General features: G+C 44.8%; 26 protein-coding genes, 2 long non-coding RNA genes, 4 other non-coding genes and 3 pseudogenes across 120 annotated transcripts in view; 14 read left to right on the top strand and 21 right to left on the bottom strand.

Moving 5' to 3' along the window:
* The window catches only part of TRPC4AP (transient receptor potential cation channel subfamily C member 4 associated protein), a 71981-nt gene extending 70187 nt beyond the window's left edge, over positions 1–1794 (bottom strand). For both annotated transcript variants that reach the window (XM_047851926.1, XM_047851927.1), the window contains exon 1: positions 1584–1794. In XM_047851926.1, coding sequence (XP_047707882.1) covers positions 1584–1751 — 168 coding nt within the window. In that variant the 5' untranslated portion in view covers positions 1752–1794. The remainder of the gene's footprint in view (positions 1–1583) is intronic.
* Positions 1795–34271: 32477 nt separating this feature from the next.
* On the bottom strand, positions 34272–65859 carry EDEM2 (ER degradation enhancing alpha-mannosidase like protein 2). 2 transcript variants are annotated; one of them, XM_047851787.1, is made up of 11 exons: positions 65650–65859; positions 65326–65436; positions 63467–63506; positions 59979–60084; positions 54861–54986; positions 51832–52043; positions 49895–50036; positions 48246–48370; positions 40632–40776; positions 36987–37108; positions 34272–34823 (listed from the first exon to the last, which is right to left on the bottom strand). In XM_047851787.1, exons 1-11 carry the CDS (start codon positions 65754–65756, stop codon positions 34326–34328), a joined length of 1734 nt encoding a protein of 577 aa, XP_047707743.1. In that variant the 5' UTR covers positions 65757–65859; the 3' UTR covers positions 34272–34325. The 2 variants fall into 2 exon arrangements, with proteins under 2 accessions (XP_047707743.1, XP_047707745.1); XM_047851789.1 differs by lacking the exon at positions 54861–54986 and having other exon boundaries at positions 65650–65850.
* Positions 65860–69856: 3997 nt separating this feature from the next.
* Positions 69857–156488, bottom strand: LOC125161752 (uncharacterized). Its single transcript, XR_007150738.1, has 3 exons — positions 156368–156488; positions 146143–146255; positions 69857–70332 (listed from the first exon to the last, which is right to left on the bottom strand). It is a non-coding gene; the product is annotated as an uncharacterized LOC125161752 (long non-coding RNA).
* Positions 83609–90011, top strand: PROCR (protein C receptor). The gene is made up of 5 exons (XM_047851790.1): positions 83609–83643; positions 83764–83917; positions 86066–86317; positions 86768–87046; positions 87294–90011. The coding sequence occupies exons 2-5, from the start codon at positions 83839–83841 to the stop codon at positions 87407–87409; spliced, it is 726 nt and encodes a 241-aa protein (XP_047707746.1). The 5' UTR covers positions 83609–83643; positions 83764–83838; the 3' UTR covers positions 87410–90011.
* On the top strand, positions 86931–160530 carry MMP24 (matrix metallopeptidase 24). Of its 5 annotated transcripts, XM_047851784.1 has the most exons (10): positions 128543–128700; positions 129112–129219; positions 134452–134600; positions 138845–138961; positions 140480–140784; positions 149704–149865; positions 151650–151864; positions 154336–154474; positions 155937–156203; positions 158606–160530. In XM_047851784.1, the coding sequence occupies exons 2-10, from the start codon at positions 129193–129195 to the stop codon at positions 158941–158943; spliced, it is 1719 nt and encodes a 572-aa protein (XP_047707740.1). In that variant the 5' UTR covers positions 128543–128700; positions 129112–129192; the 3' UTR covers positions 158944–160530. The 5 variants fall into 5 exon arrangements, with proteins under 5 accessions (XP_047707741.1, XP_047707738.1, XP_047707740.1 ...); XM_047851785.1 differs by lacking the exons at positions 128543–128700; positions 129112–129219 and adding an exon at positions 86931–87046; XM_047851782.1 differs by lacking the exons at positions 128543–128700; positions 129112–129219 and adding an exon at positions 116215–116418.
* An 83-nt stretch (positions 160531–160613) lies between these two features.
* MMP24OS (MMP24 opposite strand) lies at positions 160614–162376 on the bottom strand. The gene is made up of 2 exons (XM_047851791.1): positions 162260–162376; positions 160614–162175 (listed from the first exon to the last, which is right to left on the bottom strand). The coding sequence occupies exon 2, from the start codon at positions 162170–162172 to the stop codon at positions 162005–162007; it is 168 nt and encodes a 55-aa protein (XP_047707747.1). The 5' UTR covers positions 162173–162175; positions 162260–162376; the 3' UTR covers positions 160614–162004.
* A 584-nt stretch (positions 162377–162960) lies between these two features.
* Positions 162961–169399, bottom strand: EIF6 (eukaryotic translation initiation factor 6). Its single transcript, XM_047854048.1, has 7 exons — positions 169248–169399; positions 168900–169018; positions 168697–168782; positions 166965–167140; positions 166254–166430; positions 165874–166055; positions 162961–163232 (listed from the first exon to the last, which is right to left on the bottom strand). Exons 2-7 carry the CDS (start codon positions 169004–169006, stop codon positions 163223–163225), a joined length of 738 nt encoding a protein of 245 aa, XP_047710004.1. The 5' UTR covers positions 169007–169018; positions 169248–169399; the 3' UTR covers positions 162961–163222.
* Positions 169400–170238: 839 nt separating this feature from the next.
* Positions 170239–176883, bottom strand: FAM83C (family with sequence similarity 83 member C). Of its 2 annotated transcripts, XM_047854047.1 has the most exons (5): positions 176738–176883; positions 176215–176387; positions 173866–174033; positions 173530–173654; positions 170239–173020 (listed from the first exon to the last, which is right to left on the bottom strand). In XM_047854047.1, exons 2-5 carry the CDS (start codon positions 176371–176373, stop codon positions 171580–171582), a joined length of 1893 nt encoding a protein of 630 aa, XP_047710003.1. In that variant the 5' UTR covers positions 176374–176387; positions 176738–176883; the 3' UTR covers positions 170239–171579. The 2 variants fall into 2 exon arrangements, with proteins under 2 accessions (XP_047710003.1, XP_047710002.1); XM_047854046.1 differs by having other exon boundaries at positions 176215–176883.
* A 10667-nt stretch (positions 176884–187550) lies between these two features.
* On the bottom strand, positions 187551–290298 carry LOC125162244 (ubiquinol-cytochrome-c reductase complex assembly factor 1). Of its 3 annotated transcripts, XM_047853057.1 has the most exons (10): positions 290133–290289; positions 275256–275354; positions 265399–265494; positions 263603–263710; positions 255518–255590; positions 247595–247652; positions 232765–232873; positions 199340–199417; positions 192743–192856; positions 187551–189789 (listed from the first exon to the last, which is right to left on the bottom strand). In XM_047853057.1, the coding sequence occupies exons 1-10, from the start codon at positions 290154–290156 to the stop codon at positions 189655–189657; spliced, it is 894 nt and encodes a 297-aa protein (XP_047709013.1). In that variant the 5' UTR covers positions 290157–290289; the 3' UTR covers positions 187551–189654. The 3 variants fall into 3 exon arrangements, with proteins under 3 accessions (XP_047709013.1, XP_047709014.1, XP_047709015.1); XM_047853058.1 differs by lacking the exon at positions 265399–265494 and having other exon boundaries at positions 290133–290298; XM_047853059.1 differs by lacking the exons at positions 263603–263710; positions 265399–265494 and having other exon boundaries at positions 290133–290297.
* Positions 226487–226568, top strand: LOC125163200 (uncharacterized; annotated as a pseudogene).
* On the top strand, positions 289835–305601 carry LOC125162245 (uncharacterized). Of its 2 annotated transcripts, none has more exons than XR_007150940.1 (3): positions 289835–289880; positions 301039–301120; positions 305442–305601. It is a non-coding gene; the product is annotated as an uncharacterized LOC125162245 (long non-coding RNA). The 2 variants fall into 2 exon arrangements; XR_007150939.1 differs by lacking the exon at positions 305442–305601 and adding an exon at positions 304462–304513.
* Positions 304579–308660, bottom strand: GDF5 (growth differentiation factor 5). Its single transcript, XM_047853056.1, has 2 exons — positions 308036–308660; positions 304579–305453 (listed from the first exon to the last, which is right to left on the bottom strand). The coding sequence occupies exons 1-2, from the start codon at positions 308658–308660 to the stop codon at positions 304579–304581; spliced, it is 1500 nt and encodes a 499-aa protein (XP_047709012.1).
* Positions 308661–321312: 12652 nt separating this feature from the next.
* CEP250 (centrosomal protein 250) lies at positions 321313–373454 on the top strand. 8 transcript variants are annotated; one of them, XM_047851532.1, is made up of 33 exons: positions 321313–321380; positions 329936–330225; positions 330898–330954; positions 331911–331993; positions 332225–332390; positions 333181–333287; positions 333526–333777; positions 335624–335720; positions 337637–337744; positions 338261–338422; positions 339406–339584; positions 340096–340278; positions 342032–342176; positions 343002–343148; positions 343860–344090; positions 345385–345578; positions 345801–345928; positions 346173–346342; positions 352540–352707; positions 353106–353240; positions 355071–355214; positions 356095–356228; positions 358014–358152; positions 359128–359467; positions 360687–360808; positions 361753–361873; positions 362916–363037; positions 363543–366152; positions 368682–368774; positions 368981–369136; positions 369947–370033; positions 371001–371063; positions 372930–373454. In XM_047851532.1, the coding sequence occupies exons 2-33, from the start codon at positions 330040–330042 to the stop codon at positions 373185–373187; spliced, it is 7287 nt and encodes a 2428-aa protein (XP_047707488.1). In that variant the 5' UTR covers positions 321313–321380; positions 329936–330039; the 3' UTR covers positions 373188–373454. The 8 variants fall into 8 exon arrangements, with proteins under 8 accessions (XP_047707488.1, XP_047707485.1, XP_047707489.1 ...); XM_047851529.1 differs by lacking the exon at positions 321313–321380 and adding an exon at positions 321492–321619; XM_047851533.1 differs by lacking the exon at positions 321313–321380 and adding an exon at positions 321498–321614 and having other exon boundaries at positions 337637–337738.
* Positions 373455–373592: 138 nt separating this feature from the next.
* Positions 373593–404814, bottom strand: LOC125161692 (CMP-N-acetylneuraminate-beta-galactosamide-alpha-2,3-sialyltransferase 1-like). Of its 5 annotated transcripts, XM_047851538.1 has the most exons (6): positions 404669–404814; positions 386336–386561; positions 382014–382208; positions 381816–381864; positions 381596–381715; positions 373593–375726 (listed from the first exon to the last, which is right to left on the bottom strand). In XM_047851538.1, the coding sequence occupies exons 3-6, from the start codon at positions 382205–382207 to the stop codon at positions 375667–375669; spliced, it is 423 nt and encodes a 140-aa protein (XP_047707494.1). In that variant the 5' UTR covers position 382208; positions 386336–386561; positions 404669–404814; the 3' UTR covers positions 373593–375666. The 5 variants fall into 5 exon arrangements, with proteins under 5 accessions (XP_047707494.1, XP_047707495.1, XP_047707497.1 ...); XM_047851539.1 differs by lacking the exon at positions 386336–386561; XM_047851541.1 differs by lacking the exons at positions 386336–386561; positions 404669–404814 and adding an exon at positions 382629–383566.
* On the bottom strand, positions 398249–400495 carry CA3H20orf173 (chromosome A3 C20orf173 homolog). The gene is given in 6 exon segments (XM_047854431.1): positions 398249–398405; positions 398867–398956; positions 399071–399122; positions 399269–399412; positions 399544–399724; positions 400226–400495. Coding segments are annotated over 6 exon segments (894 nt in total).
* A 45-nt stretch (positions 404815–404859) lies between the features above and the next one.
* ERGIC3 (ERGIC and golgi 3) lies at positions 404860–419054 on the top strand. The gene is made up of 13 exons (XM_047852390.1): positions 404860–405017; positions 405156–405226; positions 405337–405424; positions 405635–405754; positions 410951–411044; positions 411869–412034; positions 412156–412213; positions 416706–416737; positions 417547–417643; positions 417721–417785; positions 418369–418505; positions 418586–418641; positions 418843–419054. Exons 1-13 carry the CDS (start codon positions 404930–404932, stop codon positions 418920–418922), a joined length of 1152 nt encoding a protein of 383 aa, XP_047708346.1. The 5' UTR covers positions 404860–404929; the 3' UTR covers positions 418923–419054.
* Positions 419055–420690: 1636 nt separating this feature from the next.
* On the bottom strand, positions 420691–454369 carry LOC125161958 (fer-1-like protein 4). Of its 11 annotated transcripts, XM_047852359.1 has the most exons (45): positions 454210–454369; positions 453892–453947; positions 453429–453517; positions 453229–453328; positions 452001–452092; positions 451764–451805; positions 451316–451480; positions 450752–450812; positions 450494–450625; positions 450169–450231; positions 450004–450088; positions 449625–449784; positions 449321–449504; positions 449057–449243; positions 448092–448450; positions 447676–447784; positions 447310–447484; positions 447078–447198; positions 446552–446652; positions 441938–442025; positions 441748–441864; positions 441230–441382; positions 440197–440350; positions 439947–440071; positions 439397–439531; positions 439097–439270; positions 438524–438640; positions 438228–438389; positions 431903–432101; positions 431702–431760; positions 431494–431625; positions 430622–430664; positions 430422–430528; positions 430208–430345; positions 429996–430112; positions 426058–426185; positions 425688–425858; positions 425113–425267; positions 424373–424533; positions 423729–423814; positions 422466–422564; positions 421982–422223; positions 421262–421539; positions 421065–421165; positions 420691–420968 (listed from the first exon to the last, which is right to left on the bottom strand). In XM_047852359.1, the coding sequence occupies exons 1-45, from the start codon at positions 454286–454288 to the stop codon at positions 420764–420766; spliced, it is 6006 nt and encodes a 2001-aa protein (XP_047708315.1). In that variant the 5' UTR covers positions 454289–454369; the 3' UTR covers positions 420691–420763. The 11 variants fall into 11 exon arrangements, 9 of the variants coding, with proteins under 9 accessions (XP_047708315.1, XP_047708316.1, XP_047708318.1 ...); XM_047852360.1 differs by lacking the exon at positions 438228–438389; XM_047852361.1 differs by lacking the exons at positions 420691–420968; positions 421065–421165 and having other exon boundaries at positions 421493–421707.
* On the top strand, positions 448770–462881 carry SPAG4 (sperm associated antigen 4). Of its 8 annotated transcripts, XM_047852389.1 has the most exons (13): positions 454414–454474; positions 457773–457998; positions 458528–458632; positions 458920–458986; positions 459204–459265; positions 459479–459522; positions 459841–459866; positions 459988–460096; positions 460350–460425; positions 460593–460708; positions 461047–461214; positions 461742–461831; positions 461944–462881. In XM_047852389.1, exons 2-13 carry the CDS (start codon positions 457926–457928, stop codon positions 462091–462093), a joined length of 1086 nt encoding a protein of 361 aa, XP_047708345.1. In that variant the 5' UTR covers positions 454414–454474; positions 457773–457925; the 3' UTR covers positions 462094–462881. The 8 variants fall into 8 exon arrangements, with proteins under 8 accessions (XP_047708342.1, XP_047708341.1, XP_047708343.1 ...); XM_047852386.1 differs by lacking the exon at positions 454414–454474 and adding an exon at positions 448770–448914 and having other exon boundaries at positions 459204–459522; XM_047852385.1 differs by having other exon boundaries at positions 454413–454474; positions 459204–459522.
* A 2778-nt stretch (positions 462882–465659) lies between these two features.
* On the bottom strand, positions 465660–500795 carry CPNE1 (copine 1). Of its 8 annotated transcripts, none has more exons than XM_047852377.1 (17): positions 500592–500748; positions 494825–494909; positions 470690–470818; positions 470415–470594; positions 470184–470258; positions 470031–470102; positions 469815–469895; positions 469556–469645; positions 469362–469448; positions 469130–469216; positions 468977–469036; positions 468764–468897; positions 468611–468665; positions 468313–468364; positions 466582–466715; positions 466193–466429; positions 465660–465993 (listed from the first exon to the last, which is right to left on the bottom strand). In XM_047852377.1, exons 3-17 carry the CDS (start codon positions 470816–470818, stop codon positions 465853–465855), a joined length of 1614 nt encoding a protein of 537 aa, XP_047708333.1. In that variant the 5' UTR covers positions 494825–494909; positions 500592–500748; the 3' UTR covers positions 465660–465852. The 8 variants fall into 8 exon arrangements, with proteins under 8 accessions (XP_047708333.1, XP_047708334.1, XP_047708330.1 ...); XM_047852378.1 differs by having other exon boundaries at positions 494825–494877; positions 500592–500662; XM_047852374.1 differs by lacking the exon at positions 494825–494909 and having other exon boundaries at positions 500710–500795.
* Positions 485627–500730, bottom strand: RBM12 (RNA binding motif protein 12). Of its 3 annotated transcripts, none has more exons than XM_047852371.1 (3): positions 500710–500730; positions 494825–494877; positions 485627–491939 (listed from the first exon to the last, which is right to left on the bottom strand). In XM_047852371.1, exon 3 carries the CDS (start codon positions 491915–491917, stop codon positions 489086–489088), a length of 2832 nt encoding a protein of 943 aa, XP_047708327.1. In that variant the 5' UTR covers positions 491918–491939; positions 494825–494877; positions 500710–500730; the 3' UTR covers positions 485627–489085. The 3 variants fall into 3 exon arrangements, with proteins under 3 accessions (XP_047708327.1, XP_047708325.1, XP_047708326.1); XM_047852369.1 differs by lacking the exon at positions 500710–500730 and adding an exon at positions 500592–500648 and having other exon boundaries at positions 494825–494909; XM_047852370.1 differs by lacking the exon at positions 494825–494877 and having other exon boundaries at positions 500592–500719.
* A 2581-nt stretch (positions 500796–503376) lies between the features above and the next one.
* On the bottom strand, positions 503377–525291 carry NFS1 (NFS1 cysteine desulfurase). Of its 2 annotated transcripts, none has more exons than XM_047853574.1 (13): positions 525159–525291; positions 524406–524515; positions 523564–523680; positions 522667–522750; positions 517162–517314; positions 513457–513550; positions 512650–512784; positions 508730–508887; positions 508200–508305; positions 508039–508120; positions 507335–507418; positions 506687–506776; positions 503377–504044 (listed from the first exon to the last, which is right to left on the bottom strand). In XM_047853574.1, the coding sequence occupies exons 1-13, from the start codon at positions 525253–525255 to the stop codon at positions 503981–503983; spliced, it is 1374 nt and encodes a 457-aa protein (XP_047709530.1). In that variant the 5' UTR covers positions 525256–525291; the 3' UTR covers positions 503377–503980. The 2 variants fall into 2 exon arrangements, with proteins under 2 accessions (XP_047709530.1, XP_047709531.1); XM_047853575.1 differs by having other exon boundaries at positions 508853–508887.
* Positions 525288–526913, top strand: ROMO1 (reactive oxygen species modulator 1). Its single transcript, XM_047853577.1, has 3 exons — positions 525288–525418; positions 525606–525736; positions 526721–526913. Exons 2-3 carry the CDS (start codon positions 525606–525608, stop codon positions 526827–526829), a joined length of 240 nt encoding a protein of 79 aa, XP_047709533.1. The 5' UTR covers positions 525288–525418; the 3' UTR covers positions 526830–526913.
* Positions 526914–528975: 2062 nt separating this feature from the next.
* RBM39 (RNA binding motif protein 39) lies at positions 528976–559832 on the bottom strand. 7 transcript variants are annotated; one of them, XM_047853766.1, is made up of 18 exons: positions 559521–559830; positions 558836–558899; positions 558538–558610; positions 557010–557059; positions 553668–553739; positions 552247–552441; positions 549678–549731; positions 547586–547703; positions 546287–546439; positions 543700–543837; positions 542545–542610; positions 540106–540310; positions 538999–539076; positions 535219–535269; positions 532842–532923; positions 530607–530712; positions 530012–530090; positions 528976–529922 (listed from the first exon to the last, which is right to left on the bottom strand). In XM_047853766.1, exons 8-18 carry the CDS (start codon positions 547646–547648, stop codon positions 529822–529824), a joined length of 1122 nt encoding a protein of 373 aa, XP_047709722.1. In that variant the 5' UTR covers positions 547649–547703; positions 549678–549731; positions 552247–552441; positions 553668–553739; positions 557010–557059; positions 558538–558610; positions 558836–558899; positions 559521–559830; the 3' UTR covers positions 528976–529821. The 7 variants fall into 7 exon arrangements, with proteins under 7 accessions (XP_047709722.1, XP_047709716.1, XP_047709717.1 ...); XM_047853760.1 differs by lacking the exons at positions 553668–553739; positions 558538–558610 and adding an exon at positions 549828–549893 and having other exon boundaries at positions 559521–559832; XM_047853761.1 differs by lacking the exons at positions 553668–553739; positions 558538–558610 and adding an exon at positions 549828–549893 and having other exon boundaries at positions 535219–535251; positions 559521–559832.
* Positions 559833–559983: 151 nt separating this feature from the next.
* PHF20 (PHD finger protein 20) lies at positions 559984–733036 on the top strand. 9 transcript variants are annotated; one of them, XM_047853751.1, is made up of 18 exons: positions 559984–560081; positions 607049–607163; positions 638088–638259; positions 640225–640309; positions 650083–650162; positions 654263–654650; positions 658822–658935; positions 660070–660258; positions 660785–660964; positions 685277–685555; positions 702157–702255; positions 703815–703979; positions 704946–705124; positions 713396–713495; positions 716389–716584; positions 722494–722899; positions 724876–725059; positions 730466–733036. In XM_047853751.1, exons 2-18 carry the CDS (start codon positions 607081–607083, stop codon positions 730606–730608), a joined length of 3042 nt encoding a protein of 1013 aa, XP_047709707.1. In that variant the 5' UTR covers positions 559984–560081; positions 607049–607080; the 3' UTR covers positions 730609–733036. The 9 variants fall into 9 exon arrangements, with proteins under 9 accessions (XP_047709707.1, XP_047709706.1, XP_047709709.1 ...); XM_047853750.1 differs by lacking the exon at positions 559984–560081 and adding an exon at positions 584271–584366; XM_047853753.1 differs by lacking the exon at positions 559984–560081 and adding an exon at positions 588164–588184.
* LOC125163130 (uncharacterized) lies at positions 582748–582860 on the bottom strand (annotated as a pseudogene).
* LOC125163103 (U6 spliceosomal RNA) lies at positions 590845–590948 on the bottom strand. Its single transcript, XR_007151273.1, has one exon. It is a non-coding gene; the product is annotated as a U6 spliceosomal RNA (small nuclear RNA).
* LOC125163173 (small Cajal body-specific RNA 20) lies at positions 614372–614502 on the bottom strand. The gene has a single exon (XR_007151330.1). It is a non-coding gene; the product is annotated as a small Cajal body-specific RNA 20 (non-coding RNA).
* LOC125161616 (transmembrane protein 256-like) lies at positions 651996–653589 on the bottom strand (annotated as a pseudogene).
* LOC125163111 (U6 spliceosomal RNA) lies at positions 713857–713963 on the bottom strand. The gene has a single exon (XR_007151281.1). It is a non-coding gene; the product is annotated as a U6 spliceosomal RNA (small nuclear RNA).
* LOC125163134 (U6 spliceosomal RNA) lies at positions 721351–721455 on the top strand. The gene has a single exon (XR_007151299.1). It is a non-coding gene; the product is annotated as a U6 spliceosomal RNA (small nuclear RNA).
* A 995-nt stretch (positions 733037–734031) lies between the features above and the next one.
* On the bottom strand, positions 734032–734880 carry SCAND1 (SCAN domain containing 1). The gene has a single exon (XM_047853482.1). It carries the CDS (start codon positions 734826–734828, stop codon positions 734286–734288), a length of 543 nt encoding a protein of 180 aa, XP_047709438.1. The 5' UTR covers positions 734829–734880; the 3' UTR covers positions 734032–734285.
* Positions 734881–735006: 126 nt separating this feature from the next.
* On the top strand, positions 735007–803239 carry CNBD2 (cyclic nucleotide binding domain containing 2). 9 transcript variants are annotated; one of them, XM_047853472.1, is made up of 13 exons: positions 735007–735305; positions 737596–737649; positions 753704–753841; positions 756244–756297; positions 760729–760892; positions 766266–766422; positions 766921–767072; positions 769653–769791; positions 778747–778861; positions 785042–785219; positions 787442–787562; positions 793616–793779; positions 800205–803239. In XM_047853472.1, exons 1-13 carry the CDS (start codon positions 735045–735047, stop codon positions 800521–800523), a joined length of 2016 nt encoding a protein of 671 aa, XP_047709428.1. In that variant the 5' UTR covers positions 735007–735044; the 3' UTR covers positions 800524–803239. The 9 variants fall into 9 exon arrangements, with proteins under 9 accessions (XP_047709428.1, XP_047709429.1, XP_047709432.1 ...); XM_047853474.1 differs by lacking the exons at positions 735007–735305; positions 737596–737649 and adding exons at positions 749279–749558; positions 750466–750513; XM_047853473.1 differs by lacking the exon at positions 753704–753841.
* Positions 803240–813323: 10084 nt separating this feature from the next.
* Positions 813324–967506, top strand: EPB41L1 (erythrocyte membrane protein band 4.1 like 1). Of its 16 annotated transcripts, none has more exons than XM_047854317.1 (24): positions 840271–840311; positions 840672–840760; positions 858598–858648; positions 912519–912709; positions 913892–914056; positions 916001–916105; positions 916707–916749; positions 920279–920354; positions 923172–923390; positions 925739–925826; positions 926324–926476; positions 927838–927935; positions 928154–928329; positions 931025–931173; positions 934524–934706; positions 944031–944138; positions 945199–945609; positions 947435–947539; positions 949452–949535; positions 955445–955531; positions 956333–956416; positions 958424–958504; positions 958832–958948; positions 964453–967506. In XM_047854317.1, the coding sequence occupies exons 4-24, from the start codon at positions 912533–912535 to the stop codon at positions 964459–964461; spliced, it is 2718 nt and encodes a 905-aa protein (XP_047710273.1). In that variant the 5' UTR covers positions 840271–840311; positions 840672–840760; positions 858598–858648; positions 912519–912532; the 3' UTR covers positions 964462–967506. The 16 variants fall into 16 exon arrangements, with proteins under 16 accessions (XP_047710278.1, XP_047710277.1, XP_047710273.1 ...); XM_047854318.1 differs by lacking the exon at positions 840271–840311 and adding an exon at positions 852391–852447 and having other exon boundaries at positions 840614–840760; XM_047854322.1 differs by lacking the exons at positions 840271–840311; positions 840672–840760 and adding an exon at positions 813324–813473.
* Positions 930905–944023, top strand: LOC125162853 (uncharacterized). 2 transcript variants are annotated; one of them, XM_047854329.1, is made up of 4 exons: positions 930905–930916; positions 937016–937019; positions 938642–938646; positions 940300–944023. In XM_047854329.1, exon 4 carries the CDS (start codon positions 941419–941421, stop codon positions 943657–943659), a length of 2241 nt encoding a protein of 746 aa, XP_047710285.1. In that variant the 5' UTR covers positions 930905–930916; positions 937016–937019; positions 938642–938646; positions 940300–941418; the 3' UTR covers positions 943660–944023. The 2 variants fall into 2 exon arrangements, with proteins under 2 accessions (XP_047710285.1, XP_047710286.1); XM_047854330.1 differs by having other exon boundaries at positions 930907–930916; positions 941098–944023.
* A 3252-nt stretch (positions 967507–970758) lies between the features above and the next one.
* Positions 970759–988623, top strand: AAR2 (AAR2 splicing factor). 3 transcript variants are annotated; one of them, XM_047854332.1, is made up of 4 exons: positions 970759–970803; positions 973569–974374; positions 977957–978186; positions 987268–988623. In XM_047854332.1, exons 2-4 carry the CDS (start codon positions 973618–973620, stop codon positions 987433–987435), a joined length of 1155 nt encoding a protein of 384 aa, XP_047710288.1. In that variant the 5' UTR covers positions 970759–970803; positions 973569–973617; the 3' UTR covers positions 987436–988623. The 3 variants fall into 3 exon arrangements, with proteins under 3 accessions (XP_047710288.1, XP_047710287.1, XP_047710289.1); XM_047854331.1 differs by lacking the exon at positions 970759–970803 and adding an exon at positions 970836–971126; XM_047854333.1 differs by lacking the exon at positions 970759–970803 and adding an exon at positions 972566–972609.
* The last annotated feature ends 157399 nt before the right edge of the window (positions 988624–1146022 follow it).

Raw genomic sequence — 1146022 nt, 5'->3', positions numbered from 1 at the left:
CCTAAATTTTCTGAGCCTCAGTTTCCTCATCTGTGATAAGAGAGGAGTCCCAACATCTAATTCAAAAGACTGAAAATCAAATGAAGACGTTGTATGCATACCTTGCTCAATGTCTGCTCCAAAGTATGCACTCAGTGAGTTGTTCCTTTTCTGCCTGCCCCCACAACCCAGCTAAGTGAGGCGTTTTGGTTTAAAGAACAAGAGAGCAAGTATTTCCAGGATGTTAAGGCAGATAAAGAAGAATGCAAAGGGGAAAAAGTTGCTCAACTATGCTTATCTGATGTTCAGGAAAATACTGCTCACCCAGAACTGTTTCTTCATCTGTAACCTGCTAGAACAGACCACCTGGTTTTGTTTTTTTTTTTTTTTTTTATCTTTATTCTGTCCTTTTAATCATCTGATATTACTGAAATGGCTCAAATATACTATATGCAGTACACCGTGAAAATCTAACTCCTTTTCTCTCCCCCATCTACCCAACTGCCACCCAATCCCACCAACCACTTTATTAGTTTGTGTATCCTTCAAAACGTTTCTATATGCAAAAGCTGTCTTTAAATTAAGTAATGTTTTACAATTGCCTTTGCAACCTAAGTTTTGGGAATGAGGGGGTGGGGTGGTCAGCGCCATGAGTCTAGGTCTTTTCTCATCCTGCCTCACCTCAAAGCAGTGTCCTCCATTCATTCAAAAAATACGAATCGTATATTGGGCGCCAATTATAAGCTAGATACCAAGTACAGCATTAACTGATTATCCTTCAACCTTTACTAAGCAACAAAAATGCACTTAACGCTTTCCACGATTATCTCCACTGATCCTCACGACAACTTAAGAAGCAGATTACGAATCGTCACCTTCATTTTACATATGTGGAAACTGAGGCACCGAAAGGTAACTTGCTCAAGCAAGGGTTTGAATCCAGGCCTGACTCCAAAGTCCTCGCTCTTAACCATGACGCTCCACAATGGCAAAACAGAGTCCCTGCACCCTTTGGAGCTCAGCCTAATGTTGGATACAGGCAAGAAAAGGGGCAGACAATAAAGAAATATGTAATTACAGACCAAGAAAGTAATGTGAGCGAAACGAATTCAGGGCTGTGACTGAATAACAATGGGGACCTACTTTAGAAGTGGGGGGGGGGGGGAAGTGTCAAGAAAAGGCCTGAGAGAATGACATTTATGATAGGCTTGGGAACCGTTTGAGGGCTGCATTAATGACCCTCCGCCCAATTCACGGTGGAAAACTCGAGGCCCTTAGAAGCTAAAGCAAACTCGCCTAGGGTCCCCCAGACGTGTAGACGTGGCGCAGGGTTGGGAGGATCCAGGAGCTGGGCCCAGGGCTCGTACACGCCACCGATGCCCGATGAAGCCCAGTCCGGCTCGGCCCCTAACCAGGGCCTCTAGCCCGCTGCTGCCCACCGCCCCGCGGCGGCTGACAGCATCCACACACCCTGCAGGGAGGCCCCGCGGCCGGCCAAGAGGGGTCGGGCCCGTACTGCGGCGGCCTGGAAAGGCCTCTTCTCCGGTCCCCCGCCAGCTCCCGCCCGGTCCGCCCCGCCCCGCCCCTCCGGGCCGGCTTCGTACCTGCACGGCCCGGACCAGGCCCCGGCCGGTCAGCTGGCCCTGCCGCAGCTGCAGCAGAATGTTACCGGGCCGCGGCCGGCCGCCCCATCCGCCCCAAGCCGCCACCGTTGCCGCTGCCCGTCGCCCTCGGCCGGCCACAGACCCAGCAGCCGCCGGCGCCGCCGCCATGTCTCCTCGTCCGACAAACAGGAAGCAAGCGGCCCCGGGGCCGCGGAGATTTCTACGGAGCGGCGGAGGGGTCGTCGCAGCGCCCCCAGCGGGACGACGGCGGAGGCGCAAGCCGCGTGGCAGCGGCCGTGCGCGCCGCGGTCCCTACTGGGAAATGTAGTCTTGCTCTCAGGCGGGGCAGGTGCGAAAGAGAGATTTGGCGTTTCCTGCGCTACTTGTTTTTGGGGCCCCTCGGTCTTGCATTTCGGCGAGGACCTCTGAGGTCGAAGACGCAGTACCTGCGTGAGCACTTTCCCATTTGTTGCCTGTTTGGGGAGGTTACAGCCAACTAACTAGGAAAAATCCTGGGTTCCAGTCCAGGAATCAAACCGCCCAGACTGATTCCTGCCTGAATTCCTTCTCTCTACTCCTGACTCGGTGCGGACGGACCTCGGCTCTCTGCCCCTTAATTTCCTTGTTAGTTCTTTCAGCCACTGGTTCCTGGGAGTCTGTTCAGCCAGTAAATAGTTCCTAGGGGCCTGCTCTGTGCCCGTTCCGAACTGGTCACTGGGAATACTGTGGTGAGCAGAACAGACCTACTAGGATCCTGTTTTGGAATGCAGGTTACAGAAGAAGAGAGCAAATCCGTACACAAATAAATGCACAACAATCAGCTGTGTAAGTGGTTAGGTTGTTGTGAAGTTAAATGAAATAATGGAAGGGAAAGGAATGAGTAAATTATGACATTATATCCTTTGTCAGAGGAACCTTGTCCTAATTTCTCCCCACCAGATAGTATTTTCTCTCTGCTCTGAGCCCATGTTAATCATTTTTTCGGGAAGCTTCTGTGTCGGGATTGCATGGTCGCCTCCCCTTTTCCTTTCCTGGAAGGGGTCTTGTAGCATAAATGAAATAGGGGTCCTGGGTGTGATGCAATAAGGAATGGTGGAGATTGTGACTCATAATTCATCACCCAAACCAGAACACTTTTAAGAATAAAAAAAAAAACGCTATTAATAATTATGCTGGGACAGCAGGCATGGTGACCAATATCCCAGTTTGCTTGGGATAGTCCCCATAGACACCTGTTACAAGACTCCTCCCAGGAAAGAAAAAGGAGAGGCGATGATGTCCATTTTAAAATGAGTAGTTTCTACTGGCTTCCAGCAGATTGTTGCTGGATCTTCTAGTTTTTCCAGAAAAGCCAAAAATCTGGGGTTTTATGTGAAGTTTCCAAACTCTGAAAACTCCATGGACCAAATAAAATCCTGTCCCTTTCTGAACACTGGAACAGGGAGACCAGGAACAGGCCATAGGTACATGGAAGTTGAGCATGTGGTGAGGGAGGTATTTCAAATCATTGGGGAAAGAAAAAAAAAGTTTAGGTCTTTAACTTCACACCAAAAGCTAAAATGCATCTCAGACCTATTAAAAGCTATATGTAACAAAATCAAAGTATACTTCTAAAACTGGATAATGATGATGATTATTCAACTCTAAGTTTACTAAAAATCATTGAATAATAGAAGTGAATATATGAAAATACTTTTATGATTTGGGGGTAGAAAAGCTCTTCTTAATCATAAAACCCAGAAGTCATAAATAGGAAAAGATGGACAAGTTTGACCTCAACAATATAAAAACTTCTGCACAAGACACTACAAACAACCATAAAAGGCAAGACATATTCTGGGAAGGAGTCAATATCCAGAATTTATGAACATACTGTGCCCTCTGCCTTAAGTTCTCATTCCCTGGAAGCTCTCTGAATGGCTTGCTTCCTCATGTTCTCCAGGTTTCTGTTCAAGAGGAGACCTTCCCTGACCATCCATATAAAATAGCATTTCTTACACTCTCCATCTTATTACCTGCTTTGTTTGTTTGCTTGCTTTTATAGCACTACCTCCACCTGACATGTAATTGTTTACTTTCCGCACCCCTCCTAGAATATACTTTTGGTCTATTTTGCTCATTGTTATATTCATCTCTAGCACCTAGAATAGTACTTAGCACATAGCAGGTGATCAAATATTTGTTTATCAGATCAATGAATTATCCAGTAGATGCATGAACTCCTACAAAAATATAAGGAAAAGCCAAACAACCCAATAGAAAAATAGAAATGAACAGGGTGGGGCACCTGGGTGGCTCAGTTGGTTAAGCCTCCAATTCTTGATTTCACCTCAGCTCATGATCTCATGGTTTGCGAGTTCGACCTCCCACATCAGGCTCTGCCCTGACAGTGCAGAGCCTGCTTGGATTTTCTGTGTCCCTCTCACTGCTCCTCCCTCGCGTGGATGTGTTCTCTTATTCTCTCTCTCTCTCTCTCTCAAAAATAAATAAACATTAAAAAAAGAGAAATGAACAGGCAATTCACAGAAGAAAAATCAATGGCCAGTAAATGTGTAAAAAGATGCCCAACCTCAATTTCACTAGTAGTAGGATGCTGATAGTGAGTACATAAATTGATATACCTTTCTGGAAAGCAATTTTTAGCAATATGAATTAAGTCATAAGAAATCCAAACTTTTTGGCTCAATAATTACTTCCTTGGGAATCTCTCCTAATGATTTTAGTTGCTATGATGTTGATTTACATACAAAAATGTTTATTATTGTATTATTTGTGATTGCAAAAACAAAAACAATGTCACCATAAAATAGAAGCATGTTTAAATAGATTCTAGTATTTCAATATAATGGAATATTCGAGTCATTGGATACCATTGTTTACAAAATAAAAATAAAATACTAAGATTTCAAATAAAGTTAACCATGTTTATCTTTTGATCTGTTTCTAGGAATTTATGTTTTAATAACAACTAAACAAGTGTACAAAGATGCATCGTTATAATATTTACTGCGGCAGATATATGTCAAAACATTGGAAACAATCTAAATATCCCTTAATAGGGGACTAGATAAACTGTGCTTCATCTATACAGTAGAATACTCCGCAGTCATTAAAAGGAATGGACTACACACACACACACACACACACACACACACACACTGACATGCAAAGATGTTCAAGACACAGTTTTAAGTGAAAAAAGCTCATGGGAAAAGAAAAAGAAAAAAAGCTCATGGAAGACCAATATGTATCATGTGATCCCATTTGTATCAAAAATTATCTATTTACATATTTTATGAATATATTACAAAATCCGGAAGATTATGCATAAAATGGTTAAAAGCAGCCACCACTACAGAATGGAATGAGGAGGTGGGGAAAGAATGTTCATTTTCCTAACTTTTACACTGTTACTTGCATTTTATTATGGGCATATATAACTTTAAAATTTTAACATTAAAAACTTGTAAAATTATGTATCTATAACTGGATAGGAAAATGCTCACCACACATTGTTGAAAGAAAAATAAAGCAAGTTATATAGGAATAGGCATATCATAAGCCCATTAACATATAATTAGACATTCCTATTCTATGTGGTTGTATGCACAGAATTACCCAAAAGAAACATCATCAAAAATGCCAGTGGTGGTTATCACAATGTAGACAGATTTCAGGTGATTTTTACTTCATTAATATTTTTCATAATTTTTTATGTAAGCCATATATCATTTTTTAAAGTTTTGGAAATTCCAGCTGGTTAATATTCAGTGTAATACTAGTTTTAGGTGTACAATTCAGTGAATCAACAGTTCCACACATCACCCTGTGCTCATCACAACAAGTGCACTCCTCAATCCCCATCACTTGTTTCACCCATCCCCCACTCCTCCCCTTTGGTAACCAACAATTTAATATAACTAAGAGTTTGTTTTTTGGGGCGCCTGGGTGGCTCAGTCAGTTAAGTATCCAACTCTTGATTTCGGCTCAGGTCATGATCTCACAGTTTGTGAGTTTGAGCCCCACCCACATCGAGCTTTCTGCTGTCAGCAAGGAGCCCGCTTTCGATCCAAACCAGAGAGAGGGTCTCTCTCTGCCCCTCCCTGCTCATTTTTTCTCTCTCTCTCTTTCAAAATAAATAAAGAAAACTTGAAAAATGTCTCTTACTTCTTCCCTTTGCTTGTTTTGTTTCTTAAATTCCACATATGAGTAAAATCATACGGTATTTGTCTTTGTCTTACTCTAATTTCACTTCACGTGATACTCTCTAGCTCCATCCACGTCATTGCAAATGGCAAGATTCTGTTCCTTTTGATGGCTGAGTAATATTCCACTGTGTGTAGATACCACATCTTCTTTACCAGCCATGTATGATTTTTACACTCAGGAAAAACAAAAGATATTTTAATGTTAGAAATTTTTTTAAAAAGAAAAGAAAAGGCGTTTCCAGGGATACAAGCTGGCATTGATGAGCTCCCCAGGCAGCAGCCAGTCTTCCTTGAGCAATCACAGCCCCAGGATTCCACCCAGTGTTCTTCCTGAGGTAAATGGTGGAATATATTCTCATCCTGTCAGGATGAGCGAGGATACATGATCCTGACAAATTTCACAGTTCAAATGACCCTTCAGGTTTCCCTTGGCACTCATCATGCTGGGGACAAGTCTTTCCATGTAAGCTTTGATTCAAAAGTCATTTTCCATTCCTAAATTTGTACCTTGCTAAGCCCAGCCTCGCTCAGACACTCCCCAAAGCTGGCTATTCATGGAGTCCAAGATGATCACATCAAATTCAGCCTTTAAGGTCACCATGTGTCTAGGAAATAAGGAGATATGTTTTCAGAAATCTCTGGGTAAAGACATTCTTTCTACTTCATCTCTGCTCTGCAGGCCTTTTCCATTGAAACCAGATGTGTGTCTCTCACCACCAGAGAGCGTAGTACCCCTTTCCTAAGAAGCCAGTTGATGTCAATTGGGGTTAACGTTAGAAAAAATGAAGCTCCTAAACTGACTAATTTCCCCCCCCACAATAATCCCAAATGGTTTAACCAAACACGCTGATGTTACTCAGAGAATATTACTTCTTGTAAGTGAGTTACCAAACATATCTCAGTTGGCCAGATAGATTTTCTGGGGAAACTTTTTAAAATCATATTTTTAATCATAGAGAAGTAATTTTAATCAAAGCAACTGGCACAGCTAGAGTCAGACCATAGAAACAGCTGTCCCGTGTAGTCATGCACTGTCCCGTGGTGGTATTTCAAATATATGTTTTTTCGTATTCCATTTCTTTTTTTTCCCTATTACATTTCTAAAGTGCCATCTCTCAGTGATTTGTTTCAAAAATGTTCATAAAGGGGCACCTGGGTGGCTTGGTTAGTTAAGCGTCTGACTTCAGCTCAGATTATGATTTCGTGGTCCGTGAGTTTGAGCCCTGCATTGGGCTTTGTGGTGACAGCTCAGCCTAGAGCCTGCTTCAGATTCTGTGTCTCCCTCTCTCTCTCTCTCAAAAATAAACATTAAAAAAATTGTTTTTATGTTTGTTGAGTACCATCTTAAGTGCCAGGCACTGCTGTAGGTACTAGGGATATAGTGCTAAATAAAAGAAACAAAAGTCTCTCTACTCTCATGGAGCTTATACTACTGTGTAAGACCCACCCTTTTTGTGAGCACTTAACATTGGCCAAGTATTTTATTTGCACTGCCTTATTTTTCTGCAGCTTTTTAGGGGAAAGCTCTCAAATCTACAGAAAATTAAAAGAGTAATACTATGAACATTCACATACCCTTTGCTTAGACTCTGTTTTATTGTATCTATTCTTTCTCTCTTTTCCTCCCTACTGATCTGCACATATATATGTGTATATATATGCTAATAATATATATATCATATATAATAATATATAATATAATATATAATATATAATAATATACATATATATATATATATTAGCATACATCTCCCAAGAACAAGGACATGCTCCTAATAACTATGGTACCATCACACCCAAGAAATTTAATGTTGATATAATGTTACCCTATATTCCATACCCTATATTCCATATTCAAACCCTATATTCCATATTGCCCCCAGAATGTCCCTTATAGTTTTCCCCCCGCCATCCAGGATTCAATCAAGGATCATGCATTTTGTTTTCATTTTTGCTTTTTTTAATTTTAAGAGTTTATTTTTAAGTAATCTCTACACCCACTGTGGGGCTCAAACCCACAACCCTGAGATCAAGAGTTGCATGTTCAACCAACTGAACCAGCCAGGTGCACCAAGGATCATGCGTTTTGAATGTCATGACTCTTTAGTGTCTTTTAATCTAGAAAAGTCCCTCATCTTTTCTGTCTTTCATGGCATTGACAATTTTATTATTTTTAATATAATTTATTGTCAAATTGGTTTCTATACAACACCCAGTGCTCATCCCAACAAGTGCCCTCCTCAATGCCCATCACCCATCTCCCCCACCCCCCATCAACCCTCAATTTGTTCTCTGTATTTAAGAGTCTCTTATGGTTTGCCTCCCTCCTTCTCTGTTTGTAACTTTTCCCCCCTTCCCTTCCCCCATGGTCTTCTGTCAAGTTTCTCAAGATCCACATATGAGTGAAAACATTTGGTATCTGTCTTTCTCTGACTGACTTATTTCACTTAGCATAATACCCTCCAGTTCCCTCCATGTTGCTGCAAATGGCAGGATTTCATTCCTTCTCATTGCCAAGTAGTATTCCATTGTGTATATAAACCACATCTTCTTTACCGATTCATCAGTTGATGGACATTTAGGCTCTTTCCATAATTTGGCTGTTGTTGAAAGTGATGCTATAAACACTGAGGTCCATGTGCCCCTATGCATCAGCACTCCTGTATCCCTTGGGTAAATTCCTAGCAGTGTATATCCCTTGGGTCATATGGTAGATCTATTTTTAATTTTTTGAGGAACCTCTGCACTGTTTTCCAGAGCAGGTATACCAGTTTGCATTCCCACCAACAGCGCAAGAGGGTTCCTGTTTCTCCACATCCTTGCCAGAATCTATAGTTTCCTGATGTGTTCATTTTAGCCACCCTGACCAGTGTGAGGTGGTATCTCAGTGTGGCTTTGATTTGTATTTCCCTGATGATGACATTGAGCATTGTTTCATGTGTGTGTTGGCCATCTGGATGTCTTCTTTGGAAAAGTGTCTATTCATGTCTTCTGCCCATTTCTTCACTGGATTATTTGTTTTTTGGGTATAGAGTTTGGTGAGTTCTTTATAGATTTTGGATACTAGCCCTTTATCCTATATGTCATTTGCAAATATCTTTTCCCATTCTGGCACTGACAATTTTTAGGAGTCCAACTTTGCTCAATGTTCTATCACCTGGATCTTCTTGACTATTTTCTTATGAATGGATTAGGGCTCAACTTTTTAGCAAGAATACTTCATAGATGATGACAGGTCTTTCCTATTTCTTCACCTCAGGAGAAAATAGCATAAATTTATCCCATTATCAATGATTCCAAGTTTAATCTCTTGGCTAATGTGGTGTCTACCAGATAGATGTCTTATTGGAAAGGTACATTTTCCCCTTTATACTTAATAAGTAATCTGTGGCCTTCAAGACTGAGAATACGTTGTTCCCCAACTACCTTTCACTCAGTTTTTAGCATCCTTTGGTAATCCTTGCATGGATTACAATGCTGGTGGTTGCAAAATAGTGATTTTCTAATTTTATCATTTCTTCCCTTTTTATTAGAGTGTATTCTGAAAAAAGGAGCTCTTCCATTTTTTATCTGGGTTATCACTAAGGACTCACAGATTCTTTTTTTATGTAATGTGTTTTTTATTTTATGTAAAACATATGCCCCAATGCCCCAATGGATATAGAACATTTCTATCACTCCATTAAGTTTCCTCATGCTCCTTATTGGCCAACTCCTGCCCTCCAGGCAACCACTGTTCTGATTTTTATCATCATAGGTTAGTTGTGGCTGTTCTAGAACTTTATGCCCATAGAAACATACAGTATGTAGTCTTTGTGTTTAGCTTCTTTTACTCAGCATAATATTTTTGAGATTCATACATATTGTTCTATGCATCAGTGGCCCAATCCTTTTTACTGCTGCAAATATTCCATTGTATGAATACACACAATTTGTTTATCCATTCTCCTGTTGATAGATGTTTGGGTTATTTCTAGTTTGGAGCTATTATAAATAAAGCTAATCTTATACGGGTTTATACAAGCTTGAACATTCTTATACAAGTTCTGGGGATATATGTTTTCATTTCTCTTTCATTATTCTTTTTAATGTTCACCTTGTCTCAAATTTGCCCAATGGTAGTCCTTTCAAGCCACTTCCTGTGTCCTTTTGATATCTTCTGGGACCATCCTAATTTTAAATAGTCCCTGTGAGACTTGAACTTGTCCAGCTATGTAATCTGATCTGAGCTCATTAAATACAGTCACTCTAGACTTCTCTTTCAATCCCCACAGGTATAGATTTTTCCCTCATTTCCATAGCCAGTCACTCCTTAAACTGCAACAGTGGCTCTAGCCTCTTGGGGGCTTAGGACCTTTCCATGGTAGAAGCTTGAACCCTTTCTCCCCAAAAGATGTATATATGTACCACACCCACACACACCAACCCACACACCCCAACCCACACACACACACACACACACACACACACACATTTTGTCACAGGATTCTTGAATTGGCCTTCAAACTAGCTATCTCAAGTCTGTTTACGGAACACTTACTATGGATCAGAAATTATGCTAGAAATGCAAAGGGAAGAAAGAAAAATAACATTAAGAAAGACCTAGTATGTGTGCTCCAGATACTGTGTCAAAAGTTTGTCAACAAAAAAGGCATAAAATACGGGATTCATAAATGAACAAATTTTCATAGCAAATGAAATATATGCAATTATAAATAAATACATGTGGTTACTAAATGTTATTTATTTACCAAATCTTTATTGCAAACTTACTACATGCAGGCACTGTCCTAGGAACTAGGGATCCATCTGTAAATAAGATAAACATGATTTGTACCTTGTAGGGCCCAGAGTTTCATGGAGAAAAACAGATAAATAAGCAACTACAATCCTGGCTCCAATTCACACAAGCATCATAACCTTGAACAAATTACAGTAGGACACCTTAGCTATGGGGGATATTTTCCAAGACCCCCCAGTGGATGCCTAAAGCCAGGATAGATACCTATACATATTATGTTGTTTTTCCTATACATACACACCTATGATAAAGTTTAGTTTATAAATTAGGCACGGTAAGAGATCAACAACAAGTAGTAATAAAATAGAACAATTGCAACAATATACTGTAATAAAAAATATTGTATTATGCTATACTCACCCTTCCTGTGAGAATGTGAGATGATAAAATGCCTATGTGATGAGATGAAATGAAGCACAGTCACATAGCATCAGGCCACTATCAACCTTTCGATGACACTCAGGAGATTGATCATCTACTTCATGATCACAGTTGACCACCAATAACTGAACCAGTGAAGAGTGAAACCAGGATAAAAGGAACTACCATACTTAACTTTCTGTAGCTTCAATTTGCTTGTGTGCAAATGGAGAAAAGACCTCAATGGGTTGTTCTAAGTTGTGTATGAGATAAGAATATAAAGCACTTGGCACTTAGGTGGCTCAGTTGGTTAAGCACCTGACTTCAGCTCAGGTCATGATCTCACGGTTTGTGAGTGTGAGCCCCCCATCCTGCTCACTGCTGTCAGCACAGAGCCCGCTTCAGATTCTCTGTCCCCCTCTCTCTCTGCCCTTCCCTGCTTGTGGACTCTCTCTCAAAAATAAATAAATTTTTAAAAAAAGAAAAAAAAAAGAAATATAAAGCACTTAACACAGGGCCTGGCACAAAATAAGCACTAAAAATTATTATTATTACATTATTTTTATCACATAAGTTTTCTGTCGAAGAATATGTAAATTTAAACAGCTCTGAACTGGCTCTACCCAATCCAGCTCTCCTCCTAAATATTCAACCCTAATCCCTCACAGCTCCTCCACAGGCCCTCCATGTTCCAGGCAGACTGGGATCCTCAGAGGCCCCCTGTCATGCTAAAGATAGGATTCTGCAAATCCCACATTTTCTTTAAGACTAAGTTCCTGCCCTTTTCAGAACTCTGGAAGCATTTCTTGTCAGACTCTCACAGCTTAACCCTTGCTCATGAGCCTTTGTAGTATTGTTCTGTTATTAGTCCTGGCTGTTTCTTTCCTTCCTAGGTAGACTGCATCTGATGGAAGGATAAAGCAATCAGGTTACCACCCCCTCCCCAACATAAATATCATTCAAAACACATTCAAAGCCTAGTTTCCTTGAATTGTACAATTATTCCAATAAAGTTGCAAAGACTCGATCCCTTTTTGAAATATTTCTTTGGAAAATAGCCCAAAAGAATGTCCTTCCAAAAGAGAGAAACACTAGGGCGCCTGAGTGGCTCCGTCAGCTAGGCCTCCAACTTCAGCTCAGGTCATGATTTCATGGTTTGTGAGTTCGAGCCCTACATCGGGCTCTGTGCTGACAGCTCAGAGTCTGGACCCTGCTTTGGATTCCATCTCCCTCTCTCTCTGCCCCTCCCCTGCTCACGTGCTGTCTCTTTCTCTCTCTTTCTCTCAAAAAATGAATAAACATTTAAATAAATAAACATTTAAAAATGATGTACATATTAAAAAAGAAAGAAAGAAACACCTAAGTAAAATCTACTGTCTCAGCCTTTACAACAGTTCTTCAGAACCTCCTCACAGGTGACAAATTCTAACTTTTGGGTGGATTTGAGCCTTATAAACAACCCAAAATCCTTCTGAGTGGAGCTTGATGAATATGTGGATGATTAATACTGTTTTCTGGGGTTTTTTTTAGCTTTTTATTTGGAATACTTTTAGGTTTAAAGAAGAGTTGCAAAGAGAGTACAGACAGTTCTCTTACACACTTCACCTGGCTTCCCCTAATATTAACATCTTATATAACCATCGTTTTTGTTTTGTTCTTTAAGTCGCAGTACATGAAAAGAAATTTCAGATTGACTGTTGCGCCGCAGTCCTAGAAAGCAATCAATCCAATTAGAACAGACCTTATGAAGAAAAAAAAAAAAAAAAAGAATAGATTCCAGGGGCACCTGGGTGGCTCAGTCGGACTTCAGCTCAGGTCATGATCTCACAGTTCGTGGGTTCAGGCCTTGCGTTGGGCTTTGTGCTGACAGCTCAGAGCCTGGAGCCTGCTTCAGATGCTGTGTCTCCCTCTCTCTCTGCCCCTCCCCTGCTCGCACTCTGTCTCTCTCTCTCTCAAAAATAAATAAATATCAAAAAAAACCACAAAACTTAAAATAAAAAAAAGAATAGATTCCAACCAGGAATTAACATCAAAAGTAGTAAAAGGGAACATCATTTCAGATTCTTTACCATTAAGAAGGTGCAGAAGAGGATATAAATAATTTTATGTCTATACATTTGAAAATTTAGATGGAATTGATAAATTTCTAGAAGAAAAAGACACACCTAAAGAAATAATCGAAAATTGGAACAATCGTATATAACTATTAAAGAAATTGAATCTATAATGTTGAAACCATCTCACAAAAGAAAATTCCAGTTGCAAATGGCTGTGAAATCTACCAAACTTTTTTTAAAAATTTAAAGATTTCTTTTTTTTTAATTTTCAAAATGTTTTCACTACTTATTTATTTTGAGAGAGAGAGAGAGTGCACACACACACACACCAGTGGGGGAATGGCAGAGAGAAAGGGAGAGAGAGAATCTCAAGCAGGGTCCATGCCATCAGTGCAGGCCCAATGCGGTGCTCGATCCCATGAATCATGAGATCATGATCTGAGCCAAAATCAAGAGTCAGACACTTAACGGACTGAGCCACTCAGGTGCCCCCAAATCGACCAAATTTTTAAGGAAGACATGATACCAACAATACACAATTTCTTCCAAAGACTGGAAAAAGAGGTAACATTCTCCTACTGACATTGAGAGACAAACAGCACACAAATATTGACACAGGAGGTGAGATGCAACAAAAATCTCTAATTTTATTTCATTTAATTCAAACTGCTTTCATTAATAAAGTCTCATCAATTTGTTGCCATGATGTTGGGAACATCTAGTACCCTAATTCCTATATTTGAGTTTATATCTGAGTTACCTAGAAGGCTCTTTTTTTTTTTTTTTTTTTTTGACCTGGAAGTCTTTTAAAAACACATATTATGCCTCCCACCCCCAGAGTTTCTGATTCAGAAGGTCTGGGGCGGGGCCCAAGAGTTTGCATTTGTAGAAAGTTCTCTGGCAAATGGTGCAGCTGCTTCTGCTCCAGGGACCACATTTGAGAACCATGGGGCCAGTGGCATATGTATTGAAACCTTGCTCGCCACAGTAGTAATGTCATTTGGAAAGCTTGGAAAGCCTTCAAATACTGGAACAACTTTCCCACGAGCACTCTACTGAATTTTCTAAAAACGTTTTAAAAAACTCAGTTAAATAGGCCCACATTGTCACTCAAAAAACAACTTTGGAAAGATTTTCCAAATGAAATCACTTTTCAGCTAGAAAAATAGGGATTTCATTATTGTATTCTTTTAACGTGCTTTCGACTTTCCTTTAAGACAACCAACTAACTAACTTTTACATGATAAACTTAATGGTGTGGTCAGCTCTAACTCTTGAACAAGTTGTTTTTGTTTTTCAAGGAATTGTCTATTTTTTTTCAGCTTCTTTTAGTAAAATTAACAACCTCCACTGTTTTTTTTAATATGTACGTGAATTTCAGCAGAATCTCTTTGTTGCCCAAAGATTTACAACATATTAGAGTGTGCCAAGTAACACTGATTTTAGATGCTTCTAAACAATATTTAATTAATTAATTAATTTATTAATTTATTTATTTATTTTTTAATGTTTATTTATTTTTGAGAGAGAGACAGACAGAGCATGAGTGGGGAAGGGGCAGAGAGAGAGAGGGAGACACAGAATCCAAAGCAGGCACCAAAGCTGTCAGCACAGAGCCGCAAGCCGGGCTTGAACCCACCACCCATGAGATCAAGACCTGAGCCAAAGTCAGAAGTTTAACAGACTGAGCCGCCCAGGCGCCTCAACTTGTAAACAATTTTTTAATAATTTCGTTACAGTTTCATTTTTGCAAGTTGATTTATAGTGACCAAAACTTCACTTTTCAATTTTGCAAATATTTTTCATCCAGTTTGTGTGAGGAGGTTAACTAAACATAACAAGACCCTCCTTAACATAGCCTTACCCAAAGTCATCTCAGGCACAACTAAGTGTTGTGCAAGTTTCAACTTGTCTTTCTCAAGTTTTTTGGCTCACAAAATCCATACCACATCATAACAACATAATAAGCATTATTTCTAAAATTCTGCAACAGCACAGATTCAAGGAGAGATTATTTCTAAGACATATTTTTATCGATTGATTTACCATAAAAACTGTACACACCAAAATGCCTGCCAGAAGGATAATTTTTTTTTTTTTCAGGAGCCCTTTGAGCAATTTTCTCCTTTGGCATGAATTACATAACCCAATACAGTGATAATGAGGCTTTCTCATTGACAGTTACATCATGGCTCAGAAAATGTGCCCATCACATTGTATGTATTTTTTCTTTTTTTGAAGATATTGAAGGCACTGATTCAGTATGTCATGTTTCCCAGTATCTTTTCTTAAAAAATATTTTTAATGTTTATTTTTTGAGAGAGAGATAGAGCAAGAGTGGGAGAGGGGGAGGAACAGAGAGAGAGGGAGACCCAGAATCTGAAGTACCCAAGTGAGTCCTTTTTTTTTTTTTCTTTTTTTAAGTAGGCTTCATACCCAGTGTGGAGCCCATCAAGGGGATTAAACTCATGACCTTGAGATCAAGACTAACTGAGCCCCCTAGGCACCACCAACCCTCTCCCCACCCAAGTATCTTTTTTGATTTTGATGGCATTAAGCTTTCATTTTCAAGAATATTATTACAAGGGGCACTTGGGTGGCTCAGTTGGTTGAGCATCCAACTTTGGCTCAGGTCATGATCTCCCGGTTTGAGGGTTCGAGCCCCCTGTTGGGCTCTGTGCTGACAGCTCAGAGCCTGGAGCCTGCTTCGGATTCTGTGTTTCCCCCTCTCTCTCTGACCTTCCCCTGCTCAGGCTCTGTCTCTCTCTTCCACAGAAATAAATAAACATTAAAAATCATTATGGGAATGCAAGCTGGTGCAGCCACTCTGGAAAACAGTATGGAGGTTCCTCAAAAAACTAAAAATAGAACTACCCTACAACCCAGCAATTGCACTACTAGGCATTTATCCACAGGATACAGTGTGCTGTTTCAAAGGGACACAGGCACCCCCATGTTTATAGCAGCACTATTGTCAATAGCCAAAGTATGGAAAGAGCCCAAATGTCCATCGATGGATGAATGGATAAAGAAGACGTGGTATATATATACAATGGAGTATTACTCAGCAATCAAACAGAATGAAATCTTGCCATTTGTAATTACATGGATGGAAGTGGAGGGTATTATGCTAAGTGAAATTAGTCAGTCAGAGAAAGACAAAAATCATGTGACTTCACTCATATGAGGACTTTAAGAGACAACAGATGAACATAAGGGAAGGGAAACAAAAATAATATAAAAACAGGGAGGGGCCAAGACAAAAGAGACTCATAAATATGGAGAACAAACTGAGGGTTACTGGAGAGATTGTGGGAGGGGGGGATGGGCTAAATGGGTAAGGGGCACTAAAGAATCTACTCCTGAAATCATTGTTGCATTATATGCTAATTTAGATGTAAATTTTTAAAAATAAAAAAATAAAATAAAATAAATAAAGTTGCTAAAATAGTAGATATTAAGTGTTCCCATTACAAGGAAAAATATTTGGAACTATAGGAGGTGATGAACATTAACTAAACTTATTATGGTAATAATTGCACAATATATACATATATCAAATCATTAATTGTAAGCCTTAAACTTATACAACGTTATAAGTCAATTACATATCAATAAAACTGAACAAAAATAAAAAAATCTTAAAAAAAAGAATATGATTACAAATAATACATTCGTATATGTCATTTTGTTGATCTGCACACTTGACAAAACTATTTTTTAAAAGTGGTCTTACATTGACTTTTTTAAAATTTTTTTTTCAACGTTTTTATTTATTTTTGGGACAGGGAGAGACAGAGCATGAACGGGGGAGGGGCAGAGAGAGAGGGAGACACAGAATCGGAAACAGGCTCCAGGCTCCGAGCCATCAGCCCAGAGCATGACGCGGGGCTCGAACTCACGAACCATGAGTTCGTGACCTGGCTGAAGTCGGAGGCTTAACTGCGCCACCCAGGCGCCCCACATTGACTCTTTTTAAGTGATGCACAAATGCTGCTGATTAACATCAATACTTTCCCTAATATCCTTATTCACTCATCCCATATTTTTCACCTTCTCATTCTCGTTTTTTGCAGCATTAAAACAATCCATTAAAGGGCAATTTGGACTAATTCAATTAAAATGCTGCATTTGTGACACATTCAACATTTTCCAGATTATGCACTTTCTGAAGAACCACACTGTAAATTCCTAACCAGAATCAGTTGAAAGTCACGACAATGTTGCCAAAAATGAATAAAATTCTCCCACACTTCAGTTCACAACTAATTTTCAAATTATGATGTAAAATTTAAGAAGGCTTAATTCTCCCATTATTGGGTGATGATCATATTGACAATCATATACCAGAAAATCAAATTAGATGCCAGTGTGTTGAATAAAACAATCTGCTTTGAGCCAGTGTGTATATGTTTCACATCTCCTCTCTGTCTCTCTCACAACATGAAGCAATTAGCCTTAGTATTGTGCCAATGCCCTTGGTTCTTGTCAAGGATCAATGTGATGTACTCTAATACTTTCCAATGCTTCCTATTTCATTATTGAAAAAAAAATTTTAATGTTTATTTATTTTTGAGAGAAAGACAAAGAAAGACAGAGTGGGAGCTGGGGAGGGGCAGAGAGGGAGACAGAATCTCAAGCAGGCTCCAGGCTCTGAGCTGTCAGCACAGAGCCCGATGCAGGGCTCGAACCCATGAACCATGAGATCATGACCTGAGTTGAAGTCAGACGCTTAACCAACTGAGCCACCCAGGCGCCACAATTTCATTATTTTAAAAGTTAGTTGACACATTAACATTTATTTCTTGACCTACTAAAGGGTCATAAGCCAAGTCTCAAAAACACTGCTCTAAGGCTCTAGCCTGTTAATGTAGCAAGAAAATTTGTTTTAAATATATATAAACAATGGCTTGCCTTTCTGCATGCAGAATGGTTTTTTGGTGTTTTTTAAAAACATTTTTTTTCCAAGTATGTATTTAGACCACATTGTGTTTGCAAACTGCTGCCGCTTTGTAAGGGGAAGTGTATATGTTCTTTATTTTTTCCTCTTTTTTGTCTTTTTAAAAATTAAGATATTCATTGCATAAAACTCCCCCATTAAAGTGTACAATTCAATCGCTTCTTGGCCTTTTGGCTAAGATCAAATATAGTAAAGTGTACAATTCAGTGTTTTTTAGTATATTCACAAAGCTCTGTAACAATCATCACTATCTAATTCTATTACCTTTTTATTTCCCACCAAAAAACCCCCACCTATCCCACTAGGAGTAAATCCTCATTCCCCTCCCCCTGGTCCCTGGCAACTACCAATTTACTTTCCATTTCTATGGATTGGTCTTTGCTGGAGGCTTCATATAAGAGGAATAATACAATATGTGGCCTTTTGTGTCTGGCTTCTTCCACTTAACATATATTTTCAAGGTTTATCTATGTTGCCATATTTATCAGCACTTCATTTCTTTTTGCAGCTGAATAATATTTCATTATATGGACATACCACATTTTGTTTCCTCATGGGTCAGTTGATGGCCATTAGGGTTTTTTTCACCTTTGGTGTACAAGTTTTCTTTTTTTTTTTTTTTTTTTTTAATTTTTTTAAAGTTCATTTATTTTGAGAGAGAGAAAGAGAAAGAGAGACAGCACATGTGTGTGCAGCTTGGAGGAGCAGAGAGAGAGAGAAAGAGGGAGGGAGGGAGGGAGGCAGGGAGGGAGGGAGGGAGGGAGGGAGGGAGAGAAAGAGAGAGAGAAAGAGAGAGAGAGAGAGAGAAAATCCCAAGCAGGCTCTGCACTGTCAGCACAGAGCCTGATAGGGGGCTTAAACTCATGAACCGTGAGGTCATGACCCAAGCTGAAGTGTGATGATTAACCAACTAGCCACCCAGGCGCCCTGGTGTACAAGCTTTCATGTGGACATATGTTTTTATTTCTCTTGGGCATAATATCTCAAGAGTGAAATTGGTGGGTCATATGGTTAAGCTATGGGTTTAACTTTTTGAGGAACTGCCAAACTGTTTTCCAAACCAGCTGCCCCATTTTACATTCCCACCAATGCATGAAGGTTCCCAATTCTTCACCCTTGATAACATTTGTTTGTCCATATTGTTTATTATAGCCATCTGTAGTGGACTGATTGTTTATGTCCTCCCAAAATTTGAATGTTGAAATCTTAACCCCCAAGGTGATGGTATTAAGAGGCAGACCCTCTGGGAGATGACTAGGTCATGAGGGCAAAGACCTCATCAATGGGATAAATGCCCTAATAAAAGAGGTGCCAGAGACATCTCTCACCGCTTCTGACATGTGAGGTTGCAGTGAAAAGATGGCCATCTAGGCCGCAGGCTCTTCCCAGACATGAAATCTGTCAACACTTTGATCTTGGACTTTCCAGCCTCCAGAACTGTGAGAAATAAATTTCTGTTGTTTATAAGCCATTCTGTTTATGCTATTTTGTTATAGCAGCCCAAGCAGAATAAGGTGCCATCCTAGTAGGTATGAAGTGGTACCTCATTTGGTCTTGATTTGCATTTCTCTAATGACTAGTTATGTTGAGCATCTTTTCATGTGCTTTTGGGCTGTCTGCATACTTCTTTGGAGAACCGTCTATCACCTTTGCTTATTTTTTGATTGGGTTGTCTTTTTATTGTAATTTGTAAGAGCTCTTTACATATTCTGGATACTAGACCCTCATCAGATATTTTTATTTGCAAATATTTTCTCCCACTCTATAGGTTATCTTTTTCACATTAATGATAATGTCTTTTATTTTCTTTATTATTTTAACATTCTTATTTATTTATTTTTCTTTCCCCTTTCTAACAGCTTTAATTCAGCAAAATAAAACCAGAAGAGAAAATGAAATGCCCTTGTAAAACATTTAACAACGCAAAGCAGAAATTTTAGGTAGGAGTTACCTAATAATTTAGAAATAATGGAGAGTTCAGAAATTCTAGAAAATAATAATCTAGATATTAGATAATCAAAGAAGGCCCTTGTATACCTTTATTTTACAGTATAAATTTATCTAAAAGACACATTTTTTTTTCTACATGTCAGTACAAAGGTACTATATTTAGTCTCAAAAATGCATGATTTTACTTAAAAAAAAAACTTAAACCTCCACTAAAAACTGCCTTTGGATCTAAATACCAAAGGCATAACCAAAGGGATAACTCAGTAATCTGGGGCTAGTAATAAATACCAAGTTATCCAACACAGGAGAAATGTAAATTTTCCTTGGTTCAATGGTTCAAGAAAATAGGTGGATTTAGGGAGTTTATACTGGAAAAGAATAAATGGAGCTATGCATTTTTGAAGGGCAGTCCCATAGAAGAAAAAAATATACTTATTTTTGTCGTTCCAAAAAAGCAGTACTGGCACTAAACTAACAGACACACAGGTTTTGCTTCAACTTAAGGACAGTTGGAACAACTGGAGCAGTAGAAAAATGAGAAGGCCTGACTCTCAGCCAGTGTGAGTGCTTGATGGCTTGAAATACAAACAGATGCTAAATAACTCTCTAGAGGAGGGTCTGTTGGCAGTAAAATGACCTGATAGGCAGAGCCGTCAGAACTGTGAGAAGTACCTTTCTGTTGTTTGTAAGCTATTAGTTGGTGGTAGTTTATTATAGCAGCCCGAATAGACTGAGGCAATATTGTATCCATCTTCCTCAGCTCTGATTAGAGCTCTTAACCCAGCTTGAAGAGCTTGAATTCAGGCATCTATCGCTTGCTGAGCCAGTTCCTCCAGTCTGACCAGGTGGGAGCCTTCATGGATCAGCAGGGCCTTTTAGAGCTCCCAGGAAGAGATGCAAACCACTAATTGGAGTGATGGAGCTTTATTTCTCTCAGAATAAATAAACATTAAAAACAAAACAATACTGTGTCTTCTAATCCATGGACATAGAAATATTTTTCCATTTATTTAGGTTTTTAAAATTTTCTTTTAACAATTCTTCATAGTATTCTATGTATAAATTTTCTCATACTTCTTTTGTTAAATTTATCCCCAAGTAATTTACTCTTTTTTATGCTATTGTAAATGGAACAGTTTTCTTGATTTCATTTCTGGATTGTTAATTGCAATTGTACAGAAATAAACTGATTTTTGTGTACTGATCTTGTGTATCCTGAAACCTTGCTGCTCTAATATTTTCTCTCATTTAGGAGAATGTGAAATTAATGATTAACTTTAGACTTTAAATTAATAACATACACTAGTTATAATGGTCTCCAGGTGTATCAGTCAAGCACCTGAGAGAAAACAGAGAGCTCATTCAAATTAGGAAGTTTAGAGGAGGGTTTAATAAAAAAGACTATATACAAAGGTATGGGCAGAGTGTAGGAGAACCACAAGGGATAACTCAGTAATCTGGGGCTAGTAATAAATAGCACGGCCATTACCATCCCTAAGCTGAGGGAACAAAGGAATTAGAAAGGTGATCATTACAAGAAAAGAAAGAGTTGAGAGAAAAGATCTTCAACTGAGAAACTAGCCAGTCTGAAGTAACCCTGCCAGAAAGGAGCCAGGGGAATAAATGTCTTGACCACACTCTACTCTCTCCCTCCAATCTCCTGTCTGGACACCCCACTGGCTGAAAATGGTTGGAAGCCAGAGAGCAAGTGAGCCCATTGATGTAATTCATACAGGACTGCAGGAATAGAGAACAATTCACCCTCTTGGGGTGAAGAGGGTGGACAGTACATCTAGAGGGGCAAATGGAAGATATCCTACACACTAGGTTATGCCAGAGTAACAGCAACTTCATCAGAATCACTCTAAGAAAGTAGAAGGGAGGAAATAATAAAATAAAAGCCCAATGTAGGACATTAGAAAAAAAACATATAACTGACAGCAATAACCAAGTCAAAATTTCGTTCTTGAAAAAAATAATAATAAGGGTCAGCTGAGAAGATGGTGGAGTAGGAGGTCCCTAAGCTCTCCTTATCCCAGGGATACAACTAGATAACACTCACATCAGCATAAATAACCCAGAAAGTGACCTGATGACTGGCAGAATGAAACCCACAACTAAATGATAAAGAGGAGGCCACAGTGAAGAAGGTGGGAAGGGCAGAGATGCAGTCTGGGAGCAAAATGGACTGGGGCCATCCACAGCGGCATGAAGAAGGGTGGAAAACAGGGAGGACAAATCCCCATAACATTTGCCTTTGAAAGCTTGAGTTCCTACAACCTTTGGACTGAAAGCCTGGAATCTTAAAAATCTACCCATGGCTCTGGGAGAGTCAGGAGGCCTTAGGAAACAGAGTCTTTGCTCTTAAAGAGATAGTAGGACAAACAACCCACGCAGACACAGTGCAGAACTAGCAGTTTGAAAAATGCTAGGATCAGATGGCAGGGAGAGTGATTTGTTCATCTCAGAACGTGCCCCAGAGAGACAGGGGTCACGAGAAGACCTGTCCATGAACAAAGGACCTGGCAGGCACCATTTCCCCTCCCTGCCCCCCAGCACAAACAATAGCCACCTGCGGGAACCAGGCCAACACAGGCACTGGCTACCTAACTTGCTTACACCAAGCCCCACCTACCCACACTATAGTGGATCTGTCCTTCCCAGTCACACTTGCCTTAGTCTCACACTGTGAGCCCCTCACCCAGAAGACCAGGGCAAACTCTACCAACACCACATCTCCCAACATGCACATTTTGTGGGATCACAGTTCCTGCAGCAGTCAGGGAAGGTCTCATTTCTCAAGCTGACCACCACACAACTTGTTAAAACATGCTCCTGAGTGCCTGGGTGGCTCAGCAGGTTAAGCATCTGACTCTTGATCTCAGTTCAAGTCTTGATCTCAGGGACATGAGTTCAGCCCCGTCTTGGGCTCTGCACTAGGCATGGAGTCTACTTAAAAAAATATGCCTTGCTTATGCTGGGGACCAAACGCTGCCCACAATAGGTAAAAAGAACCTCTGCAGACAACTGGACTGAAGGAAAAAGAAGCCAAGGCTCAATAGCTAAGCACATGCAACATACATAGGAGACACTCCCTGAAGTGCCAGGCCCTGGGAAACAGGGGAAACTGTACTGTTCTTCATAAGGCTATTATTGTTAAGACCAAGATAAATAGCTAACTTTTTTAACATAGAGAAACAGACACAGAAAGACAAAATGAGGAGACAAAGAAATATCTCCCAAATGAAAGAATAGCATCATAACACAGCAAGAGATCAAAGCAAAACAAATATAAGTAATATGCCTGATAGAGAATTTATTTATTTTTTTTATAAATTTTTTTTTAACGTTATTTTTTTTTGAGAGAGAGAGAGACAGAGCATGAACGGGGGAGGGTCAGAGAGAGGGAGACACAGAATCCGAAACAGGCTCCAGGCTCTGAGCTGTCAGCACAGAGCCCGATGCGGGGCTCGAACTCACGGACTGAGAGATCATGATCTGAGCCGAAGTCGGCCGCTTAACCAACTGAGCCACCCAGGCGCCCCATAGAGAATTTAATGATCATAATGATACTCACTGGACTTGAGAAAAGAGTGGCAGACATCAGTGAGACCTTTAACACAGAGATAAAAAGGAACCGATTAGAGATGAAGAACACAATAAATGAAATTTATTATACACTTGATGGAATAATAGCAGACTAGAGGAAGCAGAGAAAAAAAATTAACAACCCGGAAGACAGTAATGGAAATTATCCAAGCTGAGCAAAGGAGAGGAAAGAAAATTATGCAAATTGATAATTGTTCTTAAGGAACTCAGTGACTCCATCAAGCATAACATTCACATTATAGGGATCTCAGAAGAAGAGAGAGAAAAGGGGACAGAAAATTTATTTGAAGAATTAATAGCTGAAAATTTCCCTCATCTGGGGAAGGACATAGGTATCCAGATCCAGAAGGCATAGAGAACCCCCTAAAAATTCAACCCAAGGAGGTCTACACCAAGACATAGTAATTAAAATGGCAAAAAGTAGTGATGAAGAAAAAAAAATTATTTAAAAAAAAGTTTTTTAATGTTTATTTTTGAGAGAGAGAGAGAGAGAGAGAGAGGGAGAGAGAGAGAATGAGCAGGGAAGGGGCAGAGAGAGAGGGAGACACAGAATCCAAAGCAGGCTGCAGGCTCTGAGCACAGAGCCTGATGCAGGGCTCAAACCCATGAACCATGAGATTATGACCTGAGCTGAAGTCAGATGCTTAACCGACTGAGCCACCCAGGCACCTTGAAAAAAATTTTTTTAGGCAGCAAGAGAAAAGAAGACAGTTACATACAAAGGAAACCTCATAAAGCTATCAGTGGATTTTTCAGCAGAAACTTTGCAAGTCAAAGGAAGTGGCATGATATAATAAAAGTGTTGAAAGGGAAAAAACCTGCAGCCAAGAATACTCTATCCAGGAAGACTACCATTCAGAATAGAAGAAGAGATAAACAATACAAACGAAAACTAAAGGAGTTTATGACCACTAAAACAGCCCTACAAAAAAAATATTAAAGGGGACCCTTTGAGTGGAAAGGGAAGACCATAATAAGTGAGAATATGAAAAGTAAAAAATACAAAAGCAGTAAAAATAAATATTTCTGTAAAAATCAGTCAAAGGAATCATAAAATAAAAGGGATATGACACTGTATACCTAACCCGTGGCAGGGAGAGGAGTAAGAATGGGCTTAAACTTAAGCAAACAATCAACTTAATATAGACTGCTAATGCAGAAGATGTCATATACAAACCTAATGGTAACCACAAATCAAAAACATATGCACAGAATAAAAAGAAAGGAATCCCAGTATTCCACTAAAGAAAGCCAACAAACCATGAAAGAGAGCAAGAGAAGAAAGGATCAGAGAAAATCTATAGGAATAACCAGAAAATAAGTAAGAAAATGGCAATAAATACATATCTATCAATAATTACTTTGAATGTAAATGGACTAAACACTCCAATAAAAAAAATCATAGGGTGACAGAATGAATAAAAAACCAAAACCCATCTATATACTGATTTGAGACTCAAATCAGACCAAAAGACACTGGCAGATTGAAAATGAGGGGATGGAGGGGTGCTTGGGTGGCTCAGTCGGTTAAGTATCTGACTTTGGCTCAGGTCATGATCTCACAGTTCATGAGTTTGAGCCCCTCCTTGGGCTCTGTGCTGACAGCTCAGACAGAGCATGGAGTCTGTTTCAGATTCTGTGTTTCCCTCTCTCTGCCCCTCCCCTGCTTGCACCCTATCTCTCTCTCGAAAATAAACAAACATTGAAAATGAGGGGATGGAGAAATATTTATTATGCAAATGGATGCCAAAGAAAGCCAGGGTAGCAATATTTATATTAGAAAAAATAGGCTTTAAAACAAAGACTGTAACAAGTGACAAAGAGGGACACTGTATTACAGTAAAAGGGATAATCCAACAAGAATATATAACAATTGTAAATATTTATGCACCCAATGTGAAAGCACCCAAATACATAAAGCAGTTAATAACAAACATAAAGGAAATAATCAATAGTAATACAATAATAGTAGGGGACTTCAATACTCACTTGCATCAATGGACAGATCATTCAAACAGAAAATCAGCAAGGAAGCTGGCTTCGAATGACACACTGGACCAGATATATTTAACAGATATATTCAGAACATTTCATCCTAAAACAGCAGAATACACATTCTTTTCAAGTGCACATGGGACATTCTCCAGAATAGATCACATATTAGGCCACAAAACAAGTCTCAACAAATGTAAAAACATCAAAGTCATACCATGCATCTTTTCTGACCACAATGCTATGAAACTAGAAATCAACCATACGAAAAAATCTGGAAAAAGCACGAACACAAGGAGGTTAAATAACAATCAATGGGTCAACCAAGAAATCAAAGAAAAAACCAAAAAGTACCTGGAAACAAATAAAAATTAAAATACAGTGGTCCAAAATTTTGGGGATGTGGCCAAAGTGGTTCTAAGAGGAAAGTTTATAACAATACAGGCCTGCTTCAAGATGCAAGAAAAATTTCAAATAAATGACCTAACCTTACATCTAAAGGAGCTAGAAAAAGAAGAATAAAACACAAACCCAGCAAAAGGAAGGAAATAATAAATATTAGAGCAAAAATAAATAATATAGAAACTAAAAAACAATAGAACAGATCTATGAAAACAGGAGCTAGTTCTTTGAAAAGATTAACAAAATTGATAAACCTCTGGCAAGACTCATCAAAAGAAGAAAAGAAAATACTCATCAAAAGAGGGAAGAAGGGAGGGATGGAGGGAGGGAGGAAGGGAGGAAGGTAGAGAGAGAAAGAGAAACCCAAATAAACAAAATCATAAATGGAGAGGAAACAACCAATACCACAGAAATGCAAACAATTGTAACAGCATATTATGAAAACCTATATTGTCAAAAAATTAGACAACAGAAGAAATTGATTAACTCCTAGAAACATACAACCTACTAAAACTAAAGCAGAAAGAAATAGAAATTTGAACATACCAATTACCAGCAATGAAATTTATTCAGTAATCAAAAAACTCTCAACAGGGGCGCCTGGGTGGCGCAGTCGGTTAAGCGTCCGACTTCAGCCAGGTCATGATCTCGCGGTCCGTGAGTTCGAGCCCCGCGTCGGGCTCTGGGCTGATGGCTCAGAGTCTGGAGCCTGTTTCCGATTCTGTGTCTCCCTCTCTCTCTGCCCCTCCCCCGTTCATGCTCTGTCTCTCTCTGTCCCAAAAATAAATAAACGTTGAAAAAAAAAATTAAAAAAAAAAAACAAAAAAAAAAAACAAACTCTCAACAAACAAAAGTCCAGGACCAGAGAGCTTCACAAGCAAATTCTACCAAACATATAAAGAAGAGTTCATACCTATTCTTCTTGCGCTCCTGGTTGCCACAGTTGGTAGAGCATAAGAATCTTGATCTTGGGATTGTGAGTTCAAGTCCCATGTTGGATGTAGAGATTACTTAAAAATAAAATCTTTAAAAAAAATAACCCATTCTTCTCGAACTATTCCAAAAAATAGAAAATGAAGGAAAACCTCCAAATTCATTCTATGAGGCCAGAATTACTCTGGTACCAAAACCAGATAGACACCACAAAAAGAAAGAACTACAGGCCAATGTCTCTGACGAACATAAATGCAAAAATCGTCAACAAAATACTAGCAAACCAAATCCAATGATACATAAAAAAAAAAAAAAATCATTTACCATGATCAAGTAGGATTTGTTCTTAGGATGCAAGAGTGCTTCAAATTTGTGTATCAACCAACATGATACATCACATCAATAAAAGAAAGGATGAAAACCTTATGATCATTTCAATAGATGCAGAAAAGGCATTTGACAAAGTACAACATCAGTTCATGATAAAAACTCTCAACAAAGTAAGTTTAAGGGAACACACCTCAACATAATAAAGACCTTATATGAAAAATCCAGCTAACAGCATACTCAATGGTGAAAAACTGAGAGACTTTCCCCTTAGGTCAGGAACAAGACAAGGATGTTCACTCCCAACGCTTTTATTCAATATAGTACTGGAAGTCCTAGCCACAGCAATTAGGTGACACAGAGAAATAAAAGACATTCAAATTGGTAAGACAGAAGTAGAACTTTCACTATTTGCAGATGACATGATACTATATATAGAAAACCATAGACTCCACCAAAAAACTACTAGAACTGATAATAAATTCAGTAAAGTCATAGGATACAAAATCAATGTACAGAAATCTGTTGTGTTTCTGTACACTAATAATGAAACAGCAGGAAGTGAAATTAAGAAAACAATCCCATTTACAACTGCATCAAAAATAATAAAATACCTAGGAATAAACTTAAGAAGTGAAATGCCTATATTGTGAAAACTATAAAATATCTATCAGAATTCCAGATGTTGGTAGATACTGGGATAGAGAAAAAAAGAGAAGAAAAAACAATAAAGTGGGGAGAAAGAAATTAAGAAAGCAATCCCCATTTGCAACTGCATCAAAAAGAATAAAATACCTAGGAATAAACTTAACCAAGGAGATGAAAGAGCTCTACTCTGAAAACTATAAAACACTGATGAAAGAAATTGAAGATGACACAAAGATATGGAAAGACATCACATATTCATGGACTGTTAATATTGTTAAAATGTCTATACTACACAAAGCAATCTACACAGTTAATGCAATCCCTATCAAAACACCAAGATCATTTTTCATGGGCATAGAACAATAATCCTAAAATGTGTATGGAACCACAAAAGACTCCAAATAGCTAAGGCAATCTTGAAAAAGAGAAAAATAAGACTGGAGGCATCACAATTCCTGACTTTTATTACAAAGCTGTAGTAATCAAAACAGTATGGCACTGGCACAAAAACAGACACAAAGGTCAATGGAACAGAATAGAAAACCAAGAAACAAACCCACGATTATATGGTTAATTAATCTTCAACAAAGGAAGAAATAATATGCAATGGGAAAAAGACAGTGTCTTCAACAAATGATGTTGGGGAAACTAGACAGCTACATGCAAAAGAAACTGGATTGATTTCTTATACCATCCACAAAAATGGACTCAAAATGGATTAAGGACCTAAATCTGTGACATGAAACCATAAAAATCCTAGAAGAGAGTACAGTCAGTAATTTCTCTGGCATCAACCATAGCAACATCTTTCTAGATATGTCTACAGAGGCAGGGAAACGGGGCAAAAATAAATTTTTAGGACTACATCAAAATAAAAAGCTTCTGCACAGCAAAGGAAACAATCAACAAAACTTAAAGACAACATACTGAATGGGAGAGAGTATTTGCAAATGACATATCTGATAAAGGGTTAATATCCAAAATACATAAAGAACTTATACAACTCAATGCCAAAACCGCCCAAATAATCCAATTAAAAAATGGCAAAAGACATGAACAGACATCTCTCCAAAGAAAATACACAGATGGCCAACAGACACATGAAAAGATGCTCAACATCATTTGATCCTGATTTGTCATCAGGAAAGTGCAAATCAAAACCACAGTGAGATATCACCTCACACCTGTCAGAATGGCTAAAATCAAAAGTACAAGAAACAACAAATGTTGGCAAAGAGGTGGAGAAAAAGGAACCCTCATGCTCTGTTGGTGGAAACGCAAACTGGTGCAGCCGCTATAGAAAATTGCATGGAGCCTCAGAAACTTAAAAACAAAACTACCCTGCAATCCAATAATTGCACTACTGGGTATTTACCCCCAAAATACAAAAATACTAATTCCCCCCAATGTTTATTGCACCATTATTTACCACAGCCAAATTATGGAAGCAGTCCAAGTTTCCACTGATAGATGAATGTATAAGGAAGGTGTGGTATGTATACACAACAGAATATTATTTGGCTACAAAAAAGTTAGATCTTGCCACGTGTAATGAGATGGACAGAATTAGAGAGTGTAATGCCAAGTGAAGTAAGGCAGAGAAAGACAAATACCATATGATTTCACGCATAAGTGAAATTTAAAAACAAATGAACAAAAAAGACACACACATAAAGACAAACCAGGAGATAGACTATTTATTTATTTATTTATTTATTTATTTATTTATTTAGAGACAGAGAGAGAGAGGGAGAATTTTAAGCACGTTCCATGCTGTCAGCACAGAACCTGATGTGGGGCTCGAACTCATGAACAGTGAGATTATGACCCGAGCAGAAACTAAGAGTTGGAAACTCAACCGAATAAGCCACCCAGGTGCCCCCATACTCTTAACTATAGAAAACAAACTGATGGTGGGGTGCCTGTGTGGCTCAGTCAGTTAAGCGTCCAACTTCAGCTCAGGTCATGATCTTGCAGTTCGTAAGTTTGAGCCCTGTGGGCTGACAGCCTCACAGCCTGGAGCCTGCTTCAGATTCTGTGTCTCCCTCTCTACCCCTTCCCTGCTTGTGCTCTGTCTCTGTCTCTCTTTCTCAAAAATAAATAAACAAACATTAAAAAAAAAAAAAAAAAAAGAAGACGACAAGGGCGCCTAGGTGGCTCAGTCAGTTGAGTGTCCGACTTCGGCTCAGGTCATGATCTCACAACTCGTGAGTTCGAGTCCCCTGTCAGACTCTGTGCTGACAGCTCAGAACCTGGAGCCTGCTTTGGATTCTGTGTCTCCCTCTCTCTCTCTGCCTCTAACCCACTCGCATTCTGTCTCTGTCTCTCTCAAAAATAAATAAACATTTAAAAAAATTAAAACAAAAAAAGAAAACTGACGATTATCAGAGGGGAGGTGGGTAGGGGATGGATAAAATAGATGATGGGGATTAAAGAGTAGTACACTTATCGTGATGAGCACTGAGTAATGTATAGAATGGTTGAATTGCTATATTGTGCACCCAAAACTAATATAACATGTATGCTAATCATACTGTAATTAAGATATAAAATTAATAAAAAAATATGAGTACACTTATCTTGAACACTGAGAAATGTACAGAATTGTTGAATCATTATATTGTACACCTGAAACTAATGTAACACTGTATGGTAATTATGCTTGAATAAAAAAAGTAAAACAAAAACAAAAAACTAGTGGCTGTTATAAAGACAACTAAACATAACATGTCTTCTGACTGAAGTACACACCACCACTTACGAACCATTCTTGGAAAAGAAAAACAAAATTAAAAAATCTGAATCTGATGAAGCCTCTAAATCTTAGTATCAATTTACAAAAAGAAAAAAGCAGATATATATTAAATAATACCACAGGGGTGAAATTAGCAAAACTCATTATATCAGAAATTCTGTAAGACTAACAATGTAGTTTCTTCAACAAACAAATTTCAATGAAAGTAAGAGTTCAAGAGAATGAAAAGACAAGCCACAGACTGGGAGAAAATATATGCAAGACATATGTGATAAAGAACTTTTATCCAGAATATATAAAGAACACATAAAGCTGAACAACAACAGCAAAACTTGATTGTAAAATGCCAAAGACCTTAACAGACACCTCACCAAAGAAGAGGCACAGATGGCAAAAAGCATATCAAAAGACGCTCCACATAATATGTCATCAGGGAAATGTAAACTAAAATAATAATGAAATACCACCACATACCTATCAGAATGGCCAAAATTTAAAACACTAACAATAACAAATGCTGGTGAGAATATGGAGCAACAGGAATGCTGTCATACATTATCAGTGGGAATGAAAAATGGCACAGCCCCTTTGGAAGATAGTCTGGGGGTTTCTTACAAAACTAAACATACTCTTGGGAATGCAAGCTGGTGCAGCCACTCTGGAAAACAGTATGGAGGTTCCTCAAAAAAACTAAAAATAGAATTACCCAACGACCAAGCGATTGCACTACTAGGCATTTATCCACGGGATACAGTGTGCTGTTTCAAAGGGACACAGGCACCCCCATGTTTATAGCAGCACTATTAACAATAGCCAAAGTATGGAAAGAGCCCAAATGTCCATCGATGGATGAATGGATAAAGAAGATGTGGTATATCTATACAATGGAGTATTACTCAGCAATCAAAAAGAATGAAATCTTGCCATTTGCAACTACATGGATGGAAGTGGAGGGTATTATGCTAAGTGAAATTAGTCAGAGAAAGACAAAAATCATGTGACTTCACTCATATGAGGACTTTAAGAGACAAAACAGATGAACATAAGGGAAGAAAAACAAAAATAATATAAACACAGGGAGGGGGACAAAACAGAAGAGACTCATAAATATGGAGAACAAACTGAGGGTTACGGGAGGGATTGTGGGAGGGGGGATGAGCTAAATGGGTAAGGAGCACTAAGGAATCTACTCCTGAAATCATTGTTGCACTATATGCTAACTAATTCGGATGTAAATTTAAAAATATAAAAAATAAAACAAGTTAATAAAAAAAAAAAAACTAAACATACTCTTACCATATGATGCAGCAATTATGCTCCTTGATAACCACCCACAGGAGTTGAAAACTTATATCCACACAAATACTCACACACAGATGTTTATGGCAGGTTTATTCATAATTCACCAAAACTTAGAAATAACCAAGGGGCACCAGGGTGGCTCAGTCGGTTAAGCGTCCAACTTCGGCCCAGGCCATGAACTCACAGTTCGTGAGTTTGAGTCCTGTGTCGGGTTCTGTGCTCACAGCTCGGAGCCTGCTTTGGATTCTGTGTCTCCCTCTGTCTCTGTTCCTCCCCCGCTCGCACTCTGCCTCTCTTTCTCCACCCCCTCCCCCGCTCTCAAATAAAGATTTTAAAAAATTAAAAAAAAAAAAGAAATAACCAAGATGCTTCAGTAGGTGAATGGTTCAATAAACTGGTACATCCAGAGAATCTACTAAAAAGAAAAGAGCTGTCAACAATGAAAAGACATGGAGGAAACCTAAATGCATATTACTAAGTGAAAGAAGCTAATCTGGATACGATATTCTGGAAAAGGCAAAACTATGGAAACAGTAAAAAATCTCTGGTTGCCAGAGTTGTGGGGAGAAAGGGATGAACAGGAGAACACAAAGGAATTTAGGGCAGGGAAACTACTCTGTATGAAACTATAATGGTTAATACATGTCATTACACATTTGTCAAAACCCAGAGAATGTACACCACCAAGAGTGAACCACAATGTAAACTGTGGACTCGATGATAACAATGTGTCAATGTAGTATCTCAATTGTAACAATGTTCCACTTTGGTAGGGGGTGTTGGTAATGGGGGAAGGCTATAGGGGTGTGGGAGCAGGGGGTATATGGGAAATCTCTGTACATTCTGCTCAAGACTGGTGCGAACCTAAATCTCTTCTAAAATATAAAGTCTACTAAAAATTAATAAATTCAGTTCCTTAGTCACAGAGCCATGTTTCGGGGGGTTAACAGCAGCCACATGTAGTTGCTACTCAGTGGGACACTGCAATCATTTAAATAGTTCTATTAGAACATTCCATCATCCCAGAAAGTTCTATCGGAGAGCACTGTTCTGTATCTTGATTGTGGTGGTTACACAGGTGACTAAGTTTGCCAAAACTTATGAAAATGTATGAAGTGGGTACAGTTTATTGTATGTAAGTCATATCTCAACAAAATTGATTAAAAAAAAAAAATAAAGAGCCTGGGTGGCTCAGTTGGTTAAATGTCCAACTCTTGGTTTTGGCTCAGGTCACGATCTGATGGTTTGGTGGTAGGTTCGAGCCCCACATCAGGTTCGGTGCTGACAGTGTCTGGAATCTGCTCAGGATTCTCTCTCTCTCTCTCTCTCTCTCTCTCTCTCTCTCTCCCTCTCCCTCTCCCTCTCCCTCTCCCTCTCCCTCTCTGCCCCTCCCCTACTCACACGAGCATATGCTCTGTCTCTCAAAATAAATAAATTTTAGAAAATTAAAAAAATAGAGAGAGAACATCTATAGACTAGAAGACTTCAGAGACAGATCAACTAATTGCAAACACATGTACCCTATTTGGATCCTGATTCAAACAAACTATATTTATAAAGCAATAAAAATGTTGAACATAATTAAAGACTTGGAGATTATAATCTCCAAGGAAGAATTATTGATTTTCATAGGTGTGTTTGGAGGTATATTCTGAAACACTTATGAAATGATATTTGGGATTTAGAATGACCATGTCATTCTAAATGATCTAGTGCGGATATAAATGAAATAAAGAGGACTATGAGATGACCATCTTTGAAGCTGGGTTTGCTAGAGTTGGGTGATGAGCACATAGGGGGATTATTATCCTGTTCTCCTCACTTCTGTTTATTGTCAATTTTCCATAATTAAATGTTTAAAAACTCACTTCCCTATAGGCCTTTCCTGACCACCCTAAGGTAGATTTCTTGTCCCCTTTATTTTCTAGCATACATCCCATTATCTTTATGGCACTTCTCACAATGCTATCTTATGTATCTAGTAGTTTATTTCTCTCCGCTAGAATTTTGTTTTCCCGAGAATAAAAACTGCCTTGTCCACGCTGAACACTAAGGCTGAGGCTGGCACACAAAGGTGCTTCATCAGTCTGTGTTGCGTGGACAGACAGGTGGGTACCTTCAAGGGCAGAAGCACAGGCAGGGGCAAGACGTGATAAACACATTCCTAACAACACTCTCCCTGGAGATACTGGAAGAAGGGAGCCTTCAAAGGAAGGAAGACTCAACCATCAACCCCTGGGGTCTATGGAGCTGGTTGTTCCTTCAACTGTATGAGAAAAATAAATTAGACTCACATTTTTTTTTTTAAGCCATGAATACTTTCTTTGAATGAAATCTCCTGAGACAACCCAATACGTAAAATAGAAAACCATGACAGTCAAAAGCAGAGTTACTGTCATATTTTATATCAAACACAAAACAAAAAAGTCATCCAGTGGTTACGAGGAGTCCAGGAAAACCTGTCCCAGTAATGCCAGCTTGGAGGTAAAGGGCTGGCTTGGGCAGCTGAGGAGTGGGATTTTCTGCTTGGTAGGCCTCTTTTCCCTTGTCTCGTCTTGGTTTTCAGAGGACGTTGTTCCCGGCCCTGCTGGAGGTTGCCATGGCCCCGAGCTCATCGTTTTTTTCTGAAATCTTGACCTGTTCCGTTTGAGAGAGTAGAATTCCCTCATCAAGTCTTCCACTTCCCACTGCTCTTCCTTCAGCCTCTGGCAACAGTGCAGGGCAGCGGGGTCGATGGGGTGCGCTTCTGTGTTGAAGATGTAACCCCCAGCCCCCAGGATGCACTCCCCATAAGGGGTTATCACCGCGTCAAAGGTGGAGCCATTGTTGTGAATGAAGTTGGTTGGGTCAAACAGAAGGTAGAGGTATTTCACAGTCTCGGCCAGAAAGAAAGACTCCATACGGTTGTCAAGCTTGTGGTCTCGCAGATCTTTGATCTGCCACGAGGAAGAAGGCAGCAAGTCAGAAGTGGTATCACAGGGCAGCAGAGAGGGCCAGGGGACCACGTTAGGAATTCCTGCCCTGCCACCGAGCAGCTAAGGGCCTTTGGGAAAGTCACTTTACGTTTCAGAGTTTCACCTTTTCCCAAGCCTGGACCACTGACTCTCACCCGGATTGGCACAACTTCCAACAGGGCTTCCCGCTTCCATCCTTAACCCTAAAGCTTATTTATAGGGTAAGTCTTAGCTGTCACTCCTCCACTGAAAACCCTCTGTTGACATCCCACTTCATGGCAGACTAAAAACCAAAGTCCTTATCATGGCTTAACAGGTCCTCACAGCCTGGCCCCTGCTCTCTCCCTGACCTCTCTTACATGCTCTCCCTTGTTCTCGTGGGTCCGGCGAATGGCCTTCCTCTTCTGTGAGCAAATGTGTGCATGCCACTGGTTCTCTGCAATGCTTGTTCTTTCTGCATTGCACTCCACTGGTTCTGCATTGCTTCTACCTGGATCACTCACCCTTCCTACCGCTTGCTCCCTCACTGCCTTCGGGTCTCTGCTCAAATACTGCCTGATCACAGGGTCTTCCCTAACCTCCCTAGGGACAAGACAATTCCTATCTCCATTAACCTGCCTTTATTGTGACCATACACATACACATCTAATCATCCCCTTTAATGACATTGTAAAAATGTAGCATCATTTACTTAGCTAATCCAAGTTTTTGCTACTATAATAACTAATTAGAAGTCTTTATGAAGAAAAATTCATACTAAGTTTACAGTCATGGATGAGTAAGTTTACTTCCTACATTTATTTTATCCTCTCAGAATTTGAGATATATTTTCTTAAAACTAATTCTCAGTGGCATCTATTTTTCACACAAAAAAATGACTAAAATATGGACTTGATGTGCCAAGAATTATTACTTTCTTGCCTTCTTTGTCAAAGGCCGAGGAGTCTGGCGCCTATTCCCATCATTTGCCTTGGAAGACCTCCAGAAGGCTTTCATTTTCATGGAAATCAGTCAAATGTTCATAAGAAAGCCCCAATGGACTTAACCACTTTGGCTTTTCACAAAATACAACATATTTAGAAACTAAAACAGATCACTGCTTTATTTTCCCTCTACATATATAGGTCTTTTCTTTAAATAGATGTATATATATTCTCCTTACAGAATATAACCACAACACAAAATTTTTAAAGAGAGGGATTTTTTTTTTTTTGTTCTGTTTTTAATCCCGTACCCTAAAATTCCTCTGTAGACTTTTTGGTGAATTTTCTTCCAGAAAATTTTCTTACACATCTGTTTTTTACGTATCTGTAATGATCATTTATTTACATCTTGCCTGCTTGGGTCCTCTAAGGATGTGACATGGCTCTTCCCCTTGACCCTTTCAATCCCCTTTCCACAGAGCAGCCAGAGTGATCTTTCTAAAATACAGATCAGATCAGGTCACTGCTCTGCTGTCAATCCTACCAAGGCTTCTCGTTCTAAGTAGAACAAAATGCAAATTCTTTCCCACAGCTTATACAAAGCTCTACATGATATAACCTCTGCCTCCTTCTGGGACATTATCTCTTCCCCTTTCCTCCGTGTTCATGTTACTCCAGCCATACTGGTCTTCTTTCTGTCTCCTAGATACACGTTCATTGTTTTTCTTACTAAAATGCCAGCTCAGGGGCTTGGTCTTTCTTCATTGCTAGAACCATTAGCCTAGCATGGTGCCTGATGCATAAAAGACATTCAATAAACATCTGTGAAACTACTAGGACAGTTTCATTAAGGACTCTGTGGTGTGAATATAAGGCCACGCGACTTTATATCTCCCTTCTAAAATCCACCTAACAAGACTTTCCACAAAACTTCTCACAAAATTCACCCTTGTACAGTAGCTTATGAGACAGTTTGAGGACCCCTGATGCAGAGACAATGACAAGAACATAGAGTCAAATCCCTGAGAATGAACCCTTAGTTCTACCTCTACTAGCTTTGTGACCTTTAGCAAGACTCTTGGCTTCTCTGTTCTTCAGTCATGCCATCTATAAAATAAAGGCATATGTACATTTCTAAGGTACCTTCAATGTTAATATTCCAGAGTCTCTTTATCAGCAGGGGGAGACATTTCTCAACTCTTGGGCCAATGGAAACACTTACTGTTGCAAATCCACACTCCACCTTGCTGATTTTTTCGATGGATTCCACGGCATCTCTTCCAAGTTCTAAGAGGGTGGGATCCCCCGTGGCACGGTAGAGGTACATTGCGCTCTCAATGAGTTCTGTAAAGTCCAAGGCAGACCGTTCTCATCCAGGGGCTGAGCAGAGAAGGCTCGGGGCCCACCTCAGGGGGTGAGACTCCTTCCTTCCCTACCTTGTCCACAGGGCCCCAACCAGGAAGAACACAGGACAACTCAATGCTGAGTTTTCAGAGCCAACATACCCAAAGCCTGAAGCTTAGTGGAGATCAGCATTAAAACTGACCATGGACTCCCACCCCAAGGGAAAGACAGCCAGCTAGGCTCTGGGATGGAGAGGTGGCAGAGGCTGCTCCATGTCTCCCCATATTTGTCCCTTCCTTCTTCCTTAGTAACAGAATCCTTAACTACAGCCAAGCACGCAACTGCTTAGACTGACAATTATTCCCAGCAGCCAGGTGTGGGATTAAGGTCCCTGACAACACAGAGAGCCATATGAGGCCAAAAGTGAGAAAGAAATGTCTATCTTATTTTATTTATTTATTCAAAAAAAATGTTCTTTTAACGTTTATTTATTCTTGAGACAGAGAGAGACAGAGCATGAAAGGGGAAGGGTCAGAGAGAGAGGGAGGCAGAATCTGAAGCAGGCTCCAGGCTCTGAGCTGTCAGCACAGAGCCTGACGCAGGGCTCAAACCCACGGACCATGAGATCATGACCTGAGCGGATGCCGGACACTTAACTGACTGAGCCACCCAGGCACTCCGAAACGTCTATCTTAATTAAGCACTACTCATCTTCTGTCACTAACAGCCTCACTTAATCCTAAAGTTTAAGAGTATAAGCCTATCATTATGAGGCCCTTTCTGAGATGGGATGGACAAAAAGATGAAGGTTAAGATATTCAAGAGCCAATCTTCAATCTAACAAAGGAACAGCTACCAGTTCACTGGGCCCAGAACAAGGCAATAGTCTTACCCTATTCTATAACCACAACTGGAATTTGACAGGCATAGGCCCCATTTTCAGATGAATATTAGCCAAAAGGAGTTTGTCCTGAAGAGAAAGTTTATTCTGGAGAAAAGAAAACCCAGGAACCTATGTTTACTGCTTTCAAATATCTGAAGAGCTAGTATGGAAAAGAAAGATTCGACTTCTAGGGTGGTCCCAGTGGGTGGAAGCTACAGCTCAACAGACGTTTCTATTTTTTCACCTGTCTTTTCTCAGAGAGGAGAGAACTCTCCCCTCCATAGACCAATCTCTCCTCCCAATCTCCTTCCCTGTTTCCTCCTGGGCCTTGACCAGCACTTGTCTCCCTTTTGATTTATTATTGCAAGTTCTATTTCTTCCTTTAGGAAAATAGATCTCTGCCTGTCTCCCAGTTCTCTCCCACCTCTCCCTCCCTTTACCCCACAGGTCTATAGACAATTACTGATCTAACTGCTCATATTCTAAGACACAGATTGGGGTACACTTACTTGCAAGTGAACACACTGTGTGTGTTCAAAGAAAGAAAAGAGGGGCGCCTGGGTGGCTCAGTCATTTAAGCATCTGACTTCAGCTCAGGTCATGATCTCGTGGTCTGGGAGTTCAAGCCCTGTGTCGGGCTCTGTGCTCATAGCTCAGAACCTGAAGCCTGCTTCAGATTCTGTGTCTCCCTCTCCCTTTGCCCCTCCCCTGCTCACGCTCTGTCTGTCTGTCTCTCTCTCTCTCAAAAAGAAATAACCCTTAAAAAAAAAATTAAATTCAAAGAAAGAGAAGACAGTGCTCCCGGAAGCCTCTTCTGTTGTTCGCAGCTGGCTGGTTCAGCACACCCAGAGCCAGCCATCTTGTTTTCTCTTCCTCACACATAGGCCTATGTATGCTATCACTGCTTTAATTTCTTGTATATTGGCCAACTCTCTAGAACAAGGTGACAACTCAGGCTTAGATTTGGATTTAGGGGGAGGTAAAAGCCCTCTGAGACCTTTAGACTAGGTTCTGTGCTTCATTACTGCTGATCAGATACATGTACCAGAGCGTAATACACTGGCCAATCTAATGAAAGAGAAGCACCTTATCTCCCATTCGCTATTGTTTTAGGTAGGAAGGGTGACTGGACTAAGGCATTATTGGATTCCTGGCTGTGGTGCCTTACTTTCCATTGATGCCTTCCTGCCACCCTATCCTGCAAATGGAACAGGGTGCCTCTGTAAGTAGTGAGCTCCCTGTCATGGTGCTAACTCAACAAAGACTAGAAAACCACTTGCCAGGGCAATGACAGGGCGATCCCAGTTAGAAGTCCTCTCAGTTTCCTTGTAACTCTGAGAATGCACAAGTCTATGTCCTACATTTAGTCCCAAACTGTCTTCATTTTATCTGTTGGTAACACTGGGTATAATACCTTCTGAGAGTTTTCTCTTAAAAACAAAACAAAACAAAATAGAACAAAACAAAAACAGGGGCACCTGGGTGGCTCAGTGGGTTGGGCAGCCTATTTCAGCTCAGGTCATGATCTCGCTGTTCTTGAGTTTGGGCCCTATGGTCAGGCTCTGTGCTGACAGCTCAGAGCCTGGAGCCTTTTTCGGATTCTGTGTCTCCCTCTCTCTCTGCTCCTCCCCCCTCCTCTGTTCTCTCCATGCTCTGTCTCTGTCTCTCTCTCAAAAATAAACATTAAAAAATTAAAAAAACAAAAACAAAAAAGCTAGGATAGTAAACACACGAGAAATACCAATAACAGCAGCCTCTAGGAATCGAAGTGACTAATTTATTCTTTTCAGTCACTGTTTTACATCTTCTTCTGTTCCCCCTTCCTCAACTCCCACAACAATCTCTTGAGCTAGAGAAGGAAGGAAATGGGGTTGGGGGGGTGGTGGGCAGAATGGGCAGTAGCCACCAGAAGGCCTCCCACAGCTCAAAGGCATTCAGGTGGGAAGATGGGAAGAGTCTAACAATGGAAATGTAACCCACTTTGGGGTGGGGGATGACTGTGTGTGCTGACTAAACTTCCTTCCTCTGGCCCCCTTTCCCTTCTCCTCCTCACAGTGTTTAACTTTCCTCTAGTGAATCAGAGGATCAGGGCTGGAAAGGAACTTTAAGACAGTTATCTAGTGTGTAATACCTTCCTTCTCTGCACCTTGATTTCTGAGCGGCAGATGAGGTGGTGGACGAGATCAGATGATTCATTCCTAAGGTCCATTCCAGAGTTCCAATACTCCATACCATAAAAGCACAATTCACCTGACCCGGTGACTTAGGAAGTTTGTCTACACTTCTGAAATCCTGATGGCAGGAACTCAAAGGGAGTCAAATTGGCTCTCCCTTTTGCACTCACTTGCCCAAGTTTGAAGGAGCCTAAGATTTAGTTAAGAGGCCTGCGTTCCAGTCCTATCTCCTACGCTTAGCCCTGGGCAAGTCAGTTCAGCCCACTAGGTTTCAGTTTCCTTATCTGGGGATAAATATGCGGGTAAATAATTCCTACTAGGAAAACCACCTAGGAGAGCCACTGGAAGCATAAGAGGAAAAATGAACTTGTGAGCACTTGTGAGGCATGGAGGCTCATACAAATGAGGGTTTGTGGTTCAGAGAACAAGAGCCTGCAGGTCGTGATAGGTCAGAGATACTGCTTACCTGGCCGAAGAGGGTAGCCCTCTCGCTTCTCCACTGTGTATCCCTGAGGAATGTTGTAGAATTCCGGGAGCCCCCCAAACTGCTTCCATACAGTGTAATAGTTGAGGAAGGTCCTCATGGCATTGTCAATGTCCCCAATGAGGCTCTACAGGAGACAAGTAGTTGTCAGGCAGATAGCCACCAGGCATAAAAACCCACATACAAAAGAAACTCCACTTACCAAACCTCACATACAACCTCAGGGAAGAGAGAGCAAAAGCTCTGGAGCCAAAAAAGCCTGCAATCAAACCTGAGTTGGCCATTTATTCATTGTGTGGCCTTGGGCCAGACACTTACCTTCTCTGAGCCGCATCCATCTGATGCAAAATACAAAGTGTCTTTCTTGTTAAATTATTGGGAGGGAGAGAGGTTGTATTCCAAGTCCCTGCTCAGTCAATGCTGGCCACTATGGTTTTTAAACAGCCATCTGGTTCAGAATTTTAAGAATAGGAAATTGATTTTACTAAGTCTCACTCTTACCCTATACCCCAAATCAATTTGTATTAGTTTATAAACATAAATATGTGTGAGTATATATTATTTTTCCCACGTAAAAAATAGCTTATTAAATATACTGTTCTGCACTTTCATTCATTTAACAATAGATCTTGATTTTTCCACGTAAGCACATAAAAAGCTCCTTCCTCCTATTACATAGTTGCATAGTATTCCACTGCTTGGACCATAAGTTAACTAGTTCCCTATTAACAGCTGGTTGGATTGGTTCCAATGTTTTGTTATTTGCTGTAACAAGTAATAGTGTAGTAAACAGCATTGTACATATGTCACCTCAAACCTGCAAAGTTTACCTGTCACCTGTAAGACAAATGTCCAGAATTAGGATTGCTGGTTCCAAAAATACATGCATTTGTAATTTTACTAGCTGTTGCGAAGTAGCTATTAACACAAGCTTGCAGGGAAACAGCTGGCCTTTTTGACATATCCTAAGGATGCCTCACAGACAGAACAAATTTAACATTTCCCCAACAGGATTCTTGGTTCCCTCACTTTCCCACAAAGTTGCCTCCCTACCATCATCTCTCCCTTCTTAGTACATGGCACTTAGCAAATGGCAGTCATCCTTGACTCCTCCCTTTCCCTCCCCCCTACCCCCACATCCATTCTGTCAGCAACTCCTGTCAGTTTCATTTTCCAAAACACCAAGATTTATCTCGCTTTATCTCTAGTGACACCACTTGGTCTGGTCACCAGAATCTTATACTGGGATGACTTTCACAGTCTTCTCACTGCTCCAACCACTTGCCCTCACGCCACTCTCCCCATGCATCCAAAGTAACTGCCTTACTGCATATACCAGACCTCAGGGCTTCCCATGGGCTCGGCATAAAGTCAAGACACCTCCTTGTAGCTCTGAAAGGCTTGCATGATCTCGGTAGTGCTGACCTCCATTGATTGATCTCTGCCCCGCCCCCCCACCCCCCCCCCACCCCCCCGGACTGTAGCCATACCGCTTTTCTTTGTTTCTGATAAACACCCTACTCCTTCCTGTCTTGGGACCTTCACACATGATATTTCCTCTGTCTAGAACATCGTCGCCCACATCTGATTCTTGAAGTATCAGCTCTAGTATCACCCCTTTGAGAGGCCTTCTTCTCTCAAGTGAGGTCCCCATCCAACATTCTCTCTCAGCCGCTCATCTGTTTCCTTCATTGTAACTTATGTGTTTGTCTGTTTTATTTTTTTCTGTTGTGTCTTATCCTCTACAAACTACATGAGGACAGGGCCTGGAACACAGCAAGCATTCAAATACTGGTGAATAAATGAATTAACAAATTGAACATATCTAAGCCTCCTTTCTTCATCTATAAAGAAACATTTGCCTCAGTGGGTTATAATCCTGGTAAAATGCCTGGCACATAAATCGTTCTCTCGTAAATATATAATTTATCACCCTCATGTGTCAGACAGATTACCAGGCACTGATTAGATGTTCAGTAAATGTTGGTTATTAGTGTGATTATAATCTCACAGAGAAAGAACCCATGATCCCTGCTCAGGCCAGGAAAACCACCATACAAACAGACATGAAACTCTTTCCTTATCAAACCCTCTCTTTTATTAATTTTTATCTTAGGAAATTTGAAAAATAAAGGTATATTGGGGTGCCTGGGTGGCTCAGTCAGTTAAGCATCAGACTTTGGTTCAGGTCATGATCTTGTGGTTCATGAGTCCGAGTCCCGCATTGGGTAAGCTCAAGCCCCACATCGGGTAAGCCCGAGCCCCACTTTGGATGAGCCCCACTTCTCTCTCGCCCTCCCTGCCCCTCATGGGATTCTCTCTCTTTCTCCCTCCCTCTCTCTGTCCCTTACTCACTTGCCCCCTCTCTCTCAAAATAAAAGAAAAAGAAAAAGAAAGGTATAAAGAGATCACCTTTAACCTCACCACACAGATAGAATAGTTTTGATATCTACCTTTCCATTTTGTATTCATTTTTTTAAAGTTTATTTATTTTGAGCAAGAGAGCATGTGTGAGCAGGGGAAAGGCACAGAGAGAAGGCGAGAGAGAATCCCAAGTAGGCTCTGTGCTGAGAGCACAGATGACACAGGGCTCGATCATGTGAGATCATGACCTGAGCAGAAATCAAGAGTTGGACACTTAACTGATTGAGCCACCCAGGTGCCCCTCCAATAATGTATTCTATTCAGAGTTATATAAATATTTAAAAAAAAAAACAAAACAGAGAGGAATAAAAAGATAATTATCCTCTTAATCTTACAGTACCTGCCGTTTGCATCTTTGTCTTCTCTTTCTTAACACACAAAAACAGAATTCTATAGAGTTGTAATCAGAGTATACTTAATATAATGCCTTCTTGTGTATTTTTTTTGTTATTGTTAAATCTAAAGAATCAAATTTTTTAAAAATTTAATTATCACTCCTAATTTCTCACTATAGCCTAACAGTACATTTCATTCCTTCGTGTTTTCTTAATTCTTGTTCACTACCTCTTCACGTAACATAGGAATTTATATATACATTTTTAAATTAAAGTTGTATAATGACCCATTCCATTAAGATACAATCATTTAGGGGCGCCTGGGTGGCGCAGTCGGTTAGGCGTCCGACTTCAGCCAGGTCACGATCTCGCGGTCCGGGAGTTCGAGCCCCGCGTCAGGCTCTGGGCTGATGGCTCAGAGCCTGGAGCCTGTTTCCGATTCTGTGTCTCCCTCTCTCTCTGCCCCTCCCCCGTTCATGCTCTGTCTCTCTCTGTCCCAAAAATAAATAAACGTTGAAAAAAAAAAAAAAAAAAAAAAAAAGATACAATCATTTATTTGTTCCTCCATTATAGGGTACTGGATCATTTCTAAGTTTTATTTGTCATAAACTTTGCTGTTAGGAATATCTGTATGCATCTTTTCCCTTTTGAATTATTTTCTTGGAAACATCCACAGAAGTGGAAGTCAAAGGGTGTGATCTGTGATATGCCTGGGTTGCACAAGAAGGATTCCCAAGAGGAATGTAGTCACAAATAGTTTTAAGGCAATAGATTTCCAGATCCTCTGCTTTCCTAAAATGGATCTGCCTGAAAAGATACTTCTAACACAAAGGCAGGCTATCTATTATCACTGTTTCCTTCGCAGTTATCCTTCTGCCATTTGACAAAAGCCAAGATGGACCTACCAGCAACCTCTAACCTTCCTGTTGCACACTGTCCTGGGGAATAAAGATTTCCTGAGCACCAAACTAGGTTAAATTTAAAATATCGGTGTATGGCATTCTTCTCAAAGCTAGCATAAACAATCCTAAAATGTGTATGGAACCACAAAAGACCCCGAATAGCCAAAGTAATATTGAAGAAGAAAACCAAAGTGGGAGGCATCACAATCCCAGACTTTAGCCTCTACTACAAAGCTGTAATCATCAAGATAGTATGGTATTGGCACAAAAACAGACACAGACGAATGGAATAAAATAGAGACCCCAGAATTGGACCCACAAATGTATGGCCAACTAATCTTTGACAAAGCAGGAAAGAGTATCCAATGGAAAAAAGACAGTCTCTTTAGCAAATGGTGCTGGGAGAAGTGGACAGCAACATGCAGCAGAATAAAACTAGGCCACTTTCTCATACCATACACAGAAATAAACTCAAAATGGATGAAAGACCTAAATGTGAGACAGGAAACCATCAAAACCCTAGAGGAGAAAGCAGGCAACAACCTCTTTACCTTAGCCGCAGCAATTTCTTACTCAACATATCTCCAAAGGCAAGGGAATTAAAAGCAAAGATGAACTATTGGGACCTCATCAAGATAAAAAGCTTCTGCACTGCAAAGCAAAAAAATGACAATACTAAAAGGCAACTGATGGAATGGGAAAAGATATTTGCACACGACATATCGGATAAAGGGCTAGTATCCAAAATCTATAAAGAATTCACCAAACTCCACACCCAAAAAACCCAAATAATCCAGTGAAGAAATGGGCAGAAGACATGAATAGACACTTTTCCAAAGAAGACATCCAGATGGCCAACAGACACATGAAACAATGCTCAACATCACTCCTTATCAAGGAAATACAAATCAAAGCCACACTGAGATACCACCTCACACCAGTCAGAGGGGCTAAAATTAACAACTCAGGAAACAACAGATGCTGGAAAGGATGTGGAGAAACAGGAACCCTCTTGCACTGTTGGTGGGAATGCAAACTGGTGTAGCTGCACTGGAAAACAGTGTGAAGGTTCCTCAAAAAATTAAAAATAGAACTACTCTATGACACAGCAATAGCACTGCTAGGAATTTACCCAAGGGATATAGGAGTGCTAATGAATAGGGGCACATGCGTCCCAATGTTTATAGCAGCGCTTTCAACCATAGCCAAATTACGGAAAGAGCCTAAATGTTCATCAACTGATGAATGGACAAAGAAGATATGGTTTACATATACAATGGAATACTACTTGGCAATGAGAAAGAATGAAATCATGCCATTTGCAGCAATGTGGATGGAGCTAGAAGGTATGCTGAATGAAATAAGTCAGTCAGAGAAGGACAGATATCATGTTTTCACTCATATGTGGACCTTGGGAAACTTAACAGAAGACCATGGGGGAGGGGAAGGAGAAAAAAATAGTTTCAGAGAGGGAGGGAGGCAAACCACAAGAGACTCTTTAAATACAGAGAACAAACTGAGGGTGGGTGGGGGTCTGGGGGAGAGGGGAAAATGGGTGATGGGCACTGAGGAGGGCACTTGTTGGGATGAGCACTGGGTGTTGTATGGTAAGCCAATTTGACAATAAATTATATTAAAAAATAAATAAAATAAAAGATCGGTGTAGGTGTTGAAAAAAAGGAAGGCCTCTGAACACTGTGTAACAGTCTTTTGCATATCAGAGGGTTTCCAATTCTCTGCCTGCAAAAAACTGAAAGAGGAACTGGTCAAATTGTCAGCAGAGAGATCATTAAAAATTATTTTTGATGACAGATTAGATGATTATTTTTATCATATAAAGAAAGAACCACATAATATTGCCAGTTTTGAATGGTTGAATACTGGTAGTTTTATATGGTTCAATCTATTTACTCAATGACTACAAAGAACTGAATGATAATGCAATAATCAAACTCCTTCCATTTCCATCTAATTATTTATGTGTATAGGCTCCTCAGCACTTACATCTACAAAAATGAAAATAGGAATGAATGAAACTTTTGATACACAACCATGTCCCACTTCAGCAATATGTATTATTCACACACAAATACACAAACTACTTAAAATAAAAAAGCCCCCATGGGGCGCCTGGGTGGCTCAGTCAGTTGGGTGACTGACTCAGGTCATCATCCCAGGGTCAAGGGATGGAGCCCCATGTTGGGCTCCACGCTGAGCATGAAACCTGCTTAAGATTCTCTCTCTCTCTCTCTCTCTCTCTCTCTCTCTCTGACTCTTCTCCTCTCCCTCACTCATGCTGTCTTTCTAAAATAAAAATTTTTTAAATTATAAAAATAAAAAATAAAAAGGCCTAAACTCTCATTAAGAAATGTATTTCTGATTAAATTGTCTTTATGTTTTATAATTATTTATCAAAAACTATAAGCTCTTAATGTGGCTTTAATCATTTATGTACTAATGATAACTAAGTCAAGAAGAAAACAAATTTAATACTCAGAGCCTATGGTCACACAGGAAATTTAAAAGTCTTTTAAATCTCTATGTATACAGAAATTTTATTACAGAGACATATAATAGGGTATAAATAAAATTTATCCAGCATAAAAATGTAACAACTAGGATAAAATTCTGTTGTGGGAGAAGAATGAAAATAGGAGTTCAAAGAGAAAAAGGAATGGTATGTGACTATTCAAACTCGTAAGATTAGGGGCACCTGGGTGGCTCAGTTGGTTAAGCATCCAACTTTGGCTCGGGTCATGATCCCACGGTTTGTGAGTTTGAGGCCCGCATCCCCCTCTATGCTATCAGCTCAGAGCCTGGAGCCTACTTCAGATTCTGTGTCTCCCTCTCTCTCTCTCTGCCCCTACCCCATTCACACACTCTCTCTCTCTCTCTCTCTCTCAAAAAAAAAATAAACATTAAAAAAATAAAAGTAAAAAAAAAGTAAAAAAAAAAAAAAAAATTAAAAAAAAAAAATTAAAAAAAAAAAAAAAAAAAGGGGCGCCTGGGTGGCGCAGTCGGTTGAGCGTCCGACTTCAGCCAGGTCACGATCTCGCGGTCCGTGAGTTCGAGCCCCGCGTCGGGCTCTGGGCTGATGGCTCAGAGCCTGGAGCCTGTTTCCGATTCTGTGTCTCCCTCTCTCTCTGCCCCTCCCCCGTTCATGCTCTGTCTCTCTCTGTCCCAAAAATAAATAAACGTTGAAAAAAAAAAAAAAATTTAAAAAAAAATAAAAGTAAACCTGTAAAATAAGAAGGTTGGCTAAAAGTGCATAATGGGGGACTAGTTAAATGAATTGCACTAGTTAAATGAATTGTATCAATTTAATACAATATATGCATTTGTTAAAAAAGTAAAAGTAATCTAGATGTATCAACAAGGAATGATCTCTAAGGCATATTCAGTGAAAAGGTACATGGCATATTTCTATCTGTGTAAAGAAAAAAGGTGGATGTAAACATGCATATGTTATGCTGGTTAAATGGACTCCAAGATCCCGCCTTTCCCACTGCAACTCCATCAGATCATGTAATGGAAAACAATAACGATGGCATGCACAGCAGCCCCAGCTGCTTTCACACCCTTTCTCAGGCCTGCTGTCAAGAATGAGGAGATGTGACAGAAATGTCCAGTGGAGAAACAGTTGTTGCCAATGGCTATTACCACACAGCCTGGAAAGACACTCTCCACTTTAAGTAGTATAACATTTCACAGCAAATTGGAAGCTCAGTACCCGATACCTTAACACTCCCCTTGGAAAATTCAGCTTGGCAGAATCTGAAGTTTGTCTCATTCACTCTAAGTCTCTCTTGTCTCTCCACCCCACCCTTAGAAAACAAATACTCCAGCAACTGAAGTACCTTATTTGACTTATACCTCAGAATGAGCTTGCTTTGCCAGTTCCAGAGAAAAATGGCCACCTCTCTGATCATTCCTACCTGAAGACCAGGCCAGTAGGCCTCTAGGGACTGGAAGACCGGCATGGACACAGTCCCCTTATACATCTGCACCCACAGGTACCAGTCATCGAAGCGGGTGTAATTCCGAATGGCTTTGTTGTATTCTGCAAAGGAGATGCAAGAAGACACGTCGGTGATGAGGGAGATGAAAGGCAGGTCTTGACAACAGAAGCACGGCCTTACACTTTTTGCAAGACCATATTTTGGTGTAGCTTCAAAGCACCCTAGGATGCAAGAAGGCACAGAGGAAGGAGCATGGGTTCTGGAGCCAAACGTCCAGACTCAAATTCCAGCTCCAGCTGTACCACTTGCTAGCTGTGACCTTGGGCAAAGTCTTCCTTCTAACGTTTCAGTCTCATTATCTCTAAGGTGGGGAGAGTAATGATACACACCTCACAGGATTGCTCAATCCCATTCACTCAACAATACTCACTGCACATCTACTAGGTACAGGCACCTACGGGTGGCAAACAAGACAAAATCCAGCCCTCAGGGCATTTACATTCTAGTGGGAACTTGAACTTTTACCTTCCCTTAGAATGTAAATCCATGAAGGCCAGGACTTCGTTTTGTTTATTGTAGAATCCCCAGCACTAGGATACTGCATAATAAATATGCACAATAAATTATTATCTTAACAAAGTACCAAATACAGATGCAAATAAATGAGACAATCTCAAATAGTGTTGTAAGAATTAAATTAAAAAGTCCATGTTTGGTGCTTGGCACAGCACTTCACATAATGGTATTCAATAAATATCTGCTGAATAAATGAGTGGTTGCTGTAATAATTATTATTAGGTAGGTGCCCAACAATTCCTCAATATCATTATTATTAGTGTCCAACGGCCTAGAGGGTAAAATGCTTTTATTTGATGGGCATGAATCAACTACCTACCTCGTCCAAAGCACTGTGGGAAGCAGAAAGATGAATAAGGCATAGACACTGTGCTCGGTAGGAAGAGCTATAACTGTGGATGACAGCTGACTGCGCAAAAGGTGCTGAAGGTCCTACATTCTGAAGGAGGATCAAGCTACTTTGTGGGCAAGGTGACATTTCAGCTGGGCCTTGAAGGGTGAATAACATTTGGACACATCAAGACAGGAAAAAGGTATTCTTGACAAAGGAAACACATGTGCAATGGCCTGGAAATAAGAAATCCAGGGTCACACATGGAGAATGCAGCATAGTTCACTTGGCTCTTGCAGGAAGGCCTGAAGAGGTATAGTGGGCCTCAAGTAGGCAGTACAAGTCCATGGTGGTAGGGGCGCCCGGGTGGCTCAGTCGGTTAAGCGTCCGACTTCAGCTCAGGTCATGATCTCACAGTTTGTGGGTTCAAGCCCCGCGTCGGGCTCTGTGCTGTTGGTTTGGAGCCTGGAGCCTGCTTCGGATTCTGTGTCTCCCTCTCTCTCCACCCCTCCCTACCTCACGATCTGTCTCTGTCTCTCAAAAAATGAATAAACATTAAAAAAAATTAAAAAAAAAAAAAAAAGAAGTCCATGGTGGCTCTGAACGCAGACTCATATACTCAGAACTGGTTCTGTAGGCAGTTGGGAGCAACTGAAAGTTTATACACGTGACAATGGGAAAAATCATGGCAAAGGCCTCCTTACCCCGCCCTTTTTACCTAGGAACATGGCCATGAGCTTCTTATCCTGAAGTAGGATGGCTCCTTTCACCAGGTACTCAAAGTAGGAATCCACGCCAGCCCCAATGCCCGAGTCCTGGGCCACCCACTTTCCAGTGAGCACATCAATATGGTTGCCAACCTGAGAGAGAGAGAGAGAGAGAGAGAGAGAGAGAGAGAGAGAGAGAGAGAGACAGAGAGAGAAACTTAGTCCCAAAAGAGGGCTCAAGACCAAACAAGGATCTCTCCATACCCCTGACTGGCCAGTCAGATGCAAAGCAGGCACCCCAGCGCTCTCGGGAGACATGCAGGCTATTGGGGTGTGGGGTTGGAAGACCACAAACTCTTATCAGTATCAGTCACTGATTGAGAACTGCTCCAGGTAGCATTACATCTTGGAACTTCCAGCTAAAGGCATGCAGAGCAGGCTCCAGGCCAGAGAAGGCCCATAGGGAAAGAGACACTGTCAGAAGACAGGCTAGTGTGCACAGAGAAATGGTAGGGGTTGAGAGGATATGGGGTCCACTATGGTTCCAGTGCTGAAGAAAAACCTGCTTGTGTTGGACTTACTAAAGGAGTTACCGTAGGTCTCCAGAGTGGCATCTTCTTAAGGGATTTTCAAGAATTCCCCATATAAGTTTCACTTTCAAGCTTAGAACCAGACTTGCACAAACCATGTCTCTACCTGAATACTTTCAGACAACTCAGTCTTTGCAAGTCATAATGACTCACCGGAGGAAGTCTTAATACATCAACATTACTGCTAACATAAACTGACGATCAGAAAGGTTGAGTGACTTGTCCAGGGTCACATAGTTTCGATGTAGCAAGGCCTGGGGTCAAAACCAATTCTGACTAAATCTAGTGCTATTTCCTGGACAGCTTTGGCTCAATTACTGTTAGTTTCACTGGATTATCTGATTTAAGAGCTGAAACCAACTTTAGAGATCATCTGGCCCAAAGCATGTTCAATTTCCATGGGTTAATAGGTATTAGAGAAGAAAGGGAAGCTCTGGGTTCAAATAAGCTTAGAAAACGTTGAGTTAAGCAAAGTTAAATAGATTTTACTTACTGTAGGATTTCACAATAACCTTTCACCTGTTTGTGTTCGTTATGATTCTCCAAAAAAAGGATGCAACAGTTGACCCTTTAACAATGCAAGTGTCGGGAGTGCTGAGCCCCACACAGTTGAAAATCTGCGTATAACTTCGGACAGTCTAAAAATTTAACTACTAATAGCCTGCTCGAGTTTCCACTGATAATATAAAAGTCAACTAACACATATTTTGTATGTTATGTATATTACATACCGTATTCTTACAATAAAGTAAGCTAGAAAAAAGAAAATGTTTTGAAAAAATCATATAGAAGAGAGAATATGTTTATAGAACTGTACTGTAAAAAATCTGTGTGTGAGTGGGCCCATGCAGTTCACAAACGTGTTTCTCAAGGGTCAACTGTATATTTAGTATTCCTCAGACTTAACTGACCAGGAATTACCTTTTCATACAATGGCCCACCATTCAACATGTCTCAGCACTGGTGTTCTAAGAAACACAGTTTAACAAACACAAATAGACCATGAAAATGAGGGTCAGATGGGCTGGCGATCTAAGGTTGCCATGTGAGTCAGGGGCATGAAGCCTACAACCTGCTTCCTAGAAGTCAGAGAAGTTCATGGAACCTAACCTCTACAACACAGCTCCCTTTCCCTGCCAGAGGATGTGCTCTCTCTCATGCTCTCTTCCCCTGTCCGAAACTTGAATTAGAGGCTTGGTTAACTTTCAGTGTCCTGATGCTAAGTCCTAGACCACTGCTGAGGTCACCCTAAGTGTCTCTTGGCTGGGCTGCAACTTGTTGCTCAGGGCCCCAAATCTTACAAGCAGGGGCTCAGGTGGCCGACTTGACTCAGATGGAAAGGGTGGCAGCCGACCTACCAGCCCAATATCTGACCGGCTCTCCCAGAGGCGCATGAGGGCCACTCTGGCCACATCTTCGAACACGGGGTCACCAGTGAGGCTGCTCAGGGTGGCAAATTCTACAATGAAGGTCCCGATCCCTGCTGTACAGGTGACAGGGGTTTCTCCCGGGTTCACGCCATGAAGCAGGTTCACCGTTCCATACGGCATGCCAGTGGGGGTCTGAAATGCTGAACAATCACAAAATTATGATCCCAGACAGGAGCAGGGACACAGGGATGGTTCAACACAGACCCAAGCCTGAGGCCTGAGCCAGCACTTCCCTCTTTATCTCCTGGATGGTCTGCTAGAGACTGAGCCAGAGAAGGATACAGGTCATGACTGGAGGGTCCTTAGTGGCTACCTAACCCAGGTGTTATCAAGCACTGCTCGACGTGACCCTCTTGCCTATGATGAGGAGAAAAGCAGTGGGCTATGCTCTCGGCTGCCACACCCACGCACGCTCACTTTAGCTAGAGTAGCTCTACTTTTATTTAATTCACACCATGCTCTCAGAGGCCAGCCAGGTAACTCAGTGTGAAGCAGGTGGGGTTGAAGCCACAGGAAGTGACGGGGCTGTGGCACACTGAAGAGCATGTTCCATTAGAATCCATTCGTACACTTTTCTGTTTTGGTTTTTTTTTTTTTTTTTTGAGTTTTATTGAGATATAATTGTCATATAGCACAGTGTGAGTTTAAGGGGTATGGCATAAAGACCTGACTTAACCTATATTGCGAGATGATGAACATAGTGAGTTAATATCCATTACCTCGTATAGATACAAAAAGAAAAACTTCGGTTTTTTCCTTGCAATGAGAACTTTTAGGATTTACTCTCCTCGCAACTTTCAAATATATCACATGGCAGTGTTAGCTATAGTCATCATGTTGCATGTTACAGCCCCGGTACTTACTTATTACTGGAAGTGTATCTTTTGACCACTTTCATCCAATTTCCCCTCATATACTTTTCCAAGTGCAATTATAACCAAATGAAACCTATCTGCAGACCCTAAACAGCCCCAGAAGAGCCAGTTTGGGGTCCCTGCTCTAAATAGTTTAGAAGGAGGGGCACCTGGGTGGCTCAGTTGATTGAGCGTCTGACATCAGCTCAGGTCATGACCTCATGGTTCGTGAGTTCGAGCCCTGCATCAGGCTCTATGCTGACAGCTCAGAGCCTGGAGCCTGCTTCTGATTCTGTGTCTCCCTCTCTCTCTGCCCCACCCCTGCTCATGCTGTCTCTCTCTCTCAAAAATAAACATTAAAAAATAAACAAACAAATAGTTTAGGGGGTAAACTATTATTTTTTTTAAGAATATAAATCACTAAACTACTGATGTGGTCCAATCCTCAGTTTACAGGTAGGAAAAGTCATGCCTGTAAGAAGTGACTCAAAGGTCATACAGAAAGAGTCAAACAGAGCTGGAATGGGAATGCCTGCCATGCGCCCACTCCTTTATGCTCTGCCCATCCCACCCTGGTGCCTTCTGATTCAAGGCAAGGAACTGGACAAACAGCCAAAGGCAGAGATTTCCTCTCTAGACCAAAAGGTCAAATAACCCCAGAGCAGCCTGTGCGTCACCAAACTGTGAACAAAGTTATCAAAACTTCCAAGAACTATAAGGTCTGGCTACTCTTGTAAGTGATAAATTTGCTGAGTGGCAGGCACCAATGGCAAGGAAGGAGAATGCAAGTCACAACCAAGAAGGGCTCAAAGAATATTTCAGAAAAGTCAGGCAGTGTTAAAAAGAGGGGGAGTGACAGGGGCACCTGGGTGGCCCAGTCAGTTAAACATCCGACTTCAGCTCAGGTCATAATCTCACGGTTTGTGGGTTTGAGCCCCACATCAGGCTCTGTGCTGACAGCTCAGAGCCTGGAGCCTGCTTCAGATTCTGTGTCTCCCTCTCTCTCTGCCCCTCCCCCACTCATGCTCTGTCTCTGTCTCTCTCAAAAATAAATAAACACGAAAAAAAAAAAAAGTTAAAAAAAAAAAAGGAGGGGGAGTGACAAAATCCTATTTCTTTACCTGAATGGCAGATACCCTGGGGCTTGCTCCAATATGTACTTTCCAGTATGTACATTTCTCAATACAAAATGTTTTTTAATGATTCAAAAAAAAAAAAAAAAGGGGCAACTAAGCAGTGTGCTCTATGGATGACTCACACAGGATATGATGTTTGAAAGGAGACACTCAGGCCATGAGCCGTGAGCCGTGAGTGGATCTGAACCCAGCTCACTCACTGTCCTCCACTCATCTCCAGAAAGGGAGAACAGTGATGGCCCAGAGGCTGGTGAAAGCACAGAGTGATGTGTTTGGGTGTGAACAGCCCCAGAGTCTCCACCACGCCCTGAAGAGAACACAGTGTCCAGCTGATGCTATCAAGCCCAGCTGCTGCCCCACCAGACAAACACACTGAGGCTTGACCTGCTGCCCTGGACACAGCTTAGCTCCAAAACATGTCCCTCCCATTTCAGTGGCGTTTGAGGTTCTCCAGGCACTTTCTCCTTTCTGACCTCATTTCCTGCCTCCCAAAAAGCCAATGTGGCATGCAAGCAGGAATTATGAATCCCTTTTCAGAGATGGGAAAACTGAGCCAAGGAGAGAAGAATGGCTTGGTCAAGACATTGGCTAGTTCAGAACTGGGGGCTCCTAATGTACAGCTCAAGGCTTTTCTCTGGAACCCTTTTATTCCAGCAGTGTGTGGGCCTGAGAGGGGGCAAAAGGGCTCACTCAAATAGGAACAAGAATCTTCCACCCACCAGGCTGGCCTTCAGCTCTCTCCTGCAAACCGTAATGAGGTTAGCTCATCCATCCTGGGCCATGGTCTGACAAGCCCTCAAAATGCCCAGGACTCTCCTGACTTCCATGGTGGGTGGCCAGAGGTAGAAATACTAACTGTTTGGATGAGGAACAGAAGAAAATAGCTCGGCATTGCCACTCTTGTCTCCAGCAAGAGAAGCAGGATCCAGTGGACTGCATTTCTCCTGCATGTCAGTGTGGGTCTTACCTGGGAGGAGTTTTCGGGCTGCCTCCTCAGCCATCCTCAGGAGAGGTCCAGAGCAGGGCCATCCGGCCTCTACTTCCACTCCAGCCTTCTTTGATAGCAGGTGAGCAGACAGAAGCCCTCCTACCACTACAGATGGCACAAAACACAAGTGTCAGAGTCCCAAGGACCAGTTTTTCTCTTGTGTCAATTAAACCTACATACTCTGTTGAGCGGCTTGCTGGGAAGGGGCTAGAGCCACCTAGTGAAAGAATCCCTTAATCCCACATATTGGTGCAGTGTTAAGTTCACAAATTCTCTTCTTCTTGGTGGGTCACAAAAACAATGGCTATCACTTTTTTTTTTTAAAGTCCCTACTGTATACCAAGCACTAGGTACTACTGTCTCTTCAAATGAAGATACTGAGGTTCAGAGGGGTAAAGTGACTTGCCCTGGGTCATCCATCTAGTAAGTGGTAGGGCCAGGTCTGTCTGACTACAAAGCCTGTGCTCATTCCACTCAGTCACTCTGTCTCCCAATCCCCCTAAGACCTGGGGTGAGGGGCAGAGTAGTTATTGCCTTCATTGTATTAATTAACCTATTTGAATTTATTACACAACACTTAGGACTTGTAAAAAGCCATAAATGTTCTGTATCTGGAAATATGGCTAAATAGATATCCTGAATGGCCCTCTCATTGCAAAAAAATCTTGTGACCTTGAGCTTCAGCTTTCCCCTCCTCTTGGCAGAGGGGGAACAAGAGACAAAGGCAGGACCTACCAAAGTGGAGAGTCTGATAAAAGATAACCTCCGTAAAGTTGGGATCTGAAAGAATTATATACTCTGTGTAAGGATAGATCAGAATAAACCCTACCCACCTCCCCTAGCATACAGTTAAGGAAAACTGCAGGCCTCAAATCTTGATGCCAAAGAAAGGGAAGAAAAACGAACAAACAAGCAAACAAACAAATCTCCACTAAGAATTAGTAACTACAGGATGGTACTAAGGTTTACAACCTGAATTCATACCAACTAAGTAGTCCAGGAAAACTCAAACCTTTAGCATAAGTCAGTTTTTGGTAGACAATGCCTCCAGCCACATGGAAGAAGTAAACAAAAACTCTAGCTGAAAGAATTCACCTTCAATCTAGGCCTCAAAGAAGCCCAGGGATAAAGTCTAGGGAATGAGTGCACATTAAAATTTAAATAAATCACAAGACATACGAAGAAACAAAGCATTAGGAGTACGAGCCAGCAAAAATGACAGTAGAACAAGACTTACCAACACATCAAATACTGGAACTATCAGACACAGAATACAAAATAATTATGTAGAAATGTTTAAAGAAATAAAAGAAAGGCTTGGAATAGATGAGTAAGTAGCAAGAAATTATACAAATGACCAAGCCTAGGGCTGCCTGGGTGGCTCAGTCAGTTAAGCGTCTGACTTTGGCTCAGGTCATACTCTGTGTCTCACTCTCTCAAAAAATGAATAAATGTTAAAAAAAAATTGTTTTTAATTACATAGGCATGTTTTTCTTTTTAAGTTTACTCATTTTTAAAAAAAATTTTTAAATTTTCTTTTATTTTTGAGAGAGAGAGACAGAGTGTGAGCAGGAGGGGCAGAGATAGAGGGAGACACAGAATCCGAAGCAGGCTCCAGGCTCTGAGCTGTCAGCACAAAGCCCGACGCAGGGCTCAAACTCACAGACAGTAAGACCATGACCTGAGCCGAAGTTGAACATTTAACTGACTAAGCCACTCAGGCACCCCAAGTTTACTTTTTTTTTTTTAAGTAATGTCTACACCCAACATGGAGCTCAAACTCATGACCCCGAGATCAAGAGTCACACACTCTTCTGAGCCAGTAGAGCATTTCTACACAGATAGGTTTATTAGCAAATAAAATATATCTGAAGAGAGAATTAGTGGACTTGAAAACAGATTTCAAAAAATTACCCAGAATGCAACACAGAGAAACAAATTTATTTTTAAAACACACCAAAGAGATTTGGAGGATATAGTAAGAAGGTATAACAAATATCTGGCTGGAGTTCTAAAAAGAGAAGAGGGAGGAAATGGGGAGAGGCAATACCTGAAGAGAAAATAGTTACGAACTTTTGAAAACTAACGAATGACACAAATTCTTAGATGCAGGAATCCCAAGCAAGATAATAAAAAGAAATCCACATTTATGCACATCACAGTAAAACTGCAGAACACCAAAGAAAAAAAAGATTTCAAAAGCAGAGTCTGTGTAATAATGATTGTTAAGGCTAAGTGGTGGGTAACCCAGTTTATTATATATATATTTCTCTACTTTTATATATTTTTTAAAACTTCCATAATAAAAGTTTTTAAAATGAAGGAACAGCCAGCATAAATAAAACCAATCATCTGCAAAGTAACAATTAGATTGACAGATTACTTCTTAATAATGACAATGAAATGAGAAGACAATGGAAAGATTTCTTCAGTGTGCTAAGAGAAAATACTATCAAGTTAGAACCATATGTCCTGCAACGTTATCCCTCAAAGACCAAACAAAGGCAGTGAGATAAAGACATTTTATATAGGGGCTCCTGGGTGGCTCAGTCAGTTAAGTGTCCAATTCTTGATGTAGGCTCAGGTCATGATCTCATGGTTTGTGAGATGGAACCCCACATCAGCTCAGAGCCTGCTTGAGATTCTCTCTCCCTCCCTCTCTGTACCTCTCTCCCCCACGGCCCCCTCTCAAAATAAGTAAATAAGCTTAAAAAAAAAAAAAGACATTTTATACAAACAAAAGCTGAGAAAATCTTCCAAGAACACACGTGCACTAGAGGACATTCTAAAGGAAGTACTTCAGATAGAAGGAAAGGGATCACAGATGTAAAGTCTGAGACACAGGTAGGAAAGATGGCCAAAGAAATAAATATAGAAATATACAAGTAAATATAGAAGTAAATCTAAAACGTCAAATGTATAGAACAGCAATAATGTATGGAGGGCTTAAGACAAAAAACTAAAATACATAATCTATAGCATGTGGGTCAGGATATTCTCAGAGCCAGGTTTTGTACTATTCAGGAAAATAAAGATTTTCATTAATTCCGTAATGTTTGTTAAATTTGTAATGTTTGTTAAATTTTCCAGGAAACTATTTAAAAAGTCAGATACTGAGCATAGTCATTAATAAGAGGAAAATGGATAAGGGGGAGAAAAGTCAACCTAAAGAAGGCGCGCGCGCACACACACACACAAAAGAGGATGAAAAGAACACAGAGAAGATGGGACAAATAGCACAAAATAAAACCACAGAAATGAATGCAAATACCTAAGTTATTATAGTAAATGTAAATGGATTAAATGCTTGAGTTAAAAGATCGTCAGAATGGGTAAACAAAATATAATATATAATTTATAAAAGATATATCTGATCATAAAAATACAGAAAGATTGAAAGTAAAAGAGTAGAAAAAGATACCAGTCAAATGCCAACCAAAAGAAAGCTGGTATAATTATATAAATATATATAATTATATACATATGATATGAATATACCAGCATATATGTATACATGTACATATGCTGGTATATTCATATCAGCAATAAAGAAATATTCATATCAGCAACAAAGGTATAAGGTATAACAAAGGTATAAGGCAATCTTAGCTTACAGAAGATAAATTGGGCTCTGAAGAAAATTTGAGGCCAGCAGTGAGCATGGCCTCAAACTCCCATCTGATCCCTAAACCAGGATTTTATATCATGCTGTCTTTGTTCTTTAATTTTTTAAAAAACTGTTATCACATGTCTGTAATACAAGTTTCATTGCAAAATACGTACAAAATAAAGATGAGCAAAATGAGGGAGCAAAAAATAACAGCCTCCAGAAGTGACAGTTTGTTAAGCCACTGGTGGTCTAGGAGTTCACTACAAATAAGGGTTGTAGTAGCTTTATGAGAATCACTGGAAACCTGCTAAAAATATTGATTCTAGGACCCAACCCAGAAATCCAAATTCATTAGGTTTAGACAGAAACCTAGACAATTCAACTTTTATTTATTTATTTATTTATTTATTTATTTATTTATTTTAAATTTTATTTATTTTTGAGAGAGACAGAGATAGAATGCAAGTGGGTTAAGGGCAGAGAGAGAGGGAGACACAGAAGCAGAAGCAGGCTCCAGACTCTGAGCTGTCAGCACAGAGCCCGACGTGGGGCTCGAACTCACAAGCTGTGAGATCATGACCTAAGCCAAAGTCAGATGCTCAACCAACTGAGCCACCCAGGTGCCCCACAATTCAACTTTTTAAAAGGTCCCAAATAGTTCTGATGGGCAGCAAGTTTTGGAAACTAATGCCCTAGACTTGCACTACATAATATAATCATGAACCGTGAACCACGTCACTATTTAAATTTATTTATTTTTTTTTAAAATTTTTTTTTCAACGTTTATTTATTTTTGGGACAGAGAGAGACAGAGCATGAACGGGGGAGGGGCAGAGAGAGAGGGAGACACAGAATCGGAAACAGGCTCCAGGCTCTGAGCCATCAGCCCAGAGCCCGATGCGGGGCTCGAACTCCCGGACCGCGAGATCGTGACCTGGCTGAAGCCGGACGCTTAACCGACTGCGCCACCCAGGCGCCCCATCACTATTTAAATTTAAATTTGTTAAAATTAAATGAAATTAAATATTCAGTTCCTCAGTTGCAGTAGACACATTTCAAATGTTCACTAGCCAGGTGCAGCTACTGGCTACAACACTGGACAACACAGACATAAAATATTTCTGTCATCACAGAAAGTTCTATTGGGTAGCGCTTCTTAGGCAATAAGTTCCAAGAAGGCGAGGATTACATCTTTCTTGTTCATGGCTGTATGCCTAGCACCAAATACATGTTAAATATGTGAGTAATTCTGGCACATCTCTTTCTAGTCTCTTCTCTGCCCCCTGCTCATGTCTGAAGCTGATGGGGGATCCTGAGACCTCCACACCCCACCCTCTAGGAGGAAAAAAGATCTCTCTTCAGTCACTGGTTTCGGCCAAGTGCCCTGGCAGGGTTGACCCTTAAGATTCTATTTACCACCTCTTGGTTTACACAGAGGCAAAAACTCCACACTCTTTTCTTCCAAAACCCCAGCAGGCAGCCCTCACCTCGGATGTTGGTTTCAAACACGGAGGCATTCACATCAATATCAAAGTCTACGTTGTCCTGGAGCACTTCAACCACTCTTTGGAATTCTGAGACATTCCCCAAAATCTGGAAGAGAAGAAGGTCTTGATAGTGAGGCTCTCTGAGGCTTGAAGGCACTGAAGATCGAGAGTCTGGGATCCTATGCTGGTGTGGCCATCACTTATTCAACTAAGATCTATAGTTTCTGTTCTAGTACTGGTGACAGGAGAAGGAAACAGTGAGATCTAGAAACCACGGAGACCCAATACCAAGAGACTGGTTAAGTCAATTCTTAGTTACCAATTCAAGAGTCCTTATGTACCCATTTAGTGGAAACAATAGAGACTGTAGACTGCATAGTTTTGATATTTGCAGCAGATATCTGTTGTTTTTAAACTTGTCTGGTCACATTCATCCTTGTGGAAAACACTGCAGGTTGGTTGGCCCAACACAGATTCCCAATCTCCTTTACCCTGGTAGGTTCCCAATGTGGTGGCTGAAAATCCAGATACTTGCTTTCTCAGCCTCCTTTGCTGCTAGAGGTGAATGTGTTACCCAGCCAATGCTAAGCCTTGAGAAGTCTACTGGGGGCACTTCTGGGGAAAGATTCTGTTTTCCTAATAAAAAGGGACAGATACCGCTGGCATGGTGTTTACTCTTCTTCTTTCTGCCTTGAAAGCAGACTTTACTTCTAGAGCTGTGGCAGCCATTTTAGACCATGAGGTACTAAGCATCAGAATGAAAGCCAATACCCTAATGATAGTAGAATGGAAAGATACAAAGAGCTTGGGTCTCTGACGGCATCACTGAACAGCCAACCCAATGCTAGAAATTACCTCCAGACTTTCTTTCACTCGAGAAAATTAAACCCTTTTCATTTAAACCATCAGCCAAATGCAATTCTGCTATCTTTTATTCTGATAGTAGTGCCTCAATTTGAGATATCACTCTTTTTCCACAGTCACTCTTGCAGTTTGGGAGAGGCTGACCCCAGTCCTTCAGTAGCAAGAATGGGTACTTGATCTGGACCACTGGACTGTATCCCTTGGCCAGTGACTGGTTCAGGAATGAGTGTGTGACCCAAGCCAGATCAATGAGACTCAACTTCGGGAATTAATTCAAAAGGGCTGATTCCTCCCCCACACACAGGTTCCTGACTGAGTGGGAAGTGAGTTTGGAACTACTGATGGCTACTCTGCCAGCATAAGGAGCACCTGAGAACACAGCTAACAAAGAAGGCAGAGATAGGAGATGGAAAGATTCATGAAGACTTGTTCATATGCCTGGATCCAACTGATTCTGAGGCCAGCCTTTACCTGGACTTTTTAGTTATCTGACTCAGTAAATTCCCTTCTTTGTCTATATTGGTTTGAACAAGGAACCAAAACAATCCTGTCTCAGCATTCAAGGCCCTCGATGTTTGGACTCAAACTACCTTTCTGACCATGTCTCTCGCTGTTCATCTTCATCTAACCTATCTTCATCTACTTCAGGAAAACTATAACCACTATTTTCCACTTCTTGCCTTCAGACATGCTCTTTCCTTTACCAGAAATCCCTCCATCCTATGTCTGCCCATTTCCAAATCCAATCTATCTTTGACTGTCTAAATGTCATGTCTCTAGGAAGCCTTTGATCCCTCCAGCTAAAAGGAACCCTCTTCGCCTGTTAAAAGACTCCAGTAACTTTATCCACACAACTCTTAGGGCACCTATTTCTTTCCACATGAAGAGAATCTTGCCAGGGAAGGAGCCTCATTCTTTCCTGCATTCCCCCAGGGTGCCAAGCGCAGCCCATGAAGCAATTACTCAATGTTTACTGAATGATTACATGAATCTTTTTCCACACTGCAGTTAGTAATCTTCTCAAAACAGAAATCTGAGCATTTCCTGCCCTCTACTTCAAATATTTCAGTGGCTTTCCATTGCCGTTAAATTAGAAATCAAAATCCTTAACACAGTGAACAAGGGCTTCCATCATCTGGTCCCCAACCAGACCCCCGGCTCCACTTTTCTTCCTGAATTTCCTTCTCCACCTCCCAGACATAATGGCCCTGCTTCAATTCACTGCCTTTGCCACACTCTCTCCTGCCATAAGGCCCTTGTACAGGCTGTACAGGCTGTTCCCTCTGCCTGGAACACTCTGTCCTCCCTCACTTCCCTAGTTGACACTTGCTTCTCTTTCAGATCCCAACTTAAGTGTCATTCTCTCTCCCTTCTTCTCTCTCTGCCCCTCCCCTACTCTCCCTCTCTCTCTCTCTCTCAAAATAAATTAACTTAAGAAAAAATAAAAAAAGAAAAATTATATCTTCAAGGTGATCATAACCATGTAAATACTATTAATTTATATAAAAATGAGAAGGGGTGACAGAACAGAAATAGTAAAATATGGATAAAGTTGTTAAATCCTCTCTTGTGGCCTTTTTAAGGAGGATGATTAAGACTTGGAGTCCTACAGAATTAAACTCAAGTCCTAGCTCTGCCACTTCATAGCTGTGGACCCTGGCCAAGCCATTTTACCTCTTCTCAAAATTTATTTTGAGAGAGGCAGAAACAGCATGTGTGGGGAAAGAGCAGAGAAAGAGGAAGACAGAGAATCGCAAGCAGGCTCTGCAATGTCAGTGCTGAGTCCAATGTGGGGCTCAAACCCACGAAACCGAGATCATGACCTGAGCCGAAACCAAGAGTCAGACTCTTAACCGACAAAGCTACCCAGGCGCCCCTGCCATTTTACCTTTCTAAACAATAGCTTTCCTGACTTGAAGAAGGAGTAAAGGATGTACCTTATGGGGTTGTTAGAAGGGTTAAACAAGATAAAACACACAAAGTGCTTAGCACAAGCCCTACACATAACACACTAACTAGTCACTGCTATTTTTATCACTGAACATGTCCAATTAGAATGTAAGCCTCTGAAGGGGCACCTGGGTGGCTCAGTCAGTTAAGCACCTGGGTCTTGATCTCAGCTCAGGTCATGATCTCAGAGTTCGTGAGATCAAGCCCTGCAGTGGGCTCCGCGCTGACAGTGTGGTGCCTGCTTAGGATTCTCTCTCTCCCTCAGCCCCTCCCCTGAGCATGCATGCACACACTCACTCACTCTCTCTAAAATAAATAAACTTAAAAAAAAAACAAAAAACCCACCACATTTATGTTTAGAATGTAAGCCTCTGAAAACAAGGAGGGTCTCAAAGTCTCTGTATCCCCCAGAGAGTTATACAGGCCTATCACAGTTCTGTGTTCATGACAGGTGTTCTGTAAACATCTGCTAAATAAATGACCCTGAATACATTTGGAATTCATCGTTTCCCTCTATCTAGCTGGGCGACCAGAATCTGAAGCTTCGGAATACAGAGATGAAAATAAAAGGCCCAAGTGAAGAACTTGTTTTTCGCCCACAGTCAAGCTGCCAAAAGAGGAAGGACATTGGTTGCACAACCATGGTGAGGTAAAGGAACAATCAAGACACTTACCAGCAAGGTGTCCAGGGCATCAATTAGCGTCAGAGAAAAACTGTAAAAGGACAGAAATTCCAGCTGCTTAGTAAGAAAATCAAACACAAGCTATGAAGGTTGCCCCAGATCAGATACCCCCAAAACTAGTAAGTGAGGCACAGTGATGACTCTTCCCGTCCCAGTTTCCAGTCCCAACAGAGAAACCCTAGTGAAAATTACCAAGAAGCTCTGACCCATTTAATGCACTAGGGAGGATGGGCTGATGTAGCTCAACTGTGGTTAAACATATCACCTATATTCACTGGCGTTCTTCTCTGCCATGGGGAGGCAGTATAAGATTGGGGCTAAGAGCACAGGCTTTTCCACATCTAGGAATTTATCTCAATGTGCACAGATCTGTATGCTTGAGAATGCTCATGGCTGTACTGTTTAGAAAAGCAAAAAGCTAGAAATAACACAAACATATACCAGTTGAAGAGTGATTAAATTGTAGTACATTTAAACAGAGCAAAACTATGAAGTTGTAACAAAAAATTGTTATCTATTGTTCTATGGGCTAATATTACAATATTCAAATTATATTGTTAAATGAAAAAAGACGAAGGATAGAATAGGCAGTGAGGTATGTTTCTATCTGCATTTTCAAAAAGAAATATATAGACAAAAAGCAGATTAGCAGTTGTTTGGGCCAGTGGTGGTGGAGGAATGAACTATAAAGCAGCACAGAGAACTTTTTAGGATGACAGAAATGTTCTCTATCTTGACTGTGATAGTGGTTACCAGATGCTTCAAATGGGCACATTTTATTACATGTAAGTTACGACTTTAAAGAGTTAATTTAAAAAGATACACATACACATATGATGGTAGAAACCAAAAATATTTTGGGGAGGATACACAAGAAAGTTAATAGTGGTTGGAATTCTAGGGTATGTAAGAGACTTACTTTACTGTATATGATTGTTTACTGTTTGAATTTGCCTTTTGCTTATATATATTTTCCAACTAAAAAGAAAAAAAAAGAAAAAGCAAAGAAAACCAGCACACATTTTGTTGATTACTTAACTTCTCCAATCCTTAGCATACTCATTTGTAAAATGGACAAAACTACACTTAACTCCTAGGGGTGTTGAGAGAATTAAATAAGACACAAGTAAAATGCTTAGCACAGTGTTTAATCAATGTCAGCCTCAGCTAAACGCAATGATCTTTCACTCAGCAAGGAACAAGACAGAGAATTCCACCTCGTAAGTTTTTATTCTAGTGGAAGTAAGAAAAACAAACTAGTAGCAAGTGAAAATGATAGCATCAGAGAGTGAGAAGTGCTAATAAATAAAAAAATAAAATAAAATAAAAGGGGTGATTTGTGAGAGTGACCTGTAGGGGGTGGGTAGTTAAGGGAGCTAATACTTAGGTGACATTTTGAGAAATCTCAAGAAGCAGTCAGTAATGTGAGGGTAATGGGGGAAGTGTGTTTCAGTTACACTAACAAATGCTCTGAAGAGTTACATCCCCTCCTGGGCCAGTTTAACCAATTACAAAATGAAGGGGTTGGGTCTTCTGATTTCTTGGAAACCTTCCTCGACAGCCTAGGACTCCAGAGGTTTGTCCAAGTCCCCAGGCTGGTGCCTGGTACTGTCATGGTTGGAGCTCAAAGGTCCCGTCCACCAGGCTAACCCAGGCTTTTTCCACAGTGGGATCCAACTTTCCAGGAGGCTGGGTGGATCCTGGTGGATTGGAGGGAACGTAGCCTCACCCTCGCTAGCTTTTCTGGAATTGGCGAGGAGACCGTGAAGCCACCGGCCCCAGGTGACCCGCCCGCCTAGGAACCGTACTGCCAGACCCCAGCCGCCCCCTTGCTCCTCCACTCGCACTACCTGCCCCAGGTGTCGTGCCCGTCACAGGTGAGAGGTCGCAGCTCGTCGTAGGGAAAGGCATTCTCGAGGTAGCTGTCGTAGGCGTGGTAGAACATGGCCTTGACTCGCTCCCTGGTGCGGGGTATGAAAAATGAGGCAGGGGAAAGGACAAGAATAGGGCGGAAAATGGGAATCACCACCTGAGCCCAGTGGCGGGGTCTGAGCAGGTCGGGGTGTCGGAGGGGAGGGGCGGGGGGAGTCCTAGAACGTTGGGAAAGGAAAGGGACCGGGTCTGCGCTTCCCCTTCCCCAACTCTGGAAGGGATAGGAGCCTGACCCCTTTCACCTGTAGTGGGCGGGGTCGGGCGCGGAGCCACCGGGACCTGGCGCACCATGGTGCAGGGGCAGCAGCGCGCACAGGAGGCCGAGCGGGACAAGCAGCCGGAAAGGCATAGAGCCCGTGTCCTGTCAGCGCCGCCGCCGCGGTAGCAGCCACCGCCACCCGCTCATCCTGCGAGCCTCTGCGGGTTGTTCCGGGAATCCGCGCCACTGCGCCTGCGCGCCGGGAAAAAAAAAAAAAACAAAACCGTCACCCACTTCCGGACTACAAGTCCCAGAATACAATGGGAGGCGGAACGTCGGCAAAGAGTATCTTGGGACAGTCTCTGAAGTGGAAATCAACGTGGCTGAAAAACAGTGGCTACTACAGATACTATGATTAATTAATGTTTTAGTAACAGCATTTGTTAAGCGCTTATTGTGTACTAAGACTGTATTGAATACTTTAAATACATTATTTTTTTTTTCAACCTCCTTATAAAGACAGGACAACAGGGACTCAATGTTGAGTGGACGTATATAAAGAATGGATGAATAATGTTCAGACATTGCCATTATTAGGCATATTGAGTTTCCCAAGGCAGTTCCCTGATGATTGTGTGAGGTACAACTTACTTCCATTTATTTGTCCAAAGCTGCTACTCAATATTTCCAGAAATCCCTTTAAGTTCTACGAATTGACGAATTCTTGTCATTTCTTTCCTCCCATTTCGGATGAGGTCACATAAGTATGGTCTCTTCAGTCTCCATCCCAACTCAGAAGCTTCCCTCTCCCAAACCCCTGGATCATCTCAGTGGTAGCAGGCATTTAGAGCATCCCAGATGAGAATGAAGACCCTGGGGCGCTATAGCTTTGAGAGGTTTGAGACCAATTTTTCCATTTGCCTTTTGGCAATATCCCAGATTTTGGTCAGTTCCCAGACTATGGTTAGTTTATAGCAACACCCATGAGTTTGGGCAGTGTGATGTGCAGTAGAATCAGTCCTGGATTTGAAGTGAGATCTGGACTTCAATTTCAACTTTACCACTTACAGCCTCTATGTAATCCCGGGCAAGCTTGTCCCCTTATCTGGACCCAGCTTTCTCATCTAAAAAATGAGGAGTTTGGGCAAATGGATATATGAGATCATTTTAACTTGAGCTGTCTGTAATGCTAGGATGGCCATGCTGTTTGCTGAAAAGCCAAATAGAAGTGGCAGCTAAGTTCCTTTGAGTTGGAATGAAGGTGAGTTTGTTCTCCTTTGGTCCATCATCCTTAAAAATATCCCTCAGATAGATGTCCCCAAATGCCATCAGTCGATATGAAAAGTAAAACTCTGGGGGCACCTGGGTGGCTCAGTAACGTAAGGGTCCAACTTCAGCTTAGGTCACGATCTCGTGGTTTGTGAGCTCGAGCCACACACCAGGCTCTATGCTGACAGCTCAGAGCCTGGACCCTGCTTCAGATTCTATGTCTCCCTCTCTCTCTGCTCCTCCCCACTCGTGCTCTGTTTCTCTTTCAAAGGTAAATAAACATTTAAAAAAATAAAATTAAAACTCTGACTTAACAGAGACAGCTTGAGGTAGTACAGTATAGAGGTTTAAACTGTGGGCTTTAGATTGAACAAACCTGACTTGGAGTTACTACTAGCTCCATCACCTATTAGGAGTGTGGTCCCATCATTTTGTCTTTTGAGCCTCATTTTACTCATCTGTAAAATAGGAATAATATTAGTACCTCCACCCCCAACAGGATTATAAGGATTCAGTGAGCTAAAGTGCTTGTCATAGTGCCGGGAAGAGGAAACACTAAGAAAAAAAAAATTAGGATGTTTTTGGAAATTCTTCTTGGAAGGGCCAGATGATAGGGAAAGGAGACAACAGTAAACTGAGACTTGGATAACAGCACAAGGGCAGTCTATTAGTTTCCTGTGACTACTGTAACAAATTACCACAAACTTGGTGACTTAAAGAAACAGAAATTGATTCTCTCTCAATTCTGGAGGCCAGAAGTCTGAAATCAGTTTTACTGAGCCAAAATCAAGATGTTGGCAGGGCCACATTCCCTCTGGAGGCTCAAGGGGAGCCCTACCTCTCCATCTTCTCCTGGAGAAGAGAAAGTTGCTGGCATTCTTTGGCCTGTGACCATATCACCCCAATTTCTGCCTCTGTCTTCACATCACCGTCTCCTTCTCTGTGGGTGTGTCTCACTACTCCCTCCACTTGTCTCCTATAAGGACACTTGTGATTGCATTTAGGTTCCACTTGAGTAATACAAGGTAACTTTTTGAGTAAACTCCATACTCTTTTTCAAAGTGGCTGCACCAGTTTGCATTCCCCCCAACAGTGCAAGAAGATTCCTCTTCCTCTACATCCTTGCCAATACCTTTTGTTTCTTGTGTTGTTGATTCTAGCCGTTCTGACAGGTGTGAGGTGACAGCTCATTGTAGTTTTGATTTGCATTTCCCTGATGATGAGTGATGTTGAACATCTTTTCATGTGTCAGCCATCTGTATATCTTCTTTGGAAAAATGTCTATTCATGTCTTTTGCCCATTTTTAAATTTGATTATTCATTTTTGGGGTGTTGAGTTTTTTTTTTTTAATTTTTTTTAACGTTTTTATTTATTTTTGAGACAGAGAGAGACAGAGCATGAACGGGGGAGGGGCAGAGAGAGAAGGAGACACAGAATCGGAAGCAGGCTCCAGGCTCTGAGCCATCAGCCCAGAGCCTGACGCAGGGCTCGAACTCACAGACCGCAAGATCGTGACCTGAGCTGAAGTCGGACGCTTAACCGACTGCGCCACCCAGGCGCCCCGGGGTGTTGAGTTTTATAAGTTCCTTATATATTTTGGATACTAAGCCTTTACCGCATATGTCATTTGCAAATATCTTCTCTTATTCTATAGGTTGCCTTTTAGTTTTGTTGATTATTTCCTTCACTGTGCAGAAGTTTTTTGTTTTATTTTATTTAGTTTTATTTATTTAAATGATCTCTACACCCAATGGTGGGGCTCAAACTCCCAACACTGAGCCAGCCAGGCACCCCAGAAGCTTTTGATTTTGATGTAGTTTATTTTTCCCAATAGTTTATTTTTGCTTTTGTTTCCCTTGCCTCAGGAGACGTACCTAGAAAGAAGCTGCTATGGCGAGTATCACTGCCTGGAGCACCTGACTGGCTCAGTCGGTAGAGCATGTGACTCTTGTTCTTGGAGCCATGAGTTTAAGCCTCATATTGGGCATAGAGTCTACTTTAAAAAAAAAGAAAGTTACTGCCTGCGTTCTCTTCGAGGATTTTTATAGTTTCAGGTCTCACATTTAGGTCTTTAATCCATTTTGAGTTTATTTTTGTGTATGGTGTAAGAAAGTGGTCCAGTTTCATTCGTTTGCATGTTGCTGTCCAGTTTTTCCAATGCCATTTGTGGAGGAGAAATTCTTTTTTCCATTGGATATTCTATACTGCTTTGTTGCAGATTAATTGACTACACAGTTGTGGGTTCATTTCTGGGTTTTTCATTCTGTTCCATTGACCTATGTGTCTGTTTTTGTGTCAGTACCATACTGTTTTGATTACTACAGCTTTGTAATATAACTTGAAGTCTAGAACTGTGATGCCTCCAGCTTTGGTTTTCTTTTTCAAGGTTGCTTTTGCTACTCGGGGTCTTTTGTGGTTCCATGTACATTTTAGGACTGTTTGTTCTAGCTCTGTAAAAAATGCTGTTAGTATTTTGACAAGGATTGCATTAAATGTGTAGATTGCTTTGGGTAACATAGACATTTTAACAATATTTGTTTTTCTGATCCATGAGCATGGAATGTCTTTCCATTTCTTTGTGTCATCTTCAATTTCTTTCATCCGTGTCTTATAGTTTTCAAAGTACAGGCCTTTCGCCTCTTTGGTTAGGTTTATTCCTAAGTATCTTACTATTTTGGATGCAATTGTAAATGGATTTGATTCCTTAATTTTTCTCTCTGCGACGTCAATATTGGTGTATAAAAATTCAACAGATTTCTGTACAATGATTTTGTATCCTGAGACTTTACTGAATTTGTTTATCAGTTCTAGCAGGGTTTTTTTTTTTTTTTTGGTGGAGTTGTTCAGGTTTATAGTATCAGAGCATCTGCCCCCCCTTTTTTTATGTTTACTCATTTTTTGAGAGAGACAGAGAGAGAGAGAGAGAGAAAGAGAGAGAGCACGAGTGAGAGGGTAAAAGAGAGAGGAAGACACAGAATCCGAAGAAGGCTCCAGGCTCTGAGCTGTCACCACAGAGCCCCACATGGGGCTCAAACTCACGAACCATGAGATCATGACCTGAGCCACCCGGCACCCCTACCCTTATTAATCCAAGGTGTTATAGGCAATAATTTCTGCCCTTAAGAACTTGAAGGACAATGTGTGGCATACAATGAAAAGTCCAAAGTAGTCAAGCCACAATCCTTTCTTTTGAAGTGCTTGCAATTTGGGTAAAAAGGAAAGGTGTCTATTGGAGAATATTTGGAATTATAGAGTGTTCACGTCTTCCTGTGGGTGAGTAGAGTTTGAGGATGCTCAGATTGTATCAGTTCCCAAGGTGAATGTTCTTGGTCTCTGTGCCAAGCAGAATAGGCTTTGGACTAGTGGTCAGAAGCCCTTGGTTCTGTATGGTTTAGCCATCATTTCTGTGTGATCTTGAGCAAGTAGTTCTCCCTTGTGGGGATTCGGTTTTCATATCTGAAAAATTAGAGAATGAGGCTGCGTCTCAGCGTAAGGAAAATATTAACAGATTCATGCAGAGTTACTGTAAAAAAAAAAAGTTGGAAAACAGAATTCCACATGCGTCAACTGCAGAATTTTCTTCCAGAAACAATCATAAAGCAGAGTAAAACTGTAGGACAACACTCCAAATGGCATTTGACTATTTTCCAACTGAATAATAACCAGAATAATGCTAATAAGAAAATGCCCAAAATATATTGATAATAGGGAGGGGAGTTCTATTTTTAATTTTTTGAGGAACCTCCACACTGTTTTCCAGAGCAAGCAATAGCACTGCTAGGAATTTGTCCAAGGGATACAAGAGTGCTGATGCCTAGGAGCACATGTACCCCAATATTTATAGCAGCACTTTCAACAATAGCCAAATTATGAAAAGAGCCTAAATGTCCATCAACTGATGAATTGGTAAAGAAGATGTGGTTTATATATACAATGGAATACTACTTGGCAATGAGAAAGAATGAAATCCTGCCATTTGCAGCAACGTGGATGGAACCGGAGGGTATTATGCTAAGTGAAATAAGTCAATCAGAGAAATACAGATACCATATGTTTTCACTCATATGTGGATCTTGAGAAACTTAACTGAAGACCATGGGGGAGGGGGAGGGGAAAAAAGAGTTACAGAGAGAGAGGGAGGCAAACCATAAGAGACTCTTAAAAGCTGAGAATAAACTGAGGGTTGATGGGGGGGTGGGAGGGAGAGGAAAGTAGGTGATGGGCATTGAGGAGTGCACTTGTTGGGATGAGCACTGGGTGTTGTATGGAAACCAATTTGACAATAAATTATATTTAAAAATATATTGATAATAGAAATCACTTATAGAGCAATTTACTATGTTTCAGGCACTGTTCTTAGTACTTTACATGTATCAACACCACTAATCATCACCACAACCCTCTGAGACAGTATTATTATCACCATTTACAGATTTTAAAAAATAAAAGCACAGATTTTAAAAACTGGAGAGAGATTTAGTAACAACCACCTCACACTGAATAAGTGGTAGAGGCAAGATTTGGACCCAGTCTATCCTACATTGATGAAATTAATCACAAAGGCATAGATAAAAGGCCAATACAGAATAGAAAAGTAGAGATTTGATTGACTTCTACAATGCCCTTCTGCCTTAGCTTCATATGATTCTACATTCAACATTCCTTTCCTTTTTGTTGGAAAGTGAGAGTAAGAGAGTTCAACTCCCTGAAGCTGGAAGTCAAGACACTTTAGTTCTCTTTTGACCCGGTTCTCTTGACTGCTTTTAGCAAGAAAGTCTCTGGAAATTCCTTTTCTATTTTAGTATATGTGCTGCCAAAGCAAGCACTGAGAATTCCTTTTCTAGCATCTGGGGCCATGTGGTTCAAGCAGATTCTCCCAACTCCCAGCAAAAAGCTTGTGCACTACGTACTTTGGGTCTGCCAAGAAATAACTAGTTTTATTCCTGGGAAACTTTCCATCTGTTGCTTTGTAGAAATGTTTGGATTTCCACTGTCTCCAGCATGTCCATGCATTTAGAACACTGATTCCTCAGTCAGAGCCCTAGGAACATGTTTTACAATGCTCGTGTTCCGAGTGAACTCAGACCCATGGCTAAATTTGCCTAGAGAAACCTAACCATCCTGGGTGTATTTAGGCAAAAGTACAGAGTCAAGAAGTGACCACAGGTGGTGTCATAGTTCGGCCAGTCCCAGGCCCTGGGCCAGATTACAATCTTTGAGATCTCAAGCCTTGAAAATGGTGTCCATCCTTGATGTGCAATTCAAAACAATCATAATTCTATACTATAAAATAAATGGAAGCAATAGGCAAAAAGTGGGAGTGGTGCAAGTGTCCACCGATGCACAAATGGATAAACAACATGTGATATAAATACAATGGAATATTATTCACCGTTTAAAAGGAAGGAAGTTCTACGTGCAACAACATGGATGAACCTTGAGGGCATTATGCTAAGTTAAATAAGCCAACCACAAAAGAACAAATATTGCAAGACACCACCTATATGAGGCATCTAGAGTAATCAAATTCATAGAGACAGAAAGTAGAAGGGTAGTTTCCAGGGACTTGGGATGAGGGAAATGGATTATTGTTCAATAGGTATAGAATTTTAGTTCTGCAAGATGAAGAGTTCTGGAGATGGATGGTGGTAATGGTTGCACAACGTGACTATACTTAATGCCACTGAACTGTGCACTTAAAATGGTTAAATAGTAGATTTTATGTTATATGTATTTTACCACAATTTTTTAAATTAAAACAATGGAAAAAATAAATGGATATGGTCTAATACGTTTCTGGCTTTTCCATGGTCTACTTCACTGCTCTTTGGAAATATCCATTTCTTTCAAAGAAAATATGTCCGTATGGGGGTGGGGGTACCTCCTCTGCTGATGTCCAAACCAGATACTTCTCTCTGCCTATTTGGTGATACAGAATTAGCCAGATACCACCCCACCTTGAGGGAGGGAAGAATATAAATATCCTGCAGGGATCACCCTTCGGCCAATCTGCCCTGTAGGCCCCAAACTCTGCTGCTGGAGAAAAAGAAAAAGTCTAATCCAATGAAAATCCTTTCAGCAAACATTTATTGACATGTATTTATTTGTTTGTTTGTTTGTTTGTTTTGAGAGAGACAGAGACAGGCTCCGTATTGCCAGCACAGAGCCCAACTAGGGGCTCAAACTCACGAAACCACGAGATCATGACCTGAGCTGAAACCAAGAGTCGGATGCTTAACCAACTCAGCCACCCAAGTGCTCCCAGCAAACATTTACTGATGTTATAATAATAACAGCAACTGTTAAATTAAACTTACCAGTGTTAAGAAAAACCATCTGAAACGTGTTACTAAAATAAAAAGATGATTATGTGACCTTTTAATGTCATAATAAAGTCTTGAATGTCAAGTCTATTTAAGAGTCATCTTCAATGCTACATTATTTACACAGTCGGTTAGGGCACAGACAGTTTATAGTTCTGTAAAGCAATAAAGCATGATGATTTCCTTTTTGTCTGTAGAAAAGACAATCCCAAAGATTATGGTTTTATTACCCTGTAAGACATTAATCCATTTTGTACATAATTTATCAGTCTCATTTTTTCAACATTTTTTTCTTTTTCATTGACTATAAAGGCTTCAGTTTAAATTCTATTTTAAACTGGCTTTGTCATCCTGCTAGTCCCTTTATTAACGAGCTAAATGAAACTTTGACCCATGCTCCTGGTCTATTTGTACGAGAATGATGTTTTTTGCATGTTGAGAATTATCCTTGACACTAAATATAAGATCTGGAGTTAAGCAATTCACAGACCCATGAAACCCCTTTGAGAGAAATTTCTATTCTATCCCCATTTTCCAGATGAGAAATCTGAGGTACAAAAAAGATTAGATAATTTTTAAGGGCCGATTATTTTGTGAGTCACAGTTTTCTCTCCTTCCCTGGATGTCCTATTTATTTGTTCATTCATCCAATAAATATCTATTGAGCACTTACTGTGTGCCAAGTACTCTGCTAGCCTGGTGATACAAAAATGCTAAAATACATTCCCTGCCACCTTATAGCTTTTGGTGTGTGGGGCAGATGCTCAAGCAGACAATTATCATGGAAAGAATTAAGGGCTATGACAAGGGCAAAGAAAGGGCTATAGTAGAACAGAAAGAATATTCAACTCAAACTGTGGGTATGAAGTCAGGGAAAGCTTCCTGGAGTAGGTGGCACCTACTCTGATAGGTGGTAGGGAGACCAAAGAAAGAGGTGAGAATCACCTCAAGGTAAAGTCTCAATTCCTTAGATTAGAGGACAAACTCTTCATCAGACTCCTGCCTACCTCTTCATGTCACATCTCCCTCCCTACCACTGTTCTGTTTTGGCCATCCTTAAGTACTGCTAATGTGTAGAGCATGTTGTATTACTTCTCCTTTCATATAATATTATTTTGCACTTTCTTCTCCCTCTATATGAAACACCTTTTCCCCACACCTTCTGCCCTATCCCCACTCCCACCGCTCACTTGTTCTGCAGGACCAGCTTGGGTATCACTTCCTCTAAGAAAAGTCTTCTCTGACCCCAGACTAAATCAGACGACTCTACTCTCATAACTTAGATGACCCCCATACTTCTCAGCCCCACTCTCCACCTCCCTGGCCCTCTTAGTACTTATCCTATTGTATTATCATTATTTATTTATATGTCTCTCTCCCCTATCCGATTGTCTTGGAGATCTTGTCTATTTCAGGTCCTAGCACACTGTAAGTGCTCAATAAATGCCCACTGAATAAAAGAATGAAGCAGCATGTGAACCACGTTAGAGGAAATAAAGGAAGAAGAGAAGATGGCTCACAGAAACTTTTAGAAATAACTTGTCAGGGGCTGCTGGGTGGCTCAGTCGGTTAAACATGTGACTCTTGACATCAGCTCAGGTCATGATCTTGCAGTTGTGAGATCGAGCCCTGTGTCAGGCTCTGTGCTGACAGCATGGAGCCTGCTTGGGATTCTGTCTCTCTCCTTCTCTCACTCTCTCTCTCTCTCTCTGCCCCATCCCCTGCTCATATTCTCTCTCTCTCTCTCTTTCTCAAAATAAATATTAAAAAAATAAACATTAAAAAAAGAAGAAGAAATAACTTGTGAGCAGCTCAGAGTACCCGGAGCACAGAGAGAAGTAGCAACAGCTACGGACTGAGCTAACAGAAATAATATGTGCCTAGAGCTGTATTAAGTAATTCACTTATACTAGTTCATTTCCTTCTCACGACAACTATTATTCTTCCTATCTTAATGATGGTCTCAGAGAGGCCAAATGGCGTGTCTTCAATCTAACAGCTAGCAAGTGGCAGAACTGAGATGTGAACTCAGGCAACTTTACCTGAGCCCATGTTCTCATCCTATGTCACACTCTATATGTCTGCTCTGGGTCCTAGAAGGAGGGAGTGGGCTGAGAAAAGAGCACAAAGATGCTCTCCAGGAGTTTAGAGTCCAGGAGAGAAGACAAGGGATAGAATGTGACAATGTAACTACAATGGGAGGTAAAGTTCTTTCGGTTTTGTAAGAAGAGTAAGAAAGAGGTCATTTCTAGCATCTGAGAAGGCTTTCAGAAGGAGGCGGTGTCAGGGCTTTGAAGGAGTGGGGAGGATTTGGAGAAGTCCAGAGACAAATAGCCCAAGAGTAAAATATACGTAGACTGGATAATACTTTATAAGAAGTTGTTTCATCTCAGTAACGCAAGGTTAGTTTAACACTAGAAACTTAATTAATGCACTTGCCACATTAACAAGTTAAAGATGGAAACTTGTGTGATCATTTCATTAGATTATGAAAAACTCAAAACATTTATGCTGAAAACTCAGTAAACTAGGGGCACCTGGGTGGCTCAGTCAGTTAAGTGTCCAACTTCAGCTCAGGTCATGATCCCACTGTTTGTGAGTTCAAGCCCCATGTCGGGCTCTGTGCTGACAACTGGGAGCCTGGAGCCTGCTTCATGTTCTGTGTCTCCCTCTCTTTGCCCTTGCCCTGCTCACACTCTGTTGCTCTCTGTCAAAAATAAATAAAAACATTAAAGAAATTAAAAACTCAGTAAGCTAGGGGCGCCTGGGTGGCGCAGTCGGTTAAGCGTCCGACTTCAGCCAGGTCATGATCTTGCGGTCCGTGAGTTCGAGCCCCGCGTCAGGCTCTGGGCTGATGGCTCAGAGCCTGGAGCCTGTTTCTGATTCTGTGTCTCCCTCTCTCTCTGCCCCTCCCCTGTTCATGCTCTGTCTCTCTCTGTCCCAAAAATAAATAAACGTTGAAAAAAAAAATTTAAAAACTCAGTAAACTAGAAATAAAAGGAATTTTAATCCAATAAAGGGTATCTATTAAAAAATACAGCAAACATCATATTTATTGATACAAAGGTGAAAGCTTTTTTTTATTTTTATTTTTTTAATGTTTATTTAAAATTTGTTTTAAGTTTATTTATTTTGCGAGAGAGAGAGAGAGGCAGAGATAGAATCCCAGAGCCTGACGCAGGTCTTGAACCTATGAATAGTGAGACATGACCTGAACTGAGATCAAGAGTCGGACCAACTGAGCCACCCAGGCACCCCTAAAGAATGTTTATTTATTTATTTATTTATTTATTTTGAGAGAGAGAGAGAGAGAGAGAGAGAGAGAGAAGGAGAGAGAGCATGCCCACAAATGAAGGAGGGACACACACACACACACACACACAGAGTATCCCAAGCAAGCTCCGTGCTGTCAGTGCAGAGCCAGACACGGACCTGAGCTGAAATCAAGGGTTGGATACTTAACTGACTGAGCCACCCAGGTGCCCCAAAGACTTTCCTTTTTAAATCAGGAAAACTACAAGAATACTTTTTAAAAACCATTTCTATTCACACTGTACTAGAGGTTTCAGCCAGTATGTTTTCTTAAGAAAAATAAACTATAAAAATTAGAAAGGAAGAAATAAAAGTCACTATCAACTGAAATGAATATGGATATATAAAATTCAGAAGAATTTAAATTTAATTATTGGAATAAATAAAAGAGTTTTTTAAGGTTTCTAGATATAAAATCAGTGCAACAAAATTATATTTCTATACCAGCAAAAAGCTGTGAGAACACGACATTTCTTTTAAATGCCATTTCTTTTTTTTTTTAATTTTTTTTTAATGTTTATTTCTGAGACAGAGAGAGACAGAGCATGAGGTGGGGAGGGGCAGAGAGAGAGGGAGACAGAATCCGAAGCAGGCTCCAGGCTCTGAGCTGTCAGCACAGAGCCCGACGCTGGGCTCGAACTCAGGGACTGTGAGATCATGACCTGAGCCGAAGTCGGACACTCAACCGACTGAGCCACCCAGGCGCCCCTTAAATGCCATTTCAATAACAGTTTAAAATATGAGAGGCCCAGGGGAAAAACTCTATCAAAGGGTGAGTGGGATGTTAGAGATAAACTTATAAAACTCTGAGGGGGGCACCAAAGGAGATATAAATAAATGAAGAGATACACTCTATCTTGCATTGGATGATTCAGTAGTGGGAAGATGTCTATTCTCCCCCAAATCATTAACACATTGAATGTGATACCAACCAAAATCCTACCAACCTGATAAAGTGATTCTAAAATTTATGTATAGAAGTTCAAATATAGCCAAGGCATTCTTGAGGAACAAAGCGGGAAGACTTGATTTGCAAGATATGAAAAGGTATTATTATAAAACCATACTAATTAAGATAACAAGGCATTGGGACAGGGAGTAAAAAATGGCTATTGAAACAGAATAAACACATTTACTGTAAGTCAGAGATAACACTGCAGATCAGTGAGGAAGGGCAGAGTTCTAATAAGTGGTGCTGGGAAAATTGGACATCCACATAAAAGAAACTAAGTTTGACTTGTACTTCACACCATACACCTAAAGGTAAAAGACAAAACTATAAAGCTTTTGAAGATAAACTGGAGAACGTTTTTATGATCCCAGGGCAGGGATGGATTTCTTAAACAAGGCACAAGAAGCATGAACTAATGGAAAAGATTTATAAAGTTAAGTATCTTAAAATTAGGAACTTCTGTTTATCTAAAAACATGATAAAGAAAGAGCAAAGATAATATTTGTGTGCTCTGTGTTCAGGAAACCAGGAAGAGCAGACTTGGCGGAGACTGGAATACATGGAAAGATAAGGCTGGAAAGATAGGCAGGAGCTGAGCCAGGACTACCAAGCTCCTACCACTTGCTGGGCAGGCAAGGGCTGGAATCAGTCTGACTTTATGGGGCTTCTCTTTATCTTCCCTACGTTGGGGTGTGTTGGTGTCTAAACGGGAAAACTGTGAGTAAGATTCATATCTGTTCCTTGCCTCCCCTTCAGGATTATACTTAATGTCAACCCTCCATTTTTCCTGCTGCAGGGTCACTTCTGTTTGCTGGCCCCCTGAAGCCAAGCCTCTTTCTTACCTCTCCCACCTACTGGATACACGCTGTGTTCTGGCACTTTATACGAGTTATCTCATTTATCCTCATAGGACAGTCTAATCGTTAAGAAAGCATGTTCTGGGCCAGTCTGTTCACTGTGCTCTGCCTCTGTGTCCTCTTCTATAAAATAAGAATAATGGCTGTTTCTTTATACTTTTCATAGGGCACCAGTGAGAATAAAACGCATGCACTCTGCTAACTTAATACAGTGCCCAGCACATGTGACTACTCCACATCCTAAGCAGGAGGTGATCTCTGAAGGGACCACACTCGTTATCTGAGTTGGTTTGGTTGGCTAAACTGTGCCTGCCTTCAATAGCTAACAGGGGAGGGAGAGGCCCGGGTTTCTGAAGTCCAGCTGGGCACACCGCCAGTCCTGGCTCAGCCCAGCCTCTCCTCACCCACTGGGGCTGCGCCAGCACTGGCCCCCACTCAGTTTCCTGTCTCCCTTATCTTCCCCTGGCATGTGCTCTCTGGAGTGGGAAATGCTACCACCAGCTTCCTTCACATCCCTCTGCTCAATAGGACCTTCATTCTTTAAAAATTTCTTTAATGTTGATTTATTTTTGAGAGAGAGAGAGACAGACAGAGTGCAAGCAGGGGAGGGGCAGAGAGAGAGGGAGACACAGAATCTGAAGCAGCTCAGAGCCTGACTTGGGGCTCAAACTCACAGACTACAAGATCATGACCTGAGCTGAAGTCAGACTACGCCACCCAGGTGCCCCAGGACCGTCATTCTTTAGGTCTCTGCTGGCCCGATGCCCACTCTGTGATTTTCTGCCCCTTGCCCACCTAGGCCAGATGCAGTGTAAGCTCTGGTTCCAGCCACCACATGCCTTGTCTTCCCCATCCCAACCCTGAGTTTAGAAGGGGAAAAGGGGATGCCCCTCAAGCTGCCCCCACTCACCAGCTTCCCTATTCCCAATACTCTCTTCATGCTCCCTATACCCAAACCCATACCCCTCATTTTTTAGTTCAAATCCCTGCTCAGCACTTCCATGGTATGTGATCTTGGGCACATTACTTAGCCTTTCTGGGCTTGAGTTATCTCATCTGCAACATGGACACTGTCTTCCCCAGAGAAAATGGTAAAGGCCTAGCACACAGCATGAATTTGGGGCATGTCTTGTATTATATGTAACATAAATACTCAAGAGTGTTAGAACTATGTGTTCAAAAGTGTATTGATGGAGAGTGATCCCCCAAAGCTTTTGAGTTACTATGTGGTGATTAAATTCACAAACTTTGGCGTCAGGGAGGCATGGGTTCAACTTACAGTTTTTGCTGTGGGCCCTTAGGTAAGTCACTTATCTTCTCAGAGCCTCAGTTTATTAGTAAAATGGTGATGTTAATGAAACCCCCCTAGAAGGGCTGGCATATGGATAAAGTGAGATTATTTATGTAAAGAGCTTAACACTGCCCCTGGCTCACTATAAATGTTAGCTATAATAATAATTGTTGTCTCTGCTATTGATTTTCAGCCCACTGGTGTGTGAGGAGGATGCTTGGGAAGCAGCTGTTGCTGTGTCAGCTCTCTCTCTCTCTGACAGATCTTAGCTTGGTGAGAAAGACCTCTCTGTGATTTGCCCTGTGGAAGATGGTGTGGACCACTTTAACCCCTGTGAGGCAGGCCCTATCTGCGGAGATCAAAGACTGACAGCTCTCAATTCCAAATTGGTTCAATCATATACTTTACTACCCTCCAGCCCAAGGCACCCTGCAAGCCCTCAAGGGAGTAAAAAAAGGCAAAGCAAAAATATGCACAAATGTACTAGGAATCAGATAAAGCAAAGTAAAACCAAAATGAAGTGCCATTTTACACCCAACCATCTGACCGTGCCAAGGGTTGGCAAGGATATGGAGCGAGGGAACTCTGAGGCGCTGTTGGGAATGTAAATTGGCCCAAACATTTTGTAAAAACAGTTTGGCAATTTTTAGTAAAATTGAAGATGCCTATACCTATGACTCAGCCATTCCATTCCCATGTTTGCACCTACGAAAACCCTCCCAAGCCTGCACAAGAAAACATGTACAAGAAAGTCATACCAGCACTTTGTAACAGCAGAAAACTGGAAAAGAAAAAAAAAAGCTTGAACAGGAGAATGGATAAATAAATTGTGGTATATTCATAAGATGGCATATTACAAAGCAGGGGAAATTAATGGACCTACACATAACAAGGTGAATGAATCTTATCAGTGTGTTAGGGGAAAAAAGTAAGTTGCAGAGGAATAGATGCACTTCCATACTCTTTATAGAAAGCTTGGAGCACCTGGGTGGCTCAGCAGGTTGAGTTTCCAGCTCTTGATTTCAGCTCAGGTCATGATCTCACAGTTGAGCCTTGAGTGGGATTCCATGCTGGGCGTAGAGCCTGCTTAAGATTCTCTCTCTCCCTCTCCCTCTGCCCCTCCCCGCCTCTCAAAAAAATACTACTTATACAAAGCTCAAAATATGCAAACCGCCAATACATATCCCTTAGGGATAAGTGCATATGTAGTTGTATCTTCAGAAATGAGGAAATGAAAATAGCAAATTCTGATTAGTGGTTACTTTGGTGATGGGGCAGGGGGAGAAAGACACAATCAGGAAGGGGAAAGGCACAAACAGGGTCTTCAATTATATCGGTAATATTTTATTTCTTACATTGGGTAGTGAGGACAAGTATGTTTGTAATGAAATTCTTCAGGCATGAAAAAATTCTTCAAATGTGGAATACTTCATAATAAGTTTTTATAAAGCCAAGACAGTACAACTGGCAGTGATTTAAGACCTTCCACTCTTCCTAAGTCCCAGTCCAGGAAAACAAGGCTCCCATTCTCCTTCTGACTAGACCATCTTGACGAGCTGGAAAACTGCTGGGTTATTTCTAAGCTAATCAACAACAATTGAGAGGTGAGCATATATTCAGTTCAGAGGACGAGAGCCTGGTAGATGTCTGGGGTTTTCCCCGATTCCACTAGGACATCAACTTTCCCTCCAAGGAATAGTATATAAAATAAAGAAGCTAACACTGCCACTTTAGCCCTTTATCTGATCCCATTTCCCAGAGGTAATCTCTATTGACAGCCGCCTTCTGGCATTCTTCCTATGTATATACAAATATACATATACACACATAATTTTTTTAAATATTAAAATGGAATTATATGTATTACTTGGATAGAAATAAAAATTTTAACTAAAATTCAATGGAATTATACTGTATGTATTGTTCCACATTTCCCTTTCTCACTTATTAATATCTCATGTCAGTACATCCACTCATATGATCTGCCACCCTCTTCTACCATAATCTATTACTTAAACTTTAAAAAAAAATTTTTTTTTGTTTTATTTTAGAGAGAGAGAGAGGGCATGAGCAGGGGAGAGGGGCAGAGGGAGAGAGAAAAAGAGAGAGAGAGAATCTCAAGCAGGCTCCATGCTCAACGCAGAGCCCAATGTGGGGCTGGATTCCACAACCCTGAGACCATGACCTGAGCAGAAATCAAGAGTCAGACAACCAACCGAGCCACCCAGGTGCCCTTTAAACTTTTATTTTTAATTCAACAGAAGATATATGATCACATTTTAGGTGCAAAATTTTCAAACATTACAGATTGATAAAACCCATCACAAAATAGACTGAAAAGGCCTTTCACAAGATTGCCACCCATAACACACACACACAAACACACACCACATACACATGCATACACACAATGTATACACACACAGCACATATACACATGCATACACACATACACATTCATACATACACACACACGTGCATACACACACACATACACACACACACCCCTACACAAAAACACACATATGCTTTTAACCTTAGGCTCCTCCCTGATAATTAAACAATGGAGATAAGTCACTGCTATATTTGATATACATCCTTCTGGATTCATTTATTCCCATAAAAAAAAAATAGGCTGCTTAGATGTCATCTGTGTGGCTGACACAGAAATGGTTCTAAACTGTCCCTAATATTCTGCAACTTACTCTTGGAGATTTGTGCATATCGTAACTATCTTATTCAGTTATCTGTTAGCTAACATTTATTATTTATTATATTATTTATTATGTGCACCATTCCAGGCACAGTAGCAAACAAGATGGACAGCCTCTTGGGGGACATTCAGACAATAAACATGTAAATGAATAAGTAATATAATTTCAGGTAGTGCTAAGTAATATGAAAACAGGGGATTAGGCAGGGGAGGTTTTTTTTTTAACTACTACAAAGTATTCCACAGTTTGGATTACCATAGTTTGGGGGAGTGACTTCCAAATTTTTCTACTTGCTTCTTACAGTAAGAAATACATTTTATTTATTTTTTTATTAAAAAATTGTTAATGTTTTTTAAATTTATTTTTGAGAGAGAGAGAGAGAGAGAGTATGACAGGGGAGGGGCAGAGAGAGCTGGAGACACAGAATCTGAAGCAGGCTCCAGGCTCTGAGCTGTCAGCACAGAGCCCAAGTCGGGGCTCGAACTCACAGACTGCGAGATCATGACGTGAGCTAAAATCGGACACTTACCTGGCTGAGCCACACAGGTGCCCCAAGAAATACATTTTAAACTGCTATTCAAAACCCATCACAGAAACATACTACACAAAACTGAAAGATACACATATACAACTAAACAAATATTTCACAAAATAATGTCTACCCTGACCCAGGAGGATGCACTGAAAATTTTAATTTTGTTCTATTTCATAAAAATAACAAAAACAACAAGAAAAAAAAAACTCTGCTAATCATGACTGCTAAATTGTTTTCATTATCCACTAGTAAATTGTGACCTCAGTTTGAAAAATATTGCTTTAAATGACCAATCCTTTAATGAGATTAGATTGTTCATAAATCTCTCTGGTTAGGAACAGCTGCAGTGAGCTGTTTTATACTCATTTTGTAACCATGTGTTTCTGAGAGCAAGATTCCTGATTGTGTAATTACTATTTACTTAAAATTCTGATAAAATGTAGCCAGCGCATTGGAAAATCAAATTCTAACCCCCAATCTGTTACCGTGATATACAAACTTCTGTTGGGCAAGTCCCTGTACCTCTGTGGGCCTCAATTTCCCCACCAGTAACCTGTTGATGTCTACACCCCAGAGTCTGCTCTAAATTGAAAGCAGAGCCCCACCCCCTGACTCAGCGAGGGCAGAACTTCTCTCTGATCCCAACTCCCCCTTTTTCCGCTCCCTGTTTGGAAGAGGCCCAGGGAAAAGGGAAAAGGCAGGTCTGGGCCAGAGGGCCCAATGCAGGGCGGGGCAGGGGAAGGGCAAGAGGGAGGCCAGCCCCCTAGTAGGAAATGAGACAGGGTAGGAATAACACTTAATAAGCCTGACGCTCTCATCCTCCTCCTATCCCCTGGCCATCTTCCAGCCTCCTCTGTGCAGTCTCCTCTCCTTCCAGACAGTCTTTACTTCTTTTCCCCCTAGGCTGCAGCCAGCTTGAGCCCTCTGCCTGCCAGAGCCAGGAAGGAGCCCAGGTGGGGTAAGAACCTCAGCCCCAGGATGTTGACAACATTGCTGCCACTGCTGTGTCTACTGCTCCTGCCCGGCTGGGCCTTTTGTAGCCATGAAGCCTCAGATGGTGAGTCAGGGGCACATCTGCCCCGGGATGGTTCTGGAGACTCTCAGCCTGTCTGGGTACATGGGAGAAACCAGAGGAGACCTTATCCCACAGCGTCTGTGCCTGCAGCGAGCCAGATCTCTCTGTAGGGTAGGCAGGGTGCTGGGGACTGATTTGTGTCCCAAAGCCAAGGTGAGGAAGTACAGTCTGTCCCCAGGGAAGGGGGAGATGGAGGAGGCAGAGGGTGGAGAGTGGGGGATGGGAGGGGGGAGGGGGTGTGAAACAGAACTGGAAAAATGGAAAGGGATGGGTAGAAAGGGTAAGGGAATTAGCCCCCGGGAGAGGGGGTGAATCTGGAGGGGGAGAGCTGAGGGTGATCGTGGTTCGGGGTAAGACCAAGGAAGACAGGAAGACGTGAGAGATGGAAGGAATGGGAAGCCACTGGAGAGACCGGGACTGAGATAAGTGAGGCAGAAGAGGAGACTGGAGAAGGTGTAAGATGGATGGAAGCTTGGGGGAAAGTGGGGGGAAGAAGAAGCTGTGGTCATTGGGAAAACTCAGGGGGTCAGGCTGCCTGAAGTGGCTGTTTAAGCAGAGAAAGGTGTTATTGCCCTGCATGGTGACCACACAGGTGCCTCTCCTCCCGTTTCCCACAGTCTCTGTAGCCTCGGTCTCTCTCTGAGGGAGCAAATCACCAGTATTCAAGGAACGCTCACTATGGTTAATACGTGCACTGACACATCTGACTCCCGTAATATCTCTACAAGGCAGGCAATATGATTATCTCTCTTTTACAGGGGAGGAAACTGGGCACAGGGCAGTTAGGTACCTTATCTAGGGCTATCCACATAGATATACCTATTCACACCTACAGACACAGGGCACAACTTTTCAAATGCAAAGGTGGACAAGACACATCCACGCACAGAAATTTATAACCCCAGACTCATTCCCCCCTCACACATTCTCTGGGCATCAACCCTGTGCCAGGGCCTTAATAGGTGTAAGAGACAGAGATAACCAGACATGATTCTATAGCCTAAGGGAGCCCAGTAGAGTCTGTGTGTTTGGAGACAGTTACGTGGAATCTGGGATCATTGAAACAGACCTGCTGTGTCCGGGAGGGTAAAGAGGAGAGGCATCAGGAAAACTTCTCCAAGAGAGCAACAGAGCTGAGTCTTGAAGCATGAATAGAAGTTTGCCTAGAGGCAGAGACACCCCAACATGCTATTCATGTCAGCCAAAAGGCAGCATGAGAAACTCCAAGTAGTTTACTATATATAAGTACTAGAAGAGGTTAAATAAGGCAGTTGGGGCCTGGTCTCTGGCAGCCTTGAATGCCAAGCTAAAGACTTTGGACTTCATTCTGTGGACAGATATCCTATGGGGAGGCAGTATGGCTGGATGGTTAAAAGTGCTGGAATCACACCGCCTGCACTCAAATCTTAGTTCTGCTACACCATTTTAGGCTGTGTCTCTTATGGACTGAGATTAATCACAGTAGCTACTGCATTTAGCTAATGGGAGGAAGGCGCAAATAAGATAATAATATGTGTAAGGTACAGTGCTTGTGTCAGAGTAACAATAATAGCCATTATTATTGTTATTATTATTATTATTATTAATGATTTTGATAGGGGAGTGTGTCACTGGAGGATTTTAAGCAGGAGAGAATAATCTTCTTTCTGGGTCAGAGAGAGGTCAGATTAGAAGGAGTGAAACTGAAAAATGAGGGGACGGGGAAGAGGAAGGACATTACCACCCGAGTCCAGATGAGAACCGATGAGGCCTAAAGTAGGGCAGTGGCAGGGAACAGGAGATGCAATAGGATTTTACTGGAAGCCAGGATTTGTTGACCAACTGGAAGTGGGGGTAGTTACAGGGTGAGAGGCAGAAAGATGGGAGTGGCTCTTCCACTGACTGGATTACCCTGAGGCAAGTGGCTTCTGCTCTTTCCAGCCTCAGTTTCCTTATCTGTAAAACGAAGTTAATAATCCCTTTCCTGCCCTCCTGACAGGGTTATGGGAGGAAGAGTGGGAGAACACTTTGTAGTTTATGAACGGCCGAGAAGGTGGGCGGCCGGCCTTTAGGTAGGGGGTTATTACCTCCAGCTACACGCCAAGCCCTGCCACGCCGGCCAAGGCCTGACGCGCTGACACTGCCCGGCAGGCCTTCGGAACCTCCACATGCTCCAGATCTCCTACTTTCGCGACCCCTATCAAGTGTGGCACCGGGGCAACGCGTCGCTGGGGGGGCTAACGACGCACGTGCTGGAAGGCCTAGGCAGCAACGTCACGATCCGCCAGTTGCAGCCCTTGCAGGAGCCTGAGAGCTGGATGCACACAGAAGACAGCCTGAAGACCTATCTGCACCAGTTCAACAGCTTGGTACTGCTGGTACACCATGAGCGGCGCTTGACCTGTGCGTGGTGCGCGCGCCCCTAAGCGCGGTGGCGGCGGCGGCGGGGCGGCGGTGGCGCGTCCAGGCGGGAGGCGCGGCCTGTGGGCGGGATTTGATGGGGTGGGCCTGTGGGGGAACGGGGCGGAGCCTCATGGAGGGACTGCGTTCTTGGAGGGGTCTTGTGGATGGCTTGGTCTTGGGTGAGCCGGCTGCTCTGAGCAGCCCAGTGGTACCAGGGTACCTGCCTTTGCTGATTGCTGGTTGGGAGCTTGAGCCCGAAGAGGACTGGGTGTCCTAGTTGCGGGCCCTCCGTCAGGCCCTCTTTTTGCTGGCATGACCTCGGGGCTGACCCTGTTGGGATGCCCTGTCCTTGATCCACCCGAAACCCCGAAAGTTCATGTTCCCCCGGTGGACATTCTCCCACAGCTGGCATCCTCTCCATACAGCCCTCTCACCCTCCCTCATCCACAGTTCCTCTGATCATTCGCTGCTTCCTGGGCTGTGAGCTGCCTCCTGAGGGCTCTACAGCACGTGTCTTCTTCGAAGTGTCTGTGAATGGCAGCTCCTTTGTGCATTTCCAGCCAGAGACAGCTTTATGGGTGGCAGGGCCCCAGGCACCCTCCAGGGTGGTCACCTACACCCTGCAGCAGCTCAACGCCTACAATCGTACTCGGTACGAACTGCGAGAATTCCTGCAGGACACCTGTGTGCAGTATGTGCAAGAACACATCACTGTGAACAACTCGAAAGGTATGATGGGATCGGGGATGGGCCTGTGTGCTGTTGGGTGGGTTCCAGGCAAATGGGTAGACCTGAAGGATGCATACCTTGAGCAACGGAAGGCTCAGGGCTTGGGGGTTGGGACAGAGTATACACAGCTTATGTCACTTGGTGAAGTAGCCCCCTTCCTTCGGGGTAGAAATCCCTTAGTGTTTGATTTAAACCATGGACTTCTTGGAGGTATGTTCTTCAGGCTAATTCTGTGCATGTTCTGCAGGGAGCCAAACAGGCCGCTCCTACACCTCGCTGGTCCTGGGTGTCCTGGTGGGCAGTTTCATCATTGCTGGTGTGGCTGTAGGCATCTTCCTGTACACAGGTGGACGGCGGTGTTGATTGCTCTCCAGACCCCTATGAAAAAGGGCTGGACTGATGGGGGCTGATGAGGGAAGATCTCAGCTCACTGCAAAACCACACAGATTCCCCATCTGGGACATTATATCCCAGAAGGTTTGGAGTGGCAGCTCCTTTCTTCTCCCTGATCTGCCCACCAAGAGTTTGGGGGAGGGAAAGGGAAGGAGGAAGCTAAGTAGACAGAGTTCTTGGTTTGCTAAGCACCTAAGAACTTGCATGCTTTCCTGAATTGGTCTGAGAAGTGAATGCTTATCTATCTTTGTGGGAAACAGATGATGGAGTTGGGTGGGGGTAGAGGGTGTCTATGGCATGTCCTCCAAAGACAGAATCACCCAAGGCATTCAAAACACCTAACAAATACAAGAAGTCCATCAACCAGAATAAACACCACTCGATGCTCCCAGGCACATCAGATTTGGGAAAGGATGCTGATATAGTAGAGGTAGAAAGAAATAATCAGAGAAATGGTGGGAGTATAAACTAAAATATGGGAGCAAAGAGCCATTAGTTAATTAATAATATTCTTAAAAAATTCCTTACTTATGTAGATGGCATTATTTTTTCCTCTACAAAACTTCTGGAAAAGTAGACTATATCTTTTGTCTTTATTTTATGTTGAGAGAGAGAGACAGAGTGTGAGCAGGGGAGGGGACAGAGAGAGAGGGAGACACAGAATCTGAAGCAGGCTCCAGGCTCTGAGCTGTCAGCACAGATCCCGATGTGGGGCTTGAACCCACAGACTGTGAGATCATGACCTGAACTGAAGTCGGACGCTTAACCGACTGAGCCACCCAGGGATCCCGTAGACTATACCTTTTGCTTCTACTCCCTCCTTTCCCACTCCTAAATCACTGCAGTCTGACTTCCCTATAAACTGCTCTAAGATCATCAATGACCTCTAATTGTGAAATCTCCATTCCACATGATATCTGCAACATTTTCCTTTGTGGACTAGAATTCTCTTTTTACCCTAACCCCTGAGATTCCATACTTCTAATTTTTAGAAACTGTTCTGGCCACTCAGTCAATCCCATTGCCTTTGTCATCTTACTCAACTCACCTTGAAATCATGGCTTTTTTAGACTTCCATGTTTTGGTTTTCTGGTCCCATTTAAACTGTACCCTTTGTGGATGTATTCATATGTCATCTGTCTGTGGTCTTTTCCATGGGGAAACAATATAATCTTGTCTTTGGAAGCAAGTGTTTTGCCATCAAACAGATTTGAGTTTTACTTCTTTAAGCCGGGCATTTAACTCCTTGAAGTCTCAGTTTCTTCATAAAGAAAGGTTTAATAAAATGTACAAAAAGGATATAATAAAAATAACACCTACCTCATAGAGGCATTATGAGTATTATATAAAAAAATATATGTACACCCAATAAATATAGCACTTGCTGCTGACCTCCAGACCCCACATTTGCATTGATTTTTGAAAATCATCTCCACCTTAATATTTTGCAGACATTTCTGAGTCAACATGTTCTAAGTCAAATTCCTTATCTTTCTCCCCAAACCTGTTCTCTCTCCTTTGTTGTTTGCTATCAGTTAAACAGAATTACTATCAAACCACATCAGTGTAGAAACCTAAGTGCTGACCTTTATTTACTCCTTCTTCATCCCCCACCTACAAAATATAGTATGTGTAGAATCAAATCCTTTTTTTCCACTCTCTTGCTTTTTTTGTAAGATATGGTAATTCAGCTCTTTCTCTGCGGTAGGTATGAGGTGTGCCGCCCAGTTCTACTGGGTGTTTAGCTACAGGGCGCTTAGGCAGCAGATAGCCACGAGCTGCTTCAGTTCCTTCAGTGTCTGCCTTACCTGTAGAGAACAGTCCTGCATGAGGTCATGTTCCTCTTGGGGCTATCCTCATCTGGTGACTGAGCAAAGCAGGGGTATAAAGGCTCAGCCAGTCCCACCTACTGCAGGGCAATTCTGATAAACAGTATTCACTCCAGAGCTCCTTGCCAGGTTGGCTGGGTATCTGTCATATCTACACTGAAGTTTGACTTCTCCTTCTATTCAATCCCCCTTCCTTTCCCTAGTTAATATCTTCCACCTCAAACTATCTCAGCATCTGCTTCCAGAAAATCCAAACTGTGACTGACAATCTTCCTTTCTTTTCTTCTTCTTTCTTTTTTTTTCTCTCTCCAGATTGAGAAATTTTCTCAATCTTATATCTGGACCATAGCAGTAGCCTCCTCCTAACTATTCTCCTGGTTTCTAATTTCTCTGAGTTCTAATTCATCTACATGGAAATAAAAAATAATAATAATTTAAAAAAGCAAACATATATCTGATCATGTCATCATTGTTCCACTTTGTAAATTCCCAATACTTACTGAGCTAACTTCAGAATCCTCAAAATGGCATCCAAGGCCTTGTATAATCTGGTCTTATCCTAATTTTCAAATTGTATATCCCACCACTTCTCTTCATCCAACTGTGCTTTAGATTATCAATTTTAAAAACATATATATTTTAAATGTTTTTATTTATTTTTGAGGGGGGGGTGGGCGGCAGAGAGACAGACAGAGAGACAGAGATAGAGGATCGAAAGTGGGCTATGTACTGAAAACAGAGAGCCCCACGTGGGGCTCGAACTCAAGAACCATGAGATCAAGACCCAAGCCGAAGTTGGATGCTCAACCAACTGAGCCACCCAGGCACCCCTAAAAGCATATATTTAAAAAAATGTTTATTTATGTATTTTGAGAGAGAAAGAGAGAGAACAAGCAGGGGAGGGGCAGAAAGAAAGGTTGAGAGAGAATCCCAAGCAAGCTCCACATTGTCAGTATAGAGTGCAACATGTGGCTGGATCTCACAACCATAAGATCATGACCTGAGAGGAAACCAAGAGTCAGATGCTTAACCGACTGAGCCACCCAGGCTCCCCTTAAATGACAGAAGTAATACAACAATACTAGCAACACAGAGATTTACAAAGAAAGTTTGACAAAGAGAAAAATGAAAGACCTCTGTTTTCTCCTTCTCCCCAACCCTTACCTAAATGGTATGCCAAGATTCTTAGTTTCAAGCAACAGAAACCAACTCTACCAACTTAAGGAGGAAATAAATATATTGGAAGGTCATCAAGTAATCCTCAGTTTGATAGGAAGGCCAGCTAATTAAGCTCAGAAAATAGAACCAGGAATCTCAACCAAAGTCACAACAGAGGAATGGTCTAGTTAAGTATACCACAGCTGGAACCACTACATCACCATTGCATGCTGCCATCTTAAGTGAATTCTACTCTGTCCCCTGTTTGTTTTTGTTTTGTTTTGTTTTTACACTATTTGTTCAAGACTCAATGTCCTGGTGGGAATGTCCAAATGATCAAGACTTTGCCTTAGCTGCAAGAGGGGAAAAGGGAAACTTTATGAGATGTAGCAACATTAGGGGGAATAGCTGTAAGTGCCTATATTAAAAAGAAGAAATATCTCAAATCAATAACCTATCCTTCCACCTAAAGAAGGTAGAAAAAGAGGAATGATCTAAACCTAAATCAAGAAGGGAAATAATAAGTATTAGAGCAAATAAATAAACTAGAGTCCAGAAAAACAATAACGAAAATCAACAAAACCTCTTTTGTTGAAAGATCAATAAAATTGGCAAAACTTTAGCTAGACTTACCAATAAAAAAGTGAGAAGATCAAATTACAAAAATATTACAGAAATTACATTAGAGAATAAAAATGATTATAAGGAATACTACAAAAAATTATATGGCAACAAATTAGATAACTTAGATGAAATGGACAAGTTCCTAGAAAGACACAGATGCAGAAGAAATAGAAAATCTAAGTAGATGTGCAACAAATAAAGATACTGAATTAGTAATTTTAGAACTTCTGCAAAGAAAAACCCAGGCCCAAATTACCTCACTGGTGAATTCCATCACATTTCAAGAAGAATTAGCATCAATCTTTGATAAAATCTTTCAAAAAATAAAAAAAGGAGGGAACACTTTCCAGGACATTCTATGAGGCCAGTATTACCTTGACACCAAACCCTATAGAGACATCAGAAGACAGCCACAAATATCTCATGAACATAGACACAAAAATCCTTAACAAAATGCTAGCAAGTTGAATCCAGCAATAAATGAAAGGTATTAAACACTGTAATCATGTGAGATTTATCCCAGGGAGGCCAAGTTGGTTCAACATATGAAAGTCAATGAATAGAACACACCATATCAATAAAATAAAGGACAAAACCCATATGATCATCTTAATAGATGCAGAAAAAAACATTTGATAAAATTCAATACCCTATCATGATGATAATACTCAACAAACTAGGGATACAGAGGAACTTGTTCAACCTGATAAAGGTTATCTAAAACCCCACAACTAACATCATATTGAAACATTCCCCCTAGAATCAGAAACAAGACAAGGATTTCTGCTCTTTCTACTTGATTTCGACATGTACTATATTAGAGATTGTAGCCTGAGCACTCAGGCAAGAAAAAGAAATAAAAGCCATCTGAATTGGAAAGAAAAATAGTAAAGGTATACCCATTCAGAAATGACATGATTTTGTATATAGAAAATCCTAAAGAATCTACAAAAACAAAAACAAAAACAAACCCGTTAGATCTAATAAAAAAGTTTAGTAAGGTTGCAGGATACAATATCAATACATAAAAATCAATTGTATTTCTATTCATTAGCACTGAACAATCCAATAATGAAATGTAAAAGAATTCCATTTATAATAACATGGAAATATTATAAACTTGAGAATAAATTTAACAAAAGAAGTGTAAGATGTGTACACTGAATACAAATACTTATTGAAAGAAATTAAAGATAAATAAATGGAAAAATATCCTGTATTTATTGACCATAGGCTTAATATGTTAAGACAGCAATTCTTCCCAAACTAATCTACAGATTCATTGCAATTTCTATTAAAATCCCAGCTGCCTTTTTTTGCAGAAATCAATAAGCTGATCCTGAAGTTCATATGGAAGTGCAAGGGATCCAGAATAGATCCCAAAGAAGTCTTGAAGAAAACAAACAAACAAACAAACAAACAAAAAATCTGAGGCCTCATACTTATTGATTCTAAAATTTACTACATAGTTACAGTGATCAACACAGTGTTCTACTGGCATAAAGACAAACATATAGATCAATGGAATAGGACTAAGACTCCAGAAATAAACCCTTACATCTGTGGTCAACTGATTTTTCTACAAGATGCTAAGACAATTTGATGGAGAAGGAATCATCTAGGTGTTGCTGGAACAACTAGTTATCACCATGCAAAAGATGGAAGTTAGAATCCCAATTCAAAATGGATCAAAGACCTAAATATATGATCTAAAGCCATAAAACTCTTGGGACACCTGGCTAGCTTAGCCAGTGGAGCATGCAACTCTTGATCTCGGGGTTGTGAGTTTGAGCTCCATGCTGAGTGTAGAGATTACTTAAAAATAAAATATTTTGGGGGGCACCTGGGTGGCTCAGTCGGTTAAGCATCCGACTTCAGATCAGGTCATGAACTTGTGCTTGGTGAATTCGAGCCCTGCTTCGGATTCTGTGTCTCCCTCTCTGTTCCTCCCCCACTCTCACTCTGTCTCTGTCTCTGCCTTCCTCTCTCTCTCTCTCTCTCTCTCTGTGCGTGTCTCTCAAAAATAAAAAAAAAATTTTAAACATTTTTTAAAAGAAATTTAAAAAATAAAATCTTTTTGAAGAAGAAGGCATAAACTCTTAAAGAAAAACATAGTTGTAAACATTTGTCTTAGATTAAGCAATGGTTTCTTAGCTCTGATACAAATAGCACAAACAACAAAAGAAAAAAATAGATAAATTGGACTTCACCAAAATAAAAGTACTTTTGTGGTTCACAGAATATACAGAAAAGATATCCCACAGAATAGAAGAAAATATTTGTAAATCATATATCTGATAAAGATCTAATACCCAGAATATATAAAGAACTCTTACAACACAACAATAAAAAGACAAATAACCCAATTTAAAAATAGGCAAAGGATTTGAATTGGCACTTCTCAAGATATACCAGTGACCAATAAGCACATGAAAAGATGCTCAACATCATTACATGCAAATCAAAACTATAATGAGGTACTAATTCACACCATCAAGAATGTCTATAATAAAAAAGATAGACAATAATAAGTGTTGGCAAAAATGTGCAGAAAGTGACCCTCATACATTGCTGGTGGGAATGTAAAATGGTATAGCCATTTTGGAATACATTTGACAGTTCCTAAAAAATTCAACATAGAGCTAGTATAAGACTCAGCAATTCCACTCTTGTTACATACTCAAGAGAATGGAAAACATATGTCTACACAAATACTTGTACGTGAACGTTCATAGCAGCATTATTCATAACAGCCAAAATATGGAAACACTGCAAATGTCTATCAGTTGATGAATAGATAAACAAAATGTGGTACATTCATACAATGGAATATTATGTAGCCCCAATGAATGAAGTACTGATATATGCTACAACATGGACGAGCCTTGAAAACATTGTAAGTGAAAGAAGAAGCCAGTCACAACAAACCACATCTTGTAAGATTCCACTTACATGAAATGTCCAGAATAGGCAATCCATAGATATAGAAAGCAGATTAGTGATGCCTCATGCTGGAGGTATGGAGTGATGACAGACAGTGTCTGCTAAAGGGCACAGGGTTTCCTTTTGGGGTGATGAAAATATTCTAAACATATTATGATGGATACATGGTTCTGAACATAGTTTTTAAAACGCTGAATTGCATATTTTAAATGGATAAATTTTACAGTATGTGAATTATATCTCAAAGATGTTACAAGGTGATAACAGTAAAACCATCTTGAATATGAAGAAAGTAAGCAAAGCTGCTGAAATCAGTAACCATCAAAAAATGTTATTAATTATTAAAAAAAAAAACAGTCTCTGGAGTTAGGTTGGGGTCGGTTAATTCCCTCTTTGTGCTTTCTCAGTCCACAGTCCAATTAATCTTCCACTGTGTCCACAGGGAGAATAAGGAGGTAAACTTATAAGATATTAGACCTGAACACTCTTATACTGATGGTGAAACTGAAGCTGGGAAAGACTAAGCAGCTTGTCCAAGGTTCCACAGTTAGCTGGTATAAGAACTGGAACTAGAGGGGCGCCTGGGTGGCGCAGTCGGTTGAGCGTCCGGCTTCAGCCAGGTCACGATCTCGCGGTCCGGGAGTTCGAGCCCCGCGTCGGGCTCTGGGCTGATGGCTCAGAGCCTGGAGCCTGTTTCCAATTCTGTGTCTCCCTCTCTCTCTGCCCCTCCCCCGTTCATGCTCTGTCTCTCTCTGTCCCAAAAGTAAATAAAGGTTGAAAAAAAAAAAAAAAAAGAACTGGAACTAGAGGGGCACCTGGGTGGCTCAGTCGGTTAAGTGTCCAACTTCGGCTCAGGTCATGATCTCACAGTTCTTGAGTTTGAGCCCCGCATTGAGCTCTGTGCTGACAGCTCAGAGCCTGGAGCCTGCCCCAGATTCTGTGTTTCCCTCTCTCTCTGCCCCTCCCGCACTCGCACTCTGTCTCTCTCTCTCTCTCTCTCTGAAAAATAAATAAACATTAAAAAAAATAATAACTGGAACTAGAGCTCGAGTCTTCTGACTTTTGTTCCTGAGCTATTGCTGCAACACCATGCTCTGGGAGGGGGTGAGAGTCATAGGTTGTAGGGGTAACAGGATTACTTGCCAGGATTCTCTGAAAAGTTCATGTCCACGTCCAAAAGCAGGAGAGGTAAAGAGTCAGGAAAACAGTGGGATGAGTAACTCTTGACCTTTTAGGGCAAGAGGTGTGATCCTCATTTCCAGGACATTGTACAACCAAATAGAGAATGAAAAGTTCATCTGCCCATGCTTATACATATAAATATTGGTTCATAGCTGTGTGACCTTGGATGATAAGTCACTGCCCCTCTCTGAAAGGGAATTTGTAATTTTTTTTAGATTCATTTATTTATTTGGGGGGAGGGGGCAGAGAGAGAGAGGAGAGAGAGAATCCCGAGCAGGCTCCATACTGTCAGCACGGAGCCCAATGTGGGGCTCAATCTCATGGAACTGAGAGATCAGGACCTGAGTCAAAATCAAGACTTGGAAGCTTAACCAACTGAACCGCCCAGGTGCCCCAGGAATTTGTAATTTCTACAATACCTTCCAGCTCTGATAACTAGGATTCTAAGTTCCTAAGTCCAGACAGCTGGCATTTGGGCAACTGTAAGTGTCCTAGAAGTGCCCTTCTTCTTCCTGGAATGACCTCAGAATATTTGGCTTAAGCCTGTCCCCTGACAGACAGACTACTGGAGGTCATGTTGGAGTTTACACAAGAAATAAACAAATCTGGAATAAATCTAAACAAGTGGCTCCCCAGTGTAATCTAAAAATCTCCTTCTGGGTGGCTTGGCTTACTGTACTCCACCACCTTTGAATTTAGTTCAGTGTGTATCTCTTGATTTTGTACTTCTTGCCAGGTGTCCTGAGGTTTAGGTTTTTGTACCCAATTCGGCCAACTGTTGCTGAGGCCTATGTGATGGATGCAAGACATTGTGCTAACTGCTCTCAGGGATGCAGAAAGGGGTAAAACATGATCCCCGCCCAGGAGCTCATAGTCCAGAGGAAGAGGCATACAAACCATGTCATTTTAACACAGAAGGAATGAGAAAAGTACAAAGTAGCTATAAGCTATGTACTGAGGAAAAGGGATCAGGGAAAGCTATACAGAGGCCATATATTTCATCTGAGCCTTGAAGAAAGAAAATTTTACTAGGTGAAAAGGGGAAAGATGTTTCTCCCCTCTTAGGCTAAGATCTTTGAGGGAAGAATAATATATATCAACATGTTCCTGACATTGAGCATAATACCTAACATAAGGAAAGAGCCCAGTACATATTTGTTCAATAAGTGAATAATGAGTGGATTCTGGACTGATATAACAGCACAAAGGCAAAGGGGTGAAAGTGCACCATATGTTTGGGGATGATAAATGGTCTGATATGGCTGCTCTAAGTTAAGTTTATATAAGGAAATGTGGGAGATGAAATGAGACATTTGGGTACCAGATTAAGAATGGCATGCTAAGAAGTTATACTTAATTCTATAGGCTAACTATATAGGTTAACTATTTCCTGTAGGGAAACACTGCCCTCGTTTATCTTCCTATCCTTAATATCTAGAACGGTGACAGGGACTTAGAAGATAGACAATAAATGGCTGGAAGAATGACTGAACTCAAGATTTTTGAGAAAGGATGCTATTTCATCCAATCTCAGTTTACTACTACTATTACTAATCCTTCACTTTATATACAATTTTATAGTTACAGACACACTTTTATTCTATTATCTCATTAAAAAATGTGTTGATCCACCCAACACGTTTATTAGGAAAGAAGGCAGATATTATTCTCATTTCCTGGTCCATCTTGTGAAACTGAATGAAACCTCATTTAAAATGGAGCCAGGAAAGCTGTAATCATCAAGGCAGTATGGTATCGGCACAAAAACAGACACATAGACCAATGGGATAGAATAGAGACTCCAGAATTGGACCCACAAATGTATGGCCAACTAATCTTTGACAAAGCAGGAAAGAATATCCAATGGAAAAAAGACAGTCTCTTTAACAAATGGTGATGGGACAACTGGACAGCAACATGCAGAAGAATGAAACTAGACCACTTTCTTACACCATTGACAAAAATAAACTCAAAATGGATAAAGGACCTGAATGTGAGACAGGAAACCATCAAAACCCTAGAGGAGAAAGCAGAAAAAAAACCTCTCTGATCTCAGCCGCAGAAATTTCTTACTCGACACATCTCCAAAGGCAAGGGAATTAAAAGTGAAAATGAACTATTGGGACCTCATCAAAATAAAAAGCTTCTGCACTGCAAAGGAAACAATCAACAAAACTAAAAGGCAACTGATGGAATGGGAAAAGATATTTGCACATGGCATATCAGATAAAGGGCTAGTATCCAAAATCTATAAAGAACTCACCAAACTCCACACCTGAAAAACAAATAATCCAGTGAAGAAATGGGCAGAAGACATGAATAGACACTTTTCTAAAGAAGACATCCAGATGGCCAACAGACACGTGAAAAGATGCTCAACGTCGCTCCTCATCAGGGAAATACAAATCAAAACCACACTGAGATTCCACCTCACACCAGTCAGAGTGGCTCAAATGAACAAATCAGGAGACTATAGATGCTGGAGAGGATGTGGAGAAACGGGAACCCTCTTGCACTGTTGGTGGGAATGCAAACTGGTACAGCCGCTATGGAAAACAGTGTGGAGGTTCCTCAAAAAATTAAAAATAGATCTACCATATGACCCAAGGGATATACACTGCTAGGAATTTACCCAAGGGATACAGGAGTGCTAATGCATAGGGGCACTTGTACCCCAATGTTTATAGCACCACTTTCAACAATAGCCAAATTATGGAAAGAGCCTAAATGTCCATCAACTGATGAATGGATAAAGAAGATGTGGTTTATATATATATATATATATATATATATATATACACAATGGAATACTACTTGGCAATGAGAAAGAATGAAATCTGGCCATTTGTAGCAACGTGGATGGAACTGGAGAGTATTATGCTAAGTGAAATAAGTCAGGCAGAGAAAGACAGATACCATATGTTTTCACTCATATGTGGATCCTGAGAAACTTAACAGAAGACTATGGGGAGAAGGGGGAAAAAACAGTTACAGAGAAGGAGGGAGGCAAACCATAAGAGACTCTTAAATACTGAGAACAAACTGATGGTTGATGGGGTGTGGGAGAGAAGGGAAAGTGGGTGATGGGCATTGAGGAGGGCAGCTGTTTGGATGAGCACTGGGTGTTGTATGGAAACCAATTTGACAATAAATTATATTTAAAAAAAATAATGAAATAAAATTTAAAAATAAATAAATAAGGAGCCAGGAGACCAGCAGGGGGAGCTCTCACCCCTTACCAACTCATTGTCAATTGCAGACCTCAACCTGAAGAGACATACCCTGCATTCCCAGCAGGAGGAAGCCTGCTTTACTACTCCAGCAAGAGGAAGATTTTCTCCTGGCCCAGCAATAGTTCAGCCAGTGAGAAACTGCCGCAACTCAGCCAATGAGAAACCATCACCACCCTGAACTCTCATTTTTCTCAAATGGACTTTACTTCAAAGCAATCTCTCACAACTTCATCCTTTTTCTGTATAAAGTAACATTCCCTCCTTTGTTCTCCTGACTTGCCTGTGGTTTTACCCTAGTTTGCTGGCCCCAAATCTGCAACATTCAAAAATCAATGAATGTAATTCACCATATTGACAGACGAAAAGAAGAAAAAAAACTTGATAATTTCAATTGATGAAGAAAATGCATTAACAGAATTCAACGTCTATTCATGATAAAATCTCTCCACAATTAGGAACAGAAGGAAACTTCTCTCACCTCAGGGGGGGAAAAGAGCATTTACAAAAAAGGCATCATACCTAATGGTAAAAGCCTGAATGTTTTCTCCCAAAATTGGGAACACAAAAGGATGTTCACTCTTGCCACTCCTATTCAATATTATCAGAAAGTTCTGACTAACGCAACAAGGCCAGGCAGGGAATGAAAAAGACACATGAATTGGAAAGGAAGAAACAAAATTATCTCCGTTAGTAGCCAAAGGAAAAAATAAAATTGTTTCTATTAGTAACCAAAAATGATTGTCTATGTAGAAAATTCTATTTAATCTGCAAAAAAAAACCCAAAAAACAACAACAACAACAAAAAAAACCTCCTAGAGAGGTGCTTGGGTGGCTGTCAGTTGAGTGCCCAGCTCTTGATTTGGTTCAGGTCATGATCTCACGGTTTGTGGGTTTAAGCCCTGAGTTGAGCTCTGCGCTGACAGCTTGAGATTCTTTCTGTCCCTCTCTCTCTCTCAAAATAAATAAATAAACTAAAAAAAAAAAACAAAAACAAAAAAAAAAACAAAAACAAAAAAAACCAAACCCTCCTAGAACTAGTTAATGAGTTTGGCAAAGTCACAGGATACAAAGTCATAATATAAAACTCAATTGTGTTTCTGTATCTCGGCAACAAGCAATGGTAAAACAAAATTAAATAAACAATATAGGGGTGCCTGGGTTCAGTTGGTTAAACATCCCACTCTTGATTTCTGCTGGGGTCACCATCTCATGGTTCTTGAATTCGAGCCCCACATCAGGCTCCATGCTGGCAGTGAGGAGCCTGCTTGGAATTCTTTCTCTCTGCCTCTCCCCTGCTCATGCTCCCACTCTCTATCTTTCTCTCTCAAAAATAAATAAGTAAACATTTGAAAAAAGCACATAAAATAAACAAACAATATAATTTATGATTGCACCAAAGTAATGAAATATGTAGGGATAACTAGAACAAAATATATGACAGATCTTTATGCTGCAAACTATAAAATACCAATGAAGGAAATCAAAGAAGACCTAAATAAATGGAGCAACAGATCATGTTCACTGATTAGAAGGCTCAGTTCTGTTAGAGTGTCAATTTTCCCCAAACTGAAACACAGATTCAATATAATCCCAATCAAAATCCCAGCAGGGATTTTTTTTTTTTTAACGTTTATTTTTGAGAGAGAGAGACCAACAGACAGACGGAGTGCAAGCGAGGCAGGGGGGCAGAGAGAGAGGGAGACACAGAATCTGGAACAGCCTGGCTCCAGGCTCCAAGCTGTCAGCACAGAGCCTGATGCAGGGCTTGAACTCAGGAACCGTGAGATCATGACCTGAGCCGAAGTCCGACGCTTAACTGACTGAGCCACCCAGGTGCCCCAGCCCGGATTTTTATAGATATCAATAAGTTGATTCTAATATTTATATGGAAAGCCAAAAGGACGGAGAGCTAAAACAATTTTGGAAAAGTAGAACAATGTTGGAGAACTCACACTATTTGATTTCAAGACTTACTACCATTATATACTAATAAAAGCAGTGTGGTGTTGGCAAAAGGATAGAGACATGGATGGATGGAACAGAATAGAAAGTCCAGAAAGAGATTGACACAAATATGCCCAACTGAATTTTTTTACCAAAGTGCAATGGGGAAAGATCTTTTCAACTAGAGTAATTGTACAGTTGCAAAAATGTAAACCTCGGCCTATACCTTACACTTTTTATTTTAAAAATTCAGTTGAAATGGATCATAGACCTAAATGGAAACCTATGGAACTTTTAGAAGAAAGCAAAGGAGAAAAATCATTGTCACCTTAGGTTAGAGAGAATTCTTAAATGCAACATTAAAGTGAAATTCATAAAAGGAATACTTGATAAATTTGATTGTAGGGACAGAGAACACATCAGTGTTGCAGGACTTACCTAAGTTGGGGAGAACATTTTGACCAGAAAGAGGTACCACCACATGGACATTTTTAGGGAAGGACAAACTATTCCGTATTTTGATTGTGGTGTTTATATGACTGTGTACTTCCCAAAACTCATCGAACTCTACACCAGAAAGTGAATTTTACTAATGTAAATTGCAATTAAGTTACATAAATATCTATCTATCTATATATGAATTAAAAAAAAAGTTTTTCATTTTTCTCCTCAAATTAGTATCAAGTCACATCTAACGGATTCTGTATTTGTACAATTATTTTTCTTGGAGCCCAAGATTAGGACTGCCATAATCCATGTTAACTTTTCATTTCCTCTTATTCCATAGAACCTGAAATTTCATCATTGTCAATTTATTCTTTTTGACTAGGTTTCTGTCTCAAGAAGGTCCAGCTCCTATTATTGGGAGTGGAAAAATAACACACTACCTGTCATTGGCACGTTAGCAGGGATCCATTCATTGGGCTAACTAGCTGTCATTGTGGCTGGCAGTGAGCAGGCCTCCGAGGGGCCAGGACACAGGACAGATGTGTTCTCATAGGAGGAAAGGGAAAGAAAGGTCTGCAGCATAGCACAGCCACAGGGCACTAAAGGCTGCAGCTGGGGGCGGGAGGGTAGCGATCAGGGAGAAGAGATGAGAGCATGCCAGGGACACACTGTGCTGACTTCACAGTTTTGCCTCCGGCTGGCTCTGGACTTAATCCAGTGTCTTCCCTGAGCTTTCATTTTTTCTCTTCTGATCCTGTCAAGTCTCTGCTCACATCTGTCCCATAGTGTAAACAAGATCCTCTTCCTTTGCCTCTTATTCAACAGACAATTATCATAACTGAGTCTGACAACACTCCCTCCTATTTGGCACTAAAGCCCTTTTATAACCACTTATCTCTTTTGATCCAAGAAAAGGAGAATTAGCTCTGATTTCCGAGAAGGAAATAAAGCCTCAGAAAGGTTAAGTGATTTTTACCCAGTTAGTTTTTTCCTACAGAGGCCTGGACTCTCTCCATTATCTATACTCTGCTGCCCCCTACCGTGCACACAGCATTAGATGCTTAAATTGCAAGGACACACAACACACAGTTGTCACAATCTGAGAGTTTACATTTGTTAACTTAACAGATATTTATTGAGATCTTACCATGTGCCAGAAAAAAAGACAGACATGGTTCCTGTGCATGTGGAGCTTATGATATAGACAGGGAGATGGAATTACACAAATAATTACGTAATTACAATTTGGATGAGTACTATGAAGTACAAGGTGCCGTAGCAGCGTATAGCAGTGTGTAGCCTATTGGGAGGATCAGGGAAATCTTGCATGAAGTGTAATCCGTAGGAGTAGATTATTCATTGGCTATGGAGGAGGTATTGCAGGTGCCTCTCAGGTCTCTGGCACGAGCTGGGCAGATGGCACGAGATGGGCAGTTACTAAGTTGGGGAAGCCTAGAGAAAGGTGGGATTTTGCATGGAAAGAACGTGAACTTGGCTTTGGCCTTTTGCAGTTTGGAAACCCTGTGAGACATTCAGGTATAGATGTGGAATAAGCAAATGGTATTTGAAATTGTGGTAATGGATGAAAACTCTTGGTAAGAAAAGAACAGAAAGATAAAAGGGCTTATGACTACTGTGACAGACTCGTAGATTTAAAAGTCCTGTTGCTAGGGGAACCTGGGTGGCTCAGTCAGTTAAGCATCGGACTCTTGACCTCAGCTCAGATCTTGATCTCAGGGTCTTGAGTTCAAGCACCTATGGGGCTCCATGCTGGGCGTGAGGCCTACTTAAAAAAATAAAAAATAAAAAAAACTACAATAAATATATTGGGGCACCTGGGTGGCTCAGTTGGTTGAGCATCTGACTATTGATTTCGGCTTAGGCTTGTGGGATCGAGCCCTGCATCAGGCTGCACGCTGAGTGTGGAACCTGCTTGGGATTCCCTCTCCCTCTGCCCCATCTCCCCCATTCACATACATTCTCTCTCTCTCTCTCTCTCTCTCTCTCTCTCTCTCTCTCAAATTTAAAAAAAAAAAAGTTTTTAAGTCCAGTTGGAGGAGATGGAACAAGACCAGGAAACTTGGGATAAAGAGCCAGAGAGGCAGGAAGGAAAAGAAAATCAGGAGAGCGTGATAGTGCCAAAGCAAGGGGAGCGTGTGTTTCAAGAGGGAGACTGTCCACTGTGGTAGAGGTTATGAAAAAATCAAGCAGAAGTTATTTACCTGTCTGGCCTGGTGAAATTGAGGCCCGGTTTCAGAGGCCTGGGGTCTGAGAGAACCAGGCCAGGTTCTCCTAGAAAATCCTCCAGAGGCCACCGTAGTGTGTTGCTTTAGAGCGGTGGTCCTCATAATCTTTTTTGCACATACCACCCAAAATAATTTTGATAAATGGTGTCACCCTGTAATTAAAAGATGTTTTCCCTGAAACTGATATTTTTCAACGTTTATTTATTTTGGGGACAGAGAGAGACAGAGCATGAACGGGGGAGGGGCAGAGAGAGAGGGAGACACAGAATCGGAAACAGGCTCCAGGCTCTGAGCCATCAGCCCAGAGCCTGATGCGGGGCTCGAACTCACGGACCGCGAGATCGTGACCTGGCTAAAGTCGGACGCTTAACCGACTGCGCCACCCAGGCGCCCCTGAAACTGATATTTTTAATTGTCCCTTTGTCGCCTCCAAGATTCTTTTTATTACCCCAGGCAACGTACGTTAGTAAGATTCAGGGTGGGCCAGAGATACAGCTTTCTTATGAAAACTAGCAGAACTACAATTAAGGAGGAAAAGCTGGCTCAGAGCCTCATCCTCAGGAACTTTCTCAGGTAGAGTACACAAGGAAGTTGAGGGTATAGAAATTAATTCCCTTAAAACTATCAACCCAACCTCATTTGTAATTAAAGAAAGGCAAATTAGAACAATGAGCTCTTGCTTTCTCACTGACAAGACTGCATGACTATCTCTTGGGAAATCTTTGTGTATCATAGGGGTATTGCATACCTCCATTTGAAAGCCAGATTTGCAAAGGATTAGGGACAATCTAAAACTACTATCAGATACTTGGAATCTGGAACTGACTGTTGGAGCCGGCTGGCCCTGATGAAATCAGAAGACTATTTTATTTTATTTTATTTTATTTCATTTTATTTCATTTCATTTTTTATTTTGCTTATATTTTCATTTACAGACCCCTATTTTATTTTTAATTTTTTTTTAATGTTTATTTATTTTTGAGAGAGACACACACAGAGTACGGGCAGGGGAGTGGCAGAGAGAAAGAGAGAGACACAGAATCTGAAACAGGCTCCAGGCTCTGAGCTGTCAGCACAGAGCTCGAGGTGGGGCTCAAACCCACAAATGGTGAGATCATGACCTGAGCCAAAGTCGGACACAACCTACTGAGCCACCCACGTGCCCCTACAGACCTCCATTTTAAATGCCTAAAGTTTATAAGGCATTTATGCTTCAGAGATACATGTGGGCAGTTTGGGGGGAATCCTTCAAGTGCTTTCAGGCTCAGGCGTATTCCACCACTCCAAGGGATCATCTGAAGCTATATCATGGCTCCCAGAAGCAAGAGCCAGCCATCAGGACCTGCTGGCCTCTATGCATTGAGTCCAGCCAGATTTAGCAACACAAAGATAAGGTCTAACTGTGAAGCAATATGACTAATTAGCACACCCACCCAAACTTGTCCACTCCAACTCATTCATTCTCTCAAATCACATGTGCTAGGCAATGAGTGAGGCACTAGTGTTACCAAAACAAAATCATAAGCCACAGGTCAAGCCCTGGAGAAGCTCAGGGAGAGATGCATTATTATTATTATTATTATTATTATTGTTATTTTAAGATTTTAGTTTTTAGGAGCACCTGGGTGGCTCAGTTGGTTCTTAGTTGGTTAGGTGTGTAACTCTTGGTTTCGGCTCAGGTCATGATCTCACACTCCGTGCTGGGCATGGAGTCTGCTTGGGGTCCTCTCTCTCCCTCTCTCTCTGTCCCTCCTCCCTGAAAATAAATCAACATTTTTTTAACAAGATTTTTTTTTTAGTTTATTTGTTTATTTTGAGAGAGAGAGAGAGAGAGAGAGCACAACCAGGGGAGAGGCAGAGAGAGAGAGAGAGAGAATCCCAAGCTGTCAGTACAGAGCCCGATGTGGGGCTCTAACTCACAAACCACGAGACCATGACCTGAGCTAAAACCAAGAGTCAAATGCTTAACCATCTGAGCCACCTAGCCGCCCCCCAAAAAGAGATTTAATTTTTAAATAATCTCTACACCCTATGTGGTGCTCCAACCCACAACCTCACGATCAAGAGTCACTCACTCCATCTACTGAGCCAGCCAGGCTCCCCTCAGGGAGAGAGACTTGTAAACAAATAGTTGTAATACACTGTAAGGAAGAGTGAATAAGGTTCTGTGCAAGAGCTGGGGGAGCACTGAAGAAAGAATGTCTTGAGTGAGAGCATTCAAGGAAAATTTCCCAATGCAGATCACATTTGAGTTATTTCTTGATAGGCACGTAGTGCATCAAGATAGAAAAAGAGGGGCGCCTGGGTGGCTCCATCGGTTGAGCATTTGACTTCGGCTCAGGTCATGATCTCATGGTTTGTGAGTTCGAGCCCCGCATCAGGCTCTGTGCTGACAGCTCAGAGCCTGGAGCCTGCTTCGGGTTCTGTGTCTCCCTCTCTCTCTGCCCCTCCCCCACTCTCACTATGTCTCACTCTGTCTCTCAAAAATAAATAAATGTAATAAAAAATTTTTTAAAAAGGAAAGAGAAAGAGATGATGGTGGAAAGGTGGTTCATGCGGAAGGAGCAACATGCCATTCTCAGAGCCAGTGTGAAGGAAGCACTCGACCTCAGCAGTCACCCAGGGACTCGCTCTTAGAAAGGCTCCCACCCATGTTCCAATGCTCTGCTGTCACTATCTTGGGATTCTTAATATTTTTTTAACCAAAGGCCCTGCATTTTCATTTTGCACTGGGTCCCACCAATTATGTAGTAGGTCCTGCAAGGGGACAAGACGAAAGCGGGGAGACCTGTCGAGAAGCTATTCCTGTCATCCAAGTAAGAGATAATGAGGGGCTAAATTAAGATCTTGTCACAACAGCAATACAGATCCACGTTGTTCTTTTCAACACCTACCTCGTGTTCCTCTGTTTAGATGTAGCAGTATCTCTGATTAGAAAATATTTAGGTTGATTTTGATCTTTTGTAATTACAAAGACTGCTGGAATGAATAATTTTGTACATTTGTCTTTGTTCATGTATAAAGATTATCTATCTAGGATAAATTCTCAAAATTAGAATTGATGAGCCAAAGGTATGCTCATTTTCAAGCTTGACAGGCATTGCTAATTTGCGCTCCAAAGAAAGGATACCAGTTTATATCCCTTCCAACAGTACTTTTATTATACCTTCATTAACACTCTGTAACATCCAACTTTTTGATATTTGCAGTCTTTTCAGTGAGAAAGCAAGAGCTCATTGTTCTAATTTGCCTTTCTTTAATTACAAATGAGGTTGGGTTGATTATGGGTGCCTGGGTGGCTCAGTCATTAAGCATCTGACTTTGGCTCAGGTCACGATCTCACAGTTCCTGAGCTCCAGTCCACATTGGGTGAGTTTGAGCCACCTTTCGGGGGAGCTCAAGCCCTGTTTCTGGTGAATGGGTGAATGTGAACCCTGCTTCCAGTAAAACATGAGCCCTGGGTGAGCCCCACTTCTCTCACTTTCTCTCTGCCCCTTGCTCACTTGTGCCCTCTCTCTCTCTCTCTCTCTCTCAAAGAAAAAATGAGGTTGGTTATTTTTTATACAGTAGATTATAACTCCATTTACATTTCTGTTAACATGAAGCACATTTTGTCCTTTGCCAATTTTGAACTGGGTTATAGGTCCTTTTCTTATTGGTTTCCTTTTTTTTTTTTTAATGTTTATTTATTTTGAGAGAGAGTGTGTGCACATGAGTGGGGGAAGGGAAGAGAAAGAGAGAGAGCGAGAGCGAGAGAGCGAGAGAGAGAGAGAGAGAGAGAGAGAGAGAATCCCAAGCAGATTCTGTGCTCTCAGCACAGAGCCTAACGTGGGGCTCAAACTCACGAACCAAACCTTGAAATGATGACCTGAGCTGAAATTAAGAGTCAGATGTTCAACCAACTGAGCCACCCAGGCACCCCTTCTTATTGGTTTCTAAAAGATGTCTTATGTTAAGAAAATTAGTAGTAAATATATTACCTAGTTTATTATTTATATACTTTATTACTATGTATAGTAATTATATATATAGTTATATTTTTATATATAGTAATACATTATAGTAATTACCATATAGTAACTTTATATATATGTGTGTGTGTGTGTGTGTGTGTGTGTGTATATATATATATATATATATATATATATATAAATTTTTTGCCATACAGATTAAGGCCTGAAGTTTTGAAACTGCCCACCTAAATGAACTGCTTTTCCTTTCAACTATATTACAATATATGCCCTCTTTTCAGGGAAAGGCCTTTGGAGACTATTACACTTACTTTTTAAAAGTTCAACTTGTATTTGCTTATTTTTTGAATAGATAACACATCCACATAGTTAAAAAGTTAAAGGACACAAAAATGTAGGCAGTGGAAAATTTCCCTGTCATCCTGTTCCCCAGCCACATAGTTCCCTTCCTGGAAGACAATTACTGTTATCAGCGCCCTGGGTATCCTTCCATATTTTATGTGTAAACAAGCAAGTGCACACACACACAAACACACACACACACACACACACACATTTGTTCCCCACTCTCACACAAATAGTAGCATACTCTAGCCTGTATTCTGAACCTTGCTTTTTTTTTTATTTAACATTGCATTTTGGAAATAATTTCCTATTAGTTTATAAAGTAATTCATTTTTGGGGGTGCCTGGTTGGCTCAGTCGGTTAAGTGTCCAACTTTGGCTCAGATCATGATCTCACAGTTCATGGGTTCAAGCCCCATGTCGGGCTCTGTGCTGGAACCCAGCTCAGAGTTCCAGCTCAGAGCCTGGAACCTGCTTCAGATTCTCCCTCTCTCTGCCCATCTCCCGCTAATTCTTTCTTTCTCAAAAATAAATAAAACATTTTTTAAAAACTAAAAAAATAATAATTCACTTTTTAAATAGCCTCATAGGGTTTCATTGGCTGTCATCACTCTGAATACATTCATAAGTGGAAAATACCCCTAAGTCATTTGTTTTGAGGCTGGATGTGAGACAGAGGCAGGGAGTTGAACTGGGCCTCCCCTACATCCTGAACAATCAGAACTTTTCCTTCCTCCATGCTTTCACCTTCCCATCTCTGCCAGTTAAAACTTCACAGTCTTTATTGCTTATGCGTGGTAATGTGCAGCATATATTGCAGATAAAACAATTAGTTTAAAAGACACGATCTGTTTGCATAAGTTCATCTCAAATGCCACTTTTTGAAGCCTTCCTTGAGCTCTGCAATTTTCCCCAGCCAGAGTGACCTCGCCCCCTTCTGAAATCCTATAGGATGTTGTAAAGTGTCATGGTTATTTGTCACCATCTTTGTGGTTATATGTGCTCAAGTCTCAGCTCTTTTACCTGAACATTATCTCATTCACCACAGTACCTTCCAGAATGGCTGCTTAGTAATGTTTATAGAATTCTTGAGGTAATTAATGAATGGGCAAAGGTATAAGGAGTTAAGGACATAAACGTTAGTGTCAGACACTTGGGTTTTTTTTTTTTTTTTTTGGTTTTGCTCTTTTCTAGTGTGTTATTGGGTAAATCACTCTTCGTCTCACTCTTTCCTTAGAATCTACTTCGTAGGATGTTGTGAAGATTAAGTGAGGTAATGTAGATAAATTGTGTTGCACATATAAGCCCTCATTATGTGTCAGATGCCACAGTGGGAATTCAGAGGAAGGAGAGGGGTCAAGGCGATTTCCTGATCTGGATGGTGCTCTCCAGCCTCCTGTCTCTATTTCCTTTCAGATCCCAAATGAGGACATCACTTTTCTCTATTCCTATATTTTCTTTTTGGCTTTATCTTTTGAGTAAATTTGTCTGGCCTCAGGCGTAGGGCACTCCAGCACCAAGGGCTGTCCAGTGCTGCAGACTTGTGACCACTCAACTGTTACCTGCCTCTAGGAGAAGCAAGTGTCTCTACTCTAGAGATAGAGAGTTGAGCTAGCAGGTCAGTTTCCTCCTAACCTACATTAAGGAAGAAAATATTCAATGATACTTGTTCAATCATGGTAGGGAAGACTTTATTTGTGGAAAGGGGGGGTATCACCATAGGTATAGGTTCCACTGCAATGGAATTTTGCAGTGGAGGAGAGAAATTAGACTCTACTCTGAATACAGCATGGGCAAAAGGGGGATATATAGTCAAGGAGCAGGATGAGGGTCAAGTGATGGAAAATTACTAAGAAGAAACATCAGGGGTATGGGAGATTCTGGTTAAACAGACCTAACAGGACTTTTGCTGAAGACAGGCCAGGGTGACCATACATTATCTGGGAGACGGTGGTGGATGAAAGACCTGATCACATATCAAGGTGATCAGATATCAAAGGGGGAGTGGTTCTGGTTAAATTGACTTAGCAGGGTTCTTGCTAAAACTAGATTTTTACAAGGAAGTGCATAGATGGGCCCAGGAGAAGGTTTAGAACCCTGACTAAAGTCTGGTCAAGCAAAGAATCTTTGTCATTGAATGGAAGGCATTCTGATATTGGTAACAAGAAGCCAATGTGATCTAGAAACAGACAAAGTTCCACAGTGTCTTGGAGCTTCAGGAGTTTTGGTTCCGTTCTTGACTTATGTTGCCTTGTTGCAACAGCCTTATCATTCACCTCCCTCGTACATGAGGACTGTTGTGAGGAAAGCATCCTCCACAAGCTGGACAAAAAGTAAATAACCAATAATTGCAAATTCCCCTCTAATCTCTTCTCTGCACTGGTACCAACTTTACACTGTTAAAGGCTCGCTTCTTCCCTCTTACTGTGGATGAATTCTCCTAACACATAGTCAACCTCTCCACTTGTGCGCCTGCGTACTCATGGACATCGCTTCTGCCATGCTTCTCCTCTCCCCTGCAGCATCAATTTCCCCCTCTCAGGGGATCATTCTCGGTCAGTGTTTCAACATGATTTCTCCCATGATGAAAACAAACAAAAACAACCCTCTTTCGACTCTACTTTCTCCTCCAGCTGCCACATATTCTTCCCTTTGTAGCAAAATTCCTTGGAAAGGGTATATGTACTCAACATTTTCAATTCCTCTACTGCACCACCCTCTTGAATTTACTCCCAATCAGATTTTTGACCCCTACAAGCCACCAAAACTGCTCTTCTCAAGATCACCAACAGCTCCACATTGGTCAATCCAATTACCACTTCTTAATCTTCATATGATTTGATCTATAAGCAGCATTTAGCACAGTTGATTACTCCCTTTTCTTTAAAACACTTTCTTCATGGGGCGCCTGGGTGGCTCAGTCGGTTAGGCGTCCGACTTCGGCTCAGGTCACGATCTCGCGGTCTGTGAGTTCGAGCCCCGCGTCGGACTCTGTGCCAACCGCTCAGAGTCTGGAGCCTGTTTTGGATTCTGTGTCTCCCTCTCTCTCTGACCCTCCCTCGTTCATGCTCTGTCTCTCTCTGTCTCAAAAATAAATAAACGTTAAAAAATTAAAAAAAAAAACTTTCTTCATTTGGTCTCCAGGATTTCTCACAATCCTGGTTTTCTTCTTCTGCCTATTCCTTCTCAGTGTCTTTTTGATTCTTCTTCATTTCCCCAACCTTTAAATATTAGATTTCCCCCAGGATTGAGTCATCACAACTCTTCTCTACCTACATTCATTTCCTGAGTAATTGCTTCTGATCCCTCAGCTTTTAAATATTATCTTTATTCTGAGAAACCCCAAATTCATAATTCCAGTCTAGACCTCCTTTCTGAAGTCAGACCCTCATATGAAATCATCTACTTGCCACATCCGCTTAGGTGTTTAATAGACATCTTCCACTTAATATGTCCAAAACCAAGCTCTCAATGGTTCTCTTCAAACCTGTCCTTCCTGCAGGCTTCTTTGTGTCAGATAGTAACAATCCCATTCTTCTAGTTACTCAAATGTTTGGTGTCACCTGATTCTTCTTTTTTTCTCTCATACCTCATATTCATCCATTGTCACATTCTGTCAACTCTACTTTCAAAATCTATCAAGAATCCAACTGTATCTCCCATCCCCACTTGGACTCTGGTCCAAGCCACCATCGTCCTGCATCGGGATTATTGCAATGGCCACCGGGCTAACCTTTCTGCTTTTAGCCTTTCAACCTGCTCTCAGTGCAGCAACCAACGCGGTTCTGTTAAAGTTAAGCCAGAAGATGTCTCTTCTATTCTCAAAATCTTCCATTGGCCTTTTTATCTCAGGTATTGTGCTCCCCTTCCATAACCTTCATCTCCTAATACTCTCACTTTTCTTCCACTCCAACCACACTGGTCTCCATTTTGTTCCTCCAACTTGCCAGGCAGGCTCTTGCTTCAGAACTTTTCCCCTTGCTGTTCCCTCTGCCTGAATTCATTTCTCCCAGAAACCTGCATGGTCCACTCCCTTGTTCCTTCAGGTCTTTACTGAAAACCCACTTTCTTACTGATATCTTCCCTGTCCACCCTATCCAAAATTACACAATTACACACACATGCACATGCACACACATACCTTTCAGCTTTCATATCCTAGTTCCCTGCTTTTCTCAACAGCTATTCCTATCTAAAATACTATATATATTAATTATTTGTGTTTATTGCCTGTCACACCAGTATAATGTAAGTTCTGTGAAAACAGGGAGTTTGATTTGGTTTGTTTACTGCTCTATCCCAGCACCTCGAATCATGCCAGGCACATCGAGATGTTTAATAAATTAATTGTTGAACAATTTGTTGAAATGTTATCATGTCTCTCCTTTATTCAAAACCCTTCAGTGAGGATCTGCTGTCTTTAACAGGGTTCTCAAAGCTTTTAATCTCAGGATCCCCTTTATACTCTTAAAAACTATTGAGGACTCCAAAGAGCTTTTGTTTATGTGGATTATATCTATTGATCATCACCACACTAGAAATCAAAGCTGAGAAATTTTAAAAGATTTACATATTAATTCACTTATAATAACAAACCTGTCAACTTAAGTGATGCTTTTATGAAAAATAGCTATGATTTCCAAAACAAAAAAAAGTTAGTGAGAAGAGTGGGATTGCTTTACATTTTTGAAAACCTGTTTAATGTGTGACTTAATGGAAGATAGTTGTATTCTCACATCTACTTCTGCAATCTGTTATGAAAGCCTCTGAAAGATCACACAGTCCACTCATGAGGAACGAGAGTTAAAAAAGACAAACAATGCTTAGTATTGTTATGAAAATAGTTTTGATATCACAGACCCCCTGAAAGGGTCTCAATCACACTCTGAGAATTGCTGGCCTAGAGCATAAAGTCCAAACTCCTTAGCGTGGCATTCGTATACATCTGTGCCTTTGGATATACAGTTCCTTTCGCACTCTATACAGCAAATTCCTGCTGGTCATTCAAGGCCCCTCTCACCTCCTGCCATCTCTGACAGTTAGCTATTCCTTTCTCTCTACTTTCTTTTTTTTATTTTTTTAAATATATTTTTTTCAACGTTTATTTATTTTTGGGACAGAGAGAGACAGAGCATGAACGGGGGAGGGGCAGAGAGAGAGGGAGACACAGAATCGGAAACAGGCTCCAGGCTCTGAGCCATCAGCCCAGAGCCTGACGCGGGGCTCGAACTCACGGACCGCGAGATCGTGACCTGGCTGAAGTCGGACGCTTAAACGACTGCGTCGCCCAGGCGTCCCTCTCTCTACTTTCATAATATTTTTCTTTTCTCTTATAGCACATATTATGCTAACTTGTTGCTATGTTTATGTCTATCTCCCAGATGACTATCTTTCTAAAGGAGGCAACTGGAAGCTAATCTTCTTTGTATCCTCAGACCAGCTAGCACCCAAAAGATAATTAATAAGTATTTGTCAAATAAAGAAATAAGAGAGGAGGTGAAGGGAGAAAGGAATCTAGTTTCCCTATGGTGAGCTCTGGCACAGATACTTCCTGATAAGATTAGCAATATCTAAGTTTCTCCTAATATCTGCTCAGTTGACTATATAGTTTACAAAGTGAATCCGAACCCTTCATGTGGTCTCTCTTCATGAAGCAGAGAGGGCAGGGTCATTAGTTTTACTTTACAAATAAGGAAATGGAGGCTCAAAGAGATGAAATGACTTGCCCAAAGGTGCACTACAAATTAGGGACAGCCAATATTGAACCGTCGTATTTAACTCTAAGTCCTGTGTCTTTTCCATGAAAAAAGGGAAAAGAGAAGTCGGTGCCCTGGTGATTCCATCTGATGGTATTACTCTGAAACCTCCAAACCTCTTCTTGGGCTGGCTTCAGAATGGTCTCCAGACCTTCTCTACTAGGGACCTACCTTAGGGTTATATTTTATAAGCATCCATTCGTTTATACCAATCTCTTCCCTTTTTATCATAAACTACCTACTGTCACCTATGTCTACCATCCCTGGTGTCTGGCTTGAATGTACTATTTCTTCCTTCTGGAATGCACCTTCTCCCAAAGCTTCCAACGTTGAGTAATTTGTTGCTCTTTCCTCAATGTTTCCATAACACTCTGTTCCCTATCTCTGTCATAATTTAGCATGAAACCACATGACTTGTTATGTCTCTATCTCCCTGCAAGAGTGTGAGCAGGAAATTCAATGGTGTGCATGCAGTCTTCAGTCTCTGTGATCTCCCTGATTCTGCCAACTCCTCCTCCTCTCCTTGAAATGCTCCTCCCTTTTCCCATATACTCCACAACCGTGAGTGCTTAATCTTTTGAGCACTCTTTAGACTGAATATGTATGTCTCAACACAGGGTCCACAGCTTTTTGGTTTTTCTACTCCAATCTTTCAGTTTCTACTATCATATTGACCTTGGGGTTTCTAAAATATCCATTCCCCACTGTCGTCCAAACTCATTCCTATACCCTCTCAGGGATCTGGTGGCTGCCTCAGTCTCTGCATGCCTAAAACCCTTTGGCATCTTTCTCCTTCTGACACCTCTATTTCTGTGAAGACACTACCATTCATCTCCCTGGACTTGTCATTACTCCAAACCCCTTTCCTTCGTTTTTGGCCCAATGTCTCTTAACTCTTCCCCCAACCCTATCCTGGGGGGAAAAAAAAGTGTTCTGAGGTCAGACTGCTTCCCCTCTGCCACTTACGATCATACAAAATTGGCAAACTCAAGAAAATAAAATAAAATTGGCAAACTTATTCAGAGCTTCCACTTCCTCATTCTAAGTTGGGGGTAATAATAATAGTGAATAATAAAAATAATGAATAGTGTCTATTTCATAGAATTTATTTATGAGGATTAAATGAGATATAATCTAGTAAAGGGCTTAGCCCAATGTTTAATACATAGTAGGCATTTAATAAATGTTAATTATTATTTTCATCATTATTTCTTTATGCCTAGACTAGTGCAGTTGTCCCCAACTAATTTCTCTGCTTCCTCTGGTCATTATTCTGTACACTGGAAGGGGAACTAATATGGACCATTTATTAAGTACCAAGCACATCATCTTCAGAGCAATCTTGTGCAGTAATATCAACATTATTTTATAAAAATGGAAGGGCTGATATTTGAACATAGGTCTGATTCTAAAGCTTGTTCCCTTTCCACACCTCCAAATTACCACGTAACCATAAAACGCCATTTTCCACACACCATCCTGTTTAAAAAAAGCCTTCAATCACCGCCCCCCCCATTTCACTTCCCAATTCATTGTCCTGAGAGTCAGTCTTCTACTTCCCTCACCTCCCCAGCACTTTCCTATAGGAACCCTGTGCTCCAGAGAAAGCATCTACCTCTACCACCCCAACCACATCCTAAACACTTTGATCTTCCTACCTGACATGCCCTCCTCTCCATTCCCCTCCCTTTATTTAAATCCAGCCTTTCCTTCAAGGCCTGGAGTCCCACCCTTCCATAACACCTTTCCTGACTTCTGTCCCCCATCAAGTCTCTCCTGACCCTTGGAGCACCTGCCTGTATCCTTTTTAACACTTGGTGTTTGCTGCCTTTTCTTTGCACTTAGGTTTTCTCACCAGACTATAAACCTCTACACTTCAGGGAGTCCACCTCTCCTCTCTCTCTCTCTTTAAGTCCCAAGTAGTCCAAAGCCATATACACACACACACACACACACACACATATATATATACATATATATATATACACACACACATATATATACACACACATATACACACATTTATATGTGTGTGTATATATATACACATATATATACATATACATATATATACATATACATATATACACATACATACGTACACATGTACATATGTACATACGTACATATGTACATACGTACACATATATACACATACATATATATACACATATATACACACACACATATATATGTGTATATATACATATACATATATGTGTGTGTGTGTATATATATATATATATATATATATGGTGTTCAATACATATAGGATATTTTGGATGAAAGATGATCTTCTCAACTGGTTGATCTCCTCCAACTTGGGGCTAGGGCGGGTGGGAGGGGGAAACGTTGGCAGTGAGGAAATGAACTTCACCTTAATTTCATCTAATGTCTCCCAGGGCTGCTCCCCAAAACACTCCTCAAATCTATTCCTCGGTTTCTCACCCTCCCACCCCTCCCTTCTCCCGGGCCACCCTCTCAGACCTTCTCCTCCAGGGCCACCCCCGCCGTCACCCCAGGCCATCTCCTCAGTCCCCTCCCCCATGGCTGTCTCCCAGACTCCCCTTCTCCAGTGCCACCCCCTCAAACTCTGTCCCTCAGGGTTAGTCTTTTGGCTTCGGACCCCCAACCCAGTATATCTTCCCCAGAGCCATCGCTGTCGCGTGGTTGTATCTCTGGGACTGTTTATTTAGCCTCTCCCCGCTCCCTCAGAGCTGCCCCTAGACCCCCGCCTTCAGTTCCATCCCTTTGGACCCTCCCTCCAGAGCTGTTCTTCTGGCCGCTGAGACCCCTCCCTGGCGCCGCTCCCCGGCCAGTGCCCCAGGGGTGGCCCGGAGCCGCCGCCCCCGCGGTCCAGCCCGGGTGCTGCCCTGGTGCCCCTGGCCGCCCCCCGCCGGGGCGGGGCGCGCGGAGGCGGGGGCGCGCTGGCGGCCGAGGCGGCGGCGGCGGCGGCGGCGAAGACAGGCGGGCCGGGCGCGTGTCCGCGGCGCCGTGACTCGGCGGCTCCGCAGCGGCTGCAGCGGGAGGACCCGGCCGGAGCCGCCGCCGCCGCCGCCGCCGCCATCGCAGCCGGGCGGCCGGGCCCCGCCGCGGGGATGCCGAGGAGCCGGGGCGGCCGCGCCGTGCCGGGGCCGCCGCCGCCGCCGGGCCGGGCCCCGCGCTGGAGCCGCTGGCGGGTCCCCGGGCGGCTGCTGCTGCTGCTGCCCGCGCTCTGCTGCCTCCCCGGCGCCGCGCGGGCGGCGGCGGCGGCGGCGGCGGCGGCGCGGGCGGCCGAGGCGGAGGCGCCCTTCGCCGGGCAGGTGGGGCTGGCGCGCCGGGCCGGGGCGCGGGCTCGGGGCCTCCGGGCAGGGCGGGGGGCGGCGCCGGGGCCGGGCCAGGGTCGGGCGACTCTTGTCGCTGGGGGCGCGGAGGTGGCGCGCGGGGGTCCGCGCCCGGGGCTGGGCCGGGAGTGGGGTAGGGGGGACCCAGGGCAGGGGCCGGGAAGGGCCGCGGGGCCGGGAGGAGCTTCAGCACCGCGGACAGGGGCAGCGGGCGGGGGCGGAGCGGGAGGGTCGGGATTGTTGTGGTGGCGGTGGGGTGTGTGGCCTGCATGACTATGTGTGAGGGAAACCGTACAACGCCTCGGAGTAAATAGTAAGCGCAGCCAGTATGTTGTGGGCTGGGAGAAGAAACCAAGGATGTTCAAGCTGGAGAAGAGAGGATGGGGGGGTGGGGGACGGGAGGGCGGGGGAAAGACTCGATCACTGTCTTCGTATCTGAAGGGCTGTCACGTGGAGGAAGGATAGACTTGCTCTGCGTGGCCCCACAGGGCAGAATTAGGGTCAACAGGGGTGGGGGTAGGGGCTGCAAGAAGACAAATTTCAGCTCAATATTAGAAGAAGTTTGTAACAATCAGAGCTGCTCAACCAGCTTAGGAGGCGGCGAGCCGCTCATCACTGACATGTGCAAGCAAAAGCTCCATGAGGAGATTGGATGGATACATGCATAATAATAATAATGCCAACTAGCATTTACTAAGCACTCACTAGGGGCCAGGCCTGGAGCTATGATTTATATCCTCATAACTACTCTATAAGATAGTTGTAATTATTACACCCCCCCACCCCCCCGCCGTTTTACAGATGAGGATACTAACTCAGGGAGCTTCAGTAACTTGCCCAAGGTCACACAGCTATCTAGTGATGGTGTTGGAATTCTAACCTAGGCAGGCTGACTCTAGTCCCTACATATTTAACCATGACACTATTCTATATCACAGAGGAGGTGGGGAGCAGTTGGATTAGGTAAATTCTCTGGTATCTTACAACCTGGAGGTCTGCAGTTCTAATAAGTGATAAGTAATAATTTAAGACAGTAGTTCTTTGCTGAGGAAAATTAGAGTGATTGCCTCATTTAGCCTGAGATATGGAGTGTGTTTCTTGAAGCAAGAAGTCTGTTCAGAAGAATGTGCTGGAACAGGGATTCTTAATTAGGCATAGGACTCAGGGGGCCTGAAATTTTGTGCAATATTGTGTTTCTGCATGCAAATGTATTGTTCTGGGAGAGAATCCCTAGATTTCTTCATACTGTCAAAGGGGTACATGATTCCAAAATTAGGGTGTGTAAAAAGTCTCTTTTGCCACAGTTGGTAGTTGTGTTTCAAAGATCTTGTCATTGCTGGTTGACTTTTAGTGGAAACTTTCCCTAGCCTGTTTGTGTTTTCAGCTTTATTACATCTCAAAGTAATGCATTTCATAAATTTGTTTATGCCCTCTAAAAAAGTAGGATTCCCTTCGTCTTCCTGAATGCAAAGGTTGAGGTGGGAAGACCCTGGCCTGGGATTTAGGAGGCCTGGGCTTTAATCTAACCTTGGCCCCTGGTGGCTTCTTACCTTGGGCTGTTTCCTTGCCCTCTCTAGGCTTGAATTTTGCCATCTCTAATATAAAGAGATAGGGCTAGATGATCTCAACTCTGAAACTCTTTTATTCCTGTGATATTTCAAGCATTAAGAGGAGACTATTTTCTTAAATATGTCAGGATTTGGAGGAAAGGTTATGTGTACTCACACCTTATCCTTATCAGCTTTATAGGCTTTTATTATTCCACCTCTCTTAGCCTTTGTCTTTTCATGCTTAAGCTTCCCCCTTATGACCAGCCATCCATAGAACAGCCACATTCATCCTCTGGGTCATTGTAGTTGCCTTTTTTTAGATATCCTTGGGCCCTAGTTTTCAATAGATGTGAACCTGACCACTGTCCCAAATGTGGGACTCTTTAGTCTTGCACAAAGGAAGGATGATTTCTTCTTTGGTTTTCAGGTCCATTCCTGCTTCTGCCTATCCGTTTGCCAGCCTTCCTGACCTGGACACGTTAGGACAATGCCTTTAGGAAACAATCTGCAGTAGTTCCCTGATCCCTTTCCTGGGTCAGAAGTGATAGCCTGGAACCCAACACCCTGTACGTGGATTATTTTTATCAGAGTGCATTACCTTACATTTCCTCACATTGACGTTTATCTGCCATTTTGCATCCCACTCGGTACCTTCCTTCAGCTCTCTCTCCTTTGGCAGAGCATTTCCCTGCCTGAAAGGGTTTAAGATGATCTGCAGTCTTAAAATTTTCACTTTGCTCTACTTCTGGATCACTTATAAAAAATTTAAAACAGACAAGTCCCAGCATGGTCTCCTGGGGCCCCCTGAACTCTTAATTTCCTTTCATTCCAAGAAGTGACCCTTTATTTCTATCCATTGTTTCCTATCTTTAAGTGACTTCTCAGGCCCTGATTAAAAACAAACAAACACCCACTACCCTTAATTCCATGATGATTCCATTTTCAATGTCTAATATATTGTCCAGAAGTTTCTAAAAGATAGAGGAATTACATCCACTGCTTCTCTCAACAATTTGTACCTAATTATTCCTTCGTTGAACACTAGTAGGTCACATGATTGAAACCTTACAGAAATACAGTTGCTTTTCACCCAGCATATAATGTTTAACTCCTCTTTCTGTTTTTTTAAAGCCTCTGGAGTCTGACCCCACACTACCTCCTCACTAGAAAGCTGCCTTTCCCACTGCTCATCAGTATACATTCTTACTCCAGACAAGCTTGTCTCTATTTTATCCTAAGACAGACTACCTGTGTTTCTCTGCACATCTGCACATGCTGTTTGCATCTGTATCTCCACTCATCCGTGACCTCTCCTTAAAGTTTCAGCACCCCCCCCCCCCGAAAAAAACAAAACAAAACAAAACAAAACGCCTGAGTGGCTCAGTTGGTTAAGTATCCAACTTTGGCTCAGGTCATGATCTCGTGGCTCATGAGTTCAAGCCCCGCATCAGTCTCTGTGCTGACAGCTAAGAGCCTGGAGCCCGCTTCAGATTCTGTCTCCGTCTCTCTGCCCCTCCCCTACTTGCACGCACTCTCTCAAAAATAAATAAATAAATAAATAAATAAATAAATAAATAAATAAAGTTTCAGCAAGCCCTGCTTCTTCAGGAAACTCTCTGACTTCTCTAGTTATTTAGTTCTCTCTTTTCAGGGCAACACCCATTTAAAATTTTTTAAAATATTTAAACGTTACTTGGGAGGAAAAGTTGCAGTTCTTAGGCAGGGCCTAAAAATGCTTTATGTTTTTAGATTGAATACACCGCCCAATGGTCATCATTAATTACTCAATTACTCAGTCAGTGATTCTACTCTATCCCTTGTGCCAAAAGAGCTACATGGATCTGAAATAGATGCTTATGGACAGGTAGGTCTCAAGGTCCCTTCTAAAATGCTTCTTAGGGACAGGACTCCTTGCCCACCTGTCCTTCCTTCATTGGAAATAGAGGTTATTCGTTTTGGCAGGTGGTCCCACAATTTCACCCTTGGGTTCTTTCATAACCTGCTCAGTAGGCTGTCATCTAATGGTAGTGACATACAATAGAGAGGCATGGAAAGGTGGCTGTGACCTTAGACATCACCAAATAAGCACATACTAGTACTTCATGGACACTTATCGAATTGCTCTGAGTTGCCCAAGGACACAGACTCTGATAGTAGATGATTCAGAACTCAGAATTTGACCTGGTCTCCTGACTTCTTAGTTGAAAGCATTTTCACTACCTTTGACTTTTGATTTCATATCTCTGATCTTTCATTACCAAAAGACAAAATGAAAAAAAAAAAACCACCTCATTCAGTCTGTTTCCTCCTTTGCACTCTTGAGTTTTTCTTTTGTATTTTGCACATCAGGGGATCCCTCTGATTCTCTAATTGCCTTCCTGTGTTTGGTTTATTTAAAGCATCTCTTTCTCTTATTATTAGCTGAGTAGAATACCCTACAAATAATGTTTGGGCCCTCCTACTTTCCAGTCTGATTCTGAGGAAGGTCAGTGCAGACAGAAAGAGACAAGCTGATCAGCATGGTCCACACAGGTAACAAAGTGTGATGCCTGGATCTAAGGCATAATGGACTTCTGCCCTCTAGACCAGTTTTGAGGGATCCACTCTAGGTGGATGGAAAGCATTCTTTGGTTTACACATATAGTCAATGAATGTCAGAGCCCTGGATGAGGCTAGTGGTGGGGCAGGCCTATTAAGAAGCACTAACACATTCCCAAACCAAAAATTTCTTCCAATATGATCACAGCCTCCCAGTTTATCTTCATTTTTATCTGTAAAAAAAAAAAATTCTCACTGTTAGGAAGTTCTTCCTTTTACCTAATCTGAATCTAGTCTGCCGAATTTTTTATTCATTTTCTTATTATTACTGTGGCTTTTCCTATTACTTTAACAGTCTCTTATCTGAAAGGTGCTTTGCACTTTCCAGATGCTGTCATGTGTGTGGTCCCACTTGATCCTGGCAACAACACCATGGATGAGTTAGGGAAAATCTTGTCCTCAGTTTACAGATGAGCAGAGGGAAACTAAGAGAAATGGTGTGACCTGTACACATCTTGTCGAGGGACCCACATGTAGCTAATAAACAGTAAGGCTAGGACTAGAAGCCTGATTTTCTGTCCTTGGTCTGAGTTCTTGTTCTAGATTACCACAATAGCCTTTAAGCCAATCTTTTCCACTTTCAGGCTTGTCCCACTCCAATCCTTAAAAGACGTTTTGGAGCAAAGGAAAGTAAGTTGATTGATCTTAGGACATGCCTAGCCTTATAATATGGTATAGTTTGACTCAAAATGAGAGGAACCTGTTCTTAATAGATTGCAGCCAGTGTCTAGAATAATTCTTGGCACATTCTAAGTATTTTTAAATTGATATTATTGTCTGTGCCCCACCCCCCACCAGCTTCTCAATAATGCTTGGCACACAAAAGTCAGTACCTTTTTTTGAAGAATAAATGAATACATGTCAGAGGAATAAATAAGGGCTGGGGACCACAAAGTGGGAAGGAGATGAGGCTCGCAGAGAGAATGTTTTAGAAAGAGGTTGGTATTAAAGATGAACCTTTGAGGGAGGAGAAGGACAGACAACAGTGAGGGGGCAGTCCAGACAGAAGGAAAACCAGGAACTAAGGCTCCACAAAAGCACTTGGCATGTTTGGGAAACAGCAGATAACTAGATGTGCCTGAGGCATCGAGTTACTCACTATTTCCAGTAAGAGTGTATGAGAAGAGGCTGGACAGAGGGAGGCTGAAAGCAGATTGTGAAACTGGCTTTTGTCCAAAGGCTGAGGGGAGTCATTAAAGGTCTGTGAGCAGAGAAGAGACCTGCTCAGAGCCGGGTTGAGAGGTGGAGGGACTGGGGCCTGTTCCTGAGCCAGCTGGGAGCTGGCTCTAGCCCAGATGCCTTTAGCTTTTTCCTAACATAACTCAGATCTGTGTACCTGTTTTAGGGAATCGTGTGTGGATAAAAGTTGCGAATCCCAGCTCCAGCCCTCCCTGGCTAAGGGATTTTGGAACAAAAGCTTTGGTTTCTCTGGACCTTGAGATTGATTCCATTCACATCCTTTGCTAGTTTTCTTTCATCATTATCTCATACATTTGTTTTGAAAGGCAACTTTGAACTAGGCTTTAATGACATATAGGAGAATGGCAAAGCCATATATATAAAAGGCAACATTTTCTCTCAAAGATCATACATGTTGTTATAACCAAGTAGGTAGAGAAAAACAAGGTCGATTAACAACTTTTGTTAGCCATAATAATTTTAAAACTCAATTCTATACCACACACACATGGGCACACTGTTCTCTGTGCCCCAAAAGTGCTGGGCCACAAAGATGGGGGTCATCTGTCAACTCTTTCTTGCCTCATCTGCCTCAACAGAATCAATTCCCAAGCCCCAGTGATTCTTCCTCCCAAGTAGATCCTCCGTGTGTCCACTGCTCCCCACCTCCACTGCCTCCTTCATGTCTGAACTTCTGTTATACCTCGTCTGGACTTCAGAAATTTCCCACCTGCTCAGCCTCTCTTGCCTGCCTCTAATCCTTCTTCAAATGGCAGCCAGAACGACCTTTTAAAAATAAATCTACACAGGGGTCAGTTCTAATCGAAGCAAATATGGCCAAAGCTAAGATTTAACAAAGCTGGGTGGCGATTATCCATGGTTGTTTTTATTATTTTTATCCCTCTCTGAGTGCTGGAAATATTCAATAATAAAAAAAATTTTAAACAAAAAATTTGAGCATGCTCCTCCCACACTCACCTTGCTTCAAATGGCTTTTAGGGTGAAGGGTTTTAAAGTACTATTAGTACTCTACTATCCCTTTTTCCTTTTGATTCTTATTATGGAAAATCTCAAATACATATGAAAGTAGAATGAACAGTATTATGAACCCCCTTGTATCCAGCACCCACCAGGCTGCTTAATAAGGCCTCTGAGGACCTGCACGACTGAGTCCTTCCCACCTCTCTAGCTTCCTTCTATCTAGACCATCTTCTTACCAAACTCTGGCCACCCTGGCCTTCTTTCTCTTTCTCTAATGTGCAGGCTCCTTCCCATCTCAGGAATTCAGTAAAATATTCTTTCTCTGGGGATGCTCATTCTTCCACCTTCACCCAGTCTTCTTCTACCCAAACACAGATCTCCACAGAGATGCCAGATACTCGGGGAAGAGCCATCCCTGACATCACAGTCTGTATCTCCTGTCAAACACATCACAGCGCCTTCTCCCTTTCCTTCATTCCAGTCAGTGAAACATCTAGTCTTCCTTGTCTGACTCCCCCACCAGGGTGTAAGCTGCAGAATTCTGGGGTGAATGGGGGGGGTGGTGGTGACAGGAACATAAAACAGTATTTATAATGTAATGTGAAAGATGCTGTGAGTGAGTGGTACATAGAATGCCATTGGGAGAGCCAGAAGAAGTCCACTCACCCTTGGATAGCCCTCCCCGGTGAAGTGGCATTCAAGTTGCAGTTTGGTGGATATTTAATAGCTCATCATGGACAGGCTGTGTGGGAAAGGCATTCTACAGAGGGCAGAGGGAAGGCACAGAGAGAGGAAACTGCAGGATGTATGCAGTCAACACAAGTAGGTCAGTAATTACAGTAGGTATCCTTAGGGTGGGGAGTAAAAGGGTAGGACATGCTTGACAGAAGAAAAGGGTAGAAAGGTGCATTGGGTCAGATTGTGAAGCATATTGGGTGCCATGCTAAGGAGCTTGGATTTAAAACTGGCAGCAAGGAGCCAGAAGACAGGCTCCCCACTCAATCCAGTCAAGCTAAAATTATTATGTATTTCATACTTTATATAATGACTTAGTGGCAATCTACTTCAGTCATCTACCTGTTACAGCTGAAAAACTGAGGCCTGACCATGCTCTTTATCTTCCCCTTCCATTTTCTTAACTCATCAGTACATCAAGCCCCAGGGGACAGAAAACTGTGGCAGGGTGGCAGGAAGGCTCTGGAAAGGGTGAGGATGATGAAGCCTCCTCCCTTCTCAGAGAGTGAATAAGAGTGTGGTCCCTGTCCTGGCCTGGGGAGGAGGCCTCTCCAGAACTGGAAAACTTGGATATCCCAGTGCTGACCCAAAACCCCAAATGTGTCATCTCCCTGGGTATGGTGATTGTCTGGCTTGTGGTGGCCTCCTGGGAATGGGCCAAGGACATGGAGCGGAGCGCCAGGGAGTTCCCGCTACTGCACTTACCACCCACTCAAGAGCTGGTGGCAGCCAAGAGGCAACGCACGCCATTAAGGTGTTTGTCAAGAAGCTAAGCTGGGCATTGTGGGCGATCCTGATGGCCCTTTTTAGACTGGCTGTAAGTGAAAAAAAAAAAAAAAAAGAGTGCTTGGAGGCAAACCAGAGTTAGCGTGGAGGGTGTAGCATGACAGAGAGAACCCTCCCTAGGAGGCAGGGACTCTAGGCTCCATTTCCTCTATCAACTTGCTCTGTGATTTTGAAGTCATTTCTCCCTTCAGATTTTATTTTTCTCTTCTGCAAAACAAGCATATTAAATCAGATGGTTTCAGAGTATGTTGACCAGTGCATTTTCTAGATACCTGAATGGTTAAACCTTCAATTTTGAAAATTTGAAAAATTAGTTACAACTGAGGTGGGCTCCGCAGCAGGGCTGGGAGCTCAGCAGTGTGGGTGAAGGAGGAAGCAGGGCTCTGGTGAGACAGGAGCTGGGGGGAACTGACGCGATGGTAGGGCTCATCTCTGAGGCATCACCACCCCATGATTTGGGCTGTCAGCAGTGACCAAAGATGGTAGCCAATCTCTTGCAAGAGAGTGTGGGAACAAGAACACAGACAACACCATTGTGAGGATGCTTACTATCTGCCAGAATCTGCTAAATGCTTCGCAGGCATGTATTAGTTTCCTATTGCGGCGGGAACAAATTACCACCAAACTTAGTGGTTGACAACAAAGACTTCTCATCTTAGAGTTCTGGAGGTCACAAGTCTGAAACAGGACTTACCAGGACTAAAAGCAAGGTTTCTGTAGGGCTGGCTTCCTTCTGGAGGCTCTAGGGAGAATTCCTACCTGGCCTTTTCCAGCCTCTAGAGACTGCTCACGTTCCTTGGCTTGCAGCCACTTCCAGCATGGCACCACTCTGACACCTGCTTCTGTTGTCACCTCTCCTTCTCTGACTCTGACCCTCCTGCCTCCCTCTTACAAGGAACCCTGTGATTACATTGAGCCCACTTAAATAACCTAGGATAATCTCCCCACCTGAAGATCCTTAACTTCATTACATCTGTAAAGACTTCTTTGCCATGCCATGTGAGGTCACATAGTCATGAGGTCCAGGGATTAGGATGTAGCCATCTTTGCAGAGCCATTATTTTATCTGCCAGTGTATCATCTCACTGAATCCTCCTCACAACCGTTCTTTCATTATCCTCTGTTTAACAAATGAAGAAAATCAACCTTAAGGAAGTTAGGTCATTTGCCCAAGGACAGAGAGAGAGAGAGAGAATATGTGCGGGAGGGGCAGAGAGAGGGGGAGACAGAGGATCCTAAGCCGGTTCTGTGCTGAGAGAAGAGAGCCCAATGCAGGGCCCAAATCCACAAACCATGAAATTGATCATGACCTGAGCCAAAGTCAGACGCTTAACTGACTGAGCCACCCAGGCACCTGATCTTAGACCACTCTTGATGCCAATCTACAACAACACAATGGAATCTCAATGCTGGGGTGCTGATGAACCCTGAAGTTAAGGTTAGCCAACGAGATGGGCAGGTGAAGGACCCAGAGATGATGGCAGCACTGAGGCACAGAGAGCAGCAGCTGGCTATTGAGCTAATTTTAATAGAAGGCTTTTCTAAATGGGTGACATACTTCCTGCCTTATTACACTAGAGGTGATAGTGCACACAGCATACCCATTCTTTCATGGCACAGGGTCATCACTCCTGACAGTGATAGGTCGTTACTGCAGTGGTTCTAAACTTTAGCAGGCAACCGAACCACCCTAAGTGCTCATTTTTCAAAAATTCAGATTCCCAGCTTCCAGCCACACATAGTCTGATTTAGTAGGGTCTAGGTTCAGGTTTGGGAATATGCACTTTTTAAAAATGTTTTTATTTGTTTTTGAGAGAGAGAGAGAAAGAATGAGTGGGGGAGGGGCATAGAGAGGGAGACACAGAATCTGAAGCAGGCTCCAGGCTCTGAGGGGTCAGCACAGAGCCCGATGCAGGGCTCGAACTCACAAAGCAGTGAGATCATGACTTGAGCTGAAGTTGGCCACTTAACCGACTGAGCCACCCAGGTGCCCCTATGGGAATCTTTATAATAGTGGTTCTCAATCTGGGGCAATTTTGCCCCCCTCAGGGAGACTTTCAGAAATGTCTGGAGACATCTTTTGTTTGTCACAGCCGAGGAGGTGGTGCTACTAGTATTCTATTTGAAGGCACTGGGGGTTCTGCTAATCATCCTACAGAGCACAGGATGCCCCCCCCCAACAAAGAATTGTCTGGCCCAAATTATCAACAGTGCCGAGTTTGTGGAACCCTGTTCTACAGCAAGTTCTGACCAGATGACTTTCCCTCTCCCTGAACACTTCCACTCATTTTCATTCAATAAAGATGTCTCCAAACCAGGCCTTGAGCTAGGTGTCAGGGAACAGCAGTGGAGAAGACCGACTATGGGCCCTGCCCTCAGGCACTACATAATCAAGAAAAGGAGACAAGTCACAACATGTGGTTACAACACTGTGTGATAAGAAATGTGATAAGTTCAGAGGTCATGGAAGGCCTCCCCAGAGAGAGGAGCTTGATCCAGATAGAAGAAACAACATTTCCAGAGAATGATCCTTCCAGAGAAGGATCAGAACACACTGGAACACAGAGTGCTAGGTGGGGAATGGTAAAAGAGGTTGCAGAGGTAGTCAGGCGCCAAGTCATAAAAGCTCTTTGTTTTTTAAAACTGCTTTACTGAGGTATAATCGACACCCCAAAGCCGTACATATTTAATATACGCAGCTTATGAGTTTGGAGATAAATACATACCTGTGAAACCATCACCACAATCTATGCCATAAACAAACCCATCCCCTCCAGAGATTTCCTCCTGCCCTCATTATTTATTATTATTATTTTGTGCTAAGAACACAAGATCTGCCCTCTTAGCAAATGTTTAAAGTATACAGTACAGTATTGTTAACTATAGGCACTATGCTGTACAGATCTCTAGGATTTATTAATCTTGCGTATCTGAAACTTTGTCCCCTTTGACAAAGATCTCTGGTTTCCCTGCCCTTGAAAGCTCTTGATGGAAAGTCCTTGAAGCCTTGCGGGGAATGGCACTTTCCATGCCCTCTTCCTGGAACTCCCTCACCTCCTTCAGGTCTCCCGCTCAAATGTCACTTCTACAGGGCCACCTTCCCTTCATCCTTTATAAAACAGTTGTCCCATCCCTCTTAGCTCCTCCACCTGCTTTATTTTTCATAGCACTTATTGCCAGATGGTTCTTCCACTAGACTGTAACTAGAAAGGAACAAGGGTGTTTTTGTTTGCTGTCACATCCCAGAGCCTAGTACACAGTGCCTGGTACATAGTAAAATAGGTCCTCAAATACTGAGTGAATGAATGAATGAATGAATGAACGAATGAACAAAGAAACAAACAAATACATCTGATGTTTAGGAAGTAGAACCAGTAGTTCTTTGGTAGAAGATGGACGTGGGCTGTGAAGGAGAGGGTGGAGTCATGGGTCATATGAGGCTTCTGTTGGATAACTGGGTACACGGTGGTGTACCCCACGGCATAGGGGTCACGGCAGAAGGGTATGGAGTTCACTATGATGTGAGATAGGGCATCACTTTTTAGGAGTGTGGTGTAGGCCATCCTGGGAGGGGAAAGGAATGCCTCTCTGGTTGTCTGACAATACGGAATGCTCAGTTTCAAACATATCTGCATCTGAATCCCGCCACTTATTAGCTCCGTGATTCTGAATGATTACTTAACTTCTCTGAACCTGTTTCCTCCTCTGCAGATTGGAGGTAGGGGTGGGGAGAGGGGGGCTTCCTATCTCATGGGGCCATTGCATTCTAGAATGCCTAGCGCAATGCCAGGTACATAGTTGGTGTTCTTATAACAGCATTATTGTTGTTGCTATAATCAGAACATCTCTGTTTAAAAGTTCTTTCCTATAATGAGTCAAGTTCTACGTCCTATAATCTCCTGTGCTAGTCTTAGTTTTGCCCTCTGTGTTAGCCAGAATAATTCTCCTTCCATAGCTGTTGGCTTTAGGAAGACTGGCATGTCCCCTGCAGCTCCCCATTCTCCAACCTAAATATCCTCATCTTCCCAAACAGGACATGGTTCACATGAGTGCTTCCTTCATTCTCCCAGCCCTCTCCCTTAGTCGTGTTCCTTTGTCACTGTCCCTCTGCATATACAATGTCCAGAACTGGACTTGGACCTTCTGTAAGTGTGGAGGTCATGCCTTGTTCCTGTTACATCATCACCCTAAATTATGACCTCAGCCGCCCAAACTCTTTGATCAGAGTCTTTTATTCTTTCTTCCTCATTCTAGCCCATGCTTCCAAAGCTGACACCTCTTTCCTGGTCCTTCTTTGTGGACTTCCCCCTCTGGCCTTTCTCATAATACCTTCTAGCCCACTGCAGTCCTGATCTGACATCTGATTCTAATCATTCTCCCATTCCTTCTCCAGACCTGGAGACTGGTCTGGGTTGGCCTCACACCCGAACAGGTGCGATGCTCCTGAATACCCCCAGAAGGCCATGCTGCTTAACAGATCCATCTCTCTCTCCTCCCCCACTGCTATCTGTTTTCCAAGACTGAACAGCAGCACTGCCAGCTGATCTGCTGCTTGCTGCCTCCAATGCCTCTTCTAATGTCACCACCGCCTCTGCTGTCTGCCGCTCTCTTCCCTCTTCGGGCCACATTTTTTCTCCTTGTTATTTTCTGCTCTCTCCTTTGCCTGCCACTACTGAATATCTCAACTTTGGCTTCTCAGGAACCAAAATCCCGCCTTCTGGCCGGCAAACCAATCACACATATTGTCTGCCATCTCTACATCTTTGGTTCAGCCCAGCTATTTTGGTCCCTGCTCGCACTCTGAGATTTTTCTCACTTTCCTCTGGGTTTACACCTCTTTCAGCACTTAAAGGGTGATAGACATCTTAGAGTTGGTTAACTGAGCTATAAAGGTCAGACTTCTGACACAGCTGGTGATTGGCTAATGGATCTAGGTGTCAAAAGAAGGAAGGTAGGTCATTGTATTTAAAACAGAATGGGGCTTTTTTCCTTTTGTGGATTTTATCTTTTTCTTTTTTCAGATAGGACAATGGAGCCCTATTGCCTCATCAAGCAAAGAAGTCAAACCACAATAGACTAAATTTCAGCAAATGTTCTTCTCAGCCTCTAACAGACACCAAGAATTGTGCTTGGTGTTTTCATGTGTATTACTCATTAAGCCTTCCCAGGATGAAATCCCTTCCTTGGTACCCAGGCAATGCCTCCTGGACCCACTGTTTGTTCGTTTGTTGGTTCATTCATTCATCCAGTGATGATCTGTTGTGCCAGGCACTGTTCTAAGTACTGTAGCAAATACAGGAATAAACATGACAGTCTCTGCTCCTCAGGAACTCAATCTAGTGGGGAAAACATATCAACCAACAGGTAGGGTGCACTGTGGTAGCTGCATTTAGAGTGGCAGAGAAGTGAAACAGTGCAGGAGTAAGGATAGTACCCACTAGTTCTGCAAAGAGCTAAGGAAGGTTTACCAATGGAAGTAACATTTCAGCTAGACTTTGAAGGATGGGTTTGCTAACGTGCATAAAGAGAATGGGTTTTGTAGGCAGCAGGAACAGCTTGCGAGTATGCAAGGGCAGGGAATGTTTTGGAACTGGTATGACTGGAGTATAGAAGACTTGCATCAACCTCAGGGGCTTCTGCCCAGAGAAGCCAGAGGACTTCCTGGGTCACAGAGCAAGTGAGTTCATTGCAAAGACTGGGTTCAGTGGCAGAAGTTTGAATTGTCTGGTCCCTGGCCTCTTAGCCTCTTTCCCATGTACATGCAGGTCCAGTCTCAATGCTCTGTTCCCTGGCTTAGAGCTGTCAATGACCAGCCCCTCCCTCTCCCATTTCCCTTCTTAGTGGTCTGCCCCTGAGCTCTGAGGATTGTTCCCAGTGAACCTGGGAGGGAAGCAGAACTTAGAGAAGGCTGATCCATTCTAGTGTTTGGTCCTGACCCGGACATTTGCCTGGGACCAGAGTCCTTAGATCCCATCTCCTGATGCTGCAGAGCTAAACTCTGTGACCTTCATAGTGCATCCTGTTTGGCTCTGAGCCACTCCTTGCTTGTGTATCCCAGAAAAGGAGCTGGGTAAACCAGGTTGCCCTTTACCGAAGAGGAGCTACTTTCAATTCCCCAAAGTGTTCAAAGGCTTAAGAGTAGGTTTATGCCAAAAGTTTCCTGTTCCTTATCTCTGGCCATAAACAGTAATGAGAGCAGGAGGGGAGAAGATTCTTAATTCCTGTGCTAGTTCAGAGGTGGGTGCTCAAAAAAATCCTCAGTTGGCTGCTTGGTTTCTCAGCAGTATCTGTCCAAAAATTCCCACGCATTTCCCAAATGCCATAATTCATTTTAGTTGGATTTCTAGAGAATAGACTCCACAGATAAGAAGGAATTTGATTTATTTTAGATTTGTACCACACCTCTTTCTGAAAGGGTTTGAGACAGCATACAGGTTGAAACAAGGTTTTTAAGTAAGACTTTTAAGGACGAAATAAAACTTGTGGTGAAAAAGATTAAGAAAGTAAGTTACTTCCAAGCATAGCCATGTTCCATATTTAAGCCATACTTTTGGTTGAAAGATTCTTTGGGGAAAAGGCCAAGAGGGGAAACCACTGGGTGACACAGTGTCCACTTTCTGAAACCAGAAAGCATACAGAATCTCCATAGGGAAGGGGCTCCTGGGTGGCTCAGTCGGTTAAGGGTCTGACTTCAGCCTAGGTCATGATCTCGCCATTCCTGAGTTCAAGCCCTGCGATGGGCTCTGTTTGACAGCTGAGAGCCTGGAGCCTGTTTCAGATTCTGTGTCTCCCTCTCTCTCTGCCCCTCCCCTACTCATACTCTGTCTCTCTCAAAAATAAACATTAAAAATAAAAAAAAAAAAAAGCATCTCCATAGGGAAAACATTTTCCTAAAGCTAAAGCTTGACAGGAAGAGCTGTGTTTGCACCTAAGAAAGCCAGGTGAGGGTGAAGAGTACACAGTTCATGTCAGCTGTCAGTCCTCCGCCTGTGGTACTCGTGGTGCTCCTGGTGCTGTGTGAGAGATGGTCATATCCATAGGCCACCTAACAGCAAGCAGACTGGACCATGACAGACACACTGCCCTCCATAGGACCATCAGGACTGGCTCTCGGCCCAGGGAGAATGTGGGAGGGTGTAGTGACTAGATTTCAAAAGGCAAAGGAGTCAAAGACCAAGTTTTCTACTTCAATTTTACAAAAGATAATAGAGACACCATCCCCAGCAATAGCAAACACCTTTGCATGATTATGTGTCAAGTGCATTTATTCATTTTACCTTAATAACAATCCTGTGGAGGAGGAATTATTGTTTACATTTTACAAACAAGGAAATTGATGTTCAATTTACCTGTTCGATCTCAGAACTAGGTGCCTCTTTCCCACTATATGCCCTATTTATTCAACCCAATAATTCATGTCTTTTTAAGTTTATTTATTTTGAGAGAGAGAGAGAGAGAGAGAGAGAGAGAGAGAATCCCAAGCAGGCTCTGTGCAGCCATGGCAGAACCTGACTTGGGGCTCGATCTCAGGAACCAACCACGAGATCATGACCCGAGCCAAGAGAGTTGGATGCTTAGCCCAATAATACTTAATTGAGGTTTTCATAAAGACAAGGAACATAACATGACATTCTGGCCGGGAGGATGTGGTGCAGGAATGTAATGCTTTGATGACATAATTTAATCTGGGAGTAGAAGCTGAGACCTGGATGATCAATGGGTAACTTAGCTGCCCTGTCATGTCCATTTCTAGATGATGTATTTGAGCTTTTTGGCTGATCCTAGGCCACAGTCAACTCACAAGTGATTCTCTGTAATTTGCCCACTTTATAAACAGATCATTGCATACCGCTTCCCTCCATGTCTCTACTTTCCAGCCCTCTCATCACCACGCTCCCCTCCCCCCAATTCCCGTCATTTGAAACACAAATCAGGATGTGCCGTGCTCCTGACACCTCCTGCCATTGCACATGCTTTTTATCCCTCAACACTTCTCAGATCCCTCTCCACCCGGAAGCCTTCCCTGAGTTCCCCTCTCTCCCTATGCCCACCCCATGTGGAGAAGGCACCTCCCCTTTGTTCTCCCATAAAGACCTGTACATACCTGACTTTTAGAGCTACGTTTTCATGGTGGATTTACTGGCTGGTCTGTGAGCAAATAATGCATCTTTATATCCCCAGAGCCTTGCAAGGTGCCTAGGGTGTAGGAAGTGCCCAGCAGTGTTTATTGAACAGACATAATGAGCAGCTACTGTGTGTCACACACTTCTGGGCACTGGATATAGAGAGATGGGTAGAACACAGACCCTTCCCTTGAGGCACTCAGAGTCTGGCACGTGAAGTCATGATTAGAGCCCAACATTGTAAGATCTATACTATCTATAATAGGGGACTTAGGGAGCACAAAAGAGGAAGAAAATAGCTTAGTTTGGAGAGTGATGGAAGTCTTCTAGAAGTGGTCACTTATGAGCTGAACCTTAAAGCAATGAAAAGATTTTTGCCTGAGGAGTATCCCAGGGACAGGGGAAAAACGCACAAAAGCATAAAAGAGATTCAGTGTTTGGAAAAGTGCAAGAAGTACTGATATCCTTTGCCATAATTTGGAGCAAAAAACATGGTCTAGATTTCAATATGAAAGACATTAAGTTGTCGCGCTGTTGTAGATGTTAAGGCTTTAGTGTTGTGTTTTATTTTTAATCAGTCAAATGCATTTTATCACAAGGCAGTAAAGATGTTAGTCACCTTAGATGAAACAAATAATAACTTATTTATAGTTTCTGGTCTACTTGCTTCCCAAAATGGTTTCCTTTGACTTGTAATAACAGACACATCCACAATAAGACTTGTTCATATAGAAACAAGCAAAAATTACAAAGGGAATAATATCGCTTACTAAGTTCTTTCTCCTTCATTAAATCACTTGGTGTTCAGGATAATCCTCTGAGGATGGGCCACAGCTTCTATCTGGCTCAGAGACCAGCATGTAGGAGTGTTTCTGTAAATGCTTGTGGGTTCAGTAGACCCATGGAGGTTTTCTTCATTTTCCAATTGATGCCACATATATTTCCTCATGCTCTGGTTTCTTCAGGCTTCCCTCATGCTTGTCAGTGGGAATAATCATCTCTACTTTGCTGTCCTTCAGAGCCATTGTCTGTGTGAGCTTTTTCATCCAAACTACTTTCAGATGCTCTTGCCCTTTGAAAATTTTCCTCCATTTTTTAAATGACTCCATGCGTAAAACTTAGAAAACAGAAATTCTCCCCCATGATACTATAACAAAGGCTATTCATGGTTAATTATTTTTTTATTAAAAAAATATTTTGACATCACTTCAGACTTTCAGAAAAGTTTTCAAGAATGGGACAAAGAATTCCTGAACACTCCTCACCTGTATTCCCCAGTTCCTAACACTTTACTACATTTGTTTCTTCTCTCTCACCTCTCTCCTCTCCCTCTCCATCTCTCTCTCTTTTCTGAATATGTTTAAGAAAAAGTTGCAGGCATTGTGCACCATTATATAAGCCAAAACACCTCAGTGTATATTTTCTAAAAACAAGAAATTCTTTTACATAACCATACTATTATTTTTTTTATTTCCATGTGTGCCCTTCTATGCTTTTTTCTATGCATACATTTATGTACTTATATTTAAATTAAGTAATGCATTGTTTATATATACTTATAATGGCTTGCTCTTTTGGAGGAGTTAGCAATAGACTGTATATAATCTCATGCCAGTAAATATTCTACAGCATGATTCCTCAGCAGACTCTGACTTTAGACACGATGGTTTCTGGGTGGCCCATTTTACCAGGTCACTCTGCTTCAGAGAAGGAACCATTCTTGTGTTCTTGCATGTCTAGTCACATATCAGTGGAAGCCACTGTATAAATGAGTAAAGAGGCAGGGTCCTGGAAAGCCTTGAATGCAAATTTGATCTTTATTCTGTAGCCAGTAGAGATCCAATGAAAGCTTTACAGCAAGGGAGAAAGCCAACAAGAGCTGGGTTTTCTGGAGATTATTTGCCAGTGTGTGCAGGAAGGAATGAAGGGGGAAGCAATCGGAGCATGAGTCCATAGGTCCCTTCGGTAAAATGATCCCTAGTTTCAAGGGCAAATCTCCACCTAGGTGGAACAGAGCCTTCTCCAGCATAATGCATCCTTCTCTTTCATGTGTCTTTCAGAACTGGTTAAAGTCATATGGCTATCTGCTTCCCTATGACTCACGGGCACCCGCGCTGCACTCAGGGAAGGTCTTACAGTCAGCAGTCTCCACTATGCAGCAGTTTTATGGGATCCCAGTCACCGGTGTGTTGGATCAGACAACAATCGAGTAAGATTCGTGTAGGGCATTATGCCTTCGAACTTTCCAGACATACATTTGAGTTCACATTTGTCATGGCCCCACGTATGTACCATGCCCATCCTACCTTCCTATCTTTCACTCCTGCAGGATCATCCTGGGAGGGAATACCCCAAGGTGCCCCTTCCTATGTGAGCTGGGGAGGTACTCTGCCCGAAATTTGCTGTGTGATCTTGAACAAGTGTCTTATCCCTGCTGGACCTCAGTTTCCTTTTGAGCACAATAAGAGGTTTGGTTGGAGATGGTCTTAAACCTCCTCTGACTCTAAAAACTTTTGGCTTTATGAATCACCCCTCTGGCATTCCCTGAGATGTACACATCTCAGCTGATACAAAGAGCTCTTGAATGATCAGGAGCTGGTAGCTCTTGTTCCACTTTTTCCATTTATCAAATATTTGCTAAATGCCTACGTGTGCCAGGCACTGGACAGGATCCTACGATCTCTCCCCTCCAGAGGCTCACCGCATCGTGAAAAGTACAATCATCTAGCTGCACCAGTCTGGAACTCAGGAGGAAACACTTGTTTTCAGGGAGATACTTAGGAAGTAATAACAAAATGAGCCAGACCATGGGGACGGTCACATTTACTCAGGGGGGAGCACGAAGAAGAGGAAGGGACGGGTGCCGAGAATGGAATCCTCATGATGCAAGCTGAAGAGGAGCGGCCAGAGCAATGGAGGAAGCCAGGGGCTATGTGTCACGGTAGAGAAGCGGGGATGGTGAGCGGGCCGGCTGCTGCAGAGTGATCACTTAGGAGATCCAAAAGTGTCAGCCGAGTTTAGCAGCCAGGAAGCCCTTGCAGGGTCAGACTGCAGGGGGTGGAAGGGGAGATGATGAGTAGAGATGGCAAGTGTAGGCAAGACTTTCTAGAAGCCTATCAGTGAAGGACAAATAGAAGGTAGTTTGTTTGAAGATCAGAGAGAGTTATGTATCCTCACATTTGTTTAGGAAATAGCCATAAAAGTCATTAAAGCAGCTGAAGGAAAGCCATTGCCCATTGCTGCAGTGAGGGCATGGCAGAGAGCCCGGGGGAGCTTCCCAAGGAGGCGGTGAGCGGTGGGGTCCTGAGCAGAGGTGGAAGCAGGGAGCAGGGCCCCATGAGGGGGTGTGGGGAGGTGGTGGGTGGGGAACAGAGAATCCAGCTGATTGTGGATCCAGGATCAATCCTCCCCCCGCCCCCGGAGGGTGAGTCACTCACTCCTTGAGAGATTCATCTCTCTGGGTCCCAGCTTGTTCAGTTACAAAGGGGGGTGTTGGATTACGACTCTCAGATTCTAGATCCCATTATTCTAAGCTGTTAACATTTGGTGAGTCTGGGGTTTTATGATCCTATAATTCTGTAGGAACATTTTCTATTCTTCGGATTCTCTGACTGCAAGATTGTGAACTTCTGAGACAATATGTTTGACCGCTGCTATGGTATCGTGAGGACAGTGGAAGCCTTGGCCCTGTGGCCTCGTGTGGCCTCGTGAGTGAGTTGGTTGAAGACAGCCCGGCCGCCTTTCAAAGTGGAGGTTATTTTGAGGGCTTTGTGCAGGCTTCATGGCAGTGCGTCCTGGGGCAGGAGCACTGATGTCTCTGCTGAGGCACCACCTGGCCTTGGGTTTTACTCTGTTCCAGAAAGCCCCAGGCCTGTTGGACAGGGTTCAGAGAGTGGCAGGTGGACGGAATGATCTGAGGGAGGAGGATGGCATTTCCCACTTGCATTTCTGCCCCCACTTTTTTGTAGGAAGACGGGGGGAACGCTGTTTGGGAGGCACGAGAAGGGAGAATGCGCTCATGCTTAATCCCAGACCTGAGTGGGGAGGCTGTTTGGGGGTAGAGTTTAGAGACCTTAGTTTCCCTTCCAGCTCTGTGACCTTGGGCAGTCACTGCCTTTCTCTGGGCCTCTTTCCTCCCTGGGGGCCCTTCCAGGTCTAGCTCAGCCTTGCTGTAGCAGAGGTAGCTCCCCATTCTTCCCAAGGACTGTCAGTGAAAGAAAGCGAGATTAGCGTTTTAAAGTACTAATTTTTGAGTGCCTACCTTGGGAAATGTTACACATTGTTCACCACTCATTCATTCCTTCATTCAACATATCCTGTAACCCAAACCTGTGCTAAGCACAGGCTTTTGTTTGTTTGCTTTTGTTTGTTAAATTGCATTCATTACTAGTTCACTTATTCATTCAACTAAGTTCCAGTCCTGCCTCAAAGCTATATTTTGCAAGTTACTTGATTTATCTGTGTGTCTTTTCCCTCATCTGCAAAATTGAGGATAAATAGTTTCTGGCTACCTCACAGAGTTGTTTCAAGAATCAAAACATTTCTTTAAAAGAACACAGACACTGTAACAATTAGAAATGTTTATACAAATACATGATATTATTATTATTATGTCTTTTATTATTCATTTCTGAGTACAGGCACTCTAGGCAATATGAAGCATGCAAAGATGAGTAAGACCTGGTTAAGTCCCTCAGGGGGCTTTTAAAAAACTATTTGGTTAAAATAGTCTCTATATTGCCAATGACAACTGCTTTCAACAACCGTACCTGAGGTAGACTGTTTTCCCCTCCAGCAATCTCAAGCTAGAGTTGGTCATTGGGCCAGCACAGGGAAATAAAATGCAAGGATGACCTGGGCTCCAATTTGCCATGATCTTTTAAAATATCCTACCCTGGCCTTTTTTTTTTTTTTAACGATGTCCCAGACTCACTAATCCCGAAATGTAACTTAACCTGACAACAAAGAGTTATCAGGATTTACTTAGTTCCAGGCACTGGACTAGCTTCTGGGGACGCAATGATGAATATAATAACATTCCAGTCCTCAGAGAATTTGCCATTTATTAAAGGTAATGGAGGGGCGCCTGGGTGGCGCAGTCGGTTAAGCATCCGACTTCAGCCAGGTCACGATCTCCCGGTCCGGGAGTTCGAGCCCCGCGTCAGGCTCTGGGCTGATGGCTCAGAGCCTGGAGCCTGTTTCCGATTCTGTGTCTCCCTCTCTCTCTGCCCCTCCCCCGTTCATGCTCTGTCTCTCTCTGTCCCAAAAATAAATAAACGTTGAAAAAAAAAAAAATTTAAAAAAAAAAAAAAAAAAAAAAAGGTAATGGACTAATAGATTTAAAATCACAATACAGCACACTAAATGCTGCAGAGAATTCTAAGTCTTACAGTCCTACAATCCTACACATTTTGAACATCTATAGCAAAAAGGAATTTGCTGTCTTACAAGCTATGCCATTCTACTTTTGGGTAGTTCTGATTCATTCATTCATTCATTCATTCATTCATTCAACAAATCATTATTGAACATCTTCTGTGTCAGCCACTGTACAGGCAAGGTTCCTATCCTCATGGAACTTAGAATCTGCTAAGAGAGACAAAGACTAAACAAAAAAGTGAATATATTATATCATTTCAGGCAATGACTAATGCTATGAAGAAAAATGAAGCAGGATAAGCAGATAGCGGCAGGATGGGAGGAGGAAGCTATTTCAGATAGGGTGGGCAGGGAAGTCCTCTCTAAAGGGGAACGTTTGAGCAGAGACCTTAATGAAAAGCAAACCATGTGAAGAAGAAGAGCATCGCAAAGCAGAGGGAACAAAGGCCCTGAAGTGGGAATAATCTTAGCATGTGCAAGACACAGCAAGAAGGCCATTGTGGCTGGAGCAGAGTCTATGAGGGGGAAGGAGGGGGAAGATGTCGTCTGACGTGTAGACAGGAGCTTGATTGTGTGCGTCCCTGTGGACCAATGTGAGGAGTTTGGATCTTATTCTAGGTGTTTGGGGGAAATCATTGAAGGGTTTTAAACCAGGGAGTGATGTGATCTAATTCCATTTACAGAGTATTTCCACATATACCCCCTCCTTTGAGGCTTTCTATAACCTAAGGACAGTGAGAGCTGTGATTCTCGTGTGGCAGAGGAGGAAACTGAAGTTCACAATGATCGTTTGCTTGGGCTCCTACAATTAGTGGTGGAGCTAGAACCATCAAGCCTGTGTCTCTGACTCCCAGGCTCTAATTCAGCCCTGTGTTGGCATAATCAATTGTAAATGAATGAATTAAGTAATCAGTCTATTGTGTTCCTGTGGGGGAACCCCTCAGAGCCAGGGCCCCAGAGTCTAGCATCAGGATGCACACTGCTATTTAGACTGCAATGCCTTCCTAGAGTGTCCCGTGACCACAACACGTGTGTGTGTGTGTGTGTGTGTGTGTGTGTCCTCTCTCTGCCCAGGTGGATGAAGAAACCCCGCTGTGGTGTCCCTGATCACCCCCACTTAAGCCGTAGGCGGAGGAACAAGCGCTATGCCCTGACTGGACAGAAGTGGAGACAAAAACACATCACCTACAGGTGCTTTCACTACCTCTCCTCTTCCGTGGCTTTGGCTTCACCCACACTCAGTTTTGTCCTGGCCTGAGTTTCAGAGGTTCACGGTGTAGGTGGGTCTGTGATCAGGGTGAGAGCCAAGTATGCGGGCATCAGGACCAGGTGCTGAAAGGCTATCACTTTGTCCCCCTTGTGGCTTCCAGAGGATGCCGTATCTCGAACTTCAGGTTTATTTGGTCCTTTGGGGGCTCATTAGCTGTGTCCTGTTTAGAGTCCTACAGTTTGAGAAAGTGGGATAGGGATTGTTCAGCAACTCTCAGCTGTGATAAAGAGCCATGGCTGAACTCACTCTCCCTATCACTGCTTGCCAAACCCCACCCACTTCCTTTTATCTGGATCCCTTCTCCACTTAGCCTGACAGACTTCACCCAAACTTCCCAGCAGAGCTCCAGTTGTTAGCAGACTCACTCCTGAAGTGTCTGGGGAAACCAAGGGCTGAAGAGGATCAGCCTCCAAGTCAGACCAGTGACCAAGGACAGGGATGGCGGAGCCCATCACAGCAGACTCAGACAGCAGAATTCAGAGTAGGGCTGCAGGAAAGGCCAGGCATAGGGCAGGCTCAGCTGGGCTCTGGCTGGCACCTCTCAAGGCTCTGATTCCATCTCAGTGGATGCCTTGGGTTCAGGGGTAGGATCTAAGACAGAGATCCTAAAAGCTGAAGAATGAAGGGCTCTCCTGCTGATGAGCTATAGAAACCAGAACAGGCTTTTTCTAGAATTCTGACAAAAGAAGGAAACCCAAGAAGAATCTGGGTTAGAAACTGGATAGATCTTAAGATCTCCTGAAGTGGTAAAATGAATCAAGAGAAAGAACTGGCTTCTAACCTTAACTTCTATTACTCAACCTCTCTGGCCTCAGTTTTCTTACCTATAGAATGGGTGAATAATCCTTGCCCAGGTGTTCAGGAGGCAGAGCACCCAGGAGTAATGACGTTCTGCTATGGAGAACCATTCAATATGGCTGCTGTAACCTTCAATAGCTAAATCTATAACTGACGAAATCAGATACCACTCTATACCAATTTCCTAGGTAGACAAGCAGTAGACAAGTAGTTGGTGCCAAACATTTTTAAAAGGGATGTTTCACTTAAACCCTCCACTGCTTCAGTATTTCTATACCTTTTTAAATGTTCTATACATATGCTTTGTGTTTTGGGAGAAAAACTTAAAACTTAGAAAATGCTATCCACGAACTTAATTTTTTTTTTCTGCAAGCTCAAGTGGAATTCTGTTTTCAACACAAACTTTGTGAGAGTGCAGATACAAAACATTGATCACAGCAAAGCTGCTCTGACTGAGGCAGGGGTGGGGACCCAGAGCCTTGCCCACCTAGCCTCTTCTTCAACCCTTGGGATACCTCAGCAGAATTCTAGGGTTCAAAATGTGAAGATTACTGGTCCCTGTGGTCTCTGCTGTCCCTTCTAGCTCTGCAAGCCTCTGACTCTGACTGTTCCTCCCTAATGATCCTTTCTTCTCTTACCAGCATTCACAACTACACCCCAAAGGTGGGGGAGCTAGACACACGGAAAGCAATTCGCCAGGCTTTTGATGTGTGGCAGAAGGTGACCCCGCTGACCTTTGAAGAGGTGCCATATCATGAGATCAAAAGTGACCGGAAGGAGGCAGACATCATGATCTTCTTTGCTTCTGGTTTCCATGGCGACAGCTCCCCATTTGATGGAGAAGGGGGATTCCTGGCCCATGCCTACTTTCCTGGCCCAGGGATTGGAGGAGACACTCACTTTGATTCAGATGAGCCGTGGACACTAGGAAATGCCAACCATGATGGTAAGGCCATGAGGGGGACAGGGGGTCAGTCCTGGATTTTCAGGGAAAGAAGTCCTGAGGAAGAACTTGGGATGCCATAGATAAGCTTCCTGCCCTGTAACTTCATGTCCAAGAACTAAGAACCTAGGAGGGTGGGAACTGAGGTTTCTGGTCCCTCAAGACCAGGGCCCCGGAGTTGAGCCAGATCACTTAGTAAATGGTCTAAGGGGGCTGAGTCAAGAGGGAGGGGTCAGGCCATGAATAAGAAGATAAAGTAATGGATCAGAGGCTTGAGAAAAAGGTAAAAAAAGCCATTAAAGCTGAAAGTGGGGTGTGAAAGTGGTAGGCTCTGGCCTGATAGTGGCTTCAAAGGCCATCTTAAGAGATACCATTACTCTCTTTCCCTTATATCAACCTCATGGGTGAATAATAGGCCCCATAGTTACTCTAAAATCCTTGGTTAACTTGCTCCTCACCACTGTGACTCAATGAGTATTATATGGAACCAGAGTCAGTATTGTACAGTAATAGTAACAATACTCTTCAGGTTGCAAAAGCATTCTCCATCAGTGTTTACTCCTAAAGCACTTGCTTAGTAAGCAGGCAAGTATACATCATTATGCCCATTTTTACATTAAAAAAATTTTTTTTAATGTTTATTTATTTTTGAGAGAGAGAGTACAAGTGGGGGAGGGACAGGAAGAGGGGGACAGAGAATCTGAAGCAGGGTCAGTACTGACAGCAGAGAGCCCAATGCAGGGCTTGAACCCACAAACCGTGAGATCATGACCTGAGCCAAAGTCAGACACTCAACCAACTGAGCCACCCAGATGCCCCTCATTATGTCCATTTTTAAGATGAAAGGCTTCGGGCTGGAATGGCAAAGCTGGAAGTGGGTAGTTAGGGCTCAAACCACTGCTCAACAACCTGGCTGTGTGACTCTGGGCAAATGATTCACCCTCAATCTCCTCATATAAAAAATGAGGGACTGAGGGTGCCTGGGTGGCTCAGTCGGTTAAGCATCCAACTCTTGATTTTGGCTCAGGTCATGATCTCGCGGTTCGTGGGTTCAAGCCCCACACCGGGCTCTGCACTCACTGAGCCGAACCTGCTTGGGATTCTCTGTCTCCCTCTCTCTCTGCCCTTTCCTCCACTGGCTCTCTATTTCTCTCCCCCTAAGAATTAATAAACATTAAAAAAAAATAACATCTCTCTTTAAAAATAGCTAGCTAGCTAGCTAGCTAGCTAGATAAAAATGAGGGACTGGACTAGGTGATCTCTAAGCTCCCTTCCAACCCTAGTGTAACATGATACACAGCCTGGTGGCCTGGGGGGTGGGGGGTGGGGTGGCTCCAAACATTTTAAAAAAGACATGCTCTCTGCCTTCTAGTAGTCCACAGCTAAGTGGGGGGGGGCGGGGGGGGGGACAGTGTGTATATAAGTAACCCTGTCACAAAGCAGACTGTACTGAAGCTTGTAGCAAAAATACCAAGAAAATGCGGAGATGAGTGCGGAGGAGAAAGGGATAGAGGATTCTGGCTTTTAGGGAGAACAGATAATGATTAGCATGTTGATATCCTGAGATCCATGTCAAGTGCTTTCCACATACTATGTAGTATATATTTATTATTATGACCTCCATTTTATAGATAGGTAAACTGAGGTATGTAGAAACATTAAGTAGTCTATCTACAGTCCCATAGTTGGTGAAAGTAAGGCTTTGAACCTGGGTATTATGACTCCGAAACACATACTCTTTTTTTTTTTTTTTTTTTTTGAGTACCTATGCACCCAACGTGGGGCTCAGACTCCCAATCCTGAGATCAAGAGTTGCATGCTCTACTGACTGAACTAGCCAGACACCCCTGAAGCACATACTCTCAGCTACCAAGCTAAACTTTCATGGTTCTCAAATTGCAGGGCACACCAGAATCACCCAGAAATCTTTTTAGGGGCTCCTGGGTGGCTCAGTTGGTTAAGTGTCCGACTTCTGCTCAGGTCATGATCTCACGGTTTGTGAGTTCAAGCTCCACATCAGGCTCTGTGCTGAGAGCTCAGAGCCTGGAGCCTGCTTCAGATTCTGTGTCCCTCTCTCTCTCTGCTCCTCCCCTGCTTGCTCTCTCTCTCTCTCTCAAAAATGAATAAACATTTTTAAAAATTAAAAAAAATATATGTTTAAAAAAGCACATTCCAGGTTAGGGGAGGTTCTAGGCCCTTAACTTGCTATTCTGATTCTCTGATTCTGGGGTCAGGCTTGGGAATCTGCACTTGTTGTAATAAATTCTCCAGGCACTTCTGATATACGTGTTCCATCCCCCTTGAGAAACACTGTCTTTATCCTCAGAGTTTCCTTAACTTGCCTGATCATAAGAATCACCCGGGTTTCTTGTCATATATATAGATTCCCAAGGCCTACCCCTGGACACTCTGATTCTTAAGCGTAGGCAAGTTTGGGAAACACAGGGCATTCTTTTACTTAGGCTATGCTTCAGGCTGAGAGCACACTTGTATAGGCCTGTCTCCTCAGAGGCTGAGTCTGGTGTCTTTGGATGAGGACAGCCTCCTTGAGAACATTTCATATCATTGCATGCATGAATCAAGGATCGGCAACCCTTGGCTCATCTGTGAAAGGATGGTTCAGGAAGTGTTTTGGCCAAGGCTCAGCCTCTGCAAAGATACGAAACTGTCGCATTTCTCTTTGTCCCTTGCCCTCTTCAAATGTTGGTTCTCTTTCCTATCCAGCTCCATTTCCTCTGCCCTGGTATCCCTTTCCTTATGTCCTGAATGTGTTTCCTGGCTTTCTGAACACCTCTTCTTTCTCCCATGCTTATTCTTGAATCAGTGTCAACGAATGGCTGGCTGTGCTAACTGATAAAGTGCGAGGAAAAGAAACTAACATTTTTGAGCCCTGTTACGTGCCAGGCAGGGACTGTTAGCTGGCAAGATTTCAGTTATAGCCCTGATAGAGACAAATGAATTCTTAAAGGAATCTTGGCCAGAGGAGGCACTGGGAAGATACTCTTAACAACCCGGCCCTCCTCTTCCCAGCTCTGAGGTTTGTTCTGCCCGAAAGCACTCCTTGCTGTTGGGGACCTTGGGCCCAGTCTCAAAGTCCCAAGAACTTCTGGGAGTGCACGTGGGAAGGAGCTGGGACCTGTGGATAGGCACAATCCTAGCATCCTCCCAGTCCTATCCCATCCCAATGAACATCTGCCAATTCTGATAGAGAGTCCAAGACGGCCAATGTCTTCTTTGGACAAGAGTTGGGACTTTTCTATGCTCTGGAAAGCTGAGCATGAACTGTTCAGATGTAGTTCCTAACTATGGCAATAGACCCCTGATGCAGCAGGTTGCCCTAGGACGGTTTCTGGAAGGAGATGAAAGGAACCAAGATTTATGGAGCACCTGTATATTATCTCGTTTAATTTTCACATAAATTCACTGAGGGAGTGGATGGAGCCTCCTGGGAACTTTGTGTTTATTGGCTCTCTTCTCTCTTCTAAATTTCCATTATGGAAAACTTCAAACTCACAAAAGAAGAGAAAATGATAATATGAACCCCCAGGCACCCATCCCCTTGCTTCAGCAATTACCAACATGATGTCACTGCTATTTCATCTACTCTCCCCCTGCCACTTGTATTTTTTGGCTGATGTATTTTAAAGAAAATCCTTGGCACAATATCATTTCATCTGTAAATACTTTAGGACATAGCCCTAACAGATTATTTTTTTTCTTCCAAATTTTTATCTAAATTCTAGTTAGTTAACATACAGTGTAATATTGGTTTCAGAAGTAGAATTTAGTGATTCATCACTTACACACAACACCCAGTGCTCATCACAAGTGCCCTCCATAATGCCCATCACCTATCTAGCCCATCTCCCTCCATCAACCCTTAGTCTGTTCTCTATCATTAAGAGTCTCTTATGGTTTGCTTCTCTCTCTCTCTCTCTCTTCCCCTTCCCATATGTTCATCTGTTTTGTTTCCTAAATTATACCTATGAGTGAAAACATGGTTGTCTTTCTCTTACTGACTTATTTCGCTTAGCATAATATACTCTAGCTCCATCCACATTGTTGCAAATGGCAAGCTTTCATTCTCTTTGATGGCTGAGTAATATTCCACTGCGTGTGTGTGTGTGTGTGTGTGTGTGTATATATACACACACACATACACATACACACATATATACATATATACACACATATATACATATACATACACACATATATGTATATACATACATATATATACATACATACATATATGTATACACACACACACACACATATATACACACTACATCTTCTTTATCCATTCTTCAGTGGGTGGATACTTAGGCTCTTTCCATAGTTTGGCTATTATTGATAGTGCTGCTATAAACATCAGGGTGCATGTACTCCTTCAAATCTTCTCATAGATTATTTTCTTTCAAAAAATTCTTTTTATATATTTTAGAGAGACAGAGAGCACAAGCAGGGGAGAGGGGCAGAAAGAGAGAGAGAGAGAGAGAGAGAGAGAGAGAGAGAGAATCTTAAGCAGGCTCCATGTTCAGCGAGGAGCCTGACACAGGGATTGATCCCACAACCCTGGGATCATGACCTAAGCCAAAATCAAGAGTTAGACACTCAGCCAACTGAGTCACCCAGGCACCCCAAATAGATTATTTTTAACACAACCACAAAACCATTATCAAACCCAACAAAATTAACAATAATTTCTTAAAATCCAATTCCTGTTTGTATTCATTTCCCAAAATCGCCTCAAAAATGTCCCTTCCAGCTGTTTGCTTGCATCAAGATCCAGACAATATCCACACATCCTGCATGGGTGACATGTTTCTTACGCTGTTTTCACTTACAATAGTCAGCTCGCTTCCCCACCCCCAACCCCGCCAATATTTGTTGAAAAAACTGTCACTTGTCCACAGTACACTCATTTGGCTTGATGAAATTCAGATTCACTTTTAACACGTCTCCCTTCTTCATATATCCTGAATATTGGTAATTAGTCCTATAGACCTGACTAAATTCACATTTTGGCAAGAGCTTCTGGAGTGGTTGGGTCCTCCCTTCTGCATCACGTTAGAAAGCACATATGATATAGGCTGCCCCACTGTTAGTGATGCTGAGGGTGAGTGCTTGGCTCAGGTGTGTCAGCCTGAGCCAATCACTATAAAATTCACTTGAGGGAACTTAATTTAAAAAACAAAAAATGTTGCCTAAGTCCTAACCCAAAACTCCTGAATCAGAAGCTCCTCCACCTATGTGTTTAAAAGGCTCTCCTAGAGAACCACTGCATTATAAGGGTGTAAGGGTGATCCTGATTCTCCACGTCATTGGAGTCTGTGTGAAGGGCAGTCTGGCCCACCATACCTTCCAGCTGGCTTCAGGGGCTGCTTCCAGGCACCTTCTGTCCTCATCTCTTTTCAAGGAGTCCAACAGTGATGTCTGAGTTCACTAAGCTCTGATGAGAAGGAAGCCCAGCCCTGAGAAAGGTGACAAGACAGGAAGCGTCATTGAGACCAGCCCTTCACAGAGTAGAGTTCTTCTGCAATCACGTCTGTGACTCTCCCCCGACCCTGGGAGCTAGACCAGGCAGGGATCATAATATCCCTTTAACAGATGAGGAATGTAAAGTTCCGTGTGGTTATAAAAACTCACATAGTAAGTGGCAGAGCCAGGTATGTACCCAGGACTCTGAATTTTTAGTAATCGCCCCAGGTGATTATGCTGCAGGTGGTCCAAGAACCACACCTGGAAAAATACTGAATGTTTGGCACTGTTCCATCCTGGCTGCACAAAGCTTGCCCTCGAGGAGCTCACACCCCTGGAGCGGAAGAGAGAGTGTGCTGGTGGCTGTAACGTATGGTGGAAAGTGATCAGTGCCATAAAGATGGTTCAGATAAACTGCTGGGAGGGTAGAGGAGGAATCACTCACTGCCAGTGGGGGAAATCAAGGAAGTCTTTCTGGAAAATGTGGCACTGAGCTGAACTTTGAAGGAGTAAGGCTATTCTGGGTAGAGGGGACAGCACTGGCAAAAGAATGGAGGCAAAAGGAAATGTTATAGCCTTTGGGGGGCTGGAGGGCTTGATGAGATGGGACTGATCAAGTATGGAGGTTCCACGGGAAGGAAACGAAGCAGAGATAGTTGAGTAAGAGTTTTGGGTACCTGCTAGGAGACCCCTGCTGGGACTTGAGCTCCCAGCCCACAGGAACACTCCCTATTGGGGATGTTGGTCCCCTCACATACCTCAATGTGACCCTGCTAATTAATAGTGATCTGTAGTTCTGTGCCAGGAGGCAGATGTGAGCACTTTGCCTACCTTGCCCCATTAATTTCACCCTCATTCTTAGAATGCAGGTACCGTTATTCCCTGCATTTTACAGAAGAAGAGATTTAAAATGTCACACTGCTGCAACATGGCAGAGCTGGGATTCATGTCCTTCTGGCTCCCTCAGACCGCACTTCTGACTACTCTGCTTCCTTGTTTCTCACCCTCTTGGAGAGTGAAGACCCTAACAGCCACCTGCCTATTAAGCACTGGGATATTCTCCATCCTTCTGCCTTCCTAGCATTCTGCCCTCTCTAGCTCCAGGGAGTTCTTCTGCCCTTCCCTGTCCTTCCATCTCCCCAGAGCAGCCCCCACTTAGCAGGTCTCTTGGGCTTCTGTGCAACAGGATGCCAGTTCCCCCAGTTCTTTTCTGCTTTTTGGTCCCTGGAATAAACCCACAGTCCCTTTTCCTTCAAGGGCTTACTCCTATTCTCTGCAGGGATCCAGGCACAGAGGCTACAGAGTAACAGACACAGGCTGAGGACAAAGGTTTAGAGTCTTGCCAAGTACTCAGAGCGCTGCTCCCTGGTTCCCAGTGGAGATCCCTGTGGATGCCCCCTGAGGAAGAGCCTGGTCAGCAGACAAGAGGCCCGAACAGCTTGTGAAGGTGGAAGAATAGGCCAGGAGGCAGAGCTAGGCAGGACCAGCCCCCAGGAAGCAGAGCTGCCTTCCGCTGGCTCTAGCAGCCGCCTTTGTTTGGGATAGAGCTGAGAGATGAGCTCACCCTTCCCCGGTGCCAGAGGAACCAGGACCCGAGGAAGGAACTGGGGGTGGCCTGGCCTCCTCCTGCCAGCTTGCCCTTCCCCAGCAGAAGGCCAGCCCCAGGCTCTTGGCCAACCTTGCACTGATCTTGCCCATCCCCATTTTGCTGAAGACACGGGTGGTGTCAGCAGAGCGGCAGGCATGCTTGCGTCGGGGTCTGCCCCATAAGGCTCTTCTCTCTTCCGAGACCGTAGCCAAAATGGCCAGAGACAATCCTCAGTCCCATCTGATTCTCATGGGTCCCTCAGTTGGGCTGGGCTGGGCAACTTTGCCAGTGACACCAGAGCCAAAGTAGGCACTAGGACTCCTGACCACCTCCTGGGTCCCTGGTAGCCTCCCCTGCACTCGGAACCGACAGGAATGAGCTGTAGCATGCCTTAGGGCAGGGCAATGAGAGGCAGAGCTCAAATGCCAAAGGTCAAGGCAAGCAAGAGTTTTCAAATGGACAGACAGGTCAGGACTATCAGTATGACAGCCTGCCCAACTCCCTGTCTCTTGTGTTTCTTTCCCAAAGCTGGGGTTACTTAATCCCCCCAAAGTCGGGCCTTGCTCTGTCCCAGGCCCAATCCAGAGGCTCAGAGGAGTTGGCTTAAGAAAATCTGGTAGCTGGAACCCCACTGGCCTTATGCTTCCTTTCTGGTCGATGGGCTTGTTCCAGGCACCAAGCTTCCATCTGATGTCTGGTAACAACAGCTCCTGTGCAGTGCCACACCCTTCACACATATTACCTCATCCAATCCTCACATAACCCTATGAAGGGGGTACGATCTCCCCGTTTTACAAATGAAGATATTGAAGATTAGAAGGTAGACCTTCTGGCCAAGTTCACAAAGCTGGAAACGAAGGAGGTCTATCTGGCTCAGGGGCCCACGCTCATGACCACTGTGCCATGTTGCTGCCTCAGCTTCGCGCTCGGGATCCCGTGTCCCACTTTCGGCACCTGGACTTTGTTGTTTTCGCTCGCATTTGAGTCCCTGCCTTGATCTTGGCCGAGGTTCAGTTGTTTCAGAACTAAGGTCTTGCTGGACTGAGAGCCGCCTCACGATCAGGGCCCTGCCTGCCCCTGGACCTCCTGACACTGACTGCCAGCCTGCCACCCCCAGACCTCCCCTCTGCTCATCGTACTCCCTGCCCTGGCTTTGCCCTTTTCATCTCTCACCCAGACCCTTCTACCTTCTTCCCAAAAGCGCACGGAAGCCCTGCTTCTGGTCTCCTTCCCCTCTCAGCCCTCCTCAGCGCGGAGCAGCCAGAGTGACTCATCATGTCACCACCCCCACTCCTGCCCTAAACCCCCCACTGGCCAAGAAGCCAATCCAAATTCCTTTGCGTGGCATCACAGAACCCCACTTGCCAGCCTGGCTGACCTCATCTCTCTCTGCCCTCCCCTCCTGCTTTGTTCTAGAGCCAAGTGGAATGAGCCTGCTTGTCCCTGGATCTTGTTTTTAGCGTTCCCTCTGTCAGGAATGCCACCCCCACCCCTCCCTCTCCTACCCTCTGAATCCATTCTCCTAACTTCTTATCTTTCAAGACTTGAGGTAAACTTCACCATTATGAAGCTTTCCCTGCACATCTTCCTTCAAGTTTAAATCACTCCTCGCTTCTCAGAATCCTCACTCCACCCTTACAGACTTCTATTAAAGCACCTGGAACATTAATCTCACTTATTTTGTTTCTCTCTCCAAATCCCCCACTATACCGAGAGTTCTGAAAGGCAGGACTGTGTATGATTTCTCCAGCACAGGGTCTGGCACAAAGCCTATGCTCAGTGTTGGCTGAAGCAATGGGTTGACTGATACCTAAGTGGGTGCCCTGGGCACCTCCCCACTCCCCTCTCCACAGGGAATGACCTCTTCCTGGTGGCTGTGCACGAGCTGGGCCATGCGCTAGGACTGGAGCACTCCAACGACCCCAGCGCCATCATGGCGCCCTTCTACCAGTACATGGAGACACACAACTTCAAACTGCCTCAGGATGATCTCCAGGGCATCCAGAAGATCTACGGTGTGTGGCAGGGGAGAGGGGGCTGCTGCTCCTTCTTAAGGGCTGGGCTGTGACTAGCTGCCTGAGTGGGTTGTTTTCTTAAGCAAGAAAAAAGGAGAGGCTATGCTGATATTTTGATAAGATATAAAAGGCCTGCTACCATGCCTCCCTCCCAGTTCTCTGTTCACACTGGTAATGCAAAGGTCTTGTTTTGGTCAAGTCAGTTGAGATGGGAAGACCAGTTTGCTTGAGCAAATGTATGTCAGCATAGCCCAGGCCGCCTCAGCCCCTGGGCTATGAAGCACAGGAGGAGGGCCCCTTCTGGAGGCCTTGATGACCTCAGAGAGCAGATGGCCCCAACCAGAACCCTGGAGGATGGGCGGGATCTCCATAAGTGAGGCAGTGGAGGACTGGACAGGGGAGGTAGGGACCAAGGTGTTTTGAAAGTAGAATGGACAGGATTTGCTGATAGATCCAACATGGGGGTGAGGGTCAAGGACAACACCAAGATTTCTGGCTTTTCTAATTGTGGGGCAATAGGATTTACCAGTCTGTTGCTCAGAGAGCTGGGCTGGGATATTGATTTGGAATCTTAGGTGTCCAATCTATAGCCACTGGCCACATGTGACTATTGAAATTTGAATTTATATTAATTAGAATTAAATAAAATTAAATTTTCAGTTCCTCTGTCACACTAACAACTAGTCACGCATTTCAAGTGCTCAGTAGCCACAAATGGCTGGAGGCTACTGTATTGGACAGTGCTAATATAGAACATTTCTGTCATCACAGAACATCCTATTGGACAGCTCCAACATAGAGGGTCTTTAAAGCCATGAACCTGGGCACCTCCCCACTCCCCTCTCTACAGGGAATCAAGATCACTTAAGGTAGTGATCTGTGACTAGGGGGCTCATTGGAATTACCTTGGAATTTCCATTTTAAAAATGCTCTCATTGTCAGAGATTGGCTTCTCTTTGGTCTGGGGTGTCTTCTGAGCATCATGAGTTTTAAAAGCTCTCCCAGTGACCCTAATATGCAACCCAAGGGAGAAAATTGACATAGGGACAAAAGTAGAGAGAACACCCAGGAGCACTCCAACCTTTAGGGTAGGGTGGGTGAGGAAAGGCTGCCAGCAAAGGAAGTGGAGAAGGAACAGCCCATAAAGTAGAAGGAAAACCAAGACAGAACAGGGGCCTGGAAAAGTGCTCCTATGATCTTCCTACTCAAAGTGTGGGCCTCAGACCAGGAACACTGGCATCACCTAATAGCCTGAAGAAATGCAGAATTGCAAGCCGCCCCCCCGACCCCCCGCCCAGACCCTCTGAGTCATAATCCCCATTTTATTAAGATCCCTGGATCTTGATATGCACATCAAAGTTTGAGTCGGTAACCCTGGGGTTTGGCAACATGAAGGTCATTGGAGATCTTGACAGAGCAGCTTCAGTAGGTGACAGGGCAGAGGCTGTCCTGGAGTGGGATAAGGAACGAAGGGGAGAAAGTGAGGCTGGCATGTGTAGAGGGAGCAGAGAATGATGGTATGGGACACTGAGCCCAAGAAAGGACATGTTCTCTCTTATAACAGGAGAGAAGAAGAGAAGATATCAGATTCGGGGGTGGAAAGATGAGAGTTCCCATTTAATGACTATTTTCATCTGTTTTCTCAAAGATTGGGAAGTAAAAAGTGGGAGAGGGAACAGGAGGCTGGAGGGTGACAGACCTCAGCTGCCAGGATGATGATGAAGCAATGACAGCGGGAGGCAGGGAATGGCTGACCCTGTCTAAGATACAGCCCCTCTCTGCAGGACCCCCAGCTGAGCCCCTGGAGCCCACCAGACCCCTCCCCACGCTCCCCGTCCGCAGGATCCACTCACCAAGTGAGAGGAAACATGAGCGCCAGCCCAGGCCACCTCGGCCGCCCCTCGGGGACCGGCCGTCCACACCGGGCGCCAAACCCAACATCTGTGATGGCAACTTCAACACAGTGGCACTCTTCCGAGGCGAGATGTTTGTGTTTAAGGTAGGGCCAGTCAACTGGTGACACCCAGATGGTCCTCTCCCACTTGCTCCCCCTCTGTGGAGCAGGAGAAGGCTACTGCTCTGGGATTAGGCCCGCTTTGGGCCTGGACAGGAGTTGGCCCAGTGGCCAGGACTTGGGGTCCCTTTCTGGTGCTGCCGGGCAAATTGACTTGTTTCTAAGAGGAGGTGGGTAGACTGGTGATCTTATACCTTCCCAGGGGTTAATGCTGGGGGAAAGTTCTGGAGACCTGCTGGTCAGCGACTTTGAGCAAGTCGTCTCCCTTCTCTGGACCTCAGTGTCTCCATCTGAAAGTGGGGTCATTCCCTTAATGAAGGGTGTATGAAGACTAAATGAGTGCATGGCCATGAAGATAGCAGCTTGGAGTAGGGGCTGACATGGCAATGGCAGAGTCTGTCTCCAGATCCTGCCAGGACTGAGAAGCTGGGACTGAGGGATGCCTGATAGAAAGCTGGCCAGGCTACATCTTGTCACTTGTCCTGGTCCTATCACATTGACCACGGGCTGACTGGGTGGCAGCACGTTTGGTTGGTATGCTACAGGTTGGGTTACCAGGGAAGTGGACTCTGAGACAGTGTTGAGAATGCAGGATTTTGATTAAAAAGTACCTTTGGGATCAACATCTGTGGGTAGGAGGGAAGGAAGTAAGACTGGGCAGAAGGAGAATATAAGCAGCAACTAGGACCATTGCAGAGTCGCCTACCCCTACAGGGAGTTCTATAGCTAGCATGGCCCATCAGAGTCATCCCACACAGGGCCCCAAATAGCTGGCACTTTGTACCTCCTGCTTCATTCAGTCATTGGATGAGAAGGGGCATGACCTTGGGGGAGCTTGCTGAAGCCGAGGCCATCCCCAGAGAGGCCAGCAGTTGAAAACAGCCTGCTGACCACATTGCGGGCCGCCAGGGCAACAAGCCCTCCACGGAAAGGGGTCTGGTCAGGGTGTCTCCATCACACTGGGTGGCTGTGCGGGGCTGCTCCATTCCCCTCAGGGAGCTCTCCCAGCAAGTTTGAGGACTGAGCAAGAATCAGGTGACACGGGTCAGCACTGATCCTGCCTCTCACAGAGTGGCTCTAGGAAAGTCACTGGCCTTACTTAAGATTCTGTATATCTTGGGACAACTGGGTGGCTCAGTTGGTTAAGCATCCAACTTTGGCTCAGGTCGTGGTCTTGTGGCTCGTGGGTTCGAGCCCAGCATCAGGCTTATAGCACAGAGCCTGGAGCCTGCTTCGGATTCTGTGTATCCCTCTCTCTCTGTCCCTCCCCTGTTCGTGGTCTGTCTCTGTCTCTCACTTTCAAAAAAAAAAAAAAAAGACTCTGTATATATCAAATCTACTTCATAGACTTGCGCAAGTCAAACTAAAGTTTTAAAAACAACATGAAAGTGCTTTGTAAAACACCTTGAAAAAAACGTTTCTAGTTTTTGTACCATCTTTTACAAATCACATTCATTCTGATCCCCCCACTCAACGGTTCCTAGGCAAGTCTGGGTTTTATCATCTCCATTTATTTTATTTTAGTTTTTTAATTTGAGAGAGAGAGCACATGAGCAGGGGAAAGGGGCAGAGGGAGAGTGAGAATCCCAAGCAGGCTCTGTGCTCAGCATGGAGCCCCATGTGGGACTCGGTTATGACCCTGGGATCATGACCTAAGTCAAATCAAGAGTCGGATGCTCAAATGACTGAGCCATCCAGGTGCCCCTTTTATCATCCCCATTTACACTGAGGGTCCTGGTAGGTTACAGGCCTTGCACAGATTGCCTACCAGCCAAGGGCTGTACTGGCACAAGACACTAGTTTGAAGAAGAGGGCTTTCATCAGATTCTTGACCTACTGAGCTGCCATTTATTTAACATCAACCATGTGCCCTGTGCTGTTCTAGGTACTTTACCTATTACCTCTCCTCTGATCCCCAACATTACCCCCATTTGTAGGTGAGGTGCTTGCAGTACTGTGCCCACGGTCATGCAGTGCTAAGTGAAGTAAATTCACGCCCAGGTCTCGAGGGATTCCCACAGCTTGCTTCCCAGGGTTCTCGCCCTGCTGGATGGAGCCAGAGGGTGAGGAGGGCATTCTGCTCAGGTTCAGTGGCCAGCCTTGTGAGTGGCCCACTGATGTCAGTGACTCTCTGCTGCCCTCATGTGGCCACTACAGGCCCCTGGCACCATCCCTTCCAGCTCCTCCCCACCTCATCCCTGCACCAGGCCAGTCTGCTGTCTGTCTCATAGCCCCTTGGACAGCAAGAACCTTCAGGAGGCTTATATGAAGAGAGTTAATGGGCATCCTGTCTTCCTCAGGGCATTGGAAGCTAGATGTGATAGACAGACATCACGGAGGGTTGCAAGGCTGGGCCCAGGGGAAGCTTTGGGGTTATTTGGGCTTGAGCCCCAAGGCTGAGATCCTAAGTTAAGGCAGGGCCTGCTATGCTTCTTTCTCCTCCCCTTACCCCCCAGGATCGCTGGTTCTGGCGCCTGCGCAATAACCGGGTACAAGAGGGCTACCCCATGCAGATTGAGCAGTTCTGGAAGGGCCTGCCTGCCCGCATAGATGCAGCCTATGAAAGGGCTGATGGAAGATTTGTCTTCTTCAAAGGTAATATAGCCTGTGCTAAGAGAACTGTGACAGTTCCCTGCCCTTTCTGGGACCCCCTTTCCCCATCTGTACACTGGAAGTGGCGGGGTGAGAAGCAGATGCCCTCCAAGAGCCCCTCTAGCCCTAACAGAGACACTGACTTCTGACAGAACTAATCCCTGCAGGCAGGCCAAGCACAGTCCAGGGGAATCAAGTCATGAAGTAATTGTTGAGGGTCTGTATGTTCCCAGGTTTATGGGACGACAAGGCTCACCCACGTCCAGGTACAGTGCTCCATGGAAGGCCATCCCATCAGTTCTGTAAGAGTTGGTTGGGAGGAGGTCACACTGGCTGGAGAGGTCAGGGAAGGAGCCAGGGGAGCTAGCATGTATGGCATGCCCACCCAGGGCTGGGTTGCTTCGCTTCAATTATCTTGAGATGGGCCCAGCCTCAGAAGGATAAGATACAGATAATTAGTGAGAAGTGAGGAAGGCAGTCCAAGAGGAAGGGACAGCATGGGTAATAAAGTAGTGTGGGGATATGCATGTACGTTGGAAAAGCTTAGAAGACCCACTGGACAGCCATGGAGGCCCACCTTGGAGAGCGGTGAACAGTGACCTAGAAGGGAGAGTGAGGGAGAGTCCTAAGGAGCCTTGGTTGCCAGGCCAGAATGCAGTCTTGACCCATTAGAGAAACACTGGTGTCCACTGGGTGTTTGTGAGCAGCAGAGAGCCAGAGGGCAGGCAGCAATCCAATAGAGCAGAGGTAGGGAGGCTATTTCGGAGTCGGTTGCTGGAGGGGAGGGAGCGAGTCAACAAGGCCCACACCAGGGAGGACCAGTGAGGCCAGAGATGGACAGCTAAAAGATGCAAAAGGCTTCCTGAGAGGCTGAACATGGAGGGGAGAAGGAAAGAGAGGGTCAAAAGTGATGCCAGGTTTCTTGCTGGGGAACCGGGGGGCAGAAAGGTGAGGAGGGAGGGAGCACACTGTGGAGGTAGTGACGAATTCCAGAAAGCAGACCTGGAAATGCCCAGAGGCTGGTGTACACTGGGTCAGGGCTCCTAGGTCTGGGGCTCAGGTCCAGTGGGAGTGGCTGTGAGCCCTCAGAGTTGGGTGTCACTGGTGGAAGGTGGGGAGTACTAAGGCATGCAAAGCCACAGGAGTGGCTGAGGAAGCCTGAGAGAGAGTTAAGGAGCAATTCACATGAACGAACAGAGGGTGCGGCACGGAGGCTGGGCAGCATGGGGCTGGTTGCCCAAGATCTGCAGTGACTGGCTTCTGGCTTCTTGCCCCCATGCTCTGCCAGGGCCAAGGAGCCTCAGTCTCCCAGAAAGGCTGTCAATCAGGCCTTGCACTGTTTCCCCCGACACTGTGGCTCTGTGAATGACTTCAGTCCTAGCAAAAGATGGACAAGTGGCACCAGCCACAACCTCTGGCATTGAGTGACTGGGAAAGGCTGATCCTGGGTTTCTCTTGGCTACAGGTGACAAGTACTGGGTATTTAAGGAGGTGACGGTGGAGCCTGGGTACCCCCACAGCCTGGGGGAGCTGGGGAGCTGTCTGCCCCGAGAAGGCATTGACACAGCTCTGCGCTGGGAACCTGTGGGCAAGACCTACTTTTTCAAAGGCGAACGGTACTGGCGCTACAGCGAGGAGCGGCGGGCCACGGACCCTGGCTACCCCAAGCCCATCACTGTGTGGAAGGGCATCCCACAGGCTCCCCAGGGGGCCTTCATCAGCAAGGAAGGATGTACGTAAGGGCCTGGCTGGGTGGGGAGTAGCCCGATTTTATGTAGGTCCCAACAGGGCCCATGGGCATACTCTCAGGGTATCCAAGTTTGAGAAACGGTGTCTAATGGTAAGGACAACTGCCTCACATCTACCCATGTTCACACAGTAAATTAATTCTCTTACCAGCTACCAAGCCAGGCTCTCAACTGCAGAGATGACTCACATTTGAGAGATGTTTTCATAGACTGACTTCACTCTTTCAGACAGCATTTCTCAAATAGTGGACCTCAGATGTACTCTAGGGCTTCCTCGAGTTATCAAATCTGAAAGGCAATGATGGATACAGGTGCTTTCAAAGGTGTTTTTTTTTTGTTGTTGTTGTTGTTTTTTTTTTTTTTTTAAACAAGGCTTGAGGGCAGGAAGATGGAAAGAGAAGCCTTTTTTATTTATGAGACATTTTCTAAGCTCCTCCTAGAGGCCAGGCTGGGAGCTTCCCAGCAGACTAGAAGCTTCTCAAGAAGAGGGGCTGGGTGTTGCCAGGTGCAGGAATCCATGAATGTTTGTTAAATACATTTCCCGTGATCTGGTCAAAAATACAGACTCTGGAGGCTGGCTGACTTCACATCCCGCCTCCACCACTTACTATGAGTTTGAGCAAACCATTTAAGTTTTCTATGTCTTCATCTATCAGATGGGGATAATAATGGTACCTACCTCATTGGGATTTGTAAGAATAAGGTAAATTAAGTAGAGCACTTAGACCAATGCCTAGCACATGATCCATGCCATGTGAGACTTAGCTGCTATCATCATCATCATCATCTTGTTGGTGTGTTTTAGTTTTTGTAGAATGACAGGTGTCATCCATTCCCTCCACAATGATTACTGAGAGCCAAGTTTTGTGGGAGAGCTGGGGAAGGAGCAGAGAATAAGACTTGCATTGCATCCCTGGCTCCCATTCTAGAGGCAGAAAACAACTAAGGTGGCAGCAAATGTTCTAAGGGAAAGAAATGCAGCCGAAGAGCTATGGTGGGGGTGGGGGTGGGGGGTGCTGGGGAGGGCCCGTTAGAGAGGGTTCGTCAGGAAGGGCTCTCTAAGGAGATGTCACTGGTAAGAAAGCCAAAAGTCCCGGGGGAAGAGCTGCTACTGATGGCTCTCCTGTGTACCTGATGCTTTACACACATGGTCTTGCTTTCTGGGAGCCTCAGAGACAAGTGACATCAAGGACTTTGGCCAATGAAAGTCCCAGAGTGGGGAGCCAACCAATAGGAGAGTCTGAGTTGCTTTGCTGTCTGTACACTGTCTGAGCCATGAAGGCTGTTGCTGGGAGCCTGGTGTGGCTGCCCAGCCCCTCCACCTCCTTTCTCCTTCTCCTTCTCCTCCTCCTCCTCCTCCCCCCCCCTCCTCCTTCTTCTTTTCCTTCTTCTTCTCCTCCTTCTTCTCCCTCTCCTTCTCCTTCTCCTCCTCCTCCTCCCCCCTCCTCCTTCTTCTTTTCCTTCTTCTTCTTCTCCTCCTTCTTCTCCCTCTCCTTCTCCTTCTCCTTCTCCTCCCCCTCCTCCTCTTCCTCCTTCTTCTTCTTCAAGTTTATTTATTTTGAGAGATATAGAGACAGTGTGAGTAGGGGAGGGGCAAAGAGAGAGGGAGAGAGAGAGAATCCCAAGCAAGATCCAGGCTATCAGCACAGAGTCCGATGAGGGGCTCAAACTCATGAATTGTGAGATGATGACCTGAGCCGAAACCAAGAGTCAGATGTTTCACTGACTGAGCCACCCAGGTGCCCCAGTCTCCACCTCCTTTCTTTCTAGCCTCTTCCCCAGCAGTGTCCCAGAGATCCTGCATCTGTGTTGTGATGCAAGCCAAAGAAAAGCCACAACTGTGAAAAGGTGGTGTCCGCTGTCAACCAAAGGAGAAACCTGGCTCCCTGCCTCCCTTGCCTCAAGCAGAAGCTAGACTGAGGCTCTAGAGCTATGAAGGCAGTGCTGTCCAAGCCATAGTTGGGAACTTGATCTCACCAACATGGGCGGGGTGGAGGGGAGGGTTATAGGGTAGGGAGGCACAAATTGAACTTATCAATTCTACCTAAAGCCCCTCAGTGGCTTCCTTGCACCTGTGAGATGACAGGCCAGGCTGCTCCAGGTCCCGGGCGCACCTCTTTGCAACCATGCAGGTCACACTCCGAGACCCTGTCACACTGTTGGCAGAGTGTGCTACACACTGCCCTCCCCCCACCTGCAAGCGACCCAACACGCTGCTCCCACCACTTCATATTGCCCACCCCTCCTTCAAAGCTCCTCTGGGACGCCAGGGTGGGAGAGGCGTCCTTCTTCCACACTGCCACAGCACCCTATGCCCTCTCACTCTGGCCCAGAGCAGGTGCAGGGCAGTACCTGGGAGTAGTGATGCTGGACCATGTTTCTGCAGATTACACCTACTTCTACAAGGGCCGGGACTACTGGAAGTTTGACAACCAGAAACTGAGTGTGGAGCCAGGTTATCCACGCAACATCCTACGTGACTGGATGGGCTGCAACCAGAAGGAGGTGGAACGGCGGAAGGAGCGGCGGCTGCCCCAGGACGATGTGGACATCATGGTGACCATCAATGACGTACCAGGCTCTGTGAATGCCGTGGCTGTGGTCATCCCCTGCATCTTGTCCCTCTGCATCCTGGTGCTGGTCTACACCATCTTCCAGTTCAAGAACAAGGCAGGCCCTCAGCCTGTCACCTACTATAAGCGGCCAGTCCAGGAGTGGGTGTGAGCAGCCCAGAGCCCTCTCTGTCCACTCGGTCTGGCCAGCCAGGCCCTTCCTCATCAGGGTCTCAGGGGCAGCTCTGGCCACTGCCCACCGGGGCCAGAAGGGCCCTAGGCCAGGGGTCGTGCAGCTGAAGTGGTAGGTACATTGGCCTAGGCTGAGCATGAGGCAGGGAGTGATGGTGGCTGTGCCCCAGGGTGGGTGTCTGGCAGCCAGTTGCCAGCCTTCTGTCCTGGGTGAACTGCTCCCTACGCAAGGGTATAGGCCAGGCCCCATCAGGAGGCAGGGACCAGGCCAGGAGGAGGCCCTGTGGTCACTGCATCCTGTGGTTATCAATGAGGCACCACAGCTCTGTTCCTGGCTGGACCCAGCACCTTCTGTGGAAGCCAGCACTAGCACTCTCAGCCCCCTCTGGGAGATGCCACCAATCCTGGTCCCCCTTTGCCAACACCTGCTGGTCAGATGTCCCCCCTGCCCCCACCCCACTGTCCTCCAAGGCTACAAGACCCCTGCTGCCAACATGGTGGGCAACAAGCCCGGGTTTCCGCTGCTGGCATACAGCAGATCCCTCAGGAAACCTGCTCCACATCAGGGTCTCCTTTGAGATCTAGGATTTAGGGTCACATGTTGCAGGCAGTGCTGTGGCCCAGCGGGGTCTGACAAGGACCCAGCTGTCACGTCGTGAATATTTAAATGTCCTGTTACTACTGTTTTAAAAGTCCCATTCTGCAAAGGCTGTTTGAGGCGTTAGGTGAATTAGAGGTGACTATCTTGGTGATGAGGCCAGCGTGGCCGGCCCTTCCCCAGGAGACAAGGACCAAGGTGCTGCTAAGGCCACTCTAGCGCCTAGACACCCCAGGAGCTGGACCTGCTCATGAGGCTAAAGGTCTGGGGCAGGAGCTGATCCCATCTCTGGAGGCTGATCTGAGTTCTGACTATCCTCCACTTCTCTGTCCCTCTCCCCATTCTCCCAGTCCCCAGCCCTGTTGCTTATGGCCTGGGGCTCAGCCTGACTAGCTAGGTGAGGCAGAAATGGCTCCAGGCCAACATTCTCATGGCTTTGGGGGTAATGGGCCCAGGGCAGCCTTCTCAAGTGTTCAGAGCCCACACCCCCAGTTACCCTGAGGCCAACTCAATCTCTCAGCTTGGAAGCAGTGTTTATACAAGCTTGGCCCTTGCTAACCCTGCTCACTGGGCCCATCTGCCTGCATTGCAGTCCCAATCCTAGGGGCCCATCCTTCACAGTCTCTGGAATTCCTAGGGCTCAGCTTGCCTCACTCCAACCCAGTGGAGGCAGCCCTGTTTGTCACTGAAGAGCCCTAGGCAAGACTAATGGGTTCAGTGATGCCCACTGGCTCTCTGCCAAAGCCAAAAGGTGGTACATCTTCAGGGTGCTGGCAGAGTCTCCGATGCCACTCTGGCCCTCTGGGCCTGCATGGGCCTCGCCCCTACCCTGTGGCCTCTGGGCTTTGGGTTGGCTTAACCTGTAGCAGACAGGGACTACTATTGCCCTGGGAGCTGTCTTGAGCAAAATCTCTCTTGTCCCAGAGGCACCTATGTGGGTCCACTATGTTCCCGGGCATCATCCTTCTGTCTTTTCTCATTTTGACCAAGGGCGGGCTCCCTGGGGTGGGTGGGGAAAAACTGCAGAGATATTAGTGATTCATAGGTTTGTATAGTGTTTTATACTTTGCAAAGCACTTTATTAGCTCATACCTGTCCACTCACATGAAACTCGTGTAGGCCCTGGGAAGCCTAGGGTAACTCTCACCGTGCCCTCAAATGAAGCACAGAGAGATTGTTTCTTGCCCAGGCCATCGGGTGGGCTGGCTGGGCCTTGGGTCCCCACCTATGGACCCCTCTAGGGTCCAAGATGAGATCAGAAGTGTCTCTTTTATCCATCTTTTCCTGGCCTCCCTTCTCCCCTTCCCGGTCCCTCTCCACTCCTCAGGTTGGTGCTCTCTCTTTTTGAAAGCTCTAGGCTCCCCAGGCTCCCCATTGGCTCCTGGTACTACCAAGGCCAGCTGAGAAAGAGCAGGAGATGGAGGCAGGCAGCTCAGGCTGCAGATGTGAGGGATGCAGGGCCAGGCCCAGAGAGGGCTCAGCCTGGAGGCTTCCAATCTCGGATTCTCCTGTCTTGTGGTCATCTGTTTGCCCATCACCCCAGGACAGGGCAGACAGACAACGGGGCACTGCACTGGGGACCCCAGAGCCCAGCTTCCCCTCGGCCCGGGGAATATCACAGCATTTCAGTGTCGGTCACATTTTAAACTGATCAGCCTTTGTATAATGTTTTTTAAATCATTTCTAAATAAAACAAAAATACAGAGTGTGTTGTTTTCTTGGGATATAGGAACAAGGATCAGGTTCTGGGAGTGGCCTTAAGAAACTTCTGGGAGAGGGGGAACAGGGTGCTTTGGGGTGTCTGGGAACTGTCCCATGCATCTCATCTACCAGCCCAGCAATCAAATGTCCCCTCTCTCAAAAAGGCTGGCCCCAGAGGCCCAGTGTTACTGGGGTTCCTGGCACACAACCTGATAATGCCTCACTGGGATCCAGGATGGCAAAGCAAGCCCCCCCTAGGAGAAGTACAGGGAGGGTCACTGTGGCAAGGTCTTCTCCGAAGCCAAGGCACATGGTGCCATAACCAGGGACAAAAGCAACGGTCCGGTTCTTAGCAATAAGGAACAGACGAGAGGAGGTGAGGTCAGCAGTCTTGGGGGCTTACCAGGAGTCCTGGCCTGGTTCTGGAAGCCAGGGCCAGGAAGGGCTGCCCCAGAACCCAGACGGCTGGAGAAGCTGTAGGGTGGGGGTGAGCACGAAGGTTTAAGCTGGTTTGGGTGCAGGCTAAGAAGCGAACAAATTCGGAAGGAACTAGAGGCGAGCCGGTGCCCCATGGCGAGGCTGCCGAAGAGGCCCTGCCGAGACCTCCTTCCAGTCCTCCGTGATCTATCTCCTCGACTCTCCGAGCCTGTCCTGGGCGCCAGGGTTGGAAAAGGACGACAAGGGAGGAACATAACAGCACAACAACAGTTGGCAGCTGGCAGTAACTGCGGAGGGTGTCGAGTCAGTACCAGGAGGTGCAGGTGATGAGGAAGCGCACATCGTCCAGTGGCCCCCAGGGACTGGGTTCAGGCTGGGGCCGCTCAGGGGCCTCAGGCGCCCCGGGTTGGGGCTGGGGCTGGGCCTGCACGGGCTCTGGGGCGCCCTGGCCGCCGCTCAGCCGAGCACCCATCGTCTGCAAAGAGAAGCCGTTAGATGCGGGTCAGCTGCACGCGACCCGGTCGTCCCGCCACGCCCCGGCCCGACCCTCCTCTCTCACCGCGAGAGCCACGGGTCTCCAAGGTCCCAGAGCTGGCGACTGCACTCCGCTGACCTGCGTACTTGCGCTGGGAGGAGCCGGCGTCGTGACCTCACCGCACGCAGACCCCGCCCCCTAGCCGCTGCTGCGGGGTTGCGGAACCGACCCCACCCACCAGTAACTGGCCAATGCTGCTCCAACATCGCGGGGCCCCGCCCCGCACACAGCAGGAGACTGAAGGAGCCGCCCCAGCAAGCCACAAAGGACTCATCCAGACGCTTCCTGGCTCCACAGGCACTGTAGCTAAGGGAGGGCGCCTGCCAGTTTTCTGAGAATCTCCATGGCACCTGGCAGCCAGGCCAGCAATCTCCATCCACCTTGGTCAAAGAAGACAAGACTGCCCTGAAGCCAGGTGCTCCAGACCCCTTACAGGTCCTCATTCGGGCCTAGAGGAGAGCTGGAACATTCTCATCTCTTAAGCCCCAGAAGTAGGAGGCTGAAGTCGCATGGAAAAGGCTAGAACTACAGTAGAGAGTGCTTCCTCCTCTTGCCCTGGGACAATCATCAACCCCCATCCTGATGATCCTGGGAGGAGGGTGGGAAATTGTGAGACTGGGGGGGGGGGGGGGGGGGGGAGTGTGTGTGTGTGTGTGTCCTACCCACTTTCCCCCAGAACAATGCTAGGGAAGGAGGGTTGCAGGTGGAGGCCCCCAAACAACACATTCAAGAATAGCCAGGCTGCCTTTTAATGGGGGTGGTACAGGAAAGAGAGTGGTCAGTCAGGAGCCGTTAAGGCCTGACAGACAGCACAACATGGCAGATGTTTGAAGTAACTGTAGATTCAGGAGATGGGCACAGGTGAAGAGCTGGGCATTCAGCCACTCACTCCCAGTCAGTTCTCTGCCAACTGGCTGCCTGGCTGGGTGGGGCAGAGGGAGCCAAAGTCCAGAGGCAGGAACCCGCAGAACAGCAATGGAAGGTAACTCAGGTGAGGCTAGAGAGAGAAGGAACACTGTCAGTAGGTGCTTCTCAGAGCATACCCCACCCTTTATTCTTAAGATGCTTGCCTCCACCCTCACCCCTTTGTTCCAGCTCAGCCCTGAAGAGCCACATTCAGAGCCCTTTCCAGATTACACTGCTTCCTTGAGTCACAATCCAGTCAGAACTCTCAATGCTTAAAAACTAACAGTAACTCCTTCCCCACTCAACTCAATTTGTTCACTGTTATCAATCACAAACCAGAGCCTCAGACCTCAAGTCCAGCAAACATCAGAGAAGGGAGTAAGGGGATTCACAAGAGAAGGGATGTGCCCAGACCACAAATCCCTCAGTGGCAGGGATGAGGCCAGAACATTCTTCCTGGAGGTAATAAGTACGTATACAGGGGCGCCTCGGTGGCTCAGTCAGTTAAGTGTCTGACTTCAGCTCAGGTCATGATCTCATGGTTTGTGAGTTCGTGCCCCGCATAGGGCTCTGGGCTGACAGCTCAGAGCCTGGAGACTGCTTCGGAATCTGTGTGTCCCCCTCTCTCTGCCCCTCCCCTGCTCATGTTCTGTCTCTCACTCTCTCTCAAAAATAAACATTTAACAAAAGAAAAATTACAGGAGATATAAAATACATGTACAATTATAAAACTAAAGTGCATACTTTTTAAAAAAAAATTTTTTTTGTAACATTTATTTTTGAGACAGAGCATGAATGGGGGAGGGACAGACAGAGAGGGAGACACAGAATCGGAAGCAGGCTCCAGGCTCTGAGCCATCAGCCCAGAGCCCGACGTGGGGCTCGAACTCACAGACCGCGAGATCGTGACCTGAGTTGAAGTCGGACACTTAACCAACTGAGCCACCCAGGCGCCCCTAAAGTACATACTTCTAATCAACTACCTGACACCTTCATTATCAGCTCTCATGGGCACCTCAAACTCAACAGGTTCAAAACCAAAGAAGGATAATGAGTTTTGGCTCTTCCTTTCCAGTATCCATTTCTGTTCCTTGCCTAACTGCATAAGCAAGAACCACCAAAATACTGACCAGTACTGGTCACTGTGGGCAATTCTGCCTGACTTTAAGAGCAATTTCTGAAGTTTTACCATTAAATACAACATTTGCTATAGTTTTCTTGGTAGGTACCAATTACCAGATTGCAAAAATTTCTTCCTGTTCTTAGGCTAAAAGGTGTTGTTGTTGTTGTTTTGTCCTTTAATTAAATGATTGTGTATGTACTGCCTTCTTTGTAAGATTCTATGTTCCACAAGGGCAGGGTGGGTATATCTTATTCACCAAATCACGATTTTCTGGCACGTTCAAAAAAAGTTACTGAACAAATGACAGAACTACTGTACCACTTTCCTATTCAGACCCTTTCAACTACTCTCTCAATTCTGATTCCCCATCAGAATTACCCAGAGAAACTTATTAAAATAAATCAAACATGGTTGGGTCTCACTCCAGAGTGAATTGGTAACTGGGGCGTGATGCCAGGAATCTATATTAACAAGCATCCCAACATAGACTAAAGGTCAAAATTACAGGCCTACAGTCAAAACTTCTTGACATGGGAATTGAGGGTCTTTGACACTCTGACAATATTACCTTGCCCTTTCACACTCTCCATACTTTCCCACCTCTGGGTCTGTCTGAAGTGCTTTCCTACTCCATCTCTGCATATTCAAATGTCTACTCATTCCCCTGGGCCCAGACTAAATGATTTGCCCCCCACAAAACCTTCCGGGATACCAGAGTGTTTCACTGGAGCTTCCTGAGCCACCTAAGGCACCTTTTATCTCTTCTTTGAAGGCAGTGAAGAGTTATGTGTGGCCTCTACAACTTCTCGGCTACACTGTGAGCTCCTAGAGGCAGGACACAGGGCTAAGTTGCCTGCCTATCCTACATGGAGCCCTATCGACAGGGCTCAGTGAACATCAGATGAACAAATGAATGAAGAAGGGAGAATGAAGGGTAATTTTGCCTGTTGTAAAGTAGGGGGTCTGTCACTGGGTACTTGCTCTACTATGGGCATATGGGGTTTCTATCCTCATAAAGATTGCTGGGATACTTGGGTGTGGCATGCCTTGAGAAGAATCCTCAATGGGAAAAGGTGAATATCAGCACCTGCTGCTCCTCCAAAGGAAAAAGAGATTCCAGAGCCTCATACCCCAGAACCTCCAGGGTTAGGCCCAAGATCCCACTTTTTTCTTAAACCCACAAAAATCCAGACGATTGTGATTTTGATGCAATCCCCACCCCCAACAAGTCCTTTAGGGTCTCCTTAGTTTCTAAGAGCAACTTCCCCTCCTTCCCTCTGCAAACAGCTCTTTTTGGTCTCAGGCTCTGGGCTGCTGGCTGGGGACACCGACACACAAGCACACACAAACTACAAAACAATGTGGTCAGTGAGAAAATAAGACAGACCAGAGGGAAGCTTTGCCCAGAGAGGGGACACTGAGCTGAGTCTTCAAAGATGGGGATGAGCAGATACTCGGGCAATGCTCACTGGCTGTACCTTGTGACTGCTCAGCAATGCACAGGTGTGCCCTCACACACAAGGACCTACCAGTATGAATGCAGTGTGGACCCATCCTAGGTGGCATCTCCCTCCTCTACCCTCCAAAGGCAGAAGAGAGACCCAGATACCTGTCAATGAGGGAATCCCGCATGCTGGTCGCAATGGTGCTAGGCTGGGCTTCATTCAGCTTGAAGACACTCTCCACCACTGACAGCTCTGTGCTGGTTGTGTCCAGGCCACAGAAGGCACACCAGTCATTCACCACCATCCCAGCGGCAATTACCTCGCTGCCTCGGTTCACAGTGCCTGCCTGCCAAGGGAGAGCTCAGTGTGGATCATGGCACCAAAAGCCACAGTCCTGCCACTCCCTGGCGAGGACTATCCCCAAACCCCGCTCCTTGACCTGCATCCCCAATCGCAAACTGTGACAGATAATAACTCAGATCCTTAATGCTAGGCAAAGGATTTGCCTCAGGAGGAGACAGAGATCAGAGAAAGGAATGCTTACCACAAGGGGGACCTGAAGAAGAGAAGACAGCTCATCTTGGTCTTCAATTGAAGTCTTGGGATGTACCAGTCCTCCCTGATTGCTGAAGACACAGTAGCTTCCTACTAGCACCTGGTCAGCCACTGTCTGTCTGAAGACTTCCACCTTGAGCACATCAGCCAAGATTTCTTCTGTTTCCTGTTAGCCAAAGGCACTGTACTCAGGGCCCAGAACTTCCAGGTCAAGGAACCAGGGGCCCTCCCAGAACCACCCAGGGCTTGGCTCCCTAAGCCCCTCATCCCTCTGCTACCTAGCTGCATATGGAAGCTTCATGCAGAAAAAGCAGGAAATACAGGTTGGAGCAGAGTCTAGACCAGCTATGGAGTCCCTAATAGCTGTGCATGCCCTGAAGAGGCAGGGGCTGGTCTCCACATCACCCTCTTCCCTCTAACCCACACTCAAGAGTTCAATTGTCAATCATCTTTCCTGGTCCTGGTTGCAGGATGGGACGGAGCAGTCACCCTGATTTTGGAGGATTAATACCCTCCTCAGCTTCTTTCTGGCACTGGTCACACCTCTAGTATCACTATTATCACTATTCCAATGAGTGCCTGAAATCTGAGAGCCCAAGTATAAAGAGAAACCCCTAAGTCCTGCCTGACAGGCAAGAACAATGACTAACCACTGACTAGGCGGGTCCTGTGACTCTTGGGCGAAATTGGGCTACCTTACCCTGTCCAGGTCTGGGTGGACCAAGGCCACGTAGTCGTTGCAAGTGGTGACATTGCCCAGGGCTGAGAGCCGCTCCTCCACCCGCCGGATCTGCACTGAGTCTGGGAGGCAGTTGCGAATGTGCTGTAGCTCCTGGTCAGTGGTGTTGTTGGGCACCAGGAGACCATGTCTGTTCCCTAGAGATCCAAAATTAGGGGGTGGGGCAAGAATGGACCACAAATACACAAGTAGCCTGCTAAGCTTTGGGGGTTTTAGATACAATCCAGCCCAGTCAGTTTCCCCAGGAAAGCTTTAGGCCCAGACCCCAGCCCGCTCACCCATTGATCCATACAACACCCAGGGGACCAGGAGTCCCATTGGGCAGGCCAGAGATAGCCCAGGAATTTGTTCCAACACACCCTGCCCATTTTGCCATCATCAACCAGGGGGGACCAGGACTAACAAGAGGAGCTCTTGGCGTTAGCTATATATTTTGCTACTTGAAAACTGAGGTTAACACTACACACCTATCAGAATAGCTAAAATGTTTAAAAGAATGCCAATACCAAATGCTGGCAAAGATACATGGAACAACCAATAGGAGTATAAATTGGTCAACCACTTCAGATTATTATCTGGCATCACCTACTATATAGAATATCCGCATACCCTGTGCCCAACCAGTCCTCTCCTAGGTATTACACATCCAACAGAAACATGTACATGTGTTCACTGAAAGACATAGCAACCCTATTCATATTAGAACTGAAAACTACCCTAATGCCCACTGGTCAACAAAATGGATGAATATAATGTGGTATATTTACACAAAACACAATACGAATGAACAAACTACAATTATATTGTGACAACAATAACTAAACCTCTGCCTGCCTCCACAAGAACACAACTCTTGAACTTCTAAACTCTGAGTTACACCCATTATATATTAAAAAAAAAAAAAAAAAACACCAAGCGACAAGTCCAAAGGTCATAGTTAGGGCCAAAGAGTGTTTGGCCTGAATAAGAAAATACTCAGAGGCTAAGGTCATCAGGCTTATGATTTAAAAAACAAACAAACAAACAAACAAACAAAAAACTCCCATATGACCCCAATGAACAGAACTAGAAATAAGGGGTGACAGTAAAGGGAGACAGATCCAGCTCAAATAAAGGACCAATGGCCAGACTCAACAGTGCTGAGAAGTAGGGGAGTGGGATAGGGATGCCAATGGTAAAGCCAATTTAAGACTTAAATGGATAATGAACAAGATGACCCAGAATCTTAGCTTGTCATTTTGTAGAGGCAGAACTGGATCCTCAGAAAGAGGAAGCAACTTGCCCAGAGCCAGTGGCAAGGGAGAGAGGACATTTCCATCTTCCCTCCCAGGTGTGGAGGGAAGGTGTGGTACTTGGTGAGTCACTTGGGTTCCTTGAATCTTGGCTTCATCATTAGTCAGATTAGGCCAATAAGGCCTGCCTGCCAGGGTCTTCGTGAAGAAGGATTGAAATCAAGTTTAAGAGTGAAAGCACTTAAAGTTATTTGTTTTCCTATGATCCAGAAGCTTTTGCCAGTGATAGTCCCTGATCTGAAAGCACTTAAAAACAGGGTCCGGCACAGGCCAGAGAGATTCTCTAGTTTCTGGAGATAATGGATGAAAGCCGGAAAATCCAAGGGTCACTAGAAGTCCCCTCCAAGGCTACAATTAAAGGCTCTGGGAGGATCCACTCCCTCGCTCAGCGTCTGGCTTACCCACACACATGCGCCCGATGATGCGGCAGCCAGCGATGGACGCGTGCACCACGGGGATGGTATCGGCGAGCTCGCCCTCGAACACACTGTAGGGATGTGGATTCAGTGGTTAAGGAGCTGAGGGGTCTGAGTCCCCGACTCCCAGCACCCTCTCAGCCATCCAGCCACCCCACTGCCAGCAGACACCGGAGCTCCCGCCGCACCTGTAGAAGTTCTCCGACCCTCCAATGGCCACCAGGCAGTAGGTGTTGGTGAGTTTGGCAAAGCAGCCGATCTCACAGTTGTTCTCGAAAGACGCTCGGACCGCCATGAGGCCTAAGGGCTGCGGGACCGGGAGTTCAGGGCCAACGAATCCTCTCCCGGCCGTGGGTCCGGGTCTCCCGGCCTCAGCCCTTCAGGGCCCGCCGCGACCGCGCCCCTCTTGGCCCCTCAAATCTCAGGTCCCGCCCACTGGACCCCTCTAGACTGTCTAGCCCGGAATCCTCCGACTACCACTCAAGACGCGGGGAGCCCAGAACTGTCCCTTCCGGCGTCCCTCCACACCCGCTCACCAAACGACAGCAACCACCGCACGCTTCAACAGCTTCCACTCGGCCCTAGGTAGGTTTCCGTTTCCGCCTCAGCCCAGGGAGACTTCCGGGAGAGCTGAGTGCCCCCGCTTACCCAGGCCGCCACCGTAGCTCCACCCTCTGGGAGGAGTCTATGGTTGCAAGTGTTCCGGTCTGGACCCCACGTGGCCCCGCCCCACGCATGCTCTCATCCAATCATTCCTTCATTCATTTATTCAGGAGCTTTTTAGGAGGTACCATTGACCGAGACCTGTGGCTGGTTGGATGCGAGGCATAAGAGAGGAGGAGCCAGCGATGTCTCGAAGGAGACGAGTTGATGATGGAAGTATTTACTGAAGTAAAGCCTAAGGAGAAAGACTAGGTGTGGGGAAAGTGACATGCCGAGTGTTAGATTTGGGACAGACGTCCAGGCCAAATCTGGAGCCCAGGGAAGAGTGAAGGGCTGAGATTTGGGGCTGAAGCCTGGGGTGGATGAGTCACCCACGGAGGCGTCCAGTAGGGAGAAATGAGACCAGGACAAAGGTCGGAGAAGGAGACGTGGCCAAGAAGTAGAAGAAACCAGTCTGAAGAAGGTATTGGAGAGAGGGAAGGATGGATGAAACCGGGTCTTAGGGAGGGTCCAGATGGGCAGTGGTGTGGATGCTGACTGGCTTCCACTATGCATGTCCTTGGTCACTCACTCAGGACCCACTATGTCCTCGAGATAGATGGTAGCACTCAAGGGACCTGCTCTCATGGATGAGATGAACTTGATCTACATTTTGTAGAGTCTACACAAGCCCCAAAGCCTCTCAGAATGGCACAATGAGGGTAGAGGGGGCTTGGAGCCCTGTCCTCCCCTCAGCCCTTCTGCAAACATCCGTCTCCCTCAGGGAGCCCTCCACAATTGGCCTGAATGGTCAATTGGCTCTTCCCCAGCCCTCAACGTGAAGTTCCACAACTCCACCTTTCTCAGGACACACCAGGCTGCTGCTGGGTCATAGCATGTCTGCCTTTATTGATTTGTATTGTGTAAACTGTCCCAGGCAGGTGGTGAGCTCAGGAAAAGACAAAAAACCTATCAGAGCCTATGCTTCTGTGTGTGTGTGTGTGTGTGTGTGTGTGTGTGTGTGTGTGTGTGAGAGAGAGAGAGAGAGAGAGAGAGTCTGAGTATCCACACCCTCTATATCCTCCCCAGTTCATCTCAGACCCACTCATCCTGTCCTGTCCTTGGCCTCTCTTCACCTGCTTCCCTCTACCAGGAATTCCTTTTCTCCTCCATCTGTCCAATCCTCCCCATCCTTCAAGGGCTGACTCAAAGTCTGCCTCCTTTGAAACTTTCCTCACCACTCCACTGTCACCACCCCCTGCCACTGATTCCTTGAGTTAGATACAGCTCTGTCTTGCCTGCCATTGGTTTATGTATTTATCCTTATCTCCCAGGGCCTGAGTCTGATTCACTTGTCAGCCCTGTGGTAGGTACACAGCTTGAGCCAAAGAAGATACTGGTTGCTGTGTGCATACCTATGTGTGTGTGTATGGTGTGTGTATGTGGTTATGTGCATATTTATTGTCTGTGGATCCTGAGGGGTCTACAGTGTGCACTGAATGCATATATTTTGTTTTGCTACTCATTTAGCCATATTACATTTATTGAGTACCTGTAACTAGAATTCTGAGTGTTTGGGTTTATCACATGGACCTTCGTTTACTTACTGAGTGTCTATGGGTATTCAGTTTGTGGGTATGAACCCTGTCAGGGTGTTGTGTGTGTTGTACAGGCATTTGGGGCATCTCTGTGATGTGTGTGTTTTGTGTGCATGGGGACATGTGAACTGTTGATAATGGTGTGTCATGTCTGTGCAAAAACACAATCTTAAGCATTAGGGACACGGGTTTGGGCCCCAGCTCTGCCACTGATTCCACTTGGATCTGATTCCAAGCAAGTCATCAAACTCTCTGGGCCTCAGCTTCCACATTTATAAAATAGGGAAGATAGTACCTATGATCCTAGAAATGTATACCTGCTAGAGGTCTATCTTGTAGAATGTTGTGAGGATGAAGGATGAGAATTAACCTGTGTAAGGCACCCAGCACAGTGGCAAATGGCAGGTACTGTGGTTTCTATTTTCGTGTGTGTGTGTGTGTGTGTGTGTGTGTGTGTGTGTGTGTGTGTGTGTAAACAAGAATTCTGAATTCAGTGAGTGTCTAACTTGAGCTTCTAGACACCCTCTGCTCCCCATGCAGCCCTGCTGGAGAACCCCAGAGTCTGGAACCTGAGTAAATCTAGAATCCAAGTAGATGGAGGAAGGACATGTCCTTGCTGGGAGCAGGACTAGGACTCAAAGCGGCTTCGGAGAAGTTTGAACTTGGACTTGTTGTACTTAGTGATGAGGTCCAGTTTGCTGTGGCCCAAGGTCAACCGCTTCTCATCCCCTGACAGGCCATTGCTACTGCCATTGTGATGGCCACCTGTGGGGCCCCCAGGGAGGCCAGGGTCAGGTCCTTGCCTGGTGCCCTGCAATTGATGATACTTGGTAATGAGGTCCAGCTTGCTGTGGCCCAGGGTCAGCCTATTCTCATCCCCAGAGCCCACTCCAGCCTTTCGAGCAGGGCTTGGTCTGGGGAGACCACTGGGCCCAGGCCCCTCACCCCGGAATGGGCCAAACTTTGTGATGAGGTCCAGCTGGCTGTGGCCCAGGGTCTGTCGTCGCTCATCAAGACTTTGCTTGTCAGCCCTGGCTGAGGAGTTGGCTTCAGGGGGCACTCTGGAGCCCCCAGCCTTGGGATACTGTACCAGGAGGTCCAATTGGCTGTGGCTGTGGTTTGAGGACAGCCTCTTGTCCTCTGGAATTTGATTGCCAGGTCTGGGGGAACCTGACTCAGGGGTACCCCCAGCACCCTGGGTCTGAGGCAGGAGATCCAGCTGGTTATATCTCTGGTTTGGGGACAACCGCCTGTCCTCTGGAGCCTGCTCTCCAGGCCAGAAGGAGCCCAAGCTGGGGTCAACCCCAGAATCAGGGCCTCCAGCTTCTCTGGCTCTGGGGAAGGGGACAAGGAGATCCAACTGGCCATGGCTCTGATTCAGAGACACCTTCTTCTCCTCCACTGTCTCTAGGGCTGTGCTAGGTACCCAGCGACTTCGTTGGGGACTAGACTCCTGGCTTCTCAGGAGCCCATTCTCTGGGAGCCGGGATAGGGCTGAAACACCCTGGGGGAAGGGGAGGAGGGGGCGTTGGCGGGCAAGCATAGGTGACCCCACTGCCAGGGTCAAGGGGCTGGCACCATTGTGGTTGAGGGCAGGGGAGGACTGGGACCATGGGGACACCCCCAACTTGCCTAGATTGGACCTGTAGGGCCCTGGCAGGGAGCCATGGTTAGGGTCAGACAGCTGGCGCTTCAGAGAGGGCTGGCCACTGGCCCCGCGGCAGGCAGGGCCCAGGGATGAGGACCCCATACCCGTGTCACTGCAGCCACCGCCTCCTGGTGGACTGAGGTAAGAGGAATGGTCCATTAGAGGTGAGCGTTTGATGCTGCTAAGGCTGGTGCTGGAGGGTGAGGAGGATGCAGGGCTCAACACACTGGGCCGGAAGCCCAGGGCCACTGTGGGAGGACACAGTGCCCTGGGAGATACGGGACCCTCACCACCGCAAAAGCCCTCCACAGGCCGAGACTCGGCATACAGACAGCGGAACTCCCGGTCAAAGTCTTCCACGATGCGGCCCCTCAGCTGCAGCACCATGCTAGTGTGGGCCTGGCTGCAAAGCCAGGTGAAGCTGGGAACAGAGGGTCAAGGTCAGAAGGCACAGTGCAGGAGCCTGGGGCTGGGGGGGGAGTCATAACCAGGTGAACATACCAAGACAACTCCACCACCATCATTAGGACCCACGTGAGGCGACAGAGCTCTGACTTCAGAGTCTGTGCTAGTCCTAACTCAGCTTAGAGGACTTGGGCACATGGTTTCCCATCTCAGGGTCTCAACTTCCCCATCTGTAAAATGGACTGGGGACGAGAGTCCCTGGAGTCCCTCCAGTTCTGAGGTGCAATATGCCAAAGGCATTAAAGTAATCCTTCCACAGAGTGAGCTCCTCCAGGGCCCAGTGGGGGTTTGTCTTTCCCCCCCACTATGCCCTGAGGCCTGCACAGTGCCTGGCACTTGGTAGCCGTCAAGTCCATGTTGCAAGGTTGGGTGGATGATGGTAAATTCAAGCTGCCAGATCCCAGGTGCCCTCACCAGCCGGTGGCACAGCCCCCCGCCCCTCTCTCCCCTGTTCCCTGTGCTCACCTGTAGCTGCCTGCCACCACCTGCTCACAGTCGATGATAACAAACTTCTCCAGGGCCTGCCCTGTGAAGCGGCGGCCGGCCTTGCTGCAGTATGTGTCCCCACATGTGCTCCGCACACGCATGTTCTGGGCCAAGGAGGGAGGTAGGTTGGGTGGTGACCTTGAGAGAATGGGGCTCAAGCCACGTCTAAATCCCTTGCAGTCTCTAACCTTAAGCAGCTAAGGAAAGTCAGGTCGCCCACTCCCATTGACCCCCCCCCCCACATGCTTACTGACCCTTCTGCCCTCCCTGACTCCCCACCCCACCCCCTGGTTACCGCCCCTGTTCCTCACTGACCGGCAGGTGCCCCCCGTTGAGGTCCATCTTGTAGCACATCTCCAGGAAGTGCCTTAGGTGCTCCTGAGCCAAAAGCAGGTAGACAGGGACACCACGCCGGCTCGAGGCCTCCATGAGGTCACACAGAAGCTCCATGTCCGTGAATATATCCATCACGACAGCTACCACCTGGAGGACATAGGGAGAATTTCAGCCCTGCCTGGGATATTGCCCAGCCCAGGGGTGGGGGCTGAGGTCCCAGGAAAAGAGAACTGGGCTTAAAAGCAGGAGGCCAGAGCCTTTGAGAACATCTGGACTGGAAGGGCTTTTAGCAACAACCTAGCTCAGAGGTTCTTAACTTAGACTCAGCGGGCGTTCCACTGTCTTGAATGCCCAAAATATGTTTGAAAGCTTCGGTGTGCATATTTCTGGGGACAGAGGGTTTATCTGTCATGGGCTTCTCAAAGATGTCTGTGAGGGGACCTAGGCCAAGAGTAGGGAAGGAGTCAGGAGCAGATACTAGACCCCAATTCCCAGTGCAGGCCCTCATGCTCTCGCACTAGCTCCAGCCCTAGTGCTGTCAAAGTTTCCCTCCTCAAGAATTAGAGCTGCAGGCCAGTTATTGGGGGCTTTGAGCCATTGGCCAGACCTGCCTCAGTTTCCCTACAAAGCTACAGAGGTCTAGTGTGGTATCTTATACCCACAGACTCCCTCACTTCCACCCACGCCAAGTGAGACCAAGTTTTCTGCTCAGTTGAGGGACTGGGGCTTGTGGTCTCCTCATCTAATGGACTGCCTCACAGAAGCCCTGAAAACCCCCTCACACCATCAAGCCCCTTCTTCCCTTTGCATATATCTGCTGTGAGAACCACCTTTGTCATCCAGGCTGAGGCAAGAGGTGCAAAGCACTGCAGCTCTGGAGCCGGACAGAACCGGGTTCAAATCTGCGCTCTGCTACTTCCTAGTGATACAGCCTTGGGCAAGTTTCTTCACCTCTGCGAGCCTCAATTTCCTCGTCTGTTAAATGAAGATAATGATAGCTACATCTCATAGTTATGAGGAATTCAATGTGAAAATACTCAACACACAACAGAAGCTCAATAAATGTTCCTTTCCTGCTGCCTGCTTAACAAACAAGGACATTGGCTCACAGGAAAAGGAAGCCCTTCCCAAGGTCACTCTGAGAGTCAGTGCCAGCCCAGAGTGGAAGCCTGGCTCCTGGCCCAGAGGTGGAGAGTCTAGATGAGGATGAGGAGGCAAGTGCTGGAGGGTGCCCTAGTCCACGGCACAGGCCTGGCTGAGGGTGGGGGGAACAAGGTCAGGTAAGAAAGATCAAAGGGGCAGGGGTGACAACAGCAGCCACCTCACTAATAACCCCATTCCCAGTGCTAATCAGGCCCGGCCCTCCCCTGCCTCGGGCACAGGCAGGTTTGCCAAGGAGGCTCTGGAGGCACCTGGGAGATTCCAGCTTGCTGGCTCCTGATCTCTGCAGCAGGCTGCTCCCCCAGACAAAGACACTGAGTCTAACCCACCTCAAATCCTTCGTGGGGTCATCTGATCCATTCCCCTGCCTCCTGAGTCGGAGGTCAGGGCTCAGGAATGAAGCTATGTTAGTCTGTGGCTGGAGCCTTCCCAGATACTGACCATGGGACTTGCTCTCCTCCCCCTCTTCTTTCTCCTGAGCCCCAGCTCCCCATCTCTGAGCCCAGAAGCCCCCACCCCTCTTCCCTTTTGGTGCAGAACTATCATCCTGGCCCTCAAATGCCATGCTGAGGCCCAGGCACCAGTGACTTCTTCCCCGTTTCAGGCCCAGCTGGAGATGCAGTATATGAGGGGTGAGGTGCAGCTGGGGATGTGCACCAGGAGGCAGGGCCAAGCCTGGGTCCAGGGCCTGAGTCAGGGCCCCTTTCTCTCCCCCTGAGCTCTATTTCACCAACTGACTGGACCTTCCTGAGCAAGTGCCAGCCCCTCTCTGGCCTCAGTTTCCTCCTCCATAAGTCAAGGGGGTGATTCAAATGTTCATCAAGGTTGGACTTCTTAGTTTGGGAGCATAAACTCTCCAAGAATCTGATGAAGGCCATGGACTCTCTCCCAAGAAAGATGCAGAGAGGATCCCTCCTAGCAATATGCCCAATTTTGCCTGCATTTTTAGGGTGTCTGGTGAGTAATGCTCTTGAGTGTCAAGGGATTACCAAGGTAAATAAAACACATGCCCACCCTCTAGGAGCTGGTGATCTGATAGAGGCCAGAGGTTCTAGTCCCAGTACTGCCCCTAAGCTGCTTTATATGGCCTTGGGTTGGTCCCTTTCCCTCCCTGGGTCTCAGTTTACACATCTGTGGAATGAATGTCTGAAGATATAAGGCCCTTACCGTGCGGGCCTGGCTGATGAGAAAACGCAGAAGGTCCTTGATGTTCTTGGCCTTGTCCCGCTGGAAGTGGACCACAGCCTGGGTGGGGCTGAAGCCTGTGGCCTGCGGAACCTCAGGCCAGCCCAAGTCCAGGTCCGGGGGGTCTATGTCAGAGGCCATGGGGAAGTAAGTGCCTGAGGTGATTTCAGAGAGCAAGCTGAGGCGGTCAGGCCCTGAGGCCTCCAGTCCCTGGGCCTCGCTGAGCTCAGGGCCCCCATGCACATGGCTGGTCATGTAGTCCACGTCCAGAGCACTCAGGAAAGGCAGCTCCCGCTCCTCGGAGATGACCCGCAGGTAGGCGGCCTCGCCCCGCTCCAGGAGGGCGTCGGCCGCCAGCCGGGCAGCCTCACTGTGCTGGAGCACCAGCGGTGAAGCCTCCCGCCACCACGGCCGCTTCAGCTCCTCCACCCGGCCCCGCAGGGGTCCCGCCATGCCCTGGGCCCCCAAGTCCCCAGGCCCTAGGCCTCCGAACATTCCTGCCCACCTGGCTGCCCTCACCCTCCAGTAGGCTCCATGGCCTGCACTCTGGGCCGGCTGCAGCAGGAAGAAGATACCAATAGAACCACCTCCTGCCTGCCTGCCCCGTATGTGCCAGGGCCCCCAACACGTTGCCACCCTAAATCAGAGCCATGCTCCGCCCCATTGCCCCTGGCCTCTGGAACCTGTCGGGTCAGCCTCACCTGTCTGCCTGCTGTTGAGACTCGCCCGCTCAGGGAAATGGCAGTGCCAGGCCCTTAGCACGCACTCCTGCCCACCCCCACCCTGGCACCACCCCACCTTCACCTGCCCCAGCCCCACCAGGCTCCCAGCAAGTTTCCTCCAAACCCTGACCTTCCAGAGCCCCCATAGAGGTTGGATTATGGTCCAGAGGGGCCCAGTCCTGTTCAGACACACACATGCACAACACACACACATACACTCGTGCGCACACACACACACCAGGGTGGATAAATGACTCAAGATACCAAGATAAAGACGTGAACACACAAGTAGATAGGCTAACATGTCATATGCAGACCATACGTTTCGATCAAACCCATGTGAACTGACCCAAATGTTAATTCAGAGACAAGCCATAACCCTAAACATACCACGGTGGATATCACAAGCCTTGGCACACCTTGCATACAGGCCCTAAATAAGAACTGAAGAGGGCGTCACACAGAGCTGTCAAGGACATCAGCACCTATCTGTCCCCCATCTGGGCCCATCTGCTCCCATGATGGCTCTGCCACTCTCTACCTCCCTAAGTGTGACACTCACAGTCCACTGCCCACCCCCCACCCTGGCTCTGAGTCCATCCTCCAAGGATTTCCAGCAGTGGCTTTTACCCTAGTCCCCAGGAACAGCTGGGGAGTGTTAAAATGCAGATCCCCAGGATTCACCCATCTGAGATCCAAATCCAGAAAATCTGAGTAAACCTCTGAAGCCTGCTTTTTTACAAGTACCCCGGTGCACCTGGGACGGTGGACCCAGGCCCACCCCTGAGAAATGCTGTTCCACATGGCTTGGCCTGGCATGGGCCACACCACATTCTTCCTCCCCACCTCAGGGGCTGCGTATTAAATGGCTCATAAGAAAGGTTGTTTTAGAGGAATGGGGGCACACTGCAAGGTCAGGAGGCAAACAGAGCTGGCAAGTTTCTGTTCTCTGCCCCTAACAAGGGCCACAGTCCCAGAGTCCTCAGTAGCATGAGTAAGAGGCTTTGCTCTGGAGAAGAGGGGACAGTAGATGGCAGTTAGTTAGGGAGGCAGGCCAGGCAGAAGTGGTCACAACAGTGCACAGTGCCAACTCACGGTGCTACCCTTCTAAGGTGGGATGAGGTCCAATGAGGATGGCCTGGACAACAGGAGACCTAACATCATGTCTCACAACCCAGTATAATACTGATTTCACTTGCTTTATCTGGTCTGTGATCATGTTCAGACCAGACACAGGTCCTTCTATGTCCATGAGGCTTCACACAGGGCCTAACACATTCATGGCAAGGAGCAGAGGGATCTAGGGGTTCCCATGTCGAGCTGGGCCCTGGGACCCAAGATGAATGGGACTGGGGCTTGGTCTTTGAGGATCCTAGAAGTGAGGGGCCCAGGGGTCAGGGTAAGGCCAAGAGGTGAGATGCTGGGCCATTCCATCCCATTCCAGAGGCAGGGGCAGACACTGGAACACCAGATGCTCTAAGGAGGTCCTTCACCAGGGGTGGGGGTGGGGGATTACATGAACGGTAAGAGATTGGGTAAACAGAGCCAGACCGTGGGAGGGTAATGAGCTGTAGGGGTATCCGGGAGGCAGGGCCCTCATTAGGGCCTTATCTCCAGATTTGTTTGCGGGTAGAAGTGGGCCCTTATCTGGGCTGGAGAACTGTTCCTGAGAGGGGAGACAGGGTGTTTCTGTGTTGCTGGGTTCCTGTGTTTATCCCTCAATGTTTACACATCTATCTGATGATACATATTGTTGGCTATTTTTATAAAAACTATTTTTAATTGTGGAAAAAGACTTATAAAGTTTACCATCTTAACCATTTTTAAGTATACAGTTCAGTGGCATTAAGTATATTCATGCTGTTGTGCAACAATCACCACCATCCATCTCCAGAACTTTTTCATCTTCCCCAGTTGAAACTCTGTACCCTTAATTAAACACCAACTCCCCATTCCCTCCTCTCCTCCAGCCTCTGGTAACCACCACTATTTCTTTTCTTTTCCTTTTTTAAATGTTATTTTTGAGAGAGAAAGAGAGAGAGTGAGAAGGGGAGGAGCAGAGAGAGGGGAACTAGAGGATCCCAAGCAGACTCTGTGCTGACAGCAGAGAGCCCAATGTGGGATTCAAACCCATGAACTGTGAGATCATGACCTGAGCCGAAGTTGGACACTTAACTGAGTCACCCAGTTGCCCCACCACCACCCTACTTTCTGACTCAATGAATATGACTACTCTAAGCATCTCATCTCAGTGGAATCAAACAGTATTTGTCCTTTTGTGACTGGCATAGTTCACTTAGCATAAAGTCCTCAAAGTTCATCCATGTTGTAGCACATGTCAGAATTTCCTTCCTTTTTAAGGCTAAATAATAGTCCACTGTGTGTATTTACCACGTTGTTTATCCATTCAACCACTGATGGATACTTGGGTTGTTTCCACCTTTTGGCTATTGTGAATAATGCTCTTTAAACACGGGTGTACAAATTTGGCTCTAGAGTTTTGTGTATTTCCCTCCGTGCTGATGTTTGTGTTAGATTCTTTTTTAAACCCAGCCCCATTCATCTTGGGTCCCAGGGCCCAGCTCGACATGGGAACCCCTAAATCCCTCTGCCCCCTGCCACGAATGTGTTAGGCCCTGTGTGAAGCTTTGTGGACATAGAAGGACCTGTGTCTGGCCTGAACATGATCACAGACCAGATAAAATGAGTGAAATCAGTATGCTCAACATGGGGCTTGATCTTGCAACCCTGAGATCAGGAGTAATGTGCTTTATAGACTGAGCCAACAAGGCACGATTCTATTTCTGTAATTAAAAAACAAAACAACAACAAAAAAAACCCAACACTGAATATCAGTAATTTCATATGGTTCAACTCAATATATATACACATGCCCATGCATAGCTGTACCTGTGCATGTAATGTACATGTACATGCTATCTGTTATGTTTGTATGTCTGCTTGGCTGTCTTTAAATATCTAGCCATATGTCAGTGTGCATTTACCTGTGTCTGCATGTGTGTATGTATATATTTGTGTGATGTTTGGGTGAAGATCTGTTTGTGTGCATGAGTGACTGTGCAGCGGGGGAGGTCTTTGACCCTAACTCTGCAGTGTGGTACTGGGTGCGTGCACAGGGAGGTCAAGTGAGCGGGGCAGAGATAGGAAGACAATGAATTGAAGTGAAAAGGGCTCCAAGGTATCACTGACACGCTGATAATGAAAGCGTGTAAGTCAAATCAAATCCCCTAGGTGGCAAGACTAGCCCCTCCCATTGGATTGAATGGGTAGAGGGCAACCAGAGGGTAGACAGGTATATCCTGGCCTCAGGGCTGGGCCTGGTCTGGGGACCCAGAGTGGTAGGAGCCGTACGGATAGCAAAGCCTGGACCCTGGCGGCAGTGTGTTGGCACAGGCCCCTTAATAACCGTTATTAAAGGGAAGAAAAATATTTTCCTGTCCTGGGGATGTGTCAGGCGCCTGCCTGGCATCATTCTGCCATCCTGGGGGCCACTTCACCTTGTCTGTGGTCTTTTATAAGCCAGGTGGCGCCTGGGCAGATGACTGTCGTGTGGGGATGGTTGGAGCCCATCAGATGCAGGCTGCTCTGATGCCAGCACTGCCGCGTACATTTTATGTGGCACTTCTGGGTGGGGGGTGACAGTATTCCTGGGAGGAGCAGAAAGTAGGAGAGCCAGGGTGTGCCCAAATCCCTTGCATCAAGGCAAAGTGACCTAAGAGCTAGAGACACAGGAACAAGCGGTGAAGATATAAAAGGGTGAGAAAGACTCCAAGATGTGCAGAATGACATTCCGGGCTGGAGGGCTAGAGGGGCGCAGGCATGGCTACTGAAGGAAGATGGGGGGGCTGTGGTGCAGGGAAAGGGCTGCTAGAAAGGCCTCTGGAGCCACACTCTGAAGAGGGCCTTGCTGAATTGCTGGCTCTCATTGTCCAGAAGATGGCAAAAGGTTGGCAAGATTTCTAGAGTGGTATTTTAGGATGACTTACGAAACAGCCCCCCAGGGGGAGAGTGGCCCAAAGCACCAGACTCGCAGGAACAACCCACATGGGTGTGGTTCACTGTTCTTGAGCACCACACGGGCCTTCAGGAGGTCCCACTCGCTCTGGCGCTTAATGAGCAAATGGAACAATCACAACTCTGAGCTACAGTGGTTTAATCTGTAAAATGGGACCAACATCACCTCCTTCACCAGGTTTTTGTGAGGAATAAGTGGGCTATTCTTTTATTCTTTTTTTAAGTTTATTTATTTCTTTTAAGAAAGAGACAGTGCAAGTGGGGGAGGGGCAGAGAGAGAGGGAGAGAGAGAATTCCAAGCAGGTTCCGCACTGCCAGCGCAGAGCCAGCCCAATGTGGGGCTCAAACCCATGAAGCTGTGAGATCATGACCTGAGCAAAAACCAAGAGTCAGACGCTTAACCAACTGAGCTACCCAGGCCCCCCATAAATGGGCTATTTTATGGCAAGTGCCTGACCAAAAGGAGGAGTAGTAGTTTAGTACATGCTGGATTCTAGAGCTTTCTCAGGCCATGAAAGGGCAGGGGCTCAAGTAGAGGCCTGAAGACAAAAGAGGCCTGAAGCAGCCACTGGGGAGCTACTTTGGTCCTTCTCAGACCCCTTCTAGACCAAAGGCTGGCTCTGAATGTGAACATGGCCCTCTGGCCACATCAGTGGAGTGTGGCTGTAAGATTTGGCCTCTTATTCCAGCTCACAGAAGACAAGGTCCTCTCTTCACCCTCCATACACAGATAAGCATTCTGGCAGGCAGATCACAAGAACGAGAATTTGGGCATTCTATTTTGTAAAGGTGGCCGAGTCTGGGGTCTAGACTACAGACACTGTGATGATGGTGTCTCCCTTCCCTCAACTTCCCACAACCCACTCATCCACCTTATCCCATCCAGTTGTAGACTTGTTCTCACTGTTTCTGTAAGGGGAGGGAATTCCTACTCTACTTTCCAGGAGGAGAAGTAGGAGAGGACTGCCCCCTCTTTTCTCTTCACTCACTCTTCCTCTCCAAGGAAGGAATGGCTAGTCTGATTGGTGGCTTAGAAGGAGCTGGACTCCAATCTTTTGCCCTTCCTCCCTCCCTCTCTTTTTCTTTGGTTCTGCTGTAGGCAAAGGTAGCATATTCTTCATTCACCTGCATGGCAAACTTCCAGAGGAGGTTCTGCCCTTGTAATGGGGAGGAAGAGGTCTGCTCTTTCTGGGGGTAGAGGTGAGTAAGTTTAGTTTTAGGATATTAACAAGCCCATTTGGCCAGAGAGTGAAAGCTACATTCTCCAATCAGCTTTGTCAGAAATACTGGTATAACCACTGTTTTCATATCTCTTAGGTCTTTTTTTTTTTTTTTTAAATGTTTATTTATTTTTGAGAGAGAGAGATAGGGAGCATGAGCAGGTGAGGGGACAGAGGATCTGATGCGGGCTCTGATTGACAACACCGAGTTCGATATGGGGACTGAATTCACGAACCATGAGATCATGACCTGAGCCAAAGTCAGACGTTTAACCGACTGAGCCACCCAGGTGCCCCTGTCTCTTAGGTCTTATTTCTCAATTCGTTTTGAACTTGGAGAGGAAGAAAGAGATATTATCTAATGACCTCTTAAGCCCCCAGCATTGTTGGTCTCGCCACCTCACCCTTCCTGTCATATCCCATCACCTCCTCTCCTCTGTCCATCCAGTTCACCCAACATGTATTTAATGCATCCTTTAAGCCAGCACTGTGGGCTCAAAGATGAGTAAGACTTGGTCTCTGCCTTGGAGGAATTCATAGTTTAGTGGGGAAGGCAGACTCATAAATAATTATAAGCCACAGGTTAAACCAAGGTATAAATGAAATGCTTTGAGGGTTTACAGCTCATGACCCATTCTGGAACCTTAGAGGAACCATGTCTCCACCCCCCATCCCCAACTAGGGTACAGCCCTGTGGCAGGCTTTTTCTCACATGGTGACTGGGAGGTTAAGGAGCCATTTCTGGACAGGGGGAGATAAAATTAGGGAAGAAACAAGCCAGCAGAGGCCTATGGTTCTGGTTCCCAATGGCAAAAACTTGAGTTTCTCGGGACCTCAGCCTCCCATGTGTGAAGTAAGAAGGTGGGGTTGGAAGTCTCCAACTCTCTTCTAGCACTTACATATTCCATCACTCCCCCCGCCCCCCCATCACTGTTTGACATTACAGGTCAGTACTTGAAGACTCCCTTTCTAGGAATTCTCCATTCAGGATCTCTAGGACCTTTTCTCCCCTCAATAGATGGATGGTAGATTTGTGTGTGTGTGTGTGTGTGTGTGTGTGTGTGTGTGAGAGAGGCCCTTGACCTGGGAAGGGTGTAGGTCCTAGGCTCACCAGCATAGCTCAAGGGAGGTCTCCTGGAAGCCACAGATGATTTGTGATGGCTGGTTAACACTGGGACAGGAGTGCGTGGGTAGACGATCATGGTCAGGGCCCCAGGGTCTGGCTTACCCCTGCCTAAGGCCAAACCAGTGGTGCGGTGGACAAGCCATAGTGGGATTCTGTGGGAAGGCTAGAAATAGGCAGAACCAGGGCAACAACTACAGGAGGGCTGCTCCCAAAGGAAGAGTTCAAACACTTCGGACTCTCCAAAAACCCACTAGCTCCCTTTCCTTTCCCCTTCACCCCAATGACCGGTAAACTCCAGGTTCCCTGGATACCAGCATGAGCTTGCCCTTTCCCTCTCAGCCTCCTCACCTCAGAAATCCCTTGTGCCCCATTTGTACTCCAATCTCTGGTCACAGGAAAAGTTCCCTCCTCCCCTCCAAAGCCAGGCCCTTGTTCTCAAGACCAGGCTTCCACTTTCAGAAGGATCTCATAATTCCTAACACTTATGGGAAGTTTCCTACTCCATCGGGTGCTTTACATTTACTCAGGCTCCTCCTCACCCGCCCATGCACATCTTCATTTTTCTGTGCTTTAAATACCTTAGTTCTTACCGTGCTGTCCTAACTCCTGCCCAATTTTCCTCCATTTCTTTTCAGCTAGGCACTTATCAAGATACCCTGCCTTCTTAATCCTTTACAATGTCTGTATTCTCTCAAAAATCTTGTTCCTGGAATAGTCTAAAACCCTTAAGCCTCATTCACTTACTCCCTGGCCCCTACTCTGCAGCACGCATCATTAAAAACCTCCTCCTTCTGGAAGTTCTCTCCCCTGGCTTCTACCCCAGCCTCTACTTCCTATGCTGGTTCTTGCTCTTCCTACCCAACCCCCGCCTTCCCCCCGATGCTTTCTCCCACACTGACCCCACTTTCTGGTCAACCCTCTACATTTTACCTCTGGGAGCTCATCTATTTTCATGATTTCAAGTGTCCTTCTATACCCAAGACAAGTCCAAAGTCCTTAGTCCCTCTATCCTAATCATCTCCCAAGGTTCAGCCCCTCTCTATGCCCTTGCTCTCCCTGGGGCACCTTCCACCAGACCTGCCCCCATTCAGACATAACCAACACACACCAAAAGCAATGGGGTAGGGCTCAAAAGACAGGAGACTGTTCAGCTTTGCTACAGAGTCACTTTGCACCAATTAGTGGCTTCTTCTCAGTGAACCTGTTCCCCTACTATACGATGTGGGCAATAATCCCTGCTCTATCCCATAGGATAATGTAATTAGCACTTGGAAAAAACACAATACAGAAGATTCTTCTTTTTGAGTTTCCCTCTTCTGCCCAACATGGCCATCTCTTGGCTCCCAGGAGAGCTCCAGGCTGCTTTCTTCAGGCTCCAAGAGCAGGGAGGCATCAAGTCCCGATGATTTCTTCAAAAATGTTTCTGGAGTTTGAATTTCCCTTCAACTTTTCAAGTTTATTAATTTATTTTGAGAGAGAATGAGTGTGAGCAGGAGAGGGCAGAGAGAGAATCCCAAGCAGGCTCTATGCTGTCAGCATGGAGCCGGATATGGGGCTCGATGCCATGAACCGTGAGATCACGACCTGAGCCGAAACCAGGAGTCGGACACTCAACCAACTGAACCACCCAGGAGCCCCTGAACTTCCCTTTGAATTCCTACAATCACTCTCCAGGCCCTCAAACCTAGTTGGCTAGTTCCTGACTGAGCCAATCCACCTTGCACACCACCGAACATCTCTACTCCCATCAGGTCACAGTCCTTACTGAGAATGCCTGCCAGATGCTGTATTACCCAGGCTACCCCCATTTGTGGCCCCACCTGGCTCTCTGCAACCTTTTCTTCCCTTAGCAAACCACTCAGCTGGACCACGTGAGTCTGAAGGGCTTCCTATTCTGGGCCTTCTCCTGGGCAGCTCATTTCCTGTTTCACTTTCCACCTACCTAAACTTTGCCCATCCTTATGTCCCAACTCCCTTCAAGGCTTTTCTGATGTCTAACCCCCTTGTTCTGACATTTCCTGTTAGTGTGTGTATGTGTCTACATAAACCCACATGGCTGGAATATCGCATGTTTCTTTTTACTTTTTTAAGTTGTAGCAGTAACTGCTCCTTTCCCCATCTGGTATTCCTTTTCTAAAACCAAACGCATTGGACTCGGGTCACAGAACCACCTGAGTCTGCATGCAGAGTAAATCTGGGTCCCCCTGAGCTTCATGCAGTTTCCCTCAATGGTAACAGGAGTTTAGCAACACTTACCTCACAGATTTGTCACTGAGGATTAAAAGTGGTAACAAGTGAAAATACTAAGCAGTGTCTGAGACAAAAACAGAAATGGAAAAGATACTGGCTGAATTGTGGCCTTGGCTTTAATCTCAGCTTGTTGTAAGAAACAGCAATTATTTATGGTTCTCAAACTTTTAGGCAAAACTGAAATCTTAAGAGGTACTATTCACAACGTTGTTCAGTGTTTCTCATTTATAACCCATACAGTATGTATGTTCTTCTCTGAAAAGAAACAATTTATTTCTTCTGATGAAGAAGTGTACTTCCTTTTATGTGACAACGGGACCTACATAACCTTGACTCCCATTTCTGCTTTTGGCTGCCAGGAATCTCAGAGCACGGTTTTATATTGTTGCAGATTTCTTTGCTAACCTGTGGGAGGCAGTGTGGGATGGAGAAAGAACAAGGACCCGGGGGTTGGAAGATGTGGACCAGGGCACCCTGGGTCCCTTCTTCCTCTGTCTGGATGAGCCTCCAGGTCTCTGTGACCCTTGGTCCCTTCACCTGTGCAAAGGGGATAAGAACGATGAGGATACCTATTTTACAGGACTGCTGTGAGAAAATGCATTAAAACCACTTCATAAATTACCCCCAAAATCCTATGAAAGTTGGTTATTAGCAGCACAGGTTCTTTCTTTTTTTTTTATTCGATATTTTTGAGGGGGACAGGCAGAGACAGGGAGACACAGAATGTGAAGCAGGTTCCAGGCTCTGCGCTGTCAGCACAGTGCTCCTGACACGGGGCTCAAACTCACAGACCATCAGATCATGACCTGAGCCGAAGTTGAATGTCTAACTGAGTAAGCCACCCAGCCACCCCATTCTTTTTCTTTTTTTTTAACTTTTAAAATTTATTTCTTATTATTTTTATTTTTTAAATGTTTCTTTTGGAGACAGAGCATGAGCGAGGGAGAGGCAGAGAGGGAGACACAGAATCTGAAGCAGGCGCCAGGCCCCAAGCTGTCAGCACAGAGCCCGATGCAGGGCTCGAACTCATGAACCACAAGATCATGACCTAAGTCAAAGTTGAACACTTAACCAACTGAGCCTCCCAGGCGCCCCATTAATTTTTATTTTAGAGAGACAGCCAGCGTTGAGTGAGGGGAGAGAGGCAGAGAGGGAGAGAGAATCTTAAACTGGCTCCACATTCAGGGTGGAGCCGGACTCAGGGGTCAATCCCCAGCCCCAGGATCAAGGCCTGAGCCAAAATCAAGAGACTGATGCTCAACCAACTGAGCCACCCAGGTGCCCTTAGCAGCACAGGTTTTCTAACATGATTATTTCCCTTCCCTGCCTCCCAATATTTGCACCTTATCTTTTAAACTTTGTTCTAATCATTTTGCAGTTTTATTGTAACTGTGTCTCTTAATTTGCTATGATCCTTTCAGGAAGTATACAGAGTACAAATAAATGACAAAATTATTTCTAGAGAGTATTCTCCCTGAGGGCAAGAAACATCCTTCATTTGTTTTGTATAATAACAATTTACAGTAGAAAAACATGTAGCTAGGGGTGCCTGGCTGGCCCAGTCCGTAGAGTGTTGACTCTTGGTCTTGGGGGTCATGAACTCGAGCCCCACATTGTAGAGATTACTTAAAAAAGAAAGAAAGAAAGAAAAACATGTAGCTACAGAAAGAACATTTAGCTCTCATTCCTATGCAAAAGCCAACGGAGGTACTTTGTACTGAATTGTTAAAATAAGCTGAACTGTGGGTCAGAGAATGATCCAGAAAGGGACTTTTTTTTTGTTGGGCTTGTACTAATAATGACTGATGATCTAGTCATTCATTCCTTCTGTCATTTAGCAAAGCTTATTCTGATGCCTACCGTGAGTCAGGCACTCCTGGGACACTAGAAAAACAAAGGTGACTGACTTCACAGTGCCCACTCTGAGGGAGCTAATGGTGCAGGATGATGGGTGTGTATGTAAAAACTAGTTTCCACCTGGGACAGACAAGGTAGGATGGGGGGGTGGGTATTTGAGGACACACAGGATTTCTCTAGTCTGAAGAGGAAACAAGGATTCCAGGTAGAGGAAACATACAGGGTGGTCTCTTCAGGTAACCCCAAATGGTTCAGTTTCCTCGGAGAAGAAATGAGTTAGAGACTCAGAAACAAGCACAGGTCAAATTAAGAAGAGCCTTGCAGCCTCGAGGAGCCTCGATTTTATCTTGAAGGGGAGGGGGTCGTGTACTCGGTGAAAGATGCCGGCAGGCAGGAAGTGAGGGCTTTGGGACATCCCCAACATGACAGATCCAATTTGGCTCTTTAAAACGCAGCTCCGTATTACAAGTTGCAGTGTTTGATGATTACTCATCTTATGGAGACAGGACTTGGCTCTGCAGGCAGGACCATCTGCTGCTGGAGACATTCATAAACGGCCTGTATGAACATAGGCCAACTGGGATGCTGAGAAAGGGAATCAAGTTCTGGACCAGGGTTGAACTAAGAGACCTCTAAAGTTTCTTCTAAATCTGCAATTCCGTGATTCCCATGCAAGCCCAGTAGCTGAACTGGTGCTGTGGGCTGGGATCTGCGGCTGGGGAGCTGCCCTGGGCAGCAAATGGGTTAAGGCTCAAGTAACTTTTATATATGAATTAATGTGTGGAGTTGGGAGCCAAAATCTGTTCCATTAATTTTTCCATCCATTCCAGGAGCAGTTAGGTACACACAGTAAAGTTTATTTTGGTGCATGGTATACTTCACTCCATTAAAAATAAATTAATCAGCAAATTCCTGCCTGGCTCAGCTCTGGTTTATGTAAATAGTGCCCAGCTGTAATGAGTTACAAGGTGTTATTATCTCACACACACAGAGGAGGCTTCACTCTAGAACTCCGCTTGCAACAAAAGCATCTTAAATAAACTCAGAGAAGGCGGTCTGATTTGTAATGTTTTCACAGAAGTGGGATATACCTCACCCATATAGAATTTCTTTATATGACTCATTTTATAGCAAGTTAAATGAAGGAAGTTTGATGGGGGAAGGAGGGGCAATATGGTTCCCCGCCCCCTTCCTTCAATGCAAAGAAAATCTCCCAAGAGATGACCCATACTCAGGGAGGAGGCAACTGACCCTCAAGAGCACAGACCAAGGTGGCTCTGTAGCACACGCTCTAGAAGTTAGGAAGGAGCTAGAAAGCTGGGCATGGGGGTGGGCCCTGGGATGGTACAACTAAGCCAGAAAAAAATATTCTCTTTGCCCCAGTATCTCACATAAAGGAGTCAAGAGAGGAAAAGACAGCATGTCCCTCACCCCATTCAATAGGGAAGTGACAAAGAGGCCTATGTTCTTGGGTCTTCTTTCCAAACAACTCAGGATGTGACAAGCCCCTTGGCCATCAGAAGCCTCCTGGATCCCAGAGGATGGAGCCTGGCAGGCTATGCCTTGGGCACAACAGTGACATCTCCATGAACTGGAGGCAAGAACAGCAGCAGAGATCCTCTTGACCCTCTCCCCATCCTGTCTCTGAGGTGGGTGATGCTCCTCAGCTTATGACAAATGCCATCTCAGATAAGTTTCTAAAAAACCCTAGAATAAAGAGTCATTGCAGAGATATGTCTCTGTGTCTTTTAATGGCCAACTCAACCCCATGGCTCAAAACCAGAGGACAGAGTGTGGTTACCCGTCTTGACTCAGCAGCATTCCAAACTGCTCCTTTGCCATGGTGGGCCCTTGGTGGAAGTGTACCGTTTCTAACTTACCACCATCCCTCTGCAGCCTTTGGGAAAAGCTGTCAATCACATAGTTACTGGAGGGGATTAGGGGAGTGTGTGCTGGGGAGCTCTTGCTCAGGGCTTCTCTTGAGGGAGAGGATATCTCAGAAGAACTAAGGGTTCTCCCAGCACTGTACCCCACCAGATCAGGCTCCTGGGCATATTAAAAGGAAAATCAACACAAATGGGGCCAGGTATTTGACAGATGCTGTTCAAAGGTCAGTTCAGGCCACTTTCTGCAGGGTTCTGGGCCAAACAAGCACCTCTCTCCTGGCAGTTCTTCAAAGCCAGCTGGCCAGCTGTTCAGAGGGACCAGTCCATCAAAGACCCTCGTCGTTATAAGTTGGGGAATGGGGCTTCAGGACACTCTGAGGATTCTTCTCCACTAGAGGGCGCCAGCTCACCTCCCCTGTCAGAAGCAGATCCTCCCCATTCATGGAGTCCAGGTACTGCATCTGCAACAGGGACAGCAAGAAACAGAGGGCAGGGACAAGGGCAGGACAGACATGAGACGGCAGAAGGAATCAGTCTTCCAATGGAGAGGATGGGGAGGGAGTTTGTGGGGGGTTCTGACAATACCAGCTCCCAGTCAGCAGGTCTCTGGTCTTCCAGATTATTTCCTTAGAGAGGGTTGGGAGAAACTAATCACTGGGGAAGCTCACTGGGAAGGCTTTAGAGAATTCCCCATCATACCTCTAATAACCAAAACAGACACACAAGCCCTGACTTTCTGGACTGCAAGAACTTTTCAGGGAGGATGTATTGGGAGAGACATGTCCTTGGGATGTGTGCATGTGTGTGTAAGTTTATCTGTCCATTCAGGGTAGTGATGTTACTAAAGTGAGCCAATTCCCTTCTCTGAGGTTTAAGTCTCCTTGTGTGAAAACAGGGAATAGTAACGTGTACCCCCACAGGACTCACAAAAAGATTAAATGCTTGTAACTGCTAGTCGCTGGAACTTTTTCTGGGGCCTTGACCACACGATTAGTGGGCCGCCATGCTTGCCAGTGGGCCCAGCTTCACCCACCATGACGACTGGCAGTTTCTCTGAGAGAAATGTGGAGAAGGGACAACTGTGATGGACAATGGGTGCAGCTTCAGGGAAGGTGAGGTTGGGCAGTTCCACAAGAAACAGGTGATCTAATGAGAGGCCAAGTCTCAGGAGGTAAAAGTGGTCTCTGGGAGAATTACCTTCGCTGCTGCTAGTAAGGAGAACAGAGGAATGAGAAATGCTTTCAAGGAGACAGGCAAAATTTACAGTGGGAGCTGGATCACATCAGGAGTGAGCATTGTATTCAGAAAGCTGAGGCTCCACTGTGGGGTGAGAAGGCATTTGGGAGAAAAGGAGAAGGGATGGAAGTCCAGAGGCCTCATCTTAGGCTTTGGATCATCCTCCTCTTCCCAGAATTCCTCCATTCCTGTTGTTTCACCTTCAGGCTGCTGACCCTGAAACCTAACCTCAGTCTCTCACATATACCTCAGGTCTAGATTTCTATACATCATGCTGTCTTCCAGTGCAAGGAGAGCAACTGACCCATTATCTCCCCTAAAATACACTCCTCTTTCCAACAACTCCATTTCTATGCCTAATGCAGCCACTCTGCCCATCCATCTTCAGCATGGAAAATCTCAACATAACCTCTGGGTCTTGGGCTACCCACCAGACCAACCAGGATCATGGCACAGGACTAATCTGTTCAGGGCCCCTCCTGGTCTTTCCCGAGCTGCTAAATTATACTGAGTCTTGCCTGTCTTTGGCCTTTCACAGCCTTTGTTTCTACCCTGTATCATATCACAGACTGATTTATTCCAGGATTAGCTTGTGCCTGACTGGCTTCCTCACCAAACCATAAGTTGGCTCACAGGTAGGTCTGGGTCCTGTGAATCTCTGCTTTCTCAGGAGAGTGCCTGGCACAGCAGGTACTCAGAAATTTTGCTGATACCACCGGGTCCCATGAAAGCTCCCTGCTTCCCTAAGTGCCCTATCACTGTTTTTCTATTGCCTGCCTCTCACTAGACAATACAGGATTTTTTCTAGAGGCACTGGTGTTGTAACTCCTTCTTTTTGGGCCCTCAGAGAGGTCCCAGCTGTGCCCTTGTTGTGGCCTCTGCCACAAGCCCACCATGGCAGATGGAAAAGCTGGGCTGGTCTCTCAAAAAAACACAGCATTTGCTTTGCCAGTTGCTACTTCTGTCTGACAGTGAGTCCAGTCAACAGTGAGTCTCAAGAGTTTTGTGTGGGTGGAGCCCTCTGGCCACAGTGCCTTCTTCCAGCTCTAGCAGATTTGAAGAATGGTCAAACAGAAGTCCTGGCTTCTGGGGTTCTCTACCCTCTGGGTCTGAAAAGCCCCACTGTGTGGTTTTTCCAGCCATCAACAAGCTGTTCCTGCTGGCTTCTACCCAAGAGCCAGGGCCTGGCCTTCCCATCCCTGGCTGTTGAAGGCTTAAAGGTTATGGACACAGGTGAATAAGAGAATAACTGTGGGGTGAGGCCCCTTCAGCTCCAGAGGCCAAGCCCATGAAGCAGAGATGTGACTCATGGGACAGCCTGAGCTGATGAGCTGTCTGGAGCAGCTAAGGCTTCTAGTGGCTACATGAATCACCAGCTTGGGGTTCTAGGCCAGCTGTGCAGGCTGACTCACTGGGAGACCCTGGAAAAGCCTCTATGTTCCTCTTCCTTGCCATTCAGCTCACTCGTCTATAAAGTATGGATTTCCCATCAATACAGGATCAAGGAGCAGAGAGATCAAGAGGTGAAGTAGCCATGGTTTCAAGAAAAACTATGTAGTGAAGCAGTCCTCACTCTGGAGTTTTCTCTTAGAAGCTCTCGTGTTAGGGAGCCCTGGGGGACCAGGGGGATGGGGAATGAAGTAGGAGGACGCTGTTTGATTGTGGATAGCATTCAGTGGGCAGAGGCTTGAGGGTTTTTTATGGAATTCTGCCTGGAGCCCAGTCCTGCTAGAAATCAGGAACAGGAAACATGAACCTTGAAGCTTCAATGTGAGCACAGAGAGGGCTACAGTGGGCGACTGCACTGTACCCCATTCCCATATCCTACAGGACTATGCACACCCAGGGTCTCCCACTGCACTGGGCACACAACAATCAAATGTGTAGTGAATGAACGCCTAAAAGTGTTTGAAAGCAGGAGATTACTCAGCACCTCTTCTTCTTCTATCCCATTCCCCACCCCCTGCCTAGCTCATGGCTGGATACAGAGAAGCTGTTCTCTATCAGTGCCTGGTGTGGACACGATGTGGTCAGAATTCCCTCAGACTGGCCTCTGGGAACTCAACCTCTCATGTCTGGGAACTTAACCTCTCATGATCCTCTGAAAGTCCAGCATCTACAGACCTCAGGAAGGACCTGCTTTCCATGAGCCTCTGGAAGAGGTGTAGGGCTGCTCACCTGTTTCCTCACATACTCCACCAATAATTCAAGCTGTCGAGGATCTTCACATTTCTGGTTGAAGAAGGTTCTCCAGAGCGCAGCAGCTAGCCCATGGTCATCTGAAAGGATTCCCTGGAACACAGAAGACAACTGGTCTCCTGGGGACCATGGCAGAGCCACAATACAAAAGCTGGGACTATTGTAAACATAATGGCAAGCACCGCATTGGCTTGGAAGGACCTTACAGATACCACAAAAAGGCCTTGTGGACCTTATATACACCACAAGAAGGAACGGGGCAGCTACACAATAGAACTGGAAGAGGTCTTCAGAGAGCATCTGATCCAACCCTTTCATTTCATACAAAGGAAGGACACGGAATCCAGAGGGGCCAAGTGCCTGGCTAAGATTGATGCAGAGATGGGGTTTATGTCTGGTTGCCTTCCCAGGCTACAGTTCCCTCTACTCTCCTGCACCGTACTCGACCCAGCGATACCTGTAAAGCTAAGAAGAGAAACAGTGGCACATTGCTCCCACCACCGTCCACAAGGAACAGGCACAGAGTATTCTGAGGGGGTATTTCCCCCCAGAAACAGAGGTGGGAATACACTGCACCTTCTCTCCTAGTGCATGGATACATATGCAAGGCAGCCGGCTCTCCGGGGAAGGAAACCAGGCACCATGACCTCACTGTCACCCATCTCTGGGTTGGCCATGGCTTGTCCTGCCTCTCCTCAAGTAGAGGAACAGGCTCACTGTCATGGGCCACAGAGGGCATGCTCAGACACTGTGTGCATGTGTGCCTAACATTGTCCTTCCCAGCAGAGACAGGGGCTCTGTTGAGAAGTCCAAATATCAGAGACTAATCGGCACTTGGGCCATGGACTAGGGCCATTTACTAGTTTGGATCTCTAAGGGAAGGAGAGGGGAGGTTCCTGCTTCCTGGGGTGAGGGTGACTGAAGGGAAAGGCCCCAAGAAGTTGCTCTGTCCAGGTGCCAAGGTAATGTGGAACCAGACAAAGCACTGGCTGGGATTTACAAGTCATAAGGTTGGATCAAGTCCTGGCTCTGCTACTACGAAGCTCAGAGATGGTGGGCAATTCAATACACCTGAGTCTCAACTTGCTCCTCTATTAAACGGAGATGAAAATGCTTTCCCTACATACGGCATCTTTGCATTATGAAAGTGAGATCATGTAAAGGTACTCTTTTAAGTGTAGTACAGTCAGATACAGAGACCAGGAGCTTGCTTTGGCAGGCAGCTGTGGATATGGTTGAAACAACAGTGAGATCTAGGGATCAGACCACCTAGGTTCAAACAGCAGCTCTGTCACTTGATAGTTGTGTGGCCCTTCGAAAGCCAGCCCTTCCTGAGTCTCAGCTTCTCATAGCTGAACAAACACAGTAAGACCAAGCCCACAGCATTGTTGTGAGAATTTGGAGATAATGGCCATGAAAGGCTCTGTAAATGGCAAATCACTGCACAAAGACCCCAGATCGTGTATTCAATGTGATGCTGTGGACTGGTCTCTGGGACAGGGCAGCATATGAGGTCTGACTTCAGGCCTGCTGCCAGGAAGGGCCAAGTCTAGGATGGGGTGCTGACAGTTTGGTGGAAAAACATTCTACCTGTTCCAAATGCTCCCTGCTAAACACCCCTACAATTCCACAGCTTAAGAGACTGTGCTGGCACAATGGCTGAGTCAGGAGAACCAGCTTCTTCTAGCAGATGGGGACAGGGCCCAAGGACAAGCTCAGGCACATCACCATTCTCCAAGTTATTTGCTAACCCAACAACCTGCCTGTGTCCACAGTGCCCTGGGCACATGCCAGAGTGCTGCTGGAAGCGACCTACATGTGCTACATGGGAAAGAACAGGCGTGAGAACAGGTGTCGTGAGGACTTAAGAGTATGAGCACAGAGCACAGGACAGTGAAAGCCCTGGGAGCCATGGCCTGCTGCAAACAGGCACCCTTGGCAGTGGGTGAGATGGTTGGGAAGGGGCAAGTCCATAATCAGTCAGAAAGAAAAGGATGACTCAGGACTCAGATTAACAGTGATAACAACCTGACTATTCCACGCTGTCAGAGTACCTTCACATACCTGGCTCCTAATGCCTATGTATATTGAGAAGAACAGATACTATTATCCCCATTTGAAAGATAAGTACACAGAGGCTTAGAGGTTATCTAGCTAAATGGTGGTAGACTTAGGACCAGAACACACTTGTGAAGTCAAGGGATGGTGCCTGACTAACTCTGGTTAGGACGCAGTACCTGCACAGAGTGGGAGTGCAATGAAATTGGCTGAATAAATCAATAAACCCAACTTTAGCTTTCTTTCCACCAAACCAGCAGTAAGTCAGAGAGAAAGCAGGAAAGGAAAAAGGGTACTTGGCAGCCAAATATTAGTTTGCAGAGTAATCTTTCCACAATCTACTAGGGGCCTACTTATTTTGCCTCGCAACACAAAAAAGCAGGATCCTTCAGAGATTAAGAAACCTAGGCCTAGAGTAATTGAGAGGAAGCCTGTGGCTCGAAGGCCCTGGTTATGATTAAGGGTTTGGAATGGCAGTCTCACTCAGAGAAGACTGACTTGTGACACCACTATGTGCTTAGCATGACGCTGAGAACACAGTATCACAGCAAAATGGTCTCAGCCCGCAGGCAGCTTGCAATCTAGTTGAAGGGACAAAGCTAGTGCACATTAAACAGAAGCACAGGATCAAATCCTGGAGAATGAACAACTGCCAATCTGTATAGGGTGACTCCAATGTATACTCTGTACATGGTTGGCTCCTCATTATTCAGTCTTAGCTTCTAGGACACTCTATTTGAAATTAGATATTTATTTGCTTGTTTACTTGTTTACTACCTGCCTCCCCATTAGAAGGTAAGCTCCAGTAGTAAAGAACCAGACCATGTTTGTTTTATTTACCAATACATTCCCAGTGCATCCCACATGGTAGGCATTTAATATATACTGTTAATGGATGGATGGATAGATGATATTGAAATTCAGAGTAAACAAATACAGATCTAGAGAGGTCAGGGAAAGCTTTGTGGAGAAGGAGGCCTTAGAAAATAGAGAATATTTGGAGAGCTACAGGATATTCTAAGCAAGAGAGAATATATTAATTCACTGAACATTTACAGAAAGAGTATCTACAAGGCCTGATTCAGGCCTTGAATCAGGTCCTTGGGCCCAAAGCTGACAGACTTGGCTACTGCCCTCCATACCTAGTTGTCCAGGGGAGTCTCAGTCAGGCACAGACAGTCACAGCATGTCTGTGGACAGTGGGGCAAATGGCCTCACTTTGGAAAGGTTACACACTAGGAAACAATGGGAGATATCAGTGGATAGGTCACACTGGGGACCACTGACAGAAGGCTTGGAAATTTCATAGAGGAATTTGAACCTAACGGAGTAGCAAACAGGAAAGTTCCAAAAGTGGCCATTGTCAGGGCACAACCCAAGCAACATTCTAGGAAAAGGGTGCTGTAAAACAGCACCGTCCAATGGAACTTTCTGTAACAATGGAAATGTTCTGTCCAGTAGAGCAGCCACCAGCCACATAAAGTTATTGAGCACCTGAAATGTAGCCAGTGGGACTGAATTTTCAATTTTATTTAAGGAATTTAAATCAAAATAGCTGCATGTGACTAGTCTTAGGACAGCTCTCGAACCCATGACTCGCAGTGTGGTCTGCAGATGGCTGCACCATGTCACCTGCGGCTCATCTGCCACGCAGAATCTCAGGCCTCACTCCAGACTTGCTGAGTCAGAATCTGTATTTTACCTAGGTGATTTGTATGCACATTAAAATTACCTGGGCAACTTTCACAACAGATGCCCACCTAGAGCAGTTAAATTAGAACTTTTGGGAGATAGGGCCCAAACAATGGTATTTCTAAAAAGTGCCCTAGGTAATTAGTATATTTCCCAAACTTTCCCACTCTAAACAGTCACCTGGGGTGCTTGCTAAAATACCAGGCCTCACTCCTATTGAACCAGAACCTTCAGGGAGGTGCTCAAGAATTTGATTTGAAGAGCTCCCCAGGAGACTCTTGTGATCAGGCATGTCTATAAGATGGCTCTGCCAGGATGGACTGGGATAGGAGGGACAGAAAAGAGACACAATTCAGAACACCTTTATTAATATTGGTGAAAGGAATCAACTGAGCCATATGCAATAAAGAACTCAAAAAAATGCTAACTAACAGTTATATTTCTTCAATTCTAAGTCTCATTCTTCTATACACTGTAAGCTTTCTGAAGTCAGAATGCAACTAATTTAACAATTAACGTGTAGGGGTGCCTGGATAGCTCAGTCACTTAAGCGTCTTACTTTAGCTCAGGTCACGATCTCATAGTTTGTGGGTTTGAGCCCTGTGTTGGGCTCTGTGCTGACAGCTCGGAGCCTGGAACTTGCTTCGGATTCTGTGTCTCCCTCTCTTTCTCCACCTCTCCCACTCACACGCTTTCTCTCTCAAAAAAGAAATTAACATTAAAAAACAAAACAAAACAATGTGTAGATCTAAGCAGTTTTTCTCAACTCCCATCCCACTCCTGCAAGGCTCATGTTCAATCAATGTTATGTGTGGTAGGCTATGGTTCAATGTGTGGTATGCAATCTAAATTGCTCTCCGATAACTGAAGATATCTGGCAGACTGAGAATCAAGATCCTAACCAAATCCCTTAATTTTTTTGTAAGCTTATTTCCTGGCTTTAATTATTATCTTCAGGCTGATGACACTTCCCCCAGCCTGAACTCCAGTTTCCTATTTTCATCCTTTATGCATTTTCTCCCTTCCTCATTCTTCCCCTACCACACGCCAAGTATCATGCTACTAGGCAGTAGAAATGCAAACACAGTAGAGACTGCCACTACCCAGAAGGAGTCCCCACCCAGCCAGGATGACAGTTAACACTAATGTAGCAAGTGGAGTCCAGGGAAGGTGGAAGGAACTGAGCCTAGGGCGGTTCCAAGCCTCTTTCCCAGAAGGGGTGATGCTTGCATTCAATCTGGAGGTCACCACAAAATGAGCATAAAAGCACATGTTTTGTTAAATAGATGAGGTATGATGAATACTGGCAGTGCACATATAGGTGTTCATTACACCATTCTTTCATCTTTTCGATGTGTTTGAAATTTCTGTAGTAACAGCTAGGGGGAAAAGATGAGACACATGCTCTAACATGGATGAAGCTTGAGGACATTACACTAAGTGAAGTAAGCCAGGAGCAAAAGAATAAAACCTGTATGATTCCACTAACATGAGGTACTCAAGAGTATTCAAATTCATGGAGACAGAAAGTAGGTGGTGGTGGTTCCTAGGGCCTGGGAGGAGGCTGAGGGAAGAGTAAGGGTTTTAAGGGGGACAGAGCTTCAGTTTGGGAAGATGGAAAAGTTCTGGAAACACATGGTGGTGACTGTTGCTCAACAATGTGAATGTACTTAAGGCCACTGACATGTGCACTTAAAAATGGTAAATCTGAAGGGCATCTGGGTGGCTCAGTCAGTTAAGCATCCGACTTCGGCTCAGGTCATGATCTCACAGGTTGTGGGTTCAAGTGCCACATCAGGCTCTGTGCTGACAGTTCAGAGCCTAGAGCCTGCTTCGGATTCTGTGTCTCCTTCTCCCTCTCTCTCAAAAATAAACATTAAAAATTTTTTTAAACGGTAAATTGGATGAGACAGATCTAAATGTTCTGACATGGATGGATGTCAAAGATACATTGTTCACTGAAAAAGGCAAGGTACAGGATAGTGTATGTAGTGTAACTTCCATTTGTGTAAAGAAAATAAATATATAAGTGCTTGTGCATGCAAAGGTAACGTCTGGCAGGACACCCAGTAAACTATTAACAAAGTTTTCCTCTGGGGCAGGGAATTGGGCAGGAGAGAAAGGGGCCTTCTATTTTCTACTTCAACCACTTATGTACAGTTTTATGAGTTTCTGATGAGTATATATTACTTTTATTTCATTTTTAAAATTATTTAAATGTATTATTTACTTTTGAGAGAGAGAAAGAACGTGAGCGGGAGTGAAAGAGGGAGTGAAAGAGAGGTAGACATAGAATCCAAAGCAGGTTCCAGGCTCTAAGCTGTCAGCACAGAGCCCGATGCAGGGCTCGAACTCATTAGCCGTGAGATCATGGCCCGAGCCAAAGTCGGTCGCTTTACCGACTGAGCCACCCAGGCACCCCTACAGATTGCTTTTATAATTAAAGTTAAAAGACTGTGTGATTTGTCTGGCAGACCATGCTGTTTACATGTGTATGTCTTCCTGTCTCTGGTGGCACCTAGGGCCAAGAGAATGACTGATTTGCCTTTGTCGCTACATCCAGCACCTGACAAGGACTCAAGAAATGCTTCTAGTTGAATGATTTGACCATATTCTATAGTGCTTTCTTTCCCAAGCACTAGGCAAACTTCTGGGCAGAGTCATTCCTGTTGCCAAGTCAATGAAGATGAGGAAATAAATACCAAGCCATAATAGTGGGTAGTGAGTGATGATGTCCCCTTGAAGGTTTCCTCAGAGTTTCTCATCAAAAAAGTCTTTTGGTGGGGGAAACCCATGTTCTGCTTAAGGCTTGGCAAATGACCTTACCTCATCATATCCCAAGATGGCTGCATAGAAATTGTTTGTCATAAGGATCATATTCTTCTTCAGGATATAAGAATTAACCTACAGAAACAAAATGACAAAAACAAAAGTATGAAAAAAGGGGAAAGAAACAAAAAATATGATTTTTGCCTCTTAACTATCATAGACTCTTAGTAGAACAAAGAGAGAAGGCCCCTAACAGAGCGAACTGCTAGTCCACCCTCATTTCCCTGATCTGTCTGGATTCTCCCCCTCCCCCATTTGACAGTTTCTTTTAGATTTTGATCCTAAATTACACAAATCAGTAAGTCACTTTAGTGAACTGAGCCACAGGTATGTGTCAGGCTTTTTGCTAGACCCTATGAACACAAAGTGTAAGAAATGTTTCTCAGCTGAAAGAGCAAACCGTCTAGTATGGGAAAACAGGTATGTAAAAAACAATTAAACTGCAGTATGTTACCTCAAATTCTATTCCAGAAGTGGTGAGCAATAGAGGAATTTTAGTACAAATGATCTCTGCTCTGGGAGCAGGGAAAGAGTTCTGGAGGTAAGACTTACGTGGACCATGAAGGAGAGAGGATATTCTAGACAGAGGGAACATGGTGTGCCAAGGTGCAGAGGCAGGGAAGAAAATATTTGGGAAGTGCCAGGGAAGGCAAATGGGAAGAAACTGGAAAGGTATGGTGGAACCAGGTTAGGAAATGTCGAAGGGCTACTGAAAGGAGCCTGTGGTGGTGAAAGACAGAAGGAAGTTGTCAGAGGTGCAAAGAGGAGTGAGAGAGGCAGGACCAGGAGACAGGAGGAGAAAGGAGAACCCCTGAGGCTATGCAGAGAAGAGAACAAGTTGGGCTGAAGCAGTAAGGCTGTTAATCTTGAGAGACTGCTTTCAAATACAACTGCAGTGAGACCATTGACACCATGGAGGAACTCCTCTCAGAGAACGGCCAGGTGGGCCCTCACCAAATGTCTTCAGTAGGGTCAAAACTCTGACCTCCAGACCTCTAGGAATATGCTTGAGCAGGGTCTCTGTGTCATTCCTCGCTGGGGCAGAGCAGAAAGCCTGGTGTAATGTGCAATAAGCACTGAGTATTTAAACTGACAGGTTTTAGAAAGAGCCAAAAGTTATATGGAACTTTACATGGAGAGTAAGATTTGTGGTTAACAATCCTGACCATTTACTGAGCAGCTGGTATGCGCCACGTGCTTTATGGACATCATCTCCTCTAACTGACACTGGAACTCAGGTGGTAGATGGGCTATAGTCACATTTTTATGGACAAAGAAAACTGGGCCTAAAGCAGGTAAAGTGACTAGCCCAAGGTGCCACAGCAAATTAATGATAAAGCTGAGATGAGTATCCAGTCAGTTTGAATCCAAGTCCATGTGCTTATATTTCATCAGGTTTCTGCCTTCAGGAAGATGATCTTATTTTGGATCAAAAACCAAAGACTGATTGATTTAATCCTGTGGTTCATAACTGGTCTCCGAAGAAGAGCAGAAAGAAGTAGTGAAAGGACCTGGATTTAGTCAGAAAACCTGGGTTGAAGTTCTAATTCCGCTATATTCACAGGATGTGATGATCTTGGGCAAATCCAATAACCTTTCTGAGTCTATTTCCTTGCCTTTCCAACGCCCTGCACACATCGCTGGTTTAAATAGCAAGTGAATTAGCACGTATTCATTCATTAATTCAACAATGTATGCCGAAAGCCTCAGTGAGCTGTAAAGTGCTCTGCCAATGCAATGAATTATGAGTAATACCTTCTGGTTTGTTTACAAAAACTAAAACCAGTTCCAATAGTCAGGGATAATTTTCAAAAGGAAGAGAGAATGGTGACACTCAAGACTGGAAACTGCGAGACTGGATGCAGATGGTAGTACAATCCATGGCCTTTCCCTCCTACATTCAACCCAAGCCAAATCAGACCTCCAGCCTTCATGTTCCCAGAGCTCTGTCCACACTCTTCCTCTGGATGCACAATATGGTTTAGAGTTGCTTATGTACCTGTTTCTCCCACTAGTCTGTGAGCTACTCAAGGGTCATAACAAACTCTGTCTGATTAACCTTGGCACCCTTGACACCTAGTCCAGGGCCTGGCCCAGAGCAGGGTTTAAGACTGGCAGATGGATGACTGCATCCTTACAAGGGTCTGAGCGCCAAGCATAGCATGTTTTGTCCAATGACACCCTTTTGTTTCCCCTTTTTTGCTGCTTGAGTACCCTGCATGTTTCTGAAATGTCAAAAATATATACTGCCTAACTTCTTACACCATCTTCCAGAATGGGCTGAGGCGAAAGGAAGAGTCCAGAAACAAGCCAGAGCTAGAGTTCATTCCTTCTGAAATATGAGGATGGGACTACAACCCACACCTGCTGATACCCATTTTGGAGCTCTCCCTACTCCCATACAAGTTATTCTCCTAATCGTGCAAGAAAAATCAGAGCCACTGACAGACGTCAGAGATGTCAAACACAAAGGCAAATCTCTCTGAGGCAAACATTCAATGAACCTGCTCAGCAGAACTGGTTTATGTGTTGCATCTAACTAGTGAGCTGTAGAGCTGGAAGGCCCTTCAGAGATCACCTAGCTCGATTCCTCTCAGGAAATAGTGAACTGGCACCCAAAAAGGGGTAGGCACTTGTCTGAGGTCACACATAAAGTTAATGTCAGAGCCAGGATTAGAACCTGATTTCTAGATGAATGCTTTACCTATTTCACCATCTGTAGGGCATTTCCAGAGATCACCAACACATTAATCTGCAAACCTCAGTTTTCAGCAAGGTCCAGTTACATACATACATACACACTTTCTCCTCTTGGGATGCACCTGCATTCTGGCTGGCTATGACCCAGGAAGAATGGACAGCGGGACAAGAATTCCCTATTAGCAAGGCTCCAGCTACCTCCAGTCCCATATTCTAACTCCAGTGACCTGTATGTATGGGACCTCCAGTCCCATGTTCTAACTCCAGTTGCCTCTCCCTCTCCCCTCTAACTGAGATGGCAAGCAGCCACAACTAGGAATGGCTTTCAGATATCATCACCCAGGCTGGATTAGATCATGAAAAGGGCCCTTCCTGGAAGAGGGTGGAAGCTCGATCAGTGCAGACACATGATCTGCAGGCAACAGGTGAGGGTGAGTGAGAACAGCTTCCTGAACTACTGGACTCATCCCAAAGGGGCCTTTCTAGCCAGTCCAGCAGCTACAGGCAGGGAGCTGGATATTCCCTCCAGTGAACCTCTGTTGGGATTTTATTTCCTCACTGAAGCTTTTGTTTGTTGGTGTGCAGGTTCTGTGTCCCCACTGCCAGATGATTCTGTAGGGAGCGCCCTGCCCATGAATACACAGATGGGACAAACCAAATGAGAAACTCCTCCCAGATAGCATTGGGCTGTTCTCCTAGTAAACTCTTATCCTTTTCATAATGCTTTGCTTTTCATAAAAAACCCATACATACAGTACCACCACAAGGAAAAGGTTCCTTTTATATCAGTTACTCATATTTTCCCATTTATTTAAGCTATTAAAATTCATGCAGATATTTTATAAGCCATCAGGATTTGGTGACTGGTATTACTGAATGTTTAATAATAAACTAAACAGAAGAAATCAGAGGGTTAAATGATGACTGCAATTCCTGTAATGACTTAATTAAATTTTTATTGAGTACATAAACTATGATGTCATTTCTAGCCAACCATGGGTCTGCTTTCCCAGCATGTCACAGGGTGGGAGCACTCAATAGGAGGCGAGGCTAAATGAGCAGCAAGTCTCAGCTGAAATGGGGAGGGGAGCAAGGCTCATGTAACACACTCAATAAATTATCCGTTCATTTTTAAACAAAGTCCATGAGTTATAATATATTTGCCATGCACTTTTTATGACATAATAAAAATGTTACCTTAAGGATTACTTAACACATACTACAAATGTTATAGCAGAGGCAGGCACAAGGGGCAAAGAAAACAAACACGAGCAGGCCAGGGACGGGTCCTGGAGTTTACGTCCCAGGGGGAACAGCATAGTATATTAAAAAGGGAATGCCAAAAAGGGGGTGGGGAGATGCAAGAGTTCAGGGTTACTAATCAGCAGATTAATGAATGAGACAACCAACAGGGAACACAAGCAAAACAATAATGAATCTTGCAAGGCACATGTTTAATTAATATCGTATTCGCAAGGAGGAATATTAGCTTTAAAGACACGCCAGTTCATTTGAGGCCAATTCGCTGCCCTCTTTCCCCTTTTTGCTGTTGCTGGTCTTAAAGACGTTTATGTGACTGCTTAACAGAGGAACCAGATTATGTGGATGGAGGGAATGACGGAGGATCAGGTTTAAACTCCTCCATGAGCTCTACAAGGTTCTTTGTGATCTGGTTCTTGGTCATCTTTCCTGCCTCACCTCCTCCCACCTCCCCACTTTCGGCTGACTCTTCAGTCAGAGCAAACTATGTGCTACTTCCACAAATACGCCTTGCTCTCTTAAGCATATTGTTGCTGGCAATCTTTCTGCCTTCGTTATCTACTGGGATGCTAACTCCTTCTTATCCTCTAAGACATAGTTTATAAATTATACCTTCTGCAAAGCCTCCTCTCTCCTCAGTCTATGGTGCCACAGAAATTCCAGAAACAGGTCCCATTGCTCACTGTTTACCATGTGCCAAGAACCATGCAAAAAGCTCCAAGCATGCGAGCTCACTTAATCCTTCCCAATGACTAACTCTGTGAGACAGGTACTGTTACTATCCCCACTTTAGAGAAGAGGAAACTGACATTTGAGAAGCTAGGAAATAGTGGGTCAAAATCAGAACACAGAGCAGTCTGACTCCAATGCTATCTATGGTGAAACAAACACAATAAATAATGTGGCCACCCTTTATGTACCTAGAACTTAGGTGATCTGTAGAGGCAGGACTAAGAACAGCTAATAGAGTCTTGGGTAAACACAACTCAGAGATTCCCAATTCCAATGGTGGCTAGAGATGGGTCACCCGATGGGTCATCAGTGGCCGATTACTGATATCCATCAGACATCACTAGTAAGCTAAGCCTCACTTCTGGGAAAACTGGGCCGGGGGTGGAGGTGTAGAGGAGGGAGCAATGGTGTGACTGTGATGTGAGAGGACAGAATGGAAGAAGGCTGGTATGGACAACACAACTGATGCACATGAAAGGTAAGAAGAAGCTTTGCAGCCACTGGCTTGAGGCAAAGTTGCTAACAGTAACAAGTTAATAAGAATTGGTTGGAATCCGGGCACCTGGCTGGTGGAGCATGGCGGAGCATGTGACTCCTGATCTTGGGGGTTGTGAGTTCGAGATCCACACTGGGCGTAGAGGTTACTTAAAAAACAAAATCTTTAAAAAACAAAAACAAAAACAGAATTTGTTGAAATGAACGAATGATAAAATGGGGCTAGAGTTGCTGACTAAAGCATAAGGAATATACCAAATTCATCATAAAGCTACAACACAGTACAAAAGATTGCAGGTCAGGTCTTTCTAGCAGTCAGAAATGGCATCAGCAATGCTTTCCAGCGTCAACACCATGGGCCACACTGATTGCATGGCAATAGGCTAATGTGCATTGATCATCAACCAGTCTATTAAATTTAATTTTAGAAATGAGCTCACTCTAGAATATTATGTGAAACACACAGAAATGAGTGAGAGGAGAAAGAAAGAGAGAAAGGGTATATGGAGAGACCAAACACATGGGTGCAGATAACTCACTTACTTGCATTATGACTAAATGATTTACCGAGGCTCTTTTAGCAATGACCGCAAAATACAACGAATAAAATTCTGTGTGTCTGCTGTGTGTATGTGTGTGTTAGGCAGATCCAGAGGAAACTGTATTAATACCAAGAAGAAAAGGAAAAATAATAAAACATGAAAAGATGGACAGTTTCAATGTCTTCCTCCCTCTTTAGAAAATGATGTGAACATCTGAGTAAAGCATATTTCAGCTGTGATGAAAAGCCAACCTAAAACAGGAGATAATCCTTACATCTCATTTTAATAAATGATTTCCAACTTTCAATGGCACAGAGAAGCTTACTACACTGAAATGCCTTTTTTCAATTATTTATTTATTGGGACACCTGGGTGGCTCAGTTGGCTGAGCAGTCGACTATTGATTTCAGCTCAGGTCATGATCCCAAAGTCATGGGATCAAGCCCCTTATTAGGACCAAGCCCCGCGTTGGGCTCCGTGCTGAGTGTGGAGTCTGCTTAAGATTCTCTCTCCCTCTCTGCCCCTTCCCCGTTCTCGCACGCTCTGTCTCCAAATACATATATACATCCATACATTATTTATTTACTTACTTATTTAAAAAATCCCAGCCTAGGGGCGCCTGGGTGGCGCAGTCGGTTAAGCGTCCGACTTCAGCCAGGTCACGATCTCGCGGTCCGTGAGTTCGAGCCCCGCGTCAGGCTCTGGGCTGATGGCTCAGAGCCTGGAGCCTGTTTCCGATTCTGTGTCTCCCTCTCTCTGCCCCTCCCCCATTCATGCTCTGTCTCTCTCTGTCCCAAAAATAAATAAACGTTGAAAAAAAAATTTTTTTTTAAAATCCCAGCCTAGCAGCTTGGAATCTGCATATTCAAAATTTGTATAGCCTGATCATGTCATAAAAAATGAGGTACGTGGTTTGGCAGGCATACCTGCTGAACCACTGGCTTTAATTTCTGATGGTTATAAAGTACAGGAGCCTTTTCCTCAGGCTTGGAAAACAGCAAAGCAAGAGCCAGCCATCCTTGAAAATTACAGTCATTTACCCACTTGACAAGGCATTCAAACACCTCAGTAAGTCTGTAACTATGTTGAAAAGAGCTGATGAGGGACCTTATGGTCCTGGGAAGATCAAACTACCCACACCAATTGAATTTGCTTCTATGTCAGAACATACAGATAAGAGGAGGGTAACAGCTATAATCTACTCTGATTTCTGAAATTTTTGATTGCATCCCACATGACAAGTCTCATGCATACTCCAGTTATAGGGGTTATATTAACATAGACTTCAAAGAGTCACTTTTAACAACAGCACTGACAGCACAGCACCAAATTCTAAAGGAAATAATTCTGGGGTCTCCACTGAAAATGTGTGCTGATAATAATTACGATAGTGGTAGTGGTAACATGAACACATATCACATATCACATTTGATTTGATAATGAGTTCATATATACAATCTTATTTGTGCCTCACAATCATAACCTTGCCCTTCTAGGAGTTCACAGCCTAACTGCTACTGTTGTTCTGATTCTATAAACAAGAAAACAAAAGTTCAAAAATGTTAAATGACTTTCCCCAAAGTCACACCCTGCTTTTGACAGTGCTAGGACTTTTATCTCAGACAGCTGGACCCTAAATCTAGTGTCTTCCCTAAAATGCCATACATTTCTGCTTCTGATGAATCATATCAGAAATGGAGAAATCACACAAGCAAAAAAGTTAAAACTGCTAATTTTGGTACTTTGAAAAACAAGAGTAAAATGCAAAGAACTATGAATTATTGAAAAGTTATCCTAGAAACAAGAAGAGATTCAACAAGGCCAAATACACAGTGGCATGTCTAGGCCAAAATAATAATAAATAACAGGATGAAGAAAGGGTTTGCCTACATATGTAGTTATAATAAAGTCCCAGAGCAGATCTCTGATCATGAACTGACAAATGAGAAAATTTTAAAGTAACGTGGACATATGAAAAGAAATTCCATGTACAAAGGTCAAAAACTTTTCTTTCCTCTATCACTGTAATAGTCAAGAGTCTTTGTTTTAGCTACCATACTTAAGAATAAACAAGGAGAAACCAGAGAAATTTCAACGAAGCGTATCAGACAGGTATGGTCACACTGGGTTACCATTGGTCACAAGCCAGGACATTCATGATTCTACAGATGAAAGAAACACCCAGAGGCTGTACCATGACTTGGCCTGTTTGCTTCCATCATCAGTCTCAATGGATCAGCAGATCTTGGAAGTACTACTCTAATACTGCCTGAGGTGAGTATCACTCACTCTGGGCATCCCTTTCTTAGGGCCCAGATCTACCCCTCCCCAACTTCATTAAGAGTCGGCAGGCTGCTGACCCTGGAAACCTGTCCCTTCATCACAGAGATGGGCAGAGGAGCCCCAGCTAACCTAATCTGACTCTTACTTCTGAGCAGAGATAACCAAAGATAAAAGGCAGCTAAAGTTGGATCATCCCAAAGAGACTGTACTAAGTTCCTGTCAGTTAATACTACAATCCCTGAGCTTCCCGAGGCCTGTTGTTAAACTCTCCTTTCCATTCTGTGAGCACTAGTTAGCCTCCAATAAATGCCTTTGTTTGCTTAAATTAGCTGAAGTCAGTTTCTGTTGCTTGCAATCAATGGATATATTGTCATTCATCAATTCAATATAACCTCTCCATAATAATATAATAACAACATTAGCTAACATTTGTTGAATGCCAACCATGTGCCAGCAACTGTATTAAAAGCTTTCAATCTTAAAAGAGGGTACAATTGTCCTCATTTTACACAAGAGGCATTACCTTATTTTCTGTGAAGCCTTTCAAGTTCCCTAAAGCTTGTTGCTTTTTCATTCACGTGGTTTTTAATATTTCCACCAGGAAGGCATATTGTACTATTTTCCTAATCTGTTTATAGTTTGCCCCCCACACTCCCTCACTGCATTAGACTGTGAGCTCCTTGATGGCAAAGATGGTGCACTGCTCAGCACATGTCTGCAGAATGAATCAATATAGTATTTCCTCTTAATTACCTCTTGTATTTCCTCATAATTCCTCCATAATTACACAATATGGTAATTCCTCATAATTACCTCTTGTATTAGTGACATCCATCCACCTTTACAAATTTCAGGAAAGCTCCCTTGAATACAAAGATTGAGTACAAGGGTTTGGGGAAGGGTTGAGCAGATTTGTGTACTTGCTGCTGCTGTTTTCATGGTTTCCAAACACTACTGTAGCCTGAAGAGGCCCAACTCCCATCCTTTCAGTGTGTCCTCACATGGCCTCTAAAACCCCACACCTCTCTCAGAGCAGTCTCTTCCACTGGAATATTTCAAGACCACCTCTAGTTCCATGACTACCATCTGCCAGCATTCTAGACTTGAAGTCAAAATACTTATATAGAAGTTTGAAGTAAGGAGGAGAGCTTCTGATTGAACAGAGAAAGAACTTCATGATTGTCAGGGTAAGAAAACACAAAGTGGGCAATTGAGTTTTTCCTCTCTCGCTGATCATTCTTTTTTTTTTTTTAATGTGTATTTATTTGTGAGAGAGAGAGAACGCGGGTGAGGGGCAAAGAGAGAGGGGATGAGAGGATCTGAAGCAGGCCCAGTGCTGACAGCAGAGAGCCCAATGCGGGTTCGAATTCACCAACTGTAAGATTATGACCTGAGCTGAAGTCAGATGCTTTACTGACTGAGCTACCCACGTGCCCCTCTCACTGAACATTCTAACGAGATAGGAGTGTCTCTCAGGTGAACAGGCTAAACTTTACCAGACCTTTGATCCCTGCCTGCTCTATAACAAGCGCTATGGAAGACTAACTAGGAAACTTTCTAAGAAGTGCCCTTCTGCTATACTTCCAAGTTTAAGAAACGGCTTATGCTCTGCTAACAAGTGCCAGTACATGAAAGTTTTGATCGGGCTTTGGTTTCCTGTTGTTAAATACAAGATTTGGGAAGTGAAAACAGTTTAATTTATTAATGGTCATTTATGACCCAAATCAAGGTAGAACCAATCTGTAAGACAATTACCTGAAGTATAAGCAAAGGACAATTCCATTCACACCTACTAGTATGGCTATAATTTAAAAAAAAGGAAAATAGCATGTGTTAGGGAGGATGTAGAAAAACTGGAACTCTCATGCATTGCTGGTGAGAATGTCACATAGTACAGTGTTGTGAAAAATAGTTTGATGATTTTTCATAAAGTTAAACACAGAATGACCCTATGACCTAGCAATTCCACTCCTAAGTATATATCCCAAAGAATCGAGGCTGAGACTGAAACAGATATTTGTACACCAATGTTCATAACGGCATAATTTACAATAGCCAAAGGGTGGAAACAACCTACGCATACATCAACAGATGAACGGATACACAAAATGTGGTATCTACATGCAATGGAATACTATTCAGCCCTAAAAAGGAATGAAATGGATATATGCTACAACATAGATGTACCTTGAAAATATTACATTTGAGGGGCGCCTGGGTGGCTCAGTCGGTTAGGCGTCCGACTTCAACTCAGGTCGCAATCTCGCGGCCTGTGAGTTTGAGCCCCGCGTCGGGCTCTGGGCTGATGGCTCAGAGCCTGGAGCCTGCTTCCGATTCTGTGTCTCCCTCTCTCTCTCCCCCTCCCCCGTTCATGCTCTGTCTCTCTGTCTCAAAAATAAATAAACGTTAAAAAAGAATTTTTTAAAAAAAGAAAAAAAAAGAAAATATTACACTTGATGAAATAACTCAGACAGAGAAGTACAAATGTTGTATGATTTCCCCTTATATGAAGTACCTAGGATAGGCATAGAGGCTACAAGGCGTTGGCGGAAGTGGAAATGAGGGAATTTTTGTTGGGGATGATAAAAAAATTGGGATAGACAGGTGATGGCTACATAATATTGTGAATACATTTAATGCCACCAAATTGTACACTTATGAATGGTTAAAATGACAAATACTATGTCATGTATATTTTACTACAATAAGAAAAAAGAAAATTCCAATTACAAATGATTCTTCTCACACAAGAATTTCAATCTGTGACTTAACCATGTACATACATTAAAGCCTCTCTTACAATACCTATCCCATTCTGAGCAGTAGTTTCATGACGTAACTTATATTCCTTGCTAGACTATAAGCTGTCTGGGTGCAGAATTCTACACTGCCTTGTACATGTTCAATAAGGATATACTGAGTGCCTACTATATTCAAGGGATTATGGTATGCAGTAGACATGAAGGATGAATGAAACATAGTACCTATCCTGAAGAAGTCTGTGGTCTCATGTGAAAGAGATTCCACACACAAATGATTATAACACCTAGCACACTGTAAAAAATGGCAATGGTGAGTCTCAGGGCTAAGAGGCTTCAGAGATGAAGCAACATTTATTATATTAGGTATTAAAGGGTGAACAGGGATTATTACTTTTCAGACTGAAAGAATGGTATGTGCAAAGCCACAGAGAGGTGAACAAATACTGCATTTTCAGAGAAAAATCTGTAACAGAGATGCCATGATGGGAAGAAGCAGAAGGCAGAACTGGAGAAAGGCAGTCAGTATATGTTTGACTGGAAATGGCCCTGAATGCCACATGAAGAGGTCTAGCACAGGGAAGTTGCATCGACGGATTTGTTCCTGAAAATTAACCCAGAAGTATAAAGTACAGACCACAAAGTTGGGGGAAAGACCGGAGGCAGGAACACCAGAAGAGATAGGGTGCCTGGGTGATTCAGTTGAGCATATGACTCTTGATTTCGGCTCCAGTCATGATCCCAGGGTTGTGGGATTGAGCCCCACGTCGGGCTCCACACTGAGCATGGAGCCTGCTTGAGATTCTCTCTCCTTCTGCCCCTCTCCCCCTGCTCACGTGCACTCTCGTGCACATGCACGTGCTCTCTCTCTCTCAAAAAAAAGGAATACTAGAAGAGGCTGCAGCAATGGTGTAAGTGAGAGTTGGTAAGGAACTGAATTAGCATAAATGGCAACAGGAATAAAGAGGAAGGAATGCTTTTAAGAGAAATGTCTATAGCAGGATCAGCAGTGGGTGTGGAGGGGAAAAGGTGAGGAGGCCATGACTTGCACATAATCAGACCTCACTGAATGCTAGCTGAAAAAAGAATATAACAGTTATATGTAATCATAAACTGATGACTTTCTGACCCTGGTAGCACTAAGGGCAGACAACCAGTCTTGTAGGGTTTTAGCAATCACAGTGCCCTCAATGTCTCCTGTGTTGTGGTAATGGAAAATCTTACTTGAACAAGATGTAATATGAGCAAGATGTGTACTTAGCTAGAGCCCGGCAGGCGTCTCCAGCGGAGCAGGAGTACAGAACATCAGGGCCTAGAGCTGATCCCCGTTCCCAGTAATCTCTTCACTACCAGTCAAGGGATATCATCCCTCTGGGGCCTCTGCATTCTACCTGCAGTCATGAGGTCTGATTACTGTCAGCAGGGTGCTGACACACCTTAGGTTTCCAGAGACACTTGCGGGCTCCCAAATGCACCATGGACCTCATGACTGCACTTACGAGTGCAGAAAAGCTGCAGGCATGATGTTGCTTTTTAAATGATTTTTTTAAAAAAAGTTTTAATGTTTATTCATTTTTGAGAGAGAAAGAGAAAGAGAAAGAGAGAGAGAGAGAGAGAGAGAGAGAGAGAGAGACAGACAAAGCATGAGTGGGGAGGGGCAAAGTTAGAGGGAGACTCAGAATCTGAAGCAGCTCCAGGCTCTGAGCTGAGCTGCCTGCACAGAGCCCAACGTGGGGCTTGAACCCTGGACCACGAGATCATGATCTGAGCCGAAGTCCAGACTGAGCCGCCCAGGCACCCCTAAATGACTTTTTATTAAATTTAGGCAGACTGGGGACTGTAGAACACTACAGGATGCTTGTTCCCCATCAATAACCAGCCATCTCAAAAGCACAGACTTATAAACGAAACAGATTAAAATGGATAATTAACAAATTAGTAAGTTCTTTGCTAATGGAGCCTGGGCACTGTCACTTGTCCTGTGTACAGAAGATCTAAATATCCCAGAAGACCTGGAGGCAACACTGAGCTCACTGACTCCAGCCACAATCCTTTCCCACTCAACAATTCCAAGACAGACATCATGTTGCCTGGAAAACATTTCCTGAGGATCTATGCCCTTCCCAATCTTGAGATTTCTAGCATTTTTTACAAAACAGTCCTGTCTTCTCCTTCTCTGCAGTAATGGGGAGCAAAAGAGATGGGCCACCCTAATCAAGTGAATCACACATGTTAACTAGTGACTCCAGCTGAGGAGAGGAGGTCAGACCAAAGTCTACAGCCCCAAACAGGTCAGACCAAGTCTACATACAGCTCCAAACAGTAAGGTGGACATTTCCATTGTTCTCTACAGGTCATAAAGAATGCTGGTCTTTCACTGCTGTTTCCTTACTGTTTATTGCTCAGAACCACACAATTTCCAAAACACTGATCTTGTGGTAACCTGAGAAAGAGGCTGTTCCCTGCTGTAGAAATGTAGAAATGCATATGAGCAGGGGGAGAGAGTAGAGGGAGAGAAATGAGGCAGAAAGGTGACTTACCAATTATCACCCAGCTCATAGACGGTCAAGATGTTCAGAGAAACAATGTCATCTGATTCCTAGTCCAACATTCTTTTTGTCTTAAGGCTCAAACAGAACTGCCATCCACCTGATAGAATCCTGCTGAAGTATCCTGGGAATGGCTGAGCCTGAATTCTAGTAGAGGTACTCTTGCACAAGTAATGAGGCAGTCAATGGTGAGACAAACAGTAACGTTCAGATTCCCAGGAAATGGAATGGACACTTGTCTCTATAAGCTAATTCTTTCTGGCCTCTTTTTTCAGTAAAAAGTTACTAAAAGGGTAAACATTTTATCCAAAGAAAAAAGAAAGCCTCGGGGCGCCTGGGTGGCGCAGTCGGTTAAGCGTCCGACTTCAGCCAGGTCACGATCTCGCGGTCCATGAGTTCGAGCCCCGCGTCAGGCTCTGGGCTGATGGCTCGGAGCCTGGAGCCTGTTTCCAATTCTGTGTCTCCCTCTCTCTCTGCCCCTCCCCCATTCATGCTCTGTCTCTTTCTGTCCCAAAAATAAATAAACGTTGAAAAAAAAAATTTTTAAAGAAAAAAAAAAAAAAAAGAAAAAAGAAAGCCTCAGTTGGAATGCTGTATCTATTAAAGAGTTGCTCTCTCTAGTGATTTGTCTTCAACAAGTCCCACTCAGACCTTAGAAATGCTTTGAAATCTAAGTAAATTCTGGGCTCAGTCAGCTCCATTTTGCCACCTTGTGACTCTCAAAGACAAATCTCTGAAACTCAGTTTTTCCATCTAAATTATGTAAAACTGCCTTTATTTTTTCTTTCTACACTACCATGTGACATAAAAATACTTAACAATAAGTAACAAAATGAGTATCTGCAAACATCTGCCTAGCCCCCAGGCACTGTTCAAAAATTCTCACACGTGATAACTCTCTTAAACCTCCATAATGCTCTAAGGTGAGGTAGGTACTATAGCTATCCCTATTTTACAGAGAAAAAAAATGGAGGCACAGAGACTAAGGACCTTACCCAAGGTCACACGGCTGGGATGGCATCTGAGCCCAGTCTGGCTTTGGTGCCCGAGGGCTCTCAACCACTGATTCTGCCTTAGAAAGCAAGTTACAAACCCAACCCACTCCTCCACTGGAGCCAGGGCTGCCAGTCTCCATCCCTCTCTTCAGCCTCTGGGGGCTGCCTAGTTTCCAGTACCATCCTGCCATCACACTCAGCCCTGGGCTGGGCCAGCTTCTCCAGAAGGCTGCAGCAAAAATACAACAAAACAAGCAAAAAAAAAACAGGTGAACTCAAATCTTACTTGTTTATCTATTTAGTTTAGAACCTAACCCAGGAAAAATTCAACTTCATTTCTCTTTTTGGTATAGGCTAGAGACTGTAAGCCCTGTAAGATCTCTCTGGTGCACTCTCTACCAACAGCATTTGCAGATTAGCACACAGTGAGGATGTTCCCTAAATGTTCCCTAAATATGGGGCACCTGGGCGGTTCAGTCAGTTGGGAGTCCGACTTCGGCTCAGGTCGTGATCTCGCGGTTCGTGGGTTCGAGCCTCGCATCAGGCTCTGTGCTGACAGCTCAGAGCCTGGAGCCTGCTTCGGATTCTGCGTCTCCCTCTTTCTTTCTGTCCCTCCCCAACTCGCGCTCTGCCTCTCTCCTCAAAAATAAATAAACATTAAAAAAAATTAAAAAAAAATGTTCCCTAAATAAGTGAATAAAACAATCCTTAATAGAGCCATAAAATTAATAATGATGCTGAACCTGAAGGGAAAAAGAAATTCAATAGTGCCTTCATCATCAACAAATGTATATTCAGTGTTAACCATCCCCCAAACAGTGTTCTAGGAGTTGAAGCTATAGCAATAAATATGAGACAATACAGGGCTGCTCGGCAGGCTCAGTCTGTAGAGTGTGCAACTCTTGATCTCGGGGTTGTGAGTTCAAGCCCCACAATGGGTGTAGAGATTACTTAAAAATAAAATCTTAAGGGGCGCCTAGGTGGCTCTGTCAGCTAAGTGTCCGACTTCGGCTCAGGTCATGATCTCACGGTTTGTGGGTTCAAACCCTGGATCGGGCTCTGTGCTAACAGCTAGCTCAGAGCCTGGAGCCTGGAGCCTGCTTCGGATCTTGTGTCTCCCTTTCTCTCTGCCCCTCCCTTGCTCGCACTCTGTCTCTGTCTCTCTCTCTCAAAAATAAATAAACATTAAAAAGAAATTTTTTTTAATCTTAAAAAAAAGAGAGAGAGAGAGAGAGAGACAATACTTGAACTCCTGGAGCTTACATTCTAGGAAGTAGAATGTACTTGCCTGTTGTGAAATAGGCAATAGGCCAAATAGGCAAAATAAAATACATAGGCAATAGGCAAAATAAAATACATAGAATGTTAGATAATAATTTTAGTGCTATTGCCCTAATCCTGTCATTCAAGGCTCATAATATGAATACTGCCCAGTACTGTGTATGGTGTCCTGATGTGGGGATAGGATGGGAGCCCGCTGATTCTCATTCTGATAATGAGTTAGGAATAGACTCTGTGATTTCACTCACTCAACCACTAACACTTGATAAAGGCCTATTATGTACTAAACACTGTGCTAGACACTAGAACACTGACCTAAAGAGAAAAGGATCAAAAGAGATCTGTATCACAAGAAGGTAAATGGAGGGTATATTCTGGGAGCTCCAGGGAATGGCAAAGGTAATAATATGATGTCATGAAAAGAATAGAGTTGGGGCTGACGCGGTGGCTCAGTCAGTTAAGTGTCTGACTCTAGATTTTGGCTTAGGTCATAATCTCACGGTCTATAGGTTTGAGCACTGCGTCGGGCTCTGCACTGGCAGTGCGGAGCCTACTTGGGAATCTCTCTCCCTCTCTCTCTGCCCCTCCCTCGCAGGCTGTTTCTCTCTCTCAAAATAAATAAATAAACTTAAAATAAGAAAAGAAAAGAAAAGAAAAGAAAAGAAAAGAAAAGAAAAGAAAAGAATCAATCAGCGGTAAATTTTAATCTCTGCGCTACTACTAATATAGGACTCCAAACAAGCCATTTTTTCTTGCCAGGACTAAGTGTCCTCAATTGAAAAGATTAAATGAGGATCATCTTTGTGCCTATCAAACTTCTAGGAGATTGCCGGCCATTGAAGTGACACAAAATATAAACTGACTGCTTTGCAATTCTGACCAGTGAGGGCTAGCCCTGAATGGGGCTTCCTGTCATCAGCCAGAGCAGTCTGGACTTCCTTTACACACTTCCTGGCCGTCACCACCAAGCGGAATTCTTCTGCCATCCATGTCTACCCATGGCTTCAGACCACAAATCCAGCATGTTACAAACCCCAAATTGGTCCCCAAATCCACTCAAGTCTCTTCTGGGCCTCTGAGCTGAGGATAATAGGAAAAGGGCCAGTTCCCTCAGGGCTAGAGAGCAAAAGAAGCTTACAGAATAAGTAGGAAGTCTGGTAAACTGCTGTTCTCCTACTTTGAATACTACCCTGGATTGGAAAACTCTTAACTCAGATTTTTTTCAAGTTGGAAGGGCTCTTAGAAATAATCTGGTCTAGTCTCTTCAACCTGAAGCTGCCGGTTAATGGTGGAACTAAGTTTAATTCCCTACTCTTTTGACTCCAAGACTAGTGAGTGGTTTTTCAACTCTCCCATCCTCTCCTTCCTCCGGAAGGAGGATCCTCTTTGGCAGGCAACTCAGCTTGGGACCCAAAGCACAGCAGATGATAAACACCTTCTGTCTTTGAAAGAGAAGAAGCATAGTCATAAATTATCTGTACTCAAAATACCACAGACACTAGAATTCATTTGAAATCCAAAGAATCTCAGCAAAAGGGCATAGGACAGGGATGAAAGGAGTAGTGTGGGAGACACAGAGAATGCCACGGAGTGCTTAATGGGAACTGTCTCCTACTTCCCCCATAACCAGGCACAAACCACAAGCCTGCTGATTCTTAACCCTAGCAGCTGAACTACCCAAGGCCCACAAAAGGGGCAACACACACAGTTTACACCTTTTATTATTCTGATAGAAATTTCTCTCCTGGGAGCAGAAAGAGGTCAAAAGTCCAAAACCAAAAATATATATCTTTGTAAGTCAGAGCAAAAGAAGCAGTACAGCAGACAGTTATTTAAAAAAAAAAAAAAAAAAAAAAAAAGCAGAGTAGGAGGTGTTAGAAAACTCACTCCAAGTAATTTATTCACTAGGAACCACAAAGGGCTTTCCCAAGAAAAGCAAAAACACCATTAATTTCCCCAGTACCCTCCTTTCAAAGGGCTCCAAACACTTCACACATATCGTTTTAAATTGTCCTCAAAGGCTCCAAAATAAGGAGTTACTATTTCCCCAAGTTCAGATGGAGAAACTAAAATATTCATGCCCACCCTGCTCTGTCCAAGTCATCCTAACAGATTTAGCCAACTTCGACTGAGTGCCTGCAAGGCACATGACCTATGCCAGGCAGAATAAGCGAGACAAAGATGAAAGATATGATCTCTGTCCTCCAGAAAGTCAGAATCCAGTGAGGCATAACAGATGTATACATAAATCTTCAAATAAGGCAGCCTACGCTAGGTGCCATTGAAAGGTTCCAAACAGTGCCTATTTTATCAAGTGACTAAAATGTGCCAAGCACTGTACTAAGTCATTACTAGCATCATATTTTTTAAGTCAAATGCTATGTGTGACTTATAGAGAAAGAAATGTAGACAATGAAAGGTAAAGAGAGTTGCCTAGGGTCTCAAGGTTATGGCACAGCATGGATTAGAACCCAGGTCTGTCTGGCTCCAAAGCCCATGTGATGAGAGGTAAGTGCTTGGGAAGTTACACACATACATATATGATAGCAGAGCATCCTTTTCTCAGAGCCAGATAGAACTCCTATAGGGGAAGGAGCCCCCTGCTAGAGATCCCTGGCTAGAGAAGGGCCTGGCTTGGTGATACCTCTACAGAGCTCACAGAGCTCACCTGGTGGGGGTAACCTCTGCCTCTTTTGCCAAGGCTCCACTTTGGAGGCCAAGGAAGAGAGATCTGGAGGAAGAAGAGCTTATGAGGCCACTGTTCACAGACCAGATAGGTTAGAGAGAGCATAATCAGCCTTGGGGAATCCCTGGATCTGAGCAAGGCTAGGTTAATATAAATAGCTCTATTTTAAGACCTCAGGACATGAAACAGATGGGGGAAAAGAGAAGATCCTCCAAATTCTAGGAGCAAAGTTGAGCCTGGAACTATGGATGCCCAATCACCATGCCAGTATTCTTCCCGTTTAATAATGGGATCCTTCTGTAATTATTTTCAAATCTTAATTTCAACCTAACAAAACAACATCAACAATAACAACAGCCCTTTGATGGAGCCAGGTACTTCTATTACTATCTCAATCAACACAACTGACTTTACTCCTATCAATGGATAGGTTAGTCATTAGTTCATTCACTTGTTCTTATATTCTACCTACTTCCAAAAAAGGTTCAAGTTGGCTTATAACAAAAGGTATGTGGTATGGCCAAAAGAGCAAAAGTTTGAAAGTCAGTCAGATCTGGGCTTGTGACTTCTTGTGGTGGCCACAGCCAAGTTCTTCAACTTTTCTGCCCCTCAGTTCTCCTCAGCTACAAAATGGGTACACTCACCTCTCTAACCAGGCAATTTGTGATTGAGATGGTATCTGTAAAATGTCTGCCAGAATCTGGCCCACAGTATACATCTCAACCAAAAGAAGAAAAGAAAAAAAAGTAAGAGAAAAGAGTTAAGTAATAAAGTGTCTGTGTGAGAGAGAGAGGATAATGAAAAATTATATCAAATACCTAAATAAGGGAAGCTCTGTACTTTCTGGTAGCCCTGGCAACAGGAAAACAGGATTGTTCTACCACTCTCATTGTTAAATAAAGGTATGCATATAAGTTCATCAAGACAGAGAAAGTTCTTGTTTCTAAATGCAAAAAGGTTCATGTATACTTGAGTGAACGTGTATGTGCACACACATACACACACACGCACGCTTACACCGTTTTTCTCTCCAACAGGAACAGGGCAAATGGCTCTCCAGAGCCCTGCTGCCCCTCTGACACCACACTACTGCTGCTTGCAATGAAGTACTTCAACAGTTAAAACATTTTTGTGCCAATATTTTAAGAGTGCAGAAGGTTCCAAATTACATGTAAAATAAACAATGCCAGACTGTGAAAACTCTTGGCTGCAACGTTCTCTGATGTTAACAAGAGTTTCTTTATTACTGTAACCTTTCAGAAGTGAATAAAAATTATTTCTCTGCCCTAGTTTTGCCCTCCAGTAAAAGGGAAGAGAACAGTGACCATGGAAAGAGCTGTACAATGACCTCTCATGAAGGCTAGGAGGCTGGGAAGGGGGCAGTTTAAAACACAAAGCCTTCCATATATGTTTCTAGTCAAAGGTTAGAAATTTAGTTTGTGCTGTGCTGATCATATTGTAAAATTTTATGTTGCTAATATTTTTATGTAACTAAAACCCTCAGGGAGACCAGAGGGCATTTGCAAGAGCCCAAACTAAGCTTAAGTTAAGAAAAAACCCAAATCTTGATCAAGGCTCCTTAGCCACTTAGGGAACTTCATTACTCTGAAATTGAGTCTGAAGTGCCCTTAAAAGGGGGGGGGGGAGAGGAAGAAATTCTATAGGTGGCCAGGACTTAGACAAAATATGTTATTTTGCAGACCTTTGAGTCAAGGAGTCTCTGAATACTGGACACCCAAAATGATCTCAAAATGGAGCTAGTCTGAATAAAGAGAGTCTGATTTCAGCACTGCAGGAAAAGGACAAAAGTCACCATACAAAAGCAAACATGCTTTGTCCTCACACAATCCTGCCTCTACCTATACTATTCCTCTGCCTGGAAGGTTCCTCTCATCTGTCAAACACTTATCTGAAAAGATACAACCCAAATGTCATCTACTCCAAGCTTCTCTCCTCTGGGCCTTCTCAGCAATTTTTAAATATCACAATCTCTTAATACTGTAATCACCTGCTTATATGTTTGTCTTTTCCTACTAGACCGCGGAGCCAGGGACAGTATCTTCATCATCTGTGTATCTCCAGTGCCTAGCAGAGTACATGGAAGCTAGCAGGTCACAATAAAATGGATGGATAGATGGGTAAAACCTTGTTTGTGTCTGGGAACAGAAATCAGACAGAGAATGATGAACTGCTAAAAAAACAGAACACAAGCTCTGGGATTTAACACAAGGCTAGCTTTTCAGACTCTCACAGAGTTGCGGAATGTTAAGTCTGGAAGAGAATTTAGAAATCATCTAGCTCTCCTCCCCAGAGAGGTGAGGTGATTTGACTTACTTGAGCTCACCCAGAGAGTGGTCATGCTGGCCAGAACTCCCTCCGTTATACCATACCATCCATTCTCTCTACTGTAAATAGTTACAGGTATAAAAATTTTTTGGCAGTAAGATGAGAAATATGATTAAGACTACATATTATGAGAATGCTATTTGTTACAAACAAATAACAATAGATGTCACACTGAAATTCAAATAACTTGATACAAAATGCAATACCGGAGTTGCTCAAAAAGTTAAACTAGCAATACTGTATGTCCCAGTAATTCCACCCCTAAGTAATATACCCAAGAGAACTGAAAACCTATGTTCAGACAAAAACCTGTACATGAATTTCACAGCAGCATTATTCATAAAAGCCAAAAAATAGAAAACTACCCAAATGTCCATCAATTGATAAATGGATAATCAAATGTGGCATATCCATACAATAGACTACCCCATAGAAAGGAATGAAGAACTGGGGCGCCCAGGTGGATCAGTCAGTTGAGCGTCTGACTCTTGATTTCGGCTCAGGTCATGATCTCAAGGTTCGTGAGACCGAGTCCCAAGGCAGGTTCTGCACTGTCAGCTTGGGATTCTCTCTCTCCCTCTCTCTCTGCCCCTCCCCGGCTTGCCTTGTACACTCATACACACACTCTCTCTCTCTCTCTCTCAAAATAAATAAACATTTGAAAAAAAAAAAAAAAGGAATGGCGTACTGACACACACCACATGGATACACCTTGAAAACATTATGCTAGGTGAAAGACAGATAGAAAAGGCCACATATTACATGGTTCCATTTATATGAAATGCCTCATTATAGGTAAATCTATGGAGACAGAAAGTAGAGTAGGGGTTGTCAGGGGCTGAGGGAAAAAAGGAATGGGGAGTGTCTGCTAATGGGCACAGAGTTTCTTTTTGAGATGATGAAAATGTTCTGGAATAAGACAGTGATGGTTGCATAACACTGTGAATTTACTTAAAAAATTAAATTAAAAATATATATATATATACTAAAAATGGTGGATTTTATGGTAGATGAATTATAACTCCATTTTTTTAAATGGAAGAAAAAAGATACAATCTCTACCCTCTAGGAGCTAACAATTTAACTGAAGGAGTCCAGACCAACATACAGGCATACTTCAGTGTTATGTGACAAGTAATGTTATACAAGATAGAGGAAGAAGGAAACAACACTTGGGTTAAAAATCTCAATGCTTATGTTAGAGCCATAGTTCCTAGTGATGATGACCTTTTCAGGCAGTACAGGGTAGTGATTAAGAGCATGGTCTCTCGAGTCTGGCAGATTTGGGTTCCAATCCAGGCTCATATTTACTGTGTAAGACTGGTTAAGTTACCTTACTGGTAGGTGGAATAATGGTCTCCCAAGAGATCTACATTCTAATTTCTGGAACCTGGGAATGTACCTTATATGGGGGAAAAGGACTTTGTTGTTATGATTAGATTAAGGGTCTTCAGATACGGAGGTTACCCTGAATTATTCAGGTGGGCCTTGAATATAATTACATGTACCCATATAAGAGGGAGGCAGAAGTCCCCTAGACCCAGATAGCAGAGGAGAAGGCAACATGACCACAGAGGGAGTGATGTGGCCATAAGCCAAAGAATGCCAGCAGCCACCAGAAGCTGGAGAGGGCAAAGAACAGAGTTTCCCCTAAAGCCTCCAGAAGGAGCACAGCCCTGCTAATACCTTGATTTTGGCCCAGTGAAGCTGATTTCTGGCCTCCAGAACTATGGAGAATAAATTTGTGTTGTTTTAAGCCACTAAGTTTGTGGTAAGTTGTTACAGCAGCTACAGGAAACTAATAACTAACCTCTGATTCTAGTGTCTTCATCTATAAAACAAGGATAGATATATGACCTCACAGGAAAGATTGTGGTAAATGTAAAACTCATATGGTATTTATAAAGTGCACAACAAAGAGAAAGTTCTAGGTAAACGTTAGCTACTACGTTTCTGTATTATGCTGAAATCCTCTTTCACAGGGCACCTGCCCATGCCCAGACCCTGCTCCCCTCAGCAGGGAGAACAGTAAGAGCTGGCACTCAGGAGACTTGAGCTCCTCTCTTTAGTTGATTTCTAACTTAAATTTATCCAGCTCTCCTTGAGCCAGTTTCTCCATCAGTTAAATGACAGGATGAGACTAGAGCAGTGGCCCTCTAACTGGGGAGTCTGTTAAAACAGACTGCTGGTGGGACCCCTGGGTGGCTCAGTCATTTAAGTGTCTGACTCTTGATTTCAGCTCAGGTCATGATCTCACAATTTGTGAGATTGAGCCCTGCGTCAGGCTCGGCATGACAGCGCAGAGCCTGCTTGGAATTCTCTCTCTCCCTCTTTCTCTGCCCCTCCCCTGTGTGCGTGCTCTCTCTCTCTCTCAAAATAAACGTTTAAAAAAAACCCCAAAAACAGATTGCTGGGCCCTACCACCGGAGTTTCTGATTCAGCAGATCCAGGGTGGAGCCCTAAACATGCATTTTTAACAAGTTCCTAAATGATGTTGAGACTGCTGGTCTGAGGACCACACTTTGAAACTCTCTGGACTAGTTTATTTCAGGTTCCTTTCCAGTTTCAATAGTCTAAGACATCCAATAGATGTAGCATTCAAACAATAAACACTGCTGTATCAGACTGAAATAGTTTTACAACTAAATTCTTTTCTGATGTTAAGAAAGTGGGGGATGGGAGAGTATGAAGTACATGGTTAAAGACTAGTTTTAGCTTTTGAACTAAACAGAATGAAAAATCTTAAGCAACAGTGGGAACAGGAAGAGGCTGTCCCCTTATCCAGCATGCTGGCCCCATTTTAATTTATTTTAATCCCACCTTTCTGCCTTTTCACCAGACCCCTCCCCCTCACGCCCTCCACGAGAAACACATCTAGGTGTCTCCTGAATTCATTTATTGGGTCGGCAGCGCACAGTATAATACCGCCTTTGTTAGTCTCCTAGCCCAGCTTCTCCTAGCACAGTGTTCAGTCTCCGTGTTCCTCTACTCTTAAAAAAACACAACCAAGGAGTCTCTGAAAAATAATTGTAAAATCAACTAAGGCAAATTCAGACTATGTGGAGACGTTCAGACTCTAAATGCTGGAAAAAGAAACAAATTCAGAACATTGTTAGCATTCTCACCTGTCCTTTTTTCCCCTTAATCTCTATTAGTCCTGTTGAGTAGGAAACCTCTGCCGTATTGGATTAGAAAGTCTGAATAAAAGGGGCCTCAGCCTGGGGACTGTGCTGAAGAAATGGAATGCCTCGAGATTCGAGAAAAGCTGTCCTCTTGGCCTTTGGAAGTCCTTGGTAAGAAGACCAGGGAGAAGGAAACTGCCATGAAACTGATCCCCCGCCCACACCCCAGTGAGGGATCACAGTATAATAAAGTGGATACTGGACTGGGAACCAGCATCCCCTAGTTTGGGTACTCATTCTGCTATTTTCTAGCTGCATGACCTCGGGCAAATCAATTAACTTCTCTGGGACCGCATTTTCTCACCACATAAATTAAAACAGTGGGACCAGATCTATAGTCCTCACCCTGAGATGTACATCAGAAATTTTCTGGGGAGATGTTTCAAAATAACCACATCTGAGCCCCTTCAGATTGAGAACCATTGAATGAGAGATATCTGAGGCACTCCATCTAACATCCTAAGGTTCATTTATCCCATAAAGTGAATTAGAAATATAAATGATGAGAGAGCCAAGGAACCCAGGAGGGAGGTCAGGGAGAGAAAAATGAAACTCTTTTCGGGGAGAGGGTGGTCAGAGAAATTGAATCTAGGTGTGATAAGAGACCATTCATTAAGTCAGTATTTGAAAGATAGTGCTGCCCAGTCACTAATAATAGAAGCAAGGACGTGTGTTCACTCAACAGGTATCTGAGGGGTGACTGTGTCAGGCACTCTGTGTAAGACACCAGGAATCCTAGGATCCTCATCCCATCTAATGGGCATGACCTACACAAACCCACAATAACAGTAGATCATGGTAAGTCCTCTCTCAGAAGTTTGTACAAAGTGCTACAGCAATAGAGAGAAGGGAGTGGCCAAATATACCAATTATTATGGTGGGGGAGGGAATGCTGGGTAAAGCTGCGTGTAAGAGGTACTATCCAGATGCATACTATAGCATCAGTGACAATCTGGCATGTATGTGTGCGTGTAGACGCGCTTGAGCATGAACATTTGTGTATTAGAGGTTTGTTGGCAATCAGACTAAAGAGGTAGGCGGGGTCTAGAATATGAAGATTTCTTCCCCCCCCCGTCCCGTTTTTCACTTTGAAAATCAAACTTAAAAAATGTAAGAGTAGGAAAACAAAAATTTGTATGATTTTTAGATTCACAATTGTTAATATTTTGTAATATTTGCTTCATGTCTCTCTCTGTGCACGCACACACACACACACACACACACACACACACACACACCCTTTTTTCTTTTGCTAAACTATGTGAAAATATCAAAACATTTCAATCCTAAATACTGTATCTTCTAAGAACATTTTCCTATATAACTATGAAGAGTTCTACATACCATTGCTAAGATGTTTGAATTTTGTTCCTCAGATTTCTAGACACAGGAGGGATCCAATCAGATGTAGAAATTGGAAAAACCTCTGGTGGTTTATGTGGTGACAGGGTTCACTAGAGTAGAGAAAGTCCAGGAACTAGTTAGGAGGCCATGTGCAATAAAGGAGAGATGATGAGGGTGGATATAAGCAATGGAACAGAAGGGAGGATAAAATCCAAAGATAGTTTCGGCAGAAAAGTGACATGACAATTTGGGTGCAGAGGATGAGGCAGGGGTTGAGGAAGACTACGAATTCCAGCGGGTGGGGGGGGGGGGTGCTGGATTGATAGAGATGACAGCAGAAGCAAGACAAGAAACCTAGGAAGAATAGGTTCATGGAGCTATTTATCCCGTCTCCTGAGGGAGACGTGTTTATTTTTTTTTAATGTTTTGTTTTTCTTTTTGAGAGACAGAGAGAGAAGACCACGAGCAGGGGAGGGGCAGAGTGAGAGGGAGACACAGAATCTGAAGCAGGCTCCAGGCTCTGAGCAGTCAGCACAGAGCCCAATGCTGGGCTCGAACCCATGAACCGTGAGATCATGACCTGAATTAAAGTCAAATACTTAACCGACTGAGCCACCCAGGAGTTCCCAGAGATTTATTTAGAAGAACCATTAACCCCTGAAAGAGAGATGTGGAAAATGGCGGGGTGCTCAGTACACGCAGGTCTAAGCAGTATTAGAATCTATGGTACAAAAGATGTCAAAGGGAACTGGGCACCTAGAGAGACTGGAGGCAATAAATGAATGAATGAATGAATGAATGAATGAATATATATATACACACATATATATACATATATATATCCATACATATATATATATATCCATACATATATATATATATATATATATCGTGTGTGTGTGTATATATATATATATATATATATATATATATACACGATAGGTTGGAGAGGTAAACAGTTCTGAAATGATGAACTGAATTGGGAGTATGAAGAGTATTTAAGAAGTGTATCCTAGGTGTCCATGCACCAAGGCAGCCAGGGCTTTCAAAATGGAATTAGTTCACTGTCTTTCTCCTACAGAAATTCCATGAGGGAAACTGAAGATAACAAAGGGGATCATATTCACTTACCGATTTACTCAGTCAAGAAACATTTACTTAATGCCTACTGAGTATAAAGCTCCATTTTAGGTACCATAGGAATACAAAGATAAACAAATATGAATCAGACCTCAGTTAATTCACAATCTATAACTGGATGTAAAAACAGCCATGAGAGAGATAAATGATCGTGTGCATAGATAGAATTAGATTCAATTTAAATTCAATTCAGAAAGGTTTATAACTTCTTTTTCAGGGACAATCCCTGAAATAAAGTGAGTCCAATATGCAACCCAGAAGGACAGGCCAACCAAGCCATCAGACTGGCATTCCGAATGTGTGCTCCCAGGCATCTGATCAGCGACAAAACTGTCTAAAGCATGTACTCTAAGCACTCTTGCTACCTCTTAAGACCTGAGGTTAGGAAACTTGTGTAAAGAATGCATCTACTAAAGATACATCTCAGTTGGACCCTGCTAAAGTTCATGAGCCAATCCCAAAATGAAATTGCTCTGCCTTCTAAGAATTTAGGCTTCTCTCACCTAATAAACAAATATCCACTCCAACAGCTTAGGACATTTAATTTTTTTTTTTTTTTTTTGAGAGAGAGAGAGAGCGCATGCACATGAGTGACCATGCACATATGAGTGGGGAAGGGACAGAGGGAGAGAGAGAGAATACCAAGCAGGCTCCACACCCAGCGCAGAGCCTTATGGACTCTGGGATCATGATCTGAGCAGAAATCAAGAATCCAACACCTAAAAGACTAGCCACCCAGGTATCCCCCAGCTTAGGATATTTAAAAACAAAAACAAAAACTTCCCAAAAGAAGGACTGATTTCTGAGAACATGTCTTATTTAAAAAAAAATTTTAAAAGAGAGGTTAGAAGCTTTTGCGCAGTGGCAGTATCGTAGCCAATGAGGTTTATCCGAGGCGCGATTATTGCTAATTAAAAGAGAGGTTAGAGTGGGAGAGAGCCAAAGCATAACAGACTCTTAAAAACTGAGAACAAACTGAGGGCTGATGGAGGGTGGGAGGGAGGGGAGGGTGGGTGATGGGTATTGAAGAGGGCATCTTTTGGGATGAGCACTGGGTGTTGTATGGAAACCAATTTGACAATAAATTTCATATATTTAAATAAATAAATAAATAAATAAATAAATAAATAAATAAATAAATAAAATTTTTTTTTATTTTTTATTAAAAAAAAATTTTTTTAACGTTTATTTATTTTTGAGACAGAGAGAGACAGAGCATGAACGGGGGAGGGTCAGAGAGAGGGAGACACAGAATCCGAAACAGGCTCCAGGCTCTGAGCTGTCAGCACAGAGCCCAACGCGGGGCTCGAACTCACGGACCATGAGATCATGACCCGAGCCGAAGTCGGCCGCCCAACCGACTGAGCCACCCAGGCGTCCCTACATTTTTTTTTTTTTAATGTTCATTTATTTTTGAGAGAGAGAGAGACAGAGCACAAGTGGGGGAGGGGCAGAGACAGAGTGACACAGAATCTGATGCAGGCTCCAGGCTCTGAGCTGTCAGCACACACGCAGGGCTCGAACTCACAAACTGTGAGATCATGTCCTGAGCCAAAGTCGGATGCTTAAACCACTGAGTCACCCAGGTGCCCCAAACATGTCTTATTTTAAAGGCCTCAAGCCCAAAGAATTGCTCTGTATTTACACTCCACTATTCATATCATTGGCAGCAAAACTATACCCTTAAAGTGGTCCTTGCCTTTTAAACAATACCTTTGGCAGCGAGTTTTAATTCTGACCTAGAGATGCAAAGGATAGCAAAATTTTTACCTCCTGGTAATAAAACAGAAGTTTGAAGATTTTTGTGGGGAGGTAGGAAGGAGAAGGGAATGGAATTACAGCAGCCTGGAAGAAAATTTCCAGAAAAACTAAAGTATGTGTAATTCTTATTTTTACCATCCTTTATAGATTTAAAATCTTTGTTAGTTTAAAAACATAAAATGCCTCATGTATAAATTGTTTTTTAAGTCAAATCTATTAGAAGATCAGAAAGCATGGAAAAAGAAAAAGAAAAAAAACTGAGGGTAAAGGAAACAATTTCTCATTTCTTTTTCTTCCAATATTTAAGACTAACAACAAACACATATGTTCAAAATGAAAAAGGATACCTCTCCACCACACTTTTTCCAATACATCCAGTGGGCTTCCAGAATGGTCTTCTGTTATCAGTTATTTACTGGGCAAGCATTCAGCCAAGGGGCAATGACAAGCACTTTGGAGAATACAAAGGATACAACTGATGCAGCCCCCAGGCAATTCACCTGGATGACAGTCAATACACACTAGTAACAATGATACAAAATAGTAAGAGCCAGAAGAAGGGCACATATAAATTACTAAGGTACTTCCAGCTAGGGACAACTGGGATTGTCTTCTAGTATGGGGTGGAGGGATGTAAAGGAATTGGGGCTATGGTGTTTAGGCAACCTAGAGTAGTATCGCACGGGGAAAGACACAAGACAGGAAGACCAAGGCATTCAGCTTGGCTGGGGTGAAGAGTATGTGAAGCAAGGATGGAATGTGATGCTCATTGAGTGCTTCCTATGTGCCAGGCACATGTGCTAGAAGGTTTCACATATTTACAGTTCACAAAGAGCTAGAGGAAATGAGTTTGGAAAGGTAGTCTGGAGTATGATCACAGAGGACCTTGCAAAGCAAAATGCTGGTTCTAAAAAGCAAAGTAGAATTTTACAAAGGAGTCCAGTTCAGCCCACAGCTCCTCCACCTCTTTCTAGGCCCTTTGCACCACCCCATGAAGCAGCTCTGTTACAGAAGAGAACAGAAGACCTTGAAGTGATGAGAGGTTCATCCTTATTCTGGAAAGGTGCTAGCAAGAAATCATCTGAAGTCCAGAGGAGACACCTGGCATGCCAGGGACCACTGATAAGGATAAACTTGGAATTTCTTACCTACTCCTTCCCACCCGTCTCCAAAGCTTGGAAAGCTTAAACCTGCTCATTGTAAGCCACAAGGTGGAGATGTCTGGCAGGGCAGAACTGAGAGGAAGTCGTTTAGCCAGACTAAGGTTACCATTAACACTTTGAGCCACTGCCTTGAGCTAATTTTTATGTTTGTTTTTTAAGTTTGGTTGAAATGTCACAAATGGAAAAATTAACTAAAGCGCCCCGGTTAGCCACAAGACTGGACACACCTGGCTGCAAACCCAGCAAAAGAAACTTACTTCATTAGTAGGAGAGGCAGAAAGTGAAATTTACATCTGAAATGTGCCTGCACCAGGAGAAAGTGCTGAGGCCAAAGGCGCTGTCTGTTTTTACAGCTGCGTCAAGTCTTAGTTCTCTACTCTTACCAACACTCAGGAGTGAGGCAAGGGCCCAAGGAAAAATGGTCTCCAACCTCTTCAGCTGCAACTCAGCTCACAAAGGTTTTTAAGAACCAGTTAATGAAATAAAACAAGACCAGATGAGGTGATATAATGAACTTTATTTCCACAGCTAATTTATATGTTTAAATCCCAAATAATTTTTTTTTTAGTTAGAACGCTCTAAATTATTGATGTGATTTTTGTAACCTCAAATTTAACACATATTTTATACCGACTTCACTAATGATATATGAGTCTGCCTTGTTTTTCACAATAGTTGGGCTCCTAAAAGCCGATAAAAAGCAAAAATGTTTTAAATGAAAATGTCCTCACCAAATGAGACTGCAATTCTAATTTCAAGGGAGTTCTTGATTCAAATTTCTGATTCATCATTAATTGCAAATGGCTCCACTCAAAGTAATAGCCTCTAAGAATTCTTTGGCATGTAAAAAATCACCACTTCGTTGATCAGTCTTATGAATTCTACTTTTTATATGAGTTTTCTTAAAGATGTACACCTGGGATGTCAAATTACACAGAGAAAGATTTACAAATTACCACCTTCAAATCACAGATTTTCAAAGCACCCCAATAATCCACATTTTTTTAAAGGAAATTGAAGCACAGAGGAGGAAAGATTTGGCAGCCAGGGTCAGAACAAAGCCACACTGGCTCCCTACTACTTTCTCCAGCCACATGTCCCTAACTTTCCCATTTCTGTAGGCTGTAAGCACACAGAAGTCTGAGACCCCCTCCATACATACAATCACACTCACAACAGAGAAGTAGTTAACAATTTTCTTGCCTGCATAAAGGGTGTCTGCCTGTTTATACCATGAGTTGGGTGGGGGAGGATCAAGTCAATTATAACAGAAAAGCAATAATAGTAATTTCCCAACTCTTCCAAACCTCTGTTATTTTTAAACCACCATCTTTTATTTATAGTCTTTGTAACTAAACTGGGGCTTGGCATTTCTCTTCATGCAGGTGAACTCACAAGTCTGTAACTTGTGAGAGTGTTATGGATCATCGAAAACTTTACTATTCAAAGTGTGGCTGCCCCATTCTCACCCTGCTCCACCTGTGGCACTGGCATCACTTGAAGCTCTCTAGAAATGTAGACTCTCTGTCTCTGGCTCCACCCCAACCTACAGAATCAGAATCTGTATTTTAACAAGATCCCCAGGTGGACTACAGGCACATAAAAAGTGAGACACTGATCTAACACACTTCTCTGTAGGGCAACACCATATCTAGAACAATTCAGAAAGAAGAATGGTTGGATAAAATGGGAAGGGGGGTGCAGAGGAAAAACTAATTCCTGCAGGACTGCACTGATGTATATGTGGACTAGAAACAAATAAATCAAGTATCATCTATCTGATAAGTTGGCTTTAAAATAGAATTCCAGAGGCTTAAGTTCAATTCATTCATTCAACAAGTATTTATTCATCTGATGTTTACTATGTAAGCAAAAAAGTATTAAGACAGGTCTCCTGCCTTCATTAAGCATGCCGTCAAGTAAAAGTGACATTATAAAGTAACACAGAAGAAGGTTCAAAGTGTTGGAGATTGTGATGGAGATATATATATGGAGGTCCAAAGGAAATTCATGGTGGAAGGGTAATAACTAAGAGGTTTCTGTAGTTCAAGAGTCAGTACCTATGGTTCATGAAGCTATTCACGTTGTAGACAGCTGTGGCCCACATGGCTCCAGCAGTCCAATGTCCAGCAGGGTTTAGTCAATAGTGATAAGAAAAACAAGCTAACTAATAGAAGAGCTACTGTGTCACTGTATGTCAGACAGCCAAGGCTTTGGCTGGCCAGGGGTGTCACTGGTTACCATTAAGTGATCTGAAACTGGCAGCACCACCCATGTCCACTGTGTGCTGCCACAGCGTTGGACAGTAAGTACTTGAGGGCATGCAGAACACCAAGCTGCACGTATAGCTTAAAGGCTGACGATCCATTCTGGGCAGCAAAGACAGCAGAAAGTTTAGTCACATGAACAAGGAACCAAAGAACACAATTACAAAGACAGTCAATCCACACTATCTCCAAAACAAATGATGATGATGACGATAGCAGATAAAACTCTGACATATGCTATCATCTCAGAATGAACATAAATGCCAACGTTCTATTGTCCCAGAGAAAGGCATGTAAATGTTATTGAAGACATCTAAAAACAAGCCCATGTCCTCTGTGCTTCCTATATATGCAGTTCCTCCAAAGACATGAGAATTTGGAAATACACTCTCAACGGGCAACCATCATTTCCATGATTTAGTCTCAAAGACCACAATTTTACAAAGAGTAAGCACATGATACCATCAGACAATAACATAGGAGTGTGTGAAAATAATTACTATAAATAAAACATGGGGGACAACCTCCCACTTAACTCCTATGCAACATGGAAAAACCTCCAAGACATATTGTTGAGTGAAAAAACTAAGTACATATTTATTACACATTAGCACATAGAGGATGATATCATGTATAATAAAATATATAAACACAAAACCAATACTACATATTTTCTGTAAGAAAATTACACAGAAAAAAGCCTTAAAAGATATACACTAAAATGGATCAGTAACTACTTCTTGAAAGGAGATAACTGGCCAGGAATGAGATTGAGGAGTATGGAGATTTCAATCTCAGTTAAAATATTTTGAATTTTAAAAATAATTGTAAAGTAAAAACATATCTAATATATATTAAGTTAAAAAGCCAAGATGCAAAACTGTGTGTAGTAGAAGCCCATCTGTGTTGTGTTAAAAGAATATACATTTATACATTTGCATTTGTATAGAAAACAACCAGAAGGATACACATCAACTATTAACAAAGGTTACTCTGGGGGAGCTCACCTGGGTAAGAGACACTTGTTTCTACATTAAACGCTTGTTACTCTTTGATTTTTATTCTCCGAATATGTATGAGTTTTATAATACATACATAAACTTTGTTTACTCCTCAGTCCATAGGGAGAACTTTGTAATGAAAAAAACAAAAACAAAAACAAAAACAAAAAATAAATTAACCCATTTCATGACCCCTTCTGATGGTTCTGCTTTAGATGGTCCCAACTGGGAGGCAATGAAATGGGAAAAAAACAAGGATTACAATCTATTAAAATATGGTCTAGACACAAAAACACATAATATACAAAGGAAAAGATTACTCTTTGTATAACCAACTGTATTCTAATGTTTTGGTGTCATGTTTCTATTATCATTACCTTCTATGTTATATATATGCTATATATTCTCCTTTCTCAGGTTAATTATTAAATGTACTAATGTACATTTTCAGCAGATACGATGCTGAATTAGTCTAGGTTAAGCGATAAAGGACTTGTTTTTCAGTTCCTGAGGACAATGTAGGCCCAATGCCAGGGTATTTCCATCAAAACTAATTTAGAGGAGAACTGGTTCAAACACTGAATTGGTGTCAAAGGCATAGTGTCCTAAAATTCAATTATTATTTGATTTCCTCCATTCAACAAACCCATCCCTTCCCTCCTACCACCATTATTTGGGCTTAACAATTTCATTTCCATGCACAGGATGTCCTCACATTGACAAACCATAATAATGTGTGCAAACACATAAAGTGTCCACGGCATGTCAGTCTCCACAGAAGCAGAAGCAACTCTAGCTGAATTACCACTTGACGTTAGGCAGCATTACACAGAAATCTAAAAGCAAAGCCCTTCTAGCACAGATAAAACTTCAACTCAAGTCAGGCAATCCCTCATTGGAGTTGTCCGGGACCAGAATCTGATAGCATTTACTTACCCCCATGACTCTGCCACGCTGCTCAACATCCTCCCACATGAAATGAACTATGATACGACACATGTATTTCCCACTCCGGCCTTCCTGTTTCATTCGGACTAGACACATCCTGGATGGGAAAAAGACATAAAGAGTAACTGGTTGTTTGCATTTTTTATATCACACATGTGTAATGGGTAACTTCAGCAAAGAACACAGAATCAAAAAAACTGAAAATGATCTTATTAAAAAAAACGACAACACTTTTATTGAGGTATAACATAGATACTGTAAAGCACACAAATCTTAAGTATATAGCTTGATGGATGTTTACATGTTATATATAGCCATGTAAGCAACACCCAGATCAAGAGAGAGATTATTTACAGTACCTCAGAAGGCACTCTCATACATGAAAAGGACACACATTTAATTGTTAGAAGATAAGCAAGTCAAAATCCGTCATTTTACTGAATGAAAACAGGAGTCCTAAAGATGGAAAGTAATTTGCACAATACCATAGAGTAGTCTGTAAAGATGGGTATAATGCTGTGCTGTCAAACACAGAAGCTACTAGCTACGTGTGGCTATTAGGCACTTTAAATGTGACCGGTTCCAACTAACATGTGGTATAAGTTTAAGATTTGAAGATCTAGTTCAACAAAAAGACTACAAATATCTCAATTTTTTTTATACTGCTTACATGCTTACATATTATTTCAGATATAAGCGGAGTTAAATATAACTGAGTTAAATAAAACCTTCTATTAAAATTAATTTCAGAGGGGCGCCTGGGTGGCGCAGTTGGTTAAGCGTCCGACTTCAGCCAGGTCACGATCTCGGGTCCGTGAGTTCGAGCCCCGCATCAGGCTCTGGGCTGATGGCTCAGAGCCTGGAGCCTGTTTCCGATTCTGTGTCTCCCTCTCTCTCTGCCTCTCCCCCGTTCATGCTCTGTCTCTCTCTGTCCCAAAAATAAATAAACGTTGAAAAAAAAATTTTTTTTTTAAATAAAAAAGAAAAAAAAATTAATTTCAGAATATTTTCTTTTTACTTTTTAAAATGGAGCTACTAGAGGTGTTTAAATTAAATATATGACTTGTGTTGTTTGTCATACACAATACACACAAGGTGCGTGTCTAGGCATGGCACCTACCTAGAACACAGATCACAGAAAGTATGATGATTTTACCTATGTAATTATCAAATCATTTCCCCCATGAGAATATAAGTTCCACTGAAGGCAAAGATGAAGCCTGAATTTTTTTTTATTTTTAACCATTCTATATCCAGGGCTTAAGTATAGTCGGCACTTAGTAATTATTTGCTAAATAAGTAAGTGAATAAAACATCTCAGGGCAAAGTTTAGGGCTTCTCCTATACCACATTGCCTCTAATTAGCCCATAAAGCTCTCTTCTTAAGACTTTCCATAAGAATATAAGAATATAAGAATTATATTTTATTTTATTAAATAGTAAATATAATATTATACTTAATTATATATAAGAATATAAACAGGGTCATCAACTTTCCAAACTAGTTCCTAATCTCAATGAACATCTCTATTTCTATTATCTTATTTAAATTAAAAAAAATTTTTTTTTAATCTTTATTTTTGAGGGAGAGAGAGAGACAGCGCGAGCAAGGGAAGGGCAGAGAGAGAGGGAGACACAGAATCTGAAGCAGGCTCCAGGCTCTGAGCCGTCAGCACAGAGCCCAATGCAGGGCACGAACCCACGAACCGTGAGATCATGACCTGAGCCAAAGTCAGACACTAAACGAACTGAACCACCCGGGCGCCCCATATTATCTCTTATTTAAATTTTTAAGCAGCTACAACTGGGCTACTCACCAAAAGATAATTCCTGCTATAGTTATGGAATAGTCAATCTAAACTGACAATTAATCCTGCCCATTAAAATCTACTAGCAATCGTATGGCACAATGGAATGATTCCAGCCTGGCCTGTGTCAACATCTCTGTTAACAACTAAAGAGGTAGAAAAGAAAACATACTTACCAAATTTGCAGATGACAAGGGGCTGGGCAGGAAGACAAATATGCTGGATGACCCTACCATGAACCAAAAATACTCCAAGAGACCATTTCAATGGGCTGAATCTAACAGAATGAATTTGAACAGGGATAAACCTAAGGTCCTGCCCTTGGGTCTAAAAGAACTGTAGGTACAAGATAGGTGAGTCATGTCCATTTACATGTGAAAAAGCCTTATAGGCTTAAGTTGACAACTGACTTCAAAGGATGTCAAGGTAATGATGAGGTTACCCCCCAAATAAATGTGATTTTAGATACAGTAATGGAAATACAATATCTTCGATGTGCAAAGTGACATTTTTGTTCCATTCAGCACAGGTCAGACTCTGCTTGAAATACTGTCCATAGTTTTGAATATCATTTTATATATACATATCTATTTTTTAATATTTACTTATTTTGGGTGGTAGAGTGCAAGCAGGTAGGGGCAGAGAGAGGGGAACAGAGGATCTGAAGCAGGCTCTGCACTGATAGGCTGACAGCAGTGAGCCTGATGTGGGGCTTGAACCCATGAACTGCGAGATCATGACCTGAGCCAAAGTTGGACGCTCTACTGACTGAGCTACCTACACTTGATCTTAGCCAAAAGGCCGAGAAGCGATACTGACTGAGCTACCTAGGTGCCCCTGAATATTATATTTTAAGAGACAAAAGGAAGAGATGAAAGATCAGAAGATCTATAACCGAAGATCTATAACCTGGAGAAAAACAGGTGAGTTGCCTTAAATATTGTAGGAAAGCAATTAGACTATTTGTCCAAGAGTTAAGAGTCAGAATCAATGGGTAAGCCACAGGGGAAGAAAGAATCACTCAACACTGAGCACTGAAAACAATAACTTTCTAGCAGAAGTTTCTGAAGATTTGAATGATGGAATGAATAAGCCCAAGACACAGAACATGCCTACTTCTGAAGAGTGAATAAATGCTTTGTGAGAACTCAGCTATCTGACAAGTTGACTACATGATCTTTAATATCCCTTCCAACCAGATTGGCTTATGCTGTGATTTTAAATTTGTAACCTCTGAACCCAGTTAGTGCCTAAGAAATAATACTTTATAACAATAAAAACAGGTCATGGAAAAAGACTTGGCTTCTTCACATGATACAGAATGTATTCCAAAGCAGAAACAAACCAGGGAAAGTTCAATAGTCCTTTTCCATAAAATTTTCTTAATCAAATCACTCATGTCAGCCTCTCACCTGAAAAGACACTGTGTGTTTTGATGCTTAAGTGTCGTCAGAGGTTAATTCATCAACAGCAATAGTGAGGTAATGGAATTCTTCATTTATTTGAAAATTCTGTAGTTTGTTAATACACCTGCCTTCTGAGGTTTAAAAGGCACAGATTTTCTCAGACCATAAAGTATACATTATGCTATGTTCACAAGTGTAGCTACCATCTGTCACTATCCAACCCTATTACGATACCATTTTGACTATATTCTCTATGATGTATCCTTTATCTCCATGACATATTCATTCCATAAACTGGAAGCCTGTATCTCCTACTCCTCCCTCAGCCATTTTGCCCATCCCCCAACCTCTCTCCCCTCCGGCAACCATCAGTTTGTTCGGTGTACTTATGAAGCTATTTCTGCTTTTTATTTGTTTATTCATTTGGTTTTTTTAGATTCCATACATAAGTGAAGTCATACGGTATTTATATTTTTCTGACTTATTTCATTTAGCATATACCCTCTAGGTCCATCCTTGTTGTGGAAACTGGCAAGATCTCATGCTTTTTATGGCTGAGTAATATTCCATTGCATCTTCTTTATCCATTCATCTATGAATGGACACTTCAGCTGCTTCCATATATTCGCTATTGTAGATAATACTGCAATAAACACAGAGGTGCATATATATTTTCAAATTTGTGTTTTCATTTTTTGGGTAAATACCCAGTAGTGGAATTCCTGGACCATATGGGATTTCTGTTTTCAATTTTTTGAGGAACCTCCATACTGTTTTCCACAGTGGCTATACCAATTTACATTCCTGCCAACAGTACATGAGGGTTCCTTTTTCTCCACAGCCTCGCCAACACTTGTTATTTCTTGTCTTTTTGATGCTAGCCATTCTCACAGCTGTAAAGTGTTATCTCACTGTAGTTTTGATTTGCACTGCCCTGACGATGAGTGAGGCTGAACATCTCCCCATGTGTCTGTTGGCCATCTACATTTTGGCAAAATGTCTATTTGGGTCCTCTGCCCATTTTTAATTGGATTATTTATTTGTGGTGGAATGCTGAGTCACAGAAGTTCTTCATAGACTTTGGACATTAACCTCTTATCATATAGATCATTTGTCAATATCTTCTCCCTCCCATTCAGTAGGTTGCCTTTTTATTTTGTTTATGGTTTCCTTCACTATGCAAAAGATTTTTCTTTTGGTGTAGTCCAAGGCTGGTCTTCCTACTGTCCGACTTTTTAAATGAGGAAACTGAAGCTTTGAGAAGTAACTTGTCCAGAGTTACAAACCACTAGATTTATAGGTGAGATCTGAACCCTGATAATCTTGTCCCAGAGTTGTACTGTTTTCCTGCTGCCTCTAATGACTAGTACATAACTTAGAATCCATTTACTCTCTTTTTCTTTCATTTAATCTTCACAAGGGCAGTAATAGTTTCAAAACTAGCATCACATTAGAAATAGCCTATCAGAAGAGGAAGACTGGCTAACTTGAGGCAAGAATACCTACAACAACAAAAAGTAACTATTGGCAGCCTAACAGGAAAGAAAGAAACTAAAAATATATTGAAAACAAACACACACACACACAAACAATAGCACAGCAACTGAGGTTCAACAACCCAGCGCAACTCAAAGACAGTCTGGCAAATTACAGTTAAGCATTACCAGGACCCCCCCAAATCATCCAGAAAAGGTTAAAGTACACTGGCAGGTGAAAAGACAATGAATGAAGCAAATCCAAAATGGTAAACAAACACAAAAAAAGACATGATGACCCTGGTGCCCACCACAAAACAAAGCCAGCACCCATCACAGGCTCTGACTGTACAACAGTTAAGTCTGAGTCACTAAGGAAACTACATTCCACAACAAGTGAGAACACCAGGTTTAAGTAACAGAACAGGACAGCTCTATTTCAATTTCCATCATGGATACATTCCTCATAATAAATGTTTAAATTAAATGTTGAGAAGCCAAATTACATTTTACTACTGATTCAACTTCATAGTTTCAGAGCTCTGTTCTAGGGAACGTGGAGAAGAAAGTGGGGCGGGGGGGGGAACACCTCCCTGCTAAATAAAACATAATAAAAATTGCTCTTAAGAATGCAAAATAAACTTTAAAAAGAGATAACCTTCTGCTCAAACCTAAAACTCCTCAAAAAAGAAATTATTTTTAGGGGCAGCTGGGTGGCCCTAAAAGAGAGACTCTAGTAATAAAAACATTCTTGTTATTAAATAAATAATTAAATAATTAAATAAATTAATAATAAATTAATTAAATTAATTAATAAATAAATTAAATAAATAATTTAATCATTTATTTAACAAGTATCTACTAAGCACCTACCCTGAGTGTGGACTTAGTCTGTATATAAACTACTCTCTGTTTAGGCGCAATTCCAGTTACCCGTCCCAAGTTTGATGATGTTCTTAAACCCACAACTTATTATTGAGGTTTTGAGCTTCACAGTACATCCTTGTCTCTCAGTGATCCCAGTGGCTCATAAATAATACTGATATCTTTTACACATAAGGAAAGCAAATAACTCAGCTAGCAAAGTAAAGAAAAAAAGCAGTGGTCAAGCCCTAGTCCTGACTCCCAACTATCACTGAAAGGTAAGCACAGATACAGGGGAAAAGGGAAAAAGACTCACTCACTAGGAGTTTCAAAAGACAAAGGGCTAAGATAAAAATTTTACCTTAAGGCAAATAATAATAATGATTACTGTCACTGATGGCGCCCTCTAATATCAGACTTGTCACTCAAAAATGCATTTGCATTCACTCTTTCAACCTAGTTTAACTGTTCTCATTTCACAAAAAAAACACTCATGCTCTGAGGAAAGCAGAGAAGGAAGTAAAAAGGCTTCTTCCTTGGGGTGCCTGGGTGGTTCAGTCAGTTAAGTGTTCAACTTCAGCTCAGGTCATGATCTCATGGTTTGTGGGTTCAAGCCCCACATCGGGGTCTGTGCTGACAGCTCAGAGCCTGGAGCCTGCTCCGGATTGTGTCCCCCTCTCTCTCTACTCCTCTCCTACTCGTTCTCGTTCTCTCTCTCTCTCTCTCTCTCTCTCTCTCTCTCTCTCTCAAGTGAATAAACACCAAAAAACATTTTTTAAATAAAATTTTTTAAAACAGGCTTCTACCTCTAGACTTATAAAATGTTTCAGTGTTTCCCTATCTTAAAATAAAAAATTTTTAGAAAGTTTCCCTTCCATCCTGTTTCACCCTTTAGTGATCACCTTTCTTAATCACTTGGAAAGTCTTAAAATGTATTTTATAATTACTTAAGTAACTTAAAAGAGCAGAGCTAGAATGAAGCCTGAACTTCTGCTTTCCCCTAAGCCACAGTGTCTCCCAGGTCAGTGTCCCTATCAGCTATTTCCCCCATTCTGTGACAGCACAGTTCCAAGAGCCTCTCCCTGCTAGATCAGACAAGGAAGAAGACAGCGACACTGCCTGCAGAGTTCGAAGGAACAACAGTCCTAGCCATGCTTTCCTCCTCTCTACCTAAATCTGGGAGGGAAGAATTCTTGTTATTCTTGACGCTGACCTCCTGCCATGTATTGGCAGCTCCGAGTATCCCGTCCCACTTGCTCTGTTTGGGCCTTCTGACAATACCAGTTGTGTTTGGCCTTCTTTCTCCCTCATGGTAGTTTATAAGCTGCTCAGAGTGGATCTGATTTGGAATTCAATGAAGACTGGTGGGCATTCAAGACAGGTCTGTCACTCTGGCTGCTAATGAAGGAATCCCAAAGGGGACTTTCACATAGCTTGTTTCCCTTATTCTGCCATCAGCCGAGGCCAAGGAAGCAGAGCCTACATGCCCACACTCAAGCCTCAGCAGTGTGCTAATGAATGAGTTTATTTATTTGTGAGCTGGCATGCTTACCCTTTCCTGGGGCTGTGTACATGGCTATCTCCACCTGGTTTCCTAAACTCCCTCCCGATGAAGCCTAACCTTTATGTGGGGAGCATGGGGGCCACAGGACCGTCTGTGGGCAAACAGACAAGTGGGGTGAGGCACTTCCTGAAGCCATCTCACCTGACAGTGAGCCTCCTCCAAGAACTACACCCGGCCTGTGGCCTGCCTGTCGGACCCAAGAGACCAAGCTCCTGGGTAGCAGGTACCAGTGCTTTTAGTTTATGCGGTGTTGACAAAATGATGCTGCATAGGCCTTTGGTTTGGGCAAAAGCTACTTGTGTGTTTGAACAGAATGACTGGCTGGGGGAGGGAGAGAAAGGATGTGCACATGGCCAGGGCTCACCATATATAGCAGATCTGAAGTTGCTGGAATCCAGCATGAGCTTGAAAGCCCTACAGCTGCATCAAAACTGCTGTGGCGATTTTGAAGAGCCCTCTTGCAAAGGCCGGGAGTGTCTGCCAAGGCAGTTCTCTGGCTGGACTGAGACTGGGACCAGTCTGTTTTCCAACCCCTTCCCACCTGCACAATTTATTTCCTTGTCTTCTTTGTCAGAGGCTTCTTCCCCCAGACTTATAAAAATGTTCCAGTATTTCCCCATCTTAAAATTAAAAAATAAAAACAGGGACACCTACGTGGCTCAGTCAGTTGAGCGTCCAACTCTTGATTTCAGCTCAGGTCATGATCTCACAGTTGAGGGATCGAGCCCCAAGTTGGGCTCCTCGCTGGGCATGGAGTCTGCTTAAAATTCTCTCTCTCTTTCTCTCTCTCTCCCTGCTCCACCATTATCCTTCCCCCACTTATGCTCTCTCTCTCTCTCAAACAAAATAAAAGTAAAAAACAAATAACAAAATGTTTCCCTTCTGTCCTGTTTCTGATTATCAATCAGTGATTATCAATCTTAATCACTTGGAGTATCTTAAAAAGTAGCTTACAATTACTTCTTAATCTCCTAATAACTCCTTAAGATCCCATGTCCTCTGGTTCTAGACCCCAGGAGGCCAATGCTACTGCTTGTCTTGACAATCCCCAGGCAGTCCCCCTTCCCTGTGTTCCCATAAGATCTGTGGGTCTGCTGTACACAGAGCTTATCACCCTGAACTGTTCTCAGGTCTACTTTACTTGTGGCCTCTCCCAGGACAAAGACAGTGAGTACCAAGAAACAATTTCATATCATTGGCGATCAGTGCCATGCTGTTCATATTCATGGGAAGAAACCCCCATCTCCATGACCACCAAAGGGGAACACTCAAGCAGGAAGCCAAGTATTGAATGGAGAAGGAGCAGTTAGCTTCAGATTTGGATCTCAGGTCCTCCATTACAGATGAAGAGGCCTGTGAACAAATTCCTTAAAATTGCCAAAATTATCTCCCCATTGTAATCATGAGAGGGTTGAACTGGATCTGTGGTTTTTAAACTGTGGTCTGAGTTTCCACAGAGCTACATAAGAGTCCCTTACCAGTGCATACATTGTGAAGACCTGAGTGAACAGGGCATTCTCACTTCCTCAACCCAAACAGCAATTCTTTATCTATGCATATATGGTGACTGGGTATAAAATTTCATATTTAAAAAGGGCCCAGCTGGTAAAAGGATTGAACCACTAGACCTCTTTACTTGCAATGCTTTTCATGCACCTTTTGACTTGCTAACTTCTACTCATCAGTTTAGACGTCATTTCTTCAGTGAAGCCCTCCCTGAATGACCCATCCCCCCATCTAAATTATGTACCCCTCTTCTCCCTGCCATTTCCTCTCATCATGCTATTTCAGCTGTATTCTATTAATGATTTAATATTTCTCTCCCACATTCTGGCCCTGTGAGGACAGGTTCAATTGGAGAACAGATGTAATAATTTTATGGATTTAAGATGTTTTTAATGTTTATTTATTTATTTTGAGAGAGAAAGTGCAAGCTTGTGTGATGGAGGAGGGACAGAAAGGGAGAGAGAATCCCAAGCAGGCTCCACATTGTCAGTGCAGAGCCCAACTCAGGACTTGAACTCATGAACCATGGGATCATGACCTGAGATGAAATCTAGAGTTGGACGCTTAACCAACTGAGCCACCCAGGCAGCATCCCCCTCCTCCCTTTTTAAAGTATTCTCTACACCCTATGGAGGACTAGAACCCACAACCCTGAGATCAAGAGTTGCATGCTCCAGAGACTGAGCCAGCCAGGTGCCCCTAAAATTTTATGGATTTATGTTTAATAATGAGCTGGTACTGGGGCGCCAGTCAGTTAAGCATCCAACTCTTGATTTTGGCTCAGGTCATGATCTCAAGATTCATGAATTCAAGACAGTTCGGAGCCTGCTTGGAATTCTCTCTCTCCCTGTCTTTCTGCCCCGTCCCACTTGCTCGCTCTCTCTCTAAATAAACTTAAAAAAAAAGAATAAGCAGGTACTTTAAATAATAAATAGTATTAATAAATATTAAATAGTATTAGTATCAATCAGCAATTATTTAATTACTTTGGTAGTTTTAATTACCAATGAGGAAAGCAACTTAACACTGTTGAGTTAGCCAGATCCATACTTAGAATTTTCTCTCTGCCATGTACTAACTAGTTCTTTGGATAAGTTTTTTGACTTCTCTAAACCTCTGATCCCTCATATATAAAACCTCTGATCCCTCATATAAAACAAGAATAAAGTAGTTGTAACAATGAGTGAGATAATACATGTAAATAAATAAAAGATAACATATGTAAAGGGCTTGGTAATTATATTTATGACACACCCGACTTTAAAATAATTTTTTTAAGATTTTTTAAAAATGTTTATCTATATATGAGAGAGACAGACAGACAGACAGACAGACAGTGTGTGAGCAGAGGGGCAGGTAGAGAGAGACAGAGACAGAATCTGAAGCAGGCTCCAGGCTCTGAGCTGACAGCACAGAGCCCGATGAGGGGCCCAAACTCACAAGCCATGAGATCATGACCTGAGCTGAAGCTGGACGCTTAACTGATGAGCTACCCAGTCACCCCTAAAATAATTTTTAAAAATACAAACTGCAGGACGCGTGGGTGGCTCAGTCGGTTAATTGTCTGACTTCAGCTCAGGTCATGATCTCATGGTTTGTGAGTTTGAGCCCCACATCGGGCTCTGTGCTGACACCTTGGAGCCTGGAGCCTGCTTTGGACTCTCCCTCTCTCTCTCTGCCCCTCGCCCACTCACACTCTCTCTCTTAAAAATAAATAAACATTAAAAAAATTTTTTTTAATTTAAAAAATAAAAAATTAAAATTAAAATACAAACTGCATTTTACTCCCTCCCCATTCCATCTCCATCATAGGCATACTCTAATTTTATTTATCCCATTCCATCTTCTAAAATTAACTTCTGCATTTAGAAGGTACTAGCATTCCATGACAAATTTTGAGAGGAGTCTCTACAAATCTATTAACACTTGTAACGCCAACATAAATTCCAGCTACATACATGTAACAGCCCAGAGAAACTTAAGCAGGAGCAGAGCTTTGCCACTCTCACCCAACCAAAAGACAGTGCCAGGACCCTTCCAAATGCCGTGCGAGTCAAGTTAGATCTGAGAACGTCAAATTACTTGATGAACACTTATTGATACAAACTAAGAATAATACACAGAACTGTGAGAAGTAATATCTCATTTTCATATCTTTCCAAAAAGATAAAAATAATTCTTGCTCTCAATAAAGTTACCATCCACAAAGAAGACTGATATGATAAAACATAAAAATGTTACGTGATGAGTGCTATGATAGAGGTCCCTAAAATACTAAGTAAATACAGAAGAGGAACTAACTCTTGCTTTCAAAGGAAAGGGAAGGTTTCAAACAGAAATGATACCTGAGTTAGATACTGAATGAAAAAACAGGAGTTTTGTCAGGTAAAGAGGAGAGAGAAGGGCTTTCTGGACAGAAGAAAACTTGGTATTTCTATTATATAATATTGTTTTATCTTGCAGAGGAGGGAGTGTTGGGGACAGCAGTACCTAGAATAGTACCATATGAGAGTAGCAGGGGTGGCATATTTGGTGGAATCTGAATGCCATGCTAAGAAATATACTTTGTCCTGAGAATAATGGAGAACATTAGGGAGAGTGTGTGTGTGTGTGCACGTGCATGCATGCTAATTTAATTTGTATTGAGAAGATCAATGGCATGTGAAGATGGAAGTTGGAGGCCAAAGACCAGTTTTCAAGTACTGTTTCTTATAATCCAGTAAAATCAATTTAACAGGTCACATGTTAAATTTTTTCTTTAAAATGAATTCAAATGGAATAGAAAATATCAGAGATTATCTCACATTTTAAGGACAAGTTTTACAAAACTGTAGTATCAGAGACATGTGTGTTCTGGGTTGCAAAGTAAAATTCATTTGTTACTGTGGGTCATGGGCAAAAAAGTTTGAAGGGGTGACTGGTGACTGACCAGATGAGGGGGGTAAGGGAAGAGTCAGGGAGGTCTCCCCAGTTTCTGGTGTGGACACCTGAATGGATTGCAGTGCCATTGCCCAAGACAGTAAACAGAGGAGGAGGCCTGCTTTTATCAAGTACACGTTTGGATGCAGGAAAGCCTAGACAGCAACCTCTCTCAACAATTTTTCAGCAGCCACATTCAATACTAACCTTGTTCAGCAAAGACAAAGGACACACAGTCATTGCAGCTGCTACAAGTTCACGTGAATACACAACTGATAAGGCCCCTCTAGAAACTGGACATACACAGAAAAACTTGGGAACTAGAGAAGGCAGATAGGATAAGGGAATCATCAACACCTCCTCCAGGGGAACTAAAAGGATGTGAGAAATCCTGTCCCTATTCTAAAGGCCAACAGGGAGCCATCACACTTGGGAACCCAAGCAAGCTTTCTGAAAAGTCCACTGCCAGGGTATTCTGTTTAGTAGGGGTTTTTTCCCCCCCTTTGGGGGATGGGGCAGATTCTTTCTACTTTTATGACTGCTTTCTAAGCCTCCCAACCTCTCCCTCATACTACCACCTTCAGGAGGTATTTCAACCCTATACATCTCTAGGAAGTCCACTGGGCCCTCTAATACTGGACTTGACTATCCTTCAGTTACCCTCTTGGAGCTTCAGGCTAAGAGAACAGGGCTGGAAGAACATAGCTTCTCCACAGACTTGGGTGGAATGATTACTCCTCCTAATACCCCTACCCCTTAGAAAAGAAAGTCTCCCCAATTCTTCTTGGAGGATAACAGCACAAGTGGGCCCCAAAACAGCACAAGTTTTACAAAACTGTAGTTCAGGCAGGAAGTACAGTTGCCTATAATGGATGACGGTGAAAGAAGTGCTGTGCCCAAGGCACAAGCAGATACTCTGGAAGTACAAGGAAGTATAACTAAATCCAAATTTGGTGGTGGTTGTGGCGTGGGGGGCAGTATTGGATAAAGAGTGCTCTGTGGCAGAGATGACATTGAGATGTACCATGAAGGGTGAGGAGAATTTCTATCAGAGAAAACATGGGCATTTTAGGTTTAGGGAATATCAGGAACAACACCCAGGACATATGAGCAAGGACATGGGAGTATTTGAGGACAGCCAGTTGTCTGAAGTGTCTGGGGCAGGTTTGTAGAGGAATTCAGTGGGAAAGGTTGCCATAAAGTATACTTCCTGCCTGTTATCCGCTAGACAATGCACATCATGTCATACCCATCTCTCCAAAGCCCCACAGTCCTTAACACACAGTAGGTCCCCAATAAAAGTTTGTTGATCCAAACTGGAAAGCTACTGACTCATTCCACTGAAGACTGCAGATCGTGAGAACTAAAGAGAAAGGGTGGAGGGGAGACCAAATGTAGATTTGAAGCAGACAGCTTCCCTCCCGCTACTTAACTGGTAATAGTAGTACTCCCCATTCCTCTGAGAAATGAAACCAACCTCAGCAAGGAAGACAAGCAAGCATGTCTGGAAACGATGGCTATCTTGAGAGAACTGTAAGTAGTTTCAAGGTTCTCCTAGCTACTATTAGGGATTGACCTTGGGATGTGGTCACAGGGATTATATATTTGATTTTGCCATCCACTCCCTCTAACACTCTGATACCTCTAGTTATATAGGCAATAAAGAGCCTTTCATACAAGCTCTGAATATTATCTTTGAGCTCCTCTGGGAATAGCCTCGCCTCTTCTGAACCCTCCCACCTTTCCAGTGAGTAATTCTACAGTGCCACTTCTGCAGTCCTCTCCTCTTGAAAAAGTAGTTTTCCTCTCAGTATACCCAGCTGCCCTCCCTAAGCCTTTTCCTAACCTTCACCATTCAGACAGAAGGTAGTTTGCCTTCACAGCTATGTGACTAAAAGACATGGTACATTTCAAAGAAGAGGCAGAACTAGTAATGGTTTTGATAGTTGCAGCTTCCTCTGTGATCCCATGGGCACTACTTACTCAGATTTATTACAGAACTTAGCCATTCTCCGATTTGTCACGGACTATTTTAAATATCTTCTCTCCTGAGGCTCCTGGGTGGCTCAGTCAGTTGAACATCTGACTCTTGATTTCAGCTTGGGTCATGATCTCATGGTGCATGGGATTGAGCCCCACGTCAGGCTCTGCGCTCAAAGTGCAAAGCCTGCTTGGAATTCTCTCTCTCCTTCTTTCTCTGCCCCTCCCCGTGCTTGCATGCGCGTGCGCTCTCTCTCTCTCAAAATAAATCAATAAAATTTTGAAAAAGAAAAAAATTAAATGTCTTATCTCCCTCACTAGACTGTGGGCTTCTTGAGAACCACAGCTAGTTCCCAGCAAACTGCCCAGGACATAGTGTGCACTCAATGAAGTACTCGCTTAGAAAAAAAATAACAAAAAATAAATTGCCACCTTATGCCCCTTAGCCAATCTCAGTGACTATGTGAGCTCAGGAGAAATATTTCAGAGGTGATCAAAACCAAAAAGTCTTTATATAGTAGTCAGTTCTGTGATGCAAAGCTCAGCTGAAGGCAGTCTCAAACAAGGGTCCTTTTGACAGGGCAACCATTCCCCACGTTCCTCAGATACTCACTATGGTCAAAGTAGTAAACTTAGTTCTCCAGAATTTACTTTCCTGAGATCTGGCAGTTCAATAAATGCATTCCCCAGCCCCCACTTCAACGTCTCTCCTATATCCTTCTGACCTTTAATACTGTGTAACATTAGATGAAAAATTGATTTTTTTGGCTACTTAATTTGCAGCTGAAGAAAAAATATACTGTTTAAGGTGTTAAATATTTTTACACGCAACAAACCTGGCACGAATCTAACCTGTATGCACATTTTAGAGGTACAGGCGTAAATGTCAGTGCTATAATTTGTTATAAGTTTCTGATGACCAGCAATGAAAATGACCACGGATTCTCACAATTCAAACCACTTTTACGTAAATGTGAACTTTCCTAAAACAGCCAAGAGAGAGAACTTTCCATCCAAGCTCATAGAGTCTCTAAGAGATACTGATAGCATTGTTCACTGGGGTAGGTGTTCTTTGAGAAAAGTCTACAAATATTAGGTTCTTTCTGGGACTATGCTTTGACCTTTAGTAAAAATGTGCTTTAAGACATTAGTTATTAAAATGAAAGGAACAGTTTTTAATGCCTGAACAACTGCCATTTCATATATTCAGCCCTGCTGAAGGCTATATACCTTACAAGTCAGCAGTGTTTAAAAAAAAAAAAAAATTTGGTGACTTCACTTAAATTGCTCACTTACCAGACGTGAAGCAGAGTTATAAGAAACCATGAATTGAATGTATCAGGCATCTGACACCCTAGAAAATAATAATAAAGTATAAATACGTGAGGGTTCAGAGGAGAAATATCGCCTATATTTTAAATATTGGTAGGAATCTGTTCAACTAAATATATGGCAGTTATAGTGCTCTGTGATTATACTACCATAGAGAGGGCCAGGAGAACCATAGAATAAGACTACGAGTTGAAAGAGTATTGAATGCAGTCAGACAACCAGCCCTCTAGTTCCAGCCCTGTTACCACTTTGCTGTGTGGCCTTGGGCAAATCACTTTTCTTCTCAGAGGCTGTTTTCTCACTTTGTATAATGTGGCCTAGATGATCTCTATGGTTCCTTCCAACTTACATGTTATTTTCCCTTCCTGGTCTCAAATTCTTCTGGAAAGCTAGGAAGACACTACTTTGCCTACCCGAATTAAGTACAGGCTTTTTTTACTTGAGCCCTGCTAAGTCTAAGTTCTAGTTTCTTTTTCCTGTCTTCCTTAAGGTGACCCAGTGTACTAGGAACATGGGAATGCTGAATGACTCGTCCAAAATAAATGACCAGGAGAAAGAAATGGGGCTGTAGGGAGCTGTAGTTGAATAAAAAAGCAGATTATATCTAATGAAAGGCCATTCATCAACCTGTAGGAATGATAAAACTGGGCTTTAAGTTACCAAAACTCAGGTCAGTGCTTAGCCATCCAAACCTCTCAATTCTCAGATCTCTAGGAAATGCCCCTGGCTAGATGAGGGGTCCTCCACTGAATGCTGAATGTGCCCACCCTGTTACATGACAGGGAGAAAAGCAAAAGCAAGAGGACAAAGAAAATGAGTAACAGTGGGAAATGCAGGCCCTTCGGGTACAATCAGTCCTTTGGAGAAATGACTCAAGATAAAAGGGATATATACTGCCTTGCAGCAAACAATGAAGTATACAACGTACTAAATGATAACACAAAGGGGCCATTCGGAGAGAAAACACAGGGTAGGACCTCTGTGAGGGACACTAACACCGCCAGTAATAATAAAGAGCAGTAATTCCTTATAGGCTTACTATGTGTGACATTATAATTGGTGCTTACAGGCATAAGCTCAATGAATCCTACCAGGCCTATGAGGTGGGTATTAATATTACCCTCATTTGACAGGTGAGAAAATGGACTCCTAGAGATCATGACAACTGCCTAAGGTCACACAGCCATGAAATGAAACACCTGGGATCAAACTCAGATCTGCTTGATTCCAGGCACCATGTTCTTAATCACTAACTGCTTCTCTAACGCTATAATCAGAACCTAACATTCACTAAGGGCCCATACTTCCTGCCAGGTCCACTGCTAGTCATGTCAATAATTTTCTCACTTAATCCTCACTTTAACCCTGAAGGGAGGTATTATAACACTCATTTAGAGGCTCAAAAAGGCTAAGTAACTTGAGGGCAGCCACAATATTAACAAGCTCGCGGTTGGGCAGGAGTTTAAGTCCAAGTCCGTCACAAAGTGACACCAAAATACTCTGGTGAGTGTACTGGGAGGTGCCCAGCAGTTGTCAAGTGGACTTCCTCTTGGAACCCAGCAGGAGGGAGGTGAAGGCTGGCCTGGCCAACCATACAGCTATTAAGATACATGCCATCTGAGAGTGGGCCAACCACCCTCCACCTAGAACAAGAATAGCCATGAGAAACTCTCAAGCCCAGATCTGAAGTTGGGTCTTTTTTGGATGCTAGAACAAAACATTAAAAAGAAAAGTTTTCTTGGAAGTCTGTCTTTCAATCTGGAAAATGAAATTTGGCTGCTTCTAAAGGACAATCTGTTCAATTGCTACCTCTACATCAAAGTTTCTCAGCAGCCTCCAGGAGCCTTTCCAATTTTCTCAGAGAGGGAATCAGTTCTTGGGCTGGAAAGCAAAGACAGGCCAGCAGCTGGACTTGGGTCACAATTTTCCATTCTGGGGGTCGGCTCAGGGCTGAGGATGGGAAAAGAGCTGCATATTGACTCCCTGTATCCACTGGGGTCAGAACAGAAACCCAGAGTAAAGCCCTAAAAAACAAGACCACTAAATGTCTGAGCATGAGCAACACAAAAGCACAGCAGATCTTTAGCTCAATGAACTATGTTTAAACACTTCAAAGCTAAAATCTGTTACTGTCTTCTGCCATGATCACACTCTTGCAACAATATACACTAGTGCATTATTTTCTGAGGCTTTGTACTTTCTTCCTCACTACCAAGTTGGATAAAATTAAATAATTCATTGCTGTTATGGAGTGGCAGTATTAACACAGTTGTTTGTTTAATGCAGGTTTTAGGGTCAGACCTCCTGATTCAAAACCTTGACTCTACCTCTTACTTGCTATTTGACTCTGGGTAAAGTTATTTAGCCTTCTCTGTGCCTCAGCTGTCTTCTCTGTAAAAATGGGGAGAACAAGAGAACCTACCTTATAGGGATTTGTGAGGACTAAATGAGATAAGGCCTGTAAAACGTTTAGCAAAATGGTTAATAGTTAATACATACTCGATAAATATTCACTATGGTTGTTTCTCAGTGAATTATTTAAACACTAGGGTTTAAAATATCTTAAATAGGTCACTATTTAAGACTGTGTCAATAAAATGATGAACCTCAATCACTGACTCAGAACTTACTCATTAAGGAGCCTCCTCTCCAAGGTAGTAAGTCTTTTAAGAGCTAAAAACAAAGCAGTTTTCAGGCAGTATGGAATTAAACTTTACTGATTGGCCCCCTCTGCTCCAAAGTGCTCTTCATAACAGTACTGATCTCCAGAAGACCAGTTAGCAAACCACTGTATGCTCACAGAGGGTATGCTCATTTATGTCACAAATGATATACACCATCAGAACATCTTGAAAACAACAGGTGGCTGGCTGTTAAGGTTATCTCACCAGTCAGAACCCCCAATGTGTAGGCCTCTGGATCAAGACCTTTGAACACCTTGGCTCTGAGATGACAGAGAGTCTATAACTTGGGGCCTACCCACTAGGCTATTATAGGCCTATTGTTTATTCACAAGCACACTGTTAGTGAACAACTCATTCTTATACAATCTTCATGAATCAACACTGGCTTCGCTTTTGTTGGAAGAGTGAGGATGATAGTGTTGAGCTACCTAAGCCTCTCTATCCTTTTAAAAAATTACTGAATGCTCAGGACTCTAAAAAGTCAAGTCCTTAAATACCAAAAGTCCAAGAGAGCAACAGCCATTTTAAAGGTGTAATCTTGGAGGTGCCTGGGTGGCTCAGTCCGTTGAGCGTCCGACTTCGGCTCAGGTCGGGATTTCACAGTTAGTGAGTTCGAGCCCTGCATCGGGCTCTGTGCTGACAGCTCAGAGCCTGGAGCCTGTTTCAGATTCTGTGTCTCCCTCTCTCTGCCCCTTCCCCATTCATGCTCTGTCTCTCTGTGTCTCTCAAAAATAAATAATGTTAAAAATAAATAAATAAATAAATAAATAAATAAATAAATAAATAATAATAATACAGGTGTAATCTTGGAACCAATATATATATTCTCTTCCTTTACCCCAAACCTATCTGGCCTACTCTTTAGAATCTTTCTTTAGAAGATGCAAGGGTGGGAGCACCTGGGTGGCTCAGTCGGTTAAGCGTCCGACTTCGGCTCAGGTCATGATCTCACTGTTTGTGAGTTCGAGCCCCGCTTCAGGCTCTGTGCTGACAGCTCAGAGCCTGGAGCCTGCTTTGGATTCTGTGTCTCCCTCTCTCTCTCTGCCCCTCCCTGCTCGTGTTCTATCTCTCTCTCTCTCTCTCTCTCTCTCAAAAATAAACATTAAAACAAATTAAAAATAGAAGATGCAAGGGGCACCTGGGTGGCTCAGTCAGTTAAGCGTCCGACTTTGGCTCAGGCCATAATCTCATGGTTTGTGAGTTCGAGTCCCACATCAGGCTCTGTGCTGACAGCTTGGAGCCTGGATCCTGCTTCAGATTCTGTGTCTCTGTCTCTCTCTGCCCCTCCCCTGCTGGTGCTCTATCTCTCTCACTCTCTCTCTCTCTCAAAAATAAATAAACATTAAAAAAAAAATTTTTTTTTAAAAGAAGATGGAAGAAAGTCAGTCTCATTGTTTCATAAATATTTATCTGCCTCCAAATGGTATTTACCAGATTGGATCCCTTTTTTATTCACTTGCCACAGTTTGGAACCACTATGGTTTGATTTTAAAATTTAACCTACCCATAAATTACAAAGATGGACCACAATGGAGCATAATACAAATGAACAAGCTGTAAGTCTAAAAGGCAACTCTCAGGGCACCTGGGTGGCTCAGTCTGTTAAGTGTCTGACTTCAGCTCACATCATGATCTCACAGTTCATAAGTTTGAGCCCCACATCAGGGGTTGTGCTGTGCTGTGCTGTGCTGTGCTGACAGCTGGGAGCCTGGAAACTGCTTCAGATTCTGGGCCTCCCTCTCTCTCCACCCCTCACTTCCCTCCACCCTCAAAAATATATAAAACATTAAAAATAATAATGAATGGGTGCTTGGGTGGCTCAGTCAGTTTAAGTGTCCAACTTTGGCTCAGGTCATGATCTTGCAGTCCATGAGTTTGAGCTCCACATCGGGCTTTGTTGCTGACAGCTCAGAGCCTGGAGCCTGCTTCAAATTCTGCATCTCCTGCTCCTCCCCCATTCACACTCTGTCTCTGTCTCTCACTCTCAAAAGTAAATAAACATTTAAAAAAATTTCTTTAATAATAATAATGAAAAAAAAAAAAGCAATTCTCAAACTGAGTCCAAAAAAACCTTAAGCAAGGGGCACCTGGCTGGCTCAATCAGTAGAACATCTGACTCTAGATCCAGGGTCATGAATTCAAGCCCCACATTGGGCAGCGAGCCTACTTTAAAAAAAAACAAAAATAAAAAATAAAACAAAAAAAACCCAAAAACAAACAAACAAAAAACTTAAGTAAGTGGGGTGTCACTGAAAAAATGTACTGCCTCCCCAGGTAACATTCAAAAGGCAAAGCTAGAACAAAGCTCAATGAAGCGTTTGTCCTCTAATACATATAAACATCAGTTTACAATACTAATAGAATATCTCCTAGAGGAGTTCTCATTTAAAAACAATAAAATACAAAAATATTAAGATGGATTACAGTTTATAATTTACAATTACATTTATTCATAGGCAGTATGTTACAGGCAGTATGTTACAGTGGAAAAATTTCTGGCCTTTAACCTAGACAACACAGCATCAAGCCTTAGCTAGGCAATTTTGGGAAATCATGTAGTCTCTTTAAGTTTCAACTGTTTCTGAAAAGAAAATAAAAATGAAAATAATACAAGCCTTTCCTATCCTACAAGGCTTTGTAACTTCTAAATGAGACAAATGGAAAAGTATATCATGTAAATGCGAATTATTAAAATATAATGGTAATAATTTTTATAAACTTTTATTTTTATAGTTTACAACAGATTATAAATTGAAACATAATATGTTACCTTAAATATCTAATAATAATCTCATTATGCAATCTATAATATTAACTCAAGGATCTTCAATAATGAAGACTGGCTAAGACAGATAGCAAGTAAACATCCTTTCAAAATAATTATAAATAATTCATGAGTTACTTACAAAATCAAATATTAAATAGATATCTGAGGATGAGGTTTTAAAAAGATCTGATGAGGGGTGTTTGGGTGGCTCAGTTGGTTCAGTGTCTGACTCTTGGTTTTGCCTCAGGTCATGTTTCACAGTTCATGGGATCAAGCCCCATGTTGGGCTCTGTGCTAACAGCATAGGGCCTGCTTGGGATTCTCTCCTTCTCTCTCTCTACCCCTCCGTTTGTGCATGCACGTTCTCTCTAAAACTAAACAGTTATAAGTAGAAAGAAAGAAAGAAAGAAAGAAAGAAAGAAAGAAAGAAAGAAAGAAAAAGATCTGATGAGTGGCGCCTGGGTGGCTGTTGGTTAACCATCCGACTTTGGCTCAGGTCATGTTCTCAGTTTGTGGGTTCTAGCTCCACGTCAGGCTCTGTGCCCTGAAGCCTGCTTCAGATTCTGTGCCTCCCTCTCTTTCTGCCCCTTTTCTGTTCAGGCTCTTGTCTCTCTGTCTCTCTGTCTCTGTCTCTGTCTCTCTCTCTCTCAAAAATAAACAAACATTTAAAATAAAAAAGATCTGATGAAAAATAACTGGGGACATGTATTCCAAAAACCACTTAAGAAAAATCCAGGGACACCTGGGTGTCTCAGTTGGTTAAACATCCAACTCAGTTTTGGCTCAGGTCATGATCTCACAGTTTCGTGAGTTCAAGCCCTCTATCGGGCTCTGTGTTGACAGTGCAGAGCCTACTTGGGATTCTTTCTCTCTCCCCAACTCTCTCTGCCCCTCCCCCACTCGTGCTATCTCTTTCAAAATAAATAAACTTTAAAGAAGTATTGAAAAATCCAACTTCTAATATCAATAGTTTCTTCATCAAGCAGAGAAAATATTTTCTCCTTTCAGACTAAACTCTCCCCAAATGAGAAATTTTTAGAGATTAAAAAGAAGCAGGGAAGCTTTGTCACTACAATAAATAAGAAACAGAAGGTAGACACTAAATCAGGATTACAACTCAGTAGGGTATTTTAAGTTTCTAATATTAACATCAATCTGCTGAAATTGTAAAAATCACCAAAACAACTTGCATTTGGTTTTAAAAATCCAAAATAGTTATTAAATAATCAAAACGGCATCTACCTATCTTCCTTGTTATTAACATAATTATATATGAACAATTGCTGTCTGTGAAAAATATCAAGTAGGTGTTTGTGGCTTGCAGGATAATGGTGGTTATGTACACAGCACATACACATTTCTTTCCAAAATCTGTAGGACTGGAAACAGCTTAAACTTTCCCAATTACTTTATAAGTATCTGCTTTAACTAAACTTAATAACTAAACAGTTTACAGCATCAAAATGAATACTGTATTGATATAATCAACTGCTAATGGTGGTCTAAACCAGTAAAACTCTTTGGGAAAGCAAGTTTTTTTTTTTGTTTTTTTGTTTTTTTTTTATTTTAAGAGAGAGAGTGCAAGCAGGGGAGAAGGGCAGAGGGGGGTAGAGAGAGAGAGAGAAAGCAAAAGAGATAGAGAGAGAGAGAGAGAGAGAGAGAGAGAGAGAGAGAGAGAGGAGAGAGAATCTCATGCAGGCTCCACACTCAGCATGGAGCCCAACACGGGGCTTGATCCCACAACCCCGGGATCATGACCTGAGCCAAAATCAAGAGTTAGATGCTTAACTGACTGAGCCACCCAGGTGCCCTGGAAAGCAATTTATCAATGGGATATAAATAATAAAATTATATGTACCTTTTGACCTAATCATCCTTCAACAGAAAGAAAAAAAAAATCATTAGGCATATGCCAGGATTAACCAAAACAATTAAAAACTAGAAATAAAAGAGCAATGATTGGCAGAAAGCTCATTTCATGTCAAAATGCTAAGTAAAACATCCAGAACGTAGAACAGGATTTGTTTTACTATGACTACTCATATGTAAAAAGATACATGTGTAGAAAAATGTCAAAGTAGTGGACAAATTTTTAGGTTTCTTTTTTTTTCAAACTTGTTAAAATGTCTAATCTATAGGGTTCTTTTGGCCTTTGTTTATTCTATTAAAAGAGAAAAATAAACAGCTTTTATTATATACTTTATGCAGAAAAAACTGCTTCACCAGTGACTCAAAACCTATTCCACGAAGATATTAACAGTCATAAAAATGAAAAGTAGAATCTTTTTTTTTTAAAGATTTTATTTTTAAGTCATCTCTACACCCAATTTGGGGCTCACGACCAAAAGTCACATGCTCTACCAACTGAGCCAGCCAGGCACCCCATGAAAAGTAGATTCATTTTCCTTTTCAGAACTATCAAAAACAGTAACTTACTTAGAAAGAATTCCTCGAAGTCAGTTTTCTCCACACAGCTAGTATACATGCGCAGGGCCGCAATCTTAATCTTCTAGACAAAAAAAATAAAACCAAACTCAAGATATGACCAAGTGGATATTCTAATGCTATTAGATGTAGGTCACAAAATCTTATATTTGTCTAACTAGAATGATGAGTCCAAACCTGTCACTAGGCAGATTTAACAGCTTAACCAACATCAATTATTTCTTTTTCTTAAAGCCAACCATTCACAGACTTAAAACAATTTTTATATTTATGATTTAGCATCAAAATGTCAAAAAGATTTTTCCAATATTTAAATGAAATCTTTCCTTTAATTCAACTCATTTCATCACATTTGAGCCTCTATACCACTGTTCAGCATCATTCACATTAACTCTTTATAATCTGAAACCCTTTACTTTAAAAAATTACCCATTCTTCTGACCAAAATCAAACAAGCCAAACAAATAAACAAACAAACAAAAACAAAACAAAAACTCTCAATCCTTCAATCTTTCCTCAGAAGCACTACTATCCATTCTGTAAAAGTTTTTTTTTTTTTATGCCTTGGGGAAGGGGTCATTTTTTTCTATATTTTCCCTAGTTTTATAGTTTGCTGATTAAGAAGACTGTGCTTACAAATAAGGGGTTTTAATGAATGTAAAATAAAATACAGTAAAAGGATCAACTGTTTACTATTCCCCAAAGCACTAAGAACTCTCTTAGTACCTTTAAAAAAACATGTTTTTAATGTTTATTTATTTTTGAGAGACAAAGAGAGCACAAGCAGCACAAGCAGGAGAGGGGCAGAGAGAGAGAGAGAGGACAGAGGATCTGAAGCAAGCTCCGAGCTGACAGCAGACAGCCGGATGAAGAGCTTGACCTCACAAACCACGAGACCATGACTTGAGCTGAAATCAAGAGTCATGCTTAACCAACTGAGCTACACAGATGCCCCAAATTCTCTTAGAATCTTGATCTGAGTGGTGGTTTTAATTTAGTCACTGAGTTATATACTTAAGATTTGTATATTTTACTGTATGTACATTATGCCTTCATAAAAATAAATCTAAAAGTGAAAAATAAATTATTTTATGAGGTGAATTGTAGGCCTGAAGACCAACTCAGTGCTCAAGTAAGGAAGTACTTCTAAGGACTGTGAATTAAATAAATTAGCCCATCCACAAAAGGCTTATAGAAGCTTATTTTTTTTTAAATGACAGAGAATTACAAACGCAAATATGCAAACTAAAATAATCTACACAAACTGAGAATGAAATAGCAAATGAAGACAAAACAATCTAGAATTTTAGTAAAGCTATGTTTTTAGGGTTCAAAGTCACCAAAAATATACTATACCCAATACTATATAATGGTCATATTTATCTATACAATTTAGAGTCAAAACAACAGTGTCTCTGATGGGCAGAAATACCTCGAATAAATTAAAGAAGGATTATGTCTCAAATTATACTAAGATTTTTTTTTCTTTGCTAATTTGATATCTGTCATGTTTTTAAGGCTTTCAGAGTAAAGCTCACATAGGGGAAACAGAATAAACATATAACAACTGGAAAAGACATACCTACATGGGGAATAAATCAGCATTAGAAGCCAATTTAAACAAACCCATGGTAAGAAACTAAAAAAGAATAGCAAATTAAACCTAAAAGCAAGCAAAAAGAAAGATATAATAAAGATCAGAGACCAATAAAATTGGAAACAGAAAAATAGCACAGAAAATCAAAGAAGCCAAAGCTGGTTCCTTGAAAGTATCAATAAAATTGAGAAAACATTAGTAGAACCGATCAAGACAAGAAAAAACAGAAAAAATAAAAATTAGCAGTATCAAGAATCAGAAAGGAGGGGCACCTGGGTGGCTCAGTCGGTTAAGGGTCCACCTTCAGCTCAGGTCATGATTTCGAGGTTCCCAAGAGTTCGAGCCCCACAACAGAGCCCAGAGCCTGCTTCAGATTCTGTGTCTCCCTCTCTCTCTGCCCTCCCCTGCTTGCACTCTGTCTCTCTCTCCAAATAAATAAACATTAAAAAAAAAAAATTTTTTTTTAAAAGAGGGGTGCCTGGGTGGCTCAGTCGGTTGGGCGTCTGACTTCGGCTCAGGTCATGATCTCACAGTTTGTGAGTTCGAGCACCATGTCAGGCTCTGTGCTAACAGCTCACAGCCTGGAGTCTGCTTCAGATTCTGTGTCTCCCTCTCTCTCTGCCCCTCCACTGCTCATACTCTGTCTCTCTCTCTCTCAAAAATAAACATTAAAAAAAAAAAAAAAGATACTAAATCTACATAAACTCTTCCAGAAAACAGGAGGGAAGAATACTTTCTAGCTCTTCTATAATGCCAAGATTACCCTGAAATCAAAACCAAAGTCATCAGTAGAAAATAAAATTATAGAACCATAGCCTTCATGAACATAGATGTAAAAATCCTTGGCAAAATATTAACAAATCAAATCCAGCAATATTTTCTTAAGATTTCTTATTTTTAAGTATCTCTACACCCAACATGGGGTCAAACTCAACCCCAAAATCAAGAGGTGCATGCTCTACCAACTTAGCCAGCCAGGTACCCCAAATCCAGCAATATACTTTTTGAGAGAAAGAGAGAGAGAGACAGAGAGAGAGAGAGAGAGAGAGAGAGACAGAGAGACAGAGAGACAGAGAGACAGAGAGAGAGAGAGAAAGTATGAACAGGGGAGAGGGGCAGAGGAAAAGAGAGAATCTTAAGTAGGCTCCACGTTCAACGCAGAGCCCAATGCAGGGCTCAATCCCACAACCTTGGGATCATGACCTGAGCTGAAATCTAGTATAGGACACTCAACCAACTGAGCCACCCAGGCACCCTAATCCAGCAATATTTCAAAAGGGCAATAAATCACGACCAGCTGGGATATATCCCTGGAACGCAAAGCTGATCCAACATTCACAAAGCAATCAATGTAATTCACCATATCAGCAGGCTAAAAAAGAAGCCTATTCACCTTTGCTAACATCTGCAGCTCTTGGGAGTATTTGACACAGAACACATTTTGGGAAGTACTGGTCTATACCATCATTAAACTAATGATATCCTAATATGATCATCCTAATCCTTTGGCTTTGAAGGGCCTATTTCCATTCTCAAGACAGAGCATTTAAGGTATCTGTTAGCTCTTCACTTCAGTCAACAAATAATTTATTGAGTACCCAACTCAGTGCCTGATATGGATTTGGATATTGGGAATACAGAAGTGAACAAAGAAGTCAAAAACTCCTGCTTTCATGAAACTTATGGCCTACTTCGACTACAGACACATTTATAATTTTTTTTTTTTTTTGCCTATAAACATAAGAGAAGACATACAACTTTACTGGTAACCAAAGGAATGCAAATTAAATTAAAATATACCATTTCACACCATCTAATTTGTAAACATTAAACAGCTTGACTGTATCAAGCGATGGAAATGGTATCGAACACTTAAATCCTACTTACAGATATATAAACTGATATAACAACTGATAAGTATAATTTAACAGCTGATAAATATAAGTTAATGGCGCACCTAGCTGGCTAAATCAGTGCAGCATGCGACTCTTGATCTTGGGGTTGTGAGTTGGGTGTACAGATTACTTAAAAATAAAATCTTAAAAAAAAAAATACTGTTAAAAATGTTCATACACTAGTACCCAATAATTCTATTTCTCTTTCTCAAGAAACTCCTGCACAATTTAAATGGTACTATTATTATGAAAAGCCTAAAACAAGTGTCTTTAGTAGAGGAATAGTTAAGCTGTAGTTTCATTATACAGTGTGAAGCTAATCAGCAGTTGAAATGACAAAAATCAGGTCTCCACTTAAAAACATGTTTACTAATAAAAACAGGTTGAAAAGATACCACTTATATAGTTTATATATGAACACAAAATAATAGTATATATGTTGTTTATGGATAATATATGAGTGGCAAAAGAACAGAATTTTACAAGAGGATGACAAAAACCAACTTTAGAACAGTAGTTCTCTCAGTGGAGAAAGAAGGGAAGAAATGGAAGGGAAGAAAGGAGAAATGGGCTGGAGTTTTTTCTGTAAAATTTTATCTTGGAAAAAACAAAACTAAGGCAAATATGGTAAAAATTAATATCTGTCAAATATGGATACTGGTATATAAATATCAACACATTTACAATTTTAAGTAAAATTCCTAATGGTCTATTTCTTGATTTTTAACTCCCCATTTTCCTTCAGATTCTTATACAGAAAGTCCTCTAAGTTCATAATTAATTATTCTGCCTGAGGAAAGGCAGATTTGCCACCAAGACCCAAGTCATCCCTTGAGAAGGTTTTCTCACATGTTCATGAAGAAAGCCTTCATCACAAATAATGAAGACCTCAGCAGATTGGCCAGTGCATTTACACAGCGCTCATAATATGGCAATCAGGAGCATTTTATAGTTCCTCGCTTTTCCTGCAGTGAAGCCAAACCTTTATACTTGGGTGAGCCATTAGCCTGGACAAATGTCTAAAGCAAGTCCCCTAAGACCATCACAGAGGGACTGGAAATAACTTGGGGAAAGGATTTCTTCAAGATTCACACAGTAATTTAAGTTAAAGAGGTAGGTCAGACTAAATTCCATCCTGTTAATACAGATTGTTCTGGTTCTCAGATGACTTCATGTTTATTTCATTCTAACTTTGGAAGACCTCATCAGTGTACCTGATGAAAACACAAGCACCTAAGACAGCTTTAAGAAATGCAAATCAGCTCTCCCACTGACTGAGGCATCTCATACCATCTTACAAGATGAAAAATGAATGTAGTAAAAAGTTTGCACTAACAGCTGTGTGAGTTGGAGGGGCTTTGAAGTCATTTGAACCTTCTATTTCATACTGGAATTCCTTCTACAACATTCTTGATTCACAGTCAACCATCTGGGCCACTGTTAAAACAAGTCCAATGACCTTGTGAGGTTACCTATCCCCCGAAAGGACAATTCTTGTTAGATTTTTGTTTTGTTGAATGTAAATCTGCTTCATGTAACATTCATGAAACATCCACTGCCCACTGGAATACCTTAGTTAGATTAAGTCTCTCTCTCTCTCTCTCTCTCTCTCTCTCTCTCTCTTTTTACAAAAACCTGAGAAGAACCGTCATCATGTCTTCTCTTTTCCAGGTTAAGCATTCCTATTTCTTTCAACCATTCTTCATTCAACACACTTTCTGAAGCGTTCATAAAATTCACTGCCCACTTCTGAGTACATTCCAGTTTGTCAGTGTCCTTCTGAACAGAAAGAATTTTTTGGTTTTATGTTAATCTGGAAACTGCCTATTCTATGGCATGTGGCTGAACCTGATAAACATTGTCCTTGTTTTATCTGATACTGCCACATAAAGATAATGGGAAAGAATGTTTATTTTAGGACAAATAGGTAAGGAAAGCTACATTTAAATTCCTAAATATGAATCTAGAAGAAAAATGAAACTACACATGAAAATGTTACGGAAGGGGCGCCTGGGTGGCTCAGTCGGTTAAGCGGCCGACTTTGGCTCAGGTCATGATCTCACAGTCCGTGAGTTCGAGCTCGGCGTCGGGCTCTGTGCTGACAGCTCAGAGCCTGGAGCCTGTTTCAGATTGTGTGTCTGCCTCCTTCTGACCCTCCCCCATTCATGCTCTGTCTCTGTCTCAAAAATAAATAAACGTTAAAAAAAAAAAAAATTTAAAAAAAAATGTTACGGAAAAAAAAATGGAGGAAAGACAGTTGATATTGCCGTCAAGCAGGTATTTTTCTCCCTAATGAAAGACATACGAAAACACAAAACTCAAAGAATCTTTCCAGGGCAATCCAATCCAAGGGTCTAGCCATAGATTTCTGAGTCAACATTTGCTGAAAAGGGCTTGCAATCTCTCAAAATGGAAAGTTATACCTATGTTTTCCCACCTATATTTTACTAGAATGTCATACTTTGATGTTTCTATCACAAACTAAAAAAAATAAAAGTTACAGAAAGTAGACACTACCACATCACAAAAGACTTTAAAATGCAAATATTAAGCACTTTGTTGAGATCACAAAGGAACCAACAAAAATCAAAGGCTAACTTAAACTACAACAGTGAAGAAATTTTCCTGATGATTTAGTAATCCTTCAAATGGTAGCCAACTTTCCCTTTGGAATCATAAAAAAACAGACTAGACAAAGCAATGGTAGCAACCAAGTGGAATTCAACCATCAAGAAATAAATAAAACAGTAAATTTTTCCCTTTTTTTTCTTTCTTTCTGCTCTCATTTCCCTTCTCTTTTAATTAATTTCTAACTTTCAAACAAAATACACTAGCTTTTAAATCCAAATGCCATAATCACAAACATTTTTTAATAAGGAAAAAGATTCTTATTAAAAACATTACCAAATATACCAATGATTATCATTTGCCAAAAAATTAAGATGTAAAAAAGATAACTTTAATGAATATAATTAATATTTCACTGATGATTAAGAAGGCACTTCATAGTCTTAGGGTCTCAAGAACATCTCATTACCTAGGATATGTGTTATCTTTTTTTCTAATTTTTTTTTGATGTTTATTTATTTTTGAGAGAGACAGGGAAAGGCAAGAGCACGAGTAGGAGAGGGCAGAGAGAGGGAGACACAGAATCCGAAGCAGGCTCTGGGCTCTGAGCTGTCTGTACAGAGCCCGGGGGGGGGGGGGGGGGGGCTCAAACTCACGAACCACAAGATCATGACCTGAGCCGAGGTTGGACACTTAACCGACTGAGCTACCTAGGTGCCTGATGTGTGTTATCTTCTATACTTTTCAAAGCCCCTTAAAAACAAAATGCTTGGGGCACCGGTTGAGCATCTGACTCTTGGTTTCAGCTCAGGTCATAATCTCGTGGTTTCATGGGTTCGAGCCCCACACTGGGCTCTGCACTGGCAATGCACAGCCTGCCTGGGGTTCCCTCTTTCCCTCTCTATCTGCCCTTCCCCACCTGTGCTGTCACTGCCTCTCTCAAAAATAAATAAATAAACTTAAAAAAATTTTTTTTTAATATGCTTGTGGAATCACGATTTGCTTTTCAGAATTTATGTAAAAAGGAGATACAGAGAGAAGCCTATACTTGCTGCAATGAGAACAATTAGGAAGAGAGCCAGACATTCCAAGAAGAAACTACAAGTAAAGTCTGTAATAAAATTCAAATTCTAATTTGAATTCACCCTGTTAAAATGGTATAACTGTCATTATTTGATCATTTAGGGCAAAGCTATGTTTTCTAGGAAAGCCCTCCTTACTGCTTTGCATTGATTTGCTTTTGATTAATACAGAACTTATGACTGATTAGGCTTATCCAACATTCTAACAACCCTTGAAAAGCATTAAAAGGCATTCTGCTATAAAAATAGAGAGAAATGCCAGCATCAGGAGATAACTGGGCTGAGAAAAACTCAATGATTAATGTTTTATTATTTTAGTTAGTTAGAGGCATGTATAAAAACCCACGGGCAATATGCACCTGATGCAGAGAAGATATTCATTCATATATAGCAATTACTATAAAACAGATAACGTGCTAGGCCAAGGCTTGACTAGGAATGATACAGCTAGCAAATAACCCTCCATAATAAGAATAACGATAAATTGCAGAATTGACTAGTTAATTTAAAACATGCTTATTAATAAAATTTTAACAAAAATCACTACAATGACCTAGTGAAAAAATGATTTATGAATATGGATTCATCAGAGAGTAATATTTTCTTAAGAATGCTGCCCTTCAGAACATTTGGCCCATCTACTTCCTTAGAACTCATTTGTATGGCATATCATGTAACAAGATCCTGGAAAGCCCAGTCTTAGCTTGCACTGAGATACTTCTAAGGAATCAGGCTAAAGGAATGAGGGAGTAGTTCAGCCCCACATGTTACATAGATTTAGAATGGGAAGGTGGAGGGAGACAACACATTTTCAAGTTCTCAAAATAATATATGAATTTCACAAAAGCAAAACAGAAGCTTTAAAAAATCTTCTATGAGGAGCAGAAAGCACAAAGCCCAAAAAGAAAATGAGAAGAACTTAAAAAGACTTTACCCATTTACTGTATTTCAAAGGTCCTGTAAATCCCATGGCTTCTATTATTTTTGTGAAGGTACCAACTTTCTCCTCAACAGGCTGTGGGGAATCCTTGGTAGTAAAAAGCTATTTAATCAAAAAGAAGGGGACAAAATTAGTTGCAAAATAATTTTTTAAAAAGAATGCTTTTGTTTCTCATTAGGCCTAAGCGCATTTTTATTGCTTAGATTTTTTTTTTCCACCTAGAATTTTTAATTCTCATTTTTCTGGGCATCTTATCACTCAATGCAAACACATCTGGAATTCTATCTGATATGTGTCCTCGAAATTTCAGAGCCATCTCACTGACCATATGCCTATGAACCCATGTCTAGAAAATGATAGATTTGGGCTATCAGAATAAAAATTCTATGGAAAAGAATACTTTTAAAAGGATATCTCGACCCTCATCTCCCAAAGAATTCTGAGAAGAATGTTGTATGTTTTTGACATAACAGGAAAAGGAAAGAGAACTACTGTCTGAAAGCAGTCAAAAGTCATTCAAAATCATAGTCACCCAAAGCAAGCACTGAATAAATGTTTCTAAACTCATATTTTTTTAGCATAACAAATTTTATTAATAACTATAGAAGATATGAGTCTTTTTTTTTTTTTAATTTTTTTTTTAACGTTTTATTTATTTTTGAGACAGAGAGAGACAGAGATGAACGGGGGAGGGTCAGAGAGAGGGAGACACAGAATCCGAAACAGGCTCCAGACTCTGAGCTGTCAGCACAGAGCCCGACGCGGGACTCGAACTCACGGACCGCGAGATCGTGACCTGGCTGAAGTCGGACGTTTAACCGACTGCGCCACCCAGGCGCCCCGAAGATATGAGTCTTATAGTTTGCAAATAAACTCCAAGAAAAACTTATTCTAATGCTAAGCCTCTCCAAATGAAGGCAGGCTATATAATCAATAAGAAATTCTCCAGAGGGCACCTGGGTGGCTCGCTCAATTAGTTGAGCATCTGACTCTTGATTTCGGCTCAGGTCATAATCCCAGGGTCACAGGATTGAGCCCCATGTCGGGCTCCACACTGAACATGAAGTCTGCTTGAGATTTTCTTTCTTTCTTTCTTTCTTTCTTTCTTTCTTTCTTTCTTTCTCTCTCTCTTTCTCTCTCTCTCTCCCTCCCTCCCCCTCTACCTTCTTCTCTGCTTGTGAACATCTGCTCTCTCTAAAAATAAACAAATTAAAATTCTAAAAAAAAAATAAGAAAGAAATTCCGCAAAAGTTAAATATTATTTTATTTTTAGCATAAAAAATCCACAACAACTTTCTTCTCTAAAGTGTTTTCCAGGGGCACCTGAGAGGCTCAGTCAGTTAAGCATCTGACTTCAGCTCAGGTCATGATGTCATGGTTTTTTGAGTTTAAGCCCCACCGTGGGCTCTGGGCTGACAGCTCAGAGCCTGGAGCCTGCTTTGTATTCTGTGTCTCCCTCTCTCTTTGCGTCTCTCTCTCTCTCTCTCTCTCTCTCTCAAAAATAAGTAAACATTTTTTAAAAATTAAAAAAATAATAGTGTTTTCCAAGCAAGACACTACAGTGGAAGAAATACAGGACACTGGATCAGAAGTCTTAAGTTCAATCAAATATTCAGTTGGTCTGTCACTTATCCTTGTGACCTTGGGGAAGTCAGTTCACTTCCTTGAGCCTCACTTTCTGCATTCAATAAAGTTCCTTTCCTCATCCAGCTAATAATTTTACTGAGATTCAGACAAGAACACCTGTGTGAAAACAATCTATAAATGTAGAAAGCACTAATAATTCTCACCTTATTTGTGGTATGATACTTCCTATTCCACTGTACATCTATCCCAGGAATCTGTTCTGATACACCACATGCTAGGGACTGGCTTATCTGAGGCCACTAGGGATTAAAAAAAAAACAGATGTAAGCAACAGAGAGCATTCACTTAGTTAATCTGAGTAGAGCTACTTCAAAGCAAAGACCATAGTATCTTTCCAACCTTGTTTAACCTAGCTCCTGGTCATGTGATCACCAAACGAATCCAAGATGGGCACTAAAATGGTATCTGATACATGGTAGATACTCAATAAACATCTCCTAGATACATGAATAAATGAAAGGATTCTGTCCTGGAAACCTGGAACTAAATAAATCTGAGTCAATTCTAGGAACCAGAATTGCAATAAATACCTATCTAAACATTAGTAGCAGTGTGGAATATGGGGGGAAAAGACTCTTAACAGTCTATTTTAAGTTTAAAACCTGCTTCTGCCACTTACAAGCTGGGTGGCCATAAGCAACTTAGTGAACCTCAGTTGTAGGGAGGATTAAAGAAGATAACACATGTAAAGTACCTTTCACAAAATAATAAATAGTGGAAACTTCCATCATCACCATCATCACCAAAATTACTGTTGTTCAGATCAGAATTGCCTCCCTTTTATGTTCACATTGCATTTGAATGCACTTTGGCAATAAAATAACCATTATTTTCAACTATCATGTGCCAGGTACTATGCTAAGCGCCTTACATGTATTACCTTATTTAATTATCACCATAACACTATTAGGTTGGTATTAAAATCAAGACTAATAGGGGCGTCTGGGTGGCTCAGTCGGTTGAGCGGCTGACTTCGGCTCAGGTCACGATCTCATGGCTTGTGAGTTCAAGCCCTGAGTCAGGCTCTGTGCTGACAGCTCAGAGCCTGGAGCCTGCTTCATATTCTGGGTCTCCCTCTCTCTCTCTCTGCCCTCTCCTGCTCATGCTGTCTCTCTCTGTCTCTCAAAAATAAATAAAATAAACATTAAAAAAAATTTTTAAAAATCAAGACTAATAAACGTAGCTTTGAAAATAAATTCCTAAGGGAAAAAATTTTCAAGTAAGAGAGCCTCACTGTAGCATTTTTCACAAGAGTGAAAACTCGGGGGGGAAAAAGTCCAATAAGATTTCCAATAAGATGGTTAATTAAATTACAGTAAAATTATTCAATGGAAAAATCAGGTAGTCACTGAGATTTTTTAATAGACTTTATTTTTTCAAACAGCTTTAGCTTCACAGAAAAATTGAGGAGGAAATACAGAGAGCTCCCATAAACCCCTTCTCTGTACACTTATCTCCCACTATCACCATCTCCCAGCAGTGGTGCATTTGTTACAACAGATGAACCTACCCTGACACATCATTATCACCCAAAGTCCATAGTTTACATTAAAGCTCATTATTTCTGACAACATGGAAACACTTATATGTATAAAATTATAGGTAAAAACAAGAACGTATATGGGCATCTCTAGAAAGAAACATACAGAAATGAAAGAGTTATGTTGTTAAATTAGAATTATGGATGAATTCAGGAATATAGTTTCCAAAATCTCAATACTATTATATTACCTTTACCAAAAAAGGGGTGAGAGGAAGCAGAAGGAGGGTCACCTCTTTAATTCTGGTTTATTCCAAGAAGAGAGGAGACACATGAAATGAAAATGATTTTTTTCTTTAATGCTAATGAGGGAAAGATGGAATTTCTAATCAAGAATTACCATTTACTTTTCTTTCCAAATAAATATTTTTTTTTATTTTTTTTCAACGTTTTTTATTTATTTTTGAGACAGAGAGAGACAGAGCATGAATGGGGGAGGGGCAGAGAGAGAGGGAGACACAGAATCGGAAACAGGCTCCAGGCTCTGAGCCATCAGCCCAGAGCCTGACGCGGGGCTCGAACTCACGGACCGCGAGATCATGACCTGGCTGAAGTCGGACGCTTAACCGACTGCGCCACCCAGGCGCCCCTCCAAATAAAGATATTAAAAAACTAGTTAGGATTCTTCTGTTCAGTCCCAGGAATACTTATGCTTTAACTCATAGGTACTAAGTAGGCTTTGTAAAACAGACTAAATACAGACTACCTCCCATTACATCACATACATCAACGTAATGGTCCACCTAGAACACAAAGCACTTAAAACAGGTCCAAAGAACACAATTGACAACAATTGCAACTAGCAAGTTCTCTTCTACTAGATTACATGATCCTATATATAGATTATATAGCTCCAGGAGTAACCAATGGATTCCCTATGTGACTGTCTCACCAACTGCTGTATTTCTGTCTGACCATTATTCATGAGCTAACATTTAACACTATTTGAACTACTGAAGTACCCAAGTACCTAACACCAAGGACACCACCTAGTTTCCCCATACCTACACATATATATAAACACACACACATTTACTTACTTGCCCCTCAAAAAAGACTCCCTTGACCTTTAAAGACATCAATTTTTTCCTTTATTTAAATTGAAAATGTACCAATAAATAACTTTTGTAAAAGAAAAAACTACTCTGAAATATTCAAATGTCACTTTTTCAAAGAGGCCTTCTCTGACCATTTCATCTAAAAACAGTTTTGGTAGAAACTAGGTATATTACCAGAATCAAGTATAGCATGTTAGATATGAGAAACACTCAAGCATGTGTTGAATGAACAAACTCAACCACTTACATGGTTATTTCTTATTTCCTTCTTGTCCTTATCTACATACATGCCATGCATACATGCTGCACTCACCCAACCTTTATTAAATGCACACAATATGCCAGTCTTTATGTCCAGTTTTAGAATACAGACAATCCCTATCCTCGAAGAATTCATAGTCTTGTGGAGAAAAGAAAGAAGACTCACTATACAAGAAACAGAACCAAGTATCATATTTTAAAATGGTTAAAGATCATACACACACACACACACACACACACACACACACACACACACACAGAAGTGTTAGCAAAGCTGCAGAGCAACCAGAACCCTCATACACTTCTGGTGGAAGTGTAAAATGGTACAATCACTCTGAAAAATTATTTGGCTGTATCCAAAGAAGCTGAATGTATACACAGTCTATAAAACTCAGCAATTCAACTTCTAAGTATACAGCCCAACAGAAATGTGTTTACAAAAAAAAAACATATACAAGAATGTTCAGAGCAGCACTATTAATAATAGCCCAAACTGGAAATAATCCAAGTACCCATCAATGGATAAATGGATAAATGAATCATGGTATATTTTTATAATAGTATACTACACAATAATGAGAATGAATAAACTATAACTACACAGAACAATATTGATGAATTTCTAAAACAAAGTTGAATGAAAGCAGACAAACACAAGAGAGTATATACTGTATGTTTAAAAGATAAAATTATTTTATGATATTCAAAGTGAAGACTGGTTAAACTTGGTTATGGGTGGTGACTGGGGGGATCAAGGAGCTTCTTGGGTTCTATTTCTTGATCTGGGTGCTGGTTAGCTCACTTTGTAATGATTAATTCAGCTGTACACTTATGATTTATGCCTTTTTCTGTATTTTTATTATACTTCAATAAAATGTACAAAAATGCTTAAAGGTATGTAATGAACAGTGTAAACAACAGAAATTTGGAGGGAGAAAAGAATTACCTAGAGTCATCCAAAAAGACTTCACAAAGAAGCCTTAAGAAGTGGGCAGGATATGAGGGCACCTGGGTGGCTCAGTAGGTTGGGTGTCCGACTTCGACTCAGGTCATGATCTCATGGTTTGTGGGTTTGAGCCCCGCATCGGGCTCTGTGCTGACAGCTCAGAGCCTGGAGCCTGCTTCAGATTTTGTGTCTCCCTCTTCCTCTGCCCCTCCTCCATGCACGCTCACTCACTCACTCTCTCTCTCTCTCTCTCTCTCTAAAATAAATAAACATCAAAAAGTAATTAAGAAAAAAAAAGAAGTGGGCAGGATAGAGAAGGTGAGTGAGAAGACAAAGTTGAGAAAGTACAGTATGGTAGAAGAGAAAACACTGAGTCAGAAGCCCCAGCTCTGCCTATCATAAATTTGTTTTGAGAACCAAATAAAACAATGTGAAAAAGATAAGCAAACTACAATGCATAACATAAATGCAAAGACCTGCTCCAGACAACTCCAATGATACTCTTTTGCAGACAACCCCTCATTAAAATGAATATAAGATTTCACTTTTATTTTTTGTTTTCAAAAAATTCTAAAAGTAGAGACCTCCCTGATCTGAAAGAGGAAGGGAGAGGGGAAGGGGAAGGGGAGGAGGAGAAGGAGGGCAAGGAGAAGGGAAGGGAACGGGGAAAAGAAGGGAAAGAGGAAGAGAAGGGAAGGAGGAAGGGGATACGGTAGAGGAGGGAGGGGAAGGGGAGAGAAGGAGAAAGGAAAGAGAGAAGGGAAAGGGAAAGGGGAGAGAAAGGGAAAGGGAAAGGGGAGAGAAAGGGAGAAGGGAAGGGTAGGAAAGGGGGAAGGGAAGGGTAGGAAAGGGGGAAGGGAAGGGTAGGAAAGGGGGAAGGGAAGGGTAGGAAAGGGGAAAGGGGAAAGTAGGAAGGGAAGGGGAAAGGAGGAAAGGAAGAGGAAGGGAGAAGGGAAGGGAAGAGGAAGGGGAAAAAAAGAAAAAAGGAAAGAAAGGAGGGAAGGACTCAAGCAATTATTGAATATTGTGGGTGTATGTATCTGTTCTTTTAAAAAGCTCTACCAAGGCACAGTCTACCTTACACCTCTTTTATTTTCTGTCCCATTGCTCAATATCATTCTGGGCATAGAGTCGGCACTCAATAAAACTTAGGTAGATTTTTTTCTTTTTTCTTTTTTTTTTAAATAGAAGGACAATCTGGAGAAGTCCAGAAAATAACCACAGGAGTGATCAAAGAGATGAATAAAAGGTCCTAGTGGAAAGGTTAAAAGGAATTAAAATGAAAGGCTAAAATGTTTAGCTTGGAGAAAAAGCAACTGAAGAACTAAGTAGTAACTCAGAATAACAACACTTGAGCTGGAAGAAATCTGAGATCTAAGTCCAAACTTCATTTCACAGATGAGGAAACTAAGAACTAGGGAGAGTTTGCAACTTGCTTAAGGTAGTTTTAGGACAATATTTTTGTTTGTTTGTTTCAGTATATACAGTAAGGATGAAATTTACCTAAGTAGCAATGAACATACAAATAGCAACAAAACAGCAGTTACAATTTACTGAAGCTCTCCTATATGCCCAGGACGTATATGCTTGATGTTTTACTTGCATCATCTCACAACAATTTTGCAAGGTTGGTAGTATTTTTTCCTATTTTGGAAATGAGGACACTTAAGCCCAAAGAAGTAAAGTTCATTAAGGAATTAAACATATATTCAGGGCTATCTTTTTTCCCCTACATCAAGCTGCTTTCAAAAACCTAAATAGGGGTCAATAACATATGCTCATGCACACCTAGCACAAAGATGTGGATTTCTAAACATTCCAAATATCATTCTCCAATTAAAGGAATCAGGGCTCCTTAGGAGAAACTGTTGAATCTAGGACTAAAGCAAAGAAAATACAAGATAAACCTGAAACGTCTTGTGTTGCTAGGAAATAAAGAATGTTCAAAAATAATGAAAGAATGTAGAAAAAGAACTTGAAGGAGTTCCTAACAGCCAAATCTGGGACAATCTGATCAACAAAATAAATAATAGGCATAATAAATTATAACTCATAGAAGGAAATAAATATCTATGAGCTCATACTCATATAAATAGTTGAATAAATAAATGGAGAAGTGACACCTCTTCCTTACAGTACAATTCCAAGCAATAAATATAGTAGTAATGATGGAAATAGAAAATGATCATTATACAAACACCAGAGTAATGATTACTGCAGTCAAGAACCATCAACAGAATCATGCACCACATGATGCAGCAATCTCACTTCTGGGTATATATCCAAAAGAATTCAAAGCAGGCTCTTGAAGAGATACTTGCACACTATATTAATACAGCATTATGCACAATAGCCAAGATGTGGAAGCAACCCAAATATCCATCAAAATGGACAAAGCAAATGTGGTATATACATATAATGAAATATTATGTAGCCTTAAAAAGGAAGGAAATCCTGTCACATACTACAACATGGATGAACCTTAAGGACAATATGCTAAGCAACATAAGTCACAAAAGGACAAATAATATATGATTCCACCCATATGTAATATCTAAAATAGTCAAAATCATAGAAACAGAAAGTAGAATGTGGTTGCCAAGGGTAGGGTGGGGTGGAATTAGTGTGTAACAGGTGTAGAATTTCAGTTCAGCAAGATGAAAAAATTCAAGAGATCTATTGTATGACAATGTGAATATACTTCACACTACTAAACTATATACTTCAAATGGTTAACATAGTAAATTTAATGTTATGTGGGTTTTTTTAAACTACAACTTTCAAAATAATTAATTAATGTTATGTATCTTAACAACAACAAAAAAATAACTATTGATGGATGCTAAAAGTAGTGAGCAAAAGTATGATGAGAAACAAGATATCTGCATAGTCTCTAAGTATCTGCTCACATGGTACTTACTAATTACAAAAGGGAAAATAGTAACTTCATAGTAGGGAAACCTGAAAGGCACCAATTTAATAATCAAGTGATTAAAGTCAATGTCACCAGTAATAGGACACACTGGCATTATATATCCCCGGATATTTTACACTAAGAAGGGAATATCACTTTTGCCAAAAATGCATGACCTAATTATAAGAAACCCAATTGAAGAACCAAAAAAAGGACATTAGTAGAAAAGACTGGTAAAATTGGACTGAGTTGCATAGATTAGTTAATAGCATTATATCAATGTTAATTTCCTGGTTTCAATAACTACACTATAATTATATAAGACACTTAACATTAGAGAAAGCTAGACAAAGGGTATTTGGGAACCCTACTGTTTTTACAACTTTTCTGTAGGTGTAAATTATTTCAAAATAAAAAAAAATTTAAGTACACTCACCAAAATATGACAGAACTTTAAAATGTTTTTGTAAGTTTATTTATTTATTTTGAGAGAGAGAGAGAGAAACAGCGAGGGAGGAACAGAGAGAGAGGCGGGGGGAGAAAGGATCCAAAGTGGGCTCTGTGCTGACAGCAGCAAGCCCAATTTGGGACCCAAACTCGTGAACTCCAAGATCACGACCTAAGCCAAAGTCAGACGCTTAATCAACCGAGCCACTCAGGCACCCCAAAATATGACACAATGTTAAGTTTACGTAGGAAAGACAGACATGATGGGGTGCCTGGTGGCTCAGCTGGTTAAGTGTTGGACTCTTGATTTCAGCTCAGGTCATAATCTCACGGTTTGTGGGGTCAAGACCTGCGTTGGACTCCACACTGACTCCAGCAGGGAGAGCCTGCTTAAGATTCTCTCTCTCTGCCCCTCCCTCTCTAAATAAATAAATAAATAAATAAATACTTAAAAAAAAAACACAGAGATGAGAATACAACGTCCCTCGCTTTTTGAAAATGGTTAACAGGATTATAGCATAGGACATTATCTTAGAGATCATGTGATACTATTACTCAACAAATGAAGGTTTCTTTTATGTCATGCCCTTAGTATACACTCTTCCAACTATTGCCTGAATATTTCCAGTAACAGGAAATTTACTATGTAAAAATTTAGCCCACCCATTCCATGACACCACAATTCTAATTAACATAAAGCTCTTCTTAATTCTGAACTAAATACGCCTCTTAGTCAGACATGTACCTGACGAAAATCAGAGTTTTCCAACCAGGGGTCCTCGAAGTGGGAAGATGTGCCAATAAAGCACATGTCTAGTTTATTTACCCTGGCTAAAATTATATCCTGTCAGCATGAGATAAAGCACTCTAAGTTATTTACATGGATGTTTTGCTATAATGATGTCTCAGAACCTAATATAGTACCTGATACATATTAGGTAGTCAATAAATGTTTATTGATTCAAAGAATGAGGCACAAGTCAGAGATTCACACAATGAGTTCCCCCCTCCACCAACTATATACACACAAAAACAAATGACTTAGAACTCTATGATAATTCTATTAAAATTTTCCATGCACAGGGGCGCCTGGGTGGCGTAGTCGGTTAAGCGTCCGACTTCAGCCAGGTCACGATCTAGCCGTCTGGGAGTTCGAGCCCCGCGTCGGGCTCTGTGCTGACAGCTCAGAGCCTGGAGCCTGTTTCCGATTCTGTGTCTCCCTCTCTCTCTGCCCCTCCCCCGTTCATGCTCTGTCTCTCTCTGTCCCAAAAAAAATAAATAAACGTTGAAAAAAAAAAATTAAAAAAAAAAAAAAAATTTTTCCATGCACAAAAAGTAACAGAATGTCGCCCACTCTGAAAAGAAATACCTGCATGCCTACACAAAGTAGATGCCTCTTCTGTATAGGCATATTCTTCATTCATTTAACATACATTCAGTGCCTACTCCGTGCCAGGGTTAGTGAGCTTAGGAAATACAGGCACAAACAATACATGTCCTCAGAAGGGCAAGGTTTACACACTAATTAGGGGGAATTACACTATATTTTAAATAGTTGTAATATATTTATATGAATAAATTATATATCAAAAATAATTTTAATCACATCACATATGAAAAAGAAGTTAATGGCTACAGAAGGAATTCATATAAATTGGTAAGAGTTTATATGAATAAATTCCCATAGATAAATGGAGAAAAGATATAAGCATATACGATTTTACAAACTGGAATACAACTGGTAAACAGAAAAATGTTTAACCTTGACAGATAAAGAAATACAAAGCAAAACAAGATAACATTTTCTATCCTGTTAAAATTTTTTTTAAAACACCCAATTTAGAGGAAGTTAACGAAAAACTAGTTATATATACATTGCTGATGGCAATATAAACTAAAACCACCTTTTGGAGAGAGAAACTGCCCATACTCATTGACCCAGGGTATACCTTCCTAGGAATTCATCTTTAATAAAGTAAAAATTTATTAAACTATCAAGAAATAGTAACTACACTAAAGCCTGCCACAAAAAAAAATTTTTTTGCAAATAATTTTAGTATCAAAGTCTAAGTAAATAGAATAACGTAGCCATCAAAAAATATAATTATGCAATTATGCAAAATGCATATGCAATTATGCAAAAACAATTATGCATGTTAGATAGCTAACATGAATAATGTCTGCTCCAATAAGTGAAAAGGCACCAGAAAATAAAATTCTGTGGATATTTGTTAAGGTATCTACGGAAAAAATTAGTATGCACACACTGGAGTCCTACATAAGGACTGGAAAAAAACCAGCAGATGTTTTCACGTTTGAGGTCATGGGTGACTTTTATTTCCTTTATTACTAAATTATTTGTATAATTAACAAAAATCAGGAGAAAAAACTCTCAAAGAGGGTCCAAAGTAATGAATCATGTGGTCAATGATAAACAAAGGCCTCAAATAATTGTTCCTTGGATTCTGTGTTCATAAAAAGGAAAAAAAAAGAAAGGAAGAAACATTTCTTACCCCAAATAAAAGTGGCACAATGTGGCTACAAAAAGAAACCTGCAGTTAACTCTGAGATGAATATCTGGAAACATTCCCAACAGTAAAAATCATCAGACTGTAGCATGGTATCCTAGGCTAAGTTCCACTGCTGGGGTATTTAGAAGCAACGCCCTAGACACCATACTGTAGGAATCAGTCCTGAGCTGGCACCACAGAGACCCAGAAGTGGTCTCATGAGGTTTTTCCATCACACAATTTGTTTGGCTAATCTATAAATATATGACATTTGAAAATAAACACTAAGGTTTTCATACCAAGCAAAGGAACAACAAACCTTACCTGGAAAGTACCAGACAGAGCCCTGCCCCACTGTGCCTGTGTAGAGGACACAGGTACCAATAGGCTGCATACTGGAACCCACTGGGAAATCCGGTTTCTCTAGAGAAAGAAAAAAAGGCTGTCAAGAATCTATATCCAACTCCATGAGTAGAAGTTTAGAAATTCTGCCAGGACAGGGTACATGAAAAGAGAACTTCCAAAACAGGGCCAGGAACAAGCTTCCTCCGGCTCATCTCTCCAAGGATAAAATGTACCCCTACCTATTCCTGATTCATGGACTAAAACAACTCTAGTAAAGGCTGACTCAAGCAGGGGGACATGGGCTCCCTCTCAGGAGAGTAACAAAATAAGTAGACTTCAGGCATTTTACAATTAGATTATCATTTAAATTGAGAGTTCTGCAATGCCTTTTCATAAACACTGATTTATCTGATCTTCATAGAATCCCTTTATAGTAAGCAGTGTCATCCCCAAAAGGATGAAGAAACTAGGGCTGACATTTTTAGGATAGGAAAACACTAAGCCAAATTGATTTCCAAAACAAAAGAGAGAGATTAAATGGCTCAAAAGAGAGAGTTAATGACTGAAGTTCAGTTATCCTCTAGGGTATTAACCAACCTCAAAAAGGTCTCTGGGCCAAAGTGAAAGGCTGGGCTGGGGAAAGGAAGAGCTATCTTGCTACCTGAGAAGCCTACTCTATTTTATGAACCTGAAATACATCACACTGTATAAATGGCATTCGTGTACACAGGACTGGAGATGTCTATTCTAGGAACCAACTCTGAGGGATCCAAGGGTCTCTTTCATTTGACCTATATAAAACTTATAGGGCCACAATGAGGGCTGAATATAAAATTATTTAAAAACACTTTGCCAAACATAAACTACAATACTAGGAGTAAAAGATCTGGATTCCAGTTTTAATTCAGCTATTCTAATATGATCTTTACAAGTAATTTAACTTCTACAATGCACAGGTTCCTTATAGCAATTATTAGTAATACTTATGAGCATTTGTTCTGTGACAGGTACTTTCCTAGGTACTTTACATATATAAACTCACTTAAAACTCACAATCATCACCGAATGACCTAGGAATATTGCCATTATCCCACTTATATGGATAAAGAAACTAAGGTATACATAGGATAAGGAATTTCCCAAGGCCACATAGTTAATACAATGGCAGGGTTAAGATCTGAACCCAGACAGCCCAACTTCAGGATCCATGCTCATTTATGGGGTGAAAGGGTAAAAGGAATATCTCCAAAGTATCTTCTAACACTCTATGAACTAGTCTTGAAACAACTAAAACACAGTATAGTATTGTGGCAAGAGCCACATACTTGGAATCAGAAAACACTGATTTGACTCTTGGCTCCACTGAAAGCTGCAAGCCTTTGTTGTCTCTTCTATAAAATAAAGGAAAAAAAATCCCTACTTCTCAGGACTTAAGAAAAATCAACAAACGTACCTTGTAACATGTCCAACTCAATAAATATTAAGTTGAATCTGAATCTCCATTTCCTCATGAGTAGGCAACAAGTGATAGGGATAATGTACATGGAGAAAGGTGCAGGAATTTTAAACGTAGAGAGGCCTTCTAAAGTGTCTCACAGTTTTAAAATTGTGTAACTGTTTTTAATAGGCTACTCACAACACCTTATGTTTCAAATGAAAAGTAAAGTTTCAAAATATTTTATTTCAGCTGAGGTTCGATCTGTTGGGATAATGTTCAAATAAGAGACCATTACTGGCTTTTTGTTTACTAATGCTGAATCATTTGTCAGAATCACTCACTGTTAGATGTTCCTTTCCTAAAAATGTAAATATGGGATAAGATGAAACTTCTGCAGATTCAAGCCAAGGGAGGCAGGGGGAAGTAAGAGGAAATTACAAGTAGGAACAATGCAAACTTTTGGAAGATCTTCTAAAGAATTTCATCATATTTTTCCCCACGTCAACAAAATTTTTCTCTGTAATTTTGGCTCTACTTGGTTTTATGCCAATACATTAAATCAGTTCTTATTAGAAGAAAGAAGCAATCAGCTCTGTTCTTTCCTTCTCCAATCCTACAACAACAACTCTTGTTCAAACCCTTAATTGAAACTGAGCAGAAAGGGTATGTAGCAGAAAGGGTATTTGAATCCCAAGATTCTTATTGAATAGCTGTGTGACCCTGAACTAGCTACTCAACATTCTGGACCTCCATTTTCCCTTATGTAAAGTGGGAATAATAAAAGCTACCTCACAGGAGTGTTCCAAGGATCATACGTAAAAGCACCTTGAGAATACTAAAATACACACAAAAGCATCATTACTGTTATTAACAACTGTTACTGAATTATGTAAATAAGCTTCTCTTTCACCAGCAAACTGGCATAGAAAAAAGAACTATTTTCTTAAAATATTGTTTTTAACCTGGAATTCCCTTTCTCAAAAGCTTGCAGTGCCTCCAAGTGCCTCTTTAATCAAACGTCAACACCTGATCTTTACCAACTAGACCCCTCTAGACTCATCTTTATATTTACATACCCTGCCTTGTATTCTCCATTCAGCAGTTCCAAAACCTGACTCAGATTCTCTGGTTTGGGAATTACTACTCCTCTCCACACAAGCTAATTCCCTTCTAGTCAGTTCCTCTGGGACTCTCTTCTTCCCTCCTCCCCAACCCATGAATTCATTAGCTTCAAAAAGTCTCCTCAGGGGCACCTGGGTGGCTCAGAACGTTAAGCGACCAACTCTTGGTTTCAGCTCAGGTCATGATCTCAGTTTGTGAGTTCAAGCCCGGCATTGGGCTCTGTTCTGACAGTGCAGAGTCTGCTTGGGATTCTCTTTCTCCCTCTCTCTCTGCCCCTTCCCACCTTGCACTCTTTCTCTCTCTCAAAATAAATCAATAATCTTTAAAAAAAAAAAAAAGGTCTCCCCAGACTCCAGGTACTGGTTCTACTGACTCTACTTGGTCCATATTCCTTCCCACTTCTCCCAGTACTTAATTTATAAATATAAATCTGTGGGGGGGCCTGGGTGGCTCAGTCAGTTAAGTGTCTGACTTAGGCTCACTCAGGTCATGATCTCGTAGTTTGTGGGTTCGGCCCTGTGTCGGGCTCTGTGCTGACAGCTTAAAGCCCCGAGCCTGCTTCGGATTCTGTCCCCCTCTCTCTCTGCCCCTCCCCTGCTTGCTCTCTCTCTCTCTTTCAACCTCTCTCTCAAAAATAAATTTTAAAAATTTCTAAATAAGAAAGAAAGAAAGAAAGAAAGAAAGAAAAAAAGAAAGAAAGAGAGAGAGAGAAAGAAAGAAAGAAAGAAAGATATTTTTAAAAATCTGTGGAAGTACTTAGCTCCCTCTTAAAGGTACTAACATATCAGGCCTATAACAATTAGCAAACCTCAACTTCCAAGTTCAGGAAAACATTTACAGCCATTTCCAATGGTTAGAATTACTGCCTTAACTTAGGCTAATATATACACCATTATTAAGTGGGAAGAGGTTTTATTGTCTTTGTACCTCACCAACACTTCAAAACCAAAATCTTAAAGACAGGTTTCATGTTTTTACTTTCTGTACATATTGTTAACTGCAGGTGATTTTACATTTGTATTTCAAAATATTCTGACAGACCAGTTTTTCAACTACAGCTTTAATCAGTCCATTGACCAGCCTGTTGCTGCATGTGTTTTTTAAGATACTGTACATAGTATTTTCCTTGGCTTACTCATGAATTGGAAAAGGCTTTACAGGTAGTCCATTCTCCTATTCTCCGTAGTTTTGCTTTATAAAGTGACTATAAACACTGAGTTAGCAAATACTGAACCATTGCTCCTAGAGAAAATACAGGGTTGGGTTCCTGCAAGCCTCTGGTCACAACATTTTCATAAACCAATCAATACATAACCTTGTGTGTTTCTCTTTAAAGACATCTTATTATTTATAAATATACAATTAATTCATTAACATTGAACTCATGGACAATAGCACTGTAACTCACTCCTGAACAAAACTTATCTAACACGTAAGTTTTCTCTATAAGGAATATCACAGCCTTCTTGCACTTAGTAACACTAGATAACTACATTTAGGGGCCATATTAAACAGGGAAATCACCAACAAGGCACAAAAATACAAAAACTTTAGCATTAAATAGACTGTGAAAACAATACTTATTTACAGTATAAGAGCTGAAATAAGTCAGCATATCGATCTCAGCAAGGACTTGCATGTTGCAGCTCCAATTTTTCACTCCTCTGCACATATCCATAAATGACCATTCAAAGTGCCATGAATATTGATTTGGGAATTACAAATAAATCTTAGCAAGTATAATGAATTCAAAAATACAGAATCTTGAATAATGAAGATCAACCATAGTCACCAAATCTACTCTGTAAATGTTCACTGGTTCCTGTAGTCTGAATGCCATGGATACTAATTTAATTCCATAATCCAGAGGATAAACACTATTGTAGCAAACTATCCTGCAAATTATGAAGTGGCATGCTATACAAAAGGATACTTAGACATACCAGAGGAGCAGAGAATGTTCAACAATTCCTTCCATCATTACTGAATCCTCTGCCTCCTCCCACTTTGTTGGGGGTTCCAATCTGAGCTTTAAAAGATTGATTACGGGGTGCCTGGGTGGCTCAGTCAGTTGAGCGTCCAACTTCGGCTCAGGTCATGATCTCACGTGAGTTCCAGCCCCGCGCCGGGCTCTGTGCTGACAGCTCGGAACCTGGAGCCTGCTTTGGATTCTGTGCCTCGCTCTCTCTCTGCCCCAACCCACTCGCATTCCGTCTCTGTCTCTCTCAAAAATAAACATTAAAAAAATGTATATAGGGGCGCCTGGGTGGCGCAGCCGGTTAAGCGTCCGACTTCAGCCAGGTCACGATCTCGCGGTCCCAGAGTTCGAGCCCCGCATCAGGCTCTGGGCTGATGGCTCAGAGCCTGGAGCCTGTTTCCAATTCTGTGTCTCCCTCTCTCTCTGCCCCTCCCCCGTTCATGCTCTGTCTCTCTCTGTCCCAAAAATAAATTTAAAAAAAAAAAAAAAAAGTTGAAAAAAAAATGTATATAAAAAAAAAAGATTGATTACATCCGGGAAAGATTTGAGCAAATCATTTAATATATTAAGATTGGGCATATCAGTAAATATATGTATTAATTATTATGTACATTAAAATTTCTATTATAGAAAGGCAGAAAGGTACAATAAACCCCAAGATACTAGTATGAATTTAGAGTTATTGGTATGGGTTAATAATATGTATAGACAAATACAGAAATAGATGTGTTTATGTAAATGTATACACATACATGTGCTTCCTATTCCTATCCTGATAGGTCCTGGAAGCAATGACCACATCCAGCATCCAGACTTGGTTTCTAAATAGTACTAGTCACTAAAAAGAACTAGTGGTCTCTGGAAAAAAGTTGACTTCGGAACGGGGTTGATGGTCCTTAAAGCCTTACTTGCAAAGAAATGGCATTATTTGATTTGTTTAGTAGCTCTTTAGAAGACTCCATCCAGTGTAAAACTCATTCAACATGAAAAAACTGAAAAAAAACATTTCTGCAGGAGCACTCATTGAAAACAACTGTTTAACTTCATAACTGCCTGAGGCAATGGATAATACATGGAGAAAACAATAGGCTAACAAAAGAAGCTTAAAAGGAAAAGCAAGAGAATGAGCTTTGAAAAGGTATGACATATTCCTGGGAATCTGAAGGCCACGCATATGCACAGGGCTGTGCACAAGAACAGGAAAGACCTGAGACCTCTGGTTAACCTTGAGGCTCTGCACAAGCAGGAAGTGAAATTTAAGGCAGAGATGTTAAATGATTGTAAGACTGTTGATGGTGTACCACAACATGTGCACAGAGCCCTTCAGCAAAAAACAGAAGACTTACTGGTTCCAGGTATTTAAGAAGTCTCCAATCATTACCTGACCACTAAGCTAACTGAGCTGAGACCATACAACAAAGAATATAGACTTTACAGGGTTAATTCAGAAATATCACTAAACAGAAAAACAATAACAAACTCTGGGAAAGGACAGACCTGACTTCCAGAGTTGCCACATATTATTTAAAATGTCCAGTTTTCAAACAAAAAACAAAAACAAAAAAAAAGTATGAAACATGTAAAGAAACATAAAAGCATGGTCCATACACAGAAGGGGGAAAAAAAATCTACAAAAACTGTCCCTGAAGAAGCTCACATGTTAGATAAACTAGACAAAGACTGTGAAACTATTTAAAGTTTATTTATTTTGAGTGGAAGCACAAGCAGGAGAGGGACAGAGAATCCCAAGCAGGCTCCACGCTGTCAATGCACAGCTCAACGCAGGGCACAATCCCATGAACCATGAGATCATGACCAGAGTCAAAATCAGGAGTCAGACACTTAACCTACTGAGCCACCCAGGCACCCCTAAATATGTTTATAATCTAAAGGAAACCATTCTAAAGAACTACAGCAAAGTATAAGAATGCTATCTCACAAAATAGAGAATATCAACAGAGAAATTATTTAAAAAAAAAATAAATTCTTGTGTTGAAAAGAACAATAAATAAAATGAACATTTCCCTAAAGGGGTTAAACCGCAGATCTGAGCAGAAGAGAAAATCAGTGACCGTGAAAATAGATCAACCAAGAATATCCAAACTAAGGAACAGAAAGAAAAAAGAATGAAAAATTTTTAACAGAGCTTCAGAGACCTACGAGATACCATCAAATGTACCAACATATGTATAAGGGGAGTCTCAGAAGGACAAGAGGAAATAAAGGGAAACAAAACATATTTGAAGAAATACTGGCAGAAAATATCCCAAATTTGATGAAAAACATCAATCTATAAATCCAAGAAACTCAACTAACTCCAATAGCATAAATGCAGAGAAATCTATAAATAGATATATGTTGGGTGCCTCAGTGGCTCAGTCGGTTAAGCATCCAACTTCAGCTCAGGTCATGATCTCACAGTTCGGTTTGTGAGTTGAAGCCCCACATCAGGCCCTCTGCTATCAGCACAGAGACTGCTTCAGATCCTCTGTCTCCCTCTCTCTGCCCCTCCCCAGCTCATGTGGTACACACACAAGTGCTCACTCGCTCTCTCTCTCTCTTCCAAAAATAAGATGAAACGGGCACGTCAGTGGCTCAGTTGGTTAAACGTCCAACTCTTGGTTTCAGCTCAGGTCATAATTTCACAGTTCATGAATTCAAGCCCTGCATCTGCTGTCAGCACAGAGCCTGCTTGAGATTCTGTCTCTCCCACTCTCTCTCTGCCCCTCCCTGCCTCTCCCTCTCTTGCTCTCAAAATAAATAAACTTAAAAAAAATTTTTAAATAAATAATATATAATAATAAAATAAATAAAGTGTTAAAAAAAAGACATCATAATCAAGCTGTTGAAAAACAAAAACACAGAATCTTGAAAGCAGCAAGAGAAGCTATTCAACATGTACAAGAGATCTTTGATAACATTAATAGCTGATTTCTCCTCAGAAACCATGGAAGACAGAAGGCAATGGGATGAAAAATTAGGACTTTCTAGATAAACAAAAACTGAGAAAACCAACAGCAGACCTGCTCTACAGCAAACACTAAAAGGAGAACTTCAGGCTGAAATGAGACCTCTGACAGTACAGTAACTCAAGTCCACATGAAGAAATAAAGTGCAGAGATAAAAGCAACTACTTGGATAAATTAAAAAAACACAGCATAAGTATATTTTTTGTTTTTAATTATTTTTATTTTTTTAATTTGTTTTAATGTTTTATTTATGAGAGAGAGGCAGAGTATGAGAGGAGGAGGGGCAGAGAGGGAGGGAGACACAGAATCCGAAGCAGGCTCCAGGCTCTGAGCTGTCAGCACAGAGCCCGCCGTGGGGCCCGAACCCACAAGCCATGAGATCACGACCTGAGATGAAGTCAGAGCTCAACCAGTTGAGCCACCCAGGCATTCCTCTATTTTTATTTTTAACTTAAAAGGCAACAGCATAAAGCAAAAATTGTAAATCTATGCTGATGGGCACACAATGTTTAAATATATAATTTGAATGACATTAATGGCACAAGGGAGCCAGGAAGGAATGGAGCTAAATGGAATCACAGGGTTGTTTTTTTTTAATGTTTATTTATTTATTTTTGAAAGAGTGTGTGCGTGCACATGTGTGTGTGTGCGTGTGTGCGCGAGCGCAAGCATGGAGGCAAGAGGAAGGAGGGAGGGGCAGAGATAATCCCAATCAGGCTCCATCTGTGCTGTCAGTGCAGACCCAACGTGGGGCTTGAACCACAAGATCATGACCTGAGCTGAAGTTAGACACTTAACCAACTGAGCCACCCAGGAACCCCAAAGTTTTTATATATTACTGAAATTAAGTTGATATTAATTCAAACTGGATTGTTATAAATCAAGATGTTAATTGTTATCACCACAGCAAACACAAGGAAAATAATAAAAAATACAATAAAACCTTATACCATATACAAAAATTAATTCAAAATTGATCAAAGATCTAAACATAAGACCTAAAACTATGACACTCCTAGAAGGAAACATAAGGGAAAAGCTTCATGACATCAGATTTGGCGATGATTTCTTGGCTATGACACCAAAGCCCAGACAACAAAAGAAAAAATAGTTAAGTTGGACTTCATCAAAATTAAAAACTTTTGTGCATCAAAGACTACTATCAACAAAGTAAAAAGATAACCCATGGAATGGGACAGAGTATTTGCAAATCATAGATGTGATAAGGCACTGATTCCAGAATATAAAAAAAAAATTCCTCAACAACAAACAACTCAATTAAAAAATGGGCAAAGAGGGGCGCCTGGGTGGCGCAGTCGGTTAAGCGTCCGACTTCAGCCAGGTCACGATCTCGCGGTCCGTGGGTTCGAGCCCCGCGTCAGGCTCTGGGCTGACGGCTCAGAGCCTGGAGCCTGTTTCCGATTCTGTGTCTCCCTCTCTCTCTGCCCCTCCCCCGTTCATGCTCTGTCTCTCTCTGTCCCAAAAAAATAAATAAACGTTGAAAAAAAAAAAATTAAAAAAAAAAAATGGGCAAAGGACTCAAATAGACATTTGTCCAAAGATATACAAATGGCCAACTTGCATATAAAATATGCTCAACATCATTAATCATTAGAGAAATGCAAATCAAAACTACAATGAGATATCACCTCACACGTATTAAGATGGCCACTATGAAGGAAAAAAAAAGAAAGAAAGAAAATAATAAGCACTAACAAAGATGTACAGAAACTGGAGCCCTTATGCTTTCCTGGTGGGAATGTAAACTGGTGCAACCACTGTGGAAAATAAAATGGCAAATGCTCAAAAAATTAAATATGGAATTACCATATGATCCATATGATCTACTTCTGAATATATACCCAAATGAAGTAAAAACAGGGACTTGAAAAGATATAAATAGTGGCAGCACTATTTCATAATAGCCAAAAGATGGAAGCAACCCAAGTGTCTATCCTCAAAAGAATGGGTAAACAAAATGTGGTTTATACATACAATGGAATATTATTCAGCCTTAAAAAGGAAGGAAACTCTGACACATGCTACAACATGGAAGAACCTTGAAGACATTATGCTGAGTGAAATACACCAGTCACAAAAGGACAAATACCCTATGATTCCACTTATATGAGTACCTACAGTAGTCAAAATCATAAAGACAGAAAGAATGATAGCTGCTTGGGACTAAGTAGAGGGGGGCATAATGATTTATCATTTAATAGGCAGAATTTCAGTTTTGCAAGATAAAAAGAGTTCTGTGAATGACGGTGTGATGGCAGCATAACAATGTGAATACATTTAATACCATTCTGAACTGTATAGTTAAAAACTATTAAAATGGTACATTTTATATTATCTATATTTTACTACAATTTTTTTTAAAAAGCACAAGAGTGGGGGCACTTGGGTGGCTCAGTCAGTTGACCGACTGCTTCGGCTCAGGTCATGATCTCACGGTTTGTGAGTTCAAGCCCCGCATCAGGCCCTGTGCTGACAGCTCAGAGCCTGGAGCCTGCTTCAGATTGTGTCTCCCTCTCTCTCTGCCTCTCCCCCACTCACACTTCGTCTCTGTCTGTCTCTCAAAAATGAATAAACATTTAAAAAAAATTTTTTTAATAATAAATAAATAAATAGCTAGCACAAGAGTGGCTTTCTGCGGTTTCTAATACTGTCAAAATAAAGCAAAAATGACCACCAATGCCCAGGACAGCTCATAAACCATAAACAAGTCCCACTGTATTACTCAAATATCCAGTTCCTCTGCTGGAGCTACTTAGCAATAGCAATGTTTTAGCTTCCTCTTCCTTCTTAAACCCATTATTGGAGAAGGGAAAAAAGAGTAAAAAAATAAGGGGAAACTAATGAGAATGTTTCAGGAATATTACTTCTCTGTGGTTCAAATTTCTTACCTTAAAATGGGGGAAATAATAGTGCCTACCTTGTCAAAGGGCTAGTGTAAGGATTAAGTTCACATATATATACAGTATACAAGAGTGCTTACCACATGGTAAGTGCCCTATAAATGTTAGCTATCCATATTACTCCCCAGGAAAACTCAACATCTTATTTCAACTACAACCTATATCTCTGCTTGCTTAGTCTCTCCTGAACACCAACTCACCAGCTGCTTAAAAAAACAAAACAAACAAACAAAAAAAACACTTAGGGCACCTGGATGGCTCAGTCAGTTAAGCCTCCAACTCTTGATCTGAGTTCAGGTCTTGATCTCAGGGTGGTTACTTCAAGCACCACGCTGGGTGTGAAGCCTACTTAAAAACAAACAATAAAACACCACCATCTCCAACTGGATATTCTCAGTGAAGGACACTGCTATATTAATTCAGTCATCCAAGGCAGACCTAGGACTCACTGTTAGACACCCCTCTCCCTCACCCTCAATATCTAACCTTCCACCAAACCCTGTAGACTCTGTTTCCTCAATACTTGTTGAAATCATCCCTTCCTCTATAACCACACTTTCCCTGCCTCCTCTTAGTACAGGCCTTCTACTTCTTCCAGGATTATGTGAGTAGTTCTGGCTGGACTTTGGGACCCGAAACTCAGCCCACTCTGACTGATCCTTCCACAACTGCTACAGGGATATATTAAAGCAAAAATCTCCTAGTGGATATAAGTGTTTATATGGTTTTTTTTTTTTTTTACTTTTTTTACACTTTCAAAATGAAATTTGTAAATTTCAATTTAAAAATGATAAAAGAAACTAGGGACAACTGGGTGGCTCAGTTGGTTAAGTGTCCAACTTTGCCTCAGGTCATGATCTCATGGTTCATGAGTTTGAGCCCTGTGTTGGGCTCTGTGCTGAAAGCTCAGAGCCTAGAGCCCGTTTCAGATTCTGTGTCTCCCTGTCTCTCTGCACTTCCCCCCTCACACTCTTCCTCTCTCTCGAAAATAAATAAATATTTTTAAAATTTTTTTAATAAAAAAAAGAAAGAAAGAAACTAAAGTGTTCCCCTCATCAGTGGTGGTTGCAGGAGAGAAGAGGAGAAAAGGACTGCAAAAGAGTACAAAGAAATTTTGGAGACTGACAGATATGTTCATTATTTTTATTGTGGTAATAGCTTTTCAAGCGTATACCTATGTTAACAGTTATCAGGGGTTAAGCGTCCGACTTCGGTTCAGGTCATGATCTGAGTTTGAGCCCTGCATTTGGCTCCGTGCTGACAGTTCAGAGCCTGGAGCCTGCTTCGGATTCTGTGTCTCCCTCTCTCTCTGCCCCTCCCCTGCTTGCACTCTGTCTCTCTCTCTCTCTCTCAAAAATAAAATAAAACATTAAAAAAAAATTTTTTTAAACAGTTATCAAATTATATAATTAAATAAGTGCAACACTGTACATCAATTATTCTTTAACTTTAAAAATTTAAATGAAAAAAGAGTAAATATCAAAAAAACCCTTTAAAAACAAACTCTTTTGCATTAAAAACAGAAGCTTTGACATAGATGCCATCTACAGCATGATAGATGACACCAAGTAATATGTATACATCGCCATCAAGGACTACCTGTCTGTATCCAGCACAAGTACCAAAAGGTCAGGGAGTGCATAACCTTGTCCTAGAACCCAGTCTCCAGGGCCAGGCGCAAACTGGCAACCACAGGAAACCAGCCTAGACACTGAGCTGCTATCAGCTCACGTTAGGTTGCACACTATTCAAAGCTCCTCAGTGTGCATTTGTAGTTTACCCATGATGCAACTCCTCAACCCATTTGAAGGACTCAGGGTCTCAGCCTATAGAAGTACCCCAACGGTTTATACTATAGGCAGGAGAGAAACTTTAAAATGAAGATTGGGTTGGTTTCAACTTGAAAATTATTTGAAAAATAAAATCCAAAAATGAAAATTATTTGAAAAAAAAAAAACTTTAAAAATAAATCTTCCCTTGCTTAAAACATTTCAAAGGGTCTGGGGCGCCTGGGTGGCACAGTCGGTTAAGCGTCCGACTTCAGTCAGGTCACGATCTCGCGGTCCGTGAGTTCGAGCCCCGCGTCAGGCTCTGGGCTGATGGCTCAGAGCCTGGAGCCTGTTTCCGATTCTGTGTCTCCCTCTCTCTCTGCCCCTCCCCCGTTCAAGCTCTGTCTCTCTCTGTCCCAAAAATAAATAAACGTTGAAAAAAAAAATTTTTTTAATAAAAAAAAAAACATTTCAAAGGGTCCCCTGTGCCTCAGGATAAACCTCTAATCCTAACCATGAGACACAAGGCCTGAATCCTGCCATTTCACCATAAGTGCCCAAGTCAAGCCAGAGTCACATACAGTTCTTGGTTATCTGGCATTAGTAGCATATGCTCTCTTTCCCCTTCTCTAATGCTCTCGTTTAGTTCAGGCATCACTCCCTGATGGATGCTTATCCTCAAGCTGGTTTAGTATGTCTCTACTCTGCTCCTATAGCACCTGGTACAGACTTCTATCACAGCATTTCAAGTATTGTATTAGGAGTTCTCTTTTCTGTCTCTCCTGTTAGACTATAAACTTCAGGCAGAGGTCTATGATTTTCATCCTCAGTTCCTTGGATAGTTCCCAGAATGCAGTACTCTCAAAACAGGTGCTGAACTAAAAGGAAGAGAAGAAAAGCACTTAAATGTCACCTGTATCAACTGATTTTCAGATCAATCCTATCAAACTTACTGTTAAGGAAATCTGAGGCTCAGAGAAGTTAGGGGACTGGCTCCAGGTAACACATAATAAGTAACAGAGCCACACTTTCAACCAAGGCTCTTCAGACTCCTAGAAGGTAGATTCCCTATATTTGTGAATTCCTCAGCACCTAACCCAAATGCCTCTTCAGAATAGGTAATCAATAAATATCTGCTGCTTTCATGTTTACTGTCACTTTCAACTAGTATTAGGGGAGATTCCATTGCTTTGTCACACAGCACATTATATAATAAGAAACTTCTAAAGATTCATAGCATAAAGTAAAAGTGACTTTTCCTTATCTAAACTTGCTTTTTATCTAAAAGGATGAGCAGAAAGGAATAAATAGCAAAAAAATATGACAAATAGAGGGCAGTTAGGTGGTGTCTATGGATGCTACCACCTAAGAAGAAATAAACCTGCAACAGTCCACACACTCAGGGGCAAGAATATTTAATATATCAGGCAGGCCCTAACTTCCAAGATAAATCAAGGTGTTCCTTTCAGGTATATAGCCCAATAAACTTTTCATCCTTTTCCTGACATATCCATCTTAAAAGTGTAATAATTTAGGACATCCTACTTGCCATTTCTCCCGCAGTTCTCAGATCTGAATCAATTTCTGCCCTAGCATCAACAATTACTTCACTAAGTGAATCTTTCTGTAGGTTATATGAGCTATTCTTCAAACAATTACTGAGCAGGAACAGAGAGTACCGCACTTTGCTAGGCTGACAAGAAATACAAGACATAAAATTGCAGTTCTTATAAACCATATATAAAAAGATTGCAAACATAAGTGTAAATAACTCACACGATAGCCAGAGGCAGGAATGGGCAGTGTCTGCTACGAAAAACAATGTCCTTGACCCAATTTCTGAAAGACTAGCTAAAATGATAAACCCTCCCATCACTCAATGATTAGTAACTAGGTTCTGTATCATCCTAACCTTTTCCTGCTGCCCCTTTCTTTCTCCTTGAATTCCCAGATGTCAGAGTATGCGAGAAGGATAGGGGCTGAATCACAAGGGCCGTAGTTTCTCACAAGAGTGCTAAGAAGTCAAGTAATTCCTTCCTCACTTCGTTAATTCCTTCAACATTTATTGAACACCTACGGTGTGCCATACACTGTGCTCGGCAGAGTATGAGCTCGGTTTGCGTGCAGCTTTCAATCTCATGACCTGAAACAGTATTCCACTTAACTGTACAGTTACGAATCGTCTTACTGATTGGTCTCGGAAACAAACCCAGAGAATCTCGGAAACCGAAAGAACTGCAGATTAACGTCCTCATTTTTCCCGTCGGGACACTGAGACCCGAAAGTGATTTGCCCAAGGTCACACTGGGAATCAGTGACAGAACAGAAACAGGAATCCAGGCCTCCCGAAAACTCCAATCAGTGCCCCCACGTGCTGCCTCTTCCTGAGGGAGAGCGGTCGCAAGAGGTAAGTGAGGAAAAGCAAACTTCGCCAGATTTGGGTCCGATGTCACTCTCTCCCTCCTCCAAAAGCGGGGAAGCCACCACCAAACCGAGGGTAGGGGAAAGTGGGCAGCTGCCTCAGTTTCCCCGCAGAAAGGCGACCGCGCAGCCTCGCTGCCACCCAAGCTCCCCTCCTGCACTCTCCTCCAGCTTCTCCCGCCCTGCCCTTTCCGACTCCAACCCTGGGGGCGACCGCAGAAAATTACTCCTCACTCACAAGGACTCGCACCAGCAACGCCATGTTCCTCTGCAACCACTTCCGGGTAAAGAGTGGCCTTCCGGAGTCCCCGCTGCCCCCTCCCCTTGTCTAAGTTGTCCTTTCGCCGGCGGTACCTGGCAACGGCAGCGCAGGCGCATAGAGGCGCCTGCGCTCAAGAGCGCGCACTTTCCCCGACCTGGCGCGCGCCTCCCGTTCTTCCCTGTCTTACCCCTGTGACACGTCACAGAGACTCACGTCTTCCCCGCTGCACCTGTCCTCCTTGACCAATAGCCTTGCGCTTTTCATAGCTCTCTCCTTAACCACTTACTTCTCCCTCACCCAGCCTCACTCCTCAGCGCCCCGTTGTCAGAATTCTTCTTTCTCAGACTCTTCCCCCACGGGAATAGCTCCCCTTTTCACTGGGGGGTGAAAAAAAAACAGGACTTTGAGGGATCCCAATATTGAAGAGCTCCCAAAAAACGAGTATGAGAAGTTGTTGTAGAGGAACACAGGAGAGTGTTCAGCTGAGTCCTGAAAGTCAAGAGGGCAGTCACGTGCTGACCCGAGGCCTGAAGAGGAAGGAACTTTTGGGGTTTCTGGCCGGTTGGTTGTTTAATGTGAACATCTTTGAGTTTTGATAGGAAATAATTGTGAAGGTGAAGGCACAGAAGAAGGAATCAAGGATACAAGGAGTTTCTGGAGGAGGTGGGAGAGAATCACCTTGGCTGGTGGACCTCTTCCACTGTATCCCAAGAGCAGTAGATGCTCCTGGGGTTGACTGGGAGCAGAGGGGCAGGATGTTAAAAGACTTCCTCTCCATTCAGTCAACAAAGACCCAGTGAATGTTCACTATGTGCTGGTCACAAGACAGATGTGTATAATGGCTTTGTGGAGCTCTAGACTGGTGAAGGGGGCACACAAAATCTAGTAAACCAAGGAAAAAATAAAATAATTAAATATCGTGGGAAGTGCTTTGAAGGAAACAAAGAGCTAAACTTGAGAATAATATGGGAAACTACACTTTAGATAACATGGCCAGGTAAGGCCTCTCTGAGGAGGTGACATGTAAGTTGAGACCCAAAGGATGAGAAGGAGCTAGCCATGGGAAGTGACTTTGAACATGCTATTTTATCAGCAAATGTTGGGGGATGAGAGAGGGAAGAAAGATTCCAGGACAAGAGTCCCGAGATAGGAAAGAATAAGGGTTTATTTCAAGAAGCGAAAGAATTGGGTATTTACCAGAAAGAAAAACACTAATGCAAAAAGATATATGCACCCCTATGTTTATTGCAACATTATTTACAATAGTCAAGATATGGAAGCAACTTAAGTGTCTATCCACAGATGAATAAAGAAGATGTAGGGTATATGCAATGAAATGTTACTCAGCCATAAAAAAGATGGAGATCTTACCATCTTCAACAACATGAATAAAGCTAGGGGGTATTATGTTAAGTGAAATAGTATGACAGACAAAAACAAATACCATAGGATTTCACTTGTATGTGGAATCTAAAAACAAAACAAGTACAAAAGCAGAAACAGAGTCATAAATACTGGTAGCTGCCAGTGGGGGCGGGGGGGATGGGTAAAATAGGTGAAGGGAATTAAGAGGTTAAAAAAATCCCAGTTATGGGCCCAGTTGAGTGTCTGACTTGGGCTCAGAAAACGTACAAGCCCAGCACCGGGCTCACTGCTGTCAGGCTTGCTGCTATCAGCATAGAGCCCACTTTGAATCCTCTGTCCTCCTTTCTCTCTGCTCCTCCCTTGCTCATTCTCTCTGTCTCTGTCTCTCTCTCTCTCTCTCTCTTCCAAAAATAAACATTTAAACAAATTCCAGGTATGAAATAAGTCACAGAGATGAAAAGTACAACATATTAATCATAATATTGTGGGGCGCCTGGTGGCTCAGTCAGTTAAAGCACCCAACTCTTGAATTTGGCTCAGGTCATGATCTCACAGTTAGTGAGTTCAAGCCCCACATCAGGCTCTGTACTGACAGCATGGAACCTGCTTGGGATTCTCTCTCTGCTTCGCGTGCTCTCTCTCGCTCTCTCTCTCTCTCTCTCTCTCTCTCTCTCTCTCTCAAAATAGATAAACTTTAAAAAAATATTGTAACTTTGTATGGTGACAGATGGTGACTGCACTTACCATGGTAAGCATCGAGTAACGTGTAGAGTTGTGAAATCACTATGTTGTACACTTGAAACTAATATAACAGCATATGTCAACTATACTTCAATTTTTAAAAACAGGGGTGTCTTGGTGGCTCAGTCCTGAGTGTCTGACTGTTGATTTTGGCTCAGGTCATGATCTCACGGTGAGTTTGAGCTCCACGTCAGGCTCTGCACTGACAGTCAGATCCTGCTTGGGATTCTCTATCCCTCTCCCTTTGCCCCTCTCCCCTGCTCATGCATGTGCTCTCTCTCTCTCTCTCTCTCTCTCTCTCTCTCTCACTCTCTCTCTAATAAAAAATATTAAATTTTTTTTAAAAGAATCCAAAGAAGGGGCGCCTGGGTGGTTCTGGCTCAGTCAGTTGGGCGTTCCACTCTTGATTTAAGCTCAGGTCATGATCCCAGGGTCATGGGATTGAGCCCCATGTTGGGCTCCAAACCAGGTATGGAACCTGCTTAAGATTCTCTCCCTCCATCTCTCTGCCCCTCCCCTGCTCTCCCTCTCTCTCTCTCTCTCTCTCTCAAAATAAATAAACATTTAAAAAAAGAATCCAAAGAAAACCAGTGTGGCATTAAAATTAATCTGAATTAATTTAAAGAGATAAGATAGGCAGAGACTAAATTGTGCAAGGACTTCTAGATGAAGTCTGTATTTTATTCTAAGTATAGTTGGAACCATTGGAGGATAATAAGCAGGGGAGGGCTAACTGGCTCACATTTAAGAAGCTGACATTGACTACTATATAGAGATGGATCAGAGAGGGGTAAATGTGAAAAGAGAAGATCTATTAGCAGACTAATAGTCTCCAAATACTAATAATTTTTATTTTGTAAATAAAGTTAGTTTTGTTTTTATATAAAATGGAAGATTTCCCTCATCAATCTTCCATATGAAAGATTTTATAAGCCAAAATAAAGATGCTTCCTGCATTCAAATCAGTAGCTTATGTGTAGCATTACAATGGTGTAATGCTTCTACACATACATTAGGACAAGTGGCATCATATATTAAAAGGAGATAAGAGAGAGGCACCTGAGTGGCTCAGTGGGTTGAGTGTCTGACTCTTGATTTTGGCTCAGGTCATGATCTCACCATTTGTGAGATCTCTCTCTCTCTCTCTCTCTCTCTCTCTCTCTCTCACTCTTGCTCAAAATAAATAAATAAATATTTAAAAAGGAAGAAGAACAAAAGGAAAAGGGGCCAGTGGAACATGGAGGATCTAGTGAAGTTGGTAATTCTTCATTTTTTAAATTTTATTAATTAATTTTAAATTAAAAGGTGATATATGATTACATTCTTTTCTATAAAAATTAGCCTGCTGGGGCGCCTGGGTGGCTCAGTCGGTTGAGCGTCCGACTTCGGCTCAGGTCATGATCTCGCTGTCCGTGAGTTCGAGCCCTGCGTCGGGCTCTGTGCTGACAGCTCGGAGCCTGGAGCCTGCTTCGGATTCTGTGTCTCCCTCTCTCTCTGACCCTCCCCCATTCATGCTCTGTCTCTCTCTGTCTCAAAAATAAGTAAACATTAAAAAAAAATTTTTTTAAATTAGCCTGCTAAAGTTCCTTATATGACCACCTTGCATCCCAATCCTTTCCACCCTCTCTAAAATTTAATTTCCTTCCAGATATTTTTAAAATTTTTTTAACATTTATTTATTTTTGAGAGACAGAGTGGGGAGGGGGGCGCGCGCACAGAGAGGGAGACACAGAATCTGAAGCAGGCTCCAGGCTCCGAGCTGTCAGCACAGAGCCCAACACTGGGCTCAAACCCACAGACCATGAGATCATGACCTGAGCCGAAGTCAGACGCCTAGCCAACTGAGCCACCCAGGTGCTCCTCCAGATATTTTTTTAAGTTTATTTTTATTTATTCTGAGCAAGCAGGGGAAGGGCAGAGAAAGAGCAGACAGAATCCCAAGCAGGTTCTGTGCTGCCAGAGCAGAGCCCGAGGCGGGGCTCTAAATCACAAACCATTAGATCATGATCTGAGCCAAAGTCAAGAGCCGGATACTCAACCGACTGAGCTACCTAGGCACCTCACCTTCCAGATATTTTTTAATGCTTTCACATACATATATGTATTTCCTTGGAAAATATGTCATTCTGGCTGGTGTGGATTTTCTTTTTTTTTTTTTAAACTTAACTGACAGCATTCTTATGTTTTATTTTGCTGTTTCCTTTTTTTCACTCAACAGTTGTCTTTTTATTCTATATATGTTGCTCTATATATATCCAGTTCATTTCCTTTTATTAGCTGTTCTATCATATGATACAGTTGACAGGTATTTGTTTCCTTTTTGTTGTTGTTGTTCTTATGAATGTTCTGTGAATATTCTTGTACATTTAAGAGCAAAAATTTTAATAGCACCAACGTACCTCTGTGTGATTTTTCTTCAAAATCATCTGCCAGCCTGGGAATAGCAGAGGAGAGAGCTGATAGTTGGATTCAATAAAGGATTAAGGTTTTTCCAGGTCATGGAATGCATATCATCAGCACAAAGAAAATAATGATATTGTCAAGAAAAAGGTTCAGGTGATAGGCCAGGAAATCTGTATAGTGAAGGATTTATAGAGACAAAGAAGCTGTTAGGAAAGAAGAGGAGACAAATGAGTAAAAGAAAAATGTAATGAGAAAACTCAGTGAGAGGTTAAAGGATAAGAAGTTGCAGCAGTGAGATTATTTATTTATTTATTTATTTATTTTTAGAGAAACAGAGCACACGCGAGCAGGGTAGGGGACACAAAGAGGGAGAGAGAGTCTCAAGCTGGCTCCATGCTTAGCAGGCAACCCATTGTGGAACTCAGTCCCACAACTCTGGGGTCATGACCTGACCCAAAATCAAGAACCAGACACTCACTGACTGAGCCACCCAGGCACCTGGAAATTTTTTTAATTTAAAGTTTTAGGGTAAGAATTGTTCTGAGTGATGACCAAATGCAGGGGGTGACTGTGGAAGAAAGTGGCTAAAGTAAAGGAGAGATTAAAATCCCTGGGGTGGAGGCCTGCAAAGAATTGAGAGCCTACATTTTAGGCGTCATCTATACAGACCTGGAGGTTACCTAGGATGATGCTTGGATTTGGAATGAAGAGGCATATTCTATGTCTGAAGCCAAAGTCTACGATAAACAGAGAGTGTCCATGAGTGTGGAAGTAGTGTGAACATATAGCACGAGCCATGAAGGAGCAGCAGGTAGAGGGGTAATGGATTGAAGGTAGTCTTGGAAAGCAAGTGGTTGAAAACTCAACTGTCAGTCTTAACACACACAGAGTGACAAGCACCCTCCCAGAGAAGGAAAGCTACAGGGGAAATAATATTCAAAGAGGAAGGCCAAGTTTCAGTTAGGACAGAAAGTAGAAGGAACTTTCTGGGAACAGGCTGAGGGTATGGACAAGTTTATCTAACTTGGAACCCATGGAGATTGCAGGGTTCCATAAGGCCCTTCACAGCACTCCACCCCTGCTCCTTGGTCTCAACTCCCCAGGGCTGCTTAGCTGCTTTCCACTGCCAGCGCTTGCCAGCAACTTGCACCCTAAACCCTCGGGCTGAAGCCTCAGCAATCTCCATTGTTCTACCAAAGCTCCCTCTCCCTCTCTATGTTTCATCTTCCTCTGTACTGCTTCCACCCCTCAGGATCCCCATGCTTGCCCTTAGAGGCTCCACATTGAAGTTCAGACATTTGAGGCACCTCAGTGGCTCAATTGGTTAAGCATCCGACTGTTGATTTCGGCTCAGGTCATAATCTCACAGTTCTGCCGTGACAGCACTGGGCCTGCTTGAGATTCTGTCTCTCCCTCTCTCTCTGTCTCTGCTCCTCCCCCACTGGTGTGTATGCGCTCTCTCACTCACTCTCTCTCAAAATAAACATTTAAAAAAGAAAAGAAAAGAAAAGAAAAGAAAAGAAATAAAAACATTCATGCCACTCTCACAATTGTATTCCACAAAAAAAATTTACTCATTGGTTTTATGGACAATGCAAAGAACTATGGGGCACCCGGGTGACTCAGTCAGTTAAGCAACCAACTCCTGATTTCAGCTCAGGTCATGATCTCGTGGTTCATGAGTTCAAGCCCGCAAGCCCCGAGTTGTGCTCCATGCTGACAGTGTGGAACCTGCTTGGGATTCTCTCTCTCCCTCTCACTCTGCCCCTCCCCCACTGACATATATGCACTCTCACACACACACTCTCTCTCTCTTTCTCTTTCTCTCTCAAAATAAATAGTTTAATTTTAAAAAAAAGAAAATACAAGGAACTAGAACTTAGCCCTTGCCCTCAAGGATATTATAGTTGGGGGAGGGGTGTAATACATATTTGCAATTTAATTTTTTTTTTAACGTTTTATTTATTTTTGAGACAGCATGAACAGGGGAGGGTGAGAGAGAGAGGGACACACAAAATCTGAAACAGGCTCCAGGCTCTGAGCTGTCAGCACAGAGCCCGACGCGGGGCTCGAACTCACGAACAGCGAGATCATGACCTAAGCCAAAGTCGGATGCTTAACCGGCTGAGCCACCCAGGCACCCCTACATATTTGCAATTAAAAAAAAAACCGCAAAAGAATGAAGTTGGACTCCTATCCCACACCATATGGAAAATTAACTCAAAATGGATCATAGACCTAAATGTAAAAGCTAAACTATAAAACTCTTAGAAAATACAACGTTAAGGTAAATTTTCATGATCTTGTGTTCAATAAAACCTTCTCAAATACAGTATCAAAAACATGGATAACAAAAGAAAAATAAATTGGACTGCATAAAAATATAAAATTTTGTGTTACAAAATACCATCAAGAGGGGCGCCTGGGTGGCTCAGTCGGTTAAGCGTCCGACATCGGCTCAGGTCATGATCTCACAGTCTGTGAGTTTGAGCCCCGCGTCGGGCTCTGTGCTGACAACTCAGAGCCTGGAGCCTGTTTCGGATTCTGTGTCTCCCTCTCTCTCTGACCCTCCCCTGTTCATGCTCTGTCTCTGTCTCAAAAATAAATAAACGTTAAAAAAATTATTAAAAAAAAAAAAAAAAAAAAAAAATATATATATATATATATATATATATATATATATAAAATACCATCAAGAAAGTAAAGGGGCACCTGGGTGGCTCAATCAGTTAAGCCTCTGACTCTTGATTTCAGCTTCGGTCATGATCTCATGATTTGAATTAGACCCCTGCTTAGGCTTCACACTATCAGCATGGAGCCTGCTTGGGATTCTCTCTCTCCCTCTCTGTCTCTCTGCCCCTCCCCAACAGCCACACTCACACACACACACTCTGTCTCTGAAAATAAAAAATAAACTTTAAAAAAAAACGAAGAGGGGCACCTGGGTGGTTCTGTTGGTTAAGCGTTCGGCTCAGGTCATGATCTCCCAGTTTGTGAGTTTGAGCCCCACATTGAGCTTCTCTCAAGCTTGCTTGGGATACTCTCTCTCTCCCTCTCTCTCTCTATCTCTCTCTGTCTCTCTCTGTCTCTCTCTTTCTCTGTCTCTGCCTCTCCCCCATTTGTGCTCTCTATCAAAATAACTTTTTTTTAAGTTTATTTATTTGAGGGAGAGAGAGAGAAAGAGAGGGAGAAAAGCAGAAAGAGAGGGAGAGAGAGACTCCCAAGCAGACTCCAAACCATCAGTGCAGAGTCTGATGCGGGGCTTGAACTCATGAACCACCATGAGATCATGACCTGAGACAAAACCAAGAGTCAGACGCTTAACCAACTGAGGTGCCCCAATAAATAAACTTCAAAAAAAAAAAAAAAGAAAAAAGAAAGTAAAAAGATACAGAATGGGAGAAATTATTTGCAAATCAAATATCAGATAAGGGATTTGTACCTAGAATATATAAAGAACTCTACAACTCCATAAAAAATAAATAAACACTCAATTAAAAACGGGCAAAGGATTTGAATGGACATTTCTCCAAAGAAGGTATACAAATGGTCAATAGGCTAATGAAAAGATGATCATCAACAGTCATTAGGGAAATATAAGCAATATACATACATGTACACACACACACACACACACACACACACACATGCAATGAGATATCACTTCTCATATCCACTAGATGCCTTATAACCAAGCAGACATATAATACAAATTGCTAGCAAGGATGTGGAAAAACTTGATCCCTCGTACATTACTGATGGAAACGTAAAATGGTACAGCTGTTCTGGAAAAGTCTGGTTGGCTGTTCTTTGGAATGAAAACACAGAATTACCATATAACCCACTAGTTCAATTACTAGGTCAAAATTAAAACATATGTCCACACAAAAAGTTGTACATGAATGTTCATCACTGCATTATTCATAATAGCCAAAAACTGGAAACAACCTAAATATTCATTAACTGATGAATAGATAAATAAAATGTGGCATATTCAGAAAATGGATTGTTATTCAGCAATAAAAAGGAATGAAATACTGATAAGTGCTACAATATGGATGACCCTGGAAAGCATGCTAAATGAAAAAGTCAATCACAAGAGGCTACATATTATATGATTATAGTTCCATTTTTATGAAGTGTCCAGCCACCCACTCCCATGGACGATTCCTGGACTTTATCACTGGAATCATTTTAATTCTGAAATTTTTAATTTATGCCATTCTGTGTTCTCACCATCCTATTCTTTCAGTTTTCAGTTATCACTTCTAATAAACTGTCATTTTACCCCAATGAGACCTCCAGGCTTTATCTTCTTTCTTTATAGTCTGTCAACCCTCTCCTCTCTATACTTCTATCTAGCTCAGACCGTATGGTCTATCACTTTAATTGTTCTCTTACCAATATCGACTCCCTTGCTCAAACGTCCTTCTATCCTGTTCATCTAGAAAGACTCCAACCCTGTAATTGTTCATTTATTCCATGCCTGCATCCAAATTATTGACTACTATTGAAGAAAATCATGCAAAGGGCTTATTAGTACCACCAGATATGGTATCCAACCTCTGTTATGCTCAACTAGGCTTGCTATCTCCAGAACTGCTATTTATAACTATATTAATTTCCTGGGGCTACCATGGCAACAATAACAACAACAACAACAACAACAACAACATAAACACAAACCAGGTGGTTTAAAACAATGGAAACGTATTGTTTCACAGTTCTGGAGGCTAGAAGTCCAAAATCAAGGTGTTGGCAGGACCATGCTCTATCTGAAGGCTCTAGGGGAGGACCTCTCCTTGGTTTTTCCTAGCTTCTGGCAATTGCCTGCAATCCTTGATGTTTCTTAGTTTACTGTTGCATAACTCCAATCTCTTCATCTGTCATCACACGATCTTCTCCCTATCTGTCAGTCTCTGTGTCTCTTCTCTTCTAAGAACTCCAGTCATATTGGGCCCAGCCTAACGACCTCACCTTCTGCAAAGACCCTTTTGCCAAATAAGGTCATAGTCACAAGTATGAGGGTTAGGGCTTTAACATACCTTTTTGAACGATACAATTAAACCCATAATAAGAACCTTTTCTACATTCTACATTCTTCAAACCTTGACTCTGACCTCTCTGAACAGATGGCCTGATCTCTTATTTCACAGAGAAAATAGAAATTAGAAGCCATCAGGGGCACCTGGGTGGCTCAGTCAGTTGAGCGTCTGACTTTGGCTCAGGTCATGATCTCGTAGTCTGTGAGTTTGAGCCCCACATCAGACTCTGTGCTGACAGCCCAGAGCCTAGAGCCTGCTTCGGATTCTGTCTCTCTCTCTGCCCCTCCCCCGCTTGTGCTCTGTCTCTCTCTCTTTCTCTCTCAAAAATAAACATTTAAAAATTAAAAAAAAAAGAAATTAGAAGCCATCAGAATGAAACTTGACTTCCCACCACACAACCAACAAACCTGCTTTTATCCTGTGCATGTATCCTTTCTTCCTTGTATCATTTCATGAAAGAATTCTGCTTTTCCTATTTAAAGTTAATGTCTTAAGAGTTCTTAAAACCTGACATGTCCAAAACTGACCTCATCATCTTCCTCTCAAAATCTGTTCCTCCTTCTGTGTTCTTTTTTGTTGTTATATGGCACACCTTCTACCCAGTTGCCCAAGCAAAAAAACCCATAGGATTCATCCTTGACTTTGCTTCTCCCTTACTCTCTCCATCCCAACACTTCCCAAGTCCTGCCTCACAGAGCAGAACCAAAGCTTCCTTGGGTTTGTATATTACATGTTTATTAATGAAGCCCACACTTATATTTTCACTGAAGCATCCACATTATATTCAGTTGATTCAACTCAGTTCAGAGCTACCTGTAACACTATCTCTTTCCCATCTGAAGTTGTGAAATCACATTTTTTTTTTACATCCTGTACTTGTATGCTGGGTTTCATGCATTCTGATGGGTAATTTTATATGTTTACATTATATATATTAATAAATACACAAATATTAAATAATTTTCTCATTTTATTTCATCTCCTTTGATTCAGCCTATTATGTTATCATCCTAGCATCCTTCAGGATCTTTATTTTCTCTTTCATTCTTTCATGGAACTTGAGGACATGGTCATGGAAAGATAAGAGAATCCAGATAAAGTGCTAAGCACAGTACCTGGCACATAATAAGCCCTTGATAAACATTTACAGTTGTGGTTGTTATTATTATCCCAACGCTCAGCACAGCATCTGGGTCATAGTAGACCCTCAATAAATATTTACTCATTAAGGAATGAATGAATGGATCAAAGGTTGATGGAATGAATAAATAACCCCTCTCCCAAATCCCAAGCCCATTAAATTTGATATTATTATCCCTCTTTTACAGACAGAGAGATCAAGGCTTAGAGAGGGTCAGCCGGCAAGTGTTAGAACTGGAACTGAAACCCAGATCCACTCGACTCCCAAGCGTATGTGACTAAGCCTTTCTTACTCTGTTTCCTTATGTGTGTATACAGATCCAAAGAACTAGTTGTGGAATCAAAATGAAGTCTGAGAGCCTTCCCAAAGTTGTGTGTTCCAAGTCCTAGAAAAGCAGATTCTCCTGTTTATGGGCCTGGGACATAGAGAGGTGGAAAGGACTAAGAGGCAGCATCAGGGCACTAGGAGCCTCACCTCTTTCCACCCGTATGGGCCTCTCATCTTTCCTGCCCTAACCTATATGCTTAGCTATTTCTCCCCAGAAACTAACATGCCGTGTGCCTCCAAGGAGAAGCTTTTAGGAACAGGAAGGTAAGCTCTAGGCAGGTAATTTGACTACTTGCCAGGACTGGAGTCAGTGGAATTGGGGGGTCAGAGAAGTAGCAAGAATGGTACAAAGAATACTGAGACATGCAGGAGGCCTGCAGTCACCTCTCTGGGTTTCAGCTTCCTCATCTATAAAAATGGAGAGTAGGGGCGCCTGGGTGGCGCAGTCGGTTAAGCGTCCGACTTCAGCCAGGTCACGATCTCGCGGTCCGTGAGTTCGAGCCCCGCGTCAGGCTCTGGGCTGATGGCTTGGAGCCTGGAGCCTGCTTCGGATTCTGTGTCTCCCTCTCTCTCTGCCCCTCCCCCGTTCATGCTCTGTCTCTCTCTGTCCCAAAAATAAATAAATGTTGAAAAAATGGAGAGTAATAGTCCTTGCCCTGCTTGCTTCACAGGACTGTTGGAGGCACAATAATGATAGCAGTTAATATTTATCGAGTGCTACCTCTGTGGGGCCATTGTGTTGAGTGTCCTTCATATCCTCCCCAGTTAGCCTTATGAAATAGGCATATTGTCTACCCCTTCCCCCTCTCCCACCCTCCCCCCCCCCAACAAATGAGGAAACCAAGGTTCATGGAATTAAGTTACTTGCCCAAGGCCTCTAACTCTAAGTGACAGATCTGAAATTTGAAACTGGGCTGCCTTTTGAGCCCTTCAGAGCCGTGAGCATGTTTGTGAACCTCAGCTGAGAGCCTGTTTGTGAACCCTGAAGAATGATACAAACCTTGTGCCCTTCTGCACAGAAGTGTCCTATACAAGTATGCAACTTGTTCTGACTGGCACTGGAGGTGGATGCCTGGTGAAGATAATTGTCCAAGGAGGCAGCTGATGGGATGGCTAGCATGGAAGGGCTTGTACCCCACACTGATCTGATTGGATCCCCATAGTCTGGGGAGGAAAGGGGGAGGGTACACAGTCTGAGTGGCTCTTTTGTGAAAGCAAGTTCTAGAGCAGGTTGAGGTGGGAAAGGAAGCTCCTAGGTACCAAGCCAGACCACAACAGTCGATTCAGTGCCCGGGGCCTTCAGCAGGAAGAACACAGAGGCTGAGATGACAGGAAGCTCTCTGACAGGGCTCAGGCAGTGTGCCACTCCAGTCTGTCAGACTTTCCAAGAAAGTAGGGACACACAGCCCAGAAAATCAGTGCGTGTAGGAGCCAGCCCCACCTGTGACCCCTCCGTCCTCTGCCTCTCTGCCCTTGGGTTTCCAGCCACCCTGCTTCTACACTGCTCTCCCTGTGTCCACAACCTACGGGTTGGCCTCTCCAGCACTGCCTCCAGGCTCACTCTCCTCTTTCACACCAGAACTCTGTCTGCTGTGGCAGCTCCTTTGTTTACTGCCAGAGCTCGAAGGCCTGCCACCAGCCAAACACAACGAAGCCTGGCCAGGGAGGGCTAGGTTCCAGGTTCAGACTGGCCCCTCAGGGACAGGTAATGGCCTCCAAGCCAGGGAGGCAGCTCAAAGGTAGGCTGCCCCCTGCACCGGGCTCTTGTTTCAGGTCCTGACAACACAGGTTTTGGGCCTAGAGGGAAGGGACACAAGATCTGCCCATAGCTGGGCAGGAATCCTTACTGTTGAAACAGCTTTGGCTAGGAGCCCTGGGAATCAAAGACCCAGCTGGAGAGAGATGGGGAAAATGTTGGGGCCCCCTGGATGGGAAGGGGAGGCCTAGACTCCCTTCTCTTAGTCTTCCCTCTCTTTGGCCAGGCAGAGCCTGGTCCTAAGCCCTTAGAAAGAGGACTTAGGTGCCCAAATTCCCCTACCAGAGGGCTGTGTTCCCCTCCCAAGCATTCATGCCTCATGCCCCCAACTAAGAATTCTAGTGGATACAGAGAAGTGGGCATTTACTCTGGGCCAAGCCCCAAGCAGGAAACGTCAGGATGTGTCTGGCATTGGTCTGCCTAAGGTTAGTGGGGAGGTTGCTTATCAAATGTATAATTATGTACTTGTATAATATAAAATGTAAAGGGGAAGGACTCCAGCTCTGTTTCTGGAGCTGGGGTGATGGGTAGTAAGTGATGGATGAGCGGGGAGGAGTGATAAAGGTGCTAAGCTGAAGGGTAGTGGAGCTACAGAAGATCATTCAAGAAAACAGTGGTCAGTGGCAAAAAGAAGATGCCTCAACAGGGGAGGAGATCTCTGGCAGCCCAGGTTCCCCACAGAAAGGTAGAGGGCCCTCTAAATGGTGGCCAGTGGATTCTGTGAGTATATGGGGAGGGGGGCAGGTAGTGAATGAGGTGGGGATGATTTTAGAGGAAATGAAACCCCCAATTTCCCCCCCCCCATGTAGGATTCCATTTAGGAGACAATAAGCTTGATTGAGGAATGTCAAAAAGAAAACCTAAGTCTGTTGCCAGACCCCAGAGAAGCAGATAGAGATCCAGACCAAAAGGCCTTTGGAAGGAACGGGAGTGGGGTTAGAGGTAGCATTGGCCCTACTCAGCTTGTACTGTCTGTCCTGATTTGCTTCAGGCAACCCACCTCCCCTCCGTGGGTCAGTCATGCTTTGAGGAGGTCACTGGGTCCCCTGGAGTAAACAAGAAATTTGCCACCGTTTTAGTAACAGTTTTGCTTTTTATCTCATCAATGTACATTTTAATCTAACAGTCTAACAGCCTCACACTCCTCACCCCTGCCCGAGCCCTCTCCCGTCTTGCCCACCCCTGCCCAATCAGCATCTCATCTGCCCCAGGGGCAGAAAGTCACCAGGCACAATGGTGATTCAAGGTGGGGATGGCAGGTGTGGCTTTCCCAAGAGGATCCCTCCCTGGAGAGTCCAGAAGCCAACAAGGCCCAAGTAAGGAGAAGTTGTGGGCTGGGTCTCAGGGGAAAACAACATCTCCTGGGTCTCAGTCCCATTCAGTCTGTCTCCCTGGGTCTGTCCCGGCAGTCAGAGCAGCAGAAGGGCAGAAATCCTCAGACAAGGGGACTTGTGGCTAGAAAGGAATCTCTAATCCAGTCCCACTCAGAGAGTAAGAGCAAGGCTGTTGGAATCCCCTTTCGTGCAGGCTGTGTAGACGTCCTGGCTGTATTTTCCCGACTTCTCTGATTCTGGGAGTGCAGGGAGGGGCTCTTGTGACCAGCATCCTGGATGTGCCAGCCAGGAAGACAGAAGGCTAGTGCTGCTACCTGCAGCCACAAGACTCCACAACCATGTCCTCATACTGCTTATAGACCACGTTGTTGGCAGAGTCAATGAAGAGGATGCTGATGGGACTCAGTCGTGTGGGCACACAGCAGGTCGGTGGCGTGGACTCGGGGTCCATGGAGTTCATCAGGGTCTGGATGACTGCATGGTTCGTGGGCTCCAGATGGGAGCGCAAGGGGAACTCACATAGCCCTTCACAGTGGAAGGCCTCATACTCAAGGGGCGCGATGATCCAGTCATCCCAGCCCATGTCCTTGAAGTTGACATGCAGTGCCTTCCGACTGCAGCGGGCCTTGGGGTTCTTGCTGGGCCGTTTGCCCTGGCCCGTGGCCAGTGGGGCCCGCCTTTTTCGCCGCTGGCTGAACAGGTACTCATACACAGTCTTATCATCCTGGCCGGAGCGGGCCTTAATCTCATTAAAGAACAGGTCCCGTTTCTTGGTGCGGCCAAATACCAGGAACAGGGCCTTCTCGTGGACCTGCCTGGCAGCCCGGTCGAAGCCCAGGCCACGGAGGTCCATGGCCCGGCCCCGTTCCCAGGCCTCCAGCTCCAGGCACAGCTGGGCTGAGTTCTTAAAGTTTCGGAAGAGCTTCCAGATGTCGAACACCTCCCAGCCAGATCCGTCCAGGCCTGGCACGGAGCGCACATCCAGCAAGGCTGCCGGCTGCCGGCCGCTGGGGCAGCTGGACAGCTTCAGCTGGGCAGCCCGCCTGATGCCGGGGGCCACTGGCTTGGCCGCGTCTGAGGGCTTCTTCCGCAAGATCCGCAGCTCGGCCCCTAGCAGCCCATCCTTCTCCAGGGCACTAATGTCAAACACGTACCTCTGCTTTCTGACCACAGGACCTCGGTCATCTAGAGAGAACACCCAGAAGTCATTCCCTGCAACCTCACCAAGGGAGCCAGTCACCTCGAGGCCTCAGGGAAGGGCCACAGCTCTCTCCCCTCTGGAGATAGCTTTCTTTAACCTCTCCCCGACTCTGACAGAGGCCAAGACCCAAACCACGAGAGGCTTTTTCAAAATAAGGGAGCTTCTGAAACAGCCTACCAAAATAAACAAGGGTTGTTCATCTGTAACTGTGGCTGTGGTGATTTGAAAGATTCTGGGTGTTTGTGTCAAAGACAATGCGTATCAGAGATGCCTCTAGCTGTCCTTCTCCCATCTATTATTTTATATGATATCTCATTGGAGAGATAGGTGGGGTGGGTGTTATAATTAGCCCTATTTTCCAGAGGAGGAACCTGAGGCTCAGAGAAATTAGGTGACTTGCCCAAGATCACCCAGCTAGGAAAAAGCAGAGCTGGAACTCTAGAACTTTTTTTTTTTTAATGCTTATTTTTATTTTTGAGAGACAGAGACAGAGCATGAGCAGGGGAGGGCAGAGAAAGAGGGAAACACAGAATCTAAAGCAGGCTCCAGGCTCCAGGCTCCGAGCTGTCAGCACAGAGCCTGATGCGGGCTTGAACTCATGAACTGTGAGATCATGACCTGAGCTGAAGTCGGACGCTTAACCGACTGAGCCACCTGGGTGCCCCTAGTCTAGAACTTTTAATACTGAATCCTGAACTGCTTCCACTATACCTTAAAGAAGATCTTGGTGTTCTCATTTTACAGATGAGGCACAGAGAGGGAAAAGTGACTTGTGTAAATTTGCAGGTAGTTAATGATAAAGTTACAATCCAATTTCCCTTGCTTCCTAGTCTAATGATTTTGGTGTGTACATGTCTTACCATGCTGGGTATATGAGCATGTGTGTAAGTGACAGTTTGTGCATGTGTGTGTGTGTGTGTGTGTGTGTGTGTATGATTGGGTTTATACGTGAATATGAAAGGTAAAGTATACGTGAGTGACATGTGCACGTGTGATTGTGCTTGCGTATATATGTGTATCTGTAAGAAGTTTCCGTGTGTACATGTAAGAAGGTGTGTGTTCACATGCATACGTGTGTGTGTGATTCAGCGTATATGTATAAACATATGGCTGTGTGTGTACGAGAAACTGCCGTGTGTCTGAATCAGCATACTCTCTTTCCTAAATACCAATTTGCCATTGGGAAGCATTCATACATTGCTCTAGAAGGTGACTAATTAGGCCTTTAAACTCCCCATCTCCCCCTCTGCAAGTTCCCTTAGAGCTGGGGGGCACAAGGACTTATTTTATGAGCCCCCAAGGGGTCACAGCTTTCCCCGGCTGGGCAGGCGGCCAGGCCACCTCCCCCACCCCAGCCAGACCTGCTGCCTCCTGCTTCCTCCCACCCTGTCATTCCCCCACCGGCCTGGCCGGCTGGCTCTAATGAGGAGCCTCTCCCAATATCTGACCCCTCCCCCACCCTGCCAGCAAAGTCTTAAGACTCACAGAACCAGAGCATATGAACTGCAAGCAACCATGGCAATAAGTAATCCATCTCTCTTTTCACACTTACGGAGAAACTGAGGCCCTGAGAGGGGAAGGGACTTGCTGAGATCACACAGCAAGTGGAGAGGGAAACGCCAAAACAGTAATGCTAACCGAACATAAGGAGAAGTGAAGGGAACAGATACCCTCCTGGGCTGATGATAAAAATGATGTGTTTAGGACAGGACACAAAGTGTTCATATTTGAATGGCTCTCAGAAATCACCCAGTCTTGGGGTGCCTGAGTGGCTCAGACGGTTAAGCATCCAACTCTCGGTTTCAGCTCAGAGGGTCATGATCTCACGGTTTGTGAGTTCGAGCCCCGCGTCAGGCTCTGCACTAGCAGTGCAGAGCCTGCTTGGGATTCTCTCTCTCACCTTTTCTCTCTGCCCCCCACCCCCTATAAATAAACTTAAAAAAAAAAAAAAAGAAAGGAAGAAATCACCCAGTCCAATACCCATATAGTTGTACAGATGGGGAAACTGAGACACCAAAGAGAAAAGGGACTCCCTCAAGGTCACATTGTGAGTTAAGACCCTAAGTCTGTTGCACCCCCCACATCATACATTTAAATGTCGTTCCATGACTCCCAGATGCCTCATTTGCTGTCTCCACCTATCCTGCCTCCTCTGCCCCCTAGCTTGAAGGCAGATTTGCCGAACCACGGGTTTCTAGAGATTAATCTCTCTCTCTGCCATCTGAGAAAACCTACAAACCTCTGGAGCCTGGAAAGTCTGGCTAGCCCACATAGGAACAGAGCATGGCCTGGTAAGAGTCTTAGAGTGTGGTCCCCGACTCTGCCACCAACTGGCAGTTCTTGTCCCCTCTCTGGGCTTCAGTAACCCCCTCTGCACCTTGCAGGGATTGGCTCTGACTTGCCAGCAGCCTCAGACCCGGTACGTGGGGGGTCAGTCCCAGATACTACCCCAGGCCGATTCATGTGCTATCTCCCACCGGTGCAGTGTCAGGGCTCTGAAAGGCCCCTCCACGCATGCAGATGCCCCTCCCTCTCAGCCGTGCCCCTGCCCCCCCCACCCCCTCACCTTGCCCTTTGTCAATAAAGCTGGTGATGGTGTTGGCCAGGCCAGCCTCCAACTTCACGCTGCTGTTGCCTCCCTTTCTGTCAGCATCGGACAGCGTCCTGTACAGCGAGAGCATGTACTCGTGGGGTGTGATGGGGGGCGGGCGGAACGGCTCCTTGGGCTCTTGAGGGGGCCCAGTCTCCCTGGCCTTCTTCAGCAGGAAGGGGCTGGGGACAGATCCTGCCTTTGGGGGTGACTTACCCCCAGGAAGCTGTCCTTTTGGGGTCACAGTCCGCGTTGCAGCCTGCCTTGTCTGGGAAGGGTGTCCTGGCTTGGGTTCAGGGCCACCCGATCTGGGGGGCAGCTTTTTGGGTTCATCCTTCTTGGGCTGTGTCAGGCCTGCTGTCTGCCCGGTGCCCCCCTTTGCCCTGGCATTGGTGGCCCCCCCACCATAGCTGTGACCCCCTGGCCTAAAGATGCTCCGGGCCAGAGGGGGCCTCTCCTTGGCTTCTGCTTTGGCCAATCCTGGCCTGGCCCCCTGGGGTCTCTGGCCCAAGTCAGGGGCACCCAACACAGTGCAGATGAATTCCAGGTCCAGCCAAGCCAGGTGCCAAAGCAAGAAAGTGAGGAGTTTGGGGAGTCTCATCCTCTGGCCAGCCGCTGAATGACACCAAAGAGAACGGCGGCAGGAGCGAAGGTGCCTCTGGTTTGGCAGGAAAAACCATGAAAGGAGTGGACCCTCAAAAGCAGCGGCAGCAGCAGTAGCAGCAGAAGGAAAGGCTTTCTCCTCAGTCTGAGACTCTTTAAGTCTGCCGGGTGTGTGTTTGTATCCAATCCCATAGTGGAAATGCTCTCGTATCCAGACGTGCACCGTCTCCAGTCAGCAGCTGAAAATAACTCGTTCTTGAAAGGAGAAAGCCGACCGCCCCCTTTCTCCTGCACAACTGACTGAGGGCTTGAAGGAGGCTTGTATAAGGCTGAGGGATTTTTCCAAGAAGGAAGAATGGCGTAATGCTGCCTGTGTGCTCCAGTTTTTTTTTTTTTTTTAAGTTTTGAATCCTTTCCAGTGAAAATACTTTACACACACACACACACAACACACACACACACACACACACACACACACATACGCCTGCAGGTGCTCAGAAAAATCTTTTACAAACCTGAACTCAGGAATTGGAAACGGAATTCCAACCCAAACCAATTTAATTACTCTCTGATGTCATGCTGTCTAAACTCATTTAAGTGCGATATATTTATGTGAAAAAAATCACCGCTGCCCTTTCGAGGCCATGGCTCACGGGGGCTCTTGGCACAGAGCCCCGCAGCAGGGCTCTAGGCTTAGGGGGCCTCTCAGTCTGTGGAGCAGACTCAGGGGTCTTCACCTCCACCTCACGGGGCAGCCCACCCCACCTTCCTGAGGAGAGATACTGAGGAATGAGCTCAAGATCTTAAGCCCCAGAAGCATGGGGAGTGTGGGTTTTCAGTTAAGTCCTTGGGGTGTTTTAAAGCAGCTTCAACCCCTGCGTCTAGTCTGGGGCCTGATTTGTTGCGGGGGGGGGGGGCAGCACAGATGGCAGCATTTACCCACAGTTGCTTTTATTTTAATAAACTTGTGGTGACCCAGAGACAGAAAAATATCTGTACCTACTACACCCCTCCCCCCAAGTGCCATTGACAGAGCTCAGATGATTTCTTCAGGCTTCAGGGGGGACTGCTACCCCTGAGCCCACTCCTTCGATGGAAGCAGGTCCAGAGTGTACCTCACTACTACCCCAGCAAAGACAGACTGAGTTCTGTTGGAAAGAACTGGGGCAGTCGAGAGGTGGCAGCCTCAGCCTGGGGCAGCAGCGACCCCTGCAGGAGACTGGAAAAATTATTTCCCGCATGATGTTTTTTTGGTAGCTCTGGGAGAAGTCTGAATTCCAGCAGGACTCATGGGGGAGAGCTGTTCCCTTCACCTGAAATATCAACTCCCACAACTGAAGGAGGTCCTCCTCAATCTGAAAGCTTCAGCTGAAAATTCACCTCCTCGGGGAAGCCTTCCCTGATCCCCAGGCAGAGCCAACTACCCCTTCCTGTATGTTTCTCTATAACACTTTGTCACACTGTAAGAAGCAGTGTAGAAGTAGTAATCAGGAAAGCTTCTTTTTTTTTAAATCATTTTGAGAGAGACAGAGAGAGAGAGAGAGAGAGAGAATCCCAAGCAGGCTCCGTGCTGCCAGTGTGGAACCTGACTCCTGGCTCAATCTCACAAACTGTGAGACCACTACCTGAGCTGAAATCAAGAGTCAGATGCTTAACAGACTGACCCATCCAGAGGCCCCAGGAAATCCTCCTTCTTAATATGAGATTTTTTGAGCCTGCCTAATGGAGATCTGTTTGCACCGTAAGGTCACCCAGATTGGTTTCCCAGCACCACCTGGCACAGAGTAGAAGCACATGGAGTGTTTGATGAAGGAAAGATGAAACTGGGCTGGGGTGTGCAGGTGCCCGACCAGCCTTTTCACGGTGATGCTCCCAGGTCCTCTATGATCTTCAGAGCACAGCAGCATGACTTGGCCATTTCGAGCTTCATGAGGTGGTCCTGGGTCAGAACACCCAGTAGAGCTCTACCTCCCCATCTCAGAAGGCCAAGGCACCATCACCCTTTTGGGGGAGCTTTCAGGAAGAGCTGGATTCATTACTATCCCTCTAATTACCCAGATTCACAACACTTCGCTCCCCCTTTGACTTGTCCCCATTTAAGCAGTTATCCTTAACACTCCTCCCTCCTCTCCATCCCCCAATTACCTCACTATCTCTGTTCTCCTCGCCGCCTGTCCTACTATAATTACCTGATAACTGGCTTCTAGGTCTCCAGGACATCTCTGTTCCAACTCTTCCCCTCTAAAACTTACCTGTTGAAAAGTGCCAGCTCATGTGCCCTCTCCTCCATGAAGCCTTCCCTCATCCACCAGAAAATACATGCTCCTGAATTGTCATCACACATTTTCTGTGCTCCTTTCTGCTTTGGTGGCTCAGAGGTTACCCAGTTCTGCCTCTGTCCCCTGTCTCGAACACAACTCATTTCTTCTACTCTATTTATGTACTTTTTGCACATTTCTTAAAGTTTACTTATTTATTTTGAGAGAGATAGAGAGAGCATGAGTGGGGTGAAGGGCAGAGAGAGAGGGAGAATCCCAAGCAGGCTCCCATGGCCAGCACAGAGCCCAACATGGGGTTTGAACTCATAAAACTGTGAGATCATGACTTGAGCCAAAATCAAGAGTCAGACACTTAACTGACTGAGCTACCCAGGTGCCCATTTACTTTTTTCCTACTTTTAAAATCACAACTTAATTCCTTACAACTGTAATAACGTATTTAAATTTCTGTCTACCCCATTAGATTATGATTAGATTGTGCCATATTTATCTTTCACTTATTCCCAGTGCTGGGCATAGTGTTCAGTACGTAGCAGATTCTTAGTGTGTGTTATATAGATGAATAAATCTCCACTGGCCCTTATATACAAAAGCCATAATTTTCTACTTCCAGGTGTGGTTACTTGTGGACATATCACACCTTCCCTGCTGGACTCTGAGTTCCTTAAAGGGAGGGATTCTATCTTGCTACTTATTAGGCACTTTGTAAACTTGATTGAGTGAATAAATGAACGGATGAATGAATCAAACCACTAAGATGTCCCTGTACACAGCTTGATAAAGAGTAAGGGCCCTGGAGGCAAACACACCTGGTTTAGAATTCTGGTTCTGCACAATGGCTTAGTGCGCTGTGCGATTTTTGGAAGCTTCCAAACCTCTCTGAAACTCTAAATGAGGATCATTACAGTACTTACCTCATAGGGTTTTTGTGGGGATACGATTAAATTAATCGTAAAAAGTGATTAGCTTAGCACCTGACAAATAATAATAGCTACTATTAATTGAGCAGGTACTCAAGTAAACTAGACTCTAGGCTTTTTTTTTTTTTTTTTTTTAAGTAGACTTCATGCCCAGTGCGGAGCCCAACACGGGGCTTGAACTCATGACCCTGAGATCAAGACCTGACCTGAGATCAAGAGTTGGTCTCTTAAACAACTGAGCCACCCAGGCACCCCTAGACTCTAGCCTTTGTAGTCCACAGTATTTTTACCTTGTTTATCTTCACAATAATCCTGTGATGAAGGTGCTCCTGGTAGCCACATTTTGCAGGTGAAGAAATTGAAGTTCAGGAGGGTTAAATTACTTTTTAAGCCTAATTCCTGCTTTGATACATTTTGTACCCAAGAATCCTAACCTGGCCTCTAGAAACACAAGAAATAAAAAGTGTTGGGGGCAATTCTGGTATTCTTGGCTTTCAGTCAAGGTCTCATCCAATGCACTGGGACTTTGGGGACATGGGGGAGTCTCAGAGCAGGGCTGGGACTTTGGGGACATGAACGAGTCTCAGAGCAGGGGCTATTGTTTGAGGATCAGGGAACTCCAGAAATGGGGTGGGAGCAGGAAAAGGGGACTCTGAGCTTGCTGAGAAGGCTCTCTCCAGGGAGAAACCCAGGGGACCGACCTGGCTCTCACTATAAAGGTGACTAATCACTTCAGTCCCCTCTGGTAATTACAACCAGATGCTGCCGCTGGCAGTGCTTCAGTCCCAACATGTTTAATTATTGGGACGCAGAGTCCCTTGGTCCCTCATGTCCCCCTACCTCCCCCACTCCTGTCAGCAATATTAATGTCAAACTCGAGGTAGAGGATGGGAGCCTTGGGAAGCCACTGGCATGGAAATAATCTGTACAGTCCCTTCTACCATGTAGAGCCTTTAACTTTTATGTTTCCCCATCCATTATCTCATTGGCACTCCACAAAACATCCTCTTAAAGTTGGCAGGCCAGAGTATTATTATCCCCATTTCACAGATGAGTAAGCAGTGAACTGAGTAATAATAATAATAATAATAATCCTCAGCTTTTTTTTTCAGGCACTTAGCAATTTTCAATGTGGTTTCACATTCATTATGCTATCTGAACCTCCCAGCATCTCTCAGAGCCAATCTAGCACAGCACAATGGCTAACAGCATAGCCTCCAGGACCAGACAACTCAGTTTGTTGTCCTGCCTTTGCCTCTAACCAATTGTGTGACCTTGGGGGAACCTGGGTGGCTCAGTCAGTTAAGCATCTGACTTCAGCTCAGGTCATGATCTCACAGTTCATGAGTTCGAGCCCCGCATCAGGCTCTGTGCTGACAGCTTGGAGCCTGGAGCCTGCTTCGGATTCTATGTCTCCCTCTCTCTCTGCCTCTTTCCTGTTCGTGCTTTGTCTCTCCCTCTCTCAAAAATAAATAAACATTTTTTAAAAATTTAAAATTGTGTCACCTTGGATATTCGTTCATTTATGTACCTAATTATTCAGCAACTATATATTGGGTGCCTATCGTGTGGTGGGTCCCACACCTGAGCACTGAATATCTAGCAGTGGACAAGACAACCAAGTCTGTGCTTGCATTCTGGTGGAAGAGACAAATAAACAAACAAACACATAATTTCAGAGAATGCTAAGTGCTGTGAAGAAAGATTAAGCAGGATTAAAGGAATGTTTATTTTAGATAGGAATATCTCTTTGAGGGGGGTGAAGTTTGAGTAGAGATCTGGCTGTAGTGAGAGAATGAGCTATGCAAAGGTCTGGGGGATGATCATTCCAGGCGGAAGGAACAGTGAATGCCAAGGCCCTGAGGCAGGAATGTGCTCCACAAATCTAGGAACCAAGAGAAGTTGGTGCTGCTGAAGCAGAGTGAACAAGGGGGAGAATGATAGGACATGAGGTCAGATCATGCCTGGACCACTTTGAGTATGCCCTTGCAAGCCAGAGAAAAGGAAGTTGGATTTTATTTTTAGTGAGGTGGGAAACCCAGTGGAGAGTTTTATGAAGGAAAGATTGACATGTAACATGATTAAGAGCCAGGCTACCTACCTTCAATTCCTGGCTCCTCAATTCACCAGCTGTGGAACCTTAGGCTAGTTTAATCTCTCCATCCCTCAGTTTCCTCCCATATAAAATGAGAATAATGTTAATATACCTACCTTATAGAGTTGTTATCAATTGTTGTAACTTCTCAGAACAGTGTCTCATGCTGGGGCGCCTGGGTGGCTCAGTTGGCTGGGCATCTGACTTTGGCTCCCGTCATGATCTCGCAGCTTGTGGGTTTGAGCCCCGTGATGGGCTGTGTGCTGACAGCTCAGAGCCTGGAGCATGCTTCGGATTCTGTGTCTCCCTCTCTCTCTGTTCCTCCCCCATTCATGCTCTGTCTCTGTCTTTCTCAGATATAAAGCTTAAAAAGTTAAAAAAAAAAAAAAGAATAGTGTTTCATGCATAGTAAGTAGTACATAAATGTTACCTATCATCTATAGTTTTTTTTTAATTTTTTAACGTTTATTTATTTTTGAGACAGAGAGAGACAGAGCATGAATGGGGGAGGGTCAGAGAGAGGGAGACCCAGAATCTGAAACAGGCTCCAGGCTCTGAGCTGTCAGCACAGAGCCCGACGCGGGGCTCGAACTCACAGACCGCGAGATCATGACCTGAGCCAAAGTCGGCCGCTTAACCGACTGAACCACCCAGGCGCCCCTATCATCTATAGTTTTTTAAAAAATCACTTCTCGGGGCACCTGGCTGGCTGAGTCAGCAGAGCATGTGAGTCTTGATCTTGGGGTTGTGAGTTCAAGCCCCACAATGAGGAGAGCAATTACTTAAAAATAATCACTTCTCTGAATCTGTTTCTTTATGTCTAAAATTAGGATAAAAATACCTTCTTTTAAGAACTAAATTATATTTACATACATATAAAGCACCTTTCTTTCAGTGACCAGCATACAGAAGGAGCTCCAAAAATTATAGTTTAAAAAAAAGGATTCAGTTATTAATATGCTATCTTTGTTCACAAATGAGGACATTGAGTTTCAGAAAAGTTAAGTGACCAACAGTAGGTCACATAGTTAGAAATGATAGAGGCAGGACTCAACCCATACACATGACTGAATCCATAGCGCGTCCCACAACAAGGAAGGATTGATCTTTCCTGGTATCGTCACTCTGCATATTAAGGATAGTTGGGAAGAGGGCCCAGAGTCCCTGACCCTCCCCCTGTGTTTCTTCTGATTTGTGGGGCCTACGCTGTTCCCATCTAGGGCGCCCAGAGAGCCCTCCCACCCCCAAGAACATAGCCACCTAATCCTTCCTCTAAATATCATTCTGGTTTTTTTTTCAACGTTTATTTATTTTTGAGAGACAGAAGGAGACAGCACTAGCAGGGGAGGGGCAGAGAGAGAGGCACACACAGAATCTGAAGCAGGTCCCAGGCTCTGAGCTGTCAGCACAGAGCCCGATGCAGGGTCGAACTTACCAACTGTGAGATCATGACCTGAGCCGAAGTTGGATGCTCAACTGGGTGAGCCACCCAGGTGCCCTCGGTTTGTATTGTTCAGACTTCCCAAGAGCTGCCACTCCTAGGGGCTCTTCTGCAGTGAGCTCTCAATGGTTCCCTCACCTGATCTCACCTGATCTTCTCGGGAACTGCACCTTTCCATAGGGAGGGCCTAGGTCAATCCATACCATTCCCTGCAGATACTACAATCTGGAAACTGTGTGCAGGTGTATGTGTGTTTCTGTCTGTTCCAGGTGTGGGGCATGAGTAAAGTAACCATACATTTTTCACTTTTATTCTTTACATTTTTTAAAATATTTTTATTTTAAAAGTAACTTTGGGGCGCCTGAGTGACTCAGTCAGTTGAGTGCCAGACTTCTACTCAGGTCATGATCTCACAGTTCCAGCCCCTCTGTCAGGCTCTATGCTGACAGCTCAGAGCCTGAACCCTGCTTTGGATTCTGTGTCTCCCTCTGCCCCTCGCCTGCTTGTGCACGTGCTCTCTCTCCCTCAAAAATAAATAAAACTTAAAAAAATAAGTAATTTAAAAACCCTCTTAAAATTATACATATTAGTGAAATAATGGAAATTTATGATGAAAAAAATTCAAAGAGTACAAAAGAATACACAGAAAGGCCTAGTTCTTCCAGTCTTTCCCAGAAGCAAATGCTCTTATCAGTCTCCTGGATGACTTTCTATGCAATATTTCTAAAAACTTTTTATTGAAGTATGATATCCATACTGAATATATTTTAATTACAAAATAAAGTCATGCTCATTGTAAAAAAAAAAATCAAACAATAGCAAAGCTTTTTAATTAAAAGAGCGAGTCCCCTCCACAGTGCTCCCTAGTGTCTCTCCCTAGAGGTCATCACTGTTAATATTTGGGACCTGAAAACCTTATTGTCATTCTTTTTTTTTTTTTTCTTCTTCTTGTCATTCTCGAACTCAGAAAGTTCAGATTCTTGCTAGACTTCTACTCCCCCCCTCCCTTCATCTAATTTTATCTCTCATTTTGCATATAAAATCCTAATGGGTATTATTACCCTTATTTTGCACTTAGGGATTTGAGGCTCAGAGATGGGAGGTTGATTGCTTAAAGACATAAAGCAGGGCCAGTTCAAACCCAGGCGAGTGTGTCTGCCTCCAAGCCTAATGCTCTTTTGACTATGTTCTTCCATCTGATTCCTGTTTGGAATATCTTATTTTATTTTATTTTATTTTATTTTATTTTATTTTATTTTATTTTATATATAGAGAGAGTCAGGGAGAAGTCCAGAGGAAGAGAGAGAATCCCAAGCAAGCTCCACGCTCAGCACAGAACCCGATGTGGGGCTCAATCCCGCAACCCTAGGATCCTGACCTGAGCCGAAATCAAGAGTCAGATGCTCAAGTGACTGAGCCACTCAGGCGCCCCTCCTGCCTGGAATCTTAGAGCTTAGTTGTTGTGTCACATGAGGCAGCAGATAAAGTCTCAGGTTAAAATATAACTAAGGGCTCATTTTTTGAGGAAGGAGAGGACCTGGTCCTGTGGGAGCTGTCAACAAACATCCTTTGCTGCCCAAGTCCTGAATGGTGGTACAAAGACACCACCCACTTCAAGAAATGTCAGGCTTGGATGAATCAGTTACTTAGAGCTTGACTTTGTCAAGCTGAGGCAGGGTGGGGCCAGGGGGGAAAATATCCAGCAGATGAAAGGGACTGTACTATTATCTAATAATCCAGTCCAAGAAAATTCATACAATCCAACCAAGTGGTAGAATCAGCAAGAGGAGTGTCCAGAGAAAATCCCCACATTCCCCCAAATGCTATGCCCTTGCACACCATTCTGCCGTGCACATTGCTTGGAATGCCCTCCCTGCCTTTCTCTGCCCAGCAGATTTACCCTTCACAATCAGATTGTAGTATCACCACCTCTATGAAGCCAGTAACTCCCTCTTTATAAGAGTTAGTGTGTTTGTGTGTGCAATATGCATGTATTTGCCTGCCTCCCGTGTGAGTCTGTGAACTGAAGCAGGGTCCATGTGTTTATTGTTCTTTGGGTCTCTTCCAGGGTCTAGCTCAGGATTTGGCACATAGTAGGTACTCAATCAATATTTGTTTAATGAGGAATGAATAGACTCAGATGGACAGGAGCAAGTTGCTCACAATCTACTTCAAGATACTATATTCTTTTTGTGCCTCTAGCTCTGCTTCAGACTGTTAGCTTGTAGTGAGAAAGAGGTGAATGGTCAGGATTTTTCCTCAGTTTTTTCCCCTCCTTGCTTCCGTCACTCAAGGTGTTGATATGGAGTGGGAAAGGTCTTCTTTGAACTAGTAATGTCATTGGCTTTATGCTTTCTGCGTCTGGCAGATGTTTATAGCTGTTCCTGTCCATCATCAAAGCTTCATGGGGTACTTTTCCAGGCTCTTTAGGGGTTCCCTGCCGGGCCCCTCTCCTGAATTCCCCTTAGCAAAGGCTTCTCTATTGCCAGTGGTCATTTGTCTTCTTACTTCTGGGGTCTCTTTACCCCTCTAGGAGGCCCTACTGAACAGGACCCAGGACAGGCCTAGGCAGGCTTTCTTTTACTGAGCCCACATCTGGCCTACAGAAAACATTTCTTGACAAATTCTGGGAGAGCATGCCAACCCCAACACAGCAGCACTCTCCTTAGCCTGTTACCAAAGCAGTTATCAGGCTTGTCCCTTGTTGCTAGATTTCCCAGGCAGGAGGTAGATCCAGTCACTATGTTCTCTAACTGCAATGGGGACGGATTTGGTACCTCAAACCTTCTGGAAGTCCCCTCTTCCAGTCACCTGGCTTGAGCCATTAAATCTTCTCCAAGAAGGGTGGAGACTCACAGCCAGAAATAGCTCCACACAAATTTTCTATCCTCCACTCTTTTGACCCCATAGATAAGGGATTTAAGAACTTTAAAATAGATTTTAGGTCATTAGAAAAAAATACATATGGTGTTTTAGCACCTCCCTTTGAAATTTCACATATATAATTTTAAAAAGAAAAAAAGTCAGTCACTCCAGGCAGCCTCTTGGCATGGGGGGTGGGAGGGGAGGAAATATCTATAAATAATGAACAAGGCTGGGGTGCAGGATCCATATGATAGCCCTGGGAGAGGGTTAGGATATTAAAGCATGTTCCCAGAGATGGAATTTGGAGCATAGAGGAAGAAGCCTGGAGGGGACTCATGTTGGTTTTCTTCCCACCGATCTATTGTCTTTCCCTCCAATCCAGCCTCCTTTGAGAACTTCTTCCCACTCTGGTTCATCAGACAGATTTGAACATGGCCAGACTCTACTTGTGTCTGGATTAAGTCTTTTCTCAGAGGGCACTTGGGCCTCAAGCAATTCAAGTGATGTGTATGATTACTAGTTTGTTTGTCCCAAAAGTTCCTGGCACTTTGAAGAGCACTTGAAGGCTGATGTACTTTCAAAGTCTAGAGAACCTCTAGGGGATAATGTTACTCACGTTCACACATCAGTTAACTCTATGTTCTGCTCTGGCCCAGACAAAATACCCAGTTGTACTACTATTTTTTTTTTTAATGTTTATTTATTTTTGAGAGAGAGGAAGAGACAAAGCGCAAGCAGGGGAGGGGCAGAGAGAGAGGGAGACACAGAATCTGAAGCAGGCTCCAGGCTCCTAGCTGTTAGCACAGAGCCCGACGCTGGGCTCGAACCCACAGACCACGAGATCATGACCTGAGCTGGAGTTGGATGCTTAACCAACTGATTTACCCAAGTGCCCCCCAGTTGTATTACTTTATGTTTTAACACAATTTCCAATGTATTCTGTTAATACATTGTATTAATATCCAATATGAGTACCTAATAGATGTTCAGTAAATGTTTGCAGGGTGAATGAATAAACAAACGAGGGAAAGAGTGAACAAATCTCTTTTACAAAGATTGAAGATCTGTTTGGTGTTAATGCCCGTCTACTCTTTACCCTTCATAGGTAGTCTGAAAGCTATATTTACTTCTCATGGTCTTAAAACATATTGTGTAGTTTGCTGATGGATTCTATGCTATTAACCTTCATAACACGAACGCTGACTTGATTCATTATTGAATGGATGCTTATTTAGCACCTACAATGTATCAGGCTCTGTGCTAAATGCTGGGAATAAGTCAGATATAGTCTCCTGTCCTCATGAAACTTAAATTTTAGAGGGGGAGAAAGATAATAAGTAAACAAAAAATGTTAGTAAGTGGAAAATACTACGAAAGAGGGTACTATGATAGAAAATGATAGGATATTATTTTAAATTGTTTTATATATTTATTTTTGAGACACAGAGAAAGCACGAGCCAGGGAGGGGCAGAGGGAGGAGACAGGATTTGAAGCAGGCTCCATGCTGACAGCAGAGAGCCCAATGTGGGTGGGGCTCAAACTCACAAACTGCGAGATCATGACCTGAGTTGAAGTCAGATGCTTAGCCAACTGAGCCTCCCAGGAGCCCTGATAGGATATTATTTTAGATAGCACAGTCAGGGAAGACCTACCTGAGGAAGTATCATTTAACTGAGGACTGAAGGAGGGGAAAGTATCAATTAAGCCTAGAGCTAGGGGAAAACAGTCTAAGTAGAAGGCCTAGTATATGCAAAGGCCCTGAGGCAAAGAAATTGTTTCTTTTCTCTTTATTCCAAATATGGTTGTATTGAACATTCTTGCACAGTACTTGTTGCAGGAGTATTTCCCTGGAGATGGATTCCCACACCACTGATTCTTTGGATCTTTTTCTCTGTCCAGTGTCTGCAATGTTTCTTCCTTTCTCCCTAATTTGCCTTTCACTTTGGGGAACTCTTCTCCCCCATTTACTTTCTCTTTTTCTCAAAGTAACTATTAAGAACTTTTTGTTGTTGTTCTTATAGGAGAAAAGAAACAATATAGCTCTTATCAAAGTGTTCCCTTCTCAGGTTCCTTTGGCTGCAGATTGTCTGTTTCACTCCAACTGTCCATTCATCCATCCATCTATTCACCCAGTACTTACTGAGGACCTATTTTTGTAGGCCTTGTGATGGGTGCTAGAAATACGCAGTCGTATGCAATGCTTCTCAATCACCTAAGGTATTTGCCAAAATGCGTATTCCTGGGCTCCACTCTTGGTTTACTCACTCCCTATGGGTGGAACCTAAGACTTTGCATTTTAAGAATTTCCTTTTTTTGAGAGAGAGAGAGAGAGCACACAGAGGGAGAGGGAGAGAATTTCAAGCAGGCTCCACGCCCAGCAAAAAGCTCTCATCTCACCACCTTGAGGTCATGACCTGAGCCGAAATCAAGAGTCTGACGTCCAACAACTGAGCCACTCAGGCGCCCCTGTTTTTGTTTTGCTTTTTAATCCCAACTAAATATTTAGAACCACTGAGTGGGAAAGAGGCAGGTAAATTAAATTTATAACTCTAAGAAAACGTTTTGGTTGATAATGCATTGATAATTTGAGCACAAAATGCTATGGGAATAACACTTGGGCCATAGAGGTAAGAAAGAGTCCTCTAGAGGAAGTCAGGCTTACACAGAAAATTAGACCAACTGCGGTTCTCCGAATGGATATAAGACATTCAGGCAGAGATCACCTTGTGCAAAGACTTGAGTGAACACAGTGCTGCGTGTTCAAACGACACTAAGTTGTGTTGCCTGAGTCGGCTTGGAACTACGAGGTCTGAATACGAGAAACCCCACAACTCTTCACCCTGCAGGTTTTATCCAGATCCAGAGGCTGGTTCCCTCTTTCCTCGTTAATTGCATTCGGATTTGTGGGTGGAGCAGTGAGCAGACGCACGTAGAACTAAGCCCCACACACATGCGCAATGTGTAACCCCGAAGCCAAAAGGGGGATTTTTGAGGGCAAGATTTTTCTGTTACCAAGACTTCCCTTGCTCGAATCTAGCAACCCTGGCTGTCCTCATTTCTGCCCAGGAAATCTTATATCTCTTAATGTAATCCCGCCTTTCCATCTGGGCCACTCCAGTAAGTCGGGTGCCAGTACTCAACATGGCGGCAGGCGCCGAGGTGGCGCAATCCGCTTAGGGGCACGCTACTGGGCGTGGGGGGTGGGGGGAGGGCTCTGCCAGGGCGGGAGTCTGGGGGGCGGGGTCTGGGCCTGGGCCCGGTGCCGGGCCCCCGCCCCCCGCCGGGCCCTAGTGGCTGCATCTCCCGCTCCGGCGCTGAGGATCACGCTGGAAATCGCGGGAGCCGAGCGTGGTGAGGTGGGGCCTCATGGGCAGGCGGGAGGTGCCTGGGTTAACGGTCTGAGGCCCAGAGACCCGCCAGCCTCGGACGCCTTAGGGAATCCCGTTGGAGCAGCGGCCTCCCGTTTCGGGAGGAACCCGAGGCCCAGAGGGGGGCTGGGACCGGTCCCAGGGATTCGGGCCCCTTGCCTCCGCATCCGGCTGCGGCCACCACTCTGGGCTCCAATCCGTGCAGAAAAGGATCTTCCCGATCCTCGTGTCCAATAACTGACGAGCCCGCTAAGCTCTGCTGCGCGTCTTGTACCCAGTTACCAGAATTTTGCTGCTCCCTCTGCCCTTGGGGATTTGCACGTGATTTGTCCCAAAGCCCAGTACCACTCCCGCCCTACTCCGGAACTTTGGTTCTTCGCGACCCAACTCAAGTATCACTTCCTTGGAAACCATTCCCAACCGCTTTCTGCAGGCAATGTTATCTCATTGCTTGGTTTTTGCACTCGTTGCATGGAGTTAGTTTTCCTGCCCCTCTTTCCACACGTGCACTTGGGCGTTTATGCCTTGCCTTTTTCATCTCTATTATCCAGAGTCTAGTGCTTGATGATAGTAATACTAATATTTTGCTAAATAGTCATAAGTGCTACTAAATGCATTACATGTGAAGGCCCATTTAATCCTCAGCAATTTCATGAAGTGGATTCTGTATCTTCACATTTTATGCATGTAGAAACTGAGGCATTCGTAGATCATTTTGCGTAGTTTCACAGCTAATAAGTGAGTGGGGCTGGGAAATGAATTCTAGGCTGTCTGTCCCTAGAGCATGTGATGATTTCACTAGATTGCCTTTGGGTTTGATAAATGTCTGTTGAATTGGTCTTTACATTAACCCCATGAGTTGTGGAGGCCATCGTTATGATGCACATTTGACTGAGAAGGCTTGGAAAGGAGAATTGATATTCCCAAATGTACAGAGTGAGTTCATGACAAAACCAGGGGTAGAACCTACTGCCAGCCCTCTGTTCCTTCACACTCTACCTTTCTTTGCCCCTTTTCCGTCAGAGAGCTGCAGACCTAGGACTCATCATTTCACACCCTTTAGGAGGTGCCCCTCACAGAACTGTGATTTACTATTTCATTATTTGGGAGGCAGCTTAATGTGATCGAGAGGGCCAAGAGTTTGGAAGCAGATTGGGGTTTCATGCTTGTCTGCTACCGATCAGTTATATCCCTTCCATGTTTTGAGCCTTGTTTTCTCGTCTGCAAAATGAAGACAATATCTTATCTCAAAGGGTTTTTTTTTAAGTTTATTTATTTTGAGAGAGTGTGAGACAGAGCACGTGAGTGGGGGAGGGGCAGAGAGGAGAGAGAGAATCCCAAACAGGTCTGTCTGCACTGTCAGCGCAGAGCCCAGTGCGGGGCTCCAACTCACGAACTTCAAGATCACGACCTGAAACCAAGAGTCGAACACTTAACTGACTGAGCCACCCAGGTGCCCCTTATCTCAAAGGTTTTTTTGTGAAGATTGCAAATAATTGTTTTGAGAGAGTAAAGTGCTATATGATCTGTTTTTTACCTTTTAGAAGGTTATAGAGCTGTCAGCGTTTTGTAAGACCATTGGTAATAGGGGTCGTGTTACCTAATGCTCTCATATTCTTTCATTCATTCAGCCAAATAGTTAATGAGTACCTGCTGTATACCAAGCACTGTTTTAGGAGCTGGGTATATAATGGTCAATAAAACTATTCTTGCACTTGGGAAATTTATATTCTGATAAGTATATTACACGTAATAATCAGATAAGGACAGATAACACATGATAAGGTAAATAGAAATACCAGTGTGTGTGGAGGAGTGGTGGCATTTTATATAGGGTTAAGGAACAATTTTAACTGAGACAGTGACACTTGAACAGAGGCCTGAAGGTGGTAAGGGTGAGCAAGCAAATCAAGAAGATACCTGGAGGAAGAGGCCAGGGGTGGGTGGGTGGCTTGATGTGTTCCAATAAGAGAAGCAAGGAGGGCTGTGTGGCTGGAGAGGAGTAGGAAATGGAATTAAAACGATTAGAGGCTGGAATCAAATAATTAGGAGCCTGGAGGCCATGATGATGATTTTGGTTTTTACTCTGAGTAGCCATTGGAGGGTTCTGAGTTGCATAATCTGTCACTGTTTTGAAAGGATCACTCAGATTACTCTGTTGAAAAGAAACAAATTCTAGAAGCAAGGGTGGAAGCATTGCTACCGTCTAGGAAGCTTTTGCAGTAATCCAGATGTATTAAGTCTCTATCTCTGGGCAAGGAATCACTCCCAAATTTAGCAGCTTGAAATAGCAATTGTTATCTCATTCAGTTGTGGATTAGAAATCTAGGAGCAATTTAGCAGGGTGTTTTGGGTTTCCGATCTCCCAGGAGACTGCAGTCAGGCTGATGGCTGCACTGCTCCCAGGATGGTTCCTTACTGCTGCTGGGCCTTCTCACAGGGCTGCCTGAGTGTCCTCAGGACATAGGGGAGAGAGTGAAAGAGAGGTCGTAGTGCCTTTTATGACCTTGTCTTGGCAGCCATTTCTACTTTATTCAGCTTCATTAACTTTATTGCATTTCATACTCAAGGGGAGAGAATTAGGCTCCACCTCTTGAAAGAAGGTGAGTCAAAGAATTGGTGGGCATACCTTATTCCACCCCACTTGGGCTTTGCCCGGGATCGTGGTGGTTAGGGGTTGAAATGTGATAGGATCTAGTAGAGCCAACAGGGTTTGCCGATAGATTGGTTGCAGGGTGTGGGAGAATGGAATAAGTATGACTTTAGGCTTTTGGTTTGAGCATTCAGAATGATGGCATTGCGATGAACTGATATGGGAGAGATTGGAGGAGCAGAAGTTCACTTTTGGACAAGTTAGCTTTGAGGTGCCTTTTAGACACCCATGTGGAGAGGTTATAAGTGTTTGGACTTAGTCGGAGAGTGTGAAATCCCAGAGGGAAGTGTGGGCTGGAGACGTAACATGGCGAGTCATGCGTGTCTAGGTGCTATTTTACGTTATGAAACTGGATGAGGGTGCCTAGGAAATGAATGTAAATGGAGACGAGGCCTGAAGCCTGAGCCCTGGGACCTCCAACCTTCAGATGTTGGGGAGATGAGAAGCCAGCAAAGGAGAAAAAAGGAGAGGCCAGAGAGGTGAGGAGAACAGAAAGGGGCCCCACATAGGAGATTTATGTAAGAGGCCACATGCTAAATTTTTTTGTGTGGAATAAGAAACAGATCATTTCTGCAGACAAATGTATATAGTTTCTTCACTCAGGAAGTAGACTGTTTGTGCTCTTAAGCGGTTTTCCTTTTTTGCTTTAAGTGACAAATTCTATTTAATAAGACCAGTCCCCATCATAGTCCTTGCAGTATGTACACTTCCAAGTCTAGGTGGTAATGCTTCTGTTTGAAACTTTATTTAGGGGCACCTGGTTGGCTCAGTAGGTTAAGCATCCTCCTTTGGCCCAGGTCATGATCTTGCAGTCCATGGGTTCGAACCCCGTTCATGGGTTTAAGCCCCACATGGAGCTGTCTGCTGTTGGCACAGAGCCTGCTTTGGATCCTCTGTCCCCCTCTCTCTCTGCCCCTCCCCTGCTTGCTCTCTCTCTTTCTCTCTCAAAAAAAAAAAAAAAAAAACATTAAAATAAAAAGATTTTTGAAACTTTATTTAAATACTGCTTTTGGAGTATTTCAAATGAGGGGAACTAAATACATAATGTAGATCACTCTTCTGTCACTCTCCACCTTAGGTTCAGAGGTCACTGCCCTTCCATTCTGGTTCCTAGTAAGAGGAGGAAGTCAGCCTTGCTCATGTCTGTATCACTGGGGCAGACTGCTAGGAACTGAGCTGAAATTCATGAGCATTTATGAGATACATTAATGCATGAAAGAAGTGGGTCTTTTTCCTTTTCCTGCAGAAATGACTGTCTGTTCAGTGCTTTACAATTTCCAAAGCACACTGACGTCCATTATCTTATGTGAATGTAATTCAGTCTGCCACCATTTGCCAACTACTGACCTTTTCCTTTTCTGGGGGACACTGAAACCCACCTTTCTTTTGACACTGCTAGTTTCTTCTCTGACCAATCTTTCCTCTGTTCCCTCCCTCTTTTTATTCTAGTTTTAATGAATTTCAGTTTTATGGGGATTTTTTTTTTGTTTTAATCATAAAACACTTCAAATCATTTTTTTTTAAATTTTTTTTTTCAACGTTTATTTATTTTTGGGACAGAGAGAGACAGAGCATGAACAGGGGACGGGCAGAGAGAGAGGGAGACACAGAATCTGAAACAGGCTCCAGGCTCTGAGCCATCAGCCCAGAGCCTGACGCGGGGCTCGAACTCACGGACCGCGAGATCGTGACCTGGCTGAAGTCGGACGCTTAACCGACTGCGCCACCCAGGCGCCCCTCAAATCATTTTTAAAATAAACTTTTTTAGAACAATTTTAGATTTATAGAAAAATTGCACAATACAGAGAGTTCCCATATACTTTGCATTCCATTTCCCCTATTAGTAATGTCTTACATTCGTGTGGTCTATTTGCTACAATTCCAAATCATTTTTTGAGATAAATGGGGCATATAAATAAAACGAACAAAATGAAGTTACTGCCTTTCTGGAGGCCTCAGTTTCCTTATCTGTAAAATGAGAGGAGGGTTGGACTAAATTTTTAAATAGCTCTAAAGATTTTTAATTATCTGCTAAAGTAAAATAATCATATAATTCTGATATAATCTCGCTCCTTTTTAAAATTATTTTTTACAGACAGAGAGCGAGTAGGGGAGAGGGACAAGGGGAGAGACATGGAGAATCCCAAGCAGGCTCCACACTCAGCACAGAGCTTGACATGGGGCTCGATCTCAGGATCCTGGGATCATGACCTGAGCTGAAATCAAGTCAGATGCTCAGCTGACTGAGCTGCCCAGATGCCCCTAGTTCCACTGCTTTACTGAAGTATCACTATCACCTTCCCAAATAATGTGTACGTGTTAACAGCAGCCTTCACCTTAGCCTTATCCTAAGAGATGGTTTAGTAGGAGAATTCTGGGGAGTGTAGCAGAGCTGCTTATAGAGATAGTAGGTTGAACTATACATTACCATTTTTATAGGTTAAAAAATGGGCACCAAACATTGGGGGGTAGGGGTTCCCAGGAGGGAGGGGAGCCCTTGGGGCCTCTGAGACTCCTACTTCATGCAAAAGCCCAGCCCAGCCCTCACACTATTAGGGGAGAAAAGGCTCATCAGGTCCCATGGAGCAATTCAGAGCTACTCTTGCTGGCACTGTTGGTCCCAAGAGTGGTTTCCTGGCAGGTTTTTGCCTCCAACTAGCACAGAGAGACTGAGCCAGCATTTCACAGAGCCACGGTGAGCTGGTTGACACAGCCCTGGTATAAAGGAAAGGCAGAAAGAGAGGATGTTTGGAGTGAGGGAAGACTGTATTCACCCGGGGTTCTAGGTTAGGAGAGGCAGCCTGGGGTATTGGTGCCACTCTATTCTTCCTGCTTTGTGCACTTTCCTTACTGTCTACTACAGGCTTTGCAAACTCTGCTATCTTCTGTTGCCCAGGAGGTGATGTGAATTAGGAAACTGAGTTTTCCGCTGTAACTCTGTTATTAAAAAAACAACAGCACGGGGGCACCTGGGTGGCTCAGTCAGTTAAGCGTCCTACTCTTGGTTTTGGCTCAGGTCATGATCTCACGGTTCGTGAGATCAAGTCCCTGTGCTGACAGGGAGAGATTCTCTCTCTTCCTCTCTCTCTCAAAATAAATAAACATTAAAAAAAAAAAGAAAGAAAGAAAAACAACAGCACAAGTGCAAGGATAAATGGCAACTAGAATCTGCTATCAGTGTGAGGAAGAGGATAGGCTAGGGAGCGGGGTGGAGACTGGTGAGCTGGAAAGCATATGCCTTGTCTAAGGGAGTAGATACTTATTTATTTATTTATTTATTTATTTATTTATTTATTTATTTATTTTTGAGAGACAAGAGCATGAGTGGGGGAGGGCAGAGAAAGAGGGAGACACAGGATCCAAAGCAGGATCCAGGGTCTGAACTGTCAGCACAGAGCCCGATGCAGGGCTCGAACTCTTGAACTGTGAGATCATGACCTGAGCTGAAGTTGGATTTTTAACCAACTGAGCCACTCAGGTGCCCCAGACACTCTTCACTGCAGCTGGTTGTTGCCTTATAGGAATGTGAGTCCTGGGTCACTAGATATTCTTATTTTCCAAAGGAGCCAGAGGTAAGAATTTTTAAAAATAACTTAAATTATTATTATTTTTTATTTGAGAGAGAGCAGGGGAGGCAACAGGCAAAGGGGAGAGAGAGAGAGAGAGAAAGAAAATCCTAAGCAGGTTCCATGTCCAGCGAGGAGCCTGATGCAGGTCTTGATCCCACAACCTTGGGATCATGACCTGAGCCAAAATTAAAAGTCAGACACTCAACCGACTGAGCCACCCAGGCACCCCTAGAAATAAGACTTTTTATATGTGTTCTCCCAATGGTAAATGTTGATAACTAATTTTAACTCTTAAAAGCATGATATAGGCCACATAATGGTTGAAAAGAACCAGCAGGCCACATTTGTAACCTCTGCTAAGGGTTTAGATCTGCCTGGAGTGAGGCCCACATGCATTTCTTCAACCTACTAATGACCAAAATGAATTAGACAGCTTCTGCTTTTAAGGAATTCACAGATTAGTAGAGAAGATAGATAATAATGATAAAATGTAATATAGACATTAGACTCTCTCTCTGTATTATATATAGTTATGTACAAATGTCTTCTGTATAACAGTGTCATATATGTGCAAGTACATATATACATATATTTATGTATATATAGCTATAAAAGTGATTAACTCTTCCTGTGTACATCTGGCCTGACATGATAAGAGGTGGCATTTGAGCCAGGATGTAGATCAACAGTTTGGTGCATGAAAGGGATTTGGGGCCCCTGAAATTCCCACTGTATATGCAAATGTTAGATTTCCATTTGCCGTATATACTACTTTCTTCAGATGTTTACACTGATGGTCTGCTGCCTAGACCAAGAGGGCAGCTCTAATATTCCGTTTTCTTGATAGCTAGTTGGAAAATCAAATATTCCTTAACCCTTCTGGTGGGTGTCTCATGTCTCAGGGTTAATAAAACGAGAACTCTAACCCACCCGACTCCTCCCACGTTATCATGTGCTTTAGAGGCCTCAGAAACTCAGAGGTCACATAGCTGGGAGCCCTAATTTTTGGATGAGGAGACTGGAAGGAAAGTAGTATGTTCAAGGTCACTGAGCCCATTAGAGGCAGAGCTTAATCCCAAACTCTTCCTGACCACTGTGCCTCTCTCTCTCCTGAATATCTCTCAAGGTCACTGGTTAGGCTGGTCCCCCTCCCTCTCAGCCAGTCTCCCCTCCTCCCCCACAGGTGGCCCATTGCCCTGTTTGGCCCAGCTCCTGGAGGGTGAGGAGGGTTTGCTATCCTACTGAAGCTGATTTTCCCTCCCTCTCTTAATGGATCCCCTGTCTGAAATGCCTGCTACTCCATTTCTTTGTCAGAGAGTCAGGCTGCTTGTATTCAAATCCCTAATCAACCAAATGCCAACTGTATGAACTTGGACAAATTGTTTAAGCTTTCTAATTTTTTAACTGAAGCTTAACCTTGTAAGCCTCAATTTTATCATCCATGTACAAAGAGTTATAACATGATCTACCCTGAAGTGTAATAGAAAGGTTTCGAGATTCTCATGGTGACAAAAATGACATAGTATGTGTAAAGCACTTAACAGTGTGACTGACCTGCAGACATACTTAACATGTATTAACTATGATGATGTTGAGTCCCATAGCTCACAGACCCCCAGAATGGGTTAAATGCCCTTCCACTGTTTTCCCATACTATCCTATAATGTCTCCGTTATTATTACACACACCACGTTGTGTCATGATTGTGTCTTTCTCCCCTACTAGACTAGAAACACCTTCAGTGATTCATTCAACAAATGTTTATTAAGCACTGTGCCAAGCACTAGGGGCACAATGGTAAACCAGGAACTCTTGGTCTAGTGCAGCGTTCCAGAAGACATGCCAGGAAACACTGGTCCTGTGAGCTTGTCTCATGGTCCAATGAATTTGGCAAATGATGCTTATCATAGCCTTCCTGCTCCTAATCCTAGAGATTAGGGTCCATGTTAGTATTTTAAAGGTGCTGTTGGGTCCTATAGTAAAGGAACCCACTTATCCAGCTTTGCCGGATAAGTGAGCATTTGATGAGTAAATTTGAATCACCTAGACGTTCCTTTCAACTCTGTGTGTTTTGGTCCCCAGCTCAAGAGGAGGTCCAAGTGGCACAACAATGATCAGAGACCTTACTGGGAGTGAACAGCCTCTGGCTGAATAGGGGCCTGAGGGCTTACCTGTCTGGTGCCCCCATGGAGACAGGAGGCCCTGGCTCGAACAATATGAAGCCCCAGTCACTGCAGCTGGTGCTGGAGAAGCAAGTACTGGCACTACAGCAGCAGATGGCAGAGAACCAAGCCATCTCCTGGCGGAAGCTGAAAAGCTCCCAGGAGGCCCAGCAGAGGCAAGCAGCCCTCGTGAGGAAGCTGCAGGCCAAGGTGAGGCAGCTGCCCTTCCAGGGAGGCGGAGAGAACACCTCTGAGCACTGGGTGCTGAGGTGGAACAAGGGTTACAGGAGACAGGACAGCCTCTCCCATGATGCTCACGACTTCACAAGAGATATATCCTGTCCCTTTAAAAAAACATTTTTTTTAATGTTTATTTATTTTTGAGAGAGACAGAGACAGAATGTGAGCAGGGGAGGGGCAAAGAGAGAAGGAGACACAGAATCTGAAGCAGGCTCCAGGCTCTGAGCTGTCAGCCCAGAACCCGACTCGGGGCTTGAACTAACAGACTGCAAGATCATGACCTGAGCTGAAGTCGAACGCTTAACCAACTGAGCCACGCAGGCGCCCCTATCCTGTCCCTTTTAAAGATGGTGGTCACAAGGGCTAACTTAGTTGTCTATGTTTGCTCTCCTAGGATAGAGCTAGGACCTGAGCCTGTGTTTTCTGGTTCCAAAGTCCATAATCTTACCTCTCCAATATGAGAGGCATAGAGAAAGTATTATTAACGGACCAGATAGAAGCAACAAGATGTTCTGGCCTTACCTCACTGTTATCACTCGGACCCTGTCCACAGCAGGTTTGCCCAAGATCCTCCAGGGCCTTTGTTTTGGGCTGTTTGTACCAGGCTTGCCCATTGCCCACATCCTGCTCTGTTTGCCTCAGGTGTTACAGTACCGGACCTGGTGCCAAGAGCTGGAGAAGCAGCTGGAAGCCTCTGGGGTGAGTGAGGCTGTTTTGGGTTCCCCTGAGCCCTCAGTATGCTTGTAAGGAAGGCCTTGTTTGCTGGCTAAGGGAGGTTGGGGTGTGATAAGGCAGTGTTTGGTGGAAGTCTCTTTCTGTGTTCAGCCCCTGAGAGCTTTATCACACAGATACTTTCATTGGACTAGCTATTCCGGGCCTGTCAGACGCCAACCCTTGGCTCTCTAAGGACAAAATGCAGCTTCGGGAGACTTAATCAGATTGGAAAGGATGTGGAATCAGAAGGAAGAAATGCATTTTTCCTCCAGAAGGTGTCAGTGTTTATCTGTCTTAGCAGTGGGCCTTTGCAGGCCTAAAAAACATGTTTGTGGCAGAGGGATTTATTTGTGCTGTTGGCTGGGTTGACCTGGCTTTGAAAGACCCATTTGCCTTTGTTCCAGCTCTCTCTCGGCACCTTCTCACATTACTCTCAGGAAAGGTCTCTCAGAGGAGGGAAAGAACCAAAACTTACTGAGCACCATTCTATGTAGGCCAGGCACCATTCGGCATTGTCATGTTATGATGTCACTTAACCTGCAAGGCAGCTTTCTGAGAGGAATGGTAACTCCTTCATTTTGTAGTGAAGACTTTGTGGCTCAGAGAAGTTGAATAACTTCCTGAGGTCCAAAATGTAGTGTAGTAGAAGTCAAGGCCATTAGTGAAAGATATATCTTATGCTTCTTAGGTTGAAAACTCTTTTCATTACCAAATGCCACCTTTGAGGAGAGGTCACTGGTTCACTTTTAGAAAAGGGGATGCAATGGATTTACCTTCAGGATGTAGCGATCGAGAAAAGAGACATATTGCTAACAGAGGAGAGAAGGAATCAAAAGAATAAAAAGAAGGAATAAAAAGATTGTGCAGAAGGGGGCATCAGGGAATTGATCTGAGTGGTCTTCTCTTTGGAGGTAAATAAGACTTGTTTCTGTCTGGCTAAGGGACCAATCTCTCCGAGGTGGGAAAGTGTGGAGGAGCCAAGCCTGGAACAGCTGCTGGTCCGATTGGAAGAGGAGCAACAGAGGTGATGAACCCCATGTTCTCTGGCTGGGGGTGATGCTGGTAGCCAGTGGGTTCTGAAGGCTGAGAGGAAACCTCTGCCCTGAGGGCTAACGTGGATAAAACCATGCACCTCAGCCTTATCCCTCCAGTTCCGGGCAATGGAAAATTCCAGTGTTTGTCATCTTACTCCAAGAGGTCCGAGGGTTGGATCAAGCCTTTATTTTGCACTTGTTCCCGCCCCTCCCCAGTGCAGGTGTGAGAGTCTAGCAGAGGTGAACACCCAGCTTCGACTGCACATGGAAAAAGCTGACATGGTGAATAAAGCACTTCGGGAAGATGTGGAAAAACTGACAGTGGACTGGAGCCGAGCCCGGGATGAGCTAATGAGGAAGGAGAGCCAGTGGCAGATGGAGCAGGAGGTAGGAGGAATAAGGGGCTGTAACCACGAGGCTGGGGGGGCTTATGCTTGGGGCACCACCATCCCGGTCAGTGCTGGGAAAGGTTAACTTAGGAACCTGGATGGAAGCTGAACTGTTGCTAAAGTCCCTGAGCCTCCTCCCTACTCAGGCCGGCCGCTTTGCCCTGCTGCGGCTCTCGGCTGACTACCGTCCTTATCTACCTAGTCGAGGTTTTTCTGGCAAGTGAAATGACACTCAGGGCAGCTCTGTCCCTGCATAAGTGGCCAGCTTTGGTTTTAGACAGAGCTGAAATCTCGCTGACTCCCCTCTTCCGGAGGCATGTATATTTAGATGCTCAAAAGGTAGCTAGTAAACCTGAATGGAGAAGAAAGAACGTATACAGACCTTGAGGAATTTTCAGATCCCAGCTAATGAAACTAATGTCTCCTAAGCCTTTGCTGCATGACAGGTATTTTGTTAGGTGATTTGCATGTGGTATGCCCTTGAATCTTTATTCTAAGTCGGTGGTAATAATGGCAATGGTTCCCGTTTGTTGAGGAACTACTGTTTATCTTTTTATGATCAGCTCAAAGGAAGGTCATATACCATCTCAGGCCCTTTGACCTCCTGAATACTACTGATAACTTTATTAAACTCTTAAGCGTGACCTGAATATAGGTACCCAATCGTAAGCTGTCTCCCGTGAGTCCGTCTTTCCCTACCCCGGGGAGCCAGGAGGAGTCCTAGACTCCTGCGCTGGCAAAAGACAGACTTCTGCCCTTTGATATGACCTGGATTTCTGAATATGCAGTTCTTCAAGGGCTACCTGAAAGGGGAGCACGGTCGCCTTCTTGGTCTGTGGCGGGAGGTGGTGACCTTCCGACGCCACTTCCTGGAAATGAAGTCAGCCACTGACAGGTTAGTGTGGGGATAAGAGGGGAGGTTTGCCCCTACTGATTCTAGATTTAATGAGAGTGGGCTGCTGTAGAAGTGGGGGACAGGGGAAGGGGGGGTAGAAGAGTGGGTGGGGAGGAATGATATTGTTGGATTCAGATGACTTTCCCCAGAACCTGCTCCTCAGGCTTCCCTGGGCCTGATCTCCATGCTCCCTTCCTCGGTCCTTACTGGAGTCTGCTCTTTCCTTGCTTGTACTCAGAGATCTGACAGAGCTTAAGGCTGAGCATGTGAGGCTTTCAGGGTCCCTGTTGACCTGTTGTCTCCGCTTGACTGTGGGTGCCCGGTCTGGAGAACCTGATGGATCTGGGAGACTGGATGGGAGTGAGCCAACTCAGCTGCTGCTTCTACTAACCAAGACCCAGAAGCTGGAGAAGGAAGTCCATGAAAGGAGCCAGGAGTTAATACAGCTGAAGAGTCAAGGGGATCTGGAGAAGGCTGGGCTGCAGGATCGGTGAGATGGGCTAGGGTCCTAGGAAGGAGTTGTTGAGGGTGTTGACTCCTTTAGAGAGATAGAGATGGGTGGTGGGGGGTAGAAGGTGTGAAGAGCATTCCTCCCACAAGAAGGAAGTTGCGGAGGGAGTTTAGTTTGGAACCCGGTGCCCCAGTTGAGGCCATGTCACTGTCCTCTGCCCTCAAACCATCCTGCAGCTCAGTGTCTCTCATGTTGATTTATAGAGCTAGCTACGACTGTCTTCAGTCAACACTAAACTACTCACCATTCCCAGAACAGCCAAGCTCTTCCACGCCCCCCTGCCTTTGTACATGCTGACCTTAGCCTGGAAGGCCTCTTTCCCTTCTCCCTCCGCCTCATCCTTTAAGGCAAATGTCACCTCTTCTGTGAAGCTTTCCCTGACCTCAGTAGCCTGTTGAATTACTATGCCTTGGTGTGGTCTTTTGACCTGCTGGTTATAATATTGATCTCACTGTTTCTCACTGATTATTAACCTTTTTTTTGTTGTTAGGTTCTTCTGTTTTTTGGATTTTGATAAAATAGGCTTTTTAAAAATAATGTAAGAAGGGCAGAGACATAAGCAAAGAGCCCCATTTGAATTTCAGTGCAGAGTTGGGTTTATACCCCATGGCTAGGGTTGTGTCACCACCTATTGGTGGTGTATGTAAATAGCAGTCTGTTTTGTTCTGGGTTGTGAAGCGCCGGGAGGCGCCGAGGACAGAGACCACGTCTTAGTACGTTTATGTCTCTAGTGCTTTGCACTTCATCTGCCATACACTAACATTCAGTGGATATTTGTTTAAAGATACAATCATTAAATTAATGGCCATACGGTGAATAGAGGCTCTTAGAGATGATACAGAATATAATTATTAAGACTAAAAAAAAAAAAAAGAAAGGAAAGAAATTTAACTCCCGGATAGCATTCATTCAAGAAATATTTATTTAGGGGCGCCTGGCCAGCTCAGCTAATAGAGCATACGACTCTTGATCTTGGGGTTGTGAGTTTGAGCCCCATGTTGGGTGTAGAGGTTACTTAAAAAAATACAATCTTGGGGCGCCTGGGTGGCGCAGTTGGTTAAGCGTCCGACTTCAGCCAGGTCACGATCTTGCAGTCCGTGAGTTCGAGCCCCATGTCAGGCTCTGGGCTGATGGCTCAGAGCCTGGAGCCTGTTTCCGATTCTGTGTCTCCCTCTCTCTCTGCCCCTCCCCCGTTCATGCTTTGTCTCTCTCTGTCCCAAAAATAAATGTTGAAAAAAAAAAAAAAAATACAATCTTAAAAAAGAAAAAAAGAAATGTTTATTTAGCTACCCATATAATACCAGATACTGAACTCCAGGATATAGCATAAAGTGATAGAGATGTATGATGATTTCCCTGAACCTTAAGGTTAATGTCACAGAGGTTGACCATAATCTTCCTGAATGGCCCCTCCTCTTTCCTTATCAGAGTCAGACCCTTGGGCTGGAGGGACCTTGGGACTGTCCAATGTGGCAATTCTGATGTTCTTATTGGCTTCAGGGTGCTTGACTTCAAGATCAAGCGGGGCCTGGAAGGGCCCGGGCCAGGGCTTTCCTTCAGCTCTCGGGCCCCCAAACACGTGTTCCAGCCTTGAGATGTGGTAAATCCCTGCATGTGTCTGAGTGGCTTTTGACTACCCCCCCAACCCCCCCAGTTCAAGACTGTAGTATCATATGGTCTTCAGGGAGTGCAGGGGCCAGGGGCACCCAAGTGACTCTGGGGAGGCTGTAGTGGGAATGTCTGGGTTGGGGCTGGGGCGTGCTGCATAGTAGCTCTGTCACCTCAGTGCACTGCCCAAATGACAGTGCTGTGCTCTTCTCTTCAGGGTGACCGAGCTCTCTGTTCTACTGACCCAGGCTCAGAAGCAAAATGAAGATTATGAGAAGATGTTAAAGGCTCTGAGAGAGGCAATGGAGATCCTGGTACCTGATCCTTTGTTCGGGAAAGGAGTTGGGAGTAGGCCTATAGGTTCCTTGTCCTTTATGGATAGATAATGCAAGATACCAGTTAAATGTTCCTTGACAAAATGCTAAAAAATAAATCTTGGCTGAATCTGAATATTTATTCATTCATTCATTTTTGCATTCACCAGTAAATACTGTCTACCATCCCTATATATTCCTGGGGAAACTACAACGATGTATGCATGTGGTGTGTCCTCATCAGAGAGAGTGGGACATACATTAAGAGGCACCTGGCAAAGGATGGGGATGTGTGATTCAAAACCTAGTCATATGGGAAACAACTGAAGAATATGGCAATGGTTAGCTTGGAGCAAAAAGGGCTTGAGGAAGATATGATGGCTGCCATCACAAATCTGAAGGACTGACATTGGGGAAAAGAGTTGACTTGTTTGATGTTTTCCAGGCGGGCACAAGCAATGTTGATGACTAGAAGTCACAGGGTGGTAGAGTTTGTCTAACAGCTAGAGCTGCTCAGTAGGTGAACAGTCTGCCCTGTGGAAGAGTGAGGTTTGTGTCTCTGGCTTCACGTTTGCCAGAGATATTATCAAAGGGACTCTCTAAAGTTGGACGTGAGAACCTCTGGCTTGATTCCACATTTCCTTTCGTTTCTAAGAATTTTGATCTCTTTTATTAGGCGGGTCCTGTATGCCTATCCTCATGCAAACCCCTGGTATTATCTGAGCTGGCATCTACAGGGATTCAGAGTTGTTTATGCCTTTTTGGTTCCTTTTGATCAGGAATTTGCAAATTCAAATGTGCATAGTACCCAGATAATGCCAAAGAATGAAGTGGGTTCCCTTGTAAGGATTTGGGTTTTCTAGCGCTATCGTAGTTAGTTTTGAGTACTACAGGGGACACTTGGTTTCAATATTGAGAAAATGACAAGGCATAGTAGAGACTCCAGACCCTAAAGAATACATGTCTCATCTGGAGAAGACACCCACTGTTCAACTTCAGGAAATTATTGCCATGTAGGAATGGGGGCTGGTCTGGCCCATCTGTTAACTTTTTATTTTTTATTTGTATTTGTATTTCTTTCTTTTTTTTTTTTTAAGTAGGCTTCACACCCAGCATGGAGCCCAATTCATTGCCCAAACTCACGACCCTGAGATTAAGACCTGAGCTGAGATCAAGAGTCGGATGCTTAACCAACTGAGCCACCCAGGCGCCCCTAGCATCTGTTAACTTTTTGAGAAAAGCCAGAAAGTCAGAATTTCTCAATTCATAAAATCTCTCAATGTATAAACGATGGTTCAAATTTTGTGTAGGCCAAAGAAAACACAAATGCAGGTCTGTGTCTTGAGGTCTTCGCTAACAATATGATCAGAAGGAACTGAGGAAATCTTGAGTCTTCAAGTTTACTGCTAGCTCTGAGGCTTAGGGGTTTCTCTTGTCTCGCCTTAGATCTCAAGCATCTGTTTGCTGTACAGAGGCAGCTGCCATTCTCCCTCCAATGATAGCTGATATTCATTGAGCATTTCTTTTGTGCCAGGCACTATGTTGAGTAATTTATATGCATCTTTTTCATTCAAGCCTCAACAAAAATGTGTGAAGTGGTTGCTGTTAATTATTCCTATGTTAAAGAGAATGAAGCTCATAGAAGCAGTTGCCTAAGGTTACCAATCTTAGGAAGGTGATAGAGCAAGAGCTCTAATCCAGGCCGTCTAATTTGGACCTCTGACTCACTCAATCTGAACTCTTAATCACCACATCACACTGTCTTCAGAGTCCTGGGACATTAGTACCACTCACGTGTGGTCAGAGAAAAAGTGGGGTTGACAGAAGAGACAGAATGAGATTCTGGTTGATTTGGAGGGTGGAATGATAGATGCTTCTGAGAGGTTGGCTCACAGCTCTATCTTTTCCCTGTTTAGGAGAAAAATCATGCAGAATTAATGGACCACGAGGCATCACTTAGTAGGAATGCCCAAGAGGAGAAGCTGTCTTTACAGCAGGTGATCAGGGATATAACCCAGGTACTGGTAAGCCTTCTGTTTGTGGTAACTTGGCTATGGCTCACTCCTCCCCAGGCCTCCATGTCCTCTTAGTCATGCTTAGATATTCACTCTCTGAGGTACTTGGGCTTAGGGACTTTGGGTAACGAGTTCTCTGAATGTATTTGAAAACTGGCACCCTAAGGGGTAGCTAAGCATTCATGTGCTAGCACTGCCTGCTGGAACAGGCCCTCTTAGTGCTGGCTGCAGTTCTCAGGCCGGTGGCTAGATTCTGGTCTTTGTTATGTCGGTATCCCCTTTCTTCATTTCTTCATTTATTATTACCTCAGAAAGTGCTCTTGTTGCTAGTCCTAGGTTTGGGTGACCAAAGGTAAGGAGTTGGAGAAATCAATCCTTTTTGCTCTTAGATACCCTCCTCCCAACCCCCAGGGAGAGGAGCTGAGAAGGAAAACATCAGGTTGGCCCAGCCTGTAGTATCACGTCTTCTGTGTAGACTCTAGGCCTTGGTCGGCAGGGTGGTGACTGTGCTGTGGTGGGTTTCAGGTCATAGTGGAAGAAGGGGACGGTATGACCCCAGGCTGTGGTCACGAGAGCTCCTTGGAGTTGGACCCTAGTGGCGACTCCTCCCAGTTTGATTCCCAGGACCCAGGCAAGGCTCTTACTCTGGTGCGTTCAGTGGTGACTCGAAGACGCCAGGCTGTGCAGGTGAGAGCCCCACCATTCCTCCTCAGCCACAGGAATGGGTGTCTAAACTGATTTGTGCCCCAGGCACCCTCCTGGCCTGGACTGCCCCTTTCACTATGTTGACTAGTCATGAGGTGTTTGATCAATACCCCCAAAGTGCTCTTTAGAAGCTCTCAGTGTCTGCCCAGTTGTACTTGTGGGTAACGGGCACCATTTTCTGTGCGTTTCACTTTGCACGCAACTTTCGTATAGCATTACACAAAGGTATGCAACTGGAGCCCTGGGACACCGTGGGTAAGTGTTCCCCAGCTCTGATGGTCCCAGCCACACTAAACTATCTCCATGACCGCCCCCACTCCCCCAATTCACATGTGAAGATGATGGACTCTGAGACTCTGGGAACCACAGAAGCCCAGTAATCTTTGATCCTCTGTCTTCTCGACTGGCTAAAACTGGCCACATCTCTTCTTTTTTTTTTTTTTTTTTTTAACGTTTATTTATTTTTGAGACAGAGAGAGACAGAGCATGAACGGGGGAGGAGCAGAGAGAGAGGGAGACACAGAATCGGAAGCAGGCTCCAGGCTCTGGGCCATCAGCCCAGAGCCCGACGCGGGGCTCAAACTCACGGACCGTGAGATCGTGACCTGAGCTGAAGTCGGACACTCAACCGACTGAGCCACCCAGGCGCCCCTCTTTTTTCTTTTTTTAAATGTGTATTTATTTTTGAGAGTGAGAGCAGGAGCAGAGGGGGGCGGAGAGAGGGAGACAGAAAATCTAAAGCTGACTCTGTACTGACAGCAGCGAGCTTGATGCGGGACTCGAACTCATGAACCGTGAGATCATGACCTGAGCCAACCGACTGAGCCACCCAGGCACCCCTTGACCAGCCAGATCTCTATTTTTAGCTCAGCCCCCTCGCCCAGCCCCACTCTCAGGCCCCTGATGCCCCTCCTTTGCTCTTTCCTCTTGCTCACCATCTCACTTCTGTTACTCTCCCTCCCCAGGACCTGAGGCAGCAGCTTTCTGGCTGTCAGGAAGCTGTGAGCTCCTTGCGGAGACAGCATGATCAGTGGGAGGAGGAGGTCAAGGCCTTGAGACAGAGGCTGCAGAAACTCACCGGGGAACGTGACACTCTGGCAGGGCAGACCACAGACCTCCAGGGAGAGGTGGAGTCTCTCAGCAAGTAAGCAGAAGGCTGTTCATCCCGCCCCTCCCCCCGAAGTGACTCTGCGGTCACACAGTTCTGGGCTGTCTTGCTTTGTGTTCTGCTTATTCCTGCTCACTTAGTTTTGGATCTTTGTGATGACAAAAACAAACAAACAACAGTTTCCCGCCTAAAAGGAAAGATGAGGGTTTTTTTTTTTATGTTTATTTATTTATTGTTGAGAGAGAGAGAGAGAGAGAGAGAGAGAGAGAATGTGAGTGAGGGAGGAGCAGAAAGAGAGGGAGACAAAGAATCCGAAGCAGGCTCCACGCCATTAGTGCAAAGCCTGACGTGCAGCTCGAACCCACGAACCGTGATATCATGACCTGAGCCGAAGTCGGACGCTTAACCGACTGAGCCACCCAGGTGCCCTGGAAGATGAGGTTTTTAAAGGAAACAGACACCTCTGTCCTTTGACCCTGTGACATCTGCTTCCGGGAAGGATTTGAGGTTCCAAGGTTTCTGCTCATCTCTGGACTCCATGTTCTAGGGAGCGAGAGCTCCTGCAGAAGACCAGGGAGGAGCTGCAGCAGCAGCTGGAGGTACTGGAACAGGAGGCGTGGCGACTGCGAAGGACCAACATGGAGCTTCAGCTGCAGGGGGACTCTGCTCAGGGCGAGAAGGAGGAACAGCAGGAAGAGCTGCACCTGGCTGTCCGTGAAAGGAAGCGCCTGTGAGTGACCGGTCCCCTCCTTCCTAGGGCTTGATTTTCCCTTCGGTTCCACACCCTCCTCCACCCCACCCCCATCTCTTAGGAAGTGGAGTGAATCACAGCCGGGCGTGCAGTGGGCTCACATTAGCTTCCCGCTCCTTCTTTTGCAGAAAGATGAATACAGAAAGTTCACCCAGGCTTTTCTGAGCACCCATAAGGGCTGCGGGGGAGTCAGAAGCAAATAAGACACAAGCACTGATCTCAAGCAGTTTGTGGTCTACTGGGGGAAAACAGACAAGTAAATAGCAAACTGTGCATGAGGCCAGATGAAGTATGAATGAGATAGAGCTTCAGGCTGGGTCCTCTGGGAGCATGGGAGTGAGAGTTAACAATTGAAAGTTTCATGGAGGAGATGGTGGCCTTTGAGCTGGGCCTTGACATGTTTGATTGTGGAGAGTGGGAGAGGGGCAAAAGGGACAGATCAGCAAAGATGTTCAAGGTGGGCTGGGCTGGGTGAGGGGTAGGACTTCATTCTGGGAAGTCATGGGAAATGAGTTGGTCTAGGAAGGGAATTCCAGAGTCAAGAGACCAGCTAATCTGTAAATTCCCCTATATAACGTCATAGAGAAAGCAAGGACTTTCGAGCTGGCAAAAGTGTGGTTTAAATTGTGGTCCTGCCACTTGGGCAGATTACTTTATTTGTAAGATGGAGATGATAGTATTTACCTTGAAGGAACACAGGGAGATTAGAATGCTGTTTTGCAAAATGCTGGCATAGAGCCTGGCATGTGGTATGTCTTCAATAACTGGTACCAGTTACAGTACAGGTACAGTTACACTTTTGGCATATGTATCCCCCTCCTCTCCTGTGCCCTAGCTCCTTGCAGCCAGTAGGCATGAAAGGACTTCTGTAAGGGTCATGACTCGTGCAAGTAATGGTCTCCCCTGTATCAAGGAGGAGGAAAGACAACCCACAAAGATGATTATTTGTTTTTAAATTTAATTAGTGTGAATCGATAATACATTTATCAATATTTATAACGATCTGGGGGCGACTGGGTGGCTCAGTTGGTTAAGCAGCCAACTTCAGCTCAGGTCATGATCTCACAGTCTGTGGGTTCAAGCTCCGCATCGGGCTCTGTGCTGACAGCTCAGAGCCTGGAACCTGCTTTGGATTCTGTGTCTCCCTCTCTCTCTCTGCCCTTCCCCACTCATTCTTCTCTCTCCCTCTCTCTTTCAAAAATGAATAAACATTAAAAAAATTAAAAAAAATATTTATAACGATCTGAAAGTCAAAGCTACTTAAAAAGACAAACACAGAGATACACCTCTCTGCTTCATCCATCCCATTTCCCTTCCTTCCCATTTAGATTGCTCTCTTGGGGTGCCTGGGTGGCTCAGTTGGTTAAGCATCCTCTTGATTTCACCTTAAGTCATGATCTCACGGTTTGTGGGTTAGAGCCCCACATCAGGCTCTGCGCTGGGCATGGTGTCTGCTTAAGATTCTCTCTCCCTCCCCCTGTGCCCCTTCTCCCCTCAAAAAAAAAATAATTAATTGCTTTCTCTTTATCTTTCCAGCTACTTTATGCAAATATATGTATATATTCTTATTTCTCCCAATTTCTTGCCTTTTTCACTGTATATGTCATGGAGGTCATATCAGTTTTTAGAGAGCTTCATTCTTTTGCTTGGCAAAGGTAATTACACTCCTGTTCCCTTCTGGAGTGTGACCACTCCCTGAGATGGCCCCCAGCCTCCTCTCTTTCCATTGTAGTCAGGAGACGCTGGCAGGCCTGGAAGCCAAACAGTCCGAATCACTCAGTGAGCTGATCACACTTCGGGAAGCCTTGGAGTCCAGTCACCTGGAGAGGGAGCTGCTGAGGCAAGAGCAAACAGAAGTGACCGCGGCACTGGCCAGGGTGCGTGGGCCTCCACCCCTCACTTGCTGGGTGGTGTGGGTGGCTTGGAAAGTTATGTTTCTAGGCAAAGGCCATGCGGCCTGCCTCATTCTTCACCCTTCAAGTCTCGACCCTTCATATTTCCTGCATCACTTACTAGTCTCTGCTTTTGGGTTCTGTCCCTCCCAGTGTACTCTACACTGGAGTTAGAATGCTTTTCAAAAGTATAAATCTGGTTACATCAGTCTCCGTCCTGTAACCATTCAGTGGCTTCCCAGCTGCTTGGTGCCACATTCAAAGCCCTTTGCCTTCTGGCTTCCTCCTCTGTCTATAACCTGTCCTAACTCCCCATATACCTGGACTCCTGCCACAGCTTCAGTTTCGCCATGCATTTTCATGACTCTGCTGCTTCCCACGTACTCTTCACTTCCCACGGACTGCTTCTTTCCTCTCTCTCTCACCACAAACCGCTTCTCACCTCTCAATACCCAACTTAATCGCCAGCTCTCCTACCAAGCACTTTTGGCTCCCCCAACCTCAACGAATGCTTTTTTTTTTTTGAGTTTCCAGAGCACTTTGTGCTGACATTGTGTATGAAGTCATCACAGCGATAGTTGTTTCTACATCCTGATGTCTGTGCCTCTGTACTATGAGCTCCTCTCTCACTTCTCAATGAATGAACAAAGGAGTGAATGAATGAAGGGAAAACTTGTTTCAAATGTAAGGGAAGGATTGGAGCGTTAACTGATCTCTGTACAAGGACGGCAGCAATTGTTGGGGATGTGAGCTGTTCACCGTGGTGGGAAAACGTGAACACGGAAACCCTTTAACTCTCTTTGTTTTTAGGCAGAACGGTGTGTTGCGGAGCTGTCTAGTTCTGAGAACAGCCTGAAGGCAGAGGTCGCCGACCTTCGGGCTGCAGCTGCAAAGCTCAGTGCCTTAAATGAGGCTTTGGCCTTAGATAAAGTTGGACTGAACCAGCAGCTTCTCCAGGTGAGCACAGATTTCTCTGATCCACAGAGTAAGGGCTGGGCCCTGACAGAAGGCAAGCCAGTGACTGGTAAAGCTCATGCCCATGACAGGGAAGAGTCCTTAATGGATCAGTGCAAGATGGATCAGTTCCCAAATGTGGTCCTAAAATGAGCAAAAGAAACATTGACGGAACAGAGGGCAGCAAAGACTATAAGGCCTGGGCTTAGCCGTTAAAAATAGTCTGCTCCCACACCTACAGCAGAACCACCTTTGGGCTGGAGGGTAAAATCTCCAGGGCTGGGAAGGAGGCCTGTGTCCTCTGGAAGGAAGACTCAGTTTTTAATCCCATTGTGTGAGATAATAGCAATCTCGAGAAAAGGATCTGCTAAAGAGCCTACATCTCAAAGAGTGTGTTTCTTATAGGTTGCAAAGTTAACATGTCTCTTCACTGCTCCTATTCCCTTGAGCCCTAGAAATGTTCCAGATTCCCTTTATTCTGAATTCTTTAAGAGTAGGGTTTTGCCTTTTTAATCTCCATCCCCAGCATCAACCCATCTAGTACCTGGAAAACAGGCACCAGACCAATTGAATGCATAGTCCCCCTCTCTTACAAGCCCTCCTGTGTTTCTCCTATGAGTCATAGATTCATGTCTTACTTGGACTTCCGTCTTAGCACTTGGTCTATAAACTGTAACCATTTGTCTTTGATGCCTTTCCCCTTTTGACCAGTAGTTGGAACAGGAGAACCAATCTATGTGCAGCAGAATGGAAGCAGCTGAGCAGGCAAGAAGCACTTTGCAGTTGGGCCTGGCAGAAGCCGAGAGGAGTAGGGACGCCCTGCAGGAGAAGAACACTCACCTGGAGGTTCAGCTGCAGAAAGCAGAGGAGACTGGGGCTGAGCTGCGGGCAGATCTCAGGGGCATCCAGGAAGAGAAGGAAGAAATTCAAGAGAAATTAAGCGAGGTGAGAACACAAAACTGATACATCCCATTAAGATACCACACGTACTCAATGTAGAAGATGAAAACTCAACAGAAATGATTCAGGAAGTGAAAAGGTCTTACTTCCTAAAAGTGACCAGTGTTACTGGTTTCAGGTACATCTTCCCTTTTTTTTTTTTTAACCTTTTATTTTTATTATTTTTGAGACAGAGAGAGACAGAGCATGAACAGGGGAGGGTGAGAGAGAGAGAGGGAGACACAGAATCTGAAACACGCTCCAGGCTCTGAGCTGTCAGTACAGAGCCCGATGCGGGGCTCGAACTCACGGACTGCGAGATCATGACCTGAGCCGAAGTCGGACGCTTAACCGACTGAGCCACCCAGGCGCCCCATATCTTCCCTTTTTTAAAAACAATTCCCAGGGGTGCCTGGGTGGCTCAGTTGGTTAGGCGACTGACTTCGGCTCAGATAGTGATCTCACCGTTCGTGAGTTCAAGCCCCGTGTCAGGCTCTGTGCTGACAGCTCAGAGCTGAAGTAGGCCTGGAACCTACTTCAGATTCTGTGTCTTCCCTCTCTCTACCCCTCTCCTGCTCACACTCTGTGTCTCTTTGTCTCTCAATAATAAATAAACGTTAAAAAAGGTGTTTTTTTAAACAATTCCCATAAGAATCCTTCAGACTCCTTACTACTTCACACTTTCCAGTTTGAATTAGATGCCTTTTCCTGGATGCTCTAACAGTACCTCCTGCATGTTCCAGCTGCCACAGCCTTCTCACTGTATTATAATTATATGTTTACAGTCTCCAGCATTAGACCAAAAGCTCCTTGAAGGCAAGGCTGTGTCTTAGTTGTTTTTATTCCTCCATCTTTTAGCACAATGTCCAGAACATAGCAGCGGCTCAGTAAATTTTTTCTGAACCAATGACACAGCTCAAAGATCATCTTTTGCCTCTACCAAACTTCTCACTGCCCTAAAATGATACAAATTTTCCTTCCCAGAATCCCTTTCTCAGAGACTGATTGTTTTCTTCCTGATGATATACATGTTTTAAATTCTAAAGACTAAAAGCTCCTTAGAGGTAGTTCTCTTGCAGCCCTAACCCCGGGTCTTGCACAAAGGAGAACATGCTTCCTGGGCTGGGAGTTCTACAGGTTGATGAGGGAAGTAGATAAATGCCACTTATATGAGTGGACAATGCTCAGGACTCACAGAGCTGGGTCCAGAGTCTCTGAAGGGCCAATGCCCCAACCTGGTGATAGCAGCCCCAGGGGATCCTGCCTCTGCCCTGTAATCTCCCGGATTTCTCCCTCTCAGGCTCACCATCAGCAGGAGGCAGCCTTCGCTCAGCTGGAGCAGCTGCATCAGGAGATGAAGCGACAGGACGAAGTGCTTGCTCGGGAAGTGCAGGAGAAGGAGGCCCTAGTACGGGAGAGAGCAGGCCTAGAGGTGCGGCTGCAGGCTGTGGAACGAGACCGGCAGGACCTCTCTGAACAACTACTAGGGCTCAGGTAGGGCCCACACGCAGTTCAGCCAAGGACAGAGAGAGTTCTGCAAGGCAAGGAGTAGCCAACCTAAGCTCCCTGCCCAAAGTAAACGGGTCCTAAATGAGTTATGAATTTGTAATTGCCGCCTAATTTCTCTGGGTAGTCAGTACTTAGAATCCAACTCCTCTTAAGGAAGGTTAAGGGGCTGGATGGGTAAGAACTCTTCCTTATTCCTGAACCTGACAGCTCAGCCAAGGAGCAACTGGAGAGCAATCTGTTCGAGGCCCAACAACAAAATTCTCTGATAGAGGTCACCAAGGGACAGCTGGAGGTCCAGATTCAAACTGTCACTCAAGCCAAGGAAGTAATTCAAGGTGAGACCCCTCCTCTCCTCCCCGCCGCGCCCCCCCCCCCCCCCCCCCCCCAGGCCCTGCAACTGGGATGGGGACTATTCATTCCATGGAGATCTTGAAAGCCTGGAGCAAATGGGAAGCTCAGAGGTCCTCCTCCAGCCAGGCTCAGGGCTTCTCGGACGGAAGTTGTTTATGAGATCTGGGGAGAAGGGAGAGGGGAAGAGGGCAGAGGCCCAGCGAGAGATACCTGTCCCTGGCATCTTAGGGGAAGTGAGGTGCCTGAAGCTGGAACTGGACACTGAACGGAGCCGGGCAGAGCAGGAGCGGGAGAATGCAGCCAGACAGCTGGCCCAGGCTGAGCAAGAGGGGCACACTGCCCTGCAGCAGCAGAAGTCAGCCCATGAGGAGGAGGTGAACCGGCTCCAGGAGAAATGGGTAGGTCATGGATGTGGCTGGGAACAGGAGAGGCAGATGTGGCCTCCCTTCAGTGAGTGCTCCACCCATTGACTCTTGGGACAGATATTGCTGCTTATAAGAGTGAAATCTGAGCAGGACTAGCCTGGTCCCATGGTGTAAAATCCAGCTTCTAGCTAGTAATTGAGCAATATGTGAAAAACACTAAGAACAATTCCTGACATGTATGTAGTAAGCTCTATATTTGTGTTAACTATTATTGTTGTTGTTTGAGTATGTACAGAGAATTAAACATGGATCCTGGGATTTAGGATTGTTATACTGGCCCCAGGATGTAAAGGGAGCAGAGGAATGCCTTGGACCCCTTCTTGTCTAATTCAGAACTGTATTTCTTTTATCTTTTAATTATATAACTTAGTCTATTTGCTTTTATTGTGACTATAGGTATATTTGGATTTATTTCTACTATCTGATGCTATTTTTCCTGCCTTTTTATATCTTTTGGGGCAGGGAGGTCACCTTTCTTAACTTCTTTTAGGGAGTTCAATTGGATGATTAAGTTGTATTCTTTTCCGGGTTCTTTTTCTCTCTCTACTACTTTGGGTGGTCTGTTCTCTATTTTTAAAAAAATTTTAGTTGTTTCCTTTAATATTTAAAAATACGTACTTAATAGGGGCGCCTGGGTGGGTCAGTCGGTTAAGCAGCTGACTTCGGCTTAGGTCATAATCTTGCGGTTCACGAATTCGAGCCCCACATCGGGCTCTGTGCTGACAGCTCAGAGCCTGGAGCCTGCTTCAGATTCTGTGTTTCTGTCTCTCTCTCTGCCTCTCCCCTGCTCATGCTCTCTCTCTTTGTCAAAAATAAATTAAAAAACAAAAACATTAAAAAATTTTTAAAAATACATACTTAATAAAATCATAAGTTAATCAGTATGTTTGCCATTTTCCTGAATGACACAAGGACTGCATTCACTCCTCCCGACCTATGAACTGTTTTATTCAATGTGTTTTGTTTTAACTAGTTTGTTAACACCACAAATTATTTTGACTTGTTTTCAACCGTGAATATTTGTTTAGATACACTGAAAAAATTACAAATGATTTTCACTCATCATCCCTTCTTGCATATCAGACATTCTATTTGGATTTATTTTCCTCCTTGGAAAAGAATTTCTTTGGTGAGGGTCTGTTGGTAATTAATTGTCTGAAAATATTTCTATTTTACTTTTATTCTTGAAAGATAGTTTCATTGGGTATAAAATTCTAGGATGATAGTTATTTTCTCTCAGCATATGCATTATGCTATTGTTTGTGTCGAGAAGACCCTGATTAGTTGTTTGTCAGACCTTCTTACTGTATTTTCCATGTATCTTGACTATTACATTTTCTACATTCATTTTTCTTTTTCTATACTGTATTGTAGATGATTTTTCAGATCTGTCTTCTACTCACTAACTCCCTTTCAGCTGTGTCTAATCTGCTATGTAGTCTATTCACCAAGTTTTATATTTCACTTATTAAATTTTTTTATTTCTAGACATTCTATTCAGTTTTTTTTTTTTTTCAAATCTTCTTGGTCATATTTTAGTTTCTTTCCTTAATTTATATTTTCATCCTCTCTTTTATCCTTTAAACACATGAAACATATTTTTATGCTATTTAATAACACCAATAACTAAAGTCATTTCGGGCAGGGGCTCCTGAGTGACTCATTCAGTTAAGCGCCCAACTCCTGATTTCAGCTCAGGTCATGATCTCATGGTTAGTGGGATCAAGCTCCACATCAAGTTCTGCACTGATAGTGCGGAGTCTTCTTGGGATTCTCTCTCTCTCTGCCCCTCTCCTGCTCATTCACTTGCTCTCTCTCAAAATTAAATAAAATAAATTAATTTAAAAAAATTAAAAATAAAATAAAAACAAAATCTTTTCGAGCCTGACTCTGTTACATGTTTTTTCCATTGGTTCTCACTCCTGTGTTTTATGATTCTTGACTCTGAGCTCACATTCTTTAGAAATTTTTCTGTGGGAATCCTTTTGGCCTAAGGTGGAAGAGTTTTTCTTCAGAGAATTTGCTTTTTCTTCTGTTAGGAATTTCCTAGCAGAAGAGGAGGACACTGTTGTTATCCCCATTTTTATAGATGAGGAAACTGAGGCACAGAAATATGATAGAAATTAACTGAGGTCACTTGTACTAATAGTGTTGGATTAAAGGTTCTATCATCCCAGAACCATCTCAAAATAAAATTTTAAAATGAAGTGAAATAAAATTTATGTTGAAAGTATTTGGGGTCACATTCAAGCCCTATGCCCACATGAAGACCAGGTTGTGGTTGACTTCTCAATGGAGATTTTTTTTTTTTAATCCTGTGTAAAAGTTGAAGCAAATAAATGTTCTTGCTGTTTCCTTTTGTGGGATTTTTTGTGTTTTGTTTTCTCTCCCCCTACTTTCTGTCCCTTTCTCTTCCCCATTTCTCTCTTTCCTTCTTCTTTCTCTCAAGTTTATCCTTATCCTTCTACTGAGGGTACTATAGCCCAGGGATAGGCAAGATTTTTTTGTAAAGGGCCACATATTAGGTTTTGTGGACCTTATGGTCTCTGTCATAATTATAGTACAAAAGTAGCCAGAGATAACCATGTAAACAAATGAGCATGTCTGTGTTCAAATAAAACTTTAAGTGTGGACACTGAAATTTTAATTTCACATAATTTTCACATGTCACAAAAATCTCTCTCTCTCTTTCTCTCTCTCTTTTTTTTTTTTTTTCTCCTTCTCAACCATTAAAAGTATTAAAACCACTGTTAGTTCACAGGCCATACAGCAACAGGAGGCTGGCCAGATTTTGCTCACATGCCATAGTTTATTGACCCCTGACTAGCCCTTTGGAGGTCCAGTTTTATGTGGGAGTCTTCTATTGGACTCCCCACCCCTGTCTTCTGTTTTCTTTTTCCCACGTAGCCTTAAAATGAATTTCAGAGTTATTAGGTATAGCAGATACCTCCAGTGGAAAGCCAGTCTGTACTCATTTACCATTTATAAAGCACAAGTCTTGCTTTGATTTTGACTCCTGTGAAATTTTCATTATTTTCCTGCTGGCTCACTTATACATTAAAACATACACTGGGGCATCTGGATGACTCAGTCAGTTAAGTGTCTGACTCTTAGTTTCAACTCGGGTCATGATGTCATGGTTCCTGAGATCAAGCCCTGCATTGAGCTCTGTGCTGATGGCCAAGGCCTGCTTGGGATTCTCTCTCCCTCTCTCTCTGCCCTTTCCCTGTTTGCACTGTCTCTATCTCTCTCAAAATAAATAAATAAACATTGAAAAAAACCCCACAACATATATTTAATATTTTATCAGTATTTTTTGCCATTTTGCAGCTAGAAGGTTCAGAAATCTTGTTTTTCAGGTCTCTGAAAATAGAAGTTGATTTGTGCTTTGTGTGTATTTGTGATTTGACTGTTATTACAAGGCAGACTTGTTGGCAAGATGGTAGCTAGAAGTTTGCTTGTTTTGAAATTATATGCCTAAAGTAAGTAATTTAATTATTTGTTGAACAGTGTCCAGAAGGCACTTTCCCCAGCAAGAATTAGGCATATCACCCCGGGAAAATCCTCCAAGTGAAAGATGCAATAAAGTTCCAAAATAATGAGTAACCACCTGACATAATCTAGGCTTCTCTGGAAGGATTGACCATCTCATGGCCATACCTGAGTCATGGAAGGGCGTGTTCCATTTTTTCCTTTCCTCTCATTCAGACAATCCCCCTGAATTCTGATCATCTGACTTTATGATCTCCCTACTGACTGAAAAGGTTGACTACTCTCATAACTCTTGGGGTCTGTTAGTTTGATTGATTGATTGATTGATTGTAAGCTCTACACCTAATGTGGGGGGTTGAACTCACAACCCCGAGATCAAGAGTCACATGCTCTACCAACTGACCCAGCCAGGCACCCCTGAGAGTCTGTTAGTTTTAACTATGACTGCCTTCTCCTGGAATCCTAACAATTGGAAAAACTCTTAGAGGCTCTAGTCTTCATTCTTTCACCTAGTGCATGTACCCCCTTTAGTTGTAGTGATAGTGGACACTCATCAACCACTTCCCCATGCCACATGCCTTGCTAAATGCTATTTACATTATTTCAGATAGCCTACCTACTACTAGCTAGTGAGGAAATTGAGATGTAGAGAAATCACGCAAGGTCACATGGCTAATAAGCAGTAGAACAGGAATTAACTATCTCTTAACCATTTATGCTGTGGTCATTCCTGCAGGATCCCTTTCATATGGTCACTTAGCTTCTGTTGTATTCCACCAGTGGCTGCCCATTCATTTCTAGGTAGATCTAGTTATTGAAAAATTATTCCTTATGTCAAGCCAAAATCTATTACGTGAAACAAATCACATCTTAGGTTTGCTTGAAATACCTCACCAACATGCTTGCTTTCCTGTAGACATGTTACACGTTACTCATGACCCAATGTGCAGAATATTCTGATCCACAACCTAACTGGCAACCCTAGCCTGTTACTTCCTGGACATCATGGAAATGGCTCTTTTGGTAGCTATAACACACTTCTAATCAAATTGAGTGAATAGGCCAGTTTGGTTTTTTTTAAACACTTATTACTATTAAAATTCATCTTTCTCATATTTTCACAGCTGGCTTTTTAAATCAGAGGGAATGATTTGATGTTCATAGCCGTTTGATAACTGTGGCATTATGGATTGCTATTCTTAGGCATCTTAACAGTCCAGCAGCTGAAATGTGATTCGTTTGTGCAATGTTGAGTGTTTACTGTGTGGGGGGTGTTGAGGAGACAGTGGAGAGCAAAGTAGACGTGGTTCTCCTTATGGAGCTTAAAACCTCAAAGGAGAAGACAAGTATTAAACAAGTTAATACGTAAGCGTGTAAGTTATTATGGAAGATCCATGAAGAATAAGAACTGGGTGTTATAAGAGCAACAGCAAGGGGGCAACAGCAGGAGCAAGAGCAATAGCAACTTATAACAGCAAGTTTTAAGAGCAATAGAACTGTTTCGAGTGTGTGGTCTGGGAAGGCCTCTCCGGGGAAGCATTAGTTAAGCTGTGAGGAACAATGGTGTGGGAGGCAGGCAGGGGTGTTCTAAGGAGCAGGAAAGCATGAGGAAAGAAAGGCCTTAAAGGTATGAGAGTGTGTAGTGTGCTCAAGGTCCTGAAAGGAGGTCAGTGTGGCCAGTGAGGGGGAAGCTGTACAAGATGATGTTGGAAAGGGGTGAAACCCTAGAGGCATTCCCATTAAATGAATGCATAATTCGAGCAAAAATATGTAAATATTTTTATTAATTTATTTTTAGTAGGCTACATGTCCAACGTGGGGCTTGAACTCACGACCCTGAGATTGAGAGTTGCATGCTCTACCAATTGAGCCAGCCAGCACCTTGAGAGCTTGTAAATATTTTAAAGAAAAGGTGCAGGGAACTTCTCTCTTAATGCTAATGATAAAAGGTGTTAAGTAAGGTGATAAAAGGTGATAAAGACTTATCTCAGTCCTTAAGCAACCCAAATTGTTATGCCCATTTTTATAGATGAGGAAACTGAGTAACAGAGATGAGATTGAAATTAACCCAGGTCACTCACTAGTGGTGTTGGATTAAATAAAGACTGTAACCCAGGCAGCCTGGCTCTAGAGCCCTTCACCAACTATCCTGAGAAGCTAAGAGAGGGTGCCGGCTTAGTCTGGGGGATTGGGGAAGGCTTTGGTCACTGGCTGACCTCCGGGAGGACCAGGATGCCCTGTCCTCATGCCCTTGTAAAGCAGGAGACATCCTAGCTAGGCTCAGCCTGACTTTTTGGGAGGCTAACTCTACCACCTTGGACAGGGCAGAGTGGGCAGCAGAGAACCGATCTGCCACCTCAGTTCATTGTTACAACCGTCAACCATAAGTGGTGTGGTTGCTTGAAAATAACATATCTGTAGCCTATGTTAGGGACAATTGCACTTTAGAAAATGCTTTCTTGTGTATTTTATCATTTGATTTTTTACAACTCTTATTTGATTCTCATAAAATTTGGTGAGACAGATAAGCCAAGAGTTAGCAACCTCACTTTGTCGATGGGGAGACAGGCTGAGAGAGGTACCAAGGACACCCAGCTGAGACCTTCTCTGCTCCAGCCCTCCTTTTGCCTCCTGTCCTTACCCACTGGGTTCTAACCGTGAGTCCTTCACACGACCAGGAGAAAGAGCGCTCCCGGCACCAGCAGGAACTGGGAAAGGCTCTGGAGAGCCTAGAGAGGGAGAAAATGGAGCTGGAAATGAGGCTGACGGAACAGCAGGCAGAAACCGAGGCCATCCGGACACAGAGGGAGGAAGAGAGGGCGGAGGCAGAGAGCGCCCTCTGCCAGGTGGGAAGCTGGGGAGATGGGAACTGTGATCCCCCTACCTCTGACCACTTCCTTGTCCACTCCCAGGAGTATTGCTGCAGGGGGGCTTCCAGAAGAGACGTACATGCCCACTTTGCTGCTTAGTGAGAAGGGGTGACCGGCGCTATTAGCTGTGGGGCCGACAGTATGCCACACTTCCTGAGGGAGGGCTGATGTTCACCACATCCTGTCAGCTTGCAAACCAGTGACAATCTTTGTACTTCCTGGTTCTTAACCAGTGGGTCCAGATCTTCTTTGGCCCTCAGCCCCCACCCCACATTCTGGAAGAACCCTTGAGCAGCTGGGCTGTGTCTGTGGCCTAGAGGGTGAGCATGGTCACCCCTGATGCAGCGAGCCCTTGCCCTCCTGCCTATCCACAGATGCAGCTCGAAACTGAGAAGGAGAGGGTGTCCCTCCTGGAGACACTGCTGCAGACGCAGAAGGAGCTGGCAGAAGCCAGCCAACAACTGGAACGGCTGAGGCAGGACATGAAGGTTCAGAAGTTAAAAGAGCAGGTATGGAGGGTGGTCCTGGGCAGAGAAGAAAGGCAGTATTGATGTGCTGCTTCAACATTGGCCAGTTCTCTGTTGCTTCTTTGCACCAGGTCCTGGGCTAGGTGCTGTCACATGACAAACATAAAGGTGAAGCACAGCAGTGAAATGACAGACACGGTCCCTGCCCTCAACGAGCTCTCATTCTAGTGGTAGAGCGGATGAAAACAAGCAGACACAGAATAAAGGAGATAATTACAGATTATGATAAGTGCCGTAAAGAAAATGGATAGGGTGAAATCATTGAGAGTGAGTCAAAGGAGGCCACTTCGCACAAGGTGGTCCGGGGGTTCACTGAGAAAGCAACATTTGAGCTGAGACATGAAGCTTAGAAAGAGCCAACAACACGTAACAGTAGGGATGAATCATGAAAGCATTGTGCTTCATGTAAGAAGCCAGTCACAAGAGGCCATTTGTAGGTGTATGATTCCATTTGTAGGAAGTGTCCAGGATAAGCAAGTGTACAGAGTCAGAGAGCAGATGAGTGGTTGGAAGTAGGGATGGGGTTAGGGAGGGTACAGTCTTGCTTTCTGGGATGATAAAAATGTTCTAAAATGGATTGTGGTGATAGTTGTACAACTCAGTGAATATACTGAAAACCATCGAATTGCATGCTTAAATGGGTGAATTGTATGGTATATGACCTATATCTTAGTAAAGTCCTTTATTTTTTTTAATTTTTTTAACGTTTACTTATTTTTGAGAGAGAGAGAGAGAGAGAGACAGAGCATGAGCAAGCGAGGGTCAGAGAGAGAGGGAGACACAGAATCCGAAGCACACTCCAGGCTCCAAGTTGTCAGCCCAGAGCCCAATGCGGGGCTCGAACTCACAAACTGTGAGATCATGACCTGAGCAAAGTTGGGCGCTTAACTGACTGAGCCACCCAGGTGGCCCTCGGTAAAGCCCTTTAAAAAGAGGGGCGCCTGGGTGGCGCAGTCGGTTAAGCGTCCGACTTCAGCCAGGTCACGATCTCACGGTCCGGGAGTTCGAGCCCCGCGTCGGGCTCTGGGCTGATGGCTCAGAGCCTGGAGCCTGTTTCCGATTCTGTGTCTCCCTCTCTCTCTCTGCCCCTCCCCCATTCATGCTCTGTCTCTCTCTGTCCCAAAAAAAAAAAAAAAAAAAAAAAACGTTGAAAAAAAAAAAGAGAGAGAAGCTAGCTATTTGAAGAACTGTTTAAGCAGAGGAAATAGCCACCATAAGGGCTGTGGCATAGACAGAAAAGGGCTCGGGGAAGGGCCAGGGCAGAAAGGAGGCCCTGTGGCTCCAGCTTGACAGGCTCAGGGGCCAGTGGAAAGGTAAGCGGGAGCCCTTGGTCAGCCATGGTAGGAGCTTAGAATTTGTTCTAAGGGCAGTGGGAAACTGTTGGATGGTATTTAAAAAGAAGAGTAGGACAGGATTTATTATATATATTTTAAGAAATACTTTAGCTGCTGAGTGGAGGGGTGTGTGTGTGTGTATGTGTGTGTGCGCACACACATGCTCACATGTAGGGGGTGGTGGCCTGAAGTGGAAGTAGGGATATGCGACAGGAGGCCACTGCAATGGTTTGGGTGAGGGACTGCTACCAACTGAGGGGCCCCGACCAAGAAAGCCTGGGTGAGCCAGCAGGCTTTGTGGGGAAGGAGAGGGAACGGGAGGTGAGGGTTGAGGTGACATTGTGGAAACAGCATGGATTGCGGCATCCTGCCTCAGCTTTTGCCAACCCAGTTGAAAAACCAGTGTTAATGTGACACGGGTTTCAAGACGCAGGCCCCAGCGTTTCCCTCTGCTCACCACGGTCTTCTCCTTTTGCAGGAGACCACCGAGCTGCTGCAGACCCAGCTCCGGGATGCTCGGCAGGAACTGGAGCAGGCAGCCCAACGGGACAGGGGTGACCTTGCTGGTCTCCGAGAAGAGTGCAGGACCCTGCTGCAGGCCAAGACAGACCTGCAGGAGCAGGTGTCCCCTCCTGTCTCCCAGCCCTGCAGCCCTTCCCCAGCGTAGCCAGCCTCTCCCGTGACTCCAGTAGGAAAGGGGAACCCTGACCCTGCTGCCTGAGCTTGGGAAGGAGGGAAAACAGAAGGGTGCTGAGAGCTGTGCATGTGTCCTCAGAGCCCCAGGATAGTCCTCTCTCCCTGTGTTAACCACAGAACTTAGATTTTCTCCGGTGCCCATCGTTCTTCCCACCCTCCCCAGAGATCCAGTATTTCTTTTCCAAAACTTTTTAATGTTTATTTATTTTTGAGAGAGAGAGAGAGAGAGAGAGAGAGAGCATGAACAGAGGAGGGGCAGAGAGAGAGAGAGGGAGACACAGAATCCAAAGCAGGCTCCAGGCCGAGCTGTCAGCACAGAGCCTGATATTGGACTCAAACTCATGAGAACCCTGAAAGCATGACCTAGGCCAAAGTCAGATGCTTAACTGACTGAGCCACGCAGGTGCCCTGAGATACGGTATTTTTTATACCAGGTTGCTTTTCCTACTCTGATTGCTTTTCCTTTTCAGAATCCTGTATCAGCTGGTGTTCTGACTGTTTATTTTTTAAAAATACAATCACAATACACTTGCCCATCACTTTGCCTTTGGGTAGTTATATTCATGCAAGATTTATTTTGCACCTGCCTTTACACAGCAGATGTGGAGCTAGGGGATGAGGGTGAGGCTGAACGGTACTGGGGGAGGGGCAGTAAGAATAGTGTGTAAGGGTTGGAGAAGCCCCAGAGCATGGGACATGGGCCAGTAACTAAGGTAAACCTTGAAGGACCCCGGAGCCCCAGGTGGAGTGAGAAGCCTCCTCCTGCTGGCCACCCGCCCTTTGTCCTCATGCCTTTATCATCCCAGGTGGAGGACTTGAAGTCTCAGCTGGTTTCCAAGGATGACTCCCAGAGGCTGGTGGAGCAGGAGATTAAGGAGAAGCTGAGAGAGGCCCAGGAGTATAGCCAAATCCAGAAGGAGCTGGAGAGCGAGAAAGCCAGGTAGGCTTGACGGGCTGTGGAGTGGGCTTTAGCCTGTCTCGCTGCTGTGGTCACGTTGAGGTGGACAGTTCTTTACTCAGGTAACCTAGCCTCTTGTGTCTCCAGCCCTGGACTATACAGGTAGCCATGTGGAGAGGATGTGGTCCCTGTCTTCAACCTTACACTTCATTCACTTAGTATATATATGCTTGTGTGAATACCAGATGCTGTGCCAGGGGTGGGGGATGCAGGGATAAACAAGACAGCATGGTCCCTGCCCCAGTAGAATTATAGTTTTGTGGGGGAAGACATCAATAAAATAATCCCCCAGATAAATCATTGCAGATTATGTTACCTGGTATGGAGGGAATAAATAGGATGCTGAACTAGAAATGGGAGTTGAGGATATATATTTTAGATAAGATTTTAGGGAAGGGAAGGTCTTCCTCAAGGAGATTGCCTTTAATTTTTTTTTTTATGTTTATTTATTTATTTTTGAGAGAGACAGAGACGGTGTGAGTGGGGGAGGGGCAGAGAGAGAGAATCCCAAGCAGGCTTTGCGCCGTTAGCACAGAGCCTGATGCGAGGCTCGAACTCATGAATCTGAGATCATGACCCGAGCCAAAACCAAGAGTTGTTTAACTGACTGATACACCCAGGCGCCCCAGAGGTTGCATTAAAACTGATCACCAAGGGGGTGCCTGGGTGGCTCAGTCAGTTGGGCATCTGACACTCGATTTCAGCTTAGGTCATGATCTCACAGGTTATGAGATCAAGCCATGTTGGGCTCTGTGTGTTGGGTGTGGAACCTGCTTAGGATTCTCTCTCTCTCTCTCTCTCTCTCTCTCTCTCTCTGTCTCTCTCGCTCTGACCCTTTCCTGCTTGCACATGTGTGCATGTGCTCTCTCTCTCCCTCAAATAAATAAATAAATAAATAAATAAACAAACAAACTGATCACTGAAGATGAACTGGAGCCAGCCATGCAAAGGAGTAGGAGAGCTCTATGGTGGGAGTAGGAATCTCACAATGGCCCGGAGGTGGATCAGAACTCGGGGTATTTGGTTGGGGACTCTGGAAGCACTGTATGACCAGAGCCCAGTGAATGACGAGAGGGTGTGTGACCTGGAAAGTCTGTGTCACTCAAGACTTATGGGCCATGGCCAGAAGTTTGCATTTTATTTTAGGTTTAGTAGTAAACCACTGAAAGGTTTTAAGCAGAGAAATGGACACGATCCAGTTTACGACATATCAGAAGGGGTAGGGATGGCAGAAAACATCAGGAGTGAGATACGGCCATTCAGGTGAAGTGCAGCGTGTCTCAGTGATGCAGAAGTTTGAAAAAGAGCAGATCCTCTTGTTGATGAAACTATAGGCAGCAAGATAGTTTAAGAGGTGGGTATGGTTGTCTGGGTGAGAGATACTAAGGCTGCACCAGGGTAGAGTAGTGGAGAAGAGGAGGGAAGGGGCTCAAGGGACGTTAAGGGAGTTGGACTCCATTATATGTTATCATAGATTGGACATAGGTGGGAGGTGCAGAGGGGATGGACAGAATTGGACACGTTGAATCTGAGGTATTGCGTAGGTATTTCCGGAATCTACCAGAGAAGAATAAACTGTGCAGCTGAAGGCAAGTATCATATGCATGAAGTATGTAGGAGTACTCAGTCGGTGCTCAATAAATGCTAGCTTTTATTGTTTCACTATAATTATTGTTAGTTTTTCTCTCTAATTATGAATGCTGTGTTTAGCACAGTCAGTTCTTCATTCCCTGAGAGAATGACCTTAGACCTCTGACCTCTCTTTAGCCTGATTCAGTCGCTGGTGGAAAAGGAGCAGAGACTCCTTGTTTTACAAGAAGCAGACTCTGTTCGACAACAAGAGCTAAGCTCCCTGCACCAGGACTTGCAGGAGGCCCAGGGAGGGCAGAAGGAGCTCAGCGCCCAGGTACTTCCCACGCTGGTGATGGGCCCCATTCCTTGGTGGAAGCCCACTCCTGGAGTAAAGAGGGCGACTGTTTAGGATCTTCTCATAAAGAGGGGCGTTCTCTTTTTCCATATTACAGGGTGTGCTGGGACTTCAGCCACCCTGGCAGGAGAGGCAAGTCAAAACTGGGCAGGGTGGGGGCTTGGGAACCTGGCCCAGAGTTGAGAATAGCCCCTGTGAGGAATCTGACAGCCCAAAACGTGGCGCCCAAAGGAGCAGAGCCACACAGGCCCGATTCAAGCATGGCCACGTCTAAGTGCGCTTGGTCAGCCTGGCAAGACACAGCAGTGGAACAGGTTATTATGCAGATCAAGTAGGCAGCGGCAAGAAAACTTTGGGACTTGGTCTGCTCACTGCAGGACCCCAGACCTCGGATGCCAAGGAAAGCCAGAACCGGGATGGGAAGGGTGAGCCAGGAAGAGCTAGATGGTAGACTGGGGCAGAGAAGGACCAGGTCTGGTCATTAGTGCTGGATTTGGCTCCCAGCTCTACTGCTTCCAGGTTGTGTGAGCATCAGTTTCTTCATCCATAAAACAAGGATGATAATTCTTAACTATTATAGGAATGTATAAAGTGTCAGGAACACAGTAAGCCCTCTATAAGTGGTAGCCATTATTATTGTGACTGGTCTTATTTAGGCTCAGCGTCAGGGTTTCAGGAAGAGCTCTGATCATAGCAGGGATCTGGCATCACTGCCAGGTGGACCAGGCCACAACCCATTTGCGTTGCCCAGGCCCATGGGTCAGGAGTCAGTAGGTGGACATGCAGGTCAGATCGAGGGTAACACTCATTCCAGAGCTCTCCTTGCCTGCTGGGGAGCTGAGCCTCCCAGCGCCAATCAAGATGTGCATAGGGATTGAGTGGGGTCAGGCCGGGAGGGTCTGACGAGAGGGTGTCCGCTCCCTGCTCAGAGTGACAACACTTCCTTCCTGGCAGGTGGAATTACTAAAGCAGGAGGTGAAGGAAAAGGAGGCTGACTTTCTGGCCCAGGAAGCACAACTGCTAGAGGAGCTGGAGGCATCTCGAGTAACAGAGCAGCAGCTGCGAGCTTCCTTGCGGGCCCTGGAAACCAAGGCGGCCCAAGTCCAGCTCCGGCTGCGCAGCACAGAGAACCAGCTGGCGGCCTTGGCAGCAGAGCAGCAGCCCGGGCAGCAGGCGCAAGCCCAGCTGGCCAGCCTCTGTTCTGTCCTGCAGCAGGCCCTGGGGTCTGCTTGCGAGAACAGGCCTGAGCTGCATGGCGGAGGGGACTCTGCTTCCCTCGGGGTCCCAGAGCCAGGTAAGACCACCCAAGAACTCAGGCCTGGCTCCCTGGATAAGGAAGGGGCATGTGGTTTCTTAGGCAATGTTGCAGCAAGGCTAAGGTCACAGACTCCGGAATTAATTCAATCAGTTTGAATCACCACTCTGCCATTTGATAGACACGTGTGCCTGGGCAAGTCGCCTATCCTTTGGGCTTGATTTTCTTTAAACTTTAAAATGAGGATGAGGAAAAATAATAAATAAATAAATAAATAAATAAATAAATAAATAAATAAAATGAGGATGAGGTCACAGTGCCTGGGTAGCTCAGTTGGTTAAGTGTCCGACTTCGGCTCAGGTCATGATCTTGCAATTCATGGGTTCAAGCCTCACATCGGGCTCTGTGCTGACAGCTGGGAGCCTGCAGCCTGCTTCGGATTCTGTGTCTCCCTCTCTGCCCCTCCCCCACTCACACTCTGTCTTCCTCTCTCTCAAAAATAAACAAACATTAAAATGAGGATGGGGCATCTGGGTGGCTCAGTTGGTTGAGCACCTGACTGTTGATTTCAGCTCTGGTCATGATCTCATGGTTTGTGAGATTGTGCAGAGGCTGCTTGGGATTCTGTCTCCCTCCCTCTCTCTGCTCCTCCCCCGCTCACACTCTATCTCTCAAAAAAATAAACTTATAAAATAAAATAAAAGGAAATAAAATGAGGATGTTAAAAGTACATACCTCTGGGGATTTTTCTAAGGAGTTAATGAGATTATGTAGTAAAATAGGCATTTACTAAATGCTTACTTAACAAATGATAGCTAGCATTATCTAGTGCCTGCCATAGCTCCTGGCACATAGGAATGCAGAAAGTGGATGCTGGAAGCACCTGCGTGTCTCAGTCAGTTAAGCATCTGACTCTTGGCTTTGGCTCAGGTCATGGTCTCATGGTTAGTGGGATTGAGCACGGCATGGCGCTCTGGGCTGACTGTAGGAGAAACCTCTCTGTCTCTTCCTCTCTCAGCAGGAATTCTCTCTCCCCACCTCTCTGCCCCTCCCCCGCTTGCACTCATGCGTGCGCGTGCTCTCTCTCTCTCTCAAAATAAATAAACTTAAAAAAGTGCGTGATAAATGAACTGCTCAGAAGGGGTTCTTTGGGGGAAAGGAGGGATCGGGGAAGGCCAAGGCCGTACGGACCAGGGGAGGTTTGGCCGTTTCCTTTCATAGTGCTGCCAAGTCAGGAGGTGTTTCTTCATTTTTTCAGACCAGAATGGAGCCAGGATTCTCTTTAAGAGAGGGCCCCTCCTGACAGCTCTGTCAGCTGAGGCCGTGGCATCTGCCCTCCACAAGCTTCACCAAGACCTGTGGAAGACCCAGCAGGCTCGGGTACGATTCTCTGCTCTTCTCCCTTGAACTCTTCCCTCCCCAGAGACTCGGTTTGAACTGTTTTATTCCCCAGATCAAGTTGCGATGAGTTCCACTTCCATCACTTACTGCCTGGCAAGCACGAGCACAGAATGTGGTTTCCTGGGCCTGGGCTTCACTAGTTAACTGGGGCAAATCATGTCTGCCCCCCAGGGGTGTGAGGATCGAGTGAGTGAGGGATTTGAGTGGGCTCTATGAGCTTGAAAAGCCTGCGCAGATGAGGGATATTGTTTGTATCATTTTCCTCTCAGCCATGAATTATTTATTCTTGGTGCCAAGATGTCCAAGAAAAACCCAACAAATGGGGACTGCTGAAATTTGAGGTTGCCATTTATAGGAATATTGTGGGCCTGAGACTGAACCAAAAGTCCCGTAAATCCCACCCCTTGGTGACCCTATCATTCAATTAAAAAGTGAGTATGCCAGCCACTGTGAGCTGATGGTACAGAAAGGAGAACGACCAACTCTCCACCCTCAAGGAGGTCAAGGAAGCAAACTGCGTTCTAAGATAGAACTGATAGAATTGATCAGATCAATAACAGATACAAATGATGATAATGGGAGGAAGGGACAGTTCATTCCAGCTTGGAGAGGGACACAGGGAGGGAAGAAGTGGCACTTGAACTGATCTTTGAAGTAGGAGTTTGGGGAAAGGGGAGGGGACCCCAGGCTAAGACATCAGCAAGTTGCATTTCAAAAGGCACACAGAGGGTCACAGGGTGATTCTAGGCTCCAGCCAGTTGGAGCAGAGTCTGTCATCACTCCCAGGAGCGGTCAGGGACTAGATCCGCAGTGGCAGACCCCACAAGGGCTGAGAGGAAGGAGGGGGCAGCTTGGGTATGGGGCTGGGATAGCTTTGTGGAAGAAGAGGCACTTGGGGGTCAGCTTCGCCCTTCCTTTCCCAGGATGACCTGAGGGAGCAGGCCCAGAAGCTGGAACAGCGTCTCACTGATACAGAGGCAGAGAAAAGTCAGGTCTGCACAGAATTACAGCATCTGCAGAGAAAGCTCTCCCAGAACCAGGAAGGTGAGAAGCTCAAGGCAGGGAGATTTGGAGGGAAGAGAGAGGAAGCACCAGAAGCCCAGAACAGGCAGCCACTCTTCACTGCTCACTAACAAATGTGAGAAAAGATACCTAGAGACATCTCCAAAGGGGTGATGACCCCTGTGAACTAGTTTTCTGCTTTGTTTGGCCTTTGTGGGCCATCCTAGAAGAAAGGATTCAGGGGGACAGATTGGATGAACTGAGAGAGGTTCCTGGCTAGGCTTCCACTTTCTCTGTCTGTGTTTAAAAACTGGCAACCTAGGGCCAGGGCTATTTGAGAACATTATAAAATTATGTATCTTTTGTCATTTATCCATATTATTTATTTTTATCATCTCCAACTGTGTCCTCAAAATTATTAAACTTTGACAACAGAAGGATTATGGGCTTGTTTGAGAGACAGCGAAGTGGGGCGATCTGGGGAGAACGTACCCCTGCCACAGCCAAGGGCTGGAAAGGGTGGGGACTACTCGGAAAGGAAAGGAAACGGAGGGTCTTGAGGGCCAAGCTCCATTGTAGAAGAGAAGAGGACAACTTAGGGAGGGAGTCTGGGTCTTGAAAGTGTCTGCAAAGGGCTTCCTGAGAGACACACACATAGAGCTGGGGTCTGGTATCTTTTGCAGAAATGGTGGACAGCCAGCAGAGCGAGCCTAGTTTCTAGCAACCTCTCCAAACCATAGAACTGGAGACCAGCAACGATTTCCAACGTCATTGAGCTCCACCCTGTTGGGAGCCCAGGGGTGGAGAGCTGTGTGTGATCAGGATGAGGTGTATTGGGAGGGCAGTCAGGCAAGTGCTCGCACTGGGCAACAGATCCAGATGTGAGTCTGGAAGCAGCAGGGAGCCTAGACCACCAGGAGCAGCTGGAAGATGGGTGATGTCTCTATGAAACTGGATGTAATTCTCTCCTTCTTGGCCTTCTCCCCCTTTGATTCTGTGCCTCACCTTCCATCTGCCCCTATATCCCTCTTTTCCTCCACCCTCAATCATGGGCCTCGCTCTACCACCTCCCCTCTTCCCAAAGAGAAATCCAAGTGGGAAGGAAAACAGAACTCCCTTGAATGTGAGCTGACGGAACTGCATGAGACTGTGGCATCATTACAGAGTCGTCTATGGCAAGCAGAGCTGCAGGGAATAGAGGCCCAGGTGAGGCAGCCCTGGTTTGGGGTAGGGGATTTCTTTCGGAATAGTCCTTAGGGGCCAGGTCTGCAGCTCCAGACTCACCTTGGCCAGTGGCCAGACTCACTATGGCCAGTGGCCATACCTCATCCATATGTAGTGCCCAGCTTCCTTAAGCAAGGCTCTGTGTTTCCCTGTCTGTCTCTGTGGCTATGAGGGCCATTATTAAGGCCCCAGTGAATCCTCCTCCAATGAGTTTTTCCGAATTAAGGTAGAAATTTTTGTCCCTTGCCCTGAAGGGTCAGAGTCTGAGATGGCTCATTTGCCTCTAGCTTTCTCCTCTGGGCCTAGCAGAGCCCTGGAATGTGGTAGGGATGATCGTTTACAGTATCAGCTTAAGGGGAATGCACAGGTTCTTTTTGTCACTCCCTGACATTGCTGGTGCTGCAGAGGTAAGGCGAGGAAGGGCCTGTGCAGGGGTGACCACATCGGGGAAGTGTAGTCTAAGGTGGTTTTGCATCTTGTTTTCTAGAATGAGCGAGAGCTACTTCAGGCAGCTAAGGAGAACCTGATGGCCCAGGTGGAAAGGCTGCAGGCATCTGTGGCAGAAGCCAGGGCTCAGGCCAGTGCTGCTGGGGCCCTGGAGGAGGACTTGAGAAATGCTCGTTCGGCCCTGAAACTCAAGAGTAAGGAAGTGGAGACCGAGCGTGAGCGAGCCCAGGCTCTGCAGGAGCAGGGTGAGCTGAAGGTGGCCCATGGCAAGGCTCTGCAGGAGAATTTAGCTATCCTGGCCCAGACCCTATCCAAAAGAGAAGGGGAGGTAGAGACTTTGCGGGGAAATGTCCAGGAACTGGAGAAACAACGGGAAATGCAAAAGGCTGCCTTGGAAGTCCTATCTCTGGACCTGAAGAAGAGGAACCAAGAGGTGGATGTGCAACAAGAACAGATCCAGGAGCTGGAGAAGTGCAGGTCTGTTTTAGAGCATCTGCCCATGGCCGTCCAGGAGCAGGAACAGAAGCTGGCTGTGCAGAGGGAGCAGATCAAAGAGCTCGAGAAGGATCGAGAGACACAGAGGAACATCTTGGAGCATCAGCTTCTCGAACTTGAGAAGAAGGCCCAGGTGATCGAGTCCCAGAAGGGACAGATTCAGGATCTGAAGAAGCAGCTGGTTACACTGGAATGCCTGGCCCTGGAACTAGAAGAAAACCACCACAAAATGGAGTGCCAGCAAAAGGCAATCGAGGAGCTGGAGGACCAGAAGGAGGTGCAGAGGCTGGCTCTGACCCACCTTACACTGGACCTGGAGGAAAGGAGCCAGGAGCTGCAGGCACAGAGCAGCCAGATCCACGAGCTGGAGAGCCGCAGCACCCTTCTGGCCAGAGAGCTCCAGGACAAGGACCAGGAGCTGCAGTCCCAGCGAGAACAGATCGAGGAGTTGCAGAGGCAGAAGGAGCACCTGACTCAGGACCTCGAGAGGAGGGACCAGGACATGGTGCTGCAGAGAGAGAGGATTCAGGTCCTAGAGGATCAGAGGACGCTGCAGACCAAGATCCTAGAGGAGGACCTGGGACAGATCAAACTATCCTTGAGAGAGCGGGGCCGGGAGCTGGCCTCCCAGAGGCCACTGATGCAGGAGCGGGCAGAGGAAGGGAAGGGCCAGAGTAAAGCACAGCGCGGGAGCCTGGAGCACATGAAACTGATCCTGCGTGATAAGGAGAAGGAGGTGGAATGCCAGCAGGAACGTATCCAAGAACTGAAGGAGCACAAGGGCCATCTGGAGCAGCAGCTCCAGGGCCTACACAGGAAGGTGGGTGAGACCAGCCTCCTCCTGACCCAACGGGAGCAAGAGATCGTGGTCCTGCAGCGGCACCTGCAGGAAGCCAGGGAACAGGGGCAGCTGAAAGAGCAGTCACTTCAGGGTCACCTGGAAGAGACCCAGAGAGCCCTGGCTCAGAGGGACCAGGAGCTCGAGGCCCTGCAGCAGCAGCAGCAGCAGGCGCAGGGACAGGAGGAGAGCATGAAGGAAAAGGCAAGCACGCTGCAGAGAGCCCTGGAGCAAGCCCACGCAGTACTGAAAGAGCGCCAGGGGGAGCTTGAGGACCACAAGGAGCATGTGCGAAGGCTCCGGGAAGAGCTGGTGGTGGAGGGACAGAGGGTGCAGGCCCTGGAGGAGGTGCTGGGGGACCTCAGGGCTGAGTCTCGGGAACAGGAGGAGGCTCTGCTGGCCCTCCGGCAGCAGTGTGCGGAGCGTGCGCAGGAGCACGAGGTGGAGATCCGGGGCCTGCAGGACAGCCTGCTGCAGGCAGAGGCCATGCTCAAGGAGCGGGGCCGGGAGCTGGAGGCCGTGCAAGCAGATGGCCGGTCCTCCCAGCATCGGGAAGAGACAGCCCGGGCCCGGGCTGAGGCTCTGCAGGAGGCCCTCAGCGAGGCTCAGGCTACCCTGCAGGAGAAGGAGCAGCGTCTCCTTGGCCAGGCAGAATTGAGCCGCAACCTGGAGGCCAGCACAGCCACCTTGCAGGCTGCCCTGGACTCCTGCCAGGCACAAGCCCGGCAGCTGGAGGAGGCCCTGAGAAGGCGGGAAGGGGAGATCCGGGACCGGGATCTCCGACATCAGGAGGCTGTGCAGCAGCTCCAGCGGGCACTTGCCCAGAGGGATGACGAGCTGAGTCATCAGAAGAGACAGGGGCAGCTGCTAGAGCAGTCTCTGGCCCAGAGGGACCGAGAAGATCAAGGGAAGCAAGGTGCAGGGCGGGAGAGAGAAGAGGAAGAGATGAGGGGCCTCCGGGAAAGCCTAAGGGAATTGCAGCTGACTCTAGCCCAAAAGGAAGAGGAGATTCTGGGGCTGAGGGAGGCCCAGCAAAGGAAGAATCTGGAGGACTCACCGCACAGCCACACAGCCTCCCCAGCGGAGGAGCCCTCTACACAATTTGATGCTTTAGGGCCCCGGCTTCAGCAAGAGCTGGAGCGACTCCAGGCAGCCCTGAGGCAGACAGAGGCCAGGGAGATTGAGTGGAGGGAGAAGGCCCAGGATTTGGCACTGTCCCTGGCCCAGAGCAAGGCTAGCGTCAGCAATCTGCAGGAGGTGGCCATGCTCCTACAAGCCTCTGTTCTGGAGCGGGACTCAGAACGCCAGAGGTTGCAGGTGAGTTCCTCCCCGGCAGTAACGGCCGGTCTGACTGAGCCCAGGGGGGCTGTCTGGCACCCTGGGCTTGTGGCACCTCAGGGTGCAAGAGACCTAAGTGGGATCTAGATTATCATGCTGGTCTGGGGGGATATGGAGAGAATAAGCCACCCACAATTCCTGCCCTGAGTCTAGAAGATAAGCAATTAGAATGCAATGTCTAGTTATATTTAGTGCCTCATTAGAGAAGTTTAGTATGCTCTGAGCACACTAGAGGGACACTCAGCCTTTCCCTAGTGGAAAGCTTTCCTGAAAGGCTTCCCAGTAAAAGTGGGGTTTAAGATTTGATCTGAAGGGACCAGTAAGGAATTAGCCAAGCACAGGTTGGGGGAGGAGCTTTTTGGGGAAGAAGAAAGAGGAAGGAGGGTGTGGAGTATCTGTGCAGGGACTTCAGGCTGACTGGGACACAGAGGGACAGTTGGCAACACAAGACAAGGTGACGGGGCCCCTCGTTCCACACTTATAAGTTATGTTAAGGACCTGGGTGACCAGCGGAACTTGGATGAAGTGTTTGGGGCGGATGAGGGGTGTGTGTGTGTGTGTGTGTGTGTGTGTGTATAGGACACAATCCGATGTACAGTTCAGAGAATTGTTCAGGCTGCCATGTGGAGCAACAAATCTAAGGAGACCAATGAGGAGGCTGTCATCCAAGTCTGGAGACAGATGATGGCCTAAGATAGTAAGGGTGGATGGTGACATGAGGGTGGACCTAGGGGCTCATGGGACTTCTGGCAGTTGACTAAGAGACAGGGGAGTGAAGAATGGACAGAAGGAAACCAAACCCCCAGATCTCTGCTCAGAGGCAGGTTTCAGGAATGCTATGGAATGGCAGTGGAGTGAGGTGCCTGTGGGACATGCATGGGGTGATGTCCAGTGGTAAGGTCTGTAAAGTGATCTGAGGCTGAAGGATGAGACTGGAGACAGAGACTCAAGGTCCTCCACAGTTAGGGATAAGTGCCCTAGTCTAGGTGGAATGTTGAGTGAGAGAAGTGGACCTTAGGGTATAGCATTCAACCTCAAGGTCAGGGGCCATGTCTTTGTCCCCTTCACACCCCCGGCACTGAGCACCAGCCCTGTACAGAGTAGGCAGTCAGGAGAGCAAGGTTGACTTGGCCGTAGAGAAGCATTATCTCTTTTGCCAAGAGCAACCCAGCCCATTTTTCCCGGGAAATTGACTGTACATCCTGGTGCCTTGACCATGGCTGAGCCCCAGAGAACCCCACTCAGACACCCAACACTGCTGGGACTTGCCTTCTGGAAGCAATATGCAGAGAAGGGGATACATTTGTGAATTTTGGAGTCAAGTTCCTGGGTTTGCAATATAGTCCTGCAGTTTATGGGCTGTGTGACCCTAGATAAGTGCCTTCACTTCTCTGACTCATGGTTTTCTCTTTGATAAAATAGGGAATGACAGTAACCAGCCCTGTAGGGCTGTCTTGAGTATGAAGTGAGATAATACATAGAAAGTGCATAGGAAAGAAGCATTCACCATGTAGAATTCCTTTCCTATTTCTAGGCTTATACGTATAGGCACAGAAAAAGTAAGGTGCTTAGCTGGGCAGGACGGTAACTAAGCAGTATTGTAGCTCAGGTCAGGCTCCCCCTGCACCCCACTCCAACCACTCAAGAACATTTCTTGGGGGCGCCTGGGTGGCTCAGTCAGTTAAGAACATTTCTTAGATGCTGCCCTTCATTGCAGTGATACCATTTTTTTATTTTAAGCATTTTCCATGCCGGGCACTGTTACTCTTACTTCCTTCCACAACAACTCTGAGAACTAGGAATTGTTAGCTTCAGTTTATAGTTCAGAGAGGCTAAGCAACTTGTCCAAGGTCATATGGCCAGTCAGTGGCAGAACTAGCTCTAAGGAGTCTGACTCTAGAACGCAGCCTGTTTACTGCTAGGCTCTTCCTGTCTCCCAGACAATCTCCACCTGCACACATACATTCATTTCCTCTTACCTGTCTCTCTTCTTGATCGTTACCATTTGTGTGACATATGGCACCTAGAAAATATCTAGCACTGGGGTCACCATTTATCAAGAGGGATTTAATGCCAAAGGCTCAATCTATGCTTCGTGGAGCATATAGTCACTTTACAAGTGAGGAAACTGGGTTTTGGAGAGTGCTTGTTTCTTGACCCAAGTCACATAGCCAGTAAGTGGTGACATAATGCCCAGCTCTACTGAGTCCATACTCTCGTGTCTACAACACCTCAGTGCTCCACGTTGTTGCTTAGCTTGTGGGAGATCTCAGATGAGCCAGGTTTTAGTTGTAGCCCACCATGTATCCTTGAAGAGACCCCTCTCTGCTTTTTTGCTTTGTCTATCTGTAAAATAAAGATTCTGCACTAGAATAGCTCAGAGTCTCCAGGAACAATAAGACTATAACCTGATGAGAAAATTAACTGGCTTTCATGAGGATGGAAGGTAGGATGGGTCTGGATATGAGGTTGCCATGGTGTAATTTGCTCCACATCTTGATATCCCAGGATGAGTTGGAGCTCACCAGGCAGGCTCTAGAGAAGGAGCGACTCCTCAGCACCAGCTTGACCAGCAGAGCAGAACGGGGGCCCAGAGAAGAGGTAGGTGTACAGCTAGAAGAGGTGAGCTGGAGGCCCAGTGGGAAGAAATGGCCAAGAGGAAGCTCCTTTACAGGGGGCTTGTCCCTCCCTCTTTTGGGAATTGGGTCCTTGAAGCTCAGACCTGTCAGATTGGTCCCTTTATCTGCTATCTATTCCCCATCTGTCTACGGGGCTGCCCAGGTGAGAGTCACAGGTTTCTCCTGCAGGTCCCTGGAGTGGAGGCTGAACCGAGTCCTGGGATGGAGGAGAAGCAGCTGTGGGGACAAAGGCTGGAACAACTCCAGCAAGCAGTGGCACAGCTAGAGATTGACCGGAGCAGGCTGCAGCGCCACAATGTCCAGCTGCGGGCCACCTTGGAGCAGGTAGGTCGTTTCTCCTGTCCTCAGCTCCCTCGTCTAGGGTCCGATGGGCAGGCATCTCCACTTCTTGTGTGGCCCCCAGAGCCGAGTGGTAAACCCTAGCCCAAGGGCCACATTCGGCTTGCTGCCCACTGCTGAGAAGAAAGTTTCATGGGAACACCACAGCAGTGGAGTTGAATAGTTGTGACAGAGATCTATAGGCCTGCAAAGCCAAAACGCTACAGAAAATGCTTGCTAAGCCTACTCTGAAAGCCTGAGAGGCCAGCCCTACCTCCTCTGCCCCATCAGCACATCTCTGCTCTCAGGGCTGCCCTGGCATGTGCTCTCCTCAACCCAGGAGCTTACCTTCTCGTGGTTGCTGTCCCTGTGCTCACACCCACCCCCACACCAGCTTTCTCTCGAAAAAGGCACTTCTGGGGCACCTGGGTGGCTCAGTCGGTTAAGTGTCTCACTCTTGTTTGTTTGTTTGTTTGTTTGTTTTTTGAGAGAGAGCACAAGTAGGGGAGGGACAGAAAGAGAAGACAGCAGTGAGCCCGATATGGGGCTCGAACTCACGAACCATGAAATCATGACCTGAGCCGAAGTTGGACACTCAACCCACTGAGCCACCCAAGGGCCCCAGGCATCTGACTCTTGATCTCAGCTCAGGTCATGATCTCAGGGTCATGAGTTCAAGTCCTGAGTTGGTCTCCACTCTGGCAGGGGGCCTACTTAAAAAAGAGAGAGAGAGAGAGAGAGAGAGAGAGAGAAAGGCAGTTCTACTCCAGCCCCATAGCCAAGCCAAGCCCTGACTTCTCACCTGCATCTCGGCAGGTAGAGCGAGAGCGCAGGAGGCTGAAGAGGGACTCCATGCGTGCATTGCGGACGGGCATCCTGGAGGTCAGCGAAGCCACACAGCAGGTTTGCTTCTTTTTATTGACTGCAGCCTCCAGAGGATCAGAAACAGCCACCTGCAGAGCATATCTCAGGCTACCCTCGCAAGGGGAGACGCCCACGTTAGCTGATCCAGATAGCCCCTCCTGCTTGGTTCTGGCCAGCCTAGCACAGCTCAGTGTGTCCCGGACCCAGGAAGGGGTGGGGATGGAGTCATGGCTGGCAGCCCTGCATTATCAGAAACTCAGTAAGCCTTCACTGATGTATAACCTTCCTGCTCCCAGACCAGGGTCTCAGGCTTACCCAGGAGTGGGGCTCATCGGGCTTCTGGTCGGAATCCCTGGCATATGGGTGATGGGTGATGCTGGCCAGACCCTGAGGTGCCTTGGAAGCTTGATAGCAACTTTGTGGGCCTCTTGGATCTCCTCTCTTGTAGTACTGAATTTACAAGATTATGGTCCATGGTACTCCCTTTTTCGGGTAAGGAATTGGGGGAAGACTCCCCAAACCATCACTCTTTTAGCTGAGTTATGCCCATGAGTCAACAGCGCCGCAGCCTGTCAGGGAGAGACTGCTTCTGGTGGCTGAGCATCCCTCAGGCTCTCTGTCTCTCCCCCTTTATGAAAGCTTCCCAAAGGCAGGTACCCTGTCTTCCTTTCTGCATCCCTAGCTCACAGCCCAGGGCTAGCACAAACCAGATGTGTGGTGTACTTCTATAAATGAAAAGGTGACTCAAGCCAATGCCATTCAAGCCTGCTGGATGTTCAGCATCAGGTCTCCATGGGTGTCCATTAAGCTGGCTTGGGCCCTCCTGGGCTTCCTCGCCCCAGGGTCATGGTGCCACCTGGAGTCCAGTCTGGGTTCCGACACTTCTGAACTGGGACCATAGCCCTTGCCTTGGTCCCCAGGACTGGGATGAGCTGGCTGGGGTTGCCTACAGAACCCACAGGGTGGGAAGGCTTGTTCCAACAGGAATGGCATTTATCTTCCATAGGATGCAAGAGGAGGACAGAAGGGCGCCTCAGATGCCAAGCACATGGCTGAATTGCAGAAAGAGGTATGTTCTGGAAGGATCAGCTTTCTAAGTCCCCTTTCCCTCTGCTGCAGACAGGCAACAAGGCATTAGTGTCTGCCGTGTGCTTGACCCTTTGTGCGCCTCCAGCAGGGAGAGGGGAAATGGTTTCTCCCTCACAGAACTTCAGTCTATGTGGAAGGCAAGAAGGGCCCAGTCCTGACTCAGCCTCCCATCTGCTTAGGGCAAGAGTGGGAAAGGAAGCATGTTCCAGACCCCAGACTTCCAGGTTCCTCCTTAGGAAGGGAAAGGAGAAGGAAGAGGGCTGAGGGGCACACAGAAGATTCTAGGAGGAAAGACAAAAGCAAACAGAAGCATCCTGGCCTCCTGCGCCCTCAAATGCACCTTTGCAGGCAGAACTGTTGCCAGCACAGCAGGCAAAGTAGTCTGGGACCAGTGCCAAGATCCATACCTCAGCTCAAGCTGCCATGCTCAGGGAAACCAGTATTGAGTGACTTCTTGCCTCTTTGGCCTCACCTAGAGGTTCACCCTGTCTTTCAAGACCCAGGAGTAATAAGAACTGTGGAATTTTTATTTCTAAGCCTCTTTCAGGAATTAATAGTCACTACTGGCAGAACCTATCTCTACAGCTAGACTTAGCTATCACTCTGAATTCAGACAAAGCAGTCTTGAGATGGAGCCCGGACTAGGGTGAGGCAAGGGAAGCACGTTGGGTGGAGAATTTAAGGAGGTGCTCACTATCAACCTGGAGTCCCTCATTAAATTTTGTACCCCAGGAGCCTCTCTGCCTCACCCTAGTCCTGGACCTGCCCTGAGCTCCCAGTAACCACTTCCTGGTAGTTTCAGTGTACTCAGAGAAATGGAAGGGTTAATTAAGCAGGGATTCTCATCCCTGGCTGCACATTAGAACCACCTGGGGAGCTTTGAAAAAAATGCTGATGCCCAGGCCTCACTGCAGTCTAATTGAGAGTATTTTTTTTTTATTTTTTTTTTAAGGTTTATTTATTTTGAGAGGTAGAGAGAGAGAGAGAGAGAGAGAGCATGAGCAGGGGAGGGGCAGAGAGAGAGATAGAGTGAGAATCCCAAGCAGGCTCTGCACTGTCAGCTCAGGGCCCCACATGGGGCTTCAACTCACAAACAAACTGTGAGATCATGACCTGAGCTGAAACCAAGAGTCAGATGCTTAACTGACTGAGCCACCCAGGTGCCCCAAGTCAGAGTATTTCTTAAAAGCTTCCAAAAGGGCACAGAAATACTTTCTGCAGTGATTAAAATGTTCTGTATCTTGATCGGGATGGTGGTTATACATGCGTATGTACATTATGAAACTCATCAAAATTTACACTTAAAATCTGGGCATTTTATTACATATAAATGATCCCTCAATAAAGTTGATGAATAGTTTTGTTGTTGCTGTTGTTTTTAAAGTCCCTGTTTGAGCCTCCTGTGCAGCCACGGTTGAGAATCATTGGATTTTTCCATGATTCCCAGGGGCCCTTGCCCTAAACACTAAAGCCTGATCCTGAGATCTGTGTGTGGTAGTTGCTTCAAATGCGCTATCACGGGGGCACCTGGGTGGCTCAGTCGGTTAAGCGTCTGACTTCAGCTCAGGTCACAATCTCGAGGTCCGTGAGTTCGAGCCCCGCGTCGGGCTCTGAGCTGATGGCTCGGGGCCTGGAGCCTGCTTCTGGTTCTGTGTCTCCCTCTCTCTCTGCCCCTCCCCCGTTCATGCTCTGTCTCTCTCTGTCTCAAAAATAAATAAACGTTAATAAAAAAAAATGCGCTGTCACAAAAGACACAGGAGCAGAGTGGGAAGGCGTGGGGCAGCCTCGAGGCACTTAATTACTCTTTCCCTCTCGATTTTCCTGCCCCCCCCCCCCCCCCCCGCAGGTGGCCCTGCTGCGCGCCCAGCTGGCCTTGGAGCGGAAGCAGAGGCAGGACTACATCGCTCGCTCGACGCAGACCAGCCGTGAGCTGGCAGGCCTGCACCACAGCCTCTCCCACTCACTTCTGGCCGTGGCCCAGACCCCTGAGGCCACTGTCCTGGAGGCTGAGACCCGCAAGCTAGATGAGTCCCTGACTCAAAGTCTGACATCCCCAGGGCCGGTCCTGCTATGCCCCAGCCCTACCCAAGCCACCTCCAGGTAGCAGCCACAGCCAGGGCAGGATACGGACCAGCCAGGGAACACACACACAGATGGCTGCTATGGCCCAGGAAGAGGGAAGGAAGTCTGCAAGGCTGGAAACGAGGCAAGTTACACCTGCCTGTAGCCCACGGAGTCACCCTAGAGGAGTGCTTTGCTCTAGCCAAGGGACCTTTACTGCCTCTTGTCTAGAATGTATTATCCCAGCACTTTACCCAATCTTTCTCCTCCCCTCCAACAATAAACCCCAGGTCTCTGTGTTTGTTCTCTGCTGCTGTCTCCACTTGTGTCACTGGGTGGCAACAGCATGTCAGGGTTTCTGTTAAAGAAGAATTTGCTGAATATTCCGGTCAGATGGCATGAATTTGTCATCTGCCTGCATTCTGATAGAGAAGACTTATAGCAGATGCAACAAGTCAAAGCCCCTGTTCACAGGGAGCTGGAGTCCAATGGACAAGAACAGATGAGCACTCGTCAATGAGTCACAGACAGTACTGTGTACTGACTAGAAGTACGTAGGGGACTGGGGACTGAGGCAAGAAGGCATGAGCTGGCCCTTGAAGGATGGAGGAGTTGGCATGCTGGTGAGATTGGTCGGCCTGTGGCAGAGTGTGCTGGGGCTGAGGTTGGGTGCGGAGGGAGGGAGATTATGGAGGGCCGTGGGATCCAGATTCAAACTCATGGATAATAAGGAACCATCATATGTTCTTGACTTAAAACCACTTCTGGGGCTTCAAAAACACTGAGCTGACCTTTGGCTAAAGTCAGTCTGTAGAGTTCAGACATTCCACGGAGCCTCATTCTCCTGCTCTGGGTGAATGCCCTTGGCATCCCTTCCTGGACACACCAGCTGGAACCAACTCTGGTCCTCTGCAGTCCAACCACGTGTCAAGCCAGTAAAGAGGATAGACTATGGCAGAATTCGTCACTAATAGACTCACCCTGGTGGAGGCACCCTGGACTGAACCCAGTTCACAGACTTAAGAGTTAACTGTTGGCAACTTCCTTGAAGCCTAAGAGAACAGCTTCTCTAAAAAAGCAGGGCATGGCCTTTCTCTGGCCCTTCAACTGATTTCCTTCTGGAATTCCTTTTCCTAAGCCTGAGGATGGAGCTAAGGCCAGTTAAGAATGCAGGGGTTTGAGGGCAGCACCACACTCCCCCAACCTGTTTACTCAGGATCTATTTCATCACATCACACAGTAGACAGGGTGCTGTTCACCACTGCTGAAGTTTTGTTCTAAAAATTCATGGCATGGGACTCAGCAACAGATACTTAGTAAAAAGTTACAGCTTAGAGCTCCCCAGAATTGTATCTGGAGCCCCAGAGATGCTGGCCTGGACCCTGCCTCTACTCAGATTCCCTGTGGCTCAGAATCCTCACCTGGCCTTTCCTGTGCTAGGAGTTCTCAAGGACAAACAGGACTTCTCTTGGTTCCTTACTTTTTGGTCCTTCACCTCTGGTTCTCTAGCTTAGAGAAGAGTGTGGATCTTCTAGGCAGGACCCAACCTTGCCTAAAGGCATCAGGCCAGACCTTCTTTTCCTTCACCCCACACCGAATCTGGTGGTTGGGAAATGTCTCTGACCAGCGAGGTCTCGTGGATGCACTTGAGGATGATGAAGTTGGTCACCAGAATCTGGGGGGAAAAGTCAGAGCTGAGGTCAAAGGCCTCCTTTCACAAAACTTTTCTCCTCTGTTCCAGCCTCTCCTTTGCTAGAGGCTGGTACAGAACAGAAAGTCTTGAGAGTCGAAGAGGACAAGAGCTGAGTCAGAGTCTGGGCAATGTTCCTAGGGAGTGCCTGGGTCTGCCATGTGCGGCACCCCATTCTCTCAGTGAGCCTCCATAGTTTGCATGTTACAGCAACGATCACCAGAGCACAATTTAATTACCTTGACTCATATGCTTCCCTACACGGGACTAGTAGAAGCGTGAAGGCAGAAAAGCATGAAGTAGAGAAGGAAATACTGGTTGTAGGTTAGGGAGGTGGGGAGTATACAGTCACACACTGCAGAGTGACAAGATCAATGTTTACACCAAAAAGCCAGGGCTGTCTGCTCCAGGCCTGGGGCCTCCACCCTCACACCACCTGGTTAAAAGATGCCCTTTTCCACCTTGGCTCAAGACCACTACAGTCCACCCTATATCTGGTGGCTGCGACAACACCAGCAGTGTGTGGATATTCTCTCCAGGTCATGGGCATTCTCAGGTGCATTATGTGCAGGTAGATTCTGTTTGTTGCCTTTGTTGTTCTCTGGACCTAAAACTGGGGCCTGGTTCATTCTGCAGAGATAGGAAAGGAAGTCAGGAAGGCTTTGGGGCTCACAGGCTGGCACTGCTCACCACCCTCACCCTCTTGCCCCCACTGAGCACAGGTGGTGCTTCTCAGTGGATACTCCATATTGTGAAGACTTCAGATTCCCCGAGTTCCACGTTGCATAGCACAGGACTGGCATGGGTGGGTCTCAGGGCTTTGCTGTGGGGATCAGCTGAAAAGTTCCTCCTTGGCCAGCTGGAATGGGGTTAGGTCTCCTAGCATCAGTGCCTACAAAGAAGAGCACAGACCAGTTACCACTTCACCCCCATGCTCTAACACAGAGGAGGCTGGGCCCCATCAGAGTAGAGAAAGGAGTCAGGGAGGGGATACAGCCCAGAGCCCAGGAACTCTGGAAATCATGGTCTCCAACTCCACAAAGAGCTTCGGGGCTCATCTGGAAGCGCTGGTCAAACTAGGCAGACACTGCTGGTGGAATCAGGCTATCCAGACGAGCAACCTCAGGGCCTCTGCAGCTCTGGGGCCAGCAGCAGAACTTCCAGAAGTACCTGTGGAGGGGGGGATACCTCACCTACAAAAGCAGCAAGGCAATCTGCAGCCTAAGACTTGGCATGCAGGCCTCATCTCAGCCCATGGAATAGGTCCCTTTTCAGCCAGATGGTTGGTTAGTTGTCTGGTCTTAGGACAGATGACACCTTCAGCTGCCTGCCCCCCACCCCTGCAATACCTCACCTCCTCCCTCTGGCCCACTAAACACCTATTCACTCCCCAGGGCTGAGGATGGAGCAGCTGAGCTCTGTGCAAACACTAGGCCCTGCAGAGCGGGGGCAGTGGTGTGCGGAGGCAGGGAGCAGAAAGAAGCAGGGGCTGTCGGTGTGCTGCAAGCAGTGATCCCTCAGGCGCAGTGGGGAAGACATGCAGACTCGGCTCTGCTCACCACACTTAGAAAGTAGGCAAGGGAGGAGGAAGTCCAAGAACATGGGGTCTCAACTTGGGGCCCTAGAATTTACTCCCTCTACCCTGCTGAGACCAGGGGTTGTCCAGACCCCGATGGAGGTGAGGATGAGAAGAGAGGCTCCTCCAGAGAAGGTAGGGCTGTGCTCCCACTTCATTTACATCAGTCACAGTATGCACATTTTGACCTCTTTTCTCTTGGTCCTTTGTTAACCAATGCTACCAGCTCTTTATAGCCTCCATAGGCCCTGAAACCTGACACAGGTGGGATGGCTTGGAGGTAAAAAAGTGAATGGGTCAGTGATCAGAAGAGAAATGTGCCTCTCTACTAGGGCTGTGCAATGTGCTCCTCAGAGTGGGTGCTCTCTGTTCCCAGCACATGGCCATGTGTGTGGATGCAGGGAGGGAGAGAAGAATAAGCATTCAAATCTGGTTCTTTTTAATGACTGCAAGTCCTTGAGGTGAGGGAATCTGGGAAGGCTTATACCAGTGCCTGATAATCCACACATCTCTCCTGGACTTCCTATCTTAGTTTCCTGTCATGTCTCCTAGATCTGAAGATTCCAGCCCTACCAGTCAGATCCAAGGGTCTAAGGCTTGTTGCTGGCCAAGAATAGCCTCACATTCGAGCTGGCCAATTCTCTTGCCTTCTGCTGTTGCATTGTGGCTCGACATGTCAGGCTGCAGCCTTTAGAAGTAACTGCCTTCCCTGTATAAGGGCCCACCTCTTGTCTGCCCAACTCCAGATACAGAAACCTTATGGATAAAATGGCTGGTTGCTGCCCCTTGCCCTGAATCCAACTGTCCATTCACTTGGAAATACTCATTAAACCTGTGTGTCACAAAGCACCGTAAAGAGGAGCTCTTCTCCAGGGGGGACAGAGTCTGCACCTAGACAAACACTTGCAGAATGACCTGGATGTCCAGAAGAGACTCACTGGCCACTCAAATGAAGCCAGAGGAAGTGTCACAGAATATCCTGGAGGCAGAGAGGCCTGGAGAGCCTTTTCAAAGTGTTTTTAAGCTGATCGGATAGATACACTGCGTTTATGGGGTCCAGAGGTGTGCCTGTGGGTCCCAAGAGCGATGGCAGGCTCTTGGAGCTATACCAGCTAGCCTGTTCAGTTTAGATCTTTCCTACTAGAGCTGAAGCATCAGCCACAGGTGAACTTGATGTTCAGCCCACAAGCCTAAAACCCACCATTAAGGCCTCATTCTTTTCCTGTGGGGCAGTGCATAGGACGAGTGGCTGGCTGACGCAGACACCAAACACTGGGAAAAGTAGGAAGCTATAGTCACAGACTTCAGCACCACATAGCCCTGGCGGCCTCCATCACAGCTCCATAGTCACCTGCTAAGCCCTACAGGGTGCTCCGCTAGAGGCTGAGTGGAGGGAGGGGAGAGGCAACATTTAGTGTATCCTGTGGCCTCCTGGAGGAGAAGGGGTTGATGCTCAATGGGGTTCTTCATGCCAGCCCAGTATCAGGACCCCACCACACAAGTCACATTGTGAATTCCTGCATGGAGGCCTTGTGGGTAACCGCCTTCACCTTGGCATTCACCTCAGGGTCCAGCTGGCAAGGGTGGGCTTGGCAATCAAGCATAACAGGGACAGGAATAAAGAGTGAGAATATGTGCCAAGACTAATGTGGTGCATCTCTCAGAGATGGACGCCATCTATGGCCAGTGTTGGGTTGTTAAGCATAAGGCAGAAAAGGTAAAGGAAAAGACTTTGGCCCCTCTTTTTAAAAAAAAATTTTTTTTCTAATGTTTATTTTTGAGAGAGAGAACAAGCTGGGGAGAGGCAGAGAGAGAGAAGAAGCCAGGATCTGAAGCAGGCTCTGCACTGTCGGCGCAGAGCCCGATGCAGAGCTCAAATCCACAAACTGTGAGATCATGACCTGAACCCAAGTTGAACACTTGACTGACTGCGCCACCCAGGTGTCCCTTTTTGACCCCTCTTGAGGAAAGAATCTACAGGAAAACTTTTTGATGTGGTTAAAAGTAAATTTCTATCTAACCAAACTTTTTTTCTTTTATTTAAAATGAAACCAATGTACATGGTTATAAAATGAAGTAGAAAAGAAGGTAGCAGTTTCCCATCCACTTCTTTTCCAACCTCTCTCCAGGGGCAACCAATTTTTTAAGACTCTATTTATAGGGTGCCTGGGTGGCTCAGCCAGATGAGCATCTGACTCTTGATTTTGGCTCAGGTCATGATCCCAGGGTCACAGGATCAAGCCCACATCGGGCTCCACGGTGAGCTTGGAGCCTGCTTGAGATTCTCTCTCTTTCTCCCTCTGCCCCTCTCCCAAACACTCTCTCACTCTCTCTCTAAAATAAAAAAATTTTAAAGACTCTATTTTTACACTTGATCTCATCCAAAAGGCTGAGAAGCGATAAAGACTATTTTTAGAGTGGGAAACTTTATTCCTCTAAATACCTGTAATATGTTTTATGATGTCATAATAGGTCCAGTATCCAGAATAACATGGTAATAGGTAGTAGCACTGCTCACACCTTTGGGGATTCTTGGGCTCTGGCTCCAAACTAGACATCCCATACACCTCAGTGCCCTTGGGGAGGTGGGTACGTGTGCTCTTGGCTGTATGAGGGATATTTGCATTATTTTAGTGTGTGTATGTGCTTTGAGGGCAGCCAAGGAGGTAGGACATAGTGGATATTTGCTTTGTATACCCAGCAACCAAACACCCTCATTAGCGGAGGCTATTTGGTTACCCTGAACTACTGTTTCTATAAAAACAGCAGGATAAATGCTCCCTCTCCTCCAAGTTGATAGTTTCCTCTAACAAATTGTTTTTATTTCTGAGTATCATTATGGACTCAAGGATTCTTTGTATATTCACTGTGATTCCATCATGACAATGGCTGTTTTTAATGTTGAAATCTTCCCAACTATGATGTCTAGATTTTCCTGGTACTTTTCCTCTACAGATCTGGAATCGTTTCATGGGAAAGAAGTATTTAGAAAACAAAATCTGAGTTCCAGGATTGATCATTTCTTTTTTTTTTTTTTTAATTTTTTTTTTCAACGTTTATTTATTTTTGGGACAGAGAGAGACAGAGCATGAACAGGGGAGGGGCAGAGAGAGAGGGAGACACAGAATCGGAAACAGGCTCCAGGCTCTGAGCCATCAGCCCAGAGCCCGACGCGGGGCTCGAACTCACGGACCGCGAGATCGTGACCTGGCTGAAGTCGGACGCTTAACCAACTGCGCCACCCAGGCACCCCAGGATTGATCATTTCTACGGATATGTTATGGCTTTTAGACCATTCAGATAACAGAGCAGAAAATGTATTTGGAAAATCGTGAGTTTATGGTGATGTGGGTTGCACAGCAATGTGAATGTACTTAACGCCACTGAACTATACACTTTAGAATGGTTAAAATGTAAATCTTACGTATATTTTGCCACAATAAAAAATAATTTGAAAATTGAGTTTATAATATTTCGTTTGAATTTAATGTCACAGAGTTTTTACTATACCTGTTTGACTTTGTATTTGGTTCCTAATAATATTAATATAATTACTTATTTACTTTATTCCATGATACCCATTATATAGTTTCAAAAATAATACTAATATTATAATAAATCTGCTAAGTGAAAATTTTTTTCAATGCTTATTTTTGGGAGAGAGAGAGACAGAGCACGAGTGGGGGAGGAGCAGAGAGAGAGGGAGACACAGAATCTGAAGCGGCTCCAGTCTCTGAGTTGTCAGCACAGAGCCCGACATGGGGCTCGAACTCACCAGCCATGAGATCATGACCTAAGCTGAAGTTGGACACCCAACCGACTGAGCCACCCAGGTGCCCCTCTAAGTGAAGTTTAAATTTTCTTTATAGTTCTTTTTGTCTACAGAATATATCCTGTAAAGGATACATAGTGTATTGAGTTCCAAAGGAACTTGAAATAATTCTTTTCCCTGGTGCTTATATTACCAATCTGATAGGCAGTTAGGTCCATTTGATTTGTTCTCAACTTTAGGGTTTGCTTTTTCCTCTTTTTCATTTGATTATATTTTTTGGTTATACACACACACACACACACACACACACACATATATACATATAATGTGACATATGTATATAAATGTCATATGGGGACATGTTTGCTGTATATATATATATGTGTATATATATATTTGTATATATATATATGTATATATATATATTTGTATATATATATGTATATATATATATTTGTATATATATGTATATATATTTGTATATATATATACACACACACATATATATACACACACACATATAATGTGACATATGCATATAAATGTCATATGGGGACATATTTGCTGTTAGAATGCAGCCTTTAATACCACCAGGAATCCATTGGGAGGAATAAGCTACAGTTTTATTTAGCAGCAGAGTGATTTATATCCAGGGTCACCTGAAACCCTAGTCTCTCTCTGATACTCCATGGTCCCCTTGACTACCTGTCAGCCTCCTGGGGCTTCCAATGGGCTGAACAGGCTGGAAAACATCTCAGTTGTAGACAACAACTTTCCCCTCACACTCCAGCTTAAAGATGATCTTTCGCTCTTCTTTGAAACTGTGCATGTTACTCTTGAGCCGATATTTATCATCCCAGTAATGGGACAACCTCATGAGCTTTGTCTGTCCCAAAAACCAAATAAGGATACCTGGGAAATAGGATAAGACAGGAGAGGGGCACAGGGTCACAGGCTGGAACCTGTCCTGCCTCCATGCCCACCAATCATCCTTTAGCAAATATTCATTTAACATCTAGTGTGATAGTCTTCCTTTTGGACATCGGAGGAGAACAGAGCTCACCTTCTCCAGGGAAGACACACCCTGAACACACAGTATGACCCCGGAGCCCAGTAAAGAGAGTGTCAATGAGTTGTTCCTGATTATATTGGAGGAAAAGAGGATTCCCCAGGGAAACAAGAGAAGGGCATTCCAGGCAGAGGCAGCAGTGTGTGAGAAGGCAGGAGGGATCTAGTGTGTTTGGGGAATGCCAAGAAGCACAGTGTGTGTTTAGGGAGAGAAGGTAGTGGTGGTTAGATCATGAAGGGTCTTAAAAGCCAGGCAAAGAACTTTAGACTCAACCTGAAGTCCCTGGGAAAATGGACATTTTTGGCAGAAGGATGAAGGTCAGTGAGTTGAAGAAGTTGTCTTACCTGGTCACATGTGTGCAGGGCATACAACAAACCCACGAACCCCAAGGATGGAAACCAACTGTGTTTCCCCAGCCAACAATGCTGGACATACTGGAGAAAGTGGAGGCTGATCACCAAGACCTAGAGAATATAAGGGAGAGTGCTGACCTGAAGGGCATCCGGTGGGTGCCCACAGCCACATCATCCTGCTCCTCCCCCTTTACCCTCCTGGATCCCTCACCTTGTCTTTGCTCTTGTTACTTCCACTGGGGACCTGGACTATCTGAAATCTAAAAAGGGATTGGGATGTGGGAATTTTAGTCATTTGACACAGAAGCCCCCAAGCTTAGGTAAGCCTTGAGGGTGCCCCAAAATTCAGCAAGGGTCCCTCTGGAGTCCCCACTGTCACCCTCTGCAATGGCTCCACTCACTGCCATACCCAGGGTTTACTGGGCTTCTGAAGCTCTGTTCCCGCAGCACTTCCATAAACCACTTTAGACCAGATGAATTCAGAGGAAGCAGCAGCAGTTGGGTGCCAGGATCCTGTGTGCTAGCCATCTCAGGGTACATAATGCGCATGGTGGTTTTGTTCCCCACATCCATCTCAAAGCCTTGGACAGGGGCCTGGTTCATCCTAGAAAGGAGAGCAGAGTGGAGATTTGGGGGAAGAAGGGGATTTGGTCTGACCTTCCTGGTCTCCACCTCCTACTCTGCACCCACCTGAGGACCATGCCATGTTGGTTAATCCTAACTCCATGGCCAGAGCCCCGTAGGAACCTTGAGTTTCCAACCACTGCACAGGTCCGGCAGCTGGGCCCTGCATAGCCCTATGCATGTCTGGAAGACTTTTCTACTGGCTGCTGGTCCTGATCCTCAAACTCTTTCTTTGACTTGACACCCTGAAGTTCAGAAAAGCATAGGAGGGAGGAATAGGGGCTCATCTCAGACTCACTATCTTTGGAAGAAGATTAGAGCTTGGGACCGTGAAGGGAAAGATGGGCAGAGCATGGTGTTGGGAGCAGGGACTGGACAGAGACCAAGACTGTGTACTGACCAACCACAGTATCAGAGCATCAGAGGACATGGGCTCTTTTGACTTCTGCACAGGCTCAACGGCCTTTTCGAAGCATTCATCAAACCAGTCAGATCCTCCAGGTGTGTGGAGGCAGGCAGGGCACTCGAAGATCTCAGATGAACACATACACTTTCTGAAAGATCTGAAGCATTGGCAGGATTCTGGCCTTGACTGTATTCTGGCCTTTTCATGGAGGTCATTCTGGCTGAATTCCTGGCTCAGGAAGGAGGCTATCAGACACAATGTAAGCATACAGGCAGCTACCAGACTCCACTTCAAGTATCGAACCCTCATCTCTGGCATCCACGATGGTGCCCCAGCAGACAGTAGTTTAGTTCTGACACCTGGTACTGGGAAGGAGGAGGGGCTGGGGCCAACAGACCAGTGCCCCCTGTCCTGATGGCTTCCGTTCCTCCCCTAACCCTTCACACCACATCTCAGTCCCAACACCTCACCTCTTGCTTCCTCAGCCACCTGCTAAATGCTAAAAGGAAATCTGCTAAGGTCTGGGGTGGAGGTTGAGAAGAAGGGAGAGGTGACACCTGTGTTCTGTGGTCTCCCAGAGGAGATTGATACCCAGTGAGGTCTTTCATGCCAGCCCAGTTATAACAGGGACCTCATCACAGACACCACATTGTGACCTCCACTATGAAGGCTTATTGGCAAGTCCCCCTTCTTCACTTTGGCATTCAGCCCAGAGCCCAGCTGACAAGGGAGGCTTGGAAGTCAAGTGTCAAGGGAACAAGAGGGTGAGGAGGGAATGGGTATGTGCCAAGTCTGATGTAGACGAGCAGGAGACAGAGAAGGGAAAGGAAGGGCCATTTGGAACCATCTGGGTCGGAGAAAATTTATCATATTGACAAATTCATGATAGATGAATACCTGGTCTATTTAACCCTTTTTTTTAATTTTATTTTATTTTTCTGTTTTTTTTTTTAAATTTTTTTTTCAACGTTTATTTATTTTTGGGACAGAGAGAGACAGAGCATGAACGGGGGAGGGAGACACAGAATCGGAAACAGGCTCCAGGCTCTGAGCCATCAGCCCAGAGCCTGACACGGGGCTCGAACTCACGGACCGCGAGATCGTGACCTGGCTGAAGTCGGACGCTTAACCGACTGCGCCACCCAGGCGCCCCAATTTTTTGAAAACAAAACCAAAACAAATCACATTGTCCACAAAGGCTTTTAACATGAAGCAACTGCCCTCATTCCTCTTTACCTGAGGCCTCTCCTCAGAGGCGTCCTCTTTTTTTTTTTTAATTTTTTTTTAATGTTTTATTTATTTTTGAGACAGAGAGAGACAGAGCGTAAGCAGGGGAGGGGCAGAGAGAAAGTGAGACACAGAATCCAAAGCAGGCTCCAGGCTCTGAGCTGTCAGCACAGAGCTGGATGCAGGGCTCGAACTCTAACTCAAAGACAGTGAGATCATGACCTGAGCTGAAGTCAGATGTTTAACCGACTGAGCCACTCAGGTGCCCCAGAGACATCCTCTTCTGTTCTTCAACATTTGCTTCCGTATTTCTAAGTGATTTAAAAAAAAAAAAAAATTGGGGGAGGGCACCTGGGTGGTTCAGTCGGTTGAGTGTCTGACTTCGACTCAGGTCATGATCTCAAGGTTTGTGAGTTCGAGCCCTGTGTCGGTCTCTGTGCTGTCAGCTCAGAGCCTGGAGCCTGCTTCGGATTCTGTGTCTCCTCCTCTCTCTGCCCCTCCCCCACTTGTGATCTGTCTCTCTCTGTCTCTCAAAAATAAATAAATGTAAAAAAAAAACGATATGCTCATACCACTGTATCATGATACTATGTGTACTCTACCCGCTATATACATCATATCATTATGTTTAGTAGTACCCTCTTGGTTACTTTGTAATTTTGTATAATGGACCCTAACATCTATTTCTCATTCTGTAGCTACAAGACAAGATTTCTTGAATCCCTTCTCTCTGAGAATGTTGTGCCATACACTTCTATTTGTCAATTATCTTCCCTTTACACATCCCAACATTGGTATTTTGAACTTCTACATCAAGGATAATATTTACATTCTGTTGTGTCATTAAGCTTCATGTGCTTTGTCTCTAGCGGTGCTATCCCAAAGAAATATGTGAACTAATATTTAATGTCTAAATATTGTCATTTCAACATGTATGCAATATAAAAATATTATTGAGATATTTTGCATTCTCCTTGCTTGAAACTTAAGTCTCCTTTTAAAAAAAATATATTTATTTTTGGGAGAGTGCAAGCGGGGCAAGAGGCAGAGAGAGGGGGATAGAGAATCCCAAGCAGGCTCTGCACTGACAGGCTGACAGCAGCGAGCCCGAAGTGAGGCTTGAATTCGTGAACTGCAAGATCATGACCTGATCTGAAGTCAGACACTCAACCGACTGAGCCACCCAGGCACTCTGAAACAAAGTCTTCTAAATCCAAATTGTATTTTACACTCACGATATATCTAAATTTGAGTACTCACTTTTCATCAAATACATGATCTATACATTTTATAAAATTTGATAATATAAAAAGTAGATTTACATATCCAAGTTATAACAAGTATACTTAAAGGTTTTCCAATAACTGAATTGTGTTCACTTTTAAATTCAGACTAATGAAAATTTTTATTTCTTACTTGCACTAGCTACATTTCACATGCTCATCCACCATATTGGATGGCAGAGAACTATAGTCCATAACTATAGATTCTAAAAGTCCAAATTCTATTATCATGTTCACATTATTGTGACTAGACAAATATTGTTTCCTATAGAGTCTAGTAGTGAACTAGGACTACTTTCCTTTTACTGTTCATTATAATTTCCTAAGAAAGGCTATATAGAAGATAAACGTTTTGAATCCTTGCATGTCTAGAAAAGCCATTATTCTGCTTACAGTGGGTAGAATTGTGTCCCTGAAAAAAATATGTTCAGGTCCTGGCCCCTGGTACCTGTAAATGTGACCTTATTTGGAAATAGGGTATTTGCAAATGTAATTGAGCTAGAAAAAAAATTCATGCTGGATTAGGATTGGCCTTAATCCAATGACTGGTGTCCTTATAAAATGAGGAAAATTTGGGAACCAAAGACACAGGGAAGAGTTCCATAGAACAGATTCCCCCTCAGAACCTCCAGAAGGGACCAACCTGAATTTTGGACTTCTAGCATCCAGAACTATGAGAGAATATATATTTCTGTTGTTTTAAGGTACCTAGGGGTGCCTGGGGTGGCTCAGTCGGTTAAGCATCCGACTTCAGCTCAGGTCACGAACTCACTGTGAGTTCAAGCCCCATATAAGGCTCTGCATTGACAACTTGGAGCCTGCTTGGGATTCTTTCTCTTCCCTCTCTCTACCCCTCCCCTGATTAAGCTCACACATGCTCTCTCTCTCTCTCAAAATTAATTAAAATAAAATAAAATAAAATAAAATAAAATAAAATAAAATAAAGGATAAAAGAGAGGATTCGTGGGGACCTAGGTGGCTCAGTCAATTAGGCATCAAGTCTTGGTTTCGGTTCAGGTCATGATCTTGCTGTTCGTGAGTTCAAGCCCCACACTGGGCTCAGTGCAGAGCCTACTTGGGATTCTCTCTCTCTCTCTCTCTCTCTCTCTCTCTCTCTCTCTCTCTCCATCTTTCTCTCTTTCTTCCCCCCTACCTCTCAAAATAAATAAATGAACTTAAAAACAAAGTTACCTATTTTGTGCTAATTTGTTATGGGAGCCCTGGAGACCACAATGTCCTTAGGCTTGATTGATAGTTTGGCTGGGTGTAAAAGATCCTAGGTTGCAAAAGTAGCTCCAGAACCTGATGGCATATTCCATCATCTTCCAGACTCCAGTGCTGTTGGCAGAAGTGTGATGTTTGATCCTTGTTATCTGTGTTAGTTGGAATTCTTGGTCTCAGAAACAGAAACTAACTGCTAAAAATTTAAGCAGAAAAACAACTCATTGGTTAAACATCTAACAGTTTACAGAATAGTTATGAAATCTAGAGAATCAGTCTGAGGCAAGACATAGCCAAAGACGACCCCAGGAATGACCCAACCTGGAATGTCACAACTATTGCCACCACAACCAGATTCTCGATGCTGTGGGACACTATAGTAGTTTCAACATGGCGACAAATTCTTTTCAGGTCTTTCCATGAGGAAGAGGAGTCCATTTCTCCATTTCTTGAACCTGAGGTCATGTTATGACTTCATCTAACTAATACCATGCTGCAGATGTGACATTGTGTGACTTCATGGCCTCAGCCTTAACAGGCCTTGCATCTCCTAATCTCATTCTCTGGTAATGCCTCCACCAAGAAGTCCAGGATCAAAAATTAGGTTGAGAGGGAAGCCCAGCAACCTAGCAATCCCAGCCATCCCGGCTAGGGCACAGACATGCAAGTGAGGCCATCGGAGACCATGCAGCCTCAACAAAACCACAAGCTATCAGCACCTGCATAAGGGACCACTAGAAAAACTGCCCTATTGATCCATATCATTGCAATAAATAATAATTGTTGTTTTAAGTCACTACATCTTCAGGGAAGTTTCCTATGAAATAATACATAATGGATACAGACATTCTGCCCAGTTCAGACTAGCTATAGAGAATATTCTCTTACTCTGCACTTTCACATCATGACATCAAGTTTCAAAGTTCATGAAAGAACCATATGATTGAACCCACGTAGGTCACATCCCCATGCTCTCACTTCGATGAGGCAGGAAGGGGACCCATTTTGCATTCATTAGTGGGAGGAAGAACCCTGACTCCACTTATCTTGGGTTAGTCTCCAGTAGAAAGAGGCATTGTTTCTCTCTCTCTCTCATCATAGTGTGTGTTGGAATAGCTATCCTTCCGCCTCTAATTTTTTCTCCCCTCTTTTTGTTGATAGTATGACAAGAGTACTTTTCTTTCATGGATAGCAAGTTACAAATGGCTAAACAGAAATTTATTTCATATTCATACAAATTCAAAATAGATAGGAATAGGGTAGTGCCTCTATTTCATGAAGTATCCAGGCACTCAATAAAACAGTAACCAAGTCTCCATCATCTTCAACACAGTGATTCTGAGATTTTCATGGGCATCCACACACAGCTGGGTGTTAGGAGAAGAGGAAGAAAATGGTAAGTGGAAGGGAGACTATTTAGACCAGGCACAGAAGTAGCACACAAGATATATGTATGCATACACTGAACAGAAATCAATTACATTGCCATACTAAGTACAAGACAACAGGGAAAACATAGTCTTGTGTTTTCTCGGGAATAACAGATGAGTTTGCTTAACATCAAGCCTGTCTCTGCTGCATTACTATCTCTGTTTCCACATTCACCTTACTGTATGTCTACTCTCACCATCAGTTCTTGTTCAGAATACCAGATCAAACTTGCTAGCTGGTGACTTCTGAGTGTTTCTCCAAGATTTATTTGTTTTTTAACCTCCAGTTGAATTAGTTTCACCAAATTTAAGGTTTTTATTTATTTTTTTTTAAGGCCCCAGCACAGGGGCCTGACGTGCATCCTGACACAGGTCCCGATGCAGCGCCCAAACTCATGACCCTGAGATCAAGACCTGAGCAGAGATCAAGAGTCAGGTGCCTAACTGAATGAACCACCCAGGAGCCCTCAAATTTAAGCTTTTGACACATGAGGATATTGTTACATTTTTCTGAAAAATTAACCATTCTAAGGGTTGTTTTTTTCAGTCTCTGCCTGATTTTCCTTCAAAAACATTAGGCTGCTTTTTAAAATCTTAATGCTTATCTGTAAGATTAAAACTACTTTGAGGGTGCCCTGCTGGCTCAGTCAGTGGAGCATGTGACTCGATCTTGGGGGTGTGAGTTCAAGTCCTACATTGCGTGTAGAGATTAGTTAAAAAATTTAAAAATCTATAAAAAGACCCTACTCTGTATATGAATATATTCTGCTTTTTATCTCAATGAAATTTTTTCTATTTCATCTTTTTCCAGTTTCATTGATATAATTGTCATATAACGTTGTATTAGCTTAAGGTATTCAACACAATGATTTAATATGTTTATATTGTGAAATAGTTGCCACAATAAGTTTAGTTAACATCCATCACCTCACATAGTTAGAATTTTTTTTTCTTGGGATGAAGACTTTCAAGATCTACTTTCTAAGATTCCAATATACAATATCATACTGTTAACTATAGTTACCATGTTGTACATTACATCCCCAGAATTTATAACTGGAAGTTTGTGCCTTTTGACCACCTTTACCCATTTCCCCCACCCCCATCACTCACTTCTGATAACCACCAATCTGCTCTCTATTTCTATGAGTTTGGTGTTTTTAGTCTCCACGTATAAGTGAGATCATGCGATATTTATCTTTCTCTGTCTGAATTATTTCACTTAGGATAATGCCCTCAAAATCTATCCATGTTGTTGCAAACGGCAGGATTTCCTTCTTTTGTGGCTAAATTTTAGATAGATAGTTAGATATAGTTAGATATAATTAGATAGATATAGTTAGATATAGATATACAGATATGTACAGATATACATATATATGTTATATATATATTATATATATACACACACACACACACATATATATATATATATATATATATATAATATTTTCTTTATTCATCCATTGATGGACTCTTAGGTTGTCTCAATGTCTTGGCAATTGTAAATAATGCTGCAGTAAATGTGGAGGTGCAGATATCTCTTTGAGGTCCTGTTTTTTCTCTGGATATATACCCATAGTGGAATTTCTAGATTATAAGGTAGTTCTATTTTCAACTTTTGAGGAAACCGCATACTGTTTTCCACAGCAGCTGCACCAATTTACATTGCTACCAACAGAGTACAAGAGTTCTCTTTTCTCTGTAGCCTCGCCAACACTTGTTATCTTGTCTTTTTCATGATAACCATTCTATTTAAGTCCTCCTCCCTTTCATTTATTTATTTTTTTTTTATTTGACAGAGCGGAAGCAGGAGAGAGGGGCAGAGGGCAGAGAGCGAGAGAGAACCTCTCCATGCCCAGCATGGAGCCCAACATGAGGCTGGATCCCACGACCCTGGGATCATGACCTGAGCCAAAATCAAGAGTCAGACGCCCAACTGACTGAGCCACCTGGGCGCCCCAAAGAGTTATTCTGACAGGTGTGAGGTGATATCTTGCTGTGTGTGTATTTTTTAAAATTTTATTTATTTAATTTTTAAGTAGGCTCTATGCCCATCGTGGGAATCATACTCACAGCCTGAGATCAAGAGTCCCATGCTCTACTGACTGAGTCAGTCAGGCACCCTGTTCACTATAGTTTTGATTTGCATTTCCCTGATGATGAGTGATGATGAGCATTTTTATGTGCCTGTTGGCACTTTGTAGGTCTTCTTTAGAAAACCGTCTATTTAGTTTCTATGCCCATTTTTCAATTGGATTGTTCATTTTTTTTGCTATTGAGTTGTAGGAGTTCTTTATATATTTTGGATATTAACACCTTATCAAATACATGATTTGCAAATATTTTCTCCTATTCTGTAGTTTCCCTTTTCATTTTGTTGATTTCCTTTGCTGTGCAGAAGCTTTTTAGTTTGATGTGGTCCCACTTGTTTCTATTTGCCTGTATTGCCTTTGACAAAAGGCTAGTATTATAGCTAGAAAGCTATTAGCCTCGCATGCAACTTTCCTTAGTGAGTTCATGCATATCTGAACTTGTCAGCAGTTCTTCCACACATCTAAAATTAAATTCTAATTACTGGGGCACCTGGGTGGCTCAGTTGGTTGAGCACCTGACTTCGGCTCAGGTCTTGATCTCACAGCTCGTGAGATCGAGCCCTGCGTCAGGCTTTGTGCTGACAGCTCAGAGCCTGGGGCCTGCTTCAGATTCTGTGCCTTGCTCTCTCTCTGCCCCAACCCACTCACATTCTGTCTCTGTCTCTCTCAAAAATAAACATTAAAAAAAATTCTAATTACTATAATTTTTTTGTTATGGTAAAAACTATATAACATAAAATTTACCATCTAAACCATTTTTAAGTGTGCAGTTCAGTATATTTACATTTTGAAAGAGATCTCCAGAACTTTTTCATCTTGCAAAATTGAACAATAATTTCCCATTCCCACCTCCCCCACCAGCCCCTGGAAACCACCATTATACTTTCTGTTCCTATGAATTTAACTACTCTAGATACTTCGTGTAAGAGGAATCATACAGTATTTGTCTTTTTGTGTGTGCTTTATTTCACTTAGTATGTCTTCAAATTGTATTAAAATATTAAATACATATAAAAGAATATAACAAGAAAAATACCCATGTACCTATCTTTTTTTAAATTTTTGTATTTTTTAGCGTTTTTAATTTTTGAGAGACGGAGAGAGACAGAGCATCTGGGCAAGGGGCAGAGAGGCAAAGAGGGAGACACAGAAATCTAAGCAAGCTCCAGGCCCTGAGGCCTGAGGCAGAGCTTGAACTCATAGACCCCAAGATCATGACCTGAGCTGAAGTCAGACCCTTAACCGACTAAGCTACGCCCCTCCCACGTACCTATCTTAATGAATATAACATCATAAATATCATTGAAGGCTCTTGGTGTTCCTTCTTCCTTGCCAGATGTTAACACTATGGAGAATTTTGTATTTATCATTCCCTTGGCTTTTTCTTTTTACAATATCTATGTGTATCTAAACATTATTTAATTTTGTATGTTTTCGAACATTGTATATGCAATCACACTATATGCACTTTTGTGCAACTGCTTTTTTTGTTGAGGTGAAAGTCACATAACATACAATGAACATACATAACACAATGAACCATTTAAGAGTACAATTCAGTGGCATTTAGTCATTCACAATGTTAACGTAGCCACCAGCTCTCTCTACTTACAAGACTTTTTCAACACCCCATACAAACACTCTGTACCCATTAAATAATCACTTACTAGTCTCTCCTGTCCCCAGCCCCTGGTTACCATTGATTTTTCTGTTTCTATGGATTTTCCTGTTCTAGATATATCATATAAAAGGGATCATACAAAATGTGATCTTTTGCGTATGGCTTCTTTCACTTAGCTTAATGTTTTTGAGGTTCTTCTAAGATGTAGCACGTATTAATACTTTACCCCTTTTTAAGTTTATTTATTTTGAAAGAGAGTGAGTGTGCGCATACACATCAGAGAGGGGCAGAGACAAAGGGAGAGAGAGAGAATCCCAAACTGACAGCGTGGAGTCCAACGTGGGGCTCAGTCCCATGAACTGTGAGATCATGACCTGAGCTGAAATCAAGAGTCAGACGCTTAACTGACTAAGCCACCCAGGAGCCCCAGTACTTGGCTCCTTTTATGGCTGAATAATATCACATTGTATGCACATACATTCGTTTATCCATTCACCCACCAATAGTCATTTGGGTTGTTTCCACCTTTTTCAACTATTGTAAATAATGCTGCTGATAAACATTTGTGTACACGTGTCTGTGTGAATATATGTTTCTGTTTCTCTTGGGTATCCGTGGAAAAGTAGAACTGCTGGTGAATATGGTAATTCTATGTTCAACTTTCTGGGGAACTGCCAAACTGTTTTCCACAGCAGGAAGGCAATGAGCTGCTGCGCAGGAGCTCGCTGGCCTTATCACATACTCACCACGCTCATGTCACTGCAGGACAGCGATGAAGACTTAGTTTGGGCTCCAGTTCTAGCAAAACATAACCTGAAAGCTCTCCTGCTACAGAAATCCAGAACCGCCGGTCAAAATACAGTATTACATTTTTTTAGTTGTATTCATTTTTTAATGTGTAAGATGGGTCTGTGGTATACAGTCCAAAAGGTACAGAAAGTAAGTGAAAGGAAAGAATCCATCCCCACCTTATTCCCCGCTTATTCTCCAGAGATAACTTCTATCCCCAGACACAACCACCATTCCTAATTAGTCTTGTGTATCCTTCCTGAATTCGTTGAAAATTTTATGAACATACAAATTGTTTTAATAAGAACTTTTTTGTTTTCTAAATTTTTTATGTTTTATTTATTTTATAGAGAGAGACAGAGACAGAATACGAGTTGGAGAGGGGCAGAGAGAGAAGGAGATAGAAACTGAAGCAGGCTCCAAGCTCTGAGCTGTCAGCACAGAGCCAGACGCTGGGCTCAAACTCATGAACCACAAGATCATGACCTGGACCAAAGTTGGGTGCTTAACCGACTAGGCCACCCAGATGCCCCTGGTAAAAACTATTTTAAATGCAGAGCAGAGGTCAAACAAAAAATATTTGGAAGTCTCCAGATGAAAAAAGAACTGAAAAACAGTACAGAGAGTGCTTGCACTGCCTGAGGGGCCCAGGAATTTAGGAGGTAAATGCCTGTGTGGGCAGAGGACCTTGAGCCCAGGGGAGGCAGAGAAGGAATGGGAGCCCCTACAAAACATTGGGAGCCACATGGAGCTGAACCTTCAGCAAAAAGCTAAGCTAGAAACCACCCCCCCCCCCAACTTGGGAATGCAAGCTGGTGCAGCCACTCTGGAAAACAGTATGGAGGTTCCTCAAAAAACTAAAAATAGAGCTACCCTACGACCTAGCAATTGTACTACTAGGCATTTATCCACGGGATACAGGTGTGCTGTTTCGAAGGGACACATGCACCCCCATGTTTATAGCAGCACTATCAACAACGGCCAAAGTATGGAAAGAGCCCAAATGTTCATCGATAGATAAATGGGTAAAGAAGATGTGGTATAGAAAGAGGAGGAGCCAAGACGGCGGAATAGCATGGAAATTTTTTGTGTGTCTCACGTCCATGAAATACAGCCAGACCAACACTAAACCATCCTACACACCTAGAAAACTGATTGGAGAATTAACACAACAATCTGCACAACCTGAGCCACAGAATTCAGCAGGTATGTGGCGCGGAATGGTAAATTTGGGGAGCGAGAAGCAGCGGAGGGTAGGGAACCACTTTTGTGGGTGGAGAGACGACAGAGACTGGGGAGCAGGGTGGAGAATACGGGGAAAGCACCCCTCCCCAAAAGCAGCTGGAGACAAAGTGGAAAATTGGAAATAGCCACAGGGACTAAACCAAAAAGGGATAAAGGAGAAAGGGGAGGGTTTAAATTCCACTAAGACTGTAAACAAGGGGAGCACAAAGGCTGCAACCCCGCAGCTCGATACCTGGCGGTGCTCTGGTGGGAAGGGCGAATCCCCAGGAGCAGAGTGGGGTCCGGGAGGTTCTTGAGCCACATGGGGAAAAGTGGTTCCACTGCTGGAGGGACATTTGATAAAGACTGTTGAAGCCACCTGGTCCCAGCAGACCCCAGAAGGCGGCCACATTTGCTGGTGCTGGGGCAAGGTTGGCAAGGGTGAAGCCAGGTACCAGATGTGTGTTGTGATTTTCCATAATCCCTGAAATGCTGCTGCTACACTGTCTCACGAGCTTTTTCTGGGGTGGGCTGGCACCTGGCTGCAGTCTCCGGGCACCGGCAGCAGCAGGGTCCAGCAAGCATTCCTGGGTGCAGCCGACATTCCGCCATTGCTCATTCGGCCATTGCCAGTGAGACCCTCCCACAGAGGGGCGGAACGGGTCAAAGCCACAGTCCTTCGGAAATAAGGGGCCAGGAAAAACAGCCACATCTGAGACAAAACTCGTTAGAGAAGTACTGCCTGGGGCCTGATCATGGAGAGTGAAAAAGCAGGGAGTGGACGATAGCTGAACACAGAGGACGGGTGTCCAGGGCACATGGACCATTCTCCAGAATAGACCATATACTAGGACACAAAGCCCTAAGTAAGTACAAAAAGATCGAGATCATACCGTGCATATTTTCAGACCACAACGCTATGAAACTCGAAATCAGCCACAAGAATAATTGTGGAAAGGTAACAAATACTTGGAGACTGAAGAACATCCTACTAAAGAATGAATGGGCTAACCAAGCAGTTAAAGAGGAAATTATAAAGTATATGGAAGTCAATGAAAATGATACCACCCCCACCCAAAACCTCTGGGACACAGCAAAGGCAGTTATAAGAGGAAAGTATATAGCAATCCAGGCCTTCCTAAAGAAGGAAGAAAGATCTCAGATATACAACCTAACCTGACACCTTAAGGAGCTAGAAAAAGAACAGCAAATAAAACCCAAAACCAGCAGAAGACAGGAAATAATAAAGATTAGAGCAGAAATTAATGCTATCAAAACAACAACAACAAAAAAACCGGTAGAAGAGATCAATGAAACCAGAAGCTGGTTCTTTGAAAGAATTAACCAAATTGATAAGCCACTAGCCAGTTTGATCAAAAAGAAAAAGGAAAGAACCCAAGTAAATAAAATCAAGAATGAAAGAGGAGAGGTCACAACCAACATAATAGAAATAAAAACAATAATAAGAGAATATTATGAGCAATTATATGCCAATAAAATGGGTAATCTGGAAGAAATGGACACATTTCTAGAAACATATACACTACCAAAACTGAAACAGAAAGAAATAGAAAATTTGAACAGACCCATAACCAGTAAGGAAATTGAATTAGTAATAAAAAATCTGCCAAAAAACAAGATTCCAGGGTCAGATGGCTTTCCAGGGGAATTCTACCAAACATTTAAGGAAGAGTTAACACCTATTCTCTTAAAACTGTTCCAAAAAATAGAAACAGAAGGAAAACTTCCAAACTCTTTCTATGAAGCCAGCACTACCTTGATTCCAAAACCAGACAGAGATCCCACTAAAAAGGAGAACTATAGACCAATTTCCCTGATGAACATGGATGCAAAAATCCTCAACAAGATATTAGCCAACCGGATCCAACAATACATTAAAAAAATTATTCACCACGACAAAGCGGGATTTATACCTGGGATGCAGGGCTAGTTCAATATCCGCAAAACAATTAACGTGATTCATCACATCAATAAAAGAAAGGACAAGAGCTATATGATCCTCTCAATAGATGCAGAGAAAGCATTTGACAAAATACATCATCTTTTCTTGATAAAAAAGAAAACCTCAAGAAAGTAGGGATAGAAGAAGCATACCTCGAGAATATAAAAGCCATATATGAACAACCCAATGCTAATATCACCCTCAATGGGGAAAAACTGAGAGCTTTCCCCCTAAGGTCAGGAACAAGACAGGGATGTCCACTCTCGCCACTGTTACTCAACATAGTATTGGAAGTCTTAGCCTCTGTAATCAGACAACACAAAGAAATAAAAGGCATCCAAATCAGCCAGGAGGAAGTCAAACTTTCACTCTTCGCACGTGACATGATACTCTACATGGAAAACCCAAAAGATTACACCAAAAAACTGCTAGAATTGATTCATGAATTCAGCAAAGTTGTAGGGTATAAAATCAATGCACAGAAATCGGTTGCATTCCTATACACCAACAATGAAGCGAAAGAGAAATCAAGGAATTGATCCCATTTACAGTTGCACAAAAAAACATAAAATACCTAGGAATAAATCTAACCAAAGAGGTGAAAAATCTATACACTGAAAACTATAGAAAGCTTATGAAAGAAATTGAAGAAAAAAATGGAAAAAGATTCCATGCTTCTGGATAGGAAGAACAAATATTGTTAAAATTTTGATACTACAAAGCAATCTACATATTCAATGTGATCCCTATCAAAGTAACATCAGCATTCTTCACAGAGCTAGAATAATCCTAAAATTTGTATGGAACCAGAAAAGACCCCGAATAGCCAAAGCAATCTTGAAAAAGAAAACCAAAGCAGGAGGCATCACAATCCCAGACTTCAAGCCATACTACAAAGCTGTAGTCATCAAGACAGTATGGTACTGGCACAAGAACAGACACTCAGATCAATGGAACAGAATAGAGAACCCAGAAATGGACCCAAAAACGTATGGCCAGCTAATCTTTGACAAAGCAGAAAAGAATATCCAATGAAATAAAGACAGTCTCTTCAGCAAGTGGTGCTGGGAAAACTGGACAGCAACATGCAGAAGAATGAACCTGGACCACTTTCTTATACCATACACAAAAATAAACTCAAAATGGACGAAAGACCTAAATGTAATACAGGAAGCCATCAAAATCCTCGAGGAGAAAGCAGGCAAAAACCTCTTTGATCTTGGCCGCAGCAACTTACTCAACACGTCTCTGGAGGCAAGGGAAACAAAAGCAAAAATGAACTACTGGGACCTCATCAAAATAAAAAGCTTCTGCACGGTGAAGGAAACAATCAGCAAAACTAAAAGGCAACCGACAGAATGGGAGAAGATACTTGCAAATGACATATCAGATAAAGGGTTAGTATCCAAAATCTATAAAGAACTTATCAAACTCAACACCCAAAAAAACAAATAATCCAGTGAAGAAATGGGCAAAAGACATGAATAGACACTTCTCCAAAGAAGACATCCAGATGGCCAACCGACACATGAAAAAATGCTCAACATCACTCATCATCAGGGAAATACAAATCAAAACCACAATGAGATACCACCTGACACCTGTCAGAATAGCTCACATTAACAACTCAGGCAACAACAGATGTTGGTGAGGATGCGGAGAAAAAGGATCTCTTTTGCATTGTTGGTGAGAATGCACGCTGGTGCAGCCACTCTGGAAAACAGTATGGAGGTTCCTCAAAAAACTAAAAATAGAACTACCCTACAACCTAGCAATTGCACTACTAGGCATTTATCCACGGGATACAGGTGTGCTGTTTCAAAGGGACACATGCACCCCCATGTTTATAGCAGCACTATCAACAATAGCCAAAGTATGGAAAGAGCCCAAATGTCCATCAATGGATGAACGCATAAAGAAGATGTGGTATATATATATATATATACATACACACACACACACACACACACACACACACACACCCACACACACACACACACACACACACACACACACACACACAATGGAGTATTACTCGGCAATCAAAAAGAATGAAATCTTGCCATTTGCAACTACGTGGATGGAACTGGAGGGTATTATGCTAAGTGAAATTAGAGAAAGACAAATATCATATGACTTCACTCATATGAGGACTTTAAGAGACAAAACAGATGAACATAAGGGAAGGGAAACAAAACTAATATAAAAACAGGGAGGGGGATAAAACAGAAGAGACTCATAAATATGATGGGTTACTGGAGGGGTTGTGGGAGGGGGGATGGGATAAATGGGTAAGGGTCACTAAGGAATCTACTCCTGAAATCATTGTTGCACTATATGCTAACTAATTTGGATATAAATTTTAAAAAATAAAAAAGAAAATTAAAAAAGAAAAAACCCACCCCCAGCATAGGATGAAACACTAAGCCTTATCTCTTCATCAGGTAGGAAAAGAGCTTCCCCCAAGAACTCGGTCTGGCCTTGCACTTTGTGTGAGCTTGGGTCTAAATGTACACCACCTCGCATGACGTGGGATAGACAAAAATTAAGGAAAATATTGCCCCTGAGATCTGGATATCAAGATATCCTTCCCTGACACTGTCCTCATAGGCAACAGATATGACCAGAATTTTATTCAGCACCAGACTGGTCTCCATATAATTTCTTTTTGCCTGTTACCCCTGCTGCTGCTGCTGTCATCCCAACAACCTGCTTTGTTGAGGTCCAAAGGACTAGGACTTGCATGAACTCTGCAGGGTGTCACATGTGGACAGTGAGCTTGCCCAACACACTGTAGCTGACTTCCATTTCTGCTTCCATGCTCTGTATGGACAAAATCTCCTTGTAATCATTGGTCTGATTAACAGTCATTGCACCCCTTTCTTTGCTTTTCTGATCCAAATCCAAAGTAGGCATCCTGGTGAATGAGAGAGGAATGTATGTGTCAGTAAGCTGAATCCTGTCTTTGTCCCAGCTCCCCTCATTCAACATCAAGTGTGAAAGACTGCCTCCTGGAGCTGGGAGAACAGAGCTCATATTCTCCAGGGAAGACACACTCTGAACACACAGAGGGGTCCCCTGAGCCCAGAAAACAGAGTATCAACTAGCTGCTCCTCATCATATTGGAGGAAGAGAGGATTCCCCAGGGACACAAGAGAAGGGTATCCCAGGAAAAGGCAGCAGTGTGTGAAAAGGCAGAAGGCAGCTGGTATTCGGGGAACACCAAGAAGCCCATTGTGTGAGCCTGGGAGAGAAGAAGGGAGGGGAGGGGTCAGATTATACACAATCTTGAAAGCCAGGTAGAAATTTTTAGACTCTATGCTGAAGGTATGGAGGAGAGAAGTCTTGTGTGAGAAATGGACAAGACGCTTTCCTAACCTGGTCACAGATGCGCAAGGCACAGACAGAGCCATGAGCCCCAGGAAGGCATACTGGCCCTGGTCATCCAGCCAGCTGCCTTTGTTATACCTAAGGAAGGTGGGGCTGATCACCAGGAGGTGGGGAAAAAAGGGAGAGGGGGCTGAACTGGACCCCTTCCCACAGCACCCCACAGCCACATCTTACTCCCTCCCATACCCTTACTGGGTCTTTGCTGTCTTCCATTCCACTAGGGAACTGGACCACCTTCCAAAATCTAAGAGAATTAGGAAGTGGGGGGAGGTTCAGCAGGCTGAGACCTGGGGAGATTCTGCAGATGTCCCTAATTAGCCAGCAGAGGGTGTCCCTGGAGCTCTTCTGTCCTCCCCTGCAATGACCTCCCCTCATCCCCAAGCTAAGAACATTTGGAGTCCCAGACCATCACCTCCTCACTTGGAGCATCTGAAGTCCACACCAGACCAGAAAGCTTTAGCAGCAGCAGCAGCAGAAGCAGCAGCTGTCTCCAAGAGCCCTGGCTGTTGGCATTCCCAGGATAGATGAAGCATCCTATGGTTTGGTTCCCCACCTTTTCAATGCTCTGGACAGGGCCCTGGTTCATTCTGGAAAAGAGAGCAGGAACTGCCAGAACTCTGAGGACACCCTTGACCTTCCCATGTCCTGCCCTCTCCCCAGCACACACCCGAAGGCTAGGGTCCACTGGTTGATATTGTTGCCAAGGCCGGAGGCCCGCAGGATCTTGGAGTTCCCCACCAAAGTACAAGCCCCACAGTAGCAATGGAAATGGCTCACTGAGAGTCTGGGAATCCCCTTGAACACCTTTTTCCACATTTTGCCAAAACCACTTGCTGAGTCCATGTCCTGGAAACAGCAGAAGGGAGGAGATTGGGGGTTGGGACCTGGGTATCAGCTCTAGTGGAAAGAAAGCAGATCCGGAGGGTGAGATCCCAGAACTGGCGGTCAGGGGTTGAGGTTGTGAAGATGAGAAGTGTGGGGCATCTGGGTGGCTCGGTCAGTTAAGCGTCTGGCTCTTGATTTTGGCTCAGGTCATGATCTCATGGTTCGTAGGTTTGAGCCCCACATCAGACTCTGTACTGTCAGTGCAGAGCCTTCTTGGGATTTTTTTCTCTCCTCTCTCTCTACCTCTCACCCACTCAAGCTTGTGCTCTTCTCTCAAAATAAATAAATAAACTTAACAAAAAAAAAAGATTAGAGGTGCACTAAGCCAGGACTGAGGGCAGGGGTTTGGTGGGAATGTGGGATATAGGCTAGGCTTTGGAAGGACAAGGCAAGGGACCAGGCCCAGGGTTGACCACTAGCCAGCCACCAGAGCACAGCATGAGGAGTCCTGGACTCTGTTGCCCTCTTCAGGTACTCCATCATCTTCTCATAGCATTCAGCACACCAGCCCCGTTCTCCAACTCTGTGGTAGCAGAGGGAGGAGTTTAGTGTTTCAGATGGGCAGCCACTCTTCCTGAATTTGAACCAAGGGCAGTTGCAATGCCCCAGTACCAAGACCATCAGTTTTCCCTGGGGTGCCGATTCAGGTTTTGGATCCAGGCAGGGGGCCATCAGCCACAAGATGAGCACCCAGAAGCCCCACAGGACAAAAATCTGCCACAAGTGCTTCATGTTCAGCCCAGATGACGAGTCTCGTGGCAGGCAGCAGACTGACTTCTCTACCCAGGACTGAGAAGAAGGAACTGAGGCTCCAGCATCTCTCTGTTCCATTGGCCCCCGTGGCTCCTCAACCCTCCACACCACACCTCCTCCCAGTCTATCATCTCCTGGCTCCATATCCATTTGCTCACCTCCAAAGAGGACTCTGGCTGGCCCTAGGATGGCAGATGCAGGGACAGAGAGATAACTTATGGCGGGTCCCGTATCCTCCCCACAGGAGGAAGGCTTAGCTCTCAGTGGGGTTCTCCATGCCACCAGTTACTCCATAGATGTCATCACAACGTACACATTGTGACCTCCCTCTTGTCGCCTACCTGGGCAAAGCTGCCACTCTATCCTGTCTGGAATACACCAGCGACCTACACTAAACATAAGATCTATGAGAATGGGGACTTAGAATCATTAAAAAAAATATATTTATGGGATACATGAACGGAGTTGAGAGGGAACTAAAATACTGAGCCACCCAGGTGACCCTGCTTTCTTTAACTCTTTCAATTTTAGCCCCTGGGAATTTCCCTTACTTTTTCATGAGTCAGCTATGTGTTCAAAGAGATCATTGTTATTTAGCATTTCAAGATGTTTTTCACCAGGAAGGTTTCCAGGATTAAGTCTACATATTACTGAAACTAGAACCTTTATTTTTGCATTTTTTGAAAAATGTTTATTGATTTATTTTTAGAGAGACAGAACACGGGAGGGGGAGGGACAGAAAAAGAGGGAGAGGGAGGATCCCAAGCAGGCTTTGCACTGTCAGTGCAGATCTCACGAACCGTGAGATCATGACCTGAGCTGAAATCAAGAGTTGGACACTTAACCAACTGTGCCAACCAGGTGCTCTGAACTAGAACCTTTATAATTAGCTTTCACACTGGTAATTGTTTTGTGACTTATGTAATTATATAAATAATGTTTTACAAATATTGAAAGAAGAGCCTTCCTTATGTGGGTTCCACCAGAATGCAAATAAAAAATATTTGCTTGGGACTCTTAGCCCAGTGCTTCTCAAACAAGAGTATGCATCAGAATCGCCTGGAGAGCTTCATAAAAACACAGAATGCTGAGCCTCATCCCCACAGTCTCTCATTTGGTTTTTCTGGGGTGGCCTGAGAATTTGCATTTCTAACAAATTCTCAGGTAATGACAATGCTGCTGGTCCAGGGACCACACTTTAAGAACCACTGTCTTAGCTTAATAGATCGATCTAGCCAGAAAAGTATTTTACAGGAAAAAAAGAAAAAAAACCCCAATTCCTTTATTAAAATGGAAGATCATTTTCTAATTATATTTTTGTTTTCTAAAGAAAAGCTTGTGTTTTCCTCCTACAACCTGCAATAGCATCCTAACTGGTATATCTGCTTCTGTTCTATCCATCCCTCACCCATTCTTCAGCTAGCAACTGACATGATCTTAAATTAATTTCCTGCATAAATCCTTAAAATGGTATCAGAATAAAATCCATACAGAGTAAAATCCAAAATTCTCACTCATCTCACAGTTTTCAGCCATTCTGGCTTTTTCTTGTTTCTAGAACTTTCCAAGTTCTATCTCACCCCAGGACCTTTGCACTTGCAATTCCTCTTCCTGGAACACATTGCTCCCTCCCACTCAGTACTTCACCTGTCTGGTTTCTTCCCTTTCAAGTCTCATTTTAAATGGCATTCATCTTAGGGTTCATTCCCTGACCTCAGTATTATTAAAGTCTATAAGAACCTCTACTAATTGGACTCTGAGACCCACTGACACAGCTATATTATGATTCTTCCTTCTCAGGGTGAGTAGTGGGATTTCTACACTGTGATTATTATTTTCAATCCAGATACACCAAGGTCCCCGTATTTCTCCCAAGAGAAAATTGGTCCATCTGCACTGGGAAAGAAGAACATGTAACATCTGCAAATATATTTATTTCTTTAACAATTAGGGAAAGTTTATCAGTGTGGATATAAGGTAAAAGAAGACTGTGACAGGGCAGAAGGAACTAACGAAAGGGCCTGAAAACTTCCTCTTCTCTGGTTGGGCTTGTAGGCTGTAGCTGCAGGGGACCAGTGCAGCCCCATGTGCAGTGAATGAGTCCAGTATAGGCCCCACTTGCTCCAAAGGTTGAAGGATCCCACTTGACGGAGAAGGTTGAAGCATCAGTATAAAGCCTGACATTATGAAGAGTGAAGTCTCTGACTAGTCAGTGTCTTGGTCTCCTTGGCCACCTAAAGGAATTCCAAAAAGGGAAGGACCATCTAATTCTGGAATTTTTAAAACAGAAGGTCCCCCACCCCTGTTGTCCCTGTTACAGTGCCCTGTTCATTTGCTTCAGAGTACAAGGCACATTATGCTCTTTAATTATTATTTACTTTTTTCCAATTGTTTATGTGGTAAAATACACATAACAAAATTTACCACCTTAATCATTTCTAAGTGGTGTGTATACACATTTTTTTGTCTGCCTCTTTCTACCCCATACTGAAAGTTTCTTGAGGGAGACATGAGCCCTATCTTATTTACCATGGTATTTCCATAACCCAGGGGAGATCTGGGAAATAGGAAGAGCTCAATAAATATGTGTTGAAGAAGTGAATGAGGGTCATTAAGCCTGGAGCCTCACTGAGGAGAGAGGGTTAGGAAGTTAAACGTGGAAGAGCACCAAATGGGCACAAGCCAGAGAGTAAAGGACAATTTCTGCTAACATCCTTGGTCATTCATCCAAGAATAGATGCCACTCGCGCTTGGTGGTGGTAACTAATGTGCGGAAAGGACCCAGACTCTGGAGCCAGAAAAAACAGGCCTTGAACCCCAGCTGTCCCGTTAACCTTAGGCAAAGTCAACTCACTTCTTGGCTTCCTCATCTATAAATGGGGTTTGAAACAGTGCCTACCTCCCAGGGTTGTTCTGAGGGTAAAATAGATTAGAGCGGTTGGCATACTGTCAGTTTCCAGTTCCCATGAGCTAGTTCATTCTTTCCTCCCTTCCCTAGAAAACTGCAGCCTGAGGGCAGAAGGGGGACTCTGACATTGCTCAGCTTCTCCTGAGTCAGGCTGCCAAAAAGCAACCAGCTCTGGTGTCCCTTCTCCTCTTCCTGGAAGCCTTCCCTAACCCAGTGCGTCAGTCAGTTTCTCCTACAGACTACCACAGTCTCCTGTGCCACCTTTTATCAAAGTTCTGGTCTTACATCACTAAAATGACCTGAGCCAAGCACCTTCATGCGCCATGTTCAGAAGCACGGAGAGGCTGTTTGAGTAAAATCAACCCAATAGGTCCTGGCTCCCAGGGTACTTCGAGGTCCAAAAGAATGAGCTGTGATATAGGGCAAATTACTCACCTTCTCCAGGGCAGTTTCTGTTTCAGAAAATGGATATAAACATCACACCTTTTTTTTTTTTCTTTTCTTTCTCTTTTTCTCTCTCCCTCCCTCCCTTTTTTTCTTCCTTCCTTTCTCGCTTCTTTTTTTTTTTTTTTTTTTTTTTTTTTGAGAGAGAGAGAGAGAGAGAGAGAGAGAGAGAGAGAGAGAACAGGAGAGGAGCAGAGAGAGAGGAGAGAGAGAATCCCACGCGAGGCTGGATCTAAACTGTGAGACCATGACCTGAGCCAAAAATCAAGAGGGTTAACCAACTGAGCCACCCAGGCGCCTCCACACCTACTTTCTGTAGCGGTGATTCTCAAACTTAACTGCAGAAAATCACCTGGGAGCCACTCCTAGAGTTTCTGATTCAGCAAGTCTGTGGTGGGGCCCCATAACACGCATTTTTAACCAGCGCCCAGGTGATGAGGTTGCCGGTTGGAGACGCTTTGAAAGTCACTGTTCTAGGGGCGCCTGGGTGGCGCAGTCGGTTAAGCGTCCGACTTCAGCCAGGTCACGATCTCGCGGTCCGGGAGTTCGAGCCCCGCGTCAGGCTCCGGGCTGATGGCTCAGAGCCTGGAGCCTGTTTCCGATTCTGTGTCTCCCTCTCTCTCTGCCCCTCCCCCGTTCATGCTCTGTCTCTCTCTGTCCCAAAGATGAATAAACGTTGAAAGGGTAAAAAAAAAAAAAAAAAAAAGTCTCTGTTCTAGGAGGTTCCAAGTTGTTCCAAGAATCTCATGTGAGGTTCTTGGCGCAGTTCTTCGGTCAACATAAGCAAATGGGGCTCTTACTGTTTCTGCGGGGCAACCACGCCTCCAGGTACCCGGTCCACGGACGACCTCCCACAGGGTGTTTAAACTCCGCAGCATTCAGCACCCGACCGCTGGAGGGGAGGGTGGGACCTGAGTGAGAACACCGGCGAGGGGTGGGGCCAAGCGTGCGCGTTGCTGCGCCTGCGTGCGAAAAGAGAGGGGGGCGTGGCTCAAGCTCCGGGCCGGAAGCAGGAGGCTGCAGGGGCGGGCCGGCTGGCGTCCCCTTTCCGGCTGGTCCCCATGGAGGCGCTAGGGAAGCTCAAGCAGTTCGATGCCTACCCCAAGACTCTGGAGGACTTCCGGGTCAAGACCTGCGGGGGCGCCACGGGTAGGCCGCAGCGGGGCCGGGGTTGCGGGGACAGGGGTGTCGAAGAGCTTGGCCGGGCGCCTGGACCCTGCCTGGCCTATGGGGGGGCTTGAGAGAGTGGAGCAGAGGCCATTCTGACCCTCGCTCTCTTCCCCGCAGTGACCATTGTCAGTGGCCTTCTCATGCTGCTACTGTTTCTGTCCGAGCTTCAGTATTACCTCACCACTGAGGTAAGGGGGGGGGGGGGGGGCCTACTACGTGGGCGGGGCTCTGTATTCTAGGGATGGGAGTGGGAAGGAGAGGCAGGGGGTCGAATCTTACTGAGGTAGTGCTGCTCCAGGTGCATCCTGAACTCTACGTGGACAAGTCACGGGGAGACAAACTGAAGATCAACATCGACGTATTTTTTCCGCACATGCCTTGTGCCTGTGAGTACTCACCAGGCGTGGGAGTTACAAGTTCTGAGGTGGGCTTCCAGATTCACATCTCCAGCCTTAGATTCTGGACGGGACCCCAGGACAACCTTCTTTCCCTAACCGCTGCAGCCCCAAGATAGTCCCAGCATCCCCTTTCCCTCCAAAACCCAGATTCCTTTGCTCCTAGGATCCAAGTACCTTACCCTGACTTCCTGCTTCCAGATCTGAGCATTGATGCCATGGATGTGGCTGGGGAGCAGCAGCTGGATGTGGAACACAACCTGTTCAAGCAACGGCTGGATAAGGATGGCATCCCCGTGAGCTCAGAGGCAGAGCGTCATGGTAACTGTGAGGAGGAGGCCAGATCTCAGATCCCTGAGCTGGACATGTCCAACCCCTTTCTTCTGACAAGTGGGATGTGGTTGGCCAAGTGACAGATGAAGCAACTAAGACCCAGAGAAGTCAAGTGGCTTGCTTAGGGTCCCCCAGCTATTAAGGATCAGAGTGGACTGAAATCCAGGCTTCTAGCCTCTGTACATTGAGTAGAGTACTCTACCTGGCTATCACTCTCAGAGGTCTCCAATCTCTGCCTATCACTGTTGAGTAACAGAAGTTTGAGGATGGGTCTTATGTGCTCTCGTTGTGGCAGAACTCCTCTAGATGGCTCCAAGCTTCTCTAGGTGTTTGCTTCCCCATCCTGTTAGCTGAATTCAGCCCTTAATGCTCTTCCCCTTTGGAATGCAGGGTGGCTTACGGTTAAGAGTTTACGTTCTTGACTTAGATTGCCTAAATTCAGATGTAACTTTGTCTCTTGCAGTCTGTGACCTCAGCTATAAAGTGGTGATATACAATAGTACCCACCACATGGAATTATAGGATCAAATGAAGTCATGTGTATGATGCCTGGCACAAAGTAGCTGTTCACCCTAGCTTCCTTTCCTGTCTCTAGGCAGCCTCCCAGTGCCTACAATTAACTCAGTTTCCCACCATAACAAAACCCTCCTCAAAGCTGTGATTTCTCACACCTTAGGGGTGGCTGTGTTGTGAGTTTTATCAGTTGTTCATTCAACAGATATATGTTGAACACCAGTAAAACCAGAGAATTTGCTGTAGGATTGGATGTAGGGCATAAGACAGCAGAGTCAAGGTTCATTCCAAGGTTTGTGGCCTGAGCAAATGAATGACTTGAAATAGGGATGACCAGGGAGGAGGAGGAGGATTTTGTGTGGGTGTGTGAGAGAGGTGGGGGAATATTCTATATCTGCTGTTATGTAACAAATTACCCCCAAAATTAGTGGCTTAGAGCAAAAACATTTGTTTTTATCCGTTGCTATGGGTTAGGAATTCAAGAGTGGTGTGATTGACTTACAGTCTCTCAGGAGATTGCAGTCAAGCTGTTGGCTGGGGCTGCAGTCATCTGAAGGCTTGACTGGGGTTGGAGGATCTGCTTCTAAGAGGGCTCACATGTATGGCTGTTGGCAAGATGCCTCAGGGCTTTCACCACATAGGCCTCTCAGTGAATATCCTCATAGCATGGCATCTGGCTTCTCCCTGTGCATGTGATCTTGGAGAACACGAGGTGGAAATCATCACAACTTCTTTTATAACCAAACTCAGAAGTTACACACCATCATTTCTGCAATATGCAAGTGGTTACCCAGATCAGCCTTATTCACTGTGGGAGATGGAGGCTACATAAAGATGTGAATACCAGGAGGTGATGATTGTTGGAGACTTCATGGGGACTGGTCCCCCAGGAAAGGATGAGGATTTGGGGTTAGATTTCAGGTTTGAGTCATGTTAAATTTAGGAAATGCTTTTTTTTTTTTTTTTTTTTTTTTTTTAATTTGAGATAGAGAGCATGAGTGGGGGAGAGCAGAGGGTGAGAGAAAATCTTAAGCAGGCTCCACACTGAGCACAGAGCCCATGACCTGGGATCTCATGACCTGAGCCAAAATCAAGAGTCTGACGCTCAACTGACTGAGTCACCCAGGCACCACCTGGAATGTCCATTTTATACCCTAGTTTTATGCCAAGTTAGATATACCAGTATAGATGTTAAAGAAGGGATGGAGAAACAAATGTAGTTATCAGCATAGAGATGGCATTCAAAGCTATTGGACTAGAGGAGAAAACCTAAGGAGTAAATATAGGTAGAGGAGAGGTCTAGGGACTGTACCCTGAGCCCCGCCAATATTTAGAAGTCAGGAAATGAGGATCTAGGAAGGAAGATTAAGCCATTAAAGTAGAAGAGAACCAAAGATGTTGCAAAAGCCAAGTGGAAGAAGAGTTTTAAGGAGAGTGAACAACTGTCAAAAGCCCCTGAGAGTCCAGTAAAATGTAAGAGCTGACCATTGCAATTGGCAACATGGAGGCCACTGGAGGCTTTAAAAAGAATAGTTTCGATAGTGTTGAGGATGAAAATCTGACCAAAGGACAGAAAAGGAAATAGAGACATTGACTAAAAACAACACTTTCAGGAGTTTTGCCAGAAGAGAAAGCAGAGAAGTAGGGGAGGCTGGCGGAGAATGCAGGTGACATGGTGGATTTGGTGGTGAGATTAAGTGGATTCTGTTGCTTCTCTGTTCTTCGTGGAAATCGAAAGCAAGGTCATTAGCTAAGAGTGAAGAAAGGGAAAGGAATTATGGAAGCCAAAGATGAGAGGCAGAAATAAATTTAGTCATCTTAGGGGCGCCTGGGTGGCGCAGTCGGTTAAGCGTCCGACTTCAGCCAGGTCACGATCTCGCGGTCCGTGAGTTCGAGCCCCGCGTCGGGCTCTGGGCTGATGGCTCAGAGCCTGGAGCCTGTTTCCGATTCTGTGTCTCCCTCTCTCTCTGCCCCTCCCCCGTTCATGCTCTGTCTCTCTCTGTCCCAAAAATAAATAAACGTTGAAAAAAAAAAAAATTTAGTCATCTTAGATAATGGAAATTGAGCTGATTAGTGAAATGGGGCAGGATTGCCAGGCAGCCTATTTTTTTTTTTTAATGTTTATTTATTTTTGAGAGAGAGAGCACAAGCAAGGGAGGGGCAGAGAGAGAGGAAGACACAGAATCCGAAGCAGGCTTCAGGCTCTGAGCTGTCAGAACGAGCCAGACATGGGGTCAAACTCACGAACCGTGAGATCATGACCTGAGCCAAAGTCAGACACTTAACTGACTGAGCCACCCAGGTGCCCCTGTCAGGCAGTCTTAAAGGAGGCACAGGCAAGAAGTAGGCACAGAGAGTTGAATTTAACTAAGGTTTGGGTTTTGCGAGGCTGGTACAACAAAGAGAGAGGAACAGATGGGTTCTGGCTATGTGCAAGACCATAATTACAACAGTGGACCATGGCATTTATTTCCCACCTTTGTCAAGATATAATTGAAATACATTGTGTAAAATTAGGGTGTACAGTGTGATGATTTGATTACATATATGAGACAATTAACACAATATGGTTAGCTAATTATCCATCACTTCACATAGTTACATTGTGTGTGTGTGTGTGTGTGTGTGTGTGTGTGTGTGTGTGGTGAGAACATTTAAGATCTACTCTCTTAGCAGATTTCAAGTATACAATATAGTATTGTTAACTGTAGTCACCATTCTGTACATTAGATCCCAGAATTTATTCATCTTCTAACTGGAAGTTTGTACCCTTTGACCAACGTTTCCCCATTTCTCCCACCCCAGCTGCTGGCAACCACCATTCTACTCTGTTTCTATAGTTAGGCTTTTTTAGATTGCACTTGTGAGATCATGAAGTTGTCTTTCTTTATCTGACTTAGTTTACTTAGTGTAATGTCCTCGAGGTTTATCCATGTTGTTGCAAATAATAGAATTCCCTTTTAATGGCTGAATAATACTCCACTATATGTATTTACCACATTTTCTTTATCCATTCCTCTGTTAACAGACACTTAGATTGTTTTCCATGTCTTGGCTGTTGTAAATAATGCTGCAATGAACATGGGACTGCAGATAACTCTTCAAGTTATTCTTTTTTCTTTTCTTTTCTTTCCTTTTTTTTTTTTTTTTTTTTTTTTTTTTGGATATACCCAGAAGTGGGATTGCTAAAACATATGGTAGTTCTCTTTTTAATTTTTCAAGGAACTTCCATACTGTTTTCCATAATAGTTGTACCAATTTACAAACCCGCCAACAGTGCACAAGTGTTCCCTTTTCTCCACCTCTTCGCCAATACTGGTTTTTCTTGTTTTCATTTATTTTTTATTTTTTGGATTCGAACAGGTGTGAGGTGTATCTTATGGTTTTATTCTGCCTTCCCTGATGATTAATGATGTTGAGCTCTTTTCCATGTATCTATTGGCCATTTGTATGTTTTCTTTTGAAATAATGTCTATTCAGGCTCTTTGCCCATTTTTAATTGTATTGTATGTTTGTTTTGCTGTTGAGTTGTATGAGTTCCTTATATATTTTGGATATTAATACCTTATCAGATATATCTTTTGTGAATATTTTATTTTACTCCATTCTGTTAATTGTTTCTTCTGTGCAGATTTTTATTTTGATGTAATCCCACGTGTTTATTTTTGCTGCTGTTATCTGTACTTTTGGTATCATAACCAAAAAATTTTTGCCAAGACCAGTATCAGGGAGTTCTTTACCTATTTTCTTTGAGGAGTTTTACAGTATGAAGTCTTACATTTAAGTCTTTATTTCAAGTTGATTTTTGTGAGTTGTGTAAGATAGGGGTCTAGTTTCATTTTTGGCATGTGAATATGCAGTTTTCCCAGCAGCGTTTGTTAAAGACACTGTCCATTCCCCATTTGGACCGTGGAATTTAGATAAGGAGGGAAGTGAGGGGATGAAGGGGTCATGGTGTTAGTGGTGTCAAAAAATTGGTGGATTCTGGGTACCAGAGATAGTGAACTGGGAAAGTAAGGATAAGTAGTTGAAGATTGGGATACTTGAAATTGAATTTTGGAAGGTTTGCGGTAATTGGTCATAACAAGGTGTAGGTATGTGTGTGGAAATGAAGTGGGATCAGGCTGAGATGAGATGACAAAATAAAAAGATTGTTGGAAGATAGGAGGTCAAGGTATTAACTATTGAAATCACCAGTTATGATGAGGCAGGGAGTCAGGTGCAGGGAGAGAGGCCTGAGGAGAAGCACCACGGTGAAGTGGTTAAAGGCTTGGGAACTGGGGCTGAAGTCTACCACTTACTGTGTTGCGTTGGGCAAAGTCACTCCTCGTCTCTGAGCCTCAGCGCCTTTGCAGGTACAATGGGGATAATAACCCCCACCTTCATGAAGTCCTTGTGGGGGTGACAAGAGACATTCTGTGTATGGCGACCTGTACTCAGCTAACATTTAGTATTTGCTGTTATTATTTTTATTACTGTTACTTTTATTTAAAGAAATACGTGTGGAAGTGTTTAGTGCCTGGCACATAGTATGTGCCATATAAATATTAGCTATTAGTATAATTTTTATTATTCCTAAGCCACAGGTCAGAGGGCTTGTGCAGGGGTCAGGGGTGGAGATTTCATGATGTCTGCTCCCAGCTGATGCCCCTGCCTCTGCCTTTCCCGTAGAGCTTGGGAAAGTCGAGGTAAAGGTGTTTGACCCTGACTCCCTGGACCCTGATCGCTGTGAGAGCTGCTATGGTGCCGAGACTGAAGACATCAAGTGAGCTGGACCCCGGGGACCCAGGGTTGTGGGAGCTCCCACCAGGTGCTGTGTGCCGGTCATCCTCAGCCTGTGTCAGACTCCCACAGGTGGAGGAAGTCGGACCAAGAATTTAGCGGAGATGGGGTGGGTGCCTCAGTCACTCATCCTGGTGCAAGTGACTGAGGCTCTGTGGCCAGGCCCTGCCTGGGCCACAGCTGCGCACGAGGCTGAAGCGGCCCCTGCTCTGGTTCAGAAGTGGTCTCAGAATCCAACTGCCTGGGTTCCACCCTTGCATCCTTGGGCAAAGCCACGTAACCTCTCTTGTGAAGGGGGGGTGATGATAACCTTTCCCATAATAGTCACATGAAGATTAAATGTATACTGTATGTAAAGCACTGAGGTTGAAGGCCCAACCCAGGTAATTAGGCCCTTGATATGTGGCAACTGCTGCTATATTCCTCAGGCCCTGGCCCCTGAGATGCTGATTCAGAGGGTCTAGGGTAGGGGCTGGGAATATGTATTTAAAATTTTTTTGTATTGTAAAATATATGACTTATAAAACTTACCACATTCACGTGTACAATTCAGTGGTATTAACTACATTCATAGTGTCGTGCAACCAGCACCACTCTGTTGTAAAACTTTTCATCACCCCAAACAGAATGGGAATATACATTTTTAACAGTCCTGATGCCTCTGAGGAAACATACTTTGAGAACATCGGTGGTCAAAGGATGAGGCTGGCAGAGGCTTTGTTAGTGGACAGAACTGCTTTATTTCCCAAGGTATCAGCTCTGTTTTCGTGCTTCTTTGACACTCACCCTGCACCCCCTCTCCTGCAGGTGCTGTAACACCTGTGAAGATGTGCGGGAGGCTTATCGCCGTCGGGGCTGGGCCTTCAAGAACCCAGACACTATCGAGCAGTGCCGGCGAGAAGGCTTCAGCCAGAAGATGCAGGAGCAGAAGAATGAAGGCTGCCAGGTGTATGGCTTCTTAGAGGTCAACAAGGTACAGAAAGGACTCAGGCGGGAAAGGGCCAGCCGAGCTTCGGGTTGGCCCCACTTGGGCCCTCAGGAGACCAAGAGAAGGGGGAAAATGGCTGGAGAATGAGAGGGAATATCCCCTACAGGTGGCTGGAAACTTCCACTTTGCTCCTGGGAAAAGCTTCCAGCAGTCCCATGTGCACGGTGAGTGACACCACCTCCACTGGGGAGTTTTAGACCCTGGATACCCCTGCACTTGCCTGATGTTCTGTGTCTTTGGCCCAGAAGAGACCCTCATCTCAGGCAGCAGTTTGGCACACAGTTAAGAGCACAGGCTGAGGAGCAAGACTGCCTGGGTTCAGACATCAGTCTCACACTAACGGCTGCGTGGAACTTTGAGGAACTTCCTTAACCTTTTTGAGCTTGTTTCCTACTGTATAAAATGGAGACGATAGTACTTATTTCCTAGGGTGTTTGTGCAGGTTAAAGATTGCAGCACATGGGGCTCCTGGGTGGCTCAGTCACTTAAGCATCTGACTTCAGCTCAGGTCATGATCTCTCAGTTCATAGGTTTGGGATTCTCTCTCTCCCCCTCACTCTCTGCCCCTCCCCCGCCCCCCACTCTCTCTCTCTCTCTCTCAAAATAAATAAACTTAAAAAAAAAAAAAGACTGCAGCACAGAGCCCAGCTTGTGGTAGGCACTTGTTCAAAATGTAGACCCCAATATCGGATGACCCATGTGTGAGGCTTTGGGATCAGCAGACCTGGGTTGGAACACTGGTTCTGCCACTCCTGAGTTATATCAGATTTGGGAAATACTGAGCCCTACTCAGTTTTTCCTCCTGTAAAATGGGGCTGAAGATACTGATACCACCCTCACAGGGTTGTTCACAGGGATGAATAAATGGGACTTATTTTCATTCATTTATTCACCCGTACATTCACTAGATACTTAGTAGTCACCTACCGTGTGCCCCATTGTAGTCTGGGTGCTAACAATACAGCAGCAAACAAAGCAAACTCCTTGTCCTCAGAACATTATATAGTAAACACCATGAACAAGTTTTAAAATATATGGACTATCAGATGCTATTAAGTACCATGAAGCAAAGAAAGGCAGGACAAAGATGACAGAGGCGAGGGGCTCTGGTGAGATGGTGTGTGTGCGCTGCTGTGTATTGGGGGCAGAGAGACTCTAACGGGGTGACATTTGAGTAAAGACCTGAAGAAAGTGAAGGAGCTGGCCATAAGGATGTCTGGGCGAAGGATTTGAAGCAGAGAGAAGAGCAAATGCAAATCTCTGAGGAGAGAGTATGCTTGGCAAGTTCAAGGTGCAGTAAGAAAGCTGGGGGCTGGAGCAGGCTGGTGTGGTTAGTGATAAGGTGAACCAGGTAACAGGGCCATGGCAGGCAGGGCGTGGAAGGACACCACAGGGACAAGGGCTCTTACTCTCCATGAGATACAAGGCCATCCAAGGGATCTGAGGAGATGCTTCATGATGTGACTTGACTTTCAGAAGTAGGCGGCACTCTGCTGTGTGGATAATATGGGGAAGAGGGGCAGGACAGAACCAGAGAGGCCAATGGGAGGCCATTGCGATGGTCCATCCCAGCACAGGATGATGGGTGCCAGGCCAGGCTGGTAGTGGAGGGCCAAGCAGTAATTACTTACGTTTGAGGGTAATGCCAAGAGGAGTGGCTGATGGGTGTGAAGGGTGAGGGAAGGGGAGCAGTCAAGGATGACTCTGAAGTTTTGTGCCTGAGTAGTGAGGATGAAGTTGCCATTTAGGGGGAGGGGAAAATTCAGAGGAACAAGTTTAGATGGCTGGGCGAGTAAAGTGAAATTCAGCTTTGTACGGGTTCAGAGCAGTGGGATTTGGGCATCCTTTTAGACCACCCAGATGCAAGTAAGCAGTTGGCTGTTCAATGTGGAGGTCAGGGGAGAGGTCTGGCACAGAGATACAGATGTGGGAGTCCTCAGGCATGTAAAACCATGGAACTGGGTGAGGGCCCCCTGCAGGTGAGGGTAGGTGGAGAGGAGGACTCAAAGGACTGAGCATGGCACCTCCACTATCAGAGTGCGGGCAGGGGGAGAACGGGGGGGGGGGGGGGGGGGGACGTGGAGAGGTGGGGTATACGTTGGGGAGGGGGGGAGCGGGGGAAGACACGGCAAGAAGACCAGTAAGAAACACTTGTGAGAGGAGAATGCCCGCCAGGAGGTGGTGTCCTGAAAGCCTGGGGATGGAGGTGTTTCCAAAACTGTATCAGATGCTTCCGGACATCAAGTACGAGTTGCCCATTGGGTGTATGACATGGTGGTAGTCATTGTGACCTTGACAGTAGTTTTTGTGGAGTGATAGGGAGCACCCATTGCGTGGGCTCTGGAGAGAATGGGAGAGGAGTTGAGCCGGTGAGTAAGGACAGGTCTTTTGTAGAGTTTGCTGTAAAGGGAGGAGAGTGTGCTGATGCTGGAGGGAAATGTGGGCTCAACGGCGTGGTTTTGCCAGAGGTGCGACATGTGACGTAGGTTAACATGCTGTGGGAAATAGTCTGCTGAATAGTTAGCAAAAGTCATGCTCCATGGGTGGGAGGGACAGTTGTCAGAGTGAAGTCCTTGAGAAGGAAAAAGACAGAATCTAGTACCTCAGAAGTGTAGAATAAAGCCCAAATTCGGCAACAGGAGGAAAGGCAGACTACGTCTGGACAGGTAGGATGGCAGCCGGGTGATGGGGACACCATCAGGCAGTGTGACAGGGTTGTGAGGAGTGAGTTGTGGCCAGAGGCTAGAACCACTGAGAAGAGGCATGGAAGGGCTGACCTGCTGTTCTGGGTGGATCTGATAGTGATTAAAATAAGTAGGGATAGTTGGGATAGTTTGGCACGAGCTGCAAAGCTGGGAATTTTAGGGCAGCTCGAGGGTCAGTGATCTGGAAGTGGCATTAAGGAGCAAGGAGGGCCTCACTTCATGCCACAAAGGAGGATAAATGTGGGGAAGAAACTGTCGCCACTAAGAGGGCTACAGGGCACCTTTGAGGGAGAGCCAGGCTGCGGTTGGAGCAAGAAGGTGAGTGGAATGTGTAGAGGTTGAAGATGTAGGGGTTTCGCTGATGAGTGATGGAGCCCCCTGGGAGGGATGGGAGTCGGGGTCATATTGGGGGATGTACAGAGCCACGGTGTGACAGGAGTCCAGGGGATGAGAGATGAGTTGGCGGTCCTGAGATGCCTCATCACTAAAGGAAGCAGGAGTAAAGGGCCTGCTGGAGATAGCCCAGCTGATCTTGAAGGGGGGGGGGGGGGGGGGAGGGGGCGGGGCAGCGGGGCGGCTGAGTGTTGGGGAGGGGCAGGAGGTGGGTCTGGAGCCCCCTCTCTATTCTGGAGGGGGTTGGGAGAAAGGTGGTCTCACTGGAATGGTGGGAAGACCACCAGTGTCGAGCTGTTGGCACAGGGTCTGGAGGCATTCAGTAGGAGGCAGTCTGGCAGGCAGCAGCCTCTCTTCTCCACCTAGGCTGCCTTAGAGTCAGGGAACCCAGGGCAAAGGGTATTCCATATCCTGGGAGGATATTTAAAACACAAAGCTACAATTGCCTGAGGCCAGAGATCTGACCGAATTAAAGGTCCGGAAGCTAGTTTCTGACACCCTTGTTGCTTTGGGTGGGGGAGGGGGGAAGATTATAAAGTTCACTTAGTGCTTTTCCATCTTAGATCCTACCTGGTCCTCACGACAGCCCTTTGTAAAGATCACTGAGGTCCAGAGAGGGCAAGTGACTTGCCCAAGGTCACACAGCTAGGAAAGTGGCTTATTGGCTCTAGGTCTTTTGTTCTTCCTAGGCCACCATACTTCTGCCCCAAGACCCCTCGTATTTTTCCCTGGCTGGGGAGGAGTTACCCTGGAGACTAGTGCAGGAGGAGACTTGTTAGCTAGGTCCAGACCCTACTGCCAAGGCAGGAATATTCCAGTCTTCCTTTCTACCATGTTATTTTGCTCCATGGTTCTCATTGTGAAGCTCTCAATCTTTTTTCTCTTCCTCCCTTCTCTCTCCTTCCCTCCCCCATGCTGCAGTACATGCTGTGGAGAGTAAGTGGCCCTGCCCCCCAGGGAGGCCAAGCCCCCACTTCTGGGGCAGCCTACCCTCCCAGGAAGGGGGGAGGTTTGGATGGGCCTGGAATAGGGGTCTTATTTTTCAGGTAGGGTTTCTTGAAGCAGGAGGGATCAGGGCCAGAGGGCAGGAAGTACTTGTTCTGGAATAGATGGTATAGACTACCCATGGCATTTCCTTTGGGGGCTGTAGGGGGGTAGGGGCAGGGGGGCAGGGAAAGTGCTTGGATGGCATTCTCTGGTCTCGCCTCACCTTGGGGTTCAGCAGTTGTCCATCAGCTCTATTTAGTGGGAGATAGAGTCAGTGGGGTTTGTTTCCTGAGGTGTAAGCAGGGACTTGGTGGGAATGAAAACCTGGTGTGATGCCTGTAAAGGGCTCCCTGTATATGTCAGGGAAGAAATGGGGTCTGTTCTTAGGCCCAGGACGGTGTGTACTTGCACACAGGCTCCAGCAGAGCCAGGCTGAGGGGAATGAAGGGTCAAAGAGGAGCCGGGCAGTCGCACTCCAGAAGGAGGGGTGAGGAGGCCTGAGCAAGGATGCTGAGGGAGCCAGGAGGCCAGTCCTACTCCACCTGGTGACACCTTCTCCCTTCTCTCCTAGTCCATGACTTGCAGAGCTTTGGCCTGGACAATGTAAGTACCAGAGACCATGCAGGGCGGATGAGGGTGGGAGATGGATGCTGCCTTCATTTCTCCACAGGGATGTCCTGGGATGGGGGAGCAGATAAAAATACACCATATTTGGCCAGGGAATCAGTCTGAGGGTCAAGAACTGAGATCTGTGCAGGCTGGAGATAGGGGATGGGGTTGGACAGGAGCATCCTGGGCAGAGGGAGCCTCCAGCCAAGTCAGGAGGGAGCGGGGCACTTCTCAGCAACTGTAGGGGCTGGTGTGGCTGGAGAGGTTGGTGGGGACCAGACCACATAGGACTCAGGCAGAGCTGCAGTCTGGTCTTCCTCCTGAGAGCTTCCTGGAGGCTGTTGGCCCTTTAACCAGTGTCATGATGTAATCAAGTTTACACGTTTTTAAAGATCCCTCTAATAGCTGAGGCTGATAAAGACCGAATCAGGACAGGAGTCGGAGCTAGGAAATCTGGGGCCCCTCCAGCCTAGGCTTCCCTGGCTCAAGACTTGCAGGCACATCTGGCACCTGCCACAACAGGTCCATGCCCGGCCTTTATTTGCCGTATGTTTGGATGCAGCCAGAACCTCAGACTGTGGAGGTCCAGAGGCCATAGACTCTGTTCCCTGGTGGGGCATGGGGGTTCTGCCTGTCTTGATCAGATTCTCCCAGGCAGGACCCTGCCCTCCCTCCTGCCTCACCACACATCCCTTCCCCAAGCCCAGGCATCCCTGTCTGCCACTGTACCGCGGAACCTTTGATGGGGTGAGGCCTGTTGGGGCCATGAGCGCTCGAGGCTCAGGTGCTGGTATTGCTTGCAGATCAACATGACCCACTACATCCGGCACCTGTCATTCGGGGAAGACTACCCAGGCATTGTGAACCCCCTAGACCGCACCAACGTCACCGCACCCCAAGGTACCAGCCTGGGAGGTAGCCCCCAGTTAGGAGAGCCCTACCCAGCACCCATGCCCAGTGCTCTCTTCTCCCTGCAGCCTCCATGATGTTCCAGTACTTTGTGAAGGTGGTACCTACAGTGTACATGAAGGTAGACGGGGAGGTAAGTCGGCAGGAGCTCAGGTATCAGGGTCCCTCTTGGTGACAAGCAGAGGCTCAGAGAGGGTAGGTGATTTACTTTCACAGCGAGAGTGCAGGGCCCACACTGTCGGACTTCAAAGCGCTTGCACTTTCTACTTGTCCAAATTGCCTCCATCCATTCCACGGGTGCTCACTGTCCCCGGGGTCTCCCCTGGGTTGGGGGCTAACTCTTCCTGGGTCCCCTCCTCCCCTTGCTGCTGTCACCAGTGGAGCAACATCTCAGCAGATAGGAAGTCCAGCCCGGCCTTGCCAGGAGCTCATGATGCAGCCTTGGAGAGTTCCTTCCCATCCCTAAACCCCCACTGAGAGAATCCACCAGATGTAGTTGGGAATGAACTATAAAGAGCTAGTGACTGAGGGGCAGCTGGGGTGGTGAGGCCAAGGGAGGGTGCCTAGGTGGTCCCCGGGCCTTGCAGTGTTCATAAGCAAGCTGGGGCCTTGTTTTCTCCTCTGCACAGTCAAGGCACTATGGACAAGGGGTGGGAGCAGGGGTAGGGCTGAGGGGGATTGGGTCGGCCCTGGCCCAGACTCCCTTCCTGTCCCAGGTGCTGAGGACAAATCAGTTCTCTGTGACCAGACACGAGAAGGTTGCCAATGGGCTGATGGGTGACCAGGGACTTCCCGGAGTCTTTGTGCTCTATGAGCTCTCGCCCATGATGGTGAAGCTGACGGAGAAGCACAGGTGAGGGTGGGGAAAGGGAGGGGCCTGGACCTGCAGCGAACAGGGGTACCTGCTGATCCCCTGCCCTGTCCCTCTACCAGGTCCTTCACCCACTTCCTGACTGGTGTGTGCGCTATCATTGGGGGCATGTTCACAGGTTAGAAGCTTGAGGGCGTGTTTGGGGTTGGGACATGGCAGGGAATGTAAAGCCTGGGCTCCCTGCGGATTTTGGGTTGGGGGGAGGAGGAGCACCTCCATGGTGAAGGGGACTTGCTGGCCTAGCCAGTCAGGTGACAAGGCTCTGGGGTTCAGCCAAGGGCCCAACTACGCCCGTGTCAGCCCTTGTCTCTGTTCCCAGTGGCTGGACTCATCGATTCACTCATCTACCACTCGGCTCGAGCCATCCAGAAGAAAATTGATCTCGGGAAAACCACGTAGCTGTCTCCTTCCCCTCCGTTGTTCCCTTTCTCTTTGGCCTTGTGGTCATTTCCCAGCCTTCTCCCCACCCCTCCGACCCCCTCAGAGCATCGGTCTCAGCACAGGTTGATAAATCTATTGATTGTGATAGTACTTGCTGGTCTTCATGTGCTTCTTGTGTGGCCAGGGCCTGGAAACAAGCCCTTTGCACAGCCATGAACTGAAGAAAATCAGAACTGACAGATCGGGCCAGATGCCCTCTGGGAGCCCCCTGTGGACATCCCCTGGCTAATTGGGCTTTATTCAAACAAAACTGATATCCACCCCAATGCCCCATCCTCAGTCCCTCCTCTGCTGTGGTCTTTGGGCCTTTTGGGTTCAGCTCCAGGGTTGAGATGGACCTTTCCAGTATGAGCTTCCTGGGGCCACCATGGCCCACAGGCTCATGAGTGTCTGACCCCCGTGGTGCTAGGGCCATGGGTGCAGGCTGGGGCTTGCCACCTCTTCAGTGATGGCTAAAGCTAGGGCTTCTCCCTGCCACCCTGGGTTCAATCATCTGATCCCTCATCCTCACTGACCATGCTCTATGCCAAGCCCCTGCTGACTCCTAGCACTAAGAGGGGTCCAGGCATGTCCTGTACAGTCTTCTAGGAGGAGGCAGAACTGAAAAATGGAGGGAAGGTAGCAGTGGCCATTCTGGAGCAAGGCTGGCTTCAGACCCCCGGCTCTGGACCTCATCAGGGCTTCCCAGTATAGCCCTTAATAAGTGTGGAGGACCAGGCCCAACACCACACCATGCTGCAGCCCAGGGAAGCAGGGACATTGACAACTGGTCACTTCATCCGATTGTTTCTCAGGGAGTGTCCAGGTAAGACAGTAGTAGGGGTTCAAGTAGAAAGGACAGGAAGCCAACTAGGGTGATGATAGCAAAATCTCCAGAGGCAGACCTGAGACCCAGCTCTGATGTGATCACCCACGAGCTGTGTGACCTTGGACATGTCTCATTTATAAGTTGCAGATGATACTGCCGGCTGTAGTGAGCCTTGTTTTGTTTTTTTAGGTCAGCCAGAAACCATTCCTGCTTGTTAATAGTATCCTGAATCTCCTCTAGGAACCTCCCTACTTTCTCAGCATATGTGTTTGGGAGAAGGTTTGACCTCCCAGGACTAGGAAAGCTTTCTTCTAGGTGTGAATATGGGGAGATACAAGGCTGGTGCTGCCATCCTGCAGCTCCCAGGGGGAACCTTATGTGCAAATGAGCTGGCCCCAGAGGACAGCAGAGCTGAGTCCAGAGGCAGAGAATCGGTCCCAGTGACATCATTTGAGCCCTGTGACAAGCTGCCAACTAAACACTGGGAATTGCAGCTATGCAAGACACACACCACCCCCGCCCCCCCCACCAAGCCCTTTTTGCCTTTTTGTTTAATCCAATAGGGTTGGGATTTCTGTTACTTGCAACCAAAAATGTTCTGGCTGATATGCCTACTCTCAGGGTTGAAGAATAAACAAGCTAATGAAGTCTGTAAAGTGCTTAGCTGTCACTAAGTGACCCTGCCATTATCAGGAGCAGGAGCAACAGGTGGACTACTCGGCATGACAGCTTGGCAGCCAGGGTCCTCGGCCTGAGCCCTGAGCTTCCTGCCAGGTCCCATTCTTCCTAGTGGCAGCCACCCATCCCCAGCACCTGTTACCCAAGGGCAGCTCTGTTTTCTGCCCCTTGTATTATCATGCACAGCCTATGTTCAGGTGTCAGAGTGGAGGCACAGTCAAGTTCATTCGAAGAAAGCAGTGAACTCAAACAGTCATGTTGGTGAGAAGGACCCCCAGAGGTTACACGGTTGGTAGGGGAAGAGTGTGCCGGGTCAATTAGGGTCAGGGGGCTGGTGGAGGGGGCGGAAGATGACCTGGCTGATCTGGCCGGGCATGGTGTAGAAGACCAGGAGAAGGAAGATGGTGACCAATGCCAGCAGCAGCAGCAGCACCAGGATGCGCCAGTACCGGCGCCAGATGAAGAAGACAAAGGTCTTCAGCGGATTCACAAACCAGTTGAAGGAGGTTTTAGGGCGGCTGTGGGGACAGAGGTGGTGTCAGAATGATGAGGAAGCTCCTGGGCCGCCCCCACCTACCTCGGGCTCTGGCCCAGCCTCCTGTGTCGCCCCTCACTTGGGCTTCTCCAAGGGCTCAGGTTCCTTCCGCCCCTTCCCCACTGGCCGCTTCTCTGCCTCCTCCACGGTCAGCAGCTCAAACTCTGCCTCCACCTTCCCCTAGAGAAAGGAGGGAACAGAGGCTGAGCTCTTAGGTGGGCTCAGACCCCACCTCATACCCCCACCCACCCGGGGCCCTGCCCCAGCCACACCCACCGTGAGGATGTGGACGCTGCCTCCAGGGTCTGTGAACGCTAGGTCTTCCGGCCGGCCCTTCCTCCTCTTCTTCTGCCTCTTGCCAGCTCGCACCTCCCGCTGCTCCCGATCCTCATCCTCTGGCTCCCGCAGCTTCACTACGGGCCACCAGCCCCGCAGGCGGCGGCAGCGAAACAGGTTGCACCTCGGCCCTGCCCCATCGCGGGCCAGGCGCACAGAGCAGAGCTCGGGGCCCCGGGCCCCCCGCACCATGTCTGGCAGCTGCAGCTCCAAGGATCCTGCGAGTGCAGAGCTCTCTGGGTTAGGTAGGAGATCAAGGTCTGTCTGGGCCTGGGGTGGTGGGGAGCCACAGCAGGACTGTGCCTCAGGGCATCAGGAACTAAGACGTGGTGCGCCACAGCTGGGGGCCACACAAGCGCAGCCACACGTCAGCAGGTTGTCAGACCCTGGTGAAACGACCAAGGATGGGACCAGACTGCCAAAGTGGGGCCATGGTTTCAGAGTCCAAAGTGACCTGAGTTCAGGTCACGTCAGAAGACTGAGTCAGGGACTTTGGGTGGGAACGGAGGTCAGTAATGAGGCCAAAAAGGTTAGTGACCTAGGGTCTGAAACCCGGGACTCAGGGTTGGGTTACAATAGGGAACCAAGGGCCAGGGGGCACTGGCAATGAGGACAGAAAGTAGGGCCAGGGTTTGAGGTAGGAGGGAGGCAAAGCCCTACCAAGGAAGTCGTTGGCAGAGATGCGGTCATAGTCCCAGACCTGCAGGACCAGCACGGCTGGCTGCCGGAACTCGGCCTCCTCCAGGGCGAAGGGTCCAGGCCGGCGCCGGACGCTCACCTCCCGTTCCGTGGGCAGGTAGTCGAAGCGGAACACGAAGCGCCAGTTAAAATTCCCCTCCCCAGTCAGAGAGTTGAAGTGAACGTCTGTCTCCTGCTTGTCATGCTCCAGTCCCTTCACCCAGCTGGAGCCAGGAGAGAGGTACAGGCGGAAGAGTAGGCTTCAGCACTGGGGCCAAACCCAGAACCCAGCTCGCCAACCACCCCCCCCAACCCCTGACCACTGGAGGAGGGGGGGGCCTCCACCAACTTCAGGTGCCAGAGAGGGCCCAGAAGACAGGGCTGTGGCTCAGCCTGAAGCCCATGCCCCTGACTGCAGTCTCACCTTGGTTCTCAGCCATTTGCCTGGCCTAGCCTACAGGCTTACCTTTTCACATAGATGTCACTTGACATCTCTCCAGTGAGTGGGTTCACATCATCCAGAACCACATCCTCTGTGTTCCAGATGATGACTCTGAGCTCATAGCTGGGGGAGGTATCAGAAGAGAGTTTTCAGACTCTTGGGGTCTTGAGAGGGGCTGCAGGAAGCACCTAGGCCATGGCCATGACATTCATTGAGCACTTCCATGTGCCCAGCTGGGTGATCAGGATGTCTGTGGTACTTACATGGGCAGTCCCAGCTATCACTGACCACCCCCACCACAGCAGATGGCACCAGGAATGGTCTATTGACCAAAGCTGGGCCAAGTTTCCCCCATAAATTTTGAATCAGGATGCTGAAAGGTTGAGTAACGTCAAACGCCACCACATTTGGAGTTGGAGCCACCACGAGCCAGGGTGATGTGCAAGCTGAAGTTTTAGGGCACAAGGGAGAGAAAGCCAGTTTGCAGTGACAAGTGAGAGGGAGAGCTACAGAGTGGGGATGAGAGCATGCAGCCCCTGAGTGGCAGAAGGAGGGGCGGCAGCTTTCCTGATTCTACCCCAGATAGCCATGGATTTTTCTGGGTATCTGTTGTTTTCTCTTACCCAGCATCAATTTCCTCTCGTTTGCTGACGGCACCATGATTTTGTGTTGGTGAGCACCCACTACCCTCACCCCTATGCTGTCAATCTGTGTGATTCTGGTGGGGAAGACTCACCTCTACCTGGCTCCAGAGGTGGGTACATCACCTAGGACATCACCCAGGGTTAGCCAATGAGCGGATTACAGCCCCCTACCCACAAGGGTTGGTTAAGAGACCAGGATTTGACGCATGCTGATCCAATGAGAGTCAGCCCTGAGACATCTGCTTTTACTGGCAAACAGGTGTTTGTTTTTCTGCTCAAGTAGTCCAGTTGATGAGATATAAGCCTTGTACCATTAGCAGCCATCTTGCCCCCAGACTGCAGAAGCCTCCCTGAGAGTGAACCCAAGAGAAGCAGAGCCCAGAGGTGGAAAGTGTAGATTGCAGACAATATCTGAAGTACATAGAGCCTATGCAGAACTCCACTCAGACCAGCTCCAGTTGGAAGGGGGCAGACACCCAACTCACAGCAGCTTAAGAAAAGAAAGGGAACTTAATAGCTCACCTAGTTGAAAAGGCTGGCTCAGCAGCCTCTGGATGCTTCACTGGAGGCCCAGGTTTTCAGAGAGCCCTGGTACTGGCAGTCCAAATGTGCCTGCCCCAGGGGAGGCAGGGCCAGAACTCACCTGATGGGCTGCCGAGGCTTGATGTCAACTGGGGGTGGGGCAGGCACATCGCGGGGGAAGATGTCAATCCACATGTGAAGGGATCCCTGGGAACACAGGACCAGGCTGAAGGGGTTTGCTGAGGTCCCCACCTCCCGTGATAGCCTTGTGGCCAGAGGCTGTGCCTTGCCCCAGGTGGAGAGGAGCTGGAGTCAAGAGGGCACAGTCAGGCAGATCCTGGAGGATGAGGTCGAAGGTGGGGGTCTGAAGTGGGGGTTCCAGGTCTAAGGTTAGGTTAAGGATAAGGCCCTGGGAGTGGAAGGTTGAGATCAAAAGTACGATCTGGTGTTCCCAAAGTCCAGAGCCTAGGGACCTGGGGTTGAGGTCAGATCCAGAGTGCCAGGTCTGACCCCTTGGTGGCCAGGGGTGGGGATCCTGCAGGACCAAAGTCAAGGTGGAGGTATGGAGTCCAGGATGGGGGTCTAAGACTGGAGTGGGGATGCTGGGAATCAGGATCAGGAGCCAGAATCAGAAGTGGGAGTGCAGTGCCCAGTTAAAGGTGTTGGGGAAGGTGCATCCTGAGGGCCCAGGGTCCAGGAGCAGGTGGGAGTCCTGATTCTGGGAACCCCGGGGGTTCTGGGGTTGGGTGCTGAGCCCTCCCTCACCTGCAGCAGCCCTGGGCTGCGGGGATGGTAGAGGGGCCGAGTTTCTACATGCTCGGGCACCAGCTGGATCCCAAGCTCCGGCATCTCTTGCCAGCGCCGCAGCACCAGCAATGCCTGTACCTCCTCGGGGACCTCGCTTGCCACTTTGGGGCCCCCCCTACCTGCGAGGAGAGGTGTATGAGCTTGGGTCCCTCACAGGTCCCGAATCTCCCACTTTCCACTCCCACCCCTCAACAGAAGTGCAAAGCTGAGGCAGCTTCTTTGTTGGACAAAGCCCATGGTCCGGGAGGTCAGGTCCACAAGGCACAGAAAGTGGGGAGATGCTTCTCTAACAACTTTTGCCTGTAAAAATCCAGCAGTGGAAGGACAGTGGGATTGGAGGGGCTATGACTTTGCACAGACTCTGTTTAGAGAAAGACCACCAGCCACTTATGAGGTGTGAGCTCAATTCTGCAGCTACATTTTGTCATGTGGGACCCCTATGTGGGCCACCCTATGTTCTGGAAACTTGATTAGCTATGGCTCTGAGGGGTCCACTTTGACTCTTTGGGGATCATGCTCACCAACAAAGACCATTTTCTCCCCACCATCCAAGAATCTCATCCTTAGCCAAACTCACCACCTCTGCTTGCAGAAGGAGGCAAGTTCTTTTGGGGGACACACTAGAGTGGGCACCACGGGGCCCTTGTACCTTAACAATCTTGCTCCCTATGGAGTGTCCGTCAGAGAGGGGCTGGTACCTGGGGGCAGGGTCTCAGGCGATGTCAGAAAGACTTTGCTGCCCACCTTGACAGCCCCGGCTCGGTATTCAGGGCCAGGGAGGCCACAGCGTTGGCACAGCCCCGCCAGGATCTGGGAAGGCTGGAGCGCATCACGCCAGGCATTGTACCCATCCCTGAGGGCAGAAAGGGAAAATGCTTCAGTTGGAGTCAGCATATGGACACAGGTGGGCACAGGGGCAGGGATGGGGACCCTTGAAGACATAGGATCCAGGTTCATAACTCCAGTACAAGACAGATTAGTCCTTGCTTATGGTAACCAAGAAAATCAAAGATGTATTGCCCATGCTCCAATGGAGGAGATAACTGATATTATCTCCATTTTGCAGATGAGGAAACTGAGGCTCAGAGAGATCAAATGACTTATTATAGGATACCAAATCCCAAGCCCAGGTATTGACCACGATGCTATAAGGTCCTGGTCATAGGGAGGTCCCCTTCTATGAAATCAAAGGATCTGGGGACATCAACAAGAATGTGACCTTAAATGTCTTCGGTCAGACTCAGAATGGCTCCTGAAGGTCTGTGGGACTCACGTGTCATATTGGGAGGCCAGCCCACAGTTCGCCCTGTGATGGCTATAGAATCGGTTTTCCAGATCAATGTGGGTCTCCCCGATGAGGTCGTCAGAACCCACAAGGTCGTGATCAAACACGGCCACAGTCAGCTCTGGCTCCGCAGGAAGAGAGATGCTGAGCTCCAGCACCCTGGCCAGGAGAGAGAATGGCTGAGGACACCTCCATGCCCTAGGAGATGGTCTGGTTGGGGGACAGGGGTTCCAGGGGGCTCAGCAGCCTCTGTCCATTCCCTCACCATCACCATGCCAGCTGCCTGAATGGGATGCCTTGGGCCACAGGGTCAGATGGTAAAGGTGCTCCCATTCCCAAGCCCAGGGCCCAGCCTCACTCTCCAAAGATGGGGTTCAGCTGCTTGGGGATGTAGCGCTCCTTGGTGTCCTGCCGCTCCCGGCCAGCACTCACCACCACGTAAGGGTCTGCCCTGCCATTGGGGTCCGCAGGAGCCAGGTTGGTAGCCTAGGGGGACAATGTGGGTGGGGCTGAGAGAAGTGTCACTGTCATAACCCAAGGTTACCCTTGCTGGACCAAATCTCAGGTTATGTGTAAGCAAGAAGTTACCGAGGAGGTATCTCGCACCACGAGGAATCAACTGAAAGGTTGCACAAGATGACTTTTTTCTTTTAAGTTAATTACAAAATATTTAAGACATGCAAATAGGTATAATGAAAAATATAATGAGGGGAGCCTGGGTGGCTCAGTCGGTTAAGCGTCAGACTTTGGCTCAGGTCATGATCTTGCAGTCTGTGGGTTCAGGCCCTGCATCAGGCTCTGTGCTGACAGCTCGGAGCCTGGAGCCTGTTTGAGATTCTGTGTCTCCCTCTCTCTGCCCTTGTCCCACTCATGCTCTGTCTCACTCTGTCTCTCAAAAATAAATGTTAAAAAAAATTTTTTAATATAAAATGAAACAAAATATGTGGAAAGATGTATAGGACTTTGATGTTCAAATCATAACTTTCTATGTTCACTTTTATTTTTTCAATGATAAAGATATTTTAACTAATATAAAAAGAATAATACAATGAACATGTGTATGTCCAGCTTAATAAATAAAACACTACCAACAAATGGAAACTCCCTGAATCCCCTTACCTGATTTAATTTCCTTTTCATCACTGAAGTTGCCAGAACCCTTTACTTGAGGTTTATGACTCACACAAAAAAAGTAAAAATACTTTGACTACATATGCATGCATCCTGAAGCAATATATAGCACCATTTTGCATGTTTTTTAACTGTATGTATTAAAGTTACTTTTCTGTTTCGGTAACTACATAATGTAGTAAATATATAACCTATGCATAAATTATTGAAGTATAATTTATATACACGAATATATTTTTAGTGTTTTTTTACCCTCCTGTCTACAGTGAATGAGCATTCTGGTTGCTCCACATCTTTATAAACACTTGGTATTGTCAATCTTTTTTATTTTAGCCATTCTAGCATAGGCAAAACTGTAGCTCATCGTGGTTTTAATTTGCATTTCCCTGATAACTAGGCGTGTTGAGCATCTTTGGATGTGCTTATTCACCTTGTGTATTTTCTTTGGTGAGGTGTTTGTTCATATCTTTTGCTCCACCACTGAGTTTTTAATTTTAAATATTAGACTTTTGGGGCGCCTAGGTGGCTCAGTCGGTTGGGCGTCCGACTTCAGCTCAGGTCATGATCTCACGGTTCATGAGTTCGAGCCCTGCATCCAGCTCTGTGCTGACAGTTCAGAGCCTGGAGCCTGCTTCAGATTCTGACTCCTTCTTTCTCTGCCCCTCCCCTGCTCATTCTTTTTTTTTCTCTCTCTCTCTTTCAAAAATAAATAAAAATTAAAATAAAAATGTGTCTGTTTTATTTTAATTAAGAAAAAAATTTTAAGTGTTTATGTTTTGAGGGAGAGAGAGAGACAGAGTACAAGTGGGGGAGGGGCAGAGAGAGGGAGACACGGAATCTGAAACAGGCTCCAGACTCTGAGCTGTCAGCACAGAGCCCGATGCGGGGCTTGAACTCATGAACAGATAGATCATGACCTGAGCTGAAGTTGGATGACCAACTGACTGAACCATCCTGGCGCCCCTCCCCACCCCCAAATTTTTTAAATTATACTTTTAATTTCTAAAAATTCTTGGGGCACCTGGGTGGCTCAGGTGGTTAAGCAACCAACTTGGGCTCAGGTCATGATCTCATGGTTTGTGGGTTCGAGCTCCCACATCAGGCTCTGTGCTGACAGTTCAGAGCCTGGAGCCTGCTTCGGATTCTGTGTCTCCCTCTCTCTCTGCCCCTCCCCTGCTCATGCTCGCTCTCTCTCAAAAATATTAAAAAATCTAATTTCTAAAAGTTCTATCTACTCCTTCAAATTGGCTGTTTATTTTTAATTTAATCTCTTGTTCCTTATGTATTTTAATATATTCTTTGTTTCTTTAAACATTCTCTAATAGTTATTTATATTTTCTATCTGGTCATTCCAATATCACTGACCCCGGGAGTCTGAATCTGTTGTTATTTTTGCTATTCTTATTCATTGTGGCTTGTTTCTTTGTATATTGGCACTTTTTACCATGACTCATGTTTGGTTTAACTCATCCTGAGGGCCCAAATTGCACGTGCTCTCTGCCAGAGACGGCTTGCTTTTACTTTTAACAGTTTCCTGGGCAAACTACCAACCTGCAGCCACTTTATTATTTTTTTTTAATGTTTATTTATTTTGAGAGAGAGAGAGAGCACACGTGCACACACAAGTGGGGGAGGGGCAGAGAGAAAGAGAATAAATCCCAAGCAGGCTCCATGCTCAGTGCAGAGCACATGAAGTGCTCCATCTCACAACTGAAGCATCATGACCTGAGCCAAAATCAAGAGTTGGACGCCCAACCGACTGAGTCACCCAGGTGCCCCTAATTTTATTATTTTCAAAACTTCCAGTCACTCTTGAAAGCCTCTTGTTCTCCATTTGTGAAATATATTAGATGGTTGTTTTACATTTTAATATTTGAAAATTCTAACATCCAAAACCCTTAAAAGTTTCATTCTCCTTTGTGTTGTTTTTTTCTGGCATTTTTTTTCTCATAGTTTTTTTTTTCTTTTTTTCTTTTTTAATTTGGGATTGTGAGCCCAAACTTAGCTGTCTAAATCTATGAAACCAGGGAAAACTTGGGACCATTTTAAGCCAATTTCTCAGCTTTGAGTTTTCTGGAGTGAGCAGATAATATAAATTCAAGTCTTAAATCAATGTGAGAGCAAAACTCTAATTATAAATTCTCAGGGAAGACATTGTTTTCTACTTCCCCCAGTTGGAGAAGAGGCTGAAACAGACCATTTACCTAACAAGCTTCTTTTCCAGTGAGTAGAATTCCTCTTGCCCACCTTTCACTAAGAGCAGAGCCCTCACTGGATGCTGCTTCATGCGAGGGTCTTGGCTGTGGCTCCCATCTTAGACAGGCTATTAGAACCTAAGCCTCTGGGTCCAGGTATAGACAAACCTCTCAAGACAACCTGTGTTTCAGGGCTTCCACGTGGGATTCCTTCTGCCTCTTCATCTTAGATCCACTGGGGATTCCCTTTCTTATGAGCTTAGCATTCATTTAAGATTGTTTATCTAGCATTTCTAGATGAATTACATCAGGAAGTTATTTCCAACCATCTAGTCTGTGATACTGCGAGAAGCAGAAGATCAAGATGACTCCTACTATCGAATTATGCACTAGGATGTGCCACAAAACATTTATTTAAATTATGTCTTAGTCATAATCCTTATATTTAAACCAGATAGAAACACAGAATCTATTCCGGTGCTGAGATCGAAGTAGGCAGAGAAACCCACTCATTCCTCTCATTCCCTGAGATGCCTTTTGGGAAACTTCAGGACCCTGCTGAGTGCTGTGTGAAAACCACAGCAAGGCAAGAACCTGTGTGAAGGTTTGTTTTTTATTTTGTTTTGTTTTGTTTACCCCTCTCCCCTGTGTGAAGGTATTTGATGACAAGCCGTTGTGAAACTTGAGGTTAAGAGCTCTGCTCTTCCTGGAGTTATATTCCACGTTCTATAAACTAAGGGTTTAGAACTATGAATAAGGAGTCAGAAGACCTAAGCTCTAAAGTCTGGTTCTACCATGTGTGAGCTTTGTAACCCTGGGGAGTCTTTTAACTTGTGCCTAAGACTTCCCACCTGAAAAATGAAGAAGGTGGACTCTAATCCCTGAGATTCCTTCCAAACCCTCAGTCTGTAGCTTTCATGTACATTACCTTCACTGGAATTGGAGGCATGCTGGGGCGACGGATGCTCACCTTTACCACATATACTCTGACCAGGAGCTTAATGGGCCGGTTCTGTGGGACCCCTCGGGAGATCTGGGGCTCAGAGAACGACACTGCCTCTGATTCAGGGTAAATAAGGAACGAGCCCTGGTTTGGGGAAGACAGAAAAGTCTCTGGGAAGAGAGTCTTCCTCCTGCCTCCCCACCTGTACTCCTTGGCCACCCTTCCTTCCCCAAACATACTTTGAACTTGCCCACAAGGTGTCCAGACCTTTCTTCCTCTGCATCTCCATCCTGGCCCCCTTGCCCTCGGTACAGGGGAAATACATTCAGCCAGTCTTCAAAGTTGTTAAACTCTTCTTCCAGGGTGCTGTTGTAGATCTGAAAGGCAAGGGCCTCAGTGATAGACCAATGTCAAGAATCCTAGCAGAATCCCCTTTCTCTGACCCCCACTCACCTTCAGGGTGGCTATTGCTTTCTTCTGGGACACAGAGCCTTTAACTTCAGCCTCACCCCGACCCTGGTCTTGGACCTCCCCATCCACAGAAATGAGGTTGACCCCATCTGGGAACAGCAGAAATGCCACAATTTGAAATACTCGTGTCACGGGAGGGAGAGAGACACACAGAGTAGGAACAAGAAAGCCAAATCTCCTACCTGACTCCCCAGGATCATCCATCTCATCCTCATCAAAGTTGGTCTGAAATCAAAGGGCAAGTCAGAGATTCCTCCCTACCTTCACCTCCTTAATCTACCCCTTTTCCAGGATAGGGAGTTGGGAAACCTTAGTCCCAGTTCAGCCATGTGAACCACTTGCATTTGGCTAGCAGTTTGGCTAGTCCTGCCCTGCCCAAGACAGTAACCCCAGCTCCGTGTGTCTAGTGAGCACTTGAAATTGAAAATTGAGATGTGCCGTAAGTGTAAAATACCAAATTTTAAAGACTTAGTATAAAATAAGAATGTCAAATGTTCCATTGTTTTTTTATTTTTTTTTTTTTAACGTTTATTTTTGAGACAGAGAGAGACAGAGCACGAACGGGGGAGGGGCAGAGAGAGAGGGAGACACAGAATCGGAAGCAGGCTCCAGGCTCTGAGCCATCAGCCCAGAGCCTGACTCGGGGCTTGAACTCACGGACTGCGAGATCGTGACCTGGCTGAAGTCGGATGCTTAACCGACTGCGCCACCCAGGCGCCCCTGTTCCATTGTTTTTTATAAAGGTTACTTGTTGGAATATTTTAGATATATTAGGTTAAATAAAATATATTATTAAAGTCCATTTCACCTCTTTCCTTTTACTTTTTTTTTAATTTGTCCACTTTAAAAGTTAAAACTACATATGTAGTTCACATGATATTTCTGACAGCACAGCTGTCAGTAATTCTCAGCTTCCAGAACTATTATGAAGGTAAGAAAAGACATGCAATGAAGAGCTCTGAAAAGTTGTGGAGCTCCACATCTGATGAGATCCTTCTTGCCATTTATACCCCTGGGCCTCCAGCTGCAGTCTGGGACCCGCCTCTGCACCCACCTGCCCCTGGAGCTCCTGCAGAGAGGCATAGTACTTGGACCACCAGTCAAGCTCTTCAGGATCTGGGATGTCTTCCTCCAGCTCGGGGCCTTGGTTCAGGAGGCTTCTCAAAGGGAGCTTCTTCAGAGGAGCCTGAGGAAGAGAGAACTGAGCGCCCCTAACCCAGCATCACCCAGTCCCTTCTCCACCCATTTCCATACCCCATCACCTTGAGAAGCCGTCTGGGCATCCGCACTTCAGCCAAGGAGGGATCCAGAGACCTCTGTCCTGGGAAAGAGGAAATGACACCAGGAGGAGGTCAGGTGAAGTCAGACTCCATGCCCCACGGGAGGGTCCCCTGGAGCCATCTCAACCGGGGAACTGAGGGGCTTCTGTCTGGTGGCCCTTAAGGGGAAGGAAGGCCCCTTACCTTTTGGTCCCTTAGGCACTAGGTCCACTGTCTCTTCCTCTTCTCCTTCCTCCTTGGGGGGATCCTCATGAGCCCGGAGTATGAATCGCAGCATGTGGGAGACAACATGGGAACCCACAAGCACGGTGCGGCCAAAGGCCCGGCGCTCGATCACCAGGATGCTGAGTGGGGGCTGTAGGTAAGGCTGCTCAGGCAGGTCCTGGGGGTGGGGAGAGAGAAACTGGGTCTCTGAAGACCTGGGGAGGAGGGAGAGGCAGCAGCACAGGCAGACAGAACAGTGGAGCTAAAGCTGCTTTCCCAGCTCAGCTCTGCCACAGCCTCATTGTGTCATGTCTGGTAAGTCACCAAGCCTGTTTCCCTGGCCAAAAAGGGATACGATCCTGCACTCAAAAGACTGTTGTAAATATCAAAAGACATAATAGATACAAAACTACTTTGGAGCCAACAAAGTGCTATCAGAAACATGTGGTGGTGGTGGTTGTTATTATATGAAGGATCAATGCTCAGTTTGCTAATGTAGATTTAAAGCCGTAGCAATATATATGCCCTTTAATATGGGAATTCTATATCTATCAATGGATCCTAAGAGGGAGGGAAAAATTAAAATACTGTATTGTTGGGTTTATTTTATACATATGTGACAATTATCACACAAAGGAGGGAAGAAGGAATGGCCCTATAATAGAGAAAAATTTTACTGTAATTGAATTAGTATTAATCTGAAGTAGATTGTGAAAAATCAGCACACATACTGCGATCCCTAGAGCAACTACTAAGCAAAGATCAACAAAGGAATTAAAGTAGTACACTAATAAATATCTATTTAATACAAAAGAAAGCGGTAACAGAGGAACAAAAAAATATATGAGACATATAGAAAACAAATACCAGGGGAGCCTAGGTGGCTCAGTCAGTTGAAAGGCTGACTCTTGGTTTAGGCTCAGGTCATGATCTCACAGTTTGTAGGATCGAGCCCCACTGTCAGGCTCTGCGCTGGCTGGCATGGAGTCTACTTGGGATTCTCTTTCTCCCTCTCTCTCTCTGCCCCTCCCCTGCTTGTGGAGTTATTTTTAGAGAGTGTATCATAAGCCCTGGGAAAGTAAATGGGGTAATTGCTGAAATGTCAGCAATGTTCTGGTCTCAAGGCTGTCGAATGCGATAGCACTACAAGATCCAGAGCCCCACGATCTCCCAGGAGCCAGTTAGGAAACAGACCCACTGCAATTGCCTAGCAGTCCTTGAAACTGCACATCTTCTCTGCATGCTTTCACGTAAACACCAGATGTGTCTTTGGTCTATGTGTGGAGGCTCTTTGTGTTTTCCTCCCATGCTTTGACATTCTTTGATGTTTATATCTGGCGAACATGAAATAAAGACCAAGTGCAGTTTGCTGCTGTTTCACTGGCAGAGGCAGCCCTGCATGTCCGCTCCGTCTAAGAGTCTGAGAACTTTTTCTTCAGTGTGTGGCTACACCTGCAAGTGCTCGGTATCTCTCTCTCTCAATATAAATAAACATTAAAAAAAAGAAAAAAGAAAAAGAAAACAAATAGCAAAATGGCAGATGTAAATCCCAACCATGTCAATAATAACATCAAATGTGACTTTGATTGGTAAAACAAAGACAAAAGAAATGCAGAAAAAAATTAAATTTCCTTTGCCTTGGCAAAGTGCTTAAGACAGGCAGGGTGACCTTTCTTCAGGAACTCAACTGCCTCTATTGCTAGAGGCAAAAGGCAACCTTAGCTTGACATTAGCCTTACCTGTAAAAATCCCTTTGGAAACTTCCTTTATTCTACCCCATCCCCAAAGATATATGTTAGCAGTCATCCTCCAAGCAAATGGCCCACTGATATCATCTGATATCGTGACTAAGGTTTTACCAGACAGTAGTAAATGACCTTATCCTAACAGCAGCTAGCCCCTCAAGGTCCTGGAAACTTGGCTTCCAAATTCCTCAGAGATTTACACTATTCCTAACCCTCTTCCAACCTGAAGGTATATAATCAGTCACTCCTCACAACCCCAGTGCAGCCCTTTCTGCCCACAATTCCTGTCCCTGTGCTTTAATAAAACCACCTGTTTTGCACCAAAGATGTCTCAAGAATTCTTTCTTGACCGTTAGCTCCCGGACCCCAACACTTCACATTGACTTTATTAAACACTTTAAGCAAAAGGCAGAGATTGTCAATGGATTTTTTTTTTAAATATGCAACTACGTGCTAAAAGATACTCTTTAAAAAGACACATATGGGTTGAGAGGAAAAGGATGGGGAAAGATACATCATGCATCCAGTAATCATAGAGAGCTGGAATGGCTTTACTATCAGACAAAATGGACTTTAAGACACAAAATTTTACTAGAGGCAAAGACGGACATTTTATGATGATAAACAGATCAACTCGTAGGAAGCTATAACAATTGTAAACATATATGTACCTAACAACAGAACCTCAAAATACAAGTAGACTGTGACAAAATTGAAGGGAAAAAAAAAACGATTCAACAATAATAGCTGGAGACTTCAATATCATATTCTCAATAACAGATGGAACGACTAGTTAGAAAATCACCAAGAAGGCTTTTTTTTTCATTGTTTATTTATTTATTTTGAGAGAGAGAGAGAGTGAGATTGGGAGAGGGAATGAAGCCCAAGCAGGTCCCATGCTGTCAGCATGGAGTCCGACTCGCTCAGTCTCACTAACCATGAGATCATGACCTTGAGTCAAAATCAAGATCCAATGCCCAACTGACTGAACCACTCAGGCACTTCAAGAAGGCTTTTTTTTTTTTTTACTTTTTTTTAAGTGTTTGTTTATTTTTGAGAGAGAGAGAGTGTGAGCAGGGGAGGGGCAGAGAGAGGGAGCCACAGAATCTGAAGTAGGCTTCAGGCTCTCAGCTGTCAGCACAGAGCCTGATGTGGGGTTCAAACCCACAAACTGTGAGATCATGACCTGAACTGAAGTCAGATGCTCAACTGACTGAGCCACACAGGCGCCCCTAAAGAAGGCTTTTTTTAAGAAGGCTTGCATAACACTATTAACCCAGCCTGACCTAACTGACATCTATAGGTCACTCCACCTAAACAACAGAAGAATACTTAGTCATTCTTTTCAAGTGCACAATGGAGAGAGGTGGAGACAGGGATATGATTTCCTCAATTTGCACTGTGAAATAAGAAATGAAAGGGAACACTCCCTAGAAGTTCAATGAGCAAACTGCTTCCAGCTTCACCATCTTATAGCACAATGAAGTTTCCAAACTGAAAACTCCTGCAGGTGAAACAGAGTCAAGAATGTGTTAGGGTTTTTGTTGTTTTTGTTTTTTGTTTGTTTGTTCTTGTGGGGTTTTACCCCCTTGCAGTCTGGAACCACTACGCTTTGTCCCGGTCTCCCCCTCACATAGGCACAGCACTTTTCAGTTTACAAAGCCCTTTCACCAAGATCCTTTCTCTCACTGGCTCCCTATAGCACTCCTGCAAGAAGCATTTGATGTATTTCCTTCAATCTTCAACATTTCTTCAAATCAGAAATAGGTTTTTCTTTTATACAAACAAATAGGGACGCCTGGGTGGCTCAATCAGTTAAGCGTCTGACTCTGGGTTTCAGCTCAGGTCATGATCTCATGGTTCATGAGTTTGAGCCCTGCATCATCAGGCTCTGCACTGTCAGCACCGAGCCTGCTTGAGATTCTCTCTCTCTTTCTCCTCTGCCTCTCCCCCACTGTGCTAGCACTCTCTCTCTCAAAATAAATAAATAAACTTTAAAAACATCATTAAACAAACAAAACACTAAAGCTCAACTAAGACAAGTGATTTGACAAGCTCCTAAGTGGCACTGCCAGAATTTGAATCCAAAGTCCATACTACAGAAATTACAAATTATACAAAGAATGCATTTCTTTGCCCCTGGTGTCTCAGACACTAGATAGATTCTTTGTGACCTATATTGCATGACACTTACCTAAGCCACTCATTCAACAGAGCCAAGAGAGTACCACCAGTTCATGGATTAATCCAGAGATCAGCAAACTATAACCTGTAAGCCAAATCTGGCCCACTGCCTGTTTTTATAAATAAAGTTCTATTGGAACACAGTCATACTTATTCATTTACTTGCTGTTTATGTCTGTTTTCATGCTACTATTAGAGTTGAGTAATTGCAACTGAAACTGTTTGGCCCACAAAGTCTAAAATATTTACTATCTGTCTTTTTATAGAAAATTTGCTCCAGACTTCAAGCTGTATTACAAAGCTGTAATCATCAAGACAGTATGGTACTGGCACAAAAACAGACACATAGGGGTACCTGGGTGGCTCAGTCAGTTGAGTGTTCGGCTTCAGCTCAGGTCATTATCTCGTGGTTCTTGGGTTTAAGCTCTACATCGGGCTCTGTGCTGACAGCTTAGAGCCTGGAGCCTGCTTTGGATTCTGTGTCTCCCTCCCTCTCTGCCCCTCCTCTGCTTGTGCTCTGACTCACACTCTCTCTCTCAAAAAATAAACATTAAAAAAATTTTTTATTTAAAAAAAAAAGACACATAGATCAATAGAACAGAATAGAGAACCAGAAATGGACCCATAAATGTACGGCCAACTAATCTTTGACAAAGCAGGAAAGAATGCAATGGAAAAAAGACAGTCTCTTCAGCAAATGGTGTTGGGAAACCTGGACAACAACATGCAGAAGAATGAACCTGGACCACTTGCTTATACCATACACAAAAATAAACTCAAAATGGATGAAAGACCTAAATGTAAGACAAGAAGCCATCAAAATCCTAGAGGAGAAAACAGTCAACAACCTCTGTGACCTGGGCTGCAGCAACTTCTTACTTGACATGTCTCCAGAGGCAAGGGAAACAAAAGCAAAAATGAACTATAGGGACCTCATCAAAATAAAAACCTTCTGCACAGCGAAGGAAACAATCAGCAAAACTAAAAGGCGACTGACAGAATGGGAGAAGATATTTGCAAATGACATATCAGATAAAGGGTTATATCTTTATAAAGAACTGATCAAACTCAACACCCAAAAAACAAATAATCCAGTGAAGAAACAGGCAGAAGACATGAATAGATACTTTTCCAAAGAAGACATCCAGATGGCTAACAGACACATGAAAAAATGCTCAACATCACTCATCATCAGGGAAATACAAATCCAAACCACAATGAGATACCACCTCATACCTGTCAAGATGGCAACATTAACAGCTCAGGCAACAACAGATGTTGACAAGGCTGCAGAGAAAGAGGAACCCTTTTGCACTGCTGGTGGGAATGCAAACTGGTACAGCCATTCTGGAAAATAGTATGGAGGTTCCTCAAAAAGTTAAAAATAGAACTACCCTACGACCCAGCAATTGCACTACTAAGTATTTATCCAAAGGATACAGAAGAGCTGATTCAAAGGGGCACATGCACCCCAATGTTTATAGTAGCACTATCAACAATAGTCAAAGTATGGAAAGAGCCCAAATGTCCATCGAATAATGAATGAATAAAGATGAATGGCGCCTGGGTGGCTCAGTTGGTTAAGTGTCCGACTTTGGCTCAGGTCATGATCTCGCAGTTCATGAGTTTGAGCCCTGCATCAGGCTCTGGGCTGACAGCTTGGAGTCCGGAGCCTGCTTCGGATTCTGTGTCTTCCTCTCTCTCTCTGCCCCTCTCCCACTCATGTTCTCTCTCTCTCTCTCTCTCTCTCTCTCTCTCTCTCTCTCTCAAAAATAAGCATTAAAAAAGAAGAAGAAGAAGATGTGGTATACATATACAATGGAGTATTACTTGGAAATCAAAAAGAATGCAATCTTGCCATTTGCAACAACATGGATGGAACTAGAGTATATCACTCTAGCAATAAGTGAAATAAGTCAGTCAGAGAGAGACAAATATGATTCAGTCTTATGCGGAATTTAAGATATAAAATAGATGAACATAAGGGAAGGGAAGCAAAAACAGTATAAAAACAGGAAGGGAGACAAACCATAAGAGACTTAAATACAGAGAGTGAACTGAGGGCTGCTGGAGGGGTTTGGGGTGGGGGGATGGGCTAAATGGGCAAGAGACATTAAGGAGGACATTTGTTGGGATGAGCACTGGGTGTTATATGTAATGATGAATCACTAAATTCTATTCCTGAAGTTATCATTATACTATATGTTAACTAATTTGGATGTAAATTAAAAATAATAATAATATTAATTTAAAAATAAATTTAAAAATATTTGCTGATCCCTTGATTAACCTAAGATGACTGGCTAGGAATTCACCATCCCACTGCCCTTTCACTTGTTAACCCAGCATTTCTTGCTTCCAGCCCATGTCCTCACCACTGTCAGATGCCTGACAAGCTCAGTGAAATTGGGGTTATCACGGTAACTGGCCAGGACCTCCGACTCCACACGTCGCCCAGCCACCTCCAGCACAACCTGGGGCTGCTCCACTTCAAACAGATGCACACGGCCGAGACCCCTCAGACCCCAGAACAGCACCTGGGGTCAGGAAGTGAGAAATTCAGGGGCCTGCACTTGACAGAAGGCACCCAGGTGTGTGTGTGTGTGTGTGTGTGTGTGTGTGTGTGTGTGTGTGTGTGGTGGGGGTGGGAGGGATATGTGACTGACGATACCTCAACACGGAACTCCCTGAGTACTGGACGCACGTTAGGTGGCAGGGACAGGCGCCCGGAGAGGGGCTCGGCCAGTGGTGTCAGATCCTGGGGCTCTACATCACTGGGCACTGAGGGCTGCAGGGGGCAAGAGATCAGAGGTCAAGGAGGAATCAGGCCAAAGGAGGGAAATGTGGGCTTGGGGAAGGGATATTGAGAGCTGCCAGTGAAATATAAATCCAGAGGAACTAAAAAGGCTGGATGGGCAGGAGGGGCATATCTCAGGAAGCAGTCATGCACAGGAAGGTGGGTGTCTGAGGCATGAGGATCAAGCTGCAGCCTAGGGTCTGTCTCTAGGGTGGAAGGCCTGGCAAAAGGAACCCACGATATGTGTACTTCTAATGTTCCCTGAAGTTGGGAAGTCCAATGAGGTGACTGCAAGACAGATCTGCAGCCTGCATTTTCTGGGGGTAAAATACTTGGAGGGGTAATCCCAGGACATGCCCAGGACATGTTCCATATTCTCTGGAGGCAGACAACCTGATAGAATATAAGAGTCCACAGCCTGTGCCGGCTAGGCCAGGGTATTCTGACCTCAAACCGGCCACTGTAGTCCAGTTCAATGAGTTCAAAGGTGGCAATGAGCTCTCCGGCTGCCCGGGGCCCCTTTCTTAGGGGGAAGAACTGTAGCTCAGGGCGTTGGTAAGGGTCCTCTGTCAGCTTCACCCTCGGGGTGGCCAGTGCCCTTCCCAGGAACACAGGGGGGCCCTGCAGAGAGCAGGGCAGTTAAGACAAAACTAGAAGATGCTCCAGAGCCAGGGGAAGGGAGCATCAAGATGAGGAGTGGGGGCCACTTGGGGGTGGGAACACAGATGGGGCCCAGGCCACACTCACAAACTTATTGTGGTCAAAGACATTGACGACCACTAATGGAGGCTCCTCCTGCAGATGCTCCCTCCTCCCATCTACAATCAGCTGATCAAACACCAAGAGCTCATCCCACAGGGGACTCAGCGTCTGCTCCAGGACCTTGGGGGCCATGCAGAGAGGGAGTCAAAGGCAGGCATCAAAGGAATCTCCAACATACATCCCACATGAGCACTCTTGCCCTGAAGTGATACTTTAAGCAGCTGTTTATCACAAAAGGAGGGAGAGTGTGGTGAAGATGAAACAGCCCACCAGAGTGGGGTTGGAGCCTGGTCCCCCTAACTGTAAACTGCCACCCTTGGGGCTAATCCTACAGTCAACCCCTCAAAACAATTCCTCATCCAGAAGGCCCTCTAGTTCTACACCACCCTCTAAACCAGGGCAGCTCAATCCAGTATCCTGTCCTGAAAATCCAGAGCAGGAAAAGAGACTTAGGGCCTGAGGAAAAGCTCAGCCCTCACCCCACTCTGTCTCCCAGAGCCCCCCGCTTCCCACAACATCCCAGTGTAGCCCTCACCCGTGTGGTCTGGCACTGGGTAGAGATGAGGACTCGAGCAAATGGGTCCGAAAGCCCACTGTCATCTGCTGCCAACACCCCTCGGGCCTGGTACAAGTGGGCCCGGAGCTGGAAGTAGCTGAAGTCTGCGGTGGGGGCAAGAAAGAGATGTTTGTTCAGGGGACCACCGGAGTCCCTGACCCCAGACCCCTCCAAGACCCCAGCTGAGCATCTAGCCCCACACGTGAGGCAAGTGTCGAGCTGTACTCACCATCCCGGCACAGGTGGTGGGGCAGCCCCGCAGAGGGCTCGGGCAGCAGGTCCTGGGGGAGCTCTGAGGTGCAGGCCTTGGCTTGTTTGCCCAGCCCTAGCCACAGGAAGAGCTCCAGCTTGGCACAGACTTCGCCTGGAGCTGCCCCAGGTGCCTATTGCAGGGAGGTGGCATGTTAGGGCCCACCTCTTACCACCCCCCTAGATCTGTCCCTGCACCCCCAGGGTGTGCCCATACTCTCTGTATCACTAGACCACTTCCCAGTGCCGAAGCCAAAGAGTACTCCCTGTACCCTATCCGTACACCCCACTCCATGCCGTCTATCCAGTACCCATTACCCTGAACACTCCCATAACCTAGTCCTCTGGCCCCAACACCGTCACTTCCTATACCAAACCCCATTCCCCCAAAATGCACTCTAAGCTCTTCACTGCCACACCCCACGCTTACCCCCTCTGTCCTCTGAGCCCCAACTCATTTAGATGCTCTGTTCCCTACCCCAACAGTCACTGCTTCTTAGTACTAGGGACCTTTGCTGGCATCTATTCCAGGGACACCTTGATTAGAAGCATTTTGCCCCCAAACCAGCTGTACTTATAAGGAACAGACTCATCACTCTCCCATTCTGGTCACCTGACGGTCTATCAGAGCCTGGTCAGCAAAAGGGCCAGTGCAGCCCCAGAGCTGACAAAACTTGGTGTTTTTCTCACATCAAAGTAGACCTAGGTAAAGGTACAATCTCCTTTTGGCTTTTAGGATAATTGAAAAGAGTTCACGTATACTTTTAAAAAGAATAATAATCTTTAAGTAAATATTAAATGTAAAAAATTTAAAAATTAAAATAAGACATTTTATAACTTAAAATTTTTTAATTGAAAAAAAAGTTTTAAATAAGAAACTTTTAAGTTTTTTTTAAATACAACAAAGAGTTTGGGGACACCCTGATGGGAACCACAGCCTTCCACCTCATGCCCCCTGCCCCCACCCTAGGAGCCTCACCCCACTCCAGTCTCCAGCAACCCACACCCCTCACCGAGAGCAGCAGACTCTGGATCTTCCCGCAGTCCCGGCCTCGCTCCTCCTCGACCACAGAGAACAGCACATCCTGGGCAGGGATCCGGGCCCAGGCCACTCGGCGCCGCCCACTGAGCATCCAGACTAGCACATCTGGGAGGGGTGGCTGGGGCTGCGGGCAGAGAACTGGGTCATGGATGGAGCTGAGACCACCTGTGCTGCAGCTTCCACTGGTCCGATGGACAAAGCATCCATCTTAGCCCTGACACATACCCTTAAACCCCAGATCCATAGAGCCACCTGCCTCCTAGACATATCTCTCTTGGATGCCCCACAGGCAACCTCAAAGTCCAACCTGACTTCTTTTTTTTTTCCTGTTTTTTTTTTAATTGTGGTAAAATACACATTGCATAAAACTTACCTCTGCAAACATTTTTAAGTGTACAGTTCAGTAGTACATTGCTGTGCATCAACCAGTGTTGTGCAACCATCACCACCAGGGTGTGCAGGGTAGGGAAATAGGTGGCCAGGTGTTACCTCCTGGGCCAGGAAGCGCAGTTTGGCCAAGAGCTTCTTGGACAAGGCCACCTTCTCTTGCACGTTGCCCTGTCTCAGACCCCGTAGAAGCCGCAGTCCTTGCTTTGCCAACAGGTTCTGGAAGGGCAGGAAGAAACATGAGTGAAGGGCCCCAGCTAGGTACCCCTGATCCCCCTTCCCCAGACCGTACCAGGCTGTGCACGAGCAGTTTCCTTCGGCATCGATCCAGGGCATTGGGCCGGGTCATTGTCCTGCGCTCAGCACCATGGCAAAACTGTCTGCAGTGAGCAGGAGCGGGCATGGCAGGTGGGAGTCAGAGGAGGGAACGCTGACCCCTAGAGGACCACCTCCCTCAGAGCAGGCCTCCCACCACCTCCCAGACTCCCTCACAGCTCCTGTCAGTCATGTTCTCAAAGACGTCCCTTTCCTAAGCCAAGGATGGCGTCTGTACATGGACCACTCCCAACTGCATAGAGGCCAGCCTCACTTTGGAGCCCCAGAAGGCACTACTATGTAACTATCTACTGCCCTGGCTACTCAAAGCTGGCCCAGGACCAACAGCAGTGGTATCACCTAGTTAGAAATGCAGAATCTCCGCCCTGACCCAAACCTGCTGCTAGAATCTGCATGCTGGTTCTGAGGGATTCCAATGAACACTAAAGGCTCAGATGGGCTTTATAGTCCCAACATTAACTAATGGTAGCTCAAACATTACATGCCCAAACCAAGTGCATAATTTCCAATTACCGCCCCCACACACACCTCTCCCCTGCCAAAATCTGTTTTACTTTAAAACTTCAGAGACATCCTTCACTACTCTTTCTTTCCTTCCTATTCCACATCAATCCACCGGCATATTGTTCAGGCTCCATCTTCAAAATATGTTCAGCATCTGACCACTTTTCTCCTTTTCCAGGACCATCCTAGTCCAAGCCTAGAACTATTGCAGCAGCTTCCTAGCTGGTCTTACTATGCTCCTTTCCTACTCTCCCCATGAATATTCTCAATATGGCATCCAGAGAGATATTTTCAATGCTTTTCCAGACCATTTCACTCCTCTCTAGAGGTTTCTCATCTCAAACAACAGCATTTTTAAGAAAGCCCTACATAATCAGGCTCCCTTTATCTCCCCTATCCTCATCAAACATTCCTCTCCCCTCATGCACAATCCAACCATCACATCACACTGGCCTTTCTGCTCCTCCGTGAATACACCCAGCCCATCACCACCTCGAGGCCTTTGTATTAGCTGCTCCCTCTGCTAGAATGTTCGGTCCCTAGATCTTCGCATGGCTCACTTCCCTTCTTCATTCAGGTCTCTACTCAAATGTTACCTCCTCTCAGATCTTCCCTGGTCATCCCTTCTAAACAGCCCCCGCCACTTTCTCCATTCTCATATTCTGCTTTATCTGTGTCTCAAAATAAAAAGTAATAGAAAGTCCCTAAGGCAGGGACTTCATTTTGATTACCACTTGTACCCCCAGGCCCTGGCACCTAATCGATGCTGAAAAAATATTTTCTGGGTAAATTAAAATGATTTTTGAGACATAATATTTTGGGCCCTTTATGACCTATGGTTATTTCTTAAGTTTTTATTATGGAAATTTTCAAAAAGATAGAAAATAAATGACTCCAAGGATTTTTCATCCAATACTGCTTCCAGAGGTTACACTTTTGGCTTAGTAATTGCTCTTTGCTCCAAGGCTTCTATGGGTAGAAATAACCAACATAAAATAAAACTGAATCAAATCTTCTTGATAAGATTTAGGTCCACAAGATGAGATTTAGGGAAATTGGATCTGGTAGAATAATAGCCAAAAAGAAAACCACACTGGCCAAAACTATACATAGCAAAATATGACACAGACAAATCTTCCATTGAAATTTCCCTGCCAAAGGATAATTTCAGTCATAAAATCATTTCAGTAAAGTGAAAAGAAAAACAGTTTAATGGCACTATATAGAAAGTCAAACAAGGAATTAAACTGGATTAAGGGTGGTAGCTCTTGTGGAACAAATGTAGAGAACGTAGACAGAGAAAAGAGCTTTAGAATAAAGCGCTGGAACATAATCACATGAACCTTTAGAATATGTAGAGGTCAAGAAGAGACAAGGAGCAAGTGGAAGAGAAAGAACAGCAAGGGAAGCAGAAGGAAAACCAGAGGCATAGAAGTCAACAGCAGAGTCTTTCAAGAAGGAGTGTGGGGTCAAGTGCATCTGCTCACACTGAGAGGCTGAAATATGGGGACAGAAAAGTGACCACCTACAAGCAGTCCCTTGCCTGAGTCCTCCTCTCATCCGACCTCCACATGCTGGAGCTCTCCAGATCCTCGGTTTCTCTCTCTCTTTTTTTTTAATATATATATTTTTAACGTTTATTTATTTTTGAGAGACAGAGAGGGAAACAGAAAACGAGCAGGGGAGGGGCAGAGAGAGAAGGAGTCACAGAATCCGAAACAGGCTCCAGGCTCTGAGCTGTCAGCACAGAGCCTAACACAGGGCTGGAACCCATGAACCATGAAATCATGACCTGAGCCAAAGTTGGATGCTTAACCGACTGAGCCACTCAGGCTTCCCTCAGTTTCTCTTTTCTCTGCTTCCTAGACAGTCATATCCAGCTCCATCTATGTATTTACAGCTCCCAGTTTTTCATTTCCAGCCTAGAAGTCTCCCCAGACCTCAACTCATACAGCTAACAGCCTAACAGACACATCTGCTTATAAGTCTAATAGAAATCTCAAAGTTAACATACCCCAAAATGAGCTTCTGATATTCCCTTCGCTGCCATCAGACCTCCTCCTTCTCTTGCTTTCCATAGCTCAGTAAATAGCACCATCTACACAGTTGTGCAAGCCAAGATCTTGAGGGTCATTCATGACTCCTTCTTGTACATTTTTCCTCATCCCCTATACCTTCTATTCACAAGTCCTGAGTTGTCACGTTCAAAGTACAAATTGCTCTTGAATCCATTCATGTCATTCTATGTCCACTGCAACCACCCTAAATTAGATTCATCAATATTGGTCACCTGGATTATTACAATGTCCTATTTAGTAATCTCTTTGCTTCCTCTCTTATATCATCCCTTCCCCACTGACCTTTTTAAAGGATAAGTCAGAGCACATCCCTTCCCTTCTCCTTTCAAAACCTTCAGTGGCTCTTCAAGTAAATCAGAGAAGAAGCCACGGACAGTCATTACAATGGCAATTGAGGTTTCCACATGCCTCTCCCCACCATTATCTTCCTTTCCCCACACACACTGCAGCCTCATCTACTCTCCTCACTGTGCTAGAGTCACACTGGTTCCCTTCCTCCTCCTCAAACACACCAGGCATATTTACCACAGTGCCTTTGCACATGCTATCCCTTCTGTCTGGAACACCCTTACAGATACAGCTTGCTCCTTCAACTTCTTCATATCAACTTCATAGTGGCCCCTCTTTGCCACCCTTTCTAAAATTGCAACACCTCTAATATTTCCTAGCTTTATTTTCTCCCTAACACTATCCTTATCATAATTCTTATATTTCTTCCTTATTATGTTTATTACTTATTTCTATCCAACCTCCACACTATCCCCCACCAGAATATAAGTTTCAGGAATTTTTGTGGGCAAGAATGCTTTTTCACTGGGCACCTGGGGGCTCAGTCAATTAAGCGTCTGGCTCTTGGTTTCAGATCAGGTCATGATCTCACAGTTTGTTATTTGAGCCCTGCATTGGGCTCTGTGCTGACAGCGTGGAGCCTGCTTGGGATTCTCTCTCCCCCACTTTCTCTGCCCCTCCTTTGCTTGCTCTGTCTCTGTCAAAATAAATAAATAAACTTAAAAAAAAAAGAATGCTTTTTCACTGTTATTTCTGCACCTAAAACAGTGTCTGGCATAGTAAGTGCCATAAATATTATTGAATAAATGGATTAATAACTCTTTTGAGAAGAGGATCAGAAAAACACTTATGGGGTGCCTGGGTGACTCGGTTAAGCGTCCAACTCTTGGTTTCGGCTCAGGTCATGATCTCACAGTTTGTGGGATCAAGCCCTGCGTGGGGCTCTGTGCTGACAGCATGGAGCCTACTTGGAATTCTCTCTCTCTCCCTTTCTCTCTGCCCCTCCCCAGAGCACTCGCATGATCTCTTGCTCTCTCTCTCTCTCTCAGAATAAATAAATAAACATGAAAGAAAGAAGGAAAGAGAAAGAAGAAAGAAAGAAAGAAAGAAAGAAAGAAAGAAAGAAAGAAAGAAAGAAAGAAAAAAGAAAAAGACCCAAGTACTTGGAGCAGGGAGCAGGTTATGGAATTCAGGGCAGTGAAGGTCAAAGATGGAAGTCATTAGAACAAGTTTACATGGTTACAGTAATGACCTGGTAACTAGGGACCAGTTGATGCTGCAGGAGAGAAAGTGGACAATTGCAGAGCTAGTTCCTCCGTAGATGAGAGATGAAATCAAGATCACAGCCATGACTGTGGAAGCAGGGACCCTTCCTCCACTATAGCAAAAGGGAAGGTGAGCAGATGGGTGCAGAAGCTGGCAAGGTGGTAGACTTGCTGGAGGAAGGTGAAGCTTCTATGTTCTCCATGAAGTAGGAGGGGAGATTAGCTGGAAGGGAGTTTACTGGAGGGGAGTGGCCTAACCCCCAATAGTTTCTATGACGCTCCCTTGATGGGGATCGTCATCTCCTTATTCTCCTGTGAAGAGTGGAGCAAACGCAGCCTCCAGCCACCCTGGCTCCAAACAGCCACCACGAGTTTCCCTCACCCTGGAGTTTGACACGAAGCCCCACAGCAGTGAGGCTGAGGCTCCCAGCTCACCTGCTCCCTGCCACCAACTCTTCCAGCGCCTGCTTGAGCCGTGTGCAGGCAACAGGCCCCGGCCTGCGCTGCAGAGTCTCAACCTCCTGCAGCCCCTGGTCCTGCGCGACAGGGCCAGAGGGTCAGAGTCAAAGGGTTGCAGACTCCCTCTTTTAGACCACATCCCCACTCCAGAGCCTCTCCCACTCACTGCCGCACTTCCATGCCCAGGGCTTCTTCAGCTCCATCCAGGTCATGGTTCCATCTTTTTCTCTACCAGCTCCACGGCAGTGGGGCTGGGCCCCCAGTAGCTCTACCCATGGCCTTCACCTGGCCCCTTTCTGGGTGTATCAATTCTGAAGCCCTGTCTTCCCACAATTTCTGGTCTCCTCTGTTCCACTGGAGCTCTTTGGCTCTTTAGCCCTGCACCTAGGGCATGCTGGCTCCCAGGTGCTCTACCTATTAGCCTCGCTCCAGAGCTCCTTTCAAAGGCCACAGTCTTCCCGACATCCCAGCCTCTCCCTATGGGCACCCGCCTCGCTCTCACCAGCCTCTCGGCCACTTTCCGCACACAGTTAGTGCTCTGCAGGCGCCACGTGTGATCTTCCCAGCGGCTCCACACGTGCACACATGGCTTTCGGTGACGCAGGGGCAAGCAGAAATACGGCCTGTACCAGAGGGGTGGGGGGTGGGGGGTAGAAGAGCAGAGGCTGCGAGGGGCAGTCCTGGGCCACTGAGGATCTCCCAACACCCTCCTTCCAGACACCAGGAGTACTCACCCATTGCCATCCATGGGCTCAGGCCGCTGAGCAGGGGTCCCTAGCTCCTCCTCCAACACTAGCCCGGCTCCCATTTCCGTCTCCAGCAGAGGCTGTGCCTCCTCAGCCTTGCCCTCCGCTCCCTCCCCAGCCCTGGCCCTTGGGCCCAATTGCTCCTCCAGGCGGCCTGCACGACCTGCCCAGAGCAGCAAGGGTCAGGGGGAACCCAGCTTAGGGTCTGACCCCTCCTTCAAACTAACTCTGCCTCAATAAAAGCCAGAGCCCACCCCTTACTGAAGGTCAATTTCCCTTCCAGGGGCCTAAGTCTGGAACAAGAATCCCCACCCTTAAACCCATGACCCTCAGGGGTTCAGCTAGGCCACACACCGATAGAGATCTCAAAGCTGATGGGCTGGGAGGCCAAGGCAGGGTCAATCATCGTGGCCTCAAAAAGCACACCGAAGAGCAGGAAATCTTGCAAGGGCGCCAGGGCATTCTGAGGAAGGAGGGTCAGACGGCAGTCAGCCCCCACCCACCCAGGTTGCAATCCAAACTTTGCTTGGCCACAATGCTGATAGAAAGACTGCAACCAAGACCTAGAAATACCACTACAAGTATCCTACCTCTCAGTGCTCAGCCCCCCCCCCCCCCATATGTATATACACAAGAGCACATGTATACACACACTGCATTCTTTATCCAGGCCCAGAAATTCAGACTCCACCCCTGTGTTTAACGCCAGAGAGCCAGTTACTCCAGAGCTGAGAGTGACCCCCTCCCTTTGCTAAAACCCCAGCTCCCACCTCTGGCAGAGGCAGCAAGTCCTCCACCTCCACCTCCATGGCACCAGGAATCTCAGGACCATCACCACTGGGACTGGCATCCAGGTGCTGTGGGATCCCGGTTGGGGTCTGGCCCCCCCTGGCTTTCTTCTTCTTTCTCATGAGCCTGGACAATCTGGGCCCCTGTGGGGCCTGGGGAGGCTCAGGTTCAGCTCTCCCTTCCGATACTTCCATGGACACAGCAACCAGCAGGCGGCCGCGGAACCAAATGCCTTGGCCAAGTCCTTCATTGAGACTTTGAAGACCATCCCGGAGTCCCCCACTGGGGGGAGAGCCATAGAGAGGCACCCATGCCGGGCCGAAAGTGGGGTTAAACCCCGCTGTGGGGGACAAGAACAGCGTTTTGGAGGGAAGCACGGGGCAGATGGGTACTAGGTCAGTCTATGCAGCATACTCTTATCTCCTGCAAGTCCAAGGGGGCAGGGAGTCGGATTGGGCTTTGGCAGCTCTGAGAGGGAAGTCTGAGAACAGCTGCGGACCGACAGCTACGGACCAAAACCCGAGAGCACATCTAATCTACCCCAGCTGCCAAAGGCCCTTGGGACAAACAACCCGTAGCTCTACTGCCGAAGCCCGAGTTCTGGGGGTGGAGTCACGATTGGGGCGGAGCTATAGGTGATCCCGTGAGGGGCGGGGTGAACGCAAGATGTGAGTGGGTTTATTTTCTCTGCGTGCAAATCTTCAGGGAGAGCACAGCTGGCGCGGCTACTGGATATGCGGCTGTCCGTAGAATTTTGTCAACAGAGGCAAACCGAGAGTGGGGTTTGTAGTCTGGGGACGACAGGTGAGGCCCCGAAGGGCGGGGACGGCTTGGTGCTGGGTGGAGCGGCGGAGCGGGATAGCAGGGCTGGAGTTTGCGGCCAGGGGAGGGACCCAGGACGGGCAGGACCAGGCGGAGGCAGCAAGCGCTGGCCGCAGGCGCTCACCCGCGCGGCCCGGGTGTGAGATCTGCCTCAGGTCTAGCACGTGCGTGGCGACGGCCATATCGACCAAGGGTGCGTCGTCCCGCAGCTGCAGACGGAGGCCGCGCGTCAGCGGCGGGAAGAGCTCCACGAAGCTCAGCTGCTCGTTCCACTCGGGCGCCGCCGCCTCGCCGCGCACAGACGTCTCGCCCTGGGGGCCGCGGCGGAGTGGGGTCAGCACGGCACCGGGGCCCGCGCCTCGGCCGAGTGGGGACGGGAGGGACTTACCTGCTGCCCCAGGAAAGACACGCGCACGTAGGGGTCCATGAGGACGCGCTGGTCCTGCAGGGCGCGGGCCAGACTGCCTAGCAGCCCCGGGCGCAGCGCGGGCAGCCCCTCGGCCCGGTACACGCGCACGCGCAGCCGCGCCCACGGCCTCGCGGCCGGCACCCCGCGTGGCAGGAGCAGGTTCCTAAGGGAGTGGGGCGCTGAGGCCGCGGAACGCCGCGGTGTCGGGCTTCACCACCCCCGCTACGGCGTCCCGGAGGCCACGCCCGGTCTTATTCTTACCCCCACCCTCACCCCAGCTCACTTCTCGATGTCCGAACTGTGACCTGGCCCCGGGGCTGGTAGCGGAGGAGGCAGATCCCCGCGCGCCCGCACGGACAAAGTGACTTTGACGAAGCCTTTGGTCCCAGCGCGGGTGTCCCGAGGGTCGTGCAGCGGAGCCCATTTCTGGTAGAAGTGGCCATCTGGGGGCGGAGGGGCGGAGGGGCAGGCCACGGGTCAGAGGAGACCGGCGGGCTGCACTGACCCGCATTCGTGTCGGACTCGGTAGGGAGGAGAGGCAGTACATGGAAGTCCACCTTCCCAAGAGGCTTCTCTCTCCGAAGTTAGTATCTAGGGATCAGTGCCCGGAGGGTCAGTTCCCCTTGGTGCAGATGAGTCTAAAGCAGGAGAGGGTTCGCTACCTGGCTGGTCGAAGATAATGCCCAGGTCCATCCTGAAGGTGCCTATCTGGGAGGCCATAAAGGGGAGGGCCTGCGAATGGAAAGCCTGGGGGAAAATGGTGTTAGTTTTGGAGCTTCGATATCCTCCGTTCTCTGGCGGAAACCCCTCATCCCTACCCGCCTTACCGTGATCTCCAGCAGCAAGTCTTGGAGGTGAAGCCGGGTCTCATGAAATTCGAACAAGAAGTACTAGGTTGAAGTGAGGAAACAAGAGAGGCGAAAGAAAATTGGTAATATGCGAAGGGTTCACGCCAGCTGGCCCCTGCCTCTTGCAAAAAGAACGCTCTCCTTCCCCTGCTGGCGCCTCTTTGTACCCTCTCCTTCATAAAGCCCCTCTTGACCGCAGGCACTTGCTCAATTCCACCTAGGCCACGTCCCCTCTGCGGACTGGGTACATGCTGGGTCTTTCCCATTCTCTTGTCAAGCCCCATTCTTCCTTGGTCGCACACACCTCGTTGTAGAAGGGGCAATTAGTCCCGCGTTGCGTGGCGGTCACTCGGCGCTGCTCCCCCACACGCACTGCCACATAGGGGTTAATGTTGACTCCAACCAGCTTCTGGGCCTCCAGCACTGTAACCCCTACCTGAAGGGTGCAGAAGGAGGAGAAAAGGAAGCCATCCCTGCCAAGTAAGGAGGAGGGCAGGGGAACCACGTGTGTGGAGAGTGGGTGGTATTCACCAACGGCTAGGGTCTAGAGGAAGAGTGGTACCTGGAAGTCCTGAGCTCTGGACATCTGGAAAGGATCCCCTCGAGCCAGGCCCCGGGTGCGACTGCCAGAAGTACAAGGTCAGCTCTCACTTCACTTCCTCTCCCCTATCACCTACGTACTTTTGCTCAGTGCTAGGGATAAGATCTCCTCTCTTCTGGATTCTGAATCCTTCCAGTCTGTCTTACATCCATCTCAACCCTACACCCAGAATGTGACTCATTCCTGGAGCCCTGAAACCATTCATTCATTCAACAAAGATTTGTTGGGCACCTACTATGTACCAACAAACACTATGCTAGGTCCTGGGACACTACAGTGAACAAAAGAGACAAAATTCCCTACCCTCCTCAAGCTTTCGTCCCCTACATGGGCTCCAGAAGCTCTATGTGTGCCAGTGTAACTGTGTGTGCGAATGTGGCAGTGTCTATGCCTTAACTCCAGGACATCCACTCCTCACCCATACCCTGGGGCTGTTTGTGAGTGTGGATGAGCATGGGCCTACACGAATAAGCGCCTAAGGTTGACACACTGGTGGGTATGGGAGCAGGTGTGGGTACAAGTTACCTCCTGAGGTGGCTGAACACAACTCCAGAAAGCTCCACATCAGGCTCATCCTCCAGATCCAGCTCCAGCTCCAGCTCACCATCTTCATCGTCCTGCTGAGCTAGGCCTCGAACTAGCCTGTGGCCCAATGCCACTGCCTGCCGCTCCAGCCGGGCCTCCCCAGGCCTGATAGGAAAGGCCTTCAAGGGACATGTCTGGAACCTGTCCCTCCTCTCTGGGCACCCTTGATTTCCCTGACCCTAGGACTGACCTCTGACCCTTAGGATGACCCCACTATTTCCAGGACTGACCCCTAATCTGGGATCCCTAATTCCGGAATTGACCCCTGATTCTAGGACTGACTTCTCACCCTGGAATTGATCCAATACATCAACTGACCCCATATCACTGACTCCTAAATCCCAACCAAGACTGACTTGGTAACCCCAGACCATCCCCACATACTTACTCCAGCTCCTGGAAGCCCACGTTGGGGATGATCAGCTCTGAGCTAGAAGGAGGATAAATGAAAGGAGTGAGGGGCCAGGCTTGACTACAGAGCTGCAACCCAGGCAGCACAGGGCCAAGGGTCACCACATCCAGCATATCCAGAGAGGAATTAGGTACCACTTCTGCCTTCCCAAGGCCTACCTGGGCTGGGACAATCAGGCCTTGCTTAGATTGCAGGGGGCAAGAGGTGGGGTACCTGTCCTGGATGGATGCTCCAAAGTCCTCCTCTGCCCAGGCTCCAGCTGCACCCTCTGGGGGCTGATACTTCAGGTCAAGTTCCACCTGGATCTGAAAACAGACACACAATGTGCCCTAGAGCCCCCTGAACTGTCTCGGGCTAAGAGAAGTCCAAGGACAATGCCTTTTACTCCACCTATAAACAGAGACCCTCCTAGCCTGCATCCGTGGTGACTTTGTGGTTCCTCTCTGGTCATTAATAATATTGACTAACTACAACCTATGAAAAACTTAGCATGAGCATGTTACCTCTTGAAGAGGCCAAACATGACTCTAAAATTCTCTCGTTGCTCTTGGAAATTCATTACTGTGGCCCTCATAGCTCTGCATGGTCTGACTCCTGCCAACCTTTCCAGTCCTATCTAATATGGGGTCTGCTCCTGCCCTGCACCCCAGTTATGCTCTCTCAGAGCACTGGGATTTTGCATATGCTAGTTCTTCTGCCTGAAACCTTCTCCCCTCCCACTTAGTTAACTCCTGTCATCCTTCCATTCCAAGTTCAACCAGTACTTCCTCAGGGAATTTTTGCTGACCCCCATATAGGTTACATCCCTTGGTTATACCCTTTCCCAGGGTCCTACCAGCTCTTTTGTAACACACATCTGTGACGATTTTGCATTTATTAGTGTGAATATTTGTTTAATATTTGCCTCTCTCTTTAGATACAGAACTCTAAGAGGGCAAATCCTTATCTGGTTTTGCTCACCACTCAATCCTTATTGCCCAGCACAACACACACGGCACAGCTTATAATCAGAGCTCAACAAACAACAGACTGATTGAAAAGTTCAACATTTCCTATGACTCCATATAAGGTAAATGAGGAAACAGTTTGGTGAAGCTAAATAACTTGTTCAGGTTATCAGTAGGGAAATGGTGGATCTGAGATTTGAACCCAGGTCCATTCCTACCAGGTTAGATGACCCTCCATGAAACACCAGGAAAATTGAGTCAGGTTCATCTCTGCCTCCCACAAGAACTGAGTCTGTACCGGGTAGGGAGCAGCACAGAATGGCTCTTGGCCCATGTGAGACTAAGGCAGGGGCTACAATGAAAGAAGCCCTGTCTGGGAGGCCTTGTTACCACTCCTGTCTGGATCTGGGTTTTCCTCTCTGAAAAATGGAACTCTCTTATCTAGAAGGACACTCAGGCTTGAGGGTGGCAGGCTGAGGACTGGTGAGACTCACCGGGGATACCCGCAGATTCTCATCCACTAGGGCCTCCCGTAGCACCAAATGCCCAGTACGCTGTAGCTGCTGCAGGGAGATCACCAGGGTCCCCAGAGACCTGGGGATGTGGCATGGGGGTAAAAGAATGACCTAGGGGAATATCCCCTCTTACCATGTCCAGCCCCACCTGCATCCTTGGCTTCCCCAGGCCTACTCACCTGGGGCTGAACACACGGCTGCAGTTAACCACCTGCACAGACAGACATTCCGCAGCCAGCGGAGCCCCGTAGTGTGGCCAGTGGAACAGCTGGAGATAAGAGGAATCTTGTGACACACAATGCTGGACTTACCCTGACCCCCAATCCAGAGCCTATCCTAGATTAGGATCCAGGAGATAGGATCCAACCCTCCAAAGTTGGAGCTAACTTGATGACCAATGTCCCAAACCTGGAACAACACCTCCCCCCAACACAGGATTGACTGCAAACTAGGACTGATCTGAGGGTAACTACCAATCAAGAACTAATCCCCCCAGTCTTGTCTTCTCAAGCCTGAGAGACTAACCCCACTTCCTGAGAACACAGCCCCCCAAAACCAGGAATATGCCCCCCAACTCATCTGAGGAGGGACTTACATGAGCACAGATCAATGTCTCCCTATCCAGGACCCAACCCCACTCACCTCACCAATATCTGCTTCTTGACCACAGTGAATTTTCCTTGTTTTCTGGGTGAAGCCTGCTCAGAATCAAAACTAGTCAGTTATCAGCCCCTTCCCACAAATCACACATATACACACCCAGCACAGGGTCCAGTCCCCCTGGGCTGGGCTTACCCATGGAGAAAGGTAGTAGATGGAGGGGAAAGAGGCAGAGAAATGGGCTAGAGGAGAGAAGAGACAGGCTGGAGAGATGCCTAGGCACTGGATTGGGGGGCCTAAGGAGGAGGAATGGGAGCCCCCCAGTTGCAAAAATCCTTAGAGCACCCCTACAAGCCTCACCCCGAAAGCTGAGCCTCACTTGTCGGTCATGGCTGCCTGGCAGCCCCGTCAGTCGCCGCACACGCACGATCAGAGCCATTGTCCCAGGGCCACTGGCTCTCCCTGTGCCCGTCTGCCCTCCTGCCAACCTGCCTGTTCACCTGAATCGCCTCTGACTCACTGGACTCACCCAGCAAGTTCAGCAATCCCTGCCCTTTAGTCAAACACACAGGCAGGCTTGGGGGGGTCATGGGTGAAGAGAGAGCTGAAGGACTGAGAGAAGGAGGTAAGGTCGCTGTGGTCTGCTCTGTCCTCCCTGCCTCTTCCAACTTCAGCCTCCACCCTTGTGAAGTGGGAGCTGGGATAGGGTGGGGATGGAGCCAAGGGGAAAGACAGGACCCTAGTTTGTCCCCCCTAGCCAATGAGGCCTCAAGGGCACGGGTCTCACGGTGCTCCTTTTTCATCTCTCTGTCCTCAATGCCAAGCTCAGGGTCTGGTGCATGGTAGACCCTCAAAAAACTTTTTAAATAAATGGGCGGATTGATAAATGAATCCCCGAGCCCCCAGCATTAGTACTACAGGCATTCAACACATTTGAAATAATGAGTGGTTGAATGTGTGTCCCTAGCTTGCACATAGCAGGTATTCAAAACACTTCCTAACCAGAAAACATAGGTCCTTAACTTGGGGTCTTACATAGATAGGCTGCAGGGAGTCTGCAAACTCTTGAACTTGCCTATAAAATATTGAGTAATTGTGCATGCTGCACATTAAGCTCCTCCCATATCCTTAAACAGATGCGCAGTATTTTTACTGAATGAAGGAATGAATGTATTTGGTAGTTTGAACCCATGTGTGATTGTAACTATGTGTTGAGTGTGTATCCTGGCCATCTATTTAGTTATTCTATTTAATAACACCTCCTATGTGTAGGACTTGTGCTATGCTACCCTGTGGGGGAAGGGGTGCAGCCACAGCAGTGAATTGGACATGTTCTCTGTCTTCCAGTAGCTTCATGGACTCCAACATCAAACAAGGCCTAGAAAGACTGTAATTCCCATCAGAGAAGGAAAGGGTCAGGACTCAGGAGCTCAAGAAGAGGGAAGCCAGAGGTGCTTAAAATGGGCTTTGAGGGGGCACCTGTCTGGGTCAGTCGGTACAGCATACGACTCTTGATCCAGGGTGATGAGTTCAAGCCCCATACTGGGCATGGAGCCTACTTTAAAAAAGAAATAATAAAAGAAATAAAATGGACTTTAAGGACAGGAGTTGAGCAGAGAAGGACATCCAGGCAGTGGGAAGGAATGCAGGGTGTGTTTTGGGACCTGTGATTTGTCATTTTGACCTGTGTACGAGGAATGTATTAAGTGGCAGCAGACATAAAATTTAGACCATCAGAGGAGCTAGGTCTTGCTGTGTGGCCTTAAGCCAGACATGATGCCTCCTTGTGCTTCAGCTTCTTCAACTCAATAGTGGGGTTGGAAAGCCCTGTTCTGTGTCCCAGGTGTTAGCTGCTCAATTGAGTTTTGAGGTCTATAAAACACCAGACAAACAGGCATAGATTGTTCTGTTTCTAAGCAAGGTCCAGGTTAGACCTCAAGATTCCAGATGTTGGAGGAGGGCTTCCCCTCCTCCGCTGATGTATGGGGGCACTGAGATCCAAAGGAGTCCAAAAGGGGGACCAGAATTCTTAGTTCACAGTGCCCTGGCCTTTCCCTCCCTTTACCCCTGAACTCTGTGACATCTAATCAAGCAAGGTATTGAAGCCACACCTTCTGGAAACTAATGCAGGCACCTCCCCTTCTGGGCAGGAACACAACCTGGCAAGTTCTTGCTCCCCCTCCACCCCCCCTAAGAACTGACACTTCACTTCCTAACATTCCAAAGAAGATGGGATATGGCAGAAAGAGTACTAGGCTCTAGGGCAGGATTTTGGAATTCTAATCTCTATCATGCACTGTGTGGTCTCTGGAAAGTCCTTTCCCCTTTCTGGACCTATTTGCCTAGCTATGTAATGTGCATATGCACTGCATTACTTTCCTTCCTTCCTTCCTTCCTTCCTTCCTTCCTTCCCTCCCTCCTTCCTTCCCTCCTTCCTTTCTCTTTCTTTATTTCTGCATTGCTTTTCTTTTTTTTTTTTAATTTTTTTAACGTTTATTTATTTTTGAGACAGAGAGACAGAGGGAGACACAGAATCAGAAGCAGGCTCCAGGCTCTGAGCCATCAGCCCAGAGCCCCGCAGGACCCCGAGATCGCGAGATCATGACCTGTAGGGCTCGAACTCACGGACCGCGAGATCGTGACCTGAGCTGAAGTCGGAGGCTTAACCGACTGAGCCACCCAGGCGCCCCTCTGCATTGCTTTTCAAAGTGTGGTCCTTTAAAAAAAAATTTTTTTTTCAACATTTATTTTTGGGACAGAGAGAGACAGAGCATGAACGGGGGAGGGGCAGAGAGAGAGGGAGACAGAATCGGAAACAGGCTCCAGGCTCTGAGCCATCAGCCCAGAGCCCGACGCGGGGCTCGAACTCACAGACCGCGAGATCGTGACCTGGCTGAAGTCAGACGCTTAACCGACTGCGCCACCCAGGTGCCCCATCAAAGTGTGGTCCTTAATGAGGATCACACATGTGGTTGTTAAAAATGCACGTTCCTGCACCCACTCAAGAAATGCTAAAGTAGATTCTTAAATTGTACCTGGAAACCTGAATTTCTATTCTGTTGCAGGAGTTCTGGGAACTCTGGTCTCCTGTCTGTGACTTTCTGTGATTCCTCATTGCATTTTCAGTATCTCAGATGGTTGGTTTGAGTGTGGGTATGGTGTTTGGTGCATACTGAATGAAGTCTTAGCCCACAGACCTTTGGTGAATATGGGTCTGGGAGAGGGAACCACGGATCCTAAGGTCAGAGTTTCCTAGCCTGATGACAAGAATGAAAAGAGGGGCCTGAAGGGTTTGCAGAGCAAAAGAAACTGAGTATTTTCTTAGATGTGCCCTGGGTGACATTCATTCATTAGGCCTATCTAGGTACTGGGTATATACTAGTGAACAAAACAAAAATACCTGCTTTCATAAATTTTTATGTTCTAGTGGGTGTGATAGGCAATGAAGAAATATATAAGTAAAATATATAGCATGTTGGTGATATGAGCTGAGGAGAAAAAGCAGGAAGGGGGATAGAAATTCTTTCACGCCAAGTGCAGAAGATAGGAAGTTCTGGGAAGTGATGTGACGTCATCACTTGCTTTAACATGGGAAAGAATGAGACTGCCAGGCTCCCAGGGACGTCACGACTAGCTCTGTGACGCATCGTCAGGGAGTTCCGTAGAGATCACGGGCTCCTTTATGACGTCAGCAGCCGGGCCCAGATAACAGAGGAGGTTAGATCCCGCTGGGGGGCCCGCCGGCTGCACGCAGGGTCCGTGAGGTCTCCGCGGCGCACATTGGCTGAAGGAGGGCCGAGAGCCTTGGCAGCTGCGGCGGCGACTTTGGTGTCCGTGACAGGGTGCCCCGGGGTCAGGATGCGGCGGAGCCCCCGCCCGGGCTCGGCGGCGTCCCCGCATAAGCGCACGCCCAACTTCTACAGCGACAACAGCAACAGCTCAGTGAGCGTCACCTCGGGGGACAGCAGCGGGCACCGGTCAGCTGGGCCGGGGCCCGGGGAGCCTGAGGGCAGAAGAGCCCGGGGCTCGAGCTGCGGTGAGCCCGTCTTGAGCGCAGGAGTGCCTGGAGGAACCACATGCGCTGGAAGCCCTCGGCAGAAGCCTGCGCCTCGGAGCCACAAAGGGCCGACCGCCTGTGGCGCGGCAACCGTGAGGGGCGGGGCCTCGGGTGCGGGCGGGGTCGAACCCGGGAGTGCTGAGGGAGGGGGCAGGGCATAAGGGGCGGGGCTTGGAACGGAATGGGGATAAATATCTGGGCACCTCCTAAGGGGCGGGGCCTGTGGGGTGAAGCGGGGAGACACCAAATAAAATTCCCTAAGGGGCGGGATCTAGGTGTGATGGACGGTCCTGGGAAGGGGCGGGGAAAGTTTTGATTGGACAACACTGAGAAAGGGCGGCCTTGGTGTTAACATAAGTGGCTACCAGAGAAATGGGGCAGCACCAACACTTGTCTGGGGGCGGGGCCTCCGTTTGGCCAGGGGACCGATGTCTTGACCGAGCATCCCAGAGGGGCGGGCTCAGAGTGCTGAGCACACCTGGGGTGTGCATGCAGTGGGACCAATGCCGGTTGGGGGGGGGTGCTGCCCCGCTTCTGGGCTGGGGAACCTGCGGCCTGGTCCCGCGGAAAGAGTGGACCTGCCTTGCGCAAGGCCCCAATGGCGCCCTTGGGCTCCCGCAGAACCGGCTGGCTCTCCCGTAGTCTCTGAGGAGCAGTTCGACCTTCTCCCGACCCTGGATCTGAGGCAGGAGATGCCTCCACCGCGCGTGTCCAAGAGCTTCTTGAGTACGGGCCAGATCAGCCCGGAAACCCTCTGACCTTCCAGCTCCCCTCTCTGAACTCCGGTTCTCATTTCTGAGACCCTGTTCGTTTTGAGTCCTTGGCCCATGTCAGTCTCCAGCCCCTTCCCTGAGCCCGATCCACCTTCTCTGAGCCTGAACTCATTCTCCGTGCCCCCATCTAATGCTCCTAGCCCACTCCCCTCTTCCTGAGCCTCTTCTGAACCTCGAACCCCACACTTACCGAGCCCTTCTTCACCTCTTCCCCCTCTGAGGCCCCTCTCCTCTCCCCAGGCCTGCTGCTTCGGGTGCTGAGCGTGTTGTTGTCCCTGGTAGGAGACGTGCTGGTCATTGTGTACAGGTCAGAGGGAGGGAATGGGGAGCTCCAGGGACTGCTTTTTGGAGGGGATAGGGAGCAGAGCCGGGCCAGCAAAAGCTTGACTCTGACTCAGATCTGGCTGTTGAGTCTGACTCAGATCTGGCTGAGTCCTGTTGGCGGGAGCTGGGTCTAGTACCTTGGTGTGGGGGCTGTGGGGCTCACGAGGGTCTGGGTCCTCAGCTTCCCTCCGGTTCTTCAGGGAGGTCTGTTCCATCCGCTTCCTGCTCACGGCCCTGTCACTGCTGAGCCTCTTTCTGGCAGGTGAGAGGGTGGCGAATCCCCTGGGGCCCCCGCCCTGGATCTTTTGGAGCCAAACCCGGCACATTTTCTCCTGTATCCCTCAGCACCCTGAGCACCTTCAACTGCTCACAGTCCCCTTCAGAGCCCCCTCAAGGCTTTTCTCTCCTCACTGTCCCTTTATGCCAAGGAAACCCTCTCCCTTGGCTCCCCCTGAGACTACCCCTCTTTCCCCAGCACTCTGGTGGGGGCTGCTGTATCTGGTCCCTCCTTTGGAGAATGTGAGTCAGGGCGTCTGTATCCTAGGGTGGGTGCATGGCAGGGTGCGTGAATCTGGAGGTTTTGTGGGTCCCCTGGCCTGGTGGGAGGGGGACAAGTGCTGGAGGGTCTAATCCTAAGGAAAGGCTGGATATAGACAGATCCCTGAGGGATTGTGCCCAGAGGCGGCTGGTGGTCTCTGAGAGGTCCTGGCAGGTCGGGGGGTGGGGACAGTCCTCAAAAAGAAGGCACTTTGAGTCCGGCTGCTCCCAGGCTGAAGTGGGAGAAGGGAGTGGGTGGGACTGAGCTGTGCTGTCTTTTGTGCCTCCCTCCCTCCATAGGAACCTAAGGAGATGCTGACTCTAAGGTGAAAGGGGCACCTGGGGTGGGGAATTAGGGGGCTCAAAGGTGCTTCTGTGCGGGGCCTTACGGGAAGCGCCCAGGGGGACCCGGAGCCAACCCCACCCGTGCCGACCTCCCGCCTGCAGCGAGTACCACGAGCGCGTGCGCTCCCAGGGGCAGCAGCTGCAGCAGCTCCAGGCCCAGCTGGATAAACTACACAAGGAGGTGTCCAGCGTTCGCGCAGCCAACAGCGAGGTGAGCCCCGCAGCCCGCGGCTGTCCAGCGCACCGCCCCGTGTCTCGGCCCGCCGCTCAGCCCACCTCGGAAGCCCCCTGCGGAGCGCCGCTCCCTGGGTAGCGAGCCGTAAACCCCGCCCCGGAGTCCCTACTTCGGAGTTTCTCCCAGGACCCACAAAGTCTATAGCAGAGAACCTAGCCCCAGAACTTTGCCTCCCTGTAAACCTGCCCGCTAGCTCCGTCCCTCCAGGCCCTGCCCTCCCTCTTTTCAGAGAGTGGCCAAGCTCGTATTCCAGAGGTTGAATGAAGACTTTGTGAGGAAACCTGACTATGCGCTGAGCTCTGTGGGTAAGACCCAGAGACACTGCGAGACTGAGACTCAGAGACACGGGAAGAGACGGAGAACTTGACACGGACCTACGCACATGACCGGTCCGAAGAGACCGACCTTAGAGACTCTGCCCCAGCTGTCGGTCAGGCCCGGGAGCCTGAATGATTGCTTCTCCCTGCTCCAGGGGCCTCCATCGACCTAGAGAAGACATCACACGACTATGAGGATGCGAACACTGCCTACTTCTGGAATCGCTTCAGCTTCTGGAACTACGCTCGGCCGCCAACAGTTATCCTGGAGGTGGGCCTGGAACTTGGATCCCGGAACGGGGCAAGGGACGGGTTGCTGGGGAAAAGACTCAACAGCTCGCTGGAGGTGGGACGCGGCTGAGCTGAGGGCGTGGTGATGGGCGGGGCCATGCCTGAGGGAGGATGGGCCCGGCTGGAGGCGGGGCCTGGCGGTGCGAGGGACTGGGACACGGGACAGGATCTGGCTGCGTATAGACCCGGGTGGAGGACTGGGCGGGGCCGATGGAGGGGTTGAGCTGAGGGCGGGGCCTATCAGAACCAATGCCCAGGCTGGGAAGGGTCGCAGTCGCTGGGTCCGTGGGTTCTGAAGATCTACCTGCTCGCCTGCAGCCAGATGTGTTCCCTGGGAATTGCTGGGCTTTTGAGGGCGACCAGGGTCAGGTGGTAATCCGGCTACCGGGTCGCGTGCAACTGAGCGACATCACCCTGCAGCACCCACCGCCCAGTGTGGCACACACCGGGGGAGCCAACAGCGCCCCCCGCGACTTCGCAGTCTATGTGAGTGAGGCTAGGGCTACGGGAGGTGGGGCGGATTTTGCCTAGTAAGCACCAGTCATGAAAATTGGTGTCACTGAGTCTTCGCTTGCTCATCTACATAATGGAGATACTACCACTCGCCTCTCAGGCCTACAGGTTATAAATAATTATAACCATATCCAAACTTTAGTTATGGCTTTATTGAGCCTTTATTCTGTACTGAGTACTTTACATGGATCATCTTGCACCCACTCAACAACCTATGAAGTGCCCTCATCTCCCCCATCACTGATGAGAAAAGTAATGATCAGAAAGGCAATCTTATTTGCCAAGATCACACAGCTAACAATTGGCCAGACTAAACTTTGCAACCTGGTTTCTTGGAGCCCACATTCCACACTACACTATCCTAAAACCAAAAAATAAAGGAGAGAGTGCAGCTATTGCACACCATAGTAGGTCCTCAATAAAGTTGCTTTCTCCCTCTTCCACCTGTGCCTCACTGTCCCCCCCCCCCCCCCCCCCCCCGCTCACTCTTCACCTACCAGGGCCTCCAGGTTGATGATGAGACTGAAGTTTTCTTGGGGAAATTCACCTTCGATGTGGAGAAATCAGAGATTCAGACTTTCCACCTACAGGTGTGTGTCTCTGGGGGTGAGGGTGCTAAAGGAATAAGACAGTGAGGGAAGATTGGGGAGGAAGGCAGCCCTTGGGACAGCAGGCCTTGGCATGATCCATTTGTCTCCCCAGAATGACCCCCCAACTGCCTTTCCCAAGGTGAAGATCCAGATTCTAAGCAACTGGGGCCACCCCCGTTTCACATGCTTGTATCGAGTCCGAGCCCATGGCATGCGAACTTCAGAGGGAGCAGGGGACAGTGCCACGGGGGAACTCCATTAAACATGCTGATTGTTGGAGTAGAGTGCAGGTCTGTGCTGAAAGAAGCTGGAATCATAATGAGGTGTTTCTTGGGGGAAATCTGGTTGCCTTTGGCCTATTAGTTGGGGGAGTCTACTTTCCAATGCGCCCTCTTATTGGAGAAGTTCAGATCAATACAGTAGCAGCAGCTCATGTTTATGGAGTGCTTACCACATGCAAGAGATGGTGCTCTGGATATTTTACACATCGTCTAACTAATCCTCACAACCGTGGAAGGGGAAACCACTCAGGTCAGGGAATGCTCAAGAACATACAGTTAGTGAGGAACAGTGGCACAGGATTCAAATCTACCTTCCCCCAGAGGCCACCCTCTTTAACTCAGAGCTGCCAGTCAGCCTGAAGCCATGTTTGTACAGCTCAATTCCTACCCCCAACCTCTGGGAAAGTCCCCTCAACTCCTGCCAAGTGCAGGTGGAGAGGTTAACTACTTTTTTTAGGTTAACACTCAAAAACTAAGGAGACCTGAGAACCTCTAGGAAGCATCTGAGAGTAGATGCAGGCCTGGTACCCCTACTCAGTTTGTCTTTACTGCTAGGCACAGGCAGTCTAGTGTTCAATCTGTCCCTGCCCTCAGGGAGCCCGGTAGGGGAGAGTGCTCCAGGAAACAGGACAATTCATTTATTGATTCAAGAATTCTTTATACTAGGAGTCCAATCAGAATTGGAAGAATAAAAGATGGGAGGAGACAGTCTTCAAAAGATTAATGAGTTATGCCTGGCTAGATTAAAAAAGGGGGACCATGGGGCGCCTGGGTGGCGCAGTCGGTTAAGCGTCCGACTTCAGCCAGGTCACGATCTCGCGGTCCGTGAGTTCGAGCCCCGCGTCGGGCTCTGGGCTGATGGCTCAGAGCCTGGAGCCTGTTTCCGATTCTGTGTCTCCCTTTCTCTCTGCCCCTCCCCCGTTCATGCTCTGTCTCTCTCTGTCCCCAAAATAAATAAACGTTGAAAAAAAAAATTAAAAAAAAGGGGGACCAGCATGAGCAAAGGAACATGCAACACCTTGGTTGTTAGGATCCTTCCCAGTGTGTTCATGTTTTGGAAGAATATACACACAGACTATGAACACTGGTTACACCTCTAGGTGTAATGCATGTGCAATGCATGCAAGTGGAATGCATGAGTATGTGTGAGGGTGAAGCACATATCCATTTATTTAACGTTTATTTTTTGAGACAGAGAGAGACAGAGCATGAACAGGGGAGGGGCAGAGAGAGAGGGAGACATAGAATCTGAAGCAGGCTCCAGGCTCTGAGCTGTCAGCCCAGAGCCCGACGTGGGGCTCGAACTCACGGACCGCGAGATCATGACCTGAGCCGAAGTCGGCTGCTTAACCGACTGAGCCACCCAGGCACCCCATATATCCATTTGTTTAAATTTTCAGGGTATTAAAAATTTTATTTATTTTGAGAGAGAGGGAGACAGCACTTGGGAGGGGCAGAGGGAGAAGGAGAGGGAGAGAGAGAGGGAGAGAGGGAGAGAGAGAGAGAGGCGGGGGAGAGAAAGTGAGAGAGAGAGAATTCCAGGCAGGCTCCACATGGTCAGCCTGAAGCCCCACATGGGGTGAACTCATGAACCCTGAGATCACTACCTGAGCCGAAATCAAGAGTCAGCGCCCCTCAGGGTATTTGTTACTTTTGTAATTTAAATTACTCTGAGTGCTCTCAAAGCCTAAGGTTAGAAATATGGACTAATACAGCTTTTCTGGAGCGCATTTTGACAATAGGAACCAAAAGCCTTAAAATTTAAAAAAAAAATTTTTTTTTTAACGTTTATTTATTTTTGAGACAGAGAGAGACAGAGCATGAACAGGGGAGGGGCAGAGAGAGAGGGAGACACAGAATCTGAAACAGACTCCAGGCTCTGAGCTGTCAGCACAGAGCCCAACATGGGGCTTGAACTCACGGACCGTGAGATCATGACCTGAGCCAAAGTCCGACGCTTAACCGACCAAGCCACCCAGGCGCCCCTTAAAATTTTTTATATGCTTTAATCACCATAATTCCATTTCTAAGAATGGAGCCAAAGGATACATCAATGTAATTGAAGATAATACTTTTAAGGATATTTATCACACTGTTGTTTATAAAGACAAAACCAAACAGTATGTAAGAAGATAAATTATGCTACAAAAATAATATGAAGCCAACAGAAATGTTAGTATTTAAGGGAATGTGTAATGTCATGGAAAGTTATTAATGATAGATATATGGATAATTTCCTAAAAAGCAAGCTAGACTGGTATACATAATTAACTTCCATATCAAAAGAGTTCTACAGATTAACAGATACTATGCATGAAAAGGCAATAACTTGGGGAGGAAGTATTTTCAACATGGATGAGAATAAGGGCTAGAACAACAGCAAAAACCTATAAACAGGCTATTCAGAAGAAATATAACCATAAACACATGAATGACATCTAGCCTTCAAAATTAAATAGATCCAAGCTAAAAATGACAATTTTTTTTTTTGCCTGTCAGATTAACAGAAAAGGGGTAAAAAAATTAAAAAAATTTAAAAAACCTGTTATGGAGAGCATTTTACAATATCTATTAAAATTTTAAATATTCTTATCCTTTGATCTAGCATTTCTACTTCCAGGAACCAATCCTTCAGAAATATTGCTGCACAGATAACTGTACAAGGATATTCATTACAGCACTTTGTAGCAGAACAAAATCGGATGGGACCCAAATCTCAATAATGGACTGGCTAAATAAGCTACAATACGCTCATACACAGAATACATAGGCATTAAAAAGAATATGGTCACCAAAAGTTCTAATGGGCAAGACACCCAATATAACAAAAACAAGGTACAAAGAGTATGTATAATATCCTACTTAGAAAAAAAATGTCAGACTTAGGAAACACATAAACCTTCACCTCTCATTATCTATTTTTATATTTCAAATAATTTTGTAGTAACTAGCATACATTTTAAAGCATGTTAAAATAGTATACACAATATGATCCCATTTTTGTAAAATAAAAAACATGTATACATTATAAATCTGCATTATGGACTAAAAAATCTGTACCAAATACTTTATTGGCACATTGGAGTTTAGATGATAATATTTTGTGTGTATTTTTTCTCTTACAATGAATACACATATTAATTTTCTAGTAAGAAAAAAATAGCTGTTAAAAATTTCAGGCTTGTGGCCTATCTTTAGGATTAGAACCACCACTGCTCTCTCCTGCAGGAAGTCTAGCATGATCCATGCACCATCATAAAACTCCTCCCTCCCCTCGCACTTTCCACCTTGTCTTCGTTCCCCGCTCAGCTCTGTCCTAAGGCAGTGCAGGCTGGGTGTTTGGCTTACACTTGATCCTTGTATTTTTTAAAAACAGAGTCAGTGTCTCTACACATCTAGCCAGGAATATCCAATTTCTTTGATTGGGGCTATGCTGTCAGAGGTATCCTTCATTCAACAACTCCTAAGGTGGACAAACTGAGGCTCAAGAGAAATAAACATGGTTAACAGCAGATTTCCACTTAAAAACACAGAGTGGTGCCAAAGCAGTGATCTTCATTGATTTTTATTGAATAAAGGACTCCAGGGGCAAGCAGGAGAGATCAAAAGCAACAATAGCAGGAACAAATATAAAAATATAAAATGTAAAGTGCAAGCCCTGGGGAATGTGTGCAGGGTTGAATTGTGTCCTTGGGGGACACAAGGCTGAGGACTAGCCACAGCCTACCCCCTAAAGGAATCTAGGTCTGAGCGGCCTGTGCAGGGCCCTTGGCTGGGGGTGGAAGTGGCTTGAATGGGGCCCAACCTTGGGCCTTGAAGTAGGAGACCAGTTGTATAGGTACCTCTGCGAGCACAGTCTGTGCCAGTGCCTCCCGAGGGGCCTGCCAGGAGAAGAAGGGCAAGGTCAGTGGTGGCCCCCTAAAAGCATCCCATAGTTTACATTTCATAGCAAAGAAAGGATACAAACCCCAACACCCAAACTTGCCCAGACTTAGATGAAAGGGTAAGTATCCCCACTCAGACAGAGGTGGAGGGGTAAGCTCCCAGATCTGATCTGCCCCCAAACTTGCCCCCACTCACATTCTGGAAGCGACGGTAGGGCACAAACTGCACAATATCACGGGCAGCTGCCTCCCCGGAGCGCGTATGCAGGGGTCCACCATCAGCATCCAGCTGCTCCATGGCCTCAAAGTCAGCACCACCCACACCCACGATGATCACTGACATGGGAAGGTGTGAGGCACGCACCACAGCCTCACGTGTAGCCTCCACATCTGTCACAGCACCGTCGGTCAGCAGCAGCAGCACAAAGTATTGCTGGGGATAAGCCCATTCATAAACTGAGGCAGACCCTCCAAACACCCCAGCTACACATCCCCACATTGACAAGAAGTCCCTTGTTACGTAGTCCTAAAGGGAGCCCTTGACCAAGACTGCCCACCACTACCTCTACCTCTCATGATCCTCACCGAGGCAGTCCTCTGATGTGCAGCCTGGGTTGCAAACCTGGCCACATGGTTGATAATGGGTGCAAAGTTGGTGGGGCCATAGAGGCGAACTTGGGGCAGGGCTTGGCGATAGGCATCCACAATGCCCTGGATGCCTAGAAAAGGAGGGCAAAAAAAAAACCACACTAAAATACTGAGCCTCTTCAGGGTTGAGTCAGTCCTGACATCACCCCATCCTGGCCAAGGAGATTTGAGAACCTGGGTGCATTTCGTTTGGTCACCCCTATAACCCAAGGTACTTAACCTTATCCTACAGATGGAAAAATTAAGACCAAAGAGAAGAGCACTTGCCCTAAATCACAACTTGAGTTAACACTAATTAAGGAGTCTCATAAACAAATCTAGGACAGTTGAGCATCAGATTACAACCCACTTAATAATGAATTATAATCTAATTACTAAAATAAGAATCTATAGATATTAAATAATTACCGGGAAGGAAGAAGCTCTTAATTTTTTTTTCCAACCTCCCTCCTCCCCCCATAACTCAGTCTAAGAAGCTCTTAATAAATGTAGGAGGAATTACAAAATCATTTGGCAATCTTAGAGATAACTGATTCACGCAAAGATCAATATGAGCTAAAACCAGAGAATCCTAGTTAATGAGTAACTGGATATTTATATAGCCTCAAAGTATCTTCCCAAAAGATATTTATTAATTACAAATAGTGGAGAAACCTGGTAGTAGACTCTACCTTAACCAAGTGATCAAAGTTAACATGACTGGTAGTAGGATAAATCTACATCATGGGCCTCCTGACATGGTGCACTGAGAAGAACGCCCACCACAAGTACATAATTTGGATCTATCATAAGGAAATACCAGGTAAACCCAAACTGTGAGACATTCTACAAATTACCTAGCCTATAATCTTAAAAAATTTCAATTATCATGACAGACATGAAGAATTCTGGAAGACAAAACAAGTGAATGCATTACACGATCCGAGATTTTCTTTATGCTGTAAAAGACAACTGGCAAAACATGAATAAATTCTAGACTGGATAATAGTATTGATGTTAACTTGCTGATTTTGGGAATTGTACTGTAGTTACATAAGAGAATATCTTTGACTTTAGGAAACACACACTTAACTATTTAGGGATAAAGGGAGCAAAGTTGGTGGGGTCTCGGAGGCAAACTTGGGATAGGACTTATTCACTATAATTCTCAAACATTTCAGGAAAAAAAATATGTGTGCGTCTATATATACAGACCACTTTAGTTTGTTGTCCATGTTGGGGGAGCCACGAGGTTTGGAATCTCTCTAGACAAAAGAGTTTGGGTAAAAGTACCCTAAAAAGAGCTGAACGAAGGCTTCCACTGATGCCCAGATAATAAGTACCAGTGAGCTTCCAGGCAAAGATGATAATAGACAGCACTTGGTATTTGCCGAGGCTTACTTTTTCAAACTTTACATATATCTTCTCCTTAAATATTCAATATCTTATAGTATTTATCTTTTTATGAAGCCAAAGCACACTGGCCCCAAGTCACATGGTTTTAGCAAGACACAAGATAAAGATTTGAGACCTAGATTTGAGTCTCTTAGAGACCTAGCTCTAAAATCCACTCCTCTGGACAACAGGATCAGATACCTGCCCCTATTACCCCACACTCCCTTGTCTGCACAGGCTTGGCCCTCTAGGTGTGGACAGATCTGCCTGATGTTGGAGGTTGGAGGAACTTACCTGTGCAGTAGGGGTTATTGGGGTTGAAGTTCAAGGCAAATTCATGGGAGACCTGAAGGCAAGAATGAAAATGAGGTTCTTTCTCCATGGTCATATTTGTGTAAAGAAACAGGACATTATGGTATATGCCAAGCATTGTATAGGAACTATTTAGTCCTGAGTACTTGTTGTGCATATGCCTACAGGGATACATCCCTGCATCTCCACATAAAGCTGGGTGCCAGACAGCAAATCTATGTCATCCCCCCAAATCAGGACCCTGACACTGAAAATAGAGGAGTTGGGGAGGAGTGCTCACCTGCCAATCAGGGGGCACCTGGGCCCCAAATCCAAATGCTGGGAAAAGCTTGTCCCTGTGGGAAGACAGTGAGTTGGAGAAGAGAGGGGACTGTGACCCTAGAGGCTGAAACATCTGCAGGGAGGAGGGCGGGCAAGAGAACAAGTTACTCACGAATCATAGTCCTGAATCACGCTGCCCACACTCCACAGTGCTGTCAGGTACTCGTTGACCCCTGTTGGGCTCAGGTAGTGCAGGGAGTCCGGGGAGGAAGGGTCTCCATTGGAGCCTGTGAAGTCTATACCAACCTGGGAGGAAGGGAGGAGGGGAGCTGAAGGCCACTTTGAGCTCCAGATCTGTTCTCTTGCCCCTGATAAAGCAACTTACAGTGAAGTTGATTTGACAGCCTCCCATCACATAGTCCAGGAACGAATACTGTGTCTCAACCTGTAGATGAAACCAGGATCACAGCTGAGGTGAAGAAATTGGGGCCATGGAGCACAGGGGTCAGAGCCTGGGTCACATGGGTTAGTGTCTCACCTGGCAAATTTTGACACAGACAGTCCCAGAGTTCTTGTAGCTTTTCTTTTTCTGCTGTTTCTCAGGGTGGATGCATTCAAAATTGGCCTGGTGAGGAAAGAAAAACTAGGGTAGGAAACTCCCAGAGCATCAGCCAGAACTAGAGCTGCTCTGCCCTCCCTCCCTCCCTCCCTCCCTGGGGCTGCAGTCCTTTAGGCCCACCTCAACACCCTTGAGCTGGGCTGGCACTCACCGGGACTGCTTGCAGCTGGGCCAAGCTGGTGTAGAAGGTACCAATGAGATCATGTGAACCATCACTGTCATAGTCTGAGCATCGCACCTGAGGCAGGGGGAACAGGGGGAGGTGAGTATGTGTATATAGTGAGAATAAATCCCTCCCCAGGCTCTCTGCCCCTGGTCGGTCCATTCAGGAGGCAAACTCCTCACCTGGATGGGTGTGCTGGGGTCTCCCCCACAGAAATGCTGAAGGGGAACAGAGAAGCGCTTCCATGTAGGGTTCAAGTTGTTCTTGATTACCTGAAGGTGGAGGGCAAGGCCTCTAGTAAGTTCTGGGCTGGCATATGGGGAGCTGTCATCCTTCCCTATCCATGTACAGTCTTGCTCTCCCTATGTTCCAAACCTTGATAATCACAAGCCCCAGGGATTCTCTCACAACCCACTCAACCCAACCCCAGGGATCTCACACCTCAGATCTGTATACCAGGTGCCATTTCCCATCACTCTGACGGAAAAACTCCAAGAATGGATCCGATTTTCCCAGGAAGTCCTGTCAACGCCACAGAGACCCCAGTGTAAGACTAAGGGAGAGACAACTATACCAGTCCTCACCCCTGCCCCCCCAACATACCATCCCTGTCCCCTTAATTCTTAAATCCCCAAGGCCTCCTCCTTCCAGACACACCTTCTTATCTAGGTTTCTGGCCTCCACCTCCATGGTCACTACGCGACTATCCTTCATCTCCTGAGCTGATACCTAGGAAAGGGAGGCAGGAGACTGTATCACCTCATGAATTCCTCTTTGACGTAACCCCCTTCCCCCAGAGTTCTTCCTTACCGTGATGGTCCCCCGTCCAGCAGGTTTTCCAGGCTTCAGCATCAAGGGCAGAGTTATTATCTGGCTGGACACAATCTGGGGCAGAGCAGGGGTAGGTGGGAGAGCAAAATCTCAGACAGGGTTAGGTCTTGCTTGACCCCCACCTCCTCCATGTTCCAGACAGTCTGGGTGGTCTGTTAGGGCTCTTACTGAACATGTGTCTGAAAGATTTTAATCCCTAGCCCTACATACCTGTCCTAGGGAACACTCAGCCCCTCCTAGGAAGTCATCATCCCCCAGCTCAGGTGTCTTGTTGTCTATGTCATAGATGCCAAATCGGAGCTTCTGAACTGTTTCAAAGTGGTACTCAAGCTGCAGAGTCTTGGAGAACTCGGGGCTCGAGCAGTTCCGTACTCGCTCAGTTCGGCCAAGCTGTGGGCAGAGGCCAATTAGCGTAACATACACTCTTCAAACCCCAAAATAGTTCTAGCCTCCCTCCACAACCTTAAACCCACAGTCCTTCTCACCTCAGCCCAGTTGCCCCCTCCCACATCCTGTAAAAGGACGCAGAGTGGGTCAGACTTAGAGCCGATGTCCTTGTCAATGAGATGGTCACAGGAAATGGACAGCTGAACCAAGGTCACACAGTGGGCCATCTGGGAAGAAAGGACCTAAGTCAAGCACTGAGGACCCTTTCCACCCTTCCCTGACTACAGGTCCCAGCTTAGGAAGGCCAGCAGGCTTCACCCAGGCAGGGCTGAGCCTGTATCCAGCTCCATGACACCCAAGGAAGAGAAGATCCTAGAGCCTCCATACTCCTCTAATTCCTTAGGTGAACTCCATGGGACAGGACATGGTGGGTACAACCAACCCTGGTATGATGGGAAGATACAGAAAAAGTATACTGGCCTCCATCAACAACTTTGACCCCAAACTAGTCCTCACCCTAAAATCGCTATAATGCTCCTAAGACCCAGAATCCAACCTTGATCTTCTCAGACACCAATGAATCTCACTCTGACCCTCTTACTGGCCCCAGATCAGATCCTAATCCAAGTTCCAGTCCCAACATTGTCTCAAACATGACCATGATCCAGATATTACTCCCCAAAAAGTTTCTTCCTCCAATGATTTCTCACGAACTGTGGGGCCCTACATCTCGAGATGGTGTTAGGATCACCCCCAATTCAATCTTCTAGCCTAAAATCAGCTGCTCATGTCCAACTCCTCACTACTCTCACTGCCACTACCCAGTCCAAGCCATCATTTGTCACCAGGCTTATCCCATTAGCCTCTTTAACTTGTCTCCCTTATCCTATGCCATCCCCACCTCCACCTCCATCCTCACGCTAACAGACTATTCCCAATACGGCAACCAGGGTGATTCTGTTAAAATGTTAAGTCAGGTCATGTTACACCTCTGCCCAAACCCTCTAATGATTTCGTATTATTTAGAAAACATCCAAACTCTACCATGGTCTACAAGGTCTTGAAAGATCTAGATCTCTCTAACCTAATTTCCTAACATCTCTCTTGCTCATTCCATTCTGTTCACACAGGTCTGCTTGCCTGCTATTCCTCAAATAAGCTTGTTTCTTCCCTCATGTTATCCACATGACTTGTTTCCTCACTCCCTCTAGGTCTTCATTCAAAATCATCATCTCCATTATGAAGAAAAAGGCTCTCCTCTTCCAGGTACTTAAAATTTTAACCCTACTAATACTGACATTGCATACCCTTTTCCTGCTTTTTCTCTTTAGCATTTATCAGTGTCTAATATACTATATATAATGTTTTCCCGACTAGAATGGAAACTGAGGGAATATAAACATGAGGGAAGGGATATTTGTTTGTTCTGTTCACTGCTGTATCCCAAGCACCTAGATAACAAATATTTGCTGAATGAAATCCAAAAGGCTATCTCCAGACTCAGCTCCCAGCCCAGCCACCTCCAAACTGACTGGCAATCAAGGACCAAGTTTCTCCAATCCATCCATTTCCTCAGCTGAAACATTATCTTCTTGCATGGATCACCATGACTCCCAAGAAACCCCTCCTCCTACAGTCCCCATAATAATTACCCTCAGACTTGTTACTACCTCTGTGTCCTTGCTGACCCATACACCTGCAGACCATCTGTACCAGCACTATACCCCAGGATGCCTCCAGCCTTAGCCTCCCGTAAACTGACCCTCAGTCAATTCTTCCCCCAACCTAGTTCACAGATAGTGCTGTTCCCATCTTGGTGCCCTGTGTTCTCCATCTGGAGTGCTATTATCAACCGATGTTGGAACAATTATTACACTTTAGCTTGCGTCACAAACTGCCTGCCTATTCATATCATCTCAGTCCCTACTTGAAAGCATCCAATGATGGAAAACCCACCACTCTCCTAATCTATTTTTAAAAAACATTTTAGAGAAAGAGGCAGGGGCGGGGGGGGGGGGGGGGGAGAAAATCTTAAGTAGGCTCTAAGCTCAGTGCAGAGCCCAGTGTGGGGCTCAATCCCACGACCCTGGTATCATGACCTGAGCTGAACTCAAGAATCATATGCTCAACTGACTGAGCCACCCAGGCGCTCCTCTCTTAATCCATTTAGATAGTCCTGTTCCATAAAGTCCCACCCAAACCAACTCAAGTCTGCTGAATCCTCATTTCTACATATTTGTCCTGTATCTCCCCAGTCTAAATTTCCACAGGAAAGCCTTATTCCATCTCTCTCTGAGAACCCATCTGACCTGGAAGCAGCGAAACCCCCAGCTAATATCTGGAAAAAGAGCCCCAGTTCTTTTGAATGTTGCCCCTAGAATGTGGCTTGTAGACTCTGAGCAACCTGATCTTCCCTTTGAAAGTTCCCCAAGGAGAAGACACAGAGAACACATTCTCCCAAAGGAGTGGGACCACAACTTCCCCAAGTCACAGTCTGACTCCATGCTTCTCACTTTACATGTTCTCTGCAGAGCAGAAACAAATGAAGGATGTTCATTTCACTATTGCTGAGAATAGCAAAACACCTGAGACAGCTTAAAGGTCTATTATGTACTAAGTAAACTATGACACATTAAAACAATGGAATGTTGAGCAGCAGCAGGTAAAATATAAGGCAGAACTATATTATATTGGTATTATATGAAAAAAATGGTAAGAAAAGTAGGACTCCATGTCAAACTTCAATTGTATGTGTATATACAATAGATTTGAATATGTTGACAAAATAAATACACACACACACACACACACACACACACACACACACACACACACACAGAAAAGTGGACAACACACCAAAGAAATGCAACTTTTAGGTGTACCTCAGAGAAGTGGGATGAAGGTAAGGATTTTACATGATCCTTACACTTCTGTAATACACTTCTGTATTGTTTCCATATTTTAGTTTATTTTGTAATTTTTAAAGGGCTTCATTATTTTTTTTCCCCAAACCACAACTCAAGTCCTCTTCACTATTCAAAGCCCAAAGCCTCTACCTCCAGTTCAACAACCTCTACCTAAATCCAGAGTTCTCTTGCCTCCTCTCTGGCTTCTCCTTAAGCACTGTCTCAGCTAGTCTTCCTTGATGTCAGCTTCCAGAGTCTCCACCTTAATTAGAAGCCTTGCATAGCTGCCCACGGCCCTTAGATTCAGAGCCAAAATCCCTAGCAAGGTCACCTTAAGGCACAACTCCAGAGGGCACATCTACACAGAATGCAGTAGTTGTAACAATATGGTGCCCCTGCATCCCTAAAAATTCAACCTTCAAACCCCTTCCCAGTCTGCTCTACCTCCTACCATTCTATCACCCAGCCAAGTAGTAATCCAAAGCTATTTCTGGTTCCTCAAACACACGCACAAGCTGATACCTCTCAGTTTCTGCCTAAAGAAATGTATTGTCATCCAAAGTTCTGCTATGACATCATTGCTTTATGAAGCCTCACCCACAATCCCAAAGTAAAATTTATCACCTCTCCTATGGATGATTACATGGCTTCCTCATCATCTTCCTGCAAGCAAACACGCGCGCGCGCGCGCGCGCGCGCACACACACACACACACACACACACACACACACACACACACACACAGTGTTTTATTAACCAAACAGAAACTAGGTCATACCACTTCTCTGCTCAAAACTCTGGATTGGCATCACAAAACACTCAAAGTCCAAAGTTCTTACAATGGTCTGCAAGACCTGACCCTTATCTAACTAATCATCTAGCCACATAAGTATGTTCCAACCAGGTTTCACTTCTGACACACATACACACATCAATCTCATTCCCTGTATCAAAGCTTTTGCATGGTCTTCATCCATATACAGAAAATAAGAAAGTAAGCTGTATTAGAGTAGGAACCACATCTGGTTTGCCTATCTCCAGTACCTACAACAGGACCTACCCTATGGTGGGTATTCAGTAAATTAAATATTAGTGATTTAATACTGAAACTGCCACCAAAATTTCGAGTTTTGTCTGTCTACCCTCATATCTATGGGCTCCTTGGAACTAGGACTCGGTATTATTTCTGTATCCCTAATATCAGTGGCTTAGTACATGGTACTTATAACCATTTGTTGAATAAATGGTAACATGCTTTTGCTCAACTCAAACTTTCAGGCCTTTTCCATTTGAACTACTGTCCAGCAGTAAATCTTCTCTATTCTTATCTTGTACAACTGAGCTTTAAAATTTAAATGCAGGACCCCTGGAACTCAAAACTAAGTGACAATTTAAAAATGGGCAAAGAATTTGATCAGATATTTCGTAAAAGAAAATATATGGATTGGAAATATACAAAGGAAGAGTGATCGACAGCACTAGTCATCAGGGGAATGCAAATTAAAACCACAATGAGATACTAGCACATATCCACCACAACAGTTAAAAGTAGAAAAACTGACAATACCAAATGTTGTCAAGGATGTGGAGATCTCATACATCGCTAGTGAAAGCATTAAATATACCACTTTGGAAACAGTTTGGCACCTTATTAGAAAACCAAATACGCATCTAGTCAAACAGCAATTCCACTCCCAGATTTTTATCCAAAAGAAAACGTTATGTCCACAAAAAGATTTATACAAGAATGTTCATAGCTGCTTTATTTATAATAGCCAAAATTTTGAAACAGCCCAAGTGTCCATCAATATGAGAATGAATAAACCTTAATATTTATACATGTAAGAGAAAACTACGCAATAACAAAAAGAAACTATTAATATCTGTAATATGGATGAATCTGAAGCATAAAATACATAGACTCCACTTACAAAGTTTTAAGGCAAGCGAAACTAATCTATAATGAAAAAATTCAGAATAGTGGTTATTCTTCCCATGTCCCCCAGGGGAGGGGCAGGTATTAACTGAAGAGAGAACTCTAGAGGGAATGAAAAAGTTCCTCATCTTGATAGGAATGTGAACCACAAATGCATTTTTCATTGCCATCTAATGATACACTTAAGATGTATACATCTCACTGTATGTAAATGTTACCACCCCCCCCCAAAAACCTATAAGAAATGATGAACTCAAGACATGTTGAAATATTTATGAAGTGTGCTGATACTTGCAATTTCTTTTAAATCCACAATAAATAAATAAATAAATAAATAAATAAATAAATAAGTAAGTAAATGGTATGTTGAATGGATATGTGGTAAAACAAATATAGAAACATTTAAATTGTAGAACTTAAATAGTAGATATATGGATATTTACTGTATATCTGTATATTCAATGTTTTCACAATAAAATGTTGAGGAAAAGTTTAAGTGGAGGACTTATATTGGAGAACTATGGGTTTATCCCTGATACTTTGTTGAGAACTACAAAGTATTAGCAGTAATTATCTGTGGTGGTGAAGTTACAGGCAACTGGAGCTGCGGCCTTTTCCCTCCCTCCAGGGCTTCTCTAAGATCCCAGAAACAAAGAGGCTTTGGGGAAGACACTTTGGCAGTGGGGACAGGCGCTTCTTCTTGTGCTAGGCCTCAATTTCTGGCAGATTAGAGCATTCTTTCCTAGTCTATTACCATTTGCACCCCTTCCCCACAGCTAGTCCTGTTTTATCTTTTCTTAATTTCTTCTCTGACCAGACTAAAACCCCAATCAGAATTCTGTGGACCTACATGTGCAAATGGGATGGGATTCCATTTCTGAGAGTCAGAGCTTCCTGTGCTACCACAGTTGTTTTTCACAAATCTGCCCCCTTGGCTTCTTGTTGGAATTAGCAATTCTTTATAAGCAAATCCTTATAATGTGCAGTTTTCTATCCTTTGAATCATATTCCCTTTACATTACCTAATGCCTGGGAGTATTATTCTCTCCCAAATCCTGTTGGTCTCCTTTAAAATCTAGCTCCAAGCCTACCTGTTTGGAAATCTTACATAATTAAAACTCCTAGTTCACGTCACTCTTCTATTCCATATCCTTTGAACAGCTACGTCCTTAAGCCAGACTCCTTTACTTTTCATCTGGTGCCATTATAATTAATCCCATAGGACTTTCAGCATCCTTTATAGGACTGAAATTTTATAAAACCATATTAAATATCACATTTAAGTGAGTCAATAAAAGCCTCTAAAACTTTCTCATTTATTTTTGTAAAAGAGGTCTAATATTTGCCAATATTCTGAGCCAGCATATCTTGCCTGGATGTCTGTAAGAGTCTCTGCATTTCTTAACTGGTCTCATTTCCACTCTCAGTTCAACAAAGTCAGAGACCTTCCCTGACTCCAACCCAACAATACCCAGCTTCTCATAAACCTATCAAAATGTGTAACTTGTTTATTTACTTGCTTATTATCTATTACCTCTAGTAGACTATAAATTCAACATGGGAAGAAACCAAATCTGTCTTGTTCCTATTCTAGTGACTCACACATAGCAGGTACTTTGTAAATATCTGTTGAATTAATACTGGGAAAGGAGTGATAATCCAGGGATCCTCAGAAACGACCCAAATCTAGTCCTAGCCTACTGCTTGAAACCATCAAGAAGAAATGAGCTTTCTAGAACACTCAACACAAGACTAGCTTATTTCTATGTGCCCCCAGCACCCCCAAGCCTTCCATTCTGTGCTAGTCAGGAACTGCAAACAGAAACAACTAAGTATATATAGCACCAATCTTTTCTTCCTTTGTCTTCTACCACTTGAAGCCTCCTTCCCTTGTGCTCTCCCCTGTAGGCTGCTTTCCTCTACTGACGGAAATAAAAAAGAACTGAGTGAGCATCTAATCCAAGTCCCTCAATTCAAGGCGGAGAGGTAAAATGTGATTTAGATAAGGCCACACACGTCAGGTTCAACAAAATGAGGACCAAACTCAAATATTCTGACTTCTACATCGTCTAGAACTTTTTTTTTTTTAACATTTATTTATTTTTGAGACAGAGTGCGAGCAGGGGAGGTGCAGAGAGGGAGACATAGAATCTGAAGCAGGCTCCAGGCTCTGAGCTGTCAGCACAGAGCAGGATGCAGGGCTCAAACCCACAGATCATGAGATCATGACGTGAGCCGAAGTAGGATGCTTAACCAACTGAGCCACCCCGGTGCTCCTCTCCTCTAGAACTTTGGACTATAGTCATATCCTTCTCTTCTGAAGAACTTTCCTTCTTGTATCCAACAGCAACATGATGTAGTGGGCAAGAGTATGGGTTCTGCAGTCAAGAGACCAGGCTCCGAATACTGGCCTTACTCCTCTCCCTGGCCACAATGAGGTACTACTAATGCACCCACCAGAACGATGTCCTACCTATGTAATTTGGGCAAAATACTCTCTAAGGCTCAGGTTCTTTGAGAGTAAAGTGGGGGGGTATAATCTTTTTCTAAAGCTGTATATAATGTATGCAAGGTGCTTATCACATCCTGCAACTATTATTACCAATAACTATTAGCTATTATTTATCCTTCAAGTCTACCTCTTATATGTTCTCTTTTTCACAATATTTCGATCACTCAACAACTTCTCACCCTGGACTACTATACTCAATCTACACCATAACTGTCAATGTTTCCAGCTCCTTGACTGTCCATAAAATAACAAACATCTGTAGAACAAACACTGCTTCAGGATCTCCTATTTCACACAGCACAGACCTAAGCACAGGACAGCAATTCAAAACACCTTGAGGGAGGCTTGTAGCAGTGTGCTGGAGCAGGCCTGTATGGTTTGCAAGAGATGAGTGGTACATATGACATAATTTTGTAAGTGAATTTGGTAAAGATTTAAGCCACAGAGATTGGGGCAAATCCTAAAAATCAGGGCTTCCCTTCCCACAGCTAGCCAGTTTATCATTGTTGATAGGGAATCCCACTTTGCCAATAGGGAGTAACTTGTCCTTTGTTTTCTATGGCATCACCTCCCCTGCCTTGGAGATTCTAACGCTGCCCTTCAAAAATCTAAGAACAGATCTGTTCTCCCGGATCCACCTGGATCCATTCAGTGCCAGTTGAGCACTCCTTCATGTTTAGGAACTACACTGCCCTCTTCCCTTCCCAAAGTCCAAACAAACAAACAAACAAACAAACAAAAAACAGATTTCAATCCCATTTTCGGGCTTCAAAGAGGAGAATAGAGCACCAAAATGTCTGGGTGGCAGGATCACTCCAACAAACCAAAGCCATGCTCACACTCCTGTTGCCTACCTTGGCATGCTGGAGCAGCTCAGATGCTAGATCAAGTCCTGAAAGCCAATCAGGAAATTCTCCACAGGGTCCCAATGGGCAGAACACCACGGATGGAATACTCCTTTCCCTTCAGATTAAAAAGACAAACTATGCCCACCACCACTGTTCCTTTCCTTCTCTGCCTCATCAAGAGACATGGATACAGTAGACAAGTTTTTCTTTAACCCCTGCTTCTCCTTCTGTATAACACAGGTTTCCCAAATTTAAATTAGCAGCCCCAAAGACAGCCTCACAGGTCACAAACTGAACAAAATATGTAAATCCTTACTTAAAAATCCTTACTATAAAACTACACAGTCTTGATTAATACATATGACCATAGGCTACTCAAATTGTGTTTAAAACTAAAATGTTAAGCAATAATTTGGTTTAGATCCATATGATACTTAGAAGTCTGGTTGCCACTGTATTTGGCAATAGTATAAAGCTTAAAATGTGAATGTCACACAAAAAGTGAAAAGGGGGAAAATATGGTAAACAGTCACAGGGTTTCTCCTGTGACTATATTCTGTGGCAGTCAAAAAAGTTTGAAAGTCAAACTACATCAATATCCCCAAAAGACTTATCCAAAGTTGAGCAAATACAACTGGTGTCCAACTCTTCAAAAAGAACTTAGCTTGAGGAGTGAATTTGATAGGGGGAAAAGAAGCAAACTGAGGAAGAACACGTAGCCTTCAAGCAAAATAGGACTGTACTGGTGGGAGTTCTGTGCCCTAGGACTCTGATGTGTTTACACAAAGCCTCCAACTGCCTACCTCAAAATAAACAGAGTATTGGAGCTAGGTCAGAGTCCCTTCCCCAGCAAGCTCAAGACCCCTGACAGAAGGGTGCTGCCAGTGGCCCTTCACATCTCCCAAAAGTAAGGGACAGGCACTAAAGGAGGAGCTCTGCCTCTGGAGTCATGCAGACAGCTTATGATTGAATATTATCTGCTTACCCTTACTATTAATGAAACTGAGCAAGTCACTTTGCTTCTTTTCCCCTGGATTTCCCCCAATTGTAAGGTGGGGATAATAACCATAGTGCCAACTTTACAGGGTTATTTTGAGGATTAAATGAGGCCAACGATGGAAAGTATGCCCCCTGCCTGACACTAATGCAGTAAGTGCCCAATAATGTGTTAACTGATCCTATTCTCAGTACTCATAAATGGATCCTTTTGTGGTATCATCATCAAACTTGTCGGTTCATGGGACAACCAAGAAAAATGTTGCTGGTCCACCTGCCCCAGAGGACCTAACTGGCAGGAATGAAGGCCCTCCCTACTTTTCTCTCCTAATGAAATTCTCAAGCTGCAGTGTGAGACTGCTGTCACACTCAGAAAAAGCAGCAGAGCCATCACCAGACCAAAATTTTGAGTTCCACTGGCCTTTCTTTAGTTTTAAGGTTCAAATTACCCACAAACAAACTTCCAGAAACAGAAAGGCTGGGTATACAGGCTCACAGAAGCTTGAAACTGGGTATAATCAGATTATCTAGCTTAATCTAATTTTCTAAAACACTAAGACCAGAGAAAGGAAATGATTAGCCCTGGGACACACGATAACTAATGAACCACAACCAAACTGCCTAAAAATGTGTTCTTTTCCATCCATTTTAGCAACAGCTCACACCTTGCAATCCAGTCCAATCTGAAATCCACCTGGCCACTCCACATGAGCAGTGAGCCTCATGTGGTCTCTTCCCATGACCTGTACCAACTAGACTTATACACTGATGGAAAATAATTCTGCATCTACCACATGTTCTATTTGTCCGTCAGGGCAGGAATACAGGAACTGCTGGACTCCACGTTTGTAGGACTTATCAAAGAAATAAACTTTAAATAACAAGCACAAATTCTGCAAGGTAGAACTCAGGAAAATGTGATTTATACCAAAATTTACATACAACGCCTACTAGGCCGCCAATTCTGCCCACCAGCCTGCCCTGCTGGAATCTACATTCTTTTAATCTACCTTCTTTTAACGAGACTCCTGCCTATTGCCTGCAGAGTGTAGAAGACAACCGTACTGGACCACCTTCCTGAGCAACTCCAGGAAAAGGGCATTGACAAGAGCGAGTGCATTTCCAGTGTGCAATGTGAGGTATGGTATAAAGAAGCCGAGTGAACAGCAGCAGACCAGAGCCTTAGAAAAAGAAACCTACCTACTGTTCATAATGCAAGCACCCCTTACTGGAATAAATCCACTTGGGATACACAGGAGGTCTTAAAATGGGTTATTCTTCAGAATTTGTATGTTAGAGAAGTTGGGAAATAAAAGAGAGGACTTGAACAATAAGGAAACCACATTACAGACACACACTGATCTGCCCACTTGCCACTGTAGATGGGGTGCAGGATGGGGTGGGGTGGGGAGAAGGGAAAAGACTGTAGTTCTGCTGCTGGATTCTGATGCAGGATTAATAAGTTTATAATGTAAGACCTAGTTAGTCAGTGAAAAAGGTAAATGTAGCTCATAAAAATCTTAACTGAGGCAAATAAACTGCCTCAAAAAAAACATGCCAACATAAGAGGAAGGGGAAAGGTTAGGAGGGACACAACAAAATTCAAATACTCAAAAGTAAACACACAGCTGAAAGAGGCAGCACAGCTAAGAGAAATGACAGGGGATAACTTTTCTTATATTCTAAATCTGTACTGTCCAAAAGGATGGCCTCCTACCCACAAGCGGATATTGAGCACCTGAAATATGCTTAGTTCAAATCACAATGTGCTATAAAATACACATTAAAAATTTGGTAAAAAAACTCAATAATTTTTATAGAGTATATACTGAAATGGTAACATTTCAGGATACACTGAGTTAAATAAAATGTATTATTAACTTGTTTTTGTTTTTTTACCTTTTTCGTGGCTACTAGAAAAATTTAAATAGCATAAGTGACTCTTATTTCTATTGGACAGTGTTGCCTAACATGGGGAATCTCCAAAGATCAGACATGGAAAAGCAAATTTTCTGTTGTTCTGTGAACCTAGAATTGTGCTGTTTGATACAGTAGCCACTAGCCACATGTGGCTTATTAAATTTAATAGTAGCTACTACAGGGGCACCTGGGTGGCTCAGTCAGTTAAGAGGTCCAACTCTTGATTTCAGCTCAGGTCATAATCTCATGGTTGGTGGGATGGAGCCCCATGTCTGGCTCTGCACTGTCAGTGGAGCCTACTTGGAATTCACTCTCCCTCTCTCTCAAAATAAATAAACTTTAAAAAAAATAGTAGCTACTACAGTGGCTAATAATCAGCATATGAATGCAGATGAGAACATTTCCACTGGACAAAACTCTACTGGACAGTGCTGATCTGGAATAACAAGAACAAAGTAGTGGACATCTCATTCAGAAAAGCTAAAACTACCAAATGAATTTCAGATAGTCAACTATATACAACTGGTTAAATTGATGGAGGAATTCACTTAATTCTGGACCATTTATGAATGTCTTATTAGGCCATTTGTTTATAAGAAGTGGTATACGGCAGCTAGTCAAAAGGTCATTAAAAAGATAAAAGATTCTATCCCTCTGCTAGGTCAGGACACTCCTAGAACCAACCCTTACCTGCCTGCCTTACTCACCATTCAGCTCAGTCACACCACTCAGGCTACACTGTTATGGAACAATTTTAAGAGCCTCCAGAACAAATACCATTTTAGGTAGTGCCACTGTGTTCCCGCACACAATTAATCATTTCATTTTACTAAATTAATATTACGTCCCCAAGAACCTTGGTTAGAGATCATGCCTTCCCTCAGCTTACACACAAGGCTTCCATTACACTTGTTCTGTCTGACCATTTAGCAACTGGCCAGGAAACCCTTTATCCATTTCCTGTGGGACATGAGTGTACCCTGTACATGCACAAGTACAATGGAGCACTTACTTGTATAATTTAAGACCTTAGGTCTTTTTCTTTTTTTTTAATTTTTTTTTCAACGTTTATTCATTTCTGCGACAGAGAGAGACAGAGCATGAACGGGGGAGGGGCAGAGAGAGAGGGAGACACAGAATCGGAAACAGGCTCCAGGCTCCGAGCCATCAGCCCAGAGCCTGACGCGGGGCTCGAACTCCCGGACCGCGAGATCGTGACCTGGCTGAAGTCGGACGCCCAACCGACTGCGCCACCCAGGCGCCCCAAGACCTTAGGTCTTTAAGAACAGGCATTTTATTTTGCTTCCTTTTCTACCACAGCATGGAAGTACTGGGCGCATAACAGTGCTCAAAAAATTTAGTTAGCATGGGTTACTGCTAGGGCTAAGCTGATTATCCATGTGAAACGGTCTTAAAAGCTTAGAGGCAAAAGACATTTCCAATTCCAACCTGTCAATTCAATGATCATCAAAGCAAGGTAACTGGAAGCATCTACTTCAGAAAGAGCTGCATTAGTCTTTCCACTTTAGCCAGATTTATAGCAGAGGGACCCTGATGGTCCCATACGCCCACACCACAGCTGTATAAAGGACATGACCATCTCTGTACAGCAACACTCTATGTGGGGGAGTGTAGTGGAGGATGGCATTAACTCACTTCCAAGTGGAACAAAAGGAAAATGAAATCAGCAACAGCACCAGTTAGTATGATTTAAGACCCCTTAATAAAGTAACTGAATTTCTTTACCCTTAAGCCTTCCCCACTCTGCAAGGACTAACAGGTGACTTATGGTAGCACATGTGGTTGTTACATTTGGTATGTAGCACAAATGCTTAAATGACAAATCTTATTTATGAAGAATGGTGAGTGAGGTCACATCTACCCCCCCAACCCCCCCACCATTAAGAGTCTAGACTACAGAGATAGCAGTGAGAAACTCATGGCCCTGGTTACCAGCAGACTTAGTATTGTAAGCAGGTAAAAGGCGGGAAACGGGCAGTATCAGAATGTAGAGAGAATCAAACACTAAGGGCAGCCTGTTTGAATATAGCACAGCTTACTCCTGGGAGTGTTACAATTCTTCAACATCTGACTCTGTCCATATTGAATTATGTTCCACTGCTGGTCATAGCTCTATTTTCCCCAAATAGTCACCTCCTCCTTCTCTCAACATGAAACAGCCTTTGGCTGACTGGGAAAAATGACTTGAAATATTAAGTTACTAAAATCAGAATCCAGATGTCTGGTTCAGCTGGGATGCCAATTCCAATGTCTGTTGTGTCATTTAGCCACTTCTCTACAACTTTTCTTAGTATCTATGATTTAACTATCAACATTTTCACTAGGGAAAGGTTCCTGGGCCTCTTAAAAGAATTCAAAGATAACAGCTAATGAGATTTGCCTCAGCACTATTTCCTGCCACCAGATTTCAGCCCCTGGGGCTAGAATGCTTTCATCAAGTGGCTTTATTTTTTTGCCCCTTCTGTACTCTTCAGTAGTAGAGCAATATGTAGAAAAGCAGTGCCACCTTAGTTGCTCATTGTTAGTTACGTTGATCCAGAAAAGGAGCCATATTCTAAGAAGCTTCTGAGATCATCTGGCATAAAGTAGCTCAAGGCAACAAGAATAAATCCAGGAAGCACAGTAAAGAATTAACATTTACATGAACAGGTACAAACAGAAGGGTTTTTCCAGAAAAGTCACTATAGCATCAAAGAATTGTGCCACCACCAGAGTATACTCTTTCCAGAACATTTTAGATAAGTCAATGCAATCTATCAGATTTTATACTAAAAAGACAAAACTGACACCAAGCAATTTTTTAATTAAAAAGCGTATTCTTAGATTTGGATTCTCATATCCCATAAAAGCTCTACTTTTGGGGGGTAAGGAGAACGGTGGTGATGCACAAACTGCTAAACCACTTCTTGCTGTAAAACACTGGAAAGCAGACAACAATGAGTCAAAGTGAGGGCTCTCTCCTGAACAAGAAAACGAAATGTATTATTAGCATACGGTCTATCCCTTTAAGATGGTAAGGGCCATTCTGGGTATCTGTAGGCAGCTGATTTCACCCTGTGATTTTTCAAATGCTTAGTCAAACCTTCATAATTTTAGAACAGTTCAGCAACCACCCGGAATTAAGTATGTTTAAGTCTAAACCCCTCTAAAACAACTTCAGTATTGAAACTCAAAACAGACTAAAAACTTTCGTGATAAAGGTAAAAGTTCTATTATTCAAGAGCCTTGGTTAAAAGGAATAGCCCACTAGTTTATCTGCAACTCCAATTCAGATTTTTTTAAGGCCTCTGGAGTTTATGGAAACTTTTCATTTGCTAATTTTTTTTAGCAGTTGAACAAATGTGGAAGGGACAAAACCAGAGCATCAATGTCAGAAAGCAGCAGTATTTTTGATTCCTCTCCCACACCTCAAAACACCTCACATACTAATACAAGAATAAGTAAACAAAAAAGAAAAAGCTTTAGAAGTATGTGCAACTGACAATGCATTCTGAAGATTTCTTTTTCCATTTCTTAATCAGTTTTTTAAAAAGACAATTCACAGCTCCCTTTAAGACTCCCTCTGTAAAAAGAAGATCTGGTTTCTCATACTTTCTGAGTCCACATAACGAAGTGGCTTGCTAGCAAAGCACACAAGATAAAAGTCTGAAAAGGTGGATACCACAGATTTGACCTAGAATCAAGTTTCCTCCCTGCCGTTCCAGGTATCTTCTTTCCACACTTCAGCATTAGCAGACAAGGATAAGCAACAATGGTTACCTCCAAGATCACCAAATCCATCTTTCCAAAGGCACAAAGTATTTGTAGGAGTTAAAAACAAAACAAAACAAATAAAAAACCCTGATGGTATAGCTCAATAGAGTACTCTTGTGTAAAGCATTAAAAGCATCAGCCTCTTTTATTTTGTGACAAGTTTATTGAACAGTATTCAAGACTTCATCTTTATAAACAAAAACCTCTGCTGAATGATGCCAAGGCAGTATTTGCTGGCAATGTTGTGGCCATACTGGCAATGAATCGTTTTATTGTGTTTGGTTTCTAAAGCTTGGACTACTGTAGAACTGCCGGTAAAACTACTTAAATGTGGTAATTTTGCAAGAGTGGGAAAGTTTTAAAAGTGATCACTGCCAGGAATTCTTACAGAAGATTTAACTAGCAGCAACTTTACAGTTTCTTTACTCATTTTTAAATGTTCTTGAAATTGATGAGTGGATTTATTTTTAAACACTTGACCCACGCCTGTACACAATGACAGAATCCAATAAAAAGGACTTTGAGTTTGATTAAGGCTTTCATGGATCCTTATTTTATCCAAGGTATGTTTGCTTACGTACATACACGGCCCTAGATTTTCATCCAGTGTGTTAAGACTGACCTAATTACACTGAACATTACTCTCTGAAATTGTGAATAAAAAGTTTCCTAATGCAATTTTCACGGTTGATGCTTTGACAACTTGGAGCACAAAGCTAGGAACTACATTTCACTGAACAGTGTTGCGTTAAAAAAAAAAAAAAAAAAAACCCACTAATAATTATACATCCAAACTACAGTATTAAACACAGAATACACCTCCAAATTTTGCTTGTGAACTAAACGTTTCACCCGAGTTCAGAAAAAGTTTACAAAATTGCTTATTTATAAAATACATTTTGTAGATTTCTCTAATCCTTTAAACTAAAAAAACCAAAACACCCCAGCAAGGGGGTGAGGAGGGAATTAATCCTAAAGGAAAAGATTCTCTTCCGTTCATGTCACCAAAAACAGACAAAATTTACACAGAAAATTGAAAATATCATGATAGTGTTTACAAATGCACACAACTTTAAGCAAAGCTTTACAAATCCTTCATACCATACAAAGCAAATGAGAAAGAAATTCATTTTTACCCCAAACCTAGTTATGAGAAAATTTGCAGGAAGAGAGGTATGAATAATTTCACAGAGCATATTTTCAAGAATTTTTTAAAACTCAAACTCCAATGCCCAGAACAAGATGAACAGTATGCTTAGCAGTTAGCACTATATTAATAAGTCTCAGATACACAAAAATCAAGTTCCAGAGGGCAAAGCATTTAATTACATTTCACAACGAGAAGCACTGTTGTGACTCAACCAAATATGAAACACAGTTCTCTCCAATTTCTACACAAACCACTATTTTCTTAATTTATTTAATTTGATGAACAATGAAATCAAGTTTTCCTTTTCAGCATTTATCTAAGATGTAGAAATAACAAAGTAGTTGCAATAAAGTATATGAAATATTTAATAAGATTGTACGAACATATAACCAAAATAAACTGTGGAAAAAAGATAAAAGGCTTTCATCTTCAAACAACCCATTTTTCTAAAATGAAAATAGTCAGCTCTCCAATGGGGAAAATAAACTGCAGTTGAAATAAGACTCCCAAGCAGCGCTGAAGTTTTCTGCACTTGGTCTTTGGAATGAGAAATGATTACTTAATAGAAAACTTAAATTGAACAGCATATATAAACATCATATTGCTTTTTTAGTTGAGGAGGCAATATCTAGTGATCTGTCAAAGCGAATATGCATTCATGAATTGTCAAAAGACCCACAACACAGCCATGTCTTCTTTGAAAGTCTAAATAATCCTCTCCCTAAACAAAAAATCCTGTACTGTCAATCCTCTAAGATTGTAGTGATGAAAAGTCTCTCCAAATCTTATCACACAAATGAAACTGTTACCACTCTTAACTCTAAATTATACGAGACTCTGTATTTCAGTGTTCCACTGACTTGCAACACCAAAAAGGCACTATTTTTTTTTTAAACAGGAAATACTTCTTTTAAAAGGCTGACCCCTTTGTAAGTACATTGATTTGCAGGAAATGTTGGGAATGTTTCAAACCAAGACAGAGGCCCAAGACAAAATTTGTTTTTCATGATATCTCACCAATCTCCCATTCCATATGTTTATAATATAATGTGACACATCTTTAGAACATTTTAACTAAGAAGGAAAGTAACCATAAGTAGAGCCTTTTGTATCAGTGAGCAGGATGTTGTAAGGCAAATGTTTTCATGACAAGGACACTTACCAACCAGAACCCATGTGGTCCTCCTGCCTTAGTGTCCTGAATGCCAAAGAAAAGAGTATGAAAAGGGCAAAGAGTCTCCATTCTCTCCCCTCTGGCAGCTGCACTTGTACTCCTTATGAAGAATTTTTATAAATAGGCTCCTGATCAAACAACTAGACCAAAAAGCCCCCAAAGTAACAGGATTAAATGCACATCTATGGAACCGCTTATGGATCTTTTATTCTATAACACTATTGCTAACAAAGCTAACAATTTCAACTTCAGTTAAAAAAAAAACAAAACTAGATATAATAATGCTCTTTCTTATAAATGGACCCTCTTTGTTTAGTTACAGGCCAAAATTTCACACAAATTTGGGACAGAACAAAATTGCCAGAATATCAGTCCATCATGGAGAGGACTTCAAATCCAGCATCTTAAGCAATGGATTATTACAAGTGGTTTCGGGTTTTTGATGCCATCCAAACAACATGAACAATTTTTAAACTGACTAAACTAAAACGTGGCGGTCAAACCAAAAAGGCTCTGGTAGGTAGAGGACTCCATATTTTATTTTTGTGGCAAAAGTACTTATTTCACACAGTTTTAAGTGTGACATTAGAAATCAAAGTTCAAGGTTATAGCACAAACCAAGTGTGGAGTTTTATATTAAAACAACAACAACAAGAACAGTTCTGCTCATTTACAAATGAGTCAATTAGGCAAACAAAAAAGCAGCAACTTCAGAAGCAGGACTGTCTATACAGCAAGAACCCTCAAGAAGCAATAAAGGTACATACAGTGAATCTGTATACAGAGATTTTATTCAATTTTAAAAGAAAATGAGGACTTTAGACAAAGCTTTGACCCTATAACAAAGCAAATCTGTCCAGCTTTAAACCAAATTCCAAGAGTAGCCAACTTCTATTTTTCAGCAGCTGGCAAGAGCACCCTTAATGAGCTCTATTGACATTTCTATTTTCTTCATCTCATATGATATAAAACAAAACCAATCTAGAGACTCCTTGATAAGCTTTATATGGTCATTTGTGTTTTACAAATGGTTTCTCTAATGGTATGCCAAAATCATTTTTGTGTTCTCTCCAGATAGCTTTACTGTAACATACAGCAATATTTATACTGGTAGTGAATCTTCTGTAAACAGTCAACCAATGCTCTATGTTATAGAAACCAATCTATATGCAATTGAAACAATCCACAGGTTCTAACCTGGAAATACTAGGAAAACAATCTGGATGCATTAATCACAGCACTATGAAGATCTACCCTATAAAGAATTGATGTGAACAGCTACCCTAAGACAAGTTTTACTTTCCTTGAGCCTATAGGTCTGTCATTTAAGTCAATGACAGCAGCTGTGGCTTCATCCCGAGATTCAAAGGCCACCATGGCTTCGCCTGTGGGCATACCTTTTTCATTGTATTTTAAACACACTGAGCCTGGGATCACTTGATAGCCATAAAAGAAATCTAAAATCTCATCAATAGACACAGTAAAGGGCATATTCTGCACTTTAATTACTGTTGGTCCTGGTTTTCCAGAACTAGATCCAAAGCCAGGGGGTCCACCAATGTGAATTGGGCCAGGCCCAGGCCCAGGGCCAGGCCCAAAGGCTGGCGGCCCACTCAAATGCCCAGGTGCACTTCCAAGACCAGGAGGGCCACTTCCAAAACCTGGGGGGCCACCTAAACTACCAGGGCCATTTCCAAAATTCTGAGGGCCTCCTGCAAATCCTGGCCCACTTAAATTATTTGGTCCACCTCCAAAACCTGGAACATCCAGTCCTAGACCAGGCAAACCACTATTTCCAACTGAAGGCATACCAGGCCTAGCATCACCAAAGGCCCCTCCTAATCCTGGAGGAGGGAGTGGTGGCCCAAAGGCATTCGACCCGCCAAAATTACCAGGAAAGTTAAATGGAGGCCCACTGTTGGCCTCCTTAGATCCTACAGTCAGGAAGGCATGTTCTTCACCTCCTGCACCAGGCATTCCTCCACCGGGCATTCCCGCACCAGGCATTCCGGCACCGGGCATTCCGGCACCAGGCATTCCAGCACCGGGCATTCCTGTACCAGGCATTCCCGCACCGGGCATTCCTGTACCGGGCATTCCTGTACTGGGCATTCCCGCATTGGGCATTCCCGCATTGGGCATTCCCACACTGGGCACTCCTGGAACTGCAGGATTACCTGGCACAGGTATCTTTAACCCTTTTTTTCCTTGGGCAGGGGGATTTTTCTCAATTTCTCTCATATCTTCTAGAGTAACTACATGAACAAAAGCTTCTCTCCCGTTAAGTTTTTTACGGTGTAAGCGTTCAGACTTACGTGCATCATCTTCATTTTTAAACTGAACCAATGCCTGTCCTAGACCTTGCCCATTGTTATCAACAAGAACATGTACAGCATTTTCATCCACTGGGATTCCTTCTAGGAACTGAAGAACATCCATCTTGGTAATGCTGAATGGAATATTTGTTATGTGAGCACAGACTTTGGCAGAGCTGACATCCCCCTCCGGATTTAACATCATTTCCCTCTGGTCATAGCTGAAGTTCTGCAGTCTTTTACGAATCATATCTATCTTTTCTAGCATGCCTTTCTTAGTAATTGGATGAACTTGAATAAAGCGATTGCCCATGTATTGTTTATGACGACACAGAGCAGCCTTATAGTCAGCCTCATTTCTGAATTCTACGAAGCCTTCACCAGTTGCTTTCCCATTGGGTCCATAAGCGATATAAATACTATCTTCCACAATATCCAACTTTTTAAAAAAATCAATGACATGTTTGTTTTCTGCTTCAAATGGTAGCCCTTTCAAGTAAACACAAAAACCAGCCTCATGTGGTGATCTTGACCTCGACCTTTTCTGCCCACTGGGCGATTTTGACCTGGGAAGTGTCTGAGGTGGGGGATGGGTTTGTCCAGAAGGTCCTATACTTTGCTTAAAAGTGATATGGCCTCCAGCAGCTACCCACTGTCTCTCTGTGGCAGGACTAACTTCCACATAGCGTTGAATCATCAGCATTCTGTTTCTTTTCAAAGCTTCAAATGTATCTTGAGGGGAGAGAAATTTAACCAATCCGTTCCCATTATTTCGACCTACATGATCTTTCAACAAATGCACTGCATCAACACGGAGCCCATGGAAAAAATCTCTGACATCATTTTCCATTGCAGAAAAGGGCATACCATGTACACTGACATACAGATCATCGGGGTTGATGGGAAGTGGTTTCACACTGCTTTGAGAGTTCATCTGGATAGGGTTAACAGGATTCAATGGACCCAGAAACACGGGGTTCAGGTTATTGTTCAGATTCATAGGTGCTCCAGAGCCATTCATTCCAGCAGGTAGAGGGGCCACAGGTGGCGGGTTCAAGGGTGGCATGCCTGACATGGGTGGCAGTGGGGTCATGGGTGGCACAGAAGGGACTGGGGGGATTGGGGGCACAGGAGGCACAGGAGGCAATGTAGGTACCGGAGGAGGAACTGGTATTGGGGGAATGGACGGCATTGGTGGCAAAGATGGCATCGCTGGGATTGGAGGAATTGGTGGTGGTGGGACTGTGTTCATTGGAGACGCTGTGCTTGGAATGGTTGAGCTAAACGTTGGGCTCCCAAAAGAAGCCCCCATATTTGGAGGAGCTGTTCCTATGCTGGCTGTGGAAAATGTCTGTATGTTTTTGTTGCTTTCATGAACCGATGTAGCGGCAGTAACTACACTGGGTGAAGGATTATTAAAGTTAGGTACTGTTGTAGGCAAGTTTACCCTGCCACCCATTCCTGAGCTAGGTGGTGGTCCTGATCTACTAGCATTTGCTGGTGGTATATCTAAGTTGGCAGTTTCAAAACGCCTACGACTCAGTTCAATCATATTCTGCATTTCCGTTTTACTACTCAACAAAAGTGTTACTTTTGACCCTTTAATTGTACCACCTGTGCGCATCATACCAAGCCTTGCATCTTCATCAGTGGCAAAAACGATGAAAGCCTCACCCAGTTCACCCCCTACAATATGCACGCCCCCATCAGGGATGGTCAATCCAGAGAAGAAGTGGCGAATGTCCATGGTCCCCGCCACAATTGGGAGACCTTGCAAACGGATGACCACAGCCATGCTGCGCTGAAACCACACACACCTGCAGATGAGAAAAGGCAACGGCCAGGTCAGACTCCTGTTCATCACACCAAGTTTTTAGCTACAAGAATGACCAGCTACCTTATTAGGCCCTCAAACTATCTCAAGCAACGTAGGGTTTGTTTTTTTTTTTTAATTTGAATATTCTAAAAACTGAATATTATGTGCCGTTTACAATGTAAAACCTAGACAATTTCAACTTCCAAAAGGCATTAATTCTGTAAACAGTTAGAAGTTCAGTCCTATGACTCAAAAGTTTCAGGAAAAAAAACCACCATAATGAAAGTAAAATCACCAATTATATCACTCAGACCACTAATTATTCAGTAAGATTTAAAAGAAATGTGTAAGTCAGATCAGGACACAAAGTTTAACAGTCTGCAGGGGGAAAGCATGCAAAGGATGTATCAAAGTTAATATTTAAAAGTGACTTAGCATTTTCCTTTATAAACTTGACAACTTTGTAGAATTATCAGTGTCATTTTATATGACTCAATCTCAAAATGCAAAAGAGAACCAGGAAACTGGAATACTAATGAATTACAAATAATTAACACTAAAGTAGATTCAAGTCTCAAATGAGAACTGATTCCATATTTCATCCTAAAACTCTTCAATCTGCATTACAGCTCTATTTATTAAAGAAAACTACATATGGAATTAGTTACTACAAACAAGATTAATACATACGAAGAATCCAAAGAACTACTGAATTAAATAGCCAAAATCTTAGTTATCCATAGTTGTCACTCCAAAAAATAGAACCTGGTTACAATGCCATTCACCAAAGCTATTTTAATTAAAACTCAGATCCAATGACTCATTCCCAAACCTACCAATACACACACACACACATTCATTTTTCTCACAGAAGGCTGATAATAAAAAAAAAGGTATTTTTTTGTTTTAAAAAGAACTAGGGTATATAAACTTTATTCAGTGATTGTTATAGTCTCCTACCCAATGTAATTCCTGTGGAATTTCTGGGAACTCACTGATCTCCTTAGATGTCTCATGTTTAACTAGTCGAAAAGAAAAGTTTCTCCCAGATTTAAGTAAAATTTCACTATTTCAGTTCTTATGGCTTTCAAGTATAAATACAAGGGCAGCCCTTTGTAAACTGATACAAAACAAATTCTTGGGCCTAGAAAAAATATTAATTTGAAATTTATGTGGTCAATAACTTGGGGTATTTTCCAATCCATCTTAAATATCAACTTTTAAATATAAACCTATTAGAGGCACCTGGGTGGCTCTGTCGATTGGTTAAGGGTCTGACTTTTACTCAGGTCATGATCTCACAGTTTGTAAATTTGAGCTCCATGATCAGGCTTCGCGCTGACAACATGGAGCCTGTTTAGGATTCTCTCTCTCTGGTCCTCCCCGACTCTCTCTCAAAATAAATAAACTTTAAAAAACATATACATATATAACTAGCTCTGGGACCTCAGGAAAATTATAAATGACTTGAGTTTGGTTTTAACACCTTTCAAACAGGAACACTAAAAGACCAAAGTTTCCTGCTGCAAGCTCTAAGAATCCTGTAAACCTCATGAAAATAGTTTTTCATGTCAAATATGTGAATATCAATTTGATGAAATAAAATCTGTAATTATATCTCAACCATTATGACTGCTGTACACAAAACAGAAATATACTGTTTGGCTTTGACAGTTTTCTCACACACATACACAAAAATAAAAGCTACTTTCAAATTTAATCCAGAAAGATGGATTGGCAAACAGAAAATGCTCTTATGAGACCATTATAAAACACTAGAAATCTGGGTGAGGAGGGAAGCCTTTCGTCTTTGGTTTGCAAGAGTCAGCAAGAAAAATTAATACTAAAAAAATTAATCACACCAACAAACTCTTTTCTCTTATTTACTACTTAGCAATCTATATGAAAGCTCATCAAGACAACTCCAAGTCATTAAATTCTCTTTCCTTACTATCTCTAGCATATTAGCTATATGCAAAATTAAGACAGTATTCCCGTTCAACTTTAAAAAATGCCTTATCATTTAATCACTATATGGGGGAAACATCATGGATAAGTAGTCTAGGCACCCAAAAAGACTTGAGAGATAGAGATGTTAGTTTACACTGGGACAGTAAAATGGGAATTTGATATGGTCCCAAGAACAGAAAAATTAAACACAGGGCTAAAGTGACACACACAGCAACTCTTCAAAAACCATCTGCTACTAAGAGAAGGGATGTAGTGAAAGTCTGCGCAAAGTACATACGAAAACACGACACTGAAAATCTGCCCAGATTACCAGCTAGAAAAAGGGCTGAGGATTAAACCAAAGTAGAGCATAAGACTTATTCATAAAGCCATCTAAAGTGAAAAACAGTTTTCAGGTTCCAAAAAAATATGAAGTTAAGATCTGCTATTCTGCTACTAAGCGCCTGTTTGACAGGTAAGTCACTTCAACTACCTTGAGCCTACCTTTGTTATTTAACAAGAGGGTTAGATTCCAATCACTAAAGTTCCATCTAAAGTCAAAATATGTATTCTAAAACATATGACCCATTATCTATACCTATACCTCAAAGGAATATTAAAAAACCATACCAATAACAAGCACCTATATTTGTAATTAGTCTAGAATGCTACAATGAGGAAAAAAAACAGCTACTTACTGCCTAATAATCAGGAATTCAGCAGGAGAAATGCATCTAAATAAGACTGACCCCCAAAGAAAGCAACAACTGTTCAAAGCACCCAGTCCACCCCACCCCCATCCCTCAGATAAGACTGTTAAAAAAAAGCAAAAGAAAATCCCCCACAATTCAGCTGCTACACATATTTTCATGTTACTAAATAAGCTATCTCATTTTAATTTGTATAAAAACAAACCCTCTATTCAAAATCTCTTACCTGATAAAACAAGAGATGTATTTTCTTAACAAGAAGTAGAGGCCAAGTCAATCCTGTGGGCAACCAATTAAAACCAACTTTTAGACTGCAATAGAGAATAAATGGAGGCAAAAATCAATGCAGGAAACACAAAACAACACGCACAGGCCACACTGAACTGTACATTATGAAGGCGAGTCTGAAACCACCAGAGTACTTCATTAGAATGCATATAAAAAAAAAAAGAAGAAGAAAGAAAGAAACACATGTACCAAAATCCCACACATGCTATTTACTTGGTATTGCTTTCAAATTTGAGTATCTCTCAAAACATAATATATTTACATACATTAAGAATGTGCCATAAATTAGTCCAAGAATGAATCAATTAAAAACGAAAACAATCATAAAGCTCAGCTTCACAGTTGATAATTACTTTTATTACTTGATGATTAAACCAGTCCAGAAAATTCCATCAACACAAGTCCAACTATGACCTATTTCCTTAGGTCCCACCAAATGTTTGATGAAGAAGCACAAGTTTGCACAATAACAGTTCCAAGACAAATGACAGTCATCAATTCAAGTGTACTTATAGAAATTCTTGGAATTACTTTCAAAATATTTTCCTTTGCACCAAAATAGCATCAAGAACCAAGAAATATAAATGAAGAGAAAGTTCAGGCTCTAAGGACTAATTCCTATTTAAAACCAGTGGGGTTCAAAATCTTAAGGAAAAGTACTTTTTCCTTCTAACACCAAAACTGTTCCAAGAAACTCATAAAAACAAAAAACAAACAAAAAACTAAACTAAAAATGTCTGGCATATTAAGAATACCTCCCAAAGTAAAAACGAGTCACTCATGTCTTACTGGAATTTCTCCCAAACCATGAAGTTATAAACAATTCACAAGCAACACAGAAAACCAAATGATCAGACAATTACTTTCAAAAGACCATTTTTTAATTTAGAGAAACAGAGAAAAAAAATGTCACTGTTAAGTATTAAGATTACCAATAGAACACTACTTAGAATGATGCACATTTTTAACTATCTTTCAAGATACCACCAGTGCTTAATATTCATCACCAAAAAGTAAAACTTTAAAAACTTTTAGTGTTACTCTAAACTTTTTCTAAAGGATGAGCTAAACATCTTGTAAACAATTACTCAAATTACTTAAGAATGAGATTTTTTTTTTGCCACAAAAGCTATGCAAATGTCATTAACAATGCTTTCAAAAGCCCAGAGCACTGTACCATTCTTTTATATGTTGTACAAATCAGTTCTAATTATGTTTAAAGAGTTTTAAAACTCTTTATTTAAAAGCCACAGCTAAAAGTTTATCTAACAGGTCACAAAGGGAAGCATGAAATAGAAAAAAGCCTGCTTTAGGTAAAGACTGTGCTCAATGAGAAGAGCAAGAATTTCTGCAATATTATTTTCTAAATGTACTAGTTGGTCTCTATGACCAACAGAACCAGAGTAATTTTCTAGTTAAGCATTTGTGATTAACAGATGATCTCCTACTGGAGATTCCAATTCCAAATGTCTGGTATGGGGCCAGGACATGTGCCCTGAAGATAATAAGGGAAACAGGTTCCCCAGCTTCTTCCCTTCCAGACCCAACAAGGTTCCATATGTCCATCTGGAGAGGAACAAGATCAGAGTCAGCCAGTTAAGCCCAAAGGAACACACCAGGCCTACATTCAAAAAATTTCTAAAGGGTTGCCAGAAATTACTATAACAAGGAAATGTCTCATTCCACAAGAAAAAGTTGAAAGGCCCAGGTGAATTTGGCAGATGCCTCGTTCAAATTTTACATTGTTAAATTTAAATTCCAAAATCAGGGGGGCGCCTGGGTGGCTCAGCTGATTAAGCATCCAACTCCAGCTCAGGTCACGATCTCATGGCTTGTGGGTTCAAGGCTTGTGGGTTTGAGCCCCGTTTGGATCCTCTGTACCCCCCTCTCTCTGCCCCTCCCTTGCTTGAGCTCTCTCTCTCAAAATAAATAAACATTTAAAAATAAATAATAAAATAAAATACAAAATCATTCTAGGCATAAATTTGTTAATCTTTTCTATTTGAGCAAAGGGGAAGGCCCATATCCATATCAATCCATACCAAGGAAAAGTATGAAGAAAAGTTCAGGCTAGAAGCTAGAAGCTCACAACTCTTGGTGTTCCACCTCTTCCTTCAAATGGACAAAGTAAATCAAAACTGAGAACTGAGTGCTTTTGTTTTCAACACCACACTTTGTAAAGAGCACAACAATTTAAGAGGCACCACTGTTTTCCAAGAACCTACTCATCCCTGGGTTCTAAATTATCAGCTAGCAATGGAATGAAGGATCCCAACATGAAAAATCCACTCCAACCAGCTTAAGCTTTCGTGAATTTTAGAAGGGTAAGACTGAAAACAATTCTATGAAACAAAACATCTAAAGCACATATTTTTTTAACCTATTCATAAAGCATAAAGATAGGAAGGAGAAAATGGGCCCAAAGTGCCATTAAATTCACTTGTATCAGAAGATCTAAAACAAGAAGATTGCTCTAGCATATTTTTCTGCTTTATGTTAGGAATTAATCCTAACATAGTGGCTTTACTTCAGCTTTACAAATACCAGAAACATGAACAAATTACAAATACTTGCTATGAACATTTAGCATATTATGACACGACATATTTTCTTATTTACTAGCCATTTCAACCATTTGAGATTTCAGAATAAAATGACAACAATCCTCTTTATCAGGAAGTCAAGGTACAAACCAGAACTTAACCATTTCCACTCTTCATCTGGTGATAAACATCAAAAAGTGAATTTTAACTTTGTTCAGTAATCAGATACAGAAGAGCCAAAGTTCTTTAGATTCAAAAAATACAAAAAGCAGCACCCCTCAAATGTCACCTCAGACATGAGCAACAGAGAACCAATCATAATGGGTACAATGCCATAAGCCGAATAATCACAGTATGGTAGGCATTACAGAAAAAAAAAAAAAAAAAAAAAACCAACAGCTTCATCCACTTGATTGTGTTCCCAACCCCAAATGGATCACACTTCAGATTCTGGAATCATTCTTAATGAAACAATTCTTCTGACACTGAGGGACATAAATCCTTTAGATAGCTTGTTACTCAACTTTCCCATTAGCCTGCAGTCAGTTATCAAAAGCAGCAAACCAAAAGACATTTCTAAATAAGAGACATATTCCTCCTGCCAAAACGACTATATTATTTTTCAATCCCCCCCCCCATGCCAATAAATATGTCCATCATCTTACTTGATTTAAACTTAAAAGCAACAATATTACTTCTAACCTAGCCAACCATGTAAACCCTTCCTCTCGGTCTGAAGACTTGAAAGGTGGCTTGAAATTTAATAAAATAAACTCTTTGCAAACCAGAAGGTATATGAGCGGTGGTAGTAAAGTGTGTTAAACTATCATTTAGGTGAAGTTATTTTTCTGTTTAGCTGACCTAAAATATTTAACATTCATTTATATCATGAACATTTATTAAGCACTTGTGGCCGGGGCAGAAGATACAGACATGGACGACAGTCTCTAGATTTTAGGGATAGATATCTAAAAAGCATCTTTTGTGCAACCATTACTGACTCTTAGAAGTTCTTTCTACAACATCTACGGAGGAAAACATTCATTCAAGCTGAAAGATGAAGTGGCTCTCTACAAAATGGAATGAAAACAGTATGAACATGGTCACCGAATTCCAGGAACACACTGGCTGACAAAATCAAGTTTCACATCTAAAAATTGTACCAATAACCCCCAAACTCGCAATATGCAACCACTGAAACATTTGGCATGTCACAGGAAAGTGAAAGAAGCCAGAAGTATACTGATATTAGCACATAACAGTATGTCCCAAGTAATCACCACAATGGTTTCTCAACCTTCACATTTTTCACCTAACAGATATCATAAGAAAAATACAAATGATGCATTACAATCCATAAAATACTTAATTGAGCATATAAAGATAATATAAATGCATTCCCTGTTACGTTAAAAAAAAATTCCAGTAATAATACTGAGCACATCCCTCAACCTTTATACAAACAGGGCAAACATTTCATTTTCTTAAAAAATTACGATAAAATTATTATAACCACCTGTAACAGTTCTTTCAACTTTTTATAATCTTGGAAGATGCCTGAACACAATTACTTCCCACAAAGTCCAGAAATCCTCCTTTCGTTCAAAACCACCAAATTTCAAAAACAAGTACAACCCAGTCTTGTATATTTCTGTAATTAAACAAACAAACACGAAACAATAAGCCTGTATGTGCAGACTTGTAGGACACTTTTCAACTGCAAACGCTCTGAAATACATTAACAATACAAACTAGATTACAAAGTCCAAGGCAATACATGTTACTAACACTGCATTTTACAAAAATCACACCATTTTAAACCATTCAATCAAGAAGCTGTAAGAGAAATACTCCAGTCATAAGTCTCTCCTTCAACAGTCCTTCAGTTGCAATTACTTTTTCTCTCGGGTTATATTGAGCGGAATCACACTATTCTTCAATAATACAGAATGGTTCCGAACAACTACCACAATTTACATTAGGTCACCTCTGGAAATCCAGGGTTTTAGGACGGTTCTAGGGTCCAGAAACCTCTCCTACGGAACCTGCAACACAGTATACAAAACTCCCAGCATGTTTTGTGCTGAATAACCAAAGTAACCTTCACCGTAGCCGCTTAGATTTTTCACTATAAAGCACACATTACAGGCACACATAAAGTCCATGCATTTGCAATCTGGCAGCTAAGCCTCCTGCACTGGTAACCAACCCCAACACTAACCTATAGATCCTCAAAGCCCCTCCCATCTATTTCACGTGGCTGCCAACTAGCACCTCCAGCTTCCGCTAGACAAACTCAACTCACTCATCAAAAGCACCCAACCTCCACATTCTATTGCACCTCCTCCTCTTTCAGAGCGGGAGGCTCTCTCCCAAGGGATATGTAAAGGTGGTCCTCACTGCAGACCCTTCCCTACTTGGGGACCAAAGATCTGGTACCTCACTACAATTCTCAGAGGCCTGGGAGGCGTACTCACCCCCACTTTTCTCGCTACAGAGGCCGGCTTCTCAAATCGCCGACACCCTCGAGGGAAAGCCCCGCCCAGCGCTGAGCCTGGGAAGCATTTCCCTGCAACCCCCTCCACCTTCAGGCCACGAAGGCGACCAGTTTTGACTTCCTTCCTAGACTCAGAGGAGTGTAACGACTACAGCTTCCTCCCATAGATGTGTCCTGACTGTAGTCCCCTTTTCCTGTTAGGCCACCGGGGCCTCCTTTCCACTTCGGAAGAAGGGAGTGTCCTCACTACGTTTATCTCCTCAGTTCGGGACACAGAGATGGAGTTACAATCTCTGTCTCTTTTGGGAGGCGCAGAAAATCTGGCTCATTCGGGATGTAGGTGTGTTTTCACTGCAATCCCCGTTAGTTCTCAGGCCGCTGGGCCACCCAGCTGTGGCCTCCTCCCTCAGACCACGGGGGCGTCCTCACTATGGCCTCGTCCCCACTTCGGTATGTAGGCTTATCCTCTCTTGCGTCCTTCCTGCATCCTCTCAGGCTTCAAAGGCGCACACGGCGCCCCAAGCCCCCGCAGCCATGCCGCGACCCTTTTGTGTGGGGCGCTCGCTGCGGCAGGCTCGGAGGCCTCCGAAGGCCCCGCCCCGGGCCACCAAGGGGCGGCTCGAGCCCCGCACAGCCCCGCCCGTTCCGGGCTGCGGGAGTCTTACCGGGGAGAGCTGCGCGGCACCCGAACCCAGACCCGAGTTACCCCCCGCGCGAGTGCCTCCGCCCCGCGGCCGACAGCCCCAGCCCGAACGGCTTCCCGGAGCCCACAGCAGCCACCACCTCTTTCGCCGCTTCACAAAATGGCCGACAGCCCGCTCGGCAGCTCCGCGTTCCAGCAGGGGCGGGACGGAGTGGTGACATCACGGGGCGGCGCGGCGCAAGCGCCGGGAGGTTCTTGAGCAATCTCCCGGAAGTTGCGGGTATTTGTGGCGAGAGGAGCTTTGAGTCCGTACGTACGACGTTTGCGCGCTAGCCCCGCCTTAGGAGAAAGGCGCTGCTCGGTGAGATGGGGAAGAGTACCTGGGTGGTCCGTTCACCGCGGAACGTTGTGCAAATTGCTTCACTTCTTATTAAGAGAAGAAATAATGCCTTCTTCGCGCAGTGTGTCGAGGATGAAATGGACCACAAAGTAGTGCCCGGTTCTGTTGGCGATGCCCTAACAAAAGAACCAAAACCTAATTTTTTTTTTCCCAGTTAAAAATGTAAATCCAGGGAGCCTTACCCACTAGTGTTCATTAACGGACTGCATCTTAGTATTAAGTATTGTATTTAGTATTTAGTATTACTATATTATAGAAAAAATTATTCTCATGCTGTGCACTCCCCCTGCCTATACTCAATTATCGTGATTGAAACCATTATAGAAATGTTAAGATGGATAGAAATTAAGATGGATACATTCATGCTTCAGCAAGGCTTGACTTTGAACAATATTTTACCTCTCTTCTTCATTCTTAAAGCTTCTGCCTACCCTCTTTTTGTTTTGTTTTGTTTTTTTGTTTTTTGTTTTTTGTTTTTGTTTTGGTAGAATCATTTGTTCCAGGAACTCCGCATCAATGTTGACCTCTCGCTTACCTCAATGTATGTCTAGTAATGAGACTCAGATGGCCATTGCCAGCGCTAGTCATGAGACCACGATGAAGACCTAACCAATACGGCTCAAGTGCTACCAGGTTCCTATCCAAACCACCCAGATCCTGTATTTTCCTATAAAACTCCTTAGCCTTTTATCCAGAGCGGGTCTGCAGTTTTGAAGGCATTAAGTCTGCTGCAGCCTCCTTTGCCTGGAAGTAATAAAACTGCCTTTCCTCTTTATCCCCAAACTCTGTCTTCCTGTTATATTACAGCTCTGGAGTACAGAGGCTAGTTTTCAACATGATGACTATTACCAAAATTGAACTAATCTTCTAAATCAGCAAGTGAGAAGTCAACTGAGTAAAAAAATCAGGGACTATATTTCCACAGCTCCAACAAGCTTTTGGGAAGATTTGCGTGGCAAACTTGCCTGGTGCTAGCTCAGTATGCCAAAAACACAAATTAGAAAACCCTGTCTCACTTTTAAACCAAACCTATTCTTCATTATATATCCTCTTTGTAGCTATAATATAGTGCATTAAAAATGAAACCTACTAAATGCAATATGGTATCCAGGATTGGTTTCTGGAATAGAAATAGGGCATTAGTGGGAAAGTTGGTGAAATCTGAATAAAATCTGAAGTTTAGTTAATACTAATGTACAGATGTTAATAATCCCTTAGTTTTGACAAATATGCCAAGTTTTATACTAGATGTTAAAATTAGAGGATATTGGGTAATGGACATCTAACTGTACTATCTTTGCAAACTTTCTCTAAATCTAAAACTATTCAAAATAGTGTCTCCTGGGTAGCTCAATCATGTAAGCACCAGACTCTTCATTTTGGCCTGGGTCAAGATCTCAGAGTTTGTGAGATTGAGCCATGTGTCAGGCTTTGTGCTGACAGTGTGAAGCCTGCTTGGGATTCTCTCTCTCTCTCTCTCTCTCTCTCTCTCTCTCTGCCTCTCCTTCATTTGAGTGCTCTCTCTCAAAATAAATAAACTTTAAAGAAATTATTCATAGTGAAAAATTTATTTAAAATTTTCCTCCTCCTGTCTACCTGTATTTACCATACTTCTAGCTAGTAGCTTTCAAACTTTTTTGACTATAACTCACATAATACATTTGGAACCAGGTATACACATTCAAAAATATAATATAAATAAAATACTTAAGGGTTACCAGGCTGGCTCAGTCATGAGCATGAGACTATAGATCTCCGGGTTGTATTCCTAGCCCCACATGGGTGTAGAGATTACTTAAAAATAAATAAACTTTTTTTAAAAAGTAAAAAAAAAAATACTTAAAATATGCCAATGTAATCTATTTTTTCTTTTGATTTTTTAGTGCTGGTAACTATCCACCTACAGTGTCAGACCCACAGATGGAAACTGCATTTGCCCTCTACAGGTTTCTCAAACACATCATGCTTTTTCATACCTCAGGCCCTTTGCTCTTCCAGTTGCTTCTAATTTCTCATTCATCTCTAGTTCTTTCATGGCTGGAAATCAGGTTTTTGCTTAAGTAACACTCCTTAAAAAAGGTTTCCTAGCATACCTAGCATAGTAGTTTCTCCCTGTTATTTCCTCTTACCATTATATTTCTTCTATAGCACCCATCACAATCAATAATAGCTTTATTTGTTTATTTTTTGTTTCTCTACTAGAATGAAAGCTCAATGAGGGCAGGGTCTTTTGGTCCAATACTCAGAAGAATGTTAGGCTCCTGACAGCCACTCAAATAACTGATGAATGAAGAGCTATACAAGCAGACAGTCATCTATGGAAATCAAGTGGAGTGGTAGTCTGCTCCATGATTCCCAAGCACAGCATGGAATTTTCCCTGAGACTTTCATAAAGTCACAAATTAAATAGAGGAAGGTTATTTTATTTCTCTAATCTGCAAATTAACAATTTTTAAAAAAGAAACATAAATTATTAGAAGAGTAGATGGAGGCATATAGATATTTTTAGCTTCATTAGGTCAAAAGAAATGAAGGACAAGAACAGGAGACAGGCCTTCTAAGAAACTTGCTGTTCAGGCTACAACATGAAGAGGTGGCCTTTGGGACCAAAAAAGAAATTAAATAGTTGATTATGCTTGCTCCTGAAGGAGTCAGTCTTGCTGAGCAGTAGTAAGCAACATTCAAAAGTCCACATAGATCACTGAGGCCCCTGAACAAAGAAACTTCTTCCAGTTCCTCTGGCTCTCCCCACCAAGAATATCCATTCACTGTAAGACCAGAGAGGGACTCCTGAAGAGAAATGTTGAGTGTTCTCCAACAAAGGAGCTGAGGCTCAGGAAAGATAGTTTTCTTGTTGTTTCTATCTTGGAGGTGGACAAATGCTGAAGTCAACTGGGCTACACCAATTGTGGTTTGAACATGAAGCGCCCACTGGGTGTAACAAGATACCCAGGTGAGCATGGGTTGATGAGGCAGAAGCCAGGTCAGCACAAAGTCAGAGGCCTACTCTTCTAGTGTTGTGTCCACTTGATGCTCTTGAGGTCAATGCCATCCTGTACCATCTCCCAGAGAGGGCTGCCAAAGAAAAGAGAAACTGAGTGAGTTAGGACTTAGATAGGAAATAGCCAACATTGGTCTCTGACCCCTGAGCCCTGACTTGTCTCCATCTCTTCTTGTCTCTCCACTTCCTTGCCCTGACAGACCCAACATAGTGGTTAGCAAGTCTTTCCCAGCTCTCTCTAAATCCTTGTCAGCTCTAACATCTCCACAGCTGCCAGCAAACAATAACTGGGTACCCTAGGCTCAGCTCCAGTGGGGCCAAGCCAATGGCATCAGGTTGTGGCCACATTCAAGAAGCTCTCATCCCATTCATGAGAGACTATGGACACAGTCTCTCTGGTGGAACCAAGACCCTTAGGACCTGTGTAAGCAAGTTTCAGCCTCTCTATTCATCCCCACCACACATGGACCACTTTTCAATACTTCTTTCTGGGTTTTACTCTATTTCTCAGGTGGGGGTAGAGCTTAGCCTTAATTTATCTGGGTATATAACACTCTTATCCAATTCCTACCAGCCTCATCTTCCCAGAGTTTGACTGTGATTCCAATTCAAAAGTAACTCTTGGATCTTAGACCTGAGCATTCCATCTCATACAAGAACTACTGCTGAGAAATAACTACTAAGCTCTGATTCCCTTCAGCTTGAATGCCTTAGACAATATTCCCAGACCAGATATTACTTCAATGTATTTTGACCATGCAATGTGTGGTTTGTATTTCCCCAGTTACTTTTTTTCTATGCAATTTCATTCTGTTCTTGATTTATCCCTCTCCTTTACACCATGCATTCCCAGCATGCCTTTCTATGTATGACATTTTTCATGGCTCCTTAAAGTTAGCCACCTCCTTCCTGTTTTTTTTTTTAATGTTTGTTTATTTTTGAGAGAGAGAGAGAGAGAGAGAGAGAGAGAGAGAGAGAGAGACAGAGCACAAGTGGGGGAAGGGCAGAGAGAGAAGGAGACACAGAATCTGAAGCAGGCTCCAGGCTCTGAGCTGTCAGCACAGAGTCCGACGTGGGGCTTGAACTCATGAACCATGAGATCATGACCTGAGCCAAAGTCCAACACTTAACCAACTGAGCCACCCAAATACCCCTGTCTTTTGTTTTTAGAGGTCTCTTATTGTCATAGACTCACAAAATAAAGCTTTAGGGGTGCTTGGGTGTCTCAGCTGGTTAAGTGTCTGACTTGATTTTGGTTCAGGTCATGATCTCACAGTCATGAGACTGAGCCCTACATAGGCTCCGCACTGAGCACGGAGCTGCTTGAGATTCTCTCCCTCTCTCCCTTTGCCCCTCTCCCCTCCTCGTGCTCTCTATCTCTAAAATAAAATAAATTAAAACAAAATAAAGCTTTAGCTGAGGGCTAATGAAACTACGTTCAATTCAGTTTGTAAAGGTCACAAGGAATAGGGGGAAGATGCTGAAGCCACACAGATAAGAAGAATAAGGCTTTGCGGCATGGTCTAGTAGAAATGCCCTTTGAGTGTGCCAGAGTACCAAAACATCAAGCCAAGAAGGAATCTTGAGCCTAAGAAAATTAAGGAAGCAGTAGATATTTAAGCAATACAACTAGACCCTGGGAAGGAAAATCGAGAGCCCAGAAAGGCCTCAGAAAGTTTGTCAAAGGAAGAAGAGTATATATCTGAACTTTCTCACTCTCAATAACTAGACCAAGAGAATCTTGAAAGTTGAATTTAACCAGGACAGAGCTCTGAAAAAATCCAGAGGCCTCAATGTCTCCAGGAAGAAGTGGAGCTCTATGGCTACTAAGGGAAGCCCTAGTGGCAGCTGGCTGACAAAGCATCTCTTGACCTTACTTATAAAGACTTCTACAAAGAACACTCTGAGTAGTAGTTCTTAATCTTTGAGAATTTGATGAAAACTATAGGCTTTCTTTCAAAGAAAATGCACAACAAAACAACACTTAGCATACAATTTCAGGGCTATCATATACCTCCTGAAGTCTAGTCGCAGAACCCAAAGTAAGAATCTCTATCTTAAAGGGAGATTTTTTTCTAGTTAGTCTACAAATCCCTAATTTTGTATTGATATTGCTACAATGACAACTATTAATACTATAATAATGAAAAACATCTGAGTTTATGTAGTTGTTTAGTTTTTTTTTTAAATGTTTATTTATTTTGATAGAGAAAGGCACACACAGGAGTAGGGGCAGAAAGAGAGGGAAAGAGAGAATCCCAAGGAGGCTCCACACTAATAGTGCAAAGCCTGATGCAGGGCTCGATTCTCATGAACCACAAGATCATGACCTGAGCCTCAATCAAGATTCGGATGCTTAACCAACTGAGCCATGCAGGCACCCCAGTTCTTTAGTTTTTAAAAGTACTTTGTCATATTCTGAAAACAAGCAGCCAAGGAGATTCACCTTCTTGCTTTGTGGAACTTTTTTTTTTTTTTTTTTTTTTTTAAGTAAGGTCTACACCCAACGTGGGGCTTGAACTCACAACCCCAAGATCAAGAGTCACATGTTCTACCAACTGAGCCAGCCAGCAGCCCAATTTTGTGGAACTTCTAAATCCTAAGATCCATGTGTTCTCAAAGGCTGGTTTCTGTCAGTGTGAACACATAGCCCGAGAGCAAGAGAAGGGTCAGCACTTCAATTTCTTCCACAGGGTCTCTGGGGCATAGTGCATACCTCATTTCTCGAAGACGCTTCACATGGTGAATGCACTTTTCCACTGTATAGTCTACTTCCTCCTCTGTAGTGAAACGGCCAATGCCAAACCTGAAAAAAGGCATAAGAGAAGAGCTCCACATCTGAACTCTAGCACCAGGGTAAATTCATTCAGCAAATACTCAATGAAAATCTATTCCACAAAAAACATGGGAAAAGAACATGGTCAGAGTTTCTCAGAACAGGGTTTGTGGATCACCCATATTAGAGTCACCGAGACGTTTCCTATTTCTCTTCCAGTCCTAGTGAGTCAGAAGCTCTGAGTGTGAGACTCAGAAATCTTCAACTTTCCTATATGCTAACTAACTTGGATGTAAATTAAAAAAATAAATAAAAGTCAAAAAATAAATAAATAAAAATAAATTATTACAAACTGAAAAATAAATAAATAAATAAATAAATAAATAAATAAATACACAAATAAATAAATCAATCTTCAACTTTCACAAACTTCCAGAGGATACTCAATGAGCTCTGAGAATTGCTGCTCTAGGAACTTTCAAGAAGAATCAAGAAGGGATAAGAAAAACAAGTATGAGGAGACTATAACAGGAAGTGAAGAATACAAAAGAGGATGGTTTCATAAATGTTGCAGCTCAACCGACTGACCTGATAGAAGAGTGAGCTAAATCCTCATCAGTGCCAATTGCTCGAAGGACATAAGAGGGCTCCAGGGATGCAGACGTGCAGGCACTGAGAAGAAAGGCAAGGAGTCTTGCTCAATTCATCATCAGCATCTGCTTTTAGCCACAAATCTCTCATCTTGCTCCCACCCCAGGTCCCTGAAGTCATTATATGGAGATACAAGAGACATTCTAATCTGGTAGAGCTAAATGCTGCCTGCATTTTCTGGGATGTGACCCTAGCTCCTCTGACCCTTCAGCATGGACACTCCCAAAGCATGACAGAGCATGATACCACATAAACTGGGACTGACAACCACAGGCAGCAGAGAACCAGGTGCTCACTCTCCTATGGTTGAACACACCATCAGTACCAGCCTAGATGGCAGCTAAACCCTTGGTGGCCTTTGGAACATCCTTCAATTCTGGGGTTCTGCAACAGAACTGCTAGTATAACATTAGATCAGATGCATGCATCTCCTGGGACCACAAAAGGCACAAAGTCCTACCCCAGGAAGCCCTCCTAAGATCACAAACTTCAGCGAGTGCCAAGCCAGCTAAAAAACAGGCACTTACAAGATGACCAGGAGCTCTTGTGCCTGACATCTCCACACTAGGAAGCCTAATAATGTCTTATACCACTTAGAGGCCAGGCTGATGAACCCTTCCTGTCTATCCAGTCCAACTCACCTCCCCGAGGATAAGGCAACATCCTTGAGTGCCATCAGCAGACTCTCCCCTTCCACGTATGCAAAGGAGAGGTTGATACAGCCTGGAGAGAGAATCACTGTGAGAGGAGTTGCAAAGTCTCAGGCTCTTCCAGAATGGAGATAGAAAGGGCATGTCCATACCTGGGTAATGGTGCTCAGGGTCCCCATTCATCACCACATCAGGAAGGCTATTCATTATTTTCTTTGTCAGTCGCTCTGCTAACTTTGAGATCCACTTATGGTCATACTGAGGAGCAGGCAAGGGAGGACTAAGCATAGTGACCATTAGCAGCTCAGAAATACACAAGACAAGGAGTCCTATTCCAGTGCCCAGAAGTGACTATGCATCAGACCCACCTATCATCCTTTGTTACTCATGGAGACCACTGTATCCCCAGCACTGAGCACAGCACCTGGCATGCAAGGTGCTCAATAACTGGACACATGGTTCCAATAAGCTATCAATAAGTGAGCCAATAATTTCTGAAAAGGCCTGGATTTTGGAGCCCATAACACCTCCCTCCGAACAAGATGTCAGCAGCACTGGGACAAGGATGGATTTCTTAAACTTCCTCTTCCGGCAGAAGTCTGACTCAGTTGTGCTGAGAACCCTCTAAGTGGAGACCCAGCACAGGGGAAGAAGTTGAGGAAGGGAACTGCTCTCCCCATACCTCCATCTCTTGCTGTGCCACCTCACATGCGGCCCCCAGCCCCACCACCAAGGGTGTGGGCACTGTCCCAGACCGCATACCCCGCTCCTGCCCCCCTCCACTCTGCAGGGCCTCCACACGTACACGGGGTCGGCGGCGAATGTAGATGGCACCAACCCCTGGGAAACAAAGTTTGTTACAAAAGAGAAAAAAAGAAAAAGGCAGATGAAACAAAATCTCACTTTCAAAAGCGGTCAAAATATTCTTTCAACTTTTCCGTAAGCTTGAAATTTTTCAAAATAAAAAAAGTTGGAGGAAAAGGAGAAATAGAAGTAAAAGCATGATATTTATCAAAATTATTTAACATCATGAGATAACTACCAGGAGTCATGACCGAATGGTTTCAAGTAGCTCCCTATGCATGTCTGAAATAACATCATGAAATACAGCATTAGTCATAATAGCAAAATACCAGAAACAACTCACATATTCATCATCAAGGCAATGGGCAAATAAATTATGATACCGTCAACACAATGGATTACAAAGTTGGTATATAAAACAAAAAGGAAGCTCCTTTTATATTGCCACTTTAAAATCTCCAAGATACACTGTTGGAAAACTGGTGAAATCTGAATAAAATTTGTACTTTACTTAAAAAAAGGTGGGGGGGTTGGTGCCTGGGTGGCTCAGTTGGTTAAGCATCTGACTCATGATTTTGGCTCAGGTCATGATCTCAGTGTTCATGAGTTCGTGCCCCATGTTGGGCTCCACACTGACAGCACAGAGCCTGCTTGGAATTCTCTCTCTCCCTCTCTCTGCCCCTCCCTAGCATGCTTGCTCGTTCGCTCTCTCACTCTCTTTCAAAACAAATAAGTAAATAAACATTTAAAAAATAATTAGGTGGAAAAAAAGGAAGAAATAGAACAATGAGTATAATAAGCTATTTTCTGAGTAAAAACAGAGGAGGAGGAGGGGGAAAAATACATATATATATATGTGTATATATATATATATATATATATATATATATATATATATATATCCTTGTAAATGCATAGAATAATCCTAGAAAAATATTCAAAAAATAGCTTCCCCAGAGGAGAACTACATGAGTGGTAGACAGAAGTGAGAGACTTTCTGGCTTTGTACTTTTTTGTAGCTTTTGAATTTAGAACTTTGTAAATATACTACCTTGTCTAAATAGAATAAAATTGTTAAAAAGCAGGTGGGGGCATGGCTGGCTCAGTCAGTGGAGCATGCGAGTCTCGATCTAGGGGATGTTCAAATTTGAGCCCACGCTGAGTATACAGAGTACTTAAAAATAAAATCTTAAAAAAAAAGAAAAAAACTTTGAGGAAAATACAGGGATAGATCAGAATAGAATTAAAAATTAGTACAATCTCCCAGTGTATCAAAGCTTAAAAATTTATGTAACTTAAGGGGCACCTGGGTAGCTCAGTTGGTTACACATCCAACTTCGGCTCAAGTCATGATCTGGTTCGTGGGTTTGAGCCCTGCATCAGGCTCTCTGCTGTCAGCATAGAGCCCACTTTGGATCTCCTGTTCCCCTCTCTCTCTGCCCCTCCCCTGCGCATGCATGCTATCTCAAAAATAAATAGACATTAAAAAATGTGTATAACTTAATAGCCATCAAACCCACTTACAGGAATTTCATGCCAAATATGAACATGAATGTGCAAAGATACCCACAAAGTAGTCAAAGGTTTTAAACAGAATGGCCATTCAGTAAAGTGCATCTTCTTCCACAAAGAACAATTCCTTAGGCAGAGATTGTAGGTACTATCAAAACTAAGGCAGTACTTCCCAAATTTATTACCAAGGACCCTAGTTTTGAAATAACTTATGTAACAAATGATACTTAATCAAGAAATATTTCATTTCCTCATCAAATTCAAATATCCTTACTATGTGAATCTCTGTGGTTCCCAAGTTCAGAGAGCATATGCACAGACCCCTGTCTGCATAGTGAAGGACATAATGTTATCTAAATCAACTGAGTCCCCTTCTTTCTGAAAGCATAAGTTTGGGTAATGAGAGACCTCTACACATTTAATTGCTGATCAGTGCTTCTGCTCAATTGGTTTTGTCAAAATAGATACATCTACAATAAAAGCCAATAAAGGCAACTATTGGCTATCTATCTATTTTAATAAAAGATAGAATGCCTGTTATACTTTTTATTACTTTTTATAATGTTTATTTCTTTTTGAGAGAGAGAAAGAGAGAGAGAGAGAGAGAGAGAGAGAGAGAGAGAGAGAGAGAGTGAGTGTGCACATATGCACAAGCAGGGGAGGGGCAGAGAAAGGGGAAGTGGACACAGGGTCTGAAGCAGGCTCTGTGCTGACAGCAGTGAGCCCCATGCAGGGCTAGAACTCACAAACCGTGAAATCACGGCCTGAGCCAAAGCTGGACGCTCAACGTGCCCCAACCTGTTGTGCTTTTAAAATAATAGCTCATAAGGCGACTGGGTGGCTCAGTCGGTTGAGCGCCCAACTAACTCTTGATTTCCTCACAAGTCATGACCTCATGAGGTCATGATCTCAGGAGCCCACTAAGGCTGGGTGCTGACAGAAGGGAGCCTGCTTGGGATTCTCTATCTGCCCCTCTCCCACTCCTGTGCAAGCTCATTCACAAGCTCTCTCTCTCTCTCTCAAAATAAATAAACTTAAAAAATAAATAAATAATAGCTCACAAGGGACGCCCGGGTGGCTCAGTTGGTTAAGTGTCTGACTTCGGCTTAGGTCATGATTTCAGTTTGTGAGTTTGAGCCCCATGTCGGGCTCTGTGCTGACAACTCAGAGCCTGGAGCCTGCTTCGGATTCTGTGTCTCCCTCTCGCTCTGCCCCTCCCCCGCTCATGCTCTCTCTCAAAAAATAAATAAACGTTAAAAAAAAATTTTTTTTCAATAATATTTCACAAAAACACTCTTTATAACCTCTGGGAACCTTGAAAATAAGGTATCTTACATACTTCCAGGAGCTATCACAGCTTTTTCCTCAGGGTGTGCAGCTCAGGGTGTACACAGAATGTGTACCAGCATTATCAGCCCCCATAGGCCCTCACCCCAGAGACAGAGGAGTTGTTTGTTTTTATAGCTACCTCCATAAAATAGAAAACAAAAGTCTCTTCCCAAAGATTGGAGTGACAAGACAGAATTCTAGCTAGGAAACATTCCTAGGCCAATAGGACCAAAGGAAACACACTCTTGAGAGGCTAACAGGAATACAGACTATTAAATCTAGGAATAAACACCAAGAGGGGCGCCTGGGTGGCTCAGTCAGCTGAGTGTCCGACTTTGGCTCAGGTCATGATCTTGTGGTTTGTGAGTTTGAGCCCAGTGTCAGGCTCTGTGCTGACAGCTCAGAGCCTGGAGCCTACTTCAGATTTTGTGTCTCCCTCTCTCTCTGCCCCTCCCCGGCTCTCTCTCTCCCTCTCTCTCTTAAAAATAAACAAACATTAAAGAAAAATAAAAAATAAAAAAAGTAATAAATACCAAGAGATATAAAAGTGCAATCTTCCTCAGGCTACAGAAACACATAGGGAATAAAGGACTCAAAGAACATTGCTATCACAGTGGGGAAGACAAGACAGCTGGACTTATTTAGCTTAATTTAATATGACAAAACCCTTTGTTCCTCAACCAAATTAAACTACTTGCCTTCTAAGGATTTTCTAAAGAGACCATGCAACAATAGACTGCTATACACAGTTAGCTGCAAGAGTCTACAAATAGGCAAGCATTCTTGGTTATTGTTAAAGGACACTTGCATTAGCAATTCTGCATTCTGCATTCTGCAAAGCACTATGAATGTACAACTTCCTCTGACAGCAATGGTAATTCCAAATGAGTTCAAGGAACATCTATCTAGGGTTTTAATAGGAGGTCTGAGCAAAGGAACTCAAGGAGGGGCTGGTACCTTTGGGACCATAGATTTTATGACCACTGATGCTCATGAGATCAATTTTCATGTCATTGACGTCAAGTGGGATTTTTCCAACAGCCTGGGCTGCATCGGTATGGAAATATACCCTTCTGGAACTGCATATCTGTCCTGAGGAAACAACAAAGGGGAAATCATAGCACAATGCTGGGAAGTCACCTGGCAGTGATCCAACAATGTACCATGAGTTCTAAAGCAAAACTGCATCTGGCATTAGCCTCTAGCCACATAGTAAATAACTTCTCTCTTTCTCTTCCTCTCTCTTTCCCTCTCTCCCTCTCACTCTGTCATTCTCAGCTAGCTTCCTTGATTAAATAAGGGCAAGTACAAATCACCAAATCAAAACATGCCTGATATCCTGATGCATAAAACTTCCTACCTTGTTAACACTGGTCTTTCAATACATCAAATTGACTTTTACATCCTTTTTAATTTCCAGGAAGCAAAGATTAGCAGATCTTTTCTTAATGTGTCCTAGGAGTTACAGTGAGTCTCTGACTCTAAGTGAGCACAATAACAAGATGTTCTAAAGTAACAAAGGTGAAAGAGGAAGAGAAAAAAACGGTAGTGTTTTGTTTCGGCACCAACTGCAGTTAAATGAAAAGAACATAAAGGATACTAGACCTGGATTCAAATACTGGCTATGCCATATACAATAGGTCTTTAAACAAGGAACTGAAACTCCCTTTCCCTTGATCTCCCTCCCACTCCCAGGAGACCACTCCTGCTCCTCAGATGGATCCCAGTGGTGGGCAAGCATCAAGGTCCACCCAAGATACTCACCTATTTCTGCAATGGGCTGCTTCACTCCAATCTCATTGTTCACAGTCATGACTGAGACCAGGCTGGTATCTGGCTGGATGGCAGCCTCTAGTTCCTAAGAGTATCAGGAGCAAGAAGACTATATAGTACCAACAAAATCCTCCCTAACTCAGAACACGGGCAAGCTCAGTCTTAAAACGGGGCCTTTTACTAAACACCTATCAGAGTGGTTAAAAAAAAAATAGTGACAACACAATGCTGGCAAGGATTCAAAGAAACTACATCATTGAAACACTTAGTTATTACTACTAATACAAACGTAAAATGATACAGCCATACCGGAAAACAGTCTGGCAGTTTTTGCCTCTTATAAAACTAAACACGAGATTACCTATGATGTAGTAATTGCACTGTTGCGCATTTATCTCAGGGAAATGACAACAGATTCACACGAAAAACCTATACATAAATGTTCATACCAGCTTTCGGCATAACAGCCAAAACCCAGAAACAACCCAGATGTCCTTCAATGGGTGACTGGCTAAACAAACTGGTGCCTCCATACCACGGAATACGACTAACTGATAGAAAGGAACAAACTACTGAGACACGTAACAAACTAAATGGCTTGCGAGACTTACCCTAAGTGAAAAAAGCCAGTCCCGAAAGGTTACATACTTTATGATTCCATTTATGTAACATTATTGAAATGACAAATTAAAGAAATGGAGATCAAATTAGTGGTTTTAACAGAATGTGAAGCATCACTGCAGTGAGGAAACTATAATTTGACAGTGATGGTAGTTACACAAACCTACACATGACAAATAAGCACAAATGAAACTGGGGAAATGAGAACAAGATTGGCAGACTCTATCCAAGTCATTACTCTGTGTGAGAAATAAGGGAGATGATTCATTTTCAGAAATACCAAATAAAAGTTCTGCTATCTAATTAACAATAGGATTACAACACACTGGAAATATACGAAACCCACCCCTCCACAATGGAGTCCCAAACCTTTAGACACTTCACTTTCTGGTTCTTCTTCCCCTCTCTGCTTCGTGGGCTTATTTTTGCGGGCTTTGCAATGAGTATGCACCAAAGAACAAAGGGAGGAGGGACTGAAAGTCTCTGCGTCACCTCAGGGAATGTACATTTGTTGCAACCAGACTACTTTTTGCCTTATGTGTGCATAGGCAATGTCCAGATAAGGCAGTAACCTCTGTAGTATTCAGCCAATGAGGAACCAGGGGAGGGACTTGCATGCTAGGAGATAAATTGTCTGCTGTAACTGCCCTAAGTATGACTGTCCATCAGATACCCGCTCTTGGAAGAACACTGATAAAAGCCTCACATCACTGTGCTCTGAGTCTCTGCATCCCTCCTTTGATAGAGTCGATGGGCTTATTTTTCACACCTGGTTGGATACTGGATTATACTTTTGCAAGATATTATCATGGGGGAAACTGGGTAAAGGGTACATGAGATCTCATTGTATTATTTCTTAAAACCACATGTGAATCTACAATTATTTAAAAAGTTTAGGGGCAATACCCGTGTCCTCCTCTACCCTGGGAGTGGAGCCTGCTTAAGATTCTCTCTCTCCCTTTCCTTCTGTCATTACCTTCCACCCGTCTCTCTCTCTCTCAAATAAATAAGTAAGTAAGTAAGTAAGTAAGTAAGTAAGTAATAAATAAAAATAGCCTGGGTGGCTCAGCCAGCTGAGCATCTGGCTCTGTATTTCAGCTGAGGTCATGATCCCAGAATTGTGGGATCAAGCCCCACATCAGACTCTGTGCTGAGGGTGGAACCTACTTGAGATTCTCGCTCTCCCTTTGCCCCTCTCCCCCATTTGTGCTCTCTCTAAAATAAATAATAATAAAAACTATCTTTATTAAAAATTACAAGTTTAATTAAAAAAGGGACAGCCTTTCCTATGTAAGGTGGTCAGAGTAAGCTGCCAACAACTAAAGTAAGTAGCAAAAAACAAGGTTACTGGTAACAGCACTGAGGCAGGGACCTCATCTGACTAAAATGTTATCTTAAAGGAATTATTAATCAGCCTACCAACATCCTGCTTTCCCTGACACTGGTCTAATAGAAGTTCTCAATGTCATGTTTCTCTCAGTTTCTTGTTTGCTTCCTTCATAGCAGTTATCCCAATTTGTAATTATTTCATTTATTTCTATGTTAACTGTACTCTTCACTAGAATGTAAGCTCCCTGAAGGCAGGGACTGAGCTTGTCTTGTTAATCCTTGTGTCCCTAGTGCCAGACGCTAAGGCATAATAAATACTATGAGGTGGAAAAAGACACATGTGAAGTATTATGAGAAATAAAAAGGCAGAAAAAAAGTGCTCCTAGCATTCAAGAGACTTAATCTAGTGGAGAGATAGGCATAAACATACAACAGAGCACAGAAGTAAAAAGCCATTAAGGAATTTAAGGAATTTGGAAAAAAAAAAAAAAACATATTTAAAGGGGTTGGAGCATCCAAAAAGACTTCAGCAAAGAAGTGAGCTTGAGCTAACTTTTTTAAAAGAGGGAGAAAATTAAGGTATGTGCAAAGAAAAGGACAACAGATCAAAGGTGAGGGGATATGTGAGAACAGGCCCACAGCAGGACTGACCAGGGCATATCAGGGAGTTGTGCAGGCAGTGTGGCGGAAGTGGAGGGTTGTATGAAGGGTGCAGTGGTCATCAATACCGAAACAGTAGGTTAGAACCAACATGTCTATTCTGAGACCAGTATTACCCTGATATCAAAACCAGACAAAGATATCACACAACTACAGATCAATATCCCTAATGAATATAGATATACAAAAATCTTTAACAAAATACTAGGAAACCAAATCCAGCAACCTATCAATGTATACACCATATTAATAGAGAAAAAAAACATATGACTACCTCAATAAGCACCAAAAAAAACTCATAAAACCAAAATGCTTTCATGATAACAACACCAACAATAACAAAATCAAAAAACTTGGAAGAGAACTTCTTCAGTCTAACAAAGGACATTTATGCAAGAGCAACTATGAAAAATCCAAAGTTAACATCATATTTATGGGCAAAGCTTTCATCCAAGATCAGGAGCAAAACAGGGTGTCTGTTCTCACCACTTCTATTCAACTTTGTACTAGTAGGTTTTGCCAGGGCAACTGGGCACGAAGAAAAAAAGGCATCCAGGTTGGCAACAAAGAAATGAAACTCTCTCTACTTGCATATGACAGGACTCTGTCCACAAACTGTATCTTAGGATTTGACTAGGGATGCTGGTATCCAAAATCTGGTGGACAAGATGTATGAACTCACTACCCAAAATGTACATATAAGGATATGGGCCACAAAGGGAAATATTCTTCACAAAAACTACAGCTCTTCTTTAGAGGGATGAGAAACTAAGTACAGGGAAGGAGGAGGCCAGAGCTTTGCCATGGTGAGTGTTGAGTCCCTGGCATCCTGCACAGACACCCAGTGGTCCTCATATAAACCAGGAAGCACTGACAAAGCTGAGAAACAAATCCTCCAGAGAAAAGGAAGACAATACACACTCAAGGGGAAACATATGCTCAGTTTCTCTCCCAGGCCTATTTCTCTAAGTTCCCCCTCACCATTAGGTCTAGTCCTTCAAGCTCTGACTGAGGCTAAAAACACAAATTTACAGGCTGAAACCAAGCCCCTCCTATGTTGCCCCTTCTGCCAGTAGCCATTCCTACCTTCAGGTCGATGATCCCACTCTTCTTCACCGGGAGGTATGTGACCTGAAAGCCCTCAGCTTCCAGTGAACGGCAGGAGTCCAAGACACATTTGTGCTCTGTCTGAGTGGTGATCAAGTGTTTTTTCCGTGACCTATAGAACCTGGCCACCCCCTAGAGATTGGTGGTGGTGAAACGAAGGAGAATATGCTCAGAGAGACAGCAAGCACTTCAATCCCACTTGAAAGAAAAAGTAGGCAAGGGTTCTGTGCTCCAACATTAACTCTGTGACACCAAGTATATATCCTACAATTCAACTTAATTCTGACACTAACTACCCTAAGTTAGTGCAAACCCCACAGATGAAGGGACTCACGTCCACAAGACTAACCCCACTTCAGATGTCAGCCACAAGGCCCAGGTGTCACAAGCCACTCCCCAGGACTTTTGCCTAGTTGGCTACAAATTCAGGAGTTCCCACAGCCCCCTAAGGTTCAATAATTCACCAGAATGACTCCCAGAACTCAATGAAAGCACTACACTATTAGAGTTTTATTATAAAGGATATAATTCAGGAACAGACAAATGGAAGAGATGCATAGGTGAGGTCTGAGGAGGGGAAGGGCACAAAGTTTCCATGCCCTGTCTTTGTAAATCCAGGCATGCCACCTGCCCAGCACATCCATGAGTTCATCAACCTGGAAGATCCTCCGAGCCTTATTGTCCAGAGTTTTTATGGGGGTTTTGTTACAGAGACATGACTGATTAAATCACTGGCCACAGGACTGAACTCAATCTCTTGCCCTGAGGGAAGTAGAGCTGAAAGTTCCAATCCTCTAATCACATGCTTTGTCCTTCTGGAGTGGCAGCCTGTCCTTTGCAACTAAGGGGCCATCATGAGTCACTTCGTTACTATAACGTTAGATTATGGTCCAAAGGGGTTTGTAATAAATAACAAAAGACATTTCTATTATTCAGGAAACTCCAGGGATTTTTGAGGCTCTGTGCCAGGAACAGAACAAAGACCAAATATATTTATTATACCACAGGTAGAAAATATACCACAGGTTGGGGCACCTGGGTGGCTCAGTCAGTTAAGCGTCCAACTTCAGCTCAGGTCATGATCTCATGGTCCGTGAGTTCGAGCCCTGTGTTGGGCTCTGTGCTGTCAGTTCAGAGCCTGGAGCTTGCTTCGGATTATGTGTCTCCCTCTCTCTCTGCCCCTCCCCCACTCATGCTCTATCAAAAAATGAATAAACGTTAAAAAAAATTAAAAAAAGAAAATATACCCCTGGTAGATTTCCTCGCATCCCAGGAAAAAGCCCCTCTCTTTATTTCTACTTAAATAGCAAAACATGCAAATATGTTGATACTGATACCCAAAGCTGTCAGTGTAAAAGTGAAACTCATGAACTCATTCCTTGCTAATGGCAGTATTTATGCTACAATCTTTTCAGAAAATCATTTAGAAAGATGTCTTAAAAGCGGTATTCACACTCTTTAACTGTGATTCCTCTTTTGGAAATTTACCTTAGGGGAATATTTCAAAAGACAGATCAAGCCATAAAGATGAAATATGTTCTCATATTTACAATCTTTAAAAAAATGGAAAAATTAAACACATCCAACAATAAAGTAGTGAATAGTAAACTATGGTAACACAACTCCATGAAAAAGAATGTAGTTATATCAAAAATTATGGAGTTTGAAATGGAAGAACATAGGGTATGTTATCAATAGTTACAAAAGAACAGGGGTGCTTGGGAGGCTCAGTTGGTTGTCAGACTCTTGACTTTGGTTCAGGTCATGATCTCATGGTTCATTAGATGGAGCCCCACATCGGGCTCTGTGCTGAGATTCTCTCTCCCTCTCTCTCTCTCTCTGCCCCTCACTCACTTGCACATGCTCACTCTCTCTCACAAACTAAATATTTTTTAAAAATGGTTACAGAAGAGGGCACCTGGGTGGCTTAGTCGGTTAAGCATCTGATTTTGGCTCAGGTCATGATCTCACAGTCCATGAGTTCACGCCCCACATCAGGCTCTATGCTGACAGCTTGGGGCCTGGAGCCTGCTTCAAATTCTGTGTCTCCCTCTCTCTCTGTCCCTCCCCCGCTTGCACTCTGTCTTTCAAAAATAAATAAACATTAAAAAATAAATTTTTAAAAGAGCATAAAAGCTCAATTTGTAAAAAAAAAAAAAAAAAAGCTCAATTTGTTTAAAAAAATGGTTACAGAAGAATAAATATGGCATGCGACAGTTTGTGAAAATATTAAAATTACATATGTATGGATAATGATTAAATTATTAAATATTAAAATACAATATATGTATGTATAATTCTTTTTCTTGGAACAATACCAAACAGAATTAGTTTAGAATTAACTTTGCAGAACAGGATTCAGGGCCAGAATAAGAGGGAAAGAAGAGGAAGACTTACACTTTTTTTTAATTATTATTTCTTTGTAAATTATGTTCTAATGTTTATTTATTTTTCAGACACAGAGAGAGAGAATCCTAAGCAGGCTCCATGCTCAGCACAGAACCCAACAGGCGCTCAATCCCAACCTAAGCTGAAATCAAGAGTTGCAGATGCTTAAGTGACTGAGCCGCCCAGGCTCTAGATACTTTATGTTAAACTTTTCTATAGGGTTAAAAAATCTCATCACATATACACTGATTACCTTTATTTTTTTTATTTTTATTTTTTTAAGATGTATTTATTTACTTATTTTACCTCCACATCCAATGTGGGGCTTGAACTCATGACCCCACGATCAAGAGTTGCATGCTCTAAGGACTGAGCCAGCCAGGGGCATCCCTGCACAGATTACCTTTAAAAGTTAAGGAGAGGCCCGTGGGTGGTTCAGTCAGTTGAGTGCCCATCTGACTTTGGCTCAGGTCATGATTTCACAGGTCATGGATTCGAGCTCTGTGTCAGGCTCTATGCTGACAGTTTGGAGCCTGGAGCCTGCTTCACATTCTGGGTCTCCCTCTCCCTCTCTCTGTCCCTCCCCAGCTTGTGCTCTCTCTCAAAAATAAATAAACAAACATTAAAAAAAAGGTGAAAGGAGGGGTGCCTAGTGGCTCAGTCGGTTAAGCGTCCGACTTTGGCTCAGGTCATGATCTCACATTTCATGAGTTCAAATCCCGCATTGGGCTCTGTGCAGACAGCCCAGAGCCGGGAGCCTGCTTTGGATTCTGTGTGTGTGTGTGTCTCTCTCTCTCTCAAAAATAAATTAAAAAACACGTAAAAATTTTTAAAAAGGAGTTAAAGGAAATAAAATGTGCAACCCCATTAACCCCACAAGCTTATAGAATACTACCTTAAAAGCAGAATATAAAACTAATTAGGCCAAAATTATAACTACATGAAAACTATGTTCTTGAGGATAAGGAACATAAAAAGGAAAACATTTAAAAGTTCCCCACCTCCTTCCACTCTCTCCTATTACCTACAGTGTCAAATCCTCTGTCTAAACAGACAGACAGAATAGTCTCCTATTCAGGAGACTAAGGGGAAAACTCACAACTATTCTTAGCAATCCCTCACCTCTAGGTTTGGGAACAGCAGAGACTTTCAAAGCAAACATTTTCAAAGTTTTAAAAAATATTCCCCATTCCAGAAATCATCCCCATTTTTGGAAGGATCTCCACTTTGGGTCTGGTTTCTCTATTCCAAAGGAAGGACACCTTCCTGCTAACAGAATCAGGCAGAGTACTGATGACTCTGGAGCCTGTCCCAGGCCTCCTACACCCAATCTAAGCTCAGAAAAACCAATACTGGCAGCACAGTTGAGAGATAAAGGTGAGAAGTGGGGGAGACAGTTGAACCTACAGTAGCCCACACTTTCTCAGAGCCTTGGTATTTACACAAGTGGTCCTGGCAACCAAGCCCAGTCCAATATGACTAAGTTATATGAAACACCAGCATGACTACTGAGAGTTGATTTTTACTTTTGTTAGCACCACAAACCCAAGGATAGAGTGACTGATCTCAGAATGGGTGATGAATGAAGAGACCTCTTTTATTTTTATTTATTTATTAATTTTTTTTTCAACATTTATTTATTTTTGGGACAGAGAGAGACAGAGCATGAACAGGGGAGGGGCAGAGAGAGAGGGAGACACAGAATTGGAAACAGGCTCCAGGCTCTGAGCCATCAGCCCAGAGCCTGACACGGGGCTCTAACTCACGGACCACGAGATAGTGACCTGGCTGAAGTCGGACGCTTAACCGACTGCGCCACCCAGGCGCCCCTGAAGAGACCTCTTTTAGACAACAGGCTTGAGCAACAGAAACCTGATCCAGGCAAAAGGACCCATCGTGACTACCTGGCTGAATACAGACAGGCCCATTAGGCGACCCACCTTGAAATATCCATAGGCCCTAACTAACAAAAGGGCTACTTCCAACAACGCATAGTTACCAAAAAAGGGAAAATTGCATAAGCGCCCCTAGCTCCTCACCTTCCCCCTTTAAAAACAGCCCCCACCCACTGCCTCCTTCTATCTCCTTTGTTCTGACTTGGGTGAATCCTTTCACTGCCTATGCCACCAGCTTCCATGGATTGGTTCCCCATCACCACATATTGGGGGACCCATCTGATTGGGAGAGACACCACAATGAAGTGAATGTCTGCAGAGGCATAGCAACCAGTACTTCAAGATGGGAGCATCTAAATAAACAGGAGGGACACCTGGCTGGCTCAGTCAGTAAGGCATGCAATTTTTGATCTCAGGGTTGTAAGTTCGAGCCCCACATTGGGTGTAGAGATTATTTAAAAATAAAATCTAAGAAAGGTAGGAAGGGAGGGAGGGAAGAGAACTGTTGCAAACAGATCTCATTAGAAAAAAAAGGGAAGGCTGAGAGGAAGGCAGCCCTCAAATCACATATGTAAGGGTGTAGCTGGTAACCAGAAGCAGAGAAGCACTCCCAACTGCAAGTGGATGCTGGACTTCTCTGTGACTAAATCAGAAGGATGGGGGGGCCCCTGGGTGGCGCAGTCGGTTAAGCGTCCGACTTCAGCCAGGTCACGATCTCGCGGTCCGTGAGTTCGAGCCCCGCGTCGGGCTCTGGGCTGATGGCTCGGAGCCTGGAGCCTGTTTCCAATTCTGTGTCTCCCTCTCTCTCTGCCCCTCCCCCGTTCATGCTCTGTCTCTCTCTGTCCCAAAAATAAATAAACGTTGAAAAAAAAATAAAAATTTTTAAAAAAAAAGAAGGATGGGGAAAAAGTCTGAGTCACCATTATCTACTCCCTGAAGTAGCTGCCATCCAAAACACCAGAGCCACCTCCTTTCATGCCCAACTATCTCAATGAACTCAGTTCAACAGAAGCAAAGACTTACATGGAGTAGATCACAAAGGGTTGAAGGAAGCAACAAATCAGAAAGAGCACATGTTTGTGTCTTTTATTCACAATAAGGTAGGCATGGGTGGCTGGGAAATACATATACGAGTCCAGATGATGGAGGGACACCATCTCCCAAGTCAGGAAAGCCCAGATATGCCCTCTGGTTCTCTTACCTTAACTGCTATGTTGTTAGATTCAGTAGCGCCACTGGTGAAAATGATCTCACGAGGATCAGCCCCAATTAGAGATGCTACTTGCTGCAAACCAAGAAACAGAGATAAATGACACCAGTTTCCCAGGCAAGAATGCAACTGCAGACACAACTGGGACAGAGCTCTGGATCAAAAAGTATGCCACTACATTCTATCAACTGTCCAAGAAGCTCTGCACCCTCTAGGGTCAGAAAAGGGATAGATTCAGTTATATCCCAGATCTGAGGCTCTTTTCACATCTGATAAAAAATGATAATAGGGGTGCCTGGGTGGCTTAGTGGGTTAAGCTTCCAACTCTTGACTTCAGCTCAGATCCTGATCTTGTGGTTGTGGGATCAAGGCCCGAGTCGGGCTCCACACTGAGCAGGGAGCCTGCTTTGGATTCTCTGTCTCTTTCTCTGCCCCTCCTCCACTCATGCACAGGCTCTCTTTCTCTCTCTCAAAGATAGATAAATAAACTTTAAAAAACACAAAATAATAATAATATTGATTTCTTAAAAATAACTTGTTGAGCTCCTAGTATGTATAAGCATTGTGGCATTGTGTTAATAAACACATCACCAGCAAGATCTCATTTAACCACACAATAATCCTAACAAGCAGGAACTATTACAATCTCCACTTCGACGTGAGGAAATTGAGGTTTAGAGAAATTAGATAAAATTCCAAAGATCATTTAGTTAGGAAAAATAAAAACTAATAAAATGCTTTCAGAGGGACTCCAAGGGCCTGCTCGCTAAATCTCCTCCAGAAAGAGCCCCAAACCACTTCCACCTCCACCCAGAGTTACCAAGGAAATGCCTCCCACAGTCCACTGAACCTCTGACATCAGAATCTCTTAGAGTCTTCTATACCAACCTGGCGAGCACGTTCCATGGCTGCCTCACTCTCCCAGCCATAAGCATGTGTCCGGGAGTGTGGGTTTCCATAGTAGTTGACCAGGTAAGGGAGCATGGCATCCAACACCCGAGGGTCCTGAGCACAAAGGAATATAACAGTGTCCTTGAGTCCATAGGTAACTCAAGCCCCACTCCATCCCCTCAGACTTGCCCAACCTACCTCAACACACTCCCAACCCTTCAGACACTGCTTAGACAAAGCCTCATTCTTCTATCCCCTTAGGTACTAAACAAACATCAGCCTAACATACTCCCACTCTCAACCCATCTTAAATCATTCTACCAGATGATTCTTCTACCATCTCCTCAGGTAATCTACAAACATTGCCTTGTCCTGATAGATGTTTCTGCATGTTTCCATTCCTGCCAGGCAATGTGATCTACAAGGGCCAGGACATGACAAGAGTCCACATGTTGATGAAACCTTCCATTAATATCGAAGTGCTTATCATGTGCCAGGCTCTGTTTAAAGGGCTGCTTTATGTCTTTTAACCCACGTAATACTTGCCCAAATTCACACAGTTATTAGTAAGTGGCAATCCAGCTAATTCCAGAGCCTATGCATTTAACTACTACCAAAGTGCCTACATTGAAGTGATCTCACCAAGGTCAATAGCTGGTAAGTAGCAGAGCCATTTTTAGTGGATTACAAATTAAGCCTCCTGACTCCTGGCTCATTGCTTTTCCCAACACACACTTCTCAATGTCTCTCACTTCTGCAGGATCCAGTCATTTATGTGCATTGTCACTTCTGCAACATGTTATAAATAGCCTTGGGGAAAGCTGCCCCTCTATCCTTACCAGAGGAGTTGTAGCTTGGACGTCCATATACAGAGGTCGCAGCACTGACTCCACTTCCGGAGCAGTGGCTGTATCTGAGGGAACAGCGGACTGGGGGGCATTATCTACAACTGACCAGAAAAAAAAAAAAAGAAAGAAAGAAAAAGAAAAAAAGGTATGAAGTGGCCAAGCGTGGAAGAACGCAACTATGGCCACAGGGTATCCAAAACAGCAGGTGAACGTTGGATGTAGGTGAGATAAGCTAAAAGGATGCTGGGGTTGGATCTCAATGGAAAAGGAAACAAAACATCAGCGACCTTAAACAAACTGTAAAAGGAGGTAAGGGAGAGAGACCATGTTTTTGGAAGGGGATGCTGGGTCAATATTCGAATTGCCTGGTTGGGAGGGGGGAGGGTTCGAAAAGGACAAAGCCATTTAGAAGGGGTGTGGAGACGGAGTAGCTACGATCCCCTTCAAAGATGACTGGCTGGACGACTAGCATCTCCAAAAGTCGTGCAGGAGAGATCTGAAGGCCGACCGAGCCTCCAAGCCTCCGAGGGCCTGTGGGGCAGAATCTGAAGGGTGACGCGGAGAAGTCAACCGTACTGAGGGCCGGCCTGAGAAAGTTTGAGGGGTGCAGCGAGGAAGCAGGGTCAGGGGGTCCCGTCAGCGGACGGAAGACGGAGATTCGGTAATATTCCGGTGCGTCGCCACGCCAAGGGGGAAGGTCCGCGCTGGTAGGGAGGGTGGCGGTGAGTGGGGCCCGGAGCGTACCGCGCAGGCGCAGCCCCCGAGCGGGCGCCTCGGACCTGGGTCCCGGAGCGGCCCGCACAGCCGCGGCCGCCCGCCTCCAAGCGGTTCGCAGCAGCATGGTCCCGCTAGCAGAGCCCCCCGCCCGAAGCAGCGGCACTACTCTGCTACACGCTCCCGGAAGTCCTGCCTCGCGCCCCGGAAGCAATTCCTCAGGCCGCGGGCGTGCTCCGCCTCGCGTTTGGTGTGAGACGTAGAACTGAGCGACCGAAGCCGCGAACGAGGTGAGGTGGGGGCACAGCGGCGCGGGGACCCGAACGCTAAGAGGGTGATGGAGTCGGGTTACGCGCTTATTTTCCTCCCTGGACTTCCCCGAACCCTTGGATCCGCTCCCCACCCCGCCTCCTCCAGCCCCCGCTCGACTCGGGCTGGCGGCTAGGCCCACACTCCCTTAACCCTCGAACCCCGCAGATGCCGGTGGCCGTGGGGCCCTACGGACAGTCCCAGCCGAGCTGCTTCGACCGCGTGAAGATGGGCTTTGTGATGGGCTGCGCAGTGGGCATGGCGGCTGGGGCGCTCTTCGGCACCTTTTCCTGTCTCAGGTGAGGGGCGAGGGCGGTGATCTATGGGCGGAACTACCGGACCTTTTCGTTCCACGCCACTTGGCCTGCAGCCTGGATAGAACCTACTTCGTTTCAGTTCCCTCGCTTTTAATGAGTGAGACTGATTTCCTATCCACCTTCAGTCTGGATGGAAAGGTTGGAAGCCTTGGCGCTAGAGAATATGAGCTCTCAAACTGAAAGTCTCTTTACTCCTTCTGTAACCTTAAGCAAATTGGAGTCTGGGTTACTTAAGTGTAGAATGAGGTCAGTAACATCTACTTCATGGAGTTGTAAGGATCAAATCAGAGCACACTTCGCACAGAATGTAGCACATATTAAGTGCTCAATAAATGGTTGTTACTACTGTTGCTGCCATTATTTCTAGTTCTGGATAGTGAGACTTATTGAGAGCAATTTTACTGTACTGGAAACAGGATATATATACGAAGCAGATAAACTCTACACCCTGAATGTCATTTTCACATGTAATAGAGACTATTATTTCCATTTTTCCACATTGTAAATTACCATTTACTGAGCACTGTTCTAAATGTTGAATGTGTTATCAACAATCCTATGAACCTTTTGATCCCCATCTTAGAGTTGACATAGCCTGTAAATTGCAGAGCTGGGACATAAACACGTCTGACCCCACAATCATTGCTTTAATGCCAGGAAACCATCAGAGTCAAATGTCTTTATATATACCAGAAAAAAAACTAGTTTCTCTAGGTACTTTGCCTCAGCTGCCTCCCCAAAACCGAAGTCTGGTCATAATACTATTCACCAGAAAAGCCCCAGAGACCAAGATGGCATGCTTTTTTTGCTAGTCATTACCCATCTCAGGTGGAAAGAGATATAATGTCCTGCCAGACTTCAAGAGGGCTTGATTTACTACTCAAGTAATTTGGGAAAGGGCAGTTAATGCCATTTCTTGTATTTTTTGTTCCTGGTTTGCCACATCTTGGTTTCCTCTTCTCTTAGGATTGGAATGCGGGGCCGGGAGCTGATGGGCGGCATCGGGAAAACCATGATGCAGAGTGGAGGCACCTTTGGCACGTTCATGGCCATTGGGATGGGCATCCGATGTTAATCAGGGCAATGGTTGTCCACTACAGCTACTCCTTCCCATCAGTGCCAGCTCATGTACTATAATAAAGTAAATCTTTGAGTAGTGTTTTTTCTTCTGACTTGCCTATATTCAGCTTAGAGCTTCTAAGGTGGGCCAATGAGTAGGTTGCATGTTTTTCAAATCCTGTTAATCCAAAATTACAAAAATTTTCCATACACGAACTGTCCATAGATTCTAGTAAACTCTTGTTATTCAGCCTCATAAGGTTGATGTTACTGTCACCATTTTAAAGGTTAAAAACTAAGTCCAGATTTCCTCAAGGTCACACTGCAAAAGGTAGTGTTAACCCAAGTCTCATTTCCAAAGCTATGTTCATTCAAAAATTGTCCTTCGGGGCACCTGGGTGGCTCAGTCTGAGTGTCCCGACTTCAGCTCAGGTCATGATCTCACAGCTTGTGAGTTCGAGCCCCGCGTTGGGCTCTGTGCTGACAGCTCAGAGCCTGGAGCTTGCTTCGGATTCTGTGTCTCCCTCTCTGCCCCTAACCCACTTGCATTCTGTCTCTGTCTCTCTCAAAAATAAACCTTAAAAAAAAAATTGTCCTTCAAGGTTTGACTTAATCAGGAAAAGAATAAATCATCCATGGGGAAACAAACTCAAACTATCAGACATTTCTGTAGCTTAACAGCACAAAATTCACAGAATTTCCTAACCAGCCATCTGTGAGGATATCAATTGTATAACACTGACCCCTGCCCCCAACACTGGGAATTGGTTTCATAAGATAGGTTCCTTGTAATAAGGCCAAGTGTCCTTCACCTACTCCTGCCACACAACCCTTGACAAGTGCTTTAAAACCGCACTGCCCCTTGGGGCACCTGAGCGGCTCAGTCGGTTAAATGTCTTGATCTCAAGTTCAAATCTTGCATTAGGCTCAACTCTGAACATGGAATCTACTTTAAAAAAGAATCATTACCCCTCAACGAAAACGGTAATGTTATGACAGACATAAATTATTTTGGGAATATTTGGGTGTCCTAAGGACACTCCTGCAGCTGCAACCAAGACACTACACTAACCAGGGTAACTACAGCAGCTAGATTTCCCAGAGTGGGATGTGGTCTCAATGGATTACCTGAAGGATTTCACTTACATTTATTTGACTACTTTCTGTCCCTCACACTATTCCAATTACTTGTACATTTCCCTTAACATCGTTTACATCTCATTCTGCAGCAGTGGGCAAATTTTTGCCACCTCTACCACCTATGAGGTTAATTAAATGCCTAAGTTGGCCCAGCTCCCAGAAAGGAATGATAGAACAAACCTGATAGGACATGAATCTAGAATAGAAAATTATGGAGATACTAGATTTCAAAAGAACATTGACAGAAGTCTGCCCCAAGTAACAGTGCTGCCTAGAGTTGAAAAATAATTGAATCTTGAAAATTTCCTTTGGGTTAAGTAACTGAAGCAATTAAGGGAAGAAATTCTAAGTATCCATCAAAAGGACTGGTAGAAAATCATTACCTCCAAACTGATTACTTGGATATCCAACTAAACCTATTAAAACTTGGGCCTTAACACTAATGAATCAATACAGTAGAAAGAAATAAGCAGGTGAAGAAATTGGTACTGGAAAGTAATCATTCCATTTGGGGCAACAACTCAAAGGTTCAAGGTAGATAAACTTGAAACAGAGTTCAGAATATAATGGTGATGGCTCATTCCAAGTTCAAATTCCTTTATAAAGTAACATGCAGTTAAACCGGGAGATCACTTAAATCTGTTCGAACTTACACCATTTTGTTCAGTGTTTAAATACAGAAACATTTCTCACAAAGACGCCCAGACAGAAAGAATTAAGACTACCCAGGTTTAAGGTGTGGGCAGATTTGTTTGGTTTTCTTGATGGAAAATCCCTAAAGTTTTGATGCATTACCCTAAGGAAGTACAGTGCTAAGATGGAGATACGGAGCAATGTAGAGACAACTTGAGGACAACAGTTTCCCCAGACTCTGCACACTATTTTCCCAAAGAAGCAAGTCTTCATTAACTACCAAAAGTCAAAGAAACTAGTATGCTATCTTGAAGTTTCTATGACTTTAAAACATTTCAAGAATGAAGATTTCTTGTGGCCTTTTTAAGAGAATTTTATTTGAGTGGTTCTTACAAAGGTTGTTGCAATATGAAAGTCATTTGTTTGATAGAAATATCAAGCTGTCTTGTCAAACACACTGAAGTAACCCAAAAATATATTTCAGAGCTCACAGAGCTTAAAAAGAGCAAAGATTATATGCAACCAGACAAAACCTATTTCTGCATTTCCTATTTCTTGCTCAGACTGCTTTGCTTACCAGACTGCCACTAAACATTTTGAGGAAATGCAGGGATCATTTTGTTTGGAATCTTAAGACACACCAGAACACATAATATTTACAAAGAAACTTTTACAGATACATTAAATTGAAAAGATACCATCTGGAAATGTAATCTTGGAATCTCCTTTTCTTGCCAATTGATCATGATGCAAGATGAGATGTTAATCATACAGCCCTTTAGCTGTCTTGAATTCCCATACACTAAAAGTGTACTCCAGAAACCTCTGCCAAACCATTAGCCAAATATCAACATTAGTGAAACGTGAAATGTAACTGCTGTGTAAAAAGTTAGGCTTCTGAAACATTAAAAACATAATTACATCCCTGTCTGCCTTTTTACATTAAGCACATTTGTTCCCCCCTAGAGCTATTCCTATAGATCCTTAATGTAATTTTCTACATGTACATTTAAAAGGCAGAACAAGAGAACAGCTTTGTATACAGTGGGATTTGCTAGTTAGGGATAATGAGCACACTGCATTCCTGTTAACATTTTTATTTTTTCAAGGTAACAGGAATTGTATACAAATGACAGTAGACCCTTGCCTCTTTATTTTTATCTAAATAAAAGATAACTCAAGATGAATTCTCAAGAAAGAAAAAAAGCTATGTACATAAGGGACTATATCTTCCTTCATCGTCTACTTGGAACCAGTAGTTGCGTTGCTGTCATAGAATCAGGGAAGAGGTTGTGGTAAGTTGGAAGAGGTACATATGCTGCTGTTATCATTTTACCTGTTGAAAGAAACAGACAGGGTTTAAGCATGTTCACTTAAATTACATCCTTCATAATAATCAAGCAGAAAAAAACACATCAAACTCACCAGCAAACCACCTGCCATGCAATGCATTGACAGCAGCAATGGCTGCAGCAATTGATGGGCACTTCACATACACATTGCCCTGAAAGACAACAAAAAAGGTTAAGGGCACGTAGGAAATAACATGAATTTGAATAGGTTTACTCAAGTTGCCTGTAAAAATAACTAACTGCTCTTCAACCAAATAATTGTTTCATTAGCTAGTATGTACACCTAGAGTTGCATTGAAGTCATTTTATCCTCCAAAAGACTTGTTCTACACTTTTTCTCTATCATTTCAAAGCAATTAAACAATGAATCAAGAGGCCAGGATTTCATGGCAAGCTTTCAACACTAACCAGCAACACAGCTATAAAATGGCCTAGTCTACTCTTCAATTATTACAAATACACCCTTCTTTTGAAGGGTATATATTTAGTATGTTAAAGTTTCTTTCAGAATTAAACAAAAACTTAAGACTGGGACTATGCCCCGAGTATATGTGAAGGCTAAGTCACAAAATATTAACAACATCTTATATTTATTAAGATCAAAATACCGGAGGCACTTAAAAGGCAAATTAAACTTCTCTTGCTCTAGGGAATAAAGAAAAAAATACCTGAGCTGAATTTTTGTCAACGTAAATATGAATAACTCCTCCATGTTTATTACATTCTTCAATCACATCATCCTTAATCTCTGTATCCCATCCAACTTCTTCTTCTCTGTAAGAAATTATTAAGCTCTATCAGACACCAACCTTGTAAAATGTTACATATGTAGGCTCACCTGTATAAAAATATTTGAAATATGAATTCTTTTATTTAAAAATCATTCATCTTTAGCAGTGTAGTACACTGGAGGAAATAAAAACCAAGATCTAAAGAACTGTTTGAAACAAAGCTTATGAATTTAACTCTATCTTTTACATTATTTATTGATCTATATCAATTTATACTTATACCAAATATATACCAAAAATAGAATATACTTATACCAAACGTCTATAATCATTTCACAGATAAAGCCAAAATAAAGAATTTGATGTTACCAAAAGAACACAAGAATGAAGGGCTCCTTCTATGGTAAACCATGATTATAAACAATGCAAACAGCATGATACAAATTACTATTGTATAAACCAATGCTTCATAAAATATGGTTATTAAATCAATTGAACAGGATATCTACATTTACCTTGGAGTGTATTATAAATGATTTATAAAACAAACAAAAGTTTGGACTGATAAATGGAATTCTAATCATTACCTAGGCATTAGGAAAGAGAAATTCCCTTTTTCTCTTTCCCCGCCCCAAGATCAAGAGTCACAAGCTCTACCAACTGAGCCACCAAGGCACCTCAGGAAAGAGAAATTCCTAATTTCCAGCCTGCACTTATCTTTTTTTTTTTTTTAATTTTTTTTTTCAACATTTATTCATTTTTGGGACAGAGAGAGACAGAGCATGAACGGGGGAGGGGCAGAGAGAGAGGGAGACACAGAGTTGGAAACAGGCTCCAGGCTCTGAGCCATCAGCCCAGAGCCCGACGCGGGGCTCGAACTCACAGACCGCGAGATCGTGACCTGGCTGAAGTCGGACGCTTAACCGACTGCGCCACCCAGGCGCCCCCTGCACTTATCTTTAGGAAGAAAATTTTTGAAGATCCTCTTCTCCTATGTAAGATTAAAATTTCAAAACCAGTAACTGGTAAGAGTAAACTAGCAATAGTAATAAACACAAATACAAATATGAACAACCAAAAAAAAGTACAAACAGACCGATAAATACAGAGAACAAAACAGTGATTGACAGAGGTGAGCAGGGTCCGGGGATGGGTAAAACAGATGAAGGGGAGTGGGAAATACAGGTTTTCAGTTATGGAATAAGTCAACAGGGACGAAAAGTACAGGATAGGAAATATAGTCAACAGTACTGTAATAGAAGTGTATGTTGACAGATCTACGCCTTTGGTGAACATAAGGTACAGAGCTGAAGAACAACTATCTTATGAGGCTGTAACTAATGTTAACACATTATGTATAAACTACAATTAAAAAATAAACACTGATACAAAATATCATATAAAATTACTTAGATGTAATTGGAAAATAAAACCTACATACCTTTCAATTCAATTCCAATCTTACAAACACACCCAAAGGAATTAGCAACATAAAAGTTAGCATTAAAATACCCCCAAAGGATCAAAATCGTTATATTATTTCAACTATGAAATATACTGAAACATCATAAAAGTTAACTTAGGAAAATGGAATATTGGGGCGCCTTGGAGGCTCAGTTGGTTAAACATCTGACTCTTGGTTTTGGCTTAAGTCATGATCTTGCACTTTATGGTTTTGAGCCCCATGTCGGGCTCTGCGCCTACACCAAGAAGCCTGCTTGGGATTCTCTTTCTCCTCTCTCTGCCCCTCTCCTGTGTACGCACTGTTTGGTCTCTCAAAATAAAAACTTTTTTTAAAAGCTGAATACTAAACATTTCACAGTACAGCTGACCACCGAACAACATAGGTTTGAACTGCATGGGTCCACTTATACATGAATTTTTCTGAGAAAATACAATACAGTACTATAAATGTAGTTTCTCTTTCTTAGGCTTTTCTTTAGCTTATTGTAAGAATGCACTATATAAGACTTATACAAAACATGTGTTATCAACTTTGGGTTACTATAAGGCTTTTAGTCAACATTAGGCTGTTAGTAAACTTTTGGCAGATTCAGAAGTTACACCTGGATTTCGACTGTGCGGGCAGTTATCAGTACCTTCTAATCCTTGCAACTGTTGAGTTGTCAATTGTATATACCATTTTCAACTTGACCAAAGTATATTACTTACGTTTGAGGGTTAAACATGTTAGAGAGTTGAAAACACTGTGTTGCAAGAGGCTGGACAGAGGCAGCTGCAGCTAAAGCTGAAGCTAAAAACAAAAACAAAACAAAAAAAAAAAAAAAAACAAAAAAAAAAAAGAGAGAGAGAGAAATAAATTAGTTTCTTGGAAAATGCATGAGAATATCCCTAATGAATAAAACAAAACCAAGAAACGCCAACTTTGAAACTAGGATAGTCAGTCACTTCACTAATTTACTTAATAATACTATCAAAGTGTGGAACAGTACCCAATTTGAGTTGCCAGAATCGGGGGCAACCTAACATTTGAAATACCCAATCTTGAGTTGGAAAATTTTTTATTTTTAGAACGGAAACCTTAGGTGTAATCAAAATCCGTTCACTTAGATGAATATCCATAGAAACCAATCCAGAAAGGTAAAAGATAAAACAGATTGATTCTGTAGAACTGCTGGAGTTTATTCCCCAAGAAGCAGGGGATGATGAAAATGCAGCCTTTAAAATGCCAAATAAATCTATACCCTTTTGTATTCCTTAGGTTTCTGCCCATAATAGTTATATATTTCCTTTCAAATAAAACATTATAAAAGGATTGTTTAAAAATAAGAGGCACAAAACAATCCAACCATTTATAATCTAATATCCCAGAAATATAGACCCTATTACTAAATCAAATGAGGGTTTTAGTAGGCTCCATGCCCAATGTGGGGCTTAAACTCACAACCCTTAGCTCAAGGCCAGAGATCAAGAGTCGTACAACTTCACCAACTGAGCCACCCAGTCACCCCTCAAATGAGAATTTTTTAATGATTAGGTCTGTTATAGCACAATAAACACTAAAAGTAGCATATTATCTATAATATTCACTATTAAAAAAGAAAAACTACTGGACACTAATATCCAGGAAGAACATTTAAAACTCACATTGGTTTGAAGTTTCAAGTGAGCACTGTCAAGACAGGTGCCCCATTGCTTTTATGATATTCACAAACATTACCAGTAGCTGTTACAGAACTCACCGTAATCATTATATTTGACCAAATTTCATTCCAATATATAACAACAAACAAAGCTAAGGATAAAACAGCGCATTAGAAATTAGGGTAATTAAAATGAACAATCACCTGAGAAGTATGAGAAATTATTTCACTGAATAGAACTTAGGGCCATGCATGAAATGCATCATTAAAGATTATTATTTTTGATAATTACAAGTGCTCTTTGCTCCTTTATTACTTATTTTTCTTTCAAGAAGCTTCATATTAAAATAAATAAGCTAAAACAGCTCACAAATGTCAAACTCTATTCAGAAAAGTTACAGATGTAACCATGCTTATGTGACAATGAAGATAGAAATGAGGCCCACTGTGTACCTGTACCATAAACAAATGGAAGTACTCTTGGAAATAAACACTAGGTCATTTATAAAACTGAAGAGTACTTTGTTTTCCATTTTCTCAAATGAAGTATATTATGAATACTGAAAAATATTTAGAAAATATATGCTAGAAACATTCCAGCTCAATCTAGATGAATGCAAACACAATGAATTCAGCATAGAAATCTAATAGAAAAATTCACTAGTTCTACTTTTTAAAATCTGTACACTCCTGAAACCAATATTGCACTGTATATTAAATAATATTTATAAATAGTAATAAAATCTGTTAAAAAAAAAAGGGTGAGTGCAAATGTCTCACTTGCTGGAAAATAATTAAAATATACATTTAATTCCTATCAAGGAACATGGTAGACCTTTTTCCATAAAGAATCATTCTCCAAAATAACTCGTAAATACAACCTATGAAAGATGGATACCGATTTTGCTCAGAAGTGAAATGCTCTAACAAATAGCAGAGATTTACTTGGTAATCGAAACAAGAAAAAATACCCTACTTTAGAAATAATTTCAGCTCTTTGAAATATGCATGCAATTTAGTTCTGGATAATTGTCTCATTGCTTGGCACTATTAATACAAATCATTAACATTAGAGTCCTTGACCTTATGTTAAGTTCAGACTCCTTAAAGATTTGTGTACTGAAACAATAAATTCTGTTTTCCAACTTTTAATTATACAAAACTAGTAACAGGAACACAAAGATAAGCATATAAGGCTAAAAATAATTCTAAGCAGACTAAAGCAAAAAATACAGACATTTTCATTTTCTTTATCCATGGAATTGTAATGATTCGGATTAGCCCAACTGAAATACACATTAAACAGATGGGAATTTTATGTCATTCTCTAAAAACTGAATCCAAAATACAAAATGTAACAAATGATATATTAAATATAAACAAACAACTATGTCTGGCTACTACATTAACATCTATTTCAAAGACAAATAAAAAGCTCAACTCACCTTCAGTCTGTTGAGAAAGTCTTGTTTGCAAATCTATAACAAAAGAGAATTCTACAGCTCAGTGCAGGAACAATGAAGAGCCTCAACTAACAGGGTAAATGTCAGGAAAGTATTAATAAAAGAGGACTACAGTAGCAGGGTTTATCAAAATAAACTTATAGTAAAACCTGGCAGCCAAACCTCCTTCCCCATTCCTCATTGACAAGGCTTTGGGGCCTTTTTCTTTCCTCCTATGCTGGGAAACTTACTTATGCCTCTTTCTTCCTACTCCTACTACTCTACCAAATCTCCAATGAATTCCACTATACTACTCTTCATATGGGAATAATGGGAAATGGGGAAAGGGAAGCACACCAGTCAGAAAATACATGAAAACCCTGATCTTGAGAATTCAATTCCAAGTACTTGGGATATTTAGCCCAGAAGGTGACAGTTTAATTATGTCTGGTTTTCTGGCTTAGTCTGCAAACTTAATGAAGCAGGAATAAATTCTAACCAAGTTTACTATCATCTATGAAATACAAGACAAATTTAATCATCTAGTCACTATTAAAAATAAACAGAATGGGGATTTTTACCAGTGTATTTTCTCATATAATCATTAAATTCTCCATTGGAAGGCAAGTTATTAGAAAGCTGCTAGACAGTAAATCTAATCTAAATAACAAAATGGCATTGTGTTGTAAAGCTATCTTGAAGCTTAAAAGTTTTAATACACAACATAAGAACTGTTCAGATACAGCAACCTAATTTTCATTAACATGTGATTCACTTGCAACACTTCATCTGGGTTTCTTGCTGAGTACAGAAAAACTTAAAAATGGACAAAAATGGGGGGGGGGGTTGGGAGGCTCAGTCGGTTAAGCATCCGACTTTTGGATTCAGCTCAGATCATGATCCTGTGGTTTCAGGAGTTCAAGCCCCCAATTAGCCTCTGAACTGGCAGCAGGGAACCTGCTTGGGATTCTCTATGCCCCTCCCCACTTGCACTCTCTCTCAAAATAGGGGGAAAAATGGGCAAAAATGGGGGGGTCTAGCTGGCTCCATCAGTGGAGTGGGTGACTCTTGAACTCAGGGTTGAGTTTGTGGCCCACACTGGGTATAATGATTACTTAGAAGTAAAAATTTAAAAAGCTGGGGTGGGGGTGGGGGGATAAGAGAGAATCTGCAGCCCAAGTTATACTGGGATCTTAAAAATACCTGGGTCCTAGGTGCTCAAAATTGGGACCTCAAGGAGTTTAAGTATCTGGTTTATACCAAAGGAACTTGAAGACATGACCATAGGAACAGTGTCAAACAAAACACACAATGTCTTTTATCCCCCCTAAAATGGGAAAAAATATGTAATCACAAATCCATGCTATGGGGTGCCTGGCTGCTCTATCAGAAGACCATGTAACTCTTGATCTCTGAGACGGGAGTTCAAGGCCCACGTTGGGTATAGAGATTACTTAAGTATTTGAAAAAGAGGGGAGCCTGGGTGGCTCAGTTGGTTGAGCATCCGACTTCAGCTCAGGTAATGATCTCCCAGTTCATGAGTCTGACCCTGCACAGGCCTTTGTGCTGACAGCTCAGAGCCTGGAGGCTGCTTAGGATTGTCTCTGCCTCTCTCTCAAAAATAAGCAAAGGTTAAAAGATAAATACACACACACACACACACACACACACACACACACACACACACACACACACACACACACAGAAGCCCATGCTATTTTAAGTGTATGTAAATCCCTATCAAAATGTCAAAAATCACTTTTAAGATCATTTGTGATAAGTTAGTAAACAAGGCATGGGTTTCATAAAGTTAAGGATTCCCATCTTAGAAACAACTAATTGTTAAACTTTCAAATAAGATCCTGGATAGAGTGCTGACTCACCCTTGGTTTCAAAGAGCAGTCTAAAGAGCTTAGGGGAAAGGGCTTTAGACACATTAACACTCAGCAATCTATTTCATTTCAACAAGAAATGTGTAAGATTTTAATGATGACTATCTGGAGAAAAATACCAAGTTATGTAAACATTTACCTAAAACTTGAGTGTTAATTACTAATTTGGTAGCAATAGCATTTTATGTGTAGTTAAAGACAGAATCAAACTTGATAATCATCTCAATCAACAAAAAGGGGGAGGGTAACAAATACAGCTAAGTGGCTTTTTTAACCAATCCATATGGACATTTATAGTTTTAATTGATCACAATCAGCCCACCTTAATATAAATCGCACAGTAAGTGTGCTCATAATTCCATGTATCGAGAAATAATGGCAAGGAATAGCAATGATGTCTAACTTTTGAAAATCTTCAATTAGGTTACGATATTATTTATGAAGAACATAGAATCAACATATTTGATACTGCATCCAGGTTATTATTAAGAATGTTTAGAAATGAATCATATGCATTAAATCCCGGAAGACAACGTATAAACCTTCACTAGCCTCTAATTAAACACTTAGAATATGGTAAACAATCAAGCATTTTCTAAATTATTAAAGAATGACCTGAACAATGAGAAGCAATATAAAAATAGTTTTCAGATTAAATAGTAATTTTCAAACCATAGACTGGGTTACATTTCTGGAAGGGATGGGTTCTCCTTTAATGTCTCTGATTACACCAAGTGGCATGCTAGGCCTCTTTCATCACTCAAGAAATTGTCTAATACTTTTTTATAAAGTCTAAACAACTTAGTGATCCCCGAGGGAGTTAACCAGTGACTCAAAATACAGAAATGCGTTAATGGTTGTAATTTTTCTTCACGTAAGGACAACGTTGGTAGGGTTTTGTCAGAAATTTTATAGAGCACCTATCAGATTTCAAAATAAATAATCTGGCAGGAGATACACAAAAGGCAGACTTTCCAAAGATACTTAAACTTGTGGACATCTACTAAACAGGAAAACACTGAAAAATCCCTTCTCTCTTAATACCAAGTATAATAAAAAAGCAAAAATAATCCTCTCCTTTAATTAATGATCTTTTGATTTAAACGGAAATCATGAATCAACTACATGGTCTTTTAAAGTGTATTTAGATGCAGTACTGTGGTCTTACTCTTACCTCTTACTTCACTGGGGAGATCAAAGGACCAATTCATAATACAAAGTGCTATACTTTCTTAGGATATAAATTTGTTCTTTTTAGATGCCCTAAGATAGCAAGGTCTTCCAACACTTCAAAATTAAATGCTATCCTAGCTCATGGATTTGGGTTAGCATCAAGGTTTATAAAAGCAAATCTGAGGTACTTAAGCCATAAAGAAAGAAAAAGAAGGTTTCATAACCTGAACTCTTTGTCACATAACTGTAATAAAACCACTCTTCTTTTCTTGCCCTCTTCGGAAGCTATTACCCTAACTCATTATCTCAAAATTGTATGTACTTTTTAAAGGAAAGCAGTTTTCTTTGCACTCTTGATACTGAAATTATTTTACATACAGCTTGATTTAAAGGCCTCTGATAGTTTTCTAAACTCAAACATTACAAAGAAACTTTTTTGAAACAATATAAACTTGCTGGTGTTCAAGAAAAGTCACATTTAAAAAAATGTAATTTCTAGGCAATTTCAAACTAAAAATTGGTAGGTAGGGTACAAAAAAATGCCCTAACAGCCTGTTATGATTACTGAATAATTCTCTCCATTTCCTTGAAATTTATAGGCTAAAAGTACTTGATGAATTGAATTCTCAGTAAGTCCTTTTAAATGCGAAAATTTGGCAAATTTTCGAATTAGGTGAAAAAAACAATGATTTCAAATTAGAAAAGATTCAATTCCTACCTGCCACAGCACCAAATGCCAAAGAGCCACTCATTTGTAGAGCCTGCTGTGCTGCTGGTGGGATCTGCAAACCTGTACCTGTGTAAAAGAACAGATCTTGAAGTCTTTATGTTAAGGGAAGAAAAACACAGTTTTCCAGGTGCTCACTACTACCAAAATCACTTCACTAGAAGTATTTACAAGCAGGGGTAACTGGGTGGCTCAGTGGGTAAGTGACTGGACTCAATTCATGATCTCAAGGTTCTTGAGTTCAAGCCCTACATCTGGCTCCACACTGGCAGTGTGCAACCCTGCTTAGGATTCTTGCTCTCCTCTCTCTGTCCCTTCGCTGCTCGTGCTTTTTTTGCTCCTTCAAAAGCAAAATTTGGAAGGGGTGGGGGGAAAGCCTGGGTGGCTCAGTCGGTTAAGCGTCTAAGTTTGACTCAGGTCATGATCTCACAGCTTGGGAGTTCAAGCCCTGCACCGGGCTCTGTGCTGACAGCTCAGAGCCTGGAGCCTGCCTGATTGTGTCTCCTTCTCTCTGTCTCAAAAATAAACCAACATTAAAAAATATTTTTAATTAAAAAAAAAAAAAAAAAAGCATTTACAAGAAAAACATAGTATGATAGCTACCACTACATTTATTAAGTATGAGGATATGATAATCATACGAAAGCAAAAGGATGGGGTGCCTGGGTGGCTCAGATGGTTGAACACCTGACTTCGGTTAGGTCGTATCTCACAGCTTATGGGTTTGGGCCCTGTGTTGAGCTCTGTGCTGATAGCTCAGAGCCTGGAGCCTGCTTCTGATTCTATGTCTCCCTCTCTCTCTCTGCCCTTCCCCTATGTGTACTCTCTCAAAAAAAAAAAAAAAAAAAAAAGCAGCAGCAAGCAAAAAAAATCATATAATGTATGCTATGGTTCTCAAAAGGCACCACCATAAAGTAGATTCTTTTAGAAATTTTAAGGCAATAACTTCACCTATAAAACTATATACACCACTCAAGAATAGATAATAAGCTTGACTCCAAAATCAGAAAAATATTTTTTCACTTATCAGTCTGTGTGGGTTACCTTTTTCATTACTATCCCAACAATAAATCATTCACAACACGAGGAAAAACTTACCCTCTGCGAGTCTTGCCATTAATTGGAGACGACCAGTTGTTCCCAAGTCAATTCCAGTCCTTTCCAGTTCATCACTGTCCAAAAATGAGCTAGCACTGGAAGCATCAGTACGTTCAGTAACATGACCAACTTTCATTGGCCTCCCTGCTAGTTCAAATCCATTAAGTTGTTCCAAAGCCTTCTTGGCACATTCTGAATCGGAAAACTGTATAATTGAGAGGGGGATTAAAAAGTCCTGTATGTAAGTTCGCATATATACCAAAGGTAAAGAAATGCTTATTAACTCTAGTATATTTAATAATCACACAACTGAATAGGCAATAAAGTATAAATTTCTAACTTTAATTAACATAATCTATATGATCAAACCACAAGCTCATGCAAATCAGTTTTGTTGATGTGATGGTTTCAACTCCAATTGCTACGTAACCGCATCTATCCTTGGAAATAAGGAATCTCAGCAACAAAATGTGTGAATTATTTTTCAAACTTCAAATTTTAATGTGCCGAGACAAACACGGTGCTATCTTCTCTTTATAAAAAGAACTATTTAGAAAAATTAAAACATCACTCAAATGTTATTTTTAAAAAAAAAATCCTGGGTCATTTTATTGCCAATAACATCATGAAAACTCTTAATTCCCAGGATGCAAACAAACTGATTTGCACTCTGTATTTGACTTAATGGAAGAAAAATATACTCTCGTGAATTCCATACCTTAATATTTTACCAGTATGTTGCAAAATAATTTTTTTCTCTTTTATCAAGACAGGAAGAAATAATGGAGAGTCACAAAACACAAAACATTTACCAATACACAGTACCATATAAATTTACGTAATCTAGCTTTGTACCAGATCTTAGTAAATGGCATATGTATAGTTGATAATTAAAATTTTTTGAGGAGCACCTGGGTGGCTCAGTTGGTTAAGCATCAGACTTCAGCTCAGGTCAAGATATCATGGCTTGAAGTTTGAGCCCTGCATTGGGCTGTGTGTGGACAGCTCAGAGCCTGGAGCTGCCTCAGACTCTGTGTCTCCCTCTCTCTCTCTCTGCCCACCACCCCACAACTGGCATTTGGTCTCTGTCTCAAATATAAACATTAAAACAAATTTTTTTAATAATAATAGGCCTGCATGTTTTATCTGACATTTAGTAAGATTTCTATGAAAATTGTGCCTGGCCACTAACCGAATATTCAAGCACCAAACCTATCACATAAAAAAAAAATATTTTAGGGAACACATGATGAAATACTCAATTTAGTAGAAGTGACACATAAAATGTCTTGACCACACACAGAGGAAAATAACCACACTAATGTTATTAGAAGCAAAATAAAAAATTAGTTTAAAAAAAGTGACTTGGGGAGCCTGGGTGGCTCGGTAGGTTAAGCGTCCAACTTCGGCTCAGGTCATGATCTCACGGTCCGTGAGTTTGAGCCCCGCGTCGGGCTCTGTGCTGACAGCTCAGAGCCTGGAGCCTGTTTCAGATTCTGTTTCCCCCTCTCTCTGCCCCTCCCCTGTTCATGCTCTGTCTCAAAAATAAATAAACGTTAAAAAAAAAAATTTTTTTAAAGTGACTGAACAGCTATAATTTATAAGTAAACTTTTCTCCTTTCACTAATACATATTGAGAAAGATAAAATCCCAATTACCAAAACTTTATCACTAAAAAACATTTAAATTTTACTGAAATTTGAACACAATACGATTATAATTTCTTGATTAGAATTCAGACCTATTTGTATTTTAAAAATTTTTTTCAGGGTGCCTGGGTGGCTCAGTCGGTTAAGCATCCAACCTCAGCTCCAGTCTTGATCTCACTCATAGTCCATGTGTTTGAGCCCTGCATCAGGCTCTGTGCCTCCCTCTCTCTCTCTGCCCCTCCCCTGTGCTCAAGCTCTGTCTCTCTTTCAAAAACAAATAAACCTTAAAAAAACTTTTTCTTTCTTTTTTTTTTTTTTTTTTTGCAATAGCAGCTATGGTGCCAATTCACATTTGCTCTAGAAATAGTTTCCAGAACCTCCTGAAGATATATGATGATGTAATTGAATTACATTGGGAAATACAGAAGAGAATTTACTTTTAAAGGGGCCTCTCCATTCAATTATCCCAAGTGCCACATCAAAACTCTATTCTCATCAGGGAATGGGCTATGCTGGTTATCCACAAACCCTTATAATAAAACAATTCTGATCATGGTTTTGAGGTGATGACACACAAAAAGAATTTTAAGTAAAACAGAATTTCAAGAGACTTTCATTCAACTCACAAAAACACGTAATAAAACGTACTAAGAAATTGAACTCATAATGGAATCATAAACTTCAATGACACAGAGATTTAGCTATGGAAATTAATGACCATATACAGAATAGGAAACTGGCTAAACATCAACATTTGGTAAACATGATGTTAATCATGGTAATTGCTTACCGTAATAAAACCATATCCCTTAGATCGACCTGTTTCACTATCCATCATGAGTTGGATACTTTCAATCTAAAAATGAAAATCATGATTATTATTGAAGCAAAAAGGAGGAAACAAAAGCATTTTATTCCTTGAAACAGGATTTTTAAAAAAAATCTCATCCGGGGCGCCTGGGTGGCTCAGTCGGTTAAGTGTCTGACTTCAGCTCATATCATGATCTCGCAGTTTGTGGGTTCGAGTCCCGCATCAGGCTTTATGCTGACAGCACAGAGCCGGGAGCCCATTTAGGATTCGGTGTCTCCCTCTCTGCCCCTCCCACACTCACGCTCTGTCTCTACTTCAAAACTAAACAAACGTTAAAAAAAATTCCTCTTTAATAAAAAAAAACTCATCCAGGGGCGCATCGACTCTTGGGTTTCAGCTCAGGTTATGACCTCACAGTTTCATGAGTTTGAGCCCATCAGGCTCTGCACTACCAGTGGAGAGCCTGCTCTGAGACTCACTCTCTCCTTCTCCTTCTCTGTCCCTCCCTCCCTCCCTCTCTCAAATTAAATAAACTTAAAAAAAAAAAAAAAAAAAAAAGTCCTCCCCACCCCCGAAATGAGGGGCTCCTGGGTGGCTCAGTCTGTTGAACAACTATTGATTTTGCCTTAGGCCGTCATCCCAGGTCAAGGGATTGAGCCCTGTGTCAGGCTCAAAGCTGGGTGTGAAGCCTGCTTAAGATTTTCTCTCTCCCTGTTCTGTTTGTGCTCTCTCAGATTTAGGAAAGAAAAATAAAAACTTTTTTTTGAAAATACATCACAACCCCTCATTTCCACCAAAATATCTTCTAAAAGCCTAGAAACGTCCCAAGCAAGAAGTTATGCACTGTGGAACAGGGGAGAAAAAAAATATGATCTTATTCTTTTGCCTCAAAAACAAACCACTAAAAACCAAAGTTCCTTTGTAAACCTACAATCAGGTATTAGAAATAATTAACAATTTGCTTCCTTTCCACCATTATGCTAAAAACACCAAACATTAATTCTCAGTAACACCACACATGACAAATTGCCCAAGATGCTGGAATAACTAAACTCAACACTGAATGTAGTTGATCACTGCACAACTGTGAATACATGAAAAGGCAATGAATTGTATGAAGATACTGGGACTTACCCTTCCAAAAGGCTCAAAGATCCCCCGAAGCATATCTTCAGTTATGTTAAAGTGTAACGAGCCCACATAAAGCCTCATAGGTCCAGCACTTCCCTTTTGTAGATTGTTTGCCATTGCTGCAGCTCTGTTTTTTTCTGCCTACAAGTTGGATAGGACAAAATGCACATCACGCAGCACTAATTCAAATCATTTCAATCAAAGTAAAATCCCATTCACTTTATTTATTTATTTTATTTTTGGGACAGAGAGAGACAGAACATGAACAGGGGAGGGGCAGAGAAAGAGGGAGACACAGAATCGGAAACAGGCTCCAGGCTCCGAGCCATCAGCCCAGAGCCTGACGCGGGGCTCGAACTCATGGACCGCGAGATCGTGACCTGGCTGAAGTCGGACGCTTAACCGACTGTGCCACCCAGGCGACCCCCATTCACTTTAGATTTGCTTAATGACAAGTGATGTCAAAGGATAGTGATGACATCATGCTAAGGTGAGTCATACACAGAAGTATAAATATCGTATGATTCCACTTACATGCTACTGTGATTAACGGCGCAGACTTCAAATTAATTTTAAGAATATGGTTTAAATGCCCAATTTCTAAACAAAAACTGTAATATTCAAGAAGTTTTAAAACAAGTTTTAAGCCCCTATACAAGACATATACAAACCAACTATATACTGTATTTCCTATGTAAGTTGAAATCAGTTCTAAAAGTACACTCTATCATCTAAATTAGATGCATGCTGACACCAAACGTGCTAAATGTGGGAAATAAGACTTTCCTAGAATTTAGGTAAATACATTCATTATTCACTAAAATTGATGCACTCTCAAAATCACTATTACTCAAAGTACAGTACACCAACTGGCTGGCTGTCATAAAGAGCATTTGTCAATATAAAATCCAATCAAGCAAACCATTCAGTTTAGCTGTCATTTTTTCTAAAGGAAGTCTTTCTCAAAGGTAATGATTATCAATTTATACTCTAACACATGTTCCTTTTCTTATTAATAAACTGGGGCACCATGAGCAGTAAATATCCCAAAGGAAGCTTAAAAGTTAAATGAATTCAAAACCTCATTTAATTTGAGGATTCTCAGCCCTCTGTCTACATGCTATTAAGTTTGTCCTTCATTACGGGAAATCAAGGAATTACTTTTACCCATTTCCCAATAATTGCCTATTTTTTTAAACAGACATTCAAGTGATAAATATCCACTATCAAGTTACTTCTAAAACATTAAATAGGATCTATTATTGCCTTTTAGATATGACGTAAGTGAATAACTTAGTTACATACAACTTATTAGCAGTGAAACTGGATGGAATTTCATGTCAGATCTGGTTCCAAGGCTGGTGCCTTTTTTACTTATTTTATAAATAAAATCATCGAAGTTGATGAAGTAACTATATTATTTGGGAGTTCCAGAGTATTAACTTCAGTGGTTCGAAAAGCAACCAATAGGACTTATTTTTTTTTAACACAACTTTTATATTACTCAAAATATTTAATTTTTTTTCAGTGTTTATTTTTGAGAGACAGGGACAGAGAGTGAGCAGGGGAGGGGCAGAGAAAGAGGGAGACAAAATCTGAAGCAGGCTCTACGTTCTGAGCTGTCAGCACAGAGCCCAACACAGGGCTCGAACTCACGAACCGTGAGATCATGACTTGAACAATCCAGATGCCCCTCAAAAATACTCTTTGAATTCTATATTCTCCATTAAAAAGAAAAAACTGAGCTATCGGTGACAGATATGTTTCTTAATAAAAATAAGTATGGATACAGAATCCTAAAAATACTTTCATAATAGAATGATACATACCAATTTTTTCACATTTTCTGTATTGCTAATGCTAATTTCATTTCCCAAACGCAATACTCATTCACTATAAAGTACCAGCAAAAAGGAACAGAAGACATTTTAACCAGAAGACTTTCTGAAAATTAGTTTGAAACATCTTACCTTCAAGAAATGCTAATAACTGATAGTTATTCAAACTACTCTTAACATTTTATAAAATCTTACACATTATACATCATAAGATGCATTATAAAACAATAAAAATATTAAAATTTATTAGAAGTGTCAAAATCACTCCATTTAAAAAAGCAGCGGTAAACATGCTCTTCAACGCTTCTATACTCAATGAATCACCACAAATCAAAAAAATTATAGACCACGGTCTCAAGTCTTTTTCATGAAATAGATACTCAAGACTTATATTAGAACAGGATGGGGGTGCCTGGATAGCTCAATAAGTTAAGCATCTGACTCGGCTCAGGTCATGATTTCACGGTTTGTGAGTTCAAGCCCCACATTGGGCACTGTGCTGACAGAGCAGAGTCTGCTTGGGAATCTCTCTCTGCCCCTCTCTCAAAATTACATAAACAAAAAAAACACGAACAGAATATTGTTAAAATTATACTTTTATCAAAGTAACGAAGACAAAAAAGAAACAAACCTGTTCTGAGAACATCTAACTCAATAATTCATGATTATATAAGGTACTACAGCATAACATTAAGCAAGAGCAGATTTCTTGTACTATCGCTAATCAAATTCCTAACCAAGAAAAAAATTACCTGTGATGCTTGTACTATGATTGGCACTCCTAAAACACGTTGGCCAGTTAATCCTATTGCTAGAGGCACCGAGCTAACATCAACAAACTCCACATATGCAATTCCTTTGGAACGTCTTGAATTTCTATCAGAAATCATTCTCACATCTCGAACCTAAAAAGAAAACAAACACTTAATACAAGGTTCTCTTTATGCAATCATCCACTATAAACCATTATTTTTTATTTTACTGACAATGTGTTTTTTTTTTTTTATTTTCTTTTTTTTTTTTTTTCAACATTTATTTTTTTTGGGGACAGAGAGAGACAGAGCATGAACGGGGGAGGGGCAGAGAGAGAGGGAGACACAGAATCGGAAACAGGCTCCAGGCTCTGAGCCATCAGCCCAGAGCCCGATGCGGGGCTCGAACTCACGGACCGCGAGATCGTGACCTGGCTGAAGTTGGACGCTTAACCGACTGCGCCACCCAGGCGCCCCGACAATGTGGTTTTATTTGCTTACTTTTAAATAATCTCTACGCCCAATGTGGGGCAAGAATTGATGACCCTGCAATTAAGTGTCATATATCTTCTAGACTAAGTCAGCCAGGCACCCTCCCCCCTCCAACAATGGTTTAAAGTAAGTAAAATTGTCAGTCCACTTCTACTTCTCATGAATGTGTGATAATGGTTGTTAATTCCAATACTATTAACTTCCAAGTGAAGTAAAACAGAAATGCTGCGCAAAAAAATTCCCTAACTGAATTTCAAACAAATCAAAAGATTTGATGTTTAAATATTCTCTAGTTCAACGTAACATATTAACGTCATTATTAAAATGTTTTTTTGGGGCGCCTGGGTGGCACAGTTGGTTAAGCGTCCGACTTCGGCTCAGGTCATGATCTTGCAGTCCGTCAGTTCAAGCCCCGTGTCGGGTTCTGTGCTGATAGCTCGGGAGCCTGTAGCCTGTTTCAGATTCTGTGTCTCCCTCTCTCTCTGACTCTCCCCCGTTCGTGCTCTGTCTCAATAAATAAACGTTTAAAAAAAAAATTTTTTTTAATAAATAAATAAAATTAAAAAAAAATGTTTTGTTGTTGGGACACCTGGGTGGCTCAGTTGGTTGTGTCTGACTCTTGATTTTGGCTCAGGACATGATCCCAGGGTTGTGGGATCGAGCCTTGCATTGGAGATCAGAACTGAATGTGCACCCTACGTAAGATTCTCTCTCCCTCACTAGTGCTCTCTAAAAAAATAAGAAGTAATAAAAATATTGTTTGCACTTCTCACATACTTGATCTCCCCGAATAAACTAAAAACTTACCTTTCCTACTGTAGAGAAAAACTCTTCCAAATCCCTTGGGCGAATTCTTGCTGCCAGCTGCATGCAGAAAACTGTCCTTGCATCTCTTTCCTCAGGAGTTAGATTATCAATAGGTTCCCTAACAGGAATAAAAATTAATTTTATATCTTACGCTCTTATTTTTACTTTTGAAAACTCATTTTCAATAAATAGAATAAACTTTAACAAAAGTAGTTTGTCACTATTCACAAAATGAATATTTCACTAAGATTTATACAAAACATCCAAAAAATAATTCACTGTGACTCAATTCCTTCAACAAGACGACAGTTACTAAATGTTTCTTCTGATAATACCTCACATGGTACCAGGACAAAAGTCCATTGGCCTGGCAATTTTACAAACAGCAATTTATACAAAATAATAAAAAAAACTATCAGAAGCCCGAGTTTAATAAGAGTCACTAAAAATAACTAACTACAAGTATCAGACTAGTGGAAGGAATGATTTCCCAAAACAAAATCATACAGTGAAATAGTCTGACAATCACAAATGCTGAACTCCAAGTTATGAGAACTATTTTATTCTGAAATTTTTTCCTAATTTTTTATTTAACAAACTGACATAAATATATGGAATAATGAGCTGGTTGTTTATTATATCAGTCTTGTAAGACTCTACAAATTTAGTATCCAAAAGAATGTTTCTTGATGGTTATAAAATACAGAAACAGTACCCATAAGCAAATCAAAAATGAAAAACAGGAAATTATATAGACAAATTATCAGCAGTGGAATTCAACTTAATTATTTTTACATATAGCCTTGATAACTGACAGCACTTCTGATTATATGGAGGGAACTAAAGTGCCTGAGTTAAGTAAAAGAGCACAAGAGATGAAACTTAATTTCATGAATTTTGAGGAAGAAACACAAGCTTCTATTAACATTATTTATTAGAAAACATCACTAAGGTTAAGGTTCAGGGGCGCCTGGGTGGCTCAGTTGGTTAAGCCTCCGACTTCAGCTCAGGTCACGATCTCACGGTCCGTGAGTTCGAGCCCCGCGTCGGGTTCTGGGCTGATGGCTCAGAGCCTGGAGCCTGCTTCTGATTCTGTGTCTCCCTCTCTCTCTGCCCCTCCCCCGTTCATGCTCTGTCTCTCTCTGTCTCAAAAATAAATAAACGTAAAGGTTAAGGTTCTAAGTGAATCCTTAAAGACATAAGCACAAATATGCTCTTATCCGCATTCTAAGCATTCTCAGGAAATACTTTTGAAGTATTCTACCTACAAAATTCTGGCACATTTCCTTGAGGAATCAGCTAATTTTAAACATATAAAACAGAGGTACAAAGCTAGACTGCATCCATAAAATGAGAACTAAAGGGGATTTTCTTAGGAAAGTAAATATTAAAGAGTGAAAAGCTCAGTGTTACAAAAAAGAGCTTCTAAAAATATTAAGGTTTTCATCAAATCTTAGGATTACAATATATCAAACAACAAATATAACAAATAACCTCTAAGTTAAAAGGTGCCCTTTAAGGGAAGCCAGAATATCAGTAAAGAATAATGCTGCCATATACCAAAGTGTTCCTTGAGCCAAAATAAATAGAAGGTGTGATAGGGAGGTCTTATATTTAAGAAGAAAATTAACTCAAAGATTCGAGAACATTAAGATTATTACTTAGAAACAAACCAACCTGGCTAAAACTTTGGAAATGGAAGTACTTTATCTCAGTAAAGCCAGCCAAATGATAAAACTTGTGATAGTTACAACCACTTTCCCATGAAGCTACTTTAGTAAAATTTATTAATTCCAAAGATAAGCAAAGTCTATTTAAAATTTTCTATAGCTACCATTAAAAAAATTTACTTAAAAGTGATTTAAGAACACATGGAGGATCTACACATTAATTACTGCTCCATTCTTAGTAATACGAAATTAAAATGAAAACTTACAAATCCACACTGATTTAACAGTATCCCAGTACTACCCACAGAAGATATAATACAAATACTGTCCAAATTACAAAATGTTAATAGTAACATACACTGTAAAAGCTTTATAAAAGCTTAAAGTGCTAAAGAAAAAAAAAAAATAGGGACAACAGCTACCTCACAGGGCTCTTGTCTTTTCTGAATGGACTTTTGCTTCGGGAGCGTCGTCTGCTGCAAAGTTAAAAAGTTTCAGAAATTACCCAAACAAGTACACCACATCAGTTCCTTGAAAAACAATTTAAACAATTCAGAAGTATGTTTAAAAACCTTAATTTGATGCTATGAGGCAACCCAATCTTTCCTCGGATGGCACTGTTAAATTTTGGTCCGGAGCTAAAAAGGAAACACAAAATTACACTAGTTACAGGGTTAGGGTCTTGCTAAGATCGCGTTCATGCGCTCTCCAGCAAGTTTAACATTGTTCAGGCTGATTCTTTTCCACCTCAATTATGAAGAGGAAATAGAGACTTTTTCTCTTAACTATCCCAGGCAAACTGCTCTTATAGTTATCCATCCTGGACCACTGAGAGGTGCCGAGACCAAAGGTTACAGCCTCAAGATTGTTAAGAATCTAAAAAATCTCACCCTCATTTTCAGTCTATAATTCTTTTTACACTATGAATACATTCCTGAGAAGAAAAAAAAAAAAAAAAAAAGCAAAAGTGAAAATAAGTCACCCTGAACTTCCCTCACACCAGAATAACTGCAGTTAACAATTTGGTGTGTATTTTTGCAGATCCTTTCTCAGGAATACATTTGTATGCACGTACATATACAATATTCATACGTGTTTTCTTGTTTGAGTAATGTTTAAAAACAAGGAACTAATTCTTTAACATCATGAAAACTTCTTTTCTATGTAACAGTTAAGTCTCAGAGACTGCATGAAAGAAGTTTATGTGTCATACTTTTCTTTGTGGCAAAATATTCCATAGTAAAGATGTGAAGAAAGTTCATTATTATTTCAAAAAATGTTTTATGAACTTGACATAATAAAAGCATGTTTTCGAAAATATTATAAAGGTAAATGTTGTAAGACAATTTCATTCTGAATCTTAAAAAGGCCCAATAGTTTCTGGATCTTTTATTCTGAAAGACCAAACTAACTTAAAGGGACAGGTCAGGTGTCCTTTAGTGCTCATCCTACTATCCTTTTCAGGAAGGGTAACAAAACAGTGGTATGTGATCCACATTTGGACTCGTTTTCATGGACTCTATGCATACCTGCAACACCCAAGCAGTTCCAAATAAAGTTATATGTTAAATGGGTCCTTTGCCATTCAGACTAATAACCAGAATTAAGAGTATACATTTACTGGATAAATTAAAGATCACATGAAAACAAATGTGAGAACTAAATCACTTAGAAGTCAGACTAGGATTATAGGCTGACTTCAAGTTTTCATTACTCTAGATAAACCATATTCAGAATTTATTAAAGTAATCCTCCCCCATTTAATTCATTCTGGTAAAAATGAATATGGTAATTTTTGATAAATTGGACAAAAAAACAAAGTACTTTTTAATACAGCATCTGGAATTAAAGCAACATTGTGTCCTCTTTCAGCTCTTAAATTATTTGAGATATGCAGCTAGGAAGAAAGTAGAAAACAAGGAGTTCAATCCTTTTTATTTTAAAGGTTAAAGACCCAGAATCAGGATCCAAAGTGTTACTAACTTTAATGGCTTCAAATAATATTAAAACATTTCATGAATAGCAGTTAATGTGGGTGCTTTATTTTCATTCTCTTCTCAATTCAACTCATTAAATTTATCTGTCAGTTATTACCTCCTTCTTAAAAGATGAGAAAGCTCAAGCTTGGAGTGTTAACTTGCACAAGTGAAAGAGCCAAATGTCTTATCAAGGTCTGTTTGTCTTTGAATTCCATCTCCAACCATTCAAGAGTGTTAATTTTAAAATAACTCCCACAGTTTACAACAGTATGTTCATTAAGAGGAAAGAACGTCTTAAAGCACCAAGAATTGCTAGCTAGAAGCAATCCTTAAGAATTGTAGGTAGGTTCCTTCCAAACTTTATTAATATGGTTTTTAAAATGACCATAATAAAATATATTTCCAACTTGTTACATAACCACATTCAAATTTCCAGAGTGATTTCAAAGCATTTTTATTAGCGTCTTACTATTTTTAAAAACCTTAAATATAAATGTGATGAGCCCCAAGTAGATCATTACCAAGGAGCATACACCAAATTCACAAATGGTCTGTCATTTCAGCTGAAAACAGCCAGACAAGATTAACTAACTACATATTTAACTAATTACATTTATAACTTATCTATTTGAGCTTTAAAATTTTTAATTTATGTTCAGTAAAGAAAATTTGAATAGCTCACACACCTTTAAGCTTTCAAATATTTGGCACTACAATATCAAGTTTTTTAAGCACTGCAGTGCTTTGGTCTAGTTTACATGGCATACAGTTAAAATATTTTAGATGGAGTAACAGAAAATCTGTATGCTTAGTAATACAAATGTTATGTACTAGTCCACATGCTGTATTTCTACTTTGCTAGACTTTTCAATGCCAATACCTCATCTAATGCTTTTTAACTAGTCGTAATGAAAAACAAAATTTTACAATGCAAATTTTCCAGGTTAAATTGTTTTATGTACACCCAGAGAATGACTCTAAAACCAAAATCACTGTAACTATGGTTACATACTAAGGACTTCTGTAGCGGCCTCTGAATCTGCGATCTCGACTTCTTGAGCGGCTTCGTCTCCTTTCTTTGCTTCTACTTCGCTTCCTTTCACGGCTTTTACTCTTTTTCCTTTCTCTATCTCTACTTCGTTTCCGTTCCTTACTTTTGCTTCTTTTACGTTCATGACTACGACTTCTGCTCTTGCTTTTTTTCCTCCTGAGAAGAAAAAAAATTACTATTATCTTGCTAGCTTAAGATTACTTCCTTTTATGGTCAGAAATCTTTTTAAAAATTTATCTTGCTATTTTTACTACTATGATACATAATCATACTTATGGAAAAATAATTCCTAGGTAAGGTAAATAGCACCCCACCTTTGCCTTCTTTCTACTACTTAAAATCAGCAGACAGTGACAATCATTTGAGAGAGCAGGGACTATTAATGATCTCTCTTGAGTCAGTTACAGCTTTAACAAGGAAATGATTTATTGGGAGGTAGAAGATCAAAACTCGAACTCTTAAAGTGTGACCAACATAACTGGCCAACAAAGAGATTTACTGTAATCTACAAGATACAGTAATAAAATCAAATTTACAATAGAATGTTAACATTGAAGAAACAGTGGGTCATACACAAAAATGTACATAAAAATAAACTTAATTTCCCTTACATGAGCCAAATTTGACCCAATTTACATGTATGAATACGAGTATTTTATACTCTCAAAGGGCCATACAAGCATCAATATTTTGGTTTTCCTGGGAAAATTACAAGTAATGACAAAGGACGATAAAACTAATGCAATAAAACGCATTCTGATACATCTAGACTTTAATGTGATCTTTCTCGGATTTTTTTAAAAAATATAATTTATTGTCAAATTGGTTTCCATACAACACCCAGTGCTCATCCCAACAAGTGCCCTCCTCCCTGTTTTTCGGATATTTTCTATTAAAAGTTATAATGAGTACACCAGAAAATGGGGAGAATGCCGTTTTACACAAGCCTGTGGGGTGCAATCAAAAACAAGGATCAACACCTTTATCAGTCTTTATAAAATCTCAAACTCTGAAAGGTAAAAAAGCCAGTCAGTCATATCTGTCATTTCTGTATTCTTCGCAGTATACCACCCATTCATTTCATAATTAAATCTTACCATCTGTACCTCTGTGTCATCACCCAAATTTTAGAGGTGCCTTCAGATATTTCAATACAAACCGAAAGACATTTCAAAATAAACTTATTCCGCTAAAATGTCAATTTGTAGTGGCTAAAAGATCATTAAAACATTTTGACAACTCTACATCATTTGGAAAATTTAATTAAACTGTTTAGTCCTTATCAAAGCAAAGTTAGCACAAGAGCAATTGAAGTCTGCCTCAGAGAACCTGTAAGCAGGTCATCTTAGAGTGCATTGAAAATAGAAAATGAAGACACCCACCTTCTGGAATCTTGAAACCCACACTCCAATCACAAGGAGATGTAGAGCTTTCCAAGGAGGCAGAAACTTTGTCTAAAATTTCAAGATAATCCACCTGACTGTCAGAAATGTATATGCTAGGTAGCACATGACAGAAAATTAGGCTACACTCATTATTTATATAGAAGTCATCAAAGCAATGCCCAGAAGGGCAACAGATAACATTCCAACTCTGTTGCCTGAAACACCTGACCCTATGTCTTAGCCTTAAGAATTCTGTGAGATAGCTATAATCAGAAGTCCTACATATAATCCATCAGGGGACAAAGTAAAAAGTAACTCCATCCCCCACAAAAAGGACAAATAAAGTTTTGCTCTGCTCCTAGATGGCCCATAACAGAGAGGCAGCCAACCTCCCAATCTACCTTTTTTTTTTTAGGCCCAAAACTTCCTCTGCCAAAGGAAAGGACTGGTAAATTGAAGAGCTAACTTCAACTAAAAGTCTTCCTAGAACTTTTTACAGATGAGTTCCCACCCACATCTGAAGGCAACCCCAGACAGGTAAAAAGACAACAACATACTAAGACATTCAGAAGCACGATCCTCTTCATAAAAGCCCAGACAAAAATTTAAGAAAGCAGTATACTTCTCCATAACAAACTGCAGCTTGAAAGAACATTAAGTTAACTAAAGAAGGGTTATCATAATCCACACTAATAGTCAAATCCTGTTACAACTTAAAAGGGACTTTCCAAAGTCTTTAGTGGCAGTGGAATTTTGTACTGAACATCATTGAAGTAAATGGTCCACTGGGCTGGGCCTTTGGACTTTTTGGTTATATGGCCTCTGCTGTAAAGGTGTTTTGCTATAACTGGATTTGACCTCTTCCATGTAAGAAGATCTAAAATTTAAATGCAAAGTACTCTGGAAAATAAGAAAAAAAATAGAAAAGTCATTTATTCCAAAATTTATAGATAATCCACACACAGTAGCCAATATATTTCAACTGTGTCATTTTATTGTTATCCTCTGAGTAATTCCTAAAGAGCTTAACTGAATGGACACTGGTTCAGACTTTCCAAAAATGATTACACTAGTAATATTCCCACGAAGGCAAGCTCAGGCATACTTTGAGGTCTTGCCAAACTCAGGGGTATAGTTCTTCAGAAGGTAGGCTAATTGATAACCAGTTTGTGTTAAACTTAGTTCTTTTTACTACCAGAATACAACTGAGTGTACAGACTTAAAATGAGAATTATTTTTTAAAAGAAAACATTTACTAGTTATTAGTCAAGTCTCAATTTCTCAAAATGTGCATTTTCTTACTACCTTAAAATTGCATCCCAATACTCAATTGCTTTTAAGACAATGAAGTTTTAGGATGAAAAATGCAACATGGCACTTTCCTTTGATTAACAGAACTTACACATAACACTAAAGCACAGAACATTGTACTTGTTCTATATCTCATCTAACCTTACATATAAAAATTTTTTTCTAAATAACTTCCAAATTAATTTGAAAGATTAATTCCCTTTAGAAAAATGGGTGCAAAGTTTCCGATTGAACAAAAAAGCCATTTATTTAAGCAGCTTAAACTGAAACTGAGAAGTCTGACAGAAATAACTTCTACATTTAAAAAAAATACTAGATGGTAGTTGGGATATTTTAAGAAGACACTCCCTTAAATTGGCTATCCTATAGCCAATGAAAGAAAATTACCCATTCTTCTATTCAGTGTCAGAAAACTCTTTAGATAAAGGTCATAAACCATTAGTCATGGAGAGCTTAATGCTAAATGTCCTGGGTAAGCTTGGTAGGCTTAATGAGCTTAGATGCAGGATAAAAATAAGTATAAACTGCAGACTGAGTTAGAAGCAAGGAGTGACAGCTGAGAATAGTTGAACAAAGAAAGTCTGTGCCCTAAAGTGCATTGTTCTCATCCTACTGGCACTCAGGATGAGATCCTTACCCACACCTAGATTAAGTAATTTAAATTTACATGGATACTCCTTCCTAGTTTTCATTATGAATTGAAGAACTGTGAATTAGAACCATTAATTAGGAAACTGACTTTAGTAAAAGGTCTAAAAGTAGGCAACATTAAACCACGCAAAGATTGGTTGATTGCCTCAAAATTTTTTATAAAAATTCAAGACTAAACCCAGTATGATTAATTCCCAAAATCTGTTGTGATTAGTGAGGAACTATAACAGATCCTCCACCTAACTTTGTACCAAAATAAAATATAAGACATTTTCCACAAATTGCATCATTTTAATTCAACGCATTACTATATTACTTTAGAGGAAGCGTAATAAAAAAAAAAAAAAAAAAAAAGAACAAAGCCTGCATAATCCAAACTAAGAATTTTCTCATTTATTTTGTGAAACTCTATCAACCTACCAAATAAGAATTGTTGTGAGGATGTTAAGGTAGTGTACTATGAAGAACTCTGAGCTCTTACTAGGATAAGAGCCAAAAAAATCAAATAAGCAGCTATGTTATCACTTTTTCTTTACATATTATCAGGTCATGTACGTTCACAAAAGAGGCTACTAAAACAATTTAATGCTTGTAACATGACCAAGTGATGTTAAGAATGATTAATTTTAAAGCTGAAAGAAAACTCCAAAAACGGGATCAAACCTTATAAACTGGTTCTGCTTACAATTTTATTGAAACTTATCCTATACTATATTCTGCACTATGGAGCACTGAGTTCCTGTTATGGGTTACTCATTTAACCTAGTAACTTGTATAAACAAATACAACTTTAAAAAAACTCCATTCTATTTAAAGCTTAAAGTTTAAAAAGCTTAAGATAACAAAAACCATGTAAGAAGCACCTAAGAAGTACTTAACTATGCTATAACGTTACTATAAAAAGGGCCTTTAAGCAGCAAGGAGCATAAATAATTCACAGCTCTGATTCCTTCAGTGGTGATTTAGAGCAAATAATATTTTCCATGGCCTGGTTATTTATTACCTTTTCTTCTTCCTAACCAATCTTCAGTAGATTATAACAGTTTTATTGATAACACACACCAAAATATTAAGCCAAAGTTAATAAATTTAAGACAGAAGACAAGCTCTAATACAGGAACTCTTATCCAGATTGTCATGGAAGGGAAGGTGTCCAAAAGGTCCCTGACACTATATCCTGAAATCTAGGGAAAGAGTCCCTAGTTTCATATCCTCAAATAGTTTCTTGTCCCAGAAGGTAAAGAACAACTTTTCTAAAAGAGACAAAAGCTTTTGAAGAGAACTTTTAGTTTGACGCTATAGCCACAGGAACACAACTTAAGATCTCAATCACATAAAGGTCCCCCCCCCCACCCCAGGTCCCTTGTTACAACTTACTTTTTGCTACGTTCTTCATGGCCGTTAGCACTGCTCAACTTGTTCTCATCCTAAGCAGGGTTGATAGAAGAACATCATGAGGACGAAGTGGTAACATTTCAAGTTGTCAAAGGGTAAAGGGAATAGGAATAAGAAAATACAAAACAATTTTAAAACTAATTACTTGCTTATAATTTAACATGGAAGGCTATAAAAAAATTTAGATGGGTATGTGTTTAACCACTTTGTTGCTTACAATTAAGTCATCGTGATACAAAAATAAAAATGCATATTAACATGTTAAATTTTACTTTCTTATATAGTTAGATATTAAGTTATCCAGATTTACAGTGTTCAAGTGGTTAAATAGAATTTCTATAAAACATGAATGAAGTCCTGTTTTGAGTTTTATTCCATGTGCTATGGTCCCTTTGGTCAGTACCATGGCTCTATTTCTGCCTAAGCCCCAAGTGGCCATGCTAGCAGCCAGCCACTATCGATTTCCTGTGACCGATGCCATTCCTGAGATCTTCGCCCATTTCCGTTGGAGGGTTGGGACTGTAAGAGCTTGATGCCACCTCTGTCACACATCTCGCCCTGAAGCAAACAGGGATTCACACTGCTTTAGTAATGTTGACTCCCAAGAACCCAAGAAAGTCAATTAATAATCCACCAGTCCAGCCTAAACATTTCCTACTTCCATACCTGTTTACATGGAACTACATCCATGTTAAACTAAGACACAAGAATCTTAACATTAAAATAGAAAGTAGTTCTTCAAGAGTCTAAGCATTATAAAACTACATACACCATTTAAAGCTAGAAAGAATTCATCCATATTGGTACCACATGGTCGTGCTATACAATCCAAAACAGCTGTATTATTTTTAAAAGGTTTAGTGCAATGTTTATTTTTAAAGTTTGATCACATCAGTTATAGAAGTATAAGTCCTAACTTACAAAGCTTACAGTTTGTGACACCAGTGATAATGCATGCATACTGCTATTTTCACCACCAACTGGTGAAAGAATGAAAAGACACTTTACTTTTACTGTGATACTGAAATGGGTCAAAGACTATACTATTAGCCAAAATAATTCCTCTGTAGCTTTTAGTGTGAAATATTATGGCAGGGACTAATTAAAAATAAAATATGGAGAACAGTAAAAACAGTCATCAAGTGACTTTAAGTTTGTGATACTGCCTCCTTTGCTTTAAAAAAAAATTTCTATTCAGGGATCCAAGAATTTTAGTAATTTTTAACTGAGCAGCAGATCATCACCTGCCTGTTTCAATATTTACTATCACCAGTCATATATATATGTATATATATAGAAGAAAATTTAAATCTCACCCATTTCTTCTTGTAAAACTTATTTAAAGATTTGCTTGCCACAGACTGGTTATGCTTTGTTATTCTTGGACCCCTGCTATTTTCCCAAACCACTACATTCACCTTTTTGCTATACCAAACTGGAGCTGGTAATTCTTAGTTGAGTCATTTTACCTAGGGGACCACGGTACAGCGATAAGTCACTCAATTACTACCTTATGATTGACAGTTCACACTGGAATCAAAGGTGAATTCATGGGAGTAGAGGTGAGATATCGTTAGGCAAGTCTACAAAGAGAGATAGATGGGCATTTATTCATCACGCTGAAGTGAAACTACTGCACAATATTATTACATCAATAGCATATATTTACTTTTGTAAGTTACACGTAATGCATCTCTGATAAGGTAAATCAAGAGGGCTCCGGGGAGGTTAGTTTACATTTCAGCAGTAGTTTCGTGATAATGCTAAATTAAGAAATAAATAAACCTCACCGACATGTTTTTTCTCACCTTCTTGTAAGGAGCCTCAAGCATTGCTTCAATATCAATATCGTCTGCCATTTTCTCTAAACGCCTAGAAAATAAAGGTAATTCAGTGAGTAAACATTTTTCAATTCTGCCCTATTTCCTTCTTACACGACAAACTCCGAAAACTTCAGAAAATACTTCAAAAACCCTGGAATAACCAAAGGGGATGCACTTTACCAGTCTTGGTAACTAAATCTGAAATGCCTCCAAGACTGAACAGACAGAAATACGTTAAACGTACATTCAAAAAGCAGCCTACAATTAACTCCAAAAACAACGCGCGCGACTCGAGCGAGAGCGCCACTTTCCGCGCAAAACCCGCGCTGCCATTTTAGGGGCAAAGGGAAACTCCCTCGGTTGGGAGGGGTTGTGTGCCATGGTAGCGTTCGGCTGGCGCCATGTTGGGAGGTCGCGGCCGCCCCAGGCCTCTAAGGGACCAGTCTCTATCCGCCCTAGGCCTCTCTAGGGTCCCTGCCACCCAAAAAACCTGAAATCTACACGACCGGAAAATAAGGGCGCGGTCGCCGAAATGGAGCCGATTTCTCGAGAACCTGCCCACCCCCCCCCCCAAGTCGTTAAACACCGACTAAGGAATGCCCCTCAACCCAGACGAAAACTAAACCTCTGAAAAGCTCTGACAATACTCCGGCCCGCGACACCTCCTTACCTGTGCGGGCTTTCGGGCCCCTGGGGTGCTTGTATTCGGAAAGACGGGGGCTGCTGCTGTTGCTGCCGCCGCTGTTGCTACTGTTAAGCCGCTAGGCCCAGGCCGCGGTACCGCCCAGCCCGAATTTCGGGCTCCGAGGGCGGATAGGCCCGAGCGAATCTAAAAGAAACAATGGGATTAGAGGAGCCCGCGCGGAAGTGCAGGACGGCGGCTTCGGCAGCTCAGGATCCACCCCTGCGACAGCTTCGACAAGCTCTCTGAAATGGCGGCCGCTGCTTCCTCGTACTCACATCCACCAACACACATACACACACACAAACACACGGGGTCTCACAGAGCCCTCAGCACGGGCTCTCGCGAGAAGTTGCCCGTAGTTCCAGACCGTACCGGCCGAAATATCGCGAGATGTAAGCATGGCCCGAGCGACCATGGCCCAATCTCGCGCAATGATTGCGCCACAGATATTCCCATCCCCCACTCAGAGAAGAGCCTTTGACACCCCCTCTACATGGACGTCTGTATCTCGCGAGACCGCGCAAGTAGCTAGAGCAAAGACAGTTGGTACACTTCCTGTCAATCTTTTTAAAAATTGAACGCTAAGTGGAGCTCTGTGGTTGCCTCCTCCCGGTGGCGTCTCCTCAACAGTTATCTGAAGGTTTTTCTCTCAGAGCTGACTGCCTCTCCCCTCCCCCGGGCTTCCCACCCTGGTGTCTGTCAAGGTCGCCATAAGGCAATCTAGTCCATATGGCGATAGGATAAAACAAAAAGCGTCATGTATAGATCATCAGCCAAAGGTGAAGAAGTGAAAGGCACGTGAGAAGAAAGGCAAGAAGAGACCGTACAGGGGTAGGGGCTAGAGAGATACGGGTGTAGAATAAAAACTAGGTTTTTCCGGCATTTTGGAGTCAGTGGGCTAGACACTGCTAACAAAACACGCTTGGAAATAGTGGAGAAAGGCAATGAGGTGAAAAAAATAAACTGCTTCCTTTGGCAATGAATCAGCTTTCTGCTCAGGATTTTACAGTTTGGCCTTGTGTCGGGGTTGCTATTTCTTAAAAAAAAAAAAAAAAATGTCCCCCATTCCCCTGGGACTCGACTCCTCGCCCCTCAAACTCCCTAGATACCTGGCAGTTACAGTGTAAAATCACCACTTGCTCTTTGGTCAACGCTGTGAAAAAGAAGGCAGCAGAGAGGTCGTTGGCTATAAGGCTTCCTCCTCCAAGATAAAAATGTTTGTAAAAAATCGAGGCATTAGAAGCAAAAAATTTTACAGATAAGTCTATTAATAGCTTAATAATCAAGGGTAAGATTTGACATGAGATAATTTGGTTCGTGTAGCTGCTCCAACACTGTGTGACCTTGGACTTGGACAAGTAAGTTAATCTCTTAGAGCCTATCCTCCCATCTCCTCTTGTGAAGAAGGGGGTAGTAATAATTACTAGGCTAAGCTTCTTGAGACTGCCCTAGGCTGATAATGCTCACTAACTGAATTCCCCCAGGGGGACCCTCGATAAATGAGTGCAGACCTAGTGGGGCTATAGTGAGGATTACATGAGATAATGTCTATAATGTGCCTGGCAAATATTTCATCCTCAGAGAAGTGAACTTATGTTACTGCTAAACAATTATTTGAAGGAAATGTAGGTGTAAAGGGGCTTTACATTTCTGGTTAACCTCCCACACAGGTGTTTCTCTTAGAGGATTAATAGATTTTACATAGTAATATTCCCTTACTCCTTTTCCTGATAATTCATATCCTCTTAATTTTTTGTGTTGAAAATCCCAAAACACTGAATCATAATATGTTCAAGCTAACAAAAAAGTTAACTTTTGCTTTCTCTTTTCCCGTTTGGTTTTCATTATTGTGACTTGTTAATTGTGCAAATATCAAAGTATAAAGGTGGCTGGCCCCTTATTAATTTGTTTGTTCGTTTAGGAACATGACAGCACAAAATTTGACTTGAACCTCTAGACTTATTTGGGAATAGGAAGGCTGTAAGCTTTCAGTCACTTGATTATTGAATATTTCTTAAATTGTTTTCTGTTCAAGGATGACCAGAGAGAACCTGGAAATTTAGAGCACAAACACCAGCTGGAAAACTCAGTCTCTAAAACAAATATATTTTTTATGTTTTAAAAGAAGATATTCAAAACAAAATATGCTTTTCATGCATTTTGCAAAACCTTTCTCTGTCTGGCTCACTGACTTTCTGTGTAAATTAATTCCCCTTTCATCATTTTTCCCCCTTTCATCATTTTATTCTCGAGTCATTTGAAGCAGAAGGTCATTGGTTTAAATCATCACCACCATCGAGAATATTATTATGTTCTATAATGTATAGAGAGGAGCACACAATAGACAAAAGCTTGGGATACAGGATGTAATAGATACTAATCTTAGAGAATTTTAAAATTCAAAAAATTATTTTGCTGATGTCAGATGTCAGGGTGCCTGGATGGCTCAGTCTGTGCAGCATGCGACTCTTTTTTTTTTTTTTTTTTAATGTTTATTTATATTTGAGAAAGAGAGAAAGAGAGACAGAGCATGAGTGGGGAAGGGCAGAGAGCAGGAAAGAGACACAGAATTTGAAACAGGCTCCAGGCTCTTAGCTGTCAGCACACAGCCCAACTCGGGGCCCGAACTTGGGACTAGCAAAATCATGACCTGAGCCTTAGTCGGATGCTTAACCAACAGCCACCTAGGCTCCCTCGACTGACCATGCGACTCTTGATCTCAGGATTGTGAGATCAAGCCCCATATTGGATATAGAGATTACTTGAAAGTAAAATCTTTTGGGTGCGTGGGAGATAGGCTAGATGGGTGAGGGGTAACTAAAGAGAGCACTTTTTATGATGAGCACTGAGCGTTGAATATAAGGGATGAATCATTGAATTCTACTCCTGAAACCAATATTGCACTATATGTTAACCAAAATTTAAATAAATAAATGAATACTAAAATATTTTTGTATTACATAACATCTTTTAAAAAATATATTTTGCCTGGACACCTGGCAGTTAAGCATTTGACTCTTGGTTTCAGCTCAGGTAATGATCTCATGGTTTGTGAGTTCTAGCTCCAAGTCAGGCTCCATGATGACAGTGCAGGTGCCACTTGGGATTCTCTCTCTCCCTCTTTCTCTGTCCCTCCCACACGCATGTGCCTGAGCAGCGCAGTCTCTCTCCCTCTCTCAAAAGTAAATAAACATTAAAAGTATATATATTTTGCCAATGCGAGTTTTTTTATGTCAGTATATGACTTTTATGGACAGAAAATGCTATTTTTAGGGCGCCTGGGTGGCTCAGTTAAGTGTCCAACTTCAGCTCAGGGCATAATCTCACAGTTTGTGGGTGCAAGCCCCGCGTCCGGCTCTGTGCTGACAGCTCAGAGCCTGGAACCATGCTTCAGACTCTGTGTCTCCTTCTCTCTCTGCCCCTCCCCAACTCACACTCTGTCTTTCTCTTTCTAAAAAATAAATAAATAAATTTTTAATGCTATTTTTGATATTTGCATTTTTTAAGTAAATAAAATCTTTTTTTTTTTGTAAATAAAATCTTTTTAAAAAAATAACAAGTATAAGGGCGCCTGGGTGGCTCAGTCAGTTAAGCATCTGACTTTAGCTCAGATCATGATCTCAAGGTTCGTGAGTTCAAGCCCCGCATTGGGCTCTGTGATGACAGCTCAGAGCCTAGAGCCTGCTTTGGATTCTATGTCTCCCTCTCTCTCTCTCTCTGTTCCTCCCCCGCTTGCACTCTGTCTCTCTCTCAAAAATAAAGATTAAAAAAAAATTTTTTTTATAACAAGTATAGTCAGTCTTAGTTTCTTAAAATTTTCTGGCATTAGGGAATCTACACCTGAAATCATTGTTGCACTATGTGCTAACTAATTTGGATGTAAATTTAAAAAATAAGTTTAAAAATAGTATCCAAGAAAAAATTTTTTTCTTAAAATTTTCTAATGTAGTCTCCTATACCTTTCCAATTAAAATCATAAATCTCAATTACTCAATTACACATATTTAATTAGAATCTTAAATATGCAAAATTCTCTTAAACATTACAACTTAATTATACATACAAAGTATCCCTGGGGTGCCTGGGGGTGTCTGTTCAGCATTTGATTTTGGCTCAGGTCATGATCTCACTGTTCGTGGGATCAAGCCCCATGTTGAGCCCCAAATCCGGCTCCGAGCTGAAAACACAGCCTGCTTGGGATTCTCTCTCTCCCCTCTCTGCCCCACCCCCATCCACACATACACTCTTTCTAAATAAATAAATAAACTTAAAATTTTTAAGAATGGTTCAAAGTATCTCAAAACAACATAAATGTTTTAAGACATTATATATATATATTTAAATTTAAACCTCTTTTTGTAAAAACACACCCATAAGAGAAGATTTTATTATCTCAAAAAACTTGAGATTGACATCCCAAAAGAATTCATACACTATCTCAGAAGACCAAGGTTCCTTTTTGGCCAGAGTTTTTGACCTGGACCAAAGACTGTGGTTGCATAACCTGCCTGATAGATTCCGGCAATATTCTTGAGCCACTGACAGGCATAATGAACCTTTTTGTTTTCTTTCCCAAGTCATTATGACATCAAGAATCTCAAGGCTCTTCATATAGATAGAAATAATTTTGCCACCCCTATGATTTTGCCTGATTTGGGTATATGAAACTATCAATCCTTCCCCTTAGTACTTTGTTATCTAATCAATTTACTGATTGAATTTGGCATTTGTTTCAAAGATTTGTCTACTGGCCATAATGTCAGGAACATTTTAGTGACATATCCTAAAGGAATGTTCATCAGCTTGAGAATGATTAGTCCTTCAAAGAAGAGATTTTTCAGGGGTACATTACTAACCATGTATTTCAGGTTGATACCATGTACTCTCATAATAATTTTTCTTGGTATCACCAACAAAGAATCCTGTTCCTCAAACTTAAGATACAGTTTCTTAAGATCCTGTGTAAACTAGATAAGGAAGCAACAATCGATGTTTTTGCCAGAGTTTAATATTTGGTCACAAAAATACAGTGTTTTAAACTCCCATAGTTAAGGAAATCAAGAACATTAAGAGGCACTCATGAATAAGATGATAATACAGCCCATCTGTCCATCCCATGGGCAAGAGGATTTCCCAAAACACTATTTTACCTTGAAAATAAAAATGAAAATATTCAATACACTATAACAAAATAGAATTTAGAACATTCTTTTGGAGTTTTATCAGTGAAATATGCCATTTACTGATTGATTCAATAAATATTTAGAACTCCAGTGCCTGGGTGGCTCACTCAGTTAAGTGTCCAACTTCAGCTCAAGTCATGATCTCACTGTTGTTGATTTCGAGCCCTGGATCAGGCTCTGTGCTGACACTTCAGAGCCTGGAGCCTGTTTCAGATTCTGTGTCTCCTTCCTTCTCTCTGCCCCTCCCCCACTCACACTCTGTCTCTGTCTCTGTCTCTCTCTCAAAAATAAATAAACCTTAAAAAAAATTTTTTAATATATATAAAAAATAAAAATTTAGAGGCTTCAGTATTTTCAGCACTCTGCAGGCTGATTTGTGGGTACAAAATAAAGGCACAGTCTCAAGGCATCGCTGGGTAGTTTAGTTGGTGAAATGCCCAACTCTTGATTTCAGCTCAGGTCACAATCTCAAGGTCCTGAGATTGAGTCTCGAATAGGCCTCCACCCTGAGCATGGAGCCTGCTTAAGATTCTGTCTCCCTGGGGCACATGGATGGCTCAGTCAGTGAAGCTTCTGACTTTGGCTCAGGTCATGATCTCATAGTTTGTGGGTTCAAGCCCTGAGTTAGGCTCTCTGCTGTCAGCTTGGAGTCTGCTTTGGATCCTCTGTCCCTCCTCTCTGCTCCTCCCCGTGCTCTCCCTCTCTCTCCCTCTCTCTCTATCTCTCAAAAAAAAAAAAAAAAAAAGATTCTCTCCCTCTCTCTCTAAAATCAGTTTCCAGTTTAGTTAGGAAACACCTGAAGGAACAAAAATCATGTTCAACATAGTGTTTTGTATTAAAATTTTGCATGAACTCAATACCTTGAACATCATACTATTAATAATAGCATATTTAAATGACAATAGTTTATAAACTATTTTCTATACATTATCCCATTTATTCCTCTAAATCTGTTTATTTATTTATATCAAATGAAATTAATTGACGGGATCAGACTATGATGCAAGTGGTCACAGAATCTTCTGGAAGGAGCTGATTGATGTAGATCATTATAGAGTTAAGTAGTATTTTTTCAACATTTTATTATGAAAATTATCAGTTGAGATCATTGTATATGTGCCTACCACCTATTTTCATTTTTTAAAGTTTATTTATTTATTTTGAGAGAGAGAACTCACACAGGGAAGGGGCAGAGAGACAGAGAGAGGGAGAGGGAGAATTCCAAGCCGGCTCTGTGCTGTTTGCATGAAACCCAACATAGAGCTCCTTCTTATGAACCATGAGATAATGACCTGAGCCGAAATCAAATGTTGAATGCTTAACCAACTGAGCCCTCCTGGTGCCCCCACCTATTTTACATTTAATATTTTGTAATGTTTGCTTTACCACATAACTATGTACCAACCCTCTGTCTGTACCTTCATCCAGCTTAATTTTCAATTTTTTTTATTTTTTATTTTTAAGATTTTATCTTTGGGGCACCTGGGCAGCTCAGTTGGTTAAGCATCCAACTTCAGCTGAGGTCATGATCTCAAGGTTCATGAACTTGAGCCCTGTATTGGGCTCTTCAGAACCCACTTGAGATCTCCTGTCCGCCTCTCTCTCTGCCCCTCCCTGCCTTTCAAAAATAAACACTGAAAAAAATCTTAATGGGGCGCCTGGGTGGCTCAGTCGGTTAAGCGGTTAAGCGACTGACTTCAGCTCAGATCATGATCACTGGGTTCGTGGGTTCCTTGGGCTCTGTGCTGACAGTTCGGAGCCTGGATCCTGCTTCAGATTCTGTGTCTCCCTCTCACTCACTCTACCCCTCCCCCTCCTCCTCCCTCTCTCTCTCTCTCTCTCTCTCAAAAATAAATATTAAAAAATATATATTTTAAGAAAAAAAGTCTTAAAAACATTTTATCTTTAAGTGATCTCTACACCCAATGTGGAGGTCAAACTCACAACCCCGAGATCAAGAGTTGAGTACTCCACCGATTGAGCCAGCCAAGCACCTCTTTAATACTTTTTGAATAAATTATACACATCAGTACATTTATCACTAAACACTTCAGCATTGCATATTCTTTTATTTTTTATTTTTTTAATGTTTATTATTTACTTTTGCGGGGGGGAGGGGCAGAGAGAGAGGGAGAAACATCTGAAGCAGGCTCCAGGCTCTGAGCTGTCAACACAGAGCCTGATCCTGGGCTCGAACTCACAGACTGTGAGATCATGACCTAAGCCGAAGTCGGAAACTTAACAGACTGAGCCACCCTGGCGCTCCAGCATTGCCTATTCTTAGCTAGAATTTAGTAGTTATGATTTTTTTAATGAGGTAAATTTTACAGTGATATGCACAAATCTTAACTGTACTAATAGATGAGTTTGACAAATGCATACAAATCAAGTAATATTTAAAGTGAAGGAATGGTAGAAGCAGGAATAGAGAACCAGACAAAGCAATATATATTTATCCTAAAATATCCTGATGTGACTACCAGAGAACTGAATAAAACATTGCAATTTAGGAGGCAGTGTATTGTTTAAAAATGTCTGCTAATGAGGCTAAAAATGGCTCAGTTGGCTGAGCATCAGACTCTTGATTTTGGCTCAGGTCATGATCTCACAATTTGTAGGTTCAAGCCCCACATCGGGCTCTGTGCTGACAGCATGGTACCTGCTTCAGATTCTCTCTCTCCCCCTCTCTCTCCCTGTTCCTCCCCGTACTCTCTAAATAAATAAATAAATAAATAAGTTTAAATAAATAAACATTTTTTTAAAATGTATTTGTTAATAGGGGGGCACCTGGTAGAGCATGAAATTCTTGATCCCAGGGTTATAAGGTCGAGCCCCACATTGGGTATAGAGATTACTTAAAAATAATAAAAAATCTTGGGACTCCATCAGTTGAGTGACTGACTTTGGCTCAGGTTATGATCTCACAGTTCATGGGTTCAGGCCCTGCCCCGTGTCAGGCTCTGTGCTGACAGCTCAGAGCCTGGAGCCTGCTTCAGATTCTGCATCTCCTTCTCTCTTTGCCCCTCTCCTGCTCACACTCTGTCTCTCTTTCTCTCTCTCAAAAATGAAGAAACAATGATAATAATAAATCTTAAAAAAAAGTATCTGCTAACAGGTCACCCTGAAGGGAGGAAAGGAAAGTACAGCAGGCCAGAACCTCCCCCACAGCAGCCCTTGGACCCAGATAACTTCTCTCCTGAACCTCACTATTTTCTGGGAAATGGGTTTGATGCTCCGATGACCCATTCATTTGGCTGGCAGACATATACGGACACTTGATGTCGGTCCTGCGGCAGAACAGGGCCTCAAGCTGCAGTTGCTGTCTAGCCCCCTCCTGTCCCTCCTCTGTAGGGCCCAGTGTAAGGATGTTGTGGGGTTGAAACAGGCTCATGATGGATCCTCAATAAACAGTAGTCAAGTGGAAAAAAAAATCTGTTAACGGAAGCAAAAAGAAATGCAATCAAGCATAACACTGCAAAAGATTTGGGATTTAAGCGAATCTAGCAATAGGAGGATCCTGCTGACGAGGCATCACAAGATGGAGATATACCTTGAAAATCATGGATGAAAAACAAAAGAAGCATCAACACACAATGATTTTGAATGAAAGCATGTGATTACATGATATGAGTGAATGGTCCTGTACAATGAACAGCCCAGAAAAAAAAGGATGTATTTAGTAGGCTCATTCATTCTTTTTTGGAGCCGGAAAAAAATAAGTCCTTAGCAATTATTTTCTGGAGGAAGCCCAAAGAGACATTATACGTCTAAATATCTCTAAATAACCAAGTCCTACATCCTTATATAAGTGAAACATCTGAGTTGGAATCTATGCAGCATGAACATGACTTGTATGCAGTGGTTGCAAAAGAAAATAGAGATGTTAGCAAGAATGTGGAAAAAGTAGAACACTCAGACATCACTGGTGGAAATGTAAAATGGTGCAACTCCTGTGGAAAACAGTTTGGCAAGTTTCTCTAAAGGTGAAATATAGAATTACCATGTGACCCAGTAATTTCACTCTTAGGTATAGACCTGAGCACTGAAGATGTATTTTCAGGGGACCTGTCTGACTCAGTTGGTAGACCATGTGACTCTTGAGCTTGTTTCAAAAATACATAATATGTTTTCAAACAAATACTATACACAAATTTTCATAGCACTACTATTTGTTATAACCGAAAAAATGGACACAATCCAAATGTCTATCAACTGATGAATGCATAAACTGTGTTTATATCCAAATAATGGAATATTATTCAGCCATAAAAAGGAAGTACTGATACATGCTACAAAGTAAATGAACCTCAAAAACATTATGCTAAGTGAAAGAAGCCAGACACAAAAGGTCATGTATTATCATAGGAGACATTCAGGGACACCTGGGTCGCTCAGTCATTTAAGCATCCAACTCTTGATTTGGGCTCAGGTCATGAACTCACAGTTTGTGAGATTGGGCCCTGCATCATTTTTCGTGCTGACAACCTGCTTGGGATTCTCTCTCCCCCAACATCAACATAAATAAAAAGAAAGAAAGGGAAAAAAGAAAGGAAAAAAGAAAAGGAAAGAAACATTCAGAATACGTAATTCCATAAAGATGGAAAGCTGACCAGTGGTTGCCAGGGAGTGTGGGGAGGGAAGTATGGGGAGTGACTATTTAATGGGTATGAGATTTCCTTTTGGTATGATGAAAATGTTCTGGAACTAGCTAGTGGTTATGGTTGCATAACATTGTGAATGTACTAAATGCCAAAAATTAGACATATTAGCATGGTTAATGATTAATTTTATGTTATATGAATTTTACCTCAGTAAAAAAGAAGGGAAAAAAAGAAAAAGAAAAGCATCCTCTAGAACAATATGCTGGAGGGAGAAAATGGAAATAAAAAGGCCCCAAATCTCTGCTTTCTAATTCATATATCTTATCGTGTAATGGCTTCATTCTCCATTTTCAGGATATTGAAATATTTCCTTTAACAAATATATACTGAACTTTTACTATGTGGCAGTCCCAGGCACTGGGAAAACAAAGGAGGACAAAAACAGTCATGGCCCCTGCCCTCCTGGAACTTACAATCTAGTTGGAGGAGGCAGGAGTTAATCAAAAGACTGTAACGAGTAAAAAGATGTACAACTGTGACAAATGCTACAAGAGAAGTCTAAGGTGTTATGAAAACATTTTAAAGGAAGATTTAGTGCAAGGAATAGCATTTAATAGGTAAAGAACAGTTCAGTCAAAGAATAGAATATGCAAAAGGCCTGGTAGCAGGAGGAAGTATGCTGTCTTTAAGGATCTGCCAGAAGGTTATGTGACTGTAACAAAGAAGCTTATGAAAAACCAGACCATGCAAAGCCTGCCTATCAGATGAGTCAGTTATTAGATATTTTTTCAGCTCCAAATCTACCCTCTGCTTTATGATTTTGGGGTTGGGACTCTGCAAATACTTTGCCTTTACCTACTGGCTCTCTGTTAAGCTCTCCTAATAGAGACTACTAGAAGAACACTGCAAGGCTCACAAGGAACGATGGAAACCTTCCTGCTTGCTTTCTGTTGCCCTCTGTGGCATCCAGCAAAGCTTCAATTCTAGCAGTGGCCGCTCCTTTCCATTACAGCAGCTCAATCAGTTTGCAGTTTTTACAACACTCATAGAACCAGTCTCATTATTCTCTCTTCAGAGACACTGGCACTGACTGCCCAGTGTCTTCTACTGGCCGGTCTGGGTCCGAACCCCATGGGGCCCTTCCTCTGAATTCACAGACACAAGCACCTGCCAAGCAGCACCTTCTCTTCAAACATCTGAATTTCAGCTCTGTTTGGCCCTTCCTTTGTTTGTTTGTTTATTTATTTGTTTGTTTATTTTTAAGTTTTGTGTTTTAATAATTCCAACCTCTTCCCTTTGTTTCCTAAGCCCTAGGAGTGGTAGCTGTTCCTGCAATTACTACCAATGTGATACCTTAGATTTCTCATTTTACTTCCTCAGTTATATAGTTAACAATCCATTATATTAAATTCTCTTTGGTAAAATGTGGTTTCTGCCTCCTTAACATGAATGACATTGACTGGTATGTAAGGATCTGATATTTAGTCTTCAAGGTCCAGTTCAAATGCTACCTTCTATGTGTGTCTTTCCCCATCACCCTCAATTAAAATTATTCTTTTAGTTAATTCATTTTTCTTCCCTTCAGTTATTTTTTTTTTTACTTTTTTTAATGTTTATTTATTTTTGAAAGAGAGAGAGAGCACGCGCTGGGTGGGGGGAGGCGTAGAGAGAGAGACACAGGGAATCTGAAGTGGCTCTCTGACAGCAGAGAGCCCAATGTGGGGCTCAAACTCACAAACTGTGAGATCATGACCTGAGCTGAAAGTAGGACGCTTAACCGACTGAGCCACACCCATGTGCCCTCCCTTCAGTTAATTCTTAATGCCTTTCTTAAGGGCTATAGGTTTTTGTTTTTCTAATCATAAGCCAAATCACACCCACATACCTAATAACATCCTTCAGTTGCCCTACAATTACATTGAAACCTCTTCACTCAAATTAACTCTGTGGATCTAAGAAATTCACCTACCAATTCAATCTAGTAGAGAAGGGTAGAGAAGGGTAGGTGTAGAGCAGACAGGAACAGGCATGGCTTCTCATCCATTCTCCTACATATTGTAATTCTGTATAATTTATTTAATCTTTTAGTTAGGTTTCACTTTTCCCAGCCTCACAGACAGCTATGAGGATTAAGTAAAATGATATGAAGAAGACTAAGTAAGATAATGTATGTGAATATTTTAGCACAGTGTTCAACTCACAGTAAACATTCAAAAACATGAGCTATATTATTCAAAAAACCCCAAAAACATTAGCTATTATTTTTGCTAAAGTTTCTGATTTATCCAGCTATGAATACCAAGATAAAATTTTTGTTTAGATTAAAAAAACAATGCCTATGTATATTTATCACACTCTTCCTTACAGATTCCCCTTTACTCTCTCTGTTCCAGGCAACTGGCTTCCTTGTTGTTCCTTAAATACCCAACCTACATTTGTACCTATAAGAACCTTGCATTTATGAAGTTTTGCTTAGGACATTCTTCAAGACAGATGCAATTCTGCCTCCTTACTATTTCCTTAAAGTCACTAATCAGATGTTAACTTATTAAAAAAATTTTTTTTTTAATTTTAGAAAGTGTGAACAGGGGAAAGGGGCAGAGGGAATTGGAGAAAGAAAGAGAGACAGAGACAAAAAGAGAGACAGAATCCCAAGCAGGCTCCACACTCAGCTAGGAGCCTGCCTCTGGGCTTGATCCTATAACCCCAGGATCATGACCCAAGGAGCTGAAATCAAGAGTCAGGTGCTCAACCGACTGAGCCACCCAAGGGCCCCTCTTTTTTAAATTCTTTTTCTCTTAGAAAGAGCATGAGTGCGGGAGAAGGGCAGAGGAAGAGAGAGAATATTCTTTTTAATATTTATTTGGAGAGAGATAGTGCAAATGGGGAGGAGCAGAGAGAGAGATTTTTTAATGTTTATTTATTTGGAGACAGAGTGCAAATGGGGAGGGGCAGAGAGAGAGGGAGGCAAAGAATCTCAAGCAGGCTTGCACAGGGGTTGCTGCAGGGCTTAATCTCACAAACTGCAAGATCATGACCTGAGTTGAAACCAAGTCAGATGCTTAACCAAGTGAGCCACCTAGGCACCTGAGAGAGAAAGACTCTTAAGCAGGCTCCATGTTCAGCACGGAGCTTAAATGTGGGGCTCAATTCCATGACCCTGGATCATGATCAAGAGTTGAAATCTCAACTGACTAAGCCATCCAAGCACGCCTAGATGTTACCTTCTCTGTGAGGCTTTCCCTGACCATCCTCTAACTCTAAGTACTTATTCCCCTTTCCTGCTTTATTTTTCTTCATAACATTTGTCATCATCTAACGTACCATATATTTTACTTATTTGTCCATTGCCCATCTCTTACCATTAGTCTATAAACTCCATGAAGGCACGTACTTTTGTTCATTTTGTTAATTATTTTGTCTCCAGGGCCTTGAATAATACCCAAGACTACCAATGGTATGCTGATAAATTGTCTCTCTAAACAAAAACAAAAACAAAAACAAAAACAAAAACAAGAAAGCCTGATGTGTTATATTTGCCATAATGTAAATATTCCCACTATTGCCTATTTTAAGCTTCAACTGAATATTTATCAGCTCTTACAAGCCAGAAGAGGCTGGCTCCAGCATGCCACTATATGTCCGTAACACTGAGGGACTCATTTAACTTGTCTTAAGTCTCAGTTTTCCCATCTGTGAAATATCTGTGGGATAATAATAATACCTACTTAATCAAATTGAGACAAAAGTTAAATAATTTAATACAAGTAAGGCACATAAATCAGTAGCTGTAACATAGTGTTAGTTTCATTATTTTTTATTATTTATATATTTATCACGTTTACTCTTCTCTATATGCCACCAACATTTATTTGTCATTTCTGATATTTTTTTTTTGCTACATTTTCCAATGCTTGTATTGATTGAAACAGGGCTATCAAGTTCTATGGTGTTCTTTGATCCATCAACAGAATACCTAGTTTGCTGGCCATGGATTTGATGATAAGCAACAGGTACAAAATTTTGGCAAACATTTCTCAAGATGTTGACTTATTTCTTAACGTTTATTTTTATCTATTTTGAGAAAGAGAAAGAGAGGGTGCAAATGGGTAGAAAGAGAATCCCAAGCAGGCTCTGCACTGACAGCAGGAAGCCTCATGTGGGGCTCACACTCAGAAACCGTGAGATCATGATCTGAGCTGAAATCAAGACTTGGATGCTTAACCAACTGAGCCACCCAGGTGCCCCTCAAGATGGTGACTTATTATCATATTTCTCCTTGTGTTCATGATTTTTTAAAATATTTTATTATTAAAAAAAATTTTTTTAAGTTTTTATTTACTTACTGAGAGAGAGAAAGAGAGAGTAGGGGAGGGGCAGAGAGAGAGGGAGAGAGAAAATCCTTAGTAGGCTCCACACAGCATAGGGCCTGATGCAGGACTCAAACCCATAAACCATGAGATCATAACCTGTGCTGAAAGTCAGACACTTAACCAACCGAGCCACCCAGGTACCCCTTTAAGATTTTGTTTTTAAGTATTTTCTACACCCAACATGAGACTTGAATCACAGCCCAGAGATCAAGAGTTGCATGCTCTACTGAATGAGCCAGCCAGGCACCCCATTTTTTAAAAGGATTTTGGGGCACCTGGGTCGCTCAGTCAGTTAAGCGTCTGAATCTTAATTTTGGCTCTTGGTTTCAGCTTAGGTCATGATCTCACGGGTCGTGGGTTTGAGCCCTGCATGGGTCTCTGCATTGATAGTTCAGGAACTGCTTGGGATTCTTTCTCCCTCTCTCTCTGCCTTTCCCCTGCTTGTGCTCTCTCTCTCTTTCTCAAAATAAACTTAAAAAAAAGATTTTATTTTGAAGTCCTGTGTTCATAATCTATTCATTGATTTTGATCATTTTCCTATTGGAGATTCTCCTATAATGGAGTGCAGTGGTTTCCCACTGACAGTTTGGGGAGCATAGAGGAATCCAGAATGCCCTATCATCTGTCTTACCCCACTTTTTAATCTGTTTGTAAAGTCTCAGATGGCCTGTATCTCCATGCCTAGAAAATATCTGTCCTTAAATACGTTCGTGTTTTATCCTCTAGGAAGTTGGCCATTATCCTGCCTACACTTATTAGACTCCATCAATCTCTCATTATTGCTTTTATTGGATTGTAATCCAGCTTACACACTTGCCTTTACTACCAGATTGTAAGCTACTCTGAGAACATGGACTGCTTCTCCTTTATCTCTATCCTTCCCCTCTCCCCCGGCTCCTAGCATCCTGCCTGGAATGTACTGGTTGTTTAACAACTATTTGTTGAATTGGTTGGGGTTGCTTTGGAGATGCATCAATGTAAAGCCGGGATATAAAAAGGAAAGATGAAAGATCTTCTCAGATATAGAGCACGTTGCCCAATGACAATTAAGTATAGACAAGCAGGGCATGTTCTCACACACACAGGAATTCTGTACAATTCGATTGCGTGGGTGAGTTGAAAAGTCAGAGACGATTTCTTTGGAAAGATACATAAGTACTAATTTGTGAAAGGTCTTCCATGCTCTGCTAGCCAGTGATGTGCTGGAGGGTTTGTACCAGCTCATGAACCAATTATTAAATGTCCAGGAATTTGTGGAGCCAGTTGATCTCACACTGGTAGTTTGAAATCAGCCCCAGTGTGAATATTTACACTACAGATAGATCTGCACATGCTTAAAATCGACCTGTTATTTTTTTCTCAGTTGTTCACAGGCCACTGAAAAGTTTGGGACATCACATTTAAAGAGTTGTTAAATCTTATAAGGTTGTTATAAAGATTAGGTGAGAAAATAAATGTGTAAAGAAACTTAGAGGGCATAATGGAAGTACTCCAAAAATATTGTTTGATATTGCCATCCATGAGAAATTTTAAGTACCCCTTTCATGCTAGACATTATTCCATGCACTGGGGATATAGCAGTAAACAAAACAAAGTCCCCACCCTTATCAATTTTAAATTCTGAGGATATGAAAGATTATTATTTATTCATTTATTTTTATTCGTTTATTTTAATGTTTATTTATTTTACAGAGAGAGAGAGTGCATGAGCAGGGGAGGGACAGGGAGAAAGGGATACAGAAAATCCGAAGCCAGCTCTGCTGACAGCAGAGAGGCCAATGTGGGCCTTGAAGTCACAAACTGTGAGATCATGACCTGAGCTGGAGTTGGGTGCTAAACCGACTGAACCATCCAGGCACACCTGAAACAGATCTTAATTTTTTTTTTAATTTTTAAAAATTTTTATTTATTTTAAAGAGAGAGAGAGAGTGTGTGTGCGTGAGCAGGAGAGGAACACAGAGAGGGAGACACAGAATCCTAAGCAGACTCCAGTCTCTGAGCTGTCATCGCAGAGCCTGACACTGGGCTCAAACTCAGGAACTGTGAGATCATGACCTGAGCCGAAGTCAGACACTTAACCCACTGAGCAACCCAGCGCCCCTTAAAAAAAAAAAAAAGAAGTTTTATTTGTTTAAGTAATCTCTTCCCCCAACATGGGGCTGGAACTCAAGACCCTGAGATGAAGAGTTGCATGCTCTTCTGACTGAACCAGCCAGGCACCCTAAATAAATACATATTTAAAAAAGGGGGTAAGATAAAGATTTGAAATACAATAGGAAGGGGAGATAGGCAAAGGTGAGTGTGTAGGAGTGAAAGAAAAAATTGGAAATCTATAGGGAATATAAATATAAATTTTATTTCCCCATCTGGCCTTTGAAAAGTCAGAGGTCCTACCCCAAGGCATCTGGTGGGAGGACAGAGGCCTTCTGGGGCAGGGAGAGTTAAATGTGGGCAGGATCCAACTCTCTTGTAATTGTCAGGTTTTGTCATTTGGGTTTTTATGGCAATTTTCGTCTCTACTTTAGCCAAGTATGCAGAGGTTTCTGCCTCTATTTTATCTCTTGCAATGAAAAGCCTCCCCTGAAAATAAAAGGCGGAGGAGGGATGATGATTTAGCAACTAGGATAAATAAACCTTTGAAAAGTATAGAGACCCGGAGGCGCCTGGCTGGCTCAGTCAGAGGAGCATGTGACTCTTGATCTTGGGATCATGAGTTTGAGCCCCACTTTGGGTGTAGAGATTGCTTAAACAAATAAGTAAACTTTAAAAAAAAAGCCTAAAGACCTGAAAAGGGTTTATGAAGAAGCAAGGAAAAAAAAAAAAGACAATGATATAGTCAAAGAGAGCAGAAAAAGTGGAATAAGGTGTGAGAGTACCTGGGACTACCTGTTTCTCCATAATTATCACCCAGTGACTTTTAGAGTGCTATTTAGAGCCTGGAATTTGGAATTAAGATTGGATGTGAGATATGGTTTTAGGCCCAAGGGAACCATGGCCTGTGCTGGGTTGGGTGAAGTAACGGAGGTGAGATTTCAAACGCACAAGTGTGGGGCAGCAAGAAGGTGAAGAGAGCTTTTGGGTCTTAGTGAGTCAATAAGCAGGCAAAAAGAAATCCAGTGGGATTTGGGCAGCAGAATGTCAGTTATTAACGTTCTTCACCATCACCACCATCATCATCACTTTTTTTTAAACTTCAAATACATATAATTACACGGATATACTCAGGATATACTCATATTCTTGGTTCACTATTTTCATTAAGCCAGCCCAACTCCATTTTTTCTCTTTTTCTCCTGTATTGAATATACAAGGCTGTTTAATGAAACATTGTTTATAACAATTGGAAACGTTATGAATGATCATCGCTTAGAATTAAAAAAATTTTTAAATGTTTTATTATTTGTTTTTGGGAGAGAGAGACAGAGACAGAGTGCGAGCAGAGGAGGGGCAGAGAGAGGGAGACACAGAGTCTGAAGTAGTCTCCAGGCTTTGAGCTGTCAGCACAGAGCCCAACTCGGACTCAAACTCACAAGCTGTGAGATTATGACCTGAGCCAAAGTCGGAAACTCATCTGATTGAGCCACCCAGGCACCCCACTAAGAGAATTATTTCTTGCAACATTGTTTCTCTCCCCCCCTTTTTTAAAATAAAATATCTCCCCAAACCATCATTTAAATAATTAAAAAAATTTTTTTTTAACGTTTATTTATTTTTGAGACAGAAAGAGACAGAGCATGAATGGGGGAGGGTCAGAGAGAGGGAGACACAGAATCTGAAACAGGCTCCAGGCTCTGAGTGGTCAGCACAGAGCCTGACACGGGGCTCCAACCCATGGACCGCGAGATCATGACCTGAGCTGAAGTCGGACGCTTAGCCGACTGAGCCATCCAGGCGCCCCTTTTAAAAAAAAAAAAAAAAAAAAAAAAATTAACGTTTATTTATTTTTGAGACAGAAAGAGACAGAGCATGAATTAATTTTTTAAAATATTTATTTATTTTTGACAGAGAGACAGAGCATGATGGGGGGAAGGGAAGAGAGAGAGGGAGACACAGAATCTGAAGTAGGTTCCAGGCTCTGAGCTGTCAGGACAGAGCCCAACGTGGGGCTCAAACCCATGAACCTCAAGATCATGATCTGAGCCAAAGTTGGACGCTCAACCGACTGACCCACCCAGGCACCCTCATCATCAATTTTTTAATCCTCCCGAGACTGGGCTTCATTTTAGCCAAAACCACGTTCTATCTTAAGTAGGTTTTCTTTTTTACCCCCTTTTCACTTTTTCTTAATGCAGCATCGTTTATGAACATTGGAAACAAAGTGAATGGCCCCTCTTTGTTTGAGTTACACTTCCTTAGCCTCCATTCCCAGTCTCATTTCCCTACATACCTGAAACTATCTGTTTATGTATGTTATACTTGTGGACAGAATAGAATTTTTAAATGTTGTTCAATATATAATATTTTCCTTAATGGCTTGTCCTTTCATGCTTAAGGATATTTTATTCTACATCAAAATCATCAAGATAATTTCTGATATATCTCTTTTAAAGACACATGGGGGGGTGACATTGACATATATGATACACACAATTGTGCAGTGTGTTATACACATTTGTAAGTAGAAACTAGAACATTACTCATTTCTTTCCTTACCGGGAATGAAAGTAAATGAGACTAAGATAATGGGAATAATTTTGAAACTGCTTCTTTCACTTAAACTATAAATAAATTGCTGGATTTTAATTATTGCAAGTAACAGATTACTTGTGACACATTTTGCAACTGTGGAGTTATGTATCTTTGCGGAATCTATAGAGGGCAAATTGCAATGTCTAACAAAGTTATAAATGCATATATTGCTGTGGCTCATAGCTTCCATTTCTGAGAATTTAGAGTACAGTTCTGTCTGTGCACATGTGCTTTACAATTTGTAAATGGAACATTGTTTTTATTTTTTATTTTTTTTTCAACGTTTATTTATTTTTGGGACAGAGAGAGACAGAGCATGAACGGGGGAGGGGCAGAGAGAGAGGGAGACACAGAATCGGAAACAGGCTCCAGGCTCTGAGCCATCAGCCCAGAGCCCAACGCGGGGCTCGAACTCATGGACCGCAAGATCATGACCTGGCTGAAGTCGGACGCTTAACCGACTGCGCCACCCAGGCGCCCCGGAACATTGTTTTTAAACTGCAAAAGATTGGAAGTACCTGGGTGGCTCAGTCAGTTAAGCATCTGATTCTTGATTTCTGCTCAGGTCATGATCTCATGGTTCATGAGATTGAGCCCTGTATCAGGCTCTGTACTGACAGCTCAGAACCTGCTTGGGATTCTGTCTCTCCCTTTCTCTTTGCCCTCTCCCACTCACACGTGCATGCTTTCTCTCTCAAAATAAATAAATAAACATTTAAAAAGAACTAAATTGCACAAGATTGAAAGCAACCCAAATTTCCTTCAATAAGGGACTGATGAAGCAAATTATAGTACATCCACACGAGGAATACTATGCAGCAATAAAGTAAAACAAGATAATGAGGAAATTACTTTTATGCCATTGTACAAAATGTATTCTAGGGTGTCTAACCTTGTTTAGCAAAAAAAAGTAAGATGGAGGACAACATATATAAATGCTTCCTTTTGGGGGCCCCTGACTAGCTCAGTGAGTAGATCACGTCTCTTGATCTTGGGATTGTGAGTTGAAGCCCCACAATGGTGTAGAGATTACTTAGAAAAAAAAATCTTAAAAAAATGCTTCCTTTTGAATAAAAGAGTCAGAATATATTTGAATTTATATACATATATATATAGAGAGAAATCCTGAAAGGGGCACCTGGGTGGCTCAGTCAGTTAAGTGTCCGACAGCCTGTTTGGGACTCTCTTCTTCTCTCTCTGCCCTCCCCTGCTTGTGCTTTCTCTCTCTCTCTCAGAATAATTAAATAAACTTAAAAAAAAAAAAAAACCTGTGTAGCATTAAAAAAAAAAAAAAAAAAGAAATCCTTAAAGTCTTCCTAAGAAAGTAAGAATAGTGATTAACCAGTGGAAATAGGACCAATGACAGGAATTTGAGGGAACTTTGTATTGTATACCTTTTATATAGTTTCTGGCATTTGAACCATATGACAAACCATTAACTATTTAAAATTAAATTATAAGACTTTTGGGGAGTGGAGCACCAGCAGATTTAGAGACTGTTCATTTCATCAACTTTTTAAACCTTCATTCCATTCTTTTAGTCCCTAGGGCTAAACTCCTCCCCCCTTTCTCTTTATCTCTGATTGGCATGAGTTTCAACTCACAAGAAATATGCATTAAGTATGCTTAAAGTACAGGGAACAGTGCTAGGTATTGGGGTCCCCAAGGTACAGAGCTGAACAGGACATAGTCCCTTGAAGTGGTCCAGGGGAATTTTATCACTCTTTTTAGTAGCTAGGACAAGAACAAAAAATGTTCTCTCCTTTTCCTCTTCTCCCTCCCTTCTTATAATCTTGCAAAATGCTGGAAATTCCTACTTAATTCTCCTCCCCCTCACCTGGAGAGCACTAAGGCTCAAGAACTTTCCATCAGGTCCAGACTGGAAGACCTCAGGCCAGGGCCAAGACTCAACTTGCTTCCCTTGGGCCCCTGGCGCCTTGTGAAGGTTCTTGGACCTCTCAGATGCTGCTGTGACTGTGGTTTCCGGCTTCCTGAGTTCTCACACTCAGCTGGGTGCTGCAGATATCATGCCCCAGTTCCTGCTCTGGAGACTGACAGGCTCAAGCTTGGTGATGCTCTGAGTATATGGGGTCTGTTCAGTATGAGTCACAGCTAAGGGGCTTGATTTCTATTTTAGTTTTCCCCTTTAGACAGACTCATTGTAAATACCTTGGGGTTGCATAAGGACAGAGTGTAAAGGTTTGCTAGCTAGAGGCTGAGAAAGATTAGTTTTCTCTAATTGAATATCCTATCTCACTTAAGGCCTTTAGTTCTGCTTCTCTTTAGTCAAGGACATTTTGAATACTCCAGGTGATGACGAATCTAGGAAGGAAGCAATCAGAAAATCATTTATATAGAGCTTTGCAGTTTATAATACATTTTCTCATATGCTATTTAACCTAAATGTGACAATTTAAGAAGAAAAGTAATGAAGAGTAATGAAGAGTAATGAAGAGATGCTTATGGAGTGAGAGGACTTTCCATGTAGCTACTGAATGCCTCTTGTGCTGCTGTATACTTTGGGTGTATGCACGATTTTGTTGTGGAGCTGTCATTTTACAGGCTGAAGCCGGGGTTCTAAATTGGTTAGATACTTAGCAGGAGAGATTCTACTCTGTGGAATTGAGGCTGCTTTACATTCATTCACTTATTCACTAATTACAACTATTAGTTGAATGCCTATTTTGTATGAAGAAAGGATGTAAGAAATAATTGGGAGGTTGAGACCAACTACTAGTGAGATGCTGAAGAGGTTCTTAAGGCCCAAAGATGGATGCTGCCAGGGAGGCAGTGGTAAAACCAGGCTTTTGATCAGAATTTGGCAAATGGAGTTCTGTGACTAGCAGCCAGTGAACATCCAGTTTAGAAGAAGCTGGCAAACCAGGTTTTGCAGGCATCAGAAAGAGTTTAACTCTCAAGATACTTTATTCATATCTGCATCAAGTTATTTTTGCCTGGCCAGCATCAGTTCTCCCCTCCCTCCCCAATTTGCAGGAATATCCTTAGGGGCAGATTGCGCCTCTCATCTTTCCCTGGCAGCTTGAACTAATTCATGTGACCTGAGATTGACCAATCAACAGCGGCTCCTGGCCAAGATTTTTTTTTTTTTTTTTTTTTGCCTTTTAAGTGAGTGACTCAAAGACAAAAGGATGTTAGGATTCAATCCCAGCTGTGGTGTGTAGTGCTGCTGGCAGAAGCAGCTGCTTCTTGGTGAAGCTCCTTTTCTGTCTGCTGATTTTCCAAGCCTGCCCTCCTCCATGCTCTAGGCCCTCGATATCCTTTTTTTTTTTTAAGTTTATTTATTTATTTAGAGAGAGCGAGAGCGCATGTGTGAGCAGGGGAGGGGTAGAGAGAGAATCCCAACCAGGCTCCGTGCTGTCAGTGTAGAACCCCAGGTGGGGTTCGATCTCACGATTGTGAGGTCATGACCTGAGCCAAAATCAAGAGTCCAGCTGCTTAATGTACTGAGCCACCCAGGTGCCCTGTCCTCAATATTTCTGTAATATAGTTGTGTTGGCAACAGTGTCAGTGATTGTACTTGCAACAGTCAAAGAGAATTTTAACTTACAGGGGTGCCTGGGTGGCTCAGCCGGGCAAACATCCGACTTTGGCTCATATTATGATCTCACAGTTTGTGAGTTTGAGCCCTGTGTCGGACTCTGTGCTGACAGCTGGGAGCCTGGAGCCTGCTTCAGATTCTGTGTCTCCCTCTCTGCCCCTTCCCCGCTCACGCTCTGTCAATCTGTCTCTCAAAAATAAACATTAAAAAAATTTTTTTTAAGAATTTTAACTTACAAATTGTGATGATTTTTTTAAACTTTTTTTTTAAGTTTATGTATTTATTTCAAGACAGAGAGAGTGAGCAGGGGAGGGCTAAGAGAGAGACAGAGAGAGAGAATCCCAAGCAGGCTCCTCACTCTCAGTGCAGAGCCTGATGTGGGGCTCAAACCCATGAACCGCGAGATCATGACCTGAGCTGAAACCGAGAGTCGGACACTCAACCGACTGAGCCACCCAGGTGCCCCCAAACTGTGATGATTTCTTTTCCAGGCTTTGAGATCCTTGAGAGTAGGGCCCAAATGTCATTCTGCCCTGTGTCTTTGGTGCCCAGTTCAAGCGTGGATCTCAATGCATACATGTTGAATAAGTGAAGAAACATGTTGTATTTATGCAGGAGTATTGAGTCTGGGATTCTTGACATTACTATGGTTGTGGGACAATAAATTCTCCATATGCCACAACAGCCACTAACATTTGAATGATTTCATGTTAAACCAAGAAGATCCTGGGAAGAAGGTCCTTTCTTAGCTGTATTGGAGCACTTAGCTGAGTTTATGCAGGTGGTTCTGGTCCTCAGATTCCTGAAAAAAATTTGTTTACAATGGAATATTTCACTAATTTGCATGCTATCCTTGGGCAGGGGCCACACTAATCTCAGTATTGTTATAATTTTTGTATATGTGCTGCCAAAGTGAACACAACTGAAGCTTTTGTCCCTGGTTTCCCAGAACCTCTTCCTAAGCACTGCCCTCCACCCCAAAGTAGTGCCCTCTTCAAGCCTGATAGGCTTCTCTTTCCCTTTCATTCTTTCCACAGATACACATTGAATATCTATTATTCGTCAGGTTTGACAATTCAGTTGATATAAGACAGCCCCTAATTCTAATTTACGAAATAGACAAATACAATCAAGAGAACAAATGAAATAAAACTGTGTTAAGTGCTTTGTTGAAAATGAACAGTGATAAGGCAGAGAGTAATTGTCATGGGGCAGGCATGTGATGGAGGGAAGCTCTTCTAGATAATGTAGCCGAAGAGAGTTTCACTGAGGAGATGATAAACTGAGACCTGCATGATGAAGAGTCAGCTTTGCAAAAAGCAACAGCTTATTCAATGACCCAGGAGCTGGAAAAGAACTTAGAAAGAGCCATAGAAACTGACAAAGTCAGTGTGGCCAGAGGATGAGTAAGGATGAAGGATGCAGATGAATAGACAGATTGGTTGTTTTAAGCAGTACAGTGACAATCGGATTTACGTTTTACAAAGTGCAATCTGGCTGCTTGGTCTTTCCAATGTAAAATAAAGTCCTCATTGGCTCATAAATAACAATTGTTTAGCACCTCTCCTTGGGACTTCCCAAATTCCTTTGGGAAAACATTTCATATACTCTTTTGGTGTGGTTGCAACTCTGATCTCGCTCCCCAGAGGCAAACTACAGGTCCTCTCCACACCAGCAGTTGGAATCCTTTCCTAGGAGTTAATGAGGCGAAGTAGAGAAGGTATTAGTGCAAAGACCCCGAGGCGGCAAGCAACCTGGCTTGAGCAGAGAACGTTTGGAAAGCAGGATGTGAGAAAATGTGAGACAGGTAGGTTAGGTTCAGACTTTGAAAAGCCTGGTTGATAGGCTACCATGAAGATTAAGATTTCAATCCGAAGAACAGTGAGCAACGGGCTTTGAGCCGGGGATGGCTGTGATTATACTCGAGTTTTGAAAAGCTTCCACCTCTGTATGTGAAGAACAGATTGTAAAGGAAAAGGGTGATGCGATGGAGGGGACCACCATTATCTAAGAGAGAGGTGGTTTAGACTGCAGTGTTGGCAATGGGATGGAGAAAAGTGGGAGGCTTCGAGACGCATTTAGGAGACATTATTCACAGGTGATGCATAGTGTCCAGTCCCAGGCTTCGTGTAACCTCAGTGGTTATGGGTGAGTGGGGACTTCGTGCTGTGGATCCGGGCGCCAGCGTGGTTCCCGCGCGTCAGGGCAGGGGGCGTGGCCCGCCGGAGCCGTCGCCACGGGGATCGGGCGGGGCGGGGCCGAGGGCGGGGCAGCTGGGGCGCTGCGTCACTCGGTGGTGTCGATGGTGCGTGTGTGTGGGGGGCGGGGGATACGCTGGGCGCGTCCCGGGGGTCACGTGGTGCGCAGCACGCAGAGTCCTTCTGTCGGTTGGTCCTGGAGCGGCGCAGCCGGAGCGGGGCTGTGAGGTGAGCTCGCGGCGAGGCGCAGCGAGGAGAAGACGGTTGGCCGGGGCCGGGTTGGGCCGGGCCCACGCCGTGCGCGCGGTGCTAGCGGGAGCGGTGACGGCCTCCACCGCTGCTCGGGTTCCCTGCCCGGCCTCGCTGCCGTCCCGGCCCCGCTCGCCCAGCCCGGAGGGAGGCCCCGGGACCGCTGTTGAGAGCGTGGCGGGCGTGCGAGCGGCGCCCAATCCCCAGGGCTGCCCTAGGGAATGACGGCGGCCGCGGCCAATCAGCGCCGCCCGAGGGGGCTGGGCCGCGGGGTGCGGGCTTGGGGCGCGGAGCGGGCCGTGTTGGGGGTGGGGGGTAAGGGCTAGGGCTAGAACCTGTGCTGTTGTGGCCCCCGAGAGCTCCACCACCAGCCTCTGCTGTTGCCTTGTGCTTTGGGAACGCGTTTTCTTTTATTGACTCTTTTATCCTATTCTGGGGAGCACACCCCTTTCTCAAGCCCCTGACTATGGGAGTGTCCCCTTTCTCTATAGTTTAGAAAATGTGGTGCACCCCCTTTCTTAAACTCCAGCCCTGGGGTTTTATCTTAATTTCCAAAGCCCCTCAAACTGAGGATGTACCCCATTTCCCAAGCACCCACCCCCAAACTGGGAGGACACTCCCTTTTCCGAGCCTCAATTCTGAATACGCACTCCATTTCAAATTTTGGGGTTTGCCCCATGATTGAGTCTCAGATCTGGGGTCCAATAACCAACGTTTTGGGGATATCTATATTCCCATAAATCCAAGGAAGAATCCCGTTCTCCAGGCCCCAGATCTTGCAATATGCTTTCCAAGATTTCTTAAATTTGGGGGCCACTTCATTTCCCCAGCCCTTCAAAAGTGGGGGGTGCACCTCATTTCCAGAGTCTGCGATCCAAATCCTGAAGTTTAAAGATAGATATTTGCAGTTGCACAAATAAAGGAATTCACTGCTTTTTCTAGTCACTGTATTCTTGGGGTTGCACCCATTTTCATGAGTTCCTCAAATTGAACTACCTTATTTCCTGGAGAGATTGGTTTTCATTCTGAAAGTGTATTTATTTCCTGTGCCTTCAAGATGTACAGAGTCCACCTTTTTTGGTTACACAGTTCTCAGGGTGCAGCCACCTTCCTGATGCTTATTAAATCTCAGAGGGCACACATTTTTTCTGTCCTCTCATTTCCCGGCCATGATCCTTGGTTCTTGAGCATGCCTCCTGTTCTTTTTAGCTTTTCTGCTATCCAAGACATTCTCATTCCTCAGTTTCCTTTCCTTTTTGGAACCCCATTTCCCTTTTAGGTGCTCTCCCTGTTGGTCAGGGCACCCATTTCCTCTTCCTTTGGTGAATGCGTATCTTTCTTCAGCACAGCACTTTCTCTGCTTCTGTGGCCTTTTTTCTGAGCACACTTCCTATAGTCACACCTCCTGAATTCCCCTCCCCTAAGGGGAAGATTCCCCCTCCTAAAGGGTGCCTGCATGTGTGTCTACTTTATCTTTTATCTTTCTGTTTTCTACTAACAGAAACTCTTCTGTCTTGGTTCGCCTTATCCCATTTTCTGCATTTTTCTGAATCCTAACTCTCTTTGGACGCCGCTCTGCTTACTGGTGTCTTTAGAGGTTTTCCCTTTTCTACTCATATGGGAGGTGTGGCCTCAGGTCCAGGACTGCCTTACCCCCCAGCATGGGTTTAAACTGGAAAGGAATCCCTTCGCATTTCTTTGGTTGTTCACAGGACTCTTTATTATCTGGGTAGTTTGCTTCCTGTAAGATTCTGGTTAGATGGGTACTGTTTTCTTCTTTGCTTTTTTCCCCAGTATTGGGAAAAAAATCTGAAGAGATTCTTCTAGTCTTGCTTCCAGCTCATTAAGCTTCCTCCCTACTTTGGCTTTCTTCCTTCCTTTTATCAAGAAAAGAGGTCATTTGGAGGAATCTCTTCGTCACTCTTTTTGTTCTTGTCTCTGAGGTGCAGGTGGGGGATGGATACTTATCTCCCCCCATCATTTTCTCACATGTCTGCCAAGCCTTGTTCCCAGTCCCCACCTTAAAATCTCTAAGTATCTGGGACCTCTTGTCTCTTAAAAGCCTCTCAGTAGGTTCTTTTCTTTTGTATTACCCTCTGCCTTTCCGGATCTTATTCAGGGCTTCTCTGCCTGCACCCCTAACCGGATTAATTTCTCCACAGCTGGAATCTCAAGTGCTTATGGGATAATGATACATCTGACCTTTTTCCCTTTTGGGAAGTACTTGAGTGTGCAGCTGTATGAGGCCTCAGTGGGGGAGAGAGTTTGGGCCTGAGAAGCTACACTGTCAGGCAATGAAGGTACTGCATTTTCAGGACCAGGTCCTTCTGAATCTCATTTGGAGATTGGATGTTTGCCAAGCACCTGCTTCTTAGGGATGCTGGGGGATTTAATGATACTCCCAGGAACCTGTGGAATTAATGGGGCTTGTGGAGAAGTGCTCTGAACTCGATGTTGGAACTTGAATAAAATTAACCATTATTGTATTTCAGAACAACTAAGCTGTTTCATATTTCATGTTCATGAAGGCCCTAGAGCTAAGGTGTTTTATTTTAGGAAGTGAAATGTATGCCACATTTAGATCATATGGTTGTTAGTAAGTACCAAATTGATTAAAAAACATTGGAGGTCTGTCTCAGCAGTACCCAGTAAAATATGATTACAGAAAGTGAGCAGGTATTTTGTCTCTTTATATGCCTGTTTGGTACTTTGTTTGGTACTGCTATATACGGTGCATTTTTAAAGTATTCTGCGTCAGTGCTTCTCAAACTTGAACGTGCACATACATTGTCTATGGGGGAGGGTCTTACTAACATGCTTATTTTTATCTAGTAGGTTAGGGTGGGACCTTAGTATCTGCATTTCTAATTCCCAGGTGATGCTAATGTTACTGAACTACACTTGGAGTAGTGGGGTTCTATACACAAAGCCATGGATATCTCTGGGAACAAAAAGATGGTGGTTAGCCTTTTGCTGGGGTATTATTTTCCACTTTCTCTTTATCCAGACACATCCCTTCAAGTTTGTACAAGGCCATGGTCCCCTTCTGAAGACTAGGGAGTTATACTTAATTACAGTTATTCTAGCATTTAGCTTTTAAAACCATGGTTAAAATTTCTTTGGGAGTTTGAATTTCTATGTATTTTGTCAAATTTAAATGCTTAAATATTTGTTGCTTAATTGTGAACATAATTCTTTTTTTTTTTAAGTTTATTTATTTATTTTGAGAGAGAGAGAATGACCAGGGGAGGGGCAGAGAGAGGGGTAGACACAGAATCCCAAGTAGGCTCTGCACTGTCTGTGGGGCTCAATCTTGAGAACCGTGAGATTGTGACTTGAGCCAAAATCAAGAGTTGGACAATTAGCCAACTGAGCCACCCAGCCACCTCTAATTTTTTTTTTTTTTTTTTAAAGTAAACTTTGTGCCCAACGTGAGGCTCAAATATACAACCCTGAGATCAAGGGGTGAGTGCTCTACTGACTGAGCCAGCCAGGTGCTCTAGTTGTCAACATCATTCTTGACATGAAGTCTTCTAGTAAATAAATACTTCAGAGCTGATATAGTAGTTAGCCATCTTGTGTCTCTAATTCCTCACTTGTCATCCTACTATGGGTTGGAAGGAAGTCTGAGATACCCCAGGTTATCAGGCTGATAGGTGTTGGAATTTCCAAGGAGTCCTTCTTGGTTTTCTAGGTTCTGGAAATTGGCCTGGGAAAGGCAGGTGCCTGGACCTTGGAGAGAAGCTCCTGGCTTATCTCTGTATGAGAACTTCACAAAGGGGAATGCTGGTGGAAAGGTGACATTCTTTGATGGGGATTCTATGCTTGGGATGCTCTCTCTGTTTTTGTACCAACATCTCTATTTATGAGTTTTAGTGGGTTTTTCCTCCCTAAATGTCTTAAGTCATCTGTACCTATTTCCCTGGCTGTCATCTGTCATGGCCTTTTCCAGCATGATCCTGTTCTGGGCCCTAATCAGGACAAACCTGAATGACTAGACTGTTTTGTGTCCTGTGCCTCCCCCTCCCTCTCATCCCTCACATGAATGTCAGATCCTCTTCAGTAACGGATTTGATCTGGATTTGGCTCTAGTCCCAGCTCTTCCACTCACTGTGAGACCCGAGGCAAGTCACTTAATGCTAGTGGGCCTCATTTTCCCCGTTTGCAAAATGAGGGGCTGATTATCTCCAAGGTTTACCCTGCTCTGAGTCTTTGTTAGTACCTTGCTTAGAAACCCAGTGTCTGTGGGAGCATGTTGTTAGATCTGATTTCCTTCACGTGCTCTGTTGGGCAGGCTGCCAATCATTCCCTCGTTCGAGTCACTCCTGCCACTGCCTCTTTTCTAGCCTAGGCAGCCAGCTTGTCCTCACACCCAACTTCAGCATACTTCTGCCTCCATGTCCTCTGCCAGTTCTATGCTTTACTTCATTCAAAATTGCCTAACCTTCTCAGTGTTCTTCAGTGTTCATTCAACGTTAGGTACGTCCCTGAATCACTAAGAGGGAGTCTTGTAGTTTACATACAACCATGTTTGTATCTCTTATCTGGTATATATTTAAAAAGTGTTTTCTTCTCCTCCCCACCCCAACTTTCTTTTTTGCTTTCAATTAGCAGGCTAGGCAGAATGAAATTTAAAAGGGAAGCAGGCAGTTTGCTTTTGGCTGGAGTATGAGGAAAGTGAGATGTAATGCTTTTAGTCCTCTTCTCCCAAAGGTCTTGCATATCAGTGGGGAATCAGCTACCTGGTACTTCTTCCAGGACTTGAAAGGTGCTCAGACTCCCTGTCTGTAATTTGAAAGTGTATCCTGAGTCCAAACACTATTTAAAAATGACTTCTAAGTGCTTTTCTTCTTAATGACACACTCAGCCATAAAACCTCAGACAAGAGTTTGCTAAGGGGGATGACAAGTAATCTAGATTTCAAATAATTTCATCAGTGAGTAAAACTAATAGTTCTTTGAGAACACCTGATTATCTTCAAAGGCAGTTGCTGACACTGCCTAGAAATCAGGGCTCAAGGTTGTCTCTAACTCCCCAGTCTCCATTCCTTTTTAGGAGCTACTGGGGGGAAGTTTACAGTTTTCGTGATAAACATTCTTTAACCAAAATGTGTGCTTAGTTAGAGGCTTCTTGGTTGGATTGTAAGCTCAGAGAAAGGGAGGATGTTCCTGTTTTATTCATCTCTCTCAGCAATTGCCCCTTGTAGGTTGTTAACTGACTAACCTTAACTTAGGGTAACCTACTGAAAATTGAAACCCCAATTTATAATGCTGTGACAGCTTTGCTAGGTCTTAGGCTAGGTATCCAGCTGTTCTTTGCTTTCTTTGACCAAATAATGGAAGTAACAAGCTTGCAGAAATCCCATAAAATTTTAGGAGCCTGGTGTGAGTCACTGAGCAGTTTGTATGAAAGGGAGGTGGTGGATCCATGGACTTTGGGGAAGGATTTAAAATGATGGTTTGTGGGTGCCTGGCTGGCTCAGTTTGTAGAGCATGTGACTCTTAACCTCGGGGTCGTGAGTTCTAGCCCCACACTAGGCATAGACCTTACATTAAAAAAGAAAAAAATGAGGGCGCCTGGGTGGCTCAGTTAAGCGTCTGACTCTCGGTTTTGGCTTTGGTCATGATCTTGAGGCTTATGGTTTTGAGCCCTAAGTTGGGCTGTGTGCTGGCAATGCGGAGCCTGCTTGGGATTTTCTCTCTTTCTCTCTCTCTCTGCCCCTTCCTTGCTCACACTATGTGTCAAAATAAATAAACTTAAAAAAAAAAAGAAAAGATTTGATTTGATGAGAACTTGTCCCATGTCAGGAACATAATTCTAGGATTTTAAAGGCTGACTCCCAGGCATCTAAGGTGACAATTTCAAGCTCTTTTCGTCTTAGTAGAGACCTGATTTTTAAAAAAATTTTTTTTAACGTTTTACTTTATTTTTTAAGAGACAGAGAAGGACAGAGCACGAGCAGGGGAGGGGCAGAGGGAGAGGGAGACACAGAATCTGAAGTAGGCTCCAGGCTCTGAGCTGTCAGAACAGAGCCCGATGCAGGGCTCGAACTCGTGAACTGCGAGATCATGGCCTGAGCTGAAGTTGGACACTCACCTGACTGAGCCACCCAGGTGCCCCAATAGAGACCTGATTTTTTAAAGGTCTCTTTCCCACATGGAAAAAGTGCACAGCAGGGTGGATTGACATACCTTTGTTGCTTCTACAGGTGGACAGATGTTGGGATTTCTAGATTGTGGAAACCTGGCTTGGAAATAAGGATATTTTACAACAATAATAAACATAGTCAGTGTTTTTTTGAGCACTCTGTTGGAGCTTATTGAATCTTTACAATTTATCTATTATCCTCACCTAGTAGATGTGGAAACTGAGATTAAATAACTTGTCCAAGGTCATTTGGCTAATGGAGTCCAAGTTTCTTTGCCTGCAATCCTAGTGCTCTTTTTTTTTTTTTTTTTTAAATATGGAACAGTTCACAAATTTGAGTGTCATCCTTGCACAGGGGCCATGCTAATCTCTGTATTGTTCCAATTTTTGTGTATAAGCATGATCCCAGTGCTCTTACATCCTTATTTAAATGCCTTACTTTTCTACCCAGAGGTTTGATTAAACTTTAATTATAATATCAAACAGGTGTGAGTCTGGAACCCAGAACTGAAGTACTACTGAGAGAAGAGGTGGCCTTGCCATTTCATCCCAGATTTTGTTCCTGACCATGCAAACATGCCTCAGTTGTAGAAGCCAAACTCTTCTAGCTCAGGCTGCCTTTTTCCCTTTCTTGAGGCTCCTGGGCATGGCTGAGTTGTGCTGTTTGATTGTCCCTTGGTCCCATGGAGTGGTGAATGCTGTCCAATGTCTTTTTTTTTTATTTTTTATTTTTATTTTTTATTTAAAGAAAAAAAATTTTTTTAACGTTTATTTATTTTTGAGACCGAGAGAGACAGAGCATGAATGGGGGAGGGGCAGAGAGAGAGAGGGAGACACAGAATCGGAAGCAGGCTCCAGGCTCTGAGCCATCAGCCCAGAGCCCGACGCGGGGCTCGAACTCGCGGACCGCGAGATTGTGACCTGAGCTGAAGTTGGACGCTTAACCAACTGAGCCACCCAGGCGCCCCTGTCTTTTTTTTTTTTTTTTTTTTAAAGTAGTCTCCATGCCCATCGTGGAGCCCAACATGGGGCTTGAGCTCACGACCCTGAGATCAAGACCTGAACTGAGATTAAGAGTTGGCTGCTCAACCGACTGAGTCACCCTGGTGCCCCCAATGTGCTTGGATGAGTAGGACATTGGTTGTGTTGTGATCTATATAAGAATTGTACCTCTGTAATTCAGAAAGGCAAGATAGTTAAAGAGACACCTATCTGTATGGCTGTATGGGATGTGGTGGGAAGGACCAGGATTTGGAGGCAAAATGCCTGAGTTTGAGTTCTATCACCTGCCATTATCTTGGGACTACACATAACTTGGGCATGTGGCTTAAACCTCTTGGGTTTCTCACCATGGCATGGGCAGTGGAGGCAGACTTCCAGCATAAGTAGTTACTTAACCTCCCTGGACCTCTGTTTCCTTACTCAAGTATCATCATAACTGCCTCACATTGATCATTGGAGGTATCAGTAAATGTTACCCTTTCCTTCCATTCTCTAATCTTTAAAAATGGGAGTAAGAAAACCTAATGTATAGGGTTATCAAAACTTGGTAAACTGTGAAGAGTTGAGTGTATGTTATTGTTATTCTGTTTTATTTCTCACAAATTATTTTTAAAATCTCTTCATGTTTGTTAGTTGTATTTTATCTGTAACTATATCAGTAGTATCTATAAGAGGGAAAGATACTTAATTTTTTTTTCATTTTTACACAAAACATCTTAATAGTAATCCCTTACTATCATTAGTATGCAGATATCCCAAGGCCTCATTTTTATTTCCAAAGGCCTTACTATTATTATTATTATTAATTTTTTTAAATGTTTATTTATTTATTTTTTTTTTGAGAGAGACAGAGCATGAGCAGGGGAGGGGCAGAGAGAGGGAGACACAGAATCTGAAGCAGGCTCCAGGCCCTGAGCTTTCAGCACAGACCCCTATGCGGGGCTCAAACCCACGAACCATGAGATAATGACCTGAGCTGAAGTCTGTCGCTCAACCGACTGAGCCACCCAGGTGCCCCACTATTATTACTATTTTAAGTTTATTTATTTTGAGAGAGAGTGCAAGCACATACACACACGTGTGTGCACGAGTGGGGTAGGGGCAGAGAGAGGGAGAGAGAGAATCCTAAGCAAGCTCTCTGCTGTCAGGACAGAGTCCAACATGGGGCTTGAGCTCATGAACTGTGAGATCATGACCTGAGTTGAAATCAGGAGTTGGATGCTTAACTGACTGAGCTACCCAGGTGCCCCACCAAAGGTCTTACTTTTAGAAGTAGTATAAGTATAGGTGGCTTAGAGGAGGTCCTGGCTCTCAAAGCCCAGCTCTTTTGCCTGGCTAGGTGACCATGGGCAAGTTATTTGCTCTAATTCTCCTATTCTTCTGTAAAATGGGATAATACTGCCAAATAATCTGCATTGTTGAGAATAAGATATTTATCAAGGATTTAGCCTGTGAAGTAAATGTTAGCCATTTCCTGCTATTAATGAAGGCCACGGGGCACCTGGCTAGCTCATTTGGTAGAGCATGTGACTCTTGATCTCAGGGTTGTGAGTTTGAACCCCATATTGGGTGTGGAGCTTGCTTAAAAATTTTTTTTAAAAACATTGTATATATGTTTATATATTCCATGAATATAAGTTAATATTTAAAGAATAAGGTTAATTAGTTGACCGTTCAATAATGTGTTTGTCTTTAAATTTTTTTTTTTTAATGTTTATTTATTTTTGAGAAAGAGAGACAGACAGCATGAGCAGGGGAGGGGCAGGGAGAGAGGGAGACACAGAACCTGAAGCAGGCTCCAGGCTCTGAGCTGACAGCACAGAGCCTGATGTGGGGCTTGAGATCATGAACTGAGCTGAAGACTGACACTTAGCCGGCTGAGCCACCCAGGTGCTCCAATGATGTGTTTGTCTTTAAAACCCCATACGCAGCCAAACAGTTGTAATTCAGGAAAATGTCTTTGTATCCCCCATGGAGTAATGGCTCCATATCTACATTGTTTGCTTGGGGTACCTGAGTGGCTTAGCCGTTTAAGCGTCCAACTTTTGCTCATGTTATGATCTCCTGGTTCACGAGTTTGAGCCCCGCATCAGGCTCTGTGCTGACAGCTTGGAGCTTGGAGCCTGCTTTGGATTTTGTGTTCCCCTGTCTCTCTGCTTCTCCCCAACTCATGCTCTGTCTTTGTCTCTCTCTCAAAAATAAAAACATTAAAAAAATTAAAACAAAGTTTTATGATATAGTGATACCTCAATTAAGGAGTTATGTAAGAACAGCTTAGTTGGGTATGTTTTTAAAGACTCCCTTATCTGAAAGGAAGCCACACTAACCCACTCCACAGTTACCAACATTTATAGATAGACTGGAGCTTCCTGTCACTGAATATAACTTTTCTTAGGCCCAGGGAGCAAAATTGTAGTCTTGTCTTCAGGTGCCTCATTCCCTGTGCCTTGCCTTCCTCTCCCTGCCCCTAAAGAGTGGTAATGGTTCCTACGTTTGCCCGTGGAGCCTCCGAGTGATGGCTGTCTTGAATCCCTACCTCCGTCTAGGGGAATGATACTTGTCTTTTTTCTTGTTTTTGATACTATTGTGTCAGTGAGGAAGTTGACATTTAACAAGCACCTGACCACCACATAAGGACACTGCTTGTTGAATGCTGAGGGTTCCAATGAGGGTGTTTAGGGCCTTGTGAGAGATCATTCAGAGACCTGCAGTTTCAGTGTAGCATGTTGAGTGCTGTGGCCCAGAGAGTGGGCCAGACTGCCGTGGGAGAATACCAGAGTGGGCTGGTGGCCCAACAAGCCCTTCAAGGAGGTGTGGAAGGACTGGGCAGAGGAATCAGCTTGTTTGAGCAAAGGTCCTGGAGGTTGGAACTACAAGGAGTCTGGCTGTGTGGCTGCAGGAGCAGTACTTTGAGAGCCAGGCTGTGTGCTAAGTAATTTCTCTCTTCCCAGCACCCGTATGAAGGCATGAAGTTGGTACTGTACTGTTCCTATTTTACAGATGAGGAGCCGGATGCTCAGAGAGAAAACTTGTGCAAGTTATCTGGAAAATGTTGGAGCTGGGATCAAAACCCAGGCTGTCCCACTCCCAAGAATTCTGACATCTAGCCATTGTGTGCTACTGCCCCTCTGTTAAGCTTGCCTACTTTCCTATGGAAAAACAGTATTTTATTTATTTATTTTTAAAAGTTTACTTATTTTGAGAGAGAGAGAGAGAGAGAGCACACGAAAGCATGAGCAGGGGAGGGGCAGAGAGAAGAGAAGTCCAAGCCAGCTCTGCACTGGCAACATGGTGCCCTGCTTGAGGTTCAAACTCACGAATTGTGAGATCGTAACCTGAGCCGAAATAAAGAGTTGGATCCTTAACTGATTGCCACCTAGGTGCCCTAAGAAAAATTTTAAAAAGTTTTATTTAAGTAATCTCTACACGCCACATGGGACTTGAATTCACAACCCCAAGATCAAGAGTCTCAGCCTACTTTCCTGTGTTTTTTAAAGCCTTTTTTAAAAAAAGTTTATATATTTTGAGGGAGGGAGAGTGTGAACCTGTGTGTGGGGGAGGGGCAGAGAGAGACTCCCAAACAGGCTTCACGCTGTTTGCACTGTTAGTGCGGTTCAAACCCATGAACTGTGAGGTCATGGCTTGAGCCGAGATTGGGAGTCAGATGCTCAACTGATTGAGTCACCCAGATGCCCCAACAGTTTAGTTTTTTTATTTAAAAAATGAGAATTGGGGCACCTGGGTGGCCCAGTCGGGTGAGTATCTGACTTTGGTTTAGGTCATGATTTCGTGGTCTTTGAGTTCAAAAACCCTGCATTGGTCTCTGTGCTGACAGCTCAGAGCCTGGAGCCTGCTTCAGATTTTGTGTCTCCCTCTTTCTATACCCCTCACCTCTCACCTTCTGTCTCTTTCAAAAATAAATAAAAATTAAAAAAAATAAAAACCGAGAATCATCATCATCATCATCATCATCATTATAAACCTAAAAGACACTAAATGGAATGATGGTTATACACAGCACATAGAAGAGGGTCTGTAATAAAATAGGCAGTCGGAAGATGTCAGTTTATAAGACAATATTGATTTGGATCTGGGAAGGTTGTGGCTAGGGGCTTTGAGCTCCACTGAAAGCTGTTGTAATAATTGGATTAGAACTGGTGGGGGCCAGAATTGGAAGAGACTTAGAAGTAGGTGTTACAAAGTGGTGACTGTGAGTTGGAGGCAAGGGTAATGCCTCCGTTTCTAGCTTGGCATGTTGGCCAGTCTCCATCCTTAAACTGTGATGAAAAAAGAGGGAACTTGTGAAGGTAGGATGGTTAGTTCAGTGAGGTTGAGTAAGGTGCCAAAGGTCATTGAACAAATATATTCTGGAGCCAGTCCTGGGCGTGAGGCTCTTTACACTGCTTCTGGGAAGATCCGCTGATTTGACCAGCTCATTCTCAGTAATTTGGAATGAGTAAACTCAACTTGTGTTTGCTCTCTGAATTTTAATTGTGGAAGGAAAAGCTTGGCTTTTGGAGAAAGCATTTCTAGTATCTGTAAAGAGGGTAGAGAATTTTTGGCTTATTTCTTTTTTTCCCTTCCACCTTTCCTGATTTCCCCCCTGTCCTTTGCTTCCTTCCTTCCTCCTTCAAATAAAAGAGGTTAATTCAGCTCTTAACAGTGTGACCTGGGGAAGGGCCTGAGGAATGGAACTGGTCTTTACTTTAGACTCAGTCTTCCTTCTGTGTCCTTGAGGAAATGAGGGTAGTGGTAGAGGGGCCCTTGCCCCTACTTCAACCAACTTGTCATTTCCCCAGGCTAAAGACATACTTCTTACGTTCCTTAGTATATTGGATATTTTTTGTTAATATTCCATGATAATATTGACTGTAATCCTTTGTGTCTGATGTCCTTTTTGCTAGTACTACTATTACACAACCATTATATCGCTAGTACTGGATATTTAGTGTTTACTGTGCTCAGTATTAGACATCTATTAACTCACTTATTTCTCACAACAACCCCAGGAGGTAGGGGTTGGGTTATCAATTCCATTTTGTAGATGGGCAAGTAGAGAGAGATTCAGTGATTTTTCTCATCTTAACTCAGCCAACAATAAGTGGAGCCAGGATTGGTCAGAACGTGAGTCTGAAACCTGACTGTGCTCCCATCCTTAAGCACTCCTGACTGTCCTCCAAGATAGAACTTTGGCAGAGTCCCCTTGGAAACTTCCTCCTGTGAGATTGCCATGTCACTGGACCTGCTGATACTGTTTATGCTTTTATGGGACAGCACGGTGGGCTGCAGGGTAGTCAGTTTCCACCTCCTAGGGATGTGAAGGAGAGGGGAGCTCATTCCCACCCGAGGCACCTTGCCTCTAGGACTTCCCTTTGCTGAAAATTTTCCCTTGGATCTTCTCATGGTTGTCTCCTGGTCATTTAGAACTCTGCTAAGACCTCAGCTTCTCAGAGTACTTTGTAACACTTATCTAAAGTGGTCCTCCCATGTCACTGGTTCACATTATTTTGTTGGGTTTTTCCCCCCAGTGCTTATCCTGACAGAAGTTATTTTCTTTGTGTAACTTGTTTATTGCCTGCCTTCTCCATTAGAGAACAGTATCTATCTCCAGAACCTGGCACATAGGCATTCAGTAAATATTTATTGAGTGAAGGAGGCATGAAGATTTAAGCTGGTCTTTCACTTGAAGTGTCCCTTCATTGAAAGGGGGTTGAATTAAGTTTCAGAGGCACCATCACCACTAAATGGAGGTTGAATGCAAGCCTGGTGGTAAGCACTGTTGGGTTATCACAAAGCTTGTTCTATAGTTTCTGGTGATTGACATTCTTCCCTTGAGTGTCCCAGGGTTTATTTTCCCCTATATCTCAGCTGACTTGTTGAAAGGTCTTGTTCCATACCCATCTATCACTTTAATTCTTTATTACTTTAAGTCCTTGGTTCCTTCTTGAGCATAATGGGGTTGCTGAGGGCATGACCTCCGTTTACCATGGCTGCAGTACTCTTTCACCTCTCCCAAAATGAAACCCAGAGCTTTTGTCAGTACAACATTAACTGTAAATGTATTCTAAGTTTGGAAAATTCTGCTGCCATTTTTTGAGTACCTACTTTGAGTTAGACAAGTAAGGACTTTGCAGATCTTTTCTCAATCCTTATAGCACCCAAGACAGAGGCCATTATTAAACCTCATTTGATGAGTGAAGAGAACTCAAAGATGTAGCTCATAAGTAAGCATATGTGGTGGTTAAGAATCTGGAGCTGCAGGGTCTAAGGTTCAAATCCTGGCTCAGCCTCTTACCAAATGGGTGTCCTAGGATATCCCTAACTTTGTTCCTGTTTTCTCATCTTTACAATGAGAATTAATGCCACCTACCTCTGCAATTGTTTTAAAGATTACATGAGTTAATATATGTAGAGTTAATTAGCTATTGTTATTATAAATGTTTTTCAAGTAGGTCTTGTCAGTCTGCCTAAGGGTATTTTCTATTCTTTTGTAAGGTTAGCTCACATCACCATCATTTTATTTTTTAATTCATTTATTTGGCATCTGTGAGCATTAGTCTTTCCTTTCCCTAATGGAGGTTATAGTGTAGTCCTACTACATTAGGTTTATTTAAAAAAATTTTTTAATGTTTATTTATATTTGAGAGAGAGACATGAGTGGGGGAGGGGCAGAGACCGACTGAGACTGAATCTGAAGCAGGCTCCGGGTTCTGAGCTTTCAGCACAGAGCCCCACGTGGTGCTTGAACTCAGCAGCTGTGAGATCATGACCTGAGCCAAAGTCGACGCTTAACTGACTGAGCCACCTGGGCGCTCCTACATTAGGTTTTATTTAAACATACTCTTGTTTTTAGGGGCATCTAGGTGGCTCAGTTGGTTAAGCTCCCGATGGTTTCAGCTCAGGTCATGATCTCATAGTTCATGAGTTCGAGCCCCATGTTGGGCTCCATGCTGCCAGCGTGGAGCTTGCTTGGGATTCGATCTCCCTCTCTCACTGCCCCTTCCCCCACCTCTTGTTTTTAAATTGTTTTTTAATGTTGATTTGATTTTAACGTTGATTATTTTTTTATTTTTGAGAGAGAGAGAGAGAGAGAGAGAGAGAGAGAGAGAGAGAGAGAAAGAGAGACAGAGCATGAGCAGGGGAGAGGCAAAGAGATAGGGAGACACAGAATCTAAAGCAGCTCCAGGCTCGGAGCTGTTAGCACAGAGCCCAATGTGGCACTCGAACTCATGGACCATGAGATCATGACCTGAGCCAAAGTCGGACGCTCAACTGATTGAGCCACCCAGGTGCCCCTTAAACATGTGAACTAAATCTACTTTCCCCAGAGTTTTATCTAAAGAGCTATTTTTTTTTTTTTCATTTTCACAAATGATTTATTTTTATCCTGGGCTGTATTCTTCACATTAAGGTTACTGAGTCCAAGTGTATAAGCAGTTTTACAGCATGTTCCTTGCTTGCAGATTGTGGTGTAAAAATACAGCCATGGTTGGGGCGCCTGGGTGGCGCAGTCGGTTAAGCGTCCGACTTCAGCCAGGTCACGATCTCGCGGTCCGTGGGTTCGAGCCCCGTGTCGGGCTCTGGGCTGATGGCTCGGAGCCTGGAGCCTGTTTCCGATTCTGTGTCACCCTCTCTCTCTGCCCCTCCCCTGTTCATGCTCTGTCTCTCTCTGTCCCAAAAATAAATAAAAAAACGTTGAAAAAAAAATTAAAAAAAAAAATACAGCCATGGTGAGGGCCCTAGGCAATAGTTCAGATGTTCAGTTTCCTCACAGCCGGGCCAGTCTTAGGTTTTGGCCTTTCTGAAAAATTAAATATTCTTGCTTGTTATGTAATGGTGTGATAATTCTGACATAACATCTGGAAAGCAGCCAATTACTTGATCTTCCTGCCTGTATTCAAATTGTGTTTGTATCTAAAGGCATGAATATAAGCATAGCAACAACTTTGGTAAAGGAGAGAGGAAGGCCCTTTTTCTTTTTTCTTTTTTCCTTAAATGTTTCTTTATTTTGATAGAGAGCATGTTCACAGGCAGGGGAAGGTACAGAGAGAGAGGGAGAGAGAATCCCAAGGTGACAGTGCAGAGCCTGTTGTGGGGCTCAAACTCATGAACTGTGAGATCATGACCTGAGCTAAAATCAGGAGTCGGATGCTTAACTGATTGAGCCACACAGGAGCCCCTAGAGGAATAGCCTTTGAGAAGTGGTTGGTGTATCTCTGGGAAAATCTTGTTACCTGTTGTAAGAGGTATCTCCTGCTTTGGAGGACCTGCGAAGCTGCTGGCTGCTCTGCACCTCGGTTTTCTGTCTGTGCCACAGCACTATCACATGTAGTCTTAACTAGATCACGTGGCAGTTGTGAAGGTCTGGTAAGACAGTATTAAGAATGAAAGGACTTTTGTATATTTAAATGTTATGAAGAAATATGAAGAAATAACAAAGAAGGAACCCCAAATTAAAATCTTACTGACTAGATAATCCCTGTTGACAATGAAAAAAAAAAGTAAATTCTTGGGACGCCTAGGTGGCTCAGTTGGTTAAGCATCCGACTCTTGATTTCAGCTTGGGTCAAAATCTCATGGTTCGTGAGATTCAGCCCCTTGTCAGGCTCTGTCCTGACAGCACAGAGCCTGCTTGGGATTCTCTCTCTCCCTCTCTCTCTCTCTCTCTCTGTTCCTCCCCTGCTCATGTTCCCCCCACCCCCCATCTCTCATGTGTGCTTTTTCTTTCTCTTTCAAAAAATACATTTAAAAAATTACTTTTTATTTATTTATTTATTTATTTATTTATTTATTTATTTATTTATTTAGTAGGCTCCATACCCTGAGTGGAGCCTAATGTGAGGCTTGAACTTGTGACCCTGAGATCAAGACCTGAATTGAGATCTAGAGTTAGATGCTTGGGGTGCCTGGGTGGCTCAGTTGGTTGAACTTCTGACTCTTGACTTTGGCTCAGGTCATGATCTCACGGTTCGGTTCATGGGATCGAGCCCTGCATAGGGCTCTGTGCTGAGCATTGAGCCTTCTTAAGATTCTTTGTCTTTATTTGCCCCTCTCCTGTGTGTTCTTTCTCATAATAAATAAATGAACATTAAAAAAAAAAAAGATGCTTAACTGACTGAGCCATCCAGTTGCCCCTTAATTTTTTAAAGTTATTTTTCATTTTTTTACTTTGAGAGAGAGTGTGCGTGCATGTGCACACCAGCAGAGGATGTGCAGAGAGAGAATCCCAAGCAGGTTCCAAGCTGTCAGTGTGGAGTCCAGTGCTGGGCTCCATCTCACAAACCATGAGATCATGACCTGAGCTGAGATCTAATGTCCTGATGCTTAACTGACTGAGCCACCCAGGCCCCCTACCCTTGCAAATACATTCTTAAGGTTAGAAAATTCTACCAAAATAGTAAGATAAAAAATGAAAGGTTAAATTTTCATGCTCCATTCCTCTCATTAAGGGAATGTCCTTAAATAGTTTCTTGGTTCCTTCTAAGAAATAATTTTATACATATGCTGTGATAGTTGTGTCTAGGGATGCCTGGGTGGCTCGGTTGGGTGTCCAACTTCAGCTCAGGTCATGATCTCACCATTTGTGAGTTTGAGCCCCACATTGGGCTCTGTGCTGACAGCTCACAGCCTGGAGCTTGTTTCAGATTCTGTGTCTCCCTCTCTCTCTGCCACTCCCCCACTTGCACTCTGTCTAAAAAATAAATAAACATAAAAAAATAGTTGTGTCCATATGTCTGTTTGTTTACATTAAAGGGATAGTACCATACACATGCCTCTACATCATGTCCTTTTTACTTGACAGTATGTCTTGCAGATGGTTCCATATCAGCATCTACAGATTGCCATTTTTCCTTTTAATGGCTGTACAATATTCTGTTGTCTGGATGAACCATAATTCACTTAATGAAGCCTCTTTTGATGGATATACTAGCTGTAGAAATTTCAAAGCTATATTAATCATCGTTACAGGTAATTGGGCAGACTTTGGGGGATATATCTGTAGGGTAAGTTACTGGCAGTGGGACAGCTGGGTTGCAAGTATATGTATTTTTGTAGATAGTGCCAACTTGCCTTTAGAAAAGCTTTTCCAATTTATGCTTCTACCAACAGTGTATAAGCATGCTTTATTCGCCTCATCCCTGCAAATACTAGTTATCCTACCTTTACATTTTTTGCCTTAGAAGTGAAAAATTGTTATTTTGATTTGCATTTCCTTTAATAAGTTAGTTGTTTGGCATTTTTGTTGTGGTTTGTATGCAGTCTTTGTTAATATGGGAAGTTAGCTCCTTGTCACATGCTCTGCAGTTATTTTCCCCCATTTTGAGAAAGTGCCCTGTAATAGTATTACAAGGCACACAATTAAAGCTTTCATTTTATTGATACAGGAGCATTGACTGCAAATACTGTATTTAAGGAAATAAGTCTTTTTTTTTTTTTTTTTAAATTTTTTTTTCAACGTTTTTTAATTTATTTTTGGGACAGAGAGAGACAGAGCATGAACGGGGGAGGGGCAGAGAGAGAGGGAGACACAGAATCAGAAACAGGCTCCAGGCTCCGAGCCATCAGCCCAGAGCCTGACGCGGGGCTCGAACTCCCGGACCGTGAGATCGTGACCTGGCTGAAGTCGGACGCTTAACCGACTGCGCCACCCAGGCGCCCAAGGAAATAAGTCTTTCTATCTCCTTTGTGGCAGTAGGTTCCCATTGTAGGGAAATTTGAATGTAAAGGAGTAATTTGAAGACCTGACAAGGTCTTTAAAATGGAATCCTAGGGGCGCCTGGGTGGCTCAGTCTGATGCTCAACTTATGGTTCCTGAGTTTGAGCCCCACATCAGGCTCTGTGCTGACAGCTCAGAGTCTGGAATCTGCTTCAGATTCTGTGTCTCCCTCTGTCTCTGCCCCTCCCCTGCTCACTCTCTGTGTGTGTCTCTCTCTTTCAAAAATAAATACTAAAACAATTAAAAAAGTATGGAATCCTATATAAATACAGATTGCATTAGGTTTTTTTTCTCTCTTAGTTTTTCTCAGTGTCTTTATTGAACATATTACCTTTAACTCTTAACTTGGAAGCTGGAGCTTTTTGGAAGAAAAAGCTAAGGGCCTGAAGAATGGATAAGTTAAAAGCCTTAGAATCTTAGCCTTTTTGAAAATAATTTGTGTTTGAAACTAAATGTGAGAGGTAAAAAAAAAAAAAAAGACTTATGCAATTTTTTTTTTTTTTTAATTTCCTGCTTCTGTCTGGACTTTTTTGTTAGTAGTTGTCAAATTATTATTTTTTTTTATGTTCGTTTATTTATTTATTGAGAGAGAGAGAAAGAGACAGTGTACGCATGTAGGGGAGGGGCAGAGAAAGAGAGAATCCCAAGCAGGCTCTGCGGTGTCAGCCCAGAGTCCAATGCTCGGTCGATCTCTCACCTGAGATCATCACCTGAGCCAGTTTCAAGAGTTGGATGCTTAACTGACTTAGCCACCCAGGCGCCCTGTTGCCAAATTAAATTGGAATTTTGGGGTACCTGGGTGGCTCAGTCTGTAGAACATATGATTCACGATCTCAGGGTTGTGAGTTCTAGCCCCATGTTAGGCATAGAGCTTACTTAACAACAACAACAAAATTAAATTGAGGCTTTCAGATGATTTCTTGGGTGGCACTTCCCTTGCCCTTTGTTAGAGCTTGTTCATCTCTTCCAGTGTTTATGTTTGTCTTTCTGGGTGGACTGGAGCGGGGACTGAGTTGGATTTCTTACTCCTAATTTCCAGCACAATGCCTTACCGATAGTACTAACTAATCATTTATTGAATGATTTAATGTAAAATCGAAAAACAAATGCTGCCACCCCAGAACAGTGGTAGGAAGATTGGAGATGGGACACAAAAGTCAGGTTAGTCCTTAGTCTTATTCTTTGTGATACCAGGGAGTGAAACCTCAAACAAGTGGGTCAGAGTTAGAAACAGGTTTTTAGTTCATTTGTAAGGAAGACCTTCTGACAATTCAGCCTCAAGAGTAATTGTTTCCTTCTTTTCTTTTCAGCCACTGGGAATAGTTTGCTCATCTTCATCCATTTACTGCCTCATTCCCACACTCCTCCTGTATTTTAGTGGGAAGCCTCCTTGGGTACCTGAGGAGAATTTGTGTGGTGAAAGAATTAATTTAGAAATCAAGCAGACTTGAGCTTTTTGTTCTGGGGCTTGTCACTTGGCACCTGAACCTTAGCCAAATTATGCTAAGCCTAATTTTCTCATTTGTGATAATAGAATTATCTATTATCTAGGGGTGCCTGGCTGGCTCAGTTGGTGGAGCATGCAACTCTTGATCTCGAGGTTGTGAATTTGAGCTCCGCATTGGGAGAGATTGCTTAAAAAATAAAATCTTTGGGGTGCCTGGGTGACTAAGTCGGTTAGGTGTCTGACTCTTTATCTCAGCTTAGGTTGTGATCTCATGGTTTGTGGGATCGAGCCCCGCATCCAGCTCTTCATTAACAGCATGGAGCCTGGTTGGGATTCTCTCTCATCCTCTCTCTCCCTTCTTTCTCAGCTCGCACGCCTGTGTTCTGTCTCAGAGTAAATAAACGTTAAAAAAATAAAATCTTTAAAAGAAGAATTATTAATAGCTAATAACTCTTTTATAGTCCTTACTTTGTACCAGCCCTGTGCCCCTTACATGGATTATCTCATTTAATCCTCACACCTGCTGCCTGGAGATAGGTACTGTTACCACCACTAACCCCTTTTAAGGAGAGGAAACAAATTCAGAGGGGTAATTTACCCAAATTCATTCAGCTAGTAAAGGATGGATCTGGGGATTCAAGCCCAAGCATTTAATCCCATTACATTATGTTACATACATGGCGTCTGTAAAAGGGAGCTGTCCCCCTGCATAAAGTCTGACAAATGCTAGTAGCTCAGTGAGTGTTCAGTGCCACTCTGCCTTTTTGTTTGGCATCACTTTTTTTAAAATTTCTTTTATAAGTTTATTTATTATTTAGAGAGAGGGAGAGTGCGCGCTCATACTTGCACCCTGGAGTGTGTGAGGGAGGGGCAGAGGAAGGAGAAAGAATCCCCAGATCAGGAGTTGCATGCTCAGGCACCTGGGTGGCTCAGTTGTTAAGCATCTGACTTCAGTTCAAGTCATGATCTCACAGTTCGTGAGTTCCAGTCCCACATCAGGTGAGCTCATGGCCCTGCTTCAGGTGAGCCCCTCTTCTCTCTATCTCTCTGCCCCTCCTGGGATTCTCTCTTTGTCTGCCCCTCACTCACTTGTGCGTATGCTCTCTCTCTGTAAAAAAAACAACAACAAAAAAACAAAAAGTTGTTTGCTTTACCTACTGAGCCAGCCAGTATCACGTTTTCATATAATCCGGGAGGCCAAACTGTTAATCTGTATATTACCTATTGTGGATGAAGTCAGAGGTAAAAAGATGATTTGAGTGGTATTTGGGCCAAGCCAAAATGAAGACTTCTATACTGATTGGATTTACTTATATCAGATTTGATATTTTCCTGGAGAATGTTAGGTAAAGCCAGTCAAACCTCTGACTCTCCCTTTCCTAGGGTCCTTATAGTGGAAACACTCCTTAACATAATAACTTTTCAGTTTATTAGAATGTTTCAGTTTCCTTAAACTGTCAACCATTTCTGCCTTCATTTGACTTGGTTTGCAGCTTTCCCCAGTATCAGCTCATCAGAATTGGTTGTTTAATGCTTAACTCATCCTTCAAATTACATGTTTTTGTTTTTTTCTTGGAATATTTCCGTTGTGAAAAATTTTTAATTTATGAAACTGTTTGAAAGGAAAAGAACAGGGACACCTAGTTGGTTCAGTTGGTAGAGCATATGCCTCTTGATCTCAGGGTTGTTAGTTCCAGTCCTATGTTGGGTAGAGCTTACTTAAAAAAAAAAATAAAAGGAAAACAATCACCTATAGCCACCCCCCCCCCCCTTTTTTTTAAGGCAGGCTCTACGCCCAATTTGGGGCTTGAACTTATGACCCGGAGATCAAGGGTTGCATGCTCTACTGACTGAGCCAGCTAGGCTCCCCTGTACACACATGAGTTTTGTTTGTTTGTTTTTTAGAGAGAGATTGTAAGTGTGGGAGAGGGCCAAAAGGAGAGAGAGAGAGAGAGAGAGAATAAGAATTCTAAGCAGGCTTCACGCTCAGTGCAGAGCCCAAGTGCCCCCAACATGACCCTGGGATCATGACCTGAGCAAAAATCAAGAGTTGGATGCTCTACTGACAGCCACCCAGGCGCCCGCCCCAACACACGAGTTTTAATGTGAGCTCAACGTGCTGTAATTTAGGATTCTGTCTTTTCATGTAATGTATTGCAAACAAATTCTTCCTAGGATGTGGTGGCATTACACATCAGATATGAGGATCCACTTCTGTTATTTTTCCACAGTCAGTCCATGGCAAAGATTTTGCTTCTGGTATGAGGCAGATGTTGCCCTTGGCAGTACTCTTATGTTGCTTGGGCAGTGTAGGCTTTTGAGACCCAAAGTTTAGTGGGAGAAGATGTAGCGAGATAGCCTGCTGTATGGAGGTGGCCTGCTTAAGTGCCCCGAGAGCTCAGAGTGGCTACATCTCATCTCCATTAGAACCGTCATTGGCCCCTAAAGATAAATTTTATTCATATAGAAAATGACCACCAATCCATACCCAAAGGTTTGATAAAGAGTTACTTAGGAAAAATATAAATTGTCAGAATGAACTCAAGAACAGGCAGAAAATATAAATATATCAAAGAAAGTACAAATAGATCTTGTCTAGCCTTCCAGATAGGGCCAGAAGTCAGTGTCTCAGCTTTTGTTTACTTCTTATGTAGTACTTAAAATTCGTAGAAGTTGCAGATTGCAGTTATTCCATTAATCTATTTTTTTTAATAACACTACTTTTTTTTTTTAAGTGTATTTTGAGAGAGAGCAAGAGAGAAAACGAACGTGAGCGGGGGAGGGGCAGAGAGAGGAGAGAAACAGAATCCCAAGCATGCTCCACACTGACAGTGTGGAGTCCAACTCGGGGCTTGAAAATCTGAGCATTTAACCAACTGAGCCAGCCAGGTGCTTCTGTTTATCTGTTTAATGGCTATATTTTTGTCTTTCCCTAGTGGACAGAGGCTTCATGTGGGCTTATGTCTCTTTTGGTCTTGGCTGTTTTTTTTAAATAGTCTCTCAGCAGATACTTGTTGAATGCATTAGCAAATGATTGAATTTAACCTGGAGAGTAATTGTTGTTTTGGAGTTCTGAGAGGTGCCCCTTATAGGTGAGTCCTTGGTAAGCAGTGTTGAGTGGGGGTCTCCTCACAGTCCTGGAACTACAGGATGCTGCATAATAGAGGAGGAACCAGTGGAGGACATGTCTATGTTGGAATGAGAGCAGGCATGAAAGAAGTCACTGACAGGGTTTCCTGGAGCTTTGTGTTTTGAATAATTCCTGTTTGTCTTTTATGTGTAGTGAGTGATGCTACACTCTGGGCAGACTTTCCCTAAGTTTCATAAATATTTAATTGGCTTTTTCAGGAGAATAAAGGCAGCCCCGCTGATGACTGAAAATGACAAAGCATCCACCTAACAGAAGAGGAATCAGCTTTGAAGTGGGAGCCCAGTTGGAAGCCCGGGACCGATTAAAAAACTGGTACTTTTACATTTTTCTGTTAATTAAATTCCTTCAGTAAAGGATTTTTGCTAGCACTGATAAAGAGGGCTTTTCTTAAATGTTCTGTAGTTTTTTCCTGCTCCCTGACTCTTGGAAGGTGGAAGGAGACTTAAGCCTAGAGCCGGGGGAATGTTCTTTCTCTTTGGTGCTGGGATCCATCTGTCATGGAGAGCATCCAGTGACTATTTGTTAATACTTGTTTCCCCTTTCTGTGTGTTTGTGTGAAGGAGTTACGGGAAAAAGAAGCATAGATGGCTATAAGGAAGGGACAAATTAATAGTGGCAGCTCTCTTGATCTTGGGTACCTGTCTGGAAGAAGAGAGGAGAGAAAAATCAGGGATGGAAGAATGAAGGAAAGGGATTAGATTGGAATAACTTGTGTGTTGTGAACACTCCATCCTGTTTTCTGAGTATGTGGTATGGTTGAAATTTAACATCACTCTGAAGAGGTGATTAAATTTAGAGACTGAGGGCTTGTAGTCCTGACTTGTCATTGGTTTATGACCTCTGACTTGTAATTAGCCTCTTTGAGCATCAGCTTTATCTATAAATGTGTGGGTACTAGTAGTATCAACCTCCAAGTTTTTCTGAGAATCACGTAGTAGAATGTGGGGAAAGACCTTCCTTATCAACTATAAAATGATGGTTGTTGTTGAGGACATCCTAGAATCTGGCCATTTGTTAATGCTTAAGGGAAAGGTGGGGGTTTCAGAACTCAAACCTTTCTTAGTTGTTGTTGTTGTTTTTAAAGTTTATTTATTTATAATCTATACCCAAAATGGGACTTGAACTCATGACCCCGAGATCAAGAGTCACATGCTCCACCAGCTGAACCAGTCACATGCTCCCCTTTCTGAGTTTTTATAAGGAAGAATGTAGCTCTTTTGGGGAGTTTTCTGAAAATAAGCTGACCAGTTCTTGGGGTGTAGGTAGAGAAGACAGGGGAAAGAGAAGCGAGGAAGTGGCTGGGGCAGAAATGTCTCTGCTGCTTTTTGGGGCTGGAAGAATTGATACATGAATTACAAACACTTTGAACACCTAGTTGTTGTAGGCTGTTTGTATCATCTATAATTATTTCCCTTTTTGGTTTCTCTTAGCACTTTTTAAGGCAGCTTAATCAAGGGAGGGAATTCTTTTTAAATGTGGAAAAAAAGTAAAATATAGAAAAAGTAAAAAGTACATCTAGCTGTAAAATAATCTGTGTACTTGTCACTAAGAATAAATATCAATAAAATACACTAATATATAAAATTTAATAATAAAATTTAACAAATTAGTAAATATCACTCAGAATAAATAAAACATTTTTATTATATTCATGTTTTAAAAAATAAAAGACATAAAACATTTCTTATTATATTTATGTTTTAAAAAATAAAAGACATAAAACATTTCTTATATAATAGAAGTATATTTTATACCCTTACCAGTTCAATTCCCCTTCTGTATTCCATGGAGGCAGCCAGCATCCCAGACTTATCCTTATCCCAGTTGTATCCTTTCTGTCCACGTTTTTAAATTTTTACTATGTATATGTATGCATAAATAATAGAAATATTTTAGGTATTAAAAATTAATATAAGTAGTAGTATATCATTTGTTTCTTTATGTTTTTGTGATTTAGCTATACTGATACATAAGATACTTATCCTATATTTATTTATATTTAATTTTTTTGTACTTTATTAAAACTTTTTTTTAATGTTTACTTTTGAGAGAGAGATGGAGTGTGAGCGGGGGAGGGGCAGAGAGAGAGGGAGACACAGAATCTGAAGCAGACCAGGCTCTGAGCTGTCAGCACAGAGCCTGATGTGGGACTCAAACTCACGAACTGGGAGACCATGACCTGAGCTGAAGTTGGACGCTTAACCAACTGAGCCACCCAGGCACCCCTCATTTTATGTTATTTTATTTTTATTTATTTATTTCAAGTAAGCTCTAGACCCATCATGGGGCTTGAACTCATGACCCTGAGATCAAGAGTCTCACACTCTTCTGACTGAGCCAGCCAGGCACCTCAGCAGCACTGTGTTTAAAGTGAAAAACTGGATGCCTCCCTGGCTCAGTCGGTACAGCATGCAGTTCTTGACCTTGGGGCCATGAGTTTGAGCCCTACATTGGGTGTAGAGATTACTAAAAAGAATAAATAAAAAAAAAATAAACACAGTGCTACTGTGAACATCTCTGTAAATGCCTTTTTGTGTCCATTTGCAAGAATATTTATTGGGCAGTGACTTTTCAAACTTGTTTTATGGCAATTTATAGTAAGAAATATATTTTAAATCCAGGGTAGTAACCATCCGTATACACATATAAATTTCAGTGAAGCAAAATTCTTTAGTAACCTTTCTTAACCTTAGTACATGCATTATACTTTGATGTTTTTCTTCTATGTTGTGTGTTTCCTGACCATATGCACAAATGCTGGTCTAGAATCATTAATTTCATTTTATAATTGAATGGGTCATGAACTACTGTTTGATAAGTCCTACTCCAGTGAATTCGTTGAATAATGTACACATTTTCAGTTTTATTGGAACTTGCAAAATTTATCTCCAAAATGCTTCTACTAAATTGCTCCCACCAGTAGTACATAAAACTTCTTGTTTTTCTACATCCTTATCAATTTTTGCCTTTGACAGACTTTCTGGTTTGTCAGTCTGTTGGTTATAAAACTTTTATTGTTTGTTCCCTGTACTTCTGGTGAAGTTGAGCATTTTCTAATATCTGTGTTTTGTGGCTTGCTCTTGACTATTTTTCTATTGGATTGTTTGTCTTTTCTTAGTGATTTATCAGTATTTTACTAATATGTTATCGATTCCAATGCTTTGTTAGTTTGTATTGCAGAAATCTTCCAGTCTGTAGCTTGTCTTTTCAGCTTACTTCTGATATCTTTCATGGGATGTAATATTCTCTGAAATTCTTCTAAAAGTTTTAAAGGTTTGCTTTTTACATTTTGATCTTTATCTACCTAGAATTAATTTTATGTATGTGATGAACTTGGTCTAATACTCGTTTTTATTCACCATATAAATAATCAGTTGCCCCAGCATCTTTTATAGGATAGTCTGTCCTTTCCCCACTAATCTGCAATACTACTTCTATATATCAAATCCCATAACATGGGTCTCTTCTTAGCTCTTTATTTTATTAATTTATATTTACTCTGGTGCTACTAGCAACACATAATCCAATAGATATTGCTTTAAAATAAATCTTTTTAAATTAATTAATTGTGAGAGAGAGAGCGAGTGAGCGAGCACGAATGGGGAAGGGGCAGAGAGAGAGGGGGAAAGAGAGAATTCCAACCAAGCTCAACATTGCCAGTGTGGAGCCCGATGCAGGGCTCAAACCTATGAACTGAACTGTGAGATTATGTCCTGAGCCAAAATCAAGAGTTGGATGTTCAACCGACTGAGCCACCCAGGCGCCCCAAAAATAAGTCTTGATATCTGTTAAGACAGGTTTTGCCTTTTTGTGCTTTATTTTCTTTGTTGTATTCTTAGACCTTTACTCTTATTTTTTAAACAGTTGAAGTATAATTGACAGTCAGTGTTACATTAATTTCAGGTGTAGACATTTGCTTTTAACATGAATAGCTGTATTTGTGTAGTTTCTTAAAAACTGTTGTAGTTTCACAATAAATTGCATTGGATTTATAATTAATTTGGGGGAATTAACATCTTTATGATAGAGTTTTTACTTATGAAAATATTATTTTTTTGTATTTATTCACATTTTCTTTTATGAACTTGTTTTATAACCTCCATTTTGCATATTATCTGTTAGACTTATTCCTAAGTACCTTCTAGTTTTTGTTGGTTCTGTGAATGGATCTTTTTACATTATATCTTTTCTTTGGTTATTGGTGGTGTGTAGTAATGCTGTTGAGTTTTTATTGTTGTTGACCAAATTCAGTGTGTGGACTTTACTGAGATCATAGCTCAAAAACAATTGCTAAAAAAAAGATTTATGACATTTATGATATTGTTGGATATTTGAACATTGATTAATGATATTAAAGGATCATTGTTAACTTTTGTAGGTATGGAAATGATATAGCTATGTTTTTAAAGAGTCCTCATTTTTTAGAGATTATATACTGGCATATTAATGACTACAATGAGGTGTTGTCTGGGACTTACTTCAAAGGAAATAGGAAATGAGGAAAAGATGGAGAATAGGGAAAGCAAAAGTGGCAGTGAGTGATGGGTATGTGAGGGTTTATTGCTGTTGAGTTTTATATACTAATCTTGTATCTAGAAACCTTGCTGCATTTTCGTATTTGTCCTACTAGTTCTTTTAAATTTTATTATTATTTAAAAAATACTTATTTTGAGAGAGAGAAAGAGAGAGACATTCCCAAGCAGGTTCTGTGCTGTCAGTGCTGAGTCTGACATGGGGCTCAATCTCAGGTACCTGAGAGGTCGTGATCTTATGACCTGAGCTGCAATCAAGAGTCAGATGCTTAACCAACTGGGCCACCCAGGCGCCCCTTGACCATATGCATTTTTGTCTCTTCAGTCTGTTAATATGGTATATGACATTAGTAGAGTTTCTAAGCTTGAACGATTCTTTTTTTTTCCTTCCAAGATTTTATTTAAATTCAAGGTAGTCAACGAATAGTGTAGTATTGGTTTTAGGAGTAGAATTTAGTGATTCATCACTTACATATAATACCCAGTGCTCATCACAAGTGCCCTCCTTAATGTCCATTGCATTTAGCCCATTCCCCCACCCACCTCCCCTCCAGCAACCCTCAGTTTGTTCTCTATAGTTAAGAGTCTGTTAGGTTTGTCTCCCTTCTCTCTTTTTATCTTACTTTATTTTTCCTTCCCTTCTCATATGTTCATCTATTTTGTTTCTTAAATTCCACATGAGTGAAATCATATGTTTATCTTTCTCTGACTGACTTTTTTTGCTTAGTATGATATACTCTAGTTTCATCCATGTCGTTGCAAATGACAAAATTTCATTCTTTTTGATGGCTGAGTAATATTCCATTGTATACATGTATGTGTGTAAATATATATACATGTATATATTATGTGTGTGTATAATCTATATACATACACACCACATCTTCATTATCTGTTCATCAGTTGATGGACATTTGGGCTCTTTCCATAATTTGGCTATTGTTGATAGTGTAATGTTGAATAAGTCTTGACTATGTTCCTGGATAAATCCTATTAGATCATTTATATAATAAATTATATAAACGTTTGCTAATATTTTATTTGAGATTTTCATATCCACGTTCACTAGTACTTTTGGTTTTGATCTTTTCTTGCCCTATCCTTGTCTGGTTTCAGTGTGTTATAGAAATCTTAGAAAATGAGGTTGTTTTTTCTCTATTTCCTCTGGAAAAGTCTCTTGAAGCTCTGCTAAATCTTGCTAATACCCTTTTTTGCAAAAATAAAAAAAAATTTTTTTGAGAGAGAGAGAAAGAGTGGGCAAGAGTGCAGGGAAAGGGCAGAGGGAGAGGGAGAGATTGAATCTTAAGCGGGTTCCATGCTCAGCACGCAGCTCAATCTCATGATCTTGAGATTATGACCTGAGCCGAAATCAGGAGTCAGACACTTAACCAACTGAGTGAGCTTTACAGGTGCCCTTGAAAATACATTTTAGACTGTCAAATCAAATACTTTAATAGTTACTGTTCTGCTGTGTTCTTTTTCTTGAGTAAATTATGTCAATTTTATTTATGCTTATGTCATATCTTTTTCAAGTATGTTAGCAATATTAAGACTATTTATATAATAAATAGTAAGTAACATAGGAGAAAGTTACTTGTAAAATCTACCAACCTAACTACTTAGTCTTTTCTGTAATTGCTTATGTATGAAATAGGTATGACCACGGGGTGCCTGGCTGGCTTAGTTGGTAGAGCATACAACTCTTTTTTTTTTTTTTTTTTTTTAATTTTTTTTTTTTTTCAACGTTTATTTATTTTTGGGACAGAGAGAGACAGAGCATGAACGGGGGAGGGGCAGAGAGAGAGGGAGACACAGAGTCGGAAACAGGCTCCAGGCTCTGAGCCATCAGCCCAGAGCCCGACGCGGGGCTCGAACTCCGGGACCGCGAGATCGTGACCTGGCTGAAGTCGGACGCTTAACCGACTGCGCCACCCAGGCGCCCCTATAGAGCATACAACTCTTGATCTCGTGGTCATGAGTTCAAGTCCCATGGTGGGTGTAGTGATTACTTAAAAAAAATTCTGTTAAAATAAAATAGGCATGATCAGTGTGTACATAAGACTTCTGTACTTTTACTTTTTTAGTCATTATGAAAGCATAATACAGTAGATACTTGTTCTCTTAAGTGGGTAAACAATATTTCAGATTGTTATTCTACCTGTGTAGAACTTTTTGCTTCCAATTTTTTTTCACATTTCCACAGAAAGTGGTGTATTGCCTTTAGAACAAAATAAGATACTTTCAGAACTTTTGTTAGTGGGGGCACCTGGGTGGCTTAGTTGGTTGAGTGTCCGACTTCAGCTCAGGTCATGATCTCGCAGTTTGTGAGGTTGAGCCCCGCGTCGGGCTCTGTGCTGACAGCTCACAGCCTGGAGCCTGCTTCAGAGTCTGTGTCTCCCTGTCTCTCTGCCCCTCCCATGCTCATGCTCTGTCTCTCTCTGTCTCTCAATAATAAATAAACATTAAAAAAAATTAAAAAAAAAAAACTTTTGTTAGTGAAGAAAAACCGTTAGAAATTGAAAACTTTTCTAAAATATTATTTGGCAGCTGATCAAGTAGGCCCTTTAACTTAGCAAACTTACTACCTGCAACTGTGTGGAGCCCAAGCTGTCTGATTAGATACAGCTAACTGCTTAGAAGTGTGGCTTGCGCTTGTGGCCAGAGTACCAGCTATCACATCTGACCTCCTTGGCCTTGACACCAGCAGTACTTTTTCTCCAGCACCCACTCACAGCTCTTCCTCACCACCCCCTGCCTCGCAGCCCTGTATAGGACCCTGTTGAGGTATGTTTGTTAGGTGTTGCCTATGGGGCAGGCAGGGGGCCAGGCTACTTTTGGGGCAACAGCGGCCAGGATCAGCTCCTGAGAGCCTGGCACTATCCAAGGAGAGCCAGAGGCCCCACTGCCAATGCTGCCACTTGAAACCTTCGTCTGGCTGTGGGGCCACCATGCCTGGTATAGAGCAGGTGGGGGGCTTCCAGCAACTACAGATGTCTGAGGTAGGAAAACAAGGCTGCCAGCTTGTGGCAGCCCCAACAGTGATCCTCAAGGGCTGATCTTGGCCTCCAACCCTGGCTGAGGAGAAAAGGGACCACCCATTGTCCCATAGGAGAGAGGCCCTCCAATTTTTTTTACTTATTTACTCACTTCTGTGGTAATTTAGCAAACTATCTCAGGCAGTGAATGGAATGCTGTCCTACCCACTTTTATTCTAGTTAGGGGAACAGGATCTTGTCAGGGGGATAGAGGGACCTCCTTGTGGCTAGAGTGGTCTGGTTTTAGAGTGGAATGTGGATGGGGCTAAGGGAAGGGATGTGTATAGGCCCAGGGGAGGATGAGCTATGCTCTGCCTGTGGAGTTGGGAAAGTCTTCTCAGAAAAGGTGAGAGTGGAGCCATAAATAAAGCTGCAGTGAACATTTGGGCAAAAGCAGAGTTTTTTCAGAGGGGTAGGATATCCGGTCATAGAATCAGTTCTAAGGATTGAATGGTTAGGTCCCTTTGAGTGCAGGTGACTGTACCAAGAAATCCAGTTGTCCTTGAGTCACATTCAGGTAAATTTGCTACCTCGAATGCCTTTTTCAAACAAATATAGCAAATCAACAGCCCAGCCTGTGGACTTAAAGTTGTAAGCATTTCTACAAATGTTTTTAAGCTCTTATCTGGTGTACTGACAAATGATTATAACTGAGGGTGAAGAGTTGTGGATTAGAGTCTCATATACTATAATTACTTGGGTTTACTTGGTCAAGTTACTTTACCTCTCCGAGTCTCAGTTTCCATGTAGGCAAAATGGGGAATTATAATTGGATTATGTGGATTAGATAGGATTATTCCTGTGGGAGCATTTTGTATTCATTACCAGGAAAATACAGCTATTAGTTTTCTTCTTAATCATGTCTACTATAAAAATGAAAACATTATGGCCAGTTTGTAAGAAGTTTTAGGACCAAAAGTGTATAAAGTTAACATTTATAGTCCTGTATCCACTTCATGGATTATCTAGTTTAATTTTCCAGTTAACAGTACCATGAGATATGGGTGCTGTTATTTACCTCATTTTAAAAGTAAGACAAAGGGGGCTCAGAGAGGTAATGTTATTTGCTTAAGGTCACACAGGATTAGGACTGGGATTTGAACCCAGATAGACTGAGTTCATGGCTTCTCTGAAAAACCCAAATTCTCCAGAGTGTTTAATGTTTGACTCCTAAATTTTATTTATTTATTTATTTATTTATTTATTTATTCATTCATTCATTCATTCATTCATTCAGTCTCCTGACTCCTGTTTCCATTATCAGAAACACATTCTGATAATGTTCATTTGAATTCCTAATGCAGAGGACTGGACATTTGTTTGACTCTGAATGCTTTGAGAAATAATGGAGGAGGGGCGCCTGGATGGCTCAGTGGTTAAAATGTCCGACTCTTGATTTCTGCTCAGGTCATGATCTCAGGGTTCCTGAGATTGAGCCCTGAGTTGGGCTCAGTGCTGACAGTGCGGCACCTGCTTGGATTCTCTCTCTCCCTCTCTCTCTGTCCCTCCCCTGCTCACACTGTCTCTCTTTCTCTCCAAATGAATAAATAAACCTTAAAAAAAAAAAAAACAAAACAGGATTTGTGGCCCCTGGTGGCTGGTTCAGTTGGTAGAGCATGCAATTTTTCTTCATCTTGGGGTTGTTTGACCCCCATTATGGGTGTAGAGATCATTTAAAAAGAAATAGGCAGTGACTTAAAAAATAATAATGGAGGATTTGTTTTATTATCTTTATTATTTATTATCTTTGTTATTTATTTATCTTTAGAAGTGGTGGTGTTTTTACCCTGATAAATGATTTGTTTATATTACAATAAGTAGTGTATCTGCAGGGCAGAGCCACATGTTGAATGTGTGTTTTTAGTACATTGGGATAAGATGCGGTAATGGGATTAGGGTCTCACTCTTCATCACTTACTTCCTTTTGATTTTTAACTTCTGAATCCTTGGATTTTTTGTTCTTATTTTGAAGAGACTAAAGTAAATGAGTGTCAGCTTTTTTATTATGAAAATTTTCAAACATAATGAAAAATTGAAAGAACAGTGAGATAAGCACTATACCTTTCACTTGTATTTACTAATTGTTAACATGTAGCCAATTTGATTCATACACTTTTTATAATTTTATTAATCATGATTAGTAGTAATTCCATAATATTTAGTGTCTAGACCATATTCAGATTTTCCTGTTGTCCCAAGAATGTCATTTTTCAAGGTTTCTTTTCTTTATTTTAGAGAAAGAGAGCATGAGCTGGGGAAAGGGGCAAGGGGGGCAGAGAGAGAGAGAATCCCAAGCAGGCTCCACGCTCAGCTCAGAGCCTGACACAGAGCTCAATCCCACAACCCTGGAATCAGAACCTGAGCCGAAATCAAGAGTTGGATGCTCAACTGACTGAGCCACCCAGACACCAAGAATTTTTTTTTTAATTTTTTTTTAATGTTTACTTATTTTTGAGACAGAGAGAGACAGAGCGTGAACAGAGGAGGAGCAGAGAGAGAGGGAGACACAGAATTTGAAACAGGCTCCAGGCTCTGAGCTGTCAGCACAGAGCCCGACACGGGGGTCGAACTCACAGACCGTGAGATCGTGACCTGAGCTGAAGTCGGACGCTTAACCGACTGAGCCACCCAGGCACCCCAAGAATGTTGTTTTTAGAAATCGAGGTTTACTCAGTCAAGATTGGCACATTACATTTTTTTAACATTTTAAAAAAAGTTTATTTTAGGAGAGAGAGCGAGAGAGAGAGAGAGAGAGAGAGAGAGAGAGTGTGTGTGTGTGTGTGTGTGAGGTGGGGAGAAGCAGAGAGAGAGAGGGAGAATCCCAAGCAGGATCTGTATTGTCAGCGCAGAGCCTGATGTGGGGCTTGACCTCATGAACTGTGAGATCATGACCTGAGCTGAAGTCAGGAGTTGAACCTTTAACAGACTGAGCCATCCAGGTACCCCCATTTTTTTTTAAAGATTTTATTTTTAAGTAATCTCTGCACCCAATGTGGGGCTCAAACTTACACCCTGAGATCAAGAGTTGCATGCTCTTCCGACCGAGCTAGCCAGGCACCCCTACGTTTTTGGTTTTATGTCTTTAGTTGCTTTTATTCCATAATAATCCTTCACCCCTTTCCTAATCCCTCCCCCACCATGGCATTATTTATTTATTTTTAAGAGACCTGAACAGTTTCGTAGAATATTCCATATGTGGGGTTGGTCACATTGTTTTCTCATGGTGAATTCAGCTTGATTCATGTATTCTCTTATACTTCCTGTAAACTGGAAGTTAGATCTAGACAAAAGAGTAAACATTTTTTTGCAGTGTTTCAGCGGTAATGATGTGTGTTTCATATTGTATCACATCAGGGACACACAAAACTGGGTTGTCCCACTGTTCCATGTGGTGACTGCCATCCCTCACCATTTTAAAGGTACATGTTTCTCTGTGAAAGTATTAAGCAATTTGTGGGAATGCTTTGGTATGTTTCAATATCCTGTTACCCCACATCCTTTACCTAATGATTTCGGCATCCATTGATAATCCTTACCTGAGTAAATTATTACACTGGCAGTGGAAGAATAATGATTTTCTACCTCTGTCATTCCCTTTATGTTTTGTGTTTTATTAGTTGACATTCTCCTGCAAGAAGAACTTTTCTTTTTTCTCTTTTCATTATTAAGAATCACCAAGACTGAGATTATTTAGTGTGGTGTTGTAGTCAGTTATATTCATTATTCTCTTTGGTGCTAAAATTATCCCAGAGTTAGCCAGTGGGAGGCCTTTTAACTGGTTCTTTGTACTTTCGACACACTCCTATTAGTCCTCGAAGTATTTTCTTATTTTCTGGTACTGCTAGAAGCCCCAGATTTATCTTGCACATGCCCCGATCCAGACCCTGGACTCCGCCATTTCTCCAAGGAGTCCTAATTCCTTTCAGTTGGAAGTAGTATTTAGAAATTAAGCTTTGGACATTGGGTGTGTTTATTCCTGCTACAATGTTACTGCTTTTTGGCCTTTTCAGTGGATAAAGCTAAGAAATAAAATTTTTGAAAAATTGTGAGTTCATTTTGGTATTTCCAATTTAAATTTAATATTTGGTAATTTATATTTTGATTTTTCTTTTTGCCTTTTTTCTCTTACATTGAAAATTTTTATTTCTTCTTTTTTAAGGTTTTATTTTTTAAGTAATCTCTATGCCCAATGTGGGGCTTGAACTCACAAGCCTGAGATCAGAAGTCACATGCTCATACGGAACACCTAACGAATTCTCTTATGCTACGCTTTTGCCAGTCTATAATTATTTGATTTGATTATTTTTTATTTCTTATTTTTGTTTTTTTAAAAGTTTTTTACAAATTTATTTTGAGGAGGGGAGGGGCAGAGAGATAGAGGGAGAGAGGGAGAATCCCAAGCAGGGTCTGTACCATGGCCAGTGTGCAGAGCCCAACTTGGGGCTCAAACCCATGAAACCATGAGATCATGACCTGAGCTGAAATCAAGAGCTGGATGTTCAACCAGTTGAGCCACCCAGGCACCCTTCTTTAAGACTTTATTTTATTTTTACTTATTTATTTAAAAAAAACTTTAATATTTATTTATTTTGAGAGAGACAGAGAAAATGTATGCACACATGCGAGTGGGTGAGTGGCAGAGAGAAAGGAGAGAGAGAATCCCAAGCAGGTTCCTCACTGATAGCACGGAGCCCAATATGGGGCTCGATCTCATGAACTGTGAGATTATGACCTGAGCCCAAACCAAGAGTTGGATGCTTAACTGGCTGAGCCACCCAGGGACCTCAGAGAAATTATTTATTTAATTAAAAAAATTGTTTTTTTAATGTTTATTTTTGAGAGAGAGAGAGAGAGACAGACAGACAGACAGACAGACAGAGTGTGAGTCAGGGAGGAGCAGAGAGAGGGAGACACAGAAGCTGAAACAGGCTCCAGGCTCTGAGCTGTCAGCACAGAGCCCAATGCAGGGCTTGAACCCACAGACCGTGAGATCATGACCTGAGCCAAAGTTGGACGCTTAACTGACTGAGCCACCCAGGTGCCCCCAACTTTTTTTATGTTTAATTAGTTTTGAGAGAGAGAGACAGCATGAATGGGTGATGGGGGGAAAGAGAGAGGGAACCCCGGGCACCCCGAGAAATTTTTTTAATATTGTAGAATTAGATAGTTATGTGAAGGACTGACCATGCAGGCTCTCCATATGCAGCTTCTCCATTAAATCTCAGGAAGCTATGTTGTTATGTTGTTTATTGTTTCAATTTTATAAATGAAGGAAGAAACCAAGGCTCACAGAGGTAAGTCCTTTGTTCCTAATTTCACAGCTGGTGACTGGTGGAGCTAGGATTGAACCCCTGTTGATCTGACTCGAAAGGCTGGCTATGCCTCCTAGGTGATTCCTTTCCCTAGTGATATTTTCCTGAGTGCTCTTCCATGTTTTCTGAATTTGCTGCTAGGTTGCCAAAAAACAAAAAAGACATGAAAAGGGTTAAAGTATTTTTCGAACCTCATGTGACAGTAGATGTGTAGGGAGATACAAATGTGATCCAGAGTGGGTGAGAGGTCTTTCTTGATTAATGCTGTGATATTTTTAATAGGTCTGTATCTTTGATTTATTTTGTCTGAAATGCTTATACAGAAGCCTAGTTTCTCTCTTGTCTACTACACATATTACACTTCTGTTAAACAACAGTAGTAATGGCAGCTAACATTTGTCAGAGATTTGCTTTGTGTCAGGTATGATGCTAATTGCCTTAATTGCTTAGGCAAGCCCATTTAGAACTGAAGCTCAGAAGTAAAATGACTTGCCCAAGATCACAGATTAATCACTGATGAATCTGAGACTTAACCTGTTTTTTAAAAAAATGTTTATTTATTGGGGTGCCTGGGTGGCTCAGTTTAAGTGTCTGACTTTGGCTCAGGTCAGGATCTCACAGTCTGTGGGTTTGAGCCACATGTCCGGCTCTGTGCTGACAGCTCAGAGCCTAGAGCCTGGTTCAGATTCTGTCTCCATCTCTCTCTGCCCCTCTGCCACTTGCGCTCGCTCTCTCTCTCTCTCTCTCTCTCTCTCTCTTTCTCTCTCAAAAATAAGTAAGAGAGAGAGAGAGAGAGGTAGAGGGGCAGAGAGAGGGAGAGAAAAAGAATCCCAAGCAGGCTCCACACTGTCAGCACACAGCCGGACGCGGGGCTTGATCCCACAAACTGTGAGATTATGACCTGAGCCTAAATCAAGAGTTGGATACTCAACCTACTGAGCTACCCAAGCGCCCCTAACTTGGTTGTATTAGACAACTGTTTTATGTATCTTACCAGAAATCATTTGTAAATCATCTAAGCCAGTTTTTCTTAAATTCTAGGGTCCCAAAGAAATCATAGATTTAGGATTTTTATTATTTAGGGAGGGGAATTTGTAAAATAAAGATTTAGATTTTCCATGGAGGTTGTTACTTCTTTTTTTTTTTTTTTTTTTTTTTGGAGGTTGTTACTTCTTAAAAAAGTTTATCTCACCAAACAGGCTGTGGAGTACTGATAAGAATTCATCTTCTAATTTTGGAACTACCACTTTGGGACACACTTTCCAGATATCCATTTCCTGCCTGCCTCTTTACCTTGTGCAGATGAACTGACTTAAGATGTGAGAGGCTTCAGTCTCCTAGCAGTGATGTTTGGTGGATAGGACAGAAACTGCTAGTTCTGCCACCCTCCGCCTTTTTCCTATCATCTGTCAGGAGCACACCATCTGCCTTGAACAGTAGGCCTCGCCTTCTCTGTTCTACCCAGAACATGGTGAAAAACTCCTCTGTCTGTTGCTTTCCTAACTCTTTGGCACATTTCCACTGCTTTGTTTCCATTTAAGTTGATCATGGTCTCTTTCCATTTTTTTGTACAAAGGATTTTAAAATCTGAGTTTCATTGTGTCCTTAGCTCTTGTCTCACTTTTTTTTTTTTTTTTTTTTAATTATATTTAAGCACTGGGGTGCTTGGGTGGCTCACTTGGTTAAGCATCTGACTCTTGATTTTGGCTCAGGTCATGATCTTACGGTTTGTGGGATCGAGCCCCACATCAGCACAGATCCCATTTGAAATTTTCTGTCTTCCTCTCTTCTCTGCCTCTCCCCTGCTCTCTTTCAAAATAAATAAATAAAAAAGATTATATTAGAATTATTTGCACTGATCAAGTCTGAGTTTCTGGTTCTTATCTCTTCACTTCTTGTACCATCTTTTTTTTTTTTTTTGGTACATCCTTTTTTTAAATGTTTATTAATTTTGAGAGAGAGGCACATGCAGGGGAAGGGCAGAGAGAGAGGAGAGAGAGTGAATCCCAAGCAGGCTCCACACTGTCAGCAGAAAGCCCAATGGCAGGGTTTGAACTCTGGAACCATGAGATCATGACCTGAGCCGAAAGAGTCAGTTGCTTAACCAACCGAGCCACCCAGGCGTCCCATGGTAATTCTATTTTTAACTTTTTGAGGAACCTCCACACTGTTTTCCAGAGTGGCTGCACCAGTTTGCATTCCCACCAACAGTGCAAGAGGGTTCCCCTTTCTCCGCATCTTCGCCAACACCTGTTGTTTGTTGTGTTGTTAATTTTAGATGAGTTGTTTTAGTGGAGCACTGGGGATAAAATCCTGATGGGCATGAGTTCAAGAAAAATGGGAGAGAGAGCTGGTGTGGTGCACAAATGGAGGAATTGGCCATTTATAGGAGCAGATAGTTCATTTATTTATTATAAGGGGAAGAGGAAGACTGGGTGTACAGATGGAAATGAAGGTTGACTTGTGGGATTGATGATGGGAGCATGTGTTTTTTCTTTTTCTTGTGTGTATTTTCTGTTTTAAAATTGAGTTATAATTTATATACTGTACAGTTATATGAATCTTGCCAAATTCACAGTCATGCATGCACCACCACAAAATGTAGAGCGCTTTTATTACCCCACAAAATTTCCTTGTATGCCTTTCTACTCCTTCTGCCATTTCCAGCATCTGTTACCCACTGATCCTGTCTTTGTCCATGTAGTTTTACTTTCTCCAGAATGTCATATAAATGGAATTGGACAGTGTGTAGCCTTTTAAATTTGTGTTATCCTATTCACTTATCATAATGCATTTGAAATTCATCCACACCTTTGCATGAATCAGTAATTTCTTCATTTTATTGCTAGAATTCCATTATATGGATGTACCACAATTTATCCATTTACCTGTTCAAAGATATGAATTGTTTCCAGGTTTTACTAAATAGGAATACACTTTTGCTTACAGATTTTGTGAGAACATAAGTTCTCATTGTCTTGGGCAAATGCCAAGGAGTGTGATTGCTGGATTATAGGTTAAATGTATGTTTAACTTGTTGAAAAACTGCCAAACTGTTTTCCAGTGTGGCTATTCCATGTTTGCATTTCCACTGGCAATGCGTGTGAGTCCCAGTTGCTCTATGTCTTTGCCAGCACTTGGTGGGATTCTTTTGTTTCCCTTTTTTATTTTTCTAAATTGAGTTATAATTTATATACCATAAATTTACTCTTTTAAACCATACAAATCAGTGGTTTGTAGCATATTCACAAAGTTGTACAATTGTTGCTACTCTAATTTCAGAATATTTTTGTCACCCCGAAAAGAAACCCTGTATGCATTAGCAGTCATTCCTTTTTCCCCTCAGCTTGCCCCAGCCCTAGGCAATTACTAATATACTTTCTGTCTCTATAGATTTGTCTATTCTGGGCATTTGCTCAGAAACTGAATCATACAGTGTTTTTCTTTGTGACTGGCTTCTTTCACTTAGTATAGTTTCTTTTTTTAAAATTAAATTTTTTTTCAAGAATCATTTTTGTCGTAGCATATATCAACATTTTTTTTAAGTTTATTTGAGAGAGAGATAGGAGAGCAGATGGGGGTGGGGGCAGAGAGAGAGGGAGACTCTGAGGTCTGAGGTGTCAGTGCAGAGCCTTATGCAGGGCTCGAACTCACGAATTGTGAGATCATGACCTGAGCTGAAATTAAGAGTTGGATGGTTAACACACTGAGCCACCCAGGCACCCCAATAAACATTGTTTTTGATGGGCGAGTAACAATATTCCATTATAGGGATATGCTATATTTTGTTTATCCATTTATCAGTTGATGAGTGTTTGTGTTGTTTTCACTATTTGGTTATTAGGAATAATGCTGCTATGAACATTTGTGTATGAGTTTGTATGTAGACATATTTTCATATTTCTTGTGTATCTACCTAAGAATAGAATGGCTGGGTCATATGCTAATTATCCTGTTTAATCTTTTGAGGAATTGCCAAATTTTCCCCTACAGCAGTTGCGCTGTTTTACATTCCCACCAGCAGTGGGATTCTTTTTTTGATTGATTTTATTTTTTAAATGAAATAAGGAAATCCTCAGCTAAGGTTGAAAATCAAAAGGAGGAGGGCTTGGGTTTGAGGAAAGAAGATATTAGGTATGAAATGTCATTTAGGAGAGTGAAGAGGGATTGGATATGAGAAATGTGGTAGGATTGCTGATGCCATCAAATGCCACTAAAGTCCCACTGGAGGTTGGTGGTCATGGAGTTTTTCAGTAAGCTTTTTATGTTATTTTAGTTTTTTAAGACTTTATTTTTAAGCAGTCTCTATGCCTAACATGGAGCCCACACTCAACCCTGAGATCTAGAGTTGTATGCTCCACCGACTCAGCCAGTCAGCGTCCCAGCTTTTTATTTTAGAATAGTTTTAGATTTAAGAAAAATTCCGAAGATAATACAGAGTGTTCCCATATATGACACACCCAGTATTCCCCACTCTTAACTTTGTACATTAATAATACAGAAATGTAAGGTACATTTGTTACAATTTATGAACCAATATTGGTATATTATTATTGACTAAAGTCCATACTTTATTCATACTTCCTTATTTTTCCCCTAATGTCCTTTTTCTGTTCCAAGAACTCATCCTGGATACAACATTGCATTTAGTAGTCCTGTCTCCTTAGGCTGCTTTTGGCTGTGTCAGTTTCTAGATTTTACTTGTTTTTGATGACCTTTTATTTATATCAGTGTGGACTCCTACTTCTTTTACACTTTGTGTTGTAATCCAATACTGCTTTATTTTGTTGCTCTTGTTGTATTGGGAGCTCTTTCAGTTGGCTCTTGTGTCCTTTTTTTGTTTTTTTTTTTAAGATTTTATTTTGAAGTAATCTCTGTACTTAATGTGGAGCTTGAATTTTACAACCCTGAGATCAAGAGTGGCATGCTCTATGGACTGAGCCATCCTGGTGCCCCTCTTGTATTCTTTGGACATACTCCAATGATCGCTGTGTGTGTGTGTGTGTGTGTGTGTGTGTGTGTGTGTGTGTGTGTAACACTTCCTTATTTCTGTCACTACAAAATATTCTGGGCTCATCTTGTATATTTCCTGTCTCAATCCTAGAATCAGCTAAGACCTCTGGTACCTTTTATTGGAAAATGGTATTAGATACAGAGATTTGGGTGCTAGGTATGCTCATTGCTACTGAGGAATTGTTGGTTCTAGTCTCTGGATTATTATTATTCTTAGAGTAAGAGACAATATCTGTATTTTTTTATTTTTGAGAGAGCTCAAGTAGGGGAGAGGGGCGGGGGGGGGTGAGAGAGAGAGAGAGAGAGAGAGAGAGAGAGAATGAGGATCTTAAGCAGGTTCCATGCTCAGTGTGGAACCCTGTATAGGGCTCGATCCCACAACCGTGAGATCAAGACTTGAGCTGAGATCGAGTTGGATGCTTAACTCACTGGGCCACCCAGATGCCCGCTCCCTTTTTTAAACAGTCAAGTTCAAACAGTTTTAAACAAGTTTTAAACAGCTCAACAAGCTAGAATGTCTAGAATCCCCTTGGAGTTTCCCTGGCTCTTTTCTTCACTCCATCATCTACTCCATCAGCTAATCCTGTCAGATTCACCTGCAGAATCTGTCCTGACTTTTACACTGGCTGCCACCTCCACCCTCATGCTCTGGCCTCAAGCTTCCATCATGGATCTTCTAGACCTTGGCACTAGCCACCTAACAGGTCTCCTGCATCCTTCTGTACTGAGCTTCCTCCTGAGGCTCTTTTCCACTCAGCAGCCAGTGGTAGGCCCTGGATTTTTATTTTTTAATTTTTTTTCTTTCCCACTCCCTCCTTTTATTTTTACTTCTATTTTTTTCTTCCCTTCAACCCTGAATTTCTATTTATTTTTATTTTTTATTTTTTTTGAGAGAGAGAGCATGAGTGAGCTAGGCACAGAGAGAGAGGGAGAAAGAGAGAGAATCCCACAAGGGGCAGAGAGAGAGAGAGGGAGAGAGAGAGAGATAGAGAGAGAGAATGAGAATCCTGAAGTGGGGCTTGAGCTCACCCAGTGTGGGGCTTGCAGTCACAAACTGTGAGACCATGACCTAAGCCAAAGTCGGATGCTTAACTGACTGAGCCATCCAAGTGCCCAACTCCTGAATTAAAAAAAACAACACTTTGAAAAAAAAAACTTCTCAACGTTTATTTATTTTTGAGAGACAGAGAGAGCACAAGTGGGGGAGAGGCAGAGAGAGAGAGGGAAACACAGAATCTGAAGCAGGTTCCAGGCTCTGAGCTGTCAGCACAGCCTGATACGGGGCTTAAACCCACAAACAGTGAGATCATAACCTGTGCTGAAGTTGGATGCTTAACTGACTGAACCACCCAGGCGCCTCCAAAAAACTTTTGATACTAATTTTCATGGTCGTTTACAGTTGTAAGACTTTGATTGAATTAATAAAAGAGCAAAGATGCTACTCTTTTTAAAATTTTTTTAAAAAATTTTATTTTTTTAAGTAATCTCTGTACCCAACATGGGGCTCAAACTCACAACCCCGAAATCAAGAGTTGCACACTCCAGAGGCACCTGGGTGGCTCAAGTCGGTTAAGCGTCTGACTCTAGATTTCAGCTCAGGATTGATCTCACAGTTTGTGCGTCCGAGCCCCGTGGTTCATGGGTTCGAGCCCCGCATCGGGCTCTGCACTGTCCGCATGGAGCCTGCTTGGGATTCTCTCTCTCCCTCTCTCTCTGCCACTCCCCTGTGTTCTCTCTGTCTCAAAATAAATAAATAAACATTAAAAAAAAAAAAAGAGTTGCACACTCAACTGACTGAGCCAACTAGGCACTCCATTTAAAAAAACTTTTTATTGAGGTATAATTTATATTAGAGTGCACAGATCTTAAGTGTGTAGCTTGATGAACTTTAAACATGGATACACGTGTATAACCACCACCCAGATCAAGATACAGATATTTGGGCATCTTAGAAGACCCTTTTTCCCCACACTGAGTCATACTGCCTACCTCACATCCAAGGAGACCACCTTTGGTGGTGTTGCATTTCAAATGAGACCCATTAGCATGTTGAGTAAGTTCTCTAGCCCTAATCAGCTGCCTGGGTGGAGAATGTGGAGAATCTGATTTACCTAGGGTTAGGGTTTATCCAGGCAGGTCTGATGGAGGGGGAGAAGGGGCCAGGGAGTTGGAAGGAAGTGACATCAAAGGATAGGATTTCCAGGATGAGAGTGAAGGTGAGAGCAGGCAGAAGGAACAATGTGAGCAAAAGTATTCAGGGCTCAAGAAATATGTGTTCTCAGAATCTGGCCAGGGAACACATCAGGAGTGCTCGGAGATTGGGCGAAGAAAGGAAAATGTTAAGCAAGAGAGAGAGACATAGATTCTTCTTGGGAACAGAAAAATAGTGATGTTTATTCAGTTACCAAATATTTACTGAGTGTCACTGTATCAGGCCCTTTGCCAGTGCTGATAGAGGGGCATAGGTTGCCTGGACGCAATGACTGTTCAACTGTTGCTGGTGAGGAATGATTCGGATGGAGAGGGCAGATGAATTCAAGACACTTCCGGAGTTAGAAGTGTCAGATGTTGATTAATGGAAGTGATGAAGAAGTAGGGAAAGAGTTAAGGCATCCAAAACAGTACAGTTTTTCTGCAGCTTAATAGTCAGCCTTTTGTTTTTCACTAAATACAACTTCCATTTCCATCCTCTCTCCAGCAAAGGCTGGGGATGGCTTAGAATGTTACTTTTGTGCATAGAACTCTTTTGCTTCTGGTGTTGTGCACGGAGCCAAGAATAAAGGCACACTCTGATTCTTGAAGTAAATGCGTGCTGTATATTTGCAGAAAGGGTGATTATTTATTTATTTTTAAATGCTTATTTAGTTTTGGGAGAAAGTGCACATGCATGCCAGTGGGGGAGGGGCAGGGAGGGAGGGGGAGAGAGCATATGAAGTGGGCTCTGTGCTGACAGTAGGGAGCCCTATGGGAGGCTTGAACTCACAAACCATGAGATCATGACCTGAGCCAAAGTTGGATGCTTAATTAATTGAGCCATCTAAAGCACTCAGAAAGCTGTTTATATATATAGTAAGAATCTGGAAGCAGCCTGAATGCCGAACCCCTGCAGGAAAGTTTAGGCAAATTTTGAGCTAACCATCAGGTAGATTATTGGATGGCCAAGACAAAAGACATTTTTATGGACCTGTGTCACTGCAAGGATATTTACATGTGAAGTCAAATTAAGAGAAGTCCTCACTGACTTAGTCGGAAGATCTGGATACTGATCTTGGTTACACCTCTTCCTAGTCCCTCTTTTGTTTTCCTTTTTTTAAAAGTTTACTTACTTATTTTGAAAGAGAGGGAGAGAGTGAGCGAGCAGGGGAGGAGAAGAGAGAGGGAGAGACAGAATTCCAAGCAGGCTCTGCACTGTCAGCACAGACCAACTCGGGGCTTGAACTCACAAACTGTGACATCATGACCTGAGCTGAGATCAAGAGGGGGATGCTGGGGTGCCTGGGTGGCTCCGGTGGTTAAACATCTGACCTCAGCTCAGGTCATGATCTCTCAGTTTGTGAGTTGAAGCGTCATGTTGGGCTCTGTGCTGACAGCTCAAAGCCTGGAGCCTGCCTTGGATTCTGTGTTTCCCTCTCTCTCTGCCCCTCCCCCATTCATGCTCGCTCTCTCTCTCTCAAAAATAAATAAACATTTATTGGCTTAACCAACTAAGCCACCCAGGCGCCCCTCCTAGTCACTGTTTTGAGTCTTAATTTACACATATGTAAAATGCGTGCAATGATAATGACAACTGCTTAAGTGCTCATGAAATTGTGGTAAAGATCCAGTGAGATACCTTATGTAATAGCAGTTATAACCCCCACAGTAAGTGACACACATCTGTTATTAATAGCCATGTTAGTGAGTGCTGACCAGTTAGAGTGGGAACTCAGAGGGAAATTTTTATCCTTTCTGGTCCTCTCCCCTACCCCCACACCCTGTAATCTTTCTTCAGTTTGTATTTCTGGTGTGTGTGTGGGGGGACCAAATAGATTCCTGCCAAGCACTGTCTAGCTGCTCTAATTTAAGCATGTGCACAGTGTGTAGGGTTGGGCAGCTTATTTCACTCATAGGACTGAGCAGCAGGCCTTCCGGGATTTGAAGTCATTTACTGTGGACAAACCAAATATTGTCTCCCTGTGTTAGATCTGCACTGTTCTCTGCCTTTCTGGACATGTACATGGCATTATTCTCTCTCATTTGGTGTGAGCTTCACTCTCCCAGAGTCCTCTCCTTACCTTGGTGGAGCTCTAGGGTAGGTTGACTTATCTGTTAGCTTAGAGCAGTGTTTCTCAAACTCAAAAATAGGACTGGTGCCTCTGACCTGTATACTATTTATGGATCCCACTTTTGGTAGCATTGGAGCAAAATGCTACTACGTTAGCTCTGATAAAGATGGTCTAGATTATGGAAAAGCACAGCAAAACATTCTTCATGGAGACTTTTTGTGGACCACTAACTCTGTTCACCAGCACCCTGTGGTCTATGGGCTGCTATTGGGAAACAGTCACTTACGGCCCAGCTGCCCGTCCTTTCAAGAGCTATGGAATCCATATGGTTCCTGTGCAGCTCTCTGCATAGTTTTCTGTTTCCTTTGTCACTTTCAGTTTTCTGCACTACTTTGTCCTCTTTTGTGCTTCCATTCCTCTGTACCTATGCTGATTTACTCATACTATACCCAGAAATACTCGCTAGCCTCACTGCCTCCTTGATCACCTGGAAAATGCCTCTTCATCTTTCAGAATTGAAATCGAGTGTCTCCTCTTCACTAGCATTGTATTGACCTGTCTCCTTCTTCCTTGGCCTCTTAATTTCCCTCTGGTCCTAGAACTGGTCTTTTGCTCCTCTGCACCATGCTTAACCTTAAGTAGTCTTCTGTTGTTGCACTTCATTATAATTACTTCGGCGTATAGACAGGTTTATTCCCCTGAGGATACTGTAGTGACTACGAAACAGATACTTTATGGTTTTCTGTAGTCTCTTAGGGAATTAGACCATAAACATAAGCAAGTAAATGGAGAAACACATGAAATAATTATACATTGGGGTAAATGCTATGAAGGAAGCAAATGGGAAACTGACATAGACTGGAAGGAGATGGGAGCTACTTGAGATATGGTAGTTAGGGATTCCAATGCTGTAGGAATGTTAGGCTGTTGCCTAGGAAGAGTAGGCAGGGAGAAATGTTTCAAGTAAAAGGAGCACACTGGTTATGGGAAGGTATGTGGTATGTCTGAGGAAATGAAAGGCCCAGTGTGTTTTATAACATAGAGTCTGTCTTCCTCTGCCAGCTGGTATGATCACACATCTTCATATATTTGACACTGTATTTCCAAACCCTGGCATACTTCCTGGCCCAGAGTAGGTATTCAGAAAATGTCTGTTTAACTGATGAATTTCCGTCCCTCCCTCCCCTTTTTTTTTGGTCAATTTTCCTTGTCCCTTTATATTTGTTTGGCTACACTGGTGTTCTGTGGCTTGGTTGACTTACTGAATAGTTATGTCCCTTGCCTAAAATAAGGTCACCATAGTAACCTAATTTACTATGAAACTTATGTTATCTGTCTTTTCTAAGTTGAATTCTAGATAAGTATGCGTTTTCAGTATTTGTTTGGCTTTGGTAGAGAGCTATTTTGTAACTAATTTTGTCATGGTGATCATAGCACTTGTGCATAAATCCCCTCCAATTTGACAGTTGTTATGCTGGGGTCTGTTTGTCTTTTTGACATTTGCAACATGGATATCATTGGTTTATTTTGATGATTCACCTTGCTTTGTGTATATATTCCTTTTTTAAAAAATGTTTATTAATTTTTGAGAGAGAGACAGAGTCAGAGAGAGACAGAGAGAGAGAGAGAGAGAGCAGGGGAAGGGAGACACAGAATCCAAAGCAGGCTCCAGGCGGAGCTGTCAACAGAGCCCCATGCAGGGCTCAAACCCACGGACTGGAAGATCATGACCTGTGCAGAAGTCGGATGTCCAACTGACTGAGTCACCCAGGTGCCCCTGTGTGTATATTCCTATTGCTGTTTTGTGGCTCTAGGTATTCATGTCAAATCTTTTTAAAAAGTACATTTGGGGGCACCTGGCTGGCTCAGTTGGTGGAGCATGTGACTTTTGATCTTGGGGCTGTGAGTTCGAGCCCTGTGTTGAGTGTGGATTGTTTAAAAATAAAATATTTTTAAAAAGTACATTTGATGAACATTTATTGAATGCATAGCATTGGGTGTAGATTACATAAAAATAAAAAATCCTTACAAAAAAAGAAGGGTCCACTCAGGTGCTTTAGAAGAGGGGTAGGGGAGAGCATGTAGAAACTCAGTCTCCAGCTCAAGTATGGTATAAGAAATACTGTCTGGTTCTGGTTATAGGGTATAGGTATAGGTAGGCCAGATAATTCTAGGCTTATTACTACTTTACTCTTTTCCTTCCAGAGATCAAGAATATTCTTGGTCTCTTTGTAGGGAGGCAGAGGAGCCCACCACACCTCTTTTTGGGCCCTTGGCACTATAGAAGCCCTAATGCTTGGTCATCTATTTTGTATCTCCACAACCTAGCTGTTTGTCTCAGAATACAAATTTAGGAATGTATGTTGAATAATGGAATTGATAGGGCATAATTTCTGCCTTATAAAGTGCTTAGCATCTAGTGTTCGTATTTGCCATTTAAAAATCCTGTTTGTGGGGCGCCTGAGTGTCTCAGTCAGTTAAGCGTCCAACTTCGGCTCAGGTCATGGTCTCATGGTTCGTGAGTTCGAGCCCCACGTCGGGCTCTGGGCTGATAGCTCAGAGCCTGGAGCCCGCTTCAGATTCTGTGTTTGCCCCTCTGCTGCTTGCACTCTGTCTCTTGCATTGTCTCAAAAGTAAATAAACATTAAAAAAAAAATTAAAAATCCTGTTTGTGACTTGAGTCTGAAATGTTTTTATTGAGTCTTCTGAGCCTTTTCTTTAAAGGAAAACTATTGTGGGGCGCCTGGGTGGCTCAGTCGGTTAAGCGTCCGACTTCGGCTCAGGTCACGATCTCGCAGTATGTGAGTTCGAGCCCTGCGTCGGGCTCTGTGCTGACTGCTCAGAGCCTGGATCCTGTTTCAGATTCTGTGTCTCCCTCTCTCTGACCCTCCCCCGTTCATGCTCTGTCCCTCTCTGTCTCAAAAATAAATAAACGTTAAAAAAAAAAATTTAAAGGAAAACTATTGAACAATTATATCCGATGATCATTTCAAACTCTCTTACTTAGGCAAAATTAACTCAAGAAGAGGTAGAAAGCATGACCAGATTAATAACCATAGAAGTGATGGAAAAGGTCGATAAAGAATTGTCTTGTGAAAAAGTCTCAGACTAGGCAGTTTCATAGAAAATGAAATCAAGCTTTCAAGTCCTTTCTTTGAGCTTAGCATAGCCTAATCCTGAAATTGGGCAGGAAGGACATAATACAAGGAAACTTGGACAAGTCCTACTTATAAAAGAGACACAAAACTTGTCAGTAAAATACTAGAACTCCCAATAGACACTTATAAATGAATGGCACACACAACCAAATATGATTTATTATATAGGGTAATGATAACTTAAACTTAGGAAATCTGTTATTTCATTTTATTCATAGAGTAAAAGAGAAAAGTTGTACAATCATCTTGACAAAGACTGAGAAGTCTCAAAATTTATTCTTTTTTAAAAAATTTATTTTTTAAATTTACATCCAAGTTAGTGAGCATATAGTGCAACAGTGATTTCAGGAGTAGATTCCTTAATGCCCCTTACGCATTTAGCCCACCTCCTTCCCACAACCCCTCCAGTAACCTTCTGTTCTCCATATTTAAGAGTCTCTTATGTTTTGTCCCCCTCCCTGTTTTTATATTATTTTTGCTTCACTTCTCTTATGTTCATCTGTTTTGTATCTTAAAGTCCTCTTATGAGTGAAGTCATATGATATTTGTCTTCCTCTGACTAATTTCTCTTAGCGTAATACTCTAGTTTCATCAATGCAGTTGCAAATGGCAAGATTTCATTCTTTTTGATTGCCGAGTAATACTGCGTTTTGTGTGTGTGTGTGTGTGTGTGTGTGTGTGTGTGTGTGTGTACACATACATACATACCACATCTTCTTTATCCATTCATCCATTGATGGACATTTGGTCAAAATTTATTCTTTTTTTTTTTTTTTTAAATTTTTTTTTTCAACGTTTATTTATTTCTGGGACAGAGAGAGACAGAGCATGAACGGGGGAGGGGCAGAGAAAGAGGGAGACACAGAATCGGAAACAGGCTCCAGGCTCTGAGCCATCAGCCCAGAGCCTGACGCGGGGCTCGAACTCACGGACCGCGAGATCGTGACCTGGCTGAAGTCGGACGCTTAACCGACTGTGCCACCCAGGCGCCCCTGGTCAAAATTTATTCTTGAATCCTTGGTAAGTAAGTATGAGGAAAACTTCACATTAAAGGCATTAATTAGAAAACTCTACAGACTTCACACTTAATGATGAAACATTGGAGATATTTTCATTAAAAGAGAAGGATGCCAACTATCTGCTAATTTTCAACATCATCTTAGAAGCACTAATCAGTGTCATAATGCAAGAAAAATAAATGGTAGTATCAGTATTATACTGATATACAAATTATTATAATCATAATTTGGATAGGATATGGTAGTCTACCTGTGAAATGCAAGGCAATTAATTGATAATCCATTAGCGAGAGTTTGAGTAGGTTCAGAAATCAAAACAGAATAAGAAAGTATACAGTGAGAGTGCTGCTTCTACTTTTTCATCCTATACCTGCTCTGTTCTCTATAGGTAACCAGTTTATTAGTTTCTGTTCATCCTACCAGTGTTTCTTTATTTAAATACACAACGTAACACAGAAAGTATTATAAGATATGCACTATTCAGTAGCTTGCCTTTTTTTTTTTTTTTTAATTTGATTTTGAGAGCCAGAGAGTGCATGTGCATTTGAGCAGGAGAGGGACAGATAGAGGGGAAGAGAGAGAATCCCAAGCAGGCTCTGTGCTGCCATCAGCATGCAGTGTGCCATCAGCATGCAGGCTCTGTGGGGCTAGATCCCATGAGCCATGAAATCACGACCTGGGCTGAAATCAAGAGTTGGAGGCTTAACCGATTGAGCCACCCAGGTCCCCCTGTAGCTTGCCTTTTTTAACGTTAATACGTCTTGGAAATCTTTCTGTATCAATTCATAGGGTATGTTTTCTCACTTTCTGTCTTTTCTTTTATAGCTGCATCATATTCTATTTTGTGGATGTGCCAAGCAGCATACATATAAATCCAATAACCACAAAGCTGTTGGTTGATAATCTGCCCATTAAATACTCAAAACTTTTAATTTAAAGGTATTTATTTTTATATGCACAAGTATTATGTAACTAAATCTTTGTAAAAATTCAAACTACCAGCAAAGTCTCTTGACCATTTCTAATACCTGTTCGACCTTCCCTAGAGCTAACTTTTGTTATCAGTTTAGTGTTCAATATCTGTTCCTTTCTGGCTAATATTTCCATTAGAAATGTGACTCCCAGCTGCAGTGTTACTTTGTAAACTAGAGTCTCATCAGTGACTGTTAGTTACATGTTGAAGCAGGAAATTCTTGCTCCTCTTTCCTGTCTATACATAGTCTGTTCACAACTTCTCTTTTGTTAACCTTGTCACATCTTCTCTAGCTCCCCCTGTGGTTATCCAGATATTTAGGTTGCACTAGTACAATTACTGTTTTGTAGGTAAAAAGTAGTTGATTATCAGTAATTTCATGTAGTTTCACTTAATAGTGTTAAAACTTAATTGGTTCATGTGTCTGAATCTCCTCAAGGACAGGAGCCAAAACACTTAACGTCTTATAATTCCTTTCAACACCTGGAATTGACTGGGCGGGTCAAAGTCACTTAATAAAGTTCTGTTGACTGATGAAGCTGAGCTGTTTCCAAGGCAACCAGCAATTTTGATCCACCAAGTCTTCGCTGTTCTTTGAAATGCAGTTGGGTTTCCCCATTCTCAGTGAGTGCCTCTCATCCTTGTCACACTTTAGAAAAGTAGGGGAAACTGCCTTCTCCTTAGGAAACCTTGTTGACCCCGTTGTTACTATTGATCCTCTTGGTGAGGTTTATGTAGTTTATGTACTGCAGACAGTAGGATGCCTGTGCCCTGTAAAGTTTTTTGAGCAAGGAAGGGCTTTAGAGTAGCCAAGGGCCTAGAAGACCTTCTTCAGGCTCCCGAGCATGTGCATTGGAGTTGCTAGCCTAGGAATTTGGAGTTAATCTGTGGATCTGGACTTACCAGACTTTTAGAAGGTACTGACCAAATTCAAAATAATTTGGGACTTGTCCTGAGGTTGCACTTTTTATTTTGCCAAATAAGGATATTTAAAATAAGTATCTAGTTATATACTCTTTATAGTTGGTACATGCTCATGGTACAACATTCAAAACATACAAAAAGATATATATTGAATAAAATAAGTCTCATACTTCCTCTCCAGTTCCTTAACTATCCAGTTCCCTTCCCAAGAGGCAAACCGGGTTGCTTGATCATCCTTCCAGAGATAGCCCACGCATTTAAAAACAGGTATGAATGTATTGGCTCTCTCTCCTCTCCCAAATAAATGGTAGTGCATTCAGTACACTTTGCACCTTTAGTTGTTGGGTTTTTTCCCCACTTTTCTTAGAGATCTCTTAAAATCAGTACATAGAAGGCTGACATACTCTTTTTAATGGCTACATAATATTACTAAGAGACCAACAGTTACCACTGTTTTAATTTAAAAAGTATATTTACACACCAAAAATTTAGAAAGAATGTGATTTTAGTATAAAGAAAAGTTCTGCAAATTAAATAAATTTAGTTCTGTGAGGAATTAATTCCATGCATTGGTCCAAAGCCTTGTGTTTGAAAACTACTGCTAGATATAGTAAACCATTAAAGCAAGAGCTTTTGAATAGGAGTGCGTTAGGCCAGCTTGTGTTATTTTAGGGAGGCTCGCTAGTCTCTGGTAGGCTGTACAGATGAGAGGGCAAAAGGAATATGATTGAGATGTCCATGTCCTTCTCTCTGCTTTATGGAGAGGAATAGATTTAGGGAATGCTTTTGTTTTTTACAGTTGTATCACACAGTTCATCACATTGTATAGTTAGCTAGTCTGCTGTCAAGATATCTTCTGTTTGTAGTAGCTGTATGTCAGTTGTATCAGAGTAGGGAGACTAGGTTCAGGGCTGTTTATTCTGTTAACATTTTTTGGGGAATTGATGTATGTTTAGTACCATTCAGAATTTTATCAGTCCTGTGTGAAAAATACCCACAAGAAGTGATGGGAGCCTGAACTTGGAGAGTGACTGAAATTGGAATGGGTAGCTGGAGTCTGGAGCTTTGGGACTGAAGAATTGACAGGACACTTGACCTTTGGGAAGACTAGGGAGAGCAGAATTCATTTGCTGAACATTTATTGAATGCCCAGTGTCTGCAACCTACTGTGATAGGTTAACGGCAAACAAACTGCCTTAGAGGTTACTGGTGTAGGATTGAAGAGGACATAGTATTCAGACAGAAGGAAGCAGGCCTGTTTTATTTAGGTAGCACATGTTTGTTAGGATAGCGGGGTACTAGGTGCTGGATATAAGGCAGGCAGGTAGAATCTAAACTTTCTCAATCTAGAATAGCAATCTGATTAATACAAGTGTATTTAAGGAACAATATTATTTATTTTTAACCATTTATTTTTGGAATGAGCAGTATAATAATATGGTTGAAAAATAAAAAAAAATATTAAAAGGCATGCTACAAAAATTCTCTCTCCCACTTTTGCCCCTCCCCTCCCCCAATACTCAGTTCGCCTGTTGTGTCAGTTAGGTTTCAGTGCTGGAAACAAAACCACTTTGGGTACTTTAACCACAAAAGGATTTAACACAAGAAATTGGGTACTTAGAAAATTGTTGGAAGGGTTGGAGGAGTGGGACTCAAGGTTGCTGCCCTTAAGTATCAATTTGAAGGACCCACCCCGGAGCTGTGTTCTGGAGGTCAGGAAGTTACTGCTGCCATTGGCCCACTGCCACCACCACCCTCAACACTGCTGCTTGATACTTAAGAAGCTGGTAACTAGACATTAGATCCTTGCTTATGCAGACCAGTACATCAGTATCACCAGATTGTTTAAAGCTCTTAGGCCCTAACTTCATCTGCTGAATCAAAATCTACATTTCAACAGGATCCTCTGATGATTTGCATTCCATGAAAGTTTGAGAGTTCCTTCACTGGAGCCCTGGGGTTTGGCCACTACAGTTGCCTCTAAACCCATAGGTCTCCATGACCTTGACTGCCAATTGTTGGGGAGTCAGGGAAATGCAGTTGGTTTTTCCAACTCTCAGTCTAGAAGAAATGGAGATTGAAAGAGCCCATCTTTTGAAGTGACCGTACTTCTTTATGTAACCATTGTTAGTTTCTTATGTAAGATATTTTTATGCATAGTTAAACATATATGAATATACTTTTTCATCTTAAAGAAAATAAACAGTTGTTTACTATACACAATGTCCTGCACCTTGTTCTTTTCATTTAATAGTTCATCTTGAGAGAGCTTTCCATATCATAACATAGAATTTTTTTTTTAACAGCTGCATGGTATGCTACTATATGGATTACAAAATTCTTAAATTGAAGCTATCTAATACAATCTGGGTTGCATGGTCATTCTAATTTATTGGCATATGTAAAGTGTAATCAAGTTAAATGTTTGCTTCCTGCCTCCTTTGTGTTTTGGTCTTGTGTGTATGTCATCTTGTTTAACTTGCCTTATTATTTTTTTAAAAAAAAATTTTTTTTTTCAACGTTTTTATTTATTTTTGGGACAGAGAGAGACAGAGCATGAATGGGGGAGGGGCAGAGAGAGAGGGAGACACAGAATCGGAAACAGGCTCCAGGCTCCGAGCCATCAGCCCAGAGCCTGACGCGGGGCTCGAACTCCCGGACCGCGAGATCGTGACCTGGCTGAAGTCGGACGCTTAACCGACTGCACCACCCAGGCGCCCCATAACTTGCCTTATAACCCACTGTGCTGGGTATCCTTCCTCCACTCTACATGACAGAACTCAGGTCTGAAAGGTCAGGTTAATAGTTCATAAACTAAGGAATATCCAGATTGGGATTTGAACCCCAAGTCTGTTAGCCTCCATAATTTGTGATTTAACACAATTGCACGAGCCTTTACATGGTAGGCTTTGGTAATCTAGTCCTTTGGGAAGAGGTTTGGAAGAGTACTGTTTTGGATATTTTGGGTGGGTATTAAAGGCATTTAACTTTTTTTTCTGACTCAGGTATCCAGCTCACATAGAAGACATTGACTACGAAGAAGGAAAAGTACTCATCCATTTCAAGCGTTGGAACCATCGTTATGATGAGTGGTTCTGCTGGGACAGTCCTTATTTACGCCCTTTAGAGAAAATACAGCTGAGGAAAGAGGGCTTACATGAAGAAGAAGGATCTTCTGTGAGTATCAGATCTGTAATGAGCTGGGTCAGCCATTGGGTATTTTATGTTCCAGCCTTTGATGTTCAGTGTGAAAGTCAGTAGCAGCTGGGGACCAATCCTTATTTAGGTCTGTAGTTACAACTCTGAGATCTCCATGGCACCTGGGGTTCTTGAAGAATCCTAGTTGTCAGTTGTCTCCATGATGTGATTGATGTGACAGGTCATTGAGAGAAACATTGAGGATGCATGGGGACCTTATCTCTTTCTTTTACACCACTGTATCCCTTTAGATTGATTATTTATTTATTTATAAATATCTCTAAATTTTTTTTAATGTTTATTTATTTTTGAGAGAGAGAGAGAGGGAGGGAGACACAGAATCCAAATCAGGCTCCAGACTCTGAGCTGTCAGCACAGAGCCCAGTGCGCGGCTTGACCTCATGGACTGTGAGATCATGACCTGAGCTAAAGTTGGATGCTTAACTGACTGAGTCACCCAGGTGCCCTTATAAATATCTTTTATTTTTTATTTATTTTTTAAAATTATTATTATATTTTAATGTTTATTCATTTTTGAGAGAGAGAGTGAGAGAGCGCGCGTGCACCCCCCCCCCCCCCCACATGTGCAAGTCGGGGAGGGGCAGAGAGAGAGGGAGACACAGAATCTGAAGCAGGCTCCAGGTTCTGAGCTATCAGCACAGAGCTCGACACAGGGCTCCAACCCACAAACTGCGAGATTATGACCTCAGTTGAAGTTGGACGCTTAACCGACTGAGCCACCCAGGTGCCCCATAAATATCCTTTTTTAAATGTTTGTTTATTTCTAAGAGAGGTGTGAGCAGGAGAGAGGCAGAGAGGAAAGGAGAGAATCCCAAGCGGCTCTGTGCTATCAGTGTGGAGCCCAGTGGGGGGCTCAGTCTCATGAAATGGAGATCATAACCTGAGCTGAAATCAAGAGTCAGACGCTTAGCCAACTGAGCCACCCAGGCGCCCCCCATTTTAGATCATTTATTAAACTGGTTTGTTGTATGACCATTTATTAAGCAATCATTCCCTGTGGAGCCTCATTTCAAGGTCTTTTAAAGGTCTTAAACACTTGGAATTGGACTATATTCCTTTTTCCTATTATCACTATACCTGGAGCTTTTACTGATTTCAGAATGAAGGATGAAGTATTAGTTTTGAGGTTTTAATTTTTTAAATATTTATAAGAATTTTTTAAAGATTTTATTTTAGTTTTTTAAGTAATCCCTCTACCCAATATGGGGCTTGAACTCACAACCCTGAGATCAGGAGTCACATGTTCCACCGACTAAGCCAGCCAGGCGCCCCAAGTTTTGAGTTTTTTAAACAAGCATTGAGACATCTGTAGAACTCATGCTGCCTTTGGATCTGCCTCAGCCCTGGATTCTGTTTTTCATTTTAGCCCTGGCCAGGAAACTTGAACTCTTGTTTTCTGTGTGTGTTGTTCTACCACTCCTCTCCCTTCCTCCCTGCCCCTGCCATTTATTGTTTTATGTTGTTCAGTTTGATTGCTCGATATTCATTCTATAAACTGTATTAATGCAAACTGTTTGCTGGAAAAACAGTATGAAATATTAAAGTTGAATGGGTGCTTCCTTTGGCAAAAGATCCTTTAAAAGTGTGGTTGGCATGAATGCTGCTTCCCTAAAGATGAGGTAGCTTCCCTCCTTCTAACTTGTATACTGGGTGTGTTTTTAGTGGTCCTGGGCTCAGGGACAGAGCAGGGACTATCATCAGTGCTGTGCTATGCTTGCCCAGACCTCCTAGGATAGGAAAAGTCTTGTGTCTAGCCCTTTTGTTTTGACTCCCAGTGCCTTGTCTCAGTAGCCATCTCCCCTTCCCACTATTGTCAATCCAGCTTCTCTTATGAAATCTGGTACTGTGTGTGTCCTATGAAATTGGATTGGTAACAGGTTTTTGTTTTTGTTTTTTTTTTTTGTCTTTTTTAATGTTTTGTAGGAATTTCAAATAAACGAGCAGGTCCTTGCTTGCTGGTCTGATTGTCGTTTTTACCCAGCCAAAGTCACTGCTGTTAACAAGGATGGTAAGGCATTTGAGTTGTAATTATTTTTACTCATGAAGTAGGGGGGAGTTTGTAATATTAGAGTCTGATAGTATATTTTGAGTATGTATTTATTGCCTAGGAATCCTCTCTCTTCAAGTTAACCACTATCTCAGGAATTAGGAAGAAATTATAAATGGAGACAAATCGGGGTTAAAAAGAGGAATTTGATTCTTTGCCTCCTAAATTCTAGTAATTGTTTTCTAAAACAATTATGGTTCTAAAAAAACAGTAAAATAATTATGGGTCATCCGTCCCTCTGCTGGTAAGTGTGCAGGTTCTTGTCTGGGAGTTCCTAAGAGATGAAAAATAAGCTTTAATATGCCTTTTACTTATTTGTAAATAGCCTAGAAATGAAGTGAACATTAATAAACATTTCTTAAAAATATGCTTTGTGAGGGGCACCTGGCTGGCTCAGTCAGTAGAGCATGCGACTCTTCAACTCAGTCATGAGTTCAAGCTCCACATTGGGCATGGAGCCTACTTAAAAAAAAATGCTTTGTGGATGCAAGGTGATTGAAGGTGGTCTGTAGTATCAAAGTTGCTAGTTGAAACTGGGGCCCTGGGATTTAGAGCACCGAGTTGGGATGCCTTTGCCAAGTTTATAACCCGTGAGGAGTCAAGACTGGGAACATGACCCAGAGAGGCTGTTTTTGCTAGTACAAAGGCAGGAGGATGGTTAAGAAAATAATATGTATGGTCAGCATCCTGACACTGAGAGAACAGACTCTGGATCTGAGTGATACATTTTTTTTGTAGTATTTTCTATCAGGTTGTTTGTGGTATGTCCATGACCTCTTAGTACCGCTGTTTGTGGTGGCTATATGGCCAGATTGACTTTTTATTCAGTGAAGTTTTTCAGGTATTCATTCAGCACTCTTGTTAAATGCTGGACCTGGGGCTGATCAAGTTTTGTTTGAGAATGGGTTGAAATGGTAAAAAAACCGAACATATATTTGCATGTAGCAGAAATTTCTGTTTCTCTTCTGCTCTATTCACTCCCTCCCCCCGCTGCCCCCCCCCCCCCCGTCCCCCAGCTGTTAGGCCAGTGTGGGTTAATTCAATTCTGCTACCAGATGTAGGTTATCCTGAAAGCACAGTCCTCTTGCCTCAGGCTTCCAAAACAAGGTTGTATCTTTTAAGATGTCTGAGCAGTTACTGACTACTCCAGTTCATGGTTGATTCAGCCTTTTTGAATAGTCCTTGTTTCCCTGAATTTCTTTCTTTCTTTTTTTAATGTTTGTTTATTTTTGGGAGAGAGAGAGAGAGGGAGATAGAGGGAGAGAGAGAGAGAGAGAGAGCACAGGCAGGGGAGGAGCAGAGAGAGAGAGGGAGACAGAATCTGAAGCAGGCTGCAGATGGCGAGGTCATGACCTGAGCCCAAAGTCTGATGCTTAACCAACTGAGCCACCCAGGCACCCGTTCCCTAAATTTCTTTTTTTTCTATAATTTATTCATTTAAAAAAAATTTTTTTTATTTAAAAAAAAAATTTAAAAAAAAAATTTTTTTTTTCAACGTTTATTTATTTTTGGGACAGAGAGACAGAGCATGAACGGGGGAGGGGCAGAGAGAGAGGGAGACACAGAATCAGAAACAGGCTCCAGGCTCTGAGCCATCAGCCCAGAGCCCGACGCGGGGCTCGAACTCACGGGCCGCAAGATCGTGACCTGGCTGAAGTCGGACGCTTAACCGACTGTGCCACCCAGGCGCCCCCCAAATTTTTTTTTTTTAACGTTTATTTATTTTTGAGAGAGAGAGAGACAGAGCATGAACAGGGGAGGGTCAGAGAGAGGGAGACACAGAATCTGAAACAGGCTCCAGGCTCTGAGCTGTCAGCACAGAGCCCGACGCGGGGCTCGAACCCACGGACTGCGAGATCATGACCTGTGCCGAAGTCGGCCGCTCAACCGACTGAGCCACCCAGGTGCCCCATAATTTATTCATTTTTTATAATTTACATCAAAGTTAGCTCATGGTGCAACAATGATTTCAGGAGTAGATTCCTTAAGCCCCTTACCCATTTAGCCCATCACTCTCCCACAACCCCTCCGGCAACCCTCTGTTCTCTGTATTTAAGAGTCTCTTATGTTTTGTCCCCTCCCCCCACCCCGTTTTTATATTACTTTTGCTTCCCTTATGTGCATCTGTTTTATCCTAAAGTCCTCATATGAGTGAAGTCTTATGATATCTGTCTTCCTCTAATTTCGCTTAGCATAATACCCTCTAGTTTTTCTAAATTTCTTTTATAAGTTTGTGTTCAAAATAGAATCCTGTTATTATTTTTCATATGTATCACTTTAATCTAAAAACGTATTTTAAAGGAGAGCTCACATGTTATTAAACTGCTTTTTAGTAAAGAACAGTTTATTTATTTATTTATTTTTTTCAACGTTTATTTATTTTTGGGACAGAGAGAGACAGAGCATGAACGGGGGAGGGGCAGAGAGAGAGGGAGACACAGAATCGGAAACAGGCTCCAGGCTCTGAGCCATCAGCCCGGAGCCTGACGCGGGGCTCGAACTCCCGGACCGCGAGATCGTGACCTGGCTGAAGTCGGACGCTTAACCGACTGCGCCACCCAGGCGCCCCAAGGACAGTTTATTTTTTAAGTCTTATTTTCAGGATTAAAAATTTTTTCTGCTCTTACTACATTTAAATCATATGATAGAAATTAGGTGTTCCATGTGTACATAGATGTGTTCCTGAAGGTCTATTAGGTTGATTTATGCTGATCAATTGAGTGTATTCCCCCTGAATAATATCCATTGGAGGTGTGCTCCCTTGGGGAAATGGCTGTCCCTTAGATCACATAAAAGTTGTGAGTAGTAACATGGGTAACTCTGTATATAAAGGAGGTTGTAGAAAGGAAGCAACGTTTGTCTTTTGATCCAGTGATGTCCCAGAGACACATGGAGCACAGAAATGGGGCCAAGGGGGTTGGATGAGGGAGTATCAAAGGAGAAAAGGCAGATTGAAGAAGAACGGTTTGGGGAGCCCGGGAGCAGTCTCTTAGAGGGGTAGGATGGGATCTTGGTGGAAGGAGGCTGTTTGCATCTATGCAGATCCTAGAGCTGGGCATCGTGGATTTAAAAAAAGAAAAAAAGAGAAAAGACCTAGTTCAAGGCTGCATGAAGTGGGTGTTGATATAGAGCAACCAGGAGGAGGCAGTACAGGAATAGAATGGTGCAGATAAATCATGAGGGGAGCGGGGAAGGACCCCTGTCTGTAGTTACTGTTGTTTTTGTTTTTGTTTTTGTTTTTTTATGTGTGGATGAGTCTGGAATATTTTGAAATAATCATTTAAGGACTAAAACTCATTTGCCACATTATTAGGCATAGTTAAGATTTTTAAATGTCTCTTAAACTCTTTTGAACTGGGGCAACCAGAGCTTTGCAGGTTGTTTTAAAAAATATTTTCTGTTTATTTCCTCTATGTGCTAAAATTATAGGAGGGGGAGTCTTCAGATAATGATTGTCCCTAAAATAGCCATTTGCCACCCTAATAATATTGGTTCTGTAAGCTCTGAATTCTGTCCAGTAAATTTTAGTTATTTGAAAGATATTGAAAATGAGTGGAGGGGCACCTGGGTGGCTCAGTTGGTTAAGTGTCCAACTTTGGCTCAGGTCATGATCTCCTGATTTGTGAGTTTGAGCCCTGAATGGGGCTCTCTGTTGTCAGCACAGTGCCTACTTCGGATCCTGTTTTGGATCCTCTGTCTCCCTCCCTCTCTGCCCCTCCACTGCTGGTTCGTGTTCTCTCTCTCTCTCTCAAAATAATAAACTTGAAAGAAAAAAAAAACGAGTGGAGATTTCTGCCAGAACCAGTTTTTCCTAGAGTTCTTTGGTCTGAAGTCCTTACTGGCTCTTGAGACTAATTGGAAGGGAGAGGAGAGGAAGGTCACAGGGCAGGGGAAATCCTGAAAGGTAGTGGAATCGGCTGGGTGGTATTATGGTCACATTGTGGATTGTGAAGGAAAGCTAGCCTTTGTGGGAGTTCAGATCTGTGCCTGATTTTGAAGAGATAATGACTCTTTGGTACTGCCTTTGGGTTAGATTTTATCCATGGGAGCTGGTGGGCAGTTTCTAGTTCAGTGTGACTGTAGTCCTTGCAGGATATGGGGAGGACAATGCTGGACTCTTTTTTCATTCTTTCCCTGGTATTTTCTGCTTGCTCTGCCTCATTTCCATCTGCAGCAGAGGCTATCACAGTTTCATGGCTCTGTGAGGAGGAGCTCTGTTGGCAAGGTGCCCCCTTTATTTCCTGTAAAAGTCATTTTGTCTTGTTGGTGCTGCTAGAAGCTGGGCATATAGTGAAATCACACCTTGTAGATTCATCTTTGGGAGGTTTGGTCTCATTTTCTTGCTACTCTCAACCTCCTTGGTGGTTTTCCTGAGGCTGAGCATTGAGGTTGTTGGCATTGGGAGTCTGGTGTGAAACACAACTAAATGGTAACTTTAGAGTTGGTTTTTTTTTTTTTAACGTTTATTTTATTTTTGGGACAGAGAGAGACAGAGCATGAACGGGGGAGGGGCAGAGAGAGAGGGAGACACAGAATCGGAAACAGGCTCCAGGCTCCGAGCCATCAGCCCAGAGCCTGATGCGGGGCTCGAACTCCCGGACCGCGAGATCGTGACCTGGCTGAAGTCGGACGCTTAACCGACTGCGCCACCCAGGTGCCCCAACTTTAGAGTTTCTTAAGGGAGTTATTTAGCACTTGGAAACTGGGGAGGGCAGTGCAATGTTATTTAGCCCTTTTCACCTGGAATAGTTCTTTGGCAGTGGTAATTAAGCATCATTTCATGTGAAGGTAGCCACACCTGGTTAGCTTTGTTAGCCCCTTTGTCTGTGTTTGGAGTAAAGGACAGGATTCTGCTTCCAGGGAATCTTTGTTCAGAAGCCATCTCTGGTGAGTTGACCTCAGCTCTTTGCTGCGGCTGCTCAGCTTCCCTTTTTCACACTGGGTATGGCAGAGCCACAAGTGTCATGGCTTTGTGTCCCCGTCATGGACTAAGACCACGCTGCTCTGCAAGGCGTTCTCTGGGGGAAACTGAAAGTAGGTTTGCATTTACAACAAAATGAGGAATTGTTCCTTCCTGTTGATCTATGGTTCTTTAACTTGAGTGAACAGGCAAATCAGGTCCCTCTTCCTTAAAATTATACGTATTCTTAGGTTATGTGTTCTCTGTTCCCTCAGTTCAGTCTTTGGTCTAGTGCCTGAAGTCTGCATTTGTAAGAGGAGATTCTTTGGAAATGCTTTTATTTCTAGAGTCTCTTGTTGAAGCAGTTACTATTTTTTGTCTTCATGCTGTAACTGATCCTATATTTGAAATGTGGGGATGTTGGGACTGTGTGAAGAGCTTTGCACAGAGATAAAAGGAAGATTTAGGCCCACACACGCAGGTGCTAGCTTGGCTCTTACCTTCTAAGTGGGGAAGGGGTTGGTGCTTCCCTTTTAAAGTGATTGGTGGATAGTAGTAATTGGAAGCACTTATTGATCCCTTGCTCTGTAAGGGTTACTTTGCTAAGCAGTTTCCATATCTGATCTGATTTAGTAGTATTCAGACAGACATGGAAAGGTTGTTGCCATCAACCCTATCATTTTACAGATGAACAGCTAAGCTAACAGCAGAAGCTGCTTGAGGTTACAGAGCAGGTACATAAATGACAGAACTGCAACCTGGATGTAGGTCTGGGGGGCTCCAAAGTTCCTGAACTGCAGTTCCTAAAGTCCTAGACTGTCTCTCTGAGGCAGAGTTTTCCTAAAATGGCAGAAGTTGTCAGGGGCAGGTGTTTATTGGGAGTGTGTACACACATGCCTGATACGATGGTAGGGTGGGTGTAGATGGTCAGTATTTTCTGGAGCATGGTGGTATCTTGAGGGCCCTGACTAGGACTCTGGATCTGGTCCCAGTCCCTGCTCCTTGATTACTGGCAGTTTACTACCCTTTCTCTGGACGCTTGTGCAGTTAGAACTCAAAGAAGGAATTGGAACAGATGAGCATTTTTAGAAATTGTTGGCTACAGAACCTAAGCCCATTATGTAAAATTGGCTAAGAAGAAACGATGGGGGAGGGGAAGATATACTTGCAAACTTGTGTGTATTTCTCTGCCCACCCCAGAAGGCACATCTGTGAGCACATCAGGACTTTGAGAATCCATGTTTGAAAACTTTGAGTTTCCTATCCTTGGCATTCTGGAATTCTCTGACTCTCGGAGAATGAGTGGGATAGAGAAAAGGCCTTCAAGTCATAGTTACGGTAGATTTCAAGAGCAACAGAAGTCTATCCAGAGTCACTTGTGCCATCCCGTTTCCTTGGCCCTAGAGAAGATCAGTTTGCTATGCATCTCTAGTTTTTTTTCTTACATCGCTTCTGTACTTAACCGACTGCTGTAAGGTTGTCCAGTATACTGAGTTTTTAACCCCCAGAGGCCCATGTTTATTTATTTATTTTGAGGGGGAGAGAGAGGGGGGGAGAGAGAGCGAGCTCGAGGCATGAGTGGGTAGGGGCAGAGAGAGAGAGAGAGAGAGAGAGAGAGGGAGAGAATCCCAAGCAGGCTCCGTACTGTCAGTGTGGCCCAGCGTGGGACTCAAACTCACTAACCATGAGATCATGACCTGAGCTGAAATCAAGAGTTGGACACTTAACTGACTGAGCAACCTAGGTGCCCCAGGACAGGGGCTTCTTAAAGGAGACTGAAGCAGGGGGATGCACTTATTTTTTCTGTAATTTACATGTTATTTGTTAGATATTATTTGTGGCTGTGGGAGAACTCTATTGTCAGCCACCCGCGGGAGGATTCCAGGGGAAGACATTCTTTTAGTTGTACAGGAACTGTTAAAGTAGATTTGGGGCCTCTCTCCAGAAGTGGGCCTAGGCCACTATGGTCTATGGGATGTATTGTTCTTTTCCTTCTGATTTATTGAAGCCCAGGTTAGGCTGTGTACATGATCAAGGAAACAAGTTTTGAGATGATCCCTTGTAGTTCTTTGGAAGTAAAAAGGGTCAGGGCCAGCATATTGCTGTCTAAGTAAGGATGGTGATCCATGAGTACCTTACCATAGTGCAAGTCATTTCAGAGTGGTCATTGATGCTCTGGGTCGGTATTTTGGACTAAAGGCTGAGGGACTTGGGAAATAGGCAGTTTGGAGTGGTGGAAGAAGAATTGGTCAGAGGTCAGCAGAGAGGCTTAGATGTTTGTTGTTGTTGTTATTGTTTTTAGAGAGGCTTAGGTTCTAATCCTACCTCTATTTAGCTCTGTTTTAGCTCTTTTTGGAACTCAGTGCACACGTCTTCACTTAAGGCCTCCTTTTTGAGCCTGCCATCAAGAGTAAGCTTCAGAATTGACCTCAAATAGCTGAAAATGTTGGACTGTTGGGTAACATTACTAAATGTTATCCTTCTGGATGTTTGAAATGTCTGTAAAAATGGACAGTTTTCATTGTGATGTAATTGGTGCTAACTTTCTTGGTAAGATAGATGAAGGGGTGTAGGCTTGGGTGGCTTGTTGGCATACTTGATCTTTTAAGATTTCATGAGAGGTGGGTTCTTAATGCCCCCATCCCCAGGCTGGCCAGAACTGTGTCATGGTTGCTTGGAATGGGTATGTTTAGAGTCCATAGCATTACTTAGCATTGCTTCTTGGCTTGCCAGTGCTCTCACAATAGAGGCAGGAAGACAGGATCCCAGGCCTTTGTTGTAAGAACTCATCAATCATTGGTGAGCTGTCTTATGTAGAATCCTTTAACCAACCCAGCATAACGATATATCCTTGTATCTAGTTTTCTAGCCACTTTGTTCTGTTTGGTGACACTTGTGACAAATAATCAACTTTATTTTGTAATTACTGGGAATACAGTTTAGTGCGTAATTACTAATTGTCTATAGCAGTGGTTCTCAGACTTTAGTGTGTACCAGAATTACCAGAGACACTTGTTAAAATTTATTTCTGTGACGCACTCTCAGAGTTTTTGATTCAGTTTATCAGGTGTGGTGCTGGTAACTTACATTTCTAACAAGTTCTCAAGCGTTGCTGGTATTCCTGGTCTGGGCACCATACTTTGAGAAGCCCTGGTCTACAGTTAACCAGGTATTGTGTGAGAGAGACTGGTGTGGGATGTGGTCCCTGGCCTTGGAGAGCCTGCCTTTGATTTGGGATCTGCCTTCTACATGAAGGTAGGCCTAAGTTGAGACTCTGCAGGCAAGGGGACAAAATGAGTCTTTGAGAAGTTCAGAGCAGGGAAAAGTCTCTCTTAAGTAGGAAGTCAGGAAGCTTTTACAGAACATATTGTGGTCATATGAACTGAGCACATTCCAGGCAGAAAATACTTTCATAAAGATGTGGAGGTGAAAATATCACAAGGCAGTTTCATTGGGTGGCAAGTAGTTCATTACTTTGAGTTGGTGGTTTTTGTATGGTGGTAATGAGAAACAAAGTTTGGAAAATAATTGGGCTCAGATTGCATTGGACTTTGAACACTACAGAATGAGGCTTTCATTAGAGGTGGCTAGCCATTGACAGGGCCCTGTTTAGGACTGGAGGAGAGGTGGGGTGGGGTGGAGAGAGAATGTGTAAGAAGAAAGTAACTAGCCAGAAGGTCTTAGACTTCCTTGTTGCATTCTTTTGCTCCCAGCCCTTGGGATTTCTCCCCCCCTTCCTGTTTGGTGGGAAATTGATCCTGAAAGCTGACTGATCATGTTTACCGGTAGTAAACCATTACATGATTACCAGAAGTTCACCGATAATCTTGACAAGGTTAACGGATTATTTTTTTTTTTTATCTCTGGGGCAAAAAAAAAGGGGGGGGGAGGTGGGTTCTAAGATGTAAAAGTTTGAAAATGTTGGTTTGAGTGCAACTAATGAGAAGTTTTGTATTATAGTTGGATGCCTCATTTGGGGAGAAGATTATTTGGATTTTCAGCTTCAGTCTTATAGCAGTGATTTTTGTTAGATTTTTTTTTTCCTAATGGAATAACTGACAATGTAGTGGCCCCATTAAGTGTTTTGGCCAAGTCTCTATTTTTAAATATTGTAACATGAAGGTCATTCATATAGATTATGAGATTAATGTGACCTCCAAAAACATGATACGTTTAGTTAGCAGTCATGTTTCTTTTGAAGTTTAACAGTTACTACCACTCTGAAGCCTAGAACGTATTGATAAAAATTAATAATTCACCAAACAATAAATAAATCTGCATTTTCCTCACATTCTTAATTGTTTTATTGCTCTTTGTTCTTGGCCTAAATTCAGTGCATTTTTTTTCTTTTAATGAAACATAATAAAAATGAGCTGTTTTTTTTCTTAAGTTTATTTATTTTGAGAAAGAGAGAGAGAGAAAGAGAGAACATGAGCAGAGAGGGAGGGGCAGAGAGAGAGAATCCCTAAGCAGGCTCTGGTCAGTGTGGAGCCCAACGTGAGGCTCAAACCCACGAACTGAGAGATCATGACCTGAACCAAAACCAAGAGTCAGGATGCCCAACCAACTGAGCCACCCAGCCATCCTGAAAATGAGCTGTTTTTGATGGATTTTGATTTGTATAGATTAAGAGAAAACTTACTATGTAATGTTGACTAAGAAATGAAGGCATGCATATTAGTTATTATCTTGGAGATAAATAAGACTGATTCCTAATATTGTAATTCTCATACATTTATTGTTGTGGTTGGAGCTCCCTTGTATTTATGCTTTGAAAAGTTTTGTTGCTTTCATGAAACTGCAACTTAAATCATGATATCTCCTTGAATTTTAGGTACTTACACTGTGAAATTTTATGATGGAGTAGTTCAGACTGTCAAACATATTCATGTCAAAGCTTTTTCCAAAGATCAGGTGAGAAATGTGGTTTTTTGCTTTGTGGTATGAATAATACTGACATTGTAATTTTGTTTCTCAAATAAAGGCATTATATTTGTTTATGATGGCAATGTCTTTATTTCCTTTATCTGACACAATTTCACTAGAAAGCAATATGCAGGTTTTCGGAAATTGTTAATATTTTTCCCTCTCTGCCATTTCCTGTTATCTGTTTTCCTCATCTTTTCTCAAAAGTGTCTCCTTATTACTCTTTTTTTTTCTCTCTCCCTGTGCCCTGTCCCCAGAGCTGTTACTCATCATAGGGAACATGCTGAAATGCTTGAGGAAACCTAGAGTGTATTTTCTCCTCATCTAACTTAGTCCCTTCAGCTCAGGATCATGACTTGGTGGTTTCAAAACTGCAGTTTGGTGTGTATTTGGCAATCATTTGTGCTACATGTGCCTGGTTTGAAAATTTTGTTTCCTTTTGTCCTGGTCACCATGCACGTGTTTGCTTGAGCATGGGACAAGAGTTTTGATACTAGAAATGTGGTCCATCTAGACATGACCATCTAGAAATTGTTGCCTACTCTTTTCATTTTTTCCCCTTTAGTCTTTTTTTCATGTTTATGCCCTAATGAAATAGTTGAGGGGAAAGCAAGATCAAAATTTGGATATTAATGTTTTAACAATTCTGATCGTTAATAATTGTTACTCACCTCTTTGGGTAGTTTTTGATGTGACAGTATTTGGTGATGCTGGGACCTGTCTTTTCTTATGATCAAATGCTTATCACAAGTTTTAGTAAATTCTTCTGTACCTATATTTAACATTTTTAAAGGATTATGATACTTGGTATCTTTAAAGGTAGCCTTAAGAATGTTTTTGCCTTTTGCTGGTTTTCCTTTTCAGAAAATTGGAACAGTTATAAAGCTTTAGCCTTGAAGAGGTTTTTTCTCTTCCATCGTTTGCTGCTTAGGCATCTAAGGAAGTGCTATATAGTACACTAAAATCGAATTTTGTGTGGTGCTTGGATGGCTCAGTCAGAGCATGTGACTCTTGATCACAGGGTTGTGAATTTGAGCCCCATGTGTGGCGTAGAGTTTCTTTAAAATTTAAAAAGTGATTTTGGCCTTAAATTTGGCAACTTTTTTTAGTTTAAAAGTTTTTATTTATTTCTTTTGAGAGAGACAGAGACAGAGTGAGTGGGGGAGGGACAGAGAGAGAGAAAGAGAATCCCAAGCAAGCTCCGCGCTGTCAGCACAGAGCCTGATGCAGGGCGCGAACTCATGAAACAGCGAGATCATGACCTGAGCTCAAAACAAGAGTTGGCTGGACTCTTAACCAACTGAGCCACCCAGGCGCCCCTTCGGCAGTTTTTGTGTTGAGTTTGTGGAGTAAGTTAATAATAGAGGACCGTATTAAGAATTTGTTCAGAATTGTCAGATTGTACCCAGAATCTCCCCAAATGGAAATGTAGGGCTCCAGATAACAAACATTCAACTGTTTACTTTGCTGTACTCAATAAATTGATTGATAGCACTTGAGATGCTTTGGGTTGGAGATGAGCACCTTACCCACTGTGGATTTGTGGGTGCTTCATTTCCCGATTCCCAGCTGTCCCTGAGTGTCTCACTTCATCTCAGACCTGGTGGGTAGTCAGGTGCAGGCCCATGGCTCCTGCTTGTATTTGTTTTTTCAACGAGGGCATCATATTTGGTTAAAAGACTTCTCAGGTCTCTTCAGCCCTAAGAATCTAGGGTTCCATAAGGCTATATACAGAGCTTAACTTTCAATTTGCCTTTCTCTTTTAATCCTCTCCCTGCTCCAACTCTCAAAAAAGTACCCAGAAATTAAATACAAGGAAGCTCAAAGAGCTAAGGCAAGCCAGCCCAGGATTATCAGGCTCCCTCCCATAGGGACCAAAGTCTGGACGCTGGGGTTTCTACTCACAACCTGGTATTAAAAGCTGGTACAGAATAAGGTGGTTTCAAAGGCTAGCAGTAACTTGGCTCCAAGGGCCTTTCTGCAGTGGAGCACACCTAACAGGGCCAGGCTGGGTAAGAAGCGGTGTTTGTTGGCCTTGTTAAAAAGCTTCTTCCCTTAGGCATCTGGAAACTGAGTGCCCTGCACCCTCATAGGAGACCAGCCCTAAGGCCCTAGCTTCAGACAAGGCACCCAAGCGCTGGAGAGCAGCCCCTGGCCTGCAGCCATGGCAGTGGATGGTTATGTACCTCCAAACCTTAACTCATTAAAAGTATCTGTCACAGACAATTTCTAAAGGTATTTTCATATATTACTAGAATAGATTGAGGTTTTTTTCTGTATGACCATACTGTTCTAAATGTTTTGATAATTTATATATTAGGGATATTTATCTTTTTTGAAGTTATAACAATGGCACATTAACTGTAGAAAATTTGGAAACTATAGAAAAGCACAATGGAAGTAAAAATGATGTAATCCTATTATCTAAATACAATTGCTCTTAACAGATTGGCATATATCCTTCTGTGTTTTTTGTAAATATTAATATATATTTTCAAAATTGGGGTCATATGGTTATATTAGTATTCTATATCTTGCTCTTTTTTTAATATGGGGGTTATATCTTGCTCTTTTAACAAAATAACATTTTCTTAAGTTCTTTTTTTTTTTTTTTTAATTTTTTTTTCAATGTTTATTCACTTTTGGGACAGAGAGAGACAGAGCATGAACGGGGGAGGGGCAGAGAGAGAGGGAGACACAGAATCGGAAACAGGCTCCAGGCTCCGAGCCATCAGCCCAGAGCCCGACGCGGGGCTCGAACTCACGGACCGCGAGATCATGACCTGGCTGAAGTCGGACGCTCAACCGACTGCGCCACCCAGGCGCCCCTTAAGTTCTTAATAGTATATGATAATATGGCTTTTCCTGGCTATTTAGTATTGTGTAATATGTATATAACTCTGCTTTGTGTAATTAATTCCCTAATGGTCATTTATAAGGATATTTGTAAATTTGAATATATAAGTCTGATTATTCTGTCAGAAAATTTCATTTCTAGGAATTCATTCTAGTTCTAATTCTTTGACACAGATTGCCAACATGCTGCCCCTCCCCCTAAGGTGGTTGTCATTTATGATTCTGCCAGCAGTTACTGAGGAGTGCTTGCTCTCAAACCTGACTGCTTTCAGAAAATTTTGGGGATCTGAAAAATTTTCTTCCAGGGTCTAACCTTGTTTATTATTTATCCTTATGGGACAAATTAAACTTTCACTTACTGAATATTTAGGTACTCCTTCCAGCTTTTGTGAGAGATCTGCATGCCTAGTGCGTGCTTGGTGCTGGGGATTCCATACGCACTTGATATGGTGGTCCCTGCTGTTCTCTTGAGGTCTTCGAAGAGAGATACACATACAAATTTAATTGTAGTTTTGCAAACTCTAGAGCTTTCAGAGCTGACTTTATTGGGAGCAGTCATATTAGGACACACGATTTTTTAGGATGCTTTAAAAAGTCATTTAGGAGGAAAGTAACCAAGAAGTAATACTTCTGTCCAGTGGACAAAAACTCAGTAGCTCAGGAGCACAGTAGGTGATATATTGGCTTGGGCATAGCCTTTACCTGATTAAGGAAGCAAAGACCCTGCTTCTGGGTTAGACAGTCTTTACAGCTTTCCTGTTCAGCTTCCATTTATCAGTTTGTGTTCTTCTCTGCACAGGGCATCAGCATCCACTGGCAAACTGAGCCAGGCCTCTGAAAGGCCCTGGGTCTGTGTAGTCATGCTTGGGATGAGAAGGATGTAGCTTGGAGACATTTTCTTAGAAAACCTCTGTCAGAAAGATTGCTTTGCAGAAGAGGTCCCTGGGGTATTTGTCCCTTTAATTATCCAGTGACTTAATCAAAATATAGATCATTCTGTCTCAGAAGGAATTGAACACGACTTTTTTTTTTTTTTTTTTTAATTTAGGATTGGTTCTCAAGCCTCAGAGTATGGAAGGGTATTTTCAGTGGTTCTTTCCATTATGTGACATAGCATATGTCCTGTTTCAATTTGTTTGTCTTCATGTTTGCAAAAAAAAAAAAAAACCCACCTGATTTTATATTTGCAAGTAATTACAAAGTGTGTTTCATCGCTATTTTGCTCATTTTAGAATATTGTGGGTAATGCTAGGCCTAAAGAAACAGACCACAAAAGTCTTCCATCATCTCCTGATAAACGAGAGAAGTTTAAAGAACAAAGAAAAGCCACTGTCAACGTGAAGAAGGACAAAGAGGACAAAGCCTTAAAGACAGAAAAGCGACCCAAGCAGCCTGATAAAGAAGGAAAGTTAATCTGTTCTGAAAAGGGGAAGGTGTCAGAGAAAAGCCTCCCCAAGAACGAGAAGGAAGATAAGGAGAACATTTCAGAAAATGACAGGGAGTACTCTGGAGATGCTCAAGTGGATAAGAAACCTGAAAATGACATTGTGAAGAGTCCACAAGAAAACTTGAGGGAGCCAAAAAGAAAACGAGGCAGGCCCCCTTCCATAGCTCCTGCTGGTGAGTTTCCCATGTGGGGTCTGCAGTGGCAATGCCAGAGTGTTGTTCTGTGGCCTTTGTGGTTCTCTGTCACTTCCATACTTCAATCCTTAATTTTTGTGCCTGACTTTGAATCGTTCTGTGATCTGCGGAGCAGAATTTAAGGGAGGTGTGTAGCCAGATGAATGTAAGTTGGGACACGTGTCCTTTACTGAGCTTCTGGAGTGGTGTGTAACTGTCCACTAGATGCTTCAGCTTATGTGGTAAAACCTAACAAGCTAAGGCCTTTTGCCTGTGCCTATTCAACTGATCTCAGTTTAAGCAAGCTTAATAGAACCTGGGATTAGGAAATAATAGTTTTCCTGAGAGACATGAAGGAGGAAAGGAGAAGTAAATACATGTGGGCATCAGATAGAGGCAGGGCCAAAGAACACCGGACCTAGGAAGGCATAGGTACATTTTGAAGTTGAGCTCTCTGGAGAGTGATTATTGATTGGACATTTTCACAGTCTAAGTAAAAAGCTGAGTTGGGTACTTGGTAAGAGTTAAGGTTAAAGGTACAGATTTAGGGAAGAATGTATAGTTATTCTAAAAAGTTGAAATTTGGAATTCTTTAGAATAACCAAGAATGAAGCACATCCTGAATTTCTTCCTAGGCCAAACACTCCTTCTCTAGTCAATGCAGTGGCATGAAGAACACTTAGAATGTCTAGACTAAATGCTGGCTGTGATAATCTGGCAGTGGTCTTCAGACATTCTTGCTTGCATATTTCCTACGTGAATATTGAAAAATTATGAATCCCCTAGTATGTTTTAGAGGGCATCTATTTTTATCACAAGTTTAAATAGGTGCAAATGATATATTTAAAATACAAAATAAGACACAAAATGTATTTTCATCATAACTGCACAACTATAGAGTTAGCTCATTCATTGGACAAGTTTAAAGAGGTGCAAATGATATATTTAAAATATAAAATATGACATAAAATGTATTTTCATCACAACTGCGCAACTATAGAGTTAGCTTATTCATTGGTCCTGCGTGATGTGGAATGCAAAGCCAGTCCTGTGGATCCAGGCAGCTACATCAGACTTCATTTCTGTGGGAAAAAAAAGTCTGTCTGAATTTACTTCAAATAAACGTATTAATACTCATTCCCAGTAGACAACCTTTTCACATCTGAGTTCTAATTCTAAGATAGGAAATTAGATATAAAAGGATTTCTTCCCAGATGAATGAAGGCACCACCTCCTTCAGTGGATGTTTAACTGAGTTTTGCTCTCAAAAGCTAAAGCATGCTGGCATTGTCCCTAGGCCTAATGATGGCCTAGACCTGTACTGTCCAGTATGGTAGCCACTGGCCACAGGTGGTTATTGAGCACTTGAAATGTGGCTAGTCTGAATTGAGATGTACTGTGAGTGTAAAATATACTCTGGAATTCAAATACTGGGTGCAAAAAAACAAAAGGAATGTAAAATATCTCATTAATCATTTTTTTTATGTTAAAATGATGTTTATGGATGTGTTGGGTTAAGTAAAATTATAAATTCACTTTTTTTGAACTAAAAAATTGAAAATTACACGTATAGCTTGCATTTGTGGCTCTCCTATTTCTATTAGTACATGTATAAATTCACTACTTCCTCTACAGGGTTCTGGGAGAGAATTAAACCTCACTGGCCAAGGCATCCGTAATGAATTGACATCTCCATGCATTGAGAATGCTACTAGTTATAAACCATCCTTGGGAGAATTGAGAAAATTATCTCTGTGTTCTGTGTTCAGATGAGGAATCCCAGTTGAGAAAGTCTGGAGGTTTTAAACCTCTGGGCAGTGTACCGTGTTAAGATGTAGGATGTGTGTTATGCAGGCCTTTTTATTTAAGTAGGAGAAGGGCACTTGTGCAAGAAGAGGTGGAAAATGAGAACTAGTGGAAATCTAATGTGTCCTCATCTCAACTTAGGAAAGCATGTCTATGAGAAGTGAGTGCTCTGAAACTGATTCTCGTTCAGCTGTTCATGCTCTGGCTTATACCCTCCCGAAAGTATATACTGGGGTGGTTGCACTCAACGTTGCTGACTGCCGCTTTGAAGCCACTTGGCTTCACTCAGATTAAAAAAGGTGGGGAGGCATTCAGTTTATTGCTTTTATTTTGTAAGTGTAAGATCTCATATCAAATAGGATCGATTTGATAGAGAAATGGTGTTTTCCAAGTTTGCCTCAGGCATTTCTCTCCAGTCAGAATCTCTGAAATTGTTAATAGCCTTCCCAGAGGATTCTTATTGTAAGAAGAGTTTGGAAAACACTACTGTTCTATGTAGTCAGCCCTGGATTGTATGTGGTATCAAAGTAAAAATGTTTGTCAAATATGTCCTATGTAGTTCAAATCTCCTTTAAAAATTAATTAGCACAAGTTCATTGACCCAGTGAAGCATGGAGCTCTCTAAATTTTACAGACTTAATTGGAACAGGATCTGAGCTATTTAAGGAGGGTTGTTTGTAGTTGTGTTTAATTTGGAATGTTTGTGATTTCCAAGTTCTAACCACTTGGAACAAAATAATGTTGGCATATTGGGAAGATTGAACACAGGAAGAGCCAAGAAGTTTAGCACACTCTTCAGGTTTGCCTCCTCAGACCTCAGCCCTGTCTCTTGTTTGGTTTTTCGACACAGCCAATCTGGAGCTACTGGTCTTCAAGGAGTCTTCTTCTCGCGCCCCCCCCCCCCCCCCCCCTTACTCCTTTTCCCTTTCTTCTTTTCTCCTTTCAGCCTTCATCAGATACCGCGCCCCGCCCTCCCCCCCCCCCCCCCCCCCAAGCTCTATCTTCCCCACAAGCTTCCTGGTTTCATTTCTTTTTGTTTTTTCTTCTGCCTGTTTTGGATTCTCATCTTTTGTGATTGGGGAGAGCTTCTTAAGTGTTGGGTTTAAAAATAAAGAGTGAGTACTATCCAAGGGTTTAGAGTCTGCACTGCTAAATTGTGTCAGAGCTGGATTTGTTGGGGATCAGCAGCCTTGCCTGGAACACTGACTATCAAATAGCGTAGTCTCCTGAGATTTTTCTGGAATTGTTTTTAAGAGGTTATAAATGTTGACATTCTTTTTGGTCCCTCACAACTAGGACCAATGCCAACCTAACTAATTTAGCAAGTAGAGATTGAAAACAATACTCAGGCTATAGTCCCAAGTATACATCTTAGGAATTAGCCTGCATGGTGAATTTCCTGAGTATTGGATAAATCAAGTTTTGTTTTATTTTAATGTTTATTTATTTTTGAGAGAGTGCAAGGGGGGGAGGGGCAGATAGAGGGGGACAGAGGATCCAAAATGGGCACTGTGCTAACGGCAGCGAGCCTGATGTGGGTCTTCAACTCACGAACCATGAGATCATGACCTGAGCCAAAGTTGGATGTTCAACTGACTGAGCCATCCAGGTGCCAGAGATAAGTCAAGTTTTGGTGAGGAGATTTGACGGTGGTAAAAATGACTTTTTTATTGCCCTTGCACTGTCATGTTTTTTTTTTTTAATTTTTTATTTTTTTAACGTTTATTTATTTTTGAGACAGAGAGGGATAGAACATGAACAGGGGAAGGGCAGAGAGAGAGGGAGACACAGAATCTGAAACAGGCTCCAGGCTCTAAGCAGTCAGCACAGAGCCCGACGCGGGGCTCGAACTCACGGACCGTGAGATCATGACCTGAGCCGAAGTCGGATGCTTAACCGACCGAGCCACCCAGGCGCCCCTGCACTGTCATGTTTTAAAGTAGTCATGTTGGGGTATAGGGTTTTAAAGAGAGGATTTTAGGAGAGAAGTGTATGTAGAGCTGAGTCATAGGAGAAACCAAAAAAAGAGATGAAGGAAGGGGCGTTTGGCTGGCTCAGTCGGTGGAGCATGCGACTCTTGATTTCGGGGCCTTGTGTTTGAACCCCACATTGGGCGTAGAGATTACTTAAATGAAGAAATAAATCTTTAAAAAAGAGAAAGATGAAGGATGTCAGTCTACAGGTATCAGCATCTCATGTTAAGGAAGTAGTGTCTTACCCATTACACTTTTGTTTTTTTATTAGCCCTTTGAGGGTCTGTTTATTATGTGAGTGTGTGTGTGCATGTGTTTTATTTATATATAATCATAAGGACTGAGCACTAAGAAATTGCATAATTTTTTTGTGTGTTTTATATACACTGTAGCTGTGGATTCAAACTCTCAAACTTTGCAACCAATAACATTGGAATTGAGAAGACGGAAAATATCAAAAGGAAGTGACGTCCCATTAAAACGTTCTCGGCTTGACAAAAATTCATGTGAGTCTCCAGTTTGTGTATGTGCGGCTAGAACTTGATGTTGATTGGGTTAGTTTCCCCTGTACTCCTGTTGTTTCCTATTTTCAATATATAGACTCTAATGCTGTTTTTGATCACAGGAGCTGATGTGGATGATTTGGGTTGGATCAGAAGGAGTTTTGCTTGAAGAAAAATAAATCCCAAAGCACAAACTATATTAATGTTGGGCTTAGTGGTGTCATCTTCATGCCCATAAACTACATTTCCATTGGAAATTTAATGGTTTAGGAAGGGACGGATTTCATATGCTAAGTGAAACTTTAAAAATGCTATTTATGGGGCACCTGAGTGGCTCCGTTGGTTAAACATCCTACCTCGGCTCAGGTCATGATCTCGTGGTTTGTGAGTTTGAGCCCCATATTGGACTGTCTTGTCAGCATGGAGCCCACTTCAGATCCTCTGTACCCCTCTCTCTCTGCCCCTCCCCTTTACATGCATGCTGTCTCTTTCTCTCTCAAAAATAAACATTAAAAAATCTTATTTATTGATTAAAAAGTGCTTTGGCTCTGAAAAGGATTTGTAATGGTTCTAAGGCTTTATAAACTTTATTGACTTTGAAAATTAGTACACAAACTTTTCAGTTGGGATGCCCTAAAATAGAACTTAGTTGTCAAGATAGGGTGTGACCTTGGGGGCACCTGGGTGGCTTAGTTGGTTAAGCATCCGACTTCAGCTCAGGTCATGATCTCACAGTTCATGAGTTCAAGCCCTGCATCGGACTCTGTGCTGACAGCTCAGAGCCTGGAGCCTGCTTCAGATTCTGTGTCTCCCTCTCTCTCTGCCCATCCCCAGCTTGTGCTGTGTCTCTTGAAAATAAATAAATGCTAAAAAAAATTGAAAAAAAATGGATTAAAAGATAGGGCGTGATCTCAAAACAAATTTTCAAACCATGAACAAGGATAATTCTATCCTGGCAGAGAGACTGTGCCTTTACTTAAAACTACAAATTAAGAAAGGATATTTCCTTTTATTACTGGCCTAATATTTCAGAAGTCTCTTTAAGCCCTTGTAGGGGTAACCAGCCCAGAAATTTGGAATAGTGGAGTTATTTCTTCTTCTTGGGTTCTTGACTATGCCTCTCTTAATGGTTTATAGCCCAGGAAAAGTCAAAAACCTACTCGGAAACCACTGACAAAGACTTATCGAGGAGACGGTCCTCCAGGCTGTCTACTAATGGGACGCATGAAATCCTAGATCCTGACTTGGTTGTATCAGATTTGGTTGATACGGTTAATACTGATCCTTTGCAAAACACATCATCCATTAACAAGGAATCTGAAGAAGGTGAGTCAGAATCTGTTCTGGAATTGTCTTACCAGCTTGCCTGTCTAGGAGAACCCATCTAAATCATTGTATACTACCTTCCACAAGTTTTAGATTGTGTTGAAATCAAATTTTTGAATGAGTTGCAGTGTTTATTATACTATTCTTCACTGATGATTCAGTAGACGAACTTTCTGTACACGTTTGTGATTGGTTTTGCTTGTATATGTCTGAATGTTTCGTTGGAGGTACAGTGCTTGAAGAGTCCTGTCCCTCTGTCTGTCTTTCTGGTGCTCTCTCTCTTCAGTGCTTCTGCCTTTTTGTTAACACTTCGAGAAAAATATATTCACTTTGGTCTCTTATTAGCCTTTTTCTTTGAGATGCTCACAACTCTGGCTCTGTGTGCTGGAACCTGTGAATGAATTCTTGTATGCTGCGAGGTGCATGGCTTCCTATCAAAAGTCCCTGGATTTCTTAGTCTGCTGTGGGACTTTTGGTTGATTATATAAATGTGTATGTTCCCTAGGCTTTCTTTTTTTTCTTCTAGGTCAGTTGAAATCTCCTTTGGAAGCTGACCAGGTCTCATCTGCATTGACTTGCCACTCCTTTGGTGATGGATTGGGGGCTGCAGGCTTGGAGTTGAACTGCAAGTCAATGGGAGAACACAGCATGAAGACAGAATCGGCTTCTCCTCTTGCTGAGTTACAAGAGATTTCTACTGTGGCAGGTTCCTATTTAGTGTTAAGATAATTCTCTTCTCTATATGCTTTTGCTTCTGCTTTGTGAACTAAAAAAAAAAAGACAAGACTTTTCTAATGATGTTTTTTCACCTTTTATTAATAACCTTTCCTTATTTTAATGCTATATCCTTTTCATTTCTGATATTGCTAATTTGTGTTCCATCTCTTTTGATCAGTTAGGGATTTATCAATTTTGTTGATAGTTTCAAAGAACCAACCTTTTATCTTAATTTTCTCTATTTGTCTTTTTAAATGGTCATTGATTTCTATTGCGATCTTATTTTCTTCCCTTACATTTTTCTAGAAACTTAGGTCATTGATTTTAGATCTTCTTTTCCAATATTAACATTTAAAATTACAAACAAAATAAAATTACAAATTTCCCATTAAGCACTACTTTAGCTACATCCTACAGATTTTGATACGTTGTTGTATTTTCAGTTTCTTTCAATTTAAGATATCTTGTGATTTATTTGCTGATAATGGCTTACTTTGAAGCATGTTGTTTCATTTCCTAATATTGGACTTTTTAGAGATACCTTATTAGTACTGATTTCTAATGTAATTCCATTGTAGTCAGAGAACATACTTTGTAGGATTTCAGTCTTCTAATATTTGTTGGGATTTATTTTATGGCCAAGCATATGATCTGTCTTGGTGAATGTTCCATATATATTTGAAAAAAAAAAATGTGTGTGCTGCCATTTTATATCTGTTCTATCAGTTACCAAGAGAGGGGTGTTAAAAATCTCTAACCATGATTGTGGATTTGTCTATTTCTCCAAAGAATTCTGTCAGTTTTGCTTCATGTATTTTGGAGTTTTGTTATTAGGTGCATATGTATTTATAATTGTTATGTCCTCATGATGAATTGTCCTCTTTGTAATGTGAAATATCATGCTATTTTTGGTAATAATCTTTGACTTAAAGTCTACTTTACCTGCTATTAGTACAGGTACTTTTGCTTTCTGTATGCACGGTGTATCTGTTTCTATCACTTTTCTTTCTACATAACAGTGTCTTTAAATTCAAATTGTGTCTTTTATAGGTGGCATATACCTATTTTGATTTTAACTGCAGTGTGTAGTCTGTTTACATTAAATATGAGTATTGATATTATTGCTTTTAGGTTTACTACCATTTTGCTTTTTGTTTCCTGCTTATCCTGTGTTTTGTTCTTTTCCTCCCTTCCTGTTTTTTTAGGTTAATTGAATTTTTTCAAATTTCATTTTAATTTTTTCTATTAGCTTCTAGGTATACTTCTTAGAATTTGTTTTAGAGGTTAGTGTAGGAATTATGATATATATCCTAAGCTTTTTGCAGTTTACTTTTAATATTGAACCACTTTATCTAAAACGTGTAGTCATTGAATCCTTCCCTCTTTTGTGCTCTGGTTGCCTCTTGGAAGCTGTAAAAGCCACAGAACAGTATTATAATTTTTGCTCTTAATAATTCTGTATTACAAAGGTGATGAAGACACAAGAGTCTTATTTACGCACATATTTACCATTCCCACTTCTTCATATCTTCCTGAAGATTACATTTCAGCCTGAAAACTTTCCTGTACTTTTTTCTTGTAGCGTAGGTTTCCTGGTGACAAATTCTTTTGGTTTTTGTTTATCTGGACATGACTTTATTTAACTTTCAATCTTGAAGGATATTTTCTTCACTGGGTATAGAATTTGGGGTTTACAATTTTGTTTTGTTTTCTTTTTAAGTACTGTAAAGGTGTTGTTCATGGTCCTCTGGCCTCTGTTGTTTGTTTCTTTTTCTTTTCTTTTTTTTTTTTTTTTTTTTTTTTTGAGACAGAGAGAGACAGAGTATGAGCAGGGGAGGGGCAGAGAGAGAGGGAGACACAGAATCTGAAGCAGGCTCCAGTCTCTGAGCTGTCAGCACAGAGCTCAACGTGGGGCTCAAACTCACAGACTGTGAGATCATGACCTGAGCTGAAGTCGGACGCTTAACCGACTGAGCCACCCAGGTGCCCCTGGCTTCTGTTGTTTCTGAAGAGAAATTAGTAATCATTCATATCATTGTTTCTGTTTGTAATGTGTTATTTTCTTTTTGGTTTCTTTTAAGATTTCTCTCTTTGCTTTTTAGCAGTTTGACTATAATGTATTTAGCTTTTGTGTTTTTTTTTTTTAAACCTACTTGAGAGTGAGTTTGAATTTGAAAATTAGTGGTTTTTGTCAAGTTTCAACCATTATTTCTGTGAATATTGTGTCCCATTCTCTCTGTCTTCTTTGGTGATTCACATTATGCTTATGTTAGACCTTTTGATATTGTGCCACAGGTCCTTGGGATTTGTTGATTTTTTCTTTTCTTTTTCACTCTTTTCCTCCTCTTTTTCCCCTCTTTTTCAGATTGAATAATTTCTGTTTTCAAATTCTTTCTTCTCTTGATTCCAATCTGCTCTTAACCCCATCCTGTGAATTTTTTTATTTTTGATGCTTTTTTAGTTCTAGAATTCCCTTTTTTCTCACTAGACTCTCTGCTGAGATCTTGGGAGTCTGTATATTCATTATGAGTGTAGTTTTTATAGTTGCATTAAAGTCCCTGATAATCTACCACCTAGATTATCTTGAAGCTAATCTCCATTGATCTTTCTCTTGACTGTAGGTCACATTTTCCCTTTTCTTCATGTGTCTAATGTTTTGGATGGCATCCTGCACATGGTGTCTGATATGTTGTAGAGCCTGGCTTATGTTATTTCCTCTGAAGAATGCTGATCTCTTTGTTTGAAAGGGCAATTAATTTGGCTGAACTCACATTCCAAATTCTTTTTCTCTGCAGGGGACAGTAGCCGAAACTTTTGCTCAGTTCTTTTAGCTTTAATTGGGCTGCTTGAAACTGTTCATTCAAAGATCAGCCAGAGATTTAGGCAGAGTTTATGTGTAGAAATTGAAACCACCCTTTTGTGACTCTCTTCTTTTTTAGGACTTTCTCCCTCATTTGCCAGCTGTTGTAGTTGTACTGAAGTTTGCCTTTTGTTTCTTGAACCAGTAAGTCTAAAGATGTCTTACTTGAGTTTTAGCTGCCCAGTGTTACTGAGTGGAGCCTGCCGTTAGGTGAAAAGACTTAAGAGATGGGAAAGTTACCTAGTGCCCTTCTCTTATTCCAAATATACAACTCCTGTTTCTGCCTGCTTTTTGTTGCTCTTTATTGCCTTTTCATATTTGTTTTTAAATATTTTTTCCAGTTTATAATGGTTGCATGCAAAAGGGATGTTCTAGTATGAGCTATTCTATCATTACTGAAAGAGAAAACTTTACGTTATGGTAATAGACAGCTTAGGAAGTTGTACACGTTTATGTCTACACAGAGATTTTTTTTTTTAAAGTAGTGATTGCTTGTTGCATTAATAGCTACTTGGATGTTACATTTCTATAATGTTATGTTTGTGGTAAATGTTCAGAGTCCGGGATGGTGCTGACCGTGAATAAATCTTGATCTTTGCCTTTTAAAGTGAAGAACATCTAAACCACTTTTTTGTGTGTATGTGTATTTATTTTTTATTTTCCTTTTAAAAAATCAGTAAAAAAATAATATATACTGTTCATAAAAATGTCAATATAGAGGTATTAGGAGTTAAAGTGAGAAGTGTCTTCTATCTTGCTCCTTTTCTCCTTGGATAACCCTCTTATTATTAGTTTGTTATTTTTCTAGATCCTTTTCTATATGTTTATAGGTAGGGAGGCAATTAAGATTTTATTATTTAATTTAAATTAAGTTAAATTTAGATGTAATTGGGTTAATTCTAGGCTTATTGTTTTCTGACTTATTTTCAGTTTTCTTGAGATCTATCTTTGTAAGTACACTTGTTTCATTCTTTTTAATGATAGAGTAATGGTGTCTTGTAAGAATGTTCCATCATATATTTAGCCATTTCCCTTTTGACAGACATTTAGAGTGTTTCTGAGCAGTTGATATTTCAAACAATGATGGCAATGGTATTCCTTGAACATACATAAATATATATCTGCACTGTATATACACATATATTTTAAATTTATTTTGAGAGAGAGAGAGTGCACAAGTAGGAGAGGGGCAGAGGGAGAAGGAGAGAGAGAATACCATACAGGTTCTGCGTTGCCAGCACAGAGCCCCATCTGAGGCTCGAACTCAGGAATCATGAGAACATGACCTGAGCCGAAAGCAAGAGTTGGATGCCTAACCGACTGAGCCACTGAGGTGCCCCACCTTGAACATGTATTTTTGACCACTTGGTGAATAGCCTTAAAGATAACTTGCTGTGAGTGTAATTGCTGGGTTTAAGAGAATGTACATTTTCAATTGCATTAACAAATTACCCTCCAAAGACCATTCTACTTAATATTTTGACCAAGAGTATGATAGAGTACATTTTCCCTTACATCATTGCTTTCTATGGATATTATACATCTTTTAAATTTTCTTTATGTTAATATTGGAAATAAGACTTTGTCTTTTAAGCTCTGTGTTTTTTTTAAATGGGAGTAAACAGTTTTTCATGGGTTTATTGAATATTTTAATCTTTTTCTGTAAATTGTCTTTATTGCATTTTATTTGCCCATTTCCTGTTGGGTTGTTTGTTTTTATTATGGATTTGCCAGGTTTCCTTTGTATAGTTTTGATGTTGATATTTTGTCTTTTCTATACATTATTCTTTACATTATACTATAATGTATTCTATACATTATACTTTAATTTCTCTTGGTCATTTGTCTTTTATATATTGTAACTTACAACACTGAAATTAAAAAAAAATTTAAATGTTTATTTATTTTGAAAGAGAGAGAGAACGTGTGTGTGAGCAGGGGAAGGGCAGAGAGACAGGGGGAGAGAGAATCGCAACCAGGCTCTGTGCTGCCAGCACAGAGCTGGATGTGGGGCTCAGTTTCCTGAACCATGAGATCATGACCTGAGCCAAAATCAAGAGTCAAATGCTTAACCTACTAAGCGACCCAGGTGCCCCTGAAATTAAAATTTTAAATGTACTGTATTTTCCTTCAGTATTTAGAAAAAATAGTTATGATCATAATATGTATATAATAAATATTATTACATATGTATTTTATCGTATTAAAAAAAAAATCACTGGAGCACCTGGGTGGTTCAGTCGGTTAAGCGTCCTACTCTTTTTTTTTTTTTTTTTTTTTTTTTAACGTTTGTTTATTTTTTGAAGGAGATAGAGAGGAGGGGCAGTGAGAGAGGGAGACAGAATCCGAAGCAGGCTCCAGGCTCTGAGCTGTGAGCACAGAGCCTGATGTGGGGGACTCAAACCCACGGACTGTGAGATCATGACCTGAGCTGAAGTTGGATTCTCAACCGACTGAGCCACCCAGGTGCCCCTACTCTTTATTTATTTATTTATTTATTTATTTATTTACTAACTAAAAATTTTTTTTAATATTTATTTATTTTTGACAGAGACAGAGCACGAGTGGGGGAGGGGCAGAGAGAGGGAGACACAGAATCCGGAGCAGGCTCCAGGCTCTGAGCTGTCAGCACAGAGCCCGATGTGGGGCTCGAACCCACAGACTGTGAGATCATGACCTGAGCTGAAGGAGGATGCTCAACCTACTGAGCCACCCAGGCGCCCCTTATTTATTTATTTTTGAGAGAGAGAGAGAAAGCACAAGCTGAGGTGGGGCAGAGAGAGAGGGAGACGCAGAATCCGAAGCAGGCTCCAGGCTCTGACCTGTCAGCGCAGAGCCGGACACGGGGCTTGAACTCATAAACTGTGAGATCATGATCTGAGCTGAAGTCGGATGTTTAACCATCTGAGCCACCAGGTGCCCCAAATACCCTACTCTTTTTTCTTTTTTTTTTTTTTTAATTTTTTTAATGTTTATTTATTTTTGAGAGAGGATGAGAGAGAGTGTGAGTGGAAGAGGGGCAGAGAGAGAGGGAGATACAGAATCTGAAGCAGGCTCCAGGGTCTGAACTGTCAGCACAGAGCCCAACACGGGGTTCGAACTCATGAACCGCAAGATCATGACCTGAGCCGGAGTCGGACGCTTAACTGACTGAGCCACCCAGGTGCCCTCCAAGCATCTTACTCTTGATCTTGGGTTAGGATCAAACCCTGTGTTAGGCTCTCTGCTGACAGGACGAAGCCTGCTTGTGATTCTCTTTTCCCCTCTCTCTCTGCCCCTCCCCTGCTTGTGCTCTCTCTCTCAAGGTAAATGAATAAAGACATTAAAAAGGTCACTTTAATTATTGCATAAGTCACCATTTAAAAATTTTTATGAAATAAAAAATGTTTCCTACCTATAGCTCATACCCCAAAGTTCTTGATCAGCATTCATCTTTAAAAAATTCCTCTCTAACGTCTTTTTTTTTTTCTTCTCCTCCCCCATGGACTTCTGTTAAGTTTCTCAAAAAAAAAGAAGTTAGAGAGGGAGGGAGCCAAAGCCTAAGAGACTCTTAAAAACTGAGAACAACCTGAGGGTTGATGAGGGGTGGGAGGGTGGGGAGGGTGGGTGATGGGTATTGAAGAGGGCATCTTTTGGGATGAGCACTGGGTGTTGTATGGAAACCAATTTGACAATAAATTTCATATTAAAAAAAATTCTTTATTTTGGGGGCGCATGTTGGTTAAGTGTCCAGCTTCGGTGCAGGTCATGATCTCATGGTTTCTGGGTTTGAGTCCTGCGTTTGGCTCTGTGCTGACAGTGTGGAGCCTGCTTGGGATTCTCTCTTGCTCTCTTTCTGCCCCTGTCCATTCTCTCCCTCCCCTCCATTCTCTTTCTCTCTAAATAAATAAATTTTAAAAATTTGTTTATTTTGTAAATTTGACTTATCATGAATTGAAATGGGTAGAGGAAGGGAGAAGGGAATTAAGTGTAGGTAAAATTTGGCATTTCCTAGATGTCTGTAAAGGTCTAAGTAATAATGGGGTAGCTCTCTTCTAGACTCAACTGTATCCTGAACTAGGGCAGACTTAATGAGGGGAAGACATGGCCCTTTGGTGAATTTAGCCAGAAATGAGCTGTGGAATCAAATCTCGTGAGTTTTGATCGATGACATGGTTCTGGACCTGGAAAGTGTTCTTTTGGCAAATATAGATGATCTGTAACCTTCTCCCTTTCCAGTGTGTGGAGAGTATGGGCTCTGTAGTTCCCAGAGCAGAGCTTATGTATGTATGAGCCCAGAGGAAGAATGAAGAAGCTTATGGAGGTTTGCGGGTTGCCCATTGTTCCTTGGAGAAGAATATGCTGAGAAGTTCTTTTAGTGAGAGCCTTGGGGAAATGGTAAATGTTAAATGAAGTGGTCTTCCTGCACTTAGGGCAGAAAAGGTGAGAAGAGATTCTGCAGACATGGGTGTGGAAGCTCCGGTTGCACATCTTTTCTAGCTCAGTTGGAATATCCTGTGAACCTGCTAGATACCAGGCACTGTGCTGAAATAAGTAACACTGACACAAGATTAGTATGACTTAGTGCCTGCCTGAAGACCATCTCAACCTGGGAGATAGTACATTTAAGCTGAATCTCGATGGGTAAATAGTACTGTCCTGTGAGAAATAGATGGGGGCTAGGTATTCCAGCAGAGTAAACAGTATGAGCAAAGGTATAGCCCATTTCCTAGTGTGTTATTTTACTGGAGAGAAGGAGGGTAGTTGAATATTTGGTGATTCTGTATTTTGACGCTACATACTTGTGACTTCATTTAGTTTTAGCTGTCATGAAATCTGTACATCTGTATCCTCATTTGTGTTACACTAAATATATCTATAATTTATATGTTTAACAATGAATATAAGATTTGAAATTCTTTGCTTTTCTTTAGAAGGGCATATTCCAAATATTAGGAGTAGTATAAATTACAAATAGAAAAATTTTACTTTGTTAAAAGGTGAGTGACGTTTAAATAGTTTTGTTTTTAGTGGGGCTGTTTATAAAACTGACACCACAATGACTGTATGTCTTCAGAATTGCATACTTTTATTTGGATAATTTCAATTGGGGTGGGTCTTGCTGTATTGTACAGGGGTCTTGATAGCATGCCGTGTGGTTAACATAAATGTTATAGCAGAGGAGCTTTCTGAAAATAGTAAAGTGAGAGTACTCACATATTCACTCCTGGCTCATCCATGGTGCCTTTAGGTTGGTCTTTTGTCCTGCTGGGTCCAGAGTGTTATGCTTCAGCCTTGTGGGCTCTTGGGTGTAAGCGATCTCCCTTTTCTGGCCGAGCCTTCTGTCAGTGGCAGGGCTTCTCTCCTCCCAAGCTACTTTTCTGTCATGTGGGGGAAAGGGACTTGATGTACAAATGAGGTGGAAATTTAATCTCAGAACTTGGTGTGGAGAGCTCTAGATGACAGCCATGTTCCTTATAATTCAGCAGACTAAGCTCTTAAATTATATTGTCTTGAAGGTGGGGTTATATTAGACATCACTGGAAATTAGTAATGAATTGTTCCTACATCACCAAGAAATACGCTGTGCAGAGGAGAGGAGTGAGGAGGTTAGGTTAGAGGCTAAATTCAATGCCTGTTTTAAGGTTAATTCATTTTGTGGGGTTTGGGGCTCGTTCCAAAACACACACATGTACAGTTTCTGTTGTGTCAGTTAATTTAGCTGTTTCTGGTTTGTGGGGGGATGGAAATAAGATCAAGTGAGAGTAGGACAGATGAGCTTTGGGAATCGATGATGGTAAGATTTGATGTCTTCTTCTGCCTCAGGTTGCACAGGGCATTTTCTGGGGAATAATTTTGCAACCAGTGTAAATAACTGAAGCACTTGCCCATTTTCTAAGCGTTTATAGTAATGGTAGAGGTCAGATTACCTTGAGTTTGAGCTAGGAGGAATAAGTGCTCTGAGCTATTTGCTTTGATGACTTAGAAGTCAGAGGAAAATGAAATGCAGTTGAAATTCTGCTACTTGGGTAGGCATTTAAGTTGTAAAATAGAATTAGAATAGATGCCCTTAGAAGTTCAGAGATCTCAGATTATTCTCTAAATCTGGGCCTAGCCTATTTGGTCATACTCAGGTTACCAGGGCCTTTTGAAAATGGGCTGCGGTCCATTCGTTTTAGACAAGAGTATTTATTGTCTATGAAGTGCCAGACTATTTTAAGCTCTCTCATTTGTGAATATTCTACAGGAACCACAAAGTAAATAGGGGAGAAGACCTAATAGAAGTTATAGGCTTATTCAGCTTTTTTTTTTTTAAACTATGTACCTGTTAGAAATGGGATATTTGCTGCATGGTTTAGGTCAGTGATTCTAACCCCCGGAGTCTTGGTATGTTGTCAGTTATAAAATGAGTAGGAAGTTATTTGTCACTAAAATACTGAATGTTTACAAATGATTTACTTGTAAGGTAACCAGGTAAGTTTTAGAGTAATGCCTATAGTAGTTTTTGCAGATGATTTATTTTTAAATTAACCAGGTTTAATTTAGTTAATGCCTACAATAGTTTAGCTTTTGTGCACTTGTGTTCTCTTATGTTTTCTTGAGTAAAAGAGTCATAGGGTAATAGCCATTGTAGTTTGGAAAGTTGTGTCTGTGGTTTGCCATCAGGCATGTTTTGGTGGAGAATTGGTTGAGAATTCATTGTTTTGAGGATAGAGAAATGAATGAGACATCTGGTCAGTGCCCTAGGTCTTTCTGTGCAGGGGCATTGATAAGGCTCCAGGTGCCTGTAATACAGGAAGTAAGGTGGCATCATAAGAAATACCTAAAACTATGGGAGAGAAGACTGGCAGTAATAATGTGTGCTTGCCACATGAAAATTGAACTCAGGACTCAACTTGAGTCCTTACTGTATGCCCAAGGAGCTCTGCTAACTGTTGAGTATACAGAGATGAATGGGGCACTTGTGGTCTTAGTGTTCATTAAATGTTATTTGGATCTGACTCTGGGGGAGAGGTGAAATTTAGGTTGGTGGTTTGGGGGCAGGGGTGGAAGAAGGTGGTACTTTCACAGGGCCTTGAAGGATGAGTAGCAATTAGGCATTTGGAGATGGAGGCAGAGCAACATCAACAGTGTAATCATAGAGCTTTTCTGAAACTGTTAGGTGTGCTTTCTGACTTAATTGCAGGCTTCCTGAACTGGGTTAAGGCTGAGCTGATTAGTTGCTGCTAAAGTGAGGTCAGTTGCTTTGAGGAGTTGATGGAACTACTGACAGTGCCTTGTTCTCAGAGAGGGGGCTAGCCCTCAAGTGTTCACCTGGATCTCTGTATTGGTAAGGTTGCTTTCCTCCTACTTAGCTAGTATTCTTTGGCCTTATCTTATTTCCAAGAATTTTTTCTGAATTGTTTGCAAATAAGTTGCAGAATTCTGCTCCTAAATACTTTGGTGTGTATTTCTTACAATACCATGATACAATTCTCAAAATCAGGACCTTATTCGAACTTCACCAAGGATTTTGTTGGTACCTTTTACCTTATTTATGGAAGTGATCTTGTCTTCATTCAGTATACTCTTTTTGGGAACTTGGTTTTTTTATATTCATAAGTTAGAAAAGAAATCCAGAAGAGAATAAGAATAATAAAGCTAGCATTCATGTCTTGCACTGTCCAGAAATATTGGTATTTGTTCATGCATGCCACAAGTCCTTACATTGTCCTGTAGTGACCCTGCTTCTTCTGGTCTCTCCTTTCTGCTGACTTTGCTGCAGCCACATGGCCTTCTCGCTGTCGGCTCTTGTTTTGCACACTTATCTGTCGGCTTTTGTTTTGCACACTTTTAGTGAACATCTTTTTTTTTTTTTAATTTTTTTAAATGTTTATTTTTGAGAGGGAGACAGAGACAGAGTGCAAACTGGGGGAGGGGCAGAGAGAGAAGGAGACACAGAATCCAAAGCAGGCTCTGTGCTGACAGAAGAGAGCCAGATGCGGGGCTCGAACCCCAACCGTGAGATCATGACCTGGGCTGAAACCAAGATTTGGACGCTTAACCGACTGAGCCGCCTAGGCACTTCTCACTTTTGTTTTCTTTTACTTGGTTTTAATTTCTCCTGGCATGTATTATTTTTGACACTTATGGGGGGAAACGCTGCAAAATGACTCTTTATAAAATAATTTTTTATTAAAAAAATTTTTATTTTAGAGAGTAAGAGCATGCACACGTGGGGGAGAGAGACAGAGGGAAGGAGAGGAGGCGGGGAGACAGAGGGATATAGAGAGAGAAGGAGAGAGAGAAGGAGAGGGGAAGAGAGAGAGAGAGAGAGAGAGAGAGAGAGAGAGAGAGAGAATATCCCAAGCAGGCTCCACGCTAAGCATGGTGCCCGACATGGGGCTCGATCCCATGACCCTGGGGTCACGACCTGAGCCAAGACCAAGAGTTAGACACTCAACCGACTGAGTCACCCAGGCACCCCTAAAATAATTTTTTAAAAGAGTCCCAGCTGCCTTAATTCAGAGTAGTTATAAAAATTCATCAAGAACTAATACTCATAAAGAATTAGTGTTCTGATTGTAAGAAATCACATTTCATTTTAAAAATCAACATTAAGAAAAACTTGCTGTCTCCTCATTACTCAAAAGTGATGGTTATACTAAGTCCACACAGTCTGGGATGACCTTTTGTTCTTGCTATGTTATGGTTTTCAATAAAAAAATTAATAAATAACTGAAGTGATTTAGTTAAATATATTAGAAAACAAAATAAAATGCCTTTTCACATTAATTTTCAAAACAGATTTTTTATCTGTTCATATATGTTGATTTTTTTCATCCCTGTATCCAACAGGAATCTTTAAAAAAGAACCACTGCATCAAAAATTAGGACTTACTTGGGGGCATTTGGGTGACCCAGTCAGTTAAGCATCCAGTTTCAGTTCAGTAATGATTTCGCAGTTCGTGAGTTTGAGCCCCGCGTTGGGCTGTCTGCTGTCAGCACAGAGCCTGCTTCAGGCTCTCTCTCCCTGCCCCTCCCCCACTCATGTGCACAAGAGAAAAGAATCTTTAAAAAAAAAAAGGACTTACTGGAAATTTTGTTTTGAAAAAGAGTTTTCAACATTATGGCAGATCTAGAAATATTTAAGCTGGGCAATCAATCAATAATGCTATTCATCATTTATCAACTGGGAGTATCGGGGACAATCCGTTCCTAGAAGTGCCTCCCTGAGCTCAAAGAAATCTGTTATATAACTTTCTGTGTTTTCCTAACCTCCTCCAGCTTTCCTTTCTTCCTCTCAAAGTTTTGGTACCTAAGAAATGCTCAAGTAATTGACTTGAATTACTTGAGGTAATGGAATGAATGATCCAATTAATTAAATATTACTACTTAACTGAAGAAATAAGTCTTCCAATGGATCTGTTTGCTCTGGTCAAGTATAAAAGGTATTCAGTAGGGGCGCCTGGGTGGCTCAGTTGGTTGCGTGTCCAACTTTGGCTCAGGTCATGATCTCACGGCTTGTGAGTTCAAGCCCTGCATTGGGCTCTGTGCTGACAGAAGAGATCCTCTGTCTCCTCCCCCTGCCTCACCCGTGCTCGCTCTCTCTCTCTCAAAAAAAAAAAAAAAAAAAAGAAAACAAGTGAAATGTCCTCCTTTATATGGATAGCATTCTCACTCTTGAAGGAGCCATGGTACAATTTGGTGTATGGCCGGCCTTCCATCCTTCCAGACATGGTTCTGGTGCATATACAAACATACATGTATAGGGATAAGTTTTAAAAAACACAATAATGGAATCTATTCTTATACTATTTGATGGCTTGCCATTTTCATTTATGGTATTTTTCCACATCAGTTCTTATCTCCTTTCACAATTACGTATAATTTATTTTATTGTATGGGTATTCCATGATTTATTTAACTATCTCCTCCTGAAAAATATTTAAACTCTTTCTAATTTTTCACTACTAATTCTGTTTTATGGGCAAAGAGCCTAATACTTGGCAAAAGGAGTGACTTAGCCACAGTTGCACATTTCCTACTTGCTGGTGATACAGTCTGTGACTCCCATTTTCCAACTGAGTGCCTAAAGCCCTCTGATGAGATGTTGGGTGCTATATAAATTGAGAAGTGAACATAGTCCCTGTCTTTAGAGAAGTTGCGTAGTATGTGACACAAGATTCCCACAGCTCTTGAAGGTACTTGTTAAAGTAGTGTGTATACTTTAAGAGGCGTAGTAGGGTGGCCAGGTTTGAAGAAGAGTGTGTGGTACAAGTGATGACAGTACTCCAGACAGGATGGTGCTTTTGGAATTCTTTATTTTGAGGGAGGAAGATGTGTTGATCTGGAAATGGAACGATGTTTCTGGTGTTTCTTTTGGAACATGGATTTAGTGGTGAGTACAGGATGATCTAGAAAGATGGCTGGGAGAGAGAGAGTTTTGTTGAGGACTCATTCATCAGGAATGTATTATGTAAGTAAGCAGGAAGGAGGGCGGTATCATCGTCAGAAACATCCAACAGGGTCCCTTGAGGTCAGGATGCTGTCACATTAGTCACTATTTAGTGATCGTGTGCTGAGCTGGTGCCAATCTTAGAATTTCTAGCCTGGGACGGAGTCACAATCTAGGAAATCTGTGTGAAGGAAGCTCTTGAACAGCAGGAGGAGGAGCCAAGGAAGGCAGCACACTTCTAGTCCAGAGAGGCATTATCAGCTCCAGACACAGCTCTGGCATTTGGGGCAACTCTGCCATCTTGTGGAATAAATGCTCAGTGATTTTTGTGAGCACTGAGTGCAGAGGTTTGCACCTAGGGGATAGCCTTGGTGGGGTGGTTTTCCTCCCACACTTAGCTATTCTGTGGCCTCAGAGTAGTTTTCCTGTGTATATATATTTTTTCTGCATATATTAATTTTTTTTTAATTAAATAAACTCTGTCTCTAACATCGGGCTTGAACTCACAACTCCAAGATCGAGAGTTCCAACTGAGCCAGCCAGGTGCCCGTCTGTAGATATATATTTGTCTATTTTTTGTTTTTTTTGTTTTTTGTTTTTTTTTTTTCAACGTTTATTTTATTTTTGGGACAGAGAGAGACAGAGCATGAACGGGGGAGGGGCAGAGAAAGAGGGAGACACAGAATCGGAAACAGGCTCCAGGCTCTGAGCCATCAGCCCAGAGCCCGACGCGGGGCTCGAACTCGCGGACCGCGAGATCGTGACCTGGCTGAAGTCGGACGCTTAACCTACTGCGCCACCCAGGCGCCCCAATATTTGTCTATTTTTGAAAGAGAATTAGAAACAGAGAGAGCAAGTGGGGGAGGAACAGAGAGAGAGGGAGGGAGAAGGAAGATCCAAAGCAGGCTTTTTGTGCTGACAGCAGAGAGCCCAATGTGGGGCTCGAACTGATGAACTGTGAGGTTATGACCTGAGCTGAAGTTGGATGCTTAGCTGATTGAGCCACTCAGGCGCCCCTCTGCATATATTTTTAGCAAGTTTTTACTTTGAAATAATTTCAAATTATTTCAACTTGTAAAAAAGTTGGAGGGGCACCTGGGTGGTTCAGTTGGTTAAGCGTCCAACTCTTGGTTTCGGCTCAGGTCATGATCTCACTGTTCGTGGGGTTGAGCCCCGTATCAGGCTCTTCACTGACAGCGGTGAGCCTGCTTGGGATTCTCTCTCTCTCCTTCTCTCTGTCCCTCCCCAACTCTCTCTCTCAAAATAAATAAACTTAAAAAAAAAGTTGGAAAATTAGTACAAAAAATTCCTATATGTCTTCAACCTGATTCCCCACTAGTTAGCAATTTGCTGTGTTTGCTTTATTATTTTTTAAAAGTATTTTTTTCTGAGTTGTCTTGCCATAAGTTGCAGAATTTTACCCCTAAATACTCCAGTGCATATTTCCTAAAAACAAGAACATTTTCCTATATTACTGCAGTGTGATTATCAAAATAAGGACCTTATTCAAACTTCCTCAGTTCCAATAATGTCCATTATGGCAAAAGTGGGAAAAACTTTTTTCTGACCAGGATCCAATCCAGGATGATACATTGGATTTCATCATCATGTTTCTTTCATCCCCTTTCATCTGAAATAATTCTTCAGTCTTTCTTCTTCTTATTTTTTTTTTAATGTTTATTTATTTTTGAGAGAGACAGAGACAGTATGCGAGTGGGTTAGGGGCAGAGAGAGAGGGAGACACAGAATTGAATCAGGCTCCAGGCTCTCAGCTGTCCGCACAGAGCCCGATGTGGGGCTCGAACTCAACGAGCTGTGAGATCATGACCTGAGCCCAATTCTTCAGTCTTTCTTTGTCTTTCATGAACTTGACATTTCTAAAGGATATGATGTCCCTTAATTTGGTGTTTTCTGCTCTATCCTCAGGATTAGCTTTAGGTTATTGACTTTTAGAAGAAATACCATGTAAGTGATATGTTCTTTTTAAGTGCATTCTATCAAGAGGCACACGATACCTGTTTGTCCCATTTATTGGTGATGTTAACTTTGATCACTTGGCTAGGGTTTTATCTGTTCTGTAAAGCTATTATTTTTCCCTTTATAATTAATAAGTTTCTTGTGAGAGGTTATTTTGAGGCTATATAAATATTTTGTTTCTCCATGAAACATTCACCTATTATTTTAACATCTGTTAGTATTTTTTATTTTCTGAAATTTTTTTTAATTTTTTTTTTTTTTTTTTTAATTTTTGAGAGAGAAAGAGAGAGAGAGAGAGAGACAGAGTACAAGCAGGGGAGGGGCAGAGAGAGAGGGAGATACAGAATCTGAAGCAGGCTCCAGGCCCCAAGCTGTCAGCACAAAGCCTGATGCAGAGCTTGAACTCACGGACTGCGAGATCATGACCTGAAGTCAGATGCTTAACCTACTGAGCCACCCAGGCATCCTGGTATTTCTTGTCTGAAACAAATTAAAAAAAATTTTTTTTATAATGTTTATTTATTTTTGGAGAGAGAGAGACAGAGTGTGAGTGGGGGAGGGGCAGAGAGAGACAGAATCTGAAGCAGGCCCCAGGCTCCGAGCTGTTAGCACAGAACCTGATGTGGGGGCTGGAACCCACGAACCATGATCATGACTTGAGCCACCCAGGTGCCCCTGTCTGAAACAATTTTTACTGTAATGGCTGCCAACTGGTGATTTCTAATTTTAATAATTTCTTCTACATGTTACTGGTTGTATTTTTTTACTATGAAGAGCTTTTCCCTCTTTCTTTATTTGTATCTACATGGACTCATGGATTCTTACTTTCTTCTGTGGGTTATAATCTGTGTCTGTCATTATTTTAATACCCACCACTATTCCAGATTTGGCCAGTGGGAGCCTTTCAAACTGGTTCCTGTATCTTCTTCATTCTGTGAGCACTTTTTAAAAAATGATTTTATTTTTATTTTTTTTTAATATCTTATTTTTAAGTAATCTCTATACCCCATGTGGGGCTCAAACTCAGAACCTTGATATCAAGAGTTGCATGCTCCCCCCGATTGAGCCAGCCAGGCAACCCCCTGCATTTTTATATATGCATTTTTATAATATCTTTTTTCCCCACTTGTCACCATAGGTAGGGTCATACACTATGGTATGGACTGGGCAACTTTTTTTTTTTTTAATCCTTAGGGATAAATTTTTTTTTTTTTTTAATGTTTAGTTTTGAGAGAGACAGAGTGTGAGTGGGGGAGGGACAAAGGAAGACAGAGACACACAGAATCTGAAGCAGGCTTCAGGCTCTGAGCTATCAGCACAGAGCCTGATGCAGGGCTCAAATTCATGAGCTATGAGATTATGACCTGAGCCAAATCAGACCCTTAACTGACTGAGCCACCCAGGTGCCCCTGGACTAGGCAACTTTCTGTTTTCACTTAGTATATCTTGAAATTATCTATATCAGTAAATACAGAGCTGCCTCATTCTTTTAAATAGCTGATTAGAATTACATAATGCAGACTTCCCATAATTTATTTAACTGTTTTTCTAATTAAGGACATTTTTGTTTTTTTATCTGATGCATTTGACTGGACTTGCTGTGAATATTTGCATCTGTTCATGTTTCTTTTTGATTGCCTTTTGTTGCTTCAGAGCTGATAAAATTATTCCTTCGCAGACCTGAAAAATGTTTTACCCATTATAGTATTTGAAGTACATGTCAAAAAATTATTAAACTATTGGGATCACATGGTGTCATCGCTAGTAAAAATACCAACTGTATTGGGGCATGGTGCTGAGGGTACATGTACAAGACAATGAGAAATGGCCCTTATTCTTTGGCCGGGGAAGTCATAAAGGATAGGATATGGGAACAGATCTGAAGTGCCAAAGATGGGGTGCATCAGGTAGTCATTTGTGCCAGGAGTTGATGGCATGTGGTCCCTGAGAGCCAGGGCCATCTGGACACCTTCCTGCTCATGGAGTGAGCTGAGTTTGGATAGAATTGAGTACTTGGCCAAGCCTGCGAGGGATGGCAGGGAGAGGGCAAAGCCTGAGTGGAGGTATGAGCCATGAGAGCAAGAAGCAGTTGTTGGGGCCAGCAGTTGGCTGGGCAGCTACTAAGGCCTCATGGTGGATTATTAATGGGAGATGGATTTGGAAAGCAAGATGGTATTTAGATTGACATGGGCTTGGAATGCCAGATTGAGTATGGTCAACAAGACTAAATATCACCATCATAATCTTCTAAATGTGAGGATTGAGGAACTAGCAATGGGGGTGTTTAAAAAAGGGTTAAACAGGATATTATTTCTAAGCCATGTTTCAGAAAACATAGTTTAAAAACTTTTTTAAGTTTAAGATTAATGTATGCTTATCATAAAAGGGAAAGTATAAAGCTTTACTCAAGTATATAGAAAATGAGAGGGCTTCTGATCCTATTCTGGATTATCTGTCACTGTGTAACCATGTTACCACATACATAGTGGTTTAAAACAACACATTTATTTTCTCATAGTTTCTGTGGATGAGGAGTCCAGGCAGAATTTACCTGGGTCCTCTGCAAGACTGCGGTCAAGGGGTTGACCAGGGCTGCATTCTCATCTGAAAACTCTACTGGAGAAAGATTTGCTTCCAGGCTTACATGGTTGTTGGCAGCATTCAGTTTGTTGTCGACTGTCGTTGTGGGCTGTCATTCAAGGCCACGTTCTTGCTGGCACTCTCAGTTACAAGTTACTTGTCTTCTCTGTAGAGTAGCTCACAACATAGCAGCTTGTTTCATCAGGACTTCAAAGGAGAATACCTGCTAGTAAAGTACATGTTAAATATTACATAATATAATCACAAAAGTGACTTTGCTTATTCTATTAGAGGCAAGTTACAGGTTCTGCCCACACTCAAGGGAAAAGGATTACACTTGGATGTGAATACTTGGAGGCAGGGATTATTAGGATAAATTTTTAAATTTATTTTCCTCCCAAAAGTAAAGGAAATAGTCCTTCTTAAGAGTTACCATTCTTGGGGCGCCTGGGTGGCGCAGTCGGTTAAGCGTCCGACTTCAGCCAGGTCACGATCTCTCGGTCTGTGAGTTCGAGCCCCGCGTCAGGCTCTGGGCTGATGGCTCAGAGCCTGGAGCCTGTTTCCGATTCTGTGTCTCCCTCTCTCTCTGCCCCTCCCCCGTTCATGCTCTGTCTCTCTCTGTCCCAAAAATAAATAAATGTTGAAAAAAAAAATGTTTAAAAAAAAAAAAAAGAGTTACCATTCTTAAAAGCAAATTCAAATTCTGTGGACCATTTTTCTCTGCATAGCAATATATAGAAGTAATTTTGAGAGAGGCAAGAGGCAAGAGCCAAGAGTGACCCTTGAGATTTTTGAGGCTGGGAGCCCAGGGGAGAGTTCTGTGCTTTGCCTTGATTTCTTCAAACAGAAATCTATTAAACATGAGGAAGAGCACAGACCATTTAAACGATAATACCGGTAACTACTTGGAAATACTGATTTCCATACCATTTCCTTAAAAAACTGGAGTAACTTGGTTCCAGTGATTTACCCACTACCTAGAGGGTAGCTTTTTTTTTTTTTTTTAAACTGAGTTGAATCCTCAGCAGCTTTTTTTTTTAAGTTTATTTATTTTTGAGACAGAGACAGAGACAGAGCATGAACGGGGGAGGGGCAGAGAGAGAGGGAGACACAGAATCTGAAGCAGGCTCCAGGCTCTGAGCCATCAGCCCAGAGCCCGACGCGGGGCTCGAACTCACGGACCGAGAGATCGTGACCTGAGCTGAAGTCCGACGCTTAACCGACTGAGCCACCCAGGCGCCCCCAGAGGGTAGCTTTTGAATCCGGCTCCCTGGAGGATTTAATTTACATATTCTCTGCTTTTTGTCTCCTGGTAACTGCTCCCAATGTTGACAAAAAACTCTAGTTTCCCAGAGTGGATGATGTCACTTAGCTGGCTGGTGCCATCAGTGACATATGTTCCAAATAAAGTCCTATTGGGACCCAGGTTACACACCTGTGTGAGACGTGGGATCCATGCAGATTGTGGCCCAGTGGGCCCTTAGGGCAGCCAGCTGCTCTCCTGGTTCTTTTTTTTTTTTTTTAGTTTTTTTTTTTTTTTTAACGTTTATTTATTTTTGAGACAGAGAGAGACACAGCATGAACGGGAGAGGGGCAGAGAGAGAGGGAAACACAGAATCGGAAGCAGGCTCCAGGCTCTGAGCCATCAGCCCAGAGCCCGACGCGGGGCTCGAACTCGCGGACCGCGAGATTGTGACCTGAGCCGAAGTCGGACGCTTAACCGACTGAGCCACCCAGGCGCCCCTGCTCTCCTGGTTCTTGACCATGCTTCCAGCACCATGTTTCTTTGGTTACAGGAACACTGTTCTGGGGAGTAGTATAATACAGAAATATGAAAACATTGTGTTATTCTTTCTATTGTGAGGACAGTAATGGCTATTATACCTTATTAGCAAGCATGGAAAAGTAGAAAACAGTTCTTTTTACTTGAAGTCTCATAACCAAAAGGTTGCCATTACTTATATTATAATATTGTATATAATATTTCTGTGCATAATGTTTTGATTGTATTTCTCTTGTGGGTTTTCTTTAGCATAGTCATACTGTGCATATTCTAATATTAAATTCTTTGAAAATGTAAAACATTTTGCTGGGTCTATCATTTTACTATTTCTTTTGTGCTTTTATTAACATTAACACTTCAGTGTTTGATTAATAAAGGGCAGTTGGATGTTAAAATTTCTCAGGTTGTGCCACTGATACATGGCTTCCTGGTTGTGCCACTGATACATGGTACACACCACCGGTAACTTTGATTGTTTTAAACAGACAGCTATAAGGTCAGTGATAACCATGATGACAACTAATGTTCAAGTAACTTGCTGTAGTTAATAATGGGTTTTCAGGGAAACATGTAGGGGCCTTGTGAAATAAGTATTTTTCTTCCCATTTGGTGAGGAAATGGTCTTAAGAGAGGCCAGCTCTCTTGTTTAATGTTGTGATACACTAAGGTAAGTATCATAGGAGAAGTAAAGAATGGAACCTGTCCCCCATTTCAACATTTTAGAATAAAGAAGGCAGAACCACCTGTAATAGAGATAGAAAGGGATAGATACCACAAGATTTATTTTCCATAAAGTACTTATGGGAATTCAGAGAAAGCAGGATAAAATCTTTTCTGCTGAGAGGCCAAGGCAAAAGCTTTATGTAAGTAGGTGGCAATTGAAGGATGAGCAGGGCTTGATTTGCATGGGAGAGAGGTGTGCCAAACAGAGAACCATGTGACCTATCCTGGCTGAACTGGCAACTTTCATTGTGCATACAGAGGGCTTGTGTTTCCTGTTCTATGCAAAAACTAGGATATAGGGCACCTGGATCGTTCAGTCAGTTGAGCATCCGACTCCTGACTTTTGCTCAGGTCATAATCCTGGGGTAGTGAGATTGAGCCCCATGTCGGACTCCATTCTGAGCATGGAGCCTGAGTAAGATACTGTCTCTCTCTCCCTCTGCCCCTCACTTCCACTCATGCTTGCTTGCTCTCTCTCTCTCTCTCTCTCTCTCTCTCTCTCTCTCTCTTTAAAAAAAAAAAAAGACCTAAATGTATAGAATTACAGCATCAAGAGTTACAACATTCTTGGATTAAAATAATCTGATGGAGTTTGTTCGGGATAAGTGTGTAACTTCCAACATGTAGTTTGACAAAACTATTTGAGGAAAATGGAAATGCACTTCAATTAGTGTTTTAAAAAGGCAGACAAAACAGGGATGCCTGATAGCTCAGTTGGTTAAGTGGCTGACTCTTCGTCTCGGCTCAGGTCATGATTTCATGGTTCGTGGGATTGAGCCCCATGTTGGGCTTTGTGCTGGCAGTGGAGCCTGGTTGGGATTCTCGCTCTCCCTCTCTCTCTCTGCTCCTTCCCCACTAGTGTACTCTTTCTCTCTCAAAATAAACTTAAAAAAAAAAAAAAGGCAGACAGCACATAGTTCAGGATTTTGGTGGACTAAGCTGGTACTTTCCAGCACCATGTAATGTGACTATTTAAAAAAACAAAACCAAAAACCCTTTGTCTATGTTTGTAAAAGTAAGATGTTCTGAAAGGTGGGGGTAATAATCCTACTGAGTGGCCAGACTAGGAATCTTGTGGTTCATTTGGATTTCACATTTGTAGAAGGATGCAGAAAAATGGGAGTGCTTACAGAGTGATATGTCCTCAGCCAGAGCTTATGAGGGCTGTTTTCACTTTGGTTGGTAATTATAATTGCTGTCTCCAGCCTCATTCCATAAATGGCATAAGCTTGTTTACCAAGATGTATTTAATATTTGAAATGAACTGCTTTGTGCCAAGCATATATATATATATATATATATATATATATATATATACACACATATATATGTATATATATGTATACACATATATGTATGTATACATATATATATATATGTTACAGCCTTCTCTCATCTCTTTGAAATAGGTGGTATATATTCCCTTTCATAGATGAGAAACCAAATCCGAAATAGTTTGAAAAATATGTACAATTTATTTATACAGCTAATGAAAGAGCTGGAATTTAAAGTTGAGCTGATTCCATTATGCCATATTGCCGCTAGCATGAGTGTTCAGTGAGGCTGAGAATGGTGTGGACTTCTATCCTGCTTATGAGCAGGTTAATTCCTGAAAAGCTGTTCATAAGTCCCATTTGTTTATAAGTCTAAAATTATGCTATATAATAGTAAGGACCAATATTTATTGAGCACTTAATATATGCCAGACATTTTTGTAGGATCTTTGCATGTAATTCATTTAAGTCTCACAGCTCTGTGAAGGAGTTACCCTTAATCTCGCCACCCTGCACTAGAAGAAGCAGAGCCAGGAGGAGTAAGTAAAGGAGTCAGGATTTGAACCAGGCTGTCCAGCTGCAGAGCCCACACTTTTAGCCACTGTCCTGTCTTTTCCTTATGCAAATGTCCAGTGGTGTGTACACAAAGGTCCAGTGTGTTTGAATAGAGAGAATGGTAATTTTTCATGGAATTGGTTTGGAGTTCTCATTATTTTCAACCCTTAATATATTTTTTTAAACTCAAAGATGTTTGTATTTTGGCATTGTTCTTTTCCATTATAAGTCAACTTATCACAATAACCACAGCTTACAAACACAAGCCAAAGGATGCATGAGTTTACTATAGCTGAGCTTGACTGCTGTAGTTCTCAGGTGGCAGGTGGTGTTGATGCTCTCTGACTTTGGACCTTACCTTATTCATATGATGGTTAGTGGGGTTGTCTGCAGTGATTTTGGAGACCGTCAAAATGGAAAAGGAATTATTAGGTTGAACCGTATGAAATAGCCAATATTTAATTTTATTAATCTATAAAAATGGCAAATTCATATGGTTCAGCGTAATAGGCTCAAGAGGAGGAAATTCCAGAGAAACCACTTGTAATTTAAGAAATAATTTTAGGATGTATTGGAGGTTTGAGGTGGTTTTTGTTGTTTTTAGAATGAGTGTGTGTGACTGGTGGGAGGGGCAGAAGGAGAGGGAGAGAGAATCTTAGGCTCCTTGCTTAGTGTGGAGCCCAATGTGGGGCTCAATCTCACCACCCTGAGATCATGACCTGAGCTGAAATCAAGAGTCAGACGCTTAACCAACTGAGCTACTCAGGCGCCCCTGGAGGTTTGAGTTTTGAATTTCTCCACTGACATGCTTTTTCAGTACACCCATGTTTCTAAGTATGTATTCCATTTGGTTTCATGTTAGTTTTCTTCTCTTAACTGTATCTTATTGATTTGAACCTCTTTCTTTTATCTCTTGTCATAGATAGTGATTTTAAGGCATTCTGCTTTAGGATGTGTGTGTGTATGTGTATTTTTTTTTTAACTTGTTTAAAATGCCCATATAGTGGCATCCATCAGATCATCAAACGTACCAGTTTTGTAATCTTACCCTAGTGCTTATTTGGAAATGTTGACTTGATTTAGATTGAGTTTAAGAATTTTATTTCTTCTGATTGTGGAATGGTATTTGAAAATGTAATCCTAATATTTACCAAAGGTTCAGTATACTATCTGCTTCTAATGGAAATTGTATCATTGTATTTGGGAAATATTTGATTCACCCAAGAAAAGTCTTTTTAGGATATTCTTGGGTGACCTAATCAAGAGTGTAGGAAAATTTGAATTTAAGGGGATTACTCTCATTGGGGTGAAGGCATTATGAAAGGAGTCTTCAATAAACTGTTTCCAACACACATGAATTTCTTGTTACAGCTTTATTTTTTGTCATTGATACATGGCAAATTGTTGCCTTCTGTTTGTTTTTTGGGGCAGAGGACGCATTTCAAACTGTTTTTGCCTCTTTAAATTTGATCATGGAGTCCTCCTGAGTTCTCCTCATGCCTTTCAGCTCCACTCATTTGGTTATCTTTTTTTTTTTTTTCTTACTGAGTTCCTTTGTTCAAACAAAGTACATAGTAGCAAAATATCAAAAACTTTTGTAACAGTTACACTCTCTTTGTACAAAAATCATTGTGAGATCCCTTTGGTTTTATAAAAAGATCCCACCAGAATATTCCCTAGTTTTGTCCACACACACAAGTATTAGGATCTTAGTAAGTTTGAATCTGTTCTAAGTCAAGAGTATTAAGTACTGGTGGGTTGGGTTTCTGATTTTTTTTTTTAAGGATTTTTCCTGTTCTTTCCCTACAGTCTACAACCTTGAGAACTTGTGTGGCTGCCTAATAAGCAAACACTTGATCTTAGCCAAAAGGCCGAGAAGCGATCTAATAAGCAAACAAAAACATGTTGATCTTCTCATTCAGAAGATGAATCTTGATTGAGTGTCTGTTATTTATCCTGAAGTTGTATCCTTTCTTTCCAAACAGTAATCTGGGGAGGTGATGGCTGCCTGATGTCTCTGTCTCCATATGCTTTCTGCTCTTTCACTTTTTGTTGCCGTGTGTAATGCATGTATTGTCATAAGTAGGATAAGCACGAGGAATCTTTGTTTTTGTTTCTGTTCTGTTTTTCAGTAACAAATACTTTTAAGAAAACAGATGATTTTGTGACATGTAAAGCCCCAGCTGTCGACCTAGATCACAAGTTCAGGTGCAAGGTTGTGGATTGTTTAAAATTTTTCCGCAAGGCCAAACTGTTGCACTATCACATGAAGTATTTCCACGGGATGGAGAAGTCACCAGAGCCAGATGAGAACCCAGGAAAGAGGCAGGTCCAAACGAGGGGCTCTTCAGCTTCAGACAAGGCCAGCCAGGAGAGCCTGACCAGGAAGCGGGTCTCTGCCAGTTCCCCAAGTAAGTATTTTGGTTCTATGTTGTATCTATATTATAGAGTACTCTCTGTTGCTCAGGTCACACTGCTTGCATTTCTGACACAGAAGAAGGTGTTAAGTTGGTTTGGTCCAATTGAATCTTAAAAGATGAAAACTGACAAGTGATCCTCAGGAATTACATCGAAGGGCTGTGACCCTCCTGGAGGAACGAGAACTACAGTAGTGGGGGCACCTGGAGGGCTCGGTCATCGAGCACCTGACTTGGACTCAGGTCATGATCTCACGGTTCGTGAGTTTGAGTCCCACATTGGGTGAGCTTGTGCCCCGCTTCAGGTGAGGCCCTCTTCTCTCTCTCTCTGCCCCTTGTGGGATTCTATCTCTCTCTCTCTCTCTCTCTCTCTGCCCCTTGCTCACTTGCACGTGCGTGCTCTCTCTTTCTCAAAACAAAACAAAAAAACCCCAAAACAAAAAAATTGTAATGGAGGTAGTAAGGATTACCACAAAGTCTCGTCTTCATGTCTTAGTACAAAGAACCTTTTCGGTGGCCTTTCCTTCCTTCCTGCCTTCCTCCCTTCTTCCCTTCCTTCCTTTCCTTCCTTCCACCTTCCTCCCTCCCTCCCTCCTTCCTTTCCCTCCCTCCTTTCCTTCCTTCCTTCTTCCCTTCCCTTCCCTTCCCTTCCCTTCCCTTCCCTTCCCTTCCCTTCCCTTCCTTTCCTTCCTTTCTTTCCTTCCTCCTTCCTCCCTCCCTTCCTCCTCTCTTCCCGTCTCTCCTTTCCTTCCTTCCTTCCTTCCTTCCTTCCTTCCTTCCTTCCTTCCTTCCCTCCCTTTCATCTAAGTAATCTCTAGCCAGTATGGGTTTCAAACTCACAACCCTGAGATTGACAGTTGCATGCTCCACCATATGCCAACCAGGTGCCCCTGGAGATTTTTTCTAAAACTTAAGAGATTGAAAAATTACAAATTTCTGGGGGAATTTCAGAAGACTTTTAAAAATTTTTAAATTTTGTTTAATGTTTATTTTTGAGAGACAGAGTGCGAGTGGGGGCGGGGGGGGGGCAGAGAGAGAGGGAGACACAGAATCTGAAGTAGGCTCCAGGCTCTGAGCTGTCAGCACAGCCCAATGTGGGGCTCGAACTCACTAACTGCGAGGTCATGACCTGAGCCGAAGTCGGACGGTTAACCAACTGAGCCAGCTAGCACCACCCCCTCACCTTTTATTTATTAAAAAAATTTTTTTTAATGTTTTTTATTTATTTTTGAGAGAGAGAGGAGGTGGGGAGGGGCAGAGAGAGAGGGAGACACAGAATCCAAAGCAGGCTCCAGGCTCTGAGCTGTCAGCACAGAGCCCGATGCGGGGCTCGAACTCACAAACTGCAAGATCATGACCTGAGCCGAAGTCAGGTGCTTAACCGACTGAGTCACCCAGGCGCCCCATTCTTTTTAAAGTAATCTCTATGCCCAACGTGGGGCTCAAACTCAGGACCCCAAGATCAATAGTCACATGCTCTACTGACTGAGCCACATGCCCGCAGAAGCCTTTTTAATGAATTTCCAGTAAATTCTACAAGCCTTCCAGCTTCTTTTTACCTGAAATTGTAACATCATTATATATTGCTGGCTGATATAATACCTAGGTATTAAATGATATGTGGAACTCCTAGGACATGTGACAGTATTCCCAAGAACGTATGAAATCAGGTTTCAGGACAATGGGGCAGGGCTGTGTCAACTAAGGTGATCTCTGACCCTGTGAGAGATCAGTCCTCAGCCATGTTTTGAAGATTTAGTGAGTGAAAGTCAAGGTAGAATCTTTTAGTCATATATGATGCATTATTTATTAAAAGTATAATGTGAACACATGTAACTTTTTCTAATAGCCACATTTTATTTTATTATTTAACTTTTAATTTTTATTTTTTTTAAATGTTTATTTTTGAGAGAGAGAGCATGGGGGAGGGGCAGAGAGACAGGGGGACAGAGGATCTGAAATGGGCTCCACACTGACAGCAACGAGCCCAATGTGGGGGTTGAACTCTCAGACTGCAAGATCAAATGCTCAACCGACTGAGCCACCCAGGCGCTCCTAATAGCCACATTTTAAAATGTCAAAGGAAACAGATGAAATCATTCTTAATGTATTTTATTAATTTACTGTATCCAAAATGCTATCATTTCAGCATTAAGTTGGTATAGAAATGTCTTTTTTTTTGAAGTTTTTTTTTTTTTTTTTAATTTCTTTATTTGAGGTGGGGAGGGGCAGCGAGAGAAGGAGAGAGAATCCCAAGCAGGCTGTGCAGTCTCACCACAGAGTCTGCTGTGGGGATCGATCTCATGAACCATGAGATCATGACCTGAGCCCAAATCAAGAGTTAGAGGCTTAACTGACTGAGGCACCCCAGTATAAAAGTTTCTAGTGAGCTGTTTTATATTCTTTTTCTTATACTAAGCCTTTACAGTTTAGTGTGTATTTTATGTTTACTGAACATTTCACTTCAGACTAGCCACATTTCAGGTGCTCAGTAGCTGCATATGGCTAGTAGCCTCTGTATTGGGCTCTATTACCCTCTGTCGTAGGTAGTCTAGCTGTGCACTTGGCGAGCCTGAGCACTGAGCTAACAGGAGCTGCCTGAGGAAGGCCAGCTGGCCAGTAGTCACCCAGGAGGAGACTCCCCATGAGGGCCGCAGGGCATGGCAGCACTCACCACCTTAGTGACTTCACCAGAGTGTTGCTCGGGTACCCATCAGTGGTTAGATGTCTCTCAGAGCAGGCTCGTATGAACCAAATGGCAGTAGACTGATGCTCAAGGCCACGTGCCAGTTATTTATTTGAGACGAAGCCCACAGCTGTCAAAACTCCTTTCTTGTGTAGGAACAGTTTGCTTATTGAGCATTGGATCAGAGCACTGGAGTTAGAAGTGCTTCATACTAAAATAGATTGATTTGTCCATTCAGTACCTCTTTATTGAGTGCTTATTAAGTGCCAGGCTCTGTTCTGGGCATTTCAGAAGAGACCTGAGTCCTGTTTTGCTTGAGATCTTGGTTGTGAATATTCCTGGCACAAGGAAGAAAAGACTGGCTCAGTCCTCAGACCAGAGCATTCTCTTGCCTGGGCATTGCTTGTTTCATTTAGGGCCAAACATTGATTCCTTAGGGATGTTAATGTCTATTCCTGGCCAGTCCTACTGGCTTTGGTGGCCACTCTGTATCTTTCAGGTGAGTATATCTCTCTGTCATTGAATACATGGTTAATTATGGGGGCAAGCTTATTTCCTAGGACATAAGATACCTGTCACTGAGATCTTCTGCTTCCCCAAAATGCCACCTGGCCCACGTCTCACCTAGAGCAGTGGCTAACTAACCCAGCTGCCTGGGAGTCACACTTGGTGACTTGTTAAAATATGGATTTATTGGGCCCTGCTTTCCAGACACATTCCAGTTCAGTGGTTCTAAGTTTAGAATCTGTAACATTTTTACAACCCATCCCCAAGTACAAAAGTGTCATATGATTGCTGTATAAATCAGTACAACAGAGTTAAGGGAAAAGGTATCCCTCCCCTTGGCATTCCCACCCTCTTTGCAAATGTAACTATTTTTATTTAACAAACTCTTTTCAGATATTTTCTGTGCATATCCAAACAAGTCTACATAGAAAGTATCTTTTACACAGTATCACCTGCCACTTGTTTTTTTTTTTTTTTTTTTTTTCATTAAAGATATCTTGGGCATCATTTCATATCAGTGTTGATATGTGGTTCTACCGATTTTGACAGTTGTCATTTTTCATTGTATGAGTGTACTGTACTGTAAACATTCTTCCTATAAAAAGTTTATATTTTGCCATTTTTTTTCACTCTATCAAGTGCTAAAATAAAGTAAACCTCCCAAAGATTAATTTACCCTTGTGTACAAATAAACCCATGGGATAAATTCCTGGAGGTGGTTGGCTTCAGCAAAGGGTATGTGCATATCTAAACTTCTGATAGATGATACCAAATCACCTTTTGAAAACTTTGTTTCAGTTTATAATCTCTCTCCAACTAGTCATGTGTGTCAGTTTTTTAATATTATCAATATTACCAAATTTTAAATTATTGTAAGTCTGATAGGTAAACATATTTCAGTGATTTTAGTATTTTATTTTTAAATTTCTGAAGTATTTTTGGGGCGCCTGGGTGGCTCAGTCGGTTAAACATCTGACTTTTGCTCAGGTCATGATATCACTGCTTGTGAGTTTGAGCCACAAGTTGGGCTCTATGCTAACAGCTCAGAGCCTGGATCCTGCTTTGCATTCTGTGTCTCCCTCTGTGCCCCTCCCCTGCTCACACTCTGTGTGTCTCTCTCTTAAAAATAAACAAACATTAAAAAAATTAAAATTCTGAAATATTTAAAATATACAGTTCATAACTTATGCCCATTTTTAAATTGGATTATTTGGGGTTTTTTTGAGTTTTGAGGTTTAGAAGTTCTTTACATATTTTGGATACTAACCCTTTATCGGATCCCTCCCTTGTCATTTGCATGTCATTTGCAAATACTTTCTCCCATTCAATAGGTTACTTTTTAGTTCTGTTGATTGTTTCCTTTGCTGCTCAGAAGCTTTTTATTTTGATCTAGTCTCAATAGTTTATTTTTCTTTTATTTGCCTTGCCTGAGGAGATATATGTAGAAAAATGTTGCTATGGCTGATGTCAGAGATACTACTTCCTGTTCTTTATTCTAGGATTTTTATGGTTTCAGGTCTCACATTTAGGCCTGTAATCCATTTTGAGTTTTTTTTTGGGGGGGGGGGGGATGTGAGGAGAGTGCATGCAAATGGGACAGGCATGGGGGAGAGTGAGAGAATCCCAAGCAGGCTCCATGCCCATCTTGTAGCATGATGTAGGGCTTGAATTCATGACCTGGGAGATCATGACCTTAGCTGAAATCAGCAGTCAGATCAGACTCTTAGCCAACTGAGCCACCCAGGCGCCCCTGAGTTTATTTTTGTGTATGGTGAAAGAAAGTGGTCCTTTTTCATTTTTTTACATGTTGCTGTCCAGTTTTCCCAGTACCATTTGTTGAAGAGCCTTTTTCCCATTGCATATTCTTGCCTCCTTTGTTGAAGATTAATTGACAATATAATTGTGGGTGTATTTCTGAGTTATCTGTTCTGTTCCATTGACCTATGTGTCTATTCAAACTTTTTTCAATATTATTGTATCTGTTATGGTGATCTGTGATCAGTGATTATGACTCACTGAAAACTCAGATGATGGTTAGCATTTTTTTACCAGTAAAATATTAAAAAACTTTTTTTACAATATTCATTTATTTTTGAGAGAGCGTGAGTGTGGGAGGGGCACACAGAGAGGGGGGTACAGAGGCTCCAGTGTGGGCTCTGTGCTGACAGCAGAGAGTTCAGTGTGGGGCTCGAACTCACAAACCATGAGCTCATGACCTGAGCCTAATTTGGAGGCTCCAATAAAGTGTTTCTTGTTTGAATGTTTATTTATTTTCAGAGAGAGAGCAGAGGAGGGGCAGAGAGAGAGGAGGTAGAGAATCCCAAGCAGGCTCTGAGTGGCCAGCACAGAGCCTAATATGGGGCTTGAACTTACAAACTGTGACATCATGACCTGAACTGAAATTAAGAGTCCGACACTTAACAGACCAAGCCACCCAGGTGCCCCCAATTGAGTATTTTTTAATTTAGGTGTGTACTTTGTTTTTTTTCTTTTAAAGACATAATGCTATTGCATACTTAATAGACTATAGTATAGTGTAAACATAACTTTTATATGCGCTGGGAAACCAAAAAATACATTCAACTTGCTTTATTGCAACCTTTGTTTTGTTGTGGTAATCTGGAACCACGCCTGCAGTATCTCTGAGGTATATCTGTAAATGTGTGAATAGAGTAAATAAATTGTGATATCTTGATCCAGTGGAATACCGCACAGCAGTGAGTGAGTGGACCACAGCCCTCCCACCAACTTTGGTACGTGTCACAAATACAGTGTTGAGCTAGTGTAAACTCATAACCTATGTGCTACGGTTTTATATAAAGTTCAAAACCAGATAAAAATGAATCTGTGCTGTTTGAGGGTATGACAGTGGTTAGTTACCCTTGTGGGGTGGTAGGTAGATGAATGAATGGTGGGGGCAGGAGGGAGACTTTTGGCCTGCTTGTATCAATCATACATTTATTATGTGTGTAGTTTTCTCTATATGTTTTAGGCCTCAATAAAAGGCCTACATAAAACTGACACTTCGAAAATATTAAAATTGCTATAAGAATGTAAGAAAATAAAGTACAAGGAGATGCTGAGATAAAAGATCAGGCTTTTCACTTGAAATAATGGTAACTGAGGAGCTTTTAATTTTTTGTTTATTTACATCTGCTTTATCCCCAAATGGATCCCTTTTTTCTCTGTCCCCCAGCAGTAATCCAGGTTTTCCTGTCTTGCCTTGATTGTTGTAATAGTTTCTCAACCAGTTTTCTTCTCTCCGTCCTTTACCCACTATAGTTTATCTTTTATTTTGCTGTAAGGGAACTTGGAGAATACAAACCTGATCATATCACTCATCTGCTGAGAAATATTTAAGGATGGAATGATGGTTTTTGCAGAGCATAATGTTGGTGCTGGGCATGTGGGTTGGTAATCCTATCCCATTCTTATAACTGTTGTTGGACTTTTTGTAGGTTTCCCCACTTCTCTGTCTCTGTGTAAACTGGATGAGTTCTTGGGATGAGTCTGTGAGCTAATGTATTTAATGAGCCTGTTATATAGGGTCCCATATGTGGGAGGTGCATTTCCTTCTTCCCCTTGACTATGATTTTATTTGTCTCATCCAGCCATGTATGACTGAAGTTAGTGCATTGATACGAGCTTTTCAGCTGGACTGTAACTACTGTTGGAGAGGAATGAATGTTGTTGCTGCAGTATCCCGTGGGCTCTGCTCAGAGCTGTGAACACAGCCGGCGCTCAGGGATTGGTGATTGTGCATATTGATGTGTTGGGACCTAGTAGAAATGGATCCGGTGATGGAGTGACATCTGGGCAGGCAGAACTAGGGAGCAACTGGAGGTGGATTCAGCCTATCACAGTGACACAGAGTGTCTAGAACGAAGTTATTCCAGAGGCTGAGTCTTGACAGACAGGAGGCCATAAGGGGACTGAGGAAAGATGTGTTTGCTTGGCTACCATGGTGTGTGCCCTCTGAGCTAGGGCATAGTTCTCCTTGTCCCTGGTCATGGTAATTGTCTGAGGAGGGACCTTGCCCAGTATAACACACCTGAGTTCAGGATGGGCATTCCTGGCCATGTGTAGATTGCTTGTCTGGTTTGGCGATTCCTGATTAACTATACTTGAGGTTCGTGATTTGTGTTGAGTAATATGTGCAGGCTCAGAGTCAGCCCATCTGAATTTGAACCACCCCCCCCCCCCCCCCCCCCAGCCTTCCCTACTTGCTTTGCTATGTGACTTTGGGCAAAGAACTTGCTGAACTTCAGTTTTCCCATCTGTGAAATGGAAATACTACTACTACTTACCTTGGAGCTTTGTTACATTAAATATAATGTAATGTAAAATGCTTAACACAATATCTGGCCTACAGTAAACTCTTAATAAGCAGTAGCTCTTTGTTTCAGTGAAAACGTTATCCCAGGTAGTCAGAGATCTAGTTCTAAATTCAGCTGACCACTAATGAGCTGCAAAATCAATAGACAGGTTGTTGCCATTTTGGTATAAGAAACCTCAGTGATTGATTTTCTACTTTTGTGTACTGCTTTTGGATCTCATACCAATATAGCCACCTGGGATTTGATTCTCTCTCTTAACTAAAAGATCCCTTTCATTGTGATTTGGAAATTTGATCAACTTGGAAATTTTTGCCTGCCAGTTTTCTTTTTAATAACATGATCTGCTGAGGTGCCTGGGTGGCTCAGTCTGTTAAACCATCTGATTCTTGATCTCAGGTCAGGTCTTGATCTCAGGGTCATGAGTTCAAGCCTTGCATTGGGCTCTGCGCTGGGCATGAATACTACTTAAACAAACGGGTGCCTGGGTGGCTCAGTCAGTTAAGGGTCCAACTTGATTTCGTGGGATTGAGCTCTGTATCAGGCTCTGCACTGAGAGTGCAGAGCCTGCTTGGGATTCTCTCTCTCCCTCTCTCTTTATCCCTTTCCCACTTGTGCATGTGTACTCTCTCTCTCACAAAATAAATAATTAAACATTTAGAAAACAAAAAACAAAAAAACACAAGACTGACAGGGGTGGACGATATAAAATGCTTTAGGGGGTGCCTGGCTGGCACCATCGGGAGAGTGTGCAACTCTTGGTCTTAGGGTCATGAGTCTGAGCCCTATGTTGGGTGTAGAGGTTACTAAAAATAAAATAAATAAGATAATAAAAAATAAAAATAAAATAAAAGCTTTAGGGTGAACAGATGGGTGTTTTAAATCACTGTGTTTTATCTTGTTACTCCCTGCTGGTCCTTTGTAAAACTGGTCAGTTTGGTGGCAGAATGGGCCACATAGGCCACTCACCCACTGTCTGGGGTATAGCCTGGTCATTCCTGTACTCTCTTAGATGGTAGAGCGGTTTTGCGAAGCCAGGAAGGAACACACAACTCTGTCCTCCTGTCAAGTGGACACAGACCTTATGGATGATTTCACAATTCTCATGTGCGTGGTTGCTGAGATGGCCAGCAGTTATCAGGCTGAAAGAAACCAGCTGGTTTACCTTGCTATATTCTAGGTGGGTAATGAAAACCCTGGCCCCTAGTCCTGCCTGTGCCAGTAACCAGAAGGACCCTAAGTTATCATCCTCAGTGAACTGGGGTCAGGAGACATGTTCATCCTTCACCATGACGCTGGCTGTCAATGAGAGCAAACATAGGAAGGTATTTAGAAGATTCCATAGACCCCAGGCCTCCAGAAGGCACCCCCTGTTCCAGGCATCTCCCCTCACTGTCTCCCATCAAAGTCTCCTTCTGTTTCCTCATGGTTTTGCTGGTTACTTGACTAATCCAGTAACTAAATTTCTCAAGATTTGAAAGATTAAAACCAGCATAATAGGTCACCTATTCTCAACATACCTAGGTTTCACTCAGACTTCTAAGAAATTCTGGTATTCAGGGGTGGCATTTCAGACGGGGTGGGTTCAGGTGGAGAGATGTTTCAAGGTGAGACTCTGACACCAGGCAATCTGTGTTCTAGTTCATAGGCATTGTGAACTCGACATTATGCATAAGTGAAAAACACATAGAATATTACAGAAATTATGCTGTTTGGTGAAAATTATTGTAAAGAAGTACTCTCTTTATGCTGAGTGCTCTGGTTGTGGCAAATGGGACCTTGAGATCTAATGGAGTTCTCACGTGGAGATTCCTGGTGCTTCTGTTCCATGAGAACCAGAAAATGCTCTGCAGAGATTATTTTTCAATCCTCTGAATTTACCTGCTGGGTTGGTTGACCAGAAGAAACAGTTCTGGTCTGAGAGTCCATAGACTGAATCTTAGTAGCAGTCCTGCTAATGTTCACTTGTGATCTGAGCTCTTTACAGATGTGATTTCCTCATTTTTAAAGTGATGATGTACGATCAGGTATGAATGAGACAAGACCCTTTCACGTGAGGAGAAAAGCCCATAATCAGATGCAGGGAAAAGAGCTAAGTTTTATATTAGGAACATATAAAGTGCTGTGGAAACAAAGATTCAGATTTTGTTTGTAGAGCAGGAGCTGGGACGTTAAGAGGACAAGGTGACATTTGAGTTAAACCTTAAAGTGTGAGGGTAGAGGGTTTGGACCAAGGCCAGGGAATAGGAAAGTTATTCCCATGCTGGGACCAAGCAGGGTAGAGGTTCAAAGGCATCGAGGAGAATAAATGGGTATGATCGTCTGTCCCTGAGATGCCTCTTCTGACTCTGGTCTCCAGATGTTTCCCTTTCCCTTGGCCAGGCCTTTCATCACATAAGTGAATTTGGGAGGTCAGTTTAGGTTTGCATGTCCAAATTAGGTTTCTCAGAATACCAGAATCCATTTAATGAATTCTCTTCCAGTGGCAAGTTCAGGCTTCTTTGGTATCTGGATTTGTTTCTACATAAATGAGTTCAGTTGTGAGTAGCGGTTCGTACCAGAAAGAATACTCTAGAATCAAAGGGGACCTCACTTGTGCTTACTACCTGTTGTTACATCCATTTGGTTCTCACTCTGGGTAACCCTTGTCTGTAGGCCGAAATGAGTCTTGGGGCACTGGAGTGGGCCCTTCTTTGTTGCCATCTATACCTTGTGGCTTTAGACTGGCCTTCTTACAAGGGCATGCTCTCTCTCTCCTTAAAGGGAAGAGAGCCCTCTGAGCTTAATTAGATTATGGTGTCTGAAAGAGAGAACCAAGGTGGCCTGCTTCAACAAGACAGAGGTTTATTTCCCTCTCAGGTCAAACTGGAAGCAGTTGTCTGATGTCCTTCTGCTCTCATAGCTTAGTGATGATCTGGTGGAGAAATAGGGAGCAGGCTGTTCAGAGGGAAAAAAGAAGGGCTGTAGTACTTTTTTTTGGTGGAAGATGCGGGCATCAAATGCTCTAATACTTATGGACACATGCAGCCTGAGGAGACGACAAGTGGCCGTCCTAGAAGAGCCTCACCCTCCTCAGGTGACAAGCTGCTCTCTGATCCATAGCCTTGCAGGAAGTTGCTCTTTGTGCAGCCAAGCCTGAGCATTTGGGAAGTAGCTCTGTAGTCAGGCCATACTGTGTGGCTCATGGAACAATTGGCCAAGCTGTCTAAGAGAGCTCAACAGCAGACCACCATCACCCTCCAGGGAGAGAGTATCGCAAGCAAGATAACAACAGCTAACATATGAGAACTTGCCATGTGCTAGGCACTGTTCCAAGTTCTTTCTTGTATTGTTTTATTTAATCCTCAAAACAAATCCTATGAGGTGGGGGTACTGTTGTGCCCAGTTGATTAATTATAAACTGGGATGCAGGTGAGATGAATTAACTTGAACTGATACCTATACATCTAGCAGGTGGTGGAGCCACAATTTGAATCTAGTTGCAGAGCCTATACCCTCACTCTAGGCTCTGTGTCTGCTGTCTTTTAGGATTCCAGGGAATGATGCCCTGCTCCTGGGTCCTGGAGTGGGCAGTGGGAGTGCCTCTCTACAGGAGACCTCTGTGCACATGGGTAATCTGAATTAGTTCAGCCTCTGGTCTCCTTGACGGCCCCTTTACCTCAGGGAATCACCAGCATTAGCTTAGTACCTGCTGGACAGTTCTCTCTGTGAGCTCTGCCATTTTAGGCCACATTTGACTTCCCAGTTTTCAGCTGGAAGTCAGCGTGAGCCTCTGAAGGCTTTCTCTCTTCCCCCTGCTCTCAGAGAACACGGGCCTCTTTATAGAACAACTTCCTACGGTATCTCTTCTTTGTATCTTCATTGTTTACCCCTCTAATTGAAGCCTTAGGAAGGACTCTTTAAAGCTTAAAGTGACCATATTTCTGACCAGCTGCAACACTTGGGATCCTTTTAGTTACAAGTAACAGGAAACTCTATTTGAATTGACTCTACAATAAAGAGGGTGTGTTGGTTCACATAGTGGGGAAGTCCAAGGGATGTATGGCTCTGGGACTATCTTATCATGTTGCCTGTCAGTGCTATTTTCAGGTTGGATACCCTTGTATCATTTGGATAGCCAAGTATCATTTAAGCCTCCATACTGCTTCATTCAAATCTAACGAGAATAAGAGTATATATCCTTTTTATGAATGTTGGACCAGAGTCCTACATTTGGGTCACATCAGTCCATTCCGATCCCTGCCTTGAACCAACTGGTCAGGCTCAGGTTATCTAAGCCTAAGACTGCAACCAGGGAATTACTGGTTAACTGAATGTGGAGTTAGTCCTGTTCAAAGCCCTTACATGCTGCACAGTGAAGGAGGGATAGAAGAAACACTGGGAGATACCCACAATGTCTCCTACGTGCAGCAGATACAAAGTGAGAAAAGAAAACAGCATAACCTGGGAGCGAGTGAGTGGTGGTGCTGTTGAACTGCAGAGCAGATCTGTGTCTTGGGCTGGTTTCCTATTTCAAGGACAATGCTCAGTACCCAAGACTTGGAGGCCCAAGTCCTCTCACAGGTTTGAGTTCACCCTTTCTGTTTAGTAATGTATGTGATCTTGTAGCTTCTCTGAATTTCACTTCCTCCTCTGTTGAAGGGTAATGTTATTAAGGTATAGCTACATTTTATGCACAATTACCAGTTTGAAGTTATATGATAGAAAATCTTATACGCAAAATTTGAATTAAAGCAAATCCTAAAAAGTTGGGAAAATTCATTAATCACGTGATGTCACAGTTGGTAGGCCAGTGAGAGTGTTCATTATGTCTTCATTTTTTGGGAATGTTAGTCATGAATTACCTGAGTTTGAGTACCTGAGTTTGAGTAACGTGGGAACTTCAGGAATCCCTGGTATGGAATGAAGTGCCCCATCCTTCTCTTATTGCTTATTGGGCTCCCTAGAGGATGTGATTCTGTTTTATGAAATGTGAAATGAGAAAATACTGTTGTTAGAGAAGCCCAAAGGAACTCCCGTACTTAGATGATAACCGGGTATGCCCTGGCATTTGGCAGTTTATACCCTATATTCAGATCTTTCTCGAGGATGCAGGGCCAAGGTGGTCTCCTCTTCAGCTGCTTCTGCTACTGATGGGATTAATGCTGTTAGCTTTCCAATAAATTAATGGCTATAGTTACTTTAGTTTGTAGGTCATTAAAACTTGAATTTACAAATAAAAAACTGGATCGGGCAACAGTTTCTATGTGTGTGTGGGTGAAGATACATCAGCTTAAATCACACCTTTGCTCAGATGTTTCCAGTGGCCAACTTTTTTATAAGGCCTTATACAATCTGCTTCTAGCCACATCATCTTCTCTCCCTCAACCTAATTCTAATTTCACTTCCAGCGAAGACGTCTATACAAGCTTCCTTGCTATTTATTGACTTCAAATTCCAATTGTTCATTGCTAACATATGAGAAAGCAGTGGGCTTTTGTATATTAACCTGGTTTCTTTACGACCTTGCTATAATCACTATTAGTTCCAGCTTTTTTGTTTTTTGTTCTTGGTCAGTTCTTTGAGATTTTCTACATAGTCATGTCTATGCAAACAAAGATAGTTTTATTTCTTCTTTTCCCACCTGTGTAATATTTTCTTATCTTATTGTACTACTTAGGATGTCTAGCACAATGCTGAATGGAAATGTTGAGAGAGGACATCCTTGCCTTGTTCCTGATCTTAAGGAGAAAGCATTCAGTTCTTACCATTAAACATAAAGTTAGCCATAGACTTTTTGTAGATGTCCTTTGTTAAGGAAGATTCCCTCTTCTTAATTTTCTGAGGGTTTTTATCATGAGGAGTGTTGGATTTTGTCAAATACTTTTTCTGCATCTTTGTGACAGGATTTTTATTCTTTAGCCTGGTATAGTGGATTACATTAATTGATTTTTGAATGTTGAGCCAGCCTTGTGTACCTGGAATAAATTCCACTTGGTCATAGTATATCATTTTTTCATACATTGGTGGGTTCAGTTTGCCAATATTTTTGCATCTGGGTTCATGAGAGATACTGGTCTGCAGTTTTCCTTTCTCGTAATGTCTTTGTCTGATTAGAGTAATGCTGGCTGCATAAAAAGACTTAGGAAGTAGTCCCTGTGCCTGTTTCTTCAACACCGAAAGCCAACGCTTTGAGTCATCCACTTGCTGGCCCCCTGCCTGGAAAAGTCTTCTCCCCAGATTTCCATATGTTTCATGCTCTCCTTTCAAGTCTGTGCTCAGATATCCTTTTCTCAGTGAGGCGATCTCTGATTACATACTATTAAAATTGCAAGTCTCCTCTTCTCTCATCTCTACTATTCCCCTTCCCTCCTTTATTTTTTCCATAGCACTGATCATCTTCTAAAATACTATATAACTTACTTGTTTTCTGCTGCCACCCACTAAGTATAGCTCTGTGAGGGTAGAGGTTTTGTCTTTTTTGTTGTTGTTCATTGTTGTATTCCTCCTCCCTAGAATACCGCCTGGAGCATAGTAGATGCTCAAATATTTGTTGAGTAAATGGATTTAAGCCATGACTAATAATGTAGTTATAGCCAAGAGGATCTGCAAAAATGAGTTATGTGTTTATATCTGAGGAGGAATGTTCCCAGGATCAGAGGAAAGTAAATATTGTTGATAACTTTTATAAAATTTGGGAGGCATTTGACTACGTTTTGCTAATCAACTGTATCAACTTGGCCAAGTCAACTTATTTCTCTGGGCTTTGGTTTCTTCTTCTTTTTATTATTTATTTATTTATTTCTATTTATTTATTTATTTATTTATTTATTTATTTATTAAAAAAATTTTTTTTTTAACGTTTATTTATTTTTGAGACAGAGAGAGACCAAAGCATGAACGGGGGAGGGTCAGAGAGAGGGAGACACAGAATCTGAAACAGACTCCAGGCTCTGAGCTGTCAGCACAGAGCCCGACGTGGGGCTCGAACTCATGGACCGCGAGATCATGACCTGGGCCGAAGTTGGCCGCTTAACCGACTGAGCCACCCAGGCGCCCCTATTTTTTATTTTTTAAATGTTTATTTATTTTTGAGAAAGAGACAGAGCATGAGTGGGGGAGGAGCAGAGACTGAGGGAGACACAGAATTTGAAGCAGGCTCCAGGCTCTGAGCTGTCAGCGCAGAGCCCGATGCAGGGCTCAAACTCACAAACCAAACTCACAAACTGTGAGATCATGACCTGAGCTGAAGTCGGAGGCTTAACCAACTGAGCCATCCAGGCGCCCCTGGGCCTTGGTTTCTTAATCTTAAATTGTATTTTTGTAAATTAGATTTAAGGTCTTTTCTAAAGTTCTTGTTTGTTGAACTTAGTTTCTCAGTTGCAGAGTATTTTAACAAGGAGGGAACTTAGAGACCCTTAATTCCTGTGTTCTTTAGCCAGTAGATTAACTTCTGCCTGGAGAGCCCAGGCTTAACAGCTAGTAAGACAGCCTGCTATCCTCTCTGATGGTTCTTGGGTGCCCCTTTGGGAGAGAGGCCTGGGTTGCGGTGCTGACATGGTGCTGAAGAGCTAGATGAACCTGCTGATAAGTATTCCATTGTATGGACACAGCACAAATGATTCATTCACCTGCTGATGGAGGTTTGGGTAGTTTCCACTTTGGGGGATTACAGCTACAGCTTCAGTGGGCTTTCATGTACAAGTCTTAGTATGGACACATTATCTCTTCTCTTGAGTAAATATCTAGGGGTAGAGTGGTTAGGTCACAGAATATGTGTGCTTAAACACTTCTTAATATCTACAGAGTAAGGCGTGATCAATTATTAGCTTATACATTGGATAAGCTAAACAACTGGATTTTTGAAATAGTAAGGCTGTTGTTAACTTTGAAAACTGAAAACAGTCTCAGTAGAGTGGTAGGTGGGAAGTTTTTAGAATGGAATTAGGAAAAATTGTGAAGTGAGAAGTTTGGACAAGGGAGTGCTGATGACTTGAGTTTACTTACTGTGAAGATTAGCAGAGAATGAAGTTGTGGTATTTGGAAGGTGCAAATTGTTCATTTTTTTCCTAAGATTTTAAAAAATGTTTGTTTATTTTTGAGAGAGCGAGTTCACACAAGCAGGGGAGAGGGATAGGGTGGGGGACAGAGGATGTGAAGCGGGTTCTGAACTGACAGCTGCGAGCCCCGTGTGGAGCTTGAACTCACAAACCCATGAGATCATGACCTGAGCTGAAGTTGGACGCTTAACTGACTGAGCCACCCAGGTGCCCTGTGAATTGTTCATTTTTAAATGGGTTATTTCATGTTATGTGAATTGTACTGCAATTATTAAAAAAAAAAAAAAAAAGAAAGAAAGAAAGAACAAATTCCTGACACGCTGGTCACGCCTCAAGCTAATTAAATCTGAATCTCTGGGGGTGGGACCTGGGCTTTCACTTTTTTTTTTTTTTTTTTTTTTTAAGTTTGTTTATCCTGAGAGAGGGAAAGTGCACATGCATGAGTGCGAGCAGGGGAGGGGCAGAGAGAGAGAATCCCCACTTGGAGCTCAAACTCATGAATCGTGAGATCATGACCTAAACTGAAATCAAGAGTTGGATGCTTAACCAACTGAGCCACCCTGGCATTCCTGAGCATTCATTTTTTAAAAACCTCTCCCGGTGATTGCATATGTAGCCACTGAGGATCCGTGATCTAAGTAGGGTTGGCAAACTTAATCTGTAAAGGGCCAGATAAATATTTTCAGCATTGAGAGCCATAAAGTCTCCATCTTCACCTTTTACCTCTGCTGTTGAAGCATGAAAGCACCCATCATCAACAAATGCTCATCAACAAATGAGCATAGTGTGTTTCAATAAAACTTAAAATAACAGGCAATGGGCCAGAGTTTGCCCACCATTGATCTAAAGGCTAGATGATGGGAGAAGGGTTTCTAGAGCCTTGAGGGGTTGGAAGGTGACCTAGGCAGAACCAGATCCAGAACTCTGTTTTGTTGCCAATTTTAATTCTTCACATTGGACATACACTTGAGAATAAACATCTCAGTGTTAAAAACAAAATGTTAAGCCAATACTTGTATTTAATTCCAGCTGCAAAAGACAAGGAAAAGAATAAAGAGAAGAAATTCAAAGAATTTGTGAGAGTGAAGCCAAAGAAAAAAAAGAAAAAGAAAAAGAAAACCAAACCTGGTAATTTTCCCCTTCACTTGGGTTTCCTACCATGGGATTAGGAGGGGTTACTTTCTCCCCATTCCTGGCCTCTGAGCCTGCACTGAGGAGAGGAGGGGCCAGTGGGCCTTTACTGGAGCTTGTGGGATCAGCTTAGCATGAACCCTGGCAGGGCAGGAGTCTGCTCAACCTGGGTGTTACAAGGCCACATTGACATTTAGGAAGGCCTTCTTTCTTGGCTGCGTTGGCCACCGTGCCCTGTCATAGGATAGTGCACATGAAAGCATTATAATAGGAGAGGATATGCAGATTAATGGCTATTTGCATACGCAACTCTTTTTTGTTGTTTTTTAAAGATTTTATTTTATTTTATTTTTATTTTTTAAGTAGGCTCCATGCCCAATGCAGGGCATGAACTCATGACCCTGAGATCAAGATTTGCATGCTTCACCAACTGAGCCAATCATGTACCCTTAAACATTTTATTTATTTTTATTTATTTTTTAATGTTTATTTATTTTTGAGAAAGAGAGAGCCCAAGTCAGGGAAGGGCAGAGAAAGGGAGACACAGAATCCAAAGCAGGCTCCAGGCTCTGACCTGTCAGCACAGAGCCCTACTCAGGGCTTGAACTCACAAGCCGTGAGATCATGACCTGAGCCGAAGTTGGACACTTAACCAATTGAATCAACTAGGTGCCCATAAAGATTTTTTTTTTTTTTTTTTTTTTCAACGTTTATTTATTTTTGGGACAGAGAGAGACAGAGCATGAACGGGGGAGGGGCAGAGAGAGGGAGACACAGAATCAGAAACAGGCTCCAGGCTCTGAGCCATTAGCCTAGAGCCTGACGCGGGGCTCGAACTCACGGACCGCGAGATCGTAACCTGGCTGAAGTCGGACGCTTAGCTGACTGCGCCACCCAGGCGCCCCAAGATTTTGTTTTTAAGTAATCTACACCTAACATGGGGCTTGAACTCATGATTCTGAGATTGAGTCGCATGCTCCACTGACTCAACCAGCCAGGCCCCCCTTTTAAAATTTGTTTTGTTTGTTTTGTTTTTGTTTTTGTTTAAATAATCTCTATACCCAGCACAACATGGGGCTTGAACTCACAACCCCAAGATCAAGAATCACAGGTTCTAGCGACTAAGCCAGGCAGGCACCCCTTACATACACAACTCTTAAACACATACCTCTAAATCTTTCAAGAAAGGATTACTTCTTGAAAATTATGTGTCTAGCTCCCACAAAAATGTTGATTAAGAAAATCAGGGTTCCAACCTTGGGAGCTAAAGGGATGCCATGTTTTATTCTCAGTGTTATCTTCTGGCTTAGAAAACCAGTCTTATCAGGAAAAGAGGGAGAAGGGTGATGGTGAGGAGGAAGCTTTTGGTTTTGAGGTTTTTCAAGGTAGCTGGAAGTATTAATCCCTAAATCTATCCTCCACACCCCTTTGTCGTTGACTTGCTCCTCAGACTTTGAGTTGTTTGAACAGCAGTGCTGTTGGTTGGATGGGATTGATTCTGGAATGCCTTGATGATGTGTTGGGGTACTAATTCCTTCCTGATCCTGTTCTTTCAGAATGCCCTTGCAGTGAGGAAATCAGTGATACATCTCAGGAACCTTCTCCACCCAAGGCATTTGCTGTCACCAGGTGTGGGTCCTCACATAAGCCTGGGGTCCATATGAGCCCGCAGCTCCATAGCTCAGAATCTGGAAACCATAAAGGGAAAGTGAAAGTAACTGGTAAGGAGGCTGTCTGCTGGCTTCATCATTTGAATAGGACCACAGTCTGAGAAGGCTGGATTTATATTGACACTGAAACTTACTTCCCAGGTCCTCTGCAAGTACAGTGGGTTATATTTTCAAAATAAAAAACTACATCAAATAAAAGAAAGGCTATTAGCTGTGCCTTTCCTAAACTTCCCTTTTCTCTAACTTTGGTCTACTTTGGTCTTGGTTGAATGCCATTCCAGTGTGTCTATAACCAAATCCATTATACCCCATCCTCTTGCACACTTGCCCTTCTCAATCCTTCATTTCTTATTGATGGACTCTGCATTTAACCTGGTTGCTTGTGGAAATCTGAGTCAACCTTGAAACCTCCTCTTCTGTAGCAATTTAGAGGGTGATTGTGAGTTTGGAAGGGATTAATAAGTATATGGAAACTACTTCGAACAGTATCTGGTACAAAATAAGTGGTCAGTAAAGGTTAGCTGTAATTATAACGTATGAGGCACCAAGATCTAGTGATTCTAGTTCTGATCATCCCTGGAATCTACCCACTTCATTTCCCACTGTCTACAGAGTTTTTAAGGTGGATCTGGATATAGACTTGATGGTAAGTCAGTTCCTGGCTGGATGGGATGAGATGGAGGAACATATTTGAGTCATTAGGATGATCTGTGTAGTTGATGGGGAGTTGGACCTTCTCTGCTGTTGTGCTCTGTGACCTTGAGTAGCCACTTACCTTGGGCCTCACTCAGTAAAATGAGGAAATGGAGTTCAGTTCATTGCCAGGTAGCATACATCATTTAGGCTGTCATTAAATGACAGGCCCAAGGAATAGATTGGAGTTCCCATTTCTGAGTTCTGTGAAAGTTCATAGAGGAGTGGGGCCGTAAGGTCATTTCCACTCTTGACATCCTAGGTTTTTAGAAAGATTATAACTATAATTTAAAATAGTGACTGTTGTTTTCCTTTTCCTCTCAGAGGAGGATAATTTGAGTGAGTCCTCTTCTGAGAGCTTTCTTTGGAGTGACGAGGAGTATGGCCAAGATGTTGATGTGACTACCAACCCAGACGAGGAACTCGATGGGGACGACCGCTATGATTTTGAAGTGGTCCGCTGCATCTGTGAGGTTCAGGAAGAAAATGACTTCATGATTCAGGTAGGTAGAGCTTCCAGGAGACAGACGTTGAGAAACACAAACTAGTCCTTAGAGGGAATTTTGAGCGACTGCAGTTTGAGGCCAATAAACACAATAGGTCATGTTAGAAGCCTCAGTCAGATAGGCAGTAATAGCAGAAGCACTTGAGCTTTACTTTGTAGTGCAGCTTCCTCTGAATCTCAGACTGGTGTAAATAGCCCATTAGTAGACTAAGAGAAGACTTGAGATACCACTGAGTCTGAAAGTCTCCTGCTCTGCTTGGGGCAGCTGGGACCCACCAATGGGAAGAGGCTTGCCTGTGGTCACACAGTAAGGAGTTGAATAACAGGGATCCAAATCTCTGGAGTGGCAGCTGAATCTTCCTATGGTCCCTTACTTTCTCTCTGATATAAAATTTCTGTATGGCCTAAAGAAATGGAGGCCAGTTTTATAACTTGTCTGTTTCTTATTCTTTATTTTCCTAACATTTGTATCTGTCATCTCCATCCCTGGATTTGCCTATGGGGTAGGCCTCCTCTGCTGCTTGGGGAGACCATCACTGGCCAGAGCCTGCTTGCCTCTGGCCCTTCTCTTGCTCTTAATGACAGTTCTGGTGAAGGTGGCTGCTGTCTGGCTGACTCTAAAGGCTGTTATAAATACCCTGCGTGTCTTGGCAGCTGCCTGGACTGTCCAAGGAACCTGAGTTTTTAAAGTAAGTCATGGTTATATTGGTTAGGATTCTTTGGGTATTTGTTTTTGAATAGCCTTCATGGTAATCTCTGGGAATTCAGAGTACATGAATGGTTTCAAATAGTACCTTGTATTTATGACCTTTAGTAAGCCTCAGGTCAGTGGTTTTCAGACCTTTTCAACATCAGAACCCCTTTTCCTATGAATTCTTTCATAGAATTACAAAATGTCTAACAAGTTAAATGCAGTAGTTTTGAAAATTCAGAATAAGTCATCTTCACTTTTGAGTTCAGAAATGTGAATGTCATGCTTTTCCTTTTTTTTTTTAATGGCATGCTTTTCCCTATGAAGTCTCCTATGCCATCAGGGTTCTGAGTGACAGTTGCCAACTTGGAGCGTTTCAGTGATTCAGTAGGTTTTCTCTTTTTGTGACATGGCCATTTGATTAGGTGACTCTTCCTGAACAGCAGGCTGTGTGGTCATTTTGGTTAAACAGAGATGGGAGGGAAAGCTTTGTTCCGAGTATAGCACAATAGTGAGCGAGCCTAGCAGTACAGAATTATATGTACTGGTGGGTTGTGTTGTCTTAGTCTTGACTTTAAGTTTGGAATACATTTGAATGTGCATTTTTTGTTTTAGTTTTGAAAAATAGACCTATTTTAAAAAAAATTTTTTTTTTTTCAACGTTTATTTATTTTTGGGACAGAGAGAGACAGAGCATGATTGGGGGAGGGGCAGAGAGAGAGGGAGACACAGAATCGGAAACAGGTTCCAGGCTCTGAGCCATCAGCCCAGAGCCTGACGCGGGGCTTGAACTCCCGGACCGCGAGATCGTGACCTGGCTGAAGTCGGACGCTTAACCGACTGCGCCACCCAGGTGCCCCAAAAAATTTTTTTTTAACATTTATTTATTTTTGAGACAGAGAGAGACACAGCATGAATGGGGGAGGGGCAGAGAGAGAGGGAGACACAGAATTGGAAGCAGGCTCCAGGCTCTGAGCCATCAGCCCAGAGCCCGACGCGGGGCTCAAACTCGCGGACCGCGAGATCGTGATCTGAGCTGAAGTCGGACGCTTAACCGACTGAGCCACCCAGGCGCCCCAAATAGACCTATTTTTAAAAAGACACCCATTTGCAGAAGCTCAGTAGACTAGAACTTGAAAACTAATACAACATGGAAACTATTGTTTTAGTAGAATATTTTTTTAAGTTTGGTTTTTAAAAGGATGTCGAGGGGCGCCTGGGTGGCTCGGTCGGTTAAGCGTCCGACTTCGGCTCAGGTCATGATCTCACGGTCCGTGAGTTCAAGCCCCACGTCGGGCTCTGTGCTGACAGCTTAGCGCCTGGAGCCTGTTTAAGATTCTGTGTCTCCCTCTCTCTGCCCCTCCCCTCTTCATGCTCTGTCTCTCTCTGTCTCAAAAATAAATAAACGTTAAAAAAAAATAATAAATTAAAAAAAAATAATAAAAGGATGTTGATTGGGGAACCTGGGTGGCTCAGTTGGTTAAGCGTCTGACTTCGGCTCAGGTCATGATCTCACCAGCTCATGAGTTCAAGCCCCACGTCGAGCTCTGTGCTGACAGCTCAGAGCCTGGAGCCCACTTTGGATTCTGTGTCTCCCCCTCTCTCTGCTCCTCCCCCACTCATGCTCTGTCTCTCTCTCTCACTCACTCTCTCCTTCAAAAATAAACAAACATTAAAAAAATTAAAAAAAAAAAAAAGGATGTTGATTGTTAGTTTTTATCTTTACTCTGTGGGCGTGTGCTCAGTTCTGGGCTTTGGAAGCCTGGTTTGGTCTTCATTTGTCCATAGGAATCTTTAGTGGATGAGTAATGAAGGGTCTTCCTGGCAAGACTATTCTAGTTAATCAGTATAAGAGACCTGCTTCTGATTCACTGTACTTTTTCCATTGATTTTCCTATAAGTAGCAAGGATTAGAGGGGGTTTGGGCAGGGGGAGAACTTTGTGTGTCATTATGTGCTAAATGAAGAAACTTACTTAGGTTTGGAGCTGTTGAGGCCATGCCAGCTGTTACAAGGCAGAGTCTGGAAGTGACTTCCATCTCCAACTTCCTAGGCTCTACATGGTCATCTCCTAGCTCAGGTCAGCTCAATGCTTGTGACTTCCTGTCTGGTATTGTGATGATGAGCTCACTTCGGAACACCTTGGATTTTGCTGTGGAAGACTTTTCTGTGCTGTCTGCTTGCTGTCCAGCTGGTTTTATGGCATAGAAGGACAGTTTTGACTTCCTGTCATGAACAATACACCTTTTCCACTCAGTAAGTTTAGCAAAAGGCATACATTAGGAAGGCGCTAACTGGAACAAATATAATTTAAACTTCATAAATGTATTCATTTACATGTGTTCATCACCTAGGAAGATGCAATAATTATTTTTTAAATAAATTTTTAACTTACATTGATAATTTGCACCACCCTAGAATACATTTAGAGTTAGTTATGTAGAAGAGGCATACCTTAAAGGAATAATTTTCTCTAATCATTTTAATTACTTTATTGGTATTAGATTTTATTTGCCAGTGCTAATAATTTATATCATTGGGAGGTTAATAATCATGAATATTTGAGAAATCTTTGTGCCACATAAAAAATGAACATCAGGAAATCCATTTGATACTCAAATTATTTTAATTGCTTTAGGGCAGGTTTGGGCAAACTTTTTCTTAAAGGGCTAGGTGATAAATTTTGTAGGCTTTGAGGGCCATGTGGTCTTTGTTGCAACTACTCAGCTCTGCCTCAATCATGCGTAGGCATTATGTAATGAATGAACATGGCTGTGTTCATATGAGACTTTATTTACAAAAACAGGACTTGAACTGAATTTAGCCTCTGGGCAGTAGTTTGCCCTAGACTAATAATATTTGTTAGGTTATGTGCCAAACCCAGTAAAAATTGTGTAGCAGTTTTAAACAGAAGCCCATTTTAAAAGCTTTGTTTGTTTTAAAATTTATATTGTTTATTTGTTGCTGGCTAATGCATTCACATAGTTCAAAGTCCAAAAGGTATATACATAGATATACAGAGGAAATCTGACCCCCCCACTTTTCCTTCTCTCAAAGCAGCCCTTATCAACTTCTCATGTAGCATTCTGGAAACACTCTGTGACTAATCAAGCAATAACAAATATATTCTGTACATTTTTTTCCTTTTTTTTTGGTGTAAAATAACAAAATTTACCATTTTAAACCATTTTTAAGTGTATGTGGCATTAGGTGAATTGGCATTGAGTACATTCACATTGCTGTGCAACTATCTTTTTTTTTTTTAAACACAAATGTTGTTTTATATGTAGTATTTTCAGTATCTTCTCATTTAACAATAGTTGAAGACTATTCCATTTTCAAACATAAAAAAGCTTTTTCATTTTTTTTAATGTTTTATTTTTTGAGAGAGAGTACAGGTGGGGGAGGGGCACAGAGAGAGAGGAGGACAGAGGATCCGAAGCAGGTTCTGCACTGACAGGCTTACAGCAGTGAGCCCGATGCAGGGCTCAAACCCATGAACTGTGAGATCATGGCCTGAGCCGAAGTTGGACGCTTAACTGACTGAGCCACCCAGGAGCCCCTTCATTTTTTTTTTTTTTTTTTTTTTTTATGGCTGCATAATGAATGGATAGATCATCATTTATTTAACCCTTCCCCTGTTGATGCCATATAGATTGTTTCTAACCTTAACAGTAATGTAATGAATAATTTTTTGTAGGTGTATCTATGAGACCAAGTTTTGGAAGTAGAATTCCTGGGCCACAGGTTATGTGCATGTCTAAATTTAACAAATGTTATTTTTTCTCATAGCAATATTATATAAACCCTCCCTGAAGGTTGTACCAAAGAACAGTCTTAGGAGCACCTTGTTCAGTACAGAGTATTATCAGACTTTATCTTTGCTTTTCAGATAAGTGAAAAAATAGTCTTATTGGTATAACCATTTTGTAATTTATTTTTAAATACACTTAAAAAAAAGTTTCGTACTTGTAGCATTTGGAAAATGCAGAAAATCACGAAGAAGAAAACAATTACCCATATTATTTTTACCCCAGGGATAACTGCTGTTAATATTTTGGAACACACATATACATGTGCATATAAATGAAAATTATGCTCTATAAATAGTTTTTTATGAGACTAACACATTTATAAAAGTAGCAAATGTTTATTATAAAAACTTCAGACAGTGCATAAATGTATACAGAATTAGTTGATATTTATAGGGGCATCTGACTGGCTCAGTCAGTAGAGCATTTGACTCTTGATCTTGGGGTCATGAGTTCGAGCCCCATGTTGGGTATAGATATCACTGAAATAAACTAAAAAAAAAAAAGGATTACTTGATATTTTTATGTAATCCCCAAACCTAGAAATGCTAATGTGTATTGCATATTATTTGTTGGGTTTATTTGAACATCTTTTTATTTAAGAATTAGATTTTTTTTTTAATGTTCATTTAGTTTTGAGAGAGAGAGTACAAGTGGGGCAGGGGCTCAGAGGTAGACAGAAGATCTGAAGATAGCTGTTCACAGACAGCAGACAGCCCAATGTGGGGCTCAAACCCACGAACCGCGAGATTATGATTTAAGCCAAAGTCAGACACTTAACCGAATGAGCCACCCAGGTGCCCCCAAAGAATCTAATTCTTGGGGCGCCTGGGTAGCTCAGTTGGTTGAGCATCTGACTTCAGCTCAGGTCATGATCTTACCACTTGTGTGTTCACGCCCTGCATCGGGCTTTGTGCTGACAGCTCAGAGCCTAGAGTCTGCTTTGGATTCTGTGTCTCCCTCTCTCTCTGTCCCTCCCCCACTCGCACATTGTCTTTCTCTCTCTCTCAAAAATAGACATTTTAAGAAAAAGATTTTTTTCCTTTGACTTGTCTGTTCATGTCCTTTATCCATCTTTCTGTGTATGGTTGGTTGTTTTCCTACTTGTTTGTATAGCCTTTTTTTTTTTTTTTTCCAACGTTTATTTATTTTTGGGACAGAGAGAGACAGAGCATGAACGGGAGAGGGGCAGAGAGAGAGGGAGACACAGAATCGGAAACAGGCTCCAGGCTCTGAGCCATCAGCCCAGAGCCCGACGTGGGGCTTGAACTCATGGACCGCGAGATCGTGACCTGGCTGAAGTCGGACGCTTAACCGACTGCGCCACCCAGGCGCCCCTGTATAGCCTTTTTGTAGACACATTGTTGTATCAGTTGTGAGAAGAGTTAAAAATATTTGAATATTTGTACGTGCTTTGTCATCTTTTAACTTCCAGATTTTTTGAATCAACTATATCAAACTTTTCTTTGATGGCTTCTGAGATTTGAATAACAATTGTTTCCTCATTAGAAGTTCATAAAAATTTATAACAGAGTTCTCTCATGGTTGATTCTGATACTTTTGAAGTTTCACTTATTTTTCTTAAAGCTGTATAAATATTTGAACCACCTGGAATTTTTCTTGGTATGAGGTGTGAGAGCTATGGCTACCCAGTTGTCCCAACACATGCCTCATTATTGAGATGTTACCTTTTCTTACTTTATTTCCATATGTATTTGGATTGCTTTTTTGGATTCTCCTTTTCCATTGATCCATCTGTTTATATATTGCTTGGACAATTCTATTTTACTTATTTTATCTTTGTAATATTTTTTAAATATCTGATAGGGCTAGTACCCCCTTTTATTCTTTTTTTAACAAATTTCCTGGCTGTTAATTTTAGGATCAGCTTCTATCCAGTTCCACAGCTATTCATTTATTGCTTATTTTTATTATTTTTTAAAGTTTTATTATTTTCATAAATTTAACCTAAGGACAAAAGACATCATTATGATGACTCTTGCTATCCAGGAATAAGATATACCTTACCGTTGAATTAAGTCTTTGTGTCCTTTAAATAGTATTTTAGAATTTTCTTCATAGAGATTTTGCATGTTTTATTCTTAGATATTCTTGGATATCTTATCTTAGATATTCTGTTCTTAGATAGTCTTAGGTTTATTCTTAGATATTTTACCCTTTCTGTTATTATTCTTGTTCATTTCTAAATTTAAACTTCTAAAAATGAATGCCAAACCCATATGTAAAAAGTTATTTTGAAGTTTTCAACTTAACTATATTTGATTGAATTTTAGTGAACCCTAGTTCTCAAGACACTTAAAAACTCATTGGTGAGACAGACTTTCATTCTTAATTCTGTTTTCTGCTACTAACTCCCTGTGTTATTGTGCAGTCTTTACTTTACCTCTCAGCCCTAGTTCCCTCATCTGTCAGTTGAAGAATTTGGATCGGTTCTGAATCTGTCTTCCAGCTTTGCTTCCAGCTATTGATTCTGATGCAGTTAGCCTTCTAGAGGATTCATATTTGCCCACGAAAGCCCTCTTGATGCCAGGGCCTGTCTGACTCCAAATAGATGAGGACTTTAGTTCCTTGTGGCTAGGCTGGTGGCCCACCCTCAAGGCCATGCTGGGAAGGAAGGAAGCTCATTGTCCACCTTCCAGAGCTGTCCACTTGGTTGGGTAGTTAAAGGCTTAGGGTCCTGATTTGAGATTGTATGAAGTGTCCTGGTATCTGATTTGGTATCACTTTTCCTTTCCATTCCCTCCTCTGGACCCTTAGCCCTCAGGCCATCCACACAACTCCCAGTGCTGCCCTCATTCATTGTCTGCTTCTTTCTTTCCCCCTTTGGCTCCTCCCCCGTCTTCTCCCCACTTTCCCTATAGCCCCTTACCCAAGTAAGGCAGTGGAGCCTCAGGGAAAAAGAACTCGCTTTGCCATTAGCCAGGCCTGTGTTCTGACAGGCTTCTCTTCACCATTGCTTCTCTTCAGCTGTGTGACCTTTGGTAAGATTTAGAGAGAATAAACTTGAAGTGCTAATATGTGATTACTCCAGGAGCTAGCAAAGTAAATTAGGTTGTCCATTAGTAGTAGTAATAGGTGCCTAATACATAAAGGCTATGTGCTGGGCTCTGTGATGGGAACTTTTATATATATGACTGGTGATTCCTCACAAACAGCCCCACATGGTCAGTAGGAATAGTACCCGATTTTGTAAATGGGGAAAACTGAAGCCCCAGGAGCAGAAGTGACCTATGCAAGGTCATACAGCTAATGAATGTCTGAGCTAGAATTCAAACTTGGGTTTTTTCATTCCAAGTTAAATCTTCCTCTGAGGACTTGAACAGTTTTTCCTCTGTTCTCATAAAGCGATCAGAAAAGTGAAGCCTCTAGAAATGGAGAGAAAACAGTCGTTTTTGTAAGATCACACTATTTTATAGATCTAAAAATGATCTTCATCTGTGCTGTCCGGGTCAAAAGCCACCAACCTCATGTGGCTGTTGAGCACTTAGGATGTGGCTAATAGGACCAAGGAACTGAATTTTAACTTAATTTGTTAATTTAAATGTAAAGAGCCACAGGTGGCCAGTGGCTGCCATAGTGGCAGGCACAGTTGTAGATGAGGGGTTGCAGCTCAGCTCCTGAGTAGGTCAATTGGGAGTGCTCTCCCTCCCTGATCCTTCTCCTGCCCCTCCCCTTATAGTGGGTCTTATTTTTGGATAGAGGATACCTTCTGAGTTTAATTTTTATTGCTTCTTTAATTCTAACAGTGTGAAGAGTGCCAGTGCTGGCAGCATGGGGTCTGCATGGGATTACTGGAAGAAAATGTGCCAGAGAAATACACCTGTTATGTTTGCCAAGACCCACCAGGTAGAGATTTCTGGAGTCAGGGATGTTAACAAATGTAGCCTTTTCCACAGCTGGCCGTGAAGCAGCCTGTCTGTGGTCTTGAGACTCATTTCTTCGACATTGGCTAGACTGACTCCTCCTTGCCCCTGCTGCTAGCTCACTTGGCCTGCTGTCCTGAACTTAGCAGTGAGAGAGTATGTGTGAAGCCTGTGGAAGGCCTGGCCTGGAGCTAGAATTATTTTTTTATTGTTATTAAAATGGTATAAGATCTATCCTCTTAACAAATTTTTAAGTATACAATACACTATTGTTTATAAACTGTAAACACAGCATTGTACAGCAGGTCTCTAGAACTTTTTCATCTTGCATGACTGAAACTCTAAAAATTGTGTAATGCCTTACAGATATGCGTGTCATCCTTGCTTAGGGGCCATGCCAGTCTTGTCTGTATTGTGTCAGTTTTAGAATATGTGCTGCTGGAGCAAGCACCTTTTCCTTTTATTGAGGGTTCATGAAGAGGTGGGTTCTGTCTTTGGCTTTTTGGGGCTGTTGGAGGTTAGGAATATGCCTCTGCTCCCTCTGGTGGCACCTGCCCGCCATTGCATCACCTGGAAGAGAGATCTGCCCTTGAGGGGAAGGGGAAAGGTATATATATAGTTGGTAGAGCTTGACTGATACCCAAAGCAGTGAATTAATTCCTTAGCAGAATCAGTTAAGTTTCATTGTTCATGGCCTCATGGCTGGCCTGTGGCTCTTAGGTGCCCCTTTCCAGAAGTCTTAAATCTGTGGTTCTTGTCTTGCTGTCAGTGGAGTGGTTACATCTTCTCCCTTCACCACCGGTAAAGTTTCTCCCCTTGGCTCCAGTCCCATGATCCCCTTACAAGGCTAGACAGTGTTCAAGAGCCTCTACTTCTGTTGATTCTTTTAGTCCTATGAGGTGGGTCTGGTAGGAGCTCCTATTCCTGTTTTTACTTAGGAGGAAGAAATTGGTGCCTAGGGACATGAATGACTTTCCCAATCTCATAAAGAAAATTGGAATTAGAACTGGCTTGTGGGGCCAAATCTTGAATTTGTTGGTTGTGTAGGGAGGGTCTAGTCACCATAGTTTGTTTTCTAGCAAGTGTGTCCCTTTGGGACCTGATGACCTCAGTCATGGTACTGTATCTCCTTGTGCTGGATGAGTCTATAGATGGAGAGGAATCTGCCCACTTGCTGCTTTTTCCCGAGGAAAGAATATGGTCAGAAGATTAGTCTGTGAATCATACAATACTATCCATGGGCAGGATCTCAGAGACCACTCAGTTTAGCCCTGATATTTGATAGGTGAGCAAATATAGGCCCAGAAGGAACATGAAGGGGCCAAGGTCAGTCAGCCAGATAATGCTAGATAGGAGAGGAGAACCACTGCCTTGAGCTTTGTCTTGTAAAACAGGTGTTACTGCTCTGATCCTGCTGCTCAGGCCCCTCCTGCAGCAGCTGCCTCTGAGAGGCCACACATAATCCCTGGGGCTCCTTGGCACTGTTTACAAATCTGTTTACTTTATTTTCTCTCACTCCTTCCCTCCGTTTCCCCCTTTTTACAAATCATACACACCATCTTCATCAACTCCTCTGCACTCCTTTGAACTTTTACAACTCTAATTGCCAACACTACAAATAGACTCCTCCTTGAATTGAGTGCTGTCTTTTACATTTAAAGGCAGTGTTTGACTCTGCAGTGTCTTGGGCCAGGAGTTTAACCTAACACTTATTCTTTAAAGGTTACTTATAGATGTTTTTAACAGAATCGAGGGGCATCCCTACCATGTGTTTTAGTAAAGCCAGAAAGAGCCCAAGGACCTTGATAGATATTACATGGGTTATTTAAGGGTTTTTATAGATAGTGGGAGGTAAAAATGCCTGTCTGGTTGAAATCTGTTCTCTAGGCTTTTGGAGCAGGAAACACCACCAAGTCATGTATGGTTGTGTTTTCAGTTCTTCCTAAGGATCCCTGTAATGAATAAGATCACTGAAACCATCCAATTCATATGTCACTTTAACAGATGGGAAATGGAGGTTCAGAGAAGGGAGAGTGCCTGACTGTTTATTTAGTAAGGTGGTATGTGACAGTTGGAAGGAGGATTTGGACCTTGTTTTCATTTGATAAATCCATTTCAGATGTATTTTGCTAAATGCTGGGGTTACAACTATGAATAAGGTGCTTCCTATTATTCTTGCTCTTAGTGGAGTTGGTGCCAGAAACAGATGTCAGAATAAGTAAAATAAGCAAGAAGATGTTAGGTAGGGATGAATGCTTTGGGGTGGGGAGAAGGAAGCAACCAGATAGGGAATGAGTAGGAGGCTTTTGAAGAGGCTTTCTTACTTTGGAAGATAACAAAAGGCCTCTCTGAGGAGGTGGAAAGATGCCAGTTCTGTGGCTTGGAGAATGGTACTCCAGACAGAGAGGATGTTAGGATAGAGATCCTAAGATTGAAAAGTGGGATATGTTCCAGAAACTGAAAGGAGGCCGCTGTAAGGGTAAGGCAAGGAGGGCAGGAAGGAGCTGGGTGCTGTTGGCCTCATTAGGCCAGTGTTAGGGCTTTGGCTTTTCTTTTGTACGTAGTAGGAAGTCATTGAAGGTTTTAAATAGGAGAGGTAATGATGTGATTTAAATTTAAAGAGGTACCCAGGTTCCCACTCCACCTCTGGCCAGTTCTAGGAGTTCAGGAAATTTATATCTTGCTGCTTTATCCCAACCCCTATTAGGGAGCCTGGCATGTAGTAAATGTATATTGGTGCCAAGTAAATGTATATTGGATGAATGAATAAAATGAACACACCAATCCATCCTTCCAATAATTTATGTGATGATTGTACAATGATGCAGTGGTTTCCACCAGGCCATGTATTAACTCTCTTATTGTCACTGCTTTAGGTCAGAGGCCTGGCTTCAAGTACTGGTATGACAAGGAGTGGTTGAGCAGGGGACATATGCATGGCCTGGCATTCTTAGAAGAGAACTACTCCCACCAGAATGCCAAGAAGATTGTGGCCACCCACCAGCTTCTTGGAGATGTGCAGAGAGTGATTGAGGTTCTGCATGGCCTGCAGCTCAAGATGAGCATCTTACAGTAAGTGCGGCACCTGCAGCTTTGGGGAGGAGTCACATCTGACATCGTGGTGGGGGAGGGCAGGATAAATTTGAAAAATTGGAAAGACACAAAATCAGTGATAAGACAAATGAGTTTGAGACCTTTACTAAAAATTCTCAGTTACACGATAAACATTTTTTTGAAAAAAAAAATCAACCATATACAGGTATAATTTACATATAATTAAGTTTGCTAATCTTAAAGGTTCATTTAGGGTTCTTTTTTTAATTATGTTTTGATGTTTGTTTATTTTTGAGAGAAAGAGACAGAGTGGGAACAGGGGAGCGGCAGAGAGGGAGGGAGACACAGAATCTGAAGCAGGCTCCAGGCTCTGAACCGTCAGCACAGAGCCGGACACAGGGCTCAAACCCACAAACTGTGGGATCATGACCTGAGCTGAAGTTGGATGCTTAACTGACTGAGCCACCCAGGCAGCCCTAGGTTTTTTTTTTTTAATGTTTATTCATTTTTGAGAGAGAGAGTGTGTGTGTGCCTGCATGCCTGTGGGGCAGGAGCAGGGAGAGAGGGGGACAGAGGATCCAAAGTGGGCTATGTGCTGACAGCAGAGAGCCCAAGTCAGACTTGAACTCATGAACCATGAGATTGTGACCTGAGCCGAAGTAACCGATTGAGCCACTCAGGCACCCCAAGGGTTCATTGAGTTTTGACAAATGTATAGACCCTTGTAACCACCACCATTATCAAAATGTGGTGTATGTATATATAGTTTAGTTTGTTTACTATTTTGCTGTACAGTTCTGAATTTTCTTTTTTAGTTTTTTTTTTTTTTTAATGTTTGTTTTTGAGAGAGAGAGAGAGAGCATGAGCAGGAGAGGGGCAGAGAGAGAGGGAGACACAGAATCTGAAGCAGGCTCCGGCCCCGAGCTGTCAGCACAGAGCCTGATGTGGGGCTTGAACTCATGAACTGTGAGATCATGACCTGAGCTGAAGTTGAACGCTCAACCGACTGAGCCACCAGGCGCCCCCTGAATTTTTTTTATGGTGGTAAAATATACATAATATAAAATTTACCATCTTAACTTTTTAATACACCGTTCAGTAGTGTTAAGTACATTCACCTGTTGAAACCAATCTCCATAACTCTTCATTTTGCAAAAATGAAACTTTGCATCTGTTAAACAACTTCTTACCATTTTCCCTCCTCCCAGCCCCTGATGACTGTCATTCTACTTTGTGTGTCTCTGAATATGACTAGGTACTTCATATAAATAAGATCCTATAGTATTTGTCCTTTGTGAGTAGCTCATTTCACTTTGCACAGTGTCTTCAAAAGGTCATCTGGGGGTGCCTGGGTGGCTCAGTTAGGTGTCCGACTTTAGCTCAGGTCATGATCTCGCGGTTTGTGAGTTCGAGCCCCACATTGGGTTCTGTGCTGACAGCTCAGAGCCTGGAGCCTCCTTCAGATTCTGTGTCTCCCTCTCTCTGCCCTCCCCCACTCGCACTCTGTCTTTCTCTTTCTCTTTCTCAAAAATAAATAATCATTAAAAAAAATTTAAAAAAGAAAAGTTCATCTGTATTACAGCCTGTATCAGAATTTGCTTCCTTTTTAAAGGCTGAATGATACTCTATTGTATGTAATACTGCATTTTGTTTATCCAGTCATCCTAAACACCCTTGACTGGTAAACAAAGTAAAATTGAAAGCTGCTGGAAAAGACCATGTTGGCAGGCCTGCTGTCCAGCATAGTGGTTGCTCAGTAAGTATTTTCTCTTCATGGTTTGCTCATGCAAAGAAGTTTTAGGTGTTCTGGTACTATGCTTCTGGCTTTTAGTAGCCAGAAGTTTGAGGAGCTAAACTAAGTGTGAATTCCCTTCTGTGGTTGCACTCTATGTGTTAGATGACCCAAGTTCATGTAAGCTCTGAGAAAGACATATCACTCTTACTCGGTCTGTTGGCTTTTATAACTTACCCCCACTTTACCAAATAGGTCATCTGGGGCCTTGCATGGCACAGCTGCTCTCCCATGACTTCCAGGGGTAGAGTCCCGTCTAGAACTCCAGGCCTAGCTCCTGTCAAGTACTTGTCCTAACGTTTCTAACTGTCTCTCAGTGGTTTCATGCATTTTCTTCCAGTATCAGCACAGTCTGTGTAAGGGATTGATTCTCTTGTCAAGAACTTTCTCAGGTTCTCCCATGAGCCTTTCCACAGGGGACCATCAACAATGACAAGCTAGTGCCATGAGTTAGACATGACAGGCCACTCCCCAACAAGGTTTCCTTTGTGCAGATTAGTCCTAGAAGCCCTCAGCATCAGGCAGAGTGTCAGAGCCCTGGGATGGTAGAACTTTCTCTTGTATTCTGGTGATTCTGATGCACAGAGGCCTAGCTTCAAGAACTGGAATGACAGATGAGCGGTTGAGCAAGGGCACATTCAGACCTGATATATATTGATTTGGGTAAAAGCAAAGGTTCTATAACAGGAATCCCCCAAATAGAGGCTAAAACAAAATGGAATCTTCTTTTTCCATAATGAACGGTCCAAGAGTAGGCAAGGTTCCAGATCAGGTAGATGGCCTTTTTCCAGGATTCCATCTGTGGGCCTGGGGACTTGGGTTCCTTCTGTCTTATTGCTCTGGCATTCCATTGGGGTTCTTCTCATCTGCATGTTTGAAACAGCCTCACCTGTACCTCAACTGTTCAGCCCCCAGGGGAAAAGAAAGACAGGAGAGAGCAGGCAATTTTCATGGACGCACCTAACTGCGGGGAAGGCTAGCTATGTGCTCTGTTTGAACCCTGGAGTGAGGATGGAGGTGGGGTTAAGAGAATGGGGAGGTAGTTGCTGGGGGAAGTTAGCTGTCACTGTGATAGTATCTGTTGAGGTGAACTGAATGAAGTGACAGCCCTGGATTAAGATGTCAGTGACAAGCTTTTCCCTCACATTTTATAAAACCAGAAAGCTTTACCCCACGTATACCAAATTAATTTCTTCTTAATGAGATGCCAGAAATCGAGGCAGGTGGAAGGTGGTCCATGTGCGGTCCTGGAAAGCCTCAGGTTATGTTCATGATTATAAACTTTGTCGTATTTCTTTTCATTTGAGGTTTCAATCAGATGGTGTTCTCTTTCTTCTTACTAAATGCCATTGCTCCTTACCCTAACCCATATCCCGGAACTTTCTCCCTTCCGAATCTCTGATCCCTGAATCATCTTTTTAAAAAAAATTTTAAGTAATCTCTATACACAACATGGGGTTTGAACTCACCCCTGAGATAAGGAGTCGCATGTTCCACTGACTGAACCAGCCAGGCGCCCCCTAGATCCTTCATCTTTATAGCAGTGACTTTGTATTGGAATTAAATCTGACTTCTCCTAGCAATTCACAAGAGGGTATAGGGTGATCTTGTTCATCATTATATGTGGAGAAAAGATCCTGGGGGCAGGGAGGGAGGTGATCCCAGTATGTGTACACATGGATAGTCTCAGTTGTCACAAGCTCTAGGTCTTCATTCTCAGAAATACTGTTCCTAAGTGGCCTGGCAGGTTTATTATTTTCAAATACAAAACTCAGTAACTTCAGAGCATTTGTTGTCATTTAAAAAGTGACATGTGGCTATACGTACCATCTTCATGATTGACAGGGTGCACAAAGAAAGGCCAGGGTTATCTTTGTGTGGAGTAGTAGCTGGGGTTTTAGGTCTTACCTGGGAGGGCAAAAATTCTAGGGAGGAGGAAGCAAAGACTTGTGATTTTCATGCAAGAGAAGGTCTATATTGTGGCTTATATGCTCCAGTTAACAGATTTCAGACTAAGTACACTTGAAAGTTAACAGTGATCCTCATATTTCCTGATGCAGTTAGGATTTCAGAGGTGTGTCTGGTATCTTGGATTCCTGGTACAGGCTGTGATACCCCCTTGGGGGCGATCCAGGGACCTAGGCTGCCTTGATACTCTCGTCATTTCCTCTCCTTCCCCAGTGGATAGAAGGGGTGTTGGTGATTGCTGGAGTGGGAGAAGTGAGAGAGGTTAGTTGTAGCTCCTTGGGAACAGAATGTTAGGTTCTGTAAGATCACTCTGGTCTATTCCATTTGTACAGGAAGGCTTCAGTCAAGTAGGTGTGGAGGGGTACCCATATATGGAGTTGCTGATGAGTTAAGTTTGTGATTTTCTGCTGATCTGGTTTCAGTGTTTTTCAGTTGGGGGCTGGGAAGACACTGTTGACTATATCGTGGGATGATTCTTCTTTATCCCAATCATGTAGGATTGTTCGAAGCATTATAGAATGTTAGGCATTCTCGGATTCAATGAACTAAATGTCAGTAGTACCTGTCAGTCATTGTGGCAATTAGAAAGGTCACTTCACATATCTGTCCATCTCTGAACCAAATAGGAGTAGGTAGCACCTGTCTGTGTCTTTGTTTCCAAACGCTCCCTAGAGGGCACTGCCTCCCCAGCCAGGAACTCTGGGAACTGATGGGTCTTATTCAAGAAATCCACTGTTGTGTTTTCCTTCTCTCCCTCCCTCCCTTCCTTCCTTTTTCCTTCTTTTCATTTAATGATCAAAGGTAATAATAGAAGTTTTGGGTAGTAGAGAAGAGGTAAAAGGTGAAGTTTATCTAGGGTAGTGGCTTTTAAACTTAAAATGTGTATCCCGCAGTAAGAAATACATTTTAAATTACTCACATGTATAAAATTGAAACTAAAATTTCACAGGACAGCTACTCTTTCTTAGAATGGTACACTCTGATATTTTATATTCTGTTTTTCTTTTTTCTACGATTGATTATGATGCTCGCTTCGGCAGTACGTAGACTAAAATTGGAACCATATGGAGAAGATTAGTCTGGCCCCTACAAGGATAATGCATAAATTCGTGAAGCGCTGCAACTGATTATGATCCAATAGGTTAATGACCCTCTATTGGTTCAAAACTAAAATAGTGAATGATTCTGGAAGACTAAAGTGATAACACAGTTTTAGGTGCACATACATGTAGGCAGGGCTTTCAACAGATTCTCAAAGGGACGTGTGGTTCAAAAAAGGATCAGAATCCCCTGTTTGTTTGTTCTTTCTTATTTTTTGAAAACATTTACTTATTTTTGAGAGAGAGAGAGAGAGAGAGAGACAGAGTGCAAGTGGGGGAGGGGTTAGAGAGAGAGGGAGACACAGAATCCGAAGCAGCCTCCAGGCTCTGAGCTGTCAGCACAGAGCCTGATGTAGGGCTTGAACCCATGAACCGCGAGATCATGACCTGAGCTGAAGTTGGACGCTTAACTGACTGAGCCACCCAGGCACCCCAGAATCTCTGTTCTTTAACAATAAGGTTTGCTCCTTGGGATGGTGAGAATAAAAGATTTTAGAAAAATTAAAAAAAAATTATTAACGGCTTTTATGTAGATGACTTTGATTCCTACCCCCTTGCCCCATCATCAGTGTATTTTTGTAACCGAGTGCTATTGCACACCAGGGTTATCATGCCTACTTATTAATAAGTTAAGGTTATTTTTAGTAACTTACATTTGAAGAGTACTTTGCTGCCAACAGAGTACTTTTATTTGAATTAATTCACTTAATCTGTATCAAATTCAGTGGCTAATGGCAGATAGAGGGTTAGTCTAGTTCTGCAGAGGAAGGAATAGGAATGAGTCTGGCTGAGTGACTCATCCCAGCTGCACTGCTAATCAGTGGTTGAACTGAAATCTAGTCAGGTCTTCTGACTCCAAGTCCAGTCTTACTCACTGTGAGTGAGTCCACAGTGGGAGCTTGCCTGCAAGTGGTCTCCTCAGAGACCATGGATTTGTGTTCCTTTTTGTTTGGCAAATGGTGGCTTGTGGCCAAATGGCCCAAGTGGGAACTCCTCTTCCTATTGGGAGAAACCCCTGTAGTGGTCCCAGGTACTCTAGAGCCCTTTCTATGTTTCCCTCCCAACAGAAGCAGACAGCATCCTGATCTGCAGCTGTGGTGTCAGCCTTGGAAACAGCACTCAGGGGAGGGGAGACCTCATTCCAAACACATCCACGTTACTGAAGCCAGGAGCAAGGAGGAAGTCCCAAGCTATAGAACTTTGAATGGGGCAGTGGAGAAGCCCTTGCCCCTGCCCCTACCCCGGTCTGTGGAGGAGTCCTATATCACCAGCGAGCACTGCTATCAGAAGCCCCGCGCCTATTACCCTGCTGTGGAGCAGAAGCTGGTGGTGGAAACACGGGGCTCTGCCCTCGACGATGCAGTCAACCCCCTCCGTGAGAACGGTGATGATTCTCTTTCTCCGCGTCTGGGCTGGCCTCTAGACCAAGACAGGAGTAGGGGGGACAGTGACTCCAAATCTAGCTCCCTAAAGGTATGTGGTTCACATGTATTTGTTCTTTTTTTTTTTTTTTTTAATGTTTATTTATTTTTGAGAGAGACAGAGACAGAATGTGAATGGATTAGGGACAGAGAGAGAGGGAGACACAGAATCTGAAGCAGGCTCCAGGCTCCAAGCTGTCAGCACAGAGCCCGACGCGGGGCTCAAACTCACAAGCCATGAGATCGTGATCTGAGCCGAAGTTGGACATTTAACCGAATGAGCCACCCAGGTGCCCCCACATGTATTATTTGTTCTTAATTTAGTGTATGAATGCTTGAGTTCCCCTCCTTAGGGTTCTTTGGGAGAAGTTTGTTGTAAAATTGTTTTTAGTCTAAGATTGTATTTAAATGTGCTTATCGTAGGTATGTTTTTGGTCTGTAAAAATGGGTGCAAAGGCAGGAGAGACCAGGTAAACCAGAGATCATTGATTGCAGGAAATGTCCACAAAACCACATAATCACTAGGGTTTGGGGGTGGAGGTGGGAAGAAGCAAGGAGAAAAGGGTTGATTGGCACTTGATAAATGGAAGTAAGTTAGGAAAATGAGTTTTTTCCTTAACAGGGTTTACATTGTAATTCCACCTTGTTGCTGATTCTTAGCATGAGCAAAGGATGAGCCAAGTGTTTTGTTAAGTATAAGGTTTTCAGTACAATTTTGTGATAGCTTTACTTTGACATTTAACTTTGTAGCCTTGACATAAGAAGAGTCCATTTCGTCAGAATATTTGCTGCTTTCATCACCTTTCCCAAGAATACCTCTCAATTTTTTGTTATTTAAGTCATGCTCTTCTAAGCCTTTTTGTGTTGTCCTGCTCGTGTTATCATCTTTAACTATTCACTGGTGTTATTCTGTCCTGTCCTCAGTTGGTCAGTAGGGCTTTGTGTAATTGGAGAGCTTCTCCATCCTTGTTATCCTTCCTTTCAGACTTTACCCTGTGGTTGGCATCACCAGCTTTAGATGTGGTAGTACATACTGCCAGGTGGGGCATCCTAGATTATAAGCCCCTCAAAGGTGGGCATTGTACCTCATTCAGCCTGTGCCCTTGCCAGTGTCTAAACAGTGCTGGGCAAGGCTCGTGAGACCCAGTTTCAAGTCTGAGCTTAGACACGTACTGTGTGATACATGAGCAGGTCACTTTACCTCCTTGGATATGTCTCCTGTGGGAGAGGCCAGTGACTGTGTCCTCTCCATTCTGTGAAAAGCTCTCAGCACAAAGCTTTGCATAGTCAGCTCTAAATAAATATTAGCTAGGCTGTATTTCATTTCAAATGAATGAATGTATGAATGAATGAATGAATGAATGAATGAATGGTTGAGATCACAAACCCCAGAGAAAGTGTGATCCTGAAGACTAGGCAGATTTCCTAGAGATAGCTGCCCCATAATAAAAAAATGAGAAAATACTGGGCCTAAGCAAGACAACTATGATTAAAAATCTCTTTCGTTGATGGCAAGCTGACCTTAAGCCAGCACTGTGTTTTATAAACCTTCTCCTGTTTCATTCTCATGAACCTTTAAAATAGGTTTTACTACTTCCATCTTTCCTGTAAGGTAACAGAGGCTCAGAGAGGCAGAAGAACTAATCCAGGCTCACACATTCAGCAGGACATGGAACGAGGACTTAACACCGCTTTGATTCCTGCCAACTAACATACTAACCCCTGTCTGCACCCACCCTGCTCTACTCTAACCTCAGGGCTCTAGAGCCATTCCGTGAGGCCTATTTCAGACTGGGGCATTGGGCCAGTCACTGGGAAGCAGCTATGAGGCCTTGAGGCCCATGCTGCCTTGTGGTGTTTGCGATTGGTACATGCTTCTGCCTGGTGTGCAAGACAGGAGGAGAAGGAGATAGAGATTTGGAATATTCAAGCTGCAACTGGTTTTTCAGATGGTTGCAAACACTGGCTGTTTGAGAAGGGACTGGGAACTGTCTCCACTCAGTAACTTAAATGCCATTGCATTCCTAGGTGAGGGAATATGTCTCCAAAAAGGTCCTACCTGAGGAAGCCCCGGCTCGGAAGCTGCTGGACAGAGGAGGAGAGGGGCTGCTGAGCTCCCAGCACCAGTGGCAGTTTAACTTGCTGACCCATGTGGAATCTCTTCAGGATGAAGTCACACATAGGATGGACTCCATCGAGAAGGAGCTGGATGGTAGGACTCCTTCTCTGGCTCTTCACAGACAGCTGTATTCTTGCCTCCTTTCTTTTCAGTCTCATCCACCCCCATCCTTCTCTCAAGATGGGCAAGCTTTACTTTTAGTATTTACCAGGCACTGCTAAGGTCTGTGTGATATCAGGAGGCCTCCTTCACTTACCCAGTGCCTTCTGCAAAGCAGAGTGCGAAAGAGTGCCTGGACTCTCTGCAGGCCGTGTGCGATCTGAGCAAACCTTTGCCAACCAAGTTCTGTGAGGAATTTCAACTTTGACTTAGTAGAGGTTTTGGATGTCTTTGAGGATTAATCTGAAGAAACCTTTTATTTCAGCCTTTCATAAAAATCTAAAATGAGGCCTTTCTTCTTTATCAGTAGAGATTTAAGAACTTGACTCAGTCATTTGGGTAGCCTCTGGGTATATCTCCCAGGTGTTAGTGGTAACAGATGGCCCTTGTCATGATAAACTTGATCAAGTTCAGACTTTTGATCCCTAGAATGTCACCAGCTTGGTTTTTGAAGATAGAATTCCTTCTTGATAGTTCACTTATTTCTTAATTTTTTTGTTTCAATCTTAAAATGGAGCCAAATTTAAAAATAAATATTCCTGGGGCGCCTGGATGGGTCAGTCGGTTAGGCGGCCGACTTTGGCTCAGGTCATGATCTCGCGGTCCGTGAGTTCGAGCCCCGCGTCGGGCTCTGTGCTGACAGCTCGGAGCCTGGAGCCTGTTTTGGATTCTGTGTCTCCCTCTCTCTGACCCTCCCCTGTTCATGCTCTGTCTCTCTCTGTCTCAAAAATAAATAAATGTTAAAAAAATTTTAAAAATAAATAAATAAATATTCCGTTTGAGGATTCTGAATATATTGTCTACTGTTACTATATTGGGGACATAAAACTACTTTCATGAAATAACTCAGAAAAATACCATATGTTATGCAAGCTAGAGTCATGAGGGCCCATAGGTCAGGGCACGTGTATGGCTGAGGCCCTGCCAAAGAAGTGTGTGAGGGGAAACAGGAAGGCTTTCTGGAAGTCTTGGGTGTGAAGTGGAGCCTTGAAGAGAGTGAGGTTTTCTGCTGGAGAGGGGGTGACTTGGTGGGTGATGAAAGGACTGGCTTGACTGGGAAAGGGTTACCCTTTTGGAGGAAAGTGAGAACTCTATGCCTTTATGCTTCTTTCCTGCCTCTGAGGCACTCCTGAGGAACTAGGAATGGGAGACTAATTCAGGGTCCCTTCTGAGGGCATTTCTGAAGGGGGAGTGTTTCTGTCTCTTTTACTCCTAAAAGGTTTTCTTGGGTTCCTTAGAATTGTAACTGATGCCACTGTCTGAAAACCTTGCTATTTGCTAGTTAAAAGAGGATTAAATGCCAGACTAGAAATTATGGGTTTTGAGAGAATGGCAGTAGGAGTGGTTCTGGGTCCCTGGATTAGCACTGTGGAAACAGGGAGAATGTTCTGTTGCCAGAGGAGCCTGGCCTTAGAGCAGACATCAGAGTTTACCCACTTCTTTTTTTTTTTTCTTTTTAAAAAAATTTTTTTAAGATTTGTTTATTTTTGAGAGAGAGTGTGATCAGGGATGGGGAGAGAGAGAGGGAGACACAGAATCCAAAGCAAGCTCCAGGCTCTGAGCTGTCAACACAGAGCCTGATGTGGGGCTCCAACCCATGAGCAGCAAGATGACCTGATCCAAAGTCGGACACTCAACTGACGGAGCCACCCAGGTGTCCCAGAGTTTACCCACTTCTTACTCACTGACTTGCTGTTCCCACCCAGTCTCATGGCCACTGTGGTGAGAAGGATAAGCCTGGACTCCCTTCTCTGACCTGCTTGAGGGCCTCTTGTGTGTCCTGCTGATCTGGGGTCACATACTCTGTTCTTGTTCTGAAACTCCAGGCTCTGAAGTGTGAAAATCAATTATAATTCTTAAAGACTTTATTCAGACAGACTTTTCTATTGTATTTTTATCAGAATCCTATTTTCTTTCAGCTACAGTAGAGACAACTCTTCAGTTCATCCAAATACCATTAAGATAAACTGAGCTTTTATAAGAATTTGGATACAGTATTCCTTTTAAGAAGTAGCCTCGTAAGCTATTATATTGACTAATTTATACTTTTAAAAAGTTATTGTGGCTCCTGGGTGGCTCAGTCGGTTAAGCGTCCGACTTCAGCTCAGGTCATGATCTCACAGTCCATGAGTTTGAGCCCCGTGTCCGGGCTCTGTGCTGACACCTCAGAGCCTGGAGGCTGCTTCAGATTCTGTGTTTTGCTGTCTCTCTGCCCCTCCCCTGCTCATGCTCTGTCTCTCTCTGTCTCAAAAATAAATAAAAACATTAAAAAAAAAAAAAAGTTATTGTTTCAGTATTAACCATAGCTTAATAATTTAGTAAACAGTTGTAAACAAAAGATTTTTAATGATCATGAAAATATTGAATCTTTTAGGATGAGCAATACTTTTTAAAAAAATTTTTTTTAATGTTTGTTTATTTCTGAGAGAGAGACAGAACATGAGTGGGGAGGGGCAGAGAGAGAGGGAGACCCAGAATCCAAAGCAGGCTCCAGGATCCAAGCTGTCAGCACGGAGCCTGATGCAGGGCACGAACCCACAAACCACGAGATCATGACCTGAGCCAGAGTCAGAGGCTCAACCGACCAAGCCACCCAGGCACCCCAGCATGAGCAATACTATTTTAAGAAAAAAATGTTACCTTAAGGAGCATTGGCCTCTATCTGGATGGTCTGAGAGAGTGTATTTGAAATGAAACTTTACCTGTGTGACCTCCTGCATTGCTTAGAATCATTACATTGCTGAGAAGCTATTAAGCTTCCTTAAAAGAGAAATGGGGTGATGGTCCAGAACACAGTACAGAAAGAAGACTGGCCTGCTGGATGTTGGGCTCCATAGAAGATACTAGTGGCTACTAATACGTACAGTTCTGGGTCTGGTCTTCAGTCCTGCAGATCTAGAGAGAAGGCTTCCACCTTAGGGTCTCTAAACCCTCCTCTTCACCAAGCTCAGAGAATACTGAGTAGCCTAGAGTCTTCTAGTCTGGTGTTCTTTCTCCCTGTGCATGCCTCCCAGGTCACCATAGTGTTGGGGTATGTCTTTGGTGAACCTGGTGCCAAATCTGAAGTAGTTACAAGACCATAAGAGGGGTCTCTCAGCAGTTGTAGGATCATCTTGTCAAGGAAAGATGGACTGACTGACATTCTTTCGGAATTGACGCAGCGAATCCTGACTGCCTTTTTTCTACACTCATCTAGATGGGCTCTTCCGGCATTGACTTTTGGCCTTTTTCTCCATTTATTCTGTTTATTCTCATGCCCTTTTGCTAAGCAGTCCCCTGTCTCCTAGTTTTTTTGTTGTTGTTGTTGTTTGTTGTTGTTGTTGTTGTTGTTTGAGGGATGCAGAGAGAGAACACAAGCAAGGGAGGTGCAGGGGGAACAGAGGATCCGAAGCAGGCTCAGATGCTGACAGCAAATAAGCCCAGTGTGGGTTTTAAACCCACAAACCATAAGATCATGATCTGAGCTGAAGTTGGACACTCAACTGACTGAGCCATCCAGGTGCCCCCTTCTAGTTTTTTTCCTTAAAGACTTACTGATGTATTGAAATTGGTCACCATGGAGTTTTTCTTGCTCAGCAGGTCACTAGTACTCTCACATGACTTTGATCCTTTACTCTTGGCTTTCAAGTTCATGTCTGAGAAGGCAGTCTTATTTTTCTTATTTTCAAGTCCTTATACTTGTTGGGATGAAGGGGAGGGACCGTTTCTCCTTCTTGGAATCCCCAAATACCAACAAGAAATCAGAGGGTGGTAGGTGAGCTCTGTGAAGCCCGAGCAGTCAGTGGGGCGCTTTGCTAGGCCGTTCCCACTGCCTTTGTTGAGTGCCTACTATGTTTCAGGCATAATTGAGTGCTAGGGATATTGTGGTGAGCAAGGCAGACTTGGCCTCTGCCCTCATGGAGCTTGATCTTGTGGTAGAGGTAGGTATTAATTAAATTATCCCGTTACATATAATTATAAACCATGGTAAGTACTCCAGAGGAGGAGAACATGTGATCGCACAGCGTTCTTAACCCAGCGACCAGATTCAGGGGGTGGAGTTGGGGAAGATTTCTTTGAGAAGTAACTTATAGGGAACAAAGAATTTTGAAAGGTGCGAAGAAAGAAGGAGGGCCAAATCTGAGGATGGAAAAGGATTATGTGTGAGGCTGTAAGCTACATGAGGAACAGGCACTGGGTGCATCTTGCTCTTTCTGTACCTTTGGCTCAAGGGTCCAGAAAATGCTCAGTACAAGTTGATTTATGAACTAGAAAGGCTCCAGGCAAGCTAGGGTGAGCACAGGGCCTCCCTGGAGGGGCTGGCTTCATGTCAAAGATGTATGGTTCCAATGTGGTCTCTCCCCCAAATGCCTGAGCTTCAGGGAATGGCTTGGGGAAGAATAAACGTCTTCTATAGAGAAATCCCTGCTCTCAGAGGCAAGGCAGCTTTTTAGGTATTGAACCAATACAATCAAGATCATTAGTAATTGGACGTATTACATTAAATACTTAGAAAATAAAATCAGAGTATTCTGTGCTACTGATGATAAGAATATGAAGCAAATCAGAGCTTATAGTGATAAAAATAGACCTTTTCAAATCCCTTTAGATCTTCATTTTTCTTTTTTCTTTAAATTTTCTTTTAAAGTTTATGTATTTAGAGAGAGAGCACATGTGCTAGTACACACAAGCAGAGGAGGGACAGAGAGAGAGGGAGAGAGGATCCCAAGGAGGCTCCATGTTGTCTAGCACAGAACCTGACGTGGGGCTTGATCTCCCAAACCTCAAGATCGTGACCTGAGCCAAAACCGAGTAGGATGCTTAACTGAGCCACCCAGGCGTCCCCTAGATTCTTATTTTTCTTAACAGGTGGCTAAAACATTAGGATCTCTGATGTCCAATGAGGGAAAGCCTTATAAATAATGGGGAGTAACACTGAGAAAGGTGGGTTCTTTAAAGCCTTCTAGACTCCAGAGCTACACTAATACGGTAGTCACTAGTTATATGTGGCTATTGAATTAATTAAAATTGAATAAAATTAGAATTTAGTTACACAGTTGTACCAGCCAGGTTTTAAGTGCTCAGTTAGCTACATGTGGCTAGTGGTTACTGTATAGACAACACAGACATCAACCATTTCCACTGCAGAAAGTTCTATTAGACTGTGCTGCTCTGAAGCATTTGAACCTTGTCCTAGGGGTAATACTTTGTAGAGAGGGTGTAGAGTCAGTGTCACCTGAGTGGTCCTCCCTCCTTGCCCCCTGTGAGTAGTAGATGGGAGAGGGTGCTGAGATTCTTGCTGATGTTCTTACAGATGAAGTGTTGGGAACTCACTAGGTCTTCTCTCTCTTCTGCCTACAGTGTTGGAGAGCTGGCTGGACTACACTGGGGAATTGGAGCCCCCAGAGCCGCTGGCCAGGCTTCCACAGCTCAAACATTGCATCAAGCAGCTGCTGATGGACCTGGGCAAGGTGCAGCAGATCGCACTCTGCTGCTCAACATGAAACTGGGCACCCAGAACTAGTGGGGGCACAGTCCTGGGGCACCTGCAGGAGGAGCTTTGCATATTTAAATAAATAAACCTAGCATGCCGAATGCACGTGACACCGACTGACTTCAGGGATCTGGGCAGGGGTGTGATGGACATTGGACAAAGGGGCCATTTTGGCTGCTGGAGGGCAGGGCACTCTGATCTTGAAGCCTACCAAGAAGGTGGCAAATAGACTCTTGGGATTCCCTTCTGTGCACATCGTTGAATGGAGAGTGAGTGAGTCTTTTTGCACAAACTTCACTTGAAATCGTGCCACTGATAAATGGAATGAGAGCCAAAAAAGTTTAGTCGGAAACAGTTGTAAATTCAACTTGCAGCTTATTTAATTGACTTTTTTGTCAGGGTGGGGCACATGCCAAACCTTCTGGTTTCTACCTGGCATGGATTTAGGCAGCAGGCATCATTTACATTGTTCCAGCTTCATGAGAATGTCGTGACTTCACATTCTGTGGAGGTTGGGAGGGAGCGGAGGCCTTGGCTGCCCTGCCTTCTCCTTAGGACTCTTCTTCACTTTTCTCACCACATGTCTTGCATGACTTCATGGTACCAGGGACAAGTTTTGTATGCTTTCACCCCAGAGTTGGCTGGGTTGTATCTTTTGTAGCAGAGCCCATACAGCCTGTGGAGGAACTAGAATCTCGCTGTAATAATCTAGGAGGAATTCCAAACTGAAGCAGGCAGGGTCTGGAACCCGAAGGACAGTGTTTTCTACCCACTTCTTAATATTGACAGCTTCCCAGTTCTATTTAATGTCCAAAAAATGGTTCCCAAAATTTTGAACACTTTTCACTGTAAAGATTTGTTACAAAGGATGTGGTTTGGGGAATTACCTTATTTTATATTGTTGTAAACAAACTTCAGATTCTACATGTGCCGCTTTTCTCCTTCCCAGAAGGGTGTATGTTCAGTAGTTGACGTTTTCAGAATTGTTTTAATATACTTTAACACTTTAGATTTCCTGTTTATATTTTTTTGTGAGGTCAAGGTGATTATGCTGCTTAAGGTCCAGGTACAGTTTGTACCTTTTGAGACAATATTTGTTAGTCTTGCAGGTTACTGTTCCACCTGTAATTGCTATATTGTTTTGTTTTTCCTTGCTAGACAAAGTTAAAGAAAACGTTCCATGCTTTGAGGAAATGACCCCTTTCACCATTTAGTTTACTTATCACTAAAGGCAAAAATCAAAGCACAGTTGTCCATTAACACTCACAAGTTAATTATGGGTTTATGAATCTGTAATGTTATATGCTGCAAATATTTACTATGTAAACGTGAAGTAGCCATTATCTCTATAGCAATGACAGTTATCTCCAGCGACCTTCGGAATGATTAGGCCTTTAAGGCACATAGGTCATTGTGGTCTTGAAGGCCTCTGTACCAAAATCTGTTTCAGGGAATGCTCTGTCCAGTGATTTCTTCACCATTTGATATAAAATGAATTTAGGACCAGTTGACCTGCTGTAGCTTATCCATCAGAGGGAATACGTGTGGCTGTGACATCTGTAGTAAAGCTGACGTGATTCCTCTACAAGAGGCTCTTTCCCATTGCTAACATTGGCGTTTCTGGTGGGGGAAGAAATGTTCAAGGAGTGTGCATGACATCTATATTTTGCATAATTTATCAGACAGCCACATTATAGAATTGTGTGTCTGAAAAGGGATGAAACAGGATGATTTTCTGTAGCCACAACTGTGAGGTATGATGACTGTTGTATTATTAGATTACTGATTTTTGTTTTCTGAAAATACATTTGAGCATCACATCTGGAGAAGCTACAACTTTAAGGGAGTCAATCTCATGTCTTTCTCAAAAATGGAAGCAGAAACTGAATTACCCTAATTTTGCCAAGTGGCTGTTACTGGGTCTATTGTTTAAATTTTGTAAAGGAAATAATCCCATTTCACTCATCATGACTTTTGTCCTTAGGAAAGCAGGGATGACTCCCAAGTTCTGATAACCTCAATGTGCTTCTCTAACTTAAAGCCATGTTGAGGGGCTCCATCCCCAATTCCTGGGTCAAGTTGAATTAACCCCAAGTTGGAGCACTGGAAACTGTTATTTGCAAAGATTACTGTTACCGTTTAGAAATATGTACACTACCTAAGTTTTCTTTTGAGAAAAACTATCCACCTATAAAAAATTGCCTTGACAAAAACAGTTCTGGTTTGACTAATCATTTTGTTTCTTTAAATGGTGTTATGCAAGGTGGACCCTTGATGAGCCAACATTGCACTGTGGATACATATCTATGTTTACGCGCTATTAGAACAGAAGGCGCTGTATATAGAAATGTTGCTTTGAAGCAATATTTGCAAAACATGCAAACTTCTGTATCTGTATTTGGAAAAAAATAAAACAGGTTTTTGTTGCTATGTTTCAATCATGTTACTATAAAGTTCTGTACCCTACTTTTAATGTGCATTACATAATTTTCTATAAACCTTACTTTTTAAAGGAAGTCTGCTTTTACACTGTAAACGGATTTATCTTCTGCAGGGAGGCAAATGCAAGCTTAAGATCCTAAATTCCAAGAAAGTATGCAAAAGAATTTTGAATTCATCTAAGGGTCTTTAATAATTTCAAAAGTAAAATGCCCCTACACCAGCCTCTAACCCAGTCTGGCTCATGCTTTGTGGTGTGAGCTGCAGACTTATTAAATTACAATTGTTGAGAGCAGTGAAGGGAAGATAGGTCTGGCCTTCCTCATATTAAGAGATGGCACCCATTGCAATTGGGATCTTTCTGAGGCCAATCCAAACTGCCTACAGACCCCAATTAGTTCCTTCCTGGGTGGGCACAAGACTTAAGGAAGAGGAGCCTTTAAGATTTCACAACAGAGCTTGTGAATTACAATGTTGCCAAATTCTTCTCTAAGCAATTGCTCATTAAAAAAAAATAATAATGGGAGGCAGTTGGGAGAGACGTTAAAATGAGTAGAACCGGCAATAAAATAATTTAGTTCACACCAGTTGTTAAATCTTAGGGGCCTAAAATATGGCAAGAATCACTTTGGAGACTTAAACCAAAGCTCGCAAGGAGCTCTCCAAAAGGACCTGCATTAAACACTAAAATAGCCCTCTGGCTTGGGTCTTTTGGGAAGCCCGTGCCCCAAGGGCAGGTTGATGGCCGAATTGCTATTTGCCTGCCACAACCACTTTCCACTACCTTTTTAGGTGGGAAAACAAATTTCATATTCTAGTGAGACATCGGGGCGAATACGGAACCCAGAATGTTAAAACCCTCTTTCCGTAGACTCCCAACTAAACAAAGGAATCCCAAGTGGGGTCCTGTGAGGCGAGGAGAAAAATTTTCCAGATGCGGAGGCCCAGGCCTAGCCAACACGTTAATGATCCCACAAAACGAGCAAATGCCAAGTGGACAGAAAACAAAGGCTTTATTCTCATGGGCTCCCAACTTGGCCTCGCCACCAGCCAAAAAGGAGGTCGCAAGTAAATAGGCTCGGGAAAACAAACCTAGTAAAGGACGAACGAAGGGACATATCCGACGACTGGAGCTGCCCAAAAGTCATTTCTCAGGAACGCGTAATGGAGAGCCAGGTTCAGCCCCCGGACTCGATAGTGGCCCCAGTCCAGAGAACTCCCGAGCCCGGCCGCCCGAAGCTCCGCCGCTCAGCCCGTGATGCGCACATCGGAGCGGCGGCGAAGCCGCCGAGCCCGCGCCGCCTCGGGCAGGATGGCGAGCAGCTGCTCCTGCACCAGCATCTCCACGATCTGCTCCTTCGTGCGAATGTCGGGTCGCAGCCATTGGCGCGAGAGCTCCCGCAGCTGCCGGAACGCCTCCCGCGGGCCTGCGGCATCCTGGTAGCGGAACTGCCGGAAACGCTGGCGGAACGTCTCGGGGCCGGGTCGGGAGCCGCCAGGCTGTGGAGGGGAGCGCGGAGCGACTTCGGCAAGCGGCGGGGAGTCCAAGGCTGCGGGCCTCAGAGGCAGCTCCAGGGCCGCGGAGGCAGCCGCGGGAGGCGTAGGAATCCCTTCAGACACCGCGGCGCTGGGACTGGAGGGTTCGGGGGCAGACGGTAGGGCCTTAGGGGTCGACGAGGAGGCCGCAAAGTTACGCTCCGGACCTGAGCTCAGGCCGGCTCCTTCTTCCTCCTTCTCTGGCGGCGACGTGAGGCCCGCAGCAGCCGCCAAGCTCGGCTCCGTCGCAGCCATGACTCCTAGCTCCGGACCTCACCCTTTGTTCCGCAGGCGTGGGCTCAGCACTGCGTCTGCGCGGGAGCTGGCTGAGGAGGGAGACGTTTCGCGCGTCAAGGCCCATCCCACAAGGCCTCCAGGCAGGCGGGCGGGGGAGGGCCGACAGCTCGCCCAGCTCACCAACTCCCCAAAAAGACTCGAGGCTGCCGGAAGCGGAAGTCTCCATTAGCTTCTATGATGAGTTCGGCGCTAGAGAGCCCGGAAGCCGAGTCCCAGCTCCCGGAAGCGGCGCCCCCTAGCGTTAGCGAGTCGAGTCAGGAGGTGGATGAGACGGGGGAGCGGCGGCGTTCCCAGCTAGGCGTGCGCTGGGCTTCTCTTCACGATGGCTCCTCCCAGCACCAGTTAAAGGAGTCGGAGTCTGAGGAGGAGAGGGAGGAAGACGAGCCGGAGGAGGAGGAGGAGCTCCGAGGGGTCTTTATCCACTTCGGCCCGCAGGTGATCCGCACCTACCGCTGCTTGCACGCCTCCTTACTTGACCCTGACTAGGATGATAGCGAGCCACGGTTTCGCTGGGGCCGGCGTCCGACCGGTGGCGGGAGCGGGATGGCGGGACGGAGGTCGGGCAGTAGGGAAGGTCTCGACCCGGGGAAGTCCTCTCTCCCTGAAAAGAGGAGGGTAGGCACTTGCCTTATTGACAGGATGACAAAATACAAGGGTGTGTGAAGATCCCCAACACACATAGTAAGACTTGCCCCTGCCATGGCACGAAATGTATGCTCAAGAACTGTGCCATAATTATTTTTTGCGTGTCCTTTGAAACCAAGGGACACGTGCCTCTGTTCTGCTTTTAACATTAAGATTAGTAAATAGACTGTAGATGCCTTGCCCCATATGGTGGCCACTAGCCGCATGGGCTTACTGAATCCTTGAAATGTGGCTAGTCGGAGTTGAGATGTGTTGTAATGTAAAATACACACAAGATATAGTACCAAAAAAAAAAAGGTAAAATATTTCAGTATTTTTTACATTGATAACATGTTAGGTTGATAATATTTTGCGTATGTTGGGTCAAATAAAGTGTATTATTAAAATTAACCTGTGTCATTTTACTTTTTAAATGTGACTACTAGAAAATTTTAAATTATGTGCATGGTTTGCACTGCGGCCGCCTTGGTGGTGTCCCCCATTTGAGACTTGTTGAGAGGATTAAATCATTAAAGCCCTTGGAAAGTAAGGGCTTTTTAAATGTTTGTTACCGACTTCATTAGGTAAATTGCTATTTCTGAGCTACAGTTCTTTTATCTGTAAAATGTGGAGGTAATAGAATTTACCTCAGAAATCATGAGAATTCAGCGAGACAGTGCATATAAAAGCATCTAGCTCTGACAACCCTTCAGTAAGTGATATATTCTATTTGACAGCTGACTCACAATTATGTTTTGTATTGCCATTTCACAGGTAGGGAAACTAAGGCCCAGAGACAGAAGCCTCCCGTGAAGGGTTTTGTATCTGCTTTGTGCAGAAGGAGTGGGCCTGTTTACTGTAACTTGCAATACACCAGCAGCCCTGATATAAAATTGGCCTCCCCCATAGGATGTGCTCTCCTGGATAGGTAGAAGTGGATCCTCACAGAACAGTTTTCACAGCCTAAAAACCTTGAAAGTCATGTAGTGGGTCTTGAATATTTTTTAGTTATTGACGTTTAAAATTGGGAGATTTCACATGCAAATCTGATTTCTGGCTTTTGTGAGAAAGTGGATGAGCTGAACACGTTGGTCCCACCCACATTCCTGCCAATCGACAATTACCTAGAGCTGAGTAGCATTCTTTTAGACAAAGATGCTCAGTCCTGTCCTGGATGGCCTCAATCCCCACCACTCCTTTTTGTCTCTGAAACAGAATGCTGTTTACATTTACTATTGCTTTCATGTTGTTTTCCTTAAAGGTGATATTTTTCTTTATTTCCAGAGGTGGGAAAACAGAGACGTAGAGTTTGTTAGGCCTACTAGCTTCAAACCTTTACTTCTGCCTCGTCCCTTGGCATTTGGATTCACTGCCCTGAGTGAACCAACCAACAGTCCTATTCTCTGGGTGGTAACAGGCAGTCAGTGTCCAGGGCTAAGAGAACACATCAAACCTTGCTGCAAGGATGAAGAGTCACGGAAGACTTTACTGGGGAGGAGAACTTTAAATTGAGATTCAAGAAAAAGGGTGGATTTAGGGGCATTCTAGGTAGAAGGCATTGCCAGTGCTGAGGCACAGAGTGAATGGGAGCAAAACTTTGTGGAAACTTTAGACCACAGGAGGGAGTGGCCAGGGTCTGGGAAAGGGATAAAAGCTGAGGTTGGAAGGTCATTTGGAGGTTAAATCAGAGAGAGCCTAGAGTTCCATGTTGAAAAATTGAATCCTTGAACTCTCAGGAAAGGGAGTGAACTCTGTGGTCCGTGAAATCACAGAATGTTAGATCTCTAGTCCATTCCTTGCATCCCTATTAGAATAATGAGATATTAGAAATGGAGAGATCTTGGAGATGCGCTAGAATTATGGAATGTTAGAATGGAAAGGACCTTAGACATCAAATCCAAAAATTAGATTCAGTTATTCTGAACTGTATGGGTGAGTAAGCCCCCAGAATCTGAAAAAAAAAGTTACAGTATCTCTTCTGGAATTTTCGTACATCTGCATATAATTTCAGGTGGTTTCCAGATATCCTTGAACCCACCCACAGGGCCCAGGTTAAGTTTAAAATATATTTATATGTGTTCCATTCTCCTGAATTTTCCAGGTTAAGAAGTCAGTGCACCACAAGGAAATGGATTGGTCCAAACTAAAAAAACTAGTAAGTGGTTCCATGAGAACAGAATTCTTTTGACTTGTAGTACGATGTTCTTACCATATTAGGCCTTTTCATTAGCACTAGTTTGGAAGCTCACTTGGGAAGGGATCCTAAATGATGCATCTCCTATCACTTAGCTTTCAACACAAGGCCGAATTCCCAGTTGACTCTCAGGAAATGTTGAATCAAGGAAAGAGGCAAGCAGTTGGTTTCATCTCTGCAGGGGAGCTCTAATATGACTCCCATATTCTTTCAGACACTGGTGTCTTTTGATGGCGTACTGTTGACGGTTGTGGTAAAGAAGCCTGGATACATTTTTTTTTTATATGGAAATAACCATAGATTCATAGAAAGTTGCAAAAATAGAACAGAGAGGTCTCATGCACACTTCATCCAATTTCCCCCAGTGGTAATGCCCTACATAACCATAATACAATGTCAAAACCAGGAAATTGACAATGATAGAAGCCACAGAGTTTATTCAGATTTCACCAGTTTTATAAGTACTCATTTGTATATGTATGCAGGCTTATGCAGTTTTACCATGCAGCTGTACCACAATCAATATCTAGAAACATTTGATGAGCACTAAGATCCTGTAACCAAACTAAAGTGAGTTTGATTTTTAATGAATCACAGATAGAGACCATACCACGTAGAGCTCACAAAGTAAACTTTATTTGCAGCAACTAAGGAGATCATGGGTAATAACTTCTGAAGCTGTGACTCCCTAAGCAAAGATGAATGGATTCCTTTTATTTGGGGTTAGGATGAATATTTAGATAAGGAGGGCCTTGTCATCACATGTTAGAGGTGGGCATAAGGTTGTGCATGCACCTTAAGGATCCATGCCTATACATGCAGTGTATATTATGTAAATGAAGCTTGTGCTCCTCCTTGAGTGGAGATTTTAGTATTATCATGTTTGTTTGTTTATTTTTTTTTAATTTTACTTTTTATTTTTTAAAATTTATGGGGCGCCTGGGTGGCGCAGTCGGTTAAGCGTCCGACTTCAGCCAGGTCACGATCTCGTGGTCCCGGAGTTCGAGCCCCGCGTCGGGCTCTGGGCTGATGGCTCAGAGCCTGGAGCCTGTTTCCGATTCTGTGTCTCCCTCTCTCTCTGCCCCTCCCCCGTTCATGCTCTGTCTCTCTCTGTCCCAAAAATAAATAAACGTTCAAAAAAAAATTTTTTTTTTAATTTACATTCAAATTAGCATATAGTGCAACAATGATTTCAGGAGTAGATTCCTTAGTGCCCCTTACCCATTTAGCCCATCCCCCTTCCCACAACCCCTCCAGTAACCCTCAGTTTGTTCTCCATATTTGTGAGTCTCTTCTGTTTTGTCCCCTCCCTGTTTTTATATTATTTTTGTTTCCCTTCCCTTATGTTCATCTGTTTTGTCTCTTAAAGTCTTCATATGAGTGAAGTCATATGATTTTTGTCTTTCTCTGATTGACTAATTTCACTTAGCACAATACCCTCCAGTTCCATCCATGTAGTTGCAAATGGCAAGATTTCATCCTTTTTGATTGCTGAGTAATGCCCCATTGTATATATATACCACATCTTCTTTATGCATTTATCCATTGATGGACATTTGGGCCCTTTCCATACTTTGGCTATTGTTGATAGTGCTGCTATAAACATGGGGTTGCATGTGTCCCTTCGAAACAGCACACCTGTATCCAGTGGATAAATGCCTAGTAGTGCAATTGCTGGGTCGTAGGGTAGTTCTATTTTTAGTCTTTTGAGGAACCTCCATACTGTTTTCCATACTGGCTGCACCAGCTTGCATTCCCACCAACAATGCAAAAGAGATCCTCTTTTTCCACATCTTTGCCAACATCTGTTGTTGCCTGAGTTGTTAATGTTAGCCATTCTGACAGGTGTAAGGTGGTATCTCATTGTGGTTTTGATTTGTATTTCCCTGATGATGAGTGATGTTAAGCATTTTTTCATGTGTCAGTTGGCCATCTGCGTGTCTTCTTTGGAGAAGTGTCTATTCATGTCTTTTGCCCATTTCTTCACTGGATTATTTGTTTTTTGGGTGTTGAGTTTGATAAGTTCTTTATAGATTTTGGATACTAACCCTTTATCTGATATGTCATTTGCAAATATCTTCTCCCATTATGTTGGCTTGCCTTTTAGTTTTGCTGATTGTTTCCTGTTTATTTATTTTTTGAGAGAGAGAGACAGAGTGCGAGCCGGGGAGGGGCAGAGAGAGAGAGGGAGATAGAGAATCTGAAGCAGGCTTCAGGCTCTGAACTGTCAGCACAGAGCTTCATGCGGGGCTCGAACTTATGAACTGTGAGGTCATGATTTGAGCCAACATCAGACGCTTAACCAGCTGAGCCATCCAGGTGCCCCAAGGTTTTAGTATTATAGTGAGGTGAAGGTAACAGTTGGTCACCCCATCATCCATCTGCACAAGTGTGAGTCAGGGATTGTGTTCAGACTGGTCTGGGTGATCTGGGCCTGCTGCAACTTTGTCCAGGAAGTTGTTATTGCTTGAGGGTTAGTTTTTGTTCCCACCACAGGGATGTTATGCCCCTTGGGGTCTTTTGCCTGAATTAAAGATAAGCTGGAAAGAAGAACTTAAGGAAAAATGTGGGACAAAGGTTGGTGAGTACAAGCAGGTAGGCAGTAAAAGTCAGGTCTTCGGGTCTGGCTCTGACAATCCCTTTATAATTGCTACCACTTTATAGTTACACCCATTCCTCTCCGCTAACAGCCCCCCTATCCTTAGCTGCAGGCAACCACTAATCTGTTCTCCATCTCTATGATTTTATCACTTCAAAAAGTGTTATGTAAATGGAATCATACAGTAAGTAGCCATTTGGGACTGGCTTTTTTCATTCAGAATAAATCCCTGGAGATTCATCTAATTCATCTAGGTTGTTTTGTATGTCAGTAGTTTGTTCATTTTTATTGCTGAGTAATAATCCATAGTGGGGATGTACACCATGGCTTGCTTATCCTGGCACTGGTTGAAAGACATTTGCATTATTTCCAATTTGGGGCTATTCCAAATAAAGCTGCTATGAATTATTTTATAATATGGCTTAGATAAATCAGACTCTTTCTGAGCTTGGGGGTAGTAACTACCTCACAGATTGGCTCTGAAGAATCAATGAGGAAATATATGCAAAGGAACTGGGACCAGGTTTGGTATTATTTAGGTGTTCTTTAATTTCTTACATCAATGTTTCATTGTTTTCATCATACAGAATCTGCACATATTATGTTATATTTATACCTAAGTATTTTGTGTTTTTAGTGCTACTACAAATGGTATTGTTTAAAAATTTTTAGTTTCTAATTGTTTGATAGTATATAAAAATACAATTGATTTTTGTCTAGTTACTTATATCCTGTTACTTCATTAAACCTGGAAACTCACCCCCAATGGGATTTGTTTGTTTGTTTGTTTGGTTGGTTTTTTTTGTTTGTTTTGTTTTTTAAAATTTATTTTTGAGAGAGAGAGAGAGAGTGCAAGCAAGGGAGGGGCAGAGAGAGGGGGACAGAAGATCCGAAGCAGGCTCTGTGCTGGCAGTAGCGAGCCCAATATGGGGCTCAAACCCTCGAACTGTGAGATCATGACCTGAGCCGAAGTTGGACTTTCAACCAACTAAGCTACCCAGGAGCCCCTGTTTCTTCTTTTTTACTACCAACCCCCCAGTACACTTGCCATTATTTACTTGTAAGAGTCCCAAGTTAGTTGCTGTTTGTGTTTTGTCCAAAGTTTTTAGTTGTAAGAGACGAGGGAGAGAGGCTGTAATGGGATTACTGCATCTTGCTTACCACTGGAATTCATTATTCATTCTGATGCTCAAATTATCCTGGATTTGACCAGTGGGAACCTGCTCATGTCCTTTTGTATCCTTTTGACATGTGCCATCATTTTTTGAAATTTTCCTTAGTTTTAAGCACATTGTACCTTCCCCATCCCAGCTCTGGAATCAGCCATTTCTCCAAGAAACCTTTATTCTTTTAGTGGAGAATGGTGTTTAGAAACCAGGATTTGGACACTGGGTTTGTTCGTTGCTGTTGGAATAATTGCTGCTCCCAGGCTCCCTCAGGAACAAAGCTAGGGTGTATGTATGTATGTATGCATGCATGCGTGTATGTATGACTCCCTCATGAACAGAGCTAGGGTGTATGTATGTATATATGTATGCATGCATGTATATACCCCGAAAGTTAGTAAAGGAAACCTCAACTAAAATTGGAGTTGGAAAGGCCAGTAGGGGGAGCTCTCACCCAACCACTTGTGGCCAGTTACCCCAAACTGGAGGACAAGTATCTTCCATCTCCCAATGGGAAGGTGTTACTACTTCACTACCTGGGCAAAAGGAAAGGAGATAATTCTGGCCCAGCAACAAACCCAGCCAATGGGAAGTGCTGTGGCTCAGCCAGTGAGAAGCGATCATCCTGAACTCTTACTTTCCTCCCAGGAACTCTCGCGTTTCCTTTGCTGACTTCCTTGCCCCACCTCTTCTCTGTGAAACCCTTCCATTTTGCATAACTCTTCAAAGCATCTCTGTTTGCTAGAGGAGGTACCACATGATTTATGAATTGTTTGATAAAGCCAATTAGATCTTCAAATTTACTCAGTTGAATTTTTGTGTTTTTACCAGTGTGTGTGTGTGTGTGTGTGTGTGTGTATGTATGTATATTTGTATCTCTGTTTCTGTGTCTGTCTCTCTCTAGAAATCCATGAGTTCACACCAACAACTTTACCTCAAGTTTAACGCCAGGGGGTTTATTCCAGTTTTCTCCCTTTCCATACACTTAATTCCCTTCTTCAACAGAGAGAAACTTGGCTCTCAAGGTCTTCTTTGACCTATCCTCTTACAAGTAGCTAGTCTCCTGTAGTTGCTTCCATTCCCCCAACCCTGCTCAAGGCTTCAGTGCTACTTGCTATCCCACCACAGCCTCCCCTCACCCCCCAGTCAGATGCCCACCATGGCTGGCCCCACCTATGGCTTCTAGACAATCATTTAGGAATGGAGAGAGAAGGGGAACATTATTATATTTAACTTAAAGAAAAATTGTGGTATAATCTACAAAACAAAATTTACCATTTTAACTATCTTTAAGTGTATAGTTCAGTGGCATTAAGTACATTCACATTGTCATGTAGCCATCACTACCATCTGTCTTCAGCAAATTTTCATCTTCCCCAGCTGAAATTCTATACCCATTAAATAATAACTCCCCATTCACCCCTCCTAGCCCCCGAGACCACCATTCTATTTTCTGTCTCTGTGAATTTGACTCTTGTAGGAACCTCATATAAATGAAATCCTACAATATTTGTCCTTTTGTGTCTGGCTTCTTAGCATAATGTTTTCAAGGTTCATCAAAGTTATAGCATGTATCAGAATTTCCTTCCTTTTTAAGGAATATTCCATTATATATATGTTGTGCATTTTGCTATTCATTTGTCAACAGACATTGGGTTTTTCTACCTTTTCACTATTGTAAATAATGCTGCTATGAACATTGGTATGCAGATATCTTTTTGAGTCTCTGCTGTTAAGTCCTCTGAGTATATACCCAGAAGTAGAATTGTTGAATCATGGTAATGCTATGGTTAATTTTGAGCAGCTGCCGTACTGTTTTCCACAGTGGCTCTACCGTTGTACATTCCCACCATCAGTGCACTTGGGTTCTAGTTTTTCCCCATCCTTGCCAACAGTTGTTATTTTGCATTATTTTCTTAATGTGAGGTGTTAAATAGAAATTTTTAAGGTAAGTTACAAGTAGACAGGACATTCATATGTTCAAAAGATTTAGTAATCTAATCATTTCATTTACACTCACCACACACTACATACATCATTTCAGAAGGCCAGCTGTGATCATGGTGAAGAGAAAGCAGGTTCAGCTAATGAGGTGGTTTGGATAAAAGGCCCCCAGGATGTTCCTGTGTGTGTGTGTGTGTTTTATTTTTTATTATGAAGTCTAGGAAGCTTGCCCTAATCTCTCTACTGACTTTATTAATTTCTTTTTGATAACCTTTTTTATCAAATGTGTTTGATCTTCGGATAAAGATCTTTTGATGTTTTGATGAACTGGAGGTAACTGGTCTAGGGTGCTTAATCTGGCTGGATTATGTTTGCACTTAACTCAGTTATTAGTAATTATTGTTCGTGATAAACCAATGTAAATTGAGAAGCCTGGATACTTTATAATCCTTTCCCTATCTTCTCCTTTCATTTATTTTTATTCAATTGCAACCCTCCCAGTTTCTAGTTTTCAGTGAACCTGTTTATAGTGTGGTGCTTTACTAGGAGCTGTGTTGTACTGCATTGATTTTGTTTTATTACTTAAAAATTGATATATTCACGGGTGCCTGGCTGGCTCAGTCAGTAGAGCATGCGACTCTTGATCTTGGGGCCATGAGTTCCAGCCCCACATTGGGGCTAGAGTTTACTTAACAAAAAAATTTGAGTGGGGGAAGCCTGGGTGTCTCAGTTAAGCATCAGATTTTTGGTTTCAGCTCAGGTCATGATCTTACAGTTCGTGGGTTCAAGCCTCACACTGGGCTCTGCGTGGACAGCATGGAGCCTGCTTGGGATTCTCTCCTTCTCTCTCTGTCTCTGTCTCTCTCTCTCTCAAAATAAATAAATTTAAAAAATTTTAAATTGATGCATTCATTTTAATAGGTGAGATATATATACACCCAGTGTAAAATTCAAGTCAAAAAAGAATAATTGTTATACTTTTTTTTCTCATTCTTTTCCATCCACTTTTAATTATTGTTGTTAGTTCCCTTTATATCTTTAAATATTCTTATACATCTGTTTCGTGGCCTATTTGGTTTAAAAGGCGTCTTAAGATTTACAGCTATAGGGGCGCCTGGCTGGCTCAGTCGGTGCACTCTTGATCTCGAGGTTGTAGGTTTGAGCCTCATGTTGGCGTGTAGAGATTACTTAAAATCTTAAAAAACAGAGATTTACAGCTTTAAAAGTACAAGAAACCCATGTACTTAATCCTCCCACTCTCTCTGTGTATCTCCATACCTGTTAGCTCTGCTATTTCTTGGTTCCATTTTAATTGTTCATTGACAACTCCTTCACTTGCTTTATGCAATCCTGACCTCTGCAAGGCTAGCGTCCTTTTTTGATGTTTCTGAAATTATCCTCAGTTCTGAGGTGGGTTTTTTAAAAAAACAAAACAAAACAAAACAACACAACACTTCTTTCCTGACCTTTGCCAATGCCATCTCCTCCAGTAGCTGCATCTCTTTGAACTCTCTGCACCTTTGCTTTAAACTCTTGTTTTTAAAATGTATTAAGCCCTTTGAGTTCTTTGTTGTTCATGATTATCATCTGTTTCATGTTAATTTTTTTTCTGATGCATGCCTTTTATCTGCCATTTGTTTTTCTTGCTCCCTGTCTCCTTCTCCCACTTTTCTGTAATATATAGGTCTGGTGCTATTTATTTATTTTAATTATAAATCCCCTTTAAACGAAGTGAGTTCTTTCTGAACCAGCCATTTGCTGGAGGTAAGTGTGGAGAAGGGACTGAAGTAGAATTCCAGACTGGCAGGAAGTGTCTTAGGGTCATTAGCAAAGCTCCTTCTGACAGAGGTTTTGTGTGAGTGAATGGGTTTAGTTCTTTCCTCTTCCGGCAGATAGAGCTTGGCAGCTGCAGGGCTGCAAAATGGCCTGTGTGCATTTCCCTGTCAGCCCACATGCCCTGCTCTCCTTGCCACATGCCAGTGGCACCAGGGAAGCTCGCAGAGCCCAGCCCTCACCATACCAGCGTTCTACAGAAGATGCTGTTGGGTCTGTCTTCAAGTGTTCTGACTTTTTGGGGAGAATTTGGAACTCTGCCAGCTCTCCCAGGGGCCTGCAGCCCCAGGCATTTTCTGTTGGCTCTAATCCCCTGACTTGCCATTTTTGCACAGGCCAACAAGATAGCTTTCTACTCTAAGCAGCTTCGCTGAAGGCTTTCTCTGGCCACGGGTTGCTCGGTCCAGAAAAGCTAGCGAGTGAATGCCACCAGGGGTAGCCCTTAACCAATGGGACAGCTCTGAAGCATGCTCTGTGCAGTGTTACTAAGGTCCTGGCACATTGGAGCCCTATTTGTCTACAAGAGTGACATGTTCATTAGTGTGGCCCTCTCAAAAATTTAAAAAAAAATTTTTTTTAAGTTTGTTTGTTTAAGTAATCTCTACACCCAGTGTGGGGCTCAAACTCACCACCCTGAGATCAAGAGTCCCATACTTTTCCCACTAAGCCAGCCAGGCACCCCAAAATTCTTTCTTTTTTAAAAAATATTTTTTCTTTTATTTTTAAGTAATCTCTACAGCCAACATGGGGCTTGAACTCCGAGATTAAGAGTTGCAGACTCCACCCACTGAGCCAGTCAGACACCTCTTCAAAAAGTTTTTAAATATATGAAGAAGATAAGATGATTTTTCTCCTTAGCCACGTTAACAGATTATGGATTCTCTATTGACCATCTTTGCATTTCTGAATGATGTTATTTTTAGTAATCTCTACACCCAATCTGGGGCTTGAACTCATGACCTTGAGATCAAGAGTTGCATGTTCTACTGACAGAGCCAGCCAGGCACCCAAACTAATTCAAAATTTTTCAAAACTATCAAAACAAGCCAGCAGGCTAGTTATGGCCTGTGGACCACAATTTTGCAACCACTGGTTATATAGTCAAAGGACTTTACGCCTGAAAGAGGCCCTATAGATCCTATATTGGGGATTGCAAATAGGTAACGTGCCTGGCAGTTAACACGATTTTGTGAGGTGAGGACTTTGGTGAATTAGAGAGCCCATTCCCCAACTAAAGATAACCAGGTTAAGTTTTAACGATATTTTAACCAGAACACCATGTGAGTCAAATAAAGCAGTCTGCAAGCCCAATTTGGCCCATGGGTGGCTGGTTTGTGACCTCTGCCTGCTCAGCCTTACTTCCTGCCAGGACTCTGGGGCATCTCACATTCCAGCTACATCTCATGCTCCCTGATCAGGCCCTGCCCTTTCTTCAATTTATCTTTATAGCTTTATTGTAGTCCAGCTTTCTCTTGTGGCTTTCTCTTATGGTTTCCATTTCCACCATATTGTGAACTCCTTGTGAACAGAGACCATGTCTTATTCACCTTTTCACGCTTTGTATGTAGTTGGAGCTCTATAAATGTTTGTTGCATAACTCTTACAATTAGCAAAACAAGGATCTTAAAAAGAAATTATTTGTAGAACTGACTCTAACTCAGTTTTTGAAAAAAATTTTTAAGTATTTATTTATTTTTGAGAGAGAGACAGAGTACAAATGGGAGAAGGGAAGAGAGAGACACAGAATCCAAAGCAGGCTCCAGGCTCTGAGCTGTCAGCACAGAACCCGACGTGAGGCTCGAACTCATGAGCTGTGAGATCATGACCTGAGCCAAAGTTGGACACTTAACCAATTGAGCCACCCAGGGGGCCCTCTGACTCAGTTTTAAAAGGAGGATGGGGTGCCTGGGTGGCTCAGTCTGTCAAGCGCCGGACTCTTGGTTTCGGCTCAGGTCATGATCTCATGGTTTGTGAGTTCAAGTGCCACATCAGGCTCTGTGCTGACAGTGCAGAACCTGCTTGGGATTCTCTCTCCCTTCTCTCTCTGCCCCTACCCCACTTGCATGCGTGTTCTCTCTCTCAAAATAAATAAACTTACAAAAAATTTTTTTAAATAAAAGGAGGAAAGTGAGGCCCAATGTGGTTAAGTGATATATCCAAGATCACAGTAGAATAGGACCAATGCCCTTTCTGACATTCTATTCTGCAACAGTTCAATTATAAGATTAGAAACTTGGACAAAAATGACACTTTTTTTAATTTCTAGAGCTGACTTTAATGTCTGAGTCTCCAGCCTGCCTCCTCATAGACAACTTAATTTAGATATCTTCAGGTAAATTGAGATCCAGTCCAGTAATTTTGAGGGAATGTAATTTCATGCTGATTGATTCATCTTAGGCCAGTTCAAGGTTCTCCAAACTTCCTGCCTCTTTCTCCCCAATACTGATCCAATTCCCAGGGAAATTATACAACCACTGCTGGCAAGAGGTGAAGTAGGGAATGTCTACTTTCAGGGTCTCATCAGGTTCTTGGTCCTACTTACCAGTATCCTCCAAAGCCCCCTTTGTGAGTCTGTCCTCGCCACATCACTTACCTGTCAGGCAGCTCCCAGGACCCATCAGGTACCTCCCTGTCCGGAGCCACCTCCCACCATTTCTCTTGCCTTCCCCATCCCCAGTGGTTTGTTTGAGAAATCCCCTAAACTTTTGTATTTCCTTCCTTAAGACCAGGTCTGTGGAAGGGGAGGCAAAAGCCCCACACTGCTCTTCTCTCTTTTTGTCTGAAACTTTCACATACTCTGTTTTCCCTGAGTACTTTGCATCTTTTCTCCAGGTAAGGGGGAAAAAAACCAATTCGATCTCTTCTCATCTTTGTAAGTGGTTAGTGGCTCACCCTAGGAGTGGTGACCTTTGAATTGAGTAATTCAGAGCTTGGGTCTTATTCACCATCAGACTGTCTTTACCATGTTGTGTCCTTCCATTTGGCAGTCAGTGGGGAGAGGGTTGGCAGATAGGTGTAGCTGGTTAGGAATGGCAAATCATGCAGTACTTGAAGTCATCAGGGTTTTTTGTTCGTTTTGTTTCAAGTTTATGTATTTATTGAGAGAGAGAGAGAGAGAGAGAGAGAGAGAGAGAGAGAGGACAGGGAAGGGGCAGAGAGAGAGGGATAGAGAGAATCCCAAGCAGGCTCCATGCTGTCAGCGTGAAGCTCGACACTGGACTTAAACCCATGAACTGCAAGATCATGACCTGAGCTGAAATCAAGAGTCAGACGCTTAACTGCCACGCAGCACCCAGAGTCGTTTTTTATTGAAGATTCTTGTATGAGAGCAAATTGGGATGATCAACTGCCATCTTTTATCTAGTAGATGGCAGTACTTTAGATCCTATATTCTTCTCTACCTTTGGAAGGACCTCAGAGTCATTGAGTTCTAGCCACCAAATTCCTTTCAACATTTAAACCTCATTTAGCCAAGGACTTCTGATTTTATTTTTTTCTTTTTAATGTTTATTTATTTTTGAGAGAGAAAGAGACAGAGTGTGAGTGGGGGAGGGGCAGAGAGAGAGAGAAGGAGACACAGAATCTGAAGCAGGCTCCAGGCTCTGAGCTGTCAGCACAGAGCCTGATGTGGGGCTCGAACTCATGAAACATGAGATCATGACCTGAACTGGTCAGACGTTTAACCGACTGAGCCACCTAGGTGTCTCTGGAGGACTTCTGATTTTCTGAGTGTTCCTGATTTGCTGATTTAACAAGATTTGTAGGACAGTGCCAAACACCAACACTTCAGGGTCTCCCAAGTTCTAAGCCTCGGAGTGCCCCCTAGGCTGAGGTGTTGGGTGCTCCTGCTCCCAGCCCAGAAACCTCCTACTTCCTTTAAGATGGCCCCATGATTGGCAGTCAGTTAGCTACTTGGAGCCTCAGTTTTATGTAGGGACTGGGTAGGAGGCCCCTCACCTTGTGGTTGTTGTGAGGATAAATAAGATAATGCCTGTTGGTGCTCAATAAATATTAGACTCCCAGATTCCAATTCCTTCCCACTGCCTTCTCTTCCAGAACCCTCCATTGTGACGTAAGGAGATTCTGAGAATGAGATTTTCTCAGAACTCAAGGCTTTCAGAAGCTGTTGGTAGGGTATGAGGAGTGGAGAGGAGCTTCTACCTTGCCACTGCAGGAAGCTATTTGTTTCTAATATAAGTGGATTCTTTGGGAAGGATTTGTGGTCCTACCCTTGAAAGGCAAAGGGGCTCGTTATGCCATTTGCCAGTTCAGGAACCATGAGGAGATATAGAGTGTCTTATTCATGGCAGATCCTGAAGAAGGAACTGGTGAGGAGTGTCAGGGGTCCTGGGAGGGGAGAGTGGAAGGTTGCACAGACAGGTATTTGAGGAAGGGAGAGGCAGGTGTAGGAGGGGGCCCACCCTGCACCTTTTGGGGTCCCAGCATGGCACAAAGGGTAGACTTCCATTTTAGGCTTCAGAAAGACTGAATCCTGACCCCTTCCCTTTAGACTACTATCCTCTTGACAATGGGCTTACCACAGGCTACTCCAAGCCCCTAAGAACGGCTCTGTATCCACCTTTCCTGCTATTGTGAAATCCAGAGAGAATAAGGCCTGGCAACAGGACAGAGTGATAGGTTAAATTTATGGACCCTGGAGCCAGACTGCTGGGTTCAAATCCCTATCACCTGTTAGTCCTATGACTAATATTAGTATTAGGCAAGTTAGTTGATTTGCTGTGCCTGTTTTTGCCTCTGTAAAGGTGATGATAGTATCTACTGAATTGATTTATTGTTGAGGGCTAAATGAGTCAATACATATAGAGGGCTTAGAATAGTGCCTGACAATGGAAAATTGGTATGTGATGAGTATTAATTTTATTTATAAAAACTTTCTCCATATTTCCTGCAGATATATATTTTTTCAAAGAAAACATTACAGTTACAGGTGAACCTTCTTACCATCCCATTCTGTTCCTCCTCACTGGTGACCACTTTCCTGAGGATGTGTACCCTTCCTATCTAGATTTAAAAATTTTATTACATTTGTATGTATTTGTAAGCAACATAGCATGTAGCACATTTTTTTAAATGGTATCAAAAATGGCATCATTTTTCAACCTTTTTTTCACTCAAAATTTTGTGTGAGCTTTACCCACATAGACCTACATGTACAAACAACTCTAGTGCTATGTTCACTCCTCTTACTGTCTTATAATGTGCTGATACATTCAGTTGTTTTCAGCTTTTCTCATGGGAAATGCCTTCCATTCCCCAAATCTGGTAAGCATAAAATGGTATCGTTGTCACTTTAACTTACTTTCTGTTATCTCTAGTAATGTTCCTCCCCTCCCCTTCCCACCCCCCTTCCTTCCCTCCCTCCCTTCCTTCCTTCCTTCTTTTCTTTCTTTCTTTCTTTCTTTCTTTCTTTCTTTCTTTCTTTTTCTTTCTAATTTAAGGTTTTATTTTTAAGTACTCTCTACACTCAACATAGGGCCCAAACTCACAACCCTGAGATCAAGATTTGCATGCTCCACTGACTGAGCCAGTCAGGTGCCCCCAGAATCTTTCCTTCTTTCCTTTTTTTTTTCTTTTACATTTTTAAGTGTATTTATTTTGAGGTGGGGAGCAGGGAGAGAAGGAGACAGAGAAGCCCAATGTGGGGCTCGAACTTACAAATGGTGAGATCATGACCTGAGCTGAAGTCAGATGCTTAACCAGCTGAGCCATTCAGGCACCCCTTTCCTTCCCTCCCTCCCTTCCTTGCTTCCTTCCTTGTTTCTTTCCTTCCTTCCTCTCTTTCTCTCCCTCTCTCTCTCCTTCCCTTCCTTCCTTCCTTCCTTCCTTCCTTCCTTCCTTCCTTCCATGTATATTTTTTAAAGTTTATTTATTTTTAGAGAGAGAGAGAGAGTGAGCAAGCGTGAGAGGGGCAGAGAGAGAGGGAGAGAGAATCCCAAGCAAGCTTCACACTTTGAGCGTGGAGCCCAATGTGGGGCTCAATCTCATGAACCTGAGCCAAAATCAAGAGTTGGATGCTTAACTGATTGAGCCATCCAGGCACCCGTTTCTTCCTCCCCACCCCCCCCCCCCCACAGCCCTCCTTCCCTTCTTCCCTCCTTTCTTTCTTTCTTCTTCTTCATCTTTTTTAAAAAATTTTTTTTCAACGTTTTATTTATTTTTGGGACAGAGAGAGACACAGCATGAACGGGGGAGGGGCAGAGAGAGAGGGAGACACAGAATCGGAGACAGGCTCCAGGCTCTGAGCCATCAGCCCAGAGCCTGACGCGGGGCTCGAACTCACGGACCGCGAGATCGTGACCTGGCTGAAGTCGGACGCTTAACCGACTCGCCACCCAGGCGCCCCTTTTTAAATTTTTATCTAAGTAATCTTCACACCCAATGTGGGGCTCAAATTCACAGTCTCGAGATTAAGACTAGCATGCTGCTCCGACTGAACCTGCCAGGTGCCCCTCTTTTCTTTAAAAAAAAATTTTTTTAATGTATATTTATTTTTGAAAGAGAGAGAGAGAGACAGAGCATGAAGCAGGGGAGGGGGAGAGAGAAAGGGAGACAGAATCTAAAGCAGGCTCCAGGCTCCAAGCTGTCAGCACAGAGCCTGACGCAGGGCCCACAAGCAGCGAGATCATGACCTGAGCTGAAGTGAGACACTTAACCAACTGAACCACCCAGGCACCCCCGGGTGCTCCCTCTTTTCATTACTTACGGGTAATCTGAGTTTTCCTTTTGCATTACCTATTCATATCCTTTGTTCATTTTTCTTTTGGGTTATATGTATTTTTCCTTTGATTTATAGAATTCTTTAAAATTAAAAAACAGTTTGGGATAGTAATTTTTTGTAATAGCTATTCTTTGTAATTTTGGATAGTAATCCTTTGTTGATTATGTGCATGGCCAATATATTCCAGTCTTCAGTTTGTCTTTTCATTTTATTTATTATGTCCTTATTAACAGAAGTTAATAAAAGTTTTTAGCTTTTGAATTTGTTTAATTATAAAAATTTTCAAGCACAGAAGTTGCAGTATATGTAATAATCACCCCTTAGATCTAACAGTCAGCATTTTGCCACATTGACTGTACATATTTGTGTTTGTGTTTGTGCATAGGTGTGTGTTTGCTGAATCATTTGAGAGGAAGATGCATTTTTTATGACACTTCTTAAAAATAAAGACATAATTACAATGTCACTATAATACTAAGAAAATTAACACTAATTCCCTTATATCATCTAATCTCTAGTCATATTCAATTTCCTTATTTGTCCCTAAATAATGGCTTTTACAGCTTGTTATTATGAATCAGGGTCCAATCAAGGTTCATGCTTTACATTTATTTGTATGTCTCTTAAGAAACTGGGTTAGTTGACTTGTAGATTGCCTCACATTCTGGATTTGTCTCTGTGGTGTTGAACTTGTTTCCCTATGCCCTGTATTTTTACTTGGCAGGCAGAGGGTGACTGCCCTTACTCCCAAATTCATACTGGCATAAAGAGTCTGATTTGTTCTCAGTTCCAATTCCAAATTCCCAGGTTCAAGGAATGCGTGGAATCGATGGCCCAGCTTGGATGAGTGATTATATTAGTTTCCTATCGCTTCTGTTAACTAAAATGTCACACAATTTAGGGGTGCCTGGGCGGCTCCGTCAGTTAAGCGTCCAACTCTTGGTTTTGGGTCACATCATGATCTTGCGGTTTCATGAGTTTGAACCCTGAGTTGGGCTCTATACCAGCAGCACAAAGCCTGCTTGGGATTCTCTCTCTTTCCCTCTCTCTCTGCCCCTCCTCCACTTGGGCTCTCTTTGTCTTTTTCAAAATAAATAAATAAACTTAAAAAAAAAAACATATCGCACAGTTTAGTGGCTTAATACAGATTATATTATCTTACATTGGCTGGAAGTCTGGCATGGGTCTCCCTGGGCTAAAATCCATGTATCAACAGGGATGCATTCCTTTCTTGAGAGTCTAGGGAAGAATGCATTTCCTGGACTTCCTAACTTCTAGAGACTACTTACATCCCTTGGCTCACGGCCCCCTTCCTCTTTCTTCAAAGCCAGCAGTGTTGCATCTGCTTGACTGTTCTTTCCTCAGATCCATCTAATTCCAAAATACAAGCTCTTTGCATCACTGTACCCTACTGTTATTTGTGCTGTTTTCTGGGCCAAAGTGAAGGACTTGGTATATAACTAGAGCTGGGTTGGTGAATATTTTACATGACCAGCTCTTGGGGAGGGAGGTGCCCCCATTTGTAGTAGTTATCTGTTTCTGCGGCATAAATACTCCCCGCTGTGGCCATTTTTGGGCTACCAACATGATTTGAACAGGCTTGAAAACTTTCCGAAAACATAACCATGGCTCTGGCACACCACTCTTCCATCTCACCTTGTTAGCAATGTCCAGCGTGCTGGTGGCTGTTAAAAACAAATGGTTTCTACAATCTTGTTTGTTTTGTTTCCACAGGGGCTGTACTGGCTCACCAAGGATATCATTGTGATGATCCGAGTGTGTAAAATGTTCCGCCAAGGCCTTGGGGGATTTCGGGAATATCAGATCATTGAGACTCCTCACAGAAAGCACCCTATCTTTTCCTTCTGGGATGTAAGCAGCTGGCCTTGGCAGGATTATGAGGGCTTAAGGGGGGTCCAATAAATAGCACCCCACTTCCTAGTCCATATTCTGAACCAACAGAAGACAAAGGGAAAAACAGATAGGAGACCCAACTGTCACTTTTGTTAACAATGGGACTTCTATTGGGAAGTGACTTATATCATCAAGTGAGAAGATGACCTAGAACTACATCCCCAAATTAGACAACCTTATGTGCCCAGAGACAGTGCTGGACCAAGGCAGGCCTCCACTGTGGGACCAGGACTTCCTGCCCCACATTCATAACAGAGGAGGACATAGCAGAATGTGGGCTCAGAGGGACAGAGAAGGAATGATCACACCCAGTTTTTCTTTCCAAAATTCACCAAGGAGTTTAAGTCGCTCCTTCTCAATGTGCAAGAAAGGGGCCGGTAGTGTTCTACCAGTGCAACTACCTCCATGTAGAAAGAAACATCCGAAGTAGGGAAGAAGCTATCTCCATATCAGCGGGGATCAAAGGAGCCAGAGAAATCCAGAAGTCTCATTAGAGTCTGGGTTTTCTGAATGCCCACCACTGTTCATCTTCTCTATCTTCTTTCCTGTCCCCCCCATTTAAACAAGGGAACACATGCATGGCCCTGCTCACTCTGGAGACCATGCTGTCTAGATTTTCTAGAAGGTTGCAGTTTATGCCAGTGATATCTCATGTGCCCTTTTTAGCTCAGAAAAGTTGATCACCGTCTGTTAACCTGTTCTGGATTCCCAAAGGTGTCTTCATTACCATCCAGGACTCCAAAGTTTTTCCCAATCCCTGGATGAACTCTGCCCATTTTCCTTTTGTGCCTAGAGTGACTAGATTCAGCCCTGCTTCCTAACTCCACCCAGTGATTTAGTCCAAGAATTTGTCCCAAATGGTTTCTGAAGGAGAGGGGTATGGGCAGTGCTGATGAGTGAAAGAAATGCAGTCTTAGATTGGTCTTGAAGGGGCCAGCAGGTATGTGGGGCTGAGTTTAAGATGTAGCAGGGAGTTGGGGCCTCTGGGTCTGCAGAAAGAAAGAGAATGCCCTATCTAAAGATACTCAAATTCATATATTATTATTTTTTTAATATTGATTTTTGAGGGCGGGGAGGGGACGGACAACCCACAAACTGTGAGATCATGACCTGAGCTGCAGTTGGAAGCTCAACCAACTTAGCCACCCAGGTGCCCCTCAAATTCATATATTTTAAAGACATTATTCTGGCCAAACCAACGGAGTCTGCAGCCAGATTCTGCCCTGTGGTTGGGCCATAAGTTGGGAGGGGATGGAGTGGAAGAATTGGAACCTGAGAGACAGGTTTGCTGTCAGGAAGGACATTCTGACTCAGGGTGTCATCATGCAGTGGTAACAGGAGTCTGGTTTACCAGAAGACTTGAGCTGGTGCCTGGGCATTTGGAAGTTGAAGACCCAAATCAGTCTTGTCATTGGGGGAGTGTGAGGCCAAACAACATTGCCTAGGCAGGGTGGCCTTGAGCAGAGCAGAAGCCTCTCAACGGCAGCCTATGGGAGTCATATGTGCAATGGGCAGAGAGCTGGGGGGCCGGAGTGTAGGGTTGGGTAGAGAGACCAGTTTTCATCAGAGCATGTGAATTCATATCTTTCTGAGTACCACTGCTTTCCTTCACTGGCCTTCTTGAGAAGCACCATACAGGTACACAAGCTATATATGGGGCAGTTGGGTGGGGAGGACCTGAGGTATGCCTACCTAGACAGATGGGTGAGGGTCCTGGTTTGGCTCAGATGGTGGTCAGGGCCTTGTTTGTCCCTTTCCTTCTCCCCAGCTGCTCCTAACATATCCTTCCCCTTCTCTCTGCCTCTTCCTCTACCTTTCCACAGCTCCCCTGCATCCATTAGGAGATAGAGTTGGGTTGGTTCATGCCTAAGATCTCTTACACCTCCTCCTCCTGGCCATATTCTAGAAGAAGACTGTATACTCACCTCGAGTTCAAAATGGAGCTCAGTAATACCTGCTTTGTCCTGATGATGAAATGGAATAAATAAGGAAGAAGCACATGCTTGGCTCCTTATAGGCACTTGGTGAAGATTGGCTTCATTGGTGCCTCCGTTTTATCCCTTTTTGTCCCTCTCCACTTTGCCATTTGCTTCTTTCCCCCTCTTTCTTTTCTCTTTCCATCCTTCCTCTCTTTATCCTCCCCCAGCCCATATTTACAATGACACATTGTCAATTCTGGGCCTAAGTCTGGGTCTGAATTTGGGCCTTTGAGGTAGACATGAGAGGGCCAGCTGGTAAAAGGGTTCCTGTGGCTTCCTGACCACCATGGGGATGGGGACACAGGAGGGTTTAAGTGCAAGATTTTAGGAGCACTCTTGCTGATTCTCTTTCTTCTTCTTCATTCCTTTTTTTCCCCCCAGAAAAGGAAGCAAGGCCGAATCACATTTGATACCATGGACTTTGTTGCAGAGGAGGTATGTATAACTCTGACATTGCTGGCTGGGAATTTTCTTTCTGCATGATGGCCTAGAAGTAGCATTGGGCTGAGTATCAGGACAGCTGGGTTTAGTCCAGGTTCTGCCACCAAGCCAGTGTGTCATCCTGAGCTAGCCTCTTAGTTTCCTCATCTATAAACTAGCTGATCTCAGTGATCCCAAGATCCCAGTCCTGACTTTCCAAGGCTGTGAATCCCGCCCCTCCCCTGAACCTGTTGTTGCCTTAGAAGCTGAGCAGAACCAGCAGGGAAGAGCTCCTGTACTTGGACCTGTGGACACACAGCCAAAGGCAAAGCAGAGGCTGTGAGAGCTCCAGGCAGAGGAGAAATAATCAGGGTGATGGGAAAATCCCAGGCTTATGTGTGAATTCTGACTCTTTCAAGTTTTCTGAGAGACACTGGGTACAACTGTCTCCCACATGGGTATCAGATGGCCATTCTGGGGAGTGAATAACTCATATCTGGGTGAGGCTTTGGACATGTGACTTGTTCTCTGAATTTCAAGAATTGTTATCTTCCCAGTTTCTTCCCACCAAATCTTGGATATTAAATTAAAAATTTTAATTTAATTTAAATTTTAAAGGGGTCTACCTATTTATAGGAAGGATTTGAAGTTCTTACCAGTGAGACCTGACTTGACCCTGCCCTGGGGTAGCCATGTTGGTTTTTCTCTCAGGGATGGGAGGACAATAGTTTTGTAACTGGTATCAGGACCACCTGGGCCACTCTCTCCCCCTCTCCCTCCTTGGAGCCAGGGTACGGCTTCTGTTGCCTGTTTCTCCTGGGCATGATCTACTTTCTCATGCCCCATGATGTTAAGTCAACCAAATTCTGGGTTTGTTTGTTTTTTTCCAACTTTCCAGACTGGCCAGTGTCTGACACTGGACATTGACGGTTATCCAAGCTTTACTCTTGAGGCAGGAGAAACTCTGAGAGCCACAAAATTCCAAAGATGGAGGCAGTTCTGTGCAGGGCAGTAGAGAGAGAGAAGAGGGCACAAAGGAAAACATCCATTGTATAGGCAGGGCCTCTCAGCTTCCTCGAGGAGTTATCTAACTCTGGCTCTGATTACATAAATCTGCCCTTTGAGTGACTGACTGCTAATGGGCACTTGTTTTCTTTATGGAGTGATGAACTGGTTCTGAAATCAATTGCAGTGATGGTTACATAACTCATAGAACCTTAAAATCATAGACTTGTTTATTATAGCGGTTATGAGACACTGGAAACAATGGGTACATTTCAAAAACATAGTGAAAAAAATTGGGGGAAAAAGCAAGTTGCAGAAACCATATCTGAAGTCTGACATTTATGTAAATAAAAAATAAAGCAACCCTCTATACTGTAACCCTCTATACTGTGGCTGTATGTATATGCATAAGTATATATTAATACATAAAAAGGGCAAACCCTGGTGATGGAGAGCAGATTTGGATTGGAGGTGGTACGATAAAAGGAGATTGTAAGCATGTATATTGTTCTGATTTTTAATGGAAAACTAGTGTTATTTTCAAAATTTTTATTTATACATAAGAAAAAGGCCAGAAATGAGTATGCCAGATGTTAATGGCTAAATCTGGGTGGTGGGATTATGGGCAGTCCCTCTTTTTTTTCCTTAATCCTTCCTGTATGCTAGAGGAACACAATGAGGTGTAGCTGGCCTGAAGCAAGGGAGGCTGTGAACCCCTAGAAGCAGGTAGGACCCAAGTCTCACCAGCCCTGTTTGAATTATACTCCCTTTTCCCCAGACTTTTTTTCTTCTCTTCTCTTCTCTTCTCTTCTCTTCTCTTCTCTTCTCTTCTCTTCTCTCTTCTCTTCTCTTCTCTGTTCTTTTCTTTTTTTTTTTTTTTTTTGAGGTCTAAGTTTTTTTTTTTTAATTTTTTTTTTAACGTTTATTTATTTTTGGGACAGAGAGAGACAGAGCATGAACGGGGGAGGGGCAGAGAGAGAGGGAGACACAGAATCTGGAAACAGGCTCCAGGCTCTGAGCCATCAGCCCAGAGCCCGACGCGGGGCTTGAACTCCTGGACCTCAAGATCGTGACCTGGCTGAAGTCAGACGCCCAACCGACTGCGCCACCCAGGCGCCCCTTGAGGTCTAAGTTTAGATCTGTGTTTGGTTGTGGGGATACTAGGCGGTGTAACATCCCCACCGATCCTCAAGGAGCTAAGTAGAAATTAAGGTGAGGTAACTTACCTGGCAAGTTAAATAACAGAATCAGTTTTATAGGAATCCAGAGAAAGGGAGTCTCTGAAGACTGGGTGTGGCAAGAGAGATTTCCTAAAAGAATTAGGGCCCCTCATGGGCCCAAAGAATCAGTTCTGTTCATAGAAAGCAGAGGGATCTGTGTTTTGTCATAAATGAACCCTGTAGAGAAATCTCAGTGGGTTATTGATAGCAAAAGAGGGTTAGGAAGGAAGAAGATTGGATTCAGACCTTAAAAATGTCCAACACTTCCATAGTCCTCACTGGGAGCTGGGCCTATTGTAAGCCCTTTACATGTATTAACTCTGCTATTTATACAGTTAGGTTCTGCTGTTCTCAGGTAGGGAAGGCTCAGAGAGAAGTGACTTGTCCCAGGACACACAGCTAGGAAGGAGCAGGCCAAGGTTCAAACCCAGGTACCTGGCACCAGAGCCTATGCATTATTAATCACTGAGAAACACTGCCCTTGTGTGTGAACATGCAAGGCTTCAGATCTATGGTCCAGAACTCATCATGTCCCACTTTCTTTTGGCTTCTGTGACAACTACGTTTATGTAAGTCTTCTTACATTCATTCTTTCCATAAATTTTTATTTTTATTTTGTTGAGTGCCTACTACCTGTGAGGCATTATTCTAGAGTGGGGTAAATAAGATAGATGAAGCCACTATCGTGTTTATATTGGGGCTTGTATTCTAGAACACCTATATCCAATGGAACTTTCTGAGATAATGGAAGCATTCAGTTGTCTGTGTTGTCCTGCATAGTAGCTAGCAGACACATATAGCCCTTGTGGCTAGTGTGACTGAGGAACTTTTTTTTTTTAAGTTTATTTATTTTTTTAAGTTTATTTTTAGAGAGACAGAGACAATGTGAGTGGAGGCGGGGCAGAGAGAGACGGAGATAGAGAATCCCAAGCAGGCTCTGTGCTGCTAGTGCAGAGCTCGACATGGGGCTTGAACCCACTAAACCACAAGACCATGACCTGAGCTGAAACCAAGAGTTGGACGGTTAATAAACTGAGCCATTCAGGTGTCCCCTGAGGAACTTATTTTTTTAATCTAATTTAGTTTAAATTTAAATAGCCACACATGTGGCTAATGGCCACCATATTGGATAGTGAAGTTCTAGAGTGAGTGAGGCAGGGTGTGTGTGTGTGTGTGTGTGTGTGTGTGTGTGTGTGTGTGTAGGAAGGGGAAATGACAGATAATAAACAAATTAACAAAAAGGAATAAGGTCATTTCACAAAGTATTAATTGCTTTGAAAGAAATGATTCAGAGACTACAGACTGCTGGGAAGGGGGCCTACTATTCTAGGTCAAATGATCCATTAGGGACTCCCTGAGGATGTGGTAACATAGGAGCTGAGAACTGAATAAAAAGGAGGAAGCAGCCATGTGAAAATCCGGGAGAAGGACATTCCAGACAGAGGAAACAACCCAAGCAAGGACCACAGGACAGAAGTGAGCTTGGCACCTGCAGGAGATGGGTAGAAAGCTAGAGACTGGAGAACACAGGAGAGAGGCAGGAGGTGAGTTTGTGAGGAGTAGGGAAGGTAGGGAGTCAGACCATGTGGGGCCCCTCGGCTAGGGTATGGAGTTAAGATTTTATGCTAAGGGCAATGGACAACCAGAAGGGGTGTTAACAACTCAAGTACCACTTTCCCAGCAGGTGGGAGTGGTGGGTGAATGGGTAGATCTGTCCGCCCTCTGGTCCATGAGTCCTGGTTCACCAGGGTTAGTTTCTGTGGGTTCTCTTTATTCCTTAGTCTCCTATAGCATGCTAGGATATAGGCTGAGGCGAGGGAGGTCTCCCCTGACTGCAGTATGCATATGCTAGAGGCCTCTGGAGCCCAGGAGCCCCATATTGACTTGGAGTGGTCACTGAACGGCACAGGCAGTATAGTTGGAGTTGCAGATACGGGCATGGGCATGTAGCAGATCTAGCTTATGATCCTGCCCAAGTGTCTTTATCTGTCAAATGCGAATAGTAATTGTGCCTCATTTCTTGGGCTGGGCAAAGGTGCAGTTAGATGGTGCATGTAAGATGCATACCCTGATGCTGGGCACACAGTAAGCACTCATTACGTGTCAGCCACTATTGTATCGGGGGTGGGAAAGCATAAAAAGCAGGAGTGTGGGGAGTTGCCCACTGGCCCCTGGGGCATTCTGCTAGGTCTTGTGTGTCACTCTGGTCCTCTCTTCCCAGGGTCACCTTCCTCCAAGGGCCATTCAGATCATGCAGAAGCTGCCTTCCTGGAGGACAGAGCCTGAGATCCAGGCCCTCTGTAACCTCCTGCAGGTTCTGAACAGCTACCGCAACTACTCAGAGCCCCTGCAGCTGCTCCTGGCCAGAGTCATGCGCTTTGAACGGTTAGTGAGGGGCACACCCCTTGGCACCTGTGCCGAGCTGGGCAGGAAGAGCCTTCCTGACAAGGCCATGGCAGGTCTCTTAGCGTCTCCATGGCATTTCAGCCGTGTCTGTCAGTTCAGTGCTGTCTGTCAGTTCACCTTAGTGCTCCTTGGTACTCTTATGGCACAGTTGATCTCCTTCATTTACTGAGAGTCTACCAGAATTAAGGAGCCACTGAATCTGGCAAGGCTTTGATAGGAACCTCAGAAAGGATCTGGTCCAATTCCCTCCTTTTTCAGATGAGGAAACAGGTTCAGGTAGTAAGAATGACTCATGCTCTGTCACCCACGTATTAGGGAGTAGAGCTGAGACACAAATCCAAGCCCTAAAAGCCACAATCGATCACAGGTGATTGTCTTATGTCCAGATAGGAACCTAGGGTAAGAGTGTGTGAACTTGGATAAGAAAAAAACTGTATCTGTTTTCATTAATCCCTAACTAAAATGTATCATTTCCTTCAGTCATGGATGTATGTAATGAACCACTACAGTATTACCTATTCCCATGACTTTTTCTTCAAAAGAAATCACCAATATTACACGTTCATGTTACTGCAGGTTTCTCAAAAAATAATTTATATTCCTCACCTCTTTGAAATTACGGTAGTAATTAGATCTGCTGCTAGATCTGGTTATTCAGTGCCTTAATATGGCACTGAATATGTGGAATGGTTGCTATACCATTCCACAATTTGGATTTTAAAAGGTAATTTTTAATTGTAATTCTGCTGTATTTTATTTTATATATTTAAAACATTATTCTGTGAAGGCTTCATCAGATTGTCAAAGGATGCATGGCACAAAAAAGCACCATGTAAATATCTGGTACTAGAAAAGTCTAAGAGGTGTGTGTGTGGAAACATTGTCTTTCTCAGGCATTTCAATGGCTTAAGAGGGGAAGCACAGCAGAATATTTGAGGTAAGGCCTGTCTTAAAAATCTAGGATGTGAAGACACTTGAGGTCTTTGCCCTGGTATCTTCCTTCGTGGAGGTCACAGGTCACATAATCACATGTGACTATGACCCACGCAGGATTTGTTTCACAGGTAATAAGCCCAGGAGAGGAGGGAACGCTCCAGCTGGCTTGGCCAAAGCAGATTCAGAGAAGAGGTGTCATTTGAGTAGGTATATTTGACAAGTAGAGGTGTAAGACAAGAACGTTCAGGCAGAAGGAACCATCTGCTTTGTTCTAGCTCAGTGAAGAAGAGCAAGTCACCACTGTCTTAAAGTAAGATTCCATAGCAGGCAGAACATGTCATGCAAAGAAAAGGAATCATGGAGGTGGAGGTAGAAGCTCTGTAATTTAATGCTGCAGCTGCCACTCTGAGGTGCGACCTCAGGCGAGCTGCTTAACCTTTCTGAGCCTCAGTATCCTCATCAGTGCAATGATCAGTGCAATGTTAAGGTCGTCTTTGGCTACTTGATATTTTCTTTTCTTTTCTTTTTTTTTTTTTATTCTCAAGTTAGTTAACATACAGGGTAGTCTTAGCTTCAGGAGTAGAACCCAGTGATTCATCTCTTACATATGACACCAAGTGCTCATCCTGAAAAGTGCCCTCCTTAATGCCCGTCAACCATTTAACCCCCCCCCAACCAACCCTCATTTTGTTCTCTGTATTTGTCTCTTACGGTTTGCCTCCCTCTCTGTTTTTATCTTATTTTTCCTTCCCTTCCCCTATGTTCATCTGTTAAGTTTCTCAAATTCCACATATGAGTGAAATCAATTGGCAAAGAAGATGTCAAACTTTCACTCTTTGCAGATGACGTGACACCCCACATGGAAACCCGAAAGACTCCATCAAAAAATTGCTAGAGCTGATACATGAATTCATAGGAGGTAAAATCAATGCACAGAAATTGGCTGCATTTCTATATACCAATAATTGAAGCAACAGAGAGAGATATCAAGGAATCAATCCCATTTACAATTGCACCAAAAACTATAAAATACCTAGGAGTAAACCTAACCAACGAGGTAAAAGACCTATACACTGAAAACTATAGAAAGCTTAGGAAATAAATTGAAGAAGACACAAAGAAATGGAAAAATATTCCATGCTCATAGATTGGAGGAAGAAATATCGTTAAAATGTCAATACTACCCAAAGCAATCGACACATTCAGTGCAATCCATTTCAAAATAACACCAGCATTCTTCACGGAGCTAGAACAAACAATCCTAAAATTTGTATGGAACCACAAAAGATCCCGAATAGCCAAAGTGATGTTGAAAAAGAAAAACAAAACTTGGGCATCACAGTCCCGGACTTTAGCCTATATTACAAAACTGTAATCATCAAGACAGTATGGTATTGGCACAAAAACAGACACATAGATCAATGGAACAGAATAGAGAACCCAGAAATGGACCCACAAATATATATGGCCAACTAATCTTCAACAAAGCAGGAAAGAGTATCGAATGGAAAAAACACAGTCTCTTTAGCAAATGGTGCTGGGAGAACTGGAACATGCAGAAGAATGAAACTGGACCACTTCTTATACCATACACAAAAATAAATTCAAAATGGATGAAAGACATAGATATAAGACAGGAAACCATCAAAATCCTACAGGAGAAAACAGGCAGCAACCTCTTTGACCTCGGCCACAGCAGCTTCTTACTTGATATGTCTCTGGAGGCAAGGGAAATAAAAAATGAACTATTGGGACCTCATCAAGATAAAAAGCTGCTGCACAGCAGAGGAAACAATCAACAAAACTAAAAGGCAACCAACAGAATGGGAGAAGATATTTGCAAATGGCATGTTAGATAAAGGGTTAGTATCCAAAATCTATAAGAACTTACCAAACTCAACACCCAGAAAACAAATAATCCAGTAAAGAAATGGGGAGAAGACATGAATAGACACTTTTCCAGAGAAGACATCCAGATGGCCAACTGATACATGAAATGATGCTCAACATCACTCATAATCAGGGAAATATGAATCAAAACCAATGAGATACCACCTCACACCTGTCAGAATGGCTAAAATTAACAACTCAGGAAACAACAGATGTTGGCAAGGATGTGGAGGGGGAACCCCACTGCATTGTTGGTGGGAATGCAAACTCGTGCAGCCACTCTGGAAAACAGTGTGGAGGTTCCTCAAAAAATCAAAAATAGAACTACCTTATGACCCAGCAATTGCACTACTGGGAATTTATTCAAAGGATACAAAAATGCTGATTCAAAGGGGCACAGGCACCCCAATGATTATTTTCAGGACTGGAAATTAGCAGATCAGACAGAATTCTTTCAGTTGCAAGTCACAGAAAACCCAGCCCTAGGGAATGCATCGGTGACTCATGTATCTGAAAAGTGCTGGGATAGCTCTCTAGCTTCCGACTCAGCTGAATCCAGGGGCCTAGTGTCACCAGGACCCAGTGTCTGTCTATCTCTCTCCACCTCACACGGCATTCTCATAAACCACTTTCTCAGCTAGACTCTCCTTTACAGCAGCAAGATGGCTACTGTTACTATGGCTCCAAATTTTCCTCTTTCCAGTCTCAGTCCTTTGGGAAAGAGAATATTTCTTCCTGGTCTTTCAAGTCACAGCCTTGGGGTTTGTTAATTCATTCTTTCTTTTTTTTAAGTTTATTTATTTATTTTGAGGGAGGGAGGGAAGGAATGAGAGAGAGAGACAGAAAAAGGATGAGTGGGGGAGGGGCAGAGAGGAGAGAGAGAATCTCAAACAGGTTCTGCACTATCGCAGAGCCTGATGTAGGGCTTGAACTCGTGAACCATGAGATCATGACCCAAGCCAAGATCAAGAGTTGGACGCTTAACCAATTGAGCCACCCAGATGCCCTGATTTGTTCTTTCTGAACCAGATTGGCTACATTTGAATCATCCATGGGTCAGACACTCTGATTGTCTGAGAGTCAAGAAGAAGTTTCCCCCCAAATAAAATCAGGGTACAGTTGGGGGAAAAGGTGACCTGATGCTTGGCTGCAAAAGCAATAGATGTCTGCTTCTGGAGACTTGGGTTCTAGCGCTAACTCAAGTGTGACTCACTGTGTGCCTTCAGCAAGTCTGGGGCTCCTTGGGCCCCACTTCCCTCATCCACATAATGTAGGTTGAGCTAGACAGTTTCTGAGGGTTTTTCTGCTCTGGCTCCAGGAGTCTGTTCTTGGCAGAACACTGCCATGCTCTCTCGTCCCCAAAGTCATTTCCTAGCTGAATGTGCCTGCCTTCTCCCATCTAGTCTTTGTTGTCTGGGCCACCTCCTCTTTAATGTTCCCCATTACCTTCTAGGTAAAATCCAAAGTTAGCCTAATTTTTGTACTCTCTTATGGTTGGACCCAGCCAAATTTCTCTCCCACTATTCCCCTGACCTCGGTGTTTTCCAATGTCCTTTCTAATGGAGCTTACTGTTATTCCTTTGAACACGCCTTGCTTCCAGCCACCTCTGTGCCTTTGGACATGGTCGTCCCTCTGCCTGGAACACTCTCTCATCTCTCTGTCTACCTGGAAGACTCTAGACACTGTCCTGGAGCCTGCCATGACTTTCCTAAGCTGGGTTAAATGCCCTTTCTCCATGCTTCTGAATTAGTCTGTGCTTACCTCTCTTAAAGCATTTTTAAACTTTAGTCCCTGTACGTGACCATAATTTTCAGAACAAAATCTGTCCTTTTTCACTGTGCCTGATAGACACAGCTGGTATTTATTTAATTTATTGAATGAATGAAGGAAATGAATGAATCTTGAAAGAAGTGAAATTTGAACTTACGTTTGAAATACAGAAAATTTCCTCCTCTAAGCTTAGGAGAAAACTCCCAGTTTGCTCTGGACCTGGGCACCTCTACCCTAATGGTTTCCAATTGTGTAGTGAGCTCTTAGGGGTTATAACAAGACCCATCTGTCTATCCTTTTCTAGGTATGTTCAGCTGTATTTTACAGACGAGAAACTGAGGCTCAGAGAGAGAATATGAGTGCCCAGTGTCACACAGCTAGTGGCAGAATCAGGACTTGGATCCCGGTCTGACTTGAAAGCCATTGCTCTTCAGCATTTAGCTATTCACTCATTACTTTCAGTACTTGCTCATTTATTCATTCAACTGCTGTTCACTGAGCATTTACTGTATGTCTAAGCAGTCTGACAAAGGCTCTGCTCTCAGGAAGCTACGGTCTGATGGAGGCGGGCGACTAGGTGAGCATTAGTGAAGAGGTCAAGGTTGATGGGGCTGGGCCTGGGCTGCTGTGAGGTCCCTTCTAGTCCGGTCTGTGCCTTCATGCTCCAAAGCAAAGAGCACAAGCAGGCCAGAGCTCCTCCCAGGGGACCAGGCTCCCTGCTGCTACTAGATCTACTGGCTTTGGGCTTTTCTCAGGTTTGGTCGCAGACGTGTGATGGTCAAGAAGGGGCAGAGGGGCAACAGCTTTTATTTCATCTACATGGGCACAGTCGCAGTGACTGAGGATGAGGATGGCAGCAGTGCCTTCCTGGACCCCCATCCAATGTTGTTGCACAAGGGCGACTGTTTTGGGGTGAGTACAGGGAAAGGTCTGTTTTCCTGGGGCAGGGTTGGGGGCTTGACGGGACTCTTGGTAGAACAGCCAGGCCCAGTCCTGCCCTCTCCCCTGTGTGAGTCATGCCCTGTTGTGGGTCCCAGCGCCCTTAACCTGTCACCTGCCCATTGACTAGACCAGGTGATGTCCAAGCCTGGCTCCTTCGTCTGTGATGTTTAAAAAGGAATATATTTCCTGTATAACAACATAGGGATGCAGTGACCCCTTAGTCAGGCTCCTCCAGCTTCCTCTCTCTGGTCTGGTCAAGCCTGTTGCCTCTTTTTCCACAGGCAGCATATTAAGAGGGAGGGGATGGGCCTCTGGAGGTGGGGAGTGAGCACAGGGCCAGCCAGGAATCTGCAGTCTGGGGAATAGAGATTTCTGGGGGCTGATGGAAGCAGGAAAGCGGTGGGCAAGGCTGTGAGTAGAAAGCCAGAGGCAGCCTCTCAGTTGCCTTTGCCTGTGTTCACCCAACAGGAATTGGGCCTTATGAGTCCTTCAGTAAGGAGGGCCACCGTGGTCTGTATGGAAGAAACAGAGTTCCTCGTTGTCGACAGAGAAGATTTCTTTGCTAATAAGCTGGATCAGGAATTCCAAAAGGATGCTCAGCATCGGTTTGAATTTTTTAGGTACTCCCATCATCAGCCAACATCTTCCCCCTGGGTGTTTATTAGGTGCCTGACTTTGCCCTAGGCCCAGTGGGAAATAGTGGGTGCTTTTCTTTGTGTCTGGAATGCTCTTGAGACAGGAGTCACCTCCCACCCAACTTCTCCATCTAGCGAACTGCTACTATACCTTCAGGTCTCAGCTCAAACATCCCTTCCTTGTGGGATGGTACTAATAGAATAGCTAACATGTATGGAGCACTTGCTCGGCCAGGCAGGGTGCTAAGCCCCTTGTATCAAGGCTTTTTACCTGTGACATTGTTTCTCTTGTTCTCTCTGGTTTATAGCTAAGAAAACCAAGGCTCCGGATGTTCAATTCACAAGTCCCTGGGCTTCACTGCCCCACCTCACTAACCAACCCCATCTACGCTCACCCAAGAATAGAGAGAGTGCCCCACAGTGCTTCTATCACACCCTGTGTTTCTTTAAAGCCCCAGCCAAACTGTAATTCTTTTTTTTTTTTTTTTAGAGAGAGAGAGAGCGTGCAAGCGAGCACACTTGGGGGGAGGGGCAGAGAGAAGGAGAGAAAGAATCTCAAACAGGTTCTGCACTATCGCAGATCCTGATGTAGGGCTTGAACTCATGAACCATGAGATCATGACCCAAGCCAAGATCAAGAGTTGGACGCTTAACTGACTGAGTTACCCAGGGGCCCTGATTTGTTCTTTCTGAACCAGATTGGCTTCATTTGAATCATCCGTGGGTCAGTGACATTCTGATTGTCTGAGAGTCAAGAAGAAGTTTCCCCCCAAATAAAATCAGGGTACAGTTGGGGGAAAAGGTGACCTGATGCTTGGCTGCAAAAGCAATAGATGTCTGCTTCTGGAGACTTGGGTTCTAGCGCTAACTCAAGTGTGACTCACTGTGTGCTTTCAGCAAGCCTGAGGTTCCTTGGGGTTCCTTCATGCTTAGCGCAGAGCCCAACATGGAGCGTCATCTCACAACCGATAGTGAGACCATGACCTGAGCCCAAATCAAGAGTCAGATGCTTAACCGACTGAGCAACCCAGGAGCCCTCAAACTGTATTTCTTTATAATCTTTTAAAAATGTTTATTATTTTTGAGAGAGAGAGAGAGAGAAGAGCACAGAATCCAAAGAGAGAGAGAGGGAGACACAGAATCCAAAGTAGACTCCAGGCTTTGAGCTGTCCGCATGGAGCCCGATGTGAGGCTCAAACTCATGAACCGTGCGATCATGACCTGAGCTGAAGTTAGAGGCTTAACCGACTGAGCCACCCAGGCACCCTCAAACTGTACTCCTTGATCATATAGTACCACCTTTACAGTTTATATACCCCTCAGGAAGCACTATGGCAGTGAGGGCAGATTGGCACCTTTACCATGGTAACCCTCATGTTGTCATTGTGCCAAGCACAGGCAGGTGCTCACTTAATCATTTCTAGTTACTTGTCTTTAGGAGAAGACTGAAAATCAAATGAAGTATCTGCACTGGCCCTGAAAATACAGTCTGTAGGGTTGTGCGCCTCTAGAGCAGTGCGGTGAGCAGAGGGCTGCCCCGTGGGGTGGAGTGGAGTGGGAGAGCAGGGGCTGTAAGAGGGGCTGGGGCCTGCGGAGGGAGGACTTGGTCCTGCAGAGAGGAACATTTCCTGTCTTCACACAGTTGAAGAATAGGGCTGAGTTGCAATCTCAGCTCTTGGGCTTATTAACCATGTAACCCAAGATGGGTCACCTCCCTTCCTTCTCTGAGTTCAGTCTCCTGCTCTGTAAAGTGAGGATAATGATTCATCTCTCCCACATCATCGTAAGGATTGAATGAGATGATTATGGGAAGTGTGTGGCCCCATAGGTGTTCCCTCTGTGGCGACCCTGCTTTCCTTCCTGTGTCTCCAGACCCTTCCTCTTTGGACATGGCACTGTCCCTGTTCCCCCTTGGTGTTGTGGATGGAACTCAGTGCCCTCGATGAGGCCTGAGTCATCCAAGTTCTGGCCTCATAATTTGTTGGAGCTGAGAAAATATGAGATGATTGTTAGCAGCCCCTGTGGGGCTGTGTGTGAGGGAAGGCAAGCCCCTGACTGGTGGTGTAGGAGCTCAGGGAAAGGCGGGGCACTGTGGAGTGGGCCTTCAGTCATAGAAAAAAAAAAAAAAAAGAGGGGAGTACAGACGTTTCCCATTCACTGGCCACAGCCTGGAATATTTGAAGCTAATAGGCTGGAGGAAGCTGGAGTGAGCTGCCCAAACCAAAGGTAAGGTCAGGACTGCTGGGCTGGGGGCAGAATAGTAGGTGAGCTGGAGTGAGGAACTCTCAGTTGCTTGGAATGAGACTAGCCTAGTGAGTACAAGGTTAGGCGATGGAGCCCGGAAGAAGCCCCTGGAGGGAAGAGTGGAAGGAAGAGAAGCAGAGCAGAGGAGAGAACCCCAGGGTGCTGCCACAGGCCAGGGGAGGCAACAGGAGGGCAAGTAAAATCCTCCACCTCGGGCACTTGCAAGAGAGCAAGACAACTTGTTCCCTTTCTGGAAACTGCTGAGAGCAGGGCACATTCTGTGATGAGGGCCAATGAATTCTAACAGGATTTTCCCCTCAGGAAGATGGATCTGTTTGAGTCGTGGTCTGATGAAAAGCTCTGGAAGCTCGTAACCCTGGGGAAGGTGGAGAAGTTCTCGTATGGCCAGCTGGTCTTAAAAGACTTCATAGAATCACCCTCCATCATGTTTGTCTGCAAGGTGAGAGGTCTAGGATGGGGGAGGGGTAGAATCTGGGAAGGCATGCCTAGTATAATGTCCTGTGGCCACACAGGCAGGGTCTGACCCCTGTTCTGCAACACCTCCTTCTCTGAGCTTCTGTGTGTTAGCTGCAAAAGGCATACCACACCGTTTGGCCTCCCTCCTTCCGAGGGTTGCTGTGAACTTTGGGACACACAGCTGTTATATTAGAAAGAGGGCCACAGGGGTACCTGCTCCTTAAGTTCATATACATGTTTATTTATATATAGATACATACTTAAATTATGCATTTTGGCCCTTGAATCTTAGTGACGCCAGGCGAGTTTTAAAAATTATAATTTTTACTGATTTGAAGGGGCACATGTACCCCAATGTTTATAGCAGTGCTATCAACAATAGCTAAATTATGGAAAGAGCCCAGCTGTCCATCCACTGATGAATGGATAAAGAAGATGTGGTATATATACACAATGGAATACTACTCAGCAATGAAAAAGAATGAAATCTTGCCATTTGCAACAATGTGAATGAAATTGGAGGGTATTATGCTAAGCGAAATTAGTCAGAGAAAGACAAATATACGATTTCACTAATGTGGATTTTGAGAAATTAACAGATGAACATAGGGGAAGGGAAGGGAAAATAAGATAAAAACAGAGAGGGAGGTAAACCATAAGAGACTCTTAAATACAGACAACAAACTGAGGATTGCTGGGGGTGAGGGGGTGGGTTAAATGGGTGACAGGCATTAAGCAGGGCACTCTTTGGGATGACCACTAGGTGTCATATGTAAGAGATGAATTACTGGGTTCTACTCCTGAAGCCAAGACTACACTGTATGTTGACTAGCTTGAGAATAAAAAAATAAATACATAAAATCATAATTTTTAAATTATAGAAGTGATATGACCACAGCATAAAACAGAGTTCTGGAAAGAGGGAAGAAATCACGCATGAGCTCATCACCTCAGAGTAGATTTTCAGAAGCAGAATTGCATGGTATCATCATTTTTATGAATCTTGGAACAAGTTACTCTCCAAAAAGATCCACTTTATCTAACTTCCACCTGTGCACACCTTTGCCAGTGCCACACACCTCTGCCAAACTTGCCAGGCATTCTTTCAAAAGTCTTTTTTTTTTTTTTTTAAAGTATGCCCAGCGTGGAGCCCAGTGTGGAACTTGAACTCACAACTCTGAGATCAAGACCTGGGCCTAGATCAAGAGTTGGACACTTAAATGACTGAGCCACCCAGGTGCCCCTCAACAATTTTCTTTTACATTTTTTTTAACGTTTTATTTATTTTTGAGAGAGACAGAGACAGAGTGCGAGCGGGGGAGGGGCAGAGAGAGAGGGAGTCACAGAATCTGAAGCAGGTTCCAGGCTCCAAGCTGTCGGCACAGAGCCCGATGCAGGGCTCAAACTCACGAACCGAACCATGAGATCATGACCTGAGCCAAAGTTGGACGCTTAACCGACAGAGCCACCTACGCGCCCCGTCAATTTTATAATGCCACCTTATTGAGGATTTAATTTACATTTTTCCTGATTCCTAGTGAGATTACTCATGTTTGTTTACTGTCTGAATTTTGTCTTTTGTGAATTGCTTTTTGTCTTGTGTCAACTTCTGTGTTGGTTGATAATAAAAAGAAAATCTAACATTTATTGAGTGCATACTATGTCCCAGGTTGTGCGCTTCAAATGCTTTATTTCATTTTGGCCTCACAGCAGCCCAATGGAGGTTGGTAGTGTTGCTATTCCCATCGTACAGAGGTGGAAACTGAGGCATAGGAAGGTGAAGTGGCTCCTCCAAGATCACATAGTCGATGAGGGGCAGAAGCCAGGTTCAATACAGATCTGTCTGACTATCCAAAGCTCTTCTCAGGAGCTGGGATTTGCAATTTGAGTCGATCTTTCTGTCAGCTGTTGACTCTGCTCAACCCCTCAGTAGTTTTCATGATCACCATGAGAACTACCATTTTTTTGAGGCCCTCTGCTCCTGTGCCACGGGTTCTACTAGTATTGTTAATTTTTGTTTGTTTATTTTGGAACAGGTAATACATGCACATGGTTTGAAATTCAAAAGGTTTAAAAGAGTAATGTTTCCCTCTCACCTCTTTCCCCCTGCCACCCAGTATTCCTCCCCAGAGACAGTCATTGTCACTGCTTTCTCATGTATCTGTCCTGCATCTATTCTTTGTGTATAGAGGCAAATGCATGTGTATATTTTTTCCTTGTTTTCATAAATGACGTCGTATTATGCAGGCTGTTCTTCACTTTGCTGTTTCAAGAGTGTTTCTGTAGATTGTTCCATATCAGTACATAAAGAACCCACTTGTTCTTTTTTACCACTTGTGCAGGGTTTCACTGTATGCTTGTACTTGAATTTATCTAACCAGTTCCTTATTGATGGATATTTAGGTTGCCCCAATCTTTTGCTATTTCAAACAGTGTTTTGATGAATAACTGTGTACATAGTACCATTTCACTATAGCTCTATCAGGAAGATATTTATTATAATAATAATAATTATTATTAATTTGGGAGAGAGTCCACAAGTAGGGGAGAGGGGCAGAGAGAGAGAGAGAGAGGGAGGGATGTTAAGCGGGTCCATGCTCAGTGTGGAGCCCAATGCAGGGCTTGATTCCACGACCCTGGGATCATGGCCTGAGCCAAAATCAAGAGTTGGATGCTCAATCGACTAAGCCACCCAGGCGCTCCCGAGGAAGATATTATTATTCCAAGTTTACAAATGAGGCAGTTGAAGTTAAGATACCTTAAGAAAGGCCATCCAAACTTTTAGTATCTCCCATATATCTGTTGCTCATATTAAGCTAGCAGACATTTGTTGAGTTTGTGCGAAGGTTGATTCATGCTCTGGAGGGATATGAAGATGGAAAAGACTGTTTCTCTCTGTTTATATGTCTCTTCCATTAGGTTCTGAGCAGAGACAAAATTGTCTCTGCCAACTACCAAGTGATTAGCACAAACTTTTTGAGTTCTCGGGACTCAAGAGGGGGAATCTCTCTTAAGGCTGGAGGTTGTAAGGAAGGCTTCCTGAAGGAGGTGAGGCAGGAGTTGAGCCTTGAAGTATTGGACAATTAAACAAAAGAAGGGGGCAAGACTGGTTGTGTGCTGGAGCTGGCTCTTACTGGGCTGTGAGAGCTGATTAAGTTTCAGGAATTTTCCAAGGTAATAAATACAATAGTTATTAAAAATGAAATTACATAGGGGTACCTGGGTGGTTTAGTCAGTTCAACATCTGACTCTTGGTTTCGGCTGAGGTCATGATCTTACGGTTTGTGAGAGTGAGCCCCACGGTGGGCTCTGCACAGACAGTGTGGAGCCTACATGGGATTCTCTCCTTCCCTATCTCTACCCTCCTCTACTCACACACACACTCTCTCTCTCAGAATAAATAAATAAACTTTAAAAAATTAAACTATTCATCATAGATTCATCAGAGAAGTTACATTGTTGATGAAAAAGCAACATTCTGGTATGCGTAGCACTAAAACTAAAGAAGGTTTCCATTTAATGAACATAATTTATACAAAGGTGAGAAGTAGTTTGCCAGTAGATTACAAACTATTCTTAATAATATTAAATATATCGGGGGGCTGGTTCAGTTGGTTAAGCATCTGACTTCTGCTCAGGTCATGATCTTGTGGTTTGTGCATTCCAGCCCTGCATCAGACTCTGTGCTGACAGCTCAGAGCCTGGAGCCTGCTTCGGATTCTGTGTCTCCCTCTCTCTCTGTGCCCCTCCCCCACTTGCACTCTGTCTCTCTCTGTCTCTCAAAAATAGACACTAAAAAAGACTTTTTAAAAATGTATTGGGAGAAGTATGGATTGGATGCAACTTAATTTGTCAAATCACAGTTGACTTGTGACTATAGATTGGCCATGGTTACAAGAATTCAGCCAGAGCCCACAACAGTCTTCTGTGAGAATCCATTGGCTATATGCAACCTCTTTAAAAAATTTTTATTTTAAGCAGGCTCCACACCCAATGTGGGGCTCGAACTCAGGACCCTGAGATCTAGAGCCTCATGCTCTACCAACTGAGCCAGCCAGGCACCCTTATATATAGGAACTTTCAATAAGAGTACAGTATATTTTATTATTTCTAAATTGTGTGTAACACACCCTTTATAAGAGTAAGGTTTATAGACATGCATACATTTTCCCAGAGAGCCGATTATTAAACTTATCACTAGGGGTGTGTTTGTGTTGTTAATTCTGGGTTCAGTCCTAGAGTAGGGAGTCAAGACTAGCTTAACATAAGCAGAAGGGGAGTTACTGCCGGATGTTGAATGGCTAACAGATTTACTGGTGAGGGGGAGGCCTGAAAGAACAGAACTTCAACTGAACATGACCCCCACGTGACCCCAAGTCAGAGTCCAGAACTGGACAGTCACAGGTGCTGCTGCTCCTGCCACATTCAGGAAGCCACGTCCGTAGCCACTGCCTCCACAAACACAGTAGATATCCTGCAGTCCAAAACCAAGCCTTGCCCAAGTGCATCTGGGCAGTGGAACCCAAATCACTTCTTAGGTGCGAGGGGGCTTCGGAGATGTTTGGGAGTGTTTGGCTTGCAGCCTCTACACTATAAGGGATTGGACGCACAGGATCTGACCCAAAGGATGGTCATGTGAGGAGAGCAGGGAGAACCTAGAAGAGAGAATGGTAGTGCCAAACCCTGAAGGCCAGCCTGAGTATTTTGCAATTCCTTCTCCTCCCTGACATCTGCAAGACTTGCTCTAATCAAATGATTACATCTTGACCGGCAGAAAGTTCTTAGTCTGTGTTAGCCTCCATTTCTTTGTCCATAAGACAGAATGAACTACTTACCTCATAAAGTTCTTAGTCTGTGTTAGCCTCCATTTCTTTGTCCATAAGACAGAATGAACTACTTACCTCATAAAGTCTGTTATAAGGATGAGAGTCTAGCCCAGATTTACTCGGTTCACATTCATCCTCGAGTTCAGTGGTTCTAAGTATTGTCACTGAATCAGCAGCATCTGTATCACCTGGGAAGTTACTAACAATGCAGATTCTCAGGACTACCCAAGAGCTGTTCAATCCAAAACTCAGAGGTGGTGGCTCAGTAATCTGTCTTGACAAGCCTTCCAGGTGATTCTGATGCACATTAAACATGGAGAACTCTGACTTAAGGAAAGAGTTTTTCCAGATTTGAGTAAGCATGAAGAACATTTAGGGGACTTCCTAAAAAGGCAAATTTCTGCCAGACCCCAGAGATTCTTATTCATTAACGTGGCCATCTGCATTTGAATAAGCGTAGAGGGTGAATCTAATGCAGGCGCTCTTGAACTTCATTCTGAGAAAAATAATGCAGATGTTACAAAGTGACAGCAAGGAGGGAGCGTCCTGGCTGGTAGGTGAGTTTGATCTGTCCTTTACAGTGTTTTATTGAAAGTTGATTTAATCGTTATTGTGAAGAGTGTAAATAAAATTTCGGATTTCTGGCTTCTTTTGAATATTCAGAAGATCAGGCAACACCAGGCTGTATTGTGATGTGGCCCCCTCTGGCTGGAGTTGAAAAGCACCTGACCTTTCTAAAGGGACTGCTCTTTTGTCCCATTTTCATTTCCTGCCAGGCCAGCTGCTAGAACATTCATTCATCTGAGACTGGGAGGTCCCGACCCCTGTAGTTCACAAATATGGCCACTGGAGGGTGATAGCAGGGAGGGGCCTGGGTGTCCTGGACCTGGGAAAGCTAGGGAAGGTGATTTCCTATTGGCTTAGAAAACATAGTTAATGCCCATAACCAATTCATTTGGAACAATTTATCATTTGGGGACACATGGTGAAATTGTTTTCTACACAGGTAGAGATGGGGTTAAACACCCACGAGAGGCTGAGAAGAAAATGTTCACCTGTGTTTCTCTGGCACCTGCAGTCCTTGTTGATAAATGTTGAGTAGATGTTCACTAAGCCTCCAAGACCAACACCTGGCATATCATAAGGGCTTAATAAATGTCTATCCCTTCTCTTTCCTCTTCAACAGTAGTTGGGCTTGAACCTTAAGTATAATGTGTCTCTTACAGTTCCTACTAAAAAAAGGTAATGTTTTATAAAGATATGAAATAAAAAAGAAAATGACATATCTTTCCTACCAGATTAGAAAAAATAAAAAAGATTGTGAAAGCCCAGCTTTCAATGTAATACAAAGATACAACAGGCTCTGTTATACACTGTTGGAGAGAGTGTAAACTAACATTTCTGCAAGGCAGTTTGGCAATGTGTGTCAACATTTAAAACATACATGCTTGTAGGAAACAATCCCAAGGGATAATCAAACATGCGCATTATATTAGGATGAACAAGGTTATGTTGCAATTCTAAGCAATCCTCAAATCTCAGTGGATTAACTAACAAAGATGCATTCCTTCATCCCCACTACTTGATTAGCAGGAGGCCTTGCTTTCTATGGTCACTCAGGGACCCAGGCCACTGGAGACTATCTTCACCTATGCTTCCATGGTCCATAGGACAGGGGAAGGTAATGTTGAGAATCAAGCATGGGCTGTTAACGTTTCCACTCACATTGTCAGAGTCACTTTGCTTAGGAAAGTGGCCAATGCAAGTAAGAAGGCCATATCTGATTAAAAGTAAAAAAACAATCCTGACTTATGCTTAGGGGGAGAACTTGAGATTTGTGAACTAAATGACCACTCTAGGCATTAAGATGTGTGTACAAGATTATCAGTTAAAGTTGCTGTCACAGAAACCCAACTGCAGTGGCTTAGTGAATAGTAATTTCCTTTTGTCTTGCAGTAGAGAGGCTAGAATTAAGCAATCCAGGGCTAGAACAGCTGTTTGGGGAAATCTTCAAGACCCCAGTTCCCTTCTAGCATCTCCCCTCATCGTCCACAGCATATAGCTTTCATCCTAACGGTCACGATGTGACTATTTCACCTCCAGCCATCACATATGAGTTTTTTTTTTTAATTTTTTTTTCAACGTTTATTTATTTTTGGGACAGAGAGACAGAGCTTGAACGGGGGAGGGGCAGAGAGAGAGGGAGACACAGAATCGGAAACAGGCTCCAGGCTCTGAGCCATCAGCCCAGAGCCCGACGCGGGGCTCGAACTCCCGGACCGCGAGATTGTGACCTGGCTGAAGTCGGACGCTTAACCGACTGCGCCACCCAGGCGCCCCCATCACATATGAGTTTTATGCAGAGGTAAGGGGGGAGGACAACCACAGGTTTCCAGGGAGTTTTATCCATCAGCCTTCCACTTATATGTCAGTAGCCAGAACGGGGTCACTGCTACCCCCAGTGCAGGAGAGTTTGGAAAGGCGGTGAGTTTTGTAAACTGGAGATTTTACTGTCCTGAACAAGATCAGAATTATATATATAATACTGACAGAAAGAACTGAATATTAATCTTCAAAAATATTTCCTTGAGGTGTAACATGTGTGTGATAAAGAAATCTAAACTTTACAGCTTAGTGAATTGTTATATATGTATATATCTGTGTAAGCATCACCCAAATCAAGATAGAGATCATTTCTAGTACCCTAGAAAGCTCCCTTGTACACTTTCCCAGGCAAACTCCCACCCGCCCCCAACCAAAGATAACCACAAAGTCGGAAGATTACTTTTGACCGTTCTTTTAAAAAATTTTTTTTAACATTTATTTATTTTTGAGAGACAGAGACAGAGCATGAGCAGGGGAGGGGCAGAGAGAGAGAGGCACAGAATCTAAAGCAGGCTCCAGGCTCTGAGCTGTCAGCACAGAGCCCAACGTGGGGCTCAAACCCACAAACTGCAAGATCATGACCTGAGCCGAAGTCGGACACTTAATTGAGCCACCCAGGCGCCCTTTTACCTATTCTTGAACTTCATATAAATGAAATAATACAGAATGTGTTCTTTGTGTCTGACTTCTTTTGCTCAACTATTTCCTATTTTAAATTGTATGTAAGTTATGGCATACATAGAATAATATGCAATCACTAAAAATAATAATGTTACCATATTACTTGGCATGAAATGATGTCCTTGATATATTATTGAGTTCTTTAAAAAGGTTACAATGATCTCTTTACATAAAGAGACTCATTTATGAAAAAAAATATTAATGTATTATGTTTACAGAGAAAAGTTTGAAACAATATTCACCAAAATGCTACTTGTTATTTTTGGGTGTTAGGATGAAAATAGTTTTGACTTTCTTTATGCTCTTCTGTTTGGTTTGAATATTTTTAAAACTTTTAATTTTGGAATGGTTTTAAATTTATAGAAAATTTGCAGGAACAGTGCAAAGAATTCCTGTATAAACTTCATCCAGATTCACCAATTGCTAACATTTTGCCACATTTGCTTCTCTCTCTCTCTCTCTCTCTCTCTCTGCCTGAATCATTTGAGAGTTAAATATCATTTGTTATACTCACTTACCCCTATATACTTAAGGGATTATTTTCTTTAAAATTTTTTTTTAATGTTTATTGATTTTTGAGAGAGAGTGACAGAGCATGAGTGGGAGACGGTCAGAGAGAGGGGGACACAGAATCTGAAACAGGCTCCAGGCTCTGAGCTGTCAGCACAGAGCCTGACATGGGGCTCGAAATCACAAACTATGAGATCATGATCTGAGCCGAAGTCGGACACTCAACCGACTAAACCACCCCTTAAGTGATTATTTTCACCAATTGTCCCAATCATATTCTCTATGGTGATTTTTCTCCCAATGCCAACATTTATTTAGTTCTTATGCCTATTTAGCTATTTGAACTTGTGATGAGTACATAACATTTTCATTAAAAAAAAGAAGGAAAGAAAAAAAGAAAAAGGAACCCGAAACCACTTGCATTAAGCCAAGTAAACTGGGGTAAGATGCAATAGAGAGAGAGCTTATCTTCAAAGCCTGGCCTGCCTGGAGCCTCAGGAGTTAGCCCCATTGTTTGTGTCCCTTGATGTTTCCAGGGCAGCTGTGAAGTCCTGCGTCTGATAGACCTTGGGACCTTGCCTTTCTACTACAAGTGGATCTGGCAGCATCTGGAGCTGATAGACGACACATCTCTGAAGACCCACCTCAATGGTAACTGGCAGCTGCGCACAGCAGGGGGCGCCTGGGCCCTTCTGCTTCCAGTTCTCAGCCCATAGAATCTTAGACCTCTAGAGCTAGAAAGGCCCTGCAGGATGTCTGGTTTGATCCCCTCTTCTCCCAGCTGTGCAAACGTGGCCCACATGGCCCTGCCAGGAGAGGTTCCTGCCCTCCTTCCAGCTCCCCCTTTTTAGGCTTTCCCTTTGAGGGAGAGGGGTGGAAAGGAGCCTGGAGCTTGACTGAGCTGGGTTTGAATCTCACTGATTAGCTGAGTGACTCTGATGAGTACTTAAAGGGTCTAGGCCTGGTTTCTTCATATCTGTCATGGTAGTGTCATGGTTAGGAGCATAGACCCGGGAGCCAAACTGCTTGTGTTTGAATCCAGGGTCCTCCTCTTATGGGCTGTGTGATACTGGGCAAGTGACTGTGTCCCTGTGGATCAGTTCCCTCAGACTCCATAAAACAAGTTCATAGGCTTGTTATGAAATTAAGCAAATGGATATATAAAGCTCTTAGAACACTGCCTGCATTAGTGTATAGTAGATGTTTGTTATCTTTATCACAGGGGTTACTAGGGAAGCTGAATCAGATTGTGTATGGACAGGGCCTGTTAGTGCTCAGGAAATGTCATTTCTCTTCTCATGTCAGTTTTTTTCCCTCTCTTTTCCACTGCCAATCCACCAGAGAAAAAGCTGCATCCCATAACATTTTTTATCCAAAATTTATTTTTTGTGGCAAAATACACATAGCATAAAATTTTCTGAACCATTTTTAAACATACAATTCAATGGTATTAAATATCTTCATAATATTGTACAGCCACCACCACCATCCATTTCTTTAACTTTTTTCATTTTGTAAAACTGAAACTATACCTATTAAACAATAACTGATCATTTCCTCCTCCCTCTAGCCTCTGGCAACCACCATTCTACTGTCTACCTTTATGCTTTTGACTACTCTAAGTGCCTCATATAAGTGGAAGCATACAGTTTTTGTCTTTTTGTGATTAGCTTATTTCACTTAGCATAATGCCCTCAAGCTTCATCTATATTGTAGTGTGTCAGAATTTCCTTCCTTTTTAAGCCTGAATAATATTCCATTGTGTATATATATATCTATATCACATTTTGTTTATCCATTCATCCATCGATGGACACTTGAGTTACATCCACATTTTAGCGATAGTGAATAATGAGCATGAGTGTACAGTTATCTGAGACCGTTTTCTTTTGAATATACATCCGGAAGTGGAATTGCTGGGTCATATGGTAATTCCATTTTTAATCTTTTTAAGGAATCTCCATACTGTGTTCCATAGTGGCTGCACCATTTTACATTCCTGCCAACAATGCACAAGGGTTCCAATTTCTCCACATCTTCAGCAGCACTTGTTATTTTCTGGGTTTTTTTAATGTTTATTTTTGAGAGAGAGAGAGAGAGAGAGAGAGAGTGCACATGCATGCACACAGGGAAGGGGCAGAGAAAGAAGGAGAGAGAGAATTCCAAGCAGGCTCTGTACTGTCAGCACAGAGCCCTACACAGGGCTGGAACTCACAAACCATGAGATCATGACCTGAACTGAAATCGAGAGTTGAATGCTTAACCAACTGAGCCACCCAGGTGCCCCTCTTTGTTGTTGTTGTTGTTTTAAAAAATTTTTTTTCAACGTTTTTTATTTATTTTTGGGACAGAGAGAGATAGAGCATGAATGGGAGAGGGGCACACAGAATCGGAAACAGGCTCCAGGCTCCAAGCCATCAGCCCAGAGCCTGACGCGGGGCTCGAACTCACGGACCGCGAGATCGTGACCTGGCTGAAGTCGGACGCTTAACCGACTGCGCCACCCAGGCGCCCCTGTTGTTGTTGTTTTAAATGATATTGATCCTAATGGATATGAGATAGTATCTTGTAGTTTTGATTTATATTTCCCTACTAATTATTATTATCATTTTTTATGTGTTTATTGTCCATTCATATATCTTCTTTGTAGAAAAGTCTATGCAAGTTCTCTGCCCATTTTAAAATCTGCTTGTCTGTTTTTTTGTTAAGTTTTAGGAATTTCCTGTGTATTCTGGATGTCAATCCCTTATCAGTTATGTGGTTTACAAATATTTTATCTCATTCCATGGACTACCTTTTTACTCTGCTGATATTGTCTTTTGCACAAATTTTTTACATTTTCATAAAGTCCAATTTGTCCATTTTTTTCTTTTATTGCCAGTGCCCTTAGTATGTATCCAAGAAATCACTGCCAAATCCAATGTTGTGATGCTTTTGCCCTATGTTTTCTTTTAAGAGTTTTATAGTTTTAGGCCTTACATTTAGGTTTTTGATCCATTTTGAGTTAATTTTTATATGTGGTATGAGGTAAGGGTCTAAATTCATTCTTGGGCATGTGGATATTAAATTTTCCCAGCACCATTTATTGAAAAGACTGTTCTTTCCCCCATTGAATAGTCTTGGCACCTTGGCTAAAATCATTTTACCATATATCTGAGGGTTTATCTCTGGGCCTTTATTTCATTCTTTTGGCTTACATGTCTGTCTTTATGCCAATACTACACTGCTTTGATTACTGTAGTTTTGTAGTAAGTTTTGAAATCAGGAAGTGTGAGCCCTTCTGCTTTGTTCTTTTTCAAAATTGTTTTGGCTATCTGGGGTCCCTTGAGATTTCATATGAATTTTAGGATAAGTTTTTTATTTCTGCAAAAAAGTCATTGGGATTTTTTAAAAAATATTGAGAGAGAGAGAGAGAGAGAGAGAGAGAGAGAAAGAGAGAAAAAGCACAAGCAGGAGAGGTGCAGAGAAAGAGGGGGACAGAGGATCTGAAGTGGGCTCTGTGCTGACAGCAGAAAGCCTGATGCAGGGCTTGAACTCATGAACCATGAGATCATGACCTGAACCAAAGTTGGATGCTTAACCGACTGAGCCACCCAGGTGCCCTGTCATTTGGGTCATTGGGGTTTTAATAGGGATTGCATTGAATCTGTACCTCCATCTGAGTGGTATTGAAATCTTAACAGTACTCAGTCTTCCAATCCATAAACATGCATTGTGTTTCCATTTATTATACCTTGATCTTCAGAGTTCTTTCTTTGTGCATCTCTGTGCTCTCTGGTACTCTGCTTTGTGAACTCTTGCTGTCTTGTCCTCCCTAGATTCTCAGTTCTGTCTCATCAATTCAGGGAAACTTATGGGATCCACCTGGGTTCCCCCTCCCTGCAACATGGCCCAGAAAACTTCCAAAAGCTCTAGGCAGTAAGCTAGAGCAATAGTAGGGCTCACCCCATTTGTTTTCTATCTTACAGGGATGATTGTTCTTCATGGCCTGATGCCCAATATCTTGAAAGCCATTTTTTTCATACATTTATGCCGGTTTTTTAAAGTAGTTTCAGGTGGGAGAGTAAGTCTAGTCCTTGTTAATTCATTGGCTGGAAGCAGAAGTCTAGATCTGTGTTTCTTTCTCTCTTTTTTTTTTTTTTTAGATCTGTGTTTCTTAATAGCTGAGTTTTATCCTACTGTATGTATATACCACAATTATTAAAGCAATGACCTTTTACAGATATTTTGAGTTATTTCCAATTTTTCACTATTACCCTAATGTGGTGAATTTCATCGTGTATTTATCTTTGCATATGTGTACAAGGCAACATTGTATAAAATCTTAGAATTACTGAATCGAGTAATTGATCCAGTGCATGCTGGCCATGCACACCTAAAATATTGATAGATATTGACAAAAAAGCCTTGTAAAAAGGTTTATTCAGGGCTTTTTGTATGTTCTCTGATAATCTAGGCCTATTCTTTATAGATTTTGGAATTATTTCTATTAACATTAATTTTAATAGTTGACTCTAACACTGAAGATCTGTTTTTATTTTTTTATTAAAAATTTTAAAAATGTTTATTTACTTTTGAGAGAGCACCCATTCGAGAGCATACAGAGAGGGAGACAGAGGATCTGAAGTGGGCTCTGTACTGACAGCAGAGAGCCCCATGCCGGGGTTGAACCCATAAACCAACTGTGAGGTCATGACCTGAGCTGAAAGTCAGCTGCTTAACTGACTGAGCCACCTAGGCACCCTTAATATATATATATGTTTATTTGTTTAAAAAGTTTTTAATGTTTATTTTTATTTTATTTTTGAGAGAGAGAGAGAGAGGTGGGGGAGGAGGGGCAGAGCCCAAGCAGGGGAGGGGAAGAGAGAGAGGGAAGGAGACACAGAATCCAAAGCAGGGTCCAGACTCTGAGCTGTCACCAGAGACCCTGACGTGGGGCTTGAACTCACAGACTGCGAGATCATGACCTAAGCTCAAGTCAGATGCTTAACCGACTGAGCCACCCAGGCGCTCCTCATGTTTATTTATTTTTGAGAGAGGGATAGAGTGCACACACATGCGAGTGCACATGTGTGCAAGTTGGGGAGGGGCAGGGAGAGAGGGGGACAGAGGATCCCAAGCAGGTCATGCTGACAGCAGAGAACCTGATGTGGGACTCGAACTCACCAGCTGTGAGATTATGACCTGATCCAAAGTCAGAGGCTTAATCGACTGAGCCACTCAAGTGCCCCAGGAGATCTATCTTTAACATCAAAGTTACAGATATTTAATTTTCAAACAATAAAATGCACACATTTTAAATGTGTAGTTCAATGAATTTTGACAAATTTGTATCTGTGGTAATTGCGACAGTCAAGTTACAGAACATTTCCATCCCCCCAAAATTTCCCTTGTGTCCTTTCCCAGTAAATTCCTACCCTTCATCTTGACCCTAGGTGACCACTGATCTGCTTTCTATTGCAATAGGTTAGCTCTGTCTTTCCTAGGGTTTCATATAAATGGAACCATACAATATGTACTCTTTTGTGCCTAGCTTCTTTTCATTCAGCATTGTGTTCTGAGTAGTTGGTTTCCTCCTTTTTATTTCTGAGTAGTATTCTCTTGGTGATCTTGTTAACTCTCATAGAGGGGATATTAAGTGCACTGTGCAGGGTGTAGCACATACTTTATCTGTAATTCTTTTTTTTTTAATTTTTTTAAATGTTTATTTATTTTTGAGAGCGAGAGAGACAGAGTGTGAGTGGGGAGGGGCAGAGAGACAGAGACAGAATCTGAAGCAGGCTCCAGGCTCTGAATTGTCAGCACAGAGCCTGACGTTGGGCTTGAATCACATGACCATAAGACCATGACCTGAGCTGAAGTCGGATGCTTCACTGACTGAGCCACCCAGGCGCTCCTATCTGTAATTCTTATAATAATCCTATGAGGGTGCTGGAAAATTACCTCATCCAAGATTCTCTGGCTCGTCATTTATTTATCTTTTATTGCTGCCTCTGTCCCCAGTCCCAGATAAATATGATCATATGATCTGTTAGTGGAAAGACAGAAGCTGTTCTTTTTTTTTTTTTTTTTTTTTTTAAGAGAGAGCACAAGTGAGCAAGGGGAAGAGAGAATCAGTCCCACAAGAGGCAGAGTGGGAGAGAGAGAAGGAGAAGGGCTTACATTTACCCAATGTGGAGCTCATGCTCACCTGATGTGGAGCTCCAACTCTTGAACCATGAGATCATGACCTCAGCCAAAGTCAGATGCTTAATGGACTGAGCCACCCAGGCCCCCTTGTAAAGACATGAGATTTAAATCAGGTAGATTTGAGTTCAGTTCTAAGCTTCAGCCCTTTCCTGGGTGACCTCAACTCTCTGCTGTTCATTTTTTTTTTAAGTTCATTTATTTATTTTTGAGAGAGAGTGTGCACGTGCATGAGTGAGCAGGGCAGGAGCAGAGAGAGGGCAAGAATCCCAAGCAAGCTCTGCTGATAGCATGGAGCCAGACGTGGAGCTCAATCCCATGAAGTGTGAGATCGTGACCTGAGCCAAAAATCAAGAGTCAGATGCTCAACCGACTGAGCCACCCAGGTGCCCCATCTCTGCTGATAATTTTATTTCTTAAATGGAGCCAGTGACAGTTGTCTGGATGTAATGTATGTGCAGGCTCTGCTAAGGGCCTGGCACAAAGGGACAATACATGGAGACCACAGTATTTTCTATTTTCCTTAATTTCCCCATGCACCAGGCGAGCCAGGCAGGTGAGGATGGTATACCTTTCACCATCATCAGCAAAGCCCTCCTATATGCAAAGACCCATTAATGTGTTTTTCTGTGCTTTCTCTAACAGAACCTTCTCCTGTGGAGAGATTTAAGGAATTCCAGATAAAATCATATCCTGTACAGGACTTTAGTACTCTGAAACTTAAGCACCTCCAGAAAGCCTGGGAGCAACAGGGGTCCAGCTTCAGTAGGAGGATTAAAACCTCAGGAAATACTCTTCCAAAGACCTTGGGCCCGAAGATCAAGTAAGCTTAGCGCTTGGCAGATAGAAGGATCCAGATTCTGGTTGCAAAGGAAGATAGAACTTGAAAGGACAGAATGTCAGGGATACTGAAGAGGGGCTGGTGGTAGCAGGCATAGCTCGAGCACAAAGATTGGGGTATATACAGAAGGAAGCCTATAGAAGTGCTTGATTGGAGACCCAGGAGCTGCATTCTCTGCCTGTAACCCATAGGGCCATTTTAGGTGGTCAGCTACTTCCTTTCTCAGGGAACCTATTTGAGGAAGAAGGGGCAGGACAGATCTGGCTCTGATATTCTGTCTGCGTGTCACTGGATCTTTTTGTTTTATTGTGTTTTTGTTTTGTTTGGTTTTGTTTTTGAGAGAGAGAACGCTCCAGAGTGAGTGTGGGCATGTGCACGCAAGATGGGGAGGGAGAGAGGGAGAGAGAGAATCCCAAGCAGGCTCTGCACTGACAGCCTGACTCAGGGCTCAATCTCACAAACTGTGAGATCATGACCTGAACTGATATCAAGAGTTGGATGCTTAACCAACTGAGCCAACCAGGCACCGCTTATTGGCTCTTTTTGACTCTGAGCCTCTTCAGAAAATTCTACCCATCTAAGGGAGGCAGTAGATAAGAGCCTGGGCCTCGGAGTCAGTTCAACCCAGGCTCAAGTCCTGGCTTGGCCACTTATTTTATCTCTGTGTACTTGGGCAAGGGACTTGACCTCTCTAAGCCATAGTTTCCTTTTCTGTAGATAATAGGATTCAAGTCTTGGCATTGTTGTAAGCCAGCAATTAAATGAGATAATGGTAATTATAGCTGACACTTGTGGAATACTCTGTGCCTGGTACTGGATTATCTAATTTAATCCTGACAATAGTTCTATGAATTAAGTGCTGTTATCCATCTCATTTGTCAGGTGAGAAAACCAAGCTACAGGGAGAGATTAAGCTACTTGGTTTGAGGTCATACAGGTAGGAAGTGGCAGAGCCAGGATTCAAACCTGAGCAGCTTATTAGTGCTCAGCCTTGTTTTTTGGTACAACTATCATGGCTGGAATGAGGATGCACGATGAGAGCTGCACTTATGCCTTAACCCAGAGAGGCTGAGGAACAGGAAAGGACACTCAGTGGTACCTGCCTAGAAGCAGCTCAGTGCTGGACCCAGAGCAATATCATACCTCTTCTCCTTCATTAAATATAAAATTAAACTATCACAATTATACTAATAGGAACATCACAACCTCCATGTTGTCCCAAGTACCACTTCACTCAAGTTCTTTGCCTATTAGCATTTCCAGCCCATCTGTCTCCATAAGGAGCATCCCATGACTTCTGAGTTGTTATTCCTTCTGATGATATTCTTTCTGAGGCAGTCCCAATCCTAATTCTTCGGAAAGTAGGGATTGAACGACCCAGTTCCTCTGCTGTAAATCAGTAAGGGAGAACAGACAGGTTGGACCCAGAAGTGAAAAATAAAGGCCATGCTGGGCATGTGCTACTCATGTATGCATCCTGGGGGGTGAGAACTGTAGGCTGCCTTGTTTATGTGTTGGGTGAGTTTATGAGTTGGGTGACTATATCGGCTATATTGTCAGCCGATAAATAATTATTTTTCCCTGCCTCTAATCCAGGTAGCATAGCCTGTCTCTTCCTTCTACCTTGCCCAAGACCAAAGAAAGCACAACAGGATTGGCTGTGTAAAATTAATTCCAGCATGAACAAAATACAGTATCTACAGGCTTCCCAAGGAAACCTGTTAAATAAACAAACAAACAAAGCCATCTCTTCTTTGCTTTTCTGCCAAGAAGGACAGCCCCAACCTGTGCTGTGTCCCCAGGGACATAGAGCTTACCCTGTGTCAAAGCAGTCTATTCTATATTGGACACCTCTGACTTAGAAATTTCTTCCTCATGTTGAGCACACGTCAGCCAGCCTGTAATTCTCACCCATCAGGTCTGGCTCAGCTGTATAAGATCAGCAGCCCCTTCCACATAACAGCTTTCAAGTGTTTAAAGGGGTTCTATTTCTTCATCTAAGTCTCCCCACTATTCAGCTTCTCCGGTTCTTGACATAAACTCTTCCAGGGCTTGATTTTGAGTTTTCTCACTTTCTGAGGTGGTGTGAATTCTCCAGGAAGGGGAGGTTCTTAAAATGCAGCAGAGTGGGAGCTCACTGTCCAGGACCTCATGAAGTGGCTGTGTTACAAATGAATCCTCTTTAACAAGTTGTCAAATTTCAGATCTAGGCATCCACATTCCCTTGAATGTCCCATGATCAATACTGAGTATGGTGAACTCCCTGAGGAGGCTGCAGTGGGCGCCTACATCAAGATCCACACTGTAGAGGAAGGAGAAACTGTGGTAAGTGTGCAGAGAGCCTCATTCGTGTGGGCTGGAGTGTTAAGTAATAGCAGTAAAGGTTTAAAAACATTCCACTCTATATTTGGTGATGTTAAGGAGTATTTTTGACTTTTTTAGATATGATAATGGTATTATGGTTATGTTTTTTTAAGACTCCTTGTTTTTAGGAGATATGTACCAAAATACTTACAGATAAAATGATATGACATCTGTGACTTGTTTTAAAATAATCCAGGAACAAGGCAAGTAGTACTCTCTTACCACTCCTGTTCAACATTGTACTGGAAGTTCTAGCTAGAGCATTAAGACAAGAAAAGGAAATCAAACATATTTGGGGAGGAAGAAATAAAACTGTCTTTGTTTGCAGGTGTTTGATTGTCTATGTAGACAATTCCAAAGAATCAAAAAACAAAATGAAAAAAATCCTCCTGAAGTGAATAAATGATTATAGCAAGATCACAAGGTATAAGTCAATGAACATTGAAATTTGAAATTAAAAACACAATACCATTTATAGTAACACCAAAAATGAAATACTTAGGTATAAATCTAACAAAATATGTTCAGGGTCCATATGCAAAAAAAAAAACCCTTTATTGATTATAATGAAAAAATTCAAAGAAGATTTAAATAAATGGAGGAATATTCTATGTTCATGGATTGGAAGATTCTATTGTTAACATGTTCTTCCCAACTTGATGTATAGATTCAATACAATCCAGGTCAAAACCACAGCAAGTTATTTTGTGGACATTGACAAACTCATTATAAAATTTCTATGTTAATATACAAGTTAATATAAGCAAACTGGTAGGTCCATACAATGAAATATTGTTCATAGATAAAAATAAATGAACTATCAAGCTATGAAAAGACATGGAGGAAATCTAAATGGCTATTTTAAGTGAAAGAAGCCTGTATGAAAAGATTAAGTATTCTATATTCCAATTGTATGACATGCTGGAAAAGGGATAACTATAGAGATAGTGATCAGTGGTTGCCAGAGGTTTGGAGTTCAGGGAGAGGGATGAATAGGTAAAGCACAGAGGATTGTTAGGACAGTAAAATTATTCTTTATGAAACCATAATGCTGGGTACAAAACCTTAACCATTTGACAAGATCCATAGAAATTTACAGCACAGAGAGTGAACCTTAATGTATACAGTTTGTGAAAACAACAACAAAAAAGTTATTTAGGAGGCAGAGGATCCCATGAAGGAATGCAGACTATGACCAGAGAATCTAATGGTATTACAAACATGTGAAAAAACCTCAGGAAGAGGGTGGGAGAAAAAGGTGCTGACCTATGTAACGTTGGAGGTGACTGGGTTCTGTGAGATGGAAAGCTGAAGAAATTGCACATGAGCACTGTACTCTAGTTGATAAAGTTATTACCCATGGGTGGATGCTTAACAGTTCTGATACTGTGTACTGAAATGGATCAATTCAGTAAGTGAATGGCAGATCATGGCAGCCAGATTTCTCACCACTGGAGTAGAAATTTACAGATAAACAAGGAGGAGGCTAGAATGATCCATGTGGTAATGGATTAGTTGAAGACATTAGTATGAACCCCTATGTAGCTTAATATAAATACAGGTGGTTCCACGTGGAAATATTTATAGATATGTGTATCAATATGTATCTTTTGGTCTGTCAGCTGACAGGGCCTAAAAGAAATGACACTCCAGTAGCAGTGAGCACTCCTAGCACCCTGATCTTGGTTTCTAATACCATTCTTTAATAAGAAGAACAAAGTTTTGGGGCACCTGGGTGACTCAGTCAGTTAAGCATCTGACTTCGGCTCAGGTCATGATCTCATGGTTTGAGGATTTGAGCCCAGCATAGGGCAATAGTGCAGAGCCTGCTTTGGATTCTGTGTCTCCCTCCCCCCCCCAACACCCCACCCCACCCAACCCCCTCTCTCTCTTAAAAAAAATTATAAGTAAATAAATAGATAAATAAAAAAGAGGAACAAGGCTTCTTGGAAAATGATTGATTCTAGGACTAGGGCAGGAAATAGACTAGATGGGCCTGGAGCATTTTGTAGTGCCAGGGAGTAAGGAAGTATTGGGCAAAAACACTACATTGATTGTGGCAGGCCTATCAAAGGGACACAGGTATCAACTGAAAGAGCTCCCAGTGGTCAAAGCTGGAATGATTTGAGCAACAAAATAAAATAGTATTGGGTTATAACCCAAAGTATACAGTAAATATCCCTGAGTACATACTGGTATAATGAATAAATTAATAAAGACTTAGACTTAAACTTTAGGCTTAGAAGAATTGAGAAGATAATACAGAGTTCCCATATGCCCTCTACCCAGTTTCCTCTATTATTAATGTCTTACACTAGTAAAATATCTTTGTTATAGTTAATGAACCAATATCGCTGCATTATTATTATTAACTCAGGTCAAGGAGTTATTTGGATTTCCTTTTTTTACCCAATCTCCCATTCAGAAGAATTCCAAATGATTTACATAGATACTTGGCTGTAAAGCAGAGGATGCATAACTCCCCGTTCCTTGGGTGTGGGCTGCACATAGTGACTTCCTTCTAAGGAGTACAGTATGGAAAGGGAGAGGGGGAAGAGTAACTTTACAGTGGAGGAACCTGAGAAACACAACCTTAGCCAACCTCCACAGTTAAATTGTGTTGATAGTATGTCCCTTAATATGATGAAACGGGAATGTGATGTGATGAGGATGGCACTTTATGTCCATGGTCCTCTTCCCAACAAGCCACAATCCCCATCTAATAATGGGAACTAATCAGACAAATTCAAAAAGCTGGGTATCATACAAAATACTTGACCGGTACTCCTCAATAGCTGTCAAGGTCATCATAAATCAGATAAGTCTGAGAAACTACCCCAGCCAAGAGGAGCCTAAGGAGAAGAGAATAAATGGAGTATGTGTCTTGCATAGGATCCTGGAACAGGAAAAGGATTGGGTAAAAAAATGAAATCCAAATAACTCCTTGACCTGAGTTAATAATAATGCAGCGATATTGGTTCATTAACCATAACAAAGGTATTTTACTAATGTAAGACATTAATAATAGAGGAAACTGGGTAGAGGGTATATGGGAACTCTGTACTATCTTCTCGATTCTTCTAAGTCTAAATTGTTCTAAAAAATAAAGTCTATTAAAAGTATAACTATCCAATAGTTGAGGGAGTGGGGAGCATATGGATGAAACACGTTTGGCCACGAGTTAATCATTGTGGGAGCTGGGCAGCAGGTGAACAGCCAAGAGAGGGCACGAGGGCTTTCTGGTGAGTAGTAATGGGCCTCCATGTGCTGGGGGAGGGGCTGTCTTCTGAAGCCCCATGTGTGGTCATCATCCTGTGTGTGGTCATCATAGTCTAGAGAGCTGCTCTCTCGACATGCCCTTACTGCTGTTCCTCAGTTAACAGTATCTCCAGGGTCCTCTTCATGCCCTTGTCACCCCATGTTGTAGTAGGCTCTTAATGCTCCTGCCCACTGGACTGTGAGTCTTTGGATGCAGGAAGGCCAGCCACTGCTGGGTGGGAGCCCTAGTCCCTAACATGGCCCTCCCTCAAGGCTGATGGAATATTTCCAAGCTCCTCCTTTTGTTCTGCAAAACTCTGCCTTGTGCAGTTTTTAACTAGCTCCTCCCCCAACCTTTCCCCACCCCCCGCAACCCCAAGAACAAACAGAAGAAATCAGCTTCCTTGCCACATGATGTCCCCTTAGATATTTAAAGAATGCCATTTTGTTTTTCATTCAACATTTCTGGAGCCAGGCACAGTACCAATGCCCCATTAATTATTTTCTTATTCAGTCAAAACATCCTCCATCCCTTCAGACAGTTTTCATGTGATGTGGTTTCCAGCCCTCTTGTGGTTTACTACACTGCGGTGCATTCACGTTTCTGAATAAGGCACTCAGGACTGAACACCGGGCTCCTGAGGCCAGCACCTGGCCTGTGAGTGCAGCCTTGCATATCTCCAGGCAGAGCAGCTGGGGATGCTGGGCACCCTGAGCCTAATGGAGGCACCAAAGGGCAGAAAGGGGGTGCCCGGTTGGGTAGATGGTGACAGCAGTGGAGGCTATGTAAGATGGAACAAGAAGGGCACGGTCTGTGTTGTCAAGGGCCTGCAATGCTGTAATAGGGACCTTGGCTTTGATTCTCTTGGAAGTCCTAGAAGGCTTTGGGTGGGACTCCGAGTAAAGACCCAACACAGGGCTCAGCACATAGAAGCCTCCCCACATATGTGTTACATGACTCTTGTGGTGAAAATGCCTGATGTGTCTTCGGTAAGACTCTGTTCTCCCTGCTTTCAAGGCCCTGGCTTCATTTGTAGGAGAATGAATAGTGATAGCTGTGCCTGTGTGTTCACCTAGGAGATCACGTTTGTCTAAGCTGGGAAGCAGGAATATAAAGCTGGTTCAATCCTGGAAACAGTGGAAGTTGGGGCCTGCTCTGTTTTGAGCCAAGAGGTGTAGGGGAGCCAGATTCTCCAGAACAGACAGAACAGACAGACTGAGGCCTCAGATTGGGCAGAAAGGATATGCCAGATTGGGGTGAAGGGCAGGGGGTCCTTATCTTCATTTTGCTTCTAATTAGCCAGCTTGAGCAAATCACTTTACCTCTCTGAATGTGTGTCCTCATCAGAAAATGAGGAAACTCACCTGGGTGAGCTGCTAACTGAAATGTTCTGTGACCCCATTTGAGCATTAATTCAGCAGATAGTTCTTAAGCATCTACCGTACACTAACCATGGCCCAAAGTGGTGGTGTGGGCAAGCAAACTGACATCCTTCCTGCCCTCATGGGGCTCATGATCTAGTCTGGGGACAGACAATAAACAGATAAATTAGCAAACATAAAATGTTGTAAATTGCTGCTAGGAATGGAATAGAAAGTTGGGCTGGGGGGGGGGTGGGTGGGTTTCTTAAATGGAGCGATCAAGGAAGCCCACTCTGAGGAAGTGATGTGTAAGCTGAGACCTGAATGGTGAAAAGGACAAGCTGTAGACAGCCTGGGGTAAGAATGTTCCAGAATGAGAATAGTAAGCTCAAAGCCTGAGGCCAGAAGGAGTTTGGTGTCTCAAGGGGACCAGAAGGGAGGGCAGCATAGCTGGAACAGAGTAAACAAGGCAGGGTGGCATGAGGCCAAGCTGGAGAGCGGGGCAAGGGTGAGATAGGCCAGGTCTTGGGGGTCACAGTGAGGAGTTTTACTTTATCCTGGGTGCCCTGGGAAGATATTTGAAAGGTGTAGGCAGAAAAGAAACCTAACTGGCTGGTGTGTGTGGGATGGGTTGAGGGTGGATGAGAGTACTCGCTGACAATGCTAACTTCAGTAGGTCCCTGAACAGATCACTGGGTTCAAATCCTGCCTCCACGTCTTTCTGTCCTTGGGCAAGTTACTTAGCCTCTTTGTGCCTCAGTTTCCTCAGAGTATAGTGGTTAGAAGCATGGACTCTGAAGACAGACCCCTTGAGTTCCAATCCTAGCTTTATTGCCTCCATGCTGTGGGATGTTGGACATGTTTCTTAACCTCACAGCATCCTCTGTAAAATGAGGATAACAATAGGACCCACCTCATGGGGTGATTGTGAGAGTTTCATATGAGTTACTACACACGGAGGCCTGCAGAAAAGACAGGGGAGGTTATGGTGGCTGCAAAAGGGAAGATTTAGAAGGGGAAGACTTGCTGTTTGAATTCTGTCATCGTCCCAAGGAAGAGAAAATGCCTTCACTTGACACAAGAGTTGAGATTGGACATTGGGGAAACCTTGTGAAATGCTATGCCCTGAAGAGGGACTGCCTGAGTGTGATTCTTAGAAAGACTGCATGGAGGTAGGACACTGACAAAGCACCTACAGACTCTTCTAACCTGATCAGCCAGCGGACATTGATGTCATGTAGCAAAAGGAACCCTGGACTTTCCCCTATCACTTGCAGAATGGTCCCCAGATGGATTCGTCTGCTTTGTGGGGCCTCATTTTTCCCATCTAGAAAATCTGCTGGTAGAAGTGGACGGTCTCTGAGGTTGAGCTTTCTGGGACTTCTGTTCTCCAGGGCCTTCACCAGATCCTCCTCCCGGAAAACCAGCGTGACATGCGGCCCCTGGTCCTTGTGAGCCTGGGAGCCGAGGTGATACGGATAAGGAGAGAAAAATTTTGGGAACTGATTGACAGCGAGGTAAAAGAGAAGTTGTACAGATTCCAGATCAAGTACCCCAGGTCAGTGCTGGAAATGTGCATATATCCCATTAGGTTGAATAAACAAGTTTTTTTCCTATTATTTTAGTAAAAGTAAGAAAAAGGTGCTAATATCTAGTGCTGAAAAGGGAAAAATGAGACCGGTAGTTGTTAGTACCCCCTAAATTGTCTCAATCCTTTTGATAATAATTTTAGCATTATGTTTCCAGGACCATACCCTTTGAAGTAAAGGTCTACCTGTGAATTTATCTTCATATAATTAAATTATGTGAAAAGCTACCTGTGCTAACATGTTTATGGCAGCCATATTCATAATAGAAAAACCACTACCACCACCACACATGTCATACTCTGGGGATAGTTTAGAAATTGTGGTGCATTTCTTTTATAGAGCATAACCATTTTATTGAAAAAATTGTTAAGTTTAGGGGCACCTAAGTGACTCAGTCAATTTAGTGTCAGACTTCAGCTCAGGTCATGATCTCATGGTTTGTGGATTCGAGCCTTGCGTCGGGCTCTGTGCTGACAGCTGGGAGCCTGGAGCCTGCTTCAGATTCTGTGTTTCCCTGTCTTTCTGACCCTTCCCTGCTCATGCTCTGTCTCTCTCTGTCTCTCAAAAATAAATAAATGCTTAGAATTTTTTTTTTAAATGTAAGTTTAGGTTGCCTGGGTGGCTCAGTCAGTTGAGCATCTAACTTCGGCTCAGGTCATGATCTTGTGATTCGTGGGTTCAAGCCCTACATTGGGCTCATTGCTGTCAGCCCAGAACCCACTTTGGATCCTCAGTCCCCCTCTCTCTGCCCCTCCCTCGCTTGTGCTCTCTCAAAAATAAATAAACTTTAAAACATGTTTTTATTTGTAAATTTAATGGCTCTGTAGCAGGAAAGTAAATAGATGATATAATGATACATGAAAAGGACAAGGTGCAAACTTGTATATATACTATGGCTATGTCTTTGTAAAACACAAGAGAAAAATCTAGAAGGAAATAGCAAAAATGGTAACCTCTGTAATATTGCCAAATTTGTAAGAGTCATTCTGTCTAGAAGGTGAGACTAAAAGGTACTTCCTAGTTATCATTACATATTCTTCTCATATTTGTTTTTGCAATGCATATGCATTGCTTTTATAATGAGGGAAGAAAAGAAATATTTTTTAAAAGTTGTTGTCAGGATACTGGCATTCCAAGTGAGGTTTTTCTCTTTATTCTCCAAATGTTTGGTAATGATGATATATTACTTTTAAAATTAAAAAAAATAATATCTATCTTGAAAGATTTGATAAAAAGATTTATTTTTTACTTTTCCTTTGTTTTCAAATTTTCCACAGTGAACACTTATATAACATGAAAAAAAACCTTTATTTTTTTATGTAAAAATTAACTGGACCAGTAGTTGCAAAACAATTTTGAATTTTTTTTAACGTTTATTTATTTTTGAGACAGAGAGAGACAGAGCATGAACAGGGGAGAGGCAGAGAGAGAGGGAGACACAGAATCTGAAACAGGCTCCAGTCTCTGAGCTGTCAGCACAGAGCCTGACACGGGGCTCGAACTCACGGACCGTGAGATCATGACCTGAGCCGAAGTCGGACGCTTAACCGACCAAGCCACCCAGGCGCCCTGCAAAACTATTTTGATCTCACACTGTTATTACTAAAAAGTGTTTGAGTATATACCCCCTAGAATATATATGTGAATATGAATAACATATATTAATTAATTATTATTGTTATATACATATATTGCTGTACTAATATATACATTATTGACATACCGAAATAGATCTTTAAGAAATAAGACAAAAGTAAATATGAATGAGGTCCTACTCTTTTTTTCACACAACCCAGTGGATCTTGTTCACCTCCCTGGGTGACATGCTCTATATCCCCACTTTGGGGCCCCCAGCTTAGACTCCTGGTCTTACCACTGGGCCCCCTCCCTCCACCTCCTCCCCACTAGATCCTTTCTGCATACTGTGCTCTTGCGAAACCCAAATCTGGCCGTGTTAAACTCCTTAAAACCTTTCAGTGGCATCTCACTGCTTATGGATAAAATGCAGACTCAGTGCCGGGTATGTGACCCTTCACCTCCCCTGCAGCACTTCTGGCCACCTGTAACCCACTCTGGCAGCTCAGGTAGATTGCCTCCTGGACCCTGTATATATTTGACTTTGCCAATGCTGCCCCTTCTGCCTGAAATTCCATCCCCTAGTCTTGCCACTCTTTTTTTTTTTTCTGATAAATTCCTGCTCATTCTTTAAGATTCATCTCCTCCTGGAAGGCTTCCCTGACTAACCCAGGTTGGCGTAAATATCCCTTCCTGATACTCTCTACAGGGCTCTGCCATTGACCATTGTATTGAACTATAACTGTTTAGAGCTGGGTAGTTTGTACAGTTCTTTCCCCATCACTTGATTAATTGCTTCATGAAGGCGTGGACTGGGCTTTCCCTGCCCTTCATGTCTGACATCTACCTATGCAGTACCCAGTACAGGGTAGGTATACAATAAATGAATGAATGAATGAGTGTATGAATAAAGCATTCTCACTGCAGAAAACTGAAAAATGCTGAGTGTTTTAAAAAGTGAAAACTAGAACCATTTGCAATCCTCCAACAACCCCATGTTAGCATTTTGTGTATTTCCTTTTACTGTATGTATTTTTTTTTTTTTTTGCTACATGGATATGTGCCAAATATGCATTTATCATTCAGGTGCACAAAGTTTCATAATGGAGATTATACCGATTATGCAATTTCGCATCCTCCCCCTTTTCTCTTCTCTTGCGGTCAGACATGGTTTTGCTGACAGGTGTGGAAGCAGGTGGTTCCTAGTGGTAAGGAAAAAGGAGGTGTGAAGGCAAGCAGATCTGTAGAGTTACTGCAGCCATGTCCAATAAGCATGTGAAAGAATTCAATGTGGGATCTGTATGACTTTGGATAGGTCATTTCTCCTCTCCTCAGAGTCAGACTTCATTCTGCAAAACAAAAAATGAGACTAGACCAGTGTCTCTTCCCAAGTATGGAACGTATGCACAGAAGATTTACAAGACGATTTTAGCTGGTATACTAATTGACATTTTTAGCTTTCACAGCTATGTACTTATTCTAATATGAATTAGAAAAACAACATGATGGGTCACCTGGGTGGCTCAGTTGGTTGGGTGTCCAACTCTTGATTTCGGCTCAGGTCATGACCTCGCAATTTCATGGGTTCAAGCTCCATGTCGGGCTCCGTGCTGATGGTATGGAGCCTGCTTGGGATTCTCTGTCTCCCTCTCTGTCTGTCCCTCCCCAACTTGTACTGTGTCTCTCTCAAAATAAATAAATAAACAAAAATTTTTTAAAAAGAAAAAGAAAACAACATGACTAGTTCACTAAACTCATGGTTTGACAGATCTTGTTGCTGAGAATAAGGCCAAAGTAAATATTTAAGTAAAAGAAACATGGCAGATTTAAGAAAAGTTATTAATAAATTAAAGAACAGGTGATATGTAGATATGGCCCAAATTGGGGCAGTTTTGTGCGAAAAACAAGTTGAGAAGCACTGGTTGTCCCTTGCAGTTCAAAGATGCCACAATTCTCCTGTGTACAACCAATAGTTAGAGCCACCTACTCAAAAAAAAAAAAAGGATTTTAGGAGAACTAGATCCTCAAGTGATGCCTGGCATATGATGGGTATCAGTTAATGCCTATAGAATTGAAATTCAGAAAAGGTTTCCATGGACTTGAAGAGGGTGGCAGATGTTTGAGCACTCAGCATCTGTGCTGTCCAGTCAGCACTCCGCTGCAGTGATCCGCAATGCTGACAGACGGAATTCTGGCTTATTCATTCAGTGTTTGAACTCCTGGTTTCTAGACTGCTAAAGCAGGCAGAAAACATATCCATTATCTAGCTCAAATCCTCCATGTTGTAATTGAGGACTGTGAAGCCCCGGAAAGGGGACGTGGCATCCTGAAGATGACAGTCAGTGCCCGTGGGATACCTGTCCTGTGAATGCCACAGGCTAGATAACCTGACACATCTCCCCCTGCAAGGCGTAGGGAGGGCTGTGGGGAATGTAATGAGTATATAGCTGAGTTCCCAAGACAGAAGGGAAATCTCCAAGGGCCAAAAGGAAGTAGAGCCTAAAAGCCAAAGCACAGAGTGTGATCTAGTGTGGGATTGCCTGGCAGGAGTGGGCTGGACTCGGGGTTAAGGGCATCAGGGGCTGGAATTTTACACCTGCAGGGACACATGAAACTAAATCCCCTGCACAAAGCTGAGGCTTTTAGGAGAGCTACCCTGTTTTGTGAAAAACTAAACTAGAAATCAACATGACCCATCAGCATCAAGGAATCTTGTCTGTCTTAATTTGGACTCTGGGTCCCTCCCCCCCCCCCCCCCGCAAAAAAAGAGACCCCTCCCCCTAAGAATCTATAATCACATGCTTGCCCCTCATAGGTTTTGGTGAGTCCTGTAGCATCTTGGAACCTCAGTTTCCATGTTTCTAAAATGTGGTGGTTGTGAGGATTACACAAGTTAGCGAGTAAAGTGCTTGGCCTGTGAGACGTGCTAAGTCAGAGTTGGATATTGTTGTTTTTATTATGGAAGAAATCAGGAGTTAGTGGAACTTTTTAAGTGGAGACTATCCAGTGCTGTGCTGGTGAATGTTTAACAACTGACTCTCTGGGAGGTGGGTGGGAAGTAAGCCTGATTTGAAGTGTTTACTGATTTCTGTGGTGTGTATACTCCCACTATGGCCAATTTTGAGCTCCTAACCCTGTGTCACTGAACATGGGCTTGAGGAGAGTTCCATGTCATTAGCACTCTGAGCTGAGAGGGGCTGACTTTGGCACACCACTGAGACCAACAGGCCTAGCTAGTAGCCCATTCTGACCTCTGGGTTTTTTATTGAGTTGGTGTCTATGGATCAAAGTTGACTCTCTTCTGGTCAATATAATGTAGCTGGAAGAATGTTCTAATTTGTTAGTGACTTATTAGGCTTGCTTCCTAGGTGACAGTGTAGGCAAGTCAACAGAAATAGAACATGCCCTTGCCTTGCTGTGGTCTCAGAAGGAAATAAACCAATGAGTGCTGAGCCCACTCCCCTTCCCCAACTCTTTTCCCCCTTCCATGCTATGAGGAAGGGGATGGAGTAGAGCCAGGGCACCAAGACCAGTCCAAGGCAGCTACCAATCTACTTTCTGTCTCTATAGATTTGCCTGTTCAGGACATTTTGTGTAAATGGGATCATTCAATGTATGGTCTTTTGTGACTAGCTTCTTACCATTATGTTTTCAGGTTTCATCCATGTTGTAGCATATACTGTTTATTGTCATTCCTTTTTGTTGTCAAATAATATTCCATAGCATGTACCTATCACACTTTATCCACTCCTCAGTGGATGGATGTTGGGTTGTTTCCACTTTTTGGCCATGATGAATAATGCTGCTGTGAACGTTCTTGTGCAAGGTTTTACATGGACAAAGGTTTTCATTTTTCTTGGGTTTACACCAGATGAAATTGCTGGGTAAGTTAACTCTGTTTAACCTTTGAGGAACTGCCAGACTCTTATCCAAAGTGGCTGCACCAGTTTACCTTCCCATCAGCAATGTACCAGAACCCTTGTTTTGATATCTCTACCTTATTACATATTTTTATCTATTTTTTAACTTTATTTATTTTGAGAGAGAGATAGAGTATATATGCATGTGTATGCATGCATGCACGAGCAGGAGAGGGACTGAGAGAGAGGGAGAGGGAGAATCCCAAGCAGGCTCCACGCTGTCAGTGCAGAGACCAGTGTGGGGCTCCATCTCATGAACTGAGAGATCGTGACAAGAGCCAAAATCAAGAGTTGGATGCTTAACTGACTGGGCCACCCAGGCACCCCTATCCGGTTTTTGTTTGTTTGTTTGTTTGTTTTGTTTTTTAAATTATAGCCATCCTAGTGGGCATAAGTGGTATCTCATTGTGGCTTTGATTTACATTTCTTTGATGGAAAATGGTTACCTATATAATTTAAATTTTTAGTAGCCACTTTATAAGAAGTGTAATTAACTTTTAAGATATATTTTATTGAATTCAGTGTATCTCAAATATTACCATTTCAACACGTAATCAACATAAACATTTTTAATGAGATTCTCTACATTTGTTTTTGTTCTAAGTCTTTGAAATCTGGTGTGTAGTTTACACTCACAACACATCCCTCATTCAGATTGGCCACATATCACATACTTAGTAGCCACATGTGGCTCATGGCCACTGCACGGGACAGTGCAGGTCTAGGGGAAGAAAGTGTGGAAAGGTAGAGAAGGCAGAGAGGAGTCTGGAAGAGGCACACAGGTGGGATGGAGCACACTATGTTTAGGAATTGAAAGAATGGCAGGAGGCAAGGCTGGAGGGGCAGGGGGGACAGGAGGAGCAGGTGTGGGAATGTCAGCATCTGTGTCTTACCTTCAGTGATGAAGATATGTGCCAGAAGTTCCTCCAGGAGAACAGCTGGAATATCTTTCGGAAGGACCTGATGCGGCTGCTGCTGAAGCCTCGCCAGCGTCCATCATTCATTCCAATCCGGCCCAAGAAGAAAGGGATCTACAACCCCAAGAGTTTGGTGCTGGATTTGTGTAGCCTCGACAAGGAGACGAAACCTTGTTATCCCATTTTTATGGCACCCCAGAAATACCTCCCCCCATTGAGGATTGTCCAAGCCGTCACAGCCCCCCGGTACAAAATCCAAGAACTCCTGCCTCAGTATAAGAATGCAGGAGTCCTTGTTTAGACCCAATAAAAGATGGGTTGGTCACCATGTTTCCTGAGTGACCACCATGGGACTTGTGGGGCTTAGAGTGGGGGCCTCCTGGGGGCTGTGGGTCCAGAGAGATGTGTGGGGGCAGCAGCTCAGGCACTGTCTCCCTTGACACTTTTGGGGCTTAGTGGATGGTCAGGAGGCTGGGTGTGGATGGGGTAAGCACTGGGGATGGTCTCAGGGTGGGTCTTACTGGGTGAGATGGACGGGAGGCACAGAGGGGCTCAGATCAAAGTGAGCAAGACCAGACCATTTGCAAACTCAAATGCCTTGCAGAGGCCACACAGGTCATCTAAAGGAGCACAGCAGAAGGACTAGGCAGGCAACAGGCAATGGTGGGGACTGGTGTGCACATTCCCCATCCAGATGGAACAGCTGCTCCCTCTCCTCAATTGATGCCATGCCAGGAAATAATGCAGGCCCCTGACTGACAGTCCTTAGATTTTTTAAGAGACCAAGAAACCCAATATTTTAGATGATTCCTACTGGTTTTTAAATGTGAGCAACTAATTCAAATTGTTTTTAAAATACCATGTTAGGCAAACAAAACACATACGTGGGCTGTGTTGGACCTACAAGCTGCTGGTTTGCCAGTGCTCATCAAGCCCCTCTGACAGGGCGTTGCCAGAGACTGGAGGAGGCGTGACTGGGGGTGGGGTGGGGGTGGGAGGTATAAGGAGCGAGAGACACAGATGGGCAGCATGACAAGAGCAGGCATTCTGGGTGTTGAGGATGGGGAGCCAGCAGCCTGAGAGAAAAGAGGCAGCCAGAGATAAGAAGGTGGTAGGTCGGACTTTACAGAGGGCTCCTTGGCCCCTCTGAGGGGTCCCAAACCTGTGGCTACCTGTTAGTGACCTGGGCCGGCTCTCTTTGTTGGTAACACTGGGTCAAATCACCTCTCTCCCTTGGGAAGCTCCATAGTTTAGCTGTGAGAGCACTGGGGGCCTGGTAGAGGTTACGGCAGCACATGAGCCTGACCTGGGGCCACAGGGAGAGACAGGAGCCCTCTTCCACCCATCCCTCCCCACCCCACACACTCACCTACTCCACGTGGCAAGGAGCAGGTTAGGAAGAACATCTGAGAACAGAGCCTGGCTCTGGACCCCTTTGAGCACCTTGAGTCCTTCACCTGCACCTGTTTCCCTAGTGGCAAAGTGAGCGAGTTGGACAAGATCAATGATTTTCACAAGAGGTGAGTATAGTTTGAAAAGCATATTCAACATTATAATTTTGTTTGTTGTATTTAAAAGAAAACTTCTCATGTTGCACAGCAAAGAAGAAGGGGTATGGAATTTTTCTTTCAGAAGAGGGTGTGGATGTAAAAGAATAGAGAAGTAGTGGACTCATCATCTCTGGCTTCTCTGATAGCTTCAGATGGTCAAGGAGACTGTGATGCCTGCAGCATTTCTGAAAAGGCTGTCTGTGACCTACGAGGATGAGGTGGCACTGTTTGGGGACCAGGTAAATTGGGGTGTCTGACTATATTTAGGGCTGTCTTTGCATTTAGGGCTGTGGCTCCAAGATGTAGGTATGGACATCTTATTCATTCATCTGAAGTTTATTTACTTTTGTTTATACTTGCTTTGTTATACTATACTTTGTATACTATACAAATATATAGTATACTATACTATACGTTGTTTATATAGCAGATCCAAAAGAGATTAAGAGGCAGTCTCTGTCCTCTCTTATTCTCTAGGCTAGGAGTCAGCAAGCTCTATAAAGGGCTAAATAATAACTATTTTAGATTTTTAGGTCATACAGTTTCTTTAGTGTTCCAATAAAACTTTATTTATAAAAATAAATGGCCTGAGGGCCATAGTTTGCTGATCCCTACAGCCCTTGAAGGTTCTTGAGCAGACATGACATGACATGACCAGAGAAGGAGTGAGAAACTTATTATTGAGTGCTTATTCTGTGACAGCCATCTTGCTAAGCATCTGACTACAGAGTCTGATGACCTTGGGTTAAGATCCCAGCTCTGCCATTTAATGGCTGTTGAGGATTAAAAGAAGTGGTGCATGAACTAGACAAATGGTTTAAAAAAAGAAAAAGGAAAAGAAAAAAGAGGTGGTACATGTGTAGCAAGATGTAGGATTTTATTCACCCAGACCCCAGGGCCCTGCTTCCTGGGAAGTAAGAGAAAAAACTTGCAGAATAGGAGGTAGAACATGTTTTCCAGGGGAGTGGCAGGTGAGAAAATGGACTAGAAGGGCAACCCTGGAGTGAGGGTGCTGGAGGGAGAACATGGGGGCTGGGCTTCGTGAAATCTTGAGGGGAGCAGAGCAAAAGCAGAGCTTTTTCTGAAGCCATCATTTAGCAGACAGAAGAGTTTGAGAATGAGAAATGTCTAAAGAGGTTTCCAAAGACCTTTTCTGTGCATTGAGAATATGTTTCTCCTTTGGTATTTTCTTGAAGAAGCCAAGTAAACATTTGCGTAGCTCTTAGTTATGGTTTTATGTGGTACTGCTGTTTCTTTGAATTCAGTAACCAAGCAGAGAATGGGTCTCCAGTTATTTTTGGGTTACACTTGTGAAGTCCCTGGTACACAGTAAGTGATCAATACATGTTAGATGTTATTAGCACCTTTTTGACCGAGATCAATTTGGCCATCCAGAGACTCTCTTTCCCTTAGAGTGAAATAGGAAACCAAATCTTTGGAAGTCTAAGTCTTCATAATCAGTGCAAAAGGCCATCCTGAGTGATGTGTGGGGTGGGGGGGGAGGTGGGGGGGGGCATCCTGGTTGACATCCTGCCCAAACTCTACACTCTTCTGAAATGGTTAATGTCAACAGTAAGGGCAGGTTGGAGGGAGAGAGCAGAGCAGGTCAACAAAAGCACTAACATGTGCTGTGGGTGAGGGTGCTGTTTGGAAGAATGAGTGGGGGCAGTATGGGGAGGCTTGTGGCTGCTTCTAAGTGTGTGAGAGCCTCCCAGCTTCTAGGCCGTGAGTTTCAGAATGAGCAGTGGTTCTTAAGGCTGCCTCACGTACACTCTGCGACATGGAACGGGGATCAGAATCAGGCAGGGGAGGACAAATTATGATTTGGGAGAGAAGCTCGTGCAAAAGGAGCAAACATGACACCCCTTGGTATAGTGTTAGCAACAAACTGCTTTCAGTGCCACAGAGGTCCTTACTGCCCACCTGGGCCCAGATCCAAGGTTCAGGAAACCCACAGTGACCTGCCACCAGGTAGAAGGGCCTGGACCCAGGTATTGAGCACCCGCTGTGTGCCAGGCACTGCATGAGGCACTCTAGAGAGGCTATGGCTTGTCCTGAAAGCATTTTCTGGCATTATCCTCATTTGACAGATGAGGAGCCTGAGGCCTAGATTGGCAAAAGCCTTGTCAAACCTCACTCAGCTACCAGGTCATTGTTCCAGGAAATGCATGTGCTCTCTCTGCACCCAGTGCCCTTCCAGGCAGAGTTGCAGCATGTGCTGCCACACCATCGTTACTCATCTATCCCAAATGAGCCACCTGTTTTCACCATTCAGTACACACAACCCTGCAACTGTGTCTGAGAGAATATAATCACCCTCTGGAATGATTTTCCATATGTAAGTAAGCATAGTCATACTTGGAGAGGCACACCCCGGCCACTTGAGCCAAAAATATAGCCCTAGCATGAACAGCTTCCACTGTTTGGGGGAAAATGAAAAAAACCCATTTGAAAAATAAACACAAGGAGATATTGCCAGAGTTTGTTATAGGAAGTGTTTAAGATCACATCTTGGGATTGGAAGCAAAAACATTCTTTAAATTCTTCATTCCTTTTATACAACTCCTGGAAAAATTGTACCTTCCAGTTGTGGAAAGTCTCAGGGGTGAGACAGGTCACTTGACAACTCCCATGATACCACCAGAGGCTGTTTTGCCATGAGGCCTTTTTATTTGGGGATTTAAGGGGCTTAACCACAGGGGTGCTGTGTTGCAGAATTTGGAACCACTGGTTCAGAGCTGACAATGAGGGTGAGTAGTTTCTAGGTGGTTGGGAAGCAGCATCAAAGCTAGAACAAGGGTTTTTCATGGCTGCTGGAGGCTGTGGGCTTTAGCCCTGTGGACATAGCTGTGGAAAAGTGGTGCATCTGGACGTGTGCTGTGTAGCCTTCAGCCAGGCTCCTTCTCTTTCTGGAGCCTCACTGCTATCATTTGTAAAATTGTTGGGGTCTGGTGTGTGTTCTTCACACACTATTGTCTTGCCCTACCTATCCTTCAACTTCTAAAACCTCCCCACCCCCAAGAGAAAATTCAGAATCAAGAAGAAAGTGGTTTATTAAGACACTTTGGAAGATTATATAGACCAGTTACTTTATAGAATGTCTTCTGATTTGGGTTGGTTTTATATTTTCTCATGATTAGATCTAGGTTATACATCTTTGGCAGGAACCACAGAAGTGGCTCTGTCTCCTTTTCATTGGATGCTATCAAGTGGTGTGAGATTTCAGTGTGTCCCATTACTGGTGATAACTTTGATTATTGGATTGAAATGATGTCTCTACTGTAAAATCACTTTTGATACATATTCCCTTTTTATTTCGAAAATCATTTATACTGTATACGTATGTATGTTGTGGTAAAAAAAAAAAGTAAAATTTACCATCTTGTTTTTAGGTGAGTAGTTCAGTAGTGTTAAACATAATTACATTTTTGTGAAACAGATCTTCAGATCCATATCATCTTACAAATTTGAACTGAATACCCATTAAACTATTCCTCTTGCCACTTCCCACCATTCTACTTTCTGTCTCTGAATCTATTTAGATATACCCCATATGAGTGGAATTGTACAGTATTTGTCATTTTGCAACTGCCTTATTTCACTTAGCGCAATGTCCTCGAGGCTCATCCATATTGTGATAAGATGTCCTTCTCTTTTAAGGCTGAAAAACATTCATAGCATGCATATTCCACATTTTACTTATCCATTCATCTATTCATGGAAATTTGAGTTGCTTTCACCTCTTGACTTTTGTGAATAATGCAGCTATGAACATGACTGTGCAGATAGCTCTTTAAGATCTTGCTGTCAATGTTCTTGGATATATACCCAGAAGTGGGATTGCTGGACTCACGTGGTGGTCCTAGTTTTGATTTTTTGAGACACTGTCATCCTGTCTTGCATAGCAGCTGCACCATTTCACAGTTCCACCAATAGTACACAAGGGCTCCAATTTCTGCACGTCAATGTTTGTTACTGTTTTTTGTTAGTAGCCATCCTAATGGCTGTGAGGTGATATCTCATTGTGGTTTTGATTTGCATTTCCCTAATGATAAATGAAGCTGAGCATTTTTCATGTGCCTTTTGTACATCATCTTTGGAAAAATGTCTATTCAAGTCCTTTGTCCATTTTTAAAAATGTTTTTTTTTTTTAATTATTTTTGAGAGAGAGAGAGCATGAGCTGGGAAGGGGCAGAGAGATGGGGGGACAGAGGGTCTGAAGCAGGCTCTGCAGTGACAGCAGTGAGCTCATGTGGGGCTTGATCTCAAGAACCATGAGATCATGACCTGAGCTGAAGTTGGATGCTCAACCGACTGAGCCATCCAGGTGCTCCCCCTTTGTCCATTTTTTAATCGGGTTGATTTTTTGTTAGAGTTTCTGATATATTCTAGATATTAACCCCTTTTCAGATACATGATTTGCAAATATGTTCTTCATTCCACAGATTGCCTTTTCATTCTGTTGATTATGTCATATTGTTTTGATAGGGATTTTGTGAGGACATATGGAACTATGTAAATATCCCCTTCCTTATTATACTTTTCATTTATTCACTCATTTATTTATATCAGTATTGGACTCATGGCTTCCTATATTATGCAATGTGTTAAAACCTGTTACTATATCATTCTGTGTTTTGATACAATCTTTTTGACACATTCTCTGAACACTTATTTTTGCCACAATAGGATATTCCAGGATGATCTTGTACTTCCCTCAATGTAATCCTGGAATTAGCCATTTCTCTAAGGACCCTGGTTCCTTTTAGTAGAGAATAGTATTTGGTAGAGAATGGCCCTGACTCTGGCACTGAATAAATCTATGGTTTTGGAAGGCCCAGTAATTGATCTGGAGAGGCATACCTCCTCAACCAGCCAGAACCCTCATTTACAGATGAGGAGACTGAGACCTAAATGGGATCAACTGGCCAGTATCCCCCAGTTAGTGAGAGAGCTTGGAAAAGAACAGAGGCCTCTGACTCCCTATGTAGTGCTCCTCCCCTGGCAATACATATTGCTAGCTATGAGGTGTGAGTGGGGCTTGTCCCCTCTGGACTTTCCTTTTTCTGTCCACTGAGGGTAGCTTCACCCTGGAGGTTCAGGACTGCCTGTGACCTAACCTCGTCTCAGCTTTTTATGAGCCTTCCCTGTCTGGAAACCTTTATGGGTGAATCCACATTAAATGGCAGAGGAAAGCCTCAGCTTTTAGCGTTAGCTCTGGTGGATTTGGGGCTGGCAGACTTGGATTAGTCCAAGTGCACCTGGGTCTCCTAGGCCAGGCCAGGCATTTGAGACATGTGTCTTCCTGAATCCCATCTCAGTCAGCTAACACCTGTCTCACAGGGACATCAACAGAGGATGGGGTCCAGGCCTGATCCTGAGAAAGCAACGGAAAGGGTCTCCTCTACCTGCCTCCTTCTGGTTCCAAGCCCACTTGGGTTATACCAACAAGGAAACGCTAGAAACACTCCTTCCCACATTTGGAGACCCATCTCTTGAGCCCCACTTCAAAGTTGGGAGTAAGATTCCTTTGGGTATTCTATTAGGAATGTTTTCTGTGCCTGATTTGGGGGTGGTGCTACATCTGACCAGCACTGTCCGGTTTGGTCAGCTATGGCCTGGGGAGGCCCGACTACTCAACCAGTGCCTATTAGCAGTGACACCACGCTAGTCTGAAAAGCTGAGCTTTGGTCCCCTTTATATTCATTCAGCAGTCATTTCCTAAGCCCCCACCATGTGTCAGGCATTATGTAAGCAATCCAGTGGACTTTCATGTAATAGTGAAGGTACAAGTGGATTCCACATATGAGGCACAAGTAGCGGCTGCAAGGGAATTGGCCGAACTTCTGACATTTGGTTCTCGCACTTTAATTCTGGGGTGTCAGGTCCTTGTAGAAAGACTGAGCATATAAATTAAAAATTGAGTTTGGGGGCCCAACTCAATTGGCTGGCTCAGTTGGTTGAGCGTCTGACTCTTGATATTGGCACAGGTCATGATCCCAGGGTCATGGGATCAAGCCCAGCATCGAGCTCCGCGTTGAGCATGAAGCCTGCTTAAGATTTTCTCTCCCTCTGTCCCTCTCCTCCACTCACACACTCTAAAATAAAATAATTGCTTAGTTGTTAAAAAATATTGGGTTGGGCAATGAATGATTCTGCTAAGTGAAAAATGTGGGAAGGGTACTTACTACAGGCAGAATAAACAGTTTGAGCAAAGTTGGAACCACCGAAGTGTGAGGTTACCTGGAAGAACAGCAGGGCACCGAGGTGGGCTACTGTCTGAGTGATGGAGGAAGTTGTCATAAGACATGAAACTTCAGTTACCTCAGAGCCTAGGCCTGAAAGGTGCAAACACTGTACCTTCCGGCAGTGTGCTGACTTCACAAGCAATGGAGACTCCATGTAGGTTTTAAAAATTTTTATTTTTTTAAAGTTAACATGTGCATAAAAGGAAACTGAATAACACAAGAAGCAAAGAACAAAGTCATCCATAATCACAAGCAGTTTACAGTTTGACTTCTAGGTCCCATGTATCTACACAACTAAGCATTTTAATGTAATTAAGATCGTAGTTATGTATCATGCTTTTTTTACACACCATGAATTTTACCATTTCAAAGTCCCAAAACTATGAGTATTTTGATAACCAAGAATACACTACACCAACACCATCTGAAAGAAAAAAATGTAATCCTGCCTTTCTTGGCGACAAAAATGTTAACAGGCCTCTAGATAAAGATATTGGCAGAGCTACAATTAAAATACCGCATTCCCTTAATGTTCAATTAAAAATGAGACATAAAGTAACAGAGTACACAAAGTATAATGCTTCTAAAAGAATTCATTATCCAATCTATACTATTCAAATATTAGCAAGGAGGTATGTTTCCACTGAATCACTTAATGCATTCCTATAGTACAGCCAAAGAGATGCACACACATTAACAGTTATCACTAGAATATAGATATGAACACATCCACATGCATCTCTCCCACTATACTTCCTTCTGCCCCTCTGCTGCCAGTCTAATGAGTAAGTCCTGACATACATTTCTCAGAGACAGCCTAACACTTCCATGCCCAAGATGCTTCCTTCCTATCAATTACAACAACAAAAACTTAGAAATTGGCTAATTCAGTAGCTGTACATTGTATCATACATTGTCATCTCAGGACATCCAAAAAGCTTAGATGTTACAAAATAATGAACTTGTCCACAACAAACACAGGTACTTTATAAAAATGCACATATAGACTTATGTTTATAACCTAAAACTGTCTTCTAGATGTGGAGATACTAGCAAAAAGCCCTTCCCTTCACCCCTCCTCTGCTCCCTCCACCATTTCAATGACTAAGTATAGGACTACATCTAGCTCCAAGAGGCAGATTAACAGACACTCCCAGAACAGTCCTTCCTAAAAACTAACAAAAGGGCACTTATAAAGGGATTATTTTACTACTTCTACTTTTAATACACTTTGGGCATTAGGACTTGTTTTATCCTTTAACACACAGCAATATTAACTAAAATGCACATACATAATAATGGTTAGACAATCTGAATTTGTCTTAAAGACTCGTGGGCACAGAACCCTTCTCTCATTTCCCCCCACCCCCCCCACTCCCCACAGTGAATACTCTCCAAGACATCAAGTTTAACACTTCCATTCCCCAAATACAACCATTCCTGTAAATTAACAGAACTTAAAGGGTGTTGTTACTTTAATTCTCTACTTCTAACATATTGTTCACTTTCAAACATCTAGAAGACTAGATGTTTCAAAATTTGCCCACTACATACATAGTAGGACTGAAGGAACATTCTGGCCTAGACCTTCCTCTTTTCACCTCTTATCAACCCAGTGGAAAGTATAAGCATCTGTAATGCTTAGAGGGGATTTTAACAATTTCACTTCCTCTAGTTGTTTTCAGAAGTCTTTCCTACTAATTTAAACACAAAGTGTATACAATGTATTTGTTTACTAACTACTTTTGTCATACACTGGCAACCTCTTTTAACATCTAGGAAGACTAGATGTTGTAAATTAGGACTCCTTTGTCCTTTATATACACTATATACATAGCTAAGTAAAACCCAATGCGAATGCAGACATAGGGGACAATGGTTTAATCCTGCCTAACTATAAACATACTGGTATACAGCCCTTTGCGCTTTCTTCTTCCTCCCTGAACCAGCACAACTATTATATAATGTGTACTGCTGAGAGGTGGTTTGATCATTTTGATCATTCCATTTTCAAAAAGACAATATTTCACACGAATTTAACAAAAGGATATCTACAAAATGTGTTATTTTTCTACCTCTACTTTTAACATACTTTGTGCACTTCTAAACATCTAGAAAGGCTAGATGTTTCAAATAAGGACTTAAGTTTGTCCACTATATACACAGTAGTGTTGAATAAACTACACACATGTAACAATGGGTTATATCTGAAAGTGTCTTCTGCGTAGGAACATTCTAGTCTAGAACCCTTTATTTCTCACAGCTCCTCTCCACCACCAACCCACTGGGTGGGTACAGATAGGCACATGTGTCACTTAGATGTGACTACAATGTCATCTCTAAAAGTTCTTTTCAGAAGACAGCCTTTCAATGAATTTTAACACAAAGTGTACAAAATGTGTTAGTTTACTAACTCTACTTTTGTCATACATTGGCAACCTCTTTAATATCTAGAGACTAGATATTATAAAATTAGGACCCATTTGTCCAGTATATTTACAATATATACAGTCAAGTTAAATGCACATAACATATAGGGCAATGGATAAGCTGAAATTTCCTAGCACACACTAGCAAAACATCTTTTGCAATTTCTTCCCTCCCACCTCCCACAAACCAATGAACAAGTAAACATACTGTTCAGAGAGGTGAGTTAGCAATTCCATGTCCAAAAATAGTATTTCCCATCAGTTTTTAAAAGCTATTTACAAGAAGCATTACTCTACTTCTACTTTTAAGTACATCAAGCATTTCTAAATATCTAGAAAGACTAGATATTTCATATAAGGACTTAGTTGTTCACTATGTACAAAGCACTGTTAAATAAAATTGCACACACCTAACAATGGGTATAATCTGAGGTATCTTCTAAATCTGACCATTCTGGCCTAAACTATTCCCTCCGTCACTTCCTTCTCTCCACCACTAATCCAGTGGACAAGTATAGGCATGTGTAATGCTTAGAGGAGGTTGAACAAATTCATATTCAAAAATCATTTACAGAAGAAAAGCTTTCCTTTGAGTTTCAACACGTGTACAAAATGTGCTAATTTTACTACTTTGTCATACACTAGCAACTTCTTTAACATTTAGAGACTAGAAGTTGCAAAACTAGGACTCATTTGTCCATTATATACACTATATACACAGCAAAACAAAATGCATGTTAACATACAAAAAAATGATTTTGTCTGAAAATGTCCAAGTATTAACACACCAGCATATTACCTTTTGCAATTCTTTCCCTTCCACTTCCTCCAGCCACTGAAGAGTGCTCAGAAGTGGTTTAACCATTCCATTCCCAATACAATTTCCTATGAATTTTAGCAAAAAGGTATTTACAAAGTGACATTTTACTACCTCTACATTTAACATACGTTGGGCACTTCTAAACATCTAGACAGGACTAGATGTTTCAAATAAGGACTTAATTTGTCCACTATATACATAGCAGTCTTGAATAAACTGCATACATGTAACAGTTATAATGTGAAAGTGTCTTCAAAATAGGAACATTCTAGCCGAAGACAAACCCTTCTCTTCTCTCCCTCCATCAACTCAATGGGCTATAATGCTCAAATTTTCAGAAGACAATCTTTCTAGGAATTTTAACACAAAATATACAAAATGTATTAGTTTACTAACTCTATTTTTGTCATACACTGGCAACCTCTTTAACATCTAGAAAGACTAGATGCTGAAAATTAGGACTCACTTGTCCAGTATATACACTATATACACTTAAGTAATACAAAACGCAGGAACACAAAGGACAATGGTGAATCTTGCCTCACTATGAACACACTGGCAGAGCTCTTGGTACTTCCTTCTCCTCTCTCCTCCTCTGAACCAGTGCACAAACACAATGCCTACTGCTCAATGAGGTGGTTTGGCCATTCCCCAAAATTAAACAGTATTTCATTATGAATTTTAACAAAAAGGTATTTACAGAATGTCTTTTTACTACCTCTATTTTTAACATACCAGGCACTTAAGAACATCTAGAAAGACTAGAGATTTCAAAAAAGTACTTAGCATTGTTAACTATACAGTAGCTGAGGAATAAAAAGCACACACAAAAAATGGTTATAATATGAAAATGTCTTCTAAATATGACCAGTCTGGCACAGAACCTTCTTTTCTTCCTCAAGGTCTTCTACTTCATGTCCTCTTACCCACTGAACAGGCGTGGACGTGTGTCGCTCGCTCCTGATGTCGCTTCTAGAGGTGGTCTGACAATTCCGCTTCTAGAGGTGGTCTGACAATTCCATTTCAAAAAAGTCATTTCCAAAAGACATTTCTTGTCTACGATTTTTAAAAAACCAAATAGGCATTTACAAGACATGTGATTTTCTAACTCTACTTTATCGTATGTCGGCAACCTCTTTACATGTAGAAAGCCCAGACTTAGCAACAGTTTTCTTTTGAAAGGTTGGGGGGTAAGTTGAGAGCAGCTTTTTCATATTATATACACAGGCCTTCCATAAACGGCCAGTAAAATCTTCCCAAAGGGTGGCCTTCCTATTGGTCAAATGCGGTGCGGAATTCTCCCATTTCTATCTTCCAATATCAACGTCTGGTAGAACGAAGACCAACCGCCTTAGGGCCCGTTAACCGTTCCACCCGTCGTGGACTGGGGCTTCGCTCACCTTCCGGGCCCGTTAGGGCCTCTGTCCATTGTCCGGAGGTGAGGTTTCGTCCAACTGGGACGAAGCGGTCATCCCACGGCCCGCATCTGTGGGGCTCCGAGGCCCAAGGGTGGCAGAGCTCGCGTCCACGTAGACCCGCCTTCTCGAGCCCTCGAAGGCCCCAACGGCCCTCCCGCGCGGCATCCGAGTGGCCTCCATTCTTCTCGCCCCGCCACGCCCGACGTCCAAAGGCGCCGCGTCCCCGCTGGCTGGGCGGGTGTTTCGCGTAGGCCCCGCAGAGTTGGGCCAGGAAAGTGGGCGGCCGGCGAGGTCTGGGCTCCTCCAAGAGGCCGCCGCCATCGGCGCCGAAGTGGGGGTGGGGGTGGGGAGAGGTTCGCGGCTGCTTCAAGGCCTGGGCCCAGCCAGTGGACAGCCGCGGCGACGGCGCTGGGTCTCTGCAGATCAGAGACAGCGACCTGTCCCTGGGCCCCCCAGTTCACCTGCCGGCCCGAGGCCGGAGGGCCTGGAGGGCCCCAGGACAGACGGCCTCGCGGCGTCCCTCACCTCGCTCTCTGCCGGAACTGACTTGGCAGTTCTCTTCACTGGCGAGAGAAGAGCGGCACCGGAAGTGCCCTCGCGCCGGGACCCGCGAACCGAGGTTCCGGGACTGAAACGTTCCGGTGTGGGGAAGGGCGAGGAAGGCGTCACGTGGGGTCGGGCCGCCCTCCTGGCTTACCTTCGGCAACGGTAACGGTTACCCGCCTCAGAAATCTGTGGGCTGGCGAGCATGCGTATTTCTCGATTCCCTCATATCCCCACTGTTGGGTAAGGAGGCTCTTTACGATTTTTCAGTCATTTGCCATCTATTTATTGAGCACCTACTGTGTGTCACATAAACACTGGGAATGCTGCAGTGAAAGAAAAAAACCACGAAAATGTCTGCCCTCTTGAAATGTGCATTCTAGTAGGGGAAACAGATAATCCTTAAAATGCGTGAAAAAGATAACGAAAGTGCTGTGGAGAAATAAAAAGGTGAGAAGGGGCCTATGAAATGTGAGTGTGGAATGTTTTTGGTGGTGGTCAGGTGACTTTTGAGAGAGGTGAAGGAATGAGCCATACACGGGGAAGATCTTTCCTGGCAGCGGGGGCAGGGGTGCACAGTCAGTGCGCAGCCATTGCACGGACCCTACAGCTGAAGCATAGGGGCCTGGCCCAGGAACAGCAAAGATGCTGGAGCAGAGTGAGCAGGCAGGAATGTAGAGGTTAGGCCAAGTCACGTATTGTGAAGGAAGCAAAAAGTAATTTGGTGCTTTCTTTCTGAATGAAATGGGAGCCACTGGGGGGTTTGAACTGCAGCATGGGGGAGAGCTGAAGTGGAGCCAGAGGTAGAAGCAGGGAGTCCTAGCAGGCTATTGCCGTCAACCACGTGAAATAGGCTAGTGCTTGTCCCAGGATGATGGCAGCAAAGGTGGTAAAGAAAAAAAAAAAAGCGTTGAATTTAAGATAAATATAATCGAACCTGCAGGATTTGCTGATAGACCAGATAAGAAGTATGAAAGAGAGGAATTAAGGAAGACTCCAAAACTTTTGGCCTGAGCAAATGAAGGAAGGAATTGCCATTAGTTGTGATGGGAGAGGCCATAGGAGGAGCAAGTTTTGGGGAGAATTTCAGGAGTTCACATTTAGACATGGCAAATTTGAGATGCCTGTTTGACATTCAAGTGGAGATGTCAGGTGGAAAGTTGGATTTATGAGTTTGGCATTTAGGGGAGAGTCTGGGCTGGACATATGCATTTGGGAGTTATCAGTATATAGATGTCTTTAAAGATATGAGGCTGCATGAGAGAAAGAAAGAAGCCACTGGGCTCAATATCTGGAGAGAAGAGGGAGGAGGAGGAGGAACTAGAGATCACATAGGGGTTTCAAACTCTAGGGAAGTCTGGCTAGGTGGATGGTTGACACATTGACCAAGACAAGGTGAAGGAAATTCTCAGTGTAGAGTTCCTAGCCCTCTTTCTGAGCTCCCTACCTCCTAAGTAGCCAACAGGCTAGTATCCCTGGAACCTAAAGATGATGATGATGATGATGATGATGACGACGACAAACATTTGTACATCCCGCTTTCTACTTGATATCTCTTCTTGAATGTTCCAACAGTAGTTCCAACAAATTCCTCTTGTGCAAAACAAAACTCTTGACATCTCCGCAGAGCCTTCTCTTCCCCAAATCAGTAAATGGTAGTTCCACCCAGTTCCCAAATAGTACTGTAGGGCATCTTCCTTAATTCAACTCTTTCTTTTACTCTCCATCCCCCAACCATCACAAGTCCTTTCTTGCTCCTAAATATATTTAACATACTGTTCATTTCCTGTACTATCCAATATGTTAGCCACCAGCTGCACAAGCCTATGTACATTTTAATTAAAATAATATGAAATTAAAAGTTCAGTTCCTCAGCTGCACTAGCCACATTCCAAGAGCCATAGGTTGTTAGTGGCTACCGTATGAGCATAGATGTAGAATATTTCCATCATCCCAGGAAGTCACAGGACACTGCTGATATATAACCTAGTTCAAAGCAGCAGCATCTCTGGTCTGGATGACTCTCACAGCCTCTTAGTTGTTGTTCTGACTGTTTCTCCTACTCTTCCCTTTTCATCTATTCTCTCTACAGAAGCCAGAGTTAACTTTTAATCAGAAATCAGATTTTGTTACTGTCTTGTTTAAGCTCTCAGTGGCTTTTCATCACACTGAATAAAATCCTAACTTCTGAGCATAGCCTACTGCCCTGTCATTATGCCCTATCCACACTGGCCTCCTTGCTTTTCCTTCTACTCTCCAAGCTCTTCTCAAGCTCAGGGTCTTTTTTTTTTTTTTTTTTAACGTTTTTATTTATTTTTGGGACAGAGAGAGACAGAGCATGAACGGGGGAGGGGCAGAGAGAGAGGGAGACACAGAATCTGGAAACAGGCTCCAGGCTCCAGGCTCCGAGCCATCAGCCCAGAGCCCGACGCGGGGCTCGAACTCATGGACCGCGAGATCGTGACCCGGCTGAAGTCGGACGCTTAACCGACTGCGCCACCCAGGCGCCCCAAGCTCAGGGTCTTTATACAAGCTGTTCCTGCTAACTGGAAGGGTCTGCAGCTGACTCTTGGAAAGACTGAGTATCTGTTCATCTCATAAGTCTCAGTTCCAATATCATTTCTTTAGAGGACCTTTCCTGACCTACCTGTCTCAGGGGCTTTCTTTCAGTTATTGTTACATTACCCTACTTATTTCCTTTACTCATTCATCATAATATATCATTATTTTATGATTAATAATTAACATTTTGGGGTGCCTGGGTGGCTCAGTCAGTTAAGCATCCAACTCTTTATCTCAGGGTTGTGAGTTCAAGTCCCACATTGGGCTCTGCGCTGGGTGAAGCCTATTTAAAAAAAATAATAATTATGAACATTTCTCTGTACTTCTTATGTGCAAGTACTGTACAAAGGACTTGGCTTTATATACTTCACCTTATTTATTTTCTAGTTTCTTTTTTTCTTGTTTTCCCTGATGTCCCTGGCACCCAGCACAGTGCCTGGCATACAGTAGACATTAATAATTGCTAAACAAATGAACAAGTTAATTGAGCACTTACTCTGGGCCAGGCACTGTGCTAAAGCACTTTACATACATTGTCTCGTTTAATTTGCATTAATTAAGTCTGTGACCTAGGGGTACTATTACGATCTTCCTTTTATAGATGAGAGGCTATGCCACTTGTCTGTTATCAGGAAGAATTAGGATTCTAACCCACTTCATCTGACTTTAGAGCTCCCTGGGAAGGCACTATAGAGGATTTAGAGGCCTGAGCACACACCAGCCTACAGCCACCCACAGTTTAGACTAGAAGGTGGGAAATGAAAAGACTTCTTTTTTGAAGGGCTTCCTATTTCAGATCAGACCAGAGTTTCTAAGTTTTCACTGCTCAGCCAGGTGGCAGATTCAGGGCATGGGTCAGGACTCAGGATTATGCAGAGTGGGGCAAGCCAAATGCTCCAATTTCATTCTGAGCATCCTCGGTGGGGCCGGGGGACTGGCCCGGAGACCCCAGACAAGACTCTGAGCTAGACTGCATTCTGACCGCTGACTCCATCATGTCTTTCTACCTGTCTCAAATCAAGGATGAGACAAGGAGAAAAAGTAAAAATAATGAGCCTTCCTGGCACTTCTCCTTGGGAAACATCACATGTCAGGCCTGTGACACAGAACATGTTTGTTAGGCCAAAGGCTCCAAGCTCATTAGCAGGGAATGGTGCTGGGCAGCAAGCCACCCACACAACTCGCTCAGGAAACAAACACAGTGCAGCACCCATCCCTCCCGGGCCTGGGCATGCACAGTTCCACCATTATCAACATCAGCACACATCTGCACTGAAGGTCGGGTTGGCCGCAGGGCCCCAGGAAATGGATTGTGTGTAGGTGTGTCCCAGAGAGGCTGCTCATAATCCTCATAGTTACCATCCTTTGCTTGCATTTGAGGTTTGCTTCTGCCCTAGTACAGAGTTCTCGAACTTGAGTCATTCCCTAATCAGCTTAACAACTTCCTCCATACCCCTGTATCATCAATACCAGTTTTGATTTAATACCTCTCTGTGAATTGACACACTTAATACAATCATCACTACATTAGCCTTGTCCTCAGTGCTATTTGTGAAATCACCGATTTGACATGCTGGTTATATGTTTTCCGAAGTCTGATAATGTAAACATACAACTCTTCAAAAAATGTTCATCTGGGTTCCACTTGAAATCATCTCGGTACAACCAAGATGCAAGACAATTAGTTTCAAAGAGACTCAAGAGACAACCTGAAAGAGCCCCCAATGGCCAAAGCTAGAACAATTTGAGGAAGAAAAGAAATAACATAGTACTGGATTATAGCCCAAAATGTAAACTAAATATCCACGAGTCCATACTGATGTAAATAAATGACTGAATAAATAAATAAATTGGGGAGAATAGATAAATCTTCCTTATAGAAGAATTCCAAATAATTTATCCCTTCCAGGCTGTGGACTTTAATTCCTCCCTTGAGTGTGGGCTTCACTTAGTGACTTGCTCCCAAAGAGTAGAAAGAGAGGAAAACCAAGTAACTTCACAAGGGAGAAATTTGCTAAACACTACCTTGGCCAGGTACTAAAGGTGATCAAGTCATGTTGACAGCATGTACCCCTGACATGTCACGAGAAGTACATTACCTCGGTGGTATCCTTCACCAAAACCTATAACCCCAGGTGAACCAGAGAAGTCCAAATTGAGGGGTACTCTATAAAACACCTCACCAGTACTCCTCTGACAAAACTGACAAGGTCATCAAAAAGAAGGAAAGTCTGAGAAACTGTTCTAGGTCAGAGAAGACCCAGAAGACATATCGACTAAATGTAATATCTTGGATGGGACCCTGGAACAAACATGGATGTTAGTGGAAAAGCTAGTGACATCCAAGGAAAGTGTAGAGTTTAGTTAATAGGAAGGTACCAAGGTTGGTTTCTTAGCTGTGACAAATGCACCACAGTCATTTAAGATGTTAACAATATGGGAGACTGAGGGAGGGGTATATGGAAACTCTGTGCTCTGGGAAATCTCTGTAGTCTGTAAATCAAAGATTTACATTTATTTTCTGTAAATATAAAGGTTTGTTTAAAATAATAAGTTTCTTTAACAAAAGAGATGGGTGAACTAGTTTGGAGCATGAATTTTAAGTCATGCAGATCTGTGTATTTTTTTTCCTGTGTCTGCTAGAACTAATTTCACCAAGCAAGTAGCTTAAAACAATAGAAATGTATTTTCTCATCATTCTAGAGGTCAGAAGTTCAACATTAGTCCTACTGGGCTAAAATTAAGGCGTTGAGAGGGCCATGCTCCCTCCATAGGCTCTTCTACCTTCTGGTGGCTGTATCACTTCAGTCTCTGCCTCCACAGTTGCACTGGCTTGTCATGTTCTCTGTGTGTCTGTCTAATCTCCTTCTGCTATTTGTGATGGTATCTGGTGCCCACTAGGATAATCTTGGATGACCTCCTCATCTCAACATCCTTAATCACATCTGCAAAGATCCTTTTCCCAAATAAGGTGATATCTATAGGTTCTAGGGATTAGGTCCCTATATCTTTGGGTGGCCATTATTCAGCCTACTACAGCCTGGCTGTGTGAAATTTAGAACTTCTGTAGTATCAATAAGCCTCCTCAAAAATGTAAAATAACAAACTATATAATTATTTTTAAAATGTTCATCTGGGATCCACCTGAAATCATCTTAGTGATGGTTGGCTTGGGACCCAAGCCACACTTTGTCAAATTGGTGCAAGAGACTGGTCTCAGAAGTCAGAGAGACCTAAATTCTAAATCTGGCTCCATCATGTACAAGCTTGTGACCTCGGGTAAGTCAGCACACTCCTTGAAGGGCATTCTCATCTCCTGTACAAGAGGGATGCTAAGCCCTGCCTCAGAGGAATGCTGTCAGAATTCATAGATCATGGAGCAGATGTACCTTAGATGTTCAGTCAACCTCCTGTTTGTTCTCCCTCCACCTTATAACGTTACAGCTCACAAAATACTTTCTACATACAATGTGTTTGATCTCCACAAAATTTCACCCTGTGAAATAAAGCCAAAATTTCCTTCCTGTTATACAGATGGAGAAACTGAGACTTGATGTTAAATGACTTAGCCAATGGCACCCAACTAGAAGACTAGAGACAGCAGGTGTCTGAGAACACAAAGGGCAGGAGCCAAGGGGCAGTGCCCCTTTTAGATGGGGCTGATTTGCTAACTTGTTCACTTGACTTGTTTTCATGACTTTCATTACCTTTCCAGCCCTGGTATGCATTTGAATTTATGACCCATGATGTGTTTCTAACTCCTGGCCCACGCTGCTGGAATTTGATAAAATCTATGGACTTGAAGCTTTGAAGCGATGCTCACAGCCCCTTGGTCTGGACTTCTCTGACTAAAAGGCTTTCTCTTCTCCGGACTGGATGAGACAGACTCAGAGTTTGTCCCCTGGTTTGGCCAGGTTCCTGGTTTTGATAGCTCCTTATTCTGAGTCCTTGAAGCAGAGACTCAAGCAGGACCTTCATGCTGCAGGGCCCAGCATAGGGTTGGGTGTCCTGTAGCGGACCAAGGGGGCCTGCTGAAGGGAACTCATGCTCTGCCATGCGAGATCACACAGAGGGGGCCAGAGGATGTGTTGAGGGTCTAGGAGCTAAGACTGCCTGGGTTTCTATCCTGGTTCCCCCACCTGGTTCCGCCACAGTCTGCTTACCCTGGTCACCAAACGCACTCGCTGCCCCCAACCGGCCTGGGAGCTCCACCTCAGGGGCACAGGGGCTCCGGAGGCTGGGGCAGAGAGCCGCAGCTGGTCCGCGGCTGCCATGGCAACGCCTGGAGGCTGAGAGGTGGAGGAGGGGCGGGTCCACGACCCGGCCGGGAACGAGGCCCCGCCCCCACCCTGAACAGGGCTCGGGGGCTCGGGGCCTCGTGTCCGGTGATTCCGCGGCAGTTGTGCGTTCTGGTTGATTCCAACAGCCTGACAAGCCGCATTGGACTGACCGACTGTGTCACACTAACCACAGACGCCATCACTGCCTGATAATCCGTCTGTCTGGCTGTGTCTGACTGAACGCAGATTCCGTGGGTGCCTGACGGACCGAGGCCGTGTGATCTGTCCGCCTGACCACAGCTGACTGACTGACTGCTCCTACCTGGCTGATGGCATCCGGGCCCGACAGGGCGTGTCTCACTGAGTCCATCTAACTGCGTCTGGCTGCCCAGCCCCCATCTGTGCTCGACAAGCTGTATCTGACTGACCGAGGCCCTCTGTGTCTGACTGACCCGCTTTCTGACTGATCTGTCTGCCCGGTGGTTTGACCACATCTCTGCTAAGCCTCCTGAGAGCGGCCGGCCAAGTGTGACTAGGCCTGGGCCTGACACTCCTGCGGGGGCCCCTTCCCTGGCTGGCTGCAGGAGACTCGCTGACCACCCTGACCGCGTGGGGCCTCACTACAGCCTTGTGTGTGGCGGAGCCCGCCTGGCTGGACACTGGGAAGGTTGGTTCAGTCCGCCTGATGTGTGGGCTGACCGCATCTGTCAGGCTGTGCGGCTGAGTTTGCATGGCTGGCTGGCTGGCTCTGGCTGACCGTCTGTGCCTCAGGGGCTGGGGCTCTGGGTGACGGAGTCTGCCAGACTGTCCCTCCCTGTCCGTCTGTCTGACTTGGCTTGACTGAGAGCGGCTGTGTCTGACTCCACCTGCCCGCTGCCGGGCTGGCTGACCTCCCTGGCATTCAACAGGAGTTGAGTTACACGGCCTGCCTGCTGTGCAACTGACCAGCCCACTCTGACTGCCTTGGCCCCTGAGATGCTCTCCCTAATGGCCACCTTCACTCCAGCTGTCCAATCAGTGGCTTCGGATGTGTTGCTTGTCCAGGGGCCTGGGACCTAGACATTTTCAGCCACAAGTCTGGGCTTTGGGGATGGGTGGGAAGGTCTAAAGCAGGGGCACTGCTGGGGCGTTGGATCCCAGGACAGAGGCCCGGTGGGGGAGCCAGGCAGCAGAAACAGGACTCAAGGCCAGGTAGAGAGGCAGGTGGAAGAAACTATGGGGGTCCTCAAGGCCCCTGAGCTCAGGCATCTAATTCTGTAACAGAGTCAGCACCTTGAGGAGTCCTTCTGGTGTTTGGGTGTCTCCGGGCAACAACGCGTGACCCTGAAAACTTTGTCTATGTTTGTGAGGTATCTCTGTCCGTGCTTCACTGCTCTGCAGAAGGGGCCTCTCGCAGACCTTAGACTTCCTCCTGACTTTAAATCTTTCTCATAGTTTGTGTGTGTGTGTGTGTGTGTGTGTGTGTGTGTGTGTGTGTGTGTATGGACCAGCCACATCAACCACATGGGATGGAAAGAGAGGCTGTGTACCAGAATAAAGGGGAAGGAAACATAGGGGATTAGATTAGAGGGAATGATATATTTTTTTAAAAAAGTAAGCATGTCAATTGCATGGGTGTGCTATGATATATAGTTATTGTTATTAATAATAATAAATGAGAGCATTGGGCTAGCTTATCTTGATGGAGCTCTAGCATTCTAAGATGCTGCCTTTCCATTAATAACAAAGGCCTGGCTACCTCATTGATTTCATTATAAGCAAAATGAGAAATGGGAGGAAATAAACGGCGCCATTCCCAAGGGCTCTGTCTTAGTCAGCTTGGGCTGCTATAGCAAAATGCCATAGACTGGGGGTTAAAAAACTTTTATTTCTCAAAGTTTTGGAAGCTGGAAAGTCCAAGATCAAGGTACAGGCTGACTTTGCTCCCGGTGAGGCCCTTTTCCTGGCCTGCAGACAGCTGTCTTTTTGATTGTCATCACATAGTAGAGAAAAAGAGAGCTATGGTCTCTTCTATGTGAATTCTCTTCTTCTTATAAGGACACCAATCCTATCATGGGGGGGGGGGGGCTCCACCCTCATAACGTCCTTCAAACCTAATTACCTCCCAAAGGCTCCACCTCCAAATACTGTCACCTTGCTAGTTAGGCCATCTAGAGGACTGGGGCTCTGTGTAGGGACTCTTTCATAATACCATAGGTCTAAGCTTTCTGATATTCTGCTTTCACCCCATCCCTGCTCTGCTCAGAAAATGTCATGACTTCTCAACCTGGCTGTTAAGACTCATTGTGGTTTAGCTTTCAACCAAACTTCCTGACTTTATTTCCCACCTTCTCCTACGTGAATTCTCTACCCTTGCTGGATAGGTCTCTTCATTGACCCCAATATATGAATTTGGGGAGGACATTCAGTTCCTTGCAGACTCTCACAACATGAAGTTGGCTCTCAGCCAGTGTGGGCAGTGGGGCTTCCCCAGGCAGGGGCTGCAACAAGTGGCATGGAGCATTTGTACGTCATTTATTTACTGTTCATTCGACAAGTATTTATTGAGTACAAGTGAGTGCCAGACATTGTGCTGGGCTCTCACCCTCCTCTCATGGAACTTAGATTTATGCCTCTCAACTCTGATCCTGTCAAGGCCAAGTGCTGGGTTCCAACTGCTTTCTTTTTGGACAACCTGAACAGCTGAAGGTGAGAGAGCTGGTGTAGTGTGGTGGTTCTTAAAGAGTGATCCCCCTGGAACTTGTTAGAAATGCAAATTCCTGGGTCCCACCATAGATGAACTGAATCAGAAACTCTCATGGTGAGGTACAGTGGTCTGTGATCTATGTTTTAGCAACCCCCCAGGTGATGGTAATGTGTGATAAAGTTTGAGAAGCACTAATGGGACAATTGAGCTTATTGGCTCTGGTGTCAAACTGACCATGTTGGAATCTCAATTCTCCTGCATAAGAGCTGTGTGATTTTGAGCAAGTCAATGAATCTTTCTGTGCCTCGCTTTTCTCATTTGCATGATCAATATAATTATAATTGCTTTAAATTATTGTTGTGAGTATAAAGTCATATAAAGAGCTTAGCACATAATGTATGTTCAGGATATTCACTGATGCATTGTTTAGAATAGAAAAGAAACACATATCCGTAGGGGGCTAATTTAGTAAATCATGATCTGCCATACAAAGAATGAGGCAGCTCTTTATATACTCGTATGAAAAGATCTTCAGAATTTCCAAGTTAAAAAAAACAAGGTACAGAAGTATGTCCAGTATGCTCCCATCTGTGTAAAAAAAAAGAATCTTCACAGAATCTTTATCTATGTATAGATTATTTCTGAAAGAAGACTCAGGAAACTGGTGACAGTGGGAAAAGAGATGGATGGCTGAAAATAGGGGAAGGAGGGAAATTTATTTTTACTATGCATGTATCTTTTTATGACTTAAAATTTGCAGTATGTATATGCACGTCCTATTCACAAAAATGAAGTTTAAAAAAGAGTGGGGTGTACTCAGCATAGTGCCTGGCAGCGGCGGTAGTGATGATGGCCATTCCACAGCTCTGTGCAGATGATTCATTGCGGAAATGCAGCCCAGAGATAGCTGGCATGTGGCCACAGCCTCTCCTCTCCTCTCCTCTCCTCTCCTCTCCTCTCCTCTCCTCTCCTCTCCTCTCCTCTCCTCTGCCCTCCCCTCCCCTCCCCTCCTCTCCTCTCCTCTCCTCTCCTCTCCTCTCCTCTCCTCTCCTCTCCTCTCCTCTCCTCTCCTCCTTTAATTATATGTAGCCCCTGTCTCCCTGTCAGGGAATCTTTGCATTTAGAGATGCAAAGCGTCTTCAGGATTCTCTGGTGTAACCCTTTTATTTTAAGATGAGGAAACCAAGGCCCAGAGAGAGGCCATAACCAGCCCAAGGTCATCTAGAGGACTGGAGCTCGATGTAGGGACTCTTTCATAATACCATAAGCCTAAGCTTTCTGATACTCTGCTGTCACCCCATCCCTGCTCTGCTCAGAAACTTCCATGACTCCTCACCTGGCTGTTAAGATTCATCGTGGTTTAACTTTCAACCAAACTTTCCAACTTTATTTCCCACCTTCTCCTATGTGAATTCTCTCCCCTTGCTGGATAGGTCTCTTCATAGACCCCAAATGCTCCTGATTTCCAGACACCACAACTTGTCAGTGCTGTGCTGCCTGCCTGAAATGCATTTCTCCTTCCTGTTTGTGGAGATCCTACCTACGCATGAAGGCAGAATCCCACCTAAACTGCACTTCCTTTAGGAAGTCTTCCCTGATTACCCAAGCTCAAAGAGCTCTCACCTTCTCCTGGACTAATTTAAAAATTTCTTGTAAAACTTGTGCTTCTTTTTTTTTATTAAAAAAAATTAATGTATATTTATTTTTGAGAGAGGGAGAGAGAGAGAGAGAGAGGGAGAGAGAGAGAGAGAGAGAGAGAGAGAGAATGGGAGAGGGGCGGAGACAGAGGGAGACACAGAATCCAAAGCAGGCTCCAGGCTCTGAGCTGTCAGCACAGAGCCTGATGTGGGGCTTGAACCCACAAACCTTGAGATCATGACCCGAGCCGAAAATGGACATTTAACTGACTGAGCCACCCAGGCGCCCCAAACTTGGGCTTCTTAAGAGGGGGAATAGGATGCTCCTTGAGCAATGGGAAGTGGACTAGGATAGAGCCAGTTTCTCATCCTGACTCTCCATTTCTGGAGAAAATTGGGCAAATGACCTTGATCCTCATTGTCTCAGGGAAGCACTGGGTGAGGACACCACTGAGCCCTCATGAAACCAGAATCCTGTCTGCAGGAATGAACTGCTAGGCCTGTTTCTACCCTGATGTTTACTTGGCCTAGAGGCCCAGCATGATGAAACACGGCCCTGTTGCCGAGCACCTTGGGAGGCCTTCCCTCCAGGGTCCCTCTGTGCTCAGACAGTGGCCCTTTGTGGAGCAGAGGAACAGGACTGAAAGTGGAGCCTCTGGAACACACCCTCCCCATCCCCCCACCTCCAGCCACCTCCACTGGCAGCCATGGACCATCCTGTGTCTGGGTGGCCTCTGTTTGAAATCCATGGCTGGCGGCTGGCAGAGTGAGGTAGAGTCTCTAGGAGGCCAGCTAGGCTGGGAGGGTGAGAAAGGGTCTTGTCTAAGGGAACATCTCTTAACTCACTAGAGGCTGCTTATAATGGAGCTCCCCAAAGAGGAGACTGGTCACACTACAGGCCAGATTGACACTTTCAGCATCCTGCCACTGCCAAATATGCTCCTAGTAGAATTAGGGCTGGGCCCTCTGATGTGGTTTGTTAGGGGTCTCTGGTTGGGGGCAGAGTGGGAAGGGGAGATTGGGAATCCTTAGATGTAATCCCAAACCTGGTGGGGTAGAGTTGGGTGGGAGGGACTAGTGACTACAGGGAGGAAGGTAGTGTAGTATGTGTGAAAGGGTCCCCACCATTCTGGGGGTGTGGGATGGGAGGCCTAGGACTCCAGTTCCTGCTGAGCCACTAACTTGTTGGATGAAATTGGTTAGTGCTTCCCTTTTCTGTGCCTCTGTTTCCCTAGCTGTGCCTCATTTTCCCAGCTGCAAAATTATGGAGGCAGAGTAGATGGATGTCAAGAGTTTTTGTAGTTCTGACTTTTCATAATTCTGTAATCACAGGGAGGAAAGGGAAGATCTGGGGGTGGGTTGGAGGTGGGTAACTGACACAATGCTCTCCATTGATTCACCAGCAGTCGCTAGGCAGCCTTTTCTCTGCCTCCAGGAACCCCTCTACCCTGTTTCCCCTCTCTCCTTTCCACCTGACTTTGAGGCCTTCTTGTAATGAGATCTAGAAACTGTTTGATTTAAATTTGTCTTATTCCATCTTATCCCCAGAGGAGGGGACTGTGCACAGAGCAGGAAGGGGGTCAGGAAACCAAAGGGAGAGGAGAATTAAGAGGTAAGAGTAGGGGGTACCTGAGTGGCTCAGTTGATTGAGTGTCCAATTCTTGATCTCAGCTCTGGTCTTGATTTCAGATTCGTGAGTTCAAGCCCATGTTGCACGCCACGCTGGGTGTGAAGCCTACTTAAAAAAAAAAAAAAGGTAAGAGTGGGATGGAGGGAAGTATCAGAAGAGAGCTCAGCAATTGCTGAGTGGAAGAAAAAGGGAAGGGAGAGATGGTGAAAGAGGGGGAGTAGAAAGGAAAGAGATAAAAGAGAGAGAGAGAGAAAGGAGGCTGATGTGAGATGGGGAAAGGGAAGATATGAATGGAAGAGAAAAACAGGAAGAGACCATGAGAGAAGACCACAGCCTGGGCCAACACACACACATGGGGACATCTCCAGACAACAAACAGTTCAGTCTGGCTGGAGCTAAGAGTGTGTGGGTAGCAGGGGCACAACATTAGAATTGGATTGAGAAGGTCTTGAATGCCAGGCTAATGACTTTTGTCTTTATATTTACTATTTTCTGTTGCCCAAATCCCCTGTGATAAACTAGGTGAGGCCCAAGGATGTTTTTCATTCATCTGTCCATTCAATAAGGGACGATGTCTTATCCAGCTCTATATCCCCAGAGCATAGAACTATGTCTGCATAGGAGAGGTAGTCAGGGAATGCCTGTTAAAATTGAGCACTTGAAAAGAAGTGGAGCACTTGGAGAAAGCGGGGCTGAGGCAATCTTGCAGAGAATATAAGAATAACCATAGTACAAGCTAGAAAGTGCTAGGCAGCCCAGAAGAGTTCAGATAAGAGTTATGACAGATCAGAGGAGAGTGAGACAGCCTGCCTGCTATCCACAGTAAAAGAATCCCAGAGAAGATTGTTTGGGGGCTCAGTTTTGGTCACATACCTAGCCTGGAATTAAGGCTAGGTATGTGGTCAGGTAGATAGATTCTATTGGAGGATACAGGGTTCTATGAATGAGGGGAAAAGCAGAATTCTCCAAAGGAAGGTGGGCGGGGGGGGGGGGGGGGGGAGGGGAGTGATTATTACCCGATGAAAGGAATTTAGAACTGGGCACAGCTGCCACAGTCCGATGTTGTGGGGAAAGGTGAGGTATGAACAGGGAGCAGTGAGTAGGGTAAAGTTTGCCGTAAGATTGGCAGGAGCTGGAAGTAGAAATAGAGGCATACCACGGAGGGCCTCAGATACCAAGCTGAGGGGTTTGGACTTGTCTCTTGAGCTGGAGAGGGCCCTTGCTGGAACTGTGCTTTGGGAGAATTAACCAGACCACTGAGGTATAGAATGGACTGGAGGCCAGGAGAACAGCCACTAATGGGAAATTATTACAGTACATTCTCTGATAAAACCCATGTGCAAGATCCTTCACTCACATTGGTGTGCTATACATTGTAACTTGGTTTCAGGTTTTTGTTCTGCCCATTTTAAGTCAGAGAACTGCAAAAGCCAGAAGTCATACCTCTGCCAAAAGGGACTGTCCTTTCCTTCTCCCAGGGCCACAACCAGTTCACCTGGGGGAAAGATGCTCCAGAGATTTACAAAGGCAGGTGAACATTTGTAACGTGTTCAATCTTTGCAAATCAGTGGACAGTTTCTAGCCAGATTCCTGTAGTATGGTGGGACCTGTAGCCCCTGTCTTCGGACCTGGCATTTGATGAGAGTAGCAGCTCCAAGCAATCTTAACAAGTGGCTTCAGGCTCCTGTTTTTGAGCTGGGGGTGGCCCATGCCTGTAGCCCAGAGTGAAATATCTTTCCCAAGTATCTCTACAAAAGAGGATGCCATAACATGGCCTAGTGTGGAGCATATGACTTTGGAGTCAGACATCCTTGGCCTTGGGTCTCGGCTGTGCCATGTCTTAGCTCTAGAACTTTGAGTGAATTATGTAGGTGACCTGGACCCTTCTTTCCTTGTATGTAAAATGGGGGTAGTAATACCACCCATACAGAGTCACTAAAAAAGTACTTGGCACAATGCCATACAAGCCACACGCACTGGGCAAGTGTGAATTCCTGTTCATTTTTTTAGTAACAGAGCTAGGTACTGTTAGAGCTGGAGGGGTCTCAGAAATTACTGGTCCCATCCTCTTACCTCACAGTGGTGAGAGAATTCCTGATTTTTAATCTAGGTCTGTCCTGTTGCAATGTCTGCTGATTCTGTCTTCATTAGAAGCAGGAACTGACATCCCTCCCTGCCCTTCACTACATAAATCCTTTATGAGTTCTATACCTGCCCATAAAATGATATTTTGACTCCTGCATTTTTTTTCCAAGAACATTTACCCATCATTTGCTTCTTGATCTGCCAAAGGTATGATCAATTAGTGTACCATACTCAAAGTGATAGAAATATGTGGGACGATTATATTAGCAACACAGTAGGCAAATCCTAAACAAATCCAGCAATCCTGGAATATCTGAAGAAAATTGATCATAATTGTTACTGGATAAGTTAAAAAAATAAATACAGTTATCCATATTTTTTTACTCTGCTTTTTATTATTTTTTTGGAATACAGATTGTTATTTTTATTGTGACAAAATATGTGGACCCTAAAATTTACTATTTTAACTGGTTTAGGACACTGTTCCGTGACATTTAAGTACATTCACAATGTTGTATAACCATCACCACTATTTCCAGAACTTTTTCATCAACCCAAACAGAAATTCTGTACCCATTAAACAATAACTACTTCCCTCTCAGTCCCTGGTAACCTCTATTATACTTTTTGTCTCTGTTAATTTGCCCATTCTAGATATTTCATATAAGTGGAATCACGTAATATTTATCCTGTCGTACGTATCTGGTTTCTTTCTCTTAGCACGATGTTTTCTGGGGTCATCCATGTTGTAACATGTATCAGAATTTCATTCTTTTTAATGGCTGAATAATAATCTCTTGTATGGATACACCGCATGTTGTTTGTCCATTTGTCTATTGATGGTCACTTGGGTTGTTTCCACCTTTTGCCTACTGTGAGTAATGCTGCAAGAACATTAGCTTACAAGTAACTATCCGTGGGGTGCCTTGGTGGCTCAGTTGGTTAAGTTCCTGACTCTGGATTTCAGCTCAGGTCATGATCTCACAGTTTGTGAGTTCAAGCCCTGCATTGGGCTCTGTACTGACAGTGCAGAGCCTGCTTGGGATTCTCTCTTTCCCTTTCTCTCTGCCCCTCCCCTCTTGTGCTCTCTCTCTCTTCTCAATAAATAAATAAATAAATAAATAAATAAATAAATAAATAAACCCCACAAGTAACTATCAGTATTTTATCCAATCTATAATGAATGGAACTGTAGTAGGCTGGATCATGCCCCCCCCCCCCCCAGTCTCCTCCCTCCAAGATATCAGCTTCTAATCTCTGGAACCTGTTTATTTACATGGCAAAGATTTTGCAGATGTGATTAAGTTAAGGGTCTTGAGATGGGGAGATTGTCCTGAATTATGAGGGTGGGCCCTGAATGAAATCCTTATAAGAGATAGACACAGGGAGACTTGACTGTCACTGCAAAGGAAAAGGAAATGTGACCACAGAGGCAGAGTTTTCAATGATGCAGTTACAAGCCAAGGAGTGCTCACAGCCACCAGGAACTGGCAGAGGCAGGGACAGATCCTCCTCTGTATCCTCTGATGGAGCTAGGCCCAATGCTACTGATTTAGGATTTCAGGGTTCCAGAAATGTGGGAGAATAAATATGTGTTGTTTTAAGCCACTAAGATTGTGGTGATTTGTTACAACAGCCATAGGAAACTGATACAAGAACTGATAGAAATAATGGGTATATACTAAAATATCACAAGGCTAAAAATTGTCAGAAGAATCAAACGTTTTTTGGACAGAATTTAGATCTGTGGGATCTAACCTGAGAAAATTAGACTCTCAAGGTGGCAGAAACCATAACCAAGAAATATTTCATATGGATGAAGAATTGACCAATTTACCTCTCTAGTCAAGTTTTGATGGAAAATAAATGATCTCAGTGAAAATAATTTCATTAAAATAAAAACAGGAAAATGTTGGAAACAGTTTGTGCCACAATCGGTCAAGGAATTAAATTGGCTTAATGGAATTTACCTCAGGAGAACAAAATTGCCTTGAACATTCATTGATGTTGATATAATCCTAAATACAATGTTTGTATTCATAAATAGAGTCAAACATCCTTGGGGTCAAAATATTTTATGTTCCTTTTCCTCATATCTCTGAGCTTGACTGATTTTCAGAAAATAAAAGCCAGAATATTTCTTCTATGTAAGGTGGGCCTATGGTTATAGGATCTAGCATGTCCTAGAGGCGAGAAACTCTAGAGATGGCTCTTGAGTAGAATCATTTCACATCCTAGGAAACGTAGGTCAGAAAAACAAAGGATGGTCTAAAATCATGTAGCAAATAAGATTTTCCCTTCAACTATCAAGCTCCTCCCTCCAATGTCAATTTCTGACAGCTTCTCAATAGCAATTTGGCTTTTGTGTGAGGGAGAAGATTTGGAAGTCCACTGAAAACCTTCCATATTTCAGAGCTGCTTTGGGCTGACACCATGAGCTGATTGAGTCCACTCTGAGATTTGTGTTGGCCTCTAAGTGGGACCTGAGCCTGTCCTCCATGACCTCTGCCATGACCCTCTAAGACAGGTCTAATCTTTCCGGGAAACATCTGCAGCACACCCCTACTGGTCTTCTGTTTCTACTCCTACCAGTCCATCCTCCACACAAGGCATTAAATGGTCTTTCTTTATTAAATACTAAATTTAACAATTGTTACAAAATAATTCAGATACACCAAAAAGCATGGTGCATATCATTTCATACCCATTAAGTTGGCTATAATAAAAAAGAAAGACAATAACAAGTGTTGGTGAGGATGTGGAGAAATTGAACCTTCAAATATTGCTGGTAGGTTGTAAAATCATGAAGCTGCTTTGGAAGTTCTTCAATAAGTTAAGTATAGTTACCACATGACCCAGCAATTGCACTCCCAGCTATATATCCAAGAGAAATGAAAGCGTAAGTTCATACACAAACTTGCACATAAAAGTTCATAGTATCATTATTCATAACAGCCAAGTGGAAACAACCCAAATGTACATCACCTGATAAATCAATAAACAAAAATGTAGTATCTACATACAATGGACTATAATTCAGCCATAAAAGGAATAACATACTGGTTCATGCTACAACATGGGTAAATCTTGAAAACATTATGCTAAGTGAAAGAAGCCAGCCACAAAAGACCACATGCTGAATGATCCATTTATATGAATGCATAAAAAGAGGAGGATTAATAGTTGCCAGGCTAGTAGGAGGGGGGAATGGGGAGTGACTGCTAATGGATATGAGGTTTCTTTGGAGTGATGAAAATGTACTGGAATTACAAGAGTGATTGTTGCATAATCTTGTGAATAAACAAAAGCCCAGTAAATTATACACTTAAAAATGATGAATTTTATGGTATGTTAATTATATCTTGAGACAAATTATAGTGCATGGTAGTGTACACTCATGTGCATACTACCCAGCTAAAGAAATGAACTGTTACAGACAAAATTGCAGCTTCCTGTGTACCTCTCCTAGAGCCCATTCCCCTCCCTTTCTACCCAGAGGTATCCACTATCCTACAGTTTATCCTGGTGTTTATCATGGTAATAAACACCTTTATTTAAAAAAAAAATTTTTTTAATGTTTATTTCTGAGACAGAGAGAGACAGAGCACGAGTGGGGGAGGGGCAGAGAGAGAAGAAGACATAGAATCCGACGCAGACTCCAGAGTCCGACACGGGGCTCGAGCTCACAAACTGTGAGCTCGTGACCTGAGCTGAAGTCGGTGGCTCAACCAACTGAGCCACCCAGGCGCCCCAATAGACATCTTTAAAAGTTTTACTACAAGTATCCCTAAACAATATATATCATTGCTTTGTATATTTTAAAGCTTTATATAAGTTGTATCCTTTACAATATGCTTTTTTTTCTACCAACATTATGTTTTTGAGATTTATCCATATTAATTTTATGTGTCAATTTGACTGGGCCACAGAGTTCCCAGATATTTAGTTAAATATTATTCTAGGTGTGTCTTTGAGAATGTTTCTGGATGAGATTAACATTTGAATCAGTAGACTGAGTAAAGCAGATTGCCCTCCCCAGTGTGAGCAGGCTTCATCCAGTCCATTGAAGACCTGAATGAACAAAAAGGCAGAGTGAGGGAGAATTTGTTCTCTCTGCCTGGATGTCTTCTGGCTGGGACACTGTTCTTCTCCAGACTGGAACTTAACACCACTGGCTCTCGTGGGTTTCCAGCTTGCCACCTGCAGATCTTGGGACTTCTCAGTCCAACCACGTGAACGAATTTCTTATTATCTATCTATCTATCTATCTATCTATCCCCTATTGGTTCTGTTTCTGTGAGAACACAGACTAATATAATTTGTGGTTTTTGTGTCTTGTTTAAGAAAGCCTTCCCCACCCTGAGGTCCTAAGAATGGTCTTTTGTTACTTCTAAAGATTTAAAAGTTTTGCTTTTCAAATTTAGGTCTTTAATCCAACAGATAGTTATTTTTGTGTATGCCATGAGGTAGGAATCCAATTTTATTTTTTTCCAAACGAATAACCAATTGTTCAGTATCATTTTTAAAGTAATCCATCTGTATTAGTTTCCTAGGGCTGTCATAACAAATTACCACAAACCGGTGGCTTAAAACAACAGGAATTTATTCTCTTGCAGTTTGGGAGGCTGGAGTCCAAATCAAGATGTCAGCAGGGTGGGCATCCATCTTTCTGCTGGAGACTCTAAGGGAGCAAACACCCCATGCCTTTATCCTAGCTTCTGGCGATTGCCTGCAGTCCTCGGAGGTTCTCTGACTTATAGATATATCACTGTATTCTCTGCGTCCACCTGCATGTTGCCACCTCCTCTGTGAGTCTGTATATCTTCTCTTTTTATAAGGACACCAGTCATTGGGTTTGGGGCCCATTATAAATCCAGGATGAGTTAATCTTTAGATCCCTAACTAATCACATCTACAAATACCCTATATCCAAAAAAAAAAAAAAAGGTCATATTCTGAGGTTCTGGATGCATGAATTTGGGGAGGGGGAACACTTTTCAACCCACCACAACATCCTCTGCTCTTCTTTTGTAAATGTCATGTCTGTCCTCTATCAAATTTCTATATCTGTGTGGGCGGAGTGATCATTTTATAATGCCATTTCAAGTCCTTGATGAAATGGTTATACACTTTGCCTGAAATAATCCTCACAATAGTCCATAAGGTAGATACTACTAAAATCACCCATGTTGTAGGGAGCGTACTAGGTAGCATTTGCTACATCATGCTGTGATAGCAAACAGTCCCCAAATCTCAGTGTCTTACACAACAACAAAGTTTCTTCCCTCACATTAAACATCAGTAGCTGTAGTGTGGCTGTAAGGTGGTTGGAACTTTGTCCTATGGGTCTTTTCACTTTCAAATTTGGGCTGAGGGCACAGACCCTATCCAGGACATGCCATTCCAATGGCAGAGATAAAATAGTATGATTTTAGAATGAAACATCCGATGGCTCTTCAAATTTCTGCTTAGAACTGGCATATAACCTCTCCCACCCATATTTCACTGGCCAAAGTAGGTCATGTGGTCAAGCCTGGCGTGGAAATGTACTCCTTCCTCTGGAGGTACTCAAGTCACAAAGCAACTGACTAGAATGCATAATCTTACAAGAAGGGGGAAAGCAAATAATGGGAATAATAATATCTCTACCAAAGGTATTAAGTAAACTTGTCCAAGGTCAAACAGCTGAGAAGGGACAAAGGCAGATTCAAACTCAGATTGTCTTTCTCCAAAGCCATAGTGCACTCTGTGGCTCCCTATTGCCTGCTAGATGGAGACCAAATGTATCTAAGCATTAGGGCTTCTGCATATGCATTCCTGCAGCCTGGAGTTCCCCTCTGCCCCTTCTGCATGTTCAGCTCACTCTTTAAGACTCCACTCTAACCTCAACTCCTTCGCTAGTTTCTCTCCTTGGAATTAATCACCATGTGCCCCCATCACTCTTTATAAGTATATATTACTTTGTACTCACATTTGTACTCACTCTGAAGCATGGGGATGCACTCTTATTTGTCCTGTGTCCCCTCTGACCCCTCTGCCCCCTGGGGGCAGAGCCTTACCCCCTCTGCCCCCTGGGGCTTGTGCGGTGTTTCCTAAATGTTTGCAGCATTCAGAGAGGAGATGAGTTGGGGGCATAGCCTGCAACTGGGCTGTCCTCCTGGGGATGAGAGCACTTGGCCTACTTTTCCACCCCTGTAAACTAAGCTTAGCACCTGGTGCTCCGGTGACTGGCAATTCAGCTCCGTGTGACTCACCCTGTAAGCCTTCACCCTGTCACCTCAAGGCCCTGGGCTGGGGTGTGTGTGCTGGTGGTGTGTGTGTGGAGGGAGGAGGTGGAATTAACTTTTGCCTTTCAAAAATGCTTCCCTTTCCCTGCCCCAGAAAAAGGACCAGTAAAAGTCCTTCTCTTAAGTGGGCTGGGCAAGTCCCTGCCCATCAGACCTAGGAAGATTGGGGAGGCCCTGCAAGGTACAGAAGAAGGAGGGAAGTGCTGCTGGGTCAGAGGAGAGGAACAGAGAAGTGGAAAGAACGTTGAACTGCACATGGAAAGATTTTACTAACTTGTCAGAGTGATTTAACTTAACCTCTCTGAGCTTCAGTTTTCCCTGCCCTAAACTGGAGACCATACTGATTTTGCCCTCCTCCCCAGGTTGTTACAAAATTATATAGTAAAATGCTAGAAGCTTTTGAGAACGCAGCCTTGGATGCACACACTTGTATTGGAATCCTCCTCATAAGCTGTGCGACTGTGGGGAAATCATTTCTTTCCACGAGCCATAGTATCCCTGCCTATAAAATGGGAATAATAATTATAGCTTCCTTCCAAGGTGAGAAAATTCTGTAACATGCTCGGCATATAGTGCTCAATATTACTGGCTGTTTTCATAAGAGATGATTTAAGGAAAAGACCACATCAGGTGTTTGCAAACATTAAAAGAAGGGAGACAGAGTCTAACTTTTCCTAGAACTGGCTGCTTCCTTTAGCCAAGTATGGGGTGTGGCTCAAAGGAATGAGGAAATAGTTCATAAGGTGACAACACAGAGACCTGTTTTCTTCACAGAACTTAGGGGAGGGGTAGAGTTGTTAGCTGGCCCTCCCCAAAGACTGGAGGACCTTGTCTCCAACTCCCACCCCTACAGATGCAGTCCTTTGACTTCTTGTCCTCTCCTACCAATCTCTTCACTGGGGAAGCTGCCTTTGTAATAATAATAACAATAGTAATGAGAACAATGGTATTGTTACTTTGAAGCTTGTAAAGGCTGATACATTATCCCAGTTATCTTTCGTAATCTCTCTCCCATAAAAAGAGTCCAGAATTAGAAGGGACTTGGGGATTTTTCTGCATTTCAGAGATAGGAAAACAAATCCAGAGAAGGGAAGGGATTTACCCCAGAGCACACAATAAGTTAAAGGCAGAGGGAGGACTAGAACCTGCCGTGCCTGACTCCCAGTAGAGGGTCAATGCTCCTTTCGTGACATAGCTGTCCTTGGTTTTCCGTTCTGACAGCCCCCTTGTCTCCTCTCATATCTCCTGGACCACTGCAGTGGTTCCTAACTGGTCCTCCCAGCCTCTGGTCCCTCCATGTTGGTTTGTTCTGTACATACAGCCCAATAGCTGTCTGGAAGCACAGCCTTGATCTTGTTTTTTCCCTCCTAATAGAACTTGCCCATTTTTCAGCTTGAGTGGTCGGTCACCTGGTTCCTAGTTCAGCTTCCAAATGAAGACCCAGTCTCTTTTCTGACAGAAAGTAAATAAATTTTTGCTGATTAGATTGAGAATGAGGGCTGGCTTTGCTACTTACATTATGTGTTGGCATTTTCTCTTCTTTTCCAAAAAGTTTTTATTTAGGGGTGCCTGGGTGGTTCAGTCGGTTAAGCATCTGATTCTGGATTTCAGCTTAGGTCATGGTCTCAAGATTGTGAGATGGAACCCCGAATCAGGTTCCATGCTGAGTGTAAAGCCTGCTTTGGATTCTCTCTCTCCCTCTCTCTCTTCCCCTTCTCCTGGTCATGCTTGCGTGCTCTCTCTCTCTCTTTCAAAATAAATAAACATTAAACAAAATACACAGATCTCTTTTTTAAAAAGTTTTTATTTATGGGGCACCTGGGTGGCTCAGTCGGTTAAGCATCTGACTTCGGCTCAGGTCATGGTCTCGGGGTTCATGGGTTTGAGCCCCGTGTCGGGCTCTGTGCTGACAGCTCAGAGCCTAGAGCCTGCTTCGGGTTCTGTGTCTCCCTCTCGCTCTCCGCCCCTCCCCCACTTGCGCTCTGTCTCCCTCTTTCTCTCTCTTTCTCAAAAATAAACATTAAAAAATTTCAAAAAAGTATTTAAATTCCAGTTGGTTAGCATACTGTGTAATACTAGTTTCAGGTGTACAATATAGTAATGCAACACCTCTGTACATCACCTGGTGCTCATCACAAGTGCACTCCTTAATCGCCATCACCTGTTTTACTCATCCCTTCACCCACCTCCCCTCTGGTGACCATTACGTTTTGTTCTCTATAGTTATGAGTCTGTTTCTTGTTTTGCTTCTCTCTCCCTCTCTTTTTTCCCCTTTGCTCGTTTATTTTGTTTCTTAAATTCCACCTATGAGTGAAATCACATGGTATTTATCTTTCTCTGACTGATTTATTTCTCTTAGTGTAATACTGTCTATAGCTCCATCTGTGTCATTGCAGATGACAAGATTTCATTCATTTTTATGGCTGAGTAATATTCCATTGTGTATATATGCCACATCTTCTATCCATTCATTCTATTGATGGACACTTGGGCTGCTTCCATAATTTGGCTATTGTAGGTAGTGCAGCTATAAACATTGGGGTGCATGTATCCTTCAAACTAGTATTTTTGTATTCTTTGGGTAAATACCTAGTTGTGTGATTTCTGGCTCATGGGGGTAGTTTTATTTTTAACTTTTTGAGGAAACTCCATACTGTTTTTCACAATGGCTGCACCAGTTTGCATTCCCACCAACAGTGCAAGAAAGAGGACTCCCTTTTCTCCACATCCTAGCCAGCACCTGCTGTTTTTTGTGTCATTGATTTTAACCGTTCTGACAGCTGTGAGGTGATAGCTCATTGTACTTTTGATTTGCCTTTCCCTGATAAGTGATATTGAGCATCTTTTCATGTGTCTGTTGGCCGCGTGGATGTGAAGACCCAATCTCTTTTAATACATTTATTGTTAGGGAGTCAATAAATGACTCCCAAGGTCATTGGGTCCCAGTGACTCCCAAGGTCATTGTTTCATTCTCGGATAGCTGTGATGGTTAGTGCATTCTTTATAGTGAGCTGAAATTGTCCTCCCTGATGTCTACCCACTAGACCTGAGTGGGATTCTTTCACATCCATTCAGTCAGCAAGTTTGTAGTCAGTGTGTAATATGGGCCAGGTTCTCGGTAGACTGGATGCCCAGAGGAACAGAAAGAGAAATTAGACATAGATCCTTCCCTCAGATAATGTGGCCTAGGGGTTTGCAGAATTTTTTTTGTTTATTAGACCTGAATAATAGGAAATTATTATTTCCCTTTCTGTGTGACAACCCTTCAGAGGCTTGGAGATAGCCACTATATCCACCCTATGCTTTCCCTTCTCCAGGCTATTGTAAGTCAGTCATCACACAACATGGGATCCAGGTCCTCAGCATTCTGGTCTCCTCCTCTAGACATGTTCTCATGTGACAGTGTTGCCCTCAGAATGTGGGTCCCAGAGCTGAGCCCCATGGCCCAGACGTGATCTGCCCAGGGCAGCACCTGGCTGGTCTGACCTCTGGTTTCTGTTGATACAGTATTATCATGTTCACTTTCCCCTTCTTCCTTCTTTTCTTCCCTCCTTCTCTCCCTTCCTCCCTTCCTTTCTTTTTTACAGCCACATTGGACTGTTGAACTTGAGGTCAACTCAAACCTTTAAGTCATTTTCACTGGAACTCTTCTTTTGTTTTTTTAATGTTTATTTATTTTGAGAGACAGAGAGACAGAGAGAGGGGGGAGAGAGCACAGAGTGGGGGAGGGCAGAGATAGAGGGAGAGAGAGGTTCTCAAGCAGGCTTTGAGCTCTCAGAGCAGAGCCCTACGTGAGGCTCAGTCTCACAAACTGTGAGATCATGCCCTGAGTTGAAATCAAGAGTCAGTCTCTCCACTGACTGAACCACCCAGGTGCCACTCACTGGAACTCTTCTTAATCTAGATTCTTTATATCTTGTACTTTGGGCACTTGATCATTTGGAACTGTACAGTCCAATATGGCAGTCACTAACCCCATGTGGCTAGTTAAATTTTAAGTACTAAAAAATTAAATATTAAAATTTCAGTTTCTCAGTTGTACTAGCCATATTTCAATTGCTCTACAGCCACTGGTGGCTACAGATTTAGGACATTTCCATCATCGCAGAAAGTTCTGTGGGACTGCTTTGGCTTGAACCAAAGGGCAGGAATTTACATTTGTTCTGTGCGGCACCTCATCTTGTTGGTTCCAGCACAGCCCCAAGGCTGCTGAGATCTTCTGGAAGCTAATTTTGGTTTACAGAGTGTTTGCCCTTCCAGCTTCATGCCAGCAGCAGATCTGATAAGCATTTCATCCCTTCCTTTGCTTCATCTGAAACCACTGATAAAAATGCCAGCAGAGCAGAGAGGGCTGCAAGTGAGCCCTGCACGTGGCACTCAGCACTCTGGCCCCATGTGGCAGTCGTGCAGCAGTTTAACAGATGAGGCCTCCATACCAGGCTTTGCGTGCTGTGCCCTGAGTACACACAGGGAGACGGACGGCAGCAAGTTAAAGAGGGTTCTGCTGTGGTGGGTGCTCTAGTTCACATGCCTTTGTCTCACAACTGGGACTGCTTCTGTCTGGTGTACGGTGGTTAAAAACGCAGGCTTGGGGATCAGCTTCCTGGATTTGAATTCCGGCTCTGCCACTTCATCAAACTATGTACAGTCTTTGTGTTTCAGTTTCCTACTGTAGAAAGAGGGGATAAGAAGAGCCTCTTCCTCACAGTGTTATTGCGTGATTAAATGAGTTAGTGCAAGCAAAGCTCTTAAAACAGTGCCTGGAACGTAGTAAGTGCTCCAAACATGCCGGTTATCATTAGTTCTTATTATTAATTATAATTTTTTCCTCCTGGACAAGACGTGCTTGGTCTTGCTTTGGGGCCTTGGCTCCCTCAGTTCTGCTCTTAGTTTGTGGAAATTCTTTGGAGTGCAAACTAAGCCCCCCTCCTTGATTTTTTAGGTTCTCAGCTGCTTGTTTGGCATTTAGTTTCCTATGCTGGAGGAAAGGACCATAGTGAAGAACTTGAATAATAGTTGGGCTTTATCTTAGCTGTGCTGCCTGGTGGAGAGACCTAGGACAGGCCGCTCATCTGCAAAATGGGGATAATCACAGCTGCCACATAGGACTATAGGCTAAGGGAGACAAAGGAGGTGAAAGCTTCTGCACATAATAGGCCTTTACCTTCGTTTTGACTTTCAGTAAAACCCACGAAATACATAACACTTGCTTTTTCCCCCTGGCTCTGCTTTATTTAGTATCTAACAAAGGAGGGCAGGCTCATTACTCCTTGTACTTCTGGAGGCCCTGGCCTTGTCCCAGGAGCCCTCAGTTTCTTCATCTGTGGAATGGACCCCCATCTTCTCCCCGCTGCTATCTTGCTGAACTTGCGTTAATTCCTCCCTCCCCAAACCTCAGTCTATACTCCAAGTAGGACCTGAAGGAGCGCCTATAAGGGCTAGAGGTTATAACCCTAATTTAGAAAAGCTCCTTACTCTGGTCGTGCCAGAGCCTGTGGAGGGTGAGCGTTGGGGTCAGGGGCCAGGTCTTGGGAGGGCCCCAGAGAGTCCAGAGGTAATGCCACCTGGGAGAGGGCTGGAAGGCGCTGCGCGATCTTCCGCAAGCTCCGGCGGCGGGAACAATGGACGGGTGGTGGGGAGGCTGGTGGGCGTCGGCCAGGTCCCGGCTGGAGGTAGAGGAGGCCGGCGAGCGGGACGCCGGGCCGTGGGGTTAGCCCGGGGCACCGGGCCGGGAGCCGAGGCGTCTTAGCTACGGAAAACCCAGGCCGGCGCTGCCGGGGCCCAGGGAGGAGGTGGGGGCGGGGCGCGAGCCCACCGGGCCGGGACGGGGAGGGCGAAGAGGCCCGGGTGGGGTCGGTCTCCTCTCCGTCGCCCCGCCGCTCGGCCCCGGCCTCTGAGCTCCGCGGCGGCTCAGGTAGACGCCGGGCGCAGGGCCCACGTGGGGAAGCGGGCGGCGGGCTACGGGCGCCAGGAGGGCTCGCGGGGCTCAGCCCCCTCCCCTCCCCTCCCCGGGGGCCGGCGCGGCTCCTCCCGACGCGCGGCCCCGGCTCCGGCGGCTGCGGCGCTCCCCGGCTGCTCGCCGTTCGGCGCCGCTGCTCGCTAGCTCGCGGGCGGCTGCTGGGGAGGCCGGGATCACCGCCGCCTCCTCGGGGGCAGCCGGCCGGGGCGGGGCGGAGGGGGAGCCGGGGTGTGGGGGGAGGGCGGGGAGGGGGCTGGGCGCCGTGGGAGGGAGAGAGCGAGCGAGCGAGCGAGCGAGCGGGGCATTTCTGCGCAGCTCGAGTGCGCCTCGGAGCCCGCCCGGGCGGCCGCCGGACGCACGGACTGAGGACAGACAGCGCCCGGAAGCCGCGCCGCCCCTGCCAGGTTAGCCGCCCGCGCCACCGTCGTCCGGGCCCCGGGGACCCCGCCGCGTCTGCTCTCGTGTGTGTCTGTGTGTGGCGAGGGCTCCGGGCTCGGTCTCCCGTCCTCGAGCACTGACAGGCCGGCTCCAGGGGGCTGGACACCCGCGGGGCGGGGGGCGGGCGTCCCAGCCAGGAGCCCCGGGCCTCGGTCCGTGAGTCTCAGTACTGGCGCCGGTATGTGTGGCGGGGTCCACATCTCCGGGTGTTGGGTGTGAGCGCGCGTGTGCCCGTGGGTCTGGGCAAGTGGTTGCTGTGTGTGTGCGCGCGTGCGTGTGCTCGGGGTGTGCATCTGCGTGGGGGGGGGGTGTGCGCTGTATGTCTCCGCGTGTCTGGACTGGATGGCGTGTGTGTATCTGGGTGAGGGTGTGTGTGTCTGCGTGTGTCTGTGAATGTGTCTATTAGAGGGTGTGTCCCAATATGTAGCTGAGTGTGTGTACATCTGGATGAGGGTGTGTGCCAGTGGCCTCGCTTGTGGCTGGACCCCGTGGCTGTGTGTGTGTGTGTGTGTGTGTGTGTGTGTGTGTGTCGCCGTGTGAGCGCCAGTGTGACTCCCCGGGTGTGCGCGTGTGAGGGCGGGTGTGCACCCGCGTAGCCCCCGTGTGCGTGTGCGCGGCTTTGTCTCCGCACTGCCGGGAGGAAGGGGTGGGGGGGGGCGGCGGCCGACGCGCTCTAGTCCCCGGGAGCCAGCCACTTGGCCGGGGCGGTGGGTGGCGGCGGCGGCGGGAGTGTCCCCGCCGGGCGGAGACTCTCTGCCGGCAGGTGGGCGGCCACACCCCAGGGGCCAGAAAGAGCTGGGCTGACGGCGGAGCCCGCGCACCCGGGCGAGCTGGAGCGGAGGGCGTGTCCTGCCTGAAGCCCGGGTGTGTGTTTGTGTGTGCGCGCGCGTGTGCGTGTGTGTGTGCGTATGTGTGTGTGTCGGTGTGTGTGGGGGGGTGGTGGCAGCAACAGCGGTCCTCAGGCTGGTGACCAAGTCGGTTCCAGGATTCATTTCCTGTGGCGGCCTGGGGACAGTGGCCCAGAGTCCGACGGGGCCTGATCGGGTCAGCCACACTCCCACCCTCACCCTTAGAGCTCTCAGGGGTAGAGCTGCACCTTAGGTGCCCTGAAAGGAGGGAAAACCGCTCTCTTAAAGGGCCAGAGCCCATATGGGAATACGACCCCCCGCCCCTCAGGAGACCTTTACTCTGAGAGTGGTCTCTGGGTGTGTCTGTACCCCTTTCCCCACGTACTGGTGTAGCACATGCATGTCTAGATTTGTAGTCTGTCTGCATGTGTGTCTCTCTGTGTTTTTCTTCTGCATTTGGGTGCCTAGGTATGTTTTATCAGTGAACAATGAAAAATGTATCTTGATGTACATGTGTATGTGTTTTTATAAGTTCTGGTATATTTGTTTTTATGTACATGTATAGCTGTTTGTATATTAGTGAGTCTATGCGTGTGGGTTTGCAAGAGACATGCCATTTTGCTGCCAGCTAGGATAGGATAGAAAAATTCTGTCCAGGGCCACTCTAATATAGAAAAACTGGGTGAAAAGCTGGTTTAGAAAATTAAAACCCCTGGTTTTGTGGGTTTCAGATGCTGGTACTGAAATGTGGGTAGATTGAGGGTAGCCTGGATACAAGGATAGAGGGAAGCTGAGACTCTTATGGAAGAAAGGATTTGTTCCGGAGGAAGGACATCCAAGTGCAAGAATTCTTCCTCCACTTCCAGTTTTTCTTCCCTGTTACTTCACCTCCCCTCTCCGCTGCTCTGCTTGCCAGGATAAAGTGCACAGGATTTGGAGTGTAAAAGGGAGGGAGCTGAGAGTGTAAAAGGAAGGAGGGTGGATGGGTGATAGGATTGGGGGCCAAGAGCAGATTTCTGCAATTCTTAAAATGTTTCTGGCAGCAGAATCTGGGGAAAGCTGAGCTTGCTGTCCCCTTTCCTGGGACAGGAAAGACTCTGGCTTGGAGCTCAGGAGCCCTGGAGTCTGGTCCAGGGGTCTTCTTTGGACTTTGGTCAAACCCTTTTGTGTTTATCTGTTCACTCAGCACATTTGTATTGCACTTCTCTTATGTAAGCGTCTAAACCCCCTAAGCCTCAGTTTCCCTGGCTGAGCAGGTAGTAAGATAAATTCTGGGACTCAGAGCTCCCTTAGGTGTCTCAGAGTGATGGAATTTGTCTCATTGCTACCCAGATTTAGAAATCTACCTTTCTAGCCCCCAAGGATCCTGGCTGTGGTCCCCACTCACTATGCCCCTTTGCCCCCATATCCTTTAGAGCAGTAGCTCTCAAAGTATGGTCACTCCACTAGCAGCAGCAGGGTCACCTGGGATCTTGTTAGAAATGCAAATCTGGGGGGCTCCCATCGGACAAACTGAATAACTCATGGAGCCCAGCAGTCTATGTTTTCACAAACACAGGTGATTGTCTTGCCCTAGAACTTAAGAGAGGTACAGAGAGGCAACTGGAACCTCCTATAGGTTGAAACACCGGGAAAGCATCCCTTGTCTTCTCCCACATCCGTACTGAAGTGGCCCCGCAGCCCTAGCCTGGCAGGTGGGGGTTCTGGTTTCAAGTCCCAGGTCTTCCCTGAGATCTTGGACAAATTACCCCTTCACCGAATAATGTAATAACTTGTTGTCTGCTCTGGGCTTGGCTTTGAACAAGGGGTGTCATTGCTCTGCTCAGTTCTCCGCTCCTTACCTTGACCTCTAAGACCTTCAGGATCAAGTCCCTGCCCACCTCTCTGGAAACCAGCTACTCTAGCCTTCTTTTAGTTCATCTAGGCACCATGAGCTCTCTGGCCTCTGGGATTTTGCACATTCTGTTCCTTCTGTCTAGCATACTCTTCCCTTGATTCTTACCTTGTTGAACTCCCATTCTTCAGATTTCAGCCCAAGAGTGATTTTCTCAGGGGGGCTTCTGCCAACTCCCTGGAATGTCAGTTTTTCTTGTTACACGTTCTTAGAGCTCCCTGTAGTTCATAGTGTTCATGAGAGTTTGTAATTATACATAAACTTGCTAGTTGTTTGTCTCCCCTCACTAAGGTGCAAATGTCACCTGGGTAGAAATTTGCTTGTCATTCTTCCCAGTGTCCCCACACAGTGCCCAGCTTATGATTGGTATTTGACAAATTTGTTGAAGTGGATGACTTTATATAATGGGTGATGGTACTAAGTGATTCCCAAAGTGTCCCCTCAAGCCCTGACATTGTAATATCTAAGCAGGCCTCAGGCTTCTTAGAGGTAGATTTATCTGTCTTTTTTACTACTATATCTCCTGGCCATAGATGGACGCCAGCTACGTGCTTGGGCCCATCCATGCTGGACTCTGCTCTAGGGGAGGCAGGAGAAAGCTCTCCAAGGAAATACAGCCTTGCTAGTGTCTGTGTCCTCCTGGAATAGGGTTCTGTAGAATGAGAAGAGGAAGAGCATTGAATAAGGAATCTAAAGATCTGGGTCCATGCCTTGTATGCGGGCAAGTCACTTTTCCTTTTTTGTTTGTTTGTTTCCTTTTCTGTAAAATGACAGTATTAGGATGGATGGTGTACCTAATATTGGTTACAAGCACTGGCTCGAGAGTCATTCAGGCTTGGCCACATACCAGTTGGGTAGACTTGGGCAAGGCACTTCATTTCTTCCTTCATTTCCTAAAACAGAACCAATAATAGTATCTGTTCCATACGGTTGTGTGGTAACGTACATGGGATGCTGTACATAGTTCTGAGCTGGTAGTAAACACTTGGTAAGTATTAGCAATTGTTACTATTCAATTCAACACTTTTTAAAAATGTTTTTATTTATTTTTGAGAGAGAGAGAGAGAGAGAGAGAGAGAGAGCGAGCACGAGCTGGGGAGGGGCAGAGAGAGAGGGAGACACAGAATCTGAAGCAAGTTCCAGGCTCTGAGCTGTCAGCACAGAGCCCAACGTGGGGCTCGAACTTGTGAACCATGAATCGTGACCACGTGAGACGGACGCTCAACTGACTGAGCCACCCAGGCACCCCAGTTCAACATTCTTGAATGCCTTTGTGCTGGGCCCTAGGGCTTCAGGAACGGAGATGAATCCAGCAGTCCTCACAGGCGGGGTAAATGGGCAGACGTGTAAAGATGTGCAGTGTACAAGGTATCAGGGTGAGGTTGTTCACTAAGGAAAAGTCTTCACAAAGAAGAGAGGTGGTGTTTGGGCTGGATTTATCTTCCAAGTAGTTAGAGCAGCATGTGCAAAGGCACCAGGGCTTGTTAGGGGGAACTCCAAATAGTTCCATCTGTTGGAGCAGATGGTGGTGAGTGGTGGGGACAGGTGGGGCACGACCGGCCTGGAGTAAGCCCGGAGAGGAAGTCTGGGGTCCGATCTGGCTCAGGCTGAAGAGCTGGAGTTCTACAGGTGGTAGGGAGCTAGGGAAGAGGATTAAGCTAGCCTCTGAAAGAATCAGATTTGCATTTCAAAAACACAGCTCTCCAGGTGGTGGTAGAGGGTGGGCCAGATAGAGGGCCAGGTGGGGGCAGGAGTGCTGTTGACCTGGAGACTGGTCTCAGAGGATGCTTGTTTGCGTAATAGAAGGTCCCTGTGGGGTGGATAGAGACCTAGGGTGGGAAGGAGCACAGGTGGTGGACTTCAGGCCAGCTTGGGTCAGGGAGGTGAAGGAGAGGCAAGACTGACCTCTCACAGGCCTTCACACCCCTTAACCTCCAAGGCTGCCTAGTGAGTAGGAATCTGAAAATAAGAGTCCCAGGTCTGCTGCTCAGTGGATTCACAGTATATTAATTTCCTAGGACTGCTCAATGAAGTACCACAATCTGGGTGGCTTAAAAAAGCAGACATTTATTCTCTCACAGTTCTGGAGAAGGAAGTCAGAAATCAAGGTGTCAGCAAGGTTCCTTCTGAAGATTCTGTGGGGGGAGTCTCTCTCGAGCCTCTCTCCTAGCTTCTGGTGGTTGCCTTGGTGTTCCTTGGCCCTCAACTCCCTCTGCCTCTGTTGTCACATGGTTTTCTCCCCTTTCTCCCTGTGTCTGTGTCACCTCCTCTTTTTTTTTTTTAATTTTTTTTCAACGTTTATTTATTTTTGGGACAGAGAGAGACAGAGCATGAACGGGGGAGGGGCAGAGAGAGAGGGAGACACAGAATCGGAAACAGGCTCCAGGCTCTGAGCCATCAGCCCAGAGCCTGACGTGGGGCTCGAACTCACGGACCGCGAGATTGTGACCTGGCTGAAGTCGGACGCTTAACCGACTGCACCACCCAGGCGCCCCTCACCTCCTCTTTTTAAAAGGACACCAGTCATATTGGATTTAGAATCCACCTTAATCCAGTATGACCTCATTTTATTTTAACTAATTACATCTGCAAAGACTATTTCCAAATAAGGTCACATTCTGAAGTTCTGGGTAGACATGAACCTGGGGGACACTATTCAACCCAGTACATACAGGAAGATGGAAAAGAGTGCAAATCCTGGAGCCCCACAAACCCGGTGCAAATCCAAGCTTTGCAAGGGAGCATGAGCTTTTGAGCAAATCAATTACTTTTCCTCAGCCTCAGTTTCGTCTCCTGTGAAATGGAGACGGTAGCCTCTGCAATGGCATGCTGTGCTGTGGAGGTCAGCCCTGGTCTGCATAGCGGGTGTGAGTAAGCCTGGTGAGGTGGCACACAGTAGGAGCCCGGTAATGATTACTTCCTCTTTGGCACCCCCTGCCCCGCACTTAGTAGCTGGGACGCATCACTTAAATCTTGCTGCACTTCCTCATCTGCCTAATATGAATTAGCATCATCCAGCTCTACTTACCTCACCAGATTGTGAATCCCAGGGGAAAATGAGAAAGCTCTTTGTAAATTGCTTAAGAGTCTGCTGCTGGGATTTTCAATTATAATCATCATCATCATAATAACCCTCGGCCATCGCCACGTCCACTGCATTCTCAGCGGGGCCCTGCCCAGCCCACTCCTCTCCTGAGGCAAGTCTTCTTTGCCCCTGTGTGCCCCGAGATCTCCTACAAAGCATAGCCACTGTCAGGAGAACCTTAGAGATGGTCCTTACCCTCCATTGCCCTCATTAGCCAGAGAAGGGAAACACACTCTGCGAGAAAGTGACATCCCGAAGGTCACACAGCTGGTCAGTGGCAATTGGAACACCTTTTCTGTGGCTTCTTTTGAGGGTCTGAACAGTGGTTTTCCCCTATTGCAATGTTGGCCAAGGAGCAGGATCGTGGGGCCGGTGGAAGCCTTCAGAGGGTACTGTGCAGCACAGAGATGGGGAGCCAATGGGAAGAGTGCTGCTGAACCGGGTCAGAATCCCAAGCAAGGGGGTCCCTGAGTCCCTTGAGTGAGCAGGCAGTGCCTGTGCAGGCTGAATGGGCAGGTTGTTTGTTCTCAGCCTGGCTTGGCCATCTCTTCCTGCTCCAGTGGGAAGAAGCCACCACAGGCGGGCAGTGGCAACGTGGGGAGCCAGAACCTGGAGGTAACCCAAGCTTCAATGTCCCTATTGACACCCAAGGTTGTGCTTCTCAGCAGGCTGTGTCACTCTAAGCCTTGCCTTGGGGGGCGTAGGGAAGGCTCTGGAAAGGAGAGAAGGCTTATCCTGCCTTGACAATTGCCCTGAAGTCCTCTTCCTTTTCCCTCAGCTGGAGGAGCCAGACCCCTCTTCACCCCTTGATTTTCCTTACCTCCCTCCCTCCTCTTAGTTTTCTCTTCACTCCCTTGTCCTGCCTTCCCCTCTTCATCTCCCCATCTTCTCTCCAGATTGGAAATCTAAAGATAAAGTCTCCAGACCCAGTTCGAGTGGGCGGTTCTGGGGTTGCTTGGGGCCACTTATGAATCAGAAAGCCTAGAGTCTTCCTCGTCAGAGGCCCACTCTGGTGACTGATAAACAGCTGCTTACGTTATTGGCTTACCATGTGCCAGGCCCCATGCTAAGCGCTTTACATGCCTTATGTCTTTTAATCCTTGCAGCTACCCAGCAAGGCAGAGATTAGATCCCCATTTTATTAAAGGAGGCTAAATAACTTACCCAAGGCCTACTCAGCCCTCCACCAGCAAGTGGCACACTGGGATTTAAACATAGATCTATCGAAAGCCCATGGGTACTCTTGAATCTTTCCTATACTGCCCCGGATGGGACATTCAAGAGTGTTCAGGGGTTCACAGAAGGATGTGCACTCACTCAAATTCAGAAAGCAGATTCTCAGCTCAGAGAGCGGGGTCTCCAATCCAGCTCACCTGCTTCCCAGCCTGTGCTGTCACCTCACTCAGGGATTGGCCTTCCTACAGTGTTGGCCCCAGGGCTGGCCACAGCTCTGAGCCCATCTGGGTCTAGGCAGCAGCCCACCTGCGTCACGGACAGGTGACAGGGCAGGTCTGAGGGTATTTGGCTTTTCCCCTAGATATTGTTTGGTCATTGGTCACCTTAGTTTTTCACAGATTATCCTGAGTCTTCTAGTTAAATAAGCTTGTCATTTACAAAGCATGATAGCTTTATCTCTTTGGGAGGGCACTTGGGGGCTAGGAGATCTTCTATCAGGCTCAGTGATGGGGAGGGGAGGGAAGCAGGGGAGCAGAGGCTAGAACCAGGGAACTCACGTTTAGGAGGACACTCATGCTAGAAAGGAAAAGGAAGGAAGCCAGAGCTGGCTAAGGGCCAGAGAAAGTCCAGAGAGAAGAAAGGAATCTGCAGGCTGGAGCTGATAGGGAACCTGTCACTCCAAGTTCAACCCTGGAGTTCAGACTCCCTCACAGGCAGGGCTGCTAATCTCAGAATGTCACTTCTAAATCTGGGGAGCTTCTTCAGTCAGCTTTCTGGGACTCCTTCCACCCCCATCGAGACCATGACCATGGTCAGCTTGAGCAGGTGATTCAACCAGAAGGAACTTTGGTTAATGAGCAGTGGCTTTAAGCCTTCAAGACACAGAGCCCTCTCTTCATAGGCAAGGAAACAGAAGTTCAATATGTGACATAGCTAAAAGGAGAGTGGTTCAGCATCTCACCCCTTACTCCCTCCTCTGAGGGTTCTTTAAGGCAGGCCGCCTCAAAATTTGCTCCTCCAAAAGTAGCAAAGGGGAACTTGCTAAAAATAGACTCTTTTCTAAGACTCATCTAGAGATTCAAACTCACCTGGGAGGGTGGGATCCATGGTGGGGCCTTGGAATCAGCCTGTTTTAACAGATTCCTTGTCAAGGTAACTGTGACACCAAGGGTTCTCAGATCACCCTTGGAGAATGTTGATATCAAATGTTCATGAACTTCTGAAATGGCATGAATAATTTTGAGAGTGTGCCTTGATCTTGGGAAAGGATCCATGGGCACTATCAGAGTCTTTGAATCACGACCCATCTTTAGGGTTGTTTTATAAGAGTGGGAGCCTAATGACTGGAAAAGGGTCACTGGGGAGCTAACAGCAGAATCATGCATTGAAGGCAGATCTCTCCTGACTCTCAGCACATTGCTGGTTTTAAGTGAAGATGCTGAGGGACTGTAGGCCAGTTCCTTCCCCTACCTGGGCGTCAGTTTTTCCAGCTATAAAATGGGGGTTGGACAGGATAAGCCCAAATTCCCATGTAACTTTGCTCAGTGGCTCTAGAAGCCAGGTTTCCTGCTGCCCAGTTCACATTCTTTGCCCTTTTCCTTGCTGTCTCCTCAGCTTCCCCCACTTTGAAGGGAGTGCCCCTCCTTTAGCATCTCTCATCTTCAAAGATTCCATCCAGAGCCTGGATTCTAATCCCTTGAGTCCCTCCAGTCAAACCACATGCCCAGGTGCCCAGCTATTTCTCTCTTTCTGTGCCCATTCACAGTAAGTGATCCAGATGCCTGTGAGTCTAGGGATGCTCAAGGTGGCACCTCTTTAGGGCTGGACACTGGGGCCAGTGTCAGGGAGAGGGGCTTGGAGAATGTGTTTCCTTTGGCTCCTGGGACATGCCCAGCCCCTACCTGTGTCTTTGTCCCAGGTCCCTGGGTTCTTCCTGTCAAGAATGCCATCCCCCCTTCTTTAATCACTGTTGAAATCCTGTCTACCTTTTTAAGGCTCAGCTCAGATGTGAACCTCTCTCTCACAAAGCCTGTGGACCCTCCCACCCTTACTCCTGTAATGAAAATCTCTTTGCTCTGCATTCCCTTAGCGCCTTGTCTGTTCCCCTCTGGGGACGACTTCTCCCTGGTCTTAGCTTTACCGTGGGACATGGGCTCGCCTCTCTTGCAGGATTGTGAGCACTAGGATGTCTCGTGTATCATTCTTTGCTCCCCAGCACCTAGCATAAGGCTTTGCACAGAGCAGGTGCTTAATAGAAGGTTATTGAGTTTTATTTGCAAAATCTGCCTCTGACCTTGGGCTGGGCTGGGTTCTCTAGAGGCCCCATGGCCCCTATCCCTGGTACAATTTCACACACGTCCCCTTTTTTCTTTGTGGATTGGAGGGAGGCCAAGTAGGGCAGTGGGTAAGAACTTCAACTCCAGTCTTGACTCTGCCATTTCTTGGCTGTGTGACCTTGGATAAGTCACTTCACCTCTCTAAGCCTCAGTTTTCTCAGCTTAAACCAAAGGGCTAAAGATAACAAGTCTGTTGGGGGTTTGGGAGGATTAACTGAAATGATATGTGTAAAATGCTGAGATCTGAGCATTGTACAGAATAAATGGTCAATATATGATTATAATTCATTATTTCTCAGTTAATGGTTATTATCATTGTTGTTTTGGCAGACACCTATTATGGTTGGAGCATCATATACTGGGGGGAGAGAGTGAGACACAGAAAAATCATTCCAAGAGCCTCTTGGTCTCCATGGTTCTAAGGTCAAGTAGGGGCAGTAAGAGTCTTCAAGGAGTAGCATCTGGAAGAAATATTGCAGACTGAGCTGAAGAGGGAGAGATCAGGGTGGACTTCATAATCGGCGTAGACAGGTATTCCCTGTGGAGATAAAGGAGAGGAGCTCCAGGCTGGAGATGAGAAAGTGGGGGCACACACTTGAAGAGTTGCCCGAAGGACACAGGAAAGAACAGAGTGGAAGCAGAGGCAGCCCCAGAATCTCCACATAGAAGGGGCTTAGGGAGGGGCGGCATCAAGCTTTGTTTTGCCAAGAAGAATTTGGGGTCTTGATGGCTCACAATGCCACTATGGAGAACGAGAGAGAAATGACTAGAAGAGTAGGGCTTTGTTGTGGGGGTATTGGCGGGGGGGAGCTTTGTCTATCTGGGCTTGAGCTGAGGACGGTCAGGGGTGGGCTGTGGTCCCAGGCCTCTGCAGGCCTGCCTTGGAGTCTGTCTCGTAATAACAGGGCCGCCTGTCTACCTGGTGGAGGTAGAGATCCAAACTCTGGTCTATCTGAAGGTAAAGCACAAACTGATCCCAGAAGTGTCAGAATCTCTAACAATCAGAGCTGGCTAGCAGGAGAAGCCATCTCTTGATCCACCCTCCTCATCCCCACATACACAGATGGGAAGCAGAGGCCCAGAAGGGGGAGCCCCCGCCCAAGAACTGGCCAGTTCACTGGCCACGGTGAGTTCAGTGCCAGCCCCAGGTGGGCTGTGGACCTAGGCCTGCTCTGGGGTTGGGGGAAGAGGGTGAGGAGGGAGACAAAGAACCCGAGGAAGGGTGTAAATGACAAGCAAATGCCATATTGGTAGCAATCTGTTGCCAGGGTGTGTGTGTGATCCTAGGCGAGTGGGATGTGAGTGGGCTGGAGCGTCATTATTCTGGGCTTTCCTTCCCGGAAAGGAAAAAGGACCACATAGGTGGGAGTCAGGGGAATATTGGGGGGTGGAGGAATTCAGGAGGTGGTCTAAGAAGAGAAGAGGCTGTTGCCAAGCAGCAGGAGACACGATTGTATTACAGTGGCACAGAGCACCCCATCATCTGTGGGCATGGCCCTATACAGCCCTATATGTGATACTCTGCCAGTATCACCCCCATTTTATGGGGGAAGAAGTAAGGCCTCCAAAGGTCACAGGTAGGAAGAACAGGGCCAAGGACGGGGGACATTCCTTCAAAGCCACACCCGTGGCATGCCCTAGGTGGCTGTGGTCCCAGTCCTCAGTCCACCTGGGTCTCAGTGAGGACCTGGGGTCAAAGGGGTCAGGGAGGTGCCAGCCCAGGGCAAGCCACTTTTTGTCTCCTGTATTTCTCCATCAGTCTGCCCATCTATCTGGCCTGTTTTAGTCTAGTTCACCCTGCTCCTTTGCTTGTTAATTAAAAATATTTAGTGAGCACCTACTATATACCAGGTCACTGCCCCTGACCCTATGGAACTTCTGCCTTGGTGTGAAGGCTGTCCCACATTGGTAGGATGGGATGGGAAGGAGGAAGTGAGGGGGTTCACTAACCACTCCTTTCTCCCTTCACGCCTACCCCTTCCTTTTCTCTCCCCTTCCAAGTCTCATTAGCCCCAGAAGGGACTTTTTTGCCTGATCTGCCCCCTGCTGAAATGGAAAAGAATCAAAGTTAATGGTTAAATGTAATAATAGCCACTGAGACTTTCACCCTGTGGGGCCGGTGGGAGGGGGCTGAACGCTAGCTGTGTGCCCCTGGAGAGGGGCGGAGACCACCAGGGTTTTCTGGCCTGTACCTGCCACCTTTTCCCTGACTCTGGAATCTGCCTCCAGGGTCTGTTCCTCCCTCCTCTCCTTCCAGGGGTCAGGCTGCTTCTTGGACCCTTTCCCTGGACTCCAGCTGAGGTGACCCTGGGAGGTGAGTAATGGCTCTGGCCAGGATCCTAGAGCCTCTGAATGAGTGCTCTTGGGGGAGGTGCAAGACAGGGCATGGCGCCTACCTCCGGGGACCTACCCAGAGAGCTGGCAGCCAGTGGACCTTTGCTGATTTTGCCTCCTGCCTTGTAGGGGTGGGAGGTGGTAGGGATGGCGTCACAAGTGGCCTAAGATCTGTGTACAGGATTGCTACCTAAGGCAGGCCACGCCATGCCTTTCTCCTGCTCTCCTTCCCTTTTATCCTCTTCATCAGGTGTCCTGTTCTGGGTTATGCTCTGCTGCTGGACTAGGGGATAGGGTTCATGAGAATAGTGACAAAGGCTTATTTCTTTCTCTAGAAGACTGAACCCCAGACCTGTCCCCTGTCAAGTTTTAGGGACAGAGCTCAGGCTTCCAAGTCAGACAGGCCTGGGGTCTAAGCTGGGTGACCTTGGGAGGTGGCCCACCTCTCTGAGCCACACTGTCATTCTCTGAACACTATCACTGTGAAGGTAACAGGCACCGGAGGTGGATATTAATATTAGGCTCAGTAGGCGTTCACTGAATGAGTAGACACCATTCTCTTCACATTCAACTGACTTTGGGAGGCCTCGCTCTGGCTGTGGGCCATGGAGGCCACCATCCCTGCCATCTAGGACTTGATTGTCTAGAGATACAGTACATACAGTGGCCACTTGGTCACATGTGGCTACAGAGCACTTGAAATGTGGCTAGTGCTACTGAGGAACTGAATTTTTAATCTTATTTGGTTTGAGTTACTTTAAAATTAAAAAAAAAAACCTTTTTAATGTTTATTTATTTTTGAGAGAGAGAGAGAGAGAGAGAGAGAGAGAGAGAGAGAGAGAGAACAAGTAGGGGAGGGGCAGAGAAAGAGGGAGACACAGAATCAAAGCAGGCTCCAAGCTCAGAGCTGTCAGCACAGAGCCCGATGTGGGGCTTGAACCCATGAGCCATGAGATTATGACCTGAGCCGAAGTCAGATGTTTAACCAACTAAGCCACCCAGGCACCCCTGAATTAATTTAAAATGTAAAAAGCACACTCCAGGGCACCTGGGTGGCTCAGCTGGTTAAACCTCTGACTCTTGATTTTGGCCCAGGTCATGATCTCATGGTTCTTGAAATCAAGCCCTGTGTCACGCTCTGTGCTGCTTGGGATTCTCTCCCTCTCTCTCTGCCTCTTTCCCCCCATGCAGTCTCTCTCTCAAAATAAATACATAAACATTAAAAAATAGTTCTCATCACAAGAAAAAAGAAATAAAAAAAACAAGAATACTCCATTCAGTTATCAAAAAACTTCTACAAAAATTAGATTATTAGATTTGTGAATTTACTTTCAGTTGTAAAGTCTAAGGGAATCTAAGTATCCTCTGAAAATTTAGCATCAGAATTGGGATGTGCTCTAAATGTAAGATACATGCCAGATTTGGAAGCCTTAGTATGAAAAAAAGAATGTAAAATATCTCAGTATTTTGTATATTGATTACATGTTGAAATGGATATATTGGGCTAAAGAAATACACTGTTAAAATTAATTTCACCCATTATTTGGTACTTCTTAAAATGCAGCTCCTGAAGATTTAATTTTTTTTAACATTTATTTACTTTTGAGAGAGACCATGAGAGAGCGTGTGTGCATGTGTACACAAGCGAGGTAGGGGTAGAGAGAAAGGGAGACAGAGGATCCGAAGTGGGTTCTGTGCCGAGAGCAGAGCCGGATGTGGGGCTTGAACTCATGAGGAACTTGAACTCATGAACCATGAGATCATGACCTGAGCCAAAATCAGATGCTCAACTGACTGAGCTACCTAGGTGCTCCAGCTTCTGAAAATTTAAAAAAAAATTTTTTTAATATTTATTTTTGAGAGAGAGAGAGAGAGACAGCAATAGAGATAGAGACACAGATAGAGCACGAGCAGGGGAGAGGCAGAGAGAGACACACACACAGAATCCAAAGCAGGCTCCAGGCTCTGAGCTGTCAGCATAGACCCCAATGCGGGGCTCAAACCCACAAACTGTGAGATCATGGCCTGAGCTGAAGTCGGATGCTTAACTGACTGAGCCACCCAGGTGCCCCTGAAAATTTTAAATTACATATATAGCTTGCATTATATTGGTATCGGACAGTGCTATTCTAGCCAGAGTTGAGTTGAACATATTTGAATAAAAATAATACAAAACTATAAAGACTAGTTATTTGGGGTAGCTGTGTTGGGGGGTGAAGATCAGATATTACTCACTCACCTCCCCCACCCCCACTGCCTATATCTGGGCCATGCCTGGTGGTGGAATGTTACCCTGGATAACCCCAAAGCCTCAACGATAAGATTAAGACTTCTGAGGTCAAATGAAAAGCCTGCATCTATCTGGGTGGCCACACCATTCACTTGCTCTGGGTATGACCTTGGGCAAGTCACTTGACTGCTGAAATTTAGTCTGTCATCTGTCAATCTAGATTAACAGTGGGCTTCACCTCATTGACTGAGAGGATTACCTGAGATATAATCCAAGTGTAGGATTTAGCACTGTGCCTGGCATGTGTCAGTAGTCTGGTATCAGCTGTGGTTGTGGTTACTCGTTGTGGGGGTTGTTGATACTGCTGTGGTATCCATCAGCTTGAATTCTCTTGTTCTGTTTTTCTGAAGGGGACATGGGCCAGAGGGAAAGAAGTTAAAAGACCTTGACAGTGGATTTGGGTTGAGGACTGGGGTGAGGGTTGCTTTGTTGGTTACCTCAGGGAATTTCTTGGATCTTACCATTCTGTAAGTGATCAGGCAAAGATGTGTGTTCATTTTTATTTTATTTTTTTAATTAAAATTTTTTTTAATGTTTATTTATTTTTGAGAGAGAGAGAGAGAGAGAGCGTGCAAACGAGTGAGAATAAGCAGGGGAAGGAGCAAAGAGAGAGGGAGACACAGAATCCAAAGCAGTCTTCAGGATCTGAGCTATCAGCACAGAGCTCCACGTGGGGCTCGAACTCACAAACCGTGAGGTCGTGACCTGAGTCAAAGTCAGACGTTTAACCAACTGAGCCACCCAGGTGCCCCCTATGTTCATTTTAAATGTTTATTTATTTATTTTGAGAGAGAGAGAGAGAGCAAGCAGGGGAGGGGCAGAGAGAAGGGGAGAGAGAATCCCAAGCAGGCTCCGTGCTGTCAGTGGGATGTGGGGCTCAATCTCATGAACTGTGAGACCATGACCTAAGCCGAAATCAAGAGTCAGATGCTTAACCGACTGGGCCACCCAGACACCCCAATACATGCTCATTTTACAGATGAGGATGCCGAAGCCAGTTGAAGGGAAATGACCTGGCTAACTGGCCAGAGCCCAAATGCAGGACTTCTCAACCCTATTGTGCTAGTAGTGGAGCCAGCGTTAAGAGGCCACCTTTTGGGGTTTAGGAGCAGGGACTGATCTGGAGTCTGGAGCTTATGAGGAATGGTTATTATTAGTCTCGTATAAGTGGGGATCTCCATGCCATTCAGTACAACCACCTCATTTTGAGTTGAAGGAACAGAGAACTGAGTGTGTGTAGATGTGTGTGTGACCTGCCTAGGATCACACAGCAGGTTGGTAGCCAAGCTGGATCTGTTTCTGTTTGTTTAGATCCAGCCCTCAGCTCAGCCTTGGCAGGATGATGGCCCTGCTTGTCAGCCCCCTCCTCTCCTTGCCCAGTCCCCAGAGAAGGCTTCTGAGAAAGAGGCTTTTGTTTTACCAGCTCCTTCTGGTTTCCTCTCAAGGTAGCTTCCCCACCCCCATCCCCCTCCTTCTGCCCAGATTTGCATTTGTCCCTGTTCCAGGTTTAAAGGGCTCTGAAATCTGAAGCTTCTCTATACACATCTACTCTCTAGATATCCACAGGGAAGGACATGGGCTTTTTCATCAAGGAGGCCTGAGTTCAAATACCTCTTCTACTGTTAATTTTCTCTGTGGCCTTGGTCAAGTCACTTGTAATATTTTAGTCTCAACCTTCTCATCTGAGAAGCAGGAATCAAAATGGTGCACACACGACCCAGTGGTTAAGAACGCGGGCTCTGGGTCTCACCCCTGCACTGGTTCACTGTAGGGTCTTCAGTGAATCATTCCACCTTTCTGGGTCTCAGCTTCCACATCTGTAAGTGGAGGCTGCTACCTCCGTGATCCTTGTGATACGGCACTGTGCTGAGCTTTTCACACAACATCTCACTGAACCCTCCTGTTAGCCCTGGAAGCAGACACTATCTTGTTTCCCGAATGAGGAAACCAAGACTCAGAGAAGTGAAGCGACTGGCCCCAGGCCTCAGAACTAGAGGTGGAGCTGGAGTTCAAACCAGGTCTGTGTGACTGCAGAGCCCCGAGCTTCTACCCACTGTACCGCACTTTTCCCCAGGCACCCTTGCTACCTGGCCTCCTGTAGTTCACCCCAGTGAGTAGGAAAGCGGGTTGTCCGCTGCTGGGAGACTGATGTCACACCTGGAGTGAATGGTGTCCTGAGCCCCGTGCTGGCCTCCAGAGCTGGATCAGAAAGCAGACAGTAGGGCTCACAGCTTTTGTTCCTGTTGGTCCACCCTCAACCTTCCTAGTCACCTGATTTTCATGTTCTGTGTGAAGTGGAGCTATCTCATCCCACCTGGAGATTTACTGTTTTGAATCCAGTCCCTCCAATATTCCTGCCCCATTGGGTATGAGGCTGGGTCTGCAGTTGAGCCTTAAATAGTCTGTGAGCAAATTAGACCAGAACAGAATATTAATGCTAAAAGGAATGTAGGGACCATTGAGTCAAACCATATTTATTTTACAGCTGAGGAGACTGAGGCAAGGAGAGGCCAGGTTGAGAGAGCAATGGTTATGTTTTTTTCCTGGGTGCTGGAGACCATCAGGACTGACATAGAAGGAAGTGTCTGAGGGGTAGGCAGGCCTTTGCTCTCCCTTATCTCCCATGTCCAGTCCATCACCAAATTCTTTGGGTACCATCTCTTTTACTATTTTTTAATTAAAAAACTTTTTCAATGTTTATATATTTTTGAGAGACAGAGCATGGGTTGGGGAGGGGCAGAGAGAGGGGGAGATACAGAATCCAAAGCAGGCTTTAGGCTCCCAGCTGTCAGCACAGAGCCTGACGTGGGGCTCAAACTCCCAAATCATGAGATCATGACCTGAGTGGAAGTTGGATACTTAACCGACTGAGCCACCCAGGCTCCCCTTTTTATTTTTTTTATTTTTTATTTTTTATTATTTTTTTTATTTAAAAATTTTTTTTAACATTTATTTATTTTTGAGACAGAGAGAGACAGAGCATGAATGCGGGAGGGTCAGAGAGAGAGGGAGACACAGAATCTGAAACAGGTTCCAGGCTCCGAACTATCAGCACAGAGCCCGACGCGGGGCTCTAACTCACGGACCACGAGATCATGACCTGAGCCGAAGTCAGCCGCTTAACCGACTGAGCCACCCAGGCGCCCCAAGGCTCCCCTTTTTAAAAATTGTTTAATGTTTATTTATTTTTGAGAGAGAGAGAGAGAGAGAGAGAGAGAAAGCACACAGCGGGCAAAGGGCAGAGGGAGAGAGGGAGACACAGAATCTGAAGCAGGCTCTAGGTTCTGAGCTCTCAGCACAGAGCCTGATGCAGGGCTAGAACTCATGTACTGCGAGATCATGACTTGGGCTGCAGTTGGATGCTCAACTGACTGAGCTACCCGGACACCCCTGGGTAGCGCCTCTTAAGGATCTCTTGAATCCATCTACTTCTTTCTATCTCTACTGTGACCACCCCAGTCTGGGCCCTTGTCATAAGCTCCCTGGACAACCACAAGAACCCCTAATGCGTACACTGAGAGCTGCTCTTGCCTGTTTCCAGTCTGTTCTCTACCCTATGAATCAGTGATTTCCCACTGCTGTTATAATTAAGACTGAACTCTTTACCTCAGCCTCGGAGGCCCTTCATGGCCTGGCCCCTGCTGGACGCTTCCACTTCAAAAGTGTTACTTTCCCTTTAGCTCTGCTGTGTAGTCACACAGGCCTTTCTGTTTAACAGGTTCAGCAACTTCCCTAAGGTTCCTCAGAGAGCTAAATGACAGCCTCTCAGTTTCCAGCTCCTTGCTGGGTCTATGAACTTCGTTCTATTTCGGAGGAGCTAACGCTGTTTCCTCCTTCCAGGTGCCTGACTGACATCCTTCCCCTGGGGGAGCTGGTGTGGACGGAGGAGGGGTGAGTGTTACAGAGGCACAGCCTAATTCTCCTTCTTGCATTTAGGTTGGACATATTGGACTTCCAGGCCCTCAAGCTCTCTATTTTGATATGTTTAACTGCTGGGTTGTCATGAAGGTTTGTCTCGGCCACAGATTTTTGGTGGGTTTAAAAAGTGGGGCGGTGCTGAAGGTCCTCTGGTTTTGGCTTATTTTGAGGTAGGGACTAAAATGCATACTCATCAAACACCTCTGTGTTAGACAGTGTGCTTTGCCTATAGTGCCTATTTGCCTATATCCATGATGGATGGCCTTGGACCTGGAAGTTGGATCTCCTGACCCTGCAGCCCTTGCTTTCTTTTGCATAACCACTCCCAGGTGTACACTAGATCCAGGACAGGTTGTTTTCATTCTGGTTATGCCACTGACTACTGAGTGACGGTGGGCAGCTACCTTTCTTTGTGTTGGCCTCAGGATCATATATATACTGTCAGGACATGGAGTGGAGGAAAACAACAAATGAGTTGTTTTCAAACTGTCCAGTAGGAACATCCTTTTTCAAATGAACCCCAAAGACTCTCAATGTGCAAAATAGCCAGTGGGGTTGTGGCGTGGTTGAAGTGGGGGTAGGTGTGGGGGACTCTAATTGGCTGATTCCTCAGCCCCCAGCAGCCTCCAGATAATGACAGGGAACCCTTCCTTGGCGCTGCACGAGATGCTTTGCAAACCGCTGGCATGGGGTGTGTCGAAACCCCTTTCCAGCTCAGAGGTTCTGTGGCTCTGGCAGGGTGAGGGCATAGAGAGGGATCTGAGCCAATGAAGTTATACTGACTGGGAAATTGTGAAGTAATATGCAAATGTCATTGTGGGTTATTAGTAAGGCACATCTGCCAGCTCTGTGATGTTGTCATTCCAGAATCGTCTGGTTTTTGTTTTCGACTAGATTGGAGGCACTTCTGTACCCCTAGGGGACTCTCCACATGAGCGCGTTTGTGTGTGTGTGTGTCTAGGGAGCAAGGGCTATGGGGACAAGGTGGGACTGAGCCAGCTGAGGCAGGTAGAATAAATGCCAAGCAGAGCTGGGAGCATGTTGCTCTGGGGGGTGGCGGGGGTGAGGGGTGGCTTTAGCTCTAGCTAAAAGGAGTGATTTGGCTCTTTCCTGCCAGCACATGGGCCCCACGGAGATTTCTGGGCAGGAAGCACTGGGAACAAGGAATCCTCTGTCCACAGTCACAGCACAGCCAGGACAGAGGAGGTGGATTAGGAGTTCCCAGGAGGGGGCCTGCTGGTCTTTCCTGGACATTTGGGCAAATGGGTAGGGAGAGGGGGAACTAAGGTATGTGTGTCGCGGGAGGTGTGGGCTTGGTAAGAGGAGATAGCGGTTGGTTCATACATTTATTCTACAAGTTCCTTGAGCTTCCTGTAAGGCCTCTGAGGAGCCAGACTCAGAAGCAGGCAACCCTGTAGGGGTTAGAGCCAAGAAAGATGACACTCTAGGTATTAACCGTCATCAGTTTACTGGAGGAGACAGGAAATGTGAGAAATGATAGATTTTCACAGGGAGTCTGATGCAGTGGAAATCATTTGGCCTGCAATCTGGAACTGGGCCTCAGTTTTCTCTTCTGTTAGAATGCGGATGGACACATCCGCCCTGGCTACTTATTAATGCTCTTCTGGGAATCAGAAGAGGGTATTTCAAACCTTTTGGGGCAGCAGAATCCCAGTATGTAAGCTTTTGTAGCAGAACTGCTGAGGTTGGCTTGGCAGCAGTTTATCCAGAATCTTGCTGCCCTCCTTACTGCCCTTTGTTCCCTGGGTGTTTGGGAAGGTGCAGTTTCCCTTTGCAGATTCCTAAGGCTCTAGGAAGCAATGTCTAAAGACCCCTGGGTCAGGATGATTCTTGGGAATAAGCTTTGTAGACCGTCCCTTGCAGCCCAAATGATAGAGATTGTGCCAGGACGCACAGGAACAGTTGCAGTATTGCCTTATGCCTTGCCCTGCCCATGGCCAGCATAGACCTTATCTAGGTTATGGCCTGTATAATTGGGCATGGCTTTTTCATAAATAAAATGACAAAAACTCAAAGTGGTTTGAACCAGAGAAGGACTTTAATGGATCCTGGGGTTGTCCATGGAATTGAAAGATGAGGAATCGAGTGGTCTCTCCATCTGTATCCTATCACTGCTATCTCTCCTCTTTGCCCTCATTAGGAACTATCCGTCCACTACCCCAGCTTTGCAACCCAAACAGAAAAAAAGAACTATTTTTCTTCTAGGATCTATATATTGATCCAAGGGAAGGACTCTGATTGGGTCAGTCCTTGTTGTGGGGGGATAGGGACATTCTCAGTGCCCAGGCCTTTGTCATATGGCTACCCATGTAGCTAATGGAGAAGCAGGGCCATAACTAGAAGGGGAGTCAAGCCTGCAGGACAGACAGAGCTGTGAGAGTGCTGTAGGATGTTAGTGGAGTCCCGGGTTATAGGAGAGCAAACAGTTTGTATGCCTGCAAGGGGTTCTAACTCTTCTCTTCAGTGATAATAATACAAATACCAATAATGATAATAATAGGTAATGTTTGTTGAATTTTTCTCCCTGTGCTGAGCATGTTTTATTGCTTTATGGGTATTATTTCTTTTTTTAAAAAAAATTTTAATGTTTATTTATTTGAGGGAGACAGAGCATGAGCAAGGGAGGGGCAGACAGAGAGGGAGACATAGAATCCCAAGCAGGCTTCAGGCTCCGAGCTGTCAGCACAGAGCCTGATGAGGGGCTTGAACTCACAGACCGCAAGTTCATGACCTGAGCTGAAGTCAGACGCTTAACTCACTGAACCACCCAGATGCCCCAGTATTATTTCATTTAATCCTCACAATAGTCTTTTGGGTAGGTACTGTTACTATCCCCATTTTATAGATGGGGAACTGAGGCACAGTTAGTGAAGGTCACACATTGAGTAGGAGGAGGCCAGGAGTCTGGCTTCAGAGCCCATCTCCATTACCACATCTGTTGCCTCTCATTGGTAGTTCAAGTGGCTGGCCGTCCTATGTCTGCTGCTCTGTGACACAGAGCTCATGATGTGTAGAGGCAGCCCCTCCCCAGGTTACACTGCTCTGCCTGTGGGAAAGGGCTTCCTTGTGTTGCATGCAGACTTGCCTCTATATAAACCCATCCATCCAATGTGTGGCTCTGTGACAGATAGAAAGAAGAATCATCTATGAAGCTCCTAAAAGGTCACCGTAACAAATAAATCTCATTAACCGAGTTCTTGCCTTGTGCCAGGCTCTGTGCTGAATACTTAGTGTGCATTATCTCACGTAATTGCAACAACAACCTTATGGAGTAGGTACTGTTATTGCACCCATTTTCCAGAGGAAACTGAGGCCCGGAGAGGTAAGCGACTTTCCTATGATCAGATGGCTCATAAATGATAGAGCTGGTGCTTGAGTTCAAGTCTGCCTAGCTCCGAAGGCTGTGCTAGGGACCACTACAGTCATCTGTCCCCCAGAGGGGAAATAAATGTGTGTAGGTGTGGCTGTGACACAGTCCATGGTGCACATTGCCATGGGAGAGGGATAGGAACAGTACAACTGAGGCTCAGAGGAGAGAACTCAGGGAAAGGGGAACAGCAAGGGCACAGCAGTCAAAATGTGCTTCCTGGAGGAGGGGACATTTTTGTCTGGGCTCCTCAAAGGGGCTGGATTTGGAGGGGAAGGCTCTCCAGGAGGAGGGAGCTGCCTGGGGAGAGGCATGGAGGGGAAACGCCGGAGCAGTTCAGTTTGGCCAGAATTACTGAGTGGAGGGAGGAGGGTGGCCAGCTGTCTCTCAGGCTTCTCAGAGGGAGCCCCTCCTTCCATAGTCTTCTCTTCAGTCGTGTGAAGAGGTTTGATTGCCTCCAGCTGCACACAGGTGCCCTGTTCCTTCACCTTTTCTCCCAGATATATGGAGGGCAGGCCCCAGGTGGATGGTGGGTGCCAACAAGGGTCAGTCCTTTATTCACTTCCTCCCAGTGGTGAATGGTGGGAAAAACGCCCCCTTGTGGTCCACCCCCTCTCCCCCCACCCCCCTCCCGCCCCCCAGGAGTCAGCATTTCCTCCAAACAACACAAAGCTCGCAGAAGCAGGATGGTTTCTAACAGCTTTGGCAAGTGGTGGGGTTTCCCATCCCCTCCCCAGGAAGCAGGCTGAAGCATGTACCTCTAAGCCGCGGAGAGGCCCCCTTCTCTTCCTCACTTCCCCTGCCCCTCCTTGCACAGCTAATCTCATGCACTTTGTCGGAAGATGGACAGTGCCCTCAGAGCCAGGGCTCTGTCCTGGAAGTGCCTTCAGATTTTTCTTCAGACAACTCCAAATTGGGGGAAGAGTGTAATGTTAGCCCTGGGAACCTCCTTGGTTTCAAAGGATGGAAGGATGGCAGTCATATTTATTGAACTGGACTCAGTGTATCAGAGGCTTTATCAACCCATTTTACAGATGAGGAAGCCAAGGCTCAGAGAAGGAAAATTACGTAGGTGCAGTTGTCACAAGAAGGTGCCTGTGTCATTATCTCTTGCAGGAGGGATGAAAGCGTGGGTCACTCAACAAGGAGAATGCCCCCTCCCCCCGCCCCTTCCTCTCCTTCCTCTTGCCTACCCACTCCTCCCATAGCAGGGCTCTGAAATGCTGACTCTGGTTCCCCTGGCTGCTCCTCAGACTCTCCCCCACGTGGGTACAGATCATTCCCCCATGGCTTGCTGCCTGTCTGAGAGCTGGAGTGGGCTGTCTCTGGTGGGGGGTGGGCAGGCTTAGCGAATGTCATCCAGACAGGGCCCAGATGTCCAGCATTCCTTCTGTGACCCCTGTTTTCTCTGAGATCTCTGGATTTTTCCAACCCTTCTTGGAGGGATTCCAGCATTTCTATAGCAGGAAAAGAGGTACGGAAGGGCAGAGGAGTTCTTTCACTGGAGCGTGTTTTATCCCCATGGCCCCTATCATCTGGCTCACACCTGTACTAGAATCAAAGCCCCTTGTATTTTTCCTGCGAAGCGCTTTTCTATTTATCATCCCATCGGATTTTCACCATAATCCTGAGAGGTAAAGCAGGGAAGGTATAATTATTCCCCTTTTGTGGGTGGGTTAATGGAGGCTCAGAGAAGATAAGTGACTTCTCCAAGCCCACATAGCTAATGAGTAGCAGAGCAGTGGTAGAAGAGAGAAGCCAATGTCCAGGAAGCCTGATTCTTCATTGCCCAGTGCTGATGGCTATATGGACAGCCACTGAGACTCCTTCTTTGATTCAGCCAGGTATGTGGGGGTTATGTCCCCAGTTCAAACCTTCCCAAGCTTCCTAAGGCCTACGGAATGAAGTGTCACCAGTTCTGAATCTGAGAGTTCCCCAGCCAGTCTCAACCTCCTGCTCTGGCCAGTCTTGACTGACCTAACAGGCTGGACTTTTTCTTCCCACAAGGTGGATGAGATTAACCATTTGTTGGGGAGGACCCCTCTGTGGGACATTGGAAACATGTGTTTCAGCCTGTTGCCCAGGAAGTAGATGGGGAAACTGAGGCCAGGGTCAGCATAATGGTTGCATTCAGGACAGCTAGAGTGGCAAGATGGGGGTGAGGGGCAGGCTTGCACTGGGTGGATGTTTTACACCCCTTTCCCAGAAAATCCACACCTTTGTTTCAGTAAGTGGAACACAGTGTCCACTGAATGTTTACATATTGCTCCATTTCTGCCCCAGAGAAATTTTTGTTGGGGGCACTCTGGGCTTTCCTAGAAAAGTGAAATCTGGCCCAAAGCAGGGAGAGCCCTGGGTTCCTAAGGAACTGAGCTTCAGCTCAGTATTTGGTAAGGATAACTGGGATTCTGGACTTGGGTAGTGGTGATAGTTGCACAACTCTGTGAATATAGTGCTAGCATGTTCTTTACCTCTAGACCTCCCAGGAGTTGGGGGAAGCAGAGAGTAAAGGCTCTGAGACTGGCCTCCTGGGCCTTACAGAAATGGTGATGGCCTCCAGAACTTGTTGCTGGTTAGTTTCTCCTTTCCTGCTTGGGGAGGCCAAGACTCAGACTAGGAAAGTAATTGGCATCAGTCGCCAGTTGCGGCCAGCCCTGGATGCACACGGGGAGCTAGCAGCGGAGTAGGGGCAGCATTATAAAACTAGAAGAGCAGGGGCGCCTGGGTGGCTCATTTGGTCCAACTTCAGTTCAGGTCATGATCTCGTGGTGTGTGAATTTGAGCCCTGCGTTGGGCTCTGTGCTAACAGCTCGGAGCCTGGAGCCTGCTTGGGATTCTGTGTCTCCCTCTCTCTCTGCCCCTCCCCTGTTCACAGTCTCTCTCTCTCTGTCTCTCAAAAATAAATAAGCATTAACAAATTAAAAAAAAAAAACTAGAATAGCAGACACTGCCTTCTTCATATGTGCATTCCTGAGAAGGTCTCAGGAAAGGTCTGAACAAATGACCTGGGAAGGTCCCTTTCCCTCTCTGGGCCTCAGTTTCCCCATCTGGATCCACTCTCTCCAGTCCTTTGTGTCCTGTTATTCTGTGACCAAGGAGTTGAGTCAGTGGTTGCAGAGTTTTCCTGGGGGCTCAGCTGCCTCATTTGTCAAACAAGGACGATGAAATTAGCCAGTCCTATCCACCTCAGGCTTAGTACTACAAAGGTCAGTGAGGTGACCACATCACTTCAGGGCCATCACAGGCTTTGGCAGATGGGGAGTCGCTTTAACAAGGTGACATGCTCCCACATAGGCAGCCAGATGAAACTGAGAAGGGCTCGAGCTCCAGACCCAGACACCCTTGAGGATATACCCCTGCTCTGCTCCCTCCTGTGTGAATTTGAGTGAGATGATTCACTTCTCTATGCCTTAGTTTTACCACCTATACAATGGAGACGGCAATAGCGCTTACTTAGGAGGTAATGGAGCCCAAATGAGAGAATGCAGGCCATGTGGGTAGCACTGTGGCTGGCACACAGTCGAGCACTCCAGTGCTGATGGGTGTTACTGTGTTGTTGATGACTATAGCGGTGATGGTAATTGATATTTAGAGACTGGGGCTCTGTGGGGCCAGCTAGGCTAGGGATGGCAGTGTTACTGTTATCAATAACCTCTTCTATCTTTTTTGGCACTTTACAGTTTGCAAAGCGTGTTCACCTCCATGACTGTATGCCATCTTTAGAGCACTCTTTAACAGAGGCAGGAAGGCAGTCACCGTCTCCACTTTACAAACGCAGCTGTGGGTCTTAGGGGAGGCAAGTGACTTGCCACGATTTCAGCCTGGGTCTTCAGGAAGCTCCACTCCGGGCCAGAGGTGCAGCGGGGATCAGCCTCTGGCTTTGGCAGCACGGACAGGGCAGTGGATGATTGTTACTCACCCTGATTGTCACTCCATAACTTTTGGAGAGTACGTGAGTGACTGAATAAATGACAGAGTGACTGGTTCAGTGGCCTCGTCAAGTCACAGAAACACACACACACAGGTCTTGAAGTACATTTGGTGTGATTGGGTGCAACCTGTTTCACACCGCTGGGCCCAGGATTTCTAGAGCTCTGTGCCAATGGTGCCCCTGCTGTTTCCATACAGCCTATATGCGTCCTGAGCCCCGAAAAGCCAGATGCGTCTTTTCTCTCTGCCGTTTCCTGCTCCCCCAGCCCCCACCCCAGTGACTTGGGTCTAGAGGTGGATTTTGCCTCCAGTCGCTCCTCCAGTGAGTCTTGATTTAGTCAACCAATATTCACTGAGTTCCTGCCATTCATTCGCTAGGCACTGTCTCACGTGCCAGGATGCAGAGGTGAACACAGCAGGCAAACACACGATCCGTGCCGAACAGCAGACTTCTTGCCAGTCTCTGGCAGTTCCCAAGGGGTGATGAGGATGTGGGATGCATGCTTTTGAATCTGGAAAAATGTCTGTGCTGTGGGGGGTGGCGTGTGCTGGGAGGCTTGGGGGCGGGGTCAGGCCTGGGCTGCTGTTCAACTCTGCAGCGCCTTGCTGAGTGACCTCAGGGCAGTTCTTGCCTCTCCCTGGGGCTCCTCCTTGTCTACCAAAGGAGGGTATTGGTTGAGATATGAGGATAGTCCCTGATGTTTGTGGAGCACCTGTCTGGCCCACGTGTCTTGTGCTCACAGCCTCACTAGGCTGATGCCAACGTTCCTGCCTGCCCAGCGATTGGCTCCTGGGGCTTGCAGGTCTTGGGAATGGTTTCTGAATGGGGATCTGGGCACCGGGAAAAAGTTGGTAGGATCATCATCTCCCACATAGTCTGACCCGAGAATTTGCCCGCTGGCCTGTGGGCCCAGCTTCCCCAGGCTGGGACTAGGGCTGACAGAACACGTTCCAGCAAGGCAGCCCCTGACACAGAGGCCAGCCCCGTCTAGCCGGGGCTGTCCATGCTGGTGGCTGTAAACTCTTATGCTTTCCTTTGGGCACGAGGTGTCGAGAGATGGGGTGGAGATGGGGTGAGAGCAAAACTTCGAGACTTTCTGAAACTACGGAGCTGACCTAGCCCTTCCACAGAAAGGCTAGTGAAACTGAAACCTGAAAAGGGCAGGCTTTCCCAGGTCTACACTGAGTGTCATCGAGCTGTGTGAGAACTGATCCCCTCCCCCAACTATTGCATCTTGTGCTCAACTGTTTCCTCCTGGGCCTTGGTCATTGTGGTTGGGGGAAGACAAAGGGTCAGCATGTGTATACCTAGCAAGTCATAGGGTGGTGGGACCTCATACTGGTGGCTGTGGTTGGGAAGGGAGGAGTGTCTACGTGTCATTTCTGTCACATTTCCCTGCCTCCTGCTGTTTCTCATTTAAGTCCTGGATCTCTTGCCATAGTGGCACTGACAGCTGACATGTTGAGTTTCCAGAGGAGGAAGGGAAGCAGAGGGCAGGGCCTTGTGCCAGATGGGGACAGGAGACCTGGTGAGTCCTGGCTGTGCCTGATTCCAGGTGATGGAGTGGTTCGGCTGTGAGCACCCATGCTGGCCCCAGGGCAGTGCTCATGTGGTCTGGCTGGCAGGCTGGGGAGGAGCCTGTCTGTGTCCTCCCTGCCCCCCAGCTGCCTGTCTCTGCAGCCTACCCACCAGCCTGCAGCTCTGGGCTCTGCCACTTGGCCCAGGCATGGGGACTGGTTTGGCAGGTTTTGCCACACCCTTGAGCTGTGGGAAGGCTGGGAGCCGGGGCGGGGCAGGCCTGAGCAGACAGTGCTACCCTGTCCTTGACCCCCCCCACCCCCAGTTCCAGCCTCCCTTCTGCCTCTCTCCCACCTTTCTCAGGGAAGCTGCATGGGGAGCTGGAAAGCAGAAGCCTTGGAACTCCTAGTCAGCATGTGACCATGGGCAAATCCTTTATTGGACCTCAGTGTCATCATCTGTATGATGGGGCTTTGGGCTCTGTAATCCTCAAGCAGCCACATACTATGATTCTATTTTTTGTTTGTTTGTTTGTTTTTAAAAAAATGTTTATTTTAATTTTTGAGAGAGAGAGAGAGAGAGAGAGAGAGACAGAGCACAAGTGAGGGAAGGCAGAGAGAGGGAGTCACAGAATCTGAAGCAGGCTCCAGGCTGTGAGTTGTCAGCATAGAGCCTGATGTGGGGCTGGAAGTCATGGACTGCGAGATCATGACCTGACCAAAATCAGAAGCTTAACCAACTGAGCCACCCAGGCGCCCCTGACCTCTGCCATTGTCTCTTCATCCCTGGGCAAGTTTTTTTTTTTTTTAATTGTTATTTATATTTACTTTTTGAGAGAGAGAGAGCACAAGCTGGAGAGAGAGAGCAAGCTGAAGGGGCAGAGAGAGAGAGAGAGAGAGAGAGAGAGAGAATCCCAAGCAGGCTCCACACTTGGAGCTGCATGTGCTGAAAGCACAGATCCTGATGTGGGGCTTGAACTCATGAACTGTGAGATCATGACTTGAGCCAAAACCAAGAGTCGGACACTTAACTGACTGAGCCCCATCCATCCCTGGGCAAGTTATAGCACACCAAGTACCTTAGGTTCTGAATGGGAAAATGAGGGTCACGACCCTTGCTTGTTTCCTGGGGGTAGTGGGGGGATCAGCTAATATCCTGGCAAGTATCCAGTCTCCATTAGAAGGGTTTTCTGTCTATATTCTGGCCTGCCCTTATCTGGGTCAAGCAGAAAGAGTGTGCCTAGAGGTGGCGCTTACTCTAGTTCCCTCCCCCTTATCCTGAGCATGGAATTACCTGAGAAGCAGGCTTTCTGAGCTTCTCCATGATAAATCGGGGAGAACAAGAATCCAGGGGTAAGCCTCAACATTTGCTGCCTCCACTTCCTCCTGACCTTCAGATCCACCCAGGGTCTAGTTCAGGAGAAAGAGGGAAGGCACTCTGCCTTCTGCTGCCACAGCCCCACCGTATGACACCGGGCAAATTGTATCCTTTCGCTGGACCACATCTAACAGTTAAGAGTATACAGATCATTTTTCCTCAGAAAATTCAAATTCTGACAATGTATAGATCAGGGGAAGGAACAGGAGCTAATGAGCACATTCCCAGCCTTGGATAGGGGTAGAGAGAGAAGGAAAGGGAATTAACATTTATTGAGCCAGCGCGATGCCAGTTACTTTGCATAAATTACATATATTATCTGTATTCCCAAGTTTCCTTTCCAAGTGGCAGCCAAAGTGATGTTCATAAAACACAAATCAGATCTTGTCACTCTGTGTCTTTCCTCTGCCCTTACCATGGCCTGCAGGGCCCTCAATGAGCTGGTCCCTGTCTCCCCCTCTACTCATGTAGCTCCCCACTGGTCATTTGGTTCAGCTGTAGGAATCTTCTCTCTGCTTAACAAATTCTTCCCTACCATAGGTCATCTACACCTGCTGTTCCCTATTCTTAGAATTCTCTTTTCCTGACTCCTGGCAGCCTTGGGTCCTTCTTCTTTACAACTCAGCTTTCTTAGACACTTCCTTCCCCTGCCTCACTGCACTGCTTTCTGCCTTTGCCTCTTGGCTCCCCATAACACTTATCACAATTTGTAACCATTTGTCTTTTATTTTTAATGTCATGTTCATTCTTGACTCCGCATTGCATAACACATAGCAGGTATTCAAGAAGGATTTGTTGGATGAATGAATGAGTTGTAGAGACACGAGAGTGCTAGTTGAGTGCCTGGCTTAGGGCATGGCCCTTAATAGGTGCTCAATAAATAGCAGCTTTTAGTGAGAACCAACGTGGATGGTGAATACCCACCAATGTGTTGTGGCTAGAGCATGTGTGTGTGGGGCAAGGGATACAGTGGGCAAGGTTGAGAAGGTGAACTGAACTGGTACTGGATTCTGGAAGCTCCTGATGCTAGGGCAAGAGTTTAGACTTCCTGAAAGACGTCGCCTGGAGTCCTTGCTGGGCCACTGATTGTAACTATAGAGCTGTACTTCTGCCATGTGAGCTCAGACACTGTGTGCGCTTGCAGAGCTCATGCTGTGTAGCTGCAGGGAGTGCGGGTTGGGGACACACTTGGGGACACAGGAATGGGCTAGGGCCTCTCTGGAGGCATTATGTGAGTCAGACTATTCCTAAAGGCCCATAAAGAGGCAGTGCTGTTGGGAACATGCTGTCTTTTGATTCCACATTGTCTGCCACTGCCCTGTCCCTTGGGGGCAAAGGATCAGGCCACCTCAGGGTCAGATGCTTGGATTGCTATCCTGGCTCCTCCCCTTATCAACCATGTGACTTCTGCCTTGCCCATTCACGTGTTTAATTCTGTTTCTTAGGCTGTAAACAGGCTGCATTTAGTGCCTGTCTCATAGGGTCTTGATGACAATAAAGTAGGGAATGCAAAGGGCTTTGCAAAGGCCTGGCACCTACTCAGCACTCAGTGAGGGGAGCTGTTATCTTCATCCTATAGTGTAGGCTTCAGAAAGGGCATTCGAGGCAGTGGCAGTCACAAGTGCAAAAGAAAAGGTTCAGAGGCATGAAACGGGAGGGTGTCCTGGAGTGGCCAGAGTTTGCTGTCCATTTGGGGACAGCAGGAAAGGAAAGTGGAGGCCAGGCAGGCCCAGCTCCTCAGCACCTGTGTATTGGGCCAGGAGCTGGAACGTTATCAGGGGGACGATGAGGGCCACTGCAGGGTGTTAGGTTGAGAATGAGGTGATCTGATTTCTGGCAGTGGGAGGATGGGTTGGAGGGGCAAGGCTGGAGGCCTGGAAACCCAATGGGCAGGCTGTAGGTATGGAGGTGGTGAGAAGTGAGGGGCCTAAACTCTGGCAGGTCGGCATATTGAAGTGAATAGGGACCAGATCAGGATGTGGGGGATGGGGAGTGTGGGAGGCGAGGGAAGCCGGCAGCATCTCCACAGGGTGGCTGGGGGATTACAGAGCTGAAAGCATGGCGAATGCACGTGGGTTTTGATGTCAGTAGTTTGACTTTTCTGGGAATTGAGAAGCTTCCTGAGAAACTACTCTTTTGGTTCTGACTCTCCGTGTAGAAAATCCTTCTGAAATCTCTGAGTGATTGACTTCTCCCCTAGTGATGAGAGAGCTCACCAGGGAAGCTGTGCACATCTCCTGCCTGTGCACACTTCCTATCTGCGGGGCTAGGGACTGGGTGAGGGAAGGGGCGGCTGGGCCTGTGGGCGGCTGAAGCTGGGGGTGTTGTTTGGAAGCTGTTTTCCAGGGTCCATCAGTTTTCCTGTGATTTTCTTCCTTTTCCTCAAAGCGGGTGGAAAGAGGCAATTACAGTTAGTGGAATGTATCGTGTATTCCAAGGCTCTTGGCAGGGGGCTAGGAAGCCTTTCAAAAGGTAAGCTCCTATTCGTCCCCTCTACCTATTATTTTTTGATGAGTGTGGATAGGGGCTGTTGTTCCAGAGAACCCTAGGTCTTAGATCTTGTACTTTCATAGATGGGGAAAATGAGACCCATGGGAAAGCAGATGAGACTTGCTGGGGTCCAGTTGTGATTTAATGCCAGAGCTGGGCCTGGGTCAAGGGACCTGCCCTTCTGCTCCAGGCTCTTCTGTGGTTCTTCAGCTGGCACTGCCTCTCAGAGGAGTGTGGGGGTGATGACCTGATGAACATTCACAAAGGCCCCCGTCCCAGCTCAGGTCACACACCTGGTGACAGAAGGTACTCACAGACTGCAGGACTTGACTACTGCCTTAAGCCCCTAACTCTGAAGCCCATGCACACCCCCTCCTTCAAATCTGAGATAGGCCCATAGTGTAGCTGGAGGTTGGGAACGAAAACCAGAAGGATTGGGTCCATTCCTTCCTTATGAGGAAAGGAGAGGAGAACCCTATCTGGTTGGGGTGGAAGGCAGTCTACATCCCTACTTCAGCTGATTGCTGTGCTGAGGAGAGGCCTTTGTCTGCGTTGCCAGGGGAACCAAAGTTTCTGCCTTCTTCCAGGGCTGTGATTGGCTCCTGGTGGAGCTTCAGCTTTGGTGAATGGAAGGGCTTTCCTCCTGCCTGCATCTTTCATGGGGTGAGAAACCAGAGGGAGGCTGGGGTCCCCATGGAAGTACCACATAGGTTTCTGTGCTCCACCCCCTCAGCTGTAGAGGTGATGGGTCCCCTTGTTTATTCACTCATTCATTTATCCCAGGCAACATCTGCTCCAGGCCCTTCATTCTTTAGGTCTGGGAAAGGTAACCTAAGAGTCAGAAGACCTGCATTTGAATCCTAACACAGCCACACACTCACTCTTGGCCTTGGATGGGTCCCTACCCCTCCTTGGGCCTCAGTTTCCCACATGTAAAAACAAAGGCATTGGGCTGAACTCTCTGGCCCTTCCAGCTTTGGATTCCCTGACCACACAGCCCACATCCTGCTCTTTTTGACCTTCTGTACTCTGTCTAGCCTTTGACCATGTCTCTTGTAGGTGCCCAGGTTAAATGCATGGCAGAATAGGGAGTTGTGAACAGCTCTTAGCATTGTTTTGTTTCATTTTTTTTTTCCCTAGGAAATTTGTGTTCTCTAAAGTTTCTCCTAGAAACCCCAAATCCTGCAGCTCCTCTTATGTCATTCCTTCTACCTGGACCCAGGCTCAGGGTAACAGGTCAAGTATAGCCAGTGATGGATGCCCCAACTTGGGGGGGAGCTGGGCAGTGTGCAGAACAGAGCATGCTGGGGTGGGTGGAGCCATTGGGAGAGCCCTGGAGCTCAGTAATCCTGAGTTCCAGGCCTAACTCAGCCACGTGCCAGCTGGGTGACCTTGGCAGGGCCGCCGAGCCTCATTTTTGGCATCTGTGACACAGGAATCATAATGCCACCTCAGGGGGTTGTTACAGAGGTTGAAGAAAATGACATGTCTGCCATACAGGAAGCACCAAATCCCCTTCACCGATCTCTCCCAGGAAAATGGCAGAGAGCTGGGGCAGGCCTGGATTGGAGGGCTTGAAGTGGCAAGACCTGTGGTGCCATGTGGCGGACTGTAGAAGCTGTTCGTTCCTGGCAGTGCCAAAAAGCAGGAGAGAAAAGTGTTGCCTGGGGCGGGTGATGTCTGAGTGGGGGAGGCCATGTGTCAGAGCTAATGTTTGAATAACACTTTTAAGATCCTCCAGAGACCTCAAATGAGGGTTTTTCAGATGAGCCGAAATTGGAGCAAAGTAAAGAGGCTGAGCTCACTGGCAGGAAAGGGGGTGGCCTAATTGATACTGGCCTCGTCTTGGCCCAGCCACATTCATTACCACAGGCTGACTGGGAGGATGGCCCATACATTTGGGCTGTGGGCTGAAGGAAGGGACGCCAGTTTCCTTAGAATGGGGGAGTAATGGGGGACATCTGGTAGTGACTCAGCTCTGCTTCTTGTTGGCTCACTAGATTGAGAGAGTCAGAGGTGGCTTCTTAGGTCATTGGCCTTCAGATCCTGGTTTAGCTTTTAGCTCTGTGCCCCAGCCTCCCTCCACCTTGGCCACTGTCTGCTATGAGTGTGGTGGTAGATAGGGATGGGACAGTGATGTCAGGCATGAATTGCTGGGGGAACTTCCCTCCTGTGCTCAAGTTGGCCTGAGGTCTGTGATGAAGTGAGTGGAGAGAGGGAGGAAGGGGGCTTTCTGGAGAAGAAAGCAGGCTGATGGTGTGTGTGTGTGTGTGTGTGTGTGTGTGTGTGTGTGTGTGTGTGAAGGGGAATATGTGTGAACAGGTATGTGACTCAGGCATGCTTGTGCATCTGCTTGTACCCAGGAGGCACAGGCTCTAAGGGACATGTCTCAAAGAGGTTGAGAAAGGGCCTAAGGAGTGAGTGTGTGTGTGTGTGTGTGTGTGTGTGTGTGTGTGTGTGTGTGTATGTATGCATGTGTGCATGTGTGGACTGTGGGTCCCTGTGGAAACACTGGTGGTAGAATTAGTGAGGGGTTATGGACCAGGAAAATCCTGACCAGGTTCTTCTACATGAGCCCTCTTCTGTTCCCCTTGGGCTGGGATGGGAGTGGATGGCCATGGGTGCTGTGCACCATTGCTTCTCTCGGTGCTTGGTTTGCCTTGGAATTGCTGTTCCTGGGGACATTGGTCACAGTGGGAGCATGCTGAGACTCCTCAGTGGAGAACATGAGGGAGTCAGTGACAAGAGCCTTCTTGGCACCTGGCTTGCCTTGTGAATGTGGTTGGGGCTTAGGGGCAAGCATTGGGCACCAGAGCCTCACAGGCCATACTGACCCCAGGGATCTCCTCTTCCTTCTCTTTCCTTGGTCTCCACAACACCCTTCTTTCCAGCGTTCCTTGGTCTCCACAACACCTTGGTCTTGATCTTTCCTTGGTCTCCACAACACCACACCCTTCTTTCCAGCTTTCCCACTACGTCTCTGGCCACCCTCATCTGCCTGTTTCCCCTTCTCTCCTCGACTTCTCAGTTTGTGGGTTCCTCGGGGCTTCATTGCAGTTACTGTTGTTTTTTAAAATAAAACTTTCTTTTTTTAATTATGTAAGTAACAACACAGTACAAGATTTTAAAAAACAGGGAGAGGGAAAAAGTGATTCCTTAGTATTATTGGGTATTTGGTGTGTTTCAACTTTTCCCCTTTGCCCTTTTCTTACATAAGTATAGTCCTCTCTGGTGCATCTCTAAGGCTCTCCTGCATGTTTCGCTTAATGGTGTATTCAAAGCTGCCTTCTGTGTCGTTACAGAGAATTCCATTAAATACGTGATCAATTCACCCCTTTTCCTGTTGATGGACATTCAGGTTGTTTCCAGTCTTTGCTCTTATGAACAACACAGCAATGAACATCACATAAAGTGCTTTTTCTGTCTTTTAGATGATGTCTGTTAGGGTGGGGTACCAGGAGGGGAATTCTAGGTCAAGGGCTGTGGTTACCTTTTAGACTGTCAGTAAATCTTGCCCAACTGCTGTGCCACTTTAAAGCCCAGCATCCAGAGTGGAAGGGCAGGCTGTTTTTGACCCCTCTCAGGTCTGTAGAGCCTGTTCCTTATATGTAGGGGCTTCTTCAGCCTTTTCAGCCTCATTCATGCTAAAAGGGGGCTAAGGTAGGGCTGTGGAGTGAGGCTGCCTAGGTTCAAACTAGGCTTTCCTCTCCACTGTCTTGAGTCCATTTCTTCAGCTGTAAAATGGGCATGATGAGAGTGATCACCTCACAAGGCATGCCACCTGGGATTTGGGCCAAGCTGGGGCAAGAACCCAGGCTTCTGGCCTTCTTGGTAGTCTCTTTCCCTGATGCCCACCTACTCCTGGGAATGGTCTGGTTTATGGAGGCCAGTGTCCCTATGTTGGAGAGTGTGTCATAGTGGCCAAGTCCCTGGAGTGGAGCTGTAAAATGGGGCCTCTCCCTTTCCTTCCAGAACTATCCCCCTTTCTCCATTTTGGGGGTGCCATTTCCCCCAAAGGTATCCCTCTGGGTTAGAGTTTGGGCCTCCTGTACAAGCCTAATCCCTAGAGGTGCATTCAGGGTACATGCTGGCCCCAGGAACCCCCTGCTGGCCCTTGGGGAGAGAGTTTTGTCAGGGGCTTCAATCCTGGAGGGAAAGGTGGGCTTCCAGGATCCCTCCTTAGGTGGCTGTATTAGTTTCTTTCCTACTGCTCTTGTAACAAATTACCACATACTTCATGGCTTAAAATAGCCCAAATGTATTATTTTATAGTCCTAGAGGTCAGAAGTCTGGAACTGGGCCTTATGGGGCCAAAATCAAGGTGTTTACAGGGCTGCATTCCTTCTAGACACTCCAGGGGAAACTATATCTTGAACTTTCCCACTTCTAGAGGCCCCACATTCCTTGGCTCATGGTCCCTTCCATCAATGGCATCACTCCAAACTCTGGCTCCATCGTCACACCTCCTTCTGTGACTTTCAGTGTCCTGCTTTCCTCTTTCACTTATAAGGACCTTATGACTGATTACATCGGGACCACTTGGATAATTCAGGAGAACCTCCTCATCTCAAAATTCTTAACCTAATCACACATGCAAAGTCCCTTCTGCCATTCGAGGTAACATACTCACAGATTCTAGGGATTAGAACATGGACATCATTGGGGAGCCATTATTCTGCCTAACACAGTGGCCAGTACCAGGGGTCTCACTGGATTGGTGGTCCCCCAGATACTGTGGTAACTGTACCACCAGCCTCTCTACGATGGAGGGAGGGCCAGGGGAGCCCAGATCTGATTATGCCATGGTTGGGGAGAGGCATAAGGGACCAGATTCTCTGGGATGGGGGCTCTGAGAGGAGGCAGTGTACCCTGTGACAGCGTGACAAAAGTGTTCCATGAAGCACACACATCAGAGAGTGTAGTCCCCGGCCGTCAGGGTTAGGACTGGTAGGTGAGGCACTGCCACAGGAAGCCAAGCAGTCCTGTTCATCTGCTGCCATCACCACTGTGTGTATATGTGTTTGTGTGTATGTTCACTCATCTGCACCTCTACAGCAATACTCTTGGGAGGGGCTGAGGGACAACTCTTTAAAAAGGCCCTTTCTCTTCTTGTTCTGAGCGAAATAATTACACAAATGACTAATTTTATCCCTAATCCCATAATTACTTTATTATGTAGCTGATGAGCGGGTCCCGAGCTGTGCCTATAGTACCACTTTGGCAGCTGGCCCAGCTGGCCTGGTCTGCCAGCATGGAGCCCCACCCTACTTCTGACTTGGGTCTGCCATGATGGCAAGGTTGATTAATTCCATTCTTGCTGAAGCTAGCTACACTTTGGTATTTGGGGTCTCTTCCCCCCAAATGTACATGCAAGCACAGCTGCCTGGACAGTAAGAGCTCGTGTTTGTAGAATTAAGTCAGTAGGAGTCCAGAGATCTGGGTTCTGGTTCAACTCTCTCATTAACTTGCTCCATGACCTTGACCAAGTCATTTCCCTCTGGGTCTCAATTCTATTGTCTGTAAAATGGGGCCCTTGCCAGCTTTAACACCTCATAATTCCATGAGAGGAGCTGAGAGAGCTAGAGCCGTCAGACTGAGGTATCTTTTGATGGCATGATGGCAGCATGCCCCAATCTTGGCGTTAGAGATAATAGTATTAAGAGTAGACATCATTTATTGAGTGTTTACTCCATAGCAAGCACTGTGCCTGGTCCTTTATTTATATTTTTCTCATTTGTGCTTATGACCACACGAGGCCGGCTTTATAGAAGAGGACCCTGAAGTAGTGATTGGTAGAAGGACTTGCCTGCCAGGAAGAGGCAGAGCTAGCTATCCTACCCTCTTCGCTGCTGCCCTCCAGTGTCTTCTAATATATAAATAATTGAAGGGCCATTCAGCCAAGAAGTGGTGGAGGTGGAGCTAGGATTTGAATCCAGGTCTCTGTCCCCAAAGATCTTGCCTTTCCCGTAAGGCCAACCTCCCAGAGTTAGGTTTATAGGGGTGACTAAACCTCTTGAAATTTGAATATGTAAACTTCAATTTGACACAATAAAATGTAGGAATGTCAAAATAAATTGGAAAAACCAGTGAGTTAGGTGGCCCAGGGTTGTGTTCTAGTTTTGCTATTGGCTCACAATGTGACCTTAAGTAGCTTCCCACTTATCTCCAGGCCTCGGTGTTTGATCTGTATGGTGAGGGGTGGAATTAGATGGTCTCTGAAGGTCTTCCTGGTGTTGATGCTCTGTGATTGTAAGCCACCTCATCCCAGAAGGTGTCGAGGGGCAAGGGTCAGCCCATGGTGGAGGCCAACAGGTAGGTAACTTGGCAGCCTAGCCTGTTTCTATTATGTTCACCCCATGAGAATGGAGACTACTTAGATCACATCCCACTGAGCATCTGCAGAACAACTTAGGCCACAGAGTCAAGAGCAGAGAGTGGAGGAGGTCATTTCCAGGATGTTCCTGCTGCTCTCGAGAGGTCATTATCTAATCGTGCTGTTAATGCTCTCAGGGATCTGTGTCTGGCCTCTGCCTTGCTCTAAAGATTGCACTGGTCTCATCCAGGGACAAGCAATGGCGGCAGGTCTGTCTGCGGGGGTCTGTGGTGGCGGAGGTGGGTGGGGGGAGGTTTCCTAGGGGCCTAGGCATAATGAATTATAAAAGAGACTTTCTGTTTCTCAGCATCACCACATGCAGTGCACTCTTCCTGCAATATTATTCATCGAATTCTCTTAAAACCATATGATGAAGGTGCTACGGTCATTCCTACTCTTCAGATAAGGAAACTGACACCCAGAAGGTTAAGTAATTTTCTCTAGATCATACAGCTAGTGAGGGGATAGCATGGGATTTGGGATTCTGAGTCCAGAGCCCATGGTCTTGTCCTTTTGCACGGATATCCCGTAGGCAGAAGAAATAAGCACAAGGTTAGGAGTCAGCTGGATTTTGAATCCCTACTCTCTGCTTACCATCTGGTTTTCCTGGGACAAGTTATTTTATCTGTCTGAATTTTCATCTTTCTCCATAAAGTGGGTACATGAACACCTGCCTCTTAGGATTACTAAAATGAAGATGTGGGGCGGTGTCCAGCGTGTGGTAGGCGGTCAGTAAAGGCCTTTCACATTTGCCCCCCACCCCATTCCTGCTTCCCTTGATAAACCTGAGCCTCCTGCCGCCCTGGAGTGCTCCCCACACGTGGCTCATAGCTCAGGCCCTTTTCACATGCTGCTCTGCCACCTGGCACTTGCTGTCTCTACCTGTTATTCCTTCCTTCACTTCCTTCTGGTCCTCCATCCTTCCCTCTTTCCCTGAGGATTCCAGGAAGATGGAGAAGAGTGAGGCTACAGGCCTACGCTTTGTTGATTATCAGAACATCCCCTGAGTGGGGGCAGAATTCAGGGTAGAAAGCAGGCCCTGAGTATCCTGGAAGTGCAAATCCTTGCTGGAAAGTCCTCCATTTGTGTTCCATGGCTTTGAAAGGGTGTGCATGTGAAGTGTGTTTCTCTTCTTCTTTTTAAAAAAATGTTTATACAGGGGCACCTGAGTGGCTTAGTTGGCTGGTGTCCAACTCTTGATTTCCGCAAAGGTCATGGTCTCGCGGTTCGTGAGTTCAAGCCCGACAAGGGCTCTGTGTCGACAGTGTGGAGCCTACTTGGGATTTGCTCTCTCCCTGTCTCTCTGCCCCTCTCCCACTTGCTCTCTCTCTTTCAAAATAAATAAAATTAAACTTTAAAAGATAAAAATAAAAAAATAAAAATGTTTATTTATTTTGAGAGAGAGAGAGAGAGAGAGAGAGAGAGAGAGAGAGAGAGAATATGAATAAATGAATGAATCCCAAGCAGGGTCCATGCTGTCAGTGCAGACCCTGACATGGGGCTTGATCCCATGAAGCGTGAGATCATGACCTGAGCTGAAATCAAGAGTTAGACGCTTAATCCACTGAGCCACCCAGGCATCCCTGTTTCTCCTCTTTGTATCACCCCATTTCTGCATACTTTTCCAGTTCTTCCTATTTCCTTAGCTTTGTCTCTTAGTCTTTTACTCAGTTTTTTGTTTTCTGCCTGGTAATTTCTTTTTTATTAACTTTTTTTTTTATTGTGGTAAAATACACATAGCATAAATTTATTATCTTAACCATTTTTAAGAGTACAGTTCAGCAGTGTTGAGTACATTCACACTGCTGTGTAATCATCACCACATCCATCTCCAGAACTTCTTTCTTGCAAAACTGAAACTCCATACCCGCTAAACAATAACTCTCCATTCCTCTCTCCCCCTAGCACCTGGCAACCACCACTTTACTTTCTGTCTCTGTGAATTTGACTACTGTATATACTTCATATAAATGGAATCAAACAGTATTTGTCTTTTTGTGTCTGGCTTATTTCACTTAGCATAATGTCTCCAAGGTCTACCCGGGTTCTAGCATGTGTCAGAATTTCCTTCCTTTTTAAGACTGAAAAATATTTCATTGTATGTATATAACACATTTTGTTTACCCCTTCATCTGTTGTTGGATTCTTGTGTTGCTTCTACTTTTTGGTGGTTTTGAATAATGCTGTTATGAACACAGATGTACAAATATCTCTTCAAGAACGTGCTTTCAAGTCTTTTGTGTATCCTTGGAATTGCTGGATCATGTGGTTAGCACTTTTTTAAGCCACTGTTTATTGTGTGCCAGGAACTGGGTTAAACACTTGACCTATATTGCCTCATTTAATCCCTATGTCTAGTCTGTATCATAGGTAGAATGATCCCCCATTTGCAGCTGAGAAAAATGAAGGCTCAGAGAGGTGAAGTCTTGTACTCGAAGTCTCCCAGCTCCGAAGCCTTGGAGCCGCCGATTAGGTGCCGACCTGCTGCCAGAGTCCTTGACCATTATGCTGTACTGCCTCCCAGTGGCCTCTCTCTCTCCACCTGCCACATTTTCTGCTTCTGTTATGTAGTTCCTCTCATTCATAATCACACCGTCAGTCTCCCGCCTTGGATGTGTTCGCCCTCTCCGGAGGCTTTGGGCAACCTGACTGAATAAAAGCCCTCCGACTGCTAGGAAGTTTTTGTGAGTTGGGGATCTGCAGAGAGAGGCCTGTAATTTGCTTTCTAATCATAGTTCTCTGGACTTATACTTGCCTCTCTCCCAGTGGCGGACAGGGTCTCAGTCTGCATCACGTGGCTTGTGGACCCACGGAGAACTGCCCAGTGGATAGGGTCAGGTCTGGGGGCAGGGGCATTGTACTCCACCCCTACCTGAGGGACAGTGTGGGAGGGGAGAGGGCACAGCCAGCCAGACTGGGATTCTCCCAGCTCACCAGTTTCCTAGCAACAACACAGAGGCAGACAATTGTATAGAAAGATGGAGACAGAGAGGCTTCTAAATGGGTTCCAGTATGCTTGATTTTCCTGACCTTCAAAACTGTCAGAGCAAAATATTTCTAAGTTTGGGTGATTTTACTGGTTTTCTAAGTTCAAGCCAGACTTAGAATTTACATGCTCATGAGCCATCTTTCTGTTATCCTTTTTTCTTTAACTTTTTTTATTATGGAAAATTTCAAACATGCAGAAAAGTTTGGAGAATAGTATAATGAACCTCCACGAACCCATTGCTCAGTTTTGACAATTACAGTCATAACCCAACTATCCACGAGCATGGAAGCTGAAACTTTTCGTCATTCACGGCACTAGCTCAGTGCATCATACATAGTAGTTGCTCAGTAAATAAATAGATGTTCTGGCTGATTACAAATCCTTTTCCTTCTCTGGGTCTCAGATTCCTCTTCTCCATGGTTAAGGGGTAAAGGGGTCGGACCAGGTGATTTATTCCTAAGAGATGCAGTGTGGTGCAGGGGTCAGGGTATACATTTTGGTGTCAGACACACTTGTGCAAATCCTTATGCTGCCATTCCTTAGCTAGGTGTCTTTAGGCAAGTTACATCTCAGTTTCCCCATCTGTAAAATGGGGATACTAGGTCCTGCTTCTCAGGGGTGGTTTTGATCACTGGATGAAGATAAAATAGCTGTTTTGTTGCTGGTACTTTTTTGATTGCTATTTTTTATATTCTGGTGGGAAGATTCCATGTACACACTTCAAAAGTACCAAAGTAAATTGGAATTGACTAGAATTCAAGGCCTAGGATGCAGCTTCTTCTTCTTCTTTTTTTTTTTTTTTTTTTGTCCCAGTCAGCAGATAGTCAGAAGCTTTAGAAAAGGACAGTGCAGCCAAAGCCAGTGCCCCAAATGTGGAGCTGGAGCAGGCCTAGAGTGGGCACCATGCAGCCTAATTCCATCAGCCACACAGGGGGTGCCAAAACCTCTGTGAGAGGAGCCTGCCAGCTGCCACCATCCTCAATGAAACGGGCCTGAGCTGAGAGCCCAGAGGTGGAGAGAGTGCATGACAGGATGTCTTGTTGCTAGGAGACCTGAGGAGGCAGCAAGGACCCACTGCCAGAGCTGGGAGGGAGCGAAGGGCTGGTGTGGAGATGCAGGACATGTGGCTCTAGATAGGCTTTTGTGGGGTCCTGGGCAGGGGATGGTGGTGCAGCAACTATGGGCTCGGCTGGAAGGAAGGGCTCTGTAGAATATGGCTCCTTAGAATTCAGACTCAGGATATCCTGTTTAATTCTTCCATTTTACTCCTTCTATGTGGAAGCCAGACCTGTGTCTGAATCCTAACTCACCATGTGACCTTTGGTAAGTGTTGCACTGCTACGCTTGCTGGGCCTCAGTTTCCTCATCTGTGTAATGGGTGTAGTAACACCCACCTTGTAAGCCATTGTGGGGGCTAGGTGAAATGTGTATAATAAAGTGCTCTGTAAAAAGGAAAACACAAAATATAGTGAATGTTCACTACCACTCTTTAAATTTTTTTTTAATTCAAGTATAGCGGACACACGATGTTACATTAATTTCAGGTATACAACATAGTCATTCAACTTCTCTATACCTTATGCTATGCTCACCACAAGTGGAACTAGCATCTGTCACCATAGGCTATTATAGTATCATTGACTGTATCCCCTATGCTGTGCCTTTTCTTCCTGTGACTTAATTCATTCCATAACTGGAAATCTATATCTCCCACTGGCCTTCACACATTTTGCACATCTCCCTCCCCTCTGGTGACTATCAGTTTGTTCTCGTGTTTATAGGTATGATTCTCCTTTTTGTTTGTTTATTCATTTTTTTTTAGATTCCACACTTGAGTGAAATCATATGATATTTGTCTTTCTCAGTCTGACTTATTTCACTTAGCATGATGCCCTCTAGATCCATCCATATCGCTACAAACAGCACAATTTCATCCCTTTTTATGGATGTGTAATATTCCATACATGCCACATCTTTTTTGGTTCATCTGTTGATGGACACTTAGGTTGCTTCCATATCTTGGCTTTTGTAAATCATGCTGCAATAAATGTAGGGATGCATGTATATTTTTGAATTAGTGTTTTCATTTTCAGTGGGTAAATACCCTGCAGTGGAATTACTGCATTATATGGTATTTCCATTTTTAACTTTTTGAAGAAATCTCTATGCTGTTTTCCACAGTGGCTGCAGCCGTGTATGTTCCCACTAACAGATTCACTACCACTCTTATCTTTATTGTAATACTTATTTCCCTATTGTGAAATGAGATGCGCTCTGTCTGTCTGGATGATGTTCATGGACAGGGGTTCCTGGAGGAGGAGACTTTCACTTGTGGAGGCCTATGTCAGGACACCGTGGGCGATGGCTGGATGGGGCCCTCAATTAGTGACACTCCAGGGGCCAAATGGGGAGGGCATGGAAATTCAAAGCCAGAGGGAACCCATATGAGTGGTGGCTAAAGCGGTGGGGGCTCTAGCGAGATTCCAGAAAGGGCTGTAAATGGTTCAGGCCAGAACTTGTGAGTCAGGTGAGGGTAACGGGCCTTTCTCATTACATTTCTTATATAAATAATGTATGTTCTCTCTCTCTCTCTCTCTCTCTCTCTCTCTCTCTCTCTCTCACACACACACACACACACACACACACACACCAGAAAATAAGCAAGGAAGTAAAACAAAACCCAAATAAGCACAAAAGAAATAATTCCACTGTCATAAAACAACATCTGGGAACATTATTCTTTGTATGTTTCCTTCCAGTTTTTTTTCTATGCACACACATTTTATAGAAATTGGATCATATATTACACACTATTTTGTACCTGCTTGTTAAAATTTTGTATTATGTTATGAATGTTTTGAATGTTATTACATACAATCATATAGATCCATGACCTTGTGTTTTAACAACTGCATGGTATTTCAGGATAAGTATGTATCACTGTTTATATAAGGTAGCCACTCTTTTTGGACATTTCTTTTTTTAAAATTTTTTAATGTTTATTTTTGAGAGAAAGAGACAGAGACAGAGTGTGAGCAGGGGAGGGGCAGAGAGAGAGGAAAACACAGAATCTGAAGCAGTCTCCAGGCTCTGAGCTGTCAGCACAGAGCCTGATGTGGGGCTTGAACTCATGAACTGCAAGATCATGACCTGAGCCGAAGTTGTATGCTTAACCAACTGAGCCACCCAGGTGCCCCTTTGGGCATTTCTATTAATTAGAATTCCTTCATTACTCTGGTATACAAGACAAGACTCTTGTATACATAAAACATACATAAAAAATATACATAAAACCAAAAGCCAAAACCAAAAAATATACATAAATATAAATATACATAAAAACATACATAAAACATACGTAAAAAATATATATATGTATATATATATATACACATGTACATATATATATGTATATATATATATGTACATATATATATGTATATATATATAAAATGTTTTTATAGCTACATTTTCGTGTATATCTATTGTTCCCACAAGATAAATTTGTAGAAGGGGAATTTCTGGCTTAAAGTTATGTGCATTTTTAAAAATGTTATGTATACTTTTCAGGCTTATCATGCACTTTCCCAAAGTGTCCTCTAGAAACCGGTCGACAGCTGCATTGATACTGTTCAAGTCTGTCTGATTTACTGGGTGCTCATTGCCTTAATACCCTGACTGCAGTGGTGTGGGAGGTGGGAGGCTCACTCAGATGGACTGAGGAAGGGGAGAGGTATCAATTGGCACTCTGAAGGGACTTTTACAGAGAGAGGCACCTTCATGGCCTCTTGGCCTGGTGCAGGCTGTCTGGTGCAGGCTATGTTGGTCAGGGGAGGCTGTGCTGGTCTGGGTTATTGGTCTGGCTCAGCTGCACTGGCTCAGGCTGGGCAGTCTTACCCCTGGTGTGATCCTGGGCTCAGCCTGGTGTGATCAGCGTGGTCACCAATCCAAGACATTCATCTAGAAGCTGGCTCAGCCTCTCTGGCCATGCTGACAGCCATGTTACATTCACATAGTGGGTAGTGATTCATCAGAGGCGGTGGTGGCAGCAGTAGCTCTGACAGAGTGGAACTGCTCTCACCCGTCCTGTCACTTGGCCTCTAAAAATAACTCTTGCCTGTTCTGAGTGACCGCACCAACGAGTGTCTGGAGGTGCAGCCACTTGGCTGTGGCTATGTGAGGGAGGGTACATGCGTGTGTGTGTGTGTGTGTGTGTGTGTGTGTGTGTGTGTGTGTGTTGGGGGTGGGGGTGGCATCTGGGAGCCTCTTTAGTGGTTGGCATCTGAGCTGCGAGTTTGGGGTGGGGGAACGGGAGGCAGACGAGGCTCCTCCTTGTCTACCTTCTCCAGGCTAAGGACAATCTGTCTACTCTTTGGGAAGTGGCAGAGACAGCGGTGGGGGCAGGGGTTGTCTCTCAGGACTGTGTGCTCATTCCCTGCTGAATGGGGGGAGCAGGAAGGGGAGGGAGACTGGAGGCAATATGACGGGGTGGGGGGAGGCAGGCTCTGGGAGGGATGCATAGCATTTAGCTCATCAACAATTGAATCCTATGAGATCCCATTTCAAATTTCATCATTTTGGTGAAGTTTTTAACATAAGATTCCTTTAAATTAGATGCAAATACAGCTGACTTCTTATCATGGATGATTAGAGACCATCTAGCCAACATTTCTTAATCAAGTATCCATGAATACAGGGGGTAATCAATGCATGGGCTTCATGAGGACCCTTGATGCCTGAAGTAATAATTGTGTGTGTGTGTGTGTGTGTGTGTGTGTGTGTGCATGCATGTGCTTGCATGTTCATGTGCATAATGTGTGTGTGTTTAGATGTGTATCCATGTGCATTTTTCTGGGGAGAAGCTCTACAATATTCATTGCATTTTCAAAGAAAACCATGACCCATAAAAGGTTAAGAACCATGATAGGCTGACCACCACCCGCCCCCCCGCCCAACATTATAGGTGAAGAAATTGAATCTAGAGAGGAAAATGGCTGCCTGAGATTCACTGCCAAGATCAGAATCCAGGTTTGTTGACATCATCTACACCTGGCTGGTTCCCTGAGTTAGGATTCAGCTACCTGCAGTAGGCAGAACCCCAGGTACTGTTTCCCATGCCCTTTTGGCTGCACTGCACTGGATCAACTGAACAGGCTTGAAGCTTTCAGTGGCAGTGGGCAGCTGGCCGCTCACCTCCAGACATTCCTACTCCAGGTAGTCTTGGAGGAGGGGAAGACTCACGGGGCATCTTCTGACTTGCTCCCTTCTGGGGCATCTTGGCTCAAGACGTTAAATCTTCCTCTTATGCCTTGACACAGTCAGGGCTTTTGCCTTCTGAGAGAGGAATTGACACTTTTGGCCTGGAGAAAAGTAACTGGCGCTATGGGGGAGTGGGCCTAGTAATATTATATGACAGACAGGCGGGAGGTCATAGCTCATGGTAGGAAACAGATGCTGTTCCATTGTACATGGGAAGAATTCAACTTTGTGCTATAGGAGTTTAGATGAAGTGGCACATGAGGATTAAAAATGATAATTAACATTCATTGACCACTTACTATGTGCCAATCATGCTTCTAAGAAAAGTGCATGTATTAACTTCTTTGATCTTTGTAAAAACCGCATAGGGTTACTATAAGTAAACTGAGGCCAGAGAGATTAAGCACAGCTAGTAAATGTCCAAGATAGGACATGGAGTCACATCTTCTGACTCCAGAGTGTAGAGTCACTTTGGAACCAGCATGGGCCCCTAGCCTCTTTTCTGGCAGATCTGACACCTGAGTGTACATCAGAACCATAAAGGGGTGGTCGAAATGCAGGTTGCTGCTCTGAGACCCCAAGTTTCTGACTCAGGGGTGGGGCCTGAGGATTTGCACACTAAGGAATTCTCAGATGATGATGCTATTCCAGAGACCATGCTTTGAGGACCACTGCTCTCTGCTTTTCTGACTACTGAGAGGAAGAGGTGCATAGAGGGAAGGGAAGTGGTCATTGATCTTGCCCCTTAGCCCACCACCAGACCCAGGCCTCTCCTACTCTCCAGTCACCTACTCCTCACCTAGGACAAATTTATCTCCCTAAAGCCCAGCTCTGATCATGTCATGCCTCCACTCAAAGTCTTCTGGATTCTTCTCTGCCATGTGTACCATCACCATCCAGTAGAACTATCTACAGGGGTGGAAATGGTCTACATCTGCACTGTCCAATATGGTAACCACTAACCACATGTGGCTATGAATTTTATATTTTTTCCATTTTAATTAATTTAAATTTAAATAGTCACATATAGCTAGTTGCTGGACAGTGCAGGAACCCACTTAGTATGTCATTCAAGGCTTTCACTGGTACCACATGCCTTTCCAGCCCCAGCCTCAGCCTTCAACATCCCTAGCTCAGGGCCATTCGAGGCCCGTTTCTTGGGTCTATCCTGTACTCCCCAGCCCCATGCCTTGTTTTATGCTATCTTCTCTGTTTAGGCTGCCCTTATGCCCTGCTTTTAATGTTCAGCCCAAATGCTACCTTTGCCTTGAAACATTTTTTAAAAAATGTTTATTTATTTATGTATTTTTGAGAGAGAGACAGACAGACAGAGACACAGAGAGAGAATGAGCGTGGGAGGGGCAGAGAGAGAGAGAGGAGAGAGAGAATCCCAAGCAGGCTCCGCACTATTAGCGCAGATCCCAACATGGGGCTCAGACTTATAAACCTTGAGATCATGACCTGACCTGAGCTGAAATCAAGAGGTGGACACTTAAGGGGCTTCTGGGTGGCTGAGTTGGTTAAACATCCGACTTTGGCTCAGGTCATGATCTCACAGTTTGTGGGTTTGAGCCCTGTGTTGGGCTCTGTGCTGACAGCTCAGAGCCTGGAGCCTGCTTTGGATTCTGTGTCTCCCTCTCTCTCTGTCCTTTCCCCACTCATACTGTCTCTCTCTGCCTCTCAAAAAATGAATAAATGCTAAAAAAAAAAAATCTTAAAAAAAAAAAAGAGTTGGACACTTAACCAACTGAGCTACTCAGGTGCCCCTGCCTCGAAACCTTTGACACTGCCCATCCCCCAATCTCTTTCTCCTCTTAACTCCAAACACTTCATCCTTTTCCTACAGCCCTTAGTACTTTTTGCCTTCTATCGCATTTGGCTGGTGTAGGTGTTTTCTGTCTCTTTTGAAACCATGAGTTTTCCGAGAGCATGACTGTTTGCTAGTGAGCTCTCATTGCCTAGCTCAGATCCCTCTAGGCACAGAGAGGAGCTCACTAAATCCCACAAACCTTTGCCCTGGTGCACTGGGGAAACAGAGATGGATAACGTGCCCTTCCTGTCCTCCAGCTGCTCATAGGTTCTCAAGAGAATCTGATTCATGCCCAGAGAACCATTGAAGCCAATGGTTATTTTGGGCAGAAAGATAAAAGCCACAGAGGGCCGAGTTGGCGAGGGGAGTCCGGCAAGAGCCACCCACCTAAGCAGAAGGCTGTGTTTATACACACAGAAGGCTTCTCTGCCTAGCCTGGATGGTACAAGGATATGGGAGCGTCCAAACATCATTGCCTGGCTGCCTTATGAAGCTGGGGATTAACCAGTGATGCAGTGTGACTGGTGTATTTGTCTGATCCCTGCATATGGGTGGATGAGGAGAAGATGGCAAAGACTACAGAGCAGTGCCAACCAGCTTCTCGAAGTACAATGGTGGCTGGGTGGCACCTGGGCCAGGAATATGAACACAAGAAAATGTCCATTGTGGTCTGAGCAATGGGTGGCAGGTGAAATTCTGCTTGGCCTGGTGTGGTGGTTTAGAGATCTTCAGAAGAGTCCCATTTGAAATCAAAAGACGGTTGAAAATTAAGAAGAGAGAGAGAGAGAGAGAGAGAGAGAGAGAATCTTTCTAGCTTCAGAATCTAGTACTAAGAGTATTCTACATCCTGAAAATCTCTAGCATATATTCATCTCTGTGACAAAAACCTTTTTGTTTTTAGTTTATTTATTTATTTTGAGAGGGAGAGAGAGCATAAGCAAGGGAGGGGCAGAAAGAGAGGGATAGAACCCCAAGTAGGCTCTGCACTGTCAGGGCCTGACGTGGGACTCAAACTCACTAACTGTGAGATCATGACCTAAGCAAGCTGAAACCATGAGTCCAACGCTTAACCGACTGGGCCACCCAGGTGCCCAGACAAAAACCTTTTTTTATTTTTATTTTATATTTTATTTTATTTTAATTTTTTAAAATGTTTATTTTTGAGAGAGAGTGAGACAGAGAGACAGAGCGCAAGCAGGGAAGAGGCAGAGAGAGAGGGAGATACAGAATCTGAAGCAGGGCTCCAGGCTCTGAGCTGTCAGCACAAAGCCCGATGTGGGGCTCAAACCCCTGGACCGCGAGATCATGACCTGAGCCGAAGTCGGACCCCCTGCCCAGGTGCCCCAGGACAAAAACCTTTTTTAAGAGTAAAACTTTATTGAAGTTATAATATAAATGCAGAAAAGTACACCGACTGTAAGTTTACACATACTTGTGTAACTATAGTCTAGACAAGAACTAAAATATGGCCAGCATCTCCACAGTGAATTTGTGATAAACCAAATGTATGCAGGATTAGTGATGGAAAAACACAGGCTTTGGAGTCAGGCATGCCTGGGATTGAATCCTGCCCCCCGCCCCCTACGCACTAGCAGTGTGACCTTGGTTCAGTGACTTCATTGCTCTGAGCTTCAGTTTCCTCCCCCTGTAAAATCAAGGGGCATATATAACCTCTGCCTTACAGGACAGTAAGAGATTAAAAACTGAAAATGTACCCAAATTGCTAGGCACAGTGCCAGTAGGTAGTGGGGACTCAGCTGCTCTCCATGATGATGATGTTGATTGATGGTGTCACTGCAGCATCTTCTGGCACATGGGACCGCAGACACATTTTCACTTTCCTCCCTTTGCCTCTCTCTGTTCCCAGCCTCTGTACGATACTCTCCAAGGTCTCTTCTGACTGTGAGGAATCCGTGATGCTCTGATGATGCAAACCTCAGCTGACACCTCAGGCACCTGATGGGAGGCTGGGTGGACAGATATCTATATCCAGTGGGACCATAGCCAGATCTTTCATGTTTAGGCCCCTGGAGTGTGGCTTTCAGACTCCTGGTCAAAGGCTGATTTCCCAGAGGTGGTTGGAGTCTGGGGCTCCATTAATGGAGCTGAAGTGGCATTGGGGTCAGCAGAACTCAGCTTCGAGAGTGTCTGTCCTGGCATCCTGGTGAATTCTTACTCCTAGCCTTGGCTCTGGGAGTGAGGATGGCCCAAAGGACACACAGCATACGCATATTAAGAGCTGGGCCCTCATGGGATGAAGGTTGAAAGTGACCCTGCCACCAGGTTCAATGGAAGTTGCAGGGACCCCTGCAGACAGGCATTAAGACCCTTCACTTTATGAGACCCAGGGCTGGAGGCAGAGTGTGGGAGGGAGCAGCCCAGAAGTTCCTTCCAGCTGGAAGGGGTTGTTGCCAAGAGGAGGCAACCAGGAAGGACTTCCTGGAGGATGCCTGGATGAATGACCATGGGAAAAGGAGGAAGGGTCTCCCCAGTGGAGGAAAGAACGTGTGCAGAAGCAGAGACGCAGGGCTGGCTGCCATGCCCTGGGAGCCTGGAACCATTCATTTTGACAGCTCCCGAGGATGAGGCTGAAGAGCCAGGTGAGATCAGGCTGTGAACAGTCTGGAGAGTCAGACTGAGGTGTTTGACTTGCTTTATCAGAGAATGGGGGACCACCGAAGTTTCCTCCATTGAGGAAGCAGAGCAGGACAGCTCCTAGAGATTTGCTCGGTGGAGACTAGCATGTGCACATTTGTCCAGACCTGCATTGTTTTGGGCCAATGATGGCAGCCAAATGTCCAAGCCACTTGAGTGGGCTATGAGGGCCCCTAGGATGCCCAGACCTGTGCAGAGGCCTGGCTGTGGGTTCAGAAGAGGGAGAGGAGGGGAAAAAGGAGGAGAAGGCAGAGGGGGAAAGGGAGAGGTAAGACTCCCACCTTTGTTGAACTGCAGTCTTGTTGGAGAAGCCAGAAAGCCTCATGGCAACTGAGCTCTGAATTCAGAAGTGGAGACAAGAGATGTGGGGTCTAGCAGACCAGAGGAGGAGCAGGCTGGGTAGAGCACAGGTGGAGGAAGCAGGCAGGGTGAACTTCCTGGAGGGGAGGCAACCTTTGGAGGCTTTGGAGAGACTGAGGGTACCGCAGGGCACGCTCAGCCCTTTGTGGGTATTCTCTCATGTCTTCCTAGGAGCTCTAAGAGGTGGTACCAGTATTATCCCCATTCTACAGAGGTGGGAACTAAGGCTCAGGGAGATTAAGGCCTTGCTCAGGGCCACACAGCTCCTGTACAAATTAATGAACCTCCCCCATCCCTGCCTCCGGCCCCCTCCCCAAAGGTAGCTATTGCCCTCACACTCTTCAGCAACATCACACTAGGTATAGAAAAATGCTTTGTGCTGTGTGACCCCCCCCCCCCCCCCCAAGCAGCTTGGTCATCGTTCCACGCTAGAGTATGTCCTAATGTGGGAGTGTGAGGCTCCCACGGTCTGGGCTGGGAGGTTCCAGGGGAGGGGATCCCTAGGGACTGCAGTGCTTCTGGAGACTTCCTGGAGGAGACTGAAGGGGCATCTGGGAGGGAGAAGTCCCTGCCAGGTGAGTGCTGCTGCCTGTCCACGCTGCCTGTTCTCTACACCCAGATGCAGCCACCCCTCAGTGCCTTCCAGAGAGTTCTAAGGACCAGTGAGAACAGCCTTCTCAAGGAGATTGTCCCAGGCCTGTGGGTCACGCTGCTCTGGGAAGTTTGGCTCTGGTAGTTTCCTCCTGAGACCAAGACCAGCCTAGCTCTCAACTGCCTGGGGCTGCAGCTCAGCCTACCCAGGCCCTCCAGTTCTCTGGGACCAAAGCCAGATGCCCTGCAGCATTCTTGCCCTGGAATACCCTCCTAGCCAGGACCTTGCCCTTAACCTCTCTCAGTTTAGGCATCCCCTTCTCCAGGAAGCCTTTTCTGAGCCCCACAGGCTGGGTTAGGACTTCAGATTATCTATACCCTTGCTGACTAAAGGAAATGTAATGTGAGCCACATGGGATTTACAATTTCCTAGTGGCCACATGGGAAAAAAAGCAAAAAGAAACCAATGAAATATTCAAATAATATATTTCATTAACTCAATACATCTAAGATATCATCACTTCAATACAGAAATTATGAGATATATTACACTCTTTTTAAATTAAATTTTCGATGTCCAGTACGTACTTTACAACACTTCTCAATTTGGTATCAGTCACATTTCAAGTACTCAAGAGCCACATGTGGCTAGTGGCTACCATACTGGCCAGCACAGTTGTAGAGGCGGGGAAAGGGCATAAGGAGTGACACTCAGGGTTTGGCATCAGACAGACGTGGCTCTGCCATTTATTAGCTGGGTGAGCTTTGGAAAGTCATTAACCCCTTTGGGCCTCACTTTAGCTGTGAAAGGAGTTAATAGTTTCGATGTTGGAGAATTATTGGGAGCATTAAATAAATGAATGTATGTCTGGTGTCAGGGACAGAGTAAGTGCTCAGAAAATGGTGGGGATTCATCTTACAGTACCCTCTGATGTACGGGCTTATGTGCCATGCTCTGCCACTGGACTGACTGTAAAGCCAAGGACAGAGCCTACCCAATTCCTCTAGCCTGCCCTGAGCCCAAGGCCCGGCTCATTATGAACAGCACTGCTTGCTGAGTGAAAGATTAAATCCTTGGGCGAGGAGTCCTCACCACCCACCCTGCCCACCCAGGAACCAAGGGGCCCCCCCGGTGGCTGGGAATCACAAGACCATGGACTGCCTGGGGTGACCTTGGCAGAGGGCACTGAAGATAAAAGAGGGTGTGGGAGGGGCCCCGCTTGAAGGGTTTTGTTTCTTCTCTGCCCCACCAGTGGCCTTGGGGGCTGTGGCTGACCCGTGTGCTTTGCCTTCTCAGCCAATGGAGCCAGTCACTTCTATCCTTCTCCTGGATTTCCTGTATCCTGGCACTTTTACATCAAGTTCCCTTGAGTTAAAATTTAAGAGAAAAGAATTTCTTCTGCCTTCTAGGCAGACCAGAGAGGGGTTGAGTGGTCCTCCTTTCTCTTCTGCCAGCATTTGCTGATCTCCCGTCACAGCAACCCAGTAATAGAGATAGGACAGGAATAATTTCTCCCATTTTACAGATGAGAAAACAAGCTCAGAGAGGTCAAATAATCTCCCCAAGTGGTAGACAGTGGAAGAATCAGGGCTGGAAGCAGAATTCAGAGCTATGGGAACTGAAAAGACCCTCTTCACTGAGTGGATTCCTCTTTATCCACTTAGGCTCCTAGCATTTCTCTATGGGTGCTTTCATGAGATGTAGTCATGTTGGGTCCTGTTCCTGTGACTCAGTTTCCCTGCCTAGGGAATGAAGGTAGCAAAGTAACTGAAGTATTAATTTCAACTGATGCCTGTAAAGGGCCATGTGTTCTTCAGAATACCCCCAGCCCACCCCCCAGCCAGATTTCTCTGGAAAATGCTATTATGGGTAAAGTGAAAAGTGGTCTAGAGAGCTAGTATGACTGAGCAACTATAACCTTGGACAGGTCGCTCACCACTCTGGGCCTCAGCCTGCCTATTTATAAAATGGGGATGATATTATCTCACAAGATGTTGTGAAGATTGTACACAAAAGTACTTTGCAAACTGGAATGTCCTAATAGAAATGTTAGTCAACAATAATAATAGAAGTAGAAATAATGATAATAATGAAGATGTGCACCTTTCTGTGTGGTCCCACTGACCTGGAAGGAATTGGGCCTTTTGGGTATAAATCCAGAATGATGTCTGGGAATGGCCTGTCTTGGCCTTTGGAATGTAGCTTGGATTCTTCTGGGAAAGTGAGAAGCTCCCATCTAGCTGAGGAGGGTGGGAAAGTGGCTCTGACCCAGGGGGGAGGGGATGGGGAGGAAGGGAGGGGAGGAGGGGGGGTCCCAAGAAGGAGAGTGAACTAGGAGGCTCTGCGCTCTGTCCTGCCCACAGGGGCCCAGGGTTGGGAAGGTCAGTGAACAGAAGAGGCTCAGAGTCAATCCAGAATGAAAGTACTAGCCTGTAGGAGCCAAGGATCTTTAGCAGATGTGCCTAAAAAACAGTAAGTTCATCTGGTGTAATTCCTAAGTTTTACTGATCCTTTCACTCATTCATTTGAATAAATGCATAGTGAACTGAACTGAAACAAAGCATCCCCAGTGGCAAAGTAACTTGCCCAAGGCCATGCCCCTGAAGCCCAGGGGAGTTCCTGGGAGGAATTTGGGAAGCTGGGGGAATGAAAAGTCCAAAGGCAAAAGAGGACATCTGAAAGGAAGTCTGCTCAGTGGGGCTCCGGTCCTTCTGTGAATTGGCCCTGGCCTGATTTGTTGATCTTCCCGGCGCCTGTCTAGAGCAGGGGCACGTTCTCTAGGACTGGGAGGAACTGGCTTCCTTCTGTCTGCTCTCTGCCCACTCCTAAGCCTAGTGGGCAGCAGGGAGAGTGAAGGGACAGGAAGTTGTGTCTTGGGAATATCTAGTGAAGGAGTTTGTCATGTTTAAAGTTTGTTTTTGGTGTTTTTTTTTAACATTTATTTTTGAGAGACAGAGACAGAGTGTGAGCGGGGGAGGGGCAGAGCGAGAGGGAGACAGAGAATCTGAAGCAGGCTCCAGGCTCTGAGCTGTCAGCACAGAGCCTGACGTGGGGCTCAAACTCATGAACTGCGAGATCATGACCTAAGCTGAAGTCGGACACTTAACCGACTGAGCCACCCAGGCGCCCCAGGAGTTTGTCATGTTTAAGTTGGAGAAGAAAAGACTTGGTGTGGGGGTAGAAAAAAAGGGACACAATTGCTATCTTGAGTTCTCTGAAAGGTGCTGGGCAGAAGGCATGGCCTCATTCTGTGGAGGCCCTAGGGGTGATTAGGACCTAGGGTGGAAGGTCACCATGATGGAGCAGCCACTTCTGGTGGGAGAAGTGGAAGGAGGAAGTTGCTTGTCCCTGAGTGTGCAAGTAGAGGCTAATGCTGGTGAGTTGACACTGGAGGACACAATCCACTGGTGAAGCTGACACTGAGGGAACTGCAGCTTAGGGGGACAGATGGCTTGGCTGCATGTCTGGGCTGCCTCCCAGCTTTGGGCCTCTGTAGTTTCCAGTGTGATGGAGTCTGGGGTGACTAGAATACTGGCTGGCACACACTAGGCACTCAGGAATTATTTGAAGAATGAAAAAATAGATATGTATGCCTGGGGGGCGGTTAGGGAGTAGGGGTCATGTGGGCTGCAAATGTGGACCATGGGCAGAAGTCTCTGGAGATCATGTTGGGAATTACCCACCATCTTCCCTGGGGCTTTCCCCCATGAGATGGGACCTTAGAGATGAGTACTTCCAACTTTCTTTGATTGTTTGCAAACCGGGGCCCAGAGTGGGAGAACAACTTGCCCAAAACTACTGGTCAGGACAGTGGCAGAGTGACCTCCCTCTGCCATTTGAGGTCCTGGCCTATGGACCAAAGGAGTTGGGCGGTGTGGTAGTTGGGACCAGTTTTTTGAGTTAGTGCTGCTGGAGAGGAGGAACAGGGTTTCACTTGGTTTTGAGTTATCTCAGTGCCACAGACCCCTTGGCCACCCCCACCACCTTCCTGGAGCCTCACACAAATCCAGAAAAAAAACCCCACATTTTTACACGGGCCCAGCCCCCAGTTATACTTAGGGTCACTGCCACCAAACCACATATGGGCAAATGCACACATACACATACTCAGAGACACACAGGATCCCAGGAGACTGCACATACCTCCTCCCAGATGGGGGAGGAGCCCTGTGTCCCACGGAGGTTGTGCTGCTGGGGAGGTGAGGGTATCCGGCTCTGCTTGGTGGGCTGGGAGGCCCACTGAGGCTGAGTCACTCCTTCTGAGTCAGGGATCCTCCCTCCTTCTCCCCTCCCCCTCCCTCTGTCCCTGCTAGGCTCCCAAGAGGGGTTGGCCCAGAGAGGAGGGCCCAGGCTGGCGGGGGGAGGGGGGGCCGGGGACGCAAGAGTTGGCTCCGTGGCTCCACCGCGGTCCCGCAGTGGTCTGGGAACTGCCGGTGGCAGCGCCAGAGAGGAGGTGGCCTGGGAGCCTGAGAGAGAGACAGAAGGCAGAAGGAGAAGGAGGCTGGCAGAGAGGAGGCGGAGGCAGGGGCAGGGCCGCCGGAGGGAGCAGGCAGGCGCGCGCGGCGGCCGCCCCTGGACTGGGCGCGGGGGCCGGGCGGGGGCGGGGGCTGGCCGCGCGTCGGGCGCCAGGCCCGGGGCTGTGGGCACAGTGCCCAGCCCCCGGCGCACGCTGAGCCGCCGCCGCCGCCGCCGCTGCTGCAGTCGGCATCCATCAGCGGGCGGGGGTGTCACGGAACAGGCTGCTCCGCAGAGCCCGCCGTGGCCCCGCGCGCCCGCCCCGCCCCGCGGCCTGCCGGCCCCGCAGGAGCCGACGGGGCGCCCCCCGCCCAGCCTGCTCGAGATGGGGACCCCTGGGCTCAGGTAGGCATGAGGGGGGATCAGGTGGCACGGCAGGCTGTGACTCAGTGCATGTAGGCCCAGCCTGCAGCCCTAGGGAGGACTGGGGGCGAGACCGGGAGGAACTGAGTTTGCAGGCTGTTGGCCCCCTGGCCAGTGTGGGGGAGGTTCTTGCTGTTCCTCCCTACCTCCGGGTCTGCAGCCTCCCGAAGGCCTGGAGAGAGAGGTGGGCAGGCTGTGGGTTGGTGGTTACTGTTGGGATGCAGGGCTGGTGGGTGCTAGGTTCCCTAGCTGGGCCACTCTGTTCTTGGAGACCATTCTTGCTGCCTCTGTGGAGGCCCAGGGCTACTGGGTCTCTTCCTCCAAGCTTCAGATGCTGCAGGCCAGTCTCTTGGTTGGAGGCCGAGGTACTGGGCAGCTGCTGCCCTCTTCCTCACCGTCTGGTTATAGACCTTTCTCCACTCTGGGCTCACTTCCCACCTCATCTCCCCTCCAAGTCTCCCAAAACTGGGCAGATGGATCTTAGTCCTGGACCTCTGTGGTTCTGGCTTGGTATTGTTCTGGCCAGAGTCTGCCCCCACCAATTAGAGGGAGAGGACTTGTGGGTCCCAGTTGTGTCTTGCACCTTTGTGCTTAGGAATGTCCAAGGGCCTAAGAAACCGGGGTCTTGGGGACAGGTATGAGGTGGAGGTGGAGGGGGGGGAGGATGAGTGACTACAGCCGCCAGGGTACTTACCAGGTGCTGAGGCCACTGCTTGGCAGAGCTATGGCCCCAGGATGGTCCTTGGGGACCTTGAGGGGCTGGACAAGGACTAGGAAGGAGTTCTGAAGATACTGGTCTCCTTGTCAGCTGCGGGCCTTGGTCCTTGCTCCCTCCCCCCAGCTCTGAGATGGCATTGGTGGGGGAGAGGCACTACCACGTGTTCCCGCCTTCACTTCTGGATCTGCATATCATCTTCACTGCAAAGGTGGGAGTGTAAGAGGGCTGGATTTAGGGCCTCTCTGGGGCTGTGTGGGGTCTGGCGGCTCCAATTCTCCCCCACCTCCCAGCGTTAGGAGTTTTCCAGAATCGGGCCAGGTTGAGAGTTGGGGACAGGAACCGTGCCCCCAGAAGCTCCTGGAAGACAGTGCTGCCTGACCTGGGCAAGGGTGAGGAGAATAGAGGCGGCTATGTGCCCGCCTGCCCACCCATTCCTCCAGATGGAGCCTGCGGCAGAGGCAGCCTGTGCCAGCCTCCTCTCTGAGCCACCGTGGCCCAGGGAGGCGCTGCCAGCTCTGTGCAGCGATGAAGCTGGCTTCTGCTGGCCAGCCTGAGGTCATGCCTGCCCGGCAACCCAACGTACAGCCTTTGTGGTGTACAGAACATGGTCCCTTGGGGGGCACCTCAAGGTGGTCCTGGAAATCAGTGCAGGGGGCGTTGTTCCTATTAAAACCCTTCCTGGGCCACACAGCAGTTCCCTGGGCTCAGCTCTGTGAGCTTCATGGAGCTTTCATAGAACCTGCATGAGAATGATGCTTGTCCATGTAGTCCTCACTTAGTAAATACTGAAAGCTTGAATGAGGCCTAGAGACGAAGAATGACTTGTCCAAGGTCATGTAGCAGCTGAGTGGGAGGGATAGCACTAATGTATCCAGGTCTTCTAGCTCTTGGTTTGAGGTTCTTGCAGCCCAATCTGCTTCCTTTTTGCCATGGCTGTTCCATACACAGGGCTCTGGCAGGGGCTGGACATTATAACCTGGAGCCTGAGGCTACCCCTTAGGAGGGGTCTTGCATTGGCCTCCCAGCCAGTGTCCCCAGAAGGTGAAGAGGAAAGGTCAGGCTGCCTCACAGATAATGGGTCAGGGCTGAGGCAACGGGCAGCTGGTAGCCCTTGACCTTCCTGGTTATAAATGGAGACAAGAGGATGTTGGATGCCCAGGGATGTTCTAGGCCTGAGCCTCCAGAGGCAGTAGATAGGTCTCCTGACTGGACTGGCTGAGGTGGGAAATACCTCTGTGTTAGCTCCAACATGGATTTCTCTGTGGGCCTCTCTGGGCTTCTGTGTCCCCATTTATTAAAAAGTGATAATAATCTCTATTTGTAGTAGTAACAGTGATTATACAATCGGGGTGACGGCATTTATTTTTATTTTTATTTTTATTTTTAAAATTTATTTATTTTGTGTGTGTGTATGAGAGAGAGAGAGAGAGAGGAAGAGAGAATCTCAAGCAGGCTCTGCACTGTCAGCACAGAGCCTGATGCGGAGCTCGAAACCCACGAACCGTGAGATCATGACCTGAGCCGAAGTTGGACACTTAACTGACTGAGCCACCCAGGCACCCCAGGGTGATGGGATTTATTGAGCACCTACTGTGTGCCAGTGCTTTGCATATCTCACAGCAATCCTGTCAGGTATTATCCACTTTTTACAAATGAGAAACTGAGGTTCAGAGAAGTTGTGTCACCTGCCTGAGGCTACACAGCTGGAAAGTGTGAGACTGTGTGTGTCCAGAGCCCCTCTCTCTTACCATGACATTATACCTGGGGCAGTGTCTGGGAGTACCAGGTTGGTGTCTAGCAGAGCCAGACGACTGATTTGCCAGGGCCAGTCCAGGTAGAGAGGTCTGTGTTGGGTGAGGCAAAGGTGGTTCTGTGGCCCAAGTGCTCCAGAGGGGTAGAGGTAGAGGCAGAGAGGCACTAGCTAGGAGCCCTGAGAGAGGGCTCACCTCGGCCTTTTGCTTCCTGGCCAGGATCCCCTAGAAGTGGGGCTGTTCGCTGCCCCCACTGGCTGTCAGGGAAGTCTAGTTAGCCCCCACACTCATCCACCCCCACCCCCACCCCCACCTCATTCGATAGGACCCTAAAGACCTGAAAACACAGGATGAGAATGCAGGGGGATCAGCTGGGACTGTGACGAAGAGGCCCTATAGGGAGAGGACGTGCATCTGGGTGGATGAGTAAGGTGGGAGAAGGCTGGCAATGCTTCCTTTGTGGGTAGGAGGCTTGTGGATAAGAATAGTAACAGCCGGCATTTATTGAGCACCTATTACATGCGGGCATTGTTTTAAGGGCTTACGTGTACAACTCAAATAATCTTCACAAACCCCTGTGAGGTAGGATTCTTCTCATTTCACAGATTGAGGGAGCTGAGGCTTGCAGGCGGGGGAAAGACAGTTGCTCAGGGTCCCATGGCTAGCTCATAGGGGATCCCTGATCTAAATCCAGGTGGTGTGGACCAGAGCCGTGTTCCTCATGGCATGTCATCAGCCTGCAGTTTCTTCTCAGAGGTCATATTCAGTTTTGTTCAATTTGAAGAATATTCTCTGAGTACCTCCTGCAGGCCCCGTGTCGCCTCTGAGGAGCTCACAGTCTAACCAGAGAGGCACAGACAGGACACAGGGAAGGTAAAGGGCAGTGTGTTCCATATGCTGAGCATGGATTCCTATTTTGGTGATCAGGAGCTTTTGTGCTGGGCATGAAAGGTCAAGTGGAATTTCAGTAGCTGTGAGGGAATGGCACCCTCAGGTCAGAGGGGAAGGAAGTAGGGACGCCTTTGATGAAGAGTGGGTGGTCTGCTATGCATGGGCAGCTGGCACAGGGGGCTGGGGGCACTGGGAGGTGACAAAGTCAGCTCGGGTTTGGGTGTTCGCCAAGGCTCTGGAATCCACCAGACCTGAGCTCTCGTCACAGCTCCACTGTGTACCAGCCACGTACCCTCGGGCACATCACTTAGCTGGCCTGAGCCTCAGTTTCCTCATCTGTAAAATATGGATAAACACACCTACCGTGTAGAGCCCACGTGTGGTTGCTGTTATATAAAGGACCTAGCTTGCACATCCCAGGGACTCAGTAAACATTACTTCTCTCTCCCTTCAGTCCCTCTTGAACATCAGGCTAAGGTGTTTCCACTTGACAGGAGCCTGGAGGCTCTTTGGTCTGCATGGGGCATGCATGCACTGAGGCATGACAGAACTGTTTGGGAAGGTCCCTTTGTCGACTGTAAGAACCACAGGAGGGGGCAGACTGCAGCTTTGCCTGAGAAGCATCAGCCCTGTGGACTTGGAGGGCTGGGGGAGGGAGGACGTCTACCACGTGGTGGGTGGCTTAGCTGGTTGGGGTGGGGAAGACCACAGGGGCCATTAATTCAGTTTGAGGCCTTGTGAGTTTAGGATGAAGAACTGTCTCCCTTCAGTCATTCTGAAGGTTGCATGGCATCTTTGTGCATCTGGGGTTTTTTTCCCCCCCTTTTGAATAATTTCCTTTGGATGAATCCCCATCAGAGCTTCCTGTATAATAGCAGCAAATTGGGACTAAGTGCCCAACAATAGGAAGATGATTGAGAACGTTTTGGAACATCCAGTGGATAAAGTAATATACAGCCATGAACAGCCACAGAAATACTTATTTTTGCAGCATAGGGAGCTGTGTACTTGCAAAGCTCCTTTGCATCCTTTATTCATTTCATGTTCCCTGTGACAGAGGTGGGACAGGGGTTAGATTCCTCTGGGGCCCTGAAGAGATGCAGGTTGGGTTCTCATCCCCTTAGGGGCAGGGCTCATGATTTATTCATTGCTCTCTCCTCAGCTTGTAGCTCAGTGGTTTGCGAATGCTTGTCTGGTTGAAAGAATTGATTGAAAGAACAAAGCAGAGGGGAATTGACTTGTCCAAGGCCATCCAAGCTATAAGACCCAGGACCTGGTCTCCTCATCCTTACCTGCCACATTCTTACCACTGAGTAGCTGTGCAGAGGAGTAGGATGGAGGGGTTCCCAGCCAAGAACTTGGGATGCACACAGACCAGGGCTTAAGTCTACTTTCTGTCCTTATGAGCTGCCACGCTTTGGCAAATTGATCTTTTAAGCTTCGCTTTCCCTATGTGTAATGTAGACAGTCCAAGTACCTGCTTTTAGGGTAGTTGTCAAGATTAAGTGATTTAAGGCATGTAAATCTCTTAGCTTGGTAACCAGCACATAGTAAAGTACCCATGAATATGAACTGTGATGATAATGATACAATAATGTGGAAATATATCTGATACAATTAATGTTCAATGGAAAAAAAAACCCATAAACTTATAAGCACTCAGATTATATTGGTGTAAAATTAGATATGACCATGGATAACATTGGAAGAGAACAGGCAGAAAGGGAGCTACAGCAGGTGTGATAGGAGGTCAATAAGACTGATCAGAACAACTCTTTTATTTATTTATTTATTTATTTATTTATTTATTTAATATATGAAATTTATTGTCAGATTGGTTTCCATACAACACCCAGTGCTCATCCCAAAAGACGCCCTTTTCAATGCCCATCACCTACCCTCCACTCCCTCCCACACCCCATCAACCCTCAGTTTGCTCTCAGTAGAACAACTCTTTTAAAAAAGACTTGATTTCTGGAGTGCCTGGGTGACTCAGTTGGTTAAGCATCCGACTTCAGCTCAGATCATGATCTCAATGTCCATGAGTTCGATCCCCGTATCAGGCTCTGTGCTGGCAACTCAAAGCCTGGAGCCTGCTTCAGATTCTGTGTCTCCCTCTCTCTCTGCCCCTCCCCTGCTTGCACTCTGTCTCTCTTACTCTCAAAAATGAATAAATGTTAAAAAGTTAAAAATACTTTATTTCTTCTTTAGTTTTAATTTTAAAAGACATATATGAAAATCTTAATAATTCGGATGTGTATTCTCCCCTTGTCTCCCTAACCAAAATCCTTTCCAGAAGTAGCCAATGATAATAATATGTTTGTTGTGGGTTCTGCCAGGGTATTTTCTTTTTTTTTTTTTTTTAAGTTTATTTATTTAGTTTGAGAGAGAGAAAGCGCACATAAGCAGGGGAAGGACAGAGAGAGAAAGGGAGAGAGAGAGAATCAGGCTCTGTGCTGTCAGCGTGGAACCCAACATGGGGCTTGATCCCACCAACCATGAGATCATGACCTGTGCCTAAATCAAGAGTCAGACACTTAACCACCCAGGCGCCCCCTGCCAGGGTATTTTCTATGCCTACATAAGCATACAAACCAGAATGGGACCATAAATTATATCATTGTTTTACAATTTGCATTTTTTTCATTTACATTTTGACATCTTTTTATGTCAGTATAAAATCCATCGCAAAATTTTTCACAAGTACGTAACACTTTTGTAACTCATTTAAAGACATTTTTTTACATTTATTCATTTTTGAGAGACAGAGAAAGAGAGCACAAGTGGGGGAGGAGCAGAGAGAGGGAGACACAGCATCCGAAGCAGGCTCCAGGCTCCGAGCTGTCAGCACAGAGCTCGACACGGGGCTTGAACCCATGAGCTGTGAGATCATGACCTGAGCCGAAGTCAGATGCCTAACCGACTAAGCCACCCAGGTGCCCCTGTAACTCATTTTTAAAAAATGGGTGTATCCTAGTTACTTTGGCCAGTGCCCTGTTGATGGACATTTAAAGTTATTCCCAATTTTACTCTATTCTAAATAATGCTGACAATGAACTCTAAGAGTGTTTGAACAATTAAAGAAAATGAAGTGAAAGAAGGAGTAAGAAACTGTGAGGCCGTGAGGGCTGCCTGGGGAGGTCTACAGGTCTGCCCCCACCCCACCACCCCTGCTTCTCAGCAGAGCCTGGGGGACAAGGATACTGAGGACTGGCCTGCTCAAAGGGTGGGGATATCCCAGGGAAACCCCCTTCTGTCACTGACCCACTCTGAAGCTCACTTGTGGAACTTCCAAATTCTCTTTGGATGCTACAAGCTGCTGCCTGGGTCATGCTGCCACTCACACCTTGAGTGTCCTTGGACAAGTTCTTTGCCTTCTTTGGACCTCACTTTGCCCATCGATGTGATAGTGACAACCTTACTGATGAGAGCCACTGTTGCCACTTACTGAGTGCTGTGTGAGCTTCATATGCATGGTGCCAGGGTGAGCTTCATATGCATTCTCTCATTTCTTTCACACTAAATGCCTTTGAGGCGTCGGGGGTGTTATTCTCATTTTGCATGCTCAAACTGGCTCTCAGTGAGGTTAAGTAACTTGCCCAAGGTCCTCAAGCCAGGATTCAAACTCTGGTCCAAAGCCTGCTCATAACTGTTGTTCCATGTTCCCTCTCACCAGCTGCTGATCGGTGAGGTCCAAGTGAAATGATGATTATAAAGGGATTCTTTAAATTGTAAACCACCCCACGTGTGGGAGGGGTTGGTACTGCTGTTATTATTTCTACATCCAGAGCAACGGTAGCTTTGGTTACATGGTTGACAGTAAGTTGGAGGTTGTGTGATGTGGCAGGATTGAGGGGGAAGAGCACGGGACCGTCAGCCAGCAGATCTGGGTCCTAGTGCTGGCTCTACTTGAACTGACTAGCTTTGGTGACCTTGGCCGGCCAACCCAGCCTGGGGAATGAGCCCATCTGCCCTGTGTGGCCCTTGTGCAGCTCAAAATGAGACAAAGCCTGGAAGGCGGCCAGCTCATCGCCTGGCTTTCAGAGGAAGACCCGCTACGGGGAGGTCTCTGTCTGCCTCTGCAGTCATCAGTGTGGTCCAGGCGGGAGGCATTTCTCTTTTCTGATGCCATTACTCTGCAGTCCTGGGCATATCATGCGGTCCCCAGCCCACAACTGCACATTCAGCCTGTGGCTCCGTGGTGGCACATGAACCCTTTGGGCAAGAAGCCAGTGCTGACGGGTGGCAGCCTCTTCACGTTGCTTGGTTTTGTTTAATGCGGTGCCCACGGGCACCGCAAGCCTCTGACAGACTGCCATCTCCCCGCTACCGAATGAACGACTGCAGGCCCAGCTCCTGTTTTAACCCCGCAGCCTCTGTCAGGGGCTCCTGAGCCTTGGCCAGGAGGCTACACAGGGCCCCAGAGGCAGCTGTCTCAGCCTGCGCCCTCCTCCCTCGCGGCAGGGAGGCATTTCATTCACGTCCACCCAGAGGTTGTCACTCTGGGAAGTGAATGCTCTGTGCTGGGGAAATCCCCGTAGGAAGGAACATCATCTCTAGAGGGGAAAGAGTAAGTCTTAATAGGCTCGTACTCCCTGTCTCTTTTCTTTTAATTCTTTCCTTTTTCTCCTCTGACTCCAAAAGTAATACATGTTCATAGGGGAAAAATTGTGAGACCCAGAAAACCCCCCTAAAAAGCCGAAAGAGAGAAGTGTGTAATCCCTTCTCTAAGGGAGTGCTGTTGTTCACACTTTAGCCTTCTGGCTTAATGCTCAAGGTGAGAATATCTACTATTTCTTGAGTACTAACTGTGGGTTTTGGCATGTGTTAAGTGCTTTAGGGGCATGATCTGGTTCAATCATAGTAACCGTGTGAAATAGGCATCATCATGAATTTTACAGATGAAGACACTGAGGCACAGACAGGTTAAGAGACCTGTTTACGTTCTCCTTGTCTCCCATTTTATCCCTGACCACTAGATGATTCTGCCTTTTCCCGATTTCTCCTCCCCTCCCTCTCTAATTCATGTGCTTGTTTAGTGTCAGGAAGTGTTATCAGTCAGATTCTGGCAGAAAACAGAATTCCACTCAGATGCTTACACTAAGGAGTTGTGAATAAAGGTGTGGGCAGGGTTAAGGGAATCCACAAGGGTACACACAAAGTAACAGTGACAGAAGCTGTTTTCACCGTTCTGCCTGAATGAGCAGAGGGAGGGAACAGTATTACCAGAAATCAGTGATGGCTGGACCTGTACAAGTTGCTGACACAGAGGGCTCAGCCACTGCCAGAACCACAGGGTGGGAAATTGGGAAGATGTTCCCCAACTTCCCATTGGCCTTTAACTCATGCCTCCCATTGGCCAAACCCAACCAGAAGTCAGCAGGCAAGGAAGCTCAGTCCAAGGAGTCAGCCTCCCGCTTCTTTGAGCAAGGCATAGACCTGGAGGTGCAACAGCTCAGGAGACATGGTTGGAAGGGGATGGGAGAGATGTGCCCCCTGAGTTCCCCAAAAGAAAGAAGTTATCTTGGTAACTGTGATTTTTGAAAACATCATTCAAAACAGAAGTCTCACTTGCTGCCTGGCATTCTCTTGATGTTTTGGTGTCTTTCACACCCTGTCCATCTCTCTCTTTCTCTTTCTTCTTTCTCCTTCCTTCCATTAGTTCCTACCTGGCTCAGAATTCCCAAGAATGCCTGGGCAAAAGTCACAGGTGTGCAAGATTTAGAAGAGAGCCTTACTGGCTAGGGAGTAATTGTCGTGACCATAGACACACATGGCTGTATGTACCCTCATGATGTTCCACTGCTCTGCACATGCATGCAAAGACATGCTTCTGGTATATATCATCAGCATCTATAATATACTCTTCCTAAAATATATGACTTTAACTTTTGTATCTGAAAGTCCTTGGTTGTCTGTGATGTCCTTTGTCTACATGGCTGTACTCTGAAGTGCGGGAACAGGGGTTCTCATCCCTGTTTGGCAGATGAGGAAGTTGATGTTTACAAGGGGGAAGTGACTTGCCCAAGACCCTTCAGATAGGAAGTGGCAGAACTGAAGCAAGACACAGTGGTCCTGACTCTGAACTCAGCTCTTCCCAGTGTATTTGTCTTTCACTCTTGGGAAGTTTTTCCTTAGCCAGCCTCACCCTTTGGAGAAATTAGTACAGGCCTCCTGAGGCTGCTAAAATGCCATGGAGTGGGAGGGACTTGGGAGTCAGAGAGACTTGGCACAATCATATGACCTTGGGCAAATCAGCATACCTCTTTGGGTCTGTGTGTCCTCATCAGTAAAATAAGGATGATAGTATCAGGAGTTTGGATGGAAAAGTCAGGTGCTTAACGTCTGATAAGTCATCAGGACAGGCTGGCTGGCTGGTAGCCACAAAGACTCCCGAGGTGAATGCAACCCAGGTCTCTGTCCTCAGTTGAGTAGACTTAAAACTTGTCTTGTTGGTGTTTTACCCACCCATCACCCACTTGTCCATCTACCCATCCTTCTGACACCAGACCCCCTGGGTTTCACTTCTGGTACTGCCATGCACTAGTGTATGATCTTGGGCAAGTTTCTTAACTTCTCAGTGCTCCGGTTTCTTCTTTTATAAAATAGAGATAATAAAAGTACCTATTATAGGTTATTGTGAAGGTTAAAAGAGTTCAATTGATATAAAGTGTTTAGGCTGGTGCCTGGCAAATGGCAAACTCTGTAAATGTTAGCTTTGTTGGTATTTACCAAGAATTACACTCAGTCCTGGGGATAATGGCAAATGAGTCAGATAAAGTTTTGTTTTTATGGAGTTGATGTTCTAGAGGAATAGAAACAAGTAAAAAGAAATACGTTTCATTTGTGATAGTTGCTGTGGAAAAAAAAAAATACCCAAACCACCCAACTGGCATGGTTGCTTAATCGGCCCAGCATTTCTGTTTGGGGTAATGAAAAATTTTGGAAACAGATAGTGGCAATTGATTGTTGCACAAGGTTGTGACTAATTCACATCATGGAATAGTTACACTTAAAAATGATAAAAATGGCAAAACCAAAATAAAATAAAACCAGGCCCCATATCCAGCATGCTCTCACCAAAAAAAAAAAAAAAAAAAAAAAAAAAAAAATGGGGTTGGGGGGAAAGACCTACTTAGAGAGGTCAAGAGGTGCATGGATTGAGGTCTTAAGGATGAGAGCTGCCATGCCAAGAGATGGGACAAGCCCACTGTCTATGTGGGCAAAGCCCCACGGCAGGGGCTAGCCTCTTGTGGTTGAGGAGCAGACAGAAAGTATGACAGGCTCATAGCGATGGTGGAGCAGATGCAGCGGCCATAAGCAGGGACCTTTAACTTTGATAAGAAGCTTGTATTTTATTTTGATAGTAACTCATTGAAGGTTTTAAGGAGGGTCTCCAAGAAAATGGACAGCATAGGAAATACAGTCAATGGTGTCTTAATAGTGTTGTATGATGACTGATGGTAGCTACACCTGTGGGGAGCATAGTGACATATAGTTGTCCATTCACTATATTGGGAAATGAAGGTAATGTGGTGTGTCAACTGTAACTTGAATTTTTAAAAAATGAGGACGCCATCCAGATGGAGTTTACAAAAGATCCCTGTGGCTGTTCTGAAGAGAATAAACCCTAGAGGGGCCCAAGTGGCCACAGAGAGTCCGTGAAGGAGGCTAGGCAGCCATGGGTTGCCAGTGGCTTGGGCCTGTGCTATGCCTGTGGGGATGGAAAAAAAGAACAAATCTAAGTTACTGGATTCAGAGATGCTGATTCACTCTAACCTTGGCTGTAGGGTCTTATGTATAAACTGGCTGGTTCATTTTTAATGAGTTGGTGCAATTACAGGCCAAGTGGCTATTGCCTTGCCTGGGCTAGGATGTCCTCTCCCAGCAGGCCACCCAGATGGAAAGCCATAGTGCCCCTGGAGGGGGAGCCAGGGGAGCCAGCCTTTGGCAGCAACGTTAAAGAGTATCAAATGCTGCCAGCCTTCTGGACTTGCCTCAGATTGGGCTGTGCCCCTTTCCTCCAGATGGGACTGGTGTGGGTACCATCAGCATTTACTTCTCTGGCTGGCCTTTCTCCCTTCGAATGCTGTGCATTGATTGGGTTTTCATATGTTAGTGCCATCAGTCTGGCCTTTCTGGCCTCTGTTTCTTCCTTCCTTCCTTCCTTCCTTCCTTCCTTCCTTCCTTCCTTTCATGTTTATTTAATTTTGAGAGAGAGAATGAGGCACAGAATCCAAAGCAGGCTCCAGGCTCTGAGCTGTCAGCACAGAACCCGATGCGGGGCTCGATTCCACGAGCCGTGAGGTCATGACCTGAACCGAAGTGGAATGCTTAGCTGACTGAGCCACCCAGGCGCACCTGTTCTCTGTTTCTTACAACATCTCTTTCTCTATCCGTTCTGGGCTGGCACTTCTTTCTCTCTTTTTTTTTAATGTTTGTTTATTTTTGAGAGAAATAGCATGAGTGGGGAAGGGGCAGAAAGAGAGGGAGACACAGAATCCGAAGCCGGCTCCAGGCTCGGAGCTGTCAGCACAGAGCCAGACGTGGGGCTCAAACCCATGGACTGTGAGATCATGAACTGAGCCTAAGTCAGACCCTTAACCAACTGAACCACCCAGGTGCCCCTGGGCTGGTACTTCTGAACTCCTGGTTCTCAGACTACTCCCTGTTTCTCATTACTGTTGGTGATTATACACCCTCTCAAGGTTGTTTTATTGGGGACACACCATGCTCATTGCTCTGTCTTGGTTAGTTTCCTGAATTTCTACCACCACTCTCAGAGGGAGGGAGGAGTATCTCCATTTTACAGATGAGGCGACTGAGGCTCAGAGCATTGAAGTCACTTGCCCATGGTCACAGAGTGAGCCAGTGGTGGAGCCAGGCTTCAGGTCTGATCTAAGTCTGCCCCCTGCGCTGGTATCCTGTGGGGTGTCCATGAGATGATGGTGTGTTGAATCCCTGACCCTGGGCCTGGCCTGCAGCGGTGCTTAGTGATGGGAGTCTTGCCCTTTCCATCAGAGTAATGCTTACGACTCTTGCAAGGCTGCCTGCCGCACCCCCTAGTTCCCTCACTTCTCCCCATCTCCAACCTGTTCCACCTGCCAGGCTGTTTGGAGCTCACCTTTTAATAGGCTTCTTGTTCTGAGGTGTCAGGATGTCAAAGCCTCCCCTCTGTCCTCCGCACAGCCCTCCTTGTTCCCCATCTCTGGACATTTGCCTACTTGGTGACTCAGCCCAAGTGCCCTCCCTGCCATACCCATAGTTCTCCCTTTTTGCAAAACCTAACTCCACTCCCTACCCTGTAAGCCTTTTTTTGGGTACTCTAGGTCATACTCCCAATTGCCAACTCCCCAGAATCTTCTAGAGGCTGACACATACACCAATAAATCTAAATCACATCCTGCCTGGGTGTTTAGCCATTTTCTGGGTGAGCATCACACTCCTGTGTTGCAGTGAGATCCAAGGAACCAGCACGTGCTTCCCCTGGGGCCCCCCGCAGTGCCCAGAGGGCTCCCGTAGTCTCTGCTGGCCTGGGTCTGGGCAGAACTGTGCCCACGTGACTGGCCCTGGCAGAAGCCAAGGCCAGGTTTCTGGCTTGCTTTCTGTGGCCTAGTGAGAGAACCATGCTGTTATTATCCTTGGACTTGTCAAATAAAGAAGGATCTCATCATAGGCTTAAATAATAATAATAATAATAATAATAATAATAATAATGTTTTCTTTTAAATTCATAAAAATTTTAAGTTTAAGCAGACTTTGTCTTCTTCTCATCTTGTCATACCAAGCCCCATGCATTGGAATATTTTATTTTTTAACCTCTAATTTTTTTTTAAATCAAGAAATCTCCAAGTGTAATAGAAAAATTGAGAATCACAGTTAAACAGAAAGAAGGAAAAAGAATCTGTATTCCTGGCATCTAGAAACAACTATAATTAATACTTTGTTGAATATTCTGCATCTGTATAGATGTATTCATCAAAATAGGGTCAATCTGTACAAGCTGCTGTGGATCAAGCTTGTCATTCAGACATTTCCATGATCTTTTACATCATCTTTTTTTTACTCTGTAGAAAGCATGAGCCATCATTTATCTAACCAGGCCTAGGCCGTGGGGTTGTTGGTGGGGCTCATGCCACCTGTTTGGCTCCCAGCCTGGGCTAGAGTGCTTTCTCCTTCCAGTTGATTCTGTTCAAGTTTGCTTGAGGCAGCAGAGTGAGGTGGGAAGAATAATGGCCGCAGCGCTCGGATCTGGAGAGACAGGAGCCTGGATGGGAAGGAGAGTGGGTGGGAGGGACCAGGGAAGATCTGTCTGCCTGTCAGTCATTCAAGTCTCTTTTGCTGTCTGAGTCTCACCTGGAAAAGAAGAGATTGAAAGACTTCCTCCTCCTCTCATGTGTGGTGCTGTTAGCACCAAGCATTCCCAGCCAGCAGGTCGTGCTGGAGAGCTGGGCAGGGGAAGAGCTCAGATATTTATTTAAGACTGCTGTCCTGGCTGTTTGATGCAGGTCCCGAGAAGGTTCAGGGAGTACAGTCTGAAACCAGACTGAAGTGGAGGGGAGGAGTAGATGCGCCAGAGCCTCTGGGCTGCCTGGGGCCTATGAAGGTCATGTGGAATCTGCTTCTCACAGCAGAAAGCCTACAGCTTAGTCTGTAGATTTTTAAAAAATCTTTACTTACTTTTGAGAGAGAGAGAGAGGCGGAGTGCCGGCGGGAGAGGAACAGAGAGAGGAGACACAGAGTCCAAAGCAGGCTCCAGGCTCTGAGCTGTCAGCACAGAGCCTGACACAGGGCTCGAACTCTCGAACTGTGGGATCATGACCTGAGCCAAAGTCAGACACTTGACTGACTGAGCCACCCAGGCACCCTGTAGATTTTTTTTAATGCAAAATTAAGTAGTAAATTTATTTTAAGGGTTCTTCTTACAGACCTTACCTAGCATAATGGCTGATATCCTCAAGTGCAGGTCTAGAAGAGATCTAGACCCAAGCAGGCAAGTCTTATTCTGACCCTGTGATGCCATGAGCTCTCCTGGACCTGCTTCTATTACTTTGTGTCCTGACACAGAGTTGACACTTGGTGTCACATAAGTGACAGAGAGCCTTTATTTAACTGTGGCTTTAAGGTGAGCCACAAAGCCCAGGGTAATGACATGAGTGGAAAGCATTTCTGGGTGGGGATGAGACAGTGTGACCAAGGCCTTCCCTTCCTCCTCATCTTACTTCTTAATAGCAGCATCAGTAACAACAGACCCTTTCATTTGTGCTACAAGTTATAGCTTATAAAGTGTGACCTGTTCAGGGCCCTAGAGCTCTTGTCTGGCCTAGTGGGGCACGCAGGGCCCCTGGCTTTCTGTCCAATACCCTTTGCTTTGGGCTGGGCTGAGCTTTCTGAATGTTGGGAGAGAAGCTGAAGGAGAAGAAGGGAGTGTGGGGTAGCTATGCACAAGCTTAGAGCATGTGCATAGCACAAGGTAGGGCCAATGTCCGTCTGTCTCTCTGCTCATTGGAGGCCTCCCATGGTGGATGGGTTTGGGAAGAGACCTGCCAGGTGTAATCTGAATCTTTCTCATTTAATATAATGGAATTAGAGGGAGGCTCTAGACTCAAGGGTGAGGGTTACTGCCCATTTCTCTGTTCCTCGGGTTTTGGCTCAAACTTTTTTTTTTTTTTTTTTTTTTTTTGAGGATCCACTCTGATTGGGGTCAGGAATAGGTGCTTTTGCCACATTAAAAAAAACCCAATTTGTGAGTTAAAAATATATGTATGTTTAAAATTATACAAGAATTCCAAAGCACATAAAGTAAAAAATGAAGTTCTCTTTTTTATCCCACCCTGTGGAACTCCCACTTTTTCCTTTATCCGTTTCTCAATTATTAACCTGTCTTAACATTTTGGTCAGTATCCTTTCAGATCTTTCACTACATGTATATAAACAAAAAGAGGTATTGTTGAGGTTATTGTTTTTTTTTTTTAATATAAAAATGGGACCATGCCATTCTTTCTCTTTTCCTCTCCTTGCAGTTTGCTTTTTCTAACAGAATAGCTGGGCAATAGGTCCCTGATTCTCTGAAATCTCATTTCCTGCTCCAAGGGGAAAAGGGTTAAGAGTAGCCTTGCCTCAGAGATAATTTCTTTAAGTCCTTTGCTTTTTGGGTGAGTCCTAGTAAGATGAAGTGACTGCCCCGTTTGTGGCAGACCTGGGGCCTGTGCTCAGTTCTCCTGACTTTTACATCATCAGGGCTATGTGTTTTTGTAATAGTGCCCTCCTGTCTTATCCTTGAGATCCATTCTGTCAACATCCCTGTGGAGAGAGTGGTGTAGGAATTATTGAGGCTTGGGGCATGAAGAGCCTTGCTCAGAGTCCGTGCTGGAAGGGCCTGGAGCCCAGGGCTCTTTTGGTTGAGTTCAGTTTATCCACCGTTTATTGAGAGGCTACTGTGTGCCAGGTGCTCCCGTTGGAGAGACAGCCTGGCCGAGGGCCTGCCTGGAGGGGGTCACTGACTAGCCTTTGTGCTCTTGGCAGAGTGGGGTTCCCTGGAGAGACTCTTCATTGCCCTGAAGAAGGGCCCCCTTCCAGAACTGGGCCAAGAGACAGGAGGAGTCCCTGAGGAGCTATATGGTCGCTAGAGTGGGAGGGGGTCTGTGACCTCAGCTGCGGCCAGTAACCCCTGACTTCTGCTCTCTTCCCATCCTCACTTCCTCTGTCTCTTCCTGCCTCCCTCCTTCCTTCTCTCTGTGGCTCTTTGTCCATTTGTCTCCATCTGTCTTTCTCTGCATGTGGTTCCTGTCCCCCTCTCTCTATTCTGTCACACCATCGCTGCCCCTTTCCCCTGTCATGTGCTCTCCTTCATGCAAATGCAGGTGTGCTGGTCACCATGACAACAGAGACAGGCCCGGATTCTGAGGTGAAGAAGGCTCAGGAGGAGACCCCACAGCAGCCTGAGGCAGCCGCTGCGGCGACCACCCCTGTGACCCCTGCAGGCCACGGCCACCCCGAGGCCAACTCCAATGAGAAGCACCCGCCCCAGCAGGACACTCGGCCTGCTGAACAGGTGTGTGCCTGAGAGCATGGGTATCCCTCTTCCTGCCCAACAGGAATCCAGAGCCAGTTCTTAGTGGGGAGGGAAGAAGGAAACTGAGATTTATTACTGACCTGCTACGTTCCAAGCACTGTGCTAGGGGCATCGTGTTCACTTTTATATTTAATTCTCCCAAACCTACAGAGTGTATGTACATATACATATACATACACACACACACATACATATATATATTCAAATATATATATACACACAGATATATATATACACACACATACATATACATATATATACATACATATATATATACACACATACATATATACACACACACATATAATACATATATTTTAAGTTAGCACTACCCCCAACATGGGGCTTGAACTCATGACTCTGAGATCAAGAGTCATATGCTCTACCAATTGAGCCAGCCAGACACCCCTGAGAGAATAATATTAATTGCCATATTTTACACTTGGGGAAATGGTGGCTCAGCAGATGATGTGAGTTACTCAAGGTCATGTTGCTGGGTGACAGGTGTACGTAAAACCTAGATCTGATTTCCAAAACTTGTGTTCTTTCAACCTTATTTTCCTATTCCCTGAACCTGTCCATTCTAGCCTGGCAAGCCCAGTATAACCCCAGAGCAAAATCCATTACCCTGAAGGGACAGGGGACCTATTGAATCACCTAGCTGTCGAATTCACACCCCCCTTCATTCACAACAGGCCAAGAGGGTAGGAACTTGGCCAAGGTCATTGAGGGCATTGGTGGCAGTTAGGCCTGGCTGGCAGGCCCTTCCCTCCATTAGGTCAGTCCACAAGCTTTCAGCCTCATGCTAGACCAGTGACAGTCTGATAAGGAGGAGGCCAGATGGATGCTCTGATAGCTCACATGCTATTTTAGGGAGATAGGGCAGCCCTGGTCACCGGCTTTGGTTCTATGGGATGCTTCCCTCCACCCGAAGAAGTGGACCCCTTCCATGAGCCTACTCTGTTGCATATAGTAGCTCTGGCTCTCCTCCTGCGTATACCTGCCATAGCTACTGGCCACCCTGGGGGTCTTGGAGGGCAGTGGCTCTCATTTTGGGGGCCATCTTAGCCCCAGCTGCTGCATTGTTATTGTGTCTCTTTTGGATGAAAGGCTGTGGTCTCAAGCTCACTGACCAGACTTTTCCTCTGGTTGGACCTACAGAGCCTAGACATGGAGGAGAAGGGCTATGGAGAGGCTGATGGCCTGTCAGAGAGGACCACGCCCAGCAGAGCCCAGAAATCACCCCAGAAGATTGCCAAGAAGTACAAGAGTGCCATCTGCCGAGTCACCCTGCTTGATGCCTCTGAGTACGAGTGTGAAGTGGAGGTAGGGAGCACACACCACATGCCCTACCCCAGCCGACTGGCCCCAGAGCCAGGGCGAGCTTCTGTGTGCCCTCAGCCTGGGCCAAGCCACAGAGCATCCATTCTTCATGGAGTCCTGGACCGACTGCAGCATCCTGGAGAGATGACCTGGCCAGCCCTCCTTTGTACAGATGGTGGCACCAAGGCCCGGAGAGGGCGGTTACAATTGCAAATAGAATTAGACGAGGCACAGGGCTGGCGCCAGAAAACAGCTCTGTGGGTGGCGGGGAGGGGCTGTACTTTGGCAAGGAGTCCCCATCCAAGGGCCAGTAGGCCTGTGGACTGGGCTCTTCAGTCTCACCTAGCAGACACTGGTGTTTCAACTAGAGTCATTTTTATGTTTTTATTGGGTGGAGGGAGGGGTCTTCCTTTGTGAATGCCCCTCTCCAGGGCACCAGGACAGACTGGTCACTTGAAGGTTCTGTGGTATAGGTGTCTCCCAGACATGGAGAGGCTGCCCATAGAAGGACTTCCTCACCTAGGCCATGTAGAAACTGTGTGGCATGATCCTGTCCCACAGTGGGTGGGTGGGGCAGACACCTCCTGTCTGGGATCAGCCTTCCTGGCCCCACATTTGTCATCTCCCTTTCCTGTATAGGCTAGGACTCCCATCCTAATTCTGAGCTCTCACTCATCCCCTTAGAGGGTCCACCCCAGTCTGGGCACCATTCCTGGCTCTCTCCATGTGTATGAAAGAGTCCAGAGAGTGGCCTTACTGCTGAGAGTTACAGGAACCACCTCCCTTTCTCCAGTGCCCCCAGTCTTAAGGGACATGGCTTATTTCTGGGCCCTGGTAGACTGGGTCCCTCTTCTCTGCAGGGTTGTTTTGTATTTATTTGTTTGTTTATTTAATGTTTATTTCTTCTATAGAAGGATTACGAGGTGAACATCTTGCCTATTCCTGGGCAAAAGAAAGGGATATATTCCGCCTGTTCTCTCCTACCCACACTGGCCCAAGATGCAGTTTCAGCTTGTCCCAGGAGGGCATGGAGGGTTTGGCTGAGGCCAGGTCCATTCTATCTGAAGGACTCTTCCAGACTCAGGAATCCCTTAGCTTCCCCAAACTACTCTCCAGAGTTAGGCCCAGTCCCAGTCCCCTGGTGATCTAGCCAGACAGTTCAGGGACCTCACCCTCTCTCTGGAGTCCCTTCCCTCTTTAAATAGTGACTGATTCATGTTCTCCCAGCCTGTAATCCTTTTACTGGTGCTCATCTGTGGGTTTGGAGTACCCAGCCAGGTTCTGGGCTTTGTCCTGCTGAATCCTCAGGCCCAGACAGTGGTTCAGCTAGGTACTGAGCCTAGCTGTGTGGGAGTGCGGGAGGAAGTGGCTCTAACCGTGCTGCTCCCAGCTGAGGCGGCTGTAGGCCCCGGGAGCCCGTATAAAAACCTTACTTGCTGCCTGGGTAGAGGGTGGCATTCCAGGCTGGGCTGTCCTGGATGTCACTCAGACTTAGTGTAAGGGGAGGGTCAGGGAAGGAGAGTCACACTGTGACCCTGAGTCCTAGACCCTTCCCTTCTCCCCTGCCTGTGTCCCTTGTATTTCAGGTGGTTTTTCTCTTCCTCTTACAACCACAGCTTGGACTTTTGGCTTTTCTGTTCCTTGGGTCAAAGTTAGCCTCCTTCTCTTAATCTCAAAGGAGGAGGAATCAGTCACCCCCATCCCCACTCCCCAAAGCCGGCCTAAGGTCTAGGAGAAACCCAGCAGGGCTTGGAAGAAGGCAGTTGGTGAGCTGGGCGTTAGTGTCACAGGATCCAGTAGGACTCGGGGAGCAGAGTCAAATGGGTGGTGGGAGTGCTGAGGTCATCTTCAGATGCCGGAAGGCTCTTGGGGGTTCCAAGCCTGCCCTGGTGGAACCCCCCCTTGAGGTATGTCCTGGCCTCATAGCGACTCTGCTCTCTTCTTCAGAAACATGGCCGGGGCCAGGTGCTGTTTGACCTGGTCTGTGAGCACCTCAACCTCCTGGAGAAGGACTACTTTGGCCTGACCTTCTGTGACGCTGATAGCCAGAAGGTACCTGTGCTGGCAAGCAGGGTGCAGCGCGGGGGTGGGGGTGGGGACCTCTTCTTTTAGGCCCCCATAGTCCTGCCTGCATCCCACTCCTTCCATCAGTCCTTAGCTTCTCATTAAGTGCCTTCCGTTTGCATGCACCCAAGGTTCAGCCAGCCCTTTCTGCCTCAGTTCTCTGTCTCTACCCCTCCCACCAAGTCCTTTCTTGGGGACCTGCAAGTGACCCCCCCCCCCAGATGCATACCTGGAGAGCCATGGCCTGGCTTCCTGGGGGACCTGAGACACTTACCCCAGTACCTCTTCCCCACCTTGGGAGGCTCCTATCTGAGTTTTCTTCCTTTCCACCTGTCCCACTGCAGCTGCAGGGACCTGCCCACCCTGCTGCCTCAGAGCAACGCCAGCCATGGATCCAGGGTCCCAAGCCCGGTGGTGAATGGAGATCTAGTTCCCTCACTTTCCAGCTCCAAAGGGCCCAGACTGCTCAGTCCGGGAAGGGTGTTCCCCACCAGGGTGCTAACAGGCCATTTCAGGATGTCTCTCTCTCCTAGCCCTGTCTGGCCCTCTCCCCCATCTTCTCTCTAAAGAACCCTATCTTCTCTTTCAGAACTGGCTGGACCCCTCCAAGGAAATCAAAAAGCAGATTCGGAGTGAGTGGATTATCATGGTTGGGGATGTTGTGGAAGGGCGGGTGGGGTCTCCAGGCAGCAGGGGCTCCAGCTGTGCTGCTCTCTCCTACTTGGGGAAAAGGATCCGGAACCATGAGTTCATTTGTGCTACACAGCACATCTTGGGAAGGCCCGGCATTGCCTTATAAATGAAAACCCGAGGCAGGCACAAGAGAAATGACCATGTAGAGTTGCACAGCAGGTTAGCAGAGGAATCATAGATGCATTCAGGGTGATAGGCCTAGAAGGGACCTGCAGAATCATCTAGGATAAGGGGACACATTGATGGCCTGAAAACAGCTTCCTTCCTGTCCAAGGCTGGTGTAAACTTCTATGATTTGTGACCCTTGACTCAGCTCAGAATCCTCATCCACACAACACTGCAGACCACGGCCAACTGATGGGAGTTAACATGTTAGGGAAAAGCTAGGCCTGCCCTGGTCTGGGCCATCTTCTGTTTTTAATGATAGATGACTGAGGCCCAGAGAGAGGCAGTTGCTTACCTAAGGTCGCAGAGTGAACTATTGGCCAATCCAGGTCTTTAGCCCTGGCCTCCCAACACCATCCTGCTCTCTTTTCAAGGCCTGGCGTGAAGAGACAACCTGTCCTTTCTGGCTCAGAGAGGAAGGGCATATTGGGAGGGGTGGAGCAGTCTTCTAATGGCAGAAGGGAGGAAGTAGGTGCTCAGCCAGGGGGCACGCAGTAGGTGGAGACCTGGAGCCTAGAAGCAGAGATGCCTCCACTGGGAGCTCTTCCCCCTTGGCTGTGCTTGGACTCCCTGGTCCTCGGGGCTGGAAAGCAGAGCCTGTTGCCATGACAGCAGGCAGCTGGGCCCAGGGATGCCAGCTGACTCTCCGGGAGGGGCTGGAGGGATTCTTCCTGTAGGCTCCTGTCAGTTGAAGACAAAGAGGCAGGCACACAGATGAAGCATGCTCCTCTGGGGCTGACAGGGTCCTAGGCCTGGGCTTCGGTCTGTCCCTAGGAGTCCCAACCCAGCTGGGAGGCCTGCCTCTCATGCCTGCAAGAATTGGAACATGTACATGCAGCCAAGTGTGCACTGTTTGAGGAGGACTGGGAGCTTGGAAAGGAGAGGCAGAAGACAGAATCGTTGGAACTCAGCATCTTTCCCCAGAGCAGGGAGTCAGTCGGTCCCCTATCTCTGCAGCCCCGGCCAGCACGGCCCAGGCCTCATGAATGGCTGCTGCTTGTGACCATCTCAGGTCATGGAGGAGCAGTTCTGCCTCCTTCGGTAGAGCCAGAGTCTCCATCCCTACCTCTGGGACTTCTACCCATTCATCTTTGTTCTGCCTTCTGGGGCCCTCATAGAACAATTTTTTAAAAAGATTTTTAAGTAATCCCTACACCCAATGTGGGGTTTGAACCCACAAACCTGAGATCGAGAGTCTCATGTTCCACTGACCGAGCCAGTGAGGCGCCCCACCATTTTCTTGCTCAGCCCCTCAGCCTCCTGAAGGCAGCACCGTGGGTCCTTGTGTCTTGGGCTTCAGAGCTGGGTATATTTCCTCCTAAATCTCTCTGGGTGCCTCTCTGGGCTTCTGTCTCTCCTTGGCAAGTGGATTAGGGTTCATGCCTCACAAGGCGAGGTGTCGGTTACATGTGGACAGCACCTGGCACATAGTAGGTGCTTCCCTGAGGTAGTTTGGTGTGATGGTTGAAAGACAGACACTGGAAGCCAGACTGACTGGATTTGAATCCCGACTTCAACACTACTTCTTGTGTTATTCAGTTGTTCTGTGCCTCAGTCTCCTCACCTGTAAAGCGGGGATAATGATAGGACTTATCTTTAGGGTTGTTGTGCAGGGTAAATGAGCTATCATGTGTACAACACCTGGAATGGTGCCTGCACCTAGAAGCATCTAGTACGTATTATCTGTCGTTATTACTATTATTACTACTACTGCTACTACTATTATTCCTGAGACGGGGATTGTTCTCCTTGAGGCCGCTTTAGCTGTGGGTTCCGGGGTCAGGTGACTAGAGCTTACATCCCAGTTCTGTACCGCTGACTAGCTCAGTGACCCTAGGAGAGTGACTTACTCTCTTAGAATCTTCATCTATAAAAACAAAAGTTTAGGGCACCTGGGTGGCTCAGTCGGTTAAGCGTCCGACTTTGGTTCAGGTCACGATCTCACGGTTCATGGGTTAGAGCCCTGCATCAGGCTCTGTGCTGACAGCTCAGAGCCTGGAGCCTGGCTCAGATTCTGTATCTCTCTCTTTCTACCCTTCCCCCCGTCCCCCTTTCTGCCCCTCCTCCCTCCCCCTCCATTTGTCTCTTTCTTTCAAAAATAAATAAAACATTAAAAAATTAAAAAAAAATTTACCTCAGGATCATTATGAAGCTCGAACTCCTATATGTGCGTGGACAGTTCTTAGCAAGCAAAGTGACCGGCACTTAGTAAGCGCTGGAGACATTACAGCTTTTTGGGGAAGACGGTGAGGATCACAGGGACAAGGATGGTGGTAATGGCATGGCCTCCAGTCCTTTGTGACCATGGTCCTACCTTGGATGGGCCTTGCTTTCTCACATTGTCCCAGGAGTGAGCTGCCCATTGTTCTAGATAGTAGCCTTCCTCCAAGGCCTCCTCTCTCTTAAGTGGTCATCCCTTTTCCTGGCTTGGGGAGCTTGTTTCCAGCTAAAACTTCAGTCTTTATTTCTCTCTCTGCCTATTTGTGTACCACTGATTGGTTGTATCTCAGTGTGGAGTTTAACATTTATCCCGTGAAAAGCCCTTTGCTACTTTCTGCTCGTTACGCTTGCCTTTTAGGTCTTGCTAACAACCCCGTTCTGCCATCCGATGTGGAGCCAACCTGGCACAGGGCAGTCTTATGAAGGGGGTTCCTAGGAACAGTAATCTGGCAAGATGCCCTATGAGAAATGGACACAGCAGGTCAAATAAGTTTGGGAAACCCCTAAATGCATGTCCCCTTGAGGGGTGCAATTGACAACAGCAGAGTGAGGGCTCTGAGAAGTCCACAGTGAGGGAACCCATTTGATATGATTTGTTTTCTTCCCGTTAACATCCAATGGCATAGACTTTGATGTGGAGGAGGGAGCATGGGCTCTGGAGCTAGGAGGATTGGGTCTGAGCCCTAGCATTGCTGTTTCTTAGCTGAGTGACCTTGGGTTGGCCACTTTACTGACTGGGCCTCAGTGTCCTCATTTGCAAAATGGAGATAATCATAAGACTTTCTCATAGGAGTTGCTGCAAGGTTTCCTGAAGTGATGTTTGTGATTCCCAGTAGGATTGACATGCACCACTGCTCTTCTTTCTTTCTACCTTCCTTCCCATTGCTGTTTCACGAGTCTTTCAACATGAACTTCAGTCTCCTCATCTTTCAAGTGGGAATAATATTCCAGTCTTCCTGATTAGATTGTCCTGAAGTTATAGATATGAGAAAACTTTGAGAAATTGCCCATAGTATGATGCATCTGGGTCACCCACTGGGGTGATGGGGCTTCTCTGATTGTTCCCCTATCTTTTCCTCTTAGGCAGCCCCTGGAATTTTGCCTTCACGGTCAAGTTCTACCCCCCTGATCCTGCCCAGCTGACAGAAGACATCACAAGGTGAGGGCAGCAGAGAGGGGGTGGGTGTGCTGGCCATGTGATTAGGAACAAAGGCACCCGGCCCTGGTAGACACGGGGCAGTGATGATGTGGCAGTTGCAAACTGAGATGCCTGTAGCAAGTCCAGGCAGACAGCATCAACAAAAGAAGCTGACTCAGTGCAAGAAAAAGTGATGCAAACACAGTAGGCAGTGGTAGCACACCCTCAGCTTTAGAGAGAGAAGCATCCCAAGCAGCATTGGGACCCATTTCACTGATTGAAATTGAAATTCAAGAGGGCACACACCATCTAAAACAATTGCTGTTAGCCCCAGAAATCAGTGCCATGTGGGAACTGTTGAAGTGAAGCTAGAGATTTGAGAGTGAAAATCCACAAATTTCAAATGTTAGCAGCTAATTCAAACTTCTAAAAATCATGATAGAGGCCATCTCTGCATGGGACAAGCCAAACACATCTGAAGGCTGATGTTCTGGGTGGACCACCATTTTTGACTTTGGAGATAAGGCAGGAGTAGAGCACAGGTGCCTTTGCCCATAGGGATTTGGTCCCATGTGCTGCCCTGTGCACATGTCAGGCATCTAAGGGTCAAATGAGACATGATCCCCCTGCCCCATGGAGGCAAGCCTGGGCTGCTGGAGTGAACATGGATTGTATGTACAATCTCATTGTGCCTCAGGGCCAGTAGATCACGTGGCTTGAAGATTAGAAGTGGGGTGCAAAGCATTTTTCAGAATGAGAACTTCTATGGGGGTTCATCCCACCTCTGGAATCAGAACAGGTAGAGACCCTTCTCTTTATCTAAGCCCTTTCCAAAGAGGAACTCATGATATCTCACTTCATGATATCCTGGGGTTGTGTTATCCATGTGCTGGGCCCCATACTCCCAACAATAATAAGATGATGGCTTGGAGTTATTCTTAGAGCAGAGGAGGGGCTACTAAGCCAGCCTCTCTCTCCCATTGGGTCTCTTCTTAATATCGGCTGCCTGTTTGCCAAGCAATGGGCCACAGGCACAATGCCAACTGTGGTCTTGGGAGATAATACAGATGTCCCTGGGATAGATCAGACCTGAAGTCTTGGCCTCATTAGCCCTGCTCTAAGCCCTGAGGTCATCTTGGGACCAAGATTCAGCAACAAGGTCTCAATTACATTTCCAAGAGGGCTGAGGGTTGTAGACCAGCTTAGTCCCCATTCCTCTGGTCTTACCCACTGATATCTCTCCTCTTTGTGCCAGACCCCGGGCATTGGGCTTCTAGGGACACCAGGAGAGAAACTAGCCCTGCTTGGCATGGAAGACCTCAGGGAATGGGATAGTAGTAGCAGCTGGTTTAGTAAAAAATATTCAGGCTCAAAATAAACTGGTCAGAATGACAAAATGAAATGAAATATTGGTCAGAGTGGCAGTGGTTTTCTAATTTTTAGACTTGAACAAAAATGCCTTTAGGCCCGCACTTGGTGCCTGTGATGTTTGAGCTACTACTGATTCTGAGCCTATGCCTTGGCCCTGAGTGCACACTGAGGCCGCACATACTTTGTGTCAGAGCTTCAGTTCAGACCGCAAAATAATGTCATGGAGCAGTAAAAATTATACGAGTAAAAGCCACTTAAAAGGAAAAGCAATAGATGATTGCAAATAATGGTGAAACATGGCAAAATGGGCAAGGAGGCATCACTGCCTGAGAATGAACTGAAACATTTTTTTAATGCAATAACTGAAAAAGCAATAAAAAAATTGTTTAAAATGGATCTAAAAACTGTAAAATCATCCAAGTGTGCATAAAGTTATAAAAAACCATAGCCTTATGGTTGGAAATGTTTCTTTTAAAACAATTTGTTTTTAGACAATTCACTTACAGCTGGAGGCAAAATAAAAAGTTTTGAGAAAACATTGGCAAACAGGTTTGTCCTGGCTGTGGAATGGGGTGCAGAAGTTAAAATGAATGAGGTCAGGTCGTTTGTGCTGATCTGGGAAGGGCACTGGGCACGTAGTTGGGTTTGAAAAAGCAAGCTGTAGAATTAGATGTATGATTTGATACCATGTACATGTTAAAAAGACCCATGAATCAAAACACGCGGATTTCTGTATGTCCATGAAGGAAGAAAATCTAGAGCACCACACAGATAATAGGGGTGATCCCTGGGGGAGGGGATTAGGGCTGAGAATAGACATCAAGAAGAAATTTAGAATTATCCTGAAAGTGTACATCTGCAGGGGCACCTGGGTGGCTCGGTCGGTTAAGCATCTGACTCTTGGTTTCGGCTCAGGTCATGATCTCACAGTTTGTGAGATCACACCCCGTGTTGGGCTCAGTGCTGGCAGCATGGAGCCCGCTTGAGATTCTCTCTCTCTTGGATCTCTGCTCCTCCCCCCACTTGCACACACACACGTGCATTCTCTCCCCTATCTCAAAATAAATTAAAAAAAAACATTGACAAAACAACAAGAAAGTTTACATCTGTTCCACAATAAGAATATATTAATTGCAGGATTAAAAATAGATAAAATTTAAAGAATGGTCAACCAGCAGAGTATTTAGCTTCAAAATAAGTTAGAAATTTAATGTTCCCACAGTAAGGAAAAGTCCCTTGAAGTTAGAAATTAACAAAATATTTAAAGGCACGCAAAATGGTACAAAACCATCCTTTTAGGACACACCCAAAGTATCAGCGCCTGAAATGCCAGTGTCTAGGAGCATCCCTTTTCTGCTGAACCGAGTGTTGATCAGTTTGGTTCTGATGGGCAGGTGGGCCTCTGTGCTGGGGGTGTCTAGGGAGGGGGTGGGGCCCATGCCCATGGCCACTCTCCCCTATCTCCAGATACTACCTGTGCCTGCAGCTGCGGGCGGACATCATCACGGGCCGGCTGCCCTGCTCCTTCGTCACACATGCCCTGCTGGGCTCCTACGCTGTGCAGGCTGAGCTGGGCGACTATGATGCTGAGGAGCATGTAGGCAACTATGTCAGTGAGCTCCGTTTTGCCCCCAACCAGACCCGGGAGCTGGAGGAGAGGATCATGGAGCTGCACAAGACGTACAGGTGAGGGGTCTCCCCTGGCTCCTCAGCCGTTAGCTAGGGCTCCAGATGCTGCGCTGTAAGTACCCCGCCTGGCTCTGCCCCTGACTCGAGGTGTATCTGAGAGCAAATCATCTCATCCCACTGGGTCTTTATCAAATGGGAATGGTAGGAACTAGCAGTGTGACCATAAATGACCTCTTGGGACCTCAAGTTCATAAGCTTTTCTGTGGGTATGATAATTCCCTGTCTGTGGCCTCCGAGGATCAGTCTCTTTATCTGCCAGCTGGAGATAAGCAAAACTCTCCTGTGTCCTGATGTCTCAGTCTTGGTGTGAAGTTCAAAAGTTTGCGCTCTGAAGCTGGACTGCCTGGGTTCATGTTCTCGCTGTGCCACTTTCTAGCCAGGGGATCTGGACAGGTCACTTCACTTCCCTATGCTTTAGTTTCCTCATCTGTTCAGTTTGAGTGCTAATAGAAGCTGCCTTGTGGTGTTGTTGGGGGACTAAATGGCACACATTACAGACATGCCACATACTTAACTGTTGCTCTCTGTGATTTTAGGGGTTGAATAGTTGTGCAATGGAAAGCACCTTGTTCTAAGAGTTAGATGATGGTTAACTAGATGGGTCATTGTGCAGCTGGCTGTTTAACTTAGCAGCCCCATCTTTCACTTGCACATGTATGGATTTAGATTATCCATGTGTCTCAACTGTTGGTATTTGGGGCAGGAGAATTCATTGTGCAGGATGTTTGGCATCCCTGGGCTACAGGCATCAAATGCCCATAACACCTTCTTAGTCATCTAACAACCAAATGCCCCCTCCCCCATTTCCAAATGCTGCCGTGAGGTTGGTACCACCCCTGGGGGGAATCACCTAGAACCAAATGGCCTCAAGGGTCCTTTAAGCTGGAAGTGCTTTGAGCTCCAAGTCCAGGGTTGTTATGGGAACCTAATTTGATAAATGATGTGAAGTGCATTATAAGCCATGAAGTGCTGTGTATGTGTGTGTGGGGGGGGGCGGGGTATGGTGATATTACCTTATTGCTAAGGAGGATGGGAGGAATCAGGTGAATTGTCTTCAGGGGGCTGCATCTGGAGAGGAGGCCTAGGACCGGATGTGGAGGGAATGTGTACAGGGGGAGGAAAGCCCATTGGAGTGTGATGGAGTGCTAGGTCCAGAGTGGCAAGTGTGTCTCTCAGAGACTTGCACACCAACTCTGGGTAGTAGTGGCTGCTACTGTATTATGTTCAGCAGGATACTGAAACCGCATTGGTTAGCGGTGTCTGCCTGGGCTCAGGAATAGGGAGCGACGGACGGCCTGCCTGCCTCACTGTCTGTCATTCCTGTCATAGGTAACAAGATGTATTAGGGATTTGTGAAAGTCCTGATGATTCAGAGAAAGAAGCTCAAATATAGGCTGGAGAAATGCTAATAGCCACCCCTTCAGCTTTTACAGCTCTTTTGACTTAAAGCACCTGGACATCTAGTGTCCAGGCATCTCACACAGCAGCTCACTGAGGTAGACAGAGCAGAGGAAACTGAGGCCCAGGGGATAGGAAACAGATGTAAGTGAAGGATTCGGAAGGAGCACAGACTCTGGAGCCACATTGTCTGGACTGAGATCCTGACTTTGCTGCTTAATAGTTTGTGCGGCCTGAGGCGAGTTATTTGAGTTCTCTGTGCTGGTTTCTCTATAAGTGGGAATAATGGTAAGACATACCTTACAGAATTGTTACGAGGGTTCAGTGAGTTCATACACGTGAAGCATTTGGAACATTAACCAGCATGTAGTGCTCAATAAATGTTAGCCGTTACTAAATAGAAAATGTACAGTTTCCTGGCAGCCAAAGCAAAGAAGGAACTTGATGAATTACATAACTTTCTTTTCAGAAAGGAGAACGTGCACCTGCTTCTCAGGGGAGATGAAGTGGTTGCTGATACAAAGTTCAGAGAGAAATATCTTATGGGGGTGATAATTTAGGAGCCCCTGGGTGATTATAATGAACAATGTCTTCTACAATGGCTCTTCAGTCAAGGAGAAGCAGAATTTATGGCTCACATTTAACTCAGTGGCAGATTAAAGCAGAAATCCCGACTCCCACCTCATCCCTTGAATACTTCCCAGAGGAGACAAGACTAGACCTGAGCTTTGGCAACAGGAAGGGATTGGGTGGCTGAAGCCGGGGCTGGGGGTGCACCATCTTGCACTGAGAGCAGAGGGGAAGGACTGGGCGAGGCCTAGTCATATGCCCACTCCAGCACATTTGTTTTCCTAGAATCACAGTTTCTGATCACAGCCACCTTCAGCCAGCAGGACTTAGGCCTGGGCCTTTTCCATGGCTGTCTGTGATCATGTTCTTTCTCTTAGGGGCATGACTCCAGGAGAAGCAGAAATCCACTTCTTAGAGAACGCCAAGAAGCTTTCCATGTATGGAGTAGACCTGCACCATGCCAAGGTACTGCTGGGTCCCAGGGTCCGCCTAGCATCTGGGGTGTGTGTGTGTGTGTGTGTGTGTGTGTGTGTGTGTGTCCCTGGTGCTTCCAGAGGGCTTGGTGTGCCAGACCCTGTGTTCCCTCCAACCTGAATCCTTTTATATTCTTATTTCTCATTCCTCAAAGTTCCATATCCTTTCTTATATTACATTTACTTATGAACCTGTTTGTACCACGTAGAGCTTGGCCTGGTACCACATATGTATCACTCCATGTTTTCTGGCGAATGAATGATTAAGTAAGTGACAGAGAGAATGACCAAAAAAGCAACTGGGTGTATAAATGACAGAATGAATGAATGAATAGAGTGAATGACTGTGTGGGGTGGGTCAGGGGCTCCAGCATGTAGGCTCTAACCCTGATCCCGGAGTCTCTTAGAAGCAGAGCTCAGGAAGGGGTTTCAGGCCGGATGGCAGGTGTGGACTCCAGGCCTGCCATTTGATGGTGTCTACTCACGCAGGACTCCGAGGGCATTGACATCATGTTGGGAGTCTGTGCCAATGGCCTGCTTATCTACCGGGACCGGCTGAGAATCAACCGCTTCGCCTGGCCCAAGATTCTCAAGATCTCCTATAAGAGGAGTAACTTCTATATCAAGATCCGGCCTGGGGAGGTGAGCCTGCCTTGGGAACCCCTTCTTCTCACTGGAATTGGCTAGAATGGAGAGAAGACCTTGACATCTGAGCCTGGGTTTTTCCTACTTAGTATACATGGGTCCTGGGTAAGGAGAGAACACTCTTCTTCTGGGATTCTCTACATAGACTTCATACCTTGGGTGGCTCAGTCAGTAGAGCATCTGACTCTTGATCTCAGGGTCGTGAGTTCAAGTCCCATATTGGGCATGAAGCCTACTTTAAACAAAAGACTTCATGCCTTATGTATGTGCCTACATGCAAACATCATTTACACACAGACATAACACACAAACACGGGAGCACACATAAAGGTAACCACATATATTCAAGTTACACAGATCAATGAGTACCTGGCCATCCATATCCATGTATTTGCTTACATGAAATATTCAAGTATGTACACATACCAAAATACATGACCACACACACACACGCACATGTATATGTTCAACCTCTATACCTCACCCATCAAAAAAGTCCATTTATTTCTACCTCTCGAATAAATGCAAACCCATCTGCTTCTGTCTTTCTCCACTGTACCAGTCACCAACAGCCACCATCTCTCACCTACATTTCTACAAGGTACTTCTCACTGGTCCCCCTGCCTCCATTGTGCCTTCAGACCATTTTTCTCATAATTGCCAAAAAGAGCTCAAAAGTCCCTTTCATCAGGTCATGTCTGATGCAATGAGATTACTACTACCCCCCTCCCTCCCCGCTCACTCTCCCACCTTAAATCTTTCAAGAGCTCTCTGGCTCATGGGCTACTTTCTGAACTCCAGGTGTGGCCACTTACCTCTCCCATGTATCTCTGTCCCATGTGCACTGTGCTCCAGCCCCTTTGGCCTTACCTGACATCCTAGAATGAGCCAAGATCTTTCCTGCCTCCAGCCTTTTGCTTTTGATGTTCTCTCTACCTGAAATTCTCTCTCACATAGTGGGTTCCTTTCCCATCCTTCAGATGTCTGCTCAAAGATCGCTTGTTTAGAGGGCATTCCCAGATCACCCTTTCTAGGACAGATCCTGATCCCCACACCTGCCCAGGTATTCTGTCACACCACACATCTCTGTTCATTCCCTCATCAGCATCTAAAGTGGTTTTGTTTACTAATTTGTTATCAGAGCATCCCCCTTCCCTGTCCCCAAGAATCTTCTGTCTTGGTCACCATGCTGTCTCTGTTGCTTAGGACTTGTCACAGAGTAAGGGTTCTGTCCACTTGATTGAGTAAATGAATGAACAGGCTAGAGTCGCACACGCCTGAGAAGAGGTTCAGAAAGGACGGACCAGCAGCACGAGAGCCCAGGCCTTGCTTCTAACCCACTCTCTTTGGTTTCGCAGTACGAGCAGTTTGAGAGCACAATTGGCTTTAAACTCCCAAACCACCGGTCAGCCAAGAGGCTGTGGAAGGTCTGCATCGAGCACCACACATTCTTCCGGTGAGCCTGACCCTGGGGTCGTATGCTCTGTGAGGGGGGGAAGCAGGAGAAGGAACTTGGAGGGACTCCGTGAAAGCCCCTTTACCCAAGTCTCTCCCGTTACGGACCACTTTGACTTGTAGCTTGTGGGACAGTGGGATGAAAGGCCAGCTGTGGTCTAGCCTTGGGCCTGACAACGTAGGTCCGATCCCCCTCCTCACCTCCTCACTCCACTGCAGGCTGGTGTCACCTGAGCCCCCACCCAAGGGCTTCCTGGTGATGGGCTCCAAGTTCCGGTATAGTGGGAGGACCCAGGCACAGACCCGCCAGGCCAGCGCCCTCATTGATCGGCCCGCACCCTTCTTTGAGCGTTCCTCCAGCAAACGGTACACCATGTCCCGCAGCCTTGATGGAGGTATGCCCCAAATGGGAGATGGGAGAGGGGTGGCATTTAGTGGGAAGTGGGGGCACACCGGCTTTTGCAGAATGAGCAGTGACAGTGGTGGACACCTCACACATTGATTTGCAGCAAGCCTGGTGGCCCGAGACCCTGGTGCATGCACCTGGGCAGCTCCTGGTGGTTTCGCCTAGGGTACAGCATCACTCTCGCTGGAATATGATGTTGCCACTCTCTGGACTTCCCGCAACTTCCTGGAGTTGTGGCCTTTTGGGGTTGCAGGTTCAGCCATATGGTTTTCTGGCCCCCCACCCATGATGCTTAGTAATTCACAGACTGTCAGCCGAGGAGAATGGTATATTGTGACTGCAATGTGCAATGTGACTGGTGATGCCTTACCTGATGGGAGGCTGAGGGGTTGGTTGTTCTCAGTCATTCTTTTTGTTCCAGTGAACTGATCGACATCTAACCACATGGTGCTCTCCACTGCCCTATTCCTGTTGGGCTGACAGGTGCCCTTAATATCAGTGAGAATTGGCCCTACATTGTCCTGTATCCAGCCGACCAGGGCTTCTCAAAACATGGCCCACAGACCACCTGCGAGAGAATCACCTGTAAGCTGGTTAAACATGAAGATTCCTGGGCCTTGGCCAAGGACTCTCCCCAGGATATGCACACTGAAGTTTTTAGGAGAGGTTCAGAGGCCACATGGGCATTGGGGAGATTCAGTTAGGCAAATCTGAGTTCAAATCTCAGCCTTCGTACTCACCAGCTGCTCTGTAGGCCAGGAAGTGGTCATAAATATCCATACATGAATGGCTGAAAGGTCTAGAGCTTAACTGCCCTGTGCCTATTTCCTCTTCTTCAAAATAAGTAATACATACTTAGTTGTGTTATAGGGAGAACTAAATATGGTCATGCCTCTACAACCCCTCAAAAAGTTCCTGGCACATAGAAGGACCTAATAAATTATACCCAATAATGGTTTATTGTTTGTTGTAGCAATAATAAATTATTATTGCTTTTAGGTTTGCAGAGGGTAGGTTAAGGTAAGGGGTGGGGACTTGCCTGGGGAAACAGTGGTTATTCCCAGGACACACTGGGGTAGTTAGTTCTGCTCTAGGCAAGCCAGTTCTGCTCAACAAATATTTTGCAAGTGTTAGAATAAGTATGACCCTTTCCTTGGAGGAGCCCATAGAACGCTAGGTTTGTAGGCATGTAATGTGACTCAAGCCATGGGAGAAGTATATACAGAATACAGAGCACAAAACAGAATATAGGAGAGAGGGATTAATTCTGTCTAGGAGGGGCAGAAAGGGCTTTGAAGGGAGGGTGACAACTGGGCAGGGTTTTGAAGGATACCTAGGAGTTTTCCAGGTGATCAGGAGAGTCTGATACTTTTCCTGCAGTATGAAGTGAGACCTGTCCCAGGACTCCCTGACCATGTTCAGAGGACATGAAGTTTTTCAAAGGTCCATTTGAGGCTGAGGAAGCTCCTTCTTCTCCTTGAGTGGGAGGAGAGCTAAGTAAGGGTTGAGAGCTAACATTTATGCAAAGGGAAAGTACAGTCCCTTTATTTTCCCCTGCAGCTTCCTACATGAAGCCCAGATTGTGCAGGGCAGCAAAGATTGGTCTAGAGCTGGTGAGGCTCATCCTCTCCTACATCCCTCTGGAGGACCAGAAGGCTGAACTCTAAACCAGGAGACCTAGGTCTTTGTCCTGATTCACTGAAAGGTCACCAGTGGGAACTTTCCCCTCTTGGAGTCTCAATTTATCTTTTGTAAAGTGAGGAAAGTGATTCCCATTCTAGCCATCAACACAGAGGATTGTGCGGATCAGATGAGATGGTGTGCATAAAAGGGCACTTTGCGAAGTGAGTATATGTGAATAGAAAGAATAATTATTCTCTTTTAATTTAGGCCAGCCCCAAGGATAATCCATGCCATGGTCATTTCAATTCAGTGTTTTCCAGGCATTGTTTCCCACCAAGACATAATCCATGGGCATAGTCTGGATTATGTCCAGTGCCTGGTGTAAAGCCTCTAATTCCATCCCTTTCTTTCCTATTCAGAAAAGTACTTTGGAATGCCAGTGAGTGAGAAAGATGTTATTGCAGGGATCCCTCTGAACTTTCCCTAATTTATAAAGAGGCTAAATTATTTGCAAATCTCAGGACTTTAGCTTTCAGTAGTAAAAGCTAATTTCACAATATCTATGTATTGCCAAATAATGGTCAAGTGAGTATTCTGTCACAACCACCACAACAAAAACATCAACATTTGTGGTCCAACATTGGTTGAATTGGCTCACTCTGTGCCAGTCTGTCTTCTAAGTATTTACACACATTAGTTTATTCATTCCTCCCCTCAGCTGTCTGAAATAAGTATTGTTTATAGATGAGGAAACTGAGGCCCAGAGAGGTTGTATAACTTACCCAAGGTCACACAGCCAAGAAGAGATGGATTTGAGAATTAAACCTGGGCTCTAGTGCCATAGAAGTCAGGAGGGGGTCTGGGGCTGGGAGGCAGCTCTGCTTCGTACCATCCTCATGACTGGACATGGCTACCTCCCCTGTACTTATCCCTGACCTGTTGGAGATGTGGATGTCTGTGCTCCACTCCAACCATGGTTGGGCGGTTGGCAGGGCTGGCTCCCTGTCCGTCCCCCTGGGAGAGGTCTCACAAGGCCACCTGGCCATCTCTGCCCATTTTAGCGGAGTTTTCCCGCCCAGCCTCGGTTAGTGAGAACCATGACGCAGGACCCGATGGTGACAAGCAAGAGGAGGATGGCGAGTCTGGGGGTAGGCGGTCAGAGGCCGAGGAGGGAGAGGTCAGGACTCCCACCAAGATCAAGGAGCTAAAGGTAGGAGCCTGACTTTCTCATACCCTCTGACCTGGGGATCAGGAGGCTGATTCTGGGTCTAGCTTGGCCTTGGCCTTGAGGTATTTCCAGCTGTGCCCGAGCACCCTCATTATGGGATGCACCATGGACAGGGCCTTGCCCAATACCTTGGCATCCCCTGGTGTTGGGTGGTAGGCACGCTGCCCCTTCCCCTCCTTTTGTCCTGCTTCCCCACAGGGGCACTCTGTCCCCTAGAGGACTTCAGCCTCCCCTTGCCCACTCCTAATTTGCCCCTTTGACTGTGATTTGGGTTTGCATGGCCCCTTCCTCCCCAGAGCATGATGGGGTGTCCCTGTAGGCCTTCACAAGGATGAGGTTCAATTATGTCCCCTCCTGCTGCCCCATGCATTTCCCACACACTTGTGCACACACTCCTGCAGGCACGCATGGCCTCCGGTGGGCATGCATTCACTCACAGTTTTTTACCCCTCTCACAGTAGGGTCATGCACCCAGACATGCAAGAAGCATGCACACGGGCATGTGCACACATGGGTATAGCGTATTTCTGTCATGCAGTTGTAGCTTGGAGCACAGGCCCCTGAACATACATGCTGACGGCAAGAAGCATGAATGCCCAGAGCCCTCATGTCCTGTTTACTGAGTGTGACTGCCTGCTTTGCCCCCAGTCCTCCCACCCCCTTCTTCACCTCCCCGGGCCAGCACCCTGCCTCATACCCCACACCTTTGGCTACCTCGCTGCCCCTTGGGTGGCCCACCAGCTTCCCTGGCCCCTGCTCCTCAGGAAAGAACCCTCTGGGCTACCTGCTGCACCAGACCTGGCCAGGGGCCATTGCGGTGCCTCTAATCCATTTGCTTTACTGACCCTGCCGGTTCCTTCTCCTTCTCCCGCCTCTCGCTAGCCGGAGCAGGAAACCACGCCAAGACACAAGCAGGAGGTACTGCATGGGACCTGTCACCACTCACCCAGCCATTCGTATCCCCAGCTCATTTGTCACCATCCCACAGTCCACCCCAGGCTTATGTCCTGGTACCATCTCAGCTTCAGCTTTGCCTCTGTTCCTCGGCCATACTCCTCCCCCCACTACGGCTCCTCCCTCCTCCTGCCCCCTCTCCCTCCCCAACCACCCTTCCTTCTCTCCCTCCACTATCCAGCTCCTTGCTCAGACTACCCCCTAACCAACTGCTTCCCCCTCCCTCCTTCTACCTAGCCTCACACTCTGCCTCTTCCTACCACCCCATGCTTGCTTCCCAACTGCTGACCATCCGGCCTGTGTCTGCCAGCTCTTCCAGTCCATTCCATGCTTTCGTTGGTCTCATCTCCCCCACCCCCACCCGAACCCTTCCTCAGACTCATCTCCTCCATACCACTGTTTGGTCATGCCTCCACCTCCTCTGTGTCCTCTGTGTCCTCCCCCCAAGCTTCTTTTTGTATCTGTTGGCAACCAGATGTGGGAATGTGGGTGGGGTGGGGAGGGAGGAGCCTCAGGATGCTTCTGGCCTTCTCACACTCCAGCTTCCCTCCCTCTGGGTGGAGCTTGCTGCTCCAGCTCTGTGGAGAGCCTCTTTTCTCTTCTCTCTCCTCTTCCTTCTCCCTTCCGTTGCTTCTTTGGACTTACTCCTCTGTGTTAAGGACTTCACCTTTCCTTTCACACAATCCCCAACTCTTCATCTGAAACTGTACTACTCTAGAAGCCAGTCTGTTGTAGGCCCTGAGGGAGAGGACAGGGGCTGGGGCGTAAGAGCCTGGCCTTGGTGTCCCACAAACTGGGTTTCAGCCTGACTCTCTGAGGGTCATGGGTAAGCCGCTGGAGGCCCCAGTCCCCCATCTGCACAGCAAGACATGTGGACTAGGTTTCCCCAAAGCCCTTAACCCTAATCAAGGATCGCAGGGTTCCACTGCTCCCTCTCTCTCGTCTTCAGGAATGCTATGTGCCCACAGAGCCAGTGTGGCAGGTTCAGGATAGGTCACAAGCCACATCTTGGGTCCATTGCAGCTCATAGCCCACTGCTTTGTGCAAACCCTGTCGGGTTTGACTTCTCAAACATTGTTCTGAGGCAGTTCAGCTCAGGAAGGGATACTGGAAGTACAGACAGATGTCTGGAGGGAAAACAGAAGCCTCAGTGGCATCAATTTCCTTCCTAACTCATGAGTCAATCATAGTGGATCCTTGGATGCCAGAGATAAGCCCAGGGGAAGATTTTAGCCTTGTCCAAGGGCAAGCTTGCCTTCCAGGTAATTCTTCCAGAATCAGCTGATCTGACTTTATAATAAGCTGAGATTGTTCATTTCTTGTCCTGAATTGAGTTGACATGAATCCTAAAACAGCCTTGCAGATAAAGATGCTTGAGCTAACAGCCCACCCCTAAAAGTAGGCCTACTGGCTCCTGTGCAAAGGCTGATCCTCACTTGACCTTGAGGTGGATTACTCTGTCATGCTGCACTGGCTTGAGCTCAAACTTGGCAGTTTAATGGGGGACACATCTAAGACTCCAGCTATACCCAGATCAGTTCTTGTGCCCAGCCTTACCTCTCTTCTTCCTGGTCTCCATTTCTCCTAATCTCTTGAATACCCACAGCACCCTACTTTGTCTATCTAGCCATATCTTACCCTGTCTGCTCTTGAGGAGTTGGTATCCACCAGGTATCCAGAAAATCCTGGGTGATTAGGAAAAGTAGTGGCTCACAGTAGAGAGTGCTGAACACAATCTTTTCCTGGCTCCTGTGGCTCATTTTTTCTGGGTATCCTTGGCTTAAGGAGTATCTGCATGCTAAGCCCCCTAGGACCTGAGCAACTCACCTGTTGGGCTAAGAGGGGCCTAGACTGAGGGTCCTGCTAAGCACAATGGTCCAAGTCTTGGCTGGAAGGGGCCAGGTGCCCCGGAGGCCAGGGAGTGGACCAGAGCAGCCCAGTGAACAGGGTTGGCCAGTTCTCACTGTGCCTTGGTTGTAACCAGAAGAAAGTCACCTCCATGCCCAGTTGAGACTTGGTGCATAGCACCAGTGGAAACTCACCCCATCTTATGGGATTTGAGTTACCTTGCTGGTTTTGAGGGCGGGAACCAGGCAAAGGGAAGGAAAAGGTGGTGCTTGGCCAGAAGCCTCCTCTTCTTAATCTTAAGTGCCTTTTGATCCTCTTTTTAATCTTAGGTGCTTTGTGCACCTGTCAGGGCTAATCATGTCTGCCCCGCTTGGTTCATGGGGTTCAGTGAGGGTGAGACGGAGTCCTGGATGGGAATCACCTTGTTGATGTAGGGCAGCGACCGCCATGGTTACCATTTGCACCGTGCCCTGCATCCCCTGCTTGGAGCTGTTCCTCTAACACCCACTGCCCTCTCCATCCACCCCTAGTTCTTAGACAAGCCAGAAGATGTCTTGCTCAAGCACCAGGCCAGCATAAACGAGCTCAAGAGGACCCTGAAGGAACCCAACAGCAAACTGATCCACCGGGATCGAGACTGGGAACGGGAGCGCAGGCTGCCCTCCTCGCCCGCCTCCCCCTCCCCCAAGGGCACTCCTGAGAAAGCCAATGAGGTAGGTCTCACCCTGAACCCCTCAACAGGGGCTTTGGGTAAAAAGGGTTGGGAAGGTTGCTCTGCACTGACTTACACTCATCCTTCTCACCTGTATGCCTCCTCGAGTTGCTGCACAAGGTGCTGATGGGGATGGGGGTGGAGGTAGGCTGGGAAAGACAAATTCACTGTATCTTGGAATCCTTGGGCCCCAGGGACCACCTTGAAAAACTCAGAAGACACTGTGGCTTGGTGTATTCCCCTTCCATCAGCCGGAGTACAATGGAGAGGGGTGTTTGTTAGGAATGTAGGTTCTGGGGCTCCATGTCAGACCGACAGAATCAGAATATTTGGAGATAGAGCCTTGGAATCAGCATTTTAAACAAGTGCCCCAGGTGATTTTCATGCACACTAAACTTTGAGAATCCCAGTAGTTGTATCCAGTAACCAGATCCTTTAGCGCCTGTTGTGAAAACACAGATGGGCTGTGTGTGTGTGGGGTGTGTGTGTATGTGTGGGGGGGTGTTCCCTCCTGGAAGGATCCTTGGAGCCCACTAGAGGGAACGAATCCTCCAAAAAAATCAGACCTGCGCCTGTTGCTTCAGAAAAGGATCCCACACCCACCTGTCTTTCAGAGTGGAAAACATGGGTTGTTTTCTCAAATGAAAAAGAGATAAAGATAGGACCTTGAGAATTCCTGTATTTATAATCCTAGCTATTATTTTTAGCACTGCAAAATCTTGGCAATATTTAACCCCTATTTATACTTAGGTGTTTTCTCTCTAGCACTGTTGCTTACTTGTCTCAAACCCAACAGATCTAGACTTACACCACCTGGGTTTGAATTCTGACTCTGCTTTCCTGCTAGCTGGATGACTCTGGGCTTGTTACTTAACCTCTCTGAGCTTCCATTAGGTAGAGATAATAAAAGTACCTACTTCATAGGAATGTTGTGAGGAGCCAGGAAAATCAACCATGGAGGGACTGGTAGAGTCCCTAGATGCTCAGTAGGAGTTACTTACTATTTCATTTTGAGAGTCCTGGGGCTAATTTCAAATCAGAACCCCTTTAAAGTTGGAAGGACTCTCAACCTACTTGGTTCAGGGTCATCTCTTTACAGATGGGGCACCGAGGCCCAGAATGGAAGTACTTGTTCAGTGTCATAGCTGATAGAAGAGGGACCAGACCCTGATTTTCTTGTGTCCCAGGCCATTGTATCTGCTATTAAAGCTGCCTGAGAGCAAGACCAAATCTTGTGAAGACCAGGATAGAGTCCACTGTGAATGTACTGCTCTCTAATGCTTTGAAAATTGGTGATGCAGTCATGATCTAATAAGTAAACATTTGATTGAATTAGCACTCCCCATATGGCCTTGACATGCCAGATAACAGAGGGCCTCGTCCAGTGAGGCTGCTGGCCTATAGTTTCCTTGCTGGTGATTCACAATATTAGGGATGCTTTGAGGGTCTTTAAGTTCAGTGCCATGGAAGGAGGGCAAATCTGCATCTACTGAGGACCTCTGTGATCATCCCTGGGGCAAATGAGACCCTGAAGATTCTGGCCTGGGCCATGGGAGCTGGTCTGGTGATCCAGTTACATGCCCCACTCCTCTTGCCCTGAGAGACTTGACCAGAGTGGCCTGGCTGTGGGTGAGGATAGATGGCTTTGAAAGGGTGGGACTCCAGCAGAGGAGGGCCCCATGAGCCCTGGGGATCTGGGCTATGGAGCTTCCAAGTGCCTCAGAGCAGCCTGGCTTGGGAGTGTGCCCCACCTGCTGGTAATAGCTGGAACTGCTAGAGATGGGTCTTCCTAAAAGGTGGAATCTGTTCCAACCCTTGCCCCTCACTGTTGCTCCAAGAAGTGTAGTCCACCTGCTGGAAGGGATTCTGTTCCAGGAGCTCAGCTTGGAGCTATGAACCATTTAGCAGGCCCCCACTGGCATTTAGAGGCCCTTGAAGATTTGGGACATGGGGAGAAGCTGTAGGCAAGGACCAGACTGGGTTGTTGGGTGGGTGACAATACCTCTCTGAGCCTCACAGCCTAGTCAGCCCATCTAAAGTGGGACCAAAATTGCCATTCCATAGGGTTGCTAGGAAGACTGAGTGAAATAGTGGGTATAAAAGCACTTTAGAAACTGCAAAGTGCTGTATGGTTATGGGGCCATTGCCGATGGTGACTGGAATCCCTGATCCAAATACAGACTTTGTGGGGGCTCTCCTGCAAGAGTGTGTCATCAGAGAGGTCCTAGTAGCTTCCTCATATGTTGTTGGGCCTCATCTGGACCAAGGGGAAGACAGGGGGACCTTAAAATAGGGGCTCCAAATTTTAAGAAGAGTTCCCATTTCCCAAACCCAGGTTTTCATTTCAAAGATAACTTTATGAAGGGCTAAGACCCAAACTGCAGGATTGAGCCATTGCTTAAACCAAAGACACCCGGGGCAGATTTGGGATCAGAGTCTGAGCGGTATGGCTCCCCAGCCTCTCGATTAAGAGTTTCTGGAGTGAGAGTGGTATGGTTCCATATCCTCTTGAATGAGAGCAGTGAGAAAAAGGTCCAAAGCCAAGGTGCTGGCTGGCCGCTGACTGTGGGCCTTCCTCCCTTAAAGGGCCACAAGGGGCAGCTCCTCTCTCTCCTGCCCCACTGGCTCCTTCCTGATCTAAGCCACAAACCCTGAGGGTGTGGGATTTACAAAGCTGGGCTATTTACAGGCTCTGTGTGTGTGTTTCTCCTGCTTCCTCTCTCTCCCACTTTTCCTATCTCTGTCTCTCCTTCCCTTCCTCCCTCTTTCCCTTTCCTCTGGCCCTGGGCCTCCCCTGCAGTCCCGGAGGACCCAGGACACCTCTCCGCAGGACTTGGCACCTGAGCCTGGGACGGCCACAGGCTGGGAAGTGTTCACTCAGAAAAGCCTCGCAGCGTCTCCTGAGGTTACTGTCGGCACTTCCCCGCCCACACACAGCCACTCTAATGGTCTCAAGAAAACCCTTTCTCTGGGGTGAGGGGGGTGGACCAGGCTCTGCCATGCAGGTGGAAGCAATGGGTAGCCCTTGTATCCCCATGTTGTGACAAGAGATTGTCCCCATCCCAGGGATCCATAAAGGGCCAGCCCCTCCCTCATCCATTGTTTTTTCAGGAATCAGACTGAGACCATATTCTGAGAAGACAGGACAGTCTGAGTCTGGCTCTGGCTTCAAAGGAGAGGCTGAAATGATCTCCTTCTCTTGGGTCCTCCTGACTTTACAGGCAGGCTCTGATGTCTAAGCTTGGGATCAGGGGTCATGGCACCTAAATGCCTTCTGCCCTGAAGTCTTTTCTCTGTTCAGAAGCCCGAGTAAGGTCTAACAGTGGCTGTTTAGGGGATGGCTTCTCATTCATCCTCCGCCTTCGTCTCCTCTAAACTCTTGGCAGGCGGACAAAAGTGGGCATCTGGCTCCAAGGAGATTCCTTGGGGTTGAAGAGATGTTGGCCAGGCAAGTGTTCTAATGAGGAGAGCATCACTTCTGTGCCCAGGATGGCAGCGGGGGGGTTGGGAGGGCTCCTAAGTCCCGCTAGGCATGGCATCCAGGCCCAGGGAGTGGGGGGGGGGGTGGCACTGTATCTTCCTCCCTGGCAAGAGCTCATAGACCATGAGGATTCGGAGGTACTGACCAATCATCTGGGTGGAACTTCCTTCTCCCTGATATCTGGCCCTCCCCTTTTGGCATCTCCCAAAAAGTACATATGAGGGCATCTCCCTTTTTAAATTCCCATGGAAAAAATTTCTAGCTGCTGAAAAATGTGCTGAAACTCTAAAAGAGACAGAAGTCAGCACATAGGTGGTAAAACAGAAATCACAGTTCCTGTCCGAAGTTTTCTTCAATGTGAAACTAAACTACCAGAAGTCGGACAGGAGTCAGTAGCATCCCAAGGTTAGGGAAAAAGTGATGCCCTGGAGCACAGAGCTGCTCCTAGAGCCAAGGACAGGTGCCCGTACTCCGGAGCAGGGGTGGTGGGCAACACACGCCCTTCATCAGCATCCCTGCAAATCGTCCATTCCAGCTCCTTCCACAGAGGGGGCTCTTATCATTCCGACCATACCATATCATATCAGCAGACCATTTTGTCTTCAGTCATCTATTGAGAAGTGTTCATGTTGAACTAAAACCTGCCCTTCTGGATTACCTGTCTATGGGCCTTGCTCTGCCCCCTGCTGCCCTTAGATCTGCTCTGCATCCTCCTCCAGGACAGTCCTTCAGAGTTAAGCACCTCCTCTCCCCCTGAACACTCCTCCTTTCTTCAAAGGTTTCTCCCAGGTTGTGGTTTCTAGAGGGCTTCTTGTCCTGCATCCCCTCTTCTGGGTGTCTTCTGTAAAGAGCAGGGCCCAGAATGTGACCCAAAGCCCCAGGTGGGGACTCAACAGCCCAGAGACCACAGAACTGCCTGGTGGGAGATTTTCTCCCTGTCATGGCTTGGGTGGGAACAGAACTGGCTCCGTTTCCTTCTACAGCTTCAGCTCCTTGCCGCAGTACCTCCAGCTGATAGCAGGGGGCGCTCTGAACAGGCACTGCAGGTCCCCTGGCTCTGTGGAAAGAATGGCGACAGGGCTACCAGATGTCCCATCTGCCTTGTGTAGTAGGGTCAGAACAGCTTTCAGACAGGCGCAGTCCTACCGGTGCCTTCGTGCCAGTGAAGTTCTCTCTGTTTTGCTCTCAAGTCTTTTTTTTTTCTTTTCAGGATTTTCACTTGTTAAAAGCAGAGCCTCTTTTTCCCTCACTGCTCACTCTGTGATCTGTGTAAGTCACTTCCCCTCTGGAGAACCTCAGTTTCCCCTTCTGAAATAAGGGTAACAGTATCTGCTTTCCACATCACCATTTGGATTAAATTTAATCTGACATTGCCTGGCACAGATTAACTAAATATAAGTATGTGTTTCCTTTTTCCTTTCTGCAGAATTTTTCTTTCTATACTGTGCTAGTTCCCACCCCACTCAGCTTAATTTCTAGGCTTCTAGTTTCTAGAAACTAGTTTTTGGTTAGACTTGGGGCAAGAATATTCCAGAAGGGGTCTCATTGACCATCTGTGGCCACCATTGCCAGGCTGATGATGTCACTACACGCTGAAATGGGGGCCACTGAGGGTGCCTCCTTCCTCAGTAGAAGAGAAAAGAGACCTGGCTTCTATAGGCTCTTGAAGCACTTTTCTTTGGGATTTGTCCTGAGACTTAGCAACCTGCAGTAAAATCCCAGAAATCTACACATGGGCCTTCTACCTTCCGCTTGTCTCTCTTACCTGTTGGCAGGATCCACAGATGGGACAGGACTCTTTCAATGAAGTTTCATTCCCTGAGAACCATGGAGATTTTGCTAGCATGGATTGAGGGAGTGGAGGTGAGAGTTTACAGCGCTCCCTGATCTTTCAGAATCCTTCAGATCTAATGGGGTCTGACAGACTCTTCATCAGGCCGTAACCTGAGTCAGAGCCCAGTCATATAAATCTCTCCCCTCCTGTTGGGAGCAGCTTCTGGCACATCTTACCATGGAGGCACTTCCCAGAACTTGGAGTCAGAGACTGGATTCTAGGCCTGCCTTTTCCCCTAGCTCACTCTCTGACCTTGGACATGGTACTTACCTTTTCTAGGCCTCAGTTTCCACATCTGTACCATAAGAGGCTTGAGTCAGAGCAGTGGTTTCAAAGGAGGGTGATACCTTGACACTAGGGCAGCCGAGGCCTCCCCCTTAAACATGGCAGCCTGTATTTGGGTTACATATTGGACTTCCATTGAGATTTTATGTGAAGAACGTATTCTTTAGCTGCAACATTAGAATTCCAGTGGCCTTCTTGCTTTTTTTTAATGATTCTGAAGTCCATCATTCCCTCCTAAGTATTGTTTGACGGACTGTAGGAAGGATGTTGAAAGCTGTTTTGTCGACAGTTTGACAGTGCTACCCTCTTGTTGTTGCTTTTGACAGGTGATAGATACTTGGGTCTTTAGATCTTTTCCTTCCATGATGTCTTCTGTTCAGCCCTTTTCTACTCTTTCTGTGGATTTTGTGTAGAATTCTCCAAGAATTGGCTTTGGTATTCTTTTCCCTGGGAATGAACCCTACAAAATTCAAGCTGTTCAAGCCATTGTGGTGACTGGCACTGACTTGAGCTGCGCATTTGGCATTTTCCATTCTAATCTCTTTCCTTCCCAGGAACTCTTGCAGAAAAGTCAGATTTTAGGCTGTAGCCTGTGGAATTTAATTCAGTGCTTTCCCTCTTGACATTAGATCACAACTGGGATCCGTATTCTGTAGGTTGTGAGATAAGTCAGCAAGGATCTTAGGAATCAAAAATCAGGCACTCTTTTCTTGACTCTACCATGAACTAAATGTGACCTTGGGTAAGTCACTGACATTCTCTAGGCCTCAGTTTACACATTTGCACAATGAGGAAATTGGACTAGAAGATTTCTTAGGAGTTCTTTTTGTTCTAACCTTCAAAGACTCCATGTGATGTAAGTTACTTTCTCCTCTGACAGTGGCAATTGTATTATTAAAAAAGGAAGAGGAAGAGTCCTGGCCCATCTGTGGATCTCCATTGTCCCATGATTAAACATGGGGAGGGCATGAGACCCCATCCCATTTTACCAAGTTGGGGTAGTGGTTGAGGGGAGTTGGTAAATAATTTGTTGGGTGCCTTGACGGGAAGGGTATCCTTAATGAGGCTGACTAGCATTGTCACGCCTTTCTCCCCCCAGCCAGTTCTGGGGACATGTTAACTTTTGGTGGTAGGTTGGTCCCTTCTTGCACAGGAAACAGTGACCTGTTTTTCATGTGCCTATATTTCATGTTAACTCTTCTTGCTCCAATTGAAACACAGGGTTCAGAGCATTGGGTATTTATAGAAAGAGAGTACACTAGGCCAGAAGAACTCAGTCTCCTAAAAGCGGCCACCACGCAGCAGGAAGAAAGTAAGGCAGGCCTCACAAATATCCTTGCTGATGGCAGACTCTCCAAGGTAAACATCCTGGTGGACAAGTTCAAAGTTGAAGTGGCCACAGAAGAAATGGTGGGAGTCAGAAGAGCAAAGACCCAGCAACAAGGAAGGATGATTGCAAGCCCTGAAGACTTCGAGTCAGTGTGGGAGGAAGGCCCCTGGGTCAGGGAAGGCCCAGGAGGGCCTTCTCTGGCTGCAGGCTGCACACTGGCAGAAAATCTCCTTGAGGGCTCCCAGTTGAGGGTGGGCACTGGGGAGGCGACCATCAAGAAGCGCTGGATCTCAGGTGGTCAGCTGGAGGGCCAGATGGAACTGAGGAAGGAGCTGGAGGAGATCCCGATTTGTGGAAGATCTGCTGCGTCAGGGGCCAGGCCAGCAGAGGCCGAGATCCCCTCTCCAGCCTCCGACAAGGGAGGACTCCAGTCGTTTCTATTGGACCCAGCCCAGTCAGAAGCCAGAGCCGACTCGAGTGATGAAACTGAACCTTCCTTTGCAGAGCAGAGCTTCTACTTAAACTATGGAGAGAAAGATTCTGAAGACCAAGTCCCCCCTCCACCTCTGGATGCCCTTCCTGTTGACGAGACCAGGATAGAGCTCCCAGAGAAGCTCCTAGAGAGCTCTGAGCGGAATTCCTCAGGCCTACAGGGCTTTGCTGCAGCTTCCAGCAGGGATGAGGATGAAGAGAGTGAAGCCCACACAGCCTCCTTAGAGGAAGGGGCAGGGATCCGTGGGAGCCACAGAAGACCAGATGGCCTGGAGGTCTTTGTTGAGCAGCTTGGTAAGGGACCTTCTCCAGGGCAGACATTTGCTGAGGACTGGGAAGAAGCTGGGCGGGGGGTGGAAAGAGAATTTAGCCACCCAGCATCCAACATAGGCACAGAGGAAGAGACCCCCAAGAGTGGAGATTTGACGGAAGAGGCTGAGAAAAACATCCCAGCAGGATGGAAGAACCACTCACCTCACAGAGGAGGAGGCATGCGCCCAGACCTCCCAGCCTGCATCGTTCCGCGGTCCATCCCTCCTAATGATGTCAGGAAGCCAGCCAAACCAGACAGAGGCAGCTTCCTGCCCCAAGACAGGGGACTGGTTCACACGCAAACAGGAGACCCTGCGACGGAGGACAGCAAGGCCTCAGCATTTCTTCAGATGGAGGTGATCACCCCCGTCCCAGCCTTCCCTGGTCCCTTTCAGGCTCAGGCAGCTCCAGAGGAAACTTCTCCAAGCCCAGTCCCTCGTGGATCAGGGGAGCCTCCACACCTTGGGGATCCTTTTGGAGAACAGTCCCCTGCTTTTCTCAAACATGCCCATCCTTTTAAAGAGAGCCCGGAGCCTAAGGACCACGTAGGACTGTTCATGACCCTGGACAGAGGAGAGCGCAGGGCACCTCCCATTGCCAGCAGAAAGCCCAGAGTTGTCTCTGAAGAAGCTGAGGGAGCTGTACCCCTGGCTTTGGTGTTCCCTCCAGGGAAGCAAAGGGAGATGACCTCTTTCCAGGCTGGGGGCCGAGAGGGCTCCCTGGAAGATATTAGCAAGACCTCAGTGGCCAATAAAATTCGGATCTTTGAGACCCATGGAGCTGAAACTCGCCGAGTGAGTCAAGGCGAAACCAGGGCCCTAATAAACGAGTTGTCTCCAGAGACCTCCATGGGTCAGGTAGAGCAACAGCGGAATAAGCTTTTGGATCTGGGCTTCGTCCAGCTCCAGTCCCCAGGGGACTTTGCTGGCCCCAAAGCCAGCCATTCCTCAGTGATGCCACTGGCTGCCAGACACTTCAGGGAGGGCATTTCTACCACATCCCAACAGGAAGGATGCACAGAACTCGAGCTCGTGTCCCCTGATTCAGGCTGTGAAACTGCGCTGGAGGTAGCCACTGGGGGAACTGGCCACGTGAGCCCCTGCCCCCACCGCTGCCCCCGAGCTGGGGGAGTAGACCGCATGCTGCGTAGCTCCGTAGTAGCATGTTTCAGTGGCCCCTCATCATTACTGCGATCAGAGGCTGCTTGTCCATTCCTATGAGTTCTTTCCCCTAAACCAGCCTGAGAGTAGCCCAGGTGGAATGATGGGTTCATCTGGTTGGCCTGCCACAGAGACCCTCGGCTTGTGGTGTGACCTGGTGCCCAGAGGGTCACACAGCCCCAGTGGAGAAGGTTGGCACCACCACCAGCAAACTACACACTTGCTTTGCCTTGCTGCCCCCACCTGCTGGGCTCCTACCTGTTTTGCTTGGCTTGTCCAACGATCTTCCTTCACCCTTTCCCTTCCCTGGCTCTCCTGCCTTGGGGAAGCTGACAGTCCAGAGGTTTCCATCCTTCACTTCTGGTTCCCTCTTGGTCCCACTGCCAAGTTCCTTTCTGCCTCCTTAAGACTAACTATCTTCTCTAATCCAGAACACATCCGGAGATGCGGTCAGGGAAGAGAAGCACATCACCAGCTTAGCAGCAAACCCCCCTGGAAAAGGGGGGCGCCTGAGATTCGCCAGCCCCTCGGGCCCTCAGGTCTCTGCAGCCCCTTGGTGCCCTGATGACCCAGTCATCTTCACCTGGCCGGGGTGCATCGCTGCCTTAGATTCCCACCTGCTCGGGCAGTGCCTCTTGTGGCAGCTCAACTCTCGCTTGTCTGGAATGTGTCCTCACACCTCTCAACCTTCTAGAAACTAAAATGGAAGTTAAGTTTAGCAAGTGAATCTCTAAGTGCACTGAATCTCTAGAACCTGAAGCCAACTACTTTAAAAAATATTTGGTGGGTGTTAGATTGGGCTTTAAAAAGAACGTCATGAAACAGCCAAAAATGTGCATGTGGTGTTTAATCCCTGACAGGCCAGTTGAGAGGTATGTATGTCGGACAAGAGTTGCTGGTTCCCCTCCAGCGTTTCCTTGGCCTGCTGTTGTCAATTACACTGATGGGACTAGAACCTCCACTCCATGGCCTGCCCACCGGCCCCTCATGGAGCTCAGGGTTGAACTGATGCAGCACCCAGCTCCCAGGAATTAACCCCTGTTGTTCCTCCCCCGTAGACGATGCTGATCCCTCCCACAGAGACTCAGTGGAATTGACAAACCATGTTGGCTTCCTCTTTGTTTCTCAAAGCTCTTGGCTCCAGCCTCCCTGCCTCCCCGTCCTGGGTTTCCCTAAATCCCTGGGTCTCCCTCCTTGGTTTCTGTCTCTTGATGTCCACCTGCACGGATGGGCCTGGATCCAGGCTCCCATCCCTGCCTTGCGCACAATGCCGCTTCTAATCAGCTCCCAGATCCAGACCCTGGATGGGGCTTCCTGTCCAGAACGAACTGGCAGGATGTTTGCTTTTGTACTCGCTTTGGCCATCAGCGGGAGACCCTCGGAAAGGAGCGTTCCCCACTCTTGAGAACTTTGCGGTTTTTTAAAGCTTGTTGTCATGCCAAGGAATCTTTCCGGGAGCGTTTTTCGTTTCCTGACCTGCTCTTCTATTTGAGACATTGAAATGGCCCCAGGGTTTCTTCTGTCATTCACCACCTTGATTTCTCTCTCTCTTTCTTCCCACCCCACACCCCTGCTCCTTTGATTTTTATCTGGCCATAGAGAGCAGGGCTAAGGGAGGGCTCAGAGGAGAAGGTCAAACCGCCCCGTCCCAAGGCCCCAGAGAGTGACACGGGAGACGAGGACCAGGACCAGGAGAGGGACGCGGTGTTCCTGAAAGACAACCACCTGGCGATTGAGCGTAAGTGCTCCAGCATCACGGTCAGCTCCACATCCAGCCTGGAGGCTGAGGTTGACTTCACGGTCATTGGTGACTACCACGGCAGCGCCTTTGAAGACTTCTCCCGCAGCCTGCCTGAGCTCGACCGAGACAAAAGCGACTCCGAAACTGAGGGCCTGGTGTTCTCCCGGGATCTCAGCAAGGGGGGCCCCAGCCAGGAAGACGAGTCTGGGGGCATCGAGGATAGCCCAGATCGAGGGGCCTGCGCCACCCCAGATATGCCCCAGTTTGAGGTACAGTGGAGCATCCTGAAGACCTGGGCCTGGCGGGCACTGCATGTTCAGAGGGCCCCGGGCCATCTGTGAGAAGACTGAGCCACCAGCCTGCAGCCCAGAGCCCCTCAGCCTGAAGCTCTGTCTCGTGTTGCATGACTGTCCCTCCGCAGAACAGCATGGTTCTGTGCTCGCATGTTTGCCATCTTGGTTTACCCCTAACATGCACTCCTTGGCGTTTTAACCCTGTGACCCCATTGCTTGCCTGAGGTCAAGCGATGCCAGACAGTCTGGTCTTAACTCGACTCCTCCTCTCCCTGCCTGTGTTGCATGGCACCTGCAGAGAGCATGGGCTTGCGGACTCGCGGGGCTCCTGCAGCCTGGTTTGGAAGTTGGTGGCTTTTCCTGATCCTGGCCCAGGCTCCTCTCCCTGGGGCCTGGGCTTCCTGGGGGAAGGGGCAGCAGTTTAAATTCATCTGGCCCTGGGGTCTTGGGGTAGCAGTGGAAACTCCTAGAGAAGAGGAAATGTCCGCATGAAGGGGGACACAGGGATAGACTGTGTCTGGGTCTCTCTGCTTTGTGTCCTTCCTTCAGAGGATCTTTGTCACGTGATTCCTCTGCCCCCTCATCTCTTACAGTCCCAGTCTACCTCCTACCACACTCTCCTCTCCCCCGTGTTCCAGGCATTGAAATATGAGCTCATCTACTCTGGGCTTTCATTCCATGGTGTACTCTCTGGGTAGAAGGTTTTCCCTCCCTTTCTCTGCCTTGCAAACCTGTCACGTTCCAGGACCAAGTTCAGATATCACTTCTCTAGCAAATGCTTTCCTAACCACCCTGGGCAGAAGTGTTGGACCTGCTGCAGCCCCCTTGCTCTGTAATGTTTCTGTTCCCGGCATTGTCCCAGATAGGTTAGTGGCAGCCAGGTCTGCTTTCCTACTGGGTGGCAGCTGCTCTAAGCCTGCCTATAGCAGGCACTGATAGATGACTAACTGGATAAATGGCTAGATCTCAGGGTGACAGTAATCTGTGAGAATCCTCTCACTGCCTTCCCAGCCAGATGACAAGCTATTTCATTCATTCGTTCAGCTCACATATGTTAATATGTTAATAGTCATATGAACTAGCCTGGATGGAGGACTCTGAAGAAACTGATCATTTAACTGAAGCCTTTTAGAGTAGAGGTTGAAAACTGGTGGCTCCAGGCCAGATCTGGCTAGCAGATGTGTTTTCTTGGACCTTGATTTAAAAATAAGGATGTTGAATATAAAATCCACAGTGTTGTTTTTTTTTTAATATCATTAAGAAAATCCGATGATCCAGTCACTCAGAGGCCATGGCCACAGTTGGTCCCTACATGTTCTCCAGTTCAGTCCTTCGTAAGCCCACTTCACCCATTTCCATCTCCTGCCTGGCCTCTGTAGGCATCCAGTTGTATGACTCCTGCTCTCAAGAACAGTTCAAATGAAGCAGCTGGGAGGTGATGGCATAATCATCGAAGTCATTCAGGATGTATATAAGGAAAATACTTAGTGTGGGGCCTGACACAGAACATATTAATTGAATAGTAGATGTTCTTTTAATGGTAGCCTAAAACACAACTTATGGCCACCATGAGGTTATATGGCTGCAGGGCCATGAGCAGGCCTGTCTGGGTATTGCTGATAGTTCTGGCTCTCCCTTTGGCTATTCGTCTATGACATCTCACCGTGCCTCTTTGCCCTGACCTGTGTGCCCTTCCAGAGACTTGGCTGGCTGCAGGGATGGGGGCTACACTGCATTTGGCTGTGAGCAGGAGCCATGCAGGGGCTTGGGTTATGGAGTGTTCTCTCTCATCTCCTTACAGCCTGTGAAAACAGAAACCATGACTGTCAGCAGCCTGGCCATCAGAAAGAAGATTGAGCCAGAGGCTGTACTGCAGACCAGAGTCACCACTGTGGACAGCACCCAGGTAACCCGTGCCTTTCATTGCACCCTGATCGTAAGCATTGGACATTTAAGGGTGGGGTCCCCACCAAGGCCAAGCCCCTTGGCCAACCCTTGCCACACTGTTTTCCCAGAGCCCCCATTTTAACCCCGATGCCCTTCTAAGCTTCATTGTCCTCCCTGAGCTCTAGAAGTGGGTAGTGGAATGATTTTCTGTCCTGGGCAGACCATGCCTCTTAAAAGCCTCAATTTCCCGTCTCTCAAATGGGAATGAGCATGTCTCCCTTGTCTTTCTGGGAGTGCCGTAAGGGCTAGTGGCTAGTGGACTAGACTGTGGCTTTCAGATTGTTTGAAGGGGTTCAAGAGGTTTCTTGACGTATCCCTGGGAGAGAAGAGGGAGACATCTCAATCCAGCTTTTGTTAGGATGGCTCACATTGGATCATTTTTTGACGTATGCGGATTCCATATCAGATTGGCAATGTGAACAAAGTGAGAAAAAGATAGAAAATCATTTGTCTTAGCAAGATGAAATGTACTTGGTCCCCTGGAGAAAGTGGTCCTAAATAGACACAGGTGAACTGCAGGTGTACAGGTGCATGGTACATTTCCTAAGTTTCTTTTGTGGTTTTTAAACTTTGAACCTTGAGATTGTAGGTCTGATACCCTCTAGGTTCCTTGTGGCCAGAGGGGCTACAGTGCAGGGAGAGGAGACTAGTCTGTGTTTTAAGAACTAAAGAAAGGTGTAAACCAACACAATGTAGGCAACTCTGTCATTTCCAGAATACACCCCCCCACACACTTTTTATCACTTGCATGATGGTCTACATGGTAGCTAGTGCAATGGTCAAGATGCTCAAGTTCTGACGAGCTGTGTGATTGCAGGCAATGTGCTCCCTCTCTGTCCTATTTTGTTTCAGTAAACATGTTTTATTTTGCTTTCGTATAGAGAAATATAAAGAAAACTAAAAAAGGCCCCCAATCCAACAGCCCAGTAATTCTCACTGACATCAAAACAACAGCATGGGGTGCCTGGGTGGCTCAGTCGGTTGAGCATCCGACGTCGGCTCAGGTCATGATCTCACGGTTCGTGGGTTCAAGCCCCGCATCGGGCTCTGTGCTGACAGCTCCGAGCCTGGAGCCTGCTTCGGATCCTGTGTCTCCCTCTCTCTCTGCCCTTCCCCAATTCGTGCTCTGTCTTGCTGTCTCTCAAAAATGAATAAATGTTAAGAAAATTTTAAAACACCAGCAAAGTGTTCCATTATGAAATTCAAATAGAACAAATTGAAATTTGTCTTGTGATTCTTCCTAGGAAAAAAATATGCATATTCCAACCTATACACTCACATCTCTAGATATTTTAGAATTTTGCATGAAAGAGATGCTCTTTTACACCTGACCTTTTTTTCTTGATAACTGTCTTGGAGATCACTCCTCATTTGCCATATGTGGGCCCACCTTGCTCTTCTCAGTCCCACTTGGGAGTGAGTCCTGACTTATTCTCCCATCAGTGGACTTGTGGCTGTTTGTGTCCTTGGCAGTTAATGGTGAATGCTTCAGTGAACTTTTTTGTCATACTTCTTGGCAAAGTTTTCAAAGTTTACATGCAAAGGATGAATTCCCAGCAATGGAATCAAAGAACACATGTATTAAAATTTGCCTAGACTTGTCAGGCTATCTGATTTGTTGTCCTTTGTCAAATAAGATGGTTCAGATGATCAGGAGGACTTGTGAGCATCCCCCTCCCACCCGTGATTCACTCCCTGTGTAGACAGATACCCCTCCCCACCAGTGCATGTTCACTCACACAGCCCATCACTCTGTAACTGGGAATGCCACCCACCCAAGTAACAGAAGCTTCAGGTGCATCTGGTGTGCTTTCTCTCTCTCTCTCTCTCTCTCTCTCTCTATCTCTATCTCTCATGACTCTTCTGGCCAGCAGGTTGATGGGACTGCCCCAGGGGGAAAGGAGTCCATAACAACTGCTCCCTCCATCACCACGGAGACCATATCAACCACCATGGTAAGTAGGACCTGAGAGATTTCCCTCTCTGACCAGCCCCCTTGCACTAAAACAGCCAGGTAGCAATATCACATCCTTGGCCATCTGGGGAAGTCCTCATCTGCCCTCACTGCAGCAGGCATGGGATGTAGAATCTGGGACCATTGTTACCACAGGACATCCAGTTTTCCAAATTGAATAATGCGGGAGGTGGAATCCCTGAGTGTCAGTTACCTGGACCATCTCAGCCACAGCAGGGGTAAAGGGAGGATGGTACCATTTGGTTATTTGATTATTGGCAATACATGAAGATCCCTGGCAGCTAGCTCCTGGCAGCTGTGCATTTTCTCATGTCTCGGGCCACTTCCTTACCTTGGTCAGTAGATGGCATGCAGTGAACGTAAGTTGGAAGCTCAGGACTCTGGTTCTGCTACCTATTTGTGGTCTGACATGTGAAGGAAGGTCCTTGGCCTCAGGTGTCTTCATCTGTAAAGTGGGAATAGTTCCCATTCTGCCTTGTTCACAGGTTCTTAAGAGAGTCTGGTAACGTCAGATCCTTTAATGGTGACACAGACCAGATAGCATTAGGCACCCAGGCTGTGTTCCCATGCAAAGTGCCAAGAACCATGAATGGGTGATCTCACTGAGTCCTCACAAAAACTAAAGGGGATTCTCTATTTTCTCCACCTTTTACAGATGAGGAATCTGAAGTACAGAGAGGTTAAGTGACTTCCTAAAGTCACACACCCAGTAAGTGGTAGAACCAGGTCAAACTCAGGCATTCTGACCCCAGAAGCCTCACTATACACATCACCCACTCTGCACCCTCATCCTGACATTGTGAACCATGGCTGCTGGGGCCGGGGCTGGGGCTGATGCTAATGTCTGGGCTGGATCTGTCTTGAGTCAGTGGAAAGTTGTTTTCAAATGCTTTCTCTTGCTGAAACCCTGATATACACATAGGAAGAGAATTGCCTTTAGACTACCCAGCAGGTAGGTTTTGAGCAAAGACAAATAAATCCCAACCAGTTACCAGTGCGCACCCTCTTTCCTGGTCACTCAGTTCCTCTTCCCCCTTAGTCCTCTCCATGTGGCATCAGGATGCTTATAGGGCTAAATTTAAGTTCATACCATAGTGAGTAGGGAGCTACATTGTTCATTTACCCACCCACCCACCCATCCATCCATTTATTTGTTCCAAAAACATTTATTATTCTCTGTTGTCTGCCTGGTACAGAATACAGAGATGAAGAAAATATGCTACCTGCTAGAAGTCATTTGTTCAAATAATGATCACAGGTACATATAATTGTTTAGGTCCTGGGCACACAGTGGTGAACAAGGTCCAGCTCTCCCACTTCCTGGCAGGATGACCCTGAGCAAGTTATCTGAGCCTCTCCAAGCCTCAGTTTCCACTTCTATAAAATGGGGTGATGGGGGCAATAATAGTACATCCCTCAAAGGGTTGACCTGAGGATGGACCAAGGTAATCTGTGCAGAGGTTTGCCTGGCACCTGGGAAGGGGTCTGTAAATGTGAACTGCTGTTATTTTCTCCTGCCTTCATGGAACAGTGCAATAATGCTTTCCTGGGGTGGGGCAGGGGTGGGGGGGCTCAGGGAGGATAGGTATGGGGTGATACCCCTACCAGGAAGAGTGAGAAGGCTTTACCTAGGCATTGACATTTGAGCTATACTTAAAGGATAAGTGAAGGGTCAGCCCCAACAGAAGGCATTCTAGGCAGTGGGAGTATAGCAGGTGCAAAAACAAGGATGGGAAGGAACGTCACATTTGGGGAAAGGCAGGTGGTCCGTAAAGCAAGATGTCAGGTGTGTGGAAGAGGAGTGGGGTAGGGAGGGGAAAGATCTGGAAAGGTAGGCTGGGCCAGGGCTTGAAGGGCCTCAAATGTCATATAGGAGGTTCACACTTTATCCTGGAGATAGTGGGGCATCACTCCCAACTTTTGAAGTAGAGGCATGATGTCATCAAGTATGTGTTTCTCTGTGTTTTAGAAAGATTGCTCTAGCAACCGTGTGGAACATCACAAGAGGGAAAATCCCCTGATGTCCTCCCTTTCTCCTTCCATCCCTCCTTTGGCAAATATTTGTTGAACACCCACACTATGTGATGCACTGTGCCAGGCGCTGTGAATCTAGCACTGAGGGAGACAGACAGCATCCCGAGACCACATTGGGAGACCAGGCATTGGGAGAAACCAAAAGAGAAGGCAGAGAGCTAGTCTGGGGACTGGGGCAGGGCCCGTGTGCAAGGAGGTGGGTGTAAAGAAGGGGAGCGGGGTTAAGGGATAACTGGAGAGAGGAAAACGCAGGATTTGGTCACTGACAGAATGTTCAGTTAACAGAGGGAAAGTGGGCTGGTGACTTTGCACACTAACCCAGACATTCCTCCCCCTTCCCCCAATGTTTATTTATTTATTTTGAGAGAGAGCATGCACAAGCATGGGAGGGGCAGAAAGAGAGGGAGAGAGAGAGAATCCTAAGCAGGCTCCACACTGTCAGCATGGGGCCTGATGTAGGGCTTGAACTCACAAACCGTGAGTTCATGACCTGAGCCAAAACCAATAGTTAGATGCTTAACTGACTGAGCCACCCAGGTGTCCCTAACCTAGCCACTCCTCCTCCTCCTCCTCCTCTTCTTCTTCTTCTTCTTCTTCTTCTTCTTCTTCTTCTTCTTTTCTTCTTTAATATTTATTTATTTTTGAGAGAAAGAGAGCACAAGTGGGGGTGGGACAGGGAGATAGAGACACAGAATCTGAAGCAGGCTCCAGGCTCCAAGCTGTCAGTGCAGAGCCTAACACAGGGCTCGAACTTGTGAACCTGAGCCAAAGTCAGATGTTTAACCGACTGAGCCACCCAGGTACCCCTAACCTAGCCATTCTTGAAGTGGAGTCCTGGGAACCTTTAGAAAGGCAAATCTTTGGGCCCCACCCCAGACCTATTGACTCAGAAACCTTGGGCAGGGCCCAGAAGTCTGTGACACCCCTCAAGTCTGAGAAGCACTGATGTAAACAGAGAGCACCCGAGGGGATTGCTCTGTAGTGGTAGGTGTGTGTCAGGGGCGGGGAGGCAGTGAATTCGAGGTTGGATCTGATGAGTGCCAGGAACCTGTGGGACATTTCCAGGGGAAAATGTCTAGGAATCAATTGATTTTAAAGGTCTAAGTTTCAAGAAAGATCTGGGCTATATATAAAGAGATATGAGACAGTAGCCTTGTGAGAAGGCCTTGAGTGGCTGAGGCAGTGCAGACAGGGTGGTGAGGAGGAGAACCCTCAGTCTGAGGGAGGAAGGGTCCAGAACCAAGATGGTGGCATTGCCCTGGCCAGGGAGAGGAAGGAGCCGCACCTCTTTGAGGCAGGAGAAAACACTGGCTGAAGATAAAGGAGAGACAGAACAGATGGTGCCTTGTTTTGAATGACCTGTGTCCCCATTAGTGAGTGGCCTCTATTTTCAATGTGTCAGTGGAGGTGAAGCCTTGTCTGGGAAAGAGGGAGCAGTGGGCAAAGAAGAGGCTTTAGGGGAGAATTTCCTGGAGTGACGGTAAGATTCAAAGGAGCTAGTGACTGTTTCCTAAGCTGATGGAAAGGAAGCATTGAACCCAGAAGGCTGCCCCCACCCTTTTTTTTAATTGAAGTCTAGTTGACACACAATGTTACAATGGTTTCAGGTGTGCAACATAGTGATTTGACAAGTCCATACGTTATGTTATGCTCACCATAAGCGTAGCTACCATCTGTCACTGTGCAGCACTATTACAATACTGCTGACTATATTCTCTATGCTTTTATCCCCCCGAGCTCTTCACTCTGTAACTGGAAGCCTGTATCTCCCACTCCCCTTCACCCCTGGTTGCCCATCCTCCACCCCCACCCCTCCAACTGCCAGTTATCTGTATTTGTGGATATGTTTCTGCTTTTTTCTCTGGTTTGTTTTGTTTTTTAGATTCCACACAGAAGTGAAATCATATTGTATTTGTCTGACTTATTTCATTTAGCATTATACCCACTAGGTGCATCTATGTTGTTGCAAATTGTAAGATCTCATTTTTTTTTATGGCAAAGTAACATTTCATTATATACATGCATACACACACACACCACATCTTCCTTATCCATTCATCTATCGATGGACTTGGGCTGCTTCCATAGCTTGGCTATTGTAAATAATACTGCTGTAAACATAGGGGTGCATATGTCTTTTCATTTAATGTTTTTGTCTTCTTTGGGTAAATACCCAGTGGTGGAATTACTGGATCATATGGTATTTCTATTTTTAATTTTTTTGAGGAACTTCCACACTCTTTTCCACAGTGCCTGAACCAACTTACATTCCCACCAATAGTGCACGAGGGTTTCCTTTTCTCCACATTCTTGCCAACACTTGTTATTTCTTGTCTATTTGATGCTAGCCTTTCTGCCAGGTGGAAGGTGATATCTCATTGTGGTTTTGATTTGCATTTGATGATTAGTGAGGCTGAGCATCTTTTCATGCCTGTTGGCAAGGCTGCCCTTTTAAAGGCTTGCTGCTGGGCCACGTTCTGGGAATCCATCTGAAAAGGTTGCTCATTGGTGGCGTGCCAGGTAACCAGGTCACTGTCTCAGCTGGAGGCAGGCATGGGTTGGGGGGGTAGGCAGGGCAAAGGCAGATGGCTTCTGTCCTCACCTGTCCCCTGGCAGGGAGAGATCCAGATCTAGTACCATGCACAGACAAGGACAAAGGTTCAGCCTGCTCGGCAGCTGCAGAACAGACACAGCTCTGGGCTGCGGGATGGAGAGGACTGAGCCCAAGATGGCACAGAAAGTGGGAGGTGAAGGCAGGTGGCTGGACCCGCTGCCAGATGTGGGGCAGTACATCCAGCCAATCCAGGAGTATCTAGCAGTTAGAATCCACCACAGGACCAGAAGAGCTGCTCCAGGGTAACAGTTCCGAGGGCAGAGTAGTGTTACTGAAGGAGCATGTTGGACTTGGAGACTGACAAACATGGGTCTAAATCCGGGCTCCGTCACTAACTTGCTGGTGGACTTGAACAAGCCTCTTGACATTCTCTGGCCTTCTAATTTCTCAACTGTGAAACGGGAATATTAAAATAATTTCCTGTGGTTGTTCTGAGGATTAAATGAGATAGTGCATCCTTAGCATAATACCCAGCACATACAAGTACTCAGCAAATATTGGTTATCATTATGTTGTTAGGAGCCAGCCTGTATTCCTATGTTTATCCTAAAACTGGCATTTGCAAAGCCCTTTCTCCTCTGCTAGCCTCATAATGTCTCTGTGAGAGTTGGGCAGGGATGTCTTTTTTAAAAAATAACTTTATGACTTCATATTTTCAGAGCAGTTTCAAGAGCAGCTTATGTATTAGAACAGTTTTATAGCAAAGCTGAGAGGAAGGTACCCGCATGCCCCATGTATAAGAACATGTAGGTTTCCCATATACCCCTTGCCCTCACACATGCATAGTCTCCCCCATTATCAACATTCCCTACCAAAGTGAGACATTTGTTACCATTGATGAACCTACATTGCAGGACTCCCATTTTATAGGTAAATCCGTGAGGCCCATTGAACGGAAGTGGCTCTGCCCCAGCCCATGTGGCTGGAACATGGCAGGGCCAGGACAGAAACCTGAATGTCTCTGCTCCTTTGTCAGTGCTTCCCGAGAGCAATGCCGTGTCTTGTTCACCAATGTCCCTAACCCCAGGCACTCTTAATGTTGAATGAGTGAGCAAGTGTCTAAGTGTGTGAGTGAGTAAGAGAGTAAGTGTGAGAGCAGGCCCGTGTGTGAGCACGCGAATGCATGACAAAAGTCATTCCTCAACCTCGTGGCCATGAGAGCTACATGGCTACATACTCTGGCCATCCTGGGGGCCCGCCCACGTGAGATCTGGCCATCTGAGCACTATTGTTTCCCCCAGGAGAACAGTCTCAAGTCCGGGAAGGGGGCAGCTGCCATGATCCCAGGCCCACAGACGGTGGCCACGGAAATCCGTTCTCTTTCTCCGGTAAGTGGGTAGGGCCAGCTCAGGCTAGGGTACTCTGTGCTGAGAATGTGGACACAGGTCCCCAGGTGGCCCACAGCAAGTACAGCATAGAGCCCAGTAGGCTGCCCTCTTAAGTACAGCGCCAGGAAACTGGCTCCTTTTCAGGTGCCCACAGGGCTCCCTTGTACCCACCGGAGTCTCATCTGTTGCCTCCACACACACCCCCCCACACACATATGCACACCAGAGGGCACTGCAGCGTGAGGGTGAAGCAGCCCCTCTCCTTGGTGGCGCCTGTGATGTGACAGCTCTTTTGCATCTGCTCTCCTTACTGGCCAGGGGAAAGAGGGACTAGGAGCGCAGAGGCTTGCACTCTGGATGTGGCTGCCAGTGACTGAGTCTGTCACCGTGAGGTCTCTCGCATCTCCTGCATTCTCAAGTCTGTCCTCATTGTCTAGCCCCTGAGACTGCGTGTTCCTGGCTGTGACAGGGTGGGAGCTTGGGAGGGCTCTGTCTCCAGCCTGGATCCCCCGTTCATTCTTTTAAGATACCAGGATTCTTGAATTCTGGGGTCTTGTTAGGATTCTGGGCCTCAGGAATCTCAGGTTCTAGGAATCTGAGATTCAGTGGTTGCGAGTTTTATGGATCTAGCATTCTAAAGATTCCAGTGTTCCTGAATTCTTAAAGTCAGTGGTTTGAAGCATCTTGGCTTCCAAACTTCACCTTTGTGGGGGCCCCCTTGATTCACTCCCCCCACCCCCACCCTGCAGAGCCCAGTATCCTTACCTGAACCCTGGGGTGGGGGGTGGTTATATTCTGCAGATCATCGGGAAAGATGTCCTCACCAGCACCTACGGCGCCACCGCGGAAACCCTCTCCACCTCCACCACCACCCATGTTACCAAAGTGAGTAGCAGCAGGGTGCCATATGCCCCCAGCCTGGCTGTGGGGCCGGGGAAGGTCATTGCCATCGCTGTGCCTTGTAATGTGGACAGCGAAGACCTGTAGCGTTCCTAGTTTCTGGAACGCTCTGTGCTTTGTTCTGTACTATGGGTTGTCCTAGGCACAGACCCTGCCCTTCAACATCGACAGCCAGGCTGGGTTGGGGGGCAAGACCATCTCATCGGAAGTAATTCTGAGCCATGGCATTTGCACCTTATAGAACTTAAGTGCTGGCAGGATTTAGAAGAGGCGACGTAAGGAAGCCTCAAAGAGTGAAGAGGGGTCTTCTGGAAAGAGTAGGGTTTGTGCAGGGTCTTAGAGGGCCAGGTAGGACTTGTGAGGGAGGAGAAGACAGATGCAGACATTCTAAACAGTGCAGAAAATGGGAGCAGAGACTGCGCATTTGCTTATTTGTTCACTGAGCAGATGTTAGTGAGCATTAGCCGTACACCAGCCTCTTGCTAGGGTGCAAGTGGTGCACGACTGTGGGAACAGCGGAAGTGGTCTCTATCAGGGAGTAGTAGCATGTAGGGGGCATCACTGTGAGGAACTGGGGGGGGGGGGACTCGAAGCAGGTGAAGCACAATGGAGACAAATGAGACAAATCCCAGGACAAATGTGACTGTGAAGGGTCTGAGGCTAAGAGCCATTGGAACACTGTCAAGGTTTTTTAACTGGGGAGTGACCCAGGGCAAAGGGATTTAAGGGGAGGAGATTAGATCCAGCAGGATGTATAGGTAGACAGAGGAGAGAAGAGAGAGAGGCGTGGAGAGACTAGGGATGGGGAACCTGGATCAGGGTATGAGTTGCAATGGGGAAAGGAAGAGGCAAGGGCCACAGGAGGGAGTCATTCCCCATGTGTCAGCTGTGACTCAGCCACCGAGCTGAGGCTGAAGACAGGCAGGCCAGCATATCCGTGCCCAAGTAGCCGGGAGGAAGGCAGGAGGGGGCCCGGGCCAGAGATGGAGGCCTGGAGGAGAGAGGGCAGGGAGCCAGGTTGAGGTGGAGGTTCTGCTGAGTCATCCAAAGGAGAAGTCTGGTGGGTCCCACTGGCCCTCCTGCACACACACTGTCCCGGCCCTGCTTGCTCCTGTGCAGGAAGGACTCAGCACCTTTGCATGTTCCCCAGAAAATATCCACTCTCACTGAGAGCATTTGTGAGCGATGTTGACTTTCCCTGAAAGTTTTGTGGGAAGGTTTTCCGTCACCTACCCCACTGCATACTGCTCAGAAAACTCTTCTTCCCCAAGTTCCTCCTGGTCCTGCCAGTTAGGGAGCCCCCTTCTTTCTGTCTGCTCCTGGCTCTTGCTGGGATTTCCCTCCACTACCACCCTCTTTAATATGCCAGGCAATTTTGTCCTTCCCCATCTTCTACTTCAAAACTTGCACCCAAACCCCGCCCTTTCAGGAAACAGTGGAGGTTGTAAGTATCACCCACACAGTTTTCTCTTGGAGTACTGTTCGAAGTCATTCAAGATAGAACCTTGTCACCATTCACATTTCATTCATGTGTTCATTCAACCAGTCTGCATCTAGCACCTGCCCTGGTCAGATTGGACAGGGGAGTGGGGGAGGAGGGGACACAGAATTGAACAAAATACAGACCCTGCCCTCAAGACCAGGTCACACACACAAGGTCACCCCAAGGTAGAGAGCCCCAGAACCACAAGAGAGATACAGACTTGGTGCTCAGGGAGTACCAAGGTGGGAGGGTGGCAGGGTCACCAGCCAGGATCAGGGAGACGGCACTTGAGCTGGGCTTGGAAGACCTAGAGAGGGCGGTTTGGTAGTTAGGGGAGTATGGTGGCAGGGGGCAAGATATGCAGCCTAAAGTCCCAAAACCAGAAGAGGGAGCCAGGAGAGAAGGTGACTGCTGGTTCCAGCCTTACCCTTGAGGGATGCCTTGGATGGGCCTCCTGTCATGCCCAGCAGGCCCCAGGGCTGACCTTGCCACCCTCTCCCTCTCTGCAGACTGTGAAAGGGGGGTTTTCTGAGACGAGGATCGAGAAGCGAATCATCATCACTGGGGATGAAGATGTTGATCAAGACCAGGTATGGGGATGGGGGACATTGTTCCCAGTGGCTCTGCCCAGTGCCCAGTCCCTCCCATATTGGGTTACCCACGGGCAGCTGCCCTTGTGGGCAGAGATGATGTCCACTTCGGGCTGACCCTATTCAGACAAGAAGCCCTAAAGGAATGGATGTAGAATGAGGGCCAGAAGGAGCCAGATGACCTGAGCTCTGGTCTCTAACTATTCAACCACTGCCCTCCCTGAGCCTCCATTTCCATGACTGTACACTAAGGGGCTTGTTGGTCTACATGGTCTGTCTCGTATTCGATATCCTATGGTTCCTCACTTTGTTGCTCTTTTCTCCCAGGCCCTGGCATTGGCCATCAAGGAGGCCAAACTGCAGCATCCTGACATGCTGGTAACCAAAGCTGTCGTATACAGAGAAACAGACCCGTCCCCGGAGGAGAGGGACAGGAAGCCACAGGTAAGCCCTCTGAGGCTCCGCAGCCATGAGAGGGAGGAGGAAACAATGTCCAGATCTTCTGAGGGTCATTTCCATCTGAGAGCCCATCAGGTGGCTTGGTCCCTAACACAGCTTTCATCCCCCATATTCCTGGTCTGTGGCTCAAAGAAGAGACGTGGCTCCCCCAAATACCACAAATCAGTGGGGGACAAGGGGGAGGAATGCTGCTTCCTTGGTTTCTTGGGTGTTTCAGGCCCCAGACCCAGAAAAGTAAATCCAGAAGCAGTAAGAACAGGGAGATGGGGGTTGGTGGCAGGTACTGAGGTGGGACAGCTGGAAGCAAGCATAGCCTCACTGGCCATTACCTAGAAATTTGAAGCCAGAAAAAGTCCCCTCAGGCCCAGTACCGCCTTCTTGTCCCTGAGTCTCTGCATCCATCACAGGTCACTGGATGTTGCTAAGGGGGATATGATGACCAGAGTCCTCGATCCCATCTGTTTTGCTCGATTGCAAACCCTTGACTTCTCAGGCCACCTTGGGCCAGAAATTTACTTTTCTGTTTCCTTATGGGCGGACCTTCATCAGTGCCTTGCTGAACAAGAGAAATGTACTTTTCTGTTTCCTTATGGATGGACCTTCACCAGTGCCTTGCTGAACAAGAGGAAGGAGATGGGTACTGCAGCAGATAGGGCTTTTATCAGCCTACATTGGGTTGGGGGGGGGGTTCAGGTCCCACTGGAAATCCACTGAATGTTATCAGACCCATAAAACAAAATCTCACAGACATTGAGTTGAGTGGTATGTAATATGATTCTATTCACAAGAAGTCCAGAAGTGATAAAAATCAGAATAGTGGTCAGTTCTGGGACTGACAGTTCTGGTATTGACAGGGAGGAGTCACAAGGGAATCTTTGGGGGTGCTGGAAATGTCAGCACCCTCTTCCCTGATGAATGAAACTGTGTTTTCTAGAAAAATACAAGAATGTGGATCACCACCCCCTTCATGTCAGAAGAAAAAGCACTGAAACATTTTCCTGCCACTTTGAAAGGCTGCCAAACCATGGTCTAGACTGTGCTGTCCAACAGAACTCTCTGCAATGATGGACATGTTTTCCTTGTACTATTCAACACACATGGCTGTGAGCACTTGAAATTGGCTAATCTGAAATCAGATGTGCTTTAAGGGTAAAATGCATGCAGGATTTTGAAGATTGAATGAGAAAAAAAGAATGCAGAATAGCTCAATAATGTTTATATTGATTACCTGTTCAGATGATAATGTTTGGATATATTGGGTTAAGTAAAATATATTATGAAAATTAATTCCCCCTGTTTCTTTTCTTCTTTTGAGGGTAATTTAAAATTTAGAATTTTAATTTAGAAATTAAAAATTTCTATCTAGAAGATTTTAGGAAACTAGAAATATCTAGAAAATTTAGAAACTATCGTCCAGAAAATTTTAAATTCCATTCAGGGCTCTCATTCTATTTCTGTTGGACAGCACTGCTCTAGAAGTGTAAGCTGGTCATGGGCGGAGCCTGCCTCCCAGCCTTCCTCAGACTTTCATGCAAATTGTCACTCTTATCCCCTCGGTTGTACAATTATTCTTGCTCTTCATCCCCCACATCTCAGGGTGGTAGCGTAGGACACTTGCCACGCTGGTCCTGAGCTGACAGCGTCACCTGGGGAATACAGGTGCCAGAGAACTGTTGTCTCGGTGCCTGGGTGGCTCAGTCGGTTAAGGCGTCTGACTCTTGATCTCAGCTCAGGTCTTGATCTCAGGGTCGTGACTTCAAGCCCCATATTGGGCTCCATGCTGGACGTGGAGCCTGCTTAAAAAAGAAAAAAGAAGAGAAGAGAAGAGAAGAGAAGAAGAGAAAAGAAAAAAAGAACTGTTGCCATAAAGTCTGATTTAGAAGGGCTGGACTGGACCTGGGAATCTTTATTTATACCCTGGTCTTTAGGAAGTCCATGAGCAGCCACTAATGCAAAGAATTCTGTGCTGGGAATCCGGAGACCTGGCTCCAATCCCAGCCATCCCCTCGTGGGCACTCACTTTCCTCACTTGCAAAATGAAGAGATGGGGCTAGCCCTTTCCCATCAGGGTCTTCTGCTGGTTTGTATGCTTTCCTAGAGTATCTGTCGTGCATTTCTCATACTTTTTCCTTTCCCTGTCTGTTCCTTCCCATCTTTCCCAGTGCCTTTCCAGCGGGTCCCCCAGGCTCCTGCCTTCCCATTTGCCTGGGCCACTCAGAGCTCTGGTCCCTGCCTCCGTGTCCTGACCACCTCCTGTGCCCACCCCCCCCCCCCCGCCCCACTATGGAGCTTTTGATGTCTGCCCACTTGGCGGTCTCGTTTGTCCTCCTCACCTCTCTTGTAGCTCTTCCTTTGATGCCATTGTCCATGCACCACCATTCTCTCTCTGTCTCTCCTTCTGTCTCTCTCCCTGCTTTTCTCTCCTTTCACTCTCTTCCTCTCTCTCTTCCTCTCTCTTTCTCCTTTTTCTTCCTCTCTCTCCCTCCCTCTGTCCCCCCCAAACCTTCTCTCACCTCTCCCTCTTGGATCCTTCTGTAAAGGTCACCTTGTTCATGTTGCTCTGAAGGAGACAGAAGTTTCTCCCTTGTCTTTTCGCCCACATGCTTTACCACTAGTTACTGCCAAGTAGGAACCACCTTTGACCCCTAATATAGTCAGACTCATTCTGGGGGAGAGGTCTTCTCTGAATTTGAAAACTCTTTTTAAGGTGTTTGAACTATATTGGTTTGATGGATGGATGCATCTTGGTATCCCAAGGAAAGATCTGGAATCCTGCAAACCTGGATTCAGATCTCAGCCCTGCCTGGTATTAGCCATTTGACTTTCAGCAAATTATTTATCTCAGCGGTTCCCTCATCATCTAGTTGTCAGCAACAATAAGCACAATAATAACAGTTGCTAAAATTTATGGAGCGCTTGTGCTGTTCTAGGCACCAGGCTATGCCCCTGATATAAGTATTGTCAGCTGCTCATTCATCTCACAAGTGAGAAAATGGAGGCTCTCAGATGTTAGGTGACCTGCTCACAGCCATGGGCATGATTAGAGAGTCAAACTTCGTCTGTAAGACTCCAGAGCCCCCTGTGGTCTTAACCTCCTTAACCTCCTTCTCAGGGTATCTGTCTCATAGGGTTAGTGACATCATACATATACATTAGTTAGCACCGTGCCTGGCACATAGTAAGTGCTCAGGAAAAGCTAATTATGACTATTATTACTATTAACTCAAAGTAAGCCAACAAAATGCTGTATATTTGGATTCTGATGTAATAAACCGAGAAGAATAAATTATAATATGGCATTGTTCAGATGTCCCTGCCACTTCTGAAGTGTCTGGGCTTTTGAAGACATCTCACATCGTGTTTACACTGAGCTGTGGGACTTAAATCGCAGCCTACCACTATAAAAAATAAAAATTTCCTCAGGTAGTTAGCAGAATTGAGTAGAAAGAACACACCCAGGCTTTGGAGGCAGAAACTCCTGGCTAGTAGTGGTTCCAGAGGAACCTCCCTGGTGTCCCTCCCTCAGTTTCGTTATCTACAAAATGAAGTTAATCTATAAATTGGAGCTGCTGTGATAATTAAACAACATCTGTGAGTGTCTTAGTTCAGGCTGCTGTAACACAATACCATATACTGGGTGGCTTAAACAAAACAATACACATTTATTTCTCCCAATTATGGGGGCTGGGAAGCCCAAGGTCAAGGTGCTGGCCACTTCAGTTCCTGGGGCGAACGCTTTTCCTGGTTTACAGATGGCTATCTTCTCTATATACCTTCACATGGTGGAGAGCAGAGAGAGAGGGAGAGAGGATCTCTCGTGTGCATCTTTTTATAAGGTAGTATGTGAGGGCTCCACCCTTATGACCTAATTACCTCCCAGAGACCTCCACTTCCAAATCCTTACACTGAAAATTAAGGCTTCAACATCTGAATTTGGGTGGGGGGAGGACACACAAATATTCAGTCCATAGCAGTGACACACAGGACAGTGTCTCACACACAGAAGGTGCTCAGCAGTGTGAACCTGCATCCTTATCTTTTGCCACATTCAGGGATTCATGAGCCCCGAGAAAGTCAGACCATAAGCTTTTGCCAGCAGCCTGGTGCACAAGGCCCTATCTCCACACAGGCATCCATCTTGCTGGTCCAGCCTCTCTTCCCTCCCTGAACCCTCCAGAAACATTTGTTCAGACTCCAGTGGACTCTTGGCCTTCCTGTTCCTCCTCTTTAAAGTTCTTGCTGTGAGTGTGGAAAGCACACCCGTCTCACACAGGGTCTTTTCTCTCCCTGCAACTCACAGTCCTGATGTGAGGCTTCTGCTCCATCTTCTACTGGCCCACCTCCTTCAGACAGGGCCTGTCTCCTCAACACTGCCAGCAAGAGGGCAGCCTCCACCCAGCGTCCTTACCTTTAAGATTTTGATTAAATGGGAGAAAAAAAATTGACCTATTTCAAAGCAGGAGTCTTGTGTTCTAGTCTCATTTCTGCCACCAACTCACTAAGACATTGAACCCTCTGGGTCTCAGTTTTCCCATACGTCACATAAGCCGCGAAGGATTTTGTTTATATGGCTGCATTAGCACGTGACCATACATGAGTGGCGAAGGGCAGGAATGATACTCCACCTGTTAAATGGTTTTGGGTAGTTGCTGTGTGCCACACACAGTGCTGAGCATTGAAAGACAAAGATAAGTAAAAGGCAGCCATTGCCCTCAAGGAGATCAAAATAGAGTGTGGCTAAGTTAGCAACAACAATAGAAATAATAAGAACAGTCAGTGTTTGTTCAGCACTTCCTATTTGCTAACGCTTGTTTCGAATCCTGCCTATAACTGCATGAGGAAGCGCCCGTTTTGCAAGGGAGCACCTGAGGCCTAAAGAAGTTAAGAAACTCACCCAAGATTGCAGAGCTCATAGGCCATGGAATGGGATTTGAACTCAGGCAGTCTGATTGCATAGCCCACGCCCTTCACCACAAAATTTTGGAGTCAAACTTGAGTTGGAATCCAGACTCCAATTTCTTTATTTAAATACTTCTCCCTGGGGTTTAATCCTCAGGACACACAGGCCCATGGAGACCAGAGAGGAAAACCAAAGAACATCTACAATTGCAACTAAATATTTCTTAGAATGGGAGAAGGTAGGAAGAAAAGGTGAATCGCGTGTGATCTGAGCTTCTTAGTGTTAAAGTTCTTAGTCTGGAACTTAGATTTCCAGACGGAAGAGAAAGATACCACCTTCCCGGAAACAAACAAGCAAACGCACATGGGCTCTGGAGTCAGACAGATGTGGGTGCAGGTCTCAGCTGCCACTTACAAGCTGTGTGGCCTTGGACAAGTTACTGTATCTTCCTGAGCCATAATAAAGGGCATACAGGAAAGGCAGCTAAAACAACCCCTTGCCACATATCTAAAGATGAGTGACCAAAAGCTACTAATATTTTTTTATCCTCCTCCTCTGTGTCCCCTTCCCTCCCTCCCTCTGGCTGTAGGAATCCTGACCTCTGTGAAGAGATGCTGGCGTTTCTGGTCCAACCCAAGCCAGAGAACCGTCAAGAAGGGGCCTTCATTCTGGATTCTCCGACTCAACACCGAAGTCCCAGCTGTGACGTGCTGTCACCGAAGAGGGACTGGGAAAGGAAAAGCATATATATATAGATATATATAGATATAGATATATATACAGGAAACACCGCGTCCTTGCACTGCTGCTGGGGCTGGCCGAGCAGTCGGCCAACAGCAACAACCAACATCTGAACGCCTACATTTCCTTTGCAGACACATTGAAGAATTGGTGGGACTTTTCAGGAAAAAAAAAAAAAATTATGACAATAATCTCTTGCTCCCCCTTTCGAAGCCCCATGGAATGCCAGAAGCAAGCCAGACCACAATGATTGTAGGAGTCCAACACGACCCTGGTTTTGCACGTTACACTGAGCGGACAAGCATTCCATTTGTCCTGCGGCGTGTTGCCCACTCCAATGCAAAGGAAACACTTCTGCAGCAAAGCAAGAGAAGTCGCAGCAGCAAGACACCCACCGTCAACCATTTGCCGAGAAAGAAAGAAACCCACCCCCCCCAAACCCCCACTCAGAAAGGAGGAAGAACACTGGATTGTTATTTTTTGGGTCGTGACACTGGGCTGCAAAATCCACCTTCCTTTCTTCCACCTTCCCTCCCCCTGACTCACGTGTCTTATGATCATTTCTGTCTCGGCTGTCTCCTCCCCCTCCCTCCCACTGCGTTCCCCCCCCCCCCCCCCACCTCCCTCTGTCTCCTGGTCCTGCTAAGGGCCACTGCCGATGACTCTGGTTTGAAACAAGAAAAAGAAAAGAAAGCAAGAACAGAAAACCCAGCCACAGGAAGGGGAAGTAGACATTTTATGTTTATGGGTTCTCATTGAAGGTGCAGCTTGTAGGAAATGTGTATGGATGTGCTTTTAAGTTATGTATATTACATATAACAGGAAACAAATATTAAAATAAACAGTGCTGGTAAGTATGAAGCTGACATTTTAAAATTATAATTATCCGACTGTGATTGATGTATCCCAAGGTTCTTAGATCTCCCTGAACCGGCCCAGCCAAGGAGACCAGGACTCTGGCTGTGGGTTGCTCACAGTAGGAGCTGACGGTTCGGTGTAGTAATACAGTGTGTGGTATTTGTAATTGGTTGATTGGTGGGGAGGGGTGGGGTCCCCAGATGGAGGGGCAGGGGTTTGGCAAGAAGGAAGAAACACAGATGTAGCCCAAGATGCCTTCTCCCCTCGGGCAGTAGCCACCAGGGCCTGGTCTATGCTCAGGTGTGGGGTCCAGAGTTAGGATTCTGCTACCTCCCTAGGGAAATTGCTTCAGTTTTCAGTCTTCTCTCTCTTTTTTTTTTTTTTTTTTTTGGCCACATGTCTTTTCCCTGACCACATTGTGACATCTGACTCCCCATCCAGAGGGAGGTGATGCCACTGGCCGCTGCAGAGGATGGTGGCTTTAATTTGGCTGTCTGGAGAGTCTCAGCTCACTCTTATCCTCTGCCCTTCCACATTCATTCTCTTCCTTCTGGGCCAAAGCAGCCATAGAGACCATGAACACAGGGCAGGCCCTGATAGGTCAAAACTGCATTTCCAAAGGCTTTGCCTGCCCCTGAATGAGCTGAGGGTGAAAGGTGTTGTTGCTCAAAGGCTCCATCCATGTATAAGACGCTGGCTTCAGAAACCTCCCCTTCAGCCAGCATCTGAGCTCTGAGCCTGTATCCTCGGAGTCCCCCAAATTGCCTCCAGATCACAGAAGCTCTTGGAGAAAGTCCCATCAAAAGCTTGGCATTGACCTCTGGCACACATGGTCTTTCCCAGGCTTGCCTGCCATGAGCTGCTTCTCTGAGCTCACGGAGTCTTCTTTGGAGGAAATATGTCCCCACTACACTTTAATTTCTCAGTCCCATCTTATCTCCCCAGTCCCACCACTAAAGCAGTCATTAAATTCATTCAACAAATATTTTATTTATTGAGTACCTACATGTGCCAGGCAGTATCCTTGGGCTGAAGGAGAGAATATGGGGGAGGGGAGGGACCCGGAAGTCCTCTGAGCCAGCCTTACATCTTCAATCATGGCTTGCTCCTCTGAGATTCCCACATTCTCTCCGAGTATTGGCCATTGCCCAGCGATACCCCCCAGAGGGCCCAGGCTTACTTACCAGTTACCCCAGTGACTTATGTGCTTAGTTTGCTAAGCTGGTGCTGACCTGAGACAGGACAGGAAACCAGAACAGCGTTTGTCTCTGTGGGCAAAAATGGGACAGAGAGCAGGCAGGGAGAGTCCTGCACCTGGGGCTCAGTTGGCAGATTCAGCCACATCCTGCTAGGAGCAAGGCTGGTGGCCCACTCCAACTTCCCCTGAGTGCGACAGCTCACTTTCCACGCACCAGGTTCTTTTTACCATCCTAGTGGAGAAGCCACAGAACCTTCCCTCCCCGCACCCCCCCCCACACACACACACCTTGAGAGCTCCCATTCTTTCTGGGCCATGAGCCAGAGTGGCTCCACCCTCCCTGAGCCACCTGGAATTTGGCTCAGGCACCCCTGCCAGGCGTCATGACCACACTGGTCACACCATGGAGGGAGAATATTGTTCTGGGTTCTACACCTCATTATAAGCCCCTGAATGTGTGGTTTCAGGGCAGGGATGAAGTGACCAGATTTAGCTTGTGGGCCGGCCAGGGTTTGTGGAGATCTCCATCCCATGGATGTTGTGACCTTCCTTCCATGGAGAGGCAGGCAGTGCCACCAGGGAGGAGGGGAGCTGCAAAGCTAAAATCTAGGGCACTGTTTCCTCCCCATCCTCCTCTTCATAGGGAATATAGATGTTTGTCTTGTCTGCCTTCAACCTACTTTTCTTTTTTTCCTTTTTACATTTCTCATCGTTTCTGTGCTGCCTTTCCACCCAGGAGACCATGTAGCAGAGTGGAAAATGTCCTGGAGGGTATCCTGGCTCAGCCATGTGAATTGGACTAGTCCCATCCCACCCCCATCCCCTTTTGGGCCTCAGTTTCCCCACTTACAAATGAGCAGGATAAACCAGAGGCTCTCCGGGGGCTTTTCCCAGTCTGCTGTCATACAGATAATCATTTTCTCTTATTTTGCTTTCTCGGGATCTTTTCCATCTGAGGGTACAGGAAGTGCCAGGACCTGTTTTCAGTTTTTGAATCCTGCAAGCACATTCCAAGACTGGCCTGCAATTGCATGAGCAACATCACTCTAAATAATTTTTTTTTTTCAAAAGCACCTTACCAACCAACTGCGATGCTGTCCTGTTCCTTTTTACTCACACCCCTCCCTCCCCTCTCGTCCCGCGCTCCCCCACCTCAGTGCTCTGTGCTGTATGCGTGTGCTCTCTGTTCTTGTATACTCAATAAAAGTGAAATAAATGTGTTTGATGCTGAACCACAAACTGTCTTGGCATCTCTCTCTCCCTCTCTCTTTCTCTCTCTCTCTCTCTCTCTCTCTCTCTCTCTCTTTCTGTCTCTGACCTTGGCTACAGGTACAAGTTGGCATTATGGGAAGGGCTAAAACTAGGATGGAGAAATCCCAACCTTGAACACTTTCATTCAACACATTTGCCGTTTCCAGTGTGGCCCATGTCTTGGGTTAAGTTCTGCAGGCATAACAGCAAATAAGACAACATTCCTGCCCTCCAGGAACTCTCATGCTAGTAGAGTGCAGGAAACAGATGACACAACAGTCAAGCAGTCAGAGACAACTCCAGAGTGATTAGCACCGGAAAGGAAATGCACAGAGGAAGGAGATGGTTGCTGAGGGAGACCACTTTAAGTAAGGTGGCCAGTTATGGCCCCCTTGCAGAAGAGCTGCATGAAGAGAAACGTCCAGTAAGGTGAGGACCTTGGGCGAGAACATGCTAGGCAGAAGGAAAAAGCACGTGGGCCCCAGGATGAAGAGGGGCTTGGTGTGTGGAGGAACAGCATGACCCATCCTCTTTCGAAAGAAGACCACCTGCATTGGGATCTCTTCCTATAATCCTACTCCGTGGGAGCCTAGCAGATAATGTATACACCAGTCCCGAGCTTCAGCCTTTGGCCACCGCCATATATGTTGCCATATCCCTATATGTGCCACCATCCCATTATCGACTTCTTTCTTTAAACTGACTCTATAGGGGCACCTGGGTGGCGCAGTCGGTTGAGCGTCCGACTTCAGCCAGGTCACGATCTCGTGGTCCGTGAGTTCGAGCCCCGCATCGGGCTCTGGGCTGATGGCTCAGAGCCTGGAGCCTGTTTCCGATTCTGTGTCTCCCTCTCTCTCTGCCCCTCCCCATTCATGCTCTGTCTCTCTCTGTCCCAAAAATAAATAAATGTTGAAAAAAAAAATTAAAAAAAAATTGTTTAAAAAAATTTAAAAAAAAAAAACTGACTCTATAAATGTGTATGTAAAGGAAATGATATTACTTCATAAATGGAAAACTAGTGTCACTTGCCAAAGAAATGAGGTCTTCATAAAAATAAATGCAAAAATATAAAATTAAAAAATGCAAAAATATAAAATATAATTTATGTAAAACTTAAACTCACTCCTTGGACTGCCTGAGTTGCATGTACCACACTTTCCTTTTTACTCTACTAGGTGGCTCACCCCAGACCACCTTTCTTTATTGCCCAAAATCTTACAAGTGAGAACCACTGATAATAATTGGATGCATTTTGCATGGTGCCATTTTGCCCCCACCCCCACCCCAGGGAACATTTAGCAATGTCTGAAGACATTTCTGGTTGACACAACTGAGGCGGGTTACTGGCATCTAGTGGGTAGAGAATAGGGATGCTCTTAAACATCCTACAATGCACAGGACAGCTCCCACAACAAATAATTATCTGGTCTGAAATGTCAATAGTACCAAAGTTGAAAACCCTGATTCGGATGGAGATGTGACCCACAAGGTGGGATTCCAGGGCCACCGTCTGTAGCTTCCATGCCCATAATTCAGTGCCCTGGAGTGTCTGAGAAAACAGTGAGCTCAGCTGGAATAGGGAGCTCTGAGACCAGACTGTGGAGCTCAGCACGTAACACTGGGAATAAGGAAGCTCAGAGAGGGAGCTGAGCTTCTTCGTGCAGGAAATGGAACTGACACAACAGGCTGAGATTGACATGCATGACTGTGACTGATGAAGGCCATCTCTGGTTAATCCTGTAGCATCTTACTGTGATTAACCATGACCTCAAGGCCCAGTCTAGTCTGTAGCCCACTAAGAGATGAGTTTCGACTGAGACAGATTGGTGTGTCCAGCTGTCACTGAGGAAGTATGACAGGCTAGCTAAGCAGCAGCAGCACAGGGACAAGAATAGCCAGTCAGACCTTGGTTTGCATCCTAGCTCTGCCACTCTCCAGCTGTGTAACCTCTCTGAGCCTCAGTTTTCTCTTCTGTAAGTTGGGAATACTAATACCTACTTACTAGGGTTAATGTAAGGCTTAGAAGTCACATAAGAATGGCCTGCCCTAGGGATTTTGGACTTACCTAGCCAGCCCACACAAGCACATAAGCCAATTCTTTGCAATAAATCTCTTAATATATATCTCCTATTGGTTCTGCCTCTTTGGTTGAACCCTGACTGATACAACCACACAGCACAGAGCTAGGCCCCCAAATAGAATCCATTTATTAATACTATAGTTAATTAAACTTGATCTATATCTACATCTTCATCTGTATGTATATCTAGTTATATATCCAGCTGAGACTTTGTGCCTGGCGCTTCCTACTCCGTTCCAGGGAAACAACAGAGACTAAGACTGTCGTTGCCTGCACCGCCTGAGGATACTGGGCGATTATGGCTGGAGGGATCCATGTGGTGGCTACTGTGGCTGAGACTGGTTCCTCTCCACGCTGGGGGCTGATTTCTGACAATCTGACAATCTCCTCTAGGGCCGAGTGTGGTTGGAAGCTGGAACTGGGTGATAATGGGCCAGAGGTGATACTCAGGTAGATACTGGCTGACCCGGACCATTCCTGAGCATCAGATTGTGGCTACTAGGCAGTCATAAACTTGACCCCAGCTTCAGCAACAATGACTGAGACCAAAGGACCAGTGTTGGTGGATGTGTTTCTGGAGCAGGATATGCATAGTTTGGTGAAAGTTGTTACCCATGGCTCAGGAGCTGAAACGTGTAACTGAAAGTGGCAAAAGACGACATTTGACGGGCGGAACCTGCAGCCGCGGACCGTTCTTCCCGAGACCAAGAGCTCTGCCGGGCCGCTTTCCCCGTCGCGCCCGTCCCGCGCCAAAGCGCGAGAACTTCCGGTGAGTTTCCCCGGTGTCTCAGAGTGGGGAGAGTCCGAAGCTGGTGAGTGCGGCGTCCTGGCCTGTTTTAACTCCTCTGCTTTCGTTGTCTGTGTGGCCCGGGCTCCCTCTTCCCGGCTCCGGATCGCGGAGTGCCCTGAAGTGGGATACCTCGCCGGGACGTACGCGTCCTGGTCTCTGGCCGGTGGTGGGACCCTGGTGGCTCTGCAGGCCTTTCTCCCTAAGAAACCGTCACCAGAGGCACCGTCGCCACTACTTCCTGGGGCACCCGGGGTAACTTCGCGCTTTTTTCCCCTAACTTTAGAACTTGGGGGCCGGAGACTGTGGCCGCGTCCGACATGGTTATGTCCGACTCTGTAATTTTGGGTAAGGTATTTGCCCAAACCATCCCTTCGTTTGTCATCTACAAAATGGATATCATGTTTTCATTAAATAAATGCTTATCAAGCATCTTTTATGTGCTCGAGGTACAAAAAGGCTCAAGTCTCACGGAGCTGACAGCTGTCTATTAAACACAGGCAAATTTGCAGGCTGATAAATGAAATGGAAAGGTACAAGGTGCCTTGAGAGTGTATCACTGGATACCTGATCTAGCCCCAGGACATGGACTCAAGGAAGCTGGACCGAGGAAATGACAGTTGTGCTGAGATCAGAAAAATGATTTGAGGAATAGGGGAGGGAAGAGTTTTCTATGCAGAGCAGACTCCTGCTTGAGGGTCTAAAAGAGGGCAGTGTGGCTGATACAGAGAGCTTGCAGGGGTGGGGTGCGTGGTGTGAAACAGTCTGGAGGAATTGCCAGGGACCAGGCAGCATAGACCTTGTAGGGTTTGTAGGTCACGGTAGGAATTCTGGTTTTCCAGGAGCCACATGAGAAGCCACTCAGATGGCATTAAGTGTGGGTGTTGACATGCTTAGATTGGCACTTCAAAAAGTTCATTCTGGCTGTTGGATGGAGAGCGGATTAGAGGGGCAGGCACTCTTTGGGTGAGGGACAGGTAACTTGGAGTAAGGATGCGGTAGAGAGAAGCAGATGGATGTGACTTTCTGCATTCCAGGGCATTTTCTCTGTGCCAGGCCATGTGCCAGCTGCTGACGATACAGTGAGGAGAATTATGGGCTGGTGGAATTGGAATAAAGGAATGTCATTATGAAGGAGGAGCACACAGATGCCCCAAGGGAAAATGGCTAATTGATGAACAATTATTCTGAATGCAATAGCTCTTAATTTAGCAAGTATTTATTAAGTACCTTCTGAATTCAGGGTTAGGAATAAGAAGGTGATGATGCAAATTAGTTAGCAGTGGCTTTCAGACTTTTGACTGTGACCTACAGTAACAAATGCATTTTACCTTATGACCAAAAGTACATACAAACACAAAAAAACTTCAGAAAACAGTTATTATCTTTGTTACTCATGATGCACTCTGATTTTTTTTTAATTCTGTTCCTTTCATTTAAAAAAAAATTAATGTTGGTTGAAACTCTACATTGCTTTCTTGACCCATTAATGAGTTGTGATTTGCAGTTTGAGAAAAAAGTGCTGATTCAGAGTGAGAGTCCTTTGTAGTGGTTTTGGGTTAAGATGATAAAATATGCCCTTAACATTTTTGGAAACTGGTTGGTCTTCCTTTCCTCCCAGTTTAGTTTTAACATAAGAGTAAGAAAAATTAAACAGGCAGCTGGTTCTTCTGTTTGTGAAATTTGGGGGTCTTGTTTGTATATCTGGCTGGGTTAGAAGTGCCTAGAGGGCAGTGACTGTCCTACTCTGTGGATGTTTCACAGATTATTGTTTCAGGCAAAGATCCTGGCATAGTGCAGGCGCTCGGTGATTACTTGCTGAATTGAATAGGTAAGTATCTTGGGACTAGAAGGTTAGATAATTGTTTGCATTAAATTAGTTCATGTTGAAACCATTCCTTATAAATACCACCCAGTCAGTATCTGCCTGCATACATGTTTTATCAGTATGGCCTCATGGATAGTTCAGAGGTGGCTAAAATAAGTGTTCTAAGCTCTTTCTCTTCTAAATACTGATCTTGGGCCAGCCACGCCACCTGAATCCATTCTGGGCAAGTGGTCCAGAGTTTCTGCTGACTGTGCACCCTTTGGGAAGTTGTTTAACTCCTTGGACATTAGGGTTTTTATGTGTAAAATGGGAAGAGGAGGTTTGTGGCTGAAAAGCTCTCCACTTCCCAAACCTTTCGTGAATTTTAGATACTGAGGACTCACTTTCCACCTTTTGTCCATATCTGGGCCTTCCTTGTGGCTTATGAGAAATTGGGTATATCCTTCTCAAGTCCTTGGGACTCTTTAGCAATCGAGTTTAGGCAGAGGTGTAGTGTAAGACAATTTAGGCACAGTTATAGTTTCGAATAGACCACCCAGGCTTTCCCCACCTTCAGCCTCTGTTTTGTGTGTGTGTGTGTGTGTGTGTGTGTGTGTGTGTGAGAGAGAGAGAGAGAGAGAGAGAGAGAGAGAGAGAGAGAGAGAGAGAGATGTGAGAGCAGATCCTGAGTGGACAGTGGGAGTGGGAAGAATACTGGCCTGGAGGACAGGGTACCTAAGTTCTAATTTGTGAGACCTTGAGCATGTCACTTCTCCTTGATGTCTTTCTAGCTGTGAAGTGAGTGTTCTCGCTCATTAAAACACAAAATCCTCTTTCTCTGTGAGTCTTATTTTCCTCATTGGTAAAACTGATTAAGGTTTGTGGTGAAGATTAAAGGAGATAATTATGTCAAGGGTCTGATTCAATCTGGCACATGGAGAATCCTCAGCAAATGATGAACTCTGATTTCTTTCTTTTTTCAGTTCTGTAAGACAAGAAGGGTTGTTCTTTTGGTCACGTACCACTGGTCTCATGGCTGCCATGCAGATGGATCCTGAGCTTGCCAAGCGCCTCTTCTTTGAAGGGGCCACCGTGGTCATCCTGAATATGCCCAAGGGGACAGAGTTTGGCATCGACTACAACTCCTGGGAGGTGGGGCCCAAGTTCCGGGGCGTGAAGATGATCCCACCAGGCATCCACTTCCTCCACTATAGCTCTGTGGACAAGGCCAATCCCAGGGAGGTGGGGCCTCGTATGGGCTTTTTCCTTAGCCTGCAGCAGCGGGGGCTGATGGTCCTGCGCTGGAATGCAATTCGAGAAGAGGTAGACCTGTCCCCAGCCCCAGAGGCTGAGGTGGAGGCCATGAGGGCCAACCTCCAGGAGCTGGACCAATTCCTGGGACCTTACCCATATGCCACACTCAAGAAGTGGATCTCACTCACCAACTTCATCAGTGAGGCCACAATGGAGAAGCTGCAGCCTGAGAGCCGACAGATCTGTGCCTTCTCAGAGGTGCTTCCTGTGCTGTCCATGAAGCACACTAAGGACCGGATAAAGCAGAATCTACCTCGCTGCGGCACTGAGTGCAAAAGCTACCAGGAGGGCCTGGCCCGGCTGCCAGAGATGAAGCCCAGAGCTGGCACGGAGATCCGCTTCTCAGAGCTGCCCACACAGACATACCCGGCAGGTGCCACGCCAGCAGAGATAACCAGGCACAGCATGGACTTGAGTTATGCCTTGGAGACTGTGCTCAGCAAGCAATTCCCCAGCAGCCCCCAGGATGTGCTCGGTGAGGAGGGACGAGACTCTTTGGGAGTGGGCCAGGGGAAAAGTGTATGGTAGAGGGCTTTAGAGTAAGGGCTGCATCTTGGACTATCTAGTCCAATGGTTCCTAAACTTGGCTAAGGAAGCAGACTCACCCAGTCCCCCTGGGGACTGATTCAAGAGATCTGGAGTGGAGCAATACCTGTCTGTCTGTCTGTCTATATAGTAAGCAAGCACCATAGGTGAACCTGATGCAGCCAATCCTGTGTTTGGGAGCCGCTGATGTGGCCCAGCCCCTCATTTTACAGATTGAGGTTCACAGATGGAAAGGATTTGGCCAACTATGTGGTTGAAATGAGACCAGAGCCCAGGGCTCTGGGTTCCCATCTGCCTCCTCAGTTCGCTCCTGATTCTCTCAAGGTGTTGGTCTCTCCACTGGCTTAGACCAGGATGGCGATTTAAAAAAAAAAAAATTTTTAATGTTTATTTATTTTTGAGACAGAGAGAGATAGAGTGTGAGTGGGGAAGGGGCAGAGAGAGGGGGAGACACAGAATCTGAAGGAGGCTCCAGGCTCCAAGCTGTCAGCACAGAGCCCGACGTGGGGCTTGAACTCACGAACTGTGAGATCATGACCTGAGCCGAAGCCGGACACCCAACCGACTGAGCCACCTAGGGGCCCCCAGGATGGCGATTTTTAAAAAATTTTTATTGCTTTTCTCCCTTAGTGCAAAAATAATATATGGTCATCAGAGAAGCAAAACAAAAATTCACTCCCAATTCCCACCATCTAGAAATAACCTTTTTTACATTTTGGTGTATTAACTTTTTGTCTTTTATATATGTATGTATCTATGTGCAGTATTTCATTTGAGTCTCTGTATATTTCTATGAATTCCCTTTTAGTTTTTTTTTCTTCTATTTAATTATATGTGTTTGTGTGTATATATGATTTTTTACAAAAACAAGATTACAGTATATTATTTTGTTATTTTATAATCTGCTTTAATATAAACATTTTTCGGGGCGCCTGGGTGGCGCAGTCGGTTAAGCGTCCGACTTCAGCCAGGTCACGATCTCGCGGTCCGTGAGTTCGAGCCCCGCGTCAGGCTCTGGGCTGATGGCTCAGAGCCTGGAGCCTGTTTCCGATTCTGTGTCTCCCTCTCTCTCTGCCCCTCCCCCGTTCATGCTCTGGCTCTCTCTGTCCCAAAAATAAATAAAAACGTTGAAAAGAAAAAAAAAAAAAAATTTAATATAAACATTTTTCTATGTCATTGAAACAGTCCCTCTAATGTGGCTGCTTATGTGCCATAGTTATTGAACTAACCCTCTGTTGATGGACCTTTAAGATGTCCCTATTTTCTCTATTGTGTCATCTAGTGAACATCCTTGTGTGTACTTAGACATACATTTAGGGTTGAAATTGTTCAAAAAACTTTCTTTAACGGTTATTTTTGAGAGAGAGAGAGCGAGCGAGCGAGCATGAGTGGGGAAGAGGCAGAGAGAGAGGGAGACACAGAATCCGAAGCAGTCTCCAGGCTCTGAGCTGTCAGCAGAGCCCAACACGGGGCTCAAACTCACGAACCATGAGCCAAAGTCGGATTCACAACTGACTGAGCCACCCAGGCGCCCCCAGGGCTGAAATTGTTGATCAGAGGGAGCATGTTGCCAGCTGGGGTGAGGCTGTTGTGTATCACATCTGAAATGTCAATTTAGCAAAGACTGCATGGTTGGAGAACGATGTCTTGTTTCAATTTATATTTCTTTGATTGCTAGTGACAACAAACATTTGTCACACCTTTAACAGCTATTTATATTTTTTCTTTTACAAATTGTCCAGGTATTTGCCTATTTTTCTGTTGGAAGATCAATGAGAAATTTGAATATAGGGTCCTCTATATCATTGGCTCGCTGATGAAAGGGCATGTTTTAATGGGTGCATCTTAATGCATTACACAGTATTATCGTTTAATAAGTAACAGTTGAAATTCTGGCTTAGAAATGAACAGAAATCCTGTTTTCTACCTCTTAAACATTTTAGTTCTTCACAGTAATCTTGTGAAGGGTCTGTTGCAGGGATAACTATATCTTCCTGACAGCTCCTTGAAATTATTTCTGATCTCATAATTTAATTTTAGACTAGGCCAGAAATGCATGAATTCAAGTAAGTGCCCTAAATCCAGAGAATAAGCTCCTATTTCCACAACTAACCAGGTAAAGCCAACTGTAGAAGCAAATCATTAACCTCAATCGTACAAAGAAAATTTGTGTCTTGAAAATATCAGTCAACATCTAATATCTGGACCAGGCAGCTAATCAAACTTAGTTCCACAAGCCTAGGAATAGGGTACTAGTTTTTCAGGTCTCTGGAGGGAACAGAGATCAAACAGTATGCATTTAAAGAGGCAATTGGTGTTGAGTGCATCTGTTATTTGTATGGCCCACATGTAGGTATAACACCACAGAAGCCCTCATTAAATTTGAAGCCAGAGAGAATGTCTCTCATCAGCAACAGTATATCTTGGCAACAAGAGACCCAGTTGCTTGCCCAAGGACAGTGGCTTCTGGATCATCAGGTCTCTTTGTTTGAGACAGGCATCTGGTGGAAATGTGGGAATAATAATAACCGATATTTCTTGAGTGCTCCTTTGTGCCAGGCATTATTCTAAATGCTTTACATGTACTATACTGATTCATTTAATCTTCACCACAGCCCTCAATTAAGGAAATTGAGGTATAAACAGATTGAGTAACTTGCCCAAGGTCAGACAGCTGTGAAGGGTAGAGCTGAGATTTGAACTCAGGTAGTTTGGTTCCAGAGCTGGTGCTATTTAGCCACAAAGCTGTTCATAGAGATCCAATTACAGAGCCCTGTGGGTAAGCAAATGCAAGTGATTTTGGATGGCAGGCTAAGCCTGGAACAAATACTCACGAATTTTCCTCTTCTGGGGGGCTCTGGAACTGTTGTCACCTGATAGGAAATCTGTTTTATCTTTCTGTTGTTCCCACTGGCAAACATTGGATGTGTGACCTTGGGCAAGTCCCTTGACTTCATCTGCAAAATGAGACAAGTACCACTTTCCCTGAACACCTTCTGAAGTTGCACTGAAGATTACATGGTGTAGTACATTTCCCCGGTGCTGGAACAGACCATCTGCATCTGAATCACCCGGGGAGCTTTTTCGAGCTACAGATAGTGACGCTTCATCATCACTCAACCAGGATCTCCGTGGGTGCAGCTTGGGCAGCTTCATCTTTAATCAGCTCTCCTAGTAATTCTGCTGGGCAGTCAAGTTTGGGATCTGCCTGGCATAATATGCATGAACATATTTGGTAAACTTCTTAAGTGCCAGGCATATATTAGGTGTACTTCTTTTGTAGTCTGATTTTACAAAACCACAGTTTGGTTTTTCGTGGCTTGAGTTTATAGCAGTTCAGCAAACTTTTACTGAGCATCTGCTCAGTGCAAAACCCCGCCTAGTAGGAGTGCTCTGCAGGGGTGCCAGGATACAAGGCCACCACCCATTGCCGAGGTCCAGTAGACTTGGCGGCCTTGTACAGTCAGCCGGCACTCCACCGTCTCAGGATCATTCTCTCTGTGCCTTTCAGGTGAACTCCAGTTTGCATTTGTATGCTTCCTCTTGGGGAATGTGTATGAGGCATTTGAGCACTGGAAGCGGCTCCTTAATCTCCTGTGCCGGTCTGAAGAAGCCATGGTGAAGCACCACACCCTCTACATCAACCTCATCTCCATCCTGTACCACCAGCTTGGCGAGATCCCCGCTGACTTCTTTGTGGACATTGTCTCCCAGAACAACTTCCTCACCAGCACCTTACAGGTGAGCCATCTTTTGGCTGACACCCATGGGGGTCAGAATTAAGGCTAGGATGGGTGAAAGCACCCTGGGAAGGTTACTCTTTTGTTTCAGTTACCTAACCTCGGGCTGTTTCCTGGTTCTCTCCTCTACTCAGTTGTGAGTTCCTTGATGCCAGAGACCCTCTCTCTGTACCACCATTTCCCTGACTTGCTCCTAGAGTGCCACGCAGTGGGGTACTTGACATTTGAATAACTTCCACCTCTATGAGTTATTCAGCTCAAAACTGTAGCCATAAGTTGGTACTACCCAGTAGGACAGAGTTTTGAAGCTTGTTATTTCCAGGGAAACATCTGCAGCTCCTTAGATCTCGTTTAAGCATTAAAGTAACTTTGATTTCCTGTTCAAACAAAACGTGCCAGTTTCTGCAGAGATTCTCTGACCGAAAAAGTGAAATTTGCTTTTAACTTGGCAATTAAATTTTCATTATGAGTGATAATTAGGGAAGAAGCTTCAAACAACTTACAATCTTCATCCTGTGCTATTTCCTCCCTTTGCAAATAGATTAGCTTCCTTTATGTTCTTGGGACAGCCTCTGTCACTCACATTTTGTAAGTTTCTCAAGTGTAGAAGATGCAGAAGCTGTCAATTTCCATACTTTTGTTCCCTGAGCTGCTTTTTTCTCCCTGTGTGTGATACCACTATGAGGCCCACTCCTTACAAGGTGGCTATTCACTAACCTCCCACACCCACCCAGGGTGAGAGAAGGAACGAACTTTCAGGGAATGCCTGTTGAGTATCAGGCATCATGGTTATCATGCTTCTTGGATTCCCTCATTTAATCTCTTCGAAGCCCTTCAAGGAAGGGAGGATTATTTCCTGTTTACAAGTGAGAACATTGAGACTCGAAAGATTAAGTCATTTATATAAGGTCACAGAGCTGGTAAGTGGCAGAGTCGGGATTTGAAACCAGGCCTGAGTCTTGTGCTTATGTCCCTAGGTACTGCATATGACGTAGATCCCCCCAGTAAGGATTCTTGATTGACATTAGTGGAAATACCACCAGGGGCTTGTTTCTCAGGTAGTGGACACTTTTCGAGAAAAAAACATACTGTTGGAAGAATCCCTGTGAGCAGGCAGCTGACAAAACTCTGGCGGTTGGAAGACTTGTGTAGACCATGGGGACAAGTTGGTCAGCTGATGGTTTGAGCCTGGCGTATTCTACTTCAGAAGAGTTCTAAAACTGCTCTTTTACTGGCTATTGATATAATAGAGGAATTAAATCCCTTCATCTTTCCTCCTAAGGGGAAATTCCGCCCCCCCCCCACCAAAGTTATTGGGTTGTGTGAGCCAGTAACTGATGAGGGGTGAGAGGGGGCATCCGCTTGCTAACTTGCCTCTGGCAGTGGCCCATGGGAATGACGTGCTACCCTTGTGATGTGCGTTAATGCTGTCACACAAACATAGGAGGGCCACACTGTGTCATTGGCTCTCCTGACCATTGTCAGCACAACCGACAGCTGAGCTCTAATTACTGACGCTGTGTTGCCAACAATGATTTATGAAGCAGAGAGGACCCAGATGGGTTGCTAGATGCCCAAGTGGAGTGTGCAAAGCTGATGGAAGAATTCTGTCTTTGGACTTTTCGCCAAGAACATTTGATGTTCATTTTTTAGAAAAATCCAGGACAGGTGCCTTTAAAAAAATATATCAACACATATTTTTGAGCATCCTGCCTTTATATACAACACTCTGCTGAAGGTGTTGAGGGTTACATATATTAGTTAGTCAGGGTTCCTGCCCTTGAGGGATTTATTCATTGATTTAGCAGGTATTTGCTGAGCATGTGCTATATTCAAGGCCCTGTTGTAGAACTGGGAATAGAACTTTGAACAAGACAGAGTCCCTGACGTGGGAAAGTAAACAAATGAATTGACTCAAGTCCCTCCAGACAGCATTGTTTAGAAGGCTGTCATGCCCTAGTACCATTTTCCTGAGGCAGGCCTTGAGACCTGTGTGGTCTCATCTAGACTGCATCAGTCTGTCAGCTCCCACGCCAACCCCGGTCAGTCCACCCATGTCTCATGCTGCATCCTGAGTTGCTTCTCTGACATGCGGACGTGATCCTACTTCTCTGCATCTCCTTGTTTCCTAGAAAGTTCAAAGCCCAAGCATAGGTCACAAGGCCCATTCTGATCTGGCTCCTGACCTGTTCTCCAGCTTCTCCTTCCTCTCCCTACTTCCCCCATGTCAACTCTAGCAATAGTGGTCTCCCTGCACATTCCCACATATGCCATGCTATTTCAGGCCTTCCCCCCCACCCCCCGATGGCACAAAACACATAACATGAGATCTACCCTTTTAACACATTTTTAAGTTTACAGTACAGTATTGGTAACTATAAGCACAGCAGATCTCTAGAACTTTTTCATTTGGCACGACTGAAACTTTATACCCATGTTTCATGCCTTCTTAACTGAACATGATTTTTGTTCTACCCGATGTGGACTTGTTCATCCTACAAGATGCCCTCAAGGCGTTTCTCTGTGAAGCCATCCCCGATCTCTCTCCTTTACATATTATTAGCCTACTTTGGACGTGTTGCTATTATATTGCACAGGCCGTGCATGCTGAAATGTGTACGTTGTCTGCCTGACTTCCCCACTAAGCTGTGAACTTTTATCCAAAACCTGTTTGTTGTTCATCTGGTTATTTTCAACACCTAGTCAAGACCTAGCATTTCTCTCACTTTGTGTAATTGGATGTTTTTAGATGGATGGAATGCATCAATCATGTGGTAGTGTAAATAGATGCCTCTAATATAATGGGTATAAACAGTGCAGTGAGATCAAAGGGCAGTATAAGCATCATAAAGGAATTGGTTGATTAAGACTGGGGTTGCAATATGAGGAGGTAGAGGATCAGCAGTGGCTGTGAAAGGAAGCATTTAACCATGTGTTGGAAGGATGAGTGAGATTTCAACAGGCACACTGTAGAAAAGGATATTATAATACCTTTTTTTTTTTTTAATTTTTAACGTTTATTTATTTTTGAGACACAGAGAGACAGAGCATGAATGGGGGAGGGTCAGAGAGAGAGGGAGACACAGAATCCGAAACAGGCTCCAGGCTCTGAGCAGTCAGCACAGAGCCCGACGTGGGGCTCGAACCCACGAACCATGAGATCATGACCTGAGCTGAAGTCGGACGCTTAACCGGCTGAGCCACCCAGGCGCCCCCCCCCCCCTTTTTTTTTTAAATGGAGAGTTAACATTGGTACTATCTTGGCAGTGAGAATCCAGTCCCCCCACACAGACGCACTCACTCAGGGTGTGTATGAGTGAATGAATCAGTCCATGAAAGCCTTCCTCAGCCAGCCGCCTGCTCTGCCCCCAGGTAGTCAAGTAAGTGGAACTGGCTTTCTTACTTAGGAACTTAAATGCTACTACCCACAGAGAGGGACTGGTGTTTGTATGTGTAAGCACTTAAAGGCTGCCACATTAGCTGGTATAAAATTAGCCACGTAATGGCCTCTGTCATTAGAGGCCCTTTTGAATAGATGCCACTGATTTTTATAAATCCCATGGATTTAGGTTGAATAAAAATTATTTGTTTTACAAAAATAGATACAGTTTTTTTCTTTTATTAAAAGCAACTTGAGTCACCATAATTTGTTTAAAACCAATGAAAGGATAATCTGAATTTAATAGTGTGTTAGAAAGTGAGTTATGTACAAAATAAGGATTCTCGTTGCTGATTGCATAGCATTTGGGCATATAGTCACGTAACCTGTTTTTTAAAATACTTTTAGTCACAGTAGGCCACCTATGCTTTCCAGCTTCATTTCTTGCCAATATTCTAAATGCCAGTGTCCATCTTTAACTCTTGATGGAAAACACTGGCTCTGACAATGATGTCTATAGTATTTTTATCACAGCACCAGCCATGATCAATTTCATCTACCTGCTCGTACATCTCCTGCCACCAGCTATCCCTTTGTCACATTTATTGTGTGCATTATCTCATTTAGCCTTCACAACAATGTTCAGAGTTAAGTGTATAATTTCACTTTATGGTGAGGAAACGGGATCAGAGAGGTCACATCATCTTGCCCAAGATCACCAGAGCTAGTGGATAGCAAGGCTGCGTTTTGATTCTGAAGCCTGTGGTGGGTTCCCATTTATTAGCCCCAGATGAAACATCCCAAAGTCTTTAAAGTGACGTCAGAAGACATGATTCCTGCTGCTTTTTACTCCTGGTAATCATTGTGAAATGATAGTTTTGCTTTTAAGACCACTTTCTTCTTCTGCAGGTGGAAAGAGAATGTTCTACCTCTGGCTAGTTTCATTCAAAGTTGAATAATCATTTGGGAATTGAAAAATTAGGAAATTTCATCTTTTTTGTCTGTCCAAAAAATAGGATAAGATAGTGACTCAGCTACCCACCTTGATATTTTGAATTTCTCAAGGTGACCTGACTGAACTCAATTTATTTAACTTGGGTTTAAAAGGAGGCTCTCACATTTCGGATTAAAGTTATTTACAATTTTAGAATATATAGAGTTAATGATGAAAATATGAATACCTTTTTCTATATTTAAAGAAAAATACCCAAGGCCTGTGCTTTTATTGTATTTTATTTTATTTTTGTTGGGGTTTGCTTTTAGTTTTAGATAAATGCAGTTTTTTGTCAAGTGTTATTATCCTTTTTCAGAAATATTTTTTAAATATCCAGGATTAATCTTCCGATATTAAGATGATTCATTTCTCAGTGATGTTAAGTGTTTATTTGATTTCACTTTAATTAAAGTAAAACAAATAGATCATTATTAAATGTTCTGAAGAAACCATAAAATTAATCTAAAAACAAGAGAATCAAAGTAAATTCTTACTTGAAAACTAGGTACTGTCTATACATCTCCTTTTCTGAATCATGGGTTTTTTAAATATTAAGTTTGTTAACTACATGGGCAAAAATAGACCATTGGATGCCAGGGGCTTGGGTAGGGGGAGGGTTTGACCACTAAAGAGCAGCACAAGGGAGTTTCTTGGAGTGACAAGACTATTCAGTATTCTGATTATGATGGTGTGTGGGCCTCAGACTCGTAACACTGAATACCGAAAGAGAAAAACTAATACTTACCTTGATTATATTATACAGTGGTTGCATGGGTGTACACATTTGTCAAAACTAATTGAACACTTAAAATGGGTGAATTTAGTTGTATGTAAATTATACCTCAGTAAAGTTGCTTTTTAAAAAAAGTCCCTGGCTCCCCATAGGGCAGTGCTGAAAATACTACTAATATATTAAGTCTGTGTCGAGACAAAAAGAAGGTCTCGGTAGGGAGAAAGGATTGAGGTTTCTCTACTTGGACTGGATTTCGCTCAACATTTATTAACTTGCTCAGTGTTTATCACCATTCTCATCTGTACAGTGGGAATAACAATTTCCTGGCCTCCTACCTCCCAGGTTTGTAGTGTCCAGGCTTGTAAAGATTAAATTGACAAGTTCTTTAAAAAGGACAAAGCACTTTTTAAATTAGAAGCCTTATTTTTCAGACAGAAGCCTTCTCTTATACCTGCCTCTGGTTGATTTTACCCCCCGGCATCGTTTGAGAGATGGTTGAGAAGGATGAATGATGAGTATGAGCCCAGCCTGTTTGGACCTGTCCCTCTTGGCCATTGCCAAATGCAGGGCAGCCCCTGCATCTCATTCATATCTGTTCAGTGAACATCCTGTGGGCCCTAACTCTATGCCAGGCCCTGGGCGATACGCTATGTGGAACACATTGAGAATAAAGACTCATCCTCTACCCATAAGGAGCACAGATCACTGTGATACAAGCATAGTGTGAGAAATGCTATAAGGAAGGCTCAGGCCCAGTGTGAGGGGAACAGAAGCTGGAGCAGTTCATTTCAGCTTGGGCTTTTATAAGAGGCATGTCACAAGGAGGTAGCTTGTGAGCTGGTGGCATTCAGGGGCCACCTCCTCCCCAGGATGAGTCCTTTATGTTGTGCAGCACCATCACATAATTATTGAGCAATTAGTTGGTACCAAGGACTGCAAAAGTGAACCAAAAATGGATTTTCATAGAACCTGTGGTCTTCATTTTTTTGCTCATTAAACACCGTTATGTCAGATTCTGTGCCAGGAGTGTGGTATGCAGTAGCCGAGAGTCACTGCTTTGGAGTGGCTCCTTGTCTCTTGGGAGAGCTCAACAGCAAATGGACTGTTACCTAACTGAAATTGAGGCTATGTGCGTGGTAACCCTGGGCCCTGGAGGAGCATAAAGGAGCACCTGTTCCATCCTTGGTCTGGGAAGACATACTAAAGGAGGTGATATCTGAGCTGGACCTGAGTCACTAGTGGAAATTAGTAGGTGAAGAAGGTGAAAGTTGGGGTGGAAGGGTAGTCTAAGCAGAGGAAAAAGCATGTGTGTGTAGAGAGGCACAGAAGAGGCAATAGAGCATGTTTGGCAGCTGCTCAATGTGGCTGGAGAGGCAGGGCTGTGTGGAGAGGGGTACAGTTTACTGTGTAAGAAGAGGAACAGGAAGAGGCTTTAGCAAATTCAGCCAGCAGCCTCCCCAGGACCTTGGGGCACACCCAAGGGTATGCAGGGCCTCCAGAGCTAATGCTGCTTGAAATGAGGCTTCTCTGCTTCCCGTACAGGGGCCCCTCCCCAGAGTTCAGCCGGGCTCCACGTTCAGCACTCCAGGGCAAGCTCCATTAGCTGCCTATAGACAGGCGGCCGGTTTCCCTGCTGCCCTCCCACCACCAAGCTCACACAACCCCTCTAATTAGTTATTGATCTGTTTTGTTGTGGCTTTGCTTCCCGCTCCTGTATTTAGTCGATTCCCAAGTTAATGAAACCAAATTCTGTAACCCCCACACATGCTTCTGCACATACTCCCCTCCGCCCCAACCTGAGTCACTTCTGTCCTTGCTACCACTCCAACAAAATGGATCCAAACAGAGACCGCTAAAATGAGCTTCACTCCTGCTAATAGGCAGTGGAGAAGCAGGTGTCCCTGGAATCAGATGTAGAGTACATCTGTTAATTTTATCAGGTCAAGGCTCCTGGAGATGAGATTCCTTCCATGGTGGAATGTGGGCTGGCCACAGCACTAGACTGATGTGGAACAAAGAGCTTCTCCCACCTTCATGCTCCTGTGTCTGTAGGGTAGTCTGGAAAAAACTACCCTTTCCCTTCTGCGCAGTTTTTATCCAGTCATTTGACTCCTCTTTGCCTCCATTTCCATAAAATAGGCATTCTGGTGTGTCTTTCCAGGGCATTGTGAGGGTCTGTTGGGATATTCTGAAACTTCTTTGAAAACAGTAAAATAATATGAGAAAGAGTAATGAGTTTGCTGTTACTCTTAGAAGTAATTGGGATCCAGGAAAATCACATGTAGAGAAAATTACTGCTCTGCCCCCTACCCATGGTTATATCAGATGAAACCGAATTAAAAAGAACATCAAAACAAGGGATTAATATCCAGAATATATAAAGAACTACAGTAACTCAACAATAACAAAAACCTGACTAAAACTGGACCAAGGACTTAAGTAGACATTTCTCCAAAGAAGACATACAGATGGCCAGTACATCTACATGAAAAGGTGCTTAACATCACTGCCCATTAGGGAAATGCAGATCAAGACCGCAGTGAGATACCACTTCATACCCATTATGGTGGCTATTACTAAAAAATAATGGGGGCACTTGGGTGGCTCAGTCGGTTGAGTGTCCGACTTGGGCTCAGGTCATGATCTCACAGCTCATGAGTTCGAGCCCCGCGTCGGGCTCTGTGCTGACAGCTCAGAACCTGGAGCCTGCTTCAGATTCTGTGTCTCGCTCTCTCTCTCTCTCTGCCCCTCTCCCACTCTGTCTCTCTTTCAAAATAAATAAAAAATTTTTTTAATAAATAAGAAAAAATAACAGATCTTGGCAATGACGTGAAGAAATTAGAACCCTTGTTCATTGCTAATGGTAATGTGAACCGGTGCAGCCCCTGTAGAAAACATATGGTGGTTCCTCAAAACGTTGAGCAGAATTACCTCATGATCCAGAAATTCCACTTCTAGGTTTATACCCCCCAAAATTAAAAGCAGGGACTCCTGTCATGTCACAGTAGCATTATTTATAATAGCCAGAAAGTAGAAACAACCCACATGGTCATTGACAGGTGAATGGGAAACATAATATATATGCATACAATGGAGTATCAGCCTTATAAAGGGAGAAAATTCGGATGCGTGCTACAACATGAATGAACTTTGAGGACATTTCATGCTAAGTGAAATAAGCCAGGCACAAGAGGACAAGTACTGTATGATTCCACTTGTACAAGGTACCTAGAGCAGACAAGTTCATGGAGACAGAAGGCAAAGGGTGACTTCCGGGGGCTGGGGGAGGGGCAATGCGGAGTTAGTGTTTAATGGGTAGAGTATCATTTGGCGGGGGATGAACAAATTCTGAAGATGGATGGTGATGGTTATATAGCAATGTGAACGTAGTTAATGCCACTAAATTGTACACTTAAAAATGGTCAAAATGGTAAATATCATGTGTATTAGTTTCTCAAATGATAATGTAAAAAATGGTTAAATTGGTAGGTTTTGTGTTACGTGTGTGTTGCCACAGTTTCAAGAGAGAACCTCAAAGACAACTTTCAAAGGGAATAGAAACCTCAGTCTGGCAGCCTGTGGCCCATGTAGATTAGAGCAGTGGTTCCACCTCGTTGGCATAGGGGCTTGCTTATAAGCCCTCCAAGCCTTTCTTGATACCAGCTGGTGTAGTTATTGTCCAGGTGCCCAGGAGAGCACCTCAGGGGACCAGGCCTGGGTGATGGCCCCACTGGCCTTACTCTCAATGGGGCATCTCTGCCCAAGATAGTAATTTTCCATTCTAGTCCTGCCCCAGCTTCTCAGCTGGGTTTGGACCTTCTTTCTTGGTTTGGGGGGAGCACAGCAGGTGGCCTGGGCCTGTGCCAGCAGCAGCTGATCCACCCGCCCCAGAGAGCTGAACACCATGAGGAAATTTCCACAGCTTTCTCGGCCCCCACTGTGTTCTCAGGAGTGACTTATCCTCTGTTCTCTGTAGGTTTTCTTTTCCTCCGCCTGCAGCGTTGCCGTGGATGCCACCCTGAGGCAGAAAGCTGAAAAGTTCCAAGCTCACCTGACCAAGAAGTTTCGGTGGGACTTTGAGGCAGAGCCAGAGGACTGTGCCCCAGTGGTGGTGGAGCTCCCCGAGGGTGTGGAGACTGGCTAACGGGGAATACTGTCAGCCAGGGGAGGCCCCTTCCCACACAGCTGCAGTCCTGGCCTCTCCATTCATCCCTTCCTACCAGGACCTGTAGGGGTAGTGGCCCCACCAGGTTCTGCAAAGTTAGAGCCAGAATTCCCTCTTTTACCAGTAAATAAGTTTCTTCAGTACCAAAGAGGCTATGTGCATCCTGAGGGCACATTCATGGGCTCCCATCAGCCTGGCCATGGGACTAACCTAACTGAATTCTAAATGGGCTCTTATAGAAGCTCTCAGGAGAGACCTGCCTCAGCAGCACCCTACTTCATTCTGAATGAGAAGAATGTGAGCCAAAAACCCAAGAGAACTGATAGCTCATTCCATAGGATGGTTGGAAAACAAGACACCCTGGACTGCACAGGGTCTGAGATATCCGTTGGTGACTTTAAAAGTTAACTAGAAGTTCCTAGGGAAATGAGCTAGAATTTCTGTCTGTCCCTTGTTGAATGGGAACACGTCACAGAAAACACAGGCCTGTGACCACTCAGGAGCTCCAGATTGGGAAGGGGGAACCCAGAAGACAGGTGGGTTGTGTCTGACGAGTGGTCAGCTTTTGCTTTCTCCGTCAACATCCCTTCCTCCTGTCCAGAGGTCCCAGTGGGTAATCATCCAAGACTGTTGTGGCCCCTGACCTCAGGGGCCTTGCTGATGCCACGTTCCTCTCTTCTGTTCCACTCTGAGGCCTCAGTCCCAGAAGTGGGACTTGGCAGCCCCTCTGTACATCCCCATTCCTCACCAGAGCCACCATGACTATTTCTGATGACCTGGAGATTCAACAACAAAGAGGAAGTTTCTTGCTCAGAATAGGCTTCTTTGGCCCTGCTGAAGTTCTCTGTCTGTGTTCAGAGTTCTGGAGATGACCTGACCCACCTGGATCTTCCCAGTCCTGCTGTGGAGCTGTCAGCCACAGGAGTAATGATGCTCCCATTCCCTTGGAGTCCTGAGGGTGTACCCACATACATGGGTCCTGCCACCCTGACCTCAAACCGTTGTACTGCGATCAGAATCCCTGCACCATTCTTTTCCAAGGCTGTGGCTCATACCAGGTTTCTGAATGAGAATCCGTGCTGGTTAAGACTTTTGGTTCCATTTGTTTCCTTGGAGATGTTTTTCCAAGAGCATAACATACATTAAAGTCTTTGAGTTGAGATTAAATCCCCTTGTGTGAGTCTCTCTTGCAGTTAATTTGCCCAGTTCTCAGCTGCCAGGCCACTGTCCATAGACCCACATCTCCCTACTGAGCACCAGGAGACTCTGCCCAACATCTTCAGTCTCTGGAGGAGGCAAGCAGCCAGCTTTGCCTGCTGTGACCAGTGGGGCTTCCGAGATAGGCATACCGGAAAGGATCGAGGCCCTGTAGCTTTATAATAACCGGAAGTTCCTCCTTGTGTGAATTTGCTATTCTCTTCCACCCAAAGCCCACTCATCAGAACTACCTGGGGAGCTTGTTAAAAGTACGCATTCCAAAGGAATGAATTACTAGTCCATGCTACAACATGGATGAACCTTGAAAACATTGTGCTGAATGAACAGAGCCAGACAAAGGCCACCCATTACATGACTGCATTCATATGAATTGTCCAGGATAGATCCACAGAGAGAGAAGTTAGTGGTTGCCAGGCACTGGGAGAGTGGGGAAGGGGGTTGACTGCCAATAGCTCCGGGGTTTCTTAGGTGATAGAAAGGTTCTGGAATTAGCGAGTGGTGATGGCTGTACCACCTTATGAATATACCCAAAAAAACCCCACTGGAAGTGCACACCTAAAAATGGTGAATTTTATGCCATGTAAATTATATCTCAATAATAACTTTTTAAAGTACATATTTCCAAGTCCCACCCCACAGGGATTCAGAGGCTGTGAATCTGGATATGGCCTGGGTCCTGTGGCACACTCAGTTTTGAGTAACTACCCAGAAGTAACAGCATTGCAATTTAGTACTTAGAGTTCCATTGGGACAGAATTTGTGTCCTCCTGGCATTGTCAGAGCAGCGTCTGGAAGTTGGGTCATGTGACTATGTTCTTCAAGCTGTTGGTCTGCTATCTACACAGACCCACTACCCCCTACAACCCACACAAACAGGGATTAAGAAAAAGTAACCACTATTTGCTAAGTGTTCTGTTAGTTCACTTAATCCTCACAAAAATATGGGCTAGGTGCTACTATTATCCTCATTTTACTGTAAGAAAATGGGCTCAGAGACCTTCAGTCGTTCTGCCGGCGTCCCACAGCTAGTAAGGATTGAGCACAAGAGTCAAGCCCGAGCCCCTTGGTGGCCAGAGCCCTCACTCAGCTGCTGTGTCCACTGCTGTGATGTACTCTCTCCCTGCCCTTGCAGGTCTAGGACAGCCTTCCCTTCTCCCTGCTTCCCGGATCTAGGCCTGGCCCTGTTGCCAGCCAGCTGTGTGAAGTCGGACAAGTCACTTCCTCGGGCCTCGGTCTACTTACATATAAAGTAAGAGAGTTTGCTTAGATTTGGGGTTTCTGATGTAGATTCTCCAGGCTCCCTCAAGAATTTAAAAGTGGACCATTGTGTTATTTTAAATGTTTTCAAAAGGTAAACTACATTTGCACAGGATAATGTGTCCGGACTGACAAAAAACCAATACGTCTCTTGTTTGGGGCCGGAGTGACATCGACTCTGTCTCCTGCTGGTCCCAGCTGGCAGTCCTCTATGTGTCTTTGATGAATAAAAAATGTGAAAACAAATTAATTATTACTTAATACTTGCAATATTTCTGGAAGGCAGAAACCTTGCAAATGGAGAGCCAGTGGCCTTGCTGATCTGTAAGCTCCTTCCACTTCTAACACATCTAAAAGTGAAGCTGTTGGCAGGACCTGGCCTGATTTCCAAATCCCCTCAAATGCAGGCCTCCTGAGGCCTGGCTCTTATTTGCAAGGCTGCTTTATCCTATTAACAGAATCAGCAGAGGTAGCAAGTCTCCAACCACTCCCGCTGTCCCCACGACAACCCTCGCTGATCTGAGCCCATCCGTCTAATTTGTCACTGCTTGAGCGGTGGGGGAGTTCCCCGCCGCTGACTGCCTCTCACCATCGATAATTACTTTCCCAACGTCATCCCCTTGTAAATATTATTTAATATTCTCAGGGCACCGTGACATGTCAGTTTCTCCAACTAATCAGACTCTGGCTTGGCCAAAATGCCCTGCTGCAACGGGGGCTGGAAATGCACGGTGAATGTCTGGGCAAAGCCATCACTGAGTCACATCCCCGTGACATCCACCAGATCCAAAGCAGAATGGAGTGGGACGCTCACCTGAGCTACCTGCTGATAACTGGGGGCGGTGTGGTCCTGTGATTCCGCAGGTCCGCTCCTCTCCTCGGTCCCCAATAGACCAGGGCACCTCTATGCCTCAGAGTCCCATACATCTGGCCCAGGCAGGCTTTGTTTTCACTAGAACATTCTACCTCTGGAGTATCCAGGGTCTCCTTGCTGGCTCATGCTGGCTCATGCTGGCTCATTCTCCCCCAACACTGGGCTCCTGCCCTGAACTGGCCTCCCTGCTGAGATGGGGGCTGGGGGTGATGAGAGCCAGAAATAGTGTCGGCTGTTCCCTGCTGGGGGGAGGGGTGTGTCCCCAACCTGCCAGGCCTTCTGTCCTGCGTCCTCAATCTGGTGCTCACTGGGATAACAGGGTTATCTCCAGGTTTCTCTGGAGAACAGGAATCTTGGGGGTTATTGGTTAAAATGCTTGGTGGGAGGAAGGTAGGAGAAGTAGGGGGCTTCTTAGATGGCCTGTGTGAAAGAAACTCCACAGGTCTTTCCTCCTTGGTTCTTTGTCTATCTTCTCCCCTCCCCAGATTTCTCTATTTTTCCTGTGTCGCCTCCAGACATTTTTACCTGGCTCAGGTCAGGACTCTACTTCTAAAGGGATCCTGACAGATAGGTTACATTTTGGGGGAGGGAGCTCTTACGTGAGAAGCAATTGGAGACACATGTGGGGCCTCACCCATGAGCAGAGAGGCTGGGGGAGCTATCTTGACGGAGGAGGCCTCTGCGCCCTTCAGAGTGCAGAGCTGGGAACCATGGGAGAAGTTACAGGGAGGCTGCCGTGGGCTCTGTTCCTTCTTCATCCAAACAGTACTTTCTGAGTGCCTGCCCGGTGAGCTTACGCTCATTTGGAGGGGAGGGGCAGACAACAAGCATAAGAAGTAGGTTACAGAGATTGTTAGTTGTAAGAAATGCTCTGGCAAAAACTAGAGCAGGATAAGGGACATTGAGAGTGCTGGGAGGGTAAGAGGAGATGTTGCAATTTAAATGGGGTGACATTTGAGCACAGATTTGAAGGTGAGCAAGGAGCCATGTGGGCATCTATGGGAAGAGCGTTCCAGGCAGAATGAACAGGGAATGCAAAAGCCCTGGAGCAGGAGCATGCCTGGTGGGTTACGGGAACACTGGGGGTCAATATGGTGAGAGCACAGGGAATAGCTGGAGAGGAAATCTGGGCAGCCACAAGGGATCAAATTGTCCAGGGCTTACGGGCTGTAAGCATTTCACTCAGTGAAATGGGGACCCATTAGAGGGTTTTTAGCAGAAGAGTGACGTGGTCTGACTTTTGTTTTAACAGGATCACAAGCTGCTGCGTTGGCCGCAGACTGCCAGGGGAGAGGGGTGGGAGTGGGGACAGCAGTAAGGAAGCTAGAGTGGTAACCCAGGTGACAGAGGGTACTGACTTGGGCCAGATTGCTGTCAGGTGTACATATTGGACTGCATTCCTGCCTCAGATGAAGGATGCACTAGAGGCCTTTCGAGGGCTCTTCTAGCCTGATAAGCCCTTACTTCTCTGCAGTCTCAGAATCTAGGCACAATACTGACTCGTGGGGTCCCCATCCCCACACAAATGCCCTGTCTCCTGTCCCATCAGGGATCTGTCAGCCCTTCCCATTCCCATATGCCTGTGGTATATCTGGGCCGGTGGGGCATGAGGAAGGATTGGGGGGAGGGGGCAGCTGCCACAGGAATTCTGAGCCAGGGGGTGGAGGCAGGGGACTGGAAATGGCTCTGTTAAGAAGCAGTGAATCAGGGGGTGTGATAGGCTGTGGTGGCTCTGCGTCCCACCCCCCTCCACCGTGGGTGTTCTTGCTGCCAGTGGGCAGTGAGGAGGGTCTGCTTGCTGTTAGGGTTCTCTTGTGGCTAACAGAGAACCGGGGGTGTGTGCAGCCGCAGTTGGTACTGATTTGTCCTGCTCAAGAATCACCCCTGCACCCACTCCCACCCGCAGCATTTCCGTGGGCTTCATGATTAATATGACCTAGCGTGTGGTGGGGGCCTCCTCCCAGTTGCTGGGCACTGAGCTGGGTCCTTACCTTATTCGGGCGGAGCACCAGCTCTTCAAGGAAGTCCTTATTCCTCATCGTGCAGACGAGGAAACCAAGGCATCGAGAGGTGAGGCTCAGGCCAGCGAGTCTCAGAGCCAGAATTCCAGCCCACCTGTATAAATGCAGCAGTGTTGGCCACCTCCAAGCACTCCTCAGGAAAGACAGTTGCATCATCTGTGAGAGTTACCCGTGGATCCAAGGTTGCCAGCCCGACAACTTACTGGCCCCTCGGTTCGCAACAGCTGCCTCATGTTTCCACGCAGAATTTCTGTGTCATATCTGGCCCGTGGGCACACTGGATCGACCCGGCTCCAGGGAGGTGGAGAGGAGCAACATCTGGTCCAGAAGGAGGCTGCTTCTGCCCCTTACAGACCACTGGGGCCGCTGAGGGGCTGCTTAGTCCGGGGTGCACCTGAGCCTGAGAGCGGAGGCCCCTCTCACTCGGTCCTACCAGAGTTGCAGTGGAATCTGCAAAAGACATTTGCTTTAGAGAAAGATGCTGCCAGATGTGGGGCCTCTGAGAGGCTGGTTTCATGCCCAGGCATCTGCGCAGGTATTTTCCCCTGCTATCCCCTCTGTGGATCAATAAACTGTTTAATTTGGAGCCTAGCAGCCTGAAGGTAGAGAGTGGGATGTGAGAGGTTGGGGGGTCTTCGTGGTACATTTCGAATGAAGAAACCTACACCATTAGGCATTTCCCTTTTGGAAAGTGTTTATGTCCTCTGCTCATTTTCTGTTGGATCTTCTTTTTTTAAAAAATATGCATTTATCTTATCGTAATGTATCTAAATGTTAGAAATATTTCCCCCCGATTTGCCTTTCGATTTTATGTTTTGAACTGTATGCTTTACTCTTTTGTATGTCAAATACGTCAAGCTTGTTCTTTTTGATTTGATTTTTCCCACTGCTTTAATGCTTAAAAGTCTATTCATCCATCAGGATGAAGTATATATGGGCCCATATTTTGTTCTAGTTTTTCCCAGTGTTATGCTTTTTTATTTTGTATTTTGCAACAGTCAAAACCGTGTTTCCTCAGCCCCACTTAATCCATCCCCACTCCTACCTTTCGTGATTCACGTCTACTCTGATTTTTCCTGTCCAGATTTGAAGTCCTAACGCCCTGACTCACGCCTCCACCCTTGTCCTTTCCTCAGCCACCAAGGGCATCTCGCAAGCCTTCCTGACCCCCTCATGGCATTTACAGCCAGAGCCGCATACATAGCTGGCCCTTGCTATCACAGTCTGGTGATGTGCGGTAGTTTCTTGTGGCTTTTCAGGGCTAGAATCATCTGTTCATGATTCTGTGACGCCTTGCTCCAAGCATGGGGCTAAGTGCGTAAATGCTCCCTCTCTGAGAAGGCTCTGTCCCTGCACTTAAAGGGGCCCCTAGAATGGCCAGTAGATTGTACAACTCATTTCTATCCACCTCTCTTCTAGCGTCAAGCCTCCTTTGCTTTGAGGAAAACTTCATGTATTCTATGTCATCCTTGGGAGGAGTGCCAATTACAGTAATTCAGCCATCCTTCCATCTGCAGGAATAGACACAACTTTAGCTAGGCCACTTGGCCTAGCATCCCTGGGATGCTTCTCATAGGCGCAGAAGGGTGCCTTCTATTTTTGGAGTTCTGGAGTAGAGGACTCTCAGTTGGACCTAATAGGGCTTATTATACCCAAAAGCCCTTGCACCAGAAATGAGGATGAGGCCAACACAGAAGGAAGCTAAGCTGAGAGATGAGAAAGAGCTGATAAATCACTGGAGCACCTGGATCAATCCCTACCTGTAGCACACAATCCTCAGGCTTCCTCCTTCATGAGCGAATACAATACCTTTTTATTGACTAATTTTATTTGATTGTGGTAAGAACCTTTAACATGAGATCTACCCTCTTAACAAATTTTTAAGTGCACAAAACAGTATTGTTGACTGTAGGTGCAATGTAATACAGCAGATCTCTAGAACTTACTCATCTTGCTTAACTAGAACTTTATATCCATTGACTTGTAACTCCTCATTTCCCCATCGTACCAGCTCCTGGCAACCACCATTCCATTCTTTGATTCTATGAATCTGACTGTTTTAGATATCTCACAATAGCCAAGATGTGGAAATAACCTAAATGTCCATCAACAGATAAATGGATAATGAAAATGTGATATATACATGCAATGGAATATTATTTGGCCTTAATAAAGAAGGAAATTCTGCAATATGTGACAACGTGGAGACAAGCCCTGAGGACATTCTGTTGTGGGAAATAAGCCATCACAGAAAGACAGATACAATATCTTTTTCTTACGCCCCTTTTGATAGGTTTCTGCTCTTGCAGCCAAAGAATCCTGACTAATTCATTCCTGCATCATGAGGCTTTGGCCTGCCTATCTGCCAGACTCCCAAGGTGTCACAGTTCAAAGGCCACCGCTCATGCTGCCGTTGGTGAAACCAGGGTCCCAGGAGGGAAAAAGAACTCGTCCAAGGTCACTTGGTGAGTTGTTTCCTGCCCAAAGGGAAGAAGAGTTTGGGCTCACTGGCCAGCAGCATGGAGGGTGCCATGGGCCTCAGCGATGGCACTGGAGTACTAAGTGGCTGCTGACCTGCTGATTGGGGATGTACCTCCCAGACAGGATTGCCGCTGCCCCACCAGCATGTGTGCTGGTAAGGGGGTGCTCCAGGATGGTCCAGAGCCCGGCTGGGGAGGGCATCAAGCGCTGCTGTTGCTGCTGCTCCTGACCTCCCTGCCCTTGTCCAGAGAGGGTGGTGGTGGTCAAGACCATGACTGCCATTTACCAAGTGTTCACTATGTGCCCGGCAGCAGGTGAAACCCCAGCAGTAGCTTTATGTAAGTTCACTCTTTGCAGCCTGGCAGCTTCCATATGAAGGAAGTACTATAAGGACTCCCCATTTTGCCAGCATGGAAGCTGGCCCCCTGAGAAGTTAGGGAGCTCTCGTATAGTCAACTGCGATTGAACCCCGCGCTTGGACAAACCCAGGCCGGCCTGAATCCAGAGCCTGAGCTCCTAGCCCTTGCATCATGGGACACAAACTTGGGGATGCCAACAGGGGTCGGGCAGGCCACAGGACACAGAGCATGCCTCTGCTCCCCAGTTCCAGCCCCTCTGGGCCAATTCAAGGCAGACTTGTCAAAGCTTCCAGTTTTTTAAGAGAAGACGGAAATCTGGATTTTTAAGTGCAACTTCTCTATTTTTAAATGTTGGCAGCAAATCCAGATTTAAAAAAAATACTGCACAAGCCAACCAAAATCAAATTTGCAAGCCCGTGGATTGCAACTTTTCTGCTTTACTATCCTCTTGTGTGGCTGCAGGACCATGTTCTAATCCATGGAGGGCTTTGTCCATCCCCTGGCAGGAGAACTGACCCATCTGGATTAGAGGCGCAGTGTTGTTAGATCCTGACCCTGCCCTGCCCTCGTTCTGGGGAGACACCAGAAGCAGGGGCAGGGGGTGAAGGGATGCCAAGGCAGCAGAGACTTGCTGCTCAGTTTTACAGGTGAGGACATTGAGAGCAAGTGAGGCGATGCAAATGGTCAAGATCCTGCAGAAGCTCAATGAAGATGCTGCTTGGGGCTAGACCTGGGGTCGTTCTGAGCCCCAGTTGTGGTGTTCTTCTCATCACTGGCCGGCTGGTGGCCACTTGGTTAGGAAGAGGAAACACCTGCCAGAATCCCAGCCTTGCCCATGATCACGATAATACTAGGGAAGACACTGAACCTTTCTGAGACTCAGTTTCCTCCTCTGTAAAATGGGGGTAGTAACCACCTCTCAGGATAAGCGTGAAGGCCGTAGGTCACATCGTAGGTCAGCAATGCCTTCTTTTCCTTCCCCATCTATCCAGGATGAGGCCAAGCATCAGGAGGGCAGCGGGGAAAGGCCTTGCTCATGCACTTCACTCAGACTCTTTCTTCGTATTCGGTCCACACTGGCTTGATCGTCTGTTGGAATTGATGAGAGGGGGAGGGAGGACAGGGAGCTGGTCAGGCCACAGGGCTGTGTAGCTGTGAAGCCAGGTCCAATATCTCAAGCCAGCTGGGCTTGGTGGCCTGTGAGGACAGCACTGGCCACAGCACACAATGCCCTGGGTGCTCCTTAGAAAGAGTCTCAACATGTTTCTTGCCTCCTATGGGGCACGGTGGACCCCAAGGAAGCTCTCAGGCTCTTGGGCACATGGGACACCGGTGCCAGGGGAGAGATGGGAGTAGTGTCCTAGCAATTCTCCGATCCAGGCAGGACGTGTCCCGGCACACATAGTGCCACTCCAGTCCCTCACCCACAAGAGATGTGATGACGTGATCGTGACACCCTTTCCTTCTCAATGCGGTGCCCCAGGTAGCCTCAGCCAACTGCAGGAAGCTGGCACATGAGAGAAACCTGTTTGACTTTCCTGATGTAGTTCAAGTGCCCTCTTCTTAGAGTAGGGGGGAGAGAGGCCCAGAGAAGGCAAGGGCTTTATCTTGGCCACCTAGCATGCTGTGTCAGGGCCGGTGTCCAAGCTACCCTCTGTCCAGCCCGGAGTGTGGGCTCTGAAGAGATGAGGCTACTCCGTTGGGAGGTGTCCCTGGGGTCTCATCCACCTGCCCCAAGCTCAAGAACTGTGTGCTGGGCCTAAATACCCCACCAGAAAGCTGCAGCTCTTTGAGTATATCGGGAGCCTTGACACTGCTATAACCCTTGGACAAGTCCTTTAGCTGCTCTGGAACTCAGTTTTCTCCTCTGTAAAACAGCTGTATTGGCCCTGCCTGTATGGGCCCTCCTGTGGAAGCCCAGTACCTAGTTCCTGAAGTGCAGGGGGCTGTGTGCTCCCCATCTCCAAGAGCAAGGGACCAAGCCAAAGATACTTGCAGCCCCCTCTGTGAGCTGCATCTGGAGCCAGGACCTGGGTGCTGGGCATGCACCGTTAGTTACAATGACATGCCAGAGCTGCATCTGCCCCCCTGTTCCTGATCATCCCGGGCTAGGGGGTAGGACTGTGCCTGTTTCATCTTTGGCCCTCTGGGCTTGGCCCAGAGGAGGAGAGTAAATGAATGAATGGCTGGGTGGATGAATAATAGCCTAAAAGCAGTACTTGTCCAGCCCCCCATGTGCCAAGCTCCCTGCACATGTCGTCATTCATCCCGGCAGCAGTCTTGTGCTGTGGAGGGAGCCACACCCCCTCCCTGTCATCTGTTCACTATGCATGCACACCCTTCTCTCCAGGCTGTGGTTCCCAGATCTCCCCGGAGCCCAAAGCTGTTTCTGAGATCCTGACCCAGGTCCAGCCAGGGCAGCTATCCCCAAGCTCTCTTCAGGCATTCTGGGCCTCACCCTGTATCCGTGGCTTGGCAGGACTGGACTCTCGTTGGCTTCAGAGGGCAGGGCTGAGACCAGTGGAGTGAAGTTATGGGAGGCAGATCTAAAACCTCAGTATGAGGCAGAGCTCATAGTCAAAGCTGCCCAGAATGGAGTGGGCTCTTTTGAAGTAGTGAGCTCTCCATTCTCAGGAGCATTCAAGTAAAACCTAGGAAGCTTAATGGGGCTAACACAGACATCTACCAGGAGAGTAGTTTTACTAGGTGGCTGTGAAGTTTCCTTCCAGTTCTGAGACCACAAATCATTTTTCTAGGACTCTATCCCAAAGTCACTTGGTATTAGCAGACTTGATTCAGGGCAGAGGAAAGGGGAGACTGAAGGCAAGTTGTTTGTGAACACACAGCTGGGCTCAGGAACAGGGACCCTGGAACCCAGCTGCCTTTTTGCATGAGTTTCACTGGCCCTCCATGGATCAAGGCCAAGGTTAATCTAGCCCAAGAAGTTCCCACAATAGTGCTGGGTGGTGGGTCCAGTCACCAGGTGGGTGTAGGAGCCAACAAAAGCAATGGTGTAGGATCTGGGGCTCCAACCTCAAATTGGCAAAATGCGGAGATACCCAGGGGACAAGCAGCTTTTCAGGGTCCCAAGGTCATGGAACTCTGAAGGCCTTTACACTCAGCCCTCTGAGGAAGGCAGAACTCTCCCTCACTGCTTCCCTCTCATGGGCTCGACAGAGCTCGCACTCATCTGTTTCTAACACGCTCTAGGATAGACACAGCAGCCCCCACATCCAAACTGCTCACACACATCAGATGGGCGCACACATTGTGCACAGGGACACCCACACAGAGACACAGAGACACTCTCCTGGAGCCACACAGACACCCACATGCATGCAAGCTGAACACGTGCCCTGCTCATTTGTGAAACATTGCCCCCCCCCCCCACCTCCACACACACCTCAGCCACCCTGGCTGGGGAGGGTAGGCAGGGCCAGGTGTATGTTCTGGGTCCTTGTCTTAGAAGCCTGATTGTGTGGAAGTCATTTGCTGTCTCTCCCCATGGCTGACTGCCCACTGGGGGTCAGCAGGGCTGGTGTCTGCAGGGAAGCAGCAGAGCAGTTCAGCAGGGTTCTCGAGTCAGCTAATATGGGTTCAGGTTTAGCTCTGCCACCTTCCAGTTCTGTGACCTTGGCAAGTCTTTAGACCTGTGTGTGCTTCAGCGTCCTCATCTGGAAAGTGGGCATAAATGTAGTGTCTCTCAGATCCAGTAATTTCTGTAGCCCCCAGACCTGGCACGCGGTGGGTGTTGAATAAACAGAGACAATAGCTGTTGGCTCAGGGCAGAGGCTCAGCTGACAAACGGCCAATCCCTCATTGCAGCCTGGCACACGGAGAGGGCATCGTATTCCCAAACTACCATTTCCATGTCTACTTCAGGAGGCTACCTGGGGTCTGAAGCCATGTGTCTTGCTTGCAGGGACCCAAGACTGCGGGTGTCTCTGCCCAGGCTGGGGAAGGCGGCCCCCGATGCTCTGGCGAAGGCCAGGCTCAGTCTGGTGGGGGTGAGGGTGAGACATCCCCAGATACAGTCTTCAATACGGAACAGGGAGCAGCGCCTTGGCTAGAACCTAGACTTAGAGTCTTAGCAATTTAATACCGTTACGTTCTAGAATCATGGACTGCAAAATCCAGCTCTTGCCAGCATATTTTAGACTCTCAGGGATCTCAAAGCACAAAGCTCAGATTCTCTGAGCTGTAAAGAGTCTCTGGAGACATCAGGTCCAGAAGCCTCTCTTCTGAAATGGAAGCATGGACCTAAAGAGTGGGAGGAGAAGGTTGAGTCCCTTCCAGTGCAATGTGATAGAAAAGGAAACTGAGGCCCAGGGAGGATGAGCAAGGTTGCACAGGGAGTTAGTGGAAGCATTGGTCCCCACTTTAGGCTTAGATTTGGCCCCTATATGGAGGCCTGGGGGAAATGGAAGAGGAGGAAGCATTTCGACCAAAGCAAGGATTTTCCAAAGAATTGTTTTTGAAAAATCAGACCAAAAAGAAAAATAGGAAAGGGCACCGGCTTCCCTTTGTTTTCTGTCTTGTCTTCCTCTGGGCACTCACTCTCCGCAGCTCTCAGCCGGCCTCCAGCTCTGCTCACAAGCTGCTTCCAACCGCCCACGGGCTTCCTAAAACGGTCTCTGCAAGCTAATTCCAGAGGGTGAATGGCAGAGAGCAGGCCTGGGAGGAGGGGGCGGGGGTGGGGGTGGGGGGGGGGGTGAGCTTCCTCAGCTGGCGCAGGCGCAGGGCTTCTCCTGGGGCCGGCGCAAAGCGGGCGGGCCCCCAATCCTAGCCCTCTCAGCAGGTGCTGTGGCTCCTCCCTGTCCCTCCCTGTGGGATGATGGGGTCCCACTCCCAACGCTCGCCGCCGCCTCCCTCTCACTACGTGACTTCTCAGAATAGGTTGTTTAGTTTTTCCTTCTTTAAAAAATTAGTTGTTCAAATGATACAATAAAACATATTGATAAAATAATCAGGAAAGTGTAACGAAGAAAATTAAGATCACCTGTAATCAACCCGTCTAGATGAAACACCCGTTCACATCTACACATACATCCTTCCAGACTTTGGACCAAGCACACATTACAGAAAGAGGGGCTGATTCAGTACATACTGTTCTAAAACCTGGGTTTTTTCCCTTCCAATCATCTATTCACAAACATCTGTCCCAGTCAACAACTGCCCTTCTGCCACATGGTTTTTAGTGGCCGCGTGGCTCACGCTCCTGCATGTGAGCGCACCACATCGCGCTGTATTCAACCCACCAATCCCTGCAGAAAACTTTCGTTTGTGTCTATCTTTCCCCCCACGAGAAGCAAGTCATTTATTTCTGTAGTTAAATCTTTGTGCTTATCCTAATGATTGATTTCTTTAGGAAACTAACTGGAATTAGAATTACTGGTCAAAGAGTTTACACTTGTTAAAAAAAAGATAAATGCACAATGATAACTATACTCTTTCTACAATGAACCCGTAATAAAGAAAAATGAGAAAATACAGATAAGGGAAAGCAACTCCTTAAGTTCCCCTAATTCTTTTTTTAAGTGAAGTTAACCTACAGTGTCATATTAGTTTCAGGTGTACAATGTAGTGATTTGACAATTCTATACATTCCTCAGTGCTCACCATGGCATGTGCCCTCCTAATCCCCCTACCCACCTCCCCTCTCGCAACCACCAGTTTGTTCCATGTATTTTAGGGGTCCAGTTTTTTGTCCCCTTTTTTCTTCATTTGTTTGTTTTATTTCTTAAATTCTATGCATGAGTGAAACCATATAGCGTTTGTCTTTCTCTGACTGACCTATTTCACTTAACATAATACTCTCTAGCTCCATCCAGGTTGTTGCAAATGGCAAGATTTCATTCTTTTTTATGGCTGAGTAATATTCCATTGTACGTAGATACCACATCTTCTTATCCATTCATCTATCAGTGGATACAGGTTACTTCCACATCATGGTTACTGTAAATAGTATATATTTATAATATTATTGTAAGTAATATATATAATATCTTTTCAAATTAGTGTTTTTGTTTTCTTTGGGTTAAAACCCAGTAGTAGAAATACTGGATCATAAGTTTCCCTAATTCTTACTGCTGAGTTGCAGTTAAGAATTTTTCTATAAAGCACCTAGGTCTTCTCATGTATACATTTGTGTGTGTGTATATATACACACATACACATACAATGGGATTCCACTGACATGCTATTTTGTAAAGTTTATTTGTTAAGGTTTTTAACTTTAGTTCCAGTATGGTTAACATCCAGTGTTATATTAATTTCAGGGGTACAATGTAGTGGTTCAACAATTCTAACATTACTCAGTGCTCATCATAAGTGCACGCTTTAATCCCCATCACCTATTTCTCTCGTCCTCCACCCACCTCCCCTCCAGTAACGATCAGTTTGTTCTCTATAGTTAAGAGTCTGTTTCTTGGTTTCTCTCTTTCCCTCTCTCTCTCACTCATGTAAGGTCATGTCAGCATATTTACCTCCACAACCTCACTTTTATCAGCCACCCAGTGTTTCACTGTCCGTATGTACCTGGGCGTAACCACTCTCCACTGTTGGGGAACAGATTTCTGATTTTGCTCAAGTAGGAACACTTCTGCAGTGAACCTGCTTGGAGAAGCATCTTTGCTTAGGCTTGATAGCAATGGAATTGCTGGGTCAGAGTGCTTTCTGTTGTTCAAACTGCATCACTTCTGATAGTAAGTCTAAACACCAGGCTGACACAGAGGCTCAACCTCGCTCTGGTGGTGTCCACAGGGAAGGAGCCAAGATCTGCAGAAGTAGGCAGAGTGCTCGTGCTGTGTCTCCTGCTCTCCGAGCTGATTGCTTAGAGAAAGGCCTAGGCCCAGGTAGGCTCACCTGTGCTTGTAGCTCCTCCCAGGAAGCGAGGCTCAAAACTGTGCTCTCAGAGTCCTGAGCTCACAAGCCAGCTGTTGCTGGCTCGCCCCACAGCCCTCTTCCTGAATACCCTGGACACAGTATGCCCTCTCTGTGCCTCAAAATCCCCACTGGTCTGAGACCATGGACAGCTGGAGAACGAATGTGACACGTCACCAAAGTCTTCATTGCTCTGAGGAGAGGAAAGCAGTCAAGATACTGCCAGGTCAGCATGCGTAGGGACTGCTAGGCCTGGAGAGCCTTGGCTGCTGGCCTGAGGTGCACGAAGGGGGCTGAGCTCCAAAGCAGCTGAAGGTCAGCCTGGGCAGAGGAGAGAATGGGGGCGGCCAATGCAGAAGAGGGGTGATATCGTATAACTGAGGTGCTCAGAGCGGGAAGGGCCAGGAGCCCACACTGGACAACAGGGAGAACAAGCAGAGATGGGATGGGGCTTCTTCCAGGAGCTTCCTAGGTGCTGGTGGCCAGGCCAGCTCAAGACCGTCTCTCTGTGTCCAGTGTCTCTCCATCCATCAAGGCACTGCTCTGTTCTCCAGGGTCTTGCTCCACTCTGACTCAGGAGATGAAAAAACCATGTGAGAGAAAGGCAAGCTTGAACTCACCAGAAAGGAGAGAGAAAGAGAGAGAGGTAGGGGAGGAAGACAGGAGATGCAGCCACCCAAGAGACAAGGCCATGCCATCCAGTCCTCTTGAATGGCCAGCATAAGGGTTTACACAAAGCCCTCCCGGAGGTCAACTTGGAAACAGCTGTCAGACCTTCAAGCTGGGAGATCGAGTCTTCAGGCAGCTCCAAATCATCCCTCTGGATTATACAGCCCTTTGCGATTTTCCAAGCTCCCTCTCATTCCTGTTTTCAAAGCTCAGCTCCCTGAGCAGAGAGAGATCAGGGACAACCCCGACTCTTAAAAGGCATGGCGGGTGCGTTTGACAATGCGGAAGCCAAGCAGATCGGGACACCAGCTAGAGACGAGGCTCCTGAGTTAGGCTCACGCATTTCCGTTTCTTTTAACTCTTGCTCCTCATTGTATTCCTGGGTTTAGGAATCCCTTCTAGAACACGATGGAGCCAGTCTGTGTTGTGCAACACATTACTGCTGCGCTATAAGACCACAGTGAAAGGCAGGAGATCAGCAATGTGCCCAACACCCTGGGAGCCGCTGGCCAGGGAGACGTTTCTTTGAGCAGAGATACTCTGCTCGATGTCCCTGCCCAGTCAGGTCCCTTTTTGCCACATGATTCAGGTAGGTCCACCTCTCAGTAGCCTCCTTCCTTCTCTGGCTTTGTGCCGGGACTGTTGGGAGCAGAGAGTGGGCAATGGTGTGTTTCTCTCACAAACACCCACCTACGCTCAGGCCAAGTGGGCAATGACCTGTGAGCCTGTCAGCCACCCCTCTTCCACCCAGGGAGCCAGCTCCCAGGAGACTAAAGTCAGAGGGGCTTAGAGAAAGGACAGAAGCACACCTTTAGCTTGGGGTGGGGACGTGGGAGAGCAGGCTCTTGCCTGAACGGTCTAATAATAAAAAACATCAAGAGCTAACATTTGAGAGCACTCAGTACATGCCTGGCACCATCCTAAGTGTTTAAATGTGGTACCTCGCCAGGCACAACAGGTAAGTCCCATTATCATCCCCATTTTATAGGTGGAGAAAGTGAGGAACAGAGAGGGTAAGTAACTGGCCCAAGATCTCATAGCCAGCAGGTGGCAGAGCTGGATTTAGAGCCTGCATTTGTTACACAGAGCCAACCAAACACGAACCAGCCTTTATATCATCTGAGCTCTGTGAAGCCCTCAAGTCTAGCCTAGACCTTGGACCCCAGCCCTGTGTGGGCCAGAGTGTGGAAGTCTGTAAGCCACCCATCTCTGTCCAATAAAGTACACTTCCTGAAGGCAGCAGCTCTGTCTGGCTTGCTCCCTGCTGCATCCCCAGTGCCTAGAATAAGTGCTTAAAACAGAGTAGCTGCTCAATGAATCTTCGCTGAATGAATGATTTACCCTGTGAAGGAGGTGCTGTTACAATGGAATGGTGCCACAGCAGGCATGCAGTGCAGTGAAGAGAGATTCCTGGTGCTAGGCTGCCTGGCCCATTCCCACCTGTGGGACGTGGGACAAGTCACTTTACACCTCTGAGCTTCCCTTTCCCCACCTGTAAGAGAGATGTCACAGGCCTTCCTCTCATTGTGGGGCAAGGCACAAATGCCCTGTGGCTGTTCAGCTGCTGTTATGATTATGTTATTACCCAAAGGCACCACCCGTGTTTGGCCCTGATTTGGCCAAAAGTGCTTCTCTCACAACACTGCATCTCTGGATGCTGCCAAGGGGCCTTTGGGGGTGCTGGGCTAGACCAGGTCCTTCTGGAACTTCACCCCATGTCAGGAAAGAGACCCTGTCCACCCCTGTCCCCAGTCCCAGCTGCTATTCTGAGTCCCTCCCCATATCGCTCATAGCTAGGCATTTCCCCTCCTAAATGCTCTGCTTTGCGTTTCCATAGGAACCAGGGGAGGGTAGAAATAGGGGGAGGGTCCTCCCCCACGGAAGGGAACTTCATCGGGGGCTGTACAGGAGCGGGAGCGGCTGGCAGCACCTGGCCTTCTCCTGCTGCTCCTTTCCCACCTCCCCAGACCCCTCCCTGAACAGCATGTTCCTCTGACCGTGATTTTTAATGCATTTATCCTGCCGCTTCATTTATCCCACATTGTGATCAGATTTAGCCCAGAGCGCTGAGCACAAGGGGCCTGCCTGCATGTTCATGAGGTGGTTCATTCATGACACCCCAGAGGATGCCGGCCGCAGTAGGTACCAGCCTAGGCCCACGGATCCCACCACGCAAGGGTGACCCAGGGTCAGGGGTCAAGGGCCCCAGCTGGCATAGGGTACAGCATGTGTGGGGTGTCACTGGGCTAAACTGAGTTTAAGCCTTCTCTGCCATTACTAATGAAGTTGCTCCGTTTCTAGTTTACCCATCTGCAAAAGGGGCCAAGAAGGGCCACTGCCCTGAGTCACTTAAATGAGGTAATGTACGTAATGATCATGGGGTGGGGGGTGGGGGTGTTGTAAGGGATCAACACATTTCTCCGTCATCACTACAGTCACTGCTGAGCAGTGGGTCATCTGGTCTGGTTCATGGGGAAGAAATAAGGCAGCCGGATGGTCATAGGTCTGTTCTGGCAGAGGAGCAAGGACTCGGGGCTTATTTCTCTCTGGCCTGTGCCATCTGTGGATACAAGCTCCCCATAAGTGAGCTTTAGGAGGCCAGTCCCCAGGCAGGTGGGAGAAGCCCAAGGAGGCCGTCTAACCTCTGAGAAGGGCCACAGGGATCACCTGGATGTGTGAGCCCTACCAGGCAGGCACAGCAGTCCTCGGGGAGACTGGGAGACCGGAAGAAGGCTGGGTTCTTGACTCTAGGTTCTTTGGGCCCATGGGAATTTCTGTGTAGATTTACTCCATTCATTATTCAGTCAGTTTACCGATGCCAACCCCAGGCTGGGCGCTGGGGACACACTTGTCCTCAAGGAGATACTATCCCAGGAGGGAGGTGAGCTCAGAGTGGGTAGTGGTCAGGGCCTCCGGATGAAGCCAGGTCAACCTCTCTGGAAGTTCAGAAGGGGAAGAAGTCATCCAACCTGGGGGCATCAGGGAAGGCTTCCTGTGGAAGGTGATATTTAGGCTGAGCCTTGAAAACATGACTGTGAAGAGATAGGATGGGATAAAAAGGGCATTCGGTGTCTAAGGAACAGCAAAGGCCTGGTCATGGGAACTCAGCTTGGGAGGTGTTGGTCAGAGGCAGGCAGAGGGGTCTGGACTCACTGTAGCTATCCCCTGAGCCAGGGAGCCACCTCTGTCCCTCACATGCATGTGCACATGTAGGGGTCACGTTCCAGCTTGCTGGAGACAAGAGGAGAGCTCCTGCCCTGGCTCTCCCGATTAATCTATAATTAAATCAGCACAGACGCCACAGAACTGTGCTGTCATTAGAGAGTTCGTAAGGGCAAACAGTGATTTCTCCGCTAACCAAGAGCCCTGCCAGGGGGCTGCAGCTCTGGTCATGCACAGACAGCCATCAGGGGCAAGATGCAAGCACAGGAGGCCAGAGCTTCAGGCAGGAATAAGAAAACCGGCAGCTCACACTTTGGCCATTTATACAGTGTTCCCATCACTACCTTGGTTAAGCCTGACAATGACACGATGGCCATAGGTGGGGCTTGGGGAGACTATTATTTATTTGCTCCCATTTTACAGATACAGAAACTGAGGTGCAGAAAGCATAAGGGTGAAACAGCCTGGTTGGTTTCAGAATTGCCAGATGTGCCTCTTGCCAGCTGTGTGGTCTCAAGCAGATTGCTTACCCTCTCTGTCCCTCAGTTTCTTTGTCTGTGTAATGAGGCCGAAACACTGTCACTTCAAAATATTGGTTGTAAGGACTGAATGAAGCAATCCATGCAAAGAATTTAGCAGCGTTCGATGCTTATCAAATGCTACTACTTATGATCATGCTTTGTTATAATTGCTTGTTTCTTGTCCTCCTTTCCCACGAGAATGCAGGCTCCATGAGGATAGGGACTATGTCCATCTTGTTCATTGCTGTGACTCCAGCAATTGTCACTTGGTAGTGTTCGGTAAGTTGTTAGTATCCGAGGCAGCATTTAGGTGATAAGCCCACAAAATGCTAAACAAATATGAGATACCATTTTCTCCATGTTCTGCCTGTCTCTAAAAAGGATTCAAGGGACAAGTACGGATCTGCCTTGACTCACGATGGAGTTAATGTCCTGATAAGTGGAAAATACAGTAAGTCGAAAATTTAATACACCTAACCTACCAAACATCTGAGCTCAGCCCAGCCTATCTTCAGTGTGCTCATAACACTTACATTAGCCTGCCCTGGGCAAAGTCATCTCCCACGGGTCACATTTTATAATAAAGTACTGAATATCTCACTTTAGGAGTTGACTGAATACTGTACTGGAAGGGACAAACAGAATGGCTGTTTGGGTGCAGAGCGGTTGCCAAGTGTATCAGCTGTTTACTCCCGTACCCTGGGAGCCCTGCTCGCTGCCGCTGCCCCAGCACCACGGGAAAGCATCCTCCTGTGCGTGCCTAGCCCGGGAAAAGATCAAAATGCAAATTGGGAAGTGTGGTTTCTACTGAATGTGTATCGTTTTCACACCATTGTAAAGTCAAAAACTCTAAGTCAAACCGTGGGAAGTTGGGGGCCACCTATACCATCGTCATTATTATTGTTGCTGCTGTTGCTGTTGTCTTTGTTATGATCACTGTTGTGTCCCAAGTCTGCTATTCAGAGCTGGTCCTTCCTGAAATGGGTTCAGGAAAAGTCTAGAAATAAGCAGGAAGCCTCAATTCACCTGCTAAGAGGTAAGGAGCAGACTGGAGGTGACTGGCTTCTGAAGGGATGTCTGGGCAGAGGTGCAGAAAACTTTGGGGGCCCTGGAAGAGTTCCTTCCTCTTGTCATCTAGGGTCTTCAGACCTGCAGAGAGGTCAGAGGGGCTGGAGTCTGCAGCCCACTGGACACAGAAGGGATCAGAGGGAATCTGCCTGTGGCGGTTCAGAGGATCGTTACTGTCTCTGTGCTGCAGTTTCCAACCTCTCCGCTGGGATCTGAGGTTTGTCACACAAATAACTTAAAGTCCTAGATTCTCCAAATGATTTACTTTAAATATGATCAATTTGAGTGGATTCAGAGTTATCCCTGTAATGGTGTCACCCGCACTCACTTGCATTCTTGAGTGGCAGGTAAAGGGACAGACTTAACCCAGAACTCCTAGAACTAAGAGCCTCTCACCTGCACCTCCAGCCGTGAGTGACTGCTGTATGTTAAGTCACTCCCCTGTGACACAAATGCTCACGTGAATACTGTGCTGTGTTCCCAGAGGTGTCTGCTCATGGCCTCTCTGTTCTCTGCTGAGGGAGCACACTCAACCAAAAGTTCTGGGGGGGCCTTAATACCCCAGGAGCCACCCTTGACCAAGGGGATGAGGGGGTGTGGAGAAAGACTTCCTCGCCCCTCAGTGCGACGATCGCCCACAGCAATAACTTGAGTATCAGCACCCATCTTGGCTTCCCTCCCTTTCCTGACTCATTCCCTGCATCCCAACTAAACTACTGCACCCTGATCCTCATCCAGGATTTGCATTTGGGGCACCTAGCCTAACACACCCTCCAGAATTGTGCAGCTTTTCTGACCTACAAAAATTGTTGAGAGGTGTCTAAGGCCTGCATACAGCCTTGGGAGTGCATGTACCGTGTGGGCTGTGATGACCAAAATACAGCGGGCTGAGGCTCTAGGTAGGGAAGCGCTGGTCAGCAGACGGTTCTGGTAAGTAGAGGCTGATGGTAGATGGAAACCAGGTGGCAGAGAGCTCTGTCTTGTGGCAGCTTCACCTCAACCCTCGTCAGGAACCCGATGCAAATCCTGAAATGAGGACTCTGCTGAACCAAGGGGGCACTTATTTGTTTTAGTAGTCACTGACTAAGCACCTACTGTATGCTGAGAAGACAAACGGATAAAGAAAGGTGAATGAGAGTGGGTGTCCTTGCCCTTGCCCTAAGGGGGTCAGTGTCTATTGGGAAAGAGAAATGTGTCAACGTGTGGGTAGAGGTTAGAGATGAGCCGAGAAATTCATCCGTTCATTTAGGATATATTTATTGATCACTTTGGGTATACAAGCCTCTGTGTTAGGCCTGGTGGATGAAAGAGAGCCACACTCCCCTCAGAAATGAGGAAAGGCAACTGGCATTTATTGGGCTCCTGCTGTGTGCCAGGCACTGAGTAGGGCGCTCCCGTAGTTCAGCTCATCTCCTCTCATAACAAACCCGGGAGGTGGCAGCTGTTCTTATCCCCACTACGCAGACAATGCCCAGAAAGGTGATGTAATTTACCGGACCACACGGCTGGCAAGTGGCAGAGCTGGGGTTCAGCCTAGGTCTGTCAGATTCCCGGACCCCAATACTATTTTTTCCCCTTAAATCAGACCAAGGTCTGTGGTTTTTGTCTTAAATACCCACTGAGTGAACCAGTTTTTAAAAGAACAAAACCTGGAAGCAAACCAGGCCAGGCTCAGATGGAGCCAGAACAAGCTTTTGCTGGGGTCAAGCTCCTGCGCCGAGGCCCTGCCTCATCAGCAGGGGCCCCAGCCTTGTCTTGACCCCTGTCTGCAGGGAATCCAGGACACCTGGAAGCTGACCTCATTCCACCCTGAAGAATCGGGGGAGGAGAGCTTGGTAGAGGCCTGCTCCCTGTGCCCACAGGCCTCGGAGGCAGCTGACACAGGATTCAGTTGCAGCACGGGGCTCAGGCGCCGCCCCCCCCCCCCTACCTTCCCTAGGAATGTCAAGGCAGGGCCTGGCTGGTGCAGGGAGGGGGAGAATGTTCAGGTTACTATTACTGCAAAACAAACCACCCCAGAACTTAGTGGCACAAACTAATCATTTTATTTTGCTCACAGTCTGTAGGTCAAGAATATAGACAGGGCACAGCTATGTGATGTGGGTATGCCAGCTTTGTGATGTCTAGGGTCTTCTCTGGAAAGACTCCGTAACTAGAGGTGACTCAACAGCCGGTGGCTGGAATCATCTGGATTGTCTTCACTCACATGTCTGGCAGTTGATGCTGGCTATCAGCTGGGACCTCAGTGGGGCTCTCAGCCAGAACAACTACATGTGGCTTTTCTGTGCCCTCTCTCCCTGCACTAGATTGCGCTTCCTCACAGCATGGTGGCTGGGTTCTGAGAGCAAGCATCCCAGGAGGGCCAGGTGGATGTTGTGTCACCCTTTATGACCTACCCTTGGAAATTAGCCTTGCCTCACTTCTGCAATAGTCCCAAGCCCACCCAGGTTCAAGGGGAAGGAACACAGACCTCACCTCTCAATGGGACAGCATAGGGAATTGCAGACCCTGTTGTGGCCATCTTTGCCACATAATCTGCTCTATGTATAATCTGCTCCTGAAAGGAGTAGATGGGTTTGGCTGTCTAAACTAGTAGACCATTGGGTGAGAGGCTGTGCTAAGTGGAGGCAAAGGCAGCATTATGAATGCAGGATGGGGGGGGGGGTCGTAGTCTGAGGGGGTCAGAGAACAAAGAGCTTAGATTGAGGTTGACCTTTGAGGTCCAGGCACCAAGGCTGGAGATAACAAGGCAGGGCTCAATCTGACACAAAAGAACAGGTATTATTTTATTTGTTTGTCTACTACCCCTCCATCAGTCCAGCCACCTTACACATCCATCCATCCATCCACCTCTATATCTCATTCACTTTCACTATGACTCAATTCCTCACCTGTAAAATTGGGGTGATAGTATAAACTTCATAGGGTTGTTTGAAGATTCAATGGATTAATAAACATAAAGTGTCTAGGGGAGTGCCCAGCACATATTAAGTGCACAATAAATATCAGCTATGATGATTAGCATTAGTGCTATTTATTGTTATTGTTATTCAGCCATGCACTCACAAATTGATCCCCCTACCCCCTCTTTCATCTGTCTGTCCTTTCATTTATTCAGCTGTGTAGGTGAATTATGTGCACATTTATCTTACATGAATTCAACCATATTCTGAGCAAGATAGAGGGAGAGAAAACTAATTTTAAAAGCACAATTGACTCTACCTGCCATTCCAGGCAGTGGGTGTGTGTCCCTTAGGGAGTATGAGCTGAGCCATGTGACTTTCCAAATCATTCTATAGGAACATGTTACTAAATAGGTTGGTGGATGCAAAACCACAAATGCTGCATTTCAGGGACAATTTATTGGATCTCGTGGGGCAATTGTTTTTTGAGGGAGAGAATGAGAGTCGGGGGCTGGGGGGTATAGGGGCAGCGAGAGGGAGACGTTGAATCCCAATCAAGCTCTGTGCTGTCAGCACAGAGCCAGACTCTGAGTTTGAACTCACGAATCATAGGTCAGGTTTAACTATGCACGTTTCACCTTTCATGCTCACTTTCCTACCTTCTGCATGGGATGGGATCCACCTCACTATGAGGCCCTGGCAGATTCCTGGTGACACAGATATGGTAAGACCTGGTCCCTGACCTCAATATGCTCACAGCGTATGGCAAGTGCAACAGGACAGACACGTAAACAACAGATCATTACAGTGTAATATGAAAAATACCATGACTTTATTAAAATAAAATTCAGTAATAAAAATATTTTATTCTATTAAAATAAAATAAAATTGCAGAAGCATCCCACTGGTGTTGGGATAGGAAGAACATCAGGGAGGCCTTTGTGACTGTATGACATTTAAACAAAATCTAAAAGGATGAGCTTAAAATTTCAAGACACTCAAGAGGGAGAGGGGCCTGCCAGGCAGAGGGAAGGAACAGCACATTATTCAGAGATATTAAAGAACACAGGGCGTTGAGAAAAGGCAGAGTAGGGTGGGTAGGCAGAAGTGGAGGGAGGTAGATGAGTCTAGAAACTTCATCAGGGCTGGATCCTAAGGGCCTCGACTGCCAGTTAAGGAAGCTTGGACTTCATTCTGCAGGTGCAGGGTGTTGGGGGAGGCGGGTGTGCATTGAAGAAAGGCAAACAAGTATAAGAATCAGAGTTGTGTTTTGAATAGATCACTCTGGCTCCTACATGAATAATGGACAGGAAAGGAAGAGTCTAGAAGCACGGAGACTAGTGGGAAGGCTGAGTGCCACTCAGCTTCCAGTGATTTCTAGAAGGTGTGGCTGCCAAGGAAAAGGCCTTATGGAAAATAGCCCTGGAGAGAGTGAGCACCTTTCCCCACCAGGTGAGGGCCCAGTTATTGGGCACATTTCTACTTTGGGTTTGAAATCTATTGTTCGGTTTGAGGTATATTGCCTCACAAAGGCTCCAAGTCAAAGTGACAAATGACCCCTCTCAGGTGTTAGCTGGAAGGGTAGCTTCTGGGTCCTATGAAGCATACCTGGTACTGGAAAGGTCTCCTCACTGGACACATAGTTGTTAAGATCTTCTCTTTGTCATACGTGGCTGCAGTTGGACTAGGGGACATCTAGACTGGTTTTTTGTGTGTTTGTGTTTCTATCCATCCTGGACTTATCATGACTGAAGACTCATGCCTTTCATCAGGCCTGGAAAATTCTTCAAATACTTTTTCTCCCTCCCTTCTTCTATTTTCTCTTCTTGGAACTCTATTCATTTGTTATACCTTCTCAGTGTGTCCTCTGTGCCTCATATTTTCCCTCTACCCTCTGCCTCTCCCTCTCCTTCTCTCTCTGCTATATTCTGGATAATTTCTTCAGGTTCTAGGTCACATTTTTTTTTCTCTTCATCTGAGGCTAAACTGCTATTGAAACTTTCCAAAAATTTTTGAATTTCAATTTTATTACATTTTCATTTCTGGAAGTTTGACTTCATTGTCTTTCAAATCTACCTGTTCTTTTTGGAGAGTCTCTTGTTCCTTATTTGTGTTTTCAACTTCCTCTGTATTTCTCTAAACATCAGAAGTGTATTTATTTTATATTTTCAATCTGATAATACAAATATTTGAAATCTTTGGGGATCTGATTCTGTTATCTGATGTTTCTTCTGTCTTGCTCAAGGTGGCATGTTTTTTGAATGATTTGCAATTTTTTAGTTGTCAGTTGGACTGTATCCATGAGAATTCACTGATGGCTAGAATGAGAATGTTTTCTTCCAAGGAGGATTTGGTTTTGCTTCTGTTGAGCATCCGGAGTACCACAGAATTTATTTTGTATTTTTTATACTTTCAAAAATTGGACTATTTCCTATGAAAAGTAAAGTCTACAACACTTTTGAGGGAAACAATATTCGGATTAGTTGTGAGACTTTATACAATGGAATAATGCAGGATTCCTTATCTGGATGTAACATGTGATTCATTTATGTTATTGTATATGGTGATAATTTGTATAGTATTCCATTATATTAATATACCACAATTCATTTATCCATTCTCCTATTTATGGACATTTGGGTTGTTTCCAGTTTGGTGCCATTATGAGTGAAGCTATGAACATTCTTGTATATTACTTTTGGTAAGCATAAACACTTATTTTTATTGGGTAAATATCCAGGAGTAAAATTCTCAGGTGATGGAGTATGTGGATGTTTAGCTTTAGGAGATACTAAATTTACCAATTTACTCTCCCACAAGCCAGATATGAGAGTTCCAGGTGCTGTACACCCTCACCAGCACTTAGCATTGTGTGTTTTTAATTTTTGCTATTTTGGTGGGGATGTAGTGGTGTTTCATTGTGCCTTTAATTTGTATTTTCATGACGATTAATTATGTAGAACACCTATTATGTTTACTGGCTATCTTGATATCCTGTTTGGTCCATGTTCACATCTGTTGCCCCCCTTTTTTGGAACTTAGAATTAATTGGAATTTACTGGAAAAATAAAGTGGTATGTACTCCACATTATGTAACACCTCCTGCAGAGTGTAGGGCAGTGGTGCTCTGGTAAACTGATGCTCAGAAAGTTTTTCTAAGCCTAATTTGTGGCATTTTCTGATTTCCATGGTGTAAATACTCCAGCCACATCTCATTTCAAGCTACCAACTGGATGGCTTACAAAATTCCCAAATATTTAACAAACAGCTCCCATGAGTCAGTATGTACCAACTCTGGGACACTACTGAGTCTGGAGTAGTATCTCCAGAAACTAACTGATATATCTGCAGCAAAATATGTAAATAATCACACTTATTGGTATACAACAGCCTCACGTCAGTTGAGGTCAGATTTTTGCCTGCAAATGAGCCAACCAGCAATTAACCATGAAAGAACTTTCAGTTTACAGAGCTCTTTGGATCCTCACATTCCACTTAAATGATGTGAATCTGTATCTGCTTCTAGACCACTATTTGCAGATATGTTGATGCTGTTGGGGGGACATCAGGAAATCCTCTTGAACTTGTGTGCACAGCAGTAAACAGTGGTTTTGAGCTAACTGACCCCCAAGATCTTTTAGTCCTGGGAGTCTGCAGCTCAAAATTCAAGAAATTTCCCACTACTTGTCCACTTTCCTTTATTTTTATTTTAGTACTGCTATGGAATAGAATCTTTGAAAGTTTTTTTTTTAACGTTTATTCATTTTTGAGAGACAGAGAGACAGAGCATGAGCAGGGGAGGGGCAGAGAGAGAGGGAGACACAGAGTCCGAAGCAGGCTCCAGGCTCTCAGCTGTCAGCACAGAGCCCGACGCAAGCTCGAACTCACGAACCGTGAGATCACGATCTGAGCCGGTCAGATGCTTAACCAACTGAGCCATCCAGGTGCCCCAAGAAATAGAATCTTTCAAAGCATGACTTCTAGAGCTAGTGAACTCAGAGATCACATAGCTCATTCCATAGAAGTGGCTCTGCCACTTACTTTCTCTTTGATTTGGGACAAGTCATCTTAAATCCCTCTGTGCTTCAGTTTCCTCATATGATCATGAAAACTGAGGTTACAAACAATGGAATTCCTGGGAATTGTCTCTGAAGTGCTGGAACCCCCAATTGCATCAAGTGTCTGGGATCAGTCAGTGTTGGTGGGTGTAGGGCAGACAGTCTGTAGTGGCAACAAGAGGAACTAACATTGCCCACACTTGGTTCCCCGGGGGTATTCTCTCATCTTTCCACCTTGATAGTCTGTGCCCACAGTGGCTGGTTAGGGCAGCTGCTTGGCCAGTGGTGCTCAGGCCCAAGATCAGTCCCGTCCTTCAGGAAATCCTGCACCTTCCTGAGAAATATCCAATCCCAGACCTCCCCCAATCCTGACAATAATTTGAAATCCACCACTGTGAGCTATCTCAGACCCAGTTTCTTCAGTCTTTTTTCCTCTAGAGCCTGTTTGGAGCACCATGATTTAAATCCATTTTCTCTTGCTGAGGGCAAGGGAAGCTGTGATGGAGCTCAGGCCCTGTGCTGCCCAGAACCAAGGGGAGTCCTCCTGCCCAGGGGGCTTGGGGTCCTGGGTGAGCCTTTGAGGTGTGAACAGGCCAGTGGCCCCTCTTGCGAGGCCTTCATCATTCAACTGTTCTGATATGTTTTATTTTTTAACTTGGGGTGTCTATTTCTTATTGATTCTTAGGAACTCTTTGTATGTTCTGGATATGAACCCTTAGTTGTATGCATATATTCAAAAGGTACCTTCTCCCAATCTGAGGCCTACCTTTCACATCTCCTAAATGAAGAATGCCCCCCCCCCTTTTTTTAGAGAGAGAGAGAGAGAGAAAGAAAGTGAGAGAGAAGGTATGCATGAGCAGGGGAGGTGCAGAGGGAGAGGGAGAGAGAGAATCCCAAGCAGGCTCCACACTTAGTGCAGAGCCTGACATGGGACTTGATCTCACCACCCTGGGATCAGGATCTCATGACCTGGGCTGGAATCAAGAGTTGGGTGCTCAACAGACTGAACCACCCAGGCTCCCTGAAGAGTTCACTTTTAATGAAATCTAATTTATCATTCTTCTAAGAAGTTTTTAAGAAATGAACATATTTATTAATATTTTCTTTAGAACTTTTATTGTTTTTAGTTTCCATGTACAGATATATGGTCTTCTATCTTGAATTAATTTTTGTGAATGATGTGAGATAAGGGTCAACATTCTTTTTCTTCATGTGGATATCCAGTTTTGACTGCACTATTTATTGAAAATAGAAAAATACAAAATAAATACCTTTTTAATCCACTTTTTATTGAAAACTACAAAAATATGTATTCTTTCCCTGAATTTCAAGAGCACATCATTAGCTAGGTGATCAAATATGCGTAGATCTGTTTTTGGATTCTCTGTTCTGTACTCCTGATCTATTTGTTTATCAGTGCACTGATCCCACACTGTCTCAATTATTATTTTTTAGGGGCGCCTGGGTGGCTCAGTTGGTTAAGCTTCTGACTGCAGCTCAGGTAATGATCTCACGATTTGTGTGTTTAAGCCCTGAGTCAGGCACTGTTCTTCACAGCTCAGAGCCTAGATCCTGCTTCGGAGTCTGTGTCTCCCTCTCTTGCTGCCCCTTCCCCACTTGCACTCTGTCTCTCAAAAGAATGAATAAACATTAAAATTCTTTTCATTACTATTTTTTAAATTAGCTGATTCTATTAATTAAGGTTTTTTAATTCACCCTTTAATTGAGATATAATCATATTAGTTTCAGGTGTACAACATAATGATTTGACATTTGTGTGTACTGTGAAGTAATTAAACTTTTAATTTTAAGATAATTGTAGATTCCCATACAGTTGTAAGAAATAACAGAGAGCCCATGTGCTCTTTACCCAGTTCTTCCCAATGATAACATCTTACAAAACTAGAGTGCAATATCACAACCAGGATATTGATATAGATACAATCTACCAATCTTATTTAGAATTCCCCAGTTTTACTTGTACTCATTTGTGTGTATGTGCGTGCGTGCGTGTGTGTATGTGTGTGTGTGTGTGTTTAGTTCTGTTCAATTTTGTCACACAGGTAGGTTCATGTATCCACCACGAGTCAAGATACAGAACAGTTTCATTACCACAAGAATCCCTTGTGTTTCCCTTTTGTAGCCATACCCACCTCCATCCCATATTTTCTCCCCCACCACGTGGATCATCCCTAACCCCTGGCTAATCTGTCCTCCATGTCTATAATTTCGTCATTTCAAAAAAAATTATATAACAGAATTGCATACTATGTAACTTTTTAGGATTGGCTTCTTTCTTTCTGCATAAATTCCCTTGAGATTCACCCAAGTTGCCATGATATCAATATTTCCTTCCTTCTTATTACTGAGGTGTATATTCCATAGTGTGGATGTACATAGTTTGTTTGACAATCCACCCAGTGAAGATCTGAGTTGCTTCCAGCATTCAGCTACTATTGGCACAGTTGCTGTGGACATTCATGTATAAGTTTTTGTTTGAACTTAAGTTTTTGTATCTCTTGGATAAATGACCAAGAGTGCAATTTCTGGATTATATGGTAATAGTGTGTTTAGATTTGTTTTAAGTAAAGACTTTAGTTTTTAGAGCAGTTTTAGATTCACAGCAAAATTGAGTGAAAAGTACAGAGAGTTTCTATATACCTGCTGCCCCAACATTTGGACAGCCTTCCCTACTATCAAAATTCTCCAGCAGAGTGGTGTAATTATACAGAATAGCTTGTTAAAATCTATGAATCTGTCTTGACACATCATCATTGCCTAAAGCCCATAGTTTACATTAGGATTTACTCCTGGTGTTGTATGTTCTGTGGGTTTGGACAGATGTATGGCATGCACCCACCATTATAGCATCATGCAGAATGGCTTAACTGCTGTAAAAACCCTCTCTACTCTGCCTGTTCATCTCTTCCTCCCCCCAACCCCTGGCAACCACTGATCCTTTTTACTGTCTCCCTAGTTTTGCCTTTTCCAGAATGTCACCAGTTGGAATTATACACTATGAAGTCCTTTTAGATTGGCTTCTATCACTTAGTAATATTCGCTTAAGTTTCAATCGTGCCTTTTCATGGCTTGACAGCTCTTTTCCTTTTTGCACTGAATAATATTCCACTGCCTGAAGGACCACGGTTTATCTATCCATTCACCTACTGAAGGACATCTTGGTTGTTTCCCAGTTTGGGCAATTATGAATAAAGCTGCCACGAACATCCATAGACAAGTGTTTGTGTGGACCTAAGTTTTCAATTTATTTAAGTAAATGCCAAGGAGCATAATTGCTGGATCATACAGTTTAAGAGTATGCTTAGTTTAGTAAGAAACTGTCTTCCAAAGTGGCTGTGCCATTTTGCATTCCCGCTAGCAATGAAACGAGAAGGGCCTGTTGCCCTGTGTTCTCACCAGCGTTTGGTGATTTCCATGTTTGGGGTTGTGGCCATTTTAATCAGTGGGGAGAGATACCTTGTTCTAATTAGCAATTCCCTAGTGACAAATGATGCTGAACATCTTTTCAAATGCTTACTTTCTATCTGTCTATCTTCTTTGGTCTTTTGACCATTTTTTAATTAGGCTGTTCATTTTCATATTGTTGAGTTTTAAGAGTTTTTGGATATTTTAGATAACAGTCCTTCATCATATGTGTCTTTTGAAAGTTAATTTTTGTGAAAGGTTTAAGGACCATGCCTAGATTCTTTTTTTTTTTTTTTGCATATGGATGTGCAGTTGTTCCAGCACCATTTGTTGAAAATACTATCTTCGCTTCATTGTATTGCCTTTGATCCTTTTTCAAAGATTAGTTGACTCTATTTATGTGGGTTTATTTCTGATTGAATATTTTTTGCTGTTGAATTTTGAGAGTTCTTTGTACATTCTAGGTCCTAGTCCTCTGAGCTATAGTTTTCAATATACCCTAAAATCTAGTATTGTTAGTCCTACAGCTTTATTTTTAAATATTTATTTGTTTGTTTGTTTATTCATTCATTCATTCATTCATTCATTTTTTTGTGAGAGAGAAACTACGAGCATAAGCAGGGGAGAGGGGCAGAGGGAGAAAAAGAGAATCTTAAGCAGGCTGCATGCTCAGTGCAGATCCCAATGAGGGGCTTGATCCCACAACTCTGGAACCATAACCTGAGCTTGAAATCAAGAGTCAGATGCTCAACTCACTGAGCCACCCAGGCACCCCAGTGCTACATCTTTATTATCCTTTAATATAACCTCAACAATTGAAAGTCCTTTGAATTTTCATGTAAGTTTCAGAATGAGATTAACAAATTGTCCAGAGGATTTTGATTGGGATTGGGATCTATAGATCTACGTGGGGAGAACTGACATCTCTCAAACAGTGAGTCTTCCAATCTAAGAACATAGTATATCTCTCCATTTGTTAAGGTCTAATTTAATTTTTGTCTACAAGGTTTTGTCGTTTTCAGTGTAGAAGACTTGACCATTTTGTTAAATGTTTTTATTTATTTTTGAGACAGAGAGAGACAGAGCATGAGCAGGGGAGGGGCAGAGAGAGGAGGAGATACAGAATCCAAAGCAGGCTCCAGGCTCTGAGCTGTCAGCACACAGCCTGATGCGGGACTTGAACTCTTGGACTGTGAGATCATGACCTGAGCTGAAGTCCTACACTTAACCGACTGAGCTACCCAGGTGCCCCACCCATTTTTTATTAGAGTTATTCCTCAGTATTTAATGAGTTTTGGTGTTATTGCAATGGTATTATTAAATTTTTATTTTATTTTATTTATTTTTTAAATGTTTATTTATTTTTGAAAGAGAGAGAGACAGACAGACAGACAGACCCCGAGTGGGGAAGGGACAGAGAAAGTGGGAAACACAGAATCTGAAGCAGGCTCCAGACTCTGAGCTGTCAGCACAGAGCCCAACATGGGGCTCAAACTTACAACAACTGTGAGATCATGACCTGAGCCAAAGTTGGACGCTTAACCGACTGAGCCACCTAGGCACCCCATTAAAATTTTATTTTTAATTGTTGCTCATGTATGCAAATATAATTAATTTTTGAACATTGATTTTGTATATACAGACCTTGCTAAATTCACTTATTAATTCTAATAGTTTGTAGATTCTTTTGGATTTTCTACATGTACAATATGTCATTTGTGAATAATGACATTTTTACTTTTCTGTTTCAATTTCGTACATTTCCCCCTTGCCTTGTAGCTCTGGCTAGCTTGTGATGTTGAATAAACAATAATGATAGTGGATGGTTAATCTAAATAAGAAAGCATTCAAATTTTCACCGGTAAGTATGATGTTAGCTATGGTGCTTTCCAGATGCCCTTGATAAGATTAATGAAGATATCCTCTATTCCTAGTTGACCGAGAGTTTTTATTATGAATGGTTGTTGACTTTGAAATATATTTTCCACATCTTTTGAGATGATCATTTTTTAAAAATCTGTTAAAGAGAGTTATATTGATAGATTTTTGAATCAAACCAACTTTGTGTTTGTAGAATAAGTTGCGTTGGGTCATGATGTTCTATGCTGTATACCACCAGGTAGTATTTAGTATTACTATTATAGCATTTAGTATTATTATTACAGTATTTAGTATTTTTACATTCATGGAGGTATTGGCTTACAACTTTCCTTCTTAGAATTTGGTAACAAGTTTAGGCTGAAATCACAAGTTGGGACATATTCCCTCCTTTCCTAATTTCTAGAATAATTTGTAGGATTGATGTTTTTATTCTCTAAACATTTAAAAGGATTCACCAGTGAAATCACTTGGGCTTAGAGTTTCCTTTATGGGAAGGTTTTAAATTACAGATTAAATTTCTTTAACATATATAGGATTATTCAAAACTTTTATTTCTTCTTGTATCTGTTTTGATAAGTAATGTTTTTCAAGGAATTTGTCCATTTCAATGAAATTATCCAATTTTTGACATGGAAGTGTTATATTCTCTTATTACCTTTTAAATGTCTGTAGCATCTGTCCTTTATTCCTTTATTCATTCCTGATGTTGGTAACTTGTGTTATCTGCTTCGTGTTACCTTTCTATTTCTCTTCTTGATCTTTTTTCAGAGAACTAACTTTTGGATTTGTTAATTTTGGAATGCACTTTTTAAAAAATTTATATTTATTTATTTATGTAAATGTTTTATTTATTTATTTGAGAGAGAGAGAGAGAGAGAGCACATGCAAGCGGGAGAGGGGTAGAGAGAGACAGGGACAGAGGATCCAAAGCAGGATCTGCACTGACAGTGGTGAGCCCAACGTGGGGCTCAAAGTCACAAACCGTGAGATCATGACCTGAGCTGAAGTCTGGTGCTCAGCTGACTGAGCCACCCAGGTTCCATCCAGGGTCCACTTTAATTTTTATTTAAAAAAATTTTTTTAATGTTTATTCTTGAGAGAGAGAGAGAGAGAGAGAACAAGTGGAGAAAGGGCAGACAGAGAGGGAGACACAGAATCTGAAGCAGACTCCAGGCTCTGAGCTGTCAGCATAGAGCCTGACGCAGGGCTTGAACCCACGAACCACGAGATCATGACCTGAGCTGAAGTCCAATGCTTAACCGACTGAGCCATCCAGGTGCCCTTCTTGGAGTCCACTTTAAATTGAAGTTCTCAGCTTGAATTTTTTCGGTACCTCATCAATACTTACAATTCAGGCCTAAAACCCATGTGGGGGCCAGTCGATGGCCATACCTTCTCAGGGGAGATTTTTCTGTAAAATGCCAGGCTGAAACAGACAATTTTCTTTGCTTCCTGCTTCTGTGAAGTAGGATTTTTTTTTAATTCACCCTTTTTTTCAGTGTTATAGCCCTTCCCAAATCTATAATTTTTGCAGAATGACCCCTGCCTGTTTTGGCTCTCAGTCTTACATGGGTCATAGACTGTGTTACGTGAGCTGTACATGTCCGCACAGCACCCACAGCTTCCGGGCAGGTTTATCTCCTTGCTTTCACATTCTTGCTTTGTTTCTGGCCTGTAAGACTTGTCCATTTCCATATATATATTTTTAATCTAACATTTTTGGATGTTTTATAGTGGGAACATCTTAGCGTCTCTCACGTTAGAACCTTTGCACTGGCTGCTTCCTCCGCTGGAATGCTTTCCTCCAGGTATCTGCAGGGGTGTCATGTCTCCTTCACTCTCTTTCTCATATATTACCTTCTCGGTGCTATCTGGCTGCCCTATTTTACAATTAATAATCTGGGGCACCTAGGTGGCTCAGTTGGTTAAGCATCTGACTTTGGCACAAGTCATGATCTCACGGTTTGTGGGTTCGAGCCCCGTGTCAGGCTCAGTGCTGACAGCTCAGAGCCTGGAGCCTGCTTCAGATTCTATATCTCCCTCTCTCTCTCTCTCTCTGCCTCTCCCCTGCTCACCCTCTCTCTCTCTTTCTCTCAAAAATAAATAAACATTAAAAGACTTTAAAATTGATAATCTGCATCAACTCTAGCAACCCCCTACTCTTCTTACCCTGATCTACCTTTTCCCTTTTTTTCATAGAACTTATAACCACCTAACAAATTGTGTCATTTACTTTTTTATTGTGTGTAGGGTTTTTTGTTTTGTTTTGTTTTCTTTTTTGGTTAATTGACCAGTTCCCTTTGCTAGCTGAAAGCTCCTGGAGGGCCGGATCTTTATGTTGTTTACTGAAGTCTCCCAAATTCCTAGAACGTGTCTGGCACATAGCAGTTTCTCAGTAAATATTTCTTGAACTAATAGAATGGATAAAGGAATGCTTCCAGAGCTGGAAACCTCTTATTGGACAGGGGGAGAAACAGGGGTCTAGAGAGGGAAAGGAATTTGTCCAAGGTCACCTGGAGGAGATGGTGGCAGAGTCAGGACCAGAACAATTACCCTTGGCCTGTGTCCAGTGCTCGACAGCTTTCAAGTGCCTTCACTGTCTCCTTGGAGCCTTGCCATAGGCCCCGGGTACGAGCAGCTCAGGAAAAACAGTCATTTCCTAACACTGTCGGCCACATTCTTCTTCTGGAAGCATGGTCTTCCCCAGCTCTGCCGTCTGCACCCTCTCGGTTTTCCTTCTGTTTCCCTGCTTACATCCTTTTCGACTCAACTCCCGAAGCCTGCTGATTCTTGAGGTTCTGCTCAGGTGATTGTCCCATCTCCCGATGTCCTCTCTATGAACGACCTTGTCTACTCCCTGCCTTTAATCGTTCTGTCTCCGGCTTCAGCCTCTCCCCTGGTTGCCCATTTTCCTGGATGTCTTCTTACAAGCCTCCATGTGACTAGGAGTCTCCTTGAGTGCACGAGAAAAGTGTTGGTCTTGAAGAAAACCTAGCTCCGTCACTCACTCCGTGAGCCCTTGATCAGTCACCGTCAGTCTCTGAGCCTTGAACCTGCACTCTGAGAATAATGGTGTTGACCTCACAGGATCGTTCAGAGGTTCAATGGAGTCTGCGGATGGACACCTCTGAAAACTGTGGGCCATGGAGCCCACATGAGGGGCAGCACCATGTGTCCTGCAGATACCTCATATGACTCAAATCCCCAGGCGGGCCCTCCTCTCCTTTGTCCTTTGCCCAGATCTCCCATCACAAGGGTGGCCCTACCAGCCACCCACACTAGAAACCAGAGTCTCATTTTTCCTTTTCCCCTTACCTTGCCCCCATCCAGATCTGTTAGCAACTCCTGTGTCTGCCTCTTTGACTTCTCTCCCAACTATCCCCTTCCTCTCCCTTTCCATAGCTCCAGCCTAGCCCAGGCTCATCATCTCTCCTCTGGACAGTGGCAGTGGCCTCCTCCCATCTCACACCCCCTTGAAAGCCATCTTCCACACTGGCCACCACGAAACAATACACAATCACATCTTCCCTGTGTTCTAAACCCTGTGATAGCACCGCTCTGCCTCTCAGATGAAGACTGAGCTGTTCACCTGCCACTCAAGGTCTTTCCTGATTGGACCCCTGCTCCAGACTCTGCTCTGCTGCTGTCCCCATGCACCTGCACTCAGCTGTTTGCTTTTTCTCTGAAGCCCCTGTGTTCCCTTCATTTTGTTCATGCAGGTCCCTCTACCTGGAATTCCCTCCCTTCTTTCTCTGTCTGCTGCGGGGTTGCCACAGTCCCTGAAGAAAGACCTGCACTGCAGAGTGGAAAATGAGAGGCAGGGTGTAATCTGTGTAGCACGTAGCACACAGGCGTTGTGTTGATGGTGATCCCATACTTCTGCCCGAAATCTTTGGAAATATGCTCTCCTGTTCTAGGCTTAGCCATGAGACGTGAAAGTTGCCTCTACACCCAAGATTTGGACTAGTGCAGTCAGCCAGACGAGCTACTTGGGTAGGGGACACAAGTGCTTGGGGTTGTCCAGATGTCCACTGGGTGAGGCATGTTTGTGAGATGCTTTGAGTGGCATTCACTAGATATTAAAGCAGGTGGGGATTGTCTCTCTGCTTGGGCTGGCGGTATCCAGAAACCCTGGTAGTATCAGCCTCAGAGCTGGCTCAAGAAGGCTGAGGCCAAAAAGAGGCTGAGACCCGTGAGTCCACATCCTTCTGTTTTCTCCTCTTCACTTGAGGGTCCTTGGGATCCCAGCCATCACACCCTTCCATATCCCACAGCAGCACTGTGTCTAGGTCTGTGGGGGCAATTCCAGCAAGTTATCTTCTGTGTCTGGGACTTTGTCCTGGTTCCACCGCTTGCTCCCTATGTATCCTGAGATAAGTGAATTTGCTTCTTTGGGCCTCAGTTTCCTCTCTGAAAATGGGGCTCTTAAATCACACAAGCTGGGGTATTTGGAGGATCCACTGAAATGGTCCCTCTGGAGTCTTTGGTGTATGCACAGGAAATAAGTGGGCAAGTGCTCGTTTTTTTGGGCCCTTCTGCCCCTCGCATTTCCCCCACATTCTGTGTCAAGGGAAAAGAGTCTTTCCTGTTTGCATCTGAGACACTCTTTCAGCCCCATGTCTGGCCTGAGGCCTAACATACAACAGGCATCCATAAGCGTTTTCTAAATTGATCAATAAGGGAGGATGACTTGGGGGGATGGGCAGTATCCTGGACACTTGGACATGGGGCAAGGGCCATACGAAATGCACCTCTCCCTCACGTCACACAGGCTTTAGCTTTTGGGCCCTACAGGGCCAGGTTCGAATCCTGACTCAGCTCTTACTCCCTCTGAGATCTAGGGCATGTAATGTCATGTCTCCAAGCCTCAGTACCTCACCCAAAAAGGGAAGAAGGGATCCCCATGTCAAAGGAGTGGGATGAGGGTCAGGCCTGACACACAGTAGGTACTCAGGAAATGGGACCCAACCTGTCCTCCTCCCTTCCTCCCTCTCTCCCTTCCTTTCTTCCATGTGAGAGATGTCTCCAAGGAAACAAGAAGAATTATTTTAAGAAAAGAGCTGAGGGCTCGGGTGGGAGCAGATGGTGGCTCGGGCATCTGGGAGGCAGAGGCAGGCGGTTCTGGCCCTTCAAGGAGACAACGGAACCCGTACACCTCCCCATCCCAGGAAGCACCAGGGCAGGGCCTGGAGGCACATCCATATTGCGGGCCAGAGAAAAGACATTTCTGGCATCACAGAGCAAGGACAGAGCACTGGACCTGTCTGTGCAGTTAACTCACTTCATGACCCTAGAACTAGTCCCAGCCCTCTAGTCTGTTGGCCTGTGGGTGAATAGGAGGCCCTACTGCAAGGGGCAGGGCAGGGAAACGGTAGGATTAGAAGGTGGGGGGCATTTCCAAGTTGTCCTGTGCTTGGGAAGAACAAGCTCTTGTGACTTCAGAAAAGTGGAGGGACCCGTGTCTGGGAGCCGTCCACCAGGTTTAGGATAGCGTGAGTGAAGGTACCAGGATGCTCCTGATCCCGGCAGAAACTTATTTATTCATTCACTCACTCACTCATTCATTTAGTTCATATCCACTGAACACCTTCCACTGCCAGGCAACGAGCATACTTCAAGTCCTCCTCAGAGCATCCCTATTGCGGTATTTATGCGCCCATCGTACAGCTGAGGACACTGGAGCTCTGAGAGGCAAAATGAATTGTCCTGGTTCACAAAGAAAGTCGAAGATTCTTTCCCACTCTTGTCTTCATTTTCCATAGATCCCCATCACCTTCAACTGAAAAGCTTGACTCCTCAGAGGACTTCAAGCTCACGATGATCCAGCACCTGCTGACCTTTCTGGCTTTACCTTTGAACTCTTGAGGCTTTAGCTCCAGTGAGCTGCACATAGTGGCTTGTGTGGGCCCAGTCTGGCCTTCAGACCTTGGTGCACTGTCCCCTCATGCTGGAATGCCCATTCTGTCTTCCCCTTGCTCATCAGGTTAAGTCCTGCACAGCTCGGGCATTACCTCTCCCCAGAAGCCTTCCCATACTTCCTCGATACTCGGTCAGCAACCCCCCCAAGCCCCCAGAATGGTGGGTTTTCGTGGATCTCCCCTGAAGACAGCAAGTCTCCTGAGGCCAGAGATGTTCTTTCTGCAACTGTGCACCCTCGGTGCCCAGCACAAGGCTTGGCCCAAGTGGGTATCCTGAACACTGAGTGAATGAACAAGCCAATGAATGGGATAAGGAACACCCTGGGGTTTCCACTACCAGCTTCACTCATTTTGTTCTCCAAACATTTTCCAGGCACCTCCTCCAGGCCAGGCCTGATGCCAGCCCCAGGGATGACAATAACTCGGGCTCTCAATTCACTGTGCAGTTTACAAAAAGCTTCCATCACAGAAGTCACAACCATTTTGCAAAGTAGGTATTCATTCTTGTGTCCATTTTCCAGATGTGGAAACTGAGGCCCCGTGAGGTTGGGTGACTTTCCCAGTCACAGCCAGTGTGTAACAGAGCCAAGATCTGAACCCACGCCTGCTCACTCTGGAGCCCACAGTCCTTCCACACTGTGAAGGAATACATGAACTCTCAAAAAATTTGGAAAACACAGGAAAGAAGGAAGAGGGAAAAGTCCTACATAGCTCCCCCTCCCCAACCTTGGGATATATTTCATTAACAGCCTGGGAATCTCCTACTTCTTTTGGCTGAGCCTGTGGGTACAAGCGAGTGACTGACCTGGCCGAGGTCCCACAGATCAGCACAGTCAGGATTTGAATTCAGACCGTGGGAGGCCAGAATTTGAGGTGAACTCAATGTGGCTCAGGCCTCAGGGAGCCATTTCCAGTCTTATGGGAGAAATGGAAGCAAACAGGTGTGGCTTAGTTTGGCCTCCCCCAGAAGCAGACCTCGAGACAGTGAGGAGCACAGGGGGTTTCTTTGGGAGGTGATCCCAGTAAGTAGGAGGCAGAGCAGGTGGAGGGTGAGACGGGGCAGGAGTGAATGTCAATAAAATGTGCATTAGTGAGCGGCTCCTGGAACTCATCCTGCTGGGGACCTTCTGAGAAATGGTGGAGAGGACACCTCAGAACCCTCTCCCTGAAGGAGGCTGGGCATTCACCTATTGGTTCCCGACCACCATGACCGAAGGTTGCTCCTGGGGGCATTCACTCTTCTGCCTTTCCAAGTTGTCCTGTGCTTGGGTAGAGCAAACTCTTGTGGCTTCAGAAAACGCCATCATCAGGCAGAAAAGTGGAGGGACCGGTGTCTGGGAGCTGACCGGTGTCCATGGCTGAAGCTGGAGTCCCAGGTGGACATCAACAACAGTTGCTATGAGGTGTTTGAGACATAGAGTGTTTTGGTCATCATAAAGCACTTGGGGAGTCTAGAGTTAACAATACTGTATTGCATACTTGAAATTTGCGAAGAGGGTAAACCTTCAGTGTTCTCACTACAAGAAAAAAAGGGAACTATGTGGGGGTGATGGACATGTTAATAAACTTGATTGCGGTGATCATTCCACAACGTATACATATATCAAAACACCAGGATGTACCCTGTACATAAATATAATTTTTGTTTGTCGATTATACCTTAATAAAGCTGACGGAAAAAATAAACAAATAAATGCTTGGTAATACTAAAGGGAAACAAATTAAGTATTTGGAAGTGACAAACTGGGAACAGAGAGTAGGGTGCAGAAGTCAGGGAAGGTTTCCCCAGAGTGAGTGACATCGAGCTGGATTTAGAGAGGTGAGCAGTGGGGGAAGAGGCATCCCAGGTAGTAGGGCCTGCACACAGCTTGTCCTCCGGAGAGACTGCAGAGCCTGGACCTGAGCCCTGGGGTCTGACCAGAATTGAATTAGGAAATGGTGCAAAGACCAAACGGTGAAGGGTTTTAAAGACCAGGCTGAGGGGTTCAAACTTCCTTCCCGAGTGTTAGGGAGCCCATGCAGGGTTCTGAGCACAGGGGTGACACCAGATCCGTGTTCTAGAAAGATCTGTCTTTCTAGACAGACAGGGCTGGGGTGGAGGGTGGTTTGGGAGGGGGTAGACCGGAGCAGGAGCCATGGAAAGAGGCTGGAGTAGCAGTGGAGTCAGGAGATGTGGAGGCTGAGCCGGCTGAGGCGGAGTAATGGGGAGGAGGCATCAGACCCCAAGGCTGTTTAGGAGAAGGTTTGGGATGTAGGGTGGGGTGAGGAGGAGGCCAACCCTCCCTGGCTTCGGGGGCCCTGGGAGGCTCGTCCCTTTCCCTTTCCGCCAAGGGGCTGTCCAGATGCCCGACTGCCTTGGAGAACGGCTCTAGGGCCAGGCCTCCCCAGATCTGGTCGTGATGGATCTGGACATTATCTGCTTTGGTCACAAGCCGAGTCTTATCATTAGCTAGCTGTGGTCGCTGTCTGGATCTAGTCATTACCAGAGCTGGTCATTACCCAGGGCTGGAGGTTACCTGCTGCCAAATGGACTCTATTTGGTTTGAGTCATTCCATCCTCTTCCAGGGTCCTTCCTGAAGCCCCGGCTCTCTGCCTGAGGACATTAATATTCTGAATTCTGAGGATATATTTTCCTAGTTTCTTTGTTTTCATTTTATTACATGTACAAATGCTTACACAATGTATTTTTTAACTTATCAACTTTAAAATAAGAACAGCATCTAGCCTTTTTAAAAAGCGAAATGTTGTATTGATGAGAATTCACCTATGTTGTTGAGTATAGTTGTGACTCACTCGTTTTGAGGGCCGTGTGTGACTGTACCACAATTCATTTATCTATTTATTCATTCTCTTGCCCATTGATAATTGGATTGTTGTCAGGATTTCTGCTATTACAAACAGCGCTGCTATGGATATTCTTGTGCATTTTTCCTGATGCTCCACAAAATGTGGTCTGAGAATCAACAGTCTTAGCATCACCTGGAAACATGTTAGAAATGCAGAATCTTTGGCCCTGCCCTAGATTCGCTGGATCAGAATCTGCCTTTTTGCAAGATCCCTGGGTGATTTCCACGGACATTAAAGTTTGAGAAGCCCTGGCTCAGCATACATGTGCATGGGTGTCTCTGGGCAGACGTACCCAGGAATGGATTCACCGGGTGACAGTGGTATATTGGCACGCCCTCCCCTCAGCAGACAGAAGAGCTGGATCCATCTACATCTTCACTGACACTTAGTATTGTCAGACTTTCTTTGTTTCTGCCAGTTGAATGGGTGTGAAGTGGCATCTCATCATAGTCTTGATTTACATTTCCCTGATGACTAATGAGGTCAGGCACCTCCTTGTGTACTGACTGGCCACGCGTTCCCCTTCTGTGAGACATCGTGGTGGTGTTTTTTTGCTTTTGTTTTTCTTTTAGACTCATTCAACTCAGCCCCTGCTTTTATATTTGCTGTTCTCTCAGCCTGAAACACCTTCTGCGTTCCCTGTTCGGTGTCATTTCTTCCAGGAAGCCCTCCCTGACTGCTGCTTGGGCTGTGAGCTGCTTCAGCCTCACAGGCAGGAAAACATGGTGCCACGGCCCCTTCATTTCCTTTCCTTATTGAAGAGACTGCAAACCAGTATGACTTTGTTCCTACAGAATTAATTCTTTTTTCAATTTAGTTGCCATAATTTAAATTTAGGAGATTTTGCATTAAAAAATATGAATTGCTGATTTCTTAAAAAAAGAGGCGGGGAGAGATGTGGCCCACTGAGCCTCCTTTCCCACATGGCAACAATCAGCTGGCACTGGGGCTGCCCCTACCTACCAGTCCCTAGGACTTCATCCTCATACCCTGCTTCAGTGACCTGCCCAGGCCCTGCGGACTTCAAAGTTTATGACCGTAGCCTAAGCACATCAGTTGTTTACTCCTCTAAATCTCTCCCATCCTTCCCTGCCTCCCCATAATTCTGTTCCTGTCCCTGTTCAGACATTTATACCTCTCTCCTAGACTGTTACACAAGACTCCCTCTGCCTTCCTTCTCTAGTCTTGCCATTTCTGGTCCACTGACCCCACTCAAGAATCAGCAATGTCTCCCAATTACTTTCCCAGGCACCACCTGACTTTCTTTAAAAAAAAAAGTATTAATACATTATGAATGTTTCATGATCACAAAAAAAAGTCTAGAGAACAGTATAACAAACGCCTGGGTACCCACCACCCAACTTAAGAAATAAACCATTTCAAGTGTATTTGAAGCCCCTGTTACATTCCCTTCTCCCTCTCTCTCAGGGTCACTACCCTTTTTAATTTGCTATTTATCACTCCTGTATGTAGTTTGTATGTATGATATATGTATGTGTCCCTAAACAATACATAGTGTTGTGTTGCAGGCTTTCAAACTTTATATATCTGACAAAAACTGTTTATCCATCTGCAACTTGTTTTTGTCATCCAACAATATATATTTTTTTATTAAAAAAAATTGTATTGAAGTATAAAGTTCAACAAAGATACACAAATAATAAGGGTACAATTCTGACTTTCCACAGACTGAATCAACAAGTGTGTTTCTGAGATTTATCCTCATAGACATGTGTGGCTTGCATTCATCTATTTTGAAGATCGTGGCGTGGAGAATTTTCCATTGTTTGAGTCTGTCGCTATTTATCCAGTCTCCTGATGATGGACAGTTAGTGTCCAGCTTTCCACTATTACAAATGATGCTGCTTGAATATCCTTGTACAAGTCTCCTGGGACCCCTGTGTGAGGTGTCCTCCAACGCAAAGCCTGCTCATCTTTGACCTGATCACGTATCGCCAGGTTGCTGTCTGGCTCCGGGCTCTCAATGGCTCCCAGCTCAGACAATAAGGTCTTCCTAACTCCCCCGGCCAGTTCTCCTCCCCACTGACACCCTGCCCAAACATACAGTCACCTTCTTGCTGGCTACATGCTTTCTCTCCTCCCCCTAGAACTCTAAACCTACATTTCCTTCCAGACCCTGTGGAGCCACACCTCCTCCAGGGAGCCCTCTTAGGCAACATTGGTCCTCATGGTGTCATCTCCTCTGAGTGACATCTCTAACCACAGTTGTCAAGGTCCACAAAAACAGAGACCAAAAAACAGAGACCTACACCAGACACTGGGAATGGTGAAGGGAGTCATGGATGGACTGGCAGGGAGGGTGAGTAGCTGGGGTATACAACTGATTACTCTAGGCTTTGATGGGTGAATAGGAGTTTGTAGGTGGAGATGGTGGGAAGGCATTGCTGGCACAGGGAAAGGCAGGTGTTTCTGGGATGGGGATGTGGGCAGGGTGGGCAAATGGGGAATGAGGCTAGAAAAATGGGCTTGGTCGGATTTTGAACACCACCCTTTAACAATCACTGTTCTGACTCTATTTGCATTCAACTAGCATTCTTGGGAGATGTGAGAACCAGGGAGGGTGAGCACATTCATTTGATACCTACTGAATGTCCGGCACCATCAAGGAGCTTAGACCTATCATCTCTTTGGATCCTCAACCCAAGTTGTAGATACTATACTAATGTTGTCCCCATTTTACAGGTGGCGAACCTGGCGCTCAAAAGGGGCGGTCTCTTATCTACGATCACAGAGCCCCAGAAGTAGTATGAGTACACAGTCCAGGTCCATCCAGGGGTTGTTTTAATCCTGTGCTGCCACAGGCGAGAAGGCACCTGCAGGAAATGGGTCACCAGGACGGGGCACGTGTTCCCAGGCTCAGTAGCCCCAAGTTCAAATCCCAGGAGCCTCCGGACTTGCACGGTGTGGACCTGGCCAGTCTCGTCCACTGTGAGCTTCAGTTTCCCTCCTCCACCCGGCCGACGCCGGGTCCACATAGGTTCCTACTGCCCAGCTCTGTAGCCTGGGGTTCCAGGTTCCCGCGCTACCGCAGCCCACGCTGTGTGACCTTGTGCCAGTAGCCTGCACTCTCTGGGCGGCCGACCGCGGATCTCCAAGCGCCCTTCCGGCTCGCGACAGAGCGTCGCTCGCCGCGGAGACCCTCCCCCTCCCACCCCGGGTTGCGGGGGCGTGGGTGGGGGTGGGCGCTGGCATCGGCGCGCCCCCCCCCAGCCCCCCCCCCCCCCCAGCCCCGGGCCGGTGGCCGGATCCGCGCCTGGTTTTGGGCGCAGCCGCGCGGCCCCCTCCCCCGCGCGCATCTCCCCGCCCCCCGCCCCCTCCCCGCCGCTCTCGGGGAGCCGGGGCCGCGCGGCTCCTCCTCCCGCAGCCGCATCTGGGGCGCCGCGCCGGCCAGAGGAGAGGCATGGGGCGCCCGCGGGCCGGGGCCCGGGCCGGGGCCTAGGCGGCGGACCTGCCAGCGGACCCGAACGGCGGCGGCGCAGCGCAGCGGCCGAGAGGGCCGGAGGCGGCCGAGGCGCCCGGCGCAGGTGAGGGCGCGGGGGTGGCGCGCAGTGGCCAGACCCCCTTTCCGGGGCCGGTGCGCCCGGTCCCTCGGCGAGACCCCCGATCCGAGTCTCCTCCCGGACAGACCTCCCTAAACCGACGGGCGGCGCTGGCGCAGGAAAGCCCCCTCCCCCTGCCAGTTCCGTCTTCTGAGCCCCCAATCCGAGGGGGCGGTTCTGCGGCTGGCAAGCCCCCTTCTCTGGGTGGGATCCTCCAGTCTAGGTTTTCTTGGACCCCCAAAGCGGGCGGGGGTGGGGGTGGCGTGCCTGGGGCCCGGAACCCCCTAGCCAGGGCTGGACCCCCATTCCACCTCTTTTTCCCGCGGACTCTCCGATGTCAAGAGGCTGCCAAAGCTGGGAAGCCCCTCCTCGGGCCCGACCCTCAATCCGCAGGGTGGCCAGAGGGTCAGGGAGACCCCTCCCCTCCCCACCAACCTTGGGAGCTAAGGAGAGGGAGGGCTCTGCCGGCCGGCCGGGGCATTTCTCCATTCAGCCCAGCTGCCTCCATCCCGACTCAGTAGCCCCGGGAGCCTGCCCAGCCAGCAACCCCATTCCGGAGCTCTTTTCCCGGACCCGGCATCTGGGGAGGGGGCGGGGGCAACCCCACCTCCCAGCGCTGCATGGCGCCCCCTCCCTGTTTGCGTACCCGGGAGGGGCTGGGCTGACCTGGGCACCTGGGTTGGGGGGGCGCTCACATGGCCACGGGAGGCCCCCACGTGCGGCGCCCGGCGGTGAAAGGGGTTCGCGTTCAGAGCCCGTGGCAGGTGGACCCGCTGGCCGGAGAGGCCAGCTGGGTCCAGATGTGCGGGGCCTGCTGGGAGGGGACATGTGCTACCTGGACATGTGATGACTGCCCCTGGCCTCTTTCGGCGGAACCTACCGGCTCCAACCCCCCTCCATCGTTCCATTCCTTGGCGTTCTCATCCCTCTCCCTTCTCCCCTTCTTCCTCAGAGCTGCCGGTGTTGCAGAGGGGCGGGCAGCCAGGGACTGTTGATGTTGTGGGAACGAAATGAGGAAAGGGGCTATGGATTGGCGAAGGCCAGTTGTGGGGAGGTGGGTGAGGGGATGGATGAGGTGCCCTGAGGATGTAAGCCTCAAGCTTGGGGGGCAGTGCTAATTGTGGGGGGGAGGGTTCCTGCACCCCCACCTGCCTGGAAGTGGAAATGACGGGGGGGGGGGGGGGGGGGGGCGGGCTGCAGTCCCCAGCCCCAGGAGGCTTCACCGGCCTGCCTCTACCCCTGGTGCACCTTCAGTCTCAGCCTAGCTCCCCAGGGTCCTGGTTCTGGCTGTCTCTGCTCTTGTGCCTTCACTTGTGGGAGGGGGCTGTGTTTCCTGAAGGCTCAAGGTGGCCGAGGCTGGAGGTTGTACAGGATCATCTCCGAGAGTGGCTGTTGGAGGAGCCCAGTTTCTGTCCCACAGAGGGAACTGTGGGCTGTCTGGTCCCAGGGTGGCCTGAGGGGCCTAAGCCAGACTCCCATGGGCAGCAGGGCTGGGTGGGGCTGCAGAGCTGGGTGACCGATTGGTGGCTGGAGTGCTGGGAGCCACCGCCAGGCCCTGGAGCTGGCTGTTGGAGGCCAGTCAGCAGCAGATGCAGAGTGTGTTCCCAGCAGCTCTTGGAGACACTGGCTGTGCACGTGGGGCAGGCGTGTGTGCGTGTGCCTGTGCTGTGGCAGGGGTGCGCCAGGACTCCTGAGTCCTCCTGGAGCCCAGATAACAGCAGCTCAACTTCTGTGAGTGTGCCTCTGTGTGATGTCCATGGCACCCTTCCTTCATTCATCCATCAGAGACTGGACTGGGCCTGTGCTGGATGCTAGAGACGTGTAATGATCTGATGTGGTCCCCACCCTCAAGGAGCCCCTGTTTTGTCTGGGGGCAGAGGAGAGACAGTCTGTGCCAGGCTCTGGGGGCGGAGTGCAAGGCCCCGACTAGAGAGAAAGTGTGGGGCAGAGCAGGCCTGATGGCTGGGTTATGTGGGAGCATCCGGCTGGTTTCCGCCTTGAAACAGAGCTGCAGGTTCGAGGGCTGTGCCCTGGGTGCAAGGCTGCCTGGCAGCTGAATTGGTGTTTTTTGAAAGGAGGCTGAACAGTACTCGGAGCTAAGGATAGATTGTGTACTTTAGAGCTTTTGTAAGACTTGGTGACGAATTGGACGTACCAGGGGCACCTGCTGGCATCTCGTTAATTTCTTGTGCAGTTTATGGGGCCACTAGCTTCATAAATGCCAGTGTTTCTACATGATGGGGAGGCTCTGAGGAATTGTACTGGGCACTCTGTGGGACAGGAGCAGGTGGTCTCTATGCTCCCATATATCTGTGATTAATTGATAGATTCAGTCATTCAGAAAAGCATTAAAAATAGCATTATCTGACTATGGTGCATTTAAACACTTCCACTTAAACATTCTATAATGTGAATAAAATCTTGAATGCAGATTTTTTTTTTTAAAGCACACCATGGGTACTCAATATATGCCCACTACTCCTAGAATGAAGCCTAGCCTCCTCCCCAGACTAGCTACCTTTCTAGCCACATCTTACAGCTCCTCCCTTCCCTCTTTGGCTTGGGTCCCCCTGGCCTGCTTTCAGTTCCTGGAACAGGCCTCATTGCCTCCAGCCTCAGGGTCTTTGCACACGCTGGTTCCTCTACCTGAACACCGCCCCCTTCCCATTTGCCTACTTAATTACTACTTCTCATCCAGACTCAACTTAGGTGTATCACTTCCAGAAGAAAGCCTTCCCTGACACCCAGGCCAGATTGTATCCCTGTCACCACTTCCCAGCCCCCACGGGCCTCTGCCTTCACTACCAGCCACTGTTCCTTATTACTGGATGCCTCTTGATGTAGTTGTGTGGAGCAGAGCAGGGTCATGCCTGCCTCTTTATGCCATCCCACTGGTGCTGAGAACAGGTCTTGGTTCATTCTGGACCCTCGGTCCATTTATTTGGCTGAATGAATGGACAAGTGTCATTTGGGCCATCCTAAGTCAAGGGCTGGGTGGCAGAACATGGTGGGAGCCTTGACCAGGTCTAGTTGTCAGTACAACTGTTCATATGGGCTCCTGGTCTCCAGCTGAGCCTGCAAACTCAAAAGCATTTGGTCAGACTCTGTGGGGTTAGAGGCCCATAGCCTCTACAATCCCAGTGTGTCTGTAGGACCTCAAAGACTCTATAAGAGAGTGAGGAGCCATGCTTGGGCAGGAGCCTGTGTCTTCAGGGGTATATGGTCTGACATTTATTTCTGCCAATTCATTATACACATTATCACTTCCTTACTTTCATTCAGTAGGTCACCAACTTGTCCACTAGCTTGTCTGCCATTTCCTAATGCTCCATTCTGTCTTCGGGCCACCAGGGCTTCCTGAGGCCTGCTCAGTGTCCCCTAGGGATGGGGACAGAGTCAAACCCACAGGGCCCTGCTCTGTGAACTGTAGTCACCCTGCCAGGCCCTTCCTGGAGGTGGGGGCTGGTGCTGTCCAGTGCTGGGAAGAGTTTGGGCCTGTGGGAAGTGCTTCCTGGAGGACATGTACTAGATCTGGGGTGGATTTGGGAGGATTAGAGGATTTGGGTAGATGGAGAATGGCCGGAAGGGCACTGCTGGCTGAGAGAACTACATTGATGAGAGCTGGGAGGCAGCCACGTGCTGGGCAGGCCTAGGGAAGGGGGCAGCCCACAGGGGGCTTGTCATGGAGGGGGGCAGTGTGCCGGCATGGGGAGTGTCCCGTCTGTGCCCGGAGCCCTGTTGCTGCCTTGCTGTGTGCCTTGAATGCAGCGTGTCCCCTCTCTGGGTTCCCTTGATAAAGTGCAAGCTTGGACCTTGTGATCTCAGAGAATTTCCACCATCTCAGTGTGGAGTCTGTGATCCTGACAGCCCAGGAGGGGAATTCTCAAGGCCCCTGCCTCTTCTTTGAGCATGTGGAGAGCTGGGATGGGGCTGGGTTTGCTCTAGTGGCTTTGGAGGCCAGTGTGTATTAGCGCTTGGGGCGGGGGTCAACGGGGAGCTGATGAGGCTCAGCAGCTTCTTCTGACAGATGACCTGTCAGTTAAGGGAGTGCGGGGGCTGGCTCTGGTGGGAAAGGCACCCCATTATGCACACTCTCACTGCACCCTTTTTGGAAAAGGCTGTCACTGATGAGAGGCCTCCTGTGTGTTGGACCAAAGACAAGCCCACCCTTGACTTCATCAGACTCCTGTGGGGGGCCCACTAAGACTTATGTGACCAGACTTTTGTCATGGCCCATGGTGGGGGGAAGTGTGTGTTCTGTTCTTACACCCTGTCCACAGTCTGCTGGTGGATGCCCCTGGCCAGGACAGAGGCCTTCAGGCCATGTACAACAGTTTGCAGAAGATATTTAATCTCCACATCTTTCCACCCCGCCCCCTACCCCCAGAGGTGGGCATGTCTCCATTTAACAGATGAGGAAACTGAGGCTCAGAGAGTTTGGGTAGCTTCCCAAGGTCACCCAGAGGGTGGCAGAAGGTGAACCCACAGCCCAGGAGCCCTTGGGGTGCCCGCGCACAGGAGCCTATTGCTAGCTGATGGCACATCATTTCCTGAGCCGAGGAGTGGGGCTCTGGATCCCTCTGTGCTGGGTTTCGCAACGCCGCCTCCTCCCCGCCAAGCTGTCTGACGTGGCCTTTTCAAAAACCCAAAATGAATGGAAGCAAATTTTGTTTGGAGAATTTTGCTACACCCTTCACCAGGGCTGGTTGCAAAACCAGGCTTGGGGATCCCTGCTGCTGTTGGTGATGATAATGATAATGGCAGTGGTGTCAGTGGCTAACACCCACTCACCGAGCCAAGTACCAGTGACCAACTCCCGGGAGCCAAGTGCAGTGCTGGGCCCTCTGTTTAATGAGCACCAGCTGAAAGCCCCTTAAATTCAGCCTCTCCTTTAGTCCCATGACCCCTATTATTATCCCCATTTTACAGATGAGGAGACAGGCGCAGAGAGCTGTAGCTGCCCAAGGCCCCAGAGCTGGCAAAGTGGAGGGTGCCAGGATTTGAATCCAAACTGGTTAGAGTGTAGAATCTAGTCTTCGCCCACATTCTGGAGATGTGTTCGCCAGCAGTGATGGGTGAGGGTGTGTGTGTGTATAGAGGTGCACGTTGGGCCGTGGGAATTGAATGTGGCAGACCCAGACCCTGGCTTGTGGGAACCTGGCCACTCGCTAGAGGTAGGACTTGGCCTGAGCCCACAGCAGCTCAGGAGCGCCCCTAGATGTCAGTGGTCCCTTCCTGGCCCCACCAGAGGCCTGGTGGGTCGCATGGCTGTTAGCAAGAGAACAATGGCCCCTCCCCGTGACTTTGCTCTTCACTAACTCACAGTTCTGGGAGGTGGCCCATCTATAGGGCTCCAGGGGCATAGGGTGGTGACACGGGTGTGGAGGAGGGACCATAGATGCAGCACGAGACGCTGGATTCCTGGGATCACTCGGTGAAGGGGCAGATCCCTCACATACAGCAGCCTCCAGGGCCTAGCACAGGGGTACAGACGCTTGTGAGAAGGCAGCAGAACAAACGTGGCATTTGCATTCCTTCCTTCGGCCTAAGAAGGCCTGTACAGGTGACCCATCCCCCGGAGTTTGCTTCAAAAATGGCTCTAGCCACATTTGGTACATGAGGGGGTCATCTTTAGAAAGCATATGATGTGGGCAGGTTCTAGTCTTTGATAATGGAGAAATGGGGCAGGCATCCTGGCATATAAATGGAGTACAAGACCACTTATTGAGTACCTGCTGTGTACCTTCGCACTGTGCTGGGCCCCATGACAGGGGCTCAGAACCACACCCTGATGAAGTATTTGTGATTGTGCAGGAGGGGGTCTCTGTGCCCCCAGATATCGGGCTGAGGAGTGAAAACTAGGCCTCTAGGTTCACATATTTTTCTCTCTACTGTGACAGATGAGCCTGCAGTGACAGGGGTGGGTCCAGGAGGCTTTTGCTTTGCAGCTCCCAGGAGATGGGGGTTTGGAATGACTGGGGACCTGGTTTGCTGCTGGGACTCCCCTACGGAATCCCAGCACCTCTCTGGGTCTCATGATCTCCATCTGTTTGTTGAAGTTCCGGGGGTTAGGTCTCCAAGGCTTGCCTAGCTCAGCCCTCTGTGACTCCAGGGGTGAATGGAGCTGAGATTCCCTCTGGGAGGTGTCAGGGAGCCCTCCTTGTCCTTACCCCTGACCCTCTGCCTGGCTTCCCACCTATCCCTGTCCCCTAAGCTCAAGCCAGAGGGAGGGAGCCTCTCCTTCCGCCCACTGCGGGCTGACTGCGCGCAGTGACGCAGCAATCAAGGGCTCTGGAGCGCAGCTTGGAGACGGGGATCCGGGTTTGCTAAAGACAGGGGAGAAAAGGCTCTTCCCACCACCCCCAGCTGCCTGCCTGCCTCCCTCCCTCCCCTGGCTGCCGACAAGCCCTGGCACCTCCTCGGCTCTGCCAGATCCACTTGTAGGGTGGGAGGCTCTGCTGTACAGGGCCCAGTTCGAGTCCCAGTGTGTTGGGGCCTTGTTGTGTGACCCTGGCGTGGTTGCCTGCCTTTTCTGGGCAGTGTGCACCGTGAAGGCTGGGCTTTGGGATTCTGAGGCCGACTGGGCAGCTTGTGTTGATGGCTCTGAGGGGTCCCTGTGACTCAGGAGGAGCTCCTGGAGGGACAGGGCCCTCTGCCACATGTGTTTTCCATATGTGTCCCCCACAGTGGAGGGAGCAAGGTGCTCTGATCATGTCCATCTTACATCCGAGGAAACTGAGGCTTACAGCAGGTGAATGGTAGATCTAGGATTTAAACCCAGGTCCGTGTGAGTCAGGCATCCAGGCCAGAAGGCAGACCCCAGGCAGGAAGCCGGCTGGGTCACTGTGAGCCTCCTGTTCCCTTCTCTAGGTTTCAGTTTCTCCATCTGTGTGGTGAGGGTGGGGTGGGGTAGGGGGTTGGAGCTGCCCCAGCCCATCTCTGGACCCCTACCTGGCTGGCACTTCTGGGAATTTTCTGAACTTCCTCATCGACCTCCAGCACCCACCCTTGAAGCCAAGGTGTGATGACAGGCAAGGAAGTGTCAGCATCTCGCACTTCTTCTCCAGGGAAACCTGCCACCTTTGGGGTGTGAGAGATTCCTGGAGGACTGGGCATGTGTGAGGCCTTCCAGGGACAACGTGGGTGGGGACAGAGGTCTGGGCAGAGGTCTTGGCTCCCCACTGGGCCAGGCCCGCCTCTGCCGATCTGTAGATGTGACTCTCTCTGTCTTTTTTTTTTTAGTTTTTTTTTTTTAATGTTTATTTATTTTTGAGAGAGAGACAGAGTGTGAGCTGGGGGGGGGGGGCAGAGAGAGGGAGAGAGAGAATCCAAAGCAGGCTCCAGGCTCTGGGCTGACAGCACAGAGACCAATGCGGGGCTTGAACCCATGAACTATGAGATCATGACCTAAGCTAAAGTCAGATGCTTAACCAACTGAACCACCCAGTTACCCCGTGATCTGACTCTCTTATATCTGGTTTATCAGGGGGCTCTGGGTGAATGTGGGTGTGGACAGGGAGGTGAGGCCACCCTCAAGCCCCTTCTTTGCTCCCCTGCACACATGGGGGGCGGGTATGTGTGTGTGTGTGGAGTATGTGTGAACGTTTTATGTGGTATGTGTGTATATGTGTGTGGGGAGTGTGTGAGAGATGTGTGTGTACACGTGCGTGTGAGTGACGTTGCCCCCCACTCAAACCAGGCCTTTTGTGTATTGTCAGGTGCTCTCGACCCTAGGAGGTAGATACTATCATCCCTCCTGACCTCCTTTTCTTTCCTCCCTTTCTTCTAAGTATTCATTCAGCAAACACATGCGAAGTGTCTGCTCTGTGCCCAGAGCAGGTGTTGGGCCTATATCAGCCAGTGGAACTCCTGGTCCCTGGCCTGGGGAGCCCGCGATCCTCTTGGGAGGCCAACAGTCATGATAACTTCCCAGACGAATATAAACTCACATCAGTGACCTGTGCTGCTGCCACAGAGTATAAGGAAACCTAGTCTGGTGGGGTCAGGGAGGGCTGCCCCAAGGAGGTGACAGACCTGATGCCTGGGAGGAGAAGGAGTTAACCCTGTGGTGGGCAGCAGGGGCAGTATGAAGTTCCAAAGCCTGGAGAGCAAGGGGCTTCATGTGAGGTAGAATCAGGGCCTGGTGGGATACAGGATGCACTGTTGACACATGAGGAAACTGAGGCCCAGAGAGGTGAAGCAGCCTGCCCCAGTGGGGCTGGAAACTTGCCAGATGTGAATCAGATCCCCGAGGGGTTCCTGAAGGGACTGCCCTGGTTGTAGTTAGCAGAACCCTTGGCTCTCACTGAGGTCCCACCGCAGGTTAGCGTGGAGAGGGGACTCCTCTCCTCAGTACCACCCCTTGCATGGATGCTTCCCACTGAAAGAAAAGGAGGAGCCACAGAAGGTTCCGGAGCAGGGCAGACCCACAGTGCTCTCCTGGCTGGCCACACCCCAGGCCTTCCCGGCACTGGCATGGAGTGTTGGCCACCTGCCTGCCTGCTGAGGCTGAGGCCAGAGCCAACTGACCTCTGCTGACCTGGTGTCACCATCCTCTGCTGATGCTGGACGGGGCAGGGGCACAGGCAGTGGGCAGTGGTGGGCAGAGAGGACCCATGGCCAGCAGCCCCGAGGCCTCCAGGAACCATTTGCCAGGCTGGGTTTGATAAATGACAAGGCCATTTCTCTCCCGGCGGAGAGGCAGCCTTGCCCCTGGAGCCCTTGGGACGGGTCTGGGAGTTCAGCCACAGAGCAGAGGCTGGGCTCCTTCCCTGCCCCATGTCCCCTTCTCAAGCGTCTTTTGGCTCTGGCCTCCATGGCCTCTGGCCAAGATGACTCTCCCATCCCCCTCCCAGGTCTCCTGCCCATAGACCATCTACATGCAGGCAAAGTGATCCGGAAGCCACACCCAGCCCCTCTCACCTCATCGTAGCCCAGAGCTCTGAGTGGCCTCTGTCACCTGCCCCTGTGCACTCCTGCAGCCCCCTCCGGCCCCCTCCGGCATGCTCTCACTTACAGCTCAGCTGAGTGAATTGGGACTTACAGAACATTCCATGTCTTCTGGCCCCCAGCCTTCACATTTACTGTTCCCTCTGCCCAGAATACCCTTCCCCAAAGTCTTTGCTTGGTAACTCCTGTTTGTTATTTACCACTCAGCCTAGGCCTTGCCCTTTCAGGAGACTTTCTCTCTCATTCATGTGAGCCACTCCTGCCTGGACTCCAGAGGCCTATGCACTATGAGGTCCACTTATATGTCTGCCTCCCCTACCCCTCCAGGCAGGGGCCAGGCTGATGCTTCTTGGTGCTCCCAGCGGTGCCCAGCCTGGGGCCTGGAGCATAGTGGGTGCATGGCTCATGAGTGTGAGCCGAGCACTTTTGAGCCCGGTGGCCAGAGTACAGCCGGTGCCCCCTCAGGCTCCTTTCCTACACAGGGGCCGGGTCATGTGGCAAGACAAGAGCTCCGCCTACACGTCCCCTCGCTCCTTTCCTCCCGTACTGGGAGTAGGAGCAATGACTGCATGAGCCCATCTGGGGCAATGTGGGGGTGCCTGGTGTCGAGCAATCGGGAAGTTGGTTGTTTGGTTGACTCCTTTTAGTTTATGGACCCACCAGGGCTGTTTTTTGCCAACCTGGGGAGAAGCCCAACTGCTTGAAAGGAATATGTTTCTCATTCTGTAAGCCCCTGAAATTTGGGGGTCTATTGTCAGTGCAGCCTAGTCCACACTAACTATTACAAATATCTACTGTGCCAGACATTATTCTAGGCCATGGGGATAATAATATTCAGCTCCAGAGGCTGTTGTGAGAATTTAATGAAAACCAATGTGGAAGCCTTAACTCTGTGCTGGCACATAGTAGGCTCCGTGGGTTAGATGAGCTGTTTCAGATCTGCTCTGGCATCTGTAAACAGTTGTAAGAAGCAGCCACCCAGGGAAGGCTGAGGTTGGGAGGGAGGCATCTCTGGACAGACTGGGGCCACTAGAGGGGAGCCCCTGCATACCCAGCATGAGAGCAGGGTAAACCACACCTTCTGGAAGCAGCTTCTGGCTTCTCTCGCCTCTCTTCCACTCCATCTCAAGGCTCACCGTCTGCCTTAGTTATCTACCTCTGCGTAACAAATTACCCCAAAAGTTAGTGGCTTAAAACGATCATAAACATTTATTACCTCTCTTTCACATATATACAGTGCAGGAGCCACTTTGAGGGAATCTGGTATAGACTCATCATCCATATGCTAAATAGGAGTGATGCTGACTGTTTCCAGTAAGACCTGGGCCAGATCTTGAATTATCTTTCTCTCTAATACATCCAAGGACTCTGGGTGGGAGGGATGACTGTCCCCTCTCTACACATGGGGAAACAAGTCACAGAGAGGGAGAATGACACTCCTAAGGTCGAGCAGCAGCTAACAGAGCTGGGATTTGAACCCAGACTGCCCGTCCTCATGGCCTATGCTCTTAGCCACTGTATCATCCTGTCTAGGGTGAGCTTGAGTGAGGGTGGGGTGGGAGACTCTGGGAGTTTAAAGGGAGACTTATTGCCCTTTAAAAATGAGGTGTTAATAGCGGCAAGTATTAATGTCCAGCTGTTTTAATGAGCAGGTTTTTTTTTTTTCCTGGTCTTGTTTTTAATTGAAAGCACAAAATTGAATGGAAAGTGGCAACTGCCTCAGCTGTGAGGATTCTGGGAAGGCTTTTCAGAGCCATAGGCTGACCACCCTGGGGTGGCAGCCAGCAAGCTTGTCCACCCACAGGAGGAAGTGAGCTGACTGAGGGTTTGGCCTGAGTTGGGTTCTGGCTCAGCTCACCAGCTATGTGACCTTCGGCAGGTTACAGAAATCTCTTTGAACCTCAGTTTTTCCATCTGTTCCCCATGGGATAATGATGTCACCGCCTGCCTGGAGGCTTGATGTCAGGGCGAAGTGAGTTCTGTGTGTTAAGGTACCTAGGGCAGGGCCCAGCACATAGTAGGTGCTCAAGAAAAAGCAGCTGATGTTATGCTGTCTTCTGATCTGCTCTCTCTCCATGTGTACATGCACACTGGACCCTCTGGCATTCCTTCCTCACACTCCAGTCCAGATCAGTTCACAGGTCAGCCTGGGCCTCCCAGTGAGACCAGCACACAGAGGGAGATGTGCTTATCTCCATTTTACGGATGGGGAAGTGGAGGCCCAGACATGACTCGCCTGAGGGCCTCAGTGGTGGACATGGGACTGAATCAGAGGCTTGGACTTGGGATCTAGTGCTCTTTCTGCTATCCTACTCTGAAGGATCCTTGAGAGAACCTCAGGAAGCTGAAGAGAATTCCAGGAACTCTCAGGATGCCTGGGAGCCAGGGTGCTTGGATCCTCTGGCCCTCACTGCCCCCAGGCTCCAATGTGACCCTGTTGAGTTGTCTCCCTGTCTGTGCCTTTGTTGCAAGAAGGTGGTGAGCAGAGGCCGGACTCTGGACTGCCTAGACCAAGGTCCCCTCTCCCAAGCCCCCTCCCTGTGTCCCCCTCCCTCAGGCTCACTTCTGTGTCCTCTCCCTCAGCCCCACCTCTGGGTCTCCCTCCCCCAGGCCCCACCCCTGGGTCACCTCCCCCAGGCCCTGCGCCTGTGTCCCCCTCCCTCCTCTGCTGTCCTGATTTGTGCTTGGCCCATATTCAAAGCAGCAGCTTTTAGGTGGGACGTCAGGCAATGGGAATCCTGCCTGGAGAGGCCACCCAGGTTCACCTCTTTCCCTGGGGTCCAGAGTGGACCCTTTCTGCCAGGGCAGGGGGCTGTGGGCCTGTGAGCAAGTGCCTGTGGGCAAGCAAAGGTCTTTCCAGCACTGCAGGCCCACTGTGCCCCCCCACCCCCCACCCCCTGCTCCCTCCCTGTGTATCCTTCACTGGGGAGCAGATATATTTAGACAAAATGCTCCATTCTGTGCAGATTCCATATCCACTGCTCTTGTCGGGGCTGGGGGAGGCAGGGCCCCTGAGCAGCCACACCTGGCACCTGGCACCTGTGCTGCTTGGAGCTCCGGGCTGGGCTGGCTGGACCAGGACTCTCCCCTACTGACTGTGGATGGGTCTTCCTCTCCACCTCCCTGTCCCCTAGAGCCACATCTCTCTGACTCTTGGCCTCCAAGGCCCAGCCAAATTCAGTCATTTGCTCCCCTCCTGTTCCCCTGACCCCCCCCCCCCCACTTCCTGAGCCTCTCTGCCTTCTGGTCCCTCTCAGCACTCAGAGCACCTTCTCCCTTGTGTAGCAGTGGGTTACGTGGATTTGTGCCTGCTGCGGCCCAGGCCCTCGCTGGATGCCTAGGGCGTGGAGGTGACTAATAAGGGTCCCTCACAGTGGCCACATTACAGTCTGGGAGGCGGATCACAGGCCACTAAGACAGCATCAAGATACCTGTTGCGGCAGCAGGAAACCCTAGGACAGGGACAGGACTCCCTGGAGGACCAGTGGTCTGAGCTGAGACTTCTAAGTTCAGAGGGAAGGAGCCAACAATTGGAGACAGAGCAGGCGTTCCTGGCAGAGGAAATGATGGGACATGCAAAGGCCGGGAGTTAAGGGAGAGCCTGGTTGCACTGGGGAGAGCGGGGGGCAGGAAGGGGGGTGGGAACTTGGTCTTGCTGAGCCTCAGCTGCCAATCTGAGGGTCTTGTCCCCCCAAACACTGGAAGACTGTGGGTGAGTTTTCAGCGGGGCAGTGGTGGGTCTGGTTGTGAGCACGGCCCGGTGGCTGGTCAGTGGATCCCCCCGCTGCCCGCCAGGCTGGCCCTGGCTCCCATGGCAGATGTGCTGTGCCCGGCTGGGTGGGAATCAGAAATAGCTCACACGTGCTCGGCGCTTGGTGAACAGCTCCCCCGCCTCAGCGCATTTCATCTGCACCCGAGTCAAGGACAGCTCAGTGCTTGCAAGCTGGGTGACCTTCTCCCTCCGTTTATTAATACACCGCCCACTTGGGGCTGCAGGCAGAGCTGGGAGAGTGTGTGCAGGGGCGGAGGTGGAGGGGAGGGTGGTAGCAGGGGTGCCCTAGACAGGGGAAATGCTGAAGGGCTGGAAAAAGATACCTACCCACCAGAACACTGTCCAGCCAGATAAACCCCAAAGTACAAAAATGGGTGTAAAAATTCCCTGGAACCCACCTCCCTGTGGTGACCATCATTAACATTTTGATGTCAGCCTTCCAGATGTCTCTCCAAGTTGATCTTCCCTGGCAGATGGATTCATTCATTCACTCACTCATCAAATATTTGTTAAGTGCTCACTCACTGCAGTGAGCAGAGGAGGCAGGACTCTGAGGGACACTTCTGCACTCTTAGGGAACTCAAAAAAAGCAGATAAAACAGGGGTGAGGTCCACAGGGAAGGGTGATTGGAACTATGAGGTCTCAGCCCAGGCTGGGTTTTTAGGAAGGCGTCTTGGAGGAGGTGACGCTTGGACTGAGGCCTAAGAGGTAAAGAGAAGTCCCCTTAGCAAAGAGGAGCTGAGGAAAATCATTCCTGTCCAAGAGAATGGCAGAGGTGTAAACCCTGTGGTGTGAGGGCAGTGGTGTTTTCAGCGAAGAGAAAGGAAGATGGGAGGCTGCGTGTTGGGGAAAGAGAGGATAAGGTGAAGCATGAGGGGGTGGCAGGGTCCAGACCATGTGGGGCCTCAGGGGCTGTGGGCAGGGTTTGGGGGTTTACGTAAGAGTGTGGACTCTGGTGCTGTAAGACCCACGTTCATATCCAACTCTGCCACTTAGCTGGTTGACTTCAAGCAAATTACCTAACCTCTGTGCCTCAGTCCTCTTGTCTGTGAAGTGGAGCCAGCAATGACTAGTGATAGTCTTTACCTCAAAGACGCGTGTAAGGATGAAATGATGGAATGAAGTGCTTAGGACAGCACTTGGCATACAGAAATTGCTCATAAATGGTGGCTCATACAATGTTGAAGTCATCCGTAGGTAAAGTGCATGTGTGTAGATGATTTTGCATAACTAGGGTCATATTAATCCTGTTTGTGGCTTTTTCCCTTGATGCTGGCCATCTTTCTGAGTTCATTATATTATTGTATTATTATATTTAATAATATAATATTATTATATTTAATATAAATATGTTAAATATTTATTTAATATTATATTAAATAATATATTTAATATATTATTAAATATAATTTAATAATTATTATATTTAAACTGCAGAGTATTATTATATTTAAATTGTTTGTATGTATTTGAAACATTTGAGCAGGTATAACATGTTGTAGAGTGCACTAATCTTACGTGTGTAGTATAGCTTGACTCGTGTGTATGTGTCTATATATGTTACATATATCATATGACATATATATGATATATGTGTGTAACTACCCTGTAACCACCACTCAGATCAAGATATTGGATATTTCCAGCTCCCCCAGAAGACTCCATTATGCTTTTTCGCAGTTAATTCCCCACCCCTGACCCCTGGCGGCAACCATTATTCTGACTTTCAAAACCATAGTTTAGTTCTGACTGTCCTAAACCTTCATATAAATGGGATCGTGCAGGATGTTTCTTTTGTGTCTGGATTCTTTTGCTCATCATTTTGTCTGGGAGATTCATCTATGTTGTGTGGATTGGTAGTTCGTCCTTTTCTATCACTGCCTAGTGTTTCACTGAGTGAATATTTCATACTTTATCCATCCTATTGTTGAGAGACATTTAAATTATTTCCAGTTTTTAGCTATGTGGATAGAGCTGCTTTGGACTTATTTATAGATATATTTCTGGGGAACTTACAAGGTTATTTCTGTTGGGTACATAGCCAGGAGTGGTTTCTGGGTCATAGAAGATGAAAATGTTCAGCATTAGTGGATACTCCCAGTCCTCCAAAGTGGTTGAACCAATTTTCATTCCCACCAGCACAGTGTGAGAGTTCCAGTTGCTCCACACCCTCACCAACACACCTACTAAAGATAATTTATTTTTTTAACGTTTATTCATTTTTTGAGATACAGAGAGTGAGTGGGGGAGGGGCAGAGAGAGAGGGAGACACAGAATCCGATGCAAGCTCCAGGCTCTGAACTGACAGCACAGAGCCCGACACGGGGCTCGAACTCACAGACCTCGAGATCATGACCTGAGCTGAAGTCAGACACTTAACCGACTGAGCCACCCAGGTGCCCCTAAAGATAATTTCTGATAGCTGCAGGGACCTCTGCTACAAAGTCAGACCCCCTTGAACCAGCTCCCAAATCATGGACATTTAGTTTAGGTTGTTGCCAACATGTACATGATTTTTTAAAATATGAAAAACAGAGATAAATCATTAAGACAAATATTTAAAAATAAAATAATGGGAGCATCCAAAATGTCCTTCAATAAATGAATGCACAAATAAATTGTGGTACATCCGTTTAATGGAATATTATTCAGTGATAAAAAGAAACGAGGTATCAAGCTACAAAAATACATGGAGGAGTTTTAAATGCAAAAGAAGCCAGTCTGAAAAGATGACATACTGTCTGATTCTGACTATATGGCGTTCTGGAAAAGGTAAAACCGTAGAGACAGTAAAAAGATGAGTTGTTGCCAGGGATTTGGGGGAAGGGAGGGAGGGATGAGTAGGTGGAACACGGAGGATTTTAGGGCAGAGGTACGGTACTGAATGATACTGAATGATGCTATATGATACTGAATGATTCTGTATCTGTATGATACTAAAATGGTGGATACATGACCTTATACATTTTTCTAAACCCGTGGATCTTTACAATACAAACAGTGAACCCTAATGTAAATTACCAACTTTAGTTAATAATAATGTATCAATATTGGCTCATCGATTGTAACAATCGAGGGATGTACTTTCTCCTCATTTTTTCTGTAAACCTAAAATTACTCTGAAAAATAAAGCCCCTTGACTTAAAAATAAAGAAAAGAAAAATTAAAATGTAAAAATATTACAAAGGAAGAAGACAAAAAGAAAATTCACTAGAGGTGTCCACTGTAGGGTTAGAGATACGTGCCATTGGTCATTCTCCCCGGGGATGTTTTTCTTTTGCACGGTGGGGATGACACTCCAGAACACTCTTGCATTTCACTTCTGTTCCATCCCTCCCTGCTTGTTTTCAAGGTGGAAGCACATCCCCATATTACTTAAAACTGTTTCTAAATATCACGTTTAGTCTCTAAAGCAGGAGGAGATTTAAATTCATTGTTTGGAGGAAAAAAATGGAGGTTGATGAAATGATGGAATCGTGGGATCTTAGATTATGGGTGTTACATTTAGGAGAAATGATTTAGAATTATAGCATCTTACTTGGTACCTACCAGTACATCTCAGAACCTCAGGACAGTTATCTTTAAATGACAGAATGAGGTGTGTTTACATTCTGGAAATAAATGATTATGGATCTTCAAATAGATGAAACTTAATATTTCAAAACTCAAAGAATTTTAGAACCTCTAAATTGAAAAAAAAAAGTCAAGGTATTTTAATCTCTTTTTTTCTCCCAGTGTAAATTTGATTTATTTTCCTTTTTAAAACACAACTCTTACTGAAGTATAATTGGCATACAATAAATCACATATCTAAAGTGTTCAAATTGGTAGGTTTTGACAAATGTATACATACCCCTCTGAAACCATTACTACAACCAAGATAATGGACATATCCATCACTCCCCAAAGTTTCCTTGTGGCCCTGGATAATCCTTCCCTTTGCCCTTGTACCCCTTCCCAGCCTCCCTTTCCTACTCTCTATTCTTGCCCCTCCCAGGCAAGCATTCTTTTGTGTTTCCTAGAATTCTAAATGGAATCATACATACTCTTTTTGTTTGGCTCCTTTCACTCAATATAATGATTTGGAGATACATCCATGTTGTAATGTGTATTAGTACTTCATTCCTTTTTATTGCTGAGTAGTATTCCATTGGGTGGATATGCCACAGTTTACATTTACTTGTTGGTAGATGCTGGGTATGTTTCCAGTTTGGGGCTATTACAAATTAAGCTTCAATGAATATGTGATTATGTCTTTATATGAACAAATGCTTTCATTTATCTTGGGTAAATACCTAGGAGAGTTATAACTGGCCAACATGGTAGGTGTATGTTTAACTTTTTAAGAAACTAGTGTTTTCCAAAGTGGGTGTACCATTTTAAATTCCCACTAGCAGTGTATGGAAGTTCCAGTTCCTCTACACCCTCACCAACACTTGGCATGGTCAATCTTACTAATTTCAAGCAGGCTAATACCTGTGATATTTCCTTCAGGTGATAATTTGCAATTCCTTAATGGCCAGCGATGTTGAGCTTCTCATGTGTTTATTTGCCATGTGTTTATCTTCTTTTTTTTTATTTTTAAAAATCTTTTATTTATTTTTGAGGTGGGGGGGAGGAACAGAGAGAGAGGGAGACACAGAATCCAAAACAGGCTCCAGGCTCTGAGCTGTCAGCACAGAGCCCAATACAGGGCTCAAACCCAAGAACCATGAGATCATGACCTGAGCTGAAGTTGTACACTAAACCAACTGAGCCACCCAGGTGCCCCTGTGTATCTTCTTTACTGAAGTGTCTCTTCAAATCGTTTGTCTACTTTTAAATTGGGTTGTTTGCTTTCTTATTATTGAGTTTTAAGGGATCTTTTTGTACTCTAGATACAAGTCCTATAGAGGATATGTGTTTTGCAAACATTCTCCCAGTCTGTGGTTTTTCATTTCCTTAAGAGTGTCTTTCAGAGTACGGGCATTTTTGATGAAGTACAAATCTTTCTGGATTGTGTTTGGTGTTGTCATATGTAAGAAGTCTTTGCCTAACCCAGTATCATAAAGGTTTATTCTATGTTTTCTTCTTGAAAGAAAATTTTGGGTTTCATATTTTGAACTATGATCCATTTTGAGTTAGTTGTTTTTTAGTTTTGTTTTTTTTTTGCATGTATTCATTTTTGAGAGACAGAGAGACAGAGCATGCGCGGGGGAGGGACAGAGAGAGAGGGAGACACAGAATCCGAAGCAGGCTCCAGGCTCTGAGCTGTCAGCACAGAGCCCGGCACGGGGCTCGAACTCACAAACCACGAGATCATTACCTGAGCCGAAGTTGGACGCTTAACTGACTGAACCACCCAGGCGCCCCTAGTTAGTTTTTATATAGTGTGAGATACCGATTAAATTTCACTTTTTGTTTATAAATACCCATTCATTCCAGCACCATTTGCTCAAAAAACTCTCCTGGTTCTACTGCATTGTCTATGCTCCTGCATCAAAAATCAGTTGTCCAGGGCATCTGGCTGGCTCAGTACATAGAGCATGCAAATCTTGATCTCAGGGTAGTGAATTTGAGCCCCATGTTGGGTGTAGATATTACTTTTTTAAAAAAATCAGTGGTCCATGTATCTGTATGGGTCTATTTCTAGACTCTCTCTTCTGTTCACTAAGTTATTTATCTTTATACTAGCATCACACTGTTTTGAAACCAGCCCTCCAACTTTCCTCTTCTTTTTCAATGTTGTTTTGGCTATTGTAGGTCCTTTGTATTTCCACATGAGTTTGAGAATTAGCTTATCAGTCTCTACCTGTTGAAGTTTTTTTTTTTTTAATTTTTTTTAACGTTTTATTTATTTTTGAGACAGAGAGAGACAGAGCATGAACAGGGGAGGGTCAGAGAGAGGGAGACACAGAATCTGAAACAGGCTCCAGGCTCTGAGCTGTCAGCACAGAGCCCGACGCGGGGCTTGAACTCACGGACCGCGAGATCATGACCTGAGCCGAAGTCGGCCGCCCAACCGACTGAGCCACCCAGGCGCCCCATACCTGTTGAAGTTTTGATTGAGATCAATTTTAATATATGTGTCAATTTGGGGAGAATAAACATCTTAACCGTATTGAGTGTTCCAGCCCATTAGCAAAATATCTTATTTAGGTAAGTTTCTTTTTAATTTTTTAAATGTTTTTATTTATTTTTGAGAGAGAGAGACAGAGAGAGACAGAACGGGTGGGGGAGGGGCAGAGAGCGTGAGGGAGACACAGAATCTGAAGCAAGCTCCAGGCTCTGAGCTGTCAGCACAGGGCCCAACGCAGGGCTTGAACTCATGAGCTGTGAGATCATGACCAGAGCCGAAGTCAGGCGCTTAACTTACTGAGCCACCCAGGTGCCCCTAGGGAAGTTTTTTTTTTTTTTTTAACTTACTATCTCAGCAGTAGTTTCCCATATCCAAGTCTTTCACATCTTTTGTCCTGTTTATTACTAAGTATTTCACATTTTTGATGCTATTATAAAAGGTATTTTTTAATGTGTATTTATTTTGAGAGCAAGAGAGTTCCCCCATGAATGGGGGAGGGGCAGAGAGACAGGGGGAGAAAGAGGCCGACAGAGAGAGAGAATGAGGGAGAGAGAGGGGGAATCCCAAGCAGGCTCCACACTGACAGTGCAGAACCCAACTCAGGGCAAACCTGAGCCAAAATCAAGTTGGATGCTTAACCAACTGAGCCACCCAAGCGCCCCTATAAAAGGTATTTTTAAATTTCAATTTCTGTTTGTCTGTAGCTAGTATATAGAAATACAATTTGATTTTTGTATATCGATCTTGTATCCTGCACCTTGGTAAACCTACTTATTAGTTATAATAGCTCTTTTGGTATGTGGATTCTGTGGAATTTTCTACATAGGTGAGAATATCATCTGCATATAAAGATAGTTTTATTTTTTTTCTTTATATCTGGATGTCTTTTGTTTCATTTTCTTGCCTAATCCCCTGGCTGGAACCTCCAATGGAATGTTGATTAGAAGTGGTCCAAGTGAACGTCCTTGCCTTGTTGGTGATCTTAGACGGGGAAGCTTCCCCATCTCTTACCATTGAGTGTGATGCTAGCTGTGAGATCAAGTTGAGGAAGTTCCCTTCTATTCTTAGTTCACTGAGGATGTCTTAAATTGGGAATGGATGTCGGATTTTGTCAAATGCTTTTTCTGTGTTTTTTGAGATGATCACATGGTTTTTCTCTTTTATTCTGTGAATACAGTTAATTACATTGCCTTATTTTCAAATGTCAACTAACCCTGAATTCTCAAGATGAGCCCCATTGGCCTTTTAATATACTGTTGAATTAGATCTGCGAAAATTTTGTTTAGGATTTTGATAGCTGTGTTCAGGAGGGATACTGGTCTGTAGTTTTCATTTATTGTATTGAATTTATCTGGTTTTGGTATCAGGGTCCCCAAAGTGAGGTGAGAAGTATTTCCTTCTCTTCAATCTTTTACAAGAGTTTGTACAGAATTAGTATTATTTCTTCTAAATGTTTGGTAGAATCACCAGTGAAGCTATCTGAGCTGTGAGTGTTCTTGGCGGGAAACTGATACCTGCCAATTCAATTTCTTTAATAAATATAGGACTACTCAGGTTATCTCTATCTTTTTGCATGAGCTTTGACAATTTGTATCTTCAAGGAATTTGTCCACTTCATCTAAATTGTCAAAATTATTGACATAAAGTTGTTCATAATATTCCTTTGTTATCCTTTTTAAAAAAATATGACAGCTTCATTGAGATATAATTTACATACTGTACAATTCGCCTATTTTCTATTTTTAAAAGTATTTATTTGAGAGAGAGAGAGAGAGTGGGGTGGGGACACAGAGAGAGAGAGAGAGAGAGAGAGAGAGAGAGAGAGAGAGAGAGAAGTCCAAGCAGGCTCCACACTGTCAGCACAGAGCCCAATGTGGGGCTTGATCTTACGAACTGTGAGGTCATAACCTGAGGGGAAATGAAGAGTCAGACACGTAACCATCTGAGCCACCCAGACGCCCCCAATTTGCCTATTTATTTTTTATTTTTTTTTCCAACGTTTTATTTATTATTTTTGGGACAGAGAGAGACAGAGCATGAACGGGGGAGGGGCAGAGAGAGAGGGAGACACAGAATCGGAAACAGGCTCCAGGCTCTGAGCCATCAGCCCAGAGCCTGACGCGGGGCTTGAACTCACAGACTGCGAGATCGTGACCTGGCTGAAGTCGGACGCTTAACCGACTGCGCCACCCAGGCGCCCCTTCCCAATTTGCCTATTTAAAGTGTGCAGAATGATGGCTTCTTATTCCATTGTACACAGAGTTTTACAACCATCAGCAATAAATTTTAGAATATTTTAATCACCGCCCCCAGAAAAACCCTCTATTCTTTTTTTTTTAATTTTTTTAACGTTTATTTATTTTTGAGACAGAGAGAGACAAAGCATGAATGGGGGAGGGTCAGAGAGAGGGAGACACAGAATCTGAAACAGGCTCCAGGCTCTGAGCTGTCAGCACATAGCCTGACGCGGGGCTCGAACTCACGGACCGCGAGACCATGACCTGAGGCAAAGTCGACGCTCAACCGACTGAGCCACCCAGGCGCCCCAAAAAACCCTCTATTCTTATTAGCAGCTACTCCCCTTTTCCCCCACCCACTCCCCTACCCTCAGCCCTAGGCAACCATTAATCTACTTTCTATCTCTGTAGATTTGCTTATTCTGGACACTTCATATAATTGGAATCGTATAATATGTGATCTTTTGTGACCAGCTTTTCTTACTGAGCTTCACGTGTCCAAGGTTCATACAAGCTGTAGCATGTAAGCATGTCATATTCGTTCCTTTTCATTGATAAGTGTTATTCCATTGTATTTATCCACATTTTATCCACTCATCAATTTACAGACATTTGGCATTTGGTATCCAATTTGTGGTGTCCTCTTTTTGGCTGTTACAAATAAAGCTGCTATGGACATTGTGTACAAGTTATGTTTTCATTTTTCTTGGGTATCTACCTAGCAGTGGAATCGCTAGTTCATACGGGCCTATGTTTAACCTTTAAAAAAACTACCAGGCTGTTTTCCAAAGTGCCTACACCATTCTACATTTCCATAACAGGATAGGAGGTTCCAGTTTTTCAAGACACTCACCATTTGTTTTTGTCTTTCTATTTTTTAAGTTCATTTATTTATTTTGAAAGAGACAGAGACAGCATGAGTTGGGGAGAGAGAGAGGGGCAGAGAGAGAGAGAGGGAGAGAGAGAATCCCAAGCAGGCTCCCTGCTGCCAGCACAAAACCTGATGCGGGGCTTAAACTCATGAACTGTGAGATCATGACCTGAGCCGAAACCAAGAGTCAGAAGCTTAACCGACTGAGCTACCCAGGCACTCCTGTTATTGTCTTTTTTAAAATGAAGTTTTAAATTTTAATTCCAGTATGGTTAACATACAGTGTTATATTAGTTTCATGTGTATAATATAGTGAATCAGTAGTTCTGTACATGACTCAGTGTTCCTCATGATAAGTGTACTCTTAATCCCCATCACATATTTCACCCATTCTCCCACCCACCTCCGCTCTGGTATCCATCAGTTTGTTCTCTGTAGTTAAGAGTCTGTTTCTTGGTTTGTCTCTCTCTCTCCCTTTTTTTTTTTTTCCCTTGACTTGTTTGTTTTGTTTCTTAAATTCCACCTATGAGTGAAATCATATGGTATTTGTCTTTCTCTGACTTATTTATTTCACTTATTACACTTTCTGGCTCCATCCATGTCATTGCAAATGGCAAGATTTCATTCCTTTAATGGCTGAATAATATTCCATTGTGTGTGTGTGTGTGCACGCGCACCTGTGTGTGTGTGTGCGTGCATATACACCACATCTTCTTTATCCATTCATCTATCAATGGACACCTGGGCAGCTTCCATAATTTGGCTATCATAAATAATGCTGTAACAAACATAGGGGTGCGTGTATCCCTCTGAATTAATGTTTTTGTATTTTGGGGATACATCCCAGTAGTGTGATTACTGGATCATAAGGTAGTTCTATTTTTAACTTTTTGAGGAACCTCCATACTGTTTTCTACAGTGGCTGCACCAGTTTGCATTCCCACCAACAATACAAGAATATTCCCCTTTTTCCACATCCTTTCCAACACCTGTTGTTTCTTGTGTAGTTGATTTTAGCCATTCTGACAGGTGTGAGGTGATATCTCATTGTAGTTTTGATTTACCATCCGTGATGTTGAGCATCTTTTCACGTGTCTGTTTGCCATCTGTATGTCTTCTTTACGGTAGTGTCTGTTCATGTCTTCTTTCCATTAAAAATTTTTTTTAATGTTTATTTATTTTTGAGACACAGAGAGACAGAGCATGAATGGGGGAGGGGCAGAGAGAGAGGGAGACACAGAATCTGAAGCAGGCTCCAGGCTCTGAGCTGTCAGCACAGAGCCCGATGTGGGGCTCGAACTCACGGACCATGAGATCATGACCTGAGCCGAAGTCGGACGCTCAACCAACTGAGCCACCCAGGCGCCCCTCTTTCCATTTTTTTAATTGGATTTTTTGTTTTTTGGATTTTGAGTTTGATAAGTTCTTTATATATTTTGGGTACTAACCCTTTATCTGATATGTCATTTGCAAATGTCTTCTCCCATTCTGTAGGTTGCCTTTTAGTCTTGTTGATTGTTTCCTTCACTGTGCAGAAGCTTTTTATTTTGATGCAGTCCCAATAGTTTATTTTTCTTTTATATCCCTCGCCTCAGGAATGTTATTGTCTGTCTTTTTAACTGTAGTCATCCTAGCGGATGTGAGGTAGTATCTCGTTTTGGCTTTGATTTGCATTACCCTGATGGCTAATGATGTTGAGCATCTTTTCATGTGTTTATTGACCATTTATATATCTTCTTTGGAGACAGTCATTCAAATTCATTCAAATCCTTTGCCAATTTTTAAATTGGGCAATTTGTCTCTTTATTACTGAGTTGTAAGAGTTCTTTATATATTTTGAACACAAATCTGTTATTGGATATGTGATTGCAGATATTACTCCATTCTGTGAGTTGTCTTTGCACATTTTTGATAGTGTCCTTTATAGCACAAAAATAGTGTCCTTTTATATTCTTCTAATTTTGATGAAGCTCAACTTCTCTATTTTTTTTTCTTTTGGTGCACATGCTTTTTGTTTCATATCTAAGAAACCATTGCCTAATTTAAGTCTTTAAGATTTATACCTATGTTTTAATCTAGAGGTTTATAGTTTCAGCTCTTACATTTAGGTCACTGACCCATTTTGAGTTCATTTTTTGCAAATGGTGTGAAGTAAGTAGTGGTCCATCTTTATTCTTTTGCATATGGGTATTCAGTTGTGCTATCATCATTTGCTTAAAAGGCAGTTCTTTCCTCATTGAATGGTCTTGGCATCCATGCTGAAAATCAACTGACCATAAATGTAAGGGTTATTCTTCTGAACTCCCAATTCTGTTCTATTGATCTATCCTTATGACAATACCACACTGACTTGATTACTGTACCTTCTCAGTGAATTTTATTCTTCTTCTATTATCTGTATAATCTGTAGTGATGTCACCTCTTTCATTCCCGATATTGGTAATTTTTGTCTTCTCTTTTTTTATTTAAAAAATTTGCGGGGGGTGGGGGTGCCTGGGTGGCTCAGGCGGTTGGGTGTCCGACTTTGGCTCAGGTGGTGATCTCACAGTCCATGAATTTGAGCCCTGCGTCAGGCTCTGTGCTGACAGCTCAGAGCCTGGAGCCTGCTTCAGATTCTGTATCTCCCTCTCTCTCTGCCCCTCCCCTGCTTGTGCTCTGTCTCTCCTCTCAAAAATAAAAACATTTAAAAAATAAATAAAAATAAAAAATAAAAAAATTCACTTCACTAATATGGGCATTTGGGGACTAAATACTGCTTTAGCAGCAAATTTTATGTTGTCATGTTTTCATTTTTTTTTTCAGTTCAAAATATTTTCTGACTTCCCTTTTGATTTTCCTTTGGCCAATGAATTATTTAGAAGTATATTATTTCATTTCCAAATATTTGGGGATTTTCCTCAGATTTTTCTGTTATTGATTTTTATTTTAATTTCATTGTGATCATAGAGCATATTTTTTTATGAATTAAATCTTTTATAATGTATTGAGACTTATTTAATGGCCCCAGAATATGGTCTGTCATGGTAAATATTCCATAAAAGAGTATGTATTTTGCTATTATTGCATAGAGTGTTCTATAAATGTCAGTTAGGTCAAGTTGGTCAATAGTTTTTAAATCTTCTGTGGCCTTATTTATATTCTGTTTACTTGTTCTATCAATTATTAAGAGAGGGGTATAGAAATCTATGACTATAATTGGAGATTTGTCTATTTCTCCTTGCATTTTTATCACTTTTGGTTTCATGTATTTTGAAGCTTTAATATTAAATGCATAAATATTTGAGATTTTTATCTCTCATGATGATTGATCTCTTTATCATTTTGAAATGACTTTCTTTATTGTCCCAAACCTACTTTTTCTGATGTTACTCCAGTTTTCTTTTGATCAGTATCAAAATGATATATATTTTTCTATTCTTTTACTTTTAACTCATTTGTGTTTTTATATTTGAAGTGCATTTTTTATAGGCAACATATAATTTGGTCTGTTTTTTAAACCAGTCTGAAAATCTCTGTCTTTTAGTTGGGATGTTTAGACTATTTATATTTAATGTGATTGTTTATGTGATTAGGTTTAAATCTTCTTTCTTGCCATTTGTTTTCTCTTTGTCCTGTCTGTCCTTTTCTTCTTTTTCTGCTTTCTTTAGGACTAGGTAAATGTTTTTATGATTCTCTTTCTTCCTTGTTGATTATTAGCTATAACTTTTTATTTTTGCTTTAGCAACTGTTGTATGGTTTATAGTATATATCTTTAACTTATCACAGTCTATTTTTAAATGATATACATCATTTCATGTATAGCATAATGTTACATTTTGTGCTATTATTATTATGCATTTTACTTTTACATATGCTATAAACTCAACATTATTTTTGCCTAAATAGTTATCTTTTAAAGAGATTTAATGGTGAGAAAAATAATCCTATATATTTACCCATGTCGTTACCATTTCCAGTGGTCTTCATTCCATTTTGTAGATCTGTATTTCTCTCTGATATCATTTTCCTTTAGCCTAAAGAACTTTAACATTTCTTGTAGTGTGGGTCTACTGGTGGTGAGTTCTTTCATCTTTTCTATGTTTGGAAAAGTCTTTATTTTAACCTTCATTTTTGAAAGTTATGTTTGTTGGACATAGAATTATAAGTTGATGGATTTTTGTTTTCAGTACTTCAAAGATGTTGTCTTCTTGCTTACATTGTTTTTGACAAGAAATCTGCTGTCATTCTTATCTTTGTCCCTCAGTATGTAACATCTTTTTTTTTTTTAAACAGACCGCTTTTAAGATTTTCTTTTTATCACTGGTTTGAACAATTTGGTTATGATTTACCTTAGTGTAGTTTTCTTTGTATATCTTGTCCTTGGATTCATTGAATTTCTTGAATCTTAAGGTTTATAATTCAAAATTTTTACACAGCAGAGTGAAACTCAGGGACAGAGGAACTGTCAGGGCCAAAAGCTTGGTGGAGGCCACTCCTGACTCAGTTTTCCTATCTGTCAAGTAGGCCAAGGGATACCTGCATTCCAGGACATTCTATTTTCCAGGTAAGACTTTCTTCTAAGGGCAAAGTACACAGTGACCAAGGTGTCAGGTGACTGGGTATGACCCTTAACGTGATGGCTCAGCTTCTCCTAGGTGCCTCGTTCTGTGCTGAGACATGGGGCTGCAGGCTCTGGGCAGCTGGGTCCTAGATACACACAAAGACACACACAGTGAAATTAAAAAAATCAAAAACAGTGATGGTACATCTTGTTTGTGTATCAAACTGACAGGTTTAAAAAAATAAAATTCAGTATGGACAAGTGTATGGGGAATAGACCTCCTTAGACTCTTTGGTGAGGATGTAAACTGGCACTCCCCCTCCTTTTTAGGGCAGGTTGGTACAGAATTATCCCAAAGCTTAGAATTTTGCATATGCTTGATGTGGCAATTCCAGCTCTAGGAGGTTATCATAAGAAAACAGTTCAGATTATTGGAGTCAAAACATGTGAGTTTGAACTTGGCTGTACCAGTGACCAGCTCTGTGACCTCAGACAAGCAACTTTGCCTCTCTGAACCTCTGTTTGCTTATCTGAAAATAGAAATTTTTATCTATCTATCTATCTATATATCTATCTACCTGTCTATCTACCTATCATAGTGAGGGTGAAATGAGATAATTGCACGAGATAATTTGTGCAAGATACTCAGCACAGGGCCAAGCACAGAGCAAGTCTTATGCTGCTGGCGGATGTCTTGATGGTGATTATATATACAAAATAGAGACTACAGGACATGCAGCAAAATATCAAAAGTGGCCATCCCTGGGAAAAGAATAATTTTTACTTCCAAATGCCTATTTCCTTCCTGTTTCTTACAGTGAACATATATTGTTTTGTAATAAAGAACAAATGATGACAGTTAAAACACAGTGTGTGTTGGGGCGCCTGGGTGGCTCAGTCAGTTAAGTGTCCTACTCTGGATTTTGGCTCAGGTTGTGATCTCACAGTTTGTAGTTTCAAGCCCTGCGTCAGAGCCTGCTTGGGATTCTCTCTCTCCCTCTCTCTGTCTGCCCCTCTTCCGCTTGCACACTCGTGTGCACGTGTGCTCTCTCTCTCTCTCTCTCTCTCTCTGAGGATAAACTTTTTAAAAATGCCCTTAAAGACACACACACAATGTGTGTTATTCTTGCAAAGCCCACCTTTGAAGGCAGTGAGAGCCCAGTGGGCCAGGCCAGAGGTGGGGGCAGCAGTCAGGAGAAGGTGACCTGGTGACCAGTCCCCCACCCCTAAGGCCAGAACCTGGGTTGGAATCCAAATGGAGACCATGGAGGAAGGTGGTGGAGAATATAGATCAGAAGGCCGGACCCACTTACTCGCCATGTGATCTCAGCCAAGCATCTTCACCTCTGTGCTTCACATTCTTCATCTGTATAATGGGCATGTAGTGTGCTCTACTTCATAGGTCTGTTTAGGCTTTAGTGACTTCTTAGTTTTTAGTACAATGTCCAGCAGACAGTAAATGTTATCTGTTATTACTGTTATTATTACTAGTATTATTGTATTATTATATTATAATGTTATGTTACTACTAGTATTATTGTATTATAATATATATTATTATTATTATGTTACATTATTATTATTACCATCTCCAGTGCAGGTGGTGAGGAGAGGGGACTGGCCAGTCTAAAGCAGGCTCCATCCCCCTCACAAGTTGGGGCATGATGTGAGAGAGACAACTCAACCCTGCTGGGGTCTCTTGGGCAGACCACCCCATCTCTCTGGGCCTCAGACACCCCTCTTCACCAGTAAAGACAGTAATTCATTCTTCTACCTTGTGAAGAATAAATGGGTCCCCATGTCCAGTGCCCACAACACCAAAGGCACCTAATATTTGTTCCCTTCTCTTTGTGGATGATCTGTGGCATCAGGGAGCAAGGAAAAGAGTGAGAGAGCCCACATGGCCAGGCTGGGTGGGGATCAGGCACCTCGGCCACCCAAAGGCATCCCCCAAAGCTCCAGCTGCCTCTCCTCCAGCTTCCTGATGGTTGTGGAAGGAACAGGAGTGACATGAGAACATTAATCTGCCTCATTAACTCACTTTGTTCCAGAGTTGTAGCAATTAGACCTGCAGTCTGGGCAGCATTAGGAGCTGGGCAGGGGTCGCCCAGACTGCTGGCCCCCTGCCTGCCCAACCACTGCCAGCACTCGCTCTGTCCCTGGGGAGAGGGGCCAGAGAAGGGGGTTTCTCTGGCAGCAGATCTCCTTGGCTTCTATTCACTTATTCACTCACACTCACTCAATGGATGTTTACTGAGAACCTGCTATGTGTCAAGGAGACTGTCTGCAGTGTTTAGATGTGGCTAGAAGAGTAGGGGACAAGCAGCAGGAGATTAGGTCATAGAAATAAGAGGGGCATGCAGCTGTAGGAAGGACTTGCCCTTGGAGAGTCACTGGAGAACTTGGAGTGAGAAGGTGATGTGATCATATTTGCATTTCATGAGACTTTCCGTATGGAAAGGGGCACCATGAGGAGGCTGAGCTGGTCATCGTCGTGAGGCATTGAGGAGTGTGGTTGGCTTGGGGATGAGGCATGAATCAGGGGTTGGACAAGGCAAAGGGTTCATACCTTTCTTCCCTCGTCTTCTTCAATAAGAAGCTGGCTGTCTCTCCTGACAGCCTGCAGGCTTTCCCCTGACCGTGCCTTCTCCACCGCCTCCTCTCCACTCAGCCAGGCCTGGGCTACAGGGAGGGGCCAAAGCTGACATAATCATGAAACTCAAGAACTAAAATTTGCTTTATGTATTAGTATTGATGAAAGGTTTATATCTTAGCTTATTACATCCACATAGTACCCATGATAGGTAAACAATTCTTTCTATTTTACTGATGAGGAAACTGAGGCACAAAGAGGTGATATTTATTTTTTATTTTATTTTATTTTTTCTTTTTCTTTTTTTTACCCAAGGACACAGAGCTAGTGGCAGACAGAGCAAGGATTTGAACCCAGGTCATCCAGATTGCCAAACCCATATTTCTCTACTACTAACTGCCCCACAGTCCCTTCCAGCCCTGGGGTTCCATGAAAAAAGCACCAGTAAGTATTGGGTTGACTACTGTGTACCAGGTACCATGTTGGATGCATCACTTTGCATCATCTCTCCCTGGCAGCCCCAGGAGGTAGTGGCCCCATTTCACAGGTGAGAAAATAAAGACTCAGAGGAGAATGGAATTGCCCAAGGTCAGAGCTGGGTTGCCTGGGTTCCAGTCTCTCCAGCAAGTCCTCTCCCACCCCAGCCCCCCACCAGTCAAGGCCCCTTAGTGACCTCAATTTCCCAAGGTAAAGCAGCTTGTTAGCATCTCAAAGAGCCCTCTCTGCCTGCTATGTATATTCATGGAGCTTCAAAAAGGAAGCTCCAGACAGGAGACTCTTTCTTCCCTTCCAAGAGCAAATTCTCACCCTCTCAGATGCAGGAAATGTAGTCTGGCTGGAAAAAGACTTAATTTCTTTTTCTTTTTCACTGGTTAGTAAAAGAAAGCTGCTACCTCCAGCTCTGACTGAACATGGCTGGTTCAGACTGCCTGGTTGGTTGGGGAAGGTGGGGGCTTCCGAGCTGCTGGCCTTGCCGCACCCTCCGAGGCCATCTGGCCTCACTTTGGAGCCAGAGAGAGCAGGAGATGAGTTCAGAGAGGGCCTGGGCATCAGGCACCCTACTCACCCTGCATCAAATGCCCCCTGTAAATGCACCTCTTCTTGCATTTGTGTATGTTTGACATTTTTAATAATAGGGAGTTAATAAAGGAGTTTCTAAAAAACACTAAAAAAAAACCCAAACAAACAAACAAACAAACAAACAAACAAAAAACCACTGTACCGGCTGGTGTCTTTGGAGTGAGAGCCATCCCCTTCAGATCATGGCATCCCAAACCTTCACAGTCAGGCTTCTCTGGTGCTGTGGCCACAGGGAATGTCTGTTCTCTGCTCCCCAAGTCCCTCACTCCACCCTTAGCAGGTGCTTTCTCTTCAGGCCTCCTGGATTCCTGCTCATTACTCAGAAGTTAGGTCCAGTGTCACCTCCTCCTGGAAGCCTTCCCTGATTCCTTCAGGTAGTCACCCCTGCCTCTCTCAGAGCCCCTTGTCCACCAGTGCACAAACAATGCTTTAGGTACTATGCTCTGTCCTTTACCCAGGGTGTGGCTTTGATTCCTTGTGGTCCCATGGAAGGCGGGCTTATCCCCTATGTTCATGAGGAAACTGAGGCTCAGAGAGGTGAGGTCACTTGGCCAAGGTGGACAGTGGGATGAGGATTAGAATGAGTATATGGCTATGTTTTCCAGCCCCCAAAACTGCTCCCCATCTCTGCCCTGCACATCACGTGGCACTTTGTAGTACAGGTCTTTCTGACAGGGTCTCCCCTGATGGCCTGGAACCCCCCCCCCCCCAAGGATGGATCCTGTGTACCCAGCTCAGGGGTTGACACTGAGGGGCCACTGACAGGCGTTTGTCAAATGGGAGAAACCTAGATCTAAAATCTTGGAGACCATTTCCCCCCACCTGCGTTCCACCCCCCCCCCTTGGGGTCCCTGCCATTATGAAGTGAAGACAAAGTCTTGGAAGTGTCACAGAACCTGCCTGCAGAGGCCTTGGGAGCAGGAAACCCAGGGAGGCCGGAAAGCCACTGCCCTCATCTGCCCACAGAGATGAGCAGATATTTGGGGAGCAATGGCTCCATGGACTACAGGGAGGCAGGGCAGGGCTCCACGGACAACAGAGAGGTTATGTTTGCTGGATGGTTCAAGAAGCATCGGTTGAGCACTTACTGTGTTCCAGGTACAGTGCTAGGTACTGAGGACACAGCTGTGAGCAAGCCAGACCCCGTGGGTGCTTTCACAGCACTCTCATAAGAGGAGCAGAGGGTGAGCAAACATGAAAGTGATAAAAATGCTACATGTGGCAAAGAATGGAGGGGCCTGGGGGGCGAGTATCAGAGGCTTTGGGAAGTGTTATTGAGGCTGAGCTGTACCCCATCTGGGAGGTGTGGGCTGCAGGGTCTCTCTGGCAGATGGCAAAGGCCCTGAGCTGGAGAAAGTCTGGGCTCACTAGGGAACAAATGAGATGGGGGTGTCACCCAAGGACCAGGGGGAGGGGAGCATGCCAGAGGGGGTGGGGAGCCATTGGCAAGATCTGAGCGGGGTGGCAGATTTGCAGAGCATTTATGAATGTGGAGACTGGTGTAGGAGGCTGGTGCAATTCTCAAGGGAGACGGGGGAAGACCCAGTCAGGACAGGTGCTGGGGACGTGGAGGTGACAGGCCAATTAGATTTTAGCAGGCAGGGCCCTTTGGCTTTTATGCCAGGCTGAGTGAGGGAGAGGAGGAAGGTCTGGCTGAGCCTTGGAGGTGGGGGGACACTGGCTCTGAGACTGGGGCTGGGCGGGGGGGAAGCAGGAGGAGGTGGGAGAGGGGCCTGGAGCGCATAGCCAAAGCCCTCCTTGTGAGGATCACCACAGTGGCCCAGGGGAGGCTGGGTCTCTGGCACAGGGTAGTCCCTTTCTCTGAAGCCAGTTCCTCTCAGCCAGTGTTTGGGACTGACGTGTCTATTGGAGGTGAAAATCATGCCTCTTGCCTGCACCCCAAATCGCCCCCTGGGGGTGGCAGAACGCCAGGTGCCCATTTTAATTCTCCGACAGTCGTACTGTTTTATTGTTCCTATTTGGGGTTTTATTATTATTGCTGCTAATGGTTTGAAAAGGCCTTTTAATTAAAGCTGCAGGTTGAAGCTGGTGCCGGAGCCCCTGGGGTGGGTGGGAGGAAGCCTTGCTGTGTGCTTACTCCATTCCTTACAGAACTGGGGGCTTCTGCGCTGGGGCCTGGGGCCCCTTCCACAAGGAGACTAAGGCAGGAGGCCCTGCCATTGAGATGGTGGCAGCGTCTGTTGTTGGGCCTCAGCCCTCCTCTTGTGATGCAACCAGAGGATGTTTCCAGAACAGGTCACATGGCATTAGTTTCCCGTTTAAAACCTTCCATGGCTCCCCAGTGCCCTTTCCTTGCAGGAGGTTATGGGCCCGGTGGTGGAGAGCTTATGGGACACATCTGGGTTTGAGTCCTGTTTTTGCCGTTAACTCGCATCAGGGCCTTGGGCAAGTTGCTTAATGGCCCATAACCTCAGTTTGCTCATCTGTAAAATGGGAAGGCTGAGTCCTTGCCTCATAGGGTTGTTAAGAGGAATAAAGAGAAGATCCAAGCATCTGGCCCATATTGAACACTCACTCCATAAATGGAGGTAATGTTGTTGTGGCTACCAAGATTGTGAGGATCCAGGGAGGATCACACAGCAGGTGCTCTGTGAACATTAGCTTCCCTTCTCAGCGTTATCACTGTTCCCTCCCCTCTCCTTCTCTTGTCCCAGAACATGCTGGAGACTTGACCCACTCTTTACCTTTGCACATGCTGATTCTCCATCTGTGGTGCCTCCCTTCACCCTTGCCCACCTGGACGTCCTTCCAGATCCAGGTGTGGAGATGCTTCCCCTGGGAAGCCTGCTCTACCTCCTCCCTGGGACCTGGGTTCGCAGATCTCTCGAGCATTCCCTCCTGCTTTTAATTGCTGATTGACTCCCAGAGGTTGCGAGCTCAGGCACCTGCAGGACCCAGCAAATCAGGTCAAAGAGGAATGCTGCAGAGGGAAGGCCTGTAGCCCTTTTGTAAGACTCTTGTTCCTGACAGCTGCTCTCATCCTGTGGCCAGACTCCCCCCTGCCAGTTCTTTTTGGAGGGTTTGCCCATCCAGTCCATGTTTATTGAACATCTGTTGTGTGTTTGCCCTGAGCTACAGGGCACTGCCTCCGTTTTCATCTTAATAACCATCTATGACATCTTTCTGTGCCCATCTGACTGATAAAAGACAAAGGCCACAGAGCCGAAGCTTCTCATCCGCAAGGTCACCAGGCTGACAACTGTTGGTGCCCCATACTGTGCTCGCTCCCTTGACTGATGTTGGCAGCTCCATCAATATAACATTTCTTCCCCAGGACCTTTGCGCTTGCTGTTCCTTCTGCCTGGAACTTTTTGTCCCCAAATTCCTGCTGAATTTCCCCCCTCACTTCATTCAGGCCTGAGTTCACATGTCACCTCCTCAAAAAGCCCCCGTCCCACCTGAGGCAAAACAAAGCCTCATGACAGTAGTCATACCCTGACATACTGTTCATATGTTTGCTTAATCTCCATCTCTCCCACTTGCCTCCAGGATCAGCAACCGCATTCATTGTGCTCACCTCTTATCTCCAGTCCCTAAAATGGTAGCTGGGATATAGTTAGTACCCACAGGTGTTGTGGCTGAGTGACTCCCTGGTTTGCAGACTTTCCTGACATGTGGCATATAGGTGGGACTGGGGGAAAGGGGTATTGGGGTCCAGCAGTCCCAGGGACAGGGTAACTAGAGGACCCTGTCTGTGCTGAAGGAGCCTCTGTCTGCCATCAGCATTTCCTGTTCCTCTGGTTTCTTTTGCTTCCTTGATGTGCTCCGACTTGACTGTGGCCTTGAGTCCAACCATAACATCAGTCCATCTTTGCTTCTGTCTGATGCAGAGACACCCCTTCTTCCTGGGGCTGCTAGAGCCAAGCAGCCCCCCACATGGGCCCCCCACCAGCACCTCATCTCTGTCTCTTCCCTCTCCCTGCTGTGCCCACACTGCTGCCTCCTCCTAACGGTTAATCCATTAGAAGCTTTTGGACTTGGGGGAGGTTGGGGAGCTAGGAAAATGGGGGAGAGAAGGAGGATAAGGCTCAAGCAGCAGCAGCATCTCCCTGCTTCTAGATAGGGATGGCTAAACCCATTTTGCAAGTTAGAAACTGAGACTCAGAAAGGTTTAATTGCTTGCCCAGGAATAGAGCCCAGATCCAACCCCAGCATTATTCACGTACCCCTGAGAGGTCACGCTTGTTCCAGAGCTGAGGGCAAAGCTAGAGCCCACAAAGCTTCAGGGGCTACTGCCCACTTGCCCAGGAATTCATTCAAGTGACACGATTATGTGCAGGCACCACGCTGTGTGTGGGATAGGCAGGGGGCTGGGGCTGCTGGGGGTGGGCCCTGAGAAGGCAGTCGAGATTTGGGGCTTAAAGGACGAGCAGACATCCTCCAGAAGTTGAGAAAGGAGGAAAGGAAGTCAGGGTAAAAATGAGGCTTTAGCCACTTAGCACTGAACAGACTCAACAGTCGGGGGGAAGGTGGGTCAAAAGCCTCCTTCCAGAGGGTGGGTTTTGGGCCTAGATGGGATGTGAGGACACTACTTCTCTGGCATTTCCTGGCTCTGGGGTCCTAAGCAGTGAACAGAGTTGTAATGAGTATACCTCCTCTCTGAAGGAGGAGCTTCCACACCCAGGCAGTTATCTTCTGCACCCAGACTTCTCTTCCCCACTGTGTCCTTGGGAGGGCCCACAGGTAGCACCCACTCATCTACCTTCTGTGCCTTTTCAGCCTCTCCCAGTGGAAGAAGGCCTAGGCTGGTTGCCTGTTGCCTGAGCTAGTGGGGGTAGCCAGTGACCCTGTCAGACAGCCAGAGGCCCTTACCTTGCTCAGTCTCTCTTCATCCTCACCACTAGGCCAAGCGGGAATTGGGATTTGCTTTTCCAGGGTAAGGAAGCAGAGGCCGCAAGAGGGAGGGGCTTGGCAGACCTAAGTTCATGCCCTGGCTCTGTGGCCCGCACAGCACCACCATATGGAGCTCATCCTCTTTGGCTGTCCAGGAAGCAGGGGCAGGTCAGAGGAACAAGGAGGTAGCTTCTTAAATTGTGATGTGCTGGACACAAGTGGGAAGCATTGTCTGGTCAGAACTGGGTGCTGGTGGGGAATCAACCTTGAATGCAAGGAAGGGGGGCAGAGAGGTCCATCTGGAGTCTGCCGGAACAATAGTCAAAAACACCAATCATTCATTTACTAAACATGTATAGAGCGCTACCTGTGCGCAAAGCCCTGTCCAGACCATCTCTGCCTTCAGGGAGACAGTCCAGTGGGGGAGAGAGCCATCAAATGACAAAAAAAAAAAAAAAAAAAAAGTAAATGCAACCATGCAATAAAGTGGAGACTCCCAACCTAGTGGGGGTTTGGGAGGTCATCCCTGGGGAAGTATCACTTAAGCTAAGCTCTGAAGAATGAGTTACAGTTGCCCAGGTGAGGAGGGAGGGAAGGAAATCGTGGCAGCAGGAGCAGCATGGCAATGGTGCTGAGGCAGGAGGGAGCAGGGCTAGTCTGAAGGCCTGGGAGAAGCCTGGGAGTCTGGCCCAAGGTGAGCCAGAGAGAAGGGGGGCAGGGGTGGGGTGGGAGGGGGCAGCCTGTGGCAGCAGCAGAGCTGGAGGCTAGAGCAGGGCAGACAGAGGAACCAGTAGTAGCCAGTGGTACCTTATTAGCATATTCATAGTCGTGGCAACCTTCATGAATATGCTAATATTCTCCGGGAGGGGTGGTGTCTTCACTTGGTAGAGGTAGGCCTAGATTCCCAACATCCTCTCTCTCCTTCTGGAAATGGAACCCCAAGTAGGAGTGGGGTGGGGTGTCCCTCATGTCCCCAATGTCAGCTCCTCCCTCCTCCTGGCTGCCCGCCAGTCCCTGCACACCCTCCCTCTCTCAGGAAATTCTGGCTGTTCGGGAAGTGGGGATGGTATAGAAGAGGGGTGTCCTACAACACCCACACACATTGAGGGCTGGGCCCCATCTTGCGATTCTCCTGCATGTGGCTGGCTTCACAGGAGCAGAGGCATCGTGAGCAGGACATCAGTGACTCACCCTTCCAGGAGCACATGGTGGGGATGGGGAGACTCAGAGAGGAAGCCACCAGGGGTTCCCTACAATCTCTAGCCCCATGTCCAGAGCCCTTGGACATGCTCCTCCAGCTTTGGTCAGGGGTCTCTACTAGTCTCAGGACACTGTGGTCTCTGTGGACAATAAAGTGGCCACACCAGATCAGAGGTGTTGGCTGTGCCTGCATCCCACCTGCATCCCATTGGTGAGTCCCCAGGGGGGCAGGGCTGAGAAATGTGAGAAGTGGCAGGGGGAAGCGTCTTCCCAGGTGGTCTTCCCAGCTAGGCCTGGCGCCTCAGGGTGCTGTCAGGAGGCTGGATCCATGAGGGGGGTCAGGAGCCAAAGTGCTTCATGCAGGTGCTGAGATTTAGCGGGCGGGAGGGGGTGGCATAATTAGCTGTCACAGAAGTAGTGAGTCAGGCACCACTGGTAGCTTTGAGTCAGCTCTAGGGGGTGAAGGGGAAGGGTACAAGGCCAAGGTCACATGTGAGCAGTTTGGGCCAAGCCATCCTGAGCACCATCCCTCCTCCCCCCCCCCCCAACTGCTCCCCCAGGCTTCTCCTGGAGCAAAGAGGCCTGTACTAGTGGTAGCTCTGGGGAGCCTGGAAGCCCTTCCATGCCCTTGTGCATAGAGAGTGAAACTGAGGCCCAGAGAGGGAACACACTCACCCTGCTTAGTCCTCTCTTTCCACACAGCTCTTTTTTCGGGTCCTTAAATACTATACAAAGCTGCTCCCTACCTTGGAGGTCATGCTTGACTATCCCCTCTGCCCACATTTTCCCAGTTCTTATCTATCGAGGCTGTCACCTTGCTGTCCTTTTTAGAGGGGGACTTTCTGTGACGCTGTCTTGGCCCCCTACTTTTCTTAGTCCCAGGTCCTTGGGATATTTATCACAACTTACAATTATTTTACCAGTTTGTCTCTCATCTTTGCTAGAAAGTAAGCTCTGTGAGCTCAGAGTCTACATCTGTCTTGTTCAGTGCTCTAACCCAGCACCTGGCATAGACCAACGACGACAATAAAACACCTGGCACTAACTGAGCATGTACTATGTGCCAGGCACGATGCAACCACCTTCATAAGCCTTTGATCCTTCAGTAGCCCTTGGAGAGCATCATAGTTTCCATCACTCCTGTTTTAGAGAAGAGGAAACAAGGCTCCTGCAAGGAGGAGGCAGATTTGATGGGGACATTCTGCCTAGAGCCTGCATGCATAGGCCACTTGGGCTCTCCCCTCACTCGCTCTACTCTGATGCACACAGTAGGTGCACACAGTAGGCACTTGGTAAATATTGGTTGGGTGGATAGATGGAAAGTCAGGCTTCTGCCATAGTTACTCAGACATTGAGTGGCTGTCACCCTGACTTTTATCTTCGGGTATTTTAGATGCTGCTGGGGCATTGTCCTCAGCACCCAGTGGGCACCATGACAGCCTCCTGCCTTTCTGCCGGCTGGCAGTACAGTTTCAGATCCCCAGGGACACTTCATTCAATTTTCTCATTTCTTTGAGCAGATTGAAGAGAGGGAACAGAGGCAGCCTGTTGGACCCAGAACGTCGGGGATGAGAGGTTTAATTTCCCAGGAGCCCGCGGCAGCTGGAGCAGACCCCTTCGGTCAGGAGAGGGGGCTGTGAATACAGGCACAGCAGGCAGCTGGGGTCTTCCAGGCTGGGTGGAGGCTCAGTGTGCCACCCCATGCCCTCTCCCTGGGCTGGGGTCTCCTCAATGACAGGGGCAAAGATCAGAAGCTTCAGATCAAAAGGCCTCCACACACTTGCTGTGTGATCTTGGCTAAGTCACTCCTCTTCTCAGACTCCTCTTTGATAAAGTGGGGTACAGGATGGCTTCTGTCTGTTTGCACACTATGAGAGCCTGGGAAGCTGAGGAGTAGCTCCAGAGGGAGTAATGGGAGTACCTGTTGGCTGAATGCAGAGTGGGAGAGGCAGGAGAGGCAGGTGGGTAGGGACCTGTCAGGATAAGGGGAATCTGTTAGGGGCTAGCCATTTCAGCCTGGCAGGTACCCCAGCCTTGAAGACCAGACCCAGACCCTGCAAAGCTGCCTTGCAGCAGCCTTGGTACCGCCAATGTTGATTAATGACCACAAAATGCCTGGGCGCCAGCAGCCGCCCTGCTCCATGAAATCAGTTGTGATTTATGGGATTGGGGCCCTCAGAGAGCAACTGTCTGGGCTCGGAGAATCCTCAGAAAAATGGGTCAATGCAAGGCAGGGCCTGGAAGGAGGCAACCACTGCCAACTGGAAGGGTCTCAGACTGCTTCGTCTGCCCCATGGTCCTGGTGGGGAAATTGAGGTTCATGGAGGTAAGGTGACATGCCCAAGGCCATTCAGCTGAGGGATCCCTCAATGTCAGGACTTGTCACTCTGGCACTTGCAGCTGGAGAGAGGCATACCCCAAGCTACCTGGTGCACACACCTTATTCTGTTGCTTGCCAACAGAGGTTTCTTCCTCTAACTGGCAGCAGAAACCCAAGGCCGGAGCCATTGTGTGGTGCTGGGAAGTACTTTAGACTTCAGGGTGGCCAGGGAAGGCCTCTTGGAAGAGGTGACATGTTAAGCCCTGAGGGAGGAGAGAAACCAGTCAAGTGAATGCTAGGGGAGACCCAGCCAGGTGGAGGGGACTGCAGGGCCATGAGCTTGGAGGTGAGGCAGAGGCTGGTTTGTTCAGAGAAGAGTAAGCCCCAGAGTGACTGCTGGGGCTGAGTGACAGGGCAAAGAGGGGGAAGTGATGCTGGTGAAGGAAACAGGAGCTGATTGGACTCCATAAGGTTTTATGGGTCCCAGCCAGGAGTTTGGCCCTTACCTAAGTGCACTGGGACAGCTCTGAAAGTGTGCAAGCAGCTTTGCTTTATGTTTTCCAAAGTTACCCCCCACCTCTATGTGAAAGAGAATAGGAGGGGCATATGGGAAAAGGGGAGCCTGGGAAGGCAGCTGGTACAGACTTTGGGGCAAAAGTGGCTATGGAGGACCCAATTCTGGGGCTGGTATTTGTCCCTGGGATTTCTCCTTTAAGCTTCTCACACCACAGTAGGCAGTGACCAATTCTAATGTCTCAAAACCCATCTCAATCCATGATCTGCTTGATGCCCTACACCAAGGCCCAGAAACCCCATTTCATAGAAGTAATACCACATCAGACCAACTTTCTCACTTGCTCAAGATCACCCAGCTTAGAAGGAGTAGAGCTGGGATAGGAAGCTAGTTTCTGGGTTCCACCACTCTTTAATGCCTCACTTGCCCCTTATCCCCACCAGAGATCAAGGCTGCACCTCCGCAAGGGAAAAAATTGGGGTTTTGAGACTGCCAGGAGCCCTCTGTTGGATGGATTTGAACTATACCTGTGAGTGCATGTGTGTGTGCATGGACTCCACACAGCAGGAAATTTGGGACGGGAGCAGCTTGGGTGCATGTCTGGGTCTTCTCTTTGCTAGGAAACCAGGCCATAGCTAGAGGGGCCCCAGCAGCACTGCCCTGGCCCTGCCCTCTCCCCTGCACTCTAATTCTGCCTGCTAGCAAGGGCACTGGAAGGCACTGAGTGCTGCTAGCCTATGGCTGCAGCTGACACACATTGTCTCTGGGCCACTTCACATCTCTGCCTTTGACAGAGGACCCTCCAGCAGGGCAGAGGGATCACCATGGAGGGAGCTGCCTGCCTGCAGTTCTAGCTGCCGTGGCCATGACGGAGTCCTGTTCACCTTGCTGGGGGGAGCCTGGCTCAGAGAAGTAGGAAGAGATCTGCACTGGGAGGTGTGACCCTGGGTTTTCTGGGGATGGTGGTAAGTCAGGACTCTCTCTGATCCTGGTCCATAGTTTTTCCATCTGGATAGTGGTAGTGGAATGGGATATATTCAGTGGTTTGGAAGACTAACTGGTCTGAATCTCTGCTCCCCACATCACTAACTGTGTGATTTAAGGCTACTGAGTTCACCTTTTTGTGCCTCAGAATGTTCGTGTGTATTCTTATCCCCATTTTAGTACGATTTTATAGGACTTCTGTGAGTAGAAGCAGGTAAAATTCTTGGAAGACCAGGCACACAGCAGGCACCCCAATCACAGTTAGCCTCTCAAAATAACAAGTACACAATCTAACAGTAATAGCTAGCATTCATACCTAGCATTCATTGGGCCTCTCCATGTACCATGTGCTGCATCTGCATTCACTACCGACTCATGAGGTCAGTATGGTTACTGTCCCCATTTTACATTGAGAGAACTGAGGCACAGAGAGGTAAAGGCAAAAGGCTGGTCTGAAATCACACTGCTGGGACATGTGGAACCCAACTGGCCATAGTTCTCTGTCTATCCCTAGGTACCCATCTTCCTTCCTGAATTCCCAACCCCCGGCAAAACTGGCTCCTAGAAGTGTTTGCCAAGGGGGATCCAGTCTCAGGAGCCTTGCTGAGGTTTCAGCACCATGGACAGCACAATCAGTTGGTTGCCTGGCTGATAGGCTGACAGAGGAGACTGGGCCTCGGCTGTGCCTGGGGCCCTGGATGGCAGGTCCTTTTCAGGGGGGTGGGACCCTCCACCTCATCCTAACCATGTGAAGGCAGCAGAGCTCTGGATGAGTTAGCAAAGCCAAGTATCCCTTCTACTGGCTCAGTGAGTCTGCTGGACCCAGAGGCTATTTCTCCTGGGAGAGGAGGAGCCAAGGCACCACTTCCAGGTTCCAGCATCACTATAGCCCCATCCTTGGTTGGGGCATCACCATGACAATGGGTGGCAGATGCACTCCCAAGGACACTGCTCTAAGAACTCCAGGCTGACTTGGTCGTGGGAAGCCCAGGGACTGAGTTCGAAGGGTCCTGGGATCACAACTGACTCTGCTCTCCTTCCAGTCCACTGTACAGAAGGGGAAATAAAGGTCCAGAGAAAGGAAGCCTGAATTCCTAGAATGTGCCAGCAGGAAAGTTCTTAGGGATCGGCTGGCCCCACTCTTCCATTACATAGGTAAGAAAACTGAGGCAAAGGGACCATCCTCAGGGAGATCTGCAGTGGGTCCCCTTTCCCCCCAGCAATTGTCTTCTGGAAGAATCACTTCTTTTCCTTTCTCATGTGTGCCATAATTTGAAAGTATGTGTTGTTTGTGTGTTTGGTGTCTCTTCCCTGCTGGCAGATAAACTGGGGACAGGTCATTTGTCCATGGTCATATCCCAGGGGTGGTGCACACTGAGGTGGTTAGAGTGTGGACTCTAGGGCCAGCTGACCTGGGTTCAAATTCCTGCTCTTCCACTTACTGGCTGTGAGACCTCAGGCAGCTCACTTCTCCCCTCTGAACCTCTGTTTCTTCATCTGTGAGATGGGGGGAATGATGGCACCTGCCCCATAGGGTTGGGTGGGGGTTTGTTTGAAGATTTACTCAGATGGTATGAGCACTGAGCCTTGAACATGATGAGTACCAGACAATGTCAGTTGTTGTCTTTGTTACTGGTTGGTGGGTGCTTAATAAATGGCTGGCTCAGTCAGTAGAGTATGCAACTCTTGATCTCAGGGTCATGAATTCGAGCCCAATGTTGGGTATAGAGCTTTCTTTAAAAAAATAATATATGGTGAATGAATGAGCAGAATCTACATGCCAGCCCCCACCATAAGTGCTTTCCTTCAGGATATCAGGGGCAGCTGCTTCCTGATTCTATTACATTATTTTCTAGTGGACATTCACTGCTCACCTGCTTTGTCAGGGAACCTTGAAATTTAGCATGCAATGGAATTCCTTGGAGAGACTTGACAATCCAAATTCCTGGCCCAGTCAAGACCCCCTGGATCTGGACCTCTCTGGACAAAGTCCAGGGCCTGTGTTGTTATGGGCACCTCATGCTTGCCATCAGTGGTGGGAAGCTGTTGTGGCTGCCTTGAGGAGTTCAGTGATGAACTGCCCGGTAGCCATGGGGCCGGCAGGCTGATGAGACTTCAGGCTTCACTCCACAGGCACTGGAAGCCTGAGCAAGGTGCTGGGCCCAGAGGAGGGAGGGGCAAACCCCAGAGAGGAGCTATCAGGGAAGGCCTCCTGGAGGTAGTGGTGTTTCAACCAGTCCTTGAAGGGGGTGGGGGAATGTTGCCCAGCTGAGACTGGCAGATGGCATCATGGATGTGGGGGAGCAGCACGCACAAAGTGATGGAGGCAGGAAAAACAGGTTGTGCCTGGTGTGTGGTGTGGGATGAGCTAGTAGATGGTATATTCAAAAGCGTAGGTGGGGTTTATCTGGATTGCCAAGGGCCTTGAATGGTATGTCTTATACAAGCCCCTTTACTCCCTTTCTCTGTTTTCCTTCCATGACCCCAACATCTGAGGACCCATTTGTTTCACCCCCGACCCCAGTTATCCCTCTCTTCAGCCCCATTCACACCCTGACCTTGAAATCTATTCCTTATGAAATGAGTCCATGCTGAAGTCACAGTGGCTGAAAATGGGTTGGTTATTGTAGGGATGGGGTCCAGGAGGTGAGGGGTTATGTCTTGTAAATGGGGCTTTCAGTACCTTAGCCCAAGGCAGAGACTCCAGTGGTGAAAACTCAGGCTTGACAGAGAAACAGGAAAGAGGCTAGGGTGGCTGCCGTAGCTTTTCATGGGTCACCGTGAGGAGAGAAAGTGATGGTACATGTGAACTATCCAGTATTCATCCTGCCACATAGTAAGTGTTCAATAAATAATGTGCCCATGTCATGATTTTCCCAGGCCAGCTTTGGAATAATTATTAACAGCTTCCTTTTCAATCTTGTAAGTGTCCTGATTTGGATAATAAAGTATATGGTCAATAAATAATAGGTATTTCTTTTTTTTCAATGTTTATTTATTTTTTGGACAGAGAGAGACAGAGCATGAACGGGGGAGGGGCAGAGAGAGAGGGAGACACAGAATCGGAAACAGGCTCCAGGCTCTGAGCCATCAGCCCAGAGCCTGACGCGGGGCTCGAACTCACAGACCGCGAGATCGTGACCTGGCTGAAGTCGGACACTTAACCGACTGCGCCACCCAGGCGCCCCTAGGTATTTCTTGATAACTAAATTCTCCAACATGTTTTGGGAGAGCAGCATCCCCAGCATCCCCAGGAGATAGATTGCTTCCCCCACACCAACATCCTCCCCGCCCCCAGCCCCACTTCCCTGTCCCCGGAGGAGCAACACCACTGGGCACAGTCGTGCTCACACCAGCGTTTCATTCCCATGAGTTACCAACCAAGTCAGTGCACCAGCAACTCACAGTTATCCCGTTTTCAGCCTGTAGGTCCCAGGTGGCTGCTTGGAGGAGGTGCCTGGGGACAGGAAAGCAATCTGTACAGAGAGGCAGGAAGCTGGCACATACCAAGCCTGGTTTGTCCCCCTCCCTCAGCTTGCCCTTGGGCCCGACTGGCCCCATTTCACTCTTGATACTGGTTTCTTGTGCACTAGAAAGGCAGCCCCCTCATGGATGTGGGGGCACAAATGAGATAGTGGATGAGTATCTCTAGGGGTTTGGGGAGGTGGGAGCAAGTGCCTGGGTCATGGTGAGGACAGTCCCTTCTGGGAAGGGTAGCTGGGATGGCCCCCTGTGATCTCATCCATCTTCCTGGCCCTAGGGACATTTCCTCACCAAGCCAGCACCTGCACCATCCTGACCCTCCTGAGACTCAGAATGCAGCTTCCTCAGATAACTGGATTTACAGGTGCCAGATAAAAATGTGTACCCCACTTTCATGGTCTGTAAAATGGGCCTGATATTACTTATCTGTTATGTATGTAGGGAGAATTAGATGACTTGATGGCTGGCAAGGGGCTTACCCACTGTACCAGCAAGTGGGAAGGGGCTGCATGGTGACATCTCTTAGTTCCCACAAACATCAGCACAGTCCTCTTCATACAGTAGGTGATAACTAAGTGTTTCCCAAAAGTGGATGACAAGAGAGGTACGTGTGCTGAGAGCTTTTATCTTCCCTTTGCAGAGGCCAGAGGGGGACATATTCACTCACTGTCTGACCCCTCCCACTTTGGATGCGAGGCCTCTGCTGCCCCCAGAGGCTGGTCATGAGTATGTGGGAGGGATGGGGAGGGGGAAAGCACTGTGTCTGCCAACAGGGTGCCACTCTGCCTGTCACCTGGCAGCAGCACCATGAGCCCCTAACCACAACCTCTGAGGGCCTGAAGGGTCAGATGCCAGGCCAGGGCAGCTAGATTTGGGGGTGGGGCTCTGTGGACCCAACAGATCTGTTTTAATCTCACCTCTAGTGCATGTCAGGCTGGCTGTCTAACCTTGGGCAAGTCATTCTGCCGCTTGGAGCTTCTGGTTCCTCCTCTGTAAAATGGGGATAACAGAAGAGAGCCCCCAGAGTGGGGTGGACCTGATGGCCTGGCACAGAGGAGGGGGTAGCAGCTGCCACTGCTGCTGGGATTACCCCTCTGCATCCTGAGCCCACCGGTTGGCAGGACCTGGCCGGTCACAGTAATGGTGATGGAAATGGCAGTCTCCCCTCACAGCAGTGCTGCCAGGTATTATTCTTTCATTTGTTCAATACTTATTGAGCATCTACTGTGTCCCAGTCCCTGGGCTGGGGGCTGCGGATATATCAGTAGGGAAAAGATATAGTGTCTTCCTTCCTGGGCTTACTTTAGGGACGAGCTCATCCAAGCCTGCCAGTAAGTATGATGTACTGCAGTGGGGGGGGGGGGGGTGGTTATACATTCTATAAAGCAGGGTGAAGGGTTGGAGAATGATGGTTGGGTCAGATGGGGGGTTGGGGTTCAGGTCTAGGATAGCTTCTCTAAGGAGGTGACTTTTGACAGAGAACCCAAGGAAATGAGGAGGACGCGAGCCATGTGGATATCTAGGGAGCAGAAACAGCAAGTGCAAAGGGCCTGGGATGCAAGTGGGTTGCGAGGTAAGAACAGCTGGGAGGCCAGTGTGCTTGACCAGGAGAGTAGTGGGAGGTGAGGTCAGAGGGCCTGGAGGAGAGATGTGTAGGTCCCTGTAAGCCAAGGCAAGGCCTTTGGCTTTCACTCTGAGTGAGATGAGAGCCCCCAAGGGCTTTGAGCAGAGACTTGTATCTTAAGAGGACCCTCTGGCTGCTTTGTGAAGACCAGGCTGAAGGGATCAAGAGTGGAGGCAGGGAGGCCATGGGAGGCTGGGACCAGGTTGCAGAGGTGGAGGTGGCAAGGACTGGTTGGATTCTGGAGATACTTTGAATGTAGAGACAACCTGATGTGTTGAATATGGGGAGAGAGAGTAGGAAGAAAGGAGGGGTGAAGGGAGGGGAAAAGAAAGAGAAGGAGAGGGAGGGAGAAATTGGTGTTAAAATCCACAAGACTGAATGAGGTCACCTGTGTTGGCAGAAAGGGGAGTGAGCCAGGGTCCCTCATGGTCACTTCAGAGAGCAATATCTGGGTGACTGGAAATGTGTCTGGTGAACTGAGAATCAGGATGTTGGTCTGAGTTATAAATTTAACATAAGGACATGAAAAAGAATAAAATCTTTTCTGTCATAAAAACCATTGGGAGGGGCCACAAAAATAAAGTGGGGAGTCAGGAGGCTCAGGTTCTGTGCTGGCCCCCCATGTCTGTTGTGTGGCCTTGCTTAGGCACCTACCCTCTCCAGCCTCTGATTCCTTTCCAAAGATCTTGACTCTGACTAATGAGTTGTCCTTCAGCCATCTCCCATGGAGGTGCTGGGGCAGCCATGAGGCTCCAGGGGGGCTGCAGTTGTGGAGGATGGAGAGGAAGGGTGAGCTCAGAGTTGAGGGTGGGAAGAAAGCTGGCCCAAACAGCTACTTTTCTGGAGGGGTCTGCAGACAGGGCAGCCACAGCTGCGAAAGAGGAGGGATTTGTGCAGAGCTCCCCACCCCCAACCCATGGCAGGTCCTGCTGGGATGACTGTGAAGGGGGTGGCTCCTGGAAGCCACACTGTGACCTCAGGCTGAGTCTTTGTTCCAGCAAAGTGGCTGAGCCAGCATCTGGGCTGGGCTGGGCTGGGCTGGGCTATATTCCCCTGGTGCAGCTCCTCCAGGGCCCAGAATGATAGAAGAGGCCCCTTCTTCCTTCTCCCCAACACCATGGCCTTTCTCTGCTGCTAACCTTTCTGGGGACATTTTTTTTTGTTTCTACCATAGAAAGCAGAAGTGTCTCCAATAAGCACCTGGTCAGAACTCAGTGTGGCAGCCACAAGGGGTCTAAGAGCTCATTGTACAGCTGGAGAAACTGAGGCCCTGTGTGGGAGAGTGACCTGCCCTGGCCACAAGAGCTGGGGCAGACCTGAGGCTGAAACCTAGGTTCACCACTTGGCTATTCAGAATGCTGCCCCCCCCCCCTTCCTCATCCCTACCCTCCTCCTTTTTTGTTTTCCACACCCATTTGCCAAGTGTCTGTGGGACAAAAGGGCAGCCTTTTGAGGCAGGCTGACCTGGGTGCCAGCCCCACTTCTGCCACTCATTTGCTGTGTGACCCTAGGTGAGCCACTCAACCTCTCTGAGTCTCATTCTTTTTGTGAGCCAGATGGATGTAATGATGACAACCTGTCAGGACTGTGGGGAAGAACAACCTGAACACTGTTTGTGGAATTGGAAAAATAGGAGGCCCTTGACAGGTCCCAGTCTCATGCCCTCTGGGCTGATGGGCATCTGGGCTATCCAGTGGGAGGAGGAGATGCCCAGAGCTTAAGTGCAGGTAATGCCAAGAGCATTCCCAGTGGTATTTCACTCAAAGATACCACACAAAGCACACACAGATTTTGTCTCAGATGGCCAGGAGAAAAGACCAGAGCACCAACACCTAGAAGACTAAGAGCCATTTCCCCAGCGTGAGCAGCGGTTCTCTGGGGCACAGTGGCATGGGCATCAGGCAGGCTACCAGGTTCCAGGCGTGTGTGATGGAGCTTGGAATGGCTGCGTGTGTCACCACACTGACGTGTCTCCTCCTCTTCCCAGCTACACCACCTATCAGGAGTGTAGACCAGGTCCTCGGCGTCTGTGTACTCCTTAACCCACTGCTTTTGCCCCTTGTTTCCACAATGCCCCAACCACCCTGCTCCCTCCCTCAGCTGAGCTTCTCAGGGGTTTTGATGATGCTCAGCCCGTGCATCCAGGATCACATCACACCCCTTTGTGGTCCTTGTTCTCACCAAAGCCACTGGGACCTCCTGTGGTTGACCTGGTGGCCACTGCTCATGCGCATTGCGCCACCCCTCCCCCGCCCCAGGCTCTGGGCAGCAGCACTCTCCGTGGCACACTGGACCTGTCACAGACCTGCCTCCTTGGCTGCTGCATCGAGAGCCTTTGCCACCTCTCTTCCTCCACTGCTCCCCAAAATGTCTCTTTCTTGGGGCTCTGTCCCAGGGCCTTCTCAGGCCACACCCTCTCCAAGAGACTCAACTGCTGCTGCTTCAGTGTCCCTCTGAACACCCACAGCTCTGTTCCTGGCCTTTCCCCAGAGCTCTCCCTGGACATCTCTGCAATGCCCCAGAATCACCTTCTGCTCAACTTGTCCAGAGTGACCTTAGCGCTTGCCCTCAGGCCTGCCTGTGCCACTCTGTCCCCTGACAAGTGAGTGGCACCATTGTCCTCTGGGGGATCCTGGTAGCTATGCCGCAGCCTGCCCTTTGTCCCCATCAGCCTTTTAAAAAAACTTTACTGAGGTATAGTTTATATACCATAAAGCTTGCTTAAGTATATTCTTTTTGAGTTTTAATAACTTTATACAGTATGCAGCCATTACCACAATCCAAAGTTTCCTTGTGTGCATTTGCAGTCAGTCAATCCCCACTCCCATTCCAGGCCCTAGGCAACCACCGATCTGCTTTCTGTCTCTTTGACTCTGCCTTTTCCAGAAAGTTTATTTAAATGGAAACATATGTGTAGTCTTTTTGTCTAGCTTCTTCCACTCAGCATATTGGTTTTTATGTCCATCTCTGTCATTGCACATATCAGTGTTTCATTCCTTCTTAATGCTGAGTAATAGTCCATGTTTATGAAGATATATATACACACACACACATAATACATATATAATATAATATCTATATATAATTCAGTGGTTAATGGGCATTTGAAATTTTGGCTATTAGGAATGATGCTGTTATGAGCATTTGCCTAGAAGTCTTTATGTAGAGTGTTAACCTTAAAAATAAAAGTAATTTACCAACAAAAATGGGTTTATTCAAGAAGAGCAGAGGATTGCAAGAGCAGAGGATATGCAAACTATGGCAAAACCATAGGCAAGTCCAACAAAGGACAGGAACATTATTTTATGGAGAAGGAGGAGGAAGTTTGGAGGGGTTGTTCTGAATGAAAACCCATTGGAGAAAAGCAGGAGTTCGGGGTGATGATGGTTTCTCATGGGCTGACTTGCAGGGGCGGTGAATTTCTTGTAGGAGATTCTATGTACATCTTTTCCTGTTAGGAAAATGTCATTGATCATTCTTTCCTGTTGATGATTCTTCTGTTGGGAACTATAATTGACCATTTTCCCTTAAATTCAAATGGAGTGGTATAGATCCTCCTTCTCACCTCCCAACTCCACCTTAGTCAGGTTTCTTTCCCTTTATGAATTTTCACAGGGGACATAGGCTTATGTTTTTCTTGCATTCCTTTATTTCACCATCCCATCAGACCCCAGTTTTCACTGAGGAGCTATGTAGTTTAAGGGAAACTGATTCTATATCCCCCCTTGGGAATAGAGCATGTGACCCAGGCTAAGCCAATCAGTGTGTTCCATATCTCAGACACAGTGATTGGTTCCTGCATGGGCATGTGACCTAAGTAAGACAGTACAATCAGAGTAACTCTTAGGACTTGGGTTGGAAGAGCAATCCTTCCTCATGCTCCTGGTGGTGTGATTTGTCTGGAACAACTGTAGCCATTTTGTGTGCATGGGGGAAGCCAGCCTTAAGATGGAGCTGACACATGGCAAAGGACTGGATTGAGAAAATATCAATGAAACAGAGCTGGATCCCTGACTGAACCGTGCCTGAAGTCCACCAAAATTCTAGACTTTTTCAATTCTATGGGTTAATCCATTTTATTGTTAAAACCAGCTTAAGGTGGCTTTTGTTGTTGTTGTTGTTGTTTGTAGTTCAGAGGTTGGCAAACTCTGGCCATGGCCAACCTATTCTTGTAAAAAAAAAAAAAAATTGTTGTAACACAGAGATGCCCATTTGTCTTTGACAGCTTTGGTGCACCAAATGGCCCACAAGCCCAAAATATTTACAATGTTGCAGCCAGAAGCTTAGTATTCAATATATCCCCACAGTCACTCAGGACAGAAACCTAGAAGTCATCCCTGACTCCTCTCTCTATCTCATCTTCCACATCTAGTCAGCCCCAAGTCTGAATGATTTTTTTTAAGTTTTATTTATTTAAGTAATCTCTACACCCCACATGGGGCTTGAACTCACAACTCCAAGATCAAGAGTCATATGCTCTTCTAGCTGAGCCAGCCAGGTGCCTCAAATCTGATAGGTTTTATAATCTAAATATCTCCTGGCTCTGTCTGCTGGCCCCCAGCCCCAGTGCCCCTGCCCTAGGTAGACCACTATCAGCAGTCACCTGGACCACATCAGCCACCTCTAGGCCGCCCCACATAGCTTCTGGGTGATCTTTCTCCCACTCAAACTTGCCAAGCCCTGGGGTGCCCCACTGCTCCCAGGGTAAAGGCCACACTCCAGAGACTGGCATTGCAGGACCCTCGTGATCGGGCCCCAACCTGCGTTTCCAGCCCTGGCTCCCCTTCCCTCCTCCTGTTCTTCCCCAGAGCACATGGACCAGCCCACCACCTGTACAGAGTTCCTCACAGTCCCCCCGAAACCATATGCTCTGTCCCTCTTCCTCTTGCCACCAGTGCCCTTCCCCACTTTGTCCACCTAGTAGACGCCTGTGCATCCTCCAAGGCCCCACCTGAGTCTCACCTCCATTTTGATATTTTTATAGTCAGGCTGGTGAAGGCCCCTAGGGGCCCCTGGGCCTCCTTCCAGGGCCGATCCTGTCATATTGGACTGCTGTGCTGTTTACATATTTGCAGCTTCCACTGACTCATTCACCTCCTTACTCTCAGCTTGGCTCAGCTTGGGGCCACACACAAACTAGGGGCTCAAGAAGTGTTTGTGGGGCACAGTGTCCCCTGCCTTCTGCTTCAAAGGTGCTGTGAGGAATCCAAGGGGCTCCATGCCAGTTGAGGCTTTGCACGAGGGACCATCTGGGCTCAGTGTTAACAAGGGGGGATGGCAGGGCTGGAACTGCCTGGGCCCCCATAGGCAGGAGTGTCTGCAGGGAGTGCAGAGAAACTCCTCCTAAGAAGCACAAAATGAACCAACCCTGAGATTGGAGAAGGAATCAGAGAAAGGAAAAGTAGGGCAGGTGCACATGGGCCCTGAGGGTGCTAAATAGAAAGGAAGGGATTACAGGGAAATGCCATTAAAATGAAGATCTTTATGGCCTCCAGAAGTTCGAGGGCCAAGGAGAGGCCAGATGGCCAGCGAGGGGGCTTCTGGGTCCCATCAGAGCTGCTAGAAAGTTGGGGGGTCACGAAACTGGACTTTCAGAGGATTTGGGGAATATCTGATTTCAATTCCTTGACTGAATCCAACCTTACCTGGTCTGGAAGGCCCCTGCAGAGCCAGCTGGCTGGGTCGTGGGTGGACCCTCTGGAGAAGCAACGGTGGAAGAATCAGGGGCACAGTGGCCTGGGAGTCTGAATCAGCTCTGCTGTCACTCATTGTGGGGGTCTTGGCTTCCACCTCTCAGGGCTTAGGGCTGTAGCCCACACTCAGTGCCCATCCCAGAAGTGTGTGCGGATGTGAATCAAGTGCGCAGAAAAGCAGAATCCAGGCCAGGCCCAATTCCCTCTTGGGGCTCTAGTGAGGCACAAATGAGACCATGGATATGAAAGTACCTTACAACTGTAAAGTGTCAGGACACCAGGTCAATGTCCCCTCCTCCCAGGGACTCCTTCCCAGACTCCTCCACTAAGTCAGTAGCTCTGTCCTCATGTCTCTCCAGATTATGTGTAAACCTTGTCCTTGCATCTATCCGCTCTGTCACAGACCCTAATGTAGGACAGGTCCCCCAACTAGACTGAACTCCTTGGGGAGAGAGACAAATGTGTCAGTCTTCCACATCTGGCTTGGTGCCTGGCCCAGAGCAGGAGTTTGGCAACTAGTTCTTGATTGACCTTGAATTGTAAAGAAGCAATTAATTTGTGGATGCTGGATAGCCTCAGTTTGTAAAAGCAGGGACTATGTGGTACACGGTAGAAATCTTTCTAACGAAATGACAAAATGGTTTGTGAGCTCTGGCTCAAGAAGTGTGTGCATCTGGAAATGTAGTCTCAGGGCGAGGATGCTAATAGCTGTCTTGTGCTAGCCAATAGGGCAGCCACAAGGGACATGTAGCTATTAAAATTAAATTAAAAATTCAGTTCTTTAGCTGTGCTAGTCACATTTGAGGTGCTCAGTAGCCACATGTAGTTTGGGGCTACTGTTGGCCAGTGCACATGAGAACATCTCTATTGTTACACAGTTCTACTGGACACACTCCTTGGTACCTTAAAAGTTCATGTCCATGCATTATCTTGGGCCTTGATGATTTGGGGGGGCGGGGGCTTCCAAGATTTTAGGGAGAGAGCTGGGGCTCTGGAAACTGGCAAACCAGAGTTTGGATCCCTGCTCAGCCATTTACTTGTGCAGACTGAAGCAAAGGCAAGGAGCGGTCCCCTAGAGCTGTCAGAGCAGACAGGCTGCACGTGTCAGAAAGCTCTCAGCAGGGAAGCCCCCCAGGCCCTTAGAAGTTAGAGTTCAACTGCCCATGCTCCTCAAAGCAAGGAGCAAGGCATGTTGAGGTTCATCAGGGCACGGGGAGCCGGTCTGGGGCAATGACAGGCATGGGTGACTGGAGGTGGTCCAAAGAGGAAGGCAAGGTGAGAGCTGGTGACGCTGTGGCTGGCAGGAACTTGGGAAACCCTGGGCAGGGGCAATTCATTCCAGAACCTCCAGCTGCTGAGGAGGAGGCTTTGCAGTCTACATGAGCATGTACTTTCTCTCTGTAGAACACTCCTTTGCCCACCAGCTGGCTGGAGGATATTAATTAGTAATAATATGAGCAATAATAGAAATGATATTTGCTAAGCCTTTTCTATATATCAGGCACTATGCTAAGAGACATGTGTATGCATTAACTCATTTACTCCTCATTGAGTCCTTTGTAATAGGTATATCATTATTCCCATATTACAGATGAGGAACACTGAGGTTATTTGTTCAAGTTCACAGCTACTACTGCGTGATGGAGCTGGCTAAGGTCTGGCCAGGCTGTGTATCTCAAGTCTGTGCTTTGGATAAAGTACAGACTCCCTTACCTGGTCTGGAAGGCCCTTGCAGAGCCAGCCTCAGTTGGCCCTTCTGCCTCCACCTCTGTTGCTCCCCACCTGTCTGGTCAAGTTTCTCAGACACCCTAGCTGTCTCCTTCCTCTGTCTATGCCTTTGTTTATCCCTCGACCTAGATGCCCTCTCCACCTTCCCTCTACCCTCTACAGAGTCATGTTCCCCCTTCAAGACCCCATTCTGGTGTGAGCATCCGGAGGCCAAGGACTGAGTCTAAGTCATCCTTGGGTCACAGTGCCCACCCACCTTCAAGCTTGTGGCTTGAAGCACTGGAGGGTTCAGTAAATTATGGATGGTGGATGGGTGGGTGGGTGAATGAGTAGATGGAGGGATGGCTAGAATGGATGGATGGTGAGTCAGGGGCAGGTAGATAGATGAATGGTTGGGAAAGTGGGTGGCATGAATGGGTGTGTGGGTGGATGAGTGGCTTGTACTCAGACGCCCTGGTGGGGGATGGGGCCTGAATATAGTACAGAGCAGTGGGCATGGAGAGAAGCAGTGGTTTAACAGACATTTTGGGGCAGAATCAACAAGGCTTGGGAGGGCTGAGGGGCAGGGAAGGGTCCAGAGTGATGTCCAAGTTTCTAGCTTGGGGGCTTGGAAAGATCCTGCCATTATCAGGGAGGAATGGTTTAGAAGAAAAGGTGATGAGGTCCATTTTGGACATGAGGGCATGAGGAGTCTATGGAGAGAAGGTTCTGGAAACAGCTGGGGAGATGAGCCCTGGTCAGGTTCAGGGGCAAAGTCAGGCTGCACAGAAAGACTGGGGAAGTCAGTGTGGACTCAGGACTGAGGGTTGGAGGTCAAGCTGTCTGAGGAAGCAGAGGAACCATGGTCCCTGGCGGTGGAAGAGCCAGGAGGGACACATGTGCTGCCATGTTGGAAACGTCCACAAATCATTGCAGGTGATGTGTTCAGGGCAGCCGATGAGGAGGGAGTGCAAGCAGGAGATTCAGTGCTGGAAGTGGACTGTGAAGGGTGACAAGCTGGTTTTGACTGGCTGGGGGAGTGGTTATCCTGAGCAGGGAAACCACTCAGGCAAAGGCAGGGAGCAGGAAATGAACAAGTAATGACCATGTGCTCTGAGGGCCTCAGAGCCTGTGGCAGTCAGCTAGAGAACACGGGGGTCAGCACCTTTTCTCTAGCCTGGCCAACATGCCTGCCTCTCTGGCCCAGTTGGGCCAGCTGAGGCCTGGGAGGACTTGGGGGAATCTGGAACTGCGTTACTTTGAACAAGTAACCTCCCTTCTCTGGACCCAGCTGACCCAGCTGGAGCCTGGGAGGACTTTGCCGGGGCGGGGGTGGGGGGTTGGAATCTGGGAACTGTGTTACTTTGGGCAAGTAACCTCCATTCTTGGATCTCAGTTGCCTCATCTGGAAACTGGAATCAGTAAGACCTGCCTGGTTTGCTGAGAGGAGAAAATAAGACATGGGAGTGTGGAAAGCCCCCAGTGCATGTGGGACTTTATAAATGCTTTTTTTAAAACATTTTTTTTATTTCAATTCAACTCTACAAATATGTATTGAGCTAAAAGGTTCCTTGCAAATCCATTTGGTAAATTAAATTTTTGTACAACAAATGCCATTTTACCTGGGCCTGGGGTGGCAAGGTTGAGGGAGGCCTTTCATTATTTGAGGAACCCTGAGGTGAATTCTTTTGAAAAGTCCCGGTGGGTTTGTTTTTTGAGTCAATGAGGATTTTGGCTTCTCAGGCTTGCAGAGCAGGCTTTCATTTGTTTCCACATGTGGTTTGAAAAGATCCTCGTGGCTGCAGCACAGAAGATGAATTGAGGTGCAGCGGGCTGAACCAGAGATCATGGTGGCCAGGACAAGCAGTGACTCGGGATAAAGGGAAGGGGATTTGAGAGATGTTTAGGAGGTTTCCAAAACAAATAGGACATGGTCTAGTGTTTTACATACAAGGAGGTGAGAGAGAAGGAGGAAGAGGTGTGGGAAGAGGGTTAGCTGGTTCCAGGTACCAAGTTAGATAATGCTGGAAGAGAGCAAGGTTCCCAGGGAAGGTCACAAACAGGGCCATGGACCCGTACACTGAGGTCCACACAAGGCAGCAGCAGGCTGAGCTGCTGGTAGGAATTTGCCTGTGTCGACCTGGAGCTCTGACGGACAGGCTGGGTTGGAGACAGAAATGTCTGTGACAGGGAAACCCAGGGCTTGCGACACTTGGTCAATACATATTTATTCAGCCTTGAAAATATTTGTTGAGTGAAGTCTTCAATGAGCAACCCCACACAAGGTGCTGGGCTAGGCACTGGGGACCTGGCAATAAACCGAATCTGCAAAACTCTCTGCCCTGTGGGGGCCAGCATTTTAGTGGCAGGGGCAGGCAGTAATCAGGGTAGATTACTTGTTCACATCCCCCGTTATATATAGTGACACATGCAAGGAGAACAACAGAGCAGGTGGGCCAGGCACTGGGCATGTTAGGTGGAGCAGATGGGGGTGATGATAGCACACAAGCAGTCTGCGCTCACTGAATTCACGGAAGCCTCACAGCAGCCTTATGAGGAAGGTGTAATTACCCCCATTTTGGAAATGAGCAAGTGAGTCTCAGAGAAGCTAAGAAACTTGCCCAAGGTCTCTCAATGGTGCACCTGGCAGAGCCTGGATTTTTACCTCAAGCCCATGCTCTTCAGTTAAAAGTCTTACCCACTCTGCTGAAATGCATCTCATTGACAAGGTCAGGTCTCAGTAAAGACCTGAAGGAAGTGAGGGGGTAAGACTCGCAGACATCTGGGCAACCAACATTCCAGGCAGAGAAAGAACAGGTGCAAAGGCCCTGAGGCAGGAATATGTCTGATATATCTGGGGAACAGCCTAGTGGCCAGCGTAGCTGGGGCAAGGGGAGTGGGCAGGGAGGAAAGGGGAGAATTGGAGGTGGGGGAGGGGTCATCTGTGGCATCTGTGGCCGTCATCTTTTACTTGAGGTAAAGTAAGGCCATGGAGGGCTTAGAGCAGAGGAGGGGCAGGGTCTGACTTGTGTTTTAACTGGATTCCTCTGGCTTCTGTGTCAGGAGCAAGGGAAGAAACAAGAGACAAGAGGGGCACCTGGGTGGCGCAGTCGGTTAAGCGTCCGACTTCAGCCAGGTCACGATCTCGCGGTCCGTGAGTTCGAGCCCCGCGTCAGGCTCTGGGCTGATGGCTCGGAGCCTGGAGCCTGTTTCCGATTCTGTGTCTCCCTCTCTCTCTGCCCCTCCCCCGTTCATGCTCTGTCTCTCTCTGTCCCAAAAATAAATAAACGTTGAAAAAAAAAATTAAAAAAAAAAAAAGAAAAAAAAAAAAAAAGAAACAAGAGACAAGAGAGGGCATGAATAATCCAGTCAAGAGATGATGATGGCTCTGTCCACAGTGGTGGGAGCAGAGCAACTGGTGCGTCAGCTTCCTGATATATTGTGCAGGGAGATCCAGTAGGAGTTGCTGATGGCTTGGATGCGGGGGGTAAGGGAAGGAGAGGTGTTCAGAGAGGCTCGGGCCTGAGTGGGTTCCTTCAACTGAAACGGGCAGCTGTGGGAGGAGCCACTTCATAAAGTACTTTCCATGTCCATTATCCCTTTATGCCATCACGCACTCTCTCTGAAAGAGGCATTGAGACTCTCGGAAGTTACATGACTTGCCCAAGATCGTTCAGCCAGAATGTGGTGGTCCCAGGACTGGAAGCCGGGCGTGCTTCATAGGATCTGGAATGTTGAGTCATTCAATCAGCAAACATTTCTGAAGCACCCACTGTATGCCAGGCATTGCCCTCTTGATAGTGATGACCAATGATGATGGCCCTGCCCTCATGGCGCTCCCAGTCTGATGGAGGAGGCAGTGTTAGCCAGCAATCGTGGAAGTGTTTTTCTCATATCAGCCTAAGTGGTGAGAAGGAGAAACCCAGGGAACCCTAGGAGCCAGTAACCAGGGACCTGACATAGCTGGGAGGTCAGGGAGGGCTTCCTGGAGAAAGTGGATGTGAAGTGCAAAGGCCTCTGGGATAGAGGGTCTGGAGGGTTCTGGGGGGCTTCTTGGGAAAATACTCCCTGGTTTCCCAGGCCATAGTGGAAGAACCCTGAGGGGCCTGCAGGTTCCCAGAGGACAGCTGCCCATTTGGAAGTTGCCGAATCTGTTAGTGTTGGATTGTTGTAACAGCTTTATTGAGATGGACTTTACATACCATACAATCTCCCCAATTAGAGTGAACAAGTCGATGGTTTTCAGTATATTCATAGAGCTATGCAGCCATCACCACAATCCACTTTAGAACATTTTCATCATTCCAAAAAAGAAACCATGAACCACTCCCAAGCCCCACCTCACCCCCTCCCAAGCCCCACACTGGCAACCACTAATCTACTTTCTGTCCCTACAGAATTGCCTGTTCTGGACATTTCGTATAAGTGAAGTCATATGCTATGTGGTCTTTTGTGACTGCCTTCTTTCACTTAACATGATGTTCTCGAAGTTCAGCCCCGTTGGAAGTCCCAATCTTGAATACCGTCAGAGCTGGCAGGGACCTGAGACACTGTCCTGTGTGTTTCTCCTAGCTGTTGTGAATGGGGAATCTGTGAGGAGACTTGCTCTGGTCCTGCAGCAAAGAAGTGGGGGGAACCCCCAGATTGGGGTCCCTGCCCCGCTGCCCTCCACAGGACACCTTCCTCTGCTATCACTTCTTTTCCTTCTGCTTTGGCTCTGGCTGATTTTGGCTAAAAGTGACAACGTGGTCCGTAAGGCATCCTCCCAAACACTGCATTTCCATGCATTGACAATTTTCACGCCCTATGGCATGTCTTGAAATCTTTTATGCATCTTTAAGAATTTGTATCCACGAATTCAGAATTTTTTTGGAGTTTGGTATTTTCTTTTTCTACTACTTAAACATTTTTCATCCAGTTATGCCTGTTTTTCTTGATTGGTGATTTTTCCACTGGGGGAGGCAGGGCAGCACTGGGGTTGAGTGCTGGGTCTTAGAATTGGATGCCCTGCCTCTTCCTCAGTGTGTGCCCATGGGTAATTCCTGAAACTCTGAGCCTCAGTTTCTCCCTTTGAAAACCAGGGATAACACCATAGGGCTGTAGTGAGGAACAAAGGAGGTCAAGCATGTTTATGGGTTTGGCACAGAGTGGATGCAGATACAGGGAGGTTATGAGGACTTTCCAGGTCCTTAGGGTCACCAGGAGAGAAAGGTGACCCTTCGCCACCATCAGCTGGCCCTATCTCTGTATTCCTACTCTGTATTCCTACTGTGAATTGACCCATGCGTCTCCCCTCTCAGGGCTGAGGTGGAAAGCTTGGGTTCAGATCCCAGCCCCACTTGGATTCTGTGCCCCCACATCAGCTCAATTTCCTCTGTCTCAGTTTCTCCGCCTGTAGAAAGAGAGGGCCGAGGGCAAAAGCTTCCACGGAGGCCTCCAAGGTAGCCAAGAGGTTCTGGGGGCTGGGGGTGGGGGTGGGTGGGGATGGAGGTGCCTTCTCCTTCTCTCAAGAGGGCTTGGTTCCTGCTGATTTAAAGTTCCAAGGAGGAGCAGTAGCACCTGTTCGGGAGAGGTGGGTGGAGAGGGACACCTGGCTTCCCTTTGCCTCTTGCATAAGACGTGTTATGTGGGAGGTGGTGGGCAGTGATGTCATGAAGGGCCTCCTGCTCTGAGTGCAGGGGACAGGGACAAAGCCTCTCTGAAATCTCCATCAGGCACATATGCCAGGCCAGGTGTTCTCTCTGCAGTTACCTTCCTAATCCTCATAGCAGCCTTCAGAGGAGGCACTCTTATTCCCACTTGACAAGTGGGGAAACTGAGGCTCAGAAAGGGGCACCTGCCTGCCCAGTGTTGCCCAGTGAGTGAGGGGCTGAGCTGGGATTCAAACTCAGGACTGTGTGACTCCAGCCCCTTTCCCCTCTACCCCCACCCAGGGAAAAGGAGGGAGAAGCAAGACAGTGGTGGGGAAGATTGGAGCCTTTGGAACCCCGGCTTCCTGGCTGCTGTGGGGATTCTGTGGGTGGTGGGAAAGGCATCGTAAATATGCATGACATGTAAATATGCCTCTGAAAAACAATGTGGGGGCCCGCATGAGCTGGGATGCCAGAGTGCTTTGGAAAATGTAGTGTTGTGCAAACACTTGGGTTTCTGTGATGATTGTTCCATGGTGTCTCCCTCTCCAGAGATCCCAAGGCCAGTCCAGGGGTTTCAGGGTGGAGGGATTATCCTGGGCGCCTCCTCATTGACATTCTCCCCCATTCCTACAGACGCTGGTGCCTCTCCCTCTGCCAGGTGCTGAGTGGCCAGAACCTGGTCTCTCTGGGTGCCAGGGAGCCCCTCTCCCACGCTGCTTCCCGCCAACACCTCTGATTGAGTGCCCAGAGGGATGTGTGTGCCAGCCATTGGTCCAGTGCCTGCTCCCGAGGTGACGCCTGCTGGTTCCCGACTGGTTCCCATTTTCCCTCTGCACGTAGCTCCCTGGTTGGTAAGTAACTGCGTCCACAGGCTGGGCACACAGAATCAGGGCTGCTCACCCGCCCACCCACGCTCTGCACAGTTGGGAGATGCCCAGCCTTCTACCCAGTGGCGCCCACATGCTGGCGAAGGGACCTCAGTGAGAGCTTTTATATGTCTGGGCTCAATTTATAGTTTAACTGCTTGTCTTATTCAGTCCTCCCAACACCCCAGCAGGTGGGCACAGTGATTGTGCCTGTTTTACAGAGGAAACAGCCTCAGAGAAGGGAAGCCTTTTGCCTGAGGATGCACAGCAAGCCCAGCTCCGTCCACATCAAAGGCCAGTGCTTACCACACCTAAGAGGCTAGGGCAGTTGGTGACATGGGCTCAGGAAGGGAAAGGGAGCAGTGAACCATTCTGGAAGCCACAGAAGTTCTAGGGCTTGCAGAGGGGCTGAGGTGAGGCCATCAGAGTTCCTGAGTCTTGGGGAGCCCCATTGTTCTCGCCCCTCTAACCTGTTCCACCCATACCCCTCCAGTTCCCACTTGCCTGACCCCAAAATGGGATGAGGTGCAGCACCCTGCATCATCTCTGACCACCCACCCGAGGACGCCACAGCCTGTCCACACCTGGTCCCATTGTCCTTCACACAAAGATGATCCCAACAGCATGCCCCCACTCAGTGCCGGCCACAGCGCCTGACACTCGCCGCGTTCTTGCATCTCATCCTCCCTCCACCTCCCAAGGCTGTTCACATAGGAGGAAACTGAGGCTCATAGGCGCTCAAGGGGCTTGCCCGGGGTTGCCCACCACCACTCAGCATGGGCCCGTTGGTTTATGATCTGCCTCCTTGTCTGGCCTAAGCTCCTCCAACTTGAGATAGAATTGCTTCAGTCCCCAGTGGACAGCCAGCAGCTGGCACAATGCCTGGCACATAATGGTTACAGAGTGAGCAGTTGTGGAAAGAAGAAAGAGGGAGAGGAGGGAAGGTACTCTCCCCTCCCTCCACCCAGGAGCCCACTGGCCTGTTGGCCAGCTGCTGGTCCCTGCCGATCCCAGAGAGCTTGCAGTCCACTGGGGTCAGCGGGACAGCCGACCCCTCTGGTCTCAATTCTCTTTATCTGCCAATAGCTGCCCAGCCTCCCTGATGGGATGGTTGTGAGAAGGAAAAAGACTCGTAAATATGTATAATATGCAAACGTCATAGGATAATAAAAAACCCATGAAGTTTGCTGTATATAATGTATGTAGAATTGCTTCTTCTTCGAGAACAAGGAACCGCACACTCGTGCGGTGCCAGCCTCATTATTAATAACTGTGCAATGCCCCTATTAAGTAGCTGCTCCCCAATTCCCCTAGCCTGGCCTCCACCTGTTGTAGTGACCACAGACAGCTAGCTATTGCTTTTGGCTGAGAAGCTGTTGCAGAAAAAAAAAAACCGATAAGGGTACCTCCATCTGAGAGTTCTGCGTATCTGTGGGATTTAATCATTTGCAAACACTCCTGGTCATGCCCTAAGCCCTGCATGTCCTCCCCAGCGACTAAATATGTAACAGGAGCAACTGGAACCACAGCAAGAATTTCCTTGAGCAATTACTATGCGCCTGGCCTAGCACTAAGTGCTTTGTTTTCTTCTGATCTCGGCTAAACTACCAATAACCTTGTGGGAGGCCGAGGCCTGGGGAGACTGAGTCATGGACCTGGGGCAGAGGGCCCATCTGTCAACATTCTAGTCCTTCCTGAAAATTATTGCCATTCAGTGCCCAGGCCAGGCGTGGCCAGAGGGGCAGGACTGTGGCCACTGAGAAAAGAACGTAGCCGGCAGCCCCTGGTGTGTGTGGCCCAGTGACGGAGAACGGGATTCCTTGGCATGAGTTGGGAGAGCAGCCGTCAGCATTGTAGGAAAGATGAAGGCTCGGGTGGCAGCGAGGGAGGTGTTACTTGCTGCTATTTTGCTAACAAGCTGGTTATTTAAAGAAGAGCTGGAGCCACAGTCAGGAAATTGGATGGGGAGTCTCCACGCCTAGGGCAGAGGCGGCCAGGGGTCTGGGAGCCCGGTGGGGTCGGGGCAGAGTAGCCACACATTTTTTTATGTGCTTATTATTATCGATAATAGCGACAGCGCCATAAGAGTCTGGGAAAGGATCAGCTTTATGGAGAAATGGGATTGGGAGTGGGGCAGGATGGGGGCAGGAGGGATTGGGGGTTAAGGATTGGGAGTGGGGCAGGAGGAGTTTCTGAGGAGCAGGCAGTATTCTATTCATTGACCCAGGCGGTGGTTACACAACTCTTTATTTTGTGACAATTTATTGCAGTCAACATTTTTGTTTTGTGCACTTTCCCTATGTATTATGTTTCATTGTCAAAAGGTTAAAAAGCAATTATAACAATAATTGCTAATATTCATTGAGCACTTACTAAAGGCCAGGATCTTTGCTAATAAACATTTTACCTCATCTCCTTGAATCCTCACAGATTTTGTTATTGTGGCCATTTTACAGACAAGGAAACGAGGCTTAGAGAGGTAGTTACTTGCTATGGGGTCAAAGAACACTTGGGTGGGGGAGATGGGATGAGAAATCTGACAGGCTGATTCGGGCATCACTACCCCAAGTTCTCCCAAAAGGGCAGGGGGTTCCTCCACCTTTCCTCAGACATGTGTCAGTGCCTCTTGCATTTTTAAGGCTTGGAGGGCAGGCAGGTGTCCATGGCCGTAGGCAACAGGTATGTCTGGGAGACTGACGTGGGGTCAGAGCAGAGCATTTAGCCATTTAACAAGTGTTGAGGGACAGGAATGGGACATCCCTAGGGATAGGCCAGGGCATACCCAGGAATCATTCAAGGTAAAAAGGGGTCATCTGAGTGAAACAGGGTCAGACCCAGCCTCTGAACTAACTGCTTGTGGGACCAAACTGCCATTTCCTGAAGACCGACTATGTGCTAAGCACATCCATCATCTTTCTTAATCTTCAGAACAACCCTGCTAGGGTCCTGGCACGTCAGGCACCTGGCATGGAAGCTCCAAGCAGCCCATGACTGGAATCAAGTTCTGAGGCAGATCTGTGGGTCCCTGAACTGGTATTGGGGATGTGGCCTGGAGGGTGGCATGGCAGAGGGCGTCTCCAAACCCTGAAGCAGGTGTAGCTGCTCTGTAGACAGGGCACCAGCCCCAGAGGCATTCCTGCATTCCCAGGACATTTACTGAGTGCTAGTCCCTGCTAGTCTGTGCCCTTAGAGAGCACACCGCCTTGGGGAGAGACAGATATTACACAATCACCAAACAAGTGAACAAGAAGAGACTCCATCCGTGCAGGGAAGGAAATTAGCATGGTGACATTGTAAATATTAACAAAGGAGGGGGCCTGAATGACATGGAATAATCTAAGACAGCCTCTCTAGGGATGTGGCCTCTCAGCTGGGATCTGAAGTATAACAGGGATCCAGACATGCTGGAGAGTGTTCACTGTAACATTGTTGACAGTGGAAGGACAGTTGGCAATAACCCATTTGGCCATCACCAGGAGACGAGTTAAATCCGTTTACTGAAGTCATACAGTGGCGCCCACTGCAGCTGTTAGAAATGGGGCTGTGGCCCTAGATTCCCGGCTGCAGGAAGAACTTCATAGTTGTTGTAGAGTTGAAGAAAAAAAAAAAAGAGGTTATAAAACAGCATGGGCAGCATGATATCATTTTTGTAAGAACTACATGTGTTTCTGAAACTGTTCACAGTGGGGACATGGGAGATCTTTGCTGTCTTCTTTATACTTTTCTAGATTTGGAGTCTTTCCTGAGTGTTAGGACTTGGTGGGGAGGAACAAGGGGGTCAGGGCCCCCACTGTCCTGCCTGAGGCAGTTCTCCTCTCCTGCCACCTACTGCAGTAAAATGGGATAAGACATGGGCTGGGGAATCAGCAGATCTGGGCCATACCTTGGTTCTACTCTTTCTTGGCTGTATGACCTTGGACAAGTCACTCACCCTCTCTGAGGCCAAGCTTTCCCTTCTGTGAAACAGAGACAAGAATAGCATCAGTGGGTGGCTCTGGGGCTTTAGTGAATTAAAACATGTAGAGGACTATGGGGCACCTGGGTGGCTCATTTGGCTAAGCATATGACTTGAGCTCAGGTCATGATCTCACAATTTGTGGGTTTGAGCCCTGCTTCAGGCTCTGTGCTGACAGCTCAGAGCCTGGAGCCTGCTTTGGATTCTGTGTCTCTTTCTCTCTCTCTCTGCCTCTCTCTCTCAAAAATAAGAAAACATTAAAAAAGATGTTTTTTAAACCAAACATGTAGAGGACTAGAACAATCCCAGTGTTGCGTCCTGGTGGCTGCTGCTGTTACCACCGTGACTGCCAGAGGTGACATATACTGTGTGCTCATTACATCCTGCATGGACTCTCAGTGTTGACTCGTCCCCTAGGCATGTGTCTTCCCATGGTCACTGAGAGTCAGACCAAGCTGGCAGATGAGGCACAGGGAGGTCGGGAGCTTAGCTGAGTGCACACAGCTGGCTGGACCTCAGGCCAGTACCCCCGCCCCATCCCCAAGCCGTGGCTACCTTCCCACCAAGTCACTTGCATGTCTGTTAATGAGTGTTCTTCCCAGAGATGCTGTTATGGGGCACCCTAGCCCTGGATTTGCTTTTTTGGTAGCCACTAAACCTGCCAGAAAGATAGTCACTACCTTTATAGATACTCAGAGAAACTTAAATCTCAGGTAGAGAAACTTCCAGTTGTGAAGTCAAACTCTTGGAATCACAGAATCTTACTCATAAATAATCCAGCAAGAGCAAACATGAGCATTTTACAAGTAACTATACTGAACCTCTCCTGATGATGGTAATAAATTAGAAACTACCCAATTATCTATCAGCAAGATATGGTTAAATAAATTACAGTCCAGCCAGACAATGGCATTCTCAGTGGCTGTAGAGACAGTGCTGCAGATCTATAGTTGTTGACATGGAAACATGTCCGTGGTGCATTGTTGAGGGAAAAATAGGTTACAAAATGGTGTATATTGTATGATCTCATTTTTGTTAGAAAAAATTTATAGAAATACATGCATACTCCTGCCCAGAGAAACCCCTATTCGAATGACAGCAATTAAACTGTTCACAGCAGCTTCCTCTGGGTGGTGAGATATGAAAGAGCTCTATTAATATTTTTGCTTGCATCATTCAGGTACTTTTCAGGTACAAGTGACAGGAAACCCAGCCCAAACTGATTTAAACAAAAGTGGAATTTATTGGCTTGAGATTGTAAGGTCCAGAGTTAAGTCAGGCTCAGCAGCATGCAGGGGCTCAGACACTGTCACCAGGACTCGATTTTTCTCGCCATTTTTCACTCTGCTTCCTCTGGGTTGTTCCTGTGTTCTTATAGAGCTCTCTCATACAGGTGATAAGATGCCTGTCCAGAGGAATATGCAAGACTTCTTCCTAGAGAGCTCAAACACAAGTCCCAAGGACTGAGTGTTGGCCTTGATAAGTCAAATTTATCAAATTGATAAATTTGTCAAATTGATAAGTTGATAAATTAAATTGATGTGCCCACCCCCATTAATTGTTCTGATTGGCCGCTGGGGCCTATGCACCACCCCCAGCTGGAAGGGACTCGGTACCATCAGAACTTTACCAGTGGAAGGTGAATAAGTGTAGCTAACCCAAACAAAAAAAGTAGGCTGTGGCCTAAAGAAGGCCAAACAGTGGCCAAACACAGCAAATTCCCCCTCCTATCCTTACCTGAATTTCCCAAGATGCATGCCTTTCATAATCAGAAGAAATAATATAATTATTGAACAATCCTGAGCCCAAATCTTGTAGTCAGAAGTTCACTGGGGCAGCTCTGGACTCTCTCAGAATCAGAACATCGGAATCTCTATAAAGTGTCAGTTCAGCTGAGGGGACATTGGCCCTCTGGGTGAAAGCCTGCTCTGGACCATTGAGGGTCTTGCAGTCTTTGAGGGAGAGAGATGAGCCAACATATGATTTATCTGGAAGGTGGGTGTGCATGCTGGAGCTGAGGGAACACAAAAGCCAGCTTGAGAGTAAGGAAGGCTTTCCGCAGGAGGAGACACTAAGCTGAGTAGCCAAGAAGACTACAGGAAAAATGTTGGCAGGAGAAACAATGTGTCAGGGGCTCCTAGGCATGTGGTGAGGGAACAACCAGTGACAGGCACGGAACACAGGGGCCTTGAATGCCATGGTAAGAGCTTGGACTTGACCCTGAAGGCAGCGGGGAGCCTTTGTGAGGTGTTGTGGGAGGGGGCAAGTGTCAGCAAGCTCAGTCTGGCTGGTACTGAGAGCATAACCTTGGAGGAGTCAGGTCTAAATTCCTTGCCACTTTGGGTCGGAATTCCTGTCCTGAGGTGTTCAGTCATGGCTTGAATACCCCTAGGGATGGGGAGCTCACTCTCCATTCCTTCTACCTCTGGTTAGAAGGCTCCTTTGCAGGATCCACTACACAGTCCTGCCACACCTGGAGGCACACCTGGAACACTTTCCTCCCATCTGCCACTGAGGTCTCTCTGTCTCTCAAACGACCTGACAGAGGGCTGGCAGGGGCCTGTATTTTCAGGCTAGAGGATTCCAAGACAACAGGCCCTGGGGGTCTGCACCCCCTGATGGGACCCTGAACGGAGAAACTCACATCAACCTGACTGCAGAGGCAGTGTTTAGACTTTTCAACACACATCTGCTTCAATCAATTCTCCAAATTTCCTTTGTATTTTACAAACAAGAAATCAAAAGTCAGAGAAGCCAAACCACCTTTACAACAACACACAGCAAGCTAGAAGCGGGCCTGGGACATGGACTCGGTCTCTTACACCCCTACACCCTCCATGGCCCTCCTCATCATCTCCTCCCACCCTGTCTGTAGGTAAGCCCTGGTCACTTCATCTATTGAGGCTTGGACAACTTTTTTCCTGGAACCTCCAACCATCCCAGATCATCCCCTGATATCTTCCTACATTTGGAGGCAGCCAGCAAAATCTTCATTAATCACATGTTTATGACTGTTTATTTTGACAGCAGCATTTTTTGTTTGTCAAACAATCAGAGCTGTGACATGCACAAGCCGTGTTTTATGGGTCATCTCTAAGACTTCCTTGTGCCCCACAGCCCCCATTTGTTCATTCACTCTCACACTCCACAAACACTGATTAGCACCTACCATGTGCCAGGCGCTGTGCTAGACAGCAGGCTCCAAAGCTGCATCAGAGCATCCCCTGCCCAGGGCAGCTCAGCCAAGGAGTGGCATCTCCATCAGCGAGGGCAGGTGATACATGTCAGATCAGAGGGAGGTGTCCATCAGTCAGGGATCTCCTGGGACAGAGAAATTGATTCTACCCCTCTACGCAGAGTCTTGAGGGGTGAATAGGAGTTCTTCAGGAGAAACAGCTCAGAGGGTGAGCCAGGTAGGGGAATGGGCTATGCAAAGATCTCACCTGCCTCCTGCTAAGCTCTTAGGCCACAGGTGTTGCGGATGGGGTGAGGGGGAGAGGCTGGAGAGGTCAGTTGAATCAGAGTTTGGAAGGCCTCAACTATTGGGCCAGGAAGTTTACATGAGATCTTTGGATTGGAAGGGAGCCAAAGACAGGACAGGTCTTGGTGTTAGAAAGGTCCTTCTATTGGGCTGGTGACAGTTGGGGCTGACTGGGCAGGGGAGGACCATGCAGATGGTATAGAAAGGCATGTTGGCAGGGAGATTTACCAGGGCTTAGCAAGGTGCTAAGTGGGAACTTAGTGGGGTGCTTAGTGGGGACTTAGCGGGTACTGTAGAAAGGGAAAGGGAGGGTTGTTTTATCCTGGGATGGGGTGACGTGGGCTTAGGGGCCCTGTGGACAAGTATCGAGGTGAATCCTGGCAAAGCCTGGGTTAGTATCAGTGAGAGAATCCCCAAGGAGGCCTGCAGCGACCTCGTCAGCTTTCATGAGACTTAAAGCAGCAGCCCAGTGAGGTCTCCAGTGTCCCCATCCCCCTGCTGAGTGACCAGCAAGTGGCTTCCCCTCATGGAGCCTCAATTTGCCCCTCTGTAAAATGGGGGTGATGACAATACCTCCCCAGGGATTGTGAGGAAGGTCAGAAGAGGGTATGTGTTGGGGAGGCTCTGCACGCCACCTAGCACACAGTAAGTAAGTACCAGTGTGGGGGCTGATCTGACTACCATGGTGAGGGATGCAGGGGTAAACAAGGAAATGGGTGTGTCACCTGCAGAGAGAAATCAGAGACCTGGAGGGGCCTTGCCCCCTGCCTTTCTGTGTCTGTCGGGGGAGACAGAGTCTGAGTCTGGCACCCACAGGAAAAGCTCTAGGGAAGGAGATTTCAGCTTAGACTAGGAAACCCTTTTGGATACAAAAAGCTCTCTGCAGATGGGCTAACTTGGATGGTAATGAGCTCCCCATCACTGGGAATATTCAAGTAGCTGCTGCACCACAACTTGATGGAAAAGTCTGTAGAGTATATGTGATTCAGCTGGGGATCTGGAAGTTCCTTTTTAGCCCAAAGATTCTTTGATTTCATGTTTTTCCTTCTCCGATCCTGTTTCCTTATCTGTAATATAGGGAAAACAGCAGCCGCTATCTTAGAGTTGGTTGCAAAGTTGAAGTGAAATCATCCAAATAAAGTGCTTAACCCAGATTTGGCAAGTGCTCCTGTCCCCTTGGTGGCTGTTATCACTGTTGTTGATGTTATGCTAAATTCTTGGGTGTGTCGCTTCCATTTGAAGGGCCTTAGATTGCTGTCTATCAGTCAGGTGTTTCTGCCTACCTGCACTTCAGGGCCTGCTCTGGGTCCTTCTCATTGCCACTCTCCCTGTCTCCAGCTCCTCCCCCACCCCAGGAGGTGGTAGGAATTCCAGACCCTTCTGGGCCCCTTTTAGCTCCTGCTTGAGTGAGAGTTGGCAGGTTGGGGCGGCTGGTGCCATCCGCCTCCCATATGCTTCCTGCTATTTAGAGGAAAACTCTCCCTGTGTTCCTCCAACCACACGGGCTGACATTTCCAGACAGACGCTGGAATCAGCTCTTCGGGGGATTGGCAGATAAATTTGGCCCTGGCTGTTGGGAAAATCTTCAGCCTTAACCACGGAAGCGGAGCCCAGGCTCACTGACTTCCGTCCACCCCAAGACTCCTCGGACCTGGTCCTCCTGGGGGCTGGAGCACTGTTCTACAGCCTTGCAGATGAGGGTAAGTTTACCAGCCCAGTCTTACCGCAGGACAGCCCCTGGTCAGGAAGTCGTGGCTTTCAGCTTTGCATTCATTCAGCAGGAGTTTGCAGTGCCTCCTCCCCCTACTCCCAGACACCCGGGTGTTGCCCAGCTCAACCTGGCAGAGGAGCAAGTTTTAGATTGAGAGACCTGAATTCAAGACTGCTTATTGTCTCTGTGACCTTGGACAAGCGGCTCCAACCCTCTGAGCCTCTTTTTCTTCATCTGTAAAGTGGGGATAATAGGGTCTATCCAATTAAAAGTCCTTAGGATGATGTCAGGCACATGCTAAGTGCTCAGTAAATACTAGGGCTATCACCATTATCATCGTCATTATTATTTGGCCTAGAACAATGTCTGGCACATAGTAGGAGCTCAGTAAATATTAGTGTTTTTCTTTTCTTCCTTCTTACAACTGTAGCTATGTAGAGAATACTGGGGCATTTCAAAATTAACTCAAATAGGAGTAACCAGAGGCAGAAATGGATGAATAAGGACATTTAGAGGCTGCCACATCCAGAGTAAAGTATAGGTGGCCAGTTTCCCAGTGTGTACACACACACACACACACACACACTCTGTCCGAAAGTTTCATTCACCCCTGCTGGAATCTGGAATGCCCATCTGCTTGAATCCTGAGGCCATGCAACATAGAACAATTTGGTCTGGATGGACGGGAGGGAGAGGTAGGCCCAGCTGGAGGCAGAGCTGGGAGGGAGACTCTGGGCATCAAGTGCAGTAGGAGGGTTCAGAGAAGCTTTAGTAGTTCTATTTGGCTAGAGTAGAAAGTGGGTGGCAGGAAGGTGTGGGAAGCAAGTTTGAGCTTCATTCAGCACTTCCTGATTGAATTTGAGTACTGGGCCTCATGCCAGGAACTGGGAAAACTGATGGAAAATATGGGCATGTTTCCTGCCCTCAAGAAGCTCTGGTTCTTTTGGGGGGAAGGGGTATAGATGACAAACATATACAAACAGTAAATTAACAAGATTCTAGGTTGTGCTCAAGTAGAGCCAGGAACTGAGAGAGGGGGTGGTAGGGGACGGTGGTGGTCAGTACCTGCTTAAGGCAGGATGGTCAGAGCGGGCCTCTCTGTGGTCTGAGGAATCCCTGCAAGCGCTAGTCAGAGTAAAGGGGTTGGGGGCAAAGGGAACAGCAAGAGAAAATGTTGGGAAGGTGGCAGGAGTTAAATCCTAGAGGCCTTGAATGCTGGGTCTAGAGCTGCCCTTAAGGAATGGTGGTGGGTGCAGGACCCTGGTGGAGAAGAGATGAGAACCAGGAGACCTGTCTGCAAAGATTGACCAAGAACCTTCTGTGCACTCTGTTGGAGGCCATCAGTAGAGGAATTCTGGACCAGATAGAAGTGGATGAACAGGGATGAGGGGGATTAACAGGGGTCAGGATCTGAGAGAATCCTAGGACTTGAGACAGGTACATACTGAAGGGAGGATCTGGACCTGTGTGGAGCTGGAGGTGGAGTCAGGTAAGAGAGGACTCATCAGGGGAACTTAGAACCAGAACCCAGAGTGGTCAGGAAGGGTCTTATTGGAGAGCCAATTGTGGGGTGCAGGGAGGGGCTTCCTCGCAGCCTAGGACTGCAGGTGGGAATGCCAGCAGGGGGGTGGAGTGAGCACAGGCTGATGTGCTTACCTGCATTAGACCCAGAGGCCAATTCTAGGTCTGTTTAACTGCTGTGTGACTTTGGGAAAATCACTTGATCTCTCTGAGCCTCACCTGATATGATAATACTGAATTAGTTGGAATTGCATTCGGCTGCATGTAATAGAAGGGAGGAGAGTAACAGTGATATAAACACCCAGGAAGCTATTCTCATATAACAAGGACCCCAGAAGCAGGCAGTCCAGAGCCAGTACAGCAATTCAAGTGAGCGATCAAAGGCTCAGGCCTCTGCCACCCTTAGCATGTATCTTTCATTCTCATGGGTATGAAATGGCTGCTCCACCTCCACATGTTGTGTCTGAATTCCAGGCAAGACAAAGGTAGTAAAGACTGCATACTTTCTGAATCTGCTATTCTTAGCAGGAAAACCATAGATTTCCTGGGAGCCTCATTCAGTGGACTCTTACCTACACCTCATTTGCCAGATGTGGTCACATGGCCACCCTAGCTGCAAGAGAAGCTGCTGAAGTAAATATTTCTAACTGGGTGCTTCTATTAATTAGGCAAAAGAAAAGAATGACAAGCAGAATAGCTGGCAAGATCCACTTTAAAGTGCCCACCTCACAGGAGCTGTTGGGAAGATTCTATGGCATTCACAGTGAGTAGGGAAACAGACAAGGAAAAAGGTAGATTCACTCCATTCTAGTCAGTGTCATCACAGGATTGGAATGTCCATTTATTTATGTCTGTGTTTTCTTACTGCTGTGTGGTGGAGTGAGCACCCACATAGAACAGTGCATGGCATACATTAAGCACTCAATAAATAGTTACTAAATGAATGAAATGACTTAAGAAATACTCATTAAGGGCCTACTGTATACAAAGTTCTTTGGACTGGATAGAGAAAGTAGGTAACACATTGCCCCTCCCCACAGACGTGGGAAAGAAAATTCTATAGACCAGACCTATAGATGGGTGCTGGAGACCTTGCAGTGAACAAGTGGTGGTGGTGGCTCCTGCCTCTCATTGAGGCCACAGTCTGGGGAGCACTGGAGAAGGAGTCTGGAGTCCTGAGGTCACATATGTTTATGTATCCTGGGTTAAGTCCCATCCCCTCCCCTGGCCTGTGTCCTCACCTGTATGACAGGTATGATGGGTCCTATGCGGAATATCAGTGATGGCTGGGGGATGATGGTGGGTGCTTCCTGAACCCTACTTCTCTGTGTGTGGGGACTATGCAGAGGCAGTTGGGGTGGACGCCAGCTTAGCTGAGGAGGCAACTGTTGCAGGGGTGAGAGAGGACTGCTTCTGGGCCCTCAGATATCCCTGGGGTCCCATAAGGGTGAGGAGTCTGGACTCTGCTTCCATCCTCACACATTCCAGTCAGTATCTGTGCCAACCAGCTTGGCATGGACCTCACAGCAATGGGTGTGGGCAGGCAGCAAATGGGTTGTGCTGGGTCCCCCAGGTGACAAGTAAGGGTGACTGTAGCTATCTAAGACCTCCTGGAAGTGGGGAAGCAGCGTGGAATTTGAGGGTAGAGATCTGGTTCTGTCACTTGCCTGGCTATGTGACCTTTGACAGACTTCTTGACCCCTCTGAGCTTTGATCTCCTTATTAACAAAAGGGGTATGGGGCGCCTGGGTGGCGCAGTCGGTTAAGCATCCGACTTCAGCCAGGTCACGATCTCGCGGTCCGTGAGTTCGAGCCCCGCGTCGGGCTCTGGGCTGAAGGCTCAGAGCCTGGAGCCTGTTTCCGATTCTGTGTCTCCCTCTCTCTCTGCCCTTCCCCCGTTCATGCTCTGTCTCTCTCTGTCCCAAAAATGAATAAACGTTGAAAAAAACAAACAAACAAACAAACAAAAAAAAACAAAAGGGGTATAACAATCCTTGCCTTTCCAATCCCTGAAGACTTTGACCCATTACCTGGCACATAGTGGGCACCCAGTATTGGTAGAGATCATCATCATCATCATCATCATCATTATATTTGCCTTGTTGGGAAGGGAAAACAGCCATTAACTAAACCCTATTGTATACCAGACTGGGTGCTGGACATACCACCTCATTTTTTCACACCTCTGTGGAGGTGGCCTTCTTCCTATTTATAAGAGATGGACACTGGTATTCTTTTGTGCCTCATTTTCCCTCCTGCTGTCTCAGACAGACTGAGTTGCTGGCTTTGCTGGGATCCCTGCTGACCTGAAGCCCTGGAAGTCCTTGAGGAAGGGTCCAAGGCAGTTCAAGATGTTTTCTATGAGACCATTACAGTGACCAGTGAGGTCAGAGATAGAGGTGGTCAGGGCAGGAATCCAGCCCTCATCAAATGGGCAAGGAGCCAATAAAAGATGGCCCTAGGGATGAGTGATGGAGTGGGACAGGCTGAAGGATCATAAATACTCTTCCTCTTTATTCAGTGGGCAGTGAGCCCAGCCCTTGAGATGAGGTGGCAGCCAGCCTGGCCCTTGCTGCCACTCTTGGCCATGACACTCTGCCCAGTGGTCATCACTGCTTGTGTCTGAAATGAGGCCAGGAGGAAGAAAAGAAGGCTTGGTAGATTTTCGAGGTCCAAGGAGGTGAATTTTCCCAATTGAATACCCCCAGGAAGCCTCCGTGAGGTACCCCAACCACTGGGTGAGAAATAGGAAAACAGGCCTCTAGAATAAAACACTGCAAATGGAAATAGAAATACAAGTAGCCCATTCTGGGCCTTACAAATAGCAGAGCAGGTAACTGGCTGGAGAACAGAGGCTTTCAGTGTCACCCTGGCATGGGCCAGGGGTTTGACACTGACCTTGGCTCTGGGCTGTTTGGGGTGCACAGGATGCATTTGCCAGATCCCTGGTGTTGATGGCAGGGGTGTTGTCCGTGGTGCTGAAGAGAACATTTGGCCTTTATCTGGGGATGCTGTCCATGGTTGTGTCTTCAGATAATTCTCAATCAATTCCAAGACTCTGGTTTTGGGGGGATCCAGCTAAGAGGTCAGAGGCTTTGGTCCTGGCATTGAACAAATTGGAGCAGAAATATCTGAGCTGGATTTTTGCTGATATTATTGTCTACCAGGCACCCTTTTAAGAACTTTTTATGTATTATGCCATTTATTGCTAAACACCAGTCTGCAGGGGAGGTACTCATATGTATCCCCATTTTAGATGTGAGCAAACAGAAGCATAGAGAATTTAAGTGACACAAGGACTGACTCTCATTCCCTCTCTCTCTCTCTCTCACCTCAGTTTCCTCAATAGTAATAGTAAGGTCGTTAGTAGCATTTCACGAACTGATGGTTGGGGCTGACCTTTGTAAATTGAAGCATGGATACAATGATGTTAGTCTTACACACAGAGGAAGGCATGGGGAGACTACTAAACACATACGCTCTTAGAAACACATGGTTTTCTGGAAGGCGTGATATTTGAGCCAGATCTGAAAAGGATGTGAGGCTCAGGGATTATATAGAAAAGACAGGAACGCCCATTTATTGAGCACCCTCTATGTGCCAGACCCCATGCTGGGCACTCAACAAGTCTGATCACTCTATCCTCACAGTGCCACTCTATCCTCACAGCCACACTGGGGAAGAGTGCCTGGTTCCATTTAATAAATTTGGAAGCAGAGAGGAGAGATTTCCCAAGCTTATTTAGCTAGAAAGTGATGGAGTTGAGAAGTCTTGAGGACTAAAAGGCTTGAGAATATTCACAGACTTGAATATCAAAGCTAGAAAAGATCCTGTGTGTCATCTGTCCAGCCCAGAGAAGGGGTGTGACCTGCTGGGGGCATACAGAGTCAGAAGCAGGACTCAGACTAGGTTTGGCTTCCTTCAGTGTATTTCCTTCCCCAAGACTACAGTCCCACCACTCTCCCATCACCGTCTCCAGAGAGATGAGAATTGGCATTGTGTCACAAACTGGGACCAGGTATCAAAGAGGCTCAAATTCAAGTCCTGGATCTGCCATCTGGGAGCTCTGTGGCTTTGGATAAGTCACTTAACCTCTCTGGGCCTGTTTCCCCATCTCTAGCAGAGCATAAAGGTGCTATAATCACTTCCCTACAGGGTGGTTTAGAGAATCAGAAGAGACAGCACATGTGAAAGGGCCGACAAATCCATTGTTAGAAATAAGACCCAGAGAAGGGGGGAAGCCCCCCTCAAGGTGGCACACAGTAAGTATCAGAAGATACTGGCAGAGAAGGGCCTAGAACTGCCACTCCGAGCCACCAGTGTCACTTCCCATTGGGACTGGCAGCCAGGCTGGAGCAGCACCTGGCAGCCCCAGCTGACAGACATCCCTTCAGGCAGGCAGACTCAGGCCCCAGAGCCAAGTGCCCCTGTGGGAGTCAGTGGCCGGGCCAGCTCTGGCTGTTCCTCCACCAGGCACCCTAACAGCTCCAAGCTTAATATGCCTCACAGGGCTGTCGTCATGCCCAATTAGGCTGTCCTTAGCCACCCTGTCTCCAGGACCCTGTTGTGACCATCTGAGGCCCTGGATCATGGCTACTGCCCTTGGCAGCTGTTTGGCTTTTTAGAGGAAGTGGCTACCTGCTCTTATGATCACCTATGGCCTTAGAGATCTGACTTCCCAGCCCAACCCAAGTGGCCTTAGCTCCTGGTCCCAGAGATTTGGCTGTACCCTCCTCCCCCTTCCCTGGCTCCAAGGCCTGGCACTAAAGCAAAGTGAAGATGGAAAGGAGGGAAAGATGGCAGAAATGACAGAGGAGAACAGGGGGAAAAGAAGGCAGGGAGCTTAGCACCATCAGCCAACCTCCTCTGCTGCGGCTGGTGTCAGCCATAGTACCCACCCCTCCCACATACACTTTACGAGACACAAGCCACCTCACCCACACTCTCCTGTGAAGCTGTCAACAGCCTGTGCAGCCAGCAGGATGCAGGATCGTTCTCATGTGTCAGACCCTGAGAGACAATGTGACATGGGGTCTGAGGGGAGGACTTGTCTGCAGCCAGGGTCAGGGGTCATTTGGGGGCTCTGTTGTAGTGGAGGACTTTTCATGACAAGGATACAACTTGAGGCCTCATCTCCAGCACCCATCAGTACAGAGCAAGCATGTTTGAGAAGGGAAGAAAGGAGAGGAGGGAGGGAGGGAGGGAGGGAGGAAGGAAGGAAGGAAGGAAGGAAGGAAGGAAAATAGATACTGAAAGACATTCCAGGTAGGAGGGACTTTCACAAACCCAAACTCAGGGGTATTATTTGAGTGGTTTTCTTACATAAATTACATCATAATCAAATTATCTTCGCATTTTGCTTCTTTCACTTATTTTTTTGACATCTATCCAAGTCTAAGTGCAGCTGTGGTTCATCCATTTCTTCTGCTTAGGAGTATTCCACTGCATGTTAACACCACACTTTGTCCATCCACCTGCTGGCGAATGTTTCGGTGTTTCCATTTCTTCCCCATAAATAGTGCTGCTGTGAACTTCCTCATGGACATGCGTTAGTGTTTCTCTGGAAGCAGGCATTTCTGTTTTAATAAACACTGCCAAATTGCCCTCTGAGGTACTTAGGCCACTTTAGTTAGTGATACATCTGACTTCCCATTTGCTCAGTGCCTCACCATCAGTGGATTCATCCATCTTGAATTTTGCCAATCTGCGGGGAGAAAAATGCCTTGTTTTCATTAGCATCACCTGGCTACTGGAAAGGCTGACCTTCATTATCTGCTTAACAGTCATCTGAATTTCCTTGTCTGAAAAATGCCCATTCATATATACTTTGTCCAGTTTTTAATGGGTCACTCACCTTTCTCTTATTAATTTGTTAAAGAGATTTATATATGTGGCTTATGAGTCCTTGTTATGATTGTTGCAGATATCTTCTCCCAGTCTGTTGCTTCCTTTTAATTTTGTTTTTGTCTCCTTTCTTCAGATGTTTAAAATTTTGGTGTGATAAAGCATCACTTTTACCTTTATCTGCTTTTTTCCCCACCTAGGGTCAAAAATATATGCTACATTTCCTTCTAATAATTTTGAAGTTTTCTTTTCTTTTCATGGTCCACATGTAGGTCTTTAATCCACCTGGAATTTTATCTTGGCATGTGGTATGAAGTAGGGATATAACTTCATTTTTACATGGATAGCCTCTTGTCCCAGCAGATTTATCAAATACTCTGTCCTATTCTCACTGTTTTGAAATACTCTGTTTTATGTTTAAATGCCCATGTATTTATAGATCTGTTTCTGAGAACTCTGTGCTGTTTCATTGATCCCTTTGTGTATTCCAATTCTATACCAATTACTATCTCATTGTTTTTTCAACAGAGGCTAATTAGCACTTGGGATAAGACAATTCTTTCTTGAGCTGGACTGTCCTGCTCATTATAAGCTCTTTATTATCCCTGATCCAATTCTTGGCACTCAATGCCAGGAGAAACTCCCCATACACACGCTTCTCAGTCATTGTTACAACCCCAAATGCCCTGATCATTTCCAAAGATGCTCTAGGAAGGAAGTCCCACCTGCTGCTGAGAACTGCTACAAATAGCTGTCTAATGTGGTTTGATATATGATAGGACAAGCCCCTCCCCCCATTCTTGATTCTTCTTTTTCATGAACTCTTTCCACTCTGCTTTGCTGCCAGGAATGGAATCCATAACAGGATGCTCTATCAGGTATCTCTGGAGCTGGGACTCCCTTCAACCAAGGCAACTAACTCCTTTGGGAAAAAGAGGGGCTCTGATTGTTAGAAATTACTATCTTACTTGTGACCCACTTCTTCCCTGGATCCTGGAGCCCACAAAACACAAATCCCTCCTCCTTGGCCCATCCTTCATTGACCTCAGAGAGCAGACAGAGATTTCCCTTCCATGTCAGCAACTCTCTCCAGACTTCAACTCAATAACTCCAGTTCCCTCCAATGTGCCTGAAGGACTTGGTTTCACTGGCATGTTTAATTTGATTTGGACACACTGGGTTAGAAGTCCTGCTGTCCTACATATTAGCTGTGTGACTCTGGGAAAGTCAGTTAACCTCTCTGGGCCTCATTTGTTAAATGGATATGATAGGTTCTCCACCTCACAGAGTCAATGAGAGAGGTAAATGATTTGGAGCATGTTAAGTCCTGGGCCTGGAGGGGTTGCTCAAGAAACAATAGCTGTTTGTTTGTTTGTTTGTTTGTTTGTTTGTTTGTTTGTTTTGAGAGAGAGAGAGGGAGGGAGAGCATGAGCTAGGAGAGGGGAAGAGGGAGAGAGAGACAGAGAGACAGAGAGAGAGAGAGAGAGAGAGAGAGAAACTTAAGCAGGCTCCATACTCAGCATGGAGCCCAATGAGGGGCTCCATCCCACACCCCTGGGATCATAACCTCAATCAAGAGTTGGACACTCAACTGACTGAACCACCCAGACACCCAAAGAAGTAATAGATGTTAACATCATTCCTGTGATTATTACTTCTCCATGACTCTCATAGGGGTCACTATCCCATGCCCACTCATTAGGTGAGGTGCCCAGAGCTGAATGGAGCACCCAGGTAGGTTCTGGTCAGGACTAAGACCACCACTGCCTCCTCTTTCTGAGAAGCTGAGATGGCAGAGTTAGCTGCTGGGCTGGATTTGGGGATGACAAAAAGGAGTCAAGCCTCAATCCACAATTTTGTTCTGATCAGTTAGCAGGGTGGGCCTACAATCAGTTGGGCTGGGGAGACTGGGAAGAACAGGTTTGTGGGGTCAGGAGTGCAGGCTTGGACATGTCAAGTTAGGGGTGCCTGTCAGACATCCAAGCGGACATCTGAGTGGAAAACTGGATACATGAATTTGGGGTGCAGGAGAGGGATACAGGCTAGAGCTGTAAGTATGGGGGTCATCAGACTTTCCCATATCTTTTCCTCTGCAATTGTATAGGTGTTGTTTTATTTCGTGTGTTTTTCTCATGAATGGAACCATATTCCGATATTCAGCCTGCTTTTATTATGTATCCTATAATTTGGAGATTTTTTCCTCAGGTCTGTACATAGAGGTGGACCTCATTCTTTTTCACAGCTACATAATATTCCACAATGTGCCTAGATGGAAATTATGTCCCTGGTGTCCTACTGTGGGACGCTGGCTGTTTCTTGCTTTCCTTTCTGATTGTAATGAGCAGCCATGCAGAGAGGCCTGCATGTGCAGATGGGTGGAATTGCTCTGCCTGGCCTCAGGACTGGAGTTGCTGGTGGCAGCCCCAGGCTAACCCCCACTTTTTTTTATATTTAACCTCTGCACCAGGGCTTGTTTATTTTTTTTTCCAACGTTTTTATTTATTTTTGGGACAGAGAGAGACAGAGCATGAATGGAGGAGGGGCAGAGAGAGAGGGAGACACAGAATCGGAAACAGGCTCCAGGCTCTGAGCCATCAGCCCAGAGCCCGACGCGGGGCTCGAACTCACGGACCGCGAGATCGTGACCTGGCTGAAGTCGGACGCTTAACCGACTGCGCCACCCAGGCGCCCTTTTTTTTTTTTTTTTTTTTAACGTTTATTTATTTTTGAGACAGAGAGAGACAAAGCATGAACGGGGGAGGGTCAGAGAGAGGGAGACACAGAATCTGAAACAGGCTCCAGGCTCTGAGCGGTCAGCACAGAGCCCGATGCGGGGCTCAAACCCACGGACCGCGAGATCATGACCTGAGCCGAAGTCGGCCGCTTAACTGACTGAGCCACCCAGGCGCCCCAGTATTCCTTTATATAAATAAGAAAAAGGAATAAATAAGAGATCAGGAGAAGAGAATATGTTAGAAATGAGATAATTCCAGGTTATACTTTGCTAAAGGGAGGTAAACAACTTGCCTCTGAGCTTCTTACCAGACAAAGGAAAAAGGGAAATATGAGAAGCAGCAGGACTCACAGTGCCCTTGAAAGGAAAAGAGGCAATTAATTGCTCAAGTGTGTGCAGAGTGACCGTGTCATCAGTGCCATTTATACAGTAAGTACAGTAACAGTGGGGCCTACTACAACTCTGTTCTCCAAAGGATCTGAGGTTCAGAGGGGCCATGGCTGTGGGACCCTGAAGCCCAGAATACCAAGGGGTGGGTGATGGAGCTTGACCTCTTGGCCTCCCAGTCTGGTGGGAAAGATAGTCAGGACCACATCTACTCTTCTGCATGGCAGAGTGGGCACCATGCTGAATTGGGGGCTCAAAAGTGGGCAAACCAGATGAAGGGACAGTGAATTTCAGTAAGAAGCAGCTTCATGTTGGAAGTGATATCCGCCCTGAGCCTCCAAAGCCAAGTAAGAATTTGACCACTGGAGGTGAATGTGGAAGTCATGAGATCCCCTCCAGGTTCTGCCCTGGGAAGGAGTTTCTGTTCATGGCCTCTCACAGATAAAGGGAAGTTAGAAACTTGAGTTCAACTGTCCTCCCCGTGACGGGAAACCTGCAGCTGGAGAAGGCAGGGATGAACCTGAAATCACACAGAGAGGCAGGGACATAGCGGGCCTCAAATCCAACCCTTCTGCTTCCCTAACCAAAACCAGTTCTACCCCACCCCCACCCCTACTCACCATGGCTCCTGCTCTGGGTTCTGACTCGCCTCCTGCAGGGTCATTAATTACCTACTGCCTGCCACGTGGTGTCCCCTTATATTGAACTCCTACATTGTGACTTACAAAGGCCCAGAATAGCAGTCCTAGGTGGGGGCCGGGGGGCACACCTCTGCCGTTTTCTTCTTTGGTCTAACTGAACCTCTTGTCACAGCTCCTCTCCCAAGATAAGGCAGAGTCCTGGCTCCTAGGCCTCAGTGTCATTGCAAAAGAACAGGCTTGTCCCTGAGCAAGACTCTAGCATCAGAGGGAAGTACCTGCCTGGAGAGTCCTGGATGCACACTGAGCCCCAACTTTGACCCCAGTCTAAATCTTGACCCTGGCCCCAGACTGGGCCCTGACTTTGATCCAAGACTAAATCCTCACCCCTTCCCCAAGCTAAGCCCTGACCTGGCCCCAGACTGAGTTCTAACCTTGGCCGTTGGGAACATGAATATTTGGGGTCAGCTCTTCTTCCCCATAAGTGCTGGAAACTCATCTGAGAAACCCTCAGTAAAGGCCAGACTTGAGTCTTGACTCAAATTGTACCTTGAGGGTTCTATCTCAAGGGCCTTCCCCCCATACCCTGGCCTTGGCCTCAATGGCCTGGGGACCAGTAGCCATGGGTGATAGACAAGCCATTTAATCCCATCCACTCTGACCATGAGCTCTGCATTCCCAAGCAGGCTGCCAGCACAGCTGAAACCCTCCCTCCCCCTCCTCCTAATTTGCCTCCTAATTCCCCGTGCCATGTGATCCAAGTGAGGGCTGAGATATTTATAAAACTTGTGTCCTTCATGATAAAGCCAGCCCCAGGGACCAGGGCCAGAGCAGATCTATTTAGCCTCCAAGGCCCCCAAAACTTCAAACCATGTCCACTGCTGAGGGCCCTCATCACAATCCGCCTGCAGTTACAGCCTCCTGCACTTCACCCAACCCAGAACACTGTTCCCGGCAGCCACCAACCCTGGCCGAGTGGAAGGGGCCAGGTGCTGGAGGCCGGCAGCAACTACCCTGCTCTAAGCGCCAGTCTCTCTGTCTGGCAAATGGGAACAGTGGCCCCCGAGTGTTCGGAATGGGGTGTGGGAGTCAGTGAGGGGCAGAGTGCTCAGCACAGGGCCTGGCAGAGAGGAGCTGCTCAGTGTTAGCACCATCCCACCACAACCAGTGCATGTGAGCAAGTGGGCAGGACCCACTCTCACTTTCCCACAGCCTGCCTCAAGGTGCAGAATTTGGGGTGTCTCTGGAAATCTTGGTTAAAATACAGATCAGTCTGGAAGGGTGGGAGCTTAAGGCTGCCCTTTCGAGGAGATGCAGAGGCTCCTGACATCTGACTTCACGTGGTGGGTGTCAGGGCTGGGAGATAGGCAGGGAGTGGCTTGGGGTTGTGTCTCTGAGCAGTCTCAGTACCAACACCACCTTCACCAATAAATCAGGGACCCCAGGGGCGCCTGGGTGGCGCAGTCGGTTGGGCGTCCGACTTCAGCCAGGTCACGATCTCGCAGTCCGTGAGTTCGAGCCCCGTGTCAGGCTCTGGGCTGATGGCTCAGAGCCTGGAGCCTGTTTCTGATTCTGTGTCTCCCTCTCTCTCTGCCCCTCCCCCGTTCATGCTCTGTCTCTCTCTGTCCCAAAAATAAATAAACGTTGAAAAAAAAATAAATCAGGGACCCCAGGGGTCTTCCAGGCCACCCCTGCCCAGGGCAGAACCCCCTTCTCACATTCTGCCAGCATTCCTGGGGCCTCTGCTTGCATTCAAATTAACCCTATCTTAGGCAGCTCCTTGCGCCACTGGGATTTTTCTTAGATTGTACCGAAATCTTTCTCCCTATAATTTCTGCCCTCTCACCCAGATGCTTCCTCTGGGAATATTTATTGTTGAGCCCAGCTGTGTGCACTGGGCTCTGAAGACCCAGGAGAAGAAAGCCTGACATGTTCCCTGCTGTCAAGGAGTTCACAATCCACTTTTAGAGCCAGATGGACCTGGGCGGGTTCTAATCTTAAGTCCACTTGTTACTTATGTGACCTTGGGCAGGTCACTGAACCTCTGTGACCTCATCTGTAAAACGGGTTGCCATGCAGATGATATGAGGTGATGCATGCGAGGCTCCTAGGACAAGGCCTGACATGTGTTTGGAACCTGATAAATGACTGGGTTAGGCGATGCAGGCTTAGGCAGCAGGGCCTCGGCAGGAATAGACACTTGCCCAGAAAAGAGGGAAGCAGCCCATGCCTGAGCAGGAGCATGGCTCTCAGAAGGCAGTGCAAAACTGAGATGTGATCAGACAGACAGACAGACAGAGAGGGAAGGCTCTCTTGGCAGTGGGAACCACCAAATAGAGGTCTGGAGGCTTAACGCCGACAGGCTATCATGGTGGCAGAAGCCTGGGTATGTAGTGGCAGTTAAGGCCACAGAAGCCTTAGTCTTGTCACAAAAGACCCTTGTTATTGGGCTATGGAGTTTGGGTTGCAGCCTATGGTCACAGTGGAGGCAGTGAGGTGTTAAGAGGCATGGTCAGATGACGTGGAGGGCTGGTCTGACCCTCCTGATAGATGATGGTGGCCGGGTCCAGACTGACGCAGCAGGGATGGAAAGAAAGGGGCAGATTTGAGAGTTGACTCAGAGGTGGAATTGCCAGAACAGACTGGCCCCTGGGCTAGAAGGGGATGGGGGCTGTTGAAGCAAGAGAGGAGGAGCAGGGGGACCTCAGCATCCAACCCAGGTGCCTGGGTGGCTACTAGGATGTGGACATAGAAGGAGCAGGTCTTCCAGAGGAGATCCAGAATTCAAATGTGTTGAGTCTTGGGTTCCTGTTTGACATGAAGGGGAGGTGGCCAGGAGGTGATGGATCCTCAGGGTTACTGGCCATTCATTCACTCATTCATTTATGCATTCTTCCACTCAACATACATTTATTAAATACTACCTGTGTTTTAGGCACTGTATCAAGTCCCAGGATGGACAGGACCCAGCCCCAGCTTTCATGGGATTCACAATCTAGAGGAAGAGACAGAAAACAAAATTTATTTTCTGAAGAAAATGTGAGTGACATGAGAGTGAAGGAGGGGCATGTTCTAGATGGGGAGAGAAGTCAGGGAGGCCTCTCTGAAGAGGTAATATTTGGGCTGACAGAGGGAGCAACCACATGAGGATGTGGGGCAGAGCACTCCTGGTAGAGAGAACCCCCAAGTGCAAAGGCCCTGAGGCAAGAAGGAGTTCCCCTATCCCATGAAGGAAAAGGAGGCCAAGTGGGCTAAGGGTTGTGAAAGTGAGGAAGGGGGTTAGGAAGGAGCATGTGGCCTCCGTGAGGAATTTGGTTTTGGTCAAGAACTCAGGGGCAAGGTTGGGGTAGGAGTGGAGAGCTGGGGGTTGTCGAGGCAGAATGAGGGAGGGAATGAGGTGCACCAGGGAGAGGGGGTTGAATGGAGGAACCAGTAGCCTAGCCAGGAGCCTGAAGAGGCCTGCAAGTGCCCCCGGGGCCTAGGAGTCAGAGAGGCCTAAGTTAGAATGCTGATCCCTCCCCTCCACTCACCTACCTGTGTCTGGGCAGGTGTCCTCTTCACTGAGTTTCCTCTTCTGTTAAATAATGACACTGATACTGTCCACCAGTGGATGCTGACAGCAGAGAAAGGGGCTGTTGAAGTGTGAAGTGCTATATATGTGGGGGATGCTGTGATGAACTGGAAGTCTAGCCCCTCTTGGGGAGCTGGGGAGGGCAGGGCTGGCTTGGATTTCCGGACTTGTTTCCCCCAATGTCTCCAAAGGCGGGGCCCCTGGAGAGCACTGGAGAGGGAGCCCACCTTGTTGTGACTGGTGGGGCAGGTCTGGGTGGGCTAGCTGTTGTGTGGAGCTTTTCCCAGTCCCAGCCTGGAGTTGGGCCCCCAGCCCCTTAAAGGAGCTAGTGAGCAAAGTGAGAAACCAAGGCAGAAGCTAGCACGTGAGAGAGAAGGAAAGGGAGGGAGGCTTTATCTAGTAGCTACTATGTGCCGTACCTTCTGTGGCACTTTACATACGTGATCTTGAAATTAGGCATGAGTTGGGGTCTCCATTCAGATGAAGAACCAAGACCAGAGAAGGAAAATCACACAGGGAATGAGTGCATTCCAACCCTAGCCTGTCTCTTGGCCAGCCCCAAGGCGGCTGGGGAGGAGACACAGGGACCCCTCTCCTCACCAGTCCACAGTCTTGGCCCTGGGCCCTACTGTACACACAGGGAAGATTGACTTTGGTGGCTCACCTTCATCCTGCATGCCATACTGGCCTTCTCTATTTCCCTGAACCTGTGAATCTCAGGGTCTTTGCACACACTCCTCTGCCTGAAACACACACACACACACACACACACACACACACCCCTCATCCTGTCAATTCCTACTTATCCTTCAGACCTCAGAGTAAACCTCACTTTCTCTAGAAAGCTTTGCCTTTCTTTCCTTAAATGATCTCCTTGACCCACCTACCCCATCTCCTGAGGAGCTCTGGTCTCTGCTGCCGCTTTCATCCCTCTGGGTGGTTTTGTTTATGATCTCTTTCCTCAGGTCAGGGGCCACATTTCTCATGGTTTCCACGGGGCCTAATGCAGAATTGGGCTGCAGGAACTCTGGTTGGGGGGTGCTGCTCTGTACCTTTGCCCTGTGGGGGTGTGAGGCTGCAGGGGGTACAGAGGAGTCCTGGCCCTGCCGGTCTTCCTGGAAGCCTGCCCCCACCCTCCTCCCGAGGCAGACTCCATGGCTCCCATCTCCTCCGGGGTGTGACATCAACCATTAAGTGACTTCTGAGCGGAGCAAGGATTGCGTGGGCCCTGTGGTGCGTGCCTGTGCACGTGGCCCTAGGTGCACGCACGTGTGCACACGGGCCTCTGTGAGTAATTCCAGCGGTGCTTCCAAGTGCTGTCTCCATGGAGAGGCTGCCCGCACCCGCCCCAGCCCCACATGGTTTGCCTCTGCCACCCTTTCCGGCTCCCCTCCCGGCTTCTCCGTGACCCAGATTTGACCCACCTCGCCTCCCACATCCGCGGGACTCTGGCTTCTGAAAGCCTGGGGTTCAGGGGCCTTTCCGCAGACACACCTCTCATTCAGGATCAGCTCCAGGTTCCAGCAATGCTCGCCAAGGCCGCGTGGAACCAGCAGGCGCGGATGCAACCGCCTGAGTTGGAACCCGGTTCCTCTGCCCTGGTTGTGCTGCCTGAGGATGAACACGGCCCACTCGGGGGATCGTCTTTACTATGGCCTGTGGACCCTCCGCTGCCCCTCCTCTGACACACTTCCCCTCCTCACTCCTTCTGCTCCAGCCACGCAGGGGCCCCCCGATGAAGCCCCTCACCCAATGCTTACTGGCACACTCACAACTCACACTGTCACACACATTGACATGCTCTCACACTCTGACACGCACACTGACACACACTCAGCCACATACACTGACACACTCCACACACTCACACAATCTCCCCCACTCCCTCTGCTGCAGCCACACAGGACCCCTTGGCTAAGCTGCCCACCCAATACACACTGACACACTCACACTGTCACTCTGACACGCTGACACACTCCACTCGCTCGGACACACTCGGACACACACACACCAACGTGCTTGCTCCAACACACTTACACTTGGACACATGTTTTCACACTCTGACACGCTCAGAAACTCTCACACCAGCTGCACCCTCACTTTTGCACCTGCTGTTCCTCTACCTGGAGCGTCCTTTCCTCACGTATCCCCAGGGCTCCCCCCTCACTTCTGCCCAAATACTGCCTTTCCAGAAAGCCTTTCCTGACCACTCATCACCCATCTTTTCACGTGCTCTAATCTGCTTCCAAGAAGGTATTGTTGCCTGAGGTTACATCATATACATCTGTCTGTTGTCTGTCTCCCCCCAGAATGTAAGCTCTATGGGGGCAGGAACTTAGTCTTTGCTGCTATATCCAGAGCCTCGATTGCCTGGCACATAGTGGGTACTTAGCAAAAGTGAGCAAAAACTGACTTATTAAGTGAGTGTACCTAACACACCCAGCCCAGAGCCTGGCCCTCAGGGGTTGGTAATGTGGCTCAGTTCCTGCCACCATCCTTAACCCTGTGGCACAGCAGGAGCTCAGCACCTGCGCACATCTTATCGCTTGGGACCCTCACAATAAGTTCCATGCGATAGGCGCAAGTAGTATTATTCCCACTTTCTGGAGGAGAGTATGAGGCTTTGGAGGTGCCAGGCGTCCCCGAGACTGGGCGGGCCGATAGGGTTAGAGACCAGGCCTGCCCAGTCCCAGCCTTCCAGCCCAGCGTTTGCCACCAGTGCCATGGCCACCACCTGCAAACACGGTAGTCATGGAAGCCCCATTCAAATTGTACAGCAGCGGACACTCCGGTCTACTGTGCCAAGGAGAGAGGCCAGGCGACAGAGGCTGGAGGCCCAAGTTCCAGTCCCAGGTAGACCTGCTCCTTGCTGGGTGAGCCTGGGCTGACGTCTGCCCTCAGCAACCTGGGAATGCAGTGAGTGCGGTCACTCAGCCATCTCAAGACCTCTTCCAGGTGTAACATTCCCAAGTCTAAGAGAATGACCAGAGAGCATGGGGCCAGGGATCTCCCAGCCCTAGGCCCCTCTCCCAGCACACACACACACACACACACACACACACACACACCAGAACCCTATCCCACGAGGGATAGGGATGAGGAGGTTTGACCTCCTTCTGTGATAATCCCAGGGGCCTGTTGAGGACTTGGCATCCCAGAGGCAGCCTTCATCATCCTCAGTTTCTTCATCTGTAAAACAGGGATCCTAAAAGTGCTGCCATCCCAGGGCTGTTGTATTCAAATGATTCAGAGGAAGGAGGATGTGGCCTTTGCGAGCTGGGCCCTTTGAGGAAAAACTCACCAGCAATGACACCCCCTGTAATAGGAAATTGACCTTTGCCCTAGAGAGGAATTGCCAGAAAGAAAAATCCTGGGGCTCTAGAGGTACTGAGGAATAACCCATTTTTATTCCCATATTTCAGGCAAGTAAACTGAGGCTTGGACTTGGGATGTGATTTCTCTAAAGTGGAATGGAGCAGGTTATGAAAACATCAGTGGTGAGGAGAGTCCCTAAGGGAAGGGTGACAGACACACCTGACCTTTCCCTAGGGCTTCCCTGCTCTCCTTCACCTTGAGGCTCAAGTTCTGTGCATACGGGATTGCTTAAGAGCTTGTTAGAAAATGTAGGTTCTGGGGTTTCATCCTATTTAGACTCAGGTGGGCCCAAGAGATCTGATACAGGTGGTCCGGGCACCCAACCCGAGAAACACCAACACAGAAAATGCAATAGCAAGAAACCAAAACTCTGTACCCACAGCATTCAACTGACACTACAACCCTCCAGCACCCTGAGCCCTGGGCCAGTCTATTTTGGGGACCCAGGGACACCCCCGTGCAATGCCATCAGAGAGGCAGATGTAGAAGTCGGCAAGCATTCCACCCCGGATTTATTCTGGTGTTCTTTTTCTAATTTCTTTTTGTGTGTGTGTGTGTGTGTTATTTATTTTTGAGAGAGAGAGAGAGAAAGAGAGACAGCGTGAGTGGGGGAGGGGCAGAGAGAGAGGGAGACAGAATCTGAAGCAGGTTCCAGGCTCTGAACTGTCAGCACAGAGCCCAATACGGGGCTCAAATTCATGAACTGTGAGATCATGGCCTGAGCCAAAGTCAGACGCTTAACTGACTTGAGCCACCCAGGCACCCCTTTCTCTAATTTCTTAAGTCGTGTACTTATCATACTATTTTTTAGTTTAGTTTTCTAATATAAGTACTTAAGGTTATATCTGTCTCTCTAGGTACAAATGTTGGTATATTATATTTTCATTATCATTCAGTTCTAAATATTTTCTTATTTCCCTTTTGGTTTCTTCCTCAGCCCATGAGTTATTTAGAAGTATGTATTTTTAAATTTTCAAACATATGGATGACTTCAGCTATCTTTTGTTATTGCTTTGTGGTTTTAACAAATGTACATGTGTGGGGCGCCTGGGTGGCTCAGTCGGTTGAGCGTCTGACTTTGGCTCAGGTTATGATCTCGTGATTCATGAGTTTGAGCCCCACATCAGGCTGTGTGCTGACAGCTCGGAGCCTGGAGCCCGTTTCAGATTCTGCTTCTCCTTCTCTCTTGCCTCTCCCCTGCTAGGGTCTGTCTCTTTTTCTCTCCCAAAAATAAATATTAAAAAAAAATGTACATATGATGAGGGTGCCTGGGTGGCTCAGTTAAGTGTCTGACTCTTGATTTTGGTTCAGGTCATGATCTCGTGGTTTGCGAGTTCAAGTCCCACATTGGGCTCTGTGCTGACAGCACGGAGCCTGCTTGCGATTCTCTCTTTCCCTCCATCTCTCTGCCCCTCCCCTGCTCACATACTGTCGCTCTCAAAATAAATAAATAAAAAATTTCAAACGTACATATGATACTATTTCTTTTTTATTTGTTGAGACTAATGGTCTGTCTAACATGACCTAACACATGATCGGTTTTTATAAATGTTGCATACGTGTTTGAAAAGAACATATATTTTCTAATTATTGGAGTCCGGATTTTCTATGTATCCCTAACGGTCAGCGTTAATTCTGGTGTGAGCCAAGAGGGAACTCCAGGCCCAGCCTGTTTGTCTCAGGGAAGGCTTCCTGGAGGAGGTGCTGTTTAAAGATATAAGTGGTAGCCTTGTAGGCAATGCAGGAAGAGCATTCCACTGAGAGGGAATGGGCAAAGATGTGCAGGGAGGGAGTAACTGGCAGAAAGAAATGGACTCACTGAGAGAACTTGCTAGGAATCCAGGGAAGGTAAGGTGAATCTTGTTGAGGTGGCAGGGTCAGGGAGTGATGTTTGTTGGGGTATATATTGATCCTAGGCTGGTGGGATGAGACCAATTTCAACTAACATAGCCATACAAGGGCAAGTCAGGTGGTGGGAACTGTCAGGTTAATAATTCTGATTCCAGCTAATATCTGTTGAGCTCTTAAATGTTTGCCCTGTGCTACATGGATCGACTCAACAGCCCCGTGAGATAGATACCATTATCATTTCCATTTTACAGATGAGAAAACAGAAGCCAGAGAGGTTATACAGCTCAGGTCACACAGCTCCAAGTGGTGGAGCCAAGATTTGAAGCCAGCCATATGCAGTCCAACTCTAGCTCTCATGCTCTGAGCCACTACACTGCTCTTTCCTAGGTATGTTAGAAGGTTGTTGGGGAATGACATGTGTCTGGGCTTGGATTACCTGAAACAGGATGGGACTGAAAAGCACAGGCTCGACAAGATGAGGGTTTTATTCTCAGGAGAACTGGGTTCCATTGCTAACTACTTCCCAACTCTCTGACCTTGGGCAAGACACTTCTGCTCAAAGAGGCTTGGCTTCCTTGTCTGTGCAATGGGCCTGACACCCCCTCCTCTGCCTGCCTCACAGAGCCATGTAGGGATCAAATAAGATCGTGCACGCTTTGCAGTCTCTGAAGTGTTCTGCATACGTGTGTCATTGCTATCAGGGAGGGCTCAGAATGTCAGGCCAAGGGAGCAGGGCTGCCTTCTGTCAGCAGTGGGGAGCCCTGGGTGGGCTTGGAGCTGGGGAGGGACAGGGAATCCTGAGCCTGAAGCTGAAAATAACCTTGCAGATCCTTCATTCAGCTCTGTCAGATTCAATAAATATTTGTAAGAGTTGAATGAGTTTTGATGCTGAGCCAAGTTTCAGCTTATGAGTCAATTCCAGAGGGTTGCATAGAATGCCAGTTTGAGGATTCCAGACTTCATCCATTCCTCCATTCAGTGAGGAAGTGAGCTTTCGATTAGCCATGTCTGCCACAGGTACAGGAAACAGCACTGGCGGCAAGCTCTTTATCTGCCGTTCAGGCTCTAGTCCAGAGGCTCTCATAGAGACAGCGCTGCCCCCTCAGTTTGTTACCACAGGGGTTGGGCAGGCACTACTAGCATTTAGAGGACAGAGGACTGGGGCTCTGGCCAGCCCCTCACAATGCAGAATTGTCCCACCTGCATCCCACACGACTCTCAAATGTCCCGCTGGCTATTCCAGGAGGCCAAACAAAACAAAACAAAACAAAACAAAACGTTTCAAATTCCCTGAGCCTGTCCCCTCACTGTATTTCATTTACATGCATAAAGTATTTTCTGTGCTCTTTCAATATCTCCAGGAATGTAAAACTATTACGTATGCCAAGGGAAAGATACACTTTGCCGGTTTGTTCAGAACTTTACCAAGAATTGGTCACCATTTTAGAAAAATCACACCCCCTCCAGTTCGTGGTGCCTGCAGGATTTGAGTAGCTGATTCAACAGCACATCTTTCTCTGTCTGCATTCAGAACTGTCACCAATTCTGCGTGTAGGTGCCAGCATCTGATTCCTTCGTGATGGTGGAGTAGTGTCCCAGCATTCGTGATTTATGATGTGCTAGCTCATAAATTCCTTTCCTTTCACCTCTCTTTTATATTTCAGTTAGGGCATTGTAGTTTTTAAATTATGTGTGAGATAGCTCATGTGATCTATGAATGTCATTTCAGGATAGTAAAGGGGGACGTTACCAAGCATTTGCTATAAAAATGAGACTTGGGGTCTGATATGTTTGGATGGGGCTGAGCACTACTTCTGTAGCCCAACGCCCTCCATTCAGGGGAAACTGAGGTCCAGGGAGGGGAGAGGCTTGCCCTTGTTCCTATGGCAAGTGGGAGGCAGAACTGGAAGCTTCTACCTGAGGATATGTCTCACTTTGGAGTTGAGGGAACATGGAGGCAAGAGACCAGCAAAGTGCCTGGGGCAGAGGAATGGTGGGGACAGGAGGGGTTGGCTGCAGCAAAGGGGGTCAAAAAGATGGTGCAGAGGGGCGTGGTGATTTGGAGGCTAGGCAGGTGTGTGTCATAGGGCACTAGGTGGGGGGTGGGGGACTGCTGTTAGATCTTCTTGAGGAATTCCTTCCTTTGTCTGAAGAGCTGGCCATCTCTGGCTGGGAACCTCCGATGAAATCAGGCCACCCCACAGAGAGGTGAGACACAGCTCCTTCTGCCACCTGCCCCGAGAGCAACCAGAGACCCAAACTGGGCCCAGCCAATCAGGCAGCGTCAAGCCAAATCAGTTCCCGCGCCGTCCTGGGTGGCAGAGGCTTCCGTTCCCTGGGAAAATGATGTGTCTGTTCCAAGAAACCAAATATCCTACAATGAATCCAATTAGATTTCATAGGCACATGAAAACGCGATCCATCTCAAATGTCCTCTGCAAACCTCCAGCCACAGATAAATATTTTATTCCGTTCCAAGCAGTGCCAGGCAGAATATCAAGCAGGATCCAGCCGTCTCCCTGGTGGGTCCAGACAATCCTGGCCAAGGAGGGGTTTCTGAGCAGAGAGACTGTGCTGCTTTAGCCCTCGTGTGACCTCGAGCAGGTCACTTTTCCTTCTTGACAATTTCATGGCCTCACTTGCAAAATGGGTTTGCGACAACCCCCATCCTGGGCGTCTCCTTCCCCCACAGTGATGAGCAAGGTGCTGGGCACACCGGAAGCTACTGTTCATTCATCTGACAAATAGCCACTGACGCAGCTGTGAACAAGACAAGCCAATCCCCACCCTGGCAGGGCTGGTGATCTGGGAGGAAGGGGCAGAAATCAACTCATAAGCAAAAGACCACTTTTGCCAGAGATGAGTTTTGCAAAGGATGCAGTCTGCTGTGTTGGAGAAAAACAGGAGGTACCTGGCTTTTATTTTTTTAATTTTTTAATGTTTATTTATTTTTGAGAGAGCGAGAGACAGAGTGCGAACTGGGGAGGGGCAGAGAGAGAGAGAGACACAGAATCCAAAGCAGGCTCCAGGCTCTGAACTGTCAGGACAGAGCCCAACATTGGGCTCAAATTCACACTGTGAGACCTGAGGTGAAGTCAGACTCTTAACCAACTGAGCCACCCAAGTGCCTCCGTACCTGTTTTTCTGAAGCATCAGGGCAGACCTCCCAGAAGCCTAGGTCTGAATTGGGAAAAGTATTCCCAACAGAGGCTCAGAAAGTGAAAAGTCTCAAAGGTAGGACAGTACTTGGGGAGTTTGAGGATCAGGAAAACCAGTGTGGCTGGAGCTCAGTGAGCAACGGGTGGAGAGGTGTGGAGGAAGCTGGAGACGGCGGCAGGCCTGAGCAGGTTGTCGGGTTCACGATACATTTATGTTCAACAGACGAACTGTGAAACTGTTCACAACTGCAAATGAGCGGGGCCAGGAAGACAACACGTCACCCCAGTGGGAAAGCACCAAGTCCAGGTTCCCTGCTGGAGCTCTGCTGATGAGAACAGGCTGGCAGAAAGGAACTGCCCCTCCTCTAGGATATCTCTTGACCCAGGTGCTGTCACTTGGTGTTCAAATCTTAGCTCCACCACCTACCAGCTGGGCAGGTCAGTTCATTTCTCTGGGCCCTGTCCTCATGAGGCATAACCTGGCTTCCCCTGCAGGACTGTTAAATGAGCTAGTGTATGTCACATGTCTGGTGGATTACATGCACCAAGTGAATGAAATGGTTGCTGTTACTGTGCTGTCACCATTATTACATTAACCCATTTACTCCTCCCAGTGACCCTCTGTTACTACCCATATGTTATACTGGCTCAGAGAGGAGAAGCAATTTACTCAAGGTCACACACATGAAGGAACCGGGATTCAAACCTGGGTCTGCCAGATTCTGTAGGAGGTATTACTTCCTCTTGGCCACTCGGGTGTGTGGTAATCTGGACCATGGCTTGAAGAGAGAGCAGAGTCGGTAGGAACCTTGGAGCCTCATCCTCTGAGAAAGGAGTCCAGAGAGTGGGGTGGCTGTGCTCAGGGCTATACAGCTGGCAAGGAAGAGGCCAGAGGGGAGTCAGTCCCGATATGGCCAGCCCAGGGCAGAGGGGGTTTGTATATTCTGTAATCCCAGGAGGCAAAGCTGCAGCCAAGGAGGAAAACCCAGAGAGGCTGATAGTCTGAACTCTTCAGTGATGGAGAAGATGGGTTTGTTAAGCAGTGAGCTGCCCACCTCTGGAAGCATGCAAGCCAAAGTTAACGTGTTTCCAAAGCAGATTTGTGTTGGTTATCTATTGCTACATAACAAAGTACCCCAAAATGTAGTAGCCTAAAACAACAATAAACATTTATCATCACATGGTTTCTGTGGGTCAGAAAATGTGGGAACAGCGTAGCTGGGTGGTTGTGGCTCAGGGATCCCTCATGAGGTTTCAGTCATGATTCTGCTAAGGCCTCAGTCATCTGAAGGCTCAACTGGGGCTGGAGGATTTGCAGTTCACCCACAGGGCTGTTGATAGGAGACGTCAGCTCCTTGCCACATGGTCCACTCTATGGGGCTGCTTGAGGACCTTTCCAATATGGCAGCTGGCTTCCCTCAGAGCAAGAGATCCAAGAGAGCAAAATGGAAATGGCAGTGTCTTTTATAACCCAGCTCTGGAAGTCACATACTGTCATTTCCACAATGTCCTATTGATTACTCAGGTCAGCTCTAGTCAGTATGGGAGGGGACTAGCTTGGAGGGTATCAGTACCAAGAGATGAAACTCTTTGAGGGCCAGCTGGGAGGCTGGCTATGACAAGATTGGACTATAAAACCTAAATGGTCCTGTTCAAGCATCATATGGCCCCTCCAAGCCTCAGTTTTCCTGCATGTATAATGGGGGTTGGATTTGGTGATCCAAACTGTAGGAGTGCCTACAGGTCTGTGTAGAGTGAGCCCAGGGTCAGTAGTCCCAAGCAGTGAAGTCAGGAGCCGGGCGTGCAAGAGGGGACAGTGAGGCCCGTGGTCACCCCAGAGTCCTCAAGGGGCACCAAGGTAGGCTGCAAGATGTTCCCCCAGAAGGCACCATCTCTAGGCACCAGGCCACCTCTGATGTGGCAAAGGCAGTGTCTCGGGGCTGGTGGGCTGCAATTGCTGTATCCCTGCGCTTCTGAAAAGATGGATTCTGTTTCATCCATCTCCCCTTCCAGAGAGATTTTTCTGAAAGCTTCTATAGAGAGACTGTGTGAGGGGGTGGAGTGGAGTAAGGGGAGCAGAGGGATGGGCATGCAGAGATGGCGTTTTTGTGTGTTATGTTGGTCTCCCCCACAACACAGCTCTGCTGGTGAGCACTGGCCTGGCTTATGGGAGGTGTTTACAAATATTTGTTGAAGGAAAGAATGAATGAAGCAAACACGAAAATGAGTAAGCTGCCATCTCCACTTGTGGGGAGCTCCCAGTCCAGTGGGGACACTGACAGCTCATTCCAACACAGCGAGAGAGGTGCTCTAGCAGGCTTTGCAAGGCATAGGGGCTCCCTGGAGGAAGGGACAGCCGTCAGAGTCACAGGCCAGAGGGGTAGTCGCAGGTCAGGAAGCGCCTCTGAAGCAGGTGGTGTGTGAGCCAGGCATTGTTCCAGACTCAGGGAGGAGAAGGGCATTCAAGGCAGAGGGAATGGCACCAACAATGGCCTAGAGGGAGTGCAGCCTGGGAAGAGCAAACACTGGTGTGGGGTGGAGATCCTGCCCCAGAAGTGGGTGGGGGGGTGCGCAGGATTGCAAAGAGCTCTGACAGTTGGGGGAGCAAGGCAGCCAAGGTAGGCTCTTTAGTAAAGGAGGAGGTTATTGGAGTCAAGAATGTTAGAGTGGTTTAAGAGCATGGACTCTGGACTTAGAAAGGCCTGGGTTCAAATCCCAGCTCTGGCATTGGGGCAATTTGCTCATCGTGGGCGCCTTAGTCTCCTCATGTGTGAAGTGGATGTGTCGATGGTAGTTAACTACGTCATGGGGCTGCCGGAGGTTGAAATGAGTTAATGTTTGTGCTTAAAGTGCTTGGAACAGAGTCTGACACATAGTGAGGCTGCGTGAGTGTTAGTTATTGTAAGTATTGTATACACATGCGAGGGAGGCATGGACCATTTCTGGAAGACCACAGGAGAAATTCCCGTGGTGGGGGCCTAGGTGGGAGGGAGACTTGCTATTTTTTTTAACACATTCTGGGCATGTGCTATTTTAATAATGATGGTGGATGGGCCAGGGAGGCTGCGGGGGGACTGGGGACTCGTTGGATCAGAGCTGATGGGGGTCCACTCGTGCAGAGAATATGGGGTGGGAGGCTAGGACTGCCTGGTGACCTGTCAAGTGTGGGAGAGAGGGAGAGGGTGGAGTGAGGGCACCCCAAAGTTGGCAAACCTATACTGGGACATCAAGACTCAAACGGGACCCAGAAACTGTGCCAGGCTGGTCCCTGGGAGAAGGGCTCAAGGGAGGAACAGCTTGTGGAGCCCAGGGATGCTTCCTTGAAGGTTCTGAGGCAATGACCAAAGCAAATTATTGACATCCACGGGGAGGCTGGGGCCACTGGCTCAGACTGTGAAGTTCCTGAAGGTTGCTGTTAGGAGCTAGGGCCACACAGTGGGGTGCTCTACCCTTTGTCCCTCCATTCAGCCCCTCGCCTTGGCAAAGGGTTGGGTGGAGGTTAAGTGTTCACCCTTGAAGTCACACCAGATGATTCACCTCTACTCTACAAGGCACAGATGTTCTGCTTGTCTTGGTCTCAGGACTGGGAAGGGGTGACAGGGCACCTGTTGGGGGGAACTGGGGGATAGCCCTCATTGACTCTCCTCTTTAAAGTGGGGAGCATGGCTCATAGAATGATGTTTGGATATCATGGATGGTTCTTGACCTTGAACAAGCTTTGAAATTACCACGTACTGTGCCTGACCCCGTTTCCCATCCCTAAGAGAGAGGGTAACAGGACTAGGTCCCTTTTACCTAGGGCAATCAGCTAGCAGACCCTGGAATCCCAAACTGTGTGAACTGTAAGAGACCTTGAAGACTTCCTATTCCAGCCAACCCCACATTGTGCAGATTGGGAAACTGAGGCTCAGAGGCAGCAGGGGTCAGCCTGAGCTCATATTGTAGGTTAGGGGCCCAGCCAGGCTCTGTGCTCCAGTTTGGGCCGGGGGGGGGGCGGTCAGGTAGGGGTGCGCGTGTGACAGTGGAAAGCCTGTAGGAATCTGATAGACCTGCGTTCGAATCCTAGTCCCGCTACTTACCAGACAAGTCCCTCACCTCTGAGCCTCAGTTTCCTCATCTTTCATTCAGAATGACTGATAACTCAGACTCAGAGGTGTGGGAGCGTCAATGATACCACGTCTTAAAGGGGCTAGTGCAGTAGGCCCTCAGTGAGTGGTGTTCCCTTTCAAATGGTCCTAAATGGTTGTTCACATCTTCCTGCATTCTTTCATTCATTCATTCATTTGTGTGTTCGTTTGTTTGTTCACCAGCCTGCTGTGTAAGCACCTGCAGTATACCAGGCTCTGTGAGGTGTATCAGACTCAGGAGCATCTTTGCCCTCAAGATGCTCACAGGAGAAAGGATTCCAGATTTGCTGGAGGGGTGACTAATTCACTATGTGTCCCCCGAGGGTCAGAGAAATACAGAGGAGATGGCGCTCGGGCTGGGCTGCTGGGATGAGCAGGAGTCCCTAGGCAACCAAGGAGAGAGGCCATTTCACACAGAGGGAACGGCATGTGCAAAGTCATAGGCACCTGAAGCTGTTGTATTCGGGGAGCCCCAGAGGGCCCTGTGTGTGTGGCTTCCAGGTGGGAAGCTGCTGGGGTGGAAGTGGGGTGAGGCAGGGGTCTGAGCACTGACAGTCTAGGGATCAGGTTGGGGGGGGTTGGGGTTTTCCTGAAGACCCAGAGACAGAGATTTCAGAGAGATCTTTTGGAAGGTGATCCCAGGAAGGCCTTGTTAGGGAGGGGGGAAGGGAAGGAAAGGGAACGGGTAAAGGATTATTTAGGCAGGTACTTCTGTGCACAACTGGGGACCCTGGGAGACAGAGTGGAATGCAACTCAGGGTTACCAGCACCCAAGGGGGAAGGAGGCCAGGTATTTATGCACCAGCTCCCCATCTGTCAAGGGTTGAGGGCTACTTTTAGGGGCATCAGCTCCCCCATATTTCCTGTTTGCCTTGTGCATAGGCTGAGCTCTCCTTTGGACAGAGTCACAGGTGCTTGTGGGAGGTGGCCTTGCAGATAGAGGTGAGTGCCCAGGGGATATGGGCAGTACCCCCACAGCCTCTGCTACAGGCTTCATCCTTCCCTTGTCTTTTGGGGAAAAGGGACCAGCCAGCACCAGGGAGCTGTGTGCTGCTTGCACAGCCAGGCTCACCTCTCCGCTGGCATCCAGTGACCTCGGGCCACCTCACACCTGCTCAGAAGCCTTTGATGACTCCTACCTGCAGTTTATTATTTTTAATAGATTTTTAGAATAGATAATATATCCACGTGGATCAAAATTCTGAAGACTAAATGCAATGTGGTTTCATGGATTGGATCCTGAAACAGAGAAAGGATGTTAATGGAATTGGTGAACTCCAAATAAAGTCTGGAGTTCAGTTAATGGTAACGTACCAACATTAATTTCTTAGTTATAACAAATGTACCATTGTTACATAAAATGTTAACATTAGGTGAAACTGGGTGAAGGTTACATGGGGAACATTCTGTACTCTTTGCAACCTGGAATAATCCAAAATTATTTGAAAATAAAAGGCTTATGTTTTTGATTCTAAAAAAAAACATAGTAAAGAGTTCCTCTCCCACCCTTTCTTCCATCCACCCTGTTTCTGGTGTTCTGGGTGCTCTTCCACAGATAAGCAGATTGGTACCAGACAGACAATTGGTACATTCCATGGCAGATGCTGTGGAGGCCCACTCCTACCACCTCCCCTCACTGTCTGGTTGGTGCTGACTGCTTGCTTCTGGAAACACCTGTAGCTCTCCAGCTGAGGGCTTTCTTTCAGTCCACATGGGGAGGGTGAAGTGCCAGGGAGTTAGTGCCCCCAGGGCAGCCCTCAGAGGTGCAGAAGGAGGAGAGGAATACACACACCCCAGCTCCGTTGGCCCTCAGCAGGGAAACTGAGCTGCGTGTTCTCCTGTCAAACAGGGCTCCTGGGGGGGGGGGGGGATGGAGCTCACTTGCCTATAGTTTAGGAATGCACCCTTTATTGCCTTGTTTAGCTTCCTGCTCCCTCCCCGTGCTTCCTAGAATCACCTCCCAAAAAGACTCAAATCCTTGGCTACTGGTCTGCTTCTGAGAGAGCCCAAACTGAGACAGATACCATAACCCTGCTCTGCCCCCTGCTGTTTTTACTTAGCAGTGTATTTTGGAGAGCTTTTCATGTCAGTACTTAGAGCAACCTTATCTTTTTTTTATAGCTGCATAGTATTCCATAGTGTACTGGATCATAATTTGCTTATCCAGTCTCCTCCTGGACATTTGGGTTGTTTTCAGACTTTTGCTAGTACAAACTATTTTTCTTCCAAGATTTCAAAATATCTTCTTTCAGGAAGAACTCTTTGCACCCCCATTTCCCACGGGCATAAGGCAAGGCTACTGGATAATTCTTGGAAGTGGGATTGCTGGTGCTAGTGGCCTCAGAGGCCCTGCTCTATTTCGATGGCAGGTGGCCTACAGTTTAAATCTAGAGTCCCTGGGGTCCACCAAAGCCCTCCATGATCTGAACCCCGACATCTGCTTCTCCCTCCCTCTCAAAGCCCACCCTTGCCACATGAACAACGTGATATTTTTTCCAGCACTGCCCCAGCTCTCACCTCTGACCTTGATTTGTCGATGCCTTCCTCTTTTATGAAATGTTCTTCCCTATACCTTTATCTGTTGAACCTGTCTTCAGAGAGCTTGCTAAAATGCCACCTCCTCTAGGGAGCCTTCCTGGTGCTCCAGCAAGTATTGATCCTTCCTTTCACTGGGTTGCTCACCCTGTCTTTGGCATTTCCTGGAATTTATTTTTATGTGTTTTCTAATTGCTATGTGTATTTCTGCCTCCTGCACTTGGCCGCCTGATCTTTAAGGGCTGGAACCATGTGAGTCACAAAGCAGGCCCATAAATGTTGGAGGAATTGAATTAAATGTGCTGGTGGCATTCTGACCATTTTGTTCTGCTGTTTGCCAACACAACCTTCCAGGATGGTCCCTCAGTGAGGGCCAGAATGAAACAGGCCAGGGCAGGTGTCTTCCAGAGCCTGCCTGCCCCACATTCAGAGTTGTGAGGCTAGAGAGTAGGGCAGTGTGTCCCCTGGACAACCTTCCCCTAATAGTTCTCTCCTAGGAAGGTGGTGGTGAGCAGGCAGTTAGAGGTTGTGTCCCCTGACCGCAGCCCAGGGTTCTGGGAGTTGGTGACAGATGTGACGTTGTTACCTGAAAGCTAAGAAGTAGCTCAGGGAGGTGACTGGAGGCACAGACTCTGGAGCCAAACTGCCTGGGTTCAAATCCTGCCTGTGTGACCTTGAGCAAGTCACTTCCTTCAGTGCCTCAACTCTCCCTCTATAAAATGGGGCCAATGGGAGGATGCACTTCACAGGGCTGATTTGAGGACTCAACAAGACAATTAATAGAAAGTGCTAACGTATACATAGGAAGCACTGGACAAATAAGCTTCAGAAAGGTCTTAAAAGGCTTTTGGGAATTCATGTAACAACCACAGCTCCTCTTTATAGAGCACTCACAGAAATTTTACTAGGTGCTCTACAGACTCCTGCTGAATCTTATAAATATCCTACAGGTTAACTATCTTAATTTTTTTAGTTGTGGTAGGAAACACACATTTGAACCAAATTGACCATTCTAACCACTTAAAAATGTACAATTCAGTGGCATTAAATACATCCACAATGTTGTCAGCTGTCACCAATGTCTCTTTCTAGAACTCTTTTATCACCCCCAACAATGATCTAGTACCTACTTAAGTCATTCCTCACTCCCCCTCCTCCTAGCCCCCAGCAACCACTAACCCACTTTCTGTCCTATTATTTTACCTATTCTGGACATTTCCTATAAAGGAACCATACAGTGGCTGTACCATGCATCAGCACCTCATTCTTTTTTATGGCTGACTAATAATCCATTGTATAGCAAGTGACTTAGCTTGTCCATTCTTCTCAGGTGAAGAAACTGAGGCTAAGAGAAGCCTACTAACCTGCACGAGGTCACATGCCTGGGAAGGGGTGGAGCTGGATTCCAGCCCAAGTCAGATGAAATCCAACACCTGCTCACTTCCTCCCTTAGCACTTCCTGGTGGACAAACACCCTTCCATTCAACTAGTCCCATTTATCCCCTCACAGGGACCCCACACAGTTGGGATAATCATGTCCACTTTCCAAATGAGAAATCCAAGGAAGGGAAGGTGACCTGCCTGGGACCACACAGTGAGTCAGCCAGGGTCTCAGCCCCCATGAGCACAACAACAAATATTGCTTTGAATGGCAGCCAAACACCCTAGGTTATTCCAATGTGCAGCCAGGACTGAGGAATCCCTGCCTTGGGGAGCCATGAACATGTAAATTACAGGGCTTTCTTGGTGAGGGCTCCCAGTTTCTATAGGGAACATAGAGATTTGAGGCTCACTTTATTGCAGTCTGTTAGTAAACCATTTACTAAGGTTTGTGTTAGGGAGGTGGCTAGGTGGGGAGTGCTTAGGCTGTGTCTCATGATATACCTAGCAGACCAGAGCTCTCAAAACAGGATAGAGTCACTGTATGGGTAACTGACTCTTCAGCACTACTGGATAGTCAAGGCAAAGCTTCTCTACTGCGCCACCACAACAGTTGTTATTGTTACGGGCTAACAGCTAGTTAATAAAGCTAAAGTACCGACCAAAAAAAAAAAAAAAAAATGAATGGCAGCCAAGGGGATTATTGAGGTCCTTCGAGATCTTACTAGAATGGGAAAGGGAGAAGATGGATGAGCCTCGCCTCTGTCCCCTTCCCAGCCCTATAGTCATCCAGCGTGACCTGGGGAGCTATGCATGGGGCTGATGGGCAACTCGCTCTGAGGCTGTGGCCAGCTGTCCCCCACGATCATCCCAGGGCAGTATTTTTCTTTTTTTTCATCAGCAAAAACTCATTCCTGTTGACCAGCATCTCTGCCAAACGTGGCCTGACTACTGATTCTCCAGCCTGAGCAGTGGGGTGCTAGGGCACCGCAAGCACAGAGTCAGGAGACCTGAGCCCCTTGCAGCCTCCACCTGCTGTGTGACCTTGGGTGAGTCCCAGGCCCTGCTGGAGCCTAGTCAGCAAAGTGCAGCATGAGAAGCATGGAAAAGATACTACAAGTTTGGTGCTGAACATTCCACAATTCATAGGCTTGAGAGAGGCTCTTTGGGGACTGCAGAGTGTAAGACCCCATTGCTATCCCCTCCAGTCCCATGTAAGCATCACGGGCAACACCATGTGCAGCGATCAAGTTCTAGGCCAGTACTGTCCCATAGTACTATCTGTGCCGATGGAAATGGTCTGTATTGCACTCTGCATATGGTAGCCACTGGCCAGATGTGGCCATTGAGCAGTGGAAATGTGGCTAGTGGCACTGAGAAACTAAATTTAGTTTTCACTTACTTGTATTTAGGCCGTTTTTTTAAATGTTTATTTATTTTGAGAGAGAGAGAGAGAAAGATAGAGCAGGGGAGGGGCACAGAGAGAGGGAGATACAAAATCCGAAGCAGGCTCCAGGCTCTGAGCTGTCAGCACAGAGCCCAACACAGGGCTTGAACCCACAAACTGTGAGCTCATGACCTGAGCTGAATTTAGACGCTTAACAGACTGAGCTACCCAAGCGCCCCTAAGTTTAATCAAATAGCTAGAGCAGGTTTAGACGGTTAGGCTCTGGGGACATGAGGAAATGTGAGGGTCACTTAGAAAGTGCCCACAGCCCAGAACACACTCACCCCTTATTTGTTTGACACCTCCAGAGAACACTGGCCTAGGAGTCCAGAAGCCTGGCTTCAGATCCCAGTTGCAGCCAACATGCTGTGTGATCCAGGCCAAGCTCCATCCCCTCTCTGAACTTCCAAGTGGCTGAACAGGGATGGAGCCCAGCCCTATTGCCCATGGTGGGTCCTTTTGATAAGGATAGCAACAGAGAATACTTGTAGAATACTCACTGTGTGACAGGTACTGTGCGAAGCCATCTGTCTATATTAACTCATTTATCTCAGCTGACAGCCTCTGGAGGACACTGGGCTCAGGGAAGTTCAGTAACTGGCTCAGGCACACACAGCACCAGGATTCAGACTTGAGGAGGCTTGTTCCAGAGGCCATATTCATAGCTTCCATACTGCACTGCCTGGGGGTGGGGGGAGGTCTGTCCTCAGCCCTTCTTGGGGCCGTTGCAGAGAGTGACTGGAACAAGGCATTGAGGCCCGGAATGTCTGGTGGTGGCCCCCGGATGAGGTCTGGAGGTAGAGGGGAGGGAGGCAGTTGTGATCATCACCCTCTCATCTCCCCCAGTTTTTTCCCACCTAGGTGAGGGCAGGGTGACTCTGATTCCTATGGATTGAGATTGAGGCAGTCTTGGCTTGGAAATCCAGAGAAGAATCTCAGACCAGACCTCATTTACTCCATCTCAGCAACAGACCCATGTTCCTTCTTGCATGGGTAAGCATATAATTCGTCATCTAAATCATGACATTTTTGAGAATGAAACAGGGCACTAGCCATCAGGGACTGCAGAGCAACAGGCAGAACCTGGGCAAGCCAGGATGTATGTCATCGTCTTCATGCATGAACATTTATGAGTGTCAGCTCTGTGCAGGGTCCTGATTCTGGTACAGAGACAGTTGGGGCCATCTGTGAGTCCTTAGGGTGGTAGCTCCCATCAGAGGGGAACTCAGAGAAGGCCTTAACCCACCCCCATCTGCAAGATCAAGGAAGACTTCTTGGAGGAAGGGATATCTCTTCTGAGCTTCAAAGGTATTAAGCAGAGGAAGAGGCTAGGGACAGAGCATTTTTCAAGAAGGTTCTGGGAACAGAAACACAAGCACCAGACCAGCCCATTTGGGCCCCAGACATGGAGAAGAAGCAAGAAAGGGGTATGGGGCAGCCTGACAGTCAACAACCTTCTCTTCCATTGGGCAGCTCCAGTTCTCTCCAGTGCCTCTGCCTCTGAGGCTCTGACTACCCCATTCATTTAGCAGCTGCTGTGGTGCGCCTCCTTGGTGATGGCTCTGTCCTTAGTACCAGCGATAGCATGGAAAATGAAACAGACCTGGTCTCCCCACCCTTCCCGTCAATCTCAGAGCCCACAGACCATGAAGAGATGGATATTAATCAAGTGCACAAGGAACCAAGCAGAATAAGTAGAGATCCTGAGAAGTGCCTTGAAGGAAATCAAGAAGGGGGTCAAGAGAGAAAGTAGGGTGGGATGGGGGAACCATCTTAGACACAACAGTCAGGGAAAGAGCCCTTGGAGGTGATGTTTGAGCGGAAACTCAAATCAACAGAAGCAGCCAGATATGTGAAGAGTTGAAAGGAAAAAATGTTCAGGCAGAGGGAACAGCATGTGTAAAAACCCTGTGGCAGGAAAGAGCTGGGGATGCTGGAGAAATAATAAATGAGGAGGCCAAGGGTGGCTGAGTCAGTAGGAGGAGGCTGGAGTTTTGCCTGAGGGCAAGGGGAGACCTTGAAGGAGTTTAAGGGAACTGGGTAAAGTGATTCTATGGGTTTTTGACTCTGGTTCTGCCCCTATCGTCCCTTTGTTCTGTGGGTCTAGGCCTGTGTCCTTCTGTTTTTTCCATATCTACCACACAAAGATGAGCACTGGGGGCGGGGCTGGGGCAAGGTTGGTCTGTGACCTCTGGAGCCTCAGCTGAGCCTAGGCAGGTTTAAATGGGGTGTGGTGTCAGAGAGGCCTGGAAGCAGCGTGTCACCACAGAACCCCTCAGCCCCAAATCTGTGCCCCTCGGAGTTCACCGTCAGGATGGGCAGCACAGGAATTCAGCTTCAAGCAGAGGAGGAAGCCCTTGCTCTGAGGACAGTGGGGACAATGTCGGCCACATGTCCTGAGGAGCTGGAGCCATTGCCTGCTCTCTTATTGACCAACAACCAGTTGATTGAATGTTACGCTTTTCAAACAGTTACTATGGACACAGACTTAGGCTGGGAGCAATTCGGACCCTGAATTCATCAGCATAACGGAGCTGTCATAGATGAAAAGGATCCTGGAACCTCAGCCTTGTGGGCAAAGCCATGGAATGTGGCCTCAGGAGTCAGATTGATTCATACCAGGGCCCACCCTCCCCCCTTCAGCTGAGGGGCCTAGGGCAGTTGACTTTAGCCATTTGAGGTGCTTTTTCTCGTGGGCTTATTACTTATTTCTGCATTAAAAATTATACCAACACTTGCCAGTGGCTTAAAACAATAAATGTGTATTATCTCACACAGTTTCTAAGAGTCGGGGACCCAGGAGCAGCCTCAGTGGGTGGTTCTGGCCCAGCGACAATCGTGAGGTTCCAGTCAAGTTGTTGGCCTGGGCTGTTCTCATCCCGGGTCCTAACTGGGAGCTTAGGATTTGCTTCCAAGATGGCTTGTCACACGGCTCTGCAGTTAGTGCTGGCTGTCGGCAGGCCTCAGTTTCTCCTCATGTGGACCTCTCCTTAGGGCTGCTTAGTGTCCTTACAATGTGGTGGCTGGCTTCCCCCAAGGCTGGTGATCCAAGAGAGCAAGGCAGTGTCCATTCTGACCTACCTCAGAAGTCATACTCGGTCATTTTCACAATATCCTACTGGTTATCTAGTCAACCCTGACTTGTCTTGCGGCAGGGGAGTGGCAAGGGGTGCATACACAGGAACATGACTTCCAGGAGATGGGGATCACTGGGGTGCATTTGGAGCCTGACTACCAGAGCGTACTGCTCATCCCCACCAGGAGAGCTGCAGTGAGGATTAAATGAGTTCACATATGGGAAGCACCTAGTATACAGTAAGCACTCAATAAATGATCGCTATGATTAGCTGGAGCTGAAGACTCGCCATCCTGGAGCTGCCTCACTGTCTTCATCATTTCTAGGCATATCTCAAGACCTTCTGCCAGTCTTTGATTTAGCAAAAGCTGCATAAGCCTCTCCTGTGTCCAGACCCCATGCTGGGTGCTAGTGACACAACAGTGACAAAGACCCTGTCCCTGCTGTTCCAAACTCTGTCACACCTAAATCTGGGCGATGCAGCAGAGGGCTGGCAGGTGAGGTGCTGCTCCTGATGGAGGTCAGGGCTGGCCTCTCTGCAGAGGTAGCCTGTGCACTGAGACTTGATGAAGCAAAGGACTAGTCATGTGGTGTTAAGGGGGACAGAGCATTTCTGACACACAGGCAGGGCAAGAGCCCCAAGATGGGAGTTAATGACCTGTGTTCAAGGAACAGGATGGAGGCCCGAGGGAGTAGGGCAGGAAATGAGGTTGGAAAAGCAAGAAGAAACAAGATGAGTAAGAAGATTGGCTTTTAGTCTAAGGGCCATGGGAGTCTTGTTGTCTGGGTGAGAGACGATGGGGGCCTGACCCTAGGCAGGGCTGCGAGGGTGGCATTCTGGAATATCTTAAAGGTGGAGTGTTTTGAAGGGTTTGCTGTTTGATGGGGTATAGGGGTAGGAGAAAGTGGAGTCAAGGATGATCCTGAGGTTTCTGACTTGGGTGAGCAGGAGGATGGTGTTGTCATGAGCAGAATTGGGGTAGACTGTGGGAGGAACAGGTTGGGGTGGGTGGGAGATCAGGCATTCGATTTTGGACCTGTCAGACATCCAGGGCAAGATGTCAGGGAGGCAGAGATAGGTGTCTGGTGTTTGAGAGAGACTGGCGGAAGAAGTAAATTTAGGAGTTGTCAGATATAGGTGGTGTTTAAAGCCATGAGTCTGGATGAGATCAGCAAGAGAGAGAGGGTAGAGAGAAGCAAAGAGCACCCAGTTCCTCTAGCACTCAGAGGTCAGAGGAGGAGAAGCCAGCAAGAGATAGTGCAGGTGTGGCAAGGAATGGAGGAGGAGAATGGGAGGGGCACCCAGAGATGAAGTCACAGTGTAACACAGCCTACCTCCACCTCCATCCCTGCCCCAGGCAATACCAAGGCCCTGGAGGCTCCATAGAACCATTCTTCCTTCTCCTTCCACACTTCCCTTCATGCCTACGGCAGTGGCTATGTCCTCCGTGGACTGCTGTGAACATCCCCAGAATGTTCTGCCATTCCACCCACATCATTTCCAGCCTTTCATCACTTGGCTCACCCTCCCGTGCCCTGCTCTAGTTCTCTATCTCTTAACCACAGGGTTCAGCATTGAAGAGAACTATCCCCTCCCTTCATTTCGACTGCCGATCTCTGTTAACTCAATCTTAGACAAAACCACCCTTGCTGGTACCACCAAATACAGAAGATATAAGTAGGAAATAGTAAGAGATTTGGGCTGGTTAAGGGGAGCTCTGTCAAGAGGGGAAGTGGGCTTGTTAATGTGGGGGTTTGGGGTTACATCAGCAAGGGTCTTGACTGCCTCGCCAAGGAATTTGAACTGAGGAGAGAAGAGGATCCACAGAAGGTCCTAGATTAGGGAAATGATGCAATCAGGTAAGTTTTGCTTCAGGAAGAGTCATGCTGGGTTCCGTTCCTGGCCTTGTCCCTAATTAAGCTCACAGGCCAACTCAGGCTCCAGAATGAGCTGGGGTAGGGCAGGGAGCCCCCACTGTGTGCAGATGAGGGTAGTGACAGCAGACACGGTTGCACCACAGAGCATGGAGTGTTCCCAGGGAGGCAGCAGCTCCGCTGGTTCCTTCATGTTTCCGTGAGGGCAATGAGGCTTATATTAATGAGAGATAATTATGGGCACCCGGATGGGCCTAAGTATAGCTCAGAGACAAAGGCAGCGTGAGGCAGCCAGCTGCTTCCCCTGCAAGGCCGAGGCCTGCCTATTTTAAGACCTCCCCAAGGTGAGGCTCCTGCCACCCCTGGGCGTTGGGTGGCTGATGGGCTGGTACCCAGTGTCCCAGGAACTCTGACCAAAAGTGTTCAAAGGGAATCAGCATGACCAGATGCCCACATAACCCTCACTCAAACCCCCGCTGCCTAGAGGTGGAAACTGAGGCCCGGAGTGACCAGTCCAAGGTTGCAGCAAGAGTAGAGCCAGGATGTGAATGCAGGTACAGGTGCCTGCACTTGCCATGATGCTATGTAGCGTCTCTATACTGGAAGCATTGGCCTGTCCCCAGGAAGTGCAATGAGGTGAGGAGGGGAGTATGACTGATGTTTATTGAGCCCTAAGTGCCAGATGCTTCCCATATGATATCACAATTAATCCTCATGCTATTCTTGAAAAGTAAGGATCCTCTTCCCCATGTTATTGAAGAGAAAACCGAGGCCTAGGGGGAGTGATTAAATTGCCGAATGTCCCTCGGTGAGGAGGGAAAGCAGTAGAACCCAGTTACGTCCTGTCTTAGGGTCAGGTTCCCCAGGAAACTGACTCTGAGGTGAGGAGTACAGGATTGGGCAGAGGGAGGAGTTGAATGGAGATGTAGTTACAACAAAGGCCTCTGCTGATCCCTGTGGGCAGCTCTGGAGCTGGGGTGGCCCTTCAGGGTTGTTCTGAATTGGGCAAGAGGGTCAAGCTTTGGTGCCTGCACATCAACCAGTTACTGGCTGCTGGCTGCTCCGAGAAGGAGTGTAACCTTGGGTAAGGCATATCCCTTTAGCTGAGAGCAAGTCCTAGTAGGTACCAGGTACCCCGTGTGAACTGTAAGCAGCCAGTGCTCTTGGCAGCTGGAGATGTAAGTGCCTCAATCGTGGGCGGCCATCATAGTTTCCACTACGTGTCCATCTCCAGATTGTTTCTCGTTCCTCTGTCCCCCAGATGAATAGAACCAGTCCTTGCCCACAAGGAGGTTGTGGGAACATGGACTCATTGTGGAACTGACAGGCCAGGGGATGCTGGGGGGAAGGGAGGGCATCAGTGCTAATGAGCAAGGAAAGGGTGAGTGGCTAGCCTAGGGAAAGTTGAAAAATACTACCTATTTAAAACCTGTAGGGAGGGGCACCTGGGTGGCTTAGTTGGTTAAACGTCCCACCCTTGATTTCCACTCAGGTCATGATCTCATGGTTTGTGAGTTCGAGTCCTGCCTCAAGCTCTGTGCTGACAGCATGGAGCCTGCTTGGGATTCTCTCTCTACCCCTCCCCTGCACCTGCACACATACACACACACACACTCTCTCTCTCTCTCTCTCTCTCTCTGCTCTCTCTTACTCAAAATAAATAAATATTTTAAAACACACACACAAAAACTTAAACCTGTAGGGACAGAACGGGAGTAGACAGTTGCAAATCATATATCTGATAAGGGTTTAATATCCAGAATATATAAAGAACTCCTACAACTCAACCACAAAAGTGACAAATCATCCAATTTTAAAATGAGCGAAAGTCTTAAATAGACATTTCTCCAAAGAAGATATGCAAATTGCCAATAAACACATGAAAAAATTCTCAACATCATTAGTCATCAGGGAAATGCAAATCAAGACCACAACGAGATACCAATTCATACCTACTAAGATGGGTATAATTAAAAAAAAAAAAAAAAGCAAAATAACTGTTGGTGAGGAGGTAGAGAAATTGGAACCCATACATTACTGTTAGGAATGTAAAATGGTGGGGCCACTGTGGGAAACAGTTTGGGATTTCTTCAAAAAGTTAAACAGAATTAAAAAAAATGTTTTTAAAGGTGGGGGGTGTCTGGGTGGCTCAGCTGCCAGGGGCCAGGAGAAGGACGGAGCAGGGACTGCTCATTGGGGACTGGATTTTCTTTTGGGTTATGAAAATATTTTGGAACTATATGGAGGTAGTGGTTACACAGCACTGTGAATGTACTGAATGTCACTGAATTATACACTTTAAAATGACTAATATTATGTTATGTGATTTTCACCTCAGTTTTTTTAAAAAGAGGAGAAAAAAAAAACCTGTGGGGAAATAAAATCTGTGAGATGCAGCCAAATAGGTACTCAGGGGGAAATGTCTAGCCTTTCCAATGACACATTTATTAGAATATAAAATCAGTGAATTAAGTTTCCAACTAAAAAATGTGGACAAGACATTAGACGAGAGTATCTTGGACCCCAGCTTTAATAGGGGGAGATGGAGGAGATTTCTTCCTGGAGGTGCATTTGAAGTTCTAGAACTATACTGTCCAATATGGTAGCCACTTGCCACATGTGGTATTTAAATTTAAGTTAATTAAAATTAAAAACTCAGCTCCTCAGTTGCACTAGCTCCATTTCAAGTGCTCTATAGCCATGTGGCTTAGTGGCCACCATTTTGGACAGGACAGATCCAGGGGACAATGTATCATAAATTAGCAAGCAAGGAACATGTGAGAGTTTCCAAGAGCAATGAGAACTATGAAGAAAATCCAGGAAGGCAATGACATTGGTTGGCATGGGGAGCAGGGGACAGGGACGAAGCTGGAGAAACTGGCAGAAACTAGACCATGCTGGGCCTTTGCGACCTCCACTCTGCTGAGGCACCTCCTCATGCTGTCCCACCCTCCTCACACTCTGTTTCTCAGCTGGCAATCTTGGCCTCTTCCACTGCAGACCAGGAGGGTCAGGGGGCTGGGACCTGGGTTGAGTCAAGAAATCCAGATAACAGGCCTGGAGTGGCCTTGCTGTGAGAACTTAAGTTGTCCCTTCCCCAGGCTGACACTCTTTAGCACCAGTAAGCCACGTGGCTGGAGCTGATGGTTGGAGGTCTCCAGAGACTATCTCTCCAACGGCCTTGAATGCCAAGCTCAAGAGTGAAGCATTTGTCCCAAGAGCCAAGAGGAGCCACTGAAGAGGAAGAACACTATTGCTTTGACATTTTAGCAATATCATTCCAGCCACAGTTTGGAACGTAAATAGTAGGAGTTTTAGAGTGGACACAGAGAGACCAGGGAGAAAGCTGTACAGACTTCCAGGTGAGGGGTGGGAGTGACATAGGCAGAGGATACAGAGAGGAGATGGCATCAGGGTACATAACTGAGGCAGAATCACTGTGACTCAGTGATTATCATAGCTGGGGTTTCCCAGAAGCATGCCCGAGACAAAGATTCAAGTGCAAGTACTTCATTTGGAAACAGGCAGCACAGCGTGGAAGGGAAGAGGTAAGTCAGGGAAGGGGAGGTAGTCAATGAAGAGAGTGACCACTGCAAGCAACTGGAGCTCAGTGCCACTGGGCAGCTCCAGGAGTCAGTGTAGAGCCCATTCCTCTGTTGTCCCACCTGAGGGGTAGAGGAGCTGGGGTATTTATACACCAGCTCTCCAACAGTCACTGGTTGAGAGTTGTAGCTAGATTAGGGGAGGGGAGGTTGTTAAGACTGTGGCAATTCCTGCCAGCCACATGTGGGCAGAACAGGCTCCAGCTGCTAGAGAAAGCTCCCCTGCTTCCCACAGGGATGCAGATGTTGATGGTTGGGAGTCAGTCTGTTGGGCACCACAGTGATGAGTCCATGGGAGATATGGGCAAGCACCCACAGCCACTGCTATAGTGATCAGTTGGATGGGAGGCCAGTATCTGTCAGGCTCTTTGTTGAAAGATACAGAAACCCAACTCAGACTAAGCAAAAAGTCTCTTGACTCTCATATCTGAGACTTAAGCAAGATTTTTTGACAAAAGACTCCAGGCTGATATCTGACAAGCACAGAAGCCCTCTTTCTGAAGAGTAAGACACCTCTTCCTGAAGAATCCAGCCATAATCCCAGGACCAACTCTCACTGGCTAGCAAAGATCCCGTTTCCATCTCTGAGCCAATTAGTACTCAAGGATGAAGGGCTGATAGGCTAGACCTGGGTCATGTGTCCACTCCTGGGGTTCTGGGATAGGGCAGGCTCCACCTAGACTGTAGGAAGTGAGACAGGGGTGGAATCATTTTCGGGCACAGCAGAGATTGTTACTAGGGGAAGGACATAGAAAGTCAGAAGAGGGAAGAATTTAAGGAGATGCCCAGGTGTGTGTCATGAGCCCCCACTGGGTTATGTCAAAGCATTTTACTGATGTGGGGACACTATGTGCCCACCCACTGCCCTGGGAGGCACTGGCATTTAAGGTGGAGTAGAAGGACAGACATGCGGGCCCAGAAGTCAGAGAAAGAGACTCTTTTTTTTTTTAATAAAAAAAAATTATATTTATTTTTGAGACAGAGCGAGACAGCATGAATAGGGGAGGGACAGAGAGAGAGACAGAATCTGAAGCAGGCTCCAGGCTCTGAGCTGTCAGCACAGAGCCCAACACGGGGCTCATACCCACAAACTATGAGATCACGACCTGAGCCGAAGTCAGATGCTCAACCAACTGAGCCACCCAGGCGTCCCAGAAAGAGACTCTTTTAACATGAGGGCCTAGTCACAGGAAGGAAAGAAGCTTAGCAGTCACTTGTGGTCATTAAATTGTCTATCTGGTCTCTAGAGGTCTCCCTGAGGGTGGCAGCCTCCACTCTCTCTTCTGTAACCCTAGTAGCACCTCCAAGGCAGGGACCCAACCACCCCAAATAGCCAGGTGAGGAGCCTCATCAGTCAAGACCACCACCAGTCTTGGGCCAGGGTTTGTGCCCCAGGGAATGAGCACATGCCAGCACTTCACAATTCACCAAGCACTTGCCCACACCTTCCTTCACTTCTTTGTCTTGGCCCCATTTGACAAACACACAGTCTGAGGCTTAGGGAGGTAGGCACGGTTCTGGGCTCATATGGTCCTGTTGGGGCAACTCAGGATTGTGAAATTGAAGCCAACTTCTCCCTGGGAGGGCTGGAGAAGATGCACTGGGCTAAGAGAACTAAGTGTTGTGTGTACTTCTGGGGCAGTGCTCTGCCACTGTCTTCTGCTCCTGATGACCAGCCCTCTCCACCTCCAACATTTCTGGGGCATCAGGCCCCTGCCAAGCCAGCGAGCCAGCAGGGCTGTGTTTGCAAATAGCGTTCTCAGTTTTCAGTACCATTGTCCTTAGTTGAGTGGGCATCAAGGACATATTCCTACACAGTTCTCCAGCTGGAGAGCCAAGGAGGCTGGCCCCTGAGCCCAGGGATCACTATGACCCTCAGGGGATGCAAGGAAGCCAAGAAAAGGCTGGGGGGCGGGAGGGATGTAGGGGTGGTTTTTCCTGAAATTGTCTTCAAGAAGAGGTTTGCCCGGAGGGAGCCACTGCTGCCTAGAGTGGAGGGGGACCCTTGACTGTCTGGAACACTGACGGGTGGCTGGCGTCCAAGTTACCTCTTTTGCCTTGGCGAGAACAGCCTCTCCTAGCTTTGGTTTCCCCATGTGTAAAATGGAGATCATGGTCCCTCACCTCATGTGGCCATTGTGAGGATATGGTAAAGATAATGAAGATAAAGATGTCAGTCAGAGGACTTCCTCTCCAGCCTGGGGATAAATGTTCTCACCAACCACCTGGTGGAAGCAGAGATGCTTCCAAGGGGCTACTCAGCCACAAGGACTGACATGACAGTGCTCTGGCCTCCAGGGTGGGGTCCATCAGGCTCCTAGAGGCAAGGAGGGTCTCTGGCAGGAAGGGGGAGATTTTGAGCCAGGAGGACCCTGCAAAAGTCTCGGGGCTTAGGAAAGCTTAGGGCATAGTTGGTCATAAAATGGCTAGGTCCAAGAAAATAATCCTCAGATTCTCAAGGGTTGGGGGGCCAGCCAGCTCCAGGTGACAGTTGCAAGACAGCTCTGCAGAGGAATAGGAAGAGCTGTGGGTCCCACACTGCCCCAGACGCTGGATCCACTGTGTGATCTTGGGGAACTTCTTGCCCTCTAAGGGTCCCAGTTTCCCCATCTATATGATGGAGGTTTCACCTAGGCCAGTGTTTTTCATGCAGTGTTTGGTGGGATCTGGAATTTGCCTTAAGAGCTGCTCTGAGGGGTGAGAGGGAGTCTCAGACACCAGAACCCATGCTTGGTATATTAGTTTCTATGGCTGCTGTAACAAATTTCTAAACCCTAGTGGCTTAAAACAACACAGATTTATTATCTTACAGTCCTAGAGGTTATAAGTCTAAAATGGGTCACAGAGCTGCCTTCCTTCTGGAGGCTGTAGAGGAGAATCTGACTCCTTGCCTCTTCTGTCTTCTACAGGCTGCCCATATTCCCTGGCTCGTGACCCCATATCACTCTGACCTCTGCTTCCATCATGATACTTTCTTGCTCCCCTCTTAAAAAGACCCATGTGATTAGGCTATATCCCTCCAGATAATCCAGGATAATCTCCCCATCTCAAGATTGTTAATCATATCTGCAAAGGGCCTTTTAACATGTAAAATAACATAATCATAGGTTTGGGGGATTAGGACGTGGGCAACTTTGGGAGCGATCATTCTGCCTACCACTCTTGGCTTCAGCCAGAGCCTGGCCACTCTGACCTGGCCCACCCCTCCAAGAGCTCTGTCCCCACTGCCCTTGTCCTCACTTGCTCTGTTCCAGCCACACTGATTACTTTCAGATACTCCGCACGCCAAGCACACAGTCCACAGCAAGCCTTGGGACTCCTCTGAGTAGAGCTGGTGGTGGGGCCAGGGCTCAGAAACCTCACTAACTCCCCTCCGGGAAGACTGAGGCCCAGAAAGGAAAGGTACTTGCCTAAGTTTGAGACTGGTATTTCCTGCATGGTCCTGGATGGAAGATCTAACCAGTCCAACTGCCCTATTTTACAAATGGGGAAACTGGGTCATAGTGGTTCTACTTAAATGCCACCCTCAACCAAGGCCTTGTCCTGTCCACCCAGTCCTGAGGATGTGCTCCTGTTATTGACTCACTGGGAACTCTGTTCCAGGCTGACCATCATTGATTTATCCCAGTTGGAAATGATGTGCTAATGGGCTTATTGGCTTCTGTGATGTTGGAGCCTCTAGCACCTAGTGCAGAAGTCACACTTGGTAGACATCTGTTGAGGGACAGAGCAGGTTTTTATAGAGGGTCTATTTTTGATGTAAGAATCCTCTGCTAAAGTAAGAGTTGGACAGTACTGCCCTCAGACCCAGGTGAGACAGGCCTTATCCTGGACCCCACTCTTTAGAAGGCTCCTCTGGGGGGGGGGGGGGGGGGGGGCGGGGCGCGTGGGTGGCTCAATGGGTTGAATGTCCGACTTCAGCTCAGGTCATGATCTTGAGGTCTATGAGTTCAAGCCCCACATCAGGCTCGCTGCTGTCAGTGCAGAGCCCATTTTGGATCCTCTGTTCCCTTCTCTCTGCCCCTCCCCTGCTCGCTCTCGCTCTCTCTCTCTCTCTCTCTCTCAAAAATAAATAAACATTAAAAAAAATAGAAGGCTTCTCTGGCCCTCTTACAACCATGTTCTTCCTTATAGGCAAGAATGTTCAGGGGCCAAGGGGACATGCTCACTCAGAGCCATACTCTGGATACTGGGGACCCTGGAATTCCCTACC

This window comes from Prionailurus viverrinus, chromosome A3, assembly GCF_022837055.1.
Source record: "Prionailurus viverrinus isolate Anna chromosome A3, UM_Priviv_1.0, whole genome shotgun sequence".
Taxonomy (NCBI): Eukaryota; Metazoa; Chordata; class Mammalia; order Carnivora; family Felidae; genus Prionailurus; species Prionailurus viverrinus.
The sequence above is the reverse complement of the archived record's forward strand: the minus strand, read 5'-3'. Positions and strand labels throughout refer to the sequence as shown.

Excerpts from the sequence above, each read along its gene's own strand:
- EPB41L1 (XM_047854322.1), top strand. The coding sequence starts at position 912,533 with ATGACAACAGAGACAGGCCCGGATTCTGAGGTGAAGAAGGCTCAGGAG. Across the intron at positions 916,106-916,706 it reads GTGACGCTGATAGCCAGAAG|AACTGGCTGGACCCCTCCAA; the intron begins GTACCTGTGCTG and ends CTTCTCTTTCAG. Across the intron at positions 928,330-931,024 it reads GTCCCGCAGCCTTGATGGAG|CGGAGTTTTCCCGCCCAGCC; the intron begins GTATGCCCCAAA and ends TGCCCATTTTAG.
- NFS1 (XM_047853574.1), bottom strand. The coding sequence starts at position 525,255 with ATGCTGCTGCGAACCGCTTGGAGGCGGGCGGCCGCGGCTGTGCGGGCC. Across the intron at positions 508,306-508,729 it reads TGGCACAGCAAGAGATGGAG|TATGACCATAAGTGGATCTC; the intron begins GTATGGGGAGAG and ends CCTGCTCCTCAG. Across the intron at positions 506,777-507,334 it reads TTAGCTCACTCTTCTATCAG|GTTTGGCATTGGCCGTTTCA; the intron begins GTCAGTCGGTTG and ends GCCTTTTTTCAG.
- PROCR (XM_047851790.1), top strand. The coding sequence starts at position 83,839 with ATGTTGACAACATTGCTGCCACTGCTGTGTCTACTGCTCCTGCCCGGC. Across the intron at positions 83,918-86,065 it reads TAGCCATGAAGCCTCAGATG|GCCTTCGGAACCTCCACATG; the intron begins GTGAGTCAGGGG and ends ACTGCCCGGCAG. Across the intron at positions 86,318-86,767 it reads CCATGAGCGGCGCTTGACCT|TTCCTCTGATCATTCGCTGC; the intron begins GTGCGTGGTGCG and ends CCTCATCCACAG.
- LOC125161692 (XM_047851537.1), bottom strand. Across the intron at positions 381,865-382,013 it reads AGAAGCCCAGTAAACCCTGG|ATTTCAGATAGTCCAGGTCC; the intron begins GTATGGCAGTGA and ends ATCCCTTTTTAG. Across the intron at positions 381,716-381,815 it reads GTAACAAGAGCAAAGACAAG|GTCTTGGTGATCAGCCTCCA; the intron begins GTGAGGGATCCA and ends TATATTCTCTAG.
- SCAND1 (XM_047853482.1), bottom strand. The coding sequence starts at position 734,828 with ATGGCTGCGACGGAGCCGAGCTTGGCGGCTGCTGCGGGCCTCACGTCG.
- MMP24OS (XM_047851791.1), bottom strand. The coding sequence starts at position 162,172 with ATGGGTGCTCGGCTGAGCGGCGGCCAGGGCGCCCCAGAGCCCGTGCAG.
- CEP250 (XM_047851532.1), top strand. The coding sequence starts at position 330,040 with ATGGAGACAGGAGGCCCTGGCTCGAACAATATGAAGCCCCAGTCACTG. Across the intron at positions 338,423-339,405 it reads GAAGACGCCAGGCTGTGCAG|GACCTGAGGCAGCAGCTTTC; the intron begins GTGAGAGCCCCA and ends CTCCCTCCCCAG. Across the intron at positions 369,137-369,946 it reads TGCGGGCCACCTTGGAGCAG|GTAGAGCGAGAGCGCAGGAG; the intron begins GTAGGTCGTTTC and ends GCATCTCGGCAG.
- LOC125161958 (XM_047852359.1), bottom strand. The coding sequence starts at position 454,288 with ATGGCTCTGATCGTGCGTGTGCGGCGACTGACGGGGCTGCCAGGCAGC. Across the intron at positions 450,813-451,315 it reads GTGTTCAGCCACCTCAGGAG|TCGCACCCGGGGCCTGGCTC; the intron begins GTAACTTGTACC and ends TACTTCTGGCAG. Across the intron at positions 430,346-430,421 it reads AAGCAATAGCCACCCTGAAG|ATCTACAACAGCACCCTGGA; the intron begins GTGAGTGGGGGT and ends CTTGCCTTTCAG.
- LOC125162244 (XM_047853057.1), bottom strand. The coding sequence starts at position 290,156 with ATGGCGTTGCTGGTGCGAGTCCTT. Across the intron at positions 255,591-263,602 it reads CTTTGAAATACAGTAAATGG|AAGATTAAGATTGCGGCCCT; the intron begins GTAAAGTCTTTT and ends TTTTTTGTCTAG. Across the intron at positions 247,653-255,517 it reads CTTCGAGGAATTCTTTCTAA|GGTGTCAGATGCCTGATACA; the intron begins GTAAGTTACTGT and ends ATTATTTTCTAG.
- RBM12 (XM_047852371.1), bottom strand. The coding sequence starts at position 491,917 with ATGGCTGTGGTCATCCGTTTGCAAGGTCTCCCAATTGTGGCGGGGACC.
- LOC125162853 (XM_047854329.1), top strand. The coding sequence starts at position 941,419 with ATGTTAACTTTTGGTGGTAGGTTGGTCCCTTCTTGCACAGGAAACAGT.
- GDF5 (XM_047853056.1), bottom strand. The coding sequence starts at position 308,660 with ATGAGACTCCCCAAACTCCTCACTTTCTTGCTTTGGCACCTGGCTTGG. Across the intron at positions 305,454-308,035 it reads CTTTATTGACAAAGGGCAAG|ATGACCGAGGTCCTGTGGTC; the intron begins GTGAGGGGGTGG and ends TGTTCTCTCTAG.
- PHF20 (XM_047853751.1), top strand. The coding sequence starts at position 607,081 with ATGACAAAGCATCCACCTAACAGAAGAGGAATCAGCTTTGAAGTGGGA. Across the intron at positions 607,164-638,087 it reads CGGGACCGATTAAAAAACTG|GTATCCAGCTCACATAGAAG; the intron begins GTACTTTTACAT and ends TTTCTGACTCAG. Across the intron at positions 713,496-716,388 it reads TGTTTGCCAAGACCCACCAG|GTCAGAGGCCTGGCTTCAAG; the intron begins GTAGAGATTTCT and ends TCACTGCTTTAG.
- ERGIC3 (XM_047852390.1), top strand. The coding sequence starts at position 404,930 with ATGGAGGCGCTAGGGAAGCTCAAGCAGTTCGATGCCTACCCCAAGACT. Across the intron at positions 405,227-405,336 it reads AGTATTACCTCACCACTGAG|GTGCATCCTGAACTCTACGT; the intron begins GTAAGGGGGGGG and ends GTGCTGCTCCAG. Across the intron at positions 411,045-411,868 it reads GCCGAGACTGAAGACATCAA|GTGCTGTAACACCTGTGAAG; the intron begins GTGAGCTGGACC and ends CCTCTCCTGCAG.
- AAR2 (XM_047854332.1), top strand. The coding sequence starts at position 973,618 with ATGGCTGCCATGCAGATGGATCCTGAGCTTGCCAAGCGCCTCTTCTTT. Across the intron at positions 974,375-977,956 it reads CAGCCCCCAGGATGTGCTCG|GTGAACTCCAGTTTGCATTT; the intron begins GTGAGGAGGGAC and ends TGTGCCTTTCAG. Across the intron at positions 978,187-987,267 it reads TCCTCACCAGCACCTTACAG|GTTTTCTTTTCCTCCGCCTG; the intron begins GTGAGCCATCTT and ends TGTTCTCTGTAG.
- CNBD2 (XM_047853472.1), top strand. The coding sequence starts at position 735,045 with ATGATGAGTTCGGCGCTAGAGAGCCCGGAAGCCGAGTCCCAGCTCCCG. Across the intron at positions 737,650-753,703 it reads GGTCCAAACTAAAAAAACTA|GGGCTGTACTGGCTCACCAA; the intron begins GTAAGTGGTTCC and ends TTGTTTCCACAG. Across the intron at positions 778,862-785,041 it reads TCTGAAGACCCACCTCAATG|AACCTTCTCCTGTGGAGAGA; the intron begins GTAACTGGCAGC and ends TTTCTCTAACAG.
- EDEM2 (XM_047851787.1), bottom strand. The coding sequence starts at position 65,756 with ATGCCTTTCCGGCTGCTTGTCCCGCTCGGCCTCCTGTGCGCGCTGCTG. Across the intron at positions 63,507-65,325 it reads GGGCACGACACCTGGGGCAG|TTTTTCTCTGACGCTAATTG; the intron begins GTAGTGCGAGTG and ends GTCCTTTTACAG. Across the intron at positions 52,044-54,860 it reads AGCCCGAAAACTCCTCCCAG|CATTTCAGACCCCCACTGGC; the intron begins GTAAGACCCACA and ends GTGATTGTTCAG.
- EIF6 (XM_047854048.1), bottom strand. The coding sequence starts at position 169,006 with ATGGCGGTCCGAGCGTCTTTCGAGAACAACTGTGAGATCGGCTGCTTT. Across the intron at positions 168,783-168,899 it reads GGGTCGGAGAACTTCTACAG|TGTGTTCGAGGGCGAGCTCG; the intron begins GTGCGGCGGGAG and ends ACATCCCTACAG. Across the intron at positions 167,141-168,696 it reads CATCGGGCGCATGTGTGTGG|GGAACAGACATGGTCTCCTG; the intron begins GTAAGCCAGACG and ends TTGGATCTCTAG.
- MMP24 (XM_047851782.1), top strand. The coding sequence starts at position 116,215 with ATGCCGAGGAGCCGGGGCGGCCGCGCCGTGCCGGGGCCGCCGCCGCCG. Across the intron at positions 149,866-151,649 it reads GGGCATCCAGAAGATCTACG|GACCCCCAGCTGAGCCCCTG; the intron begins GTGTGTGGCAGG and ends CCCTCTCTGCAG. Across the intron at positions 156,204-158,605 it reads CTTCATCAGCAAGGAAGGAT|ATTACACCTACTTCTACAAG; the intron begins GTACGTAAGGGC and ends ATGTTTCTGCAG.
- CPNE1 (XM_047852374.1), bottom strand. The coding sequence starts at position 500,790 with ATGTCACCACTCCGTCCCGCCCCTGCTGGAACGCGGAGCTGCCGAGCG. Across the intron at positions 470,595-470,689 it reads GAGGGGGCAACTGGGCTGAG|CTTGGCCGAACTGAGCGAGT; the intron begins GTGAGAAGGACT and ends CTCTGCCCACAG. Across the intron at positions 470,103-470,183 it reads CTGGACGGGGGACCATCACG|GTATCAGCTCAGGAGATGAA; the intron begins GTAAGGAAGAAC and ends TCCCTTTCCTAG.
- SPAG4 (XM_047852381.1), top strand. The coding sequence starts at position 457,708 with ATGCGGCGGAGCCCCCGCCCGGGCTCGGCGGCGTCCCCGCATAAGCGC. Across the intron at positions 458,018-458,527 it reads CGTGAGGGGCGGGGCCTCGG|AACCGGCTGGCTCTCCCGTA; the intron begins GTGCGGGCGGGG and ends GGGCTCCCGCAG. Across the intron at positions 459,867-459,987 it reads AAGGAGATGCTGACTCTAAG|CGAGTACCACGAGCGCGTGC; the intron begins GTGAAAGGGGCA and ends TCCCGCCTGCAG.
- ROMO1 (XM_047853577.1), top strand. The coding sequence starts at position 525,606 with ATGCCGGTGGCCGTGGGGCCCTACGGACAGTCCCAGCCGAGCTGCTTC. Across the intron at positions 525,737-526,720 it reads GGCACCTTTTCCTGTCTCAG|GATTGGAATGCGGGGCCGGG; the intron begins GTGAGGGGCGAG and ends CTCTTCTCTTAG.
- FAM83C (XM_047854046.1), bottom strand. The coding sequence starts at position 176,727 with ATGTTCGGAGGCCTAGGGCCTGGGGACTTGGGGGCCCAGGGCATGGCG. Across the intron at positions 174,034-176,214 it reads TCATCAGCCAGGCCCGCACG|GTGGTAGCTGTCGTGATGGA; the intron begins GTAAGGGCCTTA and ends TATGTCCTCCAG. Across the intron at positions 173,655-173,865 it reads TCAACGGGGGGCACCTGCCG|AACATGCGTGTGCGGAGCAC; the intron begins GTCAGTGAGGAA and ends TCCTTGGCCCAG.
- RBM39 (XM_047853760.1), bottom strand. The coding sequence starts at position 558,886 with ATGGCAGACGATATTGATATTGAAGCAATGCTTGAGGCTCCTTACAAG. Across the intron at positions 532,924-535,218 it reads ACTTTCTCAACAGACTGAAG|CTTCAGCTTTAGCTGCAGCT; the intron begins GTGAGTTGAGCT and ends TTTTGTTTTTAG. Across the intron at positions 530,713-532,841 it reads AACATGTTTAACCCTCAAAC|AGAAGAAGAAGTTGGATGGG; the intron begins GTAAGTAATATA and ends AATTTCTTACAG.